The sequence below is a fragment of the Macrotis lagotis genome, chromosome 3 (assembly GCF_037893015.1).
Source record: "Macrotis lagotis isolate mMagLag1 chromosome 3, bilby.v1.9.chrom.fasta, whole genome shotgun sequence".
In the NCBI taxonomy this organism is placed as follows: Eukaryota; Metazoa; Chordata; class Mammalia; order Peramelemorphia; family Peramelidae; genus Macrotis; species Macrotis lagotis.
In genome coordinates this window covers 3458621-4612053 of record NC_133660.1, presented here as the reverse complement: position 1 = coordinate 4612053, position 1153433 = coordinate 3458621, and the positions used below count along the sequence as shown (strand labels likewise).

Genomic DNA, 1153433 nt, shown 5'->3' with positions numbered 1-1153433 from the left:
ATCATCCCCAATATTCTTTCCCCCAATCTGAGTACCGTGAAAGAAATCATCAAAACTTATAAATATATTGAAAAAGTCTGAAAATATATGCAATGTACCATTCTCATGGATCTTCTTTTTTTTGAATTATAAAGATTTTATTTATTTTGAGTTTTACAATTTTTCCCCTAATCTTACTTCTCCCCATCCCCCACAGAAGGCAATTTGCCAGTCTTTACATTGTTTCCATGGTATACATTGATCTAAATTGAATGTGATGAGAGAGAAATCATATCCCTAAGGAAGAAATATAAAGTATAAAGAGATAGCAAGATCAGACAATAAGATATCAGTTTTGGTTCTAAATTAAAGGTAATGGTCCTTGGTCTTTGTTCAAACTCCACAGTTCTTTCTCTGGATACAGATGGCATTCTCCATTGCAGACAGCCCCAAATTGTCCATGATTGTTGCACTCATGGAATGAGCAAGTCCATCAAGGTTGATCATCACCCCCATGTTGCTGTTAGTGTGTACAATGTTTTTAGGTTCTGCTCATCTCACTCAACATGAGTTCAACTCATGGATCTTCTGATTCTCCAGAAGGGGTTCAAATATAAAGGAGGTCCTCATGGCTCTTCTTTGGAATCTTGCTTGCTTCTTTTAACTTAGCATCATTCACTTTTTATTTTTTTAAAGTTGGTCTGGAGGCAGCTAGCTAAGGTGGCACAGTGGATAGAGCATGAGCCCTGAAGTCAGAGGACCTGAGTGACTTCAGACACCTAATAATTGCCTAGCTGTGTGATCTCGGTCAAGTCACATAACCCCGTTGCCTTACCAAAAACGTTGTTCTTTTCATTTACTTTATTGTTCTCTCTCTCTCTCTCTCTCTCGCTCTCTCTCTTTCTCCCCTTTCTCTTTCTCTCTGTATAAAAACATATATATATATATATATATGTATATATACATATATGTATATATACACATGTATGTGTAGACATATACACACACAGGTACTTATTCATGCATATATGTATATGCATATGTATATAGTTTTCTCTGCTTACTTTGCCTCATTTTTTTTAGATCTTTCTGTTCTCTGTATTCATCAAAATTGTTATTCTGTACATAACCCTATTTTATTATATTCATATACCTCAATTTGTTTAGCCAGAGGACAGGAGTTTGACTCCGACCTCAGACAATTGTCTCCTACTAGCCTTATGACCTTGGGGAAGTCACTTAACCTTGATTGCCTTGCATCCAGGGCCATTTCCAATCATCCTAATTCACATCTGATCACTGAATCCAGATGGCTCTGGAGGAGAAAGTGAGGCTGGTGACTTAGCACAGCACCCCCTTCATTCAAAATCCAATTAACATGCTTGTCATGACATCACCTCCCTGATGACATGATCTTCTTCAAAAATGAAGGACAAAACATTATTAGCACAAAAAGTACTTGATTATCACAAAAACATTTTATTGTATATTAGATCTTTTTTTCCTAAGAAATTACTTTGGGTTTAAGTCTAGTACTAAAACTTCTGTCTCAAAGAATATATTCTATCACTTTATTCACATCATTCAAAATTGCTTCCCAAAATGATTGTACTGATTTATAACTCCAGCAACAATGAACTAGTGCACCTATCTTTTCATAACCCCTCATCATTGACTATTCCCATCCTTTACAATTTTTGTGAACTTGCAGGGTTTAAGGTGAAATCTAAGAATTTGTTTTGCACTTTTGATTTTGAGTAATTTGGGACATTCCTTCAAAGGCTTGTTAAAAGTTTTTGATTCTTCTTTTGAGAAATATTTGTTCATATCAATCATCTATTTAACTTGGCTTCTGGATATACATAGACATATATAGATATAGATATAGATATATAGATATATATAAATAAAATACCCATATGTTTACATACACAGAGACAAAAACCCATATACATCAATGAATATATATATACACATATATATGTATTCAAATATATGCAAATTCAAATATATATATAGGTAATATAAATCTATATGGACATCTAGGTATAATCATTTATTACTTTAACATACTCATCAAAGAATTTGATACAAAAATTATTTCCCATTCTTCTATTTATCTTTTTATGTTAGATTTAAATGCCAAATATTGAACTATCAAAGCATTTTTTGTAATTTCTTTATTTCAATGCCTTCTCAAAGGATAATTCAGAAATAATTTTTATATTTCAGTTCCAGATCAACTCTAAGAAAAATACATATGCCACTTTCATCTACGTTAGTAAGTGACTCACTCAAGAAAATAATTTTATTTACTGATACTTATATAGGCCAAAATATTTTAGAAACAATCCTTGCATTCATATGAATCTTACACTATCCCTGTAAGTTGGGTCTAGAATATTGCCATCCCTATTTTGCGATGAAGAAATTGAAGCTCATGAAATTGTTACATGTCCATGGTCACAGAACTCATGAGGGTCAAAGATGGAATTTAAACTCAGCTCTTTTTGACTCCAAGTCTAACACTGTACCTTCTAAGCCTTAATTATCTTATGAAAATAGTCATATATAATGTTTAATGGTGATTTGGTAGTAGTCAAGCAACATCATTCAATATATAAGAATAATGAATTTGAATATGTAGAAGTGTTTTGCATTGAGTTCATTGGTGCTGAGTTTAATTAAAGGTACATAAAAATGATTTGTGATCTCATTTTCAATCTATTGGCCTACATTTGCTTGGTCATTTTATGGGGCAGATATGCTAAAAAGCGTAAATCAAAAGTTCAGATAATTCAGAGTTTTTGAATTCCTTGTGATCATCCTAGAGAAGTTCATCTCATTCCTTCCTAGTTTAAGTTAATTAAAGGCTTAAATCATGAAGGAATCATAGGTTCTGAAATATGGCCCTTTATTTGATGGGTCTTGGAAAAGAGGACTAAGAAATATACCTGTGACTAGGATGAAAAGACAATGTTGACACTTTTAAAATTATTTTCCAATAAATAGACAAGGTGACAACATATTGTGAAGCTAAATTTAGACATTTCAGATAGTTCCCAATGAAGGTGTTATATAATCTACCTCCTAAAATGCCTAGGTTTCTCGGTTATCCCAAAGAAGGACTTTAAAAGTCACAGGGCAATTATGCAGGTGTATTAGGCTTATCTTTGAAGGGGAAAATTTTAGATATTGGCCATGACATCAAACATGAGCCAGATTAACAAAAGTCCTTTGTCTATGGGTTTTCAAGTGCCATGTTTTCCAGATTTCACTCAATGAAGTCAGGTCCCCTTGGCAGGACTCTTTTACAAACTCCTGAAAATATCCAATGCATCAATTCAATGATCTTTAGAAGTTCATACATCAAGCTAGAGCCAATCTATTCAGCAAATATATGTTGCATCTAGTTACCAAGGGGGTAAAGATCCATTTATTCATCAATTAGTATTTTAATACCATTCTGTTGAAAGATATAATTCTTCATGAGTGGAAGAATGTTTGTTTTGACAGCAAATAAATGAATGTGACATGAACTATATAAGTTTGAGATGGACTTGGGAAGTTTCTCTCTCATGAGTTGCTAAAATCAATGCTTCAGAAATCTGACAATAGATTTTTTTAAATCACCTATAATACAGTGGATAGAGTACCAGCCCTGGAGTCAGGAGGACCTGTGTTCAAATCTGGCCTCAGACACTTAATAGTTACCAGCTGTGTGGCCTTGGGCAAGCCACTTAAGCCCATTGCCTTGCAAAAACTAAAAAAAAATTGCCTATAATAGAAACTTTGAAGGGTGATTTCTATTAGATATAGCCTTTGTAGGTAACAAATAAACCTTTCCATTATATATTACTTCTGCTTCACATATGATTGAGTGTGGTCAAACTGGCTTTCTTACTGTTTCTCATACATAACAATGGAATTCAAATTTTAAAAAATCAAACGAGATAATATAGATGCAAAATGTTTTGCAAGTTTGAAGGTTGCTCTCACTCATGTTAGTTTTTGTCATTATTATTATCATCTCCCATCTCTTCACCTTTGTCCTCACCTTCACCTTTTAGATTCCTTCAAGATTTGGGGGGGGGGGGGGTTGCAAGGTAATGGAGAGTTAAAAGACTTGCCTAAGGTCACACAGCTAAGGAAGTATCAAGTATCTGAGGAGGCAGGTGAACTCAGGTCCTCCTGACTCCAGGATGCGTGCTCTAGCTGTTGTACCACCTAGCAGACCCAATTCCTTCAAAACAACATGTTGCTTTTCTGAATTCAGTGCTTAACTGGTTGCCTAACATAAAAATTACTTAATAAACACTTACTGATTAATTATCCACCCTCTGCTAGGTACTACTGGGGCCTCTCCCTACTAAACACATATTATTTACATTTATGTAGTTGTTTTGAATGTGAATCTGGTGTAATGAGTAGAAAAGTGGCCTGAAAGACAAGCCCCACTTCAAGCGTATAGTGGTTGCGTGATCCTAGATAAGTCACTTCTCTTCCCAGAAAAGTCTCTAAGGGAAGATCATTGTTGTTGCTGCCCAGATTAGTACAGGGACTTACCTCACCCAATGGTTCGCTATGCCAAGTCTAGCCCTTATCCTTTTTTTTTTTTTTGGTTCTTTTCCTACCTGTATGTGTCGTGTCTTTTGTTTCTGAGTGACAAGCACAGTGACTATTTTTTTCTTTATATCCCCACATCCAAGAATAGCAGCCATCACACAGTAGGTGCTCACTATCTGTTTATTAAATTCCTCAAGCTTTGTAAGGGAAATGATAAAGGAAGATTGCATCCAAATATTCATACATAACTATATCCCTTTGCTTCTTATTGGAAGTATGTACTTTTAGCTCCTGTGGTCATCTGGTATATTTTTCATGAGAGTTAGCTATATCACAGTGTAAATGGGCTACATCGCCCTGGTACCCTGTAGCAAGGTAGCAGTCTGTTGCTCATTATCTAGGATAGACAGAAGTGTATTGATAGGGAGACTTCAAAGCTAGAGAAGGAAAAACCTTTCTGGAGCCCTGGTTAGGGGTTGGCCTTCAGGGAAGTGAACCCCCCCAGTCCATAAAGGTGCCAAGCTACATGGCCGGGGGGAATGCTGCTCAGATGTGGTCTTGGCCTTGCTGCAGAAGGAAAAGCATGCTGCCAAGTTCACCTTTCATCAAGGAGCGGGCAAAAACTCTCGTGCCAGCATCCAGTGCTGGGGGTTGGATCCGATTTCCTAACTTCTGCCAAAACTCGACCTTTCCAACCTGATATGAGACTTGACTTGATTCTCCACAGTGTGGTTTCCAAGCTCCGCAGCAGTATGTGCAGAAACAATGTAAGCAATTCAGGCCAGTTTGGAGGATACCGTAGAGTAGCCTGGCACAACTGGCTGTACCAGCTGAGCTATAATTATTGTTAGTTTTCTCTTCAAAGGCCATAGCTGAAAAAGAGGCCTTGTTGCATGGAGCTATGATACTTTTGAATTTTTTGGCATACTTAGAATTGCCCCATTGATGCTAACTGGACATATTATCTAACAGTTCAAACTTTAAAAGGTGAAGCTGTAGCTCTCCTATTTGAAAGTAGATGTAACATAATTAGTAGAAGGCCACATTTGGAGTCAGCAAGACATACATATTCATATGCATACAGAGAACACTATCATCTCAATACATGTATGTATGTATGCATACTGGTAATCAGCAGTTTTTCAGTCATGGGTGACACATATGACCCAATTTGGAGTTTTCTTGACAAAGATACTGTAGTGGTTTGGCATTTCCTTCTCCACCTGTAAAATGAGGAAACTGAAGCAAAAAGCATTGTGTCCAGGGTCACACAGCTAAGAAGTGTATGAGGTCACATTTGAACTCAGGAAAATAATCTTCCTAACTCCAGGCAGCAACCAATATATCTCATTCTGGAAAGGTCTATTTGTAACTGTGTATATAAACATACACAAATATGTATGCTATGCATGATAGAGAGTCAATAAGTATTTATTAGTCAAGCATTGGCAATATAAATCAGAAAAAAAGACAGTCCCTGACCTCAAAGAGCTTACAGTCTATTGGGGAAGACAATATACAAAAAGATAACGTGGGGAAGAGCTCTCCACTATTAGTATCTCTAATTATCTGGAGTGATGCTCCATCACTCCTCTTGCTATAAGTTATATATACTCAAATTTGAATAGAAACCCCTTGAGGGTAGAGATTCTTCCATTTCATATTGGTAAGACTTCTATAATGCTTTGTCCATAGGAAATACTAAATATATATTTGCTGATTGAAGACTGTTAGTATTATTACTCCGTTTTATAGGTGTGGAAAGCAATCTGTGCATTCAGAGAAGTTGCAGAATTTGGCAGTTATCCAGCTTATATCATTCAGGAAAAGTACTGGAACCTCTCCACCTGACTATCTATCTAGAATCATGTCATTTAACTTCTTAGCCCCCTCCCCACCTCTTGCGACTCTCTCAGACCGTAAGTTACAGAGGCCTTTATGAGCAATGTTAATTCACATGGGTAGTTAGCATTTTTTAGAAAAAAGCGTTCCTATTCAAATAGACAACAACTATTTTAAACTTTATTTTCTTTTCTCCAGGCAGTGATTCTACTATCTCAATTATGTAGTATTACTTTAGTACTTTTTAAAGGTGAATATAATAATAAAATTGAGTCATCCAGGATGCTTGATAAAGATGACTACTGAAATAAAATGCTAAATCACACTTCCAACTCTAACTAAATTTGTGTTGGAACATTTACACAAATAAATCAATCAACAAACATTTATTAAGTGCCTAAAGAAAGGGAGGGTGTTCCATACCCCAACCTCAATCAATCAACAGACTTGATTAGATCTTTTTTAATGTGTAAACTAGATTCTCTACACCTCGTGATCCCTTTATTAGATGGTAATTCCTCTTTAATTGGGTCAAAAAGGGGTGGGAGAACAACATGATTGGCTAATCAAACAAGCTACTTACCACATCTCCTACCCCATTGATCTTATTATATGAGAGATTATACCAGTAGCACTGGTATAATTCACTGGATAAATAAGGTCACAGATGGATAGAAAAAGACAATTACCCTAAGAGTTTGAAGAAACGGAATCCCATGCAACAGAAGGGATTGTCAAAGGTAGACTCAATATATAACATCTTAGTCAGTTCCATCCTATATTCAGTTTGGAGAAAGTGCATTTTAGGAACACATCCATAAAAACTTGAGTGAATCTAGAAGAGGGAACCCAGGATAGTGAAGAGCCTGGAATATGATGCATAAGAAAATCAGTTGAAAGATGTTTAGACTGGGAAAAAGAAGATTCCGGGATAGTGAGGAAGGGCTAAGATAGTTGTCTATCTTTATGAAAAGATGTAATTTGGAAGAAAAATTGAGTCTGCTTGGCTTCTAGGGCAGAGCCAGCAGCAATGGGTGGATCCTTTGAACTCTGAGATTCTGTGCAACATAGAATAATCACCCATATCTTTTTTTTTTAGATTTTTCAAGGCAATGGGGTTAAGTGGCTTGCCCAAGGCCACACGACTAGGTAATCATTAAGTGTCTGAGGCCGGATTTGAACTCAGGTCCTCCTGACTCCAAGGCCGGTGCTCTATCCACTGTGCCACCTAGCCGCCCCCACTCATATCTTTTTTTTTTTAATGCTGACAAGTTCATTGGGTGAACATCACATATTATAACTGCAAAATTATCCTGATTGCCGAAAAAAGAAGAGAATATTCCTGGGAAAGAACTTCAATTGAAAATCATAACTATTGGGGCAGCTAGGTGGCACAGTGGATAGAGCACCGGCCCTGGAGTCAGGAGGACCTGAGTTCAAATCCAACCTCAGACATTTAACATAGGCAATTGCCTATAGCTGTGTGACCTTGGGCGAGTCACTTAACCCCTTTGCCTTAATAAATAAAATTTTAAAAATACTAAGAGAAAATCATATCTATGGAAAAATATGTATGGCTACAGTATTCTTATTAGTTAATCAATTCTACTAGTTCTTTCAAGCAATTCTCACATTCTTTTATTGTTTCATGACATTATTACATACTTAGTTGAACATGTTTTAGGTGTTTAAGTTAGTTGTGTTAAATACTGCCTGACTGAAATAATGTGAGCAAATAAGTTTAATTCTATGATTGTTATAGATTGGCATTACAGTCTATGGTTTGTAGAGCAACAGTCTTGCACATCTCAGAAACCATAGCTAGATTACACATACTTCTTTAAAAGAGTTTCAAGAAATATATATATATATATATATATATATATATATATATACATATTTTTAAAACAAATACATGATATCACAGATAATCCCAATATATATTATACATATGAAATCATGCAAAACATTCTACAGTAGGCATCCCAGAAGGGAAAAAAAGCAAGAAAGATAACAAAAGTGAAAAAAATTCTTCAATCTATTTTGAGGGTTAATCAATTACCTCCATATGGATGAAGAACTTTTTTTCCTCATGAGTCTTTTAGAATTGTCATAGATCATTTTACTGTTCAAAGAAGTCAAGTCTTTCATATTATCATTGCTATATTGCTGTTACTGTGTACAATGTTCCCATAGTTCTGTTGACTTCATTTTGCATTACTTTATATAACCGTCTCCTTCATTATTTCTTATAGCACAATAGAATTCTATCACGATCATCTACCACAACTTATTCAGTCATTCCTTAATTTCCAATTATTTGTTACTATGAAAATAACTGACAAAAATATTTTTGTTCATATGGGATTCAGATCAAATAGTGGTGTTGCTGGGTCAAAGGGTAGGGGCAGTTCTATGTTCATTTGAAAATAGTTCTAAAAAGTGTTCTTCAGGTTGCTTGAACTTGCTGCATTAGTATAGAATCTCAATATTTTGGGTTGTTCTGGGTTCTTTTCCTTTAATAGTATGATGCTAGATAGCTCTTACTCACTTTTCTTCTCCTCTTTTTTGTAAAAATTCCTGTAGTGACCATGATCCTAGGAAGATAATATAAGACAGTTCACACAACAGACCATTGCACATTGTTCTTTAATGTTACACCCAGTGTTAGAGTTATATAGACTTCAGTTTCAGTAGATATGAACCGAAAAATCTAGAGAAACAAATATTTATTTACTTTGGGCAAATGCCATAGAGAACAAAAGATAAGTACCTTACCCTTGAGATATTTGTAGCTTTGAGAATGAAACATGTTAGCACAAATTAAGCCATTAAATAATAATAAAAATATTAATTTAAGAGTGTCAAAATGACTCATATGGACAATAAATTCTGAGAGAAGAATCATGAGGGTGGCAGGAAAAAGGACTGAATTTGAAGTCAGGAAGACCTGAGGGTTTTAAACACTCCAAATAAGCCTTTTGACCTTTGGTAAGTCACTTAATCTCTCTCTACTTCAGTTTCTTCATTTGTAAATTGGAGATAATAATATGGCCTATTTTTCAGGATTGTTGTTTGGATAAAATGAATGCATTTATTAAGCCAAGGACTTTTCAGGTATGAAGGATAAAAAGACAAAAACTGAAAGAACCCTTCATGGGGTTTAATATTCTTTTAGAGGAGGAGCAGCTAGGTGCCACAGTGGATAGAGCACCTGGACTGTAGTCAGGAGGACCTGAGTTCAAATTTGACCTCAGACACTTCTAATTACCTAGCTGTGTGACCTTGGACAAGTCACTTAACCCTAAGCCTTGCAAAAAAACCTAAACTTAAAATAAATAAATAAATATATATATATATATAAATATATATATATATATATATATATATATATATATATATATATACTTTCATAGGAAAAAACTCTGGAAATCTTAAAGCACTATATGTTTATATGAATGCTGTCTGTTATTATTAATAATCTGAACCTTGAGGCAAGCCCTGAAAATTGATAGTTATGTTAGAGGAAAGAATATGAAGGACACAGTGCTAGAAAGAGCAAGGACACTGAAAGAGGAATGGACATGATTCATTCTAACTATCCCAGAAAGAATTGAAAATTCCTTTTAGAAGAATAATAAGAGAAGATGTTTAATAGTAAGTATAAGACCAAAAGTAATACTCCAGGGCAGTCCTAATAGTACATAGTTGGGGAAACAAGGGAGGGAACAGTGTATAATTAGATCAAAATTATTTAATTATTGTGAGTGTAACTGAGGAAAAATTGAAAACTGATTCATATTTTTATACATATTATATGTAATATATTATTTTAATTAACATATATAATACTGATACATATAGTCTTTCATTATAATTTTGGGATCTCCTGGATAAACACAATTGACCTAGTTCAGAAACAGTGGGAGTCCCAAAATATACACATACTTTAAAAATAATAATGACCCATTAAATATTCCTATTTGCTAAATTGATGCACTAATATATCATAATTTATAGTCAAATAAAAATTCCTAAAGACAAACTGCAAACTGAAATGCCAAGGTGAATTTTTGACTTATTAGCTCAGTAAAAGGCCAATTTTTGGCTGCTTATACATATTTATACCTTATCTCCTTTCTAAGACTTGACATATTTTGAACATAGCTTAGAACAGCTTTACATCTATGCTCTGATTCTTCTCCTCTCACTAATGGCTTATTTGTTTCATTAGTTATTTTACTAAAATTAGATTTCGTTTCAGAGTTAGGCCAAAGTAAACTTCCTTCTCTGTCATGTGTTCAATGACCTCCCCAAGTGTCTCATGTCATCCCAAACAAGTCTAGATTTCAGATGTTAGATTCATGCCTATAATGCATGCTATTATTAAGTAAAAGGAATATATTAAACATTTACTGTTTGGCAAACTCTATACCGGATATGAGGGACAAAAAGACAAAGTTGAAAGTATCCCTGTCCTCGTGGGGTTTATATTTTTCAGGGGAAAAAAAGACAGATGTAAACATAGATACATTTGTCCTTACACGTACATACATGCATGTATATATATATATATATATATATATATATATATATATATAAATATTCATTTATGTAAATGCAAAGTATGTTCAGGAGTAGTATTAAGTAACTTGGGAAAAAGGTACTAGCATTTTAGGGGATCAAGAAAGACCTATCCTGAAGGTGGTAACATCTGAGTCGAACTTTGAAGGTCACTAGGAATCCTCTCAAGTGGAAGTGAGTTCATCTCATGCAAGGGAATGGCAATGCAATCTGCAAGCGATGGAGCCGAGATGAAATGATGGATATGAAGACTATCGAGCGGGCTGGTCTCAACAAATGTTCTCAAAGAGGCATGCTGTAGGTGCTCAGTCCTTTGAAAGAGGTCATTTTCAGACTCTGAAAATGGATGGTAGAGAAATGCCACCGTTAAGTAGCCCAATCCTAGTGATGGTGTTAGAAACCTAGGAAGACTATTTCTCCAGGGCAGCCGATGTTCATCTCCCATTGTCTGTTAAATGGGGCATTTCAGCATTGAGGTGAAGAAAGCCTTGACTCCCTAGAGAGCTTAGGCTACCCATTTATAGATAAACAGTGAGCAGAGTTGGCATTAGTTCAGAGTAGGCATCTTACCAAATGACTACTTTTTTTCCTATGGGCATAGCAAACTAAAAGGCAAAGCTTCCTCTATAGTGTGGATATTAATCACTATCAAAGCACACAGCTGTTGGTTTAATTTGGACATGAATTTACTTCTAGTTTAATTTTGCCACTTAAAATAAAATATTAGTGCTTGGGTAGCAGGGCAAAAGTAGACTGTTGTAAGTGACCTTTGAAGTGTAAATGCTATACTTTCTTTGCCAATTAGGTTGACATTCTGTGTCCTCCGATGCCCAAAATCTACTGTAGTCATGAAACATAACCTTTCAGGTTTGGAGATACTTGATTTACATCTGATGCTACTGTGATCTGGTAACTTGAAATTCTTGGCAAGCAAGGCCAGCTAGACTTAAATAGGGTTTCTGAAGTACAAACCTGTTTGGTTGGCACTCAGTCAATTTAACCAGAGCACACATGTAGTAGGGCAATGACTGAGTTCAGTTCATAAATGTAACAGCCAAGGTGAACATTTGCAGCAAGGAAGAACACTTGCTGGCTTGAAGGGTGGTCAGCTTCCCTCATTATGCCCTGGCATAATTCCTTGACTGGCAGAGCTGCAACTCCATGCCTTCACCCCCAGTGCTGGTTTCAGCGAGGTGGAGCCATTTGCACTTGCACCCTCAGGCTCTGGGAACTTGACATAATTTATCTGAGAGCTTCATTCACTTCTCTATGGACTTTACATGTTCTCCTTAGATGGAAAGATCACATGTTTCTTCCTCCAACACCATCTACCCTTAACTCTTGCAGCCAGTTAGCCAATAACCAAGTGCTATAAGAAGCTGCTAACACAGTTTTTCCACATAACCATCTTCTATTCTATAGTAAGTTTAAAGGCGGTGGGTGGGGGGCGGGGGGAGAAGTCAATTTTTAAAAATGAGGTGTTTTTTCCCTTAAAGTTATTCTGTCTGCTTACTAAGAGAGACTCAGTGGATTATCACTGAAATACAGTACAAGGAGCCTGGCTCTTCTATCAGAGGAATTGTGTTGAATTCCTAGCTTTTGCATTACCTTTATCACCTTGGGCTACTCCTTTTATCTCTCTGGCTCTCCATGAACACATTACCAACAACTTTGTGAGATAATCAAACTTGAAGAAGGCAGCTGCTCTCAGCAATTCACAGAGCTAGGACAATTGTATTAGACTAGCTGTGGACAATGTTATTCCCATTCAGAGGAAGAAAAATAAAACCAAAGAAAAAACAAGAAAAAAAGCCTTTGGAATCTGATGAACATTTCATAAAAATCATCTTATGTATCTCTTTCCCTTAATCTTGATTCCTCATATTAGAAATTACTTATCTGTAAACATGTTAATCAAAAATATGTATATACAATGCTAGTCTGACTCTTGGCCACTGAGGGGAGGGGAGTGGGAAGAGAGGGTGGAAGGACATTTTGTAACTTAAAAATATAATGTGCATATGGATGAAAAAAAAATTTTAAAAATGGATGCAAAAAACCCCAACTCTTTGGTTCTCAGTTTCCTCCTTTGTAAAATGAGCTATCTGGCCTAGTTAGAAACTGAGAGTCTTTCTAGCTTTAACTATATTATGATTCTACAGCTCTATTTTTAGAGAAAAAAACAATGGAAAGCACAAACAACTTTGAGGGTATATTTGATTAAGTTCTTTAGACCAGAAATAGACTTGGAATATAAAGGGAGAATAAGGAAGAGGAGGAGGAGGAGGAGGAGGAGGAGGAGGAAGAGGAGGAGGAGGAGGAGGAGGAGGAGGAGGAGGAGGAGGAGGAGGAGGAGGAGGAGGAGGAGCAGGAGGAGGAGGAGGAGGAGGAGGAGGAGCAGGAGGAGGAGGAGGAGGAGGAGGAGGAGGAGCAGGAGGAGGAGGAGGAGGAGGAGGAGGAGGAGGAGGAGGAGGAGGAGGAGGAGGAGGAGGAGGAGGAGGAGGAGGAGGAGGAGGAGGAGGAGGAGGAGGAGGAGGAGTTGCTGTTTTTCTTGTTGTTATTGCTACTGCTAAACAACTAGGGTCAAAAAGGATTTTAAAAAATCCCAAGTCATAGAAAGTAGAAAAAATGAAAGGACAGCTTAAAAAGCTGTTAAATATGAAAACTATAACAAAATACATTTCCAGTAGGGGGAACCAATTAAAAAAAGGAGGAAAAAACCCCAAAAGAACAAAGTACATCATTTCTGACTAGTGGAGTCTATCTTGTGTGAAACCCAGGAGAGCAGAAGTACTCCCTGGACAAAATAAAATCTATCAACATATTATTCAGATTGATATGCTTTAGTAGATAATAAGGGCTGCCAGTAGAAGCCTTAAAACTTGAAATGAGAGGACTGCTTTTAAAATTGTTCACCACGATTAGTGCAGAGGAAGTCACTGGAATCAGATGTCCATACAGCCAGACTATCAACTTGTCAGAGTAAAAGCAGCATTAACAGATATCTAGAAAAAAAGATTAATATCATGAAAATTACATGACGTACAACTGACACAACTTGCTCCTGAATTATTTGTTCAAATAACTGGCAATGAAACATGGGTAGTGGACAGCAGAATTGACAATGATACTAAAAATTAGAATTTTATATAGAAATGTGCAAAATACCTGATATAATAAAGAAATGGGATCACAAAGCCTAAATATTGCCTTAATTAAGAACAATAGTGGTTAAAACTCACACTTTTTTCCATTCGAAAAGCAATCTGATTTACTAATTCCTAAAAAAGGAGGGAGTTTATTTTCCTGCTAAAGATTATACATATCTTTTTTCAAAAAGCTACCAGGGAATTCTATACTGCACCAGGGATAATCAGGTTTAAATTATTTAAGAAAAAAATTCTCTAAGTTGACCTTCAATTTTGTTTTCTTGGATACGTTGATAGTGCTGATTTGGTGTGAGAAAAGTGGTAGATTTAGTGACACAGGGGCAGAGTGTCTTTCAGATAGTCAGAGATAGTCAGAGCTGCTGATACCAGCACAAAATGAATATGAGTTTATCAAGAATTCATAGTTCTAGGAATCCTCGTCTTCCCAGGACTGCATCATTTCCTTTCTGTCAACATTTTTTTGTTGTCTGATTTAGTCTGTGTAAAAGTCTTGCAGGAATGGAAAATATAATACATTCAGAAGAACTTTAGTTGAACCTAGTCAGAGGGAGAGGTGAGAGTTGAGGGCCGCTTTGAAATTGCCCTGCTTGTTTAAGGAAATTGGAAGAAAAATGGGGCATGAGAAAACCACAAATCAGTTTGACTTAGCAAGGGGGAGTGGATGAAACTAGTCACCACAGGAGGAAAAGGGTAACTAAATCCTGCAATTTATCAAGCCTTCATGAAGTCTTGAAAAACTCTACAAATTTATTCTTTTTCTAAAAGGCATGTAAGATCCACTACATTGCCCAGGCCTGTGGTGAACCCTGAAATCAATCCACTGCTGTTTCCAACTTTTGAAAAATAATATAGTGCTATTGTCCACACACTACCTCTTAAAAAAGAAAAAATGAATAGTACAATCTCTCTCTCTATCTCTCTCTCTCTCTCTCACACACACACACACACACACACACACACACACAAACACACAAATACCCCTTTTCTTCCTACTTCAAACAGAAAGTACATTTCATCATGTGACATCATCTGGATCAAATAGTCATCATTACATTTACTCTGCGTTTTCACTATCTTTTCATGTTGTGTTCATTATTGTAATCATTGTGTACATTTCTCTTTGTTCTGCTTTCTTTGTTTTTCATCAGTTTGTACAAATCTTTTCAAGTTTCTCCACATTCCTGATTTTGGTCATTTCGTATCTTGAAATGATATTACATAACATTTATATACTTTACCATTTCCCCAATTGATCAACACCAATTTTATTTTCCGATTTTTTTTCTATCTCAAAAAGTATTGTTTATTCATCTATATGGGAGACATTTTTCTATCTTTTCCTCCTTGATGTACATTCTTAATAGGGAGACCTAGGAATCAAATAATATAAACAATTTAAAAACTTTTCTTGCATGATTCAAAATTGGGGTTTTTTTCTGTCATGTCAGATTCTCTGGGACCATTTGGGATTGTCTTGACAAAGATACTTGAGTAGCTTACCATTTTCTTCTCGAGCTCATATTACAGTTCAGAAATTTAGGCAACAGGGTTAAGTGACTTGCCCAGGGTCACAGAACTAGTAAGTGTTTGGGATCAGATTTGAACTCTGGTCTTCCTGACTTGAAGTTACTGTTCCACCTATTTATCTTATTTTCTAGAATAATCTGAATAAATCACAACTCCAAGAGTCTATCAATCTATCTGTCTTCTTACAGTCTGCTAATGAGAGCTTTAATTAGCAATCTCAATACTTAGAATAAATAAGTAGAGTTGAGTAAAACAAAAGGCATAGCATAGGAGGACCTCTCAAAACTATGATTCTGAGGCCATGAGGGTATGAGAAGGATCAGGAAAAGAAAAAGTCTAGAAACAGGTGCTTATTGCAAAGAACTGCAGTGAGAGGACGGCAGGTGAGGCAGAGCTGAGACTCATTTCTGATAGCGAGTCATACACCTGGTGCATACACTAAGCATGTAACAGATGTTAACGCTCAACCCTTCACAATCAGAGGTGAGACACAGAGGAGGCACATCTCTGCTGCTTCTTCCTCCCCACACCATACATCATGCAAAAATGAATAAAAGAACAGAAAAGTTTTAAGTTTTTGCCGACTAATTCTAATGCAACACACATAGGGGTGAACCAAAAAGAACCTCTAGGAATGGTGAGTGGGGCCACTGGGGAGTAGACTGGCACTCATGCATAACAATGTCAGAAATTGGTTTCATGATATTTCATAGTTCTGGAAATGGAAGATGTGAAAAGCTTATGGTGTGATGATGCTAAGGATGAAGATGAAATTTTGGAGGAGATGACTTGGCAGAAGTGGATGAAATGAAGCATGCTGGGGTTTTCCTGATCTAAGCCTTAGAGAGGCAATCATCAAGCTAGAAAGGGGGCCCAGGGCAATCTTGAGTAGAGTAAATTATTTGACCAAGAGATAGTAGAAATGGAAGAAGAGAAAGAAAGGAGAGACAGTCCATGAATTCATTTTTCTCTTTTACCTCTACTGGATTATTTTCAGTCGTTAAACATTCTTTTTTTCTGCTATTAAGACGTGATATTAAATGAGCATTGGTTATATTCTGTTTCAAGTGTTATTTCTAAACATCTTTTTTAGTTTTTGCTAGGCAATGGGGTTAACTGGCTTGCCCAAGGCCACACAGCTAGGTAATTATTAAGCGTCTGAGACCGGATTTGAACCCAGGTGCTCCTGACTCCAGGGCCGGTGCTTTATCCACTGAGCCACCTAGCTGCCCCTTCTAAACATCTTTTAAATTCCTAAAAAGAAATTGGAAATGAGGGAGATAGACTAGATATATTTCCATTACTAAATCCCTGCTTATAATCATTAAAATGACCTCTATGGTCTCTACCAGTTCTAGATCTCTGATCCTAAGAACACATAATAATGTGTATTGATAATTTAAGTATTTTCCCTTTTCCCCCCCCACCAACGTTATTGTATAGTTCATTGTTTACTTTGCAATAATATAGTACTAACCTTTTTTTCTACCAAACTTCTTTTTTGAGGGGGGAAATCAATGTTTGGACAAAGGAAATTATTCTTTATTTTTAATCCTCACATGAATTTCTTGTATAATGTATTTTTTTTTAAAAAACTGTATTAACCTGGAAACAGCTAGGTAGCACCAAAGAACAGAGCACTGGCCCTGGAGTCAAGAGGACCTGAGTTCCAATGTGACCTAAGACGCTTAATAATTATCTGGTTGTGTGATCTTGGGCAAATCACTTAACCCCATTGCCTTGCAGAAAAAAAAAAAATTATTAATTACCCACTCTATATAGCCAGAAGGTTCAAAGACACTACCCCTTCCACCACCCACTCACCCCCACCCTCCTGCAACCCCCACACACAACTGACCTCAAGATAAAATACAAACTCCGCTGGATGGTATTTGGGGGCCTTCACAATCTGGGTCCAGGCCTATCTTCACTACCTCTTCCTCCTGTACTCCTCTCGCCACCCCACGCCCAACAGCACAGGTATTGCTGTCCCTCACTGCAGCTAGGTGGATAATGTGTAGTAGGAACCAAATATTTGTGGGGGAGAGTTCGTTGCAGATCAGCAGGTGGGGCAGTGGATAGAGGGCTAAGCCTGGAATCAGAAAATTCTGAGTTCAAATCCTATTTCAAACCCTTACTAGCTATGTGACTCTATTTCATATAGTCCACTGAAGAAATAAATAGAAAATCATTCCCGCATCTTAGCCAAGAACACCTCAAGGATATTATGGTTCATAAAGTCACACATAATCCATCACGAATGAACAACAAGAAAAGCCTACTTGTCCATGAACATATTATATAGATTTTATATGGAAATTCCTTGAGAGAAGACAGTGTTTCCTACTTGTGTCGCCAGCACTTAGCACAATGACTAGTCCAAAATAGTTCCTTAATAAATTCATGTTGATTAAGAATTTAATCATAAAATAAAATTCAAGGTTACCTTCAATGCTTTATTTCTCTTCTAAAAAGGTTAATTGTCTTTGAATTATACCAGAGTTTTAGAACAACTTGGATGCTTATTTTTAGGCATCTGTAAAATACAATTTCATGTGTGCCAGAGCCTTTGAGATGTTACAAAATACTGTCTTTATCTGGAGTGTCAAGATAGATTTAGGTCTTGAAAAGGAGTTTTTTTTTCATCTTATACAAATAACTCTCCCCTTTCAACTCCATGTAAATAGGGCAAGCTGTGTTCTAAATGACAAAGAATGCCCAACGGGGGCTTTGGAATGAATAGGTTTAACCAAAACTATTTTATCCTAAGCCTTGTCCAGCTTTAATTAGTTATCAGGGTTAAAGGGGGTAGGGAAAGGGTCAAGAGCCTGAAGCAAATTTGGGACTAATGTGTCAAAGAAAAGTGAAGCCTTACACTGAGTAGGAAACACTGCTGTTTGGAGGTTTAATAATGGTCTGACCTAGTGTCAACCATGATGACTACTAATGGCAGCTGGTAGAGAAATAGTACAATTTTACCAATGCAGGTTTCTATTGCAGGTAATTCAAACCCTTGCCATCTAGTCTATTCTATTATCTTTAAAAAATTAACTATGGAAGAATAGCAGCTGCACTCTCCAAAAGATCCACCGGGCCATAAAATCACCGGCTGTGGAGCCACTAGTTCATTGGGTAGAGGAGCCTCAGTAGTCCCATCTGCCAAATGGGAAGTTTGGACTAGATGGCCTCTAAGACCCTTTCACTTCTAGATTTAAGATCCTTATTTTCCTCTAATCAAATTTCCCCTGCACATCATACCTGAATCAATCTTTAGTAAAGTTATCTTAAAATGTCAATGTCTATTGTATCATAACAGAAAGATCAGCTGAAAGATTCTCTCCTTTCTCAATTTTTTTTCCTAGAGCCCAATTATCTAGAGTCCTCCTTTGCCTCTTTAGCATGCTATTATCTTCCATTACATTAATCTGTGTGTTAAATTTACTCTAAGCTTATATAGTATTTTTAACCTAACAAGGAAAATTTAAAGTACTGAAAAGGAAAATTTTATGTGACATGCAGCATTTACTAAAATTAAAGATAAACATGAGTCTTCTCTCACCCTTAATGGGGAGTTAAGATGACATTCATGACACCCAAGAGGTCAAAACATTGTTTACATATTCATTGATAGAAATATTCAGACTCTTTGGTATATTCACTTCCATAGAAAACATATTTATTACACATTTACTACATAGAATGGAAAAATGTTTAATATTATTAAAGAAGTCAAATAGGAAAATGGGGATATAATCAGTTTTTTCTCTTTTATTTTGATATCCTTCCAAGACAGAAATCTCTGTTTTTGCTATATACTCAAAGGGATGTTCATGATCCAGATTCACCCTGTTTCATAACCCCAGTACTTTATTCTTTAAACCTTGAATGTCTTTGGCAATCCCTAGAGACAGGCCAGGCAGCAGTATAAGTAAATGATAGCCAAAATATGAAATTAGGTAATTCTACTCTTAAATTAGCCCAAGAAATAGATTTTCCTCTTCCAAAATGTTCCAAATAAGCAACTTCTTTCCCACAAATGAATTCTCACACTTATTTTTGCTTCTTAGACATGTTATTAATTACCTATTCTATATATTATAAGGAATAAGTTTCTTACTCCAAAATAAGTTAAGAAAATTCCTTTAATTAGCTTCCACAGTATGTGAGAAATTCTGACTAAAATTTCAGTGAATACTACAAAATATTTTAATTTTTTAATCTGGATTCTTGATCTGAAAATATGCATACACTCACACACACACACACACACACACACACACACACACACACACACACATATTCTACCTCTGAACATTTAAGAAAAGATGAAGACTAAAAATAAGCATATCTGCCTCTTCAACATTTTCTTATTTGTTCCCCTCAAATTTGAACCATCCTGAGTTCCAAGATTAATCCAGTTCACCCTAGTGACTCTCTCTCTCTCTCTCTCTCTCTCTCTCTCTCTCTCTCTCACACACACACACACACACACACACACACACACACATACACACATACACACACACCACACCACACACAAATATTTCTGTTCCCTATCAATTGAATGATGTATTATCTCTGTATTGAGGTGACAGTTCTGTAGTGCTAGATGGCTACAGTCAGTTTTGCTGGTACTGGCTCTTAAATTTTCAGTGTCAGCATTTACACCTCAGAAATTGGCAAATGCTATAAATCAGGGTTTGGTTTATTGTTTTGTTGATTTCTAGACTTTAAAAATTATAGAAAAAAATGTTACTGCAGATTGAATTTAAAAGTATTCTGTACATACACTCCCTGCCTCCCCCTGCAAAAAAAGACCTGTTTGTTAAATATTTACCAACACACCTTTTGTTGTGCTAGACTTAAAATACCTGAACCTTTATTTGTCTACTTTTTAGCTGTACAAAAATCAGACAAATCACTTAAATTCTCTGAGTTTCAATTTTGTCATCTATAAAATGAGGATTAAAACAGCTCCACTAGCTCACAGAGTTTTTAGGAGTTTTACAATAAGATAATAAATAGGAAAGCCTTTTAGAAACTATAAAATGCTATACAAATGTGTCTTTTTATTCTTTATCTTTTTCTGAAAAAGTTTACAGGTAATTGAGGTGTTTATAAATAATGTTTATGTCATGAAACATTTCCCATTCTGGATTTGATTTTCTAGTAAGAAAGGTCATTTGAGGTAAAATGAGACTTCACACTCCCTGCACACTGCAGTTACTCTTGCATAGGAAAGAAGTATTGATTCCTTGACCTTGAAAATAGCTCTCTCTGACCCACAAAACACTTAACCAAGATCATTCAAAATATTTCTCTTCTTGTAATCAGGGGCATTTTTCCAAACAAAATTAAATTACACCTAGACTTAAACTTTCTTATCTAATGTCACCTTGCTAACAGGGACTAGAACAATGATTCAAAATGTGGGAACATGTTGGAACCAAAAAAAAAAAGAAGTTTAGAAATATTGTTTCATGTGGATATCACCCGAAAGAGGATGTCTGGCAATTTCATTCTTTCTTTTTTAGTTATTAAATGCATGTCATATGTAAATTAGTCATCTCTGAATAAATTAGCACTTAGATTGTATTGTTTAAGGTTGTCACTATTCATGTTAGTAAAACTTTTTGATAGTCTACAAGGACAAGTTAAAGCCTTTGAAGGGAAAATGAAGACTTCTGCCTTTCTTTGTATGTCTAGTGCTTCCTGGCTCAGAAAAGGGGCTTAATAAGTGCTTATTTTTGATTGATTAGTACTGACAACCTTTAGTGCCTTCTGGTTTGCAAGGTTCTTTCTTCATCACCGCTCCAGTGTAGTGAATGTAGCCTTGGCTAGATTTTACAAAGAGAAAAATGAGACTTGGAGCAGTTGACCGTTATTAGCAATTGTCTTTGGTAGGATCCATAAGGGAGTCCTTAGTCCTGGTCCTAGATATTAATTACTACTACACCACATTATTTTATTAATTAACTCTACGTTCAGAAGGGGATATTGCTGAACAGGTGGCAGAGGGACAGGGAGGGGATTCAGAAGATAAAAGATTCAGAAGACCTGGCTTTTACTCTTAACTCTGATCTTAACAGTAATGTAACCTTGGGCAAGTCAAGGACTTCAGCACCTTTTATCTGCAAACATGAGTGGGATGATCTAGTATAAATTCTCTAAAATTCTTTGACACGTGTTGTCTTAAAAAATGCCAGAAAAATAATTTGTTTTCTTAGAAAATAATTTTATCAGATTTCATCTAATAATGTGGGTTTATAAAAATGAATTAAGAGAAGATTATGTCCTTTAGTTTCCATGTTATTTAACTAAAGCAGTGGCAGTCTAGCAGAATCTTTTATTTATGGTTTTGTGTATAGTTTTTGGTGGGGGGCATCTATTATACTTTTCATCTGTGAAAATTTCATATCCTCTAGTAAGCAGCTAGAAAATGGGAAATGTTTCCTATTTACCTTTGTATCTCAGTGCCTAGCAAAGGGCTTTGCACTTAATAAATGCTTTATGTAGGTTTTTAGAATGTAAGTTGGCAGAGGACAGAGAATGTCCCACTTGATCTTTATATTTTCAGTGCCTGTTAATACATGCTGGTTGACAGATTGATAAGGAGCATCAAACGAAAAGGGATATTGTTGGTCATTACACCTATATCCAACCCTGTGACCTCATTTGGGGTTTCCTTGGCAAAGATAGTGGAGTGGTTTGCTATTTCCTTCTCCAGCTCATTTTATAGATAAGAAAAATGACTTATCCAAGGTCCCAGAGCTAGGAAGTTCCTAAGGCTAGATTTGAACTCAGGAACAAGAAGCCTACTGGATTGAGATACTTCAAAAAGAAAGCATACGAGCAAAAGTGCTAGAAGGGAGATAGAAAAATGACCTCCCCAAAATCAGATAGGTAAAAAAAAAATTCAAGTCTAGGTTATATAATGAAAGGCTAAATGTCTTATGCTTTTGAATCATAAAAAAAGATAACTTTTATTCTGTATACTGTTTTAAAAAGGATACATACAATATATTTTAGAAAGATTTTTATCAAAATGGGAAAAAGTAAAAAATTTCATCTTTCAAAGGGATAAATATGATGATTGATGATGGGGGGTAGGAGGGAAGAATGTCTTGGGAGAGGTAAAATGATCCATACCTTCAGTGGTTCTCCTGAAAAGGATTAAATGCCAACTTCTTTATTGGTTTTTAAGGTTTTTCTGCTATTTATGTCCAAATTACTTTTCCAGTTTTTTTAATCATTACTTAGGCAAATATGACGACTAGATTTTAGTCAAATGGGCATGCTATGCCCTTCTTCTTTGTGTTGTGCCACCTCCTTGGTGAAAGAACTCCTTCCTTAACTCTATCTTTCAGAATAACTCTATTCGCTCATGTACCACCTTTCCAGATCCCTGCAGATGACAGTGGTTAACCTTGGTTAAATTTGACTAGAGCACTTTCCCTAGATTTTTTTTTAGCCTCCATGATATCCTGTCTTTTATTAAAATTAGCTGCCCATGTTTAGCTGTTCTCTCCCCAAGTATAAGGGAAAGTCAGGAGAGGTAGAGTCTCAGTTATGTTTTATTTTTGTAATCCCTAGTTCACATAGGAGGGGGGAAATTCTTATTTATATAGCATCTGTTGCATGCCAAGCACTGTGGTAAATATTTTACAAATATCTTCTTCGATAAATAAACACCTATTGAATATGCAATGCCTCATTTCTTACTGTGTCCAATAAATGAGGCATTACTCAATCTAGCGTGAGGGTCTAGACTTCCTTCTACCAGAGCATATTAGCATCTCATCCCCAAAACACAACCAGGGAATCTAAAGCTGAAGTAATTTACAAAAAATTAGAGCCAGTAGAACTTGAACCCAGATCTTACTGAATTTCAAGCTATCTGTCCTATATTAGCTACTGCCTATCTGTAGCCTATCCTTTGTAAATATATTTAAAACAAAACATTAGCGACTATGCATACCATAACATTCAATTCTATTATGTAGTTAGAAAAAAAAAAAAGAAAAATTCTTGTAGATGTAAAATATGTTTTTGGTAGAATCATTGCTAGCTACTCTGCCCCAACATCTAACTTACTGAAAAATGAACTGATATGTGTTCCATGCGACAAGAACAAATAGTCATCCTTTCAGAACATTTTAATCAAAACATTAAAAATAAGTCAACGTGTCATACAAATAGTTAATTTGTTGAGTTATAGCCCTGATGGATGGGTGGAGAGGCAAAAGCAGATAAAATTAGCTTTACAGTCATTCTTAAATTGCTCTGATATCATCTGAAAGCAAGTTCCATTTTTGAAGTGTAGGTTTCAGGTCTCAGACAAAGAGATAATAGTCTCATATTTTATGATATAAGCTATCATAGTTTAAGTGTTGTGATTCAGAAATATTGAGTCATGTATTAAGTTGATGAAAATTAAAGCCTGCTATAAGACAATAAAACTAGCAAACTCAAGCTCCACAGATTGATATTCAGAGCACAGTATTTTCCTGTAGAGAAATGGAATGGAAATTAAAAAAAAAAAAATCAGATACTCCACAGATTTCCCTCTTTACCTAGAAAAGGGTATATAAGGTTTCCCTGAAGATATCTCAATACAGATACATAGATGATATATGCATAAATATAAAAGTCTGCTGCCTAGAACCCAGGCATTAGTTTAATATCAAAATGAAAATCAAAACACTATGTAAATGTCACCTTTTTCCTTTTCTAGTAAGGTGAGAAAAGCAAAAGAGTAGGTCAGAGGGAAGTCAAAGGGGTGCAAGAAGAGTTCAATATTACATTTAATATGAGTAAATCCTGATTGAATGTACAGTGTAAAAATGACTTGGGCAAATTTGCTTCCCTAATTTGAATATATTATATGTTGAAAACCAGTTTCAGGGTTTCATTAATCAGGTCCTTTGTCCAAATAGTATAAAGCCATCAATGACAGCAGCTGGGTTCTACATTTATACACAATATAATAATTTAGGATGACTTTGTCGTGTTACCAGAAATAAGCTCACAGTTTGAGGCTGTTGTTCACAAACTGAGTTTCTATTATGAAGCTCACAAAAGAATGCTTCCAATAGTTTTATTGAATGAGAGAGAGGGAAGTAGATGTGACATACTGATATAGCTAGTGAAAAATGGGATAATGCTTTCCTTGGTTAATGTCTTGCAGTAATCTCAGTGGGACCTGAGAACTGACCCCTTTGTCATTCATTAACTTGGATCTCCTGCTAGGAGTTATTAGTTTCAGCCCAAAGCCAAGTTGTAAAAGTTCCCACCATTGGAAAGTCAGTTGGTAGGTTTTAGGAATATAAACATTTTGGGGAGGGCTTTTTTTTTTTCTGTTTCCGAGGTTTGAATAATCCCCCAATGATACAAAAGAGATCTTTTTTGTCCAAAACATGTATTTTTACTAATCTGGTATTAGAATGAAGTAATATTAGTGAGGCGATATTCAAGAAAAATACAATGATGCTTGTTTTAATCCAAGTCTTGAGAATAATTCTTATGCACTTTTGCTTAGAAATATTTATATATTCACATATATATTCTTCAATGAGTAATTGAAATCTGATTTTTCAAACCAAAAGATAATAGAACACTGGTCTTTATTATATAATATTATTTAATAATGATGATGATGATAAATCCATATAGAATCTTTAGGTTTAAGAATTTTCACACAACCCAAAAGAAATCACTATGAAGATTCCTTCCAATCTCAAATAATTTACAATTCTAACATGAAGTATTATCCCATTTTACAGATGAGAAAATTGAGTCTCAAAAAAATGTTGTCAGAAGTCAACAAATAAGAACATAAAATGAATTGCAGTACTCACTTCCTAAGGTCAAGAAGACTCATGAAAATTAACTCTCTTTCCTCTCACTATATTAAGCAGTATTCCATATTCATTGCTACTGGTCCATATCAAAATGATAATGAAAATAAAAGTAATAAAAATTCTAAAATGCCTCCCAAATCATAAAGGAAAGATTGTCTATTGTATAAGATAGTTTTAAGGTTCGAGTAATACTATTGTATCATGCCTCTTTGAAAATTGGTGATCTATTTGTAACAATCGACCAGATAATTTGATTCACCAGAGTATACTATTGCCCTACTTTGCTGGACACACACAGTGTGTGTGTGTGTGTGTGTGTGTCTGTGTGTCTGTGTGTCTGTGTGTCTGTGTGTGTGTGTGTGTGTGTGTGTGTGTGTGTGTGTGCTGAAGATAAGCTTTAGCTGTCCAGTGAGATATATCTCTCAAAAGAAATGCTTGCCATGACCAAGGTAATTGCCTAATAGCAATACAGCCATCATGCTGCTATTGCAATGTCATCCTTCCTTTTCAAGAAAAGGGGAATGTCAGAGAGTAGAGGTGTGTGGTATATCTGTAGGTTGGGGATGCTAAATACCAAATGCGATGAATTTGGTCATCAATTATTTTATTATTTTAAATTTTTTAAAAAATCAATGGAATTATAAAGATTTTTGGAATAACTTCTTTATTTCCTTAGGTGAAAATAGTAAGTATCAAAATTATCTAAGGATGAAAATCATGCTGTAGGCTTAAATTCCTGCATCTGAATATTAAGGTTAATAACATTCTTTTTAAAGTTTAAGAGTACCCACCTGATCTTCTAGTATGCATTTGTAGGAGGAGGTAATTGCAACAGTGCCAACTTTGCTGAAGTGCTGTAGGATGCGGTGCCCTGCTCACCAGGATGAGTAACAGGACACAACTTTCCTATAAGAGATGAGGAAAGGGTGATCAATCTGTGTGTCTTTGCGATATCATGCCTTAGGCACCCATCTTGGGTCTAAAGAATGGATTCCAGGAAGCTAAGTAACAGTGGATGGAATGTTGGCCCTAGGGCGAGGAAGACCTCAGTTCAAATGCTGCCTCAGACCCTGAGCAAATCACTTAGCCTTGCTGGGACCTAATTTCTTCATCTATAAAATGGTGTCAATAACTGTACCTACCTCTCAGGATTATTGTAAGGTAAAATATGTTCATGTTTTAAAGTGTTGCACAAATCTAAAAGCACTATTTAAATTCTTGCTATTAAGATACCATTTTCTTCAAAGTTTTCTTCCTAAATTAAAAATTAGAAACATAAGTACATATTTTCAAATTGAACTGATAAAGACAAAAGCAAATTATATTATTTATCAATTCACTATATCTATGATCTGATCTACATTGAATATTCTTTCCACTGGTACAAACTGTCATCCATCCAGAGTAACTCTTCTCATCCAGTGTGATTCATTTCCATATCTTCCTAGAAATCCTCAATAAGTGAACTCTTCAGTGCACTGGAGGCCTTCCTCTTGGCCTTTCTGCATTTCATGGACACCAGGGGACTGTCCATCTGTTATCTCTCCTCCTAGATTGCCTCCTTTTCTAAAGTATATGTTCCCTGAACTCATTTAATAAACATAGACTGGTAATATCCTAAGTTATATAGATCACAATGAGATACTATGCTTTGTTAATAGAAAGAAAGTGATCATTAAGAGAAAATGCATTCATTTATTTATCCAACAAATACATTCAAAAACACTTAAGAGGTAAAATTTCAGTTTTCACTTTTTAAGAACTAGAGAAATGTTTTTTAAAAGGAGATTTTTTGAAAGAAGAATTAATTTCATGAAAATTATCTGAAAGAAACATTTAGATGTTAAAATTTTAAATGTTAGAACTGATCATCTTCATTAAACAGAATAAATGGGAAATATTAATTACTTCAAGCAAATAATTAATGAATTTTTCTTGTTTTTTAAATTATTTTTTTCAAAATTTTCAAAATTTTAGTGAAATATGGTTAATTCTTGAGGAAATATAGTTGGATGTAGAGCATAATTTTTAGTTATTTCAGAAACTGTACTTCAGTAGAGCTATGTGTATTTTTATCATCAAGAATGAAATAGCATTTGCTCATCTGAGTCTAATACTTATGTGTGGCTTTGCTATATTCCATCTATTTGCTTGTTAATCTGCATTTGTATGTACAACTGACTCTTTTATCCATCAATGTCTCTTGTCCATTGTTTACTCAAAGAAATTCTTCTTGTATTCCATGATTGTTTATAACGTATACCCACACATGCATGCATATACACAGAGAAAACACAGAGTATGTTTAATCCTCTAAAAGACAAGAAAAAGCAGATTTTTCTTCTCCAATATATGGTCTGATTTTTTTTTTTAGTGCTTATCTATCGTTACCACTGTCCATCATTGCATATAACAATATGTAAGTGCTTCAGAAAGCCAAATAGAGGAGACTGAATAAAAACTTCAAGATGCTGGATTCTGGGTGATAGATCTGTCGATAGTTACTGCCCCTCATCTCTTTCCCATTGTGAGCAGAATGTAGTAATTTAGGATGACTATATCTTGTTGCCAGAAATAAGGCCAGGTTATTTTTTTAGTAAACTGACAGCTCTTGGCCTTAGCAGTCACCACTAAAGAGGCCGAAATGATGCCCTGACTGAAGTATAGCAAATCAAAGAAGAAAAATGATCATAATTCGTTGTGAAATGACATTTAAATTTGTGTGTTAAGAATTCACTCTGGGATGTTTTGGAGTTCTTCATGTCTGCTTTTAGCAGACAATTTGTTTGTGGTATAGTGGAGTCTCCCTCCTGGACAGACTGGTATAGATCAGAAGTCATTATTGTCAGACAACCGTTCAGCAACTTAAATGAAAGGGCAGATCATTCTATGGACAAAAGTCCAATTCACCTATGTCCATCTCCAAAGACAGTAACCACTGAACAAGTGACCAAATTGACTAGAATGAGCCCCAAAGTTCATTGACATTGAAATGAAACCCTTTATTTTTCATTATTCATGCCTAAGTACTTAGCCTGCAGTAAATCGATATCCTGTTTAGGAAACCTAAATTATAACTATGTCCCATGACTTTATCTTACAAGATAATCTACTGAACACCAATTAGCCTGCTATATTGATCTGGAGAATAAATTGTAGAGTCTGAATGTTCCTTCCTTCTAAGAGAGGGAGACTGGACACAATTAAGTCACATATGACATGGTCAAAGAATATTCCTCATGAATGGAAAGGATCATATTCTTAACTAATGTTATTTTTAAAATTATATTTTAATCATATTTTAGTCTAGTATTTAGTTTAAGAGTGAATTTGGCAATAGATAAATAATAACCTGTTAATTGCTATCTTTTGGGGGTTGGGGGGGGCAAGGATAAGTTTGGGATTTCACTGGTGCACAGAATTCCCAATGAGAAAACTCCCTCCAACCAAACACCTGCTCTGTGAATTATGGTGTGAGAAAGTTGACTGGAGTTTTGAGAGAATAAATCTCTTACCATGGTCACAGTGTCATTATTTGTCAGAGGCAAGACTTTAGCCCTGGTATTCCTGTCTCCGAGTGCTGGTTTGTGAATCCACAGTGCCATAGATGTCTATCTCAGGGACCAGGGCAGACCACAAAACTGGAAGAGATCAAATTCAAATTTGATTGGGAAATGTTTAACAAAAATAAATAAAAATACAATACAATATAGAGAATGCTATTCTGTAGTTTTCCAATTCAATATGTAGATTACAGGGAGTATAATACTATTGTTTTGTCATACTGTAAGTCCTACTGCCTCTTTGTGAAGAGGAATGATATGTTTGTAGAAATAGCACTGGGAGGGGACTTGGATCTTAGGAAGCATTACTTTCTTAAAAAGGAGTAGATCTCAATATGAATCTGAAAAATAAATTTAAGATCTGATTCAATAATTTCCTGCCCCAATTATGAAATATGGATGTATGGATAGAGATAGAGATATATGCTTTGGGCACTAAACTTGGTCTTTTCTAATATGAAGTAGGTCATCAATTTTATTAAAAAATAAAATTTACATGCATTTATAATTTGCCCCCTCCTCTAAGCCCCCTCAATTGTGCAATTCTAACAAGAATAACAAAAAGAAAGGGAAAGATAACAAAATACACTCAGCATAAAATGTACATAGTCAAGCAAAGATCATTCCCACATTGATCATGACTAAAAATATATATCTCCTTCTGGATTATAAGCCTTTATTAAAAGATAAATATTCCATTATGAAGAAGAAATATTCCATTTTCATTCTTTTGTACTGGTTCACCATTGCATTGATCAAAGTTCTAAAGGCTTATATTTTTCTGTAATATTTTTGTCATAAATGGTCTTCCTGGTTCTGTTCTTAGAGGTTTTTGTAGTTTCCTCAGAAACTGTCCATTTTGTCATTTCTTATGATACAATAATAATCCATTACCTGCATATTCCTCAATTTGTTTGGTTATTTCCCCAAATAAGGACACCTTTCCAATTTAGGTCTACCACAAAAGTCACTACTACAAGTATTTTATACATAGAGCTCCTTTTTCTCTTTCTTTGAATTTTCTGAGGTATCCAAACTAATAGAGGTATAGTTAGGTCAGAGTACATGAACAGTTCAGTCACTCTCGGGACAAAGTCCCAAATTGATTTGAACTAATTCAGAACTGCTTCCGTCTATATTCACTAATCTATCTGTTTTCCTATATCCCCTCCAATATTTGTAATTTCCCTCCTTTGTTATCTTTGCCAGTCTGATGAGAGTGAGGTGTTTGATGATGGTTTTCTTCCTTTGAAATCTACCTGGTCATATTCTTTGACCATTTATCTAAATATTTATTTCTAAAGACATTCCATTACTTTTAAACTCCTAATTAAACATTTTTAATGTTAACATCAACTGAAACAACTGCTATATTCTGACTATTTTTTTCCTCTTTTATTCTCATAGATGATGATTTTTTTCATGAGCTACCAGAAACTTTTCCATCTGACCCGCCTGAGCCTCTGCCACATTTTCTTATTGAACCTGAAGAAGCGTACATTGTGAAAAACAAGCCCGTGAACCTGTACTGTAAAGCCAGCCCTGCTACCCAAATTTACTTCAAGTGCAATAGTGAATGGGTTCATCAGAAAGACCATATTGTGGATGAGAGAGTAGATGAAACTTCTGGTAAGTGGGAGATGGCAAAATCTAAAAATTTAAAAGATGGGTTATCTATGTTTGTCATTTACTTAATAGTTTTCACACTGGTCTCTGAAGTGTTGAACAATAACATAGACATGCTGCTAAAATCTGGTCATGTGTGGTGAATATCTCTGCTTACAAACTACAGAAAACAATGAACTAATGGATCAACAATTGAGTTCTGATCTGAAGAACTAAAGAAAATTCAAGCATGGTTTTTCTCTTTGGTCTTAACCTGGTCTTTCAAAATTAGAGAGAATTCCTTAATGTGGAAATCCCTTCTACTGATATGAATCTAACCTTGATAATGGGAATAAAAGTTGGGATCTGTAAAAAAAGTCAAAATAACAGATATTCTTGAATCCCACTTACTAGTCCCAAATAAGAAGATGAAGAAGCAGTTTCTTACAGAGGAAAAAAATAAGAAGGATGGTTTTGAAATCTAAAGACATGAGTGCAAATCACAGCTCTGTCAGAAATTGAGTTTAGTTTTCCTCATCTATAAAATAAGAAACATTGCTTTATAGAACTGTGGGGAGGTGCAGTTTGTAAATGTGAGCTACCGTGATTATCATCCAGTGAGTTCCAAGAGTACAGTAAACCAAAACCAAAAGATGCTGAGATTTAATTTTCAAAATACTGATCTAGCAGATTTTTATCTTAAGATAGTAGAGATGTAACTCTTTAGTAAAACTAACATTTAAAAGCATTCCTTTGGTCCCAGTTAAGAGTCCCATAAAAACTCAGTGTCCCATCCATTACCTGAAGGTAATAATAACCAGTAATTATATAGTGCTTACTAAGTGCTTCACAATTATTTCCTTACTTGATTCTCAACAGCAATCCTGGAACATACGTGCATTTGTTTCCTCTTTTTTACAGAAAAGAAAAATGAGAAAAATAGGGATTAAGTGACTTGTTCAGGGTTACACAGCTGAGGTTGGATTTAAACTCAGATCCTCCTGACTCTATGCCTAGTATCTATCCTCTATATCACCTAACTCACCAATCAGATAGACTAATTAGATAAGTCTAAGTAAAGAAGTAATTGAACAAGTCACTTATCCCTGTTTCAATTTCCTCATCTGTAAAATGAATTGGAAAAGGGCAATGGGGTCAAAGTTAAACACAGGTAGCAACAATATCCCTCAACTACTTTGGTCATTTTGGTTTTAACAGTAAATGGGGAAAGGAAGAAACCATAGTTTTTCAGATAAGAGCAGGGAAGGAATTAGTTGTATTATGTGGCTGCTCAGAGTAATAAGAACCAGTATTCAGGAAGCTTAGAAGTAAAAACTAAAACCATACATACTTCTGTGGTTGGTGGTACCCAAGCCATATGTCTGTTGATGAGCAGATTAAGATTCCTTGAACAAAAACTACCCTTAATATGATGCCCATAAGACCAGTTCTTCAGGTGTAGGATCAGGTGAATGGGGGCTTTCCTGACAGGCTTCAGGATTTAGTTATGGATAAGGGCAACCTTCCTTACAGTGATTTAAATTTCACAATATTTCATAAGGAGTGACGAAGGGAAGATGTAGAATAGCCTTCTGGAGTTCATTTGAATTAGACAGATACTTTCCTGGAATGGTTTAAATGTGATCTTGCCTAAAGGCAAGGGGATTGACTAAATGAACTCACAAGAATTCCTCCCAGGCATCCGGTTTTATCATGCTGAATTTCAAAATATAGTTGATAAACTCTTCCCCAGATGAATTATGACAAAGATCAGAAGAGTGCTTCTGGACATACTTTGTTCATGATGTTTCCCAATTGACTCATTTTTCCTAAATTTAAAAATCAATTAATTCAGATTGGTTCAAAACTTTGGATTAGCCAGAAAAAGCAGTGGCATGTACCTAAGGGTGATTTTGCTCTCAGATGCTGGATTATGCTAACTGCATAAAGATAAAGTCCGGTATAATTCTAAAAGACGTGATGAAAAATGTCATCCACATGCAGAGAAAGAACTGAATGCAGTCCAAAGCATAATATTTTCCCTTTTAAAAATTTATTTTATGCTCTTTTCTTTCTCATTTTTTTCCCCTTTGGCTCTAATTCTTTCACAACATGACTAATATGGAAATTGTTTAACAATATTGTACACATACAACTTATATCAGATTACTTGTTGTCAAAGCAATGGGGGGGAGAGAAGAGAGGGAGGTAGAAAAATGTGGAAGTCAAAATCTTGCAAAAAATGAAGGTTGAAAACGATCTTTAAGTGTAATTTGAAAAAAGATGAAATTTAAATTAAAAATAAAGATAAAATCAAGAGACTCAACCACAGAAGAAGAGTATCTGGGGAACATAGTTATGTTTTCATTATTTTGGGAAGGGTACATACATGTATATGAATGACAACTTTGAACTTGTAACTCTATTAGCTTATTAAACTAGATTGCAATAGATGTTTGTCATGGTTATAAAACTTGTGATTCTGTGCTCTTTTGGTTGCATTTTAGAGAAACATGAGTTTATTGCAAGCTGATGATTGCAGAAATAGCTGGGTATCAGGCAGGAGGGTAGTCCACTTCAGGGAATTATACCACCACTTGGTCTAATTACTCAAAAAAATAACTCTACCAGATGTCTTGGCAGTCTCAAGTGGACTGAGTTTTATTTGTTTCAGCTCATTTATTTGTGCAGAGTTCAAAAGAACACACTTTTAACAGTGGGGGCAGGGGGGTGAGGGGGAGGAAGAAACCAGAACTGCTAAATAAGATTGGAAAAGAATTTTGGACTTGAGTGGCTGCTAGTAGTAATAAGAACTCCTGTACAAGAAGATTGGAATTTGAAAAAATAACATACTTCTGTTATTTAATGCCTGCACCATTATCTTCATGTTACATTGATAATCCACAGGGAAAGACATTTCCTGGTCTGGAAAACATTCTATTTCCCATGTGCTCTTTGCATTCATTAAATATTGTATGCACATCATGAATGCACCAATATTTAAAAGTACCTTTCAAAACGATTACAGTATAACAGCCATTCAGGACAGACTGGACCAAGACCAAGATCAAGAAATGAACACATTCTAAAGTACCTTCCAGCTCAAAGACCTAAAGGGGAAGAAATTTTCTACTTTTGCTTCCTATATACTTTATAATGATAATGTTTGTTGTTCATTCTTGGAAAAGGCCATGCCATCAGGGAGGTGATACCATGACAAGTACATGAATTGGATGTGACTGAAGGGAGACTGTGCTAAGTCACCTTCCTCCTTCAGAATCACCTATGGTCCAATGATCAGATGTGAATCAGGACGATTGGAGATGGTCCTCCATGCCGGACAGTCAGGGCTAAGTGACTTGCCCAAGGTCATACAGCTAGTAAGTGTCTGAGGCTGGATTCAAACTCCTGTCCTCCTGACTTCAAGACCAATGCTCTCTCCACTGCCACCTGGCTGCCCTATATCTTTTATGCTGCTGTAAAAAGGGCTTCGATAACTATGTTGTGTTAAGCCCGATCTCTCTCCTCATCCAGTGTCCTGCAGCTATAGCTACCTGTTGGAAATCTCTATTTAGATGCCTCCTTAGCATGTCATACTCACATATACAAAAGAGACTTCATCTTCTTCACCTTGCTACAGGGTAGCAGAGTAGAAAGAATGGGTCTGAAGTCAGAAAGACCTGATTGCAAATCCTGCCTCAATCATTAACTGCATGACTTTAGGCAAATTACTTTAACTTCTGCCTACCTTGATTTCTTCATCTGTAAAATAAGGATAATAGCACCTACCTGCCAGGGGTATCGTGAGGATAAAATGAGATAATAATTGAAAGTACTTTAATATAGTAATGGGCAGATAGTAGGCATTCAATAAATCCTTCCTTCCTTCCTTCCTTCCTTCCTTCCTTCCTTCCTTCCTTCCTTCCTTCCTTCCTTCCTTCCTTCCTTCCTTCCTTCCTTCCTCCTTCTTCCATACTCCAAATTTAAGGACATCAAAATCCCTACCAGGGAGACCATTTTCTATGATCAGGTAGCTCCACAACATTTTTTAGATTGCCTTTCTCTACATCTTGTTAAAGAAAACTTCAAAACCGAGTCACAAGGAGTTGGACAAGATTGAAATGACTCAACAACAAAATCATGTTAAACTCATAAGAGTTTCTAACCTAGTCGATGTCTTCTCTCCCCTGATCTATTGTAAAACTCTCCTATTTGTGTTCCCTTCTTCCAGGCTCTCCCTTCTCCAATTCACCTTTTATAAAGATGCCCCAGATACTTTCTGAAGGTACAAGCTTTAATCCTATCTCTCCTCAGCTCAAAAACCTTTGTGGCTCCCTCTTGCCTCTATTTTTTTTTCCTGAACTCAACATTTGTCTTCGTATCTCAAACGTCTCATAGTGCCTTCCACTTAGTAGGAGCTTAATAAATTGTTTTAATTAAACAGGAAAAAAAGGAAATATGTTTATATGACACCTCAAGTCTTGCCAAGTAGATTAAACATACAATCTCATGAGTTTTCCAGCAGCCCTGAGTTAGATCACCATTTTTTTCATGAATTTTCATGAAAATTTCATGAATTTTTTTGATGAATCTCAAACTCAAAAAGGCCAAGTGAACCTGCCCATTCTCACACAGCAAGTGTCGGAGCAGAGGGGATTGCAGGCCTTCCTGACCCTAAATCTGGCACCATATTCACAGTAACATAATGCAGACTATGACGATGTTACCATAGCAACTCCCAGTTTCCTTCTGGGCATCACTACTACATCTAGTAGGAGAGCATCAGGAGAAACTTACAGCAAACAGAAAAAATATCAGTTCTAGAAACAAGATAGGTAAAGGTAGCAATCACTGTCTTGTCTCAAGTTGGATTCAGTCTCAACCTTTTCATGCTTTCCTATGATCAGACTCTCAGAATATCAAATGTTCTCGAGATCAAGAAAATTTTAAAAAAGTTTTACATTATGAAATAATTTTGCTTTAAGGAAGATTCAAAGGCTTAAAAAAATTAGCTCAGGAGAAAAAGGGCATTTCTCACAATTTGTATTTGAGGGAGAGAGCAGAAGGATAGAAACGTCTTCCATAAATTTTCAATACAGAAGTCCCTTTCATATCATGGAAGTTAGTGGTATGGAGGCCCACAATCTGGGAAATCCCCCCAAAAAATTTTGACTTTCCCCTCATACCTGAGAAGAAATTTGAAATATTATATTATTAAAAGATAAAATATTTTGATGTTACTATATATGTATAATATATGTTACTATACATAAACTTTATGCATTTCTGAACTTCTATATTGTCTACTGGCTTTCACATAGCATCTACAACTTCGGTACCACTCAAAAAAAATCTCAATTAATTTCTTATGGCAATCCATAATACATTAAAACCACAATGGGGAAAATCACAATGTGAGAGGAATAACTGTATTGAAGAATATTTTGAACCATCATCAAAGCCCTCACCTTGAAATTAAGCCTACTTAGACCCCATTTTTTTAATATTCGAAATATCTTTCCATGAAATTAGAAGATGCTAGAGAAAGCATTCTTGGTCAGATTGAGATTGAGCTAAGTAACTTTGGTATTATCTTCCAGCTTTTAAATTCTGTGATTCCATGATGTTATAATAATAGTCTAATCTCTCTCAGGAGTGTGTAAATTGCTTTCAAACAGAGATTATTCTATTCTTTGTATTTGTATGTTTAGTGACTAGCAAAACCTTGGTAAATAATTGGAACTTAAATAATTATAATAATGGTAATAGTAATAATAATCAGCATTTACTGAATACATTGAAGTTTGCAAAGCTCTTTACATATCTCAGTTTATCCTTAAAACAACATTGTGAGGGAAATACATTATTATCATCATTTTACAGATGAGAAAACTGAGGCTGAGACAGTTCTAAGGTCACACAGCTATTGTTTGAAGCAAAATTTCTATTTGCTTCACTACCAAGCTACCAAATGCTTATAAGGTGATTGAATAAGAGAAAAATATGAGAAAAGGATGGAAATAGAAATGGAAATGGTAACAATGCCCATTGCAGTTGAACTAAAATTTGCATCACATAAAATATACTAAATAAAGATGATTCCCTTGTCCAGAATGATTCTCATTCTAGATAGACATTGTGGTATAGTAGAAAGAGTATTTGACTTGAGATGAGGAGAAATCAGGATTCAGATTTTTTTCTCTGATCATTTTGTATTGATGTGATTTTAGTAGATAACTTCTGAGCCTGCTTATTCGTCTATAAAATAGGAATGACAAGACTTAGTTCACAGAATGATTATGGATATTAAATGAGAAGATATGCTAAGTATTTTGCCCACACTCAAACACTAATTAAATGATCCTATTGTTGTTTTGAAGAATTCTCTATATTTAGCTGAGAACATTTGCAAGAATATAAGAATCAGAAAATTGCAAAACAGCATTTATTGATGCTAGGTCAGTAACTTTCATTTAACACTTCACCTAGTGACTCTGGGTCTGGTATTACATACAAGTTGCTATGTTACTGTGTTGTGCTAAACTGTTGAAATAACACTTAGGGGACTATTACATTTCTAGTAAAAGCCGAAATTGAACACATTGAATTTCTGTCTGTATTTAGATGTCAAGAATTCTTTTTTGTTTTGTTTTAGCAAGGCAGTGGGGTTAAATGACTTGCCTAAGGTCACACAGCTAGGTAATTGGTAAGTGTCTGAGAAAGGATTTGAACTCAAGGACCCCCTGACTCCCGGGCCAGTGTTCTATCCACTGTGCTACCTAATCCTAGAATTCTTGAGATTAGAAATTTTCCAAGTTAAAGCCTTGGAGTTTTCCACCTAAAATGATCAGTTTCTCCTTTATAATGTTTTACTCTGAATTTATGAAAGAAGCAAAGTTTAGACACTTTGCTGTTTCTTTTAAGATTTTAAAAACTCAACACACTTTTATGGTATTTTAAGATTTCCATGTGAGGCTATGGCAGCCAAAGGAGGGGTCTTGTGATTGGTGTAGGAAATTGAATTACTTTTGTGGCTACAAATGTGTAACTGAATTGTGGGGGCAGGTACTGCTTAGATTGTGGAGAGAAAGTGGGAGAGCTTGGGGGAGACCCCTCGGGTCCTGGGGAGCCCTGGTGAAGAAGCTGCGACTGTTGTTCCCATCTCCCCAATGTGTTTGTGTGGTTGTTGTCAAAATAAAATAACCCTGGAACCAAAAAAATAAATAAAATAAAATAAAAGATTTCCAAAGTCTTCTCCCAATAGCCTTTTGAAGTAGGTAATCAAAATATTCCCCCATTCCATAGATAAGGAAATTCAGGATCTAAAATATGGTGATTTCTCCATGATGATACAGATAAAAGTGTGGATTTGAATTTTGATCTCTCAGCTCTATATTCATTTTCGATTACTCCTTGGTCATGCCAAGGTTAATTTTTCTTTCCTTCCTATTTTATTATCATCAACACATTTGCAGTCCTTAATAAAATACTATCTATGCAAGTATGATATAAATAACACAGAATAGGACAGCATGCAGTAAAACTGGGGCTTACTATCTGGCTTTTATCAAAAAAAAAAAAATCCAGCTCAGCCTACTTCAGCTAATCATGACTCTTCCTTATTCTCATCTTTCTCTCTTTGTAGTTGCTAGCAATACATCGCCGCATATCAGGTTTTCCCAAAAACAGACCTTTCTGTCTGTCAAAGTTCATGTCTCTGAGAACAGCCAGAGTCCCAAGGATCTCAGCACAAGTACATTTTCCCATTTGGGTTGATTAAAGGTCTTTATTTTAAACAAGTATCAATTATAGAAAGTTAAGCCTAATGGAAATGTAGTTCAAGCATAGAACAAGGACCCACATTCTTTCTACATTCACACAAAGTCAGTCTGGGAGGCAGAAGGGGGGGGGGTCCCTAAAAAGGGAGGCCAGCCTGCAATAACTTATTGACTTAGGGATCTGGGGAGCCCTGATGTGGGAAATGCTCCCACCCCATGTGCTCCCATTCCATTAACTCAATCTGAAACATCTGCTGAACAGAGAGAGGTGAGGCAAGAGCAAAGTATCACCGGTAACCTGGACCACTCTCAGCCCAGGGCACACTGAGCAGACACAACTCTGCAGAGAAGGGGGAAAGGGGAAAAGATTCTGGCCTTCCAGCCAGCAGGGGACAATGCAGGCTCCAAGGGCTCCTCATTCTAAAGGGCAGCTCTCTCCTGAACTAAGCTCTATGCCCTGACTGCAGGCTCTGGGTGCTTCCCTGCCCCCAGTCATAATCTCTCTTGAGATCAACTCTCATACCCCAAATTCATACCTATAAACACATTATTATTATTATTATTATTATCATCATCATCATCATCATCATCATCAATTATAATACCATGTGTATAACCAATATTACACACATAGAGTATTCACACATATTATAATTATATACTATTAAATAATATGACAATTTAATAGTATATAACAATTATTGTTATTATAATTATTACTATTATTGGCATCTCAATTAGAGAGAAAAATTTTAAAATGCTTTTGAAAATCTCTCTCCTTTGTCTTTTTGCAGTAACAAGTTATGGGATCCAAGCATAAAGATTAATTAGTTAATCAGCTTCAAACAGTTGGAAAAAGTCTGTCTTCCTTTTGATTCATCCAACAGAACTATAGTCACTTAATTTTGTAGCACCCTGAAGAAACATTTTCCCAAAATTCTTCAGTTTTCCTTTTTGCCACTCCCTCTAATGAATCTCCTTTGTTGGTGGTTTGTTTAACCAAGTCAAAAATAATCTCTACAAATGCTTTTCTTGGTTAAATTAATCAATTAGTTGAATTAATCAAAGAAATTCTTCCTCTTGCCCCAGTCAAATTCCAGGATTCTTTTCTAGTCTAATCAGGTTTTTTCCTTTAGAAATGGGTTAGTCCTTTGTTATGAATGATCCAATAAGATATGTAGGTAGCACATTCTTTTGTAATTGATAGTTAAAGAAAGACTGATAAGATTTCCCACTTAGATTAGATCAACAACTTTATTTTTTTGTTCCCTAAAGAAGAAAAAAGGGCATTTTGTGTACTTTCATAGAATCCAGCTACTATCAAAGCACAGTTTGGTTGAGAGCTAAAGGTCTTTCTTTATTTTCCCAGGTCTCACTGTGTCTTCCATCCCAATCACTCTTATTTTTAGTATCCTTTATTTACTTATCTGTGAGCATTCACCCCCAAGGCAAATGGACAGGAACTTTATTGTTAGTGGGTACTTGATAAATGTACTTTGATTGGTTGATTTGTTGATGTATGTCCACTAAAGAAGGTATACACCCCAATTAAATATTTATATGGCCCCATCTTCCGAATTTAAGTTAAAGAGTGACTTAGGATGGTGTAAAAAAGAATAATTTGTAAATTTGTATATTTGTATATTTGTATAAATAATTTGTAAAAATCAGTTTCAGTAACATATGAAGATATTGTAATATTCTATAAAAATGTTAGGTTCATATAGAAATAGTTTTGTTGATGCCATACTGAAATGATAATGATGCTCATACTAATAATTGCTTATTTACTAAAATAATATATATATGTATCATAAGGCTTACAAACTACTTGAAATAAGTGATTTCATTTTATTATCCACACACCTCTGTAAGTGGCTGTTATTTTATTCTTGCCATATCATAGAAGAGAAAACTGAAACTGAGCAGTTAAGTGACTTGACCAGGGTCAAGTAAGTGCCTGAGAGAGTCTATTCTATTATACCTCTTAAATTAACTTTCTCATGGCTTCCTACAAGAATTCTTCCTAACTTGTAACAAAATAAAATGAATTAATTTTCAGATCATAGGGAAAAAATATAGATATAATGCCTAAAAGTAAAGTTTGTGAGTTCTACTTATATTTGCCAAATAATGTACAGAATACTAAGCAATGATTTGAATTTCATATTTTAACTTGAAAAAATACCAGTGGCCATTTATATCACCAGAAGAATTGAAGTCTAATAGTAATATGCTTTTGTACCAGCAAAGATAAATGGGTATAGAATATGCACATTATTTCATTTTCACCACAGAATCATTTATTTTGGAATCTGGAAATAAGTGGATTATATATATATATATATATATGAATAGAAAAGTGGTAAGCACATCCAAGTAGTCACAAGACCATAATTTCATTGAGTGTTTCTGGTAACATCATAAACCAAGATAAGAGTGGTTAGCAGTTTGTCATAACAGGATATCAAGATAAAATCCCCTTTTATTATTGCTGACTTTTTTACTTAGTCTTCCTTATGTCCATGAATCATCATCCTCCTTTAAAGAGTTGACATTTTCTTTTTTGGCTTTGACAGTATATCTGAGGCTCTCTTTCTGGCCAAAGTAAATTGAAGCTGGATCAGAAATAGATGGCACTTCAATTCCTTGATCATTTTCTACAGAAAGTTACATATTTAGCTAATTTTTGCTTATTGTTCCTTCATGACTCTTCTGCATTAGCTCATGTAGCATTTTATATATACACACAAGAACATAAATATACTAAATGACATCATATATGTCATACTACATAATTATATTTGAATAGGATGTTGATTTGAACATTTTAATAGCTTGTATTTATTGAACACTTGGCCAAAAATACTATTGCCAACTAGTTGAGAAAGTAATATTATGCATTGACTTTATTATGTAATTTTGGCAAAGTAGGTTTCATTATAGGAAAGCAGAATCCTTCAGAAATTTCTGATGTGGATATTTTTAAAGTAAGAAATAGGATTTTTTTCTCTAAAAACTAGCATTTGAATTTTTCTTAAAAAATCTATGCATAAGGGGCGGCTATGTGGCATAGTGGATAAAGCGCAGGCCTTGGAGTCAGGAGTACCTGGGTTCAAATCAGGTCTCAGACACTTAATAATTACCTAGCTATGTGGCCTTGGGCAAGCCACTTAACCCCATTTGCCTTGCAAAAACCTAAAAAAAAAAAAAAAAAAATCTATGCATAAGCTTTTATTTTGCCACAGAGAATAAAGAATTGATTTAAGTACAACATGTCAATCAATCAACAAATATTCATTAACATCCTACTAGGTGCTAGCTCACTGGAGAGCAATGCAAAAAATGAAATGAGGGCAACTAGGTGGTGCAGTGGATAGAACCCTGGCCCTGTAGTCAGAAGTACCCCTGAGTTCAAATCCGAACTCAGACGCTTAATAATGACCTAGCTATGTGGCCTTGGGCAAGCCACTTAACCCCATTGCCTTGCAAAAACTAAAAAAAAAAAAAAAAAAGAAATGAAAAGCTTAGATTCTAGGGATAGGGTGGGGTGCAACCTATATAGAAATCAGTTTATTTTAAATTGTATCCAAAATAAATAGGCAAATACTAATATCTGGGGGAAGTGGGGCTTAAAAGCTTTGAAAAACCTAGGCATTCCAATGGGAAGAAGTCACAAAAGACTGCAGTCCAAGCATGGACCCATTTGACTATACTGATAGCCAAATGAGGTTATATCATTTATATTCTTTGATGTTATACAAAAACACAGATTCTATTCCTATTTCCTATTTCAGGAGTATGTGTCTGTGTATCTATGAATTCTATACAAAGAGAAGACTTTATGCTGATGGAAATAAATCAGCCTCTTGTTAACAGAAAGACCCTAATACTCTTCAGACTATACTTTTAAGTCAAATATGGGAAATTCGGTGTAAGTATATTGTTGGCCTATGCCTAATAACTATGGACATGCTCCTTCTAAGGACTTGTGTTGTATTGATTTTAAGTAAGAATAAACAGTTGTCGTGTAAGAGTATATTTATATATCATATAGGGGTAAATTTAACTCCAGCAGATATATTCAAAGGGACTAGAGTGACTTTCTTTTACATACTTCTCTAGGAAAAAATACATATACCAATTTCTGAACAGTATTTAAAGTAATGGATTGAGATTTTCACTTAAGAAAGTTTCAGTCAAAGAAAATAGGTCCCACAGTAGAAGTGGAAATTGGGATCCAAATTTGAGCATCATCTTTTGATCTTCCTGTACACAGATTTTGTCCCGCCAATGTGGCTGGAAAAACAAACACACTAAAAGATAAAAGTATAGATTCATGGTTTTCCCAGTCATTGCTGACAAGATCAGTAGGGATTCATCAGATGACTGTGTAGTTACATAGCCTTTACCTTCTGATAATTTCTTGAATGTCTTTTCTTCCTCTTCTCCTATCTATTAACTTTATAAGAGTGTGGAAAAATAGTCTCCTGGGAGGAGAAACAGAAACTCTACTGCTAGAGTCAATTAAAAGTTAACAGAAAGAGAAAATCCAGGAGGATGTTCTTTTTGAAGAAAGTCTGTGGAATAAATAACATACCTCTGCCCTCCTTGGCAAGGAATTGATGACATATGATTTCTATAACAGCATCCTCAGTGATATTGTACAGTCATGGCAACTATATTAAATTATCTTGGTGGTGAAAAGCCTACCTGAAAACAAGATGATATTTGTCCTTCTCAAAGATGACCATGACATCAGGGAGGTGACATCATGACAAGCATATGAATTGGATTTGAGTGAGGGGAGGCTGTGCTATGTCACCAGCCTCATGTTCTCCTCCAGAGTCATCTGGGTCCAGTGGCCAGATATGAATCAGGATGATTAGCAATGGCCCTGGATGTGAGATAATCAAGACTATGTGGCTTGCCTAAGGTCACACACAGTCCTGTTCTCCTGACTCCCAAGGCCAGAGCTCTATCCATTACACTACCTAGCACCCCCCCCCCCCAAATCCAATTCATGTGCTTGCCATGGCATTACCTTGCCCAACATCATGGCCTTCTTTGAGAATGAAGGACAGATATCAACATCATGATCTGTAGCACATGGAAGACCTGTGGACAGACCTATTTGTTAAACACCACACACACACACACACACACACACACACACACACACACACACACACACACCTCCTTACAAACTTGTATGGGATAGAACATAAAGTCCCTTCATTATTGTGTCTTACTCATAAAATGTCATTTGATTAGAGAATGTGGGAGGTGGGGAAGGAGTATGGATAAAAGCTTAAGTAGGAGATAAAGAACAGGCAAGAGTGGAAGTTGATTGAAATTTTGAACCTGGAAAGGCTAATATTGCATTGAAAAGAAATTGGGCAATTAGGAGTAGGGAAAGAGAGAATGAGGTCTGTTTCCATGTTGATTTTGACATGCAAATGGTACATCCAATTGGAGATGTCCAGAGGCAAATGATGAGGGGAGATTAGAGTTCAGGCAATTTTACAAGAAAGTCATTTCCCTATCGCTTTTACCATACCCTGCAAGTCTTCCCCACTTTAGGTGCATGATGGTATAGGATCACAGACCAAAGAAAATAATGCTCATCTAAGCCCCTAGAGATAACAGTTACTTTTTTATTGTCCTTTGTAGGCGTTATCATTGACAGCTCCTGACCCACGATGGTTTTCACATGATGGAAACATGTCAATTCTTATGGACACATTTTCTCTGAACTGTCCATTCCCACATCACTGGAAGAATAAAGACAAAATATTTTAAACAATTGAAGGAGACTAGCTCACTCTATAATTTTCCCCTTTTAGGAAAGAATATTGCATTTATAGTTTCACTGCTACACAATGGGAATATAAACATAGTGTTCACAATTCAGCAGCTTACTGTTTGCTTCCCATACGGTTTAAGTTCAATAGATTTTCCCTCAGATTTCTTCAGCTTCTCCTAGCCAAGTACTAAACAGCCATTATTCCTTTTGCTTGCACATTGAGATTCATCAGCTGCTCCTAAACTGCCTCAAATGTGCTTCAATTTTGCATGAGCACTAAGCTGGGGACTGGGAGACATTACCCAGTGCTGAAGGCCCAGATCATTAGAAAGAGCATGTAAATCCTCTGAACCAGAAATAAAAAGTGCAGAGATTTCCTTTGTGAAGAGTCAACTGCAGCTTTATGTAAAACATGAACCTCTGGCAGGTTATTATGTGGCTTCTTTTTCCTCCTAAAATTTATTTCTGCTTTTTCACTTCAATGCACATGTCATACCTTTGTTTAAAAAATAGTGGACTAAAGTAGAATTAGGGATATATAAAAATAATAGCCATTTCCATCATTTCCATTTCTTTCATCCCTTTTCATTTTTAATAGGGTTAGTAATGCAAAGTTACTAAAAAGTATGAAATCATAGTGGTTGGCATTGATATATAAATAAGCAGAGAACAAAAAATCTATTCTTTCAGGGAGTATGAGTATCACAAAATGTTTTCACATTGCATAAATGGGAAAAGGTCAGGGAGAAATCTAGAGAAGTCTGTGATAGTTAATAGTCAGAGAGGATGAAGCATACTCTTCACCATTCTTTGATATAAAAATAGTTTTTATTGCATTTGTGTAAGTCAGTGTTTCTCAAACTTTTTGGTCTCAGTACCCTTTTATATTCTTTTTTTTTTTGCTTTTGCAAGGCAGTGGGGTTAAGTGACTTGCCCAAGGTCACCCAGCTAGATAATTATTAAGTGTCTGTGGCTGGATTTGAACTCAGGTTCCCCTGACTCCAGGGCTAGTACTCCATCCATTGTACCACCTAGCTGCCCCAAACTCTTTTATACACTCAAAAATTTATGAGGACCCTTCCCCAAAGAGCTTTTGTTTATGTGAGTTGTCTCAATCGATATTTAACCATATTAGAAATTAAAACATTTTAGTATTATTCTGAAAAGTTTTGACCTTACAGACTACCTGAAATACTCTAACTGACTCCCAAGGGTCACTGGACCACACATTGAGAAGCACTAATCTAGGCAACATTGTCACTTGGTCTAACCTTCTAAATGTTTCTGTTCTTCAGGTAGCAAGTTAAAAGCATGCATACGTCCAGCCCTTCCGAACTACAGGGAAAAGGCATGTATTTTCAGTGAGTGGGAAGACTAGATGCTTCAATCCTGGGTGCAATTGACTATCTCCCAGTGTACATGGAAGGGGCATATATAAAATATAGGAAAAACCAATAAAACAAGCCAATGAGGGCTCCAGGACCCTCCATAAATGTCCCTTTAACATATCTCCACTTTCCTTCCTCATTTCATGCTTCATTCTCTATGAAAGTTTTAACCATCAGAATAGACAATGTTGAGGATGATTCTTGTTTGTTTATAGAAAGGAATTAATTTGAGAGCAAAGTTTATCCATTCTTTTAACTGAATCATTTAAACATAAATATACCTTTCAACTTCATCCATATTTTGTGGGTCATCAATAAATGATTGGATCTATCAATAAATTAATTAGCTAGCATTTATGAAACACTAGATATTATATTATTACATACATATATATTGTATAATCAGGCATTGAGGAGACTCACAAAAATAAATGCTTTCAAAGAATTCATTTTCAATGGATAAAAACAATGAGTTTGATAAACACTGATGAACATACATGTTCGTTATTTATCCAGGCACATACTTGAAATTAATAGTGATTTAGTCACACTGCTTATAGAAATGATGTGTGGAAAAATATCACATAAATCACTTATAGATGAATTTGAAAGAAATCTATTATGAAACTATAAGAACTGAGGAAATGCTAAATGTACAATCTGAAAACAGTTAAGTCATACATCTACAGTTTTATGTTGCTGATTTAATTTTGAGTAAAATAAAATTTAACCTATTAGCATGTCATTTATACTTGTGCCATTTTAGTTATTTCAACTCATTATTCTCCATCTACAAAAAAAGATTAATCAATACAAAGTCATCACCACCGAGTTATCCAGTCTTAGCCATTCTCTGTTATGTATAGTTTTCTCCCTTTGAATAAAAGTCCCTTGAGGACAGATACTCTTATCTTTTCTTTTGTATTTCTATCCCTAGGTTTTTGGCATGGTGCTTTGCATATTCTAAACCCTTAATAAATTCTTTTTTCATTCATTCACAAAAAATAAAAGATATTTCTAAAGTACATTAATGCTTGCAAAGCTTTTATACACATTATCTTATTTTAAAACAATTCTTTGAAGCAAAGATATTGATATCATTGCAAAACATTATTAAGTGTTCTAAAGTGGAAACAAATGACCTTTTCCAATTTAACTATTATTTGACACCTACATCGAAGCAATATACTGAAAAAAATCCAATTGTCATTTTGCCTGTCCTCACCACTGAAATTGTTCTATAACCAGAATATATATTTTTAAAATCATGCATAAAGGGAAAGAAGAGAAAACAAAACTTGGCCTGGAGATATGAACAGACGTATGACTGAAGCTGTTCATTCTGTTGGCAGTGTTATATAGTTATATAAATATCATAGGGGACTAGGGGGGAAGTGTGGGCAATAGTGATTTGGGGAAAAATGCAGAGAATTCCAACATTTAGATAGCAAGCAACAAATATTACAAGTGACAAAATAAACTGATAATCAGGTATTACCTCACAGTTGTTTCAAATTGTACCTAATATTTTATGTTTTCTTCACTATTATACAACCCAAGAAGCAATTCTAATTGAAAAGAGAATGATGGCATGTTTAATATTAATATTTTCCTTCCATTTCCTCCCTCAAAGTATCACAATCTGGAAATAGTTTATCTTCTCTGCCACAGCTTAAACTCTTCAAACTAACTGAATCTATAGTAAATAGTATCTAATGACAGCTAGTCAGCAAGTCAGCATGTAAGGTAAAAACCCTGCATTGTCAAAATTATGTTTGAAAATCCCTGAACCCACCCATAAGGTATAACTCAGGGTCTTTAAATGTTGGGTGCTGGAAAGAGAGTAGGGATTCTTTAAAAGAAGGTAGTCATTATCAGAGAGCAGACAGAGCTAAGATGGTTACCGGGGAAACAATTGCCATGTGAATTTTGTTTTTCCACAGGCTCCAGCTAAACTTTTGATTAAGAGAGAGGCAACAGCTAGCTGTTCTCTTCAGATTGAAGGTAAAAAAACAAACAGGTATAGACCTAGCTGACAGAAACGCTGATAATTAGCGCCAAACTATTAGTAAAACAATAATTCATGCAAAATTTTAATTATTTTTAGTTGGTCAATATACAACCAAATAACTGCTCCCTCTCCCTGCTTCATCATGAGGCAAGAGAGGATACAAGAAACTCAGAACCCAGATTAAGTGTCCTACACGACCAGTAATGCTAGTAAGGCCAACTGAGATTGTCCTCATGAATTCCACCAACAGAAGCACATGAAAAGGATAGTCAACCATCACACACAGAAAAACAGAGATTTTACACTACAAAAGCATGACTGAAGTGAAACCAAATAAAAGAAAAGCATTTTTAGATTTTCCGTTCCCATTCGTGTTGGGGCCTAAACTCTCTGAGTGGAATGGTCATTGGAATTGCCTCAGGCTAGTTATTTTCTTTCTTATTTCTTTGTAGCAAGAACACTAACTTTGGAACCAGGGAACCACACGTTACTGTGTGAACCTGTGCTTGTTACTTAAACTTCCTGGGCTTCAGTTTTCCTCATCAGTAAAATTAAGGGGTTGGACCAGGTGACCTAGAAAGTCCTACCCATTCTGAATCTATTATCTTTCCTCACACGTGATGGGGTTAGGAGTGCTGCGCAGTATGTATAGTTCAATTTTCAGAGTTATATGTGCATATGATTCTATTTTGCTCTATTGAACTTTGGCACCATAAACTTTTGTACATAAAAATGCTTTGGAAGTAAATAGAAATCGAGTTCTTCACTCTACCGTTCAGACTTGAAGAAGGTTCTAGGCATGATTATTTGGTCCCAGTCAACAAAAAATGGTGAACAAAAAGAATCATGTAGTATTTAGCCTGACTATCCTATATGGACTATCCTTAATGACATAGTTCTGGTAAAAACTAATAAACTATAATGTGACTCAATTCCTTTGTGATTTCTGAAAAATGAAGTTTTTATATAAAAAATATTTATCAACTCATGCAATGAGAAATAAGCTGCTATGATTCCTAAAGGAATGTAAGAAATAGGGTTTAGGGGCATAGTCTTGGTCATATGGTCTTCTATAAGTCTGATTAAAATGAACACTTCTCTTTGCCAGTAAATGAAGTAGCTACAAGTGCAAAGTTACATAGAGAGTATGAAAATAGGCAAAGAGTAGCACTGAGGTGTATTTAAACTTGAACTAGTGGATCCCATGAAGTCATCTATGCTTTATAAAATCCTCTATCTTTCCTTGTGGGATAGTAAAAGAATGTTGGAGTGGCAAGAATTTGTATGTATGCAGAAATACCTGGAAATGAAAGGAAATAGAAAATGCATTTTTGAAAAGAGTTCAAAACACTTTCTTCTGGGACTTAATTGAAATGCTACGTATGTTAACATTGCAATTTCACATGCAATTTTCTTCCTGAAAAGTGTGTTTGTGGTTCTTGTTTGTAGGAGTTCCCAAATTCATATATCAGGGAAACTTGATCTATACAAAGAACCCTGTTCTTCATTTACTCCACTAATTCATGTTGCCTGGTGGTTTGTGTGATGGTGTTCATCACATTTTTTTTTCTTTAATGTGTGAATACTAAAAACATACAAGTCTAGAGTTAAACTGGATGTTTTCTGATAGTTTTCTAATCATATAATATGTATTTTTCTTTGTTAAATCAAGCCTAAAAGTTCCTATTCTCTAAAATATATAGACAAATATATAATATTTGTCCTTCATGTTTAAAGAAGACCATGACATCAGGGAGATGATGTCATGACAAGCATGTGAATTAGATTAGAGTGAAGGGAAGCTATGATAAGTCACCAGTCTCATTTTCTCCTCCAGAGTCATCTGGGCCCAGTGGCCAGATATGAATCAACAGGACTGGAGATGGTCCTGGATGGGAGACAATCTGGGTTAAAAGACTTGTCCAAGGTCACACAGCTAGTGAGTGGCAAGTGTCTGAGGTCAGATTCAAGCTCCCATCTTCTTGACTCTTGACTTCAAAGCCAGTGCTCTATCCACTGTGCCACCTAGCTGCCCTTAAGAAAAATGTGTGTGTGCATATACATATATATATATATATATATATATATATGTATATGTATGTAATAGGATATATTCATAAGCTATAGGGACTACTGCTAGAAGGAACCTAAGATAACACTAGTCAAAATTCTTTATTTTGCAAATGAGGAACTGAGATCCAGGTGATGTGTCCAAAGTTATGCTTCAAATATCAACCTCAGTCAGAATGATCTTAGTAGAGAAGCTATGGAGAGAAATGTTTCACCCACAAAACCTTGGCATTTCTAGTTTTCAAGTTACTGGTTTAAAAGCTGTAGGTAGTGGTGTTGTTCTGGAATGATGGAGGGAATTGTGATGATGGGAATTTCCTCCCTGGATATTCTCTACAGTAGAACTTTGAGTATCGAAATTCCTACCACTAAAACAGATCAACAACTCTTTTTTTTTTTTTTTTTGCAAGGCAAAGTGGCTTGCCCAAGGCCACAGAGCTAGGTAATTATTAAATGTTTGAGGTCAGATTTGAACTCAGGTACTCCTGATCCCAGGACTGGTGCTCTATCCACTGCGCCATCTAACCGCCCCTCAACAACTCTTCCCAGATCAGCAGCCACCTTACCAGGAGAAATGGAAGGTTAGGAGACTTGCCTCCATGACACAACTAGCATAGGTCAGACGCAGATCTTTCTGAATCCAAGGCTGACCTTTTTTCCCCACTATTTCATCCTATCTCTCATGCCTGCATTCAGTATAAACCAGATGATTATCCCTAGGTTATTGTTCATTTTCTTCCTATCTCCATCCTGAGATTAGAAGAATAACCTTACAAGCTAAAAAACAACATTCTACTCCTTATACCCTCCTGGTGAACAAAATGAGACTAGAGTCCTTTGTTGTAAATACCTCAGACATAGGTCTCACACATCTTACAAGTATCCTCTGCCATTGGGGCCAGGAGAATCTATTTCATGGTAGGTAGCTCCAGACTTTTTTTCTTGGCCCCCAAACCCCACATTATCACGTAGTGCTTTCATGTCCATGGAAGACTGGGTCTCAGGAATATCACTTGATTTCTTTTGTCTTTTGTTAAAATGATCTGGCATAGTACTATATATTTCTAGTGTATTTTTCCAGATTTTGACCTATTTTCTTAATAGTGGTTGGCTTCTGGGAACATTGAGTCTACATGAGTCACAACTTTAGTTCTTTTCCCATATTATTTCTCCAAAACATACCTCATGAAGGTGTTCCTACCACTATTCTGAGAACAGACAGGAGAGGAAAGATTGTTCAGGAATCACAGAATTAACACCTGAGGAACAAGTATCAGACACCAGTTACCCGTTGCAATTATATGTGTTAGTGGTCCCATATGTCACAACTGTCATCTATTCAATGGCTTCATACATACAGGGCTTAACTGATAGGGTAGGCTAAACCTTCTTGTGTAGTCACGTGTTCTAAAAATCTTGCCTAGCACCATGATCTATCTTCATGTAGATGGATCTAAATCTAGCAATGACCAGACTTTTTTTTTGCCATTCAATTCTTCAAATAAAGATTTATATACAACTCGGTTTGCTAGTGACTTCAAAATATAAAGAGTAGGATTTGAATGATGACTCAGATAAGGATACCAAGGAGACTGAAATGCCAATAGACAACTCAGTTGAATAGTAGATTAAAGTACTGAACTTGGAAGCAACACCTGATTTCAAATCCTATTGCAGAAACTTGCTGACTGTGTAGCCTTGGTCAAGTCATTTCAACTCTATTCACTTCAGTTTTTTCATCAGAAAAATGGAGATGATAATAAGCACCTATTTCACATGATGCCATATAGAAAAAAATAGCATTTTTCAAAACTTGAAAACACTATATAAAGATGATGATGATGATGATGATGATGATGATGAAGATGAAGATGGTGTAAGGAAGTTGAAGTAATCAGTGAAATAAGTAACCCAGATGTTCAAGAGACTAACAGTGTGTATCTTGAAGAATTCAAGTATGGAAGCAAGAATTTGGGATATAGGCAATGCCCAATTGCTCTGTTTCAGTCCTTCTAAAAAAAAGAGCATTTTTCATTGGTGTGGATTAAAATTTTTTTAAGTATTTTTTATTAAAGATATATTACAATCATTTCACATGTGATTAACTTTTTCCTTTTTCTTTTTCTTCCATCCATATGCACATGTATATTTTTAAGTTACAAAATTTCCTTCCACCCTTCCTTTCTACCGCTCTCCCATTTCCATTTGGAAGTTTCTTCTACCAATTAAATCAAAGAAAAAGGAAGTCTGGAGTATAGCTTGGAGTAAAATGAGATATAGGTGATCGGAGGCCCTCCATAAACCAAGGATATTATAAAGGAGAGTCCTACTTATGTCTAAACTTATCCTCTGAGGTCAAGTCTCTATTCAGCGAATGGTCAGGTTAACATTATACATATATATATATATATGTCTGTATATATACACATATACTTTTTGATAAACATGTTTACAGATTAATAATTTTAGGTATGAGGAATTGGGATTAAGGGAAAGAGATACATAAGAGAGAATTTTTATAAAGTGTTTATCAGATTCTGAAGGGTTTTTTTATGCTTTGTTTTGTTTTTCTTCCTCTGGATGGGGATAGCATTGTCCGTGGCCCATCTCCTAGGGTTGTCCTAGCTCTCTGAACTGCTGAGAGAAGTTGCTTCTATCAGGGTCAATCATCTCACTATGTGGCTAATGTGTACGTTGTTTTCTTTGTGCTGCTCCCTTCCCTTAGCATCTGAGCCGAATCCTTAGCATTCCATGCTTCTCTAGAGTTCAAACATTTATGGTTTCTTATAGAACACTAATATTCCATAGTATTCATGTACCATAACTTGTTTAACCATTCCCCAAATGATGACCATCACCTCAATTTCCAATCCTTTGCCACTTCATAAAGAGATGTTATGAATATTTTAGAACACATGGAATTGTTTTCATTTTTTATAATTTCTTCTGGACATGGCCTAGAATTAGAAATTCTGTGTCAAAGGGAATGATCATTTTTATTGCTCTTTGGGCATAGTTCCATCTTGTTCTCCAGAAAGGTTGGATCTATTCATAACTTCGCCAGTAATGTATCAGTGTCCGAATCCTTCCACTTCTCCAGCACTGATCATTTTCCCCTTTTCTCATCTTGATCAATCTGATAGGTGTGAGATGATGCCTCATAGTTGTTTTAATTTGTATTACTCTAATCAATAATGATTTGGAGCATTTTTTTCATATGATTATATATAGCTTTCATTTCTTTTGAAAACTGTCTTTTCATATCCTTTGGCCATTTATCAATTGGGAAATGACTTGTAGTTTAATTTTTCAAATGTTAACTAAATAGATATAAATTAAATATTTATGGTTTAAAAGAAATGGGTTTGAGGTTTGTATTAAAATATATAATTTTACTAGACAAGAAAGGAAATACACTTGAAATCCTAAGAAGTAGGAAGCAAGAGGATGTATATTTAAATAATATAGACCCTGTTATCTGTAAAATTAATCAAATCTATATCACATTTTCAGAAAATTGTCCCCTTTCATTCTAAGAAACATTGACATGCACATAAAGTATAGTAATAGCAAGCATTTCACTTCTCATTTTGAATTCAATAGATCAGAAATACTTCTTGGCAAAGGAGGTTATAGTTTGACAGCTTTTTTCACTATACAAGTTAAGAATAGGAATTAAATGATAGGCACCAAACTAGTGTAGCTAATTTTTATTGATTGTGTAGCTATAAATGAAATTGTGAGTACTGTCTTTTCAATCCACCACCTGCTCATATATCTGAAATAAGGAGGAGTTTTGTTCAATCTTGAGCTCTTACTTGGGATTTCAACCCTCCACTCAGTTTCATACCTTTTGGGAAATCTGAACACTGAAGGTGAAACAGGAACATCTTTCCTATAATATTTGGAATCTGAAATCCAGTGTTAAGAATTGTAGAATAATTTTATGAAGGTGACTTACTTGGTAAATATTGTAATATGAAGATAACAAAAGGAAAAGTTCATCAAAAGACAATAAATAGGAGTGGCTAGGTGGCGCAGTGGATAGAGCACTAGCCCTGGAGTCAGGAGTACCTGAGTTCAAATACAACCTCAGACACTTAATAATTACCTAGCTGTGCGACCTTGGGCAAGCCACCTAACCCCATTGCCTTGCAAAAACCAACAACAACAAAAAAAGAAGACAATAAATACATATTTTTAAGCATGTTAGAGCTCAGCAGAAAAAGCTAAGTCTGCAAGGCCCTGTATAGTTCATGGAAATCATTTACTTTCATTTGTAAAAGACCTCAGAGGATAAGTTTAGATATAAGTAAGAATCTCCTTTATAATATCCTTGGTTTATGGATCACCTATATCTAATTTTACTCCAGGCTATACTCCACACTTCCTTTTTCTTTGATTTAATTGGTAGAAGAAACTTCCAAATGGAAAATTCCCTCTATCCCATTTTTGAGGATTGCCCAGAGGACTAAAAGGTTAAAAGACTTGCCCAATATCACACAACCCCTCTGGTCAAGGGCGGGACTTGAATTCAACTCTTCAGGACTTTTTATCCATTAAACCACACTTGGAGCTTTGTATATATGTGCATATATAAATTTATGAGAAATGCAACTTTTCATTTTTATTCCCTTACTCAAAAACCAGTTATAGATCACTATTAAATAACAAAAAAGCCCAAACTGCTGATTATGGCATTGAAGGTCATCCTTAATCTTCTCTCAGCCTATCTTTCTAGTCATATTTACCCATTGTTCCTCTACTTCTATTCTCTATTCCAGAAAAAGAAGACTACAAGCATTTTGCCATTTCCCATCTATACTATTGTTCATTCTGATTTCCCTGACTGAAAAGCTTCCCTTTCTTTTTTTCCTTCTCTTTCCTCCTTCTCTTTTGCCTTCTTCTCCTTCTTCAACTCTTTCTCCTCCATTTCCATCATAGTATAAGATTCACAGAATTTCAGATTTAAAAGATACCTCCCTGACCATTCATTACAGCATATAGCTCAACAAAAATCTCTTGGAGATGATTGATGTCATTACTGCCTTTGTGTAGTTAATTCTTGGAACCCAAGTGTATAATTTTATGTTTATCTCTAAATTATTATTATCATTATTATTATTTTTGCAAGGCAATGGACTTAAGTGGCTTGCCCAAGGCTAGGTAACTATTAAATTTCTGAGGCCAGCTTTGAACTCAGGTCCTCCTGACTCCAAGGCCAGTGCTCTATCCACTGTGCCACCTAGCTGTGCCTATATCGAAATTATTATTAAACTTTGAGAAGTATTCTAATTTGGTTCCTTATTTTGTCATCCCTTTCAGATTTTTTTGACATCTACAAATTTGGTAAGTATCTCATTCATGACTTTATTCAAGTCATTGTTAAAGAGCATGTACTCTTGTGAAGAGACAAGAACAGAACCCTGCAATAGTTTACTAGAAACCTTTTGTCATCCATCATAACTGATCACATATGGCTCTTAAATGATACTTTCTCTCATATTCCCTATGATGCAATAGAAAGATTGCTATATTCAGAGACAAAGGACATGACATGAGACCACATCCTACTTCGGCCACTTTACTGCAAGTCATTTAAACTCCCTGGGACTTGGTTTTTCTCAGCTGTAAAATGAAGAAGTTGGATTAGATGACCTTGAAGGTCACTTCCAACTCTAAATCTACAATTTTATGTTCTAATTTTATGAGCCTCACCAATTCTTCCTTCTTAGGTAGGAATTCCTCTGAATTTCTAAAGCTGAATTTCTGTCTCTTGGTTTGGATCACTTTTATGACATTGCCTTACATTACTCTGTATTATTGCTACCTATCTATATCTTTTATATCCCTAGTAAAGTTATAAAAGGAGACACCAACAAGAGACACCAACCATTATTTATCTTTCTATTAGTTTTAAAAACTCAAATCCATGACTTAAGCTATTTAAAAGATAGCATGGAGTGGATAGAGAACTGACCCTAGACTTAAGATAACATGAGTTCACATCAGGCTGCAGACACTTGATATTTCCTAGATGTGTGACCTTGAGCAAGTCACTTAATCCCATTGCCTTATAAACCATTCCTCCAAAAAAAGATAGCAAGTATATATATATATATATATATATATATATATATATATATATATATATATATATATATATATATAGAGAGAGAGAGAGAGAGAGAGAGAGGAGAGAGAAGAGAGAGAGAGAGTTTCTTGAGGTCAATTATTAATTTAGTATTTATCTTCAATTAGCTAGCAAAGTACCAAACACATGATGATGATGATGATGTTTTTCCTTTGTTCTTTCTTCAAATGACATTTTATTTTATTTTTCCAATTATATGTCATGAAAATTTTCCAACATTCATCCATATGTACATGCATATTTTTAAGTTACATGATTTCCTTCCACTCTCCCTTCCCACTCCCCTCCCCTGAGTAGTGAATAGGCATGTGATATATTTATGTTTAATATGCCTACAGATTAGTCATTTTAGATATGAGGAATTAGAATTAAGAGAAAAGAAAGAATTCCATAAGATAGGAAAGAAATACATTAGAGAAATTTTTAAGAAGTGAATGTAGTGTTCATTCAGATTCTGTAGGGTTTTTGTTTTTGTTTTTGTTTTTGTTTTTGTTTTTGTTTTTGTTTTGTTTTGTTTTGTTTTTCTTCCTCTGGATGTGGATAGCATTGTCCAAAACTAGTCTCCTCAGGTAGTCCTAGATCTCTGAACTGCTTAGAGGAGCTTTATCCATCAAAGTTGATCGACTTACAATGTTGTTTTAGCATCAGTTCCTACAATTCATTCCATGCTTCTCAAGAGTTTGACCATTCAGGATTTCTTATAAAACAATATTATTCCATAACATTCATATACCCTAACTTTTTCAGCCATTCTCCTATTGATGGGCATCCCCTCAATTTCCAATTCTTTGGCACTACAAAAAAAAGAGATGCTATGAATATTTTGGAACATATGGCATCTTTTCCATTTTTTATGATTTCTTCTGGATATAGGCCTAGTATTGGAATTGCTGGCTCAAAGGGTATGATCAATTTTATTGCTCTTTGGGCATAATTCCATATTGCTTTGCAGAATGGTTGGATCAGTTCACAGCTCCACCAACAATGCATTAATGTCCCAATTCTCTCACAACTTCTCCAACATTGATCATTTTCCCCTTTTTGTTATTTTGGCCAGTCTTATAAGTGATACCACATAGTTATTTTAATTTGCATTTCTCTAATCATTAATTTGGAGCATTTTTTCATATGATTATGCATGGCTTTAAATTCGTCACTTGAAAACTGTCTGTTCCTACCCTTTGACCATTTATCAATTGAGGAATGACTTGTAACCTTATAAATTTGAAGCGATTATTTGTATATTTTAGAAATGAGACTTTTATAATATATGAATAATATTTCATAATAGCTATGAAAATTGTTTCCTAACTTTGTTTTCCTTCTAATTTTTGCAGTAGTGGTTTTATTAATACAAACCTTTTTATTTTAATATAGTCAAAATCATCCCTTTTGTAATTTATAATGCATTGTATTTCTTGTTTGATCATAAATTTCTCCCCTTCCCATAGACCTGACAGATAGAGTATGTCTTGGTCTATTAATTGGTGTTGCACTTTATGTCTACATCCCATACCCATTTTGACCCTATTTTCATATAGGGTGTACTTTGTTCTTGAAGAAGAATACGACATCAGGGAGATGATGACGTCACCAGCATGTGAATTGTATTTGAGCGAGAAGGGGCTGTGCTAAGTCACCTGCCTCACTTTCTCCTCGAGAGTCATCTGAGTCCAGTGGCCTGCTATGAATCAGGATGACTAGAAATGGCCCTGGATATGAGGTAATCAGGGTTAAGTGACTTGCTCAAGTTCACACAGCTAGCAAGTATCAAGTGTTGGAGGCCAGATTTACGCTCAAATCCTCCTGACTCCTAGGCTAATATTCTATTCACATTTAGGCACCACCTAGTTGCCTCAAACACTTAGTAGTTTGCTAAGAGACTGATTGCCCATTCAATTATGTTGTGTAGCTGTCATCTCTGGTTGGAAAGATATATTATAGTATTTTCCTGGGAATCACTTTATGTTAAAGGAACTATAACATTTTTAATAATTCTAGAACTTCTTTCAGTCCCCCAAATTCTTCAAAATTCACTTTGCAAGTGATTTCAGTCACATGTAAATTTAAAAAAAAATCTACTTTCCCAATTTTAAGGCTTAACTAATTAGAGCTGTAACTTTGCTTTCAAAGGGAAGGGAGGAAAGCATTGTCTATTTCGAAATCTATATATAGAGTTCTATATTTGAACTCTATTTGTCTCTATATAATAATTGGTCATAAATACACATAATAAAAAGTTAATATATAATTAGTACCTCATATATCATAATATCAAATTCTATGAAATTCTCAGTACAAACATTCACTTAGCATTTTTATTTGCTTTTTTGACATTTCTACAACTGGAGAAATTAGGCATAATACTATAATATCAGGAGAATAATAGCTCCTTCAGGGTAGGAACTGTTTAATTTTATTGAAATATCATCATCTTCATCGGGCAATCAAAGTTCAGTGTCTTTTGGGCATAATTCCAAATTGTTGGTCTGATTTTTTGTTCCACCAGCAGTGAATTGCTGTGACTATCTTCTCACAGCCCCTCTACAATCATTTTCCTTCTAATTTTTTGGGGTGATCTTTGCTAATTGGATGGGTGAAATATCAGAGTTCTTTTAACTTGATTTTCTCATCAATAATTTGGAACTTTTTTAATGTGGATCTTGATACCCACTCTCCTTTTGAGAAATTCCTATTCTTAATCTTTGTCCATTTCTTTACTAAGGAACAGCTTTTGTCCTTTGATATTTGTATCAATTCCCTGACACCGCAGACCTAATATCTAGTGTTCTCTCCATGCTTGAAGTGAATATAGGATATGGGTTATGCCAAATATCCTGAGAATTTAAGGTGGCAATTTGGAAATTCCTCAAATTCCATAACAACACCATGTTGTTAGAGGCTGACCCCATAACTCCTATAGCAGCCCTACTTCTTGCATTAATCCCACATGCATGCATAGAAGACTGAAGCTGTCATTCCCAACAACTCTTCTTAGACTTCCCCCTTCTTCCTATTCTAGTTACCTTTGTTCTCTCTCTCCCTCTTGTCCCTTTTGTCATGAACTTCGGCAGTCTGTATAAAATTTAAAAAATCATAGATTAGAAAGGAAAATAATAAATTTGAGTTTTCAAAACTTTTTTTTTTAACTCCTGGACACTCAGGTTCATCATTTTCTTCGCCATTTCATAGGTTTACGTTTTCCTTACATTTTTATGTACCTTCTGAGGAAATAGTTTCTCGAGTATTGAATCCTAAATACTTCCTCCACCTCATTTCTGTTATATTTGTAGATCTTGACCCTAATAATTCTAATAAAATTCTAAAAGGGCCCATTCTATTCCATTCGATTCCAATCCATTCCAGGTATGAAAACTCCTGCTCCTTCTTCACATCCTCCTCCCTCACCCCCAAATCGCTTTCCCTTTCCTTTGAGAAACTGCACAGAATCCTGTTATCTGCCTCATATAAGGTGTGAGGAGAATCAGACTGAGTTGCTTTTATAGAAAGACCAGCAAGTCCCTTTTCTCCCCCAGTCAAATCCTGAACTTGATGACGATGGCCATGCTTAGCATTTGGCATGACTTGAGATGAAATACTGAAAAGGAACTAGCTGTCTATGTTACAGTTGACTATTGTTATTTTATTAGGTTTTACCCCTTGTGATGTTTCTATCTCCTTTTCTTCTGTTTGAACTTTAATTGTGTTGTGAATTTTAATTTTGCCATGTTATCAATTCCATATTGCTTTGCACATATTATTTTATTCGTTATCTCGTTTGTGGATTCCATTATTTTTCTTGTTTACGATATTGTTTAATGAACGATAATATTTCATACCAAGGAGTGTTAATATGAGAAAAGGAGTACTCTAAGCCTATTATACTTGTCTGCTTATGAGAAAATTCAAAATGACTTCAAAATTAAAACAATACAGATTAAAGGGGCAACTAGGTGGCACAGTGGATAGAACACTGGTCCTGGGGTCAGGAGGTCCTAACTTCAAATTCAGTGTCAGACACTTAACAATTTATTTTTTATATTTTGGTTCATTGTTTTATGATACATAACTAAAATTCCCCATCAATGGAGAATTGGTTTAAATAATCACATCATGTCATGTAATCTTATTATACCAAACTGTAATGACCATATTAAGGAATTTTATGAACTGGTGATATGATGAAGAGAAAGAAAGAAAAACAAATTTTTTATTATGATTACCGTGAAGTAAAGGAAAGAAGCTTTGAAATACTTCAGAATTCTAATCATTAGTGACCGACCAGTCCTGACTTCAGAAAACTGATGATGGAATTTACCCTATGTCTCTTAAATGAGGAACAAAACAAGATGCGTGGTTTTTAGACAGGGCCTCCCACCTCAGATTCATATAATCACAGAGGGTCCAGAATATAATCACAAAGTAGAGGAAATGATAAACATTTCTCTTCAGTCCCACCCACAAACTGAGAAGATTATTGCGTCTACATTTTTATTTTAAAAAAACCAATTCATTCTACAGTGGAGCTCAGAGGATAGGTTGCAATTTACTTTACTTACTATACAGGAGGGCTGCTAATTGGGGTATGTGGGGTGAATTAAAGGGTGAGATGAAAGGAGAAAGAACACTCAATAAAATACTAAATACACAGCCCACAAAAACAAAAAAGCAAGAATCATAAATAGGAATATTTATTACTATATGATTAAACTTTATATATATTTTTAAAATGAACCATATCTAAAAGAAATTAATAATTCCATATACAGCCCTCTTTTTAGTTCTTTGTATTTTTGAAATATGATGGGGGGGGTTTTGATGATTGTTAAATCATCATAAAAAATCACGAAAAAATTAAAGAACTAGCAATAACTCTAAGATTTGGTTTTAAAATTGTACATTGCGGTTATGTGTTATTTTTGTTCTAGTTAGGTTCACAAGTAACTATAGAAATGATCGTGTTTATTGTGTAACATTATATTAAATTATAATGGGATAGAGCTTGTCTCTGATATCTTTATAAGCTGAATTTTATCAAGATATCCAGAAGTGTTATTATGTCTCATATTTTATATTATATTAGTGAAAACTAATATGATTAAGCTGTTATAGAGAGCATAAGAATATCACCACACTAATTCGATAAGCATTTTGTAACATACTCCAGAGCTTTGTTATAATGTAGCAACCTGTACTATAACTGAGACTGTTCGATAATGAGATTTCACAGTGCGACCTTGGTGACCCTTCTCCCATACGAAAAAGTCCTAACAAAGTCGGGCTTCCAGGCATGTACAACATGATGCCTTGGCCCTTTTCCCCTGCCCTCCTGTCTCAAGAGGTTTAAATAAAAATTGTTTTAAATGAAGGATTTAGCCCAGACCGAAACTATAAAGGAGTACCTTTTAGATAATGTCTAATATGCCTTTATTTTCTCAGTCGATTATCAGTGATGTTTAGCAAAACACATACAAGGTATATAAAAATGGAGATTGTATGTTCAGGAACCCTGGTCTTGGTGTGAGAACTATGTTTAAATTTTGCTTGAAATATTTTTAAATAGCAAGTTCTCTGCAACTCAGTTTCTTCATCTCTAAATGAATGGGTTCAGATTAATAACCAGTTCTAAATCTCTGATTTTATAATCATAGGAACCAATAGCAGCTTGACATATTTGATAAAGAAATATCCTTCTTGTCAAGAAAACTTCTTTTCTGATCCTCCTAAGTCCTGTCTCTAAGATGATGGGCAAGTCAATTAACCTCAGGACATTCTCAAAGATTGCTAGTTGTCAAGCAGCTGCTGATCCACATTGTTAGGAGTTTCCACCCAGGTAGTTTCCTGATATAAAAGCTCTTAAGAAAGCTCACTGGATGTTCTCCGTTACACAATAGCAATGCAGTCTAAATTTAAAGAAGAAAAAAAAAATGGTTTAAAGAATTAGGAAACTGGAAACTCCAATTAGTCCATAATGGCATCTCCAGGAAAAACATTCTTTTTTTTTTTTTTGACTGTTTAGCACTTTTATAAAATTGAAATTTTATTTTAAAAATAAGTTCATTGACAAGATGCTATTGACATATTTTGTACATGATATTAAAAAATAAAAGTCAGACAATGGCGTTTATATCTAGAATTTTTAAATCTTCTCAGACTCCCTATTAACTAGTCAACTCTGCTTATTATAAGACTTCATGCTGTAGTTCTCCAATTACTGTCCTATATCCTGGCTCCCAACCACAATGAATCCTATTATAAAAGCAAATCATCGCAAACTTCAAACAACTTGGATTCGAGAAGTATCATTATTAAAGAGAATGTGGAGATGGGAAACCTTTGATGTTATTAGATATGATGGAAAAAATACACATTTCTATTTGAGAATACACAGGACACAGAAATATTTTCCCCCTTGCATCAAATGGCCTGAAACCAATTTGGAGCTACCAAAAGCTTTTCAAAGCAGCCCTCCTTAGAAAAGATACTTATGCTATTTCAAAATTCAAGTCAGCATGCTTTCTCCATCCAAGGCCATCAGCTAGAGTTGGAACTTTATTTTCAAAGAGGTTATGTATTCAAAGGTGGTTATTTATTTTACCCAAAGCCATCTCCGGTTTTATGAGTAAAATGTCATAGGTAATGAACTTATCTATGGTAACTAAAAGCTGTTGCCTAGTCAGTACATCAGTCTGAAAAATGCCTCTGATTTTACAGAGCTCTTAATGGTAAACTTTTCGATGTTCTCTGCTAAAGTTCCTTTTTTTTGTTCTTATGCTAACCACAGATTGGAATATAAACTGTGGGCTATGGGATGGGACAACTACACACAAACAGTAATTAATCCTCTTCCTTCTGAATGGGGCCTCTGTCAAATAGAAGGCAACTTCAAGGTGCATGCCAGTCTCCCAAAGCCCATGGGGTGTAGCAGGCTACACAATTGGGCACATTCATTCAATGAATATCACCTTGTATTCCCCATGGCAAAGGAATGGAATTGTGGCTTCCTGGAAGACTTCAGATCTGTGGTCAGCAGAATCACTCATGGTGGTAACTGGGTAGAAAGGAACAGTGGACTGAGTGAAAATCCACTATCTTTTCATTAGTTTTCCTGGAATTGCTATTAAATAAAAACAGCAAAAAAAGAAACCTGAGTTTATCATCCCGGAACACTAAATATTTGCATGTGGTTTCACATTCCTGAGCACATTTGTTGGTCTGCGTTTTACAGTCAACATCACTACACACACACACACACACACACACACACACACACACACACACACACACACACACACACACACATTTGATTTATCCACCCTTCAATCCAGTAAATTAGTAAGACGCTTAAGAAAAATTTTGCTTCTAGTAGCTGAAAAGTAGTTTTTGTTCATTTCTTCACCTAAGGATCAGGCAGTAAATAAACAGCTAAAAATTAGGCAGGGTAGGGGTGGCTAGGTGGTGTAGTGGATAAAGCACTGGCCTTGGAGTCAGGAGTACCTGGGTTCAAATCTGGTCTCAGACACTTAATAATTACCTAGCTGTGTGGCCTTGGGCAAGCCACTTAACCCTGTTTGCCTTACAAAAACCTAAAAAAAATTGGGCAGGGCACTAAGATTGGATAGACAGTGATATTAAAAAAAAAAGGTGCCAACTTATTAGCTGTCAGATCTTATGGGAGGTCACTTACTTTGGTCAAACCTGTTTCCTCTTCTGTAAAGTGGGGATGAAGGTCTACACCACTTATCTCTCAGACTTGTGGGAAGGGAATACTTTATTGTGCTATACAAATGTGCAGTCAGTTTGGGGATATAGGAAAATAGTGATCAAGTGTTGTGGCTTTAATGGGAAAGTGGCTTCCATGCTTTGGTGAAGCATAGAGCACAGTTTAGCATAAAAAGGCAGAACTTAGGCTTTAGCAATTGTTATAATTTTTAATTTTTGCCTGAAAGTGTTCATTAAACTCCCTTTTACTTATAGTGATGGAAATAGAGTATATTAATAAACTTCATATTCTAAAAAACTTGTAGTATTTCAATTTATAAATTTCCAAGTATTAGGATATAGCATAATGCATATAACTTTAGAGCTATAGCAGGTTAATTTAATTTTGAATAATTGCTAAGACTCTTCAGGATCTGAATCATCATTTTAAAGGTATTTTTCTGGACTTCTTCATTAAGACACTGTAGACATTAAGTTTAAATTCATAATCTCTAAAGCTGGATTAAACATGTATCCAGTCTGGCCAGATTTCTTGGTGAGAAATGCTTGTTCTTCTCTCCATTAAGACAGTCTCCATCTTTCCCAGAATATACCTGGAAGGATCTATCATCTCTCCTTTCATTCTTTTCTCTTGAAAAGGATTTAAAAATAATAGAATAAGACACATAACTGCCTCATCCAGATGCTTCCATCAGATCATCTCCTGTGTGTATATCCCCAAATTTTCTGAGTTTTACGCTTCTTCAAATGCACTTTCCTGTTCCATGGCTGTTGATTCTCCCAGAGACTATCAATGTCCCAGGTCTAGCATTGGGATATCATTAGCATCTCAAGTTCCTGGATTCCATCACATCAAATGAAATATCAGTGAAACAATACTTGAAAAGCTGAATGCATCTCTTTCAGAACCTTAATTTCAGGGTCACCTACCTATACAATAATAGTTCAATGATAGGCATATTGTGAGACACTTCATTCAAGAAATAGCTCTCAGTTGTAGAACAGTTAATGATCTCATTATTATAAGACCTTTAAACAGCAGGGGACTTTCTACACTTCGGAAATCACAGATCCCAGCAATATCCCTCCACCCTCTAAAAATATACTTGCATTTGTGTTTAGGTGTATGTGTCTGGAAGCCTTGAATAAAAAATAATTGTAAGATTAAAAAAAAAGGACCAGATGCCATCTATATGTCAGTGAATCTGTGATTCTCTCACTGTGGTCACTTCCTTCAGTGAATACACATCACAGCCCATCCATGCCTTTCCAACCTGTATGATTCTTGACCATTTCTTTCCATAATCCCTCAAAGAAGAAAGTGTTTAATGTCCTGGAGAACTTCTTCTGATTCAGACATAACAAACTGGATGTCCAAGAGATATCTTAAACCCAAAATGTCCAAAACAGAAATCCTTATCTTTCCCCCTAAATCCCCACCCCGCCCCCTCCACTTCCCTAATGGTGTAAAGGGCAATATTATACTCCTAGTCTATCAAACTCCCAATATGGGAAATATCTTAAATTTCTCACTGTCTCTCACTCCCAAATCCAATATGTTGCCAAGATCTATTGATTTCACCTTTGCAGCATTTCTCAAATATGTCCCCTTCTCTCTTTTGACCCTGCCTCCACTCTAACACACGCCATGTAATAGTTTGCTGGTGGATATCTTAGCTCAAGTCTCTCTCTCTCTCTCCGATCTTTCATTCAGTGACTAATGTGATTTTTCTAAAATGCCGGTCCAACCATATCATCCCTAAACTGAATAAACTTTAGTGGCTTTCAATTGCCTCTCAAAGCAAATATAAAATGTTCTGATATTTAAGACCCTTAATAACTTAGTCTACTCCTATCTTTCTACTCTTTTTATACTGTATACCTTAATATATACTCTTCAATCTAGTGACACTGGACTCCTGGCTACCCATGAACGAGATACTATTTCTTGGCTCCAGAATTTTCTCTGACTGTCTCCCATGCCTAGAATGTTCCTCTTTCTCTTCTTCAACTACCTACCTCCCTGATTTTCCTTTAAATCCCAACTAAAATCCCACCGTCTGGAAGAAGTCTTCCTCAATCCCTTTAGATTCTAGTACTTGCCTTCTGTTAACTATTTCCAATCCATCTTGTACACATGTATGCACACACATACATGTATGTGTGCGTGTGTGTGTGTGTGTGTGTGTGTGTGTGTGTGTGTGTGTAGCTCAGGTTTTAGTTCTACTTCAGTCATATCCTGTGATCCCAACTCTAAGGTCATAGATCACTTTATCCACAATGTATCAATCATCTCTAATCAGCATAGGTAGAGGGTCTTTACTCATGAAAATTCTCTAAGAGAATTAAATCAAAGATCCAGGCTTAAAAAATAGATTGATTTTAAATAATCATTATCTTATCTTCCCAATGGCTGTAACAGTATTGATGCAATGCTTAAAAAAAGAGAAAAAAATTGAAAACTAAGATGTATAGATTTGTGTCTCTTTTTAATTTTCTTTAGTGTCAGTTTCCTTCTCTTTGGTTCACCCAGACAACTTGGGGAATGAGCAATTTGGGAAAAAATTGTGGGGATGGGGATAGTGTTTTAAAAAATGTTAAATGATTGTGGACATTCCTAGAAGATGGAAAATATAATTTGGAATCCATAGATAGAAAATGATTATTCTAGCTATTTTGTAAAGGATGGAGTTTTGTAAAGTGAAAAACACATAAGATCAAGAAGTAAAAAAGTGAGAAAAAGCAAAGGATTAAACAAGTAAAATGAATGGATCAGGCAGAAGAGGCAAACCTGATGAGAAAAGTAATAAAAGTTAAACTATATCTGTGATATGATTACACAGCTCTGCTAAGCATCATTTTTGAAAAGATCCCATTGAAAGACATACATGGGCTGTTTATTGGCATGTCACCCTTTTATCTTTATCCTTATCCTTATAAAATCATAGAACCTTATCTTGATAAAAATTTTAATTTCTTCTGGCAGGTCTCATTGTCCGGGAAGTAAGCATTGAGATTTCCCGCCAACAGGTTGAAGAGCTCTTTGGACCTGAAGATTATTGGTGCCAGTGTGTTGCCTGGAGCTCTGCAGGCACCACAAAGAGCCGGAAAGCCTATGTGCGTATTGCATGTAAGTAAGACCTCTCTCCTACCTGGATTCAGTGCAGTTGATGGGAGGGGAAGGGGAAATGCTGATCAACATGAGCCTGCTCTGGTTTTCCATTATCTCAGTCAAAGCAAAATGAAGTTTGTGTGGTCTTGCTACACAAGTGACAGAGTAAAAGCACAAATCTTTGTGCTTGACTTATACCTTAGGGGCCTAGAGTTTTAAAGTATGAGCCTTATTCTTTTTTTTTTGACTTAAATCTATTTTTTCTCTCCTCACCTTTCCTCAATGGATAAAAAAGAAAAGAAAAAACTTTTAGAAGAAATATAATAAAATATAATCAATATAAAATATGTAATATTGTATTATAAATTTATTAAATTTGACTAAATTTTCTAAAATTACAATATATAATAAAAGCAAAACAAATTCGCAAATTGGTCATGTCCAAAATATATGTCTCCATCTGTGTCATCAGAAAGCCTGGTCATTGTATTAGAGTTCTTAAGTCTTTCAAAGCTATCTTAATTGACGTTATTGTTTTCTTATGACTTGTTCTCTTGATTCTTCTCAGTTCACTTTGCATTAATTTATGTAAATCTAACAGGTTTCTCTGAAACTTTCTCTGCTCATCTCTTAAAGCATAATATGCATTCATGTATCATCAATACTGCTCTAAGTGCTGCAGGACATAATAGTCATCATGATAATAATGAGGAAACAAAAGCGATGGGGAAGAATAACAGAAACAAAACAAGAACAAAAAGAACAGTTAACATGTTCATAGCCCTTTACAAAGGTTTACAAAGCACTTTCCATATGCTGTCACATTTGATGCTACTAGGATGTCATTTATTCAATGATTGATTGCTTCTGTGGGCTAACTAGATCCTGAGTAAATGAGAGGGGTTTTGCTGCTTTTAAAAGTGCCTCATTATCAGAGAGAAATATGCATTTTCTCTTGGGGAGTCTGATTTCCTTTTCCTTAAAGCAGTGTAGTTTGCAAAGCTGCCAAGGCAATGGCAGCTTGTTATGACAGTACAGTTAAGTTAATATGTTGCCTGGAGCTTAGCACCACAGATATGTGAAGTTAATATGTAGCCTGTGCTGGCACCACAAAGAGCCAGAAGATTTTTGTTGCTTTTTTTTTTTTTTTAGCAAGAGATTAAAGTAGATGGGAAGGAGGTTTTTCTAATTAACTATCCTTAGAGTCAATGTCACCCATCTTTCTTTGTTGGTGAAAGCATGTCATACCAAGGTCCTTTTGGTATTTTAGCCCTATGTCTGCCTTCAATTGAGTTCTATATTTATTCTCCAATTTGCATTGGATATTAATCTATTATAATTTTGTGGGAAAACCCATGCTTGAGTAACTGTAAAGGGTCTGCCTTGTGACCCTAAAGAAGTTGCTTAATCTCTCCCAGTCCCGGTTTCCCAAACGATAAAATGGCGATTATAATGGCACTCACCTCTCAGAATTGTTATGAGAATAAAATGAGATAACATATATAAAGCATTATGTTAACATTAAGTTCTATATTCATACTAGATATTGTTGTTATCATCATCATTATTATTGTCATAATTAATGAAAATTAGTTTCTAATCATAATTACAAGAAACAAGTGTGACCAAAAAAGATATCCACATATAGTTCATTTGTGATCAATGAACACATCTGTTTCAGATTATTACTCCAGTCTCAAGCTAAAGCAATCCTTCTTAAACCTAAAGGCATAGATAATAGAATCCCAATTAATAAAAATTCCCTTTTCATCATTTTTTTAAAGAATAGAGCAGAGTTGGGGTGGCTGGGTGGCGCAGTGAATAAAGCACCGGCCCTGGAGTCAGAGGACCTGAGTTCAAATCCAACCTCAGATATTTAATAATGACCTAGCTGTGTGGCCTTGGGCAAGCCACTTAACCCCATTTGCCTTGCAAAAACCTAAAAAAAAAAAAAAATAATAGAGCAGAGTTGCACTAGGATACTTACTAGCCACTTACCACAAGAGAGATTTAAAATAGGGTCCCTTCTGCCTTGGAAGCAAAATCATAACTAAAAATTAAATTGTTTCCTGTGGAATAAAAATGCAAAATAATGAAAAATTTGAGCCATCATATAACCATATAAGCTCTGTCCCACCTTCTTGCTTTTATGATTTCATTTGGGGGGGGGGTCCTCCATTTTGAAGAAGGGACCAGGTCAACTTATTCTCCTCCTGATCTATCCCCAGTTTTCTAGACTTTAAAACCAGCCCTATTGTGCATAATATTTTCCGCCATTGGAATGTAAACCCCATTTTCTTTTTTTTTATATTTGTATCCTAAGTCCTTAACTAAGCACATAACTTGGCATTTAGTAAATGTAAGCTTTAGCAAATGTTTGTTTCTTCATTTATCAAAAAACAAAAGCTGATGTCAGTTGACTTATCTTTTAAATATTCAAATGAACCTGTGATCTTATTAATGTAGATATTTCCTCTAATTGCAACTGACCCATGACTGTCCAAACTATGGGACTCTTGATCATGTTTTCACTTATCCATATTCCTTATCCAACATATTGGAAATCTTATTTGCTTTTTCCTAACATTTCTTTCTATTTTTTCACTTTGAACATAAAATACCCAAAAAAAGAGTTATTTCCATACCCAGCACAATATGAAATGAGTGTGATATATGAAAATGTGAATCTTCATTTCATATTGTTTATTATTTATTATATGATTAATTCAAAAAGTTACTTTCCAAACTATCCTTCTTATCTGTACTTCCTTCTGAATTTCTTTATTTTCTTCTGTTGATTTTTAAAAAATGATTCAATGATACATTTTTTGAATTACTGTTTATAGCCCCCTTACTCCTTCCCCACCCTATTGAAAAGAGAAAGAAAGGGGAAAAAAAAACTTTAATTACTAAAGCATAGCCAGACAAAAGAATCCACAGGGTCCATGTCCAAAGATAGCTGTTTTTTTTCTACGTTTAATGTTTACTACCCCTGTCAGGAAGTGGGAAACTTGTTTCATTACAAGTCCTCTGTAGATATAACTAGTCATTACATCTATAATAGACTTGAAATCTTTTCATTCTTTTCTCTTTACAATATTGTGGACCTATAAAATGTTTTTGTAGTTCTTCTCACTTGACTTTGCTTAAGTTCATATTTCCCAGAATTCTCTGAAATGGTTTCTTTGTCATTTCTTATGAGTAATATCCCATAACATTCCTAAGCCACAGTTTAGTCATTTATTTCCCAAATGTCTAAGAGAAAATCTAAGGCACCACCTTAGAATCTTGTTCTTCACTTTTCTTTTTTTATTCCGTTGATTCTCCATAGTTCCTTCCATTTGCTCAAATAAATTCACTTTTTCTAGGGTTCTCTAAACTTCCACATTTATTTTTCAAAGATTCTACACAGTCTAGTCTTTTCATTGGGAATTCTTGGAAGTTCTTTTCCATTAAAGTTTCATTTTTTTCCTTGTAAGATTACACTCAAATTTTCAGGGTAAGTTATTCATAGTTGTAAGCTTATAGCCTTTGACATTTGTAATAGATCATTCCCATATTTCCCTTCATTTATAGTAGAAGTTGTCAGGTTTTATGTAATTGTGACTGTAGTTTCTTGATACTTGATTTTTTTTCTTTCTGGATGTTTGCATCATTTTGAATCTTGACTATGACATGCCTGAGAGACTTTTCCTTTTGGAGTTTCCTTTTGAACTTTGCCAAGGCACATAGCAGCTGCTAAATAAGTGTCTTTGACCTGATATTACAGATATATATATATATATATATATATATATATATAATTTATATAGTGAGCAATAAACAATAAGCATGGTAAAATTCTGCATTCTCTCCCTCTTAAGCTCAATTGTCTTATTTTTCAAACATAGTCTTGTGTTTAATATTACTTGCAAAATTCTTCCTGCTTCCTTGAAAAAATTCCATCAAGTATACCCTCATATATGACCAGGTTATTATAATAAACAATTTATATAGATGGGAAATTGGGTACATTTCAGCTGTCATCAGTGTATTTTTTATCACATTTATATAATAATAATAATGTCTGATACTTCCCCCCACCTGTTGAATGGAATATTACCCTCCTTCAAATGCCTTGATTATTGTTTCCCCCAATGCAGTTACAGCTAAATCACCTACAGGATAGACCTCCTCTTCTGTACCCTTGATTTAGTCCAATATCTCTTCTCAGTGCCAGATTGAAAAAAAAATAGTTATGAAAAGCTTTGCCATTCATGTCTATCTTTTCCACACTCGGTATTCTTATAAGCCTTCAAAATGAAGTTTCTTGCTACAGTCTCTTTAAATTGATATTTCCCTCCAGCTGTTCTCATTTGATCAATGAGTGGATGAAAGAATAAAGCATTTATTAATTACTTACTATGTGCAAAGCACTATTCCATGATGTAAGAATACAAATAGGAAAGTAAGAAAGTCTCTGCTATCAAGGGACTTTCATGGGGCATCAACACATAGGTTTTAAATGAAAGACATATGGAAAGACACATTGCCCATAGGGTATAATGTCAAAGCCAAATAGCAATTGAAACTATTGTAATTCGTATCAATATTCTTTCATCTAACTAAATCATTTCATGACATCAGTCACTTATTTAAGTTGTTTTAATTATAAATGACATTTTTTCTCTTTTTTATTTTTTATTTTTGTTTTATTTAATCTTGGCTTTACATGTCAGTAGTCTGACTACACACAGACAGTTAACTCAAAAATAATTCCATGATGCATCAAAGTAGGACTGTATAGAAGTCAGAGAATAAAAAAGAATTTTTAAAAACCTTATAAAAATGATCAGTTTATCTATAGACTCTTTTCACCTCTTTTTTTTCTGAGCCACATAGTTAAAACAGTAGAATTTCAGGGACAAGGATATATTCACCAAGACTGAAGCTCTGGTAGAAAATTACAGTTTTTGCTTTTTCTGCAGGCTGGCCCTGAATGGCACTGATCCTTTGTAACATTTTAGAAAGCTTATACATAACCGTGTCTGCACTGCATCAAGTGGGTTTTGGTGGTTTGCCCAGGAACACTTGACAGATGGCCATCACATTAACTTCAATTAAAGGTTTGAATTTATCTCAGATGAAGATAACATTATGATGCTAAGGTTATGTAAGTGCAATTACCTTTCATGTAATTAGATTTATGTATAGCAAGAACACAATGGAGTGGCTTTTAGTGCTTCCATAATAAAAACTTCTTTTCTGAGGTTTATAACTCATCTATGAAAATGTAATCTAAGCAAAAAGTTGGCATGCAAGGTCATGATTCAGGAAACTTTTTTTTTTAATTTTGATTTTGGATTTTTGCCAGAAGGAAGAGAGACAGAGACAGAGAGACAAGGACAGAGAGAGACAAAAAGAGAAACAAAAGGAAGGAAGGAAGGAAGGAAGGAAGGAAGGAAGGAAGGAAGGAAGGAAGGAAGGAAGGAAGGAAGGAAGGAAGGAAGGAAGATTTAATTGCTACCAAGGTGATAAATTTTTAAAATAAGACATCTTAATTCTTATTATTTACTAATTATTCTAGTCTTTAATTCATCATTTATACATTAGGCAGTCAGAAAATAATTGGACATCTAGAGTCTCATCTTCCTCATATGGGAATAGAGTGGCTTTCTACATAGAAATCTTGAACACATGTACAAAACTGAATTCATTATCTTTCTCTCTAAACCTTTCCTATAAAAATGTATGTGGGTCAAGAAACGCCTTTTAGAACTGAACGTGGAACAATTGATTGGTTTAAGATTAGGAAAGAAGTTTGGCAATCCATATTTATTTGACTTTATGCAGAGTACATCTTGTGAAATGCCAGACTGGAGGAATCAAAAGAAGAAATTAAGATTGTCGGGAGCAATACCAACCATCTTAGATAGGCAGATGTTACCATTCTTACAGCAGAAAATGAAGAAAAATTGAGAAGTCTCTTGATGAGGGTAAAAAAGGAGAATGTAAAAGCTGGCTTGAAGCATATCAAAAAAAAAAAAAAAACTAAGATATTGGTAACTGGTCTAATCACTTCCTGACAAACAAAGGGAGAAGAAATGGGAGCAGTCTCAGATTTTATATTCTTGGACTCAAAGATCACTACAGACAGTGATTGTAGCCCTAAAATTAAAAGACACTTGTTCTTTGAAAAGAAAGATTTTACAAATCTGGACAGCATACTCCAAAAAACAGAGACCTCATCTTGTCCATATAGACAAAACTATGGTTTTTTCCCCATACTTAGCAATGTATGACTGTGAGAGACAGACTGAGTAAAGCAGAAATGCTGCAAAATCAGCACCTTTTTTTAGTTTCTGTAAGGCAATGGGTTTAGGTGACTTAGGTCACAGTTATGCAATTATTAAGTGTCCAAGGTCAAATTTGAGCTCAGGTCCTCCTGACCCCAGGGCTAGTGCTCTATTCACTGCACCACTTAGCTGCCCCAAGAATCAACACTTTCAAGCTGTGATACAAAAGATGAATTTTGAGAATCCCATTGGACAGCAAGGAGATCAAATCAGTCAATTTTTAAAGAAATGAATTCAAGTTATTCACCGGAAGGTTAAGTAACCTAAACTGGAGCTTAAATACTTCGGTCACATAATGAGAAGACAGGTCTCATTGTAAAAGATCCTGATGCTGAGAAAGATTAGAGTCAAAAGGAAAAATGGACGACAGAGGATGAAATGAATAGTTAGTGTTATGGAAACAATGAATATGAACTTGGATAGACTTTGAGAGATAGTAAAGGATAGAAGGGGAGGCATGCTTTGGTCCATAGCTTCATGAAGAGTCAGACTGACTGAATGATTGAACTACCATAAAAATTCCTAGTTTCATTATTTCTATACAGAATTATCACCATCCTTCAAATCCTTCAGGCTTACAATTTAGGAGTCATTCTCATCTCCTCACTATTTCTCTCCCCATATCTAATCGCTGCCAATGCCTATCAATAACATCTTTGCAACATCTCTTTAAAACTCCAAATTGTCTCCTCTGGCACTGCCACCAGTCTAATGCAGGCCCTTTTCACCTCATGTCTTGGTTAATGCAATAGCTTACTGGTAGGTCTGCCTGTCTCAAGTTTTTTCTCACTTTGGCAAATAAAATAATTTCAAAAGACAAAATTTTTGACTAAATGATAATTAATTTTAACAAACACTTTCAGCATATGAGTGACAAAAAAGGGCTCCTTATTTTCTTGTTCTATCAAAGAGAACATCTAGTTAGGTTTATATGCATTTGGATAAGAGGTCTTTCATCAAACAGCAATCGACTCAAATTGGTTAACAGTTTAGAAATGGACTTTACAAAAGACAAGTGAATTTAGTCCAATGATGGGCTGAATGATATCAAGTCATTCTTGGATAGCGAGACCATCCCTATACCTAGATCATCTCAAATATTGGGTAATTTAGAAAAGTTGTCCAAGTATAATTGAATAGCATTCACCTTAGACTAGAGATTCTTTTCAAGTTTGGGTTGGGGTTAGTTAAAGAAGTTTAGTTAGACCTTCAGAATCAGAGGTCTTGAAAATAGAAAGAAAGGGGGGGACTCCAAATCTCCCCAAATCATTATTTATTAACAATCATATTTTCACTGGTCCAGTCCACTCTCAATTCCGTCACTAAAATGTTTTTCTGAAAGTACAAGATTGTCCATGTCACCACCTCCCTAGTTCCTATTTGCCTCCAGGATCAAAACCAAAATGCTCCTTTGGTGTTTAATGTCCTTCTTTTCCATTCTTCTTACATCTTACTCCACAACCTGTACTGTCTGAGCTACTGATCCTGTCCTCCTGGCTGTTCCACAAACCATCTCTCTGCTCTGGAAATTTTCTCTGGTTGCCCCCCAGCCCTGAAACACTCTCCCACCTCTACTCCACCTAATCACCTCCCTGGATTCCTTTAAATTCCATCAAAAATCCTGTCTTCAAAAGCTCCCTAACCCCTCTTAATTCTGCGTCTTGACTCTGTTAATTGTTTATTTGGGGGGGGGGGGGGTTACAATGCAATGTGGTTAAATGACTTGCCCAAGTTCACACAACTGGGTAATTATTAAGTGTCTGAAGCTAAATTTGAACCCAAGCCCTCCTGACTCCAAGGCCAGATACTGTGGTATCTGACACACATAGTAGACATTTAATAAATATTAATTGATTGATTGGTTAATAGTTACTTTGCCCCCAAATCCTGTAATTGCAGAGAGAATCATTTATTCTCTGGTAATTTTCCTTAAAGGAGGTGGTTACTCTTATATTAAATCTATGAATGGATGCAAATGTTTCACCATCAACAGTAAATGAGGTAGCTGCTATAAGTTGGAAAAGGCCTAGTTCTAAATTAGAGGGCAAGTAGAGCAGAGGATGAAGAGAAATGCCTCTCCTTCCTGTGACCAGAAAGCATGCATTCTTTAGTGGGCAGGGGAGGATTATATTTTATTTAATGCTGCATTTAGAGAAAGCATCCAATATCCCCTGAAGAAACTATAAATTAGAGTTATTAATATCTTCAGATTAATCCTTGTTGTAAAATTGCTTGTGAGTTCTTTTTCACATTTTTATAAAAGGATGTATAAGTCTATGGGACTTGGTACAAATTATGGATTTTTGTTTTTGTCATTTTCTTTTTGGTCCATATACAAGGAAGAAAACAAAGCTGTTAATAGTTTTTGAAACAAATAATTAAGATTCCAACACTACCCACCCTCGATCCACCAACACACAAAAAAAAATGACCATATACAGAAAGGAACATTTTTAGTCCTAATGTAGATGTTTTGGTCAGTTTGTGTTTTGACATACCAAACATGAATATTGAATAAAGAGAGGGGAGGAAATGCCACCTGTGGTTTACATCATTAGAATAGAAAAATTAATTTATTTGTACATTTATTTACTAAAGGGGAAATAAATGAAAATATATGATTCTATATTTTCCTCACCAATGAATTTCAAACAATTACTCCATTTGAAATACTTTTTACAATTTTTTTGTTAAATACAGGAAAGACAGGTTATCATATCTCTGGAAACTGAAACTATAGTAAACTTTGTAGGTTATCTGAAATCAAGCCAGATTTTTTTTCATTTTTTATAAGTATTCTAAACCCTGAACACCCTCATATCTTATACCCAAATCCCTCAAACACTAGTTTGTTCGTAGATGTGATTGATTGTTAATAACCAGGTGTGATGTTATTAAAAATATGTAATACTCTACCATGATCACACTTACTAGAGTATGTTTAGCTTTTTCTATCACTTTCAGTAGAAAGTCAAAGATTTCCATTTTTAAGCATCTGTATTAATACTTTGTATGACCATAAATCACTGTTTGCTTCAAAGGACACTGTTTTTAGTCCATTAAAATAAATAAATAAAACATTCACCATTTCTATTTATTAAGCATATATATTATAAGGTATGCATACACATGCATATATTTACATTTACAAATTATTAAAACAAAGCTGCACTAAGACTTTTGGACCAATGTGTATGCATGTACCATGCGTGAATATAAACATGCCATGCATATGCATCACATGTGTCTATTCATACTTCACACATAATGTCCCCAAAGACATTAAAGCTTAAATTGTAGTAGTAGTTGTTTTAGTTGTAGTAGCAGTAGTCATTGGCGGTGATGGTATTGATAGCAATAGTAGCTGTAATAATAACTGACAGTTATATAGTTCAACGTACACGCTATGAACTTTGCAATTATTATTATTTCATTTTATCCTTCTAACTGCTCTGAGGGTCAGGTGCTCATTTTACAGTTGAGGAAACTGGGACAGTCAGAGGTGAGGTGACGCCTATGGTCACGCAATTAATATGTATCCGATCTCTGCTTGAACTCTGGTCTTTCTGACACCAGATCTGGTTCTCTCTCTCTACTGTACCACTTAGATGCCAACAAGGCTTTGATGTGTCTTTTGTGCACATATGTGATGCATGGGTATAATATGCGTGTGCATGCATGTAGTAAATATGTATGCACACACGTGTGTATGCCTTATAAGTGTGTCTGCATGCATATATGTGTGTGTGCATTCAGGCAAATCTGAATAGCTTGAAGCTGCACTAAGATTTTCAGAACATCCTATACATAGTCCTGCCTTCTCTAACATATGCTTACTTAGAGAATGGTACCACAAACATATACTTTTTAAAGTATAAATACCATGCATCTCACTAAAGTAGGACTTAAGTATTTAATGCAAAGTCAGACACATGTTAAAGAATTCAGAGCATTCTGGCTAAAGTGGAGAAGTTTCATTGAGAGGTCTCTGATGTGGTTCATATGTTAGCTTTAGTTCTAACGAGGTCAAATGCTTCCCTTAAGAGACACACTAATAGAATTCAATAAATACTTATTAAAATGACATCTTACAAGGGAAGGAAGGGTTACAGAGTAAAGTCTTCTAGTCATATAAATTGTCAAGGACAGTTGGACCATAAACCCAATAAGTACAATTAAAAGTAGGGTGGAATCAGTGGCAAAGGAAAGATTTGGAGAAAATGGTCCAAGAAAACATGAGTCTCCGGTTTTTGAATAATCAAAGAGAGCAAATAGGAAATCTCGATCAGCAACAAGTTCTCTATTTTTTTTTAGGTTTTTTTCCCAAGGCAAATGGGGTTAAGGCCACACAGCTAGGTCATTATTAAGTGTCTGAGGTCATATTTGAACTCAGGACCTCCTGACTACAGGGCCAGTGCTCTATCCACCCCGCCACCTAGCTGCCCCTCCCCCTTTTTAGGCAAGTTATCTATTTTTGAGGAAAATGAAATCTCTTCCCTGACTCCCCAGTTTGGCATCATCTAAAGATTCTAAGACTAGGAGTAAACGATTTAGCCTACCTCCTCTTCTTATAAAAGTATGTGACCCTGGACAAGGTAATTTAAACCAGGGGGTTCTAAACCTGGGCTAGGTAAACAACATTTTGATATGATGTGTTTTCTTTGTAATCCTGTACATTTTTTTTTGTATGGATTTAAAACATTATTTTCTCTAAGAAGGGGTGCGTAGTCTTACCAGATTGGCAAAAATGTCTATGACACAAAACAATGTTGCATAACCCTCTTTAAATTTTTCTTAATCTCAGTTCAATCATTAATTAAAAAGGTTGAAGTAGATCTTTTCCATTCCAAAAATCCCAGTTCATGACTCAGTGAAATTTGTTTTCAACCTGAATCATCTAGATCAACTGTCTACACAGATAAGATTATCTATATAATTGCCATCTTTCTACTTGGCAGAACTCTGTGCAATGACATTTAATAACAATCTCCTGACAAGATTTATTTAAACATCTGTAACTCCTCAGTATTTTAAAATCCTTGTAACACTTAGAAAGGATCATTTTCCTTTTTTCAAATTTTCAGAAAGGTTATTTATTGAATTTTAAAATGAGTAATGCTAAATTAATTCAATGATTAGGGAAATTTTATTAGACTTTGAGCTATGCAAATAGTAGGATCTTCATCAACGTTGGTTCATTGTTAAGACATTGCTCTTGCCCTCATGAAGCTTATCGTCTAGAGGAGGCATAAGACATATCAAATTCATGTATTATTTTGATAATTGTTTTTGTCCTTCCTTTTTGAAAGCCAAAGGCATGACAGGTGATGTCCTGACTTATATGTGAATTGAATTTAAGTCAGGCAGAAATGAATCAATTTAGGAACTTCCAGAAGCTACAAGTGACAGTTGAGTGAAGCACAGGAACTAGTCATCCTGAGTAAACCCACACATTCCATTATTATTGTTATAATGTATAATTTAACAAGATACGCATATTCAGGAGGAATATGGTTGAGAGGAAGGAAGGGAAGAGGAAGAAAAGGGGGGAGAGAGAGACAGAGAGACAGAGAGACAGAGAGGGAAGGGTGAGGGAGGAAGGGAGGGAGGAGGGAGAGAGAGAGAGAGAGAGAGAGAGAGAGAGAGAGAGAGAGAGAGAGAGAGAGAGAGAGAGGAGAGGAAAATCAGAAGTAAATTCATCAAAATGACATGAAGAAATTGAGATACAGGACTCTGTATTGTTTTAAAAATTTTGGAACATGATTGCCCCTGGAAGGTACAAGTTGATTCTGCCTTAACCTCAAATCAGCTGTTTCCTAGCAACAAACAAGTAAGAAAGCAAGGGAAAGAGGTATGTACTAGGGAGGTGAGAGAATCAGAAACATGTCTGAATTCTCCTTTGCTCTTCAGAGGTCCACTGCCTCCAGTTACTGTGTATCATCCAGCCATGGGGAAGATGGAGAGCAAAGAGAGAAAGAAGATTCCTTTAGAAGAACTCGGTGTTCTAAGCCCAACTCATTACTTCCAGTCTAGTCAGGTCATCTTATTTTTCTTCTTACAAGACAAGAATCTATTCTCATTCCTCATTGTCCCCTCTGAACTTGCGGCAATGTTATAACCTTCCCCACGTTCATCTGCATGTGTCAGATCTGAGGACCAATTAGGTATCATCTGTTCCAGCCACTTGACCCACAGGAGTTCCTTTGTCTGGGTCCTATTTCTGATTAGAGATGAGCAGAAGAGGGGTGTTATGTTCCCTTTTCCAAATGACTGAAAAGTAACTAAATATCAGTTGATAATTATATCACTAAAGCCCAGTCTTCTGTCTCCTGATTCATTCAGTCATTAGGTCCTTATTAAGCAACCATTGAGGAATACATGTACAAGAATGAAAGAATCCCTAGTAGCAAAGCTTACATTCTAATGCAGTGACAATTATATATAAGAATTTATAGCATAATCATATAATAAATAAAATATGTATACACACATAGTCAAAGTAATTAAATATCAGGTAGTATGGGAAAGAGGGCACTGGCACTGGGGGAAATGAGGAAAGACTTCAGGCAGAAGATGATGCTTGAGGTAAATCTTAAAGGAAAAGAGGGATTTTAAGAGGAAAAGAAAATATGGGAATGTGTTGCGGACAATGGAACAGGAAATGGATTGCCATAAGCAGAAAAAATGAAGGCAAATTTTGCTAGTTCATGTTCTGGGAAGAGTAATGTCCAATGAGACTTAAAAGATAGCTTGGCATCAGGTTATGTGGAACTTTGAAAGCTATAAGTAGTTTATATTTTATCTTTGAGGCAATAGTAAGGCAATGGGTTTGGTTGAGTATGAAAGTCACATGATCAGATCTGGACTTAACAAGATTTTCTTGGCATCGGTGTACAGGATGACCTAGAGTGACCAAATCAAACTATTCCAAGGACTGTTGAGTGCTGAAAAATAAGAGGAAGACAAAAACAGTCCCTACCTTTGTGAAGTTTCTAAGAGGGAAAGATAACATTTAAAAATAACAGGAAACTGAAAGGGGAGGGAATGAAAAATAGGAGGGGGGGGGGAATGAAAGTACTCAATGTGGAATATTGTGGAAAAAGTCCTGAGAAGCATGAGTACCAGTCTGGAAGGAAAATATGCTTGAGACTGGGTAGATTCTTTTAAATGATGGGCCTAGGAGGAACCTGCCAATCAAAAGGAGAAGCCACTCAGATGAAGTGGTGAGAAGTTTGAAGCAGAGATCAATCAGGAGAAGTTTCAATGATCTAGATACAAGAGCCCCTGAACGGAGGTTGTAACTGCCTTAGTTGAGAGAAGGATTCTGATGAACTAGAGAGGTTGAGAAGAGTGCAACTGATTGGTTAGGGGGCTCAATGAAATCGAGGAGTCTTGGATAATGGCAAGATTACACATTCAAGACACTGGAAAGATGATGGTATGGTCAGCAGCAATAATGTCATCATGTTTGTCCTTCATTTTGGAAGAAGATCACATCAGGGAGGTGGTGCCATGACAAGCACATGAATTGGATTCGAGAGAGGGAGGGCCGTACTAAGTCACCAGCCTCACTTTCTCCTCCAGAGCTATCCAGGTTCAATGGCCAGAGATGAGTCAGGGTGACTAGAGATGGCCCTGGATGCAAGGCAATCAGGTTAAATGACTTGCCCAGGATCACACAACTAGTAAGAGTCAAGTGTCTGATACTGGATTCCAAATTCCTGTCCACTCCAAAGACTTAAGATTTGACTCCTAAACCAGTGCTTTGTCCACTGTGTCACCTAGAGAAGGGTTAGGGAGAAAGAAAATGAGTTCAGCTTTAGAGATGTTAATATGTCTCCGAGATATCCAGTTTGAAATATCCAATAGGCAACTGGTGATGTAAGACTGAAGTTCCGGGGAAACTGCAGTGGAATACAAATGTAAAAGCCATCTGCATAGAGATAATGGTTAAACTGATGAAAGCTGATAAAGAAACCCAGAGGGAGAAAGTATAGAGGAAGGATAAGAAGACCCAGAGCAGGACTTTTCTCTACAGAGTCCAAAGTTCTTGTAATTCTATTTAGTCAAAAGAGGAAAAATATAAAATATATAGGAGAATTACATTCATTTTAATTTCTAACTATAAATTCCTGTATGGTTAACTCAGTACACAAATAATCAAATACATATGATAAAAATGCCAAAAGTAGGAGTATGTCTATGTATAGGAATATCTAGATATACAAACATACTGATATGGTTATGGTACTAAGCATTCTTTAAAAGAGACAAATTCTTATATAGGATGGTCAGAAAATGATGGAAAAATAGCTGTCACACAAGATTATAAAAGCATAGTATGTTTTAAAATTTATGAAGCACTTTATATACATCATTTCATCTAATCTTTACCAGAATTCTCTAAATTAGGCCCTTTGGTTCTATTATATACCCTTTGTATAGTGATGTTTGCAGATCAGGAAATTGAGGGTCAAAGAGATAAATGATTCAATATTGTCCCTGCTACCTATCTAATCGAGCCCCTCTGTCTTACCTTTTACCTCATCCATATTAATCTTTTCTCTGCATCCCATCTCTGCCAACTCCAACACATCTTTCACTAAATAGCCAGAATCACTTTCTTTCATGCCCTCCCCCACTTAGGTTTCACTTTTTCTATGAAGTTTTCCATGTTTGCACCTAGAAAATCTCCCTTTCTCTAAGTCTCTCAGGCTCCTTTGCCTGTTCAGTGCATTTCTATTGTGCAGAAATATTCCAGCATTCCAAATGTTGTTTTGTTTCTGATATATGACTGAAAAGCGTTCATGTTTTCATCATTTGTCTCTCTTATGTTAGCTCTGCCTAGAAGGAATCTTGTCTAAAAATAAAAACAAAACAAAATTAAAAAGCCTTTTACTCCATTGTCCCTAAAGAAGGCAAGAACCTCATAAAACACCTCCTCTTTATCTGTAGGTGTTATTACACTATGTTGGATTCCTGAATTATTGCCAGAGAAGAAGTTTCCTGGAAGAAATTAAAAACTTTTTCAGGAATATTACCTTATGGAAGGTTCTCTTTCTTTCTCTCTCTTTCTTTCTTTCTCTCTCTCTCTTTTTCTCTCTTTCTTTCTTTCTTCCTATCTTTTAATGAGATCATGGTAGCTTAATTAATATTCCAACAATATTAAATTAAATGGTGGTCCAACAATTAAGACTCAAACATTAAAATATAATATTTGATTATGCCCAAGGGTTAGACCTCAAAAGGGTTAGACATTGTAAAGTATAGTTTCCATTCTAAGTTAAAGTCTAAATCCTTAATAGCTGCTTTTCCTTAAGAAGATAGATATACAGTAAGCAGAGTACACTCTATACTCAACTGGACAATTTGTCACAGAATCTATATTCTCCATTTCCCCATTTTTTTGGAAAATTTAGATTCATTGAGATTAATAAATTTTCCCCCCATTTTGAGGGTTTCTAACTCTGTAGTCATAAAGATACTATCTATCAGGAAGTGGGAGATTCAAATTATCCTGACACATTTAGCTGACTTCTGACCTCAATGCTCAACTAAAACTATTATAAAAATTGCCAATGTTCTAATTGCCAAATCTGATGGATTTTTTTCTCAATCTTCATGCTTTTTGACCTTCCTGAAGTTTTGGATATTGCTGATCACCTTCTTGGTAATATTTCTGCATTTTCTGTACCTTTTCTTCAGGGCTAGAATACTTTCCCTCTTTATCTTTGCCTCCTGTCTTCTTGGATTCCTCCAAGCCTCAGCTAAAATTCCATCATCTGCAAGAAACCTTTCCTCATCCCTTTAATGCTTTCCTTCTGGGATCAGCTCCAATTTACCCCTTTTATATCTTGTATTATATAATTTTTGGCATATGCTTTCCCTAATTAGAATATGAGGTTTATGAGGTTGGTTTTTTGTTTGTGTATTTTTGCTTTTTTATTTCCATTGATTAACGAACTATTTAGCACATAATAGATGAATCAATAACTGATGCTTGTTGACTAATTGCATAAGTATGTACCATCCAGGGTATTTTCCCCCATCACAGAGATATCTTCCCAACTATCCTGTGCTCTTGAGTTGTGCCGCAAGAGAGAAATAGCAGCTCTCACATACAAAATTGTAAGAAGAAATTGTTAGCAATAAGTTTCAACAATGAACTATAGCTATGCAGATGCATCATAGATCATGGGTATAGAATTGGAAGAGACAGACCATTTAGTACAGTCTCTTCATTTTATAGATGAGGCTTCAAAAAGTTTTGATTTTCCTAGGTTACAAAGCTAGTAGGAATCAGAGGCAGGGTTTGAACATACGGTTTCCTGATTCCAGGTCCCCCATATTGCTCTGCCATATTACTTCTCCAGGTACAGTAAGAGAGGCAAAATGGTGTAGCTGAATAAATGCAGAGTACCTGAATTTGTGTCCAGTTCTGCAAAGCAAGAAGTATCATCTTGGACATCATTTCAATCCTCTGGGTCTCAGTGTATTCCTTTGCAAATAAAGTGAAATTGAACTACATTATCTTGCAAAACGTCTTTCAGTTCTGTGAAAAATGCATTGTTCCATTACTTTCCATGATTAGCAATTTCTCCTTTCCAAGAATTTCTATTTGTTTTTGCTTACCAAAAAAAATTAGTTATTCTTTTGGCTATCCTCATCCTGTATATGGCCATATTTATTCTAAATAGCCTTGCACTAAGGACAGTTCCCATAGGATTAATTGTACTGCAAAATGAGAGACTTAGGTACAGATTTCCTCCAGAGAACCTTTTAGTTGTATTACTAGTAGCTACCCTGAAAGCATTAGCACTATACTTAAAATAGCACATAGTTTGTGAATCATTGATTGATAATGCCTTCTGTGTATTTCATTTAGAGTTTGGGATAAAGGGAAATAGAAATAATTCTCTAAATTAATTTCTTCTGACAAAACTCAGATTATCATTGTAATGAACTGAACATGTAAAACTGTAAAACATTGTCTATGAATAATATCAATACCCACTGTTCTGATTGGATATTATTTTTAAAATAAAGTTAGTTTTTCCTTTCACTCTTTGCAGATGACATGATGGTCTACCTAGAGAATCCCAAGAAATCATCCAAAAAACTACTAGAAACAATTAGCAATTTTAGCAAAGTTGCAGGATATAAAATAAACCCTCATAAACCTCAACTTTTCTATATATGTCTAGCAACATACAGCAGGAAGAGCTAGAAAGAGAAATCCCATTCAAAGTAACCTCAGACAATAAAAAATACCTGAGAGTCTATTTGCCAAGACAGACTCGGAAACTTTTTGAAAACAATTATAAAACACTTCTTGCACAAATTAAATCAGATTTAAATAACTGGGCAAATATCAACTGCTCATGGATAGGTAGAGCTAATTTAATAAAAATGACAATTCTACCAAAACTAAACTACCTGTTTGGTGCCCTACCAATCAAAACTCCAAAAAATTATTTTAATGAGTTAGAAAAAGTTGTAAGTAAATTCATATGGAAAAATAAAAAGTCAAGAATTTCCAGGGTTTTAATGAAAAAAAGTACAAAGGAATGGGGCTTAGCCCTACCTGATCTAAAATTCTATTATAAAACATGTCACCAAAACTGTTTGCTATTGGCTAAGAAATAGAGTGGTGGATAAGTGGAATAGACTAGGTGCGATAGCAGGAGACGATTATAGTAATCTGCTGTTTGATAAACCCAAAGAGTCCAGCTATTGGGATAAAAACTCTTTGATAAAAACTGCTGGGAAAATTGGAAGTTAGTATGGAAGAAACTTAAATTAGACCAACACCTCACACCCTTTACCAAGATAAGATCCAAATGGATACAGGATTTAGACACAAAAAAACAATACTATAAAGCAAATTAGAAGATCAAGGACTAGTTTACCTCTCAGATCTATGAAAAGGGGAGCAGTTTATGACTAAGGAAGACATGGAGAACATCACTAAAAACAAATAGCTTATTTCGATTACATTAAATTAAAAGACTTTTGCACAGATAAAACCACTGTAACCAAGATCAAAAGAAATGTAGTAAATTGGAAAACAATCTTTACAGCTAATGATTCTGACAAAGGATTCATTTCTAACATATACAGAGAACTGAGTCATATTTTTAAAAAAAGTCATTCCTCAGTTGACAAATAGTCAAAGGATATGCAAAGGCAATTTACAGATGAGAAGATCAAAGCAATCCATAGCCACATGAAAGTTGCTCTAAATCATTAATTACTAGAGAAATGCAAATTAAAGCTTCTCTGAGGTACCACCTCACACCTCTCAGACTGGCCAATATGACCAGAAAGGATAATGATCATTGTTGGAAGGGTTGTGGGAAATTTGGGACATTATTACACTGTTGGTGGAGCTGTGAGCTCATCCAACCTTTCTGGAGAGAAATTTGGAACTACACCCAAAGGGCAACAAAAATGAGCATACGCTTTGACCCAGCAATACCACTACTGGGTCTATACCCTGAAGAGATGAGGAAAAAGGGTAAAAACATCACTTGTACAAAAATAGTCATAGCAGCCTTGTTTGTGGTGGCAAAGAATTGGAAATCAAGTAAATGTCCTTCAATTGGGGAATGGCTTAGCAAAATGTGGTAGATGTATGTCATGGAACACTATTGTTCTATTAGAAACCAAGAGGGAGGGGAATTCAGGGAAGCCTGGAGGGATTTGCATGAACTGATGCTGAGTGAGATGAGTAGAACCAGAAAAACACTGAACACCCTAACAGCAACATGGGAGTGATGTTCAAACTTGATGGACTTGCTCATTCCATCAGTGCAATAACCAGGGGCAATTTTGGGCTGTCTGCAATGGAGAATACCATCTGTATCCAGATAAAGAACTGTGGAGTTTGAACAAAGTTCAAGGACTATTCCCTTTAATTTAGGGAAAAAAACAGATATCTTATTGTTGGATCTTGTTTTTTCTTAGACTTTTTGTCTCTTCCTTAAGGATGTGATTTCTCTCTCATCACACTCAATTTGGATCAATGTACAACATGGAAACAAAGTAAAGACCGACAAATTGCTTCTGTGGGGGGGGGGAAGTAAGATTGGGGGGGAAAATTGTAAAAATCAAATAAAATCTTTAATTAAAAAAAAGAAATGCTTAGCTTTGGTCCATAAATTAAAAATTAAATTTAAAAAATAAAGTTAGTTTTTCAAAGTATTTCTATCTACAAAAATTAGTTATAGATTTCCAAAGCAACTGTAACTCCTGGCTTCTTCTGTTTGGGAGGAAATGAAGATAATACAATTTTGCCATGATAATAAGATAGTCTCTTTGAGGGCAAGAAATGGTTTGATTATTGTCTTTACTTTGAGAGAACCTATCACAGTATCTGACTCATAGTAGATGCTTCCTAAAATGCCTGATGATGGATTGAACGATTAATTAATTGATGAATTAATTATCTGATAAATATAGTTTTTCATAGTACTTACACAGTTACCTAGTTTTTAGATAGGATATTTTGAAGCTTCATCAAGCTTTGCAGACCACTAACATTTATAATTACATAAAAAAGATAAGGCAACAAATCTGTGTCAGTAGAGAGAGCTTCTGTACCAGCTGTGATGTAATCAGAGATCCAGACTTCTTTTTTTCTTCCTTCATTTTGTTGCTGTCCTTTGTAACTGAAGAAGACCATAACATCAAAGAATGATGCCATGACTTGCACATTATGTTTATTATAGTGAAGGAGGATGTTGTGCCTTCTCCTTGTCTTTTCCAGAAACACCACCCCATGACCTGATCTAATAGGAAGCAGGGCTTCTGGTGAAGGTCTGGATACTGTGGGAGAACTTGCTCTTATGGATGTGGTTCTCTCCTGTATCAGCAAGTCACCCCTGGGCTCCAGCAACGCCAGGCCAAAAAAAAAAACAAAAAAAAAAAAAACCACAGTATATGATTTGTTTGGTGACAATATTGGCAACTTTCACAAAGAAAAGAGAACTAACTCTCCCCAGTCTCCATCTCCCCAACCCCCCCCCCCCAAAAAAAAAACAAACAACAGAAAGCAGAACTTTGGTGTTTTTTTGTGGCTCTGATCCAAAAAACTTATACTGAAACCTTGGTATTTAGTTACAAGGACTTATGTGCATCAGAAACTTAATGGGTATAGAAAAAAATGAGAACTAAAGCTGTTAAATTGAGATCGGCTGAGAGGTGAAGGAAGAAGATACAGATGGCCAATATCATCGAGCAAATTGTGCTACTGAAGATGCTAATTTGCAGTCACTTCATCCTGACTACAAATGCTCAAATGCCAAAAATACTAAGAAACTCAAAGAGGAAAAGATCATATCATAACAATTTCCTTTAGCAAACATACATAATGCTTTTCATTATATTGAAACAGAGAGCAAGGAAATTCCTCCCACCAATGCAGATCAGATACTGTTTTGTATCAAAGTCATTGAGGGAGGCTTTGGAATAGAAACTGTATATGTCAGAGGCAAAATTTGAACCCAGTTCTTCCTCACTGAGACTGACTTTCCATCTACTAAATCCTTGCTCTAACTCTGACATATGAATAATAGTATACTCTGATTAAAAGCCTGAGCACTCAGCAAGGCTCTAATAGGTAGGTTTAATTAGAAAATTAATTTTGAGATGAATAGATTCAGAGCTGAAAGAGATCTTAGCAGACATCTAGTATTGATATTGATATTGATTCCTACAATTGGTATTCTATCACATTCACTGAGGCAAAAATGTAGGTGTAATCTATATGTGTTACCTGAATGGATCACTATACATATAATATACATATATGTACATGTAATGTGGGTATGTATATATATATATATTTATGTATATTATATATATATGTACATTTATCTGTGTGTATCCAATTCCCAGTACAAATTATGTGAATTTCTAATCTAACAGTAATAATGACAGTGGTCATAAAAACCATATTACTAACACCACAGGTTGCCATCATGCTTTCTAACAGTGAACAGCTGTTAACCTAATTGAAACACACACTGTTCCATTCATATTTTCCAGATCTTCGGAAGACTTTTGAACAAGAACCTTTAGGAAAGGAAGTGTCCTTGGAACAGGAAGTCCTGCTCCAGTGTCGCCCACCTGAAGGCATACCCATGGCTGAGGTGAGTGACCAACAATTTCCTCCATTTTGCAACTGGCAGTTAGTTACCCTAACTGAGGCCCAATCCATGGCTAATGGCGCAGTGAATTAAGGTATGGCATGATAAATGGGTGATAATGGAGTCCTAACTGCCTGCTGCTGGCAGAATAGATTGATTGGGAACTGATTGATGACTTGGGAGTCAATTAGAATGCCCCACTGGACAGGGCTACAGGCAACTTAGTTTTATTTTTGCAATTCCTTTCAAGAAAATGGAACATTGCAGTATTTGTTCAGGCACCTGGTAAGTAAGCTACCTGTTAAGATATATGAAGGTGCCACTGTTTCTTTTTTTGTCATCAAAAGAACAAAATCTGTTAGGGCAGTAGCAAGTTTGAAATTATATTCCTCTGAATATTTTCCTCCTTTTATCCTGGGAACACTCAGACTCACAAGCACTGTACAACAGACACTAGTTTGGGGTAAAGAATTAGCTAGCACATATGGATGTGGGTGTTAGTTTTTTAACTTGGGAAAGTTTAGCCCAACATTTATTGCATATGTTTATTTCTGCTATGATAAAAGAAGTGTTACATACAAAAACCTTCTGACCACCTGTCAATAAATCATTCCAGGTCAAATACTTCTCCAAGTATCTTTAACAACCAAAAGTGCTTTTCCATATATAGACATGTTTTCACATGCTATCGCTTAGTATCATACTCTGGAGATGTCTGATAAATGACTTCACAAACCTAAGGCTGAATAGTGAGCAAAATTAGCCTTCTAACATTTGTTATGCTAATTGGTCTTTTAACATCTTAGTACTCATTCCTAGACCTTAAAGGAAAAAAAAAAAAAACACCCCCACTCTTTATTGAAAGGTTAATAACTTATCTTCATGAATGACCTCTAGACAAGGAATAATCTCTAGACTAGGACATAGGCTAGGTCAACAGAACAAAGGGATATGGATTCATTTGCTATTTAGTAAATTGGCAGTTAACTTGCGACTACTAATTACAATGAATTACTAGAAAGTTTATTATTTTCAGTAACGTTTATTTCTTCTCTACTGTATAAAAGAGATCATTTCTAAGAAATACATTCCCCCACAGCAGAAAGATTTATCAAAAGCATTAAGTATTAGTTCCCTGTTGGACAGGAAGTTAGGGCTTCAGAGAAAGTCTCAATTTTCAGAGCACAAAGATTTAACAAACTAGCAAAGCAGGTGCTCAGTGACTCTACATCTTTTCCCTTTTTGGGAAATAAGAACATTTGGTTCTTGAACATCAGATTGATTTCCCTTAAACAAAAAAACAAAGCTTATCAATAAACTATCTAATAATCCCACACCAATCTGAAGCTTTGTTTTGGCTGATGTTGGCAACTGAATATAAAGCATTTGGAAAATCCCAACATTCCTACAAGTATATTTATAAAACCTTTTTCAAGAAGAAAAACACCTTGAAGGTGACTTTACATAGTTTTTCTCGTAATCCTCTCAAATCTGAGATCTAATTAGCCATGGTTACAGCTATTCTATCAAACAGTGAAAGATCTGAAAAACCTTATGTGATCAATTTAGAGAGGATATCTATTGGTTTGAAGAAGTTTCTTAAAATACAGAGGCAAAAAGTGTAACTCTTAAAAAGATCATAGATCCATTAACAATATGATTAAGTCTGAGTAGTAGAAAAGCAATACCTATCTCTGTCAATGTTTCATTTGTAGATGCGTCTGTAGCTACATGTCTCCTTAATCATATTTTTAAAAATCTAATGTAGGGGCGGCTAGGTGGCGCAGTGGATAAAGCACCGGCCCTGGAGTCAGGAGTACCTGGGTTCAAATCCGGTCTCAGACACTTAATAATTACCTAGCTGTGTGGCCTCGGGCAAGCCACTTAACCCCGTCTGCCTTGCAAAAAAAAAAAAAATCTAATGTAAACCTCTTCCATTATACTATATTAAAAACCAAAATATATCATGAACGTAGCATGTATATCTATAGATATATGACTGTAGCTCAGTATCGCTCAAAGTGAACTGATCTCAGCAAAAATCTCCAGTGGGAAGAGATCTTAATAATTACACATCTTTTCTAAACTCCATAACAGAGTGATGTACTTTGTCGAGTAGTAAAGCTTCATGACTGCAAGCTAATTGGCTGTGAATTTTATTTGTTCCATCATTGGGGAAGAGACCAATTAGCACTTGGCAAGCTCAAAAATCATATACCCATTTGACACTAAAAAGAACAATTCTTAATGTGTGTTTTTCTTTCTCCTTTTTGAAGTCAGAACTGAGAGATCAAGCAAGCGTACTGGCTAGCAGCCTAAGACAGCTTCTGTGTAGACTCTTTTCAACACTATTATAATCACCAAGACCAGAGGCTAATGAATATCTTAATATGACACTTTATTACTGCCATTTGCTCAAGAGGGTGAAATAAATTAAAAAAGAAAAAAAAAGATGAAGGGTAGCTTGGTAGGTTGAAAGATTACATGATTACTTTAATTTAGAGATGGATGTATTCTTTGTTTTATATTTCATTTATTTGTTTGAAGAATATTCTTAAAGTACAGAAGAATTGCTATACAGAAGTGCAACTCTCAGACAGACCTCAGACTTTCTGGAAAAGACCTAAGTCCAAACCCCTCATTTTCTAGATAAGAAAACTAGAAGACCCAGAAAGATTACATGACTTGACTAATAGAAAAATTATTTGTTCTCTCAAGTCAAAGCAAAAAATTAAGAATCTTCTAGAAGTGCAGCTGTTAGACCGAAAAGGGCAAGGGATTGAGCCTTAACAAAATATTTCGATGTGAGGCATATAGAAGGTTCTCACAATATATTTGTAATTTGCTTCATTACGGACTGATTTTCAAAATCATATCAATACTTTTATAAGCAGAGAGACGACACACAAATTCCACTCAGTGATATTCCCCAACCCACCCGAATCCCATTTCAAAGTCATTTCAATGCATTCCATCTGCATAATGTTTCAGCATTACAATGATCTGTTATTTTTCTTCCTCTTCAGTGCTCTTATTATCATTGTATTTTCATTGTTTCATTTTTAAGGTACCTGCTTTTATTGGATAAATTTAACACAGTGATTAAGATTACTTAATATGAAGTTCTAAAAATGTTTTAACTTTAAAGAATTCTTTCTTAAATATTGTTTCTTCTAACCCTCGATTGTTGTGAGTGGTCTGTGATTTTCTTGAAGTTTTATTTTAGCTTATATTAAAGACCCTTAATATCATCCCCTTCATTGTCAATTTTCTTTCCTATTTGACACAAGATAAGTAGGAGGAGATAAACCACTCTCTGGGAGTCAAAAAGCAGTAACAAGTTGGTAAAGTCTATATTGAACTGATTAAGGGCAGCTAGGTGGCTCAGTAGATAAAACACTTGCCTTGGAATCAGGAGGATGGGAAGTTGAATCTAGCCTCAGATACTTGTCACTTACTAAGTGACCTTGGGCAAGTCACTTAACCCTGATTGTCTCACATCCAGGGCCATCTCCAGTCATCCTGATTCATATCTGGCCACTGGAACCAGTTGGGTGTGGAAGAGAAAGTGAGACTGGTGACTGAGTGCAGCAGCACTCACTCAAATCCAGTTCACTTGGATTTGTGTTTATCATGGCATCACCTCCCTGATGTCATAGTCTTCTTTGAAAATGAAGGACAAACATTATTATTATTATTATTATTATTATTGAATTGAGTATAGAATATCAGCCTACTGATTCTTTTGGGATAGGGGAATCGCATCTTCAGTGCTTACCCATCCAGCAGAAGCTTTTAAAATGCTCATTAAATTGAATTAGATGAGCATAAAGCCTCTTAGTTTATTTGGAAGTGAAAATAAAAGATGAGAGACTTATTTCTTAGTCAAGGCAAAATTTTAGAGTGCTACAAGGAGGATACAAAGAAAGACAAATTCCTATTTCCCGCCCTCAAGAAACTTACAATCTAACAGAAAGACTTGGAAGAATTTCTTGAAAATTTTAAAATGGCCCTTCCAACAGCTGCCTACAAAGTCTACCCTGATAGAACACCTGTCCTCTTCAAGTATTTTCACAGTGACCATTGTCCTTTTCAATTCACTGATTCCAAAAGATGATAGTATCTAGAAAAAAATATACTTCAACTCTGTTTCTACTCAACAGTGAGTATGGGTTAAATCCATTCTTCAAAACCATTGCTGACTTTCCTCCTTCTGAACCCAAAGGAAAGAGAATGTAAGAGGAAGGAGCAAGGCCAAGGACAAATCACTGTCTTGCCCATTGATAGGTGACCCAGTTGTGTTTAGAATCAATCAATTCTTTGACTATTTTGATTAAAACAGTGATATGGAGAAATCAAACACTGATCCCATGAGTCTTGGGTAGAGAATGAACATATAAATGGTGCGACATGAGGAAGGTGTTGTTGCCAGCTAGTCACCAGCCACTAGAACTTCTCTTGCCGAGTACTATCATAGACTACTGATTTTGAGAGATATTAGCTTTATAGTAAAAGCTACTTATCTTCCCATAGGCACAATAACTTCAGCTCTAAAATGGTAAAAATGATATTCTCTATATCTATTTCATAGTTGTGAAAAAGGTTTTGCAAACTTTGAAAGGGTATGTATTATTATAATTGTTACATAAATGTGAGTTATCATTATGAAAAAAAGAGAACTCAGTATTTATGATTCAAACACTTTCCCATGTAAACTCGCAATAAAGACAAGGCATTAGGAGAGTAATTCATATACTCATTCTTATAACAAATGCTGACTAAAACCAGTCATACAAAAAAACCTCATTGATACTATCTATACTTCACAAGGAGAGGTGAAAAATGAGAACAAATGTGCAAAGAAATAAATATTGACTCTTTAAACACTTTAATTCATGTCTCCTATAATTACTTAAATTTGGGGGCAAGAAAAGGAGACCTAATCTCAAAACAAACAAAAAATTAAATAGAATTTCATAGATAAATCTCCATAAACTAAAGTCAGGGATCCAAATCCTATACTTCATTCTAGTGATGTAGCTTCTTCACTTTTTATGGATACAACTCCTCAGTTTCCCTAGGAAATAAAGAAATTAATTTAGCTACCTACTTTAATTTCAGTACACTAGAGAGGTCTGCTGTGAATCTGCACCACTTATTTTTGCTCATTCCATAGATGAAAGAAAAATGTTGAGATCACAAAGTGAGCCAAGAGGGAAAAAAAAAAGATTCATAATACAGTGTTTTCTCCAATTGTCTCTTTTGCATAGGTCAGAGATCTCAATATCAGTGTATTTAAAATTAGTTAATATGGCATAAGAAACAAAACTAAATTTTAATAGAAAATGTGTGATTTGTCACACCTTTAACAAGGGGATAATTGCCTCTCTAATTATAATTGAACTGTCTCTCATAGGAGTTTAATTGGAAGAACAGAGAACAGTGTGTAACTTAGTGACCCGGTTGTGTTTAGAAACCTCTATCATATTTATCAACATTTGCATCTTTAATTAGGATTTGGGAAAAATATGGGTGGAGTGCAAAGGAATAAATTATTTTGTTGAATCTCGGTAAATGTGAAACAGACTCTTTTCAACTGATTCTGTCAGAGTATAAAAGGCTAGCAGCATCAGGAGGAGACTTCCAAATATTCAGTATCAAGTGGTCATCTCCATCTAATTGATTATGAACATGACTGCAATTTGCTTTGTTTCATCAAGGTGCTTCATGCTTTGCTTCTGTTATCTCTTAATAGTAACTCTATTTGCCTGAATTTCCATGCACGGGTATTGTCTCTCTGCAGTCTTTTGTATGCTCTGCAAGCAAAAGAGATTTTTATGGGGAAAAAAAAAAAAATATGTTCTTTTGAATTTGAAGAAAAATGGCCTCAGTTGGAATTACATAGTAGAATAAGGAATGCTTAATTATGAGTTCATCAGTATGATAGTTCAGTTTTGAGGGCTTTCTTCCCTTTTTGTTCTGGAATCATTATTCCAACTGTATCAAGTGTCCCCAAAATACAAACTTCTCTTCATGTAGATGGGCTACTCTTCCCTAACAATCTCAGTTAACTCACTGTTCTTAAACCTTCCAATCTGATTTCAGAGGCAATAGTTCCTTTCTCTTCATTGATCATCTGCTTGAACCTATTCCCTATAACTTAGTATTTACCTATTTCTTTTCAGTCTTCCCGTCCCAGTGATACCGAATCCATAACTTCCAAGAACGCCTCTCCTTTCCAGTCCTTGAGCCCTCTCTTCATTCACTCCAATCCTACCCTGCCCATCACATACATGATTGCGCTCTATATCTGGCTGCTTCTATAATTAATAATCAGTCAGTTAACTAACATCAGCTGCTATGCTAAGTGCTGAAACTTAATACATTTTCTTTTATTTTTTAAATTTCATCTCTTGTTTTTTTTCTTCTTCTGGCATTGACTGATTCCTGACTTCCTCTGTATGATAATACATCCCTGTCTTTCCTTTCTGGTGCTGTCTGCGCCATCTTATATACACTCCAGATCACTGGATCCAGAGGGAGAGTCAGAAGACACTATGTTCCCCCTTACCACTTCTAGACTCTTCTATTCTTATCACTTGGCAACCAGTCCACTGTAGAAATTTCCTCTATCTAAATTGATCACCCAATTCAAATTCTGCTCACTTTTATCTACAGACCCTCAGGACATTCACCCTTCTTTCTCAAAAAAAGTCAGTACATAGCTCAGTCTCCTTCATTCCAGCTCTCATTTTGGGGGAGTCATCAAAAATGTTGATGTTCTTTAATCCTCCATTTTCTCAATCTATTCCACTCCTGTGAATGATTTTTTCTATCACAAATACAGAAAAGAATGGTAATACTGTTACTTCAATAACATGAAACTTATATATTAGATCATAATCTATCTTTCTATCTCTCCTTGTACCTTACTTTTCCCAAATTTGACTCTGTCTTGAATCAGTGAAGTTATAATTCTACTCTTAAATCCCCTGTTTATTCTCACAATTCATGCAAATCCTGAATCGCTCCCACCATCTTCCTCCTTTGTTCCTTCTCATATGCTGCTGAACAGAACTGAAGGAAGTGATGACATTATACTGACAAAATCCAGTACATATATATGTGATTTACTCTCAACTGTGCCCTCACTGTAGTAGGACAACTATTCTGCCGTTCAGTCATTTTTCGATCATGCCTGTTTCTTCATTGATCCTGTTAGAGGTTTTCTTGGCAGATACTGGAGTAGTCTGTCATTTCCTTCTTTACATCACTTTACACATGAGAAAACTGAGACAAACTGAGGATCAGAAGCTAGTAAGTATCTGAAGCCATATTTGAACTCAGGAAGATGAGTCTTTCTTACCGCAAGTCTTGCATAACCATTATACACCTCTCTTATTCCATCTCTCACAACAATGACTGTTGTTGTCTTCTCTCTTCATACCTTTCATGACATTCCTTTATCCATATCTTGCCTTATTTACTACTGTGAAAACTGAGTCACCTATCACAATCATCCTGCTCCCCATCTTCTCCCCTCATGTTCCCCAGATATTAACCTCCATTCTCTACTTATCTCTGAAAGAGATGGAAATTCTCACCCAACTTTCTACAGGTACTTCAATCTCATCCTCTCCTTTATCCAGCAGCAGACTACCCCAACTATCATTTCCTTCCTCTTTCTAATCCTCAGCCCCTTTTTATCTGTTCCTTTCTTTGCTTGCCTACACTTAAGAGCAGGTCACAACCCAGTTGGCCCTAGAGCTCCTACTTGAACTTTTATTCTATTCTAAACTTTCTGCAATCTGTATCTCAACTTCATTACCCCACAGGGGCAGCTAGGTGGTGTGGTGGATAGAGCAGCAGCCCTGGAGTTAGGAGGACCTGAGTTCAAATCTGAGCTCAGACACTTAATAATCACCTAGCTGTGTGACCTTGGGCAAGTCATTAACCCCATTGTCTTGCAAAAATTAAAAATAAATAAATAAACTTCATTACTCAACTGAAAATGCTCTGTCCAACATTTCTGGTGATCTTTGAATTGCTGAATCTAATAGCCTTTCCTCAATATTCATTCTCCGTAGTATTTGGTACTCTTGATTGCCTCCTTACTATCCCCCTTTGGATCATCCTCTTCAGAATCAGACTTCTTCATTCTTCTCCTGTATTTCACCATTGCCTCTGAGAAGTGCTAGTTTCCTTCAAAGTTCAACGTAAATATACAAAATCTTTCCTGACCTCCTCAACAATTAGTGACGCCCTCAATCAATTTATATCCATTTTATATGCACAATTCCTCAAAACCATTGGCAGTTTTATCCTAAAACATGCTCTTTTTGTGTCTGAAGATATAGGAACTATTTTATTTTTCCCCCTGTATCTTCAAACACTAGAAGAGTTCGTGATCCGTAGTAAGTGCTTAAAAATGCATATTTTATTGGTTTTCAATATGATTTATACAAATTTTCTCAGTCTGTGCCCCAAGAAAATATAAATTCCTTGGGGGGGGGACAAAAATGTTTCTTTTTTGTCTTTATATCTCCAGCACCCAATACTGCCTGGTCCAAAACATGCACTTAATAAATAAATGAATATCTTTTGATTGATTGAAAGGCATTGTGGTAGAGCAGGTAGAGGGAACTGGTCTTAAAATAAGGAAAATTCACTTTCAGTCCCTGACACCTTTGACAAGTTATTGGATCTTTCCTATCCCCAGGCAGAACAGGTACTGATCTAAATTGATAGTTTCCTCTGCCTATGCAATCATAGATATAAACAAGGAAGAACATAAATATCCCCAGTACTTTACATACATTAGGCACTTAAAAACAAGATGAATGATATTTTAAAATAAATGTTGATCTCCTAATTGAATAACTTCATGCCTTGAAGTGAAGTTGTGGGGTTTAAGAAAAAGTTAGTTCCCACAGTGTATGGGGATTTAGTTTTCCAAAGTAGTGAACTTGGACATATGTGCAATTAAGGGAGTGTTTCCTCAGCAGGAAAACAAATTCATTCTTTTGGCAGCTCAGACAAAAGTAACAACTACTGAGTAAAATGTCGTTGAAGTTTTTTTTCACTTGCTGTTTCATTCCCAATCTATTTTTTTTTTTACATTCTCCTGGAGATGCAATTTCAAACTGCTTACAGACCATTAGTTTTTAAAACTTAAAAATATACTTAGTGTCACTTGTTCATGAAAGAATCCCAGGATTCTATATAATGGGTAATGGTTGAAGTGACAATGTTTTTATATTTCAAAAATCGAATAATACCATTTGCATCATAATACTTCTATCTATTCCTGGAAGAGTTAGGAGAGAACCTGGCCCAGCAGGAACCCAGGACATACTCAGCAAGTCCCTTCCTCTTTTGGTGCCATGACCTTCCTCATTGAATGCAACACATTTTGACAAATGTGTTTTTTATTTTTATTTCCTTCTTAAAAATTTATATTTGTTATAAAATCATTGTTGTGAATGGAGTGTGCTCAATTTCATTTTCTAAAAAAAGAAACACCAGGGCAAAGAAAAATCATTGCCTCAAATACATCTTGCCAGTTGGTCAGAAGCAGGATGCTAAAAATGGTGCCAGAATGTTGAAGATAGGTTGAAATAGAACCCATTCACTATCCACGGAGAGGTTGTGGGGTGGGGAATGGGGATGGGGGGGGGGGTGGGTGGAGGGAACATGATTTAATGAAATATATTAACCACAAGTATCTTTTAGATCTTTTGATTTATCAAATGATTCAGGCTAATTCCTGTACTTTCTAAGGCAGTAGATTTTGGCAAGGGTTTTCAACTTGTAGCTAATAATATTCCTGGTAGCTTGGCTTGGTTGCCTGTTCATTTGATGATTGGCTCACTTGTAACAGCTTTCCCCTTTTATATAATTATTTAGTTGATTAATATAGGCTCATCTAATTATTGTACTCTAAAAAGCTACGATCTTTGGAAGATTTTCTTTCCCCATCATTGTTTTGCCCCATTCAAAGTATTTGGAATTGCTAAAGACTAGTTTTGACTTTTCCTGCAGATTTTTTCCTAGACTCACTTTTCATGTTGGGTGGCATGTGGCAGTTTCCCTCTGTTAATTAGAACAAATGTGCCAATTATGTTAATGTATCTCCCGATACCAATCAGTGAATAATTAGACACAACACATCTGTCTTTCACAAGGGAATAGAATGGGGAAAAAAAGAAAACTACAAGGTGCCCTGCTCCACATTATTAACATTTGGATTGTACACTGCCTGAAACAGTGATAGGACTGATACTCTTATGTGATGCAAGTCAGCTTTAGTAACACGGGAGTCCAAGGATAGAAAAATTAAATCATGTGTGGTCAACAGTTTTTCTCCATGTTTCCCAAAGGGTGAAATACAGAAAACCTTGGAAACTAAGAGCCCACTTTCAATGGAAGAGTGGCCTTAGTCAGGGTTCTGCTAAAGAATTTAAATGCACTTATTTTTTTTTCTTTTCTTTTCATTAATCTATTAGTAAATTACATTTACAACTTGTTTAACACTTGGTGAATTATGGATAAAACAATTGATTTTTTGTAGCATATTGAAAGTTGCGTGACACAACCTTTATCTTCTAAAGACTCACTGTAATCTCAGAATAACCCTAGGAGCAGACAAAACAGCTAGAGAATAAGCATTTATTAATAGCCTACAATGTGCTATTCACTGTTTTTACAAGCATCATCTCAGTAGATAATTATCTCACAATCCCCTGGAGATAGGTGCTGTTACTGTCCCCATTTTACAGTTGAGGCCCACAGAAGTTAAGTAATTTATCCAGGGTCATACACTATCTGCAGACAAATTTGAACTCATCTTATTGACTCCAGGACACTGAGCTGCTCCTAACACTGAAATGTAAGAGTAGACTAAAACAGTACATGGGAATTATAGAGATTTCCTACTGTTCATATGTGGCTTTTATTTTTTTCCACCACATCACTATACTTAGAGAGTTTTTTATTTCATGGATTTTTAATGGAAGAGATGACTGCTTGGTACAGCTATATCTCCCAAAAAGTATTCTCAAAATTTGTGGGGTAGTATTAAATGCAGACAATTGTAGACCCATAGCCTGAATGCTCTGACTGCCCTTTCTTATGACCAGGTTACTACACTGGTCATCGATGTCTATGAGGTTGGGTTGGATAATCTTTTCTCTCCTCCCATCAGATTGCAGCTCCACAGGTGGTTCTCCCTAGCATTGGTTCTCCCTATTGTTAGTAGGAGCAATTATTTCCATCCTCATACTATTTAACCCATTAACATCAATTCGTTTTTTTACAAAGGCATATTTACTTTGAAGATAAAGCAGGAACAGATATACAAATATTTCCCCCTATTCAGAAGCAAATTCTTTCTTAAAACACCTCTATTTCTGGGAGAAGTAGTTCCTATTTAATTGTGATCTCACCAAGTTCATTTCCAAATGCAGTATGGTTTTTTCCTATCTAATCCATCTCTTAGCTTCCTCTAACCTTGAGCTAGAAGGTCATTCCCGAAGGTTGGGCCATGCAATTTGCAAACTCAGACTATGGAGAGCCAAGGGACCAACATACCCTCCAGATTTTTATGAATTCACAGTAATGCAGAAATCACAGAGTTCCATTTCATCATGCCCCACATGGACTCAGAGGGGAGAAATCTCTAAGCCAGGAGGTCATGACTTGGGTTCCTTACAGAGAACTGTGAATGAGAATTCAAGTACAAATAGAAAAATCAATACGGTTAAGGCTAGAGAGAGAAAAATAGAGGGGCTCACTGTAATTTTTTGAATACCCCCCTATAGCCAAAGAGCCTCCCATTTTTAATGTGGCTAGGAGAAAAAAACCAGTTAAATAATTATCTAACTATATGCCATAGTTTCTCCAAGTCACTACTCTTTCACACCATCATGACTCTCCCAGAAGAAGGATGCTCATCTTCATCCTCGAGGAGACATACTACTGGATATACTCTGTTCTTGGGCTAGACCTCCACTACATCTGTAATAGTGCCCCTATTGTTTATTGAATGAATTCCCAAAGATATTTTAGGGTTCAGACTTGTAGAATTTGTTGTCTATTAGTTTATGAAGAACCAGGAGAGACAGCTATAGAGTCCATTGTATTATTCTGCTTACTTTATCATATCTTTCTAGATATTATTTGTTAACTCTTTGTAACCTGATCACATAATTCTATGGTTTCCAAGCAAAATCTAGATTGAATCTGGGTTCTGGATGAATTAACCTTTTTATTCATTCATTCATTTATTTATCTAACTATTTAGCTACTTATTTGTTCATTAATTTATTTTATTATTTTATTTGTTCATTCATTCATTTATTGATGTATTCATTTGTTTATTGTTGATATCATTCATTTCTTTTTATGACATTCAAATAGAAATAAGCCTGTCTCATCCTACAGTGAATTATTCTTCTATGGAGCACAATAAATAGAGTACTGGACCTGCAATCAGGAAGATGTTAGGTCAAATTTGGTTCTCAAGAATTTCCTTGCTCTATGACTCTGTTTGTCTCAGTTTCTTCATCTGTAAAAGGAGCTGGAGAAGGAAATGGCAAACCACTCCAGTATCTTTCCCAAGATAACCTCAAATGGGGCCATGAAGAATTGAACATGACTGAAGCAAATAAAAGCATTATTTGTTATATTTAATTTTCTTCAGATTTTTATACTGAAGAGAAAAACTATATTTTATTATTATTATTATTATTTTAGGTTTTTGCAAAGCAAATGGGGTTAAGTGGCTTGCCCAAGGCCACACAGCTAGGTAGTCATTAAATGTCTGAGACTGGATTTGAACCCAGGTACTCCTGACTCCAGGGCTGGTGCTTTATCCACTGCACCACCTAGGCACTCCACTACATTTTATTATCAAGATAATGTGATTCTATCAATATTAGGGGTCTCAGTGAAGAAAATCCCTCTACCTATGCAGTTAGGAAATTCTTCTGCAATTTGCAGTCTTAGAGAGTTGCTTGGGACATTGGGAAGAGAAAGCAATTTATATATATATATAATTTGCAACAAAATCAGGACAAGAACACATCTCAACAGCTCTGAGAAAGATGGCATTCTACCCCCATCATAGGCTGACTCTTTTACTGTCTAGGGTATGTACCATATCCATACTATATAAGGTGTTCTCTTCTACATCACTTTATTATTACGGTAATTTTATTTTATCTAGTTACTGTAATTCTCTGCAGAAATTCTACTGTACATTTTTTTCATTCAAAAAAGCATTCATTGCCTACTATTTTCATGATAATATACATGTATATGTATATCAACTATTAGCACATTTGTTGAATAAATCAATGAATCAAAGATTCATAGAGTTGAAGGGAACTCAAATTTGAGAGTTGTGTAGGAACTCTTTCATGTTCTGTTAATATGAATATTGTATATATTTCTGAAGTTAATTGTCTATTTATTTTGAATTCTTAGTTTTTCTACCATATATTTCTATATTGTAGATTCTGAATATCTTTTCTTGATTAAAAGACCAATTAACACATACTTTTTAAATTAAAGCTAATTGGGAAAGCACCTTACAAAATTCCTTTAAAAGGAAAAATGTACTCCTGATGCATAAACTAGGGAAAAAAATTGCAGAAAGAGAACCATAAATTAATAAAACTAATAAATTAATATTCATTTGAATGAAATATTAGTAAAATAGATTAAAGAAATATTTCCAAAAATTATGCTGATGCTTGATTTTTATCAGTAACCCCAAAATTTGTCCATGTTGGGAAAATAATTCATGCTATAGATGATATTAAAAACAAGCAAAAACAGACAAAATCACATGATGATATGAATAGATTCTGGTTAAGCTTTGATCCAAGTATAACAAACATTTATGCTCAAATCCTACAAAGTATAGGCATAGAGGAACCATTTTTAGATTTTATTAAAATATCTAACTAAAAATCTACATCTAAGCCAAAAATTTAGTATGATTGCCAGTAAACCCCAGAAGCTTTACTACTTTAAAAAGGGGGAGGGTAATGAAAATAAAGATTTTTCTCTAATAACAATTTGACATTAGCTACAGATTGTCAACAATAGATAACTGCAAAGAGAAGACAAAACTATTTTAATTTCTAGATGACATGATGGTCTGCTTATAAAGTCACAAATAAAGGGTCAAGAAATTAAGAAAATTAATAGCTTCAATAAGCAATAGAGTGCAAATATATTCATAAAGTCCTAAGAATTTCTATATATAGCAAAAATAAAATTAGCAGAAAGTAACTAAAATATAAATAAATTATTATCTAGGAATTAGTCTACCAGGACACACTCAAGGATCATAACAATGCAATTATAAAATATTCTTCAAAGAAATCAAGAAAGACAAATGACAAGGAAGAGACATGATGACTACTAATAGAAGGGCCTCTTCAATATAAGAGAAATGACAAACTAAATCCAAAAGAAATGATCAAATAAAAAAGAATCATTGAACATTCATTTTAAAATTTTGTCCATTTTCCTTATCCAAGACTTTGTAATTTTTCACTGACATCAGACTAAACAAAGGTAAAAAAAATACCATGTGATCTTTTTAAAAACAAGCAAGAGGGGAAGCTAGTTGCTGTAATGAATACAGCACCAGCTCTGGAGTTCAAATCAGAACCTGAATTCAAATCTGATTTCATTCACTTAATAGTTATCTAGCTATGTGACCTTGGGCAAGCCACTTAACCCCATTGCCTTGCAAAACAACAAAAACAAAAAAAAAAACCCCAAAGTGATGCTAACCTGTTGTGTCCCACCCTTAATTGCACTGATATTTATGTAAATGATTATTTTCTTTTCTCCATCTTTGTCAAGGATTTAAAAATATTTAGAGGAAATTATATACACATTGAAGAATCAGAACCTAAATATAAATATGAGAATTTTTTTAAAGGATTATGATTAACTCCTGAAGGAAATATCCTTCAAAGGCATTTTTTTTAATTTTAGAAATGTTTTATTTGAGTTTTACAATATTCCCCCAATCTTTCTTCCCTCCCCCATCCCCCACAGAAGGCAGTTTGTTAGTCTTTACATCATTCCTATAGTATGCATTGCTCTAAGTTGAATGTGATAAGAGAGAAATCATATCCTTAAGGAAGAAACATATAGTATGTGATATAGCAGAATTACATAAGATAACATTTAAAAAAAAATTAAAGGCAATAGTCTCTGATTTTTGTTCAAACTCCACAATTCTTTCTCAGAATACAGATGGCATTCTCCATCACAGATATTTCAAAACTGTGCCTGATTGTTGCCCTGTTGCAAGTCCATCAAGGTTGATCATCACTCCCATGTTGCTGTTAGTGTATACAGTGTTCTTCTGGTTCTGCTCATCTCACTCAGCTTCAGTTCATGCAAATCCCTCCAGGCTTCCCTGAATTCCCATCCCTTCTGGTTTCTGATAGAACAATAGTATTCCATCAAATACATATACCATGTTAGTTAAGCCATTCCCCAATTGATGAACATTCCCTCAGTTTCCATTTCTTTGCCACCACAGAGCTGCTGTGAATTTTGTACAGGTGATATTTTTACCCCCTTTTTTTTTTTAATCATCACTTCAGGGTATAGAGCCAGTAATGGTATTGCTGGATCAAAGGGCAGGCACATTTTTGTTGCCTTTTGGGCATAATTCCAAATTACTCTCCAGAATCCACAGCTCCACCAACAATGTATTAGTGTCCCAGATTTCCCACATCCCTTCCAACATTGATCATTGTCTTTTAAAGGCATTTTTAATGGGGGGGGGGGGTTTCTCCTTCTCTATCTCTTCTCTTTTTTTTCTGATAGCTTTACTTTTAGTTAATAGTTTAATAATGGATAAAATATTCTAAACAATAAAACCATAATAACATCAAGCATCAACATAACATGTTTATTTCTTAAATTAAGACTTAAATGATAGGAGATAGCATGTGGCTATAGGCTCTACAAACTTGGTAATGCTGCCTTTATTATTGAATATTTTGATGTTTTGAAAACAAGATAGATTTAAGAAATTTCTATGGGAATCAGTTCAATTATTGCCTTCTATTTATTGTCTTTACATGTGTTTTATATATTCTTTTATCTGTATATACAGAGTTTCCTCTAATGGATTATAAGCTTCTTGAAGACAGGGACTGTTTCATTATTGTTTCTGTGTCCCCAGGAAATAGCATAGTACATACTATACATTAGACATTTGCTAAATATTTACTGATTGAGCTCAACATTTTTACTACAATTAGAAATTCAGTAAATGCATCATTTATTTTATTTATATTATTATGCTACATATTAAAATGGTATAACAAGTTGGCACAGTGGATAGAGTGGCAGACCTGGAGTCAGTAAGATTCATCTTCCTGAGTTTGAATCTGGTCTCAGACACTTATTCACTCCTGCCTACAAGCTTTGTGACCATGGGCATTTAACCCTGTTTGCCTCAGTTTCCTCATCTGTAAAATGAGTTGGAAAAGGAAATGGAAACCACTCTAATATCTGCCAAGAAAACCCCAAATCGGATCATGAACATTTGAATACAATTTAAAACAGTTGAACAAAATATAGGTTTATCTACCTGAATGTTTATATACATATATATATATATACATATATATGTATGCATATGATACATGCATATATAGATACATATATGTATCTATAAATACACACTTATAGAGACAAAAAGACAGAGAGATAGGCAATGACAGAACTATTAACAAAACTAGAAACAGTCTGATATAGTTAGGATGACCTGGGTTCAAATCCTTCCTCTGACTTAATAACTTTATAACTCTGGATAAATCAATTAACCTCTATGACTTTAAGTAACTCATTAAGATATATCTATTAAATCACAGGCCTTCATAATATTTTATAGATGTAGTTCATTGGAAACAAAATCGGTATATATTGATTATAGGATGGGTAAAAATTTGTTACATGGATTTTGTCATTATTTTACAGGTAAGAAGTGATAAATATTAAGCACACATAGAAGCACAGAAAGTCTTAAATGAATTGATAAAAAGTGAAACAATCAGAACCAAGAAAATGTATACACAAAAGTTATAGCAATGGAAAAATCATTATCACCAATAAAACTGAATTATGTCTAATTCTAATGACTCATAAAGACCCCAATGAAGAAAGGAGAAGTTGCATACAGTCAGATCTGGATCCTGTGTTGGTCAGTTTTACTGTGTTGCTTCCATCCTCACCCTGGTCCCTCCTTTCTTTTTTTGTTACAAAAGATGCTCATCTGGGGAAGGATGGGGGGATATGTTTAGAAATTTAGGTTATAAATATACATCTTTTTTTTTTAATGCAATTTGTTAGGAAGTGGAATGACATAATGCATGTGGTTTTGCTTGACCTAATTAGACAGAAAAGATCAGGAAATGACACAGGGAGAATACAGCTAGAGGTATCTCTAGGGGAAAGTCATTCATTTTTACCAGTGTTAGCACATCATCAAAATTCCATAGGCAGGCAGCACCTCCACATTGTCCTCAGCTGTTATCTATACCCACTCTATGAGATAATGAGAATTGTAGAATGTGTCTAAGTGAGCACAGCTGCAATTTGTGTTTGTCAAATATTTGTAGCCATTTTCGAAAACATACTTCAGTCTTGGCAGTACCCAAGCTCTACCTTGCCAATAAACTTTTCCTGGTACTTTTCACCCCATGTGTGTTATAAGAGAAATTTAAATTGTATATTCCCGATTCATTTTCATTCATTTCACAACAGTGTTGCTATTGATATCCAATAAATTCCCCTGGGTTTTTTCCATTTACCTTCTTTGCAACAAGCTAGTTTTTATGTGCTTCCAGGAACCAATGCAATCTAAACTTTCCAGTTTCACTTTAAAATTCAGAAGTCAGAATGGGACATCTCTAGCCAAATATATTCTCTTGGGACTCTTAGATTATATTTATGTTTATTTTCTAACAAACTGGCATCTTTGTGTAGTGCTCTGTGTAATGTTTTACAGTCCAACTATATAAACTTTGTCTCCCTAAGCTATTTATTGTGGTCACTTTGACTTTTCCAGTGATGAAAGAGCCATTTCTATGCCTAATTAAGGTTATTAGTGAGTTGAAAAACACCAATTAGGTAATCTCAACTGAAAAAAAATTGTTAGAAGCATACCATAAGCTCCCTATGTGATTTGAAATAAAGGGGTTTCATTATCCTTTCTACCACCCCATCCCATCAATAACTGTAGAAGGCAGCAAGCACCAGGAACCACAATCTCTAATTCAAGATACCCATTCAGCAATTATTAATCCCTAACCAGCCTAGAAGTAATAGAAGGGAAGGGAGCAAAGTCATATTGCAGCCTCACTAACTCCCTGCAGGACAGAAGGAAGAAGATGGAGCTTGGCTTCATTTCTCATGAGACCTCAGTCTTCAGATCCTCTGTCCCCTTCAGTCAGAAGACAAGCAACCAGAGTCAGAGATCTGAAACTCCTTCTCATTTGTACTTCCCAGGACTTTGATAGGGATCTCTCTCTCTCTCTCTCTCTCTCTCTCTCTCTCTCTCTCTCTCGTTAAATATGGATATAGACCCAGATATCAATATTCATATCTATATATGGATTTATATCATAGATACAGATATGGATAAAGATGTAGATGATATCGATATACACATATAGCTAAGGAAAAAAGAAGGCAGAGACTGGTGCCTCATCCAAGGCTCTAAGACAGAGAAGGGCCTGGTCAACGCTCATCATCCTCAATCAGGACTATGGCAAGAGAGAAAGTTGTAACCAAGAATGGAGATGAGGGGACTATTCAGAGCCCAGGGTTGCAGGCTCAGTTGTTTCATATGGTGCCATGATTATTATGGCTGTTTGAGACTCTCCATATCTACCCTCAATCCCGAAGTGAAAAACTTATGTAAAGTTGAGTCAAAAAAGCTAAAGAAATTTGTTTAAAATAAAATTTATAATAAAAATATCCAAATATTTTGACCTGAAATAACCCTGAATTGAAATCTCAAATGAAGAAAATAGGGTATCTTTATAAGTAGAATCCATTCAAAATTGATTCCCTCCAAGGACTACTAACTAAATGACAAATATTAGGAAATGAACTTAAAATTCTTGAGCAAATACATTTGAAAAGAAAACAGATTAGTGTAGAATCCAAAAAATATTATGTAATAAGTGAAAAATAGAAAGGAGCATAGAACTTTCAAATTAATTAACAGTAAAAAAAAAATACAGCAAAATCAAATCACACTCCCCCCCCACCAAAAAAATTGAAACAAGTATGAGAAATCTACTATAAATACAATTTGTCAAGGAGAAACGATTTAAGATTAATGAAGTCCAAGAAAACCATAATAAAATCAAAAGATAAAAGGCTCAGATATCATTTATCAAGAAATCAGAAAATCTAGACCTACGAGAGTATAAGAGGGTTTGGAAATGTGAAACCAAACTTCATAATTTCATGTGGGAAAAATACTTTGATCACTCTTATTGAAAGTGATCCTATACCAAGGAATCCAAGTCAGAGTAATATAAGGTGGTAGAAAGACAGAAGAAAAGAAAGAAAAGCTTGGAATATAACTACCTCCAAATAAGAAAAATTTATCCCACAAACCTGAGCAAAATCCTAGAGGGTACAACATAATTCCCAAGGTACCACCATAAGCTCTTTTACCTACACAATGTCCTTCTCCCTAGAGGTGTAATCTGAAATGTTCTATGGAATTCATTGATTAACCCTAACTACAACAGATGTCTAATGACTACCCCAGGAGAATTGGTAAAATACTCAATACTTCTAATGGTCCCTGGGGTACCTCATTTCTACTAGGGAGTAAGGAGGGAAATGAGTTTATTTTAGAAATGGAAGAATTATATTCAATATATTTAAAGAATAGGAAAATTGAATATTATGATGCCAAATCTGCGAACTTTGATGCTAGCCAAGGAAAATTTGAAGAGGATTTTTTAAGCATAAAGAGATGTGACATGCTAGAAATACATGCTAGAAGGGATCAGATGATACTTGAAATATTTAATCCATTTTCTTCTTCCTAGAATAATTTAAAATAAGTGATTCAGGTCAGATTAGTAGCAATCTTCTTGCAGCTATTATGGCATAATATTCTCATTTTGCTCCATCCATACTTGCAATTATTCAGCTACCATTTTGTCGTAATTTAAAAGTTAGTTTCTACAGATTGTATTATTAATATTGTTTAGTATTGACAGGGAGGCATTCTTTTCTTATGCATTAGAATTCCATTAGTGAAAATATATCATGAGAACATAATTTTGTTATCTCTATGAACCCTTGCAAGATTCTCGACCTTATACAGACCCTGTTTTTTGAAGTGTTAATTTTGAGTTTAAAAAAGCCTTCAAAAACTATGTGTAATTCTGTTCAAGAAGACCCTTTCAACCAACAACTGTGTTATTCCCTCCTCTTCCCCCACCCTAAGCCCAACAATCTTATCCCTTGCCTTATCTTAGACTTCATTCCATTATATAAAAAGTTTAAAATGAACAAAGGATTTATGAGATAATCTGCGTGTATCATGTGTTATGGTACCTCAAAAACCAAGAATTGCTATAGTATTTCATTTTTTGATTTTGTTACTAATACAGACTTTGCTAATACCTTTAAGAAAGTTTAACAGTGCCAGGTAAACACAAATAAAAGTCAACTCTCAATTATCTGAGTGGATTTTCTGTTTTGTAGAAAATGATCTTAAACTCACCTCTTTCAAGATTAACGGAAACTAGAAGAGATTGATGGCAATATAGTGATTATCTCGTTATTTTCTACATCTTATGCCTAACTCTGGATCTGATTGAATGTGTCAGTCTGTATTTGAAAACTAATTAATAAATGATTCCTAGGATTAGACATTATTTGAGATAATTTACAATAATATCACCTTTAATTAGAGAACATATTAAGAATTAAGGAATAAGTATGTGTCTGAAACTTCAATCAAGGCATTAACTGCTCCTACCCATATTTTTGCTTCATATGCTTGTTTGTTCCTATTTTGTAAGTTATCTATCAAATTTGTGTTTGAGGAATGTCATCATAGAGTTCCTTAGTTAGAAGTTTAGTATATGCTACATCAAACACACTGACAGATTTGCTGAAGAATTTTCAGACCTCCTCTAGAGTCTGAGGTTCTTCTAGATATGTAGAAATGATATCAGTATTGATCTCCTATCACTAAAAGGTTTCCCTATTTTTTTGAACCCTTAAAACAAATCAGAATAGGTGATGGTACCTGATTTCCCTGAATAAATGATGCCATTTTAATGACTTGATAGTAATTCTGCATGGTAGGGGATATACAATGACATATATATATATATATATATATATATATATATATATATATATATATATATCCACGTATTAATCAAACTACCATAATTTCCCCTCTACAGAGTAGAATGATTTTTCAAATGTTTTGGCTTAAATGATTCCCTAAACACATTTTTGCTTCATTTTTTCAAATAAAAGCATTTTTAAGGTGATTTAATCCATATGTTTCGACTTGACAAACTTAAATCTTCCACATTTTGTCCTATTAAAGCTATATGGAATCTGAGATGATTTTGAGCTTTTTTTTGTATTCCTATTTTCTTTTCTGAAATGAAGCAAGTAAGTTGCCATGAGTAAACAAATCAAATACCAAAATGATTTGAATTCTTTGAAATGCTTAACCTATTATTTTTTATTGGGTTCTGAACCTGGCAATACGTGTTCTCCCTTTGCTACCTGCAGAGGAAAATGAAAACAATTTGAACACTGTATTTCCCAATTGGTTCATTGACATTTGAATGCAATATGGTACAGACAGAAGCAGCGTGTTTGGCAGGTGAGTGATACTTGGTATGACCTCACTGTTATTTTCTGTCCATCTGCATATCGTGGTAAGGAGATTTTATGCCCATCATGAAGTAAAAAGAAAGAAAGAAAAATGTTCAATGCTTCAGAAGTGAGAATTTATGTAATTTTTTATGCACCATAGGTGGAGTGGTTGAAAAATGAAGAGATAATTGATCCTGTTGAAGATCGGAACTTTTATATAACCATTGACCACAACCTGATTATAAAGCAGGCTCGCCTCTCAGATACAGCAAATTATACATGTGTTGCCAAAAACATCGTTGCCAAACGGAAAAGCACAACAGCAACTGTTATAGTCTATGGTAAGCTTTTTCTTGTCTTGCCAACTGGAGGGATCCCTGTCCAGTTTGGGTTAAGGTAAAGATTCTCAGCAGCGTCATTTCCGATTAAATACCTCCACACAATCCCTTCTCCACTCCTCTATAGCCTTCTGTCTTCACACTCTCCCAATGACAGGTGATGTTCAAAATGCTTCTTGGTAGAGTTACTCATGGTTGAGTGGCAATATCCCAATGTACTGTCAATCAGCATAGGTTCAGTTAACTAAAGTTCAGTTATATGCCTAGCCTCTCAGGACTAATGGCCATTGGTTGCAACAGGTTACAGCAATATAGCTCCAAGAATGGAAATCAAGGTGCTTAAAGATACCCCTTGGATTTTCTGTTGGGATAGAACTATTTTCAAAAGTTTGAAAAAAATCCAAAGTATGCTAATTTGACCTTGGGTAGATTACAAGTTTCTCAGAGGAAAATGATCATATATTCCATGTATTATTTGAGCTTTTTTATATTATTATTTCCTTTTCTCCAACAGTGGGGGTATATATCAGATATTCAAATGTTCAGTGATTGGTTCTCAGAGTGATTCAGAGGAAGCATGGGAAAGTGAGGTATTAGGACATCCACGGAGGAACATAGAAATAACTAGAGTTTGGAATGCCACTAGAGAGAAGACCTTGTATTACTGTTATGGATATGTGGATTGTAGCCTTAATTGAAAGAGTTAATATCATTACTTCAGAAATCTGTGATTTTACAGATTTTAATACTCCTTTCATCAATGCAAATTATAAACTTTATGTCATTTAGTTAATGAGGTACTGAGACTGAAATTTTTTCTCTTTCTGTAGACAACTTATCAATGAACTTTTTCTCCCAACTTATCTGGATTGGTCCTCAGAGACATCCTGAGCCACCACCAGACTTATCCATACTTTTCCAATTTGGTAGGATCTGCTGGAGCCAGTGCTTTGCTGTCATAAGAACCAATTTTCCATGTAGGAACATTAAAGAAAGACTTCAATGGAAAAACATTGTCTACCCCTATAAACCCTTTTTCCTTTTGGAGACTGATAACCATGATCATGAATCAGGCACATTTGATTTTTTGCCATACAGTAAGTTGGTGGCTGTTCAGTTGGTTTAGTTTCTTTGGAGCAGAGCTCCATAAGGACTGAAGCCAAAAGGCTCTGATTACTACTTTTTTTTATAATCATCATTTTAGTGATAAGTTGTTGTTCAGTTGTTTCTGATTTTCATCATACCATTTGGGATTTTCTTACCAAATACTGGAGGAGCTTACCATTTCCTCCCCCAGTTCATTTCACAGATAAAGAAAAAGGCAAACAGGATTAAGTGACTTACCCAGGTTCACAGAGTTGGGTGTCTGAGGTCAGACTTGAACTCATAATGATGAGTTGTCTTGACGTCAGGCATGACCTAGCTGCCCTTAGTGATAGGATAGACTCTAAAAGTAATTTTTAAATCCTGTGATGACCATCAGCATTGTCTTGTCATTATTAATTGCCTTCCTTAGATCACAATGGGGATATTTCTTGCTCTGTGATTGTTGCAAACCAATTCAGTAGGTTTCATACCAGAATGTGAAAAACAAAGTAGAGAGGGCAGGGTCACAAATGTATACAAATTAGAAATAAAATATGATAGTGGGACCTAGCTGCATTTCATCAGAGTTCAATGTAGATACAAGTTTCTCTCTTTGGTAGTATAGTATTTATTACAGTCCTAATATAGCCAGCATCAACCGTACATGCTCTCTTCAGGAATGTTACAAACACTAGTTTTAAGTCATGAATTGGAATTCAAATTTAGAGCAATTCAAATGCCAACTTGCAGAGATTTTTAAATAGGAAATCTGATCTGAGACTATTGGCAACATTTGAAAATTCTTGGTTAAGCTGCCTTGGGGGGGGAAAGCTAACAGCTATCTCTTTAAGTTATCAACATGCCCTGCCCTATTCTCTCTTTGCCCAAGTTGTCAAACAGTAAAAAGAGAAAGCATTAAAAGGGAGGAACCATGATGAAGCATTCTAAGTAGAAACATATAAAAATGTTTTTTGCTATGCATCTGTTCAATGAATTTCCAGTACATTTGGGATTCATGAAAAGTTGAATATGACACATCTGCCAGACTTTAACTACTAGGAACCACTCTCATAAGTAACTAATAAATCTTGAAGGTATCACCAAGATTGTAAAATCCCCCTTAACTAAGTGAGGTATTTGAAAAACTTTGTAGGAAGAATTCTTCTTTTTTTTTTTTTAGGTTTTTGCAAGGCAAATAGGGTTAAGTGGCTTGCCCAAGGCCACACAGCTAGGTAATTAAGTGTCTGAGGCCAAATCTGAACCCAGGTCCTCCTGACTCCAGGGCCAGTGCTTTATCCACTGAGACACCTAGTCGACCCCGGAGAATTCTTTTAAACTGGAGAGCACACTATAGGATATTTGCTTTTATCAATATGTAGATAAATTTATAGTTAATCCACATGCTTTATTTTGGTTATAGTCTTCAGTTATAATAGGCATCCCATCCTGTCTTGAATGACCACTAGTCAGCATGGTAGAGAAATAAGACAAACCTGTTGTTTTGACTAAATTAACTTATATAACTAATTTGAATAAAAAAAAATCATTAATATATTTGAATGTGTGCACAGTTTGAAAGACAATTTTTGGCCTGTCATTGAAATGAGTGGTTTTTAAATATTCACATCATAGTCTTTGCATGGTCATGAAGAAAAATTGTTTCCATGACAACATTTTAAGAACATCGCAGTGATTCTAAATCATCAAGCTATAATGGAAGAAAACTAGGAGCTAGAGCCACTATATTCTTATCCTAATCCTGACACTTAATAGCTATCACCCTGGAAAAGTCACCTGAATGACTCTAAGTTTCTTTATGTTTCGATGAAGTAGCACCATATTTCTCAGAACTCTGGACCTGGAATCTGGAAGACCTAAGTGCAAAGCTGGTCTCAGACACTTCCCTATTAGCCTTGTGAACCCAGGCAAGTCACTTAACTTCTCTCTGTCTCAGCTTCCTCAACTATAAAACAGACATAAATAATAGGATTATTGTAAAGATCAAATGAGATAATTTTTGTAAAATGGGGAAAGTAGGTGACACAGTGGATAGAACACTTCAAATCCAGCTTTAGACACTTATAGCTGTATGACCTTGAGCAAGTCACATAACTCCACCTCATTTCCTCCTCTATAAAATGCCAAGAAATATTTCCCAAGAAAACCCCAAATGCAATCACAGAGTCAGACATGAGTGGCACAACTGAACAATAACAAAATTTGTATAGTACTGTGTACTATAGTATAGTATAGTGTGAATGAAGCAGGGGCTTAATGTAGTTTATATGCTCTTGGAAGAGTAGGTGCCCCTTAGAGTGGCATTCAAATCGAATTAACAATTCGATGAATACAATAATGGAGGCTAGATTACATTCCAAAGATGGTCTTGCAGTTATGTGACTTGGTTCACTCAAGTCTTGGTAAAAGAGACATACCAATTTTCACGTCACACTCCCACAATGAACCATTTGGTTATTCTGTTATATGATACTCCATTCGTCTGTAAACTAGACTATTTCTGTCACATAGTAACTTCAACAATTTTTTTCATGTGCTGTCTTATCTAAGTTCTGGTTTCCACAATAACACATACAAGTAAATGAACTTGTAAAATATATATTATGCATGTAGATACAGCACCAATTTCGAATTTTAATCATCCAAAGAACAAATGCTAAAAACTCACATAAAAGGGAGAATTCACATTTTCCCAGAACTGTCTGAGTAAACACAATGAGAAAACATCTTTCCATTCGCCCAAACTTAGAAGTACTTGTACCGCCTTTGAGAAAGACTTCTCCTACTGGTCAATTTCTGGTTGAGGAAATAGAAAAGAGGAAAAACCTTGGTCCTAAATCAATAATTAATTATTAATACAAGAGAGAAAACATCATTTGACTCAGTGGTATTTGACTAAATGACCCTTCTGAATTCATTGAATTTTAAAACTTCTATCTAGACGTCTTAGAGTTTTTAGATGTGTGTATTATGCAATGTTTCTTGTCTCCCTCCTTTTAGTGAACGGTGGCTGGTCCACCTGGACTGCATGGTCCGATTGTAACAGTAGATGTGGACGAGGACATCAGAAACGTACAAGAACCTGCACCAACCCAGCACCACTCAATGGTGGTGCCTTTTGTGAAGGACAAGGCTTTCATAAAATAGCCTGTGCAACACTCTGTCCAGGTCAGTAAAGCAGGTCTCCATATTTCCCTAACTCTTCTCTCAACCTTTGGTGATAAAAGTGAATGAAATCAGTTTGGTCTCAAGTATGGCATTGATGAGATATACTGTGTGTCTTGGAGGAACTGGGGGTAGAGGGCATGCCAAAAAAGGTAACCTCCATATTGTCTATTCAAGGGCACGTAGAATAACTGACCCAAATTTATCAAGTATCATTAAAAACCATCTTTCCACCTAATTCCTATCTTCTTGATAATTCAAGCATTTACAAAATCACACAAATATGTAAAATTGTAGGCAAACAGGAGATCCAAAAACCAGTTAATTTGATAGTTCCACGATATTCTGCAAAGCATAACCTAAGATGAAAGTTTTATAATACTAAAGCTTTGAGTACTGTTGAAAGCTGAAAATGTTACAGGAAAAAAAAGTCTTCAGTCCGAAAAAGCTGTGAAAATAAATCAGAACATAAATTTAAAAAAGTATTTGGAAGGAATCATGCATAGCTGCAATGTCAACTTCTAGGCAAGGCAACTCGAAATTTGTGATAAATTGAAGAAACTGAGAAAGATTTGTGACAATTGGATAATGAATTTTGCAAATACCAAATTGCCTACTTTTAATTAACTATACATATTAAATGTTTGGTTTATAGATTATCCACAACAATGTCTAATCCCAAGATTGCTTCTTTGCCACCTAGTTCATTTCTCAGCTATATTCTTGTTGTGTTCAATGAATGAAAAGAACATTTAATATTAACCTAAACCAAACACAACTAGGAAGTATTCATACTGTGAATAGAATATGCAAGTAATACATATCAATGAAAAACCTAAATGATTTTAGAATAATTCCTATAAGACTACATTTATGTGACTAAATTGAGAATTAATTATATAACCAATTCCATTATTTAGGAATGGATTATTCAGTTTATACATTAAGCAGGTGACTTGCTTCCCTTTCTTCCTTATTTTGCATTTTTCTTGGTAATTTCACTACTAGGCAAGACCTCCTCCTTCAGATATCACATATATATGGGAGAGTCACTGAAAGGAACATTTATCACTTTCACAGATTCCTCAGGCTCCAAGCAATCACACTCCCACAATGAACCATTTGGTTATTTTGTTATATGATACTCCATTCGTCTGTAAACTAGACTATTTCTGTCACATAGTAACTTCAACAAATTTTTTCATGTGCTGTCTTATCTAAGTTCTGGTTTCCACAATAACAAATACAAGTAAATGAACTTGTAAAATATATATTATGCATGTAGATACAGCACCATTTCAAATTTTAATCATCCAAAGAACAAATGCTAAAATCTCACAAAAGAAAAAACATTTGAACGTTCTTTCAGGTATTAAAAGGTATTGAAATTCAACGTAACCACCATCTGTGTCCCTCTAAAACTTTTCTCAGATTTGCTGCAATGACCAAAAGGATTTTATTTGTTTTTTTTTAACCTTGAGATTATCCAAAGAATGAGATTTGGATGCATGCATAGCAGTTTTGACTTGACCCCACAAGAAAAAAATCTTAATGGAGATAGATCAGGTGACCAAAGTGGTCACTAAGCCACAATTTTAAGGTAGTATTATCCAGAAACTGTCATGCACCCAATGCATGTGCCACATTTTGAAAAATTAAAATTTACATATATATATATAATCCTGCAAAATTCATGAAACTAAATGAGTACAAAAGAAATTTAAATTAACATTTCAGTATTTTTTAATTATTTTGTAAGTTTGAGACATTTGTAAATCTTAAATTAAATCTTAAATCATAAAACTTCCTTAAGATTTTTGGGAAATTGTATACATTTCAGTTTTATAGATAGAAAAGATAGATGACAGATATTTCATTTGTACTTAGTATTCCTAATTTTCTGGTTATTTGTGGTTTGTAGTAAGTCTAGGTTAGTATTATAATATTCAAAACAAAGCATGTTTTATGGCACTCATTTCACAATACCCATTCAGTGTAACAATAACACTATAAAAGCATCAATAATCCTCAAAAGGTATCCAGTGTCTTAAAGTTTGGCAAAGCATTTTATTTATATTGTCTCACTAGGGCCTCTCAACCAACCCTTCAAACCAGAATTATTATCATCATTTTATACATTGGCAAGCTAAGATTATATGAATTACCCTTGTTCACATAGCTAGATGTGAACCTATTCTGGTTTTCTCAAAATTATGAGTATTACTATTCTCATTTTTATAAATGAGGGAGCCCAAAATCACCATGGACATTCCCTGTAGTAAGCTTTCATTGATTATCGTTGGAAATTCCCAACAATAGTAGATAACTTAAATGGTTGTTTACTGATGAACTCATTCTAAGTAGGAAGCAAAAAAAAACTCAAGGAGTCACTGTACAGAAATGACATTTCCAATCTGTAGAAGCCCATAAGCATTAGTTTTGTAAGATAAGGACCTGAGTACAAATTCCAGCTCTCTGACTGAAGATCAAATGGATGTAGATATGAATAAGGAAACAAGCCTAGAAACTAAAATTGTTGCCCAGTATCCCATCAGTAATAAGTAATGTAGCTGATATTTAAACCCTTGTGCTTTTGCTTCAAATTTGGACTCTTTCCATGGGATTATATGCCCTGGATAATTCACTTCACTTCTTGGGGGCTCACTTATGAAATGATACAACAGCTAGATGACCTCAGGATCTTATGCTTTAAGCTCCTTTCTGCACTTTCACTTCTCTTTGATTACAAACACTAACTCACGGAGCACATGCATCCTGGAATTATCTAAAGCTGCTTTTCCTAGCACTTTGGCAATTTCAAAGTACTGGGAGGGAGTGAAGTTGTAGACTACAAAGAATACTGGATCTCTAATCAGAAGGTTTTGATGTTCAAATCTCAGCTCTAATGGAAGATCACTTTAAGACTGTCCTTTCAACAAGGTGTCATTAATGTGCCAGTCAATGCATTATAGATTAGAGAGCCAAAGACAAAATAAAGTTAAAAAAAAAAAAACTATTCCTGCCCTCGAGAAGCTTCCATTCTACTAGGAGCAGGACTACCATATAAGGCGGGGGGAGGTAGGAAGGTGGGGAAGATTGGCAGCAATCTTTATATAAATATGTAAACTTAAAATTTACACAAAGTAAATAATTGATTTGGGTTTGGTTGGGAAAAATCAAATCTTAGCTCTGCTACTATTTGATCTGAGTCTCATTTTTTTATTGGTAAAATAAGGTCTCTTCCATCTTTAGAAAATGTTAGCATTGTTTAATCTGGTCTTCAAAATAAACATGTTACTATGACTACTATGTTAGCTATATTTCTATGCTAAAGATAACCCCCCCAAAAAAAAAAAATCTCATTCTCAACTTTTGTTGGCATGCCTGGGACACATGCAGGAAATACAAACAAAACCCTTAAGTAATGATCATTTTGTGTATTTTTTATGTATAGCACCTTTGAAAATATCAAAAGCTGAAATTATTTTCATTGAAGTTGCTGACAAGTCCGTCATGACATGGAAGAAAATATAGTTCTAAAGGATTGACCCTGAAAAATCAATATGACTTTAGTTCTTATGACAAAAATCATGATAAGGCTTATTTATTGGAAGGAATACATGAAACGTGGGGATTAAATATAGAGGATGTCAGAGACTTTATCAATAGAGAAAAGGAGTATCAGAGAATAAAGACCTTTGGGAAATATGACTCTATCTCCCTTCCATTAATTCAAAATTGAATTCCAAAATTCAAGATATTTCCACATTTCCCCGAGTGATGCTATTTTTGCTTTTGTTTTTATGCTTGTTTGGGTGTGCTAGTGGATGGTCGGTGGACAGCATGGAGCAAGTGGTCAACCTGTGGAACAGAATGTACACATTGGCGCAGGAGAGAATGCTCAGCACCAGCCCCCAAAAATGGAGGCAAGGACTGCGAGGGGCTCGTTTTACAATCCAAGAACTGTACAGATGGGCTATGTATGCAGAGTGAGTAGAGGGAAGAAGTGCATAGAAAGGAGGGACAATTGAGGTTTTAATAATTGGAGAACTGAGAAATTTTTTGAAGAAAAAATGGAAGGAAAAAAATCAATGGCATAATAACACTCTGTTTCTTATACACATCAGAAACCACCTATCTGCCCTGAATTGAAATGTATCTTCAATGAGGCTAATAACAAAGGGATAACCCTAAGAAGGTCTATTACTGAGTAAGGATCCTCTTAGTCACGTCACAGTGTAGTTCTAATTTTTCTGACTACAGGGTATGTGTGAGGCCAAAACTAGTCATTTTCCTGCAAGGATCAATCATTTATATATTATAGGGAGATAGGGATGGGGACCAGATCTGGGATTTTATTGATCGAGTGAATTCTACTTTGGAAACCCTCTACTCGAGCAGATCAACACCTTTTCTGAAATTTAGTGTGTCAGATTTGCCTTGACTGCCAAGAAGGTAAGTGACTTCCCCAGGACAGATCCAATGTGAGAGTTAAGCCCTGAACCAAGCTTTTTTTGAGGTGTTAGACCTGCTTTCTATCTATTATGTCATCATCTCTCTTTTCAGATTTATTTTAATATATTTTCATATCTAATAACTTATATATGTATATATATATATATATACAAAAAGGAAATATTTAAATATAAAAATCCACCATACATGTGATGAAGTTGGCATGATGTTCAAAGGAGAAAAAGGAATATCTGTGTGCGTTTGGGGATCTATATACTGTTTCTCATATATATATATATATATACAAATATATATATATATATATCAGAGTTTACACAGAAACATGTTGATACAAGTATATTTAATATCACTGATGAGTTAGTTCCAAGTTTAAACAAGTAAATTCAGTAAAGTGTTATTTTAACAACTCTGAGTGCTGAAATCATATGTTGAACATCTTAACAAGAGTTTAATAAGAAAAGTATAGGTGATCAGAATTTTTCATCTCAAAAAAAGTCAGGAAAGAGCATGGTAGAGCTCTCTCCCATATACTGTCTCCATGAGAGGTTGTTTGGTCTCTTTACCCCCGACCTTTACGCCTCTCCCTTTTTGACTTGTGAATTTGTTTCCATTTATCATGAATCTGGATTCTAAGAATTGAAATCTGAACTCAAGCTGCTGCATATGACTCAATCAAAACAGTCTGCTGTCTTCTCATCCCAGGCGCTGTTATCCAAAGAGTGAAAATTTTTCATCACTAATTATTCATTTCTTAAGTCATAAAGTCTACCAAAACAATTTACAGTTCCCCCCCCCACACACACACACACTCATACTCAGACAGAAAACTGTCTGAAGGAATTAGTATTTGAATCTAGAGAATTTAAAGCAAAACTGATTTTATTTTTTACAGTGTTTATGAAATTCTGCTTATATAGATATGTGTCCTTTAGTTTCTTTACACACAGGACCTTTTTTCCCTGAAAAAAAAGACCCAAATAATTATATTTTGAGTGCATGATAAAATCACTCTGGGGGCTTTCTTTTTATGTTGATGGTGTATTGCATTTTGGGGGAATGCTACTGCTGAGTCTGCATCTTCAACATAATAAGTGGAAAATATTACTATGAATTTCACTCAAGTAGATAACTAGAAATAATGCAATGAAAACCCCACAGCTGTATTATTAACCTCCTAGCCAAAGGTAGAAATGCTCCTCCTCCAGGTGTAAGTTTTGATGTGAAGGTTTTATTGATGTCTTATCATTGATGGGTCTTATGATAATATTTATAAATCCAATTTCATATTCCCTTGTTGCTGAATAGAATGGCATGTATTATTACCTAGTGACACCATCTGCATCAGCTCTCTCTTCTTTTACTTTTATTTCTCTTTTTCTGTTCTGAATAAAATTTAAATCTCAATCTTCTTCCTCGGATTCCAACCTTGTCTACATTCCATATTTCATAGACCTTCTTCCTTGAAAAAGTTTATAACAAATAAGTAATGCATCATATTAAAAAAAGAATACTTGGCTTTGTTTTTGTTCGTGAGATACAATGATTTTTTAAGATATTAGTATACACATAACATATTGGGCTATTAATGTCTGTGACTTGGGATCTTAAAATCTAAATCTAATCACTTAAGGAATTCCTAGAAATTCTGAAAAGGTGTCAAAAAATGAGTCATATATTTTGAAATAAGGGGATGAAAACCAGGATTAGAGAAAGAGTTCTTGATCAAATCTCCTACAGATTTGTAATAGATTGCTATTTAAATTTAATTTTTCAGCTTCAGAAACCTTTAATAATATGGAGTAACATTTTCTGAATGACCATTGGGTCATAGATCTAAAGTCCAAAGGGACTTCAACGGACCTTCTAGTGCAATCTTTTTACTTTACAGAGGAGGAAATTGAGACCCAAGGAATTTCCATGACTTGTTGAGGGATGTGGTGAGGGCATGGCAGGTGAGGCAGAGCAGAGCCTTACCTCAAATGGCAGAAGGGTTGAATGCATACACCTATAGCACATTGACTAAGCAGTGCCAGTTGCCATGCTCACAACCCTTCCAATCAGAGGCGAGGCTCAGTACTGCCTCATCTGCCGTTCCTTCACCTCACGTCCCTGCGTCAGAGGTGACACAAACAGAAAGCATCAGAAGTGGCATCTGGAAACAAGAGTGAGGAAGTGCTCTCCCCACTAAGAAAACTGAGACAATTTTGATTCTTAAAAATTAAACAGTATGTACATAAAAAAAAATCAGTGAAGACAGAATAAGAAGGAAAACTATAAAAACTATAAACTATAAAGGAAATATTTGTATCAAAATTTTCAAAATCTGATATTCAAGATAGATGGGGAATTGATACCAACCGATATCCCCTTATTGCATTGGCCTTTTAAATAAAATGTTACATTGCAGTAGCCCTTTTCTATTGTCAGAAGAGGAAATACAATCAATCACTAATAGGGAGAGATAATTTGGGGGTTTCCTCTCAAATTTTGCAAATAGATAAACAATAGAAAGTCTCTACCGGATGGACTGTGGAAAGAAGGAATGTTAACACATTGTTGGTAGAGCTGTGAATTTTTTTCCAAATATTCTGCAATACAATCGGGAAATATATTGGGGAAAAAAGACAAAAATATCTATACCCTTTGACTCAAAAATCCCATTTCTGGGTGTATATTCTGTTGGAGATCAAAGGTCCAATATAAACCAAAGCATTCATATGGGCACTTTTTCTGGTCATTAAGAACTAAAAATAAAATAGGTGCTCATGGGGGTGGAGGATAATAGGATGGGGAAACTGTTGGTAAGTGAAGATGACTTCGCTATTAGAATTTATATACATATATATATATATATATATATATATATACAAGAATTCAGAGAAACTGTGATTTTTATGAATTCTTTAGAGTGAATCAAGTAATATATATATATATATATATATATATATATATATATATATATATATATATATATATATAAAATCTCAGTGTGTCACAATGACTACAATGTAAATGGAACAGATGATAGAAATGAGGCCAAACCCTCAGTACTGAAAAATCACTCACAATCCCGATGTAAACAAATAGTATAATCTACTTCTGCCAACCCCTGACAAATAGGGGACTAGTAGTAGCATAGAAGACCATGTGCACTGTCAGATGTAATCACTGTTCTAAGTCCTTTAGCTATTCTTCAGTCTGAGAGTGATTTCAATCTTTTGGGGTTATTTTTTATTGTAAAATGACTTGTGAAATAATGAGAAAAAAAATGAGAAAAATTTAATTTTAAATTAAAGAGAGGGATTGGAATAGGCATTAGTGAATTGTCTTTTTTAGTCAGTATTAATTGATTAAAATCATTTTACTAAAAACTTTTAAAGTATTTATTAAAACAAATTGAACTGTACTAGTCCCTGGGGGGGGGGGGTAGGGTAGGGTAGGGAATACATAGATAGTTTCCATTTTAATTCCAAGATGCTTTATGATTCACAAGTAACCTAAGTGACAACAGAATATTGGGGTAAATGATGCAAGTATTATTATGCCCATTTTAAACATGAGTAACAGAGACAAAAAGGTTGATGACATGGCTAGTAAATGTTGAAGTCTTGACTCAAGTCTCAAACTTTTGACTCAAAGTTCACTAGTCCTTATCCTCCAGGAGTTTATAATTCAGTCCTGGGAAAGAAAACATGGACACAGATAAATACACACAGTTCATCAAATCAGGATTCTAATGTACTTAAATTAAAAAGCAGTCATAGCAACATCAAATAGATTTTTCGTTCCAGTCTTTCCCAGAATAAATTCAACCTACTAGATTTTCAGTATGTTATCCAAAATTACACATAAAAATTCCATTGAAATGGTTATTCTGTAAAATGGAGCGCATTTTGGGGCGAGAGTGGGGAGAGGTTGGGGAAAGGGGGGGAATAATAAGAGACCAGAGCTCAGAAGAGAAAATAAGCAGAACATACAAGCCTGCAATGTAACATTATATTTAAAAGGCCAACGCAATAAAATCTATGAATAGCAACATAATATTCAAGATATAAGAAGCAATACTCCTATTAAAAGTGAAATTCTATTTGTAAAACACTTTGTAAACTTAAAGCGTTATGTAAATGCTAGCTATTATGGCCGTTATTAAAATTGGATTTGTTCTATCCTTTATCAAAGACAGGTCAGTTAGAGACTCTGAGGGAATGCTAAGTATATCTAACTGACTCCCACCTGAAATTCCCTAACAAATAACACATACTGTACTTTTCCTCTAGAACTTGAAAGAGGGAACCCAAATGTATTTTTAACATTAAATTTTTCAATAATCTATCACCTACTTATTTCTTCCAATTCATTTGTCTTCTTATTGATGAGGGTATTTCTGCCCACATTGAATATAGCAAGCTATTATTGCCTTCTCATTTTTTGTAATTCTTATCTAGGTCCTTCCATTAACATCCCTACCCACACCCCAAAATACTCCATGACCCCAAACCCCACTTCATCCTACTGGTAGAAGAATAGTTCAAATCTCTGGAGTTCTTTCACCAGGTCTCCCAGTATTCTTTAGGCATCAGAGCCAAGTTAGGATATACATACTTCTTTTTTTCCTTCCATTCCTACTCTTTTAAATGTCAAAATGAGATGCATTTTTCCTCAAATATCTGAATTTTTATGAGACACTTCTGTCAGCTCTATATTATCCAATGAGGCAATAACACACTCCCTTTTCCAACAGACATCTTTTGTTTGCAAATCTTGAATCATTAAAGATTGTGATACGCTATGATTCCAGATATGTACAATAACCAAGAAAATATCGATATTTGAATTATGAGATTAGCTTAGGCAATCTTATGACCTTGAAAGGAATGCATTTTGTATCAGGTCTCATCTACATATGCACCATCCTTTCCCAAATTCCTCTTCAGACTTCTTGGTGACTTTGTATAAAATATTAAGGAAATCCTGTTTTTTTTTTCCTGCATCTGAAAGTGATTTTCAGCTACTTTGAAAGAGATATCATTTTTAAGAGATAAGAAGACAAGCAAGAAGAAAAGATATCTGGTGTGCTATGCCATCAGGGACATGCTCCCATTTGGTCAAGATGATTCTTGTTTTTGTTCCATGTGTGACAGCCTGCCTTGATCTAACTACAACAGTGAGTGAACTACTTCTGGTTAATGGCTATATTGGACACTAAATCAATGATTATGAAGTCAATTTAGGAATCTGGATTAATGATTTACAGTTTCCATATAATTTTTCTGAATGATCAGATTCTTAAAAGATCCAAAAAAGCTAAACAGCAATATTTAATGCAGCTATTCAAGTTTGAAAGACTTATTACCAATGTTAAAACAGTTTTGAAAGTCCTACTTTTTCCTTTTAGGTCACTTTCATTGTGTAAATTTAGCTTATAGTCAAGTGTATATTCAGTTATATATTTAGTTCAGCACCGAATAAAAATTCAATGCCCTGAAAGAAGAGTTCATATACTGAGAAAATCTGTCACAAAGTCTTCAAAATTGCTTTATGCACATCCAGAAACTAGTGCTATTTAATTACAATGAATTATTAAGGAATAATTAGAGACCAAGGTATTTAATGTCCTGGAAAGAAATTGGACTTTTTTTATTCCTTTGCTTTTTAAAGCACACTGTTATTTTTAAAGAATGTAGACATTAAAAATAATCTAGCCTAATGTTCACAAGGATGACTGAGCATCAGAGTGTGAATGTCACCCTCAGTGGATCTAAATTCCAGTCTTACTTCTGCTCCTAACTGGTACTGTACTCTTAGACAAGTCATTCCCTCCATTTCCTTTAAGATTTGGGAGCTAGTCTAGAGCATCATAGAATGCCACAACTGGAAAGTATTTCAAAAGTCATTTAGTCCTATTTATCCTCCTCCTCCTCCCATTTAGTCCCATATATCTCGAATCCCTCTCTTTAATTTAAAATTACATTTTATTGTCCATCCTGGTCCCTCCACTGATAAAAAGCCTGCTATCTCCTAAGACAGTAGAACAGTTTTCAGTGTTCTTTTTCTATTAGCAATCATCATAGTAATGTCATCTCGGTAGTAGGAGGAAAGAATTTCTGGGTTTTGCCATTAGCTATTTAAAGGGAGAACAAATAAGTGATGTCTCATAAGAAAAGTATAAGCTGGCAGGACAATAAGAGTGAAGACTGCTAAAAGGAGTGCTAGTACTACTAAATGACAAAAGCCAGGAAGGAAAATCTCCAATATGTTGCATAGATTTGTTTGAGATTTAAAACACTGGTATTGCAAAGGTTCAGAAGGTGTGGGAAGAGGTGGAATATGTGTTAGCACAATGAGTCTTCAAAAAGACATATGTGTGTGCATCTGCGTTGGGGCAGCAAGGTGGCACAGTGGATAAAGTAGCAGATCTGGGTTGCAGGAGGCCCATTTTCATGAATTCAAATTTAGTTACTAGGCACTTAACCCTGCTTGTCTTAATTTATTCATCTAAAAAATAAACTGGGGAAGAAAATGACAGACCCCTCAAGTATCTTTTTTCAAAAAAATCTCCAATAGCTCATGAAGAGTCAGAAATGACTAAGCAACGAAGTTTCTGTGTTATTTTGGTGGAGTCTTTCATCACTCTTTCAAATTTTACTTAAGTTTTGAGAGGAATTTGTGTGATGTAATCTATCTGAAAAAATATAATTCTGACCAGATCCAAGTGAGTAACTTGGATTTGCAGAATGCTGGGGTCAAGATTATGCTAAAGGAGAAATCTGACAAATGAGAATTTTCCAATGTCGATCTTCCAAATTGTCTCTGTATCAGTGAACTTCCTGGCTTTGAGATAGTTGAATGAATTCTGCAGTTTGACCTTACGATATCAATTTTCCAGAATTGTCTCTGCATCTGGCTTTGAGAAAGTTGAATGAATTCTGTGTTTTGACCCTCTCATGAAGTAATGGCTAGACATAAGCTCTTCAATCTCTGATTTTTTTTCCTTAAAGGGGTAGTGATACATTGTGATAAATAGGTGCATTGCAAACATGATTATGACCTGTGTGACCACCACAGCATCAAGATTTCATGTCTATGTATTTTATACATGTCTTACTTGATTTGCGAGTATAGGGGTTAAAATAATGTATGGTGGACATTTAATGAAGAATTACATAGAATTGTTAGTTTTCCAGAACAAAAGAATTAATCATTGGAAGGCCGATTCACTCCTTAGAATCCCTAGTGACAAAATAGTGCTTGAACATAATAGGAAATTAATAAATGTTTGTTAACCAAACCTGTTAGTGATCTATCTTCTCTATCCTCATATAACCTGGTCCAAGGAAAGGGGAATCAGCATGATACTAATAATGTATTCAGTTTTTCTAACACAGTGGAACTTGCCAAAGTCCATATCTCTGCAGGATACACTTTGAAAATTCATGATGATGCCTCAGTCATAATGAGGCATTAGACAACATCTTTAAATTCTTCTCAAGACAACAGTTCTTAGATTAATGAAGTCCAAATGCAGACAAATATAATTTCCTCACTTTTTTTTCTGCTTCTTAAAAATACGATTAATATGAAAGTGTTTTTCATGATCTCAGTTATATAGTTGTTATATTTCTTTCCTTCTCAATGGTGGAGGAGGGACTAGAAGTCTGGAGGGACAGAATTTAGAACTCAAAAAATTAACGAATGCTAAAAATAATTATATTTTTAAAAAGTTTAAAAAGGCAACAGTCCTTTTTAGAAAAATAGTATTGTCATAATTTAGCAAAGGTGCTGTTATTTTACATATATGTATATATCTACATATATATGTGTATATATATTATATATATTATATATATCATATATACTTGAGTATACACATAGATTACTTTCTAGGATGAAGGGGTTAATTTAATAATTACATCTGTGTGGTTACTGTTTTGTTGGGTAAATTTTTATATTCTTTACCTGAACACATTGACCTATATTCTCTGATGCAGATTTAAAAATTTTTTTTCCTGTAAAACATTTTTTTTTGCTTTTGAAATCAGCAAAGAAACCAGATGAGTATGTATGAAACCCCCTGAGCAGATTGTATGACTATATTCCCTCCCTGGGAATTTACTGTTATCAGTGAAAGCAAAAGTATTCCAGATTCCCCCAAACTTCCAAGTACTGGGACTATGAACCCAAAAATGAACCAGCCCTTGTCATCTGGGAATATGTATAACACACTGGGGATACAACATATTCACAGGTGACATGGCAATGATAATAATTAGTTTTTATGTAGTGATTCATTCTATCTCATATGATATGTGTGTGTCTGTGTGTATGAAACAAATGGATATGATTTCTTGTATTTACTTAAAGTTACAAAGTGATTTTAAGATGAAAAATACCTGGGGAATTAAGAGGGCATGCTATCAATTGAATGAATTTAGGAAAGGCTCTTGAGCTTAGGAGTTCCAAAAGGCATAGGTGAGAAAGGAAGTACTGGAAGCTTTGGGGTCAGTATAAAAGCATGGAGTCAGGAGATGGATTTTTTTTTAATGAGGAACAGTCTGTCTGAGGCACAGAGTATATGAATGGAAATAATGTGTAATTTGCATGGAAAAAAATAAGCCAGAGCTAGATTATAAAGGCCTTTAAATGTCAAACAAAGAAATTTAGCCCTGTGCTATTTAATGTTTTTATCAGTGGCTTGGATAAGAATCTAGAAGTCATGCTTATCAAATTTGCAGATGACTGAATGCTAGGAAGGAGAGCTAATACCCTGTATGATAGAATCAGAATCCAAAAAGCCCTTGACAGGCTAGAACACTAGGCCAAATCAAATCAGATGGAATTCAGTAGGGATAAATGTCAAGTCATACATTTGAGCATCAGTCTTTTTCTGTTTGGCTCCAGAAGGCAGAAATAGAGTCAATGGTTAGAAGGTAGAAATGGGCAAATTTAGACTTGACATCAGGAAAAACATCTTTTGAGAAGTACAACACACTACCTCAGGAGTTAGGAAAGCATGCTGTCATCAATGATCTCCAAGCACAGACTAGTCTATATGAAAATAAATGTTAACTTTTTTTGTGGAGGGGATTTGGGGGAGAAGGGGGGAGATTTGGTGAACTTGAATCTGAGGTCCTTTTTGCCTGAAATGTTAAGATTGTCTGCCTATATCAGATGGACAGTGCTTCATGAAATACATGAAGGGAATATATTGGATATCTTCTCTATGGAGGCTACTCAAATCACCATGCATAAGCAGACCTGGATAACTTGCAATCTGTGCTTTTGCAAGGTGTGCCCACATTGAAGTGATCACGGATCCATAAGGTAATAGAGTACTTGAAAAGTATTTGCCATGTACATCAAGTGACGCAAAACATTAGAGAATTGTGTATTCTTCTACCAATGAAAAGATCAAAGAATTAAACCTGAAGTCAGTCATTCCTTTTACCTAAAGACAGAAACATATCGTTAGATTGTGGTACACTTGTTGCATAGTGATTTTGTTTTAACTCAGTGTATTTGAGTCCAGTTCTGTGCAGTCTCCTCATTTTCCCTGTTTGTTTCAATGCAAAGAGTATTCAAAATGTCAGGAAAGTAATAACTATCTTTCAGGCCCTTTGTGAAATCCAAAAGATGTGTTTCACCATCTCCTTGATGCCCAGGATTTCTCAGTTGTGCACTAGAAGCCCACATGCTATAAACTCAATTGTGATCCAGAACTTCTACCATAAGTCAACTGCGTACCCATGCCATCTGGGGGGGGGCAGTAATTCTCATCTGTTGTCTTGAAAGGTATCTTTGGGTTTCCTTTATCTCTTTTTTCACATCCTCCTACTCCCACCATCTGGCCAGGGAAATAGATGGCCCTCAAGAGTTTAGTAATGTGTATTAAATCTAGCCATCAACCTTCTTGTAGGAATACATATTGAAACCAATCCTTAGGAACTAAGGTGTCTGACCTGCAACAATTCTAATTTATAATAATCATCTATCTAATAGATAGAGTTTTTCCAAGGTTTGTTGAATTCAAATGAATACTTCATTGTTTTCCTTAAGTGGCATTTCCAAGATGGTGACTGAATGGTGGACTTCGTTCAACTTTGGAACCGTCACTAGCTGTAAGGTATCTTGTTAGCAATCTAATGCCATTGAAAATGGAGGAGATAAGTCTCAAAAAATTATCCCTTGTTTTTTTCACTTGTAAATGCAGGAAGAGTGTGCTTATATGCTTTTATCAGAGGATTATTTGCTACTCTTCAGATACAAAAAAACCCATTTTAATTGCTATCATAAATTCCCCTCTTTCTTGGTGGGAACCATTCCCAAGGTGAGCAATGCTATTTCTTCAAGTATTTATGAGTCATGTCGTTTTATGCCTAACACAATGTCATTGTCACAAATTAAGGACTCCATGACCCTGCACAGGTCCTTCAGATAATTTATCATAGGAAAACAACTCAGTTCAAACATGTCCTTTGCTTGTCTCCCTTTTAAAGAAAAACAGAAAACACTTAAATGCCTTTTTATATAGCCTTTTCATTTAAACCTAGAATGCCTATAAGGTCACGAAAGTTATTGACAAGGTTTCAAGTGGGAAAAGTTTTTAACTATAAATAATTTGCTTTTGCTCGTATGACAATTGAACGAAAAATTAAAATATGAAGATACTAGACTGACTCTTCTGACTTATGCCTATCTGTCCTTTTTCACTTTCAGTGTCCATTTCTTTTTGATGTGTAGCATGTTGGAAAACAAAGAATATTGGTTCAGTAGTCAGAGACATAGATTTTAGTCCTGCCATAAAGTAGTTAGATGGCCTCCTAGGACCTCAGTTTCTTCATCCAAAAGATTTAGGGAGTTAAACTAAATTATTTCTCAGGTCCCTTGAAGCTCTTGAATTCTAAGAGCTAAAGGGAAGAAAAGTTACCTTTTCAACAAGGCTAAGATGTACCAAAAGTTACAAATTACTTTTTTTAATCAGTAGAACTGGCTTTATAAAATCTAACCCTTTAAAATGAGAATAAAAGTGCAGCATACACTGTGAAGCTGGAATGAACCTGAGAGATTCTCTTTTTTAGTTCCTCCATTTACTTGATGAGAAAAGTGAGATATCAAGAGTTTAAGTTACTTGTCCAGAATCTTACAATGGGAATTGAACCCATCTTTCAGATTCTTCATATTTCAAGTCCAGGGTTTATCCCAATTAAAAATGAATAAATGGATAAAATAGTAATTTTATCATTGAGGGAAGCACACACACAGCTACTGGCTTTGACTCTATAATGCTAAATAATATTGTCTCATTTATTAGGCATTATTTTTAATTAATAGATTGACCAAATTCCTATTGCCTAAGCTATTAATAGAGTCACAAAATAACTATTTTGCACCACATTCCTTTTGTTCCTACCAGAGATGTTATTTTTTCATTATTTCTGCTACTAATCTCAGTAGGTTCACCTCATTAGATGAAGAAAATGTTCTTTCCTATTGGATAAAAACTGGATCAAATGGAGACACACACAAAAACAAACTTTAAAATATGACCTTATCTGTCCCATCATTTTCAAAGTGAAAAAAATAATCCTTCCCTCAAATCCCTTGCCTTCTAATTGATGCTTTGAGACTGTAATTGAATAAGTTTCATTATTTTGAAGGTCTATGAACTTAGTTGAGAAGTTTTCACTGGAAATAGGTGATTATTATTGTTTCTACAGCCATAGTAAAAGGAAAGTTGTACGACTTTTGAGTTCATTTAAAATTGTTCTGACATTTTGGTTATTTCTGGAAAACATTAGTTTGACCAGGATCAGGTAATAGTACAAACTTCATTTTCACTTTCACTGTGTACTTAGCATTGAAGAGATCAAGGCCACAGCAGATAAGTGCAAACAGGAGTCATGGTACACACCAAAATCCCAAATCCCAGGACCTAGGTTGTGACTCAGAGATGTCTTCTGCTTAGGAATTGGAGGGGCAACAGCCTCATCTGAGGAGCAGTAGCCTCATCTGATCAATGTTTCCTCTAAAGTCCCCCACCAAGATGATGAGCCCCATGTTGGGGCCGGTGGGGCAGAATGTTAGACTCCTTATGGAAAAGCAAACTGCCCCAGGTGAAATTTGAACATGTCAAAGCTCCTGGTGGCTCTTAAACTTCCAACCTGGGCAAAATGGCAGTACTCATTCTCAAAAGCAAAACAAAATAGAGACAAGCCAATGAGTAAAGTTGCAAGAATTCTTCCCTCTTCTCTATAGTGGCTGTAGCAGAGGGCTCTGGGGTTAGCATAAATTAGAGGAAGACCTCAGGTTAAGATCACAATTCTATATTTCCTATCTTTTGTTCCTTGATTTACCTGACAAGAACAGAAATTCTGTTGGTAGCAAAAATATGTAAAAAATTGAGTGCTACCTCCTAGAATATTTCCTCTTTATAATATAGCTCCCATTTGTATTTTTCAGCATTTGCAAAGCATTGGCCTAATATCCTTCCTGCAAAATTATGAGGAAACAGATGAGGAGTTAAGTGACATGACTAAAGTTATGCAACCCATAAGTGTCAGAGTCAAGATTTGAACCCAAGTCAGTGTGACCCTGAAAGCCAGTGTTCATTAGGCCATTTCATGCTTTTTCTACATGTTAGTTTCCCTTTGCCTTCTTTTTTTTTTCATTGTTATATAGCACACAACCACCTTCCTCCTGCAAACACACACCAGAACTTTAAATCCCCCAATTCTGTCTCTTCTTCAGGGGGCATAAAAGGGGCTTTTGATGTATAGTTTCATCAGTGAAGGGGATTTCTAAAATGGAAATTACCTGTCCCAACATGGATTGGTATCTGCTCCTACAAATTTCAATTTTGAATAGTTCTTTTTGGTAAAAAGAGTCACTTGATCAAAATTACACCCCCCCCCCAGTATATATCGGAGACAACATTTGCACTAAAATGTAAGATTTGAACTTCCTAAGTCCAAGGGCAGTTCTCTATCATGAAGCCACACTGGCTCTCTTTCCCATGATTGGGTATTATTATGTATTTTCCTGCCTGTTTACCCCAGTTCCTAAAAACAGGTTCTTTGAAATCCCTCTCCCTAAAGCTGATCTTGAGCAAAGCAGTGCTAGCTACTAAGTCATGTTGTGTCTAAATGAATAACTTGTTTTGACTTCAGATCTTAGCAATCAGTTACTTCTTCCTAATGTCTCTGTCCTGGCTGTTCTTTTATTGAATTCACCGAATACAAATAGAAAAAGGTTATTACTAGACACAGGTTGTTTAAAAATGCACAACAGTCTTAATACATGGAGTCATACAAGTGAAATAAGGAATATAATATTTATAAAAATGAGTATGGGGCTGCAATCATTCTCTAAAATAAAGCATTAAAAATTCATTCGGGTAAAAACTTGCCTGTGCCATAGCAAACCTTTCGTTCATTAAGCAAGAACCATGTGTTTCTGCAGCATTCATTCCCCAGACTTCTAAGTTTCTTTGAAGAGTTGAATGTTCATCAAACTAGCGTTGAGATACCTTTATCACATCTTCTAAGTTTGCTTTAGTATCCAAATTTTGCAATGTTTTCATTTTAAGCCAATTAATTTTGATTCTCACAGTTTCCCCTTAACTTTTAATCCTGTATATAGCAAGGGAGATTGAAGCCATGTGTTTCTGATTCATTTTTACGTGACATTCAAATGTTGCATTAGAGGAGATGCTTGGTATCTAAAATCATCTTTCTTTGGAAGTCACAGTCTGTTGCTTATAAGTGGAACAAAAAAACCAAGTTTTAACTTTCAGAATATTGGGTTCCAAATTGGAAAAGAAAAATTTCCTCCTCTGGCTTTTAAAACAAACAAACAAATAAAACAATACTTAGTTGGTTTTGGAGTATCTTAAAAGAAAAGCATTAAGGTTAATTATTTATTTGAAAAATTAAAGTAGGCTATAATTCCATCCAGATAACACTATGTTTAAGATAAATAATCCCACACCCTCTAGGCTTCTATTGATTTTATAATGATTTAAAATAAAAGGCATCCAGTTTCCATTTCATTGACAAACTGCTCACTCCCTGGGCAATACCTATTGGATTCCTATTACATGAAGTGAGGGATAAACAAGAAGGAAATCCAAAAAGTGGATTTCTTTTCCTTAGGCTCAACACAGCAAATGGGTATTTAACCTTTGACCAATGACGACAGGTCTTCTTTAGCTCTATTAGACCAACAGCAAGCTGCTATAATTAAATAAAAAAACTGTTTAGAGCTTTACTGAATATGTCTTGGGAATTAAAGCATATGGCAAGGATAGGGAAAAAAAGATTTTCCATATGCTAATGACCCTTGATGTCTGAAATAAATTAGATCCATTAGAGTTTATGCTCAATAAAAGAAAGACTTTAAGCACTCCAAAGTTAGTGACTCGAGACCAGTTTTGCCTCTGAAATTCAATCTGCCTACTTATTAATTCTTAGTGAGACTCTGGAACAGACAGGAGATGCAAAATCATAATTCTGTGCTGAATCAGAACTTTAAAGTACCATGAGTTTCTTTTCCTCTTCTTTTAATTAAACCATTTTTCATGCTTCCCATTTTGTTCCCCTCATTAATTTGATTTTGTTCCCATTTTTGTATAATTCTTTTTCTTTTCAAGGTTTCATTTATCCTATTTCAACTGAACAGAGAACCCAGAATGAATATGGATTTTCTTGTAAGTGTCCTGTTTTGTTTTTATGTTGTTGGTTAATCATTCATTGTCATTCATCAGTCTGAGTTTACCTTTCCTATATCACTTATGTATACTGGAGGTAGGCACCTAATAGTTTCCAACAGAGAAAATAAACTTAGTGCTTCCTTGCTGAATCAGAGGAAGAAGAATGTGATGAAAGTTAACCTGAAAGAGAAAACAAAAAATCATGAATAGGCAGATTTAAAAAAAAGAGAGGCTTCAAAGACTGCAAATATAAATTCACGTCTATCAGATAAGAAACCAAGACTCCTGAAAAAGTGATCATGACCTAGAAAGACTTACAGGTCTAATGAATAATAGTAAATAAAAGAAAGCAAAAGAGAATTAAGGCACTTATGTGCCTCAGAAAAAACCACAATCATAAGTATCTGGAATGTCGTGATTTCCTTTAAATGTCTGTCAGTTTTCACCTACGTACACAGCATGAAATTAAATGTTTTTGAACCCTAGGGAAGCAGATAGTAAAATTTCTTTCTTAGTAAATTTAAAGAAATCAAACATGAAAAAAATATCCTCGTTTTTGTTGGATTTCTTTTATTGTTGGAAACAGGGCAAACTATGGATAGCTACAAAGCTATCACTCAATTTGCCTTAGGTTTTTTTAGTAGTCAATGCAATTTTCATCATTACTATTACTAGATAATTATTTTTAGCTAGGGGGAGTAGACTACTTTCACTGTCATCCTCCCAAGTGATTTTTGCAGATCATTGACACAAGTGATGTCATGAGTTCGGTAAAATTTCTGCTCATCAGGATTGGAAGTTTAGAGACTAGACATGTGATTTCATCAGAGCAGAGAGCTCCCATCAAGGAATTTCCCTTATTAGTGCAAGGCTAGAATCTTTTCTTAGAGAGTTGCCTAGAATATTGAAGGGAAAGTGACATAACCAAGGTGGCACAGCCTGGTATGCTGGAGTTGAATCCTCCATATTGAGCCAGGTCAAGTCAAAAGAGGCCAGGCCAATGGGAAAAATCACCACCACTTTGTCCCCATCTTCTAAAATATGACAAGTTCCTTCATGAAGACAAACTTAATTTGCCTCTGGGATAATCAGACACTGTGCCTGATTGGCTCAGGGCTTGGTCAGACACTTATGGAATAGGTTTACATTTCTGTTCAACAGTGGATAAGACAGGTGTTCGATTTTTTGTTCTTGAAAAAATGTCAATTCTTGCTGCACATATTGTTTCCTTAGGAAAAACAGCTTGCCTGGGGAATACAGAATTCTATCTCCCTCCACCCAAGCTCCCCTATCTCCCAGTTCCACAGACCTGGCTCTAGGAGGACAAGGGAGGAGGAACAGGGTGATATTGTTCAGTATTTTTTTTTTCACTTTCCAGAAAACACAGAATTCAGCTCTATCTTTGAGTTCCCCAGATTTGCTCATTTTAGTCATACTACTTCTGAGTTTAGGTGAAAGGAAAGAAGAACCCTGGAGAAGTAAACTTTATGATTTGGAAAGTTACTTAGGAAAATACTCGAATTCAATAAATACACTGATTCAAAATGTGCCAGACATTTCTAAGGGAATGTTTATGTTTTTAAATGGAGCATCCGTGAAATTAAAAACCTGTTATCCTATTTCACTGACTCACACACACTCACGCACACACACACACACACACACACACACACACACAAACAACAACAATAGTACTGAACTTTTCTTGTGAGTTGGTAGAATTTTAGCTAATATTTCTTTATATTCCTAGCCATAAATGATCTGTTAGTTTTCCCAAATACAAAATAAATCAGTGGTAGAAAGATGGAGAACAAGAAAGAGAGAAATCTAGGACCATTTTCCATTGAAAGGCCATACTCAAAGTATATAGCTTTTGGAATAGATTTGAAATTAACCTATAAAAAAGGTAATAAATGTCAAAAGGAAAGATAGCAATACGGATATGCGCTACAGGAAATTCCTATAACCAATTGACCAACTGTTTCATTCTTCCCCTCCAGCGGCTCCTGACTCAGACGATGTCGCCCTTTACGTTGGTGTGGTTATTGCAGTGATTGTGTGCTTGGCCATCTCTGTGATCGTGGCTCTATTCGTTTATCGGAAGAACCATAGAGACTTTGAGTCTGATATCATTGATTCCTCAGCACTCAATGGGGGATTTCAGCCAGTGAACATCAAGGCTGCAAGGCAAGGTGAGATGACATTTCATTTCATGTGCTATCAGCGGTTTCTAGCCTGAAGCAGATTATCAGCTACTTGCAGAAGGAGGAAAGAACCACCAGTATTTATTTCCAGAAGTTGTACACATCAAACAAATAAAATCACAAAGAGTAATTGACCACTGATTGCAGGACAGAGAACTATAGCGACCAAGGAGAAAACAGAATATTCAAAAGAGGAGAGGACAAGAGAAAAGGAGTTGAGGAAGGAGAAAGAAAAAAATTAAGAACTTATATTTAATGTGGTGATTTTCTAATGGCTGAGACAACTTTTTGGTCAGAGTTTTGTCTCTAACTTTGAGGAATCACCCTCTCACTAACCTACAATCTCTGTGTAAGACTTTATATAAAGAATAAGAGGGGTGGAAAATCTGTCTGCTATGAAATCTGTATGGGTTTTCCATGTTTCTGAGATTAAGCATTTCTATTGAGAGTCAAAATTGCTTTGCTAGATTAGAGTAGCATTAGTTAAAGTATTTATGGAGTAAGGACAGTAACAGACTTTGAAACATCCTTCTTTTCTGTATTTTACATTCATATTTTTATCTGTTGTTCATTGACTTTCATAGGATTCTAGGGCCTAGAGACTGGAAAGGATCTTACAGATCTCCCAGTCCAGCCCACTCACCTAAATTGAAATCCAGAGAGTTTAATTTACTTCCCCAAGGACAAAAAAAGGATCATAAATTTGAGGACAATCAAATAAGCTAAAGAGGCAGTAAGGTATACAAACTTTATAATACAGTAATCTTCATGATGTTAATAAGCAATGAAAATATTTTAGAATCTTGCATTAGAAATTTATTCAAAATGTGCTATTAAAGGTCTCCTGAGATCTAGCATGGGGGGTCATGTCATATCCCCCATGCAAGTACCAAGGAAACTTTTCCTTTTGTAAATTGGTATTACTTCGCCTCCTGGACTTCCCACCCACTATTCCCTTCTTAGTGGGGAAGGCAGCCAGCAAGATTATTCCGATTACCTTAAAACCATCCTGAAAGGATGGCCAAGTCTGAGCTGGGGATTGTGTTAGAGACACAGACTTAAGCTCCCAGGAAGGCCTTTGTCTCTACACATTTGTCTCACACAAAAAAAGGAAAAAGTCAGACCCATTGTTCCTCTGAGTACTTCTCTGGTGGCCAGTGTCCTGAAGGAACCACCCAGTAAAAGGTACCCATCAGAGTAGTCTCCCTTGGATCCTATAAGAGTCAAACTGCTCTGGTTATTATTCCCATTCTCATGACATTCCATTACTTTCCCCATGCATTTGCATGCTTAGAACATCCTTGGAACACACATTCTCTTCTCTCATCTACTCAGAATCCTTTGTTGCCTTCTAAGCTTAGCTGAAGGGCCACCTCCTTCATGAGGCATTTCCTCAAACCCCTAACAGCTAGTTTCTCCCTCTCTTCAAAAGAGATTACCTTATATTTACTTACTAAACCTGATACTTTTGTATCCACATGGCTTTTTGACCATTATTTTTATTTTATATTTTGGAACAAAAAATATTATAATAAATAATAAATTCACACGTGTCAGGTTCTCCCATACTCTTTCTGGACCTTGGAAATCATTTTATTCTGAACCATCCAAAGTTGAACCCAACATGACAAGGCTCCATGATACAGACCCATCATCAAACAACCATAAGAGTAAATTAGCATTTCTTCCTTACACTCTCCACCATATGCCTTCCCCAAGCTTTCACAATGGTGATACCAGACAACTCCGTGATAAGGAACTTCATACTGTCTTTTGCATGTGCTCAATCAGCTTCAGTTCCCCATCCATTATCTACCTCTCAGATTCCAACATCATGGACTTTGTCCATTAAAATAGAATTATATGTCATGATGCAGAAGAAATCATATATCTAGTGTAAGACACTAGACCTGTGATTTCACTGGCAAAGGGAACTCCCAAATGAAGAAACCCTTTCATCAATCTTGATTGGCAACTTCTCTTGTAATCCGGAATAGGACTTTTAACCTTTAACCTTCTATCTTTGACAGTCTAATAAAAACTTCAGACCCCTTCTCAGATAATGTGTTTAAATGAACATTATAAAATGCACAAGGAAAACAAACACAAAGGAAATCAGAAGTTAGTAAAAATAATGACATATTTTTTCCCATCAATTTCATAGACCTCCTGAAATCCAAGAGGTCCCTGAACTTCTTAGTAAAAAGTTAGGTGATATGCCCAAGGTCACACAGCCTTTATATGTCAAAGATAAGAGTTTGAACTTGTGTTCTTGGCTTCAAGGCTTGTTCTCTATTCCTGAAATCAAACTGAGGACATACTTCTAAATTTCACTTTCTAAGAAAATCTGAAAAAATTATAGAATCTCAGAATTGGAAGTGATTTTTAAAGGCAATGATGGTGCTTTGGAAAGAGAGCTAGCTCTGAGATGAGAGGACCTAGGTGCAGGGCCCTCCTCTTTCACCCATTAACTGGGTGACCTGAGTCAAGTTACTTAATGTCTCTGAGTATCCTCATAAAGAGACCCAAAAGGGTCCCTTTCATTTCTAAATCTATGAGCCTATGATTTGGTTCAGTCTCATTCTGGATAAGGAAACCCCCTCTACAACATGGACAACATGAGGGCATTTGTCCTCATAAAATATCAAACCATTGAACTTTTGAACAGCAGTGATTGCTAGAAAATTCTTATTTTGAAGCAAGATCTCTCTAATCTAGTTCTTACTTTGAAGAATACATCCAATCCCTCTTCCATATGGCTTGAGATGCTTCCATAGATGCTTGAGAAGAAATATGAGGATAACCCTTAGCACTCTTTTCTCCAGATTAAATATTCCTTGTTCTTTCAACTGGCCCTCTTCTGATATGGTATTACCCTCAGGATCTTGGATAATTCCCTTTGGATCAGATCCAGTCATCAGTCTCCCTATTAAAGTATGATAACAAGCAATGTCCAAAACACTACCAATATAGCCTGTCCAACATGTCAGAAAGGGGATGTTACTTCCCTTGCTTAGAAACAATACATCTGTTAATGCAGGCTAAGGTTGCATAAGCTTTTTTGGCAGCCAGGTCATCCTAGTGACTCACATTGAGCATACAATTAACTCACCAAGCCTCTAGTAATTTTTCCCATCTTTCTCTAGGTGAAGCAGTGAGGCAGAGAGGAGGGAGCTAAAATTCCCCTTTGATTCAAGCTGACTGTGAGACTATGGCTAAGTCACTTAACCCCTCAGTGCTCCAGGCAACTTTCTAAGTATATAAGTTGTATAGAAATTTCCTGGCTGCCCTGATAACGGCAGTTTCCTTAACAGAGATTTTCTTACGCCAGAGAATCACAGAATCAGTCCCTAACCTTATACTTGTACAGTTGAAATTTTTTTCAAGCTAATATTTCTTTTTAGCCATGTCAGATCACATCTGTTGGATCCAGTCTCATGCTCCCTACTATCACAAACTTTCTGGATGCCAATTCTGTCATTCAGTTTATTAGCAAACCTTTCCTGTTTTGTGTTATCTAGAGATTTCAGAAGCATACTTTCAATATCTTCATCTGAGACTTTGATAAAATTGGATATGAGAGAGGACTTCATGATACTACTGGCTGCCATCTTTCAGAGTCATATCAGATTGCTATCTGATATACATTTCAAATACATTATCTGACCTTTCTGATACATTAGTCTGACCTTTTTAGTTACAGTCTTTCAACAAAAACAGATCACCCAATGATTGTATTTCCATCCCATTTCCATTCTCCATTCTCTTTGAAACTATCTTAAAAGACTGTCAAATTCCTTGCAAAAATTAATGTTGATTATGTCTATATCTTTTCTCTAATAAGAAAGTGAAGTTAGTCTGACATAATTTGTTCTTAATGCAAAAATTGCAACTCTTAGTGGTCCCTTCTTTTATATCTAAGTGCCCACAAACCATCCATTTGAAAAAAATATTCTAGATTTTTCCTGGAGCTGAGCATCTGCCAAGCTCACTATTTAATATTTCCTGAAATCTACCTTTTCACTTTAAAAAAAACTGGACATTTGCCTGGGCATTCTCCTGGAGTCTTCAGTGTTTACTGATACTGTTTCAGTAATCAAACCTTCCATTTCTGGCAGTGCTCTGGAATGTAATTCATCTGAATTCACTTTATGCAGCTAGACTCTCTCTCTTATCTCCCCACCTGCCTTGAGCTTCCATTCCCTCTTACTCTGTTTTTTCTACCCTTTCCAGTATGAAGATCATTCTCCTTGATAGAGAAGATGGAAAGAAATAGGAGTTGAATAATTCTGTTTTGTCCCTGTTGTTCCTTCCTTATTCTTCTTCTTGGTCTGATCATTCCGGGGAAAGTGGTTTTTGTCATCCTTAGCATTTTTCCAGCACCTCAGCTCATTCTGAGCTTTAGCCTTCCTGATGCTATTCTTACAGGTTTGTACCACTCTTTTGCTTCCTTCTTCTGTATTTTAGATATATCTTATTAAATAAGCCAGAGGAGCTAAAATAGAATTTTTAAGGGCAAGAAGGCAGACATAGATAGACAACTGTATTGGGTCCAGATTATCTTCTGGCCAACAGGTACTGAAACCCTCATGCAAACTTTTGTACTATCACAGGCTATCACAGACTTTTTTTTCCCTAGGTTGGTCAAAATGAGGTAGTGAAATTGCTTTTCCTTTTCAAACACAGATCTCCTGGCGGTACCACCAGATCTTACGTCAGCTGCAGCTATGTACAGAGGCCCTGTCTATGCTTTGCATGATGTCTCAGACAAAATCCCAATGACCAACTCACCAATTCTTGATCCTCTACCCAATCTGAAAATCAAAGTGTACAACACCTCAGGTGCAGTAACCCCACAGGATGAGTTATCGGATTTCACAGCTAAGCTGTCCCCACAGATTACCCAGTCTCTGCTAGAAAGTGAGACTCTCAACTTGAAGAATCAGAGCCTGGCTAGACAAACAGATCCATCCTGTACTGCCTTTGGGACTTTCAACTCTCTTGGAGGGCATCTCATTGTCCCTAATTCAGGTAAGTTCTAAAGGTTTAAAATTCAAACATTCAGTTTTTCCTACCAAAAAAAGCCCCATTTCTTCCTTCCTCATTTAATAGGCCATGAAATACTAAATGTAGATCATCCTTTGAGCTCTAATTTTTTTTTTACTCGGATTAAGAACATACTTTTTTTTTTTTTTAAGTTTATTTGTCTTTTCCCTAAAGCTCTTCTCTTTTCCAGTAACTACCAGAACACTTCCTGGAGAAACATACTTTGAAATTTTCTGAGATGAGGTATCAGTTAAACCACTGACCTTTTGCCAGCACATCTTTGAGCCAGAAACCCATTCTATTGTCACCATCCATACAAAGAACAAATGAATTAGACATCACATCAGTCACTTTAGTTCCAATTTTCTGTAGAGGAAGAAGAATTTTAGAATGCTAATGTTTTTCAGATGAAGAGAGGATATCATAGAGAAGAGCCAAGATTAATTTATTAACTTAACTCTTTATTATGCATTCATCAGGCACAGAGGGTAAATAAACCACTCACTCTCCATTGATTTCTCTATTTAAAGATTAGTATTTCATTATGCGATCTTTTTGTAATATTATTTAGAGGTCATCATTTTATCTGGCAATTAACTCCAGAGAAGCCTCATAAAGTATTAAAACCAGACCCCTAGGACAGAGTTATCACATTTCATTTTTATTTTATTTGAAAATAATAGTAGGCATTCAAAAGAGTAAATGACTTCCGAAATTAAAATACTTTAACTTTTCAAATTCCAGTTGTGAGTATTCAGTAAATATGGTGCTAGGAAACAATATCACCCACACTCACTGCAACATTGTGTAATTTCTTCCCAAGAAATTATAGTGATTTCCCATCCCCTTCCAGTCAAATACAAACTCCCCACTCTGGCATTCCAAACTGTTAACTGGCCCAGATTTACATATCTTCCCTCCCCCACTATTTCCGTCATGGCAGCACCACTCTAACGAGGCAGGTTCCCTTACGATGTCCTAAAAAGATCACTCTCATTATTCTTCTGTCTTTCCTTATTCTTTCTCCCTACCTAGTGCCCATATCACTCCACTGCAATCTAAGCTCTGTACTTCCTTCAAAGTGCAATAAGAGGCTCCCCTCCTCCTTGATGAAGTTTTCCTTAACTTATCCTCCCTCCACAATCATCTTTCCTTACTTTCCTTTGTTCTCTTGTCTTATGTATATATGCACTATTATCTCTTCAACTAATCTGTAACTTCCTTAGGGGTGATAACCTTATCTTCTGTTTCTTTTGTCTTACCCAAATTGTCAAGCAGGGCATTTGATGTGGAGGGCTGCTTCTAATGGTTAGCATAAGTGCTTGTTGAATCTAATTTAACTGAATTCAATTTTAATTGAAAAACATCTTTGTGCAATTCATCTTCAAAAGTGAATCACATTCCTTCTGAAGGACCCAGTAATCTTGCTGATAAATTGGACACAAATGTGAACCCCCAAAGTGAGCAAATGTGGAGAAATCATTTGGTCCACTGAAATGAAGTCAAGTAGTACTGGACCATTCTCAGGGTCATGGAAGCTGAAATTGCCCTAGAATGATTTGAGGTCTAAACTGGTAGTTCTAAAATGTTTTGATTTCATGACTCCTTTATACACTTTAAAAATCATGGAGGAAAAAAAGCTCTCCTCCATAGAACTTTTCTTCATGTGGATGATGTCTATTAATATTTGCCATATTAGAGATTTAAATCTTATATTATTATGAAAATCATTTTAATCTTATAGACTCATAGAAAAGGATTCTGGGTTCCTCAGGGGTCTTCATACCACAATTTAAGAAACACTGGCCTAATCCATGATGCTGATAAAAACAGACATCCTTTCAGAGATCCCTTTGCTAGTTTTTAAAATATGACATTCTACTAGCTTTGGCTTTCACAGGGGATTTTTGTAATTAAAGAAGAAATGCCTAGAGAGACGTGTCCCATTACAACAGTTTGAAATTTTAAAAGTAATTGTTGTTTTTACTTTAGTTTCACGAGCTAAGCAAAAATATCCATCTGCCTGCTCCCTGACTAAAATAAAACTTAAAAAAATTTACTTCTCTTCACCTAATTTCACAAAGGCACAGAAGTAGCTGTGCTAACTAAAATAACCAGTAAATAAATAAATCCCAGCAACTGGGAAGATTTCCCTTTTATCAAAGTGGGGGGGAAAGGAGACATATGGCTGCCTTTTCACAATCTGTAGCTATTCCTTTAGACAAGCTGTGTTGGTACTTTCTGATTGTTTTCCCCCCCTACCTAATTCGTTTTTTTGTTTTGTTTTGTTTTGCTTTTTTCTCATGCCTGTGTTTATATTTACCTGTTGTTTAGGAGTGAGTTTGCTGATTCCTGCAGGGGCCATTCCCCAAGGGAGAGTCTATGAAATGTATGTGACCGTACACAGGAAAGAGAATATGAGGTAAAAATTATTTGTAGTGAACTTAATTGTATCCCTATTATATCAAGGACAGTAAATAGAAATTGGACTCAGCCCATGTACATTTTATATTGACTAATGCCTATAAACAATTCAGATGTTGGCACTCTTGGCTCCCTTCCAGACTGAGCTCAAGAGCCAAAATGTCCTTTGCAAGGTCTCTCTATTCCTCTAGCCCACAGATCTGTCAGTTATCAAGTATGTATTAAACACTTAATACAAGTCAGGCATCTTGTTAAGCCACCACTCCTTCCTTCGTCATTTTGTATTCCTTTTCTATATAATCCTGCTTTTGTTTAACTTTGCATAATTGTTTTTCCATCATAGATTGTAAGGTCCTTGAAGGTAGACTGGCTCACTTTTCTATTTTGTATCTCCAGTACTTATCATAGAGTCTGAAAGCATTTACTAATGCTTATTATATATGCAAATATATGAATATGAGCAATTACTGTTTATATTCCTAGATAAAATAGCCTAGTATATCATGCGAAAGCACTGTAAAATTTCCTAAACAAATTTATATCCAAGATCTTACTTGATTTTCACAGTGCTGTGAGGTATGTGTTTCTATTATCCCCTTCTACTAATGTGGAAACTAATGTTCAAAGAGAATTATTGACCTACCTGGGGTCATAATGGTCTGAGGAAAGATTCAAAATAAGGACTCTTTGTCTCAAGTCCAATACTCTGATTACTACACCATACTTCCTTAGTTCTCGGAACAGAATTGTAGATTTGGGGTTAGTTAGAAGGAACCTTAAAGATCAACTAATTCAACCCCCCTCATATTTTTACAGGTATTTTACATGTAAGAAAACTGAGGTTCAGCCTGGTGAAGGGACTTGCCCATGGTCGCAGAGCTAATAGGTGGCAGAGAGAATTGAAACATAGGCTTTCTTGACCCCAGGTCCAGTTTTCTCTATGATGTCGCATTATGTTTGTACATAGACACACAGAGACACTGTGATTCCATTTATTTCAAACGCCTAAAAAATTATATTTGCTAGTTATTTCGGTGCATGAATTTCCTAAGGACACTGTTGGCTCTTGGTACAATTGCCATTCTTCACTGTTCATCAATCAAGAGCATATGTTTCAAAGCAGCAGGGAACATGACTAATTTGTGTAACCTAAATGGAGAAGAGGCAGTGCGCATGGAGAGAGGACTGGTTTTAGAATCAAAATGATCTGCCTCTCACACATCCTGTCTCTCTGACAATGGGCAAGGCATTAACTTCACGATGCCCCTGGCAAACTCTCAAATCATATAAGGTATAAATCAGTTGCCAGTCTGCGTAAGGGAGGGAAATTTCTAGATTTCTAATTCTCCACACTGATGACATCTCAAGTCTGGGACAAACAAAAAAGAAAAAAAATATGAAACTGCACAACTGGAATTATTTAGATCCTGTATAAGTGGAAGTTTAGCGGAAAGAGGGCTGTTCTCAGAATGACAAGGCTGGGGTACATAGCCTGGCTTTGCCACTTCCTAGCTATGTGAATTTAACCCTTTCCTTTCCTAAAAACCTTCATTTTCTCATCTGTAAAAAGAAGATGATAATTCTGGTACTTTTAACACACAGTGTTGTGGGGATCAATGAAATAGTGTATGCAAAATGGTTGTTGAACCTTAAAATTACTAAGGTCTGCAAATAAAGAGAAGCTCAGAGACCTAGAACAGACCCCTGTTGGGGAAACTGAGACCAAGAGAGGAGACATGACTTCCCCCAGATCACAAAGGAAGTAAGGACCAGAGACAGGATTTCATCCCAAATTCTGTATCTCCAAAGCCAGTTCTTCTTCCATTGCTCTCCACAACATTATATAAACCTCAGCTATTCTACATATGGCTGTAAATCTTTCCCGTTTCTAGTTCTCCCACTGAAAGCCATTCACCTTCTGAGAATTAGTGACAACTTACCCAGTCTGAGATGGGTGTTTTGTCTGCTAGGACTTCTTGACTATTTCTTCCTAATAGTATTAAGGACTTAGAGTTACATTTCTTAGCTTACAAATTTGTTGTTTGCAGTGATTCCTACGGCTGAAATTCTTTAGGCTGAGGAGAACCCAGATCTTTCTATATTCACATATTGAATGCATTAATTTCATAACCAGAAGACTTGAATAGAATGATAATTCTTCATTCTCAGCTGAGTAGCTTTGTATTCCCTCCTGCCCTCCTCCCTTCCCTCTCCTCTAACCTCACATCCACCCATAGGAAATTTAGTCCACAGTCAAAGAAACCTGTGACCAGATAAGCCTTGACTGAACTGTTTAGCTAAGTGGCCATGAGGGATAATATCCTGTGTCTATGGAACACTGGCAAGGTTTTGGAATTATTGAGTGTAGCTAGCATGGCAAAGGTCTGCAGAATTCAGCTATCCCTCCTTGCCTCCCCAAACTCCACAGATGAGAAAAAGGAGCTTTGGTTATTCCTTCCACACCTCAACTATCCCTATTGTGGTTTCAATATATTGCAGGTTGACATAAGAAATTAAATGGGAATTTGGGGGCTGAGTTTTGTGGAAGCTGCAGATGACACAGAACTCAATCCAAATTTTATAATAAGGAAACTGTAAATACAAAACTCAAACTTTTCTGGTAGTAAGGGAGGGTCAAAAATTTTACATAGATTTTCCAGTCATGGGTCACAATGTGAAAGATAACTGTATGTAGAAATTAATTGACTGCCTCTAGGTCATAGAGATAGACGTAGAATCAGTATTAATCTAAGCTCTACAAGGATCACAAATCCAGAACTTGAGAACATAGAAGCTGTTCATTCCAGTCCTTCATTTGATAGATGAAGGAACTTAGGCATGGGAGGTGAAGGAACTTGCCCAAAGTCACAGAGATAGAAATCTAAATGAGGCCAGATTTGAACCAAGATCTTCTGATCCCAAAATGAGTTATCTTTGTACTGCCTTTTCTACTACAACAGAGGCTAGACACCCCAAATTCACTGCTTCATCACCCTGACTTTCTCTACTTACATAAAGTCCTCACAACCCATCTTTCATGTCAAGTCTCCAACCTAAGCAAACCTGGAGGGAGGAAGGAACCAATTTTGAACATATTAAATGGATAGAAATTTTAATAGGCATTATAGGGAAGTAATTTTTAAAAAAGGTTAATTAAAGCATTCCTTCTCTCAGGGTTTCTATCAGGGAGAAGGAGAAAGCACAGAACCCTTTGACAAAATATTACTAGATAAGTAAAGACAGTTTCATGCTAACGAACCATCAGACAATCTTCATATATCTTTGTTCTTAAGCTTTTTGTTGGCTTGTAATCAAAGAAACATTTATTAAACTTCTACTATGTTCTAAGCACTGCTAAATAGCTCCTCTCCTATTTTTTACCTTTATTTGCCTATTGTTTCAACTAAGGGTAGCAAATTGTCTTCAAGTGGACAAGAGGCCATGATCACTGATTAAAGAGTTTGAAAAATTAGACAATAAATTGTTGACCTAACCAACCATAAAGTCCATGTGGACTGACCCTGGAGAGAAGCATGGTGCCATTATAGGTTTCAAGGGAAAAATGACACTGACCATCTCACTATCTATTAACAGTACCCATTCCCTGAGATTTTCCCCACTGTGTTCTCATTTTGCCATGGAAATCTATCAGACCTGTGTGATTCCTTGGGACCCACATTATTGTCAAGACAATTTGACAAGCTAACAATAGACATTTTTAGGATTCTATTCTGTTTTAAAAATTAAGCTAATAGGCATCCTCTTATTGTTTATCAATAAAACCGTGCACGTATAGCATCTAGTAATGCTAAATCAACTACATAAAGCTTTACAAAGCTTTATTCATGGCCATCCTGAAGGGAGACAGAAAAAAAAAAATTCCTACTACAGTGTATAGCATATAGTAAATCTTTAATAGATGATTTTTTGTTCATTCCTTCACTCATTCATTCATTCATTCATTCATTTTAAAGATTAGAAACTGAGGCTACAAGAATTATAGCAAATTACCCAGAATCATATCAGAGCAAGGATTCAACTCCAGTTCTCCCAATTCCAACTTCAGTATTCTTTCTGTAACACCATATTTCCTTTCTGACATGATACTGCCTGTGTCTGGCCTTTGGATTAAAGTGATAAGAAGATGGCCAGCTATTTCATCTAAAAGTGGAGGTCATCTCCATTGGTAAGGCACTGAACTAAATTCAGGGGAAAGAAAGGCAAAATACAGTCCCTATCTACCCTCCTAGAGCTTTAAATCTAATGAGGAAAATGGCATGCAAATCACTATGTATAAACATATAAAACATTTGTAAAAGATTGATATAGGATAATTTGAGAATAGTAACAGAGGGACTGAGAAACGCTTCCATAAGATGACACTTAAAGAAAACCAGGGAAAGATGTAGGCAAAGAGAAATAAGGAGAGTATTCCAGGCCTAGGGGACAGCCAGTGAAAAGAATCATTTGGGAGATAGAGTGTCATGTGGGCAAAAATAGCAAAGAGCCAACATCACTAGATTACTGAATATGGGGAGAAGAGTACAATATGCAAAAAGGGGCCAGGTTATATAAAGGGCTTCAAAAGCCAGGGGACTTTATATTTGATCCTGAAAATAATAGGGAGCCATTGAAATTTAATTTGTAGGGTGAGGATGTGTACATTTAAAATTTAACTGTGAAAATTGTGTGTGTGTGTGTGTGTGTGTGTGTGTGTGTGCGTGTGTGTGCGTGTGTGTGCGTGTGTGTGTGTGTGTGTGTGTGTGTGTGTGTGTGTAATATATTCAGATCAGATTTTGGCAACTGGGTGGAAGATGGATTGGAATGGGGAGAGAGGAGGCAGGGAAACCAATCAATTTGTTGCAATAGCACAGGACTTAGATGATAAAGACTTAATAAAGCTACCATAGAGGCAGCTGGGCCAGAGGAGAGAACGGAATGTATATATAAGAGAAAAAAACCTACAGGATATTGCCAGTGAGGGACTGGGAGAGATCGAGGATAACACCTAGGCTGTAAGCCTGAGGAGCTGGGAAGATGGTGTTTCCCTTTGATATTAATACTAGCAAAGTTTGGGGATGGGTAGTGAGTTGTTTTGGATATGCTGAGTTTAAAATAAATCTAAATAGCTCTTAGAGTCATCAACATAGAGATCCTCTTTGAAATCATGGAACTTGAGATCAACAAGTGAAATAGGGAGGAGAGAAGGGGGCTTAGGTCTACGATGTTGGGAACACTTATGATTGATGGGAATGACTTGGATGAAGATCATGAATATAAAGCAAAATAGACAGAGCAGGAGAGGTGAGACTTATAAGAGGAGAACCAGCAAAGAACAACATCACAAAAACTTAGAGAGAATATAAAGGAAAAATCTGCATTGTCAAAGACTTCCAAAAGGCCAAGAGAGGTAAGACTTGAGAAAAGGAAGGCCATTAGATTAGTCAATTAAGAGAGCAGTGAGGTAAGGATAAGAGAAAAGAGGAAATGTTTTCAACATTCAGAATGAAAGAGTAGGGTTTGGAGTTGCAAGGCATGGCAGAGGGAGAGGTGATCAAAGCTTATGATCAGATAAAGGAATTTCAGAGTTCATCAACATGCATATGGAAGATTTGTGGATGGGGGCAAGATCAAGGTTATGACTATCTGTATATAGTCTTTGGAGGAGCTTGACAAATTAGGAAAATAGGGAACTGGAAGGAATCAATAAGTATATTTAAGTTTCCTTGTTTGAGGGTCGAAATTGGGGAGGAGAGAAAATATCCTGAGTCAGGAATTGAATTGAACACAATTGCCACCTTTGAGGATCTTATAAAATACACACACACACACACACACACACACACACACCTTATGTCTTTAATATATTTACTATACTCTGATCCCAGATTTTTAAATCAGACATAGGATCAAATCAGGTGTATAACCACATAGCCTCTTTTGAATCTGTCTACATTTTTGAGATGCTTCAAACATTTAAGATAATTTTGACTTTGAAAATCAAGCAAGTCTCCAAAATATAAAGGTTTCAGAGGACTTGTTGCAGTATTTCCTACAACAAATCACTTTCACTAGTTTCTTTATTGTTTTTGCTCCCAAAAGAAATGGGCTAAAGAGTCCCATTTTCAGAAGGGTTTAGTGTGAAACTAGTTAGTTTAGTGTGATCCAATTGATTAATTGATTAATGATTGTAAAAATACTTTTAAGTTCTTTCGATGGAAGGTTCTGCAGACATTCTGAGATCTGGTGTGCAGTTTATCATTAGTCTTCTGAAAGAAAAAGGCAACCTGTTTTACTGCATTGAACAGTGTTATCTGTGGCTTGATTGACAAACATAGAAGCAGATAATGACTATGAACTGAAAGTTTTCTTTCCCTTTCTCCTCTTCAATAAAGCTTTCATTTTTCGTTTTGTTCTGGGGCTGCAGAAAACCTCTCTATTTTTTTGGTCTTTCAAATATAGATAGCAGTATTTCTAGTTTGTCTGACACAGAGCATTTTATCCCTAGGTGGTGGTTTTTCTTTTTTCATGCACAAACACCAGCTTGCCTAAGGAAATAATAGCCTTTTTTTCTAAAACATTATTTCTGCCCTAAATTTGAACAACATAAAATGCACTAAAAGGCTTCTGTTTACTCACAAGAAATGGCCTTTTTTCATCTTCAGTGTAAAACAAGGAGCAGTGTCTCCTAAAGCTCACATCTTATGTCAGGAGAAGTAAAGAATAGCCAGGTCCAAGATTCCTTTTTCTCTCTCTTGTCTGGTGTCATAGTTAGACTCAAAGTCCAACTATTCCTCAAGGTCTTGGCCAAGGCGTGGAGGATTTGCCCAAAGAGAAACAGTTGTCTTTATTTCTAGAGATGGGATTTGACCCTTTGAAGAATTTAGTACTAAGGAGTTTATTGGCCCTCCAAGTTATATGTCTTGGTAGACAAAAAGACGGGAAGCCAGAAGCTGTGGGTTCACAGGAAAAGGGCACTTATGATCTCTTTCCTTGGCCCTGGGGGTAAGGATAAGAGGAAAGAGGAAATGCTTTCAGTGTGCTTATCCTCAGATTGGAAAATAGGGAATTAATGAATATTCCATATAAATAATAATTTGTATGTCTATATTACTTATCTCACAAGAGATGATAGAAAGATGGATAGATGGATAGATACTGTTTTGTTGTGATTAAATTCATGTTAGATAATTGCTTCATTACAGTTGATTAGTTTAAGAAAGAATTTGAAACAAAATCTATTAAACTGGAAGTTCCTGGAGAAAAGGGATTGATTTTTACCTTTCTTTATGTCCTTGGTATATCTTTAGTATAGTGCTTGGACTGGCACGTAGTAAGTAGTTACTAAATGTATGCTGACAACTTGCCTTGGTCCAAACCCAGTTTTCTATTCACTGTTACAAATTCCAGAAAAGCATATTTTCTTTGAAGTTTATCTCTTGTAAGTCACAAATTCATAGAAACAGAGATGTCTAGAAATGATACCCTGATTATTTCTAGACCCAGAACTTGATGATTATACTGGAAAGAATTAATGTAAGAATGAGGGGTAAGGTTCAGGTCTACATAGGATATGTCAGCAGGCCAGCTGAAGACATGAGGAGGTCATTAAGAAACAGTGAAAGAACAAATGATAAATTCTAGCAATCCCTCCTCCTCAACAAAAGAATTAGAGTCAATGTCAGCCAATTCTTCCAAGTGGTTTGAACAGCCACCCTATTCTTTCTACCTAGTACCCAGATAGGAAGGGCTGGGGGCTTGACGTTAAGAGATAGGAAAGGAAAAAGGAAAGGGAAAGACATCCCCAATTTTCTTGTCATCTTACATCTGGGCCATCTCCAGGCATCCTGATTCATATCTGGCCACTGAGGACTCAGATGACTCTGGAGGAGAAAGGGAGGCTGGTAAAATAGCATAACCTCCCTCACTCAAATCATCCACCTCCCCCAAAGGTATCTGTATTGTCCAAGGTTGGGGGGGGGTAAACAAAGAAGAGGCAAAGGGAAAGGGCTCTCTCGTTCACATGAAATGAAGAATGTGAAATGAGTATCTCGGATCAGAGTTATCCTTCTGTGACTCATCTGAGACTCTAGTTGTGCAATAGTTTCAGTCATGTCTGACTCTTCATGACTTCATTTAAGACTTTTTTTGCAAAGATACTGGATTGGTTTGCAATTTCCTCCTCCAACCATTTTACAGTTGAGGGAACTGTAGGATTAAATAACTTGCCCAGGCTCACCCAGTTCGTAAGTGACTGAGGCCAGATTTGAACTCAGAAAGATGAATCTTCCTATCTGACACTATCCACTCTTCTACCTTCATGCCTATCTGACACTTTAGAAGGGAAAGGAGAAACGATCCATCTATGATTTTTCCCGTAAAGGAGATAACTATCACCAAAATATGAATTTTTCATGTAGGATATTAAATAAACCTAAACCCTTTGTGATTCTTTCGTAAGATAGCTAATCTCGGTTCATCACTGAAAGACCTCAGAATAGGTCAGGAGCACAAAATGACTTTGGTACATGATATAGAGGCAATATATCAGAGAAAGCTGATCTGTGGAGTCAAAAGTCCTGGGTTCTATCCCCTCTCCTATCTAATTAGCTGTTGCATTCTAAGAAAAGATGGGAGAACTTAATTAATTGTAGCACAGTGAATATTGTCTAGATGATCCTTATCATTACAAAATGTGCTTTAAGACACATTATTAAATTGTAGGTGAGCTAAAATGAGCCCAAAAGATAGTCTCATCATTTTGAACAGAACGGTGACAAAGATTCCCTGGTGTTTGCTCTGTAAAGCTAATACTCATGCTTTACCCGGCTCTTTCTTCCTCTTATGAATACAATTCCCAGGACGAATAGCACTAAATCATACTTTTTATGCTTTGCTTCTTGGAGCAGGAAAAAATAGAATTGAAATTTTGCCCTTGGCCTTTTTTATATTTAAATAATTTCAATTGAGAACAATTCTGTACATAGCAAATGCCTCTCAAAGCAACAGGTCACTTTAGAGGCACTTTCTCTGTCTCATAATTCTAACAGAGCATTTGGATTGAAGTAGAGCTAAACCTCAGAGTGACTGTACTCTAAAGATAACACTCTATCTTCTTGCTTTCATCCATAGCCGGTATAGGAATACCTCAAACATCAGGAAAATAATACCCTTTAAAAGGTGTTTAAGACATTGGGTGCAATGGAAGAGTTTAGACTTTAACATGGCTTTTAAAAAGAAAATAGAACTTCAAGCGTCATCAATTAGACCACATGTAAAGGACTAGGTTTAATTCTGAATACTGTATTATAAGAGAAAGGCTGACCACATGGAGTTGAGAGCAACTGGGATAGTCGAACTTTGAAGCCAATGTCATGGCTGTTATCTTCAGACTTTAAAGGACTAGCACATGGAACAATGATTTGATTTCTTTCTTTGTTGCTCCTTAGGATACAGCTAGGGTTTATGGGTGGAAGTCATAGGGAGAAGAACCTTCCTAAACAGAGTATTCAGGAATCAATCAGGCTACCTTTTGTGGTAGTAAGTCCTCCAGAGACAACTGTAAGAAGAAGCCAAATGAAAAGAAAGCTGATGAGAATTTTGTGGGGGAACCTGTTCATTGGGAAGCTGGACTGAAAAATGTCTGAAATTCCTTCCAAGTCAAAGATGCTAGCATTCTAGTAGTTTAAGCTTTCCTAAGCAACAAGCACTTGGTATAATGGAAAGGTCCTGCATTTGGAGTCAGAAGAAACCCTGAATTTTAATCCTAGTTGGTCTTGGAATCAGGAAGATTTGGGTCTCGAGGGCTCGTCTCATGCATTTTCTTGTGTGAACATAGACTTAAGGGCTCCAGACATCAACCTGAGAATATAATGTACAAAGAAGGTGCTAGGCTGCATTGGGAACTGAAGTTCTCATGGCAAAGTTGCTCCTGCAAAGTACTCCTCCAAGCCCTAGTCCAAACAATCTCCTACTAATTAAACGTATGACCTTAGAAAAATCACTTCCTTCTTTGGCCTCCTAATTCCTCATCTCAGCATGGTATAGTGGACAGTGAAGTCACCTTTGGGCCAACAGGGACTAGGTTAAGTTTTATTCTGTGACCCTGGGCTGCTGCTATAACCTCCCAGTGCTGACCACGGCTTGAATCTGAAATATGGGCAGACACAGTCCCTGACAAATGCTCCACAGCAATCCAGGGATGGGGAGACAAAAAAAGAATCAATGTGTTTTCCTACAGGTGTGACTTATCCCAGGAAAATTGTTTAGGAGCTAGGAAGAATTTTGGAATGAGAATCACGTGAGGTTGTCATGCTGGCCTATATTTTGGAAGTGTATAAAATGAAGTCATGAATATGGCATGTAAGATGCCAGGAACAAGTGCAGGGCTGTCATTGGTAAGGTCAGGTTCAACCTATGTTCGATGCTTCTTCACATTCCATCTTGGCTAATGGAAAACTGGGTCTCTGCCTTTAGAACTGAGGTCCTGAGAAATACCACTTCCTATAAGGAAGCAATACTTTGCCCAAAGTACATTTTTGCATAAGAATTTCAACCAGGAAGATGGTTAGTGCTCTGAGCCTAGAGGCAAGAAGACCTGAGTTCAAATTTGAATTCAGACACTCACTAAATGTGAGCCCCCTAGAGAAGTTGCTTAACCTCTTTCTGCCTCAGTTTCCTCATCTATTAGGGAGTAATAACAGTATGTACCTCACAGGATTGTTTTAAGACTCAAATGAGATAATATGTGCAAAACAGTACTGGAAATGAACTCTACATAATTCCTATTATTATTACCCTTAATTAAATGTCATCATGACAAGAAGAGACCTTAAAGGTCAAGTATTCCAACCTTCTCATTTAACAGAGAAGGGGATCTGTGCCCCCAAAAGAAGGCCTCAGTGCCACTTGATGATAGAGGTACGTCAGCCCTACCTCTCCCAAGTCAGACTTGGACTATTTTCCCTTTCTCTTCTTTGACTGAGTTCCTTAGAAGAAGGAACTGTTGGAGTGTTGTTGTTTATTTTGTTTTCTTTGGTTTTTCCTTTTAGTTTTCATTTTTTGCCTTACTTTGCATCCCAAATGCTTAGCACAATGCCTTATTCAATAGATGCCTAATAAATGCTCCTGGACTATCTTACCCACAATTGCCTCAAATTGCTGCAAACTGGATAGGAATGGATTTCACCGAAAGAAAAAGAAAATGTGTATTATTGCAATTGTCAAAGTGCCCAGGTGAGGGCCTCTTGTTTTTACATTTCCTTCCCTTTAGATATATTTTTTCTGTGCTACCAGGCCTCCCGTGGAAGATAGTCAGACCCTGTTGACCCCAGTGGTGAGCTGTGGACCTCCTGGAGCCCTGTTGACTCGACCTGTAATCCTCAGCATGCATCACTGTGCAGAACCTGAAACAGAAGACTGGAAGATCCAGCTGAAGACTCAGTCTCCACAGGGACACTGGGAAGTAAGTTCTGAATGGCCTTGGTGAGCTTCTCCAGAGTTTCCCAGGGAGTGCCTGGGGGAAACCATTTATTTCATTCTTAAAGCCAACAAAAGGGAATATTTCCCTGAAAAAGAATTTGTATGGAAATGAAATGTTACTTATGCCTCCCCTCAGTCAGAATGGTATGGCATCATATGGGTTATTCTGCCCATCTTCTTTGACATGAGGCCTGAAGGTCTATGTAGCAAAATGCCTTCATAATATTTTTCAATAGGAGGAATGATGATTGATACCTTTACCTCGCTGTCTCACATAGATGTCATTTTCTCATTCTACTGGGTGGAGATAATGCAACTCTCTCTGAGGTCAGTCACAGACCAAGAGATAATGGGTATCTAAGACTCATTCCCTTTACCTTGAATGGCACATGATACAAAGCTACCCTTGCATTACTTATGAAGAATTTATATATGAATAGAAGAAAGAAATTACAAGGAGAAAAATAATACAAAGACTATTGAACATTTTGCAAGGCTCAATCTTGAAATCCATTTTCAATATAGACAAATAGTATATGGTATCATTCTGAGAAGAGGAAACTGAAAATAAAAATTATTTCATCTCTTATCCCTTAGAGAACAGCGAATTCCTGGTATCCAAATTTTCTTGAGTGATTTTTGTCATAGTTAGTTTTGAGTTTTATTCTAAATATTTAAGGAAGAAAGGAGAAGAGAATAGACATTAGTAAGAGCATATTAAAGGCTAGGTACTCTTCTAATAATTTTTAAAATCTTACAGGATCATTTAAGTTACATCAGAAATGTTCATTTAGATTAATAATGAAAAATTTTGCATTGTAATAGAAGTTTAATAGTTTTAATAACAGAGGAGATAAGGATTGGATTTCATTGGTATAAGTGAGGAAACTCCCTTGTGAAAGCACTTTGTGAAATTTATTTTCCCAAACAGTAAACAGGAGTACTGAGATTTACTTGTCCAAAGTCCCACAGCCAGTGTGTGTTAGAAACAGGATTTGAATCCAGGTCTTTTTGATTTTCAATATGACTCTCTCTTCACCAAGTCAGGGCTGCCACACATGCCAAGATAATACCACCCAAACCATTAAAATGTTTTCATGACATATTTAATAAAATAAATACAAGACAATAGAACATAGACAATAGAACATTTGATCTTCAAAGTCAATATGTGCCCCCCCCCCCCCCAGGGAACCTTATATAGGGTTTAGTGTTCCTTGTTTCTATTAGAGCTTGACAACCCTACTCTAGAGTAAATGGGGCAAAAGACAAACTTTGCAGGCAAATTCACTCTGGGTTCTTGGAAGCATAGCCTCTCTTTTCCCACAGCACAAGAACACAACTGACTTGGTTGGGTTTGGGGGTTGGTCTGTTTGGTTTTGACTTCCATCACACTTCTGTGTCATACTGAATTTACAGTCAGTTAGAAGCCCCAGATCTTTTTCAGACAAATTGCTGCCTTTCCCCCTCCAATACTTCTGAAATTGATTTTTGGTACCCCAGAGCAAGAGTTAACATCTATCTCTATTGAATTTGGTCTTATTAGATTCAGTCTAGTGGTCTAACCAGATAAGATCTTTTGAATCCTGACTTTCTCATCCAACATTTTAACTATCCCTTACAGCTTTGTGCCATCAGAATATACAATCCGTCTGTGCCTTTATCCAAGTCATTACCCAAAACTAAAAAATGTAGCAATACAGACAGAACCACCATCACCACCAACAAAAATAGCACAGGCCAAGGACAGCTGTCCAGGACATTTCACCAGCAGCCTCTTTTCAAACTGACCTTGAGCCATTAATTACTATTCTTACTATTCTTCCCATTCAACCAGTTCCTTTATTACTGTCTATTCTGCAAGAATAGTATAGATGTTATCAAACACTTCAGGATGTCCTAGATAAACTACAACTGTGACCTATTTAAAAGGAAAGGTTAGTCAGTACTGACTTGCTTTTTGATTTACTAGATTTTCATTTGCCATCTCTTTAATGATCTCTTCTAGAATTTTCTAAAGACTTGAAGTCAGGTACCCTGGTCTACTGTTTGTCAACTGTTTCCTCCTTTTTTTTTTTGAAAAGCAGGAAATCATCTGACCTCTACCAGTAGCTTGGCTGTTCTCCTTAAGCTTTTAAATATTGCTAATAAATGTTCGGTAATCACATTCTCCAGTTCTTTTAAGAGAAAAAAAAATATATATATGTATATTTATACATATTTTACAAGCCTAAGTTGGTTTGCGAGTTCATTTTGCACCCACAATGTACTATTTTTTAGTTTTAGAAAGGTTTTATTTATTTATTTTGAGTTTTTACAATTTTTTCCCCAATCTTACTTCCTTCTCCCCACCCCCCACAGAAGGCAATTGGTTAGTCTTTACAACATTTCCATAGTATGCATTGATCTAAGTTGAATGTGATGAGAGTGAAATCATATCCTTAAGGAATAAACATATAGTATGAGATACAGCAGAATTACATAATAAGACAATTTTTTTTTTAAATTAAAGGTAACATAGAAATCTTTGTTCTTTGTTCAAATTCCACAATTCTTTTTCAGGATACAGATGGTATTCTCCATTGCAGATATCCCAAAATTGTGTCTGACTGTTGCCCTGTTGATATGAGTAAGTCCATCAAGGTGGATCATCATGCCCATGTTGCTGTTAGGGTGTACAATATTTTTCAGTTCTGTTCATTCACTCAGCATCAGTTCATGGAAATCCTTCCAGTCTTCCCTGAATTCCCATCACTCCTGGTTTCTAATAGAACAGTAGTTTGTTAATACCACAATTTGTTAAGCCATTCCCCAATTGATGGACATTGCCTCAGTTTCCATTTCTTTGCCACCACAAACAGAGCTGCTAGGAACATTTTTGTACTCTGCTGTTTGATAAGCCCTAGGAGTCCAGATATGGGGATAAAAAACTCTCTCTTTGATAAAAACTGTTGGGAAAACTGGAAGTTAGTATGGAAGAAACTTAGATTAGACCAACACCTCACACCCTATACCAAGATAAGATCCAAATGGATACAGGATTTAGACATAAAAAACAATATTATAAGCAAACTAGAAGATCAAGGAATAGTTTACCTGTCAGATCTATGAAAAGGGAAGCAATTTATGACCAAGGAAGAGATGGAGAACACCATTAAAAATAAACTACATGATTTTGATTACATTAAACTAAAAAGCTTTTGCACAGGCAAAACCACTGTAACCAAGATCAAAAGAAATGTAGTAAATTGGGAAGCAATTTTTACGACTAGTGTTTCTGACAAAAGACTCATCTCTAAAATATATAGAGAACTGAATCAAATTTTAGAAAAGACAAGCCATTCCCCAATTGACAAATGGTCCAAGGATATGCAAAGACAATTTACAGATGAGGAAATCAAAGCAATCCATAGTCATATGAAAAATTGCTCTAAATCACTAATTATTAGAGAAATGCACATTAAAAGATCTCTGAGGTACCACCTCACACCTCTCAGACTGGCTAATATGATCAGCAAGGACAATGATCGATGCTGGAAGGAATGTGGGAAATCTGGGATACTAACACATTGTTGGTGGAGCAGTGAACTCATCCAACGTTTCTGGAGAGAAATTTGGAATTATGCCCAAAGGACAATCAAATATGTGCAGTCTTTGATCCAGCAATACCACTACTGGGTCTATACCCTGAAGAGATCATGAAAAAGGGTAAAACCACAATGTATTCTTGAAACAATTTCTTTTTCCTCCTCATCAAAATTATTTCTCTTTTATCTTGAGAATTTCATTCTTGAGACTTTCCTATCCCTCCCAACCTGACTTCTCCTGTAGAGTTTCAGTCCATGGGAGTCTATCTGTTCATCCTCTAAATCCTTTGAAATATGCTCTCTCAAAATCTAGACTACATATCACACTTTCCTTCTTTCTCACAAATTCTAGGAAGAAGTGATAGCTTTCCTTAAAATGTTTTCATCATATTTCTTTCCATTATAAGAATCAAATGCAAGACAGAATTTCCCCATATTGGGCCTTCCACCCTTTAAAAATTGAAATTATCATCAAAATAAGTCTAGAAGTGATTAGCTGTTCTGCCCTTGACAATGAAAAAGTGCTCCCACAGAAATCTGGATAATTGAAGGCCCCCTTCACTACAGTATAATGTGTCTGTCCCAGATGTATTTTGTTTCCAGAACTCCTTTGGGAATTTTAGTGGACAACACAAGATCAAATTACAATCATCAGTGTAATGTGGAAGAGAGAAAATGTAATGTAACCTTGGTTTACGTTAATCCATAGCACAGCTTCTAGGAATTGGGAGATGTTAGTCCCACTGTATGTAACATTTCTCATCACAGACTTCTGTTTAGTTCTGATAGTCACAATTTAGAAAGGCTGTTGATAAGTTAGAGTGTATTCATAGGAGGGCTATAAAGATAAAGAAGAATCTCTAAGCTATGTCATATGAGAAATTGTTGAAAGAATTGGAAAGGTTTATCCCAATTCTATTTTGGGGGGGATTTGGTGATCTCTCTTAATTTATCATCTTCAGACAGATAATGACTAGTTTTACATATTCTGTCCTGGTTTCTCAGTTGAGCTCCAATTGTGTCTAATTACCAATTGAACATTACAAACCATATTTCCCACATGCTTCTCAGACTCAACATATCCACAAGTATTTTTTTACCCAGATCTCAAGACTATTCTGAACTTTCCTCTTTCTCCTGAGTGTGCTACTATCATTCCAGAAACTCAGTTTCAAAACCATAATCTTACCCTAGACTTCATTTTCCTTTACCTTAAATATGCCATCAGTTGCCAAATTTTATAATTCCTATCACCAAAATATCTCTTGCTTCCATCCGCTTCTCTTTGTTCTATAGGTCAAGTCCTAATAACCTCTCTCCTGGTCTATGCAGTTACCTCATAATTTCTCTCGCTGTTTTAAGATTCCAGCAATTTTATTCCATCCTTCACACAGCTGGTAAAGTGATTTTTCTAAAGCACACTTCTTCCCATGTCATTCCCCTCCTCAGTAAAATCAAATTGTTCCCTCTTGCACTTAGGATCAAACATAAACTTTTCTGGTCAGCTTTTAAAGCCTTAAATTCCTGGCCCCAGCCTACCTTTCCCGCCTCGCTACACATTAGTTTCCTTCCTACATTGTGCAATCCCATCAGTGTACACAAAACAGACTGACATGCCAGTCCTGCACAGGCAACAATTCCACTCTGCCCACACATTTCCCCCTTCTATCCCGCCATATTCTTTCAAACAACAGTCTGATGGCATGGGCTTGAGTCTCCTCACTAGAGGTTGCCCTCCCATGGAAATACTGTCAAAATATGGTGCCTAAAAGCACAATGTTCAAAGAATTAATACAATATTTCACATGTAGTAGTAACAAAACTGAATACAGTAGAAAAAGAGGATCCCTTGTTCTTGGATGCCACTCTTATCTTCATGAGGCTTGAGGTCACTTTAGCTTTTATGGCAGTCATCAATCCATCACTCAACTACATTTATTAAATGCTTATTATTATGTTCTGGGCCCTAGGCTAAGAACTGAGGATACCAAAGCAAGCATTTGCTATTCTCAGAATATTCTGAAATAAGAGGGAGCAAGTGCACATATTAATGACAAAATAAATCTGAGGCAATTTGTTTGGGAGAGGGGAAAGAACCCTAGCATTTAAGAGGAAACAAAAAAGGACGCTGAATGTGGTGCTAAAGCTGGTTTGGAAGGAAACACTGTGCTCCAAGAAGTGGAGATGAGATAGGATTTCATTCCAGGACTGGAGGAGAGATAGTCAGTGAGAAGGCGCAAGATGGTGGCATGTTCTGATAGAATGAGAGGATAATGGCACGTTGGACAAGGTGGTTTCTGAGATCTTTTCATCCTCAGTTTTGTGATCCTTTGATTGGAATTTACTGAGCCTCAGGTCAAGGCAGAACACCATTTGAAGCATTTCCCATTCTAGAATGACTAGGAACAAAGAACAGTTTCTCAGGTAAACTCTTCCTGGTCCCTCTTCCTGGATTGACTACAGGGAAGAAGAGCAAAAGAGTGAGAAGCTAACAGCAAAAAAGAGGTCCACATTTTCCTTATTGCAAATTTGACTTTGGTGACTTCTAGACTTCATGTCGAATACACATTCTAGCATCCTGATGTTTGACTCCTCTGATTAAGTTCTTGAAATTATATCATTCCTTTCTAAACATTCTTTTGGCTAGGAGAAGCTAGGAAGAATAGAAATTTCATTCTTTCCATCCTCTTTCCTTTCCTGGAGACTTCAAATGCAGGAACTATATAAATAAAGAGTGTGATGATCAGTCATTCATGCTCTTGGTCCTACCTCCTAATATTTTTTACTTTTATTAAATATATACCCTTATATATGAATCATGCATTGCTTTGTTAATGGTGTTCAATAATTTGTAAATGCCTACAATGTCTGTTCTCTGTAAAAATGCAAGGATAATTAGAATGCTCTCTAACCTCAAGGACATTGGTTTCTACTAAAGGAATGCAGTAGGCACATAATTGCAAGATAATTTAAGAAATGACAGAGAATTTTGTGTGGGAGAGAGAGAATAGTCTTCCTGGAGGAGATAGTTACTGATCTGAGCCTTAAAAGGATATTGGGATCTCAATGGAAGAGATGAAGGAGTAAAATCCACCAGAACTACAGGTGTAGTTTGCTGACACTTAAACCTGTCTGGGACGTGTCTACTCCATTGTTCTAGGAAAATCATAGCTGGGATATTTGAAAGTTTGCCGGTGTTGAGTATTCTCAGACAACGGTGGCTAATTTGCATACGCCACAGGGCAGGCATTCGTGCTATTGATATAATTGGCTAACAAAAATTGGAGAAAATATACTTTGCTCTTTTCTGCCACGTGTTACTGAGAATAGAAAAGAAGACAAGAGCAAATAAAAGAGATTTCTCTGTAGTTACCAATTTTTGCTGAGAGGTAGAAAAGAAGAAAAATCTTGCTAAAAAGTAGAATTTTTTTCCCTCAATATCAAGAAAAAAGGTTGCTGCCTTTTTCTATAAGAACATCACGTTATTTTAAATGAAAGCATTATTTTAACTTAAACCTAAAGCCAGAAGAAATGGATACTACAGTTGCTGCTGAGTAGCAAGTGTAGATAAGCAATGAAACAGCCTGGAAGAAAGGTATTTGAGTAGTTTAGCACATTGGCTTAACCAGTGAGATGCTCTGACTGGTGAGGGATCAGTTTAGCACAGAGGTAGATAGCTCAGGTTAAGAATGGAAGCATTGGTTGACACGGAAGCCGGGCTTACCAAGGAGCTTCTGTTGACAGCTGCTGAAACAGAAGACGGGTAACAAATTCTAGAGTTTGAGTTGTGAGTTGCTCTTGATAAATGTATTCATTATATCTGTGGTTTATTACCCTGACCTAGTGTTCCCATACTCCCCATGGACTCTATGTGCATTAGTGGGAAAGTTGGGTCCAAGTTTATAGATGGAATGTTATATAAATAGTATAATTTGTTTTCCATTTTCAGTAAATGTTTGGTTAATGCTAATTTGTGTTGGTGGCTGATTTGTTAATGGAAAATATATCAGTAGGAACTGATGAACTACAGTATTAGAAGGAATGATTATCCCCACACAAGAGTTACCCCTTAAGACCCTTAGACTATTGATTCTATAGCCACATTCCATCTGGGAGAACCCCGACATGACTGGATAGAGGCATGTTGAAAGGAAATGAGTCATACAGAGAGAAAGACCGAGTATAGTCTGAATAAAAAAAGATGGTGGGAGGCGGAAATAATTGTACATTATGCACCACATTGTGGGTTCGCTCATACACTTCAGAGGTGGAAAACAAGGAAAAGCTTGTAATCCAGTTTGGCTGTGCTATAGGATAACTATGTAGAATACGGCTGCATTATATAGGATACAATTCAGAGTTCAAATAACTGGCGGAAAAGAAAATAGAAACAAGAAATATACCAAGCTCTGTGATACCTACTAAGAAATTTCAAATCTTTTCTAGAAATGTATGTGATATAAATAATAAATATCTAAATGAAGAAATAAATAAATAAACAAATTCCTCTCTCTTTTGGAACAGCTCCTCAACAGATGGTCCTATTGCCATCAGCATATAGCCTTGCCAAAAGCCACACAAATGTTCATGGCCCAATCAGTAGATAGCCACCTGAGGTAACTGTTTCTTCTGTGCCTCTCTCCAGTCATGAAACTTGAACCTGCTTGCAAAAAAAAAAAAACAAAAAAAAAAGCAAAAAATTCACCTAATGGATCCCAGTTCTTAGCCTCCAAGCCTCAAACAGATCATCTGCTATGCAGCTTAAGGCAGCTGAGATTAAACTTGAATTTGCAGAGCCTGGTCCTGCTCCCAGCTGCTTTTACAATACATCTCACCCATTTATTTCCATATTTTCTCCAGGTAATTTGAAAGACCTTCTATCACGTGCAGTGTCTGAAATGTCAGATGGGGAATTAATTGAGAACCTTTATCCCTCTGAGCATATGGAAAGGTGGTTTAAAAGCATTCAGTTTTGACATATACTATTTTCTCTTTGGTCCTAATGGCAGAATTTTGGGGGAAGGATAGTATGGAGTTTGGGATACTGTGTGTGTGTGTGTGTGTGTGTGTGTGTGTGTGTGTGTGTGTGTGATCCTATACAGGAAATCAAATTGTAGAAAATAAAGTATTTGACAATATCTGCTATTTTTCAAAATCCTAGGTCTTGCAAAAATATAATAAACTCATTGAAATACTATATAGTAATAGTATTTCTTATGAAAAAAATAAGAAACATTTAGCATTACTCAGTATCTGGAAGATTGGGTCTAAAATTAATCAGGGTGGAAATAATTAGTTTGCTATTTTTCAAATTTTTAGTTTTATATTATATATACATGCACAAATATATATATATATATATATATATATATATACAAATACATACATACATAGAAATTCATACTGTTTATGTGTCATGGTCTATGTTGAGCTATTTGGTGGGTAAGTGAAACTCTCCAACCTCTTTATATCTAAGCTGCCTCAGGTCGTATTTTGTACTTCATCCAGTCATCCAACAGGAACCTTGGCAGACCTAGCTCAAGTACTTTGTAATCTGTCTGGAAATCAGTTTTCTGGACACTACTCATCTATATATGTTTTTTACCCTCCACTCCTGGGGGGCCAGGATGTTCTCATTTTATATTTATGTTTCCAGCAAAACAAGCTCAGGTCCAAGTATCTAACGTGTATTGCAGTTTTTCTCCGATTTCCCCTAACCAAAGGTAAACTAGAATATCGACTTTCTAACTGCTCTGGTTTTTACCACACCACGAGTTTGCAGGATTCTCCTCAGCTGGGTCTGCTTTCTTATTCTTTTTCAGGATGTGGTAGTGGTTGGAGAGGAAAATTTCACCACCCCATGCTACATTCAGCTGGACCTAGAAGCTTGCCACATCCTCACAGAGACCCTGAGCACATATGCCTTGGTTGGGCAGTCCACCACCAAAGCAGCCGCAAAGCGCCTCAAACTCGCCATCTTCGGGCCACTGTGTTGCTCATCTTTGGAATACAGCATCCGAGTTTACTGTCTAGATGACACACAGGATGCACTTAAGGTAAGTAACTCATCAATTCAATAGTGATCTCGAGTGTGTTTGGTTTTTGTTTTCCCAATCCAGCCTACTCTAATTCAAACATATTTATTTAGCAGGTGATGTGATAGATATCAGAGATACCAAGACAACTACTACTGCAAAACACAAGGATGAAATAAATGTTCACAAATAATTACGATATAGGAGAGAAAGTAATTTACATAGAAGAGAGAGTAATTTAACTAGGAGAGAAACTAATTCTTATAAAAATGAAGTAAGTACTCCCATTACAATGTAGGCTTCCTGCAAATAGGAACTCGCATTTGTGTGTCATTGTAATTCCAACATGCACCCAGTGCCAGATCTGTCCTATTTGCTACAAGGTGAGACACTATGAGAAACCTAAAGAGAGATTTGCACTGAGGAAGAGAGTGAGTCAGGGAAGGCTTCCTTTTAGAGTAAGCTCTTAAATTAGTCATGAAGTCAACTTTTTCTTTGTTTTATTCATTTATAAACTTTCTGCATCCTTTAGCCCTCTGGATCCCCTCTTCCTGATTACCCTCTCCTCCCTGGTTTCCCCCTGCTTCATCTTCTATCTGTCTGAATATTCTTTGCTAACTCAATACTTGCCTCCTGCACCCTAAATGTGGGTGCCAATTCAGCTCAATGCAGTTAACAAAATGTTATTCCCAACCCTCTGTGTTTTTCCTCTCACTTAGTGATATCATTTGCTTCCAAGAATCCAGCCTTCTCTTCTCTATTTCAGTTCTAGTCTCTTCCCTGAGATACTCCAGTCCCATATGTCTGGACTATTGGACAATTTTGAGCACATTCTAGCAGCATCTCAACCTCAGTCTGTCCAAAACTGCAATCTCCTTTCCACATGACCTTTCTCCTCCTTCCTTATTCCTGTTCATAGTAGTAATACTTGGCATTTCAATAATGTTATCAGTTTTCATGATGTTTTATGTGGGTAACCTCACTTTCTCCTAATGATATCTCTGGGAGGTAAATGTTAGAGATATTATTCCACTTCTAAACAGGTAGCTTCATTGACTTGCCTAATGTGGCCATTTGGTCTCCATATGCCCAGGTCTCTGGACTCTTCCTCAACCCTTTTATCTCTCACATTTAACCATTTCTAACAATTGTTACACATGTCACAAAATGCTCTCATTCTCCTGCTCTTCTCATGTTGCTACCATTCTTAATTCAAACCCTCATCCCCTTTCACTTTTAACAATATCTTCACTGGTCTTCTGACCTCCTTCTTCAAGCATCTTCCCTGTCAGTGCATACTTCAACTGGCTGCCAACATGATCAGCCAAATGAAAAAAATCTGACTATGTTACTCTCCTGCTCAAAAAGCTTCCATGGCTCCCTATTAATTATAAGATAAAATATAAGTTCCTAATCTTTAAGATGTTGCACAATCTGGCAACAACATATCTTATTTCATATTTCTCCCATTCATCCAATTATATAAACTAATTTTCAAGTTCAATATGTTTCTAAATTTTCTCAGGCCATTCTCCATGCCTGCAATCCACTCCTTCCTTTCCTCTTTTTTTTTGTTTTTGCTTTGATTTAGTTTGTGAGACAATCAGGTTGAAGTGACTTGTCCAGGGTCACAAAGCTAATAAGTGTCAATTTAACTTGGGTCTTCCTGACTCCAGGGCCTGTGCTCTATGTACGCTACCATCCAGCTGCTCCCCCTTTCCTCTTTTAAATGAAATTCTTATCTTCCTTCATGGTTTAACACAGGTGTCATCTCTGCAAGGAAAGAGAGGATTCCAGGCATGGGGGAAAGAGTAATACATACATATATATATATATATATATATATATATATATATATATATATGTATATATTCAAAATATACAGAGATAAAGAAAACCACAGGGGACACAAACAACTTGGTGAATCTGGTTAGGTCTGGTGAAGAAGCTGCATAGTTGCTGAGCTTTTTATCAAGTAAAGGAAGGCAGCAATGTATTCCATTATACATGTCATGGAAAAACCCAGATAGGAGATGGAATGTCGTGAGCACAGGAACATTAGATAGGTCAATTTGGCTGAAACATCTAGTCTGACGAGACTTATGAAATCAGTCAAGAAAAGTAGGCTGGAGCCAGATTCTGAAGAGATTTAAATGTCAAAAAGCAAATTCGTATTTTATAAAAAGATAATAAAGAGACACTAATGTTTGTTAAGCAAGTGGATGACGTGGCCATATTTCTGCTTTAGGAATATTCATATTGTAGCATTGCAGAGGAAGGGAGGAAGATTGGATGACAGGAGACATAGTCAATTCTGCTATTTGTGTAGACAAAAAATGATCTAACTTAAGCCTGAGCTAGATTGACTTTCATATGATAGAGAGAAAAGGATGGATATGAGAGATATCAGAGAGATAAAACTGATAAGATATGGCAACAGATTGGATATAGAGATATCTAGGTGACGTAGAGTAGTGGACCTTATTTCAAATCCTGATTTGTATGCTACCTAGCTATATGATCTTGTACAAGTCACTACCTTCTCTATGCCCCAGTTTCTTCATTTGTGAGATGGTAATGATAATAATAAATAATAATAATACCTCCCAGGTTGTTTTCAGAATCTAATTAGTTCATAAATGTAAAACATTTTGAAAAATCTAAAGAACTAATAAGTTCCAGTTAGTATCATTATAAAAGTTGATAAGTGAAATAATAAAAAAAAAAACCTAGGATATTACCAAGATTGGGAATCTGGGTGACTGGAAGGGTAGTGCTGCATGTAACAGAAAAAAATAAATTAGATGGAAGGGAGGGTTTTTAGGGTCAAAGAAAATGATGAATTATATTTTGGGCATGTTTGAGTGTGATGTTCCTTTAAAAAATCCATTTAGAAATGTCCAACAAGTAATATGCTACTGAAACTCAGGATATAGGCTAGGTTGGATGACGAACCGATATGCTGTTATACTTGTGGAATTTGACATTTTCCTACTAAATTGTAGACTTCTAGAAGGGATAGACTAGAAATTCTTTTTTTCATTTTTGTATCCCTTAACTAACATAATATATTGAATTTTATTTTGAATAATTATTAATTAACTGATAATTTGTATAAGAAATTCTCAGTTAAATGCATATTGGCATTTACTCTACAATATATAATGCTAGAGGGTTGCCTTGGAAACTCAAAGTTTAATTGATTTGTAAAGGATCAAAAACCCAGTTTGGGGTAAAGGAAGGACTTAGATCTGGGTCTTTTAGACTCCACGGCTGGCTCTCTAACCGCAAAGTCATGCTGTTACGTTCATCTTGCACAGAGTAGACAATTAGTAAATGTTTCTGAATATGAATTGAATTAAAATAAAATTTAAAAAGAAGTTGATGAGAGTATATTCCTAACATGAGGACAGGGAAGACAGTGTGAGTCCAGACATGAAAATAAAAATAGCAAGAATGGTCTGGTCTATCTGTAGTAGAGAAATTATGAGCAGGAGGGAAGACTGAAGGCTAGATTGGGAACAGGTAAGGGAACTGGAATGGAAGGCAATAAGAAGTTCCGATTTGTTGCTGTGCTTGTAGGAATATGTATTTGTATCTAATCTGAATGCTGTCTAAAAATTAAATATTTCAAAAAACAAATACAATGAATGTCATAAAGTAAAACTCAAAATCACTAACAATAACAAGGTAAATTACTCTGAGTTGGGTTTTTGCTTTTTATCCATTAAAATTGACAAATACAAAAAGTGACAAAAATGGTCAATATTGGAAGGTTTATTCCCATGAGGAAGCAGGATACCAAGCTGGGTCAGTCATTCTGGATTGTGATTTGGAAATAAGTGACTAAAGCTACTTAACCGACTTAGCCGTAAAACTACTGAATGCATAACCCCCCAAGAATATAAATAATAGAAAATAAAGTCATATACATCCCAAAATATTTGATTGACTGACTAGAATTCAGGTTATATTTGATATTCTACTTGTGGTTTCAGAGGAACTGATGTTGGGATATACTTCCCTCTAAGTAGAAAGGTGAAGGACTATGGGTATCAATTATTGTATATGTTGTCAACAACATTATTTTTGTGTCAGTTTCCTTAACTTTATTGTTTTTTTCCTAAAGGGTGAAGGGAAGAAGAAGTGATGGAGTTATATGTGCTTTAAATTAAAATCCAATTATTAGATGGTCCACATTGTTCCATATTAGATATGCATGGACAGAGTGGTCAGAAAACCTGTTTGTCTTTATTCTCAATTTTCCAAGTGGGTTCTTTTTTATGTTCCTTGAATTTCCAAAAATATGTGGAAGACAGTGGAAAAAATGTCTGTTATTCGCTGATGATGGTAAATTTTCTTCCACATTTATTTCAGCTATGTCTTTCCCTTAACTAAGATTGGTATAATTGTGTCCTTCTCTCTCTCTCTCTCTCTCTCTCTCTCTCTCTCTCTCTCTCTCTCTCTCTCTCTCTCTCTCGACTCTTCCTGTCCCCCCTTTCTCCCTCTGTCTCTTTATATATATATATATATATATATATATATATATACATATATATATGTTTGTGTGTGTGTATTTATATATGTCTATGTAAGTATGTGTATGTGTATCAATACCTGTACATTATACATAAATACACACCTATAATGTATGTATTTTTCTCCTGTGCCCTTTTGATTCTAATTTACTTTCTAATTTTTTTCATGGGAGGAGTGGGGTAAAGAGAGAAAGTACCTAACAACAGACTGCTATTTTGTAGAATAAATTAAATTGCTCTGATTGTTCTTCCGAAACATTAGGCTAATTGTTTCTCCAGAGTATTGGTTACCGTATTTACCTGTAGCATAACAAGAATCTTGGTATTTTTGCATTATTATGGCCATAAGGTGTAAGGAAGTCTCATTTGTTATTCATGTATTTTTAATGCTAAGTGCCAGCTCCCCAGAGGCAGAGAATCTATAAATGTCTCTTTGTAAACCGTTGATCATGATAGAAACAGCTTGGGTTGTTTTCACTGCTTCCTCTTATTTTTCTTTATTAAACCTGTTCATCTGCCTTTCTGGGTACTGGCAATTTGCATTTATCTTCTACAAATTAAAATGAAATAATCAAAATTAGGTTTTAAAAAAATATATTGGAGAGTCATAGTGCCCTTTCATTGAACTATCTTATGTGAACATTTAACATGTTTAGAATACATCTAAATTATGATACATATTCCCTATCAATTGTGTAGTGAAGGTACTCTGCATTATTAAAGGATTCGCTCTAAGGTTCCATGGCTCCTATAAAGATCTATCCTATTCTCCAGGCAGAATTCAAATTCAAAGTAACTGATGAGCTGCACTGCCTATATTTTAAGGGTTTCATTTGTGCTGCGAATATAAAAGAAGGATGTACTCTGCTTCATCCAGAAACTATCTCTGAAACCTGTAGGCATGTATGCTCTGTGGCACATTGACCTTCTCTGGTCAACAAATTTCATTTTCTTCATCATCTCAAATGCTGCTCAGTAGAACATCTCCTAGGATGTTAAAGTTGATTATATTTCTTTTTGGAGGATTAGGAGTGATTTATACATTTATCAGAAATTCAGAGAAGCATTGGACTAAGAAAGAGGATAAAGATTAACGGAAAGCTCACTCTCAAGTGTCATATTTATACATTTACTGGAAACTGATAACAAAAGCTTTATAATTTTTTTTAGAATTGAGTGTATTAAGGATCATCATTATCATTTTTTTAAAATAATGATTATGTGGTTTGAAAGGCAACAAAAATTAATGAGAGGTTTGAGCATCAATCAAACTTGAACTCTAGTGACATTCTCCCTCATCTCTCCATTTCCCTCTTTAGGTCAAGAAAGCTTTTATAGTATTTTCTTCTAATCACATTAGCTGATAAAGCAAAAAAATAAATAAATAAATCACCTGAAATTTCAAAGCTGCCTTCGGCAATTTTGGGGGTATTGATGTTGAATTAGAATACTTATTATGCCTGCCAGAGTACATGATAGACCAGGTTGAAATGCCTGCCTTCTTGAAACACCTTTCTGGAGGATTTTTTGAGGGGTTTTGTATGTGGATGTCTACTTTAATGACCATGAGAGTCCAGTTCGGCAGATGTGGTAAACATGCTGAGAATCATAGGATTCCTTTACTTAAATCAAGAGTTCACAACCTACTTAAAAGGTTAGGTTTGGTAGTCTTCAACTCAAGCCATTCTCTTTTCCCTCCTCTAGTGATTACAATCACATCATTTGTATGTTCATCCTATCTTTATTTTCAGAGACTCAGAACCCAGTGGAAATAAATGAATAAGTAAATACTTGAAGTATTTTAATAAGTAAATACTTGGCAAATTGGCAGTACAGTCTAACTCTGACAAGAGCAATTTTATTTGGAGAAGTTGAAGAGTATCCAGGGAAATGCCTAAGTGGTAATGTGTCTTTTGCCCCACTACTCAGAATATCATTTATAATAGACTCCTCTTCAACATGGACAAGTTTATATTAAACCGTAAGGTTCTAGGTCTCCATAGGACTACTTGTTGAAAGAAACTGCCAATGTACCCAATAGATATTGTTCAAGTTTGTAAGAAATACTCATATGATACAAACACAATACAAGGTGGCGAGACAATCTGGTTGTATTTATTTACTGAGGGGAGGAGGGAAGGGGTGGAAGATAAATTGTTTTACTTGAATTAACAGCAGTTCCATATGCCTAGATGCTACTTGCAATAATGGGCCTGTGTAGAACATGCAAATCACATGGTAAGAGGTGAGAGAAATGGAGCAGTCAGAATGGAAAGATGAGCCAATGTTTACATTTGAGTAACTGTTCATCTGCAAGGAACCTATTCTGAAGCAGTCATGCACAAAATTTTAAAGGAAGGAAAGGGGCTTTGCTTAACTCCCCTCAATATCCCCCTTCATTTTCAGTGCCCTTTTACCTTCTTATCCTTGGCTACTCAGCATTAATGAGCTTTCCCAGCATGAAAAGAGCCTCTCTCCCCCATTAGCATGCCTCTCCTCCTAAATACCTTTAAACTGATCAGTCTTCTAACTCATCCCCACCCTTCCTGGTTAACAAGATGGAAAAGGGTTCTTCTCCCTGAATAAGACACTTCCATGTTACCTGTAGTATTTTATATATCTTGTAGACAGTGACTCCTTGTGATGTGGTGGAGAGAGACCTGGTTTTGGATTCCAATCCTTAGCCTTTCTAGACCTTAGCTTCTTTAACTATTTAAAAAAGGAAGTTGGAATAAATAACTCCTGGAATCTCCATCAGCTCTAAATGGTGGTCCTAGAATTCAAAGGAAAGTATCTAAATTTGAGATGTTCAAACAGCATGGCAGACAGGTAGGATAACCATCAAAAACATCTTGGAGGGATTACTTTACTTAAATTAAGAGGACACAACCAATTTAAAAGAGTGGGTTTGGCAATCCTAAACTCAAGCCTTTCTCTTTTCCCTCCCCTAAGTGATTACAATCACATCATTTGTATGTTCATTCTATCTTTATTTTGGTGGGTAACCATCAAATCCTACAAGTTCTATTTTCTCCTTATGAGGCTGATTAACCATCCTACCTTACATTTAGGATTTGATTCATTGAGACTTCTAAGAGGTCTGTGACTAGGTACTGTTTATCTTTTTATCTCTCCTTGGCCCTGGCATAATGTTCTGCCCTTAATAACAATAGCAGCAGTCAGTCCATAAACATTGACTCTAAGTGCCTTTTAACTTCTTGCACTGGGACTATAAATAAAAAGAAAGGAAAAACAGTCCCTGTACTCAAGGAGTTTATAATCTAATGAGTGAAAAAATATAAAAGGAAGTTGAAAAGAGGATGGAGAAGAGAAGCTAGTAAGAATGTATCTGGCCAAAGCATGGTGGAGTCCAGGTCCAAGGAGTGCAACTGGTGGGAGAGAAGATCTGGATAATCTGGGGGGGTGCCTTGAAATGGAAATTTTGGAAGACACCATTGTTTTTCCCTTCAGTCTTCCAGTCAGAGGGATATAAAAATTATGAGGTTGCTAAAAGAGGCATGAGTACAAAAGCTGATACAGCCTCACAGGATGATGAGTTTACTAGTGAAAAATTTTGTAGGAGTATGATGGTGGAGATCTAGATCAAGGAGTACAGATGGTAGGAAATGAATGACATCATTAGTAGCAGTCGTAGTAGTTATCTAGGGCTTAATATAAGTAGCTAAAGAAAGATTAAGAAAAAAGAGGGAAAGAATAAATAAATATTTTGGAGTCCATCATCAATTAGTCAAAAGTTCCTTTCAGAATAATTAAAAATCAGTTCGTCAAATAGTCAATGTTTACAACAGAATTCAACCAAAACATAACTGAAACTAGTTTACTTCCAGATGAAGCTAAGATGTAAGAATAGAATCCAAAGTTTCTCCACTGTTGACATCCACATGAATTCAGTCACTGTAATGTCAACAAAGTTGAAATGATGGCAATATAGGACCCGGTCATCATCACTAGAAATTAAAGAGGGATTATTAATAAGAAACCCAAACATAGTATTCAATGCAGATTATGCTAGTAAAATGTAGAAAATATTCAAACATATCACTGAAAATTGCAAAAACCTTACATTCTTATTTGCATGATTAGAGATTAAGATTACATCATAAACTCACTATCCTTCAGGGACTAACAGCCCATCTGCATAATATAAACTATTCAAAAAATAAATGCTAGCATTGCCCCCAACCACCAACATCACATTAACTAATTAAAAGTGGAAAATTAACATTTCTGATAGATGTCACTAAACCAAATAATCATTATATTCATAAAAGGGGGAATGGAAAAAATTTTAAATTATAGCAATCAATTCAGAAAATCAAAATCAAATGTGAGAGTAGCATAAAGTAGATTTCCCCTATCACCCTATCTGTTGCTAGACTGTCAAAAACATCTGAAGCTACAGTAGATAAGTTTATATCCCAATTTTTCAACTATCAAATGCAGTATTTTCTCAATCGATCTATGTATACTGCTCAATGTAAATTATAACAGAATACCAGCAAAATAGTGACTTGTCCCAGATCATTTCTTATAGTGCTTTAAAACTTTTTTTAGTTTAAGGCAATAGGGTAAAGTGACTTGCTCAAGGTCACACAGCTAGGTAATCATTAAGTGTCTGAGACCAGATTTGAACTAGGTACTCCTGACTTTAGGGCTGGTGCTGTACCAGATCATTTCTATAAAAATTCTTTTGAACAAGATGAGTAAATAATAATAGCATTTGCATTCATTTAATTAATAAACATTAATGATTAATCATACAAATAATAGCAGTCATCTCTGTAGTGTTTTTAAAGTAGGTACTTAATAGATATATCCTGATTGATTTTTGTAATATCCCTTTGAGGGATGCAGAATACATATTATGGTCCCATTTTCATAGGAAAGGAGGAAAAGTTAAAGGTAAAGTTAAATGATTCTCTTTGCTCAGCTAGGATTCAAACCCATGTCTCCACAGTGCAAATTCAGTGAAATTTCCACTGTATAATACTTCAGTTTATTGAATTGAAATGATTGAATGCAAGAATAAGAGCAGAGGACGGGGAGGAACTCTGAAGTCCAGGCTTAACATCTGGCCTTTCCTGATCCCCTGATCCCTCTTTCGATTCTCTCTAACTGTTCCAATCTTGATCTTGTTTGTACATAGTTCTTTGCATGTTTTTCTCCCCATTTGGATTGTGAACTCCTTGAAGACATGGGTGTCCTTTACCTTTCTTTGCCTCCCTAGCACCTGCCACAGTGTCTGGAACGTAGGAGGCTTATTGACTTACTTAAAAGACAAAGTAGAAATTTTTAAATGTGGACCCTGAAAGGTTAAAAGGAATATTAGTAACCTCAATGAATTGAGGGGGGTGGGTAGAAAAATCGAGCTTCCTAACATGAAGTACAAAATATTCATTTTCCTCTGGAGTAAGCTGAGGAGCAGACATGTGGCATGGCTGTTTCCCCAAGCATCATCTTTTGGCATTTCCATTAGAAAGTGACACAGACTTTCCTGTCCGTGTGAATAGGAAAAGAGGTGGTTCAGAGCAATATAATGTGGTGGCGGGCTGCAGCAGCTGTGGGAGTGGCAGACCGAGCCCTAGAAACAAAGTGAGTTGAGTGGAAAATATTTGCAAATGGTCACAAGAGTGGAGCCTTGGACTTATTAGGAAAAAAGTGGGACAGACTCACGCAGGAGGAGAGAGAAGTACCCAGCATGCATAATGAAAGAGGTTTTCCTGGCAAAGGCCTATGCCAAAAGTCAGAAGACAGGCAGGTGGACTGAAAGCAGACTGATGGGGTGGGGGGAGGAGGGACAGAGTGCCAGGCCATGCAGCTTGAAGGCCTGGAGGCCAGGGAGACAGACAGCACATGGGGGGAAAAAAGGATAGCAATAGCGGCGTGGCTGCAGAAGACAGCAGTATCTACAAAACTGGCAGAGAAAAGGAGCAAACAGATGCTTTTTTCTTTGGCCTCTGCTTGTGGAAAGTGTATATAGTCATTGCTGTGACAGTCGCAGTACTAAAGACTTGAGTTTCTCATTCCATACTATATCCCCAAAGAAAGGGCAAGATTCAAGAATGAACAGAAATAGGGGATAGTCCGTAACCTCTGAAAGGAGATGTAATAAAACCAAATAAAAATACTGCCCTGAACAAATATAAGGTCTTCTGATATTATACAAAGGACTCAGACTGTCTTGATAGCATGACTTAATGGAAAGAGCACCAGATTTGACCTTGAGAGAACTGGGTTAAAAACCACTCTTAGATACTTGCCAGCTCTATGGCCTAAAGCATTTTGCCTCTCTGTCCCTTTTTCCTCCTCTGTAAGTTGGAAGTGATAGTAATATTTGTACTATATTCATCAGAAATTTATGACAGGAAGGTGCTTTGTAAACCTTAAATCCCTATACAAATATAATCTTTTTTCTTTTTTAGCTTCTTTTGTTAGCGCATGTTAACCTTCAGTTTCTAGGTGAAAGGGTCGCTCCTAGCATCCTCTGCCCCATTTTGTCCTAGTCCAATGAGTTTCAGAGCAGTGAGGGTCATCTTTTATTTGTCTTTTTTTTATGGGTTGCTATAACCAAATGATTCCACCACCTATTGACCAACTTACTGATAAGAAGCCTTTCCATATATGCAAGTCTACATGAGGTAGTCTGCGTAGGTTCTAGAAGGTAAGGAAAGTTATCTCTACTGGTTGGTTTCCATATTCAGATAAATGCTATATCATTTTAGCTACAATGAACCCTAATAAGTCTATTCCATATCCAGAAGAAGGGGTAGAGGTGTTTGGAGCAAAAAAGAAGTGGCTAGTTGGGTGGTATTCCATCTACTTAGGCATGGCTTTCTTTCATCCTTCTGGAGCTTCTAGTCGTGATTGTCCCATCACAAGATGCTGCTCCCCCAATACTGTCTGAAGCTATCTGGACATGGCGGTAGCTCAGAGTTGTCTGATTGAGGAGAGGCTAGGAAGAGTGAAGAGTGGAATTCATAGCACTAACTTGCAGCTCCTTCCAGCATTGCCTTTGCTAACACATAACTAAAAGAAGGTTTAGTTTATCTTTTGGTAGAAGATAATCTACAATCAGAACCATTGCACGTGAAGATCTAAGAGGTTGATTGCCTCAGAGAAGGAAGACAGCAGCATTTAGAAAGAAGTAATTTGTCAAGCAGGGAGAATTAAAGGACTTCAGAAGCCCTGAATGCCATCAGCCCACTAGCATCTCTCGGACAAGTGCTGTATTTATTTGCAAATACGTATCCAAAGTATTTGGCACACAGCTCTATTTGCTATAGGTTCTCAGTTTAACCCTTTTGAAAATGGTTGATTTTAAAAAAGTTGCCTACCGCATTAGCTAAAAATTAGTAAATGTAAATCCTCAGCTTAGAAAAATACTAGGGGTTGAATTATTATGCTGATCCTGGTAATTATAATAATAACAGTAATAATAAAAATAATAATTTTTCGAGGTTTACAAAATTCTTTACAAATATCGCTTCGTATTTGATTTTCACAGCAATCCTAGAATGTAGTTGCTATTATTATTGCAATTTTACAGATAAGAAAATAGAGACAAGCAAAGGTTAAGTGACTTGCTGAGCATCACACAGCTAGTAAGTGTCTGAAGATGGATTTAAACTCAGATCTTTCTGACTTTAAGTCCACTTCTCTAACCACCTTTTTTCCTTCTTCAAACTCCATCTTCTTCATATCCAACAGTGTCCAGGTAGTATCTATTCTCCTCCACAACATCTCAAATTTCTCTCCTTACCATTCACATGGCTAGTTCATACCACTATCTATATATAGCCTTCTAATTCATCTCTATACTTCTAGTCTCTTTCTTTTCCAAATCAACTCTCCTTTAAAGCAGTCAAAACAGTATTCACATTTTATTCTCTTGCTCAAGAAGTTCCCATGGATCTCTTAACACATGTAAAATCAAGTACAAACTCCTTGGCAAAGTATTTAAAGCCAATCAAAATCTAAATTAACCCACGTTTTTGAGCCACATAGTATACATCACACACTTCTGTTTTAGCAATTTGACATGCCATCTCCTGCACAGATTGTCCCTGATAATTATAATGCCCTTCATTCTCATCTCTCCCCAAGGTCAGGAAATTGATTTTTGCTCATTTGTTTGTCTGGTTTTTAGCTTTGCATACCCAGGACCTTCTACAGTAAGTGCTAGTCACGTAGTAGACACTCAATAGATATGAGTTGCTGTTTTTCTTCTTATTTCCTATGCTATCAGACCTTAATAACATAGAAAGTATTTATCCCCAATGATCCTAAGAGAGAGTTATGCTCACAAATTATAACACATCCCTTCAAATGTACAGCCCTGAAAAGTGATCAAGTTTGTTAATGCTCTAAATAATATAAGTTGTGGCTTCCGCTATCCCTTTGATGAGCTGGTTACTATAAAACCTGCTTTTTCCAGCAGTTGAATTTCTTGTTTCTATCTATTAGGTTTTTCAGTCTGCTATGTCTCCCCAAGCCAACATGCACACATTCAACTTTCACTGTGGTGGCTAACTCAGGAGGCATCTATCACCTGCTGTGAATGAAACAGATCTCACAGGCTTGCTCTGATCTCTGTCCAATATAAAGGTCCTGACTGCAAATAGTCTGCTTTTTACATTGTGGACTACTGGTTTCTTCTCTTCTTACACATCTTTGCTGTCATAGAAGAGATAGGTTAGAGACCTGATTGTATTGCAGCAGGTTCTTAAGAGAAGAATCTCTCCTTGGGCAGAGTTGGAGAGGTAGGGACAACACTCTAGAAGCTAGAAAAAAATCCCTACCTCCTGTAAGAGAGGAAAGTTCAATCTTGGGAGCAGACAAGCTATTTGAAATGCTTAACAGAAAGCTAAGGAGATCCAAAGGGGAGGGTAATTGTATAGGTAGTAAAGATAACCTCATTAAAAAGAAAGCTATGTTTCTTTTTGAAAGCATGATTTGGTTACATTCCACTTTCCATGTCAATGTTGTTTTCCATGTCTTTATGTATTTGTCATATAAACTATTTTAACATAAAATCAGAGGCAAAAGTGATTTCAAGGGAATTACTATTTCTTTCCGTTCTCTTATTTCATGGGATTATAGATTTAGATCAAGAAGGGACCTTAAAATTGATGGTTCAAACCTTTGATTTTATTGATGAAGAGACTAAAAGACCCCAATACTTAAGTGACTTACTTAAGTCATACAGGGTAGTAGGTGTCAAAGATCTGAACCCAGGGCTTTCTACTATCTAGCTATGCATATTTTATTTCTTGCAAAACTCACTAGTTATTTGTTTCAAGAGGCTAGGCTTCTTATCTCTATTCCCACAATCCTTTTTTTGAGTATACCATCAATAATGTAGACTCAATATATTAGCATGCTGAAATCAAAAAAACATTAGCTTTCTTCCTAAACTCACCCCCCCACCCCACTGCAACTTCCCTATTCCTACTGCAAGCACCTTGAATCACCTGGGTTTGCAGTCAGGGAATCACCCTTGATTCTTCATTTTTCCCATTCCAATCACTTTCTATACCTTCTCAAGTCTATTTTCATAATATCTCACACATTTCTTCCTTCTCTCCATCTATACTAGAATCATCCTTTTCAATTCCTCATCATTGCATAGGAGCCCCTCAGTTGATTTCTCAGTGATCATTTTCTCTCTTCTAATCTGCCATATAATTGTCAGATGGACTTTCCTAAAGCACAGGTTGGACCCTGGTACTCCTCTGCTCAGGAAACTTCAATATCTATTCATTTCCTGTAGAATGATACAAGCATCTTTTTTTTAACATTTTAAAACATTCATAACCTTGCTTCCAAGGTATGCTTCTAGGCTTATTCCATATTTTGTATTATGCAAACTGCATTCCATCCAAATTGACCAATTGACTCTTCTTGTACATGATGTTCCATATGCAGCGTATATACTTTTGTCAAAATCATTCTCCATGCCTAGAATTCTCTCATTCTTCATCCCTTGGATGAAATCTTAGCTCTCTTCCAAGCTCACCCTCAAGGATCACCTCTTTCAAGAAGTCCTAACTCTTTCATTCAGTTGTGTGTCCCCCCTCCAAAACCTCTAAATTTACTTTTTACATATCCTTTCTCCATTTATCTGGGAAAACAGATAGTATACACATTCTCTGAGAGATATGTAAGAGATACTTCGCACATTCTTGTTAATTCATTAGTTCAAAACTCATACAAAAAATTAGTTGCATAGGCGCCAGCTTCAGAACCAAGAAGACCTCCCTTCCTGTTCTATCTCTGAAGCACATTGACTGGGTGACTAGGCAAGTCACTCAAGCTCTCAGTGATCTTTGGAATTAATCTGTCAGTAAACATTTTTTGAGCACCTACTCAAATCATTGTGCTAAATGAAAAGAATACAAGAGACAAAAGACAGTGTTTGCCCTCAAGTAGCTTATAATCTAATAGGACAGACAAAATACAAACATACTGGGCGGCTAGGTGGCACAGTGGATAAAGCACCAGCCCTGCAGTCAGGAGTACCTGGGTTCAAATCTGGTCTCAGACACTTAATAATTACCTAGCTGTGTGGCCTTGGGCAAGCCGCTTAACCCCATTTGCCTTACAAAAACCTAAAAAAAAAAATACAAACATACAATGCAAACAATGAACAGGAAAAAGAGGGAAATAATTATGAGAGGAAAAGCACTAGGATGAATAGGCCTCGGGGAGAAGGGATTTTTAGCTGGGACTTAAAGGAAGCCAAGGAGGTGAGTGGCACTTCAGAACAGGGAGAGCATTCCAGACATGGGAAACATCAAATAAAACTGGCTTAAGCTAAGAGATGGTATATCTTGTTCATGGAACAGACAGGCTAGTGCCAGTTGGATCATAAAGGGCTTTAAATGCCAAATAGAGGATTTTGTATTTGATCCTAGAGGCAATAGGAGTCATTGACTTTTATGGAGAATGATATGGTCAGATCTGTACTTTAGGAAAATCACTTTAATGGTTGAATAGAGGATAGATTGGAGTGCAAAAACAACCCCATAAAGTAGGCAGATCCTCCATCACACTATTGCAACCTTCCATGCATGAGATGAAGAAGTCCCATACAAGAGTATGGGAAGTGTCAGAGGAGAGAAAGGAGAATATCTGACAGGTGTTGCAATGGTAAAATCAGCCCTTGGCAATAACTTGGATATAGGATGCAAGAGGTAGTAAGGAAACCAGTATGACTCCTAGGTTGCAAGCCTAGGGGACAGGGAAGAGGTGTTGTCCTTTAGAGTAATATAGAGAAGCTAGGGATGGGGCATTAGAAGGAAAGATAATGAACTTTACTTTGGATATCCTGAGTTTAAGCTGTATAGTAGATATCCAGTATGAATTGTCTGAACGGCACCTGGAGATATGAGATTAGAAGTGCCGGCATGGACAGATTTGTGAATCATCAACATGGAGATAGTTATTAAAGATGACGAGAAGTGAAATAATATAGAGGGAGAAGAGCTCCCATGACAGAAGAGTCATAGAAAAGTTCTGATCGGAGTTGATAGAGGGAATTCCTTCCATCAAAGAATTTACAGACTTGGTCCCTATCCTTATCCCTCTACCTTGGGTTTTGGATTCTCTAATTTATAAATATATAATAATCCATTTACACAATAGTAATAAAGCTGGAAAGTATCCAGAAGAGGACAATCGATAGGGGGTAAAATTTTAAGGTCATGACATAGGAAGATTGGTTGAAGGGAATGTATGTGTTTAGCATGAAGAAAAGAAGACACAGGAGAGAAGAGATAGTTGTGTCCAGTTAATTGAAGGGTTGGCTTGTTCTGTTTGGTTCCTGTAGGCAGAACTAGAAACAACCAATGGAAATTCTAAAGAGGCACATTTAGATTGATTGTCAAGGGGAAAAAAAAAAAAAAACCTTTGTAATCTTTGTTTTTGCTCAGTTATTCTAATTCTTTAGGATCTTCTTGGCAAAGAACTGGAGTCATTTGTCCCTCCAGCTCATTTTACAGATCAGGAAATCGAGGCAAGCAGGGTGAAGTGAGTTTCTCAGATGCAAACTCAGAGAGATGCCTCCAGTCCCAGAACTCTCTGCACTACGGTGCCACCTAGATATCCTTGTTCCCCTTAGAGCTATCCAAGAATGGAATGGATTATTTAGAGAAGAGATGATTCTCCCTCCTTAGTGGTCACCAAGCAGAGGGTGAATGACCGTTTGTCAAGTATAGTGATCACTTTCATGTATGGTTTAGATCAGAACGTGACTGAGGTTCTTTTCAGGGTTTTCAGGACTGTGATTCTGAAATTCCGACCTATGAATGTTTAGATTTTTGAATAGCCTTCCATATCAAGAAAATCAAGAATGATTCCAATATCTCTTAGCAAATTACATCACCCTTAGTGATCATTACTGTTTGTAGAATATGCAGATTTGAGAGGTTGCTGGATCCAGTTACCTCATAGAATACAACCCATCTTCTTTTAGACATCCTAGGGAGATAATTTGGACATAATGAAGATCTATAGTAATCAGATAATTACTATCGATTGCTCTTTAGACATCTTGATGGGGTAATTAGGCCACACTGGAAAAAAGCTAGAACTGATTGATTGGCACACAGCCGTAATCTAAGAGATTTCTAATTATGTTTCTTTTCTTCTAATGGCTTATAAACAAACATCATTTTAGCTTTAGTATTTGTCAGGTGCCAGGTTCATTGGAAACATCAGCTTTCTCTTTTATGCTAACTAGACAATGAACATGATCAACATACGCTTATTATACATCACTGCTGAGGCAAAAGCAACTTCAATTATTTCTGCCTTTCTTTTTTCCTTCCTCCTCTGTCAGCCTGAAGTGTGTGGTTCAGGGTTCTCTGGGTGAGTGAGAATTGAGTCAGTACTTATGACTGCAGGATGTTCTTACTCATCTGGTTTGCCACGGGCCCATGGAGTATGTTAAGTAGGTTAAGAACAGCTTAGCTATGCAGATTTTCAATGCAGGGTTTTATCATACCTATGCATTCAGAGCAGGGGCTAGTATGGGGCTTCATGGAGAACAACAGGTAACAGCATCACTGAGCGATGGCCAATAATTAAGGGCAACTACTTCCTGCATCTCGGTGAAACAGGGAATTTCCATCTCTCATTTAACATTAGACATGAATGAAAAGAGATCTCCTTTCTCATTTCACTATTTCCTACCCAGTATTGGATTTTTATTTTTCTTAGTAATAGATTTGAGTCAGAATACTGGTTTGACCAAATGGTGGTTGCTTACTTTTCATCATTTATAAGGCAGCTCAAAATGAGACCGTGGTATGCCTAATCAATTAAGTCTGCTAGCTGAGTCTTTATTGGACTAAACCCTTATGGATCGGAGTTCATTAAATAAATATTAAGGCTGATAGACTTGTGAATGAAAGCATTGCTCTAGTTCAGACTCCACGATGCATATGTTATGTTGAGCTAGTTGCACCTTGCCAAAATCCTCCCCTAAGACTGAAAATACATTATCTGCTTAGTGTGAGCATTACTCACGTGTAAACACTTTCCTCCCCCCAATTCCTAAGTTCTGGTAGCAGCAAAGGAAAGTTAAAGGAGACACATCACACCATGGTATAATAATGCAGTGAAAAGAAGATGCCAGCAGCAATCACAAGCCATTCCTGTGACGATTTCTACCTTTGTGATTTTCCTTTCCTCTCTTCCTCCCTTTCTCCTTTTTCTCCCACCCTCTCTTTTTTCCTTCCTTTTCTTCCATCCTTCTTTTTTTCCTTCCTTCCATCTTTTCTTCCTTTATTCCTTCCTCTCTGTGTCCCACTGTCCCTCCCTTTCCTTCTTTCCTTCCTCCTTCTTGCCCAAGCTGGCTTTTCTTTCCCTTCCTCCTCTGTCACTACCCAACCCCATTGCTGATCAGAACAGGAGTTTAGCTCTATTATTTTCTGTTATTTTTCAGCTGTTTTGTCCCTTCTTAAGAAATCTAGTGGCCCCCTTTCAGCCTATTCTCAGAGGCTCATCATGTTGGTGTCGGGCTTACTGATGGTCTAGCCTTACTGCAGCTAAGAATTCCTGAGACTGTAGCCAGAATACCAGGTGTGGATGCCCCTTAAGGGCAGTTTCCTTTTATTCTTTTAAAAAGGTATTGCTGGTGCAACTAGGTGGCATAGTGGATAGAGCATCGGCCCTGCGGAGCTGAGTTCAAATGTGATCTCAGACACTTAATAATTACCTAATTGCCGTGATCTTGGACAAGTCACTTAATTCCATTGCCTTGAAAAAAAAGCCCCAAAATGTATTATTAATCTCTTCCAATAAGTTTGAGAAATTGTTGTGTATACAGAATTATGCTCTGATGTTGTTTCAGTCTAATATAAAATTTTAATTGTGCAAAAATTTGGAGGCTAGGTATTTTCTTTAAAATTTACTTTCTTAATAAATGAACATTAACTCAAAACTCATAGTTTCTTTCACTTTAAGTTCATGGACCATGTCTTGTTTATTTTTACATCTTCAATACCTAACATCGTGGGCTATATATTTAATGCTAAGTAAATGAATGAATGAATGTCTAAAACCTTTCTATAATATATCAGATCTTGTTGCCTTAGTAAATAGACAACGAAAAATATCAGTCTTTGATGGTTAATAATACTGAAATATCTCAGGGTCATCATCACCATAAACTTCAACCTTCCTTGCACTTTACTAAATTTTCTCCAAACAAAAGGAGATGAGGTTTTTAATGGGTAGACCAAACTACAACAGCAAATGTGCTTTCTTCTGTGTTCCCCTCTGGCCAATGAAAAGCTTCAGTCTTCACATATACATACACACACACACACACACACACACACACCTATGCATACACATACACACATATGTATATGCAAACATATAATTAGGTATTGGATTAAATATGAATTTTCCTTAGAAAATCTTCTATTTATGTTGTATATTATACTAATTATTTTGCATTTGCTTAAATTACTGGAATAGATTAGTTTTTTCCTTAAAGTATCAAGAAGAGGGAAACTCAGGGCAACTAGGTGGCACAATGGACAGAATTCGAGTCATGGAGTCAGGAGAACCAGAGTTCAAATCCATCCTCAGACACTTAATAATTACCTAACTGTGTAACCTTGGGCAAGTCACTTAACCCCATTGCCCTGCTTAAAACAAAAAAAAAGAAGGAAACTGGAAGGAATTTGGAGTACAAAGGATTTAATAGCTGAGGGAGGATTCTGGTTAGATTGGTTCTAAATGCTCAATTAAAATTCATGATTGGCAACGATCTTAATGGAGTAGGCTGTTGTAGCAGTCTTCTTTTGCAGTAGTGATAGAAGTTAAGAACTCCTGCAGAAATAGATACAGGATCCAATCTCATTGTTTCTTCCCTCCAGAAACTATGGACTTCTCATGATGGTAGCTGGGGTCTATTTGATCTTGGATTGGGAGCATTAGGTAATCTGCTCATTTGATGAAAATTGACATACATGATTCAACTTGATACTGACTTCTTTTGCCATCTTTGTTTCTTTTTAGGAAGTTCTGCAGCTGGAGAGACAGATGGGAGGGCAGCTCCTGGAAGAACCCAAGACTCTCCATTTTAAAGGCAGCACCCATAACCTGCGTTTGTCCATTCATGACATAGCCCATTCCCTTTGGAAGAGTAAACTGATTGCTAAGTACCAGGTGAGAATTACAAGCAGAAGTGAAAATGTCAGAACTAAAAGGTGTGAAAAAATGTAAACACAAAGCAGAGAAAGGGATCTGAACCTGTATCCCTACTCCTTCCACCCCAACACTATTCCAAAGTAATCTCCAGAGAGGGTACATCTCTACAATTTTCTGAGACTGGCTAGGATTTTCAAATTCAAATCCAAAATGGTTGCAAAAAGTGAGTTTTCTGTGTTTTTAGGAAGAGCAGGAACCAATCTTCCTAATAAATCTCCACAGAAATATATGTAGTGGGTCAGCAAATCCAGGTTCCCAATGCATTAATTGGGAGTGGGGTCAGGAGGAGGAGGGGGAGGGAGGAAGTACTGTTTATCCTTAAATTGGATCAATTTCAAGCAAGAATGGTCTCCCCATATGATCCAAATTAGAATTTAGCATTGCCAATTTTGTAATATAACTTTGAAAGTTGAGATGGAACCTCAGTAAAGAAACTAATATTGAGGGATTTTTTTAAAACCACTATGGGTTAAAGTCAATAAAATAATAGGTTTTAAACTGTTGGACCCCAACCTTATTCCATTCATCCTGTGGATTCCTCAGAGGAATTCCCTTCATACTGAATCAGTTAGACCTATATATTCTACAATACAAACTTCCTGATAGCTAGCCCCAGAAGATTCAACTACATTTCAATGAGTTAATATCTAATTCTATGTGCATCCAAGCCAAAGATCTAATATATGCCTATTAATATACACCAATATACATATTTTACTCTAAGGAGATGGGTGCCTTTCCTTCTACATTCCTGTCTCTCTCTCTCTCTCTCTCTCTCTCTCTCTATATATATATATATATATATATATATATATATATGTATAGCTAGTTATGTAGATATATGTGTATATGTATGTATTTGCACATTCATATTGTTCATATTATGCGTGTGTCTATACATGGATGTATAGATACCCACAGACATATGTGTATAAAAATCTCCAGTCACCTGAAGATTTCTGTCTCATTTTCATACTTAAAAGTGACAGATAAAAATGGGAGAAAGTGCTCCTTTGCTGCATTTTTCTTGTTTAATTTGCCTAAATGTGATATGTTCTTTTTTTAATCTTTGTAATGGAACTACTGTCCTTTAACCTATCTCAGCTCTCTTGGGATCTCTTACCTTACATCCAATACAGTGAAATCCTTACAGCTCCTTCCCTTAGATTTGGAACAATGTTCTATTTCATGGAACAAGAGACACTGAACTAGGTCTGCAATTTCACTGGGGTGATAAGGACATCCCCTCTATCCATGGAGATCAGCACTTCCTGTTTGACTGGTAACAGTCTTAGAGATACTGCAATTCTATAAATCATTCCAAGATATCATTTCCTAGAGAAGTGACAAGATATTTTCCTAACTACAAGTTAAATATCCTGGTTTTTATTAGCACTATTTGTTCTTATAGGTAAAGTCCTATTCTGGGAGCTTTTGTTAGTGGTATGGTTTGTGTTAAGATCATAGTGAGTCTCCATTAAGCACTTATCATAGGAAAGATACATGTATGAAAGTAGATCGAATTTATTTATGTGTACACACACAAATATATGTATAGGCAAGTGCTAAAACATGTGAAAAAGGTGTTAACCTACATTGGCAGAGGGAGTTTCCTCATTTGGGAATAAACACACATCCTCTCTATATCTCTCCCCCTTTGAATCTCCCTCCCCCCCCCATTCTATCAAAATATCTTTTAGCAGGCAATAGCTTCGAGTTCTATAGAAATGTAAGTTGCTTTACTATTATTAAGTTATTACTTGATGTATTTTTTATCTTTTAGCTTTTTTTAAGCTTTGTAGCACTTTCATTTCATTTCATCTCATTTATTTGTCCTATAGGAAATTCCTTTTTACCATATCTGGAGCGGTTGTCAAAGAAACCTCCATTGTACCTTCACCTTGGAAAGATTCAGCCTGACCACAGTGGAGTTAGTTTGTAAGCTCTGCGTACGGCAGGTAGAGGGAGAAGGCCAGATCTTCCAGCTTTCCTGTACAGTGTCAGAGGTAAACAAGAAAATCGCCATCTCTCACTATAGTTCATAGGAGAGAAAGGGGCAGTTTGAAGAGAATGGACCATCTCTCTGCCTCAGCTCATACAATACATATATATATATATATATATATATATATATATATATATATATATATATACATATATGTTCCTCCAAAGGTAGACATGTCAAAAACTTTGTAAATAGATTTGTATTTTAAACTCACTAGGGAAATTAAATTATTTTTTAAAATCCTTTCACAAAACTTTGTCAAACAAAGCCTTCAAGCAAAAAAACACCTATACAAACATTCTGTACACACATACACACACACACACACACGAACAGGCATACATATGCATGTATGTATTTGTTTACATATAGATATACATATCTATCGAGAGAGATGGATGGATTGATAGAGAGAAGAATAGATGGATGGATAGAAAGAGAGAGAGAGGGATGGATGGATGGGTGGGTGGATGGAGAGAGAGAGAGAGAGAGAGAGAGAGAGAGAGAGTTGAATGAATGGATGGAAAGATGGATAATGATAGATAGATACGTGCATCCATACATTCATTCATACATATACACATACATACATAGAAAAATATCCAACTTGCTAGGCTAACATTTCCCATAATTACCATATTTTTTTCCTCATTGGCTTTTCCACACTTTCCCCCTTACAGTTGAGTAGAAAAAGCTCTATGAGCTTCTCCCTGACTCTTTCATACTTTTCTCCATCTTTCAAAGTGAAGGGAAAATAGAATTTCATTGTAGTCTCTTCTTACAGAATCTCATGCATCCTCAAACAGACAACAAGCATTTGTCTCTCTTCTCCTCTGGGGATGGGGTACTCCAATGATAGATTAAAAAAATCTATGAATTTTTCCCCCTGTATGCTTCCTCCCAGTTTCTCTTTACCTATTATCTTCCCATACTTTGGTTGACATTTTGTTGATTTACTTTGAATGAGTAGCTATTTTTCATTACCCAACAAAGCTTCCATTATGAGGAGGATGAAGAAAAATGTGGGGAGGAGATTGTCTCATTTCAAATTGATTCCCAAAACCATAGTTTAAAACTTCGTAACTTTTAGAGAAACAAAAATGAACAGAGGCAGATTCAGTGCTTTGAACTTTGGGGCTCTTATACATAGACTTTACCTCATCTCTATACCTCTAGTTGAGCCTGGGATCTCCATGTTATTTCAGCAGCACTCCATAGCCAACTTAAAATACAACCTTCGTTTCTTTGCCCTACACACAGTGACAAATGAAATGTCAGTTTGTTCGTCTTGTCTTCCTCTCTATCTCATATTTGGAGACTTATCTCCCTTAGTCCTTTTCCCATATCCCTTTGAGGTGCAGTCATCTTTTTCCTTGTGGAGTTCCATGAGTCTTTTGACTCATAAACCACTTTAGTCACAGCCCCCAGTGACATTCATGAGGAATGATCTTGGTGTCACAATGCCATAGCAACCGCCAGTCCCTTCCATTGCAGAAGCCATATCTCTGAGGCACACAGAACCACCCCGCTGACTTTGGATGGTGTTTTCACTCTTTGGGCCCAGCAGGTCTGCAAAGTTCAATAACCACCCAGCTCCAATGACAACAAAAGCTGCATAATTTCAGAGGGGGAGGAGAGTTATCCCTTTGATGCATGCTTTCTGTTAGGAGTGTTCATTTGCTGCCAGATGAAAAGGTGGATCAGATGCAGCAACAAATGAAAGGCCTTCAGTTCTCCCCCTCCTCACCCTCTCTCCGCCTCATCACAGAGAAAAGGCAGCTTGGACTAATGTGGTCATAACTTGAGAATTATTTTTCTTGCTTTAGTGTATAAGGAACACAATTTCTTTTGCAACCTTGCCACCGAGACATCCCTCAAGATAGAGCAGCCATTCAGAAACTGGAGTGACTTTTTATCCAAGGAAAGTGGACAAACAAATTTAAGGGAAGGGAAAAAAGACCAGATTCTAGGGGGGGGGGGATTAAATGGGGCATCGCTTTTTGCTTCTGGGTCAGTGGTTTGAATCTGGCCATTGTATGCGCTTTTGAATTCAATATGGGGATTTATAGAAGAGTAGTTGTTGATGTAGCTATGATGTCATACCCTGATAAAAAAAACTGACTTTCCCTTCTAAATAAGAATCTTGCCTCATCACACAGATAGTTGGCAGATGGACTGGACACGAACTTCTAAAGACAAGATTCCCAGGATAGTGCTGTCTTTGTTAGAGTTTATAGTTTTTCAGATACAATTAGAGGAATCTTAGAGATCACCTAGCCTATTTTTTCTTCAAGAGAATCCAGAGATCCTTTACCAACAAATAGATGACTCCAAACTTGGGACAATTCATTTGCCTAAATCTAACCAAAATGAGTTATGAGTTGGGTTCCCAGAAAAATGAGCATGAGCAAATTGTTTGACCTATTTTTGTAAAAGGCTTCAATTTATTCATCCGTAAAAAGAGAGAGCTAACAAAATGACCTCCAAAGTTCCTTCCAATTTTAGATTTATGATCTTTTGAACAATATTCTCTGACCATGTTCATTAGACATGGGTTGAGGATCTATCCCCCACAGCATCTCATCATGAAATGGGGGCCATTCTGGGCTCTTTGTCTAGGCTTTTGGCAGGAACACCATGACTCTCTATCCTCAACAATAAAACATGGTTTCTGCAAGCAGAATAGGAGCTGCCTTGGATGACTATATTGTCTATAGAAAGTGCCCTAGAATATTCAGATCAGAAGGTCAGCGACATCTGTTGTCTCCATGTGTTTTCCTCAAGAGTGTCAATAGAAAATAAAATCAGGGAGGGATTAGAAATAGAAAATGGGCATCTTATATGACCAGAGCTTGAATCAAGAGACAACTTCATGCTACCCTTTTGTGGAGCCCATCCTGTATCCTAGAGGAGAAAAATGAATTTGACAAGCCACAAAATAAAATTCTGCTCCATAATTGTCCCTTTACTATCAATTTGTTTATAGAGCAGAGTCAAGACTATCCAATAGTGAGCAGACAATTACATCACATGGATAATGAACTAGGGAGACTGAACATTCATAATATAATCATATACAGCTTACAACAAGCATAATTTGATACTCATTTGATAACATGTATTATCACTGTTTTGCTGCAAGGTAATTAGACCTTTTGGTAGGTCACTCACAAAAAGGAATGCAATTAACTTGTTATACAGCCAAACTACTGTTTTAGTTTTCCTGTTTGGGTTTTATTAGCTCAGTATATTATTCCCAGTTTTTCCCTGATAAAACTTCATTACACATATATCCATCCTGATTTACAAAAGTCCATAGTATCATATATCCAAAGCTAGAAAGAGCCTGAAGGATCATTGAGTCTGAACACCTGATTTTTTTCTATTTTTTATTTTATTTTTTAAATTTACAATTTTTATTTATTTATACATTACTAAAATAGTCTTTTTGTAAGAGTAAACATAATCCCCCTCCCCCCAAAAATAAAAAAAACCTCACAAGAAATAAAGTGAAATAAAGAGGAAAAAAATGTGCTTGAGTCTGTGTTCCAATACCATCAGCTCTGGCGCATGGTAGATTGCATTCTTTATCATAAGTCCATCAGAGAAGTTACATTCACAGTTGATGCTGCTGATTGTAAATCCCTCCATCCGTTTCTCCTCACTATCAATAATTATATTTTCTCTCTCCTTTTACCAATTTGCCCAAACTCATGCACGCAGAACAAGTGCCAGTGTTGGGATTTGTGCCAAAGATAGACCAGGCTCTTTCTACTGAATCACACTGCCTCTGAATCTCATGCCTTACAGTTTCTAATACCCGAATTTTTTTATGAACTCTTCTCATGAACTACAAACAGGCCCTCATCTGTGTTCATCACCTATTCATCCCCTTGGCACATACACTTGAGCTTATCTCTGCCCTTATCTGGAAGACTGGAGACAGTAGAATTTGTGGATATTAAATAATCTGCCCTAAGTCTACCCTAAAGAGAAGTAAGGGTGGGGGGGGGGAACTAGACAAGGAATTAAAAAAGGACCCAGTGAGAAAAGAGAATGAAAGGAGAGAAAAGAACATAGATCTAAAAAAATAGGGTTAAGGGGGAAAAAAAGAGTCCTGCCAAACCCTTCTGATCCAGTCCCCTTAAGCACTCCAGAAATGACTTAAAGAGTTTTAAGAGTCAGAGCCAAACTTAAGCAAATATGATTTTTGTAGAAAATAAAAATTATCATATTTATTTGTATTTCTATGGCATTTTAAGTTTTAAAAGCCCTTCCTTTTTAAACAATCAACCTGAAAGGGAAAGAGGGAGTAGTGTAATTTTATGGATGAGAGAACTGAAGCTCAAAAAAAGATGAATCAATATACCTTGAAGGAAGAATGCTGTAACCAGCTCTCTCCTGCTCCCACCCCTGCTGCCATGCTTACTATTGCCTAAGATATCTTTACCAGCATGCAGAAAATGTACTAATAAAATGATAACTAATTTCTTTTATGCATTTACAGTTGGGAAGCCCTAAGTGTCATTACCACTGTGCCAAAAAGTTTGAGCTATGTTCATCTTAGCAGAACAGTGGTAGGGGCTATACTTGGTGGTTGTCCCAGCCAATTCTTGTTGTCACATAGGCTTAATCAACCTGATTTCCATAAACCTACAGGAAATAGATTGTCACTCAATTAATGAGTTAATTAATTAACCAGCAAGGGAGTATAATGTGTAATTTATCCAGTAAATAGACACCAGCCAACTGCTTTCGACAGAGTTTATCTAGCATTCTCCTTTTCCATGCACTTATATGGACCTCCCTAACCATCTCTTGACTTAATAAAAGAGAATACTAAGTCTACAGACTCTTTATAAATATAAATTTACGTATTTTTTTCTAACTATATGCAAAGATAGTTGGCAAATCTCATTTTTTTTGGTAAGATTTTGACCAGCATTTTCTCCCTCCCTTCCTTCATTCCCTCCACCTTCCCCTGGACAATAAGTGATCTGATATAAGTTATGAATGTGTGACTATGTTAAACAAATTTTCATATTAGTCATGTTGTAAAAGATGAATCGGAACAAAAGGAAAAAAAAACATGAGGGAGGGAAAAGCATAAAACAAATTTAGTCTACTGATTCTCATACTATCATCTTCCCTCTTATTACCCCAAGAGTTACATTGCTCCTTGGGCATAGTGGAGACTAGTTCTGAATGCAGTATTTGTCCAGAGGTGAATTAAATAATGGTCCAGTTTGTTGAAAATTTATAGGAACAGCTATGGTTCACCTATTCCCTGGCACAGTGGAAACAGCGCTGTCTGTGGAGTCAGAGAATCTGGGTTCACATACCACTTCAGACATGACTGCCCTGTGAGACTCTAGTCAAGTCATTTAATCTCCTTGAGTTGAAATTTCTTCAAATGTGAAATGAGTACATGGAATGATATGGGTAATTTCCTAACTCATAGTCCTTTGGCTTTGTGTGTATGTGTGCATGTGTGTGTCTGTGTGTGTGTCTGTGTGTGTGTGTGTGTGTGTGTGTGTGTGTGTATGCTTTCTGAACTCTAACCCTGGATAGATCTATAGGATAGATACATAGAAAGAAGGGTTGGTCTCTCTGTCCCCAGTTCTCTTTTCCTCCATGTTCCATGAGAGCTGGCAGACCCCAAAACTCTGGAATTCCCCTTGGCAGCAGTGTTCCTTGCAATCTTACTTGGCAGCTTGCATCTCTGCTGCAGGCTTGGATCTCAATTCTCCTTTCCTCTGCTCCCTATCTCCACAGGTGATGGGTGATGCCAGTTTAATCTGGCAACCCAAGAAGTCCTATTCCCAAAGCCAGCTGTCGACTGGCCACATGGCAGACAGTAGCTTTATTCTCCCCTGCAGTGTGTCTGTCTCTCTCTGTTCTTGATGCCCACATTGAATGGTGAACTTGAGGAGAGAAAATAGGGAAATTTTGGATATCTGCATACCCACATGCACCACTTTTGCTCCCTCAATAATGTAATTCCGCTTCAAGACTTCCAGGAAAAATCTCCACATCCAAAAGAAGTGAAATATCATCATAGAAAAACCTATTTATAGGGAAGTTAGAGAGAATCTAGCCATTGTTACTCTTATTTTACAAATGCCTTTAACTGTGGTCTTGGGGCTATGACTTGGGCAAACTCACAAACATAATAAGCAGCAGAGCTGGGGTTTGAAACAAGTTGATCTGACTACAAATCCAGGATGTTTCCCAGCATACCACATGGGAATAACCAACTTGTGCAAAGATAACTTTTGCCCAAATTCAAGATGTAAGATCAGATTACCTAGATAATTTTCCAAACTTTGAAAACTCAAACCATCTGTATGAACTAAACGACATCATTTTTGTGTCACCAAATCTACTTATTCTGCTGCTTCACTCTGTGAAAGAATAAGAACAATATTCATTAGAGAAAAACATCTGACCTTCATTATCCAGAAAAATTTCCACCACTTCCCTGAACATGCAATCTATTAATTTGAACATTCTATTCAATGGTGCAGATGACAACCCTTTCAGGTCTTCCTTCTTACATATGCACTTCTTGTCCATGTCTTCCCATAATCCTCTCATTGATATATAGGTGGTATATAGAGTCCCTTTATATAGGGTTTTTTTCTCATTAAATGAGTAACAGTGTGGATACAAGACATATCACTATCAAATTGTTAATAGACCAGTCTCCTTTTCTTTTCATACATCATGTTGAGGAAGCATTCATGTCGATCCTGGTCCATAATGTTTTATTGTAGCTTATTTTATCATCTACTATGTGTTTGTCCATTGCCCTTTGGCTCGCCCTTATAGACCATGATATTCCATGATTCAAAGTCATATAACATCACTGGAAGAATACTAGTGTTAAAAAGATTGGTTTTTATCTCACAGAGAAGTTGAGAGTGATGATGGTATCCAATGCAGTCTTCCACATCTGAAGCATTGTAGTGATTTCTGGACATCATGTTTTAGGAAATTTATCAATATACACCAGCCAGAATACAAAGAAGGGCAACTGGCAGAGAAAAAGAGCTCAAGTTATTCTTATAGAAAGATCTTGAAAAAGAATTGAGGATAATGAGCCTGAAAAAGAGAAGCCCAGGGTGCAGGGGCATCCAAGGAACCTTCTACTTCTCTTTGAGTATTTAAAAAAGATGTCATTTGAAAGAGGGAGTAGACTTGTTCACTTTGACAGCAGGAATCAACCCAGTAGTAACGTGTGAGGGTGCAAAGAAACTCAATTAGAATTGATATTAAAAAAAAAACTTCCTAAATACTCAAACTCTGTGAAAAGGTCACTTTGAGAAGTCATGAGTCCCTCCTTACTCACAGCCTTGCCTCTTCAAGCCAAGGCTGAATGGCAGTTTGTCAGATGATTCAAGAGAGAGTATGGGGTTCCCTTTAGAACCAAATGAGAAGGGGGGTGGCTAGGTGGCATAGTGGATAAAGCACCGGCCTTGGAGTCAGGAGTACCTGGGTTGAAATCTGGTCTCAGACACTTAATAATTGCCTTGGGCAAGCCACTTAACCCCATTTGCCTTGCAAAAACCTAAAAAAAACGAACAAAATGAGAAGACATGAAATGATATTTATGTTCTGTGCTGCCTCCATTTCAATCCTTGTCATCTCTGCTTTCATCATTTCCTTAAGGCCTTGAGAGTGAGCAGTCATAACCAAGACTTGGAATTCTTCTGGACAACATTAGGGCAAGTGTAGAGATGGTCGTGGAGAGTTACTAATAAAACTATTACCCATAACATCTGGTTGGTTATTTGTTGGGTATAGAATTATATTTTCATCTAGGGAAAACATGACATCAAAGACAGATGGTATAACCACAATTATAAACAATTATTGTAATAAGTGCTAGATATAGATGTCTCTAATTTTACCTACTAAGTAAATGGAAGAAGTAATAGCCATCTTTATTAAAACTCAAGCACATTGTGCTATCAATATCCACTGCTGTATCAGTTATTCAGACCAAGAAGGATGCCCTGGCTTATTAGAACCAAATTGCATGAGTACTGAATAGTAATACTTTCATGGACTTAAATATTTTTTTCTATTCCCACTCAGGATCTGTGTCAACTAAGTCTTTGCCCTTTTCTCATAGTTTAGGTGTTCAAATAAGAGATAGAGTAGTAACACAATGATTGGAGCACTGAATCACTGAATCACTGAATCATTCTCAGTCTCAGGTTCCTCATATGTAAAATGAAGACAATAAGAGGGGATGTGATGAGGATAAACCTTAGAGAACTACCTAAGTGCTAACTGTTCAATGAATGATCTTGGATGGTGGCAATCTTGAATTCTCAAAGACTATAGCAACAGAACAAAATTTCACATATCTTCCTGGCTTTGAGTATGAATTCTGTGATAAACCCTACATTTGCCCTTCAAGGACTAAGCTAGTTGAGTTTAGAGCCACATTGGTCAATGAATGATAACTTTTTTTTTTTACTAAATAGTAGAGGAGCTGTGATCTGTAGACCCTTATCAATGGAATGACAGAGGAAAAAGGAACCATTCAGGAATGAAGTATTGATTAATTTTATATCAGTATCAATATCATTTTCCTCAGCTCCTTTGGAATGATTATGACACATGGCAAATTTTTAAAATCCCAGTCATGTTGAAGATTAAAAAACAAACAAACAAAAACTATGAAATGATCCCTTGTTATAGAACGTGCCAGTGTTTGAGTCAAGAATCTGGGTACTGTGACTAAGATCAACACGGCTCTGAATATTATTACAAAAATTAGTTTTGCTCTGAACTTCCCTCTATGCCACAAAGGGGGCATTCCACAGCTTGACACATAGCCAGGAGGATAGAGTATTGGTTAAAGCCTTCCAAACGACGCACAGTTTTGCAAAGTCAATACTAGAAACTCTGGCTCCTTCAATTCCCACTTCAGGGAATAACTGAGGATGCCCTTGGTGGCTATTGCTGCTACTCCAGGACAGCTCTGAAGGTGCTAGCAGGAAGAATTTCATAGAATAGTAGCCATTAACTATGCCCTAGGTTTCTCTGCTGCTGGACATGAATCTCCCTTGTCTTTTTTTTTTTTTCCTCCAGCAACTAATGAACACCCAGGAGTTACCCACTTTAAAGTCGATTCCATTGATTTTCTTATATTGCTTTAATAGTTCCCAGGCAACATTTGCTTTGCCTTCTTGATCCATAGTTAAAAATGACTAGAATGGCTCCTGTTTTCTCCTGCAAAGGAGGGTCAGAATTTTCACTGATGCTCTTTTGCGGGATGAATCTACTTAAAGGATCAATGCTTTACTGGTAGAAACTGGATTGGCTGGTAGAGGATCAAAATTATCAAAATATTCATTTTTTTCAACATGTTTTCCTATGTTTCCTATTTCCTCAAAGAAAAAAAATCATTTATTTTAACTTAACACACCCCACTAATACTATTGATGAAAAAACTCAGTTTGAGGAAAGGGAAGTGACTTACCCCTAATTTACCCATGTATTCAGGAGCAGAGGCAAAATAGACATTCAGTCCTTCCATTTCCAAATGCTTTGTTGCTTCCCCCCACAGTGTGCTACCTCCTTAATAAGAGCTATGATCCCTATCATTCAGTCTAATTCAGAAAACATTATTAAGTACCTCTTGCCTATCCTACCATTGTAAGCAACCATTTAGTTGATAGAGTGCTGAAAAGATCTGGGTTCAAGTCCCATCTTTAACACTGGGCAAGTCCCAGTTGCTCACTGTTCTCAGCAACAATGAGAGGTTCTAAGTTTCAGAGAAGGTGGTGACCTGCATGGGTAAATGGACTTTTCTTATCAGCAAGTCCACTACACTAAAGAAACCACAAATCCAGTCCCCTTTCCACTGCAAGGCACTGAGTTAAATGTTACACACAGATAGAGAAGCAAAGACCAAAACAAAGAAATCTCTGCTCTCATACAACACGCAGTCTGCAGGGCACCTGGGGGTGATGGGGATACAACTTGTACAAAAGTAAATAAATATAGAGCAATTTTAAGTGGGAGAAAGTAGAGGAAGGGGAGGACTACAAAGGTCCCTGATGGAAGTCACAACTAAAATGAGCTTGGAAGGAAGCCAGGAATTCTAAGAGGTGGAAGTGAGGAGGGAAAGCCTTCCAGGCAAGGGGAAGCACCTGGGGGAAGGTAAAGAGGCAGGAAAGCAAACGTCAAATATTTCATTCGACAGCAGCCAAGCTGGGGTACAAGACATGACCCATGCTGCCATTTCCCCACTGATTTTCTCTTTTGCGTCAGACTTTCTCCAACACATTTGAGTTCTACCATTTAAATGTCAACTCCGTTCTTTCTCAGAGCTGTTGTAGCCCTCCCCCATGAAATTTGACTCTTTAAAAGAGTTATTATTGCCTTTTTTCCTTGATCATTCCTGAAGGACCACATTGGAAAATTAGTCAGACCACTGAGAGACAGGTTAGCTTTACTGTACTGCCAAAAGTTTGTCACCATGAAATTAAAGCATGGAGAGAAGGATCGGCTTTACTCTACTGTTGAAAGTTTTTACATGATGATACCATACCACCAAAGAGAGCCTAGGTGACGGGAGGAAAATCTGACTCTACAAGTCAAGATCCCTCCCATCATCACCAACCTTCCTGATCTTGCCATGTCAGGCCACTGGGCTCACATGGGGCAATCAATGCAAATGATATCTTTGCACAACCTCACTTTAATCAATTTTACATACAAGTCACTCTCTTCATGTCATGTTCTTCGAGACTGAAAGACAGGGGCAGTTAGGTGCTATAGTGGATAGAGCACCGGCCCTAGAGTCAGGAGGACCTGAGTTCAAATCCAGCCTCAGACACTTAATAATTACCTAGCTGTGTGACCATGGGCAAGCCACTTAACTCACCCATTGCCTTGCAAAAACCAAATTAAATAAATTCTTAAATTTTTTTAAAAAGACTGAAAGACAACTATTATTATTGGAAAATGGCATTTGAGCTATTCCAGTTCATTTAGAAATTTTTTCTATAAAAACCAGACAATTCAAATTTATTGCACAAATTTAGTTATTCCTTCTACATCATAGGGGTTAGGGGCACAGCACTCCCTTAATCTGGAAAATGCACATAAATTTTTCTCGCCCCTCCTCTCATACCAGAGAAGGAAGTCTGAACTATTATGGTATTAAAAGATAAGATGTGTTAGTCTTAAACAATATTGGACATATATTTTATACATTTCTGCGTTTCTAAACTTTTTTGGGAGTTGTCTGCTGGCCTTCTCATATCATCTAAGGCTTCTACAGAACTCCCCCCCCCAATTTCCATTTAATTTTTTATGCTGACCAGTGATCTATGGAAACCACAGTGGATAAAGTTTTGATGTAGAAAACTAAAGTATACTTAAGGGACTGGATCTGAGATTTTATTAGCATAAGGAATTCCAAGATTAGGAAATGCCTTCCTCCAATGCAGGCCCACACTATGAAATCAAAATCTTAGAGATTAGACTAAAGAACACTTGAGAGTTTAAGTGACTTGCCCACAGTCATACAGTCAGTATGTGTCTGCAACAAGATCTGAACCCATCTTTAACCAATTAATGATTTAAGAAAATACTAGTGCTTAGCCCTGGGTTGGGAACATAGTAGTCCCTTACTAAATGCTAGATGACTATCATTTATTACATGTTTTCCTCAGTGAAATACATTGCCACAGAAAAACAATTTTGACCAAGTTCATCTAGTCTAGTTCAGTAGTAATCTTCTACAATATCCCTCACAAGTCTGCATCACCTTCTGCTTGAGTCCAAGCAGTCTTGTACCAGACTCCAAAGAGTCCAAGCCCACATTGATTCTAATAGTTCAAAAATAATATTCTTACCTTAAACTTTAATTGCCTTTTCTACAATTTCCACTCTTTACTTCCGAAACCTGTTTCCAAGGACAACAGATCTAACAGTACTACCACATGACAAACAGTCCTTCAGATAGTTGACTCTTGCTATTTTTTCCCCACCTCATGTCTTCTATTTCTTCCTGATAAACTTCCTACTTACTTCAGCTAATCATTAGACAGCCTGGTTTTTAACTTCCTTTTCATTGTCATTCCTCATCCTCTGGATGTTTTCCAGTTTGTCAGTTTTATTTGTAAAATGCATTACCTATACATGAAAACACTCCAGTTATAGTCTGACCAGGACAAATACATGAAGCTATTCCTTCCCTCTTTAGATATTATATTTTTTACAACCCAATATTAAATTAATTTAACCTCCCCTACTACTCCCCCCCAAACCAACCAAACTTTTCATAGCCAGTTCTTGTGCCATTTATTTTTTAAACCTAAATGTAGAATTTTACATTTATACCTATTTAATGCATTGATTAAATATTGGTTGCCCAATGTTCTTCTCTTAATAATGCTGTGTTGTTTTTCTTCTAAAATACAGGAACCCACTGGCATCGACTTTCCCCTTCTGGACCCAGCAAGTACCATCACCACCATCACAGGACCCAACGCTTTCAGTATCCCTCTCCCTATTCGACAGAAGCTCTGCAGCAGCCTTGATGCCCCACAGACCAGAGGTCATGACTGGAGGATGCTAGCCCACAAACTGAAACTGGATAGGTAGGTACAAACATTCATTCAGTCTGGGCATCTCCTAGAGAGAAGAGAGCTTCTTAGTGAGACAACTTAAGGATATTTTTTGGCTCATATTGAATCACTATTCATTTTTCAAATTTTTCTTTATCTAAAATTGCTTCTTCAAGAAATTGTCTATACATATATGTATATATATAATATGGTTTTGATATATAGATATACACACATACATACAAACACACATATATGTAAACTCTATCTCAAACATCCTAAACTCAATTTCTCAATATACTCCCTTTCCATTGCCTATTCCTCCAACCTATTCCAGTCCCAAACAAAGAGAGTCATACCTTCGATTTATCTTTACATCATCTCTCAAATAGACCCCCTTCTCTGAAACTGAAACTGCCACCGTTCTAGTGTGGGTTTTCATTATCTACACCGAACAAGCTACTGCCATAGCCTGCTGGTGAGTCTGCCTACCTCAGGTCTCTCCCACTTGAATCCATCCTTCATTCAGCACAGGTCTGACAGTGCCGCTCCATTGCTCCAGTGGTTCTTTCTTAACTCCGGAACCAATATACAAAATCCTATTTGACATTTAAAGCCCTTCTTCACCTAGCACCCCTCTACCTTTCCAGTCTTCTTACAGCTTACTCCCCAACACATACCCTTCAACCCAGTGACACTTGCCTCCTACCTGCTCCTGGAGGAAGATCCTCCATCTCTCAGCTCCTGGCAAATTCTCCTGCTGACCCCATAATGCTTCCCTCCATATCTCCACCTCTTGTTTTCCCTGGCTTCCTTTAAGTCACAACTAAAATTTCTTTCTACAAAGGAAGCATTTTCTACCCCTATTATTACCCCTATATATTGCCTCTGTAATTATTACCTCTTTATCATATCTGTAGTTTATTATTTTGTTTGCTTATTATTTCTTACATTAGATTGCAAGTTCCTTGAGGGCAAAGACTATCTTTTGCCTAGCTTGTTTTTTATTCCACTACTTAGCATAATGTCTGAAACCTATTGGGTGCTCAAAAATGTTTCTTAATTGAAAGCTTTTCCCTGATCCTTTCCCTCTTAATAATCTCATTTTGCTCTGTGGTTTATGGATCATATATTGTTTTACACAATTGGTGCCTTTGCTGGCTTCTCTCCTTGAAGTTAAATGCAACTTCTCTAAACATTATATTTATCCCAGTAAGTGTGAAAATATACTAGATAAACATGGATTATATCATATAATGTTATAGTCAATTCATTGTACTCTCTTATAGTGTAGAAAAGGGACCTGTACTTGCTTGACCTGGGTAAATATAGGGATGGGGGATTAGTCTCAATTCATGTTTTAGTCATTGATCAGAACAGTGCTGGGCAGTCCTTATATTTCATCATTACAATCATACTTACTGTGACAAGACCTCTTTATGATTTACAGTGGATTAGTCTCATGACACAGAGGCGAGGTTGTACAATGAACAGAGAGCCCATCTCAAAGCCAGAACACTGTGGCTCAGGTCCTGCCTCTGACAGGCAACAGCGTTGTGACCCTGTACAAGTCCCTTAACTTCTCAGCATTCTGGACAGTTCTTTGTCTTTCAGACAAGTTGCTTGCTCGTCACTGGGAGGTCCCTTCAGTGAAATCCCAGGTGGAATCCTATCTCTAACTTTATACTAGTCCTGTGAGGGAAAAATATCACTCAGTGTGCTCGCTGTCCAATGTGGAGGCTGAGATATACATTCAATGACTCTCAATCCTGTAGTAAAACTGAGACCTCTGACACAAACCCCAGTTTTCTTTTTTTTCCTGCCCAAATCTTCTCAAGCCTTCTCAGTCACTAGACCTTAAGCCTTTTACCTCTCCTATCAAAAGTTATAAATTTGGGGGGGGGGGACTAATTGCTGGTACTTTGTGATAATAAAACATTTTCTACTTTGATAAAACCAAGCAGGGCAAACTTATGCATGCTCAAAGATCCGCCCCCTCCCTATTCTCCAGTACAATGCTTGTATAACCCTAGGAAGTCAACCTAAAAATTTCTCAGCAATTAGCCCAATTGCTTAGTCAATCCGGCCTCCTAAAGTAACTTCAACCCAAGTGTGAGTTGGAACCTGTTTATAAGTCACAATTTCTGACTGGTACTAATTCTCTAAAGGGCCACCTGTAGTTACAGAGAGAGTGGGCACAGCTGGGTGAATGTGCTTCTCAAATATAATTCGGATACTCAGAAGGTTGAGGAGGGAGCATATGTAGGTCATAATGTGCTTGGATGGCTGACCTAGACATTCTACCATTCAGCATGCTTTACTGTTCTTTATTACAGATACTTGAATTATTTTGCCACAAAATCAAGTCCTACCGGAGTGATCCTGGATCTCTGGGAAGCTCAGAACTTCCCAGATGGGAACCTAAGCATGCTGGCCGCAGTCTTGGAAGAAATGGGACGACATGAAACCGTGGTGTCTTTGTCAACAGAAGGGCAATATTAAAGCCAGTCTGACACTGGAGAGAAGGACGAAAATGCACAGGGAGTCTGATGGCTGGCCTGCCAGCCATGATTGAGAAAGAAAATACAAGCCAGACCAGACCAAGGAGTTTCACAGGAGATTTCAGTGAGAGAGAGAGAGAGAGAGAGAGAGAGAGAGAGAGAGAGAGAGGAAAAAACCAACCAGAAACAGCCAATTTTCATTCCCACTTTGCTTGTACATTATCACAGGAGTTAAGAGAAAAATGTGTAAAGTTGTACCTTGAATATAGAAATCAACCTAACTTTCCTCTTAATTGGGTTGTGAGCTGCATGGTACAGGATTTTACAGTTTCCTAGGAAACGGTTTTTATTGCTATCCAGCTATATTGGATAAACTTTCTTACCAGACCCAGTTTCTATGAACATTGTTTACATCAGATTTGGACAGGGATAAGGACACTGTTCATAGCTCTTTCTATTTTTGTTTAAAACCATTTGAAGTTGAAGCTGTGGACGCTTTGTTGTGTCTCTTTAAGATTAGTAATTTACAGAGAAACCACCGACTTTTGTTACAAATATTGTGCATCAGGTGTCTCGGATAATCCTCCCATTGTCGTTCTGTTTCCAAGGCCTTGTTATAGAACCCAAGCGTAACCATTTGAATCTGGAAAGTGGATAATCTGAGTGGAAAGCAGGCATGGTTAAGACTCCTTGTTCCCCGTGGGCTCCGTCTCATCCCTTTTTGGAATTAGCTATAGACTCACAGGGAAGATAGTGACTCATTTCAAATGACAGATAAAAGCCCCTCCTCACCATGTGTGTTTGTGGTATGCAATTTGGAGTGGTTTAAAAAAATGTCATTATTATAATCATTATTATTATTATTATTAATTATTATTATTATCTATTAGCATTTACAAGTACTCTAGTACAAGGATTTACTTTTAATTATTTCTGTTTTTGTCTACAGTGGCAATAGGCATTTGAGTGTTGACTAGACCTGCCCGAATCTTCTCAAGCCTTCTCAGTCACTAGACCTTAAGCCTTTTACCTCTCCCAGTCCCTTAACCCCTGGAGCATAGTGATTAATGTTTTCTCTGGTCATGCCTGCTCCTTTAGCCTAGGCATCGGTAGCTACTAGCCATTGCTGCCCAGACCCAGAAGTGCTTTCTTTAAAGGCCATTCCCAGTCCAGGAAAGATGATAGCAAGTTGGGGGGGGGGGCTCCTAGCTCTTCTCATACTGTCCTGCCTCCCCCAAAAATGTCAGAAAAGAGAGCCAAGGTCCATGGATATGGAGGTGAGAGGTGAGTTTTGTTCCCACTCTGTTGCTGATGACTTGTATGACCTTGAACAAATCACTTAACTTTCCTGAGCTCAGTTTCTGCATCTGTAGAATACAAGTGTTAAACTGAATTTGTTCCCTGAACTAATTGGATTGATTATCTGTGATTCAGACAAAGGATGGTCCTCAGAGTCCATCAGCCTTTCCCCTACAAATTACCTTCTGTCACTCTACAAGCTCCCCTGATATAAGAGATATGTGTCGGAGTAAAATGTTCTTGTTTAATATATTGTATTTGATTGGCTTTCCAGTCTTGACTGAGTGTTATTGTGTCACATTTTAACTACCATAAGGAATATGACAGAAATAGCATTGCTGTCTTTTTAGGAAACTTTCAAATTTCCTGGATTAGCTGCAAAACATGTGTGTATGGGTATGTGTGTTTGTGGGTGTGTTTGTGTGTTTCTTAACAATGTTAGCTCTCTTTCACTAGTTCCCTTTGCAATGGACTTTAGGCTGGAATTTTTTCCCTCTAAACCTCATATTGATGACATTTGGGTGACATTTCTATGGGATATTTTCTTTATTTAAAACAATAATGAAGTAAACATACGATGTGTTGATCCATGAAGACCTACACAAAGAAGCTGTGCCCTAGCACACACACACACACACTTCTGAAATTTCTTCCATTTTCTTATGACTATCATAGGCCTTTTGTTTTAACACAGAAGTTCAATTCATTCAGCAGGTGGGGAGAAATTGCTCAATAGACCATGGTAACCAAACCAATATTTGAATGATAAGCATGTGTGTGCATGAATGACTACCTTCAAAGCATGGTGGTAGGTCAGCATTAGACAGGTGTCCTGGTTTCTGGTCAAATTGTACTGAATCTCCTAATTCCCAACTTTCATATTTTCCTCTCTGCATTCCATGCATCCCCTCTCCTATTTTTCCAATTTATGAAAACTTCCACATGTTTAGGAGCATAGATTTCAAATGTAAAGTGGCCCTTGTCTATTCCCATCATTTTTCTGATGTTGAAACTGAGCTCAAAGAAGATTTGAGTCACCAGCCCTAGCATTACCCAAGAAGTAAGTGGCCAAGTCAGAATTTGAACCCAGGTCTTCAGACTCCAATGCAGCACATTTCTTACTGCATACCTTGCCTTCCTATCTTGCCTTTCCTCTTGGTAGCCTCTCTTTGTTTTATCATTTTCTGTTTTGTTTAGGTTTTCAGTTTGAGACACTAATGTTTTTGCATTAATTTTACATCTCAAAATGACTACAATTGGAAGTATTGTATTCACTCAAATTATATTCACTCATGCCCCCGCCCAGTAACAACTTTGTATTGCAAATTAAGGGAAATAAATTTAACCACTCTTTAGAGAATGCTTCTGCCTACTCAAGAAATGTTGAAAGAATGAAAGGAAGGAAGAAGGAAGGAAGGAAGGAAGGAAGGAAGAAGGATAGGGAAGGAGGGAAGATGGAAGGAAGGAATGGAGAGAGGAAGGAAGGAAGGAAGGAAGGAAGGAAGGAAGGAAGGAAGGAAGGAAGGAAGGAAGGAAGGAAGGAAGGAAGGAAGGAAGGAAGGAAGGAAGGAAGGAAGGAAGGAAAGGAAGGAAGGGAGGAAGGGAGGAAGGGAGGGAGGGAGGGAGGAAGGGAGGAAGGGAGGGAGGAAGGGAGGGAGGAAGGAATAAAGGAACGAACGAAGAAGGATAAAGAACCAGTGTTAAATAACCAAACATGAAAAAAAATCTAGATTTAACCTGACTTTGTCTTGTGGTTAGAATTCTTGGATGATATTTATAGATCAAGAAAGATGAGAGGAGATGAAATTCAGCCCCAAAGCATGTTGTGTAATTCAGAGGAAAGTCCTACTCTGCATTCCCTGGATAAACTTATGACTCAGTTCTAAAAGAAAACTTTAAAGTTACCCATTGATAAGTTGCCTATTGCTTGAACTAAGTAAAACATTAATTAATTCCTGCATCAATTTCTATCTCCACATGAAAACTGAGAATTGAAGTAAATATCTCTGGATATTTCTTTTAAAAGAAAAAAAAAGTTTTGCCTAAGTTACCAGGGAAATGATGGTGGGTGGGTAGGGGAAAGGCAGGAAATCCAGCTGGCTGCCTTGATTCTTCATTTTGCACATAGGATTACTTTCTCCATTCTCATTTAAGAGATTGACTACTACAATATCATGGATATCCTTTGGGTCCACTTCCAATTCCCAGTTTGGGGAATAGTCAAAATGAGAGAGGACACAAGACTAAGTAGCATTTTTCACTAGGAGATTTCCCACTAAAGTGAGATGACTCCTCTCTTTCAGGATCCTTCCACTAACTCTAATTCCTTCTGTCACTAGATTACAAACAGCTGCAGAAGGTGTCCTTTGTGTTTAAAGAAAAATAGTTCCTCCCTGGATTCCTGTCCCATTGTGGTATTATGTCCTTTCCATGGATCTCTTTTTGAAAGCTTCAGAACTACAGGGATACATGGCTTCACCATTTGCTGTTCCTGTGTCTCGAGTTTTCTGAGAAATTCTAACCCTGGAGGAGCTAGCTCTCATTTTTATGGGGAAAAGGGCAAGCTATTCTTGGTGAAATGTTGGCATGTGCTGCCATCTAGTGGCGAAATGACAATCTACCCTAGCAATTCTTGTGCCCTTTGAAATCTATAAACTTAACTATTTCAAATGTGGAAAACTCCAGTTCATAGGGTTGTGGTTTTGTTTTTTTTTTGATAGAAGCTTAGCCTGATGAGAGAGGTTCTAATCATCCCACTAAATTCTTTCATGAAATAAAAGTATCATTTCACTCAAATGAATACAGTAAATATGCCTCCTAGTTCCCCACCCCTCTATTCTTTTATTGGCTTAAATTTCTCATCATGGAACTTACTCCCTAGAAAAAGAATGCCTTGTCACTGTAACCCTACTGCTTTTCCGACCACTCATCCACAAGGCAACTCGTTGTAGTTTGGATATCTGCTAGTAATATTGAGATATGGACATATATAAAAAACTCTATATGGAAAGCATTTTCAGTCTTTGATTACATCTATATTGTTTTCATTTTTATTTGTTGAAAATATCTTATTTCACATTTTTTTCCAATAATTTCTTTTTTGCTTGTATTTTATATATCTAAGGGGCATTAATTCATATACCATTTTTAAAAGAAATTGAGCTTTTGTAGATGCATGCTACTGTGCTGCATTCATAAAAAGGGCAAGCCTAGCTAATAAGAATGGCTTTGGTGAGCTTTATTTGTTTAAGCATATATTCAAGTCTTCCCAAGTAGGACAATGCAAGGAGGTGGGGGTAGGGGGGGACCTAATTTCTCTGAGTAATGGAGGAAGGATGTTGATTTAAAAAAAGGTGTGAAGGATGCAGAAGAATTGCAGAGTGTCCCAAAAGCTCCAGCAGCTAAAAACTGCACTAAGACTTTTGGAATACTCTGCAGGAGTGGAGAAGATAATAAAATAGCAGCTGAACACAAAGAACCTGGAGGTATTTAGAATCTTAGAAGACAGAATTTACAGAGATTTTACTAGTCACGCCATCATCCACTTTATGTCCCCCATGAATCCAAAATATATTTGGGGGGTCTACTTACCACCTACATGTCACCATGAATCTAAAATCAGTATTGAACTAGCCAGAGTCAGGGATTTCTTATTAATCAGTTTGCATGACCATTTCTTCATATATTATTTTGCAACTTTAAAACGCAGAAATAATGTTCATAAATCCTTTTAGATTTCAACAGTTGCTTGGGTCAAATAATTTTTCCTCTTGTGAGTCAACTGTGGTAATGGTGACCTTCCCCAAAGTTACTCAGGCTGATCTCGTTAGGCCAGACCTACAGCCTATCACTCAAACTTTACTGAAGCTCAAGTCTAAAAACATTTGAAAAATGTCCCATTATTTGGGTCATGGTTCAAAATATGAAATGGAGAAATGAAGAGATGACTGTCCTCATGGAGTGTACATTCTAGTAAGACCAAATAACCTATATTCACACAAATAAACAATAATAGAATATAACAACAGTAATATGTGGAACTTTTACACCAACTGAGTTTGTTTTCCAGGAACTGAGATTGAATTCCCCATGTGATCCACAAGAACCCTGAATTGCCTCTGTGCTCCAATGAGGCATCAGAACTGGACTTTAGCAGAGACTCCTTAGAGGTTATTTGAAATGTTTATGTCTTCTAATAAATGGGCCAATATAAAAATTAATTTTTATAACATAATCTATACAGTCAGTTAAACCCTGTGGACACTGTGAATGGGTTGTTTGTTTTTTTTTAAACTACAGTTCTGAACAGTTCAGAAATTTTCAGACGTTTTTCCAACCAGAGGTATCTCAGAAGTGATAGGCATCCAAATAGGAAGGTAAATGACTGCTTGCCAGTTTTGTTTGGAAGAACAGCTTCCATATGTATTTATTCTGAAGACACCATTGATATCTTTTCATTTCTTCAAAAATTTGATTTGAAAGGAATTTGCCCAATAAAATGCCTACCTTCTCCACTCCCTACCAAACATACATGCACACTTTGATAAGCAATAAACAATCGTCCCTTTCTATTAGGGGTCTCTGTCCCACTGACACACACTTGGAAAAATGTCTTGTTTTTTTATCTCCTTTTGGCTCTTCTAGTAAAGATCATTTGAATACAGAGTTCTCTTTCCCTGGGTACAATACCTTAGAGTTTCATAGTTTAATTCAGATTTCAAATTTTACTAACTACTTAATCTGGAAAAGTCAACCAAGAGGCTGTGAGAGTTCAAGATGGAAGAAGAGGGTCAAACAGAATCTCTATTGGTAAAAAAAACTGCTGTGAACTTGGGTTTCATTGACCCAAGATCTACAAAAATCTAATGATAATGTGCATCAAAGTATAGGTTTTCAGTACCACTAAGTTTCAAAGAGGATGCTTCAAAGAGGACACTGGGACATGGTCATTGGATTTTAAAAATCCATTAAGATAGAACTTATCTGCTATTTGTTATCAATTACCTCTAAGGAGGAAATAGTTTTTCTTTAATAAAATTTTCTCTTCTTGGAACCCGAAAAAACATTTTCTTTAGCCTGACTACATGGCCAAAGTGTAAAGTATTTTGAAAATTCTACATCGTTGTGCCATTGGGAATACTATTCCTTAAAATATTTCATTTAGAAGGTCACAGCTTCTTTTTGGAGAGAGGCTTGTGCATTATTAGTCCATAGTATAAATTCCATTTTCCCTCTGGTGCTAAAGAATAAAAATCTAATAAGATAAAAAAAATGAAGAAATTGGATGATGAAGAAGAAGTATATAACCAAAATTAGTTTAGGGCTATAGTTATACAAGTAAAGTGGAGAGAACACTATAGATTAATGATCAGTATTTGCAAAATTCTGAGTAGTGGAATTGAGAAAAAGTGATCTCAAATATTTTCCATATAAGCTGGGTTTTTTTTTTTTTACCAGATAGCCCACTGACTCCTCTTTTCCCTTTGCTTTTATTTCTAGCCTACCAAGATTAAAATCCTTTAGAATATTCATCATACTCTTAGAGGCAATGAGAGAAACTTGTCTTAATTGGTGCCCTTCCCTATCTTCCTTTTGATTTATAGCAAGAATATTGTGTCCACTGCGTCAGATGAAATTGTGTTTCAGAACTTTGTCTCAAGTGAGCTCAGATATTCTTGCAAATAATTGTCCAAAGGTACCTACTGCCCATGAAACGTTACCAGCTCACAAGGTGCTAATTAGCCCTAAAATGATTGGTCATATCTTAGTGGATGATGCTGACAGAAGCCTCAATGATCAACAGGAATACAAAATAAGGGCTGACCCAAGACATTTCCATTTGTTTGGCATTCTTACAAGTTAGCATCCTAAAATCTTGTATATCTGGGACCTCTGACTGAGTTTTGTATCTGATCAACACCATTAAGCCATAATTTGAAACAAGTGTCTATTTCTAAATCATGAGACCATGGAATTAGAACTTGAAGGAGCCTTAGATCTTACCAAGTCCAACCCTATCATTATGCAGATCAGGAAACTGATGGCTAGAGAGGTGAAGTGACTTTTCCAATGGAAATGCTTTTAAAAATGTATTTGATGGCAAGAGAACAAGAATGACTTAAAACAACAAAAATACATTTAAGCTTCTCAATTCTCACTACGGCTGACATGGCGGAGCATCTAATGGCCGTTCAAGCCATTGAAGATTTGTTTAGCATCCAGAATTGTGGGAATTAACCCAAATATTTTCTCCCATCACCTCATTCTGAAAGAATATGAAATGATTCCATGGACAGAGAGGAAATGTGACTTGCATTCTCTCCTTGTTTCTTCTCTCAGACTAAGAATTTCTGGGTAAGCCCTTCACCCAGTTGAAAGAATGCACATCCCTATAGAACAAGGACCACTGCCTCTCTGAATATGGATTTGATGCGACAGAACATTACATGTATACACTGAGTTTTAAATAGAGTCAAAAGCTACTGACCCTCCCCTAGACAATTGACCCTTGGCAAAGAAAACGCCTCCTGAAGGTCATACAGATGAAAGAGTATCTTAGAACTTGCATTCACATGGCATGGTTAAATCTCAGACATATGTCTTCAGGGGGTTGGGTTTCATTTTCAGTTGGTTGTATTTTGCGGTTGTTTTCTTCCTGTTTTTATCTTGGCTTTTCAGATATGGAACATTTTTTTTGTTGTTGTGGATTTCCCTATTGCTGTATCTTCTATGCAATTCATTTTATAAAGAATTTCCTAACGGAGAAGTGCTCTCTAGGCATTGCATTCTTTGTATTGCTGTACAGTGGAGATGTGGCTTACTAGTTCTGGGTGTGCCTCTTCTTCCCCCAGTCCTCCTTTCTCCCTTCTTGCCCCCCTCCACCACCACCCTTTCCCTCCGTTGACCCCTTCTGTTTGTAAATTGCCTGCATTTATTTCTGTCAGCCTGACATGTACAAAGTGTAAGAAAGAATTTTTAAACAGGTAATAAATTATATTTATAAGCAACAGACAATCCTGCCTTCTTCCCTCATTTGTTTGTAAGGGTAGAGCCCTTTCATTAGCGCTCCTCTCCCCTTCCCCTCAGCCCCAGCACATTATTTTGTAATTTGTTCTCTGGAACATGAATAAGTACCATCATTGAGGAATGACAGATCATTGATTTCTTGTTATCTGGCACATATTTGTATGCAAATGAAGTCTTGTGAAACCTTTTCAGGGAGAGGAACTAAATGCAGCACTTTAAAAGGTTCAAAGAATCAAACCAAATTTGTTTAAAATACCAGACTTTGCTTAGGTTAGAAGAAATAGGCAAATGAACTTCCTTCCTTATCTAGGAGACATAAGGAATATGGGTAAAGAATGCTGCACACTTCATCAAATGTGGTTGCTGTGTCAGTTGGTTAGCTGAGGGTTATCTCCGGCAATTATTAGGACATAAAACCAAATGATATCAGATAAAAAAAAATTAAAACAGGTGAAAACATCCGGGTCTGCAGGAAAGACAGACAGGATTTATGGGTAGGATAAAACCTTGAATACTGTAATATATTTTTTAAAGTGTTGGATTTGAATTTGGTACCTGAAGACTTAAATTTTGAATACCGGTATTAATGCTTGCTATCTATGTGATTTTGAGCAAGTAACTTTAAATAACTGGACCTCAATTTCTTCATTATAAAATAAAGGCTTTGAACTAACTGACTAATGAGATTCCCTTCTGTTTTAAACTACATATGACTCCATAGTGTGAGGGTCCTACAATCTTGAAAATTTTTTAGACTATAGGGAAAAGTAGTGGACCCAAAGAAGAAAAAAATGTCTACCTGTTTTAGAAGGCCCAAGTCTTGGTCTGGTTTTTATGAAATTCAAGATTTGGTCATTGAAAGGTTGAATTATTTGGGAAGAGAAGGACAGGAAGAGACTAAAACCCCCCCTTGAAATTTGATTGCCAAATGAAGGCCATTCGAACAAAGCAGAGGCAGAATGAAGGAAAAGAGGGATATGGAAAATGGAGATGGAAAAAATGGGGGAAAAAGGAATCCAGAAAGAAAGGGACAGGGAGAAAGCATTTTAACATGTTTAATTTGGGTGTCAAGAGAGAACTGCTTTGAGTAAAGAAATAAGTTACCTAGAACTGATTATAATTGTTTTAAGGTTAAGGAAAGATCAAAGGAAAAGGAAAATGTATTAGTGTGCAAAGGAAGAACGTGGGATATCCAATCATTTCAGGTAATAATGTGTGTCCCGTATTTTCTTTTTTTAGTTTTTGCTAGGCAATGGGGTTAAGTAGCTTGCCCAAGACCACACAGCTAGGTAATTATTAAGTGTCTGAGGCCGGATTTGAACTCAGGTCCTCCTGCCTCCAGGGCTGTTTCTTTATCCACTGCGCCACCTAGCCAGCCCATGTCCCTTATTTTCAAAGAAGACTATGACATCAAGTACATGACAAGTACATGAATTGTATTTGAGCAATACTGTGCTAAGTCACCAGCCTCACTTTCTCCTCCAGAGCCAACTGAGTCCAGTGGCCAGATATGAATCAGAATGATAGGAGATGGCCCTGGATGGCAGGGTGAAGTGACTTTCTGTAGCACAGTGTATAGACCACTGACCTTGGAGAGAGGAGGATGAGAGTTCGAATCCAGCCTCAGATATGACTCTTACTAGATGTGTGACCTTGGGTAAATCACCTGACCCTGATTATCTGGCATCCAGGACCATCTCCAGTCATTCTGATTCATATCTGGTCACTGGACCCAGGTGACTCTGGAGGAGAAAGTGAGGCTGTTGACTTAGCACAACCCCCTCCCCAACTCAAACACAATTATATGCTTGTCATGGCATCGCCTCCCGGATGTTGTGGTCTTCTTCAAAAATGAAGGACAGAAATCAAAACATCCAAAAAAATAGAAACATTTCAAGTAAACACAGGCTGAGAGACCAGTGCTAACTGAAATAATGGGAAAAGCACTGACTCTGGTGTCAGAGACCTGGGTTCAAATCTCACCTCTGAAATTTATTGCCTGTTTATCTTTGGGCCTTAGTTTTCTCACATGTAAACTGATAGTCTAAGGCAGGGCTGTCCAAAATGAGGCCCACAAAGCAGTTTTATGAGGTCTGCCTTGCCTTTACTGAATGCTTTAGTAAAAGAAGCCGAGTTGCCTCAGACCTCTCACTAAAACAGCAAATCAAAATATATTTTCTATTGTTTCAATAAAAACTTTTAAAAGTAAGGTTGGACAGCCCTTAAAAGATCTCTTTCAGTTCTCAAACTTTGATTTTTTTCTAATTAATAAAAAAAGAGAGAGGGACAATATAACTAGAGTTAATGGAGAGAAAACCAAACCCAGTCATAACCCTAAATGTTAACAGGAAACTAAAATCAATAGGAAATTGACAGAAATCTATATGACTAAGAGACATTAATAGCCATTAGGGTATGCAAGCACATGAATAAAAGAAGAAACAAAAAAGTGAACAAAAAGTGCCCTGGAAACAAACTCTCAACCACCACCTGAAAAATTATTCAAAATTGCTAGTTCCCAGAGGAATTTAAGTTAAACTTGTTGTGGTGGTTAAGGAACAAAAACAAGGTCAAGAAGAGGGTTGAGTCAAAGACTGGTCTGGAATCCCCAGAAAGACAACCCTCCACAGAGTCTAAATTTGTTGACTAGTTTCATGTTTAGAATGTGAAATTGTAAAAAAAAAAATCATTTGTAGCATGAGGGAATAAGGAAGGGGAGAGAAAAAGAGTCCTGAATCTTAGAAACTGATATTATATATAGAAATGTTAGTTATTGGGAAAATCTTGTGTTTACTAATGAAGAAATTGCACAGAGAGCAAACTCACTTTCTCTTCTAATAATAGGAATTGCAATAACAATAATAATCTCAAAGATGAAATATGCCTTAATAGACATAGAATAATTGCAACTGTCTCCATAGGATATGAAAGCAAGAAGCTGCCAAACAGTGAAGAATTTCAATTCTTGGTGTCCACTTATCATCATCATCCCCTATCAGCCTCCAGACTGAACCCACTGGCATGGGCTTTGAGACCCACTAGCAATTCCCCTAGAGTCTTTGCTAGGACAAATTGTCCTCATTCTTATTCCAGTATCCCGTTGCAAAAAACAGCTTGTCTCAATTCTACCACATACAGAGGAGAAGAAATTAAAGGACTAGGGAGCTTGGATTCTGCCTGGAGTCAAATGCCCAGTCTAGGGTGACCTGTAGAAACCCCCCAGTAATATAAGATCTTCATGCAATACTCAATTTACCATTTTCAGCGCACACACACACACACACACACACACACAGACAAATACACAGACAGTCCAAAGAATCACCCCTGAAAATATGCTGCCACACTGACATTTTTAGATGTTTTCATAGAGTTCTTTTTTTTTTTATTGGACTCTATTAGTTTCACTCTCTGCCCAACCAGAGGTCATTTGTTTCCCTGGGGTAGTTGTATGGCAGTCTCCAACATCTTCATTAACCAATCAACAGTGTCCTAAAGCTTACACAGACTTAGCAGCCCTAATTCAACTTAGGAAAGGACTGATGGCTAGGGTCTGCGATGAATTTTTCTATTTTTAGATAAAGTTATTTACTGCGCAATTTTATTGCTAGTTTACTTCACAAACCTGATTGTGGTTTATAATATTTTTCATTGATTATCTTATGGGATGTTCTCTATATGTTTATCTATTGTTTAGGAATACATACATATTTTTTTACACAGTCTTCCCACAAGTGCCTATCACATTATTAAAAAACAATTTATAAAGAAATGACTTTATTCAAGATTCCTCAATCATAAAATGGAGGTCTAAAACAAAATGGAATTGGTTATAATAAGATGATAAACTACCTTGTTAAGATAATAGAATTTATTCTCATTACATTTTCAGTTAAATTAACAAATATATTTCTACTATCTTATAAAAGTCATAAAAATTATTTTCATTAGACTCTGGCTGGCTAGGAATTCTTCCCAGCACATGCTACCCTCCCCTAAACCTGCAAAAAGTGGCAAACACTAAAAGGTAAGACAGAATTGAAGTAGAGTGGGAAATGAAATAGCAAGTAAGGTCACAACAGTGTAAAGGAAAGGGGACTATCATCCAGTAGGAGTCAGTCTCATAAACCCAGAAGTCAGAGAGAAAACTTGGTAAAAGGCAAATTCTCAGGAGAACAGCAAAGATAGCAATCGAACAATACAGCTCAACTCCCCGCCCCCACAAATGAAAAATTCCAGCCAACATAAAAAAGAGCCCAATACTGAATCCTAAATGGAAAATCTAAGGGAAAAATCATATTGGACCATTTCCAACCCAAATCAACAAAGGAGGCAGAAGTCTGGAGGTACTGGAGACAGAATCTACCCAGAAGGATACCCATTCATACTAAAACTAAATTTTGACTCTTTGAAAAGACTAGGAAAAATTGATAACCTTATAATAAACCTGACTTAAAAAAAAGAAGGAATAAAATCAACTCAAAAAGTAGCAAATGCATAAGGTGAAATAACAACAAAACCAGATAAATAAAAAAGAATGATCAAAACCCTAGTATGTAGAATTAAATGGTGATAAAACTGAGAACAGAAAAGCAGTTAATTCAAAAAAATACAAATTGTCCAAGATAACAGAAGACCAAATAGTAATATAATCTCAGAAAATGAAATGGAACTATCTATAAATAAGCCATCAAATAAAACCTCCTTGTCCTACTGAATTTATATGAGAATACCATCAAATTTTAAAGAAAATTTGATAAAAATACAACATAATTTGTTTTCCGAAATTGAGAAAGAAAGTATCTTAGCAAACAACTTTTGTGAAGCAAATAGCATCTAACCCAGGGAAGAAAACAAAGGAGAGCACATATTCACAGTGAATAAGATTCAAAATATTTCATAAAATGCTTTCAAAATAATAAGAAACAAGTCATTCACTAGGATGGCTAAATTTATATCAAAGATAGTTCAATATTAGTAAAGCAATCAAAATAATTTGTCATAATAAAAACAAAAACATCCCAAACTACATGCCTTAAAGAAACTGCAGTTCTCATTCTTTCTAAATGCATGTGTAGAATCAAGGGGGAAATGTAATTTGTAAAGATAGGGAAAATATTAAAACATTCCTATTCAATAATGGCAAGGTGCCTTATTTGTAAATTCTTAGGGAATCGGCAAAGAGCTTAATTAAGGCAATAACATTAGTAAAGTTGAAGGCCACAGAATATATCCATAAAAATCAGTAGCAATGCTATATAATAATATAAATTCTAAGACTTATAAATAAAAAGAGATATCTCATTCAAAAAATAGTTATGAAATGCTTAAAATATTCAGATATTGTTCTTCCAAGCACACTCGATATTTGTATAAATTTGATTATAAAGTGCTCCTTAAAAATAAAGAACAACTTAAATAGCTGGAAGAATAGTTGGAAGTGCTCATGAATGGGATGTGCCAATATGATAAAATGATTATCAAATATAATTTATAACTTTGAGGGTATACCAATTAAATTACAAAATAAATATTTTATAGGATGATAAAATAATAATAAAATTCATTTAAGAAGCAAAAGGTCAACAAGGATAATAATGAAAAAATATGAATGCAATTGAAATAGTACTTCAAGATCTCCTTATATTATTGGCAAAGCTGACAAAAAAGTGGAAATGGTTAGTATTGAAGGACTTGGATAAAGATAAATACATTAATAAATTGTTGATGAAGCTATGAACAAGTTCAACAATTTTTTCAGTGAACTTTCAAATTATGCAAATAAGGTAATACTATAACCCCCTTTTGATCCAAGGAGGTCATTAATTAAAAGAATATTCCTATGTAAACCAAAATATTTAGAGCATCACTCTTTGTGTGATAGCAAAGAGTTGGAATCAAAGTAAGAGTTCCGTCAGTTAGAGAATGTTTAAATAAACTATGGTACATAAACGTAATAAACAGTGTGTTGTACTATGCAAGATGAAACTGTCAGACTTACATAAATTGATGTATAATGGAGTAAGAAAATATTATATACAATGGATACAACAATATTAATGGAAAGAACTACTTACACTATAGCTGAAAATGAATGTTGTATAACTGAAAAGAACAAGTTCAGTTCCACAGAAGTAATTTGAATACACACTTCACTTTACTATTTTGCAAAATTAAGGGTGTTCACATATGGGAGTGTTTGCAATACTGTCAAATTAAAAATAAATTTAAAAATTATTGTCACAGTAGAAAAAGTGTCAGCCTTGGAATCAGAAGAATCTGAGTTCAAATCTAGTCTTGGGCACTTGACAAATGGCCAAGTGACTTAACCCTGATTCTCTTACCCCCCCCCAAAAACCGGTTTTTTTCCCTTGTTTCTTTAAAAAAAAAAAACTTTGCTATATAACTCTCTGAAAGGTTGAAGTGAGTGGTATACAGGGAGAAATGTAGGTGATAAAAGCCAAAGATAATAAAAGTTGTTTTTAAACAGGACATCAGGGTTGAGTGACATTTGGAAGTATTACTTTTGAACATTCCTGGGATGAGAAAAGTATGTATGTATATGTTCAGATACATGGCAGAGGATATTCTCTATTTGTAAACAGAAGGGCCATGCTCTGAACCTTTCAGTTGGAGCAAAATAAAGTACTTCAATAAGTCAGATTGACTTTAATACCTTAAGAGAACAAGATGAATTTTTTTTTTAAAAAAGGAAGATTACATCACACCCTTCAAAATATTAAAGATAGTAAAACTAATTTCTGTTGGGGCTCTTAGAAGATAGAAACACTAACACAAAAGTTAGCTCATGGAAGTATGAGCTGGTACATTTTGTAGGGAACACATTGTGAAGTATACAAGAAAAATTCCTACGTTTGTCATTCCATTATGCTCAGAGACTCCATTTTGTGTACTAAATCACAAGGAGGTTATTGACAAGGAAAAATGCAAAAAGAAGTACAATTCCTTTAGTCTAGAAGATTCCCAAATGATCAAATTCCATCTACTAGCAACTTCTCAGAAGATTCTGGGAGACATTACTAGTACACTAAGAGGTCAAGAGCACTAAGGTTTGATGACTGTGAGGCTGGCTCTCTGCCCATTAAGAAATACTATCTTGGGAAAAAAAATCATCTTTTTGTAAAAAATGAAACTCTCATACTCTTTTTATAGATGATCAGTAATATAGATCTAAAGAGACATTATCCAATTGTTTTCTTTAAGGGAAAAAAATTACATCCCCAAAACCAAAGCAACAGAGTTCCTACAAAGAACAACGTATAGTTACTTCATAAGTGAGTAGAGCATCAAGGTTTGAATGGGTCACAAAAGAAACTTCACTCTTTTTTTTTTTTGGTTGGTTTATTTTATATTAGTAAAATAATTTTGTTATAAGAGTAAACATAACCCCCCCCCCCAAGAAGATGAGAAACCTAAAGAATAGTGAGAGAGAGAGAAAAAAAATGGACTTCAGTCTACTTTAAGATTCGAATGGCTCTGTCTCTGGAATGAGTTGCCTTCTTTATCTTAGGTCCACCAGAGAAGTTGCTTCAATATTTTTCCCACATTTTCTATTGCTAGCTGTATTTCCCTCCACTCTATTCATCCCCACTCTTATTTATTCTATTCTCTCTCTCCTTTCATCCTGTCCCTGTCCAAAAGTGTGTTGTAACTGAGTACCCTCTCCCTCGATCTTCCCTTTTTCTATCACCTATTACCCCCCTTCCTTGCCCCCATTTCCCCCTTATCCCATTCCTTTCTTCTCATTTTTCTCTAGGGTAGGATAGATTTACTCACCCTATTACTCCCCTCTCTGAGCCATTTCTGATGAGAATGAAGGCTCACTCATTCCCCTTTGCCTTCCCCCATTCCACTTCATTGAAAGCTTTTTCTTGACTCTTATGTGAAATACCTTAGCTCCTTCTTCCTCTCATTTCCCTTCCTCTCAGTACTTTCCTTTATCACCCATTGACTCCATCTTTTTACTATATCATACTACTATATTCCACTCCTTCCTGTGCCCTGTCTATCTATCCTCCTACCAGCTCTATAAATGAGAAAGTTCATATGAGTTATCAATATCTTCTTCCCATGCAGGAATATAAACAGTTCAACATCAATCAGTTCCTCATAGTTAGTCCTTCTCATTAACCCGCTCTATGGTTCACCAGAGTCCTGTACTTGGAGATCAAACTTTCTGTTCAGCTCTGGTCATCTCGTTAAGAAAGTTTGAAAGTCCCTTGTTTCATTGAAAGTCCATCATTTCCCATGAAAGAGGATGCTCAGTTTTGCTGGGTAGTTGATTCTCAGTTGTAAACCAAGATCTTTTGCCTTCTGGAATATCATATTCCAATCCCTATGAGCCCTTAATGTAGATGCTGCCAGATCCTATGGAACCCTGACTACGGAGCCTCGGTAGATGAGTTGTTTGTTTCTGGCAGCTTTTAATATTTTCTCTTTGACCTGGGAGTTTTAGAATTTGGCTATAATATTCCTGGAAGTTATCTTTTAGGATCTCTTCAGGAGGTGACTGGTGAATTCCCTCAGTTTCTATTTTACCCTCTGCTTTTAGGATCTCAGGGCAATTTTGCTGTATTATTTCTTGAAAAATGAAGTCTAGGCTCTTCTCCTCGTCATGATATTCAGGTAGGCCAATAATTTTTAAATTATTTCTCTGGATCTGTTTTTGAGGTTGGTTGTTTTTCCAATGAGATATTTCACATTTTTCTTCTAATTTTTGGCTTTTTTGAAAGAGTTTTATTTCTTTCTGATTTCTTGCAAAGTCATCAGCTTCCTTTAGTTCCATTCTGCATTTGAACGAGTTATTTTCTTCAGAGAGAGCTTTTTTTAATCTCCTTTTCCAGCTGGCCAATACTGCTTTTTAAGGCCGTCTCCTCATTTGCCTTTTGTTTTGCTTTTTCCATTTGACCTAAACCGGTTTTTAACATATAATTTTCTTCAGTATTTTTTTGTATTTCTTTCACCAAGCTGCTGATTTGGTTTTCATGATTTTTCTGTATTGCTCTCATTTCTCCTCCTAATTTTTCTTCTACCTCCCTTAGTTGTTTTTCAAAGTCTTTTTTGAGCTCTTCCATAGTGAGATCATTTTCTATTTCTCTTGGAGGTTTTGGATATGGACGCTTCAATTTTGTCGTCATCTGAGTATGTGTTTGCATCTTCCATGGGACTAAACTAATTCTCTATGGTCAGATTCTTCTTTCTCTGTTGTTTACTCAATTCCTCAGCCCAAGACTAATTTACAGAACTTCCAAGGATTTGGGGGTCTTTGGGGGAAACTTTTGGGAACCCCACTGGGAACTTTATTCCTCCAAGGTCTTATGCTCTCATGCCTGTGCTTTGATATGGAGATGGCCCCAGGCACTCCCCTCTGTGCTGGAGCTGTGAGGAGGATCCTTGCTATCTTAGTATGGAAGCCCAAACAGCAACCTGGATCTGAGAGTGGGCAAACAGCAGTGTCCTGCTCCAGGGAGAGCAGAGAGATTTCTGCAGTCTCCCCTGACCCCCTTACCATCTGTGGGCTGTGCTCTGGAGGTGCAGGCTGGCCGGTGCTCCTCACTTCACACTCATTCTGGTGCAGCAGAGTTCTCTCACTGCCCCTTCAATCTGTTCCTGGTGATCCTTGGACTGGGTTGGGCAGCACTGTGGCCAGGGCTTTTTTCCAACTTCCAGTCCTGGTGAAACACATTTTCGTGGAGCTTCTAAGTGATCTTGGACTGGGAAAAATGTATCACTCAGTATTTCTGGGGGTTCTGCCCCTCTAAATTTTGGCCAGAGTCATAATGTGACAGCTTTTGGAGTTTTGGGGGGGGAAGAAGTTTCCAGGAAATGCTGCCTTCATGCCACCACCTTGGCTCTGTCCCCTGAAACTTCACTTTTCAAAATAAGTGTCAGTTTGCTTAAGCATAGAAAGTCTACTTGAACTACAATTTTTTCCCTTTCAAAAGTCATTTACTACCAATAATAAAGGTGCTGACACGTTGTAGTTATTTAACTGATGTCCAATTTTCCAAAATATGGAAAAAAGTAATGTATATACAAGCATTTTATGACTCTTTAAATGTTTAAATTGAACTCCAACTTTCCTGTGATGAGAAGCAACCAGACATGCTCTTTCTTCTAGAGTTGAAATGACTTGGTATCTCACATTCTTGCGAGTCTTACACTTCACTTGGCTCAGCCTTCCATCCATCTCTGAACTAAGACAGAAAGCTGGTACACACCTTCAAACAAACACGCAAAAATTCAGAAGATTTTATTTAAAGAAAATTAAAAATCAAAAAGAGCATATTTTATTACAGTTTAGAACAACTTGATGTTTTACAGAACTATGGTGCCATAATACTGGATCTGAAGTTAAGAAACACAGGGTTGTACATAGAGTGCTTATTAACTTGATCATGAGTTCAATGATTAGCATGATCTTTTATCTCTAAGAGACTCAGATACCATGTGTGTGTATGTATGTCTGTATGTGTGTATATAAAATATATAGGGTACATAGATCTAGAGTCAGAAATACCTGAATTCAAATCAAGACTCAGACACTAGCTGTGGGACTCTGGGCAAGTAACTTGCTACTGTTTGCCTCAGTTTCTTCATCTATAAAATAAGGTGAATAACCAGAGAAGGAAATAGCAAATTACTCTAGTATCATTTCCAAGAAAACCCTAAATGAAGTAAGGAAGAGTTGCAAATGATTGAACCACATTTTCCTCATTTATGCGTATACAATGAATGTATTTATATCATATTTATAGGCATTTAAATACACATATATGTACACAGTCTAAGATAGAAAATCTAGATGTAGGCATTCATATATCTATGTGTTGACATTTTTATGTTGATATAAAGATAAGAAACATTTATATATCTCTACTGATGTATAAGTTCTAAAGCAATCTATATAAACATCTAAATCCTACATCTATAGTAAAATATCTACATGGGTCCTGGATATATACATATATATATATATATATATTTGCATATATTGTTGTTTGTTGTTTGTTTGTTTGTTTTTGAATAGGACCAATCACATCATGGGGTGATGTCTTTACTTGTGTCTAAATTGGATTTAAGTGAGGTAAAATTACACACAGTTGTCAGCCTCGCTATCTCTTCCATAGTCACTGAAGACCAGAAGACAAAATCAAGATGATTGATGATGACCTTGATGTTTTCACTATCTAACCAAACTCTAAATGACCCACGGCTCTTGCTTCTGTCACCCTCATGGTTAAAACAAATTGCTCTCATTCACTATTCTCCTGGGGGACATTTTCACAAGCTTTGATTAGATATTCCATTAACTTATTGAAGGCTTCTAAGTTTGTCAGTTACCTTCAACCTGGTTTAACCCATGTGCTGAAACAGTTTTACCAAATTGTGATCACTGCCTTCTTGGAACCACAGGTGAGAGAGGTGAATGACAAGTGAACAGTCCTGAAAAGGGTTTAGCAAGCTCTCACCCTAGAGATGTTAGTCCTCCATGAACACCCCCATATAACCCATGTGTATATACATTATGTTTATTATACATAATGTATAAGTGTATGCATACATATGTAGGTAATTTATCTATTGATCTTAGACCAAATACATATGCATAAATATGTTTTTGCTTATATTGGGAAACTGGTATAAGCATATACATTATTTGCAAATATAGGTCTTATAGCTATATCTATTTTGGAATAGTTATAACTATATAGGACTGAAATCCTATATAATCCATATGGAGTACTTTTGGTGTGAAACTCTTTCCATCTGCTCTCCAATTAAGAGAATTGCCCCGGGAAACTGAGAGAGGAAACTGTTCTGAATCACAAGTCACTTTGGGTGAGAGATAGATAGATTAGATAGATAGATAGATAGATAGATAGATAGATAGATAGATAGATTTGTACCTAAATCTTCTTGATTATATTATTGACTTTCTGTTCGCTATGTCATGGCAGCTTCTCCTTTATAAAATAGGAATAATAATGCCTATACTGCCTAACCCTTAGAATTGCAAACACAGCCCTTTGAAAATCTTGAATAATTTATAAATATGAGTTATTATTATTCCCCAGAGTTATAATCCCCATATGAACATTTGAGAATTGTGCAATGGAAATCATCTCTAAGTCTCTACTGGCATCTTCTAGTCACTTTTGTTCTCTCGTCCTATATCACTGCCAACTCGTTGTCACCTTATTGCCAAAATCAAGGATCACTCCAGTAGGGTTCATTAAAGAGTGTCCTAGCTTTTTCTAACACTTTCAAATATGGCAAATCCATTTCTTTGTAACTCCCATACAAAATAAATTATACTTACTCCATCATTAAAGAACATGTGTGGGTGTTAGTGAAGATGACCACTATCTCTAACGTTATAGTCAAAATGCTCAAATTCTTCTATAAGCCTAGTTATCCTATTCTAATTCCAGAGGAGAATGCCCATCCATATAGGACCACACGGGATCCTTCTAAGTGCCACCAAAACATTTCAGTCAGTTGAGTTTAGTCTTATGAGTCATTCAAGCATATTATATAAGCCAAGAACATACATAGCAAATCAATACTATCAGGCATTCGTTATGGGTTAAATGTCATTAGACATAGATGCCATAGGGACGCTCATTTCAAATAATTTAAACCCTTTAGAACTGCTCCATCACTGGTGATGGATGAAAGTGGTAGCCTTTTGAAGTATAAAGCTGACCTACTCCATCTTGCCCAATTATTCGCACTTATTTGAGATGGTAGAGAGAAGTCTTCCCATCATGGATAAGAAATATAAGAAATAAATACTTAACACATATCTTCAATCATTTATCATGCTAACATATGCAGGCAAGGAGCAGCAATGAAGCAATGAATGTTTTATCTGGATAGAAACTATTATTCATGATGCTATGAAAATAGCATCAACCAAATTCATATATGAGTAGATTAGGACTCAAGCCCCTTTAAACTCATGACCTAATAGAAAGGACATAGGATAAATCTCTCTTCATGGTGAAATGACTGGGGCTATCTCCCTGGCATGGGATAAAGAAGCAATGGAAGTTTCCATTGGAAGTGTGAACAGAGAGGAGAGATGAACTGGGGCAGCAAAATGACAATAACATCTGGGCAATCAGAGAACAGTGCCTAAGGTGAGCTAGGCAAAGAAATATTTGGAGGTGGTTTAACCAGGATCCATTTTGAAAGAGATGGTTTACAGACCAGGTACCAGTGATAGCATGATGAAAAGTAAGAAATACTACTGTCACAATTGAAATTAAGGTAAACTGTGGCAAAAGTTCCTAGCACATTTAATTTATTAATAAATTTAGCAGTTAGCAATAAAAGGATCTTTAGCTGTTCAGCAAGTTCCAGAATCCTGAATGAAGGTGGATAGATCATTTTTATAGACAAAAGGGGAGCATACAAAAATTAGAAGGCAGCAACTCAATTGGAGAAAACTATATGATTGTTTGGAATGTCCAAAACATAATAGGCATGGGGGGGAAATGTGATAGGCTGGAAACTGGGTATTCAGGCTAGCAACAACTCTTCTTTCCATCTTGTTTCTAAAGGATTGTGTCTACATGCAAATTTAGTTAGTAGTATATGGAAAACACACCAGACTTCCTCAAAGGATAACTAGCAGGTTAAAGAAAATAGGTTTCTTTTAATTGTACATGGGCAGCTAGTGGCATAGAGATAGCATGTTTTCTTTTCATTAAAGTAATTTATAGGGAAGCAACTTTTAACCTTATAAAAAAAACTGAGGGAGTGGTTAGGTTGCACAGTAGATACAGCACCAGCCTCCAGCCTTGGAGTCAGGAGTACCTGGGTTCAAATTCGACCTCAGACACTTAATAATTACCTAGCTGTGTGGCCTTGGTCACCCCATTGCCTTGAAAAATCTAAAAAAAAAAGGAAAACTGAACTGAACTCCTGAGCCTCTGAATTTAACTATGAGACAAAGAAATTTTGACTTAAGAAGCCATACATAATGTTTAGGGTAATACCAAATAGAATCAATTTTAAATGGGAGACACAATCAATTTGATTTTGATTTTTCTCACTAGATATAACTTAGGACTTCAATGAACTCTGTACCTTGGAACATGGAACATCTAGGAATATCATATATGTGTATATATATATATATATATATATATATATATATAGAGAGAGAGAGAGAGAGAGAGAGAGAGAGAGAGAGAGAGAGAGAGATACTTGCTTTGATAATCATTTCTGTCCAGATAAAACCTTAAATGTTTCATTGCTGCTCCTTATCTGGACATTTTAGATTGGTATATGATCGAAGAAATATGTTAACAAGTACATATTTCTATGCAAGCAAAGGAAAGTAAATATTTTTACAGATATTTTCTAGTACAATGTGGAAATGATTGAATTGAAAAAATGTAAGTAGCTTTGCAAGGATTGCACAAATGAACAAGTGTCATCTTTCCATGTCAAAGCAAACCTTTTGTGTGCTTGTAAAGAAGGGAAGAAAGTGATTCAGATGAAGAAGAACATCACCCCCAGGGATAATAGGTGGCAAAATTTTATTGTTACTCACAAAGGTAAGAAAAGAATAGATGCTAATAAGAAATTCAATAGTTGTGCAGCCTCCTTCAGCCAATAGGGAGAACAATAGGAAGTGTCTTCATTTGTGCAATAGCAGTTGCATCAAAGTTCTTTGGGCCCCAAATTTATATAGTTTCAAAGAAAGAATTAATGTGGCAGTAATAGGAGATTTTCCTATCATCCATGTGGGTTCTTTTTTTATGTCTGATTGTTTTAAAGAATTACCTAAAACATAAAGAAATGAAGGCCAGGGACCAAGGAAACATCTCTGTGCCACACAAGCAATCTGATAGAGGCTAATGGGTGACATGTTACAAAGTAATACTCACTTCTTGAATTTTTTAAGCTTAGGAAACTGGAATTATACTCATCAAAATGGTTTCACTGGCTCACACACTCTGATGTAAACTGAGAAGAGGTGATGGTATATTTATTCCAGGAAAACACTGACAGCCGTTATCCATTGTTTTTGTCATTTGAAGGTTAACCATGAGACAAATCTCATGACTATTCCTTTGACATGGAAAGACGACACTTGTTCATTTGTGCAATCCTTACAAGGTCACTCACATTTTTTTCAACTCAATCACCTCCACATTGTAGTTAAAAAATAGCTGTAAGACGTTTTCCTTCCTTTGATTGTATAGAAACATGTACTTTGAAGTGGACTGTCACTGATAAATTCCAAAAATGCATAGAATTCTGTTACAGTTATTTACAGACATCTGTGTCTTAGTTCTAACACTAAGTTGGAAATTATCATCCAGATTTTAAACAGACAAATTAAACATTGGGTTTTATTTGCAGGATTGAATGGAAAAGCCAAACATGCACATAAATTCTATCTTCTGGACCCCATGCTTCAGAAACATTGGTGAATTTCATGAAGGCTGTAGACTCTAACATCCAAGGAGCAGATCACTAATCCAGAAATGCAGAACTAAGGGTCTGGGTGATAATAAATGTACATGGGCAAGGGAAAAATGTTCAGCTGCAGGACAAATTGCTATATGGAGTAAAACAGTCCATCTAAAAGGAATGGCCTCAGGAACCATGAACTTAGCTTCCTAAAGGCATCCTTTAGTATAATGTTAGAAACTGCAGCTCTACAATGGAATGTGGTACTAACATAATCACTCTTCAGCAAAAGGCATTAGAAGGTCAATGCCCTAGGCATATACCATGACTGTGAAAGCTCTCTTTGATGATTTGGACAATTAGGTTAAGAAAAAACTCTAAATCTGGTGTAGAACAGACTCTAATAATTCAAATTTGAAGTCGAGGGATGCTAAAAGTACATATCTATGCTTGGTATGTATTTAAAGGGTTGTGCTACCAACTCAAGCTGCCTACCTAAAAAACCCGGGTCAGGAACAAATCTTTGGAGCTGGGACTGATCACCATCCATTTCTCAAGGAAGTTCTCTTACTCTGTCTTATTCGGAATAGGTTTATGCGTTAGGACCATAGTTGTCCCAAAAAAGCAGATTATTTTCTTTCTTATTCAAATATTAATTTTTTGTTATTCTGAACTTGATAAACATCAACAAGAATATTTTCACATCCATCCAAATGAAAAGCAAGGTACATGAAACCAGGAATCTCTATTATGGAGATCTTTCATTGTTCTTAAAGAATACAAGCAGTTCTCTGTGTTTCCTTTAACACTGTCTTGTGTGTATATGTATTCTTTCTGACTTCCTGATTTTTTGGTACATTTTTAAAAATCAACAAAAATAAGTCTCTTTTTTCCTTTCCTTTTTTTTTTTTGCATCACTACTGCTTTTGTCCCCTCCCTCTGAAATTACCTTAGGCAGCTAGGGGAGACAATGAATAAATAAAATATTATCGTGCTGTATGAAAAATATGTGTTCAAAGAAATCCACAGAGTCTTGTGTGAAGTAAATCAGTAAGACTGAAGCAGAATAAGGAGCATGATTTGTACAATAACAAACAACACTGTGAAAATGAACAACTTTGAAAGCTTCAAGTATTTTGATCACTGCAACAATCAACCATGCTTCCAAAAGACTGCTGATATGGCATCCTATCCACTTCTGACAGAAAAGAAAGGATTTGGAATGCATACAATTTTTGGATATGATCAATACAGGAATTTATTTTCCTTGGCTTTTATTTAAAAAGTGTTTTATATATTTTTTTCAGTTGGGGGAAAGGTGGTAAAAGAAAAAAAAAAGAAATATGTTTATGTAAAATAAAAAATCCTACTGTCAAAAAAATAAAAATAAAAATACCCTTTTCTTTCTTTTAGGAAATCAGAAAAGGATGGATCCAGATGATGTCAATACTTACATGTAAAAATAGATTCAGAAAGAACATTGAGGAAAGATGGAGATTTATATATTGATTCCTCAATCAAATACACAGTCATATGGGGTGTGGAGAAAAGTCATGTTCTTTTACAGAGCAACTATTTGATGAGATGAAATATTTATGAAATAATAAAGAAGGGGTACAGGTAATATGAATGAACAAACAATACATACATAGACAAGGGTCAGTATCTTCTTGCTACTCTAGGTAAGGGAGTCATAAAAGAAAAATCTTGGAGCTCTTAGAAAATCTGTGAGTAACAAAACAGTAGAATCACAAAAGTAAATAATGGAAAGAACTTAAGGGATGCTCTATTTCAAAATCCTTCAGTTTGCAAATGAAAAAAGTGAGACTCTAGGAAAAGCTTAAGTTTGAGAGAGCTGTCCAAAGTGCTGATCACTTTTCAAGTGTGAGTCCTTCAAATTATCTGATTTATAAAATATTACACTCCATCAAATTTTCATAGGGCATACGTTCCATGAAGGACTACACCTTTAAATTCATATCTTAATCTATATTTCCTATTTTTTCCCATTGCATTTTTATCATTAGACCTGAAATTCCAATGATTAGAGATATGTGCTGGCTAACAATTATCTTTTTTTTTTTTTGCAAGGCAATGGGGTTAAGTGGCTTGCCCAAGGCCACACAGCTAGGTAATTATTAAGTGTCTGAGACCGGATTTGAACCCAGGTACTCCTGACTCCAGGCCAGGTGCTTTATCCACTGTGCCACCTAGCTGCCCCAACAATCATCTTTTTAAAAAAAATTTAGTTATTTAAGGCAACGGGGTTAAGTGGTTTGCCCAAGGTCACACAGGTAGTTAATTACTGTGTTTGAGGTCAGATTTGAATTCAGGTCCTCCTGATTCCCGGGCCACTGCACTATCCACTGTGCCACCTAACTGCCCCCAGTCATCTTTTTTGAATAGGCATCATTTGAACAAATATTTATTAAATTAATGAATCAATCAAATTTCGCTGAGAAGGTTAAGAGACTGTCAATCATTTATCCATGATAATTAATTAGTTCACTAAGGGGGTTTCCGTCTTTTTTTTTAATTAATTTTTATTAAAGATATTATTTGAGTTTTACGATTTTCCCCCAATCTTGCTTCCCTCCCCCACCCCCCACCCCCACGGAAAGCACTCTGTCAGTCTTTACTTTGTTTCCATGTTGTACCTTGATCCAAATTGGATGTGATGAGAGAGAAATCATAGCCTTAAAGAAGAGAAGAGAAGTCTAAGAGGTAACAAGATCAGACAACAAGATATCTGTTTTTTCCTAAATTAAAGGGAATAGTCCTTGAACTTTGTTCAAACTCCACAGCTCCTTATCTGGATACAGATGGTACTCTCCTTTGCGGAAAGGCCAAAATTGTTCCCGATTGTTGCACTGATGGAATGAGCGAGTCCTTCAAGGTTGAACACTACTCCCATATTGCTGTTAGGGTGTACAGTGTTTTTCTGGTTCTGCTCATCTCACTCAGCATCAGTTCATGCAAATCCCTCCAGGCTTCCCTGAAATCCCGTCCCTCCTGGTTTCTAATAGAACAATAGTGTTCCATGACATGCATATACCACAGTTTGCTAAGCCATTCCCCAATTGAAGGACATTTACTTGATTTCCAATTCTTTGCCACCACAAACAGGGCTGCTAATGAATATTTTTGTACAAGTAATATTTTGACCCTTTTTCCTCATCTCTTCAGGGTATAGACCCAGTAGTGGTATTGCTGGGTCAAAGGGTATGCATATTTTTGTTGCCCTTTGGGCATAGGGGGGTTTCCAGCTTAATATAAATCTAACACAGCTGTGTCAAGGAAAGAAATATTTGGATGGAATAATGAAAAGTCAGAAAATTTATAAAACTTGGAATTTGGAGATATAACAAGTCTAAGGGAGTTAATACAGTGGTAGTAGTAGTAGTGGACAGGAGAGTTTGTATAGTATCATGATGAAGAAAGCTCTTCAACAAACACAATGCAGAAAAGAGCTGTTCTGAAATTTTAATGGAGAAGTAATTCCTTCTTCTGAGGAAGTTTGTAGGTTCAAAAGACCAACAGCCAACCCAGGTTTCAACATAGTGTCTTGTTGGGGCAACTAGGTGGCACAGTGGATAGAGCACTGGCCTGGGAGTCAGGAGGACCTGAGTTCAAATCCAGCCTCAGATGCTTAATAATTGCCCAGCTGGGTACCTTGGGCAAGTCATTTAACCCCATTGCCTTAAATAAATTTAAAAAAGAAAATCAGCATCATAGTGTTTTGTGAATGAGAAGTAGAGAGCTGAAAAGAAAGTCAAACTTCTATGGGGCAGAACTATAGAGTTAGGAGTAAGTGAAGATCACAAAGAACTAACATGGCCTCACCAATAGTAAGTCATTCTAAACGAATATAACGTCTTTAAAATATGAAATGTTATCTCTATGATGTTCAGGTTGTTTTTAAGTTGTATATTGAATTTAGCATAATAATAAAAACTTCCCCTTATCTAACTATATTTCCTTTTGAATTTCCTCCTTGAATATGTGTTTTTTAAAAATATTTAATTGATACCTTTTTTTCTTTTGGCATCAATATCCTCCTGCTTATTATCCCTAATTATGTTCCTATTATCACTCTTCTTTGCCTTGAAGAATAGATTTCTCCTTTATAACAACTAACTCAGGAAAATGAGACAAATCCACGTATTGGTAATGCCTTAACATTTTGGTCTCATTCTGCACCACTAATATATCAACTCTCCAACGAGAAGCAGGAGACTCATCATCAGGGCTTTGGGGCTTTTATTAGTTATATCATTACATCTTTCAGAGGAGTTTTCCTTAACAATAATTTGTTGTTCAGTCATTTTTCAGTCACCTGATTCTATATGAGTTTTGGAGTTTCTGGGCAAAGATACTGAAGGGGTTTTTTTTGTTTTATTTTGTTTTAATCATGTTCTTCTCCAGCACAATTCATAGATGAAGAACTAAGGTAAAAAGGGTTAAGTGATGTACTCAGGATAACACAACAAGTGTCTGTGGCTGGATTTGAACTCAGGTCTTCCTGATTCCAGGCCTAGCACTCTATGCACTGTGCCTCTTAGCTGTCCCTTTACAATATTATTGTCTACATAAACCACTATTCTCCTAATTCCATCCACTTTACATCTATTTGTGTATGTACTCCCAGATTTCTCAGAATCTATTCACTATTTCTTAAAATTCAATGATATACCATTACATTTATATACCACAATTTGTTCAGTCATTCCCCCACTGATTGTACCCAATGAGATTCCTATTTTTTTTGCTACTAAAAATCACTGTTTTTTCTTTAATTTTGCAATATACAGGGTGTTTAAAAAGGATTGGAGCAGTTTTAAGTTTTCTACCTTGTATAGATTCTAATACTATCACTTGGTCAAATGTTCTGCAAGATTTTAGCTAAGCATTTGTCAAATTCTATCTCTCTCTCTCTCTCTCTCTCTCTCTCTCTGACTGTCTCTCTCCCTCTCTTCCCCTCTCTTCCCAACTACACAATCAGAACTGATTCATCATCTGGCCTTCAAAGAGGAAACTGTCTGGAAAACTTTTATTATCTACTATACTTGAACTTTTCAAGAATAGTCCTAGAAAATTATTATCTCTGAGCTTGAGATCTACTGGAACCACCTAGGGGACAATTAGTGGCATCATCCTCTCTACAGCGTGGATAGAGTCTAAAAGTCCATTGACCAAAGCCACAAAGCTGATATAGGCTAACCAGTCAAAAAGTATTCATTAAATATTCCCTCTGAGTAAAAACATCACTTGTGCAAAAATATTCATAGCAGCTTTGTTTGTGTTTGCAAAGCATTGGAAATTGAGTGAATGTCCATCAACTGGGGAATGGCTGAACAAATTGTGGTATATGTATGCTATGGGATTTCAGAGAAGTCTCAAAGGATTTGCATAAACTGATGCTGAGAGAGAGAGATGAACAGAACCAGAAGAACATTATATACCCTAGCAGCAACATGGGGTTGATGATTAACCTTGATGGACTCATTCATTCCATCAGTGCAACAATCAGGGACAATTTGGGGTTCTCTGTGATGGAAAATACCATCTGTATCCAAAGAAAGAATTTTGGGGTTTAAACAAAAACCAAACACTATTACCTTTATTTTTTTAAAAAAAGATATTTTATTTTGTAATTTTGCTATCTCTCATATTTTATTTTTTCCTTATGGATAAGATTTCTCTCTCAACACATTCAATTTTGATCAATGTATAGCATGGAAACAGAGTAAAGACTATCAGACTGTCTTTTGTGGGGGGTATGGGTAGGGAAGCGAAATTGGGGGAAAGTTATAAAATCAAAAAAAAACATTAAATACTCCCTTTGGACCATATACTATGTTTAGCACTGGAAGGATAAAAAAAACCCAAAAAACATTGTCCCCATCCACAACGGAAATAGATTCTAATAAGGGACATAACATACATACATATGTGTGTGTGTGTGTGTGCTATATAAACAAGGATATATATATATATATATATATATATATATATATATATATATATATATATATACAATGGATAGAACACTGGTCTTTATTGTCAGAAAAATGGAAGTTCAAATTGAACCTCAGACAAGTGATACTTGCCAGCTGTTTGGCCTTGGGCAAGTCATTTAACCTTGATTGCCTCTCCTCTGGAGCATCTCCAGTTGTCTTGATTCATATCTGCCCACTGGACTCAGATGACTCTGGAGGAGAAAGTGAAGCTGGTGACTTAGTACATCATCCCCTCACACAAATCCAATTCATGTGCTTTTCATGGCATCAACTCCCTGGTATCATGGCCTTCTTCAAGCGTGAAGGACAAAAAACCAGGTATATATGGAATAGATTAAAGGTAATTCATAGGAGAAGGTACTGGCAATGGGCAAGAGAAGAGACCAGAAGCAGAAGGAAGAAGTTGAGGTAAATTTGAGGGCAACTAGAAGGCAAAGTCAGAAAATTCTAGGTATCAGATTCCATTTATGGCTTGTGCAAAGACAGTCAGGAAACAATTAGGAGAATTATGTACCTTGGACTAAATAACTAAGTTGGACTATTATAATATACTATGACTCCAAGAGGAACTGGATTGTCAGCAGAATATCTGCTAATTTTCAGTGGTGGATTTAACAGAAGATGGTATCCATCTATGCAGCAAGATTCTATCACTTTGAGCAAATGACTGAAGAGTTCTCTAGAGTGCTAGCACTCTTCAGTCGTTTATTTTAAATTATTGTTAATATGAATTCATCAGAAATATTTGATTATTTTCCTTTTTTTAGGAAGGCAACAGAAAAGCATGAAATAAAGATAACTGAAGATCAGTTAGAGGCTGCTGTATCAACTGACAAGTGCTATTGTGGAAGTACTATCAAGAATATGATTCACATAGAAAATACAAAGGAAGTTATTACTGACACTGAGCAAATGCTCGTCACCTACCTACATTGCTTCAAAGAATTAGTGGGAGCTGAAGACATTTCATAGATTCAGTGGAAATTGCTAGAAACTTAGAGAAATCATTCTATTTTTAGACAAATTTTTTTCAACAGTATGAATGCATTGTTCAGGAGAAATGTAAGCAGAAAAGGAAAAATGAGCATTCTGGTATGAACCCCTCTAGTCCCATCTGGAGATTGCTGGGCTGACAAATGTAAGCAGGCCTTTAAAGACTTGGTTAGCTACTGTACACATGCCCGGTATTGGCTTTGCTGATCTGATCAAATCCTTTGTGTCACCAAGGACACTGGTTTAAGATGGTTTTGTACCAGGAGAGCATTGGATACCCGAGGTCCATTGCATTGGCCAACAGGAGACTTACTGACAAGGAAATGTATTCAATCCATAAATTGGAACTTTTGGCTTTGGACTGGGATTTAACTGACAAGCTTTTTTTCTTTGTCTGTATGAACACCAATCCAATTGGCTTATATTACAATAAGTGCTAAATTGGTTTCTGCCAACCAGAGTTTGATAAAAATGCCAGAAAAATTGTGAATACAGCAACATTTTTGGCTAGAGAAGATGTGTGAACAAAGATAAACTACCTTATAGGTTCCTGTGCTTACAAAATCAGGATAATGTGCAAGAAAGGAAGCATTCTAGTGGAGGAGTCTGTGACAGAGGGCATGTTCCTTAGTGAGTTTGAAGTCAATCCTCCTGGACTATATTGACAGTGACAGTTTATAGCCAACCCAACTGCAGAATGAGGGACTGGTATTGAGGAAGTGACAAGACTTAGAGCTAGGCTTTGGAGTGCCGCACCAGATGGTGACTGATCCTATATGAGATATGGGAAAACACTTTGTGTTGCCCAAAGCCTGTCAGCATATGGCTCTGAAAATTCTCTTTGATAATTTTGAGCATTTGGGTAGAGAAAAAATTGTATCTGCTATAGACCAGCTTCCATTGGCCAAAGATGACAGTTTTTGTGCGTAAGAAGTACAAACCATTTTCCCAATGAGGTCAACAGAAAGTGTCACTAGCCCTAGCTACTTACCTAGAGAGCACTGACATCAGCAAATGACTGGCACTGGGACACAGACATTTTTTCCCCTCTGGAAAGAGATAAAAGAACATAACCACTTCATGTGTATAGGCACATGCTTAAATCATGAAAGCTTCTAAAGAGAGAGCTATTGGATATGGCTTTACTATCAGAACGCATACTAACATAATTTATTTTAACCAGCAAATGACTTAACTTGGTGTATAATTTGCCAAGAAAAATTTGAGAATTATTTCATACAGTGTGAATTGAGGCACAGTGGGCTTAACTGGTTGGCTCTAATTGGATGGTGTTTTTGGTAACCATATGAGAAAATGAAAAACAAGTCACGCAAATAATCTCATTATGTGAAGACAACTTTATTTAGAGAAAAAATAAAGACTGCATCAGCTAGTTATTGGCATCAAATGGAATATAATATGACTGCTTAAAACTGTCCTATAGAACCCTTCCAGTTGGGTTTATGTTTCTCTGTCTTCAAGGCTGTTGGTGATCATTATTTGTGTAATTGCAAAATGGGCTGTAGGATTTTGAAATATTGCAATCCAAAGGGAAAACTTTGAACTTTCCTTACGTTGTTTTAAAAAAAAAGTCATTTCTTTATTGAAGCAGATAACTTTCCAGGAAAGTTATGGCATTCCTATCAGTTTTCCCCATTATCAAAATCTACTACATGGGTTTCACTGGATCACAGCTACGAATGCAGGTCTGCTTGGGTCTGGATCTGTAAAGGATATTCCTGTCTGGCTAGACTCTGGCAGAAAGGGGAAACATTTAGATGGATGCTGAATCCATAAGCTTTTAGCAGAAAGGGCAATAGAGATTGGGAGTAGATTTGGATTGGGAGTTCTGACAGAGCCAAGTTGAAACTGCTTTATATTCAAAAAGAATTTAAGTTTCTCTCTCTTCTCAAAAATTCTATTTTCTATTTTATTTTTCTCAAATAAACGTAAAAACATTTTTTTACCATTTTTAAAAACAATCTGAGTTCCAAATTAAATTCTTTCTTTTCCCCATTCCCCTTCCTGAGAGGGCAAGCAATTTGATATAGGTTATAAAAGTGTAGTCACATAAAACATATTTCCATTTTAGGCATTTTGGGAAAGAAAACAAACAAAATAAGTAGATAAATGAATAAAACTCAAAACATAAAGAAAGGTTAAAAGAAAGTTTCCTTTGAACAGTGCACAGATTCCAGCAGTTAGTTCTTTCTCTGGAGGTGGATGACATATTTCATGATAAGTTCAATAGAATTGTCTTGGACAAATTTGTATTGCTGAAAATAGCAAAGTCATTCACAGTTACAGTATTTTTGTTACTGTGTACAATGTTCTCCTGGTTCTCCTCATTTCACTTTGCTTCAGTTCATGTAAGTCTTTCCAGATATTTCTGAAATCATCCCGTTTATCATTTCTTTTGACAAAATAGCATCCCATCACAACATATATCCAAGTCAGCCATTCCCCAATTAATGAACATCTCTTCAATATCCAATTCTTTACCCCTACAAAGAGAGGTGTTATAAATATTTTTTACAATGTGTATCTCCTTTACCTTTTCTAAAAAATCTCTTTGGACTATAGATCTAGCAATTATATTACTGGGTCAAAGGGTAGGCAGAGTGTGATAGCAATTGGAGAATGGTTCTAAATTGTTCTCCAGAATAGTTTAATCAATTTTCCCCATATCCCTTCCAACATTCATAATTTTCCTTTTCTGTCATCTTAGCCAATCTGATAGATATAGGGTAGTACTACAGCATTATTTAAATTTGTATTCCTCTAATCATTAGTAATTTGGAGCATTTTTTTCATTTAACTATAGATAACTTTAACCACTTCATCTGAAAACTGCCTGTGCATATCCTTTAAACATTTATCAGCTGGGGAAGACCTATATTCTTAAAAATTTGATTCAGTTTTCTATGTATTTGAAATATGAGACATTCATCAAAAAACCTTTCTGTCTTGCTAGAGAACAATTTGGAATTATGCCCAAAGGGCAATAAAATTGTGCACACCCTTTCATCAACACTGACACTACAATGTCTGTATCCCAAAGAGATCACAAAAAAAGGGCAAAAGACCCACATGTACAAAAATATTTATAGCAGTTCTTTGTCATAGTGGCAAGAATGCCCATCAATTGGGGAATGATTTAGCAAATTGTGGTATATAAATGTTATGGAACACAAACACTTTTGTATATAAGAAATCATGAGGGACAGGACATCAGAATAGTCTTGCATGGACCGGAAAGACTCGCAGGAATTGGTGCTTAGTGAAGTGAGCAGTACCAGAAGAACATAACCAAAGAAAAATATAAAAGATCTATGATGGAAAACACCATTTATATCCAGAGAAGGAACTATGGAGTTTAATTGGAGACTAAAACTTACTATCTTAAATTTTTAAAAATTCTCTTATGCATTTTCTCATTTTTCCATTTTGATTTGATTCTTCTTTCACAGCATGATTAATCTGGATTTATGTTTAACATATTTAAACATTTATAAACTATATGATGTTGTTTCTGTCAAGGGGAGGATGGAAGTGAGAAAAATGAGAAACTTAAAATCATGCAAAAATAATTATTGAGAACTGTTGTTGCATAGACTTGGAAAAATAAATGAAATATTTAAAAATACCTTGTTGTAAAATTTTTTCACAACTATCACCATGTACTTTCCTCTATCTTGCTTTCCCCCCTCTGTACATCTTATCCTCTTTTTCCTTTCACCCTGCCCATCCTCAAACTTTTTGTATCTCCTTTCTATCAGTCCTCTCCCCTTCCTTACTCCTTTCTTATAGGTAATATAGGTTTCTATATCCATCTGAATATATTTGTTGATTCCTATTTGAGTCAATTCTGATGAGAATAAAATTCAAGAATTCTCTTTCAATTCCTCCATCTTGCCCTCCACTATGAAAGATTTCTCAACTCTTTTCTGGAAGACATTTTATCCTATTCTACCTTTCCCTTCCATATTCTCTTAGTGAATTCCTCTCTCACCCCTTAACTTTATTTGTTAAGATATCATCTCATCGTATTCAACACAAACCTTTGCCTTGTGCCTGTGCACATTCCTTCTAATTTCCCTAATAAACAATTTAATCCTGTTGAATCCCTTTTAATTTTTTCCTGTTTATCTTTTTATAATTCTTGTATTTTAAAGTCAAATTTTCTATTCTACTCTGGTATTAAGAATGTTTGAAAGTTCTCTATTTAAATAAATATCTATTTTCCCCTGGAGAATCATATTGCTTCCCTGGGTAGGTGGTTCTTGGTTGCAATCTGAGCTCCTTTACCCTCTGGAATATCACATTTCAAGCCCTTCAATCTTTTAATGTCAAAGTTGCTAAATCTTGTGCTATGCTGACCATGGCTCCACCATATTGCAAGTGTGTCTTTCTGGCTACTGGTAATATTTTCCTTGACCAGGGAGCTCTAAAATTTGGCTATCATATTCCTGGGAGTTTTCATTTTGGGATCTCTTTAAATAGGGGATTGGTGGATTCTTTTATTGTATAATTTAACCCCTGGTTCTAATATACCAGAACACGCTTCCTTAAAAATTTCTTGAAAGATGTTGTCTAAATTCTTTTTTTAAAATTATGGCCTTCAGGTAATCCAAGAACTCTTTAATTATTTCTCCTTGAAGTATTTTCAAGGTCCTTTATCTTTCCAATGAGATATTTTGCATTTTCTATTTTTATATGATTGCTTCTTGATATTCCATGGAATCATTAGCTTCCAATTCCCTAATTCTAATTTTTAAGGAATAAATGAGCTTTTGAACTTCTTTCCCATTTATCTAATTCTACTCTCCTTCAGTAAAATTTTGCATATTTTTTCCATATGGAAAGTTCTGCTACTTAAGGATTGCTTCTTTTCAAAGAATATTTGTGCCTCTTTTATCATTTGACCCATTCTGTTTATTAAATTATTATTTTTCTTTAGGATTTTTGTGCCTCCTTAACAAGTTCAACACCTTTTCCCATGATTTTCTGGCATAACTTTCGTTTATTTCCTCATTTCCCACTCCTTTCTATACTTGATTTTCATTTTTTAAAATTTCCTCTAGTGCCTTGAAACCAATTCTCATTTGTCTTCAAGACTTTGAAGATAACAATTTTTATTTTGCTTCTTCCTCTGATTTTGTGTTTTGATTTTTCCTGTTCCCATAGTAACTTTTAAAAAGTTCTTTGCTGTTGTGGATGTTTTTTTCATTTTTCTAACCTATTTCTTGACTTTTAACTTTAGGTTAAATTTGGGTTCTGCTCCTAGGGTGGATGAAGAATTGACCCAAGTTTCAGGTTTTTTTTTTTTGTATAGCTGTTTTCTGAGCTAGTCCTGGGCAGGGTGGGGGGGTGTCTAAGGTTTCCCTTCTAAATGCCAGCAGAGGTCCCTTATAAATGCTTTTCAACCAATTGTCTAAACATTTATCTTAAGATCTGTAGATTCTGAACTCTGGATGCCACTGCCCCCCAAGATGCTGCTATTGGCTGTTGGGTTATTGTCTGTACTTTACCCTATTCAATACACCTCTCCTACTGACCTTCTAAATTGTTTTCATCTGAAAAATTGTTTCACCATTCTTCTTGTGAGTTCTGCTACTCCAGAAGTCATTTTGACATTTTAAAGTTGCTTAGAGAAGAACTTAAGGGAGCTCAGGTGAGTCCCTATCTTTTCTCTGCCACCTTGACTCTATCCCATCAAAACTTAAACCTCAATTTTCTAACATACTTGAAAAGTAGCTATTACTTAATACTTTAATTACTTTAAAAATAGCTATTAAGTTATTGAATGCTGTTCTGTTAATGCACATTTGTGTATTCCTTGTGTTTGTAGAACTAAATTACCTGTCCAGGATCTTTTTATTTTATTTTCATCTCCCCTATTTGAGAGAGGTTCTAAAATCATCCCTGATACACTGGAGTGGGGAACATAATGAGCCAAAGATTGTGAGGAATGTTCTTTAAAGAATTTAAGCCACTCTATCTAATTCTCCATCTGAGTACTGAGCAGAGGGACGTCTTAATGAGGAAGACAATGGGTGCAGTACCCAAAGGTTTTTATAGTGACACAGGAATTTCTCAAATTTACATTTGCAAATATATTTACATCTACTGGGGTAGGCAAAATCCTAATAAATTTTAGAAATTCCATCTACCAACAAGGCAAAATAAAAACAACTAGATAGGGTGTGCATTCACACATACATATATTGGAGCAGATAGTTGGTACAGTGGATAAAATTCAGGGTCTGGAGTCAGGAAGACTCATCTTACTGAATTCAAATCTGGCTACAGACATTTACTAGTTTTGTGATTCTGGGTAAGCTAATTAACCCTGCTTGTCTCAGTTTCCTCACCTGTAAAATGAGCTGGAGAAAGAAATGGTAAAGCACTCTAGTATCTTTGCCAAGAAAAACACCTCAAATGGGGTCACAAAGACTCACAACTGAAACAACTGAACGATAATAACAAAACTTATAATAATAAATGCATATAACAATGCAGGTTTTTTCTGAATATAATTATAAAAGTAATAAAGTAGCTGTATACACAGACAATTCATTAGTATAGTTTTTATGTTGCCAATTTTAAATAGATTTTATTCTTCAAGAGGCAGATTGTATTTCTACTTGTTTAAAGCACTGATAAAGTAGCATGTTGTTCTCTTTCCTGTCTCTGAATACATTCAACAATGTCCAAATCAACAGGTAGCTTTAATGCTACTGCTGCTGTGTTGGCTACAAATCCAAGTCCTTCAATTTTTGGAAAACCTAATGAAATGATTCTTTTCTAGCATTATTTCTTTGGCTTCTTTAACAATGGGTCAAAAGAAGCACTTTTGGATGGGGCTTCTCCCCCTCTTGTTAACCCCACAAGCATGATACCAGGGTATACCCCTTTAGTCCAGTTTAGCTCAATAAGGATGAAGTTTCAAGCCTTCTTCAGTTCTCTCTGCTGATGCTCAAATTCTTCCTTCTCAACAGTCTGGTTACTGTTATCCATTCAGTTGATTTCATTACATTTATCACAAATCTTCTGTTATTCATCATCACCAATTTTACCTTGGAGTTTCTCACCCTCACAATAGCCTTCATATTGAAAAGACAAAATTCAAGGGAATTGTTAGACTCTTATCATCTTCAGTCTTGTATCTTTTCAGCTTCCTAGACCATTTGCTCAATGTCTTCATTGCTTGTCTGACCTTTGCTGTTGGTGATGGTGATTTTATTCTCCTTGCCTGTCTACTTATTCACAACAAAAACACTGAGGATGCCATTTGCTTTGATGTCATGTGCTCCTTCATCCTGAGGATAAGGGGAATCTATGAGCTCAAACTTACCAACCAGGTTGTCACCCTTTGTCATTACTCTCTCACCTGAATAAGTCCATTGGTCTAATTGTCTGAGTAATTGGTAAAATTGTTTGGTGTGGATGATAGTATTCATTAGAGCAATCAAATTCCACTCACACCATCAATAGCAAAGAAAAGAAGGTATTCTAAGATTTATCTCCAGAAAAGATGGCAAGAGGACAATCTATACCACAGGCACCACAATCATCAGGTTTGATTATCTTGCTGAGCTCCTTGCCATTGAAGAAGTCCTATGGAATTTTCAGTATTTTGGGGACCCAAAGGATATCACCTTGAAAAGAATACCATGAATCTGTGATTTTTCTATTTGAACACAGAATAGGTAAGCATTCAGCTCTTTAAGATAGCCATAGGAGCTAGAAGTACAGAAGTTGATACCTTCTTAGAGGGAATCAATTTCAGAACTGCCCTGGGTACTGGAAGAGAGGATATGCTTTATACATGTACAAGTTATACACAGATGGAAAACAGAAAGCCCCTCCTGTCCTTACTGATGTCCTTCTTATGCTTTTGCTTAAGTCAACAATGAAATGTTTGACCATGTGGTTGTCAAAGTCTTCCCTACCAAAGTGGATATATTTAGCTATGGACTTAACTTCAAAGATGGCATCTTCATTGATGTGTGAAAATATCAAAAGTGCCACTTCCAAGGTCAAGGATCAAGGCATTTCTCTTGTCATCAACATTTTTGTTTAAATCATAAGCAATAGCAGCAGCAATTGGGATCATTAATAATTTGGATCTCATCGAGACCAGTGATCACTTTGGTGGTCTGATATTGCAATGAACCAAAGTAGGTTGGTATGTGACAAAAGCATTTGTGATAATCTTCCAAAGGTAAGCTTCAGCAATTTCTTCCATCTTAGTCAAGAATATAGGAGACAGTTCTAGGGTTAGGGTTAGGGTTAGGGTTAATTTCTGATCCAGCTGTGTGGCCTTGGGCAAGTCACTTAACCCCATTTGCCTTGCAAAATCCTAAAAATTTTTTTAAATTAAAAAAAGAGATAAGGAAGGAAACTATATCCTCCTAAAAGGTACAAAAAACAATAAAATAACTTCAATACTATACACACACACACACACACACACACACACATATATGTGTATATATATATATATATATATATACATATATATATATATGTATATATATATATATATATATATATATATATATATATATATATATATATGCACCCAATGGTATAGCATCCAAATTCTTAGTGGAGAAGTTGAAGGAGTTACAGGAAGACGTAGACAGCAAAGCTCTACTGGAGGGAGACCCCAACCTCATACTCTCAGATTTAGATAAATCTAACCATAAAATAAACAAGAAGAAAGCTAAGGAGGTAAATGGAATATTAGAAAACCTAGACATAATTCATCTTGGAGAAGGTGGAATGGGAATAGAAAGGAATATTTTTTTTTCTGTTGTACTTGGCACTTTTACACAAAAATTGATCATGTACTAGGGCATAAAAACCTAATAATCAAATGCAGAAAGGCAGAAATAGTGAATACATCCTTCCCAGATCATAATGCAATAGCAATTAAATGCAATAATGAGATAGGGAGAGATAGATCTAAAACTAATTGGAAACTAAATAACCTCATTTTAAAGAATGAGTGGATGGATCAAACTGCAAGTTATAGAAAGAAGTAATGATTTCATCCTAGATAATAACAATAACAAGACAACATATCCAAACTTATGGGATACAGCCAAGGCAGTTGTCAGAGGATATATTATATCTTTAAATGCTTACATGAATAAATTAGAGAAAGAGGAAATCAATGAAGTAAACACACAACTAAAAAAAGTAGAAAAAGAACAAATTAAAAACCAAATTAGAAATTCTAAAAATTAAAGGAAAAATTAATAAAATTGAAAGCAAGAAAACTTTTGAACTAATAAATAAAACAAAGCTATTTTTATAAAAAAACAATAAAATTGATAAACCTCTCGTCAATTTGATTACAAAAAAGAAAGAAGAAAACAAAATTGCTAGTATAATAAATGAAAAAGGTGAACTCATCACCAAAGAGGAGGAGATTAAAATAACAATTTGGAATTATTTTGCCCAAATCTATGCCAATAAATTTGATAATCTAAGTGAAATGGATGAATATTTACAAAAATATGTTGCCTAGGTTAAATGAAGGGGGAAATTAAATATCTAAATAACCCTAGCTCAAAAAACAATTCAACAAGCCAGTATTGAACTCCTTAAGAAAGAATCTCCAGGGCCAGATGGCTTCACAAGTGAATTCTATCAAACATTTAAGGAACAAGTGGTTCCAATTTTATATAAATTCTTTTGCAAAATAGGTGGGGATGGAACTCTGCCTAACTCTTTCCTTGACACCAATATGGTGCTAATATCTAAACCAGGAAGAGTCAAAACAGAGAATGAAAATAATAGACCAAGCTCCCTGATGAATATAGATGCAAAAATCTTAAATAAAATCTTAACAAAGTGATTACATCAAGTTATCACTAGGATAATACACTGTGACTAAGCAGTTTTATCCCAGGAATGCAGTTGGCTCAATATTAGAAAAACTGTTAGTTTAATTAACTATATCAATAAGGAACCTGTCAGAAATCATATGATTATGTCAATAGATGTTGAAAAAGCACCCATACAGTGCCCATTCCGACTAAAAACACTAGAGAGCACAGGAATACATGATTCCTTAGAATGATAAGCAGTATCTATCTGAAACAATCAACAAGCATTATATGCAAAGGGGATAAGCTAGAGGCATTCTCAATAAGATCAGGGGTGAAACAAGGATGTCTGCTATCATCACTACTATTCAACACTGTGTAGAAATCTTAGCTTCAGCCCCAAGAGAAGAAAAATAAATTGAAGGAATTAGAATTGGAAAGGAAGAAACAAAACTCACTCTTTGCAGATGACATGATGGCATATCTAGAGAATCTTTGAAAAATCATCTAAAAAAACTACTAGAAACAATTAACAACTTTAACAAAGTAAGGGAATATAAAATAAAGCCTCATCAATCCTCAGCATTTCTATATATTACTAGAAAGATACACCTGCAAGCGCTAGAAAGATAAATCCCTTTCAAAGTAACTTCAAACAATATAAAATACTCAGGAGTCTACTTGCCAAAGCAGACTCAGAAACTCTATGAAAATAACTATAAAACATTTCTCACAAAATAAAATCAAATTTAAATAATTGGGCGAATAGCAACTACTCATGGATAGGCCAAGCTAATATAATAAAAATGATAATTCTACCCAAATTAAACTACTTTTTCAGTGCCTTACCAATCAAAGTTCCAAAAAATTACTTTAATGAGTTAGAAAAAATTGTTAATTAAATTCATATTGAGAAATAAAAAGTCAAGAATTTCCAGGGATTTAATAAAAGAAAGTGCAAAAGAAGGGGGCTTAGCTATACCACATATGAAATTGTATTATAAAGCATCAGTCATCAAAACTGTCTGGTACTGGCTAAGAGAGTGGTACATCAATGGAATAGACTAGGTGCAAAAGAGATAGCAGAAAATGATTACAGTAATCTGCTGTTTGATAAACTCAAGGACTCTAGTTTCTATGATTAAAAACTCTCTTTGGTAAAAAACTGTTGGGAAAATTGGAAGTTAGTATGGTATAAACTTGAATTATACCAACATCACATACCCTATACCAAGTTAAGATCAAATGGGTACAGGATTTAGACCTAAAAAACAAAATTATAAGCAAACTAGGAGATCAAGGAATAGTATACCTGTCAGATTTATGAAAAGGGAAACAGTTTAAGACCAAGGAAGAGATGAAGAGCATCATTAAAAAACAAACTAAATAATTTTGATTACATTAAATTTAAAAGCTTTTGCATAGACAAAACCACTGTAAGATCAAAAGAAATGTAGTAAATTGGGAAACAATTTTTACCACTAGTATTTCTGACAAAGGACTCATTTCTAAAATATATTGAGAACTGAGTCAAATTTACAAAAATTAAACAAGCCATTCCCCAATTGACAAATGGTCAAAGCATGTGCAGAGGCAGTTTATAGATGAGGAAATCAAAGCAATCCATAGTCATATAAAATTGCTCTAAATTATTACTGATTAGAGAAATGCAAATTAAAGCATTTCTGAGGTACCAACCTCACATCTCTTAGACTAGCCATTATGACTAGAAAGTACAATGATCAATGTTGGAAGGGATGTGGGAAATCTGGGACATTATTACATTGTTGGTGGAGCTGTGAACTCATCCAACCTTTCTGGAGAACAATTTGGAATTATACCCAAAGGGCAATAAAAATTTGCATACCCTTTGATCCAGCAATACCACTACTGGTTCTATACCCTGAAGAGATCATGAAAAAGGGTAAAAATGTCACTTGTACAAAAATATGCATAACAGCTCTGTTTGTGGTGGCAAAGAATTAGAAATTGAGTGAATATCCATCAATTGGGGAATGACTGAACAAATTGTGGTATATGTACATTATGGAACTCTATTTTTCTATTAGAAACCAGAAGAGATGGGTATTCAGAAAAGCCGAAGGATTTGCATGAACTGATGCTGAGCAAAAGGAACAGAACCAGAAGAACACTGTATACCCTAACAGCAACATGGGGGTGATGATCAATCTTAATGGACTTTTTCCTTTCATTCATGCAGCAATTGGGGACAATTTTAAGGGACCTACAATGGAGAATACCATCTTTATCTAAAGAAAGAATTGTGAAGTTTAAACAAAAACCAAAAAGTATTACCTTTAATTTTTAAAAATATTTTATTATGTAATTTTTGCTATCTCTTATATTTTTTCCATAAGGATATGATTTTTCTCTCTCTCACAATATATTCAGTTTTGAGCAATGTATAGCATGGAAACAATGTAAGTACTATCAGACTACCTTCTGTGAGGTGTAGGGGAAAAACAATAAAACTGTTGGTCTTTTCAAAAAAAAAAGATAGAAAAGAATATATCATGTTTCAGTTGGAATAGGAAACATCAGGGGTAGCAATTCTTATCTCAGAAAAAGCAGTTATAAAAATTGATCTTATTAAAAAAGATAAGGAAGGAAACTATATCCTCCTAAAAGGTATCATAGACAATGAACTAATTTCAATACTATATATGTATACATCATACAGTGTAGCGTCCAGATTCTTAGAGGAGAAGTTAACGGAGTTAGAGGAAAATATAGGCAGCAAAACTCTGCTGGTAGAGGACCTCAATCTCCCTCTCTAGGAATTAGATAAATCTATTCATAAAATAAACAGGAAGGAAGTTAGGGAGGTGATTAGAATGTTAGAAAACTTATAAAAACTTATAAACCTCTGGAGAAAACTGAATAGGAATAGAAAGAAATATATCTTTTTTTCTGTAGTATATGGCACCTACATAAAAATTGACCATGTATTAGGGTATTAAAACCTCATAATCAAATGCAGAAAGGCAGAAATATTGAATGCATCCTTTTCAGACCATGATGTAATAAAAATCACATGCAATAATAAGGGGCCATGAAGTGACAGACCTAAAACTACTTGGAAACTAAATAATCCAATTTTAAGGAATGAGTGGATCAGACAACAAATTGTAGAAAGAATTAATGATTTCATCCAAGAAAAATGACAATAACAAGACACCATACCAAAACTTATGGGATACAACCAAAGCTGTAATTCATATATTATATCTCTAAATGCTTACGTGAATAAAATAAAGAGGAGATCTGAGCAGACAAGTAAAAACTTAGAGAAAGAACAAATTAAAAATCCCCAATTAAATACTAAATTAGAATGTCTAGAAATTGAAGGTGAATTTAATAAAATCAAAAGCAATAAAATTATTGAAATAATAAAATGAGTTAGTTTTATGAAAAAACAATAAAACAGATAAACTTTTCATTTATTTGATTTTTAAAAAGTAAGTAGAAAAAGAAATTACTAGTATCAAAAATGAAAAAGATGAATTCATCATCAATGATGAATTAAAGTAATAATTTGGAACTATTTTGTGAACCTGTATGCCAATAAATTTGATAATCTCAGTGAGATGGATGAATATTTACAAAAATATAAATTGACCATTTTAAAAAAGAGGAAACTAAATTCTTAAATAACCTTTTCTCAGAAAAGAAATTCAATAAGCCATCAATGAACTTGCTAAGAAAAAATCTTCAGGGACAGATGGATTCACAAGTGAATTCTATCAAACATTCATGGAATAATTGGTTCTAATTCTATATAAACTATTTGATAAAAAAAAAGATGAAGATGGAACTCTGTATAACACCTCTATAATACCAATATAGTGTAAAGTTAAAACAGAGAAAGAAAATTACAGACCAATTTATCTAATGAATATGGATGCAAAAATTTTAAATAAGATATTAGCAAGCATTTACAGCAAATGATCATTAGAATAATACCCTATGACCAAAGGGGATTTATAGCAGGAATGCAGAGTTGGTTCACTATTAGGAAAATTCTCAGCATAATTGACTAGATCAAAAATAAATTGAACAGAAATCATATGATTATCTCAATAGATGCTGAAAAAGCTTTTGACAAAATACAGCATCCATTCTTACTAAAAACAATAGAGATCACAGGAAAATGGAATGTTCCTCAAAATGATAAGTAGTAGTTATCTGAAACCATCAACAATCATTATATTTAATGGGGATAAGCTAGAAGGATTCCCAATAAGATCAGGAGTGAAACAAGGATGCCCATTGTTATCACTATTATTCAATATTGTATTTGAAATGTTAGCTTTTGCAATAAAAGAAAAATAAATTGAAGGAATTAGAATTGGTAACGAAGAAAAAAAATCACTCCCTCTTTGCAGATGATATGATGGTATACCTAGAGAACTCTAGAAAATCATCTAAAAACTACTTGGAAAGAATAGCAACTTTAGCAAAGTCCCAGGATATAAAATAAATCCTCACAAATCCTCAGCATTTCAATATATTACTAATAAGATACAGCAGCAAGAGATTTAAAGAGAAATCCCATTTAAAATAACCTCAGGCAACATAAAATATTTGGGAAATTACCTTCCAAGGCAGATCCAGAAACTTTATGGAAACAACTATAAAACAGTGTTTCACACAAGTGAAATCATATCTATATAACTGGGCAAATATCAATTGCTCATGGATGAATGAAGTTAATATGATAAAAATGACAATTCTACCTAAATTAAATTAGTTATTTAGTGCCATACCAATCAAACTTCCAAAAAATTACTTTAGTGAGCTAGGAAAAATGGTAATTAGATAGATAGATAGATAGATAGATAGATATAGATAGATAGATAGATTTTATATATATATATATATATATATATATATATAACAAAAAAGGTCAAGAACATCAAGAGAATTAATAAAAAAAATTGTAAAAGAAGGCAGCCTAGCCATACCATATCTAAAATTATGGTATAAAGCATCAGTCATCAAAACTGTCTGGTACTGGCCAAGGTGGAATAGATTAGGTACAAAAGAGACAGGAGGAAATGACTATAGTAATCTATTATTTGATAAACTCAAAGATTCCAGATTCTAGGCTAAGAACTTACTTTTTGATTAAAAAAACTGCTGGGAAAACTGGAAGATAACAAGACAGAAACTAGGAATGGATCAACAACTCAAACCCTATATCAAGGTAAGGTGAAAATGAGTGGAGGATTTAGACATAAAAGACAGTATTATAAGCATTTAGGAGAACAAGGAATAGTTTACCTGTTAGAACTATTGAAAAGGAAGCAGTTTGTGACCAAAGAAAAGACAGAGAACATTATAAAAAACAAACTGGCTAATTTTTATTACACTAAGTTAAAAGATTTTGCACAAACAAAACCACTCTACCTAAGATCAAAAGGAATATTGTAAATTGGGAAATAATTTTTACAAGTAGTGTTGCTGACAAAGGAATCATTCCTAAAATATGTAGATACCTGAGTCATTTATAAAAAAAAAAGTCAATCCCCAATCGACAGATGGTCAAAGGATATGATAAAGCAATTCTCAGATGAAGAAATCAAAGCTATCTATTGTCATATCAAAATTGTTCTAAATTATTGTTTAATGGAGAAATGCAAATTAAAACATCTCTGAAATATTACTTCCTATCTCTCAGAATGGTCAACATGACCAGAAATGATAATGATCAATGTTGGAGGGAATGTGAGAAATCTGGGACACTGATGCTTTGTTGGTAGAGCTGTGAACTGATCCAACCTTTCTGGAGAACAATTTAGAATTATGCCCAAAGAGCAATAAAAATGTATATCCCTTTGATCCAGCAATACCTCTACTGGGTCTGCATCCTGAAGATATCATGAAAAAGTGTGAAAATCCCACATTACAAAGATATTCATAGAAACTTTTTTTTTGTAATGGTAAAGAATTGGAAATTGAGGGGATGCCCATCAACTGGGGAATGGTGATTGAACAAACTGCAGTATATGTATGTGATAGAGGCCTGGTGTTCTATAAGAATCCACGTGGGACAGTATTTCAGAAAAGCCTGGAAAGACTTGCATGATTTGATGCTGAGTGAGATGAGCAGAACTAGAAGAACATTATAAATGGGGTGATGATCAACCATGATGGAATTATTCATTGTATCAATGCAATAACCAGACAATTTTAGGGGATTTGTGATGGAAATACCATGCATATTCAGAAAAGGAATTGTGGGGTTTAAATGAAGACCAAAGCTCATTACCTTCAATTTTTAAAAGTTGTCTTAAATATTATGCCCTTTTGTTATCACTAATGATTTCTTTCTTCTTTTTGAATCTGATTCTTCTCATAACAGGAGTTTGGAAAGACTTAGGGAGATAATAGATACAGGGTCTGGCTATAGTCCACATAGGCACAAAGAGGCAAGCATGACAGAACTACTAAACAAGAAAAGCACAGCTGTTTATTTCCATTTTCTCCTATCTCATTATTTGGAATCAACCTTGTTCTTCATATTTTACAAGCTTCAGTTGTTTTCTGGTGTTTTCTCTTTCAATTTACATTACTATAAATTGTGTATATTGTGTAAGTACAATAATAACAATTCTATCGTTTTCCTAAATCTGCTTACTTTCTTTTGCCTTATGTGATGCAAATATTTCCATGCTTCTCAATATTCGTGCTTGTCATTTCTTGGTGTATATTAATATTCTGTTGCATTTATGTACCAAAATTTGTTTATCCATTGCTCAAATACTGTTAATTTACTCTATTTGTAATTCTTTCTACTACAAAATGTCTTGCAATAAATATCTTTGTGCTTAAAAGGCCTTTCTTGTTTGTAAATGATACTCTTGGGATATATAATGCATACCTTGGGTCAAGTGACATGAATATTTTAGTCACCTTATTTGGCCTAATTTCAAATTGCTTTCCAGATGGTTATACCAATTCCAAATTCAACCAACAATACATTAGTATACCGTATACCTATATTTCTACAAGCTCTCCAACATTATTTCCATCTTTTGTCTTCTTTGCCAATTTACTACATGAAAGCTGAAACGTCTGATTTTCATTTTCATTCTTATTATAAATTTGGAGCATTTTCCTATGTTAATAGTTTGCAATTCTTCTTTCCATAGCTGTTTATTCATATCCCTTGCCCAAATTTCTTAGGAACACCTTTTTTCCTTATATTTTTTATTAGCTATGCCTATATTTGGGATAACAGATCATATATAGCTGCTATAATTTTTTTCACATTTGACTGTTTGCCTTCTTATCAGATACATTACTTTTGTTTGTACACAAAGCTTTTCAATTTCAGGTAAGTTATTTTGTCTTTTGAAATCGCCTCTATCCCTTACTTGCTTGTTGAAAAGGAAAACAATATGTGCTTCTCTTCTAATTTTTATGTGGTAAAATTTTAAATATTTAAGTCACATATCTTCTTTGAATTTATTGTGGAATATAATGTCAGCTATTAGTCTAAGCCTGATTTTTGTCAGACTGCTTCCCAGTTTTCTTGGTATAAATAGTATAATGTAATAAGTAATGCAAAGCATTTTTTAAATCTTCAAATAGTGTTAAGTACTGAAATTTCAGATAGATGAGGAAATACACTTTTTTAAAAAAGAAAAAAAACAGAAAAATCAAACACATATAGAGAACATCTCCAGTGATCCTTGCTGGCAGAGTGCAATGGGTTGTTGAACATGATAGGGATGCGTATATTTACACAGATAGCTCAGTGACATTAACATGTGACTTTTATACTTTCTACTAGAATGACAGAAAACTGCCACAGAGACAAAAATTTGAATCTGCTAATTTTTAAATGAGTCCCTTCATTGCCTATGTACCTGTATTGAAAATCATTAGAAGATGGAGGAAGTTGAGGACATCAGTGATCACCGACATCATTCAAGTAAAGAGTTCAGTCAAAGGTGTTCCATCATTTACCTAATGGCCTTAGCACAAAAGTGCATTTAGAACAAATTGCAATATGATCCTCAAGTTGACTGATAGAGCTAGCTCACAACTGTTAAATAAAGAGCTAAGTGATATAAAAATTGTTTAATAATAATTAATAATTAGAAATAGGTGATGTAAAATGTGTTTAAATTTTAAAATGGCATCCCCTTTTTCAACCTAACAAACACGACCTGGGCACTGTGATATGATGTAATTTACATGATTTAGAAAATGGAGGCAACTCTGTATCCAGAGAATGAACTGTGGAGTTTGAGCAAAGACCAAGGACTATTACCTTTAATTTAGAAAAAAATCTGCTATCTTATTGTCTGATTGTGCTATCTCTTATACTTTATGTTTCTTCCTTAAGGATATGATTTCTCTCTCATCACATTCAGTTTGGATCAATGGAAATAATGTAAAGACTGGCAAATTGCCTTCTGTGTGGGGTGGGAGGAGGGAAGTAAGATTAGGGGGAAAATTGTAAAACGCAAAATAAATAAAATCTTTATAATTAAAAAAGAAAAGCAAATGGAGGCAAGTTTTCCTTGAAAATATAAAGTTTATTTTGACAAATAACTTTTGAGTTTCTTATCTCAGGTTTAATAGTTTTCTTAATGGTTTCCCAACACAAATCCTTGGTGAGGACTTTATTAAAGAGAATTTTTTTAATCAATAATCTTCACCATTGAGATGGAAAATCAAAGATCTCCGACCAGAGATACATGCCTTCTAAGAGATTAGAAGGACTATAGGAAGGAAGGAATAGCGTTTTTTCCTGCTGAAATTTCTATTAAATATTTCAATGGTTATGGATTTGGAAGAAATCCAAAAATCAGAGCATGAAGTTGAAATCAGTCTTTTTTCTTTGCTGAGTAGCATATGAAGATTTTTACCTTAATAAATAATGAATGTAGTCACTGCAACTCTAAAGTAGTTTGCTAAAATGTAGCTTTCCAAATGAGGTGACAGATTTGATAAGATTAGATCTGTGATATGATCCATTTGGACAATCTCTCTGACTGTCCCCCATGTCCAGAATGCTCTCATTCCTTCACTTCTTAAATACTGACCTCCTTGGCTTCTTTGAAGTCCCAACTAAAATCCTACCTATGTATTACATCAAACCTTCCCTAATATATATTAATTCCTGTGTTTCACTTTCAATTATTTCCTATTTGTTCTGTATGCAGTTAATTTGTAAATATATATATATATATATATATATATATATATATATATATATATTCATTCAAGTACTCACACAGACATCCACACATGAGTTTGTAAATTCCGTAAGGGCAGAGACCATCATTTGCCTTCATTTGAATTCTCGCCACTTAACATAATGCTTGCCACTAAGTCTATGTTTAATATTTATTTGAATTGACATTAATTAGCAAAAGGAATACTCAGATGAGGAAACTCCTGTCAGTATAGGCAGTCTCCTTTTCTGAAACTAATATTCTTAAGGAGTATCCATGCACTGAAAGGTCAAGTACCTTGGCTAGGTCACCTGACCAGGAGTTAGTTCTTGTCCACAGGTCTTCCTGACTCGGGGCAAGTTCTCTGATTATGTCACAATGCTTCTCACTACTTCCTAGATAATGCTTTACCATCTCCAACCCTCACTCTTCACCCCATTCCCATCAATAAGGGAAAGAAAAATGAACTCTTAGAGTAGACAATTCAAGTACTGTTGTGATTCTGTTCATTTGTTTTTCTTATCATCAATGGAAAGTCATATTTTTTTTTATTTTTACATATGAAACCAGGGGAAGTGACCAATGCTTTATCAACCAGATACTTTGCTAGAAGTCATCTTTACTTTTTCCTTAAACCTATATAAATTTTTTTAAGGACTCAGCATTAAGGAAACCCCCCACTAGGGATTCCTGAGTGGAATGAAAGTTTATTAATAAACAAAATAACTTGTAATAGTACAACATGGCAGACTATATCCAATAAATCATATAAAAAGCTACTATGCATCAGTAATGAAAAGACAGGCAAAAGACAGCTCCTGCTCTCAAAGTACTCAACAGTTTTGATAGAGGCAAACATGAAAACAATTCTGTACAGGATAAACTGGGAATATTGTCAGGGAATGCACTAGCATGACAGGGTGCTAAGAAAGATTGCTTGAAAAAGGTGGGATTTTAACTAAGACAAGAGGGAAGTCAGGGGAGATAGGAGGGCAAGAGTTCTAGGAATGGGGGGAGAACAAGGGAAAACAAAATCAGGAAATGAAGCATTTTTGCAGGGAATAACAAGAAGATCAGCATTACCTATTAAGAGAGTGAGTAAAGGAAAAGAAGGTTTGAGATTGAAAAACAGAAGAGGGTCAGGTCACAAAGGGCTTTAAAAGTCAAAGAGGATTTTATGTTCAATTTGGAGGCGACAGAAAGTCACTGTCATTTACTGAATAGGGAAAAGTTATGCTTTTGATGCAGGGGAAAGACAAAGAATTGTGAATGAAATTGGGTGGAGATGTAAACTGACTAGAAGTGGAGAATTGTGATTGTAGCAAAACAATTTGTAATGTGCTCAGATTTTTGTAATGTGCTCAGATTTGGTGGAGATCCCCATTACCACTGATTCATGGTTTAATGTAAAAACTTTATCCTGATCTCCTTAGGCTTTACCCTCTACCAGATTCCTGGTCCAGTAAGAGAAAAGGAGTTCACTTTTTGCCCTCTGGGTGAGAGGCAATACATAAAAACCTGAGCTGGACTCCAGCTCAGGGCCTCGGTCTTCTCTGACCTGTGGTCCAGCAAACACTGCTTGGCTGTTCTTTTATATATCTCATCTCTCTCTTCCTTTCTCTCTACCTATCCCTTCCTATGTGTTGTAACTTTTTTAAAATAAATTTTTGTTTTCTTTCCACCCTTGCTTTCCCAATCTGAATAATGATTCCTCATAGGCAGAACCATACTCAAGTAGCCAGCCACTAAAGAATTGATGTGTTTTATAGAAAGATCAATTTGACAACTGAGTGAAGGATATACTATAGTAAAGAGAGGTGAAGTAAGCATACGTACAAAGCATTTTATCAACGAAGGAATGACAAGTTGACAACTGATTGGAGATACACATATACACAGAGACCCTTATCTATACACCAAAAATGCATCTATAAACACCAAAGCACCAATTATATGCTATATATATAACAAAATTACACATAAAAATATTTCCTCCAGTTAGGGAATGACTGAACAAGTTGAGGTACATGAATGCAACTGAATATTATTGCACTATAATAAGTGATACATAAGAATTCAAAACAACCTTTTATGAACTGATATAAAAAGAATTAGAAAACAATATTGCTATCATAGTATAGATGGAAAGAAGACAGTAATACAAAAATTAAAACTATAAGCAACTTGGACTTTAAGAATTGAAAAAAACATTTTCTTAAAAGAGGTAGGGAAATATGAGCATGAAATATTGCATATGCTGTCAGATATTGTTGACCTATCAATTTTGCTTGATTGCTTTCTCTCTCTCTCTCTTTCCATTTTTAAAGTCTGTTACAAGGCAGAGCTAACCAAATAGGGGAAAAAGTAAGGATGTATTTGGAAAAGACAATCATAGATAATAAAACAACTAACCTGAACTTTGGATTCTCTAATAAAGCAGAGGGGTAATTAGTCTGAATCTCAGTAAGGAATTTCATGAAGTTCAAAGTTTGGCTGATATGCTTGAATCATAGGTCCTTGGATCCATAACCATTCCACACATTCTTCTCCCAATGCTTTGCCCCAGAGTCCAAAAACCATGCTATAGGGGTATCCAACTCCTCAAATCAATACTAATATTACTTTTACATACCATTTTCATGATGGTGCAAGACCTCATCACTTCATGCCTACTATTCCTCACAAAAACTCTGCTTAGTTACAAGTCTCAGCTAAAGTTGTCCCAAAGACTTTCCAGGTTTTCCTTAATCTAAGATGCCCTCCTGAGAGAGGGAGGGTTATTGGTATAGATTATCACAAAGTGAAAACTTTACCTGATACATTAGGTACATGAGGGTTGAAGATAATTGAGGTGTATACTTACAGGGTCTGCCCATAAAAAAAATTCTTGAAAGACAAAGGCTCATTCATCTTTTTTTCTATCTCTAGGAGGACATAGAATTTCATGTAAATCTAGATATCCCTAAAAATATAGCTAATACATAGTAGTAATTTAAAAGAATTCATTCACACAAATAATCTAACCCCCTTGTGATTTTGGATGAGGAAAAGGAGATCCAGGATGATTGAATTACTGGTCCAAAAAGAGATGTCTTAATCTCCAGTTAGGATCAAAATTCTCTCTCCAAAGGAAGTGCCCTTTCTTCTGTAAGACACTGTCTCTTTTGAATCATCTTTTTTTCTTCAGAATTTCAAAGTAATTAAATAGTTGCTTTTAAGATCATTTTTAATGTGTTTTAGAAAAAAACTTTAATCTTTGTGAAAAAATAAGTTTTGGGAATAACAAATACTATACCAAGAAATTCTGATTCATTATCTATTGGATTTTATTTCTTGACATTTATATTATCATACCAAAGTACATAGGATGGCCCCAAAATTTCAATGTAATATTAATCTATTAAAATTTAGGATTGAGTACAGAAATTTGACAAATTGAATGATTTCCTCCATTTGATTCTTTATATGACTTAAAATTTAAGTAGACTTTTAAGAATTTTATTTTTTAATGCAGTTAGTAAAAGAGAAATACTTGAAATCCACTGCTCCTGTGTTCTGAATTTTTCTTGGCATGCACGAAATGTCACGTTCTTTTCATAATCTTACATTTAAACACAATTGGATAGCTGCAACTTATTTGGATGTTCACACTAGAAATATCTGTCCATACTTCCCTTAGGCAATTATTTGAACACATTAGATGGAAAAGAAATATGAGATACTAGCCAAATATATTTTACTACCATTTGGGTGACTTTAAGATTTGAAGAAAGGGCAATTTACTTACTTTAGAATGCTTTGTAAAGCTTTCTCTCAAGTATTAGAATACCCTTTCAGTTTAACACACCTGATTGTTTGCTTGCATTTGTAATGTACACTGGGAAATTTTTATGAATGTCTTATTGAATTATATACTTAAATAAGGTTAGGGTGAAATTTTGTTCTTGGCTGTAAAGTATAAGGTCAGACTGGGTGTCATTCTTTGAGATTCTGTACGATTGATCAAGAATATTTGAAAGTCAATACAAAAAGTAGATGTCTCACCTCCTGAATATCATTATGTCTGGGTTCAAGTTTGACTTCCAGAGTAGAGTTCTCAGTTCATCAGAGAAAGTTCTTCAATACTTATTAGGTTTATCCTGGGGACAATCTCCTTTTGAGTGCCAGTCCAGTAACCACGAACTTTTAAAATTATGCATTTTTAGGATTATTACCCATGTCCTTGTAAAATTGAATAACTTCATGGTTAAAATTTTATCTTTTTTCCTGAATTAGTAAAATGTGTGGAATCAAGGAGTTATTTTGTTTGCCTTTGTCTTTTAATTGCAAAAATTGCAAGTTTAGAAATAGAAAATTTAGCAACATTAACTAACTTACTTGAATTTGTTATCTGCTAACCAGCATTCCTTCCTACTTACTAAAGGAGATAGAAATCAAATTTTGGCATAGTTTGGCAGTTTATTACTTTTGTATAGTTTGTAATTGTTGTGTTCTAAAGTTTGAAATTCATTTTTTTTTTACATTTTGCAATAGTTGACATTCAAAATAAACATGCATTCATTCTGCTCAGTTGTGGGGCAGTTAGGTTAGGGTTAGATAAAGCACTGGTCCTGGAGTCAGGGGGACTTGAGTTCATATTTAACCTCAGATACTTTATGCTTACTAGCTTTATGACCTTGGACAAACCACTGGCATACAAAAAACCCAAAACAAAATAAAAAAATCATTTCTTTTTCTAATACTGATGAACACAATAAAAAATTCAATATTTTTTCCCACAAATGTTCATTTTCATGTAAAACCAGAAAACTTATCTCATTCTCAAGCATAATAGTACTTTTACTTATTAATTATATCAGAATTTTAATTATGTGTTGGTAAAGGAAATAAAACTTTGCATTGTTTATCTTCTTCCTTCAATCCACTTTTCAATCAATATTTGAGTATGTAAAAATGTATCACATGAAAATATAATACAAAATGAAACAAACTGCTATTTTTCAAAAAAGAGATGTCACAGATTGTTCTTTCCATGGGGAGAATGAGACCATTTTATTTGAGGGGAATGTTAAAACAAAGACATATACAATTTGTACCAAATACAATATAACTTTGTTCCCTATTTCTGAATAATTACAGTATATACAGATTCATTAAGGCACTGGTTCCCCAAAGATTACAAATGAGTCTTTTTTTTTTGAAACAAATTAAAAAAAAAACTTTTACAAAGCCACCAAGCTTACTCCAAAAGAAATGGCATTCTTTATTAATAGGAGAAATCATAAGTGCTACATGCCATCTCTTCTGATGCTCTTTCCTGGACTGCAACTTCTACACCACTGTTTCCCTACACACCTGGAATTTAAATTACATCATCAAGTTTTCAAAATCACCATTTTCTTAATACCTTTACACATACATTCCAATAAAAAGATGTACTGGAAAATACTCAGAACACAAAACATTGCTGTTTCTAATCGAACACATAGAAAAAGTCTTCAGGCACTGAAATGTAGTTATCATCCCTGACAAGTTGCAATTGTGAAGAAAGCATTAAAATAAAGCTGACCTCGGTCCCAGGAAACAGAATCTGTGAGCACTAGACAGAACAAGGCTGCCTCCCTCAGGCTTTGCACAAGAAAGGGATGGTCATTAAGGCTTGTTTATAGTATTATATGGTTTTATTTTTTTTCCTGAAATGCCAAAGGTCTGTTTCTTCATAAACTTTTTTGGAGAATCACAACTTAAAATTTAACAATCTATGTATATTATAAATAAATATTATGCTTCATTTAGTGATTTATCATTCAAAATATTTTACTCCTTAATCCACATACTGGAGTTATTCCAGACTACAAATTAAACATATTTATACATACATACACACATATATGTGTACATTACACATACATATACACACATAAACCTGAACATCTTAACATATAAACATTATATTATCTACCAACTGAAATTCTAGAATCCCTTCTTTTGAGGGGAGGGGAGGGGAGAAAGTTTAAATTAGCTTGTAATTAAGAATAATCCTGAAAGTAAACAATCATCTGATAGAAACATTTTCCAGGTTACTCCCTCCTTCTTCTGTGTTGAACATTCACCCAGCTGCAAGAGCTTTCATAAAAATAAAATTATTCTATCCTATACTGTTTTATAAGTAGTTTGATTGCTAAAACAATTACCCTAAATATGGTTTTTGTGACAAAGGGGAAAATTCTTCATAAATTGCTATTATAAATTTTAACATAAAATAAGCTCTAATAGGTCTTTTTCTTTAGTATCTAATTAGTATCTTAATACTTTTTACAGTGATTGAGGTTGGAGATTATAAAAGGAACTATAATTTGCCTTGATTCAACAGACTAAATAACCCTTACAATATGTATAGGTATAAGTAATCAGTTATTCCCTATTGCTATTTTTGTTAGCAACTCTAAAATAAACATCAAAACCCACTTTTCAATTTCTCCATTACTCCAAATGACTCATGACTTCAGAGGATTCATGTTGTCTCAAAGTGGGCTTGAGTTTTAATTTTAGAGAAATTATTCTGGCTTGGATTCAAAGGTTACTTGGGAGTTGATCAGGAGGAAAGGACATTTCTTAAGGGAAATAACAGAGGTTTAATTTAGGAAAGACCTGAGCAATTAATGTGCTGCGGCCAGAAAACCCCTTTACAAATACTTTCCTGTTTCACTGCCATTTGTCTCTGAACAAGTTGGCCTTCACATATAAAAGTTTTCTACAAATTAGATATATATATATATATATATATTAACCTCAAAGTAAGTTTAACTGTTGTGATGTAATGAACAGAATATTTTCACAAAAAGAAAAATGAATAATATCTTATACTAATATCTGGCATTTCAGTTTCTACTGAGTTTCTTTTAGTTATTAGGACTAAAGCAGCTTTTAGACCTTTATATTTTATTCAAAAACAAGCTATCCACAACCTCCTCTTTAATTAAAAAAAGGAAGAAAAACAGCAGCGAAAAGAAGTGCTTCTTTCCAACTGTGATAAAATCTGGATGGAAAGTACAGAACAATGAATTACAAAATAATGAACACAGGGCAATGTCATCAGCATGGTAAGCAGACCTCACAACTACTTTTAGAGGATTTATTTTCTGGAAGAAACAAATCACCAGATGAAGGAAAAAAAATTCTGTTTGATTTTTTGCAACAGTTGTCAAGTTTTCAGCAATCTTTTTGTCTCTGAAGTCTCAATGAATACTTCTATGGAAAAAATGCATGACATCATACTGCCCCCTAGAGTTTCTTGGGATGACCGCCTTAGAAGATAGCTAAAAGCCAAGGAATTTACCATTTTCTCCAATTACCCTCCTTCTGAGAAAATCATGGAAACAGAGAAGGAAATGCTATTCTGTTGAGTTGAGGAGAATGGCTATTCTAAAAAGTTCTACTAGTTTTTCTGGGGAATATTGATTCTGATATTGAAATTATCCACGAAACTCAAAAATTACAAACCAAAAGTTGAGGAGGTGGATTTGGAAATTGACAAAGGTCTTAGGAAGAAATAAATTAAAAGTGAACCACACCTCAACAGATTAAAACAAAATAAAATAAATCAGGTCAACATCCTGAATGTGAAGTCAAAAAATATATATCCCCTGGGATGCAGAAACAATATACATGTAAAAGAAATCCCAGCAGTCATTATATTTGGGAGCATTTATAAGTTCTCTGCTGTTCCTTTGGAAAGCTCTATATGTAGCCAGAATTCCTTTATTTTAATCTCACAAACTCCTCCTTGGCCTCCTCCTCTCTCCCGTTTTTAATAAGAAAAACACTGTGCAAGACATTCACTTTTGTGCTTGTTTGGCTCTTTTGCATAAATAAACATTGTAATTTAGTTTGCCTACTCAACAACAGAGTAAAATCTCCCTTCTGATGCACCTTCTCTTCATCTCAGTGGATGATAATTTCACTTATTAGTGATCTTTCCTTCAGGAAGAGCTAAACTTAGGCTGAGTCTTCTATCACATCCATAATTAGTTTTAAAAATAGGGGAAAAAATCTTCATTTCAGTTTAAAGAAAAGGGAGTACTTTCGTTAGCAATTGCTTAGCACAGTCAGAAACCTGAGATGTTTCTGAACAAGACCCAGGCAATTTATTTCTTTTGACCCAAGTTCTATAAACTGCATTGGTGTGATGGTTTCATATTCCATGAAACTATCAAAGACCAGTTGCAGATACGTGAAATCATGATCAGTTATCAGTCAGTTGGGTTGGTAGTTATCCTAGCTGGGACACTGATCTCTCACATCTGGCCCTAAGCAAAGTGGTCTTTGGAGGCAGGAGAAAGGTGGCTTTTAAGGTATTTTACAACTTATCAAACATCACAGACTATTTTGAGTTTTGCTTGGAATGCCATATTTTCACAAATGGAAAACAAAATAATTCTGTTTTTCCTTCAGGCACTATTTTTAGATAGTTGTCCTTCATGTGTAATTTTGACTGCAACAGAATATGTTTATAGTATATTATTTTGAAAAAAAATTAAAGTATTTTTTCTTTAAACATTCCAAATACAAGACTTTCACAGAAAGCAATATGTATCATTTTTGCAACAGTTACCCAAGTGGTCTTCCCTACCTGCAAACAGGCTCCTTGAGCCTGTGATTGGCAATGTCACTCTTTGTCCAGGGTTTTCCCTGAGAGCAAGTGGCCTGATCCTGCTCAGGAGCAGGGTGTCATTCAAGATTTGTACTATGGAAAGAACTTTAACATCTTCTGCTTTGCCAACAAAAGGAAAAAAAAATGTGTTGGCTGTCTCCAGGATGTTTACTTTCTCCCTTCAATCAAGAGTTTAATGTTCTACGATTCTGACATTCTGGCAAGTGTTTTCTTAACCCGAAGAGCTGTGAGACGGGATGAAGGATTGTGGGCCCAGCATTCCGTCATTAGTTTCCCCATCTGCCGTAGACACTGTGGGGAAAAGAAATGAGGATATTAGAGTACAATTAGGAGAATGCTATGATCATCGGTGTTACTTCTTAGAATCTCTGAAGTCTGACTAGAAAAAAACGTTATTTCTCCTTTAAACTGTACAGGTTCAAAAACCCTTAGTTTTATTTTGATAGAAGATTAAAGGATTAATGCATAGCCTCTATGTGTTTCATGTTGTGATAGATCCAGACAGGTGGTTTTGCTGCCTATAGCATACTGGTTTTGTAATGCAGTGTTAAATAAATATAAAAATTTCAGGAGAATTGTGTGGTTCAATGGCATACTCCCAGATTGTTTACAACACCTTTTAAGTGTTAACTCTTTTTGTCTAACTCTTTTGCATGTGACACAAAGGATGCTAATTCACAAATTACAGCTGCCTACTACAATAACCATATTAAATTGTACTATTGAACAAAATTAATAATCTCTTCCTTGAATCACAGGCATGACCTCCAATACTCATGCATGGTATAACAGTGACTACTTATCTTAACTCATTAGAAATCCTTGGTGGAAGAGAGCGTGGATGGTCATATTTCTTGTAGGTGTTATGGGGGGCACCATTTTAGAGATTTGATCCAAACCACTTGGCTACTGATAACCCTTTTTTTTTTTTTTTTTTTTGCAAGGCAATGGGGTTAAATGACTTGCCCAAGGACACAAAATTAGGTAATGATTAAGTGTCTGAGGCTGTGAAATCCCTTTTAACTGCAAAATTCTATGATTTTGAAATTGACACTTATTCCACATGATATGTCATAATTAGAAAAGAAATACCTACAGGTCCTTTAATAAAAGCAAACGGAAAAAAACATTTTCCCCTGAAAAATAACTTATTAACAGCAGTTTTTTATCCATATCTATCATCTAGATAAATGCATATCTATGTATAGACACATACTTATATGTATTCACACATACACACACACACACACACACACACACACACACACACACACAAAACATACAAGAATTTAGCGCCACTACCATCAAGTTGGAGATTTGAGTTAGGAAGGCAAACTGAGAATACACTCATGTAGAATCAAGAAAAATGCATATTGGCATGAGGAAAAGAATACTGCTCTGTGAGAAATTTAGTAAAGGGATGGATGACATGACCAAATAGCTTCTCTGAATCTATTCATGTCAACCCCAAAGCTAAACTTTTCTTGTTTCACTCTACTTCCTTTTCCCCTGGCCAGTTTTCACATTACGTTGCATTGCCTGTTTATCAGTCATACTGAGTGACCATTCTCAAAATCATAGGACCCAAGAGATGGAAAGGAGCTCAGGCGCCACTGATCCAATCAGTGCTAGAAAGAAGTTCACATGCTAATATACCTCTGCCTCTATTGCTATACCACTGCCAAGTGAGAACCTACCATTTCTCAACTGAGCTCATTTCTTTCTCATTTCGTATGTTGTTAACATAGATATATTAGAACATTAAAAAATTCAGTCTGCTTCTTGTACTTTTGAATGTCGTGTGCACCATATTCCTTCTGAATTTATATTTTGCCTATCTACAAGATATTAAGTAAAAGCTTCACTTGTGAGTATATTGATCTTTTGGATCACAGAAATGGTTACATCAACTTTGTGTGTGAGGGAATCATTGATAAAATCAATATATCAAAAAAACCTCACGGAAATATTCTTTTTTTTTGGGGGGGGGGTTGCAAGGCAAATGGGGTTAAGTGGCTTGCCCAAGGCCACAGAGCTATGTAATTGTTAAGTGTCTGAGACCGGATTTGAACCCAGGTACTCCTGACTCCAGGGCCGGTGCTTTTTCCACTGCACCACCTAGCCACCCCATCATGGAAATATTCTTGATGTAGCTGACAAAATATAAGAAATAAAATGTCAGCATTATTTAGCAGTGATGTAACAGAAAGTTCACACTCTGGGCTTTGATTCTCCTAAGTTTCTTTGTTACACTTGCCTAACAAAATCTCTTTTAAAAAGAAGCATTGCATTGAGGATTATTCTTCAACAATAGACTTTCTAAACAAAACCGGTCAGATGTTACCAGTCCCACAAGGACAGGTCTTTCTTCCATACCTCATCACTACTCCACCTGTTGGGAAAGGATGGACGGAGTTTTCTGATGCAAACAATCTCCCTCATATCGTCAAAAGAGGGGTCATTGGGTACCAGGTCATAGTACGGAATCTGGTATTCTTCTACTATTCCTAGAAAAGCAAGAATAATTTTGTTCAATTCTTTAACTGAAAGGAGGGGGCTTGAAGGGAGGGGCAAGAGCTAAAATCATATAAAAAAGTAACTATCAATATAACTGCACTCATTAGTACATATTTTTCTTGGGGAAGGAAGATCTGTAGTTTTGATTTTATCGCTGCAGGGAGCTCTACCGAATCAATCTCCTAACAGTTTGAAATTTATAGCTTAGGAAGTCACTTGTGGTCACGGCAAGTTTAAATGACCTGCTCAGGTGTTTAAAGCCATTATGTGTCATCTTCAGGAACCCCTTTAAGACTCAAGACCAACTTGCTCTTCACTATGCTGAACTGTCCAGTACTAATTTGGAGAAGCAAAATGGAGACCAACAGGCATGAAACCAAGTAGTGTAGACTGAAATTCTTTCCTATTTAAAATAAAGAATTCTTTAGGACCTTCAAAAAGGAAAACAAGTTTTACAGAACCATCACTATTAGATATTTATTCTTTTCTGATGCTTCAGTCTAATAACAAAATTAATTTGTAATTACTTTATAAAATTTTTTGCATGGCAATAAACTGCTTTTATATTTATCCAATTATTTATAAGACATGAAACAGGGTTATTCAAAGATAGCACTCACTCTCTGCAATTAAAACCCTCTATTATTTAGTAGAGAGGAAAAATCATGTATCCAAGTGATGCTATGGGAGCACTTTTAAGCAAGATGAGGGATAGCCCAAGGAAAAGGATTCTGAGAAATCAAAGATAAGAAATAATCACTTTCTGTTTAGGGGGAGTGAGAAATCAGGAAAGGTTTCATAGAGCAAATGTCACATGATCCGAGTCATGAAAGAAGAAAGAGACTTCAATGGAACCCAAAAGGTGAATTTGGGAAGAGTATTCCATGGGCAATGTTATAAAAAAAATAATGTCTAGAGACAAGCACAGCAAAAAGGAACAGGTTAGCAAAGTTTTACTGAAAGTCTAATACTCAAGGGTTACTGAATTAGAATCTGCATGATGAGAACTCAAGTCATGTTTACAATGACCAAATTTTGGTTCAATAAACTCCAAATTTATGAAAAGTGTGATCTCATATCTATTATCACTATAAGAACTAGGATTCATGTCACTTCAGAAAGTAGTCAACTTGAGGAAAGAGCAGATACTTCCCATTGTAAAAAATATAGTGGGATATGATGGTGCATGCTACAGGTATATCTCTTTCGCATTTGCTTTCTGACTTCAATGCACTTAGAAAGGATAGGAGGATTGCTTTCTTTTCAATAACATTCTGTTCTTTTTTATTAATAATTATATACAAAATCTTGAGTCATCTTTGAAAAATGGTCTCCATATTGTCCTAAAGGCCAACAGTTACTTATTCCCCTAAAAATTATTTTTAAAAATTCAGATATACTAATTGATTGGTAGGGAACTTCTGGAGTGTTTCTCACTAATGACTCAGCTATAACTTAAGATTTTTAGAGACTTACCTGACAGTAGAGATGTCAAAGAGAAAAGGGGGTTTGGGGGAAACTCAACTACACAAGTTTCTCTGTCAGATACCGATATAATTTTTAAATGTAATTTCATCTAAATTTTGTTGTTTTTATTTAGTTACAAATTTTAAATAATAACATGTTAGGTAACCAGGTTTGGGCACATGTGTTGATCTACATATTTGACACCTCTATCTTAAAAATAGTGAAAGGCTGTGACTTGCCTAGGGTCATACAGACTAAAGCATCCAAGTTCAGAATATGAATGGAGGTCTTCCTGAGTTCAAAAGCAGCCATCTATCTTCTTATGCCATGCTTTCCATTACTAGAAATATAATTCTTCAATATGTCAATGTAGACTATGATCTCATTGCTATGGGTTCTCTCTTTAATGATGCAGTCATAATTTACCCAGGATGTAAATCCTTTACAGGGGCTGAGGGGTACCAGAAAACATATCCTCTTCTGTTACCTCTATTTACATTTATAACCTGAAGTATGAAAATTGTTTAAAATATGTAGTGATAGCTATTTTATGCATTTGCTTCTTTTCTATTCAAATGTATTTTATTTTATACAATTAAAACCTTTATTCTGAGAAGAGTTCCACAGATATCACCAGATTGTCAAATTACTCCTTGCCCCCCCCAAAGGACAAAAACTTATTATTTAAGAGGAGTTCATCAGGGAGTTCTCTAACTCATTGGCAAGGCATCCTGATTGATTTAATGAGGTTAGAAGGATGTAGATTTTTGTCTGAGAGCATCTCAAGTGTATGCTTCAATGACAGTACAGTCCTGATGCCTTGTGAAGAGAACTGAAATATTTACTGATTGATTTTTGCTGAGGGTGGCTGCCCACAAAATGATTGACTAGGACTCAGGAAAGAATGGATTCTTCTTGGACTTAATATCCTCAAATTGGATTTCCTCCAACATGAATCTCCCCTTTGTTTAGTCCAATTACATTTTTTTGTCTTTATTCAGTACCATTTTTATCTCCTTATGATGTGTGCCAGGGGCTCTAAGATGGAGTACAAATATATTATACTGCCATTTATGGAGAAAAAATTTATTACAGAAATCTCTAGAAATCTTCATTTTTCTATTTTGAAAATTTTCTCACTTCATCTTTAAATGATCTTGGAATAAACTGCTTCACTGGATTTCTCACCAAGCTTTCTGTGACTTCTTTATCCTTGCCCTGGCCCCTGTTGTTTTACAAGGTGCTATTCCTTATTATCTTCTATTTTTCTTTCTATAGTATTTTATAAATTAGTTCCTATTACAAACCATTTGACCTTAGCTGCCATTGTTCAGGTTTGCAAGGTCTATAACAAAGTTGACTGGGACTAGTAAAAAAAAAATCTGACTCTTATAAGCATAGGCAGCATGCATAACCGATGACTTTGGAAACTGCACATTCTGTCACTAGTTCAAATATATTCAAACACAAAATAACATGTTTACTTACTGAGCTGAAACTAGAATTTGTTCAATAGTTAGTTACTCCTGTTATCTATAGGAGTTGTGCTTGAACAAGGAAATTAAGTTCCAGGGAGCCATGAGACTCTACCTCTCTCTCCCCTGAAGCCCTAAAATGAGAGCACACTCCCTTGCTATTGCTTCTGCCTCTGTCATGTCCATTCTTTTCAGCTTTAGCTGGAAGACTATTTGAAATGGCTGTATCTCCATGACTTTTAAGAGGTCAGAATCTCAAGTGCCAGAAGTCTGAAAGCTAAAGGCCATGTTTCTGCAATTATGGCATAATGGCCCAAGTAATCTGTTTGAAGCGATATAGAATGAAAGGCAGCCAAAGGGAAGCTAAAGTAATTAATCCATTGGTTATAGCAAATTTAGAAGTGAATTTTGGAGACAAATTGTCATGTAGAAATTACTTTAAGTTTGAAACCACTCTCCCAAAGAACTGACATGATCAAAGTTAACATGCTCCTGACTACTGGGGTGTTGTAAAGCCCGTGGTACTGATTCTGTTTCAACTGAGATCTACAAGGTAAAGGATTCAAAATTTTCCAGATTATATGGTATGAAGAGGTTATCCTCCAGGAATTCAAGGATGCCTCCATTACCCATCTTTATAAAGGTAAGGTAAGGTAAAGGGAATAGATTGTCCTAGGACAATCACAAGGGTATTTCTCGTTTAGTCATTTATGTAAGATTCTTGACAGAGTCCTTCTCAATAAACTGATCCTTCACCTGTTAGATGGTCATCTCCCTGAGAATCAGTGTGGCTTCAGAAAGGATCAAGGAACAGTTGATATGGTGTTTGCTGCCAGGCAACTCTGCCAGCAACATAACAGAGGTCTGTCTGTGTACACTTGTAGCTCTGATCAACACTTTTGATTCCATCAGTCATGAGGGTTTATGGAAAATTATGTTAAAATTTGGTTGTCCAGAGAAGTTCATCAGTATTGTATGGCAATTTCATGATGGTGTGTATTAGTATCCCAGATTTCGCACATCCCTTCCAACGTTGATCACTGTCCTTTCTGGATCTGAGAGGTCTGAGAGGTGTATGGTGGTATCTCAGAGAAGCTTTAATTTGCATTTGTATAAAAATGAATGATTTACAATTTTTCATATGACTATGGATCGCTTTGATTTCCTCAACTGTAAATTACTTTTGCATATCCTTTGACCATTTGTCAGTTGGGTAATGGCTCTTTTTTGTGAAAGTTTGACAAAGTTCTTGATGTATTTTAGAAATGAGCCCTTTGTCAGAAATCCTAGTTGTAAAGATTGTTTCCCAATTTACTACATTTCTTTTGATCTTGATTACAGTGATTTTGTCTGTGCAAAAGCTTTTTAATTTAATGTAATCAAAATTATCTTGTTTGTTTTTAATGTTCTCCATCTCCTCCTTGGTCATAAACTGCCCCCCCCCAAAAGAGGGTCATTTTTTTAATGGAATCAACAGACTAATGAATGGATTGGAAACTTTCCTGCAAGCAGACAAGATATCCTAGATTCAAGAACTACCTCTATAGCATCCTCGCGCTGTGAGACAATGAAAAAGCCTCGTGTCCCCTCTGCACTCGATGCAGTGCTTTCTATAAGATTATAAATACTAGAGCAGTTATTGACCCATACTGGGAGAGATCATTTCCTTCCCTATACGAAATAAATGAATGGTCTAGGAACCATATAATTTATAGAAGTCTCAAAGCATAAGCTTCTGTCTGATAGAAGATCAGGAGGTATGGATGGAAATAAATTCAGTTTTAAATTTTTGAGGATCATATCTTTGTGGAATGCCAATGCCAATGTGGTTACTTACCACCAGACACACAACTCCGGGCAATTTCCCACAGAACAAGGCCAAAGCTATACATATCTGCCATGATATAGGACTGGAAGTGGCTCCGATTCAGACTCTCATCTAGCACCTCAGGTGGCATATAACGTTTGGTGCCAACTCGAGTGTTGGGTGGGATGTCCACTTCATTGGTGTCACTGAGGGGAAAGCACAACACTGACATCAAAATCAATTTAGAGTTAGATCAAGGTCAAAAATCCTGAAATAAAATAACCTGCAGAGGAAACACTGCTTTGAAAAGTTTACTTGGCTGAGCCTATATGCAATATTTAAATTCAGGCAAGAGTGAAGATAAAATTCAACAGGAATGCAACTAGTAACATTTGGGATTTCATTAGCATTAAACTAATGCAGTCGGTAACTATCAAATATTCATTAAATGTTTAAAAACAGCTCTTCTCAGATTCACAATTTAGCAGATTTGCTATTATAAGAGGCCTGAAGAAGTAAAAAAATATCTACTTCTTCAAAATACTCAAGAGAGGCATGAATGAGAACAAGGCCCAGATTTCATTCCAGTCCTAGAATTTGACAGTGGAAGGCTTTATGGTTTTCATCTGGTTCTATCTTGGTTTTCCTTCTTTCCTTCCTTCCTTCCTTTCTTCCTGTCATGGAAAAAGGAAAAACAATAACTTGAGCTCCTAGTTTAAGCAGAAATGAGCTTAACGTATAGGTTTCTTGACTGCATTCCATTTACATAATACAATTTACTCTCTGTTACATGTTTTTCCTAAGTATTCCTTCCAGAAATTGCTAAAAAAATTGTGCTGATTATTATTATTCTTTTAATCCTGGACCTGTGATTGTTTCAAAATGGAGAAATTCTTAGGAAGAAACTTTATATCCTTGTAGTTCAGAAACTATAAACCATTGGCCCACGGTCACAGTATATTAAGAATTTTAAGACCAAACTTGAAATTAGGTCTATTTGACTGCTTTCTAGCTCTCTCCTACAAGATATACCGACTCTCTTGCACAAAACTAATACAGCTATTTCACAGGTAATGATTTCATTTTGTTTAATTAAAGGCAATGGGGGTAAGTGACTTGCCCAAGGCCACACAGCTAAATAATTATTAAGTGTCTGAGGTCACATTTGAACTCAGGTCCTCCTGACTCTGGGGCAGTGCTCTATCCACTCCAACACCTAGCTGCCCCAATGATTTCATTTCAATCAATATGACCTTGATTTTCTAAACAGGGAAGCTGGACTTCATTCAAGAAACTTGTTTGAATTATAGTTAAGACTACTAATTTTGTGACCACAGGCTTAGAGTTTGTGAAACCAATTTTCCTCATCTACAGAATGGATCAAATACCTCTATCTTATCAAACTGCTGTAAGATAATCATTTGGAAAATCTTAAGGAAGAATTACTATTTCTCAGTATTTATGACTATAAGTATTTATAACAATAGCTCCATGGCAGATCACTGTGCTTAGGGTTGGAGTTAATACAAGGTTGTCCTCTCATTACCTTACAAGGAGCAACACATACTTACTTCAAAGATTTGTGATTGCATCATTGTAAATTCTCCCTCCATTGACAGAGGCCACAACCTTCCCTATTTTTAGGAGACTTATTAGCTTGTTTTTTTTTCATCCAAAATCCATCATTTGCTGGTCACCCCTTTTTTTTGTTCCTTTCCAAACTTTGCAAAAAAAAAACAAAAACTGACAGTATCTGTCACAGTACCTTCCACAAGAAACTGGTCCAATCTGGCCTTCTCAAGTCCTTAGAGCTGCCAAAGATTGAACTCCACAAACATGGGTTCCCAATCATCCCTATTCCTTAGTGTAGGCTCAAAAATGAATACATGCAATTTAAAAATTGATATTATATAAGCCCAGGAGAAATGTAAAAAGTGCTTTGCAAGCATTTCCATAGGAAATGGGCAGGTTTTTCATTGAGGCATTTTATTTAAAGGATGCACTGAATTTCAATGAACAATGACAAAGAGTAATACTCCTTCCAGGCATAAAACTTGGAGCAAAAGACCTTGAGGGAGGAAAGCCAGGAGGAAGAGGGTATGTATTCCTTTTCACTGAATATAGAGTATTTGGTGGGGAGAAGTATGACATAAATCTGATATCACATTAAAAAGTTTCAACTTTACCCAATAGACTTGAAGGACTTTAAACTGAGGGATGAAAACACATCTTTGGATGAGGGAGGTTTCATTTGTTGGCTTTGTGCATAATGGGATTGGAAGTGGAGTGAAGAGTAGAGGTGAAAAAATAAAAAAGGAATAAATCATAAAAATATAGATTTAAAAAGATATAGACTTGACCTCATTAATTTAATCTATGAGCTTTTGAAATTAAGTACATGAATCTGTAATTTTTTAAATGCAACAAATTTTAAATTGAATTTTTCTATCTTTCAATAATATCTAAGTCCTGAACTATTTATATCTATTCATAATTTTAAAATCTTATTTTATTCCTAAAACATCATACAAATTTGTTTCCCACCAAAAATTCCTAAATTTCCAATGAGTTTTCCCATCTCAGAAGCAGACTGGTATCACTACAAATAAACAAGGAAGAAATTAAGGAGGTGAAGCCATATAATTTAACCCTTCAAATCCAGACTGGATTATTATTTGAAATAGAGAGCTTTGAAGATCCCTTACAACACTCAAAATTTTAACTTGAATCATCAAATTTATTTTTGACAATAGCAGACTAGAGTTGTTTCAAAATTAATATTTCACAATATGCCTCCCTAACATTTCCCTCATTGGAGGTCTTTGAAATAAAAGTTGGGTTTCCATTTGTCCATTTTTCAGGAGTAGACTGAGTTGGATGACTTCTGAAAGCTCCTTTAAACTCTGAGATACAATGATTTCTTGCTTCATTTTTTATTCCATAAACATTCAATTGCACTTTTATGAATTTACTAGTAAATACTCAATAAGTATTTGATGAATATTAGATTTTTATATCCAAGAAATTTATAGTAATTAAAGTAATTACTATTATAATACATTTCTCTAATCCTTTAAGATCTGTAAGGCACTTTTCTCCCAATAACGCTGTGTTTAGGTCATAGAATCATTATTATCTCTCTTTTAGAGATGAGGAAACTGAGTTTTTGACATTAACTGACCTGTCAATGTTTAAAGCACTATTATCTAGAGGGTAGTATTTAAGCTAAATCTCTAGACTCCAAGGTCAGAATGTAATACCTTTGAATCTGTCATGAAAATCCTTCATAATGAAATGTCTTAACTATATTTAAGAGACTAGAATTTTGCAAAGCAAGTTAATTGCACATCCCATATAATTGCTCACAAAATAATAACTAGAGAAGTTATATTATATATTATTCATATAAAATTGTTGCAAAGTATCATATTCCTTATAAGTAATTTTGAAAAGTGATATTTCATCATTTCTTTTGTCACAATTCTTTTCTTCTTTTGGAGTTTAGCTCACCTCTTTGAAGGTGATATTCCCAGCTCAAACATTATTTCCTTCTTCAAACTTTCCTGGGACATTTTGACCCCTTACTCTAGTATATTACAACTACTACCATTCCTCCACAAGGAGGTTGACCCCCTTGAGAGGAAAGACTTTTCCATTTAATCTTCCAAATGGTAGCAAAGGTCTAACACAATATTTTACACATAGACATTTAACCAATGTCTAAATTTTAACATTTTCAATGTAGAGCTGGAGGACCTGGGTTGAAATCTTGGCTCTCTACTAATAGTGTGATCTTGGGTCGAATCATATCCCCTCCCTAGGCATTAGTCTCCTCAATATTGGACTATAATTCTTAAAAATTCCTTCTGGATCTAGTTCTATGATGCTATAAATTAAATTTGTTGTTAAATTTTGTCTCCTGCAATCCACAAATCATCTTCTTTTAAGCCATCTTAAGAAACTATGGTTTTCTCTCTTAACCAAGACCAGATTCTAATAATTTTGTGTATGCTTGTATTTGTGTATATATACACATACACACACACACACACACACACACATATATATATATATTGTGTATATATACATACATACACATAAAAACACACACACACACATATATGAACAGGGTAAAAATTCTGAATTATGACCAACTTACTATGTTAGTAATACAACAACTTTTGCTGAAACATAAAAATATATATTTTTGGAAGTTGAAACACTGAAGAAAAGTGACAGAAAACAGAAGAAATCAAAACAAGGTTTGTCACCAGTCAACAAGCCTGAAAACTATTTCCAAACTTTGAAATCCAAAACATTGTAGATGTTTTACAATTGAAAGAGATAGCAGAGATCATTTAGAATAAATCCATCATCTCATAGATGAGAAAAGTAAAGTCCAATGATTATACAACTAATCAATAGCAGGAATATGTATGTGGTGTGGATATCCATACACAAAGCTAGGTATAAAACATGTGTATATGTTAATATGACTATTCAAACATATATGTCTCTCTTTGTATTTGTATATATGTATATAGAAAACTCTAAAGAACAATTAGACTTGTCCTTCAATGTGGTTTACTCTACAAAAGGGAATGTTCTATAAATAGCAAGGTTTGAATCAGTTAATTGGAATATTTCTTTGCCACCCTTTAGTCCTAGGGTACTGAGCTATGTGATGACTGTAAGATGATTCCATAGTGCCCCATAAAATAACATTGGAAACTTTTGGAAGTCACTTAAAAAACATCTACTTCATAGATCTAAGTAAGTTTAAATCTAAAAATATAAGACAAATTCGACTTCCTGAGTTATTTTAAAATCTAAAAAGAAGGCACCTCTAACTTTCTGATTTAAAGAAACTTCCTTGGAAATTACATTTCACATCTAACTAAAGTCCTTGATATGAAGATTTACCCTATTTTCTCTTTATTTTCATTATGTTTAAGAGACCTTTGTCTCAGTCATCTCAGTCAACCCCAACTTACTGAGCTTGTTCCAGATTTTGTTTTCCAGTTTTTGGCCACTGTCTTAATTTTCACACTTTCCATGCTAGACTCCAGAAAAGATTCCCGAAGCATATGTAGAGGATAAAGAGGAGGAGGAGGAAAAGGAGGAAGATATAAGAGGGGAGGGGGGAAGGAGGAGGAAGAGGAGATGTTGTTTACAAAGTCAAGTATGCTCTTTACACCCGATACCCAAGTTTTGGTCAATGATGAAAAGCACAAAGATATCACTGACACAAAAAACATTTTTTAGTTACAAAGAAAGCTATTTTAAATTAAAGATGGAAGCTTCAAAAACTTGTCATTACTTCCTGAAGTTCTGAAAAAAAAGAGTGTCAAATTATGCCATATGTAAAAAGCAAGGTAGGATATATGGAAATGAAGACCAAATGTATAAGGAGCAATAGAACAAGGTTCTAATCCAAATTCTTACATAGACTCACTATGAGATCTTTGACTAACCAAAATCTAAAGGGTTGGAGCAGATTATGTATCTCTAAGGTACCTTCCAAATACATCACTCTATTTATGACTCTAAAACTCTTGTCCAGCTGCTTAGATACTAACCTAATGAACTTAACTGCCAATCCCAGATCAGCTATACAGCATGCTCCATTTTTCTTCACCAGGATGTTCTTACTTTTCAGATCACGATGTGCAATTGCTGGTTTTCCTCGAGTACTAAAGATCTCTGTATGCAAGTGGCATAGGCCACTGACTGAAGAATAGGCCAACTTCAACATTGCTTTGGTATCTAACGTAGTGGACTTCAGATAATCATACAAGGACCCATTCTCATGGTAGTCTGTGATTAGGAATAGTTGTGTATAGGACCCTGTTCCTTTGATATCTGCAGCAATAAATCCTAAAAAAATGAAGAAAAAAGAAACACAATGTTGAGAGATTAGTTCTTTCTCAATACTTTCAGTAATATAATGCACATTGTTTGAGATTAGTAGGACCCATGTATTACTTTTGTTTCACATCTGTTTCACATCTATTTCTTGTGGTTTATTAAAACTTTAATACTATTAATTTAAGAAAAACCAAATAAAAGAAGAGAAGGAATAAATAAAATATAGTATGTTATATTTTATTGGCAATTAATTGGCAAATTATTCCAAAGGTGTGCCAATTTGTTTAGGTTATCATAATTACTATAATTCAGAAGAGCGAATATGGTTTAATCAATAACAGTTCATTTAAATCTAATCTTATAGATAAGAGGAAACTATAAGATATAATCTGATTCCACTCTAGCAATTATGATATTCTTGGAGAAGACATAGAAAGATGGGTGCAGAATAATAATATAACTGGAAGGATAAAGGAACTGCTTCAATGAGTGATTCCTTATTTAGTTATTAATGATTTACTGTCAACATGTAAGGTCTTCAGTAGAGTGTTCCAGGAACCTATTCTTGGATCTCTTTTGTTTAACATTTTTATCAATGACAAGAGATAAAAAGTGTAGATGACATTCATAGTACCTTAGTAGAAAGCACAATCCTGGTAAACATAGTTAACACTGATTGACAGGATTCACAAAGGTTTTGAGAGGCTGGAAGATTGAATCAAATCTAAAACTACAAAATTTAATAGAGATCATCTTTAGTTCATGGCTCAACAACAGTAAACTGAAAAATTATGTAAGACTCTTAGTGGACTGTACATTCAATTAAAATCAGCTGGATGACATGACAGCCAAGAAATAATTTGATCTTAAACTACTTTTAGAAATACAGCATTTGCTAGAGTCTCATAGTACCCTAATCTGGTCATCAACATTTGATATGTTCAAATCAGATCATCATTTTTAAAGTTTGGTAAAAAACTAGAAAAAAATTCAGAGTGGGACAGCTGAAAAATTGAATGTTTTTAGAGGTCAATAAAAATGAAACCTGGTTGAAAAAACCAGGAATATTACTCCATTGAATATTTGGCAGGGTATTTAGGAGGAGGGTAGAGAGAGTATCATGTGAAAGAGAGATAAAACTTCTTCTTGGTCAAAGAATACAGAGCTAGAAAAAATGGAGAGGTTATAAAAATATATATTTCATTTGGAAGAGAAATTTCATAAGAATCAGAGCCACCCCAAATTGGAATTGGACTCCTTCTTATTAGTATTCTTTTAAGAAAGGGTTAGCTGATGGATGGGGATCTTTTTTTCCAGTTCTTTCTAACTCTGAAATTGTATGATCCTGTGAATAGAAGAAAACTTCACTAAATAAAGACCAGAAAATTAATCCATCTAACCAAACTAATCTGTTTATAAACACTTTTTTGAAAAATTTAAGCCAGATTAGTTTAGTCTAAGATGATTATGAAGAAAATGAATTCTTGATAAAAACTAACTATGTAGATAGAATTCATGAAGTGTTATGTAATCATTATGTACCAGAATTACTGATGTATCCTGAAGCTGGGCCCAGTATTTAATAGGAAGGCAGCAGGCTGAATCTCACTTGGAGAAAATACCTAGCAATTTCACTGGTTCAACACTATTCCCTACTTCAAAACTTGTCTTCTTAACATCAATATTCTTAACAGTGCTGTTATATGACCATGAATCACAAAATATCATTTCTCACAATCGTATAAGAATCAAAAATGTATAGGACAGAATGGGATAGGCCAACTTTGGTTCATGCAAGAGAAGTAGTATGTAAACCGCAAAGCTATTTGTTTCACAGAAAAAGGAAGTGATCTGGCTATGTATAGAGAAGAAGGGATAACAAATGTTCAGTCCAAGTGCCATAATGGGACCCTTGAAATATGAAAAGACTCAGAGTAAACTCTCAACACTTCCAGGAGACTTCTATGGATGAATGTAGACTGTAATATGATATGGCATGAATCCATACCAAAGAAGAAAATACCCATCTTAATGAGATCATTGATCCACTGAAAACACAGAAAAAGGCATTTTGCATAACTTTGCCTAATTTTTTAAAAAGGCACCTCTGTTAGAATAACTTGACATAAGATGGTTCCAAGATAAACTAAGTAGTATCATTGAGTTTTAATTTCTAGTCTTTGAAGCAATTCTTTTTCAAAGGATCCCTTTCCTTTCAGTCTAATATCTTCAAACACTGACCATTTATTCTGAGGACCCCTTGCACTGCAGGACTAATTGCTAGGCCAACACCGAGAAGATAAGTAAATAGTTCTATGTCGTTCATATATCGTAATAAACAAAATTTTCTAAAGAAAGTTTTCCAACTAGAAAACAAATGCAGAACATTGTTATACTGATTTTTACTCACCCAAAATATTTTCATGCCTCATCAAGACTGTCTGATATATTTCTGTCTCTCTGAACCAGCTGGCCTCCTCAGTGGTGAAGAATACTTTCACAGCTACCTTTTCACCACGCCACTTTCCCATCCAAACTTCCCCATAGCGACCTCTTCCAATCTGTTTGACCATCTGAATCTGCTTAGCAATAGTCCTTTGGACCTATTAAATCCCAAAACAACATTTGCTTAATCTCTCTTGAATAGAAGCAATGATTACATTTGCTAACATATATTTCAGCTGTAGCTATTCTTTAAATAGACAAAGCATTTCAGAATAACTAAATAATGTCTATATTATGAAATAGCTTTTTTCATTTACTGACATTTTATTGAGAAAAAAATTCAGGAATTAAAGGTTTACTCTGACCAGGAAAATGAAAAAAGCTTTTTATTAAAGATATTTCCTGTTGAGAATGAGCTATGTTTTGGGTATGGAAGTAATAAATGGAATTTATTTTGAAATTAGTTGAAAAAACAATCAACATGCATTTATTAAATTCCTACTAAGTACAGGACTAGGCTATGACTGTTCCTCCATCAGTCCTGTTAGACTAAAAAACTACTATATCTCACAGGATTTTGCATGAAGACTCCACCAACATTTTCTTATCATCACTAAAACCAACAGCTTCTTCCTTTATTATGTGCTTTAATAATCACTCTATTACTCAAGATGACTACTTATCCTAAACCCACCCCTTTTGTACCTGAATTTAGACAGAATTTAGAGCCTCAGATTCTTTGTGGAGCCTATAAAGACCACTGGATTTAGAGCTGGAAAGTCCCAGGGAAAATCTAACTCCTTCATTTTAAAGATCAATTAATCAATATGCCTTTTGAAAAAGTGCCGACTATGTGCCTGGCACTAGGAATAAAAAGATAAACATAAAATAATCTCTTGACTTCAAGTATCTCACATTTCTTTGAGGGATGCAACACATACATATGTGTGTATATAAAATCTATACCCAAAAGCATGCATATATATCTGTGTGTATGCCAAGAATCTGTGAGTTGAAAGGAACTTCAACAGTCAAAGAATCACCATTATAATATACCCAACAAATTGTTATCTGGCCTCGACTTCTAAGGAAAGGAAGCCTACCATCTCTTCTCTAAGAAAGCTTTTTTTTCTAAATATCAAGTCTAAACTTATCTGTGTTGATGTCTATTGCTCCTAGTTCTACCCTCTTGGGCCCAATAAAACATATCTTGAATCCCTATTTAAAATACTGGAAGACAGTTAACATGTTCCCCTTGAGTCTTCCTTCTCCAAGCTAAACATCCCTAATTCCTTCACAACCAATATGCATGCTAGACACTCTAGGTTCTTCACCAATCCTAACAGTACTTTTCAACCTCATTTGAGAATAAAACATGCAGAATTGAACCCAAATGACCCCCAAAATGTCAGAATGCACTGGGAACTAACTCTTCCTGGAAGTCACCTACCTATAAATGCAGCACAAGACCTCACCCCCCCCCACACACACACACACACACTTTTTTCCTCCATTTGACACTACGGAACACTCTTGAGCTCTCATTTCTGTGACACTTTTACAGAACTGTTTTTACTTGCTATCACTACTCTTTACCCCTGACTGGAAATGGAGGGAGACAAGCCTTCTAAAACCTCTACAACACTTAAGGAATGGACTCAAGCACATACATCTCTTTATTTCCCAATGGCTGAACTACTTTAAGATGGCTCTACCTTGCCAAGGCTAAGGGTCATCTCCCTTCCACTCATGCTTTTCAGCTTCCTTTTATATGTGATCTTCCCTCATTCAATTATAAACTCCTGGAGGACTATCTTTTTATGTGCTTATATATCCGACATCGTGCCTGATACTTAAGAGTATGAGAACATCTAACTAAAGTATACTCATGGCTTTCTCCCCAATTACTAGTCAAATAGATCCACCAAATTCCAGGTGCAGGGGCCATCTGTGAAAAACTTCTTAAGTTACAGTAGGCGATATTTATTTTTATAATAAAGATTTTAGCATCTCAGAGGTGACAGTAAATAATTGTAGGTGCTATAGACCTGAAAAGACTCAATGAATCAATAACTGTGTCAAGAGCCATCTAGCAAAAAAAAAAGATGACCTAACATTTGAACAAGAAAGTGAAAATGAATTATCCAAAATAAAAGCAAAATGCTTACTACACATTTACATTTAATAAGGCAGTATACAAAGAGGAGGTATTAAATAATATATAATTGGGTGGCCTTGGGGAAAGAAGACCCAAGTTCAAACCCTATCTTGGATGCAAGCTGGACAAGTGACCCTGGTCAAATCCCTTTACCACCCCAGTAGAACTGTTAATTGCAGATCAAGTGCTGACCTGCATCTAGGAATTCACAGATCTAATTTAAAAAAAAAATCAAGTAATGACCTGTATATTCTCAGTATGCTCTTATACCCAGAGAAGGTATGAGTGAAATCCAGTTAAGGTTATAAAATCCCGACCCCAATAATCACACGGGCAAAAGCCAAACAAATACAAGCTTACATGATTCTTAAAGATGAAGATGAAGACTTTTTACTTTTAAACTTGTTCTGCTTTTTGTCCCATGAGCCCTAAGAGTCTTTTCTGTGTTTCCATCATTAAAGGATGTGCCTTGGATTCCCCGACGTATGGTCTCCAAGGTTGGCACTGATGACCATCAGAAAACTAACCGTCTCCTAAATGGAAAAGTCATAGACTTTACCCTGAAATATGAGCCTTGAGACTGAAACAAAGCCTCTCTCCCCAATGTGATGCTTGGATAGGAGTTACATGTGATCCTTTGGCCTTAGGAAACAGGGCCAAGAAGCAAGTAATGGAATCCAGGGTGAATATGGTTCCATATGTAACACTTCCTAATCTGCTCATGATCAGAAAAGGCTAAAGTCTGGATTGTAATTCTACCCTTGCATTAAAAAACCAACAATCACATTAGCCTCTCTAAGTCAAGAGGTGATCGGTTAGGACTGTAACGGAGCTCCTCTGTCTACTGAACAGAAGAGGACTTTTTCCCCTAAGCAATGTCCTACGTGTTTCTCTAGTAAACAGACACCCCATGGTTCTTGCCATTCACAGAGGTTAGGGTTTAAACTCCAACACTGTTCTCCTCATACCAGCAGAGGGAGCGTGGATCCACTTCCAGAGTTCGGAGGTTGTTGAATTAACTCTCTCAAGGATTCCCCAGGAGGGTTAGAAGTTTCATCCTGTTCCAGCCCAATACTATACCGAGGTCGGACTTCTTGTCTCTTATACCTAAAGAGGTAGAAAGGAGGTAGAGTATAGGAAACTTGGATACAGTAAAACATGGCACAGAAAATTATTCACCAAGTTCACTTTGGCACTTAAATCATTGCCTCCAACTTTAATAAATGCACGGTTATAATGGGAATGATTTTATGTTGATTAAACAATCTCCATCATTTCCATTTTTCTTTTATCCTACAATTCAGAATCATACTTCACTATCTCCTCACTGAGTGACTTAGTGAATCATTACTAAAGAGAAATGATATCTTTCCTAACTTCACAACTCATTCCTTGCACTATTTTCTGTACCAGTGAAGTCTACGCTCTACCATCATATCAATTCACTTGTTATAGGCATTATTTTCAAATGGATGGTAACAGAAGAGATCATACAGAGGGAGAGAAATTGCAAGAGATCTTTAATCTATTTAGAAAGGAGCCAATTGAGCCATAGGGAAATGAAATGACTAGCCCAAAGTTACTCAATATTACAGGCACTGATTCTAAGTTGTCAAACTTTAAAGCTGGTTCTATTTCTGTAGTTACAAAGTACCTTCTTTCTCAAATGCCTGAATGACAATTACCTTTTACAATGCCCATGATGAGTGATGATGCAGTTTTCACTTGAAAATCTCTAATAAAGGGCAATCACTATCTTCCAAGGAAGCCTATTCAATTTGGGGCCAGTTTGAAAAGTAATAATTAGAAAGCTTTTCCTTATACCAAGTCTAAACTAGTCTCATTGTACATTCTGCTAAGATGTAACCAATGGGACCAGGTGGAAAAAAAGTATAATCTCTTTTCAGTAGTCAAGTCCTTTTAGACAGTTAAATGATCACTTAATTTTCTTTTTTTCCATAGACAAATGAAGAAACTTTTAAAAATGTTAAGATGGACAAAAGACATTAATTAAATCTGCAATTAAGTTTTTTAAAACATATTTTACCTCTAGTTTAATTTTCTCTTATTCCACAGCTTTTACCACAGATAATAAGTAGATGAATGAAGTGATTTGAATTATGAATTTTTTATCCTTTATAAACCTATTGTGACAGGTGTTTTTAATGATAATGTTAAGTTGAAGGCATGTAGTAGGAACAATAAAATTCTTTGTGAAATCATCAACTGATATATCCATTGAACGCTAATAAAAATATTTTGACCTTATAAGTTATATTTTAATAATCAGCGAAACATTTCAAAAAATCCTTCAAATATATATGGGGAAGAGAATAAGTTACAACTTTTTTTTTTACAATGATAAAAGTTAAGTTTACTGACTAAGCTATACTAACCAAAAGGCTTGCAGTAGTTTCATCCTTTTAAGTCAAATCTTCTTATGTGAAATAATACGTAAAAATAATTATGTAATTTCAGTATCTTCTGAAGTAGAAGTACTTATACATTCCATTTACCTCGTCAATGGGGTTCATGTTAATAAATGGAACTAGATTTTTTAAAAAGAAAAAATACTTAAAATGTTTTACATATGACCAGAAATGAAATAATATATATTTGGAATTTTTCTAGTAGTAAATGGGCAAAATAAAATCTTACCTCAACCAAACACCTAGACAAGAGTATTGATTTTAGAAAGCTACCTTCTACACAATAGGGCTCTACCTCCATATTGGAGACTTACCTGAAATAACAGAATAGAATTATAAACATCAGAAGAAAGCTACAGACTGTCACAGATATCAGTACAGCCTTAAGGTGCATGGATCCATCAACAAATTCTGAAATAAAAAAAAATTATTATATTATAATATGGAGATGCCTTTATCTCCAAAGTTAAGAACACTCAAAGACACCTATTATGGTTATATATTTTGGCAAGTTCACTTCTAGGAATTTTGGTGCTTTTGACTCTAATCACTAAGAACATAACTGAAAAAGTTGCAAACTGAAAAGGGCATGTGAAGGAGCTGGAATGGGAAGAAAATGATTAAGATTATCCACTAAATTAAATACCAACTAGATAAAAGAATGGCAGTTATTCACAGAAAACATAATCCAAGAATAGAAACTATAATGCACAAGGAACCATACCAGAAAAAGTCAAAAAGTATGGCCAAGAAGCAGTCAATCACCATCATCTGGCATCTACTAAAGTTCAGAATGTGCTAAGTAGTGAGATACAAACATAAAAATGAAAGTCCCTGCCTTTGAGAAGCTAACTGAAAAGCTAATCTGAGAAGCTAATATTCAATTGCAAGATACGCCCTCACACAAAAATACACATACAAAATATATATATAAAATAAGTACAAGGCAAATTTAAGTGAGTCGGATACAAGCATCTGCAGAGATTAGAAAGTTTTAAGTAGGAGGTAATATTTGAAATAAATATTGAAGAGGACAAGGAATTCTAAGAAGACATGGTGACAAAGGAAAGCACTCTAAGTATAAGGAAAGTGAATGCAAAGGCAAGGTATCATGTATCAGGAAAAGTAGGAATTACAGTCTGGAGAGCAGAGAATCGGAAAAGAATTTGGACACACCTTTAAATCAATCAATGAGCAAAAGGTGTAAGGTAGATATGAACAAGTCTAATCATTTCTGAACAAGAGAGGTCATTGAATAAAATGTCTTGAGAATGACTAAGGAGAATCAGTCAGATTCTATGGAAGATTTCTAATATCCAGTTCTTCAGGAAAATTAAAGAAAGAAAAACAATCACTAAATCAAATGTAACTCTTTTACTACAAGCAATAAATTATATGGTTAGAAATCTATTGTAGTTGATACAAAAGGACATTTTGATTTACTCTTCTGCGTGTGTCATTAGGAATGAATGGACAAGCAAAAGTTTGAATGAATAATACAATTAGATATATGTACTGGTCTTTCTAGCCTCAGATCTCAGCATTGACTTTTTCACCAAGATCTTATTTCCTAGAAATTTGGGCAAACAAAAATAGTATTGAATTCTGTATGCTGCCCTTGATGGCTTTTGTTAAGGCCATGAGACCCAAAAGAGTTAAAAGGTTGGAACACACCTGATTTAAGGTATAATTCATGTCTAATTTGTGATTTTGAGTAATTGTGTAATAATCAAAGAGGTTTATCATAATAAAGGTGTTAGAGAATAGTCTTCTGTTAATAAAGTTAATTTGGATTATGAGGTATAGAGCTCTCCTCTCACAGTTACCTTATGCCTAAACTAAATTTTAATTCCAAATCCTCCGAGATGCTCTCCAAAGAGAATATTCCTTGACTCTTATAGTAATCGATATCTAAACATGGTCATAATTATTGATCAGATACTTTCTTCCCCCATTTAAAAAATAGCAAACACTGTCCTGAAACAAAAGCTCTCTTTACTATCTCATTTATTTTCCCCTCAATTATGGAGAGGTTCTGTTGGAATTTTGCCTCAATTATGGTGAACTAAAAACTTGTAGAATCTTTTTAGAGAACAGTATGATAGTAAAAGTTATAAAAACAAATCAAATGAGAATTGACCTGGTCAGTTTTAGTGGGTTCTCACCATTCAGCAGAGCACAAATTCAGGGTTTCATTCTCAGACCTAAGTGACTTTTCTTCTTCTGTGTATGTTCTCTGAAAGTTCATTTCAAAGGCTATATAGTAGCAGCATAAAAGTCAACATGGTATGGTGAAAAGCTGACAGGTAAAAAAAGTATGATGGATCTGGGGAAGTCTAAAATGTATTACTAGCAAGACACAGCAGCAAGAGATGGAGAGAGAAATTCCATTCAAATGGACAAGGCAGACTCAGATACACTATAAACTCAGAAACAACTATAAAATACTTTGCACAAAATCACATCTAAATAACTGGGCAAATTTCAATTGCTCATGGGTTGGCTGAGTTAGTATAATAAAAATTTCAATTCTACCAAAATTAAAATACAAATTCAGTGCCATGCCAATCAATTTGCAAAAATAACTCTAGTGAGTTAGAAAAAGTAGTAAACCAAATTCAAATGGAGGAACAAAAAAACAAGAATATCAAGGGAATTAATGAAAAAAATATACAAAGGAAGAAGACCTTGGCATACCATAACTAAAATTATATTATGGAGCATCAGTCTTCATAACTGTTTGTTATTGGAAAAGAAATAGTGGTGGATCTGTGGAATAAACTAGGTGAAAAGAAACAATAAATGACTCGAGTAATCTGCTATTTGATAAACTGAAAGACTCCAGCTTCTGGGATAAGAACTCACCATTTGATAAAAATGTTCTGCTAAATTCAAAGATAGTATGGCAAGAAACTAAGCATAGATCAAGGTAAGGCCAAATACACCAAAATAAGGTCAAAATGGATACAGGATTTAAACATAAAGGGTGATATCAAAAGGCAATTAGGAGAAAGAGAAATAGTTTTATCTGTCAGAGCTAAGACCTAAGAAAACAGAGAATTTTAAAAAAAGAAAAAAAATGGATCATTTTGATTACATTAAATTGAAAGTTTTGGCACAAACAATAGCAATGCAACCAAGATTAAAAGGAAGGCAGTAAACTGGGAAACAAGTTTAAATCTAGCATATCTGACAAAGGATTCATTTCTAAATATTTAGAGAACTGAATCAAATTTTTTTTTAGGTTTTTGCAGGGCAAATGGGGTTAAGTGGCTTGCCCAAGGCCACACAGCTAGGTAATTATTGTCTGAGACCAGATTTGAACCCAGGTACTCCTGACTCCTCCATTGCGCCAGCTAGCCACCCCTGAATCAAATTTTTAAGAAAACAAGTCATTCCCCAATTGACAAATGGTCATAGGATATGGAAAGGTAGTTCTCAGATGAAGAAATTAAAGCTATCTATAGTTAAATGGAAAATTGCTCTAAATCATTCTTGATTAGGGAAATGCAAATTAAAACAACTCTGAGATACCACTTCACAGTCATCAGATAGGTCAATATAACTAAAAAGTAAAATGATCAATGTTGGAGGTGATGTGGGAAAACTGGGACATGGATACATTGATGATGGGAGTTGTGAACTGATCCAACCTTTCTGGAAAATAATTTGGAATTATGTTCAAAGGGCAAAAAAAACTATATATACAATTTGATTCTCTGATCCAGCAATACCACTGTACCCTAAAGAAATATTCAAAAAGGGTAAAAAACTCCCATGTACAACAATATCCATAGAATGGATGGTGGCAAAGTATTAGAAATTGAGGAGCTATCTATCAACTGGGAAATATTCTGTAAGAAATCATGAGGGATGGGATATCAGAAAAGCCTGGAAAAACTTTTAAGAACTAATGCTGAGGGAAATGAGCAGAAACAAAAGAATATTATGCACACTAATAACAACATTGGGCGATGATCAACTATGATGAACTTGTTCATTTCAGCAGTACAAAAATCAAAACTAATTCTAAAAGACTTGTGATGATAATACCATCTATATCATAAAGGGAACTGTGAAGTTTTAAATGCAGACCAAAGCTTACTATCTTCAATCTTTTAAGTTTTCTTACGTCATTATTTTCTAATATTTTCTTCCATTTTGATTTGATTCTTCTGCCACAACATGGTTAATATGAATCTATGTTTAGTATAATTGTACATGCAAAGCTTTCTGTGAGGGGGAGAGAGGAGGGAAGGGAGGGAGTGAGGGAGGAAAAAAGTAAAACTCAAAACCTTGCAAAAAAAACTGAGTGGTGAAATTTTTTTTTAAATAAATTTAAAAAATGGGGCGGCTAGGTGGGGCAGTGGATAAAGCAACAGCCAGGAGTCAGGAGTACCTGGGTTCAAATCTGGTCTCAGCCACTTTATAATGACCTAGCTGTGTGGCCTTGGGCAAGCCACTTAACCCCATTTGCCTTCCCAAAAAAACCCCTAATAAACAAACAAATAAATTAATTAAATAAGGTCATTTTATTTGAGGATAATTCTTATTTCACAGAGTTGGAAGGTATATCAAAGGCCAGCTAATTCACTCATACTTGAAAAAGAATCCTTCTGCAGCATAATTAAAAGTGGTCATTCATTCAACCTTTGTTTGAAGACCTCATGAGGAGAAAAATTGGACTGATCCCTCTTCTGAAAAGGGGACTTATTCCACTTTGGAGATCACTCTAAATATTAGGAAGGTCCTCCCACACATATAAGAGTGCCCCACATCCATAACTATAATTACGGAAAGCACAAACTCCTGTATGAACTATGTTGACTAAGACTTAGAGCTTTTACTGAAGCAAGCAACCAAGTAAGCAAAGTCTTTACTATATAAGTCATGATGAATGACTTCACAGGGAGTTGAAAGCTGAAAGTGTCTGGGAAGACCTGTTCATATCCTTTAGATTTTGAATAAAATAGCAAACCTGTTTACAACCCATAGATCTGAGGATCTGATAAAAGAGAATAAGGAGGGGCAGCTAGGTAGCACAGTGGAAAAAGCACTGGCCTTGGGAGTCAGGAGGACCCGTGTTCAAACCCAGCCTCAGACACTTAATAATAGCTGTGTGGCCTTGGGCAAGTCACTTAACCCCATTGCCTTGCAAAAACTTAAAAAAAAAAAGAATATGCAGTAAGGACTGTAACAACTGAATAGTGATTGAATTGGAAACCAAGGTAAAATAGGTGAAAAGAAAAGTAAGTAGAACTGAGTTGTAGTGGAGAAAAGAGATACTGAGGACATTGGCCACGAAGACATCTCAAAGTCAAAATTTCAGGATGAAATCTACCAGTTGTATCTACTTTCTTAAATCTTTAGAGAAGTTTCAAGAAATGCTGCTTTCCCTTCCCCACCAACCACTCAAGTGTTAATTTATAGACACTATAATGAACTCTGCATGCTTCTTTACTCAAATAATATTGGCAATCTGAATGTTCCCAACCATTTTAAGTTCCCTGAAATGCAAGATGTCAATGTCTAATCTTTGCATCTCCCATTTGATCACATCCATCTTACCTTGGTTCACAGAATTTACATTATTCCTATGCAAAACTGATCTTGACAGCATTGGACTTCCCTTCGATCATGAACCTTCCAAGTTGAGCTAAGTTTCAGTTTTGCCCTAGCCACTTCCTTTGTACAGGAGCAACATGTAGTTGTCCTCTCTCTTCCCCAGTGGCATGTTGATGCAAAGGGATAATCTTCCATACCGTTATCTTCTAACATTTTAATACTCTCCATAGCATTTTCTTGGTAGAGATACTATAGTGGCTTGTCAATTCCTTCTCCAGTGGACTATCTTTGGACAGAATTCTCAAACATGATTTGTTCATCTTAGATAACCCTGCATAATGTGGCTCACAGTTTCACTAAACAATGTGAGTCTCTCCCCACCAAGTCGGTAATACAGGGGGATTGGGAAAAAATGCTGATGAAGTAACTTGCTTTTCCACTGACATTTTTTTGAGAATAAGCTACATTTCTTGAACATAGGAGGAACATAATGTATTTGTTAAATTACATTGATTTTCTTTTCTGGTGAACACATATATAAAGTGGAAAGGTGTTTATAACAGCTAAATAATAGTTATAAAATCATTTAATGTACAATTTATTTTGTGGTGATATAATAAAAAACAGAAGAATCTGAAATACATTTCTGGAATGTAGCTTTGGAAGCTGTGTGTTAATCCTAATCATTCATTCCTATTTATCTATAAAAGTACTTATAGTTTTTTTAATATACTAAATTATAAATTTACTAAAAATTATTCTTCCCCTCTTCTTTAAGAATACAAAGTCCTTTAAGTCCTAATCTATTTCCTGAATGAGGATGAACTCAATACACAGAATGAGACACAGTTTTTTAATATGGTCAGTGTAGGAAATGGTTTTTACTGGAATATGCATAACTGTCAAAAAAGTTGGTTACTTTTTTTACTTTATTTTTTCACAATGGAGGTGGAAGTGATAAAAAAATAAATGTTTAATTGAAAAAAATCTCATAAATGTTAGTTTTAGAATGGTTTTAAAATTATCAACATACTTTTGTTAGTTGTGTAGCTTAAATACTATTGGAATGTTTCTCTTAACAATTAAAATTTCAATATGCTACAATGCTTCTAAAATCTTAATGGAGGAACAGAGAAGTAAACTTAGAGAAAGGGGAAAGCCAGTGTGATGTCCAAGCAAACTTTTTTAAAGGAATTATCCTCATTTCTGTCTCCAGGACATACTTTTTACCACTTCATTTTTCTGGTTTCTATTCATAGTAATGTGACAAATTTCTGGACATATTCTATCTGTAGGAATTTTTTTAGTTAATGTTTTGAATATTGTTTTGAGAATGGTTTAAGATAAAAAAAATTCTTCCTTCTTACCACGATTTTTCAATGGAGGCAGTGTAGGGTGAAGGTCTTTATTGCATTCATTCCGTTCTGAGCAACATTCAATTGACCTTCTTTGGTGAGAGAAAGGAGTGCCCTATAATATAATCCAAACATAGATACAAATATTAATTAACATATCCCTCTAAAATTCAAGAAAGATCTTTAATTTCTAACTTGAAAACTTTTTTTGCATTTATTCTGCAAATAAATCTACTGAATTTGGAAATAACAATAATCTTTTTTCAAAGTGATGACAAATGTTATAACTATTAAAGTCCATCATGCAATATTCTGGTGAAATTTTCTTATTTACTTTAGAGGTCAATATTATTACTTTATTTAGAATATATTTTGAATGATTAGATTTACTTTGAATTATCTAACCTACCCAATTGAACCTTCAGGAGAAATGTTAGTACAGTATATTCATCCAAAACAGAATTAAACAAGAATGATTAGTGAGTGAATACACAAGGGTTTCATTCTACTGAAAATAGGATCTTTTTGTAAAAGCAGAACATCTAAGAATGCATAGGAATTTCCAACCAATTTATATCTACATTATTGGGAGATGAATTTTTTTTTGCTTCTTTTGCTTGTAATTTGGCTGGTTTAATCACTAGTCTAGTTAACAAAATAATAACCCAATAGTATCAAATATATTCCCTTACCCGGCACTGAAAGAGTGAGCCCTCTAATCTTAGACATCCCGAAGTGACCACAGGCATCCCAGATTCATCTTCTTCTATCATAGTGAAACAGTAGCCATTTGTGCTAAAGATCAAAAAGGAAAAACAAAATAAATGTGTATGTTGACATGAGGTTTTTCTACTCTGGGTTACAGAAGGGACAAAAATCTTTTTAAGTTATTTCCCTTCAAAATAGATTAATTGATTGTACTGTTACCAAGGAAGCACAGCCTCATCTTCCCCTGATATGCAAGGCAGAGAGATTTAACTATCACAAGTGCATCCAGCAACTGCTCATCTCACCTCTCTCCCTACTTCTCTGCCCTGTCTCTCTCTGTGTATCTCTCTTTCTCTCTCTGACTCTCTCTCTCCTTGCCTCCTTGTTTCTCTCTCTCCGTGTCTATCCCTTCCTTTTTCTCTGTGTGTATATTGGAAGAGTGCCCTCACTTTTGAAAATGAAATAGTATTATGTGAAAATTATGTTAAATAATTCTTTTATCTTCCATCAATGTTTCCAAATGTTTCTGCCATGTGGAAAGAAAACTGTGGGAACCTATAGAAGACTACCAGTATTTCAAAAGCAAAAAGTTGGGCCTCATCAGAGGGTTTATTCATTTAGTCATTTTCAGTCATATATATGCCACTTCAAGATTCCTTTGGGCTTTCCCTTTCTCCAGATCAATTTACAGATGAAGAAACTGAGGCCAACAGGGTTAAAGCAACCTGCCTACTCTCTCACACATTAATGGAAATATCTGAGGCCAGATTTGAGTTCAAGTTGGCTTTCTGACTACAGTTCTACTATTCTAACTGTCACTGAAAGGGAGAATAAAGACCAGTTTCTGTTTATTTAAAAAATTCTGAATTTCTTATTCTTTGGAAGTGCAGAAAACAAATAAATACAATATAAAACACATAGGTTTTTGAAACAAAAAGCTTCACTATTATGTTCTATAAAATGTGAAGTTCTACTCATTCTATCTTTTGCATGTACATATGGCACCCAAAGAGGGGCATTGATTGAAAGTTTAGCATCATAGAAAGAAAACTGTGAAACGCTGTTAGCTATGATTTGTCTTTTTTCAAATTACTGATAGAGACATTCTATTGTTCATTAGTCCCTGAGTTAACATCAACAGGCTTTCTAATTGTTTACTTGGCTTGCAAACCAAAAGTGATCTGTAGTACCTCAGCTTGCAAGTACAAAAACGGTAGAGTTCAAACATTCCTAACAGATGTTTCGATGGTGCCAATGATAAATATCTTTGTCAAACCAAGGTTAAAATAGTGAATATTGTTGTGGGGAGAACAACTGTCTCTCCTTTTAGCCTATACTAGAAATCCTTTTGAGGATTTCCAAGGTGATTCAATCCAAATTACCAAATAGGTAATTCAAAAAAATTAAAGAACGCAAGAAAAAACTAAATCCCATTAACCTGCAAAATAGAATAATACAAATAAATGCAACTTTCTGGATTTCCCATTTTTTCGAGGTATTGAACATTTTCAACTGGAGTGGGAGCAACTCAGTAAGGATACTTATGATACTTATTTTCTTTGTTGTTGTTGGTTTTTTCCAAGGCAGTGGGGGTTAAGTGACTTGCCCAAGGTCACACACAGCCAGGCAATTCTTAAGTGTCTGAGACTGGATTTGAACTCAGGTCCTCCTGACTCCACTGAATCACCTAGCTGCCCCAGGATATTTATTTTCACCATTATATGCAGATCCTACTGTAGATACCTCCCCCACTCTTCAGAGCAGGAACTCTTCTACAACATATAGTCCTAAAGATGTACCTGGTGCACGGAGTACTTAAATGATCTGCTTTAAACTGTTAATATAGTTGGAGGAAGGCTCAGCCTCAGATTTTACAGATCCCAAGGTTGTCATCTACCTACCATGCCATGGTAAGCTCTCAAAATCTGCATTTGAAAGTGAAGCCTTTCCCTGAAAATCATAGCACAATTTTGAGTCAAGGGGTAAAATATAGAAAATAATGAGCATGTTTCTCTGAATTTTCTGAGAGTGAGCAAATAAGACTTAAACATTGATTCTGAAAGACATACATACATACAAATATATATATATATATATATACATACATACATACATATAGGAACATATAAATATGTCTTTTGAGAACTTCAATACTTTGAAAACAATATTTCAGCTTTCAAAAGAATTATAAAAATTACCAAATCTGAGATTTTTAAAATTACATTGTTCTAGACAGTATTTAGAATAGGGATGAGACCTGTAATTTTACTGAAATAAGGAACTTACACTCCTAACACAGGCCAGCACTTTTTCTTTAAATGTCCTGCCTGAATTCAGAGAAATTATGTCAGAAGTGAGAAGGGAACCAAGGTCTTTGTTTTAAGACTGGTTCCGTGGCACACTGACTCTTTCAAGAAGGTATATAGTTATCAAAACATGATTTTTACCTTTTTATATGTCATCTAAAAATAAATTGGAAAAGTTGAATTTACTGATGGCAGAAAATGTATTTTTATTTGAAATATGGAAAGATCACACAGAGGCCATAATAATCACTCAATAAATATTTGCTGATATGAAAACATTTATTTCCAGATGAGGAATTCCAGAATTCCAGAAGCTTTCATGGGTCTTTTTAATGGATTAAAAAATCTATACAGTTTTGTATAAGAAATCAGTATAACCTAAAAGGCCCTCCCCTCTGCTATCTTTTATCATATTTAAAATTGTGGATGCAGAAAATTATCTTCACAGGGGAAATTTTCCCCAAAACAATAGTTTTTAAGATTTTAGCCCTGGCTAAGTGACCTAATCATAAACATGATCTAATGATATATATTGAAATTCAAATGAATTGTCCTAAAATACAAAAAAAAGTTACATATTTACTATGAAACTCTGAATTTTAAAACAGTATGATAAAAATAGTACAGTATGAAATCAGTATGAGTGGCTATCCATAATAAAACATCCTTTATACTATGCTAAAGACAAATTGTTGAACACGTAAGACTGAAACTACAAGCAGAGGCCCAATACTCTGTCTCCTATAAAGCAAGATATCATCTTGCTAAAGGATGAGATCTGATGATGAGAACGCAAAAACCTCAAGATCTTATTTTTTGGAAAGATGCTACTACAATTAAAAAACTACAAGAGTAAAAAAATGGTGATTTGAACCAAGACCTTTAATAAATGTCAGAAATAGAAAGCCAGGATCCAAAACCTCTGCAGCTGTTCCAGCAGATGTCCTTGTTGGCAAAAGGCCAATTCTCATGAAAGATGCTATACCTATCCTACTAGCTCACAATGGTTCAAGAGTATCATTTCTTTTTACTACCTTTCAAGGAAATAAAAATAATATCAATATCTAACTGGGCATATTCTATTTTGTCTTATTCAATTTTAATTACTTCAAAAGTGATCTATACCCATTTCCCACTGTGACCCTGATTATTTAATTTAATGGATAAAAAATTCATTCAAAATGAATGCTTCCATAAATGAAACATATGTGGATATTTATATGTTTATGTGTTTTTGCATGTATGTACATATATTATATAAATATTGTTATCAATTATGTAGTTATCATCTATCTACCTATCTGTCGATCTCTGTTGTCAATAAGAAAATTCCAAGCCCTAATCAAAGAACCCACCACTGGTAATAAACAAAAATTATGCACTTGAAAAATAAATATAAAATTCAACAATACAAAGAAATGAGTGCTAGTGGAACAAAATCAGATGGACTGTTATGATTTCATCACACAGTGGAAGACGTGCTAACAAATAAGAACAGTCTGTGTGCCTTTAAAGAATCTGAGACCTTGTGTTATGAACACCTGTTTGGAAACTCACAACACCACACATCATCAGGAGGATTAAAATTTCAGCAGGTTCAGGGTTAATATAACCTTTGCAAGGACTCTTACAAAACTCTTTCAACTTTGCCACTTGTGACTCTTCAAGCTATTCAGTTTCTAATTCTTCATATGCTAATTATTGATGATTTCGTGTATAATTCCTAAGTGGTAAATCACCTAAAATGATGAGCACTGATTTATACCTCTAAGATTCAAAATTCAATCAAGTTCAAGAATTACTGACCAGATGCTAAGTGGATAAAATGACTAAATATCTCTGAAATGAAGATTTTTTTTTAAAAAAAAGATTTCTCATGATTCAGGTTTTGGTCAGCTACTCCGGTAATAGAAGTTTTAATTTTATATAAAACTTCCTTCCTAAATTATGTAACTGAGGGAAATGTCTCTAAATTTTTCCTCCAATCCAAATAATACGAGTTTTGTAAATCACATGAAATGAAAATGGCCGAAATATTCTTGTAATTATGAATTTAAAGAATTTATTTGCAAGGGGCACAAAATTTGACTATTCTTAATCTTTACCACTACTAGTTCCCTGATATAAAGACTTTTCAAAGTTCTTTAATTTATAGTCTTCTCTGAAGTTTTGTTTTATACTTCTGGGTTTGCAAATGCATTTTAGCTCTGGCAGCTCCCACCAATCTGGCAGCAGGGATCTGGTGGCAGTTTATATGTTGTCAATCCAAGAAGCAATCTAAGCTCAGAGAGACTCAAGTACAAGTTGGTGAGAAGTGATGAATTTTTCAGTCACCTAAATTTTAACAGTCTGTGATCAGCATTAATGGGTAGTGTGTGGGTTAAGGGAAAGTTTTCTGATCACTTTAACTGAAAAAAAATACATAATCAAGACCTCCTCTCTTAGGTTTTGAATCATCAAAAAAGAAGCATGTTTAAAACAAGGAAGGTGTGACTAACTTAATTTTTATATTTAATGAATATTCTTTTCCCTACTCAGAACTTCTTTTTCTTGTTATAGCTAAGTAAAGTTCTTTTGGTTAACTATCAGATGGATCACTACTCCCTCCTTTTATTCTAAATTAAAATACCCCTTCAGCAAGAACAAAACCTGATCTACTACATAAAATTTGCACTTAGTAAAGGTTCATTGTAGGCTTACATAAACTTCTTACACCATATTTCAAAATAAATTCAAAAGACATACTTGACCTGAATATTAAAAATAATGCCATAACCATTTTTGAAAGTAATAGATCATTTATCCCTCTCAGTTATGGGTAGAAGATTTATGTTTAACAAAATAAGGGAATATTACAGAAGGAAAATTATATTTAGATAACTTTGACTAACTAAACAAAAAAAAAGCTTCTGCACAAACAAAATTAAAGCATCAAAGATAGGAAAGGCAGTGACCAAAGAGAAAAAAAAAGAATCTATATATTAAATTTCCCTGATAAGGGTTTAATATTCAATATATAGTGACATCAGACAGAAGACCAAAATTAATTCCTCATAAAATATGCACTAACATTTTTCAAAATAAACAATGCAGAACTATTAATAAACACACGAAGTAATTTTAAAAATAAGTGAAATGGTAAAGAAAATAAAACTTAGCAAACTAGGGGAAAGATTAAAATATTATTATCACTCTTGGAAGGATAATGGTACAATAATAGGAACATTAGTCCATTGTTGGTAAAGCTTTGCTTAAGTACAACCACTTTGGAAAGGAATTTAGAATTATACAAATATTTGAAATTAATATCCTTTAATCTAAAAATTCCACTAGTTGGTTTATACTGCAAAGAAATCATTGGTAAGAAAAACATCGTGATATACAACAAAATATTTATAGCAATATTTTTTGTAGAAACTCCAAAGAGTTGGAAGCAAAGAGTTGAATGCAATTGACTATTACTTTGGTGTAATAAATGAAGAATATAAATACATGCCAAACATAAAAGGATATTATCTAAAGCAGAGAAATGTAAATAGTCAAGAAAACTATTTACGTGATGACTACAACAATATAAAAAATAATGCAATAAAGTTTTGGAAAGAAAAGGATGGCTTCAAAGAAGACATCCAAAAAGACATTCCCTCTTCCAGTCTTTTATAGAGATTAAGGTCTATGGACATTCTACTTAGCATTTATTTTAAGACTTTTGTCATTTACTCACTCATTCATTAATTCTTCTCTTCCTTTTTTCTTTTTCATTTGTTAAAAGTTATCTGTTGTATCTGAGGTGTCTCTCTTGCAAGAGAAAGGATGAAGGACACCAAGAAATACATGAAAGATTAAGAGATTAATAAAATTTTATTTAAAAATATTCCTGACTTGATGAATATATTCAATGCTGAATCTAATTTAAATTGCTAATTACATTTCATAAACATATATTCCAACAAATATTTCTTAGGCACTTAAACAGCATAAAGAAATGAATACATACACACACACATATATATATATATATTATATATATATACATATATATGAGGAGTCTAATGTAGACAACTAAGAAATATAATTAAATTGAAAATAGGGAAGTCTTATACATAGGAAAAAAACAGATGAGGAAAGAAGACAAAGCAAAGTGGAATATTAGGTAAGAGATTATTACTGTAAGGGACCTGAACTTAAAAAAATGAATGAATGGTGAAAAGCTGAGCTACTTTAAATTTTGTAATGTATGCACTTTTCAAATAAACCTGATTGTGATAGGGAAAGAGACTTATTAAGTTACACTTTGAGACACAGAGATTATCTATAGTTCAACAAGTTTTACTGGAATATTATAAAATCATTAAAATAAACAAATGAAAAAGTACATGTGGGACATAGTTAATATGACAGAGTAAAGGAAGAAATGCAATATAGATCTCCCAACATTCCTGGGTTTTTTTAGGGTTTTTTTTTTTTTGCAAGGCAAATGGGGTTAAGTGGCTTGCCCAAGGCCATACAGCTAGGTAATTATTAAATGTCTGAGACTGGATTTGAACCCAGGTACTCCTGACAACAGGGCTGGTGCTTTATCCACTACGACACCTAGCTGCCTCCCAACATTTCTTTTCAAACAACTTTAAAATAACATTGCAAATTGAATTCTGGAGCAGCAGAGCCAAGAAAAGATGGAGGTGAGATGTTTTTTCCACAGTGAGACAACTTAAGAGGTTGGAAGGAGAACTATATGACACTAGGGTGGGGGCTGGCCCAGGTCCTACATGGCTGCAAACCCGTGGTAGAACTTAGAGGTGTCAACATTATCAGCAGTTTCAGAAGCTCTAAAACCAGAGAAAGTAAGGGGATCTGGTAGCTAATCAGCAAAAGACTACAGAGTACTGCTATGCAAGCATCAGGCAAGGAATAAAGTGGTATTTCAGAACTCCATTGCCCATACTCACTTTCATTTTACAGTTCCAAAGCAGAGAGCACTCGAGTGTTTGCTGTTCCAAGGAAACAGAGACCCTGAGCCGCAGTACCATTTGTAGTCAAATGGGATCAGAAGTCCTGGCAAACTTTTGGTCCAAGTAAACAGATGCCCTGAGAAGCAGTTTCACGTATACCTGAAAGGAAGCAGTGATCACACCTTTCCTCAAATCACAACACTTTGAAAGCACTCTCAACTTCCAATAATTCAGAACTAGTTCTGAAAACAGGATGGGGAAAAAAATCCTGAAGCATGGGACAGTTTGCCCTTCCACCAAACTCATCCTAGGAATAGAGTCTAAAGTTTAAAGCCAAGATAAAAGTCAAGTAATGGGCTGAGAAAATGAGAAAACAATAAAAACATGACAATGTCAATATAGCTAGAACAATCAAAACCTCAATTTTTAAAAAGTGAATTAAACAGAGGCCCACAAAAATTTTTGGAAGAGCTGAAAATTATTTTATATATCAAATAAATCAAAAATTGGGGAAAAGTGCCAGAAAATATGAAATAAGAACAAATGACATATGTTAAAAACAGAATTGGCAAAATAGCAAAAGAGATACATAGCTTCACTGATGAAAATACCTTAAAAAAGTAGAACTGGCCAAATGAAAAAGAAGGTATAAAAACTCATTGAAAAAAATTCCCAAGTCATCAAGAAACACTAAAACACAGTAAGAGTAGAAAAAAATGTGAAACATCTCATAAGAAAAACTATTGATCTGAAGAATAAGTCAAGCAATTATTTAAGAATTAAAAGACTGTTTGAAAGTCATTAACAATCAAGATATCAAATCTTAAGAAATTTTAAAGGAAAATTCATCTAATATCCTACAAGCAGAGGGCAAATTAGAAACTGAAAGAATCCACTGATCATCACCCAAAAGATTCCGAAATGAATTTTCCCAGTAGATTAATAAAGACAAATTTAAGAAATCCCAGGGAGAAAAGAAAACATTGCAAGCAGTCAGACAAAAACAATTCAAATATTTTGGACTGGTAGTCAGGATTAAACAAGATTCAACAGCTTCTACAGTAAAGATTCAGAGGACTTGGAATGTGATAGAAGGCAAAGTAGTTAGGATTACAATTAAGAACAACCAAAAGAGCAAAACTGAATGTAATTTTCCAGAGGAGAAAACAATAATTTATAAAATAGAAAACCTCCAATCATTTTTGATAAAAAGACCAGAGATGACTTCAAATGTAAAATTCAAGAGAAGCATAAAAAAGACAAATATGTAAGAGAAAAAAGGGACACTATCATTAAATTGTTTACAATTCTATATAAAAAGATGATAAATGTAATAATTAAAAACCTTATAATGTATATATTATATTTACAGAACATATAATTATATATAACTTATAGAGGATGATAACTCTAACTTTATCAATACTAGAGAAGATAGAAGGACTCAGCATAGACAGAGGGCATGGGATTGAGTTGATGGAATGATCCTGAAAAAATAATAGGCGAGAAAGATGGGTACATAAGAGAAAGGAAAGGCATAATGGAAAATACTGTCACATATAATAGATACATGTAAGAAAGAACTTATATATGGACGGGAAATGGAGGTGCAGGTAACATTTAAACTTCATTCTCATCTGAAATAGTTTAAAGAGGGAAGAATACACACACAGACACACAAACACACGGACAGTAGAGAAATCCTATCCAAAGAGAAGTAGGACAGGAAGAGAATCTAAGAAAAGGCTGATGGTAAACAGGAGGTTAGTTTAAAGGAGGCAGTAAGTAAAAAAAGATTTTCAAGGAGGGGAAAGGGTAAAAACAGATCGAGAAGAGTAAAGCAGGAAAAAATGGAATGGAGGGAACTGAACTGTAAACAATTTTAACTGTGAAAGGGAATGGGATGAATTCACTAGTCAAACTAGAGGCAGTCAAATGGATTAGAAGCTAGCATTAAACAATGTTATTTACAATAAATACACTTGAAAAAGAGACATACAAAGTTAAAGTAAGGAACCAGAGCAGAATTTATTATGCTTTTGCTGATGTCAAAAAAGGCAGGGGTAGCAATGATGATTGCAAACAAAGCAAAATCAAAAAGAAGACCAACTTAAAGAGAAAACATGTAAACTCTTGTTAAAAGGAACTATTAAAAATGAAAAAAAAAATCAAACCTTAATATCTATGCACCAAACGGCATAGCAACCAAATTCTTAGAGGATAAGTTAAATGAACTTCAGGAAGAATAAGAAAATTAAATTAACACAAGACATCAACTTTACCCTTTCAATAGCTAGATAAAAGTATAAAATAAATCAAAATAAAAAATAAAACAAAATAAATCAAAATGCAGATAAGGGGACCAAAAGAATTTTTGAATAGTTAAATGTTATACAGCCCTGGAGAATAAATGAGGAACAAAATGATTATACCATTTTCTCAGCTGTAGATAACATATTCACAAAAAAATTATTAGAGCATAAAAGTTCACAAATAAATACAATAAAAGCCTTTTCAAGACATAATGCAATAAAATTATTTTCAATAAAGGGCTATATAGCTATATCTATCTCTCTATATATCTATCTATCTAGCTATAGATTTACAAAATAAGACCTTTTAAACTAAATAATCTAATCCTGAATGAATGAGACAAAGAACAAATCATAGGGGGGAAAAAAAATCAACAAATTCTCTAAAGAAGATGACAATGAGACAACCTACCAAAATTTATATATTGAGGTACACAGTCAAAGTAACAAAGGGGAAAATTTATATCTACAAATTCATACATTGAAAAAGAGACAAAGTATAAATCAATGAATTGGGCATGTAATTAAAAAAAACACTAGAAAAAGAAGAAATTAAAAATCACCAATTAAATGCCTTGATAGAAATCCTGAAAAATCAAAGAAGAGATAAAACTTCTGAAAGAAAAAACAAGTTTATTAAAAAAAACTATCAACTAGCTGGAAAGGGGGAAAATAGGTTCCCTTTTCTTCTGTTTAACCCTTCCCTATCTCTTTGTACCGTTTCCTTCCTCAAAAGTATGATTTTTTTCTTACTGCCTCCTTTAATCTGCCTTCCTGATTGCCACCAGCATTTCTTATATTTTCTTCCCCTCCTATTTCCCTTTAGATAAGACAGATTTCTATAATGTGTCTGTTGTGTATGTGTGCATATCTGTCTGTATTCTTCCCTCTTTAAACCATCTGATTAATTTTGTCTTTTGAAAAAAGCATAAAGTAAATCAAATTACCATAAAGAAAAAGAAAAAAGGGAATGCAATATTAAGAATGAAATTAATGCAATTTTTTCAACTCTAGGTCAAAAAATTGACAACCTAAGTAAAGGAGATAGATATTTACAAAAAATATAAATTGCCTGGATTAAAAGAACATTAAATAGAAAATTTAAAAATCCAAATAAACTTATCTTGGAAAAAGAAATTGGAAAATCCATAAATGAACTGCCTGGGAAAAATCCCCAGGACTAGATGAATTTGCAAATGAATTCTACCAAATATTTCAGGAACAATCAATCCCAAGACTCCATAAAGTATTGGAAACAAAAGGTAAAGGAGTCTTATCAAATTAATTTTATGATGCAAATACAATTTTGAAGCCTAAAGCAGAAAAAAGAAAAACAGAGAAAAAAAAAACACAGACTAAATTCTCTAATGAATATTGATGCAAAAATTTGCATAAAATACTAGCAAGGAGATGATAGAAATAAATATTAAAAGATAATATACTATAAATAAGTTAGGAATTTATACCAGGAATGAAGGGTGGGTTTAACGTTAAGAAAAGTTTAGCAAAACTGACCAAGTAACAAAAATAGCAAAAATTCTATGGTTATATCAATAGATTTGAAAGAAAAAAATAAAAAAAAATACCCTTTCTGGATAAAAACACTAAAAAACATAGAAATGAATGGCATCTTTAAAAAGGTTTTAAAAACTGGTAAGTCATATTCAACTAAAATCAAGAACAATCATATGGAATAGGGATAAGATAGAAATATTTCCAATAAAGATCAGGTTTTAAACAATGATTTCCATTATCACCTCTATTGCTCAATATTGCATTGGCAATAAGACAAGAAAAAAATTAAAACTTAAATATAGACAGTAGGGAAATAAAATCACTCTTTGCACATGATAAGATTATATAATAAATGAACCTCTAGAATCAACTAAAAAAGATAGATAAAAAAATCAAACAATTAACAAAAGTTGCAAAATAAACCAATATAAATAATCAGCATTTCGATACATTCAAAACAAAACCCAGCAGGAAGAGAAAGTAAGGGGAATTCGACTTATAATAACTGTGATGTAGTTTAAAATTATATATTTACCTATATGTTAAGATAAAATGATGGACTATATAAGCACAAGTTAAAAACTTTCCATGCAAATGAAAACAGATTCAAACAACTGAAAAAATTTTCACTGCTCAAGGGTAATTTGAACCATTATAATAAAATGACAATTCTATCTAAATTAAGCTACTTATTAAGTATCAGATCAATTAAATTACCTAGGAATTATTTTATAGAACTAGAAAAGTCATAATAAAATTCATCTGGAAGTAAAAAAGGTCAAGAATATCAAGGGAATCAATGAAAAAAGTGTGAAGTTAGGCAGGCAGTTTAGTAGTTCCAGATTTTAAATGGTATTATATAATGGTAGTCATCAAAATAATTGTGAACTTGAGTTTGATTCCTAGAAATATTTTTTAATAGATCATAATGCAAAATATTGGATGAATTAAAAAGGAACCAGTAATTATGAAAAGAAAAAGATTACTTCATCAAAAATAAGTCATACTAAACTAAATGAATTACTAAATAAGTTAATGAAAGAAAAATTTTGCATAAACTCTTCCTAGATCTTAACCAAAGCTTTTAATAATGTATTCCATATTCTCTTATATTGATGATATCATTGTTTAAGATTTAACAAGGATCACATGGCAATATAATCAAATGGATTCTGAACATGTTAATGGATGGACTAAAGAGCAGTGTTAAATCAAATTATGTTCTTGTGTCAGATAGTCTTCAGTGAAGTACCCTAAAAATATATTCTTGCTACAGAAGCATCAGTTTCCAGTTAATAAACAAATCAATATCTAGTTCCATGACATACAAAGATTGCACTACGACTGTTCATGGATGCAGAATACAAAGAATTGCCTTCTGCAACCTTGTAATATAAAAGTTAGTATAAGATTCAAAACATTCCCTAGGCCCAATTATAAAAATTGAATCAATGATACCTTTCAATTATAATAGACTTTTACTGTGATAAAAGATATGGTAAATATGAAGAAAAAGAAATAACAGAAGAAATAGATAAGGTAAAGCAGAGGAAAGAAAGCAGAATGAAAACATACCAACTCTGTAAAAAACAGCAATGAATTAAAAACAACTTAAATACACAGAAAAAAGTTCAGAAGGCAACATGGCACTTTGGTTGACAATCCTGGGGGAAGGTATATACATTTCATATAGAATTTGATTATTGTCCTATTAAAATCAAGGTTTTGATTCTAAATTTATTAACAAGAGAACATTTAAAATGAACAAAAAGACCTTTAAATAAACACAAATTCCAAATTTTACCAAATGCTTTCAAGTACCACTAATTTCAAGAATAAAAATAATTGGCATCTTATGGAAGAGGGGGAGTGAGAAGAGAGCCTGCCCAGCTGACCTCACACTAGCTCAGCTTTTGACCACCAGTTCCATCTAAATAAAATGAGTAGACCTTGGTAATAGCCATCAACTCTTTCCAATTAAAAGGAGTGAATAAAAGACAATCTTGTCTTTATCACTGTGTTATCTTAGGTGAGTCACTTCATTTCATTGTACTAACAAGTAAAAGGAAAGAAATATTTCAAGTTTTATTTTTAAAATACTAGTATTACCTCGGCAGGAATATTTTTGCTCTCTGTCTCTTTGTTTCCCACTCCATCTAGGTACTCCCCCTAATTCCCACGTGTAAATTCATGAGATGAGGCTATGTTCTATTTTTTCTCTACCAGTTTCCCTAAGACTCAAATTCATTTCTTTAATTTGAGCCTTTTTGTAAGATTAGTGACCTGAACTTTGATTTATTCTCTTTTTCTGGGCTCCTCACCAATTTTTATGAGAGATTCTAACCTTCTCATTATCTATTACCCTCCTTGAAAATTCTTTTGTTGATAATAAACTTATCTTGATATCTTTGATGTACTTCTCTATCTTCTTGGTCAAGTTTGAATTGTTCAAACATCTATTTTCTCATTTCTTTTGTTGACTCCTAAAAACACACCAGCAACCTCTCCTCAGTTCAGCCTTTTGTCCTGTGTCCAGAACCTCTGCCACTCATATCTACTTCTGCAACCTTATCAAACCTTAATCTAAATGTGGGTATAGGAAAAGAAAGGAAATAAAGTTTTTGAATCATGAAGAAAGATGAGCAAAAAAATGGTATCTTAGCTGGTTCTGGAATGTAAAAATCATCCAGTATAAACATAAGACTTCTGAAAAGCTTTATTTCCAAATACACTTAGCATGAAGTTGTTAAATCTGGCTCATTCATTACCTTAAGTTCTATCACTGATAGCTAATCATTCAGACTTGGAAATTTTCCCTAAACCAATGATTACTAATCCATAGACCACCACTAACAGATTTGTACATAGATTTCAGAGAGTTCATGGACTTAACTGGGAAATATTTTATCTTTATTTCAACACAATTGGTCTGATATTATAAAGGATGCAGATAAGTTTCATCAGATTGTCAAAGAAGTCCATGATGGAAAAAATTAAGAACTCCTACTCTCTAACTGATGTGTTAGTATGTCAATGTATTGAGAACAAAACAAATAAAATATATTAAAACTTCTTTTACTGAGTAGTTGTTTGGGGTAAAAATACTTCCTGTTGAGGTGAGATCTAAGTATTTCATCTTTAGTGCAGGAATTTTGGTTCTGTAAAGTGAAGGTAAGTAAAAATGGGTTAGAAGGATGACAGAAAAAATGCCAGACAGTATGATGTCAGTGAGTCAAAAAACTGAACACTGTGAAAAATATGGCAGTGAAAATCGATGGTTTTCAGAGTATGTAGGGGGATGGAGCCAAGATTGTGACAGAAGAGGACCATCTCCTCTTAGGTGCTCTTGCTCAAAACTTATTAACTAAGAACTCTAAAATTTTGAGAGACAGAATACACAGAGGGATGCAGTAAGGCAACTTCCCAACCCAAGGGCAACCTGGAAAAGAGCTGAAAGGCTCTGCTCCATGGGGTTGGAGGGGTAGCGTGCCAGAGCAAGGAAACTTCAGCCTCCCGGAGGCAGTCCCAGGGCACTGGGAGCCAAGGCTAACAGCAGCGAGGGTAGGTTCCTGATCCACATCCCAGGGAGCACTAGGCACAATTTGTGGTATCAGCAGCGTTTACCTCTGCCAGAGCTAACACATGAAGCCCAGTCCTCAGGGCACACAGCAAGCAGCATGGCCAAGGCAGCCCTGATCCAGGAACCAGAAACAGGCAGAGCAAGTAAGCAGTAAGCAGGAGCCCCCAGGGCATGAGTGCTGAGCCTGGGGGTGGGGGAGTGGAGAGAGATTTCCGAGCTCTGTCCTGGAACAGGACTCTGGAGCTCTGACCACATTCAGAATCCGATCGCAGTCAAGGTCTCCCATAGAATAGCAGGGCCCGACCCCACCTCAGCCCCATGGCAGAGGGGTGCTTTTATGGTCATTCATAGACCAGGAGGGAAGACAGAGTCTCACAAATGGAGATCCTTGTGGGGGGGGGTTCCCACTAATACTGAAAAGCTCAGGAAGCACCATAAAACCAGGCACAAGCTGGAGAAATGAGTAAGCAGAGAAAAAAGAGAAACATCATTGAGAAATACTTTACCTGTGATCCCAAGAAGGATCAAAACACTCAATCTGAAGATGAGAAAGTACAAGCTCCTGTGCCTAAAGACTCCAAAAAAAAGCAGAATTTGGGCTCAGGCTATGATAGAGCTCAAAAAAGACTTTGCAAATCAAGTGAGGGAGATAGAAGAAAAATTGGGAAAAGAAATGAGATGCAGGAAAAAATATGAAAATGAAGTCAGCAGCTTAGTCAAGGAGATCCAAAAAATGCTGAAGAAAATAACATGCTAAAAACCAGCTTAGGTCAAATGGATAAAACAGTTCAAAAAGTTATTGAGGAGAAGAATGCTTTAAAAAGCAGAGTTGGCCAGATGCAAAAAAGAGATAAGAAAGTTCTCTGAGGAAAGCAAATCCTTCAGACTAAGAATGGAACTGAGGGAGGTTGCTTATTTTATGAGAAATCAGGCCACAATACTTCAAAATGAAAAGAATGAAAAATTAGAAGAAAATGTGAAACACCTCATTGAAAAAACAACTGATAGGGAAAAGATTTAGGAAAGATAATTTAAAAATTATTGGAATACCTGAAAGTCATGATCAGGAAAAGAGCCTTGACATCATTTTCAAAGAATTACTACAGGAAAATTGCTCTGATATCCTAGAAGCAGAGGGCAAAATAGAAATGGAGAGAATTTACCTATCCCCCCCCACCAAGAAAGAGATCCCAAAAAACCATCCCCCAGGAATATTATAACCAAGTTCCAGAACTCCCAAGTCAAAGAGAAAATATAACAAGCAGCCAGAAGGACACAGTTCAAATATCGTGGAACTGCAGTCAGAATCTCACAGGACTTGGCAGCAACTACATTAAAAGCTCATAGGGCTTGGAATATAATATACCGGAAGGCAAAAGAGCTTGGAATGTAACCAAGAATCAACTACCAAGCAAAACTGAATGTCCTTTTCCAGGGAAAAAGATGGACTTTCAATGAACCAGGGGAGTTTCAAATGTTCCTGTTGGAATGGCCAGAGCTGAACAGAAGGTTTGATCTTCAGATACAGGACTCAGGTAAAGCATAGAGAGTGAAGGAGAAGGGGAAAAATGAAGGACTTGATGATGAACTGCATGTATTCCTTTATACAAAAATGATACTGATAATACTCATATGAACCTCATTTAATAGAGCAGGTAGAAGGAGCTTTTATAGATGAAGCACAGGAGAAAACTGAATTTGAAGATATAATGTGGTATAAAAATAGAGTCAACAGATAAAAGGGAAATGTAATGGCAAAAAAAAGGAGAAGAGGAATAATCTAAAATATTTCATATAATAAGATATTTCTTTATTGCAATGAGCTATTGCAATGATATGGAAGGGGGGAAGGCAAGGGGCAATGAGGGAATCTTTGCTCTCAGCAGAGGTGGTTAGGAGAGGAAACAGCATATATACTCAATGGGGTACATACATCTGGAGTAAGAAGTAGGGGAGGGACAGGGGGAAGGGGGGGATGTGAATAAAGGAGGAGAGGATGGACCATGGGGGGAGAGTGGTCAGATATAACACATTATCTTTTTTTACTTCTTGCAAGGAGCTGGGACTGGATGGCCTGTCCAGGACTACAGGGCAGGGGGGATGCTGGGCCCAAGGGATGGTATGTGGGTTCAGGGCCTCTTGGCCCTTGGGGTGGCGATCTGTCTGCTGCGCCACTCAGCTACCCTACCGCAGAGACAGAGTGAAAGGAGAGAGAAAATATAGTACATGGTAGGAGAAATATGAATGGAGGGAGTTGCAATTAGCAATGACAACAGTGGAAAAATATCGAAGTAATTTTTGTGATGGACTTATCATAAAGAATGTGATCCACCCGCAACAGAGCTGTTGGTGTTGGAACACAGACTTCTTCTTCTTTTTCTTCTTCTTCTTCTTCTTCTTCTTCTTATTATTATTATTATTATTATTATTATTATTTGGGTGGGGGTGCAAGGCAAATGGGGCTGGGTGGCCTGCCTGGGGACACACAGTTGGGTGATTGTTGGATGTCTGAGGCCAGATTTGGACCCGGGTGCTCCTGGCTCAAGGGCCAGTGCTCTTTCTGCTACCTGGCCACTCCTACTATAGTTATTACTATTTTATTTTAATTTAGGTCTTTTTTTTTAGTTTTTACAGGGCAGTGGGGTCACACAGCTGGGTGATTGTTGGGTATCTGGGGCCAGATTTGGGCTCGGGTGTTCCTAGCTCCAGGGCCGGTGCTCCATCCCCTGCACCACCTGGCCATTATCCACAATTATTAGTATTATTATTTTATTTGAATTTTTCTCTCTCCCCTTTACTTTATTGCTCATGCAGATCTATATTTTTTGGGGAGAGGGGGTATCATGTTTGATCTTAAACAAAACTATTTTAGTAATTTATAAAAACATTATTTGTACAAAATAAGAATAAATAAATGAATAGAGGGGAAAAAGAGTGTGTAGATTGTCTGAGGTTCCACCTCACACTTCTCAGACTGGTCAATATGATGAGAAAAGGTAACGATCAATGTTGGAAGGAATGTGGAAAATATGAAATTCTAATGCACTGTTTGTGGAATTGTGAACTCACCTAACCTTTCTGGAGAGTAATCTAGAATTATGCTCAACGGACAACAAAAATATGCATACATTTTGATCCAGCAATAATACCAGTACTGAGTCAATATCCTGAAGAGATCATGAAAAAGCATAAAAACTTCACTACATCCATAGCAGCCCTGTTTGTGGTGGCAAAGAATTGGAAATTGAGTGAAATGTCCATCAATGGAGAATGGCTGAACAAACTATTATATATGTATGTTATGGAACACTTATCATTATATTAGAAACCAGAAGGGATGGGAATTTAGGGAATCCTGGAAGGATTTGTATGAGCTGATGCTGAGCAAGATAAGCAGAACCAGAAGAACATTGTATACCATATAACAAAAACATGGGGTTGATGATCAAACTTAATGGACTTGCTCATTCCATCAGGGCAATAATCAGGCACAATTTTGGGATATATGTGATGGAGAATACCATCTGTATTCAGCAAAAGAACTGTGGAGTTTGAACAAAGAAAAAGGCTATTACCTTTAATTTTTAAAAACCTGCAATCTTATTCTATAATTTTGCTATCTCTTATATTTTAGTTTTTCCTTAAGTATATGATGTCTCTTCTTAACACATTCAATTTTGTTCATTGTTTAGCATGGAAACAATGTAAAGACCATCAGACTGCCTTCGGGGGGGGGGGGAGGGGGAGGGCAAGATTGAGGGGGAAGTGTAAAATTCAATAAACATAAAAAAATAAGAAAGTACTTATAATAAAAACAAAATGCAGGAGGGAAAAAAGAGACTGTACATTGAAATGGGTCAGAAAAAGAACTCTGAACATCACAAAACTAAAATGCAACCAACATATTTTTCCACTTAATGACTGTCACGTGTCTGTGACTAATTCACCTATAGAGTCCAGGAATTACTTTAGTATAATGGTAAATGATCTTAAGTTTTCAGGGGCAAAATCTAATTTCTCATTTGCAATGAATCTGACTTTTTAAGTTCTGATTTCCACATTTCTGACTGTGAATTGTACTGAAAAATAAATTAACATAACTAGAATGAATTTTTAAATTTTGTGTAAAACATTCCAATGTAGATATAGCTATAGTTATACACACATATGTGTATGTGTGTGTATATATATGATCTTTAATTTCATAGAAACATGAAAGACTTTTTTGTAGTTGTAGCAGAAAAAAATCAAAAATTCAAAGTTAAAGGGGTTCTCAGAGGTCAAATCGAATTACTTCTTTTTTCAGGTGAGAAAACTGAGGTCCAGGAAGATACCTACATATCTAGTGCCAGGAGAACAATTTAAACCCTTGTCCTCCAACTCCAGAGTCAATGTTCTGTCCTTTGTACCATAGTACCTCTAAATTAGTGCTGTAAAATAGTTAATCATCTATTTTGAACTACTTGAACCACCAACCTGCAAATATTGTTGATGGAGTCTTCAGGACAATGATGGTGGCATTTGCATTTCAAAAGCTTTGGCCGAGGGGTAGGGGCTGTGATCACACCATCTTCCTTCTTGCTGTCCACATTCAACTTTCCCGGACTTCGCAAAAGCATATTGTCAAGGAAATTAGCTATAAAGGAAGAGCAATATATGTATATATGTATATATATATATATATATGTATTTTTAGATCCATGGGAGTGTTTCCAGTGGTATCTACCAAAAAAATAAAAAGGAGAAGAAGAAACTTAAGGTATAAAATTTTTGAAAGTGATCTTCTGGTCAGTATTCATTCATATAATTCAAATTGAGAGACTTTGTAATAGAAAAGTCACTATTTTGGAGACTGTTTCTCCACATGGGATAGTTCCATAAAATATACAAAAATTTCCAGAATAATTTCAATGTAATCTTTTGTATTTTAATTATTACATAAAAATGTAAAGCAAGAAATGATGGCAAAAAATTTTCTGGCATATTTCTGCCATTACAAGGCAATAACTCCAAAAGTAACAAGCTAGTATAGTCAATAAAGTGTTCAGGAAAACCAGAATTTAAATTCTGCCTCAGATATGTATCAGCTGTATAAACCTGAGTGTAATAATCTTCATAGTCCTAGTTTCCTTTCTATTAGGTGGTGATGCACAATAGTTCCTAAATCTATCTCATGATCCCTTTAAGTAATTTAGCAACCTTACTCTACCATATATATCCTACCTCTTAACATCAGACTCACTATAACTGATCCAGACACATATCATTCATGAATGTTTTTACAAACAGGTACATGTAACTACCATAACAACCAAGGAACAATACTTCTGTTTGAGGGAAAGAAGGTAGGTAGTCTTTCTTAAAGTAAGGAAAAAATGTTACAGTAAGAGAAGATATAATGTAGTATAACAATGAGATAACATTTTTTTTTCAAAAAAATTGGGGTCTAAAAACTGGGAGCATCTTATATAATGGTTGTAGATTATTTTACTTGCATTTCCTACTTTTTCACACTTGCTTTTGGATCACTGTGGATTTTTTTACTTTCACTTCCCAGATTTTTGCACTTGTCTTTGTGCATTTTGCCATGTTCTACCCAGAAATGCCTCAGAAAAGAATTTTTTGTTCAGTTCTAAATTTTAGTTAAAGAAAATCCAGTTTGAAAAAGTGAATGGCAATCATTGCTAAAAGTTAGTCTGGTCCTCCTCCAACTGAGAAAACAATCTGAGACTAGTCATAGGAAGAAGAAACCTTACTGAAAACGTCCCAGCAGAAGGTCAAGAGACGCAAGGCAGCAAAATGGCCCAATTTAGAGTGGGAACTGAAAATATGGATTGAAGAGCAAAGGGCAATTGGAATTACTGTGTCCACAAAAATGGTTCAGCAGGGGACAGCTAGGTGGCACAGGGGATACAGCACTGGTCCTGGAGTCAGAAGGACCTGAGTTCAGATTTGACCTCAGACACTTAATATTTCCTAGCTGTGTGACCTTGGGAAAGTCATTTAACGTCACTGCCTTGAATAAAATTTTTTTTTTAAAAAGATGGTTCCATGTTTTTCCACCGTTGCCATTTTGTGATGGACTTATCATAAAGAATGTGATGCACCCGCGACAGCGTTGTTGGTGTTGGAACAAAGACTCAAGCACATTATTATTATTATTATTATTATTATTATTATTATTATTATTATTATTATTAGGGGTGCAGGGCAAATAGGGCTGGGTGGCCCGCCTGGGGACACACAGTTGGTTGATTGTTGGTTGTCTGAGGCCAGATATGGACCCAGGTGCTCCTGGCTCAAGGGCCAGGGCTCTGTCTGCCACCTGGCCACCCCTACTGTTATTATTACTATTTTATTTTAATTTGGGTCTTTTTTCTTTTTTTATTTTTTACAGGGCAGTGGGGTTGGGGTGGCTTCCATGGGGTCACACAGCTGGGTGATTGTTGGGTGTCTGGGGCCGGATTTGGGCTCAGGTGCTCATGGCTCCAGGGCTGGTGCTCCATCCATTGCGCCGCCTGGCCATACCTACACTTATTACTATTATTTTTAAATATTAATTTTTTTCTCTCCCTTTTACTTTATTGCTCAAGCAAGTCTATATGGGGGAGGGTGTATTTCATTTACTCTTACACAAGAATATTTTATTAATATATAAAAACATTATTTGTACAAAATGAGAATATTAAATTAAAAAAATGTTGCTAAAAAAAGATACTTCAGTGGAAAGCCAGAAGACTTGCTGATGAAAAGGTGACTGATTTCAAAGGATATAAACAATGTTTCAGGCCCATGAAATGGAATGGATTAAGCATGCATACACACACCAGACTTGTCCAAAATATGCTTAAAAGCTATGAGGAAGGTCCTTAAATTTCATGATAAATAAAGGAGTTGAATAACTTTTTGTAATACATTTTTTTCAAATTTTGGGGCCTAAAATTAATTCATCTCATTCTTTGTAAAATATGGTAATTTTTTCTGGTCAAGTTGATGTGAAATCCTGGACTGAAATTCAAATTCTATTTCTACTACCATGGACAGCTCACATCATCCCTGATATTGTGTCCTCATCTGCAGAATGAGTTTAGATTTGATATTTTCCTAAAATATTTAAGTCCACAAAATTCTATGACTAGCTATACTTCATTCAAGCTTCTATGGATTTAACAATGATTTATACTTTTATTACCAAAAAGGAAAGTCAAAACTTTGAATCAAAGGTACTACACCTGAATTTTATAATGCTTCTCTTACCATTTACCTCTTCAAATAATGATAAGTATAGAACAGTCACTGAGAATTCCAAATACTGTTCAAAATGTTACAATTTTACAATTAACTCTCATATAGAGCTAATTAATAAAATGAAGGGGGAAAAACAGTAAAATATGACAATAATTTTCATCACAATTCCTATACCAGCCCCACCAAGGATATCATTTGCTAAATTTTAAGTTAAAAAAAAACAAAAAAATTGTCATGTTTTAAAAAGGAATGTCATTCCCCAAAGTGATCACTTGGCTCATGGCCATTCATTGAGGAAGATGATTGAAATATGGCATACATTCTATTATTGTCAGTTTTCACTCAACAGTTTCATCTATTTCCCCATCATTTTCCAGTTAAAGCTCCCTCACCTCCAGTCAACAGTTTTTATAGTGTATAAAAAAAACTAGAATTTCATATCCATACACACCCAAAGGGCAACAAAAATGTGCATACTCTTTGATCCAGCAATACTGGGTCTATATCCTGAAGAGATTATGAAAAAGGGAAAAATTCACTTGTACAAAAACATTCATAGCAGCTCTGTTTGGGGTGGCAAAGCATTGGAAATTAAGTGAATATCTTTCAATTGGGGAATGGCTTAACAAACTTTGGTTTGTGTATGTCATGGAAGACTACTGTTCTATTAGAAGCCAGGAGTGATGGGATTTCAGGGAAGCCTGGAGGGATTTGCATGAACTGATGCTGAGTGAGATGAGCAGAACCAGAAAAACACTGAACACCCTAACAACAACATTGGGGTGATGATCAACCTTGATGGACTCACTCATTCCATCAGTGCAACAATTAAGCACAATTTTGGGGTATCTGCAATGAAGAACACCATCTGTATCCAAAGAAAGAATCGTGGAGTTTGAACAAAGACCAAAGAGTATAACATTTAATATTTTAAAAAAACCTCATTATCTTATTAATAAAAAGAATGTCATAATCAGAGCATAATAGGTCTATAGATGGAAAAGATTTCAGAGAAAACCCAATGTAACCTGAACCCAAGGAAATTAAATGACCTAACCAAGTTATAAAAGCAAGATGTTTATGAAAGTCCATGAACTTCAGAGATCTTTAGTGTTCTTTTCAGTGTACCATGTCATCTTTCCATTTTTCTCTTTTGTTTCTTCACAAGCATTGTAACAATATTTTTCTTAACTTATTACACTTAAAATGAACAGAATTTGACCTATGGTATGAATTAATGGCGATGTCGTGGGTTAGCTAGACACCATTTAGAACCACCTTACATTTTTTGGCAAGGCAAATGGGGTTAAGTTACTTGCCCAAGGCCGGATTTGACTCAAGTGCTCCTGACTCCAGGGTCAGTGCTCTATCCACTGAGACACTGAGACACCTAGCCACCCCAACCACCTTACATTTTAATAAAAGAATTTTATTCCAATTGACTTGCAAAACTTACAGCATTATTCATTTGGCATTTTAAGTTTTCTTGTACAGATTAACACATTTATATCACATTGAGCTGATTTTACCAAACGTTTATTAAGTAATAAATTCAAGTCAATACTGCAGGCAGTTGGTTATAAAGAAAAAGCCCTCTACTTAAGGAACCCACAAGTCTAATATTCTCTAGATCTAGGAAAATAGAGAGATTCTATGCACCAGCTATTTGAACTAGATTTGGAAGCTCCTGATTCCTGGACCAAAACAAATGAATAAACAAATAAAATATAAATAAGCACCATTTACATAATTTTATCTGAAATTTGGGAAATTTAACATGTAAATACATATGGAAGAATGGTAAGAAAATAGACCTTTGCAATATTGTGGCATATATTTTCTTTCAAATCAAAAATTGATAAAGGTGGTAGATGCTTGCTGTCACAACCTAGAAACGGGGTTTTAAAAATGAGGTTGCATTTTCTCACAGGGGAAAAACAATAATTTCAGGAAGACCCAGATTCAAGTTTTCTCTCTAAACCATCAAAAAAACTAAAATTCTGCTATAAATGGGTGTGTTATTTAATTTTACTTATTATAGAATCAGGTAGAATTAAGAACATTATTAGTGAATAGCTGAAACTGTTTTGAAGAACATGAACATTCTGTCCCCTGAGTATGATTTTAAGTTATTTGTGCCCATGTGTCTACTTTTTGGGAAGTTAGCACAGCTAGTAAAGATGCTTTTTTACTCAATTAAACAACCAACAACATTTATTAAAAGTCTAGTATGTCAGACTTAGCAGAGTAAGTAACTGTGCTTTAACACAAGGGACACAAAGAAAGCAGAGAATTTCTGCCTTCAGGAAGCTTGTAATCTATTGGGTAACAGATTTCCTGTTGATATTTATCCTTCCTGCTCAAAGAAGATCATAATATCAGGGAGGTGATGCCATGATATGCAAGTGAATTGGATGTAAGTGAAAGGATGCCATCCAAAGTCACCAGCCTCACTTTCTCTTCTGTAGCCTTCTAGTCCAATAGCCTGATATAGATCAGGATATAAAACATATATACAAAATAAATACAAAGCAATAAGGTGAGAGAGGGAAACACTAGCATGTCAGGAAATTAAGAAAGATAGATGCGATGACACTTGAAGTATTCTTTAAAGGAAACTTGGGATTCTCAGAGACACAGGAAAAGAGAAAAAAATATTTATATTAGTTCTTTTTATGGTGGTAAAGAACTGGTAATAGAGGGGATAACCATCCATTGAGGAATGTTTGAACAAGTTGTGGTAAAGGAAAATGAATATTAATGACCCTACAAGAAATGATGAGCAAGCAAACTTCAGAAAAACCTGGAAAGACATACATAAATTAATACCGAGTGAAGGGAGCATAACCAGGAGAATATTGTACACAGCAACAGCAACGCTGTATGATAACCATCTATATGATAGACTTAGCTCTTCTCAGCAATAGAGTGATCAAAGACAATGCTAAAACACTTGTGAAGGAAAATCTACATCCAGAAAAAAGAATTATGTAGTCTAAATGCAGATCAAATTATACAATGACTATTTAATTTTTTCTTCCTCATGGCTTTTAATTTTTGTTATACACACACAAACACATATACGCATATGCGTCCATGTTCATGTATTTAGATATACATATGGACACACACTTAATGTGGTTTACAATGATAAATATATGTAATTACCTATATGATCAGATCATCAGAAAAGATTATCTCTGACTGAAGTTATCAAATATGATCAAATATGTGTGTATATATTTACTTGTGTGTATATGGAGAGTGCATATTCAGAAGAATTCTTGTCTGCTAATCCTCTCAACTGAGCACAAAATATGGACATGCCTGTTCTTCAGATATTCATCATCACCTTGCAATATGGAAGTTGTCTTCCAGTTTGTGAATGACATTTCACTGGTTGCCTCAAATTACTGGAGAACTTTCTGAGGAAGATCCACAGTAATTCAAAGAAATTTGTCCCATTCACAAAGGAAAGATCAAGGAGAATTTCAGATTATTCTATTCATTTAAAAGGACAACTCATAGAAATAGAATCCGTGCTAATCACAAGTCTAATAATTATCTCCCACTTTCAACTTATTCTTACAACTTAATATTTGAAAAAATTTTTCCATGAAAACAATCTGAATGAAGTATAAAAAACATCAACCTTAAAAGAATTTTCTCCATGTGATACCAGATTATCATAACATCAAGAATAAGTGCAAACATTCCTTATAATGTATATCATACTGTAATGTTTGTTTTATTGATTTTACTTTTCCAACCATGAGTTTGGGAGACATTAATACTAATTGATTTTGAAAATAATCCTTCCCTGTAGGATAGCTATTAGAGTAACATCTTTCTGACTCACCATTCCAAATCATTTCTTTCTCCCCTATACATTATTATGCTCCTAACTTTGCTGAAAATAATCTAAAAAAGTATACAAGTTATTTATTACTAAGAAAACTTTAAAAACAAACAAAACGAACAAAAAAGATAAAAAACATTCAAAAAGACAGGAAATAAAGTTAATATCAAGTTATGTAATAAAGAATTTTGCCATGACCAAATTAATATTCATGTACAAAACAAGTTATCTTTTGACAGAGATATTACAAGAAGGATGTCAATAAACTGAAAATATGCTATATTTGAAAAGCCTTAGAAATATCATTTCGGTGATATTTCTACTGGAGAAGTATAAGTACTTTTGTTGTCAAAGTCTAAGGATCAATTAGCTCCATCAACAGACTGCCATGTTGGAAGTTCTGGCTATTTTTTTCTCATTGAGAAGTATATAAAATGTCTACTCCATAGATTCCTGAGGTTAATGTAAATAATTCTGTAAAAGTATTTGATTTGGTACTGCACCTTTTTAAACTCACCTTCACCCTGAGACTTCAGTTTCTAAAACATTCTGGTCTTTGAAACTGCTTTGAAAGGAATCTTTACATGCCAAGAAGAAGACTAAAAACTCTCCCAGATGGAGGAGAAAAAGACAAAGATTTGGGGGTCTGTTTGTTTTTTAAAGAAAAATCTATGCCCATCAATTGGGGAAGGGCAATACACGTTATGGTACATTAATACTATAGAATATTATTGTTCTATAAGAAACCATAAACGGTAGATCTCTAGAGAAGCATGGAATGACTTACAAGATCTGATGCTGAGCAAAGCGAACAGAATAAGGAGAAAAATGTACACATTAACAACATTGTGAGATGATCAGCTTTGATGGAAGCAGCAACTCTCAGCAGTTCAGAGAGCTAGGACAACCATATATTAGACTGGCTATGGACAGTGTTATCCCCTTCCAGTGAAAGAAAAACAAAACTAAAAAAAAAAAAAAGAAAAGAAAAACTTACAGAATCTGATGTACACTTTATAGAAATTATCTCTTATATGTCTATTCCCCTTAATCCTAATCCCTCATCCTGAAAATGACTAATCTGTAAACATGTTTCTCAAAATTTTGTACAGTGCTAATCTGACTGTTCACTGCTGAGGGGAGGTGATGGGAAGCGAGAGTGGAAGGAAATCTTGTAACTTAAAAATATACATGTGCATATGGATGAAAAACAAATAAATACATTTTTAGAAAAAGAAAGAATATGGTAATATTTCAAAGACCTTAGTTTTCTAACCCTTCAAACATCCCAACTACTCAGTCAAAAAGAGGTAACCAATCAGGGAATCAATTTACCACAAAGAAGCCCTACAGAAAATCTGCCTCAAATCCAAAAGCATGAGTCACCAAATTGTGAAAGCAAGATTTGATAAAAAATAACTTTAATTATTCATTATTATAGTCATCATCAAGACACTAATGGATTTTGAAAGATGCTTAATCAATAAACACTTGATAAGCACCTGTGTGTCAGGTGCTATATACTATGCTATGGGGAAATAAAAGATAATGGTAAAACACTGACCATTCTCAAGAAACTTTTAATTATACACTTTGGTCAGAAATGAGTCTGCAGGACAAAAAAGACCAATTCCCACAAAATAAAAATAGATGAAGTTAAAATGAACTATTGAAGGATAATTAAAATTATTTTGAGAAAAATATTGAAAAGTTATAACACAATTATTAGAAATTACCTTTCTAGTCCATTAGTTGCCATTTAATTAAACAAGGTAAAATTTTCAATACTAATGTTCTACAAGAAAATTCTACTGGCAGTGCAAAAAACTGCTATGAAAATGCAAGGGCGATGACACCCAATGGACCTTCAAAATAGTTTTTTAAATTATATCTCAAAAAAATCAATTGCTAATTTTTTATCATTGATTATTAAAAAGGATTAATCATGTGAAGCTTCCCTAAAGTTTCAAAGTATGTTTCATTTCCTTATGCTTACTGCAGTAACCTTTGTGTTTTCCTTATCATCTTCTACAATGATGGGAAATTTGATCATTGGAAAATTCAAACTATCAAAACATTCATTATACTACACTATCTAGGACAAGGTAGTAAAGTTACTAGCCAGTAAACGATACGAAATAGAAAATTCTAAAACGTTATAATCTAAATTCCTCCCATTTTAACAGTAACCTTGGAGGACACTAGGAAACTGAAAGGACACTTTGAAATTTCTGGTCATGAACCTTTTGAACTATTCAGTTCTACTCTCTAGTTTTAAGACAGTCAAACTATTTCTCGTCTAGGAATTGGCTTTTTTCCTCTTTCTTTTGTAGAAAAGATATAAAGCTGCTCATACAACTTTGATTTCTATATGCTTGATATATTGTTGCCAGATCTCCAATTCCCTCCCCCCTCCCCAAATGTCCATATGAAAGAAATGTGAGGAGGAGGCAAAGAGCTTCTAGGGGGTTATGCTCAAAAGCCAGCCCTGTAGGCTGGGCTAATCCTGCACCTGTGATGTGCTATTCAGAACAGAAATGCAGCCCAGACTGCGGTTGCCTAATACAGCTCAGCTGTTTTTCTGAGTACTCCCTTTGATTGTAAGCTGGCAAGAAATATTATTCCGGCTAAGCATTGAATTATGTTCAAGATACATGGCATATGACAGTGGAAAGGTAAAAGAAAATGGAAACCATAGGATTAAAAAAAAGGCACTGACCAGTACAGTATTCATTACCATTTCCAGATGGTTAAAATGCTGCCCCTGGTGTGATGTGAAGCTTAAATGCTTAACAGTATTTCAGGACTGAGAAACTTAACTTTCTCTTTTTCACTTATGAAAACTATCATTCTGTCTCTGAGGCCATTCACTTATTTCAAGTGCAATTTCTGAATTTTCTCAATTCAAAGCCAAATTATTCTTGAAAAATTCTAACTAAAAAAAAAAACCTTTCCTGATTTCCATACATTAAATAACATAGAGTCTTTTACCAGCTCAAAAGAAACTTAAGACTAAGTGAACAATAGAACATTAATTCAAACTGATTCTCCAAAATCTTTCATAATTCTACTGGACTGATAGGGAAGAGCCTACCACACAGTAAAAATCTGATTAAGAAAACATTAATATTTGAGAGACCAACTGCTGACCATGTATAGGTCAATATTTGTTTAGGCCATTAAGAAGAAGCAGGCAGTGATAGAAATTTCTATTTGTTTCTCCATCCATCATATATGATCATCTGGCCTTTCTCTTGCAATAAAATTTTACTCTTCATCTGCTTACAGCACCTTCCCAAAGGAAAATTTAGTCAATCTGCATTTTACTATCAGTCTTCAAAATAGGAATGGAGAATTAGATATAGTCAATACCTACTTTTCAGAAGATAGAGGGAAATTTCTGGATGCTTTCTTTTGGGGGGAAGTAAATTGAGTCTAGTTTCTAATCCTCCAGGTAGCAAGTAGAGGGTAGAGAGATTAGAAACAATAATTTAAAAAATAAACTAGGGGCAGCTAGGTGGCGTAGTGGATAGAGCATCGGCCCTGGAGTCAGGAGGACCTGAGTTCAAATCTGAGATTTAATTTTACTTACTTAGCTGTGTGACCGTGGGCAAGTCACTTAACCCCACTGCCTTGCAAAAAACTAAAAAATAAAAAAAATAAACTGGATAATTTTGATAACATAAAATTGAAAATGTTTTATACTAACAACACCACATGTAATTAGAATAAGATGAGAATGTGCTCATTAAAAAAAAAAATCTTTGCATCAAATATTTGTGAAGATCTAAAAACTGATAGGAAACATCAAGATTTAACACAGACATATCCAAGGCCAATTCCCCAGTAGAAAAATGGTCAAAAGATGTCAACAAATAATTCCCAAAAGAACATATCTATACTAATTACAATCACATGGAAGATTGCTCAGAATCATTAATGTAAGAAATACAAATTAAAACAAGTCATATTTCAACTCAAATCAAGCAAATTGGCAAAGATAATAGAAATTGTAAATAGTATTGGAGAAACTAAAAAAATTGGACACACTGATTGCACTTTTGGGTGACTGTGAATTTGACTAACTATTCTAGAAAGCCAATTGGAATTGAGGTAAAATATGATTAAAATGCCCAAATCCTTTGATCCAGAGATCCTTCCACTTGCCATATTCAAGAAAGGGAAGAGAAGGGGAAGGGAAGGAAAGAAGGACTGAAGGAAAGAAGGAAGTGTATGACAAAAGTCATACCAGAATTCTATGTGTAGCACAAAATATAAAACAAACTGAATGCCACTGCAAATTGCAGTACTTGCATACAATGAAATATTACTGTATTTTAAGGAGTAACAAGTAAGAGTGAATTATCCAAGGTGTGGAACACACTATCTACATAACTACAAATAGTGTTAAAACTACAATTAATAAATCTAAAACTTAGATTACAATAATTATCAAATTGGATTCAGAAAAGAGTTAAGATAGTACAACTCTTCATTTTACTGAAGATATAGAGATCTTTGAGTATGGGATATCACATGTGCTGTCAAATATATATGCTTTACACCTAAGAGTGTATTTTTTTCTTTTTAAATCCTGATTGCTAGAAAAACAAGGGAGAGATAGATTTAAAAAGAAAAAAGAAAAATGACCTCATCAAATAAGAAGTAAACAAATGATAATGATTTTTCAAATCAATCCTGTTGGCCTTTATGTATTGACACAAATTAAGAGATTAGAACTGAAAATAAAAATTAGTGTAGTTTGTTAACTTAAATTCTTGACATTCTTTGGGTGCATACTGGGTTGATATTGCTCATAATGTGCTTTTCTTTTATTTACTTCCTTTCATAACAGGAAGTTTCACTCTCTATTCTTTACAGATTAACTGGTTTGTTAACAAGTTTGACTTTTACCTTCCTTCAACCACCTTAATTCTGCCTTACTATATAGCAAATGTCACGCTCTCCTTCCCATTTCCTTTTCTTCTCCTACCTTATCTTATGATTTCCCCACTCAGCTATATACATAGTGTCAGACTCCCAAAGTGATCCTCCACTCATCTCCTATTTCAAATCCTTCAAAACTCTGTTTCCTTCTTAAGCCAATTAATGACATACATGACCAAAGGCTTCCTCTTCAAGGAAATGATCAAGGAGAAAAAGAAACAAGTTAAAGAAAAACACAAACAACAACCAAAAAATCTCTACCAAAATAAAAATCCTAAAAGCAAAATACCACCTAAGCAGTAATTACTTTTCAGGGAGAAGTAAGTTCACCCATACTTTGGTACATTCATATTTTACATCTTATCTCTCTATGAAGAAAATATAGTGTAATTTATGGATCTTTTCACAATGCTTCTCAGTCTTTTTTCCGAAGAAACAATTTGAAACACCTTTTTTTAAGTGTTTTTTTTTTTTGCAAGGCAATGGGGTTAAGTGGCTTGCCCAAGGCCACACAGCTAGGTAATTATTAAGTGTCTGAGACCGGATTTGAACCCAGGTACTCCTGACTCCAAGGCCGGTGCTTTATCCACTACACCACCTAGCCGCCCCTGAAACACATTTTAAGCCTTAATTAACTTCATTAATGTATACAAAGAATAAACCAACTGGGTAGGTAGCTGGGCATCTTACCCTCTCTGTGTAAAGGGGTGATTCTACTGATAATGCAGAACATGCCCAGATTGGGGACCAGAACCCAGGCTAGCAGAGACATTTGGCTATCTCAGGCTCTTCAGTTATTTGGTTTCCTTTCACTTTGAACAACTATCAAAGCAAATAAAACATACACTCATTTAAAGGGAGCTTAAAATATATTGAAATAAATGTTGGTGGCCAGCAACTATTAACGTCTATTATAACAGTCGTAGTTAAAAAAAAAGGGTGGTTATCAATAAATGAAGAAAACTTATCCAGTTCTTTATCCATTCCTGACATATCAATCCAAAAATAGTCAAGAAGTTTAGGGGTGGGGGTAGAAGGGCAAGGGGAAGGCTAGACAAGGGGAAATGTAAATAATTAAATTGTACTTACAAGGGATTCCTAAGTTTTTCCATGTAATGGACACTTTTAGCAGACAGGGGAAACCTATGAACCTCTTTTCAGTATAAAAAGAAAATATATTTGAAGGAAATATTATTTTTCAGTTAGGAGTTCATGAAAATTAATGTTATTTTCCCCATCTACATTTATGTGTACCCTATAATATATTCATTTAGGTCCTTAGATCTCCAGTTAAGAACCCTCATACTGGATAGACATAAAAAAGGTTATACCATTTATCTCAGGATTTTCTTTGACTTTACAGTATCAGCTCTTAAACTATGCTATGATAGGTTTCTTTGCTTGTTTGTTTAAAATCATAAGTGACATGGAGATCTGTATATTATTTTAAGGGTAGGTTAAGAGTGGTAAAAGATATATTTTCTCTTTCCAATTAAACCCACTGAGTAAAGAAAAGTTTGTCTAATAGACTCCATTCCATCTAAAAGATCATCCCATTATACCAGGCCCCTGCTCTCTTCAGAGTTCAGCATCTCTTCACTTGCAGTCCAGTAAAAGCAGATAGATTAGTAAAGACTAAAAGACTAGTAGATAAAGTTGACTTATTTCATTGGCTATGATGCTTATAAATGTTATGCTGAAAGTTATTTATCTGAATTTTAAAAATAAACATTAGCAATTAAATAAATGACAAGAAATAAGCTGGGAATCCCCAAGGCAAGAGCAGCCTAATTCTGAGACAATCTGTGTTAGTCTATGGGGTCATTCTCATAGAGAAGCCCTCAGCTCTATCTTTTCAGAAACTTAGATAACTTGGATATCAGAGGAAAAAAGTCCACACAAAGATATTTGACTTTAGTCAGTTTAAGAATAATTAACAGATGTTTGCTTTAAAGTCAGAAGAATTTCATTGTGTGGAGTCCCGCCTTTAGTTATTGCAAAGAAGTGTTGGCTTATAATGTTAAATTAAAAGACTTTTCAGCCCGAACGTTAATACAATGCTATAAGAAGTTTAAACTAGCATTTATTAAATGGATGTCTCAATATACAAATATATTGAGCAGGATAATGTTACTAATTGAAATAAATATAAATCATATTAAGCTATTTTTAAATTAAACAGTATAAACACATTAAATAGTAAACACACCGTTGCAATACAATCCTAGGTCTTTTATTTAACAAATAAATAGGACTATTTTAAAATGTAAGCCCTACTTGTAAAGGAAAAAACATATCTACCACATTTTTTCTTTTCAGAAAACAAATAAAAACCTATAGTGTTTTTTTCACACTTCCAGATGTCAGAGGCTTTTCAAAACAATTTAGAGGTTATAGAAGAGAACACACAGGTGTGTATTATGTCAACCATTGAAAGCAACTGAAGGTTAGGTTGAAATCTGATCTCCCACTGACACATTCTTGTGGGCATTACAAATGTCCCTGAAGGTATATCACACTCTAATGCTGACTAATTTTGAAAAACTTCCCCAATCACATTAAAGCTCCTCTTTTATCAGTATTGTCCAAAGCTTCTCTTTAGGAGATCTAAAGCATATTGTTACCACTTGCTAAAAACCTAAATGCTTACTCTAGAGGTCACTGTTCATGTCCAATTTCAATGATAACACAATGTGTTTAGCAACAAATATTTATTTTATAACAAATAAATCTCTAAGGCAGAAAAAAGGAGAAAATTTAAAGGTTATGTTCCTGTAAACAAATAAATAATGAGGACTATTTATCCTTTAATTGTTAAACAGGTTGCGATGAGTTGTAATCATAAATTATGGTTACAGATCAACAACCTTGGAATCCTTTCATAGTAAGAATACTTGCCAGTCATGCTGTGAAATTATGTGCTCTTAGTCATTCAAAAACCTATATTAAACACAAATAGAAGAATACTTTGGACACACTATGCTGAGAACATGGTCCAGTGATCAGAGGTGAACACTAGGAATAAAGCACCCTAAACTCCATATAAATGCAAGGAATTTGCTATGTATTCAGTAAAATAAATGGTTTAATTCATCAACCATTTATGTGAAAGTCCTTATAGATAGCATATTGGGCCATAAGTCTAGAAACTAATATTTGTTGGTTCAAATCTGGTCTCAAAGATGTATTAGTTGCGTGACCCTGAACAATTCTCTTAACCGTATTTGCCTCATTTTCTTCATCTATAAAATAAGCTGGAGATGAAAATGGCAAGCCACTACAGTATCTTTGCCAAGAAGAGCTCAAATAGGGGTGGCTAGGTGGTGCAGTGGATAAAGAACCGGCCCTGGAGTCAGGAGTACCTGGGTTCAAATCCAGTATGAGACACTTAATAATTACATAGCCACTTAATAATCACATAGCCGTGTGGCCTTGGGCAAGCCACTGAACCCCATTTACCTTGCAAAAAAAAAGAGCTCAAATGGGGTCACAAAGAGTCAGACAGAAGTAAAAAAAACTACTCAATGAAAACATGACCTAAAAGCTAGGGCACAATTCTAAATAATAATCTCCTTAAAGCAGAGGTACTATTATATCATTCCTCTATAGAACAACATTCAAAATGTCTCCCCATTGTATCAAGAGGTTCCACAATCTAAATCTTTTCTAAATTGATAATACTCACAAGGGGTAAAATTTCTCAGTATTTTTTTTTGCAAGGCAGTGGGGTTCACTGGCTTGCCCAAGGCCACACAGGTAAGTAACTATTAAGTGTCTGAGGCCAGATTTGAACCCAGGAACTCTAGACTCCAAGGCCAGTGCTCTATCCACTATGCCACCTAGCTGCCCCAGAATTATTCAATATTTCCTAGGATTATCAAGTCTACTTTCTTTTGCTTCCATGAGTGTTCCATTGTCTATGTCTGAAATGGATTCTCTATCTTCTCTTGCCACCCACGATCAATTCAGTCTCAATACAGCCAACCTTACTACCTCTTCAAATACTTTCAGTTTCAACTGGGGTTCTACTTTTCCCACTAGGCCTTTCTTTATCCCATTAAACTAAACATGATTCATTATTCATATCTTTCAACCAATTATTTGACCTTTTTAAAAATATTATTTTATTTTCCCAATTATGTAAAGTAGGATTTTACTCTTCATTAAAAAAAATTAAGATCCTAATTTTCTCTCTTCCTCTCTCATTCTCTTCTCCCTAAATCAAGCAAATTGAAACAAGTTATATAGGATCAATTCTATAAAATATATTTCCATATTAATCATGTTATAAAAGAAGAAAAAGACAAAAAGAAACACACAGAAACAAAAAAATAAATAAACAGCATGTTTCATTCCACATTAACTTTCCATCAGTTCTTTCATTGGATGAAAATAGCATTTTCAATCATAAGAAATTAGGAATTGTCTGAGATCATTGTTTTGCTGAGAATAGCTAAATACTTTATTTTTTTGCAAGGCAAATGGGGTTAAGTGGTTTGCCCAAGGCCACACAGCTAGGTATTTATTAAGTATCTGAGACTGGATTTGAACCCAAGTACTCCTGACCCCAAGGCTGGTGCTTTATCCACTATGCCACCTAGCTGCCCCCCTTTTTTTAAAAAATTGTATATGTATTTACAAATTCCTAAAATAGTCTTGCTGAAAAAGCAATCATAATCCCCCCTGACCCAACAGTGGAGAAATTACATGAAAAATAAATTTGAGAGAAAACAAAAACGTTTCAGTCAGTGTTCAAATAAAATTATCTCTGTCCTTCTAAAATGACTGCAGTATTTATCCTAAGTCCATCACAAAATTTTGCTTCCAATTTTTCCCCACAGTTGCTATTGCTAACTATATTTCCCTCTATCTATTCCTCCATACTCCCATTTATTTTATTTTCTCTCTGCTTTTATTTTGACCCTCCTCAAAAGTGTATTGGGGCAACCAAGTGGCGCCGTAGACAGAGTACCACTTGTGAAGCCATGAGGACCCAAGTCCAAATCTTTCATCACACATGAATGAACACTGAGCCTTGTGATCCTAGGAAAGCCGTCCAACCCCATGGCCCTGCAAAAAAAAAGTTATATCTCATTACCTTCTCCTATGATCTTCTGTTTCTATCACTTACACTCCCGTTTCCTGTCCCTTCTCCCATACCCTTCCTCTCATTTTTTCCTCTAGGGTAGGATAGCTTTCTACACCCTACTGAATGTGCATGTTGTTTCCTGAGTCATTTCTGGTGCAAATGAATGCTTGCTCATTCCCCCTCACCTTCCCCCACTTCCACTCCATTGCAAAACTCATTTTTTGACTCTTTTATGTGAAATATCTTAGCCCTTTCTTCCTCTCCCCTTTCCCTTTCTCCCAATACATTCCTTTTTTGTCCATTAACTCCATTTTAGAATATATTACACTTTTATATTCAGCTCTCTCCTATGCCTTATCTATATATGCTCCTTTTAACCACTCTAAAAAATGAGATGGCTCACATGAGTTATCAGAATCTTCTTCCCATGCCAGAATACAAGCAGTTCCACAGCATTAATCCCTTATGATTTGCCTTTCCCATCCTCCCTCTCTATCCTTCACCTGAGTCCTGTACTTGGAGATCAAACCTACTGTTCAGCACTTATGATTTCAACAGAAAAGCTTGAAATTCCCTTGTTTTGTTGAACATTCATCCCCACACCCAGGAAAAAGAATTGTTCAGTTTTGCTCAGAGGAAAATTCTTGGTTGTAATCCAAGCCCTTTTCCCTTCTGGAGTATTATATTCCAAACCCTACAAGCCATTAATGTAGAAGTTGCTAAATCCTGTGTAATCCTGACTGTAGCACCACAATATTTGAATTGCTTCTTTCTGACTGTAATATTTTCTCCTTGACCTGGGATCTCTCAAGCAGTGATTGGAGGATTCCCACAATTTCTATTTTACCTTCTACTTCTTACTTATCAGGGCAATTTTCCTGGAGAAATTTTTAAAAATGAAGTCAAGGCTCTTTTCCTGGTCATGAATTTCAGGTATCCTGATAATTTTTAAAATTATCCCTCCTGAATATGTTTTCCAGGTCAGTTGTTTTTCCAATTAGATATTTCACATTTCCTTCTAGTTTTTTATTCTTTTAGGTTTTTTTCCTTGTTTCTTGACTCCTCACAATCATCAGCTTCCTTCAACTCCATTCTACATTTGAAGGAGTTGTTTTTTTCAGAGAACTTTCTTATCTCATTTTCAAGGCATTCTTCTCCTCATTGGCCTTTTGGACTGTTTTTTCATTTGATCTAAACTGGTTTTTCAAATGTTTTCCTTGGCATTTTTTTTTTGTATCTCCTTGACCTTGCTGACTTGGTTTTCATGACTTTCCTGCATCATTCTCGTTTCTTTTCCCCATTTTTCCTCAATGTTCCCTTCAATTTTTCTTCTACCTTCCTTGATTTTCAAATCTTTTTGAGCTCTGCTACAGCCTGAAACAAATACTTATTTTTCTTGGAGGCTGTGGCCACTTAGCTCCACTGCCTTGAAAAACTAAAAAAAAAAAAAAGTTGCTTGCCTAAGGCCACACAGCTAGGTAATTATTAAGTGTCTGAGACCAGATTTGAACCCAGGTACTCCTGACTCCAGGGCCGGTGTTCTATCCACTGCGCCACCTAGCTGCCCTCAATTCTACTTCTTAAAGAGTTGTTTGCTTCAATGAATTTTTTATACATTTTTTTTTGTGCTTCCATTACCAAGTTGTTGATTTTGTTTTTGCAAGGCAATGGGGTTAAGTGACTTGCCCAAGGTCATACAGCCAGGTAATTATTAAGTATCTAAGGCCAGATTTGAACTCAGGTTCTCTTGACTCCAGGGCTGGTGCTCTATCCACTATACCACCTAGCTGCCCCTATTGACTGTTTTTTTCATGATTCTTTAGCAACACTCATTTCTCTTGCAAATTTTTCTTCCTATCTTTTTTAACTGATTTTTTGAGCTCTTCCACAAGTTCTTTTTTGGGGCTAAAATCAATTCACATTTTAATTTTAGGTTCTTTGCATGTGGGCATTTTGACAGGGACACCACACCCTCACTGTTTGTGTTTTGATTTTCTATATCTCATAGCAACTATCTAGATCAGATTCTTTTTTTGCTCATTTTTTTCCAATTTATTTGGCAACTTTCAGAGTTGAGCTCTGCTCCTGAGAAGAAAGGGGGCCACAAACTTCTTATACAATACAGGGGCCCTCGCCATTTTCTTAGTGCTCTCCCATGGCCAGAAAGGAGGCCCAGAAGTTTGCCTGGGTCTCAAGACAGTATTGAAAGGAGACTGACCCACACCTACTACAGCGCTGTGCTTTCTGTGACCTGGCTGTTCACTTGCTGCTGTACCAGGTCTTGGTCAGTGACCTGTCCCTAGCCTGTTAGGCATAGCTCAAACTTGGCTTGCCAGGATGCCATTGGTGCTAGACTGTACTTCTTACCATGTGAGATAGACCTTTCCTGTTGACTTTTAAAATTGTCTCTGGGGGGCGGCTAGATGGCACAGTGGATAGAGCACCGGCCCTGGAGTCAGGAGGACCTGGGTTCAAATCTGGTCTCAGACACTTAATAATTACCTAGCTGTGTGGCCTTGGGCAAGCCACTTAACCCCATTGCCTTGCAAAATCTAAAAAAAATAAAATAAAATTGTCTCTGGCTGAAAACTTGTTTTGCCCCATCTCTTTGTTGAATCTGCCATTCCAGAATTCATTTGGAGGCATTATTTATATTTCTATGGAGATTGAATTTGGGAGAGGCAATTTCCTGCCTTATTGTATCTTCTTGGCTTCCAGACCACTCTATTCGACCTTTCTCTTGTCTCTAATTCATACTCCTAGTTGTGCTATAATTATGGCTCATCTCTCATCTCTCACACTCGCAGTCCCAGTCCCAAATAGGCCATAAATATCTTAGTGTTTTGTTTTCTTTTTGAAATTAATTTCCCAGAAACATGAAAACATGTCATTTAATAAATTTTGAATTAAAATGAATGATGCGAATTTTAAGACCAAAGTATATACAGTGAAAGATCACCCTGGATTTTCTGTCTCCCACTACCCTTAAAATTCTAAGACCTTAGTGCTTGTAGTATATAATGTCCTACAGCACTTCAAATCCAAAAGAAACTTAGCAAAAGTGTTTACTTTGTAGAAACATGGTACCCAAACACATGTTCTTATGAACTAAATTAACCTTATAGCTTCATTTCACTTTCTAATTCAGAAGTCATAATGATGTTTTTTTTAAAAAAAGTCATTTCACACAGTATTTATCTCAAAAGCAGAGATGAGTGTCTCAAATTATTTTCAAGAAAATATAGGATGTAGCAAATTCAAACTTTCTAGCTCCTTATTTCTCTAATTTTACATATCCTTGCTTCTAGATCTACCTTTGTACTTTCCTTTCTAGGTTGAGGAGAAGTATCTCCTCTATTCAAAGCATATCAGTTGTTCTCCAAAGTATTTTTTGTCATCTACCTTCATGAAAAATCTGAATCTCAGACTCATTCTTTTCCTGGATCATATTAAACCAGCAACTTTCCCAGTCTAAAAATATAAATTAATGAACAACAGCACTATATAGAGTATCAAGGGAAAAAAGGGGATAGGGAAACACTAAAAGGCAAAAGCAAAGCCTTTTAAAATCAAAATAAATAATTTATCAGCAAGACATCCACAAACATCTTTTTAATGAGTTTTATACTTTTTCATAGGACAGCAACACTGAGGCAAGGGTTAAGAGGAAGATTTTTGGAATCACGAACTACAGCATGAAAATAGGAATATAAACACCTGAAGAGTTTAAATAGTTCAGAAAAGTTATTCCCAGATTTGTATTTCCAAATTAGTATTTCAACATCATGAAAGAACTCCAGGGCACAGTTTTAAAATTACTGTGGGGGGTTAATTTTAACACATAGTTAACACTGTTTATACGAATATATCCTATGCAGTTGCAGTAAAGACAGTGATCAAGAAGTGTTCAATAAAATTTATGATATAGAGAATGGTTAAATAGAAGCCTTATTTACAAGAGCTTACATCAAGAAATAGGTGACTTTGAAATTTCATTTGATATTCAATAGCACACTCTTTAACCTACAGAACTTCTATCTGATATAGTTATATGTGTGTGTATATATATATATATATATATTCCTACCTATGTTATAAAATATTTGCCTTTTATGAAGCTCCCCACTACATAATACTTCTTTCTTCTTTTTTTGCACCATCTTCTTGGAAAAATAAAATATGTACATACAGACTACCTCAAAATATTAAAAATCTCACCCAAGCACAGCAGTCAAGATCCTGAGAATAATTACTTTCACATCTGTAGCACTTTAAGGTTTGCAAAGTACTTCACTGAGTTTACCTCATTTAACCTTGGGCAGCACATTTTCCAGATATTACCCCCTTTTTCTACAACTAGTACTAGAGGCAGAGCAATTTGAATTTGGATGTCATTTGAATTCAAGACTTAGTTTATCTCACCAAGACTGAGACATCTGCACAGATATACTTATACTCACATTCAGTTTACATAAAGTCATATACAGACCTGCTATAGTCAAAATGATTTCTTAGTGAATGACTATAAAGATGTGGCTGCTACTCTTCTTCCTTTTTTACCATCCTTTTCCTTCCACTATTTTAATTCTTCTCTCATCTATAAACTTTGTACTATCAGCAACTTAAAGTTATGGTTCTCATATTCTTTTTTTAAATTTACAATTCTATCCATTTGATGCATTAAAAACACTATTCTGGGGATTGTGTGAGCTTTATCAGACTATAAGTTACACAACAAAGAAGATTATGCAAAGAGGTTAAGAACAACAACCTTGAGTATTTATCAAACAGTTACATATATACTAGGCACTTTACTAAGTTCTGAGACTAGAAAGAAAAAAGAAGGACCTTACAGTCCAATAGGAGACATACAAAAACTCTATATATGGAAATATACATATAAATTCACTATACATATAAACACTATGGAATATATATGGAAATTTACATAAAATAAATTAGAGGTAATGTCAAAAACTACAGCTCTAAAGATTGTAAAAGTGTTTTCTCTGATTAACTACATGAGGCAAACTACACAGACATTAATGTCCCTGTTTTAAAGAAACATTCAGAAGAGTGATTGGTCTAGTGTCAAATAGCTTATTACTATGGTAGGTAGGATTTGAATTTAGCTTTCCTAACACCAAATTAATATTCTCTTTCACCTTGCAATGCTAACTTGATGACACAGGGTCTCAGTCATATTTAATGTGTTTTTTTAAAAAGTTTGATTTAATTTTCAACTCCAAATTCCCCCTTCTTTCCTCACCTGACTTTGAGAAAGAAAAAAATGACAGCAAAATCCATTATAAAACACATTCCCACATTGTCCAAATCTAAAACCAAAAGCAAACATAAACTTCAATCTCCACTCAGTCTATCGCCTCTCAATCCAGAGGAGGGAAACATGTTTCATTATGAGACCTCTGGAATTATGGTAGATTATTGTATGTTCTTAAGATTTTCAAAGTTCTTGTCTTTAGAATATTGTAGTTAATATGTTTTCTTCTTTGTATCATATGCTTAATAATCTGTTTTTCTATGTTATTTCAGAATAACAAACAACTTTTATGCCTGTAGTTAAATTGCATAACCTGCTCTGACACAAGTTATATTTTATTCTAAACATTACCATCTGTTAATCGTGATACTGTTCATCTATCCTTCTGTTATAATTTCTTTTCTCACATGGAAAAGAATATGAACTACTTTGGTCCTGGGAATATTTACTACTGTTACTGTTTCCCCTTCTAGTTTTCATGATATTTTACTATTACCAATATATCATTTAGAAAATCAGTATATGAATCTGTCTATAGTAAATACAAGTAAATTCACCCTGCACAGTCCTAGGAAAACAGAAAATGACAAAAAATTTCAAGAGTAGAAAGAGATACCAGAGACTATCAAATCCATCTAGTTCCATTACAGGAATCCTGCCCAAAACATTCTTAAAAAACTGATCATCCAGTAAATGTGAATGAGGCTAAACATATATAAAGTACCTATGTTTCTTTGCTCGTGGTAGGGAGTACATTCAGTACATGAGGGTACTGAATCAATAGCAAGAGTGTTTAAATAGGTGAAAAACTATATTTAAAAGGTAGAAAAACTCAATATCCACAACATTCCTCAAAGTTCAAACCTTGCCCAAGAAGCTCCCATTCAGAAGTTGTCATTAAATTAATCGACCTTCTCTGAGGGGGCAAATAGTCTGACTAAAGCATCTGTGTGTCAAAGAAAGTTGGCATGAGACTAACAACCTGAACAAGAAAATCTTTACCTAGAAATGCTGGGAAGAAAAACCAGGCGGGGGGGGGGGGGTCGTCTATATCTTTGACCTTTGACCCTTTACTGGAGGTCTCAGTTCACTATTTAAAAGGATCCTTCAATGGGATCTCACTAATCAGCAATGGAAAGAATGTAAGACATGGAGTCAAGACCACAGCTCAGAGCCAATCTCCAAACCTTGCTGACTAAGTGAATTATTGAATTGTTTTCTGCCTCAGTTTTCCTATCTGAAAGATGAGGATTACAATAAAACCTACCTCCTAGGTGTGTGAAGATCAAGATATACATGTGTACATATGTATAAATATATATGAGGTGTTTTGCTATATATACACATGTGTAGATAGAATGATAGATGAGGTGTTTTGTAAACCTTAAGGGATTCCATGAGAGGTAGCTATTGTTGTGTTATCAATAACATAAAAATGGGGGAAGGGTTTGTCAATTTTTGCTGCCTTTCACATCTTTGGTGTGAAATATAATTCACCAAAAAAAAATCATTCCTTTTATAAAATATTTTTCCTTATCTTTTAAAATTAAATTAAGAGTTTAAACTTTGTTATGGCAATATCCAATTAGATAACTGCTTATTCTTCAAATTTTTTCACTTCCAATTTAAATAAATGATTTATTAATTCAAATCTTTATTTTAAACTCACATCCCCTGTATCAGCTAAATTTTTCTAAGAAGATTATACTAGGGTACATCTCTAGGTCATAGCATTGTTGTATTTTAATAAGAAACAAAAACACAATTCTATTCTGCATATTAAGGCTGCCAGACTCAAAAATAGGAAGACAAATATTTGGAACAGACATTTAAGATAACTTTTAAATTTACATAAATATAGAATAAATTGTGGAGAAAGTGAACTAAGGAGCATCATCCTTCATTAGGATTGTTGATAACTGGGGTTTGAGTCCTGATTCTGCCATTTACTGCTAGTTTTATGGTCAAAGTACTCACCTCTCTGGGGTTCAATTTCTTTTTCTTTAATACGGGAAGGGATCCTTCTCAGTCTCATAGCTCTAGCTCAAAGATCCAATAATTGTAAATCCATTAATTCTCTGTGAGCACTAAAACTGGGTCACCACATTACCAAAGAGATGTGTTTTGTGAAATTATACAGCAATATTCTAATGGTGATGATATACGTCTTCATATAATAGAAGACCAAATCTTTGGACATTTCAAATTATGGGCAACCCAAAGAAGTAGTGTGTATGGAAAAGCAAGAGAAGGTGGCAGTATATCATTATTATTATCATGATCATGATGATTGTTATTAATTACTACCAAATGAAGATTATGAGTGAAAAAGGACAGAGGGTGGTTAACTAGAGACAGCAACGACTGGTGAGCCAATGTGGTCCACCGGCATTTAGTCACTATCCAGAGATCTACAAGAAGAACCTATTCAATGTGTGGGTTCCCAGTCAAAGATTGATGAGAAGTTGAGGACAAAATTTCCAAGAGATGAGGCCAATCTGTTATCTTCAATAGTGGAGGCTAACCTGACAAATCACAGAACTATTCCAACTAGGGAAAGAATTTCAGGCCTCCAGATAGATGACTTGAAGGAATCCATTGTAGATTAATTAGGAGAACTCTAAAATTAGCATGTAAATGCAAGATTAAATTTCTACAGAAAGTTGTAAAAGCTGGAATGATATAAGTAGGATGTAATTATTCCACAGAAACCATTGTTTACACAACTAAGGGTTTTAAATTCAATCTGAAAAATGAATACAAATAACATCACATTCACTTAACTATACAAGAGATAGTTATTCAATATAGTCTTTTGAATGTTATTAAATTCAATTTAATAGGGCAATCCAGTAATGAATAACAAAGCTGCTTTTAATATTAATGGCAATTAAATACAATAACTAATAGTAGTTATGTTTAACATACAGTGCTAAATTTTTTTAAATCCTCATGTCATTTCTTTATAATTACTGCCCCCCCTTGAAAATCACATATAGTGAAATCACTGGTATATCATGGATTTTGGAAGAACATGATAGTTTAAATGAAAAACTTCTTAATTCTGGATTTAGAGAACCAGACTCCCAATTTCAGCTTTCCTCTTACAATTGCTCAGGGGTTTAAGATCTTCAACTAAGGGGTTTAAGATCTTCAACTAAAAATAAGGGAGTCACTCTAAGGTCCCATTTAACTACTACAACCCTAGTATAGTATTTCCTTAGGGAGATTTTTTAGAGACATTTCAAAATAAATTTGCAAATAAAAAACATGATGGTTTTGTATAAATGTGATGCAGAGATATATCTACTAGTGGTTTCCCTATTAAAAGATCAGGCATTACAGAATAGTTTCAATGCTGGCTTTCTGCCTTGAAAACAAGGAAAAAAGTATTCTTTTTTTCCTATTAAATAGCATATTCCAGTCATTGAAAATTCATAAAACAACCTTTATATGAACTAAATTTTAAATTTTCTGTGTTCATTTGTATGTTTGATTTTAAAAATCCTTCCCAACCTGGCTCTAGCTTGCCTTTGTAGACTTACTGTGCGTCACTTTCTTTCACGGACGCTGTGTTCCTGCCAAAGTGGATCGCTTGCTATTTGCCATACACAACATTCCCTTTCACATCTTTATAAATTGGTACTGGTTGTTCCCATTCCTGAAACACTCTCCCACTCTCTCCCTCCCCCCTTCCATCAACTCTGCCTCCCAGAATCCCTACTTTCCTTGAAGTTAAACACTACATGAAATCAATCTTAACCTCCTCAATTCCTGGTTTTCACCATACAAAAGTAACCCTGTCTATGTATACATACATACATATAATATATGTGTGTATATACAAACACACATATAATATATGTGTGCATATACACACACATGAGAATACATGTTTGAATTTTGTTTTCAGCATATATGATCTTTTTTCCCCTATAGAATGCAAAAGTCTGAGGCAGAGATACTCTTTTCCATTTTTACATTTGTTCTCTGTACATATACACACACACACACACACACAGTGCCCAGCAAATAGAGGGGTACTTAATGAATGCTCAGTGAATTACAGTTTTGAATACTTTGCTTTTCTGCCTTATTGTTCCTTCACAATATCAAAAAACTTTGGTCTTACAATGGCCAAAATTAGAAGCAAAGAAATAGAGCAACATTTGAATAAGAACCTATAAAGTCCCATATTTTCCAAATATTGCATTTTAAAACCATGCTGGACCTGTTAACACCATATCATTGTTTTTTTTTCCTTTATCTGCTTTGAGAATAAAATTGTGAACATGAAGCAGAGAAAATTAAGTTTAAAAAATAAACCCTATAATAGCATCAATCTTGCCTTTCAAATTATATTGATTAGGCTTGAAATATTTAGGCAAATTCTCTTGAAACTGATCATTAAGTATTATCTTGGAACTTGAAATCACAATTCCTAAATTGAGTCTTACCTCAGATATTATCTGCATGACTACTCATAAGTCTGCTTCATTTACCTATAAAAGAGGAATATTAAGTCTTGTGTACATTATTTGTTTCCTAAGAATTTTGAAAAGTTAAAAGGATTTTAGAAATGTATATACTGTGTAAATTCATATTTATAAATACGTTATGACCTAGGATTGTCATTATATCAGAATTCAAGTACATGAAGACTTATTATATGGTAGAGAAAGACTGGTTCAGCTTCGTCCCAGATGGTAGAACTAGGAACATTTGGAACAATAGGTAAAAGTTAGCGAGAGGAAAATTTAGGCTTAACAGAATGTAAAATGGGTTGGTTCAAAAAGTCTTTAAGACATTGGTTGGCTGGGTAGTAGAGGCAATACTTGTTCAAAATATCAGATGGACCAGATATTCTTGGAAGTCTCTTCAAATTCTGAGGTTTTCTTGAAATATAAATCTGGAGATAAACAACTTACCAACCAAAAACCAAAAAAAAAAAGTCTAAAACATTCCTCTCCTTTCATATCTGATGTGTTATCAAATTAGTCGCACCCTCTTCTTTGCTCCCTCAAACTTGGCTAAATTCTCCTGCCCCTCTCTCTCCAGTTTAAGTGGGATTGTATGGGAATAGAATGGGAGGAGTTACTACTTATTTATCTACATGGATGATTAAATAGATCAGGGATCATAGACTCTTTAAGAAGAGCAGATATTTAAAGTAGCAAACACTTCAGGAGAAATTCCCAAAAAAACTATGACTAATTGAGATTAAATTTATGAAGTGAGTCTTAAATATAAGGTTTGAGTTAAATGACTAATTATTTCACAAATATAAAAACTTAACCTGTTGACCTATGTTGCGTAAAATATAATGCAAAATTTAATTAATGTGAATAAATTTATCATCTAGATTCTATTTTTTGTTTTTAGTTAATTACTTACAACTAGAAGAATTGAAATAGATAGTAAAGGATAAGTACATGTCTCTAGTCTCACAGATTCGATTTCATAAGAGACCTTGGCAGTTATATAAACGTCATTACCCACAGGAATTTTCACTTCATTTGCTATAAAAAATGACTCAAAGATAATATAACAATGAGTGAAAAAAATAATAGATTAGATGTAGAATTCAATCAGATGTAGAATTCAACTTCAACATCCAATCAATTGGATGCAGGGACAGCTACTATAAATGGCTTACTCCTAAGATTGAAGAAACTCTATTGATTCATCTTTAGTTCAAGCCCCAGGAAAGATGAAGCAAGATAGAGATGAAAAAGGAAGACAAGATGTAACTAGTCAGGATTTTGTGAGAATCAATTTTCCCTTTGCCACATCCATTCCAGTTGAATGGTAAAATGATGGATTAATTCCTCAACTTTCTAAAGGCTGGCAAATTCTCCTCAAAAAACACTTAAAAGTAACTGTTGAAAACAGAGTGTTTCTTAAAAAATTAAGAAGTTGGAGGAACGGGGGTTAGAAATGTATTTCTTGGAGCACCTAGGTAGAGAAGTGGATAGAACACCGGCCCTGGAGTCATGAGTCCTGAGTTCAAATCTGGCCTCAGACACTTAATAATTACCTAGGTGTGGCCTTGGGCAAGCCACTTAACCCCTTGCAAAAACCTTAAAAAAACACATGCAGGTACCCTTTGATCCAGCAATACCACTACTGGGTCTATACACTGAAGAAATGATGAAAAAGAGTAAAAACATCTTTCTATAAAAATATTCATAGTAGACTTGTTTGTGGTGGCAAAGAATTGGAAATCAAGTAAATATCTTTCAATTGTGGAATGGCTTAACAAACTGTGGTATATGTATGTCATGGAACACTATTGTTCTGTTAAACACCAGGAGGGATGAGAATTCAGGGAAGCCTGGAGGAATTTGAATGAACTAATGCTGAGCAAGATGAGCAGAACCAGAAAAACACTGTACATCCTAACAGCAACATGGAGGTGATGATCAACCTTGATGGACTCGCTCATCCTTTCAGTGCAACAATCAGGGACAATTTTGGACTGTCTGCAACAGAGAATACCATCTGTATCCTGAGAAAGAACTGTGGACTTTGAACAAAGACCAAGGACTATTACCTTTAATTTAGGGGAAAAAAACAGATTATCTTATTGTCTGATCTTGCTATCTCTTATACTTTATGTTTCTTCCTTAAGGACGTGATTTCTCTCCCAACACATTCAATTTGGATCAATGTAAAGACTGGCAAATTGTCTTCTGTGGGGGAGGGGAAGAGGAAAGTAAGTTTAAATGAAAAATTGTAAAACTCAAAATAAATAAAATCTTTATTAAAAAAGAACACATGCAAAGAGTAGCAAGGTGGCACAATGGCCACAGCAGCAGCACTGGAGTCAGGAGGACCTGAGTTCAAATTTGGTCTCAAAAACACTTAGTAACTGTGTGATCCTGGGCAAGTCACTTGCAAAAAATACCAAAAAGAGCACATGCAGCATAATCTTATTTTTTAAAATTTTGTTTTTTAATTTATAGAACAAAACATCTACCTTCATGCTTACTATGGTACTGCTGCAGGAGAAATAACAAGAGAATTGTGAATGCAAGGAAGAAAATTGGGTGGAGATGTAAATTGAGTAAGACCTACTCTAGAGATGCAAATTGACTAGAAGTAGAAAAATTATTATTGTAACAGAAACAATTTGTAATCTTAAAGGCTACTCAAATTGGGTGGAGATCCCCATTCTTGATGCACCACTAATTCATTGTTTAATGTAAAATTTGTATCCTGATCTCCTTAGGTTTTAATCTCTACCTATTTGCTGGTCCAGTAAGATAAAGGGAGTTCTCCTTTTACCCTCTGGATGAGAGGCAAGACAGAAACACAGGTTGGATCCTGGCTCAGGGCCACAGTCTTCTTTGACCATGGCCCAGTCAATGCTGCTTAGCTGTTTGTTCTCTCTCTCTCTCTCTCTCTCTCTCTCTCTCTCTCTCTCTCTCTCTCTCTCTCTCTCTCTCTCTCTCCCCCCCAAGCCCTTCCAATGTCTTGTAAGATTTTTAATATTTTTTTTTGTTTTATTTCCACCCTTGCTTTCCCAAGTCTGAATAATGAGTAGCCAGAGGCTACATTACCATAAAAATCTAACTGTACACGAAACTGCGAGAGCATGGTCTGTTTTATATAATAACCTGCCTGAATGTTTGGTTAGCTCTTTGCTGTTTGACGACAATGCATTTGTCTAGTTAATGCCTATCAAAAAATTTTGCTTTCCCACACATTAAACTGGGAACAGTCCTAGTATACCTGCCTAGGCTATAAATTTTAGAGTAAGATCTTCCATTAAATGAGCTTAGACTTAGGCTCCTCAAGCATCCATGGAGGAGACACCTGCAGATAGAATAATCTGTGTTTTCCTAAGAAATGGACTCTCATTGGCCAATCCCTTTTACTCACACACAACATGTATTATAAAATATATATTCTGTTTTAGTGTAGCATAAGTCTAGGATGAATGCAGTTTCTTTCAGCACATCAGAGATCAAGAGCAATCCTGAGAGATATGCTATAGAAAATGCCATCCACAACTGAGGGGAAAATATGGAATCTCAATGTATACTATATGTTCATTTAAAAAAATTCTTTTATGTTTTTCCTTCAAAGAAGGAAACATGGCTTTCTTTCTTTCCCCTTAGTTCAAATCCCTCTTATACAAAATAACTATCCTTGTAAATAAATATTTAAACACAAAGTACATGTACAACTTTTACCAAACTGTTTGCTGCCATGGGGAGGTGAGAGAGGAGAGTGGAGGTAGAAAAATATTTAACTCATAAATTTGCAAATGGATGAATGATGGAAAAACTACCATAGTATGTAATTGGAAAGAAAAAATAAAAATTCAATTAAAAAAGTCTAGGATAAAAGAGGGATATTTTCTGGGTGAACTTTCTGGTCCTCTAGCCTGTACTACCTACATTGGTAAAATTAATGGACTGAACTGCATGATCTATGTTCTACTTGTTTTTAATTATTGGTAATAGCTTATTCCTATTACATATCAGATATTATATGTGTATATTTGTATTATATATAGAGACATCTAGATATTATTACTAACTCTTTAAATTTTAAAAATATCATCTCATTTTATCCTCACAAAAATCCCAGGAGTCAGGTTCTATTAAAAAGTTAAGAAGCCAGAGAGGTTAAGTGAAATGCCCTAGTAAATCACAGAAGTCTAAGTATCTGAGGCTGGATTGGAACTCAGATGTTCTGAAGTCCAATTCAATATTTTTAACAAATTAATAGTTAAAAAAAATCAAATGTTTAATTAAACTTTTTGAAGTCATCTGGATTAATGAAGAGGTAGAAAGCCAAACTATATTGAATTACAGAGATAAAAGAAAGTAGAAGCATCAAACAAAGAAGTCCTTTTCCCTGGTCAGTTATTTCAAATTTATTCTCTATACAACTTGCCTGTATGTAGTTGGGTGGATGTTGTCTTCCCCATTAGAGTTCCTCGAGACCAGGTTGTCTCTGGTATTTCTTTGAATTCTCAGTGCCTACCATAATGCTTGGCATAGTAGGTGCTTAATATTGATTGACTGTTTTTACTTATTTGTGTCAGGGAGGATTGACAATATGGGAAAGAAAAATGACTAAGAATCAAATTCTAGAATCATAAATTTAGGTAATTTATTGATACATTGAACTTGACTGTAGGATAAGAGAAAATTGGACTAAAAAGTGGAAGATGTGAATTCAAGTCCTGCTTCTGCCACTGTTTGTGACCCAGGGCAGGTCAATTGTCTTTTTTTTTTTCATCTCAATTTATCCATCTCTGAAATTAGGGGTAACAATAGCACCAATTTCACCGAGATAACAAATGTAGAACTTTGCAAACCTTATAGTATTTGCATAAATGCAGTGAGGTGCACAATGGATAGAATACTAAACTAAAGTTGAGAAGATCTGAATTCAAATTAAGACTTCAGATAGCGACTAGAAACATGATCCTGAGCTACTCACTTAATCTTGATGTTCTAAATTCCTCATCTGTAAAATGTACTGGAGAAGGAAATGCCCAACCACTATCAGTATCTTTTTCAAGAAACCCTGAGATTTGGTCAAAGAGTCAGACGTGACTGAGAAAGCTAAACGACAAATAAATATTTGATTATAATTATTATCTATAGAACTATGATAAGTTCTATGATTACAAGATATGTTTATATATGGAGAGAGAGTGAGAGAGAGAGCGAGAGAGAGAGCGAGAGAGAGAGCACGTGAGAGCGAGCGCGAGAGCCAAAATCAAAACCGAAATAACTCTAGCAAAACTAAACACCCTATTTATATATGGCCATTGAAAAAGATTAGAATTTTATATCAATATCATCTAGAGAAAATTTGCAATAATTTTTCTATGGAAAAATTGAATTATCCTCTTGTTTTCAACAGCCTTGCTACATATTGCCAGAGTAAAAACATACTGCTGTGATAATAATTTAATAAGCCACTAGGTGTTGCTAAATCATTACTATGTCCTCTGCAAGGACTTTACTTTTCAGATGAAGAATTACTTTGTAAAATTGTTTCCCTACCACTCCCTCCAAACACATAGCAATCCAGTTCTTTCACAGCCTGGATTCAGGAAATATGTTTATAAAGGGTGGGCTATAAATTTGACCCAAGTACCAGCAGAACGATGCAATCCAGGAGGCCCAAATAAATGTAAACTATTCACTATAGTTTAGTATAAATTATTTTTTTTAGCCAGGCAACCTTCCATGTGCCCTGGTTGGTTTATAATTCAACTGTCCCAGCATACCTTGAGGGGCATTCTAGAAGCAGAAGTTTGAAGTTTCTATTTAAAGGCAAAGAATTCCATATTATTTTTATGTCTGGTTTGAAAAAATGACTTATTTTGTAAGGAAATTCTGTCCTGAAAACAACTTATTGTTTAACCACTGACTTCTACCTCCAAATAAAGTCTGATGAAGGAGAAAGGTAAGAACTGCAATAAAAATTTCTGAGGCTCTTTTTCTTTACAGTAGCTGTTTAAGTCAGAATTTGTTTTTTATTTTGCCAAAGTTTATGAACTTTATTTGAATTTCAAACTACAAATTTCATGATTTCTGAAGTGATCTATGAGGCTGCTAAAACATTTAGATTTTTATTCCAATTCAGGCTTGTGAATGACTTAATAGTTTTTATAGGGGGGTGTGAAAGGTGCAAAGATAGCATGTTTGAAATTTTTTTTCTCTTAGAGTAAGACCTGTAGCATTCAATGATATATGAAACTGCAAAGATGATACTCCAAAGACTAAACATATTTCAGTTCAAAAATAAAATGCTTGCCTTCCTCAATTCCCCTCAATCTCTCTCTCTCTCTCTCTCTCTCTCTCTCTCTCTCTCTCTCTCTCTCTCGCTTTTGTGATATATTTGCTTGCTTGTTAATTACGCAATAGACTGTATACTCTTTGTGAATCCTCAATGCATGTTGTATGTTTATTGACAGACTGAATGATTTTCCTTCTTCCTTTTTAAAAGAGGCCACATAGAGCTTAAAAAAGGAAGATAGTGAAACAGTTTCAAAGGTATAGCTTTGCCCTCACCTTCAGCTCTATATAGCATCCTCTAGGGATCATCTCACCTTCAGCTCTATTTAACATCCTCTAGGGATCATCTATTTTTTCTTTTATTCTACATAATGCCTGAAATAAAGCCCTTGATTCAAAAATACTACTCATATTTGCTGTTTTGGGTTTTGCCAATAATAGAGGGGTTCAGAAGAAATACCAAGTCAAAGGAGACAGAGAATGTCCTGTGCAAAATCCAACTCAATTGTTTAACCAATTAACAAGCATTTATGAAAAGTATGCTCTGGGTAAGTGTGATCTGCAATGGGGCAATAAACTAAAAACTCTATCCTCAAAGACTTTTAGTCACTCAAGGCAAATGACAGTGAATTCTATAGATGAGTTCTCCAAGTTTGTAGATGAAAGAAAATTTGATTAAATTATTTAACAGATACACAAACTTGGAAGTGGAAAAATTACATCTTAATTTGTGCTATTCTCTAATTGAAATGCAATGTTTCCTTCAAATTTAAATTTTACACAATTCTTTTAAAAAGGAATTCATAGTTTTCAACCAAATGCCAAAGAGATTTATGACCAACAAATGATGCCACTGAACTTTACTGAGGAGAGATCCATGTAAGATGGACTAGTTAATACAGACAGGAAAAATCTAGTGAATAAAGAAAATAGATTGATCAGATAATGGCATATATTTGAATACACAGCTTATGAAGTTATACTACAAAGTCTTAGAATGTCATTACACATGGACAATTAACCAGAAAAGGAGAACCAACCAGAAAAAAAGAGTGGGATGGACTGTATTCCAAAATAGAACTATATTCCGAGGAGAAAACGTCTATCCTGAAAATTCTGTAGGACTTTTGATAAAAGGTACATCTCCAGAGAAAAAATTGACAAGAGTCTGAATGTTAGAACAAAGATACTTTTTCTCTATTTTATTTTTCTTCAAGTTTTTCTGGTCTCTTTTCTTTCACAGAATAACTTACATGGAAATGTGTTTTGTAGAATATACATGTATTACCTAAATTAAACTGTTTCCCTTCTCAATGAAGTGAGTGGGGAAGAGGAGAAAGGAAGCAAATTTGGAATTCAAAATTTGAAAAAAAAGAAATGTTAAAATTAGTTTTACATATAATTGAGAAAATAAAATATTAAACAACATAAAAAATTTACAAATCGATCTTTTTCAACACTAATATTCTTCTGGTGGTGCTATACAGACATAAAACAAGAAACATCACCATTTCTGAAGTATCAAAAATCTAAGTGACTTGAAAAGGAGTAATAAGATGCATGGTAGTTCAATTAATCTAAAACACGTTGCCAATAATAACTTATATGGCACAAGACTCAAAAGGGTATTTAGGTCCTTATATAACAAGACTGAGGAAAAACAATTCGATAGCATTGGTGTCTACAGAATACAAAATATCCTAGTATCAAATTCAAATTGAAATAGGGTCCACTAAACCCTGCATAAGAATGTATGCAGCCAGACACTGATTTAGAACATCACATATTAATAGGCTACATTTTATTCTATTTTAATGCAACTAAATTTCAGTCTAATTTGGAGTGCATTTGGGAGAGTTGAGAGCCTCAATAGGTTAGGTGGCCATGTGTTTTACACCTCTAACCTAGATGAAAAAGCTTCTTGAAGGTTAGGAAGACCATCCCTGGAGAATTTATGGAAGCATATGGGCAAGAATGAACTAAAAGGAAAAGTGTGATTAAGTTGTGATCTGTACCAATGGAAGTATTTAGTAAATGAGAGTTTAAGATTAGCTTCTAACTCTATCTTTAGTAATGAAATGTTTACAGTCTTCATTTTCCACAGGAGTGGAAAAAATGGAAAAGATTGTTCAATGTTGTCTTTTGTTCTCTGGTCAAACAGGAAAGAGTTCAGAACCAGTCTTAAAATTATTAGTACCCTGGACAAAGTGAACATAAATATATACTTTAAAAAATATCACTTGAAAAGAGGGGGGAATGATGGTGCTCCTTACATTTTACTTAGAACTCAAGTCCAGTTTTCCTCAAAAAAAATCTTTTGATGTAAATTTAAGGAAACAAAAGAAAAATTTATTTAATTTACCTTATGGTGTCTCTTAAATGAATGGATGTGGCTCTTAAGTATTGCCTAGAATAGTTTGTTTTTTATACTTAGCAAAGGAAAATAAAGAGAAAAAGAAATCCCTCAATGAGATAGGTGGGAGAGAGGAATCTCTGAGGAATGATGAAATGTCTCATGTCTTTGAGCTGCTATCAAAAGATTAAGCATCTTTCTCGAAAAAACAATTAAAGTCACACTTTTACCAAGAACAACTGTTTAAAGGCATAACTGCCCATGGGTATTGTATTTATTAACACTGTGAACAAAATGGACAATTTATAAAACTAAATATACTTTAATATGTTTAACAATAAGACAAATGAGATGAAAGGGATGAGAATGAAAATGATAGCTAACACCTTTTATACAAATATTCCATCCAAACATAGTATTAAATGTCAGTTGTATAATCTGTACAAGACTATCACCAAAGTACAGTAGAAAATTTTAGTTTCATGCAAGACTAACATATTACCAATTCTTCACTGCCTTCAGGACCAAATGTAAACTCTAACTTTTAAAATCCTTTTCAATCTAAGGCAAATCTAGCTTCCCAGTTTGGATTCACACAGTGCTATCAACAATTCAGCTAAACTACTCTTGCTTTTCACAATATACAAGACATGACCCGTCATTTCCAATGGTTTTGAACTGCTAATTAGATTGTATTCAATTTTCCATACATTTGATTCTTTTTCAAGTTTCTAGAGCACAAGAACCAGGTCTTAGTATTTATTTGGGAGCTCACAGAAATTACACTATCATCTGCATAGAATGATATGGGCTTTGATAAAGAGAGAGCAAGAGTCAGAGATGGGGGTGGAGAAAGAAAGACAGAGGCAGAGGAAGAAGACACAAGGAGGAAGAGAAGAAGGAAAAGAGTAGCAAAAACAAAAATGAGAACAAGAAGGAGAGGGAGGAGAAGGGGAAGGGGAAAGGGAAGGGGGAGGGGAGGGGGAGATCTACAGAAGAAGATGACAGAAGATAGAAAAAAGGAGATAGAAAAGAAAGAAAAGAGAACAAGCATGGGCCAGAGCACCTTGAATACACATACACACATTCGAATTAAAAGAGCAAAAAACAAACAGAAATTGAGCTGATTTGTGAAGGAAGCTATGGATTCTCAGAGGCAAAGCAGAATAGGGAGCAAATTGCAGAGTTGGGGAAGGGGGACAGAAATTGAAAAGTCATAGAGACTCCAAGCATACGTGTGTATGTATATTTACTTTTCAGCCCCAAATATACCCCCCAATCATTTTGCCCAAAAAAATTTGATTCTATATTTTTGCGTATAACTTTTTGTATCTGGATAAGAACCAAAGTCCATGACCTCAAGAGGCTGACTGAAGGAATAAGGCAAGTTGTGTTAAGAGAAAAAAAAGGCTCAGGATTAACATAACGCTTTCCAAATATCTGAAGGGCTGTCATGTAGAAAAATGAAAAATTGATTTTGTTTAGTTCGAGTCCAGAAAGCAGAACATGTATTTTAGTACCAAAGAGGCAAATTTAGTCTCAATTTCAAGAAAATTTTCCTAACAATTTAGAGATCCTCAAGCAGAGTCTGACAGGTATAAAAGTAGAATTCATCTTGACCTATGCCTTCACACTAGTTTCCAAGGACTCTGGAGGGGGGTAGAGATAATTCTTCACAGCTCTGCCTCCCTTAAATCTAATTTACTTTCAAGTCAAGACATCACCTTTCTGAAGTCATAGTTCCTTATTGGGAATGAAGGACGAACAATAACTTGGCAGAATTAGGTGAGCACTGAGGTCCCTTATAAGTCTAAAATTCTTGGCTCTCACAATGCCTTTATTATGAGAACCAATGGTTTTTCATCTCTATTTCTAATTGTCTAGTTCCTCCAGAACCTTCTATTTTTGGAGAAGGCCAAGTTTATCTTTAGGCTGTTCTGTTGCCTCAAATTCACAGAACTTTCTCTACCATTTCCATGAAGATACCTTCTCTTGTCTTTGCCTTTCTCTCCTTTCTGTGTATTTTCTTTTAGGCATTGTCTTCTCCAACAAGAATGGAAGCTTCTTTTACAAAGGACTGTGTATCTTTGTACTTGTATCTAAATTCCCAGCACTTAGCAATACTTACATATAAGAAATGTTCCTTGCCTACTTAATTTAACAAACAGGATATGTACTTAATGTAATGTTTAGGAAGTGTTTCTATTTGTATTGTTATATACAGTGATAAAACAATACTTCGTAAATTAATCAATTCCCCCATGAGAATCTTATAGGAGAAAATATCACCTACAATAAAAATCTCAACTATTTTTATTGAGCATTGTAAATTCTAGAAATTTGTCTAATCACATTTATTGTAAGTTATTTCCTTAGGCCTATAATCTTGTTTTATTTTCCCTCTTAAGGTAAAGGAAAGGAAGGGATGATTCAAAGGGATTAAGCTTTATTTAGCTATTTAAAGTACATTGGATTATAAAAATAACCCAAACTTCATCATGCCTAAAATTTCTTGAAAGGAATTATCAACACAGGTACAAAAACATAATGATGAGGGCTGACTTTTGTATAATTCTTTAAGGTTTCCAAAATGAAAATAGTCACAAAGTGAAAATAGTCGCAATACCTATAAATGCTAAAGAACATTTAATCGTCATGGAAAATGTCAAGACATACACTCCTGGGAAGACAAGGGCATGTAAATTATCCAGAAAAACAATTCTTTGAATTACAGATGTAAATATAATGTTTGTCATAGGATCACAAATTGATATCTGGAGGGAAACTGCTCAATTTCCTTCCACAAACTAAGGGGCAGAAAAATCAAGTGCTCAAAGTCACAGTAGTAATGAAGAAGAGGCAGAATTTAACATTGAATCCTCTCTGAAGGTGAGTATCACTCTAGTATCAAGGAAACACTGGTGAAAAAAAGGCAAAGAGAGAATGAGGCATCAGGTGCAATGGAGATAATCTTGTCTTTAGAGGGAGAAGAATTAGGTTTATTTATCAATACTGTTCTTCCTATATGACCTAAGAAAAGTTAACTTCATCCCTATGACCTTCATGGTTTCCTCATCTATAAAATGAAGGAGCTACATTATATGATATTGCAATGTCACTTCTATATCTAAACAAGATAAACAAAATTCTATGTAAACCTTAAAACTTGACAATATCATCACTACTGTTATTTATCTTTGATTCTATTTTGAAGCAAGACTGAAACAGGTCAGTTTAATGATTCTAGTTGGAGGATCAATTTGCAAAATGATATACTCACAGAGTAAAAAAAAGCAATAAAATGCTTTAAAAAGGGGTGGGACACAATTCCTAAGATTAAAAAGATAATAAAGGAAAAATGGGGACTCTTTAATCTCCTTTATAACCAGTCATGCAAAGTTAAAAAGGAATTCTGGCAAGCCAGTGGGAATTGTTAATTTTTTTTTTCATCTTAACATTTTTTTTAACATTTTATTTTTTTTCCGATTATAGTAATATGTACCCAACATTTTTTGCAAGGCTCTGAAATTCTACAATTCCCCCCCCTCTCTTCCCTCCACCCCAGAGAAGGCTGTCTGACATTCTCTACATTGTTTCTGTGCCATACACTGATGTAAATCGAATGTGTTACACAAGTAAACGTAAGAGAAACATAAATCCCCTCCCCCCAAGAATATGAGAAACCTCAAGAAAAGAGAGAGAGACAAAAATTGTCCTTTAGTCTGTGTTCACATTTCAATGGCTCTGTCTCTGTGGTGAGTTGCTTTATCATAAGTCCATCAGAGAAGTTGCTTCAATATTTTTCCCACAGTTTCTATTAGTAGCTTTACCTCCACTCTATTCCTCCCCACTCCCATTTATTCCGTTTTCTCTCTCTTTTCATCCTGGCCCTGTCCAAAAAGTGTGTTGTATCTGAGTACCCTTCTCCCAGGATCTTGCCTCTCTCCTATCACCTATTCCCCCCCATCCTCCAATCCTCCAGGGCAAGGCTGATTTCCTCACCCTATTAAGTGTGTATGTCATTTCCTCCCTGAGCCATTTCCAATGAGAATGAAGGCTCACTCATTCTCCCTTGCCTTCCCCACCTCCACTCCATTGTAAAAGCTTTTTCTTGACTCTTATGTAAAAGTCTCTCAGCTTCATCTCCTTTCCCTTCCTCCCAGTACTTCCTCCATTACCCATTGACTCCATCCCTTTACCCCATCATACCATTATATTCCACTTCTTCCTATGTCCTATCTCCATATGCTCCTTCTAACAGCTCTCATAAATGAGAAAGTTCATATGAGTTATCAGTATCTTCTTCCCATGCAGGAATACAGACAGTTCAATATCATTATGTTCCTCATAGTTATTCCTTCTCTTCCACTCCCTTTATGGTTCACCAGAATCTTACACTTGGAGGTCAAACTTTTTGTTCAGTTCTGGTTGTTTCAATAAGAAAGTCTGAAAGTCCCCTTTTCATTGAAAGTCCATCTTTTCTCCTGAAAAAGAATGTTCAGTTTTGCTGAGTATTTTATTCTCAGTTGTAAACCAAGATCTTCTGCCTTCCTGAATATCATATTCCAATTCGTACAAGGCCTTAATGTAGATGCTGCCAGATGCTGTGTAATCCTGACCGTGGAGCCATGGTAGTTGAATTGTCTCTTTCTGGCAGGTTTTAGAATTTTCTCTTATATTTGGAAGTTTCCTATAATATTCCTGGAAGGTTATCTTTTAGGATCTCTTTCAGGGGGGGTGACAAGTGAATTCTCTCAATTTCTATTTTACCCTCAGCTTTTAGGATCTCAGAGTAATTTTGTTATATTATCTCTTGAAAAATGAAGTCTAGGCTCTTCTCCTGGTTGTGGTTTTCAGGAAGCCCAATAATTTTTGAATTATTTCTTCTGGATCTGTTTCTAAAGTCGGTTGTTTTTCCAATGAGATATTTCACATTTTCTTCTAATTTTTGGCTTTTTTTCCCAGTTTTATTTCTTCCTGCTTTCTTGCATAGTCATCGGCTTCCTTTAGTTCCATTTTGCATTTGAAGGAGTTATTTTCTTCAGAGCTTTTTTTATCTCTTTTTCCAGCAGGCCAATTCTGCTTTTTAAGGCATTCTTCTCCTCATTTGCCTTTTGTTTTGCTTTTATCCATTAGGTGTAAACTGGTTTTTAACATTATTTTCCTCATTATTTTTTGTATATCTTTCACCATGCTTTTCTTTTGGTTTTCAGGATTTTTCTGCATCTCTCTCATTTCTCCTCCCAATTTTTCCTCCACCTCCCTTAATTGATTTTCAAAGTCTTTTTTGAGCACATCCATAGTATGAGCCCATTTTCTATTTCTCTTGGAGGTTTCAGATACAGAAGCTTCGATTTTGTCATCATCTGAGTATATGTTTTGATCTTTCATGAGAATGAAGTAATTCTCTATGGTCAGAATCTTCTTTTTCTGTTGTTTACTCATTTTCTCAGCCCAAGAGTAATTTACAGCACTTCCAAGGCTTTGGGGTTTTTTTTTGGTGGGAGACACCCCACTGGGACCTTTTTTCCTCCAAGGTCCTAAGCTGTCTAGCCTGTGCTTTCATATGTAGATGACCACAGCCCTACCAGCTGTCCTGGGGCTACAAGTAGAGATCCAGCTTGGTTATTTAGTATGGAAACCCAAATGGCAATATCTGAGTGTAGGCAAACAGCAGGGTTCTACCTCATGGAGAGCAGACTACCCTTACCAACTCTGGGGGTGCAGGCTGTTTTCTTCTCATTCTTGCTGCAGATTCTGAGGCAGTACTCCTCATGCCAACACTCACCCAGGTGCAGCAGAGTTCGCTACCCACCCCTTCAAGCTGTTGTCAGTGATCTCTGCACTGCACTGCGCTGGACTGGGCTTGGCCAGAGTGTTTTTTCCCAACCCCAGGTCATGGTGAAACACACCTTTCCTGCAGCACTTCTAAGTTATATTGGACTGGGAAAATGTATCACTCAGTCTTTCTGTGGGTTCTACTCTTTTGAATTTTGGCTAGAGCCATCCTTTGTTTTTTGGGGGTTTGGGAGATCACAGTGCCCAGGAAATGCTGCCTTCATGCCACCATCTTGGCTCCAGCCTGCTAAAATTTTTGATACCATTTCCTAGGCAGCCAGGAATCACATGAGTTACCTTCCTTCTTCAAGCACCATCCCAGTCTGCACAAATCGGGTGCCACAAGCATCACATAGAATCCTTTACTAATTAAGATTTTACAAATTTTCTAGAATATAGGCCACTTAAAATAATCTTAAAGCAACACCAGAAGAGGAGCTAATTGAAAAGAAAATGACAAAATGCAAAAACATCCTTTTAAAATATTTGAGACTTAAAATTTTTAAATATTTATAAGTAAATAATTTGAATTTAATATAATTTTTTTAGGTTTTTGCAAGAAAAATGGGGTTAAGTAGCTTGCCCAAGGTCACACAGATAGGTAATGATTAAGTGTCTGAGGCCGGATTTGAACTCAGGCACTCCTGACTCCAGGGCAGGTGCTCTATAAACTGTGCCACCTAGCCGCTCCTAAATTTAATATATTTTTTAAAATCTGCTCAGTATGATTTACAAATAGTGTAATAATGAATGGGAAGCTTAAATGTTATATTATATTATATTATATTATATTATATTATATTATATTATATTATATTATATTATTATATTATTATATTAAATGTTATATATTATATTAAATGTTATATTAGAATCCAAAAAATATTAAAGGATTTACTAAAAGTTAACTCACAGGTTAAATTGACCCTAGATAAAAGTTTCAAAAAATAATATAAAAAAGAATTATCCAGGATTATAAAACTTGAATACATGGTGATTTGCGTTTCAGAAAGAGTTCAACTCATTGAGCACCATTGAAGGAGTTTAGAAATAAAGAAAGTTGATCCCAGCCAAGATGGCGGAGAGAAGACAGGCACAGTTCTAAAGTCTCCTGATCTTTCACCATCTATCACATGAAACAAACCTCTTAAAAGATATCCGACCCACAAAACCCAGAAAGTAAAGCCAGGAGAAAGAACATCTACCTCAGGATTTGTCTCCGGCAGCAGCTTTGGCCAAATTCGGGCAGGTGAGTCTGGGCTCAGAGGGAGGATCAGCCCCAGATCAGCCAGATTAACAGCTGAATTGGAGTTGGAAGTCTGAGGGCTCGAGAGCCGGACCTGCTGGATCAGCGGTGGGGCTGGATGAAAGGGGCTTGGGTCCGCAGGGAAGCAGAGGCGCTGGTGTTGGTGCTGTCCCCCTGGAGCATGCAGTCAGGGCTCGGGAGAGAGTCTCAGTGCAGGAGAGCTGTGGACACCATCCCTGGGCTCCTCTGGTCTGAGAAACTTCCATGCCTCCACTGCAGCTCATATTTCTTCCCAGAACAAACAATTGCAAACTCCTTCTACCTCAGGCCCAGGTGTGTGAGCAGAAGAACCAGCCCAGCTGAGGAATGACCTCAGGCCAGGGTAAAGCCCACCATTGATTGAAGGCAAAAGAATTCAATAGTTCCAACTCCTCCCTTCAAGCAAAGGGAGAAGGCCTCAGCCAAGGTCACAGACACTCCAGAGAAAGCAACCAACACAGCCTACTGGCCAGCCAGAGAAACTGCACTCAGTGAGTAAAGCCTTTAGCTATCCCAAGCCTAGGTGAACCAGCCCCCCCCCCAACCTCAAGGTCTTAGAAAAATGAAGAAGGGTCAGCAGAAAGGTGGATCCATAGAAAAATTCCTGGAAGGGAAAGACCCTAAATCAGAAAGACCTGGAACCTCTGAGGAGAATGCAATCTGGTCTTCAGCACAGTAAGACTTCCTTGAAGAAATAAGGAAGTAGCTTAATAATTTGGGATAGACAATACCTTGCAACAAGAAAACAAAACCTTACAAAGTACAATTGGACAAATACAAAAGGAGAATAAATCTCTCAGATACTCAACTGGACAATTACAAAATGAGAAAAATCTCTCACATCATCAATTGGACAAATACAAAATGATAATAATTCTCAGATCCTCAATTGGGCAAATGCGAAAAGAAAATAATTGTCTCAAAATCTTAATTGGTCAAATGGAAAGCTCTTTCAAAAGTAGAATGGACCAATTGGAAAAGGAGTTGCCAAAGGTTAATGAAGAAAACTCCTCCCCCCGCAAAAAAGAATGGAGTCTACAGAAACTAATGACTCCATGAGACAGCAAGAGTCAGTTAAACAAAATCAAAAAATAGAAAAAAATAGAAGCAAATGTAAAATACCTCATCAACAAAACCACTGACCTCAAGAATAGATTGAGGAGGGGCAACCTGAAAATTACAGGACTTCCTGAAAACATTGAAGAGAAAAAAAGCCTGGACTTAATACTACAGGATCTAGTGATAGAAAACTGCCTGATATCATGAAATCTGAGGGCAAAGTAGTTATTGGAAGAGTACATCGATCCCCACCAGAAAGATCCTAAAATGAAAACACCAAGGAATATTGTTGCCAAATTCCAGAACTATCAGAAAAAAGAGAAAATCCTGCAAGCAGCCAGAAAGTAACAATTTAAATATCAAAGAGCTACAGTAAGGATCTTGCAAGACCTGGCTGCATCAACATTAAGGGATTGAAGGGCCTGGAACGAGATATTTCAAAGAGCAAGGGAGCTTGGAATGCAGCCAAGAATCCACTATCCCACAAAGCTGAGCCTTCTCTTCCAGGGAAAAAGATAGACATTTAACGAAATGGAAGAATTCCAAAAATTCCTGATGAAAAGACCAGAGCTAAACAGAAAATTTGGACAACAAACAGGAGGTTCAAGAGACACATGAAAAGGTAAAAAAAAAGAAAAGGGGGTAGTAAAAGGGAAAAAATGCCATCCAGTAAGTTGAAACTGGCTATATCCAAGCATGGGGAAAAAAATTCTCATAAATCTTGAGAATTGTAACTCTAACAAAGAGCAAATACCTAGCCAGAAATGATGGACCTGTCATGAACTATCCATGAGACTGCTATGTAAAGAGATGTAAATGGCTTTAACCCCACTTGGGAGAAAGACTCTAATAACTCTCAGGAATTTTGACTCTATTAGACAGAATATACTGAACTAGGAGGGACAGACACTCAAAATTTTCTATGACTTAGATAGAATGATCTAAAAACACTACCTCCTTAAAAAGGAGGACAGGAAAGAGACGGGAGGAGGGAGGGGATTGAATGGGGCAAATCTCATTACACCAAGAGGTACCGAAAACCTATGGTAATAGAGGGGAAGAAGGGAACAGAGGAGAAACACTTAAAACTTCTTCTCATCAGACTTGGCTTCAAGTCAACCTATACATACTCAGTTAACTTATAAATCATCTAACCTTTCAAGTATTAAAAGGGGAAAAGGTGAGGGGGGAATGGAGAAAGGGAAGGGGAGTAGGAGGAAAGGGGAAATAACAAAAGGAAGGGAAGGGAAAAGGGAAAAAGGGAAAGGGGAAAGAAAGGGGAGGGTGTGATATAGGAGGGTAAACACAATGAAGGGGGTGGTATTCAGAAACAAAATACTGGGGAATATGGATAAGCAGGGAAGGGGGAAAATACAAACAGAGGGAAGATAACATGGAGGGCAATAAAGAATGAGTAATCATAACCTTGAATGTGAATGAGATGAACTCTCTCTTAAAATGTAAGCACATTGCCGAGTGGATTAAAAACCAGAATCCTACAATATGTTGCTTACAAGAAACTCATTTGAAGCACAGAGATACATATAAAGGTAAAAGGTTGGAGCAAAATATATTTTGCTTCAGCTGAAGTAAAAAAAAAAGCAGGGGTAGCAATCCTTATCTCAGACAAAGCAGCAGCAAAAATAGATAGCTTTAAAAGAGATAAGGAAGGAAACTTTATCTTCCTTAAAGGAACCATAGACAATAAAGTCCTTTCAATATTGAATATATATGTGTATATATATATATATATATATATATATATATATATATATATATATGCACCCAGTGGGACAGTACCCAAATTATTAGAGGAGAAGCTAAAAGAACCACAGGAAGACAGAGACAGCAAAACTTTACTAGTGGGAGATCTCAACCTCCCACTCTCAGATCTAGATAAATTGAATCATAAAATAAACAAGAAAGAAGTTAAGGAGGTAAATAGATTGTTAGAAAAAATTGTATATGGTAGACTTATGGAGGAAACTGAATGGGGATAAAAAAGGAATATACCATTTCCACTGCAGTACATGGAACTTATACAAAAATTGACCATCTACCAGGACATAAAACCTAATGATCAACTGCAGAAAGGCAGAAAGTGAATACATCTTTATCTGATCCCAATGCAATAAAAATCAAATGCAATCTTGGGCAAGGAGAAATAGACCCAGAACAAATTGGAAACTGAATAACCTCACTTTTAAAAATGAGTGAACCAAAAAAACAAATTATAGAAAGAATTAACCATTTTATCCTAGATAATGATAATTATGAAACATACCAAAACCTATGGGATTCATTCTAAGCAACTCTCAGGGGATATATTAGAGCTCTAAATGCTTACATGAATAAATTGGAGAAAGAAGAAATCAATGAACTAAACATGCAGCTAAAAAACATTAGAGAAAGTACAAATCAAAAATCCCCAATTAAATAAATACCAAATTAGAAATTCTAAAAATTAAAGGAGAAATTAATAATATCAAAAGCAAAAAAAAAACTATTGAATTAAAAAATAAAACCAAAAGTTGATATTATGAAAAAAACAATAAAATTGATAAACCTCTGGTCAATTTGATTAAAAAAAAAGAAGAAAATCAAATTGCTAGTATCATAAATGAAAAAGGTGAACTCCCTACCAATGAGGAGGAAATTAAAGTAATAATTCGAAATTATTTTGCCCAACTCTATGCCAATAAATTTGATAATCTAAGTGAAATGGATGAATATTTACAAAAATATAAGTTGCCCAGGTTACATGAAGAGATTAAATACCTAAATAACCCTAACTCAGAGAAAGAAATTCAACAAGCCATTATTGAACTCCCTAAAAAAAATATCTCCAGGGCCTGATGAATTCACAAGTGAATTCTACCAAACATTTAAGGAACAATTGGTTCCAATGGTATATAAACTCTTTGGAAAAATAGGGAAAGCTGCAACTCTGCCTAACTCTTTCTATGAAAACAATATAGTACTGTTACCTAAACCAGGAAGAGTTAAAATAGAGAAAGAAAATTATAGACCCATCTCCCTGATGAATATAGATGCAAAAATCTTAAATAAAATTTTAGCCAATGATTACATCAAGTTATCACCAGGATAATACATTATGATCAAGTAGTATTTATTCCAGGAATGCAGGGTTGGTTCAATATTAGGAAAACTGTTAGTATACTCAATTATATCAACAACAAACCTATCAGAAATCATATGGCCATATCAATAGATGCTGAAAAAGCTTCTGACAAAAAATGCTACATTTGTGGTATTACAGACTATTAATATAGGAAAGAGATGAGTAGCTTCTTTACATGACCATTTTTATTGTTACAAATGCTATTGTAGAATAATTTCATTCTAGAATTCACCCCTGATGAAATTTAAAAGAAAGAAAATGCTTTCAAAAATCTAACTAATATTTCTCAACACAACTCCTTTTATCTGGAACATAATATCCCCCCCACTCTCTCTTTCTCTGAAACACTTAAACTTTTTACAATGTTGAATTTTCAAATTAAAAAAATGCAAGATTTTTCCAAGTTATAGGCCATACTTCCTTGAAAAGAATGTATCATTTTGGAGAATTGGGAAAGTGACTGAAGCAATGAAAAAATTACATCAACAAGAACCAAAAGATATGTCTGATTATAAAGGCTACAGAGCAATTTGATGGTACAGTGGGTATAACATTTGTCTCTTTGAATTCAAATCTAATCCCCAATAATTGCTAACTCTTTATTTAACTTTGGGTAAGTCAATTAAACTGAGAAGAAAATGCCAAACTATTTTAGTAATTTGTCATAAAAAAATTGAAAAAGCAAAAAACAAATGGAGTAACGAACAGTTCAACAACAATATACAAATGAGGTCAAATTTGAATCAGAATATGCTGCATCTCAATGAGAAAATAATCTGCTGTCTTTGTCAAAAGCATAGGCTCAAGATAGAGGATTTGTGTGGTCCTGCTATTTGTAGCATTTGAATATTTAGTATACAACAAGTAGTTTAAAAATCTATGTAAAATTGCAAATTATGTAAAAGTGGAAATCACATCATCTTTCTAAACATGTTGTTAGTAAGTACAATAGATTAAGGGGTTTTTTTAGTTTTTGGTTTTTTTTTGCAAGGCCCAAGGCCACACAGCTAGGTAATTATTAAGTGTCTGAGGCCACATTTGAACTTAGGTACTCCTGACTCCAAGGCCGGTGCTCTATCTACTTCGCCACCTAGCCACCCAAAATAAGATTTTTTAAACTGATTTTTTTTAAAAAGGAATTAAGTTGAAAACATATGGATTTTGACTTTGAAAATTTAAAGAATCTTAAATGTTAAATTAACTTTTAATGTAACTGTCAAATTTTATGTTCTCTTTCATTTAAATGAAATTTTATCATTGAGAGGAATACATGCACAAATTATTTAATGGAATGTGTGAGGTAAACAAAATAATAGGTTTTTTAAAATGGGGTAAAGTCATAAAACTGAACAAGTGAGTATAAAACTACCTGATTACTTAAATTTGGCATAAATAGAGCTGACCAAAGGAGAATTATTGCTTTCTTGCTGCCATGGATTGAACAAAGATGGAGGTGGTAGTAACATTTAGCTCCAGAAGTTCTTTGTATAGATTTTGCTGGTCTAATTACTCTGGAAGGAACCCTTTTAAACTTATTAGTGATGTCAAACAGACCAGATCTTGATTTGGTGGATTCTTTTTGGAGCCTTAGTGATGGGCTTTTTTTTCCTTGTGCAGGTTGTATCATTCCACTTGAGGCTTTCATCTCATGGCTCAGGTCTCCTCTGATAACTTCTCCTTTTCAAAAATCACTCTATTAGCTCTTTCTTTTTTCCCCATACTACAAAGATATCATTTATGTCTCCTCTATCCTAAAGACCAAAAAAAAAAAAAAAATCGAACATATAAAGAAAATCTCCCTTCCATTTACCTTGTTACTGCTTCCTCTATCTAGCATTATCTTAGTCCCTGCCCTTACCATGAAAAGTTTAGAAAGAAGTCATTGTTTTGTCTTCCACAGTGCCGCACCATCACTACTTCTTTACCACTTTACCAAATAATTATCCTGAAGGTCTTTGAGGACAAGGGTCCCAATTGCCAGAAACATCAGATTTTCCTTATAGTTCAACCTCCTTGACCTCAATAAAGCATTTGACATTTCTATTGAATATTATTATTTTATAATTCCTCATATTATATTTATATCACTTATGTAGTGTCCATTCCTTTTGCTTGACTCTGACTCATTGTTAAGAAGATGCAAGACATAGGGAAGTGAGTAGAATCAAAAACACTTAAACAATAGGAGCAATTCCAAAGGATTCATGATGTAACATGGAATTGAATGCAGATTGAAGAATACTATTTTTTATTTTATTTTTTCATATTCCCTTCCCCATTTCAGATTTGTTGTCCTCTTTCATAATATGACATAGAAATGTTTTTGCATGATTGTACATTCATAACCTATATGGAATTGCTCCCATCTAGGGGAGGGGGGGAGGAAGAGAGGGAGAAAATTTGTAACTCAGAAGTTTTTTCAATGAATGTTAAAATTTCCTTTAGATCTAATTGGGAAAACAAAATTACTTTTACATAAGATCTAAAAGTCATCATAATGTCACATTTTCACCGATAACAACTCCCAATGGTACTTGTTAAATATCTCAATAAAAATATTAAATAAATTTCTTTTTAACAGGAATAAGCCATAAAGAAACATTTTCTAACTAGAGTCTTCAATTTCTCCCACTCAAGACTTTGGTCATTTTGGTTCTGTGTGTTTGCTTGTGTGTGTGTGTGTGTGTGTTGTATGTTTCTAAGGATTATAAATCTGTTCAGATTAAGTACAGTAACTGACTTTTAATCTTACAAAACACATAAGCTTTGGTGATCCCCACAACAACACTGAGGTACATAATACAGTTATTGTTGTTTCTATTTTTATGGATGGCAAAACAGGTTCTGTGAAATAACAAAGTGGTCCATGCTCATATTAGCCAGGATTCAAGTTCAAACTCCCCTGACTCATAGTACAATGCCCTTTCCTCTAAACTCTACTGCCTTTGAGGTCTCTTATGTTACAGTCCAAAGCTGTAAAGCTGGAGAAAGGCTGAAGTTTTCCATAGTCTATCACAATCTGTCCTTTGCCGTACCTAAAATGATCACCTGGCGTATCTCCCTTATTAGATTTTATGTGTGTTAAAGGTAGGAGCTGAAATTTTTTCCTTATCCCAGTATACTGCACAGTTCTCAAGTACAAATGTATTATGTGTGTATAAATGCTTACGCATGTGTAAATCAGGAAGAAATTACATATTCATAGTCTACACTGTGCACAAGACTTGCAGATTTCCAAAATAACATAGGAATACTTCAAGGTAACCCGGCAGCCTTTCATCACCTTTACAAACTTTGGGTTGTAAGGAGGAAGCCTGGAAGATCTCTTCAGCATTAAAACAAAAAGCAAACAAACTAGCAAACAAAACCAAGATCTTGAGTAGGAGAAACTTTAAGGCTGTAATCAGAAAATAGTTTTTTTATGGATGATTCCTATTTAAAAATGGGATTTTCAGTGGAGTTTCCTTCCCTTTCTAAATACTGCCCTGAACTGAAATATCAAATTTTATAATATCATTGGGTGGAAGATTGGTGAGAAATCTCTCTTTCAGGTATTAATATTCTTGAACTCCATTAAAGTGAACTCATTCAAGGCAGATTCATTTGCCCTGTGTAGCAGAAGTCAAAGATACGGATTTAGAGACAAATTTAAAAATTCCCACAAGCCCCAGACCCTCAAAGAGAAGCTGCAGTTAGATTAGGGAGGGATTGGCGTTCCCCTGACTTGGACTGCTGCTTTTGCAGGTGGGCTTCTTAGCTAAGTCTTCAATAAGGGAAACAATGTGACTGAGCCTAGAAATAGGAAATCAAAGGTTTTTATCATGCAGGAACAGTTAGTAAAAAATGAGAAATGGGTCCAAAAGAGAAAAGATAAGGAAGTTGATCTTAAAATGTAATCACTTTTTAAAAATAAAGTCTGTCATAATTTCTTTAATTTTTAAATGCAATTTTAAGGATTCTTAAGTCTAGAAAATATTTTAAAGTAAATTACAGGGGCAGCTAGGTGACAGTGTGGATAAAGCACCAGCCCTGGAGTCAGGAGTTCAAATCCGGTCTCAGACACTTATTACCTAGCTGTGTGGCCTTGGGCAAGCCACTTAACCCCATTTGCCTTGCAAAAAAAAAAAAAAAACCTAAAAAAATAAAGTAAATTACAGTAACTTTTAGGATCTACCATTTTGGCCTTCCATGAGAAGAAAATAAACATCATATGTTATAATGAGCTTGTCTACCTAAACAGAGGAGATTAGTGATCCCATATTGGAAAAAATATTAAAAACCTTGCATTCAAAAAAAAGTTCTAAATAGAAAATCTTGTATTCAAAATGAAAAAATGAAAATATCTGGAGTTTGAGCTAGCTAATGAGCATATACTGAGAATTTAATATTGCCAAGCACTAAAAGTTAAAGAAACTATTCAAATTCTGCCTTCACCACTTAATACTTGTATGATTTCAGGCATGTTGTTTAATTTGTCTGAAATGAAAGCATCTAACATCTCTTCTTCCATATGATTCATTGCAACAGGACAGTAATTAATTAAAAAGGGCTTTTAAAAACCTCTCCATTGGGTTCTAAATGTATGCAAATTCACATTCATCAACAATTTCTGATTCTATCAGCAGGGAATCTTGTCGACCAATTTACATATAACTTAGAAGATAGTCCCAGAATTTGCCTATCTTCACATAATCTATGAAGCTGTCACCAAAAATTTATTACTCGGCCACTTTGTAATTAAGGGTACTTGGGTAACAAAAAGAAAAGATGCTCACATTATATGTGGGCAGGTAATATATGTGTATCGTATACACATACATGTACATATAATATACACACGTAGTTAAATAGTTAAGTATATATGTATATCTTAATAAATATATATGTATATATGTATATCTTAATAAATAAAGGTTAATTTCAAGAAGAGAGGAATAGTATCTGGTGGGATGAGGTCATGTAGATGGCATTCTTTGAACTTTAGGAGAAAAGGAGGGATTTAAAGAGACAGAGGTGAAAATGGGGTATATTTCAGGGACAGGGAACATCCAGTACAAAGGCAGAGAGTAAGAATATGGAATTTCACACGAGTGAAGACGTCAGACTGTGAAAGGCATTATATTCCAAGTTTATATTCATTCCTTCAGGAATTGGAACCCATTGGAGTTTAAACAGAGGAATGCCATGGTCAAAATTGCATTTTAGGACTACTAATTTGACAAAAGTTTTTAAGGGAGATTAGAGAGTGGAGATACTTGAGAGCGAGAGCCCACATAGGAGGTTACAGAAATAGATCCAGTGATAGCAAACGAGAACCTGATCTAAGGCGACTGCTGAGTTAGTTGAAAGAAGGGGAGAGGAAGGATTTATAGTGCCTACTATGTGGGAGACACCACACTAAAAAGGAGATAGATGTAAGTGTCAAAGTAAAAGCAATAAGATTTGGCAACTGATTAGCTATGTAAGATGAAAAACATGAGCAGTTGATAAGAGAGTCTGCAAATCAGGGAATTTGGAAGAAAGGCAATAAACTCAACAAAAACATGGATGAGTTTGACTAAAATATAATGGGCTCTGTTTGAAGAAAGTATTGTTTAATATGCCTATAGGATATAAACTTTGAAGTGTATTTTCCACTAAAATCCACTAGAAAGTTGGATATATTAGACTGGACCTCAAAAGCATCACTAGGGTTTAATTTATAGATTTCAAAGTCATCTTTCTAGAAATGATAATAAAATCCGTGGGAGTTGAGAAGTCATCATGATGAATTAGTCTAGATAGATAAAAGAAGCATAATTGTCTTGAATTGAACATACAGTGAAAGAGCATGATATAAATGATGAAAAGGAGACCAAGAGGTAATGGCTAGGGATGGAGAAGAATCAAGAGAACTGTAGGGGTAAGACAGAGAAAGGAGAGTACTCAAGAGAAGACTATCCATAATGCCAAATGCTACATCAAGATTAAGTGGAAGAGGAAGGAGAAAAAGTCATTAGATTTGGCAACTAAGAAATAATGGGTACCTTTGGAGGAAGGAGCTCCAATTATCTAATAAGATCTGAAGTCACATTGCAAAGAGTTGAGCAGTCTTCACTAAGAGTCTTATTGTGAAAGTCTTAGGGTAAATAACTTGAAGCAATAGTCCTGTCGGTCAGTATTTTAAGGATGGAGAACACTTGAATTCATTTTTAGGCAGAAGGAAGTAATCAGTTAAAGGCTATGATGGAGAGAAAGTGGAAGACTATTGGGGCAATCTAGAAAAGGAAGAGGGAATGGAGGGATGACTTCAGAGAAGTCAGAGATTTCTGAATAGAGGAGCAGAGGGAGATGATAGTGCATAGCCTATATCATCTGTGTACAGAATGAGGGGAGGTCCTCAGCCAAAATAGAAAAGGGGAAGGAATGGTGAATGTAACATAAGAAAAGGTATTTTTTTGTCTAGGTTTATTTTTCAGCATAGCTAATTAAGCATCAGAAGTAAGATTTAAAGTTAACTAGGTCATTTATGGACTTTGGGGGGTGGCAAAGGAAGTGACCAAACCTGTGATTATATTGATGTAGGTAACTCTAAGGGAAGAAATGCCCTCCTACCAATGCAAATTGATACCTGTTTTCCATTTTATGCTTTCAAAGGTCCATAAAACCCTGGTAAGTTAAGTGACTTGCCCAGGGTCACAAAGAAAGTATGTTCTCACACATGATTCTGAGAGCTGTTTTCTATCACATATTCCAGGTTACCTCTCTCTCTGGGATCTCATTATTTTGCAGCAACACATGACTTTTTCTTTGATTTTTTTTAGTATTCCTCACAGACTTGAAACAATAACTCATTTAAAATCAAGGATCACTGCCTCTCTCCCTATTTATTCATAAACAAAGAACACACGGGAAATGGAGGGGGATTAAGGCTAACAAATTTTAAATATCTTAAAAAACTTGTCCTTTTACCTAGATAGGTACAAACAGCTGTTACTTAATTCTTAATTATCTTTCCAAAGCCCTTAAGGATAAATTAAAGAGTCAATGTTGAAACTACAGGAAAAAAAAACACACACTCTCATCTAGCTTTTCAAATTCCAAGCTTGACTCAAAACTCCAAAACAACTGGAGTAAAACATGGATAAATAAGCATAGCAAAGATGGCCATTTATTCTCTAACACTACCTTATTCATTTTGTTGTGTCACCTCGTGAAGTATCCTGAATCAAATATTCAAAAGTCAACGGTGCATAATAGAACGGTACAACATTTAATTTTAGCAATAAGAAACTCAGAAGTAGAGGGGTTAGTGGACTCTACAGTGTCATGGTCAAGAAGCAGATCACATTTCTTGCTTAAATTTCACAGAGTTGTTTAAAGCATTAACTTGAGTTAATCTCTTTACATTATTTTAGGGAAATATTGAAGGAAGGAAAAGTTCAAGAGGGCACCACCTTCTTTTTATGTTGGTTTCGGAGATTTTACTAGAAGTAAATCTTATATGGTTGTACCATTTCCTGCCTCAAATGTTTCCCATTTTACCTAAAGTCAAATACTGAACTTATTTTTGGCACATAACATCTATGCTTTAGCTGCATTCCCATGTGCACCGAATTACTAAGTCAGTGTCCATATGACATTGAAAATACTCTGCAGCTTTCTGTGGTTAGAATAGACAAGTGTATGTATGCATGCATGCATGTATACACATATATATGAAAACCAAGGTTACACGCTGACTTCGGATTGTTTCTTTTAAATGTTTTTAGTTATCTGTCTTGCATAAAGTCTATTCATTTATAAGCAAAATGCCTTATTTTTGCTATTAAAAATCAGTCTAATGTAGTATAATATTTAAATCAAGCTTTTAAAACTATTTTTGGAAGAATTCAAGATACAGGATTTGTCATGATATAGCGAGAGAGAGAGAGAGCAAATCAAGAGTCAATTTCTTAGTCTTAATTATTTTTCGCTGAGTTTGAAATTTGAATGAACTGTAGTTTCATCTACAAATGGAGACTTTAAGGTAAAGACCATTCCAGATCTACAATTCTATTATTCTTTTTTTATTTTTTTTAATTTAAAGATTTTATTTATTTTGAGTTTTACAGTTTTCCCCCTAATCTTAATTCCTTCCCCCTACCCCCCCACAGAAGACAATTTGCCAGACTTTACATTGTTTCCAAGGTATACATTGTTCCAAATTGAATGCAATGAGAGAGAAATCATATCCTTAAGGAGGAAACATAAAGCATAAAAGATAGCAAGATCACACAATACAATATCAGTTTTTTTTTGAAGATTCTATTATTCTAATTCAACTGCTTACAGAAAATCTGGTGATATCTACCTATCTCTTAAACATGAGAAAAAAAGTGGACTGTATCATAAAAATTAAGGTATAAATCATTCTAGCCACCTCTATAATATATGACCACAAGGCTTAAACTTGTACAGAAATTTGTTTATATAATACTTTTTCTATTTTAAAAAACCTCCCATTTCACTATTGCATGAATCAAGTTCTGCTCTTTCTTGACAGAAAATTATTCTGCAGGGAGTACTACATGTATTATAGATGGCTACAGTTTGAATTTATCTTATATAACTGTAAAAAATAAAACTGCAGGTGTAGATTTTTGCAAGGATTGAAGTAAGGAAAAAATAATCTTTGGCATTTAGATTGCTTCTTTTCTTTCTTCCATTGCAATGAGATATTTCTGACTTCAGGGCAATATTCTTGAAAAAACAAAATGTTTTATTAAAAAAAGAGCGGAACACAAAACACTATTTAAAGAGAGAATTTACAAAGCAAGGTAATGTCAGATAGCAGGAAATCATTTCCAGATAATAAATTCCAATCAACAGCTTTAGAAACCTTTCACAACCACTGATTCTCAGTGTAGTTTTTAATGGGTCACTGGAAACCAGAAGCCCTTTGCACTCACTGGACATCTCACTTCCAGGTTACAGCCTCAGGCCACAAAAGAATGGAAAGGATTCAGATTTCATTCTTTCCTTCTGCCATTCTGGAAAAGGGGAAGCAGAGAAGGAAGTCTTGACTTTGTTTTCATCTGTAAGATGACCACAAAAAACCCACAGGATCAAAACAAATTACTATTCTGCTATATATGGACTTCAATGTATATTGATTAACTAGTCAAAAATATTACTTTTTTTGGTGACAATTAAAAAGAATCAAGGAAACAAAAAAATAACCAGAAGTGTTGCCAGGTTTAACAGGGTCAGTAAGAGGCATAAAAAAAGGTTCTCAGGGATTTTGAGTTCTACTCCTTAACATGATTTTCCTTCAAGTTCTATTTGAGGGTTCATGACTACAACAAAGGCTAGTTTTCACAATATCAGGAAGGGAACATTAAAAACAAAATAATACAGTAAAACAATGGCTTGCTTATAAAATTTATGACACAATTCATGTTAATATGTGTTGCACCAGAATAAATTTGACAAAAATACAGTTTTGTCATTCTATGCATATATGCGCTAATGGGGATGATTCCATAATTTTTTTTTTTTAGAAATGACTGGAATGAATGAATAAATGAATCATAGTAACATGGAATTTGAGAGCTGAAAGAGACCTCTTGGGGGGTCATCTGGGTCAACACACAGAAACTGAATCCCCATGTAATACAACGGACAAGTGGTCTTTCCTGCCTCCCTTCCCATTGTCACCCATACCACAATGCCAGATCATTCTGTTTTTGAACCACTGTAATTGTTAGGAAGCTCTCCTGACATCAGACTTAGGAAGGACTGGCCCCTGGTAAAAGCCAAAGTGACTTTCAGCCCTGGTGATCACTAAATCTTTTCACTAGGTAGCATTTTATTGGCTAAATTGACTTGTACTTACTCCCTGTTTCCAGTGTTTGTAAGGCTTTCTATGCATATCTCTAACTTCCATTAGAATATAAGCTACTGACATACTGTACCATCTTTGCTATTTTTGATTCCAATCTAGTACAGGCTCTCACACTTAATATATCTATTGATTTACTGATTTGGAAATCTCCCTTCCCCTTCTTAGCAGGTTCAGTTCAGATGCTATTTCTGTTTCAAGTTTCCCCTGACTCTCTTGATTCTATCCCTAATCTATCTCCTATAACTATTGGATCCTCTTTTATGTTTTCTTATATATAAATCATGTGTTTCTTTTTCTCCTTACCCTTCCACTGAAGAGTCCTTGAATTTCCAACTATAGGGATTGCCTTGTCCCATTTTTGCATTTCCAACACACAGTTAAGTACATTGTAAAGAGAAGTTACATAAAAACTGTTTGTTAAATACAGTTGAATTGAAAATAGCAAGACATACAAGCACTTAAGCCAAGGCATTCTATTCCACCTGCACCCAAACCCCAACCTGGTCTGGAAGAGATGACGGATTGCTTGCTCCTGAACTTGGCTCTCTTATGCCACACTGCATGAAACTGCCACAAAAACAAACAAGCTGGCCAACTGCTATATATTATTGTTGGCAAAAGCCCGAAATTTGCTCAAAACCTCTTTACAAATGAAACCCAGCTGCTTAAGCACAATACCAGATGTCTTCTACAGTGTGTAGCTCTGATAGATTAAATTGAGCATAAGAAAGAGATGAAATATTTAGGAAAATTAAATTTGCAGGATGAATGTATATAATTTTAATTTTTTTAAATTTAGAGGATCATATTTTTATGCTAATGGTTGTTAGGGTTCAATAATCATATTCTGTTAGTCACTATGAAGTTTATAATTCCGATAAGGTGCTTATCTTTTCCTCACAGCATCCAGGTCAAAAACTATTACCAGATATCTACTCCACAGTTGGGAACTTACGAACTACATGATTGTCATTCTAAACTCTTTCCATTTTACACAGATTTTTTTATTTGGATAATAGCAAAATGGATCGTGTTGTTTTATATATTCAGTGATAGAGTTTGTGCTAACAATCAGCAATAATTTATTAAATATGACTGGTACATATATTAATAATATGAAGCTAGCTAAGGAAACAACCAAATTCTATTTTGTCCTTTCCTTCTACAAAAATGATAGGCTTCTATCTGAAATCCAATCTGTAAAAACCCAGGTGATTTCAGATGTACAAAAGAATAGGCACTCTAATGCACTTCCAATGAATTAGCATTCAGTTCCTTCATAAATATTTCATTTAAGTGCTAATATTTAACACATAATTTAAAAACATTATACTGCTCTCACTTCTCTACTCTTTGAAAATATGAACCTTATGATGAAATTGAAAAACAATTCACCTAGATATAGTAACACTACTGAATCAAACAACGTTGACATGTAACCCCATAAACACATGAAAATACAAAGTCACAAAATTATATGCTGTGCTGCATGGCTAAATTTTTGTGATAAAAAACCAACACATTTCAGAGTTTAAATTTTCTAAAAAAGCAAAGGAAATGCAATTTCATGCTTTGGCCAAGTTGGTTTTCATTATGGTCTTTTCCACAAGTCAAGCAATCAGATAGTTAATTCTACCTATAATTTCCAAAATAAACCTGTCCTTTCCTTCTCCCACAGCAGAATTCTGTGGGATTTGACATATTTTATACATGAGGGGGGGAAAGGCTAGCCTCAAAGACCTTAAAACCCTTCATCATATTAAACTTCTCATGCTTGGCTGATATCACATCAATGCAGCTTCAACATCACAGAGGTTCCGCCATTTGAGCATAGGGAGTACATGTCTATGTTGCCATCATGTTTCCTCATTAGCCAATACAATTTTGCCAAAATAAACAAACTCCCACTAAAATTGGGAAGATGTGAAGATGACTAAAGGGACACCATGTACCAGCAGATAAAATGCAAGGCCGTTAAAAAAAAAACTAGGAATTGAAGCCAGTGTTCAGTGTGTGCTCATTAGTTTTTTGAGTCATTCTGTTCTATCAAGAACATTAATTTCCCCCCTGGACCCCTAGATGTGGCTGTCAAGATAGCTTCTGAAAGCAAATAATGAGAATTGGTCAGAAGAGATAGTTTCATTTTGATATTCCCAAAATTATGGGTGCCTTTAAAAGATTTCAAACAGGATTTTTTAATATTTTCCCCCCATGGGAAGCAGGGATTTAAAAATGATCTGTGCATTTTATCTGTTGGGTTAGGTGATAGATGAGAGAAAAGTAACAACTTTTAGAGCTCTTATTTTTATAAAGTTTTAAGAAATACAGAGTATTTTCCTTCTACCTGTACAATCACACAACATTATCCCAAATTTACATGAGAAACTGAGTCACTTAACTGAGAAAAGTTAAGTGACCTGCCCAAAATTCCAAAGCTAGTTAGTGTCCGAGTTGGCATTTCATACCTGTGCCTCACAATTTCTGGTCTGGCCCTTGATCCAGTTCACTGTGTTGCATGGTCCCTTAAACACACAAAGTTTGTAATCTAGCTATATATTCTAAAATTAAGCTAAGTTTGGCCACAACAAAACTTTTTCAAATCGGTAGAATTACAGTTGAGGAACACTGCTTCTACTGCCTTGATTTTTTTAGTAACTCTCTTCCAAAGAAGTCAAAGTCATTTAGAATTTTAGTTGTATTTAAAGAAAAGTTCAGGGGCAACAAAAATATTCCTTAAAACTATTGAAAAGATTTTAATACTATGTAGTACAGGACTGTGAAAATAGTCATTAATAGTTAAACAGCAATTTATCTATCAGACAGATGGACGTACTGAGAGAACAAGAAAAATGTCTGTATGCAAAGTGCTAAGGAAATATGAATGTTAAATGAAGGTCTTCCTAACATACACACCTTTCAATATTAAAAATGGAAATCAAAAGCACTTCTTGGAGTGTTCTCACTAGAACTCACTAGAATACAGTGTACTTTGATAATATTTTAAAGCTGAGGAAATTGAGATGGATGAAATTAAGACAATATTGGAGTCGAAAGTGTTGATCTGGGAAATCTTATGCATGTTTTTCCATCTATGTTGGTACACGTTGGTCATTAGAATTAAAGCATTTCAGAGATATGGAATGATTCAAATTAGATTTTTAAATCTCTTCAAATTTATCTAAAATTTTAGTATACTTAATTATAACATATCCCTATATGTAATACCTATATACACACACACACACACACACACACATATATGTAGAGAGAGATGTATGGATATTATATAACTTTGCAAAGACACTCATCATTTTACAATGGGCAAACCAATCAGGAACAATGAAACATAACCTACAAAAAACTCGGCATATTCCTAATTTTGTTTTGTTGTTCCTAATTTGAACATGGAGTACTTAACAAAGATCTGTATTTTTGAGACACAATGTACTTTCTCTTTACCTACAGGATGAAAAGTTCAATGTATCTTTAAGTTAGAATGAAGTATAGAAAGTTGAAACATATATATATATATGTTTCAAAAATTTAGAAACAGAAAAATTTGCTAAGGGCTTTCAACTCTTCCTAGTTTAAGTTTCATTCGTGTTTTTTTCAACTCTAGATGACATCATGTTTCGTTTTTATATTACAATTTTGCTTAACACTATAGCTAAAGCATATGTCTTCTCAGTCAAGTGCTGAAAATCACTATCCTTGTGTGTTATCAACAACTGTGCCATTTACATAGAGTTAAAGCTGTTAACTACTATTTAGTCATTTTCTCCCAGGTAAAGCACTTAGAAAGATCATGTTTCTTACATCTGTGACACTCACCACAAGTTGCAGTTACAGCCAATTAATGGCCAGGAGATTAATAGTTGGAAATGCCACATAATAGCCTACTAGAAAACTTTTGAACATATAACCACAATTTAAACAGCTGTGTCTGTATAACAGTTCAGATTTTCAGTATATTTTGCCATATGGTAACGAGGATCATTTTACACTTAAAAAATCTTACTTGAAAAAGGATGTCCTATGGTAATATTCTAATTTTCATGTTGAAATCATACATTGAGGTAGACCAGTAATTATCCTCATGTGGTTGTAGTCCTTATTCTTCAATTGACTAAATAAAATAAATACATTTTTAGGGTATCAAATCAATTTTGAACTCAAATAAACAGATTAGAAGTAAATATAACAGGAAACAGGACAATATATTTAAAATCAAAATAAATCCAACAGTATTTGGGTACCTTTCTTAAAACTCAGAAATTCAATCCTTCACTTCCTTTCCAGTTCTTTTACATGCAACAATCTTGGTTGGTGAAATAAATATTAGTAACAAGGATAAGAATCTGACTGTAGTTTTGATGTCATCTTTTTCTAATTATAGCTATAATATCAGCAAATCAGCTAACTTGACTTTTCTCACATAATTGCACATATGTACTACAAGAAAATTTCATTCCATTCATGACATGAAAATGGGATACTTCTTATTTGGGAGTTCAAATTGTGGCTATTTCCTTCTCCTTTGACTTTATGTCCTCAAGCAATTTCCTGTAGAAAAGAACCAAGAGCTGACTCTTCATTCTCCAGGCCAGTGTCTATCTACTACCTTTCAATAGAACTAAATTCCTTTTAAAGAATTAAAACACCACTATGAAGTAAAAGAGAATCGGCTTCTCTAAATAACACTGGATTTAGGAATGATAGCAAGTTCAATTTTTCTCTTCTAACAATATGTATACCCATACTTTTTCCTTTCCTTTATGAAATAGTTTTTATTTTACTTAAATTTCCTTGAATCCAATTATGTATTGAGTTCTAAATTTTAAAGAATAGTAAATCACTGCATATCTATAAAAATAACTGAACTTGCTTAGTGACAGTTAAAGTGCAAATACATTATTTAAATTTTAATGAACAAACTTAAGCACATTGTTTTCATATTTCTATCAATTCCTTTAATACATCACTGAATTTGTCCATTCATTTCCATTGTCCCATCCTAATTTTAGTTAAGAAGCACTCTATTCCTCTAATTCTGCTTTTTCACCTTGCATCATATATATATATGTATATATATATATACATATATATATATGTACACATACATATCTATGTTTGTATTCGTATACACACATCTATGCCCACACATATATGATCTTATACATATATTTCTGAATCATTTCTATTTACCAGTTCTATTATATTGATGTAATACAACTTTTTTTTCAAAATCTTGCTGTTAGAAACTTGAGTCATTATTTTGCAAATATATAATTTTTTGAATTATAGCAAATACAAGATATATAGCAAAAATGAATTACTGTGTCAAAAGGTATATAATTTTTACTGTACACTCTCAGATTGCTATCTTAAAAAATAATTCAGATAGTTCCAAGGGCAGTGAATGAATGTTACCTTCTGACACTGAATTTCATTGCTTTTTAGTTATTTTTCCCAATTAGATAGATATAAGATGGTATCTCAATATTGATTTAATTTATATTTTGATTATTAGGGAATGTTAACACTTATTTTTGAAATGAGAATCAGAAATTTGTATTTTTATTTTGAAAACTGTCCATATCTTTAGATTATCTATTGTCAATTGTGACTACTGTAAATTTATTCAATAATTATAATTAGATAGATTTCTACAGTATTTGCTATAAATATTATTCAAATGCATTATCAGTGAAAATATTTTAATTCACTCTGACAAAGGGGTAACATCTACAAATTTAAGGAATGCTAGAAATTTCTCCAATAAATGCTGTACTGTTAATGTTCACTTATCTTAATAAGTGAATCTCCCCTTGAAGAATAAAATCTTATTATAATACTCAAACCAATAAAATTAAGAATCTCTAAATCTACATGTCCTTTATGCTATTTTCTCTAAATATCTAGTAACCTTTCTTAGAATACCTGTGACCTATTTTTTTTTCAGTTGGTTAAAATCAGTGGTTCAATTCAAATACTAATAGACCGCAACAGTCACAGATTGACTTGAAGAATCATAAATTAACATAATCTATATTGCACTGTATTTTCATAGTGTTCAAATATTTCTGAATTACATTTTAATCTGATTCTCCACATAGATCTCTATGGGATTTGCCTTTGAGTTTGATATAACTTTGGCAAATTAGTCCAATGAGGGCATTCCCAAATTACTTGAACTATTATTTCACATTTATATGGACGTGAAATATTTACTTTTCCATCCTTATTCCCTCATTTAGAAGATATGATTTTTGACCTGAAAGCTAGTGAGTGTTGTTCATAGAACCATTAAAGATTCTGAATTCTATCAAATTTTTTTTAATTGACAATTCCTCAAATTTTCAGAGTTCTATTGATCTAACAAGAAATCTTCCTAAATCTCTGCATCAAAAAGGAAAAAAAGTAGGTTGAATGGATTAGCTTTAGTTTTAGTGCTTCATTTCGTTAATCTAGGTTTGTCACTTGTTTTGTGGTTGTACAATTTTTAACATTTCTATGCTTCAAAACAATCAAAAAAAGATCATTACCCCAAAAAGGGTCGCAGAATCTCCCAGAGTGACCAGAATGAATTTTACACTTTGTTTTACCCACCCTCATTTCCCTTGAATAGTTGTTTAATCAATACTTTGTCATTCTAATCATTAAATTTGATTAAATTCATCTGTGAAAAACTCTCCTTGTTTTTGATTTAGAGGAAACACTAAATCTGTAAATCTTATAATTAAAAAAACAGAAATATATATATATATATATATATCCTTCTGAAATGTGAAATGATTGCAGCATTCTACATTTAACACTCCCCCAATCTAAAAATATGAAAATGTGTGAGCTCTTAAACTTTTAGATCAATTCAAAAATGTAACTATGCAGGTGTTTTAGGAGAAAAAACTGATACCAACAGGGGGTGCTAAAGGAGAATGTTAAATTGTTCCCATTTATTTGCAGACTGTTTCTAAATGCAATTTTGAGACCTCATAAGCCATCCAATCCAACCAGATTACTTCACAAAATAAGAAACTAAATCTCATGGAAGTTAAGTGACTTGAATAGGGTTACTTGGAGTAGTAGACCATATCAGAGTCACAGGAAAAGTAAACACTGGTTATAAAATCAGAAAATCAGGGCTTAAATACTATTCCTGATATTGATAACCTGTGTAATCTTATTCAAGTCCCAAATTCTTCTTGGGCTTTTGTTGCTTCACCTATAAAGTGAAGAGATAAACTAGAAGGCTTCTAAAGCCATTTCCAGTTTGAAAATTTGCAATCCTATAAATCAGAGCTATACTTAATATATTTTAATCTTCATTTCCCAGAAAGTAAATTTCTTTTCTAAAATATAATTTATGGGGACAGCTAGGTGGCATAGTGGATATAACGAACATCAGCCCTGGAGTCAGGCAGTTCTGAGTTCAAATCTGGCCTCAGACACTTAATAAATGCCTAGCTGTGTGACCTTGGACAAGTCACTTAACCCCATTGCTTTAAATTTTAAAAAATTAAATAATTAAAATATAATTGATGATTTTGTTTAATCATCTACATACATCTTAAGAGGGTTAAAATTTTTCAAAGAAAGTAAGTAATATCAACGTCCTCTCTTCAAATTAATTGTGACTAATAATCCATAATGGAGCACAGAATAATGTTGAATATTTATGAAGCATTAAACCACTTTAAAAATAGTCATGTGGAATTCATGCATTTATTGAACTTCATTCAATCATTTGAGTAAAAATCCTCTGAAGGAAGTACCTCAGGTGTTATTATCCTGATTTTACATATGCACAAAACTGAAGATCAGTGAAATTTAATGACTCTCCTGAGTGGTTAGTCTCAAGGTTCATAATGATGAGAGGCATCCTGATGGGAGTGAAATGAATGCTGTAAAAGCCTGATTGGTTTAGTGCCCATTTGATCTGCTGCTTCTGTTCTGTATGACCCTGGGTTGATGACCAATCTATGAAATGGCAGCACTGGATTAAGTGGTCTCCAAGGGTTCCTTCTTACTCAACATCTAGAATTCCAAGTGAGATCTGATCCCAGGTCTTCCTCACTTCCAGATCTAACACTTGATCCATTTTGCCTTAAAAACTCTTACTTAAGTATCTCATATCCTATTGACTGACACTATATATGAACAGCAAGTTAGATATCTTAAAATGGAGACATTTCACAAAATTTTTTATTAAAGTAAACAAGTAATTCATCACAATGAATATGAGGGGAACAGGATCCTATAGAAAGAAGAGTGGCTTTAAAATCAGGAGGGCATGATTTCTATCCCAGCTCTTCCACTAGTTGTGTGTCCTTAGGGAGATCACTTAACCCATTTGTGTCTCAATTTCTTCACCTATGAAATAAATTCATTAGAAAAAAATAACCTCAATCCATTGTAAATTTTCATGTTTTTGAGGGTGTAAATTGTGTGTTCACACTCTTCAGGCACATGGGAAGAGAATTTGTGACAACAAAGTTTTCAGCAAATATTTTTACTGGACTTCACCAATGAGTAGACTCTTGGTCTAACTTCCAAATCTTGATTGCATCTGCTCAGGGAATTTAAAGTCATTTTCATTTTAGTAATACTTTAAAAGATAAATGTGACAAATATTTCACAGACTCCAAAAAACAAAAAAAAATGGTTTTTTAAAAAAATTATTTGAGATTAGGGCATATCTGATGTTTTCTGGCTGGCAAGATTAGTTAACAATTAAAGAATAATCCCAAGCATTTCCCATTCAAATTGCAACGCCTTAAATGGAAAAATTACGTTTCTCTTCTTAGAAAAGACTGACTTTTTAATTTTATGAAAAATTCTGAAAAACATTTTTCAAATTAGTCAGAAACAAATGTCAATGGGTAATATACATTTTCTGCTTATAAATAGTAGACTTTTGAAAATATACTTGTATGTACTAAACATGCAATTGTACAATTAGGGCATTTCAGTCTTGCTCTATAGACCCCCATTTACTGCTGGCCTCAATTACATAAAGCCACTGTGTCTACTTCCACCCACACCCTCTTTGCATGAATTTATTGCAAATTTCTACACATCTACTTCACCATGACAAACTGGCTTTCTTTGAAACTCCAAGGTCTTTTACTTATTCTTAAAACACAACTCTTTCACTAAAAGTAAAGGATAATCTTTTCTTGCTTCAGTTATTGTGACATAAATGTACTTCTGCTACACCAATTGTTGAGCTAAACTTACTCTTCCAGTTAAATAAAGGTTCAATAATTATGTGAATGTTGTAAATTACAGCCAAAACAACTGTAAAATTACATGATTAAGAACTCATTAAAATGAATATACCCCAAAATGCAACCAGAATGTATCATTTAAACTGTCCAAATAAAATTCAATTGTTTTCGCTAGAAATGGAATCAACTTGATATTCAAAGCAAGAAGTGGATTTCTTTTTTTCTTTTTTGTAATTGCTAGGGGAAACAACATTTCCTTTCTCTAATTGTCTTTAAAGTTCTAGGAAAGGCCACTTAGAAAGTTCTTTTCTAAGACACAAAGTAGTAAAAATATATCACTGCTGCTGCAGCAGGGGGTTGGAAACTGGGCACATCTGAACTTCTGTCCTGTACTTTCCCTTCTGAATTAAAAGCCCTTTGGTGAGATGCTGTTTTAGCAAGTGAGCAAGCTTCTACATACAGCACAGTACACTTGATCTTCTTACCCTGAGTGTGCATGGACAGCAGAACGAGCAAAGAAAAGTGCAGGTGAAGCTGCCAGCTTGGGTCTTCCAGCCACCCCATTGCGGCAGAAGAGCAGGGGTCCTGCTTCCTTGCTGGCTAAGCCGCCCACTTAGCCGTTGGCTGCCTTGCTTGATTTCACTGATCCTCCTTTGGCCACTGCCACTCTTGTCAGATCTTCCGGCCGGCTAGTTTGCCAGCAAGCCTGAGACGAGAACGGGAAGGACAAGGCTGTTACAAACTGGTTCTGTCACCACCTAGACCTCAATGGATCACCTCATGAGGAGGATGACAAAAGCACAGTGAGGACCCCAAGCTGGAGCAAATTCCCCAGAAAAAGAGGACAGGCTGGCTGCCCCCATGCAGAGCTGTGGACACTAGAAGCTTTAGTCTGGCAGGGATTTAAGCAGAGTTTAACTGCTTCTTCAGCTTTCTGGACTGGAAACATCAAGTCTACCCCTCCCCCAATCTTTCATGCAGCACATGTAGAGGACCTACGCATGACTACCTCCCCCCAAAGCAGTGGAAGAAACTGTCTAGAAATGTGATGAAAAATAGAAAATGTGTGAGGAAATAATACTTCCCTACTGTAAAGAACAAAACTATGATTGATAACCATTGTTTCGAGATAAAGCCTTTTTTTTACATTGGAAATAGATTTCCCCCCCCCCATACCTGGGAATATTAAAAATGATGGAGGCAGTGCCTTTAAAAAAGTAGAGTGACTGACTAAATTCTCTGATCCTGCATAGACATACCTTAAATAATAAAGTAATTTAACCAGGAGTATTTCTTTTGACTTACTTGTAGTAGATAACTATATTTTAAATCATTTATTTTAAATGGAAAACCTAATCATCCAAACTACACTATATGAAATAGGAACAGGTTTTGCTAGTTATTTTTGAGATTGCAATTGTGATTAAATTTCTAAATTATCTAAGTGACATTTTTGTATAACTTTATTTTAAATAATACTTTAAGAATTTTTAAAATTCTCAACTTTCCAAACACCACTGAGTTTTCATTCTTTTATTGGGTACTGTTAATAATAGAAGATCAACAAGAAAAGCAAATAAAACTCAAATTATCAATTGGAAAAGGTTTTACATGTATGGAGAAAAAAAGTCATATTTCCAGTTATTAAATTTTCATAGCTTTGCTTTACTCCAATATTTACTTCATGTTTTATAGTTTACTTGCTTCATAGTCATGTTCTCACATCTTTATGAAATTCATCTCCCCATCTCTAGACCAATCCAGCTAAATAAATCAATACATCTATTCTGCTGAATTCAACAGCACAACCTCTTAAATGCAATTTTTACTACTACCACCATGATCTTAACACACTCAATTTTTACTCCCAAAGGAATAAATTTAATTAAAATCAAATGTTCACAAGTCACTCAGGAAATCTACATTAATCTATTATGGCTTAAAGACATCACATTTCATTTCATATTTGATGGAAGACACAGACACACACAGACACACAGACACACAGACAAACAAACACACAGATACAAACACTCCAGAAAAAAATTTAGGAGAAAAGGTTCCTTATCATTTAGCTGACATTTGTCAGTTTGTCTTCTGGCCAGGAAGGGGTTATAAAGGGTCCATAGTAGTTGCAAAAGAATGGAGAAATGGAGTGAAAAATTCAAATTACATTCAAAAGGAGAAAAGATCCACATTAATGAAATGACTTGCTAACAATTCAAGCCTATCTCTGACAATTACAAATGAGTAGAAAGAATTTAATGCAGAATAGAGTAAGTCGAAATTGAGAATTGACCTAAATCAGGCAGGAAGAGAAAATTTTGTATAAATGGAGAGGAGAGATGCAAGTATTCTAAAGGGAGTGGGGAGAGGAATGGGGGGGTGAGAGAGAGAGAGAGAGAGAGAGAGAGAGAGAGAGAGAGAGAGAGAGAGAGAGAGAGAGAGAAACATGGTCAAAGTTTTGAAAGTGGAAAGGACCATGATATGATGTATACTCAAGGCCAGTAAAAATCAACTTAACTGAAATGAGTATTGAAATTACTAATATATTAATATTTGTTGGAATGACTGAAAAATGAAATCACCACTACCCACCACTACAAAATCTCTGACATTTCTTAAATATAGATGCTTGCCTTTGGAGAAAGTCTGAAGTACTGGGAAATTAAGTATATACAATCATGAGTTTAGAGCTGGAAACAATCTACTCTCCTCATTCTTTAAGTTAGGAAAGTAAGTACTAAGTAATTATAGGAACTGCCCAGGATCACACAGCTGATATCTAAGTATTGAATCCATCTTCTCCTGACTCCAAATTCAATGCTATACAGTACAGCTAAGTTGACTTGGCTAGGATCACAGACCCAGTATGTAATAGAAATGGAAACTTAAAGCTAGCTCTGCCTGATTCAAAGCCAGATCTTTACCCATAAGAACAGTAGTAGGCTCACCTTCTCACCGTGTGCTCACTCTCCTCTCTCTCTCATGCACTCAAACACATATTTATGTGTGGGTGTGTGTATGATACAAATTTATATGCATATATATATATACACATATATAAACATACACATAGAGATACATAAAAACCAACAGTAATAGCGAAGTTAAGAAGTGGGTAGCGTACATTGAATTTAACATAGAGATAATGCCAGAAACAGTAGTCAGAGGTGCAAGTCTGGAGGTTCCTACTCTTCAGTTGATCAGATGTGACTGACTCTTCATGACCCAGGGAACAATATTGTCCACTGCCTTCTCTTGGCAAAGATATGATTTGCCATGTCCTTCTCCAGTGGCTCAAATTAGTAAAAGTTAAATGACTTGCCCAGAGTCACATAGCTAGTAATTGTCTAATATGCTAGATTTGAATTCAGATCTTAATGAATCTAATTGGAAGAATATTTAGGGATGAATAAGTAAATTTCAGAATCCCTTCTTGAGCAATTTGGATGTTATGCCATTTGGGGCAAATGTTTAGTATTAATATACTCCACTCTCTATACTGCCATTTAGCAAGGTATAGTTTCCCTTCTATTCTTTTTAATTAGATCTACCTTTGTTTTTGCTTTGTCTGACATCATGACACTCCACTCAGCTGAGGTGTAACAGATTTTGCTCTAATCAGTTATTTTAATTCTATATATGTCTCTTGTAGATAGCCGTAGTGTTGGATTTTGGTTTCTAACACAATTTGGCATTCACTTTCTTTTTTATAGATGAATTCATTCTATTTACATTCACTGTCCAGATTGCTAACTCTGCATTTCCTTTTATTCAATTTTCTTCTGTTTTGTTCTTCTCTTTTCCTTTTTACCTCATCCATCCTCAGAAGTCTGTTTTAACTCTGAACATCCTCTCCCTTAAGCAACCTTTCCTTTAACTTTTTATTTTATCCCCTTTAACTCCTACTTTCCTGTTAGATTAAATTTACTCTTGGGGTGGTTGTATGTTTGTTTTTTTAACAAATATCCTACATAATTCCCTTCTAACTCCATTATCAACCAACATGAAGCATCACTTTAACACAGATGTCCTGACTTCCAGGAGGGAGAACCAAGATGGTAGAGAAAGGTCTCTAAATATTCCCTCCAATTTACTTTATATTAATGGCTCAACTTGAATACTGACATGGAAGAGGCACAAAAAGTGAGACAAACGTCCAATCAGCTTAGGAGTTCATACTCTGTGACACTGGAATGGGGGGTTGGCCTAGATCCCTTGTCAATGAAAACACCAGCTGTGATCACTGGAGGCAGTAACGGGGCAGCAAGAGGTTCAGGAGATCTCAACATAGGTAGTAAGGCCATTGGACAACTGGTTAGAAGACATAGTAGTGAACCCCCATGCTAACACTTGGGTACAGGACTGGCACTGTTAAGAAATGCCATTACCTAACTATTTCCAGGTCACAATTTCAGGGTGAACAAGAGAATCTGGAGAAGAAAGGGATAGAACCTAGAGACGCAGCATTTCTTTGATTTCAATCTCATTGTCCTTCCCCCTATTTTTTGCTCACAAAGAGGTGGCTTTCTCCAGTTGACAATGAATCCATGACTATCCAGTCTGTCACAGCATGCACCACCTCTCATATTTCTTTCATGTTCTTAGGAGAGGAGTCAAAATGTTCTTTGCTCCTGACTGTCACTTCCAGATTCTCCTTATGCCACCATGATTCAGGCCCTTTCTTTCATTAGAATTCACTGTATAATCACTGTTTCTGTATGCAGATTAAAGTAACTCCTGCCTCCAGGTCATTCTCTTCCCTCGAGAAGCTGTATTACTTTTGCCTGCAAAGGATCATGGTTATTTTGGGGTTAAAGACCAGAGATGGCAGTGACAACACTCCTCCCTGGATGTTTTCAAAAGCCCCCAGAAACTACATCAGAAAAAAAGGAGTGCAAAATGACCCAAAAGTTTGCGATAGTGTACCAGCACTCCTACCTAGGAAAACATGCCAACATTTAAAGTTCAAAGTCAAAAAGCAGGCTGGGAAAAAATGAATAAAATACAAAAAAAAAAGAATCTGACCATGAAAAGCTACTATAGTGAGAAGAAAAATTATGAAAAATTCAGAAGAAGAAAGTCAAGTCAAAATAGTTACAAGGAAAACCTTAGAGAAAAAAAATTATGAACTAAGACCAACAAAAATTCTTGGAATAGATAAAAATATTTTAATTAAATATATACACATTTAAAATAAGTGGTTAAAGTGGTTGAACTCTAATTATGCCTCAGCAGAAGTAAAAATCAGACAAAGGACAAGCAAACTAAAATAAAGAGGACAGAAAGGAGATTACATCTTGCTAAAAGGAGCCAAAGAAAGTGAAATAATATTAATATTAAATTTATTTTTATCAAATAGCATAACATACAAATTATTCAAGGAAAAGTAAAAGGATTCATGAGAAGAGACAGTAAAATTTTACTAGTGGGGGAACTCAACTTTTTTTCTCTCAGATAGATAAATATCAACATAAAATAAACAAATTAGAGAGATTAACATAATTTTTGAATTATGCAACTATGGAAATTGAATTGGAATAGAAAGAATATGTTTTTCTCAAAAAAGTGAAAAGATCAATAAATTTGGCTTGCCATAAAAAAATCATGAGAAAAAGAACACATTAAAAAGTTTATAATTAAATGCCAAAATGAAAATCCTAAAATATCACAGGAGAGCTTAATGAAACTGAAAGTTAAAAAAATAGCTTTTGAATGGAAAAAAATCAGCAAAATGGTTAAATCATTGATTAATTTGATAAAAGAACCAAATTTACATAAAGAAAAATGAAAAGTATGAATATTCCACCAAAGAAAAAAATTGAATTATTACAAGTTATCTTGTTCCATTATAATCAGTAAAACTGGCTATCATGGATGAATACTTCCAAAAATATAAAATTTCCAGATTGAAAAGCAGAAATGGAATATTTAAATAATCTTATATTTGAAAAATAAATTGAACATGGCATAAATGAGTCCCCAAGAAAACCCCACAGGATCAGATTTATTTACATGTGAATTGTCAAACATTTAAAGAACAATTAGTGCTAGTACTTTTTCACCTGTTAAAATATCAGTAAATGGATCATTCCAAATTCCATTTATGACACTAATATGGTACTGATGACTAAAGAAAGGAACACAAAAACAGAAAGAGAAAATTATCCATCAAATTCCCTAATGAATATTGATGCAAAAAACGGTGAATAAAAGACTAGCAAAGAGATTAGAGCAATAAAGATCAAACACAATAACCAAGTGTAATTTTTATACCAGAAATCCAGGGCTAGTTCAATATTAGAAAAACTATATGAGCATAATTGACCATATTAATAACAAATACAAAATTCATATAATTCTATCAATAGCTGAAGAAAAGATTTTTGACAAGATGTAACACCCATTTCTGTTAAAACAATATACTAAAAAGCATAGACATGTCACATTATCAGTAATCAATGGTCCCTCTTAATGATCAAATTGTGTCAATAGTCTCTCTTAATAACCAAAGACCAGTAATGAAGAAAGGCAATCTAACACTGCCATATTTAAAACTATATTACTAAATGGTAATTATGAAAACAATCTGGTATGGCTAAGAATTAGATTGGTGAACCAGCAGAATAGATTAAGAGCATAATACATATTAAAAGATGACTACAGTAATCTACTGTTTGATAAAACCAAAGATGGAAGCTCTGAGCTTAACCATTTGACAAAACCCACTGGAAAATTTTGGAAAGCAGTTTGCCCAACATTAGTGATAGAGAAACATCTGCACTATATACCAAGATAAGATCAAAATGTATACCTGATTTAGACATAAAAAATTCTTATCATAATTAAATTAGGGGAGCACAAAAATTCATAGTTATATCTATAAACAATGAAAGAGTTTATGACCAAACCCAAGATAGAAAGGATAACAAGAAATAAAACAGGGAATTGAAATCACATGAAATTAAAGCTTTTGCATAAACAAAACAAATGCAGCAAAATTAGAAGGAAAGCACGGAATTGGAAAAAACAATTTAAACCAAGTTTCTCTGATAAAGCTTTACTTCTTCAAATATATAAGCACCTGAGCCAAATTTACAGAAATAATGTCATTTTCCAATTCAAAAATTTTTAAAGGATGTGAATGGGCAGTTTGCAGAAAAAGAAACCAAAGTTATCAATAGGTCCATGGAAAAAGGTACAAAATTACTACTGACTAGAGCAATGAAAAGTAAAAGAAGCCCTGAGGTACCACCCTACATCTATCAGATTGACAGAAAAGGAAAATGATAAATGCTAGAAGAAATGTAGACAAAAGATACAGTATTGGTGGATTTGTAACTATGCCCCAAGGGTTATAAATCTGTGTGTAATCTTTGGTCCAGAAATATCACAATTAGGTATTTATGTAAAAGACCAAAGGAAAGGGAAAAGGACCAAATGTACAAAATATTTATAAAAGCTTTTTCTGTAATAGTAAAGACTTAGAAATTAAGTGTATGTCCATCAATTAAGGACTGGCTGAAGAAAAATTAAGGAATGGCTGGACAAATTGTGGTATATAATTTTGAGAGCATATGATTGTGTTATAAGAAATGGTGAGTGGGATGGTTACAGAAAACATGCAAAAGAACTAATGTGAACTGATGCAAAGGGAAGGGAGCAGAAGTAGAACACTATCATACAGTAGCAGCAATATTGGAGAGATGATCAACTGTGAAAAACTTAAAAAATTTGATCAAGACAATGACCCAAGACAATTTCATGGAATTCATGATCAAAAATACTATTCAGAGAGAAAAACTCTGAACTCTCTGTAGAATGAAGTATACTTTCTTTATTATTTCTTGGGGATTTTTGCAGCACAGATAATAACAAACAACAACAATTTTTATACAATTGATATATTATTTGCATTCTTAAGGGGTTGAGAGAGGGGCACAAGAAAAGGAGAATTTTAAACTCAAAAAAATTTTAATTAATATTTAAAAAGAATAATTTTAAAAAGAACAAAGATATTGGTGGCCTCTAAGGAATACATTGTGACCTGTTACAAACAATCTCTGAGTCTTCAACCTAGTTTAGAAAGCTAGTATTGAAAAGCTAGAAACCCAAATGATCAAGATAATTATATGTAGTATTATTTTATCTTAATTTAAGTTCTGATCCAGAATTTTTCAACAATCAATTTTCCATCCATCTATATGAAGACAAGAATCTGATTTCAAAGAAATTTAAGTCATAGATATTGGATTCCTAACTGTAATACTAATCTCTCAAGTAAGATAAATTAAACTAGTTTTAACTACTTATATGGAGAGATTTTTAAGCTGATTGATTTATGTTTTCAATCAGATAAATATGATTACTATTCTATGATGAAGAAAAAACTAGATAGAAAAGAAAGTTTCAATCATTCCTTTTTTTTTTTAAAAAAAAATGGAAGTCTTCCAATGATTCTTGAATAAGAACTCCAGGTTCTGAACAGCTAGTTTCTTCTTATACTACAACTCAAATAGAATTCAATGAGAGGGCTAAGAGCTGGATTGTTTCAGGATAAGGAATGAAGCTTGAACGAAGCACAAGAGGATTAAGAAACAATTGGAGAAAGTAGAAGGGGGAACACATTGCAACACTTGGTCCAGTTCTTCCAAGGAGTCATTTTGCTTTCAATGCTTTCTCAAATCAGATTCTTCACATTTAGCTTGACAGCCTCCTTACCTGTTCCATGTCATTCTCACTCTTCCCATTCAAAAAGGCTTGTGTTTACATCAAGATTTTAAAAATTATTTATTTAAATCTCACTCCTGTCAAGAAATTCTTGAATCAAAAACTTTGAATGTTTAGACAAGCAAGCCCTTCACCTTCTCATTCAAGTGCCACACAGGTATTAAGAATGAACTAAAAAAATTACTGTATATCTGGAACCATATGAATTTCTTACTCTCATAATGCAAGTAAAAATATACATAATAAGCAGGCTCAGTTTTTAATGAAAGGGAAAACCGCACTGAATAATTGAAAGAGTTAACAGACTAAAAATCAGAACACCTAAATTCTAATGTTTCTTAGACTTTGAGCCAGCCATATGATTTTCAGAAGGTTATTTAAATTTCATGACTGGATTCTTCATCCAGAAATTGAAGTGGGGGGGTTATCTCTGAGATTCCCAGTCAAATTTTAAAGTGCATAGTTAGTGTATGCAGATAACTGATTAAAAAATAAAATGCTACAATGTCACCTTGAATTAGCGGCATAATTCATTATCAACTTCCCAATTTTGGCATAGTCTTTTAAGCATTTTGTCATTTGTATTCAGCTCATTTATCAGTGGGCTAGTTTTCAACAGTTCATTTTCTCTTTAAAAGTTTGGAGAGAGCTTATGTTTTTATATCACTGACCCAGTATATCTCTATCCTAAAGAGTCATTCATAAAAACAAAGATAAATAATTTGGCAAAAATAGTCCTGCAGACCATACTGGAAAAAGTCTAATATTATAATACAATGATCCACATCCACAGTTCTCATTTATACTGTTGATTTTTTTTCAATAATTTTAGCTAACCATAACTACAACCCAGCTAACTGCTACATTCAAATAAAATTAATGAAATTCTCAGGATAAAATATGGAAAATTGCTTTCTTTCTAATTAAGAGAAAATTTTTTAAACTGTCTATTATATAAGAATGACAAAATGAGACTTGCTTTTTCATCTTTTGAACATACGTACTATTATCAGTAAAAGAAAATATTAAACACCTCTTTTAAGTAAAACAAATAGTGAAACATGTAACAAAATACATAAAAAATCAAGTGCTTTTATTTCTTTTTTAAAAGTTTTTTCTCAAGGTCACACAGCTAGATAATTTTTAAGTGTTTGAGGCCACATTTGAACTCAGGTCCTCCTGACTCCAGGGCCAGTGCTCTATCCACTGCACCATCTAGCTGCCCCAAGTGCTTTTATTTCTTGATCAATGCAAAGTAGCCAAAATTCTGAACATCAATTATCATTATAAATATTTTCTCCATGCCTGTGTATTACAAATTATTTCCTCTCTCTATAGATAGATATAGATAGATATATTGATATAGATGTAGACTTAAATATAGATGTTATATAGATATATAAAGATATATAGATTATATATATATAGACAAAGTGCTTGAGAAAGAGAACACAACACAAATGCTTCAACACTTTCAGATTGTTCTTAACTATATGATAGAAAACTCACTAGAAATTTAAAAGAAAAAAGAATTTAATTTCTTTTTCCCCCCCTTGTATCTCTTCCCTTTAAACTATTAAGCTATCATGGTACATTTCAATTAAGTATGTTCCAATATGGGGCAAATTCTGAATTGCACAACTTCATTACACAAAAATTTCCCAGCAGTCTCGGCAGTTTGAAATACAGCAAAATGTGGGTACAGTGAATTATCTGGCTGCCTCCCCCCTAACCATTCTAAGTTTCAACATTCCACATCACCAGTCATTAATGACCCAAAGATCACTTCAGTTGTTTGGTGAAAGCCCATCACTCTGGTACAAATAAACAATTCCATGCTGCCTTGGATGAGTGGCACATCATTCTGAGCACGTTTTCCCTCAGCTTTCATAGCTCTGCCAAAGTCCCCCATAGACGAGAAGGAATAAAAAAAAAGAAAAGAAAAATTATCCCACAAGTTGTCCAAAGCATCTAGAGGATGATTTGTGTTCTTACTTATAGGGGATGACTGTCACTGTTGATCTGCTTTCAGGCTGAGATTACATGTGATAAGGGCTGACCTTCTTTAAGTATTCACACATTATGCACTCATGGAGAGCAAGCAGGAGACAAAAGTCCCTCAGATGTTCTGGACATCAATCAAATGCACAGCATGGAGGCTGCCAAACTTTCCTTCTATTTAACTCAGAGAGAGGAAAGGGGTGTCCAAGATAGACTTAATAAAGTTTAAAGTTGTGCCAAAATGTATTTGGGGGGAATCCATTATTTATTAAAAGGGTGTTGAATGGGGGAACAGGGGAAGAGAAATATCTGTTTTTATCACTATTTTACTTTCATGAATTTAGGATGAAAAAAGGAAAAAGTATTTGGATTTCATAGCAAGTTTGAAATGAACCCAAAATATATACTTTAATATATAATTAGCTATTTTACTAATTACCCTTCTTTAGAAATTTGGGTGCCTTGGAAAAATAACCTGCAAACATTTGAGTATGTGAACTTATCTCTACTATAATTTTCACTGGATGGAACATGTTCAACCATTTATGAAAAGAGGAGAGAATCAAGCCACACAAAAGAAAATAATAATGAAATGTATATAACTTGCTAACCTCAAGAAACAGCTCATTAGTATGACCACCTTCCATATCATGCATTAAAATTTATCAAACAATTGCTTTAGTCTCCTAATTTGCTTTTTGACTTCAAGACTTTCTATTACACTTCAGAATAGTTGACAAAGTTATTTATTCTCTTAAAGCTTAAGAGCCATGGACCATGTTTCTCTCTTACCCAAATTTCAAGAGCTCCTTTAGGGTCAAATACAAACTCCTCTGGCATTTAAAGTTTTTTCATAACCTGGCTCCAATCTACCCATCAAGCCTTATTATGCATTGCTTCCTTTTTGCACATTCTGTAGTCTGGCCAAATTGGCCTTATTTCTAGTCCTCACACATGAAATTCCATCTCCCATATCCTTGCCTTTGAACGTCCTGAAATGCACTCCCTCCTTAGCTCTTCCTCTTAGCATCTCTAATTTCCTTCAAAATTTGGTTCAAACATTACTACCTTCTCTATGAGAGCTTTCCTATTTTTCTTTACTGCTGGAGTTCATCCTCTCACAAAAAAATCAACTGATATTTATTTTGAATATATTTTATATATACTTCTACATAAAAAGGACACATAATTTTCCTTTTTTTTCCTTTGATTTCATAGAAATTGCATAGTTCTCAGGAGAATAACAGTTTGTTGATGACCAATCTAATACTACAGAAGTTTTTCAACCATAATCTCCTAATAGAGCCATGTAAAATTCTCACTATATTCAATTAAGGTTTCTTAAGATAATGGGCATCTAGATGGTACAGAAGAGCAACAACCCTGGAGTCAGGGGGACACGAGTTCAAATCTGACCTCAGACATGATAGTTACTAGCTGTGTCACCTTGGACAAGTCATTTAGCCCTGACTGTCTCACTTTCAGGGCCATCATCAGTTATACTGACTCAATCTGGGCACTAAACCTAGATAATTCTGGAGGAGTAAGTCAGCCTGGTGGCTTAACATTCCCTCACTCAAACTGAATTCACTTGGTTTCTCATAGCATCACTTCCCTGATGTTATAGTCTTCTTTCTGAATGAAGGATAAATATTAGTAGAGAATGTTTTGAATGTCACAATAATTTAGCCAGGGAATTAAATCATATCAATCCATAGTACATGTGTGTGTGTGTACATAAAACATACATAAAGGTGCTTTAAGATAACTTAGACTTCATGGAGTGGCTAGGTTCGCAGTGGAAAGAACACTGGCCCTGGGATCAGGAGTATCCGAGTTCAAATCTGTCCTAGCTGTGTGGCCTTGGGCAAGTCACTTAACCCCATTGTCTTGCAAAAAACCTTAAAAATGATTAACTTGGACTTCAACAAATAAGTTGTGTTTCAAAATTTCATAAGCACATAAGAATACGATTAAATATAAGCAGCAAAACCAATACTTCTATCTTCCTAAAATAATCATTTTTTTTCAGTTAATAACTAAGTTAATTCTTGCTTCTTTATGGTCTTAGCTGCTCTTGATAGGTGATGAATTTGTATCGGCATGCTCATTTTGAGTTGGGATGCATCTAAAGATGAAAATGCAACACGGGGAGGAAGGGAGAGAATATGCATTATTAAATGCCTACTCTTTGCCACACGATGGTGAGTACTCTAGAAATATTAATGTTTCTACTGTTAAAAGGCTGTGTATACTCAAAACCAAGCTAAAACAGATGCTTGGGGTGTGCATGGCTTCATAAACAGATTTTATCAGAGTTTGAGACTTCTAAGACTCAGAAACATAGTTTTCCTGCTTCATTGATAACATGTGGAATACAATCACAATGATAACTAGACGTTCCTTTATAAATGGAGGGGAGAGGGGAGATCCCTAGAAATGAGTTTCCTGGCTAATTCTTTCCGTGGGCTCAGCTTGAAGATGCACAAGTGTTGTCTGTCTTGTAGGACAATACCAATCTTGGGTAATTGAAGTAACAGACATGATAATGGAAATCTTATCACATATCCCATTATACCCTATGCTACTCACTCTATCACTAAACTACAATCTTATCTATTGCATATTTCATTTATGTTTTACAAATATGCCCTTTTCTCCTCTGTCCACAAGAACCCTTCTCAAGATCTATGGTCCTATAATTCTCCTTGCTGCATGGGTTTAAGTTCTTCAAAAAATCATTACCATTCAACCCCCTCATTTCTTTCTTCTAAACCCTTTGCAACTGATTTCCTCATTCAACAGTATAACTACCCTTTCTAAAACCATCAATGATCTCTTGACCTTTTCTCAATCCTTATCCTTTTTGATCTCCCTATAGCAACTGTCAATCTAATTCAAGGTTTTCATTTCTGTTTTCTCCTGTTTCTTCTCCCACCTTTGAAACTACTCTCAGTCTCCTTTGTTGGACTTGTGGATTTCCCCCCAAGACCCTTTTCTCATTTCCCTCTACAGTATATTATCTCACTTGGTCACATGGCCTATCATCAGAACCCATTACTTCAGCCATTCTCTTTAAGTGGGTAATTGTAAAGACTACAAACCTAGCTCCAATTTCTATCCTAATCTTCCAACCCACATCACCAAATACCTGTTACACCTCTTGAACTAGGATATTTCATAAATATCTAAAATATAATCAGAAAGGACTCCTCCATCTTCTCCCAAAACCCTTACATCTTCTGAACTACTGTTTAAATGCTTAAGAGCAAGCCTCCCAAAATCTCTACATTCACAAGATCCTTCATCTGATTCTTCTTCTCTCCTTCTCTCTATCACAGTACCTCTCAGATAGATTATTTGAATAATTTTCTGACTCAATTCCCAGTTTTAAGTATTTCCCAATCCAATCCATCTTCCATTTAACTGCCAAAGAGATATTCCTGAAGTACAAACCTAACTGTATCTCTTCCTCTCCACTCCCACTCAACAAATCTCCAGTGGCTTCCTATCACCTCCAGTATCAAATTAAAAAATACTGCTTACTTTGAAAATACTTCAATGGTGTCCATTTATACCTTCCCAGTATCATTTGTTTTTACTCCCCTCTATATATTCTATGTCATGGTAACATCGGCTTTATTTTACTGTTTCTTGAATATCTTCTGTCTCCTTATCCTGAGTCTTTCCAATGGTTTTCCTCCATTCCTAGAATACCCTGCCTCATCATTTGTCTTCTGTTTCCCTAGTCTCTTTTTTTTTGCAAGGAAGTGGGGTTAAGTGCTTGCCCAAGGTCACACAGCTAGGTAATTATTAAGTGTCTGAGGCCGGATTTGAACTCAGGTACTCCTGACTCTAGGGCCGGTGCTCTATCCACTGTGCCACCTAGCTGCCCCATCCCTGGTCTCTTGTGAGAGTTAGTTCAAAGCTTTGCCTGGTCCCTTCAAACATATTTTGCCTACTAATATAACAGAATCACAAAAGACTAAATTCCATACTAACATTCTGAAAAATGCAATTGAAAACTGCTAGAGGATTTTTTAAAAAGATATTCAAGGAACTTAAATTTTATTCAACCTACTCTGCCTATAATCAGGAACAAAACGCAATATTTCTACTTCTATTTTGTATCCTCTAATCTTCAAATATGAAACAGTTGAATTTAAACCAGATAATGAGATATTTTTGAGGAAGACTACCAAGATTCTTGATTTCCTCCAAAATCCACTCAATAAATGAACTTTAAAATTAGAAGTCAGCAAAATACAAAGAAAACAGAATTGATCTTATCTAGCTTCCTTCTGCAGGGAGAAGGAGGTTACTGCATTTCTTAAAATGATGCTATCTTTAGAGGTAACAATGGCATAGGGGATTCTAACCTCAGAGTCAGGAAAGACTCTTTGTATAACTCTAAGTTAAGTCAAAACCTCTCAGTGCTAGAGGCTATTCTCCGGAGAGGGGATGCTGATCTGGTCAAAGGAAGTCCGCAATGGAAAAAAAAAGGCCTGCTCATGTCCTCTGTACTGGGTTTATCAACTACTTCAAAAGGTATATTGATATATTTTAGTATATTGTATGCCCTGTTTCATCATATCATACATTTACATAGCACTTAATGCCCTTCGCAAACAGTTTATGTCGTATAATCATCATCAGAATGAAAGGTGAAGGACTATTTTAATATTGTTTTTTATCTCCAATGTTCAGGAAAGCTTTTGGCACAAAGGATCCACTGTGCCATGCTGCCTTTCTCAGGGATTATAGAAACTGAAAAATAACGCATTTCAACACAGAATAGACAGACAGACAGATAGATATATAATGCTATCTAGTCTGATAACAGGTGAGAAGAGCAAAAAACTAACCCTAAAATAGCATTGATCTATTTTAATTTCCTGCCATAATTTTTCACTTTTGCCAAGGCACATGAATTTATGACCCTGAAAAAGGTGTATTGTACGAAAATGGATAGGGAAAGAGAGATAGAACATTTCCAATTAGGTCTAGGAATGGGATAGATAAGGAAAAGATTCAGGGGGAAAGTAATACTTGATCTGTACTTTGAAAACAATGGCATGGAGGATGGCCAATACATAGACCTAGTAGAGAGTATATGACAAATTTGAGAAATAGCAACTTCTTAGTTGGATGAAATGCAAAATACACAATGGGAGGGTAAGAAGTAATAAAAGGTAAAAAGGCAGGTATGTGGGTAGAAGGTGAATTGTTTATTAAAAGCCAAACTTACTTATTTATTAAAAATGCCTCCCAGAGGCATCGGGGAGTCCTGAAATGCTTTGATGTCAGTTTTGTACCTAAGTAATGTTATTTCGTCATGTGTGTATAGAATGAATTAAAATGGAAAGTGACTGGACACAGAGAAGCAAATTAGAAAACTACTACAGAAACGGTCCAGGAGAGAGGGTGGTGTGTACCTGAAATAGATTTAATTTAGCATGGAATAAAAGAAAGATAAGAATATGGGCAAAGTTGTGGAGTTCAGATTTAAAGAATTAGTAAATGAATGTGAAGGATGAAGGAAGATTCTGAGATTGGGCAAAACTATGTATCAGTGGAGGCAGGGGAAATTCAGGGGAAAGCATACTTTATTTTAGCCCTTCAAATGAGGAGTGCCTAGAGTCTAATACTGTTTGAGGATTAATCTGTTTGCTGTAATAATAGTAACTGAAAATTTTGGAAATTGCTGGAAGTCAACATGATTTTTACCTGGAGGAAAAAAGTTAGTCTTGGATTAAGATGATCTGAATTTGAGCTTTGATTTTCAGACAATGTAAATGACGTTTAAGATATCTGAGACTCAGTTTCTTCATCTGTAAAACAAGAAAAATAATAATTGTCCCTTCTATCTCATAGGATTGTTTTCTGAGGAAAAACGAAGTTGAGAAACACCAAATAAAGTTAAGCAATCAGTATTATCATTGTTATAAGTACCTTGTTATAAGTACCTGTTTCTAAACAATCTCAAATGAAGCAAGCTAATGTCATTTTAAATAATATATAATAGTGAGTTGTATGTACTGTAAGTATTTAATTATGTGATTTCTAAAACATCAAAATTTTAGTTAATAATCATCCCAATTTTCCAAAAGTATTTTAGTAAACATTTGCCTTAGAGGGAAATCTCAGAGAGCCTAGCAATTTTTGGTGTCCCTTCTAAAATAAAATTCTCTTTCTAACCTAACTTACATAATCAACTGATGACTTCATTAACACAAAATTCACTTGCACTCAAAAAAATTCCCTGAAGTAGTGAATGGTACAAAAATTCTCAAAGGTAATTTATAAGTCATAGTAAAACCCAGTTTTCATATCTTGAGGGAAAAGCAGAAAATGTGACAGTAATTAAATGATATTTTTTCATTATAACTCAAAATGTAATAATAATAGTTGTGACTAAAATAGCATTGATCTATTTCAATTTCCTGCCATAATTTTTAATTTTTGCCAAGGCACTTGAAATTGTGACCTTAAAAATGTGTATACTCTGAAGTAATCATTTTAGAAGAATAATGTCCATCAAATACACTGATCATGAAATAGTCTCCACAGGGCCTGATCTGATTTTTATTATCTACATATTCAAGTATATACAAGTTGACAACATTTAAAATTTAGAATGACAACATTTAGAATTGTGTCCTGACAGCTTTTATTTCAAGTAAAACTGTCTGGTTTAATGCATTAAGAAACTGATTAATAAAGGAATCATCTTGCTAAATTATAAAAAAATTAACAACTTAGGAAATAAGAGAACCAAACTACAGATAATTCATTTACTCAATTAGTCCTCCTCCACTCAATTAATTATATAATGGTAGGCCACTCAGTGAAGTAAAAATAACTCAAAATGTCAAAAGAAAAGTAACTCCAAAGTTCTAGGATAGAACTTAGCATTTTTATTTTTGTGCCATGGATTTTGGGTAGTCTGATTAAGTCTATGGACCTCTTCCTAGAATCAAGTTTTTAAATAAACAAAATAAAATATATAGCATTAAAAAGGAAACCAAACACAGTGAAGTAGAATTATTAATATTATTTTAAAAAAACTTCAAGGATGCCAGGTTAAGAACTACTATTCTCATGTAAAGTTATATCTCTATTATAGTTAAAATGATTTTCTCAAACTAAATTATTTGACTAATAAAATGAATGTGGTCTGTTTTTTAAACCAATGATTTATGCTCTCTCACTCTCAATTGACAACAGCAAAGATTCACTAGAATATCCCAGCAAAAGGTTCCCACATTTATTCTTCAAAGAATCAAAAGCAAAATTATTTTCCCAGGTAATTTAGTGTTTTAGAATGACTGGTTAAAATGAGTCATGGAATTCAAGGCATTTTAAAACTATTTTAAAACCAGTGAACCTCTTATGTTTTATCTTTTAAAAAAAACTGGTACTATAGAGATATTAATTCTATAGCAATTTCTGATGTTATACATTTTTCTATATGTTTCAACTTAAGCTCTTAAAATGATACTGACTTCAGATGGAATTTAAGGAAAATTTTAAACAATTAAGTAGATATAGTCTCAGAGAGAGGTTATAAATGGTGAAGGGGAGATTTTTCAATGCTTTCAGAGGACAATGGTGCCACATTAAAGAGAAAGAGAGCCCTCTAATCCACAGATCAATTTTTAAATATAATATCTATATTTTTGTATTTTTGTTTTGTAAATATTTCCTACTTATATTTTAATCTGTTTTCAGTCACATTTGAGAGGCCTCATGAGAGAGTTTGTGGGCCATATGTTTGTTTGGCACATCTGCTCAAGGATGCCAAAAAAAATCCAGATATTTGGAATCTTGGATTTAAGAATTTAATGGCAAGTCAAGAAGCATTTATTAAGTGACGGCTACATAGCAAGTCTGTTAAGCATTGAGGATACAAAAAAAGGTTCACATCAGGAGAAAAAAGTGAGTCTACACTCTCAGGAGAGTCAGTCTACACCAAGGGAGACAAAAAGATGTAGACAGGGGGGTAACATTGGGGATAGTTTTAAGATTAGGGAGTATTAAAGAAGGTTTCTTTTTTCTTATTTTTTTAAAGATGGTTTCTTGAAGAAGATGAGGTTGAAGGATGCCAGGGAAGGCACCAGTCCTATGAAAGGTATTAAAAAATCCATCAGAGTTCAGAAATTATTCATGAAATGGATCTTAGTGTGCAAAAAGGCACTAATTTCCTTCAAAAATCATCCTTTCCTGTGAACTCATCCAACCCTTCTGGAGAGCTATTTGGAACTATGCCCAAAGGGCAACAAAAATGTGCATACCCTTTGACCCAGCAATACCACTACTGGGTCTATACCCTGAAGAGATGAGGAAAAAGGGTAAAAATATTACTTGTATAAAAATATTTATAGCAGCCCTGTTTGTGGTGGCAAAGAATTGGAAATCCAGTAAATGTCCTTCAATTGGGGAATGGCTTAGCAAACTGTGGTCTATGTATGTCATGGAACACTATTGTTCTATGAGAAATCAGGAGGGACGGGATTTCAGGGAAGCCTGAAGGGATTTGCATGAACTGATGCTGAGTGAGATGAGCAGAACCAGAAAAACACTGTACACCCTAATAGCAACATGGGGGTGATGTTCAACCTTGAAGGACTTGCTCCTTCCATCAGTGCGACAATCGGGAACAATTTTGGGCTGTCTGCAAAGGAGAGTGCCATCTGTATCCAGATAAGGAGCTGTGGAGTTTGAACAAAATGCAAGGACCTATACCGTTTAATTTAGGAAAAAACCAGATAGCTTATTGTCTCATCTTGTTACCTCTTAGACTTGTCTTCTCTTTAGGGATATGATTTCTCTCTCATCACACCCAATTTGGAACAAGGTACAGCATAGAAACAAAGTAAAGACTGACAGAGTGCTTTCTGTGGGGGGGGGGGGAGGAAGCAAGATGGGGGAAAATGTAAAACTCAAATAATATCTTTAATAAAAATAAATTTTTAAAAAATCATCCTTTCTAGAAAACTTGTTTACAGTGAGATTAAAAAAGTCTACTACTGTAAAGTCCTACAATGAAACTGGGCTCTTTTTTTTTTAATTTTATTTCTGTAAGACAATGGAGGTGAGGTTAAGTGACTTGCCCAAGCTCGGCTCGGCAATTATTAAGCGTCTGAGATCGTATTTGAATTCAGGTCCTCCTGACTCCAGGGCTGGTGCTCCATCCATTGTGCCACCTAGCTGCCCCCCTTCTTTATTTCTAAAATCAGCTTGCTAACATTAACTTACAAAGCTAAAACTTCCTATTAGTTGAGTTTTCAATTTGTTTTTCTATTAACAGTCAGAGATTACAATGCCCTCTCAAATCTCCCTATCTACTAGTTTTGCTTGATCCCTATTATGTCAAATTGAAGCAGTTCAGGAGTATTTCAGGAGGGCATAGAACTAGGTGTGAAGGGGTGGGGGGACAAAGGGGAGGGCAGTAGACTGAGAATCAGAAAAACCAAGCTTCAAGACTTCCTTTGATATACACTTATGGAGGCATACTGGGCAACTCACTTGAAGCTCCCAATGACCCCCCCACACACACCCTGGAAACTAAACTGTGAATCTTACTGGGATCTAGTAGCAGTACAGGAAAATCTTTACACCAGTAATATCCTAAGTCTGGTACAAAATGTATCCAAATAGTTCAATGAACCTACAATCTCATCAACCTGGAATTTCCTTCAATATGTAGATTTAAACCATTGGAGATCTCTCTCTCTCTCTCTCTCTCTCTCTCTCTCTCTCTCACACACACACACACACACACACACACACACACACAAACACACAAACACAAACTCACAAAAGTGAACTAGAATACGTTATGGCGGAGCCTTTGTAGCTGGTTGGTTTTAGGATTTAATTGATATTTAATAAAGAGAAGGAATAATTTTACGCATTGTATGTGTAAGAGACTGAGACAAGAAGAAATACAGGGGGACAGTGAAAGAGAACATCTATCTTTCCAGAAATAATATCTTTTTGAAAAGGTATTAATTCTCATAAGGCACATTAAATTAATTTAAAAGTAAGACTTAAATGAAACAAGAATAAGAACTAAACTGGCTAACAAGTAAATATATGTGAGTAAGATTTTATGGAAAATAAACTATTAAAAAATTTATGAGCCCCTTACTCCCTCTTTTTTCTGATTTCACAATAGACAAGATTTCAGCCACAGGACACACAAATGACCAGTTCAAGTTCAAGGGTTCACTGCACATGAATTTCCATAAATATCATTCGACAGTTTTGGCAGTATAATGAAGCCTGCAATTACACAGCAGGGTATTTCTCCAATACACTAGTATAATGCTTCTAACATTTGGCATCAAGACATACAAATAATACAAACTGCTTCAGTTGTTGAACTTTTGAAGTACATTTTAAATCTCTCCATCCCCCTCAGTTATTTCAAAATCTGCCAGAGGATTTGAAATACTGATCCCAGTCTTGGGGGGGGGGGGGGCAAAACAACAACAAAAAAGGTGTCAGTGTTCTATTCATTGGGGAGATACCAATTAGTGAGACCTGCTTTCAATATGATGCCAATTAATTCCAGTACAAGTCCTCATCATGAAATAACCTCTTTCTCTAACCAAGTGGCTGTGCCTTCTTGTCTTTAGTAATGTCTGATTTTGACTGGAAAAGCCTGGTAAGCATCTGACATATTACCTCCTGAGGCTAAAGGCTCTGGGCATGACCTGAAATGCCTCAGAACCAAACTGACCATCTTCATTTATTATTAGTAGGCATTCATTCGAATAAGAGCTTGCTTTCCTTATTTTGGCAACTGATCCATCATCTGTTTAATATTATACCTCCTATGCAGAAGGAAGTTTCATTTCAAATTCAGACTGCTGCTAAGCATCATTTGCAGGATTTGAAATCTGCCTCCTTCAAAGCATCGGGTGTAGCTAAAGGACCAGGGTTCAAATCCAGCCTCTAGGATGTTTAACACATGTGACTTTCCAAAATTCCTCCCCCCCATTATTTGCTCAATTGTAAAATGAGCATCAGACTAGACTGCCTCTGAGCTCCTTCCAGCAATGTATGAGCCGATGTGGGATTTACAACTAGAAACTGGTCCCATGACTAGAAGAGAAGAATGGTAGGCGTCATGCAGAAAGTGGACACAGAGTCACTTAGTGGCTCCCACAGACCAGGGCCTCCAAAGCTCAATCTTCAGAATAGATTGAGGATAGTTCTTTTCTAGGGTAGAAGTGAGTAGTTAATGTTTATCCCACAAACCACATGGTGGAGGAGGGACAGGAAAAAGAGAGATGGAACAAAATTGTATGTGCTACTAATCAGTCAGTTGGCTATCCACTTGGATATCTACTCGGAAATATAAATTTATATACTTTATGTGTTTGGAACGATCTCTGTTTTTATCAAACTATGAAACCCCAGTATGAAAACTCCTTCTTTCTTCCTAGACCTGTAGTTCCAATCCCTTCATAAATCATAAAAATTAGAATCAGAACCAAAATGTATCTTAGTGGTCATAGATTCCAACACCCTCATTTTACAAATAAGGAAACCAATGTATAGAAATGTTAACTGATTTGCTGAGGGGGACAGGGGGACATATGACTAATACATATCTGAAGGTGTATTTGAATTTAATTTTACTGATTATAACACACTGCCTCTCATTTTAATAAAGTTATAAATTCTAGGACCTAAATAAAAATACCACATCAAAAATATAATTTGCATAAATATAAAATACTAATTTTGTGATTTATTTAACTCAGTATAAATATGATGTTAATAGTATAAATACCCAAATTACAAAACAAATTTTAGATTTTCAAATTTTCATACCAGAGTCCAAAAGAATGTGGTAAGAACAATATTTTCAAACTAGAGAGAAAAAAGAAAAACATGAAAGAAAAAAAATTCTGTATGATTTTAATGTTTATTTGCCAAGCTGGAAATGCTTCCATGAACCGTGAACCTACCTATCCTGGTCAAAATCAAGGTTAAGTTAAGTTAGGCCCCTTCATAAGGAATTTGGTCATCAGATGATGATTACAAAACAGCAACAAGAGCAAATTACAAAGAGCATTAAGTAAAATGAAGTGGTTAAACTGTACTTTGCTGGAACACTTCACACCAATGGGGAAAAATTTTTTTTTTTAAAGTTACAGTAGAAAGACAGTTTTCTAAATGCTTCAATCATTGTGAATACCAAAACCTAAAGCTAATCAGTCATTTACATTTTATATTAAAATGCTTATTATTCAAGTTACAAAATACTTCAATTAAAAATTGATTGAAAAATAGTTCAAGGGAGGCTAGGTGGCGCAGTGGATAAAGCACCAGCCCTGGAGTCAGGAGTACCTGGGTTCAAATCCGGTCTCAGACACTTAATAATTACCTAGCCGTGTGGCCTTGGGCAAGCCACTTAACCCCATTTGCCTTGCAAAAAAAACCTAAAAAAAAAAAAAGAAAAAGAAAATAGTTAAATACCCCAAAAAAACATCAAACACCCTAACAACAACATAGGGGTGACGATCAACCTTGATAGACCTGCTCATTCCATCAGTGCAACAACCAGGGACAATTTGAGCTGTCTGCAATGGAGAATACCATCTGTATCCAGAGAAAGAACTGTGGAGTGTGAACGAAGACCAAGGACTATTACCTTTAATTTAGGGGGGGAAAAAACTTGCTATCTTATAGTCTGATCTTGCTGTCTTCTTTTTCTTTATGTTTCTTCCTTAAGGATAGGATTTCTCTCTCATCACATTCAATTTGGATCAATGTCTACCATGGAAACAATGTAAAGACGGCAAACTGACATCTGTGGTGGGGGGGGAAGTAAGATTAGGAGGGAAATTGTAAAAATCAAAATAAGTAAAATCTTTTAAAAAATCAAATCAAATAAAAAATCAAAAAAGGAAAAACAGTTCAATAGTTTGTTTTACTATTTAGTTTTAGTCAAAATTAACTATGTAGTAATGGCAACTAAGAGAATTTGGAAATATTTCGTATGTTTTAGAAAGATTATTAAACTTGCTGAAATTCATGTACTAAATTTTTTGAACTGCTAATAACATTTTAAGAGGTTAAAGAAAGAATTAACAGCAATAAGCTAAGAAAAAAAAGTAAAATGATTAATAAATCAGACCTTATCTCCCCAGAAGAATTTTATGCCCCAGCATAGACACATTGAGCACATTGTACCATTGTTATAACATTTTTATATGTTTTCATAACATAAACACTCACTCATTCGGAAATACATACAAATATACAAAATGCAAATATGCAAAGTAACAAGATTACAACCTAAAGATTATACTATGTCTTTTTCTGGTTTTATTCTAGAATCAATACCTTCACCATGGGGCCTTTCTTCATCCTTCTAGTTACCAAAAGTTTTCCTCCAAAGTTACCACATTTCTGTACTGTTTACTAGAGGGTAAAAAGTGGAAGTCAGGAACTATTTCTCGTTAACTTTTCTATCTCTGTTAGGCAGTCATAGACTATAAAAGGATCATTTCATTTTTTATAACATCCACAATCTGGGATTCTTCCTTGCAAACGCCCAGTAATGAGAAAATCACCACTTCCAGAAGCATCCCATTTCTCACTGTCAGCTCTAACTTTTGTCACTCAGCTGTAATCTGCCACCCCCCACCAAGCAACTTTCATCCATTGCTCCTAATTCTGGTTTCTGCAATCCAATTTTCTGGGCATTTATCAGTCACCTATTATATACTAGACTTTGAGAACACAAAAATTAAAGGACTTGTCCCAAGAAACTTATAATCTTCTATAGATATGGGAGGAAATAAAAGATGAAAGCATATATGCAAAAGAATCACATCGATAATGATACTTCATTTACACTACAGCTAAATTAATTACCTAAGTAATTGAAATAACAGTTATCCTAGCATGCAGACCAAAGTCTGTGAAGTCAAATACAGAGCTCTTTTTACTATACATCACTGCCTCAAAGGTAAAGGTGGGGGAAGGAGAGAAACATTAAGAAAAACAATATAAGAAGAGAAATGTGTACACACTCATATATATATATGTATATATATATACATATATATACATATACACACATATAATCAAAGATTGATCTGAAATATGTGTGTACATATATATGTGTGTTTGTGCATACATATGGATATATATATTCATTAGATTGTGAAACTGAGTACATTGTCAACGTTTTCAATTCCCATTCTTCAGCACCTATCAAACTATTTAGCAAATAATAGACATTTGAATATTTGTTAAAATGAATATATCAGAATACATGTGTGCGATAGTAAAAGTGTGAAGGGCAAACATTTAAGGAACAATTGGTTTCAATTAATTCTAGAAAGCCTGGAAGGATCACACTTTTGGAGAATACCATTTGTATCCAGGGAAAGAATTGTGGAGTTTGAACAAAGACCAAGGACCTTCAATTTAAAAAAAAAAAACCTGTTATCTTATTATGTAATTTTGTTATCTCTTCAACTTTATTTTTTCCTTTGAGGATATGATTTCTCTCTCAACACATTCAACTTAGATCAATGTATACCATGGAAATAATGTAAAGACTAACAGACTGCCTTCTGTGGGGGTGGGAGGGGAGGAAAGCGAGATTAGGAGGGAAAACTGTAAAATTCAAAATAAATATGTTTTTAAAAAGTGTGAAGGGAATAAACATTAATTATTGCATACCAGGCATAGCATATATTACAAATATTAGTATGGTTGATCTGACTCTGAAGAAGGGACTATGCTCTAAGATAATATTTCTTAACCTCTCACATGTAGATTATTATGCAGGACTGGGTATAAAGACAATTGCTCATTAAATCTTGATTTAGGATTTAAAGAGGCCATTGCATTTCTTAGTCAATATAAACTCCTTTAGATAAGCTATTTCCCTTTGAACAAATATTTGCCAGATTTTTTCGTCTCATGCTACAACATGCCTAGCATCTATTTTCATCAAATTGTGGGACAAGGGGTTAAGTGATAGAAACTTTTTCAATTTACTTTTGTTACTGCTGTACTTTTCAAGGCCTTCCTAAACTAGGTTATGGACTCTGAACATTGAGTATTACACTTAATTTTATAGGTGCTAGGGAACCAACCAGGAACCTTTGTAGATAGAGTAAGAGGGGATGATATGTAAGACTTGAACTTTTAAAAAATTTCTTTATCAATCTACTGAGAATGTATTTGGAGTAGGCAAAAGAATCAATAGACAATTAAATACTTCTGAAATGAGAAGATAAAGCATTTACCACAGTGGTGGCATTTTAAGAGGAGAAAAGAACGCATATTTGAGAGAAATAGATAATACACAAAACTGGATAACAGATTGTATATGGGCAATGAAACAAAATGAGGAGCTAAAGATGAGGTCTAGGTTGTGAGTCTAGGTGACTGGGAGGATAGTAGTACCCTGACAATAATATGGAAGTTAGGAAAGGGGACGAGCTAGAGAAAAAGATGATAAGTTCAATTCTGAGCATCCCTAAAGAATAGCTATCTAACAGGGAATTTAAGATGCAAGACTTGAGGTTATAGCAGAGAGATTCTTTCTGGATAAATTTTAGAATCATTAGCTCATGATAAACAAATTAATGGGAGAGAACATGGGAAAGAAGAGGTTCCAGATCAGAGCCTTGTGGGACATTCATGGTTAGCAAGCATGACAAGCGTGAACTCCAACGAAACAAACTAAAAGTCTGTGATCAGTGTCAAAGGCAATAAGAGGGGTCAAAAAAAAAAAAGATTGAGCAAAGGCCATTGGATTTGACAAGTTATCAATCACCGGTACCTTAGAAGTGAGCCTCCTTGATTAAATGAGGTGAGAAACCAGATTGTAGAGCATTAAAAAGAAAAGGAAAGGAGGCAAAGGAATTCAGGCACAAAAGGTAAGAAAGATATAAAAGAATAGTTGGTGGACACAGAAGGTTCAAATGAGGGGGACTTTTTGAGGATAAAGACATCATGGACATATTTGTAAGCAGTGAAGCAGTCAAGAGATAAAGAGAAACTGAAAATTAAAGGTAGTGAGGGGGATAGAGAGGACAATATATAGACGACTGGATGGAATGAAATAATTTGTGCAGGTTGAGTTACTTGCTTTCACAAGAAGAGCCACATCATCATGTGAGGTGAGAATAAAAGAGGTGACAGTTGCAAAAAGCAACTGAGTGACATGAGATGAGGAGGGATGAAGAAGTTCTAGGAAATGGACTAGAAGGTATAATATATGAATAGATTACAAAGATATAAGAAGGAGCCAGATTGTGATGAGCCTTGAATAATGCACCAAAGAGGTTATTAGTTACACCCTCAGATCACAGAAAAACCATGGGAAGTTTTTTCAGGAGGAAGGTAATAATATTACAAATAACAAAGAACTTTGAATAACAAGAAAAAAGATTTTTAGTTTAAGAAAATAACTGAAAGTTGAGTGGAAGGTGGATTTAAGAAGATTAAATGGAGAGGAAAAAGAAAATTCAGGAATGCTGAAAGACACTGCAAGAGAAGTGATAAGGTACTAAGCAAGGCAATGGTTTGTTGAATAGAGGAAGAAAAAATGGATATATCAAATTGATGATGAAGGGAAATGAAAAGATATGGTAACCAAACCAAGTGGATAGGTGGGGTGAATTAGAGTAAGGAGTCAAAGATGAAACTAAAGTTATAAACTAGGGTGACTGAAAGGCTGAGGGTGCCCTTCATAATAAGAGGCCCAGTTTGAGGGGAAAGATAAGAGGTTGTGTTTTGCACAAGTTGAGTTTGAAATAATATACAGTGGGCATCCAGTTCAAAATGTCCCAGATGCAGTTGGTGAGGCAGAGTTGGAACTCAAGAGAAGAACTATGACTAAATATGTATACCAACCTAGAATATTTCTCAGAGACAGAAAAACTGAACTTTGGGGAGTCAATTAATTAGATAACAGAGTGAGATAAAACAAGAGAAAAGGGAAGAGGACACAGAAGAGAGCCTAAGGGACACCTAATGGGCATTAATGGAAGTGAGAGGGATGAAGAACCAATGTGGAAGACTTATAAGTAGTAAGAAGAAAAGTGTACACCCTAGAAAGAACTGTTTCATGAAAATCTAAAGAGAAGAATCGAGAGGGAGATGATCAATATGTCAAATACCACAAAGAGGTCAAGAAAAATATTGATAAATTTGGAAAGAACACATTCCATTAAAGGAAGAAGTCCAAAACCAGAAATGCAAGTTCTCACAGGAGTGAGAGGAGAGGAAGAAGAGACACCTGACACAGCTATTTCAAGGGCTTCAATTGAGAACAGAAAGAGATGTATAGGATCACAGATGGTCTGTATAATGGAATCTAAATGATCTTTTAAAGAAGTGGAAACTTGGACCTGTTTATTGAAAGGAGGGAAGGAATCAATTTATTTGGAGTAAATGAAGTTTGGGAGTAGTGATAAGAAGAGCAACCTACTGAGCAGAATGGGAGGAGGATCTTGGGTACACAGAAAGGTATAGGCTTTGGAGAAAGAGAAGGGCTCAGAAGGAAATGAGATAATGAGAAGGGGAGAAGTAAAAGGGCTGTAGGCTAATGACCATTTTATTGGCAAATTCAGAGTCAGTGTCCTCAAAAAGATGGGTGAGAGAGAAGAGTTTTTGAAAAGCTACTGTGGTAAAAGAGATAGGAATCAGGGAGGAGAAAATATATTACCTTCTTCGGTAAGTGTATAGATGAGATTATATAACATAAACTTGTAATGAACCCCATCACTATGGTTTCATGACTTAGTTTCTGTTCAGCTGAATGTGAGTAGGAGTGTAGTTGGCAGATGGTTAAATAAATCTGAACTGGGCTTCAGCAAATGTAATCAGTAGTAGCAAAAGCAGGCATGGGATTCGGGGGTAGGCTAAAGTGTCAAGTAGGACTTTTTGGCAATGAATCAAGATTGAAAAAGGAAAGAAATGTAACTAGTTCATAAAATGGAAGAACAAAGTTATTGACATAGTGAATGTGAAGGAAAGTGTTACGGGTTAGTCAACATAGGGAAAGATGACATGATAAAGAATTACAATTAGATAAAGGCATTTCAGAGTTCATGAATGTTAAAATAAAATATTGCAGCTGATAGTATGTTTATCCCTGAATGTAAGTGAGGTAGAGGAGAGGAATATGTTAGAGATGGAGACAAAGAAAAGTTAAGATATTTGAAGTCTCCAAGTATGAAGACCAGAAAATAGGTAATGCAGTGGATAGAACCACTAAATATGAATTCAAGAAGTCTCATCAAATAAAAGTTTGAATGTGGCCTCAGACACTGACTAGCTATGTGACCCTAGGCAAATCACTTAACTCTCTTTGCCTCAAGATGCTCATCTGTAAATTGAGATGGAGAAAGAAATGGTCAAACCAATTCTACTACCTCTGCCGAGAAAACCCCAAATGGAATCAGGAAGATTGAACAACTTAACAAGAATATGAAATCATGATTGTGAGGAGAGACTAGGAACTGATAGATCATGGCTATCAAGCTCTAGAATGGTCAATAAATGTGAACAGCATAAATCTCAAAGTAGGAGACTGCTGAGAGATGGTGGCAAAAGAAGAGTATTGAAATTGCAATGATGAAGAATAACTCCCATTGCCCACCATCACCAAATATGCTGGTCTGTGTGTATAATACAGTTTGAGAGAGTCAGAATGTGAAGACGGGGCGAATGACTTTGGTTACCTGCAATTTTATTAGATTTCCTTAGTATTGAGCACCATGGTGGTGAAAAATACTTTCAAATTAGGAAAAATTAGATGAAATACAATTAAATACATATATTCACAAAATAATTACATTTGATAGTTTCCCTCAATTATTATTTTAAACAATGTACTTGCCAGAAAGTAGATTCCTTTTTCTACAACCAGACCTAAAACATTTTATGTAATTTCTACTTAAAGACATTTTCTAAAATTTACCATATATAGTCCCTCTGGCATCAGATGATATTTTCCCTTGTCCTCTGTTCATAGGGAAAACTACTCTTATTTTAATCCTGTCTTATTTCAGTTAACCAAGCAATATTCATTTCACTACCATATTCGTTTAAACATAATTTTATTGAAGTCACACTTGGGGGAATTCAATTCCTGTCATGGTTTACAGTCAGTGATGGGCTTAGTGTCAGAAGGAATCACAGATGAGTCTTTTATAATTTATGGGTGGAAAACTCAGAAATTGTAAATAATAATTTTTACAATATATTATTACATTCATATTATGGATTGTGAGACTCAACCAACGTAATATGAAACATGCCATCTGGAAAAGGGGACGTAAAATTTCCTTCAATTTCAGGTTGAGTACTAAAAAAAGATTTTAAGGAAAAAAAATGGATAGAGAAAACTGATCAGCTCCAGTGGGTTACAAATGACATGTTCAACAGGACATAGACTATTAGCAGTAATTTTATAAGTCCTCTAAATCAATTCCTTATATAATTTTAGAACTGTTTTCTGATTTCAAAAATAAGCTATTTAATCTCTGTAATTATAAAATGTGGTTACTTTCATTAGCTATGCTCCTCTGATCCTTTTCATTTCAGTGTTATGGCTTCCTTGCATATTGCTCACATTCATACTCTCTTGCTAATAAAAACAAAGTAGTACTTTAACAGTCATATGGTCTTGTGCACTGAAAGAAGTTCCATTCAGTGTTTATTTTTAGACATTGGGGTTTTTTTTCTTATAAAATAGACTGCAGTCACCAAGCTGAATGAGCCTTCCCATTTTTTTAATGGATAAAGCACTGTTAACTCTTCCTGTAGCACGTAGTAGACTATGTAGCTATGACAGTCTCTTGAACCTCACATTCCACTGAGAAAAATGTGGAGAAAAGCATAAAGTAAATATTGTTATTTATCCTTCATCCTTAGAGAAGTCCATGGCATCAGGGAAGTGATGTCATGACAAGCAACTGAACTGGATTTGAGGGAGGAGATGCTATGCTAAATCACCAGCCTCACTTTCCCCTTCAGAGCTGTTTGGGTCCAGTGACCAGATATGGAGTTAAATGACATGCTTAAGGTCACATAGCTAGAAATGTCAAGTGTCTGAAGCCACATTTCAACTTCAGGACCAGTGTTCTATCCACTGTACCAATAATAAAACATGGTTCATTTAATTGGAAGGCTATGATTTTTTTTTTACTCTTATGATGAGAAAAGGAAATATTTCTATACATCTCCAAATAATCATTTGTTTTTGGATCACTCAGAAGGACTTCCTATAAAATAGGAAGAAAATGCAGAGTAACCCACAAGCTGTAAAGAGAAGATAAAATGTATTCTGAATGTGTCTGCCCTAAATCTTTCTGGTAATGTTTCCAAAAGTCCACATTTGAAAGTATTAGAGACTTTTTTGTAGACTAATATTCAGTAGCAGAGATTGAGTTTGCATAAATTCTGGCTGAAGAAGGATCATGGTCACACATATTAATAATTGATTAAAGTTATATTGATGAAATAAAAGAACATACATTGAAATTTTAGATGCTAACTTTGAAGCATTTTGTAGTAAATGGATACAATATTAAATTTCATTAAGTGATTGTGTGGTTAACCCAAAACCACATGGAATGAATTAGAAGAATCAATTGGTAAATTAAACAAAAACAGAAAAAGAAAAGAACTTAGGAACGAGATTTAGCTGATAAAGAAAAACCACCTCCCGAATCTTCACAGCATAAAATATTTCTACCAATCAAAATCAAACAAGACTTTAAAAACACAAAAGCACATGTTAGAACACACAGCCCCCTGTGCTGGGCACACTACATTCTTTCCAGGTCAAGTAAGTACTTTCTTCCATTTCAAATATAAACATAGTAGGGAACTGCATGAAAAAGTCACAAAGGTAAGAGCTAAAATTTCTCAAATTAACTCTTTCCTATGACTTCTATCCTTTGTTAAACTATTTTTTTTTATTTTTATAGCATGCAGATAAATAATTTTAAAAAGAGACTACTTAAAAGTAACAAATTATAGATTTTATTTGTTGAGGCATTGGAACTAATTCTATAACCCAGCTCCCACCCAGTCCAAATATACATGTGTCACCCTTCCTCCTTCCTCACCACACATACTTTAAAAGAAGCTAGCATTTCACAAGAGTAATCCCATCTTGTTTTCCAGAATAGGATTTCATTAGTAAGGGTTGCTATTTATAACAAATGGGCTTTTAAATTTTATTTTTAATTTGTGTAATAAAATAAGCATTTCCATAGCGTAGGGCAATAAAAAAGAGAATCACACATGAAATTGAAATTCTACCAAATTCTACCAAATTCTACCAAAAGCAACATGCTATTCCTTTCAAATATACAACAAAATTATCATGTACATTTCTTTATTCTTCCCTCCATCCAACTTCCTATTCCATGGACCATTACTCTTAGACACAAATAGGTGTATGTGTGTATGTACTTTTCTATGCATACGTCTATGGGTTCTTCCTCTAGATGCAGCAATACCACTATTTGGTCTATTTCAAGATTAAAAATAAGGAGAAAGGGGCAGTTAGGTGGCATAGTGGATAAAGCACCGGCCTTGGAGTCAGGAGTACCTAGGTTCAAATCCGGTCTCTGACACTTAATAACTACCTAGCTGTGTGGCCTTGGGCAAGCCACTTAACCCCATTTGCCTTGCAAAAACCTAAAAAAAATTATGAGAAAAAGGAAAAGAATCTACATATTCCAAAATATTTATGGCAGACCTCTCTGTGTTGCCAAAGGAATCGAAATTACAGTTGAGGAACAGTTGAACAAGTTGTGATTGATTGTGATGGAATACTACTGAGTTCACTGATAAGCTCGATGATTTTAGATTAATATGGCAACATCTGTTTAAAAAAATGAAGACTGAAATGAGTAGATCCAAAAGAACAATTTTATTAATATAACAGCAATTCAAATCTCAGTGATACAGACAACTCACTAAGGCTATAAAATTGCATGGAGGTGCTTCCCAGCACTGTGAAAAAGAATTTCCTTATCTGAGAATTCTCTACATAAATAAAATCACAGATGCAATCCCTATCTAAATAGAAGAGGGATAAATATCTTATGAATTTTAAAATTAACATATCAGATATTTCAAAACAAAATTTAAAGAAAACTGGAATATAATTTGAAATCTACAAAAATGTACACTTTTCATCTTGATAATACCTTTAAAGATCAAGTTTTCTGGTGTTGTTTTGAATTTTTGTGCCTTTTCGTTCTTTGTTTATTTAATAAGCACCAAGCAACTCAAAGTTCTCCTCTAATGAACTGGAGGAAGAAGTGTGTGTGTGTGTGTGTGTGTGTGTGTGTGTGTGTGTGTGTGTGTGTGTGTGTATGTGTGTGTATGTTATAGTCTGATCTCAAACTTTGAGGACTAAACAGAGTATGTTTTATCTGAATAATGAATGTGAAACCAAGCCTTAGAAATTGGCATTAGTGCTATTTCCTATCATAGCTCCTGTTTGTTTATGTTGGAATTCTTATAAATTGGGTGTTATTTCCTTTCCACAAAGTTTAAATGTAAAATCGCCAAGAAGGTGTTTTTTTGGCTTCTTTCCCTCCCCCCCCAAAATAAATAATTCCATTGCTTCGATTATGTAAGAAACCTTCCCATGATATTCCACCTATTAGCAAAATGTTTGCATGTTGAATTTCTTATCCTAACCCCACCTCCAAAGCCGAAATTTTTAAAGTTTCTTTTTAAACTAAAATGAATAAAAAATGCTCTTCCAGTACATATCTATGCCCCCAAAGAATCATTTATCTCTTCTCTTCACAGCTGAAACTTGCAAACTCTTAAGTAAATTGGTTCAGTTTATTTTGACTTCCTGCCTAGACTCTTCCTTCCAGAGAAAACATTAGAGCAATATTTTCAGTCATTAAGTACTCTTAAAATTAAATACTGCTATTTAAGCTGTTTCTGTATCTCGTCTCTCCCTCTGTCTCTCCCTGTCTCTCCCTGTCTCTCCCTCTGTCTGTCTCTCTGTCTCTGTCTCTCTCTCACTTACACACACACACACACACACACACACACACACACACACGACATTCTTTTAAATTCTTCTGGATATAATACCTAATTTCCAGTATTAAAGAGACACATATGGGCATATAGTGATTTCCACTTTTACTGAAGCAGAAATGCATAAAAGTTACAAATATGACCTTTGTATATATGCAACAAAATGGAATACATAGTGGTTAACTACAAGTGCAAAGTTGTCTCTGCCCAGTGAACTGGGGGGATGGAGGGGGTGAATTTGTTGAAAGTTCATGCACCCCTGTTGCACATTTGTTATAATTAAACAAGGAGATTATACAGACTGCTGACAAGGATTACAAAATAGAATGGCGCCACCTGACCCTTCCCATCCATTAATTAGTAAAGAATTTTAGGTGCCAATTAACAAGAAGCAGAAGAAAAAAGATCAGTAAACACAGCTCGTATTAAAATTGATAGTTAACTCTTTTGGCTCAAGGTTTCATTAATGTCTTCCTTAAAAATGAATTCACCCCCCAATTTTTCGGGTTTTATACCAGTTTTGCAAAGTAATTTTTCAATCTATTGAAACAAGATTTTATTCTATATAGTTGGAAATAAACTAAAATAGTAAATATATCTATTGTCATAGCCAAATAGACTAATAGGATCTCACTTTACTGAAAGAATGCATTAAAGTCATAAAATGAAACAATTTATAAAGGCAGGTTCTGGACCTGGAGTTAGAAAGATCTTAATTCAAATGTAGCCTCAGATATGTACTAGCTGTGTGACCCTGGGAAAATCACTTAACCTCTCTTTCTTTTAATCCACTTTAGAAAAACTATTATCTTTGCCAAGAAAACCCCAAGAAGGGTCACAAAAAGTTAGACAGGATTGACATGACATAAAAACTGCATACTAAAAATTCAAATTGTTCCTGAAGTTGAATGATTTTATTTGTAAATACACTATCTTTTTTTGGCTACACTAGGGTTTAGTTTGGTGACTACATTTTTATGTATTAAGTGATTTTAGCACGCTGTCTCAGACCAGAACTTGTCAAAAGTGAGGGGAATATCATTCCCCAATTGATAAATGATCAAAGGATAAGAACAGACAGTTTTCAGATGAAGAAATTAAAACTATGTATCCTATGAAAAAATGCTCCAAATCATTATTGATTAGAGAAATGCAAATTAAAACAACAACGAGTATCACCTCACATCTATCAGATTGGCCAGGATGAAAAAAAGGGAAACTGATCAATGTTGAAGAGGTTGTGAGAGGATTGGGGCATTAATGCATTGCTGGTGGAGTTGTGAACAGATCTAACCTTTCTGGAGAGCAATATGGAACTATGCCCAGAGAGCAATAAAACTGTTCCTATCCTTTGACCCAGAAATTTCAAATATCCAGAACAAATTATTAAAAAGGGAAAATTCCTACATGTTCCAACATATTCATAGCAACTTTTTGTAGTGGCAAAGAATTGGAAATGAAAGGGATGCCCCTCAATTGGGGGATGGCAAAACAAATTATGGCACATGAATAATATAGAATACTCTTGTTCTATAAGAAGCCATAAATGTTTGGACTCTAGAAGCATGGAATGACTTACAAGATCTGATGCTGAGCAAAGGGAGTACAACCAAGAGAGCAATGTGCACAGCAACACCAACATTGTGAGATATCATTATTGATGGAAGCAGCTCCTCTCAACAGTTCAGAGATATAGGACAACCATATTAGAATGGCTATGAACTATATTATCTTCATCCAGAGGAAAAACAAAACGAAACACACACACACACACACACACACACACACACACACACACACACAGAAACACAGAAACACAAATACAAAAAATCCCAACCCTTCAGAATCTGATGAACACTTTATAAAAATCATCTCTTATGTATCTCTTTCCCTTAATCCTAATTCCTCATGCCAAAAATAACTAATCTGTAAACATGTTTATCAAAAAGATGTGGGGTGGCTAGGTGGCACTGTGGATAGAGCACTGGGCCTAGAGTCAGGCGGACCTGAGTTCAAATCCGACCTCAGGCAATTAACAATTACCAAGCTATATGGCCTTAGCAAGCCACTCAACCTCAATGCCTTGCAAAAACCTTTAAAAAAAAAAACATGTATGTACAATCCTAACCTGAATGTTTGCAGCTGAGGGGACCGGGCTGGAAACAGAGGGCGGAAGGAAATTTTGTGACTTCAAAATATACATGCATATAATGGGTGAAAATAAATAAATCTTTTGAAAAGTAAGGGGAATAAAGTGTTGTGTAAACATGAGTAATATGGTAATATGTTAAATATGACCATACATATACAACTTCTATTGGATTGTTCAGTGCAATGGAGAGGGAGGAGGGAAGAGAAGGAGGTAAGAAAATGTGAAAGCCAAAAGCCTAAAAAAGGATGAATGGTGAAAATTATCTTTCCATATATTTGAAAAAATAAAATGAAAGATTTGTTGAAAAAATAAAATAGAGGTAGTTAGGTGGTGCAGTGGATAGAGTACCAGCTCTCAATGGTCTTACATTGACATAGGGAAACACAAGGAAAGGAAGTATGAGAACAAGGTAGAAATGTATTCTGAGACAGGTTAGAAGTAAACACAGAGGGGCAGCCAGGTGGCGCAGTGGATAGAGCACTGGTCCTGGAATCAGGAGGACCTGAATTCGAATCCAACCTCAGACACTTAATAATTACCTAGCTGTGTGACCTTGGGCAAGTCATTTGACCACATTGCCTTGTAAAAACCAAAATATCAAAAATAAAATAAAATAAAGAGTTGTGGTGTAAATTTCTAATGCATGCTTGAATCTGCCTTGGCAAATCTCTTTTCCTTCTTTGCTTTCATAGTTAAGTGACCTCATCAAGCCTCATAGGTTTAATTATAATCTAATACATATATAATTACCACATCCATAGTCTGACCTATTTTCTTTCATGAACTTCCCTCCCATATCACCAACTACTGATTGAACAACTTGAACTATGTGTGTCTCCCTAGGCATCTGAAATTCAATATATCCAATACAGGGCTTCAACTGCTATCCCTCTTCAAATTAGCCCCTCTTTTGACTTTCTCTATTACTTCATGAGGATACTACAAACTTTCCAGTGAAACTCTTAAAATTTTTTCAACTCTTCTCTCTAAATCACCCCTCATATCCAATCAGTTGTCAAATCTTGTTGCTTCTATGATCAAAACATCTCTCATAAATTTCTCCATCTCTCAACTCACAAAGTCAACACTCTACTTGACACGTCTCACCTGGATAATCATTAGTAGACATTTATTTGAACTCCCTGTTCTGCAGGCTTCCCTCACGCCAAACTACGTTTCTTATAACTGTCAAACTCCAGTGCACCAAGAATAGTGTACTCTGTCTGACACTTAAAGGTCTTCAATGGAATTGCCCCTTGCTCCATTTATGCCTCTTTATATTTTGTTCCTCTCTAAGCTAATCCATGGTCACTCGTCCACTTGTTTGTCTTTCCATACAATACTCTATCTGCCTTTCTGATAGGCATGTGCATGACGGTAACAATCTATATCCAAAGGCTCCCATCTTCACCTCTACCTTTTGGCTTCCAGCTATGTTCAAGTTTCAGCATATTATTCATCTTTGGGATGAGGTCTTTTCCAGACTTTATACAAACTAGTAAATGTTTGCCCTCCTTCCTTTCTTAAGAAGATCACTCTGTGGGGGGAGGTGATGCCATGAAAAGCATGAGAATTGGATCTGAGGGAGGAGGTGCTGTGCTAAAGTCACCAGCCTCACATTCTCCTCCAGAGCCATCTGTCAGATATGAATCAGGATGACTGGAGATGACCCTGGATGAGAGGCAGAGTTAATTGACTTGCCCACGGTCATACAGCTAATAGTCAAGTATCTGGGTTTGGACTGACTCCTGTTCTCATAACTTGAAGGTCAGTACTCTATCCACTGCTACATCTCGCTACCCACCAGACTACCTTCCTCATTAGGATGTTGATTCTACTACAAGTTTAATGCTCTAAAGAGGTCAGTGATAAGCAGAAAAGTCCTCTCATAAACGAAAACATTTATTAACTGTACTTTTTGTGATAGCAAATAATAGAAAACAAAGTAGATCCCCATCAGTTGGGAAATGGCTAAAGAACTGTGGAACTTGAATAGAATGAGATGTTACTATCTCATAAAAAATGATGACCACAGAAAAGCATGGAAAAACTCACATTATATGATGAATGACTAAAACACTGTAAATAAAAAAAAACAGAATTACAAAATAGTCGAAAGTGAATATTTCAAAACAACATGGAATAATTAAGACTCCAAAACAGAGATACAAGAAAACAACCTTTTTAGAGGAAAAGTCTACAAGTATTGTTTGCTGCATATGTTTTGAAATTTTACCACTGCAAGATTTATTTTGCTGATTTTTTTTCTACCTCTTTTTTTTATAGATCTTATCTGTTCTGTGGAACAGAGTAAGAGGCATAATGGATGAAATTCTGGTGATATAAAAATACTAATAAAATTTATTTTATCAAAAGAAAATGACATGATCTGGTCAGATAGTGAGAAAAAGTAATCAAAGATAGATGGATAAGTAGTTCAAGTGCTACATTTCCTCTTTACAAGCATTTAAAAAGACCCTAGGAAAGGCTTCTAATAGGCTGAGTAGGACCTCTGCTAAAATAATTTTTTGGAGAAAATCACAAGAATTACATAGGATGGAAAGAGATAAATAAGCCACAATCCACAATGGTTAATTATTGAGATCCAAAATACACTAAACTACCGAAGGCATCAAATACTGAAATAGTTCACCATTATTTACAAGTATAGGTAATTTCACCTCTTTGGGACTCAGTTTGTGCATCTGCAAAGTTCCAAGATAATATCTTGCAAAAACAATTTACAAGTTTCACCACTTCTCTGATTAAATAGCAATATTCTGGAATATCTGCAATTTTTTAAAAATAATTTTTAATTAACAAGCATGAATTTCCTCTTCTTGCTCTTCCACTAAAAGAACAAAATTTTTAAGTATTCTTTTAAAGATTGCATTATTCATATTCAAAAATGTCTTCTTATTCTATGTCCCAAATGAACCACATTTCATTCAAGAGGTGGGTGGGTAATACAAGTCTTCCTTAATCATCTAAATTAATGGCTGGTCACTGCATTAATTAGAGATTTTAAATCTTCTGATGTTACTCCTTCTCTTTATAATATTGCTATTTTTAAAAATCCTCACTGGATATTTACATTGTTCTTTTCATCAGTTCATACAAGTCTTCCTAGATTTTTTCTGAAACCATCCCTTTCATCCTTTCCATTATATTTATATGGCATGAAAGGTTCATCTGTTTTTTGATAAAGAGCCATCTCCTTGAATTTACAATTGCTTTTTGCTTTCAAAAAGAATTGTTATAATTATTTTTTGTATATATAACATTTTTCTGCTAATTCTCTGATTTCTTTGGGTATAGAGCTAGAAGACATTTTATTCATTATTCGCAATACAGTGATTTTGGGAGCATAGCTCCAAAATGGCTTTTCAGAATGTCCTGAACAATTCATAACTTCATCAATGCTGAATAAATGTAACTTTTTTTCATAGCCTTTTTTTTAGGTTTTTGCAAGGCAAACAGGGTTAAATGGCTTGCCCAAGGCCACACAGTGAGGTAATTATTAAGTGTCTGAGACTGAATTTGAACTCAGGGACTCATGACTCCAAGTCCAGTGGCTTTATCCACTGCGCCACCTTGCCCTTCATAGCCTTTCAAAACCTGTCATTTTACTTTTTAAAAAATATTTTTCCAATCTAATGAATATGAGTTTGAAACTTGAAGTTGTTTTGATTTTTAATTATTACTCATTTAAAACCTCTTTTGCCATTATGGCATGAACTTATACTTCACTTTCATATTTTTAAATATATATATATATACTTGATATTTTTAACCTTTTGTTCTTACAAATGAATTTTGTTCTTATTTTCTAAGTTTTCTCAAATTATTCTTGAGTAATTTGACTGACATGATACTACATTCATAATTTAAGTGGTATTATCATTTTTGTTATTTAGGCTCTCCAGACACAAAAACAAAACTCATCTATAAAATGAGCTGGAGAAGATAATGGCAAACCACTTCAGTGTCATTGCCAAGAAAACCACAATAAGTCAATCAGAGTCAGCCACGACTAAAGACTTAACAATAACAACAGTGAATTAATCATGGTACAATTTGCTTTTCTCCATTGTTTGTCAAGATTTGTTTTAAAGCACTAACATGTAGTTAATTTTTGTACATATACCATTCATAACTAAGATACAAAAATCAGTTTATTGAAACTCAATAATCAAGTTCTAACAAATCTATTCTTTTTCTAAAATTGAGACGTACTTAATATCTTTTTTTTTTGGATTTGTCTGTCTTAAAGGGAAATATTGGGGCCTCCACTTCATTTATTTTTGTTTTCTGTATTTCACTCTATTTCCATTAATTCTTCCCCTAAGAATATGAATGTCATTCCCTTCAGTGTGCATGTGTTTTATATTGATATTGATTCAATGTATAGTAAATTTTTGGTATAAGCTAATTTCCTTGTTCATCTCTTTTAAAGAAATCAATTTTTACTGTTTCCTTGTCTGAGATCATGATTTCTACCTTTGCTTTCTGTTTCAAATTTTAAACTAAAGCATAATAGATTTCCCCACCCCATGTTTTAAGTCTGTTTATCATTTTGTTTCCTATTAAACAAAAAAAAAAAAAACTGTTGAATTTCTTACCTACTCACTTCCTCCATGATGATTGTTAATTGTGTTATTGATTCTATCCTATTCTCTCATCCTTTTTACTCTCTCCTTTGCACTCCCTTGTTAAGAAGGAACAGGTAAAAAAAGAGCATATTCAGTTCACTAGTGCTCCGCTCTTATAATCAGGTTTCTCTCCCCTAATGCTGCTCTACTTTTCTCATCTAGAATCCAATCAAAAATTCTTCCTCATTCTTTATTTTATTTTAAAAGCTACCTTCAGGGGCAGCTAGGTGGCACAGTGGATAAAGCACCAGACCTGGAGTCAGGAGTACCTGAGTTCAAATGCGGCCTCAGACACTTAATAATTACCTGGCTGTGTGAACTTGGGCAAGCCACTTAACACCATTGCCTTGCAAAAACCTAAAAAAAAAAAGCTGCCTTCATCATGCACCCTCTTAAGTTAGCTTGTTTTATCCACAATGAATTTCTTCCTGAATCTACTCTATCTTTTGCTCTCACCATTTGCAAACAGGCTATATGCTTTGGAATTTCTCTGAATTCTTCACCATGCCCTTCCTTCAGGTACCTCCCCTCTTCCCCAGATTTTCTGCTTTCTTTTGTGTGTCTTATCCCCTTATATTGTAAGCTCCTTCAGAGCATAAATTCTTTCTTTTTCATATTTGTATCCTTAGAACAGTAGATCTTTAATAAATGTTTATTGACTAATCAACTATTCTCTCTTCTCCCCCTTTCTTCCTATTTTCATTGTAGAAGCCTGTGTAATTTTTATCAAATATTGTGCTTTCATTTTACTTTTCTTAGAACCCTACATATGCAAGTGAGTTTTGAGAAATACCTCTACCCCTCCTCCTGAAATGCTTCTATTTGTACACAAGATTATAGGAGGTAAGTTCCTTCAACTTCCTTCCTTCATTCTTCCCTAATTCATTCCTTTCCAATTCTTACTTTCAATGATTTCACTTCTTTTCAAATTTTTCCACTCTCTTATTTATAATATTGTATGGTCTTTTAACAGATTGACGTGCTCTCAACAAAACTCCCATTTGCCAAACAATATACTTATTCGTTCCTTATACATGATTTAGCATGGTGTGGACTATATGCACCTCACTTCAAACCCTGAGTAATATTTAGATGCTTGTTGTTTCTCACAAATGCCTCCTTTCATTGGCCAAATTTTGGTCTTTTTGTTTTTTGCCTGAATAGCAGTGGGACATCAGTCATTATGCTACAAAATCTTTGGTGAATCTATACCTGGGATTTGATATGACAGACATATGCTCTATGCCATCCATGTATACTTTGTAACTCATGGAGTATCTATACAGCTATAATTTCAATAGCTTCTATTCATTTGGTTCACCCCATCCTCATAGAAGCTATCCCAAATAGAGTTTTTCCTATCGATTATTAACAAAAGAAATGGCAGAGAGCATATGTCTGTCATATCAAATCCCAGACATAGATTCACCAAAGATTTTCCAACAGAATGACTGATGTCCCACTGCTATTCAGATTAAAAAAAAAAAGAAAAAAAGACAAAACTTTGCCAATGAAAGGAGGCATTTGTGAGAAACAATGCACCTCTAAACATTACTCAGGGTTTAAAGTGGGGTATGCATAGCCAAGACCATAATAAACTATGTATATGGAACAAATGAAATAAATATAAAAGGAACTCAATATTCAATGGGAAAGATAAATCACATATGAGTAAAACAACTTAAAGCATATACAAAAAAATTCCAATAAAGACAAGTGGGAGTTAACGACCATGAAGATTCATGTGGGATAGAATCAAACTTAGTCTTCATTACAAAGTCATCATTGCACATTTTTCCTGATCCTTGAATTTTTACTCACAATTTCAAAGCATTGCTTCACTCGAGTCCTTTGTAACCACTTATACACAAAGAAATTTGTGGGAGAAGATTCCCAAATACCCCTCCCAGTTCAGAAGGTAAGGAAAAGAATAAAATATCATGGAGAGGGAAGTTGGACTAAACAGGAAATTTTTGACTATATGCAGAGAGAAGAGGTGCCAAGGTGGAAGAAGATCAGAAAAAATAGTTATCAAGGGAAGACACTGCAAACCCAAACCAAATAGAATCATGGCTCACTGCTCCCTTTAAGAATGATATGCCTGTACCAAATTTGTTACCTTCCTGAGCAGATCCTACTTGGAACACTGTGGGGACAAGATGAAATGATCCACTTTCCACCCATTTAGTTATCCTAGAATTTCCTTCTCTATTCTTATTTTATCTATTTGCTGTCTGTAAATTTTTTCAGGTTTCATATATTCAAAGAAAAGTTGACTTCTGTTGCATTCTTAAGGAACTGAATCATCAAGGAAGGAGAAGTCAAGAGAGCCTTGCCTTAGACTTAACAAACCTATATTAATTTAATTTAAACTAATATTAATGTGCCAAACACTATAAAAGTTTTAGATACAAGAAAGGATTATTTCATTTATAGCGTAAGGATATTTCACCTATAATCAGTACTAATATGAAAAACTTAAACATATTTATAATTGCCAACAAATGGGTACTTCCCTCACAGAAGTCAGTGCTGGCATATAGCTTTTCATACAATTTATTCATTTTTTGAATCCATGCAGTTTTTCTGGAGGGGATCTCTGCAAAGGTCAAACTGTCTTGAAAATTCAAGATTAATTTCCTTAGGCCTCAGCTTTACCCCATAAAGTACACATGGGAAAACATTTCTGAACTTAAAAAGAAAGTCCAGTGCAATTAAATTTTATACAGATAAATAGTCCTAAGAAAGATACAGAGCATAACAGAAAAAGAACCAGCAGAACCTGAATTCAAGACCCACCTGACAAATACTGTTTTTTTGTCACCTGGGGAAATCAAATCACATTAGCTCTCAGGTCTACAGGCAACCAACCCTCTTCAGTCAAAAAGTTGCTGAGTAGGTGCTGACCTTCAGGTCTTTAAAGAGCTTAACTCACATTTCAGAGCCAAAAAAAGGTGTCAGTGAAGTGTAAACTCCACTGAGCGAGAAAGGCTTCTAGTTCTAGCAATGGTCTAATATTAGTTGTTTCCTGGGAAGCAACTTAATCAGGTTCAAATAAGCTCAACACATTAAAGGTGGGAATCCCACCTAAGTGAGGAATATGCTTGCTAAAATTCACAAAAGCCATCTATATTAGAAGTTCTAGTCTATGGTCTGGGAACTCTATAGGTTTATTAATAATTGTATCACATTTTAATGGATTTCCCCTTTTGATCCTTTGTATTTTATGCATCTAAATTGATACTATGAGAAGGGTTCCATAGAATTCATCAGACTGACAAAGGGGAACAGGACATAAGATGGTGGGGAAAAAAACTTTGCTTTTCAAAAAAAATTGAGGGGTTCAAACTACCAAATGATTATTTTATCAAGCTAGAAAAAATAGTAACAAAATTCATCTGGAGCAACAAAAGGTCAAGAATAGCAAGGGAACTAATGAAAAAACAACAAAGGAAGGTGGTCTAGCTCTACCAGATTTAAAACTCTTCTATAAAGGGGCAGACAACAAAACTGCCTGGTAATGGATCAGTCGATTGGGATAAGTTCAGAAGAAACAGTAGTAAATGACTACAGTAATCTGTTGTTTGATAAACCCAAAGATATTAGCTTCAAGAACAAGAACTCGACTATTGGACAAAAGTTTTTGGGAAAACTGGACAATTATATGGCAAAAACTAGACATAGACCCACATCACACACCCTATACCAAAATAAGGTCAAAATGGATAAGAATTTAGATAGAAAGGGCAACACCACAGTTAAACTAATACAGCAAGAAATACTTTCTCTATCTGATCTATGGAAACGGGACAAATTTATGACTAAACAAGAAATAGAGTACATTATAAACTGCAAAATGAATGATTTCATTATATTAAATAAAAAATTTGAATTAATAAAATCAGTCCTACCAAAATTAGAAGGAATGCAAAAAGCTGGGTAACAAGCTTCACCACTGGTCACATTTCTAAAATGTATAAAAAAGTGCATCAAATTTATTGTTCCAAGGACAGGAATTGACAGTTTTTCAAATGAAATTAACATTATATATATAATCATAGGACAAAATGATCCAAATCATTATCAATCGGGGAAATGCAAATTAAAACAATGAGGTTATCACCTCACATTTATCATATTGGCCAAGATGAGAAAAAGGGAAAATGTCCAATTTTGGAGAGTTTGCAGGAGGATTGGGATTGCTGGTGGAGTTGTGAACAGATCCAACCATTCTGGGGAGCAATTTGGGACTATGACCAAAGAGCAATAAAACTGTTCATACACTTTGACTCAGCAATTCCAATCTTAGGCTTATATCCAGGAGAAATGATTTAAAAAGTCACATATTCCAAAATATTTATAGCAGCTTTTTTGTAATATCAAAGAATTGGAAATTGAGGGGATGCCCATCAATTGAGGGGATATACCATAGCTTGGTTAAACAAGTTCTGATACATGAATATTATGGGAAATCATTGTTCTATCAGAACCCATAAATGGTTGGACTCTAGAAGCAAAGAAAGAATTGCAGAATCTGATGCCCAGTGAAGGGAGCAGAACCACACAAACAATGTAAACATTAACAATAACACTGTAATATGATCAAGCCTGCTGGATGCAACTGCTCTTGCAGTTCAGAGAGCTAGGGCAACTGTATTAGACCATTTATGGACAATGTTATCCCTATTCCAAGGAAGAAAAACAAAACAAAAAATTTTTCAGAATCTGAGGAACACTATATTCACTTAAAAAAACCACACATGTATTTCTTTTCCTTAATACTAATTCCTCATACCAAAAATGGCTACCCTGTAAACATGATGAACACTGAGGGGGAGGGGAGGGTAGTGGGAAGAGAGGGTGGAAGGAAATCTTGTAATTTAGAAATATGCATATGCATATGGATAATTGTTTTTCAAAAAATTTCACATTTGAAAAAAGTCAAATATCAATAAAAAACTTGAGAGGGTTGTGAGCTGAACAAGTAGGCAGGGCTCATCCCTAGGATTGAGTCTATAAAATAACTCTCCAGTAAGATGTTTCCTAGGAAAATAAATCACAAAAATTGTATATTATTTGTTCCATGAAAATTCACCAAAAGCACTACATATTTGTTACCTGAAAACTCTGAATTTCTGACCATTTAAGAATTTGCAGACAACAAATATGTAGGGAATGAATGTGTGCAAAGGTTCTCAGAGAGAGAATCAAATAAGAGGATCAGAAAAAGAAAATCAGAACAAAATCTGGTTGACCTACCTACCTTTTCTATTTGTTTCTTTTTTCCAAAATTATTATAAAATGTATTCCTTCAGGAATGCTTTAAAATATTTTCTAGTCATAACCATGGATTCTACTGATCATTTCTATAAAATGACTACTTACTTTTATGAGAGACACAGGAATACCAACCCAAATGCTATAAATTATTAAGAATAAGTATTTCTCAGAAAATTTTGCTCCTTTCCCCAACACACCTACAGAAATATCATCTTTGTGTAAATTCTTCTAATTTTATCTGTACTATTAAAAAAAACCCTTACTTGTAATAGGCTAAATGAAGGACAGATGTTGTAAATGCTGGGTCCATAATGAAGCATTAAAATGCTGTTGGCACCAGGAACCCTGTGATACAGTTTAGTCTGTTTTTGTAATAGGTGTGTTTTTACAGCTGTAAAAGCACTAAAAATTACTGTCTCTGTTCCAATATTAATATAAAATCAATGAAAATATCTTGACAGCTTGCTGAAGACATTGAACTATTGTTCATATCAAAATTGCAACACTGGCACATTCATCTCAATATATTTCAAGGAGTTAAATGTTTAAGCTAGTAAGACAAAACTGAATTCAAGGCTCTCTCAAGTATTTTTAAGAATAATAACAATGTGTTTTATTGAAAAGGAATTCATTATACTTCATTGCCACAAGTTTTTTGGTTTTCCCATCTTGCCCAGGCTAGGACAGCACTCATTCATGAGCCAATGTCATGACAGATCTGAAATTCTGTTCCTGGATCTTCAATTCATCAACTCCCATCCTCCTAACATTGATTTCCTTTTCGAGGCCTCATTTAGGTAATTGCCATATAAAAACGCTTATTAATTCTTGCTACCCACCTGCCCACTGGCTCTATGCTCCAAAACAACAACAACACGCCTAAAGCCTAGATCGGACTGTCATTCTTCCACTCACGTAAATTCAGGGACTCTCTGTCAGTCTGGCCTCCAGCTTGAAGAGCAACCTCTCCTGTCTAATATTTATCTTTTCAAAGTGATTTGATATCACTCCTCATCACATATCTTCTTTCTCTAATATACAGACCTCTTTGTTGTTCTTTGTCTGTAACATTTTGTCTTCTAGCTCCATAAATTTGAACAGGCTTTTTCTGTAGGTTGGGGTATTCCTGTTCCTCTCCTCCACCTCCAAAAAATATCTGCCTCCCTTCAAGTCTAGACTGTGATGCGACCTTTGGATAATCCAGTTGTGATCTTATCCAGTTGTGAATGTTCCTCCCATACCCAATTAGTAATTTAGCTTTTTAATATGTCGATATTCACAGACACAGACACACACATACACATATATAGACACACACATATATAAATAATATATACATATAATTTTTATTTCTCTTTGGATCTTCTCCCTCTCCCAATCCCAGAATATAAACTTCTGAAGGTCAGGGACTATTTTGATTTTCTCTTTGTATGCCCAGAATCTTACACAAAGTGGGCACTTAATAAAAGCTTGATGAATAAAACTGGATTGATCTTTCCATATGGACCAAACAAGAAGACAACAGTAGGAAGAATATCTACTTTTTAAATGGTCAAGGAATCAACCAAAACATTTATGCAAAAAAAGGTCCTACAGAGGAAAATGAGGACCAAAAAGTTAAGATAAAAATTCTATTTTCTTTACTTTTTTACAAAAAAAAAAAAAAATAAAACTCCAAGTATTTCAACTAAAAGCAATCTTTGTGGTCATGGGGAAATTAAGAGAATATTTACAATACAGAATCTGTTCAAATTCATATTTTGCAGCTGAAATTACCCAGACTACAATAATTAAATTTGGAGTCTACAAATATATGAGATGAGCCCCCCCCCCCAATTTTTTAACCTGACAGACTATAACTGAATCTCAACATGCCATAATCTTACTGTAAACATCGATTCTGGACCATAATTTGGTTTTAAATGTGAATAACTTTTGATTCAAGAATACCACTACTCAGCCTGTATCCTGAAGAGATCATGAAAAAGAATACAAATTCAAGAAGTTCAAAAATATTCATAACAGTTCTTTTTGTTGTGGCAAACAATTGTAAATTGAGGGATGTCCATCAATTGGGTATTGGCTAAACAAATTATGATATATGTGTGTGATGGAACATTATTGATCCGTAAGAAATCATGAGGGATGGGATTTCAGAAAAGCCTGGAAAGACTTGAATGTACTGATGCTGAATGAAATGAGCAGAACCAGAAGAACATTATACACATTAACAACAGAATTGGGGTGATGATCAACTATGATGTCTTTGGTCATTTCAGCAGGAAAATAATTAAAGATACTTTTAAAACACTTGGGATAGAGTACCAGTCTCTGAGTCAGGAGGACCTGAGTTCAAATATGGACTAAGACACTTAATTATTACCTAGTTTTGGACTTTGGGCAAGTTATTTAAACCCACTTCCTTATATAAATAAAATGAAAGAAAAAATGTGTGAAAGAAAATACCATCCACATCCAATCAAAGTACTTTGGACTTTAAATGAAAACTAAAACTTATTATCTTCAATTTTTAAATTATCCTATGTATTATGCCATTTTTTCTCCAATGTTTTTTCTTCAATTTGGATCTGATTCTTCTCTCACAACATGATCAATATGGATCTATGTTTAGAGCTTATGTCAGATTACTTTCTGTCAGGGGAGGGAGAAGGAAAGGGAGAGAAAAAATCTAAAATATCAAAACTTTGCAAAAAATGATTGTTAAAAATCATTATTTCATGTAGTTGAAAAAACAAAATATTTTTCAAAATATAATTTGGTTTTAGGTTGGATTCATTTTTATACAATATCCAAGGAGATTAATTCATTAGTAATAATAAAGTACCAAGGGGATTTTGAAATTATATTTATCAACATGTTATAATAATTATAATAATAAAAATTTACAATATAATTGAATTGAAAGTAGGGACTGAATTGTTTTTCTTTTTTATATTTCCATTACCCAGGGGCAATGTCTTTAATATGAAATGGTTTGTTGAATTGAATGAAATATAAAGAGGCTGGCATAGGAGAAGACCCCGGGGTGAAGAGGAAGGGACTGCCTTTTGAGTACTATTGGAAGTAGAGAATGCATGGGGGGAGGCCGTGAGAGCACGACTAATCATATAGGACACACCTGGATTTTTGGACAGTTTCATCAATATCATCTACAAGCTTAATGAATAGTACGTCATATGATAAATTTACCATTATGTCCCTGTAAAGTCAGCTAAACATTTTTTATAAAAATTAGGACTGTTTTCATTTATATCAAGGTAATTTGATGTTCATAAATATATGAAATCACTACCATCAAAGTTTTTAAGGGACAAAAGTCATAAACTTGACACTGGTTTTGTAATTTTCTTCTCTGGCAGATATATGATGCAAGGCAATAAAGTCTCTGCAAGAAGGCTGGATATATCATGATGTCATTAGAATAAACAATAATGAAGTGAATATATGAAATAATTAGAAATTTCGCTTCCTCAATAAAAGTGTTTTTTCAACATCTTATCTTTTATTAATCACAAAATATAAAGATAGCTAGCCCTTAACCCCACCTTAACTAATTTGCTTTTTCTTAGGAAATGAGCTGGGATTACTTTGTTGTTATTTGCACACCCCATAAAGACATAGGAGGGAGAAGTTCAAGAACATACATTGATGTCCTGTTCCATGGTTCCATGGAAGTCAGAGCCTTAAGAGTAATGAACTGTCAACATATTACTGTTGATCTTGTACAAACTGTTATGGCCTGAAGCCCTTGAGTGGGTTTAGCTAAAGTAAATATTAAATGTAAATGCAGGCTTTGAGTGCTCTATGAAGACTTCAAATCTCTTGTTTTATTAAGAGAACCTTTGTTGTGTGAGAGTTACTTAGACATACTGTATCGCTCCCTGTGGCCTTTTAGGGTAACCAAGGCTTGCAAGGAAGTTTCCAATGCCCGACAGGCTTTAAAGAACATTAAGAGTCAGATGGATGGTCTCCCCATGTTTCAGGATTCACAATCAAAGAATCCTTAGACTGACTAAATCATACATAATAAAAATGTATAGTCTTTAACTTCTCATTCTAATATCTAATTCTGATGTTTTTTCAGTTTTTCAAAGTTCATAAAGCTTCCCTTATATAGCACCTTATCTGAATACACACACACACACACACACACACACACACACACACGCACACGCAGTGCTTCCCAAACTCTCATTCTCATCAATGGATTAGGTCCCTGAAAAAGCAGCTAATTATTATTCTCAGGGTTCTGAGTTTAACCCTGAGGGATTTAGTTTCAATTAAAGTGGCTCACAAGTTCCTATCAACTTGCTTCTCATTAGTAATCAATTTTGCTTTTTAGCAAAAGTTAAATTATTAGGGGCAGCTAGGTGGTACAATAGATAAGGCACTGACCCTGGAGTCAGGAAGACCCGAGTTCAAATTCGGCTTCAGACACTTAATAATTGCCTAGCTATGTGACCTTGAGCAAGTCATGCAACCCTATTGCTTCAAATAAATAAAAAAATAAAGTTACTAAGATGGAGTAGTAAGAAGAATGTCATAAAAATAAGTCTGGATCAGTGCTCCTGTTACTATACCCAGGATTCATGGAAATAGCGGGCACAAAGTACAAAGGGAGTGAAGAGCATGTTGAGTGAACACCAAGAAAGAGTTTCAGAATAACTTCTCTTTGTAGACATCTCAAGAATTTCCCATTAGGGAACTTGGTTCTTTGTCAAAGCAGCCAGCATTCTACTTTTGCACAACTAATGCTATAAGGAAAAATTTAACTCATCTAACAGCCTAAAACTTGCCTTTATATAATGTAAACCTATTGCTCCTAGTTCTGTTCTTTAGGGCCAGACTTCTCTAAAACTCACTGGAACAACAGGATCAAAGTTTAAACAGAGCCATATTTTGAAGCCTGCAGGAAAGATACCAACAGAAAGGAGAAACAGAACATAAGACACAGATAATGAACTCAACTTTATAAGATCTGTTGGGAATAACTAGAAAGCAGTCTGGTAGAAATCAAGATTAGAATATCTTGCACTACATCCTACAATAAATTATAATGGCTAATGTATCCCTTTATAATTTATTGTAGAATATAGTTAAAGTTATTTAATATTAAAGATCATGTGGCAGGGGCTGTAAATCCTTAATCAAAAGAAGAGGTAATGGTAAAAGATAAAAATCAGCACAGAAGGCTCTTGCATGATTAAAATTAATAAATACATAATGAGAAGCAGTTAATTTTGATTTGATTTGGGGGGGGATTGGAGGGAGGGGAGGGGGAGGGGAGAATCTTTATGTCAAATTTTGTAGATAAAGTTTGGGTATCCAAGACAGGCAGCTAACATATATGTGTCTGTATGTCTGTGTGTCTGTGTGTGTGTATATCCACATATAGGCATATACACATATATATGTGTGTGTATATCCACATATAGGCATATCCACATATATGTGTGTGTATATCCAAATATAGGCATATCCACATATGTGTGTATACACATATAAGAATATATACACAAAGACTGAACAGTTATTAGAAGAATAAAAAACTATTGACCATATGGGAGAATGCTCTGAACAAATAATAAAAGAAATTCAAATTTTAACAAATGCTGAGAAACCCATCAAGTTGGCAAATATAAGAAATGAAGTAATAGTCAATAATAAAGGGGTTATGGAAAAACAGGCTCACAAATACACTGCTAGTAGGAGCCTTGAATTTGAACAATTTAGAATTATGCGAATAAAGTGACTCCTAATCCAGACATTCCTCTGTTAGGCCTATCTTTCAAGGAGATCACTGACCAAAAAAATATACGAAGGCAAATACACATTGTCTAAAAGGAGAAGAAACACTTTTTTTCTGGTATAAAAGAATCAGAAACAAAATAGATGCCCATAAACTTTGGAATAGTTAAGAATATGAACTAACAGAACTGTCCAATAAGGCAAATTAAGTTCAATACAGAGAAATGTGGAAAGTGGAAGCAGAAACCTAATGTACATAATGACAACAATATTGTAAATGGAATGAAAAAACAATAATGAAATTATAAAAAATGAATGCTGCAAAATTAATGATTAAAAAATACTTTACCCCCAAAGTAAAAAGACATGAGAGAACATCATCTCTTTTGTGAGTGACAGGGTAGGAAAACCAGATAAAGATAAGCACATATGATGCCCAGTTCGTAAGCATTTGATTGGATTTGTCCTTTTTTTTTTTTTTTGAAAGAAATTAATCAGTTGGGGCGGCTAGGTGGCGTAGTAGATAAAGCACCAGCCTTGGAGTCAGGAGTACCTGGGTTCAAATCTGGTCTCAGACACTTAATAATTACCTAGCTATGTGACTTCGGGCAAGCCACTTAACCCCGTTTGCCTTGCAAAAAAACCTAAAAAAAATTAATCAGTAAAATTCAAGAGTCCTTAAACATTTTGTGTCATGGACTTCCTTTTGTAGTCTGATATGAAATGATGACTTCTCTCATAATTTCAATTGAATTGCACTTCTCTAATAAATTCAACTGAATATCAAAATGAATAAGAAATATGATCACGAAAGAAATAATTATATCAAATACAATAAACCAAATACTGAAAAAAGCACCTTCAAAGATTTCATACTAAGAACCCGCATTAAAAAATGGTTTTCCAGTAGAGAAGAATAAAAGGGGAGATCTAGTCGGTTTTTTAAAAAAGTACCAACAAAAATATATTTTGAATTTAATAATAGTGGTTGTCTACCATATTTGCAGACTGAAATCAGTAGACAAGAAGAGAGTGGGGGTAAGAGAGAGGAAATGATAAGGATATACTACAAGAGAAGAGAATAGCCACTGAACCAGAGACCTAGAACTTCATAACCTTAGCTATCTGAGGCGAGAGAGGGTACTTCAAGATAGTGACTATGTTTCCTGTATTCAATGCTATTTGTCATTTGATACTTCCTGGATATCACAATACTTTCTATTTTAAGTAAATTGTTCTTGTTCTCACTATAAATGAGGTCATGTGTTAAATTCTAACTCATTTGAAAGGAGTAGATTCATAAGGCAGGAGGCTGTGAGTTTTACCATAAATAGTTTTGAACCTATCAGGCGGCATTTAGGGCATAGCTACCTGTGGGTTAATTCATCTGGCATAATATTTACTTTTCTTAATTTGGGGGAGATTTTTTCCTTTGCAATACTATTTTTAGTATTAAAAGTTAGGCTACTTCATAATTACTGTTGGGCTGAAATATCGCCATCACTGTTCAGTGCCTGGAAATTTGGTACACAGTAGCAAAACTGAACCCTCACCAAAGATTCTACTGCCTCTATCTTCACTCTTTTGCTCAGTCTTAACTGGTTTTTCATAATTCATAATGCTGCATCTTCTTAAAAAAAAGTATGCTATGTAAGTTGACCAAGCTAGTATCTAATGATTTACTAAAAAATGAAGTGCTAAGAACCCTGGGTACCCAGATTATTCAGTAACACCCCTCCCTAAACACACTGCTTACTCAAATGACATCATATCTGGATTTGAAATAATATGTGCCTATCTGTAGGCTTCCAGGCGCGGCTTTAAGTGGTTACTTTGATCAGGAGATACCCAAGCATTAGGAAGAAGGTGGAATGAAGAATTCCAAGTCACAATACTAAACCAAAAGAATTATTTTCCTTTTAGAGTGAATTTGAAGTATAAATATACTGTGATCCAGGACAGTGAAGGCACCACGGAGGACCCAGGTGGATAGTTTGTAGTAGGCTTATTTTATATTCAAATTACTGAACAAGGTACTTGGTTCTGCAATAAAGAAGAGAGCCAGGAATGGGGGGTGGGGGGAGTTTTAAAATGGATTGTCTTTTTCTACTAATGAGAATATGTAAGAATTTCAGTTCAATCATAAATGATTAACTCAACAGATTTTCCAGGTTGCAGGTTGGCTCATTTCAAAAGAAAAAAAATCTATATTCAAAGAGCATTGAATTAGTTCAGTAGAACTTCATGTCCTGGGTCACCGTGCTTTCTTTCTCTATTATTGTCAAGCTCAATTGGGCTACAGAGCCCTGACAAGAAACACAGAAATGTATCTCAAGGCTAGAAAGCAAAACTGGTACTGGAAATAAAGATATATCATTTTATTGATGAAGTTTAAAAAGCTATAGGCATGGAACAAGAAAAGGGGGAAGAATTTCACCTGCAGAAACCCTTAGCTCATCTGGAAAAGCATTAATTTGCTGTGCCATGCCGCAGCTGTGCATTCTGAATTAGAAACCATAATTTTAATAAAAAGGAAACAAAAGACTTGAAAAACATGGGAGCAATATTAATAGCTAGCTTGAATAACAGATTAGCCTGTTAATCAGTAAAGATACTGACATGAAATTTTCAAAGTCAGAGCACTTGGATAATACTTGTATTAATTAAAAGTCATACTTCATGTTTGAATATTCCAAAAGGATGAAATAAAAATAAATCAGGACATTATAATTTCATTCTCATCAGGTCAACAAAGAAACAGATTAAGCTACAAAAGCTAAAAATGACTTTAGAGAAACATGCCGAACACAGATTTAGAGGTAAACTAATGTAACTTGGATTAATTGATGAAATTCTTGTTACCAATGTTAATTGAAGATGGCAGAAAAAGCAGAAACACACTCACATATTCCTCTCTCTCTCTCTCTCTCTCTCTCTCTCTCTCTCTCTCTCTCTCTCTCTCTCTCTCTCTCTCTCTCTCTCCCCGCCCCACCCCCTTTAACATCCATCTGTTTTCCACAAGGAACTATGATTATGACAAACTGAATGTAAATGCATGTAAACTAAATAAACAAAGATTAGGGATACTCTCACAGGACCAAGTTAGTCAAAGGTCTCTCTTTAGCCATTCAATACTGGTTAAGCAGATGATGTACTTCGACTATCATACTCCAATAACTTCTCTGATCTTCTGCCACCAGATAAAAGCTCCATGGCTCAGTGGAGAAAGCAGTAAGCTTGGAGTAAAGAAATCTGCATTCATATCTGACCTAAGACATTGCCTTATGACCCCAGGTAAGTCATTTAGCTTCCATTTGCCTCAGTTTCTTCAGCTGTTATAAATGTCAATAATGAGACCACAAACCTACCAGAGATGAAGTGAGGGTCAAGCAAGATCATATTTGTAAAGTACTTGGTAGAGTGATTGGTACACAGTTTAACAGGTATTTAATAAAGACTTCTTATATTTTTATAAATGTATCTCCCCTACCTCTTCAAGTCCAGAAATGAGCAGTTCAAAAAAAGGGCAGGTTATTAATGATTCATCCCAATTATTACTGGAGTTACTTCTTGTTTAAAAGAATATGCTCGGGGGGCGGCTACATGGTGCACTGTTTAGAGCACTGGCCCTGGAGTCAGGAGACCCTGAGTTCAAATCCAGCCTCAAACACTTAATAATTACTTAGCTGTGTGGCCTTGGGGCAAGCCACTTAACCCCATTTGCTTTGCAAAAACCTAAAAATAAAAGAATATGATCAGAAGACACCTGTCTTGCTCAGAAATAATAAGTAGACTAGAGAAAACACTAAAAAATTAATTATTAAAGAGCATCTCTCTGCCAAGCTATCTACTAAGTAGGTGATGAAGATGTAAAAACAAAAATGAAAGAGAGCATATGCACACATCTAAGCCTACTCAAGATATATACTAAGAACATACCAAGTAATTGGAAAGAGGGGGAGGTTTAGGGGGAGGGATTGGTAGGCACTTGCAAATGTGAGAAATATTGACGTTTTCTCCTTAGTTCTTGAAGAAGACCACATCAGGGAGGTGATCTCATGACAAGCAAGCGAATTGAATTTGAGTGAGGGAGGGGTACAGAGAGGAAATGTGCAGTCACCAGTCTCACTTTTCCCTCTGGACTCATCTGGCTCCAATGGCCAGATATGGTTAAAATGACTGAAGATAGGAATACAGTGGGAGACTTTTACTTTTTAAACACTAGGTCTTTCCCAGGTCACAGTTTGACTGAGAATTAAGGTCTCACATAAAAACTATATGAGTTAAGTTTTGAAGAAAATTAAGGATTACATGAGGGAAAAATGAAGAGTTAAAGTATAATGAATGGCAGTCAGGAACAATAGATGGAATTATCGATGATCGAGAGTAACATGTAAGCCAAACCCAGTATACAATATAATCGATAAGAAAATTTATATTGTTTTCATTTTGTGCCATTTCACTGTTATTCTTTCAAGAAGTTTATGCCATAATAGGCAAGATACCAAATGAAAAAATTAATAAAAACTGGAGGCTAGAGCAGACACACTCTAAGTCTCATACAATGCTAAAAATATTATGAAAGTATCATGGACTTTCAGAGAGTCATGGACAGTAGTAGGAAATAAAGATTCACTTTATATCAAGGAGGAATAGTATGATACATGTCACTTCAATTTATAACATTTTTGGCTATAGAAGTCTCCTGTTGTTCTCTTCCGCTCTGGTAAATGTGATATCATATACCGGAAAGTCTTGTCATCCAACCCTGTCATAATTCAGATGAGGATACTGATACTAGAAGAATCAAGTGACTTGTCTAAGGTTACAAAATTTCTAAAAGAGAAAGTCAAAATTTCCTACACCTTCCTACAGCTCTCTTTTTCTCACCCTTTGTGTGACTGCACATATCCTTGCATATTTCTCCTTAAATCTAACCACTGGACCATTAATTTCTCTCCTAAATACCAGTGTCCTATAGTATCAACTAATGTCCTATAAGCAATCCAAATTCAACATTTTCAAAACATACTTCCCATCATGCAACGCCTTCCCTTTTCCTACTTGCCAATATCTAATAGAGGATTCTCCATCTTTTGAGTCACCCAGAGTTAAAACCTTGGAGTTATCCTTGACTCGTTCTTCCACCTCAGTTCTCATATTCACTTAATTGCCAAATTTTCTTGAGTCTATCTCCCTAATATACCCAACAAATCATCTATTGCTATTCATTCATACAACATCATTCTAGTTCAAGTTCAAAACAGTAGTTAAAAGAAAGTTAGAAATAGATCTCCTTGCCTTTTGGAGCGCTTCACATTATAACTGTAGCCTTGTTTATTATATATCATGTCACAGCCCTACTAGTTTCACTGTCCTGCCTCATTAATGGCACCCTTTTTCCTAGTAATCTGTCTCCACATAGATAACTATCCTCCAGGATTCCAATGCACTTCCCTTCTCACCTGAACCTCTCTCTAGCTTCCCCAGATTTGGGAGAAAATTCCACTGCTACAGGAAACCTAGCCTAATACCCCAAATTTTGAGTGCCTTTTCAGTTGCATGTGACTTTGTATACACTATTTCCCTCAAATGACTAGAAGTTCCTTCAGGGCAGGATCTGCTTTAAATTTGTCTTTTTTTTTATCCCCAGCACCTTGCAGAGTTCCTCACACATAAAAGTAATAAATACTTGTTAAATCACTGAACTGTTCAGATTATATTATTTTATGGTCCTAAATTGATCACACTTTTAAATATCTTTCAATATAATGTCTGTGCTTACATCACAGAAAACATTTTAAAGGAAACTGAAAATTTTAGTCAGCTACTATTCAGTTATTTGTCAATAAACCTTTATTAGGTATTTAATATGTGACAGGCACTGTCACTGGAGATACAATTGAGATAAAAATGAGAGGCAAACACAGGATAAATGGACAGATAGAAAGATGGATGGATGACAAGGAAATGGATCAAAGGATTTATGGATGGTTGGATGGATAATTGAAGAATGGAGAATGTATGGATGACAGATTGATGATGGATGGATGGATGGATGGATGGATGGATGGATGGATGGATGGATGGATGGATGGATGGATGGATGGTAGATAGTGTAAATGGAAGACAATCTCAAAAAGAATACTCTAGCATTGGAGGAAAGATAAATGTGAACAATTTAGACTATTATTTCAGAAGTTCATGGGAGAACTTCCATCCATAAATCTGAATCATAATCTGATCTGATGCATGAAATTCCTTCAACAATGCATTAAATTTTTAAATCCATAATTACATATACATGTGATTGCATATACATATGATTGCATATACATACATATCCTGATGAATACATGTTAGGTTAGCCATGGCTTATATCTGATTCTTTTGTTCAAGAAGATTTAAAAAAGCATTTGTGAGAAATGTAGGGTGTTAGGTTTCTATAGCATATGTGTTGAATACTTGACTAGACACTAGAATAAATTTGGGGCACAGAAAGGGGAAAACAAAGATGCTGGAACATATGCACAATGCAAGATATATACCCTGAAAATGTTACTTTGCATGCTTAATTGAGAAGACTTTCATCTTTCCAAAAAAAAAGTTTGGATTCATCAGCCTCGAGCACTATGGGACAATTTGATTCTAATACTTATTTTACTACATGACTAATATTGAAATGTTAGACACAATTTTAAGTCAACAGCCTTCGTCATATTGATTCCTGTCATATGGAAGGAGAAGGAAAGAGAGGAAGGTAGAAAAATGTAGAGTTCAAAACCTTACAAGAAGATGAATCTTGAAAACTATCACTGCAAACAAACAGAAAAATAAAATACCATATAATAATTATTTTTAAATTATGCAACAAGAGAACCAAATTGGGGGGAAGGAAAACTAGGAGGTAAGAACCTATACAAAAACTGAAGGAAGAAAAGTATGAATTTGCTAACCAAAATGATGTCCTATGATACTTGTTTTAGTCACTGTGAAAAACTCATAATATCATTTATAACCCCTGAATTCGTCCTGCTCTTATTGACATATCATCATCAAATGGAATCAGAAGATGTCAGTGGAGTACAAGTTCTCCCAGCTTCAAGAACATTAAGTACTTCAACTACTTATGAAGTACAGGTTTAGCAATAAATTACATGTCTGTTATCCATGGAAAGGTTCATCGACCAGCTGATTAATATTTTCAGTCATATCAAGTCATAAAGATTCCCTCTGAGGATATAGAGAGATTGTGATCAGTGCTGCCTATTGGATGAAATTGTGGTTTAATACTACAACACTAAAAATGAACAAATTTATTCCTTTTTCTGGATATAAGCATTTGTCACTTGGAACCGAAAATGTCTAAAGCTGGATTCATCATCTTTACTTCCAAATCACCTAATACTGACTTTTTTTTTTATTTTCAGGAAACAGTACCAATATACCCCAGTTAAGTCCAAAATGTGAATTTACAAACAAATTACTAAATCCTCTCATTTTACCCATCTTTTGTAGCAGCTACAGCTTTTGGCTCTACCTTTCCCTTTCTACTGCCAGCATCATAGATCAGGACTCATAAATTCACATGTAGCAAGAGATCTTTCAGGAGTAATATGATAATTGGATTAGCAATTCAAAGATGAAAGGTCTCTCAACCTCCAAACTTTCCTCCTTCCAAACCATTCCTTTGCAGTGTCAATAGATCAATCTTCCTAAAATATCTGCCTGCTTCAAACTTTCAGTAGTTTCCCATCCCATAGGATAAAATTCCAAATTCAGTGTTTTGAAGCATGGTAGCTCTTTAAGGTTAAGGAAAAAGCAAGAACAACAAACACAACATCATTCTTGAGGAACCTAAATAAGAAAAGTCTTAATAACTAAAAAAATGGAATTTTTAAATAGAAACTAAGAACAAATAAAAAAAATAGCAAATTGTTCTAGCTGAAGTACCAAGACACTCTGAGTAAGCGATAGAAGGGAAAATGTGTCTCAAAACAAACCACTAGCAACACTCTTAGTGTGAAAATTGCCCAGATTCTTGGTCAAAGTTACAATTTGAATGTGAGACTTCTTTTTTATAGTAAATTTAAATGTCCCTTTGTTCTTGTCCAAATGATCACAAGACATCAGAAAGAAGAAGGCTGAGTGAGGGGGAGAGGGAGATAATGTGATCTCTGTCTGATCCAAAAAAATAAAATTAAAATTAAAAAACAATTTAAGAAATGAAACTGCAACTTTAGTCTGGGAAGACTTCAAAGAAGATAATCTAGGTTGGGTACACTAAAAAATTCATTCTGGAATTTACTTAAGAAGGTTCTAAGGGAGAAATACCTTAAGTTATCCAATTTCAGCTTTTTAACAATACATACATATATGCATGTGTATGTATTTATTAATGTGTATGCAAACATCTATTATCTGTGATCTCATCAAGATGAATGTACATTTCAACAATGCAGGTAGCAGCACATCTATGATTTCCTCTATAATCCCCTGTTCATGTTCTCTTGTACTCCTGACAAGGTGCCCACCCAAATCATCTTCTAAATCAGAAATTCTCACATAGGTGGGCAGTACTCCACCTTGACCCCCTGCACCTCCAAATACTCCTTAATTTGAAAATTTAAAAATGAAATTGTTTCTCAAATGACAATACTTTAATTGAATTAAAGGGAGAAATTTTAAATACTTTAATGAGGTGATCATTAAAATGAGATTTTTAAATTAGCTACTATTTTTGTTACCTTTACTAAGATTTTGCCCCCCCCAAGTAATTAAAATTCCCTCTGCTATTTTATAAAATGATTGTTTTTTGCCAAGATGAATTTTAATCCCAAAGAAAGGGCTCATACATTTGTGTGATATTTGTTTCTAAGGGACCTGGTGGACAGCACTGGACCTAGAGAAAGCAAGACTAAGTCTTCCACACTAACGAGTTGTGTGACCCTGGGAAAATAATTAAATCTGTCTACCTCAGTTTTTCCGACTGTTATATAGGGATAATAACACCACTCATTCTCAGGGTTGCTCTGAGGATAAAAATAAGAAAATATTTGCAAAGTCCTTTGCAAATCTTAAAGGGAAATATGAATGCTAACTATTAAGTATTGTCATGTCCAGTCTATTTGCAAAATGGCTAGGTTTTTAATATGTGCTATATATGATACCACTATTAGCCTCTGATTAACAGAAGATAAAGAATTACTCCCTTCTGGTACATCTCACTGGACCACCTGGATTTAAACTTTAAAGGAACTTTATCATATGTTTTTAAATTAAATAAAATGACTCTGTAGTTAACCTTATCTCCTAGAGATATCATGCCATTCATAATATAAAAATGAAAACATATCCAAGTATAGATTGCCTTAATTTTTTTTTAAAAAAAAGTTCCAGTAAGATCAGGAGATACTGATTAAACAATGCATCTGTTACCTTATTAATACTTTTAGTCCTTTCCTTTTAGTGAAACAATGCATTTAATTTCAAAACTCCTTGCAAAAAAAATACAACATATAGATTTTAAGATCTATTGAAGTGAGGAAATAGAATTTGAAGAATTTCCTCCCTGACTGCTTTGGTACTTTTAATAGTACCTTGGAACAGAAGAAAACATCACAAAGAAATTAAAAACAGAGTAGTGACATTTGAAAGTCAGATCTAAAACGGGGAGGAAGCTATGGGGGTTGGGTTCTTTTTTCCTACTTTATAGAGAACCATGTCAACAGTACACATGAACACAGACAGAGATATGCAGAGGCATTTGGAACGTCTTTCATCTAAGGATTAAAAAGATTCCTCTGAAATCTCATCAACTTGTCCGATGCTCAGTATCTATGCAATAAGCTGTACCCAATGACGAACATGAGCTCCCTTGAAGGCTACTCCTGGCTTAATTTCAGAAACAACGTCTACTACACACTGTCAAGGTATCAAAATTTCCCCCTTGCATCCCATTCTCTTCTCCAGAGTTCTAGTTTAAATTGTATTTAAACTTGTAAGTTCTTCTTTATTTACAGGTATACTTTGATGCCAGCTTGAGGGTTGAGAGGGATTTACTCATTGATTAGTTGGATGTTTCAAATATTTCTATTCCTCCCTCCTAACCCAAAGAGAGATGGGTCATAAGGAGCTGGTATAGTCTTTCAGATAGGAAATGGTATGCCATCTTATAATTCAGATGTATTTTCCCCATCCCTCTCCCACCCTGCATGCCAATGCAAAAGGACAGTGCAGCCACAACTGGGTAGCCTGGAGAGCACTTCATGGGACAGCCTGCCCTTGCCACCTACTTCCTCCAGGCTAGCCCCAGCTCACCAGCGGCTCCGTCACAGACAGGGGAGAAGACTCCACTAATGACTTACCTTCAGACTCAAGGCAGACGTACTCTTTTAGCTTTTTTTCTCCCTCTTGTCATAGTTCGGTGCCAAACTCTTATGATTCAACAGAGAAAGCTTGAACCTCATAGTCAAAAGGACATTTGTTTTTTTCAGCAGTGGAAATCCAAACTCCCAGTTGCCTCCCCTTGCACCAAGGGCTTTTTCTGCTTGCCTGCCTGCTGCCCTGGCCCTGGCGCTGGCCCTGGTCCTCTCCGGGAGGCAGCTCTGGAACGTAGTGGTCTATAAATATTGACCCTAACACTTGCTGGCCTGTGCTCCGCTCGGCTCGGCTCGGCTCTGCTCCCTGCACTCCAGGCTCAGGTCTGTGTTACTGAACACCCTGGTCATACACGGACGAAGTTCTCAGCTGCTCAGACAAAGCTGGCGATTGGCTCGCTACCCCACAACCCTGTGCCTGCCTGGAAATACCATTTTGCTGCCAGCTTTACAGATGCTGTGGGCCTTTCCTGAGGCCCAATGCAGGCACAGAAGGGCAATTATGAGGGCCGTCTGAAGAAATACAGCTTTCTCCAAGCAGGTGGAGAGAAGAGGTGGGGAGAGCGGAGGAAGCACTGCCTTTGTTTTGGCTCGAGGACCTGATCTCAAATCCCCTTTATGGGATCTTTTTACCTAAATGTTATTTAATTAAGCTCATAAAATGTAATTACTACACAATATCAATGTCCAAAAAAACCTTAAAAAGCATTTTCTTTATAACTTGGTAGTTTTTTTTCAAAGTAGTTTTTCATTGCCTTGAAGCTACAATGGATTAAAAAGACCCAAGAAAAGCTTGAGTGATTAGAGTTTATTTTCAGAAGAGTTCAACTGGACTTATTAAGGAAACTACTCAAAAATTCAATACTATCCAGATCCTCTGTTTGCTGCAGAAAATGCCACACTGTCATTTTGTGATGTTTTTTAATAAACTGATGTGTAGTCTAAGCCTAGAAAGTTCGGTTGCAGCTCCTGCTTCTGAAATCTTATTTGGAAAGATTTTGTTTCTTCTGTTTATATCAAGGATATTGCTCTGTAAGTCACTAGTATCCATGGGCTTTTTATTTTCCCTCTTGTACCAAAAGAGGAGAGGCCATAGAGACCTGTATGATCTTTCCAGCTCAATTGTCCTACATGGACATACATGTGTTAAAATGAAAAGAGAATGTGCAAATTTGAGAGGGAATGAGATGGACAAATGATGCTAGGACCAAAGTCAAAATGCTAACTGATGTCCACAAGGGGAAAAAAAGATGATAAGCCAATGCATATATTTATGTTTTCTTTGTAATCCTTTCGTAAAAAAAAGTTTTAAATGATTTGTTTTTATGTGACTATTTTTAGCTAGGAGTTACTTAACATGTACTTGAATTTCATCTATTTAGCATTCCCTAACAGGGGCCAAGGCTTAGCCAACACTTTTACAAGCTGACACTTAACATAGATATAAAACAGTACTTACACTAAGGGAATTGATTTGTTTAGTCACAACAAAAGTGTAATCTGACCCAAAATTTATAAATTGCATATTTTTCTTTTGTGCAGTACCCATTGCTAAAGAGTAATTTTGGGTATCATTTCATGTGGGTTGGGTATCATTTCATGAATACACAAAACAATCAATGTATAACTTGGTTGAAAAATACAACAAGGAAGATGGTGATAAGCTGTTCCCTATGGTTTCAGGAGGATGCTATCCAAAGGAGCAAATCAAATGAAGTTTCATGGTGTGGCAGGCTACCAATTCTCCACATCACCATTACCGTTTCAAACCTGCACAGTATTTTTCAAAACTCTGCTTCATTCTGAATCCTAACTAGATATTCACAAACTTTTTTTTTTATTAAAAACATTTATTCAATGGACAAATCATTTAAGCAAATCTCTGTATAACTCTTTAAGACTCAAACTACAGGAAGAGTAGAGATGCACTTGGGAGTTTCTTCCCCCAACTAAAGTCCAGATCCTATCTCTTAACCTTCTATCTAATCTACATATTCTATTCCGCTCATTTCAACCAACACTTATCAAATGCCCACAATGTGCCAGGCATTCAGCCAGGAGCTAAAGAGGTAAAGGCAAAAATGAAGCAAGCTCTGCCCTAGGAAACTCAAAATCTTCTCCTTGGGGTCTAGACCGATGATTTTATTAGTGTAGGGAAATCCACAGGAGAAAACCACTTCCCTGCAACTTAAGAGTCTTATAAAGTTAGTTACCGAGAAGGTTCAGAACTTGCCCCTATTCACACAGAACGTCTTGGGACTTCAAGACTGGATCCACTACTGCTACTCATGGTACATGTCTACTTAAAGAACATTGTCAATTTATTTGTACTTGGCCTTCTTTACTCTTTAAAAGGAGACCAAATTGGAGTAATCATTGGAGTAATCATTAACAAGAAAAAACCTTCCCCAAAAAACTAGACACAATTTCCTTTTAGAGAAACACCTCACTTCTGAAGGGTGATTAAATCATCTAGAAGAAAAGTTTACAAGGAGACTACACAAAGCCCTGAATATTTAAAAAATACAAAGTAATAATTTCATACTGAGAAAAAAAGCAATAATTTAAATGTTACCTGTGCCTTAGATAATATAAAACTGTCCATTCATATATAGTAATAAAACTTATGTAAAAATTATATATAGAATAAAATTCATAATCATAAACATGTGTACCATATATACCTTATTTCAAAATTATCAACAGTGCAAAACTGGTCAGAATTAAGAATTTCATTTCCAAATATTAAACTATTAGTAATTTTTTTCCCTAACTACAACATTTTAATCTAGTTGCTAGAGTATAACTGTAAAATTACAGAATCATAAAGTCAAAAATGTCTGGAAAGAAAATGAGTCAGGAATGAAAAGAAGGCAATCTGAGACTTTTTATTGTTTAAAAATTATAGGTAATAAGTTTTTAATAGAAACATATTCAAAATGCGTACTTTATATTACTAACTAGACCAATAACTGGCTCACAAAAAATGGAAAAATTACCTAACCTTTATGAGCTTCAATTTTTCCACCTGAAGAATAAAGTTGATAATATAAATAAAACTAAGTCAATTCAACAGTTATACATTAAAACTTGTTAATGAACTATTATGAACTCAAAATGGATAAAAAAAAGGTTTTAGTGTTGATAGTTTTGAGTTCACTGTATGGACAGAAAGAGAGAGTTACCAAAACACCAGTCATCTGATTTTGGGTATGGTCATATGACTAGATATGAGGAAATTGTGTAGTTCATTTCCTCCTCTGTGAAATGAGAAAACTAATACTTTCTCTGGCTGTCTAACACTATCATTCTGGAGATCAAATGTGATATCCTACACAAAACACATCATAAACCTTACATTGCTAGAGATATGTCAAACAGCTGTTATGATAACAGGATCCAAAAATAAAGACCTGAGAAGGTCACTAACCACTTATTCAATCTATAGGAAAGAGGTCTAGAGAGACTGAATGATTTCCCCAGGATTTTCTCTAAGGAATAATGTAATGGAATAAAAATCTACTCTTTTGAATTTAAATCTCTTTAGAAAGTAGTAAATTAGCAGAAAACCTCATTTTAGGATGGCTCCTTTTTAACAAAATGAAATTTGAGGAGATATCTTAAGACAGGCTATTTATTTCTCGATTTCCTCCTAAGACATTCTTTATATTTATGTGCTCAGGAGTTAATCAAAAGTACTTCTTTTAAGAAAAAGTCTATGCTTTATTCCACTGAAACAGAAAAGCAGGTTCCTACCATTCCCTTCGATAAGCATTTATTAAGCAAGAAGGGTATGATAAGGAAAAATGGCAGCTATCTCCCGGCTCTCCTCCATTAGTAACTGCTGCTTAGCATGAAGTGAATGCACACAATGCAGTCCCAGCACACTGGATGAACCTCCAGGGATTTGATTGTGTGACCTAAATGAAGGTCTTAGATAAAAAACAAGTGAGCTTGGATTTGAATTCAGGTCTTCCAGCTACCAAACACAGTAGTTCTACCCGCAGATAGTCCCACTTAGCTACATTGGGCAGACTACGTCTGAATACCAATCTAGCTGAGTAAACAAGTAAGGAATCTTGACTGTGATGAGCCATGGAAAAAATACAATAACTATGAAAAACAACTTAATGAAACCAAGTAGGAAGGGAGGGAATAAGTATTTAAATGACACCTACTGTATTCCAAAACCTATGCGGAATGAATTACAAGTGTTATCTCATTGGATCCTTATATCAACCATACAAGGTACTTATTATCCATACTTTACGGTTGGAGGAAGTGAGGTTAACAGATGTGGCTATGGTCAGGCAGCTACTAAGTTGGAAAGGTTAGGTTTGAATTCAGATTTTCCTGATGCTAGGGTCAGTATTCTATCAACTGCACCATCAAGCAACTTCTAAGTGGAATGTGACATTATATTCAAAATACAGAATAATTTACAGGTCTTATTACTCAATGTTGAAGTTCAATCATGTACTGATTTATAAATGTGATAATTACATTGATTTATGAGTGAGTGAAACTTTCTATTGTAATATAAATAATATAGGCTGTGTCAGGTTTTCCAATTTTTTTTTTCTTTTAAGACAGGAGAAATTTATGTATCAGTTAGGAGTCTGAAACTTACAGCTTTCTTTCTAACCAAAAATTTTAGTTTCTAATGAAATCTAGTTTTTGTCATAGATTGGGGTTTTGAATGAAAACTAGAAGAGAATCTGAGTTGCAATTCCACAAAAAAAAAAACTCTCCCGAGTCCAGGCTCTGCTGAATTTCCTCTATCCTCTCATGTTTTCCCCCCCGAGTTTGATTGTAAGAAAGGCTTCCCTCTCATCTTGCTGTCAACTATATTTTGCTAATACTTGTGATTTTACCCTGCTTTGGGATATATAGATTTTAATAGGAAATGTGAAAACAGACAGGCCTTCAAGCCCTCAAATTGTATGACTGTAACAAGGAATATTTGAAAACTGGGGGTCCTTGAAACCACTGCATACAGAGGATTAATGAATAGATTGGGATGTTTCCTATAATAGCAGGTGCAAAGATAGCAGGAAAAATATGAATCAGCACATTTTCTAATTAGACTGAGGAAGATATGAATTCAAACACAGCAGACACTTGAAAAGCTGTTTGACTCTTGGGACAAATAGGTGGCGCAATGGATAGAGCACCAGTCCTGGAATCAGGAGTACCTGAGTTCAAATCTGATCTCAGACACTTAATAATTGCCTAGTTTTGTGATCTTGGGCAAGTCACTTAATCTCCCATTGACTTAATTAAATATTTAAAAAAAACAATCTGTTTGACTCTCAGCAAGTCACTTATTCTTCAGCAAGCCACTTATTCTGTTTGCCACAATTTCATCATATGTCAAATAAGAAAAATAATTGAAACTATCTCTTGTGGTTGGGAAGATAAGACATTAATTTGTAAAAAACTCAAAACAGTATAATTACTAGTTGTCATCATCATCATCATCATCATCGTCATCGTCGTCGTTGTCGTATTCAACTTAACATACCATCCCTGGATCTAAATGGACACAGATCAATGGAGTTGACCAGGACTTGACTGTTTTAAAGATGCTGATTATTGATTGGATAGTACTAGCTTACATAAATCTTGTGAAAATTTCTATGAATTTGAAATCCATTTATCAAATTTCTGGCTAGGTTCTGTTTTATATAGCATGGTATATACAAAAGTACCAATTTTTATGTCCCACAACCCACAATTGATATTGATGGAAGATTTATGTATTAAAAATGTAATTAACTGGAATAAATTTAGCCATAAATGTAGAGGAAAATACAAATTTTTTGAGGTCAAATCATCAGAAATTCTTGAATTAAGGTACTCTAAATAACAAAATGGTAAAAGTCATTATCTTTAAGCAACTTAACCATTCATTATCAGGAGGAAATTCATCTTACTGCCCCTCCTCCAGTCTTGTGTTGCAATACCCCAACAATGAAAAGGTGATGAGTTAACAACATGAAGGAAAAGTCAAAAACCCAAATCCCTGGAAGCAAAAGTGTTATGGAAATCATCCAATTTTATTTATTCATTTTAGCAAAAGTGATTGGTGATTTAACATTATTAATATGTTACTTACTTGTGACTTATACTATAAATTGCCTTTCAAAACATCCTGGTACCAAATTTTAAAAGGGGGATGAATTTACTGAGACTGACTCAATAAAAGATGACTGATTTTTTTTCCAAACCAATTTCATGTTTCCAAACATCTAGACTGTAAGTAAGGAAAAGGACCATTTGCCAACTGGGTGGCCATCTGTCAGTCTCCATTTCCTCATCAATAAAATGACGATAAATAGCAATACTTAACTCACAACATAATAGTAAATATCAAATTAGTATATGTAAACAATAAAATGCAATATAAATATTAATAGTTTAAAAAGAATTGTTGTTGCTGTTAACTCACATCCAACTATACAAGACACTAAGGATATTGTTTATGGGGCTTTCTCAACAGAAATCCTGGCGTAGTTTGCCATTCTCTTCTCCAGTCTATCTTTATGCACACACACACACACACACACACACACACACACACGTATATATAACATATATGTATGTGTGTGTATTATATATACATATATATGTATGTATATATATATATATATGATTTCAGTGACATACCCAAAATCACACAGTAAGTTTCTGAGGTTGATTTGAATTCAGCTTTTACTGGCTCCAAGCCCAGTGCTCTACTCAAGGAACCCAACTAGTCTCTACTTCCAAAAGAAATAACCCAGATTCATGTATTTGTTCTTTTCCTTAGGTTTAGGGGGAAAAGACCTTCAATGATGTTTGGAACTTTGTTTGAATTCTGACTCCCTTATTTTACAGATCATGAAAGCCATTAGTTACAATGATTTCCACAAGGTCACAAAAGAACTAACTATCCGAAGCAGAATTAACTAGTGATCTTAAGGGAATCATTGCTCTATCCACTGTAGTGTACTGCCTCTACTTCCTATTTGTGAGATCTCTTCAGGACTCAAGTTACCTTAATGTCAAAAGAAGGGGATTGGATCTCAAGGATATCTTTCAGCTCCAAATCTTTGGTATTATAAAATAAAAAATAAAAATGGAAAACTTCCAAAGAGTTGTTCAACATTTTGATAGATATGAAAATGCCATCATTCTATGGCTATAAGAAAAAAAAAGTATACCAAAAGCAAAGTTTAGAAGTTCAAGTTCTAATCCTGATATAAAAATACAATAATGTAACATTTCCTCAAGGTTAAAGGTTAAAAAAGCACAAATACCTGGTAGTAGCAAGTGCTTCAAATAATATGGTGGCTATTTAAATCAGATTTAAATTGTAAACTATAATCAGTCATTGTATGGTATGGAAAAAATCCTTGTGACTAATGGATACAAGGGAAACAGATGATCTAGACCTGTCCTCATACTGAAAAAGACCAGAGGGATAGAAAACATAAGGAGGAAGAGGACATCTTTAAGATATGCCCAGCTAGAGCAGACTGTAGACAGTGTTACTACTATTTCTTGCTTTATTAGGCTTATGATTGGCCATTCATACACAGTCACTTACCTTTAACTCTAAGGTTCTTTGTTCTCAGGTAATAAATACTTTGGGCTCCTGGGACTACACAGGAAAAGCATGCATAACTTCAACAACCTTTTACTGCTGTCAGTTTATTGTAAGTGCTTATCCATTATTAGTTTGAAAAGTATTGACTGCACACTTAATAAATGAGTCATTTGTTCTTTCAAATTGGAACAATGTTATACATAACTTGGAAATGAGAATAATGACGACCCTATGGCAAAGAACATATAGGATGCTTTCAACTTTCGTTTAATATTGCTGAGCTTAATAAATTTCAAACAAAATGTTTTCCCACAAAAATAACTCTGAAATTTGGCATACAAAGAACCATATTATCTAAAGCTCTGTATCAAAATAAGAGATTCAAGGAACCAAAACAATTCTAAGGCATAGGATATCTGACTTTCCACATAAATGACCAATAAAAAAAGCTAACTTTAGAGTGTTCCTGCTTAGAAATAAATTATTAATGATATTGTATTTCTTCTGGTTTTATCAATGTTCTTCAATAAGAAGTTATTAAGTTCTAGGGACTATGCTTAAGCAAGGGGGATAGGAATTCAAAGTAGAAAAGTTACTTCTCTCAAGAAGTTTATATTCTAATTAATAAAGTGCTTGTTTTCTATTTATTCAAAAAAGTCAACAAATTAAAAAGGATGAGCTAGAATAAATTCTAGTTCTTGTTTTGAATGAATAGTTGATGTCAATTATTGATCAAAAGTGAGAGGATTCTATTAATTTCTTTTCATGTTTTATATTTTTAGGCAATTTCTCTATATCAAGATACAAATTAGGATTTTTCCTGGGACCACAAATAGATACATAAATAACAATGCTTCAAACATAGTGATGTAGATTCTCTTTCCAATGCTGCAAACATAGTGATGTAGATTCTCTTTCCATTCACAGGTAGTTTCCAAGTTAAGATTTTATTTTTTGCTATTTTTATTACCCTTTCTGAAGCAAAGAATTCACACTAATCAAACAACTTTTCCAAGTTATTCTTCTGCCTAGCAAAAAGAAAATCAGTAACATGATAAAATGTGAATATTCAATGCTAAACACTGGAATGGAAGGGAGGAAAAAAGCAGTCATTATATTATTCTGTTCTGTTCTAAATATCATATGTATCATGGAAACAAAACAAACACATCTGAATTCCTCACTTATTTAGTGCCATATAACAAATCTCAAAATGTCAATTTTTTTTTTTGCTCTGATTAAACATTACTTTAGTTAAGTGATTTCTTTTAAGACTGATATTGTCAATTCAACTGTATATAGAAGAGAGATTCCATTCATTTTTCAGATCTGATCTCATGGTTTTGTTATTCCCTGATCAGGTAAATGCTGAATCAGTCGACCAGTCCATACAAAGACCAAGATGTTTGAAGCCAGGATGGTAAGAAGATCAAGAATTGGGATCAAGTAGCATATGTACCTCTTTAGATGAAAGAACCAGGAAGAAGAGATAATTATTAGAATAAATGTGGTGTACATAAACAGTGGGGTGAGGGAGATAGATGGATAGATAGTCCTCTAGTATAAATAAGGAGGCTTTCCTGTCGGTCCTTATTTGAAGAGAAAATCATTAAAATTCAAGTTAAAGGCATAAGTAATAATCATCGAGTGAATATTTTTCAGCTACATTAGAGATCTAAGTCACTGACAAACATACATACCTACATCAGGCATGCATACATACATTCATATATGCCAACAAAATTTTCATGTTCATCATAAAAATACAATTTCATTGTTCAGTAATTAATACTATTCTAACCTAACCCTAATTTTTGAAACTATATGTAAAGTGAATGACTGAAGAGAGAAGAAACTCATTTAAATTTCCTCTTGGCTATTAAGTAAATATTGACAGAAAACCATTGAAAGGAAGTTACAGAAACAAAAAATTGAAACAAACTCAATTGAAAAAACTGAAAGATCAAAATGCCAAGAACTAAATTCATTTTTTGTCTTCCTCCTATCACACCTGAACAAATCTCACCTAATTCAAATATTCAGTTATTCTTGATCACTGAAATTCTTTCTTGGCAGGCAGAGCCCTGGAATTTTCCATTGGGGAAACATCATCTTGGCAAAGAGATAAGTGCAGAAATACAGACAAAATTAAAAAGAAACTAATGCTTCACATTACCTCTAATATTTTGCTAAATCTGAATTTAAATGTACCTGTGGCCTCATAAGCCAGGTACAATTGCAGTCTACCTGGAAGTAGGTTAAAGCAAGGGATAAAAGCCTTTCTTCTTTTTTAAAAAAGTCATCAGTGTCATTCTCATTATAACAGACTACTTAGGAATCTGGAATCACATGATAGCTTTTTGCTCTCAGATCTGCTTTGCTCTTTTCTGTTGAGAAGAGAAAAAACTAGGTAGTCAAAAGGGAAAAGGGAAAAGGCAGTCATTTTCTGACATTAAAGTCCTACATAATATGAAATTTAATATAGATCTCTATGGAAGTGTTGGACTTTCACTCCCTCCTATATCTCCTTTCCTAGGGAAAAAAATGCAAGAACCTACCGTACATACACAGGCATGGTACATGCAAAACAAAAACTGAACAGCTGAGATTTATTTTTCGAAGACATTTGAAAAAATATTTTTTAAGAGAAAAAGTCCAGCAAAATTAAAGAGATCAGAAGAGCACTATGGCTCCCTCGTTTTGGATATAAGAAAACTAAGATGTCAACAAGTTAAGGAAACTCACCTAAAGGTTATACATCAAGTAACTGATAAAGAATTCATATATTTTATAGAGTCTTCAAGTTTAAAAAAGGTGACATTATTTCATTTGATCCTTAAAATAAATACTAAGGAGTTGAAAGGGTACAGATTCTAACATCATCCCCATTTCCCAGATATGCACACATTTCAGAGTCACTTGCCCTTAAGGTGAAATGCTGCTTCTTTTGCTTTACTTGTTTGGTGTGCTTATACTCACTCCAGAACCTAGATCTAAGGTTAGAAAATCTTTAAAAAATAAATAAAATGTCAGTGGGTGTCCCACCCCTGATTCTGGACCACCACCAGTGGAAAGTTTTGAAGCAGCTGTGAAAGCTGAGTTATAGAAAGAACAGAAGCTTCAAAAATTATTTCCAAGGTCAAGGACTCCAGAAACAAAAACATGACTAGCAGGAGGCATTTTAAAAGCAGCTGCTGAAGATCAGTGTATTCACCCTTCCTGTAGTGCAGCTTCTCCTGGCACAGGGATCCAGCAGCCAGTAGGACCACTGTGTATCAACCACCTGCCCCTGGAAAAATGCATTTTGTAGGGTATATAACAGTGAACAATATTACATTTCGGAAGGATGTTGTATAAACAATTTATATTTGAGAAAATGTCTTAGTGTTCGAGAAAAACAAGTCAAAAAAATTAAGGGAAAGGGCAGAATGGGAATCTACAGAGAGTTGACCCAGAAGTTAGCAAATCCAGAATTCTTATGCCACCTCTGAATCTCATTGATTATGTCATTTTAGCTCTCTCTATATATCTGAAATGATGATAAAGTCTATAAATTTTAGAGAAGGTAGCTCCCTAAATTCATACAGACTTTCATCAAAGAGGATGGGGGAAGAAAAAAAGAAAAACAAGGAACACTGCAATGCAACATGTCTGAAAACTTGCCTCTGTCCTATTGTCTCTTATAAAGAAACATAGCTAATTGTGATAACATATCATTCTTGAACAGTATCATCATTTGAATACACTTAAAATTAAGTGGGCTAATCTAAAGTTGACTAAATCTATAGAATTCTTTGTGAAAAGCATCCCCATATCAAACCATGTTCTCTAAATTATTTGACCAATATTAACAATACACCTTTTCTGCCTTATAGTCAAGAGAGAACTCCCCTCCTGTTTCTTTATCATTTCCTCCTTTATAAAGCGTTCATCAAGAGAGTTAACACAAACGTCTGGGATGCTGAAAAATATCACCTTTGCCTTCAATGGTCAGGCTGTGATCTATATACAGCTGATGGTTCTACCCATACACAGAAGGCATGCGTAAGCAACCCTTCTTAGTGGTGGGTGACAAGCACAATACAATACATGAGGATACATGTACTCTAGTACAAGGTGAATTTAGCTTAAGATAGTGTCATACTTAGGGGGAAAATACTATCTCTGTGGAAGACTTACTGAGAACGCAAAAAATATATGAAGCAGTAAATAGTTCTAATATCAATGCTAAGTAGCATCTGATTGCTAGAAATTAGGATAATGATGGCCAGCAAATTGTGCCTCTGTGAAGATATCTTAAATATTAATGTACTCTCAAATCTCTGTATTTTTGTTTGAGCAGAACAGTAAGGTTTAAATCTAACCTTGAAGTTACTTATCATTTAGTTTACTGCCAATCAATATCAATTACAAGCAATATTTTAAAATGTTTCTCAGGTGTTACTGGAAAGTGCATCTATGTGAAAGATCTCTACAGAAAGGTGGTTTATGATAAAGGAGTGAATAATGTATGTTTAAAAATCTCACAGGGGTGATGAAAATCTTATTCAGATGACAAATTACATTCCAGTTGCAAAACACTACTCAGATTTAGCAGTACCATTTCTATTTTCAATACTTTTATGAATAAATTCACACCAAGGATAGCCAGTACATTTACTCTGTCCTAGAGAAGATCACTCACACTTTTTAAAAATCACTGTGGGAGCCATTTGACATTAAAATTTAACTGCTGAAGCCAGTGACTGGCATTGAAAGACTTTTTAAAAAAAATCTGGCTCCTTTCTTCTCTAGACTGTCAGCATTGGACATAGGCATTGTCATAATCACATTTTTCATTCCTTCCTATTTGTTGCTATTTTCAACTTTACCTTCTCCAATCATCCTTGTTTAATTTAATCATCAAATGAGTATAGACTAAATCTTATGAACTAGTGTCACTAAAGTGTTATTTAAAATTATGTTTCCGCAAAATTAATTTTCTCATTCAAATTTCATCTGGCTCTCCAAGCTGCCACATTTACTATAGCTATGAGGCCACAGACAAGTCACTTAACATCTCTAAATCTCACCAATTCAAATAATGCAAATGGTAAATAATGTAAATGCATGTATATAATGTAAATGTAAAAATAATTATACTTGCACTATTAATGGGGAAATTGGCAAGACATACTAGTGCAGTGATAAGACTCTTTAATAGATTATGTTGAGAGGACTTAGGTTCAAATCCTTGCTGTCTTTAAACTATATGGCTTTGGAAAAGTTACTTTGTCTCTCTGAAACCCATTTTTCTCATTTCTAAAGGAAGGGGTCAGGGTAGACTAGATGATATCTAATGACCATTAATGCTCTAAAGTAATGATGACATAATTGTTATTGTAACATTTAATTAAACCACAGAGACAAAAAAATGTCTAAAATAGTTAAAGGCAGAATTTTAATTCAATCAGAGAAGTAAATTTTCCACTGCCAAAGTATATTAGAGAAAGATGAAAATTACAAGAACAAATGCATGGTACATGTAAACTATGGAATAGTATTATTCTAGAAAAAGCCATAAATGGTCAGACCCTAGAGAAGCATGAAATGACTTATGGGATCTGAGGTTAAGCAAAAAGAGTAGAGCCAAGAGAACAATCTACACATTAACAATACCATTATGAGATGAACAACCTTGATAGAAGCAACTCCTCTCAAAGATCCAGAGAGCTAGAACAGCTGTATCTGACTGGTTATGGACTATTATTATCCTCAACCAGAGGGAAAAAACAAAACAAAACACACAAGGAAAAAATAACCCTTCTGAACCTGATGAAGACTTTATAAAAATTATCTCCTTATATATCTTTCCTTTATTCCTAATTCTTCATGCCAAAAATTACTAATTTATAAATATGTTTAACAAACATAACATGTATGTAAAATTCAACCTGACTATTCCCTGCTGAGGGAGGGTGGAAGGAAATTTTGTAATTTGGAAATATGTATGTTCAAATGGATGAAAAGAATTTTTTTTTATAAAAAAGAACAAATGCATACAACAATTCAGATTGTAAAATATTTCTAATAATATTCTAGGTGGTAGAGTTTTTCTCATAATCTATGAAATGGGAGGAGGAAACTATCCTTAAAACTTTGCTCTTGTATTGTGATTCTTTATGTGTTAAATCAATTCCATGTCTCCAAATTAAGATACATACATATGTAAATGTGTGTGTGTGTGTGTGTGTGTGTGTGTGTGTGTGAAGAAACTCACCAGCATGAATACAACAAAAAAATAGACAAATAATGAATTCTGGTCCTATTTCAGGGATGAAGACTGGTCAGCAAAAAGCTGTTCTACCTGTCTTGTAGTTACCACATTCTTAAGATGTTTATAAACTAAAAATTCACCCGAGCATTAAATACAACGACCTGGAACTTCCTGTATCAAATGATAATGGAATAAATTCTTTTAAGAGCAGTATAATGTTTATAAATAAGCTTGTAAAAAGTATATGGGGGGGAAGGCAGTGTCAGAAAGAGAAAAACAAAAAAAGTGAGAGGGAATGAGAGAATAAGAATGAATGGAATTCTCTAAAAATATGCAGATGACTGTAGTGCAAGGTTGCTGTTGAAATAATTTTGACATGCCTAATGAAACAAGATGTTTACAATTTTTGGTAACTGATATATCTCCTCCTTGTAGAGATCTTCAAGTAATAAACCAATTTTAACACCATCTAAAAATGAAGAATGCCACCAGCAAAATTCATCGACACAAAGAAGTGATGGAGTATGAGTGGATGCAAAAGAAAGGTAAGACTTCACAACTATGTATATACAGTGGATGTTTCTGAAGAGACGAATATAAATGTAAATTTGGCAACTTTGGTAAATGGAAGAATTGTGTTGCCCTCAATAAAACTAACAGTTAGAAAAGGAAAATGGTTTAAGGGGAAAGAATCTGGTTATATTTTCTGAGATATCTGCCATACATGCTTCAAGTTGAATTGACAACTATGATTCAAAAAAGAAATAGTTGTACTCCTAAGTCATCCATCCCATCCTTTCTGTTTCTAGTGGAAACTAGGCAAGGTTTGCTTTAGGTCATCACTGAAAGTCTTTTACTGTGAGATGAAAAGTTTCCTTAATACCAATCTATAGAGTTAGAAGTCATTGCTCAGTGGATATACGAAAGGGAAAGCCCAGTCCTTCACCTCTCTCTTCCTTACTGCTGTGCATCAAGCTATACTTTTCAGTTCCTTCTGTAAAGTTGGATGGGGAAGGGCAGCTGCTCCCATAGGCTTCATTAGTTCTATGCAGCTGTAAGTACATGCCTAGGCAAACCTAAAGATGAGTTTAGGCTGCTTCTTTGAAGTTTGCTTCCTTTTGATAATGGATAATAAATAACTCAAGATTGAAGGAGAACTTATATATAGAAGTGGTCTGGAGTTCTTGGGTTCCATTTGGTTGGAGCTGGTTGACAGAAGGCTAAATCTTGGGTATCCATGAGAGTAAAAGGATTAGTCAAGAGCAGTCATTTAATAAACAGTCATTTATTAAGGAGGGTTTGGAAAGTGTAGTACAAGGTTGAAATGTAAAAAGTTAAATTAGTATCCCTGAAAAATACTTTACATTCTTATGAAATTCATTTCCAGTCTCCCAACAGATTGTAACAGCAGTTAGGAGTTAAGTTGCTAAATCCTGTTTCAAGTTTATAATCATTAAATTCAAGCTTGTTGAGTGTCCTGTGTTTAGCATTCCTTATGTATATAGGAATTATTCCTTCCTCCTTTTAAAGAGTCAATTGATGTAAGCCAAAAATGTGTGTGTCCCCATGGGGATAAGGGTAAAGGACTTATTGGTATATTGGACTCTCTGATTCAGGGGTCAACATTTTTGCATGTCATGGATTCCTTTCATATTCTGCTTTAGTCTAAGGATCCCTTCTCAGATTAATGTTTTTAAATACATTAAATAAATCATATAGGATTTCAAAGAAAACCCACTATATTTTAAAAGCTACCCTCCCCCCCAAAAAAATTCCCAGATCCAAGTTAACAACCCATGCTTTAATTAAAGGTCAAGTTTCCCCAGGGCTGAACCTGTTCCAAACCATATGCCTGAGTAAAGAACAGAGGTAGACATAATTTTCCTACTCCTTCAGTCCCTAAAATATTAAAAAGGTTGAACTAAATTGAATGGACAATATATTGTAACTGAATTACCAATCAATGTCAATGTAAAATGAAATTTTCTGTCTATAAAGCATTTTTTGGTCTCATAGCATTTCATCATGAACACATTTCAGATTTTTATCTTTGAAAAGGGCTATATTGAGGCAGCTAGGTGGTGTAGTGGATAGAGCATGGGCCCTGGAGTCAGGAGGACCTGGGTTCAAATTTGACCTTAGACACTTAATAATGGCCTAGCTGTGTGACCTTGGGCAGGTCACTTAAATCCATTGCCTTAAATTTAAAAAAAAATTAAAGTTTCTGAGGAAAGAGCTATATTATGCAACCTAGCCAAGAAAAAATAAAATTCTGAATCTGCATCAACATTAGATTCATAGTATATTTAAAAAATGTTTTAAGGAAGAAGATATCAGAGAAAGAGTTTATATTCTATATGAAGTTTTACAGAGAGAAAACTACTAGATGTATATGAGGTGGGGGAGGAGGAGACAGAAGAAAGTTCTAGGAAGGTTGAAAAAAAATCTAGGCTCATGTGACATCTTCTGTCAGTAAAGATACCCACTAAATTGATTTAAAGCTGCTATAAAACTATAGGCAGCACTTGACTTAAGACTACTGCGAGTTACACTGGTAAGAATGCAGGGACAAGGGGCAGCTAGGTGGCGCAGTGGATATAGAGCACCGGCCCTGGAGTCAGGAGTACCTGGGTTCAAATCCGACCTCAGACACTTAATAATTACCTAGCCGTGTGGCCTTGGGCAAGCCACTTAACCCCATTGCCTTGAAAAATCTAAAACAAAAAAACAAAAAAAAAGAATGCAGGGACAAGATGGATCATAATTCTCATTCTACCTTTCATTTATTAATAAATACAACCTGAGTAAAATTACTTAATTTCTCTTAAGATTCATCTACTTAATCTGTAAAAACTGATTTAACATCTGCTTTGCCTAACTCATTCAGACTCTACAAAAATATATTCCAAAGTTGGACCCATTTGATTGAGATTTTACCATTCATTAGCTCTATAGTCAAGTCACATAGAGGATGTCAGATTTCAAGCTTGGAGGGAATCTAACAAGAGTATCTTGATCCATCATCTGATTTTGCAGATGGGAAAAGTGAGGTCTAAAGTGGGTTCAAGTGGCTCATACACATCACAAAGGGAATAAATAGCACAGTCAGAATTGAAGTTCAGGTTTTCTCAGCTCAATTTCAATTCACATTTTAAAGTACCACTTTATTTGACCTGTGTCACATCATAGACACACCTATTGAGTATTTGTAATCACAGGTTAGAGACATAATTTTATGAAGTAATTTTGCAGCAAGTCATAAATTTATTAGTGATTACTATAATAGATGTTAAACATAACTTCAATGCAGATGTAAGCTGCCATTGTTATTACTAATATCTCTGTAAAGTACAACTTTCAGTGTGCATCATTATGGCACTGAGGTACCCCTGGGTTCACCAACATTATTCTAGCAAAGTATAAGAGATACCCTCTACCATATTACAATTTAAAAACAATCTTTGGAACAAATCACATTCATTTTCTTGTGATAAGCCTAGTTAAGTAAAGAGGAGTTCATCACTAACAGAAAGGTCTCTTGGTTTCTTTAGCCATGGTAACCAATGAAACAAAGAAAAATTCAAAATAACCCTAAGTTCTATATGACCCCTTCTACTTTTACAGTGACAGCTGACAGAATGCTATCTTATAAACCAAAAAATGAATCAATCTTAACACCACAAAAAGTTATAGCAAAATGAAAGAATGTTTCACAAGTTTTTCTTGGAGAGGCAAATAAAGGAGTGGGTAGAATTGAATTTTTCACATGCCCAGAGGCAAAAAGATTATTAATCATTTTATATTCCAGTGTTCATGAACAGCATTTAGAAAAAAAACACGAATATGATTGTATCTTATATACAAATATGCATGTTACAAAAGAGAACAGTGAGTCTCTACTAATTAAAAACATAAATATATATATACACACACACACACACACACACACACACACACACACTGATACTCAGTAGTATCAATACAACCATAAGGAAAAATATATTAAATATGTATCAGGAATAAGTAATAAGAAAGGTTAAATTTTCTAGGCCATAAAGAAACTCCATACTTATAGATAATAAATACTTTATTTGAAAAAATAATTGGTAGCATTGAATATTCTTAGGCACAAAATATCAACAAAAATGCAACTGATACACAGAAAAGAATTATTTGAGAATAATTTCTCATTCAATTATCTATGTAGAGAAAGACCATTAATTTGATATGTAGTCCAAGATTAAAGTTAATATAAACTAGATACAAAATAAAACAGAAAGAGATCTAAGCAAGAGGACAATGAGGGATTAAGATACTATATGGAAATGAGAATAAAGGTATACAAATATTCTAAGCCCTTATTATCACTACAAAAGGTGATAATGAAAAGTAATAAAAAAGTATCAATAAACCTATAATTCTATTTACATGAAATTTTCGCAAGAATCAGCTATATTTGCCCCGAGCACATCTTTGATAAGAGTATTTGAAGAGAAACAGGCATTTCTCAAAGAATATTCACTCCATCATCCACTGGGGAAAACAGTTCAGAGTTCAGAAAGAAAATACAGAGTGAGTTTGGAGAAGGGAACCTAGCAGTTTAGAACATCAGGAATGTCTTCACACATTAGGCAAACCTAAAAGGGATCTAGATATCCTAAGAGACAGAGATTAAGGGAGTATTTCTGGTTAGGAGGGAAAGCCTATGAAAAACATGGGGCTGGAGATGTAATGCTTTGAGGAAGACAAGCTCAGTCTGGCTGAAATGTCAAGATCCTTAATCAAAAGGGCTTTAAATGATAAACAGAGGGATTTATATTTGACTATATGGGCAGCCAGAATTATTGAAGTTTCCAAAGCAAATGAATGACCTGGCCAAAAAGTTTAATTTTGGCAGCTGTGTAGAGAATGACTTAAGGAGAAAAGATATTTGATCAATGAAATCCAGAGTAGACATAATGTGAGTGAAGAGGAGGCAAATGTGAGAAATGTAGAGAAGGAGGAATTAAGACATGACAATAAGACTCAATGTGAGGTATTAAAGAAAGTGTGTGTGGGGGGGGATAACCAGATGACTTCTCAAAGCATGGTGGTGTCTTTTATAGATAAAGGTAAGATAGGAAAAAAGAATGGCTCTGTGGAAAAGCAAGGTGACCTTCTATTTGGACATTCTGTATTTAAAATGACTATGGAATCCATAATAGTAAATATCTAAAGAAAGCTATTGATTCAGGACACATCAGGAGAGAGATTAGACATGTATATGTATATTGTGTTCTGGGTATACACATCTCCATTTCATGTTTATATATCTATGCATGTTTATGTGATATGTTTATAAATTATGATTGTGTGTATGACACATGCACATGAACTGTGTGCTATATTTATGCATGTTCTTTACCTGGAGGAGTTCCAACATTAAATCCAAGTCAAAGAGAGATTCACTGGAGATGGCGAGGTGCTCTAAAAGATCCTATTTTCAGCCAGTAACATCAAAAGCTTTAGGAACATTTAAGATGCACCTGGATGAGAGCCGTAATACTCAAAAAGGTAGTATGGTTTACCTATACTGGAAAATAAGAGGATAAATAACACCAACTAGATAATTATATGAAGAGCTAAGGGACACAGTAAATAGAATGCTGAAACTGGAGTTAGGAAGACCTCAATTTACTAGCTATGTGACACAACGCAAGTTACTTAACCCTCAGGTTCCTCAGTTGTAAAATGAACTGGAAAAAGGAAAAAAAAAACCACTGCAATATGTTTATCAAGAAAACTCCAAATAGGTTCATAAAAAGTGGGCATGACTAAAACAGCGGGATGGACAATTTAGAATTAATTCATCATACTAAGTATCTTGAAGAGGCAGACAATAAGGAGGGAGCAGAAACGAAAAGGAAGAGGAATGAAGGCAGTTTTCCAAAACTAATACAGCCAAGTATTATGGTTTTTTTAATAACCAGAAATTTATTCTTGAAACAAAGGTCTATCTTTTATTATAAATATTTTCTGCATGCTATATGGCAGAGAGAGGAGAAATGTGGTAGTCTCTGACTAAGTAAAAATGAATAAATTGAAGAAGACAATGGAAAAGTACATATTGGGTATAAGTGAGTTGTAAGTACATCACAAATAAGAAATTAAGAAAGAAAACCAAGCTAAAGGATGTCAATAAAGTAATAAAGAAAATCCAGTTGCCCAATGTTTTGTAAAAGCAAAATATAATTGACAGATAATCATATATATCTCTTCCATGTAAAAAAGTCAAAGACTAAAAAAAGTCAAAGTTGTCATTTTGGTTGATTGTCTTACTGAAGGACTTTCTAGATAGTGTATATTGTCTCTTTTCATAAATTCTATATTTCCAGGCAAAAAAGGCCTGCTAGCTCTTTCCTGGACCTGCCACAGCATCTCTTGTCTCAGACCTTTTTGCTCTCTCCCTTTAATGGAATACATGACCTCACCTGTGCCTCTCAGCATCCTTCGGAACTCAGTTCAGGTATCACCTTCTACATAAAAACTTGCCTGACTGCTGATTTTAAACTTTCTCCCTAACCTTAAATTACATGTTATTCACTTGATTATGGATATGCTACAATCTCCAGCAGAATAGAGTAACCTTGAATGTGTTCTTACCTTTGTTTGCAGAGTGCATCATAAAAGCCTTAGCAATATTCACTGAACTGAACTATTGTACATACTTTTCTCTGGTCTTGCCTTTAGTCATGCTATTCCTCTTTGAATATAATTCCTCTTCCCTCCTTCAATGCCAATTCCAGTATCATCTTTAGAAATTTTCCATAAATTTCAGCCTTCCTCTTCTCTTTGCCTTCACCTCCTCTTTCAAACAGCATCATTCTATTCTTCTCATCTCAGAGTCATTCATTCATATTCTAACTTCTATAATTCAAAATCCAGTTAAAAGCAAATCTCTTTCTCCCTACTTTACCCAGACATTTCACTTGCTCTCTATTAGACTGAAATCAGGGCAAATGTTATAACTGTCTTGTATTTCTAGCACAGTGGCTGCTCAAAAGATATTATATTATATATTAATGCTCATTAGGGAAAATGTAATTGCTTGGTTTCTTACGGTACCTTATTTGACTTATAAACCTTTTACAGAATTCTCTTTGTGTACATAGTTATATAGTTTATTATTTATTAAATATGACATTTGTGATCATTTCTACAAAATTTGGTCAAAAACTTAACCCTCTCTTAGAATGCTTTTTTTCTATAGAGAAATCTTTGACTAAAAATATACTCTACTTTTTACTAAAAATATAAACTATCAGGAATCAAAGGCAGAATGCTATAACTATATCTTTTCTTAGAGAATGGCTGGTCCAGGGGTGGCTGCACAGTGGATAGAGAACTGGCCCTGGAGTCAGGAGTCCCTGAGTTCAAATCCGGCCTCAGACACTTAATAATTACCTAGCTGTGTGGCCTTGGGCAAGGTACTCAACCCCATTGCCTTGAAAAATCTAAAAAAAAAGATAAAAAAAAAGAAAAAAGAGAATGGCTGGTCCAAATTCAATATTACAAATGAATTACTAATATGGTTTACATACTGCATCAATAGAGGGAGTTGCCTCTACACAAATGAAATCATAGGACCAAACAAAAATAACAAAATTTTCAATCAGACAATGAACATTTATTAAGTGGCTGCTGAGTGTTACAAACTAAACTAGGGACACAAAGAAAGGTAGAAGACATTCCCTGCTCTCAAGGAGCTCAGTTTTACTTCGAAACAACTATATTTAACAAACTGCATCCATGCTAAATTAGAGATAAGCAACAAGGGGAAGGCAGATCAGGTCAGAACTCAGAGGGACAGACCTCAATAAAAATCCTGTAAAGTACATTTGAGGAGTTGTGAAATAACAGGAGATGAGAGAGAGAGAAATATCACAAAATGCTAGGGGAAAAAAATGAGCATCAGGAGAAGAACTAGAATTACCTAGCATCAAATGCTGCAGAGAAGATGAGGACAAGAGGATATTAGTTTGACAAACTGATCATTAAAGTAGTTTCAATCAAATGAGGAGATTGAAAGCCAGATGGTAAGAAAGGTAACAAGAGATTGAGAGAAGAAAGTAAGTGAAGGAATATCTTATTAGACAGTCTGCTCATGAAGGTTGGGAACAAAACCTAAAAAGTAGTGCAAGGACTGACCCAATTTCTCATATTATTCCAAATTTTTAAGTTGGAAAGAAACAAAGTTACAGCTATGTAAAATATCAATTCTTTTGTAAATATGATTAAAAACATTTTGTAGGGGGAGTTAGGTGAAGCAGTGGATAGAGCACCAGCCCTGAAGTCAGAAGTCAAATTCAACCTCAGACACTTAATTACCTTGCTATGTGATTTTGGGCAAGTCACTGAACCTATTGCCTTGCAAAAAAACAAAAACCACACACACACACACACACACACACACACACACACACACACAGAGACACATTTCGTCAATTAAATATATCTTGCAAAATAGCTGTCTCTATGCAGCATCTCCCCATCATATTCTCTTAAGAATTTCTTCTCATTCCTGATTGGTCTAATGCTCACGAGACACCATGACTCTATACTTCCATGACGTTCCCTTTCTTTCCCTTCTCTCACCATCTCCCAATTATTCACATCCAAATACTGTTATCTAGCAGTTTTTCCAATGCTCAGATTTGTCTTTTTGGTCTTAGTTATACATCTCCTCTTTCAAACAGCCTCATCCTATTCTTCTCATCTCAGAGTCATTAATTCATATTCTAGCTTCTTTTTATGGGGTGAAGTGGCTTGTCCAAGGTCACACAGCTAGGTAATTATTAGGTGTCTGAGGCCGGATTGGAATCAGGTACTCCTGACTCCAGGGCCGCTCTATCCACTGCACTACCTAGCCGCCCTCTAACTTTTATAATTCAAATTCCAGACCAATCCAAGTCTATTAATTCCTCTGAAACATCCACCTTCAATCTTTATTGCAAACCAAAAGTCTCAGGACCAGCTAAAATTTTCCTTGTATAGTGTTAGATGAAAAAATTTTCAATGGTCAAAATATTCATCCCCCTACAGATATTTCCAAACCTCCAATATAATGCTAATCCCCTGACAAACTTCCTTCAGACACAAAAAAGTAGTGATTTCATTCTGTTCTACACGAGTCCTAGAGAAGACCTGTAAGTAGATGAACTTGGCATTTGCAGTCAAATGTGAAACAGGAGGTCCATTCCCCAGGGCCCACGGAAAAATAGAAAAGGCTTTACTGGAACATCGAGATGAATTCATTTTCCATATAAATACTACTACTGTCACTTGATTCTACAATTTTTCAAGCAATTTTATAATTCAGTTATATATTTTTTTCATCATAACATACAATTGTATGCTGGCCTGAGAACTTAGCCATGACATATAACACTGTTTCTAAGGGAAAAGGCCTTCAAAAGTCCAAGTAATGGGGACTTAACCAGTTGCTTAAGTAAGGATATAGCCTGTAGATTAAAAGTAATTCATCTGCTCACAACTGAATATTAAGGGAGGAAATGATTATATCTCATCTGTATGATCATGGATTCAATGAATCAGGAAACCAAAAAGATATGTAGCTATTGCCTCTGGCTTCTTTAAATCAAATTGAGATAATATTTGCTTATCCACCATGATGCAATTAAGCTGCATGCATCACATTTCATCCAAAAAACAAGAAATATTTTTTTTCAGCCTATGCCTTTGGATTTCATTAAATTACACTCATTTCAAAATGGGGGGGGGGATACCTCTACTTTATAGTAACAATATTTTAAAACATTTCCCTGTTTTCTAATTGTGCCAAAATCAAACTCCCAATTAATATTTTATGTTTCTGAATGAAAAATCCTCTTAAGAGTATTATCTTATTCATAATTAATAGCCAAGATAAATTCTTTATTCCTTTGATAAAATTTTGACCCTAATTACTACAACTATTTCCATGAATTTTATGTACTGTATATCTCAGGATGCTGAAAGAGTTTAAATAATATGAATAATTAGACATGTTATATTTGATACAAAAAAATTACTTATATCAGTAAGAACATTAAAAAGATATTATAGCTTAAATGGTACTTGATATTCTGCCGGAGTACAAGTTTTATGGATTAGAAAACTAAACAGAGTTAGTTCTCTAATACTTTTAATTATTTATTCTACCTTAAGAAAAGACACACCAGGGGTGGCTAGGTGACGCAGTGGATAGAGCATAGGCCATGGGAGTGCCCGAGTTCAAATCTGACCTCAGACACTTAATAACTACCTTGCTGTGTGGCCTTCACAAGCCACTTTAACCCCATTTGCCTTGCAAAAACCTAAAAAAAAAGACACTCCAGTATAAGGTGACCAATTTTAAAAAAAAATTTTCTATGTTGAAGAAAAAGTGGAAGGAAGAACATGAGGGCCCTCTCATTCTCTACAACACTGCATTCCTTCCAAAGTACCTGCTCTCTCTACCTCTTTTTCTCTGAAAACTGCAATCAAATCCCCACTTCCATTGCCTCTAAACAGTAGATTAATAGAATGTGCTATGCTTTAATTCCCTATCTTTGCAATTTCTCAAGCCATAATTCCCTTCCCAGAATACTCCCCCCCCCAAAAAAAAATATACTGTCTCTTCCTTTACAATAGGTGTAGCTCTTTGAAAGGCTGGATCCACTTTTGTAATTACCTATACAGAATTTTTCAAGTGAAATGCAAGAAATAAGCACTTAATAAATGTGTTGTCTATACGCAAACCGAATCAAGATCTAAAACAGTTCGATACTTAGATTCAGATTTCCGCAAGAAAGATCCAAAGTACTAGCTGTACCGTCAATTTCAATTAAAATTTATTTTTCTATCGGTTGACCTATGACTACATCCCACCACATACATATACTATGAAGAAAAATGAAATAACATTAGTCTCATAGAGTTGTTAAATTAAAAAAATTTTAATTTAATTCTAGTGGCTTTTAATTAATTCCTATTTTCATGGTAAATAGTTTGCCTGTACAAATTTGTTTGCTTTTTGTTGCCACCCGCCTTGGATTGTGAGCTTTTAGGACACGTATCTTCTTTTGCTTCTTTTCATATCCCTAGCACTGAGCCCAGTGACTGCCACAAGGTAGGTAATTAATAAATTTGGATTGATATAATCAATAAAATAGTTGCAACAATCCACCTATAAACTAATGAAAGTCAAGACTAGTTTGGTAGCAGTGAGAATGGAAAAGAGGAGACATTGCAAAGAGAAAAACTATCAACAGGAAAAAAAGAACAGATTTGAAAAAGGAATCTAAGAGAACAAATTGGTAGTCAACAGAAATGTTTGAGGCAAATTTTAGATTTGCTAGAACTGAGGCATGAGGCATCCAACCAATAATCAGCAATCTATAAAATACTCAGAATTCAGAGGAAAAGTCAAATTCATTTGCATATTTCCATTGGCCTAGAATCAATTATCACATTTTTGTAATTATAACTTCAAACATTACAATTCTGAATGTAGGTGACCATTTCAGGGGATGTTATTTGCCTTAATCTACACCTGATGTGAATTTTGGAGTTAACAGCAAAGAACAGATAATTTAAACAATTCCAAAGTAATAAGCGAATTGAAAAATGAAAATACATTGGCAAATATTCTCATTTAAGAAAGAGTAAGGAGATGATAGCTAATCAAGAAAACAAGAAACAGAAAGTGATCTAGAACAATAATATCATGAAAACCAAGAGATAAGATTCTCAAAAAAAAAGGAGTATGAAAAAACAGCATCCAGAATAGCAAGGCTGGCCAAAGGAATGAACACAGAGAAAAAGTCATTGGAAGGTGCAGTAAGATCACCAACACAAATGTTGGCATTTTCACTTGTTCTTATATAGCTTCAAATCCCTTCAGTTGGCTTTGCCAAATACTTGAGCGTGCCCAGGCCTCTTTGTTTTTACAAAGATTTTAGTTCAGGATGAAAACATATGACAGTTTTCTTCTCCCAAAACCAAAGATCACTTATATTTCTATACCAATAAAATCTTTTGAGATTCACTGCATTATAGGATTGGAATTTTCTTGGGTAAGGAACCCTATCTATAAATTAATTTCCAAGGACCCAACTACTTTTTGAATATTTTCAAAATGTTGACTTATTAGGTAGTTTGATCACAAAGTTTAGTATACTGGCAAGAAGAATTTATTTCTCCAAGTCACATTTTACACCACAATATAGGTCTGGTGGGGGGGGGGGGGGTGTGGTGAGAGGAAACCCTGAATTGTAAAACTGGTGAGGGAAGTTTTGGCTTGAATGAGCTAATGATGAGTTCTGTGACTTTAGACAAGTCCTCTGACAGATCCGCAACTCAGTTTTGTAGTATGTAAAATAGGAGCATTGAACTAGATTATTTCTATATTCCCCAGAACAATGTCCTGGGCCCTTCTTCCTACCATAACATCTCTTGGTTAACTCTTTCTACGTACTCCACAGATGTTACATTTTTATCCAAAAAGAGTAATAAATCAACATGATATATTACAGAAAGGATTATCAAACAACTGAATGTGACTATACTCTTATTTTGGCTCCCAGATGAAAATGCCCCATTCTGGCTGTCATTCCATTATATGTGTTGCCTCTCTCTCTTAGAATAAAAGCCCCTTAAAGACAATGATTAATGCTTACTATTATATTATACTTAACATAGTCATATGGCTCAAAGTAAATGTTCTACCTTACTGGAATATATAAAATATTCAATAATGAACATGAGCAAAATTATCATAATGTTGGACATGTATTTGTTACATTTTTGAAATCATGTTTATCTAAAATAACTAAAAAACATTCAGGTTTTCTACTTTCCCAGAAAGTAGAACCTGTTGGTTCCATATCCTATTTTACTAACTATTTGCATACTTGCTAGAAGTAAAAAAAAAAATAAGGGAGGTAATTTTTATTCATTTTAACAGCCTGAAGTTGGAAGGCAAAGGTATTTCAATATCTCTGATTGGTTCACCAATATCAGTATATCAAATCTTTGCAGAAGCAGTTTCGTTATATTATGGGCAAGTGTAGTATGGAGTAGAAACAAGACTAGATCACGAATCAGGAGCCTGGGGACCCAGCCCTTCTTCTGTCAAGAATGAGTTATGAGTGGTGGCTAGGTGGCGCAGTGGATAGAGCACAGGCCCTGGAATCAGGAGCACCTGAGTTCAAATGTAGCCTCAGACACTTAATAATGACCTAGCTGTGTGGCCTTGGGCAAGCTACTTAACCACATTTGCCTTGCAAAAACTAAAAAAGAATGAGTTATGAATAAATAGTCAAGTTATTGAGTACAGTATCTACAGGTCTCAATTCCTTCTCTGTAAAATTGAGATGAAAATCAAATGAGATAGGAATTTATTGTGTTTTGCAAAGTCCTACATAAATTCTAGCTATCATCACCACCAACACCACCTCTGTGTGACCTTGGACAAGTTACTTAACTCTCAGTGCTTCACATTCTGGGCTATCTGCAATAATCCATTAATATCTGGTCATTGACCCTAGATGGCTCCAGAAGAGAAAATGACACTGGTGACTTAGCACAGCAACCCCTCACTCAAATCCAATTCATGTGCTTCTCATAGCATCACCTCCTAGATAGCATGGTTGTTTTTCCCAAAAGGACAGACAACTCTACGTCTAAAGGGGGTCATGGGAAGCAAAGGAAATAATGTGAATAAGTTTGAAAACTACAAAGGTAGGACTGCTGATGATAGTTCATTATCATTATTATTAATTATTATTATTATCATATTACATTTCATTATTAATATTGTTTTCCTTATTATATCTAACAAAAATAACTCAGAGAGAAATGGAACTGGGAAAAACTTGTATCTTAAAATAATTAAATATTCCTTTCATTCACTAGTTCAGTTTAACTTAGGCTCTGTCTTTTCTTAGTATGCATATTATAATTTTTTAGCTTTTTCAAGATATTCATGAAGACTCCAAAGGATGAAGGTGCTGTTGTACCCTGGGGGTCTTTCTGGAGCTATATCGTTTGATTTTACCCATATTTAATAGGTAATTACTAAGTTATTTTGGTTCAACTCCCCCTTTAGCTGCAAAGTCATACTTGATTTTATTTGGCAAAGATGAAAATGAATTTAAGGCTTGGCATTAAACTTGGAATTAAACTTTCTTTAGTAAATGCCACATTTTATAACAATTGTTCTTGAGATTGTTGTCAGTAGCATATTTTACAAAGAGTTTTCTATGTCATCATCAGATTCTTTAGAATGGACTTTGGGTTCACTTTATACATATTGAGTACATGAATAAGAAAAGAATGTGGAACTCAATCAAAGACATGGTAGTTATCGATAAAGGCACTCAAAATGTTACCAGGTTTTTAGTCAGATTATATATAATCAGTTGTTTTTTACACTTCTGGAACATTCTGAGATAGCCTTTCTGTTCTACTATCCAATCAATATAGACTGCTACATAAACTGTTTAACTTAATTAAAACACAAATCTTGGAAAGTTTTTACATCTTTTGCCAAATAGTGTGGGAAAACGCATTTATGCGCAATAGTTTCTATAATAGACAGTTTTTAAAAACTGTTTTAAAAACTCAAAAATAAACAAAATCTTTAAAATGAGAAAAAATTGTTTTAGTAGTTAGTCTATTAGTTGCATCCTTCCCCTAACTCATTAAGAATTTTTCAAAATGCTAGCCTCAATTCCAAAATACTATTTATCATGCTTTTTGTCATTTCATTTTTAAGTAGAAATTCTATAATTTTCATAAAGTAATGGTTGTTTATTGACTCAGGGTTCTTCTGTCCTTTCCCTTTCAGATTTTAGGAGTACCTTCATTTCATCTCTTATTTAATCAAATATAGGAAGACATTTCTCTAATTATCCTTCACTGGTCAAAAAAGATATTATCAAATTTCTAAATAAGATTGCCAAAAACTGTTATGAACTAGGAAGACCTGTTTATTTCGGAGTTTGTTTTGATAGACTCCCAGGGCATATAATGAAATTATGCATTACCTCAGTTCATTTCACGTGTCCTAAAGGTTTGTCTGCCTTAATGTCCAATACCATCTGCAGTTAAGAATCTCAAGCAAGTAGGGATTGATATTTCTAATTTGTTCCAGTTTGTTATGATTCTTACCTCTTGTTAGTACTATTAGTATTAAGACCCTGTAAAAATTAAGTTTAAGGTAGAGACTTGCCTATCTTGATCCATTCTCTTTCTGAGAGAAAATTATTTTTGTTCATTTCTTGATAGTCAACTCAAAAAAAAAAAAAACTCTTCCTGGCTGAAAGTCATTCAATAAACTGTTTTGCTTCAGTCTGTAGTAATAAAACTATACAACACTATAAACATTTTCCATGTTTGACTCCAAGATATTTGGCTCTCTGACTGGAAACACTAGTGCTTTTGTTTTTAAAATTACAGCAGACTCTGCGACCTAATATATCCAAAGATGCCAAATATTTTTCTCTTCTATTGTGCAGCACTAAAAACATTTCTTTAACATATACAAGTGACTCATGGATGTTCAAGAAGACTAGTCTTATTTTTAAATACCTATGAAAATGACAAATATGAAACCACTAAAGGAAAAAATTAAGATGTCAAAATTTATTTCTCTTATAAAAGGTATTTTTGAACTTGATATTGTTATCAGCATTCCAGGAGTATTGAGATTGAAATCAGGAAGACCTGCATTCCAATCGGACCTCAGACACTTACTAGCTTAAGTCAATCTTTCTTGCCTTTGTGGTAAAGTATACCAGTATATTTTCAAAGAAAACCCCACAGACACCACTAGTGGGCTATTGTTAATGGGGTGATGAAGGGTTGGACATAAGTGAACAACAGAACAGAAAAACCACAGAACAGGAAAAACAACAGTGGTGCAACAGACATGGTTCTGAGATGAGCTTAAGTCAAAAACCAGAGATCTAGACCTAGAAGAGAACTTCTAGGCCAATGAATCATTCACAGATAAGAAAAAGAAGTACCAGAAGCTTGAACGCCTTCCCCAAGGTCGAACTGGCACTAAGAACCAGATGATTAGAATGTAGGTCCTCAGGCTCTGGCCAGTGCCCTAGGGCAAGAGGGCCTTTAAACTGTCTCATTTTTATTATGTTTCTGACAAGGACTGACCAGGTGATCACAGCCAAATCACTAAACATTCCTGACCTTGACTTAGCACAACTGGAAAAAAAAGATAACATACAGGTTTAACTTCACAAGGCTGTTATGAGGAACATATGAGATATTCTTTGTCAATCTAAAATGCAATATAAATGATTTAATAGAACAATTTAATGATTGTTCTAATAAACAAAAGATTTTGATTGGCAAATAAATTCCTTTTTCATCTTCAGTATGACCAAACTTGAATGCCAATGTGTATGCTAGGTTAAATGGCAACTTCTTCAGTACCTCTGAAATTAGCTAAAGAAGCAATAAAATTGAATGTGGAAGGCAACTATAATCTTCAGCATTGTGATAAGTATGAATAAGTTTCAATAATATAATGTTACTTTTTAGTATAGCTTTAAAATTAATAAAGACATTATAATAGAAAAAATTCTGCTCCTAATTTCTAACCTAATGATGCTGACAAGAAGCCATTTGACTTGAGTTACCTCAGAATCTTAATTACTTGATTATAAAAATAGGGTAGTTGGGAGTTGATGGTTTGTAAGATCCCTTCAATATTGAAGAATATTATAGTTTCCCAAGGCTCAATCGTGGAACTCTTCTCCCTCTATGCCACTCCTTTGGTGTTCTCATCAGCTCCCTTCAGTTCAATTATCATCTATATGCAACTGATTCCCAGAATTCTGTAGCCAGCTGTAATCCCTCTCCTGATCTCAAAATCACACATCAATAAATGCTTTTGGAGATCTTGAACTGGATATCCCATTTCCATCTCAAATACATGCCTAAAACATGTCATCACCTTTCCCTGAAAACTCTCGCCTCTTGCAAATTTCCTTATTCTTATCAGAAACACCACCATCCTCTCTATTAACCAGGCTTACAACCTCAGTGTCATCCTCTATTCCTCATTCTGATTCACTCCACATATCAAATTCAGTGTCAAATCTTCTTCTTGTGACCATCTCAGTAATCTTTGACTATATCCCTTTTACTCCACTCAAAAAGGTATTACCCTTAGTTCTAGCCCTCATCAATCTTGTAAGCTTTCTAACCAGCCTCTAGACCTCAGTTTCTTCCACCACTCCAGTCTGTCTTCCACCTCCCTGCCAAGATGACTTTTCCAAAGTACTGGTCTGACCTTCCACACACAATCCTTGCTCCATGAGCTCTAGGGATTCTCTATCACCTTGAAGATCAGAATAAAGTCCTCTATTTGCCAAAGTTCTTCATCATCTGGATACTTTCTTTTCTTTCAGTCTTCTTATGCTTCACTTTCTGATTTGCTCCAATAGTTAAACTGTTGTTCCAACAGGATCCCATCTTGTATCTCTGCCTTTACACTGGCTGTCACATTTTTCATGCCTGAAAGTTCACCTCTGCCTCAGTGTCCCTGGTTTCCTAAGTTCATTCTCTGGAGCCAGATACTATGTTAAGCATTGGGGATATGCAAATGCAAGCACAATTAAAAGAGTGTCTGCCTTTATAAAACTTACATTCTAATAGGGGACTATAACACATAATAGGCAACTGAAAAGGTGGGAGAGGTGGGTGGACAGAAGGTACCCATTTCGAGACATGGTACTGCTGACTAAAGAGTCATGGGGACATCCAAGAAGGAAATGAAGCATGACCATGCTGGCTGCCTCCTCTAAATGGAACCCCAGGAAGAACTCAAGACTCAGTTCAAATCCTCCATTTAAAGGAGACATCATATTCTCCTCCTAGCTTCTAATAGTGCCTTCTATCTACAATATATGCAGATGTCTGGCATAACCAAGTTCTCTACATGTGTCTTTCCCATTGACATGAGAGTTCCTTTTCGGGGCAAGAGGCTTTTTGATTTTTTTGTATCTCCAGGGTATAGCACAAAGACAAACACAGTAAGTATTCTTAGATATTCATCGACTAAGGGATTCAACTTCTTTATTTTGATACAACTGCATGAAAATAATTCAATTAATATATAAAACTTTAAAATTCTGCTGCTTTTTTCAAATACCTCTCACATTGACCTTTCAATTTTCCCCTATAAAAATGATTTAATATCATCAATTATTAGAGAAATGCAAATTAAAGCTTCGCTGAGGTATCACCTCACACCTCTCAGATTGGCCAGTATGACCAGGAAGGATAATGATCATTGCTGGAAGGGATGTGGGAAATCTGGGACACTATTACACTATTGGTGGAGCTGTGAACTCATCCAACCCTTCTGGAGAGCTATTTGGAACTATGCCCAAAGGGCAACAAAAATGTGCATACCCTTTGACCCAGCAATACCACTACTGGGTCTATACCCTGAAGAGATGAGGAAAAAGGGTAAAAACATTACTTGTACAAAAATATTTATAGCAGCCCTGTTTGTGGTGGCAAAGAATTGGAAATCCAGTAAATGTCCTTCAATTGGGGAATGGCTTAGCAAACTGTGGTATATGTATGTCATGGAACACTATTGTTCTATTAGAAACCAGGAGGGACGGGATTTCAGGGAAACCTGGAGGGATTTGCATGAACTGATGCTGAGTGAGATGAGCAGAACCAGAAAAACACTGTACACCCTAACAGCAACATGGGAGTGATGTTCAACCTTGAAGGACTTGCTCATTCCATCAGCACAACAATCGGGAACAATTTTAGGCTGTCTGCAAAGGAGAGTACCATCTGTATCCAGATAAGGAGCTGTGGAGTTTGAACAAAGTACAAGGACTATTCCCTTTAATTCGGGAAAAAAAAACCCAGATGTCTTATTGTTTGATCTGGTTACCTCTGAGAATTCTGTTCTCTTTAAGGATATGATTTCTCTCTCATCACACCCAATTTGAATCAAGGTACAACATGGAAAAACAAAGTAAAGACTGACAGATTGCTTTCCGTGGGGGTGGGGGAGGGAAGCAAGATTGGGGGAAACTGTAAAACTCAAATAATATCTTTAATAAAAATTAAAAAAACAAAAAAATAAAAAATAAAAAAATAAAAATGATTTAATAAAGAATGGAAACAGTACATGGAAAATATCCTATTACATATTATACATTGTCTCTATTTCTAATATATTACAACTTACAAGACATTTTTAATATATGACATATTTTATCAAAGATCAAAAACAACTATTTCAGAGATCTGTGAAATAAATTTAACTTTATTGGAAGAGTACAAATACATATTTTGTGATAATTTCCATTCCAATTCAAAAAGGATTTCTCACTAGTCACAGTCACTTCTATCTCTATAGAAGTAAAATATTTAAGTATATTTGAGAATGACTAAAATAATCTCATGAAATATTTACCTATCAGAGGTCTCTCAGTTCAGATATTTGACGTGTTTATGACATTAACACATAACTTTCAAATATAGTAAAACATGCCTTATCAACTTTAAAGTTGTGTATATGTGTGTGAGTGTTTGTAGAACTGTTATTTCAACAGCATGGGATACCTCAAGGTCAATAAATATCCTGAAAAATGTGAAAAGTCTTCAATTATATAAGACTAGATCAGCCTAGGGTCACCAATAAGTACAGTGATTGAACCATGGTCACAGATCCAGGATGTATCAGAGACAATATATGAACCCATGCCTTCCTACTCAAACTAGCCCTCTAATCAATCTGTAGAAATGTTTTTCACAGATTTGTTTCAAGTCTGAAATGAGACATTATGAGAACTTTTTTAAAAACACAAAACACTAAAATCTTAAAATATTCCCAGTTGAAAAGCTTTTTTTCTAATGCTTTCTTTTCGATCTCTTCTTTCTCTCTCCTTCCTTGTCTTTCCCTGTCTCTATCTCCCTCTTCCCTCTCTCTTCCTTTACCCTGACCTCTCTTCCCCTTGGTCTCTTCTTTTCTGACTCACTTTTCTCTCTCTCCTCCATCTCAATACTCTACCCACTGCCTGCAATTAAAGTCCAAACTCCTGATAGCCTTATGACATGAAGGAAACTTTGGGTTAGGTTTTCAAACTGTACTTGTAGAATACAAGTTCTGGCACTTCTGTCAAGCTGGAAAGACAGACTGGGTGTGGCAATCAATGGCCACACTTAATGAAAGCCTATAGAGAAGCATGAGTATCTCACTACTTGGCACACATATCATAATCAACTTCTTAAACATCCATCTGCATCAAGCATTTCCCTTAATACTAGATGCCAAGAAGCAATTAAGACATTGGCACAGAGCCAGTTACCAACATCAAAGTTCCATGTTGGTTTTACTCTAGCTCTGGTGGTCTTGACAAACGTAAAGCTTGGATGACTGCAGAAATCATATGCAGATTTCTTTTGAAGAAGGGAAGGAGGGAGTTCACAGGCTATGTGGCCAGGCTGAAGGAATATTTGGCTCACTAGAGAACTACCTCAATTGATGGCAGTGAAGCCAGTGAAAATGAGTGATTGAATATCCAGTGATTACTGATACAGCAGTATGTGTGGAGTACACATCATATGGTAAAATCAGGTCAAAAGGAATACCGGATATGTTGCCTGTCCTTCCTCCTCCCCGAGACAGAAAACACAGTGTCATGACAAAATCTTAAAATAATTTGGATTGACTGGCTTGGGGAAGACTTCATGAAAGAAGTTTCATTTAGGTTAGGAATAAAAGGGTAGATTAATAATTTAATAGGCAAAGAGGGAATAATAATTGTAAGCATAAGGGATATGGCATGTTTAATGGATGGAATAATCCAGTTTGGCTCCAAATGGATGACACAGATCTTATTTTAAAATATTATTGAAAAGAAGATTGGTATGAGATGACAGAGATCAGAATATCATATGCAATGTAAGACACCACTGTTTTCATTGTTATTGCAATTCCTTTGTGTTTTCTTCCTCTTATGCTTCCCCCATTTACAGGAGCTAGATCACCTGCTGTAGAGATCTACTGGTCCATGCTCTCATCATCTTTTGATTTTTGTCTCATAATAAGGAGATGAAGACTTACTTCTCTTTCAAAGAATCAAACTGGTGTTAGAGAACATCAGTAAGACAACAAAGCTTTTATGAATGGGAACCACAGCATGAGCCTAGAAGAAGCAACTGCCAACAGTCAGTTTTAGGGAGTCCTTATGGATGATGCTGCTGAATAGGAAATAAGAATATTGAAACTAGACTCTGATCATGATCAATGGAAAGTTTTTATGTCAGACCACAAAAATGATGGCTGGACCCCATGATACCAAATATCACTCTAGTTTTGGTCAGCGTTTATCCCCAGCTCTACTGCTCATTTTTCTATTTACATGAACAATCCCATGCTTCAGGTTCTTCATCTGAAAAAAGGGGGGGATTCTGAGGTCCCTTCTAGTTCTAAATGTTTGTTCTTTCTTTTATGATGGATTATAGGCAATTAGATCTGATCTAATTATGTATCTGAGAAAACAGTAAGTTGCTCTCAGATAAGAGATAGCAGAAAGACAGAAAACTACTGACCAAGTCTGAGAACAAGTGTGTTGATAATGGAGAATTCTACTCTAGGAAGCATTTTGAGTTACAGCAGGTAATCTTGCCGCTAATGCAGAGAAACATAGAAGGATGAAAAGAGGGGTAGATGTAAGAGCAAAGTGAAAAGTATTCCCCCTAAAAGATAACCACCAAGTTAAAAGAAAAAAGTCTATCACTCTCCTGCATCTCTCAAATCAAGTGGTTAATGGCCCTTGGATCCATTACCCCCACCCCAAGCAATATTTAAATAAAGAGGATTGAGGAATCTGCTTCCTGGTTTATGTTGATGCTAGATTATATTTAACTTTCCAGGACCTGGTTCTTCACATCTTGTGAAACAATGATCTATCTGCTGACCAAGAAGGCTTGCATTTACCATGAGGCTGTCCTATATTTATATATGGACAGATCGGTCTACTGAGGAATAAACAGAGCATACAAAGGGACAAAATCTTCTGGCTTGTTCTAGTAAGGCTTTTCTGTTAGCTAACCATGATCCCTTCTCATATCTGTTACCCCTTAAGTCCTAGGTCTAGATTCCCTTTTTGGAAATATCTACCAATATTAAATTCCCACACTGTAAGATTCAAAGCTATAAAATTTTCCCCCATAGTTTAACCAGTAAAGGATTGCCTATAACAGGAAGTGGATGCAATTAAATAACATCTTTTTCCCCCTCCCTATAAAACCCCTAAGCTGCTATTGTCCTCTGAAATATTAAAAAATAAACCAAACATAACCCTTTTTACCCTGAGGCATGGATCAAGGAGTCTTGGATCATCATGAATTCTCTCTCTTACCATAACCTGAAATCATCATTCCCCAAACTCCCCATCCTATGCCTATTCTTAGCATAATTTTATAGGTGTTTCCTCTGACCTTATTCATTAGTGAAGTGAATGAGTTATCCTAATCAAATCAAAGGCTAATTCTAATCGGATGACCTTTGTATCCTTCCTTCTCCAACTATTACAATTTGGCTACTTTAGGTGTCTCCAAATAAGTCATATAGCTTTCCCTTTTGTACTTTTCCTTAAATATATCAAAGAAAAGAGACAAATGCTTCCATTATTAGCTAGTTCATCTAATTTTGGGAAGCCCTTACCTTCACAGCACTAATTTATGCAAATGGCTAGGAAAAGGCTGAAACAACTCTAATCAAAGGATTCTGATAAGTGACAGCCTGTGGAGGAATCTCAAATAGAATGTCACAGGATTTAGTCCTCCAACCAAGTCTAGTTATTCATTTTACCCTTGACTTAAATAAATATTTTAAAAGTATTTTGATCAGATTTGCAGCTATTATACTACTGGAAAAATTAGGTGATATGTATGATTACAGAATCAGGGCACAAGAACTTGATAGTGAGCCAGCACATGAAACTTAACAACAAAAAATATAAAACATCAATTTGCACGAGTAACAGCATGACTTGGTAGTCAAAACAACTAACAAAACCTTGGACTACATCAAAAGAAGTATGATTTACAGAATAAGCCGTAGTCCAATTCTACATGACCACCTGATCAGACTAGATCTGGAGTATTATTCAATTCTACAAACCACAAATTATTAAATTTAGGGGAAATAAACTGCTATATATCTAGGAGACCAGGATAATGAAGGGACTCAAAATCAGTTTATGATAAGGATTCTTGAACTGGGTTAAAAGACACCCCCTACTCCCAGGAGCCAATGAATAGATTTCAGGCAGTTCTGTGAAAAAAATATTATATCTTCATTTCAATATAATTGGTTTCCTGGGGTGACTAGATGGCACAATGGATAGCATACCAGCCCTGGAATCAGGAGTACCTGAGTTCAAATCCAGCCTCAGACACTTAATAATTATCTAGCTGTGTGCCCTTGGGCAAGCCACTTAACCCCATTGCCTTGCAAAAACTAAAATAATAATAATAATAATAATAATAATAATAATAATAATAATGATAATGATAATAATGGTAAGAAGAAGAAGAAGGAGAAGAGGGAGATAATTGTTTTCCCAGTGACTTTATTTCATGCACTTAAAAGCATTATTTAAAGTAGAGGATCTAAAACTTCACCAGACTGACAAAGGGATCCATGGCACAAAAAAAGTTAAGAATCATTCTCTTAAGGAAGAGGCATTTTACTGTCATAATGTGCGAAAGAAAAAGATTAGAAATCTGTGCTATTTTGATATAGGTCCTTAGCCCCAGGAAGAAAAAGTTGGATCAAAGGGCACAAAAGATTTCATTTCAATGCAGGTTAATCAATCCTAAAATTTACAACAAAAAAATTAGAGCTATGTGTAAAATGAACTTCCTCAGGAGGTAATAAGCTCCTGATGACCAGACAGAAGTAAACAAGTAGAGGATGGATAAACATTAGTTATGGAGATTAAAGGAGAGGATTCAGATGAGGATTTGGCGAAAGGATTTTCAACTCTACGATTCCCTGATTTCATAAACTTGCACTACTAACATAAAACTGATTGAAACTGAATTTGTTAATTTACAAAAGGAAGGACTTTTTGGAAGCTGAATGAGATGAGAGGATTTAGAATTGTTTTTCATTTAAATAGGGCAATAAAAATCAGTCTGTTTCCACTGCTGAGTACTGCCAAAACTACTAGTAAAAAGAGATGCCAAAGATTCACAATTTATAAAACAAAGTTTGACAAGAGAATGCTAATTCCATCAAAGTTGTAGAAAAACAGATTCTGATCCATCACTGGCACCCAAATAGCTTAAAATTAAACTCATAATTTTAACCCGATAAACATTTTGCAAATTTATAGTTTTTCTTTGGAAATTAGCTTTATTTGTTATTTTCTATTATATAAGTAATTGATAAAATACAATACCCTAACTTAAACAGAGGAGGTTTATGAACTACCTTTTCTCAAAAAAAGAAAGAGGGGAAAAAAAATCAGACTCATCTTCTTTCCTTACAAGTTTAATGAGAAAAAGGTTGGGGGAAGGAATTGTTGGGACTTTACAAAAAAAAATTTTCATACAGAGAAAGGTCAATAAACCAGGTGAACTAGCACAAACAAGAGCACCCATTTCCCTATCAATCAAATTCACATGACATTACAAAATAAGGAAGTTTTCAATTCTTTGATAATATAAACACCCTCATAAAGTTAACTATTCTTGACCTTGAAATTAGTCAAATATTAGAAAGTCTAAAAATGCAGCCAAATGGGAAATGACCAAATTGGAAATGACCGTTTCTAATTTTTATGAAAATCTATTGACATATTTCTAAGATGCCCATTTATCTCTTCTCTATACTTCCCTGCCAAATCTCGGTCATCTGTCAAGGATCAACTGAGATCAACTCCCACTGTAAAATCTTCCTTGACATCAGTCCTATGGAACTCCACTGTTATTCTATCAGTGTAAACAGTCTTTTCACAGATGTAGAGGGCAACTCCTCTCCAACGAAATAGAATATTGTAGAAAACTGCAACCAATAAAAAAATCAGACAATCCATGACCAAACCAGGGGAGATATTCTAAATTTAGGTTGGCTGGTGTTCGGATAACAAATATAGAATGAATTATAAAGCCCAAACAAGTCTTTCCAGCTTTTGCTTGCCTGGCACAACCTTCAAGAACCAAGGGTCATCAGAGTAAGTGTTTTAAGTAGATTATCGATTGTAAACTGTTTTCAGTAGTTTTTAATTATTGTTCCAGTGTTGAATGAGGCCAAAAAAAATAGATGTGGTTTCACTGCAGAAGTTTGCCAAAATTTTCATTGAAAAGAGCTGCCAGGAATACATCATTCTATACAGCAAAACTTAACAATATGACTTTGTTTCATGTTGGCTAATCCTGTCTTCCCAATTAGAGTAAATCCTTGAAAGCACCTAATAGGGAGTCTTCTTTCCAATTCTTTATGAAGACAACATGGCAGCTCTAAGCTCTTTGATCATCTTGATATGGATTGACTTCAGTTTGGAAATACCCTAATTGTCAAATGAATCTGTGATTTCATGGGGGGTTTTTTTGAAAGAGGCATTTATTTTAAGAATCTGCTTTGTGCCAGGCCCTGACTTAGTGTTTTATAAATATTATTTCACTTGAGTCTAACAACCCTGCTCTTGCTCTTACAATAATACAATCATTACAAATAATTCAATAAAACAATAATTCTGCAATTATTATGAAACTGAGCCAAGCAGTGGCTTTCTCCATCACATAGGTAGTATCTGAGACCAGATTTGAACTCAGGTCTCCCTGACTCCAGGTCCAGACCCACCTACCTGCCCCACTCCCTCCAATTATGAGTCATCCTGTCTGTATACCTGTGAGATTCCTCTCCATGCCTTCCCATAAGGTCAACCCAAGGAGGTAAACCAGTGTCTTCTTTATTTCTTCCTGACATCTTGGGGACAGCATTCAAGCTGAGCCTTGTTGGGCCACATGAGCAGCCCATTTTTTGTATTATACATCTGCATGGTGGCATCCTGCATTTCAACTCATTTCTCATTTACTCTATGTTGCATCCTGCTCTGATCTGATGCACATGCTTCCACTGAACTCTGTGATATTCATTTTCTCTTCTTTGAAAATTGCTGTGTTATATTATAGCCAGAAAAAAATCAAAATGCTGGTATTAAAAACGAACCTTTATTTCTGAGAGAAGTTTTTGATCATTAAAAGAGCTTTGCAATTTCCTGGGAGGCAACTGATATTACTCTCTAATTCATTCTCAATCAAATTCATTGACTATTTTTAGAATTATCCAAGATATAATAACAATAGATAAGCCCTATCAAAGAGTTTGCCATTATCTAGGCAGCCAGTTTAAAAAATACCTAAAATCAGAACATCAGTAAACTGTGAGTGTAATCTATTCAGTGCAGCGCTCAAGGTGGAATCATAGAATTGAGTAAAATTAGAGATGGTCCTAGCAGCTAAAATGAGGTAGATGCTAAACCTGGCTCTACCACAAATATAATGGGATGATTTTCTCTTTCACATTTTTGGCTCTTCAAATGTAAAATAAGGGCCCTTGAAGTACAAATATCTTTCACCAGTTTTAAAATCATATGATATTTATGATCCTACCTTGTTCTCCATAGTTCTATTAAACTTAAGGGTAATTGGTCTGGGGGTTTGGGTTTTGTTTTGTTTGGGGTATCGACATCAACTGTTTATATTGAACTTGGTGCCAAATGACTCAGAAGACTTAGATGAACCAATGGGCCACAAATCAAGAGTTGAAAAGGATCATATAGTAGATTCAGAGCAGGAAGGATCTCAGGATCCATACATCCCTATCCATTTCTTTTAAAGATGAGGAAACTAAGCCCCATTAGTGGTTAAATGACTTTACCCAAGATCAATGTGTATAGTTACTTGACAAAACTGGAATTTGAACCCTAGTCATCTGATTTAAAACCCAGGATTCTGTCTAAGTATAACAACAACTTACCAATCATTTAGAAGTTTTTTTTAGGGAAAACACCTGCCCTCTCTGAACCTCAGTCTCTTGAGTTATACATCTTGAGGATTGTCACGAATGCAGAGTGCATCGTTCATGCTTAACTTCCTCCATGGAAGAGGGGAGTGTAGCCAGGAAACCAGCTTCCAGAAGATGTGGCATGAGGAAAAGGTATGATATAAACATCAAATAGCTCACTGAATATGAAAGAGCATGTGCCATTGAACTGAGCCCCCATCACACAATCAATCATCCATCCCCCAAAATTAGCTTTGTGATCTTCAAGCTTTATAGTCCAGTTCAGTCAGCCTCAGGGCCCAGGGAGAGGTTTGTTCTTGATTTTTCCCCACCAGGTTTCTTCTAATGCTCCTCTCCTCAATCTCAGTTGGAAAATCACTGCTTCTTGTTCTCTAAGAGGCAACTCTTCCTCCTCCTACTAACCACTAACAAGGCAAAAATCCCATGAATCTTTCACAGAAAAGCGCTAGACAGGTAGATCTGTCAATAGGTAAAGACAACTGCAGCAGGAAGACTCAGCAGACAAATTTACTCAGAAATTTTAAATACTTTTTTACAAATAATGCACTGACTAAAGCAATACTTTTGGGAGCAAACCCATCCCAATCAGAGGCAAAACGTTTCAACAGCTTAAGGAATGCAAAGTGAATTGAAAAAAATCTTGAGGAGTTTCCAAATTTTCAGCAACAGTTAAGTTGAAAGATTCCTACTTCCCAGATTCCTGGGTTTAACAACACAGCTTCTCTTAATTCATAGTCACTGTTCCACCATATACCCTACTTTCTTGAAGGAGACAAGGTTCTTGAACCCAATGAATCTGTAAATTTTCCTACTTCTTCCAGTCTTACTATAAGTGCTCAGAACTTTTCCATTGCTTTGTTCTCTGTGAAGAAAACTCATCCAGCTGCAGAATTTTATTTTATTATTGTTTTAGGGAAAAAATGTGCAGATCTATCTGAATCTTATCTTTAGATATTAAATTAGATTTAGTGGAAATCCTAATAAGAAAATAATTGGGCCTTCCTCCATCTTTCTTTCCAGGATGTTGCTAGATCATTTTGCTCCCTTTCTACTTCTTTGCAAATGCCTTCCTCAGCCCCTAGCAAGGCCCCATACACATCTGCTTCTTGTTCTGTCCTTGACATTGGTCCTTGATCTCTGATCTTTCTACTACAATTCTTCCCACCAGCTGAAATTCTTTGGTCTTCTCATGCACCATCCACAAAGCTCATGGGACCTTGAAATGACTGAGGATTCACCTGCCCTGCCCTGACTAGACCATATCAGACCATAATAACAAACTTCCCAGTTTCTGAGGAAAGCCTCAGGTCTTTGTATATTAATTTTGCTTTGATCAGTTAACTAAATAGAAGTATATCTTTCATCTATGCTATTCATATAACTTCTCACTTTTATCTTTTGTCACCTAAAATAGAATTTTCTCAAAACCAATCATAATAAGTACCACATATCTATAGTTGTTGCTTGTCATAGAAGAAGACAGTGATATCAGGGAGGTGATGACATAATATGCAAGTTGTCAAAGTAAAATAATTACTATAAGTTTTTAAAACTATTCCTGCCAAAAGTCAATTTTTCTTTCTTATTGTAAGAAATGGAATGTGTCTTCTTGAGACTTGGAAAGGAAGACTTGCCCTGCCCTCCTAAACTCGGAAAAGAATCGTGTCCTTCATATTTTGAAAAGAGTACTTACCCTGTCCTTCTGATACTAGAGAGTTAAAATTTTAAAGGGTAGCAATGTGAACTGGGTTTAAGTGAGTGGGTCCTGTGAAAGGACACAAGCCTCATTTTCTCCTCCAGAGCCATTTGGGTCCAATGACCAGATAGAAGCCAGGACCACTGGATAAGGCCCTGGATATGAAGCAATCAGGGAAAAGACACTTGCCCAAGTTCACATAGCTAGTTAGTGTCCATTGTCAGAGTCAAAGAGAAGAGGCAAAGAGTCCAAAACTGACCAATTTCAAAAGGAAAGGAAAAAATATAATTTGGAGATTAAAGATCCTCAGGGTATCTCATTGATTAAGTCAGATGGAAAAGAAAAGAAGTAAAGAACCTGTTTTAGATAGTCCAACAAAAAAAAAATCAAACTGGGTGGGGAAGACCCTCAGAGTCTCTGGTCATCAAAACAGAAACAATTTCTGTTTAAATTCACTCAGAATAAATCAGGGTCAAATGCCTATATAAAACCCAAACTTCCTAAGCCTTTTTAAATATGAATTGCTCTTTAATCAAATTTCCTCCTATATTTTGCCATTAAATTTGTTACATAGAGCACCACCCTGGAGTCAGGAGGACCCAAGTTCAAAAGTGACCTCAGACATTTTATAATTACCTAGCTTTGTGAACTTGGACAAGTCACTTATCCCTCATTGCCTTGCCAAAACAAAAACAAAAAATTCTAAATTTAAACATTTACTAAAAAAAGTACTTACGTATATATCCCTATTAAATTTCACTATATTATATTCAGTTAGATTGGCTTGATAAACTGGGCCGTTTAGACTGAAGAAGATAAAATTGGAGGGGGAAGAGAGAGCTACCAGAAAATTGACTTCAAGTACTTAAAGGAAAAATGTCATCTGAAAGAGGTGTTAAGACATATTCTGTTCAGCCCCACATGGTACACACAGTAGGTAAAGATGACAAAAAAGAAAACTAGACTTCACATAAGCAAAAATGCCCTAAATAATGAGAGCTATCCAAAAGAGGGTAGTTGGCCTCAAAAGATTATGAATTTTCTGGGTTCTCCTTCAAAAATAATGCTGTATTTAGTTTGTAGCCTGATAGTTTAACTAACTTTTTTAGACATCTTCATGAGTTTCCAAGTATATTATCATGTCGTTTGCAAAATGAGGTAGTTTTATTACTATGTTATCTATTCCTTCTATTTCTTTTTTCTTATTCCTAGGATTTCCAATTAAATACTGAATAATATTGGTGAAAATGGAAATCCTCATTTCACAGCTAGTGAGACTTTCCCAAAATGATTAGGGGGAAAAAAGAATTGATGTGTTCTAAAACGTTTAGAGCCATCTCTCTTTTTGGAGACAAAGAACTGGAGATCTCAGGGAGCCTAGTAATTGGGAAATGGCTGAAATTGTGGTACATGATAGTGATGAAATATTATTTTGCTATAAGAAATGATGAGTTTACCCATTTTAGAAAAACAAAGACTTACACAAAATAAAGAATGAAATGGACAGAACCAAGAGAATGCTGTATACAGTAACAACAACATAGTTTTAAGAACAACTTTGAGTGCATAAATCATTTTAACTATTAAAACTCCCAAATTAATTAAAAGAACATAAAGGAAATACATAGATGCTATCAGCATCCAGAGAAAGAATGGATATGAATAGAAGGATGTACAGAATAGCTTTACATGTATGCATATGTGTGAACATACATACATATATTTATTTGTATATCCATATGTTGATGATGTCTGCCCTTCCTTCTCAAAGAAGACCACAACATCAGGGTTGTGATACCATGACATGCGCATGATTTGAATTTGAGTGAAGCAGAGCTGTGCTAAGTCACTAGCCTTACTTTTTCCTCTGGAGCCATCTGGGTCCAGTAAGCAGAGATGAATCAGGAAAACTGGAGATAGCCCTGAGGTAATCACAGATAAGTAACTTTGCCCAAGGTCACTGCTATAAGATATTGAAGCCACATCTGATTTCAGGTCCTTCTATCTTAAGGACAGCTGCTCTAAGCACCACACCATCTAGCTGCCCAAGTATTCACAAAGCCACATTTATATCTAACGGTAGCCATGAGGTTAAGAAAAGAATTACATGATAACTTTATTTTATATTTACAAGGAATAGCAATTTCATGTAGCATCATCTTTTTTCCCTATTCTACTATATTATGGAGATACTTGTTTCATTTCTTAAGTTCAAGATAAAATAAACAATTTAAAAAACAAAATAAAATAAAATAATCACTTCTGTAATTGTAGAAATAATTCTTTTGGGTATGAGTTAGACTAGATCATCACTAAACTCCATTTAAAGTGAAATTCTGTCATTTTGTGATCACAACTTATAATTTACATAGCAATCACAAAATTAAAGGGGCAGAGAACACTTTAGGAAAAAATTCAGGTCAAGTGTTATTATTTTGAAAATGCCGAAGATAAGAAGAAGAAAACAGGATGGGGGGGGGGCAGCTAGGTGGTGCAGTGGCTAGAGCTCTGGTCCTGCAGTCAGGAGGACCCGAGTTCAAATCCATAATTATACGGATATGAAATCCACATATATCCACATAATTATATGTTGATATGTAATCTACATACTTGGGCAAGTCACATAACTCACTGCCTTGCAAAAACTAACAAAAACAAAAAAAAACAGCATTGGATTTGGTGATTACCCCATGCTCTGGAACGGCATTTTCACAAGAATAGCAAGGATTATTGCAGGGAAGTCAGCTGATAAAGGATTAAGTAATCCGATGATGGTAAGGAAATAGAGTAGATTACTCGAATCTGTCAATCAATAAACAACATTATTACATTGCTATTAGTCAGGAGATGTAATTCCAAAAATGAGAAGTCCCTGCCTTCTAGGAGCTAACATTCTCCTGATGCAGAAGTCTGTAAAAGAACTGTTATGAATCACTTGACTATTCTGAGGGGAGAAGCAATAGTTCTTAGAAAATGATGACAGTTTTTTTAAGCACCACAATATTTTAGTCTATCTAGAATTTCTTTGCTAATACAGAAAAAAATCAGCATTCTTTTACAAGAAAATTCCCATTTCAACTTCTGGCTCTCCATTGCAAAAAGAATCACAGCTGAATGACTACTGCAGACATTTCCTTTCTACTGCCTCAATCCATCCTACCATACTGAAAAATTCCATGAAGGGAATCCTAAGCAGGTGGTTTAAAAATAAATTACTGAAATAAGAAAAAGAATGTAACAATGTAACAGTACACTGCTGGCACCAAAGCATCAAGATGACACTTATTTGTGCCCCAGCATAAGACTTCTGGAAAAGAAATACAATTTATTATAAGCACACCATGAGTGGGACTGTAAGCACAAAAATTGCCAAAGTTACATTAAGACCTATTCCTCTTGATAGAGAAACCAAATGTTTTTTCCCCTTGAAAATGCTGGCATCAGTTAAAATTTTTCTAAAGAATGCTACTGATTTTTTCTCAACTGTGAAAAAAAGATAATACCTCGATTGAAAGTGAAGGCAAATTGTATACTCATTTTTGTCTTCTAAATATATTAATGATGATTTTGAATTTTTATTCACTAATAACCTTCAATTATATGAAATAGTTCATCAGTAAGGCAGCACAAAAAGCAATGATGATAAACTGGCTAGAATTTTCACTGACAGTCAATGAGAATTCTAAACCTAGGGACCAAAAGAAATGCCTAGACTTAAATAGCAACACTCAAGATTTTCTACAATCAGAATAAGAAGGGACATCACACCTTAGCTGATCTAACCCAACCACTGAAACATATGATCAGTGACAGCAAATCTTACTTGAAAATTGTAGTTCATGGCCCAGCCAAGGACTAATTTCAATGAGGAAGAGTTTACTATGAAACAGGCCATTTTCCTGATGTACATTGCAGCTCATTATTAGGATATCATTTATTTATGTGGAATTGAAGTCTTCTTCCCTGTGAAAAAATTATTTTCATTTTTCTCACTAGGGAAAAGAGTTTTGGATATTTGAAGTTATCCATCATGTACCTCTGTTAAGTCTTCACCATAGCATAAAGGTCAGATATTCTTCAAGATGTGCTTAGCCCCATGAACTAAGAGTTCAGATTGACACCTCTTCTTCAAGTCAGAGTACAAAGCAGCCATGAGGACCAAGGAGAAGCTGTCCCAGTCCTCCTGGCTTAGAGGTTTTACTAATGGATGATGATGGTTAATACAGAAGTCCAAAGTCAATTGAATGAACAACTAGAGGTTAGCCTTGTTGAATTTTCTTCTGCTATAGCTAAGTGAATCTACTTTTGTTAATTGTTGAATGACTTACAAACATTTCAATCTGTTCCTTTTATTGAAACCAAACTATTAGGAGTACTCCATGTCCAGCCCAGAACAACATATATGAAAAGGCTGAAACTGGGTAATGAGCTGCTTCCTCCATGAAATCTTCTCTGACCTTCCCTGAAATCAAGGCAATCTAAGTCTTCTAATTTTACAGTATTTTACTTTGATTTTATTTTCTTGCTTGCTTTTCTCTCTTTTGAGTTTCAGGTAAACTTATCTTTCTCCCATTTAATTGTAATCCATTTGAGAGCAGGATCTTATCTATCTAGCTAGGTAGGTCAAAGTCTCCAGTTGTCCAGGGAAAGAAAAACCTGATTCTTAAGGAAAAGAATCTGGATATCACAGACTGACATCTAGAATTAGGTCCTCTCCAGGAATTTAGAGATCTGAACTTGACAGAGGTGATATTCTAAAAGATTATGTGTTCTAAAAGTTCAGAAAGTCACATCTGAGAATTAACAGAACACTTATCTACTTAATGTTGGTTAATCTAATTGAGAAATTGAGGTTTATGAAATATAATTAAGTTAAATTCATCTAGGCAGGCATAAGCAGGCTTCAGCATAACCAAAATTTGATGCCAATGGAAAATAAATAATAGGAAATTTTATTTCAGACTGAATATTTAAGTTGATTATTTCAAATAGACTCTGATAAGCTCTATGAAGAGTTAATTATCAGATAAATCTACTATCCTGTAATGGAAGTTATAAGACTAAGACAGTTGAGCATCTCCTCTGCGTATAACTTTTAACCCCAAAAAAGAAGGCATCTGCCAAAAAACATCAAAGATGTAGAATTTTTAAAAAATCATAATGATTTAATTTCATTTTAAATTTAACATCTAAAAGCAAAATAGTTTGTTTGAATTACATATTACAAACAGGATGTCACTGAGAAATATTTAATTCTTTAAAATATCTTTAACATACTAAAGATAGAAATATAAACAGAATTCAATATAGAATTTCAAAAAACATTTCTAGGAATTAACCCTAAACTGTCTTATGTGTAGAGGTGCTACTCATTGACTTTGAACTATATTCAAGAAGGGAATGTTTTTCTCAGAATTATAGAATCATGACCAAAAAAGTCTCCTGCTAAAATTAATAAGCCAGTTTAAAACTAAAGTTGTGCCCAAATAAAATAACTATCACTGATCTTAAATATAGTGCAGAATTTTAATTCTTATTTGTAACATGTTTATGAAGTATTTCCATTGCTCCAATGCTACCAAAAAATACATGAAGCTAACTTATTCCTGAAAATTGTAATAACACTTTTCTAGGGGAGAAAAGTATTGAACACAACTACTAGTGACTACTATTTGCCAACTAGGATAGTGATTTCTAAATCAGTCATTTATATACAAATTATCTAATGAAAATGAGACGATATAATGTTCAATTTAAGCAACTGGACAAATAAAAAATGTGAGAAACATCAAACAACAGGCATTTTTATGAACTATGACCACTTTCTAAGAAAGTTAAATCAACCCTGAAAAGAACCTAAAAACTGCCTTAACCACTGAAGGCCTGATTTAAACAGTGATATAGCCCTGAGAGGTAATAATGACAGAACATGAATGTTTCTAAAATTTTATAGAAAAGGGTGGAAGAAGATCACAAGCATCTTATGAAACAGGCAAAGAAGAAGAGAGGAGGTGGGGGACGAAGTTTTCAGAAAATTTGAGGAGAGATCCGAACAAGCAAAATCTCCCCAAGGACAGAAAAGAATGAAATCATTACAATGCTAGCAAACAGATAAAATTAGAAAAGACCATAAGTGATTGATTGAAATTTTTTTTCCTCTAAAAGTTACAATGGAATTGCACTAGCAGTAAAACATCATGGTCTCCCAAGAGTTAGATGAAGAAAAAAAATGCTAGTGAAGAAAGCAAAGCTGGAAAAAAACCAGCCGAACTAAACTAAATACATGTATAGAGAGAAATTCTGGTCAAAGGTGACAATTTTGAGAGTAATGAGAAACCAACATTCAAGATAGCAAAAAGGACAAATGGCAACACCTTCATGCCTTCTAATGGCAGGTGTGGGGAGGAAAGGTAAGAGATAATTTGGAATTCAAAATTGTTAAACTGAAGTTGAGAAATTGTTTTTACTTGTAATGGGGGAAAAAAATTAAGACAACAACAAAAGGAACACTGAGAAAAGATATCTGTGGTAGGAGATACTGTCTCTCACAACCGTAATACATTTTTGCTCTCTGTAGAAACCCCCTAATCTCAGCACACTGAAAAGACAAGATATTTGTAGCATGATCCACAGGATTTGATAACATTTCTGTTGGCTCAAGATTATTCTCTGTAAAAGCTAATCTTGTTTGAGAAAACTCAGCCTGCTTATCCTGATTAGGTTCCATGAAAAATAAAAGGTAAAGTAAGGTACACAAAAAGAGGGCAGGATACCAAAGGTTAGAACAATACTAACGATTGTTAATTTTTTTAAAAAAAGGTGACTAAGAGAATATGGGCAATACTAACTAATATACTGATTTTTCTATTTTTTTTAACAAAATTAATATGAGAGTAATCTATAATACTTAAAGGGAAAACATGATAAGAATATGAGAAGGGAACAACTATTCATTTATAAATGATATTCTATAGAACATATTTCCAGTTACATAATTAACTGAAAGCAGCAATGAATAGAAGATCTCACTGTATTTATTGGTGATAACTTCTAAAAATGATTCAGTGAAGAAGAACTACCATAAACGCTCTTCAAAAGGAAGGTTATTTCCCAATTATTTATCAAAAACCACACAAGACTCCTTGAAATTTGTAAGAACAGAGTTAACTATTGGAAAACTTTCAGATTTTTAATATAAAGTGAGCATGTGAGACAGGGAGATGGTCATTTGCTCACCCAATCTAGTTCAACCAAGGTATGGAGCCTTCCATCTTTTCCTCATGAAGACAACAAGATGGAGAGATCACACAGAACAAAATTTCTAACATGTGGAGGAAAGAAATTTGGAGAATAAAATAATATGTAGAGAATACCATGTTGTACTTAAAAAGGGAAGGAAATGGGGCAGCTAGGTGCGCAGAGGATAGAGCACCAGCCCTGGAGGAGTACCTGAGTTCAAGTCCGACCTCAAACACTTAAAATTACCTAGCTGTGTGGCCTTTGGCAAGACACTTAACCCCATTGCCTTGAAAAACCTAAAAGGGGGAGGGAATGATGACATGTAGTTGATACCCAAGCTGTACAAGAAGGTAGCAAGAAAGTATATAGTTGCCTTTGATATTAATCCAGTGACTTGTTTCCCTGATAATTTTAGCCACATTGATTTTTCTGTGTCAAAATGTTTTGGTATAGTTCTTATTTAGTTGTAATATTTTTCCCTTTCTTCTCTAATCTAACCTAATGCTTCTATTTAGAGATCATCATGGATTGCTATGTGAGATATTGGGTCCATAGCTATTACCTGCCAGACTGCTTTCCAGTTTTCCCAGTATTTTTTTTTTTTTTGATGAACCATAATCTTAGTCCAGTAGTTGAGATCTTGGAGCTCATCAAAACACAGAGTTCATTTACCTATACTTGTTGGGTAAATAATCTGTTCCAGGTATCAGCATTCCTATTACTTAGCCAAACCAAACAGTTTTTATGATTCTTGCTTTGTAGTATACTTGGAGAATTGTTACTGGATAGCTCCCTCCTTACTCAGTTTTTTCTTCAATTCCCCTGAGATTAAAATTTTGTTTGGTCAGATGAATTTCCTTATTACTTCTTCTAGCTAAATAAAGTAATCCTTTGATAATAGATTCAGTATACTCCTGAAGAGACCAATTGATTTTATTTATTCAGTTGGCCTACCCAAGATCGAGGAGTAACTCAAATTAATTAGATTTGCCTTTATTTCTGTAATGATTGTTTTATACTTGTACTCATACCATTTCTGTCTCAACATTTTATATATTCTATAGTTATTATTAAAGGAACTTCTCTCTCTTTCCTACAACATAAAGAAAAGTTGTTCATTTATATCCTGTGGAAGATCTACAACCCTATAGATAACTTTGCTGAAAATATTTTTCAATACTTTTTAATGGACTAAGTAAATCATCATATATCATCTGCAAAACGTGATAATTCTGTTTCTTCTTTATATATGTAGATTCCTTCTCAATTTCTTTTTTGTCTTACTATTAATATTTCTAACACTATAAAATAACAATAACAGCTTGTTGTGATCTTCTTGAAGAAGGTCTTGAGTTTGTCATTACTATATGCGATTAATGCTGGCTCTTAATTTTAGGTATCTAAAAATAATAATAATATTAATAATAATGATGATAATGATAATGGCTTTCCTGATCTTATTGTAAAGGTCTTAAGTTTATTATTACTATATGTGATCAAGGCAGGCTCTTGATTTTAGGTAGATACTATTAATCATACTCCATTATTTTTTTTTTTTTTAGGTTTTTGCAAGGCAATAGGGTAAAGTGTTTTGCCCAAGCCCAGGCCAATTTGAACTCAGGTACTCCTGACTCCAGGGCCAGTGCTCTATACACTGAGCCACCTAGCCACCCCTTTCCATTACTTTCTAATGTTAATTTCATAGAAATGAAGTTATATTTTCAATCCTTAAACTAACATCTATTAAACATTTAATCATTGTTCAGCACTTCCTTAAATGCAGGAAATATTCATTAGGAAGAGAAAGATACCTGACCCTCAGGTAGTTTACATTCAAAAAAGTCTAAGGTAGGATTATCTTAAAAAGAAGATAGGAAGCAAGGCATTTCAAGGAGGAGCCACATGATCAGAGGCAACCCAGTTAAAGACTTTCAAAATTTGTAAACTTCCAGGACTGAAGTGAGGCTTCAGGATAAGAGTTGGGTTATAAAAATGAAAGTTTACAGCTAGTCTAAAATGGAATAAGCTCTCAAAATAAAGAAAATATTTATTAATTCACATAATCATAGGGTTTTTCTTTCTTCATTAATACAGTCTGTTACAAAGCAAGAATTTCTAAATAACGAACCACTCTGGCATTTTTGATATGGATACATCTTTGTAATGCTATCTTTTTTATTTACTGCTGCAACCTCTGTGTGTAAATGCATGTATATTATATATATATATATATATATATATATAATACATATATGTATTATGTAAATATACATAAATGTATGTATGTTTATTTCTCCTTTCATTTCTGTATTTTATTTCCAGTATTTCCTTACAGTGTCAAATAATGATGATAATGACTCCCATGATTATGTTGGAAAGAGCTCTAATTTGTTACTATCATTATGTAATACTGAATCCTGATTTTAGATGATACAGTCATCTATTTTGACTCAGAGACAGAGAGACAGAGACTGCTTAGCTTACATTACAAAAATTGGTATAGTGTTTCAGTTATAATTACCTTAAATGAAATTAACTATTGTTTTTGTTTGTTCTTTGACCCAGTAATTCTCTAGAGTATTTTCACCTCTAATTTTATCTCATTTAGTATGTCATATAAATATTTAGATGTCACAGCATTTAGTTCACATATGATTAGTATAAATATTCATTCACTGTCTATGGACATGTCCAAAGACAGTTTGTCTGTTCATCTCTTTTAAACAAGTCCATATTTGCTGTTGCCCAAAGAACTGGTAACAAGTGCCACCCCAGATATTTATTGTATGACTTTTGGCAAATCACTTAACTACCTGGAGTTGTAAAATAAGAGCTGGTCCTGGCAGTCTCTAATTACTCTTAGCAGTAAAACGATGATACTGTGACCAGTCTAGCATAAGGAAAACTATATGGTAATGATATCAAGAGAACCAACTCTGGAGTCTCAAGTGTACAAGTTCAAATCTTGCCTCTGACGCTCACCACTTGTGCGATCATGAAAAAACCACTGACCTTCATAAGCTATTCTTCCTCATTTATAAGGTGCTTTGGGGTTCTTAAATCACCAGACATAGGGACCAAGTGAAGATCTCAAGAAATTTGAGCTTTCTTAAGGTGATAATGGAAGGATTTGGAAAAGTAGTAAATAGCATGAGAACTGGATTTTAAGAGCTACAACACTGTAGCATCCTCATTGCTAAGATAAAAGACTCATTCAAATATTTTCGAGAAGAGAAAGAGTCAAATGAGGTTTGAAAACTTCTGAATTGAAAGCATATCAATAGTTAAGTAACTGATTTTTCTAATTGCTATATTTCTCCATAGTACAAGGGTATCAATTAAGAACTTTTCATTTCAGTACAAGAGATAAAAGAAATTCAATTCCAACTATTCTACAGAAGGAATGAGAAGTGCCAAATATAATTTAAACTTTAAAAGTCTTTAGGTAAGTAAAACTAAATAACCTACCAACAAAAGCTGAAAAACAGTCATAAGAAATTTGGAAAAATCTTAGTCTAATAAAAATGTCCTTAAATGAAGTTCATTTGAAGAACATCCATCTTGTTTGACAGTCAAATAGCCTATTTTTATCTTGTTTAAACCAGTCTGCATAAAGTGGAGAAGAAAAATCTCCCCTAGTCAAAAGAACAACCGATTCGTGACTATGTGTTGTCTTCAGTCACACAATGAAATGTTTCAAATGTATGCCCTATGCCATGACTAAGTTCATTAATAACCTCTTAGCTCAGAGTTTGCTCCATTTGTTAACATCAAGAAGGTCTCTCATTTCTACAGAACTGAAAAGCTGCCTGCGGTTCACAATATAGCTCACACAAAAAAGCACACAGCAGCTGTTCATATTCTCAAAGAAGTCTGTTATGATAATGATGTCATGGAAAAGAGCCGAGATCTATTAAACGTGTCAGACAGGCAAGTCGTTCAATCTCTTTAGACAACATAGGTATATATACATACACATATCTCTACATATATATTAATACACACAAACAAATATATACATACTCAGGTTACACTAGAATATTATTACATTAAACTATAAAAAGGCAAAAAGTTCGGCCCTTAAAAGAAATCACTAAGGAAAGGTAATTAAAGCCTTTTCATAGTTTTGCTTTAATAAAATGTATTTACTACCGGAACTACCCAATAAAGTAACAAGATCAACAGTTCACTGTCACAAGGGCTTTTCGGCTGGGGGGGGGGGAGGCAGAGACAGAAAAAGAGCTATGGAACACTATTTTCTGGTCAGTAGAAAGGACAGGGAATTTAATAGCTTGTTTAATTAAAGAAAAACAAATGATCAGGGTATCATGGAAATTTGATACAGGTGATTGTGGTCCACTGAGAAATTAAAAACTTTATTATAAAAAAATTATCATTTCAATGTGGGGTTAATGAGTTGTTATTATACCTGTCATATTTGCTGTGACTGTACAGTTATTTTCAAGTCAAGTCTGACTTTGCTAAACCCATTTGGAGTGATTTGCCATTTTCTTCTCTAGCTATGTTTATAAAAGAGGAAGCCTAGGCCAACAGTGACTTTCTCAGGGTCAACTTTGGTTTTCTTGGCTTTAGTTGCTTTTTTTACATAAGGGGGTAAACAAAGATAACAAAAGGTTAAGTGATCTGTTCAAGGGATCAGTAGCAAAGGTGGAACTGTGTTCAGTTTTCCTGATTTAAAATATAAATTAAGCTAAAAAGTGCCTGTTGGCTTCCCTAAATTCCGTAAGTAAGTAAGAATATTTACTCTCAATGAACTGGAATATTTGAATTGATATTTGGAAATTCAAATTTGAAAAATGAGGAAACTTTATAAGCATAAAAATCAGTCTAACCTATAAATGTTAAGTTTAAAACTCTTGAGGGTAGGCTCTGGTAATAAATGAAAGAGTCAACAAATAACATAAGAAAGCACTGAAATTTAAGTGCATTGAGTTCTAATCCCTGCTCCATTACTAGGACAGAAACAAATTGGTAGAAATTCTAAACTATCTTCCCATTCAAACATTTATCATAACATGAAGTTCATTTTAAGATACTACTGAGATGTGTGGTATGATGTGTGGTATGTATCTAAAAGCAAGATCATTTATTGTTTGTTCTTTGCTCTGAAAGAGGACCATAACATCAGGAAAATAATATCATGACTTGCAAGTGAATAGGATGTAAGTGAGGAAGGGCTGCACAAAGTCATCAGCCTAACTCCCTTCGTACCATCCAGGTCCAGTCAAGATAGAGATCAGGATGACTGGATACAGCCCTGATACAGTATAAGAGTTTGGCCTTTTTTTAAGCTAAGGTCTAAGAAAGAAACAAAGTAAAGAACAGTATCTGGTCAAAAACAAATCAATCTGGAAGGGAAAGACCCTGAAGGTTTCTGTCCAAAATGAAACATGCTGTCTATAATTTCTCTGAGCCATCAGAGGCCAAACAATGAAGCGAGACCAGGACTGGTACCTATAGTCTAATCACTGGGCATTAGTGACATGGGTTTAAGGAATGGATGAGTACAGGGAGATCTGGGTTATAAAGCCTGGGTTACAATTTTTTTTGAAAGATTTTATTTGAGTTTTACAAATTTACCCGTATTCTTGCTTCCCTCCCCCCCCCACCCCCCACAGAAGGCAGTCTGTTAGTTTTTACATTATTTCCATGGTATGCATTTATCTAAGTTGATGTGATAAGAGAGAAATCGTATCCTTACGAAAAAATAAAGTATAAGAGATAGCAAAATTACATAATAAGGTAAGTCTTTTTTTCTAAATTGAAGGTAATAGTCTTTAGTCTTTGTTCAATCTCCGTAATTCTTTCACTGGATACAGATGGTATTCTCTATCACCGATAGCCTAAAATTGTCCCTGATTGTTCCACTGATGGAATGATCAATCCATCAAGGATGATGATGATCTCCCCACCCCCCCATGGCTTTTAAGGTTGTATAATGTTTTTCTGGTTCTGCTCTTTTACTCTGCATCAGTTCATGCAAATCCTTCCATGCTTCCCTGAATTCCCATCCCTTCTAGTTTCTTTTCTTTTTTTTTTTTGGTTAATGACTTTATTTGTACATTAATAAAATATTCTTCTTTAAGAATAAACATAATACCTCCTCCCCCACAAAAATATAGAACCTCATGTGAAATAAAGTAAAAGAAAAGAGGAAAAAAATGTGTTTCAGTCTGTGTTCTGATACCGCAGCTCCATCTCAGCTGGATAACATTCTTTGTCATAAGTCCATCACAGCAGTTACTTCCATATTTTTACACAGCTGCTGTTGCTGATTGTAATTCCCACCATCTATTCCTCCCCACTACCATATATTATATTTTCTCTCTCCTTTAACTCTGTCCCTCTTCTAAAATGTACGGTAGGGTAGCTGAGTGGTGCAGTGGACAGAGTTCCGGCCCTGGGGCCAAGAGGCCCAAGCCCACATACCAACCCAGAGACCTAGCAACCACCCAGCCCCATGGTCCCGGACAGGCCACCCAATCCCAGTACCTTGGAAAAAAGTAAAGAAAATGTGTTATATCTGACTATTCTCTCCTATAATCTACCCTCTCCTCTATCACCCACAACCTCCCATTCCCCTGCCCCCATTCTCTCCTTTTTACTCTAGATGTCTATATCCTATTGAGTGTGTGTGCTGTTTCCTCTCTGACGGATTTCTGATGAGAATGAAGGTTCCCTCATTCCCCCTCACCTTCCTGCCACCTTCCATATCATTGCAAAAGCTCACTGCAAAAAAAAAAGTATATTTTATAGGAAATATCTTAGCCTATGCAAGCTCTCCTTTCTCTTACTCCCAGTACATTTCCCTTTCACCCATTGACTCCATTTTTACAGTATATTATATTTTCAAATTCAGCTCTCTCCTGTGCTTCATCTATAAAAGCTCCTTCTGCCTGTTCTATTAAATGAGAAGGTCTTATGAGCATTATCAGTATCATTTTTTTTCTATACAGGAATATATGTATTTCATCATCATTAAGTCCCTCATAATTTACCCTTCTCCTCCACTCTTTATGCTTCATCTGAGTCCTTTATTTGAAGGTCAAACTTTCTGTTCAGCTCTGGTTATTTCAATAGGAACCTTGAAATTCCCCTCATTCATTAAAAGTCCATCTTTTCCCCTGGAAGAGGATGCTCAGTTTTGCTGGGTAGTTGATTCTCAGTTGCATTCCAGGCTCTTTTACCTTTCCTGAATATTATATTCCAAGCCCTATGAGCCCTTAATGTAGTTGCTGCTAAGTCCTGTGTGATACTGACTGCAGCTTCACAATATTTGAATAGTGTTTTTCTGGCTGCTTATAATATTTTCTCTTTGACTTGGGAGTTCTGGAACTTGGCTGTAATATTCCTGGGGTTGTTTTTTTTTCTTTGGATCTCTTTCCAGGGGAGATTGGTGGATTCTCTCAATTTCTATTTTGCCCTCTCTTTCTAGGATATCAGGGCAATTTTCCTGTAGGAACTCTTTAAAAATGAGGTCAAGGTTCTTTTCTTGATCATGACTTTCAGGTATCCCAATAATTTTTAAATTATTTTTCCTGAAACTGTTTTCCATATCAGTTGTTTTTTCAATGAGATGTTTCACATTTTCTTCTAATTTTTCATTGTTTTGTTGTTCAAGTATTGAGTCTTGATTTCTTGTAACATCATCAGTTTCCTTTAGCTCCATTCTATATCTGAAGGATTTGTTTTCTTCTTGTTATCTCTGTTTCTAATTGACCAATCCTGATTTTTAAAGCATTCTTCTCCTCAATAACTTTTTTAACTGAATTATACATTTGACCTAAGCTGGTTTTTAACATGTTATTTTTGTCAGTATTTTTTTTGGTCCTTGACTAAGCTGCTGACTTCATTTTCATGTTTTCCCTGCATCTCTTTAATGTCTTTTCCCAATTTTTCTTCTATCTCCCTTACTTTATTTTCAAAATCTTTTTTGAGCTCTATCATAGCCTGAGCCCAACTTCCATTTTTCTTGGAGTATTTAGATGCTTCCTCATCTTCAGATTGAATATTTTGATCCTCCTTGGGATCATAGACAAAGTGTTTGTCAATGGGTCAGGTTCCTTTATTTTCTGCTTACTCATTTCCCCAGCCTGTGCCTGGTTTTAGGGTGCTTCCTGAGCTTTCAAGTTTTATTGTGACACCCCCCCCCCAAAAAAAAAAAACAGGACCTCAGTGTGTGAGGCTCTGACTGCTCTCCTGGGTCTGTGAATGACCACCAGCTCACCGAGGTGGTCACCATTCTATGGCGGGGGGGGGGGGGGTGGCCTAGACTGCAATCAGCATCTGATTGTGGTCAGAGACCCAGAGTCCTGTTCCAGGGACAGAGGACAGACCTCAGAAGTCTCCCTCCACCAGTTTACCTTTCAGTGGGCTGAGCACTTAGGGCACAACTGCCTGGAAACTCCTGCTTGCTAGCTCTGTGGGCCTAGTTCCATTTCCAGGATCTGGGCTGCCCGGTGAGCTGTACTGGGTGTGCTGAGTGCTGCGACTACACTCGGGTTCTGGGCTTCATGCTCATTCTGGCAGAGGTCTTCCAAGTTGTACTTGGTTCTCCCTGGGGTGCAGGTTAGGAAACTGCTTCTGCTGCAGGGAGCCATGGCTCCTAGGAACCCTGGGGCTGTCCCTGGGAGGCTAAAGTTTCTTCACTCTGGCAGGGCTACCCCTCTAACCCCCAATGGAACAGTATTTCCACTATTTTCCAGCTTAACTTGGGCTGGAAAATTGTCTCACTGTATCTTTCTGTGGGTTCTGTCTCTCAAAAATTTAGTTAGAGTCATAATTATAAGATTTTTGAAATATTTTGGAGAGAGCACTTAGGAAAGGCTCTTCTGTCACCATCTTGAATCCACCCTCCTGGGTTCCAATATTAAAGTACTAAAACTGTGGTATCAAAGTGAAATACAAATAAATTCCTGTGAACATCATTCTCTAAAAATTAATTAGCTATCTATTAACAAATTAAATTTATTAAATAGAAATTTTATTAATTCACTGAAATTAGCATTATCTATTAACAAATTATTATATATCATAATGTATTTTTATTTTGTGAAACATTTCCTGTTTATAGTTTAATCTGAATCAGTTCAAATTAAAGAATATTAGCATCAATTTGACACCTCTGAACTAAGTCATCTTGGCCAAGTTACGACTCAGATTCCTTATCTATAATATGAAAATTCATGGCTCATTTCTAAGGTTCTTCCCATCTACATTTCTCATTACAATAAAACTTAGGCTATAATGAAGGCTCAGGGAATTGGAACATTCTGTATTTTTCAACTTTCTCACTAATTGGTCATCATAATTTCATTATTTTTACATAGCCAAGGGAGGAACCATAGAATGTCACATCTGTAAAACAATTTTAGAACAGTAGTTCTTAATGTAGGGTCCAGGGTCTGTGGATAGATTTCAGAAAATCCATGAACTTTAGAAAAAAAAAATGAAAAATACATTTTATTTTCACTAATCTTATTTGAAATTTAGTATTTGTTTCAATTATTTAAAAACATTATTCTGAGGAAAGGTTCAAATAAAAAACAAAAAAACAAGATTGGGAACTCCTGGATAAAAAGTTATCAAGTCCAATACTCCCATTATATAGAGGAGACCCAGAAAAGTTAAGGTTCAAACTAACGTAGTGATTTGAGATCTTGCAGTGCCTCATAATGACCGATGAAAACAGCCCTTAGTTTTCAGGACTGTAAATACAGGCAAGGTAATTGAATGTAATTTTGCACATTGCCTACTAATTTTCTTTTACTCAGTTTTATCAAAATGGGAAAGTTCAAATTGTAATTGCCTCCCCTTTTTTTGAAATTTTATTCCAGAAAATAAGTATTTGTGAAAGAGGAAAAATCTGAATAATTTAGGGTTCTAGTTAGCTGTTTTCTATCTAACAGAAATTTTACTTTGCTCACAAGATGCAAAAAAAATTAATGGAATAATGCTTTAAAAAGTGCCACACACTTCCATAGGTACAAGTACAATCCTTCAATCCATTCATTTAGCCACTGTTGGCTAATGTGTCCGTACATCTGCTTTTATTTATAGTTGTATTAATGGAAAGAATTTGAACTTGAGTGAGATTCCCAAGACTGAAGCTATTCCAATTTCATCTTAGTTATATGGAGACATTCAAAGTAATATCTGTTACATTAAAAAGATTTTTAATACAAATAGAATGTCCAACACTGTTATGGTGAGTCAATGAGAAGTAACCACTCTATGAACAAATGGGAGTCAAATATGAGAAATGCTGCTTTGTCCCCATTTGGCAAACTTCTGCTTACAATAAAATTATGCCTCTTGTATCCTTCTTTACATAAGTTTCTTAAATATTGACTTCTTCAGTTCTCAAACAAAATAAAAAATCTGGGAGTATAAAATACTTGACACCCTATCTGTAATATAATACTAATCAGTTTCTTTCTCTAAAGAAATGGAATATTTCTACTCATAATTTATCCAAAGCAAAAGTTTCACATAAACAATGGAAGTTTCTTTGCTCATTTCATACTGAAATTATCGACTCCTAAGCATCAAGAACTCTTCTCTGGAAAATTAAAATATTTCAAAGAGTTACAAACACATACATAAATATTTATGTCATCTGTGGCACACCGGGTATTGTACATAGCTGATATGCTATGATTTAAGCTATTTTTCTGACCTAAATGAGGTATAACCCTCAAAATATTTTTACATCTTTGAATCTTTAAATACCATATATCATAAGATAACAAATCTTAGGTCTATAAGGAACCTTCTGGGTTATTTATTATGTGCACTATCACCTTGGTTTTTTTTTTTTTCTAGGAGGCAATACTGTTAATAAAATTACTGAGACTAGCCTAACTGCCTTCTTTTTATCTTCCTACAGCTGTGAAAATAAAATTATCTTGGCCTTGTGAAATTCTTTCTAGCCACAACATCAACATAGCAGCCAAAACACACAAGGTTGGAGTAAAATCCATTTTCAGCAGCTGTGCTGCACAAAAAACAATCACAATTCATCCACTTCCTACTTCTTCAAACCAATAATATCCACTTAAGACTTCTTTGCCTGCCTGAATCAGTCTCCTAGTCTTCATCCTATATTATGGTCAAGAGCTAGAGTACCTATTCAATGAGTATTTTGAAAATGAAGTCCAGTAAATACATCAAAAGTCATTTGAAGGGTACAAGGCATAGCTAGGGAAACACCTTTGTAATAGAAAGGATTATCTGAATTCCTGTTGTTGGTGTTTGCCCTTCATTATCCTTTTTTTTGGGGGGGGGGTTGTTAGGCAATAGGATTAAGTGACTTGCTCAAAGTCACACAGCTGGGTAATTGAGTGTCTTAGTCCAAGTTTGAACTCAGTTTTCCTCCTGACTCCAGGGCCAGGGCTCTGTCCACTGCATCACCAAGCTGCCCCCCCTCCCCTGCCCTTCATTCTGGAAGAGGACCATGACATCAGGGAGATGATACCGTAAGAGGGAAGTGATCTAGATTGGTGAGGAGGTGCTGTACAAATTTATGAGCTTCACTACCTCTTCTGGAGTATCTGGTTCCAGTGGTCGGATCTGAATCAGTACAACTGGAGATGATCATGGATGCAAGGGAAATCTCTATGGAACATTCTCTGCCATTCTAGGAGTTTATAAGAAGAATTTCAAGAGATAATCCACAAATATTTCCACATTTCACAAATATTCAAATATGACTCTTCTGTAAAACCTTAAGGCAAGGTGACATCATAAATAGTAAAACAGACCTGAGAGTCTGGAAGACTTGACTTTCAATTCCTACCTCTAGACATACTGTTATGTGACCCTGGGTTAAGTTACTGTAACTCTGAGTGAATTGTGCAACTTAAACTAAAATTTGCAGGAAAAATAACTCCTTGCATTGGTAGAAAACATTCCTTCATCTTGGAGTTTCCTAGACTGAACCAATTTTTTTAAACATACATAAAGAGCTGTCCTTCCAGTTTCAAAGTTCTAATTTGTAAAGGAATAGAAACAATTCATATCAACTAAACTGGAAATGAACAGCATTTCAGAGTTAGTAGAGGACCAACCAGGCAGCCTTCTCATTTTATAGAGGAGGGAAGTGAGAGACATGGAATGCCTTGCTTGGAACTGAGAAAGAACAGAGCTAATCCTCTGACTCAAAATCCAATCTCCTTTCCAGTAGATCCAGTCACTTAATTGGATAGTTTCATCCTCATTTTAATATGAGCTAGTATTTTTTCTTCTCAACATATTCCAAATGAATCTTAATAACTAGAAAAAGTTCCAGAAAGAGAAATGATATAAATCTCACAATCCCAAATGGCGCATTGAGACACAAGAAATCAAAATGGATCCCCAGTACCTCATCTTTTTATCCTACCACCTAGGGAAGACAAGAAATATAGCACCTATCACATTTGAAAATGAATACCTTTGCTACACAATCAATAAAGAGAATCCAAGAATGAAACAATCAAGGTACTCCACAAGACCCACTGACAAGAAGGAGCAGAAGTCCTCTGTCTAGTCCATGTACTGGGTTGTGAACCTCAGTTTTTTAATATCAACAAAATTAATAGGTTTAATTAATCTACAAGACCCACCTGGTTCAATTCTATTGGCCTCTGTCCAGGATAAAAAAAAGCATAGTATACTTAAATCTTTAAGCTATTCAACACCTAAATAAATTAAATGAGGGTGGGATTTTTCCCCAGCTTCTGAAACTTTATTTCAATTAACCAACAAGAATGCGTGTCTATGCTCATAAACCATGGGATCAAACAGAAAAAGGGTTCACTAAGCCATATATAAGGATTTCTGAATTAGTTTTAAAATGTCAAATTATCTAATTTTATTTTATTTTGTAAATATTTCTCAGTTACATTTTAAATCGGTTTGTGACACACTTAGGAGCATTTTGAGCCATGTGCGTGTTTGTCACCTCAGATCTAGAGAAAGTAATAAGTTATCATGCAGGAAGCTCCGAGGATTTGGAAAGACATAGAGTGAAGAAATTGTGGAACTGAATAAGCCACACTGCCTCCATCTTGTGACTCCATTCTGGATTTAGCTCAGGTCCCTTTCTATTCAATTTTGGGTCAAGTTCAATTTCTGTCTTGTGAGAAGATTTTATTCTATCATGGGGATTATGAGAGGACTTCCTTGCTTTAGTGAATCCAGCTTTATGTAGCTAGGATGCTAGCCCACCTCCAGCAGCTTCTTAGAGTTCATTAACACAGAACCTAGGTTAAGCTGACCAGCAACCCAGTCAGTTCTTAAGATTGATGCACTACACATCTCAAGAAACCCATATGACTTATCTGAGAACTGGACTCATAGCACTTTATCAACTATTGTTTCTATGTTCCTTTGACTGAATTCAGATTCTTGGGGCTAGTTTAACACCTATTTTCTGATTTCATGAAATTTATACCTGTTCATTTCTCCCCTTCCCATGGTAGAATCTTTCCTCGAATTAGAAATTAGATAACCTCATTTTATTATCCTGATAGTTTTCTTTTAATCAGTTGGTTTTAGTTGGTTCGTTGCTTTTAATGTATAAAAATATGTACTCAGTATCCCATGAGAAAGTAGAGAACAGACAGATTCAAATTTTTTATGCAATTGGCATACACAGTTTAATAAACTGACACGCAAAAGCTCCAACTTTTATTTCCTCAGCCATTTCACCTTTCAACCACAATAGGAAGGGGAAACTAATTTACATGAAATATTCTAAAAACATGAAACACCAGATTGTATACTACTGAATATGATGCATTAAGGAAGGGATGGATTTTCAGTAAGGATTAACATGGAATTCTTAGAGGATGTAGGACATGAATTGGACATTGAAAAATAAATAAGGCTTTAATAAGCCCAAGGATAGCAAAAAGGGCATTGCACATATTGTGAAACAATAAAAGAAAAGGAATAGGTGATAAAAATAGTACTTAAAGAAGAAAAGCATTTTTATTATTAGAATTTAGAATGTATTACAGTATGAGAATATGATATATAATATTAAAAAAATGACAGAAAGATGGAAAGACCAGAGTCAAGAAGACCAGCAAGGATGTTATTACAAGAATCAGAGCATGAAGTGATGATGGCAGTAGGAATGAAGAGAATCACAGGAACCACAGAATTTAATAGTTGAGAAAACAATTCACTGAACATCTAGCCTAACCTAACCCAAAAAAGAAATCCCACTGCAACAAAGAAATAAGTAGTATTAATCAGCCTGTGTTAAAGACCTCCAAGTAATGGGGAACACACCATCATACCCATTCTTTGAGCAAGATTTTGCTGGCATTAATCCTAGATATGCCCCTTTGAAAAGTTCCTCCATTTGCTTCTGGTTCTCTCTTCTAGAAATAGCAACCACAACCACTAACCACCACCACACCATGCACCACCAGCACAATAATTATAACAATAACTAGCATTTGCACAGAAGCCTTAAGGTTTGCAAAGGGTCTTGCAAAAATTTTATCCTCAAGACAACCCTAGAGAAGAGGAACTGTATTAGATGAGAGAATTGAGGCAGGAGGAGGTTAGGTGCTGTATCCACAATAGGAAGGATCATAGCGCTTCTAAGTGTCTGAGGACAGAACTGAACTCAGTTTTACTGATATCAGGGATACAACATTGTCCACCCCCATGCCACCTAAGTACAAAAAGACCTTGTATGATTTCTCTTCCACATAATTCTTCAAAAAATTCAAGATCCCGATGATTTACTTCTGAGCTCTATCTTCTACAATCTACCCATCCCTAATTCTCATAACCAGGCTCAAGGCCTTCCACACCAACCTTCACTTCAGACCTTCCATCAGAATGTTTTCCCCACAGTCCAAGTAAACTGGTGTAACTGTATTTCCCTTACATAACCATATAGTCTACCTTTTGACGCCATCACTTTGCTCAGGCTGCCTCTGCAAAGTTCACCTCCTTGTCGCCATCTTGTAGAAGTGCTAGTTTCCTTCAAAACTCACTCAAGAGATGAACTCCTTCAAGATGCCTTTCCTGATTCGGAGTCCTTTCTACTTTCCCAAAGAGTCATGGTATATTCATCTGGTATACTTCTCTAAGAACATATTGCAATCTGATAGTAGAATGTAAGCTTCCTGGGGGCAGTAATGTTTTACATTCATATTTGTGTCTCCAATACTTAGCACAGAGTCTAAAACTTAACAGATACTTAATAAATGCTTGTTGATTTATTAATCACCAAGTTGGTTTTTTTATTTAATTTTAAGGCTAGACACTTGCTTTTACTAAATTTCATCTTTTAGGCGAAACTATGTTTTAATGTATCCTAAACATAATATAATGTGTTCTCTAAGCCATTTCAGTTTTGTGTCACCTACAAAGGCAGCAAGGCATTTATTCAAGTCGTAAAATTCAATTAAATTTGTTAAGCACTTATTACGTGCAAAGTTTCAAACAGTCCAAGTTCACCACACAATTTGAAAACTATTGGTTTCATTCCAAAATATTCCACTTTCTAGATAAGATCTCTTCTCACTGTCACACCAGATTTAGGTAGGCATTGGTGATATTAAAAGTGGTATAAAAGTAAAAATATAAATGAAAAATTTAAAAGAAAAAGGAAAGATAGGGGTTAAATATAAAAGAAGAGTAATTAAATCTCTATCTCTTATTTTGTTTTAACAAGTAGAGGACTTTTCTACATATTAATAAATTATCCTGGCAAAATTCCAGCTTACTATATTGTTTACACAAATGATGTAAGTAAAATATTGTTCAAGAATGCTTTGGTTTTCATTTGACTTGGCTAGACATCCGATATTGCCTTTTTTAACTAAGCCTTAAGTTACAAAGTACCAGAGTTTTACAAATCTCAAACATCAAATACAAATTCAGTCTTGAATTGCTCTAGGAAATTTTCCAACTGTTCAAATCTGATGGAAATTCACACAACGCACATACTGTCATTTTACAGCTTCTCATGATACTCTAATGAGATCACCAACCACTATATTGTCAAGAACTATTAATTAAATCTTGAAGAGTTTCAGCATAAAGTTCTGCTTTACATCCCCACACACAGGAGCTGGAAAATACAAACTAGTTGCAAGAAAGGATTGGAAAGAATAGTAAGAGTTAAGTGGTTCTTGATGCTCAATAAAACAGCATCTAGAGCAGAATATTTTGATCCTGTAACATTCTGATGCTACTCTCTTGGTCTGTTCCCTCCATATCATGCCACACTGGACAAATACCATCTATTCATCACCTGGTACCTCAAAGACTGAAGAGTCCTTACTGTCAGGACAACTAGGTGGCGCAGTATATAGAGCACCAGCACTGGAGTCTGGAGTACCGAGTTCAAATCTAGCCTCAGACACTTAGTAATTACCTAGCTGTATGGCCTTGGGCAAGCCACTTAACACCACTGCCTTGCAAAAACCTAAAAAAAGTCTTTGCTGTCAACACCTGGGAGGCAGCAGAGGATAGACAAGCAGAGGCTTGCATTCTTAACCACAGGTCTTGAGTTCAAATCTTTTTTGAAACTTCATTTAAGACAATGGGGTTAAGTGACTTGCCCAAGGTCACAGAACTAGGCAATTATTAACTGTCTGAGGCTGGATTTGAACTCAGGTCCTCCTAACCCCAGAGCCAGTGCTCTATCTGCTGTTCCTCCAAGCACTCGAGTTCAAATCTTGACTTCCATGTTCCTTGTATGACTTTGACATAGTCAGTTTATCTTTCTGGACCTTAGCATTCTCATCTAAAAAGTGAGAAGATGAGATTACACGACCTGTGTAATACATACCTTTGAGCTGTTATCCTCTCCATCAGCATATGACCTCAGCCACGGCAAGAGGCAACACTTTTGCTGGATTAACGCCTTTTTGAATACAGTGTAAGCTGTGGATCTAGGGTCACATAGAAAGGCTCCACTTCAAACACTTCATAAAGCAAAGTCAATTATTGAAAGTCTGCTCATGCTCTAAATTGGGGAGTAAGACCCTCCCCCTTTCCACAGCATCATGGATAGAAGCCAGCTTATCAGCCTCTTCCACATGAGGTTTTGACTGATGTGCCAATAATACCAGTCCCTGTTTCCCATTACACTCATAGCCCTGATATGACATGTTTGGGGTTTTCCTGTAGATCTCATAGCAGCGTATGCTTCCACCCAAGTTAGAAAAGGGAGTAGCTCTCTGCAACTAAGATTTTATAACCACAAATATATGTCTCCACAGAAGTATCATCATCCACCAGATGTTGTATTTACAAGAATCTATTTTCCTATAGTGTGAGTGATCTCTGGGTAGTACCACGCGGTTGGTAGAGTCTAGTCTTAGACTTTGGACAAAACTCCTCTTAATCTACCCTCAGTTCTAGAACCTTCTTCTGTCTCACTTATAAACAGTCCTCTCTAGCCATTGTTTTTCTTGGTCAATGGAAATGAACTCCTAAATTTTAAACTAAAAGATTCTCTGCCTCTGCCCAAGATATAATCTTGGGCACGTCATTTCATCTATCCAGCCTCAATTTTGTTTCTTTAAGTTAAAAACAGGAAAACCAGATGATCCTTTAAAATTCCTTCCATCTATAGCTCTATGATCTATGCCTGCCTCTATGATCTATGCCTGCCTCTATGATCTATGCCTGCCTCTATGATCTATGCCTGCCTCCTTTGCCAGAGTCCTACCAAAGAGCCACTTCTCTCTGCTCCCCAGGAGAAAGAAGAGGCTTTATCTGGGAGCAGGCTTTTATCTGGCTTTACTATTCTAGTTGCTTCTCAAAACACCTTGGAGAAAGGACTTCCTGGCTGCCATCTTGAGAGCTTTTGGAGTCCAAAATCAAACTAATGATGAACTAACCATTCCCTTCTCACTCTGCTTTTCCTAAATTGGAACACCCTTCATATCTGCACTACAAACTATGTTCCAAATATAATTTAGCTAAATTCATATTGATTTCTCTCACTATATAAAGACTTCAACAAATGTGTCATACTTATCCCTTTCCATATCATATCCAAGTTCAACCTAACCTTTTCAGGTACAGTTTTTGCCCAAAATAATTTCTTGACCTTCAAAAATTATTATTTTCAATGAAGGAATATTATTAGATAGTTTCTGTGTGCTGACAAAAGAATTGGGCTTAATACATATATTATGGCAAAGAGGATATCCTCCATCATGCTCCCACTTCCCAAGAATGAAGCAGAGATAGATACGTCCATTTCAGCTCAAAATGAATGTTCTATTTCTCCCCATAAGTGTTTTGCTATTGTTTTTTAAATCAAGTTATCAACCAATTATGATCATGTGAAAATACCCTTAATAATCCCTTTTTAAACTAATTATGAATATATAAATATTCACTCATCACAAAATAAATGCAATAATTTATGTCATTTATTACTAAGTACTAAAATAAAAGAATGCACACACCCAGTAGGGATTGACACATTTGGTCATCATACTGCTATATTACTCAAGATCTATATTTATTCTTCATCACATTCTGGATGAACTCAAAATTCTCATTCTGCTATTCCTGACACCTTAACTTCTTTAGTCTTCTCTTGTACTTTTCTCTAACAAGTATTTTCTATTCTACTCTGAGTTTGGTCTACCTCTGTGTTGTCCCCATACATCCATGCTCAGTTCCACAGCTCTCATTTTAATCATTCTATTCATGCTTTTTTCATTGTTCTTATTGTCCTCCACCATCCCCCCCCCATTAAACTTTCTAGATGACCCCAGTGAAGATGGAGCTCTGGTGGATAAGACAGTGAACTTGGATCTGAGAAGATCTAGGTTCTAATCCTACTTTCCTAGCCCATACAAATCATTGAAAGTTCTTGCATCTATTTCCATTTTCCTTAAGATGAGTGACATGTTATCAATGATCTTGGAAGTCCTTTCTTGGTCTAGATCTCTGAAGCTCTGCTCCTTTATTCATCACACACAGTAACTATTTCTACAATCATATTATGGCATTTGATTGTATAACATCTTTTAAAGTCACAGGATACAGAGACCTTGATTAAAGAGCTCAAAAAACCCAGATGTCTTAAAGTCATCATTTTCATTTTACAGATTAGAAAATAAGGCTCCAGTGAAGTTGGATCTTTTCTAAGGAGTTCACAAATAAAAAAAGTCTAAACTTCGAAACAGTCCACAAATTTCATATGCTTGGTTGGTATTCTCCCCAAGGAGAGGGCAGGGTACACCATGGACACTAAAAAATACCACTGAATGCAACTGTTACTATAAACTCTCCCAGTTTCTCATTTATTGGGGTGGTTATCATGCAACATACATATATAAAATTATCACAGTCTATTCTGAAAACAAGAAGAAACAAGTTATGATATTAATGTGTTAAATGCCCAAACAGGCCCCAAATTTTATCAATGTCTTGATCTTAAGATGCCTTTCAAATACTAAGAGTTCACAGATACTGGAATTCCAAAAAAAAGTATTTGTCAAAAGGGAGTGGTGGTGAAATCTTGACTGTAGTTGTGGCTTCTGTTGGTGCATTTAAAAATGAGAGCAAAGAAAACTCCTTTCTGAAAGCTGAAAATAAAGTCCAGTGATTCATTTTGATTGACCTCTGGACTCTTTGCCTACTCGCCTTTCACTAGCCCCCTCCAGGAATTCAAATCATTCATTGCCTTAACACCTTCAGATCAGTACCAGCTGGCAGACAAATGGAGAACTCTAAGAGTGAAAGCAACAAACATGAAAGGCTTCAGGGATTTTTCCATAAATTCCAATCATTTTATCTTTTTTTTTTACAAAATGTACTATGCAAGTAAATGACAGCAAAAAAAAAAAAAAGAAAAGAAAAGAAAAGATAGCTCACCGATGGATATTCCGGCAAGCACAGAGGGAATAGAAACTTTGTTACCCCATTCCACCAGCAAAGGGTTCTCTTACCTGGGACCAGAACAAACTTTCAATATCACTCAAGTTGTAGGGGGAGCTTCTATCTTTGTCACTTTTTTAATCTAAAAAAGAAGAATAAAAGTAGCTATAGTAACTGCAGTATAAGGATCAAATTTCCTTTTATGAAAAACTAAACTATAAATCTTTCATTCTAATTTTAAAAGCTGTATGGATTAGAGCTGGTTATCTTTAAATACATGCTAGTACAGAGTACCAGTATTTTTTTTGAACTCAGGCATTTGCAGAACCTTATTATGACCAAAGAACAGCATAAAATCCCAGGGTTTTTTGAAGTCCCCCCCCCCCCATTAGAGGAAGGAAAAAAACAACCCTTGTCTACCAAGCTACCAACATTTGGCAGTACACATTTTTGCAAACAAAGACTGAGAACAAGAGAGAGAGAAAGGGAGACCATGCAGGAATGAAATTCTCTGAGAGAGAGAAAGGACCATTGGACAAATATTTTTAGTCATCTGTATTCACATCACCATACTAGAGGCTGAGGAAAATACAAAGTTCAAATAAAATAGGGCAACTGTCCACATGGAGACTTTACCATTTGCATGGTATAGTGGGAAAGGATTGAAATTGGAGCCAGAAGGTCTGGGAACAAATTCCAGTTCCCAGATCTGTAAGAACCTTTTAGGAAGAGTTAAAGGAAAGAACTTTAAGGCTAAATGACTTCAGTAGAGTTGCATGTTATTTCCTCATCATTAAAATAAAGGGGTTTGAATCAAGATGACTGCCACGTCCATTTCAGTTAATAGCATATGATAGAAGGATATGACATATATGACATGATCGAAATGTATTGGAGAGAAAGAAGACAAATTGTAATGAATGGTGCAAGGAAGAAGGGCATTACTATGAGGGGAGTTGTGAGGACTTTGAGAAGGAAATGACATATAAGCTAGACACAAGTTCAACAGATAAAGGCTGGAAAAAAAGACATTTCTAGCATGGATGTGAGCAATATAAGATTAAAAGAAGAAAGTGCCAATGACTGTGGAGGACCTTGAATGCTGAACAAATGAGTTTGAACTTTTCTCCATAAGCAACTAGGAATTGCTACATATTTTTGATCCCCAGATCAAACAAAAGTCCCCATGATCAGATCTTAAAAACAATATGACATCGATAAAATATTTGATTTAAATGTGACCTCGGTTTTACTTTCAATCTTCAGCAAATCCTTAAATTAGCTGTACAGGCTTAGATAGAACATTTGACCTCAACCTTTGTTCCCTCACAGATAAAACTGGAATGCAGGTCATGTTTGTTGTGATGACCAAAGGACTGTTTTGTAACCTTTAGAGTTGTAGTAGTAGCAGTAGTAGTAGTAGTAGTAGTAGTAGTAATAGTATTGAGATATGAAGAATGGATTGAAGTATAAAGCAGATAGAGGAAGGAAAGCCTATTAGGAACCTAATGCAATATAATCAATGAATACAGAAGGATGGAAAACACAAGGAGAGGAGAAGCAGAAACAGAGAGGTGGGAATAAATGTGAGGGATGCTTCAGAGGTAAAACAGACAAGACTTTGAAAGCTGATTGGAAATGAATAAATCACAAGATTCTGGAACATGGCAGGTTAAGATAAATAGGGATACAAAAGACAAAAATCATGAAGTCTGATGGAGGTACAAAGTTGGGGCAAGACAGAATAACTGAACATTTAAATTTGAAAAGCTAATATTACGTACTAATAATCAACAAATGAGATCTTGGTCTGGCGCTTAGAAGATACACCAGAATCAGAAATAAGAAATAAAGATTTACTCCTTAAATTTGCTGATTTAAATCAAGGGAATAATTGGGATTGTCAAATAAGAGTTTAGAAAAAAGGATAAAGAGTCAATAATGGAACAGAGAAATCAGAAAAGCAGAATATCCAAGTGAGTGGGTTATTTGAAGTATAAATGAGGAAAAAATTGTTCATTGCCAATTGTCAAAATTATCAAGAGAAGTCAGGAACTGTTAAGAAGTTTTGAAAAGAGAAAGGTTGATTTTCAGTAAAATGATGGAAGAGGAAATCAGAATGGAAGAAAATGAGAGGAAAGTAGACATTGAAGTTATAGAGATGACAAAGGTGGTAGTTTTAAAGCCATGACTACTCCAAAGAGTTTTGAAACATTAGAACTAATAAAGGTCAAAACAAACTTTCCCCCTTCTTAACACCATTAAAAGCCCACAGTAGGTTTTGTATATCTAAAATCACTAAAGATATGCAACCTAAAAGCATATGCTATGTTTCAGGGTCATGCAGAAAAAGGGGTTTTTTTTTTTGGGGGGGGGGGACAAGGTGAGGTTCTGCTATCTCTCCAGTGCCAGTATAAAACTATACTTATGAAAATGCTTAAGAAATGTTGTTTGTAAAGAAACTGGTATTGCTTCCTTCAAATTTGCCTAGGTATATGCACTGCAGTGTAACCTTCTTAACTAGTAGCTTTTATTCTAGTAGGAAACACTGAGTAGCATGATACCTTCTACTGGTTCTAAGTATTGGGGGCTACCCCACAAGTTCCTCTCTTCTTCCCTCCCCACTCCTTCCCTCCTCTTTCTTCTCAGCTTTCCAGTTCTACAATCCACATATATGGTATCACACCCTAACATGCAGGTAACTCTACCCAATGGTTTGAAAATTTTGATCACTAAAACCAAGCAAATTAACTAGGGTCTCAGGTCACACTGATTCTAGGTGACTGGTCAACAAAAGGTCCCAGGGTGGGCCCTGCTTGGCTCAGAGTGAATGTAAATAGCAATTGTTTCAGATTTGGCCAGAAACCCTGAGGGTCTTCCTCTCCAGGATTTTTTTTTAAACTAGTTTAAAGAGGTCTCTCATTTCTTAGTTACCTAGCCTTAATTACTAAGTGATTCAGTCAAACCATGTTAAAGACTCTAGTTTAAAAAAGTCAAGGTCTTCCACTACAGCATCCAGGGACATCTCCAGTTGTCCTAATTCATATCTGGCCATTGATCCCAGATGATTCTGGAAGAGGAAGTCAAATTGGGGAGTTTTCACAGCCCCCTCATTTAAACCCAATTCACTGGCACGTTATGTTGTGAACTCTTGGAGATGACCCCCCATTTGCAATAGATAGAACAACTGACTAAGCAACAGATTTGTGTTCTAATATCATCATTATCATTAAGGAAATTCGTGATATTAATAAATACCTTCACTACTCTGGCATCACAAAAAGGGAGTGGTGTTTTGGAAAATATCTATGGTCCGTTCTAACTCCAAATTCTGGGTTATTATTTAGTATACCACTTAATTTTATTTCTGATTCAGTCAGATTATTTGGGTTAGAGTAGTGACTGATATTTCAATAGAGGGCTGTAGAATCAGAGGTAGAAGGGAACTCAGGAATCACTTAGTTCAACCATGTCATTTTACAGATACAGTATCAGAGGGATTGTCCGCTTCATACAAGAACCTTAACACAATTAAATACGGATATAACAAAAATAAAACCATGTCCCATAAAACACTGCACTCACCAAGTTTTCTAAGAAAGTTGTTAATAAATTATAATCATTTCACTATTATATATCTAATTATATAAAGTGATTATGCACTTGAACTTCACTTTATCACTGTTTTAAAGACCCCAAATTAGCTCTGCCTTATCTACAGATACAAATGATATAGATATAAGTATAGATTAGCTACAAGCAGAGAAAAGCAACATTATAAACATAGGTACAGGCAAAGGCAAGATGGAAAATAAAGATATAGATTTAGGCATATATACATGAAGAGATAGTTATAGATAAATATATATAAATGAAATATAGCTACAGCTATATAAATATAAAGAAACATATAATGGGCACAATATACATAGACATAGAGCACTTGAGCATCATAAAATATGGAGCAACAATCCTTATGTGTTAAAGAAACAGAAAATGAAGCTAGCCCATACCCATAAAGTAATTTGACTCGGGGTCTAAGTAGCAGAACTGGTATTTAAAACCAGATCCTCTTGTTGATAAAAAGGCATGTTCAGAGTGTAACTGAAAAGGAGTGGAAAGCACATTCCTCTAGGGAAAGATCAAGCCTAAGAATACAAAATATGTTTATGAAGGACTCCTTCAATGGTCTTATTCCCCCACCAAGATTTCTTGTAACCACATGTGGCAAGAAAAGGTGAAGAAGGCAAATATATGAATTCAGCTGAAACTAACATCTTTAAATGAATTGTTCTTATGCAGACTTTTAAATTTTTACCTCAATGCTAAAAGCAATTAAGTATACCAAAAAAAAGCCTTATTATAGTAAGTCCCATAAAAAGCATTCTCTTGCCAAACACACCATGGAGTAAATAAAAACTACTTCCAAACCCTATCTTTCAAAATACACAGTAGTAAATGCATATTGTTGTCTAAACCAAAGAAAACAAAAAGAAAATGCCTTTTGTTTGGGCTATCCACTTCTCATTTGTATGTAAATTCTCAGGTCAGTCATTTGGTAGACAAACTACTTTGGTTCCACAGTACTGAGACTCTTGTCAACAAATTTCTAGCTCTTAACAAAGGCCAAATTTCTCAGGGAAATGTAAAATGAAACAAAAGGAAGAAAAAAAACAGTTGGATAAAAAGATAATTGGTTTGGGGCAGTTAGGTGGCACAGTGGAAAAGAGTACTGGCCCTGGTGGCAGGAGGACCTGAGTTCAAATGACATCTCAGACATGTAATAATTCCCTAGCTGTGTGATCTTGGGCAAGTCACTTAACCCCATTGCCTTAAAAAAATTAAATTTTTTAAACAAAGATAGTTGACTTGAAAGCAACTAGATGTAATTTAGGGTCATTCATAGAAAGATCCACCAATTTAGTTCTTATCATGGTAAGTCATTAAGAAGAATTAGAATATTTCATTGAAACTTCAATTAACACTCTACAAAATCAACCTAAAAGAAGGTTTGTTGCATATGCATATTCAAAGGGATATATGTTTTCAGTGATATGAGTATTTCCCCATGAGCATGTAAATCAAAGCACTCATGTCAGTCCATACTGTACAGGTTTGTCCTTTCACCCTCAACATTAGGGCATTTAAATACATGGTGGTGGTGAGCAGGAGGGGGAGTTTAGAATTTCCTTTCTTTTGTCATATCAAGGATACAAGTACAGTCCATAGGCTATGAATCTTTTATCCCTCACCCTCACATTTAACTACACCACCTTTTTTTCACATAATTTTTCAAAACCAAATTTTATTCCAATTTTCCCTTATAATATCTTCTTTGTATCTTGTTTATAACCATGTCCTAAGAATTATCCCCCTTTACATGTCAGAGTTTGGAGTGTTGTGTTCATAGAATATTGGTATTAAAAAGATTAATTTTTGTTTCAGGGAGAAGTCTAGAATCATTAAAAAGTACTCTGCAATTTCCTAAAGGCAATTAAGCCTTTTTAAGCTCCACTTATTCAGTTCTTGATCCAATGATCCTTAGGTAGTTAGAGAAAATAAACATGTGTTGCCCTGAATAGATATAAATGATAGCCCAGCAAATTCAAATTCAATAAGCATTATTAAGTCCTCATCATGCAAAATATCGTATTAGGCTATAGGAGAGATAAAGCAAATAATAAGGTCCCTGACCTCATGGAATTTATAAATTAGTAGGAGAATATGATATTTGTAACACCACCACCAAGTCTAATAAATTAAAATTGAGTAAATTAAAAAAGGTGCAATAGGCTAAGCAAGATCTGTCTGTTTGTTTTTTGTTTGTTTTTTTAGGTTTTTGCAAAGCAAATGGGGTTAAGTGGCTTGCCCAAGGCCACACAGCTAGGTAATTATTGTCCCAGACCAAATTTGAACTCAGGTACTCCTGACCTCCAGGGCTGGTCCTTTATCCACGGCACCACCTAGCTGCCCCAGCTATGCAAGATCTGAGAGAGAAAAGATCATTTCTGTTTAGGATTTCCTCACTGCTAATTCTTTTTTTAGGGTTGGGTTTTTTTTTTTTGGTTTTTGCAAGACTAATGGGGTTAAGTGGCTTGCCCAAGGCCACACAGCTAGGTTGTATTTGAACCCAGGTACTCCTGACTCCAGGGCCAGTGCTTTATCCACTACGCCACCTAGCTGCCTCCACCTCATGCTTCTTATTCCTCTACTCCCTTGACTCCTTCATGACACCAGATTCTTTCACTTTATGACTAGTCCCTCTCTATTTCTTTTACTGGCTCAACCAATTGTTTAAAAATATTCCTCAAAATTTTATTCCCCTTCTCTATTTTTTATACATTCTTCCTTAGTGGTTTCATCCACAAACTTTATTTCCACCATTCTTTACAGATGGCTTCCAAAATTGCCATCTCAACTCTTTAAGTATTTCCCAATCTCATATTGCAGTTCGCCTTCACTGATATGTACTGCTACTATCTTAAAACTGATACTGAAAATTGAAATTATCTCCTTTAAAACATTTCCCTTTCCTTCAACTTTTCTATATTTTTGTCCTTCTATGTCCTATCTATGATGATCATGTTTATCTCCTATATTCATGACCTTAGAATGATGTTTGATTCATCTCCGTCATCCAATAAGAAAAAAAATCCGATCATCTCTACCTCCAAAATATTTCTCATAATATAGTGAACCAAGTCAACATTTGACTTGAAATTCTGCCTCAGATACTTACTAAGTACATTATATGCTCCCTCTGGGGTAGAAATTTACTTATGTCTTTCTTTAAATTGTTAGCAACAGATTCTTCTTTATGCATACATCAAATGCGCTTAATAAATGCTTGTTGACTTATTGACTGGGCAAATTACACTAAATTCTCTGAGCCTCATCGTTAAATGTAGAAATGATGACAGATCGTCTCATGGAAATTTTGTGAAAAATCAAAGGAGATGAAACGATGTACTTCTTAAACCTTAAGTTCTATATAAATGATAGCTTGTATTATCTCCCATTATATCAACTTGTCTTCAGACCTCTGAGTAAAGTATTCAATAGTTTGAAAGAGAAAAGATCATTAGCACAAGTTGAAGATATAAAAGATGAAGATATAGCTACAAGCAGAGAAAAGCTTCAATATAAACATAGGTACAGGCAAAGGCATACACATGGATAATAAAGACATAGATCCAAGTATATATACATGAAGATATAGATGTAGTTATAGATAAACAAATATAAATATGTAGATGACATATAGCTATAGCTATTCAAATGTAAAGAAATATATAATGGATACAATATACATAGACATAGACAGAGCAACAATCCTTACATGTTAAACACATAGCAAACACATAAACAAACAAAAAAAACACACTAATAACCAAAAAATACTACCTAGTCTTTTCATCTCCAACCTATTTCCTCAATACTGAAATGGTAATATTCCTCAAGTTTTGAAAACAGATATGTCAATCCTCTACTAAAATATTCTGCCTAAAGATTAATGTAAAAACCCATTGTCATACACTGAAGGCCCTCCAAAATTTAGTTCCACTCTTCCTCCCTTTAATTTCATACAAACTTTCTCTCCTCCATTTTTGTCCTGCTTTTTCCCATTTCTCTGCCTAGACCCACAGAACTGCTTCACTATATGCTTTTGTGGAAATAAATTAATTCAAGACCAGAAAAGATGTCACTTTGGGTACAGCTGGGTAGCGCAGTGCACAAAGCACTGGCCCTAGAGACAGGAGGATCAGAGTTCAAATCCAGTCTCAGTCACTTAATAATTTCCTAGCTGTGTAACCTTGGGCACATCACTTAACTACATTGTGCCTTGCAAAAAAACAACAAAAAATGATGTCACTTTTTCCATGACACCTTCCCTGATTTCATTCTCTACATGAAGTAAAAGTGATTTATCACAACACATCTCTGACTCTTCCTAATACATCCTCCCCTACAATCCTATTTATGTATGTATCATGTATCCTCACTATCCCCATTAGATTATTATAAGATCTAGTTCTTGATCTCATATTTTCTCAAGTTAGAATAGCAGGAGCTGAAGTAAAATCTCTACTTGGATAAGACCATATCTGAAATACCACAATCACACACTTTGAAAAAAAAATATTGAATGCAAGCTATGAATGAAATCATATATATATATATATAAAATATGAAAATAGAAAATAATTCAGAGGAAGATTTAAATTTATTACAATAAAGTAAAAAGAACCTGGAGAAGACTATACAGAAATCCTACAAATATACAAATGGAAAGAGCACTAAGAAAAACTTAAATACTATGTGATTAGCCCTAAAGAAATTTTCCAAACCACTCCAGTGAAGAGATAAGGAAATTCATCTTTGTCTTTTTCAAAGAACTCTGTTCTTGATAATATCTTTCTTAGGCTCATTTTCCTTTTTGAATTTATTCTACAAGATTCTACCCCAACTTTTTAATTTTTTTTGAAAACAAGACATTGGGGCGCAGGGGATAGAGCACCAGCCTCAGACACTTAATAATGACCTAGCTGTGTGGCCTTTGGGCAAGCCATTTAACCCCACTGCCTTGCAAAAAAAGAAAAATACAAGAAAACAAAAAAACAAGACATTAATAGAAAAAATATATAATAAACAAGTCACATCATCAGGATTGGATATCACTTTGTTTTTTCCAGGTAAAGTAACAGATTTTGGGGTTTTCAAATATGAATCCATTTCTAAAATATAGAGAGAATTGAATCAAATCTGTAAGGTTACAAGTCATCCCCCAATTGATAAATGGTCAAAGGATATGAACAGGAATTTCTCAAATGAAGTAATTAATCATATAATCATATGAAAAAATGCTCCAAAACATTTCCGATTAGAGAAATGCAAATTAAAACAACTATCAAATTGGCCAAGATGGCAAAAAGGGAAAACGATCCATTGTTGGGAAGATTGTGAGAGGATTGGTCCATTAATGCACTCTTGGTGGAATTGTGAACTGAACCAATCATTCTAGATATCAATATGTAATCCATGCCCAAAGAGCATTTAAAAATGATCATACTTTTTGACCCAGCAATACCATACTAGACTTATATCCAAAAGAAATCATAAAAATGGTTAAAGTCCTACAAAATATTTATAGAACTTCTTTCTGTAGTGGTGAAGAAATGGAAATTGAGGGTATGCCCATCAATTGGGAAATGGCTGAACAATGAATGTTCTATAAGAAATAATGAATGATTAACATTCTAGAGAAGCATGGAAAGAATTGAAGAACTGAAGTTAAGCAAAGGAAGCAGAACCAAAAGAACATTGTACACATTGACAACTTTGATGGATGCAGCTCTTCTTAGCAGTTCAGAGACTTAGGACAACCCTGGAAGATCTATTATGGACAATGCTATCCACATCAGATGAAGAATAAATCAAAATAAAACAAATTCCCTCCAAAAAATTAAAAAACTACAGAATCAGAATGAGCACTATGTTCACTTTTTTAAATTTTCTCATTTTTCCTTTCTATCTCATGGTTTCATTTCCTTTCCCTTAATCCTAATTCCTCATGCAGAAAATCACTAATCCATAAACTAATCCAATTGTTAAAAACAAATGTTTATGCACAATGTTCACCAAACTGTGTGCTGCTGAGGGGAGGGGGGTGGGAAAGAAGGATGGAAGGAAATCATCTAACTTATGATTATGCATATGCATGTGGATGAATGTTTAAAACCTTTCATGTAACTGAAAAAATAAAGTGAAATATCAATTAAGAAAAAAATATGCACCCCTTTAATCACAGGTTCAGGTCATACTGCCTCTGACATTCCCTTAACTACTGCCATGAATTCTAAAATGAAGTTCATTCCAAGGTTGCCATCATTTCTACTTTAGCAATTAGTTACTCTTAATCTAATTAGAATTCGATCCAGAGAAGCTATTCCCATCATCTTTCCTTTCCAATTCTAAGGAATTAAATTTTCATTAAAGGAAGCAAATCAAAGAAATACCAGCTATTTTGGAAGAGCTATAGTTCTATTAGAATCAATAGGATTGTAAAATATATTAAGCATATATCATCTAAGTGGGAAACATATATATTTGTTTGGCATGAAACAGTCCCATCTATTTTGAAATAGATCCAGCAATATAAGCATTCAAGTTCTCCTTGCTCCTCCACAATGATACCTGGCCAAGCATATGGGGGGGGGGGATGGATTGTTAACTATATTCCTGATATTTGCTAAATGGCAAAACTTTATATATGTAAAGATGTTTCCTTCCATTTTCCCTTGAAATACTTTAAAATCTTGAGATAGTCTCTACTTTCAACCAATCCATATATATCTAGTAAAACAAAAGAATCTTCCTCTTTCTTCAGAACACATCTAAAGGAAGAATGAAGGATGCACCCAAAAAAGTCAGTGTTGAAACCCTGACTCTGCAGAAGCCAATTTCAGGCATTAGGAGGAAGACTAAGAAACCTGATTGAGATATGAACTCTTTTTCAACTTTCTTTCCTTAAGCAACAGTAAAATATAATGTGTCCATCATCCTGCACAAAAATAGTTTTGTTGTATGCAACAACAATGTATCTTTGAGAATGTAAGGGAACTTGGCAAGCTCATATCCACAAAGAGCTGCCACTGGTGATACAAATAGTTATGTATTCTAAGATCTGATTTTTTTCATGTTACTCAAAGACAATACATTTAAAAGATTCAATCAGTAAATGGAATATATAAATAAGGATAAATTTATAACATCAAATTATTTCCATTGGAGGACATTAGCTTTGGAGAATAAATGTGCATGTGAGCAAAATTTAACAGAACATCAGGCCTATTGGATTTACCTCACAAATTTCTCTTAGGAACAAAAATGAAATGATGTTTTTGCTCATCTTTTTCATTACTCTGGACACAAGAAATCTAGGATAGTAGTAAATCAGAGGGCTTCAAAGAAAAGATTATGTTTTAATGTTGTTCTCATTCTATAACCTCTTTCTTGGGAACTCATTAGCTTCCATGGGTTGAATGATCATTTCTAGGAAAATGACTTTTGAAGTTCCATATCTACCCTCACTTCACCTCTGAGTTCTAGTCCCATACCCCTAACTTCCTGTGTCAAAGAACTTCATCTCTATATTCAATAGATTTCTCAAATTTGTTATGACCAAAACAAAATTATCTTCTCCACTTCATTTGTCCCTCCTCCAAACTTTTCTGGTTCCGTCAAAGGTCCTATCATTACAGCCACCCTAGTTTGCTATTCCAGTGTCCTTCTCAGTTCTTCACTCACCTCAATGAATATCAATTCAATCATATTTTTGTTAATTTGTTCATTCTACCTCAACAAACTCTCTCACATTCATGTCCTCTGCACTCATACAACATTACTTTCAGCTCTCCAACTCCCACTATCTCTCCCTGGGAATATAGCAACTGCCTTGTAATTGAAGTTCTGGCTTGTAGTCTTCCAATGTGCTCTCTTAGCACTGAACTCAAATGGTCTTCCCAAAGCACAAGTTTCAATGTGACAATGCTGTGTAAGGGGGAAAAAAACACACCCTTCTCAAATTGGCAAGCATGTGATTACCTATTTCATCTCATATCCTCTCTCATGCAAGAACAATCTTTTTTGAGAACAGGGATTATTTTTATTTACTGCTGTAGTACCAATTTCTGGCATAGTGACATACACAATATAGATAAATAGCAATTATTTAGTAGACTTTATTAAATTGGAAATTCAATTTTGTCCAACAGGTTATGGTTAGGTTTATTTCATATTTCAAAGAAATGAATACCATCTTGATTTGAATGTACATTTGATTTGTGTGTTCATAAAAAAAGGAGAAAAAATATTCATTTGGCTACATAAGCTAATGCAATAACGATGCATGCCTGCAGTACATGATGCCTCAAGTCTAGTAGGTGGACACCAAAAAGAAGTCAAAAGGAGATGTGAGAAGTGGCTGCAAGAGAGTTTTCTACTTCAGACCTTACTGCAGACTTCAGATGATGGCAGCTTCTGGTTTGCATTAGGGTTTTGGCAAGAAACTGTTAATTACAGATCAAAGTCCATTGAGCGAACTCAAGTCATAATAATGTGATGAAGTGGGAAAGACAAAGAAAAAGGGAGAAAAGAACTACTGCTAGAGAACTACTCAGAGGTCTCAGCAGCAAATAATCAGGCAAGCTGTTATTTTAGCTAGCCACAAAACCTCCCAAAAAAGCAGACAAGAGTCTGACTTCCATCATGTCCAAAGCCCAAGAGAAGTTTTCTATTGACCAGTTGAGGATATGCTGTTTGTGTTTCCACCATTGCCAAGTAATAAATAGCACCTGCCTGCTCCCTCCTTCAACTGATGTTGGGGCTGAAAGAACAACTCCATCTATGTTCCTGTGTTCCCATAAAGAATAGAAAAAGAGCTCAGTGGAAACAGAAGAAAAGGGGGTTAAAGAAACAAAGAGAAATTCTAATGTATAGCAGGATATAGAATAATATATCATAGAAGGAAGGAAAGGACAAATGAAATAATATAATAAATATATGCATTAATAATATAATATAATATAATATAATATAATATAATATAATATAATATAATATAATATAATATAATATAATATAATATAAACAAGACTTTGCCCAAAGAAGGTGGACCTGAACCCTCTGAGGTAGAAACAGGTTCTTGTGTATTCAGGGAATAACAAGAAAAAAGGGAAGGAAGAGAATGTCTAAGTGCTATAGAATTGATATCTCATTTGATGCTCAAAACAACCCTGGAAGATATGTGCTATTATTATCTCCATTTTACAGTTAAGGAAATAGGTTAAGCGACTTGCCTATAGTCACAAAGCTTGTAGGTATCTAAAACCTACAGGATCTGAACTCATATTCCCCTGAATCTATGCCAGGTGCTCTCTCTGCTGAACCAATCAGCTCCCTGTGAAGCAATTTCATCCAGGAAAAATCAGAGTAAATAGTAGTTTCTGGAGACTTCTGATGTGAAAAATAATATAGATGGCCTTTTACCAAGGACATGATTGAGGAATTGAAATTCTCAAAACTGAATGAGACTATCGGGACTGAGCTTTATGGACTGTGCTTTAAAAAATAGGAATGTTGGGACTTTAAGATAATGGTTAACCTCTTAGTCACAATTTGTTACTACAATGCATCCTAAAAATAAGGGAAGGAGAGAGAAATAAAAGAGGAAGATATGCCTAGATTTTTTTTTAACATGAAAAGAGGCATTTGAACCAAACATGGAGGAGGGAGTAGAAAACTGTCCACATTATTTTCCCCATGACAAACATTACAATGAGTAGCAGGTAAAACATAAGAAGACAAATATTACCAGAAAGAATGAGGAAACAATAACCATGGAGAGGGGGGCAGCAATCCAATTCATGGCTTCAGTTGACTATAATGAATTTCATGGACCAGGGATAAAAAACAAAGCGCACTAGAGTCCTTGACATAAACAGGTAAGTTCAGCCAGAAAGGTATCAATAAATCAATCAAGAATTGATGAAGTCCTTATGAGTCAAGTTCTGTTGTAGTCAAAATGACAGTCTGCTTTCAAGGCATTTACCTTCAGTAGAGGAATTCGATGTCCAATCAGTGATAGGGAATATCAGAGTGGCTACTGTATGGATGATGAGCTAATGAGGAGAATGAATGGAGGAAAACCAATCAAGAGACTATCATAACAGTGCAATGGAGATAAGATGATGAGGTGAACCAAAATAGTTGCCATGTAAGAAGAGAGATGGAGACAGAATCTAGAGTTGATGATTTAGTATCAACAATAGTTAACAGCTACTTTGATTGAGTACTGGTGAAGAGATGATATTGCCTCCTGGGGTGCAAATCTGTCTAACTGAAAAAATAAAGTACCATCAACAACAAAGGGAAACCAGAAACGAGTAGAGTTGAGGATTAAGAGGAGCTGCTTGAGGCTTGTTGGATTTGTTCTGTCTGTATAATGAATATACCAGGTGAAGCTGTCAAGCAAGACTGGAATTGTAGAAACAAATGTGGGCTTGATGTATAGAATTAAGCTTCTCATGCATAAAGATGATCACTGAAATCAATAAAACTAATCAGATCACCAAGAAAGGATGTATAGAGAGAAGAGGCACTAGGATAGAGATTTAAGTTCTATCTTTTCTCTAAGCATCCTTTCTTGGTCATCTCAAAGTTTTCTTCTCTTATTGTGTTCCAGCCTTATCATCATTCCATCAAAGTTATTCTCTACAAAGTTATCAATAATTTCAATAGTCTTTTCCTAATCTTCATTTTCTTTGATCTTTTTGCAGACTCTGACATCAAAGATCACTTCTTCTCCTTGAGACTCTCTTCTCTTTAGGCTTTTGGGACACGGTTCTCTCCTGGTTTTCCTCCTATCTGATCACTCCCTATCTCCTTTGCCACACATCATGCTTTCTGAAAGCACTCAAAGGTTCTGCATTGAGTCTCATCTTTTCTCTATGTCATTTGATGATTTATTAAGCTTCCATCTATGTGCTAACAATTGTCAAATCTACTTTTCTTGCACCAAACCAATCTCTTGGCTGACTTCCAATCCCACATTTCTAACTGCTTTCAGACATGTCAAACTGAATAGAAATCTTCAAGTCAACGTTAAGATCAAAAAAAAATTTATGATCTTACCCATAACCATTATGCCCTCCCAAATTCACTATGACTAGAGTACAGCACCATCCCTCCCAGTCCTTCAGACTTGAAATTAAGGCGGACTCCTAATTATCTCATACCATCAGCCCCCACACATTCTATCTGATGCCAGTACCTACTGATTTCACCTTTGCGACATATCTCAAATATGCTCCCCCTTCTTTCCTATGACACTGCTAACACTCTAGTGCAGATTCTCATCACCTCAATGTCTGGGTTATTGTCAAAGCCTTTTGTGGACATGTCCTGCCTCAAGTCCTTCCCCACTCTGATCCATCCTTCACTCAGCCATTAAAGTGATTTTCCTAAAACACAAATTCAATCTTGTTACAGTCTTATTCAATAAACTTTTAGGAAGAATTTCATAATCTATATAAAATATTAAGGGAGAGAAAAACAAACAAAAAAGTCCAATGTAAATGGACAATGCACCAACCAACTTATTCTAACCTTTGAAGAGAAGAAAGAAGCAAGAAAATAAGGATAAATGAACCATCATGACACTTGCAGGAATATAGAGGCTAGTGATAAATGGAATAATTATTCAAAAAAATGTATCTGTTGGGGGCAAGCAAATGAAAGAAACAAGGCTTATGTCTGGTTCTGCAGACATGAAAATGATAATTAATGATGAAACTGCTCTACTCAGTTTCATTCTTCTTTCTCTTTAAGAAAAGGATCTTCGGGGCTGCTACGTGGCATAGTGGATAAAGCATAGCCTTGGAGTCAGGAGTACACCTGGGTTCAAATCCAGTCTCAGACACTTAATAATTACCTAGCTGTGTGGCCTTGGGCAAGCCACTTAACCCCATTTGCCTTGAAAAAAACAAAAAAAAATGATCTTCATACTGAAGATAGGGAGAACATGATTCACAGGAGGTTGGGATGTAAGAAAAGTGGAGACACGGAAGAGAATCCTGCCTTCAATGAATTTTGAGACTTAGATAAACAAAGTTCCAAAGTACTCAAAGAGCTCGCAGATGATTTTTTTTTAGATTCTAATGGATTTCTAAAAATATGTGAAAAACAGAAGAAATGTTACAGTTCTAGCAAAAAAGCAAATTCTTTCCTTTCAAAAGAAAAAAGGGAAGGGAAGGAAGTTGTTGATGTGGTTGTTAAAACTAGAGTAGGGAGCTAAACTTCAATGCCCAGCAAAATTCAACAATATTTTATTAAATACAAGTGTTTTGAGCATTCAGTAAAGGAAAGAGTATAGTGACTTTAGGATGAATTGTTTATGCCTAACTAACATCATATCTTTTTTTTGTTAAACATGGTAAATGGCCTAGCAGATCCAGGAATGTTAGATGCATGACTGGATTTCATCAAAGCATTTTGTAAACTTTCTTGTTCTCTTCTTGTGGACAAAATATAGAAATGTGGGTTACATGACAGCACAATTACAAGGATTTGGAACTGGCTGAATGACCAAGACCCACACAGAAGTCATTAGGGGATCAAAGTCAACTGGGAGAAAGCTCCAATAGAGTATTTCAGGAATTGTCCATGCCCCTGTGCTATTTAATAGTTTGAATGGTCACTTGAGGTAAGTCAGAAATGGTAAAAATCTGAGGAAAAAACTCTGCATATTTATGTTCAGCAATGCCAATATATATATTTAAAAAGTACCTTTTTCTTCTCATTAACTACAGCTAAAGCTCTCCCCCAATGTTATTCTTGCTACTAAAAAGAGAGGAAAACAGAGCCAGGATACAAAAAAAAAAAGATGATGGAAACCCAAAATAACTACATTTGATGAAAGAAGGCAAAAATTTCATGTAGGTCAATATAAAGTCTTGCGTTCACATAAAAAAGACAAACTCCCCAAGGAAGAGATGACAGAGGAGTGGCTATATTAAAATTCTTTGAAAAATATCTTGGGAGTTTCAACAGAGAACAAAAATTTGCCATCACAAACACACATACAAATATACACATATACATATATGTGAGTATGTATATTATATGCACACACTTCTCTATTTTTTGCTTCCTTGTTCTTTATTTTTCCAGGCCTGTGATTTCATTGGTGTGGAAATTCTCCACCTCTTGAGTGAGAGACACATACATTCTCCAACAATGCCTCCCTGAAATTTTCTTTGATTATTTATTTCTGAATGGAAAGTCTTTACTGGGGAAGAGAGATATGATTGTTGTCACTGTGTCTGACTCTTCATGACCCCAATGCTATCCATGGAGACTTTCATGGCAAAATCCACTGGAGTAGTTGGCCATTTCCTTTTCCAGAGATGAAGGGGGATTAAGTGACTCCCTCACTATCACATAGCCAATAAGTATCTGAAATTGCATTCAGAGCTTCCTTATACCAGACCCAATGCTCTATCCACCGAGTCACCACACTGCCTCACAGAGGTAGCAATAAAAAACTACTTTTTAGAGGCAGCTAGGTGGGGTACAGTGGATAGAGCACTGGCCCTAGAGATAGGAGTAACTGAGTTCAAATCCGGCCCCAGACAGTTAATAATTACCTAGCTGTGTGGCCTTGGGCAAGCCACTTAACCCCATTTCCTTGCAAAAAAAAATTTTTTTTTAAATTAGCGATAGTGATATATTATAAAAAAACTTAAGAGTAGCACATAAATGAAACAATTTAAAATGCAAGGAAGAAAGCAATGCAGGGGGTGAGGTGATTTAATATATTCTTTTATATAGCAGAAATTTGTAGTTTCATGCACAATTATTTTTAAATTATTGTATATGGAAATATTCAGTGTTTAATTCATAATTTTAAAAGTCTTTTAAAAGAAATGCAGTTTTGTGAGAGATAGCTAAGACTATTCTACCAATTTTCCTTTTCTCTCCAGCCCCTTCATCCTATGATTTTATGTATCTTGAATTGATGCAAATCTGAAAATCATCTATCCCTTTTTCAGTCACACAGAAGTACTGTGAGTTAAAGTGACTTGTGAAATAATCATCATGTATCATAGAACTTAAAACTACATTTTCCGAACTAGCAGGAGGGCCTTCTCACTCCCCACAGCTGCCTCTCATTCCTTTAAGGAATTTTGATGCTTTAGAACACAAAATGCTATTTCCTACATTGTTATGATCCCAGCATAACTACTGTATCAAGAATGTTTACCATATGCAACCATTCAAAGGTCCTATTTAAAAGGATTTGTTTCTTTACTCTCATAAGAAAAGCCATTCTCCAAATACACGCATAAATCATTATAACAGTACAAGATACTATGAAAACAGTGACAGTTTACCAAAAAAAAAAAAATGCAACCAAATGGATAATCAAATAACTCATACAACTCAGCATGAATTGCTGATCTTGGATATGATCACCAAATTTTACAAGGTGTTTCTGAAAAAAGCAAAATAAAGCCCAGTCCCAAGAGCAGGCATACCAAGTGTAGATTCATCTAACTCCAGACAAATTCTCTTTTACTAACACTGTCAAAAAAGTCAAGAACTACTAAATTACAATATGTTCAACTGAAATAGTTCTCTTTCTAAAGAATATCTGCCAACCCATTACTAAAACCCTCTCCTTCCATGAGAAAAAACAAAGACAACAATTACAAGCAAATGTCTAAGTCTGGGAAGTTTCATTACTACAAAATTTCAGATGGACTAAAAAACACTTTGTCAGATGGAAGAGAACCAGAGTCAGGAAGCAAGAACATATCTTTTAAAGTTATAATGAGAATAGTCAAAATGATATAAAATACCTCATCCAGGACAGAATAAGGGGACAGTTCTGTTATAAAGGTATCTTGTCCACAAATCAAGCACTGGCTTGAAACTAAGAGCCTGGATGTTGTGAATTTTGATAAATAAATTCAATCAATCAACAAAAAACACAATCAATGATGAACAAAGTGCTAAGCATTTCAAAAAGACAGTCTCTCTGCCATCAAGGAACCTACAATCTAATGAGGAAGAGCACAAGAAAAAAAAAAACAAAGCAAGTTATATACAGGATGAAGAGGAAGTACTTAGCAGAGAGAAGACACTAGAATTAAGAGGGTATAGGGATTTTTAGGTAGGACTTGAATTAAGCGAAGGAAGCCAGGAGGCGTTTGAGGAAGGAGATTATTGCAGGCCAGATGACAAGAGATGGATTGTCTTATTCATGGAACAAGGAATCCAATCTCACTGGATAATAGTCACAGGGAGTCAGTGAAGCTATGTGGTCAGACTTGCCCACTAGGAAAATCATTCTTTATTTTATTTATTTACGGCTATGTTATTAAGAGTGACTTGCCCAAGGTCTCATAGCTAGGCAATTATTAAGCGATTGAGACCAAATTTGAATTCAAGGTCCTGCTTACTCCAAGGCGGTGCTCTATGCACTGCACCACCTAGCTACCCCCCAGGAAAATCATTTTAATGACTGAATGGAGGATAGATTGGAGTGGGGAGAGACTTGAGGCAGACAGACTCATGATTAGACTTGTATTAGTTCATCCACGAGTTAATGAGGAGCTGAACTAGACTGGTGGCCATATCAGAAGAGAATAAGGGAAGTATTTGAGAGAAGCTGCAAAGCTGAGATCAAAAGGAGTTAGCAACAGATTGGATGAGAGAAATGAGAAAGACTCCAAAGTCCCACCTTTGTGGGAGTGAGACAATGTCTTCTATAGTCATAGGGAAGGCAGGAAAGGGAAGGGCTTGGGGTAAAAATCATAAGTTCTGTTTTGGAAATGCTGAATTTAAGCTGTCTGAAAGGCAAGAGGAAATATGAGATTAGAGATGAGCAGAGACAAAGAGAAACCTGAGAGTCAGCAATAGGGTAATTAAGTCCATGGGAGCTGATTTGATCACAAAATAGAATACTGGAGGGAGAAGTCCTAAGACAGAATCCTGAGGGATCCCAATGGTTAAAGGGCATGTTCTGAATGAGGATCTGGCAAAAGAGGCTCAGAAGGAGTGATCAGGTAGTTTTAGAACAATCAGAAAACAATACCCAAAAACCTAGGGGGAAAAAGAACATAGTATCAAGGAGGATAAAATGACAGTATCAAAGAAAAATAAGGTCTGAGAAAAAAATTGGATTAAACAAGTAAGAATTCACTAATACCTTTGGAAAAAGCAAGAGAAATATTATGAGACTGAAAGGAAGACTTCCATCTAAGAAGGAATTCTTACATTTTTGTTTCGAGGAAGTCTTTCCCTAGAAGACTTCTAAGAAACTGGTCGACACTTTTCTTCATAATTAAAGAACACACTAAATTTCAGTTAGAGGTTGGTGAAAATAAAGGTAAATATTTTTTTTCTGATTACAATTCAAGGATCCTCCTGAAATCTATACATAAGATGCCAAATTAAGAAGCCCTGAGGGGCGGCTAGGTGGCGTAGTGGATAAAGCACCAGTCCTGGTGTCAGGAGTACCTGGGTTCAAATCCAGTCCCAGACACTTAATCATTACCTAGCTGTGTGGCCTTGGGCAAGCCACTTAATCCCGTTTACCTTGCAAAAACCTAAAAAAATAAAAAAGAAACCCTGAGCAACAAGATGGCAATCATAAAGGCTGAAAAGGCCTAGCTGACTTTATTCTCTGCTTCAATGGAGAAAACACAGTGATTAGATCATAACTGTATGACAAAATGAAGAATCAGGATTTCACATGGGCAATATTCAACAATGGTTCACTCTTCTCCAAACTGTTATTTGAAAATATCCATATTTGCTTCATGAAACTGAATTCTATTTTCTAAATAATCTCTAAAACTCCAGCATGATGCTGTCATTTTGGTTCATTTCATTAGAATGCATTTTCTTCCCAATTTTTTTAACAAGATTTTCCAGCAATGTTTTTAGGTCATGTAACTTTGGATTGACACAATATTTTTATCATGTCTATTTTCTGTAGTGTGTATGTGTGTATGTATATGATTTTGCTTAGTATTTTATAACTGTGACATGCTACCATTCCTTACTGAAGAATGTAAGTGAAACATATCTATGCATACAAATAAGTCAAGCTCTCTCTCTCTCTCTCTCTCTCTCTCTCTCTCTCTCTCTCTCTCATTAGGTTCTTAATATATTGAAAATTTATTCCTCTTCCCTATGGAATTTGAGCTAACATTTCCCATGTACAAAGAATCCCAAGAAAAATAAAACCTGTAAGGATGTCAGTAAGTCTCACTTGAGAGAATAAACCAAAATAATTCTGGCACTTGTGAGATAACTGATACTTGTCTCATAACATATTTATTTCTCTTGCTCTTAGTTTTCACCCTTAAAAACCAGTCAAGGTTTGCCCTCCTTTTCTCCATAAAGGGTTCACCTGATCCCACGTTTTCATGGCATTTCACATCATACGTAAGACCTAGCATGCCTCCTTGATAACATTGTGTAAATCAAGTAACATTCCCATACTGCTAAATACATATATATATATACATACACACATATAAATATATATGTGTGTATGTATATATATATATATATATGTATATGTGTATACATACACACACACACACACAGAGGACCCTAATCCAGGTATAGTTCAAGAACCCTTTGGGGATACTAAGTCTTGAGGAAATCTCAGTTCTTTACAATTAGTCAATGATCACCAGAAAGATCATCTTGTCCAACCACCTTATTTTATAAATAAAGAAAATGAGGAGGAAAGGCAGAATGGCATGATAGTTAACTCCAGGTTAGGAAGAACGGAGTTCAGGAGGCACCACTGACCCATACTAGTGTGTCTCTGGGGGAGTCGTTTAGTCTCTCAGTCACTAAGGCAACTCTCTAAGATTAAAAGTAAAAAAAAAAAAAAAAGCAGTTGTTTATTTGCGTTAATAAAGATAAAAATGACCAGGAGAATAATTTATACAATAATATTCATGAACTTTGATCAATGTTATGACCAATCATGATTTCAGAGAACCCATAATAAAAATGTTAACTACCACCCTTCTGACAGAGAGGTGTTGAACACAAGGGTTCATCCAGCCTGAGGAAATATTTGACATGGTCAGTACTAGAATTAGTTTCACTATGAATATTTGTCAAAAATAGATTGTTTATTTTTTTTTCTAATGGTGAGGGGCGCATGTAGATGGAAGGGAGAGAAAGCAGAGTGATGATAATTTTTTAAATCTTCATTTTTAAAAATGTTAATTCATTATTTCTAGGGTCTTTTAAACTTTTTATCTAGTCTAATTTTCAGGCTTGTTTATTCTTATGTCTTTAATTTTATTTTCTAGTTTTTTAAATTGGATACATAGATCATTAATCTTTTTTTTCTTTGCATGTTTTCCAGTTCCTAAATCTTCTACTAAAGATTTCCCTTAACTATATCTAAATAAGATTTTTTATCCAATCATTAATATATCATTAGTCTCCACATGCCTGTATCTCACTGAAGTTTCCTGTATTTACTATTTTTTTATGATTTGTAAAGGATGTATTTAGCATTTCTACTTTTTCTTATTCATTTAAAATTTATTTGTGCCCTAACATATGATTCATTCTTGAAAAGGTACTATGTGCTATAGAAACATTTTGCATGATTTCACATTGATAGATTGCCTGCTTTTTCAGTGGGTGAGAGAAATGGCAGGAAGGTAGCAGAGAATTTGGCACTCAAAATTTTAAAGAAAACATGGTTAAAAATAAATATTTTAATAAAACATCTATGTCATAAGAGATTGTTCGATGTTTCTATGTATTCTAATCTATTTCTAGTCAAAAGATTACACATATCTAACAAACTTAACTTTGCTCAAGTATTTTCAGATCTCTATGGTGTTTTTGTTTTAAATGTTCTGTTAGGTATATTGATCTCTGGAATAGAAAGTTTAGAATTTCATACCTATATACTTTTCACCCCATTCAACACCAGTTTGTACATTTTCCTCCATGTCTCATCTTTCCTACACTTGGAACAGTCAGAGTACTAGAGCCCAGCACTGGATGTGAATGCCTGATCCCTGTTCAGAGAGGGGAGTCTAATCAGGTGTCTACTTCCCCCTTAGGAGATCTTCATGCCTCCAATCAGAAATATAATTTGCCAGTCACCTACTATCCCAATGCCAGGATATTGGGGAATGGGGAAGGAACTTGCCTCCACCCTCCCAAAAGATTTCTTTTCTCCACTGGCTCTTTCTATATTCCCTCTACTCCTGAGATATATTGCAAAATTTAAAACATCACTACCTGCTAATTTTCTTCTCCATAAATTTGGGAAGGATTGAGTCTTTTCCTTCTTTCTGTGCAACCTCAACACACACACACACACACACACACACACACACACACACACACACACACACAGACAATAACTCAATAACTTCATTTGTGAGGGACTTGAGGGACCACAGAAACATAACCCATGATTAGAGAGCTCAATTACATAATAATCTATAAATGTTAGAAAACCTTCAGAAAAAGGAGTGATCACTCACAAATACTTAGCAGGACGTAGTCCTATCACTCCTGCACTCCTTTTGACCCCCTGGTTCTCAGTTTCATCATCTATAAAAGAGGTATTTGGATAAAACCACGTGTCTGAGATTCCTTTGAGTTCTAAATTATTTGTACTATGATTATTATATGTTCACAGGGAAGAAACTTTAATCCAACAGTCTGACTATTGAACACATACCTCAGAGAGAACAGATTGAAGTCAAATTATTCACTAAGAAATCTTAATGGCAGGAAAAATGGAAATAAACGAATGCTTATTAACTTGGGGAAACAAAGAAATTGTGGAATATGAAAATAATGAAATATTCTTGTATTACACAAAAATGATCCTGAAGTGCATAGAACATGCTCATTTCATTACTGAATTTCTCAGTATTTTCTGCCTCTCCTCACCCTGGAGGTCCCTCTATCCTCTTGTTTTCTCCTCTAATTGGCAAGTCCTTAGTATGGACCAACATTTCTGAGATACTCATACATTCATGTTACTACTAAATTCACTCCATTTGCTCTAAACTTTCCCAGTAGCCCTCTTATTAAAGAGATGACTACTAGCTTTACCAATTATACTTGTCCTTTGCCTTCCTTAACTCCCTGAATGTGTTATCTTCCCATATTAGAATGCAAACTCCTGGGGGCAGCTAGGTGGTGCACTGGATAGAGCACCAGCCCTGGAGTCAGGAGGACTAGAATTCAAATCCAATCTCAGACACTTAATTGCCTAGCTGTGTGGCCTTGGGCAAGCCACTTAACCCGGTTACCTTGCAAAAATTAAAAAAAAAAAAAAGAATGCAAACTCCTTCAGGATAAGGATTACTTTTGCTTATTATCTATCATTGTACCTTTGTATAATATCTTCTGAATAGTATAGTCTTAATAAAGGCTATCTGAAACAATGAATAAGAGTAACTCAAAGAAAAGTGGCAAGAAATGAATTGATGCTAAGCAAAGAAATCAGAATTAGGAAAAATATAACATGACCAAAATAATGCAAACAAAAGCAGCAGCTAAAAAAGGAGACTTAGGCTAATGACAATGTATAATCCTAGGCTGATTGATGAGAAAAAGACTTTTCTTCACTCCTTTATATATTCTCCACTCTACTATTAAGGACTGAATGCTTCCTGTGTGGCCATGATAGAGTATTGTTGCTGGGCCAGATTTAACTTTTTCTTTGTTACAAAATATGGTTTATGTGGTGAAAACTTTAAGAAAATAACTGATAAAACAAAAGGCAACTTGTATAATTATAGTAAATGTGACAATTACATTAAAAATAAAAAGGATTAATAAAAGTAATCATCAAGCCTCAAAAGCACTGTTTGTCCTTAGTCAAAAATAATAGAGATCCACCCAGTCAAAAAAAATCAAGGGGTAATTTTTTTTTTACATTTTCTCATTATCACAAAATGGTCTGCTTATTCTTTGGTCCAATTTTATTCAATCAAATATCCATTCAGGAGAAACTTGAAACCACAATTCAAATTGTTCACAAATCAAAGTGAATTCCCCTGTCCTAATTGCAATTACTGCTGCTTACTATTTCAATATCCAAAGTGACCCTTTTGAGTATTTTAATAAACTGCACCATCCTTTGGACTTCCAATTTTATTTAGTATTTACTATGTGATTTACACTTAATGCTAAGTTCTAAAAGGAGAGAAATTATTTCTCAATGTGGCTATTTTATCACTCATGGCCTAGCTCTCTTTATGAGCATGGGAATTGAAGGGGAGTCAGGTTGTGGGTATACTAAGGCCATGGGCCTAGAGTCAAGACCCTTCTCTGTGAATTCAAATCTAACCCCAGACTAGCTATATTACCTTGAGTAACCTGACCCTGTTTGCCTCAATTTCTTCATCTGTAAGATGAGCTGAGAAGGAAATGGCAAACCAATATCTTTGCCAAGAAAATGTTACAAAAAAAATCAGACATGACTGAACGACAAAGCTGAGGGGTTTTTTTAATTGAATTGTTGCTAAATCAAATTAAGGATGTATTCTATTTGTCCAATATATCATATTCATAGAATTTTGAATTTTCTTTTCATCATCTTCCTATACTGTAACTGGGAAAAGCTCTCTTCCTCACTTGCTCAATGTACAGAGTAAGATAATAGCATTATATGAACCCAATAACTGTCAAAATGAAAATTATTCAAGTTGTGAATAAAAATATTGCTGAATATTTTTTAAAATTACATTTGTCCCTCTAAGGTCCCCGTTTTATAATCTTTATTTTCTCCCTTTATATATTAATCTAAAGTATGTATTAAACCATCTCCATATTAATATGAATCTTAATTCTGTAAGCAATAATCCCATAAACATCCAACTTTTTTCTTCTTCTATGGGACTCCATGAACTCTGCACTGTCTATACTCTATCCCTGTGTGACACTGTGACACAAGTAAGTAGGCTGAAATAAAGATTCATTAACACACTATCTGAGGTCACCTTCTCCTTCTAAAATATCCTATTTCAATCTCTAGAGGAAAGAAAGGTTCAGCATGCCAGGAAGTAGATTCCTTCAGGCCAAATGAAAACAATTTTGGGACTCAGGGGAAAAGTAAGGCAGTGTTTTGGATGAGTTCCAATAGATTCAAAAATAATACAAAAAATTGATAGTGGCTTTTTTCTTAAAAGAATGGCTATAGATATTTATGATTTAATAAAATAAGGGCTAATCAGAGCATGTCTCTTTAGTCATTGGAGAGAAATGAGGTAGGAAAGAAAACTTCTGAACACATTATTCTAGAACTGAATGTTTATAGATAATAGCGATGGGTTATCTTTGCTATGGAGAACAAGATGAAAAGTTTAGTTTCTTGCAATTTTTTAACACTTGGCAAACCATGTCAAACCTCAAAATGTGCATTAAAGCCAATAACAGTATCATTTTTTATTTGAATTTATCCCGCAAATATTATCAAGTAAATTTTTACTGAATCAGAGGCCACTGTTTAAAATCCAGGCCACATTTGGCATGTTTTGCAGCTCTGCTTATGCTCCTTGGCAACGAGGCAATGGCTAACCCAAGTTTTTTGTGTTTTTTTTTTAAATGTTCTTTCTTGGAGTGTTTGACAACCCCACATTCCCACAGTCCTTTAACATGGGGCTTCCCCAGTCAGAGATCCAGATACCACACTGAGCCCATAAAACAATTAGTGGGAGGCCTTGGCTTAGGATTCAAAGATCTTTTAAAACACCAATGCAGCCGAGTACATAAAACTCTGACATGTGGGGAGCCCCCATAAAACTCTTTAATGGAAACTAAGGACTCCTCCTGGAAAATGCAGAGAAATTCTGCACTCAATGTAGTTCATTAGAATTTGTTAACAGGAGACAATCAGCAGTTTAATTAAAATAATTTAAAATTTAAAAATCTTTTTAATAGGTCTATTAATTTCAGTTTGTAGAAAAAAGTTGAAAAACTAGAAACTCACCATATAAAGAGATTTCTCTAGTATTATTTGGCTTTGTTTGGGGTTTGTTTAAATGTAAAAGAATTTATCAGCAGTTATGACAACTTGTATGTAAAGTTAAACTACCTTATCCCTCTTCCCCACTCCACATCTGTTTTTAAATGCAACCTAAGATATTTCTATTATTACTAAGAAGAATCTGAAAATACTAATTCTAAAGTGGCAAGACAGAAAAGAAAAAACAAAAAATCCTTCACTGTTTCCATTAAGTCACAAATACAAATTCTCCAATTATAAATTAGGCTAGCCTGTGAGGGCAATCACAATAATTCAACAAACATAACCAATATGGTTATTAGGTGGGCAGACATAATGGGTTCTTGAAAAAATAGTAACAAAAACCCCAAGATCATAGATACACAGCTGAGCATCATATCAAGGAGACATTGCTTTCTTTTCATCAGAGGAAATACACAATGTCAAATTTGACAATGCCCAATATGTTCAGGGAGGGAAAAGATGAGCAAGGCAAAGAAGAGACAATGAAGACAGAAGTATGAATGAGAGGAAAGGGAAGAGATGGAGAAAAGGAAATGAAAAAGAGGAGAAAGGAGAGAGGGAAAGGGGAAAAGATAGGAGGGAGGGAAGTTGGAGGGGAGACAGTAAAGAAGTGGGAAGGGAGAAATAGATTGGAAAAGGAAGGGTGGAAAGTCCCAAAAAAAAGAGCAAAAGGGAACCAGAAAAGAAGAAAAACAAAAAAAAAATGTAAGATTGGCTACCAGCTTTTAGACTGAAACCTCATTGTACTTGGATCATGAAGTGAATACAATCAACTTGACAAATTATGTGATCAGTTTCTAAAATTATCTTTGAAGCTGGCAGATCATCAACATTTATTGTACCTTATGATATTTATTAATATTTTATATGTACTTAATCGACTCTTAAATCAACAAATGTATAAGGAAATTTCCTAAACAACTTAATTTCTAACGACATAGAAGTCTTGCCTATTTTCTCTGCCACTGAAACCAGAAAACAATTATAAACAAAATAATGGCACTGATAATCCTTTGTCTATATCAAAGCAGCATAAATAGAGCTACCCCAATTCATTCATTTTGGGCTATAATAATTTTTTTAAGTCTCATTTAAACTCAAATTCAAAAAACAGCATTTTTCACCTGTGGTCAGTGAAACTTTGGGTTTCTACCCAATTTGAGTAAGGATTCTATGGAAAGTATTGATACTGTTATTATTTGTTCTAAAAAAGGGCAGGATTGATGTTAGTGACATGGCATCCATATCATTAACTGCCTCTTTCAAAGCACATCAGTGCCTTCTCTGGTACACTGAGAATGTCAATAATTTGTCCATGATTATTATTTTTTTTGCAAGGCAATGGGCTTAAGTGGCTTGTCCAAGGCCACAGAGCTAGGTAATTATTAAGTGTCTGAGGCCAGATTTGAACTCACACTCCAGGGTTGGTGCTCTATCTACTGCACCACCTAGTCACCCCTAATTCTTTACTTATTTTGAATTTTACAAATTTTCTATTAGTCTTTACATACATTCTAGTATACATTGATCTAAGTTGAATGTGATGAGAGAGAAATCATATCCTTAAGGAAGAAAAAATAAATAACAGTTTCCAGATTCTTAATCATTTATGCCAGAAGTGGGACTCAAACCCCAAATTTCCTAGGCTTTCTCTTCACACTGCAATGCTGCCTAAAAATTAATTTTACATGATACTTAAATTAATTTTGGTAAATGACAAATTAATAAAAATATTTTTGTGTAAGCCATTGGGGGAGGGGAGATAAAGGAAGGCAAAGAAAATTATTGCTTCTGATAAGATCTGCATTTAGAAAAATTCCCTCTGACAACACTTCAAATTTCTTATTATTAAGGATACTTACTATCCACCAACTCCAAACTCAAGTAATATCTTTGACTCCCAACTCTCCATATCCAATGAATTTTCCAATTCTAACATAGCTTCATATATACATTATCACCTTCTCTCCTCTGGCAGTGTCACCAGCCTGGTCAAGCCCTCATCACTTCACGGTCTCTCTGCCTCAGTCAATCCTTCCTTAGTCTGTCAAAGCACATGCCTGACCATGTCACTGACATCATTCAATAAATGCCAGACTGAGTTTGTTGTTGAGCTATTGTTTGATTGACCTTTGTTTCTCAAAGAGGACAATGACATCAGAATGTTGATATAATAAATTGCAAGTGAATTGGATTTTAGGGAAGGAGCATTGTGCAAAGTCTCCTCCAGGCCCATCTGAGTCCAGTGGCAGGATATAGATACACACACACACACACACACACACAGACATACATATACATATACACATATGTATACACACATATACATATATAGATATGTATATACACACATGTGTGTATATATGTATGTTTAAATAATGTATTGTGCATGTGTGTATGTATGTGCATGCATGTGTATGTGTGTGCATATATACATGTGTGTGTGTGTGTGTGTGTGTCATATAGATCAGAAATAGCCCTAGATGCAGTGGAAGCCCTTGGCTTTTTTTAAGAATAGCTAAGGTAAGAAATGAGCTGAAAATGGGTCTTTTTAACCTACTCAAAGAAGAATCAATCTGGGAAGGAAAGACCCCTCAGCATTTCTGGCCAAAAAAAAAGAAACAATTGCTATTTATACTCAGTCTGAATCAATGAGAGCCTAAACAATGACCAAGTGAATCATATACTAAGTAGCCAAAGAGTGAGAGCCAGTAACCTGGATTTACGGAATTGTACTTAAAAAAAGAAATCTGTTCTTATAACTCCAAAATATCATGTGAGGTTTCAGCTATCAAATTTTTTGCAGAACACCTGCAGGTATGGGTATGATTCCCTATGTGGACAGAAGAAAAAGAGGGGAGAGGAAATGGAAGGGGAGGAAGGGGGGATAGAAAGAAGAAAGAGGTAGGGAAAGAAGGAAAGGAGGGAAGGAGGGATGAAAGGAAGAAAGGAAAAGATGAGGGAAAGAAGGAAGGAATAAAGAGAGGGATAAGAGGGGTAGTAAAGAAAGAAGGGAGAGAGGGAGGAGAGAGGGAGGAAGGAGGATAACAGGGAACAAAAGAAGGAATAATGCCCAAATGGAACTGATCACCTGAGTCCCCATTGGAGCAACTACTTCTAGTATTCACCAATTTTTAAAAAGAAGAGCGAGCTCTGGTCAGAAGTCCTGAGGAATGAGGCAAGGTCCTCAAGCTGACAGAATAGAGGGAGGGATGCAATAGGAGGTAATGAGGCATGAAAAAGTTTAGAATGAAAACTATTAAGAGGAGACAGAATTGCCTTGTTAAAAATGGGGACCCATATAATATAAATTTAATATAATATATAAAATATAATAATATAAATATGTAGTGGATACACATGGCAGAGTTCTATGACTTTTTGTAGCTCTGTTCAGCAACTTCAGAATAGAAGAGAAGGTGAGAGATGATGGGAATAATATAAGGTAGGCTCCAGAAAGGTATAACTATAACTTTGAATTGATTCATGAGGAGATAGATCTAGGGAAGAGAAGAGAGAATAGGGAAGAGAAGAGAGAACAAGAATAGGATTGATACCCTAAGAAGTAACTGAGAAAGTGAAAAGTCTTGGAGGTCATGGATACAGATAGAAAGTTGGAAAAATGAAAGGTATGATTAGACAAAATAATTTCACAGATCATTAAGGCAAGATAAAGAGCATGTCTCTGGATGTAACTGAGGTGTAAAAAAGGTGTAGGTCATGGGAATTGAGTAGATTTGGGGAATGAGCAAATTTGGGTTTAAAGTCTCCTAATATGAGATCAGAAGTTAAAGAGGTGAGAAAAACTCCGAACAAGGCACTAAACTAATTAAAGAAAATGGTCCTCAGTGTCAACAGATAATAACCACAGGAATCTGAATTCAGAACTGAAGCATACATACAAGGGAAATTGTATAGATTTCCTCTAATGATTCCCACCTGTTCCCTTTCACATAAGTGTAACTTAATCAGTATTCTCCTAAAGATTCTATGTGGTATCTTCAATTTTTAAAAGTTAGCTTATGGATTATGTCATTTTTTTCTGTTTCTTCATTCCATTTGGATTTGATTCTTCTTTCATAGCATGATTAATATGGATTTATATTTAGCAAAATTACACATTCTAGGGCCTGTATTAGATTGCCTTCTGACAAGGGAAGGGAGGGAGGTAAACAATGTAAAGCTCAAAAGTTTGTAAAAATATGATGGGTGAAACCCACCATTGCATGTTGTTGTAAACAACAAATAAAAATATTTAAATTTTTTAAAAAGATTATATATGGCTACCAGACACCTAATTTCATGATCTTAAAAAAAAATCCAATAACCATGGGTGTTAAGTATAGTATAATAATGAAAAGACTAACAGGAAAAAATAATGTAAATATCATCAAGGAATTACTGGGGAAAGGAGATGGCTAAATGAAGACTACATTGCTCAAGAAAATACTAGAACTAGGAAAGTGCCTACATGTTATGTAGGTAGACCCTCTAAAGGGAATTTATGGCAAAATCTAAAGAAGTAGCAGATGATAGAATGATAGCAACAATAGCAGATATGTGTCTGTGTGTGTGTGTGTGTGTGTGTGTGTGTGTGTGTGTGTGTGTGTGTAGAGAGAGAGAGCCTTGAAAGTTAAGAAAATACTTTATTAATGTCTTATAGTTCACAGACTCACTGACATACTAAAATATCTAAAACTATGGACTATCTACTGTTGTCTAAATTTTAATGGCAGGAAAAGAAATATTTTAAAGATTCATTTGGGGAGAGGGCAATAGAAATATGCATATCCTTTGATCCAGCAATACCACTACTGGGTCTATGCTGTGAAGAGATGATGAAAAAGGGTAAAAAAATCACTTGTACAAAAATGTTCACAGTAGCCCTGTTTGTGATGGCAAAGAACTGGAAATTGAGAATGTCCTTCAGTTGGGAAATGGCTGAACAAACTGTGGTATACATATGTCATGGGAACGCTACTGTTCTATTAGAAACCAGGAGGGATGGGAATTCAGAGAAGCCTGAAAAGAATCTGCATGGACTGATGCTGAACAAGATGAGTAAAACCATGACATTTGCATACCCAAACAGCAACATGGGAGTGATTATCACCCTTAATGGACTTGCTCATTTCATCAGTGCAACAATCAGGGACAGTTTTAGACTATCTGCAATAGAGAACCCCATCTGCATCCCAAGAAAGAACTGAAGTTTAAACAAAGACAAAAGACATTAAAAATCACTTACATTTGATTTTTTCTATAAGGATATGATTTCTCTCTCAACATGTTCAATTTTGATCAATGTAGAGCATAAAAACAACGTAAAGACTATCAGATTACCTTCTGTGGGAAGTAGGGGGAAGGGATGTAAGATGGGTGGGGAATTGTAAAATTCAAATAACAATAAAAAATAATAATAAAAGACTCATTTGCAGACACTATTTAAAACATAAATTTGTCGATTAAAAGCAGCTATTAAGCATAGTTTTTTTTGTTTTGTTTTGGTTTTTGCAAGTGTTTTGCCCAAGGTCACACAGCTAGGTAATTATTAAGTATCTGAGGCCAGCTTTAAAGTCCTAACTCTAGAACCAGTGCTCTATTTACTTCAACACTTAGCTGCCCTAAGCATTATTTTACTACTGAAAATAAAGATTATAATATAAACTTTTATGCTTATTTTCAACTTATAATGTAATGGAATAAGAAGTAATTCCTCCTATAAAAATCAACATCCAATCTTACCTCCAAAAATCTTAATTTATACAGCCATGTTCATATGCAAATACATAATTAGCATGTAGCATATATTTTTAAACAATAATTAAACACATAAACATTCAGCTTTTAAAGTCTGGTATCAAGATGTTTTAACCTATAACCAAAAGCCTCTGAAGCAAAAGATACTATATTCAAAAAGTGATAGGTAGGTAATGAATTCAAATGAATTTTGAACAGGTTATAAAAGTCTGAAAGGCACAAAGTATTTAGTAATGTCCTTCTGGTGCTAAATCATAAGTATATTTACTTTTAGTCTATGTACAATAATGGAAAAAATATTTCATTCTTGTACATGGGGTGAAAAGATGACTGCTCAGTAACAAATAAATTTGGTGAAGTTGAGTCCCAGAGAGACCCCTATGGAAACAATAAACTTCTCTCACATAAAATGCTACCACCTGGTACATCTAAATTACTGATATATCCTTCTCAGAATCACATAATCTTAGAGGGGGAAATTACTTCAGGATCAGCATGTCATGATGAAAAAATCACAGATCTTAGGTCAGAAAGTCAGAGTTCAAGTCCCAGGTCTGACACTTGTTAGCTTTGTGCCTTGATTTCCTTCATTTTTTATCATGACTTTCTTCATATGTAATATGAAACATAATTTATACTGCTTTATCTATTTCACAGAATTATAATAAGGGTATTTTCTTGGGACAGAGGTATAATGGAAAAAACAAATTCATGTCGGAAGGTCTGAGTTCAAATAACAATTGCTATGTGTTGTTGCTTATGGTGGTGGAGGAAGTAATAATTGCAAGTTTTAAAACTTTATGGAAAAGATGTCATTATTTACATTTTCAGATAAAGAAACTGCGATTGAAAAGACTTGCTCTGATTCTCATTTTTAAAGTACTTAAGGTAAGATTTTATCTTTTACCTGCTTGATTCCACATACTCCAGCAACTCTGATAGATGTCTACATTTATTTTAAAATGATCTCAGATCTATTTGACTCTAAATTCTATGATCCTACATCTCCCACACAATAAACTAAACAGAAAATCCTTAAATCATTCAACCACTGTTTCCAGTTAATATGCAATCCATTTTGGGGGGGTTAGCTGGAGAATCTTAAAACTTGGAGTTGAAGAAAACTGAAGGTAAAACACATGAGATTTCCTTCCAATCATGTTGAATGTTCATGACAGAGGTGGGAATAGGAAAAAGGTTATAGACTTGAATTCTTTTGGGGCAATTCACTTAATCTCATTTGATCTCAGTTCCCTTAGGTATAAAATGGGGAATAAAAGTCATACTACATATCCTTTTCCAGCTCCAGATTTCATTATATTCAAACTTAAGTAATGATCTACACTTCAATTCTCCTATATACTTTTTTTGTACATTTTTGCAAGGCAAATAGGGTTAAGTGGCTTGCCCAAGGCCACAACAGCTAGGTAATTATTAAGTGTCTGAGGTCAAATTTGAACTCAGGTCCTCCTGACTCCAGGGTCAGTGCTCTATCCACTGTACCACCTAGCTGCCCTTCCTATATACTTTCAATGTTCATTCCTACCAGCATCATAATTCTCTACCTGATCCTCTTTCTGTCCTCTCACACTGGTCATTCTGCACTTTCTCTCATCTGGTCTGTAACAATAAGAGTTGCACCATGACCTAAGTCAGTAAAGAGCCAGAGGTAGGCTTCCAAAGACCACAGAATTTACAAGCAACTTGCCCCAAAATAAGGCACTGATGGATTTCATCTCTACTCAAATGAAAGAAGTATTGGGATAGGTATCTAGAGAACTCCTTTAACCTGCCATTTTTACTGTGCAGATACAATCAATTCATCACATTATGTGAATATCCAAATTATATAGAAAAATGCATAATAAATGGCCTAACTCTCCTTTCCCATGTGGCATAAACACATACACACAGTCAACTAGGATATAATTTTAAAGTTATTTTTAGGAACATTTAAAACATTCTTATAGACACTAAAGACCTCCTTCCCTTATCCCTTAGATTCAAGTATTTCTTTAATACAATTACAAATTGATAGCTGTTCAGTCATTTTCAGTAATGTCTGACTTTCTTCATGATCGCATTTGGGGTTTTCTAAGTAAAGATACTAGGGCCATCTTCTTCAGTTCATTTAACAGATAAGGAAACTGAGGGAAGCAGAGTACAATGACCTGCTCCAATTCATACAGCTACTCAGTATCTGAGACCATATTTGAACTCAGGAAGAAGAGCCTTCCAGACTGTATCCACTGTGCCATCTAGCTGTCCGATTGATAGAATATGGCTCTGTTGCCCACTTCTGCAGCTTCTGACCTAGAATACAAAGTATTTTTAAAAATAGTAGTCATCATTCAGTTCAGCTTAAAGGGATAATATGGTAGCCTCTTGCTTGCTAAGAGGTTCTTTCAGTTCAATCCTGTTTGGCCATGCTGATGCCTAAGCTCGTCTGCCAAGATGAGAAAGGTCAGGGACAAGTACATCTTGAAATGATCCTCTAAGCAAAGTATAGTTACAACTGCTATAATCTGGGTAGCTACGTGTGACCTTTTACAAGATGATTAAAGGAAGAGGCAAGCAGTGCTGATTAATGTGTTACTTTGAACACAGCCCGAAGCAAATGGGAGCGAGGGGGCAAGATGAAAGGGCAAATAACTAGTATGAGCTATCAGGGGAAAGTGAGGAAAGTCATACTGATTGAGACAGGAAAAACATGCTGGTATCTGTAATGACAAAAAAAATGGTAGCATGAAGACGTATGAAGTATGGCTGAATCAAGACCAAGGATGAGGGAGGAGAAGAGACAGTGCACACAAAAAGTCAGAATTCCGAAGTCCAGCCTCCCAATTGCCCCATCATGCTCGGGATGATTGCTCAGAAAGTCTCTGGCAGCTCCAGGGAAGAAACAACTCTGCCTGGAGAAAGTAATTGTTTGGTCAGCTCAACTGCTAAGCTACCTAGGGGCAAGCCATGGAGCTCTCCTTTGCCAAGGTGAGTTCTCTGCCCTTGTGGGGTTAAACAGGTTACCCTTAGGAGGCTACGCAGGGGAAGGCTCTCAGCATAAGGAATTCAGCCAAATCACTATCCCCTAAGGAAAGAAACATGTTCACTCCAACTTGTTTTCTCTCTCCTCCAGAACTAAAAGTCCATGCCCCACCCAAACCCCGTCTACTCCATTGGAAAAGCCTTAACTTTTGATATCTATCCCCTTAAACTTCTCCCCCCAACAACCTCTACCTCTCTATTGCCCCCAGGCCAGGCAGGTCTCCCTAGTCCACATCAAACACCTCTGGGGTGAATGGTCTCCTCCATAAGTAAATACAATTCAGTGGAAAGAGCAGACTCTCTCTGGCCTTGGGAAATCTTAATTTACACCTCAACACATCTAAAGAGTTAGTCTTTAAAACTTCTTCAATTCTACATTGATGATCCTCCATTTCTTTTTACTTCTTCTTTTTTTTTTTTTGGTTTTTGCAAGGCAATGGGGTTACAGTGACTTGCCCAAGGCCACACAGATAATTATTAAGCATCTGAGGTCAATGCTCTAATCCACTAGCTAGCTGCCCCATCCTCCATTTTTTTTAAATAAAATCTTTTCCTAAAACAAATATCCATGAATATACTCCTGTGAGGACCATTCTGATGAAGAGTGTTTGCAAGAAAAAAAACAGTCACAGGTGGAGCAAAATGCATGAAAGGCAACCAAAGAGAGGAATATTTAATGAGCACTTCAAATGTCCATCAGATTTTCCCTCCATTGCATGACGACTTCTTATCTACCATAAAAGGATAAAATGAGTCTTGGAAAAAAAAAAAAAGCATGTTAGAGCATCAAATTCCTTTGAAACTGAAGAAAAGTGCCTCGAATATTAGCATTTCTACTCCCGGCAAAGTTGACATCTTCTACCTTACATGTCAAATGCTCCAATGAGCAAAACACTTTCCAATTAAAGCACTACTGGGAAACAGATCTGAAGTCACTGGTAGGGTTCTATGTAACTGCTTATTTATAAGCATTTCAAGGAACTGGGTCACTAAGAGGTCAACTACTCCCTTACATTCCTTTACTAATTAACTTTTCAAAATATGTAACTTTTAGATATATCTTGATACCAAGACTCCAGAAAGCATTTTATTATTTTCTTTTAAATTAAACATTATTTCCCTTAAAAAGAAATCTAGCTTTCTTCAAAGTGAAAATGGCTCAAAATACAAACCGAATTCGTTTAGATTTCTTCCAAAGCTGTATCCCTAATGAATCACAAATGAATAAAAGTATTGAAGTCAGGAATGCACTTATGCATAGTCAGTAAACTAAAAGTCATCATCAAAGTGGTTTATAATTTTAAGCAAAAAGTATTATATGCTGAATCATTTTAGTAAATGTCAAATCAAATTAGCCCACAGAGTTTTCAACTGTCAGAATTGAAACTGTGGCATTTTTAGGTTATCTTTTCATTGGATTTTAAACTTCATTATCTTTTTAATCAATATAAATGTTAATATCTTTAGATGTTTTTAATAATTATATTATAGAGCACATTATTTGTATCCTCTATCTAGTGAACAAGTCTGGTGACAGGGTTCTCAACTTTAAATCCTCATTGCATTTGTTTAACAATCTAGGGGAAAAAAAACTAGACCAGAAAAACACAAATTCAACCGTAAGTTTGATAAGTTTGGTTCCACTGAAAATCTAGAAATAAAATCATGTAGTTTTTCTTTACGATTTTTATAGTAGACCAATCTCTCCAGATACAGCAACCAAATACAAAAAAAATGGCGAGCTAATCATCACACAAACTACACACATCATATTTGATTTTGCCTGCAAGGACTAAGAATCCTAGCCATATTGGTTTATTTATGCCACAGGGTGCAGTACTTATTGATGGACCTTGTTTTGTAGTCTCTTGTTGCATGGAATGGATCAGGTTCCTCATATTTATTTTTCAGTAAACCTTTCCCAGTCACCAATCACTTCTCCATTCCAACCTTCCAATATATTTCCCTATGGACCTGCTGCCAAATAGGATAAATGGCCTCTGAATTGGCCTCTGGGCCTCAGAAATGAACACAATCCTTTCTACAACTGCTTTATTTAACGAGCAATTTTCTCTGAATTGAGGTAGTATTAGTTTACCTGTGTGCACTGTACAAAGAGTGAACCAACTATTAACTATCTTTCCCTTTGAGTATATTACAATAAATTGGAGAAATTTTCTTACTTTTGCAGCTACAAGTCATTATTCATTGCTCAAGTATCACTTGAATGAATACACACAACCCCAACACCCCCAACAACACTGTAAGAGGGATATCTTGGATAACAATCTGATAATAGAAAATTCCTGATAACAGAAAACCCCAGAAGGGGGAAGAAGGAAGTTAGCTCCTATACATTGTTGGTGAGATAAGTGCAAATGGATTGCAATGCTGCACAATAGTAGGTGGGCATCCTAGGGATGTTAATGCATTCATAATTTATAACATGTCAATGAAAAAAATCAGGTTTTACATAACTGGACTGACTTCACAAATACCTCTTTTCAAGAACAAGTTTATTCCATTTAGAGAGAAATATCATTACTTCAAACTTGCACAAATCCAAACATTAAAAAGACTTAAGGTTTATTTTTCTTACTTTCTTCTTTACAGAAATTTTTAAAAATTAAAATAATGAAAATGACAGTTTTATATTATAAAAATATTATTTCCAGGTCTGTACCTTAGTGTTGAAATAATTGGGTTAAAATCTTGAAAAAAATGTGGATTGGATTGGGAAAAAATGTGAGATGAAGGATGTCTAAAAGGAAAAGATAGTCACTAATAACAATAATAGCAATATCATAATGTATACAACATGTTTTTAGTTTTGCAAAGTACTTTATATACCTTATCTCATTCAATTCTTAAAACAATTCTGGTAGGTAGGTACTACCATCTCCATTTTGCAGTTGAGGATATTGAGGCAGAAACAAAAGCTAAATAAATGCCTTTACCCAGGATCACAAGGCTAAGGACCATATGAGGCAAGATTTGAACTCAAATCTTCCTGATTCCAATTCCCATGCCCTATCCACATACCATATCCATATACCAACATGACAGGCATCTAAATTTATATTAAAAATTGAAATTCCTCTTCCACGTGATCAGTCTTCAAAGACTTGAGGACAACAATTATGCCCCTTCTAAATCATCTCTGTCTAGATGGAACAGCCCCATAGTTTTTTCCAAGTCATAACTCCTTCCAGATAGACCATGATTTTGAGTCCCATAACCATCCCAGTTGTCTTTCCCTAAGCACACTATAGCTTTTCAACCTCCTTCCCAGAACTTGGCACCAGAACTGAACAGGTCTCAAGACAATCTCTGATCAGGGAAGGATATCTTTGCCACTTTGCCTTCGTTGGACATGCTCTCCATTAACAGAGTGCAAGATCACATTCATTTTGTGACTTTCGTAGCACACTGCCCTAACAGCTAGAGTTAGGACTCAAAATCCAAATGATCAGAGTCCAAAACTCACCTCCAACACTTCCTAATTCTATTCCCAAGAACAAGTTAGGTACATTCTGTGATCCTCTGTCAACTCTCTATGATGATACATTATAGATGAGAAAATGAATCACGGGTACCTGGCTTATTAAACTATCACATCATATTTAACTATGAGTTCACTAAAACCATGAGGTCCTTTTATAGTACAACACAGGTTCATTAACAAATAAATATAAATCTATTGAAAAGGTATTTAGCTCTACTTAAAATTTCAGCATCGAAGACTGAGAAGTGGTCAACAAAAACTTCTTCTGATTGAGGCAGTATAATGAATGTGGTAGAAACTGGGTCTCCTCTTTGATAACAAATTACTGCATGACTCTTAAGCAAGTCATTTCCCTTCTCAAAGTCTCAGTTTAATTAGCAAAGTCAAGGGGTTGATCCCCATCTCTAGATGGTTTATGCCAGTCCCAAAAATCCATGATCTGATAAAAAAAAGATGATCAATGGAATTTCATTTTAATTAGATAAAAAGTAATATTTAAGCATCATGCTTTGGAAAATTTAAGCCTCAATAAAAAGAAACTTTCTTAATGTAAATCAACACAAACCTAACCAGTCATCTAAGCTACACAAGACATTTAACCCTCTTTTCCTCAGTTTCCTCATCTGAAAAAGGAACTTGAAAAGGAAATGGCAAACTATTCCTGTATCCCTGCCAAGAAAATAGCATAGACTCACAAAGAATCTGTCAGAACTGAAACAACCAAACAACTAAAATTATAATTTATATGCACATGCTGAATAATTTCTTTCTGCATTGGTTTTTAGAAATTAACTTGTGTTGTTTTAGGAAACTGTTGGTCATTCAGATTTAATGCAGTATTACTTCATCTCAAGTTTATCAGGATTGATGTTTTGATAAATACTATTTTACGTAATTAATTAAAACAAATGCATACATTAAAGATATAACTCAGAAAAAATAAAGAAAAATAATGGACCGATTAAGTAAAAAATAAGTCTGGTTCTTCTAATATCCAAATATATTCTCATCTGATTATCTAGTAAATAAGCATTTTAAAATTATTTTTAAAAGTGGTTTCAATCAATTCATTAACATAACTAAAAGCTATCAGTTAGCATTTGTGATGCTGTTTAAGCCTAAATTATTTTATTTGTTGATGAAGATAGCATTTTGTTACAGAGAGATTACAGAAAGGTCACGTCTCTCATGCTTTTGGATTAAATATGAGAAGTCGTGATTTCATCAGGGTGAGTAATTCCTTGTGAGGAAATTCCCTCCACTTAGGTCAATGATGCTAAATCCTAAGCAGTTGTCTGAGTCACAGAATGATTGAGTGATTTATCTAGAATATAGTGTCTGAGACAGTATATGATCCCAAGCATTCCTGACTCCAAGTTTAGCACCCCGTCCATAAGCTTTGGTGACACTATATGATTCAAAAGCAATTGAGAGAGCAATTCAAAAACATCTCATGCCAAATGAATTTTTCTTTATATCATTTTTGTAAAAGTATACAATGTTTCATAAAGCTTAAATGAAAATGAGTTTTTTTTAAATCTAGTAAAAATAATGTTCAAGCTTCATGATAACAAATAAGTGCCTATTAATTTAAAGACTCTAAAGTTTTAGAAAAATAACTGAAATAGAATATAGTAAGTCTAAATAATAGGATAGGTTGTTTTAAACTATTCTCTTCCCATGGCATTTAACTATATACAAAAGTGTAGTTTTGGATATTTTTTAAAAGAGACAACTATAGTATTTCCAGGATGACTTTTCTTAAAATTTGACCCAGAAATACCAAGTGTAAAGCTGTAGAAGAAAACCAAGCTAACACTGGGAAAAGCATGATTATAATCTATAAACTTAATATTTCATTCTCATTAAAGATTCTAATTTCATTAAAGATTTCAGCACCTCTAAATTGAAGTTTTTAGTGATTTTAATTTTGTAAAAATTCCCCAATTCTTCCTATAAATAAAAAATTGCAATTTTACATTATTTACCTCACTATATTAATATATTCCTCCAAGACCTTATTGTAGTCGGCTGGTGGTTCATTGTTCTATCCTCTGGGGACAAACTCTTGTCAAAGTGTGTCCAACTGGGAGACTTGGCATACAAGCCCACTGACACATATCTATCATAGAAAGACCAGTCTAGTTAAGTTCATGTTTAGATTGAACAAAGGGTGATGAATTTTTTGGCCAAAGCACCTTTCAAAAGATATCTATTTTATAGAGGGGTTATAACATGACACAAACAAAATTATAAATCCTTAAAATAGTATAGTTTTCTTAATAGCATTATTTCTTCACCCAGCAGATGTTCTTGGCAACTGAAAGATAACTGCATCCTAGAACATCTGCCTGAGTGATAAACCTATGTTCCTATTTATCTGTGAGGGTCTGAGAGCAGGACATTCTGGTTAAGCAACCAAAACACTGAGACATATGTGGCTTATAATTTTCAAAGTAAAAAATGATGAAACTGTACTCAAAATAAAGGGGTAGCTAGGTGGCATAGTGGATAAAGCACCGGCCCTGGAGTCAGGAGTACCTGGGTTCAAATCTAGTCTCAGACACTTAATAATTACCTAGCTGTGTGGCCTTGGGCAAACCACTTAACCCTGTTTGCCTTTGCAAAATAAATTAAAATAAAATAAAATAGAATAAATTAAAATAAAACCAACAAACTAAATTTTGATCATTTAAAAAGTTCTTTAAGACATATCCTGGGGTCAGTATTAGGAGATATCAATATCATTGAATATTACTTTAGATATAGCTGATATAGGAAATTGAACTAAAGATATTATAAAGTATAACACTCTAAAAATCACTGCTTAAAAAAAAATCCCCTCCAAAAATAAAAAACCTCCCTGATGACTCTTCATTTAATGGGAATAATTACATTTGTACAGTCTTTTATACTTTTTCAAAGTACATTTCATCCATTGTGGGGGGGGAGGTTTGCAAGGCAGTGTGGTCAAGTGACTTGCCCAAGATCATACAACTAGGCAATTATTAAGTGTCTGAGACTAACTCAGGTCCTCTTGACTCCAGGGCTGGTGCTTTATCCAGTACACCAACTAGCTACCTCCATGTACATTCTCTTATCTGATCTTCAACAATCCTACAGGCTTAATAGTACCAAGGGCTAATCATGATCCCCACTTTAAAAATAAGGAAACCAAGGCTCAAATGGATTAAATTACTAGTAAAAAAATTACACAGCTAGTAAATAGAAGATTTGGGCTTGGATTAGAAGCCTGATTTCCTAGTCAGTATTTACTGCTATCATTATTAAATCACACTTCTCAATATTCAATTATGTTCATGCTTCTTTTATTAAAAATAGAATATAGGCTCATATGCAGAGACTCTCTGGACTTCATCATCTTGCCTAAATTGCCTTTTCACCCTGGAAGTTATTATCTGAATATCCTAATGTTTACCTTCTCTTATCATTCAGACATTGCTACCTCCACTGACCTGGCCTGAAACAATCCCGCACCTGAATAAAGCCTTCCCTCATTGATATTACCCTATCAAAATTTTCATTCCGAAGAAGGGTTTGGACCAGTCATCTTTCCTTACTCCCTTGGCTCTACTTCTGATTCTCTTTCTCACCATACCTTGCCTTGCATAGGTGACATCCACTGATTCCTTCATGCCATGAACCCCACTACTTTTTGGCTTCTCTTTTATTTGTTGTCTTCCCCCATGAAAGTGGTAAGCTCGCAGAGGACACAGATTGAATTTTTGTCTCTATATCCCCAAATATATCTATTGATTTCCCCAAAATCTTAGCACAGTGATAGATAAAAATTCTTGTTGATACACACTCAAATCTATACATTCTATATTAGCTTATTACTATATTAGGAGCTACTGATACATATGGAAATAATGAGTTTATTCTTAGTAGATTAGATAGTTACTTAGGTTTAGAATATTAATTATTAAATCAATATTAATTAAGTAGATGATCACTGAAAATTTAAGTTTATTATCAACAAAAACTGAAAGGCAATATGATATGGTTGGTTGACAGAAGGTCAGTCCTGAAGTCTGGAAAACAGTTCAAATGTTACCTATGACATATATTAACCAATTGACTTTGGGCAAATCAATTAATCTCTCGGTGTAATCCTCTAAGAGTATAAGTTGCAGAGTAATTAGGGTCCTGAACTGATGGAGGGCATTTCTTCATTACTGGACAGTTGACCAAAATCACATACACAGTACCTGCTTTTATCCTATATATGAAAATCCAGAAAAGATATCATGAGCCAGAGTGGGTAGTAACTAGAAGGGGGGGAAAGCATGATCTTCATTTTCTAATATCTGTAGCAAAAAAAGACTTGTTATATCTGGCAATAAGGAAAAAATATTACAGCTCTATAGTAAAAAAAAACTTGTCAGTGGAGGTAGCAAAATCCAAGTATGAGAAGACAAGCATTAGAATTTCTGGATGAATTTTATGAACTTATTTGCAAAAAATGAATAGATTAATCCTAAATGATCTTTGAAATTTTTCCGCTATTGCAAATCTCTACTTCTAAGGGTTTAAATGTAACCCAAATAAGCTCTAAGGGATCCTTATCCCAACTAACAATGGCCTCCAAGAGCCCAAAGGGTTCCAGATTTATCCCTGCTCAAATACCAAAAGTATCACTTGAGAATCATTTAATCAATTGTCTTCAATTATCTTTTGGAAGGGAATATTCATTAATAAGATGGTATATTAAGATGTACATTGGTACAAAATATCCCCTGCAAGTCTGTTGACACTCTCACAAGTACAAAGCCTAGAGTAGAGTTAGTTTGAAGTAGGAGAAAATGGGACAAAATGGTAACTCTGAGCTCCTAATGGCTAGCAATTGTTTTCCTCCCATTTGTAGGTGGCTCATCAACTTTCCCCTAAACAAGATGAATCTACTCCATCTAGCCTTGGCTCCCAATATATTTAGTGCTTTCCATTTCCTCAGGCAAGCAGCTTGGACACAAACGTTAAGATGGAATCTACAAAATCTTCCAGAACTACTGAAACTCCCAAGTCTTACAAAAGTTAAAACCAATGGGGAAGAAGGATGATGTCCTAGGCTGAGAGTAGAATGGAGTCCTTTGCTTCTCCACAAGCCATTCCTTTTCATTTGGTTTAACTGAATATCATAGTTGCTCCAGACTTTCAAACAAATCTCTTCCCAATATGCATGATATGTATTGATGGTTCCTAGGTGTGACCAAGTTTCTTCAGCTAATTGGAACACTGAGTGTTGTGCAAAATTATTCTATCTGAAGGATTTCTAAAATTTACTCTATAGCCTATGACTAACATTGATTGACTATCTTATTACCTACTTTAAATGCAATGAGATTGAGGAGGTCAATCACCCCATCCTTAGAGAGAAAATAAGGACTGTAAGACCTTGATGAATGTCAATTTAATGAACAAATCAGAATCATGAGTTTCATATAATCTTGCCACAATGTTTTGAAAATGAATCATTTTGTTTTCATTTTCATTTTATTTTTCTGGATATGGACCATGTCTTTGGAAATGCCTATACGAGTCAAAGTTAATTCCGGTGGCTTAGCCCACAGCAAGTGATATAGATTCACTATAAAATAGAGATTGTGTTTCTGAGATCTAAAATAGTATCCAGACGAAGGAATTTAAAGAAATGCAGAACAATGAGGGAAATGCAGAACGATGAGGTTAAGTCCATTATGGAATCCGAATCAAGAACCAGAATCAGGATACAAAGGCTAGTAAGATGGCAAAATGATTCCCTTACATGAATAAACTCAAAACAAACAAAAAATTAGATGAAATGATAGCAATTAAATATGTAATAGTAACATTAGAAAACAAGACACCATTTTCCTATGCCTACATCATGTCATCTATAAAATGAGAGGACTGAACTGGATGACTCTAGGTCTCTTTTAATTCTAGATCTATGACCTTAGGATTCTGAGATAGAAACACTTTTCATTGTAAAAATAAATATCTGAAATAACAATGTAGAGTTAATTAGTTACAAATTCTCACTAAGCCTTTGTAACCCTAGTCCTCTTTCAAACTGTGAAGTGACCACAAATTGGATACATCATCTAGCTGATGGTCTCAAATCAATCTTCTCACAGCATCAACTTAGTCTGAACACATCCCATAATATGTGGGAAACTTTGATCTTTCCCCTGCCATAAAATAGAAAGAAATACAAATGGGGAGGGAGTAGAAGAAAATGTGGTAGTATAGAGCTGGTCAGATGAAAAGAGACTATATTAAGGTCAAAGAAAATGAATTTAGACCCCTAGCTTTAGACAATCCTCTCCTAAGCAGATGTTAATCAAATGCAGGTACCTTCCCAGGTCCCTAACACAGCTCCAAATCAGGCAGAGTCATTTTGCCCAACTTCAGGGGTCTGTGAAAGACAACATGTTGTGAGGAACTGATAAAAGCAAGGATGGAAGTTTGAGAAAATCTATTTGGGAATACATGGGGGGGAGCTGAAAAATTAAAAGTCTTTTTATTATGTATTAATCAATTGCCCAAGCAGCTAAACCAGTGGTGAGATCCACAAAGATCAGAGAAAAATGAGTATGATTTTTAAAAGACATTAACAAATAAGTATTCCCTAAAGGAAAAAGGATGGAAACTCCTGCTGAAGAAAAAAATAAATTATGCAATTTTTGCATATCAGGTAACAATAGCAAGAAAAGTACCAACAGTTCAAAAGATAAATAGAACTTTTAAAGAAAGACATCAGAATGGAAATTTGATAGAAAATTGAGAGTCCTGAAAGAAGAAATAGATAAATCAAAAAACAAAACAAACAAAAATAACCACTATTTGGAACACAAAACAGGGAAATTTTTCCCCACATATAAGCTTTAAAGAAAGAATAACAGAATTCAAAAATAAAAACTACCCCCCCCAAAATGAAAAATAAACATAGGAAAACAACAGTGAAAGAACACATGAATTTCATGCTAGCTGAAATGAATGATATTGGATGCCCCAAATCAATTAAAATTCCGAAGACCTTCAAGAAAAATATGAGAAATTAAAAAGCCTCAATGCCACGCTGTAGGAAATGATGCCAAACATTCAGGCAGGAAATTAGAAAACAGATGGCAAAGTACTCATTAATAGAATCCACGGATGAAAACAGAAAAAATTCTATTCTTAAAGTTCCAAGACATGCAAAAAATAACTATATAAACCTTTAGTGAAAAACAACAAATTCTAGAGGTGGTCAGGTTGGCACAGTGAATACAGCACCAGCCCTGGAGTCAAGAGGACCGGAGTTCAAATCTGGCCTCAGACACTTAATAACCTAGCTGTGTGACCTTGGGCAAGCCACTTAACCCCGCTTGCCTTGTGCCCCCCCCCCAAAAACCTAAAAATAAATCTAAAAAAAAAAGAAAAACAAATTCTGCAAATAAGCTAAGAGAAATGCCTTCAGCTAAAAAAGTTAAGTAGGTTAGTGAAGCAGAAGATTTTTCTATACCAATGAGAAACCAGAGAAGGTGCTGGTATGTGATATTGCAAAAAAAAATCATAAAGATCTAAATCTAAATAGCTCACACAGTTCCCTTGATCTAAGCAGTTTCTCTGAAAAGATGACTACATAGAGATTTTAAATGACTAGAGCAAGGTAACAAAAAAGTAACAAAGCCACAACTTAGCCTCAGGCCTTCTGACATTCAATCACTTTTTCATCTGCAGACTACTGCTTAGAGATAAGGATGCAATCCCATGCATCACTTCCCATAAATCTGAGCCTAATCATCCAAAAAACATATGGATCTAATACTCAAAAACAAGAAAGAGAAATAAGTACAATCATCAAGAAAAAACTAAACAATTCATATATCTGTAGCAAGACAAAACTACAGTTTTAAAAAAATCTAATCAAGGGTTAAGAAGAAAAGGAAATTGTAAGATTGGCATGCCGTATTTTATTGTTATTCTTTTTTTTTAGGTTTTTGCAAGGCAAATTGGGTTAAGTGGCTTGCCCAAGGCCACACAGCTAAGTAATAATTATGAAGTGTCTGAGACCGGATTTGAAACCAGGTACTCCTGACTCCAGGGCTGGTGCTTTATCCACTGAACCAGCTAGCCGCCCCTTTGTTATTCTTAAGAGACAGAAAAACTAACTAAAACACATTTCTTTAGTAAGTTCCTGCTATATATATATATATATATATATATATATATATATATATATATATATATATATATATTACCAAGCATTGAAGAGCTTTATAATATCATTTCATTTCATTCTCATAACAACCCTTGGAAGTAGGTGCTATGATTTTACTTTTATATTTAAAATTGAGAAAACTAAGGCAGACAAGTTAAATGACTTGCCCAGAATCAAAAAGTTCATTTTTTTATTAAGTCAGATTTGAATTTAAGTATTTTTGACTCCAAGCCCAGTCTTCTATCCCTTGCACCACCTAGCTGCCTTGACCTAAATTATCAATCAGTTCTCCCTTTTCTATTTTCCTTTGTTCATTTCTAGTTCTTCCCTAGTAGTAAGGCAGCATTCTACTGTACTTTTCTCCTTATAATTCTATGAAATTGTCAGGGATAGTAGTCCTATCCACTAATTTCAGAATTGCTCATTTCACTCAAGTTAAACATCCTACTCTGAAACTGAAAGTACAGTAGTGGGGCAGCTAGGTGGCACAGTGGATAAAGCACCGGCCTTGGACTCAGGAGTACCTGGATTCAAATCCGACCTCAGATTCTTAATAATTACCTAGCTGTGTGGTCTTGGGCAAGCCACTTAACCCCATTGCCCTGAAAAATCTAAAATAAAAGTCTAAGAAAGTACAGTAATACACAAGAGTCCCCTAATTATCTAAGTACCATGATTTTTCCTTGGTTCTGGTCATTGCCTGAGTAATATATAGACTCACTTGAGTATGGTTGATTCTGTCATCCTTCCCAGTAAGTTACTTGCAGGAAGACATACAACGTAGTCATGATCGCTAATGGTCCAGACTGCACTTCCAAAGACAATATCTGACCACATTTAGTCATCAGTTAGGTTCAAACCACTACTGATAGTTCAAAAATAGTTCATGTATGACAGCACCATCATAGTGCAAAAGTACAAACCACGGACATTTTCCAGTAACCAAGCCTGGATGCATGTAATGTTGCTAGAGATACTGAATAAGCTAGCATTTTAGTTACAGTTAGTCATAACAAGACTATATTTCCTAGAAGATAGTTTTTTTAAAATCCTTTGCATATCTGAATAACTTAATAATTATCATGCACTAAGGTTTCAAGTCTTTTAATTATGTTATATCACTAGAGATTTGTAAACAATATCATTACAATACAATTTCACAGATTATAAATGTGAAACTCAAAAAGATTAACAGACATGGTCACAGTGAATCAGAAGCAGAATGAAAACATTCTTACTTTCATATCTTCCACTCTGGTACTTCTCACCTCCAAACCCACTACAAGAATAACAGTTTATAAATACACCACCACAAATAAAACTAGTGTGGAAAGAAGTGATAGACTTTCTTAAAGTTACCTTTTGTTCCTATTAGTTTCCAGTATCTCTTTTTGAACAAAATTCTTCCTTCCTAAGAAAATGTCTTATTTTTTCCCCTTATACTTCTATAAATCTAGGAAAGTAAATCTTTTAGAGTATGTGCTACAAATAAGGTTCTATAATTTGGATTAACTTACTATATTCCAACTCACTATTTCCTCAACTGTTGCTGATGTGTTTGTTTCACTACCCTTTTCCCTTCCTTTCTTTCTTAACCGGCTGAAATGTAAAAATATGCCACGGAGCCAACTGACGTCGACTTTTCGAGTTGTACACAAAGCCAGTACTGAAGTAAATTGGGGATCTGGTACATTACACTGTAGTGTCTTTCTAAAAGCGTGCCTGGAGTCCAACATGGAATGTTATGATTGGATGGGTTACAGGTTTCCAAATAAAAAAAAACATGTTTTCATTCCAGTCTTGTTTATGTAAAGGTGTTGAAGATTACAACTAGCAGGTTATTTCTAACTCCTGCCTTTTCTCCTCTAGTCCCCCCGCCTACCATAGCCTCAAGCTGCCCTCGTTGCCTAAACGTGAGGACCTGGCGACTCTGGAGCAGTACAGTAGCAACTAGAGAAGCAAAGCTGTGTGCCTGCTCTAGATTGCCAGTCGCATACCCTGTGGGTGGGCAGTGAGATTGTTAAATCACCATCAAGAGCACATTTATAAGGAAGAATGACAAATTGAGTTCCTGAACCATCATTCAGTTTCCAAAAGAAACAGTCTCAAAACTTGACTTAACTTTACCTCAATAGTATTTACAATAAATTACCCTGATCATGGCTCGGTTAATTTAAAACTGGAAAAATTCATGTTACTTCAACTTCCTGGAAAGGTGGTCCCATGAATGATTCCAGCCAACACCGGCTCCCTCTATAACCAATTCAGGAACAGTCGGAAATGGTGCCAAATGAAGCAGAGGAATGAATAAACAGAAGATACAAGTTACAAGTAACATGTTTAATTTAAAAAGGAGAAAACTACGAAAGACCACTCTATAAGCTCTAGATTTGAGGCAAATGAACTGCTGCTTATTCCTCTACTATTTGGAACCATGGGAAGAATAAGAATCAGAGACTAGATTTCTACTTTTAAGGTCCTAAGCTGGGAAAGCATAGATGCCAATTTTTCTAATCCATCCAGTACCAAAAAAAAAAAAAGTATGAGGCCCAAAAGCCCCATTCAAGGTTGTCAAAAGGTTAGGATATGGTCCTGCCTTGTCATTTCAGTCCAAAACTATGGTTGGGGGAAGGTTTCATATATTACTAATATAAAAAATTTGGATGATCCATCCCATGCTGTAGGAGAGGATAGAGCGAAGAGTGAAGGATTCTAAACTGAGATGAACCATCCAGATTGACAAACTCTTCCTGTTTGTGCTAAACAGGTTAAGAAAGTTCCAAGCGAAAGTTTCCTAAGGAGAAAATAAAATTTTAAAAACTAATTGGTTCTCAAGGAAAAAATTGCTAGATACATCATAAGGTTTCCCCATAAGGAATAAAATGTGTACTAAAAGAAATAAATATCAAAAATTAGAATTCATAAGGAAAAACAAGGGAAGCAAAACTAATTGGAAAATTGTACTGTCCTCTTAACTGGGATCAGCACAAACAGAACCTGAAATTCAATAATACAATGAGAAGTATTAGAACAAATTCAAATCTTCAAGTATTTAAGGTATCTTATATTAACAAAAAACCCAAAAAAACAGAACATGAAGAATTCAATTAAGAATTATTTGAGCTCCCTGAAAGTTACAAAGAAAAAAAAAAAGAAAAATAGCATGCTATATTTTCTAGGATTAATCAGAAAATAGTCTTTAGGACAAGAGGCAATAAAGGAAGAATGAAATCTTGAGGCCACCCATGTGAAAGAAACTCAAAAATTTAACATGACCAAAAACACCCCAGCCAAACTCTAAATATTCAGTTACCAAATGACAAAAGTAGGCTGGAAGAAAGCAGGTAATAATAAAGAATTATAGACAATTAATATGGGAAAGGAAAGGGGAAAATGGAATCAAACATGTAAGGTAAAAAAAGAAGTATATTCTGCAAACCTAAACATAATTCCACAAGCAAAATAGGGAGGGAGAGAGAGGAAAAAGAAGAAAAGTAGGAAGAAAGTGCAGAAGAGGAGGAAAAGAAAAAAGTAGAAGAAAAAGGACAAGGAAAGTAGGAAGAAAAAAGAACAAGAGGAGGAGGAAGAGGGAGGAGGGAGGAAGAAGAATCAAGAGAAAAAAATAACCTCAGGAAAGAAATAAGGAGGAAGAGAAGGTTGAAATTTACTATAATGGGATATTACCCACATAAATAAAAAGCTCTTTGGATAGTCACAACAATTTTTAAGAGTCTAAAAGGGCATTGAGACCAAAATGTTTTCGAACTAATTTTTCTTTAGTTTCCATTTCTCACCCTATCTTGTCCCTTTTAAATATCATGAGACGAAGAAAAAAAGAGTTAGTATTCTACTATGGAGAAAAAAAAGTAGACCCAAAAATCACAACTGCAAATATGAATGATAGAAATCCCCACATAAAAATCAAATAGAGTGACAGAACGGATCTGAAAGTAATAGTCAACAATATGTTAATTTCAAGAATATTTAAATGGATGATTAAACATTTTTTATAATGATGCCCATGAAAAGCTATCTACAACCACCTAGAATATAGAATTCCCATTCATAAGTTCACCACAGGGGTTCCAATCCATGTTTTCTCTTGACAAGTGTAGTTATCAGTGAAACAAGATCATTTACCTATTTTCTTTTATCCTTGCCATATAATCAGTCCATCCTCTTTTTTCATCATTCATAAGTTTTTTCCTGTTTTTAATTTGTTATGTCAGACTTCTCAAATTCATCTCAGATAAATTAATGATAACCTTAATCTAATGTCTACAACAAAGTAGATTTTTAAATGCTAGTTTATTGATTGGTTAATGATATTAAACAAAAATAGAAAGATATGTTTAAAGCATAAGAACCTAAACTATATTTAAAAGTACCATAAAGAACATCACTAATAGATAGTAATAACATGAAATCCAAGAATGTGAATGAAAACTTATTTGAACGATTAGGAGAAAAGAAATAAAACATCATGAGAGTGTTCAACATGTCTATCTTTCACACCTAAACAAAACTAATAGAAAGATAAAGTAAAGGCATGAATGAAATTTTAGGGGGAAAAATGACAATGGCTATCTTTTGCAGAATGTTTATATAGGCAAAAACATAATCAAAGGTATAAATATTATATATGCTTCTCATAGACCTTAAAATATATTTTAAAATCAAAAAGTGAAATATGAAGATTTTAAAGATTAAATTGAAATTGAATAATGTAACTTTCAAGAATAAATGCTAAAATAAAAATATGCAATAATTTTCTTAAAGTAAATAATAATAAGAAAAAATACAAAACATTTGATATGCAACTAAAGCAATCCTAAGGAGAAATTACATATTCTAAACACTTGTTAATAAAAGGGAGAAATGAGATAAGTGAATTGAATATACAGTTTTTAAAAGATTTTTAAAACTAAGAAAACAATATATTTTTAAAAGCAGAGAAAGAAGTAAAAGTAGATAAAAGATATAAATTATAAAGACCAAATCAAACTTAGAACAGAAATGAAATGAAAAACCTCAAAAGCTCATTCTAGAGGGGAATAAAATTAAACTGTTTATTAGTCATTACTTTTCATACAGAAATAAATAACTTTAATGTTACCATAGTTTCCAAGAACAAATTATTAAATTACAAAGATATTGTCAATCAAAGACACATCATATAGTTATGATTCTGCTGAAGGAATTTCTCAGAACTTTAAATGAGGATGGGAGGCAGGGATTGGGCCAATGGCTTTAATCATAAAGGAAATTCTCAGATGAAGAAACACTTTCCATCAAGATGGTTAGCATCATTTCTACAACTTTTATTTTTAGAGAGGTGTCAACTCTGCTGAAAAAATATTAAAATGCAACTGGAAAATGTTTAAAATAAAAATTCAATGCAACATAAATACATTAATTTGTAGGTTTCTTAGTCACTATGATTGAGGTCTGCAAGAATCTGTATTTGAGTCTACTCTTACTTTGGGTGGGATGCAAACATTATAATGTTAGAATCTCTCCAGAGAATACAAAATGGAAGAAATATCATTCCTAAAATGGCAACAAGAAGGGATTGAGTCTTAGGCACTCGCTGATAAAACTTAAAACTAAGGACTCTAACTAAACTTTCCAGAGACAGAACCCATAAAGGGACCCAGCGAGGCAGTTCTCCTACTCAAGGTAACCTGGAAAAGAGCAGAGAGACTCTGCTCCCTGGGGCCGGAGGGCCGGCCCATCGGAGGGGTGGCCCGCCAAAGCACAGCAAAAGAACTTCGGCCTCCAGGAGGCAGCCCCAGAGCACTGGGAGCCCTGGCTCACAGCCCCAGGGGAGTCTCCTGAGCTGCACCCAGGCACAAAGTGGGGGAACAGCAGGGGACCTCTACCAGAGCGAGCCCATGGAGCCCAGCCCTCAGGGCACACAGTGAGCAGCTTGGTCTTTTCCCAGCCCAGATCAGGAAACAGAAGCAGGCGGAGCCAGTAAGCAGGAGCCCCCAGGGCATGAGCCCATTGAGCTGAGGGAGGGGAGTGAAGAGAGACTGCCCAGCTCTGTCCTCTGCCCCTGGAACAGGACTCTGGGGCTCTGACCACATTCAGATCCTGATCACAGTCTAGGCCCCCCCCCACAGAAAAGCAGGGCTCCCCCACCTCAGCCCCATGGCAGAGGGGTCGGTTATGGTCATTCACAGACCAGGAGGGAGGACAGAGCCTCACACACTGAGACCCTTGGGGGAGTATCCCAAAAGCTCAGGAAGCACCCCCAAACCAGGCCCAGGCTGGGAAAATGAGCAAGCAGAGAAACAAGAGGAAGACCATTGAGAAATATTTTACATATGAGCCCAAGAAGGATCAAAATACTCAGTCTGAAGATGACGAAGCACAAGCTCCTACATCTAAAGACTCCAAGAAAAACAGAAATTGGGCTCAGGCTATGACAGAGCTCAAAAAAGACTTTGAAAATCAAATGAGGAAGTTGTTAGAAAAACTGGGAAAAGAAAGGAGAGAGATGCAGGAAAAACATGAAAATGAAGTCAGCAGCTTAGTCAAGGAAATCCAAAAAAATGCTGAAGAAAATAGCATGCTAAAAACCAGCTTAGGTCAAATGGATAAAATGGTTCAAAAAGTCATTCAGGAGAAGAATGCCTTAAAAAGCAAAATTGGCCAGATGAAAAAAAGAGATAAGAAAATTCTGAGGAGAACAAATCCTTCAGACAAAGAATAGAATTCAAGGAGATTGATGAATTTCCCAGAAATTAGGAATCAATACTTCAAAACCAAATAAATGAAAAATTAGAAGAAAATGTGAAATATCTCATTGAAAATAACAACTGATATGGAAAACAGACTTAGGAAAGATAATTTAAAAATTATTGGAATACCTGAAAGTCATGATCAGGAAAAGAGCCTTGACATCATTTTCAAAGAATTACTACAGGAAAATTGCCCTGATATTCTAGAAGTAGAGGGCAAAATAGAAATGGAGAGAATCCACAGATCCCCCCGAGAAAGAGATCCCAAAAAACCAACCCCCAGGAATATTATAGCCAAGTTCCAGAACTCCCAAGTCAAAGAGAAAATATTACAAGCAGCCAGAAGGACACAGTTCAAATATCATGGAGCTGCAGTCAGGATCACACAGGACTTAAGAGCAATTACATTGGAAGCTCATAGGGCTTGGAATACAATATACCGGAAGGCAAAAGAGCTTAGAATGCAGCCAAGAATGAACTACCCAGCAAGGCTGAATGTCCTCTTCCAGGGGAAAAAAATGGACTTTCAATGAACCAGGGGAATTTCAAATGTTCCTTTTGGAATGGCCAGAGCCGAACAGAAGGTTTGATCTTCAGATACAGGACTCAGGTGAAGCATAGAGATTGGAGGAGAAGGGGAAAATATGAGGGACTTAATGATGATGAACTGCATGTATTCCTGCATAGAAAAATGACACTGATAATGCTCATATGAACCTTCTCACTTAATAGAGCAGGTAGAGGGAGCTTTTATAGTTGAAGCACAGGAGAAAGTGGAATTCGAAGATAAAATATGTTGTAAAAATGGAGTCAATAGAAAAAAAGGGAAATGTAATGGGAGAAAGAAAAAGGAGAGGGGCAATAGGCCAAGAGATTTCATATAAGTTTTTTTCTTTATTACAATGAGCTATTGCAATGATATGGAAGGGGGAGGCAGTGGGGAATGAGGGAACCTTTGATCTCATCAGAGGTGGCTAGGAGAGGAAACAGCATATATACTCAATGGGGTATAGGCATCTGGAGTAAGAAGGAGGGGGGAGCAGGGGGAAGGGGTGGGGATGTGAATAAAGGAGAGGATGGACCATGGGGGGAGAGTGGTCAGATATAACACATTTTCTTTTTTTACTTCTTGCAAGGGGCTGGGATTGGAAGGCCTGTCCAGGACCATAGGGCCAGGTAGATTCTGGGCCTAAGGGGTGGTATGGGGGCTCAGGGCTTCTTGGCCCCAGGACCAGGGATCTGTCTGCTGCACCACTCAGCTACCCTACAGCAGAGTCAGAGTGAAAGGAAAGAGAAAATATAGTACATGGTAGTGGAGAAATAAGAAAGGAGGGAATTGCGATTAGCAACGGCAATGTTGGAAAAATATGGAAGTAACTTCTGTGATGGACTTATCATAAAGAATGTGATCCACCCATGACAGAGTTGTTGGTGTTGGAACAAAGTCTGAAGTACATTTTTTATTATTATTATTTGGGGGAGGATGCAGGGCAAGTGGGTCTGGGTGGCCTGCCTGGGGCCACATAACAGGGTGATCTTTGGGTGTCTGAGGCCAGATTTGGACCTGGGTGCTCCTGGCTCAAGGGCCAGTGCTCTGTCTGCCACCCAGCCACCCCTACCATGATTACTATTTTATTTTATTTTGGGTCTTTTTTTTCCTACTTTTTGGTTTTTGCAGGGCAGTGGGGATCGGGTGGCTTGCATGTCACACGGCTGGGTGACTGTTGGGTCTACGGGGCTGGATGTGGGCTCTGGTGCTCGTGGCTCCAGGGCTGGTGCTTCGTCCATCGCACCACCTGGCCATACCTACAATTATTACTATTTTTTTAATTTTAATTTTTTTCCTCTCCCCTTTACTTTATCACCCAAGCAAGTCTATATTCATGGGGTGTAGTGGTATTTTGTTTACTCTTAAACAAGAATATTTTATTAATGTAAAAAAAACCATTTGTATAAAATGAGAATAAAAAAATAAAATAAAACAAAAAAGAGTTACAGATCAAAGGGTTATTAGCAACAACAATATGGTGGAGGGAGGGGGAGGATCAAGGAAGGCTTCATGGAAGAGTTAGTATTCCAGTTGATCTTTTGTAGGTGTTGACCAAGTGTTTACTGAGCCATCTCTAACCTAACCTTAACAAAGCAGGTCAGAGATAGAATGGCAGTAAAATAGATAGCAGTTTATTCATTGTTTTTAAGGAATCAATTTGCAAATTATGGAATTATATCATTCCTTGGAGCTCCACCTTGGAGTCAAGTATTTTTTACATGAAAATAAGTGAGCAGATGGATCAGAGCAATCTTGAGGCTTGAGTGATTTTCTCAGAACCAGTCCACCATGCTGGACAACACAACAATTATATCACTTGTGACCATACAAATAGGAGTCCTGTGGGAACATCTGGGTTGACTGTGTTATTTTGGGGTTACAGTATATTACAAGTTATACTGATCTACTTCACTTTACACTGGGGCAAGCCAATTCCGGGCAGGATCTGTCATGATTGACAGATGACTTCTATTCCGTTTTCCCAGACCCAGAGTTTGTCTGTGAAAAGGATCTCTAAGTCATTATTATTAACATCATTATACATATCATATTAATCAATATAAAATCATAATTTTTGACATAGGAATTCAACAAATGAAGGAAAGAGAGCACATTCCTAACATAGAGATTTAAAAAGAGAGAGAGAGAACATCAATAAAGCATTTTAATAGTTGTACAGAGGAAAGGGAGGGGACATGATGCAGAAAGGATCAAAAATAAAGCAATTTGTTATTACATGGAAAAAAAGAAATATCATTCCTACTTAAGAGGTAAAAAGGAGATCTTCACACAAGAATTAATTTTTGTTAGTCTTTTTGAAGAGTTTTTTAACATACACATAGTTGACAAATTCCACATTTCAAAATACCTCTAACGCCATTTCTACTATTTTTTCCACTCGATTTTAGAATGCCAAAGGCTTATTCATCAAGTTTCATAGTGCATTACACAAAACTTTATTTTTTATATACTACAGATAGTTTTAAAAATTAAATGATTATCAATAAAAGGCTAGGTTTCTCCAAGCCCTCAAAAAAAGTTATTTTCTTATCCCTTGAACCAGTAATTAATAAGAAAATGAAATATATTTTGAGAAAAGAAATACATTATGAAAAAAAGGAAACCAGGGGCACCTAGGTGGCGTAGTGGATAAAGTACAGGCCCTGGAGTCAGGGAGTACCTGGGTTCAAATCCAGTCTCAGACATTTAATAATCACCTAGCTGAGTGGTCTTGGGCAAGCCACTTAACTCCATTTGCCTTGCAAAAAAAACTAAAAAAGAACCTGAAAAAAAAAAAAGAAATCCAGAAGGCTCTCATGTTGATTGTGCAGCACAGACAACAACCTGTTAATTCTCTTCTTCAAATCTAAAAATAATTAAGGGACATAATCTTTTAAATCTTTAATTAGCTGAGCAAACCTAGGACAATTCTGCTGATATCATCAAAAAGTTAGCAGTTTAGAGAGCAGTTAGGTAGTGCAGGCCCTGGAGTCGGGAGGACCTGAATTCAAATCCAGCCTCACACACGTAAGAATTACCTAGTTATGAGACCCTGGGCAACTCATTTTAACCTCATTATCTTTCGAAGACCCCCCCAAAAAAATAAGGAATAAAGTGAATGTAATATAAAGAAAAATATAAGATATGTTAAAATAAAAAAAAATTAGAAAAAAGTTGGCAGCTAGGACTGGCATCACACTGAACACAGCATTTAATTTAGGTGATTTATTCTATTATTTGTGCTTTTGTCATTTTTTTCTAAGAGTTAAACAATGCAATCTATTCATTCTTGTCTATTTAAGAATACTTATAGGATCATTGACTCAATAAATGAACAGAAGTCAAGAAAAATAGCTTAGACAGACTGATTCTGATTTATTAAAAAGGTAGTGCTATATAGGACATTTTCCCCACAACACTTCATAGAAGATACATGTCACACACCTCATAAACACCATAGAGTCTATTTCTTCACTAACATGCATGAGGTACCATATGGTAAAAGAAATCTAACTAACAACAGGCTATGAATGTGAGTGATGATGCCTCCAGGGCAGCATTCAATACAATTTTCCTTATGGTAGCTGTCAGAAAGAATCTTTAACAAATTTCACAGTAAAAATGAGCTAACAACAAACAGGGTTGAATTGAAATGAATATTCCCTAAGGTATGTTCTGCTTTAATATTCAATGACTCTGAGAGAAATAACTTTTCATACCATGTAATTTTCTAAATAAAACACCTCTTAAATAAAGTTGGTACATTGACATTGACAAGATTGACAAAAATCCAAAGGCACTTGTATCAAGAGTACATTGGGTAAATATAGGTTTACAGAAGTCAAAAACTTAAAGATTGCAGGGCACTAATACACTAATACACTAATACATTGGCTAAATATAGGTTTACAGAAGTCAAAAACTTAAAGATTGCAGGGCACTAATACACTAATACATTGGCTAAATATAGGTTTACAGAAGTCAAAAACTTAAAGATTGCAGGGCACTAATACACTAATATACCATGTAAACTAAACTAATACACTATATAAAATAAAAGCACTAATACACTCATACAGAAACTGCTATTTCTTGAGATACCATGGATCTGAAAGGTTTTTTTTGAGAACAAATGCAAAAGTTAGAAAAATATTGCAATTCCAGAAGGAGTTAATACTCCTACAAAAATATTTTGTACCATTTATTTACTTATCACTTGAACTAATATTAGTAAGAAATTAGAATATGCAAATTTCAAAAATGAGCAACCACAGTAGAGTATCTTTTGCTAACCTACTCTCTCACTAGCCTCTACATTTTTTTTAATTACATTTTTTTGCTCTGCATTATGCAACTGTTATTAACAAGATTATGGATTTATAAAATGACTTGATCTCAAGATTATCAAATATTTCTGAGTGAAAATATAACCCTTTTCTGATTTTAAAATAAAAAATGAAAAAATGTTTCAAAGATGGGCCAAGGAATTTGTTTTGTTTTTAACAAAAGTTAAAATATATGGGCCACCTCCCAAACTGCTTTCCCCATGCAGCTTTCAGTACTTTGAGTAAAATAGGCAGAACCATTTTATACTTGGTCAAAAACCTAGAATTTCATAATCATAGGGAATTCCAAGTGAAGAAACTCACTATCACCATGGTTGTACAACAAATTGGCACCTACTCTACAACTTAGCATGGTATATTGTCAGTATGTGACACACAGTAGGTACTTAATGAATATTTATTGGCTGACTGACTAATTGGATGGATGAGTCTTAAGAGTATCTAGTGGGGTTAAGAGACTTGTTGAGGGGATGCTTCCAGAGACAGAACCTGAACTTGGTGTCTTCCAAAAAATGCTGGATCTCTTCTGCACCATGTTACTTTTTAAGAAAAAAAAAATACAGCTGACATTTCAACAGCTTTTTATTACTTGCATAACTTTCTTTAATGCCTCTTCCCCCTTTCCAAAAGAATTTCATTAGTCAGTACCAAGCAATAAACATAATGACTACAATATCAGACAAAAATCATCAAAATAGTCCCTTTCAAAAGCTGCCTTACTAGTTATGCCATAATCAGAACTTGGGGAAGCAACAGAAATGAAAGGGCATGCCAATAAAATGCAGAGACTACTACAGTGTAGGTGGAAACCTGGTAAAACCCTGGAAATGATGATTGGTGAGCTGGTAGCATCCCATGCACTGTAAAGCAACTGCACTAACAGAGGAATAAGAAATATAGAAAGGGGAATACAGAGTTGAAGAATGGTCTGACTCATCTGGAAACAAGATGATGATGATGATGATGATGATGATGATAGTGGTGATGGTGGTGGTGGTGATGGTGATATGTCTGATATAATGCTCAAGACTGAGGGCAATGCATAGTAGTACTCCTCCATGTTCTAGTGCCACAAAAAAAGGAAAAACAGCTACGAAGAAATCAAACTTAGCAAAATCCTAATTCCCGGAAGGATGCTAAGCGGTTTAGTGGATGGAATGATGGGTCTGAAGTCAGGAAGATTTATCTTCATAAGCTCAAATCTAACCTCAGATTCTGATTAGATATATGACCCTGGGTAAGTCACTTAACTGTTTGCCTCATTCTCATCTTTCGTAAAATAAACTGGAGAAGGAAATGGCAAACTACTCTGGCATCTTTGCCAAGAAAACTCCAAATGGAGTCATAAAGAATCATACATTATTGAAACAACTGAACAATAACATTTTCTGGAACAATTTATGGAAATGCTATGGGGTTCAGAGGGGCTGCCCACCAAAGTTGACAGATTATAAACATGAATGAAATGGACTGTAGTCTTGACTGCTTCTTATTATGCAATAGTACTATAACATAAGAAAACTAGAAACAGTTCTGATTAGTTATTTTTAAAAAGGATTGCATATTGCTTTTATAAATAATATCATCAACTCCAAGGTACACCAAGGTATAGATTAATACTAGAAATTATTTTAAAAAACTTCATTCTGAAAACACAGAGTAGATAAAATAAAAGCAGAAACTTGGAAATTATTTAAATATTTAGAGGAAAAAGCTGAAGAATCTGAGCACATAAAAATTCATGCTTAAAAACGCCAGCTGTACTGCCTAATAACAAAATGAAGAATGCCAAATACTAGTGAAGACAAAATAAGGTATATTTTACAATAGAATTTCAAAATCTTTTTTAAATGTTATTGCATGAACCTTACCAAAAGACATATTAATAATCAAAATAATTAATGTAGCATTTATATAACACTTTTAAGAGTTGTAGAGGCATCTAGGTGGCACAGTGGATAGAGAACTGGCCTTGGAGTCAGGAGGACCTCAGTTCAAAGACTTATAAATTGCTTTACATTTCCTTTTATCTTCTATGTAAACTACCAAAAAATTATACTTATACAAAAAGTCTCAGTTATTTTCTACAAGTAATTGTGCACTACTTTCTATCTTGTGGCTACTTTCTTTCTATCTTTAACCTCTTTGAGATATATATGCCCAACTACTGGTATCAATTCATTAACTTTTTGGCAATAATATCACATTGCTTTTTGGAATGGCTGGACAAGTTCACAACTCTTATCAAAACTGTACTGGTGCACTTTAGGCTACCAAAGATCTTCCAATAATAACCATTTACCTCCCTTATCATGTTTTCACATCTGACAGATGTGAAGTATAATTTTACAATTGGTTTTAGTTTGTATTTCTCTTAGTAGTGATTTGCAGGATGTTTTTACATTGTTGTTAATTTGTATTTATTTTGAAATCTGCTTATTGTTGATACATTCATTTCAATTCCCTATTTATCTTGTACATTTGTCTTTTATCAGAGAAATCTGCTACAGTGATTTTTCCCCCAGTTAAATCTCCAAAATTTGACTGTATTAATTGTATTTATATAACAAAGGAAGCATGTCTTTCCCAGTGGGTTATATAGCACCCTACTCAGAACCTTTCTGGTATCAATCTGACCCATGAAATTCTTAGATTTTTCTAGCCATGCCTCAGAAGTTGGTAGTTTGTGAAAATGAAAAGTTATTTAATTGCCTGTAGAGTTGAAAGAAATAATGGCTTGGGAGTGGCCAAGTCAGAACTAAGCATACATAAGAATTATGACCCACAAACTTTCACTCTCTGTTCCTTGGCAGTTTTGTGTGAGAAAATAGGTTTGACCTTCTAACTCTATGCATTCCTGTACCTGGCTCCCATGTGTCTATGAGCACATGATGCTTTAGCTTCTTTTGTTCATATTTATTGTATTATTCTAATCACAGACGAATAAATATTGCAAGATTATCAGTGTCCAAGCCATCGTGTGAATTCAGGATAGCTTAAAAGTCCCATTAGAGATGAGACTACCAAACCAAAGAAACTGTTCAAGAGACTGTGGGATCCTGTCATAGGTGTCATGGACTCAAATCAATCCCCCGGCCATACAGGATGCATAAGAACAACTTAAACATTTAGAGCTCATTCAACACGCAAGAAAATAACTTCCTATTTCCCCCCAAAACAATACTTGACTAGAACACACATGATTCTTTCTAGTCACCATACAGAATAACATTTGGCAAATAGGGCTGAGTATGGTTATTCATTTAGTCTCAGACTATCAAATTTGAGGGAACTCAACTCCACATAGTCAAGTATTTTTATTCCTTGAGGTGACAGGGGTGCTAAATAAACTAGCACTTCTGCCTCTAAGAAGTTGCATCAATGTGATTCTTGAGTCCCAGTCCCCTAGTAGATAGTTACAATGCAACCTTGAGGTAGACAAACATTCCTAGGCAACAACTGTGGGCATGACAAGGTCTGAAGACATTGAAGCAGTTGAGCAGCTGCTCAGACAAGAAGGTACTAAGCAGTATGGCCTAATAGCAGTTGACCTTCCCAGTAATGATCGATTCCAGATGGGATTTCACAAGGACTCTACAAAGGAAAACTCTAGGGCCAAGAGTTGGGAGTGTTCTAGAAACATATGCCAAATAACTTAGTAAGATATGACCTGGTCACTAGAGTTATACATAAGAAACTTGTTCTCGTGCATAGATTAATCAATGATCAATTCCCATATTAGAAATAGACCTCAAAATATCCTGGACAACTTAAATAATAAGCTTAAGACTACTGCTATAGACCAAAGCGATACAAACAATCATCAAGGCAGAATAAAAACTCAATGCTTTTCATAGATTTCACCAAAGCTAATAATATCCAAACTGTAAGAAACCAAAAGTTTTCAGGATATAGAAATCTAACAAAGGATATTAAAATCATGAGAGAATGAATAATATATATTCCTCTTGTCTTGGCTGTTACCATACTTATAATATGGACATATGACTTCCATGAGTCCAAGAGCGGTAAGCTAGCTTCTCAAATATAATTCTAGCCACCAGATCCTCTTGTTAAGTTATTTGTCACATACTAAATTCTTACATTCTCGAATGACGTGACATTTCCTTGTACTAAAGCTATTTTATTGTGTAGACTTACTCACTAAGAAAATGAATTTAAATGCTAATAGTAGTATTAAGCTCCCTAGTAGCAGACATTTTATTCAATTACATCACAGTTTATGTGATATTAAATGAAATATTAAAAAAGGATTGCAACTTGTTTCTATCTGAACTACCTCCCAAAATAATGAGAAGGATGAAATAATAAGTGAATAGCATGAAGGCACATGATTCCTGTCTGCTACAGGAGTGGTTTGGAGAATGCTGTCTGTGAAGCCATAAAAGTTGTTTAAAATGCCTAAATTTTATTCAATCAAACCAAGAAACATAATTTATCTACTTAATACAATATATCTACAAAACTTTAAATACAAAAAAAGAAATACAAAACAGTGACCTATCTCAGGACCATTTTAATCTGAACTTCATTTACAAAGATGAGAGGAGTAAAATAATCTTAATGATTAAAGCATTGAAGTCAAGCTGAATGTCATTTTTAAGTCTCTTCAAAATGGAGGTAGTAAGCTACATTTTTTGCTGAAGAAAAGCTTTGAAAAGTACACTCCTTGAAATATTTTTCTACAGATAATTATGTGGTACAAGAGGAATGTAGAACACAATCAGGTATCACAACACTGAGTATGGAAACTTTATAGGAATTGGAATTACGTTATTTTGTTATTTGAAAAGGCAATAATAGCCATGTCCATGAGAGGAAAAAGAGGTGGGGGGAATGGTATATTAGCCTGCTGTTAAAGAAAAGCTTGTTTGTGCAACATACATTGGAGAAATTGTTCCAGAACAGTTGATCCATGTGCAAATGTGACCCTGAAATGATGCCAAGGTCATGGAGACCCAGGGTGATCCACTGAACACAAAAAGTGCTATTTGTGTAATTCAGAATAAAGTTGAGTAGTAAAGTTAATGTACATTATGCATCCTACTTGCAAACAACTCTAGGAAAGTAAAATACTGGATGCATATTTATGTTTCTTTTCTTTCCATGTTCCCTCTTGTGGGATTTCTAAAAAAAAAAAAAAAAAATGAGTATATCAGGTTTTGGAGGTACATGATTCCATCAGATTTGGGAATGTAGCAACGTTGATTAAGTGAAACACAATGGTTAGGTTATCATTTTCAAATTCAATTTCAATAAGGGCCTTGCCATGACAATGGCAAGAACTGCCAATGTCAATACAGTGAGTCTGCCTGCCAGGACTAGCAGGTTTCCTAGGGGAAACTGGGCATCCCACTTCAAATTACTGTGCATTTCTACTCAGTTACATGCTGCCACATAGAAGGTGATTCTTTCTACTATTCTAATTGACTTTGTTTTCTAGGTCTTACAAAAAGCTTTCCTCAGATTCATCTCTAGCATTTTGCATTTCAGTTTCCACAGGTGGCTCTAAAATGACAGCATTTTCCATGGTTAAGCATTCTAAGAAATGTCATAATTTAAAATAAGGGTAAAACCAGGAGCAAAAACTACAACTCTCTACTGACTAAAAGAACACAAATGTCTATTTTTGCTTTCTATGTTCTTGTCTGTTCCTGAATCACATCAATTTCTTGATGGCAAATTAGATATTGTTTTCCCTTCAGTTTTTTGACTTCACAATAACGTAAAAGACATGATGATCTTAGTTACATGGACAAGAAGTAGTTTCTTCACTTTCTATGTAGGATAAATTTAATGAACTAGTTCACTTATGAAGAAAAATTCTTAAAATAACAAAAAAGTTACTAAAGACTGAGAAATTATGGAATATAAAAGAAAATAACAATAGATGGATTATATTTTGTGCCATTTTTATCTAGTCTATAAAAATGATAAGGATAAAATAATAATGATAACAATAGTAATGATAAAATCATGGCTATAGGAGTTCATCTGAGAATGCTTTCAGGGGTATACCATCTGGAAATATACCATTTTTTAAAAAATGAAGAGAGTTCTTTGGTCAGCCCACACACAACATACTTGAGAGTCCACTTTACACAAATTCACTAGTCAAATATTTAAAAAGCACTTGGAGGAAGCCTCATTAGGAAGGGTCTAAATGGTCCATTACTACAGACAGAGAGGAACTGTCCTGGTCCTGACTATAAAAACTAGAGCACCAGGATCAGAGCCAAAAGAAAAGTTTGCTTTACATATTTTCCTCTTTGAGCTGGCAGTTCTTAGTTTTTCCATCTTTTATCTCTTTGACTTCTTTAGAATGAGTATTGAAGCTTCTCACTTTGAGCAGGAGGAATGTTTAAGCTGCATCCTCTTTAACGACACAACAATTGATTTTTCAGTTAGAAAAAAAGAAAATTTAAATGCATTTAAGCAATAATATTTTTACTCATACTTCTGCTTTCCAGTTCAGTAAAAAACATCAGGACAATTCCCGTATCCATGAGCTCAAAATTCTCTTCCAAAAGACAAAACATAGCCACATATACCAAAACCAGAAGGACAATTATTTTCCAACAAACTTCTACATGGTCCTACAAAAGCTGGAAAAATGATAGTTGAGGATGAAGTTCTAGAAGATTTAAGTGACTGATTCTCTGTAACACTCAGAGATTTTTAGACCTGAAATTTTTTTTCATATTTTAGATGTGGAAATTAAGGCTCAGGTTGGCCCTTGCCCAAAAGTATAAAGCAAATCAGTGACAGAGCCTAGTCTAATAGGTCACCAGACAAGTTTTAAAGAAGAATGAAAAGGAAGGGAGCAAAGGAAAGGAGTGAACATTTTTGCATTGGGTTGGTTTTTTTAATTATGTCTTAAAGAATAGAGTAATTGAGGAATAATTTTGGTATCTGGTTAGTCTTCATACAAGTAGTAGATAATCCTTAAATCACCTCTAAAATTGATATCTAGAAATATATCACAATTAGGGTAAGAATTCCATCATCCTACCTGCAAATAGGATTAGTGTAGTCTAGCATACTGCAAAGTGGTGAATTCTGAGGCAAAGGACTGGAACTCAAACAATGATTCCACTGATCACTATCTGTTGCCTATGAGTCTCTTAGTTTCTCTATATGTCAAGGCCACATCTGTCAAACTGGGTTAGCAGAGGTGACCCCCAGCAATCTTTCCAGTTCCCTATCTATGCATCATATGAAGCTGAGCTCCAAAATAAAGTTCCATGGAAGGATTTAGCTTATGAATCATGCTTATTTACATAAATATACAAATAAGTCAGTGAAATATGGAAAAGGGGGATAAGGCTGAATAAGAAGACATCTTTGGTCTGGCACCACATTGTCAAAGCCATGGTAAAACAAAGCTGTGGTCATATTGAATGACCAAAAGAGAACACTGAAAGTCAGAAGATTAAAGCATAGCTAAAAAAAACATCAACAGATGGTGCAGATGGGGCCCTCAAGAAATGAAAACATCAAACTCAAAAGAAATGTCTGAAGACATGATGAAGTAAGACCCTTTAAGTTAAGGACACCATAGTTCTGCTCATTATCTGGAAGACCTTGGAAAATTCTCATACATAAGGTCCACCTGTAAAATATGGAGTGTGGAATATATAATTTCAGAACATTACTATTTTGACAGGAGGAAGAAAAGATTTGACCTAGGAGATAATACAATTAAATGTATTTTGAACTAGGTGTATGGACCAAACTCCAAAAATATTTGTTAATGGTTCAAATAGATTTTAGTAAGAGGTGGCCATGGAAGCACCCCAAAGATCTGCACTCGATACTGTGCTATTTAACAATTTTAATCACTGACTTTAATAAGGCATAGATTAACATGACCCAGATGTGTCTTGTCCATGTCATGTTAGGACATGTAGCTAAAAAATACTGAATGTGAAAGTCTGAATACAAAAAGAGCTTGATAGTACAGAGAATTGAATTAAATCTACTGAAATGAACCTGCAGCACTGGTGTGTGTGTGTGTGTGTGTGTGTGTGTGTGTGTACATATATAAATATATATGTGTATGTGTGCAGAGAATTGAATTGACTTGAATCTACTGAGATGGAACCTGCACTGGTGTATATGTATGTGTGTGTGTGTGTATATATGTGTGTGTGTGTATAATTATAGTCATATACAAAAAATATCATTTTCACATGTACAAGGCAGAAGAGGCATAGTTGGAAAATAAGTTATTGGGGGGAAGATAAGGGTTTTATAGCAGTAATAGAAATATAGCTTCCAGCTGGGTTGTGGAAAATCTGGGACACTAATAACATTGTTGGTGAAGCTGTGAACTCATTCAATCTTTCTAGAGAGCAGTCTGGAACTATGCCCAAAGGCCAGCAAAAATGTGCATACCCTTTGATCCAGCAATATCACTTCTGGGCCTATACCCTGAAGAGATGATAAAAAAAAAAAGGGTAAAAACATCACTTGTACAAAAATATTCATAGCAGCTTAGCTCTGTTTGTGGTGGCAAAGAACTGGAAATCAAGTAAATGTCCTTCAATTAGGGAATGGTTTAGCAAACTGTGGTTATGTGTATGTCATGGAACACTATTGTTCTATTAGAAGCCAGGAGTGATGGGAATTCAGGGAAACCTGTAGGGATTTGGATGAACTGATGCTGAGTGAGATGAGTAGAACCAGAAAAAGACTGTAAACCCTAACAGCAACATGGAAGTGATGATCAACCTTAATGGACTTGCTCATTCCATCCCATCTGTGCAACAATAAGGGACAATTTGGGGCTGTCTGCAATGAAAAATACCATCTGTATCCAGAGAAAGAACTGAGGAGTTTGAACAAAGGCCAAGGACTATTATCTTTAATTATTTAATTAAGATATTGATTCCTTTAGGTTTTAGCAAGACAATGGGGTTAAGTGACTTGCCCAAGGCTACACAGCCACAGCTAGGTAATTAAGTGTCAGAGGCTGGATTTGAACTCCAGTATTCCTGACTCCAGGACCAGTGCTCTATCCACTGCACCATCTAGTCACCCCGTTACCTTTAATTTGGAAAAAAAAATGACATCTTATTGTCTGATTTTGCTATCTCTTTTACTTTGTTTCTTCCTTAAAGATATGACTTCTCTCTCATCACCTTCAATTTAGATCAATGTACACCATGGAAAATATTTAAAGACCGGCAAATTGCCTTCTGTGGCGGTGGGAGGGGGGGGGGGGGGGAAGGAAGATTAGGGGGGAATTTTAAAACTCGAAAATAAATAAAATCTTTAAAAAAACAAGTAATACATCTTCTAGTTATAAGAATGTCATATTTTTTTCATTCTGCCATTCCTGGGCTCTTAAAGAGTACTAGGTTTTGTTACAGAAACCAGTTCAAGAAAATCATCAATAAGCAAGACAAAGCCTAGACAATGCCAACAGGGATAATATGGAACCTTCATTTTTATCTGTGGATGATAAGTCAGAAGAAAAGACAATAGTTAACAAAGTACCTGAAAAGCTACAATGGTGGGGGGAAAAGACAGCTAAGAGGGGCAGAACTAGGAGCCAAGAGCAATGGGTAGGATATGAGGCCAATTTAGGGTGAATAACAGTATGGACTGCCTAACAATTAGAACTGGTCAAAAGTGAAATAAATCTCCCTCAAAGTGGATTAGGTCCTTTCTCCATGGAAAGTCTTCAAGAAGAAACTAGATGTCTATTTGTTGGGTATGTTTAGAAAGAAGATTCCTTTTGGTTAACATAGTCTGGACCAGATGGTCACCTGAAATACACTGCAAATCAACATCTATGATTCCATGTTTTCCCCAGTTTCTCTTACTTCATAAAATATTCATTGCTTCCTTTTCTTGATGTAAAATCATCCTTCAGTTTCCAAAGTTGGTATTAGTTCAAGGGACTATCCATAATAGGAATTTTCGTAATTTCTAGATGGGATCCTATGCTTTGGGCAAAAACAGACAAAAATTCCATCATAATTTGGACCTTTGAGACAAAGGAGCATCTGACAAAATAATTACAGTCAAAGACAACAGGTACTATTCTGTGAACCTGTCTTTTCTTATGTTTTTCTTGGAAGTTTATATCCACTACTTAGGCACATTTCTGATTGAGTCTCTTTAGATTACTTAGACAACTAAAAAATGTGGTAGTATCTATTAGGGTCATCCTCCAGTTGACTCTTGGAGAAAGGTTTATGCTGATATTTTTTCAATTCTTATAAACATTTCTGTGCAATTATTTTCTCTTATTTCTCTGCCTGAAATTGGTCATCACTGCTGTCTTAAGTTTTTAAATAACTTCACGTCAAACAAAATAAAGGCTAGAGGCAATTACAAAAGATCAAATATATAACTGATTACATGAGCCTGACAAGCTCCTATACAGAGTAATTTAATCTATCTAGGATAAGAAGGAAAGCAGTCAAATGGAAGAAAAACATTTGCATAAAATTTTTCAGATAAGGTGATGATATCCAAGATAGACAAAAACGTAACAGATTATAAAGGAGACCAAGAGTCATTCCTCAAATAGATAAGAAGTCAAAACGTTTTCAAAAGACCTGCAAGTTGGGGCGGCTAGGTGGCGTAGTAGATAAAGCACTGGCCTTGGAGTCAGGCGTATACCCGAGTTCAAATCCGGCCTCAGATACTTAATAATGACCTAGCCATGTGGCCTTGGGCAAGCCACTTCACCCCATTGCCTTGCAAAAACCTAAAATAAATAAATCAATAAAATAAAAGAACGGCCAGTTGTTTAGCCATATTAAGCACCTGAGAAAAAGCTCCAAAGTCCTAATAAGAGATATTAGAATCAAAGTAACCTTAGTTTTTACCTATCACCCTGAAAATAGGCAAAAAAGACAGAAGATTAAATAAGTCAGTACTGAGGGGTTACAGGAAAATAGGCACACTAGTACACCGTTAATGAAGTTGTGAATTGGTATAACCATTTTAGTAGGAAACTTGGAATTACAGAAATAAAATTATTACAATTTTGACCCAGAAATTCACTCATTAGCTTTCTACCCCAAGGAAGTCTCTGACAAGAAGCAATTATCCACAGAAACAGAAATATTTATAGCAACACTTTCTGTGAAAGCAAAAAATTGAAAACAAATAAGCATACATTGATTGGACAACAGATTGAAAAGAAGCTATGGTTTATGGATGTAATGAAATACCACTGTGCTATAGGAAATAAGACAAAAAAAATGCTATCTACAAAGAAGAGAAAGAACCACTTAAACTGATGCAGAGACGGTAAAATAACATTCACAACTACAATGATGTAAATGGAAACCACAAAAATCAAAAATGAATGTTACCATATGTCAGAGAACAAGCATGGTTCGTTCCAAAGAAGAGATATGAAAAGATATACCCATCATACCCTTATGCTGATGTGGGTAATCCATGCCATTACACACATTTGCTTTTTTTTGTCTGAAAAGATATTATTTGTGATATAAGATGGTTTTCTAGGAACACAAGGGATGGTGGGGAAAACAATACTGATGTTAAAAAAGGAGCAATTATCAACGATAAAAGTATTTCACATATACCAAGAGGTCAAAGTGTGATCCCTTAGATTTTTCAGGAAGTCTTTGAGCTCTAAAGTATTTCCATCAGAACACTAAGAAATTTTAATTCCAATCACAATGAATGTCCATAGATATAACCTGTATAAGAAGAAATTCTTTGTGGTCCTTAATAATTTTAAGCATATGATGAGGTTCTGAACCAAAATGTTCCAGAAATACCTTTAGAAAACTAGCTCCTCCTCTCCAAGAGTAGAGAGCTTGTTATTTTAATAGCTACCCCAGGCAATAGCAGGTCCATTGCTCACTTAAATGAAGATCACTAATTTAGGAAGAAGTCCTAGTTTCTAATTGTGTGACTTCAGGCACGCTTCTTAACTTCTAGGAATCTGTTTCTTCATATGCAAAATGAAGAAATTGGATTTGATGATCCCCAAAAGGCAACGGTACCTAATAGTCTCTGATTCTGTGAACATCTAAATGGGAACAAGATGAAATAATTTTCCCCTTTTGCCTTTTAAAATGTGATTCAATTCAATAATAAATATCTACTATAAGCGAGACTAATATCCATTCAACTTTCGAAAAATTCGGGAAAAAAGATCCTCAGGGGCAGTTAGGTAGTACAGTGGATCATTGCTCCCAGTCAGAAGGACCTGAGTTCAAATTCTGCCTCATACACTTGATACTTAGCTATGTGACCTTAAGCAAATCATTTAACCCCATCGCCCCCCCAAAAAAAAACGCTAAAAAAAGAAAACTTTCCATTCAGTTGAAATTAGAAACACTGAAAAATATTGAACTTCTCTCACTGAGCATTGCAATGTCCAATTATCAGAAGAAAAATAATTCATTCTAACAGCAATGAGATAAATGTCTAATTCATTCTTCAATTTTTCTTAACACAGCTTCAAATTTAACAGCAAAGACAAGCTACTAACATACCTAAAAATATTTTTTTATCAGAAGTGTTATGTAATTCAAATCAGAGATGCTTAGGAAGAGACCTAGGAGACTAGCTGATCCACTACCTCTCATTTTGAATGCTAAATAATGTTTACAATATAAATTATGAATTTTTTAGGAATCAATTTGTAATTAATATGAATCAATTAATAGCAATACAAAGAGAAACTGGCAGGTGGCACAATTAGAGAGAAGCACTGCCTTTTTTAGACAAGAGGACCCAAGATAATACATCTAACCTTGTACACTTACTGTGTGAACCTGGGCAAGTCACTTAACTCCAATTGCCTCCCCCCTTTCCACCTCCCCTCAAAAAGCGCAAAAAAAAAAAAACCCTATACAATATACATTTGAGTCATCTGAAGCAATGAAAGAGAAACTTGCTTTTTTAATTTTCAAATATTCTGTCCTCAGTTATATTCTAAACCTCTGTGGCATGATTCTCTACGTCTCTATGAGACTTGTAATAATTGGTATAATCTTGTAAGCATCCTATAAAAGCTTTTAAAAACACTTCTTCAAGTTTGGAAAATATACATCTACCTTCAATAATCGCAGCGGAATCACCACAACAGAATGGCTTTTTTTACTGATGTTTCCAATAGCCCTTCCAAAAATTAAGTAAGTATTGGCCTCCACATTGGGATATATCCAAGTGCTGGAATATCATTACACCATAGAAGACAAGGACTATGAAAAATGCCCATGTGAGAAAGTCTAGGAAGGGCAGAGTGAAGGTGAACAACTTAAGCCATCTTTCACAGCTATGATGTGCATGGAAAGAGGGGAGGGGAGGGGCTAGCGCTACAATTTCATGAGAATAGGCGATGTCTAGGAAGAAAGACAGAGATGGAGCCAGAGCCCATCAGTGCTTTGCTTCTGGTTTATACTTGGAAGATTGCCTAATTCACTGAGAGGTTGGCGATTTCCAATTGCATTTTAATGTGTACATTTTATTCCTTCCATTAGGTGTTCAGAGAGAGACCCGACCAGACACGACGTCCCTAAGGTCCGCTACGCAGTGCTGGGCTCCGAAGCCACCTAAGTCCAACCCTTTCAGTGCACTGAGGAAGAAAGAGTTGGAGTAAGCTGGACCAAGGAGCAGGGCTTGCATTTGAACCCCGCTCTCTTGATTCAAAAATGCAGCCATTTTCGAGATTCCTGACGCGATTACTCGTGCTTCTATGGATTCTAAGGCCATATTCGGGGGGCATTATCAAGGCCGGCATCCTCGCTCCTGGTTTTCTCTTGGAAAGCGTGTGTCGCCCAGTCAGAAGCGATTCACCGATGGGGGGGGGCGCGTTTCTTTAGAGGGTAAAGCGGGGGCTCCTGGGCGACGAGGACCGACGGCCGCAGCGGGGACAGGAGGCTCTGCGCGGGGCACCTCCCGGGCCCAGCGGGAGCTCGCCTCCGCGGCGGGCTGGCACGGCTGGCACGGCTGGCCCCGCGGGCCGCCCCCCGCCCGGCGCTCCTCACTCACCTGCGTCCGGCACGGGCCGCCTTCCGAGAGCCGCGGCGGCCCCTCCCCGTCGCGCCTCCGGGCCGTCCCTCGCCGTCTCCCCGTTTCTCTCCGGGTCTCCCCCACTCTCTGTGGGTTTGTGAGGACACAGCCCACCCCCGCACGTGTCACGTGCCCGTGATTAAGGAATTGACGACCCCCCCCATCCCCTTCCCTTTCCGCCCCCACAGACCCCCTCGCTCATCGCCTCGCTCGGGGGCACCGGGCAGGGGGGACACTCCAAGTGACAGGGCTCGGGGGTCCCGGGGCGGCCTGTCCCGGGGGGAGGCCCGGCCCGGCTGGGGGCCGCCGTGTCGGAACCTCGCGTTCTGGACCATAGGAACTTTCTGGCAGTTCCCGGAGGGGGGGCTCAGGGGCGGCGGCTGAGGGAGTCTCCGGGCAAACTGAGGGGCCACGTCGGCCCCTCGAGCCGCCCTGGGCTGTGTTCCCGACGGTCGGGGGGCTGCGCGGGGCTCGGGAGCCGTGCTCACCCCCCCCACGGGGTGGGCCAAGAGTCCCCAAAGCTCTGGGCCACGTGCACTTGTGGCGAAGGCGCGAGTCCAGGTGAGTGCCCGGCAGCCCCCAGCACCGGCTCGGGGGGGATTCCGTGCCCAGCAGCCCCCCGAGCTGCCTCAAGGATAGACGTGTGGGGACGGGAGTGGAGGGGGCGAGGAGCCGGGGCACAGCGGCCCCCAAGGAGCCCCCGCCCGGCCGGCCGTGGCCAGTGTGGCACAGTGTTGGCAGACACCAGCCACATGCCACCAAGACTTGCCGTGAGTCCAAAGTGCACGTCTCTGTGGCGCTGCCCTCCACAAGGCTAATTCTGCGCAGTGACAAGGGGAAGCTTTACATCCGCTTTCCAGGCAGGTGAGGAAACTGAGGCACGGGTTGGAAAGCGCACAACTAGCACAGAGCAAGAGAGGCTTAACCCGGGCCTCCCAAGGCCTCGCATTTCGACTCCTCCCTGCACTCATTCGCTCCTTTATTTCATCACCCCCCAAGAAAGCTGCTTGCGCCGCGGGCTACTCCAGGCCTTTCAGCTGGCATCTTAGGTTGGCACATCACGTCCGGACCTTGCAATTTAGCGAGAAAGAACACGAGCACAAAGGTCCGGACCTAGCAAAGAGTTCCAAGGGAAGTAAACAAGGACCAAGCTGGGAGGGGGGGGGGGGGAGGAAGTGTTTTGTTACTGAAACACAATTTAGTACCCACGGAGTCAAGAAGCCACAGGGTGACAAGCTTGCCTTCGTCCTTTCATTCATCCTACTCAATGACATTCACGTGATAAGCAAGGTGAACCGGGGATCGAAAGGGCCTTCCCCAGCCATCACCACACAGCTAAGGAAATGTGAGAGCCCTTTTGGTCTTTTAGGTGCAGGTTAAGGAAGTTAAGTAATAGGAAAGAAGGCTAAGAAACTGCCGACTCCCCGTAAGAGGCAGCTGAATGAATGAAGCAGGAAGAGTTCTAGCACAGGGCCTGAGTGAGGACCTAGACTCAAACCAGCTGGCTCTGCTCCTGATCACCTGCATGACCCTGGGAAGTCATCCAATTAGCTTAGGCCTATTGCCACAAATGTAAAATGAGGAGTTGGCCAGAGCATTTGAAAGACACGTTCGAACTCTAAGCAATATAATCCAAATTGTTTTTAGAAAAGAATCACTTAGGAATCTTTTTTAATAGTTAAAAAAATAAATGAAACTATTCCTAGTCGCCTCAAAGCACCTAGAGGGACAAGTAAAGGAAGATATTCTAGTTTTTCCCAAGGTTACTGTATCAGAGATTATGTAACCACGTTTGAAAGAGCACCACAGTCAAAGACTTGGTTTGAAGTTAGCTTGAACAAGTCACCTAACTTCTCTGGACCTTAATTTCTTCATTTGAAGAAAGATTAGTGGTAGCTCAGTGTATTAACAGTATAAATAAGAAGGCTCCAGACTTCTTGGCACTTCGTGTATTAGTTCAATAGGTCATCAATGAAGCAATCAATTGCCATTTATTAAGCACCTATTAGGTTCTAGGCTGTATGCTAAGAATGGGGGATGCAAAGAAAAAGCAAACTGCAGACTGCTCTGAAGCAGCTAACAGTTTAATTGGGGAAGTCGATGTACAAACAACTGAACAAAGAAGATGCATACAGGATCAATTATGTGTGATATCAAAGGGAACTCACTAAAATTAAGGAAGACTGGGCAAGACTTCTGGCAGAAAAATGGCCCTCTAGCTGAGGAGGTAGAGCATTTCCTTTATAGGGAGCCGGAGCACAGTAGGCAGTAAAGACCAAGAGGCAGTTTCAGGAGATCACAGAATAAGGAGGAGATGTGTGATGATTGAGAGGATAAGACTCCATGCTTTAGCTCTACAATGAATCAAAATATCCAGATTTCACCACATAAATTTGTGAGAAAGGTAAGAAATAATTACACATCTATTCCCCAATCATGACCTAGAATCTTTGGGAGATCAATACAGACAGACAGACAGAAAGATAGAGAGACAGAAAGACTGATAAATTAGCTACAGATAGAATTGGCAGAAAAACAGATAAAGATGTCTACATGCACACCTACAGATATATTAAACAATATTTCTGAGATATTATTTTGTTTGTCATTCTGACTACATTTAGAATTTTCTTGGCAAAGATAATGGAGTGTTTTGCCATTTCCTTCCCCAGCTCATTTTACAGATGAGAAAACTGAGACAAATAGATTTAAATGATTTACCCACAGTCATAGAACTAGTTAAGTATCTGAGGCTAGATTTGAAGTGACTACAGTTCTATGCTCTAACCACTACAGCAACCAGCTACCCATATTCTATATAAAAAGGCAAATTCGGCAAGCAATATTTATGTTATTTTTAATTCAACAACTAGTGGGAAAATGCTAATATTGCCCGAACACATAAATGGCATGAAACTCAATCCACAGACAAACATAAACTTCCTAGGAACATCTGAAAGAATCTCAGCATCTGGTGGTCCTGGCCCTTGGCTCTAGATTCCACCCACCCCCCTTTCAATAAATCTTACTAAGATACCTAAGGTTTGTATGGGGACTGAATTTCATGTTTCTAGTTGACTGGAAAATTGATATTATCACATAGGCATCCATTTGAAATCCTTTGCTAACAGATGGAAGGGGGCGAGCAGAAGAGATTGAGCATTTCTCTTCTGTTCATAAATAAAATCAAACCACTTTCCAAGTTCTTAAGGAGCCTGGCAAATAATAGGTGTTTAATAAATATTTGTTGACTCGTGTTAAATTCACAAATAAATAAATTCACAAATAAAAAGTAGGAAAAGGGTTATAACTAAAGAGAAATTTATCTGGAAAAAATGTTTCTTTAAGGGGACTACAGACTCAATATGAATGAAGAGTGTTATAGGGAAGTCAATTAAGTAATGAAATCTCATGCTATTGTAAGAAAATAATCATGATCATGTCTTACCTAGAGGCAGCTAGGTGGCAAAGTGGACAGAGCATCAGGCACATGCTAGCTATGCAGCTCTAAGCAAATCATTCAACCTTAATCTCAGTTTCCTCAGCTGTAAAAATTAGAATAACAGTCACTTCAAAGGGTTTTAATGCTTGTAAAGTGTTTAACAGAGCCGGAATCAGAGTAGGTGCTAGACTTAGTCCTTCTAAAACTATACGAGTAATAGTCCTGCTTCATGGCGACCTGGTCTGAACAGGTGGATTAGGCTATTCATTTCTGGGTGACATTTTAAGAAAGACATTTCTAAACTGGAAATTGTTCAGAAGAAAATGACCAGAAAGATGACCAGATGGACTCAAGATCATACCGTTTGAGGAACAGACTGAAGGAACTTTTTCTGCCTCCGCAGCTAGGTGGTGCAGTGGATAGAGCACTGGCCTTGGAGTCAGGAGGATGGGAGTTCAGATCCAGCCTCAGACATTTGCCACTTTACTAGCTATGTAAACTTGGGCAAGTCACATAACCCTGATTGCCTTGAATAAAGGGTTATCTCCAGATGATTCTGGAGGAGAATGTGACAGCACAGCACCCCCACACACACTCAAATCCATCCAATTCATGTGCTTGTCATGGCTTCCCAAATTTTCCTTTTTATATAGAATATGGATAGCTTGTGGGTGTAGTGGTTAGAGCATAGAACTGGAGCCATTGTCCTGTTCTTCAAAAATGAAGTACAAACATCACCAGTCTCTTCTTCTTGTAAAATGGGGAGAATAAAAGTACTTACGAGTGAGGATTATTATAAGAAATAAGAAAATACTTGTAAAACAGTACTTGATTCATTATCGGTACTTAATAAATAACTGTTATCTTCCTTCTAACTATTTGTCTAAAAGGACAGTTTAATTTAACATTTGTCGGGTAAGGGGTAAGATTGGATTCTTGCTATGACAGCCTCTGAGGTTCCTCTATTTCTGCTCTCTTCTCTCCTAATTTCATAGACATCAACTAATTCTCCTTACTAACTTTAGTTAGTTATGGTATAGTATAATAGTATAGTATAGTATAGTATAGTATAGTATAGTATAGTATAGTATAGTATAGTATAGTATAGTATAGTATGCTATAGTATAGTTATTACAGGTATAGATCTAACTGTAGTTAGGCCAGTCAATCATGGCACTGTCCTGTCTCTAAACCCTCTTTCAGGGAACTGGGCATATCCCAATAGTTCAATTTTCATTTCAATGAAGATGACAACCATATCTACAAATTTATTGCTAATCTCTAACTTAAGCTCTAGTCTCTCGCCAAATGTCAGTTTGGCATCTCTAACTGAAAGTACCATCTAAGAGAAATGCAAATTAAAACATCTCTGATACCACCTCACATCTCTCAGACAGGCCAATATGACCAGAAAGGATAATGATCAATGTTGGAAAGGCTGTAGGAAATCTGAGTCACTAATGCATTGTTGGTGGAGCTGTGAACTCATCCAACCTTTCTGGAGAGCAATTTGGAATTATGCCCAAAGGACATCAAAAATGTGCATACCCTTTGATCCAGCAATACCACTACTGGATCTATATCCTGAAGAGATGACGAAAAAGGGTAAAAACATCAATTGTATAAAAAAATATTCATAGCAGCCCTGTTTGTGGTGGCAAAGAACTGGAAATTAAGTGAATCCTTCAGTTGGGGAATTACTTAACAAACTGTGGTATATGTATGTCATGGAACACTATTGTTCTGTTAGAAACCAGGAGGGAGGGAAATTCATGGAAACCTGGAGGGATTTGCATGAACTGATGCTGAGTGAGTTGAGCAGAACCAGAAAAACACTGTACACACTAACAGCAACATGGGGGCAATGATCAACCTTGATGGACTTGCTCATTCCATCAGTGCAATAATCAGGCACAATTCTGGGGTATATGTGATGGAGAATACCATCTGGATTCAGAGATAGAATTTTGGAGTTTGAACAAAGACCAAAGACTATTAAATTTAATTTTCTTAAAAAAAACTTTTATCTTATTATCTAATTTTGCTATCTCTTATACTTTATTTTTCTTCTTTAAGTATGATTTCTCTCTTATCACATTCAACTTAGATCAATGTATAACATGGAAACAATGTAAAGACTAACAGACTGCCTTCTGTGGGGGGTGTGGGGAGGGAAGCAAGATTAGGAGAAAAATTGTAAAATTCAAAATAAATAAAATCTTTCTTTTATAAAAATAAATAATAAGATTAACCAAAAAAAAGTACCATCTACTTCTAAACCCCATCTTACTCAAAGCAAGCTTATTATCTTCTGCTCCAAATCCAATTCTCCTCCAAACTTCCCTATTTCTATTAAGCAAACTACTATTAAGTCCACTGAATCATTCCTCAGCATCATCCTTGACTTCCGTCTTCCTTGCCTCCATATCCAAATGGTGGTTAAGATGGCTATCCCAGCTCACTTGGACTACTGCAACTTCCACCTTCCACACAACTGTCAATATCATCTTCCTAAATCATAGCTTTGACAATGACATGTCCTGCTAAAGAAACTTTAATGGTCCCCTTTGTTGCCCATCAGATAAAATATAAATTCTTTTAACTTTTCATTTAAACTTTTCATTACTGGTCATCCATTCTAGCTTATTGCATATCAGTTCCTTTCACAGTCTACATTTCAGTTTATCTAGACTATTCACTGCTCTCCAAACCTGGCATTCCCCTCTTACCTGTCTTTTTTTAAAAAAGATTTCTGCAATGTACTCTTTCTTTGCCTGTATCTCTTAGTCTCCCTAGCCTCTACTACTTGCTAAAGGAATTTTTTTTAAGTCTACTAGTTTTCCATCCTTTTTTTTTGTTTCCTCATTTTATTTTATATATCTCATATGTTATATAGCAAGTTATAGCATTTTATATAAGAAATTTGTTCTTGATAGGATAAGGTTTCTTGAAGAAAAGAATTGTTCTTCAATTTGTCTATGTTTCTGGCATAAGAGTATGGCAAAGTGATTAGGGAAGACTTGAGTCCATATGCTGGCTAGATGCCTATGGATAAATCACTTAACCTCTCAATGTTCTATACAACTTTCCAAAACTGTAAGTTGAAGAGGAAATGCTGACATGCATCAATAAAGAAAGATGCCTATGAATGGAATCTCAAGTTCATTGTATATCCCAACACATAGTTCACTTTTGTGACTTGTATACAAGAATTATATTACTGAGTGGGATGAATTTAAATTTTTAAAATTGGATTAAAATAAAATGGATAGCAGATTAAACATCTGAATTCAATAATATACTGGTTTCTGGAAACAAAAACAAGAGACACACACAGGTAAAATAATGAACTAGAGTAGAAAAGTTTTTGTAAAAAAAAAAATATTTTAAAAGCAGATGTGACCTCAGATAAAGTTAAAGCACAAACTGATTTCAATTAAAAGAGAAATAGAGGGAAACATTGGTATAACTAGACTGTATAAAATAATTTAGTAAACTAGTCAAAAGAGACACATGATTTATCTGTACATAAGCATAAAACATTTTAATACAAATAAAGTCAGATTTAAGTAAATGGAATAAAATTTATTGATCATGGATAAAGTCAATATAAGAAAAAATGACAATTTAACTAATTTATTGATCCAATGACATCCCAAATAAATTACTAAAAAACCTATTTTCTTGAATTAAAAAAATAATAACAAGAAGAACAAAATAATAACTTGGAAGCATCAAAGGTCAGGAATTAAAAGAAACTAGGAGAAAGGGATTTAAAGTATCAGACCCTAAACTATATTATAAGGTGAGCGCATGTTGAACTATGAAATGGATAGTTTCAGTTAATGTAAATTAAAAATTTCTTGTATAAATAAAATCCTTTGTAGCCAAGAATAGAAAGGAATGCAGAAATCTATGAAAAACTTTTGTAGACAATCTCTCAAAAAAGGATATGATTATATTGGAATATTGTTGTCATTTGGAAACAATGAACTGATTTACTTAGGAAAACAATTTTAGTCAGGTCACCCTTTTTAAACATGAAAGAGAAAGTTTTCTTAAAAGAAAAAAGAGCATGCTATAGTAAAATACAATTCTTTTATTTCTGATAACATTTCAAATCATTTTCCATTGTAGTCAGACCAGTTCACAACTGTATAAGATGTATAATAATCTGCATATCTCTTTAGTTGACAAGTTGAATTATGCATAGTATGGTCTTTCCTACATGCAACACTATATGTGTGTATGTAAATACACACACACACATTTATTATAAATTTAATTATAGCCTTCTTTAAGATGGGAGAATAAAAAATAAAGTACAAAGCAGAGAACAAGAGAAAACCTAGAAGGAAACAGAAAAACTAGATAGCTTTGAAAACTATGTATGGTATTTATTATATAGGTTTTCTTGAATTGCAAATTTATTGTATTATATTGAATTGTATTATAATGAATCTTCTCTAAGCTTCTGCTATGTGTTTGAAAATTTTGCTTCTTGTTTTGTAATTAAAGTTTGAAATGAACATAAAAAATTACAAAAGAAAGAAAAAGAAAATGCTTGTTAGGTTGATCATAATAGATTTAGAATGATATCCTCCACCTCAAGAAGAAAAATAGGAAAAATATGGTGTCAAATTGCCAAGGGTTTGCCATGCCTAACCTTCAAAATTGCCTCCTAAAACACCAGGCCATCTCATCAATCAGATTTTCAAACTAAATGTATCGCATAAAATGAGGGCTCATACTATTCTTCATCCTCTGCTTGCATTTATATAAATAGTTTTAAACAGGGAAGAACATTTTAGGTTGTTGGTACAATATGCAGAAGAAATACATTAAAGTCTCCAGGAAAAACATCTAGCCCAATCACAAAAGTTTTCAAGAGGACCGACCTATGGAGAATGTGGACAAGAAAGCAAAACTCTTCCTGGGTATGATCTGCACTGCTAAAGAGAATAGAAGCCCTTAGTAACAGGATTCCTTGTGGAATCACTGAGGTAAGGCAATATCTATTTATGATCCCTTTCCTTCATTATGCTACAGCTTAGAAAACTGAGGACCAGAGTGACTTATTTAAGGTCTTCCAAGGAACTGGTGAAAGAGAATGCATTCAAAAAACCCAAGTCCAGTGATTCTTCAGTTTGCTTCACTATGCCACAATATCTATTTTTGTGCAAATACATTCCAAAAAGTATCATAAATAATCAGAGAACAGAAAAACAATTGAAGAAAGAAAAGTAAAGTAGTTCATGTTTTTGTAGGATTATCCTTAAAGTGAAAATTGTGAAGTTACTATATCCTGGAGTGTCTATTTGATATCTCACAGCTGGAAGAGATGAGATTTTCCAAACAACTTTCAACTTTAATGTAACCTTAAAGCTTTCAACTGCAAGTGTATATTCAGTGATAATCCTGTTACCAGATATAATGTTTATTTTTTTCCATCAGGCAAGTTTATTTATACAATGATGCAACTTATGTGAGACCCTATGATAAACAATTTCTTCAAAAGCTTCCTTTACACTCAGATTTTTAAAGGTACCAGTGAACAATTCACTAAATGACTACTACATCAGCCTTTTCTCCCTAGGTACATTTTCCCTTGATGTGCTACATTTGAGTCTCTTAGGCAAAGAGGATTAAAAATCAAACAATAGATTGTTCTATCTTTTCTTTTACAAGTTAAGGAATACTTATCTGGCTTTTCTTTTCTACAAAAGTTCATCAGATCAGATTGATGCTTTTAAAGCAGGTTCTTTGAAATGCATACAATGCAGCATCAAATATATAAAAAAGGGATCAGAGAATTTATCTACAGTTTTAGTCAGGTAACCCTTTTTAAAGATGAGAGAGAAGGTTTTCTTAAAAGAAAAAAAAGAGCATGCTTTAGTAAAATATAAGTCCTTTATTTCTGATAACATTTCAAATCATTTTTCATTGTGGTCAGACCAGTTCACAACTGTATAAGATGTATAATAGTCTGCATATCTCTTTAGAACTCTTTCATGGTTGATTATTCTCATCTTTTGTTATCATTTCCAATTTAATAAGCCTGAGTCAAAACCTCAGAATTGTTTTATGCATGTTTCTCTTATTAGTGTTTTGATGCAAACTTTCATATGCTTACTTGTACTATAATTTTTCTTTTTGATTTTGTTTGTTTATATCCTGAGATAGACCTTAGTGATAGGCAGACAAACAGATAGATATAGATATTAATTCCCCTATATAGCCAAAATATCAACTCCTTCTCAGAAACATTTGATGTAAATTTCTTTTCCACAATTAACAGCTTCCTTTCTTATCCTAGCTGCACTAATTTTGTTTCTGACATGGATTTGTTTTGATAAAGTTAAAACCCCTTTATCACTGCTACATTTTTTCAAATGTTCAGGAATAAAAGTCAATTTCATTTGCCTATACTTTATAGTATCTATTATCTTTTTGTTTTGAAAATAGGTACAACATGTCCATCTTTTATATTGTCAGATTTTTGCCATTCTCCATTATTACTGTGACAGCAGTCATAAGCAATGGCTCTTTTGGTACCCAAAGGTATAGATAACTTGAACAAGGTAACTGTTAGAGTATCCTCCTCACTCCCTATTAAAAATATGTCTGTTGTCCTTCCAAGACCAAAGAGTGCTGTTGTTTTTTTTTCTTGGAAGAAGAAAAACCAAACAAAGTAATAACTGAGTGGCATTGCCTACTGCTGTTTAGTTATTTATATTAAGCAATGATCCCATGCTACCTTTGATCCTCTACTTTCCCTTCCCCAACAAAGATTTTAAAAGTGAAAAATTTCGGATTTCTTTGTCAACCTTGGCTCAGTTTGAGCTTTAAAATTCTTGTCACTTTTCTTGATCTAAACTTTTCCTGTCACTTTTCTTGCTCTAAACTTTTAAAATATAAGTTGGATTTCATGGGTATCCACATTTCTCCTTTAGGTTGTTCTTGTGATCAAAATTCTTTCCTTTATAGGTCTTCAGAATTTCATTCCTCTCAGTACCTGAGAGGTATTTAGAATTTAGTGCGTTTTATCATACCAATCATTTCTCTAAATCCTTACTTTGCTCACCCAAGATCTAGAGTACATGTGAGACCCTGTCTGACTTCCCTCTTTTTCATTACTGCAAACTCTATGATTGAAGATGCATTCACTTCCTCACAAGTCAGTCTGTTCCTCCTTTCTCTCAGGATCAAATGAGCTAAGATTTGTAAAGCACATAAGATAGTACCTACACCCTTAATAAGTCCTTAATGACAAAGACTTCCTTCCCCTTCCCTTCTCCTTGTTAGGTACATTTTGCCCTATTGCCCTTTTGAACAATGAAATTTTCCTTATTAGGGATTGGGGTAAGGGGGAGAAAAGGGAGAGAGAGAGAGAGAGAGAGAGAGAGAGAGAGAGAGAGAGAGAGAGAGAGAGAGAGAGAGAGAGAGAGAGAAATAAGTGAGACAAGAGATAGAGAGAACATTTAGAGACAGATCAAGAACATATCTAGAGAATTTAATTCCTCTGTTACTACTACTTTGTGTCTCAATGCCCACTTTGTGATGTTTCCCAAACACTTTATTTATTTTTTCTTTCCAGTTGACCCACAGTTTATTCAAGTATAATGGGGAAAGTAGTGAATGGCAGCCCATTCCTGAAATCCAGTGACCACTGCCAATTCCTGTGGTTGTATGTTGAGCCTGTTTCCAGAAATGCATGCTGCAGATGGTAGGGAGCTTCCACTCCTCCATTCAGAGGATATGGAGGTGTCCAATCAGGATAGACATGCTTCTTCTTGCCCAGCATTGGATGTGCTGTGACATCTCACTGATACAAGAGGAAGTAAAACCAATTTAAGGCCTCAAGACTCCTGAAGCAGTTTAGCCAATCTCCTGTAATCTTGTCTCCCATCCATCAGGCCATGGAATGGAATGATTCTGGTAAAGACAAGTGAGAAAGATGCCTTCTACAGCAAACCCTTCCTTATAAACATAATTATGCAACTCATGCTGCCAATGCTTTGGTCAGTGTGGTCCTGTCCAATACTGAAGGATTAGTAGGACTAGCAGGTTACTATGTAGTAATGAAAATGCCTTTTTAATTGCTTGCTAGTTGAAACTAAATGTACACAAAGCAAATGGATGTGTTCTGCCCGGGTACTAAACAGTCTTTTATATCAACAATGGAAGCATAGCAGTTGAAGTGTCCGTAGTCCATTGACTATTGGCAGCCTTATCTGTCCCCCCACCCCAAAAAACTATCCCTGCATGTCTGGTTTTCTTTCTTTTTTTGCCTCTCATTTTATGTTTTCCCATGGCTCTTAAATGGAGCAGAGTTAACACTGCCATACTACTAGGAACTCTGCCAGATGAAAGTCTGAACTGTGACTTTTATTTCACCAAAGGAAATAAACATAGTGTCAAGACAAAAGGGAAAAATAGTGAAAATAATATGTTGTTTAGTTGCTTTTCAGTCATTTGACTCCTTTTGGTGTTTTCTTGGCAAAGACGCTGGAATGGTTTTTGCCATTTCCTTCTCTATCTCATTTTATAGATGAGGCAAGCAAGAGTGAATGGCTTACCCAGGGTCACACAAGTAGTAAATGTCTAGGGTAGATTTGAACTCACTAGAAGAAGTCTTCTGAACTCTAAAGTCTGGCATTCTATCCACTGTCCAACATAGTCAAAAGAAAATATGTCCTATGGTTACTTAAAGGAAGAAGGAAGAAAGAAGTCCATGTGAATATTATTATAGGGGAAGAAAATCAAGTTCTGAAGACTTAGTAGATAAAATATTTTAAAAGCATTATTGAATATTAAATATTAAAAAGGAAGATGACTCTAAATGAGCAATAAGAAACATTAGTGTAATAGATCATTGAAAGAATGTAATAGCAATCACTATAATACAGAAGAGGCAACAAGTCCAAAAAAATACTCAAAGGAAAATAAAGGATTTGCTTTAAAAATAAGTGGCAATGCCTCAATGAGCAATAAAAAACAAAATGAATAAAAATTTTGATCCTGAAAGAAGAATGAATCCCAAAAGGCACCAAGTAGAACTTTCTAGATTCCTACAATGGGAGATTTCATGTGGAGGAAAATGCATCTGTTCATGAATATGGTTCAAATACAAATGGTTTACATTTAATTGATTTTTGCTTCAGGAACCCTATTTTTTAATCTCATTTGACCATTTTATCTGTCCTGAATCTAGAGGGATTTAAATATTTTGGATCACTTCTGATAGTCAATAAGCAAGATGGTACCACACTTAAGAGATGTCCCATAGAAGCACAAGAAGTATTCAATTAAGTGCTAAACAGGTATCATATGTATAAGAAAAGAAATGGTTGGGGAATAACATTAAATTATCAAGGATTTTGTCATGTAACTCCCTGCTAACCACCTCTTTAGTTCCCATATCATTAACCAAAAGTAAAAAAAAATAAGGCAATAAAACTCCATCAGTTACCATAAAGATTCATGGGAGGCAATGTGGACCATGGAAAGTATTCTGAATTTAGAGTCAAAGAACCTATATTTGAACCCTGGCTCTGCCACTGTCCATATATGTGATCCTGGACAAGTCTCTGTAGTTCTCTCAATTTCTACATCTAAAATTAGGGAACTGGACTTAATGACCTCCATCTAGATTTCTTTCCACTATGGCTCAATGGTCCTATGTGCTATTCCAATGAAACATTGCAGAGATGTGGAAAATGAGAGTTTAAGTAATTTTTCCCAAGGTTATATAGGTAATGAGATTAATGGATTAAATTTATAAGTCTTTAAAAAAAATTGAGATTGTATTTACCTGGACAATGTTATCTTGATGTCAGCAATAAAGTTATATTTGGCAAAAGGTGTTAAAGTACATAAATGTTTGCTGAATAGGTTGGCTGTGAAAGCCAATATGTCAAATGAAAGGCAAGGCTTACTTTCCAATTATGTAACAAATTGACAACCACTTTGTCTTGTTGATTTACTTCCATTTTCTTATCTCATGTGGACCTACTGATAACTAAAGGAACAATTCACATGCCATTCATTGTATAAAATAAGTTATCACCAAGTTCACTTTGACATATCACAAAGCACTGCCAGTAAAAAAACAAAAACTGGCACATAAAACAAACCTTCTTAACTCTTTAAGAATAGGTATAATCTTACCTTTATCAGGAAAGCACTAAAATGACCTTCCTTTTCTTTAACTTCCAGGAATAAAAGAAAAACTTTTCATTCTACCCTGTAAGCAAATCAAAAGGTGAAGTTACTGTTTATGTTCATGTTTTAGCAGAAGGAAACAATAGCTTGGGATCTCTTTCTATGGGGTAACCCTCTAGTCCTCCCCAAATAGTAGGAGGAAACTATATTTACAATATAGTACTTCACATGTTTTGCTGGTCCATCACCCTTATAAACATGAGAAAAAATAATGTGATATATAATGGAATTCCAGACACTAATGTGGTTTCAAAGTTAACACCCAACCACATTTTCCTGAAAAGACATAAACACTGATGAATAAACTCTTGAGCTATGGGGGGGGGGGGTATATTTGTGTATCGTTTTAAACATAAACTAAGGATTGGCCACAGACATTGAGAGATATTTTGAAGCCTAGATTTCTTTTGATAGAATTTTTTGTTCTGCTGTTTGTTGGAAAATGGAAAGCATATAAAGCAATGAGAGATATTTAATACCTAGATTTCTATTGATATTAATTTTTTGGTCATTTGCTTGTTAGAAAATGAAAAATAAGTAAAGTATACTTCTGATGCTTTTAGAGACTTCTCAGTTCCCATATCACTAGCACCTCATTCTAATAAAATGCACCTCAATGTGATATTTAACTATACAATCTCTAATTACACTTAAAAATACAAAAGAATGCAATTTGTCAGAAGTCCAAGAAAGCCTGAGAGGAAAAACTTGAAATATGATAGGATGACTTCAACTAAATATTGATGGCACAAGAGAACAACTAAGTTCTTCTCCAAATTTTGATGATGTAACTTAGTATACAGAAGTATACTAAGGTCTAAAAAGCCCCTGACCTAATGGAAATGGACTCAGATTTAGTATACAATCCAAAGAAAAGACAGCATATATACAAGCTATTCATGCCATATATATTTGTCTAGAATGTATACAAATGATAAATGTATCCAGTATATCCTCCTTCTCATATCTAGACATTTACTAATCCTTCCAAACATAAATCTGTATTTCCATCCTTCTCACTGTCATTCCTATCCTAGTATTCATCCTTTGTAGGATCCAGGAAGACTACTACAGCACCTCACTTAAACATGTCTTCCTCTTCCAATTCATCCTAAGAGGTTCACAGATCTTAGAATCTAAAATCTAAATCTAAAAATGACCTCAGAAGCCATCTAGTTCACTATTCCTCCATTGTACAAATGAGAAAACTGAGACCTACAGAAGAAAAGTGACTCACCCAAGGTAGCAATGGCCAAACGATGATCTGAACTCCAAATCCAATATATGATTTCCAGTACTATCTATTGCTGGGTTCAAAAAGCTCAAATTTCTTCAATGACTTCCAACTGCCTAATAGGTAAAGTTGATTTCCTCTGGTGGACACCTGAGATTTTTCTATAATATAGAAACTATTTTTTTCTTCTTCAACTCATATTAGTGCCATCTATACTATTGATATTTCAGCCAAACTAAACAATTCTCCTCTATACTATTCCCTCAAATGAAATGAACTCTCACATCTTTGTGAATTTACTTCATATTATTTATAGCCAAAATACCTTCTTTCAAAACTCCTTAGTATACTCATTTAGTGTACTGTCTGTGTACCCCAGATCTGCCTATAAAAATTGAGGAAATAAATCACAGCTCTAAATCTAGGAATCCTATTATTTTTATTAATATTTTATTTTTCTCCAATAATTTAAATGCAATTTTTAACATTTTTTTAAGTTCGAGTTCAAAATTCTAAACCTTTTTCCCTCCCCTTCCCCCTTTCTGAGGCAATACATATATATATATATATATATATATATATATATATATATATATATATATATAAAGTACGATCAAATAAAATGATCATTTTTGTAGAAAAAAAATTTGAACAAAAAAGTGAAAAATACTCTGCTTTTGGCTGTAGTCGTTTATTTATTATGGAAAAAAACTAATCCTAAATTAAGTAGTAATTTGTAAGAGAGAGATGACTAAGATCTCGATCCTAAGAGAAGGGCCAGAAAGAAAAGACAATCTTAACTTAAGGCACTCTACCTGAGCAAGAGGCGTTATGTATGCCTTAAAAACTCTCAAATTGCTTCTATCAAAAAAGAAATTGTAGCTTCTGATCTTAGTAGGCAAGAACTGAGATAGCAGAAGGTGATCTTGAGGCGATGAAAGCAAAAGCTAGTACCAGGTAGCACAATCAAATATAGACTATATGTCAGTGACCACTGATCATCATGAGATCAGCAAAGCAAAACTCAACTGCTACTACAATAAACAGTCATCAGGGGATATGCCCAGTGTTAGAAGCAGAATGACAAAACAAAAAAGATTTCTGTAATCCTACAACTTCAGAGTTTAAATACTTTGATCACATAATAAGAAGATAAGACTCACTGGAAAGATCCTGATATTGGGAAAGATCAAAGTCCACAGGAAAAGTAAACCACAGAGGATGAGATGGAAAATTAGTATCAAGGAAGAAACAAATGTGAGAGTGGACAGACTTTGGGAAACAGTAGAAGGCAGAAAGGTCTGACAAGTCATGGTCCATGAGGCCACAAAGAGGTGGGCATGACAAAACAACACAACCACAAATGCAACTTCAAAGGAACAAACTTCCCCTCCATGTGTACATGTCACCTACATGTGTTACCCCCACCTTATGAATGCTTTCTATACATACCCTATGTAAAAATTACAAATGTTAGTGTTTAGAATTAATAGTGTTCTCTGGCTGATTAGGAAAAACAAATAAGCACACCAGTGAGAGCCAAGGAACTTGAAACTGGAGTAATAATCATCATGAGATCTAAGTGAGGGGAAGGGAGCATTCTAGATGCTAGAGTGTCCTTATAGACAGTTACCTTTGTTGGGATGCAAGGCCCATAGTAAGTTATGTGTCATATAAACTTATTTCACCAAGCACTGTACTTAATAAACATGGCTTATCATTTGCTGCCTTTCTAATGACCCCACATAGCCTTTGGAATCACTGTTCTAAAAAAAAAAAAAAAATCCAAAATATCCTGTGACCTGTAGGTGGCAGATATTCTTATACAATAAAAAGATATATGCCATGAGCCAAGAATTCTTGAAATTTGGGGAACTGTGATGAAACAAATGGAGTGAAATGAAGTCCCATTTTAACCTCTGATTCCAAATCTCTGAATATTAATAGCATAAAATATTGTAGTCTGGATTTGCAATCCTGTTAAATGTTATATATGTTCATGTTCCCACAACTGACACACATCATCTATCCATAAAGCAACTTAGCATGTCTGCTTTGTTCTCATTCCCTTCCTCCACCTTCATTAGAGAGTTGAATTATTTGGTGATAACTAAAACTTTATTATAATTTTATCTTCCAAGATACTAGTGATAATTGTTGGAGATGCTCAATTTTTCATAGTTAAAGTCCATATGTATATACAAAACAAAGCAAAGCAACTGCTTTTCTAGCAAAAGAATGCTAGCATCATTTTGTAAACGGGAAACAAATTGGTATATAAAAAGCACAGAATATTATATATTCAGGAACTAGATGGCACAGTGGGTAGAACCTGGAGTTAAAAAGAACAGATTCCTGCTTAGTAGTTATGTAATCCTGGGCAAGTCATTTAACCTCTCTCTCCCTTAGATTTCCCATTAGCAAAGTAGGGAAAAAATTAATAAAACATTTTATTAGGGAAAATTTTGACATTATGTAGAAAGTCCACATATTCAGGTTGTTTTGAGAATCAAATGATATTACATATGTAATGCACTTCAGAACTGTTTAAATTCTATACACCTGTTAATTATGTTTGCTATTATTGTTACATTAGAAATGACTAAGAATCCAGTCACCAGTCAGTTAATAAGCATTTACTAAGTCTTTACTATGTCTGTTCTAAACACTGTGCTAAGTGGTAGATATAACAATAAAAGCAAATACAAAGATAAGCACAAAGAAAGACAGTCCCAGGTCTCAAGGATCTTACATTTTAATGAGGAAGCCACATCTAAAAGGAAGCTGAAAGGAGCAGGAGAAAAATGATAGAGAAATCCAGAGCAGAGAAATCTTATAGGAAATGAAAAGATGTTTGGCTTGGGCATCCTCCTTAAATGAAGCTTCTGAGAAGGCATACATCTATCCTCCCATCAGAGGGAGAGATGAAGGTTTCTTCCAGATGTGAGCTCCTGGGTTGAATGAATTATTTATATAATCACTTTGGTGAAATCATACATCACCAAAAGACTTAAGAATTTTTGAGCAATAGATTCAGAAATCTAGTCTTCAAAAAACACTGAAATATGTGCCTTCTGTTTAATTGCAGAAAAGCAACACTACAATTACAGAATGATTCATTTGTTTCAAACATGCACTTAACCAACACCTTGATTTGTTTTGCTTTATTATACCTATTAATTACAAAGGATAAATTCTATTAGGAGGGAAGTTATTGTGAAATGGCAGTAATGCCAAAAACTTATGAAACATTTCATGAGGGAAAATGATGACTTTATGTAGAAAGTCTAATGAATTTCTCCTCAAAACTCCTTAAAGATCTCCAAAAAAAGGGCAGCTAGGTGGCACAGTGAATAGAGCACCAGCCCTGGAGTCAGGAGTACCTGAGTTCAAATCCGGCCTCAGACACTTAATAATTACCTAGCTGTGTGGCCTTGGGCAAACCACTTAACCCATTGCCTTGCAAAAACCTAAAAAATATATCTCCAAAAAAAAATCTATCAAGAATAATTTACTTCAGTAATTCATAAGACCCATGATTAGTAGGGGAACTTTCTCTTTAAATTCAAATTACAAACTTTCCATGTCTTCCTAGACTGCTTCAAGTTGTGGGGTAGTGGGAGTAGTAGCAGCCAACAAAGACACTCTTTCCGAAATTCGTACTCAAAGACTTTCCAGCCTGACTGGCAGAGCCTTCTCTCCCCGCAGGCCCCTTGCCATAATAAGTTTAGTGAAGGTTAATATGAACCTACTATAACTTAAGGCAATCTAAAATATGTAAAATGTTGAATACTGAATGTGAAATGCATTCTTCTCCCCTGAAGAATTTACTGTTTATAACCTCTCAGAAGACTTCCAAGCCATCTTTACACTTCATATTTTTTAATTATAAAGATCATAATATTAGTGTTCTTGGCTCAACTGCAAGATTTGCAGTAGAAATAAATTTGCCCCAGGACTCTTAAGTCATGAATATGGCCTTCATGGAAAGCTCAAAGGATAGATTGGCTTGTTTTGCCCCTGCTTCAATAATCCAAATATCTGAAGCCACTTTTGACTATGTTCTCTTACCTGGTATGCTATCATGATGCCATGCAACCAAACCAAACAATAATTGTTTCATTTATTTATCAATGAATCTGAGCACTAGAAGGGGCTTCAACAACCATCTACTCCAACTCATAGAACAAAGGAATACCAGTGTAGCACGTTACACATACTAGACAAGTGATTGTAGAGTTTCGACTTGAAGACTTCCAAGGCAGAGTAAACTATGACCTCTCTAGGAAGCATTCAACTTTTAAAAACTCTGTCAAATTTTCCCTGAAATCAAATGTCAATTTGTCTCTGGGCAACTTTCAGTCATTATTCCTGGTTCTCCCTCTGGGACCAAAGAGAACAAATTTCATTCCCCTTCATATACTTTATATACTTGAATGCAGCTTACCTGGCACCTCTCCACTCTCCTGGGAGGCTTCTCTTTTCTAGGCTAAATAGGTCAAATGTGTTTAAATAATGCTCACATGAGATGGACTCACGAATCTTCACAAATCTAGTTGCCCTCCTCTAGACATTTACTAGCTTAGCAATATATTTCTTAAACAGAGGTGTCCAAAACTGAGTAAAATTCTCCAGGAGATGTCTAATGAGATCCATGTACAGTGAGAATAATATTGCCCTATTATATGCTACATTAGCTGCCCCCCCCAAATTGTGACTAACAGATAGCTGTCCTTCATTCTTGAAGAAGACCATGATGTCAGTGAGGTGACACCATGACAAGCACATGAATTGGATTTGAGTGAGGGGGCTGTGCTAGGTCACCAGTCTCACTTTCTCCTCCAGAGACATCTGGGTCCAGTGGCCAGATATGAATCAGGACGACTGGAGATGGTCCTGGAAGCAAGGCAATCTGAGTTAAGTGACTTGCCCAAGGTCACACAGCTAGTGAATATCAAGTGTGTGTGTGTGTGTGTGTGTGTGTGTGTGTGTGTGTGTGTGTGAGAGAGAGAGAGGCAGAGACAGAGAGACAGAGACAGAGAGACAGAAAGAGAGAGAGGAATTAGATAATCTAGTCCAATTCACTTATTTCACAGAGGAGGAAATAAACCTAGAAAATTTAGGCAAGGACACAAAGTAGCATCTCCCCTAATTGTAGATATAGAACTTTTTCCATTTCATCCAAATGACATCACAATGTCATCAAATTATTGTTCTTTGAAGAGTGTTCTAAACATATAGACGATAGCAAATTTTCTTAATGAATGACAGTCATAATTTATTGACTATATGTTGGTTTTATGGAAAAGCATTAGGCATGGGGGCAGCTAGGTGGTGCAGTGGATAAAGCACCAGCCCTGGAGTAAGGAGTACCTGGGTTCAAATCCGGTCTCAGACACTTAGTAATTACCTAGCTGTGTGGCCTTGGGCAAGCCACTTAACCCCGTTTGCCTTGTAAAAAAAAACCAAAAAAACCTGAAAAGCATTAGACACCTGAAGAATTTAATGAAAGAAACTCTAAGCAAAAAGGTAGTGTTAAACATACATAATTTTTAAAATCTCAATAAATGAAAAGATCAGTCATATAATGTTTAATTAATATAAGAAATTTTCTTATGATGTATTCATCTTAAAACTACTGCATAAGTCTCACTACATATATCAAGATATCTTAAAAATATACTGCTCTGAAATTTAAAATAATTGAACAAAGATGGATTTTCATAAAATAATTGGCTATGCAATACTTAAGATATAGCTATAGGGTGATTTCAATTTTACTTTCTCTGAAAAGTTTAATTCATTTTCAATATATTCTAACATGCATCTAATAAATTCCTTACCAGTATTCTACCATCTGCCAATACCAAACTGAAAGACTTTGAATCATTCAAAAAGACACTTTTGTGAGGCAGCAGAGCACCCCAAATCAGTAACAGGAAACATGCCTTGCTGTTTTAATGCCAATTATCAAGATTTCTGGGCAATTACTCACAAAGGGGAAACAGCTTAAAATCATTAAAAAGATTACATTAAGATAATTAAACAAACTACTTGGAATCAAGAGTACTTAAGATCTATTCAGAAAATGAGTAGAATAGACCAGAAGACAACCACTGATACTGATAAAAATTACAGAGAAGTGTTACAGCATGAATTGAGCATGTTTTCTCCTTAAAATTCAGGTTATCTCCCACTGAACAGTTTTTATGGCTATAAAATGTATCTATCTTGCACATTGTTCATGCAGTATGTATGAGTAGTTATGTAGATTTTATAGCCAAATCAATCAAGTTCAATAATGACTCAAATTGTATTTATTAGTCTGAATGTCTTCTGTAAGTAATAGAAAAGCTTCCCTAATATGTCCCCAAGAGTTAAGAAACTGAACATACCCTTTGACCAAGCAATATATCACAATTACATTTATTGCTGAAAGAAATCTATGAAAGATAAAAAGGAAGTATATGTACAAAGGTAAATATTGGTGATTTTTGTAGCACCCAACATTGAAAACTAAGGGGCAGTCCTCCTAATGGAAGAATGATCAAATAAATTATAGTATAAGAACAAAATCAAATTTTGTTGTTCCACAAGAAATGATAAAACAGATAGTTTCAAAGGATATTGTAAAAATTCCCTATGAATTTATGCAGAAGTAAATCAACAAAACTAGGAGAACAATATTTAAAATAACAACATTATAGATAAACTACTTTGAAAAGCTTCAGAAATCTGATTAATACATTGATAAATCAATTGACCAGAGATGATGTCCAAAGATGAAACAAACCACTCACATCTTTCAAAAGTGTATAGACTGGGTCTATACTCTGAAGAGATGACGAAAAGGGGTAAAAACATCACTTGTACAAAAATATTCATAGCAGCCCTATTTGTGGTGGTAAAGAACTGGAAATCAAGTAAATGTCCTTCAATTGGGGAATAGCTTAGAAAACTGTGGTATGTGTATGTCATGGAACATTACTGTTCTATTAGAAACCAGGAGGGAGGGCCAGGAATTCAGGGAAGCCTGGAGGGATTTGCATGAACTGATGCTGACTGAAATGAGCAGAACCAGAAAAACACTGTACACCCTAACAGCAACATGGGAGTGATGTTCAACCTTGATGGACTCGCTCATTCCATCAGTGCAGCAATCAGGAACAATTTGCGGCTGTCTGAGATGGAGAATACCATCTGTATCCAGAGAAAGAGCTGTGGAGTTTAAACAAAGTTCAAGGACTATTCCCTTTAATTTAGAAAAAAAACTGCTATCTTATTGTCTGATCTTGTTATCTCTTATATTTTTGGTTTCTTCATTAAGGATATGATTTCTCTCTCATCACACTCAATTTGGATCAATGTACAACATGGAAATAATGTAAAGACCGACACATTGCTTTCTGTGGGAGGGGTGGGGGGAGGGAAGTAAGATGGGGGAAAATTGTAAAACTCAAAATAAATAAAATCTTTAATAAAAAAGAGGTGATGAATTTAAAATTGAGAGAAATAAATCTATTTTCCTGCATGGTTAATGTAGGGATTTGTTTGGATAGATTATTTATGTTGATAAAGATTTAATTTTTTCTTTGTTGCTTTACTGGGGGGAGGGGGTACAATGGGACAGAAGGAATTTAAATTGATGTGAATTTAAAAAAAACCCCAAAACTTTTAAATGCACATAAAAACATGAGAAACTGAATTTGTGAAATTGTTAACGTTAGAGAAATTAGAACCACACAACACATTATAGCTGCTGTGAGGGAGTACCCATGTCCCAGTGGGCTTCTGCATGACCCTCCAGAGTGAGCCAAAGATGGAATGCCATCCTGTTTCCAATAAAATACTACCCTCACCCCTTTACCAACTATATATCCAACACTCTCTCATTTTAACCCTCTGCTTGTGGCTTCTGAATAAAGTATAATCTTCCAATTCCACTTCTGCTCCATAGAATGGCCACTTAGCGGGGGATTATAACCTAATTCCAATCGAGGCTCCCACACTAGCATAAGCAATATTCCTTAGGAGGTTTTCTAGATGCCTGGGCAGTTGCTAGTAAGATACTCCTCTCCACCATTTTGGTTACTCCAATGAGTAAATCAGGATGAAGTATTGTAAGCTATTTGATGCTTAATGGGATAGGCAATAGTCCTAGTCTTTGATAAGCTAAAATAGGCAGTTATGTATATCACAAAGTGATAGATGAGGGCTGCTTCTTTTACCTAGAATCTCATGAAATTCGAGATAAATTCTCTACATTTCTATATTGAAAGTTTTATTAGAGATATTGGGACCATTAAAACCATGTAATGCTAGAATTAGAGACACAACTTGGACTTGGCAATGATCAAGCTCAGTTCCCCTTATTTTACGGATAGGAAAATGAGGCTCATAGAGATGAAGTAACTTGTCACAATGAGGTCTCTTTTTCATTCCGTTTCTCCTCTTTTTTCACTCATTTCAATAGATAAAACTTCTAGGAAAAGCAATCAGAACCTACTGGCTCCCCTTACCACTGGGGTACTTCACAACTTCATCAAATCTAGCTATTCTCAGCATGACTGGAACATTAGAAAGTAAGGCTAACATTTAAAGATATCATTTAAAATGCACTAGCCTAGATGACTTGAAACATAATGTCCTGTCTCTCCACAAATCATTCCAAAATCTCAATGTCTTAAATGTCTTAAATTCTTTCTTAACTGTCACATTCTCTACCAAATAACAGAAGAGGTAAAGTGATTGATTTTTTCCTCTCAACCATAGTCATAGATTTTAAAATGTATATCATATTTTGTTTTTATTTATATTCATTTCCAAATATATTTCACTCATTTTCTTTCCTCTCCAGGGAGTCTGCTCTTAGAAGCATAAGAAGATACAACAAAATATATGAGCAAAACCAACTAACACTTTGACTACCTCTCAGTTTATGCAGTATCTCATCCCCATATTGTTCTTCCTGTGGAATGAAAGATAAGATTCATTTTCTTAACTCCTCCTCACAGAACTAAGCAGGTTAATCATAATTCTACAGTACTCTAGTTGGATTTTTAGGTATATTGTCTTTTTTCATTTACACTGTCAGAGTCCTCTTTGTATCTTGTTTTCTTGCTTCTGATTAATTTACTCTGCTTTTTATCACTTCACAAAAGTCTTCCTATGCTTCTTTGTATTTGGTACAAATATCATTAGTAGGTTCAATAGAATCTTACAGTTCTGGGTCTAGAATCAGGGAGACATGAGTTCAAATCTGACCTCACACACTCACTCTCTGTATGACCTGGAGCAAGTCAATTAACCTCTGTTTGCCTTATTCCACTTGAAAAAGAAATGATAAACTATTCTGGTATCTTTGCCAAGAAAATCCCATTCAGTCACTAAAAGTCAGAAAACTGAAGACTGAACAACAAAAAAGAATCATATTAGCTTCCAGTTATCTCCCTCTTTTCCATGTCAGTGGGTTTTTTTTATTTTTACAAGTCAATAGGGTTAAGTGACTTCCCCAAAGTCATACAGCTAGGTAATTATTAAGTATCTGAGACTAGATTTGAACTAGGGCCAGTGCTCTATCCACTGAACCACCCAGCTGCACCCAGTGTTTTTGTTTTTTATATTCTATTCCATGCTTTCCTACCCTCTTATCTTTATGCCTTCCCTCTGAAATTATCTCCAATTAATCCTATCAATATCATATTTGTGCAATTATTTACATGCGATCTCCCCCATTATACAACTTTATATTTTTTTTAGGTTTTTTTGCAAGGCAAATGGGGTTAAGTGGCTTGCCCAAGGCCACACAGCTAGGTTATTATTAAGTGTTTGAGACTGGATTTGAACCCAGGTACTCCTGACTCCAGGGCTGGTGCTTTATCCACTGCACCACCTAGCCACCCCAGGTCTCCCCCATTATAACTGCAATCTCTTTGAGGATAAAGAACTGTCTTTTTCTTCTGTATCTCCAGGATATAACACAGTTAATGCCTAGTATAGAATAGGCATTGAATGAATGCTTGCTTATTGCAATATAGCCATGTCAAGATCATTCATATCACAAAGGATAAAACGTTAGCATATGTTTACACAAAAGCAATTCAATAAACTTGACCCTAAACAAAGGGGGAGGGAGAGCAGCAAGTCCTTTAGTTTAGCCTCCCCTCTATAGGGCACTGAATGAATATGAAGAAAAAAATGACCTAGCAAGACGAAGTCTCTGAAAAGTGAAAAATCTATCCTTAAACATGAGCTCCCATGTTATGGAAAAATCTCAGAAGTTAATACAGCTAAAGTTGCAAGGTCAATTTAGAACAGATTCATTTTTAAAAAGTGCTTGAAACCTGATTGAAAAATATGCTAATTCTGATAAAAATTCTTGAAAAAACTATCTTGGAATATTATGCAAATAAGCTTAACTTTTTTCTAAAATAATACATTTTCTCAAAATGTTTTAAACATTTGTGCATGTAAATTTATTATAATATTGCATCAACTCCATTATCACAACTTGCTGAAATATCACAGAAAATTACATTAATATAGTTTACCTGGTAGAAAAAAAATTTTTGTACTAAAGTGCAAATATATTAACTATTTTTTCAAATTAAGCAAATTGTTCTTTTGAAAATTATACATAGACATTATTGCAAAGAACTGACATAAAATAACCTGTTAAATTCTATTAATCATAGATGTTTAATAGATGTCCAAGAATCCCCTCCATATATGTATGTTTAAAAGAAGTGCATTATTTGCAAGGTTAAGACCTTTCCTTGCCTTACAATATTTTCCTAAAACACACAAACCAAAAACATGAAGTTCAGATTAGATATACAGTTGGACCATAAGAGAGCTATGATATCTTAGGAGAGAATGCAATGGAATGGTGAATACAGTCAACATGTATTTATCAAGCCTTTAATATTTTTCAACCAAATATTAATTAATTTCTCATCATCTGCCTCAAAACTGAATGTGCAAAAGTTCACATAAATTTGATATTCTCGAGTCAACTAATATATTAAATAACATTTTTCTAAGTTTTTTAATTATGAACTCAAAAATTCCATATGTGATAATTTAAGCAGAACTTCAAAGAAAGAGAAAAGGCCATTGAACTTATTAATAGGAAGAGATTTTGACATTAAAGAAATAATTGGGCACTTCTGGTGCTATAAAACATAAAGTTAAAGAGTGAAGTTATGAAAGAGATACTATGAAAAAGTATTGGATAAAATTGAAATACTTGTAGACTTCAAATAAAAACTGAATTCTTATCGCTCAGGTTTAATGATTAAATATGTGAAGAGAAAGTCTAATGGATATGTCAATAAAATGGGATTATTTTATCCTGTTTAACATTAAAAAACAATTTTTAAGGTAACTTGCAAACTTGTCTCACCACTCCCCTTTCTTACACACAAGCAAATAGGTAGGGTTGACATTAATCAATTTGTTCAAAACATAGCTAACAAGGTCATGCTGAGGCCAGGATTGAGAATTTGACCTTTCTAGCTTTAGGTCTATAATCAAAACATTTGTCTGGTTCCATTTTCAAATCTTAGTCTGGGAGGAAGGACATTACCACACACCAGGACAATGAAAGCACTGAATACTCAGGTAAAGAGATAGCTTCTAATTGAAATATTAGAGTTTTTATTGTTTTCATATTTCATGTGTTGGTTAGGACAGCTAAGTGGCACAGCGGACAGCATGCTGAGCCTAGAGCCAAGAAAACTCATCTTCCTGAGTTCAAATTTGGCCTCAGAGAGTTACTAGCTATGTGACCCTAACTAGGGTCACCTAACTTTGCTTCAGTTTCTCATCTATAAAATGAGCTTAAAAAAGGAAATGTAAAGCTATTGCACTATCCTTGCCAAGAAAACCCTAAATGGCATCACAAATAGTCAGACTCAACTGAAAACAACTGAACAGGGCAGTTAGACGGTACAGTGGATAGAGCACTGGCTTTGGAGACAGGAGGACCTGAGTTCAAATGTGACCTCAGACACTTAATAATTACCTAGCTGTGGGCCTTGGGCAAGTCACTTAACCCCATTGCCTTGCAAAAACAAACAAACAAAAACTGAACAACATAGGCTAACAAGTATGGCTAATGTCCAAAAAACAATCAGCAAAGAAGGGTCTCTTTTCACATTTTTAATTTTCTATGTCTTGCTAATTGACATATTTGTCTTTGTGTTGTTTTTTAAATTGTCCTATATGTGAAGTTTTTGTTCTTATAATATGTCAAATAATTGGAAACTTCAGAATTTTGAGGCATAAACATGCGTAATAAAGCACTGTTCACAGAGCTCCTGCCATTGAAGAGCAAATAGGGGAAAAATCATAGACAGCAGTTCTGCTTAGAATTAGTTGGGAAAAAAAGTTCCTATAAGAGAGAACACTGATGGACAAATGGGACAAGTCTTGTGGTGGAGGCAGCAAAATGGTAGATCAATGCAGAATAATCTTTAGACATAATGGTGAGTCAAAAAAATCATTGTAAGATATATTTTATGATCAATTGAGAGATTAGGGGAGTATTTACTGGAGAGAAATCATTAAAAACTTGAGATTTCCAAGGCAAAGACCAGTATTATCTTGAATAAAAATCTCCCCTTGACAAACTTTTGTGGTGGTTTTGGTGGAGGCAGGGGGAAAGAATAAGGTTTGTTTCAAAAACTTGTTATCAGACTGGATTGTATTTCGTGTTGCTTCCAAGTCAAATAGAACACATTTAACCAATGTAAATCCATTCAGAAAGAAAGCAATGACCTAACACTAATATCAGGTGCTGTTGAATGCTTCTGTCCGAAGTCTATCAGTGGAGTTTGTCCATGTTTTAATTTAGATACTGTAACCTAGCATACAATTCATTCTACATATGAACAAATGCAATCTGTTGAGTCTAGCAAGGTGTTTAAAAAAAAACAAAACTGTGAATCAAGGGACAGGATGAAATAATAATAATGATAATAGTAAATGTTGGACCTTGAAGTTCAGACTGAACTTGAACCAATAAGATAATCAACAAATAATAGCCAGTTTTTCCTTTCATTTTACATATAGAACATGTTTTTTTTAACAAAAGAAAGTATCACATGACAAAATGCATCAACTCTCAAAATGAAGGCTATTTTTAACCTAAAATATATAATTTGATCCAAGAATAATGTCCTTATACTTCAATTTCCACCCAAAACAACATGAAAGCAAAATAGCATGAAACCCCAAATATGATAACAGTAGGTTAAAAAATTAACCACATTTTAAATCAAAGATAAATATGAAATGGCAAGATATATAAATTCAAAATGTTCTTTTAGTACTTTGCTTTTTGTTACTATACAAGGAAATATTAGAATGGGATTAGGTTCTTATCTGCTTACATTATTTAATGGGAAAATAAAATGGCAAAATCCACATGGGGATCTAGTGTAAAAAATACACCTGCAAGTATGGCACCAAATAAATAAGTAAATAAAAATGCAGCCATGACTATAGTAAGGCATGAACTTCAAAGACCACATGATACAGTAAATGAAGAACTGAACTTGGACTAAGGAAGACATGAGTTCAAATTCAAGTGCTTTCTAGATGGGTAAGTCATTTAAACTGCTCTATGCCTTAATTTCCTCATTTGTAAAAGGAGGTTTTACTCCAGCCCTAGAGCCTTCCAACTCCAAATCTATGATCCTATGACCTCCCATGCCCCTTTTCAAGCCATTACAATCAGACTTATGACCCTCTCATTCAACTAAATACGTTTTTTTCCAAGGTTATCAATTACCTTTTTCTTGTTTAATCAATGCTCTTCTCAGCCTTGTAAGCCTTTTTGCAGCATTTTACATTAACTAATCTCTCCACATTTGGCTTCCTTCTCTTCCCAGGCTGTATCTCTTTCTGACACTGATCTGTTTTGTTTCTTTTTCTAGATGTGTGACACATCTTTTGAGTATCTTTTTTTTTAAGACCATCATCCATTTCCTGAATCTTTTACATAGGTGTATTATCAGGGATCTGTCATGTGCTCTCTCCCATTCTCTCTACATGCTTTCTCTCTGGAAGTCTCTTTAGTTAGGTTTCAAGGATTTAGTTATTTCTAAGGTGAAAAGACAGAGATAATGCCCATGAGAGAACAAAGAGAGAAAGAGACAGAGAGACACAGAGACAGAGGGAGGGAGAGAAAGAAAGAAAGAGATAGAGACAGAGAGACAGAGACAGCAAGAAAGAGAGAAACAGAGGGGGGGGATCCCCAATTGGCATTTCAAATTATCTGCCCCAACTCTTAACATCTATCTTTGTCACAAAATTCTAGGTTTGCAACCTCAGAGTAACTATCTCTCCTCTCTTCCCCATCAACTGCCAATATGTTGGTTCCATTAATAATGGTATTTTATTTCCCATTCTCTCTACTTGCAAACTACTCTAGTGAAAGTCTTTATCACCTCTTTCCTTGAAGAGCCTTCAAATTAGTCTCCTTGAATCTACCTCTTACCATGACATACCCTTGGCCAAGAAGGGGCACCCTACTGCCTCTTAGATTAAAAAATACATTCTTCCTCTGCTTGACATTTGAAGTCCATCATAAACTGACCTATCTTTCCAAGGTAGTTATATATTGCTTCCCATCATACTTATTCATTATCCAAATATTTCCAATAAACTGAATTTTGCCTCCACCCCAAAGAGGCTATAGGTTAACTAGAAACAGATATAAAAGAAAGAGTAAAGGGAAAAAAAGCCCAACTTCAGTCTAGGTTTCAGGAATTTTTTTAATTGAATCAGAATAATTGTGACCAAACTCAAAACTTTTCATCTAAAATAAACTCCCTAAAGCCAAAGAGGAAGGAACCAAGAGGACCTTTGGGGTCATTTTATTTATTCTACCCTTATGTTTTAAAAAGTCAATTAGCATAACAACATGTGAATTGATTCAGAGTGAATAAAGGTAGAAAACAATTTATACAAGACAGCAATATTGTAAGTAAGGAAAACTTTGAAATACTCAAGAAATGCTGATCATTGCAAAGGCTATTCATGATTTCAGAGTATATATGATGATGTATTACTTCTGACTAAATGCAACATATAAAATCTGGAGTAACATACATTTTGGGACATAACAATTATACAGATTAATTTTGTTAAACTATGTTTATTTGTTACAAGAGGTTTCCCACTTTCTTCTTGGTTAACTGTAGGGGAGGGAAATTATCACTAGTGTTGATGCTTTCAAAAAAATCATTGAAATATTTTTAATGCACAAAAGAGAGCAGAAGGAAGCACAGAAAACAGGATAGTTTGGAAAGCATAGAATTTACTGTATTCTCTAAGGGGAATAAAGCATGCAGCATGAAATAAGGATTCATAGTTTAACTTTTTTTTTCTGTTCACCAGTGCATATGAAAATGTTCACCTAGATAGAAGTTAAATAATAAAATAAAACATTAAATTTAAGATACATAGGGGATTACAGTCACTTAACACCACAAGTACAAGCCCCACCCCCAATACACAAACAATATATTCATATAGTAGTTTAGAGTTTTCAGAGGTCTCTATTTATTAGGAATAATTACCAAAAAATTAATATGTATGTTCTTCTACCTGCAGTTACATTTTTTTTTAGTGCGTGATTCAGTGAACAACTATGAATGGTGAAAATGAATATAAAGTATTTTTACTTCTCTAATTTGTTTAATTAACTAGTGAGCCCTACTTCATAACACATTTTAGTCTGGTTCATATCACCAAGGATGCAACTAAATAAAACACAGCCACATTGTCTCCTAAAGTTCTAAAAGGTTGTTAAAATAAAATGTTAAGTCCAGTGAAAAATTCAACTGACAGAGATAATTTACCAGAATAAAATTTCCATTTGGAAGTACAAAGGACTAAATTTACACATTGGATAACAATGAAAACTTATGAAGGCACCAGCAATCTCAACATTCCATTCTAAGAGGACAATGACAGTTATGCCATGAGGACTTTTGGTTTGGGGACAGATTTTCAGTACCAATTATTTCATACTAAATATTGTAGTGGAGAGAGAAATAACTATAGTTGAAATAGTGGATTGCCAGAAGAAATAAACTTTCATGTACTGAGGCCATTATCGATTGCTATGGCTTAGTACTAATAGAATGACAGTGAAACATTATTTGAGTCATTACTTCACTCAATGCTACAATTCTCTTCAAGGAATAGTTATAGTGGTTTTTTAAATCTTTATAATCTCACAAATTATACAAAAATAGTCAAAAATCAACTTTTTTTCTTTTTTTGAAGCAAACTAAAGTTCAAAAATTGTTGTGACTGATATAAATGGAAGATAAACATTAAAACTACCCTTCCCAGTCACAGAAATCCAAAGGGACCAAATGTGAAGTATGTACAAACAGAAACCATTTCAGGTTAAGCTTTTTCAAAAAATAATAAATGAGTTAAAGAAAAATAAAAGCTTGATACAGCATTGTTAATAAATTAGACTCCAACAATACAAAACTGAAAAAGTAAAAGGTATAGGATCCTCAATTGTTGCAAGAAATGTGATTTGTGATTTTTTTAAATGTGTAGATACATCAATTAATCAACGAGTTGATCAATTATCATGGGGACTTGGATGTATTATGGATAATTATGGTGAGCACTGAAAGCTAACAATGAGACATAGAAAACAAAATTTTGCCCCACTGTAAAAGTGTAGTTGGAAGTGGGGACAGAAAAAAGCTTTTTTTAAAAGATGCAAAAAAACAAGTTAGTTTGACATAATGGACCAATCAAGTTCACCTGTTTTCCAGTTCACCCTCTGCTACATACTGAGATACAATGAATGACCCCAGGCAAATTACCTAATTTTTCAGTGTCTCCAATTAAATGGCAGGATTGCTGATGGAATAACCTTATGGGGAGCTCCCTGAGCTTATGAAATCACAAAGCCAGATCAATTTTTAATAATAATAATAATAATAATAATAATAATAATAGTACATTTTATAGATTTTGGAAATTATAGACTGAAAAGTTACTCACTGTTATGTAGTTCCAACACTCATCTGAAAGATTTAATTCAATTGATGATCAACATTTCATAAGCACCTACTAGATGCAAGGAATTTTGCTTAGGGATTGAGATGCAATAATTTTAAAAACACAACTGTCTTGATCCTCAAAAACCTGGGGCCTCCGTTTGCCTACAGGATGCGGTACATTCAACTGAATTTGAGAATTTTCTTTTGTTTTCACATTGAGGTGAAGATGACTGGAAATCTGGGCATATGAAAGGGAGACAATACTAGACTAGTACAAGTGGGCAATTAGATCATTTGCTCAGAGTGAGTGAGGACAAAGGATTCAAATTTAGAGAAAAATATCATCCCTTCCCATGCCATGTTATTTAGCCCCATCAGTGGCATCAGAAAACTTGCCTGGATAGACACACTTTGACAATTCTCATGTATTAAAAGTGTGTTTATTTTCATACTAAGAAAATGAAATAATGACACACTTCACATGTGTCCACCACTCGTATCTTATATAGCATCCCATCTGGTTTTCACAATACTTTTGTGGAAAGGTGACCAAATAAAAAGAATGAAACAATGAAACCATCTCTTTTCTCAAGGAGCTTAAGGGTTTGTTACATTAATTATCAAGCAACATGAGCCTAATTAAGACCCAATTGAGGGCTTAATATTTATGTGAGGTATTGTGTTAAGTGTTAGGAAAACAAAGACAAAATTGAAAGATGTCCTGCCCTCCAGGGAGCTTATCAATTGATCCTGGAAGAAAAAGAGTTTAGATACATTTCATATGAATTTATTAGCAATTCACTGTTTTAACGGTTTTAATGGTAAAGAGGATTTGGTCATCCTGGTTCATAAATGCTAGTTCAGACATGATAACTGAATCATCTATTTAGTGTTGGAAATGACTCGATAGATATTGAGTCCAACCTCTTCAAATGAAGCAATCAAAAGGTCCAAAGAAGTTAACTGATACAATGGGAGCCCCAGGTATCCTCACTTCAAATTCAGCAGCTCATTCTTCTGAATCATAGACATGCTTACTTGTTAATTCTCTTAGATTGTTTTTTCCTTAATTTTCAAAGAAGGCCACAACATCAAAGGAGATGCCATGATAAGCACATGAACTGGATTTGAGTAAGGGGGATGCTTTGCTAAGTCACCAGTCTCACTTTCTCCTCCATCCCTCATCTGGGTCCAGTGGTTAGATATGAATCAGGATGACTGGTAATCAGGGATAAGTGACTTGCCCAAGGTCACACAGCTAGTGAGAGTCAAGGTGTCACAGTGAATGGGAGGATCTGAGTTCAAATCCGAACTCAGACATTTAATAATCACCTAGCTGTGTGACCTTGGACAAGTCACTTAACCCCAATGCCTTGCAAAAACAACAAAAACCATAAATAGGCTCCCATGCTTTGAATGTATTCTCTTAGATTAACAGAAGTGATTAGACTACTTTATCTGTATTCTTTAAGAGATTAAGCAGATGAGTGCAACAATCAGGCACAATTTGGGGATTTCTGATGGACAATACCATCTGTATCCAGAGAAATAATTGTGTAGTTTGAACAAAGACTAAAACCTGTTAGCTTTAATTAAAAAAAAAAACCTCTTATATAATTTTGCTATCTCTTATACTTTATTTTTTTCCTTAAGGATATGATTTCTCTCTCATCACATTCAACTTAGATCAGTGTATACCATGGAAGCAATGTAAAGTCTAACAGACTGCCTTCTGTGGGGGGGTGGGGGTGGGAGGGAAGTGAGATTGGGGGGAAAATTGTAAAATTCAAAATAAATAAATAATTTTTTTTAAAAAGAGAGGTTAGGCAGGACTCATTCCAAAGTACCTGAAATTTCATGGTCCTGAACTTAATTAATCCACTCACCAGAATCTGCTCAAAGTCTTTCTATATCTAAATATTCAATGCTGAGGTTTTCTAGCACAGGTTGCCTAAATTCAGTCACCAAAGATTCCAAGGAATTCACTGTGTGAAGTTAACCCAGAAACTTCTTTAGCTTTCATTAACACCTCCATTCATTGAAAGAAAGCCCAAACAAGAAGGTCTTCTCTTTAATGATAATTAAAACATGAAGAGGTCTACCTAGTGTTGTTTTATTAAAGACCTTCAATTTCTACTTTCTCCCTACATTGGGAGCATTCTCCCTTTTCCCCAAAACAGTATTAAGGAAGTTCTCAATTTCGGTTGGGGATAATTTGCTACCCTTCTTCCAATTAGTCAGGGACAGTTTCTCTCTGTGGGTGGAATAGGAGATCAAATGACCAAAATTTAACTAGTTACAGATGAAAGCCACCAAATCTTTCACAATCACTATCCAAATCATTAACTATTCCCTGGAGCTCAAGAAGATGAAGTAGCCATTTCACTGAAGGAAATGGGCAAGTTTTGCTTTAGGAGTCTTACTATTTCCCTACAATCATTTCTAGACTATTAAGGATTTTGCAACCACCTGGGTCAAGAAACTGAAGGAAGGACTGTCCTTTTCCTCACTTCTAACACTAATTTTTCATGGAATCAACATTTGGCTGAACTGTGGTACTGAACATCAGAAGCTGTTTTAAGCCACCGCATCCCTTCTCTTCCATATTCATCATCTTTTCTGCACCTGGTTTAGTATTTGGCTGCAAAATCCCCAGAGAACAATGATGTCAGCTTCAGCAGGACTACAGAAGTAGACCATATGAGGGACAGAAATGCTTCCTTTCTTTTTTTTTCATATTCTGAAAATAGGTGTATAAAAAATTACTAGTACTATATTATTCTAAATGTGTAGAAAATACTGAATTTCTGAATGTATTTCTTCATTATGAAATGATGTGATTTTTGTGCTTTATAGTCTAATACTATACAATACTAATCAAAGTAAGTCTTCCTTCAAGATGACATTCTTTAAATATTGAAAAAAATGGCTACTCATATAGATTATATTCTTTTTATGACAATTATTTAATGATCATAATATGGGGGAGCAGAGAACCTATTTGATTTATTCTTTCTATAAACAAAAAGAAAAAGCAAACAACAGCATTCTAAATTAACTATGCTGAAATTCTACAATAAAGTACAATTTCCTTAAAGTTAGAAAACCACTGTTTTAAGAAGAAAGTTTCCTAATTAAAGCACTTCTCAGTTTTAATACTCTAGAGTTTAGTGAGAGCACATTTTCACTATTTTTATAATATATATATATACATCTTTTTAAAAAACAGGCACTTAAATTATTTCCAGATCTGCCTATGTCTATATTAAAATAAGGTGATTACAGCAATAGTGAAACATGTTGAAATCCTTATCAAATAACAAAGCAGTTTCAGTGAGAAAGATAACTTTTCCTTAGAGGAATATAAAAAAAAGAACAATGTAACAAAAAGTTTAATATTTGTTCTCTTGGATCTAATTTCATCTGTGAATAATTAGAAGAATTTAAGCTGGTTTTAGGAAGAAAAAAATTCTCTTGAGAGATAGGATTCCTGCAAATTTCACTTAGTTAAAATGAAATATGAGGCAAATAAGAAAGTTACAAAGTTCAGTAGAAAAACTGAGTAATTCAGAGGACTTTTATCTTTTCTATGATGTGGCTCTTGTGTGTGAGTTCAGTACAAAACAAGATCAATGTGGGTACTTTATCCCTTTCCTAAAAACCAGTAACTTATATCATGATTCAAGGTAACTCTTGCTTCCAATGTTTCCATAACCTAGAATCTTTGGCTTCACTACCGCAGCTCTAATTTTAAAAAAATCCAGAGATCAATAACTAAAGGAACTTTAAAAATGCCAAGCAACATTTTATTCATGCAGTGACTTCCCTTAGAACTGTTTTACTTCATATCTTCAAATGACTATTATTAGATCCTGAGGCCTCAGATCTCTTTATTTCAAACAAAAGTGAAACTCTGATTACTTCACTGTCAACTAGAAGCAAGAGTAATTTTTTTTCTTTCCTTTTTCCTTTATTTATTTTAAATAAAGTTGTTGTGGCTAAGAAGAGCAACACTAAGAGAGACAGGAGTCTAAAGGCCTCTGTTTATCCTGGGGTCAACAGGCATCAACAGTGACAGCAGAACAAGTTCCCTATTCTTACTAACAACTGGCGCCAGAAGAATCAGGGAGGGAATTCTCTCTTCCTTTCAAACTAAAAACGACTTCATAGAAGGTAAGAGCTAACTTTCTCAGCTTTCTGGCTTTTTCATTTGCTTTGTTCTGTTTTATTGGGATTTTTTGTTTTTGTTTTTAAAGTTAAAATAGTACTGGTTAAGTATTTCATCATATTTTCAGATTTTTCTTGTATGTTAGAGAACAAAATCAAAGTTAACTTGCTTCCTTATCCTGTAACAGGCATGAAGATCCAGTTAAGTTTAGCATGCAGCCAATTAGTCTAATCATGTTTAGGAGATAGATTGATGGTTCAATGGATAAAGAGCTGTACCTGCCGTCATGAAGTCCTAAATTCAAATCTAACCTTGGATATTTTCTAACTATGTGACTCTGGGCAAGTTACTTTTCCTTTGTCTGTCTCTATTTCCTCAGGGGTTAAATGGGAGTAATAGCAACAGTTACCATTCAAGGTTAAATAACAAAAAATTTATAATATGTTATTGAAATCCTAAGAAGTTATATGACTATACATGTATATATGTATATATGTGTGTGTATGTATATATATATACATACTAGTTATCACCACACCTTTATCATCATTATTGTTATGAGTCTAAAAAGAAGTAATATGAATGGAAAGGAGGGAGGAAGACATTTATATAGTGCCTACTACATTCTAAGCACTTCATAGAGGGCATAAAGAGTTTGTGTCACTGTCAGTCCTGTCTGGGACATACTGGCTGTTATTCTGGGGAAGATAACCCCTCAGTTTCCCTCCTCTGCCTCTACTATCCCCCGCATGCTCTAAGATATATACATTTCAGAACAGTAATCTGTCTACTTTGTTAGAGGAAGTATGCTCATTGAGCACTTTCCCACACCACTGAAATCATAGATCTGAACCAAAGTAAGAGTGCAAGAACAACAAAGACCTTAGGTCACAGAGTCCACTCTCTGTACTCTACCCAATAATTATGAAACAGCTTAGTACAATGAAGACAGTGTCTTCAGTAGTTCCCCACTTCCCAACAAAGAAAACCTTCAAGTCTGTAACACCCTCCACAATCTGGATCCCATCAGCTTGTCCAGATTTATCTCATACACATCTCATTCACAATCTAGATTCCAGCCCAAGTGATCAAAAATCCAACTTGATTTTTTTTAATCTTACCCTGTCCCTTAACCTTGTCTTTACTCACTCCAACTCCCATGTTGAAATGGGCTGTTCCATTCTATAACCTTTACATTTCCATCCCTTTCTTCCCTTCATGAAGGTTTAAAAATCTTTCCCATTAACAATTATCTTCTGCCTACTCATGCTCTAGCTAGTTCTGTACTTCTTATTTCCCTCACTATATCCAAACTTCCTTTGACAGCAAGCTCTGTATTTTTCTTATCTCTTCTGTCCTCAAACCTGGAATGCTACTTTATGATTCAAAAAAAATTTGTGAGTACCTAAAGGACATAAATGAAACAGACCCTGTCCTCAATGAGCTTACACTTTATGAAGAAGCAACAACTTGTCCAGAGACATTTAAATATAATATGTATGTATATATTAAATTTGTTTATATTATATTTATTATATTTTACAATATATGTAATACAAACACTATAACTATAGTTATATTTTTTATGTATGTATGTGTGTGTGTTTGTATATACACACATACCACACGATTTCTAGAGAGAGGACCCAGAACTAAGGTGAAGGGCAATTTGAGGTGTAATTTGTTAGCAACAGAATAGGGATTTCAGAGGGCACAAAGGAAAGGCAGAACAGAGTTCCATAAGGACATGGTAGGGATGGAACTGACAAGGAAAGGCATGATGAAGAAGGAAATGGTGACCTTCAAAGAGAGTTTCAGAATGTGTAGCCTATTTCTCTGAACTACGAGAATCAATATGCAGTACATTGTCAGAATTTACAGTAACAACAGTACTATGAAATCCATGATCAAGAGGTAGTAAAAAGTGAGAGACGGATGGAAGAAGTACCCATTTAATAGCAGGGCATTGTTCCTTCCTGATACTCAAGGCAGGAATTGGTGGACCCCTGTGACTTGTCTGGAAAGACAAAGTATGTCCATCTCTACCAGACAGAGATGGTATCAGGGAAAATTTAAATCCTCACTTACAATTTTTACAAATATTTATGATGTTGCCATGTTTTACTGTTAAATTAAAATTGAAACAAGGTATAAAGAATTTCTATATGCCTTGGGGGGAAATTCAATAAATACTATTTAATCACTATTAAAAATAAACTAGATTTACTTGTCTAGAGAAAAACTGGATTATTTATAATTTACATGACCATGGAGAAGATGAGTGAATGGCATTACTGGGAATACTTAGGAGCCAGAGAAGGAAGCAGGAGCAGTAACCCAGGAAGGAGACAACCTATAGACAGCCTCAGGGATCCATTTGGCTCCCATCCTCTGTCCCAAGACATTTAAAGTAGAAGGTCTTTTTCCCAGGAAGTGGATTCTCATGGGAGGATTTAAGAGACCAAATGGACACAATTTGCACACAGGGTAAAACATGAAGCAGCAATACTCTGCTATCAGTGAAACGATGATGAAATCATGGATCCATCAAAGCATCAAAGGCTAGGGAAATGCAACCTAGAAGTACATGAATTAATAACTTATGAGCTCCTCTTCCAGGAAAAAATAAAATCTTTAACACAAAAAATAACCAAAATCACCCAAATTTTCTTTCTCATTCTTACGTCAAATCAAAAAGTAGTCCGCTAGAACCGCATTAGTCACTAGAGAAGAATTAAATGTAGGATACTTCATCTTTTACTCATCCCTCTTCCTTTGCTACACCAGGAAATTTGTTACTACAGTACAAAAGAAAACCTGTTACAAAGTAATCTCACTCATAAGACAGATATCAGATACTAAATATTAGTGTATCTAAATTTTAAGAATATTAAAATACCATTCGTATTTCTTTGTCTTAGAAAACAGAAAATGAATTGAATTATAACTGTGTGGCCTTCAAAACAAAAAAAATTGCTTTGGACTTTAATTGTAACACATTCTTTCAGGTTAATTAACACTTGTAAGTCAAATAACACAAATAACACAAGAAAGAAACAGTAGTTCTCATTTAGCTAACAATTATATAATGTTTTATATATATATATATATATATATATATATAAAGCATTTTATATATTATACATTTTATACATCTCATTTTATGTTCAAAATAACCATGTAGGTGCTATTATTATCATCACCTTATTTTACAGATGAGGAAACTGAGGCAGGCAGATGTTGGTCATTTGCCTAGGGTCACACAGTGAGGAAATGCCTCAGGTTACATTTGAACTCACTGCAGGTCCAGTCCTCTGTTCTATCCACTGTGCTACATAGCTTCCTTCAAGGATTCTTCTGTGCTACCTTTCCACATTTTCTCCTCTGATCATCAACTTATATGGCTGCTAGAGCCTTAATTTTCCTGAACACACTAAAAATAGTATAGACTAATCCTAATTCAGGGACCAAAGACTACCATTCAGGGGGCAGTCAGGTGGCACAGTGGATAGAGCACCAGCCTTGGAGTCAGGAGGACCTTAGTTCAAATTTGGCCTCAGACACTTACCTAGCTGTGTGACCTAGGGCAAGTCACTTAACCCCCCCCCCCCATTGCCTTGTAAAAACAAAACAAAAAATACTACCACTGAATATTCAGGAAAATGCTTACCCGTAAGTCAGATTCTATTCCAATGACTGGTTTAAAAAATCATTTTATATAATTATCTTCCTAGTGATTCCAATTTAGAAATGTAATTTTTCTAATTTTTAAAATTATTAATTCTTAGGATCATAAACTTAAGAGTTGAAAGGGACCTTTGAAGTTGTCTGTCCTCTGATTTTACAGATAGGTAACTGAAGCCAAGGGATATTAAATGATTTACCTAAAGTTACAGTATTAAGATCTGAGTCCTCTAATTTCAAATTCTGGATCAATTGTTCAATCAACCAATAAGCATATCTTAAGAAGCTCCCATGTGCCAGGAATCTTATTAGGTTTTAGGATACAAAGACAAAAAGTAATTGTCCAAACCCTCAAAACACTTTACATTTGACTAGGATGCCTTCCATTCTTCCATTCCACCATGCTCTCTGTAGTATCTTTTGCTTTTGCTTTTGTATTTCCAACTAAAGAATGCCACTGGATGGAAATATTAAATTCCTAAATAACTCAAAATGACTATCTCAACACAAATATATACAAACTACTCGATCTAGAATTAAACTTCACCAAGAAGATTCAAGTTCATTGCTGTAGCCATTCTGACCCAAACCATTCATAAGATGGTATTTTTAAATTGAATTAAAATTATTGGCGGGGGGGGGCAGAGCCAAGATGGCGACAAGAGTGGAGGGTGTCCTAGGAACTCTCTCATAAATCTTTGAAACTAAGAACTTTAACTAAATTTTCGAGAGACAGAACCCACAGAGGAACCCAATGAGGCAGTGCTCCTACTCAAGGTAACCTGGAAAAGAGCAGAAAGTCTCTGCTGCCTGGGGTTGGAGGGGCGGCCTGCCAGAGGGGCAGCGCGCCAGAGCAAAAGAACTTCAGCCTCCCGGAGGCAGCCCCAGAGTGCTGGGAGCCCTGGCTCACAGCAGCAGGGGACTTTCCTGACCTGCGCCCTGGGGGAGCATGGGGCACAAAGTGGGGGACCAGCAGGGTCCTCTGCCAGAGCCAGCACAAGGAGCCCAGCCCTCAGGGCACACAGGGAGCAGCTTGGCCACTGCATTCCAGATCCAGGAAGCAGAAGCAGGCGGAGCCAGGAAGCAGGAGCCCCCAGGACATGAGTCCATTGAACTGAGGGAGGGGAGTGAAAAGAGAGAGACTGCAGAGCTCTGTCCTTTACCCGAGGAACAGGACTCTGGAGTTCTGACCACATTCAGATCCTGATTCCAGTCTAGGCCCCCCGCCCCCCGAAGAGCAGCAGCCCCCCCCCCCACCTCAGCCCCGTGGCAGAGGTGGGGTGCATATGGTCATTCACAGACCAGGAGGGAGGACAGAACCTCACACACTGAGACCCTTGTGGGAGTGTCCCAAAAGCTCTGGAAGCACCCCCAAAACAGGTGCAGGCTGGGAAAAATGAGCAAGCAGAGAAAAAAGAGGAACACAATTGAGAAATATTTTGCAAATGAGCCCAAGAAGGATCAAAATACTCAGTCTGAAGATGACGAAGCACAAGCTCCTATATCTAAAGACTCCAAGAAAAACAGAAATTGGGCTCAGGCTATGACAGAGATTAAAAAAGACTTTGAAAATCAAATGAGGGAGTTAGAAGGAAAAACTGGAAAAAGAAATGAGAGAGATGCAGGAAAAACATGAAAATGAAGTCAGCAGCCTAGTCAAGGAAATCCAAAAAAATGCTGAAAAAAAATAGCATGCTAAAAACCAGCTTAGGCCAAATGGATAAAACAGTTCAAAAAATTATGGAGGAGAAGAATGCTTTAAAAATTAGAATGGGCCAGATGGAAAAAGAGATAAGAAAACTCTCTGAGGAGAACAAATCCTTCAGACAAAGAATAGAATTCAGGGAGATTGATGAATTTACCAGAAATCAGGAATCAATACTTCAAAACCCAAAAAATGAAAAATTAGAAGAAAATGTGAAATATCTCATTGAAAAAACAACTGATATGGAAAACAGACTTAGGAAAGATAATTTAAAAATTATTGGAATACCTGAAAGTCATGATCAGGAAAAGAGCCTTGACATCATTTTCAAAGAATTACTACAGGAAAATTGCCCTGATATCCTAGAAGCAGAGGGCAAAATAGAAATGGAGAGAATCCATTGATCCCCCTGAGAAAGAGATCCCAAAAAACCAACCCCTTGGAATATCATAGCCAAATTCCAGAACACCCAGGTCAAAGAGAAAATATTACAAGCAGCTAGAAGGACACAGTTCAAATATCGTGGAGCTGCAGTCAGGATCACACAGGACTTAGCAGCAGCTACATTGGAAGCTCATAGGGCTTGGAATACAATATACCAGAAGGCAAAAGAGCTTGGAATGAAACCGAGAATCAACTACCCAGCAAGGCTGAATGTCCTCTTCCAGGGAAAAAGATGGACTTTCAATGAACCAGGGGAATTTCAAATGTTCCTTTTGGAATGGCCAGAGCTGAACAGAAGGTTTGATCTTCAGATACAGGACTCAGGTGAAGCATAGAGATTGGAGGAGAAGGGGAAAATATGAGGGACTTAATGATGATGAAATGCATGTATTCCTGTATAGAAAAGTGACACTGATAATACTCATATGAACCTTCCCACTTAATAGAGCAGGTAGCGGGAGCTTTTATAGTTGAAGCACAGGAGAAAGCTGAATTCGAAGATAAAATATGGTGCAAAAATGGAGTCAACGGGAAAAAAAGGGCCTGGGATTGGATGGCCTGTCCGGGACCACAGGACCAGGTGGATTTTGGGCCTAAGAGGTAGTATGGGGACTCGGGGCCTCTTGGCCCCAGGGCCGGGGATCTGTCTGCTGCACCACTCAGCAAACCTACAGCAGAGTCAGAGTGAAAGGAGAGAGAAAATATAGTACATGGCAGTGGAGAAATATGAAAGGAAGGAGTTGCGATCAGCAATGGCAATGCTGGAAAAATATGGAAGTAACTTTTGTGATGGACTTATCATAAAGAATGAGATCCACCCATGACAGAGTTGTTGGTGTTGGAACAAAGACTCAAGCACATCTTTTATTATTATTATTTGGGGGGGGGGGTGCAGGGCAAATGGGGTTGGGTGGCCTGCCTGGGGCCACATAGCAGGGTGATCCTTGGGTGTCTGAGGCCGGATTTGGACCTGGGTGCTCCTGGCTCAAGGGCCAATGCTCTGTCCACCACCCAGCCACCCCCACTATTATTACTATTTTATTTTGGGTCTTTTTTTTCTCTTTTTTTTTTTTTTGGTTTTTGCAGGGCAGTGGGGTTCGGGTGGCTTGCATATCACACGGCTGGGTGATTGTTGGGTGTATGGGGCCAGATGTGGGCTCAGGTGCTCGTGGCTCTGTCCATTGCTCCACCTGGCCATACCTACAATTATTACTATTATTTTTTTAATTTTAATTTTTTTCCTCTCCCCTTTACTTTATCGATGAAGCAAGTCTATATTTATGGGGGGAGGGTGTATCTCATTTACTCTTAAACAAGAATATTTTACTAATGTAAAAATAACATTAATTGTACAAAATGAGAATAAATATTAAATAAATAAAATAAAATAAAAAGAATCTAATAAATATTGGCAATAGTAAAAGTCAGAAAATTTTGCAAGACTCAGTTTCAAGACTGTTACAGTTTTCTGAGCATCAAAGCTGCATATTTCTCTTCCTTTAAATTACAGATCAAAAGTTCAATCTTTGTATCTACTCATTTACTTCAAAAAACTATTCAGAACTTCATACCACCCAATGTTTCTCTGCCTATCTATATGCTAGAGGCCTTCGATATAGCTGAATTCCACACATGGTCCCCATATCCTTGAAGAAATACTCTTTCCAGATGAGTTCCTAAGAAAAGAACTATGCTTCTTCGAAGAGGACAAGCTATTTATAAAAAATCTATAATAATCCCCAAGGGAAGATCAATTGGTCAGTACATAATTACTCTCTCTATAGTCTAATAGCTGGTCTACCCTCCCCTTTGTTTAAAAGTGGGGGGGGGACATACAATGATGATCAAAAATAAGACAGATGGAAGGGGTGAACTTCAGGCCTGCTTGCCATTCAAAGGAGATTGTTGTTGAATAATTCTCATAATGCTGTCAAGCCTGCCAGTTGCCTACTTAGCTGTGGCATGTGGATGGACATCTGCAAGGGCCTAAAGAAACTTCGCTGTTATATATGCTGCTGAGAATAAAACCTGCCATTTTAAAATGAAAATAGTTTAATATACTTTTAAAATTAAATGTGTGAATCCACATGAAAGTAGTCAAAAGGTACAAGAGAATGAACACCCTGACCCAGCATTGTTTGTTATTTGCCTAGCCTAGCTGCTCCTCCATTCTCCAAATGAATGCCCTAGAATGTGTAACCATGATGCCTAGACAACACATTGGCTTCCCATTTCCCCTTAGCTAGGTTCTACTAAAGCTTATATTTCTGAACTAGATCCAGGTCTATGAGTGGAACTTTATAGATAACACCAGGATTTAATCTGAAAACCTCAGTCAAAGAAGTTGCCTACTTAGCTGTGGCATGGCCAGGATCCAACTCAGACTCAAAGGCTCAGAACCAAGCATTTTCTTCAAAGGTCTAGTCCAAAGATCTAGGCACTAGACCTTGACCTCAGGACCACATTCACAAATAGAGCCTACAATTCATCTTCTTCCCTACAGTTTAAAAGCTAATATACTCCACCAGGCCATAACCCATGTCAAAAATTATTCATCCTAAGACTTCTAAACTTCCAATTATATCTTCCTAATTCCCTCAAATGCTAAAATAAAAACCACACCCATTATCATCTTTCTCTTTTTTTCCCCTTCCACAGTGGCTCTATCCCTCCAATGTGCAATCCCTTCACAATGCACTCTGGAGTCCTCTAATTATTTTTTTTAGGTTTTTGCAAGGCAAATGGGGTAAAGTGACTTGCCCAAGGCCACACAGCTAGGTCATTATGAAGTGTCAGAGGCCGGATTTGAACTCAGGTACTCCTGACTCCAGGGCCAGTGCTCTATCCACTGCGGCACCTAGTCACCCCTGAGTCCTCTAATTATTAACAAAATCTCCCTGTATCTTAGTCAGAGGTTGACAAACTACTGCCTGAGTGCCAAATCCAGTAAGACATGTTTCTTTTAAAATGTAGAAACATTCTTAATCTGGGCAAAAATCAGGTGCCTGGACAAAATTGCTCTTTAACTGTAGTTTGCAGACCTACTACAACCTTTTTTTCATCTTGAATGTCTACAGTTTGGGAAAGCATGAGAATTGGGACCATAATATCAGAGATTTAGAATGGAAAGTTTCTCAGAGTCCCCCTTATTTTACAGAAGAATAAGTGGGCTTGAACCTAAATTCACCAGTCATTCCTCTTGCTACTCTATCACTCCAGCCCCATGAAACTCTATGCCCCTTTGAAGACACTGTATCCATGGCCATTTTTCCTAGTACTATTCTGATTCCTTCTGTAACTAAGGCCTTACTGTCTAGAAATTATTTTAATTTGTTTTCTATGTGTTAGTCTGAATAGAACAAATTCACTTTAAACTGTCTTGGGAACAGAGCATAGTGCTTAGAATATTTATTAAGAATCTATTAAGCAGGGGCAGCTAGGTGGCACAGTGGATAGCACACTGGCTCTGGAGTCAGGAGTACCTGAGTTGAAATCCGGCCTCAGACACTTCATAATGACCTAGTTGTGTGGCCTTGGGCAAGCCACTTAACCCCATTGCTGTGCAAAAAACTAAAAAGAAAGCAAGAATCTATTAAGCAGACACTTACTACTTCCCCAAAACTGTGTAAACACACACACACACACACACACACACACACACATATAAATACAGGTATCTTAAAGAAAGAGAGTGGAATATGAGAGAGTCCATTTCAATCATGGGAGATGGTAGTACAAATGGATAAAAGTTGGAGACGGGAGGAACAGATTAAGGAAAATACCCCGATTTTGCTGTAGTGTGGGGTTTATGAATAGGGTTAGAGTAAGTGATATGAAATAAAGATGAGAAGACAGGCTTTGTAATGTCATACTTCAGAATTTGTCTTGTCTTTTTCAGGCAAAGGAGAACCTCTAAACGTTTATGACCAGAGAAGTGACATCATATGTGCACATTAGGAAGATTAGGGTAGCAATGTTTTAAGTGGTAGATAAGAGGAGGTGAAAATTGGAGACTGGGAGATAAGTTCAAAATCTATTGGAATTATGCAGGCAAGAGACAATTAAGTAATAAGGTAGGATAAGGTCAGATATGAGATTGTAAATGGAAAATTGTCAGGACATAACTGAAGCAGAGCATTTTGGTATATCATTAGTTTGTTTGCTATGCAAAAAAATGTTCAAAATTTGGAATTTCCAGGATTATTCTTATTTAAATGAACCGAGGAAGAAAAACAATCCATTTAGAACTGGAAGGTAGTATTTTGGCCCTATTTTAAGGTCAGGCAAACTGTGTGATGTCAAGAATAGGGATAGACTGGACTGGTATTTTCATTACTATATGGAATTCCCAAGTGAAGAAATTCCCTCTATTAAGATAGGTTGATGCCTTCCAGAAGTTATATTGGCTTCAAAGTGTGTTCTCTTTCCAGTACACCACATTGTCTTTCTAAAACCAAGACTTTCACTGAACAAGCATTTATTAAGTGCCAACTTTTTGCAGAACCCTTGGCTAAGGGAAACAACAAGGAAACAGTCCTTCCTCTCAATAAGCTTGCATTCTATTAGAGAAAGATGGAGAAACAACACATACATAGGGAGGAAACTACAATATTCATACATGCATACCTGCACAGGGAGAAGTTAGGGGTAAAGTCAAACACTGGGTAGTTATTAGTATCTAAGTAATGATTAAAAACCATGGCAGTTGATAAAAATCACCAAGTAAGAGGGTATCAAAAGAAAAGGTGGGGGGAAGCTGGGTGGCACAACGGATAGAGTACTAGCCTTGGAGTCAGGAGTACCTGAATTCAAATCCAGCCTCAGACACTTACTAATTGCCTAGCTGTGTGACCTTGGGCAAGCCACTTAACCCCATTTGCCTTGCAAAAACCTAAAAAAAAAAAAAAGAAACAGTTTCATTGAAAGAGAGAGAGAGAGAGAGAGAGAGAGAGAGAGAGAGACTTAGATTAACATAGGTCTACGAAAGAAACTTAAAGGAAAGATGGGGAAAAGAAATGGCAGGGAGCCCAGCAGATGATGGAAGAAAAGCTTAGTTCAACAAAAATCCAGTCACATGGAGTTAAGGCCATATTACTCTAGCAGCATAGGCTGCAGTATGTGGTTCTAGCTGAGAGAGAGAGAGAGAGAGAGAGAGAGAGAGAGAGAGAGAGAGAAGAAAGAGAAGAAAGAGAGGTCTACTCCAGAAGACCTTGCTAATAAGAATTTCCAGGTAGATGGGATAAGGGTGGTCCTTGGAGAATGATTTAGCACCTGGCTCCAAGTACTCTTCAATGCATGTGCCAAAGACATGGTCCCCAAGGGGTGGCTAAGACAGCACTCACTGCCCACAGGTGGTATTCTAAGCTCTAGTTTTTCCTGTCCCAAAGGACATTAACTTCAAGTGCAGCATGGGAAATGATTACATCATTTTTGTGCACCCTGCTTCACTAAAATATTTTAAAAAATGGAAATATTACAGAACAGTATAGTGATCTTAAAAGGAGAGCTAAGCTAATTTAGGTGACTGTCTTTCAAGTAGATTTGTTTCAATTAAGGCAATTAATGCACTAAAACTACAAATTAAAGAGAAGGCGCTACTGCACTGGTGAGAATTCCCTACACCAGTGAGATCATTGGTCCACTCTCTATGCTTAATCCAATCAAATAAAATTCAATCAGTATTTACTGAATATCTTGCATATACTTGCAACTGACTAGTTATAGTTATGCACAAAAATAGGACAGTTGGTGTCTGTTCTCCAGTGGCTTATAATCTAACTGGAGAGAAAAGGATCATATATTCATGAAGTTAAGCAATACAAGATTCTGTTAAAGAATCAGAGAAGACAACAATGCAGATGATGTTAAAATACAGGATATGATTTTGTGCCAAGTAAATGGTACAGATAATAAGTGCTATGAGTTCAGAGAAGGGGGAGATCCCTAGATTAAATGGATAATAAATTAATTCACTGAAATATGATAGAATAAAGGCAACTACTTCACCGTCCAGGATAAAAGACATTTTCTAAGATTAATAGCAACTACTTTCCCCAAACTAAATTCAAATTCCATTGAACTCTCATGGTTGGGTTTGAAATACATCACATCTGGGTTTGGCTAAAGGATAATCCATTGAAGAAGTAAATCAGAAATATGTTTTTCAGTCACGGAGCTTAAAGAAATTGATGTTATCCATACAAGAAGGGGAAAAAAGAAGTTAAAAACAGCTGCTGGGAACAGTTCAAAATAGTCTTCTTTATCAGATCTCTGGGAACTAGTGCAAGGACCAGTTCAACAAAGCTTCCATCTCAACTTTTCATAGCCTAATTCTTTAATATTGGAAATTCTGATATGCTCTTTGTTGGGGATTATAACTTTCATGGGACATATGACTAAAGTTATGCCTTATTGGCAATATTGATGATGATTCTAATTTATACTCTGCTTAATGAAGTTAGAGCTTTAACAAGCATCATCACACAACAGAAATGAGAGAACCTATGATGCTTGCTAATTTAGCAATCATGAAGTTTATGAATCTGAATTTGAAATAGGGGCCCCAGAACAATTAAAAACAAACAGGTTTATCTCTACAATATAAATTCATTTATCTCAGCACAGATGCAAAAAATATTACACAAAAGTGAAATCTTCCCCCAAATCCTCTCATTATATAAAGAATCCTTCTGCTTAGAATGTTCTAAAAACCTGTTATATAGTATAACATAGAGTTTAAAATACATTTCAGTGTTAGGAGGACAAAAGTCCCTAATGTGAAGTAGAACTTTTCCTAACAGTTTCGATTTAAAATAAAAATGTCCATCTTAGAGGGGCATTTGTAGAAAATGTCACTTTTTGGATATGTTAAGAATTTTATGAGATGTAAATTTTTTTTTTTACAATTTTTCGTGTGATTACACCCCAGCACCTACCCAGTCAATAGCTCTTTTTTCCCCCCTCTCTTTACCTTGGGATCTCATTAGAGCCTTAAATGAATGGTCTCAAGCTTACATAGAATTTAAATGTGTTACTCATCTCTTTGTACCCTCTACTGAGAACTGTACCCACTATTGAGTCTGCTAAAGAGTTTTATATGCAAAAAACAGCATAAAAGACCTGATCAAACACATTTGGGTTTGGCTATGGATGGATATGGAGTAAATGACCTCTGAGGTGCAATCCAACTCTGATCAACAACCCTATAATTTTGCTATTTGTTCCTGGCCAGTGTGCAAAATGAGAATGGAAAAAAAAACCAGTGTGCAAACAGGCAAAAGCCATTGCCTTGTGGTAAAACTGGTAGAGATTCCCTGAACATAACTAGGTTGGTCATTCTAATACCATACTCTAGTCTGATGGATGTTGTAATCACCATGGTATGGATATTTCACAAAATGAGGTAAAGACAAGCCCTTCATAGCTTCATAGCTTCTGTAATTCTCTTCTATGACCTGCCAATGGGACAAGGGAAGATATCAAGGTTTTCTGAAGTGTTTACCCTAGGCTAGGAACTGTATTATGCATTATGAACACAAATATAAACAATAGGAAAGACAGTCACTGCTCTTTATTTGGTTGGGTTAGACATTACACAAAAGAAAGTTGAAATGCTGAGGACTTGGGAAGGATTTGGGGAGGAGGCATTCGGGCAGGGCCACGGTGTCCAGATCTGGGAAATGAGAAGCAGCGTTGGAAAGGGAATGGAGGTTTGCCAGCCTCGTTGTTGTTGTTCAGCTGTAACCAGTTATTTATGTCCCAGTGAGCCACACTGTCCATAGAATTTTCTTGGCAAATATACTAGAGAGGTTTCACGTTTCCTTCTCTGATGGGTTAAGATATAATGAGTTAGGGGTAACGAGATGGCATGGTGGATAGAGCACTGGCCCTGGAGTCAGGAGTCCCTGGGTTCAAATCTGACCTCAGACACTTCACAATGACCTAGCTGTGTGGCCTTGGGAAAGCCACTGAACCCCCTTTGCCTTTCAAAAACCTAAAATAAAAAAAAAGACATAATGAAGTAAAAAGCAACTTTCCCTATTTAGTTTCTGAAGCTGAATTTGAACTCAGGTTTTCCTGACTCCAACCTTAGAGAGCATTGAGTTATCTCCCTGCCCATCCTGGGCCCCTCCCCAAAATGGAGACCTCTCAGAAATAATTCTCCAAAGATAGCAGAGTATTGCAAAGGCAGCAGAATTCAAGTTTAGATTTTGACACTCTATATTTGTATGCATGTATGTATGTATGAAACCCTGGAGTGAACTTCTTTCAGTGTTAGTTTTTTCAGCTGTAAAATGGAGATGATAATGGCATCTACCTCAGAGGTTTGAAGTAAGGATAAAATGAAGCAATGTTTGTAAAACACTTTGTAATTTTAATGTATTACATAAATTCCTGCCACTATCAGTATTATTATTATTATCGTTGTTACTATCATTATCAACATCATTTATTTTTATTATTTTTATCATTAATTTCTTTGGGTGGGGAGAGTAAGAGGGGTTTAAAGGTAAGGAGGCCTCAGTACTGAGAGAAGTTCCAGTATGAGAAACTAAAGCATGGTGGCAAATTCCCTAGAGCCCTCACCAAAATGGAGACCTTTCTTAAGAAACTGACTGTGGTAGAAGGGAGTTAGCAGAGTAGACATATATTATCAGTTGAAAAGGCTGCAATCTGTTGGAGCATACATTGAGAGAAATTCAAGGACAGAGAAACAGTAGCAAAGTCAAAAAGGGAGGAAAATGGGGAAGGAGAAAAAATGATCTATGATGTCTAATAGAGATGGGGGAGGGGGCTTGGGTTTTTTTCCCATGTCTTGAGTGTACCAATGTACCACACAGACTTGGCCTCTATTGTTATAAAGTCTCACTGAGGGACTACTTTCCTTCCATTTCCATTGATCATGAATTTCAAATTATATCGTATATATCCAGGTCATCACTGACAATATTCTGTTGCTTACCGACACTTTCATACAATTGTAGAAGCCTCTACAATTTTGTTTTATCTGTATTCATTATGTCTCATCATTTGCAAGTTTATAGTATGAATGGGAAAGTATTATTAAAATCACTATGTTGTGCAGTTTTGCAGCTTTAAGATATGATATAAATAAGGCTAAGAGATATTCCCAAATAGTCAAAGGACATGAATAGGAAAGATATTTCTCACATACAAACACACACACCCACAAATATAAACTATCAATATCTACATAAAAATGCTTCAAATATAATTTGAAAAATGAAATTTAAAGCAATTCAGAAACAATTCATATCCATTAGATTGGTAAAGATGACAAAAACAGAAAATAATAAATGTTTAAAAGACTTTGGGAAAAACATGCACACTAAAGGTGCTGTGAATTTGTCTAGCCATGCTGAAAAGCAATTTGGTACGCTCCAAGTCACTAAATTATTCATGCCCTTTGACCTTGCAATCCCACAACTAGATCTATACCCAAATAGATGATCTAAAGATAAAGACAGACATGACAAAAATATTTATAACCGTTGTCTTCATAATATCCCCAAACTAGAAACTAAATGTGTCAGACCTATTAGAGAATGATTAAACAAATTTTGGTTTGAGACTATAATGAAATGTTATTTCATCATGAGAAATGATGAAAAGTACAACTTACATAGAAATTGGAAAAGACTGGAGTGAGAAGAATTAGGAAAATTATTTACCAAAAAAAATATCATTATGGAGAAAAACAACCTTCAAAGATATTACAACTTGGTCTGAAGGACTGATGTTTGTCCTTCAATCTCAAAGAAGACCATGACATAAGAGAGGTGATACCATGTGCTAAGGATCCTGACTGCAGCTCCACATATTTGAATTGTATCCTTCTGGCTGCTTGCAATATTTTCTCTTTGACTTGGGAGTTCTGGAACTTGGCTATAATATAGGATTTGAGTGAGGGAGTTCTGTGCTAATTCATCAATCTCACTTTCTCTCCAGAGCTATCTGGCCAGATGTGAATCAGGGCTACTAGAGTTGGCCCTGGATTTGGCCCTGGATTCAAGTCAATCAGGATTAAATGACTTGCCCAAGGTCACACAGCTAGTAAGTATCAAGCACCTGAGGCAGGATTCAAATTCCTGTCCTGACTCCAAGGCCAGTGCTGCATCCACTGTACCACCTAGCTCTCCTTTTCATTTTTAATGAAACCAACCTCTTGATTGAAAAGTTTTGGGAGTCAAGATGGTGACAGAAGAAGAGCCTCTCCCAGGTGTTCTTTCCATAATATTTCAAAAATTTTTAAATTATGACTGTAACTAAATTTTCAAGAGCTAGAACCCACAGAAAGATCCAGTGAGGCCATTCTCCAGACCAAGGTAACCTGGAAAATAGTGGAAAGGCTCTGCTCCATGGGGTTAGAGGGGCGGCCGCCAGAGTGAAGAAACTTCAGCCTCCTGGAGGCAGCCCCGGGTGCCTGGGAGCCATGGCTTGGCAGTAGGGGCAGTTTCCTGACATACACCCCAGGGAGTACTGAGCACAAATTGGAGGATCAGAAGAGGGGACGTCTGCCAGAGCAGGCTCAAAACCCAGGCCCTCAGGGCAGTTGTGGCAGTCAACCGGGTCAGCTCAGCCCAGATCCAGGAAAGGGAAGCAGGCCTGGAGCCTATAAGCAGGAGCTCCCAGGCAACTGAGCCTTGAGTACTTAGTCCAGCAAAATTAAGGGAGTGGAGAAAGAAACTTCAGAGGTCTGTCTTCTGTACTTGGAACAGGACTCTGGGGCTTTGACCACATTCAGATCCTGATTACAGTCTAGGCCCCCCCATAGAACAGGACCACCCCACCTCAGCCCCATGGCAGAGTGGTGTGCTTGTGGTCATTCACAGACCAGGAGGGAGGACAGAGCTTCGCACACTGAGATCCTTGTGTGTGGGGGGGTGTCCCAATAATACTCAAAAGCTCAGAAAGCACCCCAAAACCAGGCACAGGCTGGAGAAATGAGTAAACAGAGAAAAAAAGAGGAATAGCATTGACAAATACATTATCTATGATGCCAAGAAGGATCAAAATACTAGATTTGAAGATGAGGAAATACAAGCTCCTGCATCTAAAGACTAAGAAAAATGGAAATTGGGCTCAGGCTATGATAGAGCTCAAAAAAAGATTTCAAAAATCAAGTAAGGGAGATAGAAGAAAAATTGGGAAAATAAATGAGAGAGATGCAGGAAAAGCATGAAAAAGAATTCAGCAGCTCAGTCAAGGAGATCAAAAAATGCTGAAGAAAATACCATGTTAAAAACCTGCATAGGTCAAATGGATAAAACAGTTCAAAAAGTTATTGAGGAGCAGAATGCTTTTAAAAAGTAGAAGTGGCCAGATGGAAAAAGAGATAAGAAAGCTCTCTGAGGAAAACAAATCCTTCAGATGTAGAATGGAGCTAAAGGGAGCTGATGACTTTACAAGAAGTCAAGACACAATACTTCAACACCAAAAGAATGAAAAATTAGAAGAAAATGTGAAACATCTCATTGACAAAAACAACCGATCTAGAGGTGGCTAGGTGACAGTGGATAGAGCACCGGCCCTGGAGACAGGAGTAACTGAGTTCAAATCCAGCCTCAGACACTTAATAATTACCTAGCTGTGTGGCCTTGGGCAAGCTACTTAATCCCATTTGCCTTACAAAAACCTTAAAAAAAGAAAGAAAAAAAGAAAAAAAAAGTGATCTAGAAAACAAATTCAGGAAAGATAATTTTAAAATTACTGGGATACCTGAAAGTCCTTTTCAGGAAAACAGCCTTGACCTCATTTTGAAAGAATTCCTAAAGGAAAATTGCCCTGATATCCTAGAAGCAGAGGGTAAAACAGAAATTGAGAGAATCCATCAATCTCCCCTGGAAAGAAATCCAAAAAACCAACCGCAGAAATATTATAGCCAAGTTCCAGAACTCCCAAGTCAAAGAGAAAATATTATAAGCAGCCAGAAGGACAAAATTCAAATATTGTGGAGCTGAAGTCAGGATCACACAGGACTTAGCAGCAACTACATTAAGGGCTCATAGGGCTTAGAATATAATATTCTGGAAGGCAAAAGAGCTTGGAATGCAACTGAGAATCACCTACCCAGCAAAACTGAACATCCTCTTCCAGGGGAAAAGATGGACTTTCAATGAACCAGGGGAATTTCAATTGTTCCTGTTGGAATGGCCGGAGCTGAAGAGAAAGTTGACCTTAAAATACAGGATTCAGGTGAAGCACAGAGAGTGGAGGAGAAGGGTAAAATATGAGGGGCTTAATGATGATGAACTGCATATATTCCAGCATAGAAAAATGATACTGATAATATTCATATAAAACTTCTCATTTAATAGAGCAGGTAGAAGGAACTTTTATAGATTAGGCACAGGAGAGAGCTGAATTTGAAGACATAATATATTGTAAAAATGGAGTCAATGAGAAATGTACTGGGAGTAAGAGAAAGGAGAGGTGAAATAGGCTAAGATATTTTGTATAATAAGATTTTTTTATTGCAATGAGCCACTGCAATGATATGGAAGGGGTGAAGGTGAGGGGGAATGAGGGAACCTTTGCTCTCATCAGAGGTGGCTCAGAGAGGAAACACCATATACACTCAATGAGGTATAGACAACTAGAGTAAAAAAGGAGAAAAGGGGGACAGGGAGAAGGGGGGGGATGTGAGTGATGGAGGAAAGGGTGGATCATGGGGACAGTGGTCAGATATAACACATTTTCTTTTTTACTTCTTGCAAGGGGCTGGGATTGGGTGGCCTGTCTGGGACCATGGGTCCAGGTGGTGCTGGGTCTCAGGGGTGGTATGTGGGCTTGGGGACTCTTGGTCCCAAGGTCAGTGATCAGTCCACTGTACTCAGCTACCCTACAGCACATTTTAGAAGAGAGACAGAGTGAAAGGAGAGAGAAAATATAGTATATGGTAATGGGAGGTATGAATGGTGGAAAAATATGGTAGTAGCTATTGTGATGAACTTATCATAAAGAATGTGATCTACCTGAGACAGAGCTAGTGGTGATGGAACACAGACTGAAGCACATTTTTTTCTCTTTCCTTTACTTTATTTCTCATGAGGGTCTATATTTTTGGGGGAGGGGGCATTATGTTTACACTTAGACGAGAACATTTTAGTAATGTATGAAAAACATCATTTGTACAAAAATAAAAAATAAATGAATAAATTTTTTACAAAAGAAAAAAAAGAAAAGTTTTGGACTAAAAAAACTGTGGAATGAAGCACAGATTTTTGGGCATGACCAGTATGGGAATTTGAATTGCTAGACTCTATATATTTTTTAATTTTTATTCCATTTTTTTCACCTGGGGAGAGGAGTAGTGGAAGATTCAGATAATAGAGACATGCAAATATATAATTGAAAGAATAAAAAAACCCCTATGTTCCATTTAAAAAAAACTCCTAAAGAAAATGGACTATTTAAAGTTATACTTAAAAAACAATGGGATAAAAATGTAGTTTCATGAAGGATTTAAAAATGTGTCTAAATTTTGTGAACTAAATCATGGGAAGCAATGATTGTACCAAATAGTTGTATGGCAACATTAAATTTTTCTAAAAATATATTTTTTGAAATACTTTAAAAGTTACAATATGACTGAATATGTATGCACCCAATGGGGGAGCACCCAAATTCTTAGAGGAGAAGCTGAAAGAACTACAGGAAGACATAGACAGCAAAACTCTACTAGTGGGAGACCTCAACCTCCCACTCTCAGATCTAGATAAATTGAATCATAAAATAAACAAGAAAGAAGTTAAGGAGGTAAATAGATTGTTAGAAAATTTAGATATGGTAGACTTATGGAGGAAACTGAACAGGGATAGAAAGGAATATACCTTTTTCTCTGCAGTACATGGAACTTATACAAAAAGTGACCAGGTACTAGGACATAAAAACCTAATGATCAAATGCAGAAAGGCAGAAATAGTGAATACATCTTTCTCAGATCACAGTACAATAAAAGTCATATGCAATACTGGGCCAAGGAGATATAGACCCAGAACAAATTGGAAACTGAATAACCTCATTTTAAAAAATGAGTGGACCAAAAAACAAATTATGGAAAGAATTAACCATTTTATCCTAGATAGTGATAATAATGAAACAACATACCAAAACCTATGGGATTCATTCAAAGCGACTCTTCAGGGGATATATTATAGCTCTAAATGCTTACATGAATAAGTTGGAGAAAGAGGAAATGAATGAACCAAACATACAACTAAAAAAATTGGAGAAATAACAAATCAAAAATCCACAATTAAATACCAAATTAGAAATTCTGAAAATTAAAGGGGAAATTAATAAAATCAAAATTAATAATGAATTAATAAATAAAACCAAAAGTTGGTATTATGAAAAAACCAATAAAATTGACAAACCTCTGGTCAATTTGATTTAAAAAAAGGAAGAAAACCAAATTGCTAGTATCATAAATGCAAAAGGTGAACTCAACATCCAATGAGGAGGAAATTAAAGTAATAAATCGAAATTATTTTGCCCAACTCTATGCCAATAAATTTGATAATCTAAGTGAAATGGATGAATATTTACAAAAATATAAGTTGCCCAGGTTAAATGAAGAACAGATTAAATGCCTAAATAACCCTATCTCAGAAAAAGAAATTCAACAAGCCATCACTGAACTCCCTAAAAAAAAATCTCCAGGGCCTGATGGATTCACAAGTGAATTCTACCAAACATTTAAGGAACAATTGGTTTCAATTCTATATAAACTCTTTGAAAAAATAGGGAAAGTTGGAACTCTGCCTAACTCTTTCTATGAAACCAATATGGTGCTGTTACCTAAACCAGGAAGAGTTAAAACAGAGAAAGAAAATTATAGACCTATTTCTCTGATGAATATAGATGCAAAAATCCTAAATAAAATCTTAGCAAAACGATTACATCAAGTTATCACCAGGATAATACATTATGATCAAGTAGGATTTATTCCAGGAATGCAGGGTTGGTTCAATATTAGGAAAACTGTGAGTATACTCAATTATATCAACAACAAGTCTATCAGAAATTATATGATCATATCAATAGATGCTGAAAAAGCTTTTGACAAAATACAGCATCCATTCCTAGTAAAAACACTAGAGAGTGTAGGAATAAATGGACTGTTTCTTAAAATAATTAGCAGTATCTGTCTGACACCATCAACAAGCATAATACTCAATGGGGAGAGGCTAGAGGCATTCCCAATAAGATCAGTGATGAAACAAGGGTGCCCATTATCACCACTGCTATTCAATATTGTATTAGAAATGTTAGTGTCAGCAATTAGAGAAGAAAAAGAAATTGAAGGAATTAGAATTGGGAAGGAAGAGACAAAACTCTCACTCTTTGCAGATGACATGATGGTCTACCTAGAGAATCCCAAGAAATCACTCAAAAAACTACTGGAAACAATTAGCAATTTTAGCAAAGTTGCAGGTTATAAAATAAACCCTCATAAATCCTTAACTTTTCTATATATATGTGTCTATATATGTCTAGCAAGATACAGCAGGAAGAGCTAGAAAGAGCATTTTATGCTTATGACTAAGGAAGAGTTAGATGTTTTCGATTACATTAACTTAAAAAGCTTTTGCACAGATAAAACCACTGTAACCAAGATCAAAAGAAATGTAGCAAATTGGGAAACAATCTTTATAGCTAATGATTCTGACAAAGAACTCATTTCTAAAATATACAAAGAACTGAGTCATATTTTTAAAACAAAAAGCCATTCCCCAATTGACAAATGGTCAAAGGATATGCAAAGGCAATTTACAGATGAGGAGATCAATTCATAGCCATATGAAAAAATGCTCTAAATCATTAATTATTAGAGAAATGCAAATTAAAGCTTCTCTGAGGTACCACCTCACACCTCTCAGATTGGCCAATATGACCAGAAAGGATAATCATCGTTGTTGGAAGGGATGTGGGAAATCTGGGACACTATTACACTGTTGGTGGAGCTGTGAACTCATCCAACCTTTCTGGAGAGCTATTTGGAACTATGCCCAAAAGGCAACTAAAATGTACATACCCTTTGACCCAGCAATACCACTACTGGGTCTATATCCTGAAGAGATGAAGAAAAAGGGTAAAAACATTACTTGTACAAAAATATTTATAGCAGCCCTGTTTGTGGTGGCAAAGAATTGGAAATCAAGTAAATGTCCTTCAATTGGGGAATGGCTTAGCAAACTGTGGTATATGTATGTCATGGAATACTATTGTTCTATTAGAAACCAGGAGGGACTGGATTTCAGGGAAGCCTGGAGGGACTTGCATGAACTGATGCTGAGTGAGATGAGCAGAACCAGAAAAACACTGTATACCCTAACAGCAACATGGGGGTGATGATCAACCTTGAAGGACTTGCTCATTCCATCAGTGCAACAATCGGGAGCAATTTTGGGCTGTTCCCAAAGGTGAGTGCCATCTGTATCCAGTTAAGGAGCTGTGAAGTTTTAACAAAGTCCAAGGCCTATTCCCTTTAATTTAGAAAAAAACAGATATCTTATTGTCTGATCTTGTTACCTCTTAGAATTCTTGTCTCTTCTCTTAAGGATATGATTTCTCTCTCATCACACCCAATTTGGATCAAGGTACAACATGCTTTCCGTGGGGGGTGGGGGAGGGAAGTAAGACGGGTGGGGGGGGAATTGTAAAACTCAAATAATATCTTTAATAAAAATTAATTAAAAAAATAAAGTAAAATAAAATATACTTCACTCTAAAAAAAAGTTACAATATGGCCATGTTCATATTTGCTAGTCTAATGTCTTTCTTTTTCCCCTTATGTTTTCATTATTAAGTGAATGGAAGACAGAACTACAAAACAAAAAGGTCCTGGCCTCTCATTGCTTTTATAAACTGTTAATTTTTGGTTACTCATGTTTATTTCAAGAAAACCCTAGTTGATTCAATTGTATATTACAATCAAAAATGAATTGAAATTAATTCTTTTTTAATTTAGCAATCCCTCAATTCCTAGGGTAAAAAAATGTTACTTAAAGCTAGATAAATTGTATGTTTGCATTAAAAACTCAGTGAGTGGGGCGGCTAGGTGGCACAGTGGATAGAGCACTGGTCTTGGACTCAGGAGTACCTGAGTTCAAATCCGGCCTCACACACTTAATAGTTACCTAGCTGTGTGGCCTTGGGCAAGCCACTTAACCCTACTGCCTTGTGAAAACTAAAAAAACTCTCAGTGAGAGTATTTGAGAAGTCAAAAATTCAAAATTCTTAAAGTGATATTAAGAGTTTCTTTTCTTTTCAGGTTTCTCATTTTCTCTTTAAGCACTTTTACTATAAGAAATGGATCAGGAAACCCTTACAATCCTTACTCCTATATTTTAATAATGTTTTGGTTTTACTATAGATTAACTAGATAGCACAGTAGATTAGCAGATGTAAATTCTAATCTGGTTCTAGACATGTGTATCTTGGACAAATTATTTAATCCTGTGTGCCTCAGTTTCCTCATTTGTAAATTGACCTGGAGAAGGAAATGGCCAACTACTCCAGTATCTTTGACCACGAAAACCCCAACAGGGGTAAAATAGAACTAATTTACTTTTAAAAAAAAGTTTACTTGGAGGAGGCTAGGTGGTACAATGGATAGAGTCCCAGCTCTGGAGTCAGGAGTACCTGGGTTCAAATGTGACCTCAGACACTTAACAATTACCTAGCTATGTGGCCTTGGGCAAGACACTTAACCCCATTTGCCTTGCAAAAACCTAAAAAAACCTTTACTAAATAGCTGACCTTTATCCATCAAAACAATAGAGGATAAAAGAGGGACTCCAGGAATAAATGCTGTCCAGAGTTCTTCTGACTTAGTATTCCACAACTTTCCACTCCACCACTCCCAGTCAATAGCAGGCAATTAGTTGGAAAGACAAGGACAAGTACATTATAAAGAGGGAAGTCTGTTCTTGAAATAGAAGTTAGTACTTCAAAGCAGAAAAAATAAATTAAGTGAACATTGTTGAACTCAGCTTATTAAATGGAAAATAAAAATGAAACCTCCAAGTCTTTGATATGATGCCATATTAAAAAGACCTATCTTGTGAAATTAAGAGAGTTGTAAACCATTTCAAAAGGGAAATGCTGTTTTCACCATTGTTTCAGCAGGTTTTTTTTTTGTTAATGTAATGACAAGGATGAATGAAAAGTATTTAAACATATCATTCTTATAAAGTATACTAACTGTTGAGTGGCAATGCTACTTTTACCTGGAATAGTGAAAATCAAAGCAGTCTAAAAAAACAGAAATATTTCAAAGGTCTGTCTAGGGTCAGCTCCAGAAAACCTAGCCCAGATGCAGGCTGCTCTAAAGCCAAGAGTCCAATTTGTTATTGTTCAGTCATTTCAGACGTGTCCGACTATTCATGACTCCATTTGGGGTTTTCTTGGCAAGGATACTGGAGAAGTTTGCCATTTCCTTTTCCAGTTCATTTTTACAGATGAAGAATTGAGGCAAACAGGGAAGACTCCAAGACAGCTAGTCTAGCCATATCAAAAACCACAAAATTTAGAGAGAAAAAAAGTTAGAAAGAGTTTGGATAATTAAGTGCCCTATTTTTGCCTAGCAAAAGGTTTATTTAAATATAGGGACCAATAAGTATTTTAAATTCACAATCTTTTTGTAATCAGCATTTCACAGCAAGTGACTAATTCTAACTTAGTTCCAGAAAACTAAACTAAAACTAATTAAAGCATTGTGTATGGATGTGGGGGGAAAAAAGTCAGGAAACAAATTAGGTAGTTCAAATTAATTATATTAATGACAATATACAGACTTTTTATTCTGCTATTTCTACATTCTAAAATGTATGCAGAGGAAAACCAGTTATTGAGCCCTTATATAATACCTACTATATAACAGGTACAATTCTAAGCATTTTTACAATTATGATCTCATTGGATTCTTACAACTACCCTGTGAGATAGGTTCTATTATTATCCCCATTTTACAATTGAGGAAACTTGGGCAAATAGAGATCCTATTCAGGGTCATATGGCTAATTAATGTGTCACATCTTCCTGCCTTCTGGTCTGGCACTCTACCCCTGACCTAACAACTGTTTCTGAAGCTGCTTTAACAGATGAGTAGAAAAGAAATTTGTGATACCATTTTGCCAAACATGACCAACTGTCTAAAACATGCCATATTACCAATTTTATTAGGTTCTAAAGCTTAGCCAATATTTTCATCACTCTTCTGTTTATTTTTGCCTCACTTTTCAAGAGAGAAGAAAAAAGCTCCTTCCTTCAAAATTACACAGGAAAAGTGAACATATTTGGATGCTCCAACTCTTGTGTCTTTTCCTTCAGCAAAACCAGTGTTCTTGTCTACATTCAAATTTTATTCATCCTTCATATGTTGCTGTCTTTCTCTAGAATATTATCTTATTTAATAGAATGGAATACCAATCTTCAGTTTTTTAAAAAAATTGCCTCAAATTCACCTCTTCTAATCCCAATATTACCTTGTTGCATATTGAAGAATCTTTCTGTACAATTGGTATTACATATATTTGTACTTTGCTTTCTATTGTTTTGCTCCCTAATTCTGCAAATCAATTATTTACTAAGGACTTGGATATATTAGGCAAAAATTAAAAATATAAAAATTCAAGCTCCCTTCCCAACTAGTGTGGCAAGCAGTAAAAACTAGAGGAAGCAGGAAAAACTTTGTGTAGCTGGTGATACTTGAACCAATTTTTTAAGAAAATTTACAGAATTAGTGCTAAGTAGCAAGGCTAAGAATTTCAGGAAGGGGGTACACAGAACTTCTGCACAATCATAGAAGCAAGGAAAGAAAAGTACACTTACAGCGAACAAATCAGACAATTTGGCTACACTGTAGAAGGCATTAGGAGTACTGAAATCAATCTGGGGAAAATGGAAGTCAGACTGTGAATGTTTAATTATACAAGCAATAGGCCACTGAAGCTTCTTAAGCAAGTCAGATGCTTTTGCAACTGCACCAAGGCTGAACTGTAGGCAGAAAAGGGGATTGAAACAGGAAGCCCAATTAAAAGGCTACCAAAGTTATCCAAATGAGAACTACCCAGGGTCAGGATGTAAGAGTCATTTTGGCAGCAGAATCAAAAAGACTTGGCAACTGATGGCATATAGACAGTGAATGAGACAAAAATTTAGGGATGATTCAAAGTTGCAAACCTCAAAGCCTGGGAGGATTGCTTCCTGTTTTGTTTCCCTCAACTATAGCACACACTTTCTTTCTATATTCCTCATAACATATATACATATATATGTATATATATATATATATACACACACACACACACACACACACACATACATATATGTATGTGAGTATGTGTGTGTGGCTAGGTTCACACATCCAATAAATATTTGGTTAAAGTTTAGGATATAATATAAATCGAGTACCTTTATACGTAATAGCATGACCCAAGTTTCCTAAATTGTATCCTTTAAGGAGGTGCTTAGGAGATCAACTGAAGGAATATGGAGTATTTGGTCTTAAAAAGGGAAGACTCTGGAGAAACATACCATAGTTTTTCAAATATTTAAATAATTATATTGTAAAAAAGATTACATTTATTTCTCATAGATTAAGAAATTTGAATTAGGCTTATTAAAGAGATCTCTTTGGCTCCCACACTTCTCCTAACTAATAACCAAATATGCCTCCCAACTTTGTTTCATTCACAAATTTAATAAGTTCTGCATCGACATTTTTAGTCAAATCATTAATATTGAACAAAACAGTGTTAAGGATACTTATATCTATTTTTTCTTTCTCAATTCAACTTTCTGGAAATTATATCTCTTAACTTCTTACATCAAAGCAATTCTCTCAATTCAGAATCTCTCCTCTCACCTTTGTGATGAAACTGACCTTTAACTTTTATCCAATCAATACACATTAAGAGTCAAACCTCAGCAACAAACCTTATAAAGCGTCTTACTTCCAAAACTTAAAATTTTTCATCTTGCAATCCTCCAAAGTCTACCACAATTTCCTATGACCTTTTTTAATTTCTTTACATATGTAACACATCGTTATATTTCTAGAATAGAACAAAGGAAAGAAACATGTTGGGGAGAGGAATAGGTGAGAGGGAGATTCATTCAGTGAAAGGAATGATAAGCAAAAGCTCAGGTCTCTAAAATGGTTAGAATCATCAAATCACTATATGATGCAATTCCCCTGGAAAAACTTCCTCTCTAACCCCTCCTGCAAGCAACCCACCTCAAATGGACACTACTAATTCAGCCTTTGAGAGACAAGGTCTACAGCTTCTTTGCTGTTGTTCAATCCGGTCTGACTCTTTATGACTCCATATGGGAGTTTTCTTGGCAAAGATACTGGAACAGTTTGCCATTTCCTTCTGCAAAGGATTACGGCAAACAGAAATAAAGTGACTTGTCCAGGGTCATACAGCTTGTGAGTGAGTGAGGTCAAATATGAACTAATCATTTTTTTTTAGGTTTTAGCAAGGCAAATGGGGTTAAGTGGCTTTCACAAGGCCACACAGCTAGGTAATTATTAAGTGTCTGAGGTCAGATTTGAACTCAGGTCCTGCTGACTCCAGGGTCAGTGCTCTATCCACTGTCACCCCCTAGTAAGGTCAAATATGAACTGACTCCGGGCTCAGAATTCTAAACACCCAACCTAGCTGTCTTGATGGAGCTCCTTATTCAAAGCCTAAGGTCCAAATAACAGTCAGAATTAGGGCAATTCACCCTTGTTCCATACCCAAAGTCTAGTGGCAGTCTGTGATTAGCAATTACTAAGGATGGGTTAGAACTAGCAAAGATACAATTTCAGTAGATATTGAGTAGCAGTGAAAACAAAAGACTTAAAGAAATAAGATTTTTTTTCTTGTTAAGTTATCAAGCTTTGAAATATCAAATATACTACTTAATAGAGAATAGAGTAAAAAATAAGTATTTTAATCAACTATAAATCTTTCTGGACAAAACATTTCTTACAATAGACTTGCCCAGGTATAAATGAAATGAGGCAATAAGGACCTCATGTATTCCTATATCCATCCAGACTTTTTTTCCACCTCTTCCTAAAAAAATCTTACAACTGTAAGGAGAACATTACATACCTCTTTGTGGTACTCTGATTTTGAGTTCTAGCTATTCATAATCTAAACTAATTAGCCAATAGCTTCTATTAAAAGTTTTCCTCTAAAAGGGGTAAGAAAAAATTTCTCCTATTCAAATTTAATTATAAGAGAGTCACAATTTTATTATATTTTAGGGATTGTGAAACTAATTTCTTATAGTGAAAAAGCCTTACAGGAAAAGAAATGTCATTTATTGCCCTTATACTTTTGTTGTCCTCCATAAATGTTATCAGTTATTAATGAAAGATAACAGTAGAAGGCCTTTGCAACCAATTGCATAAACATTTTCCTCCAGAGTGGTTAAAAAACCTTCAGAATTATGAACATCAAAAGAATATAAGGAAAAATTTTTCAACTTTTTGGAAACTTTTCCAACTGTGTCAAAAGGTACCAGCCTATTTATCAATACTTGGAGCACTGAATTTCAAGTAGAAAAAATCTCAGTTCCTTTCTCAGCTTTGTCACTTCTTACCAAGGCCATTTTGGATAAGTCCCTTATATTCTCTTGGCCTTGGTTTTCTAGCTATAAGATGGCAACATTAATATCTTCCCCTTCTACTTCACAGGTTTTTTGGGAGTCAAATAAATCAATATGAAAACATTCTGACAAATTTCAAGGAGTATATAAATACCTCAATTGGTATGTGTTTCTGCCTTCTCAGATTTTCTTTTACATTGCTAAAAATTGAAGATGGTTCTCCTGGCAGAACATGCTGAAACAAAATAGTGCAACTCTAACACAAATCCAAAAAAGATTTTAAAGAGTACTACTAGACCAATCAATGGTTCAGAAATCTAGGAAAAGACTATGAGTGTATTTTGCTAGTCTACACCTATCGAAAGGTGGCTCAGTGGATAGAGCACCGACCCTGGAGTCAGGAGGACCTGAGTTCAGATTCGACCTCAGACACTTAATTACCTAGCTGTGTGGCCTTGGGTAAGCCACTTAACCCCATTGCCTTGAAAAAACTAAAAAAAAAAAAAAAATGTTGCCCAGAAGCATTGAGTATGGAAGTTTTTCAGCATGTGTATAAAACTTGCAACATCTGAAGTCTGCATCTGTATTACTTTGACTCAAGAGCCAGGGTCAAGTGACTGCAAAGCCCATAACAAGAGGGCAGCAATATGACCATGCCCTAAGACTCAACAAATTTGTTTCTCCCTGGCCTGACCTACCCCTTTAAGTCCCTGAAAAACACATTACTCAATAGCAGGATTGCAGATAACACACATCAGCACTAACCTTTCCTTGCAGAATACATAATGCCTGTCCTTGGCACAGTGCCCTGTCTCAGTAAGACAAGAGTTTACAGGAAAAGACCCTGATAATTAATAAACAGTATGGATCCAGGGACATCCAAAAAACAAACTATGTAGACAATAACATCACAAGATCTAGAAGCAAATCCTCAAAGACAAGTACAACTTGACCACAAGGTCTATTAGGAGTTACTGAGGCTGGGTAGCTAAGTGGTATAGTGGATAAAGCACAGGCCTCGGAGTCAGGAGTACCTGGGTTCAAATCCAGTCTCAGACACTTAATAATGACCTAGCTGTGTGGCCTTTGGCAAGCCACTTAACCCCTTTTTGCCTTGCAAAAACCTAAAAAAAAAAAAAGAGTTACATAGGCCTTGGGCAAGTCACTTAATCTCATTTGCCTTGCAAAAACCTAAAAGAGTTACTGAAAGAAATGAAGAGATAAAATGAAATGAAAGCTTTTTATACAAGCCTTAGAAGGAAAATAAACAACTTAGTACAAGAGAGGGAAAAACTCTTACCAAGTAACAGATGCCTGGAAAATAAGAACTGATCAAACACATATCAATGGCCCCATGAGATAAGAAATATTAAAATACCAAAATATTAAAACAATAGAAATGTAAAGCATCTCCTATCAAAAATAACAAAATGTCCTGGAAACAGAAAAAGGAAACAAAAGTATAAGACTTACTGAACTCCTGGAAATACATGACCAGAAATAAAACCTAGATAAAATATTTCAAGAAATTGTGAATGAAAACTACATATTTAAATCTCTTAGCACAAGAATGCAAAAATAGAACAAATCCATCAGTCTCCTGCTAAAAGAAACTTCAAGTTTATAAAATAGCAAAAATAAAATAATGGAAGTTGTCAGAAAGAAAAAGTTCAAGTTCCAAAAAGTCAAAGTTAGATCATACAAGACTTTTGTAGCAACCACTGAAAGAGGTGAATAGAGCTTGGACTATGCTATTCCAATAGTCAAAAAAATATAGATTGACAACCAATAATAACTTATTCCACAAAATTAATTACCATTCTAAACTGGGAAAAACTGACTCTTAGTAAAATAGAAAATTTCAAAAAAAGTCTGAAAAAAAGACAACTAGCTAGGAACTTTTAAACACAAAAACACAAATTAGGGGCGGCTTAGGTGGTATAGTGGATAAAGCACAGGCCTCAGAGTCAGGAGTACCTGGGTGCAAATCCATCTCAAAAACTTAATAATTAGCTGTGTGGCGTTGGGCAAGCCACTTAACCCCATTTGCCTTTCAAAAAAAAAACTAAAATAAATAAAAATAAAAAACACAAATCAAGAGAAATCTAGAAAGGTAAATCTGAGTGATCAATAAGTTAAGGACCATGCAAGGATGAAATGTTTGTATCTTAATGAAGTTGATACATATTCAATCAAAAGATAAGTAGGAGCCCTCAGACTCAACATAATTCATCACTGTGACACAGGAGAAAAAAAACTATTGTAGTCTTGGATATTAAGAAGAATATTAACATTTATAATTGTTACATTGCTTTCATTAGAAAGGAGTTGTGTATTTGGGGAGTAGTATAGTCAATTCTGGAAACAACTATTTAAGAAAGATTTTAGTAAACTGATCTGAAGACAAGCAATCAAAGTCATCAAGGGATGAATTCACCCCTTCCCTCCAAAACTTAAGAGAACAGACAATAAATTAGAAAACTGAATACAATAATAGGTTGCTTACAAGAAATGCATTTGAAAGATGAAAACTCACCTTGAACTAAAATAAGAGGTTGGAGCAATATACATCATATGGACTCAAAAATCAAATACAGATCATGAAATGAAAGAAGACCATAAAATAGACTCAATTAAAAGATATAAACAAGGGGTGGCTAGGTGGCACAGTGGATAGAGCGCCAGTCCTGGAGTCAGGAGTACCTGGGTTCAAATCCAGACTCAGACACTTAATATCTAGCTTTGTGGCCTTGGGCAAGCTACTTAACCCCATTGCCTTGCAAAAAAAAAAAAAAAACTAAAAAAAGATAAAAACACAGAAAGGAATTTAAAAGAGATTATAATTTCCTCTGTCATGCTTAATACCTTCAAAAAAGTCAGCTATGCATTTGAGCATAAAAATCTCACAATCAAATATGAAAGCAATTCATAGTTGATATATCTTTCATTTATCATAATGCAATAAAACATATTCAATGAAGGGCCACTAAAAAAATGGAAAATTAATTGGGACTAAATAACTTAATCTTAGGGAAGTGGTACACACTAGGTAACATCAAATTGTCAAGAATAAGACAAATTTCAAAATCTTTGGCATAAAACCAAAATGTATCTCTCTAAACAGTTTTATCAACAAAAGAAAGAACAAATCAGTGAATTAGAAAATTTAACCCAAAAAGACACTAGAAAACTCACATATAAAAAACTCTAACTCAAAAAGAGATAAAAAGTGAAAAGCAAACAATGATTTGATAATAAACTAGAAGTTTGACACAAAATTGTTAGTAGGAAAAAATAATGGAAAATTCACAACAAATGGGGAATAAAGGTTATTATTTGAAACAAATTTACAAAATTAATTTAAACAAAAATAGTGTACAAAACTATAAAGGATCCCAAATTACAAAACAAAAAAGGAAACTTTACATCAATATGAGAAAAATATAGAAAATCCTAAGTGAACTTTAAAATAATAAAAGTAGGACCAGATGGATTTATAAGTGAATTATGCCAATTATTCATAACAATTAATTTTGATATTATTTAAACTACAGACCAATATCCCTGATGAATAGCAACACAAAAATTTTAAATAAAGTATTAGCAAAGAAGTTACAGCAATATAAAAAGAAAATGCATGATATTAATAAGTTAGGATTTATACTAGGAATGCAGTGTTGGTTCAATGTTATCTATATCATATATAATATCTATAACTATAGAACTAAAGCATTTTTAACAAATTAAAGGAAAGTTTCCTTAGGAATAAAGATGAATAATATCTGCCTGATTAAAGACATTATGCGTAATGCAGATAAATTACAACTCTTTCCAATAAGATCAAAGATAAAGCATTTCTCCCCTTATCACCACTGCTATTTGATATATTTTTTAAAAGTATAGAGAATGGGGCGGCTAGATGGTGTATTGGATAAAGCACAGGCCTTGGAGTCAGGAGTACCCGGGTTCAAATCTGGTCTCAGACACTTAATAATGACCTAGCTGTGTGGCCTTGGGCAAGCCACTTAACCCCATTTGCTTTGCAAAAACCTAAAAAAAACACACACACAAAAAAAGTATAGAGAATATGATCAAAAAAGAATTGAGAGAACAGAGACCAAAAGAGTAAAACAGATCACATTTTGAAGATGATATGATGGTTTACCCAAAAGAGAATCTAAGAGAGCTCCTCTCTAGATCTGAGTTTCCTAAGCTATATAAATTGGGTTAAAATAAATAATCTCTGAGCTCTCTTCACATTCTAAATCAATGATTTCATATTCCTATAAAGCTATCACCTTTGTTTTCTTTCCATTGATGCAGATCCTAGCTACCTAGACCTTCTTTTCCACACTCTCCCAGAGATTCTAGCTGAATTCTGATATGATAAAGACTTTGTAGATCTTTATACATTTCTTTTATTAATTATATTTGATTTCATTTTAAGTTCCAAATTTTCTCAGACTCACTTCTCCCTCTCACACTCATTGAAGGGCAATAGAAATAAAACATGTTTTAAAAATATATATTATATATATATATAATAAACAAATGAAAAGGAAGGGAAAGAGAAAGGAGAAGGGGAAAGAGAGAAAGAATAGCGAAAAGGAAATCTAAGAGAAAAAAAAAAGAAATTTCAAATTACATTTGCATTTATTAGCTTTCTATCTGGAGTTGGGTATGGTTTAAAAAAAGCACCCCTTCACGTAAATCCAATTCACTTGCTTATCACATCATTTTCTGATGTCATGGCCTTCTTCAAATTCAAAGGACAAACATCAGTAGGGATATCATTTCTTCTGCAAATTATATTAATAATGCTAAACAGTAAATAAACATTAGATCTTATCAGAATGTGATGTTTCATTTGTGTGTCCTTATGAATTATGGTAGGTCATTGCATTTTTCAGAGTTCCTCAATATTTCAAAATTTTTTATCATTGAAATATTGTTGCTACAGTAGAAATTCTTTCTCACTTCACTTTGCAACAGGTCATTGAGGCCTTCCCAGGTTTTTCTTAAACCAATCTGTTCATCATTTATTACAGCAAGATAATGTCATCATATTCATGCACTATAACGTTTTCAGCCATTTCCCAACTTATGACCATCCCCTCAGTTTCCAATGTTTTGCCAAGGTGAAAAAATGCTATAAATATTTATTTTTACACATGGTATATTTTCTTCTCTCTTTTATCTCTTTTGACTATAAAACTAGTGCACAGTTAGGAGGTACAGTGCATACAGCACCTATCCTGGAGTCAGAAGGACTTGAGTTCAAATCTGACCTCAGACACTTGTCACTTATTAGCTGTGTGACCTTGGAAAAGTCACTTACTGATGATTGCCTCACATCTCCAGGGTCATCTGTAGGCAACCTGATTCCTATCTGGCCACTGGATGCAGCTGGCTCTGGAGGAGAAAGTGAGGCTGTTGCCAAAGCACAGCACCCCTTTACTTAAATCCAATTCACTTGCTATTTCAGAACAAATATTTTGAAGTTTAGATAAACTTGAGACATCTTCAGATAGCTGTTTCTAAATTTTAAAGTAAGCTATACATAAGTTTAACATATAATTATCTGTTTCCTGTTCTACTTTGCATTTGAAAATATTTTTTGGTGTACTGTGGAATAAGTAAAGAAACTGATAAAATTGTGAATTAGAAATGCATTAAAATATTTCAACCTCATACATTTTTCTTTGAATCGCTTTTTTACTCTGGTGAGTATACTTAATAGTATACATGAATTTTATTGTATTTTATTGGATTATTACTATTGTTAGATATGAAACTGGAGAACATGAACCTCTCTGACTTGTCAAGTATATCAAATGCAGATTAAAAAGTGAACTTTTAATCTCTAAGAATCTTTTTGTCTTCAATTTAAAATGATGCCATCTAGTTGCTTTATCCTTTCCAAACAGTTATAAAACACCGTAATTTTTTTATTTAGAATATATTCTTTTTGAATGAGGGTAAGGGACTCTAGCTGTGTTTTGCCTCTTAGGAATTCCTGGTGTGGAAATTCCCTTTTCCAATTCAGATAGGCATAGAGAAGAAACAATAGACTAGAATTACATTATCCCTGCTTCCCTAAATATAATAAATAAGTTCAATACAAAAATTCAATTTTCTGACTGCCATCCCTTGATGTTTGTCCTTCATTTTCATAGAAGACCATGACAACAGGGAAGTAATGTCAAAACAAGCACATGTATTGGATTTGATTGAGGGGATGTGATTAAAGGGATACCTCACTTTCTTCTCCAGAGTCATCTGGGTCCAGGGATCAGACATGAATCAGGACAATACAGATACAGACACAAAGAGACAGAAACATACATACACATGCAATACTCAGAAGCTGGAGCTATGGAGAATTATTTAGCCCAAGTCTCAGGACATTCTTACTGGGAGGTGCTGGTCTCTATCTCTCATAGCACCTGGATAGAGCACTGGTCTTGGAGTCAGGAGAGCTATGATCTTATGATTTCTTGAAATCACAGAATAATAGACAATTTTAACTGGAAATGACAAGGTATTCCTCCTATACTGTCTCCTTTTGCCTTCATTCTTCCTATAAAAATCAACCCTTCACACAATTGCCAAAGTAATCTCATTATTGTATACATCTGTCCATGTCACTACCTTGCTCCAAAAACTTCCCACATTCCTATCAAATGAATATAAGGCCAAGCATATAAGACCATCAATAATATTTCCCTTTCTCTAAATTTCTAGCATCAGTGTCATGCTACTTCCCATTCATATACTCTCCTTTTCCAACTAAACTAAATCTCAAATTGAGAGACTTTCAATCCAAGGTAATTAAATAGCTAAAATTCTGTCACACATGCAACAAGCAGTCAGTTAATTCATTCACTGTTTGAAGACCAGGAGGGAAATGAAAGCCACTGCTACTCAAAGCAACTCATTCTCCTTAGAGATGGCTCTAAAAAGGTTTATTACAAAGTTTTCCCTTATATAAGTGTCTGGAGTTGGAGATGTTTAGTTTGGCTGAAAACAGATGGTTCCCTCTTAGATGGCCCCCACTTTTGTGTGTTCAGAGTCATGGTTTCTCAGCAGCTCCCTTCAGCCAGGGTCTTGGGTGTGACTTTCCCTTAGTCAACACCTTTGAAATGGTCAGGAGAGAATAGTTAGGGAACAAAATGGACTGATGCAAATTGTTGAGAAATGTCCGCTTTCTACTAAACACTTTCCCCTCACATATTGTTTTAATTCTATTGTGCCCAGGAAGAATTGGGAAATTCAAACTCATATGGCTAGAGTTTTTCTTCTGCTCTGGGGACTTAAAACACACACACATACAGACATACACAGACACTCAGACACACACACACAGACATACCCACAGACACATACCACACACACATACAGATACAGACACAGCGAGACAGAAACATACATACACATGCAATACTCAGAAGCTGGAGCTATGGAGAATTATTTAGCCCAAGCCTCAGGACATTCTTACTGGGAGGTGCTGGTCTCTATCTCTCATAGCACCCAAAACCTAGCCTAGTCACTCTTCCCCTACTCTCTGGACTTCCTTTGGTTAAAAAGGAAGCATAAAGATCTGCAATAGGTCTAATCATTCATTTTATCTAGCTGGCAATCAGAAATACAAATGTAATTTTAAAGATAAAAATAAGCTTTGGAAAAGGAACGCCCTCTCCCTGGGTGGATAGTGGAAGGTGGTGAAAGACAGAATGGTCAAGAACATCCTGGATCATCCTTTTCAATAAACTCGGGTTGTTACAGTTTCTCTCGTCCTGCTCCTAATAACAGGTCATAATCTAGTCCCACCCCCAATGGTGTGGCAATGGCTATTGCAATTATTCCTCCATCTGTCCCCCTTCAATCTCCCACCAAAACTAAATATCCACACTACTAAAGTGGAATTCCATGACCTTGTTCACTTTTTATAGGTGGCAAAATGTTTGATCTCCAGACAGAAAAACAATGCATCTTTTTAAAGACTATCAGTTTCTCTTCTCCGTCAATCATGAAATGCCAAAATATTTCATTATAGAAAATGGAACTTCCTCCTCTGTGGGCCCTTCTCCTTGAAAGAGATAAGTACCAAGAGTAACATCTATATTAGCTTAAGTTCGCTTCTTTACAATTTCCACTCATTGCTCCCTGTGGGTCATTTCTAGTTTCTCCAAGCTTCTGTCCTTTCTGTTCCTTTCATGTTTTTGTATACGCTTTCTACCACCCATTATTACAAAACATTTTCCCCTAAATTCTACTTAAAGATTCAATCCTTCACATCAGGAACTAGCTAAGTTATAACCTTTTTCCAAGAAACCCGATCTGTTCTCACCAACTAAAATCTTGAATGTAAGTATTTAAAGTATGATTTAAGAATAACTTTTGCTGGGGCACACCAGTATCCCAACTGGTAATTCCTTCACCTAACCCACAGTTTCAGGCAGGTTCAGCTGAATTTTTCTCATTGCTGCTCTCTAATCATCTTCTCCATTGTCAGCTGCCTTGCCACTACATATGTAACTCCATATTCCATTTCCTACCTTTTACTTCTTGAATTCTGATCAAATTAGATTTGCCACTTTTTCTAGAATGGGTGTGTATTCAATCTATTTTCTCACTCAGCATCAAGTGATTTTCAGATCTTCCTATATGAGCTGTCTCCCTTAAAATAAACTGTAAACTCCTGGAGGGGTAAGAACTGTATTTGCTTTTGAATGCATATATGTATATATATATATATATATATATATATATATATATATATATATATATATACATAGTGCTTGGCTCTTGTAAGAGTTTAATAAAAGATATTTAATCCTTTATCATTAAAAAGTTAACAAATTATTATAAATTAAAACATTTAAAAATATGCACTAAATTTACATTTAGACTTTTAGCATCTGATAGAAGAAAAATGTTTGTTAAAACTTCTCAGTTCATACAAATGCAAAACTAATATGTATAAATCATAACCAAAAAACAAAACTTCTAAGAACTCTTCTGTCATGAAAAAAATGAAAATATACACCAAACATCTTCATGAATTACCAAAGGTAACTCAAAAAGTAATAGTCTTGATATATTATTCCTTGAATGACTCAAATGACTACCAAATAGAAAATGACTAGATTGGCAGAGAGAGGGAAAAAAGAGTATTTTCTATTTTCAAAAATAACACAAGAGGTAAGAAGTACATGCTAACTACTGTAGTTAGCATTTTCCGATTATTAATTCCAGATCTCCACTGATGCACATCAGTTGCTCATTTGTACTACCATACTTAGAAAATGACTCACCCATGATCCTGAAGCTTAGTTTGTATGGGTCAGAAGTAGGACTTCAATCCAGGTGTTTCTGATTCCAAGGCTTATCCTCTGCCAATCATCCATCTAGCTTCTGTAGTGGTAGGGTAAGTTTCTACCAGGATCTCCTTTACACCAATCAAACCACAGATACTGTCCCCAACCCCTAATAACACTTGTGTTAAATTATCACAATAAAGTTTAAAATTAATATTCATATTTTTACTAAAAGTTTTTTAATATTTATATATTACTCTAACATATTTTGTAGAAATTACATGTACATATATGTATCTATTTATCTATATGTATTCTATATGTATAATTAGATATATATATATATATATATGTTATATAAATCAGATCTATTTCACCTAAAATGTAGGTTAGACCAGTAGCACAATGAAAATATAAGAAAAAAAATCAGTCAATATTTCTAAATTTCAAAAGCACACATCTCCTTTTACCTTTCATCATACGCACTAGAAAAAGATAGGAATCGTTGTTTACTAATGGTGTGGAACTTTCTGTACTGAATTATCAGTCATCCAGAAGTTAAAATACACCTATTCCATGAACCATTTTATTGGTTTTGGTTCATATGGCTCTAAACTCAGAGAACTTTAATTCTTTCCATTGAGACATTCTCTTGAGTGAAAATGAGTTTAATTCAACCAAACATAAAAGAAAAATTTGATTCAGCTTCAAGAGCAAGGTAGATTTAGGTTGTAGTTTCTTTTGTCGTGACAATAGAATGTATATAGAAAAATATTATATACATATATATATATATATACACACACACACAGAAATTGTCACTACCTATATCAAAAATGTGAACTTAAGAGAAATGACAGGAAGTTTTAATCTGAAATGTAATTTTTAAATAGAATAATGGAATTCCAGAAAGAATAACTGAGTATCTCTCGATTCAGTTATCTTTAAAACCCAAGTAGCATATTGGTAGATTTTTTTTTTATCTCTGATGAAATAGCCACATGAAACCAAAGAATGAGGCTAGAAGGAAGAGAGAATAAAAAGTCTGAAATAGTAGGGATGGTGAAGAAAGTATATTAGAGAAGATATTAGAAAAAGTAAGAAAGAGGTGTATATCAGGAAAATATTCCCAAGGAGAAATGATACTGGAAACTGATCACTGTCACAAAACAAAACTTTACAAGGAAAGTTCCCCTAGGTTGTCTGGATTCCAATGTACATTGACTTTCCAAGACTTCCTGTAGGCCATCGCCTAAAAGGAATCACCTATGATGCTCATCTGCAGTCTGGGTCTCAGTATAGTAAAAGCTCCTTCATTATTTTCATTAACATATTAAATACAAAAATCTGTTCTTTTTTTCCCTTTACAAACCTTCTCCAATACTTCTCAATTTCAAAAATGAATTCAGGGTGCTTAATCTAAAAATCTATGTACATGCACACAGGGAAGTTCATGGATTCTATAAGCCAATGAAAATGGCTAATTTCAAATATTAGTATTAGTCTATGCTTTTATTTAGCAAATCTAAGGAAATTATTTAGTCATAAAGTGAAAAATAACATCAAGTCATTCTAGAACCAGTGCAGTGTCCATGTAAAATATCCCTTCCTGTTGCCTCAAAATCATCAAAACATTAAAGAACAAGCAGTTGAATAAATAATACCTGGAATAAATCTCTTCACTGAGTTGAAAATAAAAAAAAAAACTTGTAAAAGTTTGAGCACCACATAAGATGCGCTGAAGCCATTACATTATTCATAATAACCTAAAATCAAGCCCATATTATATATTTCTAAAGCTGTAGACGCATTTAAGATGGAAGATCTGTGTTCAATAAAGTTAGATGCACTTCATTATAGCAATGAGAATAAGCTGACTGACAAAAAAGAAGTTGACTGAATATAATCAAGATATGAATATGATGTGCTTATGAAATTCCTTGGAATTAGGAGGATGAGCATTCATGCCTAGCCTCTGATTGACATTGGTTGCATGACCCAGAGAAAATCTTTTCACCTCTTACCCTTGGCAATGTCAACATTAACTAGAAGTACCACTGCTGATATGCATTGGACAAGAGTGTATCTTTAGTGGGAAATTTCTATGCCAATAAAATAAGAGATCCACATTCTAAATCCCCCTCCCCCCCAAGATGGTGAATCTTTCCAAAAGCTTCCCTGTGAATGATGTCAAGTTTAATTGTTTTAAAATTTATTTAATTATAAATTTTTCTTTTTTTCCATTGAAACAAATAGAAAGGTCATATACTTTTGGGATACTTTGCACATAAAAAGTCCAAAATCTAGAGGGAAAAAATGCTTTCATAGATCAAATAACTTGATTTTTGGTTTTGGGAAATATGATTACTATGTCAGAACATCCAAGTTGGAAAAGACCTTAGAAGACATCAGATACAATCTGTACTTGAACAATAGTACATTTTATCATATCTCTTAAAACCACCTCAACTACCTTTTACTTGAAGACTGACAATCAAATTATCATTATTATTATTATTATTTTATAGTGCCTTAAGGTCTGCAAAGAGCTTAAAATTTGTTAATTGGTTTGATTCACTATTTGCTGAAGCATAACAATCCATTTTCAGACAGTTCTAATTATTAAAGCATTTTCAACCACTGTCACTATTATCCACTGTTCCTAATTCTCCACTCTGGCATCAATAAAAACAAGGATGACTTGTTTTAAACACTTGAAAGCAAGAACAATCGTTCTTTCAAATATTTGAAAGTAGTTATCATAATCCCCTTCAATTCTTTCTTCTCCAGGCTAAACATCTCCCCACATTCCCTCCAACAGACCATCAAATAACATAATTTCCACTCTTCTCACCACCCTAGTTACCAACTTCTGTATGGATTGCAGCTGTTAACATACTTTCTAAACTATTGTGCTAATTTTTCAGCTGCAGTGCAACTACAGCAAAAATTTCACTTGCCTATTTCTAGACACTATACCATGAAATATTATTGACTCTTGTATACTTCATAGTTGATTGATATGCCTAGATTCTTATTACATAAACTATATCATAGAAAAACTTGCTCAATCTAGTATTCATGCAGTTGATTAGTACAAATACACTTAAAACAAGACACTTTAAATTCCCCTATTTCATCAATACTGCCTGCCTACTCTTTTTGGTTCTTGACTACCATTTACTAATTGAGCTATTCTTTCCCAATTTTGTATCATCTGATTGTCTGATAATTCTAACTATAATTTCATACAGTACACTGAGAAAAATAATGACAGACAAAACAGAGCCAAGAACTAATGGATTTTTTAAAAATTGGCTTGAATTTTATAATTTTTCCCCTAATCTCACTTCCCTCCCCCCCAGCCCCCACAGAAGGCAGTCTGTTAGTCTTTACATTGTTTCCATGTTATACATTGATCTAAATCGAATGTGATGAGATATAATATCCTTCAAAAAATAAAGTATAAGGAATATCAAAATTACACAATAAGATAATGTTTGTTTGTTTTTTAATTAGAGGTAAAAGTCTTTCGTTTTTGTTCAAACTCCACAATTCTTTCTCTGGATATAGATGATATTCTTCATCACCCTTATCCCAAAATTGTGCCTGATTGTTGTACTGATAGAACGAGCAAGTCCATTAAGGTTGAGCATCACTCCGATGTTGCTGACTAACAGATCTTTTAACAGAGACTGACAATAGGAAATAAACCAAATCCTATCACATGGATGAATATACCTGTCCTCTTGTAAATGATATCTAAAAATATCTGCAAGTGTTAAATAGTTCTTTCAAGTCAGTTTTTTCAAAATGGCAATTTTTTTTACTGATTTCTGGTTTTTATATAATTTTTACTTCCCTATATCTCCTTCCTAGAGATTCCCTTATAAGAATAAAAGAAAACAATGTTTTCAGCAAATTAACCAACATATGAACCAAAGTTAGTTTTATAAGCATTGGTTCCTACCTATAGTTTCCCCACATCAATAAAAGGAAGGGAGGTGCATTTTCTTTCTTTTTATGTGGATTCTTTTTGTTGTTTTTGATTGAGAAATATGAAATTCAATTTTTTTCTGAGTATATATATATATATATATATATATATAGAAAAAGACATAATCTTTCTAATTAAGTTTTTATTGATATCTTCTGTTTTGTACATCCTTATAGTCATCCCAAGTAATGCTCTAAAAAAAACAGTACAATTGATCAATGCTGAAAAAGGCTGAAAATAAGTAATATGTAACCCCAGTGGAACTCCAGAATCAAATGATACAAAATTGGGAAAGAATAGCTCAAATTTATATTCAGTTCATTAATCTTTTTATTCTATTGTGTCAGCGTATGTAAGGACTATGACTTTTCTTTAAAGGATTGCTTTTACTAGATCTCAGAAATTGGGCATGTTTTTCATCATTATCTTTTTCATTTATATGATTATTTATTGTTTCTATACTTCGTTCTTTGGTCCATTCACTATTTACGATTACATCATTAAGGCTGTATTTGAATCTGTATCTTTTGCTTGTGATCTCTGAACAATTTATATTTTGTTGTGTTATGGTCTAGAAAGTCTGTATTAATTATTTCTACCTTCTTACATTTGCTTGTATTATTTCTGTACTATAGAACATTGGAAGTTTTGGCAAAAATCCATGTGGTATTGGAAATATGTACATTCTTTTGATGTTCCATTTAGAAGACTTACTAGGTCTTTTAATTCTTGTCCTTCAGCAACTTGTTCAGTGCTGTATTTTTTTCTTTAGTTCTCTGTTAGATATTGCCAAAATTCAGAAGACACACTGATGTCTCCTAGCACTTATGCTATTGCTTATACCTTTAAGAATTTCCCTGGTGGGGGTGGCTAGGTGGCACAGTGGATAGAACACCAGCCCTGGAGTCAGGAAGCTCTGAGTTCACATCCAGCCTCAGACACTTAATATTCACCTAACTGTATGACCTTGGGCAAGTCACTTAACCCCACTGCCTTACAAAAAAATTAAAAATAAAAAAGAATCAAAAAAAAAATTTCCCCATTATGACATAAATTTATTACAGATATTGGTTTGCTATATTGGTTCCTTTCAGCATAGTATAGTTGCTTTTATCTCTACTTTTGAATGTTTATTTTTGTTTTGTCAGATAGTATGATATTTATTAGTTCACTTTTCTCACCTATTTTTATTTGGTTATATAAAAATCTTCCCCCATTTTTACCCCTTTAATACATTCTCCTTTCTTTTCCTTGCCTTCAACTAGTCCTGATCATTAGTTTTTAAAATCTCTTTTTTGGGCCCCTTCCCAAAAATGATTTCTCACTTTCTTCAATATCCATCCTCTTTTCTGTCTATATTAGAAACATACTCTCTGATTCATAAGCCCTACAAATATCTATCTAGTCTCTCGCTTCTCTGTATTTCTCATGCAATCAAAACTTGCAGAGTATCAATTCTGGGCTCTCCCCTCTAGGAGGTTTCTGCCCTGCCTTGTTAGAGTTTGCCCTGTAAATCCCCCCCCTTTCCATTGTGCTTCATTCCCAGCATAATCCCAAACATTGTAAAGTTTCAGGGTAGACATTGTCAGTGATGGGGACCAGGCCCTCCCTCTCCTATCATGGCCCTGATTATGAAGCCCATCACTGATCTATATCCTCCTCAGATTGCCTTTCTTTCCCCATTTCCCTTAAATGAGTCCTAAAGAACTTCTTCCTGAGTCCAAGATTTCCCAATCACTGAGGTGATTGTTGCTTCCAAGAGTTCCAATTCACCTATCTGCTAAATATAGGATGAATAAACTTTTTAAGCACTAAATCCTCCAGGCCATACACATCATAAGGTACCCATTTTCCTTTATTAATTCATTCTTCACCCTTAGTGGAAGATCTCACCTCAAAAGCAAAGCCTCTTCCCCACCCTTCACTTTTTTAGTCCTTCCCCAGCCTCCCATTTCTCATCCATTCCTCTATAGGAACTTCTCTTTTTTGAGACAAAAAAGGTCACTTTCCCCTCATTGCTACTTTTTGATTTAACACTATGTCCATCACATTTTCCTCTCCATTTCCCTGTCTGTTATTTCTCCTCTCTTTCATGTGCCTTCCTATTTTGTAATGAAATCCTCCCCTCCAAAAATGCAGATCTACATGGAAGCAGGTTCTGTCCCTTGCTTATCTTTTCACTGCTATCTCCACCAACTTTCCAACTTCACTCACTCTTCTTATGTACTTTTAGAAAGTTGGGTTTTTTTTTCTCTGACTCTGTTGTCATTCAATTACTTATTGTTCTCTATGGTTGCTACATTTATTCACTCCTGCATTTTTATTGGTTAGGGTGTTTGGGAAGCAAATCATCCTTTCAATTCTGGTTTCTTTCTAAAAATGTTTCAAATGCCTCTTTTATCACTGAACATTCATCTTTTTTACACATATGATAAAGCTCATATTTTCATAATGGGCTACCCTGAACTACATCCTGAGTTCTATACAGTATCCCATCCCCCTAATGCATTTCTAGTGAATGAAGAAGAGTATTTATTGCCTTATTCAAATTGTATTTTCTTTGCATTTGAAGCTCTTACTCTTAATTACTTGCAGAACGTAGTTATGAAGTGATTGTTAAACTCTGCCACTATGTATCTTGGAATTTTCCACCTTGGATTTTTTGTTTTATTATTTCTCAAGGTGACCGCTTTTGATTGATATTTACTTTTCCATGTTCCTAAGTTAATTCTATATTTCTATGTTAAAAAGTTGTGGTTTGCTTCTATTATTTCCTACATTATGATGTGGGGTTTTATTTATCCTGTTGGGTTGTTTTGGCAAAGCTATGATCCTTAAGTTGTCTTAATGCATCCTATCTTGGAGATCAGTAAGTTTTGTTTGCAATTAAGTTTAATTTCCTTTCAATACTATTGGAGTTTTTTGGTTGATTTGGTTTTTTCCTTGTCTTCTGGACAGAAGTAGGTCTCAGTTTGATGCTGTGGTCTTTCCCTCTGGTTTGGCAGAATGATCACAATCTCTTCCTGGCATCCTGTCTTGCTTCCTCGCTTCCGAAGTTCTCTGAACCAGCATCAGCAATTCAGAGAGCTGCCATATTAATACTCTGGACGTTGCTCCTGAATGGGGTACAAGCTGTGGTCTTGGCAAAGTTCCTTAATATGAAATCTGGGTCTCTATGGCACTGGAAAAAGGAATACTGGACCTGAGTGTGGGGGTGGGTTTTGATATAAGCCTATGTAATCTCCTTGGGTCTGCTAGTGAAGTTTCAATAGTGCAGGAAGCTGGAAAGGAATAGTAAATGCACTCAGGGTCAGAGAGCATCTTTTCATGAGTTTCAGGTTTTTTAACCTTCTTTTAGATTCTAGGCGTTCTAGACCATGGAGACAGCTGAAATTACTTTACCTTTGGCACATAATTTCTGCTTTGGAAAGGTTTGCAAAGTTTTGGGGATCAGAAAAAGTATCTAGTCATCCACCATGTTCAGGAAGATAGATTTTTAAATCTCTTCTTTACAATCCAAATTGGTCATTGTCATTTCAAATCATTAGACTTTGATTTGGGGGGTTCATATTAATCTATTTATGTAGTTGATATTAAATAAACAGCCATAAAGCATCTTCCATCTGCTATGAACAACTGAAAAACAGGACAAAAAGAAAGTTCCCTTCATCAAGGAAAGTAAATTCTACGGGGGGGGGGGGGCGGAGAACAAAAAATATGTGTTAATTTTGAATGAGAATATATTAAAAATTGGAGGAATTTCTTCTTGGAAAAAGCACCATATAGAACATAATTTAAGGCTCAACTGAGCCTTAAAGGAAATTAGGGAATCCAAATGGCAGATATGAGGAGAAGCTATAGTACAAGGATGGGAAACAACCACAGGGCAGAGAAACTGAAGATGAAGTATCATGTAGTGGAAAAAAATGTAAGAAGACCAGGAAAACTGAATCTTAGATTGTATGAAAGGTAGCAATGTGTATTAAGGATCTAAATATGAATTGGATTCAAATTATAAAGAGCTTTGAATGTCAAAAAGAAACAATAATAGAGAACCACAAAATAAGTGACAGTTCGTAACACCTGATAGAGCTATATTCCCTTATTCCATTTTTTTTAAAGTTTTTGCAAGGCAATGGGGTTAAGTGACTTGCCCAAGGCCACACAGTTAGGCAATTATTAAATGTCTGAGGCCGGATTTGAACTCATGTACTCCTGACTCCAAGCTCGGTGCTCTTTCCACTGTGCCATCTAGCTATGCCACCCTTATTCCTTTTAAAAGTTCCTTTTCCCCTCTACTTTTGTCACATCCTGTCCCATTCCAGTTCCCTTCCTGACTCAATGAAAATACCTTTTTTCCCCTTTCCTGGGTCTTTTTCTTCCTCTTCTCTTTAAACATAGATGTTCTTCCATGTGCTGTGTGCTCCCTTCTTTTCTATATTATGTAAAAATGCCATCCATTACCATAATTCCCAGATTTCTGCTCTGAAACCGATAGCAATTTTAATCATACCTCAATATTCAAATGTTTATGTAATTTCTTGGTTTTTTTTTAATTTTAACCTTGTTAATCATAAAACAACTACATGCAGCTGAGTTAAAAAAAAAATAATCCCCTAAAGCCTCAACTTGGCCTAGGCATGTCATTTTTTATACTTGAAATCATGCTTCTTCACACTCATATCTGACTATTTTTAATAAATAAGGTTTCCCTTTGTGAAAAAGTTTTTCACAAAAAAATGAGGCATCATTATACATCATTTACAGTGAAACTTGAATCATTATGCTTATACCATGTCCTTTTTTTGTCCAAAATTATTCATCTTATCTAAAAAAAGCTGTTTTTTCATATGCACATATTATGTAGCAGTTTTTAATAAAACAAGGTTCTTTTCCTAAATCCTTTTGGTATCAAGTGTTCACCTACAACACTGATTAAAATATTATTTCCTTTGACAATTTGTATGTTGCTTTTGTCTTTATGCTAAAATAGTTTTTAATATCTCTTTCAGCATTAAATTGCTCCATCTGACAAGGTTAAATCCTACAGAGATGATATAATTTATATAAGTCCTATGAGGATTAAGCTAGCTTGTAGTAATTGTTTAATATTTGCTGAAATATATATATATATATATATGAAATTAGGAATAAGAACATAGAACAACGTGTGCTTCCTTGATTTACACAAAAGGCAAAGAAAGCTCCTGACAGTGAACAAAGACTTTCCTTTAGAGCGTTCAAGAATAAAACTCAATGTTCTCCCAGGGTGCAGTCAGCTTAGTGAGAAGTTCAGATGCATCATTAATAAAGCTAATCCAAACTTTGACTTTTACTAAATCTTAAATCATAAACTTTCAACACCCCTGTCATTTCACCATAACTAATCCTGACTTGGCAAAAATATACTCACACATGCTCTAAGTCTGTTTTATTTGTATAGAATATGAACAACACATTATCAGAAATTTAAGGGGCTTGAATTGACCCTTCAGGATTGATAGTATTATTTAATCTGGATATCTTAAGAGGAAAAAAATATTGCCTTAGGAATAAACCAATTTTTCACATACTACTGCATCAAATAAAATTATAGACTTTGTTTTAGGGCCATTCACAAAATATTTCAAATACATTTATGCTAAATAATAGAGCTGTGGTATTAGTTTCTTTGAGAAAAGAAACTATCATGCCATGAAAACATTTCAATAATTCATTCATGTATTTCAATATAAAAAGGAAGTTTCCACTTCACATTTCACTTTAGCATTTTAAGCAGTAGCAAAAAAAAAACCCTAAAGTTTTACTCCATTATAAAGTCATAGAAAATGTAAAAAATCTACTGCAACATCTTAGAATCAGATTTTATAATATTTTATAAAACACTCATTATTGGTAAAACATCAATCTTTATTTTAAAACTTAAGTATGTCATTTCTAAGTAGCTGCTGCCTACACACCTTTACACCAACATGGATTAATCTACATTTCAAAGAGTTTCAATAACCCCAAACTAACCCTATAATTGTTACTGCCCAGAACAGATGTCCTGTTACCTTAAACTGTTATAGGTGAGGTATTCTAGTTATTTAAAGCCGTAGTGATTACCCCCAGGGAAATACAGAAGGTTAAAATAACTGTATCACTAACATAAATTTAAACTCCTTTAAGAAAGTTATAGAACAATAACCTTAAAGAGTTGCTATGTAAATCTATCAATATCATTTCTAAAAGTCTTATAAAGCAGATGTATTTTCTTTCTCAAAAAAGTAGGAAAAAGGGGTGGCTAGGTGGCGCAGTGGATAGAGCACCGGCCCTGGAGTCAGGAGGACCTGAGCTCAAATCCGGTCTCGGGCATTTAATGATTACCTAGTTGTGTGGCCTTGGGTAAGCCACTCAATCCCATTGCCTTGTAAAAACTAAAAAAAACAAACAAACTAGGAAAAAGCAAATATCAATTTTACTTATTATTATAGTTATATAAATTATAATCATACAAAATGATAAATACAATTATCAATAGAAAGTAACAGTCCTACCCTGATGGTGCAGCTATCAGTTTTACCAATTCTTCAGTTTCATGACTGAGGTGATGGATGACAAAAGCCTAACAAGGGAGATCTTTAATATTTTATACAATACCCATTATTAGTAAAACATGAAGGTTCTATTTTAGAAGAGGAATTGTGCTGTAATCAAGGAATCATAATCTAAAGGACCTTGAACCATCTTGTCCAAACCACTCATTCTATCATGATGAAATTAAGACTAAGAAAGAATAAGAAACCTGTCCAAGGTTAAACAAATAGCACTTATCAGGATTTGAACCCAGATCCTCTGATTCCAATTTGAAATGTTTTTGCACTTTACCATCTGGTCAAAATTGTTGTGGAAATGTTGTAGATTGTATATCAAAAAAATTATTTAATGTAATTCCTGTATAAATTCTATCATGTACCATTTCAATAACAAATGGATCAGTGTGGGGCAGCTAGGTTGCACAGTGGATAGAGCACCTACCCTGGAGTAGGAGGACTTGAGTTCAAATCCAGAATCAGTCATTTCATAATTACCTAGCTGTGTGACCTTGGGCAAGTCACTTACAAAAACCAAAACAAATAAACAAATGGATCTATAGAAATAAAGATCATAGCATTCATAAAATAGTTACTACAAGAATGTTAGTCCATGTTTAAGAATTCTATATGTAGAACCCATTCAATTGCTCTGAAAGATACTTGATAAAATTGTTTTAAACTGATATCTCTTTGAGAAGAGCAACTAATGGTTACAAAGTTAGTATTTGCTCCACAGGAAAAGTGAAACTCCAAAATGAAGTCTCTAAGGCATCACTACCACATATGGATTTTCCAGAAAAGCTATCCCAGGTTCAAGGTGTACAGGATTAAAATTTATTCAAAACCAAATCCTTCTGATATTCACAGAAAAAATGTAGTTGAAGCAAAAGATGGCTAACTTGATAGTATGACAAATAAAATAACAAGAACAATATTTTCCCTCATACACATACAAAAGTCTTTTACAGGTTTGCAACACCACCAATGGGAAAGAATCACCCAGAGAATACACATTATCAGGGAGCATATATGAAGATCCATATCAGGAATCCATGTGGTCAAAATATAAACATGGAAAGTACACAAAGAGGACATTTGTAGTCAAGACACACACACACACACACACACACACACACACACAAAGCTAAAGAAACTCACTTCTTCAGTCCTACAAGAGATTAAGAAGATAATGTCATTATAAATGTTCTCTATTAAGTGCCATTCTACTGGTCACGATGTGATATGTACTTTCATCACACAGTCTCTATGGGGCATCTTCAAAGTCTTGCATTTACCAAGTTTCTCTCTATTTTTCATATTTTCAGGAACAAATGATGACCATCTTGTCTCTCATTGGCTCGGGTGTAGTGATTAGAAAGCCCCTTCTTCAATATGACAGGCTGACAGCAATTTAGTCATAGCTAAGTCTGTGAATCACCCTCAGCACTTAGAAATGAGACCAAAGGGTCCCAATGCTAAGATTATCTTTTTTTTATTGTTTTAGTCTGAGGCTAAATCTGATATAGGTTTAAAACATCACATACAAGCCCTCATGGGATCTCCATGTATCCAAAATTCATTTTGTGAGATTCTGCCAAGGAAATTCCCAAAAGAGTTCTGTGGCTTTAACGATCAGTTTATTCCAAGTATCTCTTTAAGTTGTCATGTAGATAAATCTAAGCAACAGCCATATAATCCAATATGGCAAAGTCATCATCTTCCACTCCATCATATACACACATACATGCACACGTGTATGTGTGTGTGTTCCAATGAAAATAAAAATAACAAAATTTTCAAAGAAATGGGAGCAACCCCGGAGATCATCTAGTCAAATTCCTCTTTTTCTAGATAAGGAAAGGGGGATCTCCAGAAAGAAAATAACTTGCTGGACTCCTCCTGAAGTCAAGATCTTCTAACTCCAGGCTTAATGTGCTTCTCTCTGGAGCTCATTACTATTCTTTCTAACAAAATTCTGGAAGATTTTACTGTAGGAAAAGATTTTTTTTTGAAGGGAAAAAAAATCCCTAAACATTTGCAGATTATTTTTGTATAAAATTATTTTAGTTACAAGAAAAAAATCTAGTAAAATCATTCATATTTAATGATACATCATATTAAAGTTATGCATTTTTCATTCCTACATTTTAAGGGAAAATGCTGTTTTTGGAAATTCATGACTTTCATTGAAATCTCTAACACTAAAGTATGGCATCAACATTTCTGAAAATTGGTTTCAGATTCTATCACTTAATATTTTGAATATATGTTTGTATTTCTGAGGATTAGTAAAGTGAAATGAAAATTTTCCTCAATTATTTCTAATAACTTAAACTTCTGAAAAGAAGGCAACGAAGTAATCTTGCATCTGTTTCCATTTTTTATTATTTTATTGAGCTTTCCAGATGTTCTTTAGTTTCAAAGGAACACATCAGCTTGGTTCCCTTTATAATCAACTAAGTATCAATAACAGCCTCCGAACTGTGAAAATAAAATTTTTAGAAGATCCTTAATAATTCTTCAATTTTAATATTAACAATATTCCAAAGCTACCAAGTACAAATTCATCTCTACAAATAACTTAAGCAAATGCATTTAGAGAGAGACAGCAGAAAAAGCACAAGGGAAATAAGGGTGAAGTGAGCAGGAAATCAATCTGGAAGCATTCTGGTCCCTTGTGAGCTTTTATGTCTGTTGAAAGAAGACTCCAGTCCTGCAGGTGTGCAAACTACTCAAGCTTGACAGAGGAATAACATCTGCAATATCCCTCCAAGCTCTGTTTAACCTCAACATTCTTCCCAGACCTAAAACTTTGTCCTAGAAAGATTTCAGTGAACATTCAAGTAAGATCTATATTTCACTTTTATTTAAGTAACAAAAACTATGTTTACTACACTATGCATATTAAAAGTCTTATTTTATGTGTATGGCTATTCAGCTCTTTCATTCTACCACTTGTCTGAACATTACAAAACACCAGAGAAATGGAAGATGATTCTATTCTCTTTCTCAAATTAAAAAGATACTATGGAAGAGTTAGTAAATAAGGAGTAAATTTTCAAATTTTGTTGCAGTATTCAATGACAGAGGCAGCAAGGACAGGGGGTTGCTGCATTTTCCCATATACACTGTGAGGACAGAAACAGTACCATAAAGACTGACATTTTCTGAAGAGTCTCTAAAATGTACATTAATTCTGCTTGATATGGGATAGGTCCTTATTTACATTGATAGTCTCACTCAGGGATGCTTCCAATGAGACTAAAAGAGTTGATGAAAATAGGGAGAGGGGACAAAAGACAAGACCTTTGGATTGTCTTTCCAGCTGCTAGAAACACAGCTAGAAAAATCTCTGAGAAAAAAAGAAGCTGGAAAGCTCTGTACATGTGATAATGAAAGAGTCTAGATTTAATTTTTTAGCACATATAGAATTAGAAATACCAAACACTTTATACCCATTGACTATCTCATCATCTTATTCTTCTATATAAAAAAACACTGTAGAACCCCTCTCAAAGATTGAAAAAAACTTCACAGGAGATCTAGTCCAACCCATATGTGAACTGGAGTTACTTCTATGACATCTCAAAAGATAATCATGCAGTTTCTCAGGAGGAGAATATGCCATCTTTTGGGAAAGGTCATCTTTTAGATAGTTCTATTTATATGGAAATATTTCTTTATACTGAGCTGACATTTACTTCTTTTCAACTTTCCCCCATTTATATATATATATATATATATATATATATATATATATATGTAATGTGTATATTATATAGAGAGAGATATAGATATAATTTATTTTTTATTTTTCCAGCTACATGCAAAGATCATTTTCAGCAATTATTTTTTGTAAGATTTTGAGTGCCACTTTTTTCTCATTTTTTCTCTCTTCCTTTCTTCCCTCCCCCTTGACAATGAATAATCTGTTATATGTTATATCTGTATAAGTTTGTTAAAAATATTTGCATATTAGTCATGCTGTGAAAGAAGAATCAAAACAAAATGAAAAAAAATTATGTAAGAGAGAGAAAAGCATAAAACAAATTTTTAAAATGGAAAATAGAATGATTTTATCTCTATTCAGTTTTTTCTCTGGATGTGGATGTTATTACCAACACAAATCCTTTAGAATTTCCTTTGATCATTGTATTGCAGAAGAGAGCTAAATCTATCGTAGTCAATCATATGTTACTGTTAAGGTGTACAACGCTCTCTTGGTTTGGCTTACTTCACTCAGCATCAATTCATATAAACCTTTCCAGACTTTTCTGAAGTCAGCCTACTCATGATTTCTTATATAACAATAGTACTCCATCACATTCATATACTACAATAAGTTCAGCCATTCCCCATTAATGAGTATTCTCTCAAATTCCAATTCTTTGCCACTATGAAGAGATATTATAAATATTTTTCTACTTGTGTTTCTTTGTGCCTCAAAAGACATTTTCTTACCAAACCAAATAAGAGGATACATTAATTAAAAACTAAAAACATTTTATTAAAACAGAATAGTTAGATAAATGACAAAAAACCTACCATAAATTCACAAGGACATCACAAATGGACAATGACATCAGTGGGAAAGAGATCTCACAAAGCCTGGGCAATGCAAGACACTAAGATTTCTTTTCATCTGGAACGTGGATTTACCCCAAACCTTAAATATAATCAAGGTTGATCATCCCCCCCCCCCATGTTGCTGTTAGGGTGTACAGTGGTTTTCTGGTTCTGCTCATCTCACTCAGCATCAGTTCATGCAAATCCCTCCAGGCTTCCCTGAAATCCCGTCCCTCCTGGTTTCTAATAGAACAATAGTGTTCCATGGCAACCCAAATCCTGGAAGTGTCCTCCCTTAATCAAAACCACTTTACCTAATTCCTCTCCTACTTCAAGACAATCCTCAAATGTCACCTTCAACAGGAAGGCTTTTCTGTTTCCTTCAAATGCTAGCTCCTCCCTCCCAAATTGCTTGATAATTAACTAATTATTTATTTATATTTTTCTTTTTATATTTATTCTACATATGCTGTCATTCCCCAATTGAAGGACATTTACTTGATTTCCAATTCTTTGCAACCACAAACAGGGCTGCTATGAATATTTTTGTACAAGTGATGTTTTTACCCTTTTTCATCATCTCTTTAGGGTATAGACCTGTAGTGGTAGTGGTATGCTCATTTTTGTTGCCCTTTGGGCGTAGTTCCAAATTTCTCTCCAGAAAGGTTAGATGAGTTCACAGCTCTACCAACAATGAAATAGTGTCCCAGATTTCCCACAACCCTTCCAACAATGATCTTTATCCTTGCTGGTCATAATTGGCCAGTCTGAGAGGTGTGAGGTGGTATCTCAGAGAAGCTTTAATTTGCATTTCTCTAATAAGTATTGATTTAGAGCAACTTTTCATATGACTATGGATTGCTTTGATCTCATCTGTAAATTGCCTTTGCATATCCTTTTACCATTTGTCAATTGGGGAATTGCTTTTTTTTAAAATATAACTCAGTACTCTGTATGTTTTAGAAATGAGTCCTTTGTCAGAATCATTAGTTGTAAAGATCGTTTCCCAGTTTACTACATTTCTTTTGATCTTGGTTGAAGTGGTTTTATCTGCACAAAAGCTTTTTAATTTAATGGTAATCGAAATCATCTAGTTTGTTTTTAGTGATGTTCTCCAACTCTTTCTTAGTCATAGACTGCTCCCCTTTCCATAGATCTGAGAGGTAAACTAGTCCTTGATCTTCTAATCTGCTTAGAGTATTGTTTTTTTATGTCTAAATCCTGTATCCATTTGGATCTTATCTTGGTAAAGGGTGTTAGGTGTTGGTCTAATCTAAGTTTCTTCCATACTAACTTCCAATTGTCCCAGAAGTTTTCATCAAAGAGCCAGTTTTTATCCCAATAGCTGGACTCTTTGGGTTTATCAAACAGCAGATTACTATAATCGTTTCCTGCTATTGCACCTAGTCTGTTCCACTGGTCCATCACTCTATTTCTTATCCAATACCAGACAGTTTTTATGACTGATGCTTTATAATATAATTTTAGATCAGGTAGGGCTAAGCCCCCTTCTTTTGCACTTTTTTTCATTAAATCCCTGGAAATTCTTGACTTTTTATTTCTCCATATGAATTTACTTCCAACTTTTTCTAACTCATTAAAGTAACTTTTTGGAATTTTGATTGGTAGGGCACTAAACAGGTAGTTTAGTTTTGGTAGAATTGTCATTTTTATTATATTAGCTCTACCTATCCATGAGTAGTTGATGCTTGCCCAGTTATTTAAATCTGATTTAATTTGTGTGAGAAGTGTTTTATAAGAGTTTATGATGTTATAGGCCAGGTTGTCTTCTCTACTGCCTCTTCCTTAAACTCATAATCAACTTCAAATCACTACTGCTGATATCCTCTGATGGAATTTGTTTTCTGCTGAATATCTACAGACTTGTAGCTAGTTTTACACACTGTTCCCAACATGGTTCCTAGCCCCAATCTATCTTTTGAGTCTCATTTTACCTTACTCCCCCCATCCTGCATTCAGTGATGTAGCCAAAGTGCTTTCTATTGGATTTTTACTCATCTCTTTCCCCCATTTCTACATCTTTGTACTTGGCATCCCAAATCCTGGAAGTGTCCTCCCTTAATCCAAACCACTTTACACAATTCCTCTCCTACTTCAAGGCAATCCTCAAATGCCACCTTCAACATGAAGGCTTTTCTGTTTATTTCAAATGCTTTATTTCAAATTGCTTAATATTTAAATAATTTCTATTTATTTATATTTTTCTTTTTATATTTATTCTACATATACTAATATAGACATATATGTACATGTGTATCTATCTAGGAAGATGTATACATATATTTTAATGCATACACATATTTGTGTATATATATATATATATACATCTATTTATTCATGCATACGTAGTATGCATGTATGTATTCATACACCATATTCTTGCATACACATGTATATATCTAGTGATTGTTTCCCCCATTAGACTTAAGTTAAGTTCTTTGAGAGTAGATTTTATTTCATTTCTTATATTTAAGTATTTAACAAATTTAGGCTGAGTGATTGCTAAAAATTGTCTGAGCTCCTTTGTGAGTCAAGCACATAGACCTACATAGGTAACCAGTAACAGTCCTTGCATCAAGACTGCATTTTGAATGCCTTTCCTTCTACTTGAGTGACTACTCCTCTACACAAGCATGTTCTTTTGGGTTGGGATGAGAAAATTCTTTTGAATTGTCCTCATAGTTCTGACAATTAGCACTGACCAGAATATCTTGAAGCTTCACATAAACAAGACTAAGGGGGCTGGGTGTGTGTGGCACTGCTGTCTTTTGACCTTCATTCCTATGATTATGCCTAAGCAGCTAATCTCTGTGATAGCCTTTCAAATGCTAAATAAAAAAAAAAAACTCAGTGATCATATTATCTCTTCTCTAGCTTAAACAACTCCTAGTTCTTTCATCTGATTCTTGTATGAGATAGTTTCCATCCTTCTCACCATTTTACCTTTTCTGCACTACAGTTTGACAGTACCTTTCCTAAAATTTATCTCAGTGTGCTTTCTGACAAGCACCAGGTATAATATAGGATAGATGCTATGTCACACTGCTGATCCATATTGCTTTGGCATTCTCCAAAGTATTATCTAATTATGTGTTCCCTAATACTTAACTTGTATTGTTTTTAAAAACCAAATGCAACAATTTCTATTTCATTTTAGTATTTGTAATATTTTCCTATTTGGGTCAACATTTTGGCCTGCTAAATCTTTTGGGATTCTTACTCATGCAGTTTTAGTTTTACGTCATTTTTCAGATCTGCTTGTAGCACATCATCTATGTATGCTCCTAACCAAGTGAAATCTTCTAAAAGAAGTAAATTTCCCCTTGCAGACACCAACTTGCCTCTTTGTGCCCCTTATTCTATTTTGTGTCTCTTCTGACAGTTGGCTCATCATACCTTTTTTTTTTAACCTAATTTTCAACTTCTTTTCCATTAGGTCCTTCCCTTCTCCTTGCAACCATGTTCAGGTCCCACAATCAGAGAAAGAAAAGGAAAAAACCTCCACTTCATCTTACCATTTTTCTCAGATTACAAACCTCCTTCCCTTTTCTTTTCATAGCCAAACTTCTAGAGAAAACTGAAATTTTACTGTCTCTACTTTCTCATTTTGCTCCTTGCAGAATTATTTTTCACTTCATTCAAATGAAAGTGCTGATTCCCAGCTAATCAAATAATCTATGCCATATAGATTCTAAGAATTGCCATTTCCAAAGGCCTTTTCTCCTCACCATCTGTAGTACTTGACTCTTGACTATCCACTCTTACTAGAGTGGATTTCTATGACAATTCTCTCTTCTGGAACTGCTCCTATCTTTCTGTTCAACTCTTCTTACATTTTTGCTAGATTATCATTCTTGTTCCATATTTTACATTTGTGTGTATATCAGGTCTCTGTCCTAGGTCCTCCTCTATCTCTGTAATTTTTCTTTTAGTGATCTCATCAGTCACCATGGATTCAATTATTATCTCTATGCAAGCTGATTCCCATGCTTAAATATACAATTTGAGGTTCTTTAGAACTATAGTTACATATCATTAGTCAACTGATAGATATCTTGGAGGTATCTCAGGAAGAATTTAATTTCCATTAAAACCTTGCCTGCTTCTTAACCTCTAGAAATTTTCTTTTTTTAATTATTTTTTTTGTTTTTGCAAGGTAATGGGGTTAAGTGACTTGCCCAAGGTCAGACAGCTAAGTAACTATTAAGTGTCTGAGATCAAAATTGAACTGAGATCCTCCTGACCCCAGAGTCGGTACTCTATTCACTGTGCCATCTAGCTACCTCAGAAATTTTCTTTTGAGAGTATCACCAAATACCTAGTCAACCAAGTTCACAACTTTTGAATCTGTTCTCCTCCTCACTTGTATTGTTGCTAAGTCTTGTCACTTCTCTCTCTAGAACATAATGCTTTCTTCTCCCTGCTCCTCAGACTGAAAGACTAATCTTTCTGATTAGACTATAGTAATATCTTCTTAACTGATCTCTGTACCTCTCTCTCCTCTCCTATCCATTCTCTACCCACCTACCAAATTGTCATTCTTAAACACAAGTATGTTACACAAGTATGTCACATCCAGGTAGCACATCACACAATCATACATTACAATGTAGTCACTTCCATAACCCAATGAAACATATAGATAGGATTTTGTGCACTTGGAAACATGCAAATAAATTTCATTTTCTACACTCTTACTGAGAAAAATATAAGTAAAAGAATACCAAAAAAAGTTGTCAGTTGGTGGCTTACAATCTGTTTTGCTTTTTTCCCTCTATTGTTCTTTCCTTATCATTATCTCAAATTTAATTTCTTTTTTTTAGGTTTTTTTTTTTGCAATAATGTTTTCTCGTGTTTATTTTTTTGTAAGGCAATGAGGTTAAGTGGCTTGCCTAAGGCCATAGGGCTAGGTAATTAAGTGTCTGAGGCCTGATTTGAACTCAGGTACTCCTGACTTCAAGACCAGTGCTCTATCCACTGCACCACCTAGCCAACCTCAAATTTAATTAAAAAAAAAAAAAACATGTGGGGGTAGCTAAGTGGCACAGTGGATAGAGTATCAGCCCTGGAGTCAGGAGGAGCTGAGATTAAATCCAACCTCAGTCACTTAATAACTACCTAGTTGTGTGATCTTGGGCAAGTCACTTAACCCCACTGCCCTGCAAAAAGAAAAAAACTAAAAAAAACCATGTAGACTACATTACTCAAATAAGTATAGCACATAATCATTCTAATCTATCTGTAAAGCACATGAAAAGGGTGTGAAAATGAGGCTAAACATCGAATTCTGAAGTATAAATTCAGTGATACTTATTAGTTTGAATCCCTTATGACTTGATTTCTAGACCAAATTCATGTTCATTTTCCCCTAAATTTGAGCCATTTAAAATTGTGATCCTTCCAAAAATGAATTATTATTATTATTATTACGACAGTTCTTTTAAATGTTTTTGTTATACTTTCAACTTTATAGACAGCTGTAAATATGTGTGTGTGTGTGTGTGTGTGTTTATTTGTTGTTTGTTTAGTCATTCAGTTGATTTTCATGATCCCATAGACCATAGCATACCACTGCTGTCCATGTAGTTTTCTTGACAAAGATCCTGGAGTATTTTGTCATTTCTTTCTCTAGTGGATTAAGGCAAACAGGGTCAAATGATTTACCCAGAATCACCCAGGGAAAAATCAAGTCCTGCCTCTGAGGTTTACTATCTGTCTTAACCTCTCTCAACCTCAGTTTCCTCAGTGCAAAATGAGGGGACAAGACCAATAGTCTCTAAAGTCTCTTCAAATGCTAAATCTAAGATCTAGCAGTATAAAATGTAAACAGTATAAAAATTAACCATTCTAAAATTTTCTTTTCTTTGATATAATCAAGCTCCTTAGAAGGTGCAATAAAATTGGGAGAGGCAATATAAATTCTCTAGTATCATGTCTATACAAAGCAAAACTTTCCCACCTTACTATATTAAAGAATTGCATATTTTCATATGCACCTAGGCCATTTTTATGTGGGTAGTCTTCAAATCCATACCCACCTTCTGTTTGATTTGAGGCATCAACACCACAATATACAATATGTTTCATATTAGCACGCAAATTATCTCTCACTCCTGAATCACAAACACACTATCACATCTGTCTCATATAAAAAAGACTAGGTCTTTGAATTTATTCTGTCACACAATAACAAAGAGAAGTTGTCCATTTATTCTATTGTCTTCTAACAATACATATCAGTTAGGTCAGCATCCATATAGTAGCTTGCCAAGCACAGGGCACACATTAAACAATATGGAGGAGGCCTAGGCCAACAAACAGTTTCAGGTGTCTTTATTAGAGAGTGAGTGATCATTTTGCCTGGAAGATTCCTCTCTCACTATAAGACTATCTACTGGATAACATGCTTTATGACATGTTTTATTAGATGTGTCAGGTTCAGCTAGTAAGTTGCTGTGAACCATGGCCATATGAACTAATTTATTCCTTGATAAATATTGATTTCCAACCATGAATACACTACTAAAAATTTTATTTGACTCCCATGTGATTGCTATCTATATACCTGGACATCTCAAAAGGCACTGGATTAAACTAAAAGGTCAGAGACATCACTATGTCTGAGAAACATGTCAAACATGACCTTCAGAGTGTGAGGGCATTTTTTTTAACACCCAGGTAGAATAAACTGCTGTTTAAATGGTGGTATCTGAGTATGTGATGAAAAGCTTTCCCACTAAAATGATTTCCACTGCCCTTTTAACTATGCCTCAAACTTTCACAATGCTCCCTTCTCTGTTAAAGCATGAAGTGTCTTGGAAAAAATGTAAATGTTATCTACATCTGACAATGCATTAAGCCTTCATTAGTTATTAAAACTTTAGTTTTAATTAATTTAACAAATTATTCAGACAGTCTTCTAGCACTGCCATTCAAGAAGTCCAACACACATATTTAAATGGGAGGCAGGGAGAGGAGAGATCAGAAAAGTTCCATTCAGCTGTCAAGGTTGAACCGAAGGCAAGTTTGTCGTCATTCAAGAGACTCCCAAAAGGGGAGGCAAGATGGCAGATAAGAGGTAGCAACAGAGAATAAGGGTATGAGTTGATTATATTGGGATGGTTTCTTGTATAAAAAATGAAGAGATGAGAAAGGAAACTACACTTGGAGAAGAAATAAGGGGGAGTTAGAGTGGGCAAATTTTTCTCACATAAGAGGTACACAAAGATGAACTTTTAAGGTAAAGGGGATAATGTGGGAATGGCAAGTAATGTATAAACCTCATTCTGACCAGAATTGGTTCAAAGATGGAATACATACATATATATATAATAGATTATAGAAATTTACCTTAATAGGGAACAGGAGGGGAAGGTAATAAGGGAATGATAAAAGGAAGAGCATTAAGGGTATCAGTGGTCAGAAACAGTTTTGAAGAAGGACAGGATAGAGAAGAAATAGAAGAAATTTGGACAGAGGGAAATATTCAGTTAATAATGATATCTGAATTTGAATAAAAAGAACTCTCCTATAACAGAAGCTGACAGCAGACTGGATTAGAAATCAGAATCCAACAATATATTGTTTACAAGAGACATATTTGAAACAGAAGGGCACACATATAGAAATAAAATAGAGAAGAATTTCACATATTTCAATGGAAGTGAAAAAAGGCAAGAGTAGCAATTACGATCTCAGACAAAGCAAAAACAAAAAAAAGAACTAGTTAAAAGAGAAATTCAGAAAAAAATACATTTAGCTAATAAGTACAAGAAATAATAAATCAATATGTTTTTAACAGCAAGTTTCTCTGATAAAGACCTTAACTGAGTCAAATTTATAAAAATAAGAGTCATTCCTTGGTTGATTAATGGTCAAGATATGAATTAACAGTTTTCAGAAAAAGAAAGCAAAGCTATCTATAGTCATATGAAAAAGTACTTCAAGTCACTATTGATTAGAGAAATTCAAACCTATCAGAAATGACAAACACTAGAGATAAGGAAAGAAAATAGGTAGATCAATAAACTGTTGAAGTTGTGAACTGATTGAATCACAATGCAAAACAATCTGGAGCTGTGCCCATAAAACTGTGCATATCCTTTCTCTCAGCAATACAGTTACTTGGTCTGTACCTCTGGGATAACCTTGGCTCCAGACTGTGTAGCCACTGTTTTCCCCATTAATATTATTAATTACAAACCAGAAGAAATCAAGTTGCAGGTCTCTCTTATCCTGTTCTGCTCCTTATTCCAGGTATTCCACTGCTAATTTAAAGAATTTTAAGTAAAATAGATAACACAATTTTTGTTATAAGGCTAATTTTATCTTATCAAAAATATAAGTACCCTGATTTCTTTTATTAGCAATTCACTCTCTTATTCATGGTTTGCTCTCAGTGTCAAGTGACAGAAGGGCAAGCCCAGGGAATCAACCAGAGAATCTTGTCTATACAGAAAGCTGAGTCAGCCTTTCACAGTTTCTGGTTATACTGGTGGAATAAAATGGGTTATTTAATCTAGAGAATCCATGGAAGGAAAAGCAGACAAACTCAGCGTACACAAAGTCATGTCATGCCTTGATATCCAAAAGCTGTCTGAAGCAGTGAATACACAATTGTTGAATTCAAAACTTACCAATTACTAATCAGTAATGAAGCAAAGTTATTGATTTTGAACCAAATTTAGTTAATATTTTTGATAAGACCTATAGGACTTTGTCTTACTAGCTATAAGATCTTGAGCAACTCCTGATTTTCAATGTTTTGTTTTGTTTTTTTATAAAATAAGGACCTAGGCAGGATGACATATAGTTGCCTTACAGATCTCAAATCTATGCAGACTTAATAATGGTTACTTTAGTAATGATGGCTGGAAGGTTTGATTTAACTCCTTTACTCAAAGAAAACACAATTAACACAAACATTGATTTTATTTAGGAAGGGTTCTCTACCCAAATGTCACACTGCTAGAGCATGGAGCTTGTTTGTTTCAGGACATTTAAAAAATGTTGTTGATGAAGGTTTCAGGGTCATGCTGACCAAGTTTTCAAATGACATAAAATGGAGAGGGAAAAATTAATATCCTGCATGACGGAATTAGGCCTCAGGAAAGTCCTCTCTCAACTATCTCAACTGAAGGGCCAAATATAATACAATAAAAACTTAACAGAGGTAAAAATAAAAGTCTTGTATTTGGGTTAAAAATAAATCAGCTGCAGAAGTACAGAATGTGACAGACAGGGCAAAAAAAAAATAACAGTTCTTGTGTAAAAAAGGCTTATGTGTTCTAGTAGACTGAAAGTAGAACTTGAGTTAGTCACAGAATAAGGCAGCAGGTGTTCCCCACAACCCAAAAGCTAATTCTATTTTCTCCAATACTTCAAAGATAGTAAGTTTCTACTGTGTGACTATTTACCTCACTGACACAGAACTGTATCGCTTCATGACTTATTAAGAGTTTCTGTGGTCAAGAAATTCATCATCCAAGTGATGGCTCTCCAGAGTTTAGCGAACCTAGTCTTTTGACAATAAACACACTACCCATGCTTGGTCTATTCTCAGTCTTTCTGGCAAAGTAGGTTTAAAAACAGCACTTAAGGGCAGTTAAGTGGCACAGTGGATAGAGCACTGGCCCAGGAGTCAGGAGAAACTGAGTTCAAATTTGAACTCAGACACGTAATAATTACCTAGCTGTGTGATCTTGGGCAAGTCACTTAACCCTTAAATATTTTTTTAAATACTTATGTTCCCCTGGACCTTTGAGAACTCAGAGTCACTTCCACACAATATAAGTCATCAGAGAAGAGTGTTAGTGGAGGGACATTCTCCTGGTCTTTTGTAAAAGGGAGAGAAGTGAGAGTACCATGACAGTGTGACCACATCTGGAGTGTTGTTTTCAGTGTTTGGGTGCTACGTTTTAGGGAAGATATGGACAACATCCAGAAGACGGCAACAATGAGGGTAGGGAAATTCAAAATCATACCATATGAGGCTTTGCTGAAAGAACTAGGGAATGAGAAAAAAAGGAGGGGGAACATGATGATTGTCTTCAAATAAGCAAAGTATTGGCATGTGGAAGTGTAATGAAATTTACTTTGTTTGGTCACAAATGGAAAAATTAGGACAAATGGATGGATATAGGTTACAGGAAGACAAATTTCAGCAATGTTAAGAAAAGAAAAAAGAAAAAAAAGTATCTTAACAATATGTGCTGTCCCAAAGCTGGATCAATTGATTGATTCTTGTCTTCTGTTATTAAAGAGGACCAAAATGATTTCACTATTTTAGAAATAAATGAGAATGTGTATGACCATAGCTTATCAGACCAAAAGGAGTTCAGAATGCTCTACCAAAAATTGGGCACAAATAATCCATGTAAACCCTTGGGATGAATTGTCTAAACTTGTGCATCTCACATTTCCTTTAAGCTGCTTCAAACCTATCTTGGTTAAAGAGCATCTTAGATTCTCTGATAAGGGTGTGCTATGCCGGGCAGTTCTATGACAGTGTCTCCCACTGTGGGCAATCAATTCCAGAGTTTTTAAGAGAGACCTTAGGTGGCCATCTATTGCTTTTGCTGACTCCCCTGTGAGTGCTTGTCCTGTGTCAGTGCCCCATAAAAAACATAGACTAAATTTTTCTTGTTAATGGACGTCTTCAAGAGAAGACATGCTAGAGAAGAGCTTCATTTTTCAAGAATGGACTAGATTAGAGTTAGTCTCAGATGATTCTAAGGCTACTTTTCTAGGAAGACAGCCACTTTCCTACCTAAAAATATAAAATTGCTGAAGCCTTGAAACAAGATAAAGATCCCCTAAACCTTTAAATGAATTAGATTTCATGAACTTATATTTTCTTCTATCTGGACCTATACTTCAGAATGTGAGGGAAATTTTCAGGGTGGAAATTGCCTTTACCAACATAGAATGATGATCTGTACTGTAAATGATCACACCCCAGTCACCTGTAATATTTCAGAGTTAAAGATCGTGCTTATGGTTCCTCAGCTAGCTTGCCAAAAGTAGGTCTTCCTGACTCTAAGACCAGCTTTCTATCTTACGCCATACCACTTCTCTTTCCTCTAATATACAGCTCATTCTTTAAAAAGTTTTATCAGTTTTCATCAGAATTATTGTGAATAATAATAATAATAATACAGTACTGTGGTCATTTTGTTATTAGGATATTTCAGTATTATTTACTGATATTTTGGGGGATCATGCTATCACTGAAATATACTTCAATGTATCCAGGAGCCAATTAAGATAGATATAGCTTGGGACATCAGGTTTTCAAAGGGTTTTAAAAGTCAGAGAATTTTAAATTTTCTCCTGTAGATAGCACAGAGCCAATGAGTTTATTGAATAGGAGTATAATGTAGTCAGACTTGCATTTTAGAAAGATCAAGTTGAGTGAAAAATGGGCTGAAATAAAGATAAACTTGTGGCAACCAGCAGGCTATTGTAATAATAAAGGCATATAAAGACAATGAGTTCAGTGCTGTATGCATTGTGTTTACGATGTCCAACAAACAATTGAAGATGTGAAAGTGGAGATAGGGAGAAAGCTTAGAACTTTGGGATAAGAGGATCTGAGAACCATTGGCAAAAAAGAAATAGTGAATCTATGGGAATTAATGAGATCATCAAACAAAATAGCATACAGGGAAAAGAGAAGAAGCCCCCGATAGAGCCTTGGGAGATATCAATGCTTATTAGGCATGATCAGGGACATCTAGGTGGCACAGTGAGTAGAACACTGGCCCTGGAGTCAGGAAGCCCTGAATTTCAATCTGGTTTGAGGCATTTATTAATCATGTGACACTTTGCTCAGTTTCTTTATCTCTAAAAAAATAATAATGATTCCTATTTCCCAGGGTTGCTGTAAAGATCAAATGAGAAAATAATTGTAAGTGCTGGACATAGTGCCTGGCACATTGGACTATATAAGTGTGATCTATTATAATTATTAATATTTTGGTATTTAATAGTTAATCTGCATGAAGATCCAACAAAAAACTAAGAAGAAGTAGTCAAACATGGAGGAGGAGAGTCAGGAGAAAGCAGTCTCAAAAACCTAAAGTAAGAATATTTCGATCATATTTTGTGTCATCATAGTCATCGACTACATCTGTATGTGATGTCAAATGCATGCAGAAATGTCTCAGAGACGCTCTACTTAATATCTAAGTTCCTAGGTATACAATTTTTTTTTTTACAGATAACCCTTATGGGATTGTGGTAATATTAAAATTAAGTGGTTAAAAAATACACAAAAGGAATAAGGTTGCCATGGGGGAAATTGCTATAAATAGCCACTCACCATGACACTATTCACTGCGAAATGGAATTCAGTAAAAAATTCTTTCTTGAATCTTACAAAAGTTTTGTTAATGCAATGCTAATGGATCTTAAAATAAGGTTCACACTATACAAAACTCTCACTCCATAAATTTTAAGGACAGTAGTATACCAATATTCTAAAAGAATAGTGTATAACTACAATGTCTCTATCTACTGTATTTGAAAGTGAATAAAACACAATTCTATGATGTGAAAACATTCTGTAATAAAAGAGAAATGCAACTCTATAATATAATTTTTAAAACTGGGATGGTTTTAGGAGATATCCTATTTCTATGAGTAATTTTTTCTTTCTTTTCCCTCCTATTTTCATTCTAAAACAAAGCTCTAGAAAGAAAAAAAAAAGCTGTATATGATAATCAGTTTTTTGATCCTTGGGGTCTGTCCTCAAATTCTTTCTAATTGAGGAGGCTCAACCAGAAGTTAAACTCCTCTGGCTCTTGAGGCCCCAGATTTATTTCCACACCATAGTGAGTCACCCATGGAGGTGAGGACAAATACTCTCTTAGACTTCATTAACAGAAGCAGAGTATCCAGAATGAGGGGAGTGACAATACTCAATGAACCCTGTGCAGAAGACCACATCTGGAGTCCTCTTTTGAGTTCTTGGTGTCACATTTTAAGAAGTACTTCAACAAACAGAAACACCTTCAAAGAAGGGAAATCACTGAAATAATAACATCCAATTTCTTTATACTGGTGTGAATAGTTAAAGTGTAGTACCTTAAAAAATGCATTGTTTGAACCAATCAGTTGATATTATGAGAAATAATCTCCAGTAGAATTCTTTGCCTCTAATCTAGACATTTTTAATTCACCAAGACCTGTGTTGGAAATAAAAAGAATAGAAATGACATTTTGACTGGAGTAAATTAGTTTTTTCCCTTTAAAGTTACCAATTGAAGGATTAAGAACCCTTGTACCCTAAAAAGAGAACAAGGCACTGGCCTTCTCTAACTGCCCTACTTATTCGTGGTTATAGAGTTGGAAGGTGCTCTATTCCTTGATTTAGCCTGTGGTGGTGTCCAATAGACATAGCTAGCTAGTATCCAGGGCAAAACTCACAGTAGGAGAAGTACAGAGAATTAAGAAGGGAATAAAGATTCAGTTGGGTAAGGAGATGCCTCACTTCTAACTTCTGTCAAACTTGTCTGATCTTTAAAACAAACATTTCCATAAGAGAGTATTATAAAAAAAAAAGATTGCACATGAAACTGCAAATCTATTGCTATTCTTTTTTAAAATATAAAAAAGGAATGATGTTAAAAAAACAACAGGGGGGTGGCTAGGTGGTGCAGTGGATAGAGCACTGGCCTTGGAGTCATGAGTACCTGAGTTCAAATCTGACCTCAGACACTTAATAATTACCTAGCTATGTGAAAGTCACTTAACCCCATTGCCTTGCAAAAACTAAAAAAAAAAAAAAGTTTGTAAATGTAATGTAAACTTTTCTATGTCCTTGAAAGGGCAAGGCCACAAATCTAACATTATTAGCAATGCACTTAATTTTAACTCTTAAATGTTCCCTTAAAAAAAACTCTGCAGAAGTGGCTGTCAAAGTAATTGATATTCTTAAAGCAGTGTCTGTTTGAAGTAACAATGGAGAAGGAAGGAACAAAGAGAAAAGAAACATTTTTTCCTTCATTTCTCTCTCTCTCTCTCTCTCTCTCTCTCTCTATATATATATATATATATATATATATATATATATATATATATATACGTCTCTCCTTGTCTCTGTCGCTCTAAAATTTTTTGTCTGATACTATTTACTTAAATCCAACAACAGACATCTTTATTTTAGCCATTTTCTAAGAACTGTCTCAAAACACTATTCAGAGAACAATTATATTTCCAAGTAAGCATAATTTCATTTTGTTACTATTCAATTTCAATGTTGGGAATGAAGGTATAGTGTTCTTGGCATCAAAGAAAGCAATCTTAGATGCAAACAAGTTCAAATCATTTATTTTACAAAATAGTAAACCAAACCCTAGAAAGAGGAAATGACTTGTATTGATGTCTTGTAAAACTTGGCAATTATTTTATCTTTTTATGACAATAACATTAACACATTTCTGTCTTGAAAATTCACAGGGATTAGGAAATGATTGTTTGTATCACTTATCTGTATTTAAAAGCTTGTTATAGTATAGGAGCTTATATAGGAAGAAAAAAAATCTACAAACTGCCTTACCCACAATAATTCTAATAAGATGGATAGTACAAACATTGTGCAATGATAGACTCAGTTCCTCTCGGCAACACAGCAAAACAATTCTAAAAGATGTGTGATGGAAAATACCATCTTCATCTAGAGAAAGAACTATGGAATCTGAATGTAGATCAAAGGATACTATTTACATATTTTAAATTTTTTTTGTTTTTTTCTTCTTGTAGTTTCCCCCCACTCTATTCTGAGTCTTCTTTCACAAGTTTACTAATATGGAAACATGTGTAACACAATTATACATGAATAACCTATAGCAGATTACATGCCATCATAGGATGGGGGGGAAAGGGTGGGAGGGAAAAAAGGTAACAAAAATGAATGTTGAAAAACTATCTTTTAATATCATTTAAAAATAATAAAAATAGATTTATAATGCAAGTATTATTGTTTCCATTTTATAGATGATAAAACATAGCCTATGGAACTTGTCTATGATCCTCCAGCTAGTAAATTTCAGACATAAAAAAACAGGTCTCTCCTACATCAAAGTCAGTACACTTCTATTATTCCAAGGTTTCTTGACCTTGCTTTGCATTACAGATCTCTTTGACAGTCTGATGAAGCCTATAGAGCTGTCTCAGTAAAATATTTTAAATGTATAAAATTAAATATATCAAATTACAAGGGAAACCAATGGATTAAATTACAGTTTGCATGTGTGTGTTTAAGTATATTTACAATTCATAGACCTCAAGTTAAAAAACACTAGCTTTATGGTGGTGATGTTTGTTCTTCATTCTTTTTATTTTTTGTCAGGCAGTGGGGTTAATTGATTTGCCCAGGGTCACACAGCTAAGTAATTATAAGTTGTCTGAGGTTGGATTTGAACTCAGATCCTCCTGGCTCCAGGGGTGGTGCTCTATTTATTGCATCACCTATTTGCCCCACTTTATACTAAAGTGAAGGAAAAAAAGGTTGAAGGTCAATAGTAACCAAATTTGCTACATAGAAAATTACTTGTCATACTTAATATGACAGGTAATGACCTCATCCATCTACCTTGGACCTGTTCTATGGAAGGGCAATTCTGTTTGGAAGCAAAAAATATTCAGTCTCTTTTAACTAGTTATATATACAAACTGCTTTAACCCAAGATTTCAGGAAAAGATAATATTTGAACCTGTTGACAGATTCAGGGACAACTTCCAGAAAACAAAGTACTTTGCCTGGTATCTCAGCACTTAAAATATTACTTTTAAAAGCAAACAGTGACACTACTATAATAGGAACAAAACAAATTTATTTATTGAATGGGTAAAGATGAGGCAAAGACATCAAATAAGAATTACTGCAGCAGTTTGAGTGAGAGATAGGAGAGAGCCTTAATTAGAATGGTGACAATTCATGAATAGAAGATGTATAGAAGAGATGCTAAAGAAAGAGAAATAAAATTTGATAACTAATTGAATAAGTTGAACAAATGAGAGTGAGAAGTTGAAAATAATACAGAAGTTAAAAACTAGTTGGATGTATGGTGGTATTTAGCAAAAACAGAAATGTTCAGAAAAGTGCAGTGATAAGAGTCGAGGAAATATTGGGTTGGTAGTTGGTGATACACAATTGGATTTCATGAGAAATGGGACCAGGAGACATCTGTAAAGAGTCAGTAACTGAACCCATGGATGCTAATGTGGTTGGTCAACAATTGATGGAGTATAGAGACCCGAGAAGTGAGCTTGGAGTTCATGTAAATGTTAGGAAATGTGATATGGATGATGATTAAAAGACAAAGAGAACAAGACAAAAAAAAAACCCAGGGAGGAGAAATATCTAGGAAGAAAGGAAATTCAACTTAGGCAAATGCTTCAGAATCAATGATGATGTTAGGACATTAGATTTGGCAATTAAGAAATCAGTTTAATAGAATAATAAGGTCAGAAGTCAAAGTGGAGAGAGAGAGAGAGAGAGAGAGAGAGAGACAGAGAGAAAGAGAGGAACCATGGGGTGGCTAGGTGGCTTAGTGGACAAAGCACCAGCCTTGGAGTCAGGGGTAGCTGGGTTCAAATCCGGTCTCAGACAGTTAATAATTACCTAGCTGTGTGGCCTTGGGCAAGCCACTTAACCCCATTTGCCTATCAAAAAAAAAAGCATAGGCACCAAAGGGCAATAAAAATATGCATATCCTTTGATCTAGCAGTACCACTACTGGGTCTATATCCTGAAGAGATCATGAAAAAGTATAAAAACATCACTTATACAAAAATATTCATAGCAGCTCTGTTTGTGGTGCAAAGAATTGGAAATTGAGTGAATGTCCATCAATTGGGGAATGGCTGAAGAAGTTGTGGTATGTGTTTATTATGGAGCACTATTGGTTCTATTAGAAACCAGGAGGGATGGGAATTCAGAGAAGCCTAGAAAGACTTGCATGAACTGATGCCGATGAGATGCACAGAACCAGAACATGGTATACCATAACAGCAACATAGGGGTGATTATCAAACTTAATGGACTCGCTCATTTCATCAATACAACAATCAGAGATAATTTTAGGGTATCTACAATGGAGAATACTATCTGTATCCAGAGAAAGAATTGAGAAATTTAAACAATGACCAAAGATCATTACCTTTAATAAAAAAAAAAGGTATCGACTAACAGACTGCCTTCTGTGGGGGGTGGGGGGAGGGAAGTAAGATTAGGGGGAAAATTGTAAAACTCAAAATAAATAAAATCTTTAAAATGAATAAATAAAAATAAATAAAAAGTTATCTTATTATTTAATTTTGTTATCTCATATTTTCTTTTTTCCTTAAGGAAATGATTTCTCTCTCAACACATTCCATTTTGATCAATGTATATAGTATGGAAACAGCATAAATATTATCAGACTGCCTTCTGTAGGGGGTGGGGGTGGGGGAGGGAAACAAGATTGGGGTAAATTGTAAAATTCAAAAAACAATAAAAAAGCATAGGCACAATTTTTCGGGGAATTGGAGAAGAGAAGATATATAGGATGATAATTTGAGGAGATGGAAAGATCTAACATGGGGGAAATGGGCATGCTTGTTGGCTGCAATTGGAACTAAGGTTTAGATAGATAGGAGGGGGTATATTGGTAAAGCCAATGATAGGGAATGGATGGAATCAAGGCAGAGGAGCTGAGATTGACTTTGATGGAATGGTTCAACCTTGTCATCAGAGATTGCAGTAAAGTAGATAGTGGAGAATGAAGTAAAGGAATTTGGAGATAAGAATAATGGGAAAAGTGGATAAGATAAGAGTAGGTTTAAAACAGCCACTTAATGAAGTCGAAAAAATTAACTAGAGAGGAATAAAAGAACTGTCTTACCCTGATGAAGTCTCCATTGAGATGAAAAAAACATAAATTTTTAGGAGACCCAATCTGCAGAAGTTGTATCCATTACTCCAGTTCCATTCAGTTTGCTGCACATGATTAAAAGTGGAGAAAGTAGTATTGGGGGGTTGATAAAGCATAAACAGCTAAAGAATAAGAAAGAATGGGGATATGAGAGTAATGGAGAGGAATGAATTGAACTGGCTAACTAAAAAGTTGAGACTGAGAATAAAAGACTATATCTAAAGCAAAAATAATGACCTAAAAAAGTATTGAAAAATGAAAAAGTTGGATGTCATGGATTTTAAAGAACAGGTTTAAGAAGAATTAATTCCAGGGAGAAATGAAATGATTTGAGATGATTAACAAATAATAGAATTTTGGAGTCCTTGATCATGCAAGTGGAACATATATAAGTGATAGAAAGACCAAGGGTGTCAACATCCCTGTTAGTAGTAACTGACAGAGACCAAGTCATGAAAGTTGAATAAGGTTAAAAAACTGAGCAAATAGAGAGTTTGAGGGAGCATCAACATGAATGTTGGATTCTCTCAGCAAGAGATCACAAATGGGGGTGGAGTGACTGAGAAATGGTCAATAGATTAGTTTATGTTCTTATTCATTTGAATTTCAAAATTATCTATTAAAACGGGTTTGTGTTTGGGCAATTCACAACCTCTCTAAGGCTCAAATTCTCCTCTGTAAAATGAGGGAATTGTGCTAGATGATCTTGAAGGTGGCTACAAGCTAGAAAATTCTATAATTTGATCTCTGTGACAGGAAGAACATAGTTATGTATGTCGTGGCTCAAAGGCATATTCCAAAGTAGCACTGTTAGTTGGCACATTATTTCAGACAAGGATACATGCTAGCTATTTCAGTCTATAATGAATTCCAGATTTAGGTAAACACAAATATTACTAGTATTATAACTTCAGTCTGTTAAAAAACTAGCTCAGAGGGGGTCCCAAGTGGATTAGTTTGTCTGCAGCTAAGTGAAACAACCTTTTTAGAGTCTCGCGTTCTATCAGGGGAGAAAATTATAATTGGATCGAACAAAAGGCTCACTGCTTAGGCACATGTGTGAGAAAATAGTTTCCACCTAGCATAAACTTTATTACTAAATAATGCCATTGCAAACTAACATTTTCTGGCTGGAATAGCATACAAAATCATTTTAAGTACTAGGCAAAACACAGGTCTGAAATATACCAGCTTCCAAAAGTCCCTCAATAAATCACAGATTCCCAGACCCTAGAAGCTATGTAGTTCAAGTCATTTCTAAACACGAATCCCCACTGTAACATGGCTTAAAAGTGTTTGTTCTATTCTTGCCTGAAAATCCCCTATTGAGGGAAAACCTATTACCTCAAAAGGCAGCCAATTCCACTTCAGGGTAACTAATGCTTAGCGAGTTTCTCCTTGTAACAAGTCTAAGCTTATCTCTTTACAAATTCTACCCATTGCTCCTAGTTTTACCCTCTAGAGCCAAAGTACATGACTTTCACAAACTTGAATTCAGGTGACATATCTTTAAGTCTTTTCTTTTCTCACCCGAAAATCACCAAATCCTACAGTTTGCCCTCATAGTCAAGATTGTTGTTTTTTGTTTATCCTTCTCTCAAAGAGGACCAAAGACATCAAAAGAGTGATGTCTTGACTTGCAAGAAAATTGAATTTAAGTGAGACAGAGCTGTGCAAAGTCATCAACCTCACTTTCTTTTCCAGAATCATTGGGGTCCAGTGGTAAGACATACATCAAGATGATTAGAGATGATTCCAGGTGCAGTGGGAATCTTTGGCTTTTTAAGTTAAGATCTCTTCCACTTCTCAGTTTGTATCAGACAAAATCCATTCAGTAGTTAAAAACCAGATAAAGAACTGAGTCAAAAGAAGATTGAGTTTGCCCGCACAAAAGAATCAAGCTGGGAGGAAAAGCCCTCAGATTTTCTCATGAGATACTTCAATATCCTCCTTGCCTTTTACTGTACAATCTCTTTTCTTTAGCAATCTCCTTCTTAGAATTTAATATTTTATCAAATAATTTGCTAACACTTGGGTGTTGCCTATGTCTGCATCATTGGCTAGTATATAGTCCATGAATTTAGGAAGTCAAAACTCTCAAAAAAAGAAATGAGGTCAATCTGACATTATCTATCCATGATGAAGCCATGCTGGCTTTTGGTGGTCACTATTTCCTTTCCAAGACATTAACTAAGTAACATCAGTCTCATGGCTTGCAGATTCAGTTCTCTTTCTCTCTTATGAAAATTGAGATATTTACTCTTTTCCAAACCAATGATACCTATCTACTTCTTTATGATCTTTCAAAGATCACTGACAATGGCATTCCAATAGCAACAGTGAATTCCCTAGCATAACAGTCATCCAAATCTGGATATATGTACTCATTTCTTACTATCTACCTACCTATCTTAGATATCAACACTATTTACAATTTTTCCAAACCAATGATCACTTCTCTTGACAGAGAAAAACATATCAATGTAGTATAGAGAGGTCCCAATAGCTTATGGTTACCAGTATTCTAACTATCCTGAAACAGCTGCTCTTTCCCATCTTTGATCTGTCTTTTCCACAATAACTTTCTTTTAATTACTGTTCTGAGCAACTTAACTTTCCTCATTGACCTAAGTTCATTCCAGTTTCAGAATTTCTGGCATCTTCCTTATGGGATCATACTATATTTCTGTCTATACTTAAATCTCCACCTACTACTCCATTTATATTTAACTTTGCCTTTGCTTACATCATTAGTATATAACTTTTTTACAAGTATATAAGGGAGCTCCCTGTGCTTTTGCATCAGACACTTAAAAGACTACCTAGCTTTTTGGCTCTTCATCCATTTTTTTAAATCTTCAGAACTTCATAATTGAGAGCTTCTCATTCCTCTCATAAGAGCTGTCCTTTCTCTGAAAGCTTTGAAGTTTGCTCTCCCAAAATAGTGTATGTCTCAGAATAGACTCTGTTAAAAATTCTAGGACAGAGTGGATTTCTCCCCAAGATTCCCATCATTTCCACATTAACAGATTTCCCCTTTTTGCCTGATAATGACTATAAAGTAAAATCATAGAAGGGATCCCATTCTCCTTATTTGAAGGCACTGAGGTCTATAAAGAAGGAGTTAATTTGATGTTCAGCTGGAAGATGTGCTAAGATTTTCCTACTCTAAATCCAAACCATTTTTTACTATATGACAATGTCTAACTATTGACACCTCCCTTTTGCTTACAGGGAGATACATCATTCTTCTTCTTTCCATTTTTCCACCCTCTTTCAATCCAAAGAATCCAAGAAAAAACTGAATAAAATCTTAATTCTTTTCATAAATATTATTTGTAGTCCTGTTCCTCTTGCTTCAAAAATTTATGCATGATATTTTGACAACTCTAGCTGAACGAAGAGAATTTCATATTTGAATTGCCTTTCTGAACTGGTAAATATAGAGTCAAATCATCATTAAGCACCCACAACCAAAACCCTCAATTCAAGACCTTTGAAGAGTAAGCAAACACTGGAACCAATCCAAATACTTTGCCAAGAACTGTTGTCAATTGAAGCTAATGCTCTAATAAAGTCCTGGGGTAGACTAGTCTTCCCACAAGTCCCTAGTCAGAACCAGACTTATTTTGAGGGTTCACAAAGTCAAACAAACATCCCTAGTAGCTCAAAGGGTCTGGCTTTGTGACCATCAAAACTGTTATCTTCACTAAAATAAAATGCACTATGTGGCACTATTTCATTGTATTAAATTAGAGCTGTCTCTGACCTTTGAACTCAGGAAGCACGGTTCTTCCTCATAGGAAAAAATTAATTCTCTTAGCAAATGATTGGCATTAGAGGAAACATCGCATGACAGAAGAGTTCTTTTTTTTATAGAGAATGAAACAAATGGATTTATAATTTCATAACAATCATAAAGATGCTTTAAAAGCAGGTCGTGAAAGTTTCCCTTGATTTCCAAATGACAGAAAATTTATGCCTAAATAATCTAATTTCAGTAACTCTTCATTACAAGTTGGAGGGAGATTTCACTTTATGAGTTCAACCTGATGAGGTTATAGGACAGTAAGATTTTATTCTAACTTGATCACATCTCCTTATAGATCTTATGGCAATAATAAATGAGAATAATAAATAACTGTAAGAACTAATACCCATGTATATATGAGAATCATTTGACCATTTTAATGACCCAGTGAGATAAATACTGTTTTTAGATCCATTTTACAGATGAGGAACCTGAGACTGAAAGAAATTAAGGAACATGCAGTGTCATACACATAGTAAATATATTTATGTGACAGAATTTGAACACAGGTCTTCCAGAATCCAAGTTCAGCTTTCTGTCTAGCATACCACCTAGTGACATATGTTTTGGTACATTAAAATGATTAAAGACCTAATTAAATTTCATTGGCCCCAAAAGACCAATAAACTATTCATTCCCACTTTTCTGGGATAAGGCATTTAAAAAAGTTACCCCCTTTCAATTGACTTACAAAAAGGAAGTAACTTCATCCTTTTATTTTTAGTTTTTCTCACTGAAAGATCCTAAGGGGAGGGGAGGAAGGTGAGAGGGAGAACATGGTTGTATATGATATACACAGTAATTTTAAAAAAAAGTAGTTCTTAGAGTCAAACTATATCATTCTTGAACTCCTAACATCTTTTTTTAAGGAGGGACATTTCTTGGACAGTATCATCCCAATATCAAGTTTTCCTTCCAGAGAAAGGGAATCACTTCAATTACTGGAGCCCCAGGAGTTGGTTTTGAGTTATCTTAAGTCTGAGAGTTGGGAAAACTAGCTTTGTCATAAAAGGGAAATTTCCTGCACACACAGAGAGAAGAGCAATCATAAGCTTTTAGGAGCAGCAGTTAAGTATTAAAAGCCATGATATGGCAGAGCAATGAAAGAAAACTTGGAATCTGACCAATACAGTCATTCAGACAGCATCAACCTGACGAGAAGGGAGATGCTTAAGTAAAATCCCTAGTGTATTTTCTTTCTAGGAATCTCCAAACTCTAAGAAAGGCTTTGTAGGGTGAGACTTAAAACATCAGCACCAATAATCATTTCCCATTTGAGGACAGCCCAAATCAAAGTATGACAACAAGTTTTGATGGGGGAGATTATGTAATTAATAATCTATGGCTATGAGAGACTTACTGCAATATGGAGGTTGACCAAAAGTTGTCTTACTGTACAACTCAATTCACTTCCTTCTAAGAGGAAATTGAACCATAGGTGTCATGGAATTGAAAGACTTTAGGCCCCTATAGAGAAGTGGAACCCCCCCCCCAAAGGGAAGGAAAATTATTATTAATTATTTATAGGCTACGTTTTCAAGTCTTCAGTGTCTTGTGATTTCTTTTTCCTGTGAGTTTTCTGAATTTTTATGTGAGGTGAAACAAAAGAACTGTCCTATACTCAATAAATGTATCTGTTACCATGAGAAGCTTCTTTCCCCGCCCCAAATGACATTTCTAGAATAACCTGCCATACGACCCCCTCATCCCTTCTCTATCCAATTATCTTTCAAGTCCCAGTTCCTTGTTCTACCTCCTTCCTAAAGAAGTATTTCACTACTATAGTTTATATTCATTTCTCTCCTTTGTCTGAATTTCTTTAGCATTTATTTTCTGTTCCAACAATTGAGCATTTAGTGTATATTGTCTTGCACTGTTCTCCAATTACTTCAGGTATGTAAGTCTTGTCTTCCAATCATGCTTCTAAGCTCCTTTAGAATGGTCTTATGCAGGACTACCCAGTCTTTCTTGAGTTTTCAATGTTTCACATATCATAATGTTGTGTGAAACATTAGAGGGCTTATATTCTTAGTTCCAGGGAAAAAATTGTTTGAAACAAGATGAGATAAGGGGATAAAGCATAGGAACGAAGCTAAAACTAGAAGAGACCTCACAGCTCTTCCAGTCCAACCCCTTTATTTTATAACTGAAGAAACTGGGACTGAGGGAGATTGAGATTTGCCCAGTCACACAAATACAAAAGCTATGATAAAGAGGAAGGGGAAAGGTAGGAGAGGAGAGGGAACATATCAAAGATGAGAGAAGCAAAACAGCTATCTGGAACTGCATAAGAGCAAAGTTAAGTACAATGTATTATCATTATCATAAAATTTATGAGGAACAGAATTATATGGAATAATATGTTTATACAGCTATTCTGTCTCTTATCAGTGCTTATCCTAGTGCTGGAATGGAAAAAAATGTTTACCAGTCAGTTGATTAAAAAATGACTATAAATTGAAAAACATTCTTCAGAATAAATCCATTTCCCTCTACTACCTGTAAATGTCAAAACCAATGCCTAAATAACTTTGAACATACTTGGAAGTCTCCAGAAAGATTTGAGGTTCAGCCTAATATCCCCATAATTCCCTGGCAGGGACAAATTATTTCTCATGGTGCTCAAATTAATGAAATGAACTAACAATTTCAAAGAACATAAAATCTGAAACTACAAAAGGCATATCAAATCTCACATCTTGATCTAGTTCGTTCTGTACGATGATCATTCCCCGAAGCAACTTGAAAGCACTCCTAACAAAAATTCCAGAATCAAACATTGTTGTACTGAGTACATTAAAGAAATTCACTCCCTAGACACAACAATGAAAAAAAAAAATCACTGGATATAAAAGTTGTGATTGGGAGAGCTGGGAGAGAATAAAGAATTTGTGATATAGTACTACCTCTCCACTGATTCTTCTAATCCCTTATGCAATTCTCCCTCACGGTTCACTTCTCCATCAACTATTACTTTCCTCAAATGCTAGGAGTGATCTCATGGGTTGAACTTTCCCTTCCACTGGTTCAAACCCCCCTCACTAGTGTGTTTAATCAAACTGCAGACTCAGTTCTTTAGCAAAGACTTTTTATTCAAATGACACAGCAAGGAGATTATTTGCAAAGCATATCCCCAGTTAACAAAGGCACACTCTCTCAAAAATATAACCAGAATCCAGGAAGGGTTGGAAAGGATGGCCATTTAACTCCAAGACCAGCAGTGGCGAGAGCCACTTGTGGGGAACACATGGCCAGGACAGCCCAAAACTCTGGAACTTCAGGTCTTCGTTGTCCTTTCTCTCTCCAGAGATGTTTCACAAAGTTCACTGTGTCATTTCACTCTTCACTGGACATGGCTCTTTTGCAGGACACAGTATCTTCATTGGCTCACCTGGACTGAGTTTCCTAGTATGTTTGTTTAACTTGCAAGGAAGATGGATCAACAGGTTCCACTACTCTGGACTGCATTGGGGTCAAGGGATGGGAGTCACTGTGCTCTTCTCTGGACACATCTTTATTAGATGTGTTGATTCCCAGGTCTCTGAGCTGGTTTTCCAATGATCTATTGTAGTCTTTTTTTCCCCTCTCAGTCAATGACTGGTCTGAAGGATAACATATTTTCTTCTACAAGAATGTCACAAGCTCTTTTAGCAGGCACAATGACCCTTAGCTTAGGATCAGCACAAGTTCTCTTTGACTCTCCAGATCCTTAGCTATGAGGCTGTTTGGCCCCTCCAGACAGGAAATTAGTGGCTTACCTCTTAAACCTGACAAATTCTTCCCTTTTCACTCAAAATTCCCTTCCTTCTTTAAGCTATTCCATATTTGTTTAGGTTGATTAGTTTCAATTCAGTCCTTTTCACCTTCCATTCTCATTTGGGAATCACGTACAAGAATGGCTTAGGGAAAAAGTGTGAATGCACTCTTTGCTCTAGAGGAACATCTATAGTCTTGCTGGTTTCTTCACATGCAATTGAGGAATTGAGGTATCAACACCTCACATCTTTTTCGAGGGTAGAAAATAATGCTTTTGTGTCTTAAGACTGTCCTCTCCCCCCCCCCTTACTTTTCAACGTTTCTGTCTTTATCCACTGAAGACTTTGCAGCACTTGCTGAAATCTCATTGGGGCACTCCTATTACATTTTGTTCTGTTTCTTACATGAGGTCTTTCCAGATCCACCCAGCAAAAGAAAAAAAAAAACACAAAAACTCTACCATTTGTATTTATTTTATATATATGCTGCATATTCATATGCTTACATGGTATCTCTATTTTTTGCTATTCTGTTTCTGTCTTTGTGGCCTAGAGCAAAGTACAAATTATATTTAGGATTCAACAAATGCTTTCTGATGATCACCAAAGGACCTTTATACTTTAGAGACAAATGTTAGGCTCTTCTGATTATCATTTGAAAAAAATAAAATCCACAAATTAAGGAGCCTGTGCATGAGCACACAAAATAAGAAACAACCAGATATCAAAATAAGATCATCTAAAACCCAAATTTATCTATCAAAAAATGTCTGACCTTCCATTTCTTTTTCCACTCCTATGTAAGATCTTCTTGTCAACTCTCCCACAGCAAGGTTAAAGCAGTTTTCTTGTTAGGGGTACTCAAAGTTGCTGCTCAAAACTGTAACCTCTACAATGTGATTTTATAAGCAATAAGACAAATTGCTCACACACAGAGAAATGAGGAAGCGACAACAGACATCACAACTGAGAAGCTGCTCACCATAAGTGTCATCACTTGCACATGAATTTCATGAGAAGAAAACATCTCATCATGGTAAAAGTCTGAAAAACCAGGCTTATATCACAGCTCTCTAGTAAATCTATGGGAATATTTTCTATAAAAGACTTTGTGACCAATCTATTAATGAATGTTTCACATGCTTTCTAGATGCTGATAGTTTAAAGATCACAAGGGTCTTCAGGATATCTCCTCTTTTCCTCTTTCCTGTCCCACCCCCCTCTCTATTTTACATACAAACACTCCCCCCGACACACACACACACACACACACACACACACACACACACACACACACAGAGGCAATCACACTCTAGAAACCTTAACTTCTTATTTCAGATGGACAACCCTGGTTTCAATAAATCACCATGTCTTGTTTTAAATGTCGCCCCATTTTCAATACCACAGATCATGAGCTACGCAATTCAAACGTGTCACACTATTGCTTCTGTGACAGGCAAATATCACTATGACTATTATCAATTAGGGGATTGAAGAAGTTCAAAACTTTCAAGAAACAACAAATAAGTGAAAACACATGTGGGCGTGAATCTTTCATATATATATATATAATGAGAAACAATAGTTTGGTTAAATTTGTTGGTAGGGTAGTAGTTTTTATAGACAACTTGGAACATGTCTGTAAAGTATTTGATATGGGGAAATGGTGTTAGACAATGTCAGATCATTTATTATTGCTCTTTAAATTTAACAGTTTTAGATGATTTTAAAACTACTCTACAGGAGTAGAAATATAGAGGTTTCATAAATACCCCCACTCCCACTCTGACTGTGAACTACCACCAACTACATTAGTTTTCTTAGAATTGATTTCTTATGTATCTCCATAAAGTTAAGGCAATAGGACATAGTGAATATTGGTAATAAAATCTATATTTAAGGGCTTCCTCTGTTCATACTAATTTTGAAATCACGGACATCTATGTAGTCAGCATTGTGCTCCCATAGTACTACAAAGAATTTAAACTAATTGATGGCAGACATTGACTTTTGTCTTTTTATTATTCTTCTGTTTCACGCATTTAGTAGGTATTTAATAAGTTTCTTAAACTGAAATTAGTTTTACAGTTTTAGCAAACATTAGTAATCTTTCTCCAGGTAAGTCCACTGAAAGTATGGTGGGTGTCTCATATTCCTTACATCACCAAAAGTCTCTAGGTTAGTGATGTCCACATATGATAAGATCTTAATCCATGTTACCAGGTCCTATGAAAAAAGTGATTGGTTAGCCTTAAAATACTGCAATCAAATTCTTCCTGGATGGATGAGTTACCACTCATATGAATTGGTAACTCTTTCTAGAAGTGCATCCTACAACCTAGCCATATCTTCACACTATTTCAGTGTGAAGTGTGATTCAAGAAACTGATTCACGGGCAGCTAGGTGGCGTCGTGGATAAAGCACCGGCCCTGGAGTCAGGAGTACCTGGGTTCAAATCCAGTCTCAGACACTTAATAATGACCTAGCTGTGTGGCCTTGGGCAAGCCACTTACCCCCATTTGCCTTACAAAAAAAAAAAAAAGAAGAAGAAACTGATTCAAGAAATATTACTTGTTGAAACAATCTCTATTCCTCACACATACATACCTACATACTTTTTCCTCACATTTTTCCCCACGTGGTGAAACAATGTCCCCATTAGCAAGAGATACTTATCTAAACAGAGGAATTATGTCCGGACTGGGGCAGACAATAGGTTAAATTAAATGCTAGCCCCTGATTAATACAGAGATCCAACCAAGTACTACTCAGTTATTAATTGAATTAATTATTAATTCAACTTCCTTTCCATTCTAGTTTAGGTTGTAGGGCTTCCAAAATGATTAGAAGGAAATTCAAATTCAGAGGTTAAAAATGTTTTATAAGTATGAAAAAAATTCAGCCAGTCGGCTAATTGTTTTGTCTACCTGATGAATAACTAGTTTGACAGAGTTCCTTTGGCTTTTAGCAAGGTATAAGGCTTCTAAGTCTATCTCTGCCACTAATAAAATAATTTCCTTAAAATCACATAACTAAATCCCACTTGGCTTCAGTTTCCTCTTATGTAAAATAGGCAGAACTTTCAGTTCTAAAATTATAGGATTCTTAGAAAATACTGCTTTTTGTCTACATTAATGTATTTTACTGAGTAGTATTTTCTCCAGAAAATAACTACAGCTATCTTCTGTTGTTCAGTCATTTCAGTCCAGTCTTACCCTTCGTGATTCCATCTGAGTTTTGGGGTTTTTTTTTGGTAAGATACTGGCATGGTTTGCCATTTCTTCTGCAGTTAATGATGAGAAACTAAAGCTTGCCCGGGTTCATACAACTAGCATCACGAGGCTTGGACCTTTATCCATTGTGCCACCTAGCTCTCCTAATTCTATCAGAGCCATAAATGAAACAAAATAATTCTTGGGTTAACATCTGTTTTCTTAAAATTTATTTACCAAAATCCCTACTCAAGGCACAACTGGGGCTATACATATTTTAAGCAAAAAGCAATTTGCCTTTTCCCAAACCCCAATCACTGTGATACTCAGTAGTAAATCTATGTATGATACTTTTTCTAACTTTCATGATTTACTTTCTCTGACTGATTCCTGGGAATGTCAACAAATAGGCTTATAAAATTTATCACTGTCACTTTGAAAAGATCCAGATGAGTAAGTGTTTCACAGGTCTGGAGGAAAACAGGAATACGACTTTGATATCGGAGAGCAGTGTAGAGCAGTCTAAAAAGAGTATTGGGTTTAGAAACAAAGGGATTAGGGCAGAATCTGGTGTTGCCTCTCCCATCGTGAGGGACTTGGGGTAAATGATAGCTCTGGGATAGTCCAGAATTAGTACTAGTGACCTGCAGTGTATATTCTAACATGAGTTCCTGTACTTCTTGAAGGTCAGCAGAATCAGTTGTGGTGATATATGAGCTTAAAATAAGAACAATAAATGTTGATGGTTTTTGTTTTGAGACATTGTTAAAAAATGTGCCTTCTAAATGATGTATGAAGCTGATCAACTATCAGAAAAATTCTAGTGTGACCAGACCAAAAATAAACAAAAAATTAATATCTAATTTACATAAACTGTAAACTATAAAATGTCAAATTTTAAACTAATTTCCTAAGTCAACAGATATTTTTCTTACAAAAGGCCTCATCTACTTAAAGCAATTCCCAAATTGTTCTGGTAACTATAATATAATATTCCTGATCCTTCAGTGCAAAAATTCCCCTGTGGTGCCCAAATATGTTGGGGCACACCTGTTTCAACTCACTTAGACAAGCTATTATAACATAAATTCCAGTGCTGGTTCTTTTGTGTTCTCTGCATATAGAAGTAAATGAAGATCAGAATGGTAAAATTTAAAATAATAATAATCCTCATAGTCACCTCAATATAAAAAAAGGCAAACAGAAAAAATTCAAAAAGAAAGCTTTAAATTATCTGTTTTAGAAAAATGCTACCAGTTGCAGCTCTAATGAAAATATTTGAAACAGATGATCAATCCAAACTGGACTCTGGTTTGCACAATTTAATAAAGTTAATTATGGCTATGTGAGAATGTAAACTGATCATGTCAGGCAACTCAGTCTTTATTTAATATTAACACCCTTCCCATGAGGCTAGAGTCCACTTGAATTCCTAGGTCGTAATTGATCCAAAGTAGAAGGAACCATTCAAAACCACTAATAATTATTCATAATATCATACACTTAATAAAGATGATTAAGTATTGGTTATTATATCTATAGCTTAGGCTCTAGATGCAAACAAAATAACATTTCTAATTACACTTCCTCTCCTGATCAACTACTTCCATATGCTTACGTGAATTTGTAATATATCTCTGTACTTCAAACCATTTGACAATTAGTGCACAAATAAAAGTAAATAAAAAAGTCCATGAATGATTCATGGCCTTAATAAGCTTCTCCCATTTAAATTTAAATAATAATTTTATTCCCGACTCAAAGAGATTATAATATTGTTCTCTAATTCAGTACTACCATTACTTATTTAAAAATATTTTTAAAGTATCATAGATCATTATGGCATATCCTACTAAGAGATTTTTACTGACATATATAAAGAAAGCATCTAGTTTATAGGAAATACCAAAAAAACTCAAAATTATGATATTTTGGCTCTATGTCAGCTATCAGATATACATTTGGATTATATTTTATTTTGATTTCATTATGCATATATGAATGTGTATTTGCATACTTGTATATCCATATATGTATGTATATATGTATGTATGTATGCCTGCATGCATGACACCACTGACTAATCATGCCCTACACCTCCTAGGGTCAGGATGTACCATTTCACCCTCCCTTAGAGTTCTCTAAAGGGGGAAGGGGGAAGGCTAAGTACATTGCCATGGCTTGCAGCCCCTATTGACAGTGTTCTCTCAGCTAACAGTTGGATTAGCTTTTACTAAGAAATATTCATTTCAAATGTATAATCACAAATATACAAACTTACTCTCCAACATATGGAATTTAATCCTCCCTCTATTACACCTCAGTCTCTGGGGAGGCAAATGGGGCTTTGGTTTATTACTTAGTTCTGTTTCTATAGAGTACATTCCAAAATCCCAAATCCCAAACCCAAAACTGGATTTTAGGCTTTAATCCCAGGAATTCTGACTTCTCAGGGTTTCCCTGCTAGGCTGACTGGAGGCAAGTTAACTATAGTTCAAACTACCAAACCTAGTGCAGATTGTTGCCTGGATCTAGAAACTCAGATGGACAAAGGAAACAGAACAGAAACAAACATGCCCAGGTCCATTTGTTAGAGTCAACAGGAGGAAAAAGAAGGTACCCACCCTGTCTGGTTCAGTTCATGGCACCCACATTGTGGATGTGGATGTGGATGGATCTTCACTCTGAATGAATCAGGAAAAGTACTTAGCAGAAAAAGAGAGTTTGACTGTGGGGTCAACTGAAGGAAGTTAGTCCTATTATTCTAGTAAGGGAATGCAGGACACCGCCATACTAGACGATATCTGGGCATGTTCCAAGCAAGTTTCCATGTATACATTTTTATGTATATGTATATACATATATATATATATGTGTGTGTGTGTGTGTGTGTGATAATATTGTTTTATAAATGCTCATATCTCTTGTTTCTTTAAAAAAAAAATCCAAACATTCAGAATCTAATTCATGACTAATAATCCAAAAGAAATGACATCTGACTGGTTTGAAAAGTTTTATCCCTAAAATTCAATGCTATATGCACTCAAAGCCTTTTTTTTAGTTTTTTTTGCAAGGCAAATGGAGTTAAATGGCTTGCCCAAGGCCACACAACTAGGTAATTGTTAAGTGCCTGAGGCCACATTTGAACTCAGGGACTCCTGACTCCAGGGCCAGTGCTCAAATACTTTTAATGATATCACTTGTAAAATGTTTAAATTTCACACAAAAAACCCTCAAGTTAATGTAACTAAATGTTCAAAAACAGAATCATTATAAGCAACAACTCTAAATCATCCTTTTAAATTAGACAAATAATTCGAAAATCAACACCAAATTCTGATCAGTATCACAAAACAATCAATTACAACATATTCAAAACGGGTCCTGAGTGAACTAGGGATTTCTTTAGATGAGCAATGAAGAACATATGGAAAATATGGGGATGTGTCAAGACTTCCATGGGCTTGTGAGTTATAAAGATACATACATATATATATATATATATATATATATATATATATTTATAAAGCTATAAAGATAGCTACCCATTCATAACTTCTATGTGTGGATATAGTTTTCCTTGTCTTCCACAGTAAGTCCATCTAGCATATTGGGAACCTTCTTCTAGATTTCTTTACAAGACTTACCAAAGAAGTATATGGGCTTTTTGTATGGTCCCTTCCTACTTCACTACCCAGTCTCTTAAAAAAACTACTTCTTGTACACTTTTTTCCCTCTCATTTTATTTTTTTGAGGTTTCTCTATCATTTGGGGGGGTGAAGGGGATTATGCTTACTTTCACAACAAGATTATTGTAGTAATGTGAAAACAAATCTGAAAAAAAACTCCCAAAAAATCTATTTCCTGTACAAAATTCTTATTTCAATATATTCCCTCCTTTCTCACTACTGACTTTTACTTATCCAGCATTTTAATTCATTTGTGACTGGTATCCCATATTTTGTTATTTACCTTAACATCCCTGTGAAAGAGATTTAGTGTTTAAAAAAGTGGCCTTTGTCTTATTGATAAACTTTGCATAAACCAGGTGCAAAAGATAGTACCTGCCTTCAAGAAGCTTACAACATGCAAACACACAAAGAAAGCTAATATGCAGAATAAATAGGAAATAATTAGCAGAGGTAAGGTCTTGAAATTAAGAAGGACTGAGTGTTTTGTAGAAAGTGGAATTTTAGTTAAGATGAAATGGAAGCTAGGGAGCTTTAGTAGTAGGGACAGAGGAGGAAGAATGTTCTTGGAATAGAAGACAGAGAAAATGCCAGGAGCAAAGAGAGGAGTCTTGTTAGTATACTGGAGAATAAGGTGTAAGAAGACTGGAAAGATGGAAGGAGGAGGCTATCATTCTGCAATTTATAGATATAGAGAGCTGCCTGGAAGACTGACTGAGTTAAATGCCTTGTTCAGGTCATGAAGGCAATATATGTCAGGTCTTTCTAAATCTAAGACCAGTTTTCTACTACACTAATCTGCCTGTCACAAAACTAGGTGAAGGGGAAGCTAGGTGGTGCAGTGGATAGAGCATTGGACTTGGAGTCAAGAGGACCTGAGTTTAAATCCCACCTTAAACACCCAGCTATGTGATCTTGGGCAAGTTACTTAACCCCATTGCCTTGCCAAAAAAAATTACAACACTAGGTGAAGTGGTTTAAAAACAGCAATTATGAAATGATCACTTTGGGAAAGAATAAAATTATGCTTATCAACATGGACATTGATTTCTCATAGTAAAAATCAGATCATTACTACCAACATTTTATATTATTGGGGGAGATTTCTAGTTAAAAAATAATGCCTAAAATGAAAATGTTTGTTTCTTCCCTTTCCTTTTTAGGTATATAATAAAATATAATAATATACTGAATTAAATACTATAATAAATAATACAATATAAAATACATAACTATTTCTTAATATGCCACATTTACCATACAAAGGAAGGATCTATTTAAAACATTAGATAATAACAGCATAAAATGCAACCTGGAGTCAGAGACATTGCTTTCAAAATATCTCCTCTAACACATACTATCTACCTGATTTTGTACAAATCATTTTATATCTCTGGCCCTCAGTTTTCTCATCTATAAAATGAGTGAGTTGGGATAGAAGGTCTCAGAACTACAGTTCAGCTTATATTTATGATACGAAGAGCAATAAATTTACAAAATCACTTAAGGAGATAATTAGAACTCATTGGGACAGACCAGTAACCTTCAATTCAGTTTGCCATTCAGATAGCAAAAATAAACAAAGAAACAAAGACCCCATCTACTTAAATGAACTGTTTATAGCACCACTACTTTAATTAGCATTGTACTCTGATGAACATAAAATTTGGTTCTGTTCAATTTAAATATATGGCTAGTATTTAAAAGGTCCAAATAAATACAATAAAAGTTCATTTTAGGTATGATGGGGCTGGGATGAGAAGTAGATAAATGCATTATTTGATATAAAAATGAGAATTTAAACAGAACTTTAATATATATAAGATTGTGAAGGTGAAAGTAAAAACTAGTCAATTCTCCTTCCTTGTTTTATGATGCCATAATATTATTATTAAGAATCATCCAATGACTGATGCTGAGCGAGATGAGCAGAATCAGAAGAACACTGTATTCCATAACAGCAACATGGGGTGAGGATCAACTTGATGGACTTGCTCATTTCATCAGTGCAATAATCAGGGACAATTTTAGGGAATCTGCAATGGAGAACACTCTCTGTATCCTGAGAAAGAACTGTGGAGTTTAAACAAAGATCAAAGACTATTACCTTCAATTAAAAAAAAAAAAGCTGTCTTATGTACTACATAATTTTGCTATCTCATATTTTATTTTTCCTCAAGGAGATGATTTTTCTCTCAACACACTCAATTTTGGTCAATGTATAGCATGAAAACAGTGTAAAGATTATCAGGCTGCTTTCCGTGGGGGAGATGGGGGAGAGAAGGGAGGCTGGGGGAAAAATTGTAAAATTCAAAAATTACAAAAAACGATAGATAAGAATCACTATTATATAATTGGAAAACAAATGAAATATTTATATTTTAAAAAGAATTACTCAATGATGTAAGAAGCAGAGAAAATGAAAACATGAAAGGAAATAATTTCAACATATATAAGAGTCTAGTAAATACTACAAAATCACAGAGCAGAGGATCACAAAATTAATCACAATGATATGATTTTCACCAGTTGGATCATGTATGACCAATAACCAAATCTATGATTATTTATGACAAGCATATTAATGGAAAATTATATTCCATAACATAAGGTGATTAAGAAGAGCCAATGAAGAAATTTCTAGGAAGATAAGTTCTACTAAAGCCTTTCACTTCAGAAAATCATTTACTGGCTACTGGAAAATTTTTGTCTGTGATCTTGAACTTTACTTTTCAAACCAGCAGATATTCTTTGAAATTACCTTTCTATTCCATTGTGACATGGCACCATTTACACCACCAATGGATACTTTGCTAATTTTGAAGACTGCCCAGTTGTCTTCATTCTATACACCTATCTATTTTCTTCAGAACATAATAATTACTACAATTGGTTGACCACAAATCTTCAGGGTAAAAAAAAAAATCACCAACAGAGTAGCCTTTGCAGGTTCTAAACTAATGGATGCTCTTAATTAATGGTGTAAAATAAATTGAAAGTAAGATAAGAGATGTATTTGAAATGCTCTTGTAAGGGCTGATACAGTGACATTTTTAACTAATTTTCAAGTACTGGACAAGTTAATCACAAGTTAATTTTTCACTAAAATTTCAAGTTAAATTTTAAAAGTTAAAATTACAAGTTAATTTTTCATTATGATGAGAGAGGTAAAAAACAAAGATGGGAGAGGTAAAAAGACCTAAAGAAAAGAAGCTCTTATGTATTGTACTCAAGTAAAAATCTATGAAGTGCACTAAATAAAATGATGATGAAGGAGGGGGGAAAAAAGCAAGAGTATGCTTAATCCTTGAGTCTAGGACTTCACAAATAGATAAAGAGACACTTAAGTTTTCCCTCCTTTCTGGAAACTAGCAAATTTAAAATTTGACAGCCCTGAATAGTAGGGGCAACCTAAATCTGTAGTTCTCTGCACCCCAGGGGAGGAAGCCTAAGTCTCCACAGATGGAATTTCCTGAGCTTGGATCCTAAACTTTATGAATAAGGATTCTGAAGGGAAACCCTAATTATTTTGACTGGAATACCAAAAGTCCATTTCTCTGACCTGAGAAGTCTCAAGTGGCCCCAAAGAGGACACAATCTATTCCTGGTAAACAGAAAACACAAAGTGCCCTCTTTTAAGAAAGTACTAAGATACCTGGAAACCACAGAGTTCTCACTAGATGGGGACCAGAAAACAGTAGTTACCTTAACAGATTATTCAAGGAAAATAGAAAATAAACGTCAGGCCAGCAATGACCTGAAAAAAACTGAAGGACAACCTGAAGATCTCTGAATTCTGATGCTCCATAGGAGCAACCTACCAGCTTCACTGAACTCAGATACACCAGGAAAGGGTCAACCACTGCAAAAAGCCTAAGAAAACAATTTCAACACCAATCAGTGTTTTGACCTTGCATTGTAAAAGAGGGGAGAAAGAACACAATGTAGCAGTAAAGAGACTAAAAACTACATTCTAGATAGAAATATTATGAAAAAGTCTTGCTGGATATTTTAATAAGTTATCTGGTAAAGGTAATAGTCAAAAAGTCTTCAAATTTGCTAATGACATTAAACTCTGCCATGAATTGAAATGCTAATGAGATAAACAGGGAAAATATTTCTTCATTTTTGTGTTAGAAAAGGGTTGGAAATGAAGAGAGGGGGAGGCAGGTACCATTTAATGCAGACAAATACAATATAATTCATCTGGTAGGAGGAGGAGAATCCAAACTAAACTATTAGTATACTAAACTCTTGGCCATTTTATACTTCTGAATCTGTTAGCCACAGGGGTGAATTGGTTGGTAAACTTGTAAATGATAGGCATTTTTTGGAGTAACCATTTCATTGTCAAGTTCATGATAAAGAAGAGGAAATTTAGAGTCAAATAGGAAGGCAATGTTGGAAGGGAAATAGGAATCCAAGAACCTATAGTTCAGTTCTGTTCTAACCATTCTTTTGACCTTGATAAATCTCTTTTATTCTTTAAACCTCAATAGTCTCATCTGTAAAATGATAGGGTTGGACCAGATGAATTCTGAGGTTCCTTCCAGTTATAAATGTTTGATTTCTCATGTCCTAGATTTTAGTTATAAGTAATAATGCCTGTGTCCAGGGAAAAATCAGTTTAGCCAGGGAATAGACACTCTGAATATATATATATATATATATATATATATATATATATATATTTTATTAATGTTTTACATTTTTTCAACTAATAAGCATTTATTTTTCTCTCCCTCTAACCCTTTCAATAAAAAAACTTTGCAAGAAGTATATATGTGTGTATATGCATATATACACACATCATATATATATATAAATATATATATATATATATATATATATATACAATATAGTCAAATTCATATGCTTTCCATGTCTTAATTTTGAACTTTGATTCATGTCTCATCTTGAATCCCTCTTCTCTCTGATGGGAGGTGGGACTTCATTATCAGTCCTCTGGAATGAGAGCTGGTCTTAGCAGTGATGAGAGTTCTTAAATCTTTTAAAGTTTTTTACCTTTACATTGTTGTTATTATATAAATTGTCTTCCTGGTTCAATTCACTTCACTCTGCATCAGTTTTGCTGAACCCATCCCTTTCATTTTTTCTTGCAAAACTGTAGTATTCCATTACATTCATGTGAAATAATTTGCTCAGTCCTTCCCCAAATAATGGGCTCCCTTACTTTCCTGTTCTTTGCTGATAATATTTTCCAACAGATGTAATTATCTTGGGAGGGAAAAAGTAAAGACCCTCATAAATCCATTTAATGACTATGCCTCCATTCAATGACTATTCCTCTACCATGGCGCAAAGTCTCCTGTATTGGAAGTGCTATCTAACAACATCCATATGGACTGGACCACTTCTTATAGATAGGTTCCATCTATTCTCCAGAGCTGCCATTGAGGTTTTTTTTTCCCAGTTTGGTTTCCTTTCCTTATCTTTCCATTCACATTGTTATAATCATTATGTGTGTATCCATTGTTTATGTTATATTAGATGTTGAAGCAAATAATTTGAAACATAAACAATGGATGGAACCTATCTATCTCCTTATAGGCAAGAGATAGAGAACCACTAGAGCAGAATGCTATATCTATAGTCAGATGTTGTATTTACAGTCACTGCATTTGGGTGTTTTGGTTCAATTGTTTTTGTTTGGCACAAGAGGACAACTCAACACTGGAAATAGGGAATATGAATAACAGATGTAAATGTGTAAAAATAAATAATATTTATTTTTCAAAAAAAGAAAAAAGGAAATAAGTTATCAAAAAACTAATAGAAAAAAGAATATCATCTAAGTGCTCTTAAAAAATTTAAGTCACCTGAATCAAATGCAATCCTAATGAGCAAATGTTACTAATGAGCCACAATGTGTTTTGAAAGATCACAAACTTTCTGATGGAAAATGGAAGAATTATTTAGAGTAAATGTTAGACAGTCAATTGGCATTTATCACTCACTGTGCTAAGCAATGGATAAAAAGAAAAGCGAAAAATAGTTGCTGCCCTCGAGAAGTTCACCATCCAATGAAAATTGATGTGCCCTCCATTCAAAGACTGCCCTCTATTAGCTGTCTAATAAGTAATTAGAGATTCAAGACAGGAAATAATAGAGAGATTAGGGCTGGTTAAATAAATTTGAGAATCATCAACATGAAGATGCTGATTCAATTCATGTGTGCTGATGAGATCATCATATGAAATTGAAGGATAAGTAAAAAGGACCCAGGTCAGGCCCCTGTGGGAACATTCACAGTTGGCAGGTATGACCTAGATAATATGCAACTGAAGAGTCTAGGAAGAAACCATCAGAGAGTAGAAAAAATAGGAGAAGTTAGAGAATATTAAAGAAAAGAGATTAAACAGTTTCAAAGACTACCAAGAGAACAAAAAGCATAAGGATTAAGTTAAAAGGTCAATGAATTTTGCAATTAAGAGACTATCAGTAACTGGAGAGAGCAACTTAATTTGAATGATGTCAGAAGTCAGATTGGAGAAGGAAGAAGTGGAGGTACCTATTATAGACAATCTTACAAAGTTGAGCAACGAAGGGCAGAAAAGGTATACTGGCAAAGAAAGGTTTTCAAGATGGGGGGAGAACATGCAGATGTTCATAGGCAGTAGGGAAGGAGTCAAAGGCATGGAGATGACAACAGAGGCAATCTGCAGGAAGAGGTTGGTGGGAATGGGCTCATTAGGCAGATAGAAGGATTTGCCTTGACAAAGGAAAAACCCACCTCTTGGTATAAGCCAGGGGAGAATGGGGAGATAATAGCAGAATCTGAGTGATGAGATAAAGTGGAGGAAAAAATAGGAAGCTATTATTAAATAAATTAATGTTTTTCAGTAAAATACAAGTCAAGATGATTAACTGTGAGTGTTGAGAAAAGGAAAGCCATGGAAGGTTCGAAAAAGGATGCAAAGGTTTGGAAGAGTCACCATACTAAGTAGGTTAATGAGTGAAATTAGAGAAGTGTAAAAGAATTGCCTGCCAGCAATGAGAATACAGTTGGGGTTCTGTTATATAAATTTGTAGAGGAGAAAATTGCACAGATTTTTTTTCCCAATTTCATTCAACAGCACATGTATAGGAATAATGGTGGGAGTGATCCAAAGCTGAGACTTGACAGGACATAAACAATCATCATTCCAGTTTCCAGAATAGGGAAGGGAATGGAAACCAAATGCCAGTGAACTTGATTTCAAAAACTGGCAAAATTCCAGAAAAATTGTTATTGAGATTCTTAGTGAATATGAAGAAAAGGAAAAGTAATTTCAAAAGGCTAAATGGTTTTATCAAAATCACTTCATGCCAGTCTAACCTTATTCAGTTTTTAACAGGATGATTCAATCAGTAGTCCGAGATGAGTTGTATATATATATATATATATATATATATATATATATATATATATATATATGTATATATATATACACACTTTACCTCAATTTTAGTAGAACATTTGACAAAGTATTTTTTGCTATTCTTGTTGAAAGACTTGAGATATATATGCCAGACCACATTATAATTAAACAGATTTGGACCCAAATAAATGATCCAATTGAAAGAAAGTTATCAATGATTCTGAAAATGGACACCAAGGGATCTGTACTTGGGTCTGTACAGTTTAACATTTTTAACACTGACTTGGGTAAAAGCAAGATAGTGAGCTGATCAAATTTTCCCATGACCCAAAATTAGAATGAATAGCTAATGCACTGGGTGATGTAACCAATACTGGAGAAGTCTTGACAAGCTAAAATACCAGGGCAAACCTTGTAATATGAATCTAATAGGCACAAAAGAAAAATCTTACTTCCTTTCCTGATCGCCTTTGTTGTACTCCATGACTATTTAAATCATCAGTTATCTACCTAATTGTTCATATGTTGCATGAGAAGATAAGGTCAGGAAAAAGACTACTTTGTCATTCTGTCTTTATCTAGCACAGTACATTATTAAATAAACATTTATTGGATTGCATCAACTTCATTCATTAATCAATCATTAAGCATATATCATCCCTATAATGTTCTGGAGAAGACAAATAAATAAGTTAAAAGAACAACTCAAAGGCCAAAAGTGGTGGGCAGTTTCCAAATAAAGGTCAAATTTGATCTAAACAAAGACATAGAGTATATGATTGATAACCAATGTAATGTATGGTATAGACAAATTTCATCAAATTCAAGTATACATGAATTTGATGGATACTATATCCTTGGGAGAAGAATTATGGAATTCCAAAGAAGTTATTATGTAGAAAATATTAAGAATTTGTTTTGCATAAGCAAAAGAGTCTGCCTAAATTCTCAAATGAAAACGCCATAAAAAGTTATAGTCCAAAAAATGAGTTTATTTTGAAAGGTTGTCTCTTGTCTTTATAGAAAACCATGCTCTCCTAAATCCATACCTTAATGCCACCCCCAAGAGATAGCATATTTGGCTTTTAATACTATTATCTATTAACCAACTTTCCCTGCTCATATTATTAACATTCTATACTTCATTTTACACTGTTTTATTCATAAATTGAACCACAGAACTAAAATTGCTTTTCATTTTCCTTCAAAAACTAGCATGGAAAAAACCATTACTACAAAAATATTTAGTAACTCAGTTTCAAATTTCAACTGTAAAGAGTTATGATATTCCTTGGCTCAATTATGTCATATTTTTTAGGTCTGAAAGAATACAGTGAAAAGAGAAGCTCATATAATAGGCTTTTTAAAGGACCTATGGTAATAGGGTTAAGCTAGTATCATGAAGCACAAACAAAAGCTATCAAATCACAAGAAGTGATTAATGGCTGCACAAATGAAACCAAATATGGTGGGCTTCAGTGGAAATCTATACCAAGAAAACTGTTGTAGGTTCTAAACTGTATATCAAAGAAAGTGTGTACTGGAGCTGAAAATACATTTGATCACATGATATCCTGCAACCTCTAAATCCCCTTCCTTGGTGTCTCCAATTTAAAAGTCAAAGAGTGAATGCTGTGAAGTTTATGTGACAAGCTATGGAAATAAGGACTGTAATTTTTTTATTCCCTTTAGACAGTAGTTCCGAGTGAAAAAGAAACCCTGAGAGATGAGGTAGGGAGAGGATTTAGAATGATAGGAGTTATAGCTAAAAAATCACCAACCAAGTTAAATCTCCTTATTTTTCTTTCCTTGAGAAAATTATGTGCAACTAGACTCTTCTAAGTTTTTTTTTTAGGTTTTTGCAAGGCAAACGGGGTTAAGTGGCTTGCCCAAGGCCACACAGCTAGGTAATTATTAAGTGTCTGAGATCAGATTTGAACCCAGGTACTCCTGACTCTAGGGCTGGTGCTTTATCCACTACGCCACCTAGCCGCCCCTCTTCTAAGTTTTTTTAACCTTCCTTTGATACTATCATTCATTCGAGATGTCCATTCTCCCTCTCTCCTCTTCACTGCCCAATTTCTAGAGTCACCTATCTTCCTCCTTCCCTTACATTTGCTCTTCTCTTTGCTGTGTGTTTTCATTCTATTCTCCTACTATGCTACTCAATCTAGCTTTCTTCAATGTCACTAGTACCTCCTTATCATTAAATGCAATGCCTCCTCCAATCTGTCTTAATCTTCATTGACCTTGGGATGAATTTGTAATTCTGATCCATATCTATCCACTGGACCCAAATAGTTCCAGAAGAGAAAGTGAGGCTGGTGATTTTGCACAGCCCTTCCTCACTTAAATCCAATTCACTTGCATGTTATGGCATTACCTCCTTGATGTCTTGGTCCTCTTCAAAAATGAAGAACACTGGTGAATTTGTCACTGCCTGCTTGGTAACTTCCATTCCCTTGGTTTGGATTAAACTTTACTAAAGAGTATAATTCTCCTTCCTTTCAAAATGCTTCCTTGCTCTCTTTTGCTATACTCCTGCCATCTAGTCAAACCCATACCAGAAAAATTATCTCCACTATGATAAAACCTCTAAGTGATCATCCAGTCAATATTTGAAGGCCATCAATGAAGAGAAACCCAATGACTCCTAGGGCTGTCTATTCTAAATTTACTCAAATAAAAAATAGTACTTTCCCCCCTCCTGATATCAAGCCTGGGATCGTTTCTTCTATGTAACTTAAAATCACTGTTCCTGATCCCTTTCTCTGTGGTCAAAGGACAGTTATTTCATATATGATAATGGCTAGATTATAACTTTCTTATTTCTCAGTTTTCTTATGTATAAAGGAGAAAGATGGAGTAGATGACTTTTGAAGTCCCTTATAGCTCTAGGTCTTTGATTCATTTAAGTCCAATTCTTTTTCCAAATTCTTGAAGTCAGAGAATACCATTCCACCCATAATCTTCTCTTCTCAAGGCCAAAGATCTCCCTGAATTCCTTCCATTTATCTTCATAAGACATGGAATGAAGTCTCCTTCCTCTTAATTAAATGCTATTGAAGACTTTGTTCAAATCATTGATAAAAATGCTAAACTAAATAGTGCCAAAGATGCCTCAATTGGAGGCATCCTTCCAAGCTGATGTAAACAATTTTTGTAAGGACTGTAAAACATTCCCCTATAATAAAAAATTGTCACTATATTAATAATTCATAAAATTGTAACAGGCAAGATAATAATTTCTCATGGAGATATTTAAGGAGAAATGTATTCATTGCTCCATGAATAAAATTTGCAGATTTAAAAGGCATTTTCCTATAAAAGTTTCAAGAATTCAAACCCTAAAGTAAGTAGTGGATAAAAATCATTGAAAAATATTTTTAAAAATATAATTGAACATAATGCAGCAAAATACCAAGTTCTTTAATCTAAATTAATTCCAGAAATAGCACTTTGGTACATTCCCATTGAACACCAAATGTATTATATTAAATAACAAGTATCTTTTATTCCTCTTAAGAAATGTTTTAAAGACTTTGTTTAATACAGATGATAAAGTAGTTATGTGCCTTCTCTTAAAAAAATGAAGATATATATTTTTCATATTATAATATCATTTTAAAATGCTGATAACAGACGAAGAATTAAACAAAGGCAGTGTTCTAAGTTCTTAAAAAGTTAAGTACAGGTGCTAAGTCCCAAATCAAAATATATCTGAAAGAAATGAAGAGAGAAAGAAATCTAATTATAACATCATATATCACTCCTAATTAGGACCTGTTAGAATTCTGATTTTCTGTTAGAAATGATACATCCCTGGGGTGGCTAGGTGGCGCAGTGGATAAAGCACCGGCCCTGGAGTCAGGAGTTACCTGGGTTCAAATCCGGTCTCAAATACTTAATAATTACCTAGCTGTGGCCTTGGGCAAGCCACTTAACCCCATTGCCTAGCAAAAACCTAAAAAAAAACATGATACATCCCTCTTCAACTATGATGGACTTGCTCTTCTCAACAGTATAATAATCAAAACAATTCTAAAGAAATTTTGATGGAAAATACCATTCACATCCAGAGAAGGAACTATGAAGTCTAAATGCGGACCAAGTAGGCTATTTTCAACTTAAAAATTTGTTTTGTTTTATATTTTTCCCTCTCGTGGATTTTTTTCTTTTTGTTCTTATTCTTCTTTTCAACATTAAAATGGAAAAAATTAAAAACAGAAAAATGTTTTACATAGTCATAAGTGTACAATGTCAAGGGGAGGGAACAGGGAAGGGAGAGGAAAAAAACGTGGGATTCAAAGCTTTACAAAAATGATACATTCATTAATTTAATGAATATGAAAAGAATTGTGTTTAGGGCACAAAATTATGAGTAAGCAATGCAAATGATAATCACACTATAAAGTAGAACATATTTTCTAAATACACACACACACACACACACACAGCTGAGGAAGAAATCACTACTAGTTTGAATGATCAATGCAAATTACAGCATGGCATAAAATGTAAATTTTTTTTTTTAGGTTTTTGCAAGGCAAATGGAGTTAAGTGGCTTGCCCAAGGCCACAATAACTAGGTCATTATTAAGTGTCTGAGGTCACATTTGAACTCAGGGACTCCTGACTCCAGGGCCGGTGCTCTATCCACTGAGCCACCTAGCCACTCCTATAAAAAGTAAATATTTATTAAACTAAATTTATTTAAAGAAATTAAAAAAATTCTCCCCCCCCCCCAACTAATTTCATTTAACTGCTGATCTGTGGTGTCACATAATTTCCCTTATGGAAAAGCACTGCCCCAAAATAGCAAGTTAGTGAATTTTTCATTAATTTGGCTGCTGGCATGAGGGATACAATACCCAGAGCACAGAAATAACCTCAATACATATCCTTCAAGTAATTTAAACAGAATTAATTAGGACCTGGGGAGAATTACTCAGAAGACCAAGAGATTTACTATGTAACTACCATGTATTATACTGGCATAATTGACCATAAAATGCCTCTCCTGGTCTTTATTTATCAGAGAAGAAGAGGTAAGTAACCCTTTAGACTGCTTCAGTATATTAGAAGAAGCATTGAAGGATTTTTGGAAAGATAGTTAAGGAGTTGTACTTAGTCCTAGCTATTTCTACCAACACTTCAAAATGACAAGAAATGACCCTCACAAAAATAATGAAAGCACCAAGTATAAGAGAAAGGCTACAACTCCCAACAAGTATGGGAAAAAAGTAAAAGAGGTTAACATTTCTAAACACGCTGTGTTACTGCTAGAATGGCTAACTCATTGCTTCATCTCCAAAAAAAATCTGAATTCAGTTATGGGGTATCTTTTTGTTTGTCTTTTCTTTTTTTTTTTAGTTCATAATTTATTTTGTTAGAAAATATTAACACCTTATATTTAAAGAAAGCCTTATTCTATGAAATGAGATTTGTTTAAATTATCAAAAATGTGTCCCATTGCACAGCCTTATTGTTTGTCTTTTCTGTACTCTCAGAGACTCAAAGTCTCAGTTGAGGAAGGATATTCAATAATCCTGCAAAGTAACTAATGAAAAAAATTAGTAATTGAAACAGAAAAAGAAATCAACACAATTAACAAATATTTGGAGGCAAAAAATCCTCTAAGGAAATAGAAAAATATAATAAATTCAATCACTTTCACAGAACTAACAATGCAGAAAGTACAAGTAAATATATTTCCAAAGAGAAATAAAAGAATTTGAAAATCAAATTTAAAAAGTGATACTAGAAATTAGAATGCTCTGGAAATTATAAAGTCAAAGGACAGCTGATAATTTGAGAACAATGACAGAAAAATTCTCTAAAATGAAAGATTCTTTGATAATACAGATTTGTAAAAGAAAAAGTAGAAGAGGAAGAAAAATTAATTGATCAAGATCAAAAGAAATAAATTTATGAGATCCATGAAAGTCAAGGAAATTGAATGTGAAGTTAAAATGCAAAGAGATAATATAAGCATTACAGATATAAGCAATATAGATCTTCCAGAGATGCCTTATTATCATATTTCAGCAAATCATGCAGGGAAAATCACCCCTAAAATATTAAAAACAGGGGGACAAAATTCATGTTAGCAGGCAGAAACTCTAAATTGCACTTCCCAAGAAATATCAACTCAAATCAAATAATGTCAGAATGAAAAAAAACCTACATAGCCAGGAGAAATAAAATCACTTTCAAGGGAAAAACTCAATCCGAAATGAGTATAGCTATCTCTCAGTTAAAAGATTAGAATATCATAATCCAAAATGGAAAAAAGTCTGCTTGCATCCAAAAATACCCAGAAGCAAACAGGGCAATTTGACAAGCAAACTCAGTATTCACATATGATTAGCAAGAAAAGAATGAGAAACAAAATCTGTTACATCTTTGAAAAAATGTATTATGATTTAACAATGTACATCAGATAACTTGCCCGAGCATGGGCTTTGGGATAGTATTTTACTCTATTCAGCAAATATTAAGCTAATTAGTCTTTAATATTTTCCAAATTTTTCAGCAAAATAGTCTGAAAAGAATATTTATTTCTCATGACCTAATCAAAGAAACCCTTGAAGTATGTGTAGACTAGTCTCAAAACTTTTTTTTTTTAAGAAATGAGAAAATGGGAATATAAATTCATGGTTTTTGTTATTCTTTGAGTCACCTTTTTTGGTAATAATAATAATATCTGATTTTTTTAAAACAAATTTTGATAAATTCTCATATTGCATTTATCTTAGGACTCTGTCCCTTGATAACCTCCAAGTTTTACTGCCTTCAATAAAGAGCTCCTCCTCTTCCACATTTAATCCCAAGGTAGTTTCTATATTTTTCTTCTTCAATGCCTTCTTTACTTCTTTAAAAAAGAACATCCAGGACAGTAATGTTAGCACCGAAACGTGGAGGTTAAGTTATCCCTGATGATGACAATTTACTACGAAATTCTTTATAGATGTTTTCCATTTTCTAAATGGGGGAAAAAGATTTGGAGAGATTCTGTAATACGACTAGTAAGAGTCAAAAGTGGAGTGCTTCAAACCCAGGGCTTATCCTACTACATAGCACTGCCTCTCCATTCATGGCACCACACTGAGGATTACACAGAACAAGCATTACATAAAAACTGTTCTTGCAATGTAAATTTTTGTCATCTGTCATCAGTTTCATCACACTGATATAGATTATATATGAATAGATTATACTGTGAAGGCAAGTCAAATCACAAATGAGCATAGATAGCAATTTGTATGTCATAAAAAAAGTTCTAGAGAAAATTTTAGGAGTAAAGAGAAAAGGTAAATAGGTAAAATAGTTTTGTTTTTAAAACACTTTTACTTTATTTTTCCCATTACATGTAAAGATAGTTTTCAACATTTATTTTTTTTTAGATTTTTCAAGGCAAGTGGCTTGCCCAAGGCCACACAGCTAGGTAATTATTAAGTGTCTGAGATCGGATTTGAACCCAGGGACTCCTGACTCCAGGGCTGGTGCTTTATCCACTGTGCCACCTAGCCGCCCCCCTCAACATTCATTTTTGAAGGATTTTGAGTTCCACATTCTTCTACCTCTCTCCCTTTCTTCCCACTTCCCCATGATAGAGAGTAATATAGGTTATACATGTACAATCAAGTTAAACATATTTCCATATTAGTTGCACTGTGAAAGAAGAAGCAGAAGAAAAGGGAAAACAAAACAAATTTTTAAAAGTCAAAATAGTATGCTATGGTCTACATTCAGACTCCATAGTTCTTTCTTTGGATGTGGATGATATTTTCCATCACAAGTCCCAGAATTGTCTTTGATCCTTGTGTTGTTTGAGAAGAGGTAAGTCTATCATGGCTGATCATCACCCTCATGTTGTTGTTAATGTGTACAGTGTTCTCCTGGTTCTGCTCACTTCTTTCAGCATCAGTTCATTTCCGGCTTTCCAGGCTTTTCTGAAACTACCTGTCCAAGATTTCTTACAGAACAATAGTATCTCATCACATCCATATACACAATATGTTCAGTCATTTCCCAATTGATCCCCTCAATTTCCAATTTTTTGCCACCTCCAAAAGAGCTGCTATAAATATTTTTGTATATGTGGATCTTTGTTCCTTTTTTTTATGATACAAACCTAGTAGTGGTATTGTGGGATAAAAAGATATGCACAGTTTATGTCTCTTTGACTATAGTTACAAACTGCTCTCCAGAATTGTTGAATCAGTTCACAACTCCACTAACAATGTATTAGTATCCCAGTTTTCCCTCATCCCCTCTAAGATTTTCCTTTTTTCATATTCACCAAATAGATATTTTTAAACACAGATAGGTGCTAAGAAAGGTAGAAGGCATAATTTTACATTCAGACAAGGGAAAAGAAAAGGAAAGCCAATAGTTCTGATCTAGAGAAGGTAGGATGTAAAACCTGTTTGAAAATTGTAAGATATCTTGGCAATAATAATAATAATAATAATAATAATGTTTGTCCTTCATTTTCAAAGAAGACCATAACATCAGGAGATGATGTCATGATAAGCACGTGCATTGGATTTGAGTGAAGGGGTGTTGTGCTAAGTCATCAGCCTCATTTTCTCCTCCAGAGCCATCTGGGTCCAGTGGCCAGATGTGGATCAGGACAACTGGAGATGTATCTTGGATGCAAGGCAATCAAAATTAAGTGACTTGCCCAAGGTCACACAGTAAATGGCAAGTGTCTGAGATGGAATTCGAACTCCCATCCTCCTAACTTCAAGGCCAGTGCTCTATCCACTTCCGCCACCTAGCTGCCCTTCTTGGCAAACTATAGAAGCGGAAGAGGCATTTCTAAAAACAAAACCATTGCCTAATTCATATAGAAAGACAATTCAAGCCTTAGAGAAATAGTAACTATAGCATCTACTCAACTTTCAATGTCAAATTGATACAACAATCTCAGTACAGAATAATAAGCAGCTTTTGAATGTAAGACTTTTAAGTTAACCCTCCCCATCATTACAGCTAAATGTGCATTAGTCAACGAAGCTGTGGTAGTTGAGATTTGATATCATTTGTGTATGGCTGTGAACATTACATTTGAGAGATTAATTTAGATAAAGACACCATCATTAAAGACTTTCCTGGAACATATTTTAGACTTGTAAATCAGCAAACTGACTACAATAAAAGGTTTGTTTTTATATACATTTCCATTTTACTGCAACCAAAATGGCTAAGATTTTTCTTTATCTCAAGATACTCCCATAATTTATGTTATGAAGTGATATATTTGAAAATTTTATGTGTGTGTGTGTGTGTGTATGCATATGGGCAAAATATGGAGCGAATCTTCAATTTTCAAGAATTTTTTCCAAAAATGATACCGAATAGTGCTAAATCTCCATCCACAAAAAATTATAAAACTTTTTAGAATCTGTCAAGTGGACAGAAGCAGCTTTCATTATTATGGCTGCTGCCTGGTTGGGGATCAGCACAAAGCTGAATTCAAGTGCTAGATCATCACAATTCTCTAGGTAAAGTACAGTGGGGGATAGAAAAATAAAAGAGGTGAATGTATCTCTTAAACAATATAACCATAAAAGCCTTTAGAGACCTAGATCTCTTCTCTCTATCAGTCATCTGCCTCAGAAAGGTTTCTCTCAGTTTAAAAAAAAACAAAAAGGGGATGTTGCCTGAATGTGCATGTTTTCCTAGGATATGATAAGAGAAACAACTTGTAAGTATCAGAGAGATGTAAGTAATAAAGAAGAGGGAAATTAGCAAATGATGAAATATGTGCCCATACATCTAACTATATATAGCTTGGTTGAAGATTTCCACTGACATCTTCTCTTTTTGTTCCAAGAATATACCATTCTGCAGAACTCTTGGTCTCTGACAAACATGCTGTGTTAAAATGGGCAACTGGCAAGCAGATGCTTAGAGGTGGGATCTCCAGTAGATTGGGATTTTCTTTCCCAATTTTTTTACAGCTCAATCTAATAAACATCATACTTTATTCTCCTGTATCTCATTACACACCCCAGATTCCCAAAGCCCAGAATCCTGCAACCCATAAGAATTGGATGATAGATAGATAGATAGATAGATAGATAGATAGATAGATAGATAGACAGATAGATAGATAGATAGATATAGATACACACACACACATAAATATGTGTACTTTAGAACCATACCAATATACACATTCAAAGCATCATGATTTAGTAGATAGTATGCTGGAATCTGGCAAAAGGATGATGAGTATGAATTTTGCCTCTGTAAAATGCTAATTAATGATAGCAATAGCCTCAAAGCACTGTTTTGATATTCAAATACTATAACATGTAAAATAATTTGCAAACCTTAAAATTATGCAAAAATCCTCAGGTGTAATTGTTATCATTTTTTATAAATTCCTTCCAAATATCTTTATAAGGATGAAATAACATGTCCAGATTTATTCTTCTCTGATATATACACACATACACACACACACACACACATAACTGTTGAACTACAAAAATGTGACATGAGATCCCCCCAAAAAAACCACTGAGAAATGGACATTATTTCATAATTTGCTGCTATAAAATTTTATGCTTAAAAAAGTAACAAAAATGGGGCAGTTAGGTGGTACAGTGGATAGAGCACTGGCCCTGGAGTAAGGAGAATCTGAGTTCAAATGAGACCTCAGACACTTAATAATTGCCTAGCTATGTGACCTTGGGCAAGTCACTTTACCCCATTTTCTTAAATAAAAAAAAATTAAGTAACAAAAATATAGGACCAAAATTGATTCAGGGTAATAATTCAATGATTAAAACCCATTTAACTTGGTTAAGAATTGCTTATTGATATAGCATTTAAATACTGCCCCATTCATTTTTGTTCCACACTAGCAGATTGATCAGCATTTATTTCGTTTCGCTCATAAGTAAAATAATAGGAATTTTCCATCCAGCTTGCTCAGGATAATTACAATTCTTTGGCAATTCCATGTAGCTATACCTTAAAGATCACTCCTCTGCTTTCTACTATCCCCATCTTTATCACACCCCTACCCTTTTGTGTCATGGACACATTGGACAGTCTAGTGAAATCAATGACCCCTTTTTTTCAGAATAATGTTGTATTACCTCTGTTCATAAGGAAAATGTTAAATTTACATCAGAGATTAGGGATAATAATGATGTAACTTTCACCCATTCAGGTTCACAGACCCCCTGAAAACTATCCCCAAACCCCTTGGTATTAATGAACCACCATTTTTGAAATTCCTGAGGAAAATAAGCCATTCTTACAATCTCACCTGACACCTTTATGTAGACAACTCCCAAATCTACCTTGCTAGTACTGTACTTTCTCCTAGGTTCCAGTCCTATACTCCAGTTACTTAGACCTTGCACTTGTCATTGTCACCTCAAACTGAATATGTTTAAGGACGATTTCTCTTCTGCACAAAACCATTTGTCCATCTTTAAAAGGATTTCCTTCAACATTCCCACAGTCAAACAACCCCCAAACCTGCAATTTATCTTCCCCTTCTCTAATATCCTAATACTGCATACCCAATAATTCACCAATTGCTATTAATTCTTCCTTCTTAAAGTTTCTTGCCTCCTTTCTTTTCTTTGTGTTCCCACACCACCAAGCATGGCTCTGGTTTTCTGTGCTTAAACAAAACTGTAACTATTCTCTCAGAACAATATTCTACAAATAAAATACATTAATAAATGAATTTATCTATTAATAGCAGCATCTTAATTTCTTTATGTTTTTACTCAATCATACTATCTCACTCAACCAGGAGCCAAACTTTTGGTAACTTCAACTATTAAACAGTTGTAAACTCATAAATTGGAATTGAAAAATGCCCCTCAGCAGTGAAAACAACTGTTGTACATGATTAATAAGGAAATATGTTTAACGTAGTTATACATGTATACGCTATATTAGATTACTCACTGTCAAGGGGAGAGGGGAGGAAAGGAAGGGAGGGAGAAGAATGTGGAACTCAAAACCTTACCACAAATGAATGTTGAAAGCTATCTTTGCATGTAGTTGGAAGAATAAATATTTTTTAAAAGAAGGGGGGGGGGAATCCAGCTGTGGTAATATTCATATATTTTACCTCCAGATTGGGCCTCGAGATTTCTAAGAAATTTTGTTATCTGCTTTCTTAGCACTTAGCAGAATAGACTTACACTAAAACTATCAGTGAGATAATGATAAAAACCAATAGAAAAACTATAACACTAGACACAAGAACTCAAAGCACAGGACTGGCACCCTCATTGGACTAAATAGGTTTTAAGGGCATTTGAGATCTGTGAGGGCAGTTTAACTGAGAAAGTCACTTAAGAAAAGGTTCAATTATGCCCAGGGGACTCTGTTTAAGAAGATATTTATTGGATTATACAGTGTATTTGCAAAGAAATTCCAAATGTATGAAGAACTTTCTTAGAGTTTCAACTGTCAATAAATGTCATTATATTGTTCTGTGACAAATGATGCTTAGCTCATTTTTCTTGATAATTAACTAAAATATAGCAAAGATGGTTTCATGCTTAAGGATGATAGATCAGCACTTCCAAATGGGTAAATTCAATACAAGGCTTTTATTGTTTTGCATCAGAAGAAAAAATTTAGTTGTATCAATATTTGCTTCTATTTTATAACCAGATATATTCACTCCTATTTGCCTGAAAGCTAATTTGCAGGAAAAGTATCTTAAGGACCACTGGCCATCAAAGCATCCCGACGGATTTTGCTCTTTCTGAATATCATCTAAAAAGGAAGTCTCTTATTTCAATTAGTGCCTTACTAAGTAAAAGAGAATATTATATTACATATTTTAGTCTTGCACACATTTAATCAGTAATTTACCACCATTACAAAAAAACATTTCTAGTCTAATAGCAATTCATCAGTCTCTTTCATGCAGGATTCAAAGTTCAGATAAAAATCACAACTGTCCTCACCACAGGGGATGACTTAAACTATGTTTCATGTCTACAATTTCTGATTATAGGTTTTTTGAATAATAAAAGCAATTTTCAACAGTCTGCATATGATCAATCAATCAGCTCCTCTTGCCATGAGCCAAAAGCATCTCGGGAAAGAACAACTCATCTTAATACTGCCCCTCTTCACACAAAGAAAACTAGGAAGGTACATCTGCTAGGAGCAGGGGCTATAGGGGAACAAGAAAATATTACTTCAATTATTCCGAGCACTATTCTTTTCCAGCAACAGATAAGGAGGAATGTTGATGTGAGAGTAACTTTTTTTAGAGATGCAATAATTTAGCAGTTACAATCTATAAACACTAGAGTTACAAACCAACGTTAAAAGAAATTCTAAGTAAAATAATGTTTCCACTCAAAAGCTAAGCTATAATTATTAAATTTATTCCACCTGCTGTGGACAACTGAAAGACACAGATGGCAACCCCCCTTCATTGATATTTCATTAATATAACCTATTAATATTAAATAACAGAAATTAACATTTTGATTTTTAATCATAAAATAACCCCCCCTCCAAAAAAAATCGACAGTAGTCTAGGAGTGACTACCACTCAGAAAGCAGGGCAAGTTGGTTTTCCAAACCAGTCAAGGAAGTATTTTTATGTGAAAAAAATTAAGATAACAAAAAAAATCAAAAACCAAAATATTAAAAACATTTAGAAGTTGAGTCCATGTATATATACATATGCAAATATGTCTACATCTACACCCACACATATATGCACATAAACACACACATTTATAAGAAATTTCAATAGGACAGGCTCTCTTGAGTTTTCCCAAACCCTGGAATGTTTCCTCTTTTTAACTAAGTCCTACATCTTTTCCCGATTTTCTTTCCAGTCCAAAATAATTCTCGACCAATGGAGACTAAAGAAGTTGGAAGCATGCTACAAAGCCCAAAGAAACCGGGCTATTTTCTGCTCTACCCGTGTTTTACTGGATGGGAACGATTACCCTCCCGCTAACCCCAAGAAATACTCCCTGGAGAAGTTCAGACTATATGAAAGGATAAAGAAGCAGAAGGTTATCATGTGAAGACAGCAAGGAGATTTCCAGAAGAATTTTGCCTCCATGTCCTCAATTACCCCAATGGTTTGGGGATCTGGGGGGTTCTGCTCTTTTTCCCCATAAGCTATCCGGTGTGCCTTTTGTTTAAGCCTGGGCCCTGCCTTATGCTACTAGCGTGTGACTCTGAGCCCCCTTTAGAGCCAGCCTTCTGCTTCTTCTCTCCACCCCTTCGTGGGACCTGGCCTCCCCTGAATGGGCCCGTCCCGGAGCCCCGGACAACTAAGCAGGGGAAATCCTCCAGCCCGGTTTCTACCTGGCTTGCCCTTGTTTTGGAAAAGCTTTCCTTGCGGAATGCGGCTCCAGGACCCTGGCAGGGGAAGGCCAGCTGCCTTGGTATCTCCAAGCGCCACTGGGAAGACTCGGCACAAGTCGGGCTGGGTATCGGCGGGGCCGCCGGGGTGGGGAGACAGAGAAAGACGGAGCTGCCAGATTGGCTAGGACGGGTGGGGGGCAAGGGGTGTGAGGTGGGGAGACGCGTCGGCGCGCCGCCCGGGGTCCTGCTCGGAGATCTGGGCACGCAGGTGGCTCTTGGCAGAGCCCGCATCCCTTCCTCCTCTTCCTCCACCCCCCCCCCCCGAGGGTCCTGCCTTCCCCATCTCCCGTCGCCCCACGGTGAGGGCACGTCTCCCCAAGCCGCCTCCCGGGCTGGACCCCACCTAGCTGCCCATCCTGTTCGGACCCGAAGCCTTCGTCCTCCCTCCTCCTCCTCCTCTGCCCCTTCTCCTCTCCTGCACCCCCTCCCTCGTGGCGCACGTCTCGCCGGCTGGGCCGGGAGAAGGGGGGGGTTGCCCCCCATGAGCCCACTCCCCCCCCAAACCCCCTTCGCCAAGTACTCCAACTGCCAACCCGGCCGAGCCTCGCCCCGCGCCGCGGGCTGCCCGGCTCAGCCCCGCTTCGGAGCATCCCGAGCCCCAACTCCTGTCTCCGCGGCGCCCCGAAGCCGGCCCTGCCTCCGGGGGCGCCCTGCCGCCCGCGAGCGTCCCCGGGCCCGGGAGATCGGAGCCCCGGCGGCGCAGGGGCTGGGCTGGGGGTCCCCCCGGGCTGCCCGCTCCACCCCCCCCCCGGGCTGCCCGCTCCCCCCCGGCTGCCCGCTCCCCCCCCCCCCGGCTGCCCGCTCCCTGCCCGCTCCCCCCCCAGGGATGCCCGCTCCCCCCCCAGGGATGCCCGCTCCCTGCCCCTCCCCCCCCCGGATGCCCGCTCCCCCCCCTGCTGCCCGCTCCCTGCCCGCTCCCCCCCCCCGGAATGCCCGCTCCCCCCCCGGGCTGCCCGCTCCCCCCCCCAGGGCTGCCCGCTCCCCCCCCCAGGGATGCCCGCTCCCCCCCGGCTGCCCGCTCCCTGCCCGCTCCCCCCCCCCTGGCTGCCCGCTCCCTGCCCGCTCCCCCCCCTGCCCGCTCCCTGCCCGCTCCCCCCCCCGGCTGCCGGCTCCCTGCCCGCTCCCCCCCCGGCTGCCCGCTCCCCCCCCCCCCGGCTGCCCGCTCCCCCCCCGGCTGCCCGCTCCCTGCCCGCTCCCCCCCCCTGCCGGCTCCCTGCCCGCTCCCCCCGGGCTGCCCGCTCCCCCCCCCGGGATGCCCGCTCCCTGCCCGGTCCCCCCCGGCTGCCCGCTCCCCCCCCGGGATGCCCGCTCCCCCCCCCCCGCTGCCCGCTCCCTGCCCGCTCCCCCCCCCCGGCTTCCCGCTCCCCCCGGGCTGCCCGGTCCTCCCGGCTGCCCGCTCCCTGCCCGGTCCCCCCGGCTGCCCGCTCCCTGCCCGCTCCCCCCCGGGCTGCCCGGTCCCCCCGGCTGCCCGCTCCTGCCCGCCGCCGCCCGCGCCACTCGCTGGGCTCCTCTCCTACCTGTGGCCGCCGCCGCCGCCTTCGCCCCAGGTCCTGGCAGAGCCCCGGCCCGGCTGGCCCGGCCCAGGCGGCGCCGCTGCGACCCTCCGCCTCGGGCGCGCACGGCCGCTTGTGGCCCGCGGTGCCCCGCGCTTCGCCCGCCTCTCTGTAAACCCGCCCTCTGCAGCTCCCACTAGTGAGTGAGGCGGGGAGCCGGGGCTCGGCGGCAGGGGGGCGAGCCCGAGCCCGCTCAGGAGGGGCCCGGGGGGCCGGCCCCTGCCCGGCGGCCGCGCGGCCACCAAGTAGGCGCCTGCTGCATGCGCCGCGGTGGGGGGCCTCTGCGGGGAGAAGTGAGGGAGTCCTTCCCTTCCGAGGGCCGAACTCGAACCCAGGCCCCATCTCACGTCCCCTTGCAAGGAGCCTGGCTTCACTCGTTTGGGAAGTCTCCCCCACTGCCCCTGCCCCCTAAAACCTAAACCTGGGGGGGGGGAGACCCCTTTCCGTGCACATGAAAGCGGTTCCCCGGGAACATTTTTTCAGCTCTCACCACCCTCCAAAACGCTGATGTCATTCTTACAACGACATGGCGAGATGAGTCAGTAAAGGGAGAGAGTTGGTTGGAGTTTTTCCTCCAAGTTACAACAATCATCAGGGGTTGGAGAAGCTGGGTGAAGCCACCAGGGTGCTGAGAGAGACCGTGCCTGATGTGCTCCAGGATGCAGCTTTCTCCACTGGCATGTTTGATTTCTTTTGGAACCTTCGCTGCCCATTTCCTACGTGTGTGACTTGGCCAGTAACATGAGTGCTGATGGTGCTCGCCTCCGATACCGGCTGGCCGGGGCTCTGTGGTTCCAGCTCTTTCTACCTCACACGGAGATCTCTGTGTGCTTATAATTGAAACCTAATTGGACCTAAGTCTTGCTAATTTTCTTTTTTCTGCCTTCTCTCGTTTTTAGCCTTTTCTATACTTACTCCCTTACCCATAGCTTTCAAACAGATGAGGTCTGGCATTGACTGAATCTTGACTTTTTTTTAACATGGGACTTTCAGAGCAATTTCCTCAGAAATGATGGTCACTTTTTCTCCTGTCCTTGCCTTTTAGTTCAAATCAAATCACCGGCGACTTCCTCTGGAATTTTGGACATACAGGTACCATTTCTTTTTTAAAAGTTATTCATTTATTTATTTTGATTTTACAATTTTGCCCCTAATCTCACTTCCCCCCCCTCCCCAGAAGGCAGTCTGTTAGTCTTTATATTGCTTCCATGGTATACATTGATCTAAGTTGAATATGGTAAGAAAGAAATCATATCCATAAGGAAGAAAAATAAAGTATAAGAGATAACAAAATTATATAATAAGATAGTGGGTTTTTTTAAATTAAAGGTCTTTGGCCTTTGTTCAAACTCCACAATTCTTTCTCTGGATACAGATGGTATTCTCCATCACAGATACCCCCAAATTGTGCCTGATTGCTGCACTGATGGAATGAGTAAGTTCATTAAGGTTGATCATCACCCCCACGTTGCTAGTAGGGTGTACAATGTTCTTCTGGTTCTGCTCATCTTGCTCGGCATCAGTTCATGCAAATCCTTCCAGGCTTCCCTGCATTCCCATCCCTCCTGCTTTCTTTTTTTCCCTCCTGGTTTCTAATAGAGCAATACTGTTCCATCACATTATAGGTACCATTTATAACCATATTCACTATCTCCAGGAAGTTTGAAAATATTTATAACTTTTTATAAATATAAATTAATATACCTTCAGAATCAATGGATATGTCACTTTGGTAGTTGAGTAGAGAATGGGTAAAGAGACTCAAGAAAGGGAGAGCAAATGGAAGTATATTTGTAAAAATACAAATAAAAAGAGATGATGATCTGTCACCTTACTAGTGGCTATAAGAAGAGAGGAAGGAATATTTTTAAAAAGTCCTGCAAAAGGTCAAATGAAGAGATTTGGTAAAGGAGCAGATATGTAAGTTGAGTCAAGAATTAAGGATGATAGCAAGAGTAGGGAGCCTGGGGGAACTGGAAACTGAGGGAATGCCCAGGGGTTGGAGTATGACTGAACAAATTGGATTATGTGATTGAGATGAAATCCTATTCTGTTATGGGAAATGATGAACAGGATGTTCTCAGTAAAAAAAAAAAAAACTACACAAGCAGATGCAATAGGAAATATACCTTATACAAAATAACACTAATATTGCAGGATGATCAACTGTGAATGACTTACCTTTTCTCACCAATGCTCTGACCAAAGACAGCTCCAAAGGACTTGGGATAAAGAATGTAATATATTCCAAAGACAGAGCTGATGGTATCTGAGTATAGACTGAAGCATGCTTTTTTTTTTCTTTTTTTCACTTTGATAGAGTAATGAACCTGGGTAATTTGGAAGATGATGGTTCCTTCCACAGCAAAAGGAAAGATGACAACAGAAAGATGAGATTGCTTTTGGACTTTTTGAGTTTGAGATGTTTTTAGAACATTCAGTTCAAGATGTTCAATAGACAGTTGAATATGTGATACTGAAATCAGGAAAGAAGTTAGAGCTGGATCAGTAGATCTGGAAATTATCAGTAAAGAAATGATAGATAATTCCATGGTAGCTAGTGACATCAATGTGGTTTATTAGAGAATTAAATTAAGACAATCTAGATAGACTCTTGGAATATCATCCTGGAAAAAGGGGATGCCCTGGTTGGAGATCCAGCAAAAGAGATGGAGAAGGAATGGTCAGGCAGGTAGGAGAACAAAGAGAGAAATATCACAAAAATCTCAAGAGGAAGATAGTATTTAGGAAAAGAGGGTGAACAATAGGGTCACAGACTGAACAGAGGTCACGAACAATGAAAACTGAGAAAAAAGTTATTAGATTTGGCAGTTAGATTATTGGTAACCTTAGAGAGAGCAGTTTCAGTTGAATGATGAGACTGGAAACCAGATTGCAAAAGATTTAAGGTTTTGAATTTTACACTCCCCCCCCCTTTCCTCCTCCCCAGAGAAAGCAATCTAATAATCTTTACATTGTTTCCATGCTATGCATTGATCAAAATTGAATTGTTAAGAGAAAAAAACATATCCTTGAGGAAGAAATAGAATATTAGAGATAGCAAAATTATGTAGTACATAAGACAACTTTTTTTTTTTAAATTGAAGGTAATAGTCTTTGGTCTTTGTTTAAACTCCACAGTTCTTTTTCTGGATACAAATGGTATTCCCATTCACAGATACCCTAAAATTGTCCCTAATTGTTGCACTAATGGTATGAGCAAGTCCATTAAGGTTGATCATCATTCCCATGTGGCTGTTAGGGTGCACAATGTTCTTCTGGCTCTGCTCATTTCACTCAGCATCATTCAAGTCTTTGCACCCCTCTTGGTTTCTAACAGAACAATAGTGTTCCATAATATACATATACTACAATTTGTTCAGCCATTGCCCAATTGATGGACATCCCATCGATTTCCAGTTTTTCGCCACCACAAACAGAACTACTATGAATATTTTTGTACAAGTGATGTTCTTACCCTTTTTCATTATCTCTTCAGGATATAGACCCAGTAGTGGTATTGCTGAATCAAAGTGGGGAGAGGAAGAGGAGGCACCAATTGGACAGAGATTTCTCAGGCACAGTAGTCATAAAGAGAGGGGAAATTTGAACATAACAGAGGTGGTAGGATCAAGGTGTGAAGATTTTTAAGAATGGAGGAGAGATGTGGGTACATCTGTTAGCAGATCAAGGTTAGGGCTCAGTAAGGCTTGACAAGCTAAGGGATATGGGAGCAAGTGACTCCACATAATACATAGTTGAACTAGCTCAATGAGAAATCAAAATGGGAGAGCCAGTGCTTGGGGACTCTGGACCACGTCCTCTTTGCCTGGTCTCCCCAGGAGGAGAGTAGGTAGTCCGGGCAGGGTTAGGGTTGCTGCACCCAGGAGGCAGTCAAACATCCATACTGGTTCAGCTAATAAAATTATCACACCTATAATAAAAGAGTCTGAGGCATAATTCTGAACCAATGGTACTTTCTTTGTCCCCTCTAATGAAGTGGGCCTCTGATCTTCCTCAGAAATCTGAGATACTCCATTCTTCCAGGGCTCTACTTTTATCAAGCCCAATATCTCAGATTTGGAACAATATCATTTAGTAACATGATGCACAGTCTAGAATAAGGTAAAATAAGTAAAACTGTGTTAGCAGGGTCATGTGATGGGCAAGAGAAGCATATCTTCACTGACCAGGCAGTCCTCAGATGTATGGGCTCCTTCTCAAGTTAGGAAGGAGGAGATGGTAGGGACTAAACATATTGACTAGGTAATCATAAGATGGTCACTTGCTTAGGTTGGACAAGAGAGACTGGTCCAGAGATACAAAAATAAATCGGAGGACTTTGCATGTAGTTGAGTCATCTCTGCCGCAAGAGTTTTGCCACCAAGACAAGAAAGAACCAGAGTGGAGGGTCTGTAAATGTCCTATGATAGTACAAGTAATCTTACCATCTGCATTTAATTTGACCAAATGTACAGAATTTATTATCATATCAGATATAATGATATTAATTAGAATTTGAGTAGGGCTACTCACTCATTAAATCAACTTTCTCATTAGGTAAAAACTTGCATCAAGAATAAGCCCTACAGGAGCAGCTAGGTGGTGCAGTGGATAGAGCACCAGTCCTGTAGTCAGGAGTACCTGAGTTCAAATCCCTCCTCAGACACTTAATAATGACCTAGCTGTGTAGCCTTAGGCAAGCCACTCAACCCCCATTGCCTTCCAAAAAACCTAAAAAAAAAAAATAATAAGCCCTACATACATTAAAGCAGGTGATTTTAGGACAAGAAGGTCAGGTAGATGATGACTTTGATGAAGAATAAGAATGTTTCATTTTGGATGTGAAGACCCAGTAGCTGAGGAGTTAGGAAAAGGAAAAAAGGTGGAATTGATTACACTGGCTGTGACTTCTTCCCCTAACAATGCTTTCATGTAATTTTTATACAATTACTATACACACACACACACACACACACACACACATATATGTATATATATTTACAACAGATAATTCCATATTATATGTAAGACTTGAAAACAAGATACAATGTAAAGAAACTAAGTGACAGGATTCAGTGTGAAATTTTCCAAATTCTTTAAGAAGAAGCCATGGTCTCCATAAGCAAAATAATAGACTGGCTACCCAGCAATGTAACAGAATTAGAGAGTTATTTAGATCAGATAATAAAATGGATTGTGAATGGATGAAAAATAATGATTGGACCTTGAGGGGAAAGCATGATCTTTCAAAGTTTTTCACATGTTTATGGATTTTCTTAATGATATTCCCCTCCCCATTCAATAGAAATTAATACAACATACACTAAATTTCACTATCCATAAATGTATTGTGGAAGTAGCAGGTAAACAATATATAATATTGAATCAGGTAGGACTGAGTTATTTTTTTTTCCTCCATGAAGAAACTGATAGACAACATAATGAATAAAATTTTAAGAATTTTTTAAGTTTAGGAAATACTCATCATTATCATTTAATTTGTTTGACTGTTGAAGAATAATTATGAGAAAATAGGTGGAAATCTTTCATATATGTCATGCAAAATAAAGTGAAAGCTAGAAGGGCAAAAGGAAGAAAAAAGGAGAGAGAGCACGCAAAGGAAGGGGCCTAAAGTCAATGCAATGAGAGGTGGTGGTCAGAGAAGGACTGAATGCTAGAAGAATTGGAGAACTTGGTGAGAAAGAACTAGGTTGATTATCCTTAGTCAAAGGGAAAGATAGGATGACTCATGATTATGATTGGGAAAAAGGAATTTTAAATTCACCAATTTGGAAGCAGAAAATTTATGAGTTATTTCGAGATTAATGTAACTTGAGTGAGGTGTGGGACAAAAGCATATAGGACGAAAAATGAACAGCAATCTCCTTTATGTGGCTTTATATTGCCAAGATGTGAACCCAGCCAAAACTCTGGTGTAAGGCAGAAGTGGGGAGTTCTTAAGAACAGTGTATGTATGAAGTTGCCTTCTACCTCTTTTATTCCAAGTTTTCTAAACTAGGCTTGGAAAGCTGGGAAGGATTGCCAAGACTGAATTCCAACCCTGGTCAACACTGATATTTGTAAAGAAATAAAATGGTTTGGTAGGGAGTTAATAAACTATAAGACATAGTATAAGACTACTTAGCAGAAAGTATAACAAGCATGTTTTATGGACAGGAAATTAAATTATTCTTTGCATATAATGGAGATTAGGGGAATGGTACTCATCCACCTCAATCTGGAAAATCTGAGTAAAATTTTTTGGCTCTCTGGCTCTTTGGCTTATGCTTGTCTGAATTATTATGGTATTAAAAGATAAAATATGTTGATATTATACAATTTATATTATATATATATATATAATTGTGCATTTCTGAGTTTCTAAACTTTTCCTGTGTTGTCTGCTGACTTCTGTGTATTGTCTGTGGTTTACACAGAACTTACCCCAAATTCCCATTTAATTTTATTTTTACAATTGTTATTTTGTTTTTCTAATTATATGTTATGAAAGTTTTTCAATATTCATCCACATGCATATGTATATTTATAAGTTACATAATTTCCTTCCACCCTCCCTTCCCAACCCCCTCCTCAACAGCGAATGGTCTGGTGAACACTGTACATATACATTGGTATTCAACATGTATATAGAATAGTCATTTTCTGTATGAGGAATTAGGACTAAGGGAAAAGAAGGAAAACCATGAGAAGAAAGAAAAACGTAAGAGAAAAAATTAAAAAGTGAACATAATATTCTTGCAGATTCTGTAGGTTTTTCTTTTTCTTTGTTTTTTTTTTTTGTTGTTGTTTTTCTTCCTCTGAATATGGAGAGCATTGTCCATAACAGGCCTGCCAGGGTTGTCCTAGGTCTTTGAACTACTGAGAGAAGCTACATCCTCACAATGTTGTTTTTAAGGTATACAATACTCCCTTGGTTCTGCTCCCTTCTCTCAATATAAGTTCCTGTAACTCATTCCATGCTTCTCTAGATTCTGACCATTCATGGGTTTCTTACAGAAAAATAGTACTCCATATCCCATTTAATTTCTTATTACCTGTGACATATCAAAACCCCAATGGGAAAAGTTATGATGTGAAAGGGATAACTAAACAACATACGCAGTAATCAAGGAAGATGGAAATGAGTCATGTCCATTGGAATCTGATGGAAGATAACCATTAAGGCCCAGTGGAGTTTTATAGGATCAGACTTAGTTGGGTAGAGACTGGGAAGCCTAGATCTGGTAGGCACTTCAAGGTTCAGGGACTGGTACAGATTTCTGCTTGGAGTGAATACCTAAAGAATTAGTGAACTACTCAATCCAAACGTCTGAAAACGAGTTTTTAGAAATTATAGTTTGAGAAAATGCACAGTCAAGATAATTTGGGTGATTGTAGAAGTTTAGATCTCCCTTACTTGTTCATTTAGAAGGATTGAGGGGCAGGTAGTGAGGTCCTTTGGCAAGGGTATTATTATCTTAGGGTAAAGTTAAGGCAAAATGAAAGATTAAATCATCAGAAATGAGGAAATTGAAGAAATTTTATTCCCGTGTCTATAAAATAGATATAATAATATTGCTCAAAGTTGTGAAGATAAAATGCAATAACATTTGTAAAGCACTAAGCAAATCTTAAATTAATACATAAATCCTAATCGTTGTTTTTGTCGTCAATTGGGAATTTAGGGTGTTTGAGGGAATATCAATATGAATATTGAAATATCCTAAAATGAATGGTAGAGGTACAGCTAGTTAGGATGTAGTTAGAAGACTGAGCCAGACTCTGAGCTCATGGAGGAAGAATGAAGTGTCATTAGGTAGTAGATAACAGGCTGCCAAAATCTAGATGGAGTGAGAAATATGCATTGAATGAACCTCTGAGGAAGAGAGATTACTGAGATATTAGAAGAGAGAGAGCTTGGAAATGGCAAAAGGGAGCAAGAAGTATACTCAGTATTCCTACTGGGGATGCAGGAATGTATAATCAGTATTGGACGGGTGGCCAGATCTGTATTCTTAAACTTGCCTCCATCCTTTAGCAGCTATGTGAACTTGTCTATAAAATTCGCCTTGTTTTCCTTGTCTGAAAGATGAGAAGGTCCAACAAGACTGAGCTCCAAGTTGCCTTTCTAGTTATTGAAACTATGATTTAAAAAATCTGTAGTCAACTCTGTTATTGATCAGCCTATCACCAGAATAAGTTTTGAGGCTATTAACATACTGCAATCACTTAGATAAGTTGGATTAGAGTTACTATTCAGCTTTCAATCAAATCCAAGTTAAACAACCTTCACAATATATGGTGATCAGACTATCTAAATTCTTAGTCTTCTTTCTGAGAGGAAAGTGCAAAAAATTCTCAAATTAGGACATTTCCTATTGTTTGAAGCTCTGGGCTAAGTATTAAGAATACAAAGAAAGGCAAAAATGCAGACTCTACTCTTAAGGAGTTTGCATTCTAATGAGAATTCACTAACTTGGATTTTCCCCTTTAGAACTTTTACCCTGGATGGCGGCTAGGTGGCAATAGATGGAGCACTGGCCCTGGAGTCAGGAGTATCTGAGTTCAAATGCAGCTCCAGACACTTAATAAGTACCTAGCCGTGTGGCCTTGGGCAAGTCACAACCCCGTTGCCTTGCAAAAACTAAAAAAATAAAAATATCAAAAAGAACTTACCCTAACTGGGGCAGCTAGGTGCCTCAGTCGATAGACTACCATCCCTGGAGTCAGGAGGACCTGAGTTGAAATCCAGCCTCAGACACTTAATAATTATCTAGCTGTGTGATCTCGGGCAAGTCACTTAACCCCATTGCCTTGCAAAAAAAAAAAATTTACCCTAACTTATACAGTGACTGAGATAAAGCTTACAGTCTTAAAGTAGTAGTTTGCTAATCCTATGAAGAATAGCAAAACAAAACAGAAACAAAATTAAAGTTTTGTGTAGATGGCATCCCAAATGCCTTAGTGCAACATAAAATTGTACTAAGATTTTCAGGACACACTATATTTCTACAAATAAACTTAAAAGTCCCCTAAAACAATTAGAACTTCATATTTTCATACATTTCAATTCAGTCTTATATATTTATCTTAGGCAGGGTCCAAATCCAGGTAACACTATTAGCTAGGTGGCAATTAGGGTTTCTATTTAAAAAGGAAATCAAAACATATTCTGCATATTTTTCTGAATACACACAATAAACATTTTAGTCCATAATCTTTTTTTCAAAAATTTAACTAATTTTTACATCTTTCACTTTGACATAAGATTCATTTTCTTTTTTTTTTTTATGTTTTTGCAAGGCAAATGGGGTTAAGTGGCTTGCCCAAGGCCACACGGCTAGGTAATTATTAAGTGTCTGAGACCAGATTTGAACCCAGGTACTCCTGACTCCAGGGCCCGTGCTTTATCCACTACGTGACCTAGCCACCCCATAAGATTCATTTTCAATTGTGTACCTCTCCCCTTGTAACAGATTCAATTTATAAAAAAAGAAGAAAAAATACATTTTAACAAAATAAAGCAAAATTATAGTCATTGATCTTTAAAATGTTTACTATGTGCTAAGTAGGCAAAACAATGAGAATAGAAAGAGGTAAATAAATAAATTGTCCCTGGTCTCAGGGAGCTCATAATCTAAGGAGATAACAACAAATACATATGTTCAAAGAATGTGAATTCAGGAGAAATGGGAATTAAATAAAGGAAAAGAGGGCACTAGAATTAAGAGAGGTTGGGAAAGGCTTCTGGAGAAGGATTTTTAGTGAGAACTTAAAAAAACCAGGAAAGCACCAGCCCTGGAGTCAGGAGTACCTGGGTTCAAATCCGACCTCAGACACATAATAATTACCTAGCCGTGTGGCCTTGGGCAAGCCACTTAACCCCATTGCCTTGCAAAAACTGAAAAAAAAAAAAAAAACCTTATTATAATCTTCACAACCAGGAGTTCTGATAAGGATCTCATTTCTAAAATATATAGAGAATAGCATCAAATTTATAAGATCACAAGTCATTCCCCAATTGATAAATGGTCAAATGATATGAATATATCCTTTTGTTTTCAAATTAAAGCTCTCTGGGGTGGCTAGGTAGCCTAGTGGATAAAGCACCGGCCTTGGAGTCAGGAGTACCTGGGTTCAAATCCAGCCTCAGACAATAATTACCTAGTTGTGTGGCCTTGGGCAAGCCACTTAACCCCATTTGCCTTGCAAAAAAACCTAAAAAAATTAAAGCGCTCTCTCTCTCTCTCTCTCTCTCTCTCTCTCTCTCTCTCCATATATATATGTAATCATATGAAAAATGCTCCAAATCACTGTTGATTAGAAAAATGCAAATTAAAATAACCATCAAATATCATCTCATACCTGTTAGATTAGCACAGATGAGAAAAAGGGAAGATCATCAATGTTGGAGGGGTTATAGGAGGACTGGAACATTGATGCATTTGCATTGCTGGTGGAGTTGTGAATAGATCCAACCTTTCTGGAGAGCAATATGGAACTATGCCCAAAGAGCAATAAAACTGTTCATACCCTTTGAACCAGAAATTCCAATTCTAGGACTATATCCAGAAGAAATTGTAAACTAGTGAAAAGTCCTACATGTTCCAAAATTTTCATAGCAGCTCTTTTTGTAGTGGCAAAGAAATGGAAATTGAGGGAATGCCCATCAATTGGGAAATGGCTAAACAAGTTATGGTATATGAATACTTTGGCATATTATTGTTCTTTAAGAAACCATAAGTGATTGAACTCTAGAGAAGCATGGAATGACTTACAGGGTCTGATGCTGAGCAAAAGGAGTAGAGCCAAGGTGGAAGCAGCTCCTCTTGACAGTCCAGAGAGGTAGGACAACTGTACTTGACTGGTTATGGACTATATTATCCCCAGCCAAAGGAAGAAAAACAAAACAAAACATACATAAAAACCAGCCCTTCTAAATCTGAGGAACACTTTATAAAAATTATCTCTTACATATCTCTTTCCCTTAATCCTAATTTCGCAGGCCAAAATGACTAATTTGTAAATATGTTTAACAAGATATGTATGTGAAATGCTAACTTGACTATTCCCTGCTGAGGAGAGGTAAGGGAGGGTAGAGGGAAATTTTGTAACTCGGAAATGCACATGTACAAATGGATGAAAGTAAATTAATTAATTAATTTTAAAAAAGACTAGGTCGATAAATCTCTTACCTATGTATAATCTCCCTTACCTGGCAATCTCATCCATTCTAATGCTTAAAATTATCACTGCTGTGTAGCAAGAGGATACCAAATCTATATCTCTAGCCCATCTCCAAAACTATAATTCCATATTCCATATCTATCTTTTGGATATCTCCATCTGGAAATTTCAAATTCTACACATCCAAAATGTCATCTTCTCCCCAAACCCTATCCTCACCCCATCATCAGCCCTATCTTCGTTTCTCTTCATGCTACCTCTTAGTCACTCACCTGGGTTCTGCCATCAAGAAACTTACAATCAAATGACACAGACATAAAAAGATATATGTGAGATAAATATTTGAGAATCATAATCATAATCTTAGAATCATCTTTGACTTTTTCCCTTTCCCCTACTACTAGCATCCATATACCAATTTCTCCACAAATATTTCCCATTTTTCTTTTGTTTTCCATTTCCATTATAATCACTATGGCTTGGTTACTGAACAAATTCTTAAATGGTTTACTGGTCTATTCTTTTCCCATTTGATTTGATTTTTAATTTATGAAATTATAAAACGAGGGGGTGACTAGAGGGCGCAGTGGATAGAGTACCAGCTCTAGAGTCAGGAGAAGCTGAGTTCAAATGTGACCTCAGACACTTAATGGCCTAGCTGTATGGCCTTGGGCAAGCCACTTAACCCCATTTGCCTTGCAAAAACCTAAAAAAAAAAAAAAGAAAATATAAAATGAGGCAAGCATGCCCAATTCTTTGGGTACTTCCCAGAAAAGACCACAAAGACAGCAGGAAAGTGAGCTGCAATCACACTTTAAAAATGCACAAGAAGTATAGAACAAGCAATTAAAGGGATAGGTTGAGGACAGAGGATGGGGTAGTGAAGGAAGGCAAACAAAGTGAGACGAAGAGGATGGGGGGGTGGGAGAAGCAACATGGATTTGAGGTGGGAATACTAGGTAGCATAGTTCCAAAGCAGATAGAAGAATGAACAGAGAGCAGACATCAGAGGACTAATTTTTAATAGGGCTTTTTATGAAAATACATTAACTCCTTTCTGTATTACCTTGGAGTTAGTTCATTAAAATGTCCAAATCATTTCAGAGTTGTCAGGAAAACCTTAAAGTTAACATGTCTACATCATCTCAAAAGTGCCAATGCCTTTTGGTGATCTTCTGGTTTTTACTGTAGAATTGTGTTTACAAATCACAGGACCAAAAGGCCTTATAGCTGCACCTAGATGATTTCTACTGATTCAGCACAGACTACCAGGATGTGAATTTTGTTTACTATATGATACAATTTGTAAATGATATTTCTTTGGTCTTTGAGTTTGGTTTGTACAAGATTTCCAAGTAGCCCTTTCCAATCTTGTTTCCTGCTATTGACCTTTTATATTGGTTACTTAGAAATTTACTTTCTCTGTTGAGTAGAAAAGAGAATGATAGTAGTCAGGAGTTAAGAACAAGATACAATTTAAATACATCCATTTATCACATTATTCCCCTAATAATTTTCTTAATGAACTTCAATATAATCTTCTCTCTGAAAACCTTCAGGATTTGGCTGTTCATTTCTCATAAAGCATTGCCTTCTGATCCTATGATTTTAGTCTACCTCCGACCTTGCCCTTATTTACTTTTTTAAATTTAATTTCTTGAATATTAGACACTAGCATCCAAATATTAAAACCTGACATTGTGACTGTGCCCTGTCTCTATTTGTATCTGTGTCTCTCTTAAAATAACCTATGATTACCCTATTTCTTTTGTCTGTTATATTATACTGTCCCTGAAACTTGCAGTTCTTTTTCAGACAAATGGCTGCCTGATTTTTTAATTTCCTCACTTTGAATTTTTTATACTTAATGCAAGCATAAGTTATTTTATTTATCTCTATTTAATTTCATCTTCTTTTACTCAATCCAATGCCTTAGCCTATAAAAATCTTTCACATCCTGAATTTGTCATGCAGAGTATTAACTCTTTGTCTTAATCTGTATACCATCTGCAAACTTGATGAATATGCTATCTTTACCATCACTCAATTCAGGGATAAAAATGTTGAATAGTATCTATCCAAGCACAGTTCCCTAACATGCTCCATTGAAGGTCTGCTTCCAAAGTGACAAGGAGCCATTAATGATCATTTGAGACTAACCATTCAACCTGTACCAAATCTGGCTAATTGTACTATCATCTAATCTATATCTTTTGATCTTTTCCACAAGAGTAATATGAAACATTTTATCAAATATTAAACTGAAATCTAAGGAAACTATATATATATATATATATATATAAAGTATTCTCCTGACCTACCAATCTAATAATTGTCAAAGCAAGAAATGAGTCTGGTATTACCTGATCTTTTTTTTCTGCAAGTCAACAGTTTCTGCCATCAAGAAACATAAAATCAGGGGGAAGTTAGGTGGCACGGTGGATAAAGCATCATCCTGGGGTCAGGAGGACCTGAGTTCAAATGTGGCCTTGGGTAAATCACTTAACCCCACTGCCTTAAATAAATTTTTAAAAATTTAAAACTTAAAATCAAATGACACAGGCAAATAAAGAAATATATGTAGTAAATATCTGTGTGCATTTCTGAATACATGTGTGTATACGTGTATACATTTTACATATATGTGTATATTTGCATATTGCATATGTGTACATGTGACTATATGTTTTTCTTGGACTCATATTTCAAGTGAACAATGTATTGGGTTCAGAATATAAGCAATATCACATGGAAAATAAATAAATGGTAGTTATGATCATTACCACCAGGAGGATTATTTTTATACTTATTATTACTCTAATCCCTCTTTTTTTTTGTTTTATGGATGTTTTGTCTTTCCATTATAGTTACAGATATGGAATTCTAGTTATGGATATGGCATATGAAATCTGAAATGACTGAGTAAACAAAGGGTCTGGTTTCCAAGCATATAGATTTATTAAGCAATACTTGCCAATTACATGTCAATTTGGGGTCGATCAGGTCTCCGCAGCTTGGTATTAGACCCAGAGTACAAGGTTTTTTTCATGTTTAAAATAGTGAATTATCTGGCTATAAACCAGGATAGAAGATTAGCTAATCTGATTTCTAATTAAAGATTAGGGACTCTTCATTTTGGGAGGGGGAGAGCAAACAGGTTATAATTCCTTGAAATGAGAAAAGGAGATGCCTCATTTCACCTAGGTGTCTGTATTCAATAAAAGGAGCACAGTAATTGCTTGACCACTATAGGGTCAATTTTCAGATAAAACTTGGGTTGCTTGAGATGTATAATTTTGATTAAACTCTGCATCAATCCTTAGATTTGACTATGTTTCTGGTCAGTATAACCTGAATTAAAGGACTCTAAGCAACAGGTAGAGGAAATCCATCTTGCCAGTCACATGGAGCTAGATTCATCAGTGCAATAAAGTTTTCTCACAATTCATCAAATTTGATAAAATTGTCTCACAAAACAGAAATTGACTAGACCCTTATTCAATAGAAAGGAAACTGAGCTAGTTCTAGAATTAAATAAAAAGATACATTCAGTGTGTTCACTCACAGATTACTCATAATTCATGAGAGATTTCTTATGATATAAAATAGAGTGACCTTCACTGAACTTTCCAAAAGTACATACAATATTTCACTTTTGTAGCAAAGTTTCCCCCAAATATTTTCATTTCCTCCTAATCCGATTGAAAAGAGAAACAGAAAACCAAATCTCTTGTATCAAATAAATATTGTTGAGCAACCAATTCATTCAATGGCTTTTAAGCAAGATGAAATCATAACAAAATGAAAAAGAAATTTTTAAAAAACTAAACTTTATTATGCAATTTATATGATAATAAAAGGGAGAACCACAAAATACTCAAACCAACAGATCAGATAGAGAACTTAAATAGTCCAATATCAGAAAAGTAAATAAAACTAGTTATTAAAGAACAATCAAGGGAAAAAAAACGGTCCTGGTGGATTTAGAAAAGATAGTACACTTGGAAAATCCTAGAGAATAAGCAGAGATACAAATTGAGAAAATTCATAGTTTCAAAGTTGCAGACAATGAAAACAGACCCTCAAAAATCAATTGCCATTTCTATTAACAATGACAAAATCCAAGAAACAATAATAGAAAGGGTAATTACATTCCAAGTAGCAACAAAATACATAAAGTATCTATGTTTCAGTCTATGAAAACATACAAAAGATTTAAATAGTTCAAGTACAGTTTAAACAGGTGGAAGACTCATTCAGTGCTCATGACTTGGCCATAAAAAAGACATTATTACCAAAGTTAATTTTTACTTTTAATGCTTTACCTATTAAATTGCCAAGTTTTATAGTGACACATTGTTACAATACAAACAATACGTTATTATTTAAGACAATAACAACAAATTTCGATTGGAAAAATCAAAGAGGAAGTATATATAAAAGGAAAAATTCTGGAGAGAAATGTAGCTCATGATGCAATTGTAAATGACTTTGGAATTGGTTATATTACATAACTTGTTATAAAATCCTAGGGATTAATTCTTGGCCTTATCTTGACTGTCATTTTTTTCATTGAATTAAATGAAGGCATATATAGAATGGTTATCAATTTATCAACAAAATTGAGAAAAGGAAGCTCATACAAACAATGCTAGTCAAGATCCAAAAAGATTAGGACAGGTAACTAGGAAGATTTATTTAAAAACATTTCTTTTAAATTGCTTGCACAAATACTGGATTGAACAAATGTGATTATGTTATATTTTATATTATGATATGATATCCAAAAGTAGAGAGGTGAAAGTTCCATATCTGAAGAATTATGTTCAGTTATTGGTACCACATTTTAGAAATGACATTGACAGTTGCAATCCATCCAAAAGAAGATAACTAGATGCTGAGAAGAGGGAAATTACAATACTTAATGGGGGATGTGTATGTGTGGGGGATGTATTTAGCCCTGAAAAGAAATGATGGGAGTGAGAGAGAAGAGAAGAAGGGGAGAGGGGAAAAAGTAAATAAGTCAAGTTCTCATCCCAGAATTCATCCAACTATCACCAAAAAAAGTCTCTGATATAGAATTGTTGCAAAATGACAAATAGTGGAGATATCAGGCAAAGAGCTCTTTAAATGCCCTAGAGAGTGGTAGAAGGTTCAAATGGGAAATCTAGGCAAAATATAGACTAAAGATATCAAATATCCATTAAAGAAAAAAGTATGTACTAATGTAGAGGTTAAGTGAATGAAGAGAACTGATTGACTATTGGGTAGGGAAGGTAACAGAGAGGTTACAAATCTGGGTGAATGGAAGGATATTGGACACAATCACAGAATTTGAGAAGTTTGGAAAGGGAAAGATTTAAGCGTGGGATAATCTATCCTCAGCCTCCTTGCAAATAAGGCTAGTTTTTTTTCTTTAAAGAAAATTGAAATCATCCTCCAGACTGGTTTGCCTAATAGTATTTAAGACTCAGTCTGCTGATGTCACTTCCCAATTTCTTGAGTACAAAGTAGCCATGAAGAGCTCCAAGGTGGGCTCTTCGGTTTGATGGATGGATCAAAACCAAATCCTGAGGATAGGAAGCTCTGCTCAGCTGAATTCACTTGAGGCATACTGTTATATCCTTGTGGAACATCCTTTTCTTGCTATGGTTAAGTAAATATCATTTTGTTAACTGTTGAGTTAACTTATTTTGTTCCAGTATTGAACCTAAACTGCCAGAGAATTGGCTAATATCAAATCTAGTCCAGTACGCAAAGGAAAGACACTGGTTCCTTTTGTAAATGTTGTTTGAGCTACCCACAGGACATGCAGATCCCAGCTTCATCTATTTTCTCTTTTGACAAGGCCACTTATCCCTTAGATTAAAGGAATGATGGAAATATTGGTTACTTAGATTTCAACATCCATTGATACAATATCTCAAATTATTCTCATGTGAATGTTGGCGAAACATGAACTAGTCAATAGTATAGTTAGATGAATTCAGGATGGATGAATGCCTGTTCTAAAAGAATAGTTAATTATGGTTTCATGTCAACTTGGCAAATCTTCAGGGGAGTTCCAGGATCTTGGCTTGATCGTGTGCTATTTAACATTTATAACAATTGCTTGGATAAAGAAAAAGGTGGCATGCTAATCTAATTTATGGATGGTATAGAGTTGAGAGGGATAGCTAGCAGCAAACTGGATGACAGAATCAGGGTCCAAAAAGATCTTGGCAGGGGCGGCTAGGTGGCGCAGTGCATAAAACACCAGCCCTGGAGTCAGGAGTACGTGGGTTCAAATTTGGTCTCAGATACTTAATAATTACCTAGCTGTGTGGCCTTGGGCAAGCCACTTAACCCCATTTGCCTTACCAAAAAAAAAAAAAAGTTCCAAAAGATCTTGGCAGTCTTCAAATTGAGCTGAATGGAATAAGATGAAATCTAAGGAGGATCTTACGTTGGTTTAAAAAAATCAATATATAGTTTAATAAGCAAAAGGAGATTGAAAATCCTGGATTCACCATTTACAAGTATTTTTTTAATCAAACAAAACCTTTGGATCAAATTCAATTTTTACTGCAGGTGAAAAGGTAATGGCTACCTAAAGAACAAATGTTGCACTCTAGGAAAGAACTGAATGCACTATAAATTATTTGTACTTTTGCTATTGCAAGTAATACATAATTTAAATAAAATGTTCTGGATTTTAATTTCTATAGATTTGACATATATGGAAACCTTTTCTTTTTACACTAAAGAATGAATCAATCAAGACTTTCATTTATTGGCTATCTATAACAAAGGAATAAAGTCATATAGTAATGTAACAGTCTTGAACTGCTTAAATATAAAAAAGGGAAAAAAAGAACATTTATGAGCTTGCATGCTATGCTCTAGGCAAACTAAAATCACCAGTATTTTAAGGATACATATATTCACACCACTCCTAGCTCTAATAAGGGCACAGTAACATGATAGATATTTGGACTTAAGCATTCAAACTAGCAAAGGTTATCATAAAGAAACTGGTTTGACTTGTAAGAAAACACACCAGAAAACAGACTGCTCAATTTCAGTCTAAAATAAAAGAGGAAGAGGAAAAGTATATATTCTATGCACATAGGGCTAGAAATATGAGCTAATGCAAAAAAAAAGAAATGGAAGGAAAAAGCATAAAGAAAGAAAAAATATAATAATTATTTTTTGCACATGATATGATGGTGTACAAAAAAAGTACTCCAGAGAATCAATTAAAAACTAATTTAAATAATTTTAGCAGAGTTGCAAGATTTAAAATAAGTTCAGAGAAATCATCAGCATTTCTTTATAACCAATTAAACTCAGTAAAAAAGAGTCAGGAATCATGTATTAAATAGCCATAATACCAGGCACTGTGTTAAGTTCTGAGGATATAAAGAAAGGCGAAAAGAATCTGATTTCAATGGGGTAAACAATATGTAAACAACTATGTACAAAGAAGATACCAAATAAATTGCAAATAATCTCAGGGAGAAGAAAGGCAAATTGGAAAGACTTCTTACAGAAGGTGGAATTTACTCTGAAAGAATCCAAGGAAGTCGAGAGGCAGAGGAGAGGAAGAAAAGTATTTCGGGCATTTGGGGCAACCAATGAAAATTTGGGGAGTAATAAAGCAAGGTTGGCAGCACAGCAATGAGAATAGTATCATTAAATTGTAGAGTATATGGAGTGATACAAGATGCAAGAATACTGGAAAGGTACTGAGGATCCAGGTGAGAAAAAGTTTTAAAAGTTAGACCTTGAAATAACAGGAGCCGCTGGAGTTTATTGAATATGGAGATGCCTCAATCAGATCTGCACTTTGGGGAGATCACTTGGACAACTTGGTGGAGAATGGAATGGAAGAGAAGAGACTTTAGACAGGGAAAACAACCATCAGGCTCTTGAAATAGTCTGCCAGACATGAAATGAAAAGGGTCTCCCCCTGGATGCTGGTAGCCTCACAGGAGAGATGATGTATCTGAGAGATATTGCACGATAATTGACATGACTTGGCAACATATCTTATATCAGAGGTAATGGAAAGTGGGGAGTCCATGATGACATGTAAATTGTAAGCCTGGGTGACTTGGAAAATTTAAGAATAGGAAAGACATGAGAGAACAAGATAGTAAGTTTAATTTTTAGACATGATGAATTTAAGATGTTTATGGAGACATCCAGCGGGAAGAGACAAAAGAAGAACTTTTATTTAAAATATTCTAAAATGTATAAAGGGAATTTAGGTCATGTTGGTCCTGGAGTCAGGAAAAACCAGAGAGCAAATCCAGCATCAGTCACTTACTAGCTATGTGACCCCAAACAAATCGCTTAAACCTGTTTGCCTTAGTTTCCTCATCTGTAAAATGAGTTGGAGAGAGAGAAAAGGCAAATCACTCCAGAATCACTGGCAATAAGACCCCAAAATGGGGTCATGAAGAGCTGTACACAACAAAGAATGTATAAAATACTTGGAAGTCTGCTATCAGAATACTCACAATATGACCACCAGGACAAAAACACCCTCTATTAAAAAAATCAAGCAAACAATTGGAGAAAAGTAATTGCTAATACATAGGATGAAGCAGCATAATGAAAATACCATTGCTAACTCACAATAAGGTCACCTTTGATCTTTATTTCTACTAGACCTAGATAGTTTCACTTGATTTTTTGAATATAGTGTCCAAGATTGGTTTTTCATTTGTTGTTTTTCTTTATCATGGATTTAGAGTTCAGGTCATTTGATTTTTTGTTTACTTTTTCTATAACATTATATTTTCTTCTATTTTTTCAAGTCTTGATTTTGTTCTACTATTTCTTGCTACCTCAGGGAATCATTGAAATCTGTGTATTCTCTACTAATTTATGGAAGTCCATACTCCAGTAAGGATTTTTTCTTTAAGCTATTTTTTTACATTTCTAATTCTTCCTAAAAGAATTTTTTTTGAAAATATCATACCCCCTTCTATGTCATTTTATCTATGTATTCATATTGTCCTTGTGGAAAGATGTTTTTCCTTTGATTTTTCCATTGAAAAGGAAGTTGTTATTCACTACTGGTTTTGTGAGATCTCTAGAACTGCAGATATTTTGATACTGCTTGATATTTTCTGTGATTTAAATATATCTTCAAGTTTAATTGCTGATTTGGAACTTTGTGCCAGGGACAGACTCTTCCCACTGCTACACTTGAGGGTGATATAGTTGACCCTGCTTGGTCGTGCCCTGGTTCAACTGGGTTCCTTCAGAAGTATATCTCACAGGCTTAAGATTTTCTGGATTTTAGAGATTCAGAGATCTCAGTACAAATTGCTAGGACATAGAGTTCCTCCCATCTGCAAGCCCGTGGAATCATGTTCTGAGCATTGCCATGCTGAGTGCTAATCATTGCTGTGGTGACCTGTTGCTTTTCCAGGAAGTTCCAGTATCCTACTGGAGTGGGGGATTGAGGGAGATCCCACTTTTTTTTTGTTTTAGGGTTTTGGTTTTTTTTTTTGCAAGGCAGTGGGATTAAGTGGCTTGCCCAAGGCCACACAGCCAGGTCATTATTAAGTGTCTGAGGTCGGATTTGAACTCAGGTACTCCTAATTCCAGGGCTGCTGCTCTATCCACCACACCACCTAGCTGCCCAATCCCTCTTTTCTTGATGACTTCAGACAAAGTGTCTTACAGGTTACAGTTGTCCTTGGATCTTGGGATCTCCTTGTGTTTATTCTGGATTTATGAGCAGTGTATGGACTCATAGACTTTTGACATGTCTTATGTAATACTGGAGTGGAAGAAATCACTTATAGTTTCTCATTGGATAATTTGATCATTATTTGGTTTGATGCAAAACTTCAGAGTTTTGGTGAAGTAGGTATGTAGGAATTGGTAAGTCTCTCATTTTGGCCGAAAATTTCTCAGCTAATCAAGTATATTATTTTTGCATCTTTGGAAATTGTACAGATATAAGAAGTTTGGCATGTTGTCTGTAGTAATGAATATTTTAGTCATCTTGTTGGAGGGAATGAAAGCAGGTGTTATACATCAAAGGATCATATATTTAGAACTGAAATAGATTTAAGAAATGTTAAATCCAACCTCCTCAGTATACAGATGAGGAAATTGGGGCTAAGAGAGGTTAAATGACTAATAGCTCACTAGCTCACTGGCTCACTGGTTCACTAAGCTAGTGAATATTTGAAGCAAGATCTGAATTTAAGATAATATGTAATATTATGTTTTGGGAATCTTCCCCTTTGAGTTGTTTTGAAAATTGATTCCTGATTAGCACCATTTTTTCTTGCCTCTAGCATTTCTTTTGTAAACATTTTAGAATGTCCAGACATTTTTCTTAACTTCATTTTCTTGATTGTACTTTTATTCTTTCATAAAATTCACTGTTTTAATTTTTTAATTAACAAGTATTTGCTCTATTTCATACCTCATCACTTTAAAAGAAAAACAAAACTCTCATATAGATATGCTTAGCCAAATAAAACTATTAGCTATGTCCAAAATTGTATGTCATTCTGCATATGTCCACTATTGTTATCAGGAGATGAGTGACATGTTCCATAATCAAACCTCTGAAATTGTGATTTGATCAGAGTTCTAAAGTCTTTCAAAGTTTTTTAAACTTGCAATGTTCTTGTTATTGTATAAATTGCTCTCCTGGTTCTGCTCGCTTTAATTTAGTTCATATGTCTTCCCAGATTCTTGAAGGGGGTGGGGGAAGGCCAAGAACCTCAAGGGAAAATACTACAGGGAACAAATGGGCAGGAAGAAGACCTTAGTACAAGACTTCAAACTGTACTATAAAGCATTAATCACTGGAACAATTGGTAGTAGTTTAAAAAGTGAAGCATAATCAGAGGATACATAAAATACAGAGAGAAATCAGTCTAATAACCTAGTGTTCAATGAAGTCAGCGACCTACCTACTCAATTTATGACCAAAAAAAAAATTTCTGGGAAAACTGGAAAGCTGTCTGATAGGCATTAAATTTAGAACAATACCACAACCTGTATACTAGCTCGAAAAGGTTGCAAAATTTAATATAAAAAGTAATCTAATACATTAGCTTTCTTTGCTTTCTTATCACTCTGTTGGCTCCTGGTTAGCCTTGTAGTTCACTGAGACCTTGAGATCTCTTCCAGATGAATTGCTCTAATGCAATTATAAGACACTGCATTTGTTCCATTAAATTTCGCCTAATTAACTTTAATTCAATGTTTGAGTCTGAATTCAGATGCCAACAGGTTAACATTCCTTCACAGCTTTATGCATGAGAGAGTTTTAAAAATGCTTTCCTAGTCTCCAAGTATACTACATACCCAACCTTCCTCTAATCTGCCATTTTTTGCAACCCTGGCAAAAAAAGGAAATGAGGATAACCATTTTGAATCCGTGTTGCCATTTTGAACTGTGTCCTTATCTAGACATTCACTTAACATCTCTTTAATAATGTTTTAGAATTCTGAAAATACTGTTGAACTCATTACCCCGCAGTTTGTAATGTCTACTCTCTTTCCTCTGAAAATGAAGATCTTTCTCAAATTCTTACTATTCCCCAGTTCTGTGTGGTATCTTTGAAAGATTGTGAACAATTAGATGGTGAGGTAGAGGCAGGAATTCTTTCAAACTTTCCCAAAATTCCTTTCCAGACAACTTTAAAAAGTACCTCAAATCTAATTCTAGAGCAGCAAAGTCAACAAAAGATTAGGATGAGATATTTTTCCAGTTGAAGAAAACTTGGGAAGTTGGCAAGAGAGATCTGTAGGATCTAGCTAGACTGGAGGGCTTCTTGTGACAGCACCAGGGGTGGACCTTGAAGGCAGCTAGGTCATACATCAGCAGTCATTTCAGGAAAAATCAGTTCAGAGACAGAAAGAGAGTTAGTCAACTGGTCAGAAATAGGATATAGGAGACCCTTAACTGGCAATGAGTGCAGGACCTGATACTGTTTGGACACTCTATTGACCATACACAATTCTAAGTTGCAGTTCTAGAGTGGAAAGGAGCACACTGGTCAGTCAGAAAGGAGCAGGGACCCTGCTTGCTACATCAAAGCAGAGAGCCTGTGACCACAGAAGAGCAAGGGCCCTTCCTGGGAAAAGACCAGAGCATAGACCAGGAGAGAGAAGTGATCACATCTCTCCCCAGATCATACCTTCATGGAAACACTGAAAACTTGAAGAACCCCAAGAACCAACTCTAAAAATGGCATCATAAAAAGCCTGAATTTGGGGGCAGTGCCTCCCCACCGCAAGTTGGATAGAGCCCAGTTCTAATATGAAGTTCAAAGTCAAGAAATAATTCAGAAAAATGAGCAAAAACCAACAGAATTTGACCTGACCATAAAAAATTCCTAGAGCAGTAGAGAGTACTAAGTCATAAACTCAGAAGAAAACAACAGCGTGAAAACAACTACAAGCAAAGCTTCTCCCCAAACAAATCTTATATGGACACGTGCTCAAAAGGAATTTCTAGAAGAGTTAAAGAAAGAGATAAAAGTAGAAGAAGAAAGGGAAAAGACATGAGAGTGATGCTTTGAAATTTGGTGGAGAAAGGCCTTTAAGGAAGGAGAGAATTTACATCTTTTTTTAAAAAGATAAACTAAATGAATAAAAATTTAATAGAAAAAGATTATGGAAAATGGACAAGTCAATGACTGGTTCAATTATCATACCTGTCAGCTTTGGAGGGATCCTAGGATATAGTTCACCTGGGCTAGTGTCTATTTAGCAATTTTTTTATCCTAGCATAGATTTTCCTGGATATATTTTCTCTAGTCTAACTGTTCTCAATTTCATCTTCTTAAGTGTCATTGCAACTTTCTTACATAGTATAATCAAGTGTGAAGTGGTTGGTTATTCAGCCATGAAGATTTCATTAATATTATTGGTAACAAACAAGTTTTTCTGGAAATGCTGGAATATTGAATCTATTTTAAAAAATTTGTTGTTCTTTCAGTGTCATCTACAAATACTCTCAATATGACTGGCTTTCCTGAATTTCATGCCAATGCTTTGCAACCCCATTTTCTCTTCAAATATTTTGCACCATTTTAGATGCATAGATTCTTCCATGATTCAATGCAATATTGTAAAAATGAATAATGAGTCATTTTTTTCCCTTGACTTTCATGTCTTTCTGCTCAATGATAACCTTGTTTATTGGCTGAAATGGTTTCTGATCTCTTTTGGTTCCTTATTTTTTTAGCTAATTATTTTCTTTAGTTCTCTAAGAAATAGTGACAATGTCCATTTTTATCCATTTCACTATTTTCAGAATTGGTAAGTTGTTTGAATGCCAATATCTTAAGAGATAAGAGCTGTTACAGTTGCAAACAATGCCTCCTTTTTCTCTTCATCCTTCCTTCTAATTTGATGTTGTTTATCTTTGATCATTCTCACATCTCATTCCACTGCCATAGCAGATTCTCAAATGTCAACTCTCTTTTCTGTCAATTAAAAATAGTCAATTTCATTTTTAAATGAGCTTTTTCATTTTTCATCACATATTAGTGGAGAAAAGCTTTATTGATCTAGCCACAAAGAACTCAAAATCACATGATGAATCATAAGAGTAGCACTTCTAGGTAACAGAAATTCAGGTAAATGTAAGATAAAACTTTTTAATTATAAAAATAGCTTTCCAAAAGAAAGAAAATTTCAAGCAATGGAATTATAGTACTTAGCTAGGTTATGCCTCATTTATTCTACAACCTCAACCCTGTATAGATCTCCTGTCCAAAAAAAAAAGTAAAGAAAGGCACAATGTCATTATTTCAAATCTTTTAATGACCGGCTTTAACTATCGTGATCAATCCAGATGATCACAAAACAAGTGAAATAGTTAAATCCTCTGAATTGATTTGGTCATAATTTAGTTGCATCACACAAGTATATCTTAAATATTTAAAATTATTTTTGTTGGTAAAGAAATCTCCAAACATTGATATGAAGAGTATTTTATTCATGTAGCTTTTTAAGGATAATCAATGGACCGCATTTTGAAGGAATTCTAAAAAGTAAATTCTAATTGTCTGGGTGAAAAATTCTTGTTTTACTTTGAAACTTATTATCTTATTTCAAAATAATGGAAAAAATACTTCAGCATATGAATATCTTGGCTCATTGGGTTCTAGCTATTAAGCTAGAAATGTAGGAGTTATACATCATAATTTGTCTTTGCAGTTGGCTTGCTTTCTAGTCATTGATGATATCTAATGACTTAGTTTTTCATAAGAATATTAAATACCCAAGTTGAAAGCTATTTATATGTTCATTTCATACTTCTGTTAAGTCTGTCATTGTGGGCTCTCCTTTCACTACTACAGATCTTACCCCTTCTCTGACTTAGCACATGGTCTTCAAAAATTGCTGTGGCTGAAAAATGGATGACTTTGAAGCCAACTTCATGAATAATTTCTCCAAACTTAGCTTGGCTAATCTTCAGACAACAGACATCCAGTCTCTTGCCAGACCTGGACTCAAAACATCTCCTGCTTGGTAGAAGCTGCCAATACTAGTGTTACAATGACACAACCTTCAAGAACCAAAGAGGAAAATGGTTGCTTCCATGTCACACAGAAGTAATGGTGGATTTAAGCCCTAAATGATGAAATCTCAAAAATAAATGCAGTTACTATCAGTTCACTAGATTTTGGAATTAAAGTATATCATTATTTCTCAAAATTCTGGAGAACCAAAAGTCAAATTAGTTGAAAATTCTTATTAAGCAATATAATTAGATGCAAGATGATATCATTTATCATTGTCATTAATAATAATTCATTTAGGTTCCATTCTGTGTAGAACCCTATCCTTCTTTAGCTTTAGATATCCAATTATATATAAGACATGGTATCTACCTTCATGGAGCAAGGAGTTTAACTGAGATCAATCATTTTATTGAAAACCAGATATATATATATATATATATATATATATATATATATATATATATATATATATATATCAATTTAACTTCCCTTATCATAGTTAAGTAATCTCTAGGGTCTCCCTTCATACTCTAATATGTATTATCTCCCTAGGTAGAATGAAGGCTCCTTAAGATCATGGGTTTTCTTGATTTTCTTTTTCTATCCAATCTAATATTCTAGGATTCTCTGCCACACATTAAGAAGATTCACATTTTCAGGCTTTTTTTCTTATTATATTTGATACATTTTTCTTATCAATTATTTACTTTTCCAGGAAATATAGTACACTCTCACTCAAATCCAATTCATGTACTTGTTATGGCATCACCTCCCTGATGTTGTGGTCTTCTTCAAAAATGAAGGATAAAAACACTATTATTATTATTATTATTACAGGATTATAGGTTTAAAACTGGAAGGACCCTTACTTTACATATAAGGAAACTACCCAACATCACAAAGATAAGGGGAAGAACTATGATTTGAACTAAGAACTCTAAATCCAAATCTGCTACTTTTTTAATTGCATAAAACTCATTTATTGATGGCTTAAACATCAATTGTTAATAGCTCCTTGAAAACTAAATTGTTTAGCTATCTCATGAAAATTACCAAATATCATGAATTATGTATATGAAAGAATTTTGAATTAGTGGTATTTAATTGGACTGCATTAAAGAAGTATAATGTTCAGAAGGAGATGACTAATCTTTGACAATACCTAATGACTTAGTTTTTCATAAGAATATTAAATACTCAAATTGAAAGCTATTTATATGATCATTCAATACTTCTATTATACAGGAGATTTTATGGTACAGTGAGAGAAATGGAATCAGGAAAATCTGAGTCAAGTACTGTCTAGGTCAATCACTTTTTATAATTAATAAATCAATTTCTTTGAGCTTGCATTTCCTCACCTTTAATATGGGAGTGTTATCACCATCTTCATAGGGTTGATCAGTGAGACAACATATATGAAATGTTTTACTATATAAAGGTTTACATCAGTGCATTATGTAAATGTTTGTTGCTATTATCACTATTGTTGTCATGACTACGTCTGTGTGATTGTTTTATGTATCACATTTGATGAAGGATATTAAAAAGCTGCAGTGTATCAAAATTGAGATGGGGACTAGAAAGGTAAAGAAATACAATATTTGTTAGAAGAGAGTTTTTGCACGTTGTTTATACCTTTTATATTCTTCTATTCTATCTCCCATTAAGTCTAATGCCACTGGCAAAGACTCTACTTCCTCCACAGTTTACAAAACAAGTTTTGCTAATGTAAGTCACCTAATAAACATTTACATAATTATTAAAATTTCATTTATAATGAAAATAAAATATAACAATCAAATCCATCAGCAAAGACCTCTTCTAGGTGCTAAAGGTAAAAACATAAAAACTAAATGAGCTCTGTTCTCAATCAACTCAGAAAAGTGTTGTTCTATTTGATATAATATAGAAGTATCAAAAAGACACTTAAGTGTCATCTTAGGTGACCTGTTACTAATTATTTAGTTGTTAGCTCAGATTTCCTTTCTGTTGATGGAAAAAATGAGATTCTATCCAAAATCCCACATCTTTGCTTATCTGAATATTAGAAACAATATGTCTCAATATGTCTAATTGTTATCTGATGCTATAGATGTGGGGAATATGAAATAAAGACTCATATTACCAATTTTCTGGATCCAGATCTGCCTTCCTTGGAGTATCACACTCTCTCCTTTCCTTGCCCTCTATACATCTCCCCCCATTATCCATATATTATCTAGTCTTCTCAGGTGTCTTGTATTAGATGGGAGTTATCAACTTTTTTTGCTCCCAATTACGTGGGAAACTGCCAGACCTTACCGCGTCACTGTGTCTTAAAGTCTTCCAGGCCTTACCATCTGCTCTTGCCTCTGTGTCCTCTAGATCCTGGGGCCCTATCATACTGATGCCACTTAAGGATCCCTGGACCTTTGCATCTTTACTATAGCAGAGGCTTCTTTAATACACTTTCTAAAATATGATCTCCCCAAAAGTAGGGTCTATCTCACTTTTTCCATTTGTATTCTGATCCTTCACACAGTGCCTAGAATATAGTAGCTGTTTATTAATTGAGTGATTGTAGATATGTAATGGAAATTCATAGTTTCATATATAAAATGTTTTGTTCTTTAAATTTTGAAATGTTAGTATTTGCTGATTGGGCCCAGAATAAAATGAAGGCTTTAAATAAAAATTTCAAAGACACCTCCAAATGCGTGAAATTATTTGGATTGTACCTAAAAAAAAGTACTTGGCTATAATAATACATTTCCCCACTCTTTGTTCCCATTACCCACCCCTTGCTTCACCTTCAATGAAGTGCCACTATCTTTGAGATGGATGGAATGTGGCAACAACAAAATAAATCTTTCTTTCCATTGCCAGATTTTCCCTGTCCTTTTCTGGTTATAACAGAATTAAATATTAAAGGCCTCCAGTTGCTCTTTTCCCCTCACTTTCCATCCAGCATAAGTGATTAAACAGAAAAGACTTTCTCTTATGCCTTCCAAATTCCAAGTACAGTTTAAAAAAGAAAAGTTCCAATAAACAATGGGGATGTGAGCCAGTTTGGGTGGGTACATAACATTTTCTTTGGTGTTTCCAAGAAGTCACCCAATTTTGCCTATTCCCAAGTGTAGCTGAGTATAAAGTGAAGGAAAGAGTTGAGGTAGTTAATTCAGATGCACTTACACACACACACACACACACACACACACACACACACACACACACACACACACACACTGCAAAAGAAAGGCTGACATGAATTTGTAAAGAAAGTGCATCTGCTGTAAGTTACCAAGGACTGTCATAATTACCCTCTTCCTTTGGGGCAGAAAAACTAACAGTGGGCAAATGGAGAAAAATGAAACTTTTGGTCATTTCTCACAGGTCTGAATTTCTCTATCTCTTGAATCATTAGTAGCAAAGTGAAGCAAAGGATTCAGCGGCTATAAACTAATAGAACTTAACAACAAAAAAGAAAAGAAAAAAAGATCAGGAGACTGCGCCAGTGAAGTCAAATTTCCCCCAGCAAATCCAAATATTCCAGTTTCACAGTACACATAAAACCTTTTACACAGCTCTCTTGGAAAGGGCACTTCCAGTGATCCACCCATTGCTTTTTTTCTCCTTAACCTTTAAAAGTCTTAATATCCTGGATAACTTACACACTACACCTCTTAGTTATGGATGAGGCTTTTTAACTCTAGATTAAATGTTGTTTTAATTTTGAAAAGTGAAAAGAATGATTTAGCAAACTAATTAAATACATTTTCTCATGTAGATTAAGATTTAGAAAACTCCTTATTTCTCAAGATGCAGCTTAGTTGTTAAACCGCAGCTTACCTGGGCTTTTGACAGAAGTTACATCAGAGAATCCCTGTCAAATTTCCTTTTGAATGTAGTAAATGAGAGAGTACTTTACCAGACTTGAACTTAAAGTCCAAATCCTTGCTTCCCCTCCAAGCTTCATCTTTCTCCCATCTCTGTTTGGCTTCTCTTAATTCAGGGGCCATATTAAAAAAAAAAAGAAAAAGAAAAAACAGTTCAGTGATTTCTTTGGTACCAGGACCTTTCAGCAAGAAAATGCCCTCTAGCCATGCAAATCTCCAACTACTGAGTCACTTTTAGTCTTAGAAGGTGAAGTGACTTTCTCAGGATCACATAGACAATATTTGTCTGAGGCAGGATTTGAACCCAGGTACTCATGGTTCCAGGGTTTCTCTTCACTTTTACATGATTATTCTCATTTACTTTTCATCTTCTGAAGTATCTCAAAAGTAATAAACACAATTCTTACAAATAAGATATTGAATAACACCCACAATCTTAACTTACTATAATAATCACACAGCAATTCAATAATAGATTTTAAAATCACTGATTATCATTCCATTTCAGTATAGCTATAGGCAAATATATAAATAAAAAACCAAATGAGGGGCAGCTAGGTGGTTATAGTGGAGTCAGGAGGACCTGAGTTTAACCTGATCTCAAATACATAATCATTACCTAGTTGTGTGACCTTGGGCAAGTCACTTAACTCCATTGTCTTGACAAAAACAAAGACTGAATGAATAGATGGATACATGCACATAAATGTATAAATAAATGAATTTGGAGATGAGAAGATATGGGGTCACTGGTGCTGGTAATTTCCAATATTAATAAAATCAATAATTTTTCTGAAACTTATAGTCTTAGAGAGTTGCTTTGAGAGATTGAGGGTTTACCTCATAAATCCTCAACTTTTCTATATATGTCTAGCAAGAAACAGCAGGAAGAGCTAGAAAGAGAAATCCCATTCAAAGTAACCTCAGACAATATAAAATACTTGGGAGTCTATTTGCCAAGACAGACTCAGAATCTTTTTGAAAACAATTATAAAACACATCTCACACAAATTAAATCAGATTTAAATAACTTGGCACATATCAACTTCTCATGGATAGGTAGAGCTAATATAATAAAAATGACAATTCTACCAAAACTGAACTATCTGTTCAATATATCTGTTCCCTACCAATCAAAAATCTAAAAAATTATTTTAATGAGTTAGAAAAAATTGTAAGTAAATTCATTTGGAGAAATACAGTCAAGAATTGCCAGGAGCTTAATGAAAAAAAAGTGCAAAAGAAGGTGGCTTAGCCCTACCCGATCTAAAATTATATTATAAAGCATCAGTCATCAAAACTGTTTGGTATTGGCTAAGAAATAGAGTGGTGGACCAGTGGAACAGACTAGGTGTAAAAGCAGGAGATGATTATAGTAAGCTGCTGTTTGATAAACCCAAAGAGTCTGGCCATTGGGATAAAAACTCCCTCTTTGATAAAAATTGCTGGGAAAATTGGAGGTTAGTATGGAAGAAACTTAGATTAGACCAACACCTCACACCCTTTACCAAGATAAGATCCAAACGGTTACAGGACATAGACATAAAAAACAATACTATAAGCAAATTAGAAGATCAAGGACTAGTCTACCTGTCAGATCTATGGCAAGGGGAGCAGTTTATGACTAAGGAAGAGCTGGAGAACATCACCAAAATCCAATTAGATGATTTCGATTATATTAAATTAAAAAGTTTTTGCACAGATAAAAGCAATGTAACAAGATCAAAAGAAATGTAGTAAATTGGGAAACAATCTTTACAGCTAATGATTCTGACAAAGGACTCATTTCTAAAATATACAGAGAACTGAGTCATATTTTTAAAGCAAAAAGCCACTCCCCAAGTGACAAATGGTCAAAGAATATGCAAAGACAATTTACAGATGAGGAGATCAAAATAATCTATAACCATATGAAAAAATGCTCTAAATCATTAATTATTAGAGAAATGCAAATTAAAGCTTCTCTGAGGTACCACCTCACACCTCTCAGATTGGCCAGTATGACCAGGAAGGATAATGATCATTGTTGGAAGGGTTGTGGGAAATCTGGGACACCATTACACTTTTGGTGGAGCTGTGAACTCATCCAACCCTTCTGGAGAGCTATTTGGAACTATGCCCAAAGGGCAACAAAACTGTGCATACCTTTTGACCCAGCAATACCACTACTGGGTCTATATCCTGAAGAGATGATAAAAAAGGGTAAAAACATTACTTGTACAAAAATATTTATAACAGCCCTGTTTCTGGTTGCAAAGAATTGGAAATCAAGTAAATGCCCTTCACTTGGGGAATGCCTTAGCAAACTGTGGTATATGTATGTCATGGAACACTATTGTTCTATTAGAAATCAGGAGGGACAGGATTTCAGGGAAGCCTGGAGGGATTTGCGTGAACTGATGCTGAGTGAGATGAGCAGAACCAGAAAAACACCGTACACCCTAACAGCAACACGGGAGTGATGTTCAACCTTGAAGGACTTGCTCATTCCATCAGGGCAACAATCGGGAACAATTTTGGGCTGTCTGCAAAGGAGAATACCATCTGTATCCAGATAAGGAGCTGTGGAGTTTGAACAAAGTGCAAGGACTATTCCCTTTAATTTAGAAAAAAACCAAATAGTTTATTGTCTCATCTTGTTACCTCTTAGCCTTCTCTTTAAGGATATGATTTCTCTCTCATAACACCCAATTTGGATCAAGGTACAACATGGAAACAAAGTAAAGACTGACAGAGTGCTCTCTATGGGGGGGAGGGGGGAGGGAAGCAAGATTGGGGGGGGAAATGTAAAACTCAAATAATATCTTTAATAAAAAAAAGAGAGATTGAGGGTTTAAACAATTTACACAGTGAATTTGTATTAGAGGTAGGACCTGAACCCAGATCTCCCTGACTCCCTCAACATCTCTGTAGTGGTAACTTGCTTGACTCATTTAGCTCTTTAGATTTTAATTCTCACATTCTTTATTTTTTGAGGTTATATACTATTTGGCTTGTTAAATTACTTTTCAATTGTTATAAAGAGAATACATTTTTCAATAAGTGTTAGTGACCTTAGCCACATTTATTTATTTAGTTCCTATTTGACAGCTGGAAAAGTGATCTTTTTCCTAGATTTTCTGATGGAAAAGTAATTATATTTAAGTAGTGTTTCAATTATGTCTCCCATGAGTCCTGTGGAACTAAATCTGGCTTTCTCAGTTTTTTACCACCTACCAACAAGCATGAAAATATTTTTGAAACTAGTTACACGAGTAATTGAGAATGACAATATGGTATTTTATACAGGTCAAAAATCAAGACCAATAGCAAGTATAGTCTACCCTTAAGATTCATATACACCACCTGTGTAATCAGTTTCACCGTGTATCTGAAATAAAATTTAGTCATATCATTAATACTTACTCTAGGTTTGTCTTTACAGTGCCCTCTATATGGACATTAGCCCAAATACTGAGAGCCATTTCTACATTAGGGTCTTGTACCTGTGATAGACCAATTCTTTGGTAAGTCTCAACCATAAACACGGGGGAACCAGAATTGCCAGGTTGTGATAAACCTCTCCACCAAAAAAACCCCAACTTAAACCAAAGGAGAGTCCAAAGAGGGACCAAAGAGCAAAATAACCCAAAGACCTACTCGGGGAAGATTTCTTGTTGACTCTAGTATAACCTTGCCAACACCCTTGACCCAAAGAGATGAACTGACTGATGGGCAGAGCTCACCACAATGAAAAACAGCCCTGAACTGTAAGAAAGAATGTAGTCCTGAGACCAGTGGCCCAGGCAGTCCTATGGGATGCCATGATTCAAATAACATTTGGGGTAGTATTATAGTGTCTATATTCTTTTATATTTGTAGGTAAATCCACTAGGACATTTGTAGGAGGTGATAAACTAAACTGGACCTGTCCCAGAACTCTTTGAAGCCTTTCTCCTATTTGTGGACCATTGGGTCTTAGAGAAGATGTGGGAACACAAATACATGCACATATCCAAAAATCTATATATGTATATGCATTTGTGCATATATATATATATATATACATATACATATGTTTGTTTTTAACTTTTATTGTTTTCATGGCAAGCATAAGGTATGTTTTACAGTTGAAGGTGATCCACTGTAGAAAGACATGGCAAATCACCCTAGTATCTTTACAAGAAAACTCCATGGACAGTATTAAAATAATAGAAGGTGCCATGATCCACGGGGTCATGAAAAGTCAAACATGACTGTCCAAATGAATACAAATCTTTATTTGGTGGTGAACAAGTTCAGGATGCAAAAAGCATGACTATAGCCCAATGAAATCTAGCAAGGTATGATCACTAGTTGGGGCTTAGCTGTCCTGATTGGATAAATTCAAACCAACTCCCCCTTTCCCTCTCCTTCTGTTTCCCTAAGATTGACAAGATAATTCACATAGTCATCTTAAAAAAGAGAGTGCTGGGTACAGCTCAAGAACTACTCCGATGGAAAAATTTTTTTAAAAATAAAAAAAGAACTACTTTGATGGGAATCATAGCAATCTGGGTGCTCCCCCAGAATATCTGTTTAACAGGGTGAAGTGTACAACCCCAAGGGTAAGAGCAGGATGGTCATCTACTGATCTTTCCTATGATTTAGAATCGGATTTGTGTGTATATATACATATATATTTGTTTTAAACTTTTTTTGTTTCTATGGCAAGCATAAAACATGTTATACAGTTGAAGGTGATCCACTGTAGAAGGACATGGCAAATCACTCTAGTATCTTGGTCCCAGAGATTAAATAAGGAAATTCAACTTGCTCCCTTTCTTGGAAGGGTTGGAAACTCTCTATATAGATACACGGTAAGATATGTTTAATATACTAGTTACTTTTGCTTAACTGATTAGGTTTATAAAGGAAAATGCAATGTGGAGTAGATGAGAGTAGAGGGATACATCCAGAAAGGATTGTAATTTAAACTAGAGAGATACGAATAGAACTTTGAAAAGGGAATTAATATATCGATAAATAATTGAACAATTAAATATATAATAGGTGCCTAAAGGGTTCATGTTGAGTGAATGAATGAACGAACTCTGCTAAATCTGAAAAATACTTTAAAAAATCTTTGCTTTAAAGGGAATGAAAATACATAAATGGCAGCAATCACCAAGGAATGACAATTTGAGTCACCATATGAAAACAGAGTCACACTCTGAGGGATGTAATATGATAGAGACAACATGGAAGTCAAATTTTAAAATATGCAGAAGTCTTTTCTCTAATATAAAACATGCAATTAGAATGGTATACTCCTAGATAAACTGGCATATACATATATACATACATACCTATTTTGAGATTTTTATGAAAGATGTATGCCAGAAAAAATGGCATATTATAGCAGGTGTAAGATCCATAGCCAATTCTGTAGTTTTATTGCATCTCTGTTTATAGGAAATGAAGCAGGAGAAAGTTTGGAGAGAGGAAGTTGGAAAGAGAGAAACAGTAGCTGTAAATTTCGTCAGGGGCAATTAATATTTTTAAGTACATGCTTAACTTTCCTGCTAATATATCTTGAATATATGCATAAAAAAGGGAAAAGTTCCTATTGTAGCCAGTTTTTCTACATAGTGAAACTTTACTGATCTGGGACAATTGTGAAGAAGCCCCTTTTACATTAATAAAAAGTCTGATTTATGGCATCCTTTTAAAAAAAAACTCATTTTTTATTACTTTTAATAACTCTAATGGCTAGCTAAAAGCCACAAATGGAGTTCTGTAGAATCTGATTTAAAGAAGAGAAACAGATGATTTGCATGAATGAAGAGCCATTGATAAAGCAAATGAATACAATTTTTCCCTCTTATATAATTTGCATATTTTACCTACAATATTGTCTATACTAATAAGTGGGTATTTTTTAAGAAACCCTATTTCATAATTCTTGCAAAGATAAACTTCACATTAATTTCTACCCAAGTTGTCATATTTATTAGAAATATTATTAATTAATCAATCAACTCTATTAAGTACCTCCTGTGTGCCAGAAATTGTGTTGAGTACTAGGAGCAGCAATACACAAAATATATGAGTATAAATTTTAATAAATGTATATAAGTATATGAATGTATATAAAAAATTTTAAATGAAATACAACTTAAGAGTGGAAGGCATTAGTTGGGGGAGGAAAACCAGAAAAGTCCTCATTCTATATAATTTCAATTTGAATTTTTTGGAGGGTTGGGTGTGGGGGGGATGCAATTGTAGTTAAGTGACTTGTGCAGTGTCACACAGTAAGTAAGAATCTTAGGTGGAATTTGAACACAAGCTCTCCTAACACCAGGGCTAATGCTCTAGTCACTGTATCACCTAATTGCCCCATAACTTTATTAATTTTTAAAATTAATTAATTAATTTATTTACAATTACTAAAATAGTCTTCTTGTAAAAATAAACATAAGTCCCCCTCCCACAATGATAGAAAACTACAGTGAGAGAAAAAGAAAAAAAATTGTACTTCAATCTGTTTTCAGATAATATCAGCTCTGTCTCTGGGATAGATCACACTCCTTATCATGAATCCATCAGAGAAATTGCTTCAGTATTTTTCCCCAAAGTTACTATTGCTGACTATATTTCCCTCCATCAACTCCTTCCCACTCCCATTTAGTCTATTCTCTCTCTCCTTTCACTTTATCCCTCCTCAAAAATGTGTACTGGGGCAGCCAAGTGGCACAGGGAATAGAGCAACAGCCCTGGAGCCAATAGGACTTGGGCCAAAATCCCGCCCCAGAAACCCCAAAATCCCTCAGTCCTGTGACCCTGGGGCAAGTCACCCAACCCATTGCCCTGCAAATAGAAAAAAAAAGGAGTTGTATCTGACAACCCTCCCCCCCCATCCTCCTTCTTCTCTATCACCTACACGCCCCCTCCACTCCCCCATCCCCTTTGTCCCCTTTTTTCTCCTTTTCCCTGTAGAGTAAGAGATTTCTATATCTGATTAAATGTGTATGTTATTTCCTCTCTGAGCCATTTTTTAGGTTTTTTGCAAGGCAAATGGGCTTAAGTGGCTTGCCCAAGGCCACACAGCTAAGTAATTATTAAGTGTTTGAGACCGGATTTGAACCCAGGTACTCCTGACTCCAGGGCCAGTGCTTTATCCACTGTGCCACCTAGCCTCCCCTCTCTGAGCCATTTCTTAACAGAATGAAGGCTCACTCATTCCTCCCTGTACCCCCCCCACCTTCCCACCTTCCACTCATTGAAAAAAGTTTTTCTTGACTCTGTATTCCTATGCAGGAATACACAGAGTTCAACATCATTAAATCCCTCATAATTAGCCCTTCCCATTTACTCTATGTTCCCCTTGAGTCCTGTACTTGGCGATCAAACTTTCTGTTCAGCTCTGGCCATTTCAACATGAAAGTTAGAAAACCCCCTATTTCATTGAATTTCCATCTTTTCCCCTGAAAGAGAATGTTCAGTTTTGCTGGGTAGTTGATTCTTGGTTGTAATACAAGTTCTTTTGCCTTCCTGAATATTATGTTCCAAGCCCTATGAGGCCTTAATGTAGATACTACTAAATCCTGTGAAACCTGACTATAGCACCATGATATTTGAATTGTTTCTTTCTGGCTGCTTGTAATATTTTCTCTTTGACCTAGGTATTCTGGAATTTGGCTAAAATATTCCTGGGAGGTATTTTGGGGGATCTCTTTCAGGAAGTGATCATTTTTAAAATATTCAGGATTATGAATCATATTTTTATCATTTAGAACTCTTGACAGAGTGTACATGGAGAGCTGAGGATTTCCATGACTATTCACCAACTGTGTTCAGTTCATACTACATCTCTTTTATTAAGGTAAACAGTCCTCTACAGCATGAGCAATCCAACCTTTTAATTCCTTTAGACCACATTATGCAACAAAAGCTTATCAAGGGTCGTATATATAATGTAATATTTATTTATGATAACAATGTAACCTGTATTACCAATGAGAATAATAGTAAATGTAATAATGTAATTAAGTATGGTTCTGAGTACTGTATGTAATCTGTGGGTTGTAGGTTGGATACACTTGCCCTACATTATGATGATCTTCATTTAATACTTCTCTTTATTGAAAAACGAAAGTTATTTTGCTGGTTCAGGCTTGCTGAATCTTAAAATCCAGACCAAAAGATTCTAGGAATCCACACACAATAGAGCTAAGAGTTAGTCAGCAAGCGTTTTTGTGAGCATTTCTTTTATGTACCACTCTGCTAAGGACTGAGAACAAAAAATTAAAAAAAAAGAAAAACATGGTCCTTCTTTGCCCTGGAGTTCAAAGAAGAGTTCATAGAACATGGAAACTGAAGAAAGGGGAGAGTTGTCCCCTAACTTTGCAGAGTTATCACCATTCAGATCACTTCCTTTCCTCTCATTTTGATCAAAGGAACTAAGCTTCAATTTTACTGGAAAAATAGAGGACATTTTTCCTGAACTCCTCCTTCTCTCTCATTCAAAACTGTATTTTGACTATAGATACTCTTGACAACTATTTACTGAGGCAAAGATTGCTTTGTTCAAGAAAGAACCCACAAGGAATGTGAGGAGTAATAAACTGACATAGGTACTCTTCCAAAGGAATATAAATTTTAATTACTTGTTCTTTGCAAATTATCTTGGAGTTTGGGGGTAGTTTTTTCTTTTCTTTTCTATTTAATTATTTTTTTAAATCTATCTGTTGGATCTATAGAGAGGGGGGAAAGTTTATGACCAAACAAAAAATAGAAAACATTATGAAATACAAAATGGATGATTTTTTACCATAGTAAACTGAAAGAGCTTTGTACAAATAAAACTTTTCAGCAAGATTAGAAGGAAGGCAGAAAGCTGGGAAACAATTTTTACTGTTAGTATTTCTAAGAAAGAACTCATTTCTAAAATATATAGAGAGTTGAATCAAATTTATAAGATTACAAATCCTTCTACAACTTATAAATGGTTAAAGAATATAAACAGGTAGTTTTCAGATGAAGAAATTAAAGCTATTTATAATCATATAAAAATGCTCTAAATCATTAATGATTAGAGAAATGCAAATTAAAACTCTGAAGTACCATCTCACATGTATCAGACTGGCTAAAAATGACAAAAAAGGAAAATGGGCAATGGTGGAGAAAATGTGGGATGAGTGAGACATTCATGCATTGTTAGTAGAGTTATGGACTGATCCAATCCTTCTGAAGAGCAATTTGGGACTATGCTCAAACTATGCTATACAACTGTATTGCTCCAGAAATACCCTACAATACCCTAAAGTATAGACTTTAGTATAGATCCCACAGAGATCATCAAAAACAGGAATAGTCCCATATGTACAAAAATATTTATAAAATATCTTTTTGTAGTGGCAAAGAACTGGAAATTGAGGGAATGCCCATCAATTGGGGAATAGTTGGACAAGTTATAATATATGAATATAATGAAATACTACTGTTCTGTAAAAAATCATGAGAGGTCTGAAGTTCAGAAAAGCACATAAAGATTTGCATGAACAGATGCTGAGTGAAGTGAAGAGAACCAAGAGAGCATTTATACACATTAACATCAACATTGTGAGATGATGAACTATGAAGAATGCAGCTCCTCTCAGCAGTTCAGGGATCAAGGACAATACTGAGAGACCTATTAAGGTCTCTCATTCAGAGAAAAAAACTATAGATTCTGAATGCAGAGCAAAGCATATGTTTATTTTTTAAATCTTATGTTTTTTCTTTCTTTCTCGTGGTTTTTTCTCTTAGTTCTAATTTCACTTTCACAATATGACTAACATAGTAATAAGTTAAACAGCTGTACAGCTTTTACAAGATTATTTGGGGTGATGGGGAGGAGGGAAGGTAAAGGAGAGTGATAGAAAAATGTGGAACTCATAGATGAATGTTGGAAATTATCTTTGTATGTAATTGGAAAAATAAAATAACAAAGAAAAACTGGAATAATTAACTCTTTTGTTTTCTGTGGTTTTTATTTATGAACTCTAGAAACATAGTTCCGAAAAACCAGGCTTTGATGGAGTCCATTGTTATTCAATGTAGCTATGTGAATATGCCTTTAAACCCAAATCCCTCAGACTTTTGATGATTGACCAATTTTAAGTCCCAGACCTACTATCACTTGCTCATTGTTTGGGTTTTGATGGCTCTGAATGAGAGAAAATAGCAATTGCTTCTCTTCTGGCAAGAAACTCTAAGGGTCTTCCCTTCCTTAACTGATTCTTTGCTAAGGCAAACTAGGCCATCTTTTGCCTCAATGCCAATATTGAATAGACATTTCCGAAGACTAACAGAGATGGGGAGAGATCCTAGCATAAAGAGACTGTGGTCTCCCACTGTATTCTGGGCCACCCCCAGTTGTCTTCCCCTATGTCTTACCACTAGAAAAGAGAATGAGGCTGATGACTTTGAAAAGCTCTGACTCATTAGACTTCCAAGTCAAGCCATCACCCTCCTGGTGTCACTGATCCTCTCCCAGAATGGATAAAGAGCAATACTTACATGGAAGAATCAGAAAGAATAAAGAGATCATCATTAGCAATGGTCACTTTAATTCTTTGTAGCTAATAAGGCTCTCACCAAAGCTCCCCTTTATGTTTGAATCCTGGCTCTAGCACTTCTGAGCCTTGTGTTCATGGGAACAACACTGAAGTGGCTTGCTCTCTGACCTTTCATCTTCTTATAAGTAATAGAGATAATGCCACTCACACTATCCCTCTGGACACACCATTGTGAGGAAAATGCTCTATAAATAAAAAAAAAGTGCTATATAACTTCGAGTTTTTAATAGAGCCTGTATAATATGATGAAAGGTACTAAGGTATTGTTGTTAATTGTGTACTTCTGATTCTTTTTTTTTTTTGTTTAGGTTTTTGCAAGGCAATGGAGTTAAATGGCTTGCCCAAGGCCACACAGCTAGGTAATTATTAAGTGCCTGAGGCCAGATTTGAACTCAGGTACTCCTGACTCCAGGGCTGGTGCTCTATCCATTGTGCCACCTAGCCTCCCTGGTACTTTTGATTCTTATTAGTTCCATGACAACAGGCAAATCAGGTAACCTATTTGCTAGTTTTTCTTTCTTTCTTCCTTTCTTTCTTCCTTCCTTCCTTTTTTCTTTCTTTCTTTCTTTCTTTCTTTCTTTTTCTTTCTTCCTTCCTTCCTTTCTTTCTTTTTTCCTTCTTTTCTTTCTCTTTCTTTTCTTTCTCTCTTTCTTTCTCTTTCTTTCTTTTCTTCCTTCCTTCCTTCCTTCCTTCCTTCCTTCCTTCCTTCCTTTCTTTCTTTCTTTCTTTCTTTCTTTCTTTCTTTCTTTTTCTTCCTTCCTTCCTTCCTTCCTTCCTTCCTTCCTTCCTTTCTTTTTTCCTTCTTTCTTTTCTTTCTTTCTCTTTCTTTTCTTTCTCTCTTTCTTTCTCTTTCTTTCTTTTCTTCCTTCCTTCCTTCCTTCCTTTCTTTCTTTCTTTCTTTCTTTCTTTCTTTCTTTCTTTCTTTCTTTCTTTCTTCCTTCCTTCCTTCCTTCCTTCCTTTCTTTCTTTCTTTCTTCCTTCCTTCCTTCCTTCCTTCCTTCCTTTCTTTCTTTTCTTTTTTTACAAAATGGTCACAGTTCATAGAGTGCTGGAGTCAAGAAGCTCTGAGTTAAAATCCTGCCTCTAGGAGCAACTAGGTGGCACAATGGATAGAGCTCCAGCTCCAGAAGTCAAATCTGACCTCAAATACTTAATGGTTTCCTAGCTGTGTGACCTTGGGCAAGTCACTTAACCCCATTGCCTTGCAAAATCCAAATAAATAAATTTTAAAAAATCCTTCCCCTAACATTTAATAATTGTATGACCCCTGGACAGGTCACCTAACCTCTGTTTGCCTCACTATCCCCAACTGTAAAATGGGGAATAATCAAATGAGATGTTTGTAAAGTGTATGGAAAGTGTTTTGCAAACTGAAAACTATAAAAATGTTAGCTATTATTATTACTACTTAATTTATAAAAGTGAGAAAAGAACTGTTAAAATGTTTAAGTTGCAGATATCAGAATTTGTTGTTTAGTTGTTTTAGTTGTGTTTGATTGTTTATGATCTCATTTGGGTCATTTTCTTAACAAAGATACTAGAGTGGTTTGCCATTTCCTTCTCTAGCTCATTTTATGGAGGTGGAAACTGAGACAAACCGTGTTAAGTGACTTGCCCCAGGGTCATCCAGTGAATAAGTATATGAGACCAGATTTGAATTCAGGAATGTGAGTCTTTCTGAGTTCATGCCTGCCACTCTAGCCATTGTGCTACCCAATTACCCTGATATTAGATACTGGAATATTCAAGATATAATTTTAAAAAGAATCAGAGGAAGGTCTCTATCACATTGAGTGGCCTCTCCGTGAAGGATCCATGAAAAGAATTGGAAAGTATCAAATAGGACAGGCAGACTAGGAGGGTTCTTACCACACAGTAAGAAGTACTGATATAATTATTTTCTTGTACAATTTTGCCTTCGATGCTGATTCAGTGGTCAGGCAAATCTGCAACACAGATCTTGGATTCACCAGTGTGTCATCTTATTCTGGATGAGAACCTTAAGAAGCTGCTCCTCCCTTCACATTGTCACCATCTTGGGTTGTCACAAAGCTTCTTCTGACTCCAGACTGAGGAAATGGAGCAACTGAGGAGAGACCTGATTCAACCATAACATGCCCTTTTTTTGGTATACGGAGACAAAAATGACATGACCCTTGCCCTCAAGGATCTTATGTCCTATTGGAAGGAGACAATCTGCATCTAGAAAATTATATACATATTATATATATATGTATATATATATATACATATATATATATATATATATACATGCTTTCTTTGGGAAGGGGCATTCAGAAAGATAAGAGATAAGAAGAAAGTATATTCTAGCCATGGTGATTGCCTATACAAAAGTTTACAGATTGGAGATAGATATCAGGTACTGGGAATAGCAAACCATCTAGTTTCTCTAGACTGTGTAAAGAGAATGACAAGGGAAATAACCTCTAAAAGTCCACAGAAGAGTTTATGTTAAATAGTGGTGGCGGGAAGGAGCCACTAGAATTTTTTGAAAAGGGGAGTCATGTAACAGTATGCTCTCAGACTGTTATTCAAACTCTTCAGAGCTAATTAAGTCCCAGAACAGTTTTGTTGTTATTTAGGAAAAACCCCAAACAACTTGCGTGTTCCTCCATCATTCATGAAGGCAGCTATTTGTTATTTCCCTATTTGAGTATGAGCTTCTCAAGACCAGGGGCTGGTTTTGCTTTTCTTTGCTTTCCTCAACTCTTTACTTGTACGTGCTAAGTAAAAATACTTGCTGACCAATTAACTGACTGAATAAAAAGAGCAACCATGTCTAAAATGGCTGTCTCTCTTGGGACTTTGAGTATAATATCTCTCATTTGGGAGACGGGTAAAATGCTTTGTCACGACTCTTTGGAGATTTTGCTGATCATAAACAATGATCAAAATTTTTAAGTCTTCCAAAGTTGTTTGTCTTTAAAATGCTGCCATCTTTATAAAATTTGTCCTCCAAGTTTTGTGCATTTCACTTTGAATCGGTTTGTACTACCTTATTCTTGATTCTTTTTTTTTTTTGCAAGACAATGGGGTTAAGTGTCTTGCCTAAGGCCACACAACTGGTAATTATTAAATGTCTGAGGCCAGATTTGAACTCAGGTACTCCTGACTCCAGGGTTGGTACTCTATCGACTGCACCACCTAGCCACCCCCTTTATTCTTGATTCTTGATAATTTTCAATTTTTTGTTGTTTCTTGTGGCACAATAATATTACATTATATTTATATAACACAATTTGTTTTGACCATTCTTCAATTTTCCAAGGGGTATTCTATGACATTAGCTTGTATTCTATGTGTTCCCTTCCTTCCATTTCTTTCTTTTCCCTTCCCTTTCCATTCCTTTACTTTTTCTTCCCTTTCTTCCATGTCCTCCCCTTGTCTTTACTTTGTTCTCATTATTCCACTCTTCAGGATCAGTTTGTTTTATTTGCAGTTGTTCCCTCAGGTTTTATCCTTACTTTCAATCACTTTCCTCTAACTATCTTCCCCAACCTTTATTCCTTGCTTTTGATATTTCTAAACTAAATTTAGTGTGAGTTCAAGTATCCTTTGCCTTTTTTTGTGAATGAATTTCATCTAAAACTAACTTTGTACACGCCTTCCATATTTGCATAATCTTCTTCTGAAATAATGCATTTATTAGAAACATTAAGTTCGACCTTCTTCCTCCTTCTGTCCCTCCCTCTCCTGCCAACTTCAAACCCTCAGAACAAAACCAATCAATAGCAAAGAACCTCCATTTAAACGTCTTCAATACCCTTTTGAAGTTTTGAAAGAACCTTATTTCCTCTCCCTCTGTTAAACTATTAGCACTCTTTCACATAACTCCTTCCAATTGCTCAAATAAATTTACCTGTCTTAGTTTTTCTTTATTACAGCATTTATATTTCAAAGTTTCTACTTAGTTCTAGCTTTCTATTCAGAAATAGGCAAAGGTCTTCTCTTCCACTGAAAAAGCATTTTTCCCATGTTTAATTATATGCAATTCTTCAGGATGAATTATGTTTGATTGTAAGTCTATTTCTTTTGTCTTTTGGAATATTGTGTTCTAATACCTCTTTTTTATTTATCTTAAAATCTACCAAGTCTTGTGTGACCCAGACCCTGGTCCCTTGGTGCTTGAACTGTTTATTTTAGGTGCTTGAAGTTTTTTTTATTGTTTTATTTGATATGGGAACACTGAATTCCTGTAATAATGTGTCCAGGCTTTTTTATTCATTTTAGTTTTATAGGAATCCAGTGATCCTTAAATATTCTTTTATTGACCTTCTTCCTTCTCTCCCTCAATTTTTTATATCAGTTGTCTTTTATTTTATTCTGTTTTTAAAAATCATCTTATTTTATTCTATTTCTTGATCTCTCATAGAATTACTGTTTTTTTAGTCTTACAGTTTGCAAGGTGTCTGTTACTTGAGTAAGGTTTATCAATTTTTATTCTGAAATATTTCTATTTGTGAAAAAAAATTTCCATTGGCCATTGTATTATTTACTTATCTCTCCAGTACCTGAATTCTGGCTTTGTGCAAAGATATTCTTTATCTCTTGCTTCACTTTTGAATGAAGAGGTTGGCTTCTGCTGGTTCTTACTTTGAATACTTGAAATTTCTGCACCATATTTCACTTCCAGGATATTGCTGACTCTTTAAGGGCCTCTCTGGAACCTCTGGATAGGGTTCTTTGAACCTCAAAGCCCCTGGGTTTGGAGAATGCTGGTCTGTGTGCTGTGGTATTGAATGTTTGTCACAAGTGGGCCTGTTATGGTTTCCAGACACATCCACATTCTATGGTTTGCTGATCATTCTGGACCCTTCTTATCCCTCTTTTTTTGCTGCCTCTGTTCTCCACTGGCTCTGGCTTTGCTGTTACTCCTCTTTCCTACAACTGTTGGGTTTTTGACTGCCCTCTTGTGCAATTCTGGGATGGAAGAAGTTGCTTAGTTTCTCATTTTTTTTTTTTATTCTAACTAATATGGACTTTGGGGGTTTGCTGGAATAGGTATGTCAGTCTACCTCCAAGTTCTGATGGCCATCTTCATCAAAAGTCTCTTTGCTCACATTTTATTAAATCTGCACTTTGTGCTTTTCTAAAAATTGTATAGAAATAAGAACTTTGGCATGTGAACGATAAATACTGGTGTTTTCTTGGTTTTCTTCTTATATGCCTATTGGTATCATACATAATAGGATCAGAGATTTAGAAGAGAAAGAACCCTTGGACATCAATCCAATCCCTTCATTTTACAGAAAAAGAATTTGGAGCTAAAAGTTTAAGTTTATACGACCAATATCATATACCATCCTACGTCTGAACTAACTATGCTTGCATCCCCCCTTTTCCTCTTGCTCTTGAACTTCTGGATAGCTTCTTTTTCACTTCCAAGATGGAAGAAGTCACATACTATGATTTTTATTGGATTCATTGACTCTTATTTAGTCTGGTACAAACTTCACAAATTTTTGAAGTAGCTATTTGGATGCCAGATTGTCTACCTCTCATTCAGGCAGCCATCTTGACTTGGATTCCTCCAAATATATTGATTTTAAATAGGAATGATACAGTATCTGAACTCTGTGTCCTAGGGAACCATGCTGATCTAGCTATGGTGGGTATATAACAAACCTCTAAGAGGGATCTGCTGTTTCAAAACCAGGGAGATTCTATTCATGTAACTTTGGGAGCCTTTGGCAAATACCAATCAGTAAAATCAAGTTAATGAGGGTCAAAGATGCAGCTTTATCTGTCCTCAGAGTCTAGTTCTAGGTCAACCACCCAAGATGGTTGTTCTGGGGGTGGGTGGTGGTGGCAGCTAATGATATTCTCAATGATGGTTTTCAATGAAAGCTCATTAACTTCAAACATTTTAACATTAATTTTGTAGCACTATATGTGGATTGGAAGGAAGTAGATGCTCCTTATTCCTTGAAGCCTGATTTTGAGACTGGGGACTGATTTTCAGAGCTCATAAAACATGAAGAAAAATATGGTAGAATGAAGTGTGATGGAATGTGAAGGGCACAATTAGGGGCACACTCTTTTCCTTATTTGTAAACAGATTGAAATGAAACCATATAACAGGAGCAAAGTTTTCCCTTGAGTTTTTTCCAAGGTTGCAGGGGGTTGGTCAGCAGCCAGCTCTTCTTCAGAGAGGTTATGAGGGACACTGGTTGGCAGAGATTCACCACTGATGTCATCCACTCATTTCATATGACCCAATGTAACACTCATTTCACAAGACCCAATTATTCCCTGTTAATGGAGTACCCATTGACAAAAGGTGAAATGTTTAGTTCTGCTCTGACTTTCATAAAAAGTTTTTAGGCAGTCACTTGACTGAGCCAGTGTGAATGGCAAAGTGCACAAGAGTAAGTACATTAGAAGCCCAGATAATAGCCCCCATTCTGTGAAGATTTCTTTACGGTCTTTAAACGAAATCTTTGTGCTTTTGCAATTGACTCAGATTCAGTCCTTAGCTTTTTGCATCATCAGTTCATATTATGTAAAACTTTTTGGATGTCATTCTCCCACTATTCAGAAGCTTTCTGGAGGGGGTTAAATCAGTAGCATAGAGGCGTCAACTTCAGGTATAAAAAAAAAAAATTATAGCTTCTTTTAGTTGTTCATACTTTAAGGCAAAGAAAAAATGTCTCTGAAGCAACAATGCATTATGGATTGTTTTTTTAAAAAATCTTTTACATTTTTCCTGGGTGGAAGAATACAAGTGCCCATACTGTAGTTATTAATTATTACACATGATAACTGGCAATAGCAAGCTCAGCAGAGGTCACAGGAACTTAACTATTGTTTAATGAGATATTTTTTGGTTTTAAGAGTGACCTACTTGCCACCTCACCTGGGTGGCTAGGGAGCCCAGAGGATTGAGTTTTAGGCCTGAAGTCAGGCAGATTCATCTACCTGAGTTCAGATTTTACTTCAGACACTGACTAGCTATGTGATCCTGGGATTTCACCCTATTTCCCTCAGTTCTTCATTTAAAAAATGAATTGGAGAAGAAACTGTCAAACCACTTCAGTATCTTTACCAAGAAAACCCCGAGTGAGAGTCATGAAGATTTAAACATAACTGAAATGACTGAACAACAAAAACTTGCCACTGAAGCTTTTTATTAACTTGCATTTTTTTTTGCAAGGTAAATGGAGTTAAGTGGCTTGCCCAAGGCCACACAGCTAGGTCATTATTAAGTGTCTGAGGTCAGATTTGAACTCAGGTCCTCCTGACTCCAGGGCTGATACTCCATCCATTGTGCCACCTAGCTGTCCCTAGCTTGCATTTTTTAGTTAAGTATTTCCTTTTTCCTAAGATACCTGTGAAAGCATTCTTTTTTAAAACTTTGACTTCCAAATTCTCTCCCTTTCTTTCTCCCTCTTGCACCCAACTCATTGAGGTCAACAATTCAATGTAGGCTATACAGGTATAGTCATGCAAATCATTTTCATAAGAGTCTTGTCATATCTTCTTTTTAAACATATATTTGATAAACCCAAAGATCCAAACTTTTATTTCAAGGACTCATCATTTGACAAAAACTGCTAGGAAAATTGGAGAAAAATATGGCAAAATAAGTATAGACCAACATCTTACAGGTAAACCAAGATAATGTCTAAATGGTTATGTGACTTAGAAATAATGGGTGATATCCTAAAAAGAATTAGAGAGAAAGTAATAGTTTAGTCTGCAGGTTCAGGTTGTGCTCTTTGTGTGCACTTTCTTTGCATATTCACTGCACAGTTCTCAATAATGTGAATGACGATGATGCCTGGACCAACAGTTCCTTGAATGTCCAACAGGTAATAGTAGTGTTTCTTGATGGGGCCATAGGCCTCCTACAAGAAATATGATCGTATGAAATAAGTACGAATATTGAGTCAGTGTAGTAATTGGCAATTTATCCTCATAATTTGGTTTTTATAAGGGTGACTTTTATCCTGATAGACACTGTTTAGCATGATATAAAGGACTCTGAATTTCTGGTAGAGAATGTAACTGGTGAAAACTTTTTTGCGTCTCAGAACTCAAGTTCTGTTCATCGGATTTGCCACAATCACTATGTTGACACAATTGATAGAGATAGATGTGGCAGGAAGATCATTGATGAACCACCTTTGGGAATAGACTTTCTTTTAGGTTTTTGCAAGGCAATGGGGTTAAGTGGCTTGCCCAAGGCCACATGGCTAGGTGTCTGAGTGTCTGAGACCGGTTTTGAACCCAGGTACTCCTGACTCCAAGGCCGGTGTTTTATACACGACGCCACCTAGCCGCCCTGGGAATAGACTTTTTGTGGTTCTCTGGATAGAAACTGCCAACAGGAAACCATGAAAAAAAGCTTGTTACTATATTTTTAGTACTTCTTTTTTAGGTTTTTGCTAGGCAATGGGGTTAAGTGGCTTGCCCAAGGCCACACAGCTAGGTAATTATTAAATGTCTGAGACCGGATTTGAACCCAGGTCCTCCTGACTCCGGGGCCGGTGTTTTATCCACTTTGTCACTATTTTCTAAAACTTTCCACAAAATAAATTTTCCCTTAATTACAAGACTCCACATAATTAACAGGGTATATGGCTACCACCACCAACTAAAGTTTCATTAGCAAAAAGGAGTAATTTTAAAATGCTCATCATGATTCTCTTGTTAAAGACAACAGGTATTTTCCCTGATGGGTTTGTCTTTTATCTTTCACAGTGCTATTCTTGCTGGCCAGTTATCTGCCTAGTCACACTCTCTGTCCTGGCATCATTAAACATCAAATGCTTTATGTTAACCAACTAAACCTTCATGCTATTCTCTCATTCCTGGGCTCGTATTACAAGATTTTCCCCTACCTCATAGGCATGTGAGATGCGTGCACTCTTTTGTTGAGTTTATCCTGCTTTCTCTAAACTGCTCTCACATTAACAGGTGAGACAGACTAACATCACTTTATAACATTCATTCTCTCAGAATCCTGGGAGCAATATTGTTGACAGAAAATAAACTCTATATAGCTCCTCCTTTCTCTAGCACAATATAGTCTTGTGTTATTTACATTTCTTTCCTTTGTTTTTGAACGGTCTTTACCCTAAGATAAGATACTTGCAGAACTTGTTGTAATATGAATTGTTCAATTTAACCATTATGTGTCTTGGAATTGGTAGTCTTGAGATTTTTTTTTTTCTGGAAGTGATTCGTGAATTCTTTGAATTGGTATTTCATTTTCTATTTTCAGAAGTTCTGGGGAGTTCTCTTCTATTATTTCTTGCAATATGATGTTATGTTGGATTTTTTCCCTATTGTATTCTCCTAGGAGACCTAGAATCCTCAAGTTTTCTCTACTTATGTTGTCTTCAAGATAAGTATATTTGGCTGACAGAGTGAACATATTTTCTCTCAGTATTGTTTATTGCATCTCTTCCTCTAGAATATTGCATTTTAATTTAATGCATTTTAATTTCCAATCTACTGTTCTCTCTATGTTTAACGTCCATTTTTCTATTCTTCCTATAATTTTGCTGTAGAAATTGTACATTTTACTCCCCCATTTCTTATTTCTCTTTTGAATTACTCAGGAAGAGAATGTTGCACTTCCACGCTCTACTCTTATTCCACAGAATCCTGTGTCTCATCAAGCATTAGAACATTTTCCTTTTTTATAGTATTTATTCATAAATGCTGTAATTCATTTAATGGATCCTATTGATTTATCTGCTTCTGTTTTTTAAAAATACACAAAATACAATAAAACTTAATATTGCATTTAAAACTAAAAATCATAATTTTTCTTCAAATGAAGATTTTATTATTATAATAATAAGCCATTTATTATTGTGGTTACTAATTCAATTTGTTACTTTTGATTAGTGTGGTGATAATCTTTTTTGTTTTATTTTGGTTTTGTTTTTTGCAAGGCAATGGGGTTAAGTGACCCGCCCAAGGTCTCACACTAGGTAATTATTACCTAGTCAGATGTGAGATCACATTTGAACTCAGGACCTCCTGACTCCAGGGACAGTGCTCTATATATTGTGTCATCTAGTTGCCCCATGGTGATATTCTTACAAGAATAATTTATTACTCTCAAATAACTAGCTTTTGGGGGCAGCTTTAGGTGGTGCCGTGGATAGAGCACCAGCCCTGGAGTCAGGTGTACTTGAGTTCAAATCTGGCCTCAGACACTTACTAATTACCTAGCTGTGTGTCTTGGGCAAGCCACTTTACCCCACTGCCTTGCAAAAAAGATTTAAAAAAACTAGCTTTTATTGGTCATTTTGGAGGAAACAGGGAGGTGACAGATAAGAGAAGGAGGGAAGAAGGTGGTTTGCCTAATATGGAAGAAGTTTAGAGAGGAATTGCTCAAGAAAGGAATGATAAGAGGGAGGTCCTGCTTGGTACAACTAGCAGAAATCAGTGATAAGTTTACAACACATGGAAGGCAGAAGTCAGAACCTTATAAACAAGTACATGAGAAAAATGGCAAAAGAATCCTAAAAACCTCTCAGTTATAACCAAGTTTCTGCCTCTGTAAATCACAATCTGTTTTTGGTTTAAAATACAGAAAAACATTTATGATAAAGAACATAATGATATTTTTGATATTTAAAGGGCCATTAGTTAAAAGTAGAATTGCCAGTTTTCCTTGGCATGGTAACTGTTTTCATAGTAGTATAAATTATTATGCGTACAAGGTTGACAATAAAATTACCCATCTTAGAACTTGTGGATAAAGGGCTGTGGTTTCAGCTTGATCTTGAATCAAAATTTCCCTTCAAGTGCCAAGAGGGTCAACATCTTCCACATGTAGATGTAGAAATACCAAGAGATGACCTTTTATTTTATAATGACTGAGGTCACAATCAGATTCCTTAGCAGAGGCACCACATAAATCTTGCAGTTGATCCTGCATATCCATTTGATTCTGAAGGTGAGAGTATCAGTGATGGGACAGCATTTTCATTTTCTTCTATATAATTTCGGGTAACATTCATTTCTTGTAAAATAGATCTTGGAGAAGAGATGCAACAATCTTTCATATACAAAACCAAATGTGCAAAATTAAGGCAGATAAACAGATTTGTAAATTCTAAAGAAGGCGCTGCCATCATCAGCTATTATTGTTGATTAACAACCAGTCATTATTTTGGTATTGATGCATTTCCATTTAGATAGCACTGAAAGGTTAGCAAAACACGTTAGACTTCTATTTTGAGCTTAACCTTGTGAAGAAGGTACAAATAAGGAAACTGAGGCTGAGAGATTAAATTGCTTGCCCAGGCTTACTCAGGTAGGAAATGATTTAGGTTAGAGTCAAACTCAGATGTTCCTCCAGTTAGTTTGCCTGACTCCAAGATCAGCACTGTCCAATGCATCAATTCATTGCTCAATGAAGGAGGAGAGTTAAAGCATTTGATTTATTGTGGGAGATTTTGCTATCTTTTGGCATGATTAAACCTCTGTTTTAAGCATATCATTTTGGCAATTATATAGAAGATAAATTGGGGTCATGTGAGAACCTGGAGGCAAGGAGTACAATTAGGAAACTTGTAATAGTTTCAGAAAATTAATTACTATGTGTATATGATGAATAAGATGTCGATGAGACACAGTTATAGATATCTAATAAGCAATTGGTGATAAGGACTTTAGCTCAGAGGATAGATTTGGGTTGGATTTAGGATCTGGGAAATATAGAGGTGGTCATTTACCCATTGAGAGCTAACAAACTCAGTGAAATAGTTGATGAATTCCTCTGCTTAAGTGGAGAAGACAAGGATAATAAAGATGACTTGAGGCATATCAGAAAAGATTCGGATATGAGATCCAGAAAAGAAATGATTGAGGGTTGTGGGGTCAAAATTGTCCAATCTGGAAGGGAAAAAAAAACATTGAAGCAGAGCTCCGAACAAACATAATTTTATTAAAGGATCCATGGCCCCCTCTAATAAAACAGACCTCAAATCTTCCTCATAATCTGAGATGCCTCTCATCCCCAGGACCTTGTTTTTATAGAATTTGATAACCAAGTATGTAAGTGAGGCATGGTAAATTATGGAATCTCATTGGTTGATAAACCTTGCTCCTGAGGATACAAAAATGACACAGTCAGCAGAAGAGTCACAGAATAGGCAAAACATGAGACACCTCTGCTGACTAAGTGGTCATAAGATGGTTAGAAGATGGCCATCTGCTCCTCTTGGGCAAGAGAGGGTGGTCTGGAGGCACAAAAATAAATTGGGGGTTCCTGTCCAAAGAATCAAGGCATCCTATCCACAGGGTTTGGGCTTGGAATTTGAGCAAAGCAGGATGGAGAGATCTTTCTCAGCATTCTTTTGGTTGCACAAGTGAGCTTCATAATTGGTAAACAAGTGGTGAATGTTGGATTAACGTTTGAGAACTATAAGAAACTCTCTTATCTAATTATCTCTATAGGATTCATATAAAATATCAAACTCATTTATATTGATTAAATAGAGTAGGGATCTAAAGGGATCATTTCAATCAACGAAAAATTAAGAGATTTGGGAATAGTAGTGAGGTTCCACCTCTAATTTCATAATAGAAATTTGAACCTCCAACAGAGTCATGTGATTTCCCTCATGTATATTTAACACCAGCTGGGCAAGAGTGGTATAATAGGCAATGGGAATGATCAAAGGTTAGATTTGGAAGAGATATGAGCAAGGTATAGGATCATAGTCTAAGGGATTCAAGGGTAGAGGATGCTTGAACTACTTAACAGGAGAGTCAAGGAAGAAAAATCAGGTTTGCACAGGAAGTAGAGTGAAAGTTGTAAAAGGGTGGAGGATGGGTTTAGGAGAGCTCACACATAAGGAACGATAGAAGAAATGATGAGATAAAATAGTAATATTCTATAGGGAAGGAAAAGGAATGGTGGGAGTTGGGGGGTGAGAGAGTTGGAGAGGACAACACCTATCCAGTCTGAGGGCAGGAAGATAGATATTATCCCATCCTCTCCACAATAGCAATCAAAGAAAATATCTCCAACACAAGCCTGCTTCCCTTCACCTATTATTGCCCAACATTCTGTCCTTACTGCTATTACTCTGCACACTTTCAGTTTCTCTCCTTTGGTTCCAGGCCTTTCTTTCTGAGGCAACTATAATCCAAGGATGCTCAGTAGGTGTGTGGATACTGTTGGGAAAATCCCTTTCCTCCCTCAGTATACCTATGGCTTTTTCACTAGATTACTCAGGAGAGAGGATAGAAACCCCTCATCTGCATCTGTCTTTGCACCCATGCCCTTTTTTTTTTATTTGAATGGAGCAACTAACCCAATATATACAAAAATGTATGGGTTGTGATCTGCATAACAAATGTCATTAAATTTCCTCCTCCCCATAGTCTACAGAAACTCACCCCTCTTCCATAGTTGGTTTTTTTATGTTGAGGGTACCATCATTTTTCCTGCTATCCAGGTTTGTAACTTTTATATAATCCTCTAAAATCCTCTCACCATACACATTCAAGCAGCTGGAAATTCTTGCTTCTGCCTTCATAAAATCTATACAAAGAATCAAAGGCAATTAGATAGTATTAGAGTGCTGGTCCTTGAGTCTGGAAGACCTGAGTTAAAATCCAGCTTCAGATGTTTCTTAGCTGTGTGACCCTGAGCAGTCAGTTGACATCTCTGTCTGCCTCAATTTCCTCAAAAGTAAAATGGGAATAATAACAGTACCTACCTCCCAGGGTTGTTGTGAGAATCAAATGAGATAAATTTGCAAAGCAGTTAGCACAGTCCCTGGAATATAATGGATATTTAATATATGCTTGTTTCCTTACTTTCTCCTTTCCTTTCCTTCACAAGAACCCTTGCCTCTCTTGCTTTCTCTTTAATCAGACATCCACCATCGTATATCAGGTCTCAACTCTGCTCATTTATTGCTAGCATTGTCTAATTAGTTTCCCTTCCTCAAGTTTCTCCTCTTCCAATTCATTCTATACACAGCTCCCAAAATGATTTTTTTTTAAATCGAAGGTATTGCCATGCCACTTCCCTACATAATAAATTCTATTGACTTCCTACTGATCAAATATAATCTCCATTTGCCTCTGAAAACTCTTCATTACTTGGTCCCAGTTTACCTTTCCAGACTTAGTATATATAATTCCACTTTGTATCCCTGCCAAAGTAATTCTCTTTCTGTTCTCTAAACATAGCACTCCAGGTCAAATGACTATATTTTTGCTGTCCTTTATGACTAGAATACCCTCCCTCCCTGTTACTGCTTCTTGGATATATAATTTCTTCAAGATTCATATTAAACACTACTTTCTACATGTATTAAGAAAATTGTTAGAAAAGTCAAAATAGAAAGAAATAGAACTTTAAATCATGCACATATTAATATCTCATGGAATTTTTCAAAAAAAATAACAAAGATAAAAAAGGGGGGGTGGCTAGGTGCGCAGTGAATAGAATACCAGCCCTGGAGTCAGGAGGCCCTGAGTTCAAATAGGGACTCAGACACTTAATAATTACCTAGCTGTATGGCCTTGGGCAAGCCACTTAACCCCATTGCCTTGCAAAAACTAAAAACAAAAACCTTAAAAAAATGATAAAAAGGGATTCAAATAAAGCATTCCTCTGAAGAACAATTATATCTTTTAAAAGATATATTGATAAAATAGAGCAGGGCTTAAATGAAATAAATATGCAATTTAAAAAACAGAGAATCAACAAATTGACAAAACCAAAATGAACACAAAATTAAAAATTTTGAAAATTAATGAAATAATGGAGAAAATAGAAAACAAAAATATAATCTAAATGTTAAGCAAAAATAAAAGTCATTCTTTGAAACAATTACAAAATCAACAAATCTGATTTTTACAAAAATAAAGTCAACCTAAAACAATTACATTTAAAATGAATGTAAAAGAACAAAAATGTTTCAGCGACCATACCATATTAAGAAGAGTAATAAAAGGAACACAATCAAAAGACAAACACTTACATGAAGACTTAATATTAAACATCCTGAATATTTACTTCAGCAAATTCCAAAGTCTAAAAAAATCAACAGGAATATGAACATGTTGAATAATGTGTTACCTCCAAAATAGTTTATCTCTTGGTTTGAGATTGAGTTTCAGTTTGAGTTGGGTTGGTAAATGACCTTCCATTTGCACAACTCCTCTTCCAGAGTCATATTTGATGGAAGAGCCACTCTTTTATGGTAGTTATACGTCATTCTACCACTCAGTTTCTTAAGGATCACATGAACCTTCATGACTAAATTAGATTCCTCAATGTTTTTACCTCTTCTACTGATCTCTCAGTTTCTTGAAGCTTACATTGTTATCATTTTTAAACATTCAATCATAACTTTTTACAAAATATAATTGTTTTGCAACTAAGATTTCCTCACTGCCTCAACCAACAATATACAAAATATATGCCAACAAATACAAAAATTGGTACCTTTCCACCACTATTTTAGTATTTAGGCAAAGATTCACTACATTGCCAAAACTCAAGAGAATTTTGGCATAGAGTGTTTATTTTCATCATTGTCACATGGCAAGTTGCCAACAAAGAGTTGATTACTGGGGGGTGGTGTACTGGCGTAGTGGATAAAGCACCAGCCCTAGAGTCAGAAGTACCTGGGTTCAAATACCGTCCCAGACACCTAGCTGTGTGGCTTTGGGCAAGCCACTTAACCCCGTTTGCCTAGCAGAAAAAAATTACTTTAAAAACAAAGATTTTAGGGGTGGCTAGGTGGCGTAGTGGATAAAGCACTGGCCTTGGAGTCAGGAGTACCTGGATTCAAATCTGGTCTCAGACACTTAATAATTACCTAGCTGTGGGGCCTTGGGCAAGCCACTTAACCCCGTTTGCCTTGGAAAAAACTAAAAAAAAAGAGTTGATTACTGTTTAGGTAACAAATTATCATGTGATCATCTGATTCCCTTCATCCTGGCTTTGGTTTCCTGCATGAGAAACTATATCATTTTCTTGGATGCTATTCAAGCTATGAGGTAAACTTCCTATATAATTTCAACTTTTTGTTTTGGTTGTTCCTGTGGTATACAAATTCTATAGAAAAGTAGACTTCTAAATTTCTTCTAGTTTCTTTTCCTCTACTCCTTAATTTTTGTTTAGATTCTGGATTTTATGCAGTCTCAAGAGAAGATGTCTCCCCCCCCCAATATCTCTCCTTTGAGTAAAGGTTCAGAGAATAGATGCAATTCTTTTTGTTCATCTACTTCAAAGTAGCTCTTCTCATTCTCACAAAATATTTCATGCTTGTAATGGCATATATCATTATAAAGTTAAAATGTATTTGAAATATATCCTTTAGAAACCAGGAAAAAGATTGGTGTTCCTTCTTGATTAACTACCATTGGATAGCAAACAAACCCATGATTTAGACAACACTTTCGTCACTCAAAGTTGCATAAATGGTTACATGCAAAGTCTTCATATTATAATTTACTAAACTTCAAATAGCTTATGGTATATCATTTTAGTCATATGTAATTTATCAGGACTTTTCATAAACATCTCCTCTACTGTGAATATAAAATGAAATTCTGCCAGAAAATCCAAGCAAATATCCTACAGCTTTATTTAACAAAGTATAGCACTGCCTCAAAAATCTCCTGCCTTCTCATTACTACTTTGGGGGATATGCAATGTCAGATGCTCCTTTTTTGTGTGTTTTAGGTTTGCTTCAAACACCTTTCTACCAATGAAAGTTCAGTTTTTATAATCATGATCAAGTTTAGTCAAGTAGGATTCATTATTTGGACCTGCAGATAGAATTATTTGACTTTTTAAATTTTTTCATTCCAAACTCTCATAAATCCTCAACATTTCTATTTATGATTAGCAAGATGCAGCAGAAAGAGCTAGAAAGAGAAATTCCATTCAAAGTAACTTCAGACAATATAAAATACCTGGGAGTCTACTTTCCAAGGCAGACTCAGAAACTTTTTGAAAAAAAATTACAAAACACTTGTCACAAAAATAAAATAAGATTTAAATAACTGGGCAAATATCAACTGCTCATGGATAGGCTGAGCTAATGTAATAAAAATGACAATTCTACCAAAATTAAACTACTTGTTTAGTGTCCTTCCAATCAAAATTCCAAAAAATTGCTTTAATGAATTAGAAAAAATTGTAAGTAAATTCATATGGAGAAATAAAAAGTCAAGAATCTCCAGGGATTTGGTGAAAAAAAAAAGTGCAAAAGAAGGTGGGTTAGCCCTACCAGATCTAAAATTATAAGGCATCAGTTATCAAAACTGTCTGGTATTGGCTAAGAAATAGAGTGGTGGATCAGTGGAATAGACTAGGTGCAAAAGCAGGAGATGATTATAGTAATCTGCTGTTTGATAAACCCAAAGAGTCCAGTTACTGGGATAAAAACTCTCTCTTTGATAAAAACTGCTGGGAAAATTGGAAGGTAGTATGGCAGAAACTTGGATTAAACCAACACCTCACATTCTATACCAAGATAAGATCCAAATGGATACAGAATCTAGACATAAAAACAGTATTATAAGCAAACTAGGAGATCAATGAATAGTTTACCTGTCAGATCTATGGAAAGGGAAGCAGTTTATGACCAAGGAAGAGATGGAGAACATCATTAAAAACAAACTAGATAATTTTGATTACATTAAATTAAAAATCTTTTGCATAGACAAAACCACAGTAAAAAAGATCAAAAGAAACGTAGTAAATGGGGAAACAATTTTTATGACAGTATTTCTGACAAAGGACATTTCTAAAATAGACAGAAAACTGAGTCAATTTAAAAAAAAAAGACAAGCTATTTCCCAATTGACACTTGGTTAAAGGATATGCAAAGGCAATTTACAAATGAGGAAATGAAAGCAATCCATAGTCATATGAAAAATTGCTCTAAATCACTAATTATTAGAGAATTATAAATTAAAGGGCACCTCTTAGCCTGGCCAATATGACCAGAAAGGATAATGATCAATGTTGGAAGGGATGTGGGAAATCTGGGACACTATTACTTTGTTGGTGGAGCTGTGAACTGATACAACCTTTCTGGAGAGCAATTTGGAATTATGCCCAAAAGGCAACAAAAAATGTGCATATGCTTTGATCCAGCAATACCACTACTAGGTCTATACCCTGAAGAGATGATGAAAAAGGGTAAAAACATCACTTGTACAAAAATATTCATAGCAGCCCTGTTTGTGGTGTCAAAGAATTAGAAATTGAATGAATATCCATCAATTGGGGAGTGGCCTAATAAACTGTGGTATATGTATGTGATGGAACTCTATTGTTCTATTAGAAACCAGGAGGGATGGGAATTCAGGGAAGCCTGGAGGGATTTGCATGAACTGATGCTGAGTGAGATGAGCAGAACCAGAAGAGCATTGTACACCCTAACAGCAATATGGGGGTGATGGTGAACCTTAATGGTCTTGCTCATTCCAACAGTGCAACAATCAGGCGCAATTTTGGGGTATCGGCGATGGAGAATGCCATTTGTATCCAGAGAAAGAATGGTAGAGTTTGAACAAAGACCAAAGACTATTACCTTTAATTTAAAAAAAAATGTGATCTTATTATATAATTTTGCTATATCTCATACTTTATGTTTCTTCCTTAAGGATATGATTTCTCTCTCATTACATTCAACTTAGATCAATGTATATGATGGAAACAATGTAAGGACTAACAGACTGCCTTCTGTGGGGGGGAAACTGTAAAATTCAAAATAAATAAAATCTTTCTAAAAACATAAAATAAAATTACTTATTCAATTAATATTCCATTCTCTATTTCTAAGAACAACAGAATAATCCTACAGCTCCTGTATTTTTAAAATTTATTTATTTATGGTTTTTGCAAGGCAATGGGGTTGTGACTTTGCCCAAGGTCACACAGCTAGACAATTATTGTCTGAGGTAGAACTTGAACTCAGGTCCTTCTGACTCCAGGGCAATCCCTGTCTTCTTGGAAAAGTGTTGCTTACTATTGAAATTATGAAAGTCAACTACTTAAATCAAAATCAATATTTTCTGGGTAGCTATATTTTTAATTTAAAAATTGAAAAATTCTTTGTGTTGTTTTCCACTATATGGTATTTAAAATTTTTAATTTATCATGTAGTTCTGAAAAAAATCCTTGATTTGATTGCTAAGTTAATTCTGAGTAGGCTAGTTATGTTGTCAACCCACTCACAAAGGAAGCATAATCCAAGTGTCCAACATAGTGACCTGTTCACACTTAAAAATCATGTGAAAACATGGAAACAAAGTAAAGACTGACAGATTGCTTTTCTTGGAGGGTGAGGGGAGGGAAGTAAGATTGGGGAGGAAAATTGTAAAACTCAAATAATATCTTTAATAAAAAAAATCATGTGAAAAATGTTTGTCACTAAGAATTAGAGAAATGCAAATTACGAATTTAATTACAAATGAGGAGAATGACAATTATTGGAGAAATGGTAGAAAAGTAGATTTCACTTTTGGTGAAGCTATGAATTCAGCCTTCTAGAAAGCAATTTGAGATTGTACCTATAAAGTGCCTTATCCTTTGATTACCAATATGACCCCACAGAAATAAAAAAATAGAAAGTAATTTATATGTACGAGAATGTTTATAACATCTTTATGTTATATTTTAGCAGTTATATTAGCCAAAAATTGGAAACTAATGGAGTCTCCACCTATTAGAGAATGACTAAACAAATTGTATATATATAATTGTAATGGAATATCTCCTTGTCATAAGAAATTGTATAAAGACAGAGATTTGAAGCTCTGGGCTATTGATAAGAGTATACATCCTGTTTGTATGAATGCCCATGCTGCTATTGCCACTGCCCATATTTGTTTGTACAACTGAAGGTCTGAGAAGCTATATGTCTGTGAGTTAAAAAGCTGTCTGACTTGATCCTTTGAGTATTTGTTTTCCTTCTTGGCACCTCATCCGGTCTCCTCACAACTGGTACCATAGTTCGGTAAATGTTTTTCTAGAACAAGAAGGAAGTAGGAATCTCTAAGGATTGGGAGGAATCTCTATTGAAAGAATTGATAAAGCTTCTGTTGAAGTACTATCAGGCACCCAGTGGCCAAAGAAATTACTTCTTTAGAATAATGATGATCTTGCATATTGACTTTAACATGAAATTGAAACCAATTCAAAGGAAACAAAACATTTATTCCATAGCTACTATTCAGTGTTATTGATCAGTAAGGAAAACCTGAGGAATTCTAAGCATCAGGAGAAATATTTATCTCGACTCTCTAAAGTTGATGGAGATTCATTCTCAAGGGCAAGTGATGGGAAGAGAACTAAGGTATTACAGAGAAAGGGAGATAACCTAAGATATATGCAAAGAAATGGTGAACAACTGAATGAATGATCATTCCAAAGTTAAAAAGGGTAAGATATACCGCTCACTTGATTATGAAGAAGTTCACAGCTTTATCAAAGAGATTATTAACAGAATTCCTCCTTTTAAAAATAGAGTTTTAACTTCTGGTAAGAATTCAATGACCTGGAGAAAGGGTTCTCCTTGAGATGAGATTACTTTCAAATACATTCTTTTCAATGCTTCTCAGAGAGAAGGACTAAGACCCATTTGCTTTCACTTATCAAAGAAAGTAATATACCATCATCAGACTACAAGGGTATTAAGTAGCCCTGTAATGTTGACAGTAAGAGGTGTGAAAGATTTACAAGGCCTCCTTGTTTCCAGTGGCAGCAGTCCCAAAATATATAGATGATAGTGTATTATATCATTGTGTGAGTCACCCAACAATAGATCAGGCAGCATAGCAAACAAAGATTGTTCTCCCTAAAAACTTTGAAAGAAATGGGCTAGGCTACTAATGCTGATAAAGTCTAAGAATTAGAACAAGCAGGTTAAGCTCCTGGGCCAGAGCTTGGCAGGATGTACTTTTGTCAAGAGAGGATAAATTTTTTTTAAAAAAAATTTTAAAAAAGTAAAAGGTAAATTGTTAGCCATGACCTGACCTAGAAACCAAAATGATGACAATTGAATATTGATGGTCTTATCTTGACCTTTTTCTCAAAAAATTTTCAGCTGTACCCAAAGGGCAATAAATTTGTGCATATCTTTTGATCCAGCAATATCACAAAGATCACAAAAAGGTAAAAAATTCACAAGTACACAAATATTTATAGCAAATCTTTTCATAATGGCAAAGAATTGAAAATTGAGGGGATTTCAGAATATCCTGGAAGGATTTGCTGAACTGATACTGAGTAAAGTGACCAGAACCAAGAAGAACATTGTACACACACTAACAGCAACATGGGGTGATGATCAACCTTGATGGACTTGTTCATTTCAGCAACATAACAATCAAAGACAATTCTAAATGATTTGTGTTGGGAAATAGCATCCCTATCCAAAAAAGGAAGTGTGGAGTTTAAATGTAGATGAAAGCTAAAAAGCTTCAATTTTTTAAAAGTTGTCTTGTGTATTCTATTTTTCTCCCATTTTGATTTGATTCTTCTTTCACAACACAATTAATTTGGATCCATGTTTAGCATTTCTATACATGCATAGCTTATATCAGATTGCTTTCTGTCAGGTAGAAGGGGGAAGAGAAGGAAGGAGAAAAATGTGAAACTTAAAATCTTGCAAAAAAATTATTGTTGAAAACTGCATTGCATGTCAATGAAAATCAGTAAATAATATATTTTTAAAAAGAATGTATATTTGGTGGTCTAGCACCAAATTTTCCTAGGGACTTGAATGACATGGACTCCTCAAATAAAGTCTAAGATGAAGTTAAACAAACTCTACCTGCAAGACTTTTTCATATCCAGGATTATAGAGAATTACAAATATCAGTCACTCATGACACAGCTGAATGGAACCTGTAGCAAAAAGACTCTATAGGTATACAAAAGCACCAAAGATTCTAGACTGAAACCTTCGTGGGGCCATCTCCAATCACACACTATTTGAAAAGGAGTTCCTAACTTGCTACTGGACTGTAATTGAGACTAGAGTGTGCCTGCAGTTCTATGACCAGACAAATGCATCCTCTCTAGTGGGTACTGAGTAACTAAATCTCATAAGGAAAAGTGAGCACAAGAAGGCTCTATTGTCAAATGGTAATGGGAGTGGTATTTTCATGTCTCACTGTGCTCAGGACCCTCAGTAGTATCCAATTGCTGTGCAATTTTCACTCACATTGGACTCAGAATAACTATTGCAATGACATATTTTAACATTCCTCTTTATTTTTTTTCTCTGCCTTTCTCAATGAGGTCATTGAAGGATTCTATTTAATTTTCTACTCCACCTGTTTGGAATTCCCATGTTTATAATTAAGTGGAAAAGTTTGGTATTCAGAGGGAAATAGATGGGTGCCCAGAGATATAGCTACAGCTACAGAAAACATGATGAGGATTGCGGAAGAAGGGAAGACATTTATTGCCTCATTAAATAGTAGATCATGAACACATAAGACAGAAAGATGGAGGGAGTGGGAATTTAACGTGTCCATTATACTTTTGTTGATAATAGCCCTAGTCCTCATAGCCACAGTCTTCTAGATTTAATATTACCATGATACTTACCTATTTGGTCCCAATGACTCTTGTTCTACTACTATGTTTTCAACTATCACAAGGTCAACAGTGACATCATAGCATACTATAAAAATATAATGAAACATTAGAGTGGCTCATCTGTCATCCTGCTGGATGTGCCATGCTGTTCTGTGGGGAATAAACTGAATGATTTGTGACACTGTGTAGGATTATACATGACCTCTTCACAGGGGGAATAGCAGGAGAGACAGATTAATTTTTAAATACTTATTAATTAAAAAACAAAAGCCTTGTTTTTTAAAAAAACTACACATTCTTATTATTTAACAATTATTGGGAAATGCCTCAGTTTCATATATTGGAATCCTTATATGTATATAAGGATTTCAATATGTATATCGAAACCACGTATATTGAAAATGAGATATTATATCTAATAAACTTGCTGCAAAGATTTCTCCCATTACCTTGTCATTTTTATTCCAATATATTGTTTTTGTAAATTATTTTAAATTTTATGTAATCAAAAATGTCTTTTTTATTTTCTGTGAACTCCATCATTTGTTCCTTATTTATAGATCTGTCAGTTAATTTCTTCCTAGTTCCTCTGAAATGAATTTATTTTTTCAGCAAAAATTGCTTGATAACTAGATCCATATAATTCTTGAGCAGATTTGGGTAAATATACTCACAATATTTTATAGCTTCTACACATCTTTTGAATAGAATTTATTTTTCTAGCTCTTTCTGCTAGGTATTTTTGATAATTAGCAGGGAAGCTAATGGTTTCTATGGCTTTATTTTATATCCTACAATTTTGCTAAATTTCAAAAAAACTAATTTGGGGTTGATTCTTTGGAGTTTTCTATGAAAATCACAATATTACCTGGAACAATAGTAATAATAATAATAATAAATAATTGTGTTTCCTCTTTGTATTTCTTCAGTTTCTCTTTCATGTCTAATAATAACAGTTAGCACTTAGCTGAGCCAGTGATGGATTTCTTTGCTTCATCCCCAATCTTATTGGAAACTTTTCAAACTTTTCTGCATTATATATAATGTTTGCTCTTGGATTTAGAAACACAGTCTTTACTCTATTGAGGAAAGTTCTCTTTATTTTCTGCTTTCCAGAGTTTTTATTTATTTGGAATTTTATTTTATTTCTTTTTTGTAGGTTTTTTCAAGGCAAATGGGGTTAAGTGGCTTGCCCAAGGCCACACAGCTAGGTAATTATTAAGTGTCTGAGGTCACATTTGAACTCAGGTCCTCCTGACTCCAGGGCTGGTGCTCTATCCACTGCATCAACTGGCCGCCCCCTATTTTATTCTTAAAAAACAAAACAAGCACTTCTATAACAGGCTATTGCAGTAATTCAGAAGTGAGAAGATATAGACCTGTACCAGGATTATGATAGTTTCAGAGTGGGTAAGGAGTCATATATGAGTGATGTGGTTGAGGAAGAAAGGACTTAACTTGGCTACAAATTGGAAATGGGCAGTGAGAGAGAAAAGTTTAGAGCAACATCTAGGTTGGAAGACTGGGTCACTAGGAAGATGATAGTGCCAAAGTAATATAGAAATTAGGAGCAAGTGAAGATTCAGTGATAGGAATAATGGGGATAAAAAGTTCAATTTTGAATATGTTGTTTAAGATGTCTATGGAATATTCAGTTCCAGATGTTCAATAGGCAGTTGAATATTTGAGAATGGAAGTCAACAGGAAGTTTAGGACTGCATAGTTCTGAGATTCATCAAAAGAGATGAAAATAGGAACTGATTAAGACAACCAAGTGAGATAGTATAGGGTAAGAAGAGAAATATAGCAAAAAATTTTCAAGATATGCTTCAGATGGAAAAGTGCTAGCATTATCATCTAATTATGTGTGGAACTAATTCTTCAAATTAATCTATAATATCATCTTCATCTAATGTGCAGCCCAAAGGGTCTAATTCTCTTGCAACTAGCTGTTCTGATAAGCAATCTAGTAGATGGTTCAGGGTATGGTTTTTCTTGTGGATGCTAAGAAGTAATACTATACATTTAGATATTTGCTTTGATATACTTGGCACCTTGCCAAACATTTCCTTGGATACCTTTCTCTCAAAATTTCCATCTTGGTTACAGTGGATCCTGTTGTGAGGGAATCCATAATCTTAAAAAATATTTTTACCACAACATTTTAGCAAGTTAGTATTTCCTGGTTGGGTATGTTTGCACATCCCTGGTGAAATGATCTGTCACCACTCAAAAAAGACATATTTTTACTAGCTCTTCCAAGAAAGCCAATACAGACAAGTTCCAATGAGATGCTACTTACATTTTCCACATATAAAGCACAAGTTGCTGGTGTCTTTCTTTGCCACAAATTCTTGGTGACATCTATAATGATTTTTGAGTCAGTAAAATTTGTTTCTTACTAGATTTAACATGCTACCTTGACCCATATGTCAAAAATCTTCATTTAAAGACATTTATGGCTATTGGTTGGTAAGCTCTGGCTAACACCAGCTGCTTCCTGGTTCCATGTCTGGGATCAGTCCCAGTATTATAGAACTCTTCATCACCCAGCTCCAATTTCTCCCATTGTCTCCTTCGTCTGACTGGAATTTAAGATGGTTAGAATCACTACTTTGCTTTTGAGCTTGTATCATTTCTCTTTGATCTTCACCAGCCATCTGTTCTTATTACATTGTAGTGCAGTTCCTTGAGCTCTGTCCTTTAGAGTAGATCTGACTTATATTCCCAAGTACTAGTCTCACTTCAGTCATTGTTGGCAATAGTTTTTGTGTCAGCCCTACGGGTCTGACCCTGGATGTGTGGGTCATTTATCTAGCCTTAGTTTCTACAGATCAATGTTACCGGCATTCTTACAACCCACTACTCCTCTCTAACAAATTCGATAACAGGTGTTCCACACAGAGAAGGAACTCAATAGGCTTTTCTCTTTTATATTGTACAGTATTAGACACAACATTAGCATAGGCTTCATTTTCTAATTGACCCTCTGCAAGTATCTTGGTGAATATTTCCATCATTTGTGCTAGGTGCATCTGGTTATGAACCATGAAGTTATTCATTTCCACTGACATTCTCCCTATTAGATTTTGTCAGTCTCATTGCTTTCTCCAGTCTTAGGTCCACAGTTACCAAGCCAATTCAGGTTTCCCAAGGTTCTTCTAGCCAGGGGACATAGTTCATATTCAGAGAGAATGTTAATTTTGTGCCTGTGGTATCTATCTACCACCTTCTCATTCATAAATAAAGCAATATTTTGTAATGTGGTATTTAGAGAGATTCCTAACTTTTCTAGTGAATTTTCTTCCTCACAATTTTACTGATATATTGTTTTAGTCATTTTTTAAACCATTTCTGACTGTTAGCGACCCCTTTGGGAGTTTTCTTGGCAAAGATACTGGAATAGCTTGCCATTTCTTCTCCAACTCATTTATATTTGAGGAAACCGAGGCAAACAGGGATAAGTGACTTGCCCAAGGTCACACACCTAGTAAGTATCTGAGGTCAAATATGAACTCAGGTCTTCTTGTCTCCTGGGTTGGTCTACAGCTAAAGTATTTCCCTCTACTGACAATTCTTTAGGAAGGCCCACCATAGTCAACTTTCTTTGGCAGCACTAGAAAATCTTCCTGAGTTATATCAATTGTCTCAGTATTTTTAGTCTTAGTTGAACATTTTTTCAAGTCTTTCACATGTCTGTTAAGTTTTTTAATTACATACTTATATTACAACCCAATTACCTCAGTTTGTCATCCTTTTTAAAGATTGTTCCTTCCCTTGGATATGGGAAATCTGGGATTAGTATACATTGTTGGTGGAGCTGTGAACTCATCTAACCTTTCTGGAGAGCAATGTGGAATTATTCCCAAAGGGCAATAAAAATATGCATATCCTTTGATCCAGCAATACCACTACTGGGGCTATACCTTGAAGAGATTATGAAAAGGGGTAAAAACCTCACTTGTACAAAAAATATCCATAGCAGCCTTGTTTGTGGTGGCAAAGAATTGGAAATTAAAGGGAATGGCTTAATAAACTGTGGTATATGTATGTAATGGAACACTATTGTTCTATTAGTAATCAGGAGGGATGGGAATTCAGAGAAGCCGAGAAGGATATTCATGAACTGATGCTGAGCGAGATAAGTAGAACCAGGAGAACACTGTCCACCCTAATAGCAACATGGGGGTGATGATCAACCTTAATGGACTTGCTCATTCCAACAGTGCAACAATCAGGCACAGTTTTGGGCTATCTGCGACAGAGAATACCATCTGTATCCAGTGAAAGAATTGTGGAGTTTGAACAAAGCCCAAAGATTATTACCTTTAATTAAAAAAAAGTTGGGGGCAGGGAAGTAAAATTAGGGGAAAAATTGTAAAACTCAAAATAAAATCTTTGTTTAAAAAAGTTATCTTATTAAGTAATCTTGCTGTCTCTTATACTTTATTTTTCTTCTTTAAGGATATGACTTCTCTCTCATCACATTCAACTTAGATCAATGTATACCATGGAAACAATGTAAAGACTAACAGAATGCCTTCTGTGGGGGATGAGGGGAGGGAAGCAAAATTAAGGAGAAAAATTGTAAAATTCAAAATAAATACATAAAAAAATTTAAAAGTTAAAAAAAATAAAAACAGCTGCTCCAAAAGTCAACTGGGGGAAAAATATTGTTCCTTCCCTGACATTAGGTGTGTACCGGTGATCAGGGGAAAAAATAGTACCTCAGGTATGAGGGCAGCTGAGCCTTTTTCAAGGCTGCTTTCCATCATTGACTTCAAGAAGTCGTAATCATTTAGGCAGATGGCCTAAACAGTTGAGGGTAACAAAGGTATTCCAAATCCATCCAAGAATTGGGGTGGGGGGATGTATACTCCAAGCATGTGAAGTCATCTCCTGGTATAATTAGAAACATGAGAACAATTCATTTCACTGGCCATGAAGGCAGTAGAAACAGGCTTGCAGCTTGGTTAGACATTGAAGATACCAAGGTCATCCACTTCATCTCAAGTTATTACCGGTCATTTTGACTCGGTTCTGTCATTGGAACATGATGACTATGGAAGAAAGAGTGAGGTGGATGACTTTGTGCAACTCTGTCTCACTTAAATCCAATTTATGCATGAATCAAAAGACATCACCCATATAATTTTTTAGGTCTTTTTTTTTTTTTTTTGCAAGGCAATGGAGTTAAGTGGCTTGCCCGAGGCCACACAGCTAGGTAATTATTAAGTGTCTGAGGCCGGATTTGAACTCAGGCACTCCTGACTCCAGGGCCGGTGCTCTATTCACTGCAGTGCTCTATCCATTGCGCCACCTAGCCACCCCCACCCATATCATTTTTAACACTTTTACCTATCTCAGCATCCTGGGACAAAGTGTGGATAAACTGGTAGCTTTATCCCAGGTCATAAGGTTATCTTCTCTCTGGAAACAGCAGTTCCTTGAGTATCTGAGCAACCTTTTAAGGTCTGCACTGTTCACCTACTAGTGTAAAGAAGGACCTAGAGGGGTGGCTAGGTGGCACAGTGGATAAGAGCACCGGCCCTGGAGTCAGAAGTACCTGAGTTCAAATCCGGCCTCAGACACTTAATAATTACCTAGCTGTGTGACCTCGGGCAAGCCACTTAACCCTGTTTGACTTGCAAAAAAACTTAAAAAAAAAAAGGACTAGAAAAGGTACCCCCAAATTCTCTGCTTTTCCAAACCTGGCCTATTTACCACAGTAGATGAGGATATAACCTGTATTCAAAATTACATGCAAAAAATGTACAAAAACTTGTGCAAAGATAGTTCCACTCACCTTCAGTATATGGAATTCATGCTCACTTTTAAACTACACAAAATCCAGTTGACTTGAAAGAAGAACAGCTATTATGAGAGAAATCAGCAGATATCACATTGAAATAGCAGACCTTGAGTGAAAAAAGGCTGATGAATAAAGGCCAGTTTACTGAAGTCATAGTTGTAGCTGAATCTGTTTTCTTGGAAGGTTGCAGTGGAGGAAATCTCTGAGAAAATGGTGTGGATTTTGCAATCAAAACTAATCTAGTCAACAAATTGTAGGCCTACCAAAAGAAATGAAGGGCAGGTTCATGACAATGCAACTGCCAACTGCAGAAAAATGGCACACCACCATCATCAGTGCCTATGCTCCCACCATGTTGAGCCCTGATGAATTCAAAGAAAAATTTCATGAATGTCTGGAGACTTTTATCTTCAGTGTGTCAAAAGAGGACAAGCTTATAATTCTGAGTGATTTTAACGTTAGAGTACGTTCAACGTACCAGACATGGCAGGGAGTCTTTGGGAGGAATGGAGTTGGAAACAGCAATAGCAATGATAACTTACTGCTGAATACTTGTGTGTCTCATGACCTCATCACAAACACTGTCTTCCATTTGCCTAAATGCAATAAACTTTTGTGGATGCACTCATGAAGTAAACATTGGCATTTAATAGACCATGTGATTTTAAGAAGAGACAAACAGGATATGAAAGTGATGAAGGAAATGTCCAAGTGCTGAGTGTTAGGCTGGCCATGCATTTATCCTCTCCATGCTAAACATACACAAAAGTGGTAACCAGAAAGTAAAATGACTACTAGAAGACTTAATGTCAATTGATCAGAGTGCTTCTCCTTGTCTGAATAGTTTGTTGCTGACTTGGAGGGAAAACTGAGCCAACATATTTAGTTGACCATGGTAGAGCAGAAAAGAAACAGATAACTTTCAGACATTTGGTATACAGAACTGCATTTATTTATCTGATGCAGAACAATTGAAAACATCAAGATTGGTTTGATGAAAATGATGGGGAAATCCAGCAAAATTTGAACTCCACAGGATTCACCAGCAGGACAGTTCACTTGTTTCTAAGATGGCAGCATCTAACTCCAGCAGTAGTAAAGTACAAGAGAAGCTTGGAGAGAGCTAGGATTTTTGACTCAGTAAGAAGGCAGATGAAATTCAGTTTTAAGCTGATAATAACAACCTAAATCACTTTTACAATACACTGGAGGCTATTTATGTACCAAAGACATATATGTGTACATCTCAACTCTTGAGTGCTGATGAAACCTCATTGATTAATGTTAAGGATATAGTCATGGAGAGATGGGCTGAATACTTAAATAGGGTTCTCAATAGACTGTCAACAACCAATGCTGAAGTGAATACACTGTGCTTGATGCCTCAGGTTGAAGTCAATCCTTCTCTAGCTGAACTTCTAGCTAAAGAGGTTTTAATGCTATTTGGCTCATCTCTTGTGATAAAGCACTTGATGCTGATTCTATTTTTGCTAAGATTTACAAGGAAAGGGGTCCACTGATGATATAAAAACTGACTTGAATCTTCCAGAATATTTGTCAATATGAGTTCAAATTGCCTTAATTGTTCATCTCTATAAAAGAAAGGGAAATATGTTGTCTTTTGACAATCAAGGGGTGGGGCGGCATTCTCTCTGCTAGCCATTGCTAGCAAGTTTCTTGCCATGATCCTCTTTTAAAGTTCTGCCCTTAAACTGGAAGATAATCATCTCTCTGAGAGTCACTGTGGCTTCAGAAAGAACTGAGGATGGGCAGCTAGGTGGTATAGTGGATAAAGCACCAGCCTTGGAGTCAGGAGTACCTGGGTTCAAATCGGGTCTCAGATACTTAATAATTACCTAGCTGTGTGGCCTTGGGCAAGCCACTTAACCCCATTTGCCTTGCAAAAACCTAAAAAAAAGAAGAACTGAGGAATGGTTGGTATAGAGTTTGTTGTTCAGTGATTCCTCGAGAAATTCCAGGAGCAGGACAGGGATCTGTACACATCATTTGTCAATCGTAACAAAGATTTTTATATTGTAAGTTATTGGTTTTTGTGGAAGATCATAGCAAAATTTGGTTACCCAGAAAAAATGCATAAGTATTGTACAGCAGTTCCTTTATGGAATGCTTGCATGGATTCTGGATAACAGATGCTGTTTGTGTGCTTTCCCAGTTCCCAATGCAGTGAAACAGATCTGTGTCCTTGTTTCATTGCATTTTAACTTGCTGTTTTCAAAATTTTTCCAGACACCTTCAATGAGAACAAAGATGGCATCAAGGTCAGCTACTGCACTGACAGTAAATTCTTTAACTTGAAAAAGCTACAAGCCAAGAATAAAGTGGAGGGAGTATTGATAAGTGATTTTCTGTTGACAGATGATTGTAGCCTCTGAGGCTGAGATGCTTATGAAACAATTCTTTGCTGCTTGTGGTAATTTTGGTCTATCAAATAAAACCAAGAAAACAGAGTTGGACCAACAATTATTTGTAAATGTAGAAATTTTGAATGCAGTAGATATGTTCACTTACTTAGCAATATCCTTTCCAATGATGAACACATGGATGATAAGGCAGATGGACTTATTGCCAGAGTTAGTCCAGTGTTGTGGAAGGTCTGAAGAAAAGTGTGGGAGAGAAGAGAATTAGACTGCCTACCAAACTGAAGATCTACAGAGCTTGTATTGACTTATTTTTGTATGCCTGTGAAAACTGGACAGTATATCAATGCCATGTCAGGAAATTGAATTGCTTCTAAGTTGTGTTAGGAAGATTCTAAAGCTCACCTGATAAAATAAGGTAGCAAGCACTGAGATCCTTTCTTGAGCTGAACTGCCAAGAATTCAAATTCCATTTCAGAGAGCTCAGCTCTGATGGATTGATTCCTTTGTTTGAATGTCAAATGTACAGTTGCCTAAACGAATATTTTACAGAGAACTCACACAAGGTAAGTGTTCATATGGAGATCATTAGAAGTGGTATCAGGACGCCCTCAAGTTCTCTCTGAAGAGCTTGGAAATTGATTGTGAGACATGGGAAACATTGACACAGGACTATTCTTCATGGTATGCCTGCATCAAAGAAGGCATGTGAGCAAAACTGAATTGCAGTAGCTCAAAAGAAACATGAGATGCATGAGTTGAGCAACATCTCTATCTCAAATGTTCATATAGGCTATTTGTGTCTTACCTATGAGATAGCCTTCTGAGATCATATTGATCTGATCAGTCACAGTTGAACACACTGTACCTTGATTCGAACAGAGTAGTATCATTTTGGTCCTCTTGGAATACAGATGGCAACAACCAACAACCACTCTTCCAACTCATCACTTTCTCCTAGTTTCCTGGACCTCCCTCAAGTTCTACTTCAAATAGCACCTGCTAAAAGAAACTTTTCCCACATTCTCCTCAAAGCTAGTGTTTTTCTTCAGAGATTGCTTCCAATTTAGCTATATGGAAGTACATAACTATTTACACCTGCTTTTCCTACTAGAATGTGAATTCTAAATTTGAATGGTTGCATAAAATATTCATAAAGAGCAGGAAAACTTTGAGTGTGTTCAGACACTAACTTTCCTATTCAAAGAGTGCCAAGATGGGGGAAATTGGGAGTGTCCCATCAAGATGGTATAAAGGTATTTTTCTTTCATTCTTCAATAGACTGGAGATGATGATGATGATGATGATGATGATGATGGTAAAATTTACCTTTCATCTCAAAGAAGACTTTAAGATCATGGAGGTGATGTCATGACAAGCAAGCAAATTGGATTTCAGTGACCAGTCTCTGGTCTTGCCTTTTCCTCCAGAGCCATCTGAGTCCAATGGCAAGATTTGAATCAAGATGACTAGAGATGGCCCTGAATATGATGCTGAAAGGCAAGGGAGTTATTTTTGATGATCTAAAAGAATCATTTAAGAAAGGAACACCTAGTTCTCAAAAGGGAATCCCTTTAGCCTTTCCCCTTTTTGCTTCTTTTAGGGAACTGATAAAAGAAATTTCTCTTCGTCTTTCCCTCTCTCTATTCTTCAGTGGAGAAATTTAATCAGTAGGATTGAATCTGTAGCACCAGAGATGTGAAGTTGCCTTGGCTATATTTGTGTTCCCTGTTTGCCTCTTCCTAGTGCACAATGTTAATGTGCCACACTTCTCACTGATGCAGTGTCTATTTTGAAGAGAGTATAGTTCAGGTTTACCTTTCCGGGAAATATTTCATTGCTGTTTTTTCGCAAAGAGGAGATCTATGAGAAATGCAAGTTCATTTGAACTGCAGAGAGGAGCAAGGGAAAGTCTAGGGAGCCCAGCAGAGCTACATATGTCTACATGTCTAGCAAAGAATCTTCATCTACTGGGAACAGCATGAAGAAACTGAGAGAAGAGGAAACTTCTCAGTCCTGACGGATGAGAGTTGTGAGTTGCTGTGGCCACACATTCTTTACCTGCTTGTCTATTATCTGTTTACTCTTCCCACTGACGCTGTGTCTCTTTGGAAGAGAATACAATCTAGGTTTATAGGGGAAATATTTCCTAGTCATTGCTTTTTTACATTGCTTCAGTAAATACTTTAGCCTTGAGTTATCCCTGACCTTTAGCAGACTATTGAAGGTAAAAAGCATTGCCCATATTACAAGAAATATTCTTTTCTGACTATAGACCCAGAGAGTATTTAAAATCCTCCAAGGGACCCAATTTATGAGTATAACTTCAGAAGATATCCAAGAGAAGGTGCATCTTATTATTAACTATTATTATTATCATTATTATTATTATGTTATTAATGTATAATATATAATATTATGTCTCAAAAATTTTGCTGCAATTTTAACTTACTAAAGTTTCAAGCCACAGCCAGACGTTTGGAAAATCCTGGGCAGTATACATTGCCTGTATCTCACCTTAATTTAGTTTGTAAAGCACTTCATTCAAATCTCCACTAGGCTAAACCTCACTAGACTAAGAAGATGATTATTCCCATTCCAAAGAGAAACATACTTGGGAAACTTAGATTCAAACTTCTCCATCTGCCCTCTGGTGGTGGGTGGAGTACATAACTACCAGGATGGATATGGGATTGCTAGAGTGTGGGCCTTGAAAAGGATTGGGCAAATGACCATCACAGGGAAACTTTTGTTATAAGGTCACAGCCTCCGTGGAAACAAATGTACTTTGTCCAGCCTTTAAATAGGCAAGCTTACATGAATTTAAGTTCACGGTCCAGAGCCTCTCTGATCTGCTTTGGACTGATCTTGGGCCTATGGAGTAGGGACTTACCAGAATGGTCCTCTGGGCAGAGCCTGCGGAGCCTACCACCAAATGGATAACCCCCCAAGGGTCTTTATTTCACTTCTTGTTGAGTTAAATTAATGCTCTGGTTATCCCTGAAATTTTGCAAGACCCCAAATTATCAAAGCAGTCAATTCCCCAATTTTTTTTGCTTAACTATCTATCTATCTATCTATCTATCTATCTATCTATCTATCTATCTATCTATTTACAAAGCTTTATTTTTCTTTTCTTTTCCCATTGAAATAAAAAGGCAAACATGGGGTACAAATAGGGTAGCAAGAAAAAAAGAAAAAAAGGAGAAAAGAAGAGGGAATCACAGCATCTTTTTAAAATGAATTAAAAAAGAATAGAGGGAAGATCAGAAAGAGTAGCTCTGAAACAGAACAGTTTTGAAAATTATAGTTAAATTTTATGTGGATAAAAAAAGTAAAGCTAACTGTACATAAGGAGACTGGACCTTCATTTACAATCAGTCTTCTTTATCTGTAAAGGGAAATTCCCTTGCTATTTGGGATTTAGTAAATTTGGAATAAAACAAAGAAATAAACAAATCCTTTTGCTTAAGAATCCTCTTTTTTTCAGGGCAGCTAGGTGGTGTAGTGGATAAAGCACCGGCATTGGAGTCAAGAGTACCTGGGTTCAAATTCAGTCTCAGACACTTAATAATTGCCTAGTTGTGTGGCTTTGGGCAAGCCACTTAACCCCATTTGCCTTACAAAAAACTAAAAAAAAAAAAGAATCCTCTTTTTCAAATACAAAAATTATAGTTGGAACTTAATTTTTTTGTTGGTAAAATGTTGCTTTTGAAAATGGTTTCATTTTATGTTGGCAGCATCTGTGTGTATGTGAGGACTTTCACCAAGGTGGCCCAGGGAAACAGCCAATTTAAGAGGATCTTTTCTGAAAGTTCTACCTTTGCTAGAGAGCACAGGCTATGTTCCCAGCCTTTCCAGTTTTGTTTCACTACAACAAGTAAATGGTCTTGTGAGGTCGTAGGCAACTTCACTACATTATTTGCTTTTCCAAACTAGTCATTTCACCTTGAAATGAAACAAAACATCTCCTCCCCATTTTGAGCAGAATAACTAATCCTGTATTTATGAATGGAAACTAGGAAAATGTGGTAAGAGATATCAAGTTCTTAAAGCTGACTCTAGAACTAATCTGTTGAGAATATTTTGAGGGCTCCTTGTCGGTTACATCATCACAGCAGTTTTGTCACACAGACAATTTTTGACTTATTTTTTGCTTTTATGTTGAGACCTCTGGACTGTTTGGCCCTTGATCTGAGGTTTCCCAGGGAATGGTGAATGGGTCAGTGGCACTTTTATTGCCCTTTAAACATTTAATGGGATTTCTGCATAATTTCTCATCATGTTCTTATTTGTTTATTTTTTTACATTTTTGGTATAAAGTTAAAACCTTGTGGTTTTCAATTTTATTACACTGGAACAATGATTTTCCTGCAATGCTAAATTTTGACACTTCTATTTGAACAGAGGGCTATTAGAACGCAGCGCATAGGTACGAAATCGTGATATAATATGGACAAATGCATCTTTTCTTTTGGACCTATATTGCCTAATTTAATTTTTTTTTCAGGGCATTAGGGGTTAAGTGATTTGCTCAAGGTCACACAGGTAGTAAATATCAACTGTCTGAGGTCAGATTTGAACTGACTCCCAAAGGGATTAGTAGAATCAGAGTTTGACTCAGAGTGGAGTATCAGATTGGATAAAACAAGATGATTTCAACTGCTGTAGATACCATTCTTTTCTTAAGACAATCAAGACTTCACAGACCCACTCCCAGGCCTTAGACACTTACTAGCTCTGTGACTCTGGGAAAAAAGTTACACACCAACTCTTCCTTCACTTTTGTCTTGACTTGCAACTTTTTTAAGTTAAAGAATTTACTGTCATTATGATAACTGATCTAGATGTCATTTTTATCCTCATTGAAGAGGTCTGAAAACATCACTGAAAATATCATGTTAAAAAGCATGGGAATGAGCATATGGCCCTCCTTCACTCTACTGGTGACTGGGAAAGTAGGAAAACATCATCCATTATCTAGAATCTGTGCAAGCATGTCATAAATGGCAATATGACATGGACATTTTTGGGCAACCAAATTTTGCCATGGTTTTGTACAAGTCCTCAGGATTGATAATATCAAAGGCTTTGGTCAGATAAACAAATATTGTTTACAGAACTCTGTCCTGCTCCTGACATTTCTCCAAGAGTCATCAATCAGCAAATACTATTTAGTAACCATTCCTCAATCCTTTCTGAAGCCACCCTGACTCGTGTAGATGACCATCTTCCAGGTGAAGAATCGGCCTTTAAAGGAGGACTCAGGTAAGAAACTTCCTGGCATTACCATGAGAGAAAACCCCCACTTTTATGGTCACGTGTCAACTTATTTATTCTCCTTTGTAGAGATGAATAATGGCAGCATCCTTGAGCTCCAGGAGACCAACCACTTCTTAACATATAACCTGGGACTTCTGGACAAGATGGCAGAGAGAAGTCAGGCACTGTTTTGAGCTCTCCTGGTTTTCCCTCAGAACTAATATGAACCAAGACTCTTAACAGATTTTGGATCCACAGAAGCAAGGGGAAAAAACTAAGGAGAAGAACATCTAACAACAAGGTCTGACCCAGGGAGCATGGGCAAACTAGGGGCAAAGAGCAGAGACCCAGAACAGGGGTGGTGGGGTGAGGCCAGGGGAGTGACCTGAGAACAGCAGGGAAGCATTTTCTGTGTGTACAGCAGGTGGATAGAGAGCTCCAGCATGGTGGCTCAGACATTCATCCTGACAGCTTGGCTGCTCTGGAAGACCTGGGACCATGAGTCCTTCCCTCCCCCCACTCCCCCACTACCTCCTTGTGTGACTCTCCACAGAACAAACATAGGAACAACCTCCATGTGTTGATACCTTACCCCAAGATCCAGGCATGGGTTGAAGATCCCCCCCCCCATCTAATTGCTGATTAAATTGATTAGCTGTCTAGGCTGAGGGCCAGTAGATCCTTCCCCCACCATCACCCAAGCACCCTAGGCAAAGGGAGTGGGATATTAATAACATGGACAATCCAGCAAAAACTTTTGGTATCCCCAACTGGTCAGCACATTTGGAATTCCTAAGCCCAGGGAGCAAGGCCTCTAGGGATCTCAACACGGAAAGTCTGTGAACCAGCCTCTCCCCCACCACAAGACCCTAGGGAAAGAGCCTAAAATGAAGACATGCCAGTGGGAATGTAGTCCATTGAATGTCAACTTAAAGATAAGAATACCAGCTTAGAGTAGAAAGAATAAGAATTTGTCTCTAGTTCAGAAAGATTTCTTAGAAGAGATCAGGAAGGAGTTTAAAAATCAAATGGGAAAAATTGGGAAAAGAAACACAAGAGAAAATTAATACTGTGCAAGAGAAAATTAACATTTTGCAACAAGAAAACAAATCCTTTGAAAAGTAAAATTGGACTTTTGCAATACTTTATTATATTGAGAGTGTTGTCTTTCTTGGGCTTTTAGTTAGCTACTGAATGAATACATTAGACACATTTGGGTTTTAGTTGGGATTTTACATAGCTTGCATTTTAATTCTTTGGTTCTTTGCTGTATCTATTAACCTATAGCATTATTTTAATAAATGTTATAATACCAACTTACTAAAAAAAAGAAAAGAAAAGAATTTTCTCAAAAACACAAATAGGAAAATGAAAAAGATAACAATTCCTTTAAAAATAGAATTGACCAATTGGAAAAGAAGATGCAAAAGATAAATAAAGAAAACTCTTCTCTAATAAAAAGATTGGACTCTGTGGAAACTAATGACTTCATGAGAAATTAAGAATCTGTTAAGCAAAACTCAAAAATGAAAAAAATAGAAGAAAATGCAAACTATCTCATCACAAAACAGCAGACCTTGAAAATAAATCCAGGAGAGACAATTTAAGAATCATAGGACTTCTAGAAAACCTTGAAGGGGGAAAAAAAAAGCCTGGACTCCATACTCCAGGATATAGTGAAGGAGAATTATCCTGATATCCTGGAACCAGAGGGTAAAATAGTCATTGAGAGAATACATTGGTCCCCTCCTGAAAGGGATCCTCAAATGAGATATCAAGGAATATTGGGTCCAAACTCCAGAACTGTCAGATAAAAGGAGGAAATCCTGCAAGTGGCCAGAAAGAAACAATTTAAATACCAAGGAGCCATAAGTAAAGATTACAGAAGACCAGGCTACAACAACATTAAGGGATTGAAGGGCCTGGAATATGATATTTCAGAGAATAAGGGAGCTTGGAATGCAACCAAGAATTCACTATCCAGCAAAACTGAGCCTTCTCTTCCAGGGAAAAAGACAGACATTTGACTAAATAGGAGACTTTCAACTTTTCCTTTTGAAAAGACTAGAGTTAAACAGAAAATTTCATCTTCAGGACTCAAGAGATATATGAAAAAGTAAAAAAGTAGAAAAGAAAAACAAAACTGTTATCCAATAAGATGAAACTGGCTATATTGCCACCTGGGAGAAAGATTCTCATAACCTGAGAATAGTAACTCTATAAGAGGGAATATACTTAGCCAGAAGAAATGGACACTCATGACTTGTCCATGACTCTGACGGAATGATTTAAAAATAATATCTCCTTTAAAAAGGGGGACAGTAAAAAGATGGGTGGAAGGAAGAGACTGAATGGAATAAATTATATCACATGAAGAAGTGTAAAGGATTTATTGAAATAGAGGGGAAGAAGGGAGGAGGTGAGAACTGCCTGAATCTTTTTCTCATCAGATTTGGCTCAATTTGGGAATAACACACACACACACACACACACACACACACACACACACACACAAACACACAGAGTTGGGTTTAGAAATTTATCTTACCTTTCAAGTATTAAGAGGGGAAAGTGGGAGGGAAAGGAAAAGAAGGAAGGGAAGGAAGATGGGGCAAAGGGAAAGGGGAAAGAAAGGGGAGGTGTTTTAATATAAGGGGGAAAATACTGAAGAAAGTGGTATTCAGAAGCAAAATACTGGGAAATAGGGATAAGGTGAAAAAAGGAGGAAATTACAAATGGAGGGAAGATAGCATGGAGGGCAATGAAGTGTAAGTAATTATAACTTTGAACATGAATGGGATGAACTCTCCTATGAAACATAAACAGATAGTAGAGTGGATTAAAAATCAGAATCCTACAATATACTGTTTACAAGAAATGCATTTGAAGCAGAGAGATACATAAAGAGTAAAGGTACAAAGTTGGAGCAGAATATATTTTGCTTCAACTAAAGTGAAAAAGGTAGGGGTAGCAATCTTTATCTCAGACAAAGCAGTTGCAAAAATAGATCTCATTAAAAGAGATAAGGAAGGAAACAATATCCTCCTAAAAGGTATCATAGACAATGAAGCAATTTCAATAATAAATATGTATGCACTAAATGGTATAGCATTCAAATTCTTGGAGGAAAAGGTGAATGAGTTACAGGAAGACATAGACAGGAAAACTTTACTGGTGAGAGACCTCAACCTCTCTCTTTCAGAATTAGATAAATCTAACCATAAAATAAACAAGAAGGAAGTTAAGGAGGTAAATAGAATGTTAGAAAACTTAAACATGATAGACCTTTGGAGAAAATTGAATGGGGATAGAAAGGAATATACCTTTTTTTCCTGCAGTACATGGCACCTACACAAAAATTGACCATGTACTAGAGCACAAAACTCTCATAATCAAATGCAGAAAGACAAAAATAATAAAAAAAATTCCTTTTCAGACCATAATACAACAAAAATCATGTGCAATAATGGGCCAGAGAGAGAGAGAGAGAGAGAGAGAGAGAGAGAGAGATCTAAAACTAATTGGAAACTAAATAACCTCATTTTAAAGAATGAGTGGATCAAACAACAAATCATAGAAAGAATTAATGATTTCATCCAAGACAATATACCAAAACTTATGGGATATAGTCAAAGCAGTTATTAGGGATATATCTCTAAATTTTTACATTAATAAAATAAAGAGGAAATCAATGAGATGAAGAGTAATATTCAATAAAAAAGTTAGAGAAGGAACAAATTAAAAATCCCCAATTAAATAACAAATTAGAAATTCAAAAAAATAAAGGAGAAATTAATATAATTGAAAGCAAGAAAACTATTGAACCAATAAATAAAACCAAGTATTGGTTTTATGAAAAAAACACAATAAAATTGATAAACCTTTGGTTAATTTGATTTAAAAAAGAAGAAAAGCAAATTACTAGTATCAGAAAGGAAAAAAGTGAACTCACCACCAATGAGGAGGAAATTAAAGTAATAATTCAGAACAATTTGCCCAATTGTGTGCCAAAAAATTTTATAGTTTAAGTGAAATAGATGAATATTTACAAAAATATAAGTTGCCCAGGTTAAATGAAGAGGGAATTAAATACCTAAATAACCATATCTCAGAAAAAGAAATTCAAGGAGCCATCAATGAACTCCCTAAGAAAAAATTTCCAGAGCCAGATGGACTCACAAGTGAATTCTATCAAACATTCCATTCCAATTCTATGTAAATTTTTGGGAAAAACAAAAGGTAAAGACAGAACTCTGCCTAATTCCTTCTATGATACCAATATGGTGCTGATACCTAAACCAAGAAGAGTCAAAACAGAGAAAGAAAATTATAGATCAAGTTTCTTAATGAATTTGGATGCAAAAATCTTAAATAAAATATCAGCAAAGTTAATACAGCAAGTTATCTCTAGGATAATACACTATGATAAATCAGGATTTATTCTAGAAATGCAGTAGTGGTTTAATATTAGAAAAACTATTAGCATAATGGATTACATCAATAACAAACCTAACAGAAATCATAGGATTATTCAATAGATGCTGAACAAAACTTTTGACAAAATACAGCACCCATTCCTACTAAAAACACTAGAGGGTGTAGGAATAAATGGTTTGTTACTTAAGATGATAAGCAATATCTATCTGAACCCATCAACAAACATTATATGTAATGAGGATAAGCTAGAAGCATTCCCAATAAGATCAGGGGTGAAAAAAAGGATGCCTGTATCTCCACTACTATTCAGTAATGTATAAAAATGTTAGCCTCAACAATACGAGAAGAAAAAGAAATCGAAGGAATTAAAATTGGGAAGGGAGAAACAAAACTAGCACTCTTTGCCGGTGACATGATGATATACCTAGAGAACCCCCAAAAATCATCTAAACAATTACTGGAAACAATTAGCAATTTTAGCAAAGTCACAGGATATAAAATTAACACATAAATCCTCAGCATTTCTATAAATTATTAACAAGATACAGCAGCAAGAATTAGAAAGAGAAATTCCACTTAAAATAATTCAGACAAAATAAAATACTTGAGACTCAGACTCAGAAACTCTATGAAACAGCTATAAAACACTTTTCATGCAAATAAAATCAGATCTAAATAACTGGGCAAATATCAATTGTTCATGGATAGGCCGAGCTAATATAATAAAAACGACAATTCTACCTAAATTAAACCACTTATTTAGTGCCATACCAGACAAGCTTCCAGAAAATTACTTTAGTGAAGTAGGAAAAATTGTAACTAAATTCAAATGGAGAAACAGAAAAGTCAAGAATATCTAGGCATTTAATGAAAAACAATGCAAAAGAAGGCAACTTGGCCTTACGAGATCTAAAATTATATTATAAAGCATCTATCATCAAAACTATCTGGTGCTGGCTAATAAATAGAGGGGCAGATCATTGGAATAGATTAGGTGCAAAAGAGATAGCAGGAAATGATTAAAGTAATCTGATATTTGATAAACCCAAAGAGTCCAGTTTCTGGGACTGGAATTAGAAACTGCTGGGGAAACTGGAAGAAAGTATGGCAGAAAGTAGGATTATACCAACATCTCATATCTTATACCAAGATAAGATCAAAATAGGCGCAGGATTTACACATAAAAGGAAATATTATAAGCAAATTAGGAGTACAAGGACTAGTTTGACCTGTCAGATCTCTGGAAAGGGGAGTAGTTTATGATCAAGGAAAAGATAGAGAAGATTATAAAAAACAAACTAGATGATGACATTAAATTAAAAAGCTTTTGCACAAACAAAATCACATTAACCAAGATCAAAATAAATGTAGTAAATTCAGAAACAATTTTTACAACTAGTATTTCAGACAAAGGACTTATTTCTAAAATATGTAGAGAACTGAGTCCAATTTATAAAAAAAAAAAACACAAGCCATTCCCCAATTGACAAATAGTCAAAAGGATTTGCAAAGGCAATTTTCAGATGAGGAAATCAAACTATCATATGAAAAATTGTTCTAAATCATTACTGACTAGAGTAATGCAAATTAAAAGCATCTCTGAATTACCACTTCACACCTTTCAGATTGGCTAGTATGACCAGAAAGTTTAATGATCAATAATGGAAGGGATGTGGGAAATCTGGAACACTAATGCATTATTGTTGGAGCTGTGAACTGATCCAACCCTACTGTAGAGCAATTTGCAATTATGCCCAAAGGGCAATAAAAATTGGTATACCCTTTGATTCATCAATACCACTACTGGGTCTAAACCCTGAAGAAATCATGAAAAAGGGCAAAAACATCACTTGTACTAAAATATTCGTAGTAGCTCTGTTTGTAGTGGCAAAGAATTGGAAATTGAGGGGATGTCCATCAATTGGGGAATGATCAAACAAATTATGGTATGTGTACGTGATGGAACACTATTGTTCTATTAGAAATTAGGAGGGATGGAATTTCAGAGAAGCTTGGAAAAACTTGCATGAACTGATGCTGAGTGAGATGATCAGAATCAGAAGAACATTGTACACCTCAACAACAACATGCGGTGATGATTAACCTCGATGGATTTGCTCACTACATCGTGCAATAATTAGGGACAATTTGGGGAAGATCTGCAATGGAGAACATCATCAGTATCCAGATAAAGAATTATGGAGTTTGAATGAGACCAAAGATTATTATCTTCAATTTTTATAAAGTTATCTTAAGTATTATATAATTTTACTATCCTTAATATTTTATTTATTCCTTAAGGATAATTTCTTTTTCCTCTCAACACATTCAACATTGATACATGTTTATCATAGACACAATGTAAAGTCTATCAAATTGCCTCTGTTCGGGGAAGAGGGAGGGAAGAGAAGGAGAGGGGGTGGAAATTGCAAAATTCAAAACCTTGCCAAAAAAAATGATTGGTAGAAACAACTATTGTATATAATTGGAAAACAAATAAAATATTTATTAAAAAAAAAAGAAAGATGCATCACTAAAAACAAACAAACCGAACCAAACCAAAGCATACAACCTGTAAGATTTCAGTTAGCTTTTTACGCAGTGAAGGAGCCCTTACCTTGTCCATCTCCACTGGAATAGAATCAGCATCAGGTGCTTGGTCACAAGAAAGGAGTCAACCAGGGAAAAGGTAGTGTGTGCAAGGAATAGCTGGAAGGACAGTGTGACAAATTTGTATAGTACAAGGAGGGAAGTAAAAAAAAACTAGAAAAGTAGAAAAGGACAAGATTTTAAAGGTTTTGAAAATAAAAGTGTTATATTTGATCCTGAAGATAATAGAGAGTACCTGAAGTTTCCACAAAGTCAAGTCCCATTCACAGCTACTATCTTCTTTGTTTTCCAGACACTATATTCTTTTTTAATTAAGAAAGATTTTATTTAATTTAAGTTTTACAATTTTTCCCCTATTCTTGCTTCCCTCTCCATCCCCCACAGAAGGTAGTCTGTTAGTATTTTTTTTTAGTTTTTTTTTTTGCAAAGGGAGTGGGGCTAAGTGGCTTGCCCAAGGTCACACAGCTAGGTAATTAAGTGTCTGAAGCTGGATTTCAACTCAGGTCCTCCTGACTCCAGGGCTGGTGCTCTATCCTAGCCTCTCCTAGTCTGATCGTCCTTACATTGTTTCCATGGTATACACTGATCTGAGTTGAATGTGATGAGAAAGAACTCATATCCTTAAGGAAGAAAAATAAAGTATAAGAAATAGCAAAAATTACATAATGAGATAATGGGGTTCCCCCCCCGAAATTGAAGGTTACTTTTTGGTCTTTGTACAAACTCTACATTTCTTTCTCTGAATACAGATGGTATTCTCCAACACAGATTCCCTCAAATTGTCCCTGATTGTTGCACTAGTGGAATGAGCAAGTCCATCAAGGTTGATCATCACCCCCATGTTGCTGTTAGGGTGTACAGTGTTCTTCTGGTTCTGCTCATTTTGCTCAGCATCAGTTCATGCAAATCCTTCCAGGCTTCCCTGGATTCCCATCCCTCCTGATTTCTAATAGAACAACAGTATTCCATGACATACATATACCACACTTTGCTAAGCCATTCCCCATTTGAAGGACATTCACTTAATTTCCAATTCTTTGCCACCACAAATAGGACTGCTATGAATATTTTTGTATGTGTGATATTTTTACCCCTTTTCATAATCTCTCCAGGGTATAGACCCAGTAGTGGGTATTGCTGGATCAAAAGGTATGCACATCTTTGTTGTCCTTTGGGCATAATCCAAATTGCTCTCCAGAAAGGTCGGATCAGTTCACAGCTCCACCAATAACACATTAGTGTTGCAGATAACCCACATCCCTTCCAACACTGATCATTGTCCTTTCTGATCATATTGGCCAATCTGAGAGCTATGAGGTGGTACCACAGAGATGCTTTAATTTGCATTTCTCTAATAATTTTTCATATGACTATAGATCGCTTTGATTTCCTTATCTATTAATTGCCTTTGCATATACTTTGACCATTTGTCAATTGGGGAATGGCTTTTTTTGAAAATTTGACTCAGTTCTCTGTATTTAGAAATGAGTCTTTTGTCAGAACTGACACTATATTCTTGATTTTTTGTGCCTCCCTTTTTGTAATCAAATTTGTTTATTTTGTCTTTTGCCATAATTTCTATCCTTTGTTTAGTCATGATTTTCCCCCAAAATCTTGGTCTGACAGTTTCTTCTTGTTCCCCTCCACTTATTTTATATTTTACAATTATAATATGGCATTAATATCTCCTCTTTGACATCTTGTAATAGGTAACTGTTGCCAAATAGATATTTACCACAGTGCGGAATTTATGAAGTTAAAACCTAAGTTTTATAATTATACTTAAATATAGATTCAGGCCGCAGAAAATTTGAACAATCATGAGCATTCTGACAAAGTTTCTTATAGGCAAAATTACATTAAACAGAAAAATTTTTCTACATATATTGCAATATATGTCTTAGGACATAGAAATTAGAGAGAAGATACATCCAGAATCATATACTTCCTTCTATGTCAGAAAAGTTGAAAAAATTTAATTAAACCGTCATAATCTCATATGTGTCCTAAAGCATGCTCAACCTTGCTCAACAAACTCTATAGATGAATTGTCAGGTTAAAGATTACACTGCATTTAGGGGATTCCTAGTAACTAAGGAGGAGAGTTTACAGATACTGTTAGAGTGTACAATGTCTTTCTGGCTCTGCTCATCTCACTCAGCATCAGTTCATGCAAATCCCTCCAGGCTTCCCTGAATTCCCATTCTCATGGTTTCTAATAGAACAATAGTGTTCCATGACATACATATACCACAGTTTGTTAAGCTATTCCCAGGACAGTTGCTATTCTTTGGGTTCTTATCTAAGGAATGCTTAAGGCTCTTAAATATATTTTTTACATCCCATATTTTGGTCATGTAAGGTTAACCCAAAGTTAGCAAAAAGATAAGGTTAACTAAAAGTTAAAGGAGAAAACAAAGGGAATACAAAAATTTTTTAAACAATTATTATTTCACTTTGAATTTATTTTGTCCTTTAGTATATGATTCTGACAATCAAAATTTCTGCTCCATTTTTCTTAACATATCAGTTCTTATACAGGGATTCCTTCTACTAATATTTAGTATTCTTGGATTTATGGAACACTAATATACTAAGCCAATTGCTTTTTAGTCCTACCTGGTTTATTCTTCTAATCTGTTTTATTTTTCAGTAGATACCTATTAGTTTGTGGATTGCTGCAGTATTTTGTAATTTGAAATCTAATAACATCCTTCATGTCTAATTTTTTCCACAACTTCCCTTGAGTGTTTTTTTGGTCCTTTAAATGAATTATTTCATTACTTTTTTATTTACACAATGACTACTTGGTAGCTGGACTGAATAAAATCCAATATGCAAATTATTTCAGTCAGTATCATCATTTTTATTGCATTTATGCTTCTTTGTCTAAGATTGAGATGGTGAGTCCTGAATTTTTAGGGGAGAGGAGGGAGGTGCTGAAGCACAATTATATTCTACTCCAACCCTCCATTTTAAATTTCCAGGACACTTTTGTTTCAAAAATGTACCTTGTCAATTATAAGGTGTTGGGCTTTGCTTTGCAATCCATTTTTCATCATTCTTTTATCTTATTGTCAGTTGATCCTATTCATCATTGAGGTTGTTAAACTTGTTTGTCTTTACATCAAAATCCTCTTAAAACAGTTCTTTCTCTTCTCCCATTCATGCTAATTTAGAAGAGGAAAAGGGAAAAAGGAGAATGACATTAACATGAGGTAACTAATTTTTACTACTTAGAACAGGCTGATCCCAGTGTTTTCCCTTTTCTATCTTTTTTCTATTATAGATTCAGACCACTGGGCCTGGTGATTTTTAGTTTTTTCTTAATTAGTCCTCCATAAGTGTCATTTACTTTTTGGCTTTAGGCCAAAAAATGAACCCACCTTTAATTCTCCCCTTCCCAGACCAATCCCTGCTTACTTCTCTATATTTAATCCTCTGTGATCTATTTATAAATTGAATTTGCTTGTTTTTGTTTGTCTTTTAGTTTTTGGAAGGCAGTGGGGTTAAGTGACTTGCCCAAGATCACATAGCTAGGGAATTACTAAGTGTCTGAGACCGGTTTTGAACTCAGATCCTCCTGACCCCAGGACACCCAGTGCTACCCAGCTGCCCCCCAGATTTGTTTGTTTTTTGAAATCTTCCTCTTGATTAGTCCAAAAAAGGTTCATGAATAACCACTTCCCTGCTTCTTTTTAGTAAACTTCTGCTTCAATTCCAATTACAAAAAATACCTTCCCCTTTCTCTTGTTTCCTTTCCTAGCTATTTGTTTCTTTTTATCCTCTTTTTCTTTACCCTGATTCTTAGAGGTAATGGTATCCTTCTTCCCTCTTTCAGGTTATGAAACTTGACAATCACTTGACTCTCCTGAGTTGTTTATTTATATTTTAAAAGGTTCTGTGTGCATCGGAGGTTCAAACACAGGAGTGAATAAAAGTAGGAAAAGGTAAATATGAATGAACAATAATAAAAGACTAAAAAAAGGATAAACTAAATATGAGGAGATGATATATGTCCCCTCTGTGAAACCTATCATCATCCTAGAGGAAGTCTAATTTGAAAAGATCTGGTAAGTGTTTGTTATGTCTTGATAATCTTTAAAAAAGAAGAAAAGAAAGGAGGAGAAGAAGACTACACCAGTAATGAAGGGAAAGGAGGGTTAAGGAACACTCACATATCAAAATGTGCTAGTAAATGTCTATACAAACAAGGAGAAGAACAGTTAACATTTCTCATCTAAAGTGAAGAGCAGCTAACTCATTCTCATCTGAACTGATAAAAAGAGGGGAGATTAACACATATTCCCAGCAGGGAACAAAAATCCTATTGGTTCAACAGGAAAATAGGAGGGAAAGTATAGAAGGAATTGATTTAGAAAAGGGAAGATTGAAGGAGTAGGAGATGAATACTAAGCAAGACTAACTCTAAGGATATAGCAAAAATATTTATCTATCTTTTTGAAATGGCAAAGATTGAGAATCTGAGCATTCATAAATCGTTGTATAGCTAAATAAATTAGTTATAGAAATGTGGTAGAATACTATTGTATTGAACTCTTATCGGCATAATAATTAAGCAGGATTCTGGAAGACTAATGATGAAACATTATACCCACTGACTGGTATGGATTTGAAGGACTTAAAATGCAGACAGACAGACAGACAGACACACACACACACACACACACACATATGGAAACATATAAATATATAAACAAATGTGCATATCAACATATGTGTATATGATATAACCAATGTGGAAATGTATTTTGATTAACTATGTATGTTTCTAATTGGGATAATAATTGAAAATCAAAAATAAGAAATTTAATATTCAGATTTTTATGCTTCATAATTTTCTAGTAACCTGATAATTCTTAAATTATCTCTCCATGTCCTGTATGCTACCTAAATGTTTTTTGTTAAAAGCTGTTTCTTGGGGGTGGCCAAGTGGCACAGTGGATAGAGCACTAGCCCTGGAGTCAGGAGTACCTGGGTTCAAATCCAGAATCAGACACTTAATAATTACTTAGCTGTGTGGCCTTGGGCAAGCCACTTAACCCCATTTGCCTTGGAAAAAACTAAAAAAAGGCTATTTCTTATGTTCATCTAATTTTGCTGTTTCTTACTCAAATAATATATGCCATTTTATTGGATCATTGAATTTTAAGTTACGTTTGCCAATGTAGGCCAACTTTTGTATATACAACTTCATAGTTTTGGGTAACTAAAAACCACCCAAGTTGAACATGAGGGAATTGTTTTGTGATGTTCACATGTGAGAGATTACCAGTATTTGTAGAATCCAAATTCAATAAAATATCTAACATATGAAATCCATTCTAAACTATAATTTAACTACTAAGCTAAAATTTAACTCTGAAGAGATTTTTTGCAACATTCCAAATACCTTCAAATCACAATCATGGAGTCCTTCTTGAGGTGACATTTTATTGAATTTGAATTCTCCAAAAACTGGTTTGAAGGTATTCAAATCCAGTTCTTCTTAACTCCATTCAAGCACTCTATTGTATCATGATTAAAAATTATCTTTGTTCAGTTTTCATATCAATCTTCTATGATTTTTGACATTATAGTTGAGAGATACATTTTGGGGAGAATTTGTATTTCTGTTTCTAACAGACTTTTCAAAAGAGATTCTTCTGGGGGATCGTCAAACCCAAAAAAAAAGAGGGCTGCCAAGTTCAGTTAGCTTCTGATCCCATTGTGAAAACATGAGAATGGTATCAAACAGATGTGTGGAGGAATAACCAATTTTTCCTAGTAGAAGTCATCAGAATTCTTTTGCCTTCTCTGATTGTTATTCCCTTAGCCCTAGATAAGGCACACGGGAACAAAAGACTGTCAGAGACACATGAATAAACTTTATGGTACATTGTTTAGGGAATCAAGAAATGAATGGAGGGGAAAAAAAGCTGTTTTGGTGATTTTCTTGTAGGAATCCTGAAGGTTCCTATTTTGTTGGATTGACTTGGTAAGGATTTCTCTCTCTCTCTCTCTCTCTCTCTCTCTCTCTCTCTCTCTCTCTCTCTCTCAAAGTAAAGTCATCAGGTCATCAGAATTCCTAGTAGTTGTTTTTTTGTTTACAAAAGTCTCCCAAGGAGATATGCCTCCCATCCTGCAGGGGAAACCAGCTTTTCTAGGATGCCAAATCTCTGCTTAGTTGCTTTTCCTGTTAAGTTTTTTCATTTCAACTGTGCACCTGTGCATTAAGGACATCTGAGACATGCTTGTAAAACCCCAGGATGTTCCTTTTCTTATCCATAGTATAATTCACACAGTGGATATTTAAAATTTATGGTCCACTCTTGCACATTAAAGAGGCTGGTCAATCTATTTCCTCTCTCCATGTGGTTAACACCTCATAGGATTCTTTGACATTTGTAGACAGACCTTGACTAACTTTGGTATTTTGCTTAAGATCATTCTAGGAATAAAGTCAGATCCTGTGATTGCTTTCCCTATTAGTGCCAGGATTCAAATTGTTTTCTGAATCTTTTTTAATTAAAAAATGACTACACTTTATTTTAATATTTACTTTAAAAATTTTTGAATTCCCAATTCTTTCTGTTCCTCCAGTGTCTCCCCCCACTTATTGAAATGGTAAGTAATAAAACACCTCACTTTTTCAATCTTAACTTCGAAGTTAGAGCCAATACACACCAACAAAGAAATTTAGGGCCCAGAGAGGATTTCTTTTCAGATGGGAGATTAATTTAGAATGCAGGTGTCTATAATTCAGTAGAATATTATGTAAATTATGGGAATGATTTCAATAACTACTCCCTAGAAGGAAGAATGAACAAAGATGACCCTTTTAAGGCACTGACAATCCAGTTCATCTGAACAAACATATCCTTCAGCAGATTGATTTGATTTTCCTGAATTCCACACCCTGCTTCTTGCCTAAGAGCATTTCTGCCTGTAGTATTCTCCCAAATGGTCCTTCACCTTTCTGAAGCCTTCTCTTTCTTCCTGGGTCTGATCATGTATTAATACTTCTGTGAAGTCCCCTTGGATCTTCCAAGGGAAGTGTGGTCTCCCTTCTTAGATTTGCCTAGAACGCTCTTAGGCATCTCCCCTTTGCCCATTAATTTCCTTCTCTGCCTACTTATGTAGTTTATAGAATATTCACTCTTTATGGGTATTGGTGTTGATTGAATAGGTATACAATCACTCAATTTTTATTGGCCACCAAATCAGTTATAAGGCATTATGGCACCTATCTTACTGAGTTTCTCTTTTGAAGTCATTGCAGTAGAAAATAGCTTTAGCTTCTACTAAAAATGAGAGGGCAATTCTAAGGGGAAGGAAGAGGAGGGAGGGAGAGAATTTGAAACTCAAAATTTTTTTAAAAATTTGAAATTGTTTTTACATATAATTGGGGAAAATATTCAATTACCAAAAAAAAAAAAATGAGGGAGCAGGACTTCAGTGTTCATTTAGTCTAACTCATTCTTTTCAAGAAGGAAACTGAGACCAAAGAATTTATTTGTCCAAGATCACACAAGATCAGGACTTGACTGTTATTTTGGATCCTCTGACTCCAAACACATTACTCTTTCCATTGAACTTTGTCATTCTATTTAGCACCTAGTTCTAGCTCCATAGAAATGTATAGTATATAGATCATCAGCCTCAGTTAGAAAGCCATAGGTTTGAGTCCCCTATCTGATACATACTGAATATATGAACCATACAAACCATTTAAGCTCTCAGTAACTCACGCAACTTTTAAAAATCTAAGTTGCAATTAAAGCATCTCTGAGGTACCACCTCACACCTGTCAGACTGGCCAATATGACCAGAAAAGACAATGATCAATGTTGGAAGGGTTGTGGGAAATCTGGGACACTAACACATCCTTGGGACTTCCGGCCAAGATGGCAGAGAGAAGACAGGCCCAGTTCTAAACTCTCCTGACCTTTCCCCATCTATCACATGAAACAAACCTCTTAACAGAAATCCAACCCACAAAACCCAGAAAGAAAAGCCTGGAGAAAGAACATCTACCTCAGGATTTGTCTCCAGCAGCAGCTTTGGCCGAATTCAGGCTGGTGAGTCTGGGCCTAGAGGGTGGATCAGCCCTGGATCATCCAGATTAGCAGCTGAATTGGAACCAGAAGTCTGAGGGCCCGAGAGCCGGACCTGCTGGATTGGCAGTGGGGCTAGACAGCAGGGGCGTGAGCCAACTAGGGAGTAGAGGCGCTGGTGTTGGGGCTGTCCCCCCGGGGAGCTTGTGGACAGGGCTGGGGGGAGAGTTCTGGTGCAGGAGAGCTGCGGACATCATCCCTGGGCTCCTCTGGGCTGAGGAACACATCCCATTACAGCTGAGGCCTCCTCCCAAACAAACAAATGCAAACTCCTTCTGCCTCAGGCCCAGGTGTGTGAGCAGAAGAACCAGCTCAGCTGAGGAATGACCTCAGGCCAGGGTAAAGCCCACCATTGAGTGAAGGCAAAAGAATTCAATAGCTCCAACCCCTCCCTTCAAGCAAAGGGAAAAAGGCCTCAGCCAAGGTCACAGACACTCCAGAGAAAGCAACCAGAACCTCCTACTGGCCAGCCAGAGAAACTGCACTCAGGGAGTAAAGCCTTTAGCAATCCCAAGGCCCTGGGAATGAGCCCCCCCTCAACTCAGGTCTTAGCAAAATGAAGAAGGGTCAGTGGAAAGGTGGATCCATAGAAAAATTCTTGGAAGGGAAAGACCCTAACGCAGAGACACCTGGAACCTCTGAGGAGAAAACAATCTAGTCTTCAGCACAGAAACACTTCCTTGAAGAAATAAGGAAGGAGCTTAAAAATTTGGGAGAGACAATTAATACCTTGCAACAAGAAAACAAAACCTTAGAAAGTACAATTGGGCAAATACAAAAGGAGAATAAATCTCTCAGATCATCAATTGGACAAATACAAAATGAGAACAAATCTGTCAGATCCTCAATTGGACAAATCCAAAATGAGAATAATTCTCTGAGATCCTCAATTGGACAAATGCAAAAAGAAAATAATTCTCTCAAAACCTCAATTGGTCAAATGGAAAGCTCTTTTAAAAGTAGAATTGACCAATTGGAAAAGGAGTTGCCAAAGGTTAATGAAGAAAACTCCTCCTCCCAAAAAAGAATGGAGTCTACAGAAACTAATGACTCCATGAGACAGCAAGAGTCAGTTAAATAAAATCAAAAAAATAGAAAAAATAGAAGCAAATGTAAAATACCTCATCAACAAAACCACTGACCTCGAGAATAGATCAAGGAGGGGCAACCTGAAAATTATAAGACTTCCTGAAAACATTGAAGAGAAAAAAACCCTGGACTTAATATTACAGGATCTAGTGATGGAAAACTGCCCTGATATCATGAAATTGGAGGGCAAAGTAGTTATTGAAAGAGTACATCGATCCCCACCAGAAAAAGATCTTTAAATGAAAGCACCAAGGAATATTGTGACCAAACTCCAGAACTATCAGATAAAAGAGAAAATCCTGCAAGCAGCCAGAAAGAAACAATTTATATATCAAGGAGCCACAGTAAGGATCACGCAGGACCTGGCTGCATAAACATTAAGGGATCAAAGGGCCTGGAATGAAATATTTCACAGAGCAAGGGAGCTTGGAATGCAGCCAACAATCCACTATCCCGTAAAGCTGAGCCTTCTCTTTTAGGGAAAAAGATGGACATTTAACGAAACAGAAGAATTCCAAACATTCCTGATGAAAAGACCAGAACTAAACAGAAAATTTGGACATCAAACAGGAGGTTCAAGAGACACATGAAAAGGTTAAAAAGAAAAAGAAAGGGGGGGGCGTGGTAAAAGGGAAAAAAAATGCTATCCAGTAACTTGAAACTGGCTATATCCCAGCATGGGGGGAAAAAGATTCTCATAAATCCTGAGAATTGTAACACTAACAGAGAGAATATACCTAGCCAGAAATGATGGAGATTCATGACCTATCCATGAGATTTCTATCTAATGGTATGCAACTGGCTTTAACCCCACTTGGGAGAAAGACTCTAATAACTCTCAGGAATTGTGACTCTATTCAATAGAATATACTGAACTAGAAGGGACAGACACTCAGAATTTTCTAGGACTTAGATAGAATGATCTAAAAAACACTACCTCCTTAAAAAGGGGGACAGGAAAGAGACTGGAGGAAGGAGGGGATTGAATGGGGCAAATCTCATTACATTAAGAGGTACAAAAAACCCTATGGTAATAGAGGGGAAGAAAGGAGCAGAGGAGAAACACCAGAATCTTCTACTCATCAGACTTGGCTTAAAGTCAACCTACACATACTCAGTTAACTTATAAATCATCTAACCTTTCAATTATTAAAAGGGGAAAAGGTGAGGGGGGAACGGAGAAAGGGAAGGGGAGTAGGGGGAAAGGGGAAATAACAAAAGGAAGGGAAGGGAAAAGGGAAAAAGGGAAAGGGGAAAGAAAGGGGAGGGTGTGATATAGGAGGGCAAACACACTGAAGGGGTGGTATTCAGAAACAAAATATTGGGGCATATGGATAAAGGGGAGAGAAAGGGGGAAAAATACAAACAGGGAAGATAGCACGGAGGGCAATAAAGAATTAGTAATTATAACCTTGAATGTGAATGGGATGAACTCTCCCTTAAAATGTAAGTGAATAGCAGAGTGGATTAAAAACCAGAATCCTACAATATGCTGCTTACAAGAAACTCATTGGAAGCAGAGAGATACATATAGAGTAAAGGCAAAAGGTCGGAGCAAAATATATCTTGCTTCAGCTGAAGTAAAAAAAGCAGGGGTAGCAATCCTCATCTCAGATAAAGCAGCAGCAAAAATAGATAGTGTTAAAAGAGATAAGGAAGGAAACTTTATCCTCCTAAAAGGTACCATAGACAATAAAATCATTTCAATATTGAATATATATCTATATATATCTATCTATATCTATATCTATATATATATCTATATCTATCTATCTATCTATCTATCTATATCTATATCTATATCTATATCTATATATATATATATATATATATATATATATGCACCCAGTGGGACAGCACCCAAATTCTTAGAGGAGAAGCTGAAAGAACTACAGGAAGACATAGACAGCAAAACTCCACTAGTGGGAGACCTCAACCTCCCGCTATCAGATCTAGATAAATCAAATCATAAAACAAACAAGAAAGAAATTAGGGAGGTAAATAGATTGTTAGAAAAATTAGATATGGTAGACTTATGGAGGAAACTGAATGGGGATAGAAAGTAATATACCTTTTTCTCTACAGTACATGGAACTTATACAAAAATTGACCATGTACTAGGACATAAAATCCTAATGATCAACTGCAGAAAGGCAGAAATAGTGAATACATCTTTCTCAGATCACAATGCAATAAAAGTCATATGCAATACTGGGCCAAGGAGATATAGACCCAGAACAAATTGGAAGCTGAATAACCTCATTTTAAAAAATGAGTGGACCAAAAAACAAATTATAGAAAGAATTAACCATTTTATCCTAGATATGATAATAATGAAACAACATACCAAAACCAATGCGATTCATTCAAAGCAACTCTCAGGGGATATATTATAGCTCTAAATGCTTACATGAATAAATTGGAGAAAGAGGAAATCAATGAACTAAACATGCAACTAAAAAAATTAGAGAAAGAACAAATTTAAAATCCCCAATTAAATAACAAATTAGAAATTCTAAAAATTAAAGGAGAAATTAATAAAATCAAAAGCAAAAAAACTATTGAATTAATAAATAAAACCAAAAGTAGATATTATGAAAAAAACAATAAAATTGACAAACCTCTGGTCAATTTGATTAAAAAAAAAGAAAGAAGAAAGCCAAATTGCTAGTATTATAAATGAAAAAGGTGAACTCATCACCCATGAGGAGGAAATTAAAGTAATAATTCAAAATTATTTTTCCCAACTCTATGCCAATAACTTTGATAATCTAAGTGAAATGGATGAATATTTACAAAAATATAAGTTGCCCAGGTTAAATGAAGAAGAGATTAAATACCTAAACAACCCTATCTCAGAAAAAGAAATTCAACAAGCCATCACTGAACTCCCTAAAAAAAAATGGCCTGATGCATTCACAAGTGAATTCTACCAAACACTTAAGGAACAATTGGTTCCAATTCTATATAAACTCTTTGGAATAATAGGGAAAGATGGAACTCTGCCTAACTCTTTCTATGAAACCAATATGGTACTGTTACCTAAACCAGGAAGAGTTAAAACAGAGAAAGAAAATTATAGACCTATTTCCCTGGTGAATATAGATGCAAAAATCTTAAATAAAATCTTAGCAAAACGACTACAACAAGTCATCACTAGGATAATACATTATGATCAAGTAGGATTTATCCCAGGAATGCAGGGTTGGTTCAATATTAGGAAAACTGTTAGTATACTCAATTATATCAACAACAAACCTATCAGAAATCATATGATCATATCAATAGATGCTGAAAAAGCTTTTGACAAAATACAGCATCCATTCCTATTAAAAACACTAGAGAGTGTAGGAATAAATGGACTATTCCTTAACATAATTAGCAGTATCTATCTGAAACCATCAATAAGCATTATATTCAATGGGGAGAGGCTAGAGGCATTCCAAATAAGATTAGGGGTGAAACAAGGGTACCCATTATCACCACTACTATTCAATATTGTATTAGAAATGTTAGCTTCAGCAATTAGAGAAGAAAAAGAAATTGAAGGAATTAGAATTGGGAAGAAAGAGACAAAACTCTCACTCTTTGCAGATGACATGATGGTCTACCTAGAGAATCCCATGAAATCATCCAAAAGACTACTGGAAACAATTACCAATTTTAGCAAAGTTGCAGGTTATAAAATAAACCCCCATAAATCCTCAACTTTTCTATATATGTCTAGCAAGATACAGCAGGAAGAGCTAGAAAGAGAAATCCCATTCAAAGTAACCTCAGACAATATAAAATACGTGGGAGTCTATTTGCCAAGACAGACTCAGAATCTTTTTGAAAACAATTATAAAACACTTCTCACACAAATTAAATCAGATTTAAATAACTAGGCAAATACCAACTGCTCATGGATGGATAGAGCTAATATAATAAAAATGACAATTCTACCAAAACTAAACTACCTGTTTAGTGCCCTACCAATCAAAATTCCAAAAAATTACTTCAATGAGTTAGAAAAAATTGTAAGTAAATTCATATGGAGAAATAAAAAGTCAAGAATTGCCAGGAGCTTAATGGAAAAAAGTGCAAAAGAAGGTGGCTTAGCCCTACCCGATCTAAAATTATATCAGAAAGCATCAGTCATCAAAACTGTTTGTTATTGGCTAAGCAATAGAGTGGTGGACCAGTGGAATAGACTAGGTGTAAAAGCAGGAGATGATTATAGTGATCTGTTGTTTGATAAATCCAAAGAGTCCGGCCATTGGGATAAAAACTCCTGCTTTCATAAAAATTGCTGGGATAATTGGAAATTAGTATGGAGGAAACTTTGATTAGACCAACACCTCACACCCTTTACCAAGATAAGATCCAAATGGTTACAGGACTTAGATATAAAAAACGATACTATAAGCAAATTAGAAGATCAAGGACTAGTCTACCTGTCAGATCTATGGAAAGGGGAGCAGTTTATAACCAAGAAAGAGATGGAGAACATCACCAAAAACCAATTAGAGGATTTTGACTACATTACATTAAAAAGCTTTTGCACAGATAAAACCACTGTAACTAAGATCAAAAGAAATGTAGTAAATTGGGAAACAATCTTTACAGCTAATGATTCTGACAAAGGACTCATTTCTAAAATATACAGAGAACTGAGTCATATTTTTAAAACAAAAAGCCATTCCCCAATTGACAAATGGTCAGAGGATATACAAAGGCAATTTACAGATGAGGAGATGAAAGCAATCCATAGCCATATGAAAAAAAATGCTCTAAATCATTATTTATTAGAGAAATGCAAATTAAAGCTTCTCTGAGGTACCACCTCACACCTCTCAGATTGGCCAATATGACCAGAAACGATAATGATCATTGTTGGAAAGGATGTGGGAAATCTGGGACACTATTACACTGTTGGTGGAGCTGTGAACTCATCCAACCTTTCTGGGGAGCTATTTGCAACTAAGCACAAAGGGCAACAACAATGTGCATACCCTTTGACCCAGCAATACCACTACTGGGTCTATATCCTGAAGATGAAGAAAAAGGGTAAAAACATCACTTGTACAAAAATATTTATAGCAGTCCTGTTTGTGGTGGCAAAGAATTGGATATCAAGTAAATGTCCTTCCATTGGGGAATGGCTTAGCAAATTGTGGTATATGTATGTCATGGAACACTATTGTTCTATTAGAAATCAGGAGGGATGGGATTTCAGGGAAGCCTAGAGGGATTTGCATGAACTGATGCTGAGTGAGATGACCAGAACCAGAGAAAAACTGTATACCCTAACAGCAACATGGGGGTGATGATCAACCTTGAAAGACTTGCTCATTCCATCAGTGCAACAATCGGGAGCAATTTTGGGCTGTTTGCAAAGGAGAGTGCCATCTGTAACCAGTTAAGGAGCCGTGGAGTTTGAACAAAGTTCAAGGACTATTCCCTTTAATTTAGGAAAAAAAAACAGATATCTTATTGTCTGATCTTGTTACCTCTTAGAATTCTTGTCTCTTCTCTAAGGATATGATTTCTCTCTCATCACAGCCAATTTGGATCAAGGTACAACATGGAAACAAAGTAAAGACTGACAGATTGCTTTCCATGGGGGGGGGGGAGGGAAGTAAGATTGGGGGAAAAATTGTAAAACTCAAATAATATCTTTAATAAAAATTAATTTAAAAAATACATTGTTGGTGGAGCTGTGAACTTATCCAACCTTTCTGGAGACCAATTTGGATTTACACCCAAAAGACAATCAATATGTGCATACCCTCCAGCAATACCACTACTGGGTCTACACCCTGAAGAGATGATGAAAAAGGGTAAAAAAGATTCATAGCAGCCCTGTTTGTAGTGGCAAAGAATTGGAAATTGGAAATTAAGAAAATGTCCTTCACTTGGGGAATGGCTTAACAAACTGTGATATGTGTATGTCATGGAACACTACTGTTCTCTTAGAAACCAGGAGGGATGGGAATTCAAGGAAGCCTGGAAGGATTTGCATGAACTGATGCTGAGAAAGATGAGCAGAATGAGAAAAATGTTGTACAACCTAACAGCAGCATGGGGTGATGATCAACCTTGATCAACTTGCTCATTTTATCAGTGCAACAAGCAGTAACAATTTGGGAGTGTCTGTGTTGGAGAATCCCATCTGTATCCAGAGAAGGAATTGAACAAAGACCAAAGATTATTTTACCTTTAACTTAGAAAGAAAAAAAAAAACTGTTATCTTTTTATGTAATTTTGATATCTCTTATACTTTATTTTTCTTCTTTAAGGATATGATTTCTCTCATCACATTCAACTTAGATCAATATATCCCATGAAAACAATGTAAGGCCTAACAGAATGCTTTCTGTGGGGTGGGGGGGGAGGGAAGCAAGAATAGGGGAAAAATTGCAAAACTCAAAATAAATAAAATCTTTTTTTAAGGTTTTTTTTGCAAGGCAAACAGGGTTAAGTGGCTTGCCCAAGGCCACACAGCTAGGTAATTATTAAGTGTCTGAGGCTAGATTTGAACTCAGGTACTCCTGACTCCAGGGCTGGTGCTCTATCCACTGTGCCACCAGCTGCCCCTAAAACCTTTCTTTTTTTGAAAAATCTTTCTTGAATGAAAAAAAAAAATAACTACTGGTTGAAAAAAAATCTAAGTTGCAGAGAAGGGAGCTTCTTCGTCCAACCAACATTTCCCTATTCTAATCATAGATGTAAGTTCTATCACTAACCCTAAATCAAAATTGAGAATGTAACTAGATCCCAGGAAATAGAGCTGAAAGAGACCTTAGGGATCATCTGTCCAGACCTTCCACTTTACAGATGAAAAAAGATGCCCAGAGCGTTCAAGTTTCTTGCCCAATGCTCTTTGTGTAGTAACAGATAAATAGTTTCAACCAAGGTTCTCTGACTTCAAATCCCATATTATTTCACTATACTCCATAGCAAACTGCTTTATTGATCTAAGAACATGGCAAAGAGCAGGACTATTATTTCACCAATACAGAATGCATTGTTGCTAAGCTTTGAATTCCACTTCAGAAAGGAACAATAACAGTAATGACAACAAACGATGAGACCCATAGGAGGTTCATAGGATCATAGGTCTGTAACCTCATAGTGAACATGGAAAACACTTGGTCCAGCCATAATTTTACAGGTAAGGAAAGTGAGACCTGAGGAGCTTAGGTTACTTGCCCAAGGTCACATACACAGTAAGTGTCAGAGGTGGAATCTAGCTAGGTCCTCTGATGAAGAACTTCTGTACTCTCTAGTCATTGCATCATGCTGCTTGTCTAAGGATTTAAAAATAAAATTCTTTGAGATTTCTTTTTTAATTTATGAATTAAGATAAGCATTTCTATAAAATGTAAAAAAATGATTGCACATGAAACTTCAAATCAGTTATGTACACAATTTGGTATTCCTTTTAAATATATAATGAAGCTGTCATGTAATTTAAAATTGTTTTCTTCTCTTCCCCCCACTCTAAAGATGGCTACCATTAGATACAAATATGCAAATATGAAAAAATATTCAATATTTCTATTATCCTAGTAATAATTTGTTAAAATTCAAATTAATTTTTTGCATCTATATTCATTGGGAGATTAGGCTATAATTTTCTTTTTTTATTTTATGGCAATGGGGTTAAGTGACTTGCCCAAGGTCACACAGCTGGGCAATTATTTATTGTCTGAGGTCATAGCTGAACTCAAGTTCTTCTGACTCTAAGGCTGGTGTTATAATCACTGTGCAACCTAGCTGCCCCTATAACTTTCTTTTGGCTCTTCCTGGTTTAGAAATGAATGAATGAATAACTAACTAACTAACTAAATCAACAAATAGATAAATAAATACTTGGATAAATAAATAGATAGCTAGATAGCTAGATAGATAAATAAACAAACAAACAAACAAACAAATAAATGAATGAATGAATAAATAAATGAATGAATGAATGAATAAATAAATGGAATTTGGCAGAATTCTTCATCTATTTTTAAAAATAGTTTATATAGAATTGGAATTAAATTGTTCCTTAAATGTTTAGTAGAATTCACTTGTAAATCCACCTGACCCAGGTGAGTATTTTCATAGGGAGTTTATTGATGCTTTTTTTCAATTTAAATATTTTATTTCCTCTTGTTAATCTGGGTAGTTTAAATTTTTGAAAATATTCATCCATTTCATTTATATTATCAAATTTGTTGCTTTACTGTTGAGCAAAATGACTCTGAAATATTACTTTAATCTCCTCCCTTCCTTCCTCTGTTGCTTCTCTCCTTCCTTCCTTCCTTCTGTCCTTCCTTTTTTCTTTCTTTCTTTCTTTCTTTCTTTCTTTCTTTCTTTCTTTCTTTCTTTCTTTCTTTCTTTCTTTCCTTCCTTCCTTCCTTCCTTCCTTCCTTCCTTCCTTCCTTCCTTCCTTCCTTCCTTCCTTCCTTCCTTCCTACATATTTTTCAAGAGTACCAGAAGGACCTCATTGGAAAGACAACCATAATTATTCCCATCCTCTTGACTGAAGACAACTTCCTTCAGTGTCATGGAGTTTCCCTGTATTCCTCAAACATGTCATGGGACTTTTATCTGGTCTTCTTCCTAATGCTTTTCTATTTCAATCTTGGTCTAAGCCTACACTAAAGGTTAAAAAGATTTGTGACAGGGTTTTGGTGCAGAAATGCCTGTGAATGTTTTTTTAAGACCCTGTTTTTGGATAATTTCTGTTCTCAAGATAGAGATAAGTATTATTTTCTCAAGCAATCCATTTTAATATCTCTCCAGCAAAAAGTTTCAAGGGAGAATTATTAGCACTAAGTTCCAATGATGTCACAGAAAGTTGGTGATCTGGAAATTGAATTGGGGAGAAGTATTTGGTGGGATTATTTTGATGAATAGTACGGAAAGGCTGTAATGGGGAACTTTATTTTTTTAAAAAACTATGATCGATGGGGGTGGGGGAGGGAAGTAAGATGGGGAAAATTGTAAAACTCAAATAAAATATTTAATAAAAAAAACTATGATCAAGCTTGATTAGCTTTTCTTATTCTGGTTGAATGATTTTCATTTTTTCAAAGTCATCAAGTATCAATACCACAGTCTTTAGCATCCACAGATATGCCTGGAACTTCTCAAAAATAATTAGTATCCTTTGGATAAAGACAACTTTAACCCTACTGGACTATCTCTGTAACCTTGATAGGCTTATCGAGTAGAGAGGGAAATGTTTGCCGAGTCCAGGGAGAGTATTGATAGACTTAGTCAAACCAGGAGCTGAGGGGAGAGCAAAGTGCTTCTACCATCTGATAGGAAAGACAGATCTGAGGTTAATAAATAGTCCCTCTGTCCCTTTCATTACTTATCACTATCACCAAGGTAAATCAAAGGATTAAAGTATTCTAAGCAGGAAGAGTTCATCTAGTGATAGTCTAGTCTCCTCATTTTACAAGTAAGAAAATTGAGGGTCAATGAGTTTAAACAATTTACTCAAGTTCATGTAACATAGCCAAGATTCTAACCTTCCAATTATAAATCTAGTTTTCTTCTACTGTCCTAGCTGGCTGCTCTTCCTAGGTCACTTGAATAGCTCCAATTTTGTGATTTTATCATCTTAACTTGAATTTTCACTTACGCAAAAATCAATGAGTGGGGAATACACAGTTTGGATTTTTCCAGACCCTTCTCTTCCCTGGGACCCTAGGCCTAGGGAGAGCCAAATTGCTTGCTAAATCAAAACTTTCATATTGCTATATTTTTTTTTAGGTTTTTGCAAGGCAAATGGGGTTAAGTGGCTTGTCCAAGGCCACACAGCTAGGTCATTATTAAGTGTCTGAGACCGGATTTGAACCCAGGTACTCCTGACTCCAGGGCCGGTGCTTTATCCACTGCGCCACCGAGCTGCCCCGATATTGCTATATTTTAACAGAATTTCATAGTTGTTCTCAAGCCCCACATCAGATTAATCCTTCCCTGTCCAGTCCACCAACTCTATCCACCATTTTTTGTTTTGTTATCTGTTGTGGGGGTGGGGAGAACAAGCTTGTCTCTCTGGGTCTATGCATTATCAGACCCACAAATTTGGCCTCCTATGCCCTATATGTATGCCAGTTTCTTCATCTATAAACTGAAGGAGCTAAACAAGATAACTTTAATACTTCTTCCAATCCTAAGTCTATGACCATATTATCAATGTGATTTTTTTTTCAATGAACTCAAGGGAAAGTATTTAGAAAGCTGTGTCCTCTGGGCAAATCTTTAACTATGAGATTCAGGCATCTATTAATATAAAAATGGCACTGATTTTTCATTGCTTGGCACATCTGATACTTGTTGTCGATAATTGTTGTCAAGCAATGTTTAAGAAGTTATTTTCACTGTTTACTGTCATTTTCTTTTCCCTTTAAAAATTATTAGTATCTTTTGTTTCTTCATGACCTAGAGCTAACTCATCTCAGAGAATTTTCTGTCATTTACAGAAGAAAAAAGAGAAAAAAGAGTTAAATTAACCAACATAGTAACCAAGTCTGACTTGGCTATCTATATCTATATCTATATCTATATCTATATCTATATCTATATCTATTTAGCAGATATATCCTATACCCATAGTTTTCTAGCTTTACAAAGAAGAAAGGGAGCTCTATTTTCATGTTTCTTTTGGGGGCACAGTTTTGGTCATCATAATTTCTCAACTTCAGTTCTATTTTGATATTGTTATACTTTCTATTTTTGAAGTTGCGTATTTTTTCTTATAATTAACTGCACTTTGTATGACTTCCAATGTTTCTCTGTTTTCGTCATATTAATTATTTCAAACAGCATATTGATATTGTGTCAAATTAAGTAAGAAGACCTAGGTTAGAATCTTGAATATGTTACATGAACTTGAGTAAATTATTCAAACTCGTTGACCCTCAATTTTCTTACTTGTAAAACGAGGAGACTAGACTATCACTAGATGAACTCTTCCAGCTCAGAATACTTTAATACATTTGATTTACCTTGGTGATAGTGATAAGTAATGAAAGGGACAGAGGGACTACTTACTTACCTCAGATCTGTCTTTCCTATCAGATGGTAGAAGCACTTTGCTCTCCCCTCAGCTCCTGGTTTGACTAATAGGGCATAATATTGTGTTAAATAAGACCCACAATTTATTTAGCTATTTCCTAATTGGTGGACGTCTACTTTGATTTCAGATCTTTGCCACTCTGAAAAGTGATGCTGTACAGGAGAAAAATAAATGTAAAATACTAAAAAAAAACGAAAAGAAAAAAGTTATAAATAGTTTTGCGTATATGAGACTTTTCTTTTTATCTCTTCTTAGGTAGAGAATCTCTGGATCAAAGAGTATTGACATTTTTGCCACTATTAGCATAATTCCAAGTTGTTTTCCAGAATAGTTGGAATAATTCATAGGATCTCCAATATAACATTTTAGAGAACTTATCTATAGTCCCTTTAACTCTCACTATTACTGTCTTTTGATGTATTAGTCAATTTTTGTAGTAAAACCTCAGGGTGCTTTTTTAAAATTTGTATTTCTTTTTAGTAATTTGGCACAATGTTTTTATATGGATGGTAAAAGTTCTTTTTTGTTTAATAGTTCTTTTTTTGAGATCTTTGGGGAATGTCATTTGATTTTATTTCTGTTTGCTCCCTTGATTTTTTGGATAGCAAATATGTGTCATCAATATTTGGCACAGTGTTTTTCCTTCAAATTGAATACTTCTTTTCTTATTTTAGTTATATTAATTTTGTTCTTGAACTGGGTATGGTGGTTCATGCTTATGATGCCTGTTAATAGGAAAACTGAAATTGGTGGACACTTGAATTAAGGAGTTCTGAACTAAGACTATTAAGTATCCACACTAAATCTGTTACCAATATGGTGATCTTCTGAGTGTAGTGCATGGGGAAGAGAGTCACCAGGCTGTCAGGGAGTGGTAGACAATCCAGGTTATAAAGGAAGTTTGTGCCAATCAGTAGTGGGACTTTTGGTAAGATAAGGAGATCCAGCAGGAAGAAAGAAAGAAAGAAAGAAAGAAAGAAAGAAAGAAAGAAAGAAAGAAAGAAAGAAAGAAAGAAAGAAAGAAAGGAAAGAAAGAAAGAAAGGAAGGAAGGAAGGAAGGAAGGAAGGAAGGAAGGAAGGAAGGAAGGAAGGAAGGAAGAGAGAAAGAGAGAGAGAAAGAGAAAGAAAGAGAGAGAGAAAGAGAAAGTAAGAGAGAGAAAGAAAGAAAGAAAGACAGGAAGGAAGGAAGGAAGGAAGGAAGGAAGGAAAGGGGAGGGAGGAAGGGAGGGAGGAAGGGAGGGAGCAAAGCGGGGAGTAAAGCAGGGAGAAGGGGAAAAGGAAAGGAGGGGAGATAGAAAGAGTCGAAAGAAAAAAGAAAGGAAAATGATGAAAGAAAGCAGAAAGAAGAAAAAGGAAAGAAAAAACTATTTTTGCAAGAGTTTTTCATTTTTATTTTTTTTTCTAATTTTATTTCCAAATTCTCTCCTTCCCAATCTTTCTCCAGCTCATTGAGAGGGTAAGAAATATGATATTAAACATATGAAGTCATTATGATAGCTTTTCAATTTCATGTAATTGAAATGACCTATTTTATCTTTCATGAAAATTGAGAGAAATCCTCTTGGTGCCAGCACTTCATGTTGCTTATGCGAACATGGGCAGTATTGAGGACTAAGAAAAATAATTTATATCTATGTTGCACTTTCTGGTTACAATGTATTTATTATTGCATTTGAAATGAGGTCAAATATCATGTCAGTATGTATATATATATATATATGAAAATATATGCCAAAAGAATGGGAGATCAGGGAGAAATGAGCAATGGAAGGGAGTGGGGAGGATAAATTGGAAAAGACTGAGAGAGCTAAAATCTCCATTGCTGGATCCAACTATTCCATTGAAACGTCACCATAATACAATTTAGTAGAGTCATCATAAAGAGGTTCCATATTGGATCTTGTCCAAGGGGGCTTAACTAGAAAAGTGTTCCCTGAGCTCCATTTGAAACTGAGGGAAGGAAGGAGAAAAGGAAGAAATAAAATCCAGATAAATATTGCTAAGTGATAAGATATTCTTTCAAATTTTATTTCTAAAGTTAGGGCTCTTGCAGTGAAACTGAAACTTTGCATATCACTATAGGAGAATACAAAATCAATGCAGCAGGGACATTCACAGAAGACATAATCGACATCCCAGAACAGGCAGCTGTTAGTTGAGTTCCCAGCCATCACAATTTACTTCTGATTTTCAACTCCCAGAGTAGCTATATGGAGAGAAGGGCTGAAATGGAAATCTCAGACTCTGGCTTTGGTTTGGTTATTTTTCCATCTTCAAATTGCACTGAAGTGTTGAACCTTCAATTCATTTGCAAAATACAGCTAGGAAAAGAAAGGAAAATACAAACTTCCCGGGTGACTGTATACAAATCCTTATGACTTCCTCCCATCAAAGTGATTGCCATGATCCATCATAACCCAATTTTTTCATTTTCAAAAAAGGAAAAAAAAATCCCAGTTTCCAGGGAATGTAAATATATGTGTATCAAATAAGAGAAACTCTCTGATATCAGAAATCATAAAATTATAGAATTTGACAGGTGAGGAGAACTTAAAATAGCATCAAGTCTAGCTCCTCGTCTATAGATGGGAAAACAGGCACAGAGAGGCCAGAGTCTGAACTTAGGCTATCTCCTGACTCCTATATTTATACTCTTTCTACCCCGCAACACCATGTCACTTAACCTGATACAGATCAAGGTATATAAGCTCTCTTGACCTCATCTATAAACAGAGATTGGGCCAGATGGACACTATGGCTAGGATTCTATTTTTAATCAATAAAGAATGAAATAACTATTTTATTGACCTAAATAGGTTTTGTTTTACTCACAGTGTTCTATTCTTTTCCCTTCAAATTTTATAGTTTGATTTTGAATGCAGTTTGAAATTAACTCATATATTTATTGTCTGATTTTTAGTCAATGAGTTTAACAGACCATGAGTAGCCTCAGTATATATTTTTTTGTATTTCTTATAGATACTGAAAAAAAAAATTGCAGATTGCTGAGAGAAAAATCCTACCCAGAAAGAAAAATAGATTTGAATTTTTCAGGATTATTCCTAACTAATTAGAAATCAAATATAATGAAAAATGATACTTTGAAAAGTAAAGGCAATAACAAGACACTTCTCAAATAACATATCTAATATTTAAATAGTATATCTGACCATATAAATTAGTCAAAATAGGTGACTTTTTTATCTAAAGAAAGGATTTGCATTTTCTCTGAATGAAGTCAGATAAACAGGTGACAAATGATTCACATGAAAAATAACACAGAAAAGACTAAACTTTAGATCTTTTTTGCCTCTAGATATTCTTTTTTGGTCCTAAAACAATAGCAAAGTGTTTTTAAAAATAACCTAGTCCTTCCCTAGCATCAAAAAAAAACCCAAAACCCCAACCCAAACCTCATTGTACTGTTGAGTCTTTTCTATATTATCTTTCATGTGAATTGATCGGAAGGGGCAAAAGAGTTAGGAGAAGAAAAAGAGAAAGAATTCAATGAATATACTGAATATTAAAAACACGTTTCCCTCTTAAATGAAAGTGTGTCTGTGTGTCTGTGTGTGTGTGTGTGTGTGTGTGTGTGTGTGTGTGTGTGTGTGTGTGTGTACATAGGAGAGTAAGTTGGGGATAAATTGGAGGAAGGGAAAGACTATTTCCAAACTGTACTGAGATGGAAAGGAAAGAAGAGAACAGTTTCTTTAATCTTTCAATATGCCTGTAGAGCTTCCAAGTAGTGGAGGACAGTCATCGGGGCAGGAGTGAGGAGAGAGATCAGTGTTGAGCAGGAAAAGGAATAATGGTAATGCATCAAAAATATTTTCATGAAGTGAATGATACCTCTATCTAGAATAATGGTGGTTTATTCTCAAAGAGAAGGCCACTGGGGTGGTTAGGCAGCACAGTGGATATAGCACCGGCCCTGGAGTCAGGAGTACCTGAGTTCAAATCCGACCTCAGACATTTAATAATGACCTAGCTGTGTGGCCTTGGGCAAGCCACTTCACCCCATTTGCTTTGCAAAAAACCTTAAAAAAAAGGCAATTGAGAAGACCCTGTTCTCTAAGCAGGGGTTTCTCTTGCATCACAGTGAATAGCTAGTTATGTATATAAATATATATGTATAGTTACATGCATATGTGTGTGGTGTATGTGTATCTATATATCTATATCTACCTACACATGTGTATAAAATGCATCCCCAGACAAGGAGGTTAATGGCCCCCCTTTAGGATGACCATTGTCAAGAATTTGGATATGGTCTAGGATGGCAAAGTCACTGATACCATAAAAAGAAACAGATTCTGTGATTTTGCATACCATGAACAAAACACTAAACTGTCTCTTACAGGGAATAATATTTCTAGGCTCATCAGAATTATCTGCATTCTAAAATAATTCTTTTCAGAGATGTTCATTGTTAATTGTTGCACCAATATGGTGGTGATATTATCTAAATAAATTAACAGAATTAATGCCATATCACTCAAACTGCCAAGGAACTACTATTTTATTGAATTTTAAAATAAAATTCATTTGTAGAGACATCTAGTATTTCCATGGAAATGTTAAAAAAAAGTAAAAATACTACGAGAGCTCAAACTACACTGTAAACCAGTAATTATCAAGACTTTTTAATACTGGTTAAAAAAATAGAAAAGTAGAGCAATAGGCAAAACTAGAAAGAATTAAGATTGTTTAATAGGAGTTGAACGTTCTAATGAAACTAAGAACCCAAACTAATCAAGGCAGAACTTCCCACTAGACTGGAACTAGTGATAGAACTAGAATGCAAATTGGCATGAGCTACATTTAGACTATTTTATATCTTCTACCACAAAAAGAACTAAATGCATTATAAATTATAAAAATCACAAAATAATAAGTGAAATATATGATACTTTTCATACTTATGGTTAAAGGAGAAATTCCTAAACAGATCAAGAATACTGATGATTTTAAAGGATAAAGGCAATTTCTATTATATGAATCTAAAAAACTTTTGTGTGAAAAGCATAAATATAACTAGAATTTTTAAAAAAGTCTAATATGGAAATGAATTAGAATATGAATACAGAAGAATATTTAACTATTTAACTTGTCTTCAAAATGTTTTAGAAATACTTTTCATGTAGAATTGATTTGTTAAATTTTTATTCAGTAAAATGAATAACTATTACTAGTAACTATTAGCTTAGTTCAAATTATCAACAAGTATTTTTTTTTGTTTTTTAGGTTTTTGCAAAGCAAATGGGGTGAAGTGGCTTGCCCAAGGCCACACAGCTAGGTCATTATTAAGTGTCTGAGGCCGGATTTGAACTCAGGTACTCCTGACTCCAGGGCCGGTGCTCTGTCCACTGTACCACCTAGCTGCCCCAACAAGTATTTCTTAAGCACCAATTGACAAAAAAAAAAAAGTAGAAAGGAAGGTAGAAAAAAAAAGAGAAAGAGGGGCGGCTAGGTGGCACAGTGGATAGAGCACCAGCCCTGGAGTCAGGAGTACCTGGATTCAAATTCGGTCTCAGACACTTAATAATGACCTAGCTGTGTGGCCTTGGGCAAGCCACTTCACCCCATTTGCCTTGGAAAAAAAAAAACCTAAAAAAAAAAAAGAAGAGAAAGAAGAAATAAAAAAGAAAAGAGGAAGAAAGAAGCAGTTTCTGTCTTTAATGAGGGTTATACTTTATTTTATTATGTTATATTCAAATAAACAAGTCACTAAGTATTTATTAAGTGCTCACTATATGCCAGACACTGGAGTAAACTCTGGGAATAGAAATACAAGCAAAAAAAAAATAGTTTTTACCCCTCAAGGGGCTTGTATTCTAATTGGAGAAGAGAACAAGAGCCCCAAAAACGGAGGTGGAGGGGAAACTCACAAGGGACCATAGTGGGGAAAGCAGTCAAGATAAGAGCTGGGAAGAAATGAAGCAATAAATATCAGAGCACTTTCCTTTAAAGGGAGATTTTGGGGAAAACTGTTCAATCAACTTTATATTAGCACAATAATTTATATTAAAGAAAACTTCATTTCTTAAAAATAGTGGCCTTTCTATAACTAAAATTAAAAACATGTTACAATGTTATGAAATTAATAACAATATTATACCATAACAAAAATTGTTTCTATATATCATCCAAATCTTTTTCAATATGGTAATAATACTTAGTAAGCTTAAACGAGGTTCATTATAATGTATAGCTAAAACAACCACTTCCACCAAGCCTTGGAGCTTAAAAAATTTTATAGTGTCTAGCCATCCAGATTTTCTCAAGTATAACAAATTCAGTCTTTAGAAGTCTATCTTACAATATTATTTCAGTACAGTTCATGAGAGTTGCCTCCTTTCCCCACAAAAACTCCTACCGTTTAGCATTACAGCTATATCATATCCCTGTATGTATTTCAGTCTGTCTCAGTTTTTTTCCTCTTGCTAAAAAAAAAAAAAAAAGGAATGTTAACAACTTGAGTGCAGGAAGCAGGTGTGATGACTTGCTGGTTTAGGCTTTAAACACCAACCTGGCCATTCTGTAATTTCTGGACCTGGTTCACAGCATGCATGAATTTTCTTTCCCTATGTCTGCTATAGCTATAGCTCAGAAATTCCCATGGTCATGGTGGGCCATACTCTCTCTCCCACCACGTCCTGGTTTCTTGGAAATGCTATTCAAAATGGAAACAGGGCCATCCAGATTTTACAGTGAGGCTTCTGTGTGTTTAAAAATGGTGTCTATGGTACACCCAATGACAAAACAACTTTTGAACTCTTTTCAAATTTAAATTTTAAATGAGGAAAAAACAAATGTATTCCTGCAACCTTATCATTCTAACTAGTCACATGTGATAATTCTGCTTATGTTCACCTCTCTTTCCTTAACTCTGTGACTAAAGTCACTACTCTACAAGGGAAAGAATTCAATGTGCAATATGGACAGTCTCTTCCAGACTGAAATTTTTCACCATCAAATGTCAAACACATTCTCATTTCTCATTGTTTCTGTTAAATGCTCTGTTTTATATAGAATTTATGAAAACTTCAACTCTATTTTCTCTAAATTACTATATATCTTTTGTCTTAGGTCATGGGAGTATTGGAAAAAACCAAGTGTGAATGAGAATAACAAATGGCAAAGCCCTGAAGGAACAGGCTAACCCTTTGTCCCCAAGGCACCAGTGGTTCAAAATTATGACTAGGCTTGGCAACTCTCATTCTATCATCTTTCTGGTAAACCATACTCACAGTTTACAGCAAGATTGAAATTGCTCTTTCCAAACTGAGGTATAAGTAGACTTCTTTCGACAGGAAAAGAAGACACAGACCTTTGTACAGGCGGGACTCCATCCTTTTGGATCATAGGCTTGCTTCCTGGATGACAACATTGTGTAGTCAAAAGAATGGCAACAACCAACAACCACTCTTCCAACTCATCACTTTCTCCCAACTAGTTTCCCTGGACCTCCCTCAAGTTCTACTTCAAATAGCACCTGCTAAAAGAAACTTTTCCCACATTCTCCTCAAAGCTAGTGTTTTTCTTCAGAGATTGCTTCCAATTTAGCTATATGGAAGTACATAACTATTTACACCTGCTTTTCCTACTAGAATGTGAATTCTAAATTTGAATGGTTGCATAAAATATTCATAAAGAGCAGGAAAACTTTGAGTGTGTTCAGACACTAACTTTCCTATTCAAAGAGTGCCAAGATGGGGGAAATTGGGAGTGTCCCATCAAGATGGTATAAAGGTATTTTTCTTTCATTCTTCAATAGACTGGAGATGATGATGATGATGATGATGATGATGATGGTAAAATTTACCTTTCATCTCAAAGAAGACTTTAAGATCATGGAGGTGATGTCATGACAAGCAAGCAAATTGGATTTCAGTGACCAGTCTCTGGTCTTGCCTTTTCCTCCAGAGCCATCTGAGTCCAATGGCAAGATTTGAATCAAGATGACTAGAGATGGCCCTGAATATGATGCTGAAAGGCAAGGGAGTTATTTTTGATGATCTAAAAGAATCATTTAAGAAAGGAACACCTAGTTCTCAAAAGGGAATCCCTTTAGCCTTTCCCCTTTTTGCTTCTTTTAGGGAACGGATAAAAGAAATTTCTCTTCATCTTTCCCTCTCTCTATTCTTCAGTGGAGAAATTTAATCAGTAGGATTGAATCTGTAGCACCAGAGATGTGAAGTTGCCTTGGCTATATTTGTGTTCCCTGTTTGCCTCTTCCTAGTGCACAATGTTAATGTGCCACACTTCTCACTGATGCAGTGTCTATTTTGAAGAGAGTATAGTTCAGGTTTACCTTTCCGGGAAATATTTCATTGCTGTTTTTTCGCAAAGAGGAGATCTATGAGAAATGCAAGTTCATTTGAACTGCAGAGAGGAGCAAGGGAAAGTCTAGGGAGCCCAGCAGAGCTACATATGTCTACATGTCTAGCAAAGAATCTTCATCTACTGGGAACAGCATGAAGAAACTGAGAGAAGAGGAAACTTCTCAGTCCTGACGGATGAGAGTTGTGAGTTGCTGTGGCCACACATTCTTTACCTGCTTGTCTATTATCTGTTTACTCTTCCCACTGACTCTGTGTCTCTTTGGAAGAGAATACAATCTAGGTTTATAGGGGAAATATTTCCTAGTCATTGCTTTTTTACATTGCTTCAGTAAATACTTTAGCCTTGAGTTATCCCTGACCTTTAGCAGACTATTGAAGGTAAAAAGCATTGCCCATATTACAAGAAATATTCTTTTCTGACTATAGACCCAGAGAGTATTTAAAATCCTCCAAGGGACCCAATTTATGAGTATAACTTCAGAAGATATCCAAGAGAAGGTGCATCTTATTATTAACTATTATTATTATCATTATTATTATTATGTTATTAATGTATAATATATAATATTATGTCTCAAAAATTTTGCTGCAATTTTAACTTACTAAAGTTTCAAGCCACAGCCAGACGTTTGGAAAATCCTGGGCAGTATACATTGCCTGTATCTCACCTTAATTTAGTTTGTAAAGCACTTCATTCAAATCTCCACTAGACTAAACCTCACTAGACTAAGAAGATGATTATTCCCATTCCAAAGAGAAACATACTTGGGAAACTTAGATTTGAACTTCTCCATCTGCCCTCTGGTGGTGGGTGGAGTACATAACTACCAGGATGGATATGGGATTGCTAGAGTGTGGGCCTTGAAAAGGATTGGGCAAATGACCATCACAGGGAAACTTTTGTTATAAGGTCACAGCCTCCGTGGAAACAAATGTACTTTGTCCAGCCTTTAAATAGGCAAGCTTACATGAATTTAAGTTCGCGGTCCAGAGCCTCTCTGATCTGCTTTGGACTGATCTTGGGCCTATGGAGTAGGGACTTACCAGAATGGTCCTCTGGGCAGAGCCTGCGGAACCTACCACCAAATGGATAACCCCCAAGGGTCTTTATTTCACTTCTTGTTGAGTTAAATTAATGCTCTGGTTATCCCTGAAATTTTGCAAGACCCCAAATTATCAAAGCAGTCAATTCCCCAATTTTTTTGCTTAACTATCTATCTATCTATCTATCTATCTACCTATCTATTTACAAAGCTTTATTTTTCTTTTCTTTTCCCATTGAAATAAAAAGGCAAACATGGGGTACAAATAGGGTAGCAAGAAAAAAAGGAGAAAAGAAGAGGGAATCACAGCATCTTTTTAAAATGAGTTAAAAAAGAATAGAGGGAAGATCAGAAAGAGTAGCTCTGAAACAGAACAGTTTTGAAAATTACAGTTAAATTTTATGTGGATAAAAAAAAGTAAAGCTAACTGTACATAAGGAGACTGGACCTTCATTTACAATCAGTCTTCTTTATCTGTAAAGGGAAATTCCCTTGCTATTTGGGATTTAGTAAATTTGGAATAAAACAAAGAAATAAACATATCCTTTTGCTTAAGAATCCTCTTTTTTTCAGGGCAGCTAGGTGGTGTAGTGGATAAAGCACCGGCATTGGAGTCAAGAGTACCTGGGTTCAAATTCAGTCTCAGACACTTAATAATTGCCTAGTTGTGTGGCTTTGGGCAAGCCACTTAACCCCATTTGCCTTACAAAAAACTAAAAAAAAAAAGAATCCTCTTTTTCAAATACAAAAATTATAGTTGGAACTTAATTTTTTTGTTGGTAAAATGTTGCTTTTGAAAATGGTTTCATTTTATGTTGGCAGCATCTGTGTGTATGTGAGGACTTTCACCAAGGTGGCCCAGGGAAACAGCCAATTTAAGAGGATCTTTTCTGAAAGTTCTACCTTTGCTAGAGAGCACAGGCTATGTTCCCAGCCTTTCCAGTTTTGTTTCACTACAACAAGTAAATGGTCTTGTGAGGTCGTAGGCAACTTCACTACATTATTTGCTTTTCCAAACTAGTCATTTCACCTTGAAATGAAACAAAACATCTCCTCCCCATTTTGAGCAGAATAACTAATCCTGTATTTATGAATGGAAACTAGGAAAATGTGGTAAGAGATATCAAGTTCTTAAAGCTGACTCTAGAACTAATCTGTTGAGAATATTTTGAGGGCTCCTTGTTGGTTACATCATCACAGCAGTTTTGTCACACAGACAATTTTTGACTTATTTTTTGCTTTTATGTTGAGACCTCTGGACTGTTTGGCCCTTGATCTGAGGTTTCCCAGGGAATGGTGAATGGGTCAGTGGCACTTTTATTGCCCTTTAAACATTTAATGGGATTTCTGCATAATTTCTCATCATGTTCTTATTTGTTTATTTTTTTACATTTTTGGTATAAAGTTAAAACCTTGTGGTTTTCAATTTTATTACACTGGAACAATGATTTTCCTGCAATGCTAAATTTTGACACTTCTATTTGAACAGAGGGCTATTAGAACGCAGTGCATAGGTACGAAATCGTGATATAATATGGACAAATGCATCTTTTCTTTTGGACCTATATTGCCTAATTTAATTTTTTTTTCAGGGCATTAGGGGTTAAGTGATTTGCTCAAGGTCACACAGGTAGTAAATATCAACTGTCTGAGGTCAGATTTGAACTGACTCCCAAAGGGATTAGTAGAATCAGAGTTTGACTCAGAGTGGAGTATCAGATTGGATAAAACAAGATGATTTCAACTGCTGTAGATACCATTCTTTTCTTAAGACAATCAAGACTTCACAGACCCACTCCCAGGCCTTAGACACTTACTAGCTCTGTGACTCTGGGAAAAAAGTTACACACCAACTCTTCCTTCACTTTTGTCTTGACTTGCAACTTTTTTAAGTTAAAGAATTTACTGTCATTATGATAACTGATCTAGATGTCATTTTTATCCTCATTGAAGAGGTCTGAAAACATCACTGAAAATATCATGTTAAAAAGCATGGGAATGAGCATATGGCCCTCCTTCACTCTACTGGTGACTGGGAAAGTAGGAAAACATCATCCATTATCTAGAATCTGTGCAAGCATGTCATAAATGGCAATATGACATGGACATTTTTGGGCAACCAAATTTTGCCATGGTTTTGTACAAGTCCTCAGGATTGATAATATCAAAGGCTTTGGTCAGATAAACAAATATTGTTTACAGAACTCTGTCCTGCTCCTGACATTTCTCCAAGAGTCATCAATCAGCAAATACTATTTAGTAACCATTCCTCAATCCTTTCTGAAGCCACCCTGACTCGTGTAGATGACCATCTTCCAGGTGAAGAATCGGCCTTTAAAGGAGGACTCAGGTAAGAAACTTCCTGGCATTACCATGAGAGAAAACCCCCACTTTTATGGTCACGTGTCAACTTATTTATTCTCCTTTGTAGAGATGAATAATGGCAGCATCCTTGAGCTCCAGGAGACCAACCACTTCTTAACATATAACCTGGGACTTCTGGACAAGATGGCAGAGAGAAGTCAGGCACTGTTTTGAGCTCTCCTGGTTTTCCCTCAGAACTAACATGAACCAAGACTCTTAACAGATTTTGGATCCACAGAAGCAAGGGGAAAAAACTAAGGAGAAGAACATCTAACAACAAGGTCTGACCCAGGGAGCATGGGCAAACTAGGGGCAAAGAGCAGAGACCCAGCACAGGGGTGGTGGGGTGAGGCCAGGGGAGTGACCTGAGAACAGCAGGGAAGCATTTTCTGTGTGTAGAGCAGGTGGATAGAGAGCTCCAGCATGGTGGCTCAGACATTCATCCTGACAGCTTGGCTGCTCTGGAAGACCTGGGACCATGAGTCCTTCCCTCCCCCCACTCCCCCACTACCTCCTTGTGTGACTCTCCACAGAACAAACATAGGAACAACCTCCATGTGTTGATACCTTACCCCAAGATCCAGGCATGGGTTGAAGATCCCCCCCCCATCTAATTGCTGATTAAATTGATTAGCTGTCTAGGCTGAGGGCCAGTAGATCCTTCCCCCCACCATCACCCAAGCACCCTAGGCAAAGGGAGTGGGATATTAATAACATGGACAATCCAGCAAAAACTTTTGGTATCCCCAACTGGTCAGCACATTTGGAATTCCTAAGCCCAGGGAGCAAGGCCTCTAGGGATCTCAACACGGAAAGTCTGTGAACCAGCCTCTCCCCCCACCACAAGACCCTAGGGAAAGAGCCTAAAATGAAGACATGCCAGTGGAAAGTAGTCCATTGAATGTCAACTTAAAGATACGAATACCAGCTTAGAGTAGAAAGAATAAGAATTTGTCTCTAGTTCAGAAAGATTTCTTAGAAGAGATCAGGAAGGAGTTTAAAAATCAAATGGGAAAAATTGGGAAAAGAAACACAAGAGAAAATTAATACTGTGCAAGAGAAAATTAACATTTTGCAACAAGAAAACAAATCCTTTGAAAAGTAAAATTGGACTTTTGCAATACTTTATTATATTGAGAGTGTTGTCTTTCTTGGGCTTTTAGTTAGCTACTGAATGAATACATTAGACACATTTGGGTTTTAGTTGGGATTTTACATAGCTTGCATTTTAATTCTTTGGTTCTTTGCTGTATCTATTAACCTATAGCATTATTTTAATAAATGTTATAATACCAACTTACTAAAAAAAAGAAAAGAAAAGAATTTTCTCAAAAACACAAATAGGAAAATGAAAAAGATAACAATTCCTTTAAAAATAGAATTGACCAATTGGAAAAGAAGATGCAAAAGATAAATAAAGAAAACTCTTCTCTAATAAAAAGATTGGACTCTGTGGAAACTAATGACTTCATGAGAAATTAAGAATCTGTTAAGCAAAACTCAAAAATGAAAAAAATAGAAGAAAATGCAAACTATCTCATCACAAAACAGCAGACCTGGAAAATAAATCCAGGAAAGACAATTTAAGAATCATAGGACTTCTAGAAAACCTTGAAGGGGGAAAAAAAAGCCTGGACTCCATACTCCAGGATATAGTGAAGGAGAATTATCCTGATATCCTGGAACCAGAGGTAAAATAGTCATTGAGAGAATACATTGGTCCCCTCCTGAAAGGGATCCTCAAATGAGATATCAAGGAATATTGGGTCCAAACTCCAGAACTGTCAGATAAAAGGAGGAAATCCTGCAAGTGGCCAGAAAGAAACAATTTAAATACCAAGGATCCATAAGTAAAGATTACAGAAGACCAGGCTACAACAACATTAAGGGATTGAAGGGCCTGGAATATGATATTTCAGAGAATAAGGGAGCTTGGAATGCAACCAAGAATTCACTATCCAGCAAAACTGAGCCTTCTCTTCCAGGGAAAAAGACAGACATTTGACTAAATAGGAGACTTTCAACTTTTCCTTTTGAAAAGACTAGAGTTAAACAGAAAATTTCATCTTCAAGACTCAAGAGATATATGAAAAAGTAAAAAAGTGGAAAAGAAAAACAAAACTGTTATCCAATAAGATGAAACTGGCTATATTGCCACCTGGGAGAAAGATTCTCATAACCTGAGAATAGTAACTCTATAAGAGGGAATATACTTAGCCAGAAGAAATGGACACTCATGACTTGTCCATGACTCTGACGGAATGATTTAAAAATAATATCTCCTTTAAAAAGGGGGACAGTAAAAAGATGGGTGGAAGGAAGAGACTGAATGGAATAAATTATATCACATGAAGAAGTGTAAAGGATTTATTGAAATAGAGGGGAAGAAGGGAGGAGGTGAGAACTGCCTGAATCTTTTTCTCATCAGATTTGGCTCAATTTGGGAATAACACACACACACACACACACACACACACACACACACACACACACACACACACACACAAACACACAGAGTTGGGTTTAGAAATTTATCTTACCTTTCAAGTATTAAGAGGGGAAAGTGGGAGGGAAAGGAAAAGAAGGAAGGGAAGGAAGATGGGGCAAAGGGAAAGGGGAAAGAAAGGGGAGGTGTTTTAATATAAGGGGGAAAATACTGAAGAAAGTGGTATTCAGAAGCAAAATACTGGGAAATAGGGATAAGGTGAAAAAAGGAGGAAATTACAAATGGAGGGAAGATAGCATGGAGGGCAATGAAGTGTAAGTAATTATAACTTTGAACATGAATGGGATGAACTCTCCCATGAAACATAAACAGATAGTAGAGTGGATTAAAAATCAGAATCCTACAATATACTGTTTACAAGAAATGCATTTGAAGCAGAGAGATACATAAAGAGTAAAGGTACAAGGTTGGAGCAGAATATATTTTGCTTCAGCTAAAGTGAAAAAGGTAGGGGTAGCAATCTTTATCTCAGACAAAGCAGTTGCAAAAATAGATCTAATTAAAAGAGATAAGGAAGGAAACAATATCCTCCTAAAAGGTATCATAGACAATGAAGCAATTTCAATAATAAATATGTATGCACTAAATGGTATAGCATTCAAATTCTTGGAGGAAAAGGTGAATGAGTTACAGGAAGACATAGACAGGAAAACTTTACTGGTGAGAGACCTCAACCTCTCTCTTTCAGAATTAGATAAATCTAACCATAAAATAAACAAGAAGGAAGTTAAGGAGGTAAATAGAATGTTAGAAAACTTAAACATGATAGACCTTTGGAGAAAATTGAATGGGGATAGAAAGGAATATACCTTTTTTTCCTGCAGTACATGGCACCTACACAAAAATTGACCATGTACTAGAGCACAAAACTCTCATAATCAAATGCAGAAAGGCAAAAATAATAAAAAAAAATTCCTTTTCAGACCATAATACAACAAAAATCATGTGCAATAATGGGCCAGATAGAGAGAGAGAGAGAGAGAGAGAGAGAGAGAGATCTAAAACTAATTGGAAACTAAATAACCTCATTTTAAAGAATGAGTGGATCAAACAACAAATCATAGAAAGAATTAATGATTTCATCCAAGACAATATACCAAAACTTATGGGATATAGTCAAGGAAGTTATTAGGGATATATCTCTAAATTTTTACATTAATAAAATAAAGAGGAAATCAATGAGATGAAGAGTAATATTCAATAAAAAAGTTAGAGAAGGAACAAATTAAAAATCCCCAATTAAATAACAAATTAGAAATTCAAAAAAATAAAGGAGAAATTAATATAATTGAAAGCAAGAAAACTATTGAACCAATAAATAAAACCAAGTATTGGTTTTATGAAAAAAACACAATAAAATTGATAAACCTTTGGTTAATTTGATTTAAAAAAGAAGAAAAGCAAATTACTAGTATCAGAAAGGAAAAAAGTGAACTCACCACCAATGAGGAGGAAATTAAAGTAATAATTCAGAACAATTTTGCCCAATTGTGTGCCAAAAAATTTTATAGTTTAAGTGAAATAGATGAATATTTACAAAAATATAAGTTGCCCAGGTTAAATGAAGAGGGAATTAAATACCTAAATAACCATATCTCAGAAAAAGAAATTCAAGGAGCCATCAATGAACTCCCTAAGAAAAAAAATTTCCAGAGCCAGATGGACTCACAAGTGAATTCTATCAAACATTCCATTCCAATTCTATGTAAATTTTTGGGAAAAACAAAAGGTAAAGACAGAACTCTGCCTAATTCCTTCTATGATACCAATATGGTGCTGATACCTAAACCAAGAAGAGTCAAAACAGAGAAAGAAAATTATAGATCAAGTTTCTTAATGAATTTGGATGCAAAAATCTTAAATAAAATATCAGCAAAGTTAATACAGCAAGTTATCTCTAGGATAATACACTATGATAAATCAGGATTTATTCTAGAAATGCAGTAGTGGTTTAATATTAGAAAAACTATTAGCATAATGGATTACATCAATAACAAACCTAACAGAAATCATAGGATTATTCAATAGATGCTGAACAAAACTTTTGACAAAATACAGCACCCATTCCTACTAAAAACACTAGAGGGTGTAGGAATAAATGGTTTGTTACTTAAGATGATAAGCAATATCTATCTGAACCCATCAACAAACATTATATGTAATGAGGATAAGCTAGAAGCATTCCCAATAAGATCAGGGGTGAAAAAAAGGATGCCTGTATCTCCACTACTATTCAGTAATGTATAAAAATGTTAGCCTCAACAATACGAGAAGAAAAAGAAATCGAAGGAATTAAAATTGGGAAGGGAGAAACAAAACTAACACTCTTTGCCGGTGACATGATGATATACCTAGAGAACCCCCAAAAATCATCTAAACAATTACTGGAAACAATTAGCAATTTTAGCAAAGTCACAGGATATAAAATTAACACATAAATCCTCAGCATTTCTATAAATTACTAACAAGATACAGCAGCAAGAATTAGAAAGAGAAATTCCACTTAAAATAATTCAGACAAAATAAAATACTTGAGACTCAGACTCAGAAACTCTATGAAACAGCTATAAAACACTTTTCATGCAAATAAAATCAGATCTAAATAACTGGGCAAATATCAATTGTTCATGGATAGGCCGAGCTAATATAATAAAAACGACAATTCTACCTAAATTAAACCACTTATTTAGTGCCATACCAGACAAGCTTCCAGAAAATTACTTTAGTGAAGTAGGAAAAATTGTAACTAAATTCAAATGGAGAAACAGAAAAGTCAAGAATATCTAGGCATTTAATGAAAAACAATGCAAAAGAAGGCAACTTGGCCTTACGAGATCTAAAATTATATTATAAAGCATCTATCATCAAAACTATCTGGTGCTGGCTAATAAATAGAGGGGCAGATCATTGGAATAGATTAGGTGCAAAAGAGATAGCAGGAAATGATTAAAGTAATCTGATATTTGATAAACCCAAAGAGTCCAGTTTCTGGGACTGGAATTAGAAACTGCTGGGGAAACTGGAAGAAAGTATGGCAGAAAGTAGGATTATACCAACATCTCATATCTTATACCAAGATAAGATCAAAATAGGCGCAGGATTTACACATAAAAGGAAATATTATAAACAAATTAGGAGTACAAGGACTAGTTTGACCTGTCAGATCTCTGGAAAGGGGAGTAGTTTATGATCAAGGAAAAGATAGAGAAGATTATAAAAAACAAACTAGATGATGACATTAAATTAAAAAGCTTTTGCACAAACAAAATCACATTAACCAAGATCAAAATAAATGTAGTAAATTCAGAAACAATTTTTTACAACTAGTATTTCAGACAAAGGACTTATTTCTAAAATATGTAGAGAACTGAGTCCAATTTATAAAAAAAAAACACAAGCCATTCCCCAATTGACAAATAGTCAAAGGATTTGCAAAGGCAATTTTCAGATGAGGAAATCAAACTATCATATGAAAAATTGTTCTAAATCATTACTGACTAGAGTAATGCAAATTAAAGCATCTCTGAATTACCACTTCACACCTTTCAGATTGGCTAGTATGACCAGAAAGTTTAATGATCAATAATGGAAGGGATGTGGGAAATCTGGAACACTAATGCATTATTGTTGGAGCTGTGAACTGATCCAACCCTACTGTAGAGCAATTTGCAATTATGCCCAAAGGGCAATAAAAATTGGTATACCCTTTGATTCATCAATACCACTACTGGGTCTAAACCCTGAAGAAATCATGAAAAAGGGCAAAAACATCACTTGTACTAAAATATTCGTAGTAGCTCTGTTTGTAGTGGCAAAGAATTGGAAATTGAGGGGATGTCCATCAATTGGGGAATGATCAAACAAATTATGGTATGTGTACGTGATGGAACACTATTGTTCTATTAGAAATTAGGAGGGATGGAATTTCAGAGAAGCTTGGAAAAACTTGCATGAACTGATGCTGAGTGAGATGATCAGAATCAGAAGAACATTGTACACCTCAACAACAACATGCGGTGATGATTAACCTCGATGGATTTGCTCACTACATCATGCAATAATTAGGGACAATTTGGGGAAGATCTGCAATGGAGAACATCATCAGTATCCAGATAAAGAATTATGGAGTTTGAATGAGACCAAAGATTATTATCTTCAATTTTTATAAAGTTATCTTAAGTATTATATAATTTTACTATCCTTAATATTTTATTTATTCCTTAAGGATAATTTCTTTTTCCTCTCAACACATTCAATATTGATACATGTTTATCATAGACACAATGTAAAGTCTATCAAATTGCCTCTGTTCGGGGAAGAGGGAGGGAAGAGAAGGAGAGGGGGTGGAAATTGCAAAATTCAAAACCTTGCCAAAAAAAAATGATTGGTAGAAACAACTATTGTATATAATTGGAAAACAAATAAAATATTTATTAAAAAAAAAAAGAAAGATGCATCACTAAAAACAAACAAACCGAACCAAACCAAAGCATACAACCTGTAAGATTTCAGTTAGCTTTTTACACAGTGAAGGAGCCCTTACCTTGTCAATCTCCACTGGAATAGAATCAGCATCAGGTGCTTGGTCACAAGAAAGGAGTCAACCAGGGAAAAGGTAGTGTGTGCAAGGAATAGCTGGAAGGACAGTGTGACAAATTTGTATAGTACAAGGAGGGAAGTAAAAAAAAAAAACTAGAAAAGTAGAAAAGGACAAGATTTTAAAGGTTTTGAAAATAAAAGTGTTATATTTGATCCTGAAGATAATAGAGAGTACCTGAAGTTTCCACAAAGTCAAGTCCCATTCACAGCTACTATCTTCTTTGTTTTCCAGATACTATATTCTTTTTTAATTAAGAAAGATTTTATTTAATTTAAGTTTTACAATTTTTCCCCTATTCTTGCTTCCCTCTCCATCCCCCACAGAAGGTAGTCTGTTAGTATTTTTTTTTAGTTTTTTTTTTTTTTTTGCAAAGGGAGTGGGGCTAAATGGCTTGCCCAAGGTCACACAGCTAGGTAATTAAGTGTCTGAAGCTGGATTTCAACTCAGGTCCTCCTGACTCCAGGGCTGGTGCTCTATCCTAGCCTCTCCTAGTCTGATCGTCCTTACATTGTTTCCATGGTATACATTGATCTGAGTTGAATGTGATGAGAAAGAACTCATATCCTTAAGGAAGAAAAATAAAGTATAAGAAATAGCAAAATTACATAATGAGATAATGGGGTTCCCCCCCCCGAAATTGAAGGTTACTTTTTGGTCTTTGTACAAACTCTACATTTCTTTCCCTGAATACAGATGGTATTCTCCAACACAGATTCCCTCAAATTGTCCCTGATTGTTGCACTAGTGGAATGAGCAAGTCCATCAAGGTTGATCATCACCCCCATGTTGCTGTTAGGGTGTTCAATGTTCTTCTGGTTCTGCTCATTTTGCTCAGCATCAGTTCATGCAAATCCTTCCAGGCTTCCCTGGATTCCCATCCCTCCTGATTTCTAATAGAACAACAGTATTCCATGACATACATATACCACACTTTGCTAAGCCATTCCCCATTTGAAGGACATTCACTTAATTTCCAATTCTTTGCCACCACAAATAGGCCTGCTATGAATATTTTTGTATGTGTGATATTTTTACCCGTTTTCATAATCTCTCCAGGGTATAGACCCAGTAGTGGGTATTGCTGGATCAAAAGGTATGCACATCTTTGTTGCCCTTTGGGCATAATCCAAATTGCTCTCCAGAAAGGTCGGATCAGTTCACAGCTCCACCAATAACACATTAGTGTTGCAGATAACCTGCATCCCTTCCAACACTGATCATTGTCCTTTCTGATCATATTGGCCAATCTGAGAGCTATGAGGTGGTACCACAGAGATGCTTTAATTTGCATTTCTCTAATAAATAGTGATTTAGAGCAATTTTTCATATGACTATAGATCGCTTTGATTTCCTTATCTATTAATTGCCTTTGCATATACTTTGACCATTTGTCAATTGGGGAATGGCTTTTTTTTGAAAATTTGACTCAGTTCTCTGTATTTAGAAATGAGTCTTTTGTCAGAACTGACACTATATTCTTGATTTTTTGTGCCTCCCTTTTTGTAATCAAATTTGTTTATTTTGTCTTTTGCCATAATTTCTATCCTTTGTTTAGTCATGATTTTCCCCCCAAAATCTTGGTCTGACAGTTTCTTCTTGTTCCCCTCCACTTATTTTATATTTTAAAATTATAATATGGTATTAATATCTCCTCTTTGACATCTTGTAATAGGTAACTGTTGCCAAATAGATATTTACCACAGTGCAGAATTTATGAAGTTAAAACCTAAGTTTTATAATTATACTTAAATATAGATTCAGGCCTCAGAAAATTTGAACAATCATGAGCATTCTGACAAAGTTTCTTATAGGCAAAATTACATTAAACAGAAAAATTTTTCTACATATTGCAATATATGTCTTAGGACATAGAAATTAGAGAGAAGATACATCCAGAATCATATACTTCCTTCTATGTCAGAAAAGTTGAAAAAATTTAATTAAACCGTCATAATCTCATATGTGTCCTAAAGCATGCTCAACCTTGATCAACAAACTCTATAGATGAATTGTCAGGTTAAAGATTACACTACATTTAGGGGATTCCTAGTAACTAAGGAGGAGAGTTTACAGATACTGTTAGAGTGTACAATGTCTTTCTGGCTCTGCTCATCTCACTCAGCATCAGTTCATGCAGATCCCTCCAGGCTTCCCTGAATTCCCATTCTCATGGTTTCTAATAGAACAATAGTGTTCCATGACATACATATACCACAGTTTGTTAAGCTATTCCCAGGACAGTTGCTATTCTTTGGGTTCTTATCTAAGGAATGCTTAAGGCTCTTAAATATATTTTTTACATCCCATATTTTGGTCACGTAAGGTTAACCCAAAGTTAGCAAAAAGATAAGGTTAACTAAAAGTTAAAGGAGAAAACAAAGGGAATACAAAAATTTTTTAAACAATTATTATTTCACTTTGAATTTATTTTGTCCTTTAGTATATGATTCTGACAATCAAAATTTCTGCTCCATTTTTCTTAACATATCAGTTCTTATACAGGGATTCCTTCTACTAATATTTAGTATTCTTGGATTTATGGAACACTAATATACTAAGCCAATTGCTTTTTAGTCCTACCTGGTTTATTCCTCTAATCTGTTTTTATTTTTCAGTAGATACCTATTAGTTTGTGGATTGCTGCAGTATTTTGTAATTTGAAATCTAATAACATCCTTCATGTCTAATTTTTTCCACAACTTCCCTTGAATGCTTTTTTGGTCCTTTAAATGAATTATTTCATTACTTTTTTATTTACACAATGACTACTTGGTAGCTGGACTGAATAAAATCAAATATGCAAATTATTTCAGTCAGTATCATCATTTTTATTGCATTTATACTTCTTTGTCTAAGATTGAGATGGTGAGTCCTGAATTTTTAGGGGAGAGGAGGGAGGTGCTGAAGCACAATTATATTCTACTCCAACCCTCCATTTTAAATTTCCAGGACACTTTTGTTTCAAAAATGTACCTTGTCAATTATAAGGTGTTGGGCTTTGCTTTGCAATCCATTTTTCATCATTCTTTTATCTTATTGTCAGTTGATCCTATTCATCACTGAGGTTGTTAAACTTGTTTGTCTTTTCATCAAAATCCTCTTAAAACAGTTCTTTCTCTTCTCCCATTCATGCTAATTTAGAAGAGGAAAAGGGAAAAAAGAGAATGACATTAACATGAGGTAACTAATTTTTACTACTTAGAACAGGCTGATCCCAGTGTTTTCCCTTTTCTATCTTTTTTCTATTATAGATTCAGACCACTGGGCCTGGTGATTTTTAGTTTTTTCTTAATTAGTCCTCCATAAGTGTCATTTACTTTTTGGCTTTAGGCCAAAAAATGAACCCACCTTTAATTCTCCCCTTCCCAGACCAATCCCTGCTTACTTCTCTATATTTAATCCTCTGTGATCTATTTATAAATTGAATTTGCTTGTTTTTGTTTGTCTTTTAGTTTTTGGAAGGCAGTGGGGTTAAGTGACTTGCCCAAGATCACATAGCTAGGGAATTACTAAGTGTCTGAGACCGGTTTTGAACTCAGATCCTCCTGACCCCAGGACACCCAGTGCTACCCAGCTGCCCCCAGATTTGTTTGTTTTTTGAAATCTTCCTCTTGATTAGTCCAAAAAAGGTTCATGAATAACCACTTCCCTGCTTCTTTTTAGTAAACTTCTGCTTCAATTCCAATTACAAAAAATACCTTCCCCTTTCTCTTGTTTCCTTTCCTAGCTATTTGTTTCTTTTTATCCTCTTTTTCTTTACCCTGATTCTTAGAGGTAATGGTATCCTTCTTCCCTCTTTCAGGTTATGAAACTTGACAATCACTTGACTCTCCTGAGTTGTTTATTTATATTTTAAAAGGTTCTGTGTGCATCGGAGGTTCAAACACAGGAGTGAATAAAAGTAGGAAAAGGTAAATATGAATGAACAGTAATAAAAGACTAAAAAAAGGATAAACTAAATATGAGGAGATGATATATGTCCCCTCTGTGAAACCTATCATCATCCTAGAGGAAGTCTAATTTGAAAAGATCTGGTAAGTGTTTGTTATGTCTTGATAATCTTTAAAAAAGAAGAAAAGAAAGGAGGAGAAGAAGACTACACCAGTAATGAAGGGAAAGGAGGGTTAAGGAACACTCACATATCAAAATGTGCTAGTAAATGTCTATACAAACAAGGAGAACAGTTAACATTTCTCATCTAAAGTGAAGAGCAGCTAACTCATTCTCATCTGAACTGATAAAAAGAGGGGAGATTAACACATATTCCCAGCAGGGAACAAAAATCCTATTGGTTCAACAGGAAAATAGGAGGGAAAGTATAGAAGGAATTGATTTAGAAAAGGGAAGATTGAAGGAGTAGGAGATGAATACTAAGCAAGACTAACTCTAAGGATATAGCAAAAATATTTATCTATCTTTTTGAAATGGCAAAGATTGAGAATCTGAGCATTCATAAATCGTTGTATAGCTAAATAAATTAGTTATAGAAATGTGGTAGAATACTATTGTATTGAACTCTTATCGGCATAATAATTAAGCAGGATTCTGGAAGACTAATGATGAAACATTATACCCACTGACTGGTATGGATTTGAAGGACTTAAAATGCAGACAGACAGACAGACACACACACACACACACACACATATGGAAACATATAAATATATAAACAAATGTGCATATCAACATATGTGTATATGATATAACCAATGTGGAAATGTATTTTGATTAACTATGTATGTTTCTAATTGGGATAATAATTGAAAATCAAAAATAAGAAATTTAATATTCAGATTTTTATGCTTCATAATTTTCTAGTAACCTGATAATTCTTAAATTATCTCTCCATGTCCTGTATGCTACCTAAATGTTTTTTGTTAAAAGCTGTTTCTTGGGGTGGCCAAGTGGCACAGTGGATAGAGCACTAGCCCTGGAGTCAGGAGTACCTGGGTTCAAATCCAGAATCAGACACTTAATAATTACTTAGCTGTGTGGCCTTGGGCAAGCCACTTAACCCCATTTGCCTTGGAAAAAACTAAAAAAAGGCTATTTCTTATGTTCATCTAATTTTGCTGTTTCTTACTCAAATAATATATGCCATTTTATTGGATCATTGAATTTTAAGTTACGTTTGCCAATGTAGGCCAACTTTTGTATATACAACTTCATAGTTTTGGGTAACTAAAAACCACCCAAGTTGAACATGAGGGAATTGTTTTGTGATGTTCACATGTGAGAGATTACCAGTATTTGTAGAATCCAAATTCAATAAAATATCTAACATATGAAATCCATTCTAAACTATAATTTAACTACTAAGCTAAAATTTAACTCTGAAGAGATTTTTTGCAACATTCCAAATACCTTCAAATCACAATCATGGAGTCCTTCTTGAGGTGACATTTTATTGAATTTGAATTCTCCAAAAACTGGTTTGAAGGTATTCAAATCCAGTTCTTCTTAACTCCATTCAAGCACTCTATTGTATCATGATTAAAAATTATCTTTGTTCAGTTTTCATATCAATCTTCTATGATTTTTGACATTATAGTTGAGAGATACATTTTGGGGAGAATTTGTATTTCTGTTTCTAACAGACTTTTCAAAAGAGATTCTTCTGGGGGATTGTCAAACCCAAAAAAAAAGAGGGCTGCCAAGTTCAGTTAGCTTCTGATCCCATTGTGAAAACATGAGAATGGTATCAAACAGATGTGTGGAGGAATAACCAATTTTTCCTAGTAGAAGTCATCAGAATTCTTTTGCCTTCTCTGATTGTTATTCCCTTAGCCCTAGATAAGGCACACGGGAACAAAAGACTGTCAGAGACACATGAATAAACTTTATGGTACATTGTTTAGGGAATCAAGAAATGAATGGAGGGGAAAAAAAGCTGTTTTGGTGATTTTCTTGTAGGAATCCTGAAGGTTCCTATTTTGTTGGATTGACTTGGTAAGGATTTCTCTCTCTCTCTCTCTCTCTCTCTCTCTCTCTCTCTCTCTCTCTCTCTCTCTCTCAAAGTAAAGTCATCAGGTCATCAGAATTCCTAGTAGTTGTTTTTTTGTTTACAAAAGTCTCCCAAGGAGATATGCCTCCCATCCTGCAGGGGAAACCAGCTTTTCTAGGATGCCAAATCTCTGCTTAGTTGCTTTTCCTGTTAAGTTTTTTCATTTCAACTGTGCACCTGTGCATTAAGGACATCTGAGACATGCTTGTAAAACCCCAGGATGTTCCTTTTCTTATCCATAGTATAATTCACACAGTGGATATTTAAAATTTATGGTCCACTCTTGCACATTAAAGAGGCTGGTCAATCTATTTCCTCTCTCCATGTGGTTAACACCTCATAGGATTCTTTGACATTTGTAGACAGACCTTGACTAACTTTGGTATTTTGCTTAAGATCATTCTAGGAATAAAGTCAGATCCTGTGATTGCTTTCCCTATTAGTGCCAGGATTCAAATTGTTTTCTGAATCTTTTTTAATTAAAAAATGACTACACTTTATTTTAATATTTACTTTAAAAATTTTTGAATTCCCAATTCTTTCTGTTCCTCCAGTGTCTCCCCCCACTTATTGAAATGGTAAGTAATAAAACACCTCACTTTTTCAATCTTAACTTCGAAGTTAGAGCCAATACACACCAACAAAGAAATTTAGGGCCCAGAGAGGATTTCTTTTCAGATGGGAGATTAATTTAGAATGCAGGTGTCTATAATTCAGTAGAATATTATGTAAATTATGGGAATGATTTCAATAACTACTCCCTAGAAGGAAGAATGAACAAAGATGACCCTTTTAAGGCACTGACAATCCAGTTCATCTGAACAAACATATCCTTCAGCAGATTGATTTGATTTTCCTGAATTCCACACCCTGCTTCTTGCCTAAGAGCATTTCTGCCTGTAGTATTCTCCCAAATGGTCCTTCACCTTTCCGAAGCCTTCTCTTTCTTCCTGGGTCTGATCACGTATTAATACTTCTGTGAAGTCCCCTTGGATCTTCCAAGGGAAGTGTGGTCTCCCTTCTTAGATTTGCCTAGAACGCTCTTAGGCATCTCCCCTTTGCCCATTAATTTCCTTCTCTGCCTACTTATGTAGTTTATAGAATATTCACTCTTTATGGGTATTGGTGTTGATTGAATAGGTATACCATCACTCAATTTTTATTGGCCACCAAATCAGTTATAAGGCATTATGGCACCTATCTTACTGAGTTTCTCTTTTGAAGTCATTGCAGTAGAAAATAGCTTTAGCTTCTACTAAAAATGAGAGGGCAATTCTAAGGGGAAGGAAGAGGAGGGAGGGAGAGAATTTGAAACTCAAAATTTTTTTAAAAATTTGAAATTGTTTTTACATATAATTGGGGAAAATATTCAATTACCAAAAAAAAAAAAAAATGAGGGAGCAGGACTTCAGTGTTCATTTAGTCTAACTCATTCTTTTCAAGAAGGAAACTGAGACCAAAGAATTTATTTGTCCAAGATCACACAAGATCAGGACTTGACTGTTATTTTGGATCCTCTGACTCCAAACACATTACTCTTTCCATTGAACTTTGTCATTCTATTTAGCACCTAGTTCTAGCTCCATAGAAATGTATAGTATATAGATCATCAGCCTCAGTTAGAAAGCCATAGGTTTGAGTCCCCTATCTGATACATACTGAATATATGAACCATACAAACCATTTAAGCTCTCAGTAACTCACGCAACTTTTAAAAATCTAAGTTGCAATTAAAGCATCTCTGAGGTACCACCTCACACCTGTCAGACTGGCCAATATGACCAGAAAAGACAATGATCAATGTTGGAAGGGTTGTGGGAAATCTGGGACACTAACACATCCTTGGGACTTCCGGCCAAGATGGCGGAGAGAAGACAGGCCCAGTTCTAAACTCTCCTGACCTTTCCCCATCTATCACATGAAACAAACCTCTTAACAGAAATCCAACCCACAAAACCCAGAAAGAAAAGCCTGGAGAAAGAACATCTACCTCAGGATTTGTCTCCAGCAGCAGCTTTGGCCGAATTCAGGCTGGTGAGTCTGGGCCTAGAGGGTGGATCAGCCCTGGATCATCCAGATTAGCAGCTGAATTGGAACCAGAAGTCTGAGGGCCCGAGAGCCGGACCTGCTGGATTGGCAGTGGGGCTAGACAGCAGGGGCGTGAGCCAACTAGGGAGTAGAGGCGCTGGTGTTGGGGCTGTCCCCCCGGGGAGCTTGTGGACAGGGCTGGGGGGAGAGTTCTGGTGCAGGAGAGCTGCGGACATCATCCCTGGGCTCCTCTGGGCTGAGGAACACATCCCATTACAGCTGAGGCCTCCTCCCAAACAAACAAATGCAAACTCCTTCTGCCTCAGGCCCAGGTGTGTGAGCAGAAGAACCAGCCCAGCTGAGGAATGACCTCAGGCCAGGGTAAAGCCCACCATTGAGTGAAGGCAAAAGAATTCAATAGCTCCAACCCCTCCCTTCAAGCAAAGGGAAAAGGCCTCAGCCAAGGTCACAGACACTCCAGAGAAAGCAACCAGAACCTCCTACTGGCCAGCCAGAGAAACTGCACTCAGGGAGTAAAGCCTTTAGCAATCCCAAGGCCCTGGGAATGAGCCCCCCCTCAACTCAGGTCTTAGCAAAATGAAGAAGGGTCAGTGGAAAGGTGGATCCATAGAAAAATTCTTGGAAGGGAAAGACCCTAACGCAGAGACACCTGGAACCTCTGAGGAGAAAACAATCTAGTCTTCAGCACAGAAACACTTCCTTGAAGAAATAAGGAAGGAGCTTAAAAATTTGGGAGAGACAATTAATACCTTGCAACAAGAAAACAAAACCTTAGAAAGTACAATTGGGCAAATACAAAAGGAGAATAAATCTCTCAGATCATCAATTGGACAAATACAAAATGAGAACAAATCTGTCAGATCCTCAATTGGACAAATCCAAAATGAGAATAATTCTCTGAGATCCTCAATTGGACAAATGCAAAAAGAAAATAATTCTCTCAAAACCTCAATTGGTCAAATGGAAAGCTCTTTTAAAAGTAGAATTGACCAATTGGAAAAGGAGTTGCCAAAGGTTAATGAAGAAAACTCCTCCTCCCAAAAAAGAATGGAGTCTACAGAAACTAATGACTCCATGAGACAGCAAGAGTCAGTTAAATAAAATCAAAAAAATAGAAAAAATAGAAGCAAATGTAAAATACCTCATCAACAAAACCACTGACCTCGAGAATAGATCAAGGAGGGGCAACCTGAAAATTATAAGACTTCCTGAAAACATTGAAGAGAAAAAAACCCTGGACTTAATATTACAGGATCTAGTGATGGAAAACTGCCCTGATATCATGAAATTGGAGGGCAAAGTAGTTATTGAAAGAGTACATCGATCCCCACCAGAAAAAGATCTTTAAATGAAAGCACCAAGGAATATTGTGACCAAACTCCAGAACTATCAGATAAAAGAGAAAATCCTGCAAGCAGCCAGAAAGAAACAATTTATATATCAAGGAGCCACAGTAAGGATCACGCAGGACCTGGCTGCATAAACATTAAGGGATCAAAGGGCCTGGAATGAAATATTTCACAGAGCAAGGGAGCTTGGAATGCAGCCAACAATCCACTATCCCGTAAAGCTGAGCCTTCTCTTTTAGGGAAAAAGATGGACATTTAACGAAACAGAAGAATTCCAAACATTCCTGATGAAAAGACCAGAACTAAACAGAAAATTTGGACATCAAACAGGAGGTTCAAGAGACACATGAAAAGGTTAAAAAGAAAAAGAAAGGGGGGGGGGCGTGGTAAAAGGGAAAAAAAATGCTATCCAGTAACTTGAAACTGGCTATATCCCAGCATGGGGGGAAAAAGATTCTCATAAATCCTGAGAATTGTAACACTAACAGAGAGAATATACCTAGCCAGAAATGATGGAGATTCATGACCTATCCATGAGATTTCTATCTAATGGTATGCAACTGGCTTTAACCCCACTTGGGAGAAAGACTCTAATAACTCTCAGGAATTGTGACTCTATTCAATAGAATATACTGAACTAGAAGGGACAGACACTCAGAATTTTCTAGGACTTAGATAGAATGATCTAAAAAACACTACCTCCTTAAAAAGGGGGACAGGAAAGAGACTGGAGGAAGGAGGGGATTGAATGGGGCAAATCTCATTACATTAAGAGGTACAAAAAACCCTATGGTAATAGAGGGGAAGAAGGGAGCAGAGGAGAAACACCGGAATCTTCTACTCATCAGACTTGGCTTAAAGTCAACCTACACATACTCAGTTAACTTATAAATCATCTAACCTTTCAATTATTAAAAGGGGAAAAGGTGAGGGGGGAACGGAGAAAGGGAAGGGGAGTAGGGGGAAAGGGGAAATAACAAAAGGAAGGGAAGGGAAAAGGGAAAAAGGGAAAGGGGAAAGAAAGGGGAGGGTGTGATATAGGAGGGCAAACACACTGAAGGGGTGGTATTCAGAAACAAAATATTGGGGCATATGGATAAAGGGGAGAGAAAGGGGGAAAAATACAAACAGGGAAGATAGCACGGAGGGCAATAAAGAATTAGTAATTATAACCTTGAATGTGAATGGGATGAACTCTCCCTTAAAATGTAAGTGAATAGCAGAGTGGATTAAAAACCAGAATCCTACAATATGCTGCTTACAAGAAACTCATTGGAAGCAGAGAGATACATATAGAGTAAAGGCAAAAGGTCGGAGCAAAATATATCTTGCTTCAGCTGAAGTAAAAAAAGCAGGGGTAGCAATCCTCATCTCAGATAAAGCAGCAGCAAAAATAGATAGTGTTAAAAGAGATAAGGAAGGAAACTTTATCCTCCTAAAAGGTACCATAGACAATAAAATCATTTCAATATTGAATATATATCTATATATATCTATCTATATCTATATCTATATCTATATATCTATATCTATATCTATCTATCTATCTATCTATCTATCTATCTATCTATCTATCTATATATGCACCCAGTGGGACAGCACCCAAATTCTTAGAGGAGAAGCTGAAAGAACTACAGGAAGACATAGACAGCAAAACTCCACTAGTGGGAGACCTCAACCTCCCACTCTCAGATCTAGATAAATCAAATCATAAAACAAACAAGAAAGAAATTAGGGAGGTAAATAGATTGTTAGAAAAATTAGATATGGTAGACTTATGGAGGAAACTGAATGGGGATAGAAAGTAATATACCTTTTTCTCTACAGTACATGGAACTTATACAAAAATTGACCATGTACTAGGACATAAAATCCTAATGATCAACTGCAGAAAGGCAGAAATAGTGAATACATCTTTCTCAGATCACAATGCAATAAAAGTCATATGCAATACTGGGCCAAGGAGATATAGACCCAGAACAAATTGGAAGCTGAATAACCTCATTTTAAAAAATGAGTGGACCAAAAAACAAATTATAGAAAGAATTAACCATTTTATCCTAGATATGATAATAATGAAACAACATACCAAAACCAATGCGATTCATTCAAAGCAACTCTCAGGGGATATATTATAGCTCTAAATGCTTACATGAATAAATTGGAGAAAGAGGAAATCAATGAACTAAACATGCAACTAAAAAAATTAGAGAAAGAACAAATTTAAAATCCCCAATTAAATAACAAATTAGAAATTCTAAAAATTAAAGGAGAAATTAATAAAATCAAAAGCAAAAAAACTATTGAATTAATAAATAAAACCAAAAGTAGATATTATGAAAAAAACAATAAAATTGACAAACCTCTGGTCAATTTGATTAAAAAAAAAGAAAGAAGAAAGCCAAATTGCTAGTATTATAAATGAAAAAGGTGAACTCATCACCCATGAGGAGGAAATTAAAGTAATAATTCAAAATTATTTTTCCCAACTCTATGCCAATAACTTTGATAATCTAAGTGAAATGGATGAATATTTACAAAAATATAAGTTGCCCAGGTTAAATGAAGAAGAGATTAAATACCTAAACAACCCTATCTCAGAAAAAGAAATTCAACAAGCCATCACTGAACTCCCTAAAAAAAATCTCCAGGGCCTGATGCATTCACAAGTGAATTCTACCAAACACTTAAGGAACAATTGGTTCCAATTCTATATAAACTCTTTGGAATAATAGGGAAAGATGGAACTCTGCCTAACTCTTTCTATGAAACCAATATGGTACTGTTACCTAAACCAGGAAGAGTTAAAACAGAGAAAGAAAATTATAGACCTATTTCCCTGGTGAATATAGATGCAAAAATCTTAAATAAAATCTTAGCAAAACGACTACAACAAGTCATCACTAGGATAATACATTATGATCAAGTAGGATTTATTCCAGGAATGCAGGGTTGGTTCAATATTAGGAAAACTGTTAGTATACTCAATTATATCAACAACAAACCTATCAGAAACCATATGATCATATCAATAGATGCTGAAAAAGCTTTTGACAAAATACAGCATCCATTCCTATTAAAAACACTAGAGAGTGTAGGAATAAATGGACTGTTCCTTAACATAATTAGCAGTATCTATCTGAAACCATCAATAAGCATTATATTCAATGGGGAGAGGCTAGAGGCATTCCAAATAAGATTAGGGGTGAAACAAGGGTACCCATTATCACCACTACTATTCAATATTGTATTAGAAATGTTAGCTTCAGCAATTAGAGAAGAAAAAGAAATTGAAGGAATTAGAATTGGGAAGAAAGAGACAAAACTCTCACTCTTTGCAGATGACATGATGGTCTACCTAGAGAATCCCATGAAATCATCCAAAAGACTACTGGAAACAATTACCAATTTTAGCAAAGTTGCAGGTTATAAAATAAACCCCCATAAATCCTCAACTTTTCTATATATGTCTAGCAAGATACAGCAGGAAGAGCTAGAAAGAGAAATCCCATTCAAAGTAACCTCAGACAATATAAAATACGTGGGAGTCTATTTGCCAAGACAGACTCAGAATCTTTTTGAAAACAATTATAAAACACTTCTCACACAAATTAAATCAGATTTAAATAACTAGGCAAATACCAACTGCTCATGGATGGATAGAGCTAATATAATAAAAATGACAATTCTACCAAAACTAAACTACCTGTTTAGTGCCCTACCAATCAAAATTTCCAAAAAATTACTTCAATGAGTTAGAAAAAATTGTAAGTAAATTCATATGGAGAAATAAAAAGTCAAGAATTGCCAGGAGCTTAATGGAAAAAAGTGCAAAAGAAGGTGGCTTAGCCCTACCTGATCTAAAATTATATCAGAAAGCATCAGTCATCAAAACTGTTTGTTATTGGCTAAGCAATAGAGTGGTGGACCAGTGGAATAGACTAGGTGTAAAAGCAGGAGATGATTATAGTGATGTGTTGTTTGATAAATCCAAAGAGTCCGGCCATTGGGATAAAAACTCCTGCTTTCATAAAAATTGCTGGGATAATTGGAAATTAGTATGGAGGAAACTTTGATTAGACCAACACCTCACACCCTTTACCAAGATAAGATCCAAATGGTTACAGGACTTAGATATAAAAAACGATACTATAAGCAAATTAGAAGATCAAGGACTAGTCTACCTGTCAGATCTATGGAAAGGGGAGCAGTTTATAACCAAGAAAGAGATGGAGAACATCACCAAAAACCAATTAGAGGATTTTGACTACATTACATTAAAAAGCTTTTGCACAGATAAAACCACTGTAACTAAGATCAAAAGAAATGTAGTAAATTGGGAAACAATCTTTACAGCTAATGATTCTGACAAAGGACTCATTTCTAAAATATACAGAGAACTGAGTCATATTTTTAAAACAAAAAGCCATTCCCCAATTGACAAATGGTCAGAGGATATACAAAGGCAATTTACAGATGAGGAGATGAAAGCAATCCATAGCCATATGAAAAAAATGCTCTAAATCATTATTTATTAGAGAAATGCAAATTAAAGCTTCTCTGAGGTACCACCTCACACCTCTCAGATTGGCCAATATGACCAGAAACGATAATGATCATTGTTGGAAAGGATGTGGGAAATCTGGGACACTATTACACTGTTGGTGGAGCTGTGAACTCATCCAACCTTTCTGGGGAGCTATTTGCAACTAAGCACAAAGGGCAACAACAATGTGCATACCCTTTGACCCAGCAATACCACTACTGGGTCTATATCCTGAAGATGAAGAAAAAGGGTAAAAACATCACTTGTACAAAAATATTTATAGCAGTCCTGTTTGTGGTGGCAAAGAATTGGATATCAAGTAAATGTCCTTCATTTGGGGAATGGCTTAGCAAATTGTGGTATCTGTATGTCATGGAACACTATTGTTCTATTAGAAATCAGGAGGGATGGGATTTCAGGGAAGCCTAGAGGGATTTGCATGAACTGATGCTGAGTGAGATGAACAGAACCAGAGAAACGCTGTATACCCTAATAGCAACATGGGGGTGATGTTCAACCTTGAATGACTTGCTCATTCCATCAGTGCAACAATAGGAGCAATTTTGGGCTGTCTGCAAAGGAGAGTGCCATTTGTATCCAGATAAGGAGATGTGGAGTTTGAACAAAGTTCAAGGACTATTCCCTTTAATTTAGAAAAAAAAACAGATATCTTATTGTCTGATCTTGTTACCTCTTAGAATTCTTGTCTCTTCTCTAAGGATATGATTTCTCTCTCATCACACCGAGTTTGGATCAAGGTACAACATGGAAACAAAGCAACGACTGACAGAGTGCTTTCCATGGGGGGGGGGAGGGAAGTAAGATTGGGGGAAAAATTGTAAAACTCAAATAATATCTTTAATAAAAATTAATTTAAAAAATACATTGTTGGTGGAGCTGTGAACTTATCCAACCTTTCTGGAGACCAATTTGGATTTACACCCAAAAGACAATCAATATGTGCATACCCTCCAGCAATACCACTACTGGGTCTACACCCTGAAGAGATGATGAAAAAGGGTAAAAAAGATTCATAGCAGCCCTGTTTGTAGTGGCAAAGAATTGGAAATTGGAAATTAAGAAAATGTCCTTCACTTGGGGAATGGCTTAACAAACTGTGATATGTGTATGTCATGGAACACTACTGTTCTCTTAGAAACCAGGAGGGATGGGAATTCAAGGAAGCCTGGAAGGATTTGCATGAACTGATGCTGAGCAAGATGAGCAGAATGAGAAAAATGTTGTACAACCTAACAGCAGCATGGGGTGATGATCAACCTTGATCAACTTGCTCATTTTATCAGTGCAACAAGCAGTAACAATTTGGGAGTGTCTGTGTTGGAGAATCCCATCTGTATCCAGAGAAGGAATTGAACAAAGACCAAAGATTATTTTACCTTTAACTTAGAAAAAAAAAAAACTGTTATCTTTTTATGTAATTTTGATATCTCTTATACTTTATTTTTCTTCTTTAAGGATATGATTTCTCTCATCACATTCAACTTAGATCAATATATCCCATGAAAACAATGTAAGGCCTAACAGAATGCTTTCTGTGGGGTGGGGGGGAGGGAAGCAAGAATAGGGGAAAAATTGCAAAACTCAAAATAAATAAAATCTTTTTTTAAGGTTTTTTTTTGCAAGGCAAACAGGGTTAAGTGGCTTGCCCAAGGCCACACAGCTAGGTAATTATTAAGTGTCTGAGGCTAGATTTGAACTCAGGTACTCCTGACTCCAGGGCTGGTGCTCTATCCACTGTGCCACCAGCTGCCCCTAAAACCTTTCTTTTTTTGAAAAATCTTTCTTGAATGAAAAAAAAAATAACTACTGGTTGAAAAAAAATCTAAGTTGCAGAGAAGGGAGCTTCTTCATCCAACCAACATTTCCCTATTCTAATCATAGATGTAAGTTCTATCACTAACCCTAAATCAAAATTGAGAATGTAACTAGATCCCAGGAAATAGAGCTGAAAGAGACCTTAGGGATCATCTGTCCAGACCTTCCACTTTACAGATGAAAAAAGATGCCCAGAGCGTTCAAGTTTCTTGCCCAATGCTCTTTGTGTAGTAACAGATAAATAGTTTCAACCAAGGTTCTCTGACTTCAAATCCCATATTATTTCACTATACTCCATAGCAAACTGCTTTATTGATCTAAGAACATGGCAAAGAGCAGGACTATTATTTCACCAATACAGAATGCATTGTTGCTAAGCTTTGAATTCCACTTCAGAAAGGAACAATAACAGTAATGACAACAAACGATGAGACCCATAGGAGGTTCATAGGATCATAGGTCTGTAACCTCATAGTGAACATGGAAAACACTTGGTCCAGCCATAATTTTACAGGTAAGGAAAGTGAGACCTGAGGAGCTTAGGTTACTTGCCCAAGGTCACATACACAGTAAGTGTCAGAGGTGGGATCTAGCTAGGTCCTCTGATGAAGAACTTCTGTACTCTCTAGTCATTGCATCATGCTGCTTGTCTAAGGATTTAAAAATAAAATTCTTTGAGATTTCTTTTTAATTTATGAATTAAGATAAGCATTTCTATAAAATGTAAAAAAATGATTGCACATGAAACTTCAAATCAGTTATGTACACAATTTGGTATTCCTTTTAAATATATAATGAAGCTGTCATGTAATTTAAAATTGTTTTCTTCTCTTCCCCCCACTCTAAAGATGGCTACCATTAGATACAAATATGCAAATATGAAAAAATATTCAATATTTCTATTATCCTAGTAATAATTTGTTAAAATTCAAATTAATTTTTTGCATCTATATTCATTGGGAGATTAGGCTATAATTTTCTTTTTTTATTTTATGGCAATGGGGTTAAGTGACTTGCCCAAGGTCACACAGCTGGGCAATTATTTATTGTCTGAGGTCATAGCTGAACTCAAGTTCTTCTGACTCTAAGGCTGGTGTTATAATCACTGTGCAACCTAGCTGCCCCTATAACTTTCTTTTGGCTCTTCCTGGTTTAGAAATGAATGAATGAATAACTAACTAACTAACTAAATCAACAAATAGATAAATAAATACTTGGATAAATAAATAGATAGCTAGATAGCTAGATAGATAAATAAACAAACAAACAAACAAACAAATAAATGAATGAATGAATAAATAAATGAATGAATGAATGAATAAATAAATGGAATTTGGCAGAATTCTTCATCTATTTTTAAAAATAGTTTATATAGAATTGGAATTAAATTGTTCCTTAAATGTTTAGTAGAATTCACTTGTAAATCCACCTGACCCAGGTGAGTATTTTCATAGGGAGTTTATTGATGCTTTTTTTCAATTTAAATATTTTATTTCCTCTTGTTAATCTGGGTAGTTTAAATTTTTGAAAATATTCATCCATTTCATTTATATTATCAAATTTGTTGCTTTACTGTTGAGCAAAATGACTCTGAAATATTACTTTAATCTCCTCCCCTTCCTTCCTCTGTTGCTTCTCTCCTTCCTTCCTTCCTTCTGTCCTTCCTTTTTTCTTTCTTTCTTTCTTTCTTTCTTTCTTTCTTTCTTTCTTTCTTTCTTTCTTTCTTTCTTTCTTTCTTTCTTTCTTTCTTTCTTTCTTTCCTTCCTTCCTTCCTTCCTTCCTTCCTTCCTTCCTTCCTTCCTACATATTTTTCAAGAGTACCAGAAGGACCTCATTGGAAAGACAACCATAATTATTCCCATCCTCTTGACTGAAGACAACTTCCTTCAGTGTCATGGAGTTTCCCTGTATTCCTCAAACATGTCATGGGACTTTTATCTGGTCTTCTTCCTAATGCTTTTCTATTTCAATCTTGGTCTAAGCCTACACTAAAGGTTAAAAAGATTTGTGACAGGGTTTTGGTGCAGAAATGCCTGTGAATGTTTTTTTAAGACCCTGTTTTTGGATAATTTCTGTTCTCAAGATAGAGATAAGTATTATTTCCTCAAGCAATCCATTTTAATATCTCTCCAGCAAAAAGTTTCAAGGGAGAATTATTAGCACTAAGTTCCAATGATGTCACAGAAAGTTGGTGATCTGGAAATTGAATTGGGGAGAAGTATTTGGTGGGATTATTTTGATGAATAGTACGGAAAGGCTGTAATGGGGAACTTTATTTTTTTAAAAAACTATGATCGATGGGGGTGGGGGAGGGAAGTAAGATGGGGAAAATTGTAAAACTCAAATAAAATATTTAATAAAAAAAACTATGATCAAGCTTGATTAGCTTTTCTTATTCTGGTTGAATGATTTTCATTTTTTCAAAGTCATCAAGTATCAATACCACAGTCTTTAGCATCCACAGATATGCCTGGAACTTCTCAAAAATAATTAGTATCCTTTGGATAAAGACAACTTTAACCCTACTGGACTATCTCTGTAACCTTGATAGGCTTATCGAGTAGAGAGGGAAATGTTTGCCGAGTCCAGGGAGAGTATTGATAGACTTAGTCAAACCAGGAGCTGAGGGGAGAGCAAAGTGCTTCTACCATCTGATAGGAAAGACAGATCTGAGGTTAATAAATAGTCCCTCTGTCCCTTTCATTACTTATCACTATCACCAAGGTAAATCAAAGGATTAAAGTATTCTAAGCAGGAAGAGTTCATCTAGTGATAGTCTAGTCTCCTCATTTTACAAGTAAGAAAATTGAGGGTCAATGAGTTTAAACAATTTACTCAAGTTCATGTAACATAGCCAAGATTCTAACCTTCCAATTATAAATCTAGTTTTCTTCTACTGTCCTAGCTGGCTGCTCTTCCTAGGTCACTTGAATAGCTCCAATTTTGTGATTTTATCATCTTAACTTGAATTTTCACTTACGCAAAAATCAATGAGTGGGGAATACACAGTTTGGATTTTTCCAGACCCTTCTCTTCCCTGGGACCCTAGGCCTAGGGAGAGCCAAATTGCTTGCTAAATCAAAACTTTCATATTGCTATATTTTTTTTTAGGTTTTTGCAAGGCAAATGGGGTTAAGTGGCTTGTCCAAGGCCACACAGCTAGGTCATTATTAAGTGTCTGAGACCGGATTTGAACCCAGGTACTCCTGACTCCAGGGCCGGTGCTTTATCCACTGCGCCACCGAGCTGCCCCGATATTGCTATATTTTAACAGAATTTCATAGTTGTTCTCAAGCCCCACATCAGATTAATCCTTCCCTGTCCAGTCCACCAACTCTATCCACCATTTTTTGTTTTGTTATCTGTTGTGGGGGTGGGGAGAACAAGCTTGTCTCTCTGGGTCTATGCATTATCAGACCCACAAATTTGGCCTCCTATGCCCTATATGTATGCCAGTTTCTTCATCTATAAACTGAAGGAGCTAAACAAGATAACTTTAATACTTCTTCCAATCCTAAGTCTATGACCATATTATCAATGTGATTTTTTTTTCAATGAACTCAAGGGAAAGTATTTAGAAAGCTGTGTCCTCTGGGCAAATCTTTAACTATGAGATTCAGGCATCTATTAATATAAAAATGGCACTGATTTTTCATTGCTTGGCACATCTGATACTTGTTGTCGATAATTGTTGTCAAGCAATGTTTAAGAAGTTATTTTCACTGTTTACTGTCATTTTCTTTTCCCTTTAAAAATTATTAGTATCTTTTGTTTCTTCATGACCTAGAGCTAACTCATCTCAGAGAATTTTCTGTCATTTACAGAAGAAAAAAGAGAAAAAAGAGTTAAATTAACCAACATAGTAACCAAGTCTGACTTGGCTATCTATATCTATATCTATATCTATATCTATATCTATATCTATATCTATATCTATATCTATATCTATATCTATATCTATATCTATATCTATTTAGCAGATATATCCTATACCCATAGTTTTCTAGCTTTACAAAGAAGAAAGGGAGCTCTATTTTCATGTTTCTTTTGGGGGCACAGTTTTGGTCATCATAATTTCTCAACTTCAGTTCTATTTTGATATTGTTATACTTTCTATTTTTGAAGTTGCGTATTTTTTCTTATAATTAACTGCACTTCGTATGACTTCCAATGTTTCTCTGTTTTCGTCATATTAATTATTTCAAACAGCATATTGATATTGTGTCAAATTAAGTAAGAAGACCTAGGTTAGAATCTTGGCTATGTTACATGAACTTGAGTAAATTATTTAAACTCGTTGACCCTCAATTTTCTTACTTGTAAAACGAGGAGACTAGACTATCACTAGATGAACTCTTCCAGCTCAGAATACTTTAATACATTTGATTTACCTTGGTGATAGTGATAAGTAATGAAAGGGACAGAGGGACTACTTACTTACCTCAGATCTGTCTTTCCTATCAGATGGTAGAAGCACTTTGCTCTCCCCTCAGCTCCTGGTTTGACTAATAGGGCATAATATTGTGTTAAATAAGACCCACAATTTATTTAGCTATTTCCTAATTGGTGGACGTCTACTTTGATTTCAGATCTTTGCCACTCTGAAAAGTGATGCTGTACAGGAGAAAAATAAATGTAAAATACTAAAAAAAAAACAAAAAGAAAAAAGTTATAAATATTTTTGCGTATATGAGACTTTTCTTTTTATCTCTTCTTAGGTAGAGAATCTCTGGATCAAAGAGTATTGACATTTTTGCCACTATTAGCATAATTCCAAGTTGTTTTCCAGAATAGTTGGAATAATTCATAGGATCTCCAATATAACATTTTAGAGAACTTATCTATAGTCCCTTTAACTCTCACTATTACTGTCTTTTGATGTATTAGTCAATTTTTGTAGTAAAACCTCAGGGTGCTTTTTTAAAATTTGTATTTCTTTTTAGTAATTTGGCACAATGTTTTTATATGGATGGTAAAAGTTCTTTTTTGTTTAATAGTTCTTTTTTGAGATCTTTGGGGAATGTCATTTGATTTTATTTCTGTTTGCTCCCTTGATTTTTTGGATAGCAAATATGTGTCATCAATATTTGGCACAGTTTTTTTCCTTCAAATTGAATACTTCTTTTCTTATTTTAGTTATATTAATTTTGTTCTTGAACTGGGTATGGTGGTTCATGCTTATGATGCCTGTTAATAGGAAAACTGAAATTGGTGGACACTTGAATTAAGGAGTTCTGAACTAAGACTATTAAGTATCCACACTAAATCTGTTACCAATATGGTGATCTTCTGAGTGTAGTGCATGGGGAAGAGAGTCACCAGGCTGTCAGGGAGTGGTAGACAATCCAGGTTATAAAGGAAGTTTGTGCCAATCAGTAGTGGGACTTTTGGTAAGATAAGGAGATCCAGCAGGAAGAAAGAAAGAAAGAAAGAAAGAAAGAAAGAAAGAAAGAAAGAAAGAAAGAAAGAAAGAAAGAAAGAAAGAAAGAAAGAAAGAAAGAAAGAAAGAAAGAAAGAAAGAAAGAAAAAAAGAAAGAAAGAAAGAAAGAAGGAAGGAAGGAAGGAAGGAAGAGAGAAAGAGAGAGAGAAAGAGAGAGAGAAAGAGAAAGAAAGAGAGAGAGAAAGAGAAAGTAAGAGAGAGAAAGAAAGAAAGAAAGACAGGAAGGAAGGAAGGAAGGAAGGAAGGAAGGAAGGAAGGAAGGAAGGAAGGAAGGAAGGAAGGAAGGAAAGAAGGAAGGAAAGGGGAGGGAGGAAGGGAGGGAGGAAGGCAGGGAGCAAAGCAGGGAGTAAAGCAGGGAGAAGGGGAAAAGGAAAGGAGGGGAGATAGAAAGAGTGAAAGAAAAAAGAAAGGAAAATGATGAAAGAAAGCAGAAAGAAGAAAAAGGAAAGAAAAAAACTATTTTTGCAAGAGTTTTTCATTTTTATTTTTTTTTTCTAATTTTATTTCCAAATTCTCTCCTTCCCAATCTTTCTCCAGCTCATTGAGAGGGTAAGAAATATGATATTAAACATATGAAGTCATTATGATAGCTTTTCAATTTCATGTAATTGAAATGACCTATTTTATCTTTCATGAAAATTGAGAGAAATCATCTTGGTGCCAGCACTTCATGTTGCTTATGCGAACATGGGCAGTATTGAGGACTAAGAAAAATAATTTATATCTATGTTGCACTTTCTGGTTACAATGTATTTATTATTGCATTTGAAATGAGGTCAAATATCATGTCAGTATGTATATATATATATATATATATATATATATATATATATATATATATATACATATATATATGAAAATATATGCCAAAAGAATGGGAGATCAGGGAGAAATGAGCAATGGAAGGGAGTGGGGAGGATAAATTGGAAAAGACTGAGAGAGCTAAAATCTCCATTGCTGGATCCAAATATTCCATTGAAACGTCACCATAATACAATTTAGTAGAGTCATCATAAAGAGGTTCCATATTGGATCTTGTCCAAGGGGGCTTAACTAGAAAAGTGTTCCCTGAGCTCCATTTGAAACTGAGGGAGGAAGGAGAAAAGGAAGAAATAAAATCCAGATAAATATTGCTAAGTGATAAGATATTCTTTCAAATTTTATTTCTAAAGTTAGGGCTCTTGCAGTGAAACTGAAACTTTGCATATCACTATAGGAGAATACAAAATCAGTGCAGCAGGGACATTCACAGAAGACATAATCGACATCCCAGAACAGGCAGCTGTTAGTTGAGTTCCCAGCCATCACAATATACTTCTGATTTTCAACTCCCAGAGTAGCTATATGGAGAGAAGGGCTGAAATGGAAATCTCAGACTCTGGCTTTGGTTTGGTTATTTTCCATCTTCAAATTGCACTGAAGTGTTGAACCTTCAATTCATTTGCAAAATACAGCTAGGAAAAGAAAGGAAAATACAAACTTCCCGGGTGACTGTATACAAATCCTTATGACTTCCTCCCATCAAAGTGATTGCCATGATCCATCATAACCCAATTTTTTCATTTTCAAAAAATGAAAAAAAAATCCCAGTTTCCAGGGAATGTAAATATATGTGTATCAAATAAGAGAAACTCTCTGATATCAGAAATCATAAAATTATAGAATTTGACAGGTGAGGAGAACTTAAAATAGCATCAAGTCTAGCTCCTCGTCTATAGATGGGAAAACAGGCACAGAGAGGCCAGAGTCTGAACTTAGGCTATCTCCTGACTCCTATATTTATACTCTTTCTACCCCGCAACACCATGTCACTTAACCTGATACAGATCAAGGTATATAAGCTCTCTTGACCTCATCTATAAACAGAGATTGGGCCAGATGGACACTATGGCTAGGATTCTATTTTTAATCAATAAAGAATGAAATAACTATTTTATTGACCTAAATAGGTTTTGTTTTACTCACAGTGTTCTATTCTTTTCCCCTTCAAATTTTATAGTTTGATTTTGAATGCAGTTTGAAATTAACTCATATATTTATTGTCTGATTTTTAGTGAATGAGTTTAACAGACCATGAGTAGCCTCAGTATATATTTTTTGTATTTCTTATAGATACTGAAAAAAAAAATTGCAGATTGCTGAGAGAAAAATCCTACCCAGAAAGAAAAATAGATTTGAATTTTTCAGGATTATTCCTAACTAATTAGAAATCAAATATAATGAAAAATGATACTTTGAAAAGTAAAGGCAATAACAAGACACTTCTCAAATAACATATCTAATATTTAAATAGTATATCTGACCATATAAATTAGTCAAAATAGGTGACTTTTTTATCTAAAGAAAGGATTTGCATTTTCTCTGAATGAAGTCAGATAAACAGGTGACAAATGATTCACATGAAAAATAACACAGAAAAGACTAAACTTTAGATCTTTTTGCCTCTAAGATATTCTTTTTTGGTCCTAAAACAATAGCAAAGTGTTTTTAAAAATAACCTAGTCCTTCCCTAGCATCAAAAAAAACCCAAAACCCCAACCCAAACCTCATTGTACTGTTGAGTCTTTTCTATATTATCTTTCATGTGAATTGATCGGAAGGGGCAAAAGAGTTAGGAGAAGAAAAAGAGAAAGAATTCAATGAATATACTGAATATTAAAAACACGTTTCCCTCTTAAATGAAAGTGTGTCTGTGTGTCTGTGTGTGTGTGTGTGTGTGTGTGTGTGTGTGTGTGTGTGTGTGTGTGTGTGTACATAGGAGAGTAAGTTGGGGATAAATTGGAGGAAGGGAAAGACTATTTCCAAACTGTACTGAGATGGAAAGGAAAGAAGAGAACAGTTTCTTTAATCTTTCAATATGCCTGTAGAGCTTCCAAGTAGTGGAGGACAGTCATCGGGGCAGGAGTGAGGAGAGAGATCAGTGTTGAGCAGGAAAAGGAATAATGGTAATGCATCAAAAATATTTTCATGAAGTGAATGATACCTCTATCTAGAATAATGGTGGTTTATTCTCAAAGAGAAGGCCACTGGGGTGGTTAGGCAGCACAGTGGATATAGCACCGGCCCTGGAGTCAGGAGTACCTGAGTTCAAATCCGACCTCAGACATTTAATAATGACCTAGCTGTGTGGCCTTGGGCAAGCCACTTCACCCCATTTGCTTTGCAAAAAACCTTAAAAAAAAGGCAATTGAGAAGACCCTGTTCTCTAAGCAGGGGTTTCTCTTGCATCACAGTGAATAGCTAGTTATGTATATAAATATATATGTATAGTTACATGCATATGTGTGTGGTGTATGTGTATCTATATATCTATATCTACCTACACATGTGTATAAAATGCATCCCCAGACAAGGAGGTTAATGGCCCCTTTAGGATGACCATTGTCAAGAATTTGGATATGGTCTAGGATGGCAAAGTCACTGATACCATAAAAAGAAACAGATTCTGTGATTTTGCATACCATGAACAAAACACTAAACTGTCTCTTACAGGGAATAATATTTCTAGGCTCATCAGAATTATCTGCATTCTAAAATAATTCTTTTCAGAGATGTTCATTGTTAATTGTTGCACCAATATGGTGGTGATATTATCTAAATAAATTAACAGAATTAATGCCATATCACTCAAACTGCCAAGGAACTACTATTTTATTGAATTTTAAAATAAAATTCATTTGTAGAGACATCTAGTATTTCCATGGAAATGTTAAAAAAAAGTAAAAATACTACGAGAGCTCAAACTACACTGTAAACCAGTAATTATCAAGACTTTTTAATACTGGTTAAAAAAATAGAAAAGTAGAGCAATAGGCAAAACTAGAAAGAATTAAGATTGTTTAATAGGAGTTGAACGTTCTAATGAAACTAAGAACCCAAACTAATCAAGGCAGAACTTCCCACTAGACTGGAACTAGTGATAGAACTAGAATGCAAATTGGCATGAGCTACATTTAGACTATTTTATATCTTCTACCACAAAAAGAACTAAATGCATTATAAATTATAAAAATCACAAAATAATAAGTGAAATATATGATACTTTTCATACTTATGGTTAAAGGAGAAATTCCTAAACAGATCAAGAATACTGATGATCTTAAAGGATAAAGGCAATTTCTATTATATGAATCTAAAAAACTTTTGTGTGAAAAGCATAAATATAACTAGAATTTTTAAAAAAAGTCTAATATGGAAATGAATTAGAATATGAATCCAGAAGAATATTTAACTATTTAACTTGTCTTCAAAATGTTTTAGAAATACTTTTCATGTAGAATTGATTTGTTAAATTTTTATTCAGTAAAATGAATAACTATTACTAGTAACTATTAGCTTAGTTCAAATTATCAACAAGTATTTTTTTTTGTTTTTTTAGGTTTTTGCAAAGCAAATGGGGTGAAGTGGCTTGCCCAAGGCCACACAGCTAGGTCATTATTAAGTGTCTGAGGCCGGATTTGAACTCAGGTACTCCTGACTCCAGGGCCGGTGCTCTGTCCACTGTACCACCTAGCTGCCCCAACAAGTATTTCTTAAGCACCAATTGACAAAAAAAAAAAAAAAGTAGAAAGGAAGGTAGAAAAAAAAAGAGAAAGAGGGGCGGCTAGGTGGCACAGTGGATAGAGCACCAGCCCTGGAGTCAGGAGTACCTGGATTCAAATTCGGTCTCAGACACTTAATAATGACCTAGCTGTGTGGCCTTGGGCAAGCCACTTAACCCCATTTGCCTTGGAAAAAAAAAACCTAAAAAAAAAAAAGAAGAGAAAGAAGAAATAAAAAAGAAAAGAGGAAGAAAGAAGCAGTTTCTGTCTTTAATGAGGGTTATACTTTATTTTATTATGTTATATTCAAATAAACAAGTCACTAAGTATTTATTAAGTGCTCACTATATGCCAGACACTGGAGTAAACTCTGGGAATAGAAATACAAGCAAAAAAAATAGTTTTACCCCTCAAGGGGCTTGTATTCTAATTGGAGAAGAGAACAAGAGCCCCAAAAACGGAGGTGGAGGGGAAACTCACAAGGGACCATAGTGGGGAAAGCAGTCAAGATAAGAGCTGGGAAGAAATGAAGCAATAAATATCAGAGCACTTTCCTTTAAAGGGAGATTTTGGGGAAAACTGTTCAATCAACTTTATATTAGCACAATAATTTATATTAAAGAAAACTTCATTTCTTAAAAATAGTGGCCTTTCTATAACTAAAATTAAAAACATGTTACAATGTTATGAAATTAATAACAATATTATACCATAACAAAAATTGTTTCTATATATCATCCAAATCTTTTTCAATATGGTAATAATACTTAGTAAGCTTAAACGAGGTTCATTATAATGTATAGCTAAAACAACCACTTCCACCAAGCCTTGGAGCTTAAAAAATTTTATAGTGTCTAGCCATCCAGATTTTCTCAAGTATAACAAATTCAGTCTTTAGAAGTCTATCTTACAATATTATTTCAGTACAGTTCATGAGAGTTGCCTCCTTTCCCCACAAAAACTCCTACCGTTTAGCATTACAGCTATATCATATCCCTGTATGTATTTCAGTCTGTCTCAGTTTTTTTCCTCTTGCTAAAAAAAAAAAAAGGAATGTTAACAACTTGAGTGCAGGAAGCAGGTGTGATGACTTGCTGGTTTAGGCTTTAAACACCAACCTGGCCATTCTGTAATTTCTGGACCTGGTTCACAGCATGCATGAATTTTCTTTCCCTATGTCTGCTATAGCTATAGCTCAGAAATTCCCATGGTCATGGTGGGCCATACTCTCTCTCCCACCACGTCCTGGTTTCTTGGAAATGCTATTCAAAATGGAAACAGGGCCATCCAGATTTTACAGTGAGGTTTCTGTGTGTTTAAAAATGGTGTCTATGGTACACCCAATGACAATACAACTTTTGAACTCTTTTCAAATTTAAATTTTAAATGAGGAAAAACAAATGTATTCCTGCAACCTTATCATTCTAACTAGTCACATGTGATAATTCTGCTTATGTTCACCTCTCTTTCCTTAACTCTGTGACTAAAGTCACTACTCTACAAGGGAAAGAATTCAATGTGCAATATGGACAGTCTCTTCCAGACTGAAATTTTTCACCATCAAATGTCAAACACATTCTCATTTCTCATTGTTTCTGTTAAATGCTCTGTTTTATATAGAATTTATGAAAACTTCAACTCTATTTTCTCTAAATTACTATATATCTTTTGTCTTAGGTCATGGGAGTATTGGAAAAAAACCAAGTGTGAATGAGAATAACAAATGGCAAAGCCCTGAAGGAACAGGCTAACCCTTTGTCCCCAAGGCACCAGTGGTTCAAAATTATGACTAGGCTTGGCAACTCTCATTCTATCATCTTTCTGCTAAACCATACTCACAGTTTACAGCAAGATTGAAATTGCTCTTTCCGAACTGAGGTATAAGTAGACTTCTTTCGACAGGAAAAGAAGACACAGACCTTTGTACAGGCGGGACTCCATCCTTTTGGATCATAGGCTTGCTTCCTGGATGACAACATTGTGTAGTCAAAAGAATGTTCAGCAGATTTTGACTGGAATCTCCCTCAGCCACTTATTACCTAGGTTACTGTGGGTAAATTGCTTCACCCCTCTGGGCTTCAGTTTAACAAAAATCATACAGTCACAGTAGGTGAAAGGTTAAAAAAGTGAACCCTCGGTAAAAAGGAAGATGGCACCATAAATGGATGTAAATGCAAAGCTGTTTATTGAAGGAAGGTACAGCAGGCTGGGTCCAAAAAGACACCAGCAGTGTCAGTGGGGGAGAAAGGTCTTTTTATGGGGTATGAGATGTAAGAGGTAGGTGGTATGGTTTCTATAGGCACTGGGAGCCATTGGGGTCTCCATAGAGGGTGTGTTTTGTGTGGGGGTTCCCCAAGGTGAGAATTTGCATTGTTTTGGAGTTTCTCTGGAGGTTAGGGTTCATGTCCTTAGGAAAGGATAATTGTTACTAGGAAACAATGAAACTCAGGCCAGGATCCATCAGTGGGACTTCAGATGCCATGTGGATTAACCCAAATTTGAACTTGGTTCCTTCCACAACAGAACCTGAAAGAATCACATCTTTCATGGGCATTTCAACACTCTTCTCTCTGATTCTCTCTCTCTCTCTCTGTTTTTTTTCCTAAGGCAATTGGGTTAAGTAACTTGCCCAAGGTCACACAGCTAATTAATTTTTTAAGTGTCTGAGGTCACATTTGAACTCATGTCCTCCTGACTCCAGGACCAGTGCTCTATCCACTGTGTCACCCAGCTGCCCCTCAACACTTTTTTCAGTAACTTTAAATGTTTAGAAGTGTTTCTTTATATTAAGCTTATGTTGTGTTCTTTGAAATTTCCACCCATTAAGTCCTTGTTCTGCCTTCTAATATTATGGTCCCCTTTAAATCTTCTCTAAGCTAAACATGATCAGTTTATAGGTTCAAAGATCTATTATTCTACCCCAAATTTGCTTCTTGTGAGAGATTCATAACATGTCTTCACAGATCTCATTTTACAGATGTTCTTTAAACTGATCCTCATATGGCATAAGCCAGATGACTTCACTCTCCTAGTTGGTCTCCGGAGAACAATTTTCAATTTATCAATATCCTTTTTTTTTAGGTTTTTTTTTCTTCAAGGCAAATGGGGTTAAGTGGCTTTCCCAAGGCCACACAGCTAGGTAATTATTAATTGTCTGAGACCGGATTTGAACCCAGGTACTCCTGACTCCAGGGCCGGTGCTTTATCAACTGCGCCACCTAGCCGCCCCTATCAATATCCTTTTAAAAATGTGATAACAAAAATCCTCAATGTGTTCTAGTTAGAGCAGCATACAGAGCTACTATCACCTCTGGACATTATGTCTGAAGAAAGTAAGATTTCATTAGCTTTTTGGATAGCAAATCTCATTGCTTATTCATTTGCCTAGCAGTTTTCTAAAATTCCCTGATGTTTTAAAAAAAATAGCCTCCAGTCATGTCTTCTAGGATCTTGTGCTTTGTAAAGTTAATTTTTGAAAGTGAAGTATAAGATTTGACTTTTTTTATTCTTGATAAATTTCATTTTAGGGAATAGTATGGCACAGAGTTAGACTGAGTAAGAAAGATGAGCTCAATTTCACTTCTAAAACATAATGGCAATATGATTTAGGTAAGTACCTGAAAGGTTCAGTGGCCCCAGGCAATTCTACCCCAATAGTATTTTATTTTTTTCCCAGTTACATGTAAAGATAGTTTTCAACATTCACTTTTATAGGATTTTTGAGTTCCAAATTTTTCTCCATCCTTTCTCCTTTCCCTCCTCTCCCTTCCTCTCTCCACAAGACAACAAGCAATCCCATATAGGTTATACATGCATATAGATTAGTCATATTTCCACATTAGCCTTGTTGTGAAAGAAAAAATAAAAATAAGCACTAATAGTGTTCTAAAATCTGCATTCACATTCTGTAGTTCTTTCTCTGAATATACATGTATTTAATATCACGCGTCTTTGATCACTGTACTACTGAAAAGAGCTATCATAGTTGGTCATTGCCCAATATTGTTGTTGCTATGTATAATGTTCTCCAGGTTCTGCTCCACTTCTCTCAACATTAGTTCATGTAAATTTTTCCAGGTTTTTCTGAAATCCACTTGGCAATTCGTTCAAAGCAGGTAGAAGAAGCTGGGTGCTGCCTGGAGGCAAGCAAACCTAAATTCAAATTCAGTCTCAAAGACTCAATTGCTGTGTGATCCTGGGCAAATCATTTTACCTTTGCTTGCCTTAATCCATTATCTTTTCCACAATATTCAGTATCTTTGTCACAACAATCAATGGACAGCATGCTATGACCCATGAAGTCCCAAAGAATTGAACATGACTAAATGACTAAACAGCAACAACACTTTCCTAATGGGACATTCCTGATACAAAAGAAATGAGAGTACTGGACTCCACCACCCTGCCTAAATGATTAGGTTTAGCTCAATATTCTAGTCTATCAAGAGATTTTTCTTGCCATCATTTCTAGCATTGGATTAGATGTAAATCTGAATAAGATGGTGCCTCAAAATAATCTTGAAGTCTCTTCAACTCACTATGGGGTTTTAAGAAATTCCTCAATTTCACTTATCTTCATGTGTAAAATCAAGGTCATATGAAGTCCAACTCTAAGTCCTTTCTAGTTTTAGAACCAAAATACTATGAAACTCAATGTTCAAGGGAGAAGAAAAAAATTTTAAATATCCATTTTGTTAAGTTTTGGGTTACAAATTCTCTCCTTCCTTCCTGTCACTTCCCCATAAATTGAGAAGACAAGTATGTGGTGAGCAAACATGATGTCATGCAAAACCTATTTCCATATTATTCATGCTGCAAAAAACAAGAAAAAGAAAGTACAGGGGATGGCTAGGTTGCGCAGTGGATAGAATACTGGCCCTGGAGTCAGGAGTACCTCAGTTCAAATCCGGCCGCAGACACTCAATAATTACCTAGCTGTGTGGCCTTGGGCAAGCCACTTAACCCTATTGCCTTGTAAAAAAAAACAGAAAGAAAGTACAAAGAGTATGCTTTATAAAATACTCAGAGTTCATCATTTCTATTTCGAAGGGCATGTTTTTTCATCATGGGTCCTTTGGCATTAATTTGGATCATTGGTAGCTAACTCTTTTAACAGCTGATCATTATTACAATATTGCTGTTACTGTATACAATGTTCTCATTCTGCTCATTTCACTTTGCATCAAATTATATGTCTGGAGGAAAATTTATTAATGTAGCTACTTTGTATTATTTGAACATTAAAAGTCTCCATGTCATGATTATTAAGGTGATTCTGAAATAAGATTCCAAGGTAGGGATTATTTTAATGTTCAGTGATAAATAAACCAAACACAAACCAACTAACTAAACCCACAGGGGTATCTCAGGGTCAGATACTTCACCCCAGTTTTCAAAAACACATTAGTAATCTTCTCATGCAAAGACTTCACAGTCCCCTGAAAGGCAGTGTTCTAATTTTGCATATGTCTCTATACACAACTCTGTGCATTTACTGGAATTGATTAAGGAATTTCAGGTAAGAAAAACAGAGGTAACAAAAGAGACACATGATAAGAGAAAGTAAGGCATGGACTTTAAAAAACAGGAGATTCCTACATGTGCCAGGAAGCTGACTTCCCAATAAGCCCCTTGAGTCTCAGACATTACAACCCAAGGAGTGGCAAAAAGCATCTTAAAAAAAAAAAATTATCTCCTTGGTTGAACTTAAATTTCATTTTAATTCCAGGTAGCTTAACTCCCTAACTTGATCATTGAAGTCTCATACAGCTTTCTGAATTCAGTTTTTAACTTGCTTGGTTTGGTTTGTTTACAGTTTATGATGTCTAACTCATGTTTATCAATCAGAGGGGATGAGAAACTGGCTCTGCTTCAGTTAACTGGCACCCTGCAGGTAGGAGCAGAACTATTGTTCCAGCAGTGACCTGGAGGGAAAATAATTTTTATCCTAAACCTTTTAAAACAATCATATTCAAAAATTGCAAACATTTGCTGTATGTTAGATATAAATCCAAACACTAGATCTCCCTTAAAGATAGGAAAGTTACAACCCAGTCTCGACCACTCTGCTAACCCCCACAAAAGTAGAACTTTAGCTTCCCTGATATGGGGCATGACAGACAATACCTACCTTTTGTTACCCAATCCCATTTTGCTACATAAGTATATACAAAAATACATAGAAATGCAATCATATAATGTTATCACATAGCACACTATCTTGTAAATAATGGGCCCAATGCATCCTATTTGGCAGAATGAAGATTATGAAAAATGCTCAGCCAAAGATAGATTATTTTTGCAATATTTTACCCAATCTTTGTAGACTATAAAAAAACTTTGATGTCTGTTGTATGAAATATCACAGGGTGGCCACTCAAGGTACAAGAACACAAGCAGCACCTGGGGTCAGGTTTGGTGGGGGGGGACCCTCCATGGCTGAGTAAAAATAGTGTTGCTGCCTGCTTGTGGGATGGAATGCCCCCGTTGGCAAGATCGCAGATCATTACCAGACTGAGAGAACTAAAGGTCACTAAAAAAAAAAATCAAGAAATTCCTATGACTAAGTCACAATTCATCAAATTACCATAACAGCATTGATTTATATATTTTCTTGAATTGAGTCCTAAGAAGTAACATGTGATGAGAATAATGCAACACTGTTTTCCTGAGTTTCCTTTAAAGTTAACTCTATGAACATTTTTTGGTTTTGTTCTATGAACTTTTTTCTTTTTTTTAGGTACTCTTGGTTTTTTACTTTTTTAGGTACTCTTGGCCTTTTTTTCATTTTTTAGGTTCTTGGTTTTTTTTATTTTTTTAGGTACTCTTGGTTTATTTTTGGTTTTTTTTTTTTTTAGGTACTCTATGAACTTGTTTGAACAAAGCTAAAGCATTGAATTAAATGTGACTTTCTGCAGGAAGCCTTTCTGAATCCCCTTTTATCTAGTGCCTCCTGCCAATATTATATCTAATTAATTGTGTAGATCTAGCTTATACATAGCACTTTTCACGTTGTCTCTTCTAGGGGCTTTTTTTAAAAACCTTTCTTTGTATCCTTACTAATGCACAATGCAGCCAATAAATGTTGTCTTGATCTGGGCATTCTATTTTCTATTTTCAAGTGTGGAGGCATCTTGCCACTTTGGTCCTCGTTTTATTTGATTTATTTGATTTGTAAAGCTCCATCTGTAAAATGGAGAAATACTTAAAATATCCTATTCACTAATGTAGAACATTCATGAAAGGCTTCAAAGTATGGAAATTTGATTAAGTACATTTTAAAAAAAAGGAAATAACAAATGGAAGGATTTTGTTGATAAATTTTTGGCTTAATTTACCTTATAAATTTAGAATATTTTGAAAAGCTCTAGTTCTTAACTGTACGGTTGTCCAAGGACTGGGAAGGTAGAAATTCTCAAAAAAAAAGTATGCATTTCTCCTGATCTTTACTCAGGGAGATGAACAAAATTTCCTGCGTCAGCTTCTGTCAATAGTTTCCTCTCCACTGGAGACTTTCAAGCAGGTAAAAAGAAATATTGGAATGGATGATTCACTGGAGTTCAGTTTACCTTCCTATTTACCTAAGAAACAATTTGACACTTGGTGATACATTAGGGAAAGAAGAAAGGGCACACCTGAAGGGATTATGGTGTACTAAAATATTTCAAACAAATAAAGAACAATGGTATTTCCGAGCAGGGTAGACTAGGCCAGCTGTGTGTGTTTAATAATAAAAGAAAAATGCAGAAAAACCAATCAAGATATAATTGAGTGAAAGGGTCACAATTCAGGCTCTGAGAGTTTCAAAAAGGTCTGAGGTCCAATTATGAAACAGGAATACTCTGCCCTGAAATAGTAGCGGAATTGCCATTATTTTTTTTAAAAGCATGACTTAATAATCATCAACACAAACATCTTAATAAACAAAGAACAAAAAGAATATATCTGAAGTCAAATTAAGGTAGTAATAAAATCTGTCCTGCTTGTGTCCCTTTCTGAACTCTAATTTTGCTGATGTTATTTTCTATTTTCATTTTCACAACTATCACTACCTATGAATTCACCTCCCTTCTAATCCATATAAGCCCTCATTTTAAACAGTCAAGTAAAACAAATCAACGCATTAGCCATGTCTGAAAATAGATATCTGCACCTTTATTCCATCATTTCTCTAGCCAATTGTAATACATGCTTCGTCAGTTTTTTGAAAATGTTTGGCAGCTATGTTGATCAGAATTCCAAATTCTATCAGTTGTTTTCCTTTCCTCTATTTGGCAATCCTTTAAATTTGTCTCCTGGTTCTGCTCATTTCAGGCAGCATCAGTTCATACAAATCTTCGTAGTTTCTTTTCTATTTTCATGTTTATCATATCATGGTGTAATAATAGTCACTATTTTGTCATTACCCAAGATTCTCTGATACAGCAAACACATACATAACCTTTGATCCAATAATTCCATTACTAGTCTGTATCTCAAAGAGATCATAAGAAAAGGTTTAAAAAAGTCAACCCTTATTTATAGCAGATGTTTTTGTAGTGGCAAAGAATTGGAAATTGAGGGGGTGCCCATCAATTGGGGAATGAATGAACAAATTGTGGTATATGAATGTGATAGATTACTATTATTTTGTAAGAAATCACGAGAGGTCAGACCAGAAAAACCTGCATGAACTGATGCTGAGTGAAGTGCGCAGAACCAGAACACTGACACATTAACATTATTTGATGATCAACTATGATGGACTTGTGTCTCTCAGCAGTACATTCATCAAAGACTTCTAAAAGATTTGTGATGGAAAATACTATTCACATCTAGAGAAAGAACCATGGAGTCTGACTGTGACCAAAGTTTACTATTTTCAATTTTTAAAATTTGCTTTATGGTTTTTTCCCCTCATGGTATTTTTTGTTGTTCTGATTCTTCTTTCACAACATGTTTAATATGAAAATACATTTAACATAGTTATACATGTATAACATATATTAGATCAATGGGAGAGGGGAGGAAAGAGGGAAGAATGTGTAACTCAAAACCTTACACAAAATGATGGTTGAAAATTATCTTTACATGAGCTGGAAAAATAATTTTTAAAAACTCTTTCTACAAATTATTGTACATATCTTTCCCCTGTCTTTGAATCCATTTGCAGTTTAACTCTGCTGTAGATTTCATTGGACAAAGGGCACGTACTTTTTGACAACTTTGGGGATCTCATTCCCAAATGTTTTTCAGAATGGTTGTATTCATTCACAGGATCTACCAAGAGTGCAGTAGTATGCCTGTCCCTTTACAGTTACTCTAACAATTGCTATTCTCATCTTTTTTGCCAATTTGATGATTGAGGTGGAACTTCAGGAGTTGTATATATCAAAGATATCATTCCTTTATCTGGGATATTGGCTGGAAATGTTTTTCCCAGGTATGGGATTTGGCTTTTTTAAAAGAAGGATGTGAGGAAATCTGTTTGCCCAGCTTTATAATACTTTATGCTTGGATACTGAATCTCATACAAAATGTATATTGAGACCTCTAGAAACCTACAAATAGGTTTTTCTCAACGTTACCATTAATGTTCTGTCTTCAAGATGTTTTATCATCATCATTATTATCATATAACTAAGATATGACATTTGTTATTGAGTTATTACACACATTCCAGTTAGAGCTACAAGAGGAAAAAAAGACTTTAGTAGAGCTCCCACTGAGCTGTGTAACTAGTGCCAATCACTAAAAGTACTCTGCTAGTCCCAAATTACATGTTGTTCACTTGGGTGTGTTAAAAGGTGCAGAAGCCATGTCTCACTTATTAATCATTAATGTAAACTTGCCACCTACTCAGAACTTTAGCTTCTTAAATCATTAAATAAAAAAGCATCAGTCTTAAGTATACAGTGTGACCCAATACGCAAAGACTCTTTCTTTAAAATTCTATTCATGTGAAGAGCAATTTGTCACATGGTATTTATGTTAAAAAATAAGATTAAGAATGTTTAGGATGATAAACACATAGATTGTTTTCTACTTCTTGTGGCCAGGTTCTATTATGAGTGTTGGTGCTGAGTTAAGCATTTTCATTCACGAGTCCATCTGAAAACCATATCATTTGGAGATTTCTGCTGGGTTGCCATGTCTCCTAGCTCCTTTCCTCTTTTAAATTTTAAATACTGCAAAGGAACCATTTACCCTGTGAGGTTCTCATAGTTAGGACCAAACCCTTCTCTGAGGAATTTTGGCACCCAATTAATTAGCTCGTTATGAGCAGGAGCTGTTCTCTTTCAGTAACTCCTATTCTGCCATCAGTAAAGTGTGATTCCGTAATAAATTTCCACGAAGCAAACTATTTCTGGTAATTCTCCCTAATTAACACCAGGCCTGCTAATAATAAATTAGTACCTATGTGTTTCTGATATAACCAAGATCTTGTCTGGGGAGGACCCTAAAAAGGAAAACTCCAATCTAAATTAAGCTCTTGCTGGCAAAGGGATTTATATGTCATTTTGTAAGAAAACCTTTGATAATCTTATATTGGGGCATTCTGACTAGCAAACATTGAGTGACAGGGAGATTTGTTCTGGTCTGAGCACTGAAAAGGGATTTACTGTGAACACATACTGTTGAGTCTTAAGCCCATAAATCTTGCACAGGATTACTGATGCTTAATGAATGAATGACAGATCTCTTATTTTTGTCGGTGCATTTTAATGTGCAATGACGTGATTGATAGAAACCAAACATTGACCATTAAAGTGTCAAATGCAGACATGATGCCCTTAAATGTTTGGCTTCTGGAGTTTAATATACTGTGGGCAAGTAGACTTGAATTTGTCTTTTATTCCCAAATCTCAAGACTGCAACAAAAAACATTCCTTTGAATGTAGCTGAGGAAAAAAAAAGACTCACTAATACCAGTAAACAAACATGGCTGAAGTAAATCTTCTTAGCTTTAGAATTTCTGGCTAATGAGAATGTAATGAGTTCAGTGATATCCTGAAATCCCTGGCCAGAGTGATGGTAGTTATGAAGATGGACAAAGTCTTGTGTCAAAGCTAAATAAGCTTTGCTTGTGAAAAATATTAGCGAAAAGCCTAAAAAAAACCTCATTTCATTGATACACTACTTTCGAATCTTGCTTAACACTGTGGGATAGGCCAATAAAATGAGATTGAAAACCTGCCTAACTGTGGATCTATATAATCCATTCCTACTGTGACGAAGAAAATGAAGAACCATTTGTCCCAAAAAACCCAGAAGTGTTCTTCTGAAACACCACAGCTATTTATTATGAAGTTTTTTATTATGTACATAAAGACATTATTCTGCTTAGCATGCTGTTTATATGTATTTGCATTAAAATATTCATTAAAAACAAAAATGATTCGAATACATACTTTTTAGAAACATAAACAGAAAGAAGCAAAATCAGGTTACTAGAGAAGCAAAATCAGAAATACCAAACATTTTAAACAAATCCAGTAGAAATACAATTCATGATGCAGTAATTTTTTCCCACAATTTTTGTATTTTCCCTAATTTTTATATGTCTGCAAAGCTTCTTCCTAAAGTAACTGAGGAAATTGTATTCAAAAATACATGTTCTGAGACATTTACATCATACTAATATGGGCAGCTTGTTCTAATTACATCTAAATTCAAGACACAGATACGGAAAATTCCTTGGAGGCAGCATGCGAACAGCCAGAGTACCTCACCTGTTGAAAATCTCTATATTAATATATTCTCATTATAAATAATTTTATAGATAATGTTGCATGAATAATTTTTAAAAATATTCAAAGTCTATTGTCATAATTTGAGCTCATATCCTAACATATCTTGAGAAACAAAGTTTAGTTTAGTCCCAGGCTCTCATATGAGATCTGAACCATCAGGGCTTATGGGCAGCTGAAAGGAGAGGGAGCTGGTAGAAGCTAGATCTTAGAACATTTAAATGGGAAAAGGGAAGAGGGAAGAATTTTTCAAGTTAGACTTCCAGTAGTAATACAAATTATAGTTTGGAGGACCTAATTTGACCCTTTGAAGCCTCTAAAATACTGAAAACACTGAGCCTAAGGTAAGTAACTTAATCACAAAACCTGGAAAATTCCTGGAGATCAACGGCCATATAGTAAAATAGCTACAAATTCGGCATTAAAAAAAAAATACTCAGAAGAAGCAAAACCAGAAACTGCAACCGATCTAGGAGCTATCTAAAACCAGAACAATAAATACTCAGGGAGATAATTTGAACAATAAAGTGCTCTGCCAGGTTTTAAAAGATTAACCCTCATGTATTATAATCTACCCTTTCTTGGGAGGAAAATGCACAAATCCTTCTGGTTTATGAGCAGTAGACAGAATTTATTTCCATGGGATTAGTAATTGGCCAATAATCTGACATTTCTAACTACTCAGTTACTAGAGAGACAAAGCACAAAAAGAGAATTATAAATTGGGCAGCAGCTTCTCCCCTAGCAGGCAGAATGAACATTAGGGAAAATGCAACAGAATGAGCTTTGAGAAATATGGGTGTGGGGCGGTGCTGGGCAGGGAAGGATATTTCTTTAATGAAGGGGAATAAAAGTCCTTAAAGCAGGAAAACTTCATCCAAAATCTGGGCAAGTATTTTTTACAAAGTACACAAATGTCATAGACTATTGAATAGGATCTTGGCATGTTGTCCTAAAACAAACTAAACAAAAGAGGAAGCAAAAAAAAGAACTCAACACACCAAAGCAGGTCAGAAACACATTTTGAACACTCCAAAACTACAGAATTTGTGAATGGCAAGAAGTCCCAGAAGTGCCTCTGTAGGTGAGTAGCAGCCAAGAGAGCTGGAGAACCTAAGAGTCCAGGAGGTGTTCCTTACCTTTTGGCAGATTTATCTCTGTGTGTTTGCTCCTTAAACCCCCCCCCTTCTGATTTGTTTCAGTTAATTATAATCCATATATAACATAAATTGGTTAAGACCATAAATTAACAGCTGTCAGCATTGCTGCCTTTCAAGTTGGGGCAGTTTCAACCTTTATTTAAGAACAAACAGGCACACAATGGAATCAAGGCAGGGGAGTGAGTGATGGACCAGGGAGGGCCTGGAGGTTTCCATCTCCTATTAGAAACACCTTGCCCCACAAACCTAAAATGAAAACTTACAACCATGAAGAAAGCACATAGTGACCTTCCTTCTGTTCTCTTGAAACACACAGGAATTTAAAAAAAAACAAACCCTAAACTAAACATAATTAAAAAAACTATTCAATGCCTAGCAGCTTTCTTACTAAACTAATATATATGGAGAGAGTGTCCTGAAAAATCTTAAGGTGGTTTAGATTTGAGGTTAAAACTGCACTAAGAATTTTGGGACACGAAATTAATATTGTCATCATTTCCCTCTCCCTAGATCTACACATAATTTTAATCTCAAAATATGGAAAGCAAATGATATGCCAGTAAGCCATCACTTTTCCTTTATAGCACAAAAATCAAGTGAACTGTTTTTTTGCCTTTAATTTGAAAAGGGTCACTTATTCTCAGAACTTTTAACCCTCAACAATCACACAGAATATCTTTTTATCACATCTTAAAAGAGACATTTCTCTATCTCCTAAATAATTTCCAAGTCTGTAATTACAGAAAAATCTAGTCTTCACATAAAGCTCTTTATCTTCCAACCAATCAGTTGTTTAAGTTTCACAAGTTACTGATTCATCAACCTAGAAAGTGATAGGGAGATTTTATTTTACATTAAATCCACTGACAATCATTTCCTTTTCTTTCAAAAAATCATCATTTTTACACAGCTACATAGTATTTTTTTAAAAAAAACACTGACTATGTCTACTAAACAAGAGACAGCCCGTTTCTGAAAAGGTGTTGATAGGACCAAGAACTAGTTGTTCTTTAATTGACTGGTGCCAATGCTATCTTATCTATGAAACTTTCCAAAAGTTAGTATGAGAACAACCATTATTTATGTAGTGCCTGAAGATTTGCAAAAGCACCTAAGAAACCTCTCCCCACCCCACTGACTCCTTAAAGGGAAGGATGCTCAACTTTTTGAGCATTCTCTTCTTTTTCTTCTGATATTCTACTCTGTGGGTAAGGGAATACAGGACTATCAGAAAGATTCATGTAATGAATACCAGATAGTCTTAAGTTACTAAAAAATTAAACTGTATGGTTTATGTATGAGTTCCAATAGATGCTTTCAAGGGGGAAACAGCTTTCCTCATAAATTCTTTCCATAAAAGATTTGCACATTTTGCACCCAAAATTTTTCTGGCATTTTTTTTTCCAATAAGTGATCAGTTTTTAGCAGTTACACAGAATGCTAAAAAATAAAAATGAAAAAAAAAGATTGGCATCTATCACATAATGAAATTTTCAGTTGACTTAAGGGAGAAAGAAGTCTCATTTTGTCTGCTTTTAAATTTCTCATACAGATGGGAACATCTGAGGCATTTTTATAGATTGTTTTTTCAGATATATTCAACATAGATCTATAAATTGATTATGATCTTGCCTTGACTTGGGGGGAGGAGGGGAAAGCATGTGTTGAGGTCTCAGCTTAAAGAATACCATTCATCAAAAAAAAAAAAGGTTTCTTCATCCAGTTCTTTCAAGACGAACAATATTTAGCAAGTAAACACAAACCTAATAGTTATTTCATGGGCGAAAGTGCCCTAAAAATCTATGAGTTTCTATGAATCTCCCTCGCTCTACTCTTTATGTACAAATATTTCCATATAAATCCATAAAAAGTTGGCATTTATCTTTTCTGCATTTTGTGATATGAATATTCGCCTACGAAAAATTTGCTACTAATACAATCCATCTTCTTTTCACTCTTCATTTTTTCTTTTGCATTATATGTTGTTTTCTTTCAGAAATTCACAGAATGTGCATGTTTCTTGCACAGTGGTTTATCCTTCTTGGAGAAAAAGGTCTGACCTTCCAAACTGTCAGAACAAACCTGAAAAAAAGAACCATTCAAGAAACCATTAATATCTTGTTTGTATGCCTATCAAATTGGAGAGAAAACATTTTTGAAAAGATGTTGAGAAGACCCAGAACTAGTCTTTCTGTGAATTTGTTACCAACTATGTATATAACCTTTCAAAAGTTAAAAAGTTAGCAACTGTCATGTAGCACTTGAGGCTTTGCAAAAGCACTTGTACAATCAGGTAGTAATTAATGTCTTCATTTTGCAAAAGAGAAAGCAGAAAAATTCAGAAAGATTAAATTAATTTATAGACAAACAACTAGGAAATGCCTAAGTTCATGTAGACAGTAAGTTCTAGTGATGGGATATGGACACAGAATAAGTTGTCTCTAAACCCAACATCCTATTCATTATACCACACTGTTTCTTTGAAAAGAAGATCAATTTAAATTCATTTAATTTTGTTGAGTTGTGTGTACATTTGGGGTTTTCTTGGCAGAGATACTGAAAGGTTTGCCATTTTTTTCTCCAGTTCATTTTATAGATAAGGAAACTAAGGTAAACAGTTTAAGTGACTTGCCCAGGTTCTCAAAGTTTGAGGAAAGTGTTGAGGAGAGATTTGAACTCAGGAAGATGGTTCTTCCTGATTCCAGGTCCTGTACTTTATCTACTCTGGCACTGAACTACCCCTCCTTTTGTTTTACTAAGTTTGAATATTCTGATGCTTTGCTAAAGCATCAGCAAACTAGAACTGGGTCTACCCAGGGAGAAATGATGACATGTTAATGATTTTTAAGTTCTTTGATAGATGAGTGACCTATGTGTGTTCTCCATCCACAAATGCTGGTTAATACCCATCTCTGTCACTCACTATTTATGAATTAAGTTACTTTTTTTCACCTCTGTGGCTCTCAGTTTCCTCATCTGCAATTTCAAGAATCCTGAACTGGATGATCTCAAAAGTGTCTTTCATCTCTCAATCTTTTTACTCTGTGCATTTGATATGTTTTGCATTAGTACAGCACTAAAGACAGGTCATCTGTTGAGAGCCTCCTTTACTGAACACATTTTTCCACGGTGATATCTTTCATACCACTTCTCAGCATTTGGGACTTGAATTCTTCTGGGTTGTGATATTCCTTAACTCAAAACTTATACTGCATCACCAGGAAAAACTTTTGATGTTAAAAATTACAGCCTTTACACAAATGAAATGAAACTTCATCTCCTCCTGGTTCATTCTAGCTCCTAACTAAAGGTTCATCTGCTGTGACCATCCAAGATATATGTATTGAGAGACAAGCTCCTTCCAACCGTATGACACAATTGAAACAATATACATCCTCTTTCTATTTGGTTCTTCCTTTGTTTTTCTAGCAATTTATTTTAGCCATCAACAGCAATGGAACCATCTCATCTGGATTTAAATAATTCGGTGTGTGATGTGCTATGTGAGAAAAAAGAATTGATACTTAAGGAAAGGAAGTTGATTAGAGCAGTGTGACCCAACTAAATATATTCCAGGAACTCTATGCTATGCTATAAGGAACACAGTTTTAAAGGCACATCTGAACTGATTTTCAAGATATCTCAAAGACTAGATTTCAAAAGAATGGAAAATACCACAGCTGGTAGTATACAAAAAAGTAACAAAGAAGAAATTAGCAACTCCTAAGTCTCTGCACATATATTCTTGATGAAAGTATGAGAAAGAAGAGGTAGACTGGTACAATGTTCTAGAGCAAATCATATCTTCAGAATCCAGTAAATTGAGAAACAGGGCAAACAACAGTTCTACTATTAATTGTATAATTAAAAAAACTGACTCAGCAAAGATAGATGTAAAGCATCTCCTCGAATAAGTTATTTCCTAGGTATATAAGAATCATTCAACCATATGGCAGTACAGATAAATATCTCACACATATGGATGACAGCTGTAGCCACAGTGATAACTTTGTTCCATAGCCTTTTGATGTTCAATATCCACAGAGGTACAAAAATAGGGAGACCAAAGACTCCTCACAGGTTTTTGCTTTTGTCATGGAGAACATCCTGAAAACCTCCCAGAAGAAGGATTCTTTATAGATGGGGAGGTTCTGCAGATGTGCCTCTTTCAGAAAGATTCCATATTGACTGATGAAGCACCGAAACTCCATAGAGCTTCCTCAATACACCACCCCTTTTTTTGGTTTTTACAACACAATTGAGTTCAGTGACTTGCCAAGGTCACCCAGCTGAGCAAGTATTAAGTGTCTGAGGATGGATTTGAACTCAGGCCCTCCTGACTTCAGGACTGGTGCTGTATCTGTTATGCCACCTAGCTGCTCCTCCTCAATACTTTTTAATAGGTCTTGTCAAATTCCAGCGAATGGAAGAGATAAAAATTAGTAGTTTATGTGAAGTTTGAACCTTTGTCAATTGTATTTAATTCTCTTTTTCCCCTATAACTGAAAATTGTGGGATGTAGTTACAGACATTTAAATAAGTGTGTATGAAATGTTTAACTTGAAAAGCATTTATTAAATACCTGTCCTGTACTCAAGAAGCTTGCATTCTACTGAGAGGAGATGATATGGATAAGCACCACCATTACCACCACCATTATCAACCACTTTGTCATATAACACTTTCATCTCATTTGGTCTTCAAAACAATCGTGGGAGGAAGGGGCTATTATTATTCCCATTTCATAAAGAAAATTGAGGCTCTGTGATTTGCCCAGAATCAAACAACTAGGAAATGCCTCAGGCAGCATTTTCACCCAGGTTTTCCTGATTCCACATACAGCAACCTAGCTACCTTGGCACCTAGTCACCAAATAACTTGAACATCTTAAAAAAACCATATAGGTGAAGACCTGAAGGATTTGTGATTTCATCAGTGTAGTTAAGCTTTTGTTCCTGGTTGGGTATATCTTCCTGTAATGGAGATTAAAACTTTCATGAAATATTCACTAAACTCAAGGGAACTGTTTGAATCAACTAGAGAAGAGGTTGGTTGTATCTAGCCCCAGTGAAACATTTATTATCAGAAGTGGGACATGAATCATAACCACTGAGTTTCAAGCTTAGACTCTACCCACTGAGTTTCACTGCTTCTGGAGATAAAGTATGAAGAACTTTTTGTAGAAGAAAGGTGAGAAGCACTAATAACTGGGGAGATCAAGAAAGATCTTATCTAGGAAAGAGAACCTGAACTATGTCCTGAGGAAAACCTGGAGATTTCATAAGTAGAGGTGAAGAGGAAAAATTCCATGCAGGAAGGGAATTTTGTGCCAAGGCACCAAAAAGGATGAAAGAATGTCACATAAGGAAAATGGTAACTAGTTCAGGTTGGCTGGAGAGTAGAGTCCAGGTGAACTGAAGATATTGTGAAAAGTTTTAAATGTCAAACAAGAATTTATATTTTATACAAAAGGCAACAGGGAGCCACTGAAGACTCTTCAGTCAGAGAAGGTCAGACAGTCTTGTATTTTGGGAAGATTGTTTTGGTAGTCAAGTGAATAGAAGCAGAAGACCAATAAGACCAACAATCTAGGTGAGAGATTATTAAGGGTATGAACTAAGTTGGTAGCTGTTTAAGGGAAAATAAGGGATAGGTTCAAGACCTAGTGTGGAAGTAGAACCTCTAAGACTTGTCAACTATTTAGATATGGAAACTGAGGAACAAGAAAGAAACAAGGATGATCCAAGGGAATTGGTGCCCTTCAAAGAAATAGGGATGGTAAGAGGAGAGACAAGTTTATTAGGAAAGATGATTACCTTGTCCAAAGGAGAATACTAGGTGTCTATATGAAATACAGGTGGAAGGTCCAGTGAGAAATTGAGGACAATTCAAATTAAAGGAGGAAATGAGAACTGGATATTGGATTTGGGAGTCACTTGGATAGAGATAACTGAAACAAAGGAGTTGATAAAATCACTTGAGAGAGAACAGAGAGAGGAAAGGGGAAGAAGAATATTCTCAGAGCTTTGTGATACATTCACAATAAGAATGGGACAGGAATGATAATCAAACAAAGGAGATTTAGAAGGAACAGTTAAAGGCAATGGAAGTGAACTAGGAGAGAACTCTGCCATAAAAGTCATTGGAGAAAAAAGCATCCAGAAGAAAGAGATAACCAATGTTATCAAAAACTGCAAGAGGTAAAAAAAGATTATGACTGAGGAAGGGTCAATGGATTTAGAATTCAAAAGATTGTTAGCAACTTTGGAAAGAGTAGTTTCAGTTGGATCACAGTCAAAAATTAGATTGCTTTGCAAGGGTTTGGAGTAGAAAGAAGAAAGGAAACTCACTAAGTGTCTGAGGCTTGATCTGAATTCAGGAAAATTCCCGACTCTAGGTCCCAAACTCAATCCACGGCACCACCTAGCTGCCCTTCTTAGCTATCGAAGAAGTGATCTTTTTTTTTATTTATCCTAATAAATGAGTAGAGCATTGTTGATTTTCTTCAGTTTCTACTGAAACTAAAGCTCTGTTTCTGAGCCATATTTGATAGCACATGGATAATATGGAAGGTCAGGGCACTGTTGATTTCTTAGTCTTCCTAGTAGGCACTAGCAACTCCACCCCTCAGCATCAGCTTGATGGTAATAGAGAGCTGAGGTGCTGATTTTCTTAACCTTCCTTGTGGCTGAGACTCCAATCTAGGTGGCATCTTGGTCATTGTAGAGGGTTGGTGGTTGTTGCTTTTTTCATCCAACCCAGAAGAACGTAATAAAAAAGAAATATGTGATCAGAGCACATTTAGCAGATTTTTCTTTTTTTAGATATGTGACTAAGCATTGAGAATATCTGGTGTGGAAATTCCTTCTATATATTATACATTTTCCACCAACTGTCTTTTATTTGAAAGTCTTAAGTTCAACTGAAAACTTAGTGACTTGCCCAGGCTGACACAGATGTATATGGCAGAAATAACATTCAAATCCAGCTCTTTCTATCTTCAGGTTCAACACTCTCTCCACTCTATCAAGTGAAAATTAGGGTTTGCCAACATATAGTGACATTATTAATGTTTTATTGCATTTTCTATTTATTAAATATTTCTCAGTTACATTTTAATCTAATCTAGCTACTCCACCTACTCTGAGTTGGCCACCTCTGTAGTATACTATACACTGACTTTAATTTTAAAACTTATGCTAAACATCATTAATTGAATCATTCTCAATAGGACTAAAGAGTAGAAAATAACAGGTTGACCTTTTAACAAAATATCTTTACTCTCTCCTTTAGGCAAAATGCCATTTTGGGAAATTCAAATAATGCTTAAAGGATTATTGATGAGGAGAAAGAAGACTTTTTTTTTTTAGGTTTTTTTTGCAAGGCAAATGGGGTTAAGTGGCTTGCCCAAGGCCACACAGCTAGGTAATTATTAAGTGTCTGACACCGGATTTGAACTCAAGTACTCCTGACTCCAGGGCCGGTGCTTTATCCACTTACCACCTAGCCCCCGAGAAAGAACACATTAAAAAAAAAAACAACTTAATTTTCACAAAGTAAAATATAAAGATTATATTTTATTATAATTCTGGACTGCTGGTGATGGCTGTATTAGTACTGCCTGAGTCACTCAAGTTTTCATAGTCTCAGATTCTAGACTTTTAAAAATTAAAAGAATATATAAAATCTCTAGTATAGATTTCACATGGTTGTTGCCATTCTTAAATAAAGTAGTGGATATAGAGGTCTTTGTTAGCTTTTAAGTGCTATACAAATGCCAGATGTCTGTCATCATCATCATCATCATCATCATCATCAATTAGCTATATAATTATATTATATATGAAATTATCTATGCTTCTGAATGCTGCTACTAACCACCAAAAGCATTTTTGTCATTCTAAGAAATATTAGCTTTACTGATGGGATAAAAATATACCTAACAAAATAAACATCAAAACAAACATAATTATTAATACATGATCTAGAATGTCACATCACAAAGGTACTCAAAACCTACCAAAGAGGGAGAGAAAACTTTTCTGATAATAGCAATACAAATGTCAAAATGATTATAATTTAGTTTTCATTTAAGTTTGGAGGCCTAAGAGATATTCTAGTTGTTTTTTCTTTCAAAAATCAGGTTTTACACTGCATTTCTTTAATTCAGGAAAAGCAGTTTTTACTTACTGAACACACAAAGCAAGTATCATGCCAGGTATGACCCAGAGCTTCCAGAAACAGATCACCAGCTTCTATGGGAAATTCACATCCATGGCATATGGTACCAAATAAGGCATAGTAATCTGTAGGGAGAGAAAGGAAGAGAGGCTGATGGAAAATCTCAGTCATTTGGAGATGATATTTTCCCTTATTGCTTCATTTTTCACTAATTCATAACATGCAAACAAAAAAATTATTTTGTGAAGTAGGAAAATATCAGAATAGGGATCCTGATTCTGTTTTATTTAATTATAAAGATTTTATTTATTTTGAGTTTTACAATTTTTCCCCAATCTTACTTCCCCCCCACCCCCCACAGAAGGCAATTTGCCAGTCTTTACATTGTTTCCATGGTATATATTGATCCAAACTGAATGTGATGAGAGAGAAATCATATCCTTAAGGAAGAAATATAAAATAAAAGAAATAGCAAGATCAGACAATAAGATATCAGTTTTTTTTTATATAAATTAAAGGTAATAGTCCATGGTCTTTGTTCAAACACCACAGTTCTTTCTCTAGATACAAATGGTATTCTCCATTGCATACAGCCCCAAATTGTCCATCAAGGTTGATCACCTGATTCTGTTTTGTATACTGCCATGTGTATCTGATAATTTATTATCCTGAGGAAATAGATTTCTTTCTCCAAGAGTTATTATAAAATTAGCTTGTATGCTGAATTTAAGTGGATTTTTATGACTTTGGAGAAGATACTGATAAGGACCACTTTAGTAGTGTTAATTATTAAAATTTTTAAATGCTAAAAACCAAGCCAGCTGAAATATTGAATCCCTTTTTGCTTCCAAGTTGTACAGAGTTAAAATGTTTTTTTTTAGGAAGCCAAGTTCATGTATTTTTGTTTATTGTTTTTTTTGTTTCTGTAGAAATAAGGAAACCAACGAGGGGAAAATACTGTTTTTAAAATTGTTGACTTGCAAATTGATATTGGAAATGTTTCCTATGTATCACAATTTTTTAGCAAAGCAATAAGGTATCAAGATGATAGAAACTTTTCTCTGTCAGCACCCATTACTGAAAATATGCCCATATCTATTTTTTTTTCTTATGTGACTATATCAAAATGTATACAAACTTGGTATCTTGAGAAGGAAGCAATCAAAGTCAACAACCACTTCTCCATCTTTCCTAAAGTTTTGGCTTACGTTCCTAGAATGCACTCAGGAAGGAAAACAAAGATGGTGGTGGCCATAAAGATGATAGATGATGACTATGTAAATTCTCTCTGAAAGTCTACTTTTGAGGAGATTGGTTCTGTATTTGGTATTTGTTTTAAATCTATGTTTTGTAGGAGTCTTGTCATCATTTCCCAATCGACTGAACTCCTGGATTTCACCATATGGCCTCTAGAATCAAATCTGACAAGATCACTTCAACTTGAAACTCATACCCTGTCTCCGTCTTTCTCTCTCATTAGAGACAGTGAAGATTGGTGAGCTCCTTCCAGATCCTCTGGTTACATTTCTGGATTACATCATATTTCCATACCAAGAACCCTCCCCCCCTTCACTACCTGTCCCCTTTTCAGTATCCTTTAATGTGATATCTTTTCCCATTAGATCTTGAGTTACTGGAGAACAAGAACTTTCTTTTACCTTTCTTTGTATCCTGTATTAGTGAATATCTAGCTCATAATAAGTAATTAAAAATATTTTCTGACTGGTAATGTTTCTTCTTGGTAATACTTATTTTCCTTCATTCAGAGATTTATAATTTATTCCTATTTAATACCTCTCACTCTCACATCGTCAATCACCAAAGTGCCAATGTATGAAGAATAATATTCCAGTTCTCTGAGAAGCACTAGCATATTTTACTATTAAAGAATACTAGACACAAGATACAATCTCCCTGGAAATGGCAAGGCTACTTAATATTGATTACAAACAAATTTCTGGTGTTGAAATATGAACTCTGACGAGGAGAGTAAAAGCCCTCAATTACTGAGTCTCATTGCCATGGGGCTTCACAAATGACATCTATAACTGAGTTTCTGGCTTTAGCTGGTTTGTGTCATAACTATATTGGCCTCAATTTTCTTTTAGTGCACTTTTCTTACAATCTTATGACTTCATGCTGGAAATCTTTAAGAAAAATGCAATTTAACTTGACAAAGCTTACAGTGATAAAACATTAATAAGATTTAGAGAAAGAAAAAGATGTGTCTCTGGCAAGACTAAGATAGAGTACATCAAGATATTTTTCTTTCATGCAGGTCTTATCATCATCATCATCATTATTACTTCATATTACTAGAAGGCTGGCCAGAAGTAGATGATTTTGTTTCTGTAACAAATTAAGGTTTGGCCCCTAAGGTAATAAGAATTCAAATCAGCATTAGTAGAGATACCTAACACCTATTAGACCAGGCTACATTTCCCCTATTCTTTGTCTTCTGACATGAGCACCATGAGAAAATATCAGGCAAGTATTTTAGTTCTGATCCACCTTTACTCTACCAACAACTTGATGTTTTTTGACCGATATTTGTTAAGGAACATAATGGACCTTTGTTCCTTCAAGTTTGAGAGTTGGAAGGAACCTTAGAGACTATCTAGTCCAACCCCTCAGTTTACAGAATAGAGAAACTGCTACCCCAATGAGATTAAGTGACTTGTCCAAGGGATTCTAGGTGCTAAACATCAGAGGCAGAATCTGAACCCAGGTCTTCAGTCTCTGCAAGTCTCTCATATCATACTTCTTATAACTTAGTCAGTGAGTTAAAAAAAAAATATAAATCTGCAACAGAATAAAAAAAAACACATGGAGACTGGGAGGTTGGTAAGCACTTCTGATTGAAGTGAAAGGAATGAGAGAGAGATTTTTTACTATCAGTCAGAAGGTTATAAGCTTTTTGATTTCAGAGGAAGAAGGACTAGGAGGTTCTCTTGTTTTACTTCACCTCTTCTCCTATAGAAATATAAGAAGTGGCTGTTATCAATGTGAACAGAGAGTTGATCCTAGAGCCAGGAAGACCTGGGTTTAAATTCAGCTCCAGACACGAAATAGCTATGTGACTCTGGATCATTTGACATCAGTTTCTTCAAATGTAAAATGAGAATAATAACAGTACCTACTTGCCAGGATAGTTTTGAGGATCAAAGGAAATAATATTTGTGAAGGACTCAGTACAGTATCTGACCCATAGTGAGTGCTTAATAAATGCCTGTTTCCTTCCTTGCTTCCTGTTCTTTCTCCCTCTTTCCTTCCCTCCTTCCCTTCTTTCTTAGAAGAACACCAAAGGACTGGGGCTAGCTCTGTCCTTCCAATCCTTGGAGCTCAGAGGAACAAGAAAAAATAAGAGAGAAGGCCTGAGATAGCTTAGTGAATTGGGCTAGCTTTGTCTTCCTCCTCTAGATCACTCAGTGTCTGAGGGAGAAGCTGACTGTGCCGCTGTTTAACTGTCCGCACAGATATACTCCAGTAAGATAAGCCTCTTCCAGAAACACAGTCGTTATTTCAAAACAGGAAAAATCCCATTTGTATGATATTTGTTTGACAGAAATTGAGAGAAATATATTTATATTTGAAGGGGTTAGCTATGGGTCAAAAAATGCCAAGAAGTAATGACTTTAGAAAATGTTTTAGTTTTTGAGGTGGATTATATATATATACACACACACACACATATCACACACACACATACATATCACACACACACACACACACACACACACACAGACACATATAATCAAAGTCTAGGATAAGTGGAAACAATGATGGATAAGACAAAGAACCAGCCTTACTCTTTATTTTTTATTTTTATTTTATTTCTTTGTAAAAATAAAATAAAAATAAATAAAGAATTTTAACCTGCATTGGAGGCAGCTGCTAAAGGTATTTGGAATTTGGAATATTTACCATACCTTGCAAAACCTTTCAAATTCATAACAATTCTTTCAACCTGTACTTTTGAGTTGAGGAAGACAGAAAGATTTAAATCTATAACCCATTCAAACAAAATGCTCTTAGTGAAGTGTTTGAGCCCAAACACATCCATGAAGGTGAGAATATTTTGTGTCCTGAGAGTTTAGTATAAAGATAACATAAAGGAAACAAGTAAAAAATAAGAAAGCAATAAAAATGCTATTTTTATTATATTTCAATTACACAGAAATACAAAAACATTTAATAAAATTCATTCAACTATTCAACATTTAGTGCTTCATCTGAATACTTTTCAAATCCTTGGGATGGACCTTTGCCCCAATTTTAAAAGAACTGCTTCATCCCCACTATATAAAGAGCAAATAGGAGGGAGTTTAATGACTTATCAATTTTTTCTGAGCCATAGCTTCATATAAAGTGACCTCATCATCTGTTCTGAAGCATTCTGAAGTATTCCTAGCACATAAAATATATCATAGACAAATGTAAGAATTACAAACTATTCTTAAACCAAATTTCAATAGGACTTGGAGAGAGCCATGTCATTAGTCTCCTAAATTTTTTTAAAAAATCATTCCTTGAAATATGCATAGCTTTCCACTGAAGATAGAATTTAAAAAATACCAATGGAAAAGAAACACTTTAATCTGTAGATTAAGAGAACAGTGCAATTTTTTTTTTATCTTCTATACAAAGACTGTAAAAAATAATTTTACCTTTTAGACAAAATTGGATTTAAAAAACTAAGCATCATTTTTTAAATCTGTAAATTTGGGATGAAATTACTTGTATTTAATGTTGTAAAAGATATCATGCATGTGAAGAGCTTTTCAAAATGTAATATAAATGCTAAATAAATACCAGCTATTTATTATCTTTTCAAATTGAAAAGAATATACGATTAAATATAAACTATATCTCAAGGAGATATGATTTCAATATTGGGAATCTGGGAAAATGGTTTGTTATCTTATTATATCTAATTTATGACACATAAGAATAGATTTTTCCTACCTGAGGAAAAATATATTCAATAGTTAAAAAGATTAAGGAGTACAGATCAGACCTTGTCTTTTGTTGGAGTAGGGACTTCCAGGTGAGGAAACCTTCCCCCAGTGAGGTGAAGTTGACACCTTCTCCGTGACTTATAAAGAGCTTTAGAGAGATGTTTATAGCATTGAAAGATTAAATGACTTATTCTAAGTTACACAATCATTATCTGTCAAAGGTGAAACTCGAATTCAGGTCTTTCTGGCTTCAAGGTGAGTTAAGTTTGAAAGGGTAATGTAACTGGGGGGAAAAAGTAAATTTTGAAAAATGGGAATTTTTTCTAAAAAACATAGCCCAATTCTTTCTCTTGAATTTTTATCAGGTGAGGCTCCATAAGACCTATACCCAATATCAAGACTTTGCTCACCTGTTTCACAGTAGGGATCCCCATCTTCCAAATGGAAAACATTGTTTCGAATAGGTTTATTGCAGGCCACGCACACAAAACAGGAAACATGCCAAGTCTGTTTCAAAGCATTGATGACTTCCTATTCCAGAAAGTTAAAAAAAAATCAATTACATTTGAAGGAAGACGGTATATAATCAATATGATCTTTAAAATTTTTTTAAAGTTTTATTTATTTTTAAAATTTTTTTATTTACTTGATTAAATAATTTTAAATTTAATTTAAAAATTAAATAAATTTTATTTATTTAAGGCAATGGGGTTAAAGTTACTTGCCCAGGGGCAGCTAGATGGCGCAGTGGATAGAGCACTGGCCCTGGAGTCAGGAGGACCTAAGTTCAAATGTGACCTTGGGCACTTAATAATTACCTATCTGTGTGGCCTCCGGCAATCCACTTAACCCCATTGCCTTGGGGAAAAAAATAATCATTTAAAGTTACTTGCCCAAGGTCACACAGCTAGGTAATTCTTAAGTGCCCAAGGTCACATTTGAACTCAGGTCCTCCTGACTCCAGGACCTGGTGCTCTATCCTCTGTGCCACCTAACTGCCCTCTTATTCTCACAATATTATTACTATTTGTATTCAGATAGGGCCTGTGTAGGGTGTTTTGCTTCCTTGGGCAAATAGTGTCATTCCCCTGGATGCAAATAGCAATGGTGGAGTAAGAAGTGGCCCAAACAAGGTTGGGAGGTGGTAAAAGAGAGACAGAACAGTAACTGTCTCTACCCCAGTAAGAAAGGTGGTGACCACAGAGTTCATTCCTAGTTTTGTGTGTGTGTGCCACTCCACAATTTTAACAGACCACCCTGTGGAATAGGTCAAATAGAGGGATGCTCTAACCTTCTTCTTCACACAAGGACAAACACGTGATCCTTCTATGATTTATGATAGAATCTATGTATTTTTCAAACATACAAACCAAACACTTTAGACTATACTGCTGGATTATATCCCAAGCTATGAATCTTTCTTTGGAAACTACATCTCTCACAAAGCTCCTCATCTGTTCTGTTTTATTTTAAGAAATCCCTTGAAACTCTTTAGGAAAGGGTCAGGGCACTATCCCTAAACATCACACCCAGGGGAAAGATGGCAACACCATAAACTCATGTTTTATTTCTATATATTATAGAATAATAGGAATAAAATAGAGTTGACACCATTTCTAGAACCCTAGATAGGATATTTAACCTCTTAGGGTCCAGAAGAAACACTATAAATTGCAGGAAAGGTGCTGACTGATATGATAGAGACAATTTCCTCATTTAGAAGTCTCCTATAGCAACGAGATTATAGAGCCAATTCTTTATCCCTATAGGAGTACATTGCAATTAGTAAGCTTTAGAAAGATCTAAGATTACTAAATTCAGTTCTGTGATAAAAATGTTTAACTCTTTCTAAAATGGTGACAATGGATTTGTAAAATGCTAATATGGATTTGAACCAATAAGGAACCCTGTGTGCAAGATATGAAGGCCTGGTAGATGAACCAGATTTGAAGCCAGAAATTTGGTTGGATTGCTTTGCTTTGTAATACCCCATGGACAACAGAAATAACACTCCAAGATCAGCTCTAATGTCACAGATTCACTGAAAATCAGACTAGAAAAAAAATCAGAAGCAGTAAAGGTAAAAGTCTTTATTAAAATTAAATCATTTGGCTTCACCTCTGACACTACTGGACTCTAGGGAAAATTTTGCAAGGTGTCCGATCTTTTAGCTCTTCTGAGTCACGTGGTCCAACAAAAACTTGTCAAAGTTTGTATATAGAATTTAATATTTATTTACAACTGCAATGTAACTTATATTACCAATGGGTATAATACTGAAATGTAATAATGTCACATGAATGGATTTTGAGGATTGTATCTGGCTATGACACAAGCAGGTCACATCTGCTTTAGAGATTAGAAATTGCAGAATTGCTGGTCTGCATTAATAAAAGGAGTCTGTCATAAGATGGTCCTTACACTAATGAAATCACAGGTATAGACCAGGAAAAAAAGGTACTGCTAAGAAAAAGGACAATTTATATTTTCATCTACATATATTTATTAGAAAATGAAAAAAAAGAGGGGCAGCTAGGTGGCAATGGGGTGGCTAGGTGGCATAGTGGATAGAGTACGAGCCCTGGAGTCAGGAGTACCTGAGTTCAAATCTGGCCTCAGACACTTAATTACCTAGCTGTGTGGCCTTGGGCAAGCCACTTAACCTCATTGCCTTGAAAAAAAAAACCTAAAAAAAATAAGTACAGAAAATGGAAAAATTTTGATCAGTTCTGCTGATTTTTTAAAATTTTGAATAATATTTTATTTTTCCCAAATAAATGTAAATTTTTTTGACATTCATTTTTTAAAAGATTTTACTTCAGTTTTGAGTTTTACAATTTTTCTCCCAATCTTACTTCCCTGCCCCCTCCAAAGGAAAGCAATCTGTCAGTCTTTATTTTGTTTCTATGTTGTACATTGATCCAAACTGAATATGATGAGAGAGAAATCTTCCTTAAGGAAGAAACAAAAAATATAAGAGATAACAAGATCAGACAATAAGATATCTAGTCCCCGCCCCCCCCCCCCCCCCCAATTAAAGGGAATAGTCCTTGAAATTTGTTCAAACTCCACGGCACTTTATCTGGATAGAGATGGTATTCTCCATTGCCGTCTGCTGATTTTTTTTAATCCCCCTTCTTTTTACTTTCTTTTGTTTTTTGTCTTTAAAAATATTCCTTGTTAGAGGGGGGTGGCTAGGTGGCGCAGTGGATAAAGCACTGGCCCTGGAGTCAGGCCCTGGGTTCAAATCCAATCTCAAATCCGGCCACTTAACCCCATTTGCCTTGCAAAAACCTAAAAAAAATATTCCTTGTTCTAGAAGATGGTTCTCTGGGAAGGGAGTAAGGGAAAGACACTGGGAGAAATTATGATAATATTTTTTTTAAAAATCAACATTTGTTTAAAAGAAAAGAAAATGAATAGTCAATAAGGGTTAACTATCTAGTATGGTCCTAAGTAGCAGACATAGGAATCAGGAAATGTGGATTAGAAAACTGCCTCTAACCCTTAACCACTGTGATCATGGTGAGGTCACTGAACTCCTCCCTTTAGTTTCTTTCCTGATGGATTGGCGACAACACTAAATGCATTCTCTACTTCATAGAGTTGTGAAAGAAGTGCTTTGAAAAATCTGAAAGTACTATCCAAATAAATGCCATCATTATTATTACGACTTGGTTATGATCATAAAGCAATTTGGAGGCAATGAGCAATAAAGGAGATTCAATAAAAAGAATACTGCCAGAAATCTACAGCTAAAGGAGAATTGCATTTGTTTTTATGTCTGATTGAGTAACTTGGGTTAACAGACCACAGAATGAAACACAGATTTAGAAGGCATGTCAAATTCCCTCATCTTGCAGATGATGTAACTGAAGAAATCTGCAAGATCACAAAGATAATAATTGGAAAACTGAGATAAGGACTCAAGTCCTCTAACCTCAAAGTTTGTCTCCTTTTCACTCTCTCAACCTACCTCCCCCGAATGTCCCAAGTCATCAGAGAAATATTTTCTCATCATTCCTTTCTCTACCTTTCTTTAATAGGTGAGCAAGGCTTCAATGGTTTGGATTATATCTTCATTGAGAGAGTCTGAGACCATTTCTACAGTTACAGATAGTATATTTCCTTTGGTCAGAAACCAATTTAGGAGATGTAATTTGGTTGGTTACTTCACTAGGTCCACTTCCCAGTTAGTAAGATAAGACTATATTTTTTAAAGAGTATTATAATTCGGCAAAGGCACAGGAATCCGATTTCTAGGAAGCATGTTGGAGACATTCCCATGATCTAAATTGGTTTCCAAAACAAACAGGCCACTGCTGTTTCTCTCTCTTCCAGAAAGACATATACTACCTCGGAGGCAAAAGTGCAAATGCCCAGACTCTGACCTCAAAATCCAGTTTTAAAAACTCCAGAGAAGAAAACAATAACACCTATTTTCTGAACATCTTGGTGAATTCATCTGTCCTCAATTTACTCTTTCAGCAAAATGTGTGGTTTTAGCTTTTTCTGTCAAAAGTCTGTTTCCATTACCTACTCAGTCTCATAAAATTAAAGTTATATTTTAAAATATTATTATGTGTGTGTAAGAAAAATACATCATTTATATACTTCATATTTTTTGAATGTTTCATGAGGTCCTACAGTTGAACCCTAGCAGGTAGGAAAAAATCCTGGTCTTAAAAGAAGGCTGGAATTTAATTAAAACAGTAAAGGTGTCAATGCTGAGAACTATTGTGTGTGTGGTCTGACTAGACTCAGTCTAGGCTGCCTCTCTCTTCTTAAGCAAGCAGTATACTGGGAAGGCAGCCCACCCAGGTCCCTGAGTATCCACAGTAAATTATTTTTGCTTGGTGGCCTAGCTTCCACTAGCCAAACAGGAAAACAGCAAGATGAAACCACAGGCTACCTACCTATCCTCCTGAGTCTCATGAGGCTCTACCTCGGGAGTGGGGGGTGGGAGCAAGCTTCTCAATTCTGTCCCCCTTCATCATTGACAAGGGCACAGAACAAGAAGGAAAGGATAAAGACATCCCTGAATAGAAATATACCATAGGAATAAACATGTGCTCTACAAAGCTTTGCCAAACTTACTCCCAGGATCTTCCTTTGGCAGCGACCACATTCAGGGGCAAAGAATTTCTCATAGCACAGCTCACAATATAGGGCTCCCTTCTCCTCCACAAATCCAATATAAGCCATGGTGTTTTTGCAGTGGGCACAATTAAACTCCTCGGGATGCCAAGATTTTCCCAATGCCACCAGGAAAGGTCCTCTGTCAAAAGAAAAAATTCCATTTTCTTCAGAACTAGAACGTCCATATTAACACACTAGGGTTATAGAAATCTACTTGTGACTTTCAGTTCCAGACTAGATCTTCTTAGAGCACTTTCCTTGGGACCCCAGAGTTCTTCAGAATTCCACGATGATTTTATAGATGAAGAAACATTAGTTGCCACACAACTAATAAGGGAAGATTCAGACTTAAGGGCAGTCAAGAGTAGAACGAGCAAGGCTAATTTATGTCCACCATATGGAAACTCTGTTGTTTTAAGTGGGAAGAAGAATGGAAGAAAGAACAGGTAAGACATTGCTCTGCAAAAGGCCTATGCTGAATGGTTGTTTTTGGTCTTACACAGAGAATACACATGTTTTTACATATTTTAGTGATGGAAAGAGCCAATCTGGCTAAAAAATGATGATGATGATGATGAAGTGTGACAGCACTAAAATGACTTGATACAAAAAGGTAACAACTCAATCATTTTTTCTTGTATTTTTTTAATCAATAAATATTTATTAAGCATTTATTACAGGCTAAGCCCTGGGGGATACAAAAAAGAGGCAAAAGACAGTCCCTGCCCTCAAGAAGCTCACCACTGTACACAGGAATCTATTCTACATATTCGTCTTTTTAATTTCCTCCTAGTTTAAGACTAAACTTTAATCCTGATTAAACAGTGCCTGCTATTTTCTTTTTTTTTCTTTTTAGTTTTTGCAAGGCAGTGGGGTTAAGTGGCTTGCCCAAGGCCACACAGCTAAGTCATTATTAAGTGTCTGAAGCTGCATTTGAACTCAGGTACTCCAGACTCCAGAGTCCATACTCTATCCACTGCGCCACCTAGCTGCCTCTCCACCTAGCAGTCCCTTGCCTGCTGTTTTCAATAATAATGATAATAATAACAGCAAACATTCACATTTGCTCTTTTTATGTGCCCAGGACAACTATCTCATTTGATCTTCACAGAAATAAGTGCTTTTATTACCCCTATTTTACAGAAGAGAAAACTGAGGCAAAAAAAAGGAGTAAGGTGGCTTGCTCAAGGTCATGCAGTAAGTGTGAATGTCGTAGTGTGGAATGGTTAGTGCAAGAACTAAGTTCAAGTCCTAACTTTGCTTCTAAGACTATACAATCTTAAGCCACTCACTTTACTCTCTGGGGTTGGTTAATTTTTATCCCTTCCTCAATTTAATAAAAAAAGCCACTTATTTTTCAATTTTATTAAAACAATCATCCTATCACAAAATGAACACAAACTCTAAAGGACACACAGAACATTAACTACTCTGCTGTATTATGGCTTATTCCTACTCACCATGAAAGGGGCTTAATTTAATTTAAAAAGAAATGTCCTTTGCTGCACATTTGTTTAAAGGAGGTTTTATCCCATTAGGCATGATACAGTCTCGTGTGCTTAACAAGAATCCATTAGATAGCCGTATCTTGGCATCAGGGATGATGCCACTGAAGGCCTCTATATGAGGTTCTTTTCCTGAAGCTATAACATATCTTGCATTGATGGAGGGTCTTTTATCTCCAAGGTAGTTTGAGATTTATTATGTAATTTATCCATACAATAGTCCTGTGAGACAGACCAGGGCAAGTCTGATTTTTCTAACAAAGTCTGATTTTACAGGCAAGGAGACCAAAACACACGGAGGTCAAATAATCTGCCCACCATCAAAGTCATCAGTGGCTGAGCCAGACCTGGGCAGCCTGAGAGCCCGCCTCCTATTGCATCCAGTTGGTTAAACTGACTGTTAGACTTGATGACCATGGAGGAGGAGGAGGCATACAGGTATGGAGTTATCCCTTCCACACTGAGGGTGTTGGGGATATGGCTCTCCCATGATCTGGAAAATAACATAAAAATATTTGACCCTCCATATTAGAGGAGAAGTCTGAATTATTATGGTATTAAAAGATAAAAAATGTGAATTATGCAATACTATACCTATTTTACACATTTTGAATTTCTAAACTCTGTATCCTGTTAGCCTTCTTCACAAGACTTCCCCCATTTAATTTCTTTCTTTTTCTTTTTTAATTTTTAGGTTTTTTGCAAGGCAAATGGGGTTAAGTGGCTTGCCTAAGGCCACACAGCTAGTTAATTATTAAATGTTGGAGGCTGGATTTGAACTCAGATTCTCCTGACTCCGGGGCTCTATCCACTGGTGCCACCAAGTTGCCCCCATTTAATTTCTTATGCTGATCCTCAATGTATCAAAACTTCTTTGGGCAAAGTTACAATAAGGAAGGAATAACTGTAAGCATGAAACCCTTGACTTCTAAATAGATGATTTAGTGGCCCAGACATAAAAATCAGCATTAGAATTTTTTGACATTTTTCTTATTTGGGGTTCTGAAATTAATTTTAGTTCCTTCCTTTCAATAAAAATATCCAAGCTTCTCCCAACCCTATGCTCCATTCCAACATCTTTGAGACAATGGAATGGAAGAAATGTAAGACTTAGAAAACACATATGAGGTAAGTGTAGAAGTCCTCAGTTACACTCAACCTGTTGCTGACTTAGAAAGTGACACAAAATTAAACTTCATTTCATTAGGCTGTCTCTAGGGCAGTCCAACTGTTTCCTTTCATTCTGATTAGTGGGAAAAGAGTTTTAGAGGGAGTGTAAGCAAACAGGTTTGTGAAAACCACTCCTGAATCTTTAAGAAATCATTCTAAAATCTTTAGCAGCTACTGACCCCAGATTCCCACAGGTCCGGCTGCAGGGGCCACAGTGATCGCCCTGATGCCCTCCAGCATCCCAGTAGAGGCACATTCCTCATCAGGGTCCTTTTATTTATATATAGAGTAAATAAAACAATCCTATATATGCATACATACATACATAAATATGTATGTATGTATGTATGCATATATAGGATGCATACATACATAAATATGTATGTATGTATGTATGTATATATATATATATATATATATATATAAAATATAAAATATAAAATATGTAAAACAAAGGACTCTCTTCTCCACTGTGTCAGCACTGACTAATTTACAGCCTCATTAGCACAGTACTGACACTGAAGAGGTTCATATAATTCCAGAAAGGATTAAATTTCCCTTTGCCTGCACAAGAATAATAGCCCTGGATATCTACAGAGTGTAAGAAGGGATTCAACTACCTCCAACAATGTTGTGCACTCTATGAGTTCTCAATTAAATACCTGTTGATGTACAAATGCAGGGAGGGGAAGGAGTGGCAACATCTGGTTCACTGAACTTGTAAGTATGGCTTAAGGGCTATGAAACCAAACTTTTTTCTAATGACACCCTCAATCTCTATTAATCTTGTAATAAAAATGGCAGGCAAGATACAAACAGCAAGGAAGAAAATAGCAAAATAGCAAAAGCTCATTAGAATGAAGTCAGAATACCTTTTCTCAGAAATGCTGTGACCCAAGATAATGCTGAAGGACTTACAGGAAAGAATACTATCCATCCCAAAGTCAGAGTTGATGGTGACTGAATACAGACTGACGCATATTTTTTTTAACTGTATTATTCTTGAGGTTCTCCTGTCTTGGGGAGGGGGTTATATTTACTTTTACAATGTGATTATTATGGTTTCTAACCTATATCAAATAACTTGCTTACTCAACTGAAGGAGAAGAGGAGAATTAGGAACTCAACGTTTTAAAACTGAATGTTGAAACTTGTTTTTGCATGTAACCAGGGAAGATAAAATTAAATTAAATTAAAAAAAAAGAATGGAGTCATAAAAATGAAAGAAGGAAATGGGATATAGAAGTAAGGGTGTATACTTTTAAAAAACCATCCACTAATGATTCATGGGAGAGGAAAAATAATCCAAGGATTCATAAAAAAAAAACTTTTTTTTTATTGTGAGAGTAAGAAACAGGACATTCTCCTTGTCCCTCTTTAAAATAATAATAATAATGATGATGATGATGATAAACACCAAAATATAGCATTATGTTCAATTAAAGTAACAATTAATAAAAATAATGTCCTTCAGTCTAATATACTGGTTCATACCCGATCCTCCTATGCCATACATAAGAAGGTGGGATGTAAGGAGAGGAAAAAGGTCCCTTAGGCCTTTTGACTCCCATATTAAATTCAACTAGTCTAGATGCAAATACCAAAAATGAGGCCATTCTTTTTCCTTTGGTGTGAAAAAATCATGATTTCCAAAACTGTCATTTCTGATTTCCAAAAAGAGAGAGATGTTATTCCATTGAAGAATACCATTCCTTTGTAAGCTTCCCAAACAGGAAATTCAAAGCTTGTGTCCTTTGAAAATAAGACTGAATTTCAGAAATAACTATTATTTCTAAACTTGGGGTAGGAAGCAAAATAAACAGAAATAAATAAATTAAACTTTCAAAGTGAGCACAGTATATTTTTTTTATTATTTTAATCTAGAGTGCTGCATTAAAAAAAATTTCAAGCAAAGATTCATGCCGGAATGAATTTCTTCTCGTTTGTTCTCTGTTTCTTAGGGTTTTGCCTCAAAACTGCTACAGCACCATCTTCTATTGGAGCTTTTTCTTAATTCTCCCCATTAGTGAGCACCTTTCTCCCAACCCCCATCCTGTTACCTTGCATTTACTTAGTATACATACATATATTCTATTATTTACATGTCACTTTTGATAGACTAGAACCTCCTTGAAGGCAGGGACTGTTGAATATTATTTTTATATCCCTGCATCACATATAGTACCTTCTATATGCTTGTTTAGCTGTGTCTGACTCTTTCCTACCCCATTTTGGGGAGTTTTCTTGGCAGAGGCTGGACTGCTTTGACATTTCCTTCTCCACCCCATTTTACAGATGAAAAACTGAGGTAAACAGAGTTAAATGATTTGCTTAGGGTCAGAATTGTCACAGAGTTATTCAGCATTGAGGCCAGATTTGAACTCATGAGGATGAGTCTTCCTGATTCCCAGTGCTCTATCCACTCTGCCCTCTAAGTAGACCCTTAACAGGGACTGAATAAATGTGTGCTCATTCATTTGATGTAGAAATAGAAGGGGAGAGAGAAGAATATGAGTCATTCTTAGAATAAAGAGAAAAAGACAAAAGAAATTGAGAATGTGGGCTGGGGTGGGGGTGGGGAAAGGGGGGAGAAAATGTGGGGGGCAGACTCAATGAGATAAAGCAGTACATGCACAAAAAGAGATAATAAAGGTAGTAGCAGAAATTAAATTAGCATTTTTGCTTCCACACTGTTTGCAAACTTTGAGGCAACCATTAGGTCAAAAAAGTATATTTACTGAATAATAAACCTGTATGTGTATTACACTAGTTTTCCTGTTTGTATGCTGGAGATAACTATAGTGAGGGTTTTTCGTGTCTATAAAACAGTTTGAAGTGTATTGACTCTAATTCTGGACTCTTCTGTTTCATCTTAAAACTTGAATATATGGTACAGATATAAAAAAAAAAGGATCAAGATTTTTTTTAGTTTTTTTTTTTTTTTGCAAGGCAAAGGGGTTATGTGGCTTGCCCAAGGCCACAGAGCTAGGTAATTATTAAGTGTCTGAGGCTGGATTTGAATTCAGGTACTTCTGACTCCAGGGCTGGTGCTCTATCCACTGTGCCACCTAGCCCCCCCCCCAAAAGATAAAGATATATTTTTTGAATTAAAAAAAAATCCACACTGTTATAGGAAATATTTTATTTTCTATTCCAAGTTTGGAATGTCTATGACTGCTAAAATTCATTCTTTATTTTCAAAGGACAAAAACTTCTAAAAGGTTCCAGTTTGGGAAGGTCAAGTAAATTATAAAGAAAAAAAAATTTCCATGAAATCATACCACTGCCTTTTAGAAAATTACAAATGACAGCTTTGGAAATTTTTGCGTTTTCCACACAAAAACAAAAAATAAAGGCCATAAAGACCTCAACTTTAGGTATTTTCCTCCAAGTCAGGTGAAATTAATATAGGAGGAAAATATAGATATTGGGACTAAAGGTCTTTGCTATGCCCAGGGCTCCTATTTGTTTCTGTTTTCCTTTGATGATTAAGGGCAATGCCAAGAAAAGAATTAGTCTGATAATTTATTTTAAAGCACTTTTGTGAAATCAATCAGTCACACTGGTTTCTTAGTACTTAGACTAAATAGATGACTGAATTGATTGCATTTTTCACTTTTGTTCTGATGTCCCCTAGCCAAGCTAGCTAAATTTCAATGGAACAGAGGTCAGGTTAAAAAAATAAAAAGCATAGCATACATAATAAGAAATCAAAGTTTATTGATGTTCCAGGTCTCCTTTCTCCCATAAAACTATAAAGAAGTGAAGTTGGAATATTGCTGGTAACTGTGTATAATGTTCAACAGATTTTAATGAAGTTAAATTTTTCTGCCAAGCAACTAATTTTTCATTTGGACCCAATTCCCTAGATATAAGCAAAATGTATTTCAGCTACAATAATTTGATTTATTATTAAATTTTCTCTTATATCCACAATCTCTCCCTCTTTTCAATGTCTTCCAAATAGTTGCCACATTCATAATTCTTAAAATAAAGTTTTCATCACTTGTATCTCTGCTCAAAACTCTGTAGGGGCTCTTTTTTGTCTTTAGGGGCATCTTCAACCCTCCCCAACCTGGTATTACCTACTTCCTTCAAGGTTCAACTTGGGTGACATTCTTCTGTGACACTTTAATACCCCTTGAAATATTTTTATGATTTATTTGTTGCAAGCATATTATATTCCCTGGGCTCACATCCCTATAGTAGAGTATAAGCTTATGGGGGACATAGTTTATTTAATTTTGTCTTTATATTCTTGAAACCTACCAAAACATCTAACTTAACAAATATTTGTTGGATTGAAACCAACAGTAAATCTAGCATTAATTTGGGATGGGAAGGGATGGAGCCTACTGTAACAATATGATTTTTTTAAAATCTCAATATAACCTCAAAAATATACCTATATTTGCCAAAAAAATCCTGAAATCCCTAACAAACATCCCTCTCCCCCCAAAAAACAAATATATCCAATTCTGAGGTAAATAAATTCCATGCAGTGTAACTCAGGAGAAACCTTTTCAATATAGCAAGGAAAAATAAAGAACCCTTAAACAGATTATCACATGTAAAAAAATAAACAATGGAGATTAGATTGGGGGCCCTAAGTATATACTTTAAAAAGGCAACCAGTTCAACATCAAAACTTGGGTGATTGAATTTTGAGATTCTCAAAAACATCATTTTTACAGTTTCATTAGAAAAATAATTTTTTTTGCACTGATATCACTAAGTTTTGCATTGTTTTGAAATCATCCAATATTAGTGATTAACAGTAGAAATTTAAAGCATCATTAAATACCAGCCCAGGGTATATTATATGCCAGAGTTGTGACTGTAGAGAAAATGTATGAGAGAATGTCACCTGAGCCAATTTGTACTTTTTTTTGAAGAAAAGCTGATATGAGGAGCTGTGTACCATAATTATGTTCTTATGAACTCTGAACCTACCATAATCTCCCCAAACTTCTGTAAGGTCTTGAGAGGGCCAGGTGAATGTGGTCTATTAATTAGTGTTATGTGATCCTGACAAGAGCTAATCCCCTTTCCTAAAACCTCCTGAATACATGAATCTTTGATGCTCAACTGATAGCAAATTCGTGGGTAATGCCAGTCAAGATAAAATGTAATGGGTGCTGAGTGAGCAGTAAGGAGAGGCCATTGAAGTCTACATATCAGTGATTTACTAATTATGCATGCAGGAAAATTACCTTTTAAACTAAAGTAAATATGAAGAAATTTCAATGACTTTTCTTTCTCAATAAATTAGCTTCAATGAAGTAGAGACTAGCTAATAAAATACAATATATATATATATATTTAATGACATCAAATTAATTTGACTTTCTATCAAAGAACTATTTAGTAAACACATAATACCACTGACAATGTGATACCTTTTCCTTCTTAACAGGGGTTTCTTCTCCAGGTCTTTTATTGTAAATAATATTTTTTCCCAATTACATGTAAAGAGAGTTTTCAACATTCCTTTTTATTAGATTTTGAGTTCCAAATTTTTCTCCCAACTTCTCCCCAAGACAGCAAGCAATCTGATATGGGTAATACATGTGCAATCACGGAAACATACTTCCATATTAGTCATGTTGTGAAAGAAGAAATAGAACAAAAGGGAAAAGCCACAAAAAACAACAAAAAAAGTGAAAATAATATGCTGCAATGTGCACTCAGTCCTCATAGTTCTTTCTCTGGATATTTTCCAGGTCTTTTGTAACTGAGCACTAAAATCTAGATAAGCCTCACTAGCACAAAAATATCTCAAACCTTAAAAGTGCCTCTGAAAGTGATTTTATTCCACAGGAAACCAAAATGATGGCAACAGGTACATATATAAAGACTTGAAAACCTGCTTGGTCTATGGTATCATTTACTGAGCAAAATCAGTACTCTGAGTTTTTAAATTTAAAACTAAATTTAGTTTTAAATTAAATTTAAAACTTTTATTTTAAATTAAATTTTTATTAAATTTGGTAAAATTATTTTATAAAATTATTAAAATTAAAATTTTATTTGAAACTAAAGTAGCAAACAAATGAACAAAAAACAAACCTAACGCAGTTACAAAATTTGAAAGAGATTAATTTTTCTTCACAGTGTAAAACATGTCTCCCTAGACTGTCCCTTGTTCCCTGGCCCAGTTGTCATTCTGGTCTCATCCTGAATAGCTCTGGGTCCAAGCATACATTGTCTTTGTTTTTTTTTTTTTTAATTTTATTTAAGGCAACGGGGTTGAGTTGATTTGCCCTGAGTCACACAGTTAGGTAATTATTAAGTGTCTGAGGTCGGATTTGAACTCAGGTACTCCTGACTCCATGGCCAGTGCCACCTAGTTGCCCCATACATTTCATTGCCTTCCTCCAAGTTAGGGCAAAACCACTGCAATGTTGGGGTTGAAGCACATGCTATGCTAACTGTTATATGCTTATCTTTGTTCCAAGTTTTCAGACACTTCAAAATTAATTTTTCTACATTTTAACTACATATTGTATAATATACCTTGCTATGAAACTTACTTTCATGTTCAATCATCTTTTAAAAATCATTACGCTATGTTATGCTTGTTTTATACCATAAATTAAAAATTAACTAAATGAAAAATGTTTAAGAAAAAGGTACATCATCCTCTGGAAAACCATGTGGGCATACACACACACACACACACACACACACACACACACACACACACACACACAAAATTGGTTTACTTGCCTTTCTTTCCTGCTTGATAAAACATTGCATAGTACTGAAATCCAACAGGAGAGGAAGATGGCATGGCTTAAGGGACAGAGTTGCCCTTGGGAGAAAATAGGGGCTGCATTTAAGTCACCCCTCTTAGAGAAGCTAGTCCCTGAGCAAATCACTTGGTTGTTTGGTGACTCTCTGAGACAACAAAATGAAGACTAGGTGCCAACCTGCACTTGTAGAGGGAGTTTCTTCAACAAGAAAACAATTTTATTTTACTATCCAAAAAAATCCCTTATTCCTTAAATAAGGAAGAGAGAGGTCCTCATTATAAAAAAGGTTCAAGTGTCCTTGATGACTAAGTTACATCCAAATGCCTTTCTTGACATTCAAGAACCTGGCCCCTCTGTTTCCAATCTTATCACCCAGATGTGGCCAACAAGAAAGCTCTCTTCCAGTTGGTAAAATAGAACCTAGCATTGAGCTATAGTTCAGCATCATCATGATATGTGATAACAGATAATTCTAACTATTCCCTATTAGGATGTAAAGAAATTAAAATCATTACTTCCAGGGCATTCATAAAAAAAAATAAATACAAACCTGATGACCTGGTTACACTGAGCACACATTGGAGTGCGTTTTCCTGCAGGAATGTGCTCAGCTCTCTGCACAAAGGTGTCTTGTTCATTTAGCTGAGGCTGGGCTGGGCTAGTCAGTGCAGTGGCTCCAGATGGAGGAATGTTGTTTGAGATTCTTCCAGTTGATGGAGCTAAGGATTAAAAATGAAAAAAACAAACCCCATTAGGAAAATCTTGTTTTGTATTCTATATAACACCTACACACAAATAATAATAGATAAGGATCAGTATAGGGTGGAGAATCTGTATTCATTGTAGGGGTCATCTACTCTCCAGTCATTCATTGCCTGCTGACCCATTTCATGATACTCTACCATAGGCTGTTCTTCATTTTCAAAGAGGATTAATGATATCACAGGGTGATATCCGTACTTTTATTTAAATAGAAGTGAGGCAGAGTTGTAGAGTCAGCCCCACTCTCTCTTCCTGAGTCACTGAGTACAGTGACAGGACAAAAGTCAGAAAAATTGATGCAGACTGAGAAAGCAATAGATAACCTTGGCATCTTTGATGCCTGACCAAGTTCTAAGCCCTCCACAGTGCCTGCCTCAGCTGCCTGGAATGGATTCTTTTCATCTGCTCATTCCTGTGGGGAAAATATTTACATGCTTGGGGTAGACAGCTTGCTAACTCATTCCCCTGACCCCAACATATAACATTAAAGAAAAGTCCATGTGTGAATGCTAAGTGTTCTCAAGAGTTTTGAGCCTGGCTTGGGAGAATTGAGTTGTAAGAAATTCATACTAGTAACAAAATGGCTCTTCTTCCTTCCTTCCTTCCTTCCTTCCTTCCTTCCTTCCTTCCTTCCTTCCTTCCTTCCTTCCTTCCTTCCTATCTGTCTTTCTTCCAGCTTTGACCTAAAGCCTCTTATGAAGTGATAGCCAAATGTATGCTTGAGTGACCACCAAACCCTGAGAAGCTTTCAAAATTCATCTAAGGCTATGAAAAAAGGGATGGAGCCAAAATGACAGAATAAAGACAGGGACTCACCTGAGTCACTCCAAATATCTTTAAATAATGACTTTAAACAAATTTTAAACTGACAAAAACCCACAAAAAGACTGAGTAAAACAATTTTCCAGTCCAAGACAATTTGGAAGATCCAAGGGAAAGTTCTGTGTACCAGGGTGAGAAAGGAGCATAGTTTGCATTGCAGCAAACTGGCCCCAGAAATTCAAGAACAGACCATGGGGGGAGACTGAGTCAGTGGTAGTGGTGAGGGTTTCCAGACCTCTCAGTCCAGATATTACCAAGGACAACTTGGAAAGTCAGCAGGAAAAGTGCGCTGCACCAGGGTGAGAGTGGAGCACAGTTCAGCACAGGTCTCAGCAACACAGACCAAACCCCAGCATACCCGGAGGAGACCCTGGGAGTCTTTGTATCAGCAGTGGCAGCTGCTCTCATTCCATAGAAGGAAAGCGGGTCTGAAGGATTCTGTTTGCTATCACTGGGGCAGGACTCTATTGCTTTTGTCTATACTCAAAATCTGGGTCTCAGTCTCAGAAAAAGAAGCAGAAGCACAACAGTTTACTGTCATCGAGACGCAGAGACGCTCCTTATAGTTCCAGGGCAGAAAGAAGTCTGTGGTCATCCACAGACCAGAGAATAGGTCAAGAGAGTAGTACAAATCTCTCCTTAGATCATAACATCTTGGAAGAGTTTAAAACTTGCAGATTCCTAGAAATATCTCTGAAAAAGCTAAGGGGGGTCCCCCCAAATCTTGGGATAGTGTAGCCTCTACAATGGAAGCAGAATTCCACCTTGGCAAAGAATTAAAATCAAGTCATAGACTGAGGAAATGAGCAAAAAACAGAAGGAAAAAAATCTGACCATAGACAGTTATTATGGTGATTGAGGAAGATCAAAATACACACTCAGAAAAAGATAACTAAGACAAAGTTTCAACATTAAAAGCCTCCAGGAGCTTGGAAGAGCTCAAAAAGGATTTTGGAAACAAGTAAGGGGTGTGGAGGAAAAATTAGAAAGAGAAATGAGAGTGATATAGGAAAATCATGAAAACCAAGCCAGCAACTTAGTGAAGGAGACTAAAACAGTACTGAAGAAAATAACATCTTAAAAACCAAATCGGATCAAATGGAAAAAGAAGTCCAAAAAGCCAATAAGGAGAAGAATACTTTAAAAAACAATTGACCTGGAAAATAGATCATAGAGAGATAATTTTAAAATCACTGAACTACCTGAAATGTATAATCAAAAAAATAGCCTAGACATTATCTTTCAATAAATCATCAAGGAAAACTACCCTGATATTTTAGAAGCAGAGGATTAAATAGAAATTGAAATCACCTCCTGAAAGAGATCCTAAAATGAAAACTGCCAGGGCTCTTATAGCCAAAATTCAGAGTTTTCTCATCTCAAGGAGAAAATAGTGCAAGCAACTAGAAAGAAACAAATCAATTATTGGGGATAACACAAGATTTAGCAGCTTCTACATTAAGTGGTTATAAGGCTTGACATAGGATATTCTGGAAGGAAAATAGCTGCTACCCATCAAAATGGAACATATTTTTTCAGGGAAAAAGATAAACATTCAATGGAACATGAATTTCAAACTTTCCTGATGAAATGTCCAGAGCTGAACAGAAAATCTGATCTTCAAATATGAGACTCAAGTGAACCTTAAAAAGTTAAACAGTAAAGTCAAATCAAAAGGGACTTAATGATGTTGAACTGTTTATATTCCTACATGAGAAGATGATATTGATAACATATATGAACTTTCTCATTTATTAGGGGAGTTAGAAGAAGCATATATAAATAAGGCAGGAGTTAAATATGAAGGGATAATAAATTAATAAGATGCTGCTAAGGGGTGAGAGATGAATGTAATGGGAAAAGGGTAAGGGTGGAAGTAGAATGGGTCATTATTTCACAGAAAAGAAATAATAAAAGGCTTTTTTAGTTAAGTGTGAATAGGTGGAGTTGAACAGGAGAGAGTCTTGCTCTAATTGAAATTGGTTCAGAGAGAGAATAACATATACACTCAATTGGGTAGAGAAATCTATCTTCACCTAGAGGAAAGTAGGAGGGGAAAGGATTGAGAAAAAGGGAGGGGGAGGTGATAGAAGGGAAGGAAGATTGGGAAGGGTGTGATCAGATGCAAAACAACTTTTAGAATAGAGAAAGGAAGAAAGGAAAGAGAATAGAATAAATTGGAGGTGGGGGAATAGAATGCAAGGAAAAAACAATAGTAATTTGTGAAAAAATATTACAACAAAGTTTCTCTGATAAAGACCTCATTTCTCAAACACAGAGAACTCAATCATTTATCAAAAATAAGAGTCATTCTCCAACTGATAAATGATCAAAAGATATGAACAGTTTTCAGATGAGGTTTTCAATGCTAATTATGGCTATATTTAAAAAAAATGTCTTAACTCACTATTGAAAATTAGGACAATTCTGAGGACAATTTGATCTTATACCTATTAGACTGGCTAATAGGATAGAAAGAGAAGAATGACAAATATTGGAGGGGATGTAGGAGAAAATGAGACAATGCATTATTGGAGGTACTGTGAAATGATACAACCATTCTGTAGAGCAGGTTTGAACTATGACTAAAAGGCTATAAAACCATGCCTACCCTTTTACACATATATATGTATATAGATAGATAGATAGATATAGATATAGATATAGATATTTATAGCTGCTCTTTTCTGGTGGCAAGTAACTAGAATTGAGAGGATGTCCGTTATTTGGAGAATAGTTGAAGAATGTGTGGTATAAGACTATGTTAAAAGAAATGATATGCAGGATGCTCTCAGTAAAACCTGGAAAAACTTACATAAGCAGATGCAATGGGAAAAGCAGCTGTGAATTGCTTACGTTTTCTCAGCAATACTGTGACCCAAGAGAATTCTGAAAGACTTATGATAAAGAATATTATTCATCACAAAAGACAGAGCTGATGGTGTCTGAATACAGATTGAATACATCTTTTTTTTTTTAACTTTACTTTTCTTGATGTTTCTTTTTTTTAGATGCAGGGCCTATGTTTATTTTCACAACATGACTATTATGGTAATTCTTTGCATGACTACACTTTTTTAACCTCTAATAAAAAACTAACTTTCTCAATGAAGGGGAGTAGGGTGGGAAGAAGAAATAGAATTTGGAATTCAGAGTTTAAAAAATAAATGTTAAAACTTGTTTTTACCTATTACTGAGAAAATATGAAGACACTAAAACAAGTAGCACAAATACTCTAAGTAGTTGCAAGTAAATGACTGCTTTACAATAGAACTGAATGAATGTTATGCTACAATGAGTTAAAATTCATTTTTAAAAAAATGCATGTAAATAAATCCCCCCTACACAACACAATCAACTCCCAGAGCTGCAGCAGTTTAAAAAGTACTCATGAAAACTTTATTATAACATGGGATATAGTTCAAGTTTTATTATTTCTATTTTTAAAATAAAGAAGTAAGTTTGGAAAGATTCAATGATGTACACAAGGTCAGAGAACCAGTGAGTGACAGATTAAGAAACCAAAATAGAGATTTATTAATTTCTTTATAACTATTTATAATAAATATTTTGTTTATTTATAAATTTATACATAAAATTCATTCATCCATTTATAATTTATCAATTGATTTGTTCATTCATTCATTTATTCATGTCATTCACTTAGTCATTCATTTATTTACTGACTCTGCCAGGAAGTCAGGGAGTTGCTATTAAATTCCTTCTCCTTGTGGTTTTTTCCCCTTGTCTTGCCATCTCAGTTTTGGCAAACTGTACTCAAGAGCTGTTTCTCAGCTGAGGTTGCTTTAACAGCTTAGATTACTTCCTTAAATGGGTATCATGTTCTTCAAAACCTCTGTATCAATTATTTTAGTTTTCTATAAAAATCCTATTTTCCCAAATAATGTCTTTCTGTAAAATCGTCTGAACCATTTTCAACTAATAGGGTGGCTATTTAAAAATATGACCTGGTAGTACAAAGCAGGATTTGTGACTCTGGGGAAGGAGTGGTCAACTTCTGGTTTAAGTGGTTCCATGACTTTAACAGGGCAACGTGATCATCAGTCTAGCATTCTTGCATTTGTTCAAGCAGGAAATCTATACTGTAGCTCAGACTTAATATCTGTCTTATTACTATTGATTCTGAACTAAAAATAAAACCAAATCAACAGATGGAGAAAATGCCAAAGCATGACTAAGAATGGAGAGTAAACTGGAAAACTCTGGCCTCCTTCATCCTCAATGTGAAATTAATGTGCAAATAGAAACTGATATTTCTGAATGGTAATACTACTAGCAAGTAAGCCCAAGTCAAAACAGGTACCAAGGCATCATAGATTTCGTGCTGGAAAGGACTCTAAAAGTTATCAGATCTAATTTTATAATATTAAAGATGAAGAAGCTGAGGCACAGAGGGGCAAAATGATTTGCTCAGACACACAGTTAATAAGTAAGTGTCTAGGTTAGCATTTGAACTCAGCTCTTCTTGTCTCTTGGAAAGTAGGTGGCAAAGTGCTGAGTCTGGAGTCAGGAAGACTCATTTAAATCTGACTTCAAACACTTGCTAGATATGTAACACCTAACCTTGTTTGCCTCAGTTTCCTCAACTGTAAAATAAACTGGAAAAGGAAATAAGTCACTCCAATATTTTTGCCAAGGAAACCCCAAACATGGTCAAAAAGAGTCAGTCAATACTGAAATAAATGAACAACAGCTTTCTGATTTTATATTTCAGCATTCTATCCATTAGAAAGAGGACAGTTTCTAACAAGGACAAAGTTACACTCCTCTAGGGTAAGAAAACATCTAGCACAATTGGAATAACTATTAAAAATAGCATGAGTTACAGGGCTAATTCATAATAGGATTTTGATTCTTTTAATAGATAAAGTTTGCAGTCTACAATTCCCAAGGAATATGTTTTTCACAAAAGGTCAGAGAACATTCTTATATATAATGGAACATGTTTGAACACTTTGATGTTTAAAAAAGGCAGGGGACTGGAAGGAGAGGCAGGATGAGGAGAGACATCTTCTCCTTCCTGTAGACATCACAAACAGATGGTAGGCTAAAGTAGAGTCTGAACATTTTATTTGTCTAGCTTATTATGTGGAAAGCATATGCAGTAGCATATGATTCATGATACAAGTATGAAATAACACACAGCAAAAGTGGACAGGGTTTATAGTGGACAAATGGCAAATTTGAATCAAAGAACACAGTTGGGTTTTTTTTCTGCAAGGGGAGGGTAATTTATTTAGTGGGATTCAAGTCTTTTTTTTTCATTTCTTTGATTAAAAGTTGAATCAGCCTGATTAAACCATTATTATTTCTCAAATGGCCAAGAATCTTGGCATGAGGGCCATGAAGAATTGGAACAGGTGTGACCAAGGCCAAATATCAAATACTTCTGCAACTTCAGAAGGTCTGCTTCTCCTACTGGCAACTAACCTTTCAACTCTAAGAGCACAGATTAAATTGGATGTTGAGTGTCTTAATTAAAAGTGAGCACAGAAGTTTGAGTTTGTTTTCAATACTACTTTTTCAATGCCCTGTATCACATGTCATCCATGATCTGGCAGCTCAGATCCTGCAATTAAATCATTTGGCATTACACAGTAATCTCGTAATAAATGTGAGGAGCAACCATAACTCTGTACCTTCCTAGTTCAAAAGCTGGGAAAAACTTTCATTATACTTTTTCTCAACCTACAAGCAAAAACAAATGACTTTACTTATTACAATACACAATGACAGCTCTCTAAACAACAACGACAGAAATTTCCTTTAGAGCTATAGAGATCGTTTCTTAACATCGGAGCAGCTGGGTGGCACAGTGGATAGAGGGCTGCTTCTGGAATCAGGAGAACTTGTATTCAAATCTAGTCTCAGAATCTTACTAGATGTGTGACTCTGGGCATGTTATTTAACCTCTGCTTGCTTTAGTTTCTTTAACTTTAAAAAGGGGCTGGAGTTCAGGAAATGGCAAATCATTCCATTATCTTTGCCAAGAAAACCCCATAAAATGGGATCACACACAGCCAAATGACTTTAACAACAACCACCTCTCCACTTCTTTTCGAGGCATCAATATCCTTCTAGTTACCAAGTTTGAATTTTCCTTTTTATCTTTTACTCTTCATTTTTTTTCTAATCCACTTCACTCCCATACCAAATTAGTTTCAAAGACTAGTAGATTGGCCCTTCACAATATATTTCCTATAGAACTCCTCCTCATCACTCCCACAATCATAACTCTTATCAATTCTTGCCTGAAACACTGTAATAGCTTCCTAAATGTCTCTTTCCTTCCCATTTTGTACCTTTTCTAATACAGTCTTCTGTCTAACTACATAATGTAACTCTCTTGGTCAAGAATCTTAAGTGGTTCCTAGTGACTTTTAGGATGAAATATAAATCATTAGGGATTCAAAAATAAGAGTATTTAGATAAAAACTAGACTTAACTTCATTGGAATAGCATACTCCCTGGTGAGGAAACTGTCTCCCAATTTAGGTAAGCCTCTTTCCTGCAAATTTATAGTCAGGGCGTTTCTTAGAACATTGGAAGTTAAAGTGATGGATTCTTACAGTCAGTATGTGTCAGAAGGGGTCCGGACCTTAGGCTTTCTGGCTCCCAGGCTAGCTTAATATTTAGTATCACATGCTGCCTCTCAAAAATGAATTTTTGTGTCATCCTTGACAAGAGGGGCCACACTGAACATTTTGTTTCAATCTTGATATATGTACTGTCAAAGGAGAACATACATTATTAAATTTTACTCCACTGTACTTTTTTCTGAGTTATTTCACATTAATCCATTTGTCATATTTATAGTGAAAAAGAAAAACTTAATGTATCAATGGCAGGAAATAAATGGTGATCTGATAGAAAAGGCAAGAGAAGATGATTTGGCACATTTTTTCACAAATGAAATAGATAATTTGCATTTTTTTATTTTGTAAGATAATGCCCCTTTTCAGACTTGGACAATTTTGTTGATGAAGGGGTTTAGAAAAGAGCAGTTTTGAGTAAAAAAAGACCAAAAAAAGCAGCCCTGCTGAGAAAATAAAGACACTTTATTCAAGATAAATATAGTTAGAATGTTGTTTTTCTGAAGATCTAATTTGCATATGACATGACATGCAGATGACATTTGCCTCAAGTCACACTGCATGTAATAAATGTTTGAGGCAGGATTTGAAGGTAAATAATAGATGAGGAAAATACTATCTTAGAACTATTGGGTGACTGTTGGACAAATGTAAATTATCATTATGATATAAATGATAGAACTACATATTTTTGTTCATTGTCAGGAATTAGATGCTCTGTCACTATTACTTAGAAGATCTGACTGGGTGTAGATGGACTTTAGATCTTGCTTTTTCCTTCCTTGCCAACTACAGCTTGAGAGTTGAAAACTCTTCAGTGTCTGGTCATGGGAGCCCACCTGAGAAAGCTCTGCAAATTCTAGGTGTAGGGTTTCTTCTTTTGCTTAAAGAGTGTATGTAGACATCCTAGAAGAAGACAAGGCAGAGTAGCTCAATAAGCAGAGAATGAGTGAATTGATAGGGAGATAGTCTGAGGATGACAAGGAACTTCAAGGCTTCCAGTCTAGCTTTCTGAATTGACCCAGGCATGTATCTCTCATTCATTTGCCTTTCTTCTACAAACTTATGGTCACTCCTTCCAAAGTATACAGTCTGTCCCAGGCTTATTCTCTTTGCCTGCTATTTTGTTGATGTTTCTCATTAACTTAACAGAGTTCATCTGAATAATTGGGAAGTACAGTGGTGATAACTCCAAATTTAAAATATACGATATATGTGTGTGTTTGTGAGAAGGGGATGGGATGTGTTCTCCCCATCCTGATGAGTGAGTTCTAGTAATGTGGCCCCGTGAAGGCAAGAGAGTTTGTAATTACTGTTTCAGTTATTTCTTAGGGATATTTATATAAGGAAGAAATTCCCTAAAGTAATGCAGAAAGATAACTTCTTTTCAACTGATAATCAGAGATTTGCTTGGTCATTTAGAGGTTACTTGATCTAAAGAATAGATATCTTGACTCCAGTCCTAACTTTCTATTACACTGTGTTACCTAGCTTCTCATATTTGTTTATTCTCCTTACATTTGCAATGATGCAAAGATTTCTTGCCCATTCACAATTTCTATTCTTAATTCTATTCATATTTTTCTATGTAAAATTCTCAAATTTTAATATAATGATGATGATGATGATGATGACAACTAGCATTTCTATCATACTTTCAGACAATTGTGTGCTGGTAGAAATTTAAGAAGTAGTTCCCTGGGAAGAAATCTATGCACAACACTTTAATCAGAGGCACCTAGGTGATGCAGTAGGTAGTGCATTGGTTCTGGAGTCAGAAGTACCAGCCCTAGAATCAGAAGGAACTGAGTTTAAATACAGTCTCAAACACTAGATACTAATTATGTGACTGGGCAAATCACTTAGCCCCATTTTTCATAGAGGGTAAAAAACCTGCTTTACAGGGTTTCCAACAATTTCTGTTAAAAAAGTATACCTCATAGGAGTTCATGTTCTTGTATTATTTATCATTAGGCTACTGTGTTCTATTATTTCTGGGTCTTGTTTTTCAATTCTAGTATATTTGCCTATTTTTCTATTTTTAATAGTACCAAATTGTTTTGACTATTAGTTTTTTATAATATAGTTTTGAGTTGTATGTACTTCACTGGAATTTTTTTCATTACTTCTCTATTGATTCTTGACCTCTGAATTTTGTTATTATTTTATCTAGTTCAATAAAGTAATTCTGTGGTTTCCTGATGGGCATAACACAGTCTAAAAATTATATTAGAATTTTTAAATGATTAATTTTGTTACATTTGTGCAGGTTAATACAGTGAATCATGAACAATGAATATGTCTCATTAAGAATGAAAATGTTGGGGGGCAGCTAGGTGGCGCAGTGGATAAAGCACCGGCCCTGGAGTCAGGAGTCCCTGAGTTCAAATCTGGCCTCAGACACTTAATAATTACCTAGCTGTGTGGCCTTGGGCAAGTCACTTAACCCTATTACCTCGCAAAAACAAAAACAAAACAAAAAATACAAAAAGAATGAAAAGGTTTGCAATATGTCTTTCAATAGAGTTTGTAATTATATTTCTAGGTTCTGAAAGTATAAACTACCAGATATTTTATACTTGTTTGTTTTTATTTTAAATGGAACTTCTCTTTCTAGTTTTTCATGTTGGTTATTGTTAATGATATGCAAAAAGAGAAATATTGTAGACTTATTAACTATTCTAATAGTTTATTTAAGGTACTAAGTATTAAGGTACTAGGGCACTATTTGTTTTCTTTACTATTACTATTAATCTCTGCAATTTTAAAAGGAAATGATTATCTCATCTGCAGAGATAGTTTTGCACCTTTTTGTCTGTGCAGATTTCTTCAAAGTCCTTTTCTATTTATTACTATTACTAATATCTCTAGCACTATATCTAGTAATGATGAAAAAATAGATATTCATGCTTTAAAGAAAAAGCTTCTGTTTATCTGTTCCAAATTTTAGTTTTCAATTTTATTTACAATATTGCATATTGTATGAAAGATATTTTATCCATATGCTCTTTGGAATAAGCTTCTGTTTATCTGTCCCAAATGTTACTTTTCAATTTTATTTACAATATTGCATATTGTATGAAAGATATTTTATCCTTATGCTCTTTAGAATATTTTATATAAATTAAGTCCCACAATTTGTCAAAGGTCTTTTTTTCTGTGAAAAGTTGATATAATTATGTGATTTTGATGAACACAATTTATTTTATTTATAACTTTACTATGGTTTCATGTCTCTGGAATTCATTTTCCTTATCTGTAAATGAAGTAGTTGAACTAAATGATCTTTATGGTCCCTTTCAACTTTAAAACTGCTCCCTCCTATGTCCTAAATCCAAGCTTGAATAAGTGTCTTGTTCTTTTTTCCCCTTCAATAATCATCCCTATCTAATTTTAGTTCTGTGTCTTCAAACCCTCTTCCTCTCCTTTTTTATTTCAGTCTAATTTTCTCTCATCACATTATATTTCTTCTTCAATTAAGTCCATAAGTTTGTTTTATTTGTATTTTTAAAAAATTCTTCATTTATCAAGTGTAGATAAGAGTGGAAATTTATGAAATTCCTTACTTTCTAAACCGATCTACCAAGACTTCTAGGATCCTAATGATTCTTATCTCATTTCTACTTTTGGCCATTCCTCTGTGTGCTATATTCCAGGTCAATGGTTTTCGAAAATTGATATTTCATATATTCTAATTCTATCATCTTCTGACTTTGCTCTAATATTTCTTATTTAATCACTGTGTTTTTCTTGTTTCCTTCATTTCTTTTCCCCCAAAATATATAATAACGCTGAGGTTTTCCACTCCCTCCCCCCTTACTAGCCTATTTCATTCCCTATTTTTTAAACATAGTTCTCTTATAAAGCCTTAAAACCTCTCTTAGGGTTCTTGCAGTCATACCACACTGTTTACTGAGATTTTATTTATAATTGTTACAGAATTATTCACTCCTTCACTCTGCCGGGGAACATTTCTTTGTAAATATTTTTTTTTGTTTAGTTAATTCTTCAGTTTTTCTGCTGGTTTCCTTCCCATGTTCCATGTAGTTTTTTTTAGTTTTATTTATTTAAGGCAATGGGGTTTTAAAATGACTTGCCCAAGGTCACATAACTAAGAAATTATTAAGTGTCTGAGGATGAATTTGAACTCGGGTCCTCCTGATTCCAGGGCTAGAACTCTATCCACTGCGCCACTTAGCTGCCCCTCCCACGTAGTTTTAACTACTGAGTTTTTCCCTGTTGAAGAGTTGAGAAGTCTAAAGGTAGCAGAATTGGCTAGTGATTGACCACTGCTCTATAAATATAGTAACTATAGCTACTACCATTCAGAGTCAATAGTGCCATGCTACAATTTGGGGTAACAGATGGTATCCCTACAAGGAAAAAAATTGTCTTTGAGATGATGGTAAAGATTTTGGTGACCTTCCCTGATAATTTCTTTATTTTCTTTGACTCTAGCTATTATACTACTGATTCACTGAGAAGACCCCAGAGCAAGGATGGGGTACAAGCAGAATATGTTGACAGTGAGAACAACTCCTTGCTAACTATTTACATCAGGTACTGTTAACTTTGCATTTTGGTTTAGCAACTGCTGTAATGTCTTTTACAGAGTGTAAATCACAGGACCCAAGTTTAATATGTGTTTTGCCAGTGAAAAAAATTATGGCAAGCATTAACTTTTAAAAATCACTCTGGAATTTTTTTAAAATTGTCTTTTACTTAATTTTGTAAATTCTTTATTGTTTCTGAGCTTGGGTTGGAGATCTATTTATTCTTTTGTCATGTAAAATTGTTTCCTTTGCAAAAGCAGCATCAGCAGAAATCAAAACCCTTTGTCTCATTTTTTAGCATTAAAATATGGGATATTTTAAGCTGCAAAAATATAACAAACGGATGAAATGATTTGTCATATTGGAAAAAATCTTGGACTAAAGAGAGCTGAATTTAGCAAAAACTTTTGTCTTGCTGGAGGTCTTCCTTCATCACCCAGACCTCATTGTCAATCAATTATATGTGCATTAGCAAATATTGGAGGACTCTCTGAAGGGAAAAAATAGTTCAAGGGTTCAGTAATAATTACAATAATTATCAGTCAGAACTTCAACCTAGTCATTGCCATCCACCCCACCTCAGTCACATTCTCTTGATCTTGCCATCACCCACAGATGTACCATAGTCATCTGGTTCAAAAATTCTGAAATCTTATCCAATAATAACCTATTGTTTTTACCTCTCTCTCTCTGCCTTCCTTTACAAAACCCTACTCTACGAAATCCTTACTTTCATCTCTTATCCCTGAATTTTCTCCCAGGCCATCTCCCCTGCACTAACTGCTCTCTATTCTTTTTCCCAAATTGATCCCCTTGATGAACCAATTCACATCTGCCCTGTCATCTCTTGAATTCTTAGAATTTTTAATTTTACCAACTATACCAGCCAGATCTCAGTCTTGGATCACTCCACGACTGGCCATCTTCACTCCTATACATATGCTTTTGAATAAAGATGGAGAAAACCAGGCAAACATTCTGAATCCTCTATCATTTTTTTCAGGGTATTTAACCAGACTCTCACTGGTTTTAGATAATCCTATTATATCTCTCTTATCAGTTTAGTATTGCAATCTGTACAGCTGCTCTTCCAAACCCTTTTATCTCTACTCATACCTCCCATGCCCCATTTCCCAGCTTTTAGCTGAGAATCTCACCTTGCATTTTAAAGAAAAAATAATTGAGGCCATTCATCATAAGCTTCCCCTCTTCTGCATCTTGAACTTTTCTACCACTATTTCCTGCTTTACCTCTGTCTTACATGATGAAACGAACTTAACTCCTTACAAAGGCTGATCCCTCTACTTGCTAAGTAATTCCATTCCAACACACCTTCAACAGATTTTTCCCTCTTCCACCTGTTAAATTCATTGGAGTTGATATGCTATTCTTTTACTTAATTTTAATCTCTCCCTTTCTCCTGGCTTACTCTCTACTTTTCCCAAGAATGTCCATGGCTTTCCCAACCTAACAAAACCTCACTTGATCCTTCTATTACCACTATTGTCCTTTGTATTGTATTTTTGTAATTCTGCCCTTTGTAACTAAACTCTGTGAAAAGATTACCTGAAATAGGTTCCTCTGCATTCTCTCCTCCAAAACTCTTCTTTATGATTTGGTTTCTGATCTTATCATTTCACCAAAAATACTCTCTTCAGAATTACTAATAATCTCTTAGTTACCAATAGCCTTTCTTTATTCACATTCTCCCTGACCTCTCTGTAGCCTTTGACACTGTGATCATTCTTTCTTTTTTGGACATCACTTTCTCCTGGACCTCTTCTCATATATCTGATTGCTCTTTTATGGGATCCATGCCATCTAACTATAGGTGTCCGGATCCACTTTTTCTTCTTCCTCTGTACTATTTCGCTTCCTGATCTCATCATGTCCCATGGATCTGAGACTCAGTATAAAAAAATTGCCTATTCATATCCTTTGAACATTAATCAAGTGAAAATGGCTCTTATTTTTCATAAATTTAGCTTGGGTCCTTATATATTTGAAAATTGATGGACTCGGGAGTTTGATCTAAGCATTTTTATGGAAATATGTTTAAATTTGTATGACTTCATATTTGTAATGGGTTTTATATTTCTTGCCTTCACAATGAAGGGTATGAGACAGGGAGAAAATCTGTAACTAAAAATAAAAAGTAAATTAAAAAGAAAGTAAAAATAAAATAAAAAAGAGAAAAGAAATAATTGGCATTAAAAAGAAGGTATCAATTAAATATTTTTAAAGCAAATATTTACTCTCCCCCAAAGTATACTCCTAGAATGAAGAAAACAAAGTACATATTGAGAACAATCTCTAAGATTATACGTGTTCAATATTAAATAAGAAACACTTATCACATTGCCTGACATGTGAGGCCAGTGCTAGCATGTTTGGTAGGACCTGCGTAAAGCCTTCTGCTCCCTTAGTGGGTTATATGTCCCCAAGGGCACATTTACTAATAATTAAAAAGTCCATTCGCTTCTTGACAACAGCAGGGATTTTGAGTGAAAGTCAGGTTAATCAGGAGTTCTGTGTACATACCACCAAAGAAAACATAAAGTTGTATTATTCTAAGATGTTGTAACAACTGCTACTCAGAAGACCAGAAGAAAAATTTTCAGCACAGCTAAAGGACACTAACAACTGTGAAGCAAAACAGAGCAAAGCTTTTCTAGTTATGTGAATTGGCTCCATGAAATCAGTGAGAAGTTTTTGGTAGATCATTTGAGCATTTGCCAGTATAGAATAATTCCATGACTTTAGAATCAGAATGGGGACAAGTTCTTTCTCACATTTTAATCCAAAAAAGGTAAATATGTTTATTTCATATCTTTCTGTTTCTGTTCATGACCGCATTTAAAAAAATTTGTTTATTTTTGAATTTTACAATTTTCCCCCAATCTTGCTTCCCTCCTCCCAACCCCCACAGAAGGTAGTCTGATAGTCTTTACATTATTTCCATGCTATACATTGACCCAAATTGAATGTATTGTGAGAGAAATCATATCTTTAAGGAAAAAATAAAGTATAAGAGAGCAAAATTACGTAATAAGGTAATTTTTTTTACATTAGAGGTAATAAGGAAAGAGTATAAAAAAATTTATAGCCAAGGAGAGGGGGGAAAAAATGGAAGAAATATGAAATCATCTTTAAGGACTTAAATAAGCTATGACTCTCATTTACATGAGTTCAACAATATGAATCTGGGTCTTATTTTTATAAGTCAACCAATAGAATGCTAGTAGAACCTCTCTTTTCCTGACTCAGGAAAAAAAAATCCCTATTTTATGATGAATTTTTTTCCCATGACAACATATAAAACAAGAGGTTCAGGAATAACCACCAATTAAAGGGGCTCCACAACAAAGCCAAAAATCTCATATTTGGCAGCTTTTAAGACCCAGAAAATATTTATCATTTCTTGAAAACTGTTGCTAGCATATTTAAGGGAAGCAAAAGCACTCATCTGGAAGATTTTTAAACAGATAATATTATGATTAAAATAGAAGGTATGTCAGAGATGTAGGAAAATTTTACTTATTTGCCAAGAGTATTATAAGATGTAATCCCTCCATATTGTGTAACTTGACATAAAAATAAGATCTAAAGGGATAAGATAATTGAATGGCTACTATTTATTTAACATGGTTCACTGCATTTTTGCCAGGCAAAATATAACCTGGAAGAATTTTTACTTTGTTATGGATGCTGCTGGAGAATCTATTTGTTAGGACCATATGGGGAAGAAGGTTGGTGACTGAGCAAAGATTAAGTTAACCTTTGAGTCAAAAGGTAAAGAGAAATTATCATCCCAGATGTTTCTCCTTGATCATAGCCTGAATCAAGATATTACTCTATCTCTCTCATTTAATCTTTTGTCCTCTCTCCAGGCAAACTGAATTTATTTAAAGACCTTAGCTTCACTGTATCTAGGACCACCTTCAGTCATCCTGATTCATATCCGGTCACTGGACCCAGATAGTGCTGGAGGAGAAAGTGAGGCTGCTGACTTAGCATAGCCCTCCTTCATTTAAATCCAATTCACTTGCATGTCATAGTCTCCTTTGAGAATGAAGGACTTACAACAACCTCAAATCCCAATATTCCCAAATTTCCTTTCTTATCCCTCTCCACCCTGCCCCCCCAGAAATCAGTCTGTTTCCCTTTCTCAGAATCTGATCATATTTTATTTCTTTTCTCTTCAGATCTAATTTTCTTTTTTCTCTCTCCTTTCTTCTATTATTTTTTCCCCTCAGATCTTCCTAGATAGATTTCCCCTCAGATACCATGAATGCTCTCAGATTACCTTAGCCTAGCAATCAGTCTCTCCTTGATTTCTGGCTGCTCTCTCTTCCTAGTTCTATGTTCTTGCGTAATGAGCTCAATGAAACCATTTACAGCTATTCAGATTGCACACAAAGCATAAAATGAAACCGAGTTTGTGTTAATAGAATTCATTTTAGGGAAAAAATAAAGAAATAAGACAAAATTTGTCTTTTGTTCTCCCTTGCTATTATTCACAACCAGATGTTTTATATTCTTTTTGGGGGAGAAAATTCCTATAAAAAGCTTCATATAAGGTGTTATTTTCAAAATCGAGAGTCACATGGATTCAGCTAATTTCTGTTTCAGGCACAAGATGAGAGAGATGACTGAATTGAATTAAGTGTATGATAGTTACATATCACAACAAACAAGGTGCATTCTCTTTTATTCAAAATGCCCTGAAAGTATTCCGCAAACTTTAAGGGACTAGAAGAACATCATCTATTAATATCATCTGATTATTATTTCATATTTATAGGAAAAGATATTCTTTTCTCATTCCTTTTCCTCAGTTATGTTACTTCGCCTCATCAGGACCTTCTGCCTTTCCCATCTTATACATCTCTAGTTCGGCTTAATGCTGACCTTCCACCTCCTCCTAGCTTCTACCTGAAAGCAACTGAATGCTATTGAAGTAATCCTATTGCTTATATATCTATGATAAATTTATATTATCCCACATAAGTTTCTCCTTGGTTGGTTATTTGTATCTTCTGTTGCCTGTTAAATGTGGTCATTCTCCAAGACTGGATTCATAGTCCTTTATTCTCTTTACAAGCTGTCCCATGGCAATATTATCTCCTAACTGGGTCATTCTGAAATCCACCCTTAGCTTTCTCTTCAAAGCTCTCATTCTACAATTCTAACTTCTTACTAGATATTTCCTTATTAGATATCTCAAAGTGAGCTTGTGCAAAACTAAGCTAATCAAATTTCCTCCAAAATCTGGCACTTCCCCCACACTTCTTTAATTCTGTTTTTCTTTACTTATGACAGCATCATCTGAGTCATATAAGCTGGAAATGACAGTTATCTTTGATGCTTGCCTTTAATTCATATCTCTGATTCCCCACAGTTACTAAGTCCTGTTTGACAACATTTCTTAATTTGTACCGTCCTTTCCATTCTGACTTCATGTTCTTATGCTCCCTTACTTTGAAGCCTCTTCGTTGTTCTTCTTTCTCAATCCTTTCCTTTTCCACTCTTTTAATTTCACTTCCCTACTCATCAAACTTAAGTAATTCTAGCTCTACTAAATAATAACAAAACCTCTTATCCTGTACCCAATCTGATACCAACCAGTCTAGAAAACTGGATCTACTTATTCTAACCTGCTCATGCTGTCTTCTCATGGTTGGAAAAGAATCATGTCATTTTCCAGATCCATTGAAAACCATTCCTTCAGGTATCTTATGTATTATGTAATTTTGCTATCTCTTATATTTTATTTTTTCCTTAAGGATAAGATTTTTCTCTCAACACATTCAATTTTGATCGATGTATAGCATGGAAACATGGAAAGGCTGCCTTCTGTGGAGGGTAGGGGAGGGAGGTGAGATTGGGGGGAAAATTGTAAAATTAAAAAAAAAAATAAGAAAATCATTCTTTCAAGGCCCAATTCTGGTGGTAATTTTCACATAGCCAAATAGCACTACTTCACTTAAATCCAAACAACAACAACGTAAGTATTTATGACTATTGGTCCATTATTAGACTGTAAACTCCTTGAGGGTAGGGTCTATCTCTTATTTTAACTTTTAATACCACTAGCTGTTGGGTAGCAAAGTGGCACAGTGGATAGAATGCCAGACCTGGAATCTTCCTGAGTTCATCTGGCCTCAAATGAACTTACTGATTGTATGACCCTGACAAACCGCTCACCCCTGTTTACCTCCGTTTCCTCATCTTTCAAATGAGTCAGAGAAGGAAATGGCAAACTACTCCAATGCCTTTGCCAAAAAACACGCCCCCCCCAGAAACCCAGATAAACAACAACAACAAAAATGGGTTGTGAAGAATCAGATAGAACTGAAATGACTGAACAACAAATCTCCAAGCTGCTAAGCACAAGATAATGTTTTCAGCCTGATTTTAATGTGGTATTCTGAAGATAATGCTACCAATTTTGTATGAATGATTTATTAATGGTAATTATTTCAAGGAAAGGGACTACTTGGTAGTAGATGAATCCTAGCAGTAGATGCTTCTGAGAAGAATGTTTTTTAGGGGGCAGCTAGGTATGGTAATAGATAGATAACTGGCCCTGGAATCAAGAGTACCTGAGTTCAAATCTGGCCTCAGACATTTAATAATTACCTAGCTGTGTGGCCTTGGGCAAGCCACTTAACCCCACTGCCTAGCAAAAATCTAAAAAAAAAGAAAATGGTTTTTTTAATACCAAAGGTTTAAACGAACAAAGTCTTTGGCTAAACAAATAAAGCCTTTGAATATTTTTTACAACAATGCTTTGAAAATCAAAATGAGTTATACTATGCCATCTTACAATTTGGTCAGGAAAAAATAACATTAAAAATGATACATGATTAATTTTTGCTCATTTTAAGAATTAGTCATTATTTATATAATATATATATATATTTTACACACACACACACACACACAGTAGACTATCTAGTAATTTATGGGGAAAAACATCAGCCCTGCAGGGAAATTGGTAAAGGGTTCCCCAAGAAGAAGGAGTTTGAACTAAGTCTTTATACTTGTTTTCCCCCCCAAGGCAATGAAGTTAAGTGACTTGCCCAAGGTCACACAGTTAAGTATACTTTAAGTGTCTGAGGCCGGATTTGAACTCAGGCCCTCCTGACTCCAGGACCAGTGATTTATCCACTGCACCATCTAGCTGCCCCTGAGGTATATCTTGAAGAAACCCAAGAAAGGCAGCTGTCCAAGGGGAAGGACTGGCATAAAAGGCTAGTCCCTGAAAAGGCATGGAGTTAAAGACTTTGAGTGTGTACATGAATAAAATGATAATAATAATATAATAACAATAATAGCAATAGTAGCTATAAAACACTTTAAGATATGTAAAGTCTGATACAAAAATCATTTGATCCTCACAAATATAATCCTCATTTAATCCCCTGGGAGGTAAGGTCGATTATTGATTCCATTTTTCAGATGAGTAAACAGACAAAAGCAAAAGCTAAGTGATTTGTCTAGGATCATACAGTCATTTAACATTTTTAGTGGGATTTGAAGTCCATTCTTTTTGACTTCAGGTTCAGTGCTCTATCCCTTTTACCACACCTCACTACTTCCAGGTGGGAGATTATAATGGTGGGAAATGCTTTGTTGTTACAGGACTGAAAGTCAAAGGATTTTATGGGTTTTTTTTTTTCTTCTGATGATAATGAATAGTAGTCAATGAAGTTTACCAGGTGGGAAGAAGAGTGGGTATAACATTGTTTAAACTGAACTTTAGAAAAATCACTTTTCTTAATAATTACCTAGCTGTGTGGCCTTGGGCAAGCCACTTAACCCCATTTGCCTTGCAAAAAAAAAAAAAAAAAGAAGAAGAAGAAGAAGAAGAAAAATCACTTTTGCCAACTGGGTGGAAGATGGATCAGAGTAGGGAGAGATGAAGAAGGGAGATTAGAAAGTCAATGCATAGCAACAGTACAGACAAGAAGAGACTGAACTTTCACTTCTTTACTATGGCTGTATGAGTATAGAAGAGATAGACCTACATACATAGACACCCATATGACACTTGAAAAAACAATTAGGAAAAAAACCTTTTGTTTAACTTTCTCCATTCAAGCCAGTATTTCTAAAAGGATTATTCCTTGTTAATTACCATGACAGTGTATATAAAGGATAATGTTCATACTTTAGAGTATGCAAGAAGGAAGTCTTTTTTTAAATTTTTTTTAGACTTTTTAAGGCAATGGGGTTAAGTGGCTTGCCCAAGGCCAAAAGTCTAGGTAATATTAAGTGTCTGAGGTTGGATTTGAACCCAGGTACTCCTGACTCCAAGGCCGGTGCTCTATCCACTGTGCCACCTAGCCGCCCCCAAAAAGGAAGTCTTTAAGAATTACAGCAAGCAGAATCATTAGTAGGTCTATATCTGCTTTATGCAGGTGATTCCTAAATTTGTAAATAACTTATATACTCTTTTTTTACAAACAGATTGGGAAAAATAAGATGCACAGATATCAGCGAAATTATCATTTTATCTGTGTTTAGAGTTTATCATGTTTAAGATTTGGTTATAAATGATAAATAGGACACACGATACAGATCTATAGGAGAGAATAAAGAGTGGGACAGAGTGGAATAAAGGGGATAAGTAAAGAAACAAAGAAGGGTAAGTAGGATAGAAATAAACATGAAGAAAGTGAGAGACAGGAAGAGAGAGATGGGGGACCAAGATGGGGCAGAGAAGTGAGAGTGATGGGGCTGCAGAAAGGAAGAAGAGGCAATTGGGAGGAGAGGGTGAAAGAGAAGTGAGGAAGGAGCTTGTATTTATATTTAGCTTATAAGACTCATTATAGATCTTAAATGGTAGGCATTTAAGCACAAGAATGATATGATCAGGGGTGGCTAGGTGGCACAGTGGATAGAGCACCGGCCTTGGAGTCAGGAGTACCTGGGTTCAAATCTGGTCTCAGACACTTAATAAGTACCTAGCTGTGTGGCCTTGGGCAAGCCACTTAACCCCCATTTGCCTTGCAAAAAAAAAAAAAAAAAACCTAAAAAAATAAAAAGAATGATATGATCAGTGTGGTGTATTTGGAAGATTATTTAGCAACATGAAGGATAGAATAGAGAGAAAAGAGTGCATATAGACATTCATAGAAAACTCCTGGATAACATTCATGAGTCATTTTGTCAATTTAGATTCTGTATTTGCTTTCTTTTTTTTTTTTAATGTCACAGGCTATACAGTCTAAAAAAAGCATAGACTAGTAAAAATATTTAGGAACAGTAGAGCCAAAATAGTGGAAGCAAGAGTTAGAGTAAGCTCTTTCTCCTTCCCTACAGCTCCTCCAAAGAGATTTAGAAAACAGAGATTGAATCCTGATAGACAAATCAAACAAAAAATCACAGTGATTCATTTTTTCCCGCCCAGGTCAGCACTGGAAGACAACCAGAGAATACCATATGCAATCTGAGGATGGGGTCCAGTAGGGCTGAGCCATACACAACATTCAGTGGAGGTTATGTACCACAGCAAGAAGACATTACAGATCTAGCAGAGAGGAGCTGAAAATTGTGCAAGAAGCAGGAATAGTATTGATTTGCAAGAAATGATGAAAGGAAACCTGGTAAGACTTGCATGAACTAAGAGCTAAACCAGAAAAGCAATTTATACAATAACAACAATAATGTAAAGACATACAGCTTTGAAAGACCAAGTAATTCTGGTAATAATCAACCACTAGGTCATCTACCTCTTGAAAGAAAGGTGAAGAGGTTTTGTTTCTCTTTTTTTCCTCAAGGAAGGCGGGAGTAGGAGGAGATAAGGTAGACTTTTACTGGTTAAAAATAAATAATAAAAATATTTTGGGACTGGGGAATCTTAAATACTAAATGCACCTATAAAAATATCAATGCACATTACACATACTAAATACAGTCATGCAGTTAATTCTTGCTGGATTGAATTAAATGGTTTCATTGAATAATGGTTTCATTACTTAGAATTTTTATTTAAGCCTGTTCTTCATGTATCCATTTTCTATTAATAGTAATTTATTCTTTGAACAAGCTCAGTTTTCATTTATTTTTCCAAAAGAGTACAGATTTTTTATATATTAATCTTCTTAATGGTAACTGGCTGTTAAAATGTTCCTTGTGGGCAAAAACGTCAAATCATGTTTAGAAAACACAAAGAAGGAGCTGCTAGGTGGTGTAGTGGATAAAGCACAGGCTTTGGAGTCAGGAGTACCTGGGTTCAAATTTGGTCTCAGACACTTAATAATTACCTGTGTGGCCTTGGGCAAGCCACTTAACCCCATTTGCCTTGCAAAAACCTAAAAAAACCCCAAAAACAACAACAAAAAAGAAAAAGGGGAACTTAATAAACAATAAACATAATGAGCATAAACAAAGTCCCAGGGACCTGAATTTAGTCAACTAGTTACTAATGAGTTACTATATGTATGTGGCATTAACAAATATACTTCATTAAGTAAATTCTTCAGGACCACAAGAGCACATACATCCATAATCACACTTAATTTGACTGCAGAATAATCTTTATGATGGCTATCCTTATAATAACAGTTCACAATAATTTCAAAGCATCATAAAATTTCCTTCCATTGTTATTAATCCTACCCTCTGGGACCAAGAACAAACCTACTTGGATAGCCTTGCAAATAATTAAATGCAGTTTATATCCCCCCCCCATTATTCCTTTTTTTCTTTTAAAGATAAATATCATTACTTTCTTTGCTTGATCCTTATATGGCAGGTACTCCATGACTTGCATCATTCTGGTTACTCTTCTCTGAATACTCTTCATTTCCTTACTACTATATGGTGCCAAAGTGGAACATAAAAATGCAGATGTGGACTGAACAGGATTATCACCTCCCTATTCCTCTCTTAATGCAGTCTGAATTGGAGCTAAATTTTTGGCTACTACATCACACTGTTGAATTGTATTGAGTTTGTAGATCACTAAGACCCCCAAATCATATGCACATGAATTGTTCAACTATATCTCTCCCACATTGTGCTCATACAGAAGCATTTTTCTAACTTGTGAAAACTTTGTATATAGTCTAAATATGGAGGTAGCATGATATTAAAAGTGGATATAATAATTATAACACCTTATTATTCTGTATAGATTGTGAATCATGCAATCTTAAGGTTTGAAGAAATTTCCAGGATTACTTACTCCAATCCCTACTATTCCCAACTATATTCTCTGATATGTATAACAAATGATAATAGGAGGGGAAACTATGAGAGGAAAGATAAATGATTTTAGTTTTAGACATTGATTTTAGGAAGTATAAGGAACCTTCAATTCAAGAGATCCAAAGGGTAATTGGAAATATGAAACAAGAGGTCATGAAAGAGTTAAGGGCTAGATAAGTAGAACTGAGAATCACCTTCAAAGAGATAATGACTGAGTCCATGGCAGCTGATGAGATAATCAAATGAAACACTAGAGCAGAGAAAAGAGTCCAGGACAGTCTTGAGAAAAAAATCAATTGGTGGTCATGAAGTAGAAAAAGACTGAGCAATGGAGGCAAGGTTCAGATAGAAGACCAGAATACAAGGTAAAGAAGAATGAAAGTCACTAAATTTGACAATTAAGAAACCATTAATAATAGAAAATATTAATTGCTAATGGTAGGCTAATGGGTAGAGCCAATATAATAAAAATGACAATTTTAAACAAATTAATCTATGTATTCTATGCCATCCCAATTAAATTAACAAAAATATTTTAATAAGAAAGATAATAACAAAATTCATTTGGAAGAACAAAAAGTCAAGAATATCAAAGGAACATTGGGGCAGCTAGGTGGCGTAGTGGATAAAGCACCTGCCTTGGAGTCAGAAGTACCTGGGTTTGAATCAGGTATCAGACACTTAATAATTACCTAGTGGTGTGGCCTTAGGCAAGCCACTTAACCTCATTTGCCTTGCAAAAAAAAAAAAAGAATATCAAAGGAACAAATGGAAAAAATGGAAAAGATGGAGATTCAGTAGTACCAGATCTTAAACTATATTATAAAGCAATAATTATCAATCTGGTACCAACTGAGAAACAGAAAGGTAGATCAGTAGAAAATAATCGACATATAGCCAAACACTAGCAAATGTATATAATAACCAAGTGTTTTACAAGTGCAAAGACAAGTTTGGGGGATTTCATTTGGAATTCATTATTTGGTAAAAAAAAATGTTGGGAAATCTGGGAAGCGGTCTGGCAGAAACTGAGCTAGGCCAATATCTTACACAATTTACTGATGTCAAAAAGGATAAAGGTGTATGTATATTATAAGAAAATGTGAAGAACATGGAACATATTACTTAACAGACTGATAGATAAGTGAACAATTTATAAATAAACAAGAGATAGTTATGAGAAGTAAAATGAATAATTTTGATAATCCTAAATTTAAAAAGTTTTGTATTATATAAGAATACAAGTCATTCTCCAATTGATAGTCAGAAATGTACAGGCAGCTTTCCAATGAAGAAATCAAAACAATTTACAGTCATATAAAAAAATACTCTAAATAATTACTGATCAAAATATACAAATTAAAACAGCCTTGAGATATCATTTTACACCTCTCAGATTAGATAAAATGAAAGAAAAGAAATGGTAAGTATTAGAAGGAATGCAGAAAAATTGGGACCTAAATTCATTATTTGTAGATCTGTATTTTGGAATGATGCCCAAAGTTATTAAACTGTCTATATTCTTTGACCCAACAATACCACTTTGAGATTACTGTTTCCCAAGATATTTCTATTATTTAGAAATATTTATAACAGCTCTTTTATTTGGTGGCAAAGAATTGGAAATTGTGTGAATGTCTGTTAATTGGGGAATGGCTAGATGAATTGTGATTTACGTTCATGATGAAATTTTATTCTAATATAAGAAATGATGACCTCAGTGATATTAGAAGAGCATGAAGAAATCTCCATAAAATTATGAAGACCAAAATGAGCAGAATTAAGAGAAGAGTGTATATAGTAACAGCAACAATGTTTTAAGAATAACTTTGCATGACCAAATCATTCTGATTAATTCTGATTAATTGCAAAGATCCTATGACAGAAAATGCTGTTTGTATCCAGAACTCTGTCTCTCTCTCTCTCTCTCTCTCTCTCTCTCTCTCTCACACACACACACACACACACACACACACACACATACACACAAATACATGATTTGGGTCTAATGGTAGCCATCTTGAAGTTTACAGGGGGAAATGGGGACAAAAGAACTTTACATGATAACTGTTGTATATTTTAAGGGAATAAAGTTGAACATAATGGAAATGGAATTTCAGGTGCAATTCTGTTTTTCTTTACCACTTTGTAATAAAAATACTTGTTTTATTTCTTAAGTTCAGAATAAAGTAAACACATTTTCAAAAATTCTTAAAAAGAAAATCAATAGTAACTAGAATCATTAGTAATTAAAAAGTGGTTTTATTTGAATGAGGAGGTCAGAAGTCCGGCAAGGGAGAGAGAGAGAGGAAAGGATTGAAAGCATCCAGTGAAGATAGTTTTATTAAGGTGTTTTGCCACAAGAGGGAAGAGAATTATACGATAATATCGGGAAGAGATGGGACTACATGAGGTTTTTTTGAGGATAGGAGAGATATGTGTGTTTATAGGTAGTGGAAAAAGTAATCAATGAATACTAAGCAATGAAAGATTAGTGAGAGGAGAGGATGATACTGAAGAAAGACTCTGGAGAAGACAGGAGGGAGATACAATCACTTCTACAGTAAAGGATCTTGCCTTGGTAAGAAGAAATGCCACCTCTTCGTGTAAAAAAAGGGTGAAGGAAGAAACAGTGGTAGAAGGTCTCTAAGTAATGTGAGACAAGGAAAAGGAGAAAAGAGGAAGCTCTCTGTGAATGGCCTCTTTTTTTTTCAGTGAAATAAAGAGATAAGGTTCTCAGCTGAAAGGACAGAGGGAAAGAAGCTGTGGCATGGATGAGGAGAGTTGAGGTTTGTAAAAGCCTCTATGGCAGATGAAAAAGTGAATCTCTTACGAAGGTAGAAAAGGATTTCCTGGCTGCAATGAGGACCCAGCAGAGATTATATAATATATAGTATTTAATGGGATAAAAAATTTAAGCACTTACTTTTTCATCTATGCTCCTTCTTTTTAGGTTTTTTTACAAGGCAAACGGGATTAAGTGGCTTGCCCAAGACCACACAGCTAGGTAATTATTAAGTGTCTGAGACCAGATTTGAACCCAGGTACTCCTGACTCCAGGGCCTGTGCTTTATTCACTGGGCTACCTAGCCACCCCATCATCTATGCTCTTTCTAAATGTAGCATCATATAAAATTAGAAACAGAATATGGACTTCTGGCCAAGATGGCAGAGAGTAGGCAGGCACAGCTCTAAAGTCTCCTGATCTTTCCCCATCTATAATATGAAACAAACTTCTTAGAAATCCGACCCACAAAACCCAGAAAGAAAAACCAGGAGAAAGAACATCTACCTCAGGATTTATCTCCTGCAGCCATGGGTGAGTCCAGGGGAGGATCAGCCTAGGAGCAGCCTGATAAGGGCTGGATTGGTGCCCCAGGTGCCTGTGGGCTCCTCTGGTATGAGGAACTCGGAGTCCACACCTCCATTAAGACTGAAGCCTCTTCCCAGAACAAAACACAATTACAGACTACTTCTGCCTCAGGCACAGGTGTGCGAGCAGAAGAACCAGCCCAGCTGACAACAGGGAGAGGGATGACCTCACCCCTGGGTAAGGCCCTCCATTGATTGAAGGCAAAAGTTTCAACATCTTCAATCACTCCCTCCAGGCTAAGGGAGAAGGCCTCAATCAAGGTCACAGACACTCCAGACAAAACAACCAGGACCTTCTACTGGCCAGCCAGAGAAATTACACTTAGTGAGTGAAGCCTCTAAGGGATCCCAACACCAAACCTCTGTGAACCAGTCTCTCCCCAACTCAAGGTCTTAGCAAAACGAAGAAAAGTCAGTGGAAAGGTAGATCATAGAAAAAATCTTGGAAGGAAAAGACCCTAATTCAGAGAGACCTAGAACCTCTGAGGAGAATATGATCTAGTCTCCAGCACAGAAAGACTTCCTTGAATAAATAAGGAAGGAGTTTAAAAATCAATTGTAAAATTTGGAAAAAGAAACCCAAGAGAGATTAACACCTTGCAACAAGAAAACAAATTATTGGAAAATACAATTGGACAAATACAAAATGAGACTAGTTCTCTCAGATCCTCAAGTGGGCAAATTAAAAAAGAAAATAATTCTCTCAAAACCTCAATTGATCAAATGGAAAGCTCTTCCAAAAATAGAATTGACCAAGTGTAAAAGGAGTTGCAAAAGGTCAATGAAAACTCCTTCTTAAAAAAAAAGAATGGATTCTGCAGAAACTAATGACTTCATGAGACAGCAAGAGGCTGTTAAACAAAATCAAAAAAATAGAAAAAATAGACGAAAATGTAAAATATCTTATCAGCAAAACCACTGACCTCAAGAAAAGACTGAAGGGGGCAACCTGAGAATTGTTGGACTTCCTGAAGAGAAAAAAAAGCCTGGGCTTAATATTACAGGATCTAGTGATGGAAAATTGCCCTGATATCATGGAGCCAGAGGGCAAAGTAGTTATGGAAAGAATACATCAATCCTCTCCAGAAAGAGACCCTAAAATGAAAACACCAAGGAATGGTGTGGCCAAATTCAAGAACTATCAGATAAAAGAGAAAATCCTGCAAGCAGCATTGAAATACCAAGGAGACACAGTAAGGATTATGCAGGACCTGGCTGCATCAACATTTAAGGATTGAAGGGCCTGGAAAGAGATATTCCAAAGAGCAAGGCAGCTTGGAATGCAGCCAAGAATCCACTATCTCACAAAGCTGAGCCTTCTTTTTCAGGGGAAAAGATGGACATTTAACTAAATGGAAGAATTCCAAAAATTCATGATGAAGAGACCAGAGCTAAATAGAAAATTTGGACATCAAACAGGAGGTTCAAGAGACACATGAAAAGGTTAAAAAAAGGGGGGGGTGGTAAAGAATAACAAACTACTATCCAATAAGTTGAAACTAGCTATATCCCAGCATGAGGAAAAAGATTCTCATAAATCTTAAGAATTATAACTCTAACAGAGAGAATATACCTAGCCAGAAGGGATGGACACTCATGACCTATCCATGAGACTGCTATCCAATGGGATGTAACTGTCTTTAACCCCATTTGGGAGAAAGACTCGAACAACTCTCAAGAATTTTAACTCTATTAGATCGAATGTAATTACCTAGAAGTGACGGATACTCAAAATTTTCTATGACTTGGATAGAATGATTTTAAAAACACTACCTCCTTAAAAAGGGGGACAGGAAGGAGATGGGAGGAGGGAGGGGACTGAATGGGATAAATTTCATTACATTAAGAGGTACAAAATACCTATGGTATTAAAGGGGAAGAAGAGAGAAGATGAGAAACACCTGAATCTTCTACCCATCAGACTTGGCTTAAAGTCAACTTACACACATACTCAGTTAACTTAAAAAACATCTAACCTTTCAAGTACTAAAAGGGGAAAAGGGGAGGGGGGGACAGAGAAAGGAAGGGGGATGGGAAAAAGGGGAACTAGGGAAGAGGGAAAAAGGGGAAGGGAAAGAAAGGGGAGGGAGTGATATCAGAGAGAAAACACACTGAAAGGGGTGGTATTCAGAAACAAAATACTGGGGAATATGGATAAGGGGGGAAAGAGGGTAAAATACAAACAGAGGGAAGACAGCATAAAGGGTAATAAAGAATTAGTAATCATAACTTTGAATGTGAATGAGATGAACTCTCCCTTAAAATGTAAGTGAATAGCAGAGTGGATTAAAAACCAGAATCCTACAATATGCTGCTTACAAGATACTCATCTGAAGTAGAGAAATACATATAGAATAAAGGTAAAATGTTGAAGCAAAATATATTTTGCTTCATCTGAAGTGAAAAAAGCTGGGGGAGCAATCCTTATCTCAGACAAGGCAGCAGAAAAAATAGATAACATTAAAAGAAGTAAGGAAAGAAACTTTATTCTCCTAAAAGGTAACACAGACAATAAAGTGATTTCAATACTGAATATATATGCACCCAATCAGATAGCATCCAAATTCTTAGAGGAGAAGCTGAAAGAACTACAGGAAGACATAGACAGCAAAACTCTACTAGTGGGAGACCTCAACCTCCCACTCTCAGATCTAGATAAATCAAATCATAAAATAAACAAGAAAGAAGTTAAGGAGGTAAATAGATTGTTAGGAAAAACTAGATATGGTAGACTTATGGAGGAAACTGAATGGGGATAGAAATGAATATACCTTTTTCTCTGTAGTACATGACACTTATACAATGTACTAGGACATAACAACCTAATGATCAACTGTATAAAGGCAGAAATAGTGAATACATCTTTCTCAGATCACAATGCAATAAAAGTCATATGCAATATTGGGGCAGGGAGATACAGACCCAGAACCAATTGGAAACTGAATAACCTCATTTTAAAGAATGAGTGGACCAAAAAACAAATTACAGAAAGAATTCATCATTTTATCCTAGATAATGACATTAATGAAACAACACACCAAAACCCATGGGATTCACGCAAAACAGCTATTAGGGGATATATTATATTTTAAAATGCTTATATGAATAAATTAGAGAAAGAGGAAATCAAGGAACTAAATATGCAACTAAAAAAATTAGAGAAAGAACAAATTAAAAAATCCCCAATTAAATAACAAATTAGAATTTCTAAAAATTAAAGGAGAAATTAATAAAATCAAAAACAAAAATACTATTGAATTAAAAAATAAAACTAAAAGTCAGTTTTATGAAAAACCCAATAAAATTGATAAATCTCTGATCAATTTGATTAAAAAAAGAAGAAAACCAAATTTCTAGTATCATAAATAAAAAAAGGTGAATTCACCACCAAGGAGGAGGAAAGTGAAGTAATAATTTGAAATTATTTTGCCCAACTCTATGCCAATAAATTTGAGAATCTAAGCGAAATGGATGGATATTTACAAAAATATAAGTTGTCCAGGTTAAATGAAGAGGAGATTAAATACCTAAACAACCCTATCTCAGAAAAAGAAATTCAACAAGCCATTATTGAACTCCCTAAGAAACAATCTCCAGAGCTTGATGGATTAACAAGTGAATTCTACCAATCATTTTAGGAACAATTGATTCCAATTCTATATAAACTCTTTGGAAAACTAGGGAAAGATGGAACTCTGCCTAACTCCTTCGATGACACCAATATTGTGCTGATACCTAAACCAGGAAGAGTTAAAACAGAGAAAGACAATTATAGACCTATTTCCCTGATGAATATAAATGATGAAATAAAATCTTAGCAAAACAATTACAACAAGTTATTACTGGGATAATGCATTATGATCAAGTAGGATTTATCCCAGGAATGCAGGGTTGGTTCAATATTAGGAAAACTGTGAGTATAATCAATTATATCAACAACAAAATTATCAGAAATTATATGGTCATATCACTAGATGCTGAAAAAGCTTTTGACAAAATACAGCATACATTCCTATTAAAAACACTAGGGACAGTGTAGGAATAAATGAACTGTTCCTTAAAATAATTAGCAGTATCTATCTGAAACCATCAATAAGCATTATATTCAATCGGGAGAGGCTAGAGGCATTCCCAATAAGATCAGGGTGAAACAAGGATGCCCATTATCACCACTACTATTCAATATCGTATTAGAAATTTTAGCTTTAGCAATTAGAGAAGAAAAAGAAATTGAAGGAATTAGAATTGGGAAGGAAGAGACAAAACTCTCCCTCCTCTTTGCAGATGACATGATGGTCTACCTAGAGAATCCCAAGAAATCATCCACAAAAATTACTGGAAACATTTAGCAATTTTAGCAAAGTTGCAGGATATATGATAAACCCTCATAAATCCTCAACTTTTCTATATATGTCTAGCAGGAAGAGCTAGAAAGAGAAATCCCATTTAAAGTAACCTCAGACAATATAAAATACCTGGCAGTCTATTTGCCAAGACAGACTCAGAAACTTTTTGAAAACATGTATAAAACACTTCTCACACAAATTTAATCATATTTAAATAACTGGGCAAATATCAACTGCTCATGGATGGGTAGAGCTAATATAATAAAATGACAATTCTACCAAAACTAAACTACCTGTTTAGTGCCCTACCAATCAAAATTCCAAAAACTTACTTCAATGAGTTAGAAAAAGTGGTAAGTAAATTCATATGGAGAAATAAAAACTCAAGAATTTCCAGGGATGTAATGAAAAAAAGTGCAAAAGAAAGGGGCTTAGCCCTACCTGATCTAAAATTATATTATAAAGCATCAGTCATCAAAACTATTTGGTACTGGCTAAGAAATAGAGTGGTGGATCAGTGGAATAGACTAGGTGCAATAGCAGGAAACGATTATAGTAATCTTCTGCTTGATAAACCCAAAGAGTCCAGCTATTGGGATAAAAACTTTCTTTGATAAAAACTGCTAGGAAAATTGGAAGTTAGTATGGAAGAAACAGATTAGACCAACACCTCACACCCTTTACCAAGATAAGATCCAAATGGATTCAGGATTTAGACATAAAAACAATACTATAAGCAAATTAGAAGATCAAGGACTAGTTTACCTGTCAGATCTATGGAAAGGGGAGCAGTTTATGACTAAGGAAGACATGAAGAACATCACCAAAAACAAACTAGATGACTTCAATTACATTAAATTAAAAAGCTTTTGCACAGATAAATAAACTGTAACCAAGATCAAAAGAAATGTAGTAAATTGGAAAACAATCTTTACAACTAATGATTCTGACAAAGGACTCATTTCTAAAATATACAGAGAACTGAGTCATATTTTAAGAAAAACAAGCCATTCCCCAGTTGACAAATGGTCAAAGGATATGCAAAGGCAATTTACAGATGAGGAGATCAAAGCAATCCATAGCCATATGAAAAATTGCTCTAAATCATTAATTATTAGAGAAATGCACATTAAAGTTTCTCTGAGGTATCACCTCACACCTCTCAGACTGGCCAATATGACCAGAAAGGATAATGATCATTGTTGGAAGGGTTGTGGGAAGTCTGGGACACTATTACACTGGTGGTGGTGGAGCCCTGAACTCATCCAACCTTTCTGGAGAGAAATTTGGAACTAACTCCCAAAGGGCAACAAAAAAGAGCATACCCTTTGATCCAGCAATACCACTACTGTGTCTATAACCTGAAGAGATAATGAAAAAGGGTAAAAACATCACTTGTACAAAAATATTCATAACAGCCCTGTTTGTGGTGGCAAGGAATAGGAAATAAAGAAGCCCATCTGAATCCAGATAAAGAACCATGGAATTTGAACAAAGTTCAAGGACTATTCCCTTTAATTTAGAAAAAGAAAATAGATATCTTATTGTCTGATCTTGTTATCGCTTATATTTTTTTGTTTCTTCCTTAAGGATATGATTTCTCTCTCATCACACTCAATTTGGATAAATGTACAACATGGAAACAAAGTAAAGACCCACCGTTTGCTTCCTGTGGGGGGCAGGGAGGAAGGAAGTTTTTGGGAAAAATTGTAAAACTCAAGTAAAATCTTTAAAAAAAGAAACAGATTAGGAAGTGAAATATTGATTACAGGAACAAATTAAAAAACAAAAGCATGATCTAGCTCTAAATTTATGACCCTATGATCTAGTAGCTGTTCCCTAAACAGTAATCCAGGTTAAAGTATTTAAATGAAATCTTCCCATTTACTTAGCACAAGGTAATCTTTTCAAGGGGAATAGTCTTCTTTGCCTTCTGCATTTGTATGCCTAATATTTAACACTGTGAGTGCTTATAAATAGTTTTTCTTTCCTTCAAATAGCAGTCCCATCTACCTTTCCCTCCCACTTTTAACCTACTATCAGGTATTTCATCTTTAAAGATAGAAAATAAGTAAGATTCCCTTTTTTTACCTGCTGGGCTCTGACGCTGCCAATTTGGTGACTTGATGACATTTGTGGATCCTGAAGGTTTGAAAGCTGCTGCAGTGGTGAGGCTGGCCACTACAGGTCTAGAAGCAACTGGACTTTCTGGACCCTGAGACATGTTCCTTGCTGAGGCCACTGTAGAAGTTGCAGGCTGGGAGGGGTCCTGAATATTGCTAGGTACCAACAGAAAGGAAAAATTCATTTCTGGTGAGGATGTAGCAGTGCTCTTAAGAATCAGAAAATAAGACAAAAGCGGCTCAAATCTGTGCAATTTATTAATAATAATAGTAAGAACAATAGCCATTCATATGACATTTCAAGATTTGTAGTGATCACAAAATCCTCTCATTTGAAGTTCAAAATGGCATGGTAAGACAGATATTTAAAGGCATTATGCACTGATTTTAGCAAGGCAATGGGGTTAAGTGACTTACCAAAGTCACATAGCTAGGTAATTATTATGTGTCTGAGGCTGCATTTGAACTCAGCTTATAGAGGAGGGAAATGAGGCTTACAGGTGAATATCATGCCCATTGCCTAAGGCACTGCCTCTCCTTTCTCTCCTCTTCACTTCCAATTCAACACACCATTTCTTTAACATTTTTAAAATGTCCTCACAGCATTCTGGTGAGGTGAGCAGTTGAAGAAGCAACATAATCTCTGATTATAGATAAAAAAAAAAACTGAGTTTAAATGATTTCCCTTAAATCAAGTAAATGTCCATCAACTGGGGAATGGCTTAGCAAACTGTGGTATATGTAAGTCACGGAACACTATTGTTCTATTAGAAACCAGGAGGGACTGGATTTCAGGGAAGCCTGGAGGGATTTGCATGAACTGATGCTGAGTGAGATGAGCAGAACCAGAAAAACACTGTACACCCTAACAGCAACATGGGGGTGATGTTCAACCTTGAAGGACTTGCTCATTCCAAAGACCAAGGACTATTACCTTCATTTTAGAAAAAACCCCAGATATCTTATTGTTTCATCTTGCTATCTCTTATACTGTATGTTTCTTCCTTAAGGATAGGATTCTCCCTTATCACATTCAATTTGGATCAATGTATACCATGGAAACAAAGCCAACTGACATCTGTTGGGGGTGGGGGGAGGGAAGTAAGATTAGGGAAAAAAAACTGTAAAACTCAAAATAAATTTTTTTTAAATAAATAAATGATTTCCCTTTATTTATACAGCTAATTCCACCTGAAGCCAAACCTAAAAGCTGCCTTCCCTCTCTGAGAACAATGCTTTTGTTTTGTTTTGTTTTTTTAAACTAAGAACAAAGACAAACTCTAAGATTTAGATCTGAGAAATTGTCCTTTTATTAAGAGCCATCAGTAGGCTATTGTCCTCATCCCTTACTCTGGAAGCCCTTTCAATCTGTTCTAAACTAGGGACTCCTATACTCTCTGAAATCAGGTTTGGCAAGTTCTCTCTGAGAGCAAGGTCCTTTCAAATAGCAACAATCCTACCGGACAGGGTAAGCAAAAAATCCCAAATAGAAATTAATGTTTAAAAAAATGCTGTATGTAGAGACTGGTTGAAATAATGTAATTGAGGGGCAGTTAGGTGGTGCAGTGGATAAAGCACTGGCCCTGAAGTAAGGAGTACCTGGGTTCAAATCCAGTCTCAGACACTTAATAATTACCTAGCTGTGTGGCCTTGGGCAAGCCATGTAACCCCATTTGTCTTGCAAAAACCTAAATAAAATAAAATAATGTAATTGAAAGTTTTTAAAAATTGGAAAAAGTAATATATATATGAATATACATTCATTCTTTTAAAAAAATTTCAGTTCAGGGGCAGCTAGGTGGCACAGTGGATAGAGCACTGGCCCTAGAGTCAGGAGTACCTGAGTTCAAATCTGACCTCATGCAAGCCACTTAACCCCATTGCCTTGCAAAAACAAAAACAAAATATTCAGTTCTGTGGAGTACATATTATGCCATTTTGACAACTGATCAAAATTAAATTTTATTAAAATTTGTTCTTCTTCAAGATAAGTAATTACATTTTTTAAAAAATTGTTTAAGACTTTTTAGATTTTTCTTTTCCAGTTCCAAATTCTCTCTTGACCCTTCTCTTCTTACTCAATGAAAAAGCAAGAAATCGATTACAATATACAAGTATATTCATACATATATAGAGAGAAATACACAGACATAGGCACACACACACACACACACACACACACACGCACACACACACATGCAAAACAAATCTCCACATTAGCCATGTTCAAAAAAGAAGGAAGGAAAAAATGAGAGAAAATATGCTTCAATCTGTACTCTCAGTCTATTATTCTCTGGATAACTTTTTTTTTTTGTCATGAGTCCTGTTCAACTGTGATGAGTAATTGTCCTGTTCCGAGTGATTTAAGTCTTTCATTTCCTTACAATACTGAGGTCACTGTGTAGATTATTCTTCACTATTCTTCACACTTCACTTTTTATCAGTTTATACAAGTCCTCCCAGGTTTTTCTGAATTTTTTAATTTTACCATTTTCCCCCAAGCTAGCTTCTGGCCTCCCACACCCCCAACCCCATAGAAGGCAGTCTCATAGTCTTTACATTGTTTCCATGGCATTCCTTGATCAAAATTGGATATGTTGAGAGAGAAATCATATCCTTAAGGAAAAACCAAAATATAAGAGATAGCAAAATTACATAATACGTAAGAGAACTTTTTCTTAAACTAAAGGTAATAAGTTTTTGGTCTTTGTTTAAACTCCACAGTTCTTTCTCTGGATAAGATGATATTCTCCATTGCAGATACCCCAAAACTGTCCCTGGTTGTTGCACTGTTGAACTGAGCAAGTCCATCAAGGTTGGTCATCACCCCCACGTCACTGTTAGGGTGGACAATGTTCTTCTGGTTCTACTCATCTCACTCAGCATCAGTTTGTGCACACTCCCAGGTTTTTCTGAAACCAACCTTCTTCTTTTCATTTCATAAGGTACAATAGCATTCCATCACAGATCAAAATTTGTTCAGTCATTCCTCAACCTATGGGTTTTCCCTCATTTTCCAACTCTTTAACACCACAAAGAGAGCAAATGAACAATTATTTGTTAATAGCAAAAGTTAGAGCATCTGAAATCAGATACAGAAGTAGCAGTAGCTGTGGTTCTTGAAAACATTTGCTGGAATTCTCAGTTAAATCATCCTACCTTTTCAAAAGGAAGCTAAGTCAGCCCCTTCAGGGGCAAGATCTTGTCTCTTCTGAACAATCCCATCATTCCTAGCAGTGAGTGATGACTGGGAAAAGTACAATCTCCTCTTCCCCTTTCTCTTGGAGTTTTTAGGAAACTACATTCATATTCCAGACTTTACTTTAGGTGGCCGATTCCTAGTGTGACCAAATTATTTTTTTTGGGGGGTGGGAAATACATAACTCTAAAATTTTTTTTAAAATTGTCTGGTTATTTAGGGCTGCAGCTCATTCTATTTTCCAAAATTATTATCTTTTTTTTAGTCTTGCAGAAAACTGGAAAGCTCTATAGTCATCTCTGCCCATTTCACTTTCTCCACTTCCTTTCCAGTTCCCCAAGGATAATGCAAACTCCCTGAAGGTAACCATCATTCCCTTTTTTCTTAGCAAACAGACACATATTTTGCACAGAGCTGGCCCTTAATCTTCAAAATGTATCCTCTTCTGTCCTGACATCCATGGCTAGCACCCTAGAATATAGTATTTCTTATGGGGTTTTCCTAAACAATCTCCTTGCAAAGAGTATCTTCTCTCTCCAAATCTGGCCAGCAGCACCTCATAAAGATTTAATTAGCTAACATTTGTAACATAACACCCTAAGCCTCAATCAAAAAATAACAATAATTCTACTGAAATTACCATTACAGTGGCACTTCCCAAATTCTACAAGGTTAAGAGTTTTGTGACTAAATTTAAATACAAGCAATGCTTTCCTATTTAAATATTAAATATGAAATTATGCATTACCCAAAATACGTCTAAGTGGCACTTTTCTTATGCAAAAACAGGTCTTAATGTTATAGGATCACATATTTAGGGACAGAAGGGACTTTAGAAGCCATTTAGCTTATCTACTCTTATTTCAGTAGGAAATAGCCTAAATGTATTAAATAGCTTGTCCAAGGTTTTACAGGTAATTAATAAGTTGTAGATATAGGACTTGAACTCAAGGTCACTCTGAGTCTAAGCAACTCTAGTCCTTTTAACTAGGAACTTCAACTTAAATGCTAATTTCTCTTCAAATACTCTTGTTTTCAAGTTTACCAAGTTCCTTAACTTGTTTTTGGTGGGGGGGAAAGGTAATGGGTGTTAAGTGATTGCCCAGGGTCACAGAGCTGTTAAGGTTTGAGGTTGGATTTGAATTCAGGTCCCCTTGACTCCAGGCCCAAACTAGGCCTACATCATCTAGTTGCCTTAACTTCTTAACCTCTATTCCAACTAAATCACAAGCAGGGAGAGTCATATATCTTGACCATATCATCATCTCCTCTATTCAAAAAGGTGTCAATCTATGTCAGCATTAAGAGAACTTACAGATAGGAAATGACAGATCTTTGAAGTAAGCTCTATCCAAAGAAACTAATAAATAAATGTAGGGTTTGTTCACTTATCTGTCCACTTCCCCTTCTCCCAGATAAAGTCTGAATGAATGCTAAATAAATATGGCTCCTGGCTACATAGATATATCAAGGCTTTATGGTATTTTTCAAAATTCAAAATATCAAATATAAATGATTGCACACTAACACAAAGAGCAATTACAAAAAATTCCTTCTTAAAGTGGACCGAGCTTACTATAAAAAAATGCAAAATAATCTTCAGGCTTCTTGAAGAAGGAAACAAAAGTTAACTTTCAATGTCAGCAACCTGATTTATCTTGAGTTTACATTCCAGTACTACATTTGTTTAGTTATTTCAGCAAATAAAGTTCTGCTGCCAAGAGGGGACATTTGGAAGTCTGGTGAGCCGTGGCTCCATTTCTGAATTTGTATAATAAGACTAGGTGTCTCAAGGCCCACTTGCTGCACTGTTCCTGTTCAATCAAACTTTCCAGGCTCAGTTAAAGTATTTTGCTCTCATTTTAAGTGGAAGTTAGTAACAGTCAGGAGTAGAACTCTGGTCTTCCACACTGCTAAGTCACAATGCCCCAAAGGCCTCTGAAATGCATTGCTTCTAAAACTTGGGATTTATAAACAAAGCTTACACATATTTACTACATATCAAATAGGTTTTTTGTTTGTTTTGGATTGGACTTATGATTCCATTGAAATAGAGAACTCCAAAAGGTATCTGTGGTTGTTTTTAGCTTCCAGAGACTCTGGGAGGTTAGGTGAACTGCCCGGAGTCTGTTCGCCAGGTGGGTCTTGCACCAAGGGCTTCCTGACCTTCTGGCTAGCTTTCTACTCACTGCTTCAGGATATCTCTAGTTCATTTCCTTAATGGCATGGTAAGACATCATTCATTCTGGGAGCAAAAGTATAAACATTGTCATGATAAAAAGTGAGGGCTTTTTCATCTTAATTTCTAGACTCTTTGAAAAAATATATCTGTGTCTATATATACACATTTATATATAGACACATATAGAGTAACACCTGGAGGAGTTTCAACTATGTAAGCATCAATCCTCTTTCACCCCAACTACATTACCTCTAAAGTGACTCCATCAAGAAAATCCATTTATGTAGGGGCTTAAAATGCATCACTCTCAACTATGAACTCCAAATACCATTTCTTCCTGCCGAGTATTTCCTTCCTCTATTAGAAGTAGTCTGCCATGGTGAGTAGAAAGCAATCCTGAGATCTACCCCAATCCCCACCCCACCCCCAAATAACTAATAGCATCTCTAACTCATCTTTCAACTTCCCATTCCTCTATTTTTGTCATCTCAATCCACCACCCTGAGCAGAAACCCTGCCTCATATCCTTACCTTAATCTATCCCAGTCCTATGAGAGCTCTGCCCAAACCAATCAAAGTCGCTTATTTTCCTGTTCTTGTCCCTCACTATTGTGCTTATGGAAATTTGTCCATAGTTAGAATTTATATGCATATTGGAACTCTTCCTCTGGACACTTCCCTTAACTAAAGCTTGTTTTTTCCCCTGAGAGTTGCACATTAATTATAGCCACTTCTACAATTTTTCCCAATCTCATAAGTCCCCAAAGTTTCCACTAAAGTCTTTGCTTCCTGTGGCCAATGCCAGACCACTTACCCTAGTTACCACCATGCAACATCTTATCCCTTGAAATTGGTGTCATAATGACATGCCAAATTCTCCCCTTGCTTATTTAGCTTGTGGAATCCTTCCTTCACAACTATGGAAGACAGCTTCGGTCGTCATTCTTGGAGACTTTGAAATCCACTTTCCTAATACTTTGTACTTATAATTCCTTATATTCAACTCTGATGACCATCCAGTTCTTCCTCATCTAAGTCACCTGGAATCCCTAGCTCCTCAGCGCGAATGTTACTTCCTATATGAGGCTTTCTTGGACACCACTGCTCAAGGATCTGCAAACTCTTAGAAACCATGACCTAGCTTCTAGTGCCCCCTCCATCCTATAAAGTAGACTTTGTATTCTTATGTGTTTTCAGTTCCAAATTTTTTTCTTTCCCCTACCCCTGACACTATCCATCCAGGCAAGAAATACAAAACACACTATAAATAAAGAAGGCTAGGTAGTGAAGTGGATAGAATACCAGCCTTGAAGTCAGGAGGACCTAAATTCAAATCCACCCTCAGACACTAATTGTGTGATCTTGGCCAGGCACTTAAGCCCGTTGTCTCACAAAGATAAAGAAGTCAGGCAAAATATATTTCCACATTAGCCATTCCTTTTTTTTTCCCTTTAGAGAAGGGAAAGGCAGGGCAGTACAGGAGAAGGGAAGAGAAGGGAAGAGAGGGGAACCAGTTTTCTTTCTGAATGAATCCTTTCCATCATGAATCCTTTGGAACTGAAGCGGGTAACTATGTTTATCCAAGTTAATAAGACAGTTGATTATCCCTGCAATAGTATTGTTACTGGTTCTGTTTACTTCATTTTGTATCCTCTTCATTATTTCTTGCTATTCTACGATACTCATATGCCCTACTTTGTTTAGCCATTTCACAACTGATAGACATTGCCTTAGTTTCTAATTCTTTGCCACCACAAAAACAGCAGCTGTATTTTTGTGCATATGGGTCCTTTTCCTCTTTCTTTGATCTCTTTGGGGTATAGATCTAATAGCCATTTTACTGGAACAAAGGATACAAAATTAACAGCACTGGGGCATAGTTCCAAATTGCTTTCCAGAATGGATGAAATGGAGTTCACAACTCCACTAACTCCACTAATTAATTAACTTCTATTTTCATATCCTATCTATCATTTGCATGTATTGATATACACATACACATATATACTACTTATCTTGATAGAATATAAGCTTCTGGAGGGCAGGTATTATTTAATTTTTGTACATAATCCCAATGCTTTGCACATAGTAGGCATTGAATAATGCTTGTTTGTTGAATGATCCATCTCCCACTTTAGCCAAAAACCACCCTCTTGAAACTATTCTACCTCCAAGATTCTAACATAAATTGCCTCCTCTTACCATAACCTTTCACCCCTTCTACCTATCCTTGTTTTTCTTTCAACCTCTGTATCATACCCATAATGTGAACATGCAATATACTCTCAGCAAATTGTACTATCTCCTTCCTCATTTTTGTTCTGTTCTCTCCTGGTTCTATGCCTTTGCTCACAAGATAACTAAGATTTAATGTGGGTCTTGCCCATTTTTACTTGTTTAGGTACTTCCTTTCCTGAGTTCAAGATTAAAGGAATTTCTCTTTCCCCACATTTTTAAAAATAATATATCGTTTCTTGAACTTCTCCTTTGTATACTCTTCCTTTTAACACACATTGTGCATGTATAAAAATTCCCAATTAGATTATAAGATACTTAATAAAAGCCTCTCTGTTATATCCAGCTTTGTATTCTTAGTATCCATCATAGTATCTTGCAAACATTGGAAAACTAAGGAATATTTGATCCATTTGTTGATTGGAATGACTCCCTTAGTACTTATAGTCTTATATTGTTAATTATTAACTTGGCCATTTTATCTCCCTCAATTAGCTCATGAGCTCCTTAAGGGGTGAACATTAGTCTTTTATTTCTTAGTATAGTACTTTGTGCTGGTCTTGTATTTCTTTTTTAGGAGAGTCAGTTAAAGAAATGTTTCCTATAGATTAATATTAAGAAAAAGATCTTTGGGGCAGCTAGGTGGCAGAGTGGATAGAGCACTGGCCCTGGTAGTCAAGAGGACTGGAGTCCAAATCGGACCACAGATACTTGATGATTACCTAACTATGTGACCTTGGGCAAGCCACTTAACCCCACTGTCTTGCGAAAACTAAAATAAATAAATAAATAAATAAATAAATAAATAAATTGAATAAATAAATAAATGAATAAAAAATAAATAAAAAAGATCTTTACAAATAGTGAATAAATACTCAATAAATACCTGGTTCAGAGAAATATAACAAATGACTTCTTAATCAGTAATGGGTGGGCAGATTGGAGGCGGGGATGAGAAGGTATGTTTTTCTCCAAACTTTGTAAAAAAAAAATCCATAAAAACCTACAAAAATTGAAATGAGGGGCCTAATGTGCAAATGAATGAATGTTTTATTAAGTGCTTACTTATCATGTGTGAAACACATACACATTCAAAAGTTTAACAGGTTCTGCTCTCCAGGAGCTCTTGTTCTAATGCAGGAGGAAACACATATAAGAAGGCTTCAGCTGTAAGTCAAATGGAAAAGCCCCAGGGTTTTTGGCATACATTGGCAATGCAGACGGTGATGCCTCTTCTATGACATTATTTTCATAAATAAGATCATGGCAGTTTATGATGTTGAATAATTTAATATGTCAAGAATTTTGGGGATGGGAACTTTGTATTCTGGATCTTCAGTAGATGGGGTTTTAGCACCTGAAAAAGCAATTGGCCAGGCTACTTTTTCCCAGGGACTAATTCTCAGGAGGGATGGCTATATCAATGGGCTAGAAGCCCATTATTTCAAAAGGTTCAGGATCCTGGGCTATTTCCATCCTGATCTAAGGGAAAATAGTGATCTAGGTGGTGGTGGTGGTGTGACCTATCTGGCTCTTGTTGTTGCCTATCCCTCCCCCCAGGGTGCCTTGCTGTTTAGCTAGGTTAGCCTGCCTGCCCTGTAAGTGAGAACATGTGAAACCTATCTTTGAATTATACTGAGGATTATGGACTGAGAAATAGAGCAACTGTAAAAGAATGTTTCTGGGAAAAGTGAGAGCAAGCTGTGGACCTTTTTATTGGACCAAAAAAAAAAATGGCTAAATGTTCAGGAAGTAGTTACTGGAGTGACTTCTGCATGCTAAGAACAAAGCATGAATCTGGGAGAGAAGTGAAAATATGAAACAGTGAAGAAAAATAAATAATAGGGAGAAAAATGAGTCTTCGATCAGATCAGAGAATAAGTAACCCTGAAGACCCTTTAGCACAAGACATTTATTTTTATTTTCGGTTTGTTATTGAAACATTCCCTTATGCCAAGTTGTGGCTGGCTTTGAAAAGCAATTTAAAATGCCAATCTCTCCAGAAACCAAAACCACTTTGGCACGTTAACTATGACTCTCTACTACCACCTGGTGGCTGTACTCCAAAATTCATGGGGTCTTCACAGAGGGGGGATTCTTTTACATGTTGAGGTTGAAGTTTTGTTTATGAGATGACAGCTTTGTGACAGCTATCAGAGAGGAAAAGGTTTCCAGTGATTGAAGGAAACTGTATAAATTACTAAGCCATGAGCCACCAGCTATGAAAAGAACAGTGGTTCTTTCATAGGAAAGGGAGTTTGTCAAATGTTTCTTAAGAGTTCATAAATGTTCTTTAGGCAGAGACATTTGTTGAGTATGGATGCTGACTTGAGTTAAGTGGATTCTGATTTGACCTTACTAGAAGATTTGCTCTGGGTTAGGATGGATTTGTTATGAACCTGAAATGAAAAGGACACTGTGAAAACTACCTTATTTAACTGGGCCACCAGGTCTGTGCTGAAGCATTTTTAGATAGCTGGAAAAATAAATTCCATAAATGCCAGTCCACATATATGTGACTTTAAGAAAATTCAAAATTGCTCCATGCAAAATTAATTAAATAAATAAAGACAAAACTTTCCTTCAGGGCAAAGGTGATGAACTTAGTAAATCTGGGAAGAGATAAACATTGTTGGCTCTAATAATATATCCTATTATGACAATTACACAAAATTATTTGCTCTCACTTATTTTTTAATATTCTGTTTTTTTGTATTCTATGTCTTTTTTTTCCATACATTTTTACCTTCCCTGATTATCTACTGTATGAATTCTAGAAGGATGTTTTCTTCTATCTCTGTACTGATTAACTTGATGTAACTTGATTATCTTGATGTAAACTAGACCTCAAAACTATCGATGAGCAAATCTAAGTAATTAGGAGGTTACATGATATATGATTTATTATAGTTATGTTTTATGCATTTCTGTTATTGCTATTTAAGTTTATTGCGCCAGTAAAATAAAAGCCTTATGAGGGACCCCCATTCTATATCTGAATCGTGGGTGAATAATGGAGGGACAGTTTTAGAGTAGAACTAGAAGAAAAGTGGACATAGTGGGAAAGAGGGGAATAAAAGCTTTAAAAAATACAATAAAGTAGTATGTACTTTATAAATCATTTCATGCTCACAATCACCCTGTGAGATGGGAGATGTTATGATCAACATTTAGAATTGAGGAAATTTAGGCAAACTGAAGTTAAGTGACTTGCCCAGGGCCACATGGCTAGAGACTGGATTCAGAAAGGTCTTCTTAACTTTACTCTATCCACTGCATTAGCAGCTGCCTCTATAGGTAAATGAAGTTTTTTAGACATCATAGGGAGTGAAAGTATTGGGAGTCACAACTCCTTTCAAGTATAATTCCCTTTCTTTCCTCTTAGGGTAGCAGTACCTAACCTGGAGTCCACCAAATTTCCAAGGGGTCTGGGAAAAAGCCTAGAATAATTTCCTTCCTCATCTCTGCCTTCTGGTTCCCTTCAAGATCCAATTAAGAGCTCATCTTCTCCTAAAAGCTTTCTCAGTCCCACTCAATGCTTCTACCTTCCCTCTAAGATTACTTCCAATTTACCCTAAATATATCTTTTGCATACTCAGGTCGTTTAACATATTATCTTTACAATTAGACTGTAGATTCCCTAAGAGCATGGACTGTCTTTTGCCTTTCTTTGTATCCTCAAAATTTAATCCACTTATTTAAACATACCAAATATAACTGTGCTGACTTCATGTTTTATGCTACAGATATATTTCAGGAGCTCTGTGAACTTATGTGTGTGTGTGTGTGTGGGGGGGGATGCATCTTTATTTCAATACATTTAACCTGCTTTGTAATCCTGTATATTTTATTTTATGCATATAAAACATTTTGCACAGAAGTGACCCATAAGCTTCAACAGATTGCCAACGGGACTCAAGCTTCTAAGAGACATAGTAACACACTCAGAGTGTTTTAAAATCAAAACAAACCACGAGGTGGCAGTGTTATCCTATCAACATAGCATCTTCAGAGAAAAGAACTGATGGGGTTTTGAATGTAGATCAAAGCAGGTTATTTTTCACTTTCTTGTCTAATTTTTTTGGCCCAAGTTTTCTTCCATAAAATGACTAATTACATACATATAACCTATATCAGTTGTCTACCAACTCAGGGAGGGGGGGGAGAAAGAGAGGAAAGGATAGAATCTGGAACTCAAAACTTAAAATGAGAATATTAAAAATTGTTTTTACATGTAATTGAGGGAGAATAAAATATTTTAACAAATAAAAGGTTATATTTTATTCTGTTAAAATATATACATGCAATTATTTTAATGGAGGATGATAATGTATAGACAAAACATCTTTCTATAAACTATAATTTTAAGATTTAGAAATAGTAAGATAATTTGCTGGCATCTTATCTTTCCCATAAAATACGTATCTCTTCTTTGTTACCATAACTTCAGAAGTTCGATTTAAACCTAGAAGTAACTTTAGAGGTCATTTATTCCCCACTTTCTCATCAGAAGAGGAAAATGAGATCCAAGACAGGGAAATGACTTATCCAAAGTCAAACAAACATGACTGAAGAACAAAGATTGAACCAATTTCCTTCGGTCCCTATCCAGAGGCTCTCCATTGGACCACGCTGACTGCCCAACTGAAGTTATAATTCTATGCTGACCATTTTCCTCCAAGTCAAGTCTATCAATAGTTATGCTTGCTCAGGTATTCTCTTATGGGAATCACACACCCAATGAGGGGCCACTCAAACAATTAACAGCAGCTAATATGGACTGTTACATTTAAATAAGAAGTAAGATTTCCTATCTCAACAAGAGAAAGAGACTTCCTTCTGTTAAATATATGGGCAGTCTTATGGCTTACCTTCTAGTGAGGAATGAAAGAAACTGCTATCTTCCATTAGCATAGGTATTTACCTAAAAACCTAGAAGCATTTTTTCAACATGACCCTGAGGTGATGATCAATTTTATTAATCTGTCAAACATTTCCCTTTTGGCTTTTTTTTTTTTACTTTGCTTTGTGACAGCTAAGAAAGCTACTTTCCCTCCTGGGTAGCTGCATAAAATTTCTAGGTACAAATAAAACATCCACTACTCATGCAGGCAGAAATTGCTTTTAAAGAAGATAAACCATTCCTTTTTAAAATGTATAGGGAGGGAGGAAGGAAAAGGTCTCACAGAAGACCTGCTATCAGCTGTTTTTCCTCTCAAATGAAAAGAGAACATGAGGAAATATAACCCAAGACTTGTAGATAAGAACTATTAAACAATGTAGTAGGCTTTCCAGAGAGATTCTATGCTCTATTTAAAGCCAGAAACAAGTCTCTTAGCAATTTACCTGGGATGTATATCATGCCGGGCTGGTGGGCTGGCTCATTTCACAAGTCTCTTTGCATTCCACATATCAAGAACACTTCTATCTAACCCCAGGGATTTCTCAATATTTTAGTTGATCTCTGATTGTTTATATTCAAGAAAAAAAATAAAATCATCCTAAAAGCTTTTTATAATCTGGCTACAACTTAGTTTTCTAAACTTATGACTTCCCTCGATTTACAGACAAACTGGCCTTGTTCCTTTTTATAATAATGTTTGTCCTTCATTTTCTTTTAATTTTCTTTACTTAAGGCAATGGGAGTAAGTCACTTGCCCAAGGTCACACATTAAGTACCACATTTGAACTCAGGTCCTCCTGACTCCAGGACTGGTGCTCTATCCACTGCGCCACCTAACTGTGCTTGGCCTTCATTTTCAAAGAAGATCATGACATCAGGGAGGTGATAGCATGTCAAGCAGGTGAACTGGATTTGAGAGAGGGGAGCTGTGCTAAGTCACCAGCATCATTTTTTTCCTCCAGAACCATCTGAGTTCAGTGGCCAGATATGAATCAGCATGACTGGAGATAGTCCTGGACACAAGGCAATCAGAGTTAAGTGACCTGCCCAAGGTCACACAGCTAGTAAGAGTCAGGTGTCTGAGGTCATATTTGAACTCAGGTCTTCCTGACCCCAAGGCCAGTGCTCTAACAACAATGTGCCACTGTTTCTTTTTACATATACATTCTAACTCATCTCTGTGCCTTTCTCCTATTTTTGGAATCCTATGTCTTTACTTCTTTGCTTCACAGAATTTCTAGTTTTCTTCAAAATTCACTTCAAGTTTTTTTTGGGAGGTGGTGGTGGTGGAGGGAGAAAGGGCTTTTGATTCATGTGTAAACTGGATTTAACTGAGGTAGAATCGCATGAACATGTTGACCTTCCTCGCTCTTCCAGTCATCACAGTCCATTGGCAGGACAGAATCAAGCCTACTGATGATGGCTTGAGACACAGCAGATGATCTTGGCATCTTCAATATCTAATAAAGCTCTAATTGTATTGCCTGATTCACCTACCTTCATGGCCACTGGAACCTACTGTTCTCATTTACCCATTCCATCAGGGAAAGTCTTCATATGCTTGGGGTTAGACACCCTCCCTAACTCTTGGTTACTCCCAACTTGATTTAGCCCATCTACCAAAAATGACTTACTAGGGTTTAGTCATTGTGCATGCCACAGTTTCTTAGAATCACAGGTGACAGTTAAGTGGATCAAGTGGACATGAAAGGTGGAAAGTAGCCTTGAAAAGGGCTCAGCAGTCCTCTCCCCAGAGGTACTAGCCATCCCTGAACACTACTATGTGAAGTTGCTCCCCCATTGCTACTATCTTTACTTCCACCCAAATTGTCTTGTGTAAGCATACTTTCCATACTTCCCTCTCGCTATAGAAAAGCATGATCCTTGAAGGCAGAGCCTTCTTAATTTTTGACTTGGAATCCCCAGCACCTAGCGTAGTGCCTACAGTTTCACAACATATGTTTAATAAATATTTATTTATTAATTTTAATGAAGAAAAATAATTAAAACTATAAAAAATGAGATCATGCTTTATATGCCATCTGCCACAAAGCAGATGTTCCTGTATTAATTAAACTAGATAGAAATTTAGGTGCAGTAATGTCACATCTGGGTTTTGGGGATTCAGTGGCAAAGCTATTAGTTCCAATTAAAGAAAAATTCTAGTTGGTTAGAAAAACGAAAAAAAAAATCTTCTCTTGGCATCTTGAAAATAATACAAGATCAATATATTGCTTTGTAAATATGACCTACCTTTTGACAGATAACAGTTAAATAGTCTTTAACAGGACACCATTGGCATTACTGTATGGCAACATATACTGAAATTACTCATTTATGTCACCAGTCATTATTTCCATATTGCCCTTTAAAAATACTGGTTCGATCCATACACACAATATGGAAACAAGAAGAAACTCCAGGTGAGTGGGAAATCAACATTTCATAAAAGTGCCAGCTCAAAAATACTGGTTAGAGACTCTCATTTAAAGCTTCAAGGCACCCCTCTTAGCTCTTAAACTCTCTTGGTCTTCAAATGTCTTTCCTATCATATTTGCTCTTTTCATTTGAAAATAATTTTTCTTGAAAAAGAAAGTAGAGGCAAATAGTTTTTTCTCTGTTGCCTAGTACCATTACTCAATTTGTACCCCTTATTCTTCTGCAAAGGAGACCCATCTCTCTCTAAACAGGATCCCCCCCAATTTGATACTTTCTGCAATCCTTAAGTGATTCTTTGGATTTTAAGTTTTCTGTCAACAACTATTATAGTATTGTGCTATATATTGGTACCCACACTTAGTTATGTGCTTCATCTTTCATTTTTGCTCTCTCTCTCTCCCTCTCTGAGTTTATTGGGGAAGCAACATCCTAGTCTCTGAATATTGTCCATTTCTCAAAGGGATTAATTATAATTACATCGTAAGAATTTTGCTTTTTGATCCTCTTATCCATCAAGACATTTTCCCTTTTACAATAGCTTTCTAAGTGATTATGAATATCAGTGTTCTAAATCTTTTTCTATTTTTTTCTTACTTTTCTAAAGTTTAGGGGACTTTTTCCTTTTGTGGCTATTATGACCTCAAAGACAATATAGATGTTTCCTTCCAAAATTTCCTTTATCAGTGAATTAGAATTAAATATGGGGTAAACATTCCTAATCATACCCTGAAACAGTGTCCAGAACACAGTTAGCAAATTATTTCTTTTGAGGCTTTCAATTTTCTCTTCCCTCCCCCATACTATTGCTTTTCCATGGTGTTTAAATCTATAACGGATTTTTCTTGTGCTTTGAACATATTTGATTTAAAGTGCCTTGATGTCTTACAAAGTGTTATTTACTGAAAATAATGTTTAAATATTTTAAATTTAATGAATATTTAAATTAATAAATAATATTAATGAACAAATATTTTATGCCTCTTCTGAACATTGGATTTTCAAATTTTCACTTAAGAGATGAGTTCCACAACAATAGCAGCTAGGTAACAAAATGGATGGAGGACTAATCTCATCTCAGAGTTAAGAAGACCTGAGTTTAAATCCTACCTCATATACTTAATGGCTGTATGACCTGGGGCCAGTTACTCTACTCTTTTGTGTTTCATTTTCCTCAACTTTGAAATGAGGATACTAATGTGACTTATTTTACCATGTGCTTATGAGAATCAAATGAGATAAATGTTGTAATGTATGTAAAGTATTTTGCAAACCCTTAAAGTCCCATATAAATATAAATTATCATATTATTATTACTGTTAATGATGGCAGCAAAGAAAAATAGCATTATTTTTCTCTTAAGAGAATTAGCATGTAAGCTCTGTGAAGGAAAGGACTATTTTGCTTTGATATCCCTGGTATCAAGCAAAGTAGACATGTTCATAAATACTGACTACTGATTAAGGCCGCAGGAATGACAGTTAGAATGAACCTTAGAGATCATCAAGTGCAACCTTTCTACAGATTAGAAAACAGATCCAGAAATTTTAAATCTTCTTGGCTGCAGACAGAGCAAGAAGTAAAACCAGGAACCTTGCAGTGTTCCCTACATGGTAGGTGCTCAATATGTGTCTAATGATTGTGAAGATCATTTGTGAGATATCAGATGGATAGGATAGCTTTCGAAACCTAATATGATGCTAAAATGCACATTTCTCTTGATTTAATTAGTGTTGTCAATCCAATGGTTATGTCTTTCAGGGACTGAAAAATAGCTAGCTCTGGAGATACTCATACCTGAAAGTCTTGGTCATGTGCTTCTGATTTATACTTCAGTCCCCAAAAAACCTTATTAAGTCCTCTCCCTGCCTAAAACAGGAAAAGGGAAACTTTTTTCTGCCAAGGGACATTTGGATATTTATAAAATCATATCAATTTAAAAATTAGGCTACTGTATTTGAACAAACATTTAATTAATTCACCCCTAAGAAGCTCCTAGATTTATTGACTTTCAAGTTTCACCTATGGTTGCCTCGGCAGCATCAGATCAAATGATTTTGTAGGCTTTATATGGCCCTCAGGTCAGATGTTCCCCACCTCTGACCTAAAGCATGGAAGGGTTTTGTGCAGATCAATGAACACTAATGAAATTAGGGATCCTGGAAGAATTAAACACTAAAGTAACTAAGGTCAAAGAGAAAGACTGATGTTTTCTCTGACATAATTTATATGTAGGAAAAAAAAGCAAATAGTAAAGGTAGTCCTTGGAAGTCACATTTAAAAGAGATTATAAAGTAGAACTGTTCCATCTATCAATCAATATTTATTAACCCCCTATTGGGAGTCAACTTTTATTCATTTGTGTTTATTCCTTTTATAGCATAGATATTAGATTCTTACCAGGGATATTTTATGCAAAGGCTTATTTTTCTCTCTACCTTCTTCCACACCCTACTCCTCCCTCTCCCTAAATAGGACACCAATGGAAGAGCATGAGATAGCTTTGATGGTGATCCTAAGATAAAACACATACAAACAGTGTCTCTCCCCTAACTCCCTGCCGTTCTACCAGCTCTTTCTCCATAAAACGTGTTTATGTAAAATGGATTTAACCTATAAAATGTTCACAGGATTACAGATTTAAGACTAGAAGTTGGCCTTAAAGACTCCTGTTGGGGTTAGGGAGAGAAAGTTGTTTCATAAAATGGTTCGCATTAGTTTATCATTTCCTGTTTTTCCCTCATTTCTTCTACTTGCTGAGGATGCAATATATTGAATATTCAGAAGGAGAAATGGGGTGTCACATGCCAGATTTAAAAATAATTTTTCATGGCTAGTTGGCTCAGTGGAAAGAGCACCGGCCCTGGAGTCAAGAGTACTTCAGTTCAAATCCGGCCTCAGACACTTAATAATTACCTAGCTGTGTGGCCTTGGCCAAGCCACTTAACCCCATTTGCCTTGCAAAAACCTTTAAAAAAAAGTGAAAAATTGTTTTTTCAACTTCTTCCCCAGGTTAAAGAGTTGTTTGCTAAAAGGAACAGATAATTAGTCTATATAGTGTTGGGGGTGGGAGTTGACAATAGGAGAAAAGATGTAGCTAGATTGACTCATTGTTTGAAACTGTGTCCAGTAGCATTTATTCTGTCTGCAACTAATTAGTCAATCCTAAAAACCGACTATAAAATAGTGACCAGAGTGGAGGAAAAAATGTAAGTTAAAAGAAAACTTGTATATTAGTCTAAAAACTAAGATGACTGATGGCACCCCAGGTGTCTGTGCACTCCAGTTTCTAGGCATGATAATCATTGCCTAGAAATAAGACTCTATCATCATTATTTGTGTGGCAGGATCCTTGCTCCCTCTCCAAGAAATGAAAGGCCTAAGAAGACCCATTTTATGAAACTATATTCTCTCCCAACAAGAATCTTTAAGGTCAACTTCTAGTCTTAAATCTATAATCCTATGAACATTTTATAGGCAAAATCTGTTTTACATAAACAAGTATTATAAAGAAAGAGCATGGTAGGGGAGTTAAGGGAGAGAGACTATTTGTATATGTGTATCTTAAGATTACCATCAAAGCCATCTCATGCTCTTCCACTGGTGTCCTAGACGGGGAGGGTGTGAAGTAGGACATGGGAGAAGTTAGAAAGAAAAAAAAAATTACCCTGCCTAAAATAGCTCTGGTAAGAATCTAATATCTATGTTAGAAAAGGAATCAACACAAATGAGTAAAAGTCATTCCCCCCAAGACAAGTATATTTTTAAAATGCTAACGATGACAAAGATTATTTCATAATAATGCTCTTAATATTGACTAAAATTGAGTTTTCACATCATAGTCCTCAGAGTGATAACGATAGGAAAAAAAGATTGAAATAGTCACTATTAGAGGGGCTATAGGATAATGGATAGGATAAATTAATTTTTAGAGGAGTTGCAAATTGGTATGATTTTTCTGGGAAATATTTTGGCATTATTCAAGGAAAGTCAATAAATGGCTCATATCCCTTTACCAAAGAAATTCCCTACAATGAATATACCCAAAGGAGATCAGAAGCAGAGGAAAATATCCCATATAAATCCAAGTATTTATACTAACAAGTCATGGAGGTAGCAAAAAGTCAAAAATTAAGACACGTATTCAATGAATAGAGAAATCAAGAAATGCACTGAAACATGGGAAGGTGTTTATAAACTGATAGAAAGGCAAAGCAAGTACGACCAGAATAACAGTATACACAAACATGACACAAACGTTCAAGAAAACAATGCTAAAAGGAAGCCAGATTTTAGTTACTTGGAATGACCAAGTTTGATTCTGGAAAGTTGTGTAGATGGGTTTTGCTTAAATGTTTTTGTTATTAAAAGCAAAGATTTAATAGGGAGGCTGTTGAAAGGGAAACAATGATGATATGAAATTAAAAGACAATAATCAAATACCTTTTCTTTTCTAGGGAAATTACAGTAGTAAAGAAAAGAAGGACAGAACATTAGATTTTGAGTTCAGGGTGAGTCCTCCACATTTTATGGACCTCAGCTTCTTCATCTGTAAGATGAAGGTCTTAGAGTTGAAAGATCCTTCCTGGAATTAAATCCATTGTTGAGATATAAAGAGTATAAACTGCCTACAGGAAAATTATCAGAATTCCTTCAGACTAGGTTTTATATTTTGGTACTTTGGTACTAAAGTTATTACTTTAGTAGAGAACATGAACTCTATTCAGTGGCATAGAATAATTTTTTTTCAGAAATAATATTGTTAGTCCATCCAGGATACAGTTCAGTACTGTGCACATAAGAAACATTCAATTTTTTTTATAAAAAATTAAAAAAAGGAAGATAGCAATGGGAAAGGAGTAACTTGGTTTTTGTAATGAGTAATGGAAATGGACAAAAAGTTACAGGGCTTTTATTTGGTATCAAGTTAAGGATAGACTGTAAAGTGGCACTACTATCTTCTCTTCATAAAATTCACATTCATACGTAAGTCTCTGATATCCTTTAAACAAAAATAAGCCTGATTTTTACTCATTTCCCTAAAATCTTGGGGACTATTCTTATGATTTCATTGGTACAGTGAGCTCCTTCCTGTGAGAAACTTTCTTCTACAATACAGATTGGTATCATTTTTTCAACTTAGCAAGTTGCACAGTTTACATTTTGTTATACATTGATAACTGGACAGAGATTCTGCTTCCAAAGAAATCACAAGAGCTTTGGATTTACTAGAATTAGTTTAATAAACTCTATGTATAAGTACAATAAGGTGCACTTTTAATATTATTTTTATACTGGTGTAGATGAGTATAACTAGAAGATGGCAGAAAAAGTAAGAGACATATCAGTTAAACATATTGCACTGAATAGCAAATTATTTGTAAAGTTATATTCAGGTAAGTGGGCTATCCTTGACTATTTTGATAAATTTTCCCCAAATATTGTTTTTAAAAAGAATTGGAACATTGCAGTGATGGCCAATGGTCAGCAGATGGCAAACTTTACTCCACTATGCTTGATGCCTATCTACCTCGTAATAATTTCCTAGCAAATGAGAGATGAAACATCAGATCTTGTATTGAATAGCAATGACAACTGAAGAGTGTTTTGAACAAAAGACAAAACTATGCCAGGCATATTTCTTTTGTTTTTAGGGCTGCAGTCTTATCTCCATGATAAGAAAAACTAAAGTCAAAAGAGTTTATCTAAAGGGCATATTAATGCATCCGGGGTTGACCCAGTGTCTTAGCCACACTGAAATATTTTATAAGAACATTCAATGGAAACTTTTGGGTCTTATTAGAGTAACGACTTGTGAAAGTAAATGAAACCATGTTTAACTATGCTTTACCTCTATTTGTATGTATGTATGTATGTATGTATGTATGTATGTATGTATGTATATATATATATATATATGTTGTGGGAATGCCTTGTGATTTTAAGGAATAGATGATTGTTTTATTGTTCATATGTACTAGTGTACATATGAAATATACTAATCATAAATAAATACAAATCAGAATGTTTTGCTAGTTGACTAATAATAGCTAGCATTTATAGAAGCTTTAAGAATTCCATAATATTTACATATCTTACTGATCCTCACAACATTCTGGAAATCCTCATTTTTTTAGTAATCTTTTTCATGTGGACCACACAGACAAATATACCTATTTTAGTAGTTTTATCCCTAAAATGCAGCATAATTGGAAACAGCATAATGGAAAGAGGAATTTGGGTTAGAAATCAGAAGATCTGAATTCTAGCATTAGTTCTGCCATTTCTTGTTTTCTTGTATAACATTAGCCGAGTAACAGAATCACAGAATTATAATTGAGACACCTTTAATGGTCTATCTAGTCCAACCCTATGTCCCTCTATTGATCCTTTCTACAGCATGCCCTATGAATTGCTTAAAAATCTTGAGTAAAAGAAGACCCACCACTACCTAAAACAATCCATTTCCCTTTGGGATAGTTCTTATAGTTAAAGAATCCCCCCCACCAACATAAAGCCCAAATTTGTTTATGCTGTTCCTATGCATTTGCTTCTGATTCTGCTCTTTGAGAACCTCAGAAGAGAAACTAGGTGATGAGTAAAGTGTTGAATTTGGAGTATGGAGATTTGAGTTCAAATCTTGATTCAAAGACTTACTACTACTGATGAGACCATGGGCAAGTCACTTAACCTTTGTTTGCTACAGTTCCCTCAACTGTAAAACAGGGTATAAGAATAGTATCCACCCTTCAATGTTGCTAAGATGATCAAAGGATTAAATCTGTAAAACACTTAGTACACTCACCCAGAGTAGGTACTAAATAAATCTTTGTTTTTTTCCCCTCTTCCCTTCTTCTCTCTTTCAAACTTAGTTTCCTTGTGCATAAAATGAAGATAATAATAATTTCCAGATCACAGGATATTAGAAGGATCAATAAGATATGCATATATTGTGGAACTCTTGATTATATAAATGCTAGCTATTATTCAATTAACAAAAACATCCTGGATTCGTATTTTTAAGAACAAAGACCAAGAGAAATCTACAGCAAAAAATGGATTTTGGAACTTTATGGCAGTCTATATTTTTTTTTCTCCCACTAGTTTTAGATGAATAGCTAGTTCAATAAACTCTGATCAGCTATCAATGAAGACTAAGTGCAGTGGTCAGAGCATAAGCAAGAGGACCTAAATTCAAACTTGACACTAGCTGTGTGATCTTGGGCAAGTCACTGACTGCCTCACACCCATAGCTATCTCCAATCATCCTGATCCATATCTGGCCACTGTACCCTGATGACTCCGGAGGAAAAAGTGAGGCTGGTGATACTGCATGCCCCCCTTACTCATATCCAATTCACTTTCTTGTCATGGCCATCACCTCCCTGATGTCATGTTCATCCTCCAGAATGAAGTGAAAACATCTAACATGGACTTATTTGAAAATAATGAATTTCATATTCTTTGTCCCAATAGACATAATATTAAATGGGAGTTAATAAAGACAATGGTTTATTATTTGTAATTCCTGGTCTTTTCATCTTTAAAACCTTGGTGAGTTTAGGGATACATGATTAATTAACTTGTCTGTTAATCATCGACCACATCTAAGATATAGATTTGTTTAAGAGTTAAAGTTCTCTTATAACTTATACATTTAAAGTGTTGAAATTATTGATTCTTCATGCACTGAGATCAGAAACAGTTCTGAGGGTGCTTAGGCATCTATTGGCCAGTGTTTTGTGTCTTCATCAGAATATAAGTTCATTTGATGGATTCTGTATATTTGTGCTTTAGAAACAAAATAATGAATAGCTTTCTAAAAGTATTTAAGAATCATTATGTGTGAAATATAAACTGGGTTCACTTTGGCCAAAAAAATATGCTCTAAATATCACTGGAGGTGAGAAGCAAGGCAAATGTTTTTGTTTTCTTTTTTGGTTTCTGTAAGGCAAATGGGGTTAAGTGGCTTGCCCAAGGGCACACAGCTAGGTTTTGGGTTTGTTTTTTTTTTTACAAGACAATTTGTCCAAGGTCACACAGCTAGGTTATTATTAAGTGTCTGAGACTGGATTTGAACCCAGGTCCTCCTGACTCCAAGGCCGGTGCTTTATCCACTACGCCACCTAGCCACCCCAAAGCAAATGTTTTTGAAATGAATAATTATATCTAGTTATTTCCATAAATAATATAGAAATACAGAATGGCAGGTTTGAATTAATATAAATTGTATAATCAATATTTTTATTGTCATGGTATAATGCCATAAATGAAAACTCTGCATTTGAGGGCCAAGACACTATTGGAGTGGGCTGGCCTCACTCTGGATCTGTACAAACCCTTACTATCTAGGCATCCCTCATATTCTACCATTGTGGGGGAAGACCTTCTTCCTCCTGCTATTGTCATTTGACCTGAAGACAAACCTACCTAAAACGATGACATCTCCTGGAATACAGTTGCATCCTTACCCTTAGGGTGGCTAAAACCTGATGATATCCTTTATTTTTACTCTAAACCTCTCTGAACTACTCCGAACTCTCTCCCCTCAGGTACTTTTTCTCTGGGTATGTCATGTCAACATTTAAATAGGAGATCTGAACCAAAGGTCCATGTAAGGAGACTATAAACTTGGAAAGGGAAAAAATTATGGCTGTATTTTTACTAACCTATAACTGAAATTTAGCATTTCCTTCTATTATGAAGGTAAGCAACAAATATGAAGTTTCCCCTACGTGAGTAAAAACAAATGATAACTGAAGACCTAGCTATGGCTTTATGCATTAGTAGTTTGCCTGTTTTGTGAAAGACTTTTCTAAGTCTCTAAGCTGTTGTTATTGAATGTACTATGTCAGCATGTCTGTACATTTATTAAGGTTGGTTAATTTAGAATGAAAAGTAAAAATCACAGTACCGTGTGTGTGTGTGTGTGTGTGTGTGCACGTGCTAAATATAGGCTATAGACGGTTATCAGATATTTTATTAAAAATAACATTTCTAGGATCTAGATGGCATAGTAAATAGAGCAGTGGTCCTGGAGTCAGGAGGACCTGAGTTCAAATCCAGTCTCAGACACTTAATAATAACCTAGCTGTGTGACCTTGGGCAAATTGTCTTGTAAAAAAAAAAAAAACCAAACAAATCCAAAATCACATTTCTATTAACTGGACTTTCTGGAGAAAAGAAGCTCAATTATTCTGTTAAGAACAAAAAGTGCCTTCTAAGTAATTAAAGATGTTAATATTCATATCATGTTCGACTCATCATGATCCCTTGGACTATTCTGTCCATGGGATTTTCTTGGTAAAGATACTAAGGTGGTTTGCCATATTCTTCCCCAATGGATTAAGGCAAACAGAGGTTAAGTGACTTGCCCAGGATCACATAGCTAGTAAGTTTCCGAGGTCAAATTTGAATTCAGATCTTTCTGCCTCAGAGCTCTACCCATTGAGCAACCTAGCTTCCTTCAATCATATACAGTATGCTTAAATAGTATTAAGTATTCTTTTGTGGAAGGAGAGAGAGGAAATAAGATTTGTGATTTCTTCAGTGGAAGGAACGAATAATGGTTCAACTCCAACTAGTAATGCCTGTCAGAAGCTTCTCAGCAATTTATAATGATTGAAAGGTGCCTGGGGGCAGTAAGGAAAGCCACTTGCCTTGGGTCGGTCATAGGACTTACACTCATGTCTTCTGACATAGCTGATACCTCTATTTGCTATGCCAAGTTATCTCTCAAGTGTATCTTGCTGCATGGCCATTATTTACAGATTGAGAATCCATAGTCATTTATTCACCCAAGACCAGAGGGACAGAGATCACTCGTGGGTCTTATCCCATGCAGATGTGAATCTGTACAAGTCACAGAATCAGAGATGCGTGACTAAAAGACCATCTAATCTAATGCTACAATAACCCTAAAGCAGGTAGTCTTCTACTCTTTTTCCTGAACAATATATTTTCTCCTGAAGTAGATTATTATAGGGCAGTTAGGTGGCACACTGGTTAGAACACAAGGACTGGAATCAGGAAGATCTAAGTGCAAATTTAATTTCAGACACTTACTATCTCTGTGACTTAGGGCAAATCACTTTGCCTCAGTTTCCTCATTTGTAAAATGAGTGAGAGCAGGATATGGCAAACAACTTTAGTATCTTTGCCAAGAAAATCCCAAATGGGGTCATAAAAGAGACAGAAACAACTGAAAATGAGACTATTACTCTTTACTATATCTAATTATTAGGAAGATTTTCTTTATATCATCTAAATTTGTCTATAATCTCCTCCCATTGCTTCTAATTCTCTCTTCTTGGGCCCAGAAGAACAAATTTAATCCTTTTTTAAAAAAAAATTATACATTTTCATACATTTGATGTATTGTAGCAGGGAAAGCCATAATATCAGAGATATAAAGTAGGAGGTTATTGCAGGTATCCAGGCTAAAGTCACTAAGAACCTAAACTAGGGTTGATAATTCCTCAAGTCTCTTTTTATCTTTGAAATGCAGTAACTCTGGGAAAAAACTCTGAGATTCTCATTTGAGCTCTTTATTCTGGCATTGTTTTTTGAGCTCTGTTCCAACCAGAATCCTACAATTTTGGTAGGGCAATTTAAAATGTATATGAGGTATTTTTTGACTGAGAAAGTACAATTTCAATAATATTGATATCATTAATAAATAGTAGTCAGCTTCCATACTGTGAGTAGATACATTATTGAAAAGGATATTGTTGACACTTGCCTGATTGCAGGGATGAGACTGAGGAGTTGAGGGTAAACCAAAGTTTCTAGCCTAGGTTGCTAGAAGGATAGAGGGATAGACAATTTTGAAGAGGGGTGTTTTGGGGATGGAAGGAAGATAATGAGTTCTCTCTGGACACATTGACTTTGAAAAAATCTCCAACATGTCAAATTCATATTTTCCAAAAGGTCATTGGTGATGTGGTGCTGGCAAAATAGAAGACAGCTCATGAAAATATACAGATCTATGATTTTTATATTACATTACAGAGAAATGAGTCAAGCCCACAGAAAATTAATGATGTCACTGAGTAAGAGAATGTAAGAGAAAAGAAGAAACTCATGTAGTACAAACTAGTCTAAACATCCAGTCCAACACAGATACCAGTGTTGAATATATATGCCATGGATGTTGTAGTAAAGAACATGGGAGTGGTTAGACAGATGAGAGAAGCAGGAAAGGGCATCTAAGAGGAAAGGTCAAAAGTCAAGAAGGATGAGGCCTGAGTAGAGGCCAATAGACTTGATATTTAAAAAAAAAAATAGGATAGTGAAGTGTGGCATATCTTTCAGCTTTCCAACTGAGGAGACTGGTATTGACAGACTGCTTGAGCTCAGAAATTCTAAACAATAGCATAGCCATTTAGGTGAATGAAAGGATGGAGTTCAGATATGGTAAGACTCCGGGAATGGGGAGTCAGCAAAATATCTAAGAAGGGACAAAATGTTGGAACTGGAGGAAGTCAAATTCTCCAGTGGGAATAGATTAATGAGTAGCCACTGTACTTCTAACTCAGGCAATATGGGGAGATTTAGACTTCCCTAACACACTAAAAGAGAGAAGGAGATGGGGAAAGGGAGAGAGAGAAAAAGAGAGGTCAATGGTTAACAGAATAGTTTTGGTTTGAGTGAGTGATTGATACACTCAGAAACCAGATTAAAGGAGGTTAGAAAGTGACCCAAGGTGAAAGAGGAGGTGTTGATTAGACAATTTTTTCAAGGTTTCAGGGTCTGATATAAAAAAGTGGAGAGACACAGGACAATAATTAGAAGGGAATGCAGGATCAAGTGAAATTTTTGAAAATGGGGAGAACTGTGCAAGTTTGCAGAGAAAGAAACAGGAAGTTATAAGAAATTAAAGATCTGGGGGAGGGAAGCAGTTGAGATCAAGAGTACATGCAGTACAGCTAGCCTTTATTTATCTAATGATTAAAATGTAAGCTGCACAGGAGCCAAGGACAAATTCAGAGGGTACTAAACAAGCTAACATAAGTCATTAATGATTCCTCTTGGTCTTGGTCATTCAAGCTGATCTAATTCTATATAATTATACTATTCCATCTCACATCTCTCCATATTTTCTACAAAAATGTTTGGTACAAAACATTCTTTACATATATGGGGGAAAGGGGATTACTGTAAATGTAGTTTTATATTGATTCAATTTAAGATTAGTCTTTGCTAAATGTAATAGAGTAATACCTTTAAAAGGTCTACTAGGGGGCAGCTAGGTAGCACAGTGAATAGAGCACCAGCCTTGGAGTCAGGAGTACCTGGGTTCAAATCCGGTCTCAGACACTTAATAATTACCTAGCTGTGTGGCCTTGGGCAAGCCACTTGCCTTGAAAAACCTAAAGAAAATAAATATTAACAAAAAAGGTCTACTAATTTAAAGTTTGTTAAATATACAAGGTTAAGTATATATCAGGATGTAAATCTAATGTATAGCAGATGCTCAAACAGTAGTACTAAAATGAATTATATTCAATTGAAACTGATGTGATCTGAGGGATAGCACTAAAGTGAACAATTTTATCAATAATGAAAAATAAAATTAGGACTTCTCTTGAGAGAGACCATCTATTAATCTAATTATACTATGATGACTACATTAGGATTCTGTTAAGGCACTGAAGTAGCAGAGGCAGATTCCTGACTTTTTACATACTTCCTTGATGGATATCAAATGATTTCTCTACTTACTTTGTCTAACCAGGTCACCCAGTAAAGCAGCTCATATATCCATCTCCAAAATTAGCAAGATTCTTCTGCTACTTACTGGGAGTACAGATGCCAATAAGAGTGAAGGAGGGGTGGGGGAAGTGCATGGAAGAAAGGTGGCCATCACAAAAGATGGTTAATTCTTCCACAATTACAAAAGAAATAATATACAATAAGGGACTGTATACATAGAATGTTCACTTTAAGCTCAAAGATCTTCGAAGAACATAATTCTTTTCCCAAGAGAGTAGACAATTTCTCTTTAAATACAAAATAATCTCATCAGAGCAACCCTCATTTTAATGAGAAGCTGGAAGCTGGGTGGGAAGAGAGGGTGGAGGGTGGTGGTGGTGGTGGTGGTGGTGGTGTGTGTGTGTGTGTGTAGAAATGGAACTTAATTGAATTATGTAATGGCACATGATAGAAATATTTCTCCCCCCAAACTCATAGAACACCTAAATTAAGTAAGCCTTTCTTTTATTCATGTCTTTATTCTTCAGTTGATCATTTCTCTGTTTCTTCCTACTTTCTATTCTCCTTAACTATTTTACTCTGGGCAAAATGTACAGAGACAGCTCTGGTTTCACTGAAGACACAGATATTGATACAGACACACAGACAGACAGACAGACAGACAGACACCCAAATCAGTAGATATACATATGTAGCCCAGAGAAAGGGAAAAAAATCCTGACTAGTTGCTTGAGTACAAGATAATAATATTAGTTGTAACAGATTATTAATATATTAGAAAGAGATAATGAAGGCAATGCATGTTTCTAATAAAAATATGATACCCAATAGCTAGGATGAAATAGTTTGATAATTCCTCAAGTCTCTTTTTATCCTTGAAATGCAGTAACTCTGGGGAAAAAACCCTGAGGTTCTCATTTGAGCTCTTTGTCCTGGCATTGTTTTTTGAGCTCTGTTCCAACCAGAATCCTACAATTTGGTAAATCAACTTAAAATGTATATGAGCTGTTTTTTGGCCAAGAAAGTACAATTTCAATAATATTGATACCATTAATAAATAGTAGTCAGCTTCCCTCCCTTCTCTCTCTCTCTCTCTCTCTCTCTCTCTCTCTCTCTCTCTCTGTATGAGGAGGGTTTGCAGACCTGTGATTCAATTATTTTGTCAGTTTATGGAATCATTGGTGTGGAAATGCCTTCTAACAATGCAGATTGGCAACTTATACACAGAGAAAAACCAAGTCAATGAAGAATGCCTACTGTCAAAACTATGATAGAGAAGAAAACTGCACAGAAGGTCCAAATCTTAAAGAGAGAGTGTGTATGAAAAGTTGTTTAAAAGTTAAAAAGTGAATTAATTAAAAATTTTTAAAAAAATTAAATTTAAGTGTATAAGTAAGGTAGGCTATATTTCTTTTGGGAAATTATATACTTAAATTTTTTTATTTAAAATTTTTTAGATTTTATTTTTCTAATTAGTTTTCAATATTAATTTTCTGTAAGATTTTGAGTTCTACAATTTTCTATCTCCCTCCTTTCCCTCTCATCCCTATGGCAGCAAGTAATTTAATAAAGCTTATACATTTACAATCATGTTGATTATATTTTCGTATTAGTCATGAAATTTTGTACTTTTAATGATCACATTTTCCCTTCAAAAAAAAGATCCTTTCTAAAATCACTATTTTTTCCAGTGGTATTATAGGACTGTCAGCCATAGAATGCAATAATCACCAAGGAATTAAAATTCTGAGTGACCCAGAGATGCAATGGAGAGGTAGACACATGGTGGGCATGAGGAAGTTATAGAGAATTGCATAGGAGAAATGATGTAAAGAACATTTTCAGAGACATACATATTCACAAAAAGAAGTGGACTTAGTTGTGCAGCAAGAATGTTGGATAACTAAAGGCCAACCCTACATAGTCAACTGGTATCCCTCAGACATCAAAGCCAGCTAAAGAAAGGAATGCAGAATGGTGTGTGGAGCCCAAATGGAGGATTTATGAGAAGATCAACAATAATGATACTAATCAAGGTGATGATGATGGATTGCAATCTGCACTGTTGAAAGAAGTTACCCATATTTGATGCATGTAATTACAAAACATCAAAATGTTGGTTTTGCTGAAAATTTAATTTGTAAGCACTTCAGTGAGAAGTTATCAGACTGAAGTAATACTCCTATGCCAAATATATATAATTAATAAATATTGTTTCACAGTACCCCCTTCAAGACAAAAGTCCCAGATTCAGAATTGGAAGGGACCTGAAGAAATCATCAGTGTTTTGCTTTCTACAAAAATAACTTGTAAATTAATAAATCATATAAAGAATCTAGAAATTAATTTTCTAAGTTGTAGAATAAACTGGTTTTTGCATGGGTGTTTGACCTTTTATCTTTCTGGGGTTGCAGCATCCCACAAAGATTTGTCAAGGGTCACATAAAATATGTAATGTTTATTTATGGCTACAATATAACCCATATTGCCAAAGGGTATGATAATAATAAAAAATGTGACACCGACCACAAGAATGGGCTCTAAGGGCCACAGGTTGAATATATCTGCCATGATGGAAGCACCCTGGTGGCCAAGGACCCTTATCTACCTTCTACATCATATTCTTTGTGGCATAAAAGAGAGCATGTGCTCAATATGAATATGATTATTATGTGCCTATTAAATAAAGAATACATCTGTTCAGCTTGTATTTACTTAAGATGCAAATGATCAACTTGTATTTTCTAATAGGTATGTGCTCAATTTGCATTTATTGAATAACATGAATAGATCAGCATGTACTTATTGAACAACACGCGATCAATTTGCATTGACTAAATCCATTACTAAATATGAAATATGCTCAATGTATTTACTAATGCTTTGATATAGCACAAGTTTAACGTCTGTCTTAAGAATGCTGAACACAACGAAAAGGAAATCCTTAAAACATGTTTTTCAGAAGAATTACCATATAGTTTACACCAAATAGTCTTTGATTTCAAATACTTTGCAAAAACAACAGAATGCAACGCTGTATAATTTCATACAACCAAATGCAAATTAAAAATTAGAAAGTCATATTAAGCTTAATGTCTTTGCAAATTCAGAATAACAGAAGCTGACAAAAACACTGCTGAAGTTTTTTCTAGCACTAAAGAAAATGCAAATTCAATCTATACTCTTAAAATCAAGTAATTAGTAACTATATTGATAACAGATCTGATAATAAAATACCCCCTTACCTGTTCCAGAAAGAGCCTCTGAGAAGATGCTCTGTCTTATTTAAAATTGTGGGTGTGTTATGCTTCAGTAATAGGCAAAAGTTTTGACTTCTAACAAAAATGGTTCATGCAAATGCAATAAAACTTCTGGAGGGATTTATTACATTATGTACTACAAAAACACAATACAATAATATTTAAAAGACAATTCCCATGAAAAATTGTTTTGGATGTATTTCTATGTAGTGAAAAGTACATCAAGACATTTCTTCTTATGGTATCCCTTCCTTGATTGTTCGCTTAATGCCTCATAATATTTATGCTTTGCTTTGACCCACTCATGTCATAATTTCTGAAACCGTGTTTGCTGAATTAAGAAGGAAAAGAAGATGGAAGGCAAGAAGTCTTTTCAGGTTGCTGTTAAAAATATCTTAAGACTAAAATCCATGAGAAGTTGCCCCATTTCCAATCTCCAACTGCCTCCCTCACTATGTTACAGACCCAGCTTTCACCTTTGTGAGATGTGATTTCATCCTCAAAATTTTCACTAGTGGGATCAAAGAAAAGATGAACAAGAGACCCTAAATCAAGAGCTCTCCATAACCTAAAGTCAAATTAATTTTAGAATGAAAAGGTCAGGGATCAACTCATAAATTCTTAAAATTAATCCCCACCCCAAAAGTAAGAAATTTCAGTTTCTTTACCTGCAAAATAAGATGAATGATCTATGTAATTTCAAAGCTTCTTCCAATATTGAAAAAAGACTTAGAGCTTGATTTTCCTATGTATACTCATTACATGGTGACATACTGCATGGAGAACTGATCTTGAAGGAAAGCTCTCTGGATTGAATGAAAATCTATGCCACATATCAGTGGTGTGATCTTCGGCGAATTATTTAATTTCTCATTCACATAGGCAACTTTTCAACTCTTAAGACTGATAATTATAGAGAAGTCCTTGACATCGGTGGAAGCAGTTTCTAAGTGGGCATGTTCTATACCCATGAAATTAGATCTCCAAACCTTTTTTTATGGTATCACTGATTTTATGACTATTGGTTTGATATTTATTATGTATTGGCAGGTAAATCTTTAATCAGAAATAGAAACCTTATTCTACTGCCCTTATCTGAAAATATTATTGAATACAATGTGATTTATGATGCGGGTCCTAAAAAACAGTGATTTCCTGTATTATAGGTATTGAGTTGAATTGTATTCAACAACCTTCCATACTGGCGTGGCTAGGTGGTGCAGTGGATAGAGCAATGGCCCTGGATTTCAGGAGTACCTGAGTTCAAATCTGGCCTCGGACACTTAATAATTACCTAGCTGTATGGCCTTGGGTAAGCCACTTTACCCCATTGGCCTTGCAAAAACCAAAAAAAAAAAAAAAAAAAAGCATATGAATTTGAATTTGATGTGAGTATAATATCTACAAGATTTTAAGTAACTAAAAAGCTTTGGAGGAAATTTTTTTTCCCTTTGAATCTTTGCTTACTGCATTAAGAAGAAAAGATGTTTCCTTTAGAAAAAGTCTTCAAAAGTTTTTAGTGGGGCACGGGGAAAGTAGAGGGTAGAGGCAAAGCTAGGTGGCACAGTGAATAGAGCACTGATCCTGAAGCCAGGAGGATATGAGTTGAAATCTTCCCCCAGACACCCACTGGTTGTGTGAACCTGGGCAATTCACCCAGTCCAGATTGCCCTCAAAAGAAAATTCTTGGGTACCATAAACTAGCAACAGCATTTAAGCTCTAGCAGCAGGTAAAGTATCAGGAAAATATAGAATCAAGTCTTACTCAGACTTAAACAGTATGTCTCAGGCAATGTATGAGACTATCTACATGTGGCAGGCCATTTGCTTATCTGTTTTGTGCAAAAATTTTCCTAATGGGGAAATTTTCCTTACAAGGCTACTGTTCTTAATTTGTTAGCTATTTTTTAAGATATAGTAACTTCCAAAATAAGTGCTGGAATCTTTTTTGGAGAACAACCTGGCCATAACTCAGAATTACAGTAAATTTCATATCTTCTGATTCGAGGTTTAAAGGACCTTATATAACAAGCATCTAGGCCAACACTTTCATTTTAATGATGAAGAAATTAAAAACTGGAACACTAATGATTTCTCTAAGGACATATCAGAAGAAACTAGCAGAGCCGGGACAATCATTAGTATTGGCATAGCATAATAGAGATGTTATTTGAAGGAAACAAGATCTCTGCATATAGAAATAGTCATCATTGCATTATTTGTTTTCATATTAAATATAATAACTTAATATACCCTGTAATAGAGGACTGACTGAATAATTTAAGAGTAATTGAATGCATTACAAAAATGATATATGTGGAGACTACAAAGAAAAATGTAAATAAATTTTTAATTAAGTAGTGAAAAGTGAAAAAAGCAGGATGAGAAGACTATTCTTTGACTTAAACTATCTCAAATTAACAGCAATCAAATTTTCTAAAAGTACAGATAAGGACAGAAAAGTAGGATAGAGGGGGAAAAGGCTGTTATTGTTTTATTTATATCCTTTTTAAAAAAAAATCAAATAGCTTTGATATTTTCTATTAGGCAATTGTGTCTCCTATCTACTTTCCCCAAAGTTACATCATACCAAGACTAACAAATTGAAAAGTATCAGTAAAAGTCCTCAAAGAAATGGAACAAGAATGAATCTAAGTTAAAAGCAACTTTATTTTTTAACACTTTTCAAACTTCAAAAAGCATATGCTACTGGATTTAAATCTATTATAATACATTATATTACAAGAAAATAAGCAGTATCATAAGTTAAGTAGCATCTATAAAGACTCTGAAAATTGCTTCCTACAAATAGCCAATCATAAGCAATAAATATCACCGCAAAGATATCACAAGATGTTTTTATTATGTTCAAATGTCTTCCTCAAATTTAGACTGTATTGTAATATAATAGCACATAATATATTCATTTTTGTGTGTGTGTGTATATCTATATATGCACATACACATACATAGACACACATTTACACAGACACATTTACAATTTCCTCCATAACTATTTTTAGTTGAAAGATCTGGAAACTTGCTGTTGAAATACTAGAGACAGTCTGTGTTGTAGAATCACTAAGTTAAAAAAATTTTTGGAAGAAAATTGAATTTTTAGCTGAAGAAGTAATTATTTTTTCAACTGCTGCATTTTCTCATAGCAAGTGCTGAAGTAAAGGGAAAGTACAACAGCATCCTGGGCTATCTCCTGTAAGTAGTGATCCATCCATTTTCTTTTCCTCGGCTACCTCTAGGCCTCATTCCATTCAATCAGCAAACCTCCAGTATTGCCTTTTTTTTAAAAAGGTACCCAGCAACTACCAAAATGTTTACTCTGATGAAGTGTGGACAAATGTTATGTCCTATCAGGAAGTCTCCTTTTTCACTCCTCCCCATCATTTCTGCTCATTTATTATTCATCCCGAATATTTTTGCTGAGTTTCTATGGAACTTTAAAAGGAAGTTTTGCCATAGACAGTTTTTCAAAATAGCTGAGAATGTTCATTTGCTCATCATCCTCTGCTTTTTTAACAACCTACAGATAATCAAGCTCAACGACAAAAAGAACCCCTCTTAGTAGGCCATGGTCATTAACAATAATAAGAATGATGGAAATACAAATGCACGGAGAAACAATGAGCCCTTCAGTTTGCTGTCTTCATACTGAACATTTGTTAATTACTGAATAAGCATAAACCATGATCCTCTCACTCTTTGTACATCAGTAGGAAGCTGTTAGAAAAGTGTAGAAAAAGATAGAGTTGATCTTAATATAGCAAATTAAATACAGGTTTTGCAAAGCATTTGAGAAAAAGCAGAAAAGGTGAAAGTATGATGAAGTTTTGTTTTTGGTGGGGAACGATTCTGGTAAATCACTGTACATTAAGGGCACGTGCTGAAACTTCATGGTGCCAGTCACGTAACTTTGTATATTTGGGACTAAAGATGTGATGGGGTATCTTTTCCCTGTGGAAAAAAAGGTGACAGGAAAATCATAAGAAACAGAAAGGGAAGAAGCTTCTGATCTTCAAATTCGAAAGCACATGGAGCATGCAGAGAGCATGCACTGAATGATAACTTTCCATAGCATTGTTCTTCCAGTTTCTTATAGTCCATGCTAATACTGTGAACTACAAAATGCTTGAGGAATGAAATACTCATTTTATATTCAAGCAGAATCTAAGTGGACAATCTCTACATCTGTGCCTAAAATAACGTGACAAACCAAGTGGCACAAACAACACAGTCTCATTCCTGGCCAGTTGTTAAAATACAAAAGCCCAACATCTGTACACACACAATACAAATCTTAGTTTGAGATTAAGGAAAATGAAATTCAACATATACGCAATGAATTACATGCTAATTAAAACAATTTCAACAATTCCTTTCAGCATGACATGGAACGCACCAGAAATGAGCTTTAGACTTGCAATTATAGCATAGACCCAAGTGCCATCTTACATTTTCAAATTTAGAAAACATTCAGAGCACACACAAGGAGAAAGCATTCAATTTTAAATCAACTTACTTTGTCTTCTTTGCATTTTCATTGTCTGCTTCTTTCACTGAAAAGTAAGTAAGAAATATTTTACATTACTTTTAAAATTTTTCAAAACATTCAAAACTCTGCTTCTTGTTAGCAAGCATTTAAGTTTGGCAAAGCCACTTCAAATTCTGTACTGCACAACAACTGACTACAAATAAATGTTTCCAAATGTCATCATTTTTTTGGTCATTGTAATTGAAATAGATCAAGTACTAAAAATAATTCCAAAGTAAATATTTCCAGGAAATATTTCTAATTTTTTTAGCCTCACCACATATTATTCTCTCTTGTAATCACTCATACATCTATAGTACTTTAAGGTTTGCAAAGCACTTGTCTTTCAGAGATGAGGAAACTTTAGCTCACGGAGTTAAATGACTTACCCAGGGCCACAAATCTTTTAAATGTCAGATGTAGGATTGGGGTGGGAGGGGTTTTGGGGAGGGAAGAAGAGAGAGAGAATTTGGAAATCAAAGTTTTAAAAACAAATGTTAAGAATTGATTTTACATGTAACTAGAGAAAAATAAAATACTAAAAAAAAATATGCAAAAAAAAGAATTTAACCGAAGTTCAACATTCTATTAACTGCTACCACCTAGCATTCTGGGGCAATTATCTCTTTCCAGGATAGGATGTGCCCTAACTTAGTCTTATGGTTATTAATTCTAATAGAATAGACTTAATCTGCTCTATTTTTATTTTTAGGGCAGGGGGAAACTGGGTTTGTACTCAAGTTCTTCTGACTGCAGGATTGGTGCTCTTTCCATGGAACCACACATCCCCCTCTTTTTTTTTTTTAATTTAGTCCATTTTTTTTTTAACAAAATGTCAACTTACGGTGTTCAGTGCCAGTGATCTGAGCCAGGATTCGGAAAGAACGGGACTGTGTGGTTCCTGTCCTTGGATGCCAGTCTTCAGTATCCTCAATCAAACGTTTTTTACTTGCATCACTATGAGTAGGTATATGGTAAAACTCTGTATTACGTTCCACAATATGCTTCCTTGGTGGTCTATTCAAGTGAAGGGGGGGGGAGAAGAAAAATGAGGTTTGGAATTTAAGATGTAACTAAAGTACAAAGGTTTGATAACTTAAAATACCTTCACAAATTCTAAAGTTACCGTTTAGGTGGAGTTGGCCTTTTAAATGACATAGTAAAGCAACAGAAGAGAGATTTCCAACATAAAGGAAAAAAAAAGAGAAAAGACAGTAAGAAAACAAAGGAAGAGGAAAATAATAAGCAAGAAAGAGAATAAAATAAAATCTAAATAAAATAGATTACATATATACATACACATTTATATGATCCATTCATAATAATTGGTAAGTATTTGGTAAGGCAAAAAGAATTATGTATTAATCAATTCCTACTACAATAAATCATGGTCTACCTCTGTTCATTTTGGGGATCAGACCTTTGTTTCACTGATATAAGGCAATGATTTTTACACTTTTTAGTCTCAGGCCTTCTTTACTTGCTTCATAATTGAGGATCACAAAGACCATTATATTTATCAATATTTACCATATTAGAAATGAAATGGATAAAATTGTAAAGTATTTATTTGTTCAATTAAAAGTAATGATAATAAACCTCTTACAGGTCCACATAACATAGTCTGAAAAATAATGATTTTTTTAAGTTAGTGAAAAAAACTAGCATTGTTTTATGTTTTTTGCGTATCTTTTATTATCTGACTTATCAAAAGATAGCTAGTTTGTCATATCTGTTTCTGCATTTGATTTATTGTGATGTTTTGGTTGAAATATATGTAGAAAATTTGGTGTCACAAAGCTAAATGATTGGAAAAGAAAGTATTTTTAATAATCATTATGAAAATAATTCTTATTTTTCTCTAAATCTTTACATTTCCTCTAGGACAGAGGTGTCAAACTTCTAGAATGGGCAGCATACATGAGGATTTGGCACAAGGGGAACAAATCAGATATAATATATTTGGAAATGCTTAACGAAAGAAATAAAAATACAATATAATACAATATGGAAATTGTTCATTTGTGGTTTTCTAAGTCAATATGGGATCTATTTCTATTTGATTTTGGCCTTAATGCCTTTGGGGTCTGAAGACCACATTTTGAGAACAGCTATTGTTTAGTATTCCCAAGAAGAAAACTCTCTTCAAGCCAGAAAACTGTTCAGACAAACACTGGAGGGGCTTGTTATTATCTGTATATGAGCATATTTATATTTCCCCTATTATAGTGAGTAGAGAAGAAGAGAACAGATAATACAGGGTCCAGGAGAAGGTGGATAGGATAATAACCTAGGAAAGACACTGCATCAGGGAGTGTTGTAAAAGAAAAGTAGGGACTCTATTCTTGGTGAGCATACTACCCTGCTAGTAAAAAACTTTACATATGCTATGGTATTGGTTATTATTTAATAGCCCTTAAATAATTATTGAATTCAATTTATTAATAATTTTTCCCTTGTAGCAATGTATTTCATATGTGGTTATCATATGAGAGATGTACAATCAACTAATACCAGTGGATAAAATAAATTTCCTATTGTGGATCAATAATTTATCTAAAGAGTATCATCAACATCATTTGATACTAATAGGATTGTAATTAATACTAGAAACAAATTAGTGCTTTAAGACATTAGATAAGGAAAAGAGAATAGGGGAAGGGAAGGGAGCAAAGGGGAGAAGGGGAGAGGAGAGGAGAGGGAAAGGAGGGGAGGGGAGGAGAGAAGGGAAAGGAAATGGAGGAGAGATGAGGAGGAGATAGGATGGAAGGAGAAAGAGAAAGGGAAGAAAAAGATAGGTTAAGAAGCAGAAGAAAAGGAAAAGAATATAAGGGGAGAGAAAGGGAAAGAGGGGGAAGGAAAGGGAAGGAGGGCAAAAGATGAGGATGGGGAGAGATAAGGGGAAGAAGTGGGAAAGGAGAGAGGAAGAGGAAGATTTCTATGTATATATTTTGTCTAAATTTCATAAAGTATTTGATAAAGTATCTCACACTATGAAAGGAATATGTAAAGATGTTAACAGATAGAACTTGAGAAAAATAAATGGCTGGATTCAAAGAGTGTTTCAGGGTTGACTTTCTAAGAAGTCTTCAGCAGAGCATCTCAGTAATCTATGTTTGACTCTGAGCTGTTGCATTCTTTTATTAATGATCTGGATAAAGGAATAAGGAACATACTATAATATTCAGAGACCATGCACAGCTGAGGGAGATCCCTAACATATTAGATGACAGTTGTTGGAATTCAAATGGATGGACGGCCTAGAGCACCCAGCTGACTCTAATAAGATGAAATTCCAGCAGGATAAAGGTAAAAAGTCTTACTCTTGGGTTCAAAAAAAAAATCAATTTCACAAGTGTAAAGTAGGAGAAAAATGATTAAATATCAGATTGTCAGAAAAATACCTAGAGGGATCTTGTAGGACTGTGACTTCACTATGAATTAGCAATCCAAAAAACTAACATGATTTGAGGTTTTATTAAGAGAGGCAGTTTCCAGTTTCCAAATTTTGCTTAAATTTTATTTTTTAATTTATGGAATAAAACAAGCATTTCCATAACATAGTATAATAAAAATGATTGTGCAAAAAACTGCAAATCTATTATGTACAATTTGCTATTCATAAACACACACACACACACACACACACAACATTTGTGTAATGCATTGCAACTTATGATTAATATGGAAATGTTTAACAGTTATACATGTATAACCTATTTTAGACTACTTACTGTCAAGGGAAGGGGAGGGAAGGGAGAAAAATATGGAACTTAAAATCTTATTTAAAAAACCAATATTGAAAATTATCTTTGCATGTAGCTGGAAAAATAAATGAACAAATTTAATTTTTTAAAAAATGGTACATTGTACCTTGCCTGGCATATGGTAGGTGAGTAACAAATGCTTGTTCCCTTTTTTCTAATTCTAAAATTCTAGGATTACCCCCTTAGGAATTAAGATTCTATGAATGAATTTTAAAAAATCACTTCATAAATTCACTGAAGATTAGCACTGTCATTCAGACAATATCTAAATTGGCAGAGAATGAGGAAGATGATGATTGATCCAGCTTACATTCACATGAGCCCTTGACAATTATCACACAAACCCACATAATGATAAATGGAAATATCACTAGAATGGAATTGTAGTTAACTAAAGAACACAGACACTTTATTATGAAGAATGAACAATTAGTGATAAAATATTGATTTTCAAAATGAACATGCTCATTCAAAGACAATTATTATTAAAACACAGTTTGGACTTTTTTGGAAGCCAGATGGTCTAAACAGTTAAATAGATTTTCCAAAACACTACTGTCTCTCTGCACATCTCTACTTATTTCATTTTTTCTTCAGCAGAAATATTGATTTTATAAATGCATCAACTTAGCTTATATAAACAGAAGGATAAGCATTTTTACACTTTAGTGTTCACATTCTTACAACAAAAGTCACCATTTAATAAAAATTTTTGGTGAATTGAAAGGGAGATAAGTACATAGTAAAAGCTTATGATGCAAAGAGGAATTCCATCATTAGTTAAGTACTTACGCTGTGCCTGGGTTACTGAAGAAGGGACAATAAACAAATATACAAAAAATGTGAAAGGGAAGAGAAGACAAGGACATTTCCAGGATCGTGGAAAGCAAAGAAATGTGAATTCAAAATGAGAAAGATTATGATTATTATTAATGGTCAATTAATATTTGACATTACAAAGAGCTAATCTTACTAAAAAATATTTCATGCATAACATGCCTCAAAACAACCACAAAGACACACATGTTAGTATTTTTGGTGCAAAGTACAAAAAAAATGCAATCCCAGAATGACAGATACTCTAAATGTGCTTCAGATATTTTCTATCTTCTTGTCTCAACAAAAATACTCTACTGAAAGCTGGCAGAATTCCTTTGGCATTGAGTAGGATTGTATAGTAAGGATAACAAAGAGGGTCACTAGAATTGTTCTTTAATCACCTCTCAATCCATCAACAGTCCCTGAATTTTTCATGTTTTCAAGATGAGGTCATGATAATTGGAAATATATGTATATGTATATGTATATGTATATGTATATGTATATGTATATGTATATGTATATGTATACGTATACGTATATGTATATTCATGCATGTTTTGGAAGAATTGTTTTAATAAAAAAGAAAATTAGGAGTATATTTCTTGTTGAAAGAATTAGAATTAGAATTCCTGATTTGGCTTGGGAGGAAGGAGGAAGAAATACTTTCACCTTCCACTCTGTTGTCAAATTTCAAATTAATCTTCCTAAAACAGATCTGATCATATAATCAATTCAACAAATTCCAGTGCCAAATATATTCATAGAAATTTCCTCCCCTTCACTACTCTCCTCTATCCTTTCCAATTTTTCTCTTCTCTCTCCCCACACCTCCTCCCCATCCTCCTCTTTTTCCTTCCTTCCCTTTCCTCCCTTCTTTCCCTTCCTCCCCTTGTATTTCTCTTTTTCTTCTACTTTTAAACCTATCTTCTTTTTCTTCCCTTTCTCTTCCCCTCCCCTCCTCTCTCCTTTCCTCTCAGTTTGACTTCTAAAACCTTTCAAAACCTGACCCTTTCCTTCTTTCTAGTTTTCTTATAATTTAATTTCCTTTGTATATTCTGAACTACAGAAGATTTTGCCTCCTTGCTGTTCCTTGATCAGATACTTCATCTTCAAGTCCAAGCAATTTCACTGGCGGTCCCTCATGCCTGTAACATTCTTCCTCCTCATTTTTGACTCCCAGTTTCTCTAATTTCCCTTGTCGAATTAATTCTTACTTTTAGCAAGAAACATTTCCTTGCCTTTCTTAATCTTACTGTCCTTGCTCTGAAACAACTTTCAAGTTATCCTAAACATATCTTGTTTGCAAAAAGTTGTGAACTCCTGCGTTTTTGCCTTTTTTTGAACCTCAGTCTCATCCCTCTTCCCCCAGCTTGGTCACTGTAGCATAGTGGACACCTAATAAAAGCTTACTGACTGATTGACAGTTTTACCTCACTTTCTTAATGTAAAAAGATGTATAATATTAGTAGTCTTCTTGCTGTCTTCAGTTAAGCTCTGTGAAATAAGGAAAAGTGTGATAAACAGACTCAACTTCTTTGTGAATGAGGATCAATTCACTACATTGCATATCTCCACTCACCATTCTTATGTCTTGTCTCTGCTCGAAACCTTCAGTTTTGGTACCTTTCTGCCCATACAGCAAAATTCCCATTACTGTGTTTGCACTTAAAGCTCCTTCTTAATTGTTTCCTGTCCGATCTACCTTTCCTGGCTTATCTCACATTCCTCCCTAGCTATTGCAGTCTGCATGTTAATAGGAATCCCTGCTCTACCATCTATGACAGGTGGTTACAGTCTTTGCGGGAAGGGCTCATGAGATGAGGAGTTCATTATCTCACACTCTTGGACACCTATAGCATTAGAGAGCATTGTCTTTTAATGAATTTAAAGTGTACCTACTAGATTTAATGCCACAACACTAGAAAACTATCATTATCTGGGTTATTTCTTGTCCATCTTTAGCTTTGGTCACCATACCTTGAATTTGGCACCCCATTTTAGAAAGGACGCTGGCTAGATGAAGCAGATGCTTCTAGCTCTGCAATTCTACGAATCTACTGTTCTATATCAGAAATTCTCTTCTAATCAGAGCTAAAAAACTAGGAGTAGGAAAGTTAGGCAGTCATCTTAGATAAAATATGCAAAATGGCACGATAAAGGATATTTTAAATTTTAATATTATAATTTTAATGTTAAATATTATTTAATATTAAATAATAAATCAAACAATTAGACTTGCCATAGTATATAGGAACTTATTAGGTCAAAGGTATTATTGTAGTGAAGGATCAGAGTTCCCTTCAAATAGAGATAAAGTTTTCAAACCTTGCCTAATGTAGAAAACTTTGAGAATGAAGTCTTAACTTTGTTCTCAGTTATTAGAATTGGGTTAATTTTGACAAGATAACAATTTCAGAGACAGGCACTCTTCTTATCTCTTCCTGGCAAACAGCTGTTTCCCTAGCTTCCCCACTTCCCTATCTCTAAAGTGTTATTCAGACCCTTCTTCAGCTAGTAATAACATCACTCACTATTACTGACTGTTCAGATTTCTGTAACTTCACTTTTGAAAAAAATACCTTAGGCTAATGGTTAGAAAGCAATTCCATTTTTACAGATTACTAACATTAGTGCCATATGTGGGTAGCTTCTCTTTGTTTCATAATTCTTTTGTTTCAAAGACCTTCCCAAACCAGAGTGACACTATTGTTTTTGAAAACAATACACACAGCAAATCCCATTTTTCTAAAAAGAAAATCCCACTGTATAATATAATGAAGCAAGTCACCACACCATATCCAATGCAAACCAAACTTATGTAAAGCATCCTCTGCCATTATACTAAGTTAAAGCTATATTGCAAAATTTAAATTTTGCAAAAAATAAAGCATTCATGCTGGTTACTCTGATATGAATCACCATAATTCCCTTCCAGCAAGGTGAATACTAACTTTTTCACTTGTGTTTTCTGCAAAAAAGAAAAGCATTTTTACATTTATTACCATGGTAGAACATAGGCTTAAGATGTTTAAAAGCCAGGTTCTTCCAGACACTTAGAAACTGTTGAAAAGAAATCAAAGTTTGATTAGGTTAACAGGACTTACCTGCAGTGGGCACATTACAATGCAGAGGCAACCAGAAAGGGAGAAATGGAGACACTCAAATCATCCAAAGAAGACTAGCAACCCTCCCAGGTGGGAACTGGGTGCTAGAGTGAAGGTACAGAAAAACTAATGACTTTTTACAAAAAGTCAGAATCATAATCCATATATGCAGTAGTCAAGTCAAATTTATAATTTATTCAATTTCTTACTTGCTTAGTCATTTTAGGTTGTAAGGTTACTTTGCTATCCTCCTAGTCTCAATTCCACAGAATAAGATGCTGTTCCCCTGCCTGCACCACCCCAACTTCCCAGCCTCCTCTTGCCTGTAATCTCCTACTATTAGATTGTGAGCTCACAGAGTGGATGAGAAAACGCAACTGAATATCTTTCTATTAATTGCATCTCCAATGCTTTGTACAGTGCCTAGTCTTCATGAGGAACTTAATAAATGTTTACTAGACTGGAACAGAACTGCTCTGAGTTTCTTAAAAAGAACGTCAGAATGGTTATCTTTTAATATGATTCAGAAGGGAGATAAAGGGCGGCTAGGTGGCATAGTGGATAGAGCCTTGGCCCTGGAGTCAGGAATACCTGAGTTCAAATCCACCCTCAGACAGTTAATAATTACCTAGCTGTGTGGCCTTGGGCAAGCCACTTAACCCCATTTGCCTTGCAAAAAAAAAAAAAAACCTAAAAAAAATTGTTGAAGAAATGGGATGATTAGACCACAGAAGAGGCATTAAACTTGCCCTATTTTGCCCCAAGATTGGAAATAGTGGCAAAAGGGTCAGACTGGGAAGGAGGCAAAGTTTCCTGAGATGAACGATCCAAAGGGGAATGCACTTCTCCAAGAAATAGAGAAATTTTTATTTATTGTTGTTTTTCAGTTGTTTCAGTCACACCCAAATTTTTCAGTTCATTTTACAGATGACAAAACTTAGGCAAACAGGATGAAATGATTTATCCAGGGTCACACTGCTAATAAGTGTATGAAGACAAATTTGAATTTAAGAATTCTTGATGCAAGGCTTGGCATTTGATTATCCATTGTGCCATCTGGCTGCTTAAATAGGGGAAAAGCCTCTCCTAATTTAAGGGCATCAGGCAAAAATTGAAAGATTACTTTTTATCAAGTATACTATAGAGGAAATTCTTTTAAGTATGTACTGAACTATATAGTTCTCAAAGTGCCTCCCCATTTCAGAAATTTTGTGATACTTTTTTTTAGAACATTTTCTTTGACTGTTAATGGGTTAAATTGTTTTCTCAATCTCAATTTTAGATAATCTCAAGCATGAAAGGAAAACACACATTTTTAGGGCACTAGTTGTCATCAAATTAAATACAGACACCATACAAAACCAGATCTAGACACAGGAGCAAGTAAATTAGACCGCCTGCTTGTTTCCTTTACTAAGATGCATGGAATCTTGCCATCTTTTGTTTCAGAGCCTAAACGTTGTCATGACAGCAGTGCCATATGAAACAAAGCATCTTCATTATGGGAATTAGTATGCAGAAGAGATCATTTCAACAGAGAAGGCTGAGCTTCATCATCTCTTTGACTGTACTGTCTCTAAAAATGGCATTTTTAAAGCTATCTTGTGCACTTCTTATATTTCTCCCTCTCTCCATTCAATTCCACATTCCTGCAATGAATCTCATTAAAATGAATTTACTAGGTCTGCTTTGGCATAAGGAGATGTCTTTGATCTATAGAGAATAAAACAACCTTTCAGGAAGTAAAAAATTTGAAGACCAAGGATGTAGTAAAAGATAGTTTAATGCTTTAGATCAATTCTAAAAACAATATTCTATACATTGAAAAGTCAGCAAGAGTTTGTAATTATCTTCAAATATCTGTTTTCTTTTTAATTGTGAAATCCTAAGAGTTCAGATTCATTCTGGAAACATCTTCGTTGGAAGACATTTATGAAGTGATGCATAATGAAGGATGTAGAGTCAGGAAAACAACATAAACAATACTAGAACCATGTAAATAGAAAGAAAAAATGATAATCAGAATCAATGCTATGAAATCATAATGACCAAGCATGGCTTAGAGAAAGAGATATGAGAATGCTTTTTTACAGCTCCATTGCAAAAGTAGAAGACAATGGGGATGAAATACTGCTTAATATGTCATATGTGACTGAAATGTTGCTAAGATTTTCTGGGCTGACCTTTTTTCTTCTTTTTTGTTAATTCTTTGTTATAGGGAGATGAAAAAAAATCAAGATATTTTCAGAAATAAAGATGATGTAAGTATAAAAGATGTCATTAAAAAGAAACCTTCACCGAGATCACACGTTTGGGATTAAAAAAAGAATAAATCTCAATTCTAAGACTCAGAGTTCTATAATTTTATCAGATTTTTTGGTTTAAACTACTGCATATATAGATTCTTGCCAAATTTAGACTTTAGGGGAGTGCTACTCTTTTTTTTTTTAAGCTCTGATTACAAATACCTTATTTCCCCTTCAATTCCAATTAATACATAGAACTTGACAAATGCAGTGATCACCTGAAAACAGAAAGTTTGGGGAGTGGAGGGTGGGATTAAAAGAACCTTTCCCAGATCTGCCTTGCATTTTAAGTGCCAGTTGCTTGTATCTGAGGGATAGGGGAAAAAAAAACAAACAAACATTACATCATATGTCAGGAAGTTGATAGCACATTACAATACATAATTATAATTATGTATCTTGCCATTGAAGTGAATGCCATATACACACACACATAAACACTTCTTTTTTATGAAGCAAATCAAACTCATAACTCAAGCTTCTTCCTTCAAAAAAAAAAAAGCTGCATTTTCTGACATTGGGGTTTATGGTGCTTTCTTAAATATCCTGAAAAAAGGAGTCCTAGACAAGAGCAGGAAAGCACCCTGTAGCCACCTACCCATTTTGCTGTTTACTGTCAGCCTGGGATCCTCTTCTCTGCCCCTCGGCTAGCTCCTGGGCAGTGTCGCCGGCATACAGGCTCGTGGCTGTGGGCTGCCGTGGGACATTAACTGCAGTTTTAACAGAGCTCGAGGCAGGTAAAGGCTGGTCAGCACTAGGTTTGGCATTATCATGCAGTCCAGATGTAGCAAATGGGGGAGGTGTGACAGCAGCCACTGGTGAAGGGGAAGCGTGTGATGAAGAGGTCGCATGGGCTGGGGTGAAGGCAGATGATGGTGATGGGATGGATGTGACTTTTGGAGAAGACACAACCCCAAAAGGCCGTGGTGCCTTATTGTAGGCCAAGTTGGATGTGGAAGTGACTTTAGGCACAGCAGAGGATGTAATGGGCACAGGCTTAACTACTTCTTTGGGTTCTCCCTATGTAAAATAAAAATAAAACACACGCAGAGAACACACCAAATACATGCAAAAGAGATAACTTATTGCAAAAATATTCAGCTGATATTAAAAACAAGATACATTCATGTTAGCAGCTAACGGGATATAATTTAGCATGCATAATAAGGGATCTTAACATGCATAACACTGATGCAAAACAAAAATATATGCATTTTTTTCATCAACTTATAGACATTTGTAGAGGGCTTAGACAACTAAGCAAGAAAACTCTTATTCAGCATGACAGACATCAAAATTATATAACAAATTTAACTATAATACAAAGTTTCATATGAATAAACTCCTATTTCAACAAAAAAACTGCATTTTTTTAAAACACATGTACCAATAAAGCAGGTTCTCTAACACAATTCCATCTACAACTTTATTTGCTCTTATAAGTCCAACTTGGCACAACAGTGCCATCATTAGGTTCAGAACAAGCAGCAATATTTCCTACTGCATATTTCTAATTTTTATTTTAAAACACTTTTTTTAAAATTAAAATTTTTCAAAGTCCAATGACTTTTAGCCAAAAGTTGTCGAAATAGTCATTAGGCTAAGAAATGTCTTTGAAATGGTTCATGCCACTTTTTCATCATTAACATTCCATAATTATATGATAGCTTATCTGCTTTCACAAATAAATCTTTTTTTCTTATTTGTATCAAAATTCAATCATATTCCAATATTTGGTGTGGTCTTTTATCATTAATTTGTCTCATACTTTAGACACTGAATCAAAATTTTCCTTTCCTTTATTAGAAAACAAAAAAAAATTGAGAGCTAACTGGAAGGAATATACTATATTTTAAAAGTGAAAGTAGTTTTCCTTCATGACAAATTCTTGTTTAAAAATATCACTTTCTAAAGTCTAAGGTGAAAAATACTTTCCTCAACATTAGGTTATTTAAAAGAGAGTCATAGATACAGAGAACTTTGGGGGTAAGGGCATATTGAACCTATGGTTTTGTTCGTACAGGAATTATCCTTAAGGAAACTCCTCTCACTGCCGAATGGTACCATCTCTGCAACATATAGTATTGGGGAGTGCCTTGGGTCGAACTGTGCAGGACGACAGTGGTAGAGGCAGTGCCATGATGTGCAATATATTTCTTTTAAAGATTAAAAGATGATGCCATTTGACTGACAACAAAAGGATAAAAAAGTAATGAGTAACTCATATTCAGACCAACAAAATTATAATGTAGGAAAGCAAGAGAAAGTTAATAAGTTAAGTCTTGTAAGTGAATAGATGTCTCTGAATTATGGCTAAGTGAAAATCATTTCTAGGACACAAAAGCTATCACCAAATGACTTCTGAGGGGTCCTCAAGACTCTTTGTCCATATTTTGGATGCACATTCATTACTGTCATCTATACCTATAGCATATTCTGAAGAGGACTAGACGTGGAATTCTTTAAAAGCCAATCTCACAATAAAGATGATAACTGTGAATATTTAAAACAATAACAACAAACTCTCTAAATAAAGGAAATATGAGAAAACTATATTGAGACTTAAGACACTAGGATTGGATTTGAAAACTGACTGTCCAACAGAGACCCTTAAATATTACCCTCCTCTTTTTTCATTAAAAACTTACCTTCTGAACTGAAACAGGTTCAGGCTTTGGTGTAGTAGATGCTCTGGAAGAAAAAAAAAGAAGGAAAGAATTTCATAAGCCACTGTATTTCTTCCTAAGAGAAACATTGCTGCATAAAATATTCAATTTGCAATGATGAATATCCCCCCCCTTCCTTGTAAAGCTGAGGCAATAGAATGTAGAATATCGCATATATTAGCAGACTTAAGTAACATGATTTAGTTTTACTGAAATACTTTTCCTATCCTTTTTTTATTCTTTGTTCAAAATGATGGTTCATTGAGGGAAGAAGTATAATCAAAAATGAAGAAAACACAAAAACAAAACCAAAATCAATAAAAATTGGAAATAAAATTAAGCTTTGCTTAATTGAATTAATATTAATTTATCTCATAAATAGGTGTTGGCTCTGATTCCTGACTCATTCAATCAAGAAATTACACCAGGCATTTGTATCTCTTGCCAACACCTTATCTGAAGCTTTCCTTGTCTATTTCAGATAAAGCAGAGTGTTTGCATAGCTCCCTACTTTGCAGGGATTCTAGAAAGTATTCCTTTAAAAACTCAAATGTTGGTTACACCCTTATTCACTCCACCTTCAACCTAGCAATATATTCATCATGTCCTCAATCAGTTTTCATTTAACTCTGTCTTAATCCTTAGACTGTAATAGCCAACGTACCATTTGCTTTGTAAGTTTTCTCCCTTAAAGACTACCTCTGAGGAATTTTTCACATTGGTATATTTATTCTCTCCTTCTACTATGTGACAAACTGTCACTCTATACATTCAAATGATCTATGTGTTCAGTAAACAAAAGCCAACTCTAATGTGAAAGAAAGAAAAACAAGACTAAAAGAATACATCAGCATACATGGGCCACAGCCTATGCAATGTCCAAAGTCCAAAAGAAACTATTTTGGTCTCACTGACTCTAACTCACCTCCTTTTACTGTGGATTATTTATTGGTTACAGTATGTTATTCAAATGAGGCTACTAAAATGCTATAAAGGTTACAATCACTTAAAAACTTATTTACTCAACTTTAGTTCAAAATGTAATGCAAGTTGCTTTTGACTTTCTGGCAAAGTCAACTCTGACAGCTCTTTTGTCTTTGTCAGAGTCTCTTTACCTACCATTTTCTTATGTGTTGCAACTTCATTAATAAGTTTTTATTTTCTTTCCAAGAAAAAATGTAATACAACTCCTGTTTCAAGGAGGGTGATCTTATCATCATCTGACAATGACTGAAGGCAAAATACTACTCATCATAATTAAGAAATCTCAGAATGACTAAATTTTAAATGATCAGTGGCTTCAAAAAAGAGACTGAGATGTTCTATCTTACATGCATGATGGCTAACAAATCTAAAATGCCCCTTCATTTGGATCTTTCAGAGTTTCAGTGAACAATGAACTCTAAAAGATTTCCAGCAGGGACTTACATTTTTCAATGACAGCTAATTAGTCAGGTTAGAGCAGGGCAGGCACCAACTGTACAGTTGGCTAAGTTGAAAGTGGTCATAATAGATGGTAAACTAACATTCTATTACTGCAACACAAACTCACTCTCTGTAAAATGGTGCAACTTTCCATGTTTACTGTTAGAGTGCCAACTTTTTTTTTAAACTTTCTGATTTTATTGCAACAAGTAAAGGAAACAAACAGAGGTAGAAAACAGTGAAATCTTTCAGTGAAATTCTACAAAAAAAAAATCACAAAATCATTTACTCATTGAATGAGAGATGATAGAGGATATTCCACAACAGAGATCATATACTCTTTTAAAACTGATACTTGAATAGCTATATAACAATACAGCAAGATGCAAGAACAAATTTTTCAACCTTTATTCAAGTCTTCAAGCTAAAAAATAAACACACAGTACATGTAAAGGCTATCGTGTGTGTGTGACAGAACTTAATTTTCAAATTGGATTCCTTATGAAAAATCAAGAGTCAGCAATAATGAATTATAAATACGGATATAAAGAAGCAGTGTGTTGCAGTAGAAAACCTGCTGAACTTGAGTCCCCAGACTTAAGTTCAGATTGGGCGTTACCATTTACTCTTTGTGTAACAAGAGGGTTGAATGTTATGACTATGAAGGCCATTGGCACAGCTAGAGAGATACTGTTTCAACTTATGACCCTCTATAATCCTCAAGCAGAACAAAGACAAAAATTCTACTAAATACTTTAGGACCATGACCTTGGGACCATGTGAGGTCAACTAGAACAATCACACATGACTGACTCTATCTAGCTGACCCCAGACCCCACAATCCCTTCCTCCCCCCACCCCCACCCCGACTTAACCCAGTTTTCTATCTCTTCCTTTAAAAGAAGCAATCAAATTGATATGACTATTGCTTCTGGAAACAGCTGCCTTCTCTTTATGGTTTCGTTCACCACCTTGTGACATCTGAAAGCAAATTACCCTTCTCTGGACACCATTTGCTTTACTTACATGTTGTTTCTCCCTACAAAAAGCTAAGATATTTGAGGAAAGAGACTGTCTCACTTTTGTATTTGAATCCCAGGTTTAATTTTTACAAAATGCTTTCCATTCATTTATTACATCAAACTTAGAGAGATGTAAAAATCATACTATAAAATGAATCAGACCTAAATTCAGTTTTTAAAAATGGATAATTATTTTAAGAGCTCTTCTGTGAAGTTAAAAAAATGTTTATTTACTCAAGTCTGGAGTTGGACAGAATTAAGGATAGAATTCTTGAAATTTCTCCTAAAGAGTATTTTCTTTGATTCATTATTTGTTTCCTTCCTTCCTTCCTTCCTTCAATAAGAATTTTTAAAGTGCCTATTATGTGCCAGGAAACAAAGACAATAAAAAAATAGCACTTGCAAATTAAATAAAAAATATATCCAAAGTAGCTTCTGGGATTTGTCATTAACAATTTGGGGAATAAGCGATATTTGTGCTGTACCTATAGAAATCTAGGGGTTCTAAGAGATGTAAGTGAGGAGAAAGTGCATTCCAGACAAGGAGGGTCAGTCTGTGTTGGAGTTGGAAGGTGCATGGAGAACAGAAAAGTACAATGTGCAATGCAAGAAGGGTAATCTGCAAAAAAGAATGGAAATAGTAGAGAATCGGATTATTAAGGATTTTAAAAAATCAAACAGGAATAGATACAATACTGTTATTAAACATAAGTATTTCATTACTGTATTCTCTAAGAGAAAAACCCTGGTATGTAAACAGAAAAGAATGATTATTTTCAAGAATCAAAGGTTATATGGAAGATGTGAGAAAAATAAAACTATCTTTAAAAAAACAAATTTGTCAGATATTCATCCAAAGAATATTACTTTTATCTCATGAAAATCAATGGAAAGCCACAGATAGTTTAAAAATTAGAAAAACATTAATGATTTTTTAAACTAAGCCAAATTACATTTACATACAAGTGAACAACTGGAAAGTATATAGCTCCCTTTCTACTATGCTGTTCCTCACAAGTAATTTTTTTCAGTGTGTGCATTTCAAAGTAGCTAATGTCCTAGAAATGGCTCCAAGCCATTGGCTTAACAATTTGCTTATTGTTCTCCTTTTCCTTCATGTAAAACTAGTAGGCTTGAGCTAGTCATCATGTTGAGATACTCATTGCCTTGGCCCAATACTATCCCAAGCACACATAATTAAAAGAACAAAGCTGTCTGTGTGACTGGGATGTGTTATTCTGAAAGGTGATTGACTTTATAAGAGAGGGAGCCAAAAAGAAAAATTCTTGGTACTTTCCAACTAAGCTTACTTAGATCATGCATCTTATAGACCTAGATTAGAGAATTTTAGAAGTGAAAGGAGTCAAATATAAACTAATACAAACTCTTTTATAGATCTGAGAGCAAATTGAAAGAACATAAAACAGAAGTTTAAATTTTATCTGCTGTGGCCTGTGATTTTTCCTGATTTGAGTACAATTTTTTGGGAGAGGGGAAATCACATATTAGAAAATACTATCCACAATCAGAAAGAATTATGTAATCTGAATGTAGATAAAAGCACACTATTTTCAACTTTTAAAATGTTTTGTGCTTTCCTCCCAAAATTTCCCCCCCTTTTGTTCTGATTCTTCTTTCACAATATGACTGATACGGAAATATGTTTAACATAGTTATAATGTATAACCTATATCAAATTATTTGCTGTCAAGAGGAGAGGAGAGAGAGGGGAGGGAGGAAGGAAAAACACCAAAACAGATGAATTTTGAAAACTATCTTTGCATGCAGCTGGAAAAATAAATATTATAAAAAATTTATGAGTTTTTAAAAGAGGAAAATTAATCACATCATTATTGCAACATAGATGTGATAAAAAAAATTACTGCATTCTTGTAATTAGGAGACAATTAAACCATCATATTAAAAAACTAAAATAAACTGTCTTTTATGAGTAGAGTTGCAATTTTGCATCATTACAAGAAGTGCCCATGCCAACAAAATTATAGAGCTTGTGAGTATGGAAACTTATACCTTATTCAGTATTATCACAAATGGCTTTAGCTCAGCAGATACTTTATAAATATCCTTAGGTCCCAGTGAATGAAATAAGGACCTCAAGCACTAATTAGATGATAAAAGCTATTCACATTGTTTACTGTAGCTTATTCTCTTATTCATGCACACCTTTAATATACGTCAACAATCATTCATAAAGCTGAAAGACTGGCTCCCCCTCTGCAGAGAGGCTCCATATTGCAGTTTCCCACAGAAAATCTAGTTCTGGGCCTAATGACCTCAGGCCCCATAAACAACAGGGTACAACATTAATCACTTTAATTGCAAAGTTGTCAATTTACAACAACAAAGCAACTCTGAGGGAGGGAGAAAAAAAAAAAGAACCAGAGTGGGCAGGGAGATTTGTTTTAAAGCATCTTCCTGAGATCTCTTTTTATAGAAATGCAATATTTTAATTCTCTAAACATGTGCACAGTTACATACCATATTTCTTGTTTATAAATTGTACCCTGGAAAAATCACTGCTTTATTTTCAGTTATTTAGAAATTTATGGAAAGAGAGACCCTTAGAATATTACAAACGATAAGAAGAAGCATGGCCTGGTGCCAAGAATGCTGGGCTTGGAGGGAGAAGACCTCAATTTTCACCCTGGCCAACATTTAACTACCTATGTGACCTTAAATAAAACAATAAATCCATTAACACCTAGGTTTTCTCTTGTGTAAAATAAGGGAGCTGGGTTAAATGATCTCAAGGATCCTTTTCTGCTTAAATCTATGAGTCTGGGATAAAATGAAAACAGTAACACTTTTATTGTTTATTTAGCTTACAAAGCTGATGTTAAGAAAGTATAACCTGTCAGGCATTTTGTTATTAATAAGATATTGTTACTTTTAACAGAAAACAATATTGCTGATGTTACCCTTAAAAGATTCCTTGCTGAAATGAATAGTGGGGCTAAATTTTCTCCTCATTATGAGGAAGAAAATTAAGTGGCACAAATCTATGATAGAAAAAGAGGGCTAGAGAGGAAGAGAACAAAGGAAAGAAAAGATTCATTCAGTTCTATTCAATTCAGTTCATTCATGTCATGGGGTTATGGTCCTTAAGCATAAGTCTTTAAATAGGGAGGACAGGAGAACTAGGTATACCCCAAAACTTGCTTGCTCCATTACAGGGTACAGAACAAGACAAAATGGAAAGAATGCTGAACCGGGAGGTGGGAAATTGGTACTTTATTCAGACCTTGGCTTGGATATTATCTATATACCCTGGGGCAAATGACTTGTCTTCCTAAGACCTCCAGTTCCTCATTTGTAAAATGAGCCCTTTTAAAGTTGATGAATTATTAAGTTCCCAAGTATTTATTAAGTATTTCCTAGGAGTTGGACACTGTGCTAAGCACTGAGGATAAAAATTTGAGTTGCTTTCTTTCTTCCTGGAAAGGACTGTGATATCTGGAATGTGATGTCAAGCCTTGCAAGTGAATTTGATTTAAGTGAGGGAATATAAATACAAAGAAAAAGAAAATATGTCCCTGCCCTTGAAGGGGCTTATATTCTAATGGAGACATCTGCACATAAAAAGAAGCTGAAAAGAGGTAGAGGGAGGCATGACGGAGAAGTGAAGAGCGGTATAGTCTGGTGGGAAATGAAGAGATGGGCATCTTCTTTACATGAAAATGCTGAGAGGAGTCATCCAAGCAGAAAAAGAAGTCACCAGAGGCACAGACTACTTTCTAGGTATGAATTCTAGGTCTGAAGTGATCTTCAAGGATGAAGAGGTTTCTGGGGAATGATGGAGAAATTATGGTAGAGGACTGTGGTCTGGGAAAAGGGAGTGTAGTAGAAAATGATGGCTGAGAATCAATTATTTTATTTTATTTTTAATTTTTTTAACCTAGCTACATTCAAAAGTAAGTTTCACCATTTACTTCCAAAACCTTGAGTTTCAAATTCTCTCCCTTCTTTCCACCCCACTCCTCCAATTGAGAAAACAAGTTTTGAAAGTAATGTGCAAAATCTGCATTTTTTTGAAAACTCTATAAAGTAGGGGCAGCTAAGTCATGCAGTGGATAAAGCACTGGTCCTGCTGTCAGGAGGACCTTAGTTTAAATCCATCCTCAGACACTTAATAATGGCCTAGCTGTGTGGCCTTGGGTAAGTCATTTAACCCCATTGCCCTAAATAAATAAAAAATAAAGAACTCTATAAAGTAGAGATTTCATATATAATCTTCTGTTGTGCACACACAGAAATGTACGTTTCTAGTTTTTAAATTCCAGGGAGAAAAGGTATTGGGGGGGGGGAGGTTAAAGAAACAATCTACCAGTTAAGAATCTTGCCCAAATGGTAAATGTTGGTTGAGAAATTAGAAGGATTTTCACTAGGTCCCTCCTTGAACTAGTATTATCATCTTCCTTAAGAACGAATGGGTTCAATAAAACAGAATTTAGATGATTTAACTTATTATGTTCATGGATAAAATTTCATCTTAAAATAAGACACTGTGAGATCATGTTCTTTTTCTACATAGCATAAGCCTTGATATCAATAGTGTTTTCTATGGACAAAATTTACCAACTTTTTCTGTTAAGGTTGGCAGCAATACATTTGAATTATTGTCAATAATCCAGGTTATACTAACTGAAAAATTTCACCTATTGTTTAATCTTCGATCCAATATTCTTACTCAAAGAAAGAAGATCTGGGTGAGATTTCTCTTAATCTATACTAACATATATGCACCTAATGGCATAGGATCCTAATTTTTAAAGGAAAAATTAAAATGAATTACAGGAGGTAATTGATAGTAAAATTATACTAGTGGGGTCACCTCAATTTACCCCTCAGACCTAGATAAATCAAACCCTGAAATAAATAAACAAGAAGTTAAAGAGATGAACAGAATTGTAGAAAAAATAAGAGATGAAAGACCTCTGGACAATACTATATGAGACTAGAAAGGTACATATCTTCTCAGTTATGTATGACACTTTCATAAAAAACTGACTGGTTTAGAGCAAAAAGAATTCAAAATGCAGAAAAGCAGAAATATTTTTATCATCTTTTGTCTCTTTAAAAATCATTTCTTTTTTGAAAAGCAGAAATATTAAATGAACCTTTCTTTGGGTTGCAATAAAAATTACATTCAATAAACAGTCTTTGGAACATAGTTTAAAGATTAATTAGAAACTAAATATTCTAATTCTAAAGAATGAATGAGGGTTTACATATATCTTCTTCCCCATATGACTGCAAACAATTTAACTCTGTTTAGTCCCTTACTATTTCCCCCTCATGTTTACCTTTCTTATATTTCAGAATCATGTGTTTAAATGTCATATTTTCTATTTAGCTCTAGTCTTTTGATCAGGAATGCTTATGAATGAAGTCGTCTATTTAATTCAGTATCTATTTATTATACTCACTTTTGCTAGGTAGTTATTCTTGGCTATAACCCTAAAACCTTTACTTTCAGGAAAAAAAAATTCAATCACCCCTCACCTCCACCCTGGTGCCCATATTAGTTTTTTTATGGTCAGGTACCTTTTATGTTTTCTTGTTCTTCCAAACTACCTTTTGACTTTGGCCTTGGGTTAATGTTGGGCTCTATTCATTTATAGAAGGGGCATGTCTGACCTGAGCTTCTTTTTTTTTAATGTCCTGTCATTTTCACAACTCAGTTTAAGAGAATACAAATTTTGGGGAGGCTATCTGTTTACTGTCTTCTTTTTGTCTAGGTTCTTCAAGTTTCTGACCTAGATTTGGGTGGGTCTGTTGAATTTGAATATCCTGCTGCCAGACTTTTATCTTCCCTTTCCTGATCTGAAATTGGTCTAGTACATTTTCTAGTTGGAGCTGGGTTCATATCCCTTCTGGACACATATCAACTACATGACCCTGACCAAATGCAATTCTCTAAGACTACAAAGAGCAAATCTGGTGTTGATATGATTGAAGGAGTATTTTCACTGGAAGCTCTCTAGCCCAGTGAAATCATAGATCTAGTCTAAAAAAAATCAAAACTCAAAAGGATACATAATATTTAATAGCTAAATCTCGATATTCAGTTAAATTTGGATATTGTCAATTTAAATCAATAAATGATTCTTGTACTAGAAGTTGGAATTATAATTTATTCATAAGGAAAGTGGTCACCTGGAAGAAAATGAGCAAGTAAATTACATATATATTCCAAATACCAACACACAACAATTCCAACTTAGGTCCAACTGAGGCAATGTTTGTATTGTTCACATCATTCCATGGAGTAAGTGCTAAATAAATATTTTCTATTTTCTTTTCCCCAAGGCTAAAAGAAAAATTAACCCCAAAATCCTTAAATAGAGTAGCATCTATAATTAAGAAGTAAATGTCATGATTCACTATTCTATGGTAGAACAAAAAAGAACAGTAACTTGATTATATATTTCTGTTTCACTTTATTGGCGCTCTTTCCTGGTATGAAAATCTCACTGGTTTTTATTCATATTAGCATATTGGTAAAATGGAAGTCATTATTTAAAATATCTGTTTGAATGAAGAGCCTCATAAATTTTTTACTGAGCTGTCCCCTGATTCTTGAACTAGAGTAGGCTTAAGACCCAACTGTTTTAGGGAAAACTTTGGAGGGGGATAGATTGAAGAGAAAGAGGGAAAACAGTATGTGCAAGTATTCTTTAAGGTCCATTATCTATCCCTATCTATTTTCTGTCACTTACTTTTTCTCCCTCTACCTGCTTTCCACAAATATATAAATGTCAGTGCCTCTACTATATAAATTCCAGGGGAAGTTTGTGCCCAGAAAGGGAGGAGATATCTGCCTCTTGAGAAATACTCGGCCAAACAGAAAAGGATAAAGTAAATGAATACAGAATGAAGAATACATAAGTCAGTGTTTAGAATGGAAGACAAATTGGTTATTAGGGTGTAGCTGTAAACCAAGGTGGGGGGTTGTCATGGGAGACTCTTTGGAGTAGATTTCTTCCTAAAATAAATAACATGATCTTAGTTTTACTAATCAAAAATTTAAAAAAATTAATTGTGATAGGATAGCCACTTATTCAACTTAATAAACAGGGATTTGTTCCTTTTCTTTGTATAGGAGGTCATAGTCATGTGTTAAAAGGTTGTGAACATAAGGTGCCATGTTAGACTTTAAACAGAGACAATACAAAATGTCTCCTAGGTATTTACAGAATGCTTGGGTAATTGTTAAAGAGTGTCTTCGTTTTATAAATAAATAACAGGAGATCCACCTTCCTCCCTGCATTGCACTCCACTCCACTTTCCCCCTCGTTCCCCAATCCCAATACTTCGTTACCAGAACAATATTTTAATTGAAAAATGTACTGATCTCATTTCAGAAATTTCCCTAAGCAAGAAACTTGATGTTTAACACAAGATTTTAGTTACCTAATGTAGGCAAATAAAGGTTAACACTCTGTGTAGGGCATCCCTTTCACATAAGGAATTCATGTTAAAGGCACTGTTTATTTTGAGAATAGAGGTTTTTCAGACATGGGGAAAAAAGTGATGGCACTGATATGTGGTTGAAAGATAGAGAGACTCTAGCTTCAAACCCAGTCTACTCTTCAATAATGGTGAGCTAGTTATTCAGGGCCTCAGTTTCTTCATCAGCAAAATGAAGGCTTTGGAGGAGATGCCCTCTAAAGTTGTCTTCTTCACCTCTACATGTAGTATGATATGATTATATTTTAGAAAAACAATAACTTTCCAACTTCCCAATCCTACATACGACAATAATTGTACTATTTGAATCCAATGATTCAGAAAAATGATGACAAAGAACATATATGAATTCTTATATATTTGAATTATTTTTAACATGACAAACTTTTACTTTTTTATATCCAAAACAGAAAGGATTATTATAAAATTGTGATTCAATACTGTTTACAACTTATATTTTTGATTTTTAAGTGAAAATTAAATTCAAGATACTACTTCCAAAAATGGATCCTTTGTGTATGTTTTCCTCTGAAACTCCTGTTTTCTTCTAAACAAGATATAGATGGGAGTATTCATCAATGACTTATGTGACAGGCACAATGCTATGCACTACAGTTCTAAAAAGAAAAATGAGTCAAATCTTGCCCTCAAGAAGGGCACATAATAAGCCCATAATAAATATTCTATCTGAATTATGGAAGACAAAATAAATAAAAGCCAAATTTTGAGGAAAGATATCACTAGCAACTGGGAAGATCAGGAAGATAAAGAAGATGGTGCATTAGCAGTTTTGAAAGAAACGAAAGCTTCTCTTAGAAGGCATTGGTGAGGAAAAACTGCAACTGGCCAAGAAACTGGGTCCACGATGAAACAGGAGGCAGAAGACAATCTAAATTTCCTAGGGGAAATTGTAATGTCTCTTTAAATAACCCAATTTTTCCTGATACAAAGGCCAAACATTGAAATCCTATTCCTAGTAAGCAAGCAAAGAGCCCAAGTAGATTTCCAGAAAATTGTCAATTTTAAATGATCACATGAAAGTATACTCAAAATCACTAACAATAAGAGACATGTACATGAAAACATGTTTCAAGTTTTGCAATATATCCACCATGCAAACTGGCATTAGGGGGCTATGGAAAGATACTCTCCGTTCACAGAGTTATACACTGTTCAAACAGTTCTGGATTTCAATTAAGAAATATGCAAGTAAAGTGACTGAACTATTTATTCCTTTAAACCTAATGATCCTTCTACTGGTCATATACTCAAGGGAAGTTGAAGTCAGAAGCAAAGGTCTATGACTGTAATTCACAGTAATATTTACAGTAGCATTCTATGGTATCAAAGAATTTGGGAGGGAGATTGGCATACACTGATTGGAGAGAGACTATCTAATGGGAAAGCAATGAATAATTAGAAATTTCAATTGTGAGAAATTCAGAGAAACATGATAGGAGCTGTATGAACCACTGTAAATAAAAAATAGAGAACCAAAAGGATAATATATGCAATACCTATCATGAATCAATATAAAAAGCTGAACCTAAGTAACAGAAAAACTAAGGAAGAAAAGATAGAGAAACAGAAGATAGGCAGTGTTAGACTTCTGGACAGTTTTACAGCCTACTATGTCAGATGTAGTCACTTTATAGGATGTTTTTGCTAAATTGCTTTTCTTTGTCACATGGAATTAATAAATCAAGGATGGGGAGTAGGAGGAATGGGCATACAAAATGACTGTGAGGAAAAGACAAAAGTTAAGAATAAAATATATTAAAAAATAAAATAAAGGACCATTTAAAAATACTAACATTCTATCAATATTGTTGTATACTGAAAGGCATGGAACATCATATTTTCCAACGGGAAGACATATGGTGAGTATGAACAGGGCCTATAAAGAACAGGAATAAAAGTTGTATGAGATAGATTATATGATAGAAAAGAAATATATGCCAGAAAAAGATGGGCTAGTCACATGGCAAGAGTGATACCTAATGGGCTGTTCATGTATACTAGTGATATGCTGAATGTATACATGTCCTAAGCTTCTCCAAATTGTTTCAATCTGAACCAAGTCTGTAGTCTCTCTATCTTGATTGCCTAATCTTTAGCTTGTTCCTTTGGCTGGTGAACTTTTTGGCCAGCAACCAACTCACATACTTATCTTATTCTTCTTGTGCATTTCTGTGCCCCAACACTATCCTGATAAAAATGGACATTTATGTAGTTCTTGAAAACTTGCACAACTATTTAAAATACTTTAGGCCATTTTAAAGTCAGATTTCCATGAATCAGAATCTCAGAGTTTAGAACTTTAAGAGACTAGAAAACAACTAATTAAATCCTTTCTTTTTACATATAAAGACATGGAAGCCCAGAGAGGTTAAGTGATTTGTCTGATTTAACCATGCAAATTAATAGTGGCCCAATACCAAGTTTTAAATTTATCTATGATGTCCCTCTTTATGTCTAAATCCTGTACCCATTTTGACCTTATTTTGGTATAGGGTGTGAGATGTGGATCTATGCCTAGTTTTTGCCATACTATTTTCCAGTTTTCCTTACAAATTTTGTCAAAGAGTTCTTATCCCAGAGGCTGATGTCTTTGAGTTTCTCAAATAGTAGATTACTATAGTCATTTACTGTGGTTTCTTTTGAACCCATCCTAATCCACTGATCCAATCACTCTATTTCTTAACCAGTACCAGGAAGTTTTGATGCCTGCTGCTTTATAGTATAATTTCAGATCTGGTAGAGCTAGACCACCTTCCTTTTCATTTTTTTTCATCAGTTCCTTTGCTATTCTTGACCTTTTGGTTCTCCAGATGAATTGTGTTACCATTTTTTCTAGCTCGATAAAGTAGTTATTTGGTAGTTTGATTGATATGGCACTGAATAAGTAATTTAATATGGGTAGAATTACCATTCTTATTATATTAGCTCAACCTAACCATGAGCATTTGAAATTTTTCTAATTATTTAGATCTGACTTTATCTGGGCAAAAAGTCCTTTACAATTGTGTTCATACAGTTTCTGGGTTTGTCTTGGGAGGTAGATTCCCAAGTATTTAATGTTGTCTATAGTTATTTTAAATGGAATTTCTCTGTCTCTTGCTGTTGGACTTTGTTGTTTATATATAGAAACGCTGATGATTTATATGAGTTTGTTTTATATCCTGCTACTTTGCTGAATTTGTTAATTGTTACAAGGAGAGTTTTAGATGATTTTCTTGGGTTCTCTAAGTATCATCTGCAAAGAGTAGAAAACTTTGCTTCCTCATTACCAATTCTGATGCTTCAATTTCTTTTTCCTTCTCGTTGCTACAGCTACCATCTTTTTTTTTTATCTTTTACAAAGAAATATTTATTGAATTTTTGAATTTTACAATTTTCCCCCTAATCTCGCTTCCCTCCCCCCACCCCCACAGAAGGCTGTCTGATTGTCTTTACATTGATTCCATGCTATACATTAATCAAAACTGATTGCATTGAGAGAATATCCTTAAAGAAAAAATAAAATGAGACAGCAAAATTTCATAATAAGATAAATTTTTTAATTAAAGGTAATGGTCATTGGTGTTTGTTTAAAATCCACAATTCCTTCTTTGTATACAGATGGTATTCTCCATCAGATACCCCAAAATTGTGCCTCACTGCTGCACTCATGGAATGAGCAATTCCATTATGGTTGATCATCACTCCCAGGTTGCTGTTAGAGTGTACAATATTCTTCTGGTTCTGCTCATCTTGCTCAGCATCAGTTCATGTAAATCCTTCCAGGCTTCTCTGAATTCCCTTCCCTCCTGGTTTTTAATAGAACAATGGATCCAACCTTTCTGGAGAGCAATATGGAACTATGCCCCAAAAGCAATAAAACTGTTCATACCCATTGATCCAATTCCAGGTCTATATCCAGAAGAAATTATAAAAAAGGGTAAAAGTCATACATGTTCCAAAATATTCATAGCAGCTCTTTTTGTAGTAGCAAAGAATTGGAAATTGAGGGGATGCCCATCAATTGGGGAATGGCTAAACAAGTTATGGTACAGTTGTACTATGGAATATTATTGTTTCATAGGAGACCATAAATAGTCAGACTCTAGAAGCATGGAATGAATGACTTATGGGATCTGATGCTGAGTGAAGGGAGTAGAACCAAGAGAACAATGTACACATTAATAATATTATGAGATGAACAACCTTGATGGCAGCTCCTCTCAGCAGTTCAGAGTACTAGAACAACTGTATTAGACCTGCTACAGATAATACTATCCCCATCCAGAGGAAGGGAAAAAAAAAACCAAAATACACACACACAACAAAAAAAAATCTAACCCTTCAGAATTTGATGAACACTATAAAAATTATCTCTTATGTGTCTCTTTCCCTTAATCCTAATTCCTCATATTGAAAATAATTAATCTGTAAACATGTTTATCAAAAATATGTGTGTACAATGTTAACCATCTGACTGCTGCGAGGGGAGAGAGGTGGGAAATTTTTTAACTTAAAAATATGCATGTGCATATGGATGAAAATAAATAAATAGATAGATAGATAAATAAATAAAAGATAAGTAAATAAATGAAAATGTAAGTGATGGAAAAAATGAAACAAATAATAAATTTTTTACAAGTTTTAAAAAATAATTTAACTCAGCATGGTTGTCAATTCACCTAAATGGTTGATCTAATTTGGGAATATCATATTCTTCACCATGATAGGATTTAGGGCCAACTCAGATAGATATTTTGATCTATTTCAAAACAACTAGTGAATCTAATTCAAATCACCAGACCTTCCCTGGAGTATACATCTGTGCTGAAACATGACTGGATCTGCCTTACCATTCCCATGTTAAATAATATAAAGATTCAATATTATCACAACAGCCTAAGAGAATATAATCCAGTCCCAATTTACAATCACATGGAGAATACTATTTATTCAGGAGGATCTATAGCTTGGAGCAATATTGTCTAACATCTCTAGAACTAGGTAAGAAACTAAGATATAATCATTCTGGTAGTTAGAAAAGGGAGAGGAATGAGGCAGTAATCATCCAAATAATCGTTAGAATTCCCCTGAGATATATATCACAGGTCCTGACAGATTAAGATATGAATAACCTCACTGCCTCTCTGCTTGGATATCTCCTTTGTGGTCATCGCAGTCTTCCTTAAATCAAACTTGGGGCATATCTTTCATTCCCTCAATAGCATATATACTTTTCAAATGTAAGGGCTTTGACTTGTTTCTATTGTATCTGACTCTGCGCCATTTGGGGTTTTCTTGACAAAAATTCCAGGGAGGTCTATCATTTCCTTTTCCAGTTCATATTTACAGATAAGGAAACTGAGGCAAACAGGTTAAGTGACTTACCAAGAGTCTCTCAGCTAATAAGCAGTAGAGGTCAAATTTGAACTAAGGAAGATGAGTCTTCCTGGCAGTCTCTACACTGTGCCACCTAGTTGCCCAATTCAGTGATTAAGAATAGGTATTTATAATTTCATAAAAACTTCCAAAATTTTTTGATTGCATACAACTATCAGTGAAAAAGTTTGAACAAGAAATTAATTAACTAATTAATAATATGTACTTATATATATATATATTTACATTATAAAACATGCAAATAATTAAAATTTTGAAAGGATGAGACAAAGATGAAATGGTATTTTTAAAATAAATTTTTTGAACAATAACCAACAAGAATTAACACTTTTCAATGATAGCAATGCAAATGAATAGGTTTCATTTTTTAAAAAGCCATATATAACTTGGAGTCTTTTAACCTCTCTTTAAAAAATATTTTGATAACTATATTTCATTATAGTTTATTTCCCTTGTAATCCTACATATTTTGATTTTTATGTATTTAAAAACCACGAATCTGACAAGGGGTTATAAGTGTCACCAGATGTCCAAAGGGCTCCACAACATAAAAAAGGTTAAGAATTTTGGATTTAACACTTTATGATCCAGCAATTAGAAAGTTTGATTCTAAACTCCATTAATTTCAATACCTGGTCATAGCATCAAAAATCCCCTTCAAAGATACTCAGATCCAAAAGGGAAAGAACTATTGACTACACTGAATCATGAAATGCATTTTTCATATCTATCCACAAATTATTCAAAGATTTATATTGGAATCAGTCAATTTCAATCTTTTCTGATTGGGGGAGAGGGTGAGAGAGTAGTAGTTTTTTGGAGGTCAGGTCTCCAAGTGATGGGGGAGGGAAAGTAGGTCTTGGCAAAATGACTGAGTGGATCCCTGGCTTCTTCAAGGTAAATGGTCTTCTGAATTTACTACCAAGCTCTCTTTGAGGGTTTCTTGGGAGCAGGGTCAGATATGAAGAGAGTTCTGAATTCTTCACACTAAGATACTGGCAGCAGTAGCAATAGCAATAACTATGACCCCTCAACTTTGATACTGGCTCCTCTATGTCTCAAGCTTGGACCTCCACTGCTTGAGACTATAAGAAATCTAAAAAGCATGAGATTCCTGGGCCAATGAACATAAACAAAACAGGAAGTGTTGTGTAGATGAGACTTGGGAAGGGAGGACAGAGCTGGTCAAGCCAGGTCAGGATGCTTGCCCACTACCCTATGCCAGGAGAAGCACAGTCAAGATTTGCTGTGAGTGATTGCAATCATCATGAACAGCTGGGCTTTCCTCCTCAGTTCTAATTTTTAAAAACACACACATGCTCCAATGGATTATCTTGTGCACAACCCTGCAACACATGTCCACTTTGGAAATTCCTGGACTGTGATCCTCAAGAAAACACAATCTCTTCCCTAAAGTACTTCTGGTAACTATGGGTCATTATTTTTTAGATTACCATTATTAAAAATTGTAACAACTCAAGTTTGTCACACCCTCTTACAGAAAGAGTTCAATGTAAAAACCACAGACAAAAACTATCCAAAGTCAACAATATTAACTCTATGTTTCCTTCTCTTTTAAAATGCAAATGGCTGTAATAGTATGTTATAGATATCATTCAAACATAATTATTACCAAGCACAACAACTGTGAGTGTGGTCCACACCCCAATGGTGTGGGTTTGCGGCATACCTCAATTAATATTGGAATTCCTATTTGGAGGGAAAGGCCATTTTCATTAGAAGATTTTTCCTGTTTCAACATGCACTATTTCTCAATAGCTGGCTACATCAGGTCTTCCAGGTAAGACTGGAATTTAAAATATACCTGGTTTACTGTTTTCTAGGGAAATTGTTTCACAAAGCAATATTGCTGTAGGGTTCCTAGGAAAACAACGCAAGACACGCACTGTATTTCTCTAGGGATGTGTACCTTCCACGTATCCTGAAGCATAAAAGAAGTATGTGAGCTTGCTTGTAAGAATGAATATAGGGCAACAGGGATATAGAAGGCTTCTCTATAGGAGCCTGTTAAGAACCATGAGAAGTTTCATGGCATGGTAGATAGAGAGTAAACTTCTGAATTTAATTCCTAACTCTGGCTGTGTAACCATGGGCAAATTACTTAACCTTTCAGGGCTCAAAGCACCCCTCTAAGGTTGTTGATCTGCATTGGTAGAGGGAGTTTTCCCCCAGGGAAGTGCCAGGCAACAGAGTGACAGACCTGAATTCAGGAGGACCAGAGTTTAATCCTGATGCTTACTAGTTGGGTGATATTGGGCAATTCGTTTTACCTCAGCTTGTTTCATCTGTAAAATGGGAATAACAGAACACCTCCCTCTCAAAATTATTGTAAGGATAAAATCAGAAATTTCTAAAGTATTCTGCAATCCTTAAAAGTATTAATGAAATCTCAGAACTCGTCCCCCAGATTTGTTGCTAAATATGCTAATGATAATTATGATCACAATCTGGTAATCAAATAGCATTTTGGTTTACAAAGTACTTAAGACATTATTGCTTTTGATCCACCTAATACCTCTGTAAGCTAAATAATATAATTTATCTCTTATGACTTACTAGTCATGTGAACGGAACAGTCATTGAATCTCTGCTTGCCTCAGTTTCTTCAACTATAAAATGAGGATAATATTAAGAAACTACCTCCCACCAAAACGTATTAGCGTCAATTTTTAAAAGCTGACATATATATTTTGTCATTTTTTTCTCTCCAATGTTTTTCTTCCATTTTGATTTGAGTCTTCTCTGAAAACATAATCAATATGGATCTATTGTTTAGCATGGTTGTAAATGTAAAGCCTATGTCAAATTGCTTTCTTTCAAGGGGAGGGGAAGGGAAGGAAGAGAGGGAGAAAAACGCAAAATTCAAATGATTGCCAAAATAGATTGATTAAAAACTATCATTGCATGTAGCTGGAAAAACAAATAAATATTTTTTTAAAAAGAGGAACTACCTCCCAAGATTATCGTGAGGATTGAAAGAGATAGTATTTGTAAAGTGCTTTGCATAGTATCTGGCATAAATATAAATGCTTGAAGCAAAAGTGGTTAGCTCATGGTGACCTGGGTTGTTAAAAATAACAACCTAGTGCTTAAAATTTTCAAAGCATATTCTCCACGATCCCATAAAGTTGGCAATAGATTTAAATTATAATTTCTCTAAAAATGAGGCCCAGAGAAGCATGATAAATTATCCCAAATTCAGGGCTCTACAGTATTCAATAGCAGAGTACAGACTCAAACTCAGACATGAATGAATCCAAGGCCATGAGTTGGTACCACCATAGACTGGTCTAATAAAAAAAAAGACTTCAGGCATTGATACATAAAAGATTTCCTTTACAAGATATCAAAGATGTTCTGCTGTAATTTGGGAAAAGTCATCTTTATAAAGTCTGAGAAGAATAACTACTAATGAAAATATGAAAATGTAGAAAACAATAGACAGTAGTAGTAGTAGTAGTAGTAGTAGTAGTAGTAGTAGTAGTAGCCTCACATGTTAGATTAACTAGATAGAAACAGAAAAGGAGAAAGTTTGTTTGTGATATGTTCTTCTCTCTCCCTCTCTCCTTCTTTCTTTTTCCCCAGTCTCTGTCTCTGTCTCTATCTCTCTGTCTGTCTCTCTCACAATCACACGTTCATGTGAACATATGCACACACACACACACACACACACACACACACACACACACACACATATTCCTTTGGGTTTAAAATTAAAATTTCTAATGCTCCAATCAGCAGGATTATAATGTTTTTCACAATTAATTTAAGCTCTGATAGAGCTTTTTTATAATGTTATATAATCATTAACCCTGATTATGTTTTTTTTTAAATGAAAATACCTTTCTTTTATTTCTTTTTAATTTATGGAATAAAGCAAGCATTTCCATAACATGTATCATTTTTTTAGAAAAGATGATTGCACATGAAGCTGCAAATCTCTTATGTACCACTTGCTATTCCTCTTAAAAATATAATAAAGTTACCATATAATTTTCTTTTCCACCTCCATTAAGAAATTTTAGAAATGAAAAATAATAAATGATGACAACTATTACTTAGAAGTAAATTATAAAGATATCTTATTTATATTTTCCTTCCAACAAATGACTACAAAGTGTTTTTCTGAACTTTTGCTTTTACTGTTAAAAATCAAATTGATGTACTCTTGAACATTTAGAAGACTTCAGAATCAATACACTGCATTACATCAAATTGAATATAATGAAATTGTTTAGCCATCATCAGCTCTCTGTTTGAGATAGAATCACAAACAAAAGCAAATCTTCGCCTTCAATTTTATTCTGACTGTTAAGAATAGGAAATAATTAAAATCAATTAACAGTCATATACTGACCTTTATATTTCTATCTATAGAAATCATTGCATTAATATTTATTAAGCATGGTAGTGATTATAAAATAAACTAAATTAAATTAACTCTAATCTAATCTGAAGTAGCTTAGAGGAAGCATAATGAGACTGTATTTGAAAAATTTAATTTAACTACAAAATAAATCATGAGAAGCAGTGTATTCCATATGAGGTTACATGATATGCAATATATTTTATTTTGGTCAATTAAAGTTCATAATTATAGAGGTTTAGAGTGGGAAAGGATCCTAGATATAATTTACTCCAAACCCCTTATTTTACAGATGAGAAAACTGTGGCTAAGCAAAGTTACGTAATTTTCCCAAAGTTGGCACAACTGCTATAAAGTGGCCTTAAAAGGTATTTTGATTTAGTTTTCTCAAGCTGCTTAAGCTGGGAGTTCACCAAAAATTTTCTCATAAAAGTAGAAAGATAGAAAGAAGTAGGAGGAAATTATTTTTATATTTTCCAAAAATTAAGTTCAATTAATATTTCATTTCTAGGCTAATGGATTAAAAAAAACTAACTTTAATTTCACCAACTAAAACATTTTTCCTCTAATTATGTTTAATTGCAGTTTTGTTCCATTTGTATAAGGGCAATGTATAGAAATCCAAGTTTAGAAAATGAATAAGTTAGAGTGAACCCATTAACTATATAAAAAGACTATCTCATAAGGATTCACCATAGGATACCTCTTTATATCATGACCTCCCCTGGTGTACTGGAAATGTTTATCCATCTTTTTCTTCCTTTTCATGAACAAACATCTTTTATAAATTGTCCACAGATTTTCTACTTCTGACCAGCTATGATGGTTAGAAAAATTTTCCTAACATTAAGGCGTTTAAATCTGCCTCGCCATATAGAGAGAGATATCTAAGACACAGCATCTGTCCATATTGTCAATCTTTAAACATTTGATTAGCTCATTAGCTTACTGTGATCCAGGAAATTTGCTAGACCCTGAGGATGCAAAAACAAAAGTGAAACAGTTACTGCCTTGAGAAGCTTACAGTCTAGGGAAGAAATGAAAATGTAAGCATAAACACACACACAGAAAAATATAAAGAGTTATAAAGAGTTTATCCCTTCTACATCGCAACTTTCCCCATCAAAGTTTCAATATATTGCCATTTGGCATAAGAAATTAAATGAGAATATTGGGGGGGGGCTTTATGGAAGCTGCAGGCAACCCATGAAGGTCAGCAGATGACAGTCTATGACCAAATATTTAACCCAAGTTTTACGATTTAAACCACCCCCAACTGATATCTTATTGTCTGATCTTGCTATCTCTTATACTTTATGTTTCTTCCATAAAGATATGATTTCTCTCTCATCACACTCAATTTGGCTCAATGTATACCATGGAAACAATGTAAAGAATGGCAAATTGCCTTCTGTTGGGGGTGGGGGGAAGGTAGTAAGATTAGAGGAAAAATTGTAAAACTCAAAATAAATAAAATCTTTAACCCCCCCCCCCAAAATAGAAAAAGAAAACAATTTAGACTTCCTCTCTGGTGCAAGAGGGTCAAAAATTTTTAATCCAATGCCCATGATGTGGAAGGGATAACTGTCTGAAGTAATTTGTTTGGATGAGAGAACCAGCAGCTTAGGGGAAAAGAGTGTAAGATTCATACACAAGAACAGCTATCAGTGAATTTAGAAAAGGAATAGATCACAGTCAACTTCAGTGGTTCCCACTGCTTCTCAGATAAAGTGTAAACTCTGGTTTGGTGTTTGGAGCCCTTGAAATATTGACCCAAACTATCTTTCTAGTCTCATTGGACATTGTTTTCCCTCTCCTGCCCACTAAGCTCCAGCCAGATTAAACCCTGCACACTACAATCCAGCAATTTCACATAAGTGGGATGTATTCTTTTCTTACCTCCACTTCTCTGTTCCTTTAGGACATATGGGACCTTTCCTGATTTCCCCAGACACTGGTCTTTGCCAATTTCTCCAAACTACCTAGTATTCAACTAATTTGCATATATTTATATTAATCACTTTTTATTTACATATATAGAGTAAAGCTCCTTTATTTGAAAGTACACTCCTTGTGAATAGGGATTGTTCCATGTTTAGATCCTCAGTGTTTTGTATATATTAAACACTCAATAAATATTTGTTCACTACTGGTACAGTGGATAGAGTATAAAACCTGAAGTAAGGAAAACTAATTTTCCTAAATTCAAATTTGCCCTCAGAGACCTAGTAGTTGTGTGACCCTGGACAAGTCACTTAACTCTGCTTGCCTCCTTTTCTTCATCAGTAAAATGAGTTGCAGAAGGATATGTCAAATCATTTTCAGTATCTTTACCAAGAAAACTCTAATTGGGATCACAGTTAGACATAACTAAAATGACTGAACCAAAATATTTATTTATTGATTGACTATATCCAATTTCTCTCACTTTCATCTCAAGTCCTTACAATCTTAACTTTCATTTCAGCCACCAATTAAAATTTTTCTTTCAACAATGCCAAAGGACTCACTCATTATAAAATTCTCTTTGGAATTAATCACTGCAGGCCCTTCTAAAATACTTGAAATGGTTGTCTAATTTCCCCACTTGGAGATATTTTATTTCCTTTGGTTTGGGGTATAATAGAGGCCAGCTATATGCTTCTCTCTTCTTCGCTGCCTCTGAAGATTGCCTAAGATTCTCATTTTGGCCCTCTTCTCTCTAAATACTCTTTCTAGACAATTTCCTTAATTGCCAAGGTTTCAATTATCAACTCCACACAGATGACTGAAATATTTAACACAAATCCTTACCCCCCCCTCTTAAATTCCACATCTATGTTTTAATTAACTGCCCACAGGGCATCTTCACCTAGATAACTTACTGACATCTGAAACTCAATAAAATCTTAATAGAACTAATTATCTTTACCTAAAATCTTGCTTTATTATTTCTGTCTGTGGGAATAATATTCACTTAGGCTTCCATGTTTTGAACCGTGGTATTGCTTTTGATTTTTCCCTGAAACTTAATGCTCAACTGGTTTTTCAAATCCTCTCACTTCTACTTTTACAGTATCTATACTATTAATTCCTTCCTCTTCATGCCAACTTTGTAGGAAGACCTCTACCATTATCTTCTCAATACATCACAGTAGTCTTCAAACAAACTTCCATGGGGCAGCGAAGTGTTGCAGTGAATAGAGCACTGGCTCTGGAGTCAGGAGAACCTGGGTTCAAATCCTGTCTCAGACACTTAATTACCTAGCTGTATGACCTTGGACAAGTCACTTCACCCCCACTGCTTTTCAAAAACAACAAATAAACTTCCATGTCTTTGAACTTTTACCCTCTCCCATCTATCCTTGATATCATGGTCAGACAATGCATTTATTCTAACATCTGGTCATATTAATCTTTACTATTTTCCTATTGCTTGATGAACTAGAATGCAAACTATGTTTAAGAGTTCATATACAAAATAATATCACAAAGTAAGTGTACTCTTGAAATTGTATAATATAGATTCCAATCTTTACCAAGTAAAGGAGCAGCTTTTGAAACTCTTCAAAGAAGGATTAGTTGACATTTTGCCTAAATTAGAGTTCTGAATCCACATTCTACTTATGCAACTCTCTCTCAGTAAAAGTGACTTGCCTCAGGTGCTGCCACACAGAATAAACAGCAGAGTCAGGTTTCTGAAACCCTTACAATTTAGATTGTAATTCACAGGTCTGGCATGAGAATTAAATGAGATAATTAGTATAAAGTGCTCCATAAACTTTAAAGTGCTATTAAACACAATCTATTATTAGAAAATTTTGGTTAATCAGAGGGACTGATTTCCCCAGGTTCTGAATAGCTGAAGTTTACTCTGAATGCACTGCAAAATAAAAATACATTTAGAAATGTATCTATATTTGGATACATTTATAAGACAGAGAATCAAAGAAACAAGAGTTAAGAAAGGAACTCAGAGGTTATCAAGTCTATCTATAAATAAACCTTTAAAATTTCTCTATGACCAGTCTTTCAAGTTCTACTTCAAATCTTTTTTCATAGTCTTTTTTCAACATACTTCAGGAGACTGAGAAAATTTCATTTTTCAGCTATTTTCAGACATAATTGCAAGAAAATTCCTTCTACTTCCAAACTAAAATGTACCTCCCTATAACATCTGCTCATGGGCAGCTATTCTTGCTGAAGTTAAATGATGCTCTCTAAAATCTGCTTCCTCCACAAAAGTCCTATCCTGATGCTTCATTGTGGCCTAGTGACCTTGAAAAATAGGCTCTCCTAAAGTCTAGGGTATCCATTATCTGACTATATATAGCATACTTTTCCTTGGCTATCACAGAATCTACACTGACATGGTCATTCCTTCTCCCAAGCTCAGATTTTGATCTCTTCTTCACCAGTCAAATCTAAATTGTTCATAAGAACAAGATAGAAAAAAAATAAAGTGTCCATTAATACTCTATCTTGACACCATGTCAATTTTTTAATCTTATTGGCAGGAAATCATCATCCAATGACTCCATCTAGTCAGATGGCACCAACAACATCAACAAAAATGACAATCACAACAAAAACTAGCATTTATGTAGGGTTTCAAAATGTGCAAAGTACTTGATAAATATTATCTCATTTAATCCTACCAGTAACCTGGGAAGTAGGCATTATTATGCCCCCTTTACAGGTAAGGAACTAAAGCAGATTGCATATAAGTGACCTGCTCAGGATCACACAGCTAAAAAGTGTCTGAGTGTGGATTTGAACTCATTTGTTTGTAAGTCCAACTCTCTCCCCCTCTCCTGTACCACATAGATGGTGGCAATATAGTTCCAAAACAGTATGTTTCTAAGTCCAACTCTCTCTCCCTCTCCTGTGCCACTTAGATGGTGGCAATATAGTTCAAAAACAGTATGTTTCTCTGTCCTTTTATTCCCATCCAAATCCTTTCCATTCTTTTCTCAATGTGTGTATTTATCCAGGTGCTTACATTCATTGCCATGCTATCTCCTCCTAGTTAGCAGTTGTGGCAGGGGGGTACGAGGACAACACATTCTCTTTTAGCACCATTTTTTAAAAATTCCTGAGTCTCATTCCATAAAATCTTGTTATTTATAAGATCATATTTGCTGCTTCATGTATTTCAGTTACTATGTGTGTGACTAATAAAGTTACTTCATTTTCTGGGTCTCATTTTCCTCATTAGTAAAAAATCAAGGTTAAACTACATCTGTAAATTTTCTTCCAACAATCCAGTCATTTATGTAACTCTTGAACCCATGAAACCCTTTCAGAACTGGGTAACAAACCCTCTCACATAAACACTATTTTATAGTTATAGATAGTTAGGTTCCCAGATCAGCTCATAAACGTCAATTTAACTAAGATTGGACCTAAAGTTCCAATTTGGATGGTGGAGGAAAGGCACATTTCCCCACAGCAGAAGGATAGGAAAGTCCCTTTACCTCTTCCCAGTTGGTATAGAAACCATAGTCTTCTCCTGCTGCTCATCATGGTGGATGGGTGGGTGGGTAGGCAAAAATCCCCTATGTTTCACAAGAATTACTAAAGGTTACATGTAAAGTCAGTAGGCAAATTGAAACACAACAAACTAAGTACTGAGTCAGAGTAAGTAATAATTATTGAAAATTGGATTTCTTGAATACAGAGCTGTTTAGGTAGCCGACAAGTTAAGTGACAATTGAAAGAGCAGAGATGTCTCAAATCTTTTCCTGAATTGTCATAATGAATTCTTTAAAATCTACATATCTGGAGGCAGCTAGGTGGTGCAGTGGATAGAGCACTGGTCCTGGAGTCAGGAGGACCTGAGTTCATATCCAGTCTCAGACACTTAATACTTACTAGCTGTGTGACCTTGAGCAAGTCATTTCATCCCATTGTTCTGTTTAAAATGTTTTTTTTTTACTCTTAATTTTATTTGAGTTTTACAATTTTTCCCCATCATACTTCCCTCCCCCCACAGAAAGCAATTTGTTGGTCTTCACTTTGTTTCCATGTTGTACATTGATACAAATTGAGGGTGATGAGAAATCATATCCTTAAGGAAGAGACAAAAAGTATAAGAGATAGCAAGACTAGACAATAAGATATCAGTTTTTTCCCTAAATTAAATGGAATAGTCCTTGAACTTTGTTCAAACTCCACAGCTCTTTCTCTGGACACTGCTGCCACTCTCCATTGCAGACAGCCCCAAATTGTCCCTGATTGTTGCACTGACAGAATGAGTGAGTCCTTCAAGGTTGATCATCACCCCCATGTTGCTGTTAGGGTGTACAGTGTCTTTCTGGTTCTGCTCATCTCACTCAGCATCAGTTTATGCAAATCCCTCCAGGTTTCCCTGAAATCCCGTCCCTCCTGGTTTCTAATAGAGCAAGAGTGTTCCATGTCATACATATACCACAGTTGGCTAAGCCAATCCCCAATTGAAGGACATTTACTTGATTTCCAATTCTTTGACACCACAAACAGGGATGCTATGAATATTTTTTTTACAAATGATGTTTTTACCCTTTTTCATCATCTCTTCAGGGTATAGACCCAGTAGTGGTATTGATGGATCAAAGGATATGCTCATTTTTGTTGCCCTTTGGGTGTAGTTCCAAATTTCTCTCCAGAAAGATTGGATGAGTTCACAGCTCCACCAACAGTGTAAGAGTGTCCCAGATTTCCCACATCCCTTCCAACAATGATCATTATCCTTTCTGGTCATATTGGCCAGTCTGAGAGATGTGAGCTGGTACCTCAGAGAAGCTTTAATTTGCATTTCTCTAATAATTAACGATTTATAGCAATTTTTTATATGGCTATGGATTGCTTTGATCTCCTCATCTGTAATTTACCTTTGCATATCCTTTGACCATTTGTCAATAAAAAAAATTTTTTTAAAATAAATCTACATAGGTCAATTTCTTCCTAGTCTTTCATTCCCCTATTATGTATAATAATCTCAACCCTTTGAAAGAATGCCTAAGAAAATCTAATTTGAGAGAATTGTGGGGTGGAATATTAAGATGGTGTATGTGTAAGTGAATGTCAACATTTCAAGGCCCTGTGGTTTAATTCAAATGGGGACTGCCTTCAGTCTGCCTTCAATATATACACTTCCAGAGTTGCCTAGAGGCTTGCAAGATTATATGACTTGCCTAAATTAAAATAACTAGTAAGTGTCAAGATAGGTTTTTGAATTCATCTCTGCATGGCTCTAATTCTCCTTAACAGATTCAGCTAACTTGATATTTAATTAGATTAATAAGAAAGACATATATTGTAATAGAGAACCAGCATTAGCACAGCAGATTAAAAAAACACATCTTGAGGCACGGAAGACTTCCAATCACTATTTACTGGGTGACTCTGGACAGGTGCTGACCTGCACTGGCAGAGGAAGCTGCCTCACCTGAGAGTTCTCAAATGCCAATGAGATTATGGGTCCAGTATGTTCTCGTTCTCTCTCTCTCTCTCTCTCACCACACACACAACACACACACAACACACACACACACACACACACACACAAACACACAAACATATAAAATAATAATACAAGGGTAAAAACTCTACTAGAGGGCAGACTTTCATTTCTGTTTTTGCTTTCTCAGTATTTTGGACATAGTAGGTAATTAATACATGCCTGCTAAGTGAATGGTAAAAAGATATTCTTGATATAAAGTAATACTTAAATTAAATTTAATGCTACTCTCAGTGGTGTTTTGAGTTAGTAATTATCATTACTTTAAAATATATTTCCAAAAATATAACAGGGGCAGCTAAGTGGCACAGTGGATAGAGCACCAGTCCTGGAGTCAGGAGGACCTGAGTTCAAATCCTGCCTCAGACACTTAATAATTACCTAGCAGTGTGACCTTGGGCAAGTCACTTAACCCCATTGCCTTGCCAAAAAAAATCAGTATTTATTATTACAGGACAGACAGTTTCCTTATTGGTGGGGGTAGATGATCTACACTTCATAAGGGGCAGGAGCAGATCTGGTAAGAGGGAAAGGGTTCTAACTTTTTTCAGTCCCATTTCAGGCTTCTTCAGGACTAGTCTCCTTTGGGATTCTCCAAGGGTTTCAGATTTTCTTTGAGAGTGGAGTTGCTTTGGGTGCACTTGGCTTACAACTTAAGAGACAAGATGGAAACGGATAATGGAAAAAGATAACTCTACCTCAGGGTACTGAAGGAAAACATGAGAGGAGCTGGCAATCTCCATTATTTCCCTATTTCCCAGATTTCTCTACTAGAAACTGGGGACTTACCCTTTAGATGAGATCGAGGACTCTCTAATGGTGGAGCTATAACTTGGCTTTCAATGGTAGAACTCCTCCATTCTATATTATCTGGTAAACATTCTTTGATTTCTGTTTCGCTTTGATTTGAATAAATGAGTTTCTTTGCTACTTGCTATATATGTTCATTGTAGTACTGGTCTTTGAGGGGAAAGAGTTTGTCTTAATATAAAGCTTGGGGCCCCTTTCCCCCAAATATAACAATACAATCAAAAGTTAAATGGACCCAATCACATGCCCTATAAAAAATATTTACATGAACAAATAGATAAATTCTAGTCTCGTAATCCCTGCTTTGAGGACAGAGAAGAAGCTATGACCCCAACTTCTTGATTCTCCCCTCCCTGTGGGAATGAATGTCTCCCTTTTGAAAATGGCAGAAAAAGAAGTTAAAGATGTGTATTCTGCCTCTCTTCCAGCCACACAATAAAACTCTTACCATACAATGGCCACCCAACTCATAAAATTAAATGTCATTTATTTAACAGCTACAGTAATTAGTAACAGCATTATTACTTATTACTAATAAAATTTCAAAATCTGTGTAATTTTTTTCTAACATATGGGAAATTTACTGAGTTTTTTAATATGTCATTTTCTTTATATCTTAAATACTATTATCCTTAAATACTTTTAAAATAATTTTTTTTCTAACATATGGGAAATTTACTGAGTTTTTTAATGTCATTTTCTTTATATCTTAAATACTATTATCCTTAAATACTATCAAATTTCCACATTAATCTAAAGTCTTAAATAATTTTATAGCGTCAAAACCTTTTATTACTTCAAAATTATCTTTTAAATAAATGCTACCACTCAGAATAACACAAAGATTCATATGCAATTAAAAAGCTATTTTGGTTATTACAATGTACGGTCAGAGGTTATTAAATAAAACTAAATGTGATCTTAATACCTAGTCTGAAACCATTAAAAAGATGACTCAGTAATGATTCCCCAGGAAAGAAAGTAATTTATAATGGACATTTAAAATAAAGTTTTGAATTTGCCTTAAAATATGCCTAAAATTTTAAATGCAAGGTATAATTTAAAAAAAACTAAATTTCAATAATTTTGTGAAGCCAAAGAATAACTGAAACAATCTATTTGAAAAATGAAAATTATTAATATGTCAGGAAAAACACGTTTATTTTTTATTTAAAGTATTCTTTCCCTAAGAAAGGATTTTTTTTTTTGAGGAAGGTGATATTTCAGAAATGAATGACTGAAAAACAAAGGAATTAAAAAACTTTAAGCATATATGCCCCATTAATAAGCCTCCAAAAATAGTTAGCTGTAGCAACAGATCAGTTTAACATCCAAAATTGGACTTTTTTTAAGCAGGTATATTTTTTAATCATTTTTTTTTTTTTTGCTTTTTCAACTACATACAAGGGTAGTTTTGACAATCATATTTTTTTGCAAGATTTCGGGAGTCTAACAATTTTTCTCCCTCCCTCCCTTTCTTTCCCCTCCTCCCCACTCCCAACAGAAAGCAATCCAGTACAGGCTCTACATTTGTAACCATGTATTTCAAGTACAATTAAATTGCACAAATGCTACAAATGAATTTCATGTTAAATAGATCAGGCGATATAGAATGGTTTTTGCTTGTTTCATTGAGAACTAATAACTGTTACATTTGGACTTGCCACAGAAGAATGTCTAATAGAACACTTTGCTAAATTAATTATATTCAGAAGGTTTTTTAAGTGAAAAAATTACAAAACAAATTTTCAAGTTATAAATTATAGCTAAAAAGTAATAATAAAAATGAATTAAGCAGGGCAGCTAGGCTGGCACAGTGGATGGAACACTGGCTCTGGAGTCAGGAGTACCTGAGTTCAAATCCATCCTCAGACACTTAATAATAACCTAGTTGTGTGGCCTTGGGCAAGCCACTTAACCCTACTGCCTTGCAAAAAAAAAAAAAGGAATTAAGCCATGTCAAGATAATTTTTTAAAAATCCATAACTATCAAATAAGTGGATCTTTCATATAAAATTAGACAAAATAATTGAAAAAGTAATTTGAAAGAATCAAAGTTCTAGAAACTAAAGAGAAATAATGTAAAAAACAGGATTATAAAGACCCAAGCATTCCTGCATGCCAAATTATATCATAAAGCAGTAATTTTCAAAACTATCTGGTTATGATTTTTTAAAAAATAGAATAGTAGAAGCAATCCAAGATGGTGTACTAGGGTTTGATAAACCCAAGAACATCAACTATTCAGAGGAATAATTCCTTACTCAACAGCAATTGTACTAAAAACTAGAGAACAGTTTGGGAAAAAAAATTTTTTAAACAATACATGTAAACCAGGGCATCACCAGGCATGCCCAAGATGGCCTAACTTGGATATCTGTATCCCTTTCACTGGGGGGGAGGCTCCTTTGATTAGTTGCCTGTGTCTTTAAAACTGGCAGACTACTGCTTTTTTATTGGCTGAGGCAAAAGGGTAAATATCCCTTTGCAAAAACAGTGAGGACACTATGAACTGAACCTATTTGGGGGGGGGGGGGGTAAATCTGTATTTTCTCTTCTTTCCTTCTCTCTTTAACCCTGCTTCTAGTAATGGACCTGAGAGTGTTTGTTAATATTCTATATTGTCTTTCTCATTTTCTGGTGCCAGAGATGGGACTGATAGGACCTGGGAGTTTGAGCCACAGCTAACTTGGGCGTCAGGACTGCAGACTGGTCAATACATCCAGTCAGTCTGGTCATGGAAGCCTTGAGAAGCCAGGGTACCTAGGACCGGGTACTTAGGATGTTGGGTTTGTGCTCTATGGGAATCAAGCTAAACCATAAACCAAACTCCTTTTTCCCACAGAGTGAGAAAATTGGAGTTCAGGAAGAGGACTGTGCCTCCCATGGGGGGATGGGGGACCATAAATGTGTGACCATGCCTAAAAAATAAATATTTCTGTGTGAAAGCTAATTCAGTTATCAGTGGTTAAATGGAACTGGAGTGTAGTCAGACTGCCCCCACCCCCTGCTCCACATGTGCACTATCATCCACCATTACCACATCCCCACATCTCCTTAAAGGTACCTGAGAACCTTGGAGGGCAAAAAATACTTCTTTATTTAGCTTATTTAGAAAACTATGTGTGTTGTTCCTTATTTGAAGATCATTATGATTTGTATCTGTACATGTGGGATTGCATATGATAATGTAATATTGACAGTTTTGAGATTTTAGTGTATGGCACCTGGGAAGTCAATGGAAAGACACTCTATTATGCTTCCTCAGAGATCATAACAACTGTTCTGAATTTGGGACCAGGGCTGTGTTTTAAGTAAATAAAGAAACAGAAAAATAAGTAAGTGAATGAATGAATGAATGTGCCCCTATCTATTTGCCAATGATGGCCAATTTCCAAAATGAGGAAACTGCGTAACCAGAACTTCTCTGGATATGCCCAGCTTTCCTAACATGGAAACATCTATGAGAAGCGTATTGACTATGCCCATTTTGCCTAATAGGGAGCCCTCAACATCTCCATCTCTTAGGTCATCCTCCCAGGACAGGAGTTCAAGCCATAACAATCTTGGAGCCACATTATAAGCAGGATGGTGCAACTAGTCAGCCTATCAAGAAGAACAAGAAAGCCAGGGTTATCTGGGATTCTACTTTAAGTAATGTTTTGGAGTTGGAACTAGAACTGTGTTTCACAGGAGTTGAACTAAGGTATAAACCTAATTTCTATAATAAATGCCATATATACATATATGAAATTTAAATATAAAAGGTCACATAATTTTAAAAATCAGAAAATGGGGAGAGATTTCATAGTTTCAAAAGTATGACTATAAAAAAGATTCTTAAAATAAAAGAGAAAAGATCACATAAGACAAAAGAGAAAATCTTGTTCAAAGAAAATTTTAAGTTTTGGTTTGAACAAAAGCAGAGAGGTTAAATAGAAATAGGTGAAGGAGAAAAAAATTTTGCATCAACTATCTGATACAAATCTGCCATCCAAGATATGTAGAAAACTCACAAACTAGGAGTCATTTTTCAATAGGTAAATGGTCACGATAACCACAATTTAAAAAAAGTTGCAAATCTTACCTTTATAAATAATACATACCACTAAGGTAAATTCAAATAAAACAACTTTAAAGTTTCACCTTATACCCAGCAAACAGCAAAGATTGTAAGCAGGATTGTTAGAGAATAAGAAAAGAGAGAAAATACTAAAATCAGGAGGAATTGGAAAAGGTTTCCTGTTAAAAAAAAATGGGATTTTAGTTAAGAGTTAATGAAAACCAAAGAAGCAAATAGGTGATATGGGGGGGGGGGGGGGGGGGGGGTATTCCAGCATGGCGGGAACAGCCAAAGAAAACGCCTAGACAATGAGTAAAAGAGTCTCTTATTTGTAGAAAAGCCAGGAGGCCAGTATCACTGGATAGAAAAATATGTGGGCAATAAGTCTAAAAAGGTAGGAGAGGGTTAGGCTATGAAGAGCTTTGAATCAAAAAGAGCATTTTTGTGTTTGAACCTGGAAGTGAGAGGGAATCATTGGAATTTATTGGATAGGGGATGACATGGTTAGAACTGTGCTTTAGGAATAACACATTAATGGTTAAATAGAATGAAAATCCTCATTAAGTTCCCTACAACAATGAAATCACAGGTCCATATAAATATTTAATACAACTTTGTCAGTGAGTTTTGTTTATTATACAGGATTACATTGTCTTCAAATCTCCCCCCACACACACACACACATTTTTCCCAAGGAAATTACACTAATTTTCCAAATTATTTTGAGCCAGGAAACTATATTCATTCTCTTTAGCATTCTTAGTTAACCAGCATGCATGTATATTGTTTTTTCCTTGCTATTCTTTAATTCCTCCCCTTTCCATCAAATGCCACATATTAATTTTTCTAAGTAATGCATATTAAGAAGGCAGTACACTTTCCATGCCCTCTTATGCACCTTCATGCAAATAATGACTTGCATTTATTTAAGTTCATTTATTTAGATATTTATTGGTTTTTACAAGGCAATCAGGTTAAGTGACTTGCCCAAGGTCACTTATGTCTGTGAGGCTGAATTTGAACTCAGGTCCTCCTGATTCCAGGGTCAGTGCTCTATCCACTCTGGCACTTAGCTGCACCTATTGCAAAAGAATTTTCCATAAATTATTTTATTGGATATTCATAACAACCCTAAGTGGATGGTAATATAGGTTTTACTATCTTCATTTTGTTGATATAGAAACTGAAATTAAAAGAGATATGTATTAGATACCTAAAACATCCTTGCCGAGTTGAATTTAACAGTAATGATTTACCCAGGGTCACACAACAAATAAGTATGTAAAGACTAAGGTCATTTCTGATTTTAAACTACTTTGATGAATAATTTGAAAATAAAACATACTGAAATCATCATTAATTCTGTTATTAACAAGATTCCTATTCTAGCTGACAATCTCAGTATCTCTGAACACAAGCAAAACAATAATTTCCACTAAAAACATAATGATGGAGAATTATTATAAATCTACTTCCATATATATGAATGAATGTATGTATATATGAATATATTATGTAAATAGGTAAATATATCTTTGGCAAGTCCAAAATTAGACATTCCAGAGTTATCAAAGGCTCAAAGCTTCACTAAATCTGTGGTATCTCTGCTGGATGGTTTACGGGTGTCAACATCACTGTAGATAATGTGCTCAAGCTATTCTGAGAAAATGAGATAAACACTAGCCAAAGACACATTGTTTCTTTGTGTCCTTTCCTTAATGGCGAAAGATTGAGCTGAAAATAAATTCATGAGGATAATGGTGCATGTTAATGCTTGCTAATGAGTCACTTCCATGTTTTTACTGATTTTCATAATCTTTCCAGATTAAAAAGTGATCAAAAGGTAAGATTAGCAACCAATATAGGGGGTCAACAAAATTAAAGGGAGCCCAAAGAAACCCAAGAACGAGATATCGGTGAATTTCTTTGTGTGTGTGGGGGGGGGGGGAAGAGCAAAAGAGGAATACAGAGGTTCTTGTCATATTCATAGGGCATTGTGGGTATTCCAAGGGGTAAAGGACTAGGGAATAAGGAAAAGAGAAATTTCAGTTTCATGACACTGTAAAGGCCAACAAGGCATGAAATAAAATACTGTGGAATAGCAAAAGATGTCAGGAAAAGTACCATAAGGAAAATAGAGATAACTGCTGGTGCCAATGCTACAATGATATAGAATCAGTAGTCTGAATGGATTCAGTGAGTGGCTGGTAAGGACCAATCTTTTCCCAAATGCACAATATTTTTGGATTTTTCTTGTTCTTTTGAATTCCTTCCCAAAACCAACTACAAAGTTGGCTGATCCATTGAATATGTGACAAAAGAAACTAGATAAATAAAGAAACAATGAGAGCTTGAAGCAATCCTTCTGAAAACAAGGTTTATTCTAAAAAGGAAGAAAAATAAGAAGGCTGTGCATATTATCAATGTGAAGAGATGTTTGGGCAGAGGGAGCAGTTTAAAAGTGCTTGAAAAAGGAAGAAGAGGAAGATGTAGATAAATGAAATTTTACTATGGCTCCTTAAAAACTACAAAGTATGAAAAAAGATTAAGTGAAATATATATGATATATATTTGTCAATTTTGATTCCTTCATTGGCTTTCATTGGAGTTTGATCACATTGAATATATATACTATCATTATTATTTGCGAGTGAAAACAATAGCTTCCATTAAGCCACTTGGATTCTAAGAAACCCCAGGTTTACTACCTCTAAGGATAGAGGCATAATCACTCCGACTTCACAAGTAGGAGCACTTGAGAGTTATATGGGAGATGAATTAGGACATTTGAGATTTCTTCCCCTGAGCTCCTTTTAATCAATTAAAAAAAACTTGAAAATTAAAAACATTACCATCCAAAAAAAGTAATCAAAAACTTTCTACTAAAATGATATGGTATAAATCTTTCAGAATTTCACTGAGAGAAATGTCTTAAGCTCATACATATGCATGCAATATTTACATATATCATGTTTACATAATATTTGCATATATTATGTTTACATAATATTTGCATAGAAAACATAAGATCACATATCTTTATTTTATATATATATATATATATGAAGTTAAGAAAGTCAAAATATTATACTTTATGTTCAGAAATAATTTATTTATGACCTCAGGTAAACATTACAAATAGGATAAGAAATGTACTTTGGCACTATAAATCTGGTAAAAATAATAAAATTCATTCAGATGATAATTCTATTAAGTTATTTGAGATGAGGTGTATGGAAGATGATATAATAAAGAGAAAATTAATCTCAGATCCTGGAAGACTAATTAAGTTCCACTTTCCTCTCTGACACATTGGTTTCATGATCCAGAGTGATTCCCTCAATCTCTCAATTCTTCCAGCCATCTCTATAACACTTGAAGTAGCAGCAAATGTGTCAATCAGATTTGGCTGAAGATGATTTCCTCATGTTAGAGATCCCTTTCCCTAAAGTTTGGTTATTTCCTTTTGGAGTCTTAGAATTCCAAGTTGGATGTCAAGATAGCATAAACATTTATACTTAACACCTCCGTTATATAACAGCTCATCTCTTCCAACGTTAACTTTCTTCAATGACTCCAAGATCTGGAAGTAGTTCCTTTAGCACCTCACCCATCCCCCAAACAAAAATGTTTGGGTAGTATTTCATTTAATACTTTGCAATAAACAGACCCCCCCCCAAAAAAGCTTGTCCTTTAGGTTATCCATAGAAGGGAAGGAGTAGGGAGGACTAGAAGGCAAAAGATGAATCTAGCCTAGATGAGAGGCAACTGCTACATATAGGTAACATGTACCTCTCAATAAACTTCCGAGCCTTATAAATCACTGTCCTTTTACTTACAACTATTTGAGGACATAGAGGCAAATGACCATATGTCATTTATAATGTGAAAGCATATGCACTGTAAGACTATAGCACTACTTACTATAAATAGTGCTTTGCATTCACAGCAAAAATTACAGGATATCTACTCCAAACAAGAGATAAATAAGTATCCCTTCTCCCAAAAGTTCTAATAAGTGGTCATTCAAGCCTTTGCTTGATGACTTCCAGAAAGGGGAAAACCAGTATTCTTGAAGGAAGCCCACTCTACCCTAACATTCTTTTTACAACTAGGAGGATTTCCTGTTATCCAGTCTGTCGATGACTTCTACCCACTGACCCTTGTTTGATGACCAAACTGACTAAATGTTATCCTTCTTCTACATGACATCCATTTTATATTGTCTGCTCTGTATTCAAATCCTTCACTTCTATCAAATTCTTTCAATTTCATCTGGTCTGAATAAAAGATTCTTTACTATTCTGGATGGCCTCTTCTGAATACTCTGGTCTAGCAATACCCTTCCAAAATGGGGGGTGGGGGGTGGGGGACCTGAATACAACACTTACAATTTGGTCTGATATGGGTAGAGATACCATCACTTCCATAATTCTGTAATCTATACCTTTCTTAATGCATCCTATAATTGAATTAGTTTCTGTTATCACACTATTAATGATGATCTCCAACACCAAAAAACCAAAATCTTTTTCAGATAAACTGCTGTCTAGTCATGTCTTCCCAGACTTATAAAGTGAAGATGTTCTTTGAACACAATTGGAAAGACTATCATTCATCCCTGTTTAATTTCAACCTTTTTTATATTCTGTTCTATGTTCTAGTCTGCCAAAGTGGTTTTAAATCCTGTCATAAAATATGATGTATTAGCTATTCTTCCCAGTTTTGCCTTCTGCAAATTTACTAATTTTTTTATGAATCCTCCTTACTTTCCTGAATTGTTGAAATAGATCACTCACTGATGCCTAAATAGTCATACACAATTTAAATTCAATAAGCCTAAAATAAAACTTATTTTTTCACTCACTGAATCTGATCGACCTTGAAACTTGCCAACTTCTGTTAAAGGAAATATATTTTCTTCCACTCCTGAAGGTTTTAAATCTCAGAAGCATCATAAACTCTTCACTATCACTTATACCTCATATCTGTTTAGTTACCAGATCTTGTTCATTCTGCCTCCAAAGAATCTCTTCACAGTCGCTTTTCTCCACTGTCAATTTTTTTCAAGCTTTCTCATATGAAATATTGCAAAATTCAGGTGATGCAGTGAACAGAGAGCAGGATCAGGAATCAGGAAGTCCTGAGTTTAAATCCAGTCTTAGACAGTAACTATCTGTGTGAGCCTGTCTGCCTCAGTTTCTTCACTTGTAAAATGGGGATAAGAATTAGTATCTAACTCACAGGGTTATGAGGAAAAAAATGAGATAATCTTTGTAAAGGGCTTTGCAAACTAAAAAAAATAAACAAAAACTAGTATTATTATTATTATTATTATTATTATTATTATTGTCTTTATTTCCCCCAATCCATCTGATACATAACAGTTAAAATAATCTTCCTATAACACAAATGAAATAAAATGAACTGATTAAACAAACTTTTATTAAATGTCCACAAAGCATAGCACTATGCTAGATATTGAAGGTTTTATTTATATAATAAATAATAATAGCACAGCTAAGTGAATATGATATATATATATTTATGTATACGAATAAACCAAGCCAAAGTTATTCTGAGAGGGAGAGAATGAAAATAACTGAGATGAGGAAAGATTCAAATAAGCATCAAGTTTTGAAGAAGCAGTTTATTCTAGATAAGGCAGATGGCATTATAAAGGCAATCAAATAGTGAAGGACACAAGGGCCTGCAGTCCATAAGGTCACAAAAACTGAATGGCTTGAACAAGAATAACACAAGATACAACACTTTCACCTAAAATAATTCCTCATTTCCCCTGTTCTTGGCCATCTGCTGCTTCCCTTCTCTCTGCTTGTCATCATTCTAGTTGGTTCTGTTTCCTATGACTGTTTCTATATTTCCTGGATTTCCCAGGAGCTTCTCTTGCTGTTTAACTCAATGAGACAACTTAGCTCTCGTAAGAATTGCAGATGTTGATATTCAGATGAATTTTGTATTTGCTACTTGGAATATCGGACAGAAAAAGGAAACTGTACTTCATCACTCCCAATTTTAATGAAGACTGTCAAAGAAATTTACTTTGGACCTAATTAAATGATCAACATTGTGCTATGGAGAAAAAAAAATCTCTAAAGTGTTGATTTTTTAAAAATTTGAAAACCGTTCCTAGCTTTCAGAACTTTAAGAATGACCACTTATATTTCCATATTAAAATTATGCTAGAAATTTAAATAAATGAAGATCAAGCTTGTTAATAACAAAATGATTTTTAATGGAATGACTTACTTGAACTTAGCTAACAGAAATAAGAAGAAATAAATTCAAACTCACTAGACAAGGACTGTTTGTTTTGTTCAGCACCCAAGCACTGAATAGAAATGACAATATAAATAAAAGTGAGCTCTGTTTCCTGTCTGAGAAATATCATAGAGAATTGGCACACAATCCCCTAAAGAGGAGCAATGACCTCAAAACTTAACCAGATTATCTTCTTGGGAACAAGACGTCAAAAGTTTAATAATTCTACAATGATTCTGGGCAACATTCTTTCTGGGAATTTGTTCTCTTTTGGTATGTGTATCAAGCTCCGGGTAATGCTTATGATTCATTTAAACACCCACACAATCAAGCCAATGTATGTTGAGGCAGATACCACACGGTGACAAATCAAATAATACATGCTTATTTAAGCCCATACCATATATGTCCATGTTGTTTGAAAAAACAATGACACATAAAGCTTCCTGAGCTTTCATCAGAAGAGTTTAAAGGTATAAGGCATTAAGAGTGTTTAACTGAACAATCCTTGAAAAGAAAGTTTTCAAAATGCCTCTAATGTAGCAACTGGGGAAACTCACAAAACTTAAAACTTCCACAGGATCACAAATTTAGAATTTGAATGAATTGTAAGCATCACCTAGTCCAATGACTTCTACCTATAAATAAGGAGATAGGGGGAGGGGCCAGGCATGCTAAGGTTTTTATAATTATTGTCTTCTTTGAAATATTGTTTCATTTTGAAGAAAATGGAAGCCTTTATTTGGGTAGGAATGGCATGGGCTTTGCCCTGTGATTTCATTAGATAAGGAACTTCATGGTGGTCCAGAATTGCCTGGAAGTCTGAGAAATTAAGAAACTTGCTTTGGCTCCCAGAACTAATATGAGTGAATCCAAGGCAGGACTTCATGGGATTATAGTTCCAGAACTGGAAGGGAACTTTGAAGTTTACTTTACAGACAAGGAAATGTCTCCAAGAGATTAAGCAAACTTGCCCAAGGTCATATAGCTAGCGTCTAGCACTTTAGCACTGTGACTAGAATTATGGTGTTATAATCAGTGATCTTAGAGAGAGAAGTTTGAGTAGAGATGGGAAGGGACAAGCAGAAATGGGGATGATAAAGGAAGAGGGAAAAGATCAGTACTAGTAGTTTCAGGGTCAGTACTTAAAAACAAACAGAGAAGGAAGCTTAAGTAGAACAATGTCATGCAAGAGAGTAATTCATCCTGAATTTTGTTTTCTTCCATTTGACTCTGCTAGTTAGTTGCGTAATGTTAGGCAAATTACTGAGACTTTGGTTTCCTCATCTATAAAAGGAAAGAAAGGATTGCATTAGATAAAAGACCAAATTTCCTTTCAGACCTAAAATGCTGAGATCTTCCATATGTTCCGGCTATGGTGGGTAGGACAATGACTTCTTTTTTTTTTTAATAACAGTGAATGTCTGACAAATTTATCCAAACTTGCTCTATCTTAATATTTTCATTTATATAGCAGAGAATGTATACATTAGGATTACTGTAGAAATTAATGAGGTAATGCTGTCAGAGCAATTTGTATACCTATGGAGAAATATAAAGCCTAAGTAAGATGTTTCAAAGAACACAAAGAACAATAAGTTTAAACTGTTTATATTTCTATATGGCTAGGCAATATTTTTAACTATTAAGAACTTTATTACTAATAATACACAGAGGGTGTGGGTGTGAGATAACTATGATCAGTTGATACTGCTGCCCCTCCAAAAAAAAATTAAGGAATGAGAAAGAACATTGTACTGGGAAAAAGAGGGAGGGGAGAGACTGAATGGAGTAAATTATCTCACATAAAAAAGGCATAAAAGAGTTGATCTATTACAATGCAGGGGAAGATAGGGGAGTAGTAGGGAAAACTTGAATCTTCCTCTCAGAAGGATTATTCAAAGAGAGAATGACACATACAATTCAGTTAGATATAGAAATCTATCTTACCCTATGGGAAAGTAAACAGGGGCAGGGATGTGATGATGGAACGGAGGTGATCAAAAATTAAACCACTTGAGAGGAGGGACAGGGCGAAAGGTAAGAGAGAGCAGGATGGTAGGGAATACACATTTAAGTTATCATAACTATAAATACAAATGGAATGAATTCATCCATAAAATGGAAGCAGTTAGCCAAAAGGTTATAAAACCATGCATACCCTTTGATCCAGCAATATCACTACTAGGTCTGTATCCAAAGAGGTAAAGAAAAAAAGGAAAAGGACCTATATGTACACAAATATTTATAGCAGCTCTTTTTGTAAGGGCAAAACACTGGAAACTGAAGAGATATGTTCATCAGTTGGAGACTAGTTGAATAAATTATGGTATATGATTGCGATGGAATAATGTGGTGCTCTTAAGAAATAACAAGTAGAATAATTTCAGAAAAATCTGGAAAAGACTTATATGAATGGAATCAAAGAGAAGTGAGAACCAGACAGTACACTTTAACAGCAATATTGTATGATGAACAACTGTGAATAATTTAGCTATTCTCCGCAATACAATGATCCAACAAAGGAATAAGAATGAAAAATGCTATACACTTCCAGAGAAAGAAGTGATGTTGCTTGAATCCAGACAGGAGCATATTATTTTTTCTTTTCTTTCTTTCTTTTTGTTCATGTCTTCTTGCACAAGATGACAAATATGGAAATATTTTAGATGTAATTACACAGATATAACCTATAATAGATTGCTTACCATCTCAGGTAGGGGTGAGAGGACGGAACAATAGAATACAGATCTCAAAAAATGTTTTAAATGGTAAAAATTGTTTTTAACATATAACTGGCAAAAAAATTAAGTATTATTTGAGACTGGCCTTTATACCATTTAGGTATATTTATACCATTTAGGGTGAGTCACAAAATTTCATTTTACCAAGAAGAGATTGGGTTAAATATGTAAAAGACAAGAAACTTTCTCGCTTAATATAAAATATTTTTAAAATTGCTACTGTGAAGTAAGAAAAAAATTGAACATTTTTCTCTATCAACATTTACTCCTCAAGTCAGATTCTTTGATAATAAAGTTATGGTTGCATACTCTTTTGGTATTAATTGCTCTGAATACGGGGAAGGAGGGGGAAGAAGGATATATTGAGTACTCACTATATTTTATATAAGTATTTTATCATTGATTGTCATGACAACCCTGTGGAGTAGGTTCTCTTATTGTCCACAGTTTGCAGTTGAAGAAATTGAGGTAATCAGAAGTTAAGTGACTTGCCTAGGGACATACAATTAGTAAAGAGATTAAGTTTGGATTGGTATCCATGACTCCAGGCCTAACTCTCTATTTTACCACCTCAGTAGATCACTGATTTCAAGGTTAACTGACATAACTAAATTCTAATAAAGAGTAAAAATAGACTCCTCAAACTGATCACACAATAGGAAACAATTGCTGTTAGAAAAGATGAAAATGACAGATTCAAAGAAACATGATAAAATTTGTATGACCTAATATCCATTGAAAGAGATCTAGGAGGACTATGACCATAATAATGTAAAGGAGAACAATATTGAAAGATTTCTAAATGCTGCTCAATTAAGTGATAAAAGTCAGGACCCCAGAAGGCTGACAGTAAGGCATGTTTCCCATGTCTAGGCTGAGGGAATGAACTTGAGCGATTCATGTTTTTCAGTTTTTTTGACAAGACAATGGGATTAAATGACTTGCCCAAGGTCACACAGCTAGGTAATTATTAGGTGTCTGAGACTAGATTTGAACTCAGGTCCTCCTGACTCTAGGGTCCATGCGAGCAATTCATTCTTTAAATGTGGCCAACATGTGAATATGATTTGCCTTACTTTGCCTAGAAAGGGGAACTTCTATATTGAAGTGAGCAGTGATAGTTTTTTTTTCCTAAAAAAGGGAAAAACCATTAATAGTCAATTAAATAGAGTGAAGAGAATACATAGAAGAAAAAAGAGGGTATTGCAAAAAAAAGTACAGTCAAGGAGAACAATTTTGTTAACATGGTATTAAGTTCAATACATGTGCATAAAAATCTAACTACATATAACAGAAGTTCACAGTTTTATATACAACCTTTTTTTCCCTTTTTCCTTTAGTCTTTGCTGCCTGAAATCAATTCTCTAACTATCTCTTCATGCGACCTCTCATCAATGTTGTATTCACATCTATTCCAATATGTTCAAGAATATGCAGGAGTTGAGGTCAGAGAAAAAGTCACTTATTAAGCAGTTTTAATTATTTAAAAAGAATTACACAATTTCTATCAGGATCTGTGCTGAATATTGGTGATACAAGTACAGAAGACAATGCTTGCCCTAAAGGATTTTAGAATCAGGGAGGCATGTTTTGGTCTGGAAAGTTACAGTAGGGTGAGAGACACTGCAGTGAAACAGACTTGTTCCTTCCAGAAATGGCAGTCTTGATTTGATTTTGGGGTCGGATATGGAAAACTCTCACCTATTCAATAGCTCTGGGTTCCAGAGTGTATTTCTACTTTGTGATTCAGAGTATTTAATTTATCTGGCAGTTATATCTTCATAGAAACTCCCATTGGACCAATTGATTGTCCAACTTCAAGAGAGCAGTTTCAGCAAAAGGGTGAAGATGGCAGACAAAACTGCAAGGGCATGAGTAAGGAGTGGGTGGTTAAAATGAAAAGTCAAAGAGGACAGAAAGAAACTGACAGGGAAAGGAAGAGAGAATGTCAGTGAGTGTGGGCTGTGAGGTAGGAGAAAAGGGTTTCATGTGTTTTTAATAGGATCAACCAAAGCAAGTATATACAACTATGGAAAGAAGTAGTGGAGAAGAACCTAAAGATGCAAAGAAGTCAAGTGTCAAGCTTTGGAGAGGAAGGCTAAAGGAAATTAGATCAAAGGTATAAAATAGAAATTGGGTCTAGAAGGTAGGAAGGCCCCTAAATATTTAAAACTAGGAAAGATAGAAAAAAATGCATGAATACACTAAGTCTTCAGGTAAGAGTGGCAAGATAATATCAAAGATGCTATGAAGACTACACTGACCACTACAATTCACAAACTCTCTTTTCAGATTGCTCATTTTATTTCTATTTAGTAGCACAAAGAGCCATATTAAATTTCATTAATTCTTGTTTATATCAGTTTTCTCTTTCTGGCTAGATTACAATACCTTGTAATTCCCAGAATGCCAAGCTCTAAGACACATATCTAAGAGAGGCACTTGACAAATATCTGAATGGCTGATAGATCAAGTGTGTTCTAGCTGCTCAAACCTTCCATAAAAGCATAAAATTCTCCTTGATTTGCCTCCAAAAGATAATTTCACAAAATGATAGGCTGACGGAATTTTAGTGTTAGAACTTAGTCCAATTCATAACCATAAAAGAATGCTCACTACAGCATACAAGACAGGTGGCCATCCAACCTCTTCTTAAAGATGAGTGAGAAAGAGACCTCTACATCCTGAGGCAGAACCATTTTATTTAGGGATGGCTAAAATTATTAAGAGATTTTTTTTTTGTCCTGACATGAAGCTTAAATTTTTCTCTTCGCAATTTCTTTCCCTTGCACCTGATTCTATCCTATGGGGACAAACTGAATAAAACCTAATCCCTCTTCTACATGAGGAATATTCAAATAATACAAGACAACTATGAAGTCTTGACTCTACTCCCTCTCTATCACCCTGATAGCCATACCCAGTTTTCACTTGTGCAGGTTCAACATTCCTAGTTCCTTCAAATTATGTTTGGTTAACTCTTCACCATTTTAGTTGCTGCTCTCCTCTGAACATCCCAATTTATTAATGCCCTTAGTAATGTCCTTCCTAAAATGTAGCATCCAGAACTGAATCCCATACTCTAGGTGCAGCCCTTCTGGGGCAGAATACATCAGACCCCTTACTTCTTTACTCCTACAAGGCAGTTCTGAAGTCGCTTTTTATGTAGACTTATAAGTCACTCTAAAAATTTCAACTGCTTTTTCAATCCACTAAAATCTTTTAGATAAATCTTTTTTCAGAATAAACTACCAGCAATGCCCACTTCAACATGTATTTGTAGAGTTGATTATCTGAACTCAAGTATAATATTTCACATTTATCCCATCTGAGGCAACAAAGTGGCACAATGGATAGAGTCCTGGAATCAGGGGGCCTGAATGCAACAGACATTTACTAGCTGTGTGATTCTGGGCAAGTCATTTACTCAATTACCTCCCATCTCCCCTGAAATTATCCCTTTTGAAATTTATCTTATTAGATTCAGTCCAATGTTCTAGTCTGGTAAAATTTTTTGGAATATGATACTAAATAATTTTCTACAAATCTTTAAAAGACTACAACATTCTATTTCCAGCTTCACCATGCCTCCTCTTTTTAGACTGTGTCACCAATCACCCTAAATATTATCCATTAAAATGGATAAAATTAAAATTAAAATAAAATAAAATAAAATAAAATAAAAAAGTAGGCTAAAAGGTTAGAGGCTCTATTTTTCTAATTTGCTTAGGTTTTGGGGGTTTTTTGTGCAAAATACTGTTTAGAGCATCATGTGGGGAAATAAAATAAAATATTAACCAAAAAAATGTCAAGACCAGCTGGAATGAATAATTATGTACTTCTATTTCCTTGGTTCTTGGGAAGGGATTCCAAGGCATAACAGTAGTGCTTTGGTAGAATTTTCCCTTCAATAAAAGCTGAATGCTCATCTGTCCAATGTGGTTTAAAAGGGGCTTGTCGCCCATAGGTTCAATTAGATGGTTGACTAGCTTCCTTCCAACTCTTAGATTTTATGACTCAATGATTGAATTACTTAAGGATATATAGATTTGTTGTTCATCTTAGTTGTTTCTAGAGAGAGCTGGGGTGGAAAAACAGAGAAAGTTTGGAATTGGGAAAATTCTTCAAATCCTGACTTGGATAAGAATTAGCTATATGACTCTGGTCCATTCACTTAATCTTTCAGTTTCAAAATAAATCATAATACCTCAAATTAAATAAGATATGTAAATATTTTGAAAATCTTACAGTGTTGAATGATTGTTAGCTATTATTACTATTAATATTTTTGGTTTTGAGGCGATAAGTTTTGATAAATGTACCAAAAATTAGATCTTTACTGTTTTTTAAAGACCACAGAGACATCTATTTCCCATTATATGATTAATATTTTCCTTGTCCTGTGTCTACTTATAAACTTGGATATTATTTAAAAATATTTTTAAAAGTCAGTTCCCATATTTCTGCCAGCACTGGGGAGTCTTCTATATGAAGACTTAATCATTCCGGGGTAATAAAAGTGAAGTATTTTTTACCTCCATAGGAGAAAAATAGTGAACAATTTTTAGCATCACTATCATTCTGATTGTTGGTGTTGATAAGGAATGATAAAACAGAAAATCCTTTTTAGCAAAATCACATAAAATTCATAATGCACATTAGTTACTCTATTTGAAGTTAAGAATCTTCTTGTTAAACATGACATTTAAACTAAATCGGATTGGGAGGATGAGAAGAAAATTCTTTATTTATCTTTTTGGCTTTCCCTACAGTAAGACAGAACTATGGTCGTATTTCTTCTCCAGTGAAATCTCAAAAGGATTAGCAGAATAAACAAAGCCAGACTGTTGTTAGCATCACTTTACTGCCACTGTTTTTGCTGCCAGATAGGTCATATATTATTGGTAAGAGAATCATTTTCAACCAGGACAATAGGCTGCAGTTAGTTGGTAATAAATTCATATCCATTTAACTCTAGAAACTTTTTCTGAGGTAATCAAACTCATGCATGACTGCTCCCCATTTGAACAGTATCTTTTTTAGCCTTTCAGACATACTCAATCTAACATTCAGAGACAATTTCTTCCACTTTCTCCTTCCATCTTTATTCCATAGGAAAGAGTAGAAGTTAAAAACTACAAATGGAAGAAATTTTATTGTGGGTATCAAATAAGTAGTCACCTATTAAACACCATCTATTTAGTTTTGCTTCTCCATTGACTTTTTTCTTAACCTAAAGATATCAAAAGCATCCACAATACATTAATACCTGATTAAGTAATTGAACAGAAAAGTCTTTATTGGTTAACCTTCTAAACCTAACAACTATTCCTTCTACTAGGATAACCTTTCTCAATGGCAGATCAGGATTAAGTAGTATTTTCTCCATTTCTTCAGAAGACAAAAATTATCTAAAGAACTTTAAAAGGAGCATTGCAAACCAAGATATAGATATATATGTATATGTATATTGTCATTTTCAATGACTTTTAGGTTATAACCTAGGAATTGACCCAATTGATATGCCAGTGTCACATAGAAGCTTGTGAGTCCAGTGCTTATTTTTTAACACTTCAATCCATTGGAATGAGCACAAGAGCTTGCTCCACCAAAGGAAATAGGATTCTGTCTATAACTTAGCAGATGAGTCCTAGGGAGTTGCTTAAGACAAATATAGAAGCTAAGGGACTCGCCCTAAGAATGAAGGGTTACATGCTAAGGATTACTGCACAAATACAATGGAATATTTAAGCATGACAGAGCAAGTTCATGGAAATCAGAGTCCAAAGGTCAACCAGTCCAAAGACTCAACTGTGTAATTTTTAAGAAAATAATAACACTACTTCAATGTAAGTTTCCTTTGTGAGTTCATATGTATATTATATATATTTAAAAGATTATTCTAGAAAAGGACTTGATAGGCTTCCAACTGTCAAAGGGGTCCACGAAGCAAAAAAAGATTAAGGGTCCTTATAACTAGTTCAACATCTTTATATTACAGATGATTAAAATGAGGACCAGAAAGTGATTCACCCAAGTTCACACAGGGAGTGTTGCTATTCTTAAAATTTATTTCTGTCTCTACTCTTCTGAAATTAAGTTAGACATGAGCATCAAGACCTTTGCCTCACAATATATTAAGTACTGTTTAGACTGTTCAACTTAACTGTCTATATTTCAATACTTCAAAGATCTCTGACTTTCTTCATGTGGGTTCTCCCTTCCCTGGGGGCAGACCACAACTCTTCCACAGTAGTAGATCAAGATTTTATTCCAAATTTTGCAAGGCTGGTCCTCAGTTAGCAGACACCCAGTATGTCATCAGGCCCACATTTGGAACTCCTAACAGCCTTGGCAGGCCCTGCCAGGGCTTGCACTTTGCTAGAATAACTTTAAAGAGCTTGCATTAGAAGCATAAGACTATGATTTCAATGGACCATGGTATGTTGCATAGAAAATCTTAAATGTTTATTTATAGAAAGTCAGTGATTTATGAAAATCAAAGATTTATGGGGAAAACTTGCCTTAAAAAGTCCATTCTAAGTTTTCAGAACATGGAAACACACCAACCAAGTGAGGCAAAAATCTTCAGTCATGTGATTTTTGGACAAGTAGCACCCAGAAGTCATTCAAATCAAAGAGATACTTCTGGGTATCAAATACGTCAGCTGTGTGATTCCTCCAACTAATTTACAGCTCTCTTTTGAAATTTCTCATGTTTCTCAAACTACAGGATCTGAACACTGAAGGAATAGAAGGAACAAAGGAAAAGTCTTTGTGGAGAGATACCATCTCCTTCAGATGGGAAGCTACCCATCTTCCTCTAGTTAATTATTTAGCTGATCCTACCCCACTGGGATCACAGGATCACAGGATCACAGATCTGCAGCTAGAGGAGCCTTGAGAAAACACCTCATCCAACCTCCTCATTTGAGAAAAGAAGAACTGAGATCCAGGAAGTTAAGTGACATGTCCCCGATCACACAGATAGTAGAAGCAAAGGTTATATTAAAAATCGAGAATCTTTGGCTTCAGAATCAGAGTGCTTTATTACTTCACCATGGTGAATAGATTATTTAAGTTTTAAAATACTTTGATCTTTTCCATCCATATCACCAAAAATGATAAGTGATGTTTGTTTTATGTTCCCTAAGAAGACCAGGACATCAAGGAGGTAATGCCATGACAAGCAAGTGAACTGGATTTGAATGAGGGGGTGTTGTGCTGAGTCACAATTCTCACTTTCTGCTCTTAAGGCATCTGGGTCCAATTATCAAGTGTCTGAGGTCACATTTGAATTCAGGTCCTTCTGATTCCAGGGCTAGTGCTATATCTACTGCACCACCTAGCTATCCTACAAATATAGTTAAGTCTGTGGCCATCACATAAAAAGTAACAAACAGGTCAGTACAGTTAGAAGATAGAGAAGAACATCAAGAGAAATTAAGTATAAAATTTAATTCTTCCATTTTGGCCTTACAAGACCTAAGGGGCTGTCTCTCTTGAGATGCCATCTACAGGTTTTGCTAGAGAGAAATATTCTATCCAGGATTATCTTCAATTTTGTTTGTATATCTCCCCTTTTAAATGAAAGGTTCCTAGGGGGAAGGAACTATCTTTTGTCTTTCTCTGTATCCCCATATAGGGGTATATGCTAAGCACTTTAAAAATATTTGCTGATTTGACTTGACTTGTCTTCATTAACTTAGGGCAAGTTACATAGGGATAAAGTTCCTTTTGTTGGTGGTTGGTTGTTTTATGCTTTCTTTGATTCTGTGATTCTTTATCAAAAACTTACTCCAGGGGCAGCTAGATAGCACAGTGGATAGAGCACCAGCTCTGGAGTCAGGAGTACCTGAGTTTAAATCCGACCTCAGACACTTAATAATTACCCAGCTGTGTGGTCTTGGGAAAACCACTTAACCCCATTGCCTTGGAAAAAAAAAAAACTAACTCCAAAATAATCTACCTCCCACCTATCCTTCAAGATCTGCATGCATTTTCACTTCCTGAATAAGAACTCTGCTGACAAATTCAAACCACAGCTACTGACAAAATTTCATATTATTACTCTTTGTAGAATTCTTAAACACATAAACACATATAATAACCTTGTGATACTACTTCCATGACTCTTTTACATTGTAACCCTGTGTTTATGTCTTCTAATTCTTAAGGCAGAATAAGGAACATTACGTGCCTGGGATGTGCAAAGCAATGCCCATGGGGCAGTAGGATAGAGCACAATCCCTCTCCTTCTCTCTACCAGGTTAAAATAGTCTTCTAAAGACATCTTTTCTAAACCATTTCTCAACACAGTCCTCCCCTGAAAAGGTTCCGTTATTCAATTATCATTTTCAAGTTGGGTTCCAAGAACTTCTTGATGAAACCTAAACAAAACAGAGCACAAAAGAACCTTCACTTCTCTCATTCTTGAAGTTGTGCTTCTAATAATGTAGCCTTTGCTGTTATTAAGCTTTTTCACAACTCTAGCACACAATTGGCTTGTATTGAGTTTGCTGTCCACTAAAATCCCATGATCTTTTTCTTCATAACTAATATCAAATCATAGCTCCCTCAACTAGTTTGTTTAAACACTGTAGAAGAGAAGCTTCTTGAAGTCAAACTTTAGTCAATTTCATTTTTGTCTTTGTATTTTTAGGTTATTATGGGAAAAAATAGAATATGCAGGGAATCTGAGACGCACAGAGTCAGTGCTCAGTCATTTACATCTCAAGTACAGCATCCTCAAATGGGTTAGTCAAAAACCTAAGCATCATTTTTATTTGTTTTTTAAACTTACCTACTCTGGAATAAGAAGAGAAAAAAAATTGAAGGGATGTTAGCAGGAAATGGGTATCAGAGTTATACAGTAAAAGTGACACACTACCAAGAGAAAAAGATTCCAAAGCAGAAGTCTGTGTAGTTTCCACTAAAAATCCAACAATTATTAAAAGCTTACTTAAGCCATGCAGAGATTCATTTTAGATAAGCCACAGATCCTGCCAAGAACAGGCCACTGAGACCTCCTCTAAAGATATCCTTCCAACACTAATACATAGTTGGTGGAGCTATGAATTCAACCAACCTTTCTGGAGAGCAATTTGGAATTATGCCCAAAGGTCAATAAGAATGTGCATACCCTTGGATCCAGCAATACCACTACTGGGTCTATACACTGAGACATGAAGAAAAAAGGTAAAAACATAAACTATACAAAAATATTCATAGCAGCCCTGTTTGTGGTAGCAAAAAATTGGAAACTGAGTGAATGTACATCAATGGGGGAATGGCTTAGCAAACTGTGGTCTATGTATGTCATGGAACACTATTGTTCTATTAGAAACCAGGAGGGATGGGAATTCAGGGAAGCCTGGAGGGATTTGCATGAACTGATGCTGAGTGAGATGAGCAGAACCAGAAAAACACTGTATACCCTAACAGCTACATGAGGGTGATGATCAACCTTGATGGACTTGCTCATTCCATCAGTGCAACAACCAGGGACAATTTTGGGCTGTCTGCAATGGAGAATACCATCTGTATCCATAGAAAGAACTGTGGAGTTTGAACAAAGTTCAAGGACTATTCCCTTTAATTTAGGAAAAAAAACTGATCTTATTGTCTGATCTTGTTATCTCTTATACTTTATGTTTCTTAAGGATATGATTTCTCCCTCATCACGCTCAATTTGGATCAATGTACAACATTGAAACAATGCCAAGAAACAATGCTTTCTGTGGGGGGTGGGAGGAGGGAAGTAAGATTGGAAGAAAAATTGTAAAACTCAAAATAAATAAAATCTTTAATTAACTTAAAAAAGAAAGATAAATATACTAATGCAAAAGTTGTCCATATTGTCTAATTGCATATTAAAGTCAAAGAATCAGACATTCTTCATCACTTCCAAGTGAACAACTGGGTCCCAAAGTAAAAAAGGAAGGGACTGGATCCCCTATGAGAAACTACAAAGCTTCTTTAATGACAACCGTTTTTCTGAAATTAAGGACCTATTTTAAAAAAAGAAATGAAAAAGAAACCAGGAGGGAGGGGAATTCAGAGAAGCCTGTAAGGATTTGTATGAACTGATGCTGAGCGAGATGAGCAGGACGAGAAGAACATTGTACACTGAAACAGCAACATGGGGTTGATGATCATTCCATCAGTGCAACAAAAAGGGACAATTTTAGGGTATCTGCAATAGAGAATATCCTCTGTACCCAAAGAAAGAGTTTTGGAGTTGTTAAAAGACCAAAGTCTATTAACTTTAATTTTTTTTTAAAAAAGTTACCTTATATAATTTTGCTATCTCTTATATTTTATTTTTTTCTTTAAGGATATGAATTTCTCTCAACACATTCAATTTTTATCAGTGTATAGCATAGAAAAAAATGTAAAGACTATCAGACTGCCTTCTGTGAGGGAGGAGTGAGGGAACTGAGATGGGGGGGATTGAAATTAAAAAAATAAATAAAGATATCCTTTCAAGCTGATAGATACCACATCCTACTTTTCAGCCCCAGATATAAGTTAGGATGTCTCTCTGAACCTTCAGTTTCTTTTTTTCTTTGAAGTACTTCTTCCATTCTTTCAAGGAACAATTAATTTCTCCCAATAAATTAGAGGAAAAGGAAGTAGTCCTCCAACCCTTGGATCATCTTCTCTAGAAGGGAGACCCAACTTCTATTTTATATAAATTGTTACTTAGCACTGTCAGAAAAATAAACACAGTAATTCTTTACATGTTGTTGCAAAATTCTCTTTGGCCTTCAAGTCTGCTGGAAAAATACCCCCAGTGAACCCATTCTTATTGATAATTCTCATATGCAGTTGCTATTTCTCTTGGCTATACTGAAGGCTCAAGAAAGGTTCATTTAAAGCAAAATTTATTACCTTTAATCTTGCTCAGGGCCCTCTGTAGCTCTTACCAGACTGGCTGGCACATAGTAGGTATTTAATCAATGTTTTTTGTGTTATTTTGTATTGACTGATTGAAACTACCAGCTCAACTATTATCTAAGACCCTATTTAGAAACCCAACTTGTATTGACTTCTCACTTCTTTCTTCCTTTCATAATAATGCTGAGCAGATTTTAGACTCATATATTCATCTAACAACTTCTCTATTTCTCTTGTCCAGAAAGTACAGTTTAACTGGGACCTAGAATATATGGGGAAGCCTGGAAAAGCAATTGGAAGGAATAAGTGGCATGGCCAGATTTAAGCATGAGGAAGGTTAGTGTGTAAATCATATAAAGAATGAACTGGAGGAGAAGTAGGGAACTATTATAACAGTTCAGAAAAAATAGTGATGAGGACCTGTTGGCACTGGGTGGAGAAGAGGGGACAGATGTGAGAAATATTTCATTAATATCAACTGTAATAATTGAATCGAATTTTAAAAATTTAATATATGCAAGTTGTTAAACTTTTCAATTACTAAGCAGAGATAGCCATTGAAATTTTTAATAATAGGGGCAGCTAGGTGGCATAGTGGATAGAGTACTGGCCCAGGAGTCAGGAGGATCTGAGTTCAAATAGCCTCAGACACTTAATAATTACCTAGCTGTATGACGCTGGCAAAGTTACTTAACCCCATTGCCTTAAATAAATAAAATTTTTAAAATAAGAAATTTTTAGTAACTAAAGTTTAACAAACATTTGGCATAAAAACAATTCTGTCTGCATGCTTGTATTCACTCACTTAAAATAAATTTCATGCCAAAGCTTAGTAGCATGAGACCCATAAAGCCCAAAGTAGGGTGTTAAGTTATCTATTAGACTGAAACCTGAAGCTACTGACACCTTCACTCTTTTGTCAGCTAGTTTTCCTTTTTACTTCCAATCAAAGTACTCATAAAAATCCATCAAAAATGACATTGCAACTCAGCACTGACTGTACTCCTGATACTCTTTGAAAGGGACAGGTCAGAGAAAATTTATTTTGAATATTTCATAAAACTTAAATCTTTCAAGACTTCCATTTCCATCCATAACACATTGTTTAAATTAAAAAATGATGGGGGACAAAAAAAACCCAGATGTGCCATCAATGATAATGTAAAAAAAAATAAAAATAATATTAGGAAGGCTATACAGCTTCTATGCTTCCTGGGAGGTTTCATTTAAAGTTGTGAAATGTGATGTCTATTTTCAACTTTAAAAATGGGCAAAATGTACTCTATTGACTCAACTCTGTACCCTAAAAGAAGAGTCATATTGCTAAATTGGCAAAGAAAGATTTGATAAAAAGGCCACAAACTCTTGAGAGTCTATAGCTGAAAGACTGGTAATACTTGATTTTTAAAACTTAGCTGTTTTCTACTAAACACAAGATGTTATTGAAATAAGAAAGTTTCCAATCAAGGTCAACTGGAAGTTATTTGGTCAAAAAATATTAACCACTTATCATGAGTTAAGTGCTGTACTGAGGTCTGGGGATACCAAAACAAAAACAAATAAACAAAAACTCTGCCCTTGAGATGAATACAGAACATTCTAATTAAGGGAGGCAATGGGGGGGGGGGGGAGGAAGGAAGGAAAGAAGGAAGGAAGGAAGGAAGGAAGGAAGGAAGGAAGGAAGGAAGGAAGGAGAGAGAAAGAAAGATGCACACAGAATAGATAGAAAAATATTATTAGAAGAAAAGCTACCTGAAACTAAGATTTGAAACCATTTGCTATTCCTCTGAAACTACTGAATTTGATTCAGGTCAGTGTAATAGAATATAGTCAGAATGAAAAAATTCTTACCTTGCTGTTCGGTTAGATTGATGACCCTAGTTTTCTTTCATATTATTTTCTCCATTTAGAAAAAATAATTCAAAATAAAAGCTTTCTCACTATCCTTTTGGACATAACCTTAGAATCAATTCCAGTTGGTAAAGAAGGGGGGGGGGAAGGCCACCACTCCTTTCCAAGAACAGAATAAACATAATAATAATAGTAATATCTATTCTGAGGTCCCTACAAGAATATATATGGTATTTCCATAATGATATGGGGAAAAAGTCATTGAAGAACAATATATTTACTATACACATCCCTTGAAAGTTATGGTTTTTAAGGAAAAAGTACTGTCTCTCTAAAATGATTTTTTTTAATCAAACATACCTTACAATTCTAATTTGAATACTAAGACTTTGTAACTAACCCTAAAGTGGAGGGAGTTATATGTTGAACAAAAAAGGGAAAAGAACTTAAAGGTGGAATTCACAAAATAAGAAAGTACAAAATTATACTCTCTGGAAATCCAGGAAATAAATAAGGATCATGGCAGTAGCCACTGGCTTGGGGCAACTCCAAAGCATTATTACTAATAGTGGGAAGCATCGCAGTCATCCTGCTGCTATTATGGATGAAAAAAGCATATCAAGAGAAAGTCTCTCATTCCAGTTATGTCCCTCTTAACTTGAAAAGTTGGAGGAATCTAGGATCAGCAGGAAAACATAACAAGATCATTTCAAGTGCAAGTGTACAATATTAAGAGAGATAAAAATAAGCATGGCGGCAGAAAGTTGTTTTTGTTGTTCTAAAGACTGCCCCAAGGTGAGGCTGCGACTCGTTTGCAGAATGGATTTTAAGTGAAGCAGAGCTATGTAAAGTTGTCGACCTTACTCCTCCAGGGGAGGAGGATAAAATTGGAGTTTACAAGACTGAATGGACTAGATTATGAAAGATGATAAAAGCCAGGAAGAGAAGATTTAATTCAATCCAGTTAGCAATGAGAGGGAAACAATATGATTAAAGTGTTGTTTTATAATGTAGCATTGTACTAGAAGAATTAATACATTGTACCTATTCAGGAAGTCAGTGATATCTAGGTTATAACTAAAAGGAGATCAAAGAGAGAGGGCAAAAATCCATATAGACAAGAATATTTATAATTACTATTCTTTGTGGTAGCAAAAGAACTGGAAACAAAATGGGGGTCCATCAACTGGAGAAAGAATGAGTAAACCGAGGTAATATCATGAATGGATTCTTATTCTACCATAAGAAATGATGAATATGAAGAATTCAAGAATACACAGAAACACATGAATTAAAGGAGAAAACTTATCAGTCTTTAATTATAAATTTCAAAACAACGACAACAGAGGTCAAAGACAAGAGGTCTTTGATTGATCTACTGAGACAATGACATTTCCTCAAGTCTTGATCAGATTAGAAAGATTCTACCAAGAAAAGGAAGAAGCTTGACTACTTTAGTTAAAAGAAAGGTTCTATTTTACCTCTGAACTGAATGAAAAAGAGAATCCTTAAAGGGACTGGTCAACAAGAGATTGAATCCTTTTACAAAAATTAGTCTCCAAGGCAGTGCCAAAAGTTAATTGACTGTTGTTTGCTTGATAAATCAAATAGTTAACTGAACTTTATCTGGAGTTCTATTTTATCTCATTCTTCAGTTTTATCTGTTGTTTAAGAATATCATAAATCGTTAACAAAACTGGTTTGTCAGAACCATAAGGAAATTCTGCCTAACTTTGGCCATTTCTTTCTCTTTGTTCAAGAACTGTTTAGATTAGATTAATATTAAATTATAAGAATTGTTTCCAGCTGGCTCAAGCCTAAAACACAGAGCAGGTTTCTGTCTGACCTTAGTGATACTACTACTGGATATATATGACCTCAGGGAGGCCAAAAATGGGAAAATTCCATTTTGAGCAGTCAAATACTAGAATCCAGAAGACCAGTTGCTACCATCTAAATATTAATGTAGATGATGAGGGTCCAGATTGAAGCTGAAGCAGCAGGAAGGAGAGGATAATTCATATCTAAAATATACACAGAAGGGGAAAAAAAAATTAGAAACTGGTGTTCTTTTCAGCTCCAGTGGTTTCAATTGTTATCTCTACGCAAATGGCTCCCAGATCTATTTATCTGAGCCCAACTGCTCTGGTTTTAGTTCTATATCACTAAGATTTCATATAGGCATCTCAAATTTAACATATCAGAAAGAGAATTTCTTATTTTTATCACCAAACCCACTATTTTTCCGAACTTCCAGATTCCAAAAATCCAGGATCACAACCTTAGAGTCATCCTTTAACTCTTCACTCTCTTTGAGGGGTTCAGTGGATACAGCACCAGCTCTATCCAGTGAGGAGTACATGAGTTCAAACCTGGCCTCAGACACATAATAATTACCTAGCTGTGTGACCTTGGGCAAGTCACGTAGCCCCATTGCCTTGCAAAAACCAAAAACTCTTCACTCTCCTTGTGTATTTACATCCCAGTATAATTTATCAGTTTTCAAGTCTTCCTGATTGAATTTCTTGTATCCATCCATCCATCCATTCATTCATCCACCCATCAGTCTCCTTTGCTCTAGTTCAAGTTTTTATTATCTCTGACCTGAACAACTGAACTGCAAGAATCATCTTGATGGTCTCTACTTTTTCTATCTCTCTGATCCCTCCTCCCCACAGCTGAAAAAAAAAATGGCATTTCTAAAGCACAAGTCTGACCAAGTCACTCCTCTGTTCAGAAAGCTCCAAAGGCTTTTTATTACTACTAGGATCAAATACAATTTCCTCTGTTTGGCATTTAAAACCTTTCACAATTTGGCTCAGACCTACCTGTCCAGACCTATTAAATGTTATTTTCCTTCATGCACTCAAGCCAAAGTAACTTACTTGCTGTTCCTTACAAACCACATTCCATATTTGGTCTACCATCTCTGAATGTGGACAGGTTATATTCTTTGCCAGGAATGCTTTCCTCCTCTTCACTTCTACCTTTCAGAATTCCTTCAAATTCCTACTCAAAGACAGTTACTACATGAAGCTTTCCCTTATTTTTCCAGCTAGGCTACCCATGAGGTTACTTTCTCTTTTATTTGTATGTATTTTACATTTGCGTGTGTCTATATGCATGGTATAATACTAGGTTGAAGTCAAGAAGACTCAGCTTTCTAAGTTCAAATTTGATCTCAGACACTTTTTAGCTCTGTGACTTTACACAAATCATTTCAGCGTCTGCCTCAAATTCTCATCTGTAAAAGGAACCAGAAAAGAAAATGGAAAGCAGTTCCAGTATCTCTTCCAAGAAAACCCCAAATGGGATAACAAAGAGTCAAAAATGACTAAAAAACAACATAATCATGCTGTTTCCTGATAAAATATAAATAACAGGATCTGCTTTAATTTTGTAGTTTTATACTAGCCCAGGGACTTGGAATACATCAGACAGTTAATAAAAGCCAGTTGATAAAGTAAAATGAAGATGATTCTTCAATGTTCTGGGTTAATATCATTATTCAAAAATATTCTTGATTTTCTTTATCCTCCAATTCCCATAAATGAGTACAATATTGGAAACAACCTAAAATTACTTAGAAATAAGAATTTAATTAATTCTGATTATATTAAATAGCTGTGGACATTAAAAGCTCCACATTTTCAGTCTTTTAAGTATCTAAGACCAGGATCTTGGAGGGAAGGTTAAATAGTCCTGAAAACAAGGGTTTGCTTGATTTTTAGTGTTTCAGTAGTCTAAAGGACTCTTTATTAGATTCAGTACCAAATTACTTAAGTTGGAAATTCATCCAAAAAGGGCAACATCTGGTTTTCATCTGTTCTCATGGGAACCAGAGAAGTGTTTTGACTGGAAAATAAGATATTGGGTAGTAAAACAAGGGGCATGATGTGAAAGCAAACAGGCAGGTATGAAGACATGATACATAGCCAAGGAAAAGAGCTTAAACCCAACATAAACTTTTGATTTTAGAATGTGAGAAACTATCCATTATCATCCATTACTTAAGCAAATCCCCCAATGACAACTCATATGTGCAAAGACAGTTAACTCTTGCCCTTTCCTCTCCAAAATTTCCCCTGGGGGAATGAAGAATCCTATTAACAAAAATAACCATTTTAATCTAGGATTTTTAACAATCCAAACAATCAGATCTTTTTAGGGCTACATTCAACCAAACATAAAAAGATATGCAAGCAGAGATTGCTCTGGGGGCTTTTCTTTCTTTAGAATGTAACAGTAGCTTACCTTTGCAGAGTCATATTCAAAGAGCCTGTGCAAGCCTTAATCTTGTTCTGGGCTTCAAGATGAGTCATTCCCTGAGCACTTATCCCATCAATGCTGAGAACCACATCTCCTATTCTCACATGGGCTTGAGATGCTTTGCCACCATCCTTTAGCTGGAATAAACACATAGCAATACATTAAGTAGCAGAATCATTTTTTTAAAGAGAGAATAAGCTAAAAAACATAAGAAATTATATTTACATGATTTAAAGAAAAGTAGGGCAAATTATTGCCCTCTAATAATTCAGTAAGAAACAGAAGCATCAGCAACAATAGATGAATCTAGGGCAATTAATTATAGTTTTACACATTAGCACCTAAATCATATCACATTTAATAACTATAAAATTTTTTCAGAGAAAATACATAATAAATGATAGTGAAATGACTAACAAACATGTTGCCATGAATCAGGGTTAGGAATGCATTTAGAAAGTTCAGATTTTAGCAGAAGAAAAAAGAATTATATGTAAAATGTATTTTTCTTTGCTATAATAAATGACAAGCATTTCTTTAAACCACTGATTCCTAATCTTATCTCTGTAAACTTGATTTTTATTATTATTTTGAAAACTATTTCCATAAAATTGGTTTCCTTTATAATTCTATGAATTATATTTTATGCATTTAAAAACAATTTTAAAGGATTTCCAGATAGCCAATCACCCATGACAAAAAGGCTCAGAACCCCTGTTTCAAACAGACAAATTTATCTGAATTCAAAGAATAGTGTCTTGTGAGATTGTTACCATAATTTATGTTGATAACCACAATTCTGCTCATGATATTAAAAGTTTTTCCCATTGCTTGGGGACTTGCGTTTTATTTTTGATGTTGAGTGCTTCCTGTTCCACCAGGATCTCTCAGCAGGATGGGAAGGAAACTGTTTGTGACGACTGCCAGACATTACTTGGTATCACAGGTCCTTAATTCCCAAACCCCTCTTCCCTTGCCCAATAAAATTTCGTATGTGTTCATACTGTTTAGTTTGATCTGCTTCCATTTTACTATTTCCTTTTGCCAAAAGAAGTGAACAAAAGTAATATCAAAATAAGGATGAAAAACAATGCAACTTTCAGAAAGAAATAGTAAGATATGAAAGACATGAGAAGAGAAATCCTCCTGATTAAAAAGTTTCAACAATTAATATATTTTAATGTCCCAATAATTTATTGGTTTCTATAGAAAAAATATATTTACTATTGTATCAGTATTGTAAAATTAATGACTACAATATTTTACCAAAAAAAGTTTGATTGGAACTTTTTCTCTAAGGCTTTTTACATTTGGGAGACACCAGCACATCTCTTTGAACCATCCAAATCCCTTACTCTCACTGCATCCAATTCCTCTTCTCACATTCATTCATTTATTGAACCCTGCATGCCTTTTCCCATGTAGGCCATTTTTTTTTTTTTTTTTTTTGGTTTTGGCAAGGCAATAGGGTTAAGTGATTTGCCCAGGGTTGCACAGTTAGGCAATTATTATATGTCTGAGGCTGGATTTGAACTCAGGTACTCCTGACTCCAGGGCCTGTGCTTTATCCATTGCGCCACCTAGCTGCCCCATGTAGGTCATTCTTACACAGAGAGTGCAGTATACTTATATTCATAGTACTTCTCTCAATAGACCTTTAAGTCACCCACAATGATTCTCTGGAAGTTGCAGTGATCTAATATTTTCAATTATAGTACATCAATGATGTGCGTGTGTGTGTGTGTGTGTGTGTGTGTGTGTGTGTGTGTGTGTGCATTTCTTGCTGAAGATGGAATTTTTCTAAGTCAAGAATAATTTGAGACCATTATGAGTACAAGGAAATTTCCCAAATTTAATCCAGTTCATATAGTCATATTCAATATATGATCAACTCATTGTCCACCTTCGGTGCCTTTCTAATTATATAGTACAATGCTATACTATATACACATATATATATATATACATATATATATATATTCACATATATAATGTGGCTTGAAGACCACATTAAGGAATATATTTTATTTTATTTATTCTATATGTCATAAGGAGGCAGAAAGTCAGTCAGATTCATGCTCCAGGGACATAAGACATGTGAAGACTGGATTTGAGACAGGAAGAAATGAAAGCAGGGAGACTAGTTAGGGTGATTTTATGTTTAATAAATCCTTTTTCATTCATTCATTCAATCCTTCATTCATTCATTTTAAGAAATAAATTAATGAACTGCTCTTCCTAATGTATGTTACTGACTAAACATCAGACTTTTTTCATTCATTTTTGCTTCTTAGTATGGATGGTTAGGGGATCTATTTTTGCATAATCACTCATAGAACCAGCCTTGCAATATTTTGGAACTTGATACCAAGTCTTAGTTGAGAGAATAAGAAAGGAAAGGAATGTTCCAGAATAAACAAAATCTAGAGTGAACTCCCAGGCAGCTGTGCCCTACATTAGCCAAGTTTTAAAAACTCTTAACTCTTAGCCTCTGTCACTCCAAATTAGCCCTCAGCTAAAAGATGAAAGAAAACTATACTGAGGAAGCTAGATAGCACAGTGGATAGAGATCTGGGCTTGAAGTCAGGAAGACCTGAGTTCAAGTTCAGTCTCAGATACTGTCTAGTTATGTGAGTCTAGACAAGTCACTTAACCTCTATCTGCCTGGGTTTTCCCGACTATAAAATGATGTTGATATTATCAATGTACAAAGTGGAGCCTTGTAATTGCTTCACTTTTTAATTTTGTGAATATAAAAATGCTATCTGCTATAAAAAAGTAATTTACAAAAGCTTGCCTTTTCCTTTCTCACATTTTTTGTCAATGGTAGATCATTCTCATATATTTTGCAAAGATGAAAAAGTAGGTTTATTGCTTACCTAATGAGTACCTTTTTTTCCATGCAGGGAGTATACTCTCTGGGATTTTTTCCAATTCTTTTAGTATCTTCCATTCCCTGAGATATTTGATAACTTTTAAGATTATCTTAATTCAACTCTAGATTTCTTTCAGTGAATTAGTTTGACAAATCTAACAAGTTAATGTCTGTAGATAGACATACGGTGATGACTTGATTAATCTCTTTTATCCATTTCATTTCCTACTGTTTAGTAGCAAATACTGTCTAAGTCAGCAATTTATACAATTTAGGAAGAGGAAGAGAACTCTTGTACAAAACTTACATATCAAAAGTGTGATTTATGGAAGGTTATTATTTACTGCCATCTAGGACCTCTGGGGATAATTAAAGTCTTCCTATTTGCAGCTCCACTAGCTATCTAAGGCCTCCACTAGCTATCTAAGCCACTGCTTGCAGTATCAGACCAGTTCAGGGCAATACAGCAACTGAGATAGCCTCCCGGTTCTACCTTTTTATCTAGGAAAGGTCATAAGTCAAGGATGTTCCATCAGTTCTCCTCATTTCTAGGGCAGTGACTGGTTAGAGAAACAAGATATTACTTGTTATTGGCTCTCCCAGATCTATATTTTTTAATCTCTGACCACTGTTAAGTGGTTAAGGGAATGGGTGATGGCAGTGGATAGCATCTGGTTTACTATATGGTTGACCTTTCGAACTTTTAGAACTTGTTCTCATACATACAGGGTTCTGATCTTGGCTGAACTCTGTGAAACATTTATTGGGTATTTCACAGGTCCCAGAGAATCCATCACACAGGTAGCTATTAGCTCACAAGGGACTTCATAGCAAAATAAAGAAGAACAAAGATGTTATTATGCTTTTTTTATGGAATGAAATTCTGACGACTCAATTGTCTTGAATAGGTCTCTAAACATTAGAGATGGGTAGAGATGACCAAAGTATTCTGACTGTTTCTCAATATTTGATTTGCTAAAGTTGGACATGGGGACTAGGAAGGTAATAAATGGAAACCCCATTTGTCTATTCAACAAATGGGTTTGCTAGGTTATGATATACAAACCATAAAGGTGGATTTTGATTTATCACCATGAAACAGAGATGAGGCATCTCACTTAAGAAACCTCTTTAGAACAGAAAGGCAATGCTAGTCAAGCTCAAGAGAACTGAGCTCAAGAGGAATTTCCAACTATATGTAGGAAGAAATCTCAGTTTAACTGTGCTCCTTAAAAGCAAGACCATGGTTGAACTCCTATTTGTTGCTTTCATTTGTGAATATTCTTGAGACAACATGAATTAATAAAGTCATAAGCCTTAAGCCAAACTTCCACTGTTTCCACTACTTTTTTCTCCTTTTTAATTCTAATTTTGTACATATATGTATATGTGTGTATTATAATTCTATTACATAATTGTAATGCAACTTATAAAGTGATACCATTCATATCTTTAGAAATCCTACTCTGTAGCATTTAACAAATGAATTTGTATTCTAAAATGTAACTGCCTTTGTCCATTCTCTGTTCTTGACAAGAAGATAAAATGTTGACTGGCTAAGATAGTATTGTGGGCTTTTCTGTTATCCTTTTTTGACAACTGATGAATGTTGATTAAACTTTAGCAAGAAAGAGTGATAATTAAGCTCAATATCTATTTCTTTTTTCAATTTCTGATTTTTTTGAACATCAATGGTATATTTGAAGGGTCAAATATAGCATCTTCTTTCCATCAATAATCTTTATTCTAGTTTGATCTTGAGCTATTCCTTCTGCTCAACCAGATGGTATTCTAAATGCTCAGAAAATTGATTCTTATATAATCCACTCAAGTATTTCCCTGTCATAAGATGAAGTTCATTTCTGTGTGTGTGTGTGTGTGTAGGTGTGTGGTTGTGTTTTGTTCACTGTTTATCTTCTTATTCTGCACCTTCTTTTGAAAGACATTCAAATCTACTACAATCTGACCCTAACCTCTCTGTGTATAATATTTATTGTTGCCCTACACTCTAGTAATCTTGCAGCCTCTAGTAAAATTCTTCTTATACTAGCTATCCCCCCAAACATATCATGTCCCTTGCCATCTCACATTAGATTGGCATATCTTTCCTATCTCCTCTATGGAAAACAAAAGCTTGTATTTTCTTTCAATAGTAATTCAAATGTCACCAAGAACTCTTCCCTGACTATTTAAATATATTTTCTCACAGTAGGCTCTCACATTTCCTACAGAACTTTGACATTTATTATCATCTCTCTTGTATTGTTATTTACCATTTTATTTGTGTCCTACATATCCCTCTAAATGAAAACTTCTTAAAGGTAAGGACAATGTTTTCAAGTCCTTTGCCATTTAAGCATTTATGGTAGTCACTGCACAAGTAGATGGTTCCAAATGAATGTATTTATGGACTTGACTTGTAGATGACATAGATACTACCACATTGAATAATGAATATTCAAGTTATTCCCTTTAAAAATGTACATATTTTATTAAAACAAGTAGTCGAAATATTGGGAATGATAGTGAGCAGGAGGGGCACAATGTCATCCAGGTCACCACAGAGGAAGGAACTTCAAGAAGTATCCCCCTACCTGAAAAGAAAATCTCAGAGAGAAAGAAAAGGGCAAACCTAACAGAGAATGATAAAGGTTCAGTCAGGACTTGGCAGTCAGTAAGGATTTCTACATACAATACAATGTTTGAGACTGTAATCTAATCTACCATTGAGACTTCAACCAGACCAACCTCTTAGTACCTGATAGAGACAATACCTAGGGCTTGAGGACATACTCCCATGCTACTAATCTTCAACTCATTCCTTAGGGTATTCCTCATCCTGAAGACCAAATGCCTAGGGTTGAGAAGTGAATGCCTAGCCTGAGTAGAGTTTCTTAATATCCTATAAGATAAAAAGATAGAACCGTCAGGATTCTCCCAAAACAAGGGGAAGGTTTTTCAGGCAGAGAAAGTACTCAAGAACAAGGCTTACATACTGTAGCCCTGAAGGGTCTGAATGCCAAACAGGGTATTTAATATTTTATTATGAAGGCAGGAGATGGTTTCCCTATGGAAGTGTCTACTGAATTGTCCTTATGGTGTATACTTCTATGTTATGGCTAAGTTAACCTCCTTTTGATGAACACTATTCCATGAGTGTTTTATTTCATTCCAAAATCATAACTAAATTATCAGGGAACCATCCTTGCTTAAGTCTCAATAAAAGCATCTTGTTTCTAAGAGCTCTATCCTAAAACCATTTCAGAGGGTTTATATAACATAGGCATAAATACACACACACACACACACACACACACACACACACACACACACACACACACACATATATTTTCCCCTTAAAGAATATTTCTCTCAGGGAAGCACAAAACAAATTACCTGTTAGATATATGGATAGAGGTAGATTTCATGAACAAGAGATACAGGAGACCGTAGGAGATAAAAAGGATGTTTAATTACATTAAATTTTAAAAGTTTGCATAAGCAAAACTAAAATTAGAAAGAAAGCAAGAAACTTGGAAAAACATTTCATAGCAAGTTTCTCAGAAAAATCTTATTTCACAACTATAATAGGGAACTCAATCAAATGTATAAAAATAACATCCATTTCCCAACGGAAAAATGGTCAAAGGATTAAAAACAAACAATTTATATTTCACATGAAGAAATAAGTTATCAATAGTCATATGAAAAAATACTCTAAAGAATCATTAACAATGAGCAGAATACAAATTAAAACAACTCTGAAGTTTGGTGCTTCAAATCCATCAAATTGGTCAACATGACAGAAAAGGAAATGACAAATGCTAGACGGAGTATAGTAAAGCACTATAAATGTATTACAATCACACTGCATATCACTAATACATTGTTGGTAGAACTGTGAACCAATCTAATCATTCTGGAGAACAATTTGGGCCATGGACTGCTACTAGGCTATACTCCAAGGAGACTGTATATACAACAATATTTATAGTGGCTCTTTTTATGATAGTAAAGAATTGGAAATTGAACACGTGAAGGTAGGTATCTACGATGTGTGTATGTGAATGAAGATATGTGATGAAGATTAAGCTCTACATGATATTGATACTATATCACACTAATTACAGATACTAGAAAACTCTAGAGTGAAGCTGGTCTTCCTCACATGTCTCTTACCTCTTGGTCTCTGTTGGTCATGCCTAGAATGCCCTCTCTCCTTATCTCTGCCTCTTAGAATTTTTAGTTTCTTTCAAAGTTCAGTTCAAATGTCATCTTCTACAGAAGGATTTTCCTGACCCCTCCAGATGTGAATGTGTTCCCTTATCTAGTTGTTTTACAAAGACCTGTACATCTTATCTACCCAGAGATTTATAAATCCCTTGTGGAAAGTGATATGTTATATTTTTGTTTTTGTATTTCCATCATCTCCAGTGTATCAATTGGAGAACTGCTAAACACCTTATGGTATATAGTTGTGATGGAATGCTATGTGCTGTATGAAATGATAAAGCGGGATAATTTCAAGAAAACCTATCAGACTTAAATTAACTGACAGAAAATGAAGCGAGCAGAACCAGGAGAACCAAGTATACAGAAATAGCAATATTGTAATGATGATCAATTATGAAAAACTTAGCAACACTAATCAATACAATGATTCACGTCAATTCCAAAGGACTCATGATGAAAAAAAAAAATAGCATCCACCTCCAGAGTGACTCAAATGAAGATTGAGTCATATTTTTTTCCTCTTTATTTTTTCTTGACTTTTGTTGGAGGGGGCCACATGGCTAATATGGAAATACATTTAGCATGACTTCATATACAATGAGTATCGTACTGCTTGCTTTCTCAATTGGTTAAAGAGAGGGTTGGAGGAAGGCAGATAAAACTGAAAATAAATATTAAAAACAATTTTTTAAAAAGAAAAATGAATACCTCTCTTAAGAAGACAACCCTACTCAGTAATCTGTTCCAATATTTCAAAACATTTGTTAGGGAAAACTTCTTAACTATATCTAACCAAGATGCCTCCTGAATCAATTAAGTGCTCACTTTTTGCATCCTTGGCAAAAATGGAAAGAAGCCTGGCATTTAGATTCCCTTCAACCTGCTGTTACTGAACTATTTTTAGCCTTTCCTCATATGAAGTATTTCCCAATGCTTTAATCATTTCCATTTCTCCACACACAAGTTTTCCATTTACTATAAAAAGGGAAGTATATAATAGTGGACACTAATAAGACACTGGACCAAGAATAAGATAAAATAAAATAAAAATTGGAGCTACTGTGTCCACAGAAAAAAAGCATAAAACCCTTCCTAAAGGAAATTGCTGGTGTGACTGCCAGACTATCAGATTAAAGGACATCTACTTCCTTTCTGTTAATAACCTATCCTATAAATATATCTCATAAGGGATTCATCTGGGAAATATCTCCAGTCTCAAAACAAAATATCTCATGTATATTTAAAAATAAGAAAAGAAAGAATTTCACAAATATCACTACTGACTCTATTTACTCACAGAAGGAATCTCCTCATCCAACTCTACTGGAGCACAGAAATAAAACTCATTTTTATTTTCTTAATTGGGTACTAGACAGAATATAAATTCTTAACAGTTTAGGAAAGACACTTAGGTCACCATTTATTCCCAGAGCTCATTTTTTACTTGGTTTTGCAAGCCTGAGTAGTATGCATTTGTTTGAAGTAGTCTTAGTTTTCTGTCATCAATATGTCTAATACATATTATATGGCACTCAGTAACTGTGCATTTTACAAATTACAAAATACATAGTAAAGCAGCTGTACAAGGAGGCTACTGGGTCAAGCTGAGCATAAATCATACTAATTACTAACATAAATGGCTCTTTCTTTCCCTCCTAGCACTCTACACCAGCTTTCTTCGAAATCAAATACAGTGGCACTTTTTAGAAAACCATGAGTTACTGTATTTAGTTTTCTTTCAAAGCTGTGTGTATGCACAATCACCCATGACCTCAAATACCTTCACACACAGTTTCTACTTTCTTGGCACCCAGTTGGACATCAACAGTATCTTAGGCAAATAATGAATTTGGTATTGATTGTCTCTAAAGTCAATGGGCCCCTAATCTCCATTGATGCCTAAAGAATATGATTTCAAAATAAAATAAAAAAGAATATGGTTTCAAATAAATCTAATTCATCAGTAAGGCAGGGAAAGTAGGGTAGAAGAGGACAGTTAGGTGGTACAGTAGATAGAGCACCAACCCTGGAGGGAGAACCTGAGTTTAAATCTAGTCTCAGACACTTGACATTTCCCAGCTGTGCGACCATAGGCAAGTCACATATCTCTACCTCAAATCCAGAGCCAACTCCGGTAGTCCTGATTCATATCTGGTCATTGGACCCTAATGGCTCCAGGCTGGTGACTTGGCACAGCAGCCCTTCACTCAAATCCAATTCAACTGTTTGTCATGGTATCACCTCCCTGATGCCATGATCATCTTCTAGAACAAAGGAAAACATCCTCTAAGCATACTCATACTAATTTCAACTCTAAGATAATCTACTCACTTGCGTGTCATGGCATCACTTTCCTGATGTCATAGTCTTCAAGACTGAAGGACAAACCTTATTCTCACTAATTTCAACTTTAAGATATCTACATCTAAATCCTCTAGCCACATTTAGTTCTTTCCAATGTCATTAACAGAATATGAACTTTTACTGTCATCTTATAAAAAAGACAAACACAATAGTTGGGAATTATTATCACACCTGGAATCAGGAGTGGTAAGAGGAATACAACATGTCAGAAACTTCAGGTGGGAATGGATAATATGGAAACGGGAAGGGGACTGTCAAGGATGAGACAATATGAGGAGAATCACAAGAATTCTCACTCATGACAGAAAAGGAGTATAAAGACTTATTACTGTCTCTTAGAATTTTTTTTAATTTTTGATGTTCAGTTGCATTTTGCTCTTTATACCTCATTTGGAGTTTTCTTGGCCAAGATACAGGAATGGTTTGTCATTTCCTTCCCCAGATCATTTTACAGATGAAAAAAGTGAGGCAATAAGAGTTAAGTGATCTGCCCAGGGTCACATAGTTATGAAGTATCTGAAGTCAAACAGATCTAGTGCTCTCTTCACTGTACCACCTAGCTGTCTCCTTAGACTCCCTAATTTCTTTCAATTCTTTCAAAATTCAGTTCAGATTCCAAATTGTACAGGACTTTCCTGATCCCAAGATGTGAATGCCTTCCCTATCCAAATTGTCCTTGTATTTACTTTACATAGGTCCATGCTGTCTACCCAAAGAGATCATAAGCTTCTTGAGGACAGGGACTGTTTTCCACCATAAGTGTTTAATAAATGCTTGTGAAATGATGTGAGTCACTTCAGTATGAAATTAGTTATACTAGTTACCAGTGAATATGTGAAGACAGCATGGCACAGTAACTAGAGAGCTTTTGGAGCCAGGAAGGCCTAGAACCAGCTTCTAATCCATGCAGAACCTTGGACAAGTCTTTGTGTCCTAAGTAAGCCAAGAAAGCCAAGAGAAAGTGCATATCTGCATTGCCTCAGACACTTCCTGCCAGTGTAACCCTGGGCAAGTCTCTTTACCTCTCTCAGTCTAGGTTTCCTTATCTGTAAAATAGAGATAATTGTCCTTATTTCATAGGTCTATTGTGAGGATCAAATAGGATACCATGCAAACCTTAAAGTGCTATGTACAGATTAATTATTATTATTAATGCTTTTAGTAATTTTTTGGGGGGGCTGAATCACCAAGGAATTTCTGATACCAGTGAAATAGGTCCACTTCTCTTTCCTATCCTATCCCTCACACTTAATTTTATAATTTTTGCCTGATAACAAAGTATACAGTGATAATGCCCTTTCACAAATATAAATCATACTGTTTGCTACTGAACTTTTTTATTATGAAATTTTAGAGGGAGCTAGGTGGGGCAGTGGATAGAACAACTGCCCTGATGTTAGGAAGACTAGTGTTCAAGTCCAGTCTGACACTTCTGAGTTATGAGAGCCTGGTCAAGTCACTTAGCCTCTGCCTCAATTTCCTCAACTAGAAAATAGAATTAATACCCTATCTCCTGAAGTTATTATGAGAATCAAATGAGAAAATATTTTTAAAATGCTTAACACAGAGTCTGGCATATAATTAACGCTAGATAAATACTACCTATTATTATTGTTATGGTGGTGATTATTAATTGCTATTGTTAGTCTAACAGATCACAAAAGTATATTGTGTATACATATGTTCCCTCTCCATAAAAGTTTGCTGCTGGAAGACTCTGAATCAGCTCCTCACAACTCTCAAAGTGAGAAAGAAAACTGACTGTACTCCTTTGTAAAATAACAAGTGAAGCATTAATGTCCAAAAATATTGCACCACTTAGATCTGAGCTTCTAAAAAAAACCACACTGGATGGAGGCTATAACTCATTCACATAGAGACAGCAACAGTTTGAGGCAGCTGCTAAGGGTCATCAGCACTAGGACTAATTTTCTTCTATAGCCTCATTACACCCAGAAGACTTCAAAACTTCACCTGAAAAATGAAGACAGTTTTGTGCAGTTTCCTTTTTTTTTAATCCAACTAGTTTCAAGAAGTTTGGTAAACTCAGAGACTTCATGAAAATTGATACTTAAATCTCATCAGTTCATCATATGCAGTAAGGTGGTATTTCTCAGAATCATCTTATTTTGGGGTGGCTAGGTGGTGTAGCAAATAGAGCACCGACCCTGGGGTCAAGAGTAACTGAGTTCAAATCCGGCCTCAGACACTTAATAATTAGCTGTGTAGCCTTGGGCATGCCACTTAGCCCCACTGCCTTGCAAAAAAACCTAAAAAAAAAAAAAAGAATCACCTTATTTTGGTAATATTATGGTTTCCTACTATGGAAGCTAGGAATTCAGAAATCATTTTGTCTTAAGCTCAATTTTAAAAATGATTTCTATATCTTATTTTCGCATTTACTTTATTTCCAAAAAATATCTTGCTCAGTCCTTCACTATCTAGAAAAACCAAAGAATTGAGAAGGAAGAAAAGGCAATGCCACAAAACTAAACAATATATCCACTGAGTTTGGAAATATATGTAATATTTGTTGTTCAGTCCATTTTCAGTCATGTCTGACACTTTGTGACCCTATTTGGGGAAACATACTAGAGTGATTTGCCATTTCCTTCTCTGGATCATTTTTAAGATGAGGAAAGCAAGGCAAACAGTTTTAAGTGACTTGACCAGGGTCCACAGCTAGTAGTAAGGCAAGATTTGAGCTCATGAAAACAAGACATTTTGACTCCAAATCCTGTGCTCTATCCACTATACTCTGTAGCTGCCCCATATGCAAATTATACACTTATAAAACAAGCTTCACCTCTTAAAGGGGAAAGAAGTTATTAAGGAACCACAGATTTAGATCTGGAAGTGCCTTTAATGGTCATTAAGTCCACCATTTTACAGGTATGGAAACAAGCATAAAGGTGAAATGATTCGCCCAGGGTCACAAGGTAAAGTCTGAAACTGGATTTGAACTAAGATCTTCCTCAATCCAGGTCCAGCCCTCTATCCAGTAAGCCACCTAGTTGCCAAACAAAGAAAAGATATGAGATTGTGCCTCTTTTCATTCTTTTCAAAGATGAGCATCCACACCAAAGTACACATGTAGGATGTATTGATTAGTTTAAATGACCTGGGTTTTTTCCCCCTACTTTTTTATTTTTTTTTTAAAATAAATGCTCTAGTAGCAACTAGATGGTGCAGTAGCTAGAACAGCCTGAAGTCAGAAGGACCTGAGTTCAAATCTAGCCTCCGACACGAAATAATGGCCTAGTTGTGTAATCTTGGGCAAGTCACTTAACCTCAATGCTTTGTTTAAAAAAAGGGGGAGAGATAAATAAATGCCCTACAGGAGGATATAGAGAGAGGATATATTGGGGAAAGGAGGTGAGATAATAGTAATAATCAATAACAAAAATATCAATAATTTCAATTTTCAAAATAAGTTTTAATATTACTTCTATATTAGGTCACCCCTATTCCAAGAATATAACTCTATGATGGATACTTAAAACAAGCAAATACAAAAGAGGAATGTCCCTGTCCCCAAAGACAAGAAAGCTACTCATTCCCCATATTAGTCTTCTGTTCTACTCACTGGAGTCATAACTATATGGACGACTGATGTAATGACATGTCAATAATACAGGACCTGGAAGACTGGTACAGAGAAAAAGGGCAAAGAATTTTAATCCTGAAAATCCAAGTTTAAATGTTGGCTCTACCACTGACTACTAGTATAACCTGGAGCAGGTCAGTAGACTTCTCAGGACCTTGGTTTTCTCATCTGTAAAATGATTAAGTCGAACCAGATGGCCTTCCAGTTCTCCATTTATGATTCTATGATTCAAATACTATCAGGTCTAAGGAAGGATATAAACAGGTTACATCAAAAGGATTTGTCAATTAAGATATTACAAGAGCTTAACTGAGAAGATAAAATGAATTAAAGAAATAATGCTTATAAAACTTCTTACAATAAATGGCAGCAATTATTTTTAATATTATTATTGTTATTAGAGCTTGAAAAGTTCCCTGTCACATAATAAGGATATTTTATAACTTCCTTGGAGGAGGGGGAAACTTTCTCCGTAAGTGCCTATAACTCTCAGGAAGTTGTATATGGAACTGAAAATTTAAATGACTTACCAAAAATCACTGAGAAAGAACTTGAGATTCTCAAGTTATCAAAAGGAAGAACTTGAACCCAGATGTCAAGGCTGGCTCTATATCCACCATATTCCTGTTTCCTAAATTACAATACTAATAGGACTATTTCAAGGACACCAAAACATCTTTTTGCTATAGAAAAAGGTGCTTTCTAACTAAGATCAGGAACTTTACTCCAACCAAATCTCTTGAAGGCAACATTAATAGAGCCCTCTCCATTCAGAAATATATATATATATATAAACTTTTTTAGGGTTTTTTTTGGCAAGGCAATGGGGTTAAGTGACTTGCCCAAGGCCACACAGCTAGGTAATTATTAAGTGTCTGAGGCCAGATTTGAACTCAGGTACTTCTGACTCCAGGGACAGGAATTTCCCATATCAAAAACTATGGGAAAAAATATCATCATGAGAAAAAGAATAGCTTCTTCCTTTTCCCTAACACTATTACCAAAAGTGGTTAGAAACTAGTACAATTACATTGAAACTGACCATTAGGATTTGAGGTACAGAGATCCACAGAAAAATACCCATATCACAAAGCAAAATGGTATCTCATTACTTGAATACTTGTTGGAACCTTTTGTATGGGGAAAAGGAAAAAAAAATAAACAGCCAAATAAACATAAATCTCCAAGTTTCTAGATGACGGGTGCCATATCTCCCAGAGTTACAATGGGTATAGCTCTATGATAGGCAAAAATTTTCAAGGATCCACAGTCCTGTCTAGGGGTTAAAAGCATTTTACCCTAGAGTTTTAAGACTGCAAAGGTCCTGGAGAGATCAATTTGTCACTCATCACATTTCTCTGGATACCTTCTCTGAATGTTAAATGCAAAGTCTAAGGAACTGTTGTTAGTTATTTTTATGGAACTGATACATATTTGTTTAATTTGATCAATTCATTTCTCTCATGACTATTAACTTGGTGAAGTCAGGACAATCCAGATATGCTTCTAACCCTCTTGTAATTTTTTTTTTATTTCTAGAGTTTTTCTCTGTTTACTATTAACTGACTACTGTCAAATATAATACTTAAGTTAGAATTTAAGGCCATCAGTGAAGCCAAGAACATGAGGAGAGGTGACTCAAATCATTTTTCAAATTTAACCTCTAAAACTGAGCTATCAAACACTGAGGCTGTGAGTTGCCCACAACACAATCAAGTGCCCTCACAAGCAGATGAAGATGTAATGGAGAAATGTTTAACAAAATAAAGTACAAAAATCATAGACAATGTTAATCTGTGGTTTTCTAAGTCAAACTGTAGCCTGCAGGGAGCTATTTCTATTTCAGTTTGACATCACTGCTCTGAAAGTTGGCACAACTTCTACATGCCAGCATTTGTGGAGAGTCCCATGAAGTGATATGCTGCTTAGAATCACAGAATAAATTATGAAATCTGAGGGCTGGAAGGGTACCCAGAGGTCATCCACTCCAACCCAAATCCTCTCACTTCAGAGCTGAGGAACTTCTAAGTAGATTTAGGAGAAACTTCATTCAGTTACACAGCCAGAGCTAAAACTCAGTTTTTTTTTTTTGACCTACAGGACAGAAAATGCTCTAATCTGTGCCAAAGAATTTAATAACCAATTGCATTCTTTCTTTTAAATCTTTTTTTTAGGGTTTTTTTTGCAAGGCAAATGGAGTTAAGTGGCTTGTCCAAGGCCACACAGCTAGGTAATTATTAAGTGTCTGAGACTGGATTTGAACCCAGGTACTCCTGACTCCAAGGCCAGTGCTTTATCCACTACACCACCTAGCTGCCCCATCTTTTAAATCTTGCTATTGTGTCATTTCATATCTCAAATCAGATAGACAAGTTCATGAAGGATAGGAAAATGCAAACTATAAAGTTACAGCTTGTTATTAAATTATAAATATTATTCAGTAAGTCAACCAACATATTAAGTACCAGCTATGTGCCGACTATGTGGCTATAAAATTGCCAGGGCTTAGCAATTGATTTGATAAAGGAGTGAGGAAGTATTAAGATTCAAGGATAGGTGCAGCTAGGTGGTACAGTGGTACAGGCCCTGGAGCCAGGAGTACCTGAGTTCAAATCTAACATCAGACACTTAATTACCTAGCTATGAAACTTTGGGCAAATCACTTAACCCCACTGCCTTAAATAAATGAAAATTTAAAAAAAGATTCAAGAATAACTCTAAGCTTAAGAATAGGGATGACCAAAGGGATGGTGATCTAAATGCACAGTATGAATGCTACCCAGACAGATTTCTAAGTCCAATCTTAATAGTAGCAATACATATTAATATCATATTTGGCAATGCCTTTTAAAATATAAATTTCTTCAAAAGATTTAGGTCTCCTTTAAAAATATTTCATGGATTTTTTTTAGGTAGGAGAGGGGTACCTAAAAAGCCTTACTTTGATCACGGCAAGGTTTTTAGAACTCCCTATATTACAAACTTTTTCGTTCAACCTTTTAGCCTCAGTTTCCTTACTTGTAAATGGGGATTATCACCTATATCACAGAACTGTTGTAAAGCTCAAATGAAACAAATGTAAAATCTGTTTGAAAATCTTAAAGCATTACATAAATGCAAGCTATTTAGCTACAAGTTCTTACCTATATCTTCCTATAATCCTCCATAGAGGAGAGCTGGCAAGTAAATTCAGTAAGCATTTAAGTGCTTACTGTATGCTAGGCACCATGCTAAGCTTTCAGGAAACAAAGACAAAAAACAATCTTTGCCCTAGAAGAGATCACATTCCAGTGGGGGACAATAACATGCTTACAAAATCTACTTACAGGATACAGGCTATTTGGAATTATGGGCTATTTAAAAACCAAAGATTACAAACCAAAGAATTACCGCTACTAAAGTCCAAGGAGAGATTCAGGTAGGGTTTGGTAGGGCTTGAACTTTGTTTGTGGTTGTGTGACGTAAAGAAGTCTTGCATAATGTAAAATATGTGGCTGCAAAATTGATAAGATTTAGCAATTGATTTGAAATGGGGATGAGGAAGTATTAAATTCAAGGATGCTCTAAGGCTGAGAATGTGGATGACTAGAAGGATGGTGATCTAAGAAACTGGCATGCACAATGTAGTATTCTACATAGATGTAATGAGGATTTTGGCATAGTGACAACAGAATCATTAATATTGGAAAGACAAGAATATACAAGATAGCTGGGACTATCTAGAAGAAAAACTGAGAATAAAATATTGAAAAACAAAACACCCTATGCTAAACATATGAATAAAAATAAAAAGAAGTCTTTCTACTGGGATATATGATCAGAGGCTATAATCACTACAGAAATGAGGCATAACTCTAGCTAGATATATGCCAAAGATTTGGGGTAGCATCTCACTACATCACCAGACAAGAAATAATGGAAAATATTGGACTGCAGGTGAGGAAAGCCAATATTCAAGTCCCTCTTGTGACTTTGTACCAATCAACATCTCTGGGCCACAATGACCTCATCTCAAAAATGAAAGGGCTAGGTTAGGAGGTCTTCAAATTGACTGTCTTCCCCTATTAGATCATAAGCTCTTTGGTAGTAGGGATGAACTTTGTATTGTATTGTATGCATTGTATCTCCAGCATTTGACACACAGTAGGCAATTAATAAATGTTTATTGATTGATTCTCTTCCAGTTCTGACATTCCATGCCAGATAAAGTCATTCCTTGCGTCACAGAGAACCAAGGGCATCAATCATTTCTGCATTCTCAAAGTAAGACAAAGAAGGAAGTCATTACAATTTGGCCTACTCTTCCACTATCTTCTTACAATATGTAAATCCTTTGTAATATCTAATAAATGCCATATCATTCATTCTATGTATGACCATAAGTTACTTCAGGTAGAGAATATGCTATATTCATCAACAGTATGTCTAACAGTTCTGGATATATGCTAGTTATATAAGATTTGTTAACAAAACAAAAGGTACTCTTGGATGCTTATTGTTCACAAAAATATTTGATATGGGTTTAAAATAAGTTAAATAGAATGACTAAGCAAGTTGACACTAGAAACAAAACATTAGGAGATTAGCTAAATCCTCTCTTCAATATGTTGAAAAACTATAAAATCTAGCATCAGAAGTTTTGACTTTAAATCATGGTTCTACAATTAGTGTTATGCCCTTGAGCAGCAAGTCACATTACTTTAACAGACCTCAGTTTTCTCATCTGTAAAATGGAGGATAGACTAAGGTACCTAACTTCTCTACATCTATGAACTTCTTCCTTCCTAGTCATGGAATAATGAAGACTTGCTAACCTGAATTTTCAATTATCCAGATGCTTTCTCATTTTAAAATGAAGCAGTTCTGCATGAACTGATATAAAGGAAAGTAAAAAAGATTAGGAAAGTAATATACAGAATAACTCTACATCAATGGAAAGAATGGAAGGAACAAATAATGAAAACTGAGCTCTAATTATCACGATCAGGCTTAGCCTCAAAGTTTCAATGAGGCAATGTAGTTCTCTCTGGGACTTGGAAGCAGAGAAGGGTGGGTCATTTGCATATAGCAGCTCACATTTATACAGTACTTTAAAGTTAAGGTCTGATTCAGTGGGTTCACTGGTTAGTTTTACTTATATGCTTTTATTAAGGAATACTCACATAAGGAAAGGCTCTTTGAATAAAAGGGGAGATATCCATTGACAATAAAAGTAATATAAAATGGGCAGCTAGTTGGCATAGTGGATAGAGCACTGGCCCTAGAGTCAAGAGGACCTAGTTCAAATCAGACCTCATGCACTTAATAATTACCTAGCTGTGTGACCTTGGGCAACTCACTTGATCCCATTGCCTTGCAAAGAAAAAGTGATATAAAAACTAGAGGCATTAATAAAATTTCAAACCAAAACTAAAACTGCTACAAAGCATTAGAGAGATGGGCAGTCCAGTATAACTGAGGGTATTGAATAGGATTTAAGAGAACTAAGTTTGAATCCTACCCTTAACACATTTATTACAACCTTTTAAAAGCAAATCACTGATCCTCTTATCTGTAAAATGAGGATAACAGTACTTGCATCACATACCTTGGAGGATTATTCTGAGGAAATTACTTTGCAAATACTCAAATGTTCTCTAAATGTGAGTAGCTGCTGCTATTATTATTATTATTATTATTGAAGTTAGGTGGTACAATGGATAGATTACACAACATAAGAGTCAGGAAGATTCATCTTCCTGAATTCAAATCTGGCCTCAGATATGTTACCCTGGGCAAGTCACTTAACACTGTTTGCCTCAGCTTCCTCATCTGTAAAAGGATCTAGAGAATTAGCTTCACTAGATACAATCTAAAAGGCTAAGCAAAATCATTATTATTATTATTATTATATTCCCTTTAACAGAAAAAAACTACTCACATTAAAGGTTACTTTACAATTGAACTACATACACACACACACACACACACACACACACACATATGACAAATTACTAAGTATCTTTAACACTGGTCAACAACTATATTTCTCAAGCATATTGTGCCTTACACCCTGGACTTTATCATCATTCACATTATAATAATCTTCTGTTACTGAGTATTTATAAGCAGGGGGGAAAGATCCAAGAATTGCTGGGTCCTACTTTTGTTCCCCTCTCTAAATAATTTTTTGGATCTGATATGTGAATGGAGGAAGCTCCCAGTGTAAAAACTCCCTCTACTAAACTATAATCAACTACATGAAGCTTATCTGAGGTTTATTGAGGTTACCTATAAGTTTCAGGGTCAGTAAATATAAGAAAAAGGATTTGACTCACTATTCCAAGCAACCTCTCTTACTCAAAATGCATGGTTTGTTAGGTGATGCAGAATTTAAACTAAATTTTTTGTAGGACATATGGAAACACATTTTTCAAGTATATATGTTTTCCTTTCTCCCCAGAAATGCTATGTGCAATCAAATGGCAAATGAAAATAATCCTCCATTCCATTTTCTTATTCCAACAAAATAAGTATCACATGATGCTTATTCATTTGGTGTAATGGTGGACCACATGCTTTCTGAGCTCAGGATGGTGTTGGACTTGGCCAGTCAAGAGTACTGGCAACAGCTAGGGAAAGTCTGCTAAAAAGGAAGCAGTGAGATCACAGCCTTGAACAACACCACAACTTCCTAGTTTTGTCACATTTACAAGGTGAGCCTAGGAGGTTCTTACGGTTAACTCTCCCTCCCTCCTCTCTGCCTTCCTCAAATCTTCCTAATATGTACCCACATTGCACTTTGGTCACATCTGTCCATCAGTTCACCAATGAAGCAATTCATTTTTTTTGGTATGCAAGGGATATTTAAAAGCTAACTGAAAATTCTTCTAATTGATAACTATGCTTTTTTTTATGAAACTACATCTAAAATCCTTAAAGGGTCTTCAGCAACATTTCATGAACCACTACCATTAAGAAAAAAACATTGTACAAGGGTACAAAGAAAGAGTGCAAGTGGATGATCTGGGTTCAAACCTTAGCTCTTAATTTTATGACACATGCAATGTTAGATTAGTCATTATGCTAAGTTTCATTTAGAGACTGAGTAGATTGGATCAGATAAGCACAGAGGTTGTTTATGACTCCTGCCCATCATCCAATGCTATAATGGCTACCTTTTGGAAGAAGAATAAAATGCAAAGTGTCTCTTCCTCACACCCTAAAAATCTTTAGTTCCCAGATAACTAGATAGCAGCAAAATATTTTCATAGAATCCCTTTCTTAGGCAATAGCAGTGTTTCAAAGAACACAATTTAAAGAACATATTCCAAATTACTATGATTAAAGTCAAGATAATGAAAATAGTATGAGGGGAAATATTGTAGAAAGAAATATTGCACAAAATATAAACTAATTTGGAATACATAAAATTGAAAAGCCTTTGAACAAACAAATCAATGCAACTAGAACAAGAAGGGAAACTATTGATTGGGGGAATTTTTGTACTAAATATTTTTGGTAAGAGATGGATAAACAAAATATATAAGACTAAGAGCCATTCTCCAAAAGCTGAGTGGTCAAGAGATATGAATGAAAGTTCTCCAGCAAGAGAGATAATAACTTGTTGAATGCGTATCACCCTTATCTCACCTCCATTCTATTAATTGATGAGTTCTGTCCATACTAAAGTTGCCTCTTTTCAGTTCTATTTCAACTATTTAGTTTCTCAACTCAGCTTAACTTTAGATATTGTAACAAATCAAACAGGATTGGTGTTCCTGATTCCATATATTGTTATAAGGTATCTTTCCTTTATTAGGTTACTTGAGTAATCTTACTAATATATACATACATACATACATACATACATATATATATATATATATATATATATCCTTCTTTTCATAATCCTTCATGATGGCTCCTTAGCATTTGCCAAAAAAAGTGCCAACTCCTAGGTCTGTCATTCAAGGTCTTCTCTTATGTGTTTGCAATGAACTATTATAGTATTGTAAAATTATAAAATATACAATTATATTAAAATACTATACATATTGGTCAAACTAAACCTCACTACATATTCATTTATATCCCATTCTCTCATCTCTAAACTATTGCTTACATGGCCCCTATACCTTTAATCTCTGTCAACTGAAGTCCCTCCCTTCCTTCAAGGCCTATCTCTGGTGAGACTTTTGAAAGAAACTATTATTTTTCTCTTATAAAGGTAATCGATTATTAGTTAAGAATAAGGTTTTTCCCTTTCTATTTCCTCATTCAGAAACTAATTCCTACAGGTCATTCAACATATCCTAGGTTCTACTTTCCATAACTTGCTCTCCACATCAGTTGCCTTATGTTCCTAAAGATGATTTCACTCCAAAGCTCAATAATTGGTTGGGTCCTTGCTTAGAACTACCATATCATCAGAAATCCCAGTCATCTATCTCCTTACTAGCTACTTTATCCTGCCATGTTTAACACCTTTCATGCTTTCTATCTCCCCTATTTATGTTTTGTTCCCCCATTAGTATGTAATCTCTGGTCCTGGAGGACCCTCTAGGTTCTTGTATTTTATTTCCAGCTCTTATCCCAATGCTTAGAACATAATGTTTTATCTATTTTTCTTCCTTCTCCTCCTGTCCACTGGTTGATTCACAAATTTCTCATAGCACATTGCCTAGATCTTTCATTTTCACTACTTGCACTCTCTCATATGTATCTCACTATTCTAAATTATTTTTGTAGAGGTCTTTCCACCCTCTTACTGTGGTCTGCGATATATTTATCTTTGCAATATCAGTTTCTAGTACAGTTCTTGCTCAAAATAGTTGCTTAATAAATGCTTGTTGAATGCATCAATGACCATATAGTGACCTAGGTTATGATTTTATAAAATATAATTACTGTTTCTTCATTTGTTTTTGAGTTAATAGGCAAGTTGAAACTCTACAGTGTTCCAAAAATATAAACAGAAGCAGCTTAATATTTATTAATACACTGACAGTCCATAAAACAAAACTAAAAGCTACTACAAAACCTACACAAGGAAGTAGTGGCAGTTCAACCTAAATAATATTCACAAATCTTACTGTCAGAAAGTAAAAAATCTTTAATTTGGCAATAAGCCAACTAGCTTAGCATTTTTTGTTCTCAATATTTTAATACCTTTAATACCTTTCCCTCAGTTATCAGACAAGGTGAAAAATTATATCCCTACTGAAATATTATTTCAGTTAGAAAATGTCTCTGCTCTTGGAAGAGTTTACTTATAATGGAGAGTTGGAGGAGAGAGAGAGAGAGAGAGAGAGATCAACAAGATAACAAATATATCTTTAAAAAAAGGAATAAAGCAGAAGTACAAGGAGAGAAAAGAAATCCCATGCCTTCAGACTACACTTGCTGGGAAATAAGTCCAATATAAGTGGAGGGTTCCAGAAACAAAGGAAGGAGAAACCAATTTTGGTGAGGAGAAAGTGAAAAAGCTTCATGCAGTAGGAAGAACTTTCCAGAGAGCTGAAACAGCAAAGGCAGAGATAGTTTCATTGAACTAGAGTGTACAAAATGGAGTGTAGATCACAATTGGGGGGCATCTAGACTCAAATTGTGTAGAGATCTGAAAGCCAGGCTGGACTTTTGTCATCCTGTCTACTAGAAACATTTTGGATAAATAAAGTTATAATGCTTTTGAAAGAAATTATTTTTTTTCTTATATTGGTAACCAATTATTAGTTAAGATTAAGGTCTTCCCTTTCTATTTCCTTATTCAGCAGCCTCAGAAGGACTCTGCTAATGGATGAGACTGTCCAAATCTTCAAGTTGCATGCTTTTTGATCTTGGATGGGACCTTACAAACAGAATACAGTCTAGGCAAGAGTTTGCTCTTAGGAACTAAGCCCCTATCCTTGGAATCTTCCATTAGAATTTGGGATGACCCAGTTATAATGGGGAAAACTTGCCAGAGTACTTTGGATAAAGATGGATTCTTTAGCACAGATTGCCAGAGGAAGAGGGGGGCAACTAGGTGGCGAAATGGATAGAGCACTGACTCTGGAGTCAGGAGTACCTGAGTTCAAATCTGGTCTCAAACACTTAATAATTATCTAGCTGTGTGGCCTTGGGCAAACCATTTACCCCCACTGCCTTGCAAAAAAAAAAAAAAAAAAAAAAAAAGACTGCCAGAGGAGGCTGTGTCTCATGCGACTAAAGATTGGTCAGGTTCTCAGCAGGAAGAGTTGACTTTTTGCCCACCTCCTCATTAAGAGGCTCTCCCGCCCCACTGATTTCTAATCAATCAGAACTGATTTTTACCCTCAGGTACAACTCATTTCCAAAGGCTTTAGTCTTTGGTGTCCAGAGGTTATCTTTGGTTTCCCTAGAGTACCAATGACCTCATTTTAGAAATTATTTGCTAGTCATGATCAATAAATTGATTATTAATTACCCAGAAATTATGTCTCATAGATGTTTAATTCCTAACACCTTTGACACCCTTGGGGTAGTAATAAGAATTCAGAAAGTTAGGAATTAGGGCCCTAGAGGCAAGTTCCTGAAAAAAAATTTTATCAAGTAAACTTTTACTCTGAATTTAAATTGTAAGAACACCAGAATCATGAAGAGCCTTGGATCAGGTAATGAATACTTAAGTGTTCATTTCTGACAGTCCTGGGATAAATCCATTTTTATGTGGCCAACAAAGAGTTTTGTAACATGGCACTCTCTCCCTCAACTACTCTTCAGACTACTCAGTTGATAATTATGATGATTTCCATTTCATTTCCAGCCCATCTTTTTAGCTTCCTAGTATTTCATTCCTTTTATAACAATTTAACCCCACACACCAAAAATACTAAAAGATTCATAGTTATTTTAGTGACATATACAACCAGTGTATTCTGACAACTGAACCATTCACCTTGGTCATTTTCTTCAGAGCAGGCTCATCGCAAATGTCACAATATCTTCTATGAAATCTTTCCTTCTCCTTTCTCATTCCCTGGGATGATATCACAAGTTACAAGAATCCCTAGAAGTTATGTAGTACAATCTCTTCACTGTACAAATGAGGACTAGAGAAAGGAAATAACTTACCCAACATCAGGCAGGGTAATAAATAGGAGAACTGAGAATCGATAGGCATGCTACAAGCTAGAGTAGAGCCAGGGACTGGTCCAGTAGGTCTGGAAAGCAACTCTCACCTAGTCATATCCCTTCTATGTCTATACGTCTTAAAGATCAAAGAAAGAAGAAAGGGATCTACACACACACACACACACACACACACAGAGAGAGAGATTTAACAATTCTTCTAGCTGTAATTAAAAAAACCGTAAAGACAAAAAATGATGAATGTAACAATCGTACATGTAATAGCAACTGACTTCAATAGAATCGTATTCTGCCATAAGAAATGATAAACTAGACAGTTTCAGAGGAAATTAGAAAAATCTCTATGCTCACTCTCACTGTCCCCTTCACCTAATAACTCCTTTGCCCATAGAGTCCAAAAAGAGGTCATGATCTCAGGGGAGAGACTTTAGGTCTTCAAACCTCTGTTGGCCCAAAAAACAGGTATGGGTCCTATTATTTTCCATTTTGGATGAAGGGAGCAAAGCTTCTAATTTTATGAGTGATTGTTTCAATACCCTTATATCCAAGGTCTGAGTTTGCAACCAATCCAGACGCCCTGAGGAGAAAGGAGGGACCTTCAGCAGTGACCATCTAGACCCAATCCACTAGAAGACAAAATAAAAGTTTACCTGGCAGTCATGCTACATCTGGACAAAAGCACAGTATGAAGAGTAACATGTAGTACTGTGTTAAATTGAACCTCCTCTCCTCAAAGATCAAGATGGGGTCCACAAGGGTATATTCCTGAGGTACTTAGGAGATAGGTTCTAGACCTTTCAAGTATATATTCCTTTTCAAAAGTTTTAAAAAGAAAAAAATATCCTTGTGAACTGATACCAAGTAAAGGGAAAAGAAATGGAAGAATGTATACAAAAATAACCTAATATAGAAAACAACTTTGAAAAACTTCCAATTAATGCCATGATAAATCCAGAGGACTGAAAATAAAGCACTCCATCCTCCTCTTGCCAGAGATGTGGAACTTAAAATGAAAAATGAGACTGAAATTTTGGACATGGCCAGTATGGGGATTTGTTTTATTAAATTATCTTTATTTGCTATGAAGGTTTTATTTTTTTCTCCTAAAAAAATTGTTCATTTGGGATGGAGGTAGGAAGGAGATTTAAGGCTTATAGATCTCTCTGTGTATGTGTGTGTGTGTGTGTGTGTGTGTAAATATAAATAGATATAGATATATATGTATAGCAAAACCTCAAAACATTCCTGTACCATAGATATGAGAATATTAAAATTCTTCCCCTACATACAGTATTTTAAAGTATCCCTCAGGGTATTAATAATAGATTATTCTACATCAAGTGCTGGGTATATGAAAGCCATGAAAACTTTTGATCCCCTTGTGGTATCAAACACACCATACATCATAAATATGAGACTACAAGTAATCCTATGCTGGACAGCCAAAACCACAAGCTAATTTGGGGACCTCACAAACTATCAGAAATGCAATAAAAGTCTGGAGGTAAGTCAAATTGTAACTCCTTATCAACTCTGGTTACCAGAGTTAGATAACCAAACCATACTTGTTTGAATTACATTGGAATATATATATTTGAATCTAATGGTAACCATCTCTAGATAGGGTAGGGAGGGAGGTAAAATACATTAAAAGTGCACAGCAGAGAATAGAAGAAAATTTAGAAAGAAGTTTAGAAAGTAGAATAGCTTTAAAAACAATGTGCAGTTTTCATTATATAGTTTTTCAAAAAAGACAAACTATGAATTGTAAATACATGATTTTATAGCGAATTCTCTATTAAGTTGTGCAATATATACGGAAATGTTCTTTTTTTCTATCTTTGTATATTTAATTTCAAAATGAATTTTTAAAATATATTGTAATTTTAAAATTAAATGTGAGATTTTGCAACCATGTGGTAAATATTCATCACAGGATCTTGGTATCAGGTTATGATCAGAAGTAGTGTGTATTTTAAAAAAGAATCATTCCAAAGAGTGCATAGGATAGATGCATAGTCCTTAACATACTTGTTGGAAACCTATGACAAATTTCAAAACTGACTTTTTGGTAGAAAAAATATGCTAAATTAAAATTCTATTATACATTAAATTTTAAAAAATTATACTAAATTAAAATCCTGCTATATATTAAATTCTTTTAAATTTCTTTTCCAAGTATTCCTTCTATCAATAAAATTGCTGATCTGGATAAAAAAAAGCTAGTCACAAACTGGTATATTAATATAATAAAATATTTCTGTTCAGTTGTGTCCGACTCTTCTTGATCTCCTTTGGGGTTTTCTAGGCAAATATACAAGAGTAGTTTGCCATTTCCTTCTCCAGCTCATTTTATAAATGAGGAACTGAGGCACAGTTAAGTGTGATTTGCTCAGGGTAACATAACAAATAAGAGTTTGAGGTCAAATTTGAACTCAGGAAGGAACTCAGGAAGGTGAGTCTTTGTGAATCCAGGCCCAGCACTCTTATCCACTGATCTACTTGGTTGCTTAATTTTTTGAAACATTAACCATGATATAATAGATGTTGAGAAGTAAAATGGTATTAATAAACAGAGGACTAGCGTAAGACTCTGGTAGATACATACAGTTTCAAATTAACATTTTAACTATGTGTTGCAGACTACTATCTAAAATTGAACCAATTTAGATATTTTGAGTTTGAGATGCCTACTGAATATCCACTTAGAGATACCCATCCATCAGGAAAGAAACTATGACTGACTATATAAATCTAAGAACCATCAGTAGAAAGGTAATAGTTGAACCTTTAGGACAAAAAATTTGGCTTTAACTATTTTATATAACTTCTGTTTCTAAACTCCACAATCCAGTTAAACTGGCCTTCCTTTCATTCCTCAGATCTAGCACTCCATCTCTCATCTCCTCCACATTGACTTTCCCCCCAACTAGAATATATTAGCAAATAACTCTAGTATCGTCTTTTATAATAAAAGCCAATGCAAACCATTTAATTATCTTGTATATAGTCTGTGTGGGAAACTAAATGACACAGTAGATCTAGCTTTTGGGGCCCAGAGTCAGGAAGACCTGAATTCAAATCTAACCTCAGACATTTAGTCGTTGTGGGACCCTGCTGGGCAAGTCCCTTAACCCTGCTTGGGTCAGTTTCCTTATCCCAAATATGAGCTGGAAAAGGAAATGACAAAAACACTCTAGTATCTTTTCCACAAAAGTCAATCAAGATTAAAGTGACTAAAGTACAAAATTATATTCTATGTATGGTTATCCATGAATATGCAGCATTATAATAGAATGGAAACTCCTTGAAAACTAATTGTTTAATCTAGCCAAACAGGTTCAAATTTACAAATTAGGAAAGGGAAGCCCAGTGAAGTGATAAACCCAAGAGTATTCATTAATTATTAATACAACAAGGATTTAAACTCAAATTTGGCCTCCAAATAGAGTGTTCTCCCCAGTTCACTAATAGGTACAGTCAAGCCCAAGAAATACTCAAAAGAATTTTTTTCAAAGGTCTAAAGAAAATTATACAGTGGTTGGCCCTTAAAGCCCTGGTGTATCCCTGCTTGATTCCCCACATTCACACTATGGAAAAATAGCCTATTTAGCTCTCACATCCAAGATTTCTTTTCTTTAACTGGTGAACCACAAAACTATTTCCTATTTCAAAAGGTAAGGATATTAAATGATGTGAATAATTCATGTTTGAAATGTAATCAGGATATCCTAGATTATCAACAGTGACTTTGCTCAAGCTTCTGTCTTTATAGAATTCACAGAATTCTATGAGCTGGGGGGCAGCTAGTTGGCATAGTGGATAAAGCACCGGCCCTGGAGTCAGGAGTACCTGGATTCAAATCCAGTCTCAGACACTTAATAATTACCTAGCCGAGCAAGCCACTTAACCCCATTTGCCTTGCAAAAAAAACCTAAAAAAAAAACCCAAAAAAGAATTCTATGAGCTTAAAGTGACTTAAAGTAGTTAGGTTGGGGAGCTAGGTGGATAGAACACTGGCCCTGGAGTCAGGAGGAGCTGAGTTCAAATTCGACCTTAGACACTTAATAATTCCCTAGCTATGTGACCTTGGTCAGGACACTTAACCCCTTTGCCTTAAATAAAGAAATTTTTTTTTAAAAAGAAAGTGGTTAGGTCAGGCACCTCTGTTTACTACTGAAACAGATCCAGAAATGTTTATATATTTCAAAATGAATTTTTTAAATAATTCTTAAACTAAAAATAAAAAAAACCCTCCAACAACCTGAAGGACATACAGTAGGTATAAATAGAATACTGTGCATTAGATATAAGGAGTTATGCTCAGGAAGTGGCATGATAAACATTTTTCAGGACATATAGAAGTCAATGAGCTATACAATTCCCCTAAGATACTAAAAGTACTGTATCTTGGTGCAATAGGTAGATATTCTATAGAAAATGTATAGAACTATGATCAGAAATATGAAAAGTGTAAGCTCTATGAGGTAGGTAGATTGTCTCATGGATCCCAAATAGAGTGTATGTCCCATGGTATGCACCTTATAAATGTTCATTGACTGTACAATCAAACTTCAGGGATATGGTATAGAAGGGATTCTTTTTTGTGGTATGGATTGTCTCAATGGCCTCAGAGGTTCATATCAACTGAGAACTTCTTTGTATCTATGACAGTAGGGTGGGAAGAGAAAATTTGTGGAAAAAGATCATCTTTTCAAGTTAATTCCTAGCTTTAATCTTTTTAGTTTTCTCTTGCTTTTCTTCATTACAGTTTTAAGTACATGCAAATACTTTTTGCAGACATATTTTAACTCCACAAATCTTACTTTTTTGTCAAATTAAACTCAAATTCATTTATTATTATCACAATGACAGCTATTAGCAAGACATGGAGCTTCATCCAATCTAAAAAACATTTAACCTTTACTAAAAATCCAGAGCCAAAATTTTTCTCAACATCAGGATATAATATAGACCAGGTGTTTCCAATTTGAAGACCGTGAGCCACATGCAGCTCTCGAAACCCATTCATGTAGCGTTATTGCATTTTCTTACTTAAACTCACTGGTAATATGGGTTACATTGTATTCATAAATGAATGATTAAATTCTATATATGATCCTTGACAAGTTTTTATTGGGTGGTACAGCCCAGAAGAGTGAAACGGTTGGATATTAGTATAGACAGATAAACAAAAGTCTTGGGTTCAAATTTTGTCTCTCACACAAACTATCCTCTGGACACATCAGAGATTCTCAGTTGTCAAACCAGTTTTCCATGCTATTGGAACAGCATCAATCTGCATCAATAGAGGGAGTTCATTTCTTCATCATGAAATCACAGGTCCAAGCCCAATCTTCTCTGGATATAAAGAAAATCCCCAAAATGAAATTTCTAAAATTGATTCAGCTTCAAAAATTTCATTTTTCATTACTATTTGTATTGATTATCACAGCAATTATGCCAGGTCACATTTATATATTGCTTTAAAGATTGCATAGAGCTTTCCGTATACTATTTCCTTTGAGTTTTCTAATAAGCTTATGAAGAAGTATCATTATCTCTATTTTGTAGACAAAGAATATGAGGCTAAAAGATGTACCATGGTCACACAGCTATCAGGTGTTGAGGATGAGATTCAAATCAGGTCTTCTGACTTGTAATACATCATTCTACTCTATCCACTACACTATGCTGCCCGAATTGCTAATAATAAAACATGTCTATAAATAAAAGTTATAGATAGGCAGGTTTTAGAAGACTTCCTCTTATAGTAGATTAAAAAACCTCTGATTCATATCCTCCATAAAGGAGAGATGATAAAGTGATCATTCATCCCACTAATGTGGGGGAGAAAAAATAGACCAGTTACTATTTTGCAGTTGTAAAGGTTATGAACCTTGGCTGCAATTTTAGACCTTTCAGAGGCTTGCAGAAATAGCAATATGCTTCTGATGTATTGGAACAACTCTGCCACACACTGAACATGCATTCCAAAGAGCCCATTTGCTATTTAGTTGGGTCACAGGTCACAGGGAAAAGTAAAAGTGTCCCAAGATTCAAAACTATATAAAAAAAAGTAACATATCGTCTTTGAATTCCCTTCACAAATATTTATTTATTAAGGGTCAACTGTGTGCAAGGGTGAGGGAATATAATGGTCAGATGCCTTGCCAGGAATCTGAATAATAAATACAAGGTAGTGTGCAGCAAAGCACTCTAGTAGAATGATTGTAGGAATGCATTCAGCTAAGAGATAACTGGGAGGCTTCTTGGAGGAGGAGACACCTGATCTGAACTTTGACAAAGAGGATTAATAAATAGGTGGACATGAGGGGATAGCCTGGTTGAACCGAGAGGTGTATATACATATATATATATATATATATATATATATGTATATATATATATATTAATATATATATATATACACACACATATATATATCAGGGAATTTACTCAACAGTGCAGTTTGACAGGAATGTAAAGTATATGTGTGAAGCTGTGTAATGAGATCTAAGGTTGAAAGGTAGGCTGGGGACAGATCACAAAGAGCCTTGAATGTCAAACATGGGAATTTGCATTTTATCCTATAGACTTAGGGTAAAATAACATATAAGCATAACAAATTCTAGAATAAGCATTTTAAGGAAGATGATACCATCAAGAAATCAAGAATCATTAGAGTAGGTGTTTTTTTTAATTCATTCATGGAAAAAATAGATGAACCCCAAATTTATTCCATATCAGGAGAAAGTTTAGAGGCTTCTGACATTTGTCCTATTGTTTTAATAGATTAGATATAGATATATAGATATATCTAGCTTCCACACTGGAAGTTATCATACCCCAAAACCAAGCTATTGAACTATCAGTATTAGAAATGCAAGAAGTGGCCATAGAAGGTTTTCACTTTTTTTTTTTAGGTTTTTGCAAGGCAAATGGCATTAAGTGGTTTGCCCAAGGCCACACAGCTAGGTAATTATTAAGTGTCTGAGACCAGATTTGAACTCAGGTACTCCTGGCTCCAGGGCTGGTACTCTATACACTTTGCCACCTAGCCGCCAAAGATTTTCACTTTTAAAGGATTAGTTAACTGAGTTATAAACAGAGGATGGTCCAATATGAGAATCAACAAACTCTGATCCATTAAAATAGACAACACTCAATGAATGAATGAAGTATTTATTCAATTTTTATTTTTTGTGAATCACAGGGCTAAAAGCTGAGGAAAAACAAAAGCAAAGGTAGTCTATGCCCTTAAAGACCCAGATTCTATTCACTGTAAGGGAGAAACAACAGAGGCAGGAACCTATATCAATAGATCAAAGAAGGGCATTTTGGTCAGAAAAATTGAAGGGATAGTGAGTGGGGCCATGGGGTAAAAGTAAATTGATATACATCTTCCAGAAAGAAGGCCAGAGTGTACATATATATTATATATAGGACACTTTATAGCTAAACTCCTCAAAAACATATCTCTAATGCTTCCATTTTTCCTATTTGCCAAATTCAGTGCCTTTTTCTCAGTTGTCGTTCTCTTTGAGGTCTCTTGTAGCCTTTTTCACTGGTGATCACTCTCTCCTCCTTTATACTCTGTTCTCACTGGGTTTTTGAATTCTCTCTCCCAGTTCTCTTTCTATCTGACTGTTCCTTCTTTGTCTCCTTCATTAGATATCCTGCTAGAACACTAGGTGTCCTCTACCCACAGCTGTCTCTCAGGACCCTCTTCTCCCTCTACACTACTTCACCTGAAGTCATCAAGTTCCCAAATTTTTAATGACCATCTCCATGCTGATGATTCTCAAACCTATCTCACATCTCTGTCTTTAAAATGTCTTAAACTGGACGTCCATTTTAAATTCAATATGTCCAAAATGGTACTCATCTTTTCTTCCCTTTCTTTCTTTGCTATTGGTTAATGATTGGTTGATGGCTGTTATTTATTCTTGAAGAGGACCAAAATGAATCAAGTTGCAGTGTGTCCGACAGTGGCTGATCAGATTTAATATAAGCTGGAAATGCTCCACCACAAATAGGTCATGTGAACGTTTGCAGTAACTTTTCTAAATATATACACCTCATGTTTCTTTTAAACTACTGCAATTTTGCTTTGTTCATAGAGCACAGCGCCTTAGATGTGGTCCTATGCCAGTGTCTCCCATGTCACACAATCAATTCCAAGGTTCCTAAGAAAGACCTTGAGAATTTCCTGTATTATTTCTTTTGACCACCATGGGAGCACTTGCCTCCATATAACTGTACATATTCCAGTCCTTTAAGCTCATCATCCAGAGCTCCTCTCTACCTCTCAACTCCCCCTATATCCAATCCATTGCCCATGCCTGGCAATTTCATCTTACATCTCTCAAATATGCTCCCATCTCTCTTCTAATGCTGTTGCCACCCTAGTGCATGTCTTCATCATTTCAAGCCTGAACTTTTGCAATAGTTGCCTGCCTCAAGTCTCTTCCCTACTCCAGTTCATCCTCCATTCTACCACTAAAATGATTTTCCTACAGTGCAGGTCTAATCATGTCACCTCTTCCACTCGGTAAACTCCTGTGGCTCCCTATCACCTCCAGGATCCAATGCAAAAGTCTTGTTTGGCATGCAAAATCTTTATAATCTATCTACACAGTTTTCTTATTTTATTCCCTAACATACACTCTTCAATACAAGGACACAGGTCTTCTGGTTGAACCACAAAGAAGATACTTCACTTCTCACCTTGGAGCATTTTCTCTGGTTGGCCCCCATGCCCAATACTCTCTCCTTCACTCCAACTACTGAGCTCCCTGGATTCCTTTAAGTTCCAACTAAAATTCCATCTTCTCCAAGAAACTTCTGCCAACCCTCCTGAATTCCAGTGCCTACCCATGGTTAATTATTTCCTATTTATCCTCTATATAACTTGCTTCCTATATATTTGTTTGTATGTTCTCCCCCTCCCCATTAGATTGTAAGCTCCTTGAGGGTTCTTGCTCACTTATTTATCCTCAGCTCTTAATACAGGTCCCAGCACATAGTAGGTATTTTATAAATATTATGGACTGAATGAATGATTCTTTCACTAGATATAAAATTCCTCCATTTCATCTTCTTCCACAAAATGTTCAGATGTTTAGTCATTTTTTCAGTCATGTTCAACTCTTCGTGACCCTATTTAGGGTTGATTTGCCATTTCCTTCCCCAGTTCCTTTTACAGATGAGGAAAGTGAGACAAATAAGGTTAAGTGACTTGTTCAGAGTCACCACCTAGTTAGTGAGGCCAGATTGAAACTCAGGAAGCTGAGTTTTCCTGACTCCAGGCCCAGCATTCTATCTGCTGTACCATCTAACTGCTCCATTTTACAAAACACAGAGATAAATCTTTAACTTCAACAACAGAGATAAATGAAGAGTTGTATATGTCAATATAATGTAGGAAAATAACTTTTGTATTAGTAAACTTTTAAATAATGCAAAAGTAAAGAAGCATAGAAGAGCAGGGTAGCTTTGAAAACAGTGTGAAGTATTTATTACACAGTGTTTTGGGGTTTTTTTAAGTAAACAGTCTTGGGGCAGCTAGGTGGCACAGTGGACAGAACACCGGCCCTAGAGTCAGGAAGACCTGAATTCAAATCCAGCCTCAGACACTTAATAATTGCCTAGCTGGGTGACCTTGAACAAGTCACTTAACCCCACTGCCTTAAATAAATAGTTAAAAAAAGTAAACCGTCTGCAATGGAAATTTATGATTTTATATTTATGTTGTACTGAGTAGATGGAAATGTGTTTTTTTTGTCTTTTGTATAACTTCAAAATGAATAAAAAATAAAAATAAAAAATAAGCATAGTCAAACAAAACAAGTTTTAAAAATGTAAAAGTATTCCATTTTACTTGCCATTAAAAAAGAAATGTTATTCAAATGTTAATTTGAATCTTAATCTTAATTTGATTCTTAAATCTTAATCTTAATTCTTAATCTTGATCTTAAATCTTAATTCAAAAGAAAATTCCAGACATCTGGAACTTTAAAAAACCAACACCCACCTGTGATATTACTTTATTTCACGCCTAACTAAAAGCAAGACACAACATAAAAGGAAACATTCCATCCTAAACTGGCTTTGATGGAACAAATTAAATTTCTTCCACTAAAAACATTCTTTGAAGCTATGGCCTAGACTTGTGATTTCATTGTACAGGGAACTTGCTGATGCAGGCATTTAGTCAAGAGAGTTGTCTGCAAAATTAGGTTAAATGACTTTTCCAAGGTCACACTGCCAGAACATGTCAGAGGAAGGTCTTCCCGGTTTCAGGGCCATTCTTTTGTCTACTATATCATGCTACTCAACTTCAGATAGAATTTTTTTTAATGAAATATACAAGGGATTTATCCTGTCTCATAAAGATTTTCACTTTTTCACTTTACTTTTAGCTGTTTTATAATATATATGAACATGGGATATAAACATATACTCTTTCATATATACAATATGTATAATATGTATGAATATGGGATATATACATATACTCTTTCATAGCAACATGGGGGGGCAATTGAGGGAGTTACGTGACTTGTTCAAAATCACAGAGCTTTTAAGTATCTGAGGCAGGATATCCTCCCAACTTCAGAGCTGGTGCTCTATCCATTGCACCACCTAACTACTCCTGTATTTACTTTTTTAATAAATTAAGAAATAAATGAAAATTACAAAAGGAAATTAAGAATTCTTCATCCTTAAGGCTTTACTCTTCCTAGGAATTGAATTAAGCATGACTTGAAGCTACAAACTAAAACCTCCTAGACTAAAGAAGGACTTTGGAAACTAAAGTAACTCTTTAAACATATATTATGTATATGTATTAAGTGTTTATCTACAAAAACATGCATATATAAAAATGTGCATGCATATATATATATATATATATATAGATAGATAGATAGATAGAGATTGATGGCTGTCTATATATATATAGACAGCCATCAATCTCTATCTACAAGGAATTATATGGTATGTAACCTAAGCTGATGAAACATTCCAGTTTAGCTAGGACAAGTCCCAGAAGCGGGGACAGTTTGTCCTAGACTGACGTAGGCCTGCTTCACAGCTGCTTGGATAGCTCCATGTCTTAGTTCCCCTTCCTGTCCTCCATAACTAAAGAACACCCACCTATTCCCTGAGACTGAAGAGCTGCCAAGTCTTCTAGAGCTCCTTGTGTTTCATCAACAGAAGAAAACAAACACCTTTGTGACAATTCCAAAATGGGTAATCTTTCAGAACTCCCATCTTTAGTGGGATGTGTACAAAGATCATCAAACCATTTGTCATCTGACAGCACCACCTTCCATAAAAGGAGCTGTCTGTTGGTCACACATACTCAGACCTCTTATTCCACCTTACTCATGGCGAAATAATTGTGCTGAAGGCAAATCCTTTCCTCTGTTCATGTGAAAAGCAGAACATTTTACATACTCCAAAAGATAAGGGAAAAGAAACCTAAACCACATGCTCTACCATGAATTCTTTCAAAGCACATAAATGAAATTATATTTCCCAAGATGTATGCCAGATCCCCATTTTACAAATAACTGCCTTTTCTTTCTTAAATGTGTGCAAATTCTCATACTCTCAGAAGGGTAAGCTGCTTTGAGAGACATCTATGTGAGGCAGATTATTTTGTGTCCTAAAGGAAAACAAATTAGGCACCATCAAGATCCACATACCTCTTGCTTAAGAAGATATGATTTGCAAATGGTATGCTATCCTTAAAACTATTCCAAATGTACAAACAATTTTTAAGGCCTTTAAGACCTTAAAACTTAGAAAACTTTCCTTTTTCTTGCATTTTACATTTTAGAAGAGCTAAGGGAACAATAGGATAAAGAAGGAATGAAGAGAAAAGGAAAATATTTCTCAAAAAAAAAACCCCACCAAAACCAGTTAATAGTACTTTGCAAAAAAAAACTGAACATTAAACTGGGAGGTCAAATAAACATGTCTAAAATAAAAACAGCTGACTGGCTGTTTGTCAATATAATTTTCTATCACTGACAGAACCAATCATATATGCCTGAATGGGTTCTGGGGATCGGGAAAGACTTCCCTTGTCTGAGAACAGTAGTGTGTTTTAGCATACGCAGCATAGACTACGTGGCTTGGCTATTAATAAAATCTGCCACAAAATCAAGGAGAGATGAAAATGTAATACTGGAGGGCCTGAAATGCTGGAAAGTAAGAGAAGGGAATGGTCCAGATAAAAGTGTAGTCTGGAACATTGCGATAAAAAATATTTTCTACAATATAAAATGTCAGATAAAAATCAACAAAGCCTAGGGCGTCCATAGTTCACTTAATTCAACTCTAGCAGCCACAAAAGCTTTTCAGCTGCCTGGAAATTCACCTTCAGAGTTAACCAATAATGAAACCAAAAATCAAATACAAGCCAACAGCTAAATTCCAAACAATGAAGCAAATTCAATGACTTGAAGTCATGAAGTGTTGCAGTCTGGGATTAGAAGAATCTATAGAAAACTCCAAAGAGGCCCATTAACCTTCAGTAACCAGCCGCACATTTTCCTGGGAGCCGCAACAGAATCAAAATTCCGAAAGGAAAAAAAAAATTCCCAAACTGTCTGAACAGCAGGTTATAGAGTGGTGAAGTGGAAAGAATGCTGAATCAAGAATCCCAGGATCTACACTTCAATCCTAGCTCTGTAGTTTACCAGAAATATGACCCTGAGCAAGTCAACAATTTCAGTTTCCAATAAAATGAGTAAGTTGTACAAAAAACCTCCACGAAGGGGGTTCTTAACTTTTTTAATGTGATGGACACATTTGGCAGACTCGTAAAACCAATTTCTTCTCAGAATAATATTTTTAAATGCATAAGTAAAATACATAGGAATATAAAAGAAATCAGTTATACTGAGATATATATATACATACTGCATAAAGATGTCTGTATATATGCATGTGTGTATATATATATTTATAATATATTATATTTATATTATATTATATATAATATATTTACAAACAAGTACACAAAACCCAGATTAAGAACCCCTAATCTAAGGAGCCTTTCAATTCTAGATGTATGATCCCACAGTTCATTACTTAATGGCAACTCTAAATAGCTTCAAATAGGTGCCATAACCACAGCTCTCTAAAACTATGTAATATTAAAAAGCTTTAGAGAGAAATCTAGGCCCTCCAAACTGCCCCCATATGGCAGTTTCAAGGGCTGTATCCTTTCTGGCTTAAGGATTTTGTTGACATCTGTTCACTTCTCTCCTAATCACAGAGGTTTCCATTACCCTCTACCCTATTTCAGACCCTCATCAACTCTTGATTAGCTTTGTAGTTGTTTTCCCTTCCTCCATTCTCTTCCATCTCCAGTTTATCTCTGTAGAACTGCCAAAGTGATATTGCTAAGACATCTATCTGACTGTGCCAGTGCCCTGCTCAAAAATCTTTGTGGGCTGTTTCAAGGATAAAGTGATCCAGCCATATTGGCTGGTAGAAGAATACACAGCATTCCACTGTTGGACTCTTGATTTGTTGTTTCCCATGCCTGAAGAAGTCTCCCTACTCACCTTGTTGCCTAACTTCTAACTTCCTTCAAGACTCAGTTCAAATCACACCTTTCCTGTCCCACCTGCTGGTTTTTCTCTTTGAGATTATCTTTCATTTACACAGTAGATAGTTTATAAATCCATAGGAATTTTCATATTCCTATTCCACTAAAATATTCATTATTCATATTCCACTAAAATGCAAGCTCCTCTATCAATTTGCACAGTATCTAGTCTATAGTAGGACTTTAATAAATCTGACTTGGTCTGGCATTTAAAAACCTTCACTATTTTAAAAAGAACAATCCTATTGAGAACAATCACTAATTACTTATGATAAGAAAAGGAGAGTCCTAAAATAGCCTCATGGGGACAATGACCAAAATCTCAATGGTATGATAGAAATCTCATTGGATTTAGAGAAAGAGAATTTATGTTTAAATCCTAGTTCTGCTCTAGATTAGGGTGAATAAAAAAAATGTAACTCAATTACCCAATGCTTGATAAAACTGAGAAGATAAAATTATTTAGGATAGAATTCTCTATTTGAGAAGAACTGCATCTTATACCATATATAAATTCAAAATAGATATGAGATTTGAATACTAAAAAATACAAGGAAATTGAATACTAAAAAATACCAGGAAAAATTATAAAGGAAGCTGATTCTATACCTTCTACAACTATGGATTTTTGTTGCTGCTATCAAGCTCTTTGACACTCTCTGGACCATATTGTTCATGGGATTTTCTTGGCACAGAACTGGAATGAATGACCATTTCCTTCTTCAGTGGACTAAGGCCTATAGAGGGTAAACAAATTGCCCAGGGTCACATAGCTGCTAAATATCTGAGGTCAAATTTGAACTCAGGTCTTCTTGATTCAAGGCCTAGCTCTCTATCTACTCTATCCTACTTTTTTAGCTATGAGTAGGAATTCTTAAACAAATAAGAAAGCAAGACAGCTGGGTGGCACATTGAGAGTTGACTTAGAATCTTGAAGAATAGGTTCAAATTCTACCTCAGATTTATTTAATTGTGTGACACTGAAGAAATTCCAAAATGATAGTATCAATTTCCTCATCTATAAAATGAGTATAAGAATAGCACCTATTTCATTGGACTATTATAAGGATTGAACTAGATAATATTAAACATTTTGCAAACATTAAAATGTTCTTTGAACACTAGGTGTTTATTATTACCATCATTATCATCATCATCATCATCATCATCATCATCATGGAAACTATGACCATATGAAATTGAAAAACTTTTGCACAAATAAATTTAATATATCTAGCATAAGAAAGAAAACAATTAAATGGTAAAGAACAAAAATCTTTATATCAAATAACTCTGATTGATAGTCAAGATATCAATACAACTGGTGAGAGGAGCACTAACCTAACCTCAAATTTTCATACAGGTTAGGCTAGTTTTTCCATAAAAGATATTGAATCATTCTGAGAGAATCAATTGGTTCAGAGAATTAAGGGATCATATTATTGCTGTTACTTCCTCATTACCTGGATACAAAGCAGCTATGAGGAGTGGTGGGTGGAGAAGAATTAACTTAATGATGCAGTAGCATGGGAGAATACATTCAATATCCCAGTTAAATAATGAAGTAGAAATTTAGAAAACATAACTGAGACCCCTATTCTTCGGTTTGATACTGTAAATTAGTAATGCAATACTTACACTTAAGTTGGGTTTGATTTTTTTTTGCTTTTTCTGCTCTACATTCCCAAACATATAAAAACTAGAATCAAATTTAGTATGCGTTTATATTTCCATTTTAGAATTTATATCACTAAGATAAAATTATACCACCCTATTGGACTTTGTTCAGTTACCCAATATATCAGGTGTCAAACATCCAGTGTCCTTTAAACCTATAATAGGAACATACTGCTCCTCATAGTCTTTCTAACCAGACTTCTCACCCAAACCCTACCTCCAGTCTCTTGCCTTACCCATTAGGAAAAACTTTCTTTCTGGTCCTAAGTTTGATGGTTCTTTGGAATCTTCAATTCCAAAAACTTAATTTTAAAAATATATTTTGATAGTTTCTTTTGTAATCCTATGCAGTGTATTTTATGAATTTAAAAACTTTTTTGACTGCCTAGACTGCCAGAGAGTCCATTATACAAAAAAAAGTTAAGAACCCCTGAGCTCTCACTTTTCAAAAGAGAAAACTGAGACCCAAGAAATAAAACTTGCCCAACAGTCAAAGTTAGTAATTAAGCCAAGATGGAGCAGTATTCAAGTCACCTGTAATACTTTCCACTGGGCCTGCCATCCCTATATGAGCAATTTGTCCATTTGAGAGCAGATCCCTACCTTATTATGCCATTTATTATTCCATAAATCTTCTCTCTTTATTGATAAACCTGGGCTTCATCAGCTAAATGACTGAAATATGAAATACTATACATGTTTAAAAATTTGATTTAGGGGCTCATACTACCAATAGTTTTCTAGTTGGAAGAAAACTTAGAGGTTATCTAGTCCAATCAGCCTCAAAGGGCTATGTTTCACCATCTGACTAAAGCAGCATCTGCTTAGTATTTGGAACCCCCTCTCTACAAGATGTAGAAAACACCAATTAAGTCTAAGATTCCAAGAAAAGTGAATAAAAGTTTTGTGAGGGGAGAGAAGCAAGGATGCAGAAGTTGAGAACTGGTTTGAGGATATGTATTCTCAGCTCTCTCCCCTTCAAGGTTTACTGTGGCAAGAAGCCAAGCAATTCCACAAACCTCCCAATTTGAGAAGACTGAATGCAATCAGCCTCAGAGATCTCTCCAACAGAAAAACCACAGTGGTGGAGAAGGAAGAAGGTAAAGGAAGAAAGATAGTAGGAAAGTCAGAGACAAATGATTGGGAATATAAGAAGTTTCCAGGGCAAAAGGGATAAGAGGAAAAGGATGGGCAATGAGCCCAACTGTCAAACAGATAAAGTAAGAATATTTATAAGACTTCTTGAGATTCTTAAAGATAAAAGAAAAAATGCTAAATAATTTTAAAAGGATATAACCCATAAGTAAGAGCTCAATAAATCTAACAAAAAAACAAACAAACAAGGAAAATATAGAATTGTTGAATCAACGAACTGTTGAGAATTGAGATTGAAGCTCTAGTTGAGATGATTCTTAGAGCACTAGACCTGGAGTCAGGAAGAATTGACTCCAGCCTCAACCAACTTCCTAGCTATGTGACCCCGAGAAAGTCACTTAATTTTAGTCTGACTCAGTTCCTCTTCTGTAAAATGGATAATAATAGCACCTATCCAATAAGTGCTATTGTGGTGAGGATCAAAAAAGATAACTATAAGGGGTGGCTAGGTGGTACAGTGGATAGAGTACCAGCCCTGGAGTCAGGAGTACTTGAGTTCAAATCCAGCCTCAGACACTTAATAATTACCTAGCTGTGTGGCCTTGAGCAAGCCACTTAACCCCATTGCCTTACAAAAACTAAAAAACAAAACAAAACAAAACACTAAAAAAAGATAATTATAAAGTAATTAGCACCTGAACTTAGCACACAGTAATCACTATATTAATGTCAGCTATTATTGTACCTTCCTAATTGGGCTATTAAAGAGTGTATATATATTTCTCAGTAACATATGGTATCTTTACAAAAAGACATCCTCAGTAGAAAGTAAACATTTTTAAGAGAAAACTATTTCACTTTTGTCTCTTTTGTGCTTGGAATAGTGCCAAAAAAATACCATTATTTCCAGAAAATAAGCCATAACATGATTCTTCAAAGGTTATAATATAAAGCCCTACCCCAAAAATAAGTCCCAGTTAAACTCATCAGCCAAACTAATGTGCTTAGTACATCTCTTGCAATACAAAGTGAATATATTGATTATGAAAGAATATATTAAATATAAACAATATTATTGAAAATAATAATAAAAATAAATAATATAAATGATAATTTAGCATTTGGAATGCCTTTGGATGAGAGGTAAATGCCTACATAAACAGATTAACTTGAAACTTATTGCCCAATGATCAATAGGAGTGCTGACACAATGAATGAATAACATATTCGCTTGATGCACCCCGTCAGGATAAAGAGAAAGCTCCACTTAATAATCATCACTGAGGGTAAGAAAGATAAGATTAAATGTGTTTCAGGTATTTATGTTCTTGAAACTGAAAAGGGTACAGGCAAACAGTTATAAGGAAGTGAGTTGATTTAATGCTGCCCTTTGTTTTGCAAGGTGGCCAAAGAGATCTGTTAAGTCTGGGATTCAACTAGCTCTTATTGCATTAAAGACATGAAGAATTTCCTCTCAGAGGGAAGAATAGATCAAATAATGATTCCTGCAGGAATAACTGCCTGAATCCAGACATCTCCTGAATATAAGCCCTAACAAGTCTTTTGGAGCAAAAATTTATATAAGACCTGGGTCTCATTTTCAGGGAAATATGGTGGCATGTGCTTTAATATTTACTGAATAAAAGTAGATATCTACATATGATCTAAGATTCATTTCCAGCTCTAAAACTTCAACTTTCAAGACCATTTTTGTTGGGTCCATTACAAATTTGTTACAGAAATTCTTTATACCAATACCTTCTTTATACCAAGTTAATCTTTCAATCTTCCTGATTAACTCACTATTCCACTCTATAGCAGTTCTGCAATGATTTTTCATATCTCATCAAATTTCTCATGAAATCCTCCCTCTCTCCATCCCTCAACTGAGAACACTGTCTAAAATTTTACTGAAAAAAGGGAGCTCATTCTTCTCTCCTCTTCCTTATCTCACTTTACCTAGATGCCTTCTGCTACTATCTCCTTCAGAATCCTATCTCAGACAAAGAAAGCATCACTTCTTAACTTGTCTAATCCTCTACCTGCAATAGGGATCCCATTTTGCCCAATTTTGTACAGCAGATTTCCCCCCATATCATCCCCACTTTCTCACTTATCTTCAAACTCTTCCTATCCACTGACTCCTTCCTTAATACCTATCAACATGCCCATGTCTTTCTCATCTTTCCAATCTCTCAACTCTCTATGGTCTGAAGAGAATAAGATATTTAGCTTTCCCTCAAATTAAGCCTTCCAAGCTGCTTAGTTTCCAATTTAAAAAACAAACTTCATCCAACAGAGAAGATATCTGAAATTTCACTTAATTCTAAACACTAACTACCACACTGCAAATTGACAAGCAATTAGCAGGGGCCTTTTTTTCTCTCCTCTATGAAAAAAATGATATATATAGTGGAATTTGACCTCAAAAGATAAGAATGCTTAGTTGAGTAGACTCTTATTTCAGATGGGTAATATCCCTTGCAGAGAAATTAATGAAACTAAATGTTAAAACTATGGACTGTGTTACCTTAAATGTTCACAAAATCTAAGGTATACGACTGATTTTAATGGTGGAATGGAGAAATTGGGCAAGAAAGCAAACCATTTCACTAATTATTAAAAACATCTAAATTTCATTTCAACCAATACTCTCCCCAAGAAGTATAAAAAGAACAAACAAAGGTCTCCTTCAGGTCCTTAATGTCTTTAAAGTATATTGGAAATGTGTCATCCTTATATTAGTATATTTAATGAATACTAATTAATTTGATAAATGTTGACACACAAGATTCCTTTATACTTCGAGGCAGCTAGATGGCACAGTGGATAGTGCACTGGCCCTGGAGTCAGGAGTACTTGAGTTCAAATCCTCAGACACTTAATAATTACCTAGCTGTGTGGCTAGGTAAAAAGATTCCTTTATACTAATGTTCTTTCTGTATCAGTATGTTAGCACTATATTATATGATACTTTCCTTTCCAATTGCACAAATTTCTCTGAACTCTTATATGTGCATTGCAAGTTACAACTCAGTTCTGATCTTTTTAAATACAAATGTTTGAAATTTCTCTATTTCATTTTCCCCTTATAATATTAGATTCAGTTTTCCAAAATGAGTCATTTTTAGGAATAAGCCTATCTCAATTGCCTTTTAGGATATTATATGCCAAGATCTCTTGTTTTAGTAGAAGCTATCAGGTCTTATAATAATTTGGATGGTAGCTCCTTTCCTGCTTCTTTCCAGAAGCATACAAGATTTTTAATCTGACATGGGAGGTATAGATTTTGACATATAATATTCCTAGAATTTTTCATTTGGAATTTCCTCCCAAGAGGTGTTTGGGGGATTCTATCTTCACTTTGTCTTCTGGTTCTAATAGATCTGGGCAATTTTCACAAACTGCTGAATCATCTTCCAGTGTCTGCAGAATCTAAAAGCTTAATTTTAAGAAACTTAAATAAAAATTATTAAATTTTCTACTTTAAAAATGTATAGAAACACCAACTTTGTTAATCTCTGAATGAAGAACAACTAGAAGTTGCCAACAATAAAAGAAAAAACATTTTCTAACAATCAGAGCTGTCCAAAGGTGGAAGGGAAGGAATGGGTTCCCTCAATGAACAATGAATTTCTCTCTTTAAACAGTAGCTGAACTTCCTGTTATGGGGATCATTACATTCCTTTCAAATATGGGTAGGGCTAGACACCTGCTCCCTTCCAATCCTAAAATTCTGTAATTCTTATAATTCATAAAGTCAGAAGAATCAAGGTAACATAGCACCCAGTAATAGCAATATTTTATGATCATCAACTGTGAACAACTTAGCTATTTTCAGCATCACAGTGATGCAAGACAGTTCCAAAGGACTCATGATGAAAAATGCTAACTACCTACAGAGGAAGAAATAATGGAGATTGAAACATATTAACTTTCAATTTATTTTGTGTGTGTGTACATGTGGGTGTGTTTTCTCCATTTTCTTTCATAACATGACCAATATGGAAATAGGCTTTGTATGATTGTACAAGCTATATTATTGCATCTGTATAATGTATAAGCTATATTGCCATCTCAGGGAGGAGGAAGGGAAGAATTTGGAACTCCAAGTTTTAAGAAATGAAAATTTATTTTATATGCAGTTAGGAAAAAAAACAAATATCATTTAAAATAAAGTAAAATAAAATTCTGTAATTCTATGATTAGTCAAAAGAATAGTTTTGATATCTCAGTTAAGATTCCCTTGACAATAATTATTAGATCCTACAAAAAGAGCCGGAAGAACTATTAGAGGCTATCTAATTTAATGCCAAAATAAAGACCCAAATAATCTAAGTGACTCCAAAAGTAGAAGAGGCAGAATCCAATATGGGTCTATTGACTTCAAGTCTGGTGCCTTTTTCCTAGATGGTTCAGTATATAGTGATGACTAGAAGTCAGGAAGACCTGAGCTCAAATTCTGCCTCAGATTCTTGCTAGTTGGGTGACCATTTAAGCCACTTAACTTCTTACAACCTAAGTTTCTTCATCAATAAAACGGGGAATAATGTGAAGTTCAAATGGGCAAAACCTTAAATATAATATATATGGTGACTATCATTCATTATCATCATTAATAATAATAATAACAACAACAATAATAGTTGGGTAATATTAGAATTTGAAATGGGGTAAAAATGTCAAGAAACTATTTAAATTTTGTAGAATAGAATAGAGGATTTAAAACTCTAATCCTAAAAGGGCCACCTCAGGAAATTTCAATAATCTGACATTTTAAAATGTCAACATGCTTATGATAAGGATACATTTTCTCCTATACTCTGACACTGCTCTGATATGAACTTACAACCAGAATACTAAATGGCATTTTAGGCTTGACAAGTTAGATTTTCTTCTACGTATCTGAACTGCTACCAAAATTTTAATCATAAAAGGAAATTAATCCCCCAATCAACTATCATTTCAAATGCTTAAAGAAACAAACACAAGGTATGTCACAGTAATGAATAGTCTTAAAATGTCCAATGCTTTTATAAAAGCTAATTCTCAAAGCAATAAAAAAATTAAGGTGGTTAATGTTAATTTATGTGAATTAACAGCACAAATTTCTTTCAGTTTATAAATTCTTTTTTCTTAATTCTACTTTGTAAAAATTACATACACCTTAAAATGGAAATAAAGATATGGGTAGCAGAAGTACTATTTCTTTCCACATCCAAATCTTTTATCTCTATCTAGAGATGTCAAACAAAATTTCCAAAAAAGGAAATTTCTCTCTGAGATAAAATGGTCCACTTTTAATGCCTAAAGAATGCTTAAGTACACAAACCAAAAATGTTGAGGAAGGTTACAGAGTACATCTTCAATCACTGCCTGGCCTTAAGGACATGCCTCCACTAATTTATAGTGACCTTAAAGCCCTCTTGAACTGGCCCACAGTCTGGGGAATATTTCAAACAATTTCTTCTAATTCTGTTATGGACATAGTCAAAAGGTCACTGAATTTAGGCCAAAGGGTGTAATCAGAACATGTATAGCTGCCAGGAATAATTCTAAGCAGGGAGCAGTCACGTCCCAACCCCCAGGAAAACATATGCTCACATATGTGCATATGTGCATGTACACACACAATGGGGTAAAACGAAACCTGGATAAAGAAAAAAAATTCTATGTAAGGCCTCATATAATGGAGGGAAGGGGGAATCAAGAAATATGTCTGGCTTCAGATACTGGCAATTATCTTTTCTTCTGGCTTCCTTCAATGGATCCTTCCCTACCAATTCCACTGCTTCCAACTCCACTATGTTTGGCCTAAGAAACACAAGAACAGGAGAGAATTACTAATCACAGTAATAAACAAAAAGAGCGGAGGGTAGAAGAAGGAAAATGGGGCATTAAAAAGACTTTCCAGAGTATATGTTTTTATGGGGAGGGATGGGGCTTTTTGGGGTATACTGCTATAGATGATATCACTTGGTTTATGGGATGAAAAATAAGTTCAGAATCATAAAATTTTTGAGTTAGAAGGTAAATTAAAGATCTTTTCAGAGACAGAAAGGACCCAAAGGCCATCTGTGCTCTTCCCTCCCTACCCTTCCATCTTGGATATGAAGAAAATGAGGCCCAGAAAGATTAAATAATCTGCCTACAGATAGCTAGACAGCTAAAGGAGGAGCAAGCTCTCCTGACTCCTCAAGGTCCCAGAGGAGTTGGTGGAAAGGGCAAATAGGATCAAGTGTTCCTTCATGTTAACAAATAGATGATTTCCCTTTATATATTTATGACTCCAGACTCCCATTGAAAATCTGGAGAAATAGGATGAAATATGTTAGACAGGCTTAGTAAATTGTGACCTCTTTCCATATAAAGTACTTGAGACAAAGTGACACATAATTATATCACACATTCTATTTTTATTTTAGACAGGGAGAAGACATTTTAAATGTCAAAAGATAGAAGTCATTTGCCTATGCATAAAAACAACTAATATTAAAATGCCAGTCAATACTAAAAGGGAGATGGAACCAGACTATTCACGACTGAGGGGAAGGAGGAGGGACGGCGGTAGGAAAATGTGTGACTTATAAATATGCAACTAAATTAATGTTCAAAAAATTTTATAATACATAATTGGAAAAAATAAAATAAAATTTGAAATAAAAAAGGGAGAGGGAAATCATTTTAAAGCAAAAATAAAATAAGAGAAACTGTAAACCATGAAAACCAGTTAATGGTCTTTTCAAGACAGTGAAAATTATATTAAGTGGAAAGAGGAAAATAAAAGAATTCCATTTCTGTAAGTTCACAGGCTCTACCTGTTGTTTAATTAAATTTTAATTTGATTTTTGTCTAATAAATACACATTCAGCCAACATAAGGGAAAAAAATCTTCCTTTTTCTAAGGATTTGTAGGGTAGGCAAAGTAAATGGCATTAAATAATAATGAAAAAATCTTTCAAATTTCAGATTTGCCCCATTTACCCCCCTTCAAATTAAATTACCATCACATCATCATATCTTTCTATTACTTTAACAGTTTTACTCATCATTTCTTTTTAGATCAGCTTAATTTAAAAGAAGTGCCCTTCATAATGAATATATTATAGACACATATGTATACATATATATGTATATGGGGGGGGAGAGAGAGAGAGAGAGAAAATCTAATTTAGACTCAGAAACTTAGTCAATGCATTTACTCACACAAGAAGTATGGAAAGACAAACAAACCCAAAAACTTATTTAAACAAATTGCTGAATCATCTTCTAGTCTGCAGAATCTAATGCTTAATTTTAAGGAATACATATAAAAGTTCTTTAACTTATTCCTTAAGGAGTTAACAAAAAAGTATTAAGTACTGAACAAATGCAATGTTATTGAAATTACTGACCTTATTATATATTAGGATTCTAACTAGCCTTTCCTAATTAATAGCAGGATGTTCTCACAGGCCAACAAACCAATTTGATTTGGTAGTAAGATATTTTGCTTAAAGTTTTTGGTCTCATAGCATTCATTAACATCTTTGTGAACAAAATACACCTTAAGTTTTATAAATTTTAATGGCAGTTTGATACTCTTTTCATTTGTATAATGTAGATAGTTAATCAAAGACAGAAAAATAATTAAAGAACGGTACATACTGACAACAGCAACCTCAGTAAAACACAGGAAAGGTATGATTGGTTTTGGAGGCAGTCAATTTTTCCTTGATTTTTTTAAAATTCCCAACCTAGACACAATCTAATGGTTAGAAGAGAGAAGAAACCTATAAAAAGGTTCATTTTCAAACATCAAATGAACAATGATTTCCTTCTTTCCAGTCTTATTTTGAACTTCATTTGGTCCAGTCATAAAAGTAGTAGCTTCCTGTAGGAGCTAGATAATACTAGGAAAAAGCTTTCACAAACCATTTACAAATTAAAAGGTTAAAAAAAATTTTTAGTATTATTTATTAGAGAGAATACATATTTCCAGAGCTTTTTTTAAGAATATATTCATAGAATGGTATGTGTGGAAATGTATACACATATATGTATATTGCTTCCAACATCTGTATGACAAATTTGGGTCTCAGTTTTTCTATAATAAAAATGATTTTTAATTACATAAAAAAAACACAGAAAACATTCCTATGTTTATTTTGGTTGTTGCTGTTTGTCTTTCATTCTGGTGATGCCCTGAAGATATCAAACTATCATTTCCATGCAAACAATATACTCATAAGATGAAAAATTAAAGACAAAATAGTTTAATGTCCGATTCAACATGTAATCTCTGCCCAAAACTTTCCCTAAATTTAATCAATACAATTAACAAGTACAAAAACAATTCAACATATATAGAAAGTTAATTGTTGATAATATTCAACAACCAAAATTGTTTTAAATGTTATCAGCCAGGAAATTCCAATTAAGAGAGAGAAGAGGACCTATCAATTCACAAGAACCAAATTTGGCTACAAATGCCAACATTCCTTCCCCAAATGCACTAGGGTGAATGAAAACTGCCCTTTTGCTACATGCCCTCTGACCTTCTGTTGGCCTAATCTGTCTCTTTGGCCCCCCAGCAAAGCTACTTCTCAGTTTACGATTTTACATTTGGTACAAAGGGAAGTTCTGGAAACAGAGCCTCAACTAGCAATGCTTGTATCAAAGGTGGGGTTAGTGAGGGCCACTCACGTGGGAACCCAATCATTAGCTGGTGGGGAGGAAGGTAGGAAACTCATCTGGCAGAATTTTGAGATTTCTAGGCTGCTTAAGAATTGGTCTGGGGGTGGCTAGGTGGCTCAGTGGACAGAGCACTGGCCCTGGAGTCAGGAGATCCTGAGTTCAAATCCGACCTCAGACACTTAGTAATTAATTACCTAGCTGTGTGGCCTTGGGCAAGCCACTTAACCCCGTTTGCCTGCAAAAACCTAAAAAAAAAGAATTGATCTGGCTTAAAGGGGTGGGGTGGGGGAGGGGACCAGAATGAGAGTGGGGAGCTGTCAAGAACACAATGAGATTTCTAGGCTACTGAATGGTTAGCTTCTGGAAAGAACAGGAATCAGAAAGTAAAAGGAATTACCACTACCAGGTGAAACCAGGCAACAAAGAACTGGGGATGCAGCTCCTGTGGGAAAAGGGGAGCAAATCCAAGGATGATGCAGTAGAAGTCCTTAAATTCCACCTCCTGGAACAAATTTGGGGCTCTGCCTGAAATGGTCCATTAGCGGCTCTAGCACAAGTAGCAGATGGACCAATGTATTTTAATTTAAGGAGAACTGGAAACCCTCTCCCAGCTCTCTCCCAATGACCTGTTGTCATTCTCCAATGAAGCCTGAAATTATATTAACTATTTTTCTTCTGTGCCACACATTATTTTTCCAAGAGTCTACTTTTAAAATATACATACACAACAAAGAAAAAAAATCCCTGTCAAATTAGTGCAAACAAGGTTTCAGATGGCCTTCCTCCATCTGGGATTCTTAACTTGGGGTCTTTGGACTTTAAAAAATATATATATTGATGAATGTACTTCAATATAATTGTTTATTTTGTAATTCAGTGTATTTTCATTTTATAAATTTAAAAAGACTATCTTGAGAAGGGGTCTATAGGTTTCACCAGATTGCCAGAGGGGTCTATGACACAGAAAAGGTTAAGAAATCATTCAGTCCAAAGAGAGACCTAGGTCAGCATATTAATACCCAGAACAGGGAGGCTAGGAGGGAGGAGGGTCAAAGAGAGCTTAAAAAAATAAGTAATGGAAACTCAAAACAAATTTTATCCACAATTTTCCCTAGGGTGGGTTCTGCCAAAAGAATTATTGGTCACAAACCTCAGCCCTCTTGGATGGCTGGATCCTGAACCAATGTCTAAGCAGAGTCAAGTTTCTGCAGCACATTCATTTCATCCATCAATTAACTGAAAGGTTTTAATGAATGAATGAATGTAAAGCATTTAGTAAACAGTATATGTCAAAATTTATTGGGAATACAAATAAAGAAGACAATCTCTGTTCTCAAAGAGCCCACATTCTCATTGGGGAAGTTAATACATTCAGCTGAATTCAACTACAGGAGAAATGGAAAGACCAAGAAGACTTGCATCTTAGGATGTAGCAGAAGGGTCTGCTCCATAGGAATAGTCCACCACCATTAGGAAGGAGGAAGCAAGTATAAGGGTCAGGGTGGAGAGGGCTCTACTACACTAAACAGTCATCATCACCATCATCATCATCATTATCACTAGCATTTACATAGCTCCTTCAGATTTGCAAAGGGCTTTACAAATACCATTTTGTCTTTACAATAATTCTAGGAAGCAAGTGTTATTATTATGCCCATTTTTCAGATAAGGAAATTAAAACCAGAGTCTTTTCCAGGGTCACAAACACTGGATTTGATTTGAACCCAGGTGTTCTTGATTCAAGTCTAACACTATGTACTGTGCCACCTTAAACTTATATAATGCTTTTCATTCCTTCTATTTCTACCTTCAAGGGGCTTATACTCTATATGGGGGGGGGGGACACGTGGGGGGGGGAGAAAGACACCTCTGACCCACAGGCCATATTGGTGTGCATTGCCAAGACAACCACAGATGGGTCTCAAAATTCAATAAATCTAGGAGTTTTTTAGGGGTGAATTAATTCAATGTTTAACCAAATATATATGCTATGAATGATGTTATAAATATCCAAATGGCCCTTAGCAGAAAGAAGGTTCCCCATTCAGCTCTATAGGGATATAAAATGAATTTCCATATTCTTTCTCATGAACATAGAAGTCACAGATTTTAATAAGTGAAATTTCTGCCCCGTGGGGATAACCAGATACAAGATATGTCAAGTAGGTCAAGATATGTAAAGTAGGAAAATGCCACATATTCTCATTTGACAGTGGTAAAAATGGATCTCAAGAGAGAAAGCATCTCACTAAAAGTCTACTGAAGAATGGATAATAAAATCTGTCCAGCATTCAAGCCATTAAAATATTACATATGTGAATATCTCAAAAAACAATGAATAGTCTAGGTTACATAACTGAAAATTAATATTCTCCAGATATCTTGGCCAGAGAAAATGGAATTCTAGTTGTCAGCTGAATATGCAACCAAAACTCATCCAATATGTCAAAGCAAACTCCAAAGTAGTAAAATATGTCATCAAACTATCATTATAACAGGTAGGCCAAACTAAAAAGATTTCCAGTATGAACCAGTAACAGCCTATTTTTCAAGAACAGGCCTTCCAAAATATAGATAGACATCTGATTCCGAAAATGATAGCTGCTAAATGAAAAATATGGGGGCCAGAATAAATCACGAAACTATTTCCTAAGATATAGAGGAAACTAAATATCCATATTGTTGGAATAAGGATCCACATGAAGAAATCACAAATCTCTTGAATTAAAATAATATAACATTTACTAGAAAATAGATTGGGAAAGGTAGGAAATATAAAATTCCTAATTGCATAAAAACTATTATTTAATTTGTTCCTTATTGGGAGGTAGAAATCTATTATTTTTTCCCACTTTACAGATAAGAAAATTGAGGCAAATAAATCAAGTAACCTGCCAATAAGAATCTGAGGTGATTATCTTTGTTCAAATCCATCTTCGGACATCCATTAATTGCATGACCCTGGGCAAATCGCTTAACCTATATCTACCTCAGTTTCTAATTACAATTTCACAAATGCATTTCACAAAAAAAATTGCAAATATTTTATTTCCTAATTTTTAGAACATTCTTATAGTTAAAGTAGGACTAATTTAACTAGAGGTTAGCAAATTATTGAAGAAAATCTTTCATACCATCCTGGAAAAGATAAGATTTGGGTTATGTGACAATACAAGGAGGCAACTTCAAAACTAGTTGAATGATAAAACATAATCATTATGGTTTCTTTGTCAACTTGAAAGAATAGGGAAGTAAAATGATGAGGAGACATTAAAGGAATGCTCACCAAATCTGCAAATGCATTAAGAGATCAAAATTAATAAAATGAAACTTAATAAGGCTACAGGTGAGGTCTTACATTTAAGTACAAATAATAAAATTCACATGCATGAGATGAAGTGTGGTAAACCAGTTCATCTGCTAAAAAGCCAGAGGATTTAGTGACTCTAGGTTCACCATGAGTTAACAGTGTGAAGTGGCAGCCAAGAAAGGAAATGAGATCTTTCACTGCCCCCTAGAACTGGGGGAGGTGGGGTGTGTGACAACTCTGCTCTGATCAGTCCTGTGTAGACCACCTCAAGAACACTGGATCAATTTTTCTCCTTTTAAGAAGGACAGTGATAAGGTGGAAAATGTTCAGAGGAGAACAAACAGGGTGAGGGTCTTTGAGTTCATGCCATTGGAAGATCTAATGAAGGAAAAAGCAATGTTTATCTTGAAGAAGGCAAATTTTCATAATCTTCAAGTATTTTAAAGGGTTTTCATGTGGAGTAAATAGAGAAAAAAAGCATTGTATCTATCATCTTGGCTTCAGATAATAAAAGCAAGAAGAATGGATGGATTCCACCTTCTACATGAGATCTCTTCTACAGACTACTCTAAATGTATCTGATATTTACTTGGTATGTATGTATATGTATACATACATACATACATATATATACATATATACATATATATATATATATATATATATATATATATATATATAGAGAGAGAGAGAGAGAGAGAGTGTGTGAGAGTGTGAGTGTGAGTGTATCTCCCTATAGAATGGAAGCTCCATAAGGGCAAAGGCTGTTTCATCTTTAACTTTGTATCTACAGAGTCTTAGTATACACTTTATAAAAACTCAGTGGTTAAGGTTGTAAAGAACCAAATTTCAGCTTTAAGGGGGGGGGGGAACAATTCTGTTTTCTTTTACTCTCTGTCTTCAAATGCTCAATTCTCAGATTTGCAGCAAAGGGGATTCTTGATCAGCTACGGATTGTTATTAAAGAGCCCTTGAGGTCTCTTCCACACTGAGACTCTGGGTATCAGAAAAATTAAAAAAAAAAAGATCTGATGATATAAAAGATATAGGTGACATTTTTTAAAGTTTACCTTGTGCCAAGAAGTGTTTTAAAGGATGTCAATATAGAGACTTTTGTCTATTTTGTGCTTTTAAAAAGATGGGGGAAATAATTCATGGGAAATTATATTCAAAGCATCCTAAGTCCAGAGATCATAAATCCTGATTCTCTGATATACATTTCTGAAAAAGCATCAAGAATGAAAGAAGTGCTTCAAGGGCAAACAAAAGGAGACTGAATAGTAGATTGTGTCTTTATCAGTTAATAATGTTTTAATGGGTTTTTACACCACATAATTGTAATCTAGGTTGACACAAGCTTTAAAGTGACCAAAACCTTACCATAATTTTAATATGTATGTGTGTGTGTGTGATGATAAGTGGCAAATAAATTAAAAGAAAATAGATTAAGTCTTCTGTTACTATTTAAAAGATAACTAACATTTTAAAGACAGGGAGAAACTATATAGGAAAAATGTATATCAACCTAAACTACTAATTCATTCAACAAGGTAGAATGGTATGATTTGGAAGGTAAAGAAAAACAAGAAATTTTTCTTCTTTAAAATGTATACACTGGAGGGGCAGCTAGGTGGCGTAGTGGATAAAGCACCGGCCCTGGAGTCAGGAGTACCTGGGTTCAAATCTGATCTCAGAAACTTACTAATTACCTAGCTGTGTGGCCTTGGGCAAGCCACTTAACCCCATTTGCCTTGCAAAAACCTAAAAAACAAAACAAAACAAAACAATAAAATGTATACATTGGAGAACAGAAGAAAATGTGAAATGAAGTAGAGTTAAGCAGGATAATTTTGAAAGTAGAAACATAGACAGATGATAGATAGATAGATTGATAGATGTGTGTATATGTATGTATTTACGTATTTTAAAACCAAGTGGCATACAACAGAGATTCATGTTTATATATTTCACAGGGTACTTGTGAGGATCAAATTGTACACCTTTTTGTATCCTGCTTGAATATGTTTATTTGTATGTATATGTTTTATTTCAAAATAAAAGATTTAATTTTATTTTTAAAAATGTAAGGTGGGCAGCTAGGTGGCACAGTGGATAAAGCACTGGCCCTGGAGTCAGGAGTACCTGGGTTCAAATCCAGTCTCAAATACTTAAGCTGTGTGTCCTTGGGCAAGTCACTTAACTCCATTGCCTAACCAAAAAACAAATAAAAAATCTCAATATGCCCAAAATGGAACTAGTTATCTTTCCTCTGAAAGCTTACCTATCTCTTAATTTCCCTAGAAATAGAAAGCAACACCATGCTTTTAGTCCCCCCCCCCCAAAGCTCATAACCTAAGGTCTCCTCATTATTTCTTATTACTCAAATCCAAGCTCTTGCCAAAGCCTGTTAATTTCACCTTTCCAACATTTCTCAAACCTCCTTCTCTCCTCTAACAACCATGATGCTGGTGCATGCCTTCCTCAAGTCTCACCCCAACCTCATCTATCCTCCATTCAATCATTAAAATAATTTTCCTAAAGGCCAGATACAACCATGTCACTTTCCCTCCTCAATAAACTTCAGTTGCTCCCTTTTACCTCCAGAAACAAGTACAAAATTCTGTTTAACAGTAAAAACCTTCTATAACCCAACTTTCCAGTCTTCTTACACTTTGGTGTTGTTCTGTTGTTTTTTTAGTCATGTTCAACAGTTCATGACCCCAACTGAGGTATTCTTGGAAGAGATAGTGGAGTGGCTTGCCATTTCCTTTTCCAATTCACTGAGGAAACTGAGGCAAACAGGGTTACATGATTTGACCAGTTACTAATATGTAAGTGCCTGAGGCTTGATCTGAACTCAGGAAGATAAGCTTTCCTGATGCCAGATCTGGTACTCTATTCACTTTGCCACCTAGGTGTCATTCTCACACTTTACTCCTCCACATACTCTTCAATCCAGTGCCATTGGCTTCCTGGTTGTTCCAGCAACAAAATACTCCATCTCTAATTTGGGTACTTTCTTTGGCTATCCCTTGTGCCTGGAATGCTTAATGGGAAGCCTTTCCCAAACCCTCTAATTCTAGTGCCTTCCCTCTTTTAATTACTTCCTATTTATCCTGTATAATGCTTGTCTGTAGATGTTTGTTATTATCTCCCCTTGAGGACAAGAACTGTCTTTGCCTCTTTTCTGTATTGCCAGCACTTACCATAGCACATAGCAAGTGATCATGATGATGATGTTTGTCCTTCATGAAATCAGGGTGATGTTATGACAAGCAAGTGAATTGAATTTGAGTGATAGGGATGCTGTGGTAAGTCACCAACTTCACTTTCTCCTCCAGAGCCATCTGGGTCCAGTGGCCAGATATGGATCAGGACAACTGGAGATGGCCCTGGATGTGAGGCAATCACAGTTATGTGATTTGCCCAAGGTCACAGAGCTATTAAGTGTCAAGTATCTGAGGCTGGATTTGAAGTCAGGTCCTACTGACTCCAGCTCAGGTAGCCATGACTTGGCATGAGGAAGCAATTAGAACTCAATTCTGACTCTACTTTTTTCTAGCCATGTGACCACATGCCAAGTTGCTCTCTCTCAGATTCAATTTCCTCATCTATAAAATGGGGATAATATCACTTCATTGCTCCAAGGAGAGGATCAAATGAAAATGTGTGTGTAAAGCACAATATAAGTTCTAGTTCTTGGATTGATAAAGGAGGTGAGTAAACATGCAAATGTGAGGGAGAAAGTTGAACAGTCTACAAATCTTCATAAGTTTCTAGAGAGCAGAACACAAATATTATGCTTTCTTGTATCAGCACAGTTCTTAGGCCAATACTACTAGTCATTCAACAAGCATTCATTGAGTACCTACTGTGTGCTCTAGGGATACTTCTATTAGAAAGGCCAAAGATAGTCATTGCTCTCAAGGAGTTCACTTTTTAATGGAGAATATGGCATCCAAATGACTATATACACATTAGATAGATGATAAATTGAAAGAAGATGGAGATTCTTGAGGGGTATCAGTTAAAGCCTTTTTTTCATAAGAAAGTGGAATTTTAGATGGGCCTTGAAGAAAGTCAGAGAAGACAGAAGGTAGAGATGAGTATAGAAAGCACTTCAAAGATGAGAAATGACCAGGGAAAAGGCACAGATTTTCAGTGTACATTGAGATGCTCAATACTATTTGCTGAATGAATGAGTCCACGATAATATGTTCCCGATTCTTTCCTACCCTTTATAATGAACCAAAACTATAAGCTCCAAAGAAATATGGTAACTGAGAGTAACCGAGTATTGTAAGTGGGCAAAGAAAGGAAAGAAGGGGAAAATCTGCCATAAAAGATACCTTTTTGGAGCAGCTAGGTGGCAGAGTATTTAGAGCACCCACCCTGGAGTCAGGAAGACCTGAGTTCAAATTTGATCTCAGATACTAAATAATTACCTGTGTGACCTTAAACAAGTCACTTAACCCCCTTGCCCTGCAAAAACCAAAAAAAAAAAAATTTACCTTTTTACTTCTTGCACTATTACCCTAGTAAGATATATGACATACCATTTTCCATACAGGCTAGCAAATCAGTCAGTTTGACTTCAGAATCTAAAACTTGATCTGGTTCTTACCTAACTAAGACTTTTTCTAGTTTATCAAGAACCAGAAAAGTTTCTTTTAATAAATCAAAAGAATTGGGGTGGCTAGGTGGCACAGTGGATAGAGCACTGGCCCTGGAGTCAGGAGTACCTGAGTTCAAATCTGACACTTAATAATTACCTAGCTGCATGGCCTTGGGCAAGCCACTTAACTCCAATTGCCTTGCAAAAACTAAAAAAAAAAAAAAAATCAAAAGAACGATGGGCTAGAATTATCATGCATAACAGGATTATAAAAAAATCCCAAGTCACAATATTTTAACTTTCATATACTGCATTTTAACAAGTCAGTATACACAAATTATAATACTTATAGTAATTTCATCATGTGGAATATCAAATTATGCCCAAAATGTGGCTTTGGATTTTGCAACTAGTCTTCCAGTTCTCCTTATAAAATATGTTGGCAAAGACCATAATACTCAACTACAATGAAACCCATCTCCACATTCCATGGCTTTAGGGTAATTCCAAGACTATGGGGTCATAAAAAGACAGACCTCAAACTCCTGCAGCCAAGCAATCATTTGAAGGATGGGGAATTGGAGACAATTACATTTGATCATGCTATTATAGTAGTCTGAGGGCTCATTAGAAAAAGTCTATAGAGATTCCTATTAATTCAAGAAATGACATAAGAAATTTATGCCACAGAGAAAATGTCCAAAGTCATATGGAATGTCAATATTTTACAGTAAAGTTTAAGATTCAAATATTGCTATAACCAAATAGCTATAAAAGAAAAATGTTTACAAATCCTAAAAAAAAAATAGACCATTTATCTGCCATAATGAAATTCTATTGAAACCAAAAAGTTTGTAAAGTCTCAAGTATCAAGATTTGACCAACATGCATACAGGCCATTTTTGTGAAAGAGTTATGTGGGTTAGGAATTAACAAAATAGGAATAATAAAAAACTAGTTTCTATAGTTCCTACAACCATGTAGACTATAAGTATTAAGGACTTTAATAAATTTTTGTTCATTTTAAATTGAATTGAGATTGAAACTGGTGAATTAAGGGATAGTTTTCATTTTAGATCATATCACATTACTACGAATGAGGGAATTTGGTGCTTATTGAAATTTTCCACATTAATCTGGAACAACTGATCTATTAAAATTTAATATAAAAATGAATTTTATTATAAAAGTAATAAACATCTTGATGTATCACAAACATATAATGTAACAATGTATGAGAGTAATGCAACATACAAATGAATAATTTTGTGACATTCATAAAGCTGTTTGTCAAAAAATAAATACTATTTTTTACTGGACATATCACAAGTCCTATTTAAATTAAATAACAAAGGGTTAAAAATCATTACAAGGTGTTGTTTCAACCCGGAATTCTCTGCTTCCTTCCATTCTCCTTTCCCCTCCCCCCAATTCCAAAACTGCATGCCCCAATGCACAATACTGGAGAAGGTCACAAGAGATTGCAGAGACTTTTGTAATAGAACAGAAATAACTCAGCTGCTTTGTTGCCATATTCTCTTTTAATCAGCAAGTTCGAAAACCTTTAATTAGCACTCTGGCCACAAAAGGAAAGCATTTCTAATTTGCCAGGAGAGAAGAGGGGCCGCAACGTACACAATGTTCTGTTGTAGCAGGATCACAACCTGGGACTTTAAAAATGATTAGCCCAGGAGGCTGAAAAACAATAAAAATAAAACCAACAAAAAAGAAGTTCCCAACCTCTTCAACAGACATCTATCTCCTCTTATTAACAGACCAAAACAAAAGCCAACTTACTTTTTGGTGAAACCAACTATTACTAGAGTGTACACAAACAAGTCAATTCCTTAATCTTGTTTTTTAGTCCTCAGCAACAAAATGAAAGCAATTGTGTAAAATGTTTAACACAGAATAACATTTCCAAGAATAAATCACTAATAAATAATTTCCACATGGCTACTTTGTACCCACTGTTTCATCAAACTGTGAAAGGGACTGAAACTGAAGAGGTGCTATCCAAACTGATCTCCCTTGAAACACTTCAAGAACAAGAGATAAGGGACAAGAACTGAGGAAAAATACAAACATGATTTATTTAGCTCTTTTATCAATAAATAAAGTCATACATCACGTGGCTTATAAAAAAACTGGACAAAGTAAATAGTGGAAATATTGTTGCCACTTTATGCGTGGAAAAAAAACTGATTCAGATGTGGAAAAAAAACTGATTCAGATAAGTCAATTGAGTGTCCAAGGTCCACACAGCTAGTGGTGGGAACTTGTGTGGAGGAATTAGAATGTTTCCAATGGTTCTTATCTTTTTTTTTAAAAAAAAAAAAGGATAAATGAAGGGCACAGGGAGCACAGTGGACTGTGAAGAACAGTCCTGGAGTCAGAAAGACCTGAGTTCAAATCTTCTCTCAGACACGTATTAGTTGTGTGATCCTGGGCCAGTCCCTGTACCCTGATTGCATCAAAAAAAAAAAACATGGACACTGGCTTTAAACCTATTCTTAAACTTTAAAAATCAAGTGGGTTTTACAACTTGCCAGATCAATAAACAGGAGTATGGCCTAATACTTGGGTAGCAATGGATCAAAATATAGCAAATTTATATTTACATAAATATATATGTAAATGTATGTTTATATCTATACATATAGATAAACAGATATAGGCATATAGGCATACAAACACACACACACACACACACATTTTTTTTTAAAACAGTAAACAGTTCTCAGAAAAGTATTTTGGTCATATCTGTTTACCATCACATCCACCAGGGGCAGAGGACATGTACTATAGTGAAATGTGCTACTGTTTTCTCATCTTTAAAATAAGAGAAGTCAGACTTTAAAGGAACCCTTTCCAGTTCAAAATTTCTATGATTCCTCAAGTGACCAACATGGAATTTTGAGAGCTTGAAAGGACCTCAGAAAACATATCATTCAATCAACTCCTCATTTTACAAATAAGAAAACTGAAAAAAGAGTGTGATTTATCAGATATCCAACTAATTAGTGACAAAATTGGGGGTAGATCTCAGTTTTCTTTTCATCCTAGTGTCTTTACTGTTATGAAAGTAGTACTTTCACCTAAGATAAGATATTTAGGGGCAAAAAAATGGATCATAAAAATGTATGTACTTCTATATCCCCATTTTCTTTAATGAACGACTAATAACTTTCTAAATGTCCGTGTCACAAGGGACCTTCTACAGTATGAATGGTGGATATACTCAATGAATGATTTAATTTGCAAAAAAGGCTTCTCTCTACCAAATAATTACCATATGATGCAATTAACAACTGTTTAAAAGCTGTAAAACATATGCTTACACTAGAGATGGTCAAAGGCATGTTGAAGTCTTTGCCACCTTGAAGTCGAAAGCCCCAAGGAGCTGGGCCAACCAAGGATACGGTGTAGTTGCTCATGGTTCTTGTGATTCAAAGTCCACTTTCGGATAATAAAAGCACCTGTGAAGGATAATTAAAGAACTAATTAAACAGTTTATAGAAAAACCTAAGTCATCTTTAAGTAGTCTAGTTAAAAACAACCTAACAATGTTAAGAGGGTGTGTGTGTGTGTGTGTGTGTGTGTGTGTGTGTGTGTGTAAAATGGGAGCTATACTAAACTCTCATAAATTTCCATTTAAGAAAAGAATCCAAGAGTTTATACGTAATTACTACAGATCTGCCAGTTTCCATAGTATGAAAATTCCACTCCAGAATATATTTCTAGACACGAACATTTTTACAACTTGCTGCAATCCAATTTTATTCCATGTGGCTTCTTTTATAAAATTGTAACTGAAAGTGCTTTACAATCTTCTTTTAATGCATATACAAAAAAGAGCAAGATTCTATTTCAGACTTAATTTCAGATGATCTCCCAACAACACACCCACCTCATACATTCTTTGGATTGCAGTTGGCAAGAGGCCTTCAGTTCAACACCAGGCAATTCTGAGTCCCCCTGTAACACACGTGAGGGGTGCTACAGCCTGTAAATCTGAGGGATTCAGTACCTTGTTTTTTAAATATTAAATTCTTTCAAAGTGCTTTCTATTAAAAAATACAATTATCACACTATATGATGCAATCTACTATTTGTAGAACTTTTGGTGACTGTCAAAGCCTACATTGGTTTTTTCCTCAGATGGGCACTGCTGTGCTAATGATATTTTAGTCAGGGTCTTGGAGGGGATGGGGAAGAGAGAAAATAAGAGAGACTGGAAAGGCTAAAAAAGCAATCCAAGGGCAGCTAGGTGGCACAGTGGGGGCAGCTAGGTGGCACAGTGGATAGAGCACTGGCCTTGGAGTAAGAAGTACCTAAGTTCAAATCTGGCCTCAGACACTTAATAATGACCTAGCTGTGTGGCCTTGGGCAAGCCACTGGACCCCATTGCCTTGAAAAATCTAAAAAAAAAAGAGAGAGAGAGAGAGAGAGAGAGCAATCCAATCTGCCACAAGGCTAGAAGACTGACTTCAAATACAAGCTCTGCTACTTTCTACTCTGTGAACTAAATGGACAAATCATTTAACTCCTCACAAGTCACTCAGTTTCCTCATTTGTAAGATGAGGGGTTAGACTTGCTGACCTTGAAAACCTTAACAGTTCCATGATCCTATATTTATGATACATCCTTGTAGGTGAGATCCCAGGAAATTATGGAAGAATCACAATCTAGAAAATAGAATGCTTTCAAGTGTGTCACTGTTTTAACCACTATTAAACCAATGCTGCATTATTCTTCAAATGATTATTTATATGATTATTTGGGAATAGGGGAAATGTTGAAGCCACAACTGATTTTTCTTAAGCAACCATTTAAGACTTTTAAAAATGAGGGTGTTTTGTGTGTGTGTGTGTCTGTGTGTGTGTGTGTGTGTGTGTGTGTGTGTGTGTGTCTGTGGTCACTTCCCTTGTAGTGATAGATTGCTGGCCAATTTTAAGTATTTACAACATTTCAGACACCCACTTCTGAAACATTTCTCCAAGCCCTCAAGAGGTCTAAATTTCTGTATCCATGATATCATATTCATAATCACAGTTCCATATATGAACCACTGAGGGTCCTGAAACCAAAAACTGCCTGCCTGCCCTCAAATTGGTTTCTGCTTTCCATAACAGAAAAGTGAGCTGAAAATACAAGGAAACTGGAATATGCCCAGCCTTGGATCAAAGTTAAATAGATGAATCTAGTTTACAGATTACAGGATCCTAGATTACTTTTTTTTTCAGTTAATAATATTGAATTGGTGCTAAACTATGGTCAAAGAGCAGTCTCCCAGTGAAACTGGGAGAATTGCTATGTACATATGAGAATGTTACCCAAGTACAAAAAGCAGTAGTCATATATGACTGAGTTTTCTCCTTTCTAAAGAAATTCTTTGCAGTGATTATTAAAGGAGATAATGCCAAAACTACAGATATCTTTCTCCACATTTAAAAAAACTGACTTATATTTTATAGGTAATATAGGTAAATTTTATGAGTAAATAGATTCAATTGGTTCAATTTCCTCTGACTTTCTTTGCATGAAAACTCATATGAATATGATTGTGTACAATGGAGATAATTTGAGGTTTCCTTTTTTTCTTCCTTCACTGTTAAACATCTTGTACTGACAAAAGCAAAGCCAATATACCTTGAATTTTCATTTTCTGTATTTTCCTTCATGTTTTAACTCACCTTAAAATATATTTGAGTCTTACTATTACTGTTTTTTTTTAAGGTTTTTGCAAGGCAAATGGGGTTAAGTGGCTTGCCCAAGGCCACGCAGCTAGGTTATTATTAAGTGTCTTGAACTCAGGGACGGCTGACACCAGGGCCGGTGCTCTATCCACTGTGCCACCTAGCCGTTCCCTAGTATTGATATCTCAGGGTGTTGTGAAAACCATTATAGGACAGCTCCCCCAAAACGTAACAACCCAAGCAGGCGGGAAATTAAATTTAAAAATCCAAAACAGGATGGATTTTGTGTATATATCTGGATTCCCTTCTTTGGGGAGTCAAAACAGTCTGCAAAGTGGTTGCAGCCGGGAAGGCACAATCCATATACAGGAAGCTGAGCATCTTATCCTCCAGGCTTCCCAAATTGCAGCTGCCTTTTAAGAAGGGGTAGAAAGCCTCCCCTGGACGCTAGAAGGTAAGGAAAAGAAGGGACAGCCTAAACAGCAAAGCTCTCAGCCCCACCAAAACGTCTAGAAGGGCCGAGCGTCGGGACACAAGGGGGTCGGCCCGAAGGGCTAGAAGCCACAGGCGGGCGGCGCGGCGGCTGGAGCACCCGCCTCGGAGTCCGGAGCGCCTGGGTCCGGACCTGGGCTGGACACTTTAAATAATGACCTAGCTGCGTGGCCTTGGGCAGCCGCTTAACCCCGTTTGCCTTGCAAAGCAAGCCAACCAACCTAAAAGAAAGAAGACGCAACAGGCGGGGGACGAGCAGGGGCCGGCCCGGCGGGATCCCCCCTGGCCCGGGTGGCCCAGTAAGGCGGAGGGCGCTGGCCGTCCGCGCTCGCCCCCGCCCTGGCCGCAGCCGAGATCAGGTCGGGCGCTCACACCCGGCCCGGCCCTGCCCTGCCCTGCCCGGCCCTGCCCTGCCCGGCCCGGCCCTGCCCTGCCCTGCCCGGCCCTGCCCTGCCTGGCCCAGCCCTGCCCGGCCCGGCCCGGCCCTGCCCTGCCCTGCCCTGCCCGGCCCGGCCCGGAGTTCGCTTCCCGAACACTCCGGTCCTCCCGGCTTCTGCTCGGACTTTTCCCCACTTGCTGTCAAAGACACAGAAGGAAAGAGCCGCGTGCAACGCTACGGTTTGGGAAAGGAAAAGGAAAAAGAGAAGGTCCTGGGGGCTCCGTGTCGGCGCCCCGGGGGCTCCGTGTCGGCGCCCCGGGGGCTCCGTGTCGGCGCCCCGGGGGCTCCGTGTCGGCGCCCCGGGGGCTCCGTGTCGGCGCCCCGGGGGCTCCGTGTCGGCGCCCTGGTGTCAGCGATGATCATTTGTGAGTAACGAATGACTCGGCGGCCCGGGGCCCCGCGGGGCTCCCCTACCTGCCGGGTCACCCCGGGGCTCACGGGGCCCACAGGCCGGTTACGGGCCGGGCCGGGCTCACAGCGCGGGGCTCCAAGCGGCGCCCGGCCCGGCGGGGGCTCGGCCCGCGGGCGCTTCCCGCTTGGGCAGGCAGGGCAGGGCGGGCAGGGCAGGGCAGGCAGGGCAGGGCGGGCAGGGCTGGGCAGGGCTGGGCAGGCAGGGCAGGGCTGAGGGGCCGCCGCCCGCCCGCGCCCCGGCTCCCGCCCCGGCTCCCGCCGCCCCCAAGCCGCAGCCGCCCGGGGCCGGGGCTCGGCTCTCCCCGCGCCGGCTCCGGGGCGCCCCGGGAGCCGCGGGGCCGCGCGGCCGGAGCGGGGCCGGGCCCCCGGGGAGCCCCGGCGCGCGGGGCCGGGCCGGCTCCGCGCCCCCTCCCGCAGCGTCCTCCCGGCCGGAGCCGGGCACTCACCTCGGGGGCAGGAGCGGCGCGGGCTGGGCGCGGGCTCGGCCGGTGTGGGCGCGGGCAGCCGGACCAGTGAGTGCGCCGGGCGTGCGGGCCGGGCTCTAGCGGCCACTTCCGCCTCCACGGCCGCCCGCGGCCCCGCCCACGGCCCCGCCCAGGGGAGGCGCTGGCCGCGGGAGGAGGCGGGGGCGCGGGGGCGCGGGGGCGCGGGGGCGCGGGGGCGCGGGGGCGCGGGGGCGCGGGGGCGCGGGGGCCCAGACGGAAGATGCCCAGGCCCGGGAATGCCCGCCCCTGGCTCCGGGGCCCCCGACGGCGCGCCGCCACCGGCCCGCGAGGAAGGAAGACGCGGGGAGCCCCGCGCTGCGCCCCCGGCCCCGCCGCCTCGCCCAGGCCCCACGTGCGAACCCGCGCGTCCCCAGATGCGAGACGCGGGGGGCGAACGTGCCTCCATCCTCCGCTAAGGGCGGGCACGGGGGCAGCCAGGCCGGGGCAGCCAGGCCGGGGGCAGCCAGGCCCGGGGGCAGCCGGGGCAGCCAGGCCGGGGCAGCCAGGGCAGCCGGGCCGGGGCAGCCAGGCGGGGGCAGCCGGGCCGGGGGCAGCCGGGCCGGGGGCAGCCGGGCCGGGGGCAGCCGGGCCGGGGGCAGCCGGGCCGGGGGCAGCCGGGCCGGGGGCAGCCAGGGGCAGCCGGGCCGGGGGCAGCCGGGCCGGGGGCAGCCGGGCCGGGGGCAGCCGGGCCGGGGGCAGCCAGGCCGGGGGCAGCCAGGGCAGCCAGGCCCGGGGCAGCCAGGGCAGCCAGGCCCGGGGCAGTCAGGGCAGCCAGGGGCAGCCAGGCCGGGGGCAGCCAGGCCAGGGCAGCCAGGCCGGGGCAGCCAGGAGCTCCGTGGAGGTACACCAGCAAACAGGTCTCCACTAACAGCTATGTATAGGCCCAGAAAAACAGAATGAACATAGGAAGAGGTGGCAAGACTTCCGAGAAGATGGGAAGATGGGGTTGAAGTTGGGACTCGAAGGGAGCCAGAGATGAAGAGGGCAGGGGACAGCCAGAGAACATGCCGGCAGCAAGGGATCCCACATCACTGAATCTAAGTGGTGGGAAGGGTTAAAGGGCAAGACTGGAAAGGAAGAAGGCTTAGTTATGACTATCAGGCAGAATTTTGTATCTGAAACTATGGTAAGAAATGGCCCCATGTGGCCTGTGGAGGAGGACTTCACACAGCACCCCCTCACCAAAGCCAGTTCAGGTGCTTGTCCCTGCATCCACCTCCTTCATGTCATCGTCTTCTTCCAGAATGAAGGACAAACATTAAAGAATCCAAGTCTCATTGAGTAGAGTGGGTGATGTGCTCTTCACAACCTGGGCTTTGAGAAAATCCCTTTGGTGGCTGAATGGAGGGTTGATTGGAAGGGAGAGAGCCCAAAGACTGGCAGACCCAGCAGCAGACTGTTGCAAAAGTCCAGACAGGACGTGATGAAGGCCCACACCAGAATGGTGGCAAGTGAGAGGAGAGAAGAATATTTGAGAGACATTGCAAAGTTGTAATCCACAGGTCTTGGAAAAACATTAGACATGAAAGTGTGAGAATGAGCAGATGAGGATGACTCTTAGATTTTAAAGTTGTACCTCAATGCAGTCAAAACATTACCCACTTAATAATTACCTAGCCACGTGGCCTTGGTCAAGCCACTTAACCCCATTGCCTTGAAAAATTAAAAAAAAAAACCCCAACAACAACGTTACCCATGAAATAACACATGTGGTCTGTCTCCTTATATCTAGATATAGATACATACTTTACATTTTACTTAAACACATTTAAGATTGTGACATACTTTCTTGGAGGGAATTAGATTCATCACAAAAACTAAGAAGGTAAAATACAAATCTCTGTTGATTTACCTGTGGATAACAACAATAAATTTTCTCTCCAAGAGAATATAAGTTCACTGAAAGCAAATAGTGTTTCACCTTTGAATCGACCAGCACATAGAAGGTACATAATAAATTCTTTCTTTATTGGCTGCATCTTTGGAGTCTCAGGACAGCCTTGTGAGTGTGGCACAATAAGAAATACTATTTCAGTTTTAGAGATGAGGAAACTGAGGGCACACGACGGATGGGCATCAGAGGTGGTCTTACTTCTTTAAAAAATGGGTTTTTTTTTCCTTCATATTCAAAGAAGACCACAGCATCAGGGAGGTGATGTCATGATAAGCACATGAATTGGATTTGAATGAGGGTGGATTGTGCTTAGATACCAACCTCATTTTCTCCCCCTGAGTCATCTGGGTCCAATGGCCAGATATGAATCAGGATAATTGGAGATGGTCCTGGATGCAAAGCAATCAAGATTATGTGACTTGCCCAAGGTCACACAGCTAGTGTCAGGTGTCTGAGACCAGATTCAAACTTCCATCCTCCTGCATCCAAAGTCTATCCACTGTACCGCCTAACTGCCCTTCTCTTTTGTCTGGATGAATAATATTTTGCCCCCCTTCGTCTGGATAACTAACATTTTCCTACTCCTATGAGGGTATTTGTTTAGTGTTACCAGATATCTAGCCAAAAAGTAATATGTCTGTAAGTGTGAATTAGTGTGGCTAACACCCAAACAATTTAGTATTTGAACATTTTGATATGTTAAGGAGGGATCTGAAGTCAGCATCATCTGAATTTACTAACCAGTGAATTGGAAATAACACTTTTATTCAGTATCTCATTGAACTGTTGCAAGAAAAGCACTTTGTGGATCTTAAAGGCACCTGTAAATGTGAATTAAAATTAAATAATCTTGATGCCATTCATTCATTCAATAAGCATTAAGTCACTACTGTGTTCCAGGCCCTTCAAGATGTTTGGGGGGTACAAAGAAATAAATAAAGCAGTCCCTTAATTCAAGGAATTTACATTCAGTTTAAAGGATGCAATATACAAAAGATAAGAAAATATAAATATGCCAAAATATAAAATAACTTCCAAGAGGAAGGCAATAAAAAAGCAGGGAGGGGTGGATGGGGTAGGGTAGAATCAGAATGAAGCTCAGTCACTTGAGTTGAACCTTGAAGGAAGTTAGAGATCCTAAAAGATAAGGGTAAGGAGGCAGTGTTCAATCACAGCCTGGACAAACATAGAATATCAAGAAGTCCAATTTAGCAAGAACATAGAGTAAATGAAAGAGGTGGCAATCCGTATGGAAGATAGATTAAAGTCAGATTGTAATGATTTTAAAAAATCAGAAGTTTTATTTTAGCCTCTAGGCAAGAGGGAATGATGGTGCTTTTTTGAGGGAGTAGTATGCTCAGAACTGGGATTAGCGGGGCCGGCTAAGTGGCACAGTGGACAGAACACCGGCCCTGGAGTCAGGAGGACCTGAGTTCAAAGGTGGCCTTAGAAACTTAATAATTACCTAGCTGTGTGGCCTTGGGCAAGCCACTTAACCCCATTGCTTTACAAAAATTAAAAAAGAAAATAAACTGGGATTAGCAAATAGCACTTTGGCATCAGTGGAGGATGGATTGGAGATGGTAGAAAATGGAGGCAGGGACACCAATTATGAAGCTGTTATATAATACACCAAGTAAGAACTGATGAAGACCTGAAGCAAGGCAGTAGTTGTGATGTGAGTGAGGTTGTATGTGTAGAACTGGCAAAATTTGACAATTGATTGGGTAGGCAAACCATGAGTCATTTGTGGAGGATAATACTGAGGTTGAGCTCCTGGATGATTAGAAGAGCAGAGGAGTTGGGGGAAGACGGGACTTGTAATCAAAAAGACCTGCATTCAAACCCTGCCTCTGGTAAATTACTGTATATAAAAACACATACATATATACATACATACATACACATATATGTATTGTGTGAATGTGTATATACTCACCTACAAAAGAAGAGAATTGGGTTAGTAATCCCTTTCAACTTTAAGTTCATGATTCCATTATCTCTCATCTATACATGGATTTGACTAGAAAACCTATAGATGATATGAAGGATCCCTTTCCACTCTATATCTATCTATATCTATATCTCATTGTGTCCCCTAGAACCTAGGGGATTAATATTTGCTGTTTGAGTGTATGTTTGTTGAAAGAATTCAATGAATGAACAGAAATAATATTAGTCACCTTTTCTTTATAACCATGCTCTTATCAGATAATCAATCAAGCCTCAAGTAAAACCAAAATAATACTTCCCAATGGATGCCAATGATCTCACTGGTGTGGACAATCCCTCCAGTAGTGCAGATGGCAAACCAGTGAACTTCTTTGAGCTCTTTAAAATCTACCATACAAATCTGGAAAAACTCAAATAACACAAAGTATTCCCTATAGACTAACTAGGTTAACAAGAAGATATTTTAAGAGTATTTTCTACCTAAAAACAATGTTTATATAAGAATGCAAATGTTTGCTCTAACATTTTATTATTTTATGTATGACTCAAACTTCTCCTGTGGCAACTGCAAAAATAACAGGAATTTTTGACTATGAGAAGGAAAGTGAGTGTTTATAATTGCATTCAGTAATAGGAGTTGAGTTGTTCTATGGAGCATAAGAGTGGAAAGGAGACTGTCCTTGAAGTATTCACAGATATTTTATACCTGGTTTCAATTCGAACAACCATGTGGAAATGTAGGAGAAATGAGTTTCTAGCCATGACTGGCTGAGGGGCTGATAGTGATTTGTGTGATGACAAAAAGTCTAATTGACTTCAGAACCAGACAAACTGATGACTCACAAGCTCCTGAGCCACAACAGAACGCATAAAAAAGTGAGACCTACCCATCTCTCAGTCTTTTTTCCTTGGTTTCTTCAAGTGAAAAGGGTTATTCTGACCTGAAGATGGGCAGGGACCAGGTGAGGAAAACAGTACAAAGGATGGCTGCCCTATCTCCCACACACCCACCATATGGTTGGGAACACATGGTACCGATTTCCTTTCTATTTATCTTTTCCCTATCATTGGCTAATTAATGTTTTAAGATGGGAACTGCCAGGTGACATGAGTTCAATATATCCAAAGGTTCTGTGCAGGATACCATTGGTAACTAGAGTTACTAGTAGAATCCATTAGATACAGAGGGTAAGGGACCAATGGCTGAGAAAGTACCCACTGATGGAGCTGGAAATAGTACCTGGAGGATGGTAGAAGTTTAAGGGCTTATGACCCTTTGTGATGGAATGTGCTGCTAATTACGGCCTTTAGAACAGTACTCAAAGCCCAGCTGGAGGCTACACCTAGAAGGACTCCCATGAGACCTCCATGAAGGAAGAAAATACCTTTCAGAATCAGGATCAAGAGATTGTCTTTTTTTTTTAATATGTGTTCTCTACATGTAGTTTAGGTTTGAGCCCACTCTCCCTCCAGGAACATGCAGCTGTGGAGGAGGAAGAGGAGGAAGAGAAAGAGGAAGGGAAGGAGTAGAGGAGGGGGATGATTGGGGGAGGAGGAGGGAAAATTTGAGTCAATTATTATTGTATGGGCTGCTAGGTGGCGCAGTAGATACAATACTGACCTTGGATTCAGGAAGATGGGAGTTCAAATCTAGCCTCAGACACTTGCCACTTACTAGCAGTGTGATCTTGGGCAAGTCATTTAACCCTGATTGCCCTGCATACAAGGTCATCTCCTGTTGCCCTGATTCATATCTGGCCACTGGACCCAGATGGCTCTGGAGAAGAATGTGAGGCTGGTGATTTAGCACAACATCCCCCTCACTCAAATCCAATTCACATGCTTGTCATGGCATCAACTCCATGATGTCATGGTCTTCAAAAATGAAGGGCAAACATTATTATGTATGACTTTCAAGGGCAACACCATCTTCCCAGTCTCTCAGACTCAAAACCTAGGTGTCATCCTGGCTTCTTTACTGTCTTTCAATTCTATAGCCAAGTATTTGCTAAGTTCTATTCATTTCACTTTTGAGACATCAACCAAAAATATCCCCCTTCTCTCCTCTGACACTGAAAGTATAGGGCCTCATCAACTCACATTTTGATGATTGTAATAGCTACTGGTGGGTCTGCCTGCTTCAAATCTCTTCTCACTCCAATCTAAAATGATTTGCCTAAAAGACAAGTCTGATCATGTTACCCCTTCCCCCCGCCCCCACAATGAACTCCATTGACTTCCTATTTCCTCCATAAGCAAATACAAAACAGTATCACCTACATCTGGCAGATTGACAAAATGACAGGTGTGATGTGATACTTTTTTCTATTTGTTTATTGAGGCAACAGGAATGAGAAAAATGACAAAAAAGGAAAATGATTACTGTTGAAGGGAATACGGGAAAAATGGGATACTAATGCACAATTGGTGGAATTGAGAACTGATCCAACCATTCTGGAGAGCCATTTGGGGCTGTGCTGAAAGGGTAATTAAACTGTGCATACCCAGGTCTGTATTACAAAGAGATCATAAAAAAGGGGGAAAAACCCACAGGTACCAAAATATAGCAGCTCTTTTTGTAGTGGCAAAGAATTGGAAATTGAGAAAATGCCCATCAATTGGGGAATGGATGAACAAATTGTGGCATATGAATGTGATGGAACACTATTTTTCTGTAAGAAATCAAGAGCACAGAGACTTCAAAAAAAAACTGGAAAGACTTGTATGAACCATTACTGAGTGAAATGAGCAGAACCAGGAGAACATTGTTCACATTAATAGCAGCACTGTGTGATGATAAATTCTGATAGACTCAGCTCTTCTCAGCAGTACAATGATCAAAGACAATTCTAAAGGAGTAAAGGTCTAAAGGTGATGGAAAAGAATCATACACATCCAGAAAAAGAACTATGGAGTCTGAATGAAGACAAAAGTAAACTTTTCACTTTTTAAAACTTGTTTTATGTTTCTTTTTCTTTCTCTTGGTTCCCCCCCCTTTATTTCTGATTCTTCTTTCACCCCCTTTACTTCTGATTCTTCTTTCACAGCATGACTAATATAGAAATATGCTAAACATGATTGCGTGTGTATAACCTATATTAGATTGTTCACTGTCATGGGGAGGAGGGAGAGAAAGGAGAGAGGTAGAAAAAATAGAACTCAAAAACTTACAAGAAGATGAATGTTGGAAACTATCTTTGCATGTAATTGGAAAAAATAAAATAACAGTCAAAAAGATGCAAATACAAAATGCTCTGGCTTTCAAAGCTCTTTATAATCTAACCCCCTCTTACCTTTCCAATTTTCTTATACCTTACTCTCCCACATATTCTTCAATCCAGTGACACTGGCCTCCTGGTTGTTGCACAAAGATCTCTGGCAATCTCTCTGGTTAACCTTCATGCCTGGAATGCTCTCCCTCCTCCAGTCTGACTATTGACCTCCCTGACTTTATGTCCCCAACTCTGCTTTTTTTTTGCAAGGCAATGGGGCTAAGTGACTTGCCCAAGGTCACACAGCTAGGCAATTATTAAGTGTCTGAGGCTGGATTTGAACTCAGGTCCTCCTGACTCTAGGGCCAGTGCTCTATTCACTGTGCCACCTAGTTGACCTCCCTAACTTCTTAATTTCAGTGCCTTACCTCTATTAATAACTTCCTACTTAGCCTGTGTGTAGTTTATTTTAATATGTTTGGGTATTGCCTCCCCCATAAGATTGTAAGCTATATGAAGGTAGGGACTATCTTGTCCCTCTTTTTGAATCTATAGCATTAACTCAATGCCTGAACATAGCAAATAATATATTAAATACTAATGATGAAGATAATAAATAAATAAGATAATGAATGTTCACTTAATTGAATTTAATTCAGTTGTTTAATTGTATGCCTTTTCTGTGAATACCTTTTCCTCAATGCTAATAAAGTCTGACTGGTTGAATGATGATGGGGAGTACACTGCTCTTGTAGTGAAACCAACTGTTTGTCAAGATTACCAGTGTAATTCCAGATATGGAAATAATCAGCAACCCTCTGGAGGAGAAGCAATCCATAGGAGAAGAGAGCTTCAAACCTAAATCCAAGCCCCATGCTCCTTACACTATATGACACTAACTACAGCTTACAAGAATTTAGAAGGGAGGAATCTTCAAAAAAGGAAAGTTTACCAAAGAGAGGAAATTTGAGGTACAATTTAAAGTCTAGGGAATATTTAGTTAAGATAATGAAATTATGTAGTTAGAAGGAACCTCAGAGACCATCCAATCCATCCACATGTATGTTTCAGATGAAGAACCTGTGGCCCTAGATGATTACAATCATTATTATTAATTAGTAAGAGCAATAATAATCATCAACATAATCATAGTGATACTTAAGATTTATTTATTACTTCATGGTTTTGCAAAGTACTCTACAAATATTATCTCATTTTATTCTCATAATATCCTTGGGAGGTCAGAGGCAGGCAGAGGTTAAGTGACTTGCTCAGAGATATAAAATTGCAAGTGCCTGGATTTGAATTCAGATCTTCCTCATTCCAGGTCCTGTGAGCTCTCGATTTCATCATCTAAGTTCCTCTAATTTAATGACTTTCTCAAAGTCATTCACTCATAGAGCCTAGGCACTTTCTTTTTCTAATAGGATTTATGAATGAATGAATCAGTCACTCACAGTTTGGCCACGATGCAGTAAAGTTGTTACAGAAGGGTTACCTTCATCCTTTTGACTCAAGAAATAGTTGGGATTTTGACCTTGTTTCATTTGTTCTTTTCAGTTCTAGGCAAAGGAAATAGAATCCTGAACTCAAGAGTTGCACCCATGGAAACCTTGGAGCCTAGGATTCTATGCCAAATTCTAAGCCAATCTTCAAGGAATGAATTTGGACTTGGAACTTGACGGAACTAATGCTAGGCAGGAATGAAGTTAAATTGTAAACCTAATCCATCTCCTCTCTCCAGGGAATGGGGTGTTATGTGAGGGAGGATTATGCCCCCAGTATCAGAAGAGGAATATTTACAGGTTATGGGCTTGTACTGGGTATTCTTTCAAAGTATATATTCTTCAGGAAAAGCTAATCTGACTGTTAAGTGATTATATGAAATTGGAGTGCTTGTACCCTTTAAAATCAGTGAAACACAAACAATGGAGCTTTGAGTCAGTGACCCAGATAAAAGATCTTTCAACCCCTCAATGTACCAGAGAAGCCTGGTCCCTAGGCAATGGGGGCCAAACTACTCACTATTATACTTGACTTAGCCTCAAGTTGGAATTGTAAAGAAGTCATACCTTTTTGGTTCAGAAGACTGGATCACTTTATTTCTTTATTTATTTCTTTATTATTAATCTATAGCTAGATATCAAGGTAGTCCTGGATATTGTCTACATTTGGTATTTCTCATGAAATGCCACAATCTTTTCACACTGCACACATGGTTACGAAGCCAAGAAGTTACTGTGAGAAATGAAGTGAACAAATAGGGATATTCATAGAAGTGGCATTTTGTGACTTGAAAGGGTCTCTGGGAAAATCTAACCTTAGCCCACTTTATCAACTCATAGTAAATCTGTGAACTCCCTGCTCCCACTAAAAATGAAAATAATTCTGCCAAGCCTTTCTTTAAAAAAATAAATCCATAAATGTTCCTTGGGAAAAGTATTGCTTAGGATGGAAATAGCCTACAATATGTACTTACAATGGAATGCATTGAGGCATGTCATTCCTAGCCAAAATGTGAGTGATGGGTTAATTTGCCATAAACTAAGTATGGAAACTTATTTATAAAAGATGTGGCTTGAAGGTATAGATAGAGAAGTGTTTCACAAACCAGGGTTTTATTCCATTGATAGAAAATATCCATACCACCTCTAGTTGCTGCTCCCTGGGCAAAATGCATATACCTTATTGACCTTTACTTTATTGAAGCGTTCTGGGAAACTTCTCCAAAATCAGTCACCAAAAATATTTGGCAGCTCTGAAGAAAAGGAGAAGAAAATAAACATGACAAATTTTGATCTGAGAAATATGCAACTGGAATCTTTAAATATTTTCATGATCTGATTATTCCACACCACAAAATATTTTTACAAACTATTTTTTAGCCAAAGATTAGTACTTGCTTCTCCACAAGATTTAATGGCATTAACAAAACATTTTTTGTTATGTCTAAATCAAAGCATTTCATCATTCTTTAAATCTAAAGTTTTCTTTGCAATTTTTTTTATTTAGGAGAAAACCAAACTTCTAAATAATATAATAATCTTAAATTCTTTTGTAACAACTTTTGGAATTCTCAAAGAAACAAGGCAACTATTAGAAAGTCTCTGGAATTTTCCTTCAATGAAAAGTTTGATTCAGCCCTACTTAGTATACAAGATGCTAAATTTTGAAGCCCTTTTCAGGCAGCCTGTGGTCAGAATGACAAGGAAGGTTAATTAGATGCTCTGCCAAAGGTTGGAAGGAAGGAAAGTGAAGATGGGTAGATTAACTCCTATCAGAAAGAAAATTCTTCACTTCAAATACACATTTGTTTATCATTTTTCAACCTGAAATCTTTTGGGGTTGTTCTGACAAACAACATACGATATTATTTACAGAATGTGATCTAAAGCAGTTTTGAACTTTGAAACATTTAAAAATTAAATTGAAACAAAAATGTGAGTGAGAATCATCACTAAAGATTCATTCCATCTTCATTCACTTCTTTCAGGAAGGGAGAAAGATTGAGGGCAAATAAGGAGAGTTAAAGTTTACCCAGCCAATGTTGAAGATAAAGGTAAAACCTGAAAAATGTAGCCAACTATCCAAAAATTTCTTCAAGATGCCAAGCATTCAGATATTTGGAAATATATCAAAGACTTAGTTAAGCGTTTCCTTTTAATGCTAAGCATACCATAGAAACAACTTTAATCAAAGCATTTGTAATAGGAAAAGGATAACTTTTTTGTTGCAAATTACTAGTATACTGGCAAAATAATTTAAAGAAGTTATAATTAAGATAAAAATGAATGATTCACTGTATTTAAAAAAAAGAATAATTTTAAATGATTATTTATAGTATAAGGGAGACAGTGACCTGGATGTACCTGCTGGAAGGCAAGGCAAAAGTAGCCAACTCTGCCTGCCCCTTCAGAGTTATTAAGTTCCTCTTGGAATGTGATGAAGCTTCAGGGTATTTTACATGATCCTGGTACTAGCTGCCAGAATATGATGGGACCTAAAAGGAATTCCTTCATCCCAAATGAAATATTAAATGAGTCTGGGGGAATTTTCACTGAGGTCAAGGAACAAGTGGGAATTGCCTCCTCCCTAAAAAAAATCTTGATCTGAGGGGCTGTCTTCTGTGACCATTTGGTACTGCTGTGAGTCCTTCCCTTTCCCACCCCACCCCATCCCAAAAGACTGAAAATTTACCTTTAGCATAGGATAATCTGACAAAATAGCAATACAATTCTCTTTGAGGAAAAAGTCCTAGATGGATTTTGGTGGGTGGTTGTCTTTGAACTTAAATGGGAAAAAAATTACATCTGTATTCTTTGTAACGCTCTGCATTCTGAGAAGGAGTGCAGAGCCTTCACTGGATGACCAAAGCGGCCCATAACCCACAAAAACGTCCAAGAGGCTGGGTTCAAAAAGCCCAAGATAGCTTTAGTAGCTGACAACAGCTCAGTGAAGGGGAAGATGCCTCAAAGCAGATGACAGCAGCAGCTCTGCAGAGAAATGGTAAGTGGCTACATTAGGGATGGAAACGAATGATCACCAGAAAAGTGGAATGAAGCAGGGCCAGTTCCTGGGAGATGGAGATATGAGAGGTATTCCAGCTAGGACACAACCCAAGGAGGATTATAAATTAGCCCAGACAGTGTTTGGCATGGCATTAAGTGGAAATTTGTCAATCTTTGGCTATGGGGAGCTTTTCCCTTGTTATTTACTTAGCTGTTCTTTTCTAATGAAAAGTTTTGCTACTTTTTCTTGGTTCCTAGTTTGTTAGTAGAGAATATGCTAGAAGGGAACTTGAACCATATGCTTATAACTAAGGTCACTGTACGGATGCAACACAGAACTTGGAAGGAGTGACCCAATTATTCTGGGGAAGATAATTCTTTGAGTTACCAGATAATTTGCCAAAATAGATGTTTTTCCCAGGTTCATGAAGGTAACCGATAAATAGTTCTATGTGTCATCATTGGAAAACTGTAACTCAATAATACTCTAGTGTTTCTGGCCCAAAGACACTGACATATATAAATTATGAATAATAGAGTCTCAAAATAGAGACTTCTGGAATGCCAGGAGAACTTCCAGCTCTTTCACCAAGAAGGCAGATATGTCTCCTGGGGAAACATAATCCTTCTGCTTTACAGACATGTAAATATGCAGAATAGGGACAGAGCAAAAGTCAATCTCCCATAGAAATGAAGTGTGTTGTTTTAATACAACTCGGACCAAAGTATTAAATGTTACACATAAATCCAAATATAGAGCAGCTTGGCAAAGCATCAGCACACACCAGGGGTTAGAGAAGGTGGATATCTGATAGCATTCCTTGAGTAGCCTGAGCTACAAGTTTTGCTTGTTGTGGAGACAAATCCACTGACAATCTAAGCAGCAGAAGGAAAAAAAACACAACACAACACCTCAGATTTCACAGAGTTGTTTTTTTTTAAGATGGGCATTGTCTCCTGGTATAATTTTAAACGTAGGAAAAAAATGGGTTCTGAGCTTTGCCTGAGCTTGTTGATCAAGTAAATTCGGAATGTGGTTTCTAGTTCATTTATGGATCATTAAAATGCACATTGTAACCAAAACCAAATCCAGATTTGGATCCTGCTTTACAAGCATTTCAAAGTATGAGATCTAGCTTTGAGGAGACAGCTAACTATCTGAAGATGCCACTGTCACCCAGACTCTATGGAATAATCTGAAGAACCCAGGTTTCCATGCAGGAAAATATCATGTGAATTAGCAATTTCCTTTTTGGTTGCTCTGATGCAATCTGTACCTCAGAGCTGATGAGATTTCTCCTTTCAAGTGTATTCAGTGCCACTTGGAGATATCAATCTTTTCCCAAAAGATTTGAGATTAGATAGATTCTTCTGTATTTTTCTGAGGTTTGTCTTTTATGTGGTCATTTTATTCAGTTCCTGCTTCACTTAATGAAAAGAAGGCAGTTCAGTAGGAGCCTTAGGCAATAGTGTGTGATTTCATGACTTCCTCTGTTTGTTCTAAGCAGCTTCCTCTCTAACCCAATCCTAGGCTAATCTGTAAGAATTGAGTCAACCATTCTAGTGATATGAATTCCTGAAATTTCTAGGATGAAAAAACAGTGCAATCATAATTTCATTTTGCACCCTGAATTCTATCAATGAGTTCTATTGATCCCTCAATTGAGGGGAAGTGATGTAGCATTTGAGAGGTGTGATATGAAAGAGAGGACACCATCCATGGAATTAGGAAGTGGCTTAATGGGTAGGATGTGGGACCTGGGGTCAGGAAGAACTGGGTTCATATCCTTCCTATCTCTAATACTAACTTTATGACCCTGGGCAAGTTACCTAACCTCTCTGAGACTCAGACCCTGCTACCCTCTATGATCCTACCATCATAGACACCTACTTTTTGTGCATAGTCCAGTAGGAAGAGCACTGGTTCCTGGAGTCAGAGAAGTAAGATTCAAAATCCATCATTGATACTTATTGCCCTCCATTATCTTAGTCATTTCTTTATTTCCTTAGATCTCAGTTTCTTAATTTGTGAAATATGGAGGTTGAATTGGATGCCATCTAAAATTCTATGTTCCTTTGACTGTTGTTAAATCATTAAGGTTTCAGAGCAAGTATTAAAATTGTATTTCCTTCTGGCCTTCCTGACCATTACCAACCCCCTCCTTTTCTAGTAATAAGTATATTTAGTATAAGACGGTAATAACAGGAAGTAAGATTGCAAAGGGGAGTCTAGAAATCACAAAGGTACCAAAGATTTGATGTATATCTTAGACAAATATTAAGATCTCTTCAGTAAGATCATGGCCATGTTAACTTCAAAGTTTTACTGACGACTTTGAAATGATTCAGAAAGGTAAATGAATTAATTTCAAGATGGTACAGATAAGAATGTCTGCTCCCCACCAAAAAAAAATCCTATAGAATGAGATCTCAAATTTCTGTTTTCCTGCCTCAGCCAGACACTCTTCTATCTCTATTGAATTCATGCTGCCTATGCTCCCTCAATCTAATCCATGGCTGTTACTCTTTGTGCCTGTCCCCTTCCCCTTCCTCTTCCTCATCACTACCTGACTTTCCTCACCACCTCATCCTCCAACCCCCTTTCACCATTTGTCTCTACTTTCTGTCATTTTCCCTTATACCCTCTGTGCCTTATTAAAATGTGACCACTGGGGCAGCTAGGTGGTGCAGTGAATAGAGCATCAGCCTTGGAATAAGGAGGATCTGAGTTCAAATTCAACCTCAGATATTTAATAATTACCTAGCTGTGTGACCTTGGGCAAGTCACTTAATCCCATTAACTTGCCAAAAAAAAAGGAAAAAGAAAATGTGACTACAGCATTACTTCCCATTGCCATCCTGCTCTTTTGTGGTGAGTATGGGAAGAACTGGACACATACATCCCATTTCCTAATTAAATATTGGTTCAATCAGTATATCTAGCTGGGTTACTTCCTGGCAAACAGTGTCAGTTAGTTAATTAGGTAAGCAGAATTGGAATTGTATTGGAATTTTAGCTTCAGAGTCTCAGTTCCCTCAGCTGTAAAGTGAGACTTATAATGCTATCTAATATACAGGGTTGGTGTGAGGAACATGCTTTTAGATTTTTAAAGTTCTAAAAAATGAGAGTAATCGTTATTATTTCTGATCTGCAAGAACTCATCAAGAGAAGAAATAGTGGTAATTTTTCCTGGAATTTCTAGATATTTCAGTGCTTGCTGAAACCAGAAATTGGATGATTTTAGCTATCTTACCTGTAGCTATTAGTTTTGGCTAACTCCAAAATAATTAATTTCCTACTTCAATAAATCTTCCAAAATCATAGCTTCTATGACTACCCTTTCTTGATTCTCCTTCCCCCTACCTCCCTAACTGCTGATTCTTTTCCCCTTATCTCATTCAATATTTCATCCTCCTCTTCCTCCTCCTCCTGACTCATCCTCCTCATACCCTGATAAGTGTGGGTGGGTTAGGTTAGAGAGGAAACTACTTTAAACAAAGAAAGGAAGTAATGGAATCTTTGGCTCTTGCTGGTTGAAATGTGCTTTTTTTTGTTGTTGTTGTTATTGTTACAGGAAAAAAAACCAGGGTATGAAATCTCCACTCTCAGACTCTGTCTTTAGCCCTAAGTACATACTTTCTTCCTTTCTGATGGAAAGTAATGACTCCCTGTAAAGGTAGGTGAATGTAAATATTGGCAATGCAAAAGCAAAGGACATTTTCCTCTAGAAAGAACATCTTCTCTACATATGCCTTTTTCAATCCAATTCTACTAAATTACAGGAAAAAATTATTCCATCAATCATTTCAAACTCCTGATCCCCCCTCCCCCATAATAGGTACTCAATTGGGATTTTTGTGGCTATGGAATTAATCCAATGGTGGGATGTTTTCCCTCTCTGTGCTCTATATATCATCTATTAAAAGGGGGCAGCAGAATTACCATGACTTCAGAAAACTTATGAACACTTTTTTTTTTTCTGTTTTGCCTACAGGAGCCAAGGGAAGTAAGAGAGATGATAAGAAAGGACAGGGTGTTAACTAGGAAAGAGGCTAAGGCAGCTGGGAAAAGGAGAAAGTACAACTGCTACCACCAATAGCATTAACCTGTCATGAGCAATAACTTACAGAGTTTTCCTGAGGAAGTTTGCACATATACCATTTGGGGAAAACAGTTGAAAAATTAAAGCATTATCTGCTATGAAGCTGGCTTTTAAAAAAAATGTGACATCCTGAGGAGCAAATGCCCTTTATTTGGGGGAATGTTGCTTTCTTTCACTATGATAGAATGTGGGATTTGTCTGGTAAATGTATGTGTTTTTCATATTTTTATTAATTAGAGTTGTTGTTCCGATGTCTAGATCTGACAGGACCAATGGTTAACACATGAAATGAATAACTTAGGATGTCAAAATATTTGTTATAAATGCTATTTTGCAACTTGAGACTCCTGACATGTAGCAGTTTTATAGATAAGGATGCCTAACAAGACTTTTTTAGGTACTCTAGTAACTAAGTGGAAAATTTGTTCCAGGCTCTGAGTTCAAAGGACTTGGATTCAGATGCCACAGCTGACATTTACTATGTTGTGTGGCTTTGAACAAGTCACTTAACCTCCCTCGGTTTGGGTTTCCACATCAGTAAAATTGAAGGTATTGACCCATGACATCTGGTCTAGTTTCAGATCTATAATCCTAAAACTCTTTGACACTATTCAGGTCAGGACTTTATGTTGAAGTCTGCTCAATGGTTAAGAATATTAAAGCATTGTTCCAATCTCTTATGTCATAGGCTATCTGTTCCTAATAGTAATTCTTTGATCTATTATCAAATAGATATTTCAAGGAGGGCAATGATTAAAGAGATTTTTATGGCAACAAGTAACAAAGAAGTAGAAATAAAAAGTATCTGCCCATATATTGAAGAATGACTAAACAGGTTTTGATAATGAATGCAATTCTATATAACTGTGCTGTAAGAAACAAAGACCCTAATGCTTACTGGCAAACATGGGAAGACTTATATGAATCCACACAATGTGATGTAAGAAGAAGCTGGGAAAGTATACACAGTGTTTTCAACAACATAAAAGAAAAAAAACTACAAAGTAATTGAAACTAGAAGCTATGAAATAACCAAATTTGATCCCAAAGAAGAGATATGACAAACTCATCTTTATAGGATTAGGGGCCTATGAATGTGGAGTACTACATTTAGCATCAACATTTTTTGATATGTTAGTAGATTTTGTTGTACTGTTTCCCAGACCCTCTTTATTATAATATAACAGATGGATCTCTGGGAAAGATACAATGAGGTAGGTATATAATGTAAAATTTAAAATAATCAATTAAAATGCTAATTTTTAAATGTGAGTACATCCTTATTGGGAAATTCTTATAGCATTGATTAATTTGGGATTTTTAATATTCTTGTAGCATTTTGGACAATCAGAATCATTCAAAAGCTAAATTTCCTATACCAATTGATGCTAAAAGAAAAATAGAATTAAGCATGCACTGAGGATGGGAACCATGAAGTGTCTTTTCATTTTTAACTAGGTCTTTGGTGTGATAAGATTTTTCAGAATAAAGAAAAAAATTAACCATTGGTTTACCATTCATTTTGATAAAGGGATTTATGCAATATAGAATTCAATAATGAAATACTTAAGCAGGCTTTCAATTCTCTCTCAGTTTAAAGTCTTCCTTTGTGGGTAGCCTCAGAAATAAGTCTAGGTAGGAAGCACAAGTGAGTGCTCTGTGTATTAAATTCTCCTAGCAGGGAAAATCACAGGTCATTGAAAAGCAGGAACCTGTTTAAAGAGAGATAACACCCTAGAGGAAATATCATTGAAATTTTAAAAAAAGTAAAGGTGTTTGTTTTGGCTAAGACCAGGAGTCATTTGTTGTAGTTGTCAAACATTTCTGTTCTTTAAAATGATATTACTGAGGCTAATCATTTATACACTTCATCCACTCAATTTCCCTTTTCTTCCCCTTCCCCCTTTTATGAAGTTATGGAAAATCTGCTCAATTTCATGGCACATTGTTTTCTAAATGAAAATGCTATAATGTGCTATCAATATTTAAGTTCAAGCACCAATGTCTAAATATGAAACAGGGAGGTGGAGGGGGAAGGGGAGGGAAGCAAGGAGAATTAGTAATTATTTTTGAATATTGATTATTTACTTAGTGTAAAGGATTTATCTAATTCTGTCTTATTCTTAAATTTAGGAAAGATCCCACTATACCAAGAGGACTTCCTGAGGTGGTTTCACTTGATGAAATGGACAAGAGTTGTGCAACATGGGCAGGAATGGATGGATCCTAATCTGCATTGCTAGAGGTTGTCTCTACATTGTGATGATAGATTCACTGAAGCATTGGAGAACTGTCCTTTCCCCAACATTGACACCATAAAGGTATTCCACTTTATTTCCAACTCTGGAGAAAGACATTTGAAGCCCAGATTATGTAGAGTTGACTAGAAGTTTTGTCAACTTCTCTGTCTCCAAACCTTTGCAATATATTAAAAAATTTTGTCATTCAGATCAAAATCTGAGTTCTAAATTTCAATACAGTTATCATAGTTTAAAAGAATGAATTATTTATTTATTATTAATTACAACTAAGCTATCATTCAATTATCACATTTTATCTAAATAGTTTTAGGACTTGTTAATTAAAGTGAGCCAAATCATGAAAAGAACTATTTAGTCAAACCAACTTAAAAAGCATTTATTAATATCTCTTATGTGCCAGATATCATTCTAAGCACCAGTATACAAAAAAGGCAAAAAGTCTTTGCTCACAGTCAAACAAGGATGTCATCCAAGAAAACAACTTTGTATTTAAAAAAAAGATATATACCCAATATATTGACAATAATTTCAGGGGGAAATCCTGAGATTTAGAACTGAGAAAGGTATCCTGTTGAAGGTGGGACTTTAGCTGTGACTATGAGGAAGTCAGAGAAATTACAAGTTATGGAAGAGGAATGGGAAATAACTGTGGAAGGAACAATTGTGTGAGGAAAAGCAAGAAAATCAATGTCCACTGAATCATAGAGTAGATGAGGAGAGAGGAAGTAAAGTGTAAGACTATGGAAGAGAGTGGAAAAGCCTAGGTTAGGGAGTATTTTGAATGCTAAACAGAAGATTGTGGATTTTATCCTAGAAGTCACAACCATGGAGTTTTCAAATGAGAGGTGACATGGTCAGACTTTAAGGAAAGTCATTCAGAGTTGACTAGAATGGGGAAAAACTTGAAACAGGAAGGCTAATCAACTATCGAAGTAGTTCAGGTATGAGACGATGAGCACAATGGCAATGCCAGAGGAGAGAAGAGGGTGATTAGAAGAAATGTGAAAATGACTGCTCTTGGCAATAGTTTGGATATGATGGGGATAAGGTGTGACAGAAAATGAGTAGTCAAGGATGACCCCCTAAAAAGTAGACTGATAGAATCTAAGGCATAGACCAACGTCTCACACATTATACAAGATGAACTCAAAATGATACATGATTTAAACATAAAGGATGATATAATAAGCAAATTGAATCATGAAATCAATTATATGCCAAATCTATTAATACAGGATGATTACAAGACCAAACAAGAAATATTGGAAATAGGAAGTAAAATAAATACTTTTATTACATAAAATTAAAAATGTTGTTATATATGCAGTTAAAATAAGAAAGCAGGAAACTGAGGAAAAATCTTTGCAGCACTCTTTTTTAAAGAAAGGGTCTGAGATTAATTTACAAACCACAAGCCATTCCCCAACTGAACAAATAGTCAAAGAATATGACTAGCTTTCAGAGGAAGGAATCAAAACTATCAATAGACCTGAAAAGATGATCTAAATCACTAATACCTGGTGAAATGTAATCAAACAACATGCCCATCTGATTAAGATAACAAAAAAGAAAAAATGACAAATGCTGGAGGGGATATGGGAATATAGGTACACTAATGCATTGTTGCTAGAGTTGTCTGTTCAATCATTCTGAAAAGCAGTTTGAAACTATGTCCAAAATGTTATTAAATTATTCATAACTTTTAATCCAGGAAGAAATTAACTATAATACTGCCTTGTAGCAGTATACCCCAAGAGATCAAAGAAAGAGGAAAAGAATCTATGTTATAAAAATGTTTATGACTGCTCTTTTTGTGTAAATAAAGAATTGGAAACTGAGAGGATGCCCATCAATTAGGGAATGATTGTGATAAAAGAAGTAAGAATTGATGAAAGATATGATTTCAGAAAACAGTAATACTTATAGGAACTAAAGCAAAGTAGAATGAGAATGAGGAAAACAGTTTATACAGTTAAAGCACTACCGAGAAGATAATCAACTCTGAAATACTTAAAAACTTTGATTAACACAAAGACTAATTATGGTTACAAAGGACTCATGATGACATATGCCATTCAACTTAGGAAGAAAATTGATGGACTCAATGCAGATTCAAGCATATTTTCCTTCATTTCTGTCTTTTGCTTCTTGGAAAATGACTGATGTGGACATTAATCCTGTGTGTCCATATATGCATATATTATATATGAATATGCATGTATGCATATATGTGCATACACACACACATATACAAATATATATGGTCTTTTAACATTTTTTCCTTGCTTTCTCAGAAAAGTGGGAAAGAGAGAGGACATGATCTCTAAATTGGGAGCCTGGGTGAATGGAAGTATGGTATTCTGGATAATAAGAAAGGAGGAATTTCTGGAAACATTTTACTAAGTTCATTTGTTCTAGTTATTAAAGTAGATACCAAGGGTACGAGGTATAAAAAAAAAAGTGTAACTGTTTCTGTCCTCAAGAAGTTCACATTCTAATAGGGGAACAAATGCACATTAAAGTGTATACAAATGATATACAAAAGCAACCTTGTTCTTTTATTTAGCCTGGGGCAGGTTTTCTGAGGGTGTTCTGAAGACCTTGAACTTTGTATTACATGATGGGACTTCTGGGTGACTGAGAGAATGCTGAATGATAAAGTTATCTTAATGGAGAAGAAACCAGTTTGTTGGATATATTTTGAGAACTGACCCTGAAGCAAAGAGAGTTGTAGTTTGACATGAAGGGTCAACTGGAACCTTGGATACCACCACTCTACCACTCCCTTATCATGTTCATTAATTTACAAAACTGACAACCCCAGAGACTGCTGAATGAAATTGGTGTAATGGTATGAGCTGAGAATTTATTTTGCTTTCAGCTGACAAAATAGTTTGCTCTTGTGTATTATTTGGTATAATCTAGTCTCTTTGCTACTTTGTTTATTAGCTAGTTCTGATGGCCTTTTTATGTAACTAATGTTTGGTAGGGACTAAGCTGACAAGTATAAAGTAAGGCTACAATGTCCTTTGAAAGCAATCAGGAAAGTTGTTTTTGTATTTAGACTCATACCTCTTGGTCTAGAGATATTTGTACCATGGTAGACAGATATGCCTAACCTAGACATGTCTCCTATCTTGAAGATTTGGAGATTGGTCAGCCTTGGTGGTCCTATATTCTGTATTCTCTCCCTAGATAGGTTTGTTGTGTGGCTGGCACAACTCTCAAAGTCTTCATAAAGATGGGCAAATCCCATATCATAGACAGCTATGCCATTTTTTTGAGCTACATCAATGGCTGGTTGGTTGGTCCTTGTCCTTCATTATCAAAGAAGACCAAAACGACATCACTATGCGTGAAACAAATTGATCAGACCAATATGAGCTTAGACTGCTCTATCACAGGGAGAGCAAAACTAGTTCATATGACTGGGGTGGGTACTCTAAACTTACATATGTCCCTTTTCTTTTGAGCTGCTTCCATCTGCCTTTCTCATAGAGTGCAGCCCCCTCATTGATGAGGGCATGCCATTCAGGGAGGCACTGTGCCAGTAATGGACAATCAGTTCTAAAGTTCTTCAATGAGACCTTCAGGGTATCTCGGCATTGCTTCTCCTGACTCCCTTGTGAGCACTTGCCCTGTTTTAGTTCTCCATAAAAGAGTTTTTTTTAGCAAGGGTACGTCTGACATTTCCAATCTATCATAATAGTGGCACTCTCTCTGTAGTAATGTTGGAATGCTCAGCAATTTAGCTCAAGAAAGGACCTCAGTATCTGGTATCTTCTGCCATCCCCAGTATCCAGACATCCCTAAAGTGAATGTGAAAACACACACACACACACACACACACACACACACACACACACACACAAATATCCCTTTCATAAGGCAAATACAAAGTAATTTTGGAAGCTGTCATTATTTCTATTAGACATTTAAAGACATTTTGAAATGGAAATACTAAATCCAATTCAAGGATCTTTGTATTTCAGGAGAAGCCCTTGAAGAAATTCCTTTCATCAACAGTTGTGTTTGATTAATTCTGTAGTAATCCTACGATACCTTTTCTTCTTTCATAAGTCATTGAAAACATACACACGCATACACACACACACACACACACACACACACTCACAAATAGTTCCCATACTCTGAAGGTACTATGAGCCTCCTTGTCATATTTCTATGAGGTCAATAATGATGTATTAAACTATTAAACATCTTGGGAGAATACAAGGATATCTTAGGGCTACTGTTTCCTATTAATTTAGTTTGTCAAAAATAGGAGTGGAAGAGAAAAGATGGATTTTTTGCCATTTTAGAATTCAGAAATCTATGTGGACTTGAATACACTCAAATCTTTTATTAGCTATGTTGTTTGCAGTCAAGAAAAGATCACACCCCTTTCAGGAAGAATGTTACATAGCAAACTCCCAGGGAAAACAAATCCACCCTGCAATTTAAGAAAGGCCTTTGAAGATGTTCATAAACCTTGGCAGTAGTTCACAACAGATAGTTGGGAGTGATCAGATTTAATAAGGAATATTGCTAGTTTGAGAGTTTGGAAAAGCTGGGAGGCAAAGAAAGCTGCAATATATTCTCCTGGCTGGTAACTATTATTTGGCAAGGTAAACCTGAAAATTTTAAAAGCAAAATGTCTAAGAAAATCAATAGATGGTTACTAACTTGGAGATCTCGGGTATTTAGCTGAATAACCAACCAACAACCTTTTTTTCCCCTCCTCCCCCCCTTAGACATATGCTCCTGGTTCATCTTTCAGGCACCGCCCTGGACCATCTGTTGAGTGGTGTAGTGGAAAGAACACTCCCAGAGAGAACTTGAACCCAAATCAGGTACCAGCATAAAAGTTTGGTGCTTACTAAGACTTGTTATCAACTTGGATACAATGATATGAACTTCTCAAACATAACAACTCTCAGATCTCATCTGCTAAGTCAAAGGAAGTCTTGTGATCCACAATAGTGGAAGGAGTGACCCAACCTTCCGAAATCACAGTTCTTCAGACTCCTGAAATGTTAACTGAAAATAGCAATTTAAAAGATTTTTTGGCCTATCATAGTGGAAAAGAAAGCAGGCTCTTGAACTGCTTGGGTTCTAGTCCCCCTCTGCCATATGCTGGCCATCATTTAGTCAATTCAACAGGAATTTCTTGAGCCTTTACTATGCAGACAGAAAACAGTGCTTAAGCCCTATGGAAACAAAGAAAAGTAAAAATGGTCTCTTCCCTCAGGAGTTCACTGGCTAAAGGGAAAGTCAACATGTAAATAATTGCTGTTGTTGAGTCGTTTTTTCATTCATGTCTGATTCTTCATAATTCCATTTAGGGTTTTCTTGGCAAAGATACTGGAATAGCTTGCCATTTCCTTCTCAAGCTCAGATGGGGAAGCTGAGGCAAAAAGGATTAAGTGACTCCTGCCAGAGTCACACAGTTTGCCAGGGTCTGAAGACAGATTTGAAAGTAGGAAGCTGAGCCCAGTATTCTATCCACTGCTACACATAAAAAGCGAGGTTGTATCAATTAAATATTGAGTAAATGGCAGGTTAAAATCAGAAGGGAAGGCAACAGAGAACTCAGCAAAGTCTCTCTTTTTTTTAATTAAAGATTTTATTTGAGTTTTACAATTTTTCTTCCAATCTTACTTCCTTCCCCGCAATGCCCCACGGAAAGCAATCTGTCAGTCTTTATTTTGTTTCCATGTTGTACACTGATCCAAATTGAGTGTGATGAGAAAGAAATTACATCCTTAAGGAAGAAACAAAAAGTATAAGAGATAACAAGATCAGACAACAAGATATCTGGTTTTTTTCCCTAAATTAAAGGGAATAGTCCTTGAACTTTGTTCAAACTCCACGGCTCTTTCTCTGGATATAGTTGGTATTCTCCATTGCAGACAGCCCCAAACTGTCCCTGATTGTTGCACTGATGGAATGAACAAATCTATCAAGGTTGAACATCACCCCCATGTTGTTATTAGGGTGTACAGTGTTTTGCTGGTTCTGCTCATCTCACTCAGCATCAGTTCATGCAAATCCCTCCAGGCTTCCCTGAAATCCTGTCCCTCCTGGTTTGTAATAGAACAATAGTGTTCCATGACATACATATACCACAGTTTGCTAAGCCATTCCCTTATTGAAGGACATTTACTTGATTTCCAATTCTTTGCCACCACAAACAGGGCTGCTATGAATATTTTTGTACAAGTGATGTTTTTACCCTTTTTCATCATCTCTTCAGGGTGCAGACCAGTAGTGATATTGCTGGATCGAAGGGTATGCTCATTTTTGTTGCCATTTGGGCGTAGTTCCAAATTTCTCTCCAGAAAGGTTGGATAAGTTCATAACTCCACCAACAGTGTGATAGTGACCCAGATTTCCCACAACCCTTCCAACAATGATCATTATCCTTTCTAGTCATATTGGCCAGTCTGAGAGGTGTGAGGTGGTACCTCAGAGAAGCTTTAATTTGCATTTCTCTAATAAGTAATGATTTAGAGCAATTTTTCATATGGCTATGGATTGCTTTGACCTCCTTGTCTGTAAATTGCCTTTGCATATCCTTTGACCATTTGTCAATCAAGGAATGGATTTTTAAAAAAAAATATGATTCAGTTCTTTGTATATTTTAGAAATTAATCCTTTGTCAGAATCATTAGTTGTAAAGATTGTTTCCCAATTTACTACATTTCTTTTGATCTTGGTTACAGTGATTTTATTTGTGCAAAAGCTTTTTAATTTAATGTAATCAAAATCATCTGGTTTGTTTTTGGTGATGTTCTCCGTCTCTTCCTTAGTCATAAACTGCTCCCCTTTGCATAGATCTGACAGGTAAACTAGTCCTCAGCAAAGTCTTTTGATGAACTGCATATTGTTAGACAGTAGAGTTTGCAGAGTAAATTATTACTGAAAAAGTAGGAAGGGAGTGGAATTTAAAGGCTTTAAATGCCAGGTAGAGATAATAAAGATTCCCTGGAGTTTATTAATTAGGGAGATAGCATGGTGAGACTATTCATTAGAAAAATCACTTTCACAGTTGAGTGAAGAATGGATTGAAGCAGGGAGAGACTGGAAGCAAGAACACCAGATAGAAGGCAGTATTTCAATAGCCTTAGTAAGAGGTGATGAGGGCCTAAACTAACCCTAAATTAGCATGGAGGCTATGTGAGTGGAGAAAAACATATAAAAGATAACATGAAAGTAGAAATTATAAAATTTGGTGATAGGACATATGAGGTGAAAGCAAGTGAGACTGAGTCACCCTGGGTAAGTCATTTAATGCTTAGTTCCCCATTAAAATTCCCATATTATAAGTTGCAGAAGATGTGTCAGTAAGCATTGGTAGATGGGGATTCCTCCAATCTAAGAAAAAAAAACCAAATTTTCAGGGGCAGCTAAATTTTTGGATGTGATGGATAGAGCACCAACCCTGGAGCCATGAAGACTGAGTTCAAATCCAGCCTCAGACACTTAATACTTACTAAGCTGTGTGACCTTGGGCAAGTCACTTAACCCACTGCTTTGCCAAAAAAAATTAGGCATTCAAATATTTATTTTGTTTTGTTTTTTAGGGTTTTTTTTGCAAGGCAGTGGATTTAAGTGACTTGCACAAGACCACCAGCTAGGTAAGTATTAAGTGTCTGAGACCAGATTTGAACTCAGGTACTCCTGACTCCAGGGCTGGTGCTGTATCCACTATGCCACCTAGCCTCCCCCAAATATTTGTTAAAAAATATATATCAAAGTACATTAAAAAGTGGAGCATTGTAAAACTACTAGATGCTATTATTACTTAATATTAGCTTATTACCTCAGATTCTGAGCAAACTATTTTTATGTTAGAATTATTAGCAAAGGTATAAAAAGAGCAGCAGCAGCAGTAGTGTAATGGTAGTGGCAGTTCTTTGATGTAGTAATATCACCACTGGGTTTGTATCCTGAAGAGATCATGGAAAAGGGTAAAAATCCCACATCTACAAAAATATTCATAGTAGTTCTCTTTGTAGTAGCAAAAAATTGGAAACCGAGGGGATGCCCATCAATTGGGGAATGGCTGAACAAATTGTGGTATGTGTATGTGATGGAACACTGTTGTTCTATTTAAAAAATCATGAGGAATGGAATTTCAGAAAAACCTGGAAAGACTTGCATGAACTGATGCTGAGTGAGATGAGCAGAACCAGAAGAACATTATACATACTAACAATAACACAGGGTGATGATCAACCATGATGGACTTGTTCATTCCATCAGTGAAATAATCAGGGACAATTTTAGGGTATTTGTGATGGAGAATATCATCTGTATCCAGAGAAGGAACTGTGGATTTTAAATGAAGACCAGTCTTATTTTTTTTTAATTTTTAAAAGTTGTCATATGTAATATGTAATTTTGCTATCTCTAATCTTTTCTTTTTTTCCTTTTGGATCTGATTCTTCTCTCACAACAAATTCAATTTCGATCTATGCTTATTATGGATGCAAATGTAAAGCCTATATTTGATTCCTTTCTATTGGGGGGAGGGGAGGAAAGGGAGGGAGGGAGGAGGGAGAAAAATTGTAAAACTCAAAACCTTGCAACAAAAATGGTTGGTAGAAATATGCATTGGTAGATGGGGATTCCTCCAATCTAATAAAAAAAAACAAATTTTCAGGGGCAGCTAAATTTTTAGGTGTGATGGATAGAGCACCAACCATGGGGTCATGAGGACTGAGTTCAAATCCAGCCTCAGACACTTAATACTTAGCTGTGTGACCTTGGGTAAGTCACTTAACCCACTGCATTACCAAAAAAAATTTTACATACCATTGTATATAATTGAAAAATAAAGTATTTATATAAATAAAAAATAGTAGTGGTAGTAGTAGTAGTTGCTGTCCTTCAGTACTGAGGAAGACCATGAGATCAGGAAAGTGATGGTATGACTTCCATGTAAGATTGATTAACATGAAGGGGCATTATGCAAGGATGCCATTTTCACTATCCCATGTGAGCCCAGTGGCTTCACATAGTAAGATCAGTATAGTTGGTGATCAGCAGGAGACCTTTTAAATGGAGGCTATCACTGAGGCTCTTTGGTGCTATGGTATCATCAGCAAGCAAACTTTCATCAATAGGGTAAAGTTATGTGAAAGGGGAAAAGTGAAGATGAGCAAATATATATTTGAAATGATATGCAAGGGATACTCAGTGAGGACAAACTATATCCTACTTGCCAAGTCAGATTTCAGGCTTTCTAAAGTGGGTTAAAAGCCAGTGCTGCCAGAGGATATTTTAAGAACAGGCTGTTTTTCTAGTTCCCAAATCTCAAATGAAAATGGAAATTAACTTCAATTTCTTTCTGCCACTTTCCTGCCTACACCCTTACCCTGCCATATTGTAGTATGATATCCCCTTGTGTTAGACACCAAAATGTTTATATGCTTCTATATCTAGAACATTGGTCATCATCCCCTAATCCCATGAATGTTAGTACAGAAACAATTTGGCATTGATTAGCTAAATGAGGTCTGTTTATTTGCCCTCTGGAGCTAGGTAGCAAACTCAAGGACGTCCCAAGTTGCCATGTTACCTGCTGCTTTTAACATGAAATCAGCCAGCATGAGAGTGGTAATGAAGTCACTCTTTCTGTTTAGATAAGAGAGTGGCCAAAGATCTCAGGCATGGAAGGCATTTTAACAGAGTCCTTATAGAGGAGCGACTGTGCTGTCTATTAATAAACCCAGTCTCTAGGTTCTCTGGAGTGTGGGGGCTGTTTGATTGTTCTTAATTCCTAATATTTTCACATACTACTTTTACTTTCCTTATATTTATTTCAATGAAATTCTAAATGTTCTAATATCATTTGAGTGCATAAACTGTCTATAAATAGTGCCAATAAGCTCAGTCTCAAGAGAAGTTGAGAAAATATTCTCCATGTTATTTACTGTCAGACATAGTTGATATGTTGGTTGGTTTTTCTGAATTATTTTTCCCTTTGTTATCTTTATGACATGTGGATCATGAGACAGGGGAAGGAGGAGGGATATATTTGAAAATGAAGATCATACTAAAACAAGTTATCAAAAAAGATATTAAAATATAAAATTAATATCAAGCCATCAGTTTCTTGACATAATGAAATACTCTAGGGAAAGCTACAATTTGTAGGTAACTACCAGAAAGACAATAAAGACTGGTGGTTTCATTCTGTATCTTTTAACCTTACTAAGTGAATCTCCAGAGTAGTGCTAGCTGCCAGGACCATGAGGAGTGTTGAAAGAAATATGTTAAAGGAACCAATATGATGGAGTAGCAGGAAGTTGTATAGCCAAGTTACTTCTTGAGTCTCCAACTAGATCTAGAAAATGCACTGTGTTCTGATGGGGAAATCTAAGGGAAAAAATTATGAGTCATTTTTCCAGCTCAGGTTGGCATAGGGAGACTGACAGACACTGGGGGACTAGGTCAAGTCAGAAAATGCTGGGTGGGGCATTCCAGTGGGGGGGGGGGGGAATTGTATACTAGGTCAAGAAGAAGTCTGAGATTCAACCCAGAGGGAAATGGCCTTATGTAGGATCTAGGAACAGATACTACCTGGTAATTCTCTCCCTTATTATTCAATTCTGGGTCAGAAGTTCAGGGTGGACTTTGGAAGAGACCCACATCTAGGAGTGGCATTCTAGCATGAGGAGTGGTCATGGGCCCTTGAATGTGGTCTAAGCAAGGAGTCAATTTAGAACCAAGCATAGCTAAATAGTGTAGACCTAGGAGTAGAGTTGATTCTCAGTTCCAGAGCAGAAATTCCATATCAAAGGGGATCCCAAACTTTTGTCACTCTGAATTAGTAATGTTCCAGTTGACTGATAATGGTTGAGTCCAGTAGTAATCTACTGGTACTCTAGCTGGGACAAACCCATAGACTCAGACACAAACTCAGGGCAAGAACTTATAGAGCTCAGGCCAGGATGTCAGAAATCATATTACTACTTGAATCAGACCACTATGGAGGCACTGAAAGCTTGCAGGGGATCCTGGCATAGCACAACATTCACATCAGCAAGGACAGACCTGGAATGATCAGGAGAGACTATTTCTAGCCCTAATTTAAAAAATCTGAAGTTAGGAAGTAGTCTAGAAGAATAAGTATTTTTTCAAAATAGGATCCCATCATAAAAAACAACTATGGTGAAAGGCACACTCAAGATACAAGCTCAAGGAAAAGACTCATTCCAAAACATCTACAAGCAAGGTTTCAAAGAAAAGTACAACTTGGGCACACGTTCAACTGGAATTCTTGAAAGAAATTAGATGAGGTGAAATCTTTTCATAAATCAAATAATAGTGATAGAGGAAGGGAATGGAAAAGAAATGAGAGCTATGGAAGAGAAATTGAAAAGGGAATTAATAGTTTAGAAGTACAAAACTTCAGCTAGGTGGTACAGTAGATCTCCATCTGGCCCTGGAATCAGGAGGACCTGAGTTCATATGTGACCTCAGAGACTAATATTGACTTAGATGTGTGACCTTGGTCCAGTCACCTAACTCCGCTACCTTGCAAAAACCAAAAAAAGTTTCAAAACTAAACTTCTTGAAAATTAGAATGAACCAAGTAGAGATAATGATTCGGACAACACAAAACAGATTTTTTTTTTGAAGTCAAGAGATAAAGAATAGGAAAAATGTCAGGCATCTCAAAGCAAATATAACTGATGTGTAATACAGATTGAGGAGAAATAATAATCAATGGACTACCTAAAAAACCACAACCAAGAAAACAACCTAGATATCATATTTAAATAAATCATAAAATAATCTTAGAAGCAGAAGACAAAGTGGAAATAAAAAGAATCCACTGGTCATTTCTGGAAAGAAACTATAAAATGAAACTCTCAGAAAGTATAGTCTACATTCAGAGCTTTCTTGTCAAAGGAAAAATTACTGCAGGAAAGAAGAAAGAATTCAAGTATAAAGAGCCATAGTAAGAATCATACACAATTTCCCACTCACATAAAGTGGTGGTATGGAATATATTATTCCCCAAGACAAAGGATAGAGTCTCAAAACCAAAAATAATTTACCCAGCAAAACTCAGTATAATTCTCCAGGATTATGGACCTATATTATATAGGTTTACAATCAGGAATATCTAATCAATATTTATAATATTTATGGGAGACTCATCATATGTCCTTTGTTGAACTGAACAACCAAGTTGACTCCTTCAGAAAAAGGTTGGGAAATAGGTCCATCACTAATTTAGATATGGGAGTTGGGACACAGGACCTTATGATCCTATTAAGGATGAGGAAATTATTTTTTGCACAATGTTGCTCATTGGTGCCAATCAGAATACCTGCCTTTGAAAGAATAAAATGGCACAATTCCAAGATGCCTATTCAGGAGATAGCATTTCAGTGCTAGTCAGGTCTGCCAGTACAGTAGTCACTGTCAAAGCTCTCATAGAACACATACTTTACCTTTATGGGTCTCCCAATACCATTATATTGTGTTTGATCAGAGTTCCCATTTCATATTGGGCCTACTGTCATTCTCTCTTCTGAATTTTCAGATCCTGTATCATTCTTCTTCAGCTAACATGGTTGAACATTGGAATGGTTGCTTGAAACAACTTCCTCATTATGCCCCTGACTACTGAGACTATGTAATTTATCTCCCAAAAGTTGATTTGTCTGTGGCATTAGGAAGGAAAATTCTCCAGGCCTATAGTTTCTTGTAACAGGCCTCCATAAAGATTAATCTTTTAAGAACAGTCTATTTGAAGCATAGCCCTGGTTGTCCTTCTTCAGACTTCCTTTTTCAATTTATTATTTGGGATCAATTAGACCCTAAAGTTCCTATACCCCTGGATAGTTCCATGTTCCTCTAACCTATTTTATTTTTTTTATTTTTTTATTTTTTTTTTAAGTTTTTGCAAGGCAATGGGCTTAAGTGGCTTGCCCAAGGCCGCACAGCTAGGTAATTATTAAGAGTCTGAGACCAAATTTGAACCCAGGTACTCCTGACTCCAGGGCCAGTGCTTTATCCACTGCGCCACCTAACTGCCCCCTCCTCTAACCTCTTTTAATTGAAAGAACTCTAATTAAGAGGTTTGTGTGGTAGGAATAATTAATATCTCCCAGTCTTGTCATGTAGACTAGGTTAGTTTTTCCCTAAAAAGCAGGCAAACCATCCCTGTAATGTACTTAGTCCAGAGAACAAGGGCTTGAGCTGCTGACATGATGTTTTGGTTGCCTGGGATTGTAGCTATTGTTTGTTCTTCATTCTTTTTTTAATAAAGTCTTTATTTATTTGATTTTTTGCAAGGCAATAGGGCTAAATGACTTGCCCAAAGTCACACAGCTAGGGAATTATTAAGTGTCTGTGGTCGGATTTGAACTTATGTTCTAATGACTCCAAGGCTCTATCCACTGTGACATCTACCTGCCCCCTTCATTTTTTTTTTGTTTTATTGTTTTTTTAAGGTTTTTGCAAGGCAATGGGGTTAAGTGGCTTACCCAAGGCCACATAGCTAGGTAATTATTAAGTGTCTGAGACTGGATTTGAACCCAGGTACTACTGACTCCAGGGCCAGTGTTCTATCCACTGTGCCACCTAGCCGTCCCTTGTTTTATTGTTAATTGAAATTTTATTTTATTTTTCTAGTGTTATGGAAGCTTTTCAACATTCATCTACTTGTAAATCTATAATTTACACATTTTTCTACCACTCTCCCTTCCCGCCCTTCTCCATTCATTGGCAAGCAGTCTGGTAAAAGTTGTATGTGTACATTTGTGATTCATTTACTTTGTGTATGAGAAATTAGGACTAAGGGAAAAGAAAGAAAGCCATGAAATAGGAAGGAGAAACGTAAGAGAAGTTTTAAAAAAGTGAACATGGTATCCACTCAGATTCTGTAGCTTCCCCCTCTGGATGTGGATGACATTGTCCATAACAGATCTCCCAGGGTTGTCCCAGCTCTCTGAACTGCTGAGAGGAATTGTTTCCATCACAGTTGATTAATTCACAATGTTATTGGAAATGTGCACAAGGTTCTCTCAGTTCTGTTTCCTTTGTTCAGCATCATTTCATGTAATTCTTTCCATGCTTTTCTAAAGTCTGACTATTCATGGTTTCTTATAGAATAGTATTCCATAACATTCATATACCATAACTTGTTCAGTCATTCCCCAATTGATAGGCAATTCCTCAACTTCCAAATCTTTGTCACTACGAAAAAGAGCTATTATAAGCATTTTTGAACATGTGGAACTTTTCTTATTTTTTATGATTTCTTTTGTATACAGACCTAGTATTGGTTTTGCTGGGTCAAAGGGTATGTTCAGTTTTATTGCTCCATTCTTCATTCTTGAAGAGAAACAATGACATCAGGAAAGTAATGTCTTGACTTGCAACTGAATAGGATTTAATTAAGGCAGGGCTCTGCAAAGTCATCAGCCTCACTCCAGAATCACCAGATATAAAAAGTCCAGCTGATGATGATCCAGGACCTCTCAGAATTAATGGATGTGAAAGTCAACATATTTTTCTGATCAAATGTATTTCAAAATAGAGACTAATGGGGCAGTGTTCACCTGAATCTCCACTGTATCCTCTCCATACTATCTTTAAGTAAACTTATTTCTGTTGTTAACTTGACCTATGAATGCTTCATTTTATTTTAGTCCCAAGTCTGAACAACCCAAACTGACCTGATTCAGGCTTGGCTAAGATCTAAAAGAGAAATATATATATATATATATATATATATATATATATATATATATATATATATATATATATATATATATATATATATATATATATATATGTACTGGTCAAATATAATAGTCTAGTGATACATTTTTTCTTTCTGTTAATAATCAGTGATCTACTTTTTCCTTTTGAGGAATCCTCTTTGTATAAAGTTTTTGATGGGGTCATTGTTGGAGCTATTGTTTCAAAATCAGATTTATACATTACAGGGTCATCTAGGTGGTACAGAGGACCAGGACCTGAGTTCAAATGTGATCTCAGACACTTAATACTTAGTTGTGTGACCATGGGCAAGTCACAACTCCATGGCCTTGCAAAAATCAAAAAAATTGAATATACAATGTTAGAAATGAATAATTAAAATATTCTAATATTAAAAGTGATTAATATGAACTATTTTTCATATTTTCACAACCATATTTCTTCTGTATAGAAGAGAATTTAGGATCAGTTATAGGAATCCAGACATGGAATTAGATATGCTGATGTAAATGGATGAAAATAAATAAATTAATTAAAAAAACCATAATCACAATTATAATTCTGCTCCAAAATCTCCATGGTCTAGTAAGAATCACCATTGGTACCTGAAACTGAAGGCAGGCAAAACACAACAGAGAGACAAACAAGCTCAGACCCATTTCTCTGAGTCAGGGTAAAAGAGAGGGAGAATGAATAAAGGAAGTCATTCCTTTCTCACTGGATCAGCTCATAGTAAATGTTCTGTAGGTGAGCTAGGACGGATACTCTCTGGAAGCAACAACAAAAAGAATGTACAGAGAAAAGAGCATAGGAAAGAGAACGACAATCTCTCCCAACCTTTCCACATAACCCTTAACGTACAGAGCTAATAACAGAATGTTCCTAAAGTTTTGGGGGGCATCTCTAGTTTAGAAGATCTGGGCATGCTCAGTCAAGTCCAGTTATAGAAGGGATGTAGTATATGATGGAATGATTGGAGATATCCAGAAAGTAGAAACAGAGGCTTGGAATGGAGAAAGATAAGGTCAATACAGGTTTATTATAGCCCAAGGTGGCTCAATATGGTAGCCTGGTTGGCCAGATCTGGGAAGTAGGAGAAGAAATCTGGAATGGAGAAACATAAGATCAATAAAGGTGTAGTCCCAGTGCGTAAATTGGAGATGATAATCCTAGAGGATCCAGGAGAATGGAAAAAAGGAAAATAACTGAATTTTATATATTACTTTCATATTTGTACATCATTTTACAAACATTTTCTTCATTGTATCTCATAATAGCCTTGTCTGGCTCTTGTTTTTATCATCATTTTGCAGGTAAGAAAATTAAGCTATAGGCAGGTTAAAGAAAGGTTTTATTTGTTGACATGCAGTTAATAAACGTTTAGGAAATTTGAAGCAAATTTTCCTAAACCCAAAGGCAGGAATATAACCACTATTTTATACTGTCTTTAAAATATATGGTGTTGTGGTAGGAGCAGTATGTTAACTCACCCCGTCATGCAGGTTAGACTAGTTTTTCCTTCAAAGGTATTGAGACATTCCTAGAGACTTAGTTGACTCAGGGGACTAAGAACTCAAGATTGTTGATGTCAGTTCCTCATTGCCTGGGAACAAAATAGCCATGAGAGAAACTCCAGGGGCCTCTTGATGCTTTACTGGTGGGTCATTATGGGAAAGAGAAAAAGGAGCTTCCTCAGCTGAATCCACTCCAGGTGTCCTTAATGTCTATCTTGGTTCAATATCCTTCTGTAGTAAAGGTGAGGTAAAATCTTTTGTTAACTATTGAAAGATTTATGAGTGTCTCTTTTTGTTCCAGTATTGAACACTAACTACTAGGGAATTTCTGAGTCATTCCAAACAGTAGTTAGGTGTTTTTTATCTAAATGCAAATCTGCATATAAAAATGAAGATCCCATTATGTTTTAAAAGGTATTAATGTTTTATTAAAAAACCACTAATACAAAAATTATTACAGAACAATGTAGTGCTACTAATTGTGAGTTTAATGGAATGACTCGTCAATTTAAAGGGGAAAAACAGACTTAATTGCTAGACATTCTGGTTTTCTATTCTCATTTTATCACTGGTAATTTTGTTCATTTTATTGTCAATCAACCAAAAAGTCTTTGCTGAGCACCCACTAGGAGCAAAACATGCAAAGTGTTTTGAAGGATAGGGGGAAAAAGTATCACATGGTACTTATACTTTAGTATGAGACATAAAGCATAAATATTTGGAGAGTTAACTGACAATTCAAAGGCATATAAATGGTACTGTCAACAATTGGAGTACTCATAGTTTAGGGAGCAAGACATTGAAAATGATACAAGAAAGGAGACTGGAGGAAAGAAACCTACAGTGCACTATGTACAGGGATGTGCACTATGTCCTTTTTCCCCCTAAGCTCCAATTTGTAAAAATTTTTATTTCTCCCCACACAAAGGGAAGACAGCAATTTGTTTTGTTTGTGTTTATTTTATTTATTTATTCATTCATTCACTCATTCATTTACTTATTTATTTGTTTGTTTATTTATTTATTCATTTGTTTTAGGTTCCTGCTCTCACTGGTTGGAATATTCTGTCTAGGTTTAAAAATTAAATTCTAATACTGAGCCAGGTTCTAGGGAAATCTTTATCTGGGGCATGCCAGGAAAATCTTGGTCAAGTTATTAACAATCTATGATTTGTAGACTTAAGTCAAGGACAAGTAGAAAGAAATTAGGAATGACGTCTCTAAAAGAAAAATAACAGCAAGAAAGTACAGAGAACCATGGGTCATTGACAAATGGTATCACTGAATACTGACACTGGCTGGACTCAAGCACGATGCAGTAAGTCCGAGAGATGGAGACCAATGTCCTGAGGCAGCAGGATGGAGTGGACAGAGTTATCCACTGTTCTGGACACTTATTAACTAGACAACTTTGGGTAAATTTGGGAAATCTTTCCTAGTCTCTCTTTATTCAAGTCCCTTTTCTTTGCTAATTATTTGCTATTTATTCTGTAATGTTTTGGAAATTTATTCTGTTTCTACATAATTATTTACTTGTTCTCTTCCCCCCATTATATCGTAAGCTCCTTGAGGGCAAGGAGTGTCTTTTAGTTCTTTTTATATGCCCAGGGTTTAGCACTGTGGGTGGCATAGCATAGGCATTTATTGCTTATTGATCTACTGAAAATCACTAAACTCTTTAAGGAACTTCAGTTTATTCTTCTGTAAAATGTAAATAATGCTTTCTGCAGCACCTCCCTAAGATAGTTTGAGAATTCCCAAATGAAATAAGACATATGAAAGAGTATATAAAGTCAAGTCATTCTTAAACAAAATGGCAACCACATTCAAGGGAGGCAGTAGACCTGCAAATTACCCACTCTGGGCTTGGGAAGGTAGTGATGAAAAATAACGATACAGGACTCTTGAGGCTCTGTGATTGAAATGAATACCCTTTGAATCCTTTAATGAGGATTCATTGGAGGGAAAGTCTGGCCCAGCAGCTCCAGTAAGTATATTTAGTTGCTGTCGTTAAAAAAAACTGGTAGTTGGATCTTGGGATTGAGCTGGTGGTCCTCTGGGAGACAAGCTACCACCTGTCCTTGACTCAGCCTCTTGGTGTCTCCTCTAGATCCCAAGGACACAAAGAGTTTATTTTGAAAAAATTAAAAAAACAGATTCAAGTCACCTGGATATACAAGTTAGGGATAATGAAACAGGACCCTGGTTCTATTTTGTTGGTTTTTTTGGAACTTGGAGTCATGATTAAGAGGGATAGACTGGAGCATTCATATTGTGCCACTAGAGGTGAATTCTTAAACCTCGCAAGATGGACTAGAGTGAAATCATTTGCCAAGAATGTTTTCATTAATCAAGAACAAAAGTTTGGGGTTTGAAGAGGATCAGATACCGTCATAGTTTTGAATTCAAATGGTGTTGACTGGAGATTCAGTGGTATTATTTTTGCAACCCACTGGGAAGCTTTCGGGAAAAGCAAAGTCTGAGTTCTGAGGATAGTATGGTTTAAGAGCTGAGTAGCATAGACTGTCAAGTGACAGGTTGGTTAGCTTTGTTCTACTGTTTAAAGTTTATTGTCAAATATTACCACACTGACAACCAGACCATCAGGAGACAGGATAGCTTTACTGGACTGTTGAAAGGTTATCACCATAAAAATACCATACTGATGCTCTATTCGGCTTTCCTCTCCTGCTGTGGTACCTTGATAATATGGGAAAGACCTATAAATAAAGGCCAAAGTTTCCCACTATTTCCAGACCAACAACAGAAGTCCTGTTTCCTTTACTATCAGGTCACTAGGTCTGACAGTTCTAAAAACATCAGTGAGAAGGATGCCTTTGAACAACTCTCTCCTCATTTTAATTAACATATTGTGCATGCCATGTCATCTTTCACTTGATGTCATGATCTTGTTTGATTATTTAGGACAATAATCAATTATCAGTTACAAAAGAGGTGGGCCCTTGAGAATGAGGACTTGTGTTGTAGTAGGAAAGATCTCCTTTTGCAATATCTATTGATATAGTTGAAGATATGAATCAATATTCAATGCTTACAATGTGGCAGGCTAAAGTGGAACATTTAATTAATTCATCTGAAAAAGTTCCTAGATTCATCAAATTTCAAACCCCACCTGTGGTTGCCTTGGCATCAATAGACTAAATGATTACAGGGATCTTATAAGACTCATGGGCCAGTCCCTGGTCTATCTGTTCTATCTGGAGGAAAACACTTGTTCATATGTGTATACAGAGAAAATATAATTTGTGAAGGAAGCAATGGCAAATTGGATGATGAAGAA

General features: G+C 35.4%; 3 protein-coding genes across 11 annotated transcripts in view; 1 reads left to right on the top strand and 2 right to left on the bottom strand.

The window, feature by feature from the left end:
• The window catches only part of UNC5C (unc-5 netrin receptor C), a 435583-nt gene extending 230721 nt beyond the window's left edge, over positions 1–204862 (top strand). The window contains exons 2-17 of the mRNA XM_074228072.1: positions 30499–30720; positions 66612–66755; positions 88121–88224; positions 110303–110483; positions 114585–114752; positions 118574–118738; positions 133870–133926; positions 135930–136121; positions 140820–141164; positions 143514–143601; positions 154899–155067; positions 164494–164727; positions 184797–184946; positions 186830–186994; positions 199444–199622; positions 201926–204862. Coding sequence (XP_074084173.1) covers positions 30499–30720; positions 66612–66755; positions 88121–88224; positions 110303–110483; positions 114585–114752; positions 118574–118738; positions 133870–133926; positions 135930–136121; positions 140820–141164; positions 143514–143601; positions 154899–155067; positions 164494–164727; positions 184797–184946; positions 186830–186994; positions 199444–199622; positions 201926–202091 — 2729 coding nt within the window. The 3' untranslated portion in view covers positions 202092–204862. The remainder of the gene's footprint in view (positions 1–30498; positions 30721–66611; positions 66756–88120; positions 88225–110302; positions 110484–114584; positions 114753–118573; positions 118739–133869; positions 133927–135929; positions 136122–140819; positions 141165–143513; positions 143602–154898; positions 155068–164493; positions 164728–184796; positions 184947–186829; positions 186995–199443; positions 199623–201925) is intronic.
• A 51985-nt stretch (positions 204863–256847) lies between these two features.
• Positions 256848–722473, bottom strand: BMPR1B (bone morphogenetic protein receptor type 1B). Of its 2 annotated transcripts, XM_074228070.1 has the most exons (14): positions 722404–722473; positions 591275–591350; positions 504934–505004; positions 373519–373739; positions 307545–307704; positions 288388–288490; positions 287708–287810; positions 281090–281186; positions 279315–279453; positions 276154–276346; positions 273455–273752; positions 267906–268081; positions 262986–263116; positions 256849–260900 (listed from the first exon to the last, which is right to left on the bottom strand). In XM_074228070.1, the coding sequence occupies exons 4-14, from the start codon at positions 373595–373597 to the stop codon at positions 260790–260792; spliced, it is 1590 nt and encodes a 529-aa protein (XP_074084171.1). In that variant the 5' UTR covers positions 373598–373739; positions 504934–505004; positions 591275–591350; positions 722404–722473; the 3' UTR covers positions 256849–260789. The 2 variants fall into 2 exon arrangements, with proteins under 2 accessions (XP_074084172.1, XP_074084171.1); XM_074228071.1 differs by lacking the exon at positions 262986–263116 and having other exon boundaries at positions 256848–260900.
• A 152500-nt stretch (positions 722474–874973) lies between these two features.
• PDLIM5 (PDZ and LIM domain 5) lies at positions 874974–1116006 on the bottom strand. Of its 8 annotated transcripts, XM_074228065.1 has the most exons (15): positions 1115898–1116004; positions 1111751–1111888; positions 1051222–1051373; positions 993096–993138; positions 987989–988005; positions 985008–985022; positions 981575–981592; positions 981293–981465; positions 980437–980473; positions 944942–945129; positions 911712–911880; positions 901690–901870; positions 897003–897123; positions 891644–891759; positions 874974–885535 (listed from the first exon to the last, which is right to left on the bottom strand). In XM_074228065.1, exons 2-15 carry the CDS (start codon positions 1111844–1111846, stop codon positions 885446–885448), a joined length of 1416 nt encoding a protein of 471 aa, XP_074084166.1. In that variant the 5' UTR covers positions 1111847–1111888; positions 1115898–1116004; the 3' UTR covers positions 874974–885445. The 8 variants fall into 8 exon arrangements, with proteins under 8 accessions (XP_074084166.1, XP_074084167.1, XP_074084165.1 ...); XM_074228066.1 differs by lacking the exon at positions 985008–985022; XM_074228063.1 differs by lacking the exons at positions 985008–985022; positions 987989–988005 and adding an exon at positions 991046–991140 and having other exon boundaries at positions 874980–885535; positions 1115898–1116001.
• Positions 1116007–1153433: the final 37427 nt, after the last annotated feature.

Coding starts and splice junctions, on each gene's coding strand:
- PDLIM5 (XM_074228061.1), bottom strand. CDS start 1,111,846: ATGAGCAACTACACCGTATCCTTGGTTGGCCCAGCTCCTTGGGGCTTT. Junction 991,468..993,095: donor AACCTGTTTCAGTTCAGAAG/GTAAGTTTTTAA, acceptor TATTTTACATAG/GGAGAACCCAAAGAAGTAGT. Junction 980,474..981,292: donor GATCACTGGCACTGAACACC/GTAAGTTGACAT, acceptor CTTACTTTTCAG/TGAAAGAAGCAGACAATGAA.
- BMPR1B (XM_074228070.1), bottom strand. CDS start 373,597: ATGGGGTGGCTGGAAGACCCAAGCTGGCAGCTTCACCTGCACTTTTCT. Junction 279,454..281,089: donor ATTCTATTCTGTTATTTCAG/GTAAGTCTCCAA, acceptor CTACCTCTTTAG/GTATAAGAGACAAGAAGTCC. Junction 263,117..267,905: donor CCGGAGTTGTGTGTCTGGTG/GTAAGTAACCAC, acceptor TTGCTTTTCTAG/GAATAGTAGAAGAATACCAG.